Source organism: Macaca nemestrina, chromosome 9 (assembly GCF_043159975.1).
Source record: "Macaca nemestrina isolate mMacNem1 chromosome 9, mMacNem.hap1, whole genome shotgun sequence".
Taxonomy (NCBI): Eukaryota; Metazoa; Chordata; class Mammalia; order Primates; family Cercopithecidae; genus Macaca; species Macaca nemestrina.
The window spans coordinates 36049708-37199765 of record NC_092133.1 but is presented as its reverse complement, the minus strand read 5'-3'; the positions used below and the strand labels follow the sequence as shown (position 1 = coordinate 37199765).

Sequence of the window (1150058 nt, the reverse complement as noted above, 5' to 3'; positions counted from 1 at the left end):
CACATGCTAGCTGTGGCTTGCAATCCTGGCGGCACATTAGAAACACCAGTGGAGCTTTTAAAAATACCAGTTCCAAGGATCCATCCAGACCCATTGCATTCTAAGCTCTAGAGGATAGGACTCAAGCCGCAAAGCTTTTGAATAGTTTCCCTCCCCAACCAGTTGTACTCACTAACCCTTTCATTATCTGATACTTTGCCATCTTGGGGCCTTGCTGACCCTGGAGAGACTGCCCCTCCCAGGATAAGCTAATTCCTAGAAACAGGAAACAAGCTACCTGCCTTCCAGTGCTAAACACGCCTTTCATATGTAAACCAACCAGTCCAGATGCATGCCCCAACCACCTCCTCTATGGGGCTTTCACACTCCACTTTATGGGGCCACTATCCACTTGCCCTTATCACCCTAGGGCCAGTTACCAGACAATGAGGGTCAGCCCTTAATGCCTCAGAGCCAATGAAATTATTCAAACTAGCCAATTCTAAATCTTACCCAGCCTCACCCATGGAAACCACAATAAAAGCTCTTGTCCACATTTTCCCCTGCTCGTCTGCCTCCTTACTGGCCCTGATGCTTCCCCATGTAGCCCCCTATGGGGTGATATACCCCTCTTTTGGGATCTGTGAGTATATCAAACTATCTCTTCAATGGCAGTTGTCTCCTGAGCTGTTGACTTTGCCATACCTAAATAATAATGAAACCTAGATTTTAAAACACCACCAATTCTAATAGCCACGCAGGAGACACACTGTAGTAGGGAGATCTGTTGAGAGAGGAATTGGAATTTCCAAAGCCTGCTTCTCATGACTGCTTCCTCATGGGATAACTGTTATCCAAACTCTGCATCTGCCTTCCTAGAAACTTCCCTCCATGTTACTCTGTATGGTTTTTGAACAGTCTTAAATGACGTTCCAGGTAGACTAGGGTGAGTCTATTTACAGACAGGTTCAAGGATTACAGATGGCATTTCCACGTGTGTGCTGTAAAACCAATATTTAATTCCCTTGGAAGCAAGTCAATAAGAAAAAGAGCTTTGTTAGGTGCTATAATTGAAATGTGCTACCCTGGAGTTGCATACTTGAGGATTGATCGAATCAATGAGTAAATATGTACTAAATGTCTCTTGAATGCAAGGTTTGTGTAGGTCAAAGAAATGACAACAGAGTTGGGAAAAGAGGGGCTGCCTCAGGAGCAAAAGAGGGAGGCAGTAGCAGAAAATAAGAATCACAGACAACCTTGGGAAGTCCCGCCCTAGTCCCAGGATTAGATGGCTTTGTCTGGTTGTCACTGAGTGACTGAGCTTCATACCATGAAAACAAAAGGATGGTCTCCTTCTGTCTCTTCAGCCTGCCCTGTGAGCTTGGGGTTATAGGAGAAAGCCAAAGGACACGATACCACTTTTACCTGAGCAAATTTAGCCTGCCTGCCTCTCTACCATCTTTCTTTCACTCTTTCTTTCAACAAACATTAATTTACTTTATATCTACTTCTGGGTATGGGATATAACAGCAAGTAAAGTGGTCATGGATTAGGCCCTCAAGATGTTACAAGTGTGTGGATGAGACGGACAATAGGCAAAAATCAGGAAACTCTACAGAGTGTTTTGATGGAGGAGATTCAGAACCTATAGGAACATATAGCATAGACATTTATGCATACATCTCTGTGTGTGCAAGTTCAGCGCCTCTGAAATTGTTTTCTTATCTGCCAAACAGAGGTACTGATCCCTACGTTGGAGTACCATGTGAGGCTTGGAGATGACAGTAGGAAAGTAGGTAGCAGTTTGTGGCTTGGAGTAGGCACTCAGCAAGTAAAGCTAATAATATAATAATGATGATTAAAGATCTACTCTGAAATCTGTTCCCCAGTTATGCCTCATGAGCCTTACATTTTATCTTCCACCACAAAGACAGCCATGATTTTCTCCCAGCCCCTCTTCCTCTTTCTGCTGCCACACTCTGCAGTTGGAGTGAGCCTATGGGCATACCCTCTCTAGGTTTCATTCTGAGGAACAACTCCAGCTAAAGATTGGAAGCTACATCTCAAGGAAACTTATTCATAATTTTAGACCTGTAATTATAGTGTTTGTTTGTTTGTTTGTTTTAAGACATGGTCTCACTCTGTCGTCTAGGCTGGAGTGCAATGGCGCAATCACAGCTTACTAGAGCCTCAACCTCCCAGGCTCAAGCAGTCTGCCCACCTCAGCCTCTCAAGTACCTGAGACTACAGGCACACACCACCACACCCAGCTAATTTTTTTTTTTTTTTTTTGTAGAGATGGGGTTTTGCCGTGTTGCCCAGGCTGGTCTCAAACTCCTGAGCTCAAGGGATCCACTTGCCTTGGCCTCCCAAAGTGCTGGGATTACAGGCATGAGCCACTGTGCCTGGCCAGGAGTGTGAAGTTCCTTTCACTCATCTATAACCCACCTGTATATGGTGGTAGATGACTTGATGGCTACTTTTTTAGGAGCCCCAGAAGTCCAACCCAAATAATACCAATCTATCCTTCCATCCATTCACTTAACACAGTGAATATCTTTTAAGTTCCTAGTATGTGCCAGTTACTCTGCCAGGCACTAGGGATAGGAGAGAAAAAATTAAAAATCAAAAGTAGTGTCTCACAGGTTCACCATTCATTGAGGAGACACATCTACACAAGGGTTGCAACACGGAGTGTATTATTAGAGTATAGAATATAATAGGAATGCTTGGGAAACCAAAAGAAGATTCACTCTGCATGGGAACATTAGAGAGGGCTTCACAGAGAAGGTGATGTTTGAACTGAGTCTTAAAGGATGTATAGGAATTTTCTAAGCAGAGAGTAGAAGGGAGGAGGAAGACAGCATTCCAGGCAAAAGCAGCAGATTGGGCAAAGAAACAGTACAGAGTGGCAGAGCATTGGTGAATACAGGAGAGGGGTAGGACTTGAGCTAGGCAGAACCAAAGAATGCTGAAATACACAGAATTAAATGTGAAGGCTTGTATGCCAGGCAATGGCATCATCAGCTATTCCTGTTCTAGAAAGGGCACTCTGACTGCAATGTGGAGGAGGGAGTGACTGGAGGAAGGGAGGTAAGTGTGGGCCTTCAAGAATGAACTTAGGTGCTAGCAGATGGAAAAGAGGGTGGATCTAACAGCTGAAAGAGCAGCAGAATGGACAGAGCCTGAAGACACACTGGATATGAGAGCTGTGAGGGGGGCAGGGATCAAGGATGACTCCCAGGTTTGGGGCTTAGGGAAGGGAGAGAATGGTCCCACTATCTCAGGCTGGGAACTCATGAGAAGAAGGCAGTTTGGGGTAGAGAATGGTAGGTGCGTCGATGAGTTCAGTTTTGCACAGGCTATGTTGGAGATACTGGTGGGGTCCCTGAGTGAAGATCCCCTGTCAACTGTAGGAAAGAGAAGGCTGAGATGGAGATGGAGACTTGGGGTCTTTGTCTGCTGGTGGCAATTCAAGCTGTGGTACAGCATGTAGAGTGAGCAGAAGCATGGACCAGAACTGGGATGGAGTGGGATGGAGGCTGTACCACCAGTGCTGCTGTTTGGTTTGGGCCAGGGGTTAGCGGGGAGGTTAGAACACAGGCAGAGAAGAGGTGCTGATTCCTAGATCTGACAGTGGAGTCTAGGACACCAACGCCAGCCTTCAATCCTGTCTGTAAGCAGGTCAAGCATTGAAGCCATTCTGGAGAGAGACCCATTTTATTATCTGCTCAAATATCTCCTTATTTTATTGTGAAAATTGCGTACTCACACATCTTTTTTCACACCAAAAATGCACCCAAACCCTAAGTTCTATCAATTACAAACTGCTTTGTAAACATTATTTCTTTAGCAAAAAATGTTTTCCTCCTTTTCTCTCCCCATCTCTATCATAACATGCTTCCAGACTCCCCAGACAACTCAACCACCATCTCTTTTTACAAATTTACATGCTTCCTAGTTTCTATCCTTTAATTTTTGGAACCTGTTTCCCTGGTTGTTTTCTCTTTCTCTTCTGTTAACAAAATCCCACCGAAATTTTATAGCTAAAGTTTCAAACTTGACAACTCTTTTATCTTGGTACATTTAGACAACTGCCTTCAAAGTCCTCAACCTTCTGGAATAAAAGGCCTTGGATCTTGAACCGCCTCCTCTAATACTTAGACTTTCTTGGATAGGTATAAAACAATGCCTATGAGATGAAGTCTGGTAGGTTTGCCACACAGAGCAAGTCTCAACCCAATCTCAAGCCCCAGTTTCTACATCTGCAAAATGGGATAACACTAAATACCTACCTCTTAGGATTGTGGAGAGAATTAAACAGGATAATGCATTTAATATGTTTAACAGAATACCTGCCACATAGTAAGTTTCAATAAATAACAGCATTTATCACCATCACTGCTCTTGGTAAGCCCTCCAATCACCAACTATGTAATAATTTTCAAGCAACAGAGCACAATGCAAATTCAGGTGATGGGACTAGATTGCTGCTAAGCTTCCTTCCAGGACTAATATTCTAATCCATGCCCTCCAGTCTACACCAGGGAGGCGTGCCCGGTGGATGTGGCACAGCTTGGGCCTGGGCGATGTTTGAGTAGCAAGTGCCAACACACAAATGTTGCTGTGAGCACATGGAAAAGTGATAAATAGCAAAGGGAGAAATGGAAAGATCCTTAGCACAGAGCCAGCTTCTCGTTCCAGAAAACCAGAAGAAAGGCCTCCTTGTTGCACTTTCTCAACAAATTCCACTGATGAGCTTCATCTAAAAGTTTCAAAATGCAAAAACCAAACCAAAACCCTGGTTGAAGAAAAGCTTCCTCCTTCCTTATGCCCCATCAACACATGACCATTTTATTTTAAACATCAAAGAATTAACTCCTGAGACAGGCCTTGGCTTTTATTCCCAAGGGCTCCTTTATGCATCTGTGGACTCACAGCTAGCTGTGACCACTCTGTCCGTACTCCACAAGACCAGACCATAAAAAGGTTCCTACCAGAGGCCCAAGTATCATATAAACAAAGGCATACATCAGAGTCTAGTAAATTAGTCAAATTATTTGGTCTAATGCTCATCTTCAAATCTCTAGATATTAACTCCTCTCTTGTATAAAATAAAAAATCACTTATATTGCTGAGTTCTTACTATAGGCCAAGAACTCAATGCTTATGACTCTGCAGAAAGTTCTGTTATTATCCCCATTTCATAGACAAAGAAATTGAGGCTGGGCATGGCGGCTCATGTCTGTAATCCCAGCACTTTGGGAGGCTGAGGCGAGCAGATCACCTGAGGTCAGGAGTTCGAGGCCAGCCTGGTCAACATGGTGAAACCCTGTCTCTATTAAAAATACAAAAATTAGCCGGGCATGGTGGCAGGTACCTGTAATCCCAGCTATTTGGGAGGCTGAGGCAGGAGAATCACTTGAACCCAGTAGGCAGAGGTTGCAGTGAGCCGAGATCACACCACTGCACTCCAGCCTGGGTAATAGAGCAAGAATCTATCTCAAAAAAAAAAAAAAAAAGGAAATTGAAATACATGAAAGTTAAAGTTAAATAGTTCTTGCAAGTTTGCAAACAGCTGCTGGAGACTTGACCCCAGGTAGGGGGGCTCTAGAATCAGGCTTCCCACCACCATACGATGTGGCCTGTCACCTGCATTTTCATTTCCAATTCCTTCATATTTTCTGTTCCCCAAAAGGCACTGTCCCTACAGTCCAGCCAAGGGAATTAGTTATTGGAGAGTTGAATTCTAGCCAAATGGATAAAAAGTATTTTAAAAGTTGACATTTTTCAATGTATTTCATTTATGAAACATTGCATTTGCTATTTAAAGTATTTGCAACTAAATAATGCATCACTTAATTAATGAAGGGTCCATATTAAAATATGTCCAATGGAGCAGGCATTTCAGTTAGCTCTGTGCTTATTCTTTTTTTTTTTTTTTTTTTTTTTTTTTGAGACAGAGTCTCGCTCTGTTGCCCAGACTAGAGTGCAGTGTGGAGCATGATCTCAGCTCACTGTAACCTCTGCCTCCCGGGTTCAAGCGATTCTCCTGCCTAAGCCTCCCGAGTAGCTGGGACTATAGGTGCATGCCATCATGCCCAGCTAATTTTTTGTATTTTAGTAGAGATGGAGTTTCACCGTATTAGCCAGGATGGTCTCGATCTCCAGACCTTGTGATCCACCCGCCTTGACCTCCCAAAGTGCTGGGATTACAGGTATGAGGCACTGCGCCCAGCTCTGTGCTTATTCTTTAGTCATCTTAGGTGTTTCCAAGTCCTATTCTCCCCTAGGATTCAGAGATAAGGGAAAAATTTCATATCAGTTTTGATGTTACCTCTGTGAGGCAGCTCTCGGAGGCACCCTGGGGGGTCTCTCAAGGGACATGGTGGGTGCCCCATCCACTTGTGGGGGACCTGGACTGCGGCTTCTGGTAACCTCAGGGACTTCATTATCCTGCAGCAAACAAGATGAGAAAGAAAGGCGAAAACTACATTCAGCAACCAGCACAGCTGGACAACCATAACCCAAAAGCCGCTTGGTCCTCCTTAGGCTGGGGCTGAAGGTTGTTCGCAAACTGAAAATCAACCCAGCCCTACCTGGCAGCTTTCCATTTCCTCCTGAAGTCACTGAGGACGACAGTCTGGCCCCAATGATCATTAATTGCCTGAATTCTAATTCCTTGCTACTCAAAGTGTGCCCTGTGACTGGTCAGCATCAGCATCAGGTGGAAGCTTCTTAGAAATGCCCACCTAAGGACCCTTCTCAGAAGGCTTCAGAGTTGGCAGTGACCCATGTGGCCCCTCCTGCTTGTCCCAGCCACTGGTCCCCGGATCAAGCTAGACACATGTCCCAAATTGAGCCAACTTGGAATGGGGCCTCAACCGAAAGCAGCAACTTACTCCCTGCTCGGAGGCCTAGTGGACTCAGGGGACTGGAGAAGCAGAAGGCAGCAGTGTGAGGGGAAAGAAAGCGGACGTGTGCAGAGAAGCAGAGACCAAAGAACTTTTGGGCCTGGGACACACAGAACAGTGACCCCGGCTCCCTCTGACAGGTCCTGCAGCTCCTAATCCAGCCCCGAAGGGTGGCCCCTAACCCTGGATCCCCTGAGACTCATCGGCTCCTTCCCTTTTGGTTTCACTAGTAAGAGTGGATTTCCAGCTATTTCCTTCCTTCCTTTCTTTCCTTCTGTTCTATTTATTGAGGTGAAGTTAACATAAACGTAACCATTTTAAAGTGGACAATTCAGTGGCATTGAGTGTATTTATAATGTTGTGCACCCTCTATCTAGTCTAGTCTTAAAACATTTTCATCACCCAAAAAGAAACCCTGTGTGATGGTGAATACTGACTGTCAACTTGATTGGATTGAAGGATGCAAAGTATTGATCCTGGGTGTGTCTGTGAGGGTGTTGCCAAAGGAGATTAACATTTGAGTCAGTGGGCTGGGGGAGGCAGACCCACCCTTCGTCTGCGTGGGCACTATCTAGTCAGCTGCCAGTGATATAAAGCAGTCAGAACAATGTGAAAAGGAGAGACTGGCTTAGCCTCCCAGCCTACATCTTTCTCCCATGCTGCATGCTTCCTGCCCTCAAACACTGGACTCCAAGTTCTCCTGTTCTGAGGACTTGGACTGGCTTCCTTGCTCCTTGGCTTGCAGGCAGCCTATTTTGGGACTCTGTGATTGTGTGAGTTAATACTACTTAATAAACGCCACACACACACACACACACACACACACACACACACACACACACATACACACACACACACATCCCTCTAGAGAACCCTGACTAATACCCCTGTCCCCATTAAGCAGTTTCTTCCCATTCCTCCTCCCTCGAGCCCTGGCAACCACCAATCTGCAAACTGTCTCTGTGGATTTGCCCACTCTGGCATTTCATATAAATGGAATCCTATAATATATGACCTTCTGTGTCTAGCTCCTTTCACCTGGGTTTCTATCTCTTGCGATGAAACGACCCCTAGGACAAGATAGGTGGGGTGGAGTCCCAGTTCTCACCTCATTGTCCCCTTCCATCCCGCTGCTCACACTGAGGAGGCTCCGGGTGCTGGAGCGGTTACTCGTGCTACCTAAAGGGTAGAAAGAAAATCAGCTGGATTGAGGATTCTTTCAGGCTAAAATAAAATAGAGAACTCTAGCACTTACTTAGTTTTATTGATATAAATAATACATAAGCTGTAAGTATGGGGTTCTTCAAACTTTGGCCATCTTATACTTTTTGTTTTTTTAGAGACAAGGTCTTGCTGGAGTGCAGTGGCATGATCACAGCTCACGGTAGCCTCAAACTCCTGGACACAAACAATCCTCCTGCCTTAGCCCCCTAAGTAGCTGGGACTACAGGTGTGTGCCGCCACGCCTAGCCAATTTTCTTTCTTTTTTTTTTTGTAGCAACAGGATCTCACTCTGTTGAGCAGGCTGGTCTTCAACTCTTGGGCTCAAGAGATCCTCCTGCCTCAGCCTCCCAAAGTGCTAGAATTACAAGTGTGAGCCACTATGTCCAGCCTTATACCATTTTATTAGAGTTCAGTTTTTCTTTCAGCATGAAAAAAATTCACTTTTTGATGACTAACTTTGGCATTACTGCTACCATTGACTGAGGGCTTTGAAAATGTGATTGCCATTTAACCCCTATGAAAATCATGTTTGATATTAGTGCTCCAGATTGAAGGACAAGACAGCAAAGGTGTTCTGATTCTCAGCTCTTCAGTGGTATTTCTAAAATCTGCAAACTAACTTTGTTGCTGCAGTTTTTTACTTAGGAATTCTAGCAAATGGGTATGTATCACCCATGCAGACATGCCTTATAATAAGCAGCCAGACCCTTTGACACAAAACAAAATGCAAAGTACACACTCAAAAGTATAATTTTTTTTCCCCCAAAACTGAGTTTTGCTCTGTTACCCAGGCTGGAGTGCAGTGGCACAATCTCAGCTCACTGCAACCTCCGCCTCCCAGGTTCAAGCGATTCTCCTGCCTCAGCCTCCCAAGTAGCTGGGACTACAGGCACATGCCACCACGCCTGGCTAATTTTTGTATTTTTAGTAGAGACAGCATTTCACCATGTTAGCCAGGCTGGTCTCAAACTCCTGACCTCATGATCCACCCACCTTGGCCTCCCAAAGAGCTGGGATTACAGGTGTGAGCCACCATGCCCAGCCCTCAAAAGTATAATTTATGTTCATGGTCAGAATTGTCACTGTGTGAGTTTAGGCACTTGAGGCTTTTCAGTTGGGAATTTATCGCCTGCATCATTAGAATAGCACCATCCAATAGAACTTTCAGGGCATCTTTTATTATGTGTTATCCAATATGGTAGCAAGTGGAAAACATGGCTAGTACAACCAAGGAAATGAATTTTAAATTTTATTTAGTTGTAATTAACTTAAAAATTTAAATAACCACATGTGGTCAGTGGCTACCATACTGGACAGCACAGCATTTTAAGTCCCAGCACATGGTGATCTAGCAGAGAAGAAGAAAGAGTAAGAGTTAATCAACAAAAACAAGGAGATCTTAACTTTAATTTTCCAATATTCTCACTAACAACATAGTCAAGATCTTAGGTTTGCTGAATTTCCACTTCAAATAGCTCCTGGTCATGTAAGTTTATAGGTAGTCAAAAAATAGTTTTGACTGCATTCTGATATCAACTTTGAGCAAATTAATTTAGATGTTAGCTTGAATAGAGCAGGTTAAGATTATAAGTTTAAATTCTTTTTGGGGGGCAGATTTTTAAATTTAAAATAATATGTCAAAATGTTTCTATAATCCAGGGGATGCAGAATTTGTTTATTAAGGAACATGAGTCAGGTGCGGTAGCTCACGCCTGTAATCCCAACACTTTGGGAGGCCGAGGCGGGTAGATCACGAGGTCAGCAGTTCAAGACCAGCCTGGCCAAGATGGTGAAACCCTATATCTACTAAAAATACAAAAATTAGCTGGGCGTGGTGGCGGGTGCTTGTAATTCCAGCTACTTGGGAGACTGAGGCAGAGAACTGCTTGAACCTGGGAGGCAGAGATTGCAGTGAGCCAAGATCATGCTACTGCACTTCAGCCTGGGTGACAGAGCGAGACTCCGTCTCAAAAAAAAAAAAAAAAAAGGAACATGTGATCCTGTCGCTTTCTACTCGTTACCGATACGTAACACTGCTCAAGGACCAGGCATTTTCTCCCTACTCTTCCCAGCCCACAGCCCACTCCTGTCCACAAGTTTAAAACCTCCTCAGTCTCTAAGGCTCAGGACAAATGCTATCAAAACCTTCCCACATTCCCCCAACTAAAAGTAACCCCTCGGGCCCACGGGCCCCCAACCCTTTGTGGCTAAGCCTCCCCATGCCATTCCTCATTGTCCATCACATTCCCTTATGATGAGCCATAATCCTTTTGAAGTTTATCTACTAGCAAGAAGTAATAAAGCTGCCACAGGCACCGGCTCCATGACTCCGGAAACTCATAGCCATCAGTTCCCCCTGTCCCTTCTGCTGGCATTCTTAAATCTTCAACCCCAGTGTTTGGCTCTGAACCTTGGGCCTGGCCCTCCTCCTCTCCAGGCTGATGACTTGCTTGCCCAAATCCCCTCTAGGCTGCACAGTTGTTAGGAGACTCTCACCCCAGCTCCCATCATCTTCACACTTGCCAGGGGGAAGGGGGGCAGTGCCCACCCCTTGGTAGGCTTCTACCATCAGGGGAGAAGTACCGGACAAGCATCTAATGCCATGCTACTCTTGTACTTTCTCTCCTCCGTTACAAGCCTCCTAAGGACAGGCTCTGGTTCTTTTTCATCTTTGGTTCTCTAGCATACAGCCTAGCTCAGTATACACAGAGCCGTCCTCAGTATTTGGTGGATCAATGAGTGAGAGAAAAAAATGACCATATAAAAGTATACTATGATTCTTAAGAACCTTAGTTACACTTGAAATTAGAGTTTGTTTTAAAAAAGAAAGAAAAAAAAAAGAAACTTGGGCCAGACAACCTAGGAGGTCAACAACCTTTCTGTTATGAAATTTTTGTTCTCTTAAACATAACACTAGTATCTGGCGCTTGAATTTTTAGTTATAACCAGATTTAACCTGCAACTGTTTTTCCACGGTTCCCAAGAGACGACAGCTGCACCATAATACAAACAGTGCTTTTTTAAGGGTGTGACTCAGGGGGTTAAGGGGCAGTTGGTGGATAAGCTGGGCCATCCTCACTCTCCCTCCCTGCCATGGGAACTATTTCTATTTGGAAGGCAGTACAGCCCCACAGTTGAAAGCACAGGAAGATATGGATGTGAATCCCAGACCCCCTGCTTGCTTGCCAAGAGACTTGGGGCAAGTCGCCTACCCTCTCTGTTCCATTTTCTTATCTAGAAACTCACAGCATTGTTATATAAAATGAACCCGAAAATATGGTGACATGCTTGGCACAGGGCACGCAAAGAGTAAGCATTTGATTAACGGAAGCAGCTATCTGCACCATTATCCATTTCAAGATGGTAAGACTAACCCCTAGTGACCCCCAGTCAATGCCCCCGCCCAGGATCCACACCTTTGTATGCTCCTGCCCCCTGCCGCACTCTAGCTTAGCCACATGACCTGCTTTGGCCAATATGGCATTAGCAAGTGTGATGCAAGCCAAAGCTTGATAGGCACTAGCACACTGGGGCTTTTCCTTTTGGCCTATTCCATCTACAGATCTTGTTGCTATATAAAAGGCTATGAATTAAAGGCCACGTGTAGAGAGGCCCTGGAGGATGAGAGGTTTCCTTGGATGTTCCAGCCCAAGCAGAGCTTACAGCTGAATGCTGACTCATGAGTGACCCCAGCCGATGCCACAGAGGAGAGATGAACCACCATCCCCACTGAGTCCTGTTTAAGTTGTAGGATAAGGCATAAATAAAGGGTTGTTTTAAGCCACTATGTTTTGGCATGGTTTATTGCATGGCAATAGATAATGGAAACTGTATAACGAGCTGGGTGCAGACCACAGCCACAAAGTAGAGTAAAATCCATTGGTCTGTCATTTAGTAACATTTTCTAACCAGATAAGCCAGCCAACCCTGGGCACTAAACCACTGCACAAGGGGAAAAGTACAGTTTATTCTTCCCATCTTCTCCTCACCCCAGGCTATCCCCCAAAAAACGTATACACAAAATCTGTTCAATTACTCTGAACCTGAAACTAGTGCATTTGTCTTGTTAAATTTCCAGCTGTCACTCTCCTCACCAACCCTGGAATGCACTGTCCTCACCCTGAGAGGGTTCTACCACTTCTCCTCTCCTCTTCCACAGGTCTGAGAGACAGAGATAGCCAGCTGTCCCTTGCTCCTTCTGCCACTTGTGATCCCTGAGGACATCTCTCCCATTCCTGAACTTGTCAGAATTCTCAAATTGCTCCCAGTGGGCTTTGCATACAAATGATCACCCCCATTAAGTAAGGGGAAGTTTTCTCCTCTGTCCAGACTAGACTTCCCAGGCAGTCATGTGATAGGCTGTGGGTCCGTTTTGACAGGTAATGATGGCAGAAACATTCACCTGAAAGAGAAAGGAGCTAGGATCTACTCGCACCTTTGCCATTCACTGGCTATGTAACCTTGGGCAAAATTCTGTCTCTTTCTGGGTCACAAATACCCCATCTATACAGGATGAAGGAAAACTAGCTCAGAGGTTCTTGACCTAAGTCCATGGGTGGGCAAAGTTGTGTGTGTGTGCACACATACACATGCATATACCTGTGCGTGGGTCTGGGGGACAGAGCCAAAGTATATATCAGATTCTCAAGGAGCTTTGTGATGCAGAAAAGATTAAGAACTCCTGGGTTAGATAACCTTCCTGCTCCAACATGCGTTATGGGGTTCTCTGCCCGACATTTAAGGAGATATGAGTCCTGAAATTCAGTTGCTCTCTGGCTCCTTTATTGCTTTCCTAGCTGTTTTGTTAGCACTGAAATGTATGAAATAAGAGAAACTCGATCTATGTGGCTTGTGAACCAGTGTGTCTGGAGTCAGCTAACACTGCCCTAGATACGGGAACAAAGCCCTCAGCTCCTGCCTGGTGCATCAGGCTGTATTGTCTGTGCAATCAGATGACTATTGAAGCCTTCCAGCCAAAAGGAAGGCATTTCCTAATTAGATCCTCAACTTGCCTGTAAAGTTGGAATGTTCGAATTTGAGTCTATTATTTTCTTTTTTTCTTCTTTCTTTTTATTTTACTTGAGTCCATTATTTTCTGATATTTCTGACTCTGTGCCCTTTCCCTTGCTTTGTTGTAGTTGAGGAAGCAGCAAAGAATGGTGGCTAAGAGTCTTGGCTCTGTATCCAGAATGAGTTCAAATTCCGGCTACTCCACATTAGCTATTTAACCTAGGCCGGAGCACTAAGCCTCTTGCTTCCTCCTCAGTAAACAGAGATGACAGTGCCTATTTCATAGAGCTTCAGTGAGAATTAAATTAGATAATCTATAAAGAGGCTTAGAATATAGTAAATGCTCAATACATGTTAACTATTAGTATTAGGTTTTGATATTTAGAAAAGGGCTAGAGTAATAATTATCAAGTAACCGGGCTTCATGGGATACGAAGCAAACCTCATAGGCAAACGGTAACTCTGCCCCACCTTTTACACCTCTCAAACCCAAACCAGGCCCCACTGGAGATCTCCTGTGCTCTTAAGAGGATGTTTCCTAAGGCCCAAGGGCGCCAGCTGGAGCCCAGCCGAGAAGGCCCCACCCCCTGCACCCCCAGCTGCTCACTTGCTGTGCTGGAGGTGCTGTCTGTTTTCCAGTCTCCTCGTCTCAGCTCCGTCCTGGGGGGAATGACACTTTTCCTGGGGCCACTCTCATAGACTCCAAACTCCACTTTCACAGGCAGGTGCTGTGAGTGCCGAATTGGGACCGTGATCTCCAAGTCTGGAATTGGAGGAAAGAGGGATAAGCTGTCAAGATACCAGACTGTCACCTACCAAGCTGCCCAGCGGCTTCCCTCCGCCTGGAGCCCGCAGGGGAGGGGAGGGGAAAAGACCATGGGAGAGGGAGCGGCCCTGGGTTGGTGGCCCCCTCCCCTTCAGCACTGAAACTACTGAATCCTGTGTGGCTGTCACTGAGAGACTGAAGAGAGGGATAGAATAATGTGAGAAAGGGACAGAGAAGTGCTTCTGCATCAGGGAGCAGAAAGAACAAACCATAAGAGAAAGGTTTGGGCCCTCAGCCCTGCCACTTAGCAGCTGTGGAACTCCAGCAAGACAGCTCTCCTCTCTGAATCACTACCCTTATCTGAGGAGGGGTATGTCCATCCTTGACTGTAGAAACAGGCTGCGCTATGCACCAAGCACAGTTCTGAAAGCTTTGGTATTTTTCACTCATTTAACCCTCACAACACCCAAGAAATAAATATTATTATCATCAATGCCAGCAGAAACTAAGGTACAGAGAAGTGACGTAGCATGTCCTGTCAAACAGCTGGTAAGCGGCAGAGCTGGGATTTGAACCCAAGCTCCGGAGTCTAGGCTCTTAACCACTGCTCATACAGCCTCTCACTCTCTGCATAAGGGATGGATGGTGGGTGGGTGGGTGTGGGGTGGGTGGCCCACACGCACAGTCATGATCCAGAAAGCTAATGAAAGGAGGTCCTTCAGGCCTATGAAGAATTTTGTGACTTGCAAGGCTCATGGGGTAAAGAGAGCTGATGCCTTTGTCGAACAAAGCACTGACCTGACCTTCTTACTGGCTTAGCCCTGCCCAGAGGTTATCTCTATTCCTCCCTACATTTCCAATGCTGGATTCTAGGAGCAGAAAACAGTTCCTCTGATGAGTAGAAAAAAAGTCTGGGGGCAGCAGCACCAACTTCTTCCTGAAGGCAAGATGTGCTCCTGGCTCAAGACTCACCCGGCTGCCTAGGACCTTCTCAAGCCCAGGGGCAGGGTTTACACAGCGGTGGCTGTACAAACTTGGGTAGAAGAGGTGTTAGCTTTGGGGACGTGTGCTTTTATCTTCTGGTACCACTTCCTCCTCTACCTCTACCCTTCTAGGGGACAGGCGTGGCAGGAAGTTCAGAGAGTCCAGGGGCAGAGGTGGCTCCACCTACCAAAGCCAGAAATCTGGCGGGGTGAATGGATAAACTGGAACAGGATGAAGGAGCAGCCAGAGGAAAGGGCACACCAAATCCCCCAGTGAACATTCGGCACAGAGAATGATCAGAGTGGATTGTTGGCTTGCATAGGCATGAGCCTTCCTCATCTGGAGACTCCGGCTTCAGGTGTAGTGTATGGTCCAAGTGTCCAACCAGCTTCCTAGGTTTTTGTGTAATCCAGGTCTTTTTCACATGCTGGGGCTCTCTTGGCTACAACCATGCCACGGAAACACCCACCCCAGCTTGGAGCTACTTGGGCAAAAGATAGCCAAGGGCACTCTCACATGGGTGGCACCCACAGTATCTTAGAGACCAAATGAGTGTCAGTCTTTTTATTTTTCTTCCAGCTCTGGCCTAGATTTTTAAAGATCATTTTTTGTTTGTTCATTCGTTCATTTGTTTGTTTGTTTGAGACAGAATCTCACTCTGTCACCAGGCTGGAGTGCAGTGGCACCACCTTGGCTCACTGCAACCTCCACCTCCTGGATTCAAGCAATTCTCCTGCCTCAGCCTCTGAGTAGCTGGGACTATAGGCATGTGCCACCACACCCAGCTAATTTTTGCATTTTTAGTAGAGACGGGGTTTCACCATGTTGGCCAGGATGGTCTCGATTTCTTGACCTCATGATCCACCCATCTCGGCCTCCCAAAGTGCTGGGATTACAGGCATGAGCCACTGCATCCAGCCAAAAATCATTTTTTTTTAAAGGGAGATTCTGGTTTGCTTAATTAGCTTCAAGGAGGCAACTTTTTAATCTCAACTAATTCTATAAAGAAGGAAAGTAAAATACACAGGAAAAAAACAGGGGGTCAAAAGTTCAAAAAATCAGGTAGAACCAGTCCGAATGTTTATAAAATCCTGATATCTTTGAATAAAGGTACAATGCTAGGAATAATTATCACGATTATATTGCATAGTGCTTTCCCAAAGTGCATTTAGATGCATTATTATACCTCCTTTAAACTTCATGACTTCTCCATTAAGTAAGTAAGTCAGGTATAGCCCCCAGTGAGGAAACTGAGGCACAGAGTGGTTAAAGGAATTGGATCATAAAGTGATTCAGTGACAAAACGGGAATCAGAACCCAAGTTTCCTGGGACCCGGTTAGCTCCTCTATGTCCTGCTCCACAGGACACACCCAGAACACAAATATTGATTATCTTCTCTGTGAGGCCATGGCTCTCACCAGCCCTTCTCTAATTTCCTACGCCATCAGCGCTCTGTACCAGCCCAGTAAGAGCAAACAATCCCCTGGGGTTGAAGAAAAATGGTCAAGTTATTAAGAACAGTCTTAATTTTTAATTCTCTTTGGCGTTCTAACCCAAATTAAAGATTAATATTTTTTCCCTAAGGCAAACAAAGTTCTCAAATGAAAAATCAGTCATTGTGTTTAGAATGGGTTACATTCTTAGAAAAGATCCTTTAAGCACAAATCTTATTCATCAACCCTAATTTTCCTATAGATCAATGTTATCGTGTGTCAATAATATGTCATATTTACTCAACCATAAATGATGCCCTCGCTTTGGCAATTGCCACCCTTGGACCTCAGCATGCAGTACAGGGTCCAACTTCCAATTGCCTGAGACTGTTTCTCGTAGCAGAATGATGAGTGCCCCTCCCCAAGCAGGCCTCCACCAACGGCGGATGGGAGCTGCTGTGTAAACGTCCCAGCTGTCTCATCGCTCAGGTGGGTGTACTCCACTGACTCCTACCTGTCTCACTTCTCCATCCCCCACCGCATTCCCTGGGATCACCTCCCACACCAGCTATTTGCTCTCAAATCCTTATCAGGGGAGAAAAGTTCTAGAAATGGAAGTGGTAATGCTGGCACAACACTGTGAATGTACTTTATGCCACTAAATTGTATACTTTTTTTTTTTTTTTTTTTTGAGACAGAGTCTCGCACTGTCGCCCAGGCTGGAGTGCAGTGGTGCCACCTTGGCTCACTGCAATCTCCACCTACCGCGTTCAAACAGTTCTCCTGCCTCAGCCTCCTGAGTAGCTGGGACTAGAGGCACGTGCCACCACACCCAGCTAATATTTGTATTTTTGTTAGAGACAAGGTTTTGCCATGTTGGCCAGGCTGCTCTCAAACTCCTGGCCTCAAGTGATCCTCCCACTTCAGCCTCCAAAAGTGCCAGGATTACAGGTGTGAGCCACCACACACAGCCTGAATTATACACTTTAAAATGGTTCACATGGTGAATTTTATGTTATGTATATTTTATTACAATAAAAACCACTAACAAGGAGGCCCCTGGGGCCAACAGGCAGAACATTCTCCCATATAGATTGCTTGCCGTACCCGGTCATTCTTCTTTGGTATCTAATTATATACAGTTTAATCTCTCAATAGTTATGACTTGATTAAAGCACCTGATATAAAAAGTACAAATACTTAACATCCCTCTCCCCAAAATGTCCTTGTCAGAGGGTCTGCTTCTTGGAGAGTGGGGGATGGGGGATACAGATGGGCAAACTAAGCCATGTTCTTTTGGTAAATTGTAGACATTGACCATTCTGATTTAGACTATAGCTACTGGTGGGCATCAATCATTTGTTCACAGCCTGAACAGCCTTGGGCGAACCTTGCATAATGTTTCAGAACTTGTTATTCATTCTGGATGGCCCTGCCTGAGAGGACCCCAGCTGGTGTGTGGGCCTCTATGTAATCATGAGCGCGGACACGTTTAGGAGTACTCCCATGTGCCAGGCACTGTGCTGGGCACTGGTTATACCCTCACTCATTCAGTGCTCCCTCCTGGGGTGGGCACTTTCACTTTTACCATTTTGTGAAGGAGGACTGACGCTCAGGGAGGTGAAATATCTTGCCCACAGCTCCCAGCTAGTGAGGGGTGAGCCGTGAGAAGGAATTTGACCCCAACCTCGCTGGCCCCAGAGTCCATCCCTGTACCCCTCTACTCCTCTGCATGTGCGTCTGTCCTGCTTCAGTACCTCCAGTGGCACCAGGTGGAGCCCAGGTGAGTGGTCAGAATGTGATGAGACCCAGAAGGCTCAGGTCTTGAGCCCAGACTGCTGAGCACACGTGACTCCAACACTAGGACTCCTGGGCCTTCAAACACTGGGTGCACCGCCAAATCACAGGTTTCTTGAAGCTGTCTGTATTTAAAAACCTGAAATGTTTCATTTCATCAACACTTCTATCTTTGGACTATCTTATGGAATCTAGTTTTAAAAAGCATCTCAGCTCTTTTATCACTGAGACCCCTATTATCTGACCCTAGGATGACTGTGTAGATCTCGAAAAGCTTTTCTGCTTTCTCTCCTTTCTCTTCCTTTCAACCAGGAGGACAGACAAGTGTGAACTCAGGTACCAGCAGCATAAATTTAAAATCCAGATACCCAAGCAGAAGTCATAGGATGATCTCTCTGACCTTCTGCAATGGTTAAAACCTCTTAACCCCTCTTCTCCCAAAATCATTAACATTCATTAGGTCAGTACTATCTTCAAAACACTGTGTTAGGCATGGTGGAACAGACCCTAGTAGGGCAAGCCAGGCCTGTGTGAACACAAAGATAACTGACTCATTAGCTACCAGATGGTGAAGCGAGTGTCTCATAGGTCTCTGTATTTGGCAGGGTGCCTGGTGCTTGTTAAGTGTGGGATGAATGAGTGGTGTCACCAAACAGTTTCCTGAAACCAACTATTCCAACAAAGCCTTCTAGAGCTCCATCACTGTACTGTTCTGCGCGCTGGGGACTCCCCGGAGCACACAGCAGACAAGTTTTTGCCCAAGTGGAGCTTCTAGTAGGAGGGAGATGGGGTGTTGGGCCATACCTTGAGGACAGAAACCTAAGATGATTCCAGTCTGTGATATGTGAAAAGAGAGGACGCCAGGGAACAGGAAGTAAGTCGTGGAGGGCTACTCTGGAGAGAATGGCAGAGAAGGCCTCCGATGAGGAGATGCTACACTGAACTCTGAAGGATGAAAAGGGCCGGAAGGTGAAGATATGGGGAAAGGCAGGGGAATGGCAAGTACATAGGCCCTGAGGGAGAAATGCTCTTGGCTTATTAGAGCAATAAAAAGGAGTCCAGGGACTGTGGCACAGGGTTTGGGGGAGAATGGAGGATGAGCTCAGGGGGCAGATCACATAGGGCCTTGTAGGCTGTGAGCAGGAATATGATTTTACCCTGAGTGGGACAGGAGCCCCTGGAAGGCTTTCATCAAGGGCATAGCATTATCTGATTTTTAAATTTTTTAAACATCATTGGCTACGATGGGTTAACTATAGAGAGACAACAGTGAATATGGGGAGACGACTGAGTGGCTACTCCCTTAGTCTAGGCACGAGATGATATGGCTTGGCTGCAGCAGTGCCATGGGAGATGGTTAGAAATGACCAGATTTAGGATGCGCTTTGGAAGCAGCACATCTGTGGACTGCTGATGGCTTGGATAAAGGAATGAGGTGATAGCAACCAGAGACAGAAAAAGAGAAGTGCCAGATGAATGGAAGGAGTGGTAGGTCCCACATACGCTTGAACGAGTAAGGAATACCATGTCCTAGGGTGGTCCAGGAAGGCGTTACTGAGAAGGGGCTGCCAGGGCTGGATCTTGCAGCCCAGTAGTTTTCATACAGGTGAGAAGGAAGAGGCATGGCATGAGCAAGGGGCCCATGGCAGGAGAGAATGTCCTGTTTGGAGACCAGGGTGTTACCAGTCCCACTAGGTTCATGGGAAGTCAGGCAGTTGATGGCAGCTGGAGAGAGACTGTGGAAGCTGTGCACAAACAGGGCTAGATTTTAACTTGGTTCTTCGTGTAATAGGGCTCCATCCATTCAAGATCTGAGTGCCTCTGAAAGCCTTCTCCTGCATGCTCCTCTTGCTATAAGGTTGGCCTCGGTTAATCACAGAGGCCCACTATGCCAGAGACTCTCTGTGGGAAGATGCATTGTGGGTAAATGCCAACTTCTTGCTCAGGGGTGGTGGTGCCACATGGCTGGCACAGAGGGTAGGCTTAAGGGGAGCGGGCCCAGTCCATAGTGTGCACTACTGGAATTTGTGGCCCTGCGAGTGCAGCGTGGGAGCCCTGCTACACCTGGGGCATGGGCTTCTGAAGCACTAAATGGTGTGGATGCAGATGATGCCATTGCTCACCAGAATCAGAAACAGACACCATGTAAATGGGATTTTCCCTTTTTCTGCTTAAAAAACATACATCCTCCTAACTGCCAAAGGGAGAGTCAGGTGCCTGCAGAGGAAGTATCACCATCCTCTTCGAGTGAAAAGGTGGAAGGATGCAGAGTTGAATCCACTTATTCACTTCTGTGCATGTCTTATGTATCAGGTAACAGATTGTTTACAGAATAAATAAGATATAACCGTTGTGCAAACGGTCTTTACAGTCTAGTGGGGGACCCAGATCTGTAAACAGTGTGACGAATGCTGGGCAAGTGCTCTGCCCACTCAGGCCACAGCCAAAAGGAGAGTCAAGGACAACAGATGACAGCAATGTCCCATACAATGCAGCACCCTAGGAAGCCACATACCTGTCTGCTTTCCTGATTTTTGCTTCTCTCTCTGTCTTCGGGTGATGCTGTCTCTTAGCCGTTTAAGATTTTCCTGGAAAAAAATTGGTTTATATTTATTTATTTATTTATTTATTTATTTATTTATTTATTTTGAGATGGAGTCTTGCTCTGTCGCCCAGGCTGGAGTGCAGTGGTGCTAGCTCGGCTCACTGCAAGCTCTGCCTCCTGGGTTCACGCCATTCTCCTGCCTCAGCCTCCCAAGTAGCTGGGACTACAGGCGCCAACCACCACGCCGGGCTATTTTTTGTATTTGTAGTAGAGATGGGGTTTCACCGTGTGTTAGCCAGGATCGTCTCTATCTCCTGACCTCATGATCTGCCCACCTTGGCCTCCCAAAGTGCTGGGATTACAGGCGTGAGCCACCGTGCCGGCCGGTTTATTTTTTAAGTGTACAACAGAATGATAACCTCTGGGAATGAGAGTTTCTTTCCGATTGTATGCTGTTTGCAGGGTATATCATATTGCAGTCACATTTACAACATGCAAATGAGGCTCAGCACATTCACAGTCAGCCCCCAGAGAAATCCAAATACTCACAGAATCTGTGCCTGAAGAGATGCCATCTCTTCCAGAAGAAACTGTCTTTCCTCCCCTCTGGTTCCCAGCTCTGTTCTATACGGCCCCTCTCATGTATGCCTCTTAGCCCAGCTCACAGATACTCCACAGGTATTCCCGTCTCTGAGACTGTGTTCTCACATCACTCCCCTGACCTTCAGGGATGTTGGTTCCCCTCCATCAGTCTGGATCAAGGCCCACTTTCTCCCTGATGCCTCCCAAGATGCTCCAGTCCTTAGTGACTGCCCACGCCAACCATCCAGCACTTGGGCTACGCTGTCTCATCGTGTGTGCGCACTCTTGTGCCTTGCCTCTTCGAGATACTGTGAGCTCTCCAAGGTCAAGAGACCAGGTCTTGTACCTTTCCATAATCCTGCCATCTGGTCCATTGTAGTCATTCAATAAATGTTGAATAGATTTATTCAATGTGAGGGTCAAGATTGTTGCTATTTCAGTCAATTAACAATAATCCCAAAGTTAAGTGCCTGAGCATTCTAGGGAAAATGTGCAGACAATTTGGCTGGAGCAGAAGGTTCATGTGGGGGAGTCGCAGGAGGCCGAACTGGAAAGGGGGGTTGATCTGCAGCTGCAGGCGAAGAGACTGAGCTGTGTCCAGGAGGCAGCAGGGAAACATTGAACATTGTGAGCCTGTCACGGCTTTAAGGTTCCAGTCAACTAGAGAAGAAGGAATGGAGGCCAGTAGACCTTTCTGGAGACTATGGAGTATGCCAGATGCAGGCAACAGAAGCTGACATGGGGATGTGGCTGGGGGAATGGAGAGACAGGAGCAAATGCAAGAGGACAAATGCCACAGAGCAGACCAAGCAGGACACGCCGCTGGCTGGGTGTGCAAAAGCACGGGAGAAGGCCAAAGAGACACTGAGGTCTGACCTCTGTCTCCAGGAGAAGACAATGTGATGAGCACAGAGAGGGTGTTGGGAAAGGAAAGCGGCCTTGAGGGATGGTTTGTTGTTAGACATGCTGCGAGTCTGGGACACCTCATGGGGACAAAGCCAACTGGTGGCTGGAAATGTGGAACCAGAGACACAGACTGCACAGAGAAGGAGCTGAAGGAAAGCTTCAGAGTCCACTCGTGAGAGGGCGACATGAAGGAGACAGAGCAGTGGACAGAGAGGCAGAGGAAAAGGAAGATGAGGCCTCCACCCAGAAATGTCTCCACACCACCAGCCCCTGGAGGGGAGATACTCAGGAAGTGCCCGGAGGCTATCAGGACCAAACAATGTGAGCCCCCATGGGCTGGGCTTCTGCCACATTGAATATGAACCCCAGTTGTCTGCTACACCCAAGAGTTCTGGGCCAGTTCATGGGAAAGGAAGAGGTCTCTTGGATATAAACACAGAAAGACACGGCACATGTGTACCTATGTAACAAACCTGCACATTGTGCACATGTACCCTAGAACTTAAAGTATAACAACAACAACAACAACAAATACTTGGAAAGGATTTACCTTTCTGCAACAATGGACTGGTACATACAAGTTGATGATAATGATAAGGCACGTAAATTATGTTCCCACTGGAAACCTCCCTGTCCACCCCTTCTCATTTCCTTTAAACTTATCCTCAAACTACTTTAGCTGAGAAGCTTTTCAGCAGACTGAGTCAGTGGTGGCTTATACCTATTTATATTTGTATTAATTGCTTACAGATTATATCTCATATTAGCAATTACATTACACTACAAGAAAATGTAAAAAAAAAAAGAAAAAAAGAAAGACAGCTAACATTTATTATGTATTTACTATGTACCAGTCATGCTGCTTACAGTGGCTTATATCACCTAGACCTCCCGCTTCACATTTCAGAGGTGGAAAAACAGAGGCACAGCAAGGTCAAGGTCATCCAGCCACAAATAGCAGAACAAAGATGTAAATTCAGGCTGCCAGCTCCAGAGCCCTGGCTGTTCTTAACTACTGTGCCACGTGGTTGCACAACTTGGCAAGGAGCAAAAAGACATTGTTTAGCCAGGGCCAGCCTTTTCTCAGCAGGACTGCAGCCTCCTGGGGGCTCCTGAGTGAGGAGCACCTGTGATTCCTGCATTCAGCTCTCCAGAGTGCCCTCCCACCCTTCAGGCCCCCAAAGAGAGGGGGGCATCTGGCAGAGCAGGTGCCCCTGTCTTAAGGAGCACTAAGAAGGCAGAAGGTATAGTGAAGGGAGCACAGATTCTGGGGTGAGAAAGGGGAGGTTTGAATCTTGACTGCCTCTTCGCCTCTCTGAGCCTCAGTTTTCTGTGGAAAAGGAGGAATAATACCTATTTCATATGCGTGTATGAGGAGTGAAAGAGGTCAGGTCTATTTAATGTTGAACACAATGCCTAACATAGCACTGTCAGAGGTCAGCAAATGCTGCCTGATGACACGTTTCCCCACTCTTCACCACTAATCCTGTCCCAGAAGACAGGCTCCCATCTCAGCCCTGGAGGGGTGCTGGTATGTCAGATAGCATAAGAACAGAGATTAGAATACACACCACCAGGGTCTATGGCCGTACCACCCTGAACGTGCCCAACCCCATCTGATCTCTGAGGGTAGGCAGGGTCGGGCCTGGCTAGTACTTTGAAGGAAACAGCCTGGGGAGGTGGAGAGAGACAGCAATAGTTCCAGTCCTGACTCGGCCCCTCACTAGGAAAGTTGCCTTGGATGTGTCCCTTAACCTCCTGAGCCCCATTTCTTCCTTTTTAATACAAAGGCATTGGTGGACTAAGAAGGAACTTCCTAATGTTGAGTTTGAGATTTTTTATTGTTTTTAATTATATATTGTGTACACTTATGATACGGGTATGGAGTTATATATTCTCATAAAAGCTTCAAACCATTCAGGTAAAGCAAGAGTCTCCTCTGACATCCCAGTCCTCCAATCCCAGTCTTCTCCCGAGAGGTGGCCCCTGGAATGGGCCCGAGGCAGCCACCATTTGCAGATCTTTGTCCTTGCATTTATATACATGTCCATAGAAATACAGAGTTTGTGTGTGGAGGTGTCTGAGTTGTTTTAATTTGGGTAGTTTTGCATCTGCAACTTGTTTTGTTCATTTAATCATATTTCTTGGTAGTTTTCCAAGTTCTCTTTGAGTGCTAAAGTGTGATAGCTATGAGGGTATTTGGCAGTAGGAATAGAGAAAGGGACTCTGAAAAGAAAAAAGCTGGAAAGCAGAAGCAGGGAGCCAAATGCAGGGAGACACAGCAGCGGAGTTAGTGTTTATAGTTGAGTCTTTGTTCCTGATCTCAAGCCTCATGGCACCTGGAAAAGCTATCCAGCTCTCAGCCAGGGAGCCATGTGCTTACAGACCGAGGTGACACTCATACACACTCGCTGGTTCACAATGAAACTCAAACGTTTGCAGGCACAGGTGTCATGTACAGCAATACACAAGACAGCCATGGCCCAGCCCTGCTCCACTGTCAAGTGGGGAAATAGAAATGAAACAAATTCCATACGAAGCTAGTTACCTGCTGGAAACGAAAGGACTCCGATCGTTTCTTCTGGTTGAGCTGCCACTCTTTGAAGTGGAGCACAGCCTCATCCACGTTGACAATGCCCAGCTTCACCTGCTCCTGGAGGGTGATAAGCTGCCGCTGGCCTGGTGTTTTCATCCCCGCAAAAGGGTCATATATACTCGACTGAGGCCTGTCCCTCCATGGTCTGACAGGCGGCCCTGGAAAGGATGGCAAAACTCAGCTTGACAGTTCCCCCACTGGGGACCGCTCACCAGAGGCGTAGGGTTAATGAGGCTGGTCACAGGCTCAAGAGGACTCATCTCAAAAGAACAATTACTTGTAGCCAAGAAGGGGGAGATACAACATAAAATCAGGGCAGAAGAACGCAGCTAATAATTCCAAAGCCTATCACACTAAAGCAGACAAGGCTGCAACATTTAAGGGAGGTGTGAAATCTGCTGACTCTCCCAAGTCTTAATTATTATTGCTATTATTTTTAACAGACTTCATTCATTTCATTTTTCTTGTATAAAAACCCAATGTTGTAACCACAGCTGGAACCTGAGTCTTCTGCTTAGAGACTCTGGTGTGGGTCTTGAGAGATGGTCAGTGAATTCCTGGTAGGGAAATTGGGTGAATACAGTCTCTTTCCAGAGGTCAGGGATCAAGTTGCTATCAGTCTTAGAGATGGCATCAAAGGTGGCCCAGGGTGGCAGTGCAGTCCCTGGCCAAGGTGTAGCAGCCATGAGCAGCAGCTTCTTGGGCACAGAGGCCAAGATAATGCTAGTGCCCCTGGGGACAGGGATAAGGCACACCAGCACAGAGCCAGTGGCCTGTCACATTGCAAAAGCTGGCGTGGGGCTTGCTGATCTTGTTCCCCCTGTAGCCTGTCTGTGTAGGTCCAGTGGAGAGCTTGGCTGGGATGATGGCCCCCTTGGATGGTAGTGGCTAACCCCTTGGAGTACTTAATACCCAGACAACATGGCCACTGTAGTCCTCAAAGGCAACAAACACCTTGAATCTGGTGAAATGCCCAGCATGGGTCAACTTCTGTGTCAGCATAATCTTCAGAACGCCATTCTTGAGAGATGACCCAAGGAAAAGCTCAATGATCTTAGACACCTTGATGGGCAGAAAGAAGAGAGCTCTCCCAGGACTTGATCTTCATGTCTTTGGCCAGGTGGTCTAACTTAGTGATAAGTGTCCACTCCTTCTTCTCAGCCTTACTTCCATGAACTCCAGAGCCTTGGCCCCAGCCACAGCCACAACCTCGGCCTGAATGTCACTGCCAAAGCCTCCAGGGAGGCCATCACAGTCTCCATTCCAGGACGCCCAGGCTCTTCCACTGCATCAGCATCATCCACCATTTGGTGTTTTCTTGAAGCAGCAGCCAAGCCTTAATTATTGAGATGCCTTTAGACAAGCATTTCTCAACCTTGGCACTATTGACATTTTGGGCCAGGTAATTCCTTACTGTGTGGGTGCGTCCTGTGTATTGTACGATGTTCAGCAGCATCCCTGGCCTCTACCCATTAAATGCTAGCAGCACCCGCTTCTTTAGTTGTGACAACCAAAAATTTCCCTTATATTGCCAAATGTTCTTTAGGGAGTGGGTACAAAATCACTTCCAATTGAGAACCACTGCTTTAGACTTAAATCCACACCCAGAAGAGAATATACTGGAAGAGTTTAGCCAGGATGCTTCTCTTAGCTCCACTCTCGTCCCTCACTGTCTCTAAGCAGCATGGGGCACAGTGATTGTGGACCCATGGGCATGAAATGCCCCAGGAGACTGGAACATCAGTGGAATCATGACCAGGCCCAACAGCATCAGGTATAAAGTAGGTGCAGGCTTCCAGCTGGCTACCCTTGGGTTGTTCCTCTGCCAACCTCTCTTCCACATTACAAATTCACAGTTCTCTGCTTTGGAGCTTCTAGGGAAATATGAAGCCAACCCTCATCTCTCTCCAGGCTGTGACTCCAGTTCTGTGGGGAATGAGCTATTCGCAGTGACCGTGGGGCCACTGAGGCAACTTGACGTTTCACTCAATTCATATGAGGCTATTTGAATCTGAATTTCTCCAGCAGGACCCCATTTGGGTATTGTGATTCAGGGACACAACATGAAGAATAAAGAGAAATGGCTTCACCAGTGAGTACTGAAAAAGCCTCAAAGACGTTTATCTATCATTCTGCCCAACCACTCACTATCTGTCCACACACACCCACACATCCTTCTCCCAGGTCTGCCCTTCTCAAGGCTCTCTTTAATGGTGTTGGGAGACGCGGTGGAGGAAAAAACAAAATGCACAAGCCAACCAGTTCCAGTCTCCCACTACCAGAGCCCTTGTGGGATGCCTTCAAATGCTTACATGGTGTCATGGCTACTTTTCAAAAGAATCCTCAATGGGATAATACTGAGTGTTTCTGCTTAGCACAAGGAAATCAAGAAAAAAAAAGAGCACGTAGCTCCTCAAACTTCCTTTAAAACTGTTTAGAAAAATGAGACTTCCAAGTTGTTCCCCAATGGCAAGCAAAATACCTTTTAAATAAAAGTTGATTCGAAGTATAGTTTGGCTAGTATAGATAAGGTAAGTAAACAGCCCAGCAAGGCTGTATCATTAGGTAAAGACTGGGTGCTGGGCCACCTACTTTCATCCTGTTGGCATCAACCTCCATTTTTAGATTATACTTTTATGTGCTTTATGGATACTTCCACTAATTAAGGTCCTTTGTATGACCAATTTGTACAACATTGTAGAGGACCCTGATCTCTTTCCCTCCCCCTTTACCATCAGTACAAGACTCTCAGACAGTGCCACCCTAAAGTATCCTTGGATCTCTCTATTGTATTTATTTATTTATTTAATTTTAGAGACAGGGTCTCACTATGTTGCCCAGGTTGGTCTCAAACTCCTGGCCTCGAGGGATTCACCCCCTTCAGCCTCCCAAAGTGCTGGGACTACAGGTGTGAGCCATGATGCCTGGCCTAGATCCCTCTATTTTTCAATGCCAAGGAGCTATTGTTACACTTGGAAATCACTGACCTATGAACACTTCAACCACACAAAAGTTCAGTTCATATAACATGTGGCTTACCTTTCCTGAGGCTCTCTGAGGAAACGTAGAAATTCCCAGGCCGCTCTTGACTTTTTTCTGCAAAAACTATGAGATAAACAATATTCTGATTACTGAAAAATTATCAAAATCCAGTACAAAATAATAATAATAATGAATCCATACCTAGGACCACCATATGTGGTTCTGTAAATCAAAAGTGTAGAAAGAGGCAATTAATGAGAAGGACTAGGAATTGTCAAGTAATGGCAGACTAAGCAGACACAATCTCAAACTAGAAAGACAAAGCTAGCCAGAGGACATGATCAGCATTTACAAGCTCATTGAAGAAAACGGTAATGGGAACACGAACATGTGCCTGGACCCCTGAGCACCTGAAGCTAGCCATGGAAAATGTGAGCCTTAAAATTTGAGAATAAAAGGAAGTACCACTTAAAATGCCAACTAGTGCCATAAGACAGAACTCTAAGCAGTAGAATAGTAAAATGTGTGCACAGCTCCAAAGAGATTAAGGGATCATCACACACCGGGTCCTATTGTGGGGAGGGGAGTGGGGAGGGGTAGCATTAGGAGATATACCTAATGTAAATGACGAGTTAATGGGTGCAGCACACCAACATGGCACATGTATACATATGTAACAAACCTGCACGTTGTGCACACGTACCCTAGAACTTAAAGTATAAAAAAAAAAAAAAGATGAAGTCACTTATGAGGGACAGATTCATGAAGGTTAGGAGAGAAAGCTGGGGCATGACAAAGGCCCACTTAATGGTAAGATGACATGGTGATTATGGCTCCCTGGGCTCTGAAAGAGGCTCTCTGAAGCCAAATACTAACTCTATGGCTTGTGAACCATATGATCTTGGACAAGTGGCTTGACCTCTTCCTGTCCCTGTTTCTTATCTGTAGAATGAGGATGATAATAGTTCTTACACTGGATTGTGATGAGGATTAAACAAGTTAATACATGGAAAGTGCTTAGAACAGTGCCTGGCCCATGTAAACACACTGTTAGCTTTTATTATCATTATTCATATCTAAACTTTGAGACTGTTGCCAATAATCAGCAATACCTTGGCATGCTGGTTAACCCAAGTGATGTTTCTACAATGCCTTACAGTTTATAAAGTACTTCCTTCTGTATTATTTCATCTGACCCTCACAATAAGGCTATGGCAGAGTATTAGTATGTATTATTAGGACATGTATTAATCTATATGTGTATTATTACAATACCCATTTTATAGATGAGGAAACTAAAGCTAAAAAAAGGGTGAAATGGCCTGGACATGGTGGCTCACGCCCATAATCCCAGCATTTTGGGAGGCTGAGGCAGGAGGATTGTTTGAGCCCAGGAGTTCAAGACCAAACTGGGCAACACAGCAAGACCCTGTCTCAAAAAAAAAAAAAAAGAAAAAGAAAGGTGAAATGACTTACCCAACATCCTATGCTGAACAGCTGGAAAATGCAAGAGCTGAGAGAGATGAACCCAGGTATTCTGGCCTCCAAGCCATTGTCCCTTTTGTCATCTCCTGCCTCTCTCCTTTCCTTTGTTTCTCCACAGTTTCCTAGCAAGTCCATCAGGGCTCTTGAGGAATCACCTGTGCCCCTGTCCAAACACATCCCTACAAGGAGCCATGCCATCAATACTGTTCCCTACTCCCTCCGCTATTTAGGAATTACCAGCATATATTTGCACGCTTCTTAGATTGAGTTCTCTCAGAAGCAGGACCCGAGACAAGGATTCAAATGCAAGTAGTCTATTTGAGAGGTGATGGAGGTGAGACGGGGAAGTGGATGGTGCAATAAATGGTGGGTTAACAAGCAAGTTACACTGCAGGCAACCTAGGAATCACTAGAATGCAATGTAGAATGCACAACTAAGAATTCTCTCACCAGAGTGGCAAGTAAACTGGGGCACCGATCCATACCTCCTGTCAGGCACTGGTTGAGGGCAGCAACTCTGTGTGTTAATTCCCCAGTGCTTTCAACCTGTCCTGTAAGAGGGCAGAGAAGGCTCCAGGTGCCAGAGGAAGCCCTCAGGCTGAAAGACACTGGTGCTGACAGGCAGGGTCCAGCCAATGAGCACAGAAATGCAAAGGGTTAGGGGGACATGGGCAAGGAACCAACAGTGTCTGCTGCTCATGCCAAGGAGATGATACCCAAGGAGACTGTAGGCAGGAAGCACTGACAGCACCTGGCAGTACGTAATATCTCACAACTGTATTCCTACCCAGTTCAGGGTTGCTGGATTTCCCAAAACAAAAATGTGTGTACTATTTGGGACATACGCTAAAAACTCATTTGCCATTTATTTGAAATTGAAAGTTAACTAGGCATCCTGTATTTTATCTGGCAACCCCAACCCGACTACCTAGGGCTCTGGGTGAATGCTATCTTCCCCAATTTCTAATTCCCTTTTGCCACACCTCCAACCACATGATGAGACCATTGAAAAATAGAATGTAGTTCAGGAGCACAGATCTGGCAATTCTTTTTTTTTTTCTTTTTCAGACAGGGTCTTGCTGTGTTGCCCAGGCTGGAGTGCAGTGGCTCAATCTCGGCTCACTGTAACTTACACCTCCCAGGCTCAAGCCTTCCACCTCAGCCTCCTGAGCAGCTGGGACTACAGGTGCGTGCCACCACACCTGGCTAATGTTTTGTATTTTTTGAAGAGACAGAGTTTTGCCATGCTGCTCAGGCCAGTCTCGAACTCCTGGGATCAAGCAACCCACCTGCCTCGGCCTCCTAAACTGCTGGGATTACAGGCATGAGCCACCTCTCTTCCTATTTCTAATAGTCTTATAGTACTTGTAACCATATTATTGTAACCAAGTCCAAAAAATAGTGAAACTAACAATGCTATCAGTATCTAACTAATGTCCCAGGGATAATTATGAAAAAGTCAAAACCTTAATTTTTAATAACATGGGTAGATGGACAGCCTAGCATAGTGTCTAAAAGCCAGGGCTGTGAAATCAGACTCCCTGAGTTCAAATTTTGGCTTTGCTATGCAATGGTTGAGTGACCTCTGTAAAACCTCTATTTCCTCATCTGTCAAATGACATAATAATGGTCCTTACCTAATAGGTTATTGTAAAGATTAAATGGCATGTTCCAGATAAAGCATTCTTGATAGATTTCAATAAATGTTAGCAATTCAAAATTAATAATATCCAGAAGGGTTTCAGGAGATAAAAATGTATCCGGGTTCTTGTTTACCTGCCTTTGCAACTGTACATAAATACTTCCGGGAGGGCTGGTACTCACTCTGGTCATTACTCCCGTTCTAGCTTCAGAATCTGTCCCAAGATATGACCCCATCTCCTAGGGCTGGTTAAAGACCATTTAGAAGGGGATAGTCTCTGAGCAATGGTTCAGAAAACCAGGTCATCCAGGAAATCCCTGTTGAGAAGCTCCAAAGACCCAGCTGGACATCATTCCCTGTCACACTTGCCTTTACAAATGTATGGTTCGTTGTCAGGCAGCTGGTGAGCACCAGAGGCAGTGGTCTCCGGTCTGGGCACTGGGACAGGGGGCCTGCTGGCCAGGTCCATGGAAAAGGCATCATCATCATCTACCATGTGATAAACATCTTCTTCCTGACCAAGATGGCACTGATCTCTCTCCAGATTGGTCGTTCCCATGCTGTTGCCTAGAAACGCAGAGAAAGGTGACTGAAAGCAGTGGCCAAACTGGTTGATTGCCAGTCATAAAAGCAGAGTGAGGGACCCTACCTTGTTTCCTCAGTGCTGCCCCCTAGCAAAGAACTTTACCTATCACTTCCTGTATCATCTGCTCAGAACACCACACAAAGCAACTGAGAAAACACTCATGTTACCTTCATTGACACCCAGTGATGCAGTGAAAGGACAGGAGCACAAGGATTTATCATCTCTGTTTTACTGCTGGGATTCAGTTATTCATCCTATTAGAACTAGGAAAAGTCCTAGATAGGACTGTCAAAGCCCTAGTTAGGAAAGGTGGGGCATTCACTGCCAACTGTCCAATGAAAGTGGTACTTCTTAAAAGGGCTTAAAAACAGACTGCCCAGGACTCCCCTCTCAGGAAAACTTTTTGTTCCAGAGTTGGGGTCAGCACACATTTTTTTAAAGATCCAAATAGTAAATATTTCAAAGTTTGCAGGCCATAAAGTCTGTTGCAGGGACTCAACTGCTCTTGTGACATGAAAGCAGCCATATACAATACTAAATAAATGGTCGTGTTGTGTTCCAATAAAACTTTATTTACAAGACAGGCAGATGGCCAAGCTGTGGTTTGTCTACCACTGCTTTAGAGTTTTTCCTTCCTCTTCACTGTGAAAACTACTTTTGTCCCCTTCTGAGTCCCCTCCTCTTAGCACTCTGCTTTCTAAATCTACTTGATCAACAGACCGCACCATACACTGTAAACAACTGGACAGGGTTAAAGAATTACCCATGCAATTTAACATCCTCCACCTTTGAAACCTTCAGTAATAATAATAACAATAACAAATCTTCATTAACTGCTTGTTATGTGCATGGTGGTGCTCTGACACCTTAATGCATAATAACTCATTTAATTATCACAACATTTATCTCATTTTACAATGGAGGAAACTGAGTCCCAGAGGAGCTGAGTAACTTGCCTGAGGTTTTCCAGCTAACTGGATGGGAAAATTGAGAATAGATCAGAGTTCATGTTCCTAACCACTATACAACACAGCCTCAACTTAGTATCTTTGTTTATATTCGCCTCCTTCACCAGCGAGTAAAGGCTCCTTGAAGGCATTCATCATATCTTACTTTTCTTTGTATCTCCAGCCCCAACATCCAGAACAGTGCTTTGCACATAGTAAGCACTCAATACATTTTGGCCAAATAAAAACAACATATGCATTTTAAAAGAGGTCTTGCTAGAGGCAACTTGTTTACCCAAACAAGTGGCTCCACTGGTTGGAACTCCTGGCCCACCTCTAAAGGGCTGATGGGGGAGCTCATGGTAGAGGGGTCAGGGGAGGCAGAGTGCCTCTATTCACATCGCATGCCATGTATGCCACAGCCCATTCCTTGAGGGGAGCAACCCTTATAAAGAACCAGACAATGTCTTGCATTTGTTTCTCTTTCACTCTTTTGGCTTCCCTGCTCATGGCTATGACTTACCTTCTAAAAACTTGCGGATCATAGAGTCCTTAGTGGCCTGAGAGAAACCATCTCTAGGGATTGGGTTAGATGTACTGGCCTGAAGCATTTCAACATCTAGATGGAAAAGGAGACTAAGATTTATATATTGTTCTCCTCCACAGGCAAGGAGGTTTTTACAGATGGAACTATGAGGTTTGGCAACTCTCTTAAGAGATTCAAGCATTCATCAATCTATCCATCCCTCCATCCATCTACCTACTCAAGAAGGACACTCAGTAAGTGTGGGGCATGAAAGAGAGCAACGTGCACAACCCTCAGGCTCTTCCTTGCACCACAGGTCTCAAAGGGTAAAGATATGCTCATTTGCATTTGAAAGAATAGGTTCAATTTTGAAATACTATATCGTCGCATTGTTTATTACAGAAAAAATGGAAGCAGGAATAACAGGGAATAAATTGTGTTTATGATTTCATAAATATGCAGTAAACACATAAATGTGCTGGGAATGATAAATAATGAATTTTTGGAAGTGGTTACTCTATGGAGAGGGAGAGAGGATCACTGGACTCGGAGGGGGTTGACAGAGGACCATAACTGGAATCATATTATTTAATTAAAAAAAAATCTGAGACAAAAAAAGGAATAAAAAGGAAATACATATTCTTGAAGATTCTGATGAAACTGAAGATTCAGAATCTTCAAAAAATACAATATTTTAGATAATTGATATGCTACCCAAAGGGGGCAAAATAAGATTCTATTTTTGTATTTGCTTATATATGTAAAAAAGAAACTCTGGGCCAGGCGGGTGGCTCACACTTTTAACCCCAACACTTTGGAAGACCAAGGCTGAAGGATCACTTGAGCCTAGGCGTTCGAGTCCAACCTACGCAACACAGTGAGACCCCATCGCTACAGAAAAAGAAAAAGAAAAAAATTAGCAAGGTATAGTGGCACCCGCCTGTGCTCCCAGCCACTTGGGATGCAGAACCGGGAGGATTACTTAAGCCAAGGAGGTCAAGGCAGCAGTGAACTGTGATCATGCCACTGCACTCCAGCCTAGGCAACAGAGCAACACCCTGTCTCAGTAACAACAACAACAAAACAAAAAAAAAAAAAAAGAAAAAAAAGAAGAAGAAGAAAGAAAAAAAGAAAAGAAAAGAAACCCTGGAAGGAGATATAAGACATTGATATCAGTGGTTTTCTAGGAACTGAGAAGATGGGGATAAATAATACAGAAAGATATTCCACTGTTCATCTTCTTATATTATAGCTTTTCAGCCTATTCGAAAAAATAAAGAAATGCAGTATTCTGATATGTTTGTGTTACCTTATTAACCAAAAAACACACAAACAAAAAACAACCTCCTTATTTCTACTTCTTCAGTTTATGTCTCCTGGCATAGTAGACGCATGACATAAATATAATGTACCGTGATGTCTTCCAGTTCAGGGCACTACAATTCCAAATGAGGAACCAGTAAATGAATCCCACCCGCCTGCTCTTGTCACCACTGAATTCCACAACAGACTAGAAAGATTAGGGTAATTGTACTAATCCTGAAGCATACCTAGAGATGCATTCATTATTTTAAACACGTTCTGATAAGAACTCACACCTAATTCATTCCTTAAAAATTCAAGACCAGAAATATTCTACTTACATGAGACTTTCAGTTTAATTTGCTTAATTGTGTTTCATGGAACATTTTCCTCATGGAGTTAGAAAATGGAGGCTGGGCACAGGATGTCACACCTGTAAGCCCAGCACTTTGGAAGGCTGAGGTGGGAAGATGGCTGAGCCCAGGAGTTCAAGACTAGCCTGGGCAACAGAGTGAGACCCTGTCTCTCCAAAAAAAAAAAAAAAAAGAAAGCCAGGCTTGGTGGCTCACACCTGTAATCCCAGCACTTTGGGAGGCCGAGGCAGGCAGATCACAAGGTCAGGAGATCGAGACCATCCTGACTAACACGGTGAAACCCTGTCTCTACTAAAAATACAAAAAATTAGCCGGGTGTGGTGGCGGGCGCCTGTAGTCCCAGTTCCTCAGGAGGCTGAGGCAGGAGAATGGTGTGAACCCAGGAGGCGGAGCTTGCAGTGAGCCAAGATCGCGCTACTGCACTCCAACCTGGGCGACAGAGCGAGGCTCCGTCTCAAAAAAAAAAAAAAAAAAAAATTGGCTGGGCATGGTGGTGCAGACCTATAGTCCCATCTATTCAGGAGGCTCAGGTGGGAGAATTGCTTGAGCCCAAGAGATCTGGCTGCAGTGAACTAGGATCATGCCACTGCACTGCAGCTTGGGTGACACAGTGAAACCCTGTCTCAAAATAATAAAAAGAAAAGAAAAGAAAAATGGGAAGGAACACATATTCTACAGGTGTGTGCCCTGCTAAGAGCAGGACCCTCCTCTACCTGACCAAGACTCTGTATTGCCTTCCTTCTTCTCAATTCTTACCCCTATCTCCACTCCCACCTGCCTGACCCTGACCCCAGTTAATTTTTGAAACTCCAGTTTGAAACTCATCATTAACCCAACAATGAAGCACCAAGGAACTTACCCCCAAGGGAAGACATGCTTGGGTCAGACACCCGTAAAGATAAGGGGAGGGAGAAACTCCACAGACCTGTGATCCAGCTTTATACTGCCCAATGCTGAACCCTCTAGAAAACCATACCTGTCTCAGGCCCCAGCATCTCCAGGAACCTTCTCCAGTGTATAGCAACCTCAGGACCATTTTAATCACTAATCACCAAATCTCCCAGGCTGATAATATCAGAGCGCAAACCTCACACACACTATCTGTCAATCCTGTTGACAGAGTGGTAAAAGCCTCATGCAATGGTCCAGCTATTTTCACTACCAACATTCAATTTGAGAGAGTTGATTTGCATATCAGAGACGTAGGTGCGAAACTGAAGGAGCTATAAAGAGAATTTAGGGAAATAAAATGTGGAAGAAAATAGTAGAAGCAAGAGCAGTCCTGGCTGGTCCTGGCATGCTCATATATATGGATGCAGGCTTCCACTCTGGGTACTATAACCCCTTTCCTAATGTGCCCATTTTGGGAGAAGTTAAAGAAAGAACTTAAAAAGAGAAAAGAACAAGCCAAGTGCAGTGGCTCATGCCTATAATCCCAGCAATTTGGGACGCCAAGGCAGGTGGATTGCTTGAGGTCAGGAGTTCGAGACCAGCCTGGCCAACATGGCGAAACCTCGTCTCTACTAAAATACAAAAATTACCTGGGCGTGGTGGCGTGTGCCTGCACTCCCAGCTACTCAGGAGGCTGAGGCAGAAGAATAGCTTGAACCTGGGAGGCAGAGGTTGCAGTGAGCCGGGATTACACTACTACACTCCAGCCTAGATGACAGAGCAAGACTCCGTCTCAAAAAACAAACAAACAAACAAAAAAGAGAAAAGAAAAAAGAAAAGAACAGAAAAAAATGTGCACCCGTAATGAGACTTAAGAATATCATGACTCCTTCCACCAAGAAGGACATCATTTCTATAGCACTCTTGACAAAAATTCATAACCTCAGCCCAATTATAGAAAACATCAGACAAATTCAAACTGAAGGGCATTATACAAAATAACTGATCAGTGCTCTTCAAAAGTATCGAGACAAGGAAAGACTAAGGAACTGTTGCAAGCTGAAGGAGACTGAGAAGAAATAACTAATGCATTATAAGATCCTAGAAAGGATCCCGGAACAGAAAAAGAATATCAGTGACACAACTAGAGAAATGTGAACAAGGTCTATAATTTAGTTAGAAGTATTGTGCCAACGTAATTTCCTGGCTTTGGTAATTGTACTATGGTTATGTAAGATGTTAGTATTAAGGGAGCCTGAGTGAAAGGTATGCAAGAACTCTGATGTTTTTGCAACTTTTCTCTCTAAAAGTAGTTCAAAATAAATTTTTTTTTTTTTACAAAAAGGAGAGGAGGGACCACTATAGCAAAACTAAATAATCATAGCTCCTGGGGATGACCCCATGATCATCCTTCCTGTCTGCTTACACTATCAAGCTAAGTACCTTCCAATGACACTGTGGAGCACATGTGTGTGGATGCAATGATCGAGGTGGTGCGAAATGAATCACTTGTGAAAAACAAATATTTTTACTTTATAGTCACACCTTAACTGGTGGTTAAGATCATGATTTTGGAAGCAACAATGTAGGTGGTTAAATGTCAGCTCTGTGACTTGGTAGAGTTCTTCGGCCTCCTTGAGCCTCCCTGAGAGTGTCTCATAGGATGATGAGAAGCATGGGCATTAGGATCGAAATGCATAGGTTCCAACTGTGTTTTTCCCACTTCTGGCTGTATTGACTACACACCCACCAGTCCAACACCAACCAGTCTTTTTAGGTTCAATCAAACATTCAGACTCACAAGATGACCCTGGGACATGCTTGGCACCAGTTCACTCAGAAAGATGCAGGACACAAGCTAGGAGGGCAGTGACAAGAGCTGGTCTTCCTTTGAGCCAGTCCTTGCACCTGACCAGCAGCTCAGATGCAAAGAGACAAGATCCATAGCAGGCCGCGCTGGTGAAAAACCTCATGTCCTACAAGAGCAATTTCTCTCATAGCAACTCCAGAGGCATAGCTTCCAGGGTCTGCATGAGAGATATGCCAGAGTCAATGCCCTCAGGAAAGCCCAAAGAACGGTGTCCCTTTGAAGTATTTCTAGTTCCTGTAGAGATCCTCCCAGTTCCAGATGCAATTTACCAATCAGGAGCCATTTTTATTGTAGGCAATGTTGCCTGGAAACATAGTTGACATTGGCTCTTATCAGGTTACCGGGGTAACAAAGCTAGGAAGTCAACTGAAGGTCAAAATCTTATGCAGAAAGGGAAATGATAGCTATTATATTTTCTCTTTGCCCATAATTATCTTGGGCCAAGTTTTAAAAATCCTCTCAGCTTCTCTCTCTTCTTGTCTGTAAAATGGTGATAATAATAGTATGTATCTCACAGGTTTGTCGTGAGTATTAAATTAGGAGCTTGCCAACTGCTTAGCACAGTATCTAGCACACAGGAAGTGCTAAAGGAATGCTAGCTACTATTATTATTATTACTATTATTTTTATTATTAAATTCTATACCCAGGCTAATGTCCTAAACAGAGAAAATTCAAAAAAGAGGATTCAATTTACACTTCTTTCAACAAGACCTTTACTTGTTTGAACCCAAGTTTTCTGTCTTCAAAGTAATGAATGCTTATGAGTTCATTGTAATATTTGAATTTCCACACATATTCTCAAATACTTCATTATTATATTTAGCCTAGTAAAAACTATGCCTACTCAATATATTTATATTTGAATATACCTAAAGCACGGGAGGAATCTTCAGACAACAAACATCAATTCTTTACAATAGAGTTATTTATGGAAATCTGACTCACAGACAAGGCTGGCCAGGTGCATTTTCTTTATCATGGCTTCTGGACACTAAGTACTGGCTTGACAGAGCCAGCAGGCTTCTTCCCTCCTTGGTGAAGGGTCTGCCACTGCGGTCCAGACCAGACTTGGAGCTCCCATGCCCATTTGCCTTACACTTCCCTGACACTTCCCTGACACCTATCACACTCTTTATTAGCGGCCCAGCAGTGAACACCAAGGGGCAATTCCTGCAGCTCTTTCACCCCTGCTGGCACCACTCCATGCCACCAGGACCATAGGGAGAGGCCAACCTTCAGGACAGAGCCTAAAGCCAGAGGATCCAAGGCATGGCTGGAAGAACATGATGGGGGCAAAGGTGCAGGGAGGAGAGAGAGGGTGGTCTGCAGACACAGGGAAGACCCGAAGTCAGGAGTAAAGGCACTGACGAGGGCTAGAGTCAACTGAACAGACTGCATGCAGGGGACAAACTTAAGTCAGAGAAAGGCAGCAGCTGAAACCAGGGAATTAATAGAGACCCAGGTGCTAGCCACTGAGCAACCAGTGCAGGTCGGCATCATGATCAGAAGCACGGACTTTGATATCTTGGAGACCTGGGTTCAAGCCCTGGTTCTGACTCTTCCTAGCTCTGTGTCCTTGGGCAGTCACCTGACATTGCTAAGTTTCTATATCTCCATCTGTAAAGTGAGGATAAGTAACAGTACCTACCTCATATGATGATCATTCGGGCCAAAGGAGACAATGCTTATAAAATGCTTACTAATAGTGCCTGGCACTAAATTTTCATTGTTATCATTATTATTATATTGAGGCATCTTAATTGGCATATCAGTTTTCTATGGCTGCTATGACAAATTACCATTTAAAACAACATAAATTTGTTATCTTATAGTTCTGTGGCTCAGAAGTCTGAAATAGGTCCCACTGGGTCAAAGTCAAGGTTTTGTCAGGGCTGCATTCCTTTCTGGAAGCTATAGGGGAGGATCTGTCTCCTTGTCCTTTCCCAACTCTAGAGGCCACCTGCATTCCTTAGCACTAGGCCGTCTTCTGCCATCTTCAAGCCCAGCAATGTTGGGCAGAAAGCTTAGCTGAACTGAGTCCTCTCCTTGATGCCCTCTGTCTGGTCTGTTTTCTGACACCCTCTTCCACTTTTAAGGACGTTTTTGATTATATTGGGCTCACCAAGGTGATCCAGGATATTCTCCATATCTTGAAGTCAGCTGATTAGCAACCTTGATGCTGTCTGCAATCTTAATTCTCCTTTGCCATGTAACTTAGCATATTTACAGATTCAGGGGAATTATTCTGCCTCTCAAGATAGGCCCAAGTATCAGGCATAGTCATTCTGCCATGAATTTCCTTCCCATACTGCGTCAGTGAAGGGAAGAGAGGACAGGAATTAGGGCACACTCAAGTGAGTCCATCATGTTTACACACAAACTAGGCAGCCTTGCTCTGAAGTAGACATTATTCAGTCTCTAGATGTGCACTGCCTTAAATGAAGTTACCTAAAAATGGTTTTTCCATTTATATTATAAAGAAAATGATATACATATATTTTTTGAGACGGAGTCTTGCCCTGTCAGCCAGGCTGGAGGGCAGCGATGCGATCTTGGCTCACTGCAAGCTCCGCCTCTCGGGTTCACGCCATTCTCCTGCCTCAGCTTCCTGAGTAGCTGGGACAACGGGCACCCACCACCACACCTGGCTAATTTTTTGTATTTCTAGATTAGAGACAGGGGTTCACCGTGTTAGCCAGGATGGTCTTGATCTCCTGACGTCGTGATCCGCCCGCCTCGGCCTCCCAAAGTGCTGGGATTACAGGTGTGAGCCACCGTGTCTGGACAAGAAAATGATTTTTTAAAATCTTTAGTTGAACATAAATATCTTTGTAGACCAGGAACAGCAGTTACCATACACGGGCCTCCATGTCCCTATTCCATTTTCATGGCAAACATCACTAACCAATCATAGCATTCTTTCTGTCCTTCTCAACACAGCACCCAGGCACTCAATATTGGCCAACTGGGGCCAGTATTTATTAAAGGTGTGGTAGCTCGTGCCTGTAATCCCAGCATTTTGGGAGGCCTAGACGGGAGGATCACCTGAGGTCAGGAGTTCAAGACTAGCCTGGCCAACATGGCAAAACCCTGTCTCTACTAAAAATACAAAAATTAGGGGGTGTGGTGGCGGGTACTTGTGATCCCAGCTACTTGGGAGGCTGAGGCAGGAGAATTGCTTGAACCCAGAAGATGGAGGTTGCAGTGAGCTGAGACTGTACCACAACACTCCAGCCTGGGCAACAGAGCGAGACTCCATCTCAAAAAATAAAAGGAAAAAGAAAAAGAAAAAAAAAAAAACTAGGCTGGGCACAGTGGCTCATACCTGTAATCCCAGCACTTTGGGAGGCCGATGGGGGTGGATCATAAGGTCAGCAGTTTGAGACCAACCTGGCCAACATGGTAAAACCCCATCTCTACTAAAAATACACACACAAAAAAAAGTTAGCCAGGCATGGTGGTGTGCACCTGTAATCTCAGCTATCGAGAGGCTGAGGCAGGAAAACTGCTTGAACCCAGGAGGCGGAGGTTGCAGTGAGCCAAGATTGCACCACTGCACTCCAGTCTGGGTGACAGAGCAAGACTCCATAAAATTTAAAAAAAAAAATAAATTATAAAAGAAAAAAATACTGGCCAACTGGCATTGGCATGTGAAATTATTTTTAAAATGCTCTTTTCCACACCTAATTAGGCACTAAGTCCTGACAGTAGCAGATATTACCTTTGTAATACCACATTTTTTAAAAGGTACCTGGTTGTCTGGGGTTAATGAGTGATAAAACCCTCTCAGGCTCTAAATATGACAACTCCACATATACACACAACCTGGACATACAGTGAACTACACAGAATATTATGTAAGTGAAGGGAGTCTGTTTCTAGACAAAGAGCATTTTGGGAGGGAAATCAGAACAAATCCCTGCATTCCTGGATGTTCAGGGTTTGTACTTCAGATCCTAAGCACTTATACTTCATGACTTGCAAATTAAAAATAAACCAAAATGCACTGAAACCTACTGGTCTGAGGAAAAAGTGCAAAGTTCTTTTATTTCAGCAAAGAAAAACAACAACAATGGCAAGGAGACTCTGGGGCCACAGCCTCCTACTGGAAAAGCCAGCTATAGAGTCACACTGCACTGTATTTAAGGAGTCAGTCAGAAAGAACCCACTCCTGGAATGCAAGAAGCTTGAACAGATGAGAGAACACCCAAGCAGGCACTTAATTAAAGAATAAATCAAGGGCAATAGTGAATTCTCAAAGACACCCATATGATACTCTTCGTGGGACACAGACCACTTAGCTGCAGTGGAAACTCCATCCAGATTATATGCTGTTAATTTAACAGAAAGCCAAGTGAGTATATAATACAGTGAAATGTCAGCTACTGAAAGACTATTCTTCTAGAAGGCTTTCAAACCCTGAAAGGAGGCCAAAAGAATTTTTTTTCCCCAGCAAGAATCTTTTGTGGCTAAAAAGAGAGTCTTAGAGCAAGGAGCATTATAGTCAAACATTTGAAGATAACCTGGAACCTAATGGATCAGTTTGCCCCCAGGTAGAATGGTTTGACTGACCATGCCAATAAAAAAGTCCAGCTTTTCTGTACGCTAAAGAAGTAATGGGATGGAAGAAAGAGGGAGAGGGAGAGATGGGAGAGATATGCAATCACACACACACACTCTCTCTCTGTGATAGTTAATTTATTTTATTTTTTGAGACAAGGTCCCACTCTGTCACCCAGGCTAGAGTGCAGGGGCACAATCATGGCCCACTGCAGCCTCAATTTCCCAGGTGATCCTCCCACCTGAGCCTCCTAACTACAGGCACGCACCACCATGTCTGGCTAATTTAAAAAAAAATTTTTTTTTTAATGGGTTTTCGCCATATTGCCCAGGCTGATCTTGAACTCCTATACTCAAGCTATCTGCCCACTTTGGCCTCCCCAAGTGCTGAGATTACAGGCATGAGCCACCATGCCTGGCCTGTGATGGTCAATTTTAGGTGTCAACTTGACTGTATTAGGGAATACCTAGAGTGAGGGTGTTTCCAGAAGAGAAGCATGTGAGTAGAAAAGATCCACCCTCAATGTAGGCAGGCATCATCTCATCAGCTCAGGGCCCTAATGGAGCAAAAACAGACAAAAGGTGAACTGGTGTCTCCCCAGGGGCTGGCATACACTGCCATACACTCTTCTTCTCTGGGTTGGACATCAGAACTCCAGGCTCTCCACCCTTTGGACTATAGGACATACACTAGCTGCTCTCCCCTCGGTTTCTCAGGCTTTTGAGCTGAGACTGAGAGTTACACAATCAGCTTCCTGGTTCTGAGGCCTTTGGGCTACATACTTTGGACTTCTGAGTTGATGCTGGAACGAGTTAAGACTTTTGGGGCAATTGGAAACGAATGAATGTATTTTGTATGTGAGAAGGACATTAATTTTGGAGGCTAGGAGCAGAGTGCTGATTTGAATGTGTGCCCCAAAATTTCATGTGTTGCAAACTTAATCCCTCCATCCTCATGAATGGATTAATGTTGCTATCGTGAGAGTGGGTTTATTATCACAGGAGTAGCTTTTTTATGAAAGCAAGACCCCTCTGGCTCTCCTACTCTTGTCCTTTTGCCATGTGAATACTTTCCACAATGTTATGATGCACAAGATGCCAGAACCATGCTCTTGGACTTTCCAGCCTCCAGAATCGTGAGCTAAATAAACTTATTTTCTTTACAAATTACCCAGTTCATGGTGTTCTGTTATAGCAACAGAAAACAGACTAAGACACACACACACACACACACACACACACACACACACACGAGAATAGCAGTGTAAAGTTACAGGGCTAATGAGTGATGGTTGACATTGGCAATGAAGAAAGGACTGAGGATAAATAGTTTAGGAGAAGCTGCAAACAAGTTCTGTGGTTTTCTTATGCAGACAAATGCCTCAATACAGTACCCCCGGCAAGCACAAAGACCCTCTGTCATGCAGGAGTGAGTCTATGGGATGCATTTGTGGTGCTGTGCAGTGAGTCCCATGTGGTAGCCCACCTGAACACAGCCCCACCTACATTCTCAAAGCAGTGTTCTTTTCCTCCATAGCACTGTCACAGTTTGTGGTTATATATTCAGTTATGTGGTGTTTTTGTTTAACATCCAGCTCTCTCACTAGAATGTAAGCTTTGAAAGGCAAGTTTCATGCCAGCTTGTTTAATGACTCATCATCACCTAGCACAGCATGATTTAAACACGAGAGGTTTCATAAATATTTGTTGAATGGATGAATGAACAAACTAATAAAGGAAAAACAAACGAACACATGAATATGAAGGCATCTGGGCTTTGTGAAGGAATCTGGGCATTTCCCAAGCTGAGAAAAGAGAAAGGCATTTTAGGCAGAAGGAAGAATCAAGTGCATGGGAACATGAAAGAAAAGGCAGCTTGTAGTGACCAATGGAGTTACTGCCACCCTGAGATGTCCCACACTCGGGGACACCTAACAGATGTCTCAGTACCACCTATCAGGCGGGTGAGGTCTTTGCACTGGAATACCGACACACTATTCCACCCACAAAGTCGAGAATTACATCTTATTTTCTGGTAGCTCAAATTCAAGAAATCGTTGAACACCTATTGTGTACAGCACTGGGATGGGCATTGTGGATGATACAAAGCTGTAAGACATGCTTCCTATCGAGGCCAGGAGAGGGTGACCAGAGAAGCCTGTATATAACTAGAGCCCCAGGGGATGTGTGTGCAGTGTCCCAAGGAAAGCGTGACCTGCAAGCTGTGCAGGTTCAGAGGGGAGCAAGGTTGCTGCTGGCGATGGGGATTTTATCTTTTTAAAACATTCAATCCAGCATGCTTTCACTAAGTCCCTATGTCCCCAACATAGTTCGTGTATTTATGGAGGAGCAAAAAGCAACAAGAAGTCAGGAGGTACACTGAGCTCATCTCCCTGCTCCCCAGTGGATTCTGTCCTTGCAGGTGAGAATTCATGCTGTGCACCCAGGCCCACGGGTCTTGAGGCATCTCTTGGCTCTACTCGCCAGAATCCTCCCAAAAGGGATGCCAGGAGGATGACAGAGCCTCAGCAGTCACAGGGAGGGAGGCTCCTGAGAGAAAAGGATGCAGATAGGAAAGACAGTATGTCTCATAAGCAAACCAGTAATGTAGTCATTTTGCATACAAATCATCCTTCAGTTGGTTTCAGACCTACAGGGCTGGGCTGTGAGGTTCTTTACAGTCCCCAAGTGTGCCCCCAGCTCAGACAGAACCCAGCTTGCAGAGAGGGGCTGTAATCAGAGAGATCAGGTAAAGAAAACACTGCAGGAAATGATCTGTTACAAAGATGCCAGTTACCAAGGAGGTTGCTAAGGGAAGCTGGCAAGTTAGCTAGAGCTAAGTCAGCTCTCCACTACATAAACACTTGAGCTACAGAACAATGAGGTAGGGATCAGGGGTTCAGAAGAAAAGTTCAGTGCAGGGGTAACATGGAGCAGAACAGTCCTCTGGGATTGATTAGTGAGTCTGCAGTTTCTAACGGCAAGATGATAACACCTTTCTCCTTTCGTTCCTTTCGCTTTGTGGAAGAAAAATGAGGCTCTCAGGTATTGAAGCAAAGCTACAACCCACAAAGCAGATTACCTTGGAAACAGACTGGACAAGGGCCTCCCAGAACTGGCTCCCAAGGCCATTCTACCCAGAGCCTCAGAGAGGTGACCAGTCACTGGGCAAGCTTTCAACACAAAATTAATCACCTAGGTCCAGGGACCACCAGGACTTAACATATCATTCTCTAAGGTAAGGGCAGGGGACAAAGAACTAAGACAGAAAAAGATGAGGAGATAGTGAAAGCACCCACGGACATTCGCCTGGAGTTTTATTTAATGTTTGCATAAGCTTGTCCTCAATAAAGACATTTTATCTCTTACATAATAAGGTGTGGAAGTTGATGCTTTAAATATGTGGGGTCTTTTTTTTTTTTTTTTTTTTTGAGACAGGGTCCCATTTTGTTAGCAGGCTGGAATGCAGTGGCGCAGTCATGGCTCACTGCAGCCTTGAATGCCCAGGCTCAAGCAATTCTCCCACCAGAGCCTCCTGAGTAGCTGGGACCACAGGCATGTGCCACCATGCCCAGCTAATTTTTAAAAATTTTTTTGCAGAAACGAGGTCTTACTATGCTGCCCAGGCTGGTCTCAAATTCCTGGGTTCAAGCAATCCTCCCGCCTCAGCCTCCCAAAATGCTGGGATTACAGGTATGAGCCACCATGCCCGACTGATCTGTGGGGCCTTGATCAAAAAATTCTCAAGAGAATTGGGAGCAAAGTTGAAGGTTTGATAACAAAGACACATAGTTACCACCTGGTGGCAGCATATCTAAACTAAAGACTTGTGAGTGTGACGTGTGTGCGTGTGTGTGTGTGTGTGTGTGTGTGTACACCCACGCAAGCAAGTTCAGGGGAAGGAGAGATTGGAGCAGAATTGTACGATCTCATGGTCAGAACCCAACACCTCTCTCCAACCCCATTTCAGTTAACACTGGGAGCTTCCCCTATAACCTTCCAACTCAGGTGGTTGCCTTGGATTCTCTTTGGAGAAGCAACCTCATTACCACCCCTTTCCCAAACTCAAGTCAGAAATATTTGTCCCAACAACAGTTAGGTGATCTCCAAAGCAGTGGTCTGAAACCGGCCTAAAGCCTGCCACCCTATAATGTTTGTACTGTGAGCGAATCAATGAGTAAGCGACTGAGTGAATGAACACAGCCTAATTTCCTTAATATGGTTATTTTCAGCCTCTAGGGTTACCACAGTCAATGGTGGCGCACTGATAAATGTGGCAATCTAGACATTTAGAAATAGCCCCTGTATAAGTGTCTATCTCAGGGCTGACAAATGCAGACCCTAGAAAGGCAGGCCAGGAGAGCCCTATATTCCAGTGGGACAGCAGACAGATTTGCCTCCTGGGAATTCGAAGACACAGATTCCTGATCCAGTCCTCCCTTGATGGGACTTAGGTAAGTTACTAAATCTTGGAGCCTTAGTTTTCTTTCCTGTGAAACAGAGATCATCCTATGCACTAAACCCTAGGGTGGTCAGGTGAGATCACGGAGACACAGGCAGTCCGTGGACTTTGAAAGGGCTGCCAGGTGTTCCAAGTTATTACTCTGCTGGGGGGTGCTGCAAATACGCATTTTAGATTTAGCAGTTTGTCCTTTATCCTACTTCTTTATGAATTAAGCTACCTTGTCACCTACTGAGCCACCCTTAGGAAAATGAATTATTCCTCCCCAAGTCCAAGTTGCTGCTGCTTCTGAGCCAGGAGGTAAGCGATCATTCTCAAGGTAAAACTTGACAGCCACAGGGACAGAAACACAAACCAAACCATGTCTAGAGTCAGAAAATTCAGAGTTCATATAATCGGGGAAATGAAAAATGTGGGCCAGCCACGGTGGCTCACGCCTGTAATCCCAGCAGAGTAATAACTTGGAACACCTGGCAGCACTTGGAATAACTTGGAACACTTTGGTTTGGGAAGCCAAGGCAGACGGATTGCTTGAGCTGACAAGTTCAAGACCAGCCTGGGCAACATCACAAAATCCCATCTATATGAAAAATACAAAAAATTAACTGGGCATGGTGGTTCATGCCTGTAGTCCCAGTAACTCGGGAGGCTTAGGTGGGAGGACGGCTTGAGCCGGGAGGCAGTGGTTACAGGGAGCTGGGATTGCTGGGATTGTGCCACTGCACTCTAGCCTGAGCAATAGAGCCAGAACTTGTCTCAAAAAAAAAAAAAAAAAAAAAAAAGAAGGAAGGCAGGCAGCAAGGAAGGAAGGAAAAAGAAAAATGCGGTGAGTTTCCTTTTCCTATGCAAAAAGCAGCCAAATGTGACAGCCTGCCTCCCCCACTGGTGGCCTCCTTCCAGCTCCACGGCACCCAGAAGCCCCCTGGCCCGGGTGACTTTACAAGTTGCCAGTTGGCTACAAACCAGGCTAGCTCCACAGCACACTGCTGCCTTGGGAAGCCCTGGTAAACCTCACCGATCCTGCTGTGAGGGGCCCAGCAGACCAGGAATAATGGGAGAGACACCTTTGGCATTCCCTGAAGGTTTCCAGTGCTGTGGTGGGAGCATGGCATGTGTTAGAATATCCAGGGGGACAAGTGTAAGGCTCTGTCAACCCTAAACTGCCAATAAAGTAGGGCTTTCTTTAACTGTCCAGTAGTTTCATAGCAAAGACACAGGGCAGAAAGGATGATGCAGTCTCCAGATTCAAGTGGGTACTGGTGGTTCTCCAAGTGTTCTTTTGTGAGGGAGTCCCTATTCCACAATGGAAAGGATTGGTCCTACCCACTTCCCTGCCTGTATCTCCAACAACCAGAAGAGATCAGTAACTGAAATGTGCTAGATGCTCCAGAAATGCTTATTGGGTATATGGATAGGATGATGGGCAAGGCTAGGGGGCGCCAGAGGCTGCTTTGTTATCCAATATCTGGAGTTGCAGATAGGGGAAGAAAGGCTATAGAGGCTAGATGGTTTTTCCAAAAGGAACCACGACTAAAATGCGTGGTGTTGGATAACAATTTCTGCCACAGTATACAGAATATGGTCCTAATGACAGAGAAATCTGGATTCAAATCTGGGCTCTATCACTGATTGGCTGTGACACTTTGGGAATGTTCAGTCCCTCTGTGCCTCTGTTTCCCCATTTGTAAAGTGCAGGTAAGAAAAGCATCCTAGTGGGTAGCTTTCGGACTTCAGTGAGATCAAGGGTGTGGATGGTAGTGATGGTGCTTTCTCTCCCCACATCCATGTCAAGGCACAGCTCATTTGGGAAGAGCTTCCACCAGCACTTCCAAGCCTCCCAGTTAGGTGCTGGAGGGAGCTTTTATTGCTCTTTCCCCTAAAGGAGCACCCAATCTAACTGACAAACACCTAAACAACCACTGGACCACATCTTGCAGGTTCTGGGATCGGTGTCAAAGGCTTGCTGGCATCAGAGACTGCCTCTGGCCCTCTGATCAACCTATGCCTTCTCTCCAAGGCACCCTGTTGGCGCCTGCTCTTCCATGAGTTCACGGATGGGAAAGTCAGGCCCGCCTCCCTGTGGGCCCAGGGCCCTACTGTCTTCTTTTCAGGCTGAAGGCTTGTAATACTCAATCTAGCCCATTCCAGAAACTTCCCCATCCATAATGTTGATACCTTGGTGGATACTTCTCTTTCTTGAATCTATTAATGAAACCCATAGGGAAGGAGGGTTAAGTCTCCAGTGGTGCCTCCGCATGCTTAGCATTTGATAGCGAATGATGGTAACACATGAATAAGCCTCTTAGAGGGCCTGCTGTGTGGGTCTCCTGCTTCAACTCCAGTATGTGCGTGGAGATCACATCCACTGTTACCTAGATCAGTGGTTCTCAAGGGTGGTGGCACTGCCCCCCTGGGGCATTTGGAAAAATCTATGAGGGTGTTTTGGGTGGTCACCAAGGAGATGGCATTTAGTAAAAGGGGGAAGGACCCTAGACATCCTGCCATGTGTGGGACAGCCCTGCCCATTGAAGAGGTGTTTCATGTCCCTCGTGACTTTCAAATATTCCTCTAGACATACATTTAAGTTTTAAAAAGCACTTATGATACATATTTATACCTTTATGTATATTTCTGCACATCTGTGTATCTGTACATGTATGTGTATATTTTTAAATTTAATGTCAGCAGATACAAGCAAAAATATAAACAAATATACCTATCATTTTATTACTAATTATTACTAATGCCATATTGGCTGGGAGTCACAAGTCACATAACTTCTCTCAACTCAGTTATACGTTCCTATTTTGTTTTGAGTTTAGGTGCTGGAGGGGAACTTTTACTGCTCATTCACTTTTGTCAAAATGTATTACTTTGCATTGGAAAAAACAAGATAATAAAATATGGGCAAAGTTTGTAAACAGTTTACAAGAAAAATCATGATCCTGAAGAATATTTTGAAAATAAGTTTACTATATATTAATGCAATAAGATCAAATTACCCCTCGCCCTCAAAAAATCTGCTTATTATTTTCTGAGCCTAGAACCTAAACTGTTTCACATATAAACACATCTTATTTTTGCACTTAATTTGTTAGAAATTCAATTTCTATGAAAATGGAAAGGAAATCATAGAGTTGTTCATCATCTAGGAAAATCCGGATGCCAGTGCCAACATTGTTCCCATCATTTGAGCCACTAAGACTGCAGACGTGTGTCAGTCAACGTTTGAAGCCGTAATGTTCACAGTGATTCTGAGTGTGTCTGCATCTGACTATTTTGTCATGACTTCTGGTGCAGGCATGTTTGAGCATGTCCTCTTCTTTAATTTCTCTTTCCTATTTCAATTAGGGCAGTATATTTGATTTCTGAGAATTTTATATGTAGGTAGGTTATATAATATATAAATCTCATGTCAGAGTAGGAAAGGGGGTATTACAACATGTTTGTTATAAAAAGGACCCATGGAGACTGAGGGCTGAGAGCCACCAATTTGGCCTCTCAGATCATGAGGCAATGACTTCATCAATTCTGACTTCCAGATATTTGCTTAAACTCTCCCAGCAGTCACAACAGAGGAAGTTTGGAGAAGAATTCTGCTTGTCACAGCCATGACTCCAGCCCTAGCTTTGTGTAAAACAGGACCTTCATCTCTCTGGGGTGAAGTAGGGACTGCCCCACGCTGTCGTCAACTGGAATGAGAAAAGCTGTTTCTCAGCAGAAAGGTGGAAGCAGAACTGGGTCGTGCTACTTACAGAGGTCTTCAGTGGCAGCTGGGACGAAGGCAGCCATGGACTCATAGAGATCCTCGTCACAGCCGGGGTTGAGCGAGCATTTCATGAGCAGGTCTGTGGAAAGGTGGGCCATGGACTCGTACACAGCGTCAGCCTCCTCCCCTTGCATCAGTTCCTCTTTAATGTGACTCTTGAGCATGTCCACCGTTTCCTGAAAGAGAAGACGAGACCCACGGCGCACTGAGGCCGCCTGGCTTTCTGGGTGGAACTTGGCCCCCAAAGGCACTTGTGGCCAGCAAAGTAAAGGTTCCCATGAGTCAGGATTGCAATTGGTTGTGTGTATTTGTATTTTCCCGCCTGACTGAATGCTCCTTGAAGCCAGGCTTCCCACCTCTTTTTAGTTTCTTTTATGTTTTTGTTTTAATCTTCGTATCTTCCTACAACACTAAGCATAGAGTTAGGCACTCAGGAGATACTCACTAAATGTCCACTGACCAGAGGATACAAATTAAAAATTACTTTCCCATGGCCAGGTGTGGTGGCTCACACCTGTAATCCCAGGACTTTGGGAGGCCAAGGTGAGTGGATCACCTGAGGTCAGGAGTTCAAGACCAGCCTGGCCAAAATGGCAAAACCTCATCTCTACTAAAAATACAAAAATTAGCCGGGCATGGTAGAGCACGCTTGGAATCCCAGCTACTCAGGAGGCCAAGGCATGAGAATTGCTTGAATCCAGGAGGGGGAGGTTGCAGTGAGCCAAGATCGCACCACTGCACTCCAGCCTGGGCAACAGAGCAAGACTCTGTCTAAAAAATAATAATAATTTTTAAAAAAACTTTCCCATGAGCACCTTTTAAATGTCAGGTGCGATGCTAGGTATTTGTCTATACCCTATCTCCTGTAATCCATTCCACTACTGCTAGAGAAAGGTATAATATTCCCTAGTTTACAGACCAGAAAAACAAAGCTCACAAAAATCTAGTATCTTACTCAAGGGCTTGCAATCTGATCTTTGATCTTTCTTCTACACCCTAGTGGTTCCTCCAAAGGGAAAAAATGACACAAGAAGGTGTGACCTTTCCTGACTAGCCACGCAGAAATTCAAATGAGCTGAACAGGAATGCAGCTAAGGTGTTCTCGCACTGTGTGCAATCAGAGCTCACTCCGCAGCTTGGCACACTAGCCCCTGTTCCTTTCGCAGGCTCCTCCAAACTGTCAGGAACCCTGACCATTTCCAGGGGTTCGGGCCTCAATTTTATATCCTGTGTGCCCAAAAGCAGAGATGATCTTGGAGAAAGTGTCCTGACATCAGAAAGGTTCTCCCCCACCTCCCACTGCCATCCTGCTTCCATGTGATTGTGAAGCCAGAGAGGTGACTTCCCTGAAACCTCTGCACAACTTTTCCTGGTAAGAAACTTTGGTGTTTCACAATCTTTATTTCAGCATCAACCCACAAAAATCCTCATTTTCACCACCACTACTCTAAGATAACTAATATTTGATTGACACTTCGTGAGTTTCCTCACGAGACCCAATAAGCCAGATGACAGCTGTGAAATGTTGGAGATTCAAGATCTGGCCTTTGGTTTTGATGTGGTGACAAAAGGAAATGGGACAGTTCTAAGAGGCCATAAGCAACACAAAGGGACAGTCTTTTGATCAGAATGCTGAAGCTACATTGGTTGAAGGTGACCATAGGAAGAAAGCAAAGACACTATGACCTAGATTAACTTCAGCACCAACTGCAAGTGCATCTTTCTTTTTTTTTTTTTTTTTTTTGAGACAGAGTCTCGCTCTGTCGCCCAGGCTGGAGTGCAGTGGCTGGATCTCAGCTCACTGAAAGCTCCGCCTCCCGAGTTTACGCCATTCTCCTGCCTCAGCCTCCCGAGTAGCTGGGACTACAGGCGCCCGCCACCTCGCCCGGCTAGTTTTTTGTATTTTTTAGTAGAGACGGGGTTTCACCGGGTTAGCCAGGATGGTCTCGATCTCCTGACCTCGTGATCCGCCCGTCTCGGCCTCCCAAAGTGCAAGGATTACAGGCTTGAGCCACCGCGCCCGGCCGAAAGTGCATCTTTCAACATGCCAGTTAAATACAACAGGATAACAAGCCCTGGCTTTAGTATCAAACTAGGTGCAAATCCTATCTCTGCCCTGAATAGTTTGTGGCCCTAAGCACAATGACTTTGCCTTTCTAAGCCGTTTTCCTCTTTTGTAAAGTATTGGCTCTCAATACTGTCAACTTCAAAGGATTGTGGTGGGGATTAAATGAGATAATACATTTTCAAATCAAATACATTCAATAAATACTAGTTACTAATATGAACACAGTAGGTTATTAATAAAAACTATTGGCATGGAAATGAAATGCTACATTTGGTACATTTGTGACTTTAAGAAAAAACTGAGTAAATACACCCAGACTGAGAGCACCTTTTAGCCTTATTTGTGTCAGTGATGCCCAAAAAAAGGACTCACACCATTTTATTCAAAATACTTATACACCTGTAAACACTGGGAAGTCCCCTCTGTGTGCCTCCGTGAATCACTGTCTTGTAGATTTTCCAACACAGAGCAGAGAGTTAAGTTTCTGGGGAGATGTCAGGCTCCCTCCTGTCTGGAGGTCGACAGCAAGACTGGGCTGTGTTTATTGCTCCCTGTGAGGTCACAGCCCCATGCCAGAGGCTGAGCTATTCTCAGGTACCCTCTGGGAGTCTGTGAAGAAGGAGGAAAACCACAAAGGACTGGGATCAGGAAGAGCAGCTGCTTCCCAGGCATCAGAGGCCATACTGGGGCATGGAATAAGAGGTAGACATGCGGTGCGATCAGCCTCAAAGAATGCGATCAGCCTCAAAGAATGACCCAGAAGTCAGCCCTCAGAGCTGAGGGCCCCAAACCAGATGATCAGATAAACTGGGTGTGCCTGCCTGTCTTAAGATGGGATCCAGGCAGGGGGTTAGAAAGAGAAAGCGAGGCTGTCAGCAGGAGGTGGGCCTCAGAGTTGCTGCCCTGATGCCTTCCAGGTGCATAGCTTTATTGTGGTCTCTGCTAAAGAAGAAACCAAGCCCAACACAGTTCACCGGGCCCTGAAGGTGGGCGAGGCAGCTGGGAGCATCCCACCAAGGTGCCCTGGAGGCAGGTGGGGAGGTGGGGGGAGGTATCAGCCTCTACTTTCAGCCGATTCACTCTATAAAGGTTTCTGTAAATTCTTTGAGGGTGAACCTCAGTGCTTAATAGAAATGATTCCATTTTACCTTCAAAAGAACTCTATGACTCGAACTATGATTATCTTCCTTCTGCATATTAGGAAACTGAGAGAGGATACATGACTTACCCAACATCACAAGGCTAACAAGGGTTGGTACAGGAATTTGGACCCAGGTCCATGTGACTCTAGACCTCATTTCTTAAGCCCACACATACTACCCACAGCCAGAAGAGGCACATGAGGACATGCTAGAGATAAAATCTATTCGTATTTTGGGTGAAAGGGCAGCCATCCTATCACAGCGTGCATTTCCAATCCTGGGCCCCTCCTGCCTTGACCTTACCACATACTCGTCGATGAACTGCCGCAGGTCCCTGAAGCCATGTTTCTCGGCGATGGTGTTGGGGTAGTGGCCATGCTTGTTGGCCACGCTGTATGCCTGCAGGGCTCCTGGGCAGGTGAGCAACAAGGCAGTGAGGTTCTTCAGTCCATACTTCGCAGCAAAATGCAACAGGGTGGGCAGCTCTTCATCCCTCTGATCTGAAAATTATCAAGGAAAACTTAATTGACAGATAAAAATAAAAGCACAGGGTGCCCTTGTTCATGGAGATGAAGCTGCCAAGACTAGCATGGCAACAGTAGGCACTCAGCCATTACTTATTGATTTTCTGACCTAACACGTAACAGCTTCCTTCAGGACACCACTGAAGATCATGTCCTCAGATGCAGAGGAAATACTTTTTTTTTTTTTTGAGATGGAGTCTCGCTCTGTCACCCAGACTGGAGTGCAGTGGCATGATCTTGGCTCACTGCAACCTCTGCCTCCCAAGTTCAAGTGATTCTCTCACTTCAGCCTCTCAAGTAGCTGGGATTACAGATGTGCATCACACCCAGTTAATTTTTGTATTTTGAGTAGAGATGGAGTTTCACCACGTTGTCCAGGCTGGTCTCATACTCCTGACCTCAAGTGATCCACCTGCTTCAGCCTCCCAACGTGCTGGGATTACAGGCACGAGCCACCACACCCGGCCATAACATTTTAATTAGCAAATCTAATAATGAATACCCTACCATCTTCTCTAACAGGACTGGAAAATCCTGACAAAAAGTACCAATGCAAAATGTGCTGGGTTTTTTTAAAGGCTTAGCTAGCAGCCACAAAGTACAATAGGAATCATGTTTTGAACTTCTCTGCAAAGTTCAGAGCATGTATTTTTTAAAGCTGTTGTTTTGTGCTGATTAAAAGAAAGAGGTTCATCCTCTTAGCCCTTATTCCTAATTTCATGATAAGTACACCAAGTAATCCTGGGTATGTTCCTTAGACTTTCCGCAGCCTTTAGTTCTCAACCAGAAAATACTTCCAGACTATCTCAAAAGGACCTGGGAGGATTCGTTTAAGATAGTATTCAGCAGGGTTCTTATTTAGGAGAGATTTTGAACATTGGTCTTAATGCACACAAGCCCCGCCAGAACATCAGTTCACTCCCTAATTGGTGGAAAGCAAAGTACTCCAGAGAGGTGCTGGGTCCCCACGGACCCCTCCACCCACTGACATCTGAATATAGCAAGTTAAACTCAACTAAGAAAATGGACATGTTTGTGTTTGCAGAGCTGGGGACAAATCTCTTTTTTTCATAAACGTTTATTTTTAAGCCCAACAACTTTATAGATATATATTTATATACAAATGTATATTTTTTAACATGACAAACCTAGCCTTCTACTTCAAATATGATCCTTGGAATGAAGGGTCTGAAAGTATTCCCAGGATCCCAGATTGTCAGGTTATGAAATACTTCCTCCTAAGCCCCAAGCTTAATAGAGAATAGTCACATCTACAAAAGTGCTGCAAGAACATTCCATAGTAGGAAGATGGGGAGAGGCAATACGAAAGAGAATCCCCCAGGAGAAGGCCTTGAAGGTCATGTAACCTCATCCTTATGGTTCTCTTAGACTGTAGAAGGATGGACCATAGGCAGAAGGTAACCAGAGACTTGGGTCCCATTTGTGTAGTGCAACCATAGCATGAAGGAATGGTAGTGTCCACCGAAACACTACAATAGGCATCCGGTCACACCAAGCACCATCCCTGTGCAAGGGGTGTGACTCTCCCAGCTCCCAGCATGTCACACGTGCACAAGAGGCTGCTCCTCCCCCATTAAACAAGTACTTGTTTAGAGCCTACAAAGAGCCAGCTGCCCAGGAACAGTTCTAGCTCTCACTGAGCAGACAACCTAGCAAAGAAGACAGACACAGCTGAGGAGTGCTAGGTCAATGGCAAACAACGTGCTGGTGGTCGGGGGGTGCCAAAGCAGGTGAATGGAACCTATTGGAGGTCTGGAGAAGGCCTTCTAGGGGAAGTGCTACCTAAGCTGCTACAGGGAAGTAAGAGAAGTTAGCCAGGTAAACAGCAACCAAGGCAGGGAGGAAGGACTGTCTTTCCATGAGTCTAAGTGGCAAAAGACAGGTGAAAAAAGCTCATACCTCCTGCAGATCAAAGCATAGAAAAGACAAGAGGGAGTGTGGAGAGAGATGAGCGCTTGTTTACAGGTTAAGCAGTTTGGATTTTATCTAGAAGGCAAATGGGAACCTCCCCTGACAGTACTTAGCTTATCTGTTCCTCACACTATCCCCATGAGGAATAATCATTACAAGCTCCATTAGCTTACGCCAAACCGATTTAAAATGACTCAATTCCTACTCCTCCGTAAGCCACCACATGTGTTTTGAGAAGGGGGTAAAGTATTCAGATTTGCAATTTAGAAGAATGAGGCTACCCAGTCAAGAATGAGTCCTTACCACAGGATAGGTTATAGAGAAGGGACCCAGAAGAGTTATAGCAGAAGGTAAAGGCATATGTTGATGGGATGCTAAAACCAGCAGGCTGGAATCAGCCCACGTTGGTTTCCTGAGGTTTGACTGTCGACTTACTTGTCATCATATCTTCTTCTTCCAGCTGGTTGATTCCAAAGAGGTGCAGTCCGCTTGCAGGGATATTGTTCTTCAGGGATTCGGTTAGCAGTTTATCAAGGGTCTCTGTGTTGTAGGGCACAATTTTAAAGGCCTGAATACAAAAGTGAAGATGGTCAGATCTGAAATCCAGCTCTCTTCCATCCCACAGATTCAAGACTGATAAGCCATGAGCAGAAATTACATGCCCAGAAAGCTCAGGCTTGCAATATCCTTACCTGACACATGAATTCTACAGGATTTGCGGCATTGGACAATAAATTCCCAATTTCTTCCATGTCAGTATAATAGCTGATAACAGTTTCACACACCACTAAGTCCCCAGAATATATCTTCAGAGAAACGTTCCCAGATGAAAGGTCTGAACAGAAGAAAAGACGCTATCAAAATTCTCAGGAAAAACAAGCATCCGGGAAAAAGTGGCTGTGGATATACACACTCCATCTAAGCAGTGAGGACACTAATTGGGGGCTGGAAGAAAGATCTTGGAGGTGAGCCGGGGCGGGAGTGAGGGAAAGGGTGGAGGTAGCAGGTGAGTAAACCAGCACATGGCAGGGCTCTGGGCCACAGCAATTTATCCTCATTGGGTTTGCAACTTAATTTTCAAAAATTTTCATCTTTTTACTCACTACTGTAGGCCCAGTGCCTCAATGCATAGGAAGAAAATTCGGGTTTAAGGCACTTTACACAAAGGCCAGTGGTCACAGAAGGAGGGAAAAAATCATGGGAGGTGAAACTGTGTTTCTGCCACACTGGGGCCGCTGAATTAGCTCACTGCAAGTCATGAGCTGCTGTCATGACTACGCGCTCTCCCTTGGGCGGGATGCTACACCACAGGAAGGGGTTTTGAGGGGGAAAGAGAAAATTAAAAATAACACCAACCACAGAGATTTACCAAAGAGGAAATGCGACAATAGAGACCATGGAAAAATATTCACCCACACTAGTAATCAAAGAAATGCATAGGAAAACAATGGACCACTCTTTAAAAAATATCAAAGTAGCCAGGCGCAGTGGCTCACGCCTCTAATCCAGCACTTTGGGAGGCTGAAGCGGGCAGATCACTAGGATAGGAGATTGAGACCATCCTGGCTAACATGGTGAAACCCTGGCTCTATTAAAAATACAAAAAATTAGCCGGGTATGGTGGCGGGTGCCTGTGGTCCCAGCTACTCAGGAGGCTGAGGCAGGAGAATGGCGTGAACCCGGGAGGCGGAGCCTGCAGTGAGCCGAGATGGCGCCACTGCACTCCAGCCTGGGTGACAGAGCGAGACTCCATCTCAAAAAAAACAAAAAACAAAACACAAACAACAAAAACCAAAATATCTAAGTAGCAAACATATTTAAAATGATAATACCTGGCATTGGTGACAGCATAGCAAATAAGCAATGAAGCCCTATGGCATCACATTCACAGGGGACTACTTACTGGGAGCTTTCACGGAAACGGTGTACTCATTCTCCAGCTTGGCTTCCATCCTTACAGAGGGAGAATCCTCAGGAGAAAACTCTGCTTCCGTCACCACCCTGTCATCCAACTTACATCTCACAATAACGTAGACAGTGGTTTCTGCCTGAAATGGGAGGCCAGTCATTGTCCCCTCTCCTCTCAGATCCCCATAGGGTGTTGGGCCCGAGGGTCTCCCCAGCTCTCTTGCCCCAGCTCTACCTAGTGAGGGTCCTTGGGGAGAGGGTGGACTCAGTGGTCCAGTGCTGGGCAGTGAACTGTTTGCTACCAGTCCTAACGAGACAAGTCACAAAAACCAAGAGTACATATTTATAGCAATTGGATGGAGTCATTTTATGTCTGTTGAAGCTGATAATAATAATAACAATAACAATAATAATAATAGTAAAACTTGGCCGGGCATGGTGGCTCACGCCTGTAATCTCAACGCTTTAGGAGGCCGAGGTGGGCGGATCACGAGGTAAGGAGTTTGAGATCAGCCTGGCTAACATGGTGAAACCCCGCCTCTACTAAAAATACAAAAATTAGCCAGGAGTTCTGGTGGGTCCCTGTAGTCCTAGCTACTCAGGAGGCTCAGACAGGAGAATCACTTGAACCCGGGAGGCAGAGGTTGCAGTGAGTCAAGATCGTGCCACTGCACTCCAGCTTGGGCAACAGAGCAAGGCTCTGTCTCAAAAAAAGACATAAAAAACAAAACAAAACAAAAAACTTAAGGCTGACACTTTATAGGCTTTTTTTTTGAGACAGAGCTTCACTCTGTCACCCAGGCTGCAGTGCAGTGGTGCGACCTCGGCTCACTGCAACCTCCATCTTCCCAGGTTCAAGCGATTCTCATGCCTCGGCCTCCCTAGTAGCTGAGACTACAAGCACCTGCCACTACGCCCAGCTACTTTTTGTATGTTTAGTAGAGATAGGGTTTCGCCATGTTGACCAGGCTGGTCTCGAACTCCTGACCTCAGGTGATCTGTCTGCCTTGGCCTCCCAAAATGCCGGGATTACAGGTGTGAGCCACTGTGCCTGGCCATTTATATGTCTTTTTATTTCATTTTGGATAGCATTTCTGTTGCATTGTTTTTAATGAAATCATTGGTCCATTTCAGAATTGGACATCTTTTTAGAAATTCTTTGCCACAGATAGCTTGAGAAGCCCTGCTCTAGACCAGTCTTGCTACTCAAGGTGGAGCCAAGGGAGCAGCAGCGTTGGCATCCCTTGGAAGCTTGTTAGAAATGCAAAATCTCAGGCCCCTCCTGGCCCCACTGAGGCAGAGTCTGCATCACAACAAGACGCTATGCACCTTGCAGCCTGAGAGAAGCCCCCCTGGGTTCTGCTCTTCATGCAGTCCTGGATTTTACCATTGGGCAAAAAGAACTTCTCAGGGGATTAATTTTTCCAAACCATCGAGCACCTCGAATTGCTCTTTTAGCTTGCTTTAAGATCTCATACCAAGCCTGCCAAATGGAGTGACTCTGCTGTGCTGGTTACGTGGGGGAATGAGCCTTTCAGTCTGAACTGGTGAGGGCAGACTCTCCAAAAAACACAGGGAAAGGAGAGATTCCTGGCCATAGCAAATCCCCAAGTGTTCCTCCTAAGACTATGCTATAAAGTCTTCAGATTAGCCCTTCATGACAAGGGTCATGAGAGGGTGTGGCAAGCTTGGACTTTATGACAGGTGATGTGGGGGTGATCCTGGCTCCTGGGGCTGCTGAGGCTGCACACACATGTACTGTGGTGGTCATCCCTCCTGCTGCAGGCCCAGCCATGTCCCACCTACACCTTCTGCCAGGGAGCATGAGGAGCCAATGAGAATGTGTGTCTCTCCTACTGACAGTCAGGACCCAACCCCGGCCTGCCCCTTCCCCTCTCCCCAGGATCCAGAAGCCTGAAATTAGCAACAAGAATCCTGGGATAGCAGGCAGTCAAGACAGGAGAAGGAACGAAAGCCTGGAAAAATCATGGAGGAAAGTGAAGGAGATAATGCTTTGGTTCCAACCCACCTTTACCCATGGGCACCCAACAGCCTGACCAGAGGGGCATGGGGAAGGCAGGAAGTGGCATGGGAAGATTTCAAATGGAAATGTCCACAAAGGCATGGCCAGTAAGGTAAGGAATAAGACAGGCTGAGTATAAAGAACAGGGATTGTGGGGACCCGCCAACTGGGGCATGCACGGCCCATGTACAGGGTTGCTCAGCCCCCGCCAGTCGTCTCAGGCCTAATATGACCAGGTTCTGATTCAAAGGAAGCTGAAAACACAGATTTTTATGCCTAACTTTAAAAAATAATTTTTAAAAATAAAATATAAAAATAAAGATGGGAGTCTCACCATGTTGCCCAGGTTGGTCTCAAACTCCTGAGCTAAAGGGATCCACCCGCTTCAGCCTCCCAAAGTCTTGGGATTACAGGTGCGAGCCACTGCACCCAGCCAATGCCTAACTTTTAAAATACTATGTAATCTAGGCCAGGCATGTTGACACATGTCTGTAATCCCTGCATTTTGCGGGGCTGAGGTGAATGGATCACTTGAGGCCAGGAGTTTGAGGCCAACCAGGCCAACATGGTGAAACCTCTCTCTACTAAAAATACAAAAAAAAAAAAAAATTAGCTGGGCATGGTAGTGTGTGCCTGTAATCCCAGCTACCTGGGAGGCTGAGGCACAAAAATTACTTGAATCTGGGAAGCAGAGGTTGCAGTGAGCTGAGATCTCACCACTGCACTCCAGCCTGAATGACAGAGAGAGACTCTGTCTCAAAAAATAAATAAATAAACACTGTGCAGTCCAAACCAAACATGTCTGATATGGTTTGGCTGTGTCCCCACCCAAATCTCATCTTGAATTGTAACTCCCACAGTTCCCACGTGAGAGGAACCTGGTGGGAGGTGATTGAATTATGGGGGTGGGTCTTTCCTGTGCTGTTCTCATGATAGTGAATGAGATACACGAGCTCTGATGGTTTTATGAAGAGGTGTTCCCCTGCACAAGTTATCTCTCTCTTTGCCTGCTGCCATCCATGTAAGACATGCCTTTGCTCTTCCTCGCCTTCTGCTATGATTGTGAGGCCTCCCCAGCCATGAGGCACAGAAGTCCAGTTAAACCTCTTTCTTTTGTAAATTGCCCAGTCTCAGGTATGTCTTTATCAGCAGCATGAAAACAGACGAATACAATGTCTATCAGTTAAATCTGGCCCAAAGAAACAGTTGGCAACCCCATGTAGGAAGTGCTTGCCCAATGCCTCATGGCCTCAGCCTGCACAAAACCACCCACAAGGGTGAGGAAGCCAGTGCTGCCCACTGCCAAGGCTCCCACGCCCTCTCGCCTCAAGGAGCCCACAAAGCCAGCTTAGCAAAGAGCTTGTATCCATAAAGGAAGCATTCTGCTGCTCTGAACTATCATAAATGCCACACGTTTTTAATTAGGAAAGGAAAAATAATGAAAAACCATCAGTACTAGGGTAGGATTCAAATGGCAGTGGCTCATCAGTTGAACCCTCATACTCAAGTCATCTGTAATGTATGCCCCACCCCTGAAAATGCTAGTCATATGATGTATGGCATTGATCTGATCCTTTTAAAAAGCAATATTGGCCAATGGGTTTTAGCCATCAAGCTTCAAGGCACTTCCTTGGGCCATGGCAGTGGCCAGCGTTGGAGAAGCAAGCTGTCAGATGTCCAACAAGCATTTCCTTCCTCCCAGCACCAGGCTACCAGGAACAGACACAGGTCTCTAACACTAGGGTTAGCGTTAGTATCTGGAATGCTCCTGTCAGACCGTCTCCTAGGTGCTCTATGTTATTACTGATTCATAGAACAGAAGTCTTAGACTGATGACACACATCTCCCTGGGCTAGTCTCTCTCTTACTCAGGGGAACTGGGTGTCTCCAGGGCCCAGGTAACAGGGTACCCAAAAGAAATCCCAAAGGAAGGTTGCAATTATACCGAGGTGCAACAGGAAAGCCCACTCTCTTTACTGCAGTAAATGCATGCATTTGAAAAGCCCAAGTGCTGACATCCAGCTACCAGGCCCCCAGCAGTGCCTACCCCACAGCGAATGCGGTCCGGCTGCACCACCATCAGGTTCCCAGGCGAAGTCACCGTCGGCAGGCTCTGCTGCTTCGAGTAGGAAACAACCTTCTCGTCCTCAGGCTCCGTGTCAGTGACTGAGTCACAGCCAGAATCTACAGAATAGAGGACACCGCTGAATGGGAACGGCAGGAAGGAGAACTGGTGGACACGTTCCACCCCATGAGAGCCCCAAATATTGCAAAATAGGAAACGGCTCTGAATGTCAAACCAATACAAGCAGAAGGGACCGACTCAGGAAATCATGAAAGGGGACCTAATGAAGAAAAGCCAACCAGCATGCAGGCCACAGGGCAGGATGACAGTAAGAAGGATGACAATGGTGGAGGGGAAAGCCAGAAAGTATGACGCCGCAGGTTTAGTCTTAACCAATGGGTTTCTGGTAGCTTTACCTGCAGACTTCCTGCAGGGATGAAGAGGAGTGAGGAAAGAAGGAAGGCCATTTCCCCTTAGGTGGGTTCAAGTACAGACTGCCCACTTAAAGGTCATTCTTGGAACATCAAGTAAAACCTGCACTGTCCAGAAAGCCACTATGTCTCCAGGTTATGGCTAGCCAATGTATCCCCTCTGGAAGCAAAAGTGAAAAGCAATCATCTTCAACAAACTTTAGACAAATCTAACCAGGCTCCACAGGCAACACCTGTACTATGGAAAGATTAGAGCATGCACAGAGTCAGGGCTGGTGAGCAGGAGTGAGAAAATGTGTGGGGTATTGGCACAGAATAAGACGCTGCTGAGAACCTGCCAGAGCTCTAAGGTAGGGGCTCTTAACCAGAATCTGTTCTTTGATAGACCTACCTGTGAGGCTATGTGCAAGATTGTGTGTGTGTGCACATGCATGCACATGTGTATGTATTTGCCTGCACTTTTCTGGAGATAGATCAAAGCATTCATCAGGTCGCCAAAGAGGGACAGAATCCCAAAATGGTTAAGAATGGTTGAGAGGGCTGGGCGCAGTGGCTCATGCCTGTAATCCCAGCACTTTGGGAGGTCAAGGTAGGTGGATCACCTGAGGTCAGGAGTTCGAGACCAGCCTGGTCAACATGGTGAAACCCCGTCTCTACTAAAAATACAAAATTAGCCAGGTGTGGTGGCGCATGCCTGTAATCCCAGCTACTTGGGAGACTGAGGCAGGAGAATCGCTTGAACCTGGGAGGTGGAGGGTGCAGTGAGCCCAGATTGCACCACTGCACTCCAGCCTGGGTAACAAGAGCGAAACTCCGTTTAAAAAAAAAAAAAAAAAAAAGAATGGTTGAGAGAAGTTTCACCAGTTTATTTTTTGGGCTTGCTCTTATTCATTCCTTAACCACTGATACAACCAGCCAAATGTGTTAGGTACTTGAGGGAACCCGAGGATGAATCATACTCTAACCCTGCCTTCAGAGAGTCCATCATCTAAAAGGACAGAGGAGGTGAGAGGCAAGGGTTACTTTGGCTGATTCCTGCAGCCTGGTTTCCTGGAAGAAAATTGGCCTCTGCAGAGTTTTTGGCAACTGTCCTGGTAGAATGCTAGGGTTACGAATCAGCTGCTGATAGGCACCCTAGAAAGCTGTAACCACAGGCTTTCACCCTAGACCCCAGGTCATGCTAGGAAGAGGCTGTGCTTCCACAACCATAAGGCCGAGGTGGGGGCAGGGCTACAGGGCCACAGTACCACTGTATCCTATTGCTGTAACTATAAGGCACTGACGCCTGGCCTGCTCAGGCCAGTGGAGGGGCCGGGACTTCTTCCCTAGCCATGCAGCTTAAAATCTCAGTAGCCTAGAGTGGAGGTCCCGTCCCAGAGCCTGGCGCCCGAGTGCTGAATGTCTATGGGCAGCCCTAGGGAGCAACGGGCAAAGAGGCGTGTACTCTTGCCACTATTCCCCCTCCATGATTTTTCCCAAGACATGCTACTCGAGAAGGCCTCTTTGAATGCTGCCAGGTCTTTGTCTTTGTCTGTACGTCAGGGAGAATCCAGTGTTAAGACGTAGAGCAAAGGACCCAGAGTGTTCTAAGCAAGGCGATATGGTTTTTAGCTGGGCATCAGAACCATCAGTCTCCTCCAACTCTCCTTTCTAATCCTTCTGGCTCTCCCCTCACTCCCTGCAAAAGCTAACACAGTAGGCTGCCATTTTCTCTGCTGGATATGCCCTTCCTCACACCCATCTCTCCTTGACTGATCACTTCTAAAACAGCCAGGGCCCATCACCCTGGACAGAGTTATACGTGCCACCCAAGGAGCCCTCACCCAGCACAGGAGCTTGTAATGGAAAAAGCCAAAAAGATCAGGGACAATTCATAGTCGTCTTCTTAAGGATTTTATGAAGTGTCAGTTAATTATTATTAGATTCCTGGACATGCCATTTTAAAAAGTATTGCTGAGGCTCTTCTGGGATGAGAAAATAATCCCAAGGACTTGAAACATTCAGTCAGTTACTTAAAACAGAAAGAAGCTCCTTGGAACTATTTCTCGCTCTAGAATTGTTTAGATACTATCCTGAGTGGCCACAGTGGCTGGAATGGCTCAACCTCTTTCCAATTACCTATTCTAATATATCACACAGGTATAACCTCTTTGGGATGGACCCACAGTGCAGTCTACCATTGGTTCAATGAAGAAAAATCCTTTATTTCTCCCAAATTACTGGCCCACTAGTCTTCTGGCCAAAGAGTCAAAGCTCTAGTAAATATAACTTAGAAAAGAATGGAGAAAATATAAATTAGTCAAATGAGAAAGGAATGGTAACTACACATATTTTAAGAAATTTTAAGAAACACATTGAAGTGAAAAGTCTATGGTAAGAATTCATATTAAAGTGAGAACTCTGTGCTTAGAAAATCTCAATGCAGGCCGGGCGCGGTGGCTCAAGCCTGTAATCCCAGCACTTTGGGAGGCCGAGGCGGGTGGATCACGAGGTCAGGAGATCGAGACTATCCTGGCTAACATGGTGAAACCCCGTCTCTACTAAAAATACAAAAAACTAGCCGGGCGTGGTGGCGGGCGCCTGTAGTCTCAGCTACTCGGGAGGCTGAGGCGGGAGAATGGCATGAACCCGGGAGGCGGAGCTTGCAGTGAGCCGAGATCACACCACTGCACTCCAGCCTGGGAGACACAGCGAGACTCCGTCTCAAAAAAAAAAAAAAAAAAAAAAAAAAAAAAAAGAAAATCTCAATGCAGCCAGGTGTGGTAGCTCATGCCTGTAATCCCAGCACTTTGGGAGGCTGAGGTGGGAGGATCACTTAAGTCCAGGAGTTCGAGACCAGCCTGGGCAACATCGTAAAACCCTGTCTATACAAAAAAAAAAAAAAAGAAAAGAAAATCTTAATGCAATTTTAATAGAAAAATATAAAGTATCAAAATTGTCTTTAAAGAAGTAAAAAACCTGACTAAATCAATAACCATGAAAAAAAGTAATAACCATGAAAAAACTCTCCTCAGTTTTAAAATAATATTTAGAGTAAAAGCCACACAACCTTCTTTCAATTGAATTTAAAATCTTATTTGGGACAATGTTCTTCTTTATAATACTAATTTTTTCCTACCCTGGAAACCTCCATTTATATAGGTATTATGTCTTCTAGTAAAGTTTTAAAACATAATAAAGGATTGTCCTGTTTTATATCAAAGCTATTTAAAAACAGAATGGACAGAGCAATTAAATACAAGAGATAGTCCAGAATTAAGGCTTCATTCCCATAAACACTTAATATGGGATTTAAAAAAGCATTAAAAACCAGTACAGATCTGTTCTAAGACATTGTCAAGAGAATGCAGAGATTAGCCGTCATCTGGGAGAAAATATTTGCAAAAGACATATCTAATAAAAGACTTGTACCCAAAATATACAAAGAACTCTTAAAACTCAACAAGCAGAAAACAAAAAGCCTGATTTTTAAAAAGGGCAAAAGACCTGAACAGACACTTCACCAAATAAGACACATGGATGGCAAAGAAGCCATCTGTGTATCTTGAAAAGATGGTCCACATCAGACGTCATCAGGGAAATGCAAATTGAAACAGCAATGAAATAGCACTACACATCTATGAGAATGGCCAGAATCGAGAACACTGACACCACCAAATGCTGGGAAGGAAGTGGAGCAACAAGAACTTGCATCCTTTGCCGAGGTTCTTCTCCTTTGCTGGTAGGAATGCAAAATAGTACAGCCACTTTGGAAGACAGACTTACAAAACTAAACACAAGCTTACTAAACAATCCAGCAATCGTGCTCCTCAGTATTTACCAAAAAGAACTGAAAACTTACAGTCACACAAAAATCTGCACACAAATGTTTATAGCAGCTTTGTTCATAACAGCCAAAACTTGGAAGTGACCAAGATGTCCTTCAGTAGGTGAATGGACAAAGTGTGGTACACCCAGACAATATAGTACTATTCAGCACCAAAAAGAAATGAGCTGGCAAGCCCTGAAATGCCATGGAGAAAACCTGAATGCATATTACTAAGTGAAAGAAGTCAATCTGAGCCAGGCATGGTGGCTCATCCCTGTAAATCCCAGCACTTTGGGAGGCCAAGGTAGGCAGATCACCTGAGGACAGGAGTTCAAGACCAGCCTGGCCAACGTGGCGAAACCTTGTTTCTACTAAAAATACAAAAATTAGCTGGCCATGAAGCTAATACAAAAATTAGCCTCTCAGGAGGCTGAGGCAGGAGAATCACATGAACCTGAGAGGTGAAGATTGCAGTGAGCCAAATTGCACCACTGTACTTCAGCCTGGGAAACGAGCAAAATTCCGTCTTTAAAAAAAAAAAAAAAGAGGCCGGGCGCGGTGGCTCAAGCCTGTAATCCCAGTACTTTGGGAGGCCGAGGCGGGTGGATCACGAAGTCAGGAGATCGAGACCATCCTGGCTAACATGGTGAAACCCCGTCTCTACTAAAAATACAAAAAACTAGCCGGGCGTGGTGGCGGGCGCCTGTAGTCCCAGCTACTCGGAGGCTGAGGCAGGAGAATGGCGTAAACCCGGGAGGCGGAGCTTGCAGTGAGCCGAGATCGGGCCACTGCACTCCAGCCTGGGTGACACAGCGAGACTCTGTCTTAAAAAAAAAAAAAAAAAAAAAAAGAAGTCAATCTGAAAACACACTGTATGATTCCAACTATATGACATTTTGGAAAAGGGAAAACTATGGATCGGTGGTTGCCAGTGGTTAGGAGGAAAGAAATAATGAATAGGCAGAGCACAGAGGCTTTTGAGGGCAGTGAAACTACTCTGTACGATACTATACTGGTGGGTGCATGTTATTAGACGTTTGTCCAAACCAATAAAATATACAACACTAGGTGAATCCTAATATAAGCTACAGCCTTTGGGTGAGAGATAATGATGCATCAATCTGTAGGTTCATCAGTGGTAACAAATGTGCCACTCTGGTGCTGGATGTTAATGGGGGTGGGAGGAGGCTGTGTGTACGTAGGGGCAGCAGAGCGGACATGGAACTTTGCATGCTTTCCACTTAATTTTGCGGTGAACCTAAAACTGCTCTAAAATATAAAGTCTATTCAAAAATATTAGCCAGGCATGGTGGCATGTGCCTGCAGTCCCAGCTACTCGGGAGGCTGAGGTGGGATGATTGCTTGAGACCAGGAGGTGGAGGTTGCAGATCATGCCACTGCACTCCAGGCTGGGTGACAGAGTGAGACACTGTCAAGCAAGCGAGAGAGAGAGAGAGAGAGAGAAAGAAAGAGAGAGAGAGAGAGAGAGAGAAAGAGAGAAAAGAAAGAAAAGAAAGGGAAGAAAGGGAAGGGAAGGGAAGGAAGGAAAGGAAGGAAAAGAAGGAAGGAAGGAAGGAAGGAAGGAAGGAAGGAAGGAAGGAAGGAAGGAAGGAAGGAAGGAAGGAAGGAGGGAAGGAAGGAGAGAGAGAGAGAAAGAAAGAAAGAAAAAGAAAGAAAGAAAAGAAAGAAAGAAAGAAAGAAAGAAAGAAAGAAAGAAAGAAAGAAAGAAAGAAAGAAAGAAAGAGAGGGAGAAAGATCAATCAGTACAAACTAAATGAAATGGCTAATGAGACAGATAATTCAGCAGATGGTGCCGGAAAATATTATCTATGAGGGAGAGGGGTAAGTGAGGGGTATTATTTAGATTCTTCCTAATTCTTTTTTTTTTTTTTTCTTCTTGAGACGGAGTCTTACTCTGTCGCTCAGGCTGGAGTGCAGTGGCACAATCTCAGCTCACTTCAAGCTCCACCTCCCGGGTTCACGCCATTCTCCTGCTTCAGTCTCCAGAGTAGCTGGGACTACAGGCACCTGCCACCACGCCTGGCTAATTTTTTTTTTTTTTTTTTTTTGTATTTTTAGTAGAGACGGGATTTCACCGTGTTAGCCAGGACGGTCTCGATCTCCTGACCTCGTGATCCGCCCGCCTCGGCCTCCCAAAGTGCTGGGATTACAAGATTGAGCCACGGCGCCCAGCCCAATTCTTCCTAATTCTTATAACTCCAAAATGAAACTTAGATGGATTAGAAGTTAAAATGCAAAATAAAAATAAACAAATTTTAAAAATTAAAAAGAAAATACGTGTGAACATTTTACTAGTGATTTGGGAAAAGATTTGTTAATCAAACAAATAAAAAAACCACAATCTAAATGAGCAAGACTCGATAACATGAATTTAAAATTTTAGTAAACAAACAAAAAACTAAAATCAAAATGCTGCAGCAGCATCATTCCTAATAGCCAAAAGGTGGAAACAACCCAAATGTCCATCAGCTGATGAACAGATAAACAAAATGAGGTATGTCCATATAATGGAACATTACTCAGCAATAAAGAGAAATACATGTCAACACAACACATTGTTTTATATAAATAGAGGCACACTTTCTTATTATAATAGATAAATAAGGCCAGGACAGTGGCTCACACCTGTAATTACTGCATTTTGGGAGGCTGAGGCGGGTGGATCACCTGACGTCAGGAGTTCGAGACCAGCCTGGCCAACATGGTGAAACCCCGTCTCTACTAAAAATGCAAAAAATTAGCTGGGCATGGTGGTGGGCGCCTGTAATCTCAGCTACTCAAGAGGCTGAGGCAGGAGAATCACTTGAACCCAGGAGGCAGAGGTTGCAGTGAGCCAAGATGGCACCACTGCACTCCAGCCTGGGCAACAAGAGGGAGACGCTGTCTCAATAAATAAATAAAGTAGATAAATAAATAAAGATGAATGATGCACTGATACATGCTACAGCACGGATGAATCTTGAAAACATAATGCTAAGTGAAAGAAGATAGTCATAAAAGACCACAGATTATATGATTTCAAGTATATGATGTATGGGACAGGTAAATCTATAGAGACGGAAAGTAGATTAGTGGTTGCTTTGGGCTGGGGAGAGTGGCAGGATTGTGGGACAATAGCTAAGAGGTATGAAATTTCTTTCTGAGGTGATGAAAATATTCTAAAATTGATTGAAAATACTCTAAAATTGATTATGGTGAATTTTGCACAAATATGTGAATATACGAAAAAACACTGAATTGTACACTTTAAACGGATCAACTGATGGTATGTGAATTATACCTCAACAAAGAAACCAATGGCAGACTGAGTGCGGTGGCTCATACCTGTAATCCCAACACTTTGGGACGCTGAGGCAGATGGATCACCTGAGGTCAGGAGTTCAAGACCAGCCTGGCCAACATGGTTAAACCCCGTCTCTACTAAAAATACAAAAATTAGACGGGCATGGTGGCATGTGCCCGTAATCCCAGCTTCTCAGGAGGCTGAGGCAGGAGAATCACTTAAACCCAGGAGGCAGAGGTTGCAGTGAGCCAAGATCACACCACCGCACCCCAGCCTGAGCAACAGAGCGAGATTTCATCACACACAAAAAAAATAATAATGGCAAATCACAACAGTTTAAAATTTTGAAGTAAAAATGACAAGGGGTTAATCTTCTTAATATATGAAGATGTCACGAAATCTTTAAAAATACCCCAAGACCAATAAAAAGACAATTCATAAAAGAAGGAATACAAATTACCTCCCTATTCAAACAAATATCATTCATTCTCACTAGTCATCATGAGAACGCAAATGAAAATACAATGCTGTCTTGCTATTTTACCTTCTCAAATTAGAAACTGCTGTGAAGTACACTCAATACACTTTAAACTTTAAACAGTGCGCTGTGTAAAGGTGACTGGAGGACAGATACTCCCTAGCTGCTGAGGGAAGTACAAACTGCGATCTTTCTGGAAAGCCACGTGTTCACATCCAGAGAAAGAGAAGGCCTTTAAAATGTTCACAGTTTTTGCCACATAATTCTATTTCCAGAAGTCTCTCTTAAGGAGGAAAATAAAAGTCCAAAATAAAGATTCTGAACCAAGAGGTTTTGCATCAGTGAAAAAACTGAAAACAACCTAAAAGACTATTAAGGCCAGGCGCAGCAGCTCACGCCTGTAATCCCAGCACTTTGGGAGGCCAAGGTGGGCGGAGCACGAGGTCAGGAGATTGAGACCATCCTGGCTGACACAATGAAACCCCGTCTCTACTAAAAATACAAAAAATTAGCCAGGTGTGGTGGCGGGCGCCTGTAGTCCCAGCTACTCGGGAGGCTGAGGCAGGAGAATGGTGTGGACCCAGGAGGCGGAGCTTGCAGTGAGCCAAGATCACCGGCTGCACTCCAGCCTAGGAGACAGAGTGAGACTCCGTTTCAAAAAAAAAAGGACTATTAAAAACATTATTTTCAAAGAGTTCTAAGTGACGTGGGTAAAAGCTTACGGCATGCTAAGCAGAAAAGCAGGATATAAAATTACATCTCAGATGCTGCAGGATTTCAATTACATAAGAAATGCATTTTTAAAAGTCAGAAGAAAATGTGCGGCTGGATTCTGCATGCTTCTTTCCTCTCTCCCTCCTTCCTTCTACCATTTTATGTATGTTAGTATTTTCTATAGCGAGAAAGCATTTCTTTGATAATGGGGGTAGGGTAACAGAAAAAGTAGCAACTGAATCTATTAGCTAATCATTTTTTTTAAATAGGCACAAAACCAATGCAATCTATTAGCTAATAATTTTGCCCAAGAGCCCAGCTTGACACAAATGAGATTGATGCTAATAGTGCGGCACTTGGCAGATATTTCCCAGCATTCAGACAGGCCATACAGAATAAACAATTCCTTCCAGTAGGTCTATTCATTTAGTCACCTTGGATAGCCACCAGCAGCTCACTCATTTCAGGAAGTCGAGCAGGATATCATTCATTCTGCAGGGTTATTCTGGTGGCGCTGATTGACAAGCCACAGTGGCCTCTTCCACAATGCACTATGGAGAAGGCAGAGTCCCAGTAGGGCCAGGGTCCAAGCACTTCAGCAGATTAAAAGTTTCCTTCAAAGGAAATGCCCACTCAGACGTAAGTATTGCTCTTATCCACCTGACAGAGTGGGGTGGTCTCAGACCTTCCCACTTGAACATGTAGATCCCTCTTGGACCACTTCCCCCTTTGAAGATAATGCCACCTTTGCTGTCCTGAGACTCAAATAATAATGCTTGAGCGAAGGTACTCAGAAAACCCCAAGCATCCTCCCCAGTGTAAAGTATTATTCAGATGCCAATAGCATCCTCACTGCTTTAAAATTTCATAATATCCTCTCAGCTTGTACAAAGTCTAGAGAAACTCTGGAGAAATGATTGTAAAAGACATTCTGTGTGTATCTGGTTCTTCAAAGTGTCATCTATAAAGGATTCATGTAATAAATACTCCTTGAATTCTATGGCAGGAAAAGTCTGTCGCTTCAGAGAACTTGAGTGCTTTCTTTTATTTGACAAAAGGAACGAGCGAACATTGGTATATTTCACCTTTGGCCCTTGCTGCCAGGTAGCTCGGTGACAAATTTGGTTCTTAGCCTCTTTCACACTCCTGTCCAGGTCCTTGGTCTTGCCTATTTCTCTTTTTTATATTGTGTTTAATTTTGAAGACTGCTTCAAATACTTTGGAGATCCAGTCAGTATATGAGTCACTGTCTCTCAAACCAGTGTCTGGTCTGCAGAAAATCCTTAGATATGTTTTTTATGAGAATCGGTGTCTGGTCTTTTCATTTAGATGATAATGCCTTTTAAATGGGATGCAAGAACTTTTCAGATTATCTGAATGACCATGTTATAAAGGGGTCCTGCCACAGGATTCTGAGCCTGTGTTTGTGTCTGCAATCGCTTTACAGGTAGGTCATGCTATGCTAAATGTCAGAGGTTACTGAGGAAAGAAGGGGGCAGGATGATATGGAAATGAGGCATTTGTGCCAACTGAACACAAGGAGATTTTCCTGTACACTACTTTAAATAGAGAAATGTGGTGGGAGATCCAAGCCCCAAAATAACCCAGGCGAGATGCAGCAAGACTCCCTACAGATTGGCGAGTACCACAGCCTCCACGCGGTGCACAGGACGCTACCACAATAAACCAGCATCCTCTATGACAAAATGAACGTGGTCGATTTGCCTTTTATTTATTTTACACCTGTATTTGTGTCTTGCTCATTTGTTTTGTGTTCGGAGTTGGGAAAGAACAATAAACATAAAGAATTAAAGATGTATGACTATAGAACATATAAATAAAAAAAGAGTTAAATATGTCTGTGCATATTTAAACAACATCAAAATCATTGATTAGTCGACACTAAAGCTTCATAATATTTATTTCCTTTAAGGGGAATCTATACACTATTTGGGTCTGAAAAAAACTGTATGAATTTTAAATGTAATAAATATACATATGCATTTGGACCCACAAGTAAGCTACATGGGGTAGCTCATGCTAGGTAAGAGCTGGTGACAGTCATTATTATTACTCGTAATGATAATGATCAAAGTTCCCATTTGTTAAATATTATGGTGACTGCTCAATAGTCCTAATCTCATTTAATCCTCAAAACAACCCTGTAAGATAGGAATCAATGCTTATTCCCATTTTATAGATGAAAATACAGTGCCCAGAAGGAATGACATTACTCAGCCAAGGTCAAGCAGGAGCACAGAGCAAAGGTAGGAATCCACTCCCCATCCCCGAGATGCCACTGCCCTGCCTCCCTTCTAGATGTGGCCCAGGGAAGTGGAAGATGGTATCACGTCCTATTCCTGGTCTGGCGTTGTGACTCCGCAGCTTATGAGACACAACCTGGGGCTTTTGCTGTCACTGACGCCCAAAGGTGCTGCCTTGTTCTGATCAATGCTGCCCTGGTTAGGTATGCTGTGACCTGCCACCATGGCAGATGGGCACATTCCAAGGATGGGGTTTAAGTCAAAAAATATTTCATGCCAATTGAACCAGCCAGGGTTTTCATGCCCTAGTGGCCTCCAACCCAAGGCTGCACTCTCCCATTTTCCAGCTGAGCTTTCACACCACAATGCTCACTGCCCCTTTTCACTACACAATATCTGGTACTCAGTTGGTGCTCTGGAAGGGGTGTGGAAAAGAATGACGTTTGCTGGTCTGGGAGAATATTTTTCAGAGGACACAAGCTAACTACGCTTGTAAGGCAGTATTAAACCTTGAGAAATGCATAAATAAGCATGGTTCTTAAAAACAACCAGAACTGCCATTTTTTGAGCAGTTACAATGTGCTAGGAACTATGCAAAACACAACATAAATGATTCCATTTTATCACAGTAACTTTGGTATCATTCTGCACATTTTACAGCCAAAATCTAAGTACACTGTCCAAGTCACCCAGGGTGTGCTGTAAGGCAACCTAACAATTTAACCAAACCCACGCTGTCATCCGTCTGCTAGGGTTTCCCATACCATGCGCCATGCACCCTGGTGAGACAGGGATGATTCTAGAGTGTACAGCATCAAGTTGGATGACAAAGAATTTTTTAAGGAAAAAAAAATAAAGTGTACAGCAAACATTCAAAAAACACTGAATCACACATTAAGAAAGCAGTCCCCTTTCAAATATTTCAGTTCCACTTATATCAAAAAGAAAGACTTCAACCAGTAAAAGGATGCCTTCAACACCTCAGGGCCTGAAGCCCACAAGCTTCTGTAGGAATCTGTATACCACAGAGTTTAATACCAATGTGTACTTTTTATTATCTATATTTTTATATCTACCTTCTATCTATATCGAGAGATACTGGTTTTTTCACGTAGAGTGGCAAAGTTTCCTTTTAAAATAAACTTACTTAGAAAATATGAATCGACTTAAAGAAAACATTAAGTTAATAGTACAACGAAAAAATTTTGGAAAGAGTGGTGATGGCTGTGCAATATTGTGAATATAATTAATGCCACAGAATTGTATACTTTAAATTGGTTAAAATGACAAATACTCTGTTACCTACATTTTACCACAATTTAAAAAAATTAACCTCATACACCAATGATTGCTGAGTTGTACACTTAAAATGCGTGAATTGTGTGGTATACAAATTGAAGAAAATAGTAGCACTATGGTACAAACATAAGCCAAAAACAAGGTTGGTGGTTCTCAAATGACTGAAGTTTGGGAAAAGCTGCATTATGCTATTTTGATTCCATTTTGTTAAACCGATTATTTTTTAATTTAAATAAGGTAAAGTCAAGGTGGGAAGGCAGGATGAAGGCCTGTAGCACAAACATGCAGAATTCTTTCTCCAAGTTTTAGATACAAGTAAAAAGAAAGCGAACAGAGAAGGACACTAAGGTGATAAATTTCAACTGAGAATTAAGAACTTGCCATCAATCTAGTCAAAAATGGAATTAAACAGAAACGGTCACTGGGGCCAGTCAAGGGAACCTGTGTGTCTCTGTGCTGGAACGAAGTAGGGGGGTATCGTGGTTCATGTCCAAGACTTCCAGTGTGGCTGATGAAAAAAACAATGAAGAAGATTCAAAGATTTCTTAGAAGGATGCAGACAAGCAACCCAGGTATTGGGGTTCGCAGAAGAAAGGGCTGCGTTCCCTCTGCATTTGTATTTTAAGTTGAGGACTCAGATTTAACCACCACATGGGGCCAGGCACAGTGGCTCACACCTGTAATCCCAGCACTTTGGGAGGCCAAGGCAGGCAGATCACTTGAGGTCAGGAGCTCCAAACCAGCTTGGCCAACATGGTGAAACCCTGCCTCTACTAAAAATGTACAAAAATTAGCCAGGCGTGGTGGCACATGCCCGTAATCCCAGCTACTCAGGAGGCTGAGACAGGAGAATCGCTTGAACCCAGGAAGTGGACGCTGCAGTGAGCTGAGATCACACCACTGCACTCCAGCCTGGATGACAGAATGAGACTCCATCTCAAAAATAAAATAAAATAAAATTTAACCACCATACAAATGGGGTAGGAATATAGAGTTACCCAAGGTCTGGAGAAACTTCCAGAGGTTTTTCCACTCAGGATGAAATTTCTCAGCTGTTACAGTGTTCACTCATCCTACCTAAGCCACAATGATGAAATCATGAAACAGCTATTTTTCAAAGCCCTGAATAAAACGTTCCAAAACCTGAGCTTACTACGAAGTCCCCTAGTCACATAGCAAGTGTCTACTGAACAAACACGTCTGCCACGTTCTAGCACTGGCCTGGATCCCACAGGGGAATTCCAGAAGTGTGTCCTGTACAAATGTGTACCTTAAGGAGCTTCCAATCGAATTGGGAAGATGAGGTCCCACATGAAAAAATAGAGAGGCCGGGCGCGGTGGCTCATACCTGTAATCCAAGCACTTTGGGAGGCTGAGTCGGGAGGATTGCTTGAGTTCAGGAGTTTGAGACCAGCCTGGGCAGCACTGTGAGACTCTGTCTCTACCAAAAATACAAAAAACTAGCTGGGCGTGGGGGTGTGTGCCTGTGGTCCCAGCTAATCAGGAGGCGGAGGTTGCAGTGAGCTGAGATCACACCACTGCACTCCAGCCTGGGTGACAGAGCGAGACCCTGTCTCAAAAAAAAAAAAAAAAACAAGAATTATGTGATACCTTATCACCAGGCACCAACCTGTACAATGAGACTATAAATAGAACTAAATTAAATTAATGTTTCTAAGTGCTTAGAAAAGTGGGGCCAGATGCGGTGGCTCAGGCCTGTAATCCCAGCACTTTGGGAGGCCGAGGCGGGCGGATCGTGAGGTCAGGAGTTCAAGACCAGCCTGGCCAATATGGTAAAACCGTGTCTCTACTAAAAATACAAAAATTAGCCAGGCATGGTGGCACACGCCTGTAGTCGCAGCTACTCGGGAGGCTGAGGTGGGAGAATCACTTGAATCTGGGAGGTGGAGGTTGCAGTGAGCTGAGATTGTGCCACTGCACTCCAGCCTGGGTGACAGAGCAAGACACCATCTCAAAAAAAAAAAAAAGAAGAAGAAGAAGAAAGAAAGAAAAGAAAACGAATAGTGCTTGCACGTGAAAAATTCAGAAGTTGAGAAAAACTTCCTAAGAGATGAAGTAAGCAAGCTCCCCTCAGTCAAATAGCGTTGGGATGTTGAACTTACCCTTCTGTGAAAAAGGCATGATATTTTCTATTTAAAGTAGTAAAATAATTAATTGTTCATTTCCTTATCCCTTCAACAAATACTCATTATTTATCAACAGATAATAAATATGCAAAGCCTATCCCAGGCTCCTCAAGAAATGGAAGAGTGAGAAAATTTCTGTCCTCACTGGTACTGGAGAGACCACACAGAGGAGCTGGGAGGACTTTCCTGGCAGAGGAAAAGCATGATTAAAGGCACAAAGGCATAAGAACAAATGACGTGTCTGGGCCACAGGAAACACCTTCTATATGGGGGAAGGGCTATGGGAGAGGGGAAGGGAGTTTGGGTGTCTGAGAGGACCCTGAATCCTATGCAGGGTGTATATTGAAAACCTGTCAGCAAAAAGCATTCAGGAGAAAAGGAAATTCTGTAAAATACAGATTGAAAATGCAGTTTCTTTTTCTTAAGTTGAAAACTGTCTTTGCTTTTTTTGAAATAATTCCAGACATTCAGGCAGAAGATATCAGCTCTTTTGTAAAGGCTAGTCAAAATTGAGAACACGAGTAGCTGACCACCCATCCCACCCTGAGCAAGCGCTGCCTTCAGATCATAAAATAACACAAACGAGTGGCTAACAAAGTGTTACCAACATCCTGCTCTATCTGCTTTCAGGAACAAATAAGATGCTATAATTAACCAATGTCTGAAAATGTACCACAAGCATGGTTTACAGTATGCTTAGAAAATTATTCTGAAGTAGGCTATAAACATGTCTCCTGTTTACACTGCATTTATCTTGTTTGCACTGGCTATTAGCTCAGAAATTCAGCATCACGGCTAATGTCGTGTCCTTAGAAAGCACAAAAGGAAACCTCAGGCCCGGCCTTATGTCCAAATTCCCAGTGTGTGGATCCCAGTGAAGGAGCCTTTGCTCTACTGCAAATATATGTGGGTTCACAGGGTAGGAGGTGAGAGGCTTGCAATGGTGGTACTCAAATCTTAAGTTTCAATACCCCCCACCTTCCCCTACCTTCCTGGCAAACATCAAGACTGCTTTTTCATTTCAGTCATCACCACAGGTCTTTCTTCTCCTTTGCTCACCCACCTCGGTTATTGGGTATTGAATTTCCCGTCCAACTAACCCCTTTCGCTTACAAAGCCCCCAACAGAGAGTGACAGGTATACCCAATCCACAAGTCACCAGCTACCCCCAAAGTCACATACAGTCATCAGACTGATGGTAAGGAGATCCGTGGAATGCCAAGTTCTTACCCACCAGATGTCTTACTGACACTAACGTCAGGGGAGGGAGGAGGTGACAATTATTTAGAGGTGTTAGTGTGAGTTAATTGAAGCGACATCAATCATTTTTCTCATCACCGTCATCATCATCATCCTCATGATGCCAAAAAGATAAGGCAGAGTCCTACGGACACTTTCCTAACTGAGACTTTAAATACACTCATGGCCAGGCACGATGGCTCACGCCATCTCAACACTTTGGGAGGCCAAGGCAAGCAGATCGCTTGAGGCCAAGAGTTCAAGACTAGCCTGGGCAACATGGCGAAACTCTGTCTCTACAAAAAATACAAAATGTAGTTGGGCATGGTGCATAACTGTAGTCCCAGCTACTTGGGAGGCTGAAGTGGGAGGATCACCTGAGCCCAGGGAGGTCAAAGCTGCCGTGGCCCATGATTGTGCCACTGCACTCCAGCCTAGGAAACAAAGTGACACCCTGTCTCAAAAAACAAAGAAAAGAAATACAGTCATGGTGGTCACACTGTCTCCCTGGAAACAAAGAGAAAGTTGTAGAAATGAAGAAGGAGGAATGAATCCACTTCTTCCACACTCCCATGCTGGCTTCCAGAGGCAGCTGGAGCTGCTCACTTTTGGAATGCAGGTGGGCTCACCCATCATATGCAATCGGTTTGCCATCCCAATGTTCTGTGCCAGATGCAGGCTCCTAAGGCTGCCTGATTTCACTGCACATCAGTGAATTTGCAGCCCTGGGTGGAGGGTTCTGGGTCAAGGATCTACTGACATCAGCCCAAATCGTTTCCAGCTCGCACAGACAAGGAACAGTATTTTCTTCATTCATCAGGTAATTCACCTGGCCCTCCTCAAGGTGCTTAAGGTTCAAGATGAAGGGAGCAGGACAGGAGGAGAGATGACCTCAGGCCTCTAAGACTTTTATCCAGCACTCCCCAACCCCTTAAATAAATAACTATTAGCTCTAAATGAGCTATTCAAAGTGCTCATTTCTTGTTGTTGTTTTTTTAAAGCAAAGGACTATAGCTTTTCCCTTCCCCTCCCCAACCCACCCTACCTGCTCTTCAGCTTGAACAAAAATAGCAAAACAGCTGAGGCTGCCATGACAACCAATGAAAGCACCGTGGTGCCCACCCTTGTCCACCGATGATAACACCTGCCTGCGGCTCTCCCAGTCCTCTCCCAGCTGGGGCTGGGGCCCTCTAACTTTCTTCCAAGTTCAACCTTCAGGAAGCTTTCTCAAATAGAGCTGCTCTATCCTTAACCAAGAAGCCAAGGGTCAGTTGGAGTTGTCTCCGCACCAGTGCCTCTGAACTTTTTGATTTGTTCTCCTTTATTCCTTTCAGTGTCTCCAGGCACATGTGACAGAGATGACTATCTCCATTTTGCAGATGGAAAAATAGAGGCATGGGCCATGAACTGACCGGCCCTAGGTCATAAGCTTCTGGTTTAATGGTAGAACCACATGTAGAATTCAAAGCTCCCAACTCCAGATCTGGTTAGCAGATGAACAGAAGGAACAGCTGCTGTCAGAAAACATGACCCAAAAGGGGAAAAGATTCTGCTAAGTGAGCTGCTTCCCCGCCACAGACTGACATTCCCTCAACCAGTCTCTGGGATTTAAACCTGGGAAGGGTTGGAGGAAAATCTGCTTCCCCACCATGGTAAATGGGCTGCACAAAACCCACCTCTATCCTGGATTCAGCGTCTTGGGCTGCATCTACCATGTACGGGCAACCAGAAGAGCACAGGAAAGCTTCATTGGCAGGGTTTATCAGGATCCTTAGGGAGCACTATCCAACCTGCATCCCATCTCCACACCTGTGAGAAAGTGCTCCCCCCCCAGACACCCAGGTCTGGAGGCCTGCAGGCCCCCGTTTCCTCGTTCAGGAAACCCCAGTGTTGCTAACGAAGCAGGAGCTACCACAGCCCCCCTGAAAGGCTTCCTCTTTCTTCATCTCTTTCTGACACTTATAAATGTGCTTCCTCTCCCTATGTAAATTTTGTTCAAATGGCACAACGCAGGCTTGTCATGAGGCCATTAATAACTCGCCTTTTCACAGGCTTTTCTTGGTTTCCTGGTTCAGGAATCAATTCTTATCTAGACAGACACTGATGTCTGGATTTACTGGTGTGAGGACGGACAAATGGGCTTTGTTTGGGGCAGGCCACATAAACGTGATTTATTTTCACTAAGTCAAGAACTGAGAGGCTGAAGGCAACTCTTGACAGTAACTAAGCTGAAGAAATTGAGAGTAAAATTTCTTCCCTTTTGTCTCTCTGCCACTCAGCGGTCAAAGTCCCACAGAAGGCTGAAATGGTGTTTACTTTCCCCCACTTATGCTGACCCTTTGCATTCTGACCAGCTGAAATGATGGAACTGGCTGGTCAGTTTCACTTTCCACTTTCAGGAAGGATAACTTTCTGTTCTCATCCCTCACGGTGAAATGCTGCGTCTGGCTTTGTGGCTTGATCAAGGCTGGGTGGAGGTGGGGGCGTGATGCTTCTTGGTGAAGGGCTTAAAGAAATATGAAACAAGATGGCACTCCAAATTCTGCATAAATACAGGCCGAAATTAAAACTCCTTGAACCCAGGAGTTGCTGGCTTTAGTAGTCCAATATTAAAATCAGGGCTATTAAGACCAAGACTCTAAAGATATTCTACAGTATTTCCTAGCAACACAAATGCAGTTACTAACAGATTCTGGAAAAGCACATTCAGCGCCACGGAAGACCTGGATTCAGGTCCTACCTCTGCCACTTCCTGGGTAATCTTGACATTTCTAAGCTTCAATTTCCTCTCCTTTAAGATGGGTTTCTTTATGCCTGCCTGGTCTGTTGCACAAGCTTATTGGAATTAAGTGATCAACATGCAGAAGCCCTTTGAAAACTGAAAAGTGCAAGAGAAAGTTAAATCAATTAGTGTTGCTTATCTGTTGGCCAAATTGTTCTTCTACTAGACTGTGATTTCTTTGAGAACAGATTCCCTGACATTCATTCATCTTTGTATCCCCAGGGCTTAGAATATAGTGAGAAATCGATAAATGCTTTTTGCATGAATGGATGAATCGATGAATGAGATAAGACCAACCACCTAAGTTACTAGCAGGAAAGGCAACACGTCAGGGAGGACCACTGTAAGGCTTTGTGCCTGGAGGCTTTTAGTGTGGAATCTGGAGAGAAACAGGAAACTGTCTAACCCTCTAATTTATGATACCAGCCTAAACCAAGCTGCCCTGAAAATTCTGCATGGTACACTGTGTTAGTCCCAGTCTTCTGAGAAACAAAGGCTAAAATGAGATTAAACACATAAGGTTTTTTGTTTTGTTTTGTTTTTTGAGACAGTCTCACTCTGTCGCCCAGGCTGGAATGCAGTTGTGCGATCGCGGTTCACTGCAACCTCCACCGCCTATGTTCAAGCGATTCTCCTGCCACAGCCTCCCTAGTAGCTGGCATTACAGGCATGTGTCACCACGCCCGGCTAATTTTTGTATTTTCAGTAGAGATGGGCTTTCACCATGTTGACCAGGCTGGCCTCGAACCCCTGACCTCAGGTGATCTGCCTACCTCAGTCACCCAAAGTGCTAGGATTACAGGTGTGAGCCAGTGTGCCCAGCCATACAAGGATTTTGTCAGGGAAAGTGCCTGGGAAGGAAAATGGGGAGGGAGGGTGGGAAAATCTTGCAGCTGTCTGAGCCCAAATGAGTAAGAGGGGGAAGGAAGGTTGGGTAGAAGCGTCCTAGACCACTGAGCAGGCTAAGGAAAGTTGTGCAAATCTGTCAGGGAGTCCTCAAACAGAAGTTGGGCATTGGAGAGTCTTGCGTTTTCCAGAAATGGGTCTAGTATCCCTGCCATGCTCAGTTATTGGCTGGTAGCAGCCTGCAGGAAGCAGGGCCTTGGTTGAAAGCTATGATGGATTCAGAGGGTGGCACAGGAACCCTTGGTCAGTTCTACTCAAAGCAACTGGAGATCTGACAGGCATATTCTCATGGCCACCACATACATGGCAGTGCTTCCAAACATGGAGTTTAGGGTCTATGTAAACGGACTGAGTCCCTGCTATTACTGGCTGGCTATCTTGGGTAAGTTGCTTGATCTCCTAAAGCCTCATTTTTCTTATTTATAAAATAGAAATTATAATTCCTACCTCTCAGGACTGTTATTGTTGAACACTGTGTCTGCCACATAGTAAGTGCTCAATAAAAGGAAGCTGTCATTTCTCTGACTGTTAATATTAATAACAATCAGAATAATAATTTATTATTCACAAAGTACTTCTATTAGCAGTTAGGGCCTAAGAACAGCCCCTACTGTTGCATACTCGTATTAGAATTGTATGAGGCCATCACAGGGACATGGGACATGGCCTAAAACCACAGTTTGGCAGGATCACACTTCAAACGACCAAACCAGTTTGCCTACAAATGAAAGGTCAGAGGGACTTTCCCAGTTTGGCTTTTTCCGGGAGAGGCTGCCAGGGTGGGTTGCATTGTGCCAGAATCTACCTACAACCACAATTCCTCTCCTCTCTTCTGCTTGCCGTGGTTCACTGGCAGTGTCCTCAGCCTGTCTTGTGCCAGCTGTGAAACCACCATCTGCCTCTGAAAGCAAGCATTATTGGGGAACCTTCACCCCAAGAACAGGATCATCCTCAGGCTCTGAGAGACAAGACTCTGCTATGTTGTATCCATTGGAAGCACCTGTCTCAGGACTTGTTGCTAGTCTTTATCTGTGTGACCTTGCTTTTTTTTTTTTTTTTTTTTGACTTTGGCCAACTGATAGTGGTCACTGCTGGCTACTGTGGGTTGGTGGCCCTTACATCTTAGTGGAGTCACAGAGCGTCCCCTCGTTGGGCTGGCTATGACCCGAGGTCATTACAGATTTCATGGCCCCAGCTGAGCCAGCTCAGGCCTCTCCCAGCCTTGCTGATCCTCAGGTCTTCGTGACAGAAAGGACCAAGAATCAACAAGGAACTCCAGACACACGGAAGCCAGGCTCTTACCTCTTTCACCGCTGCCTCCGAGGCCGTTTTCCAACTCCCTTTTCCAAGAAGTTCAGCAAAAACACACACAGGGATTTTCTGGGGCTTTTATTTATTTATTTATTTTTGGTGTGGGGTTTTTTTTTGAAAGAATGACCTTCAGTTATTCCAACTGAAAGAGTCCAAGTTAAACTTAAAAACATTGATTTTGTTGAATAATTAACAGCTTACAAAGCTGGTTAAGCTGTATCTTCCAGAATAATAATTTCCATTCCACAGGGACTTTTCTAGGGAGTTTTAAGTTTCCGTATTGGAGCTGGAATCTAACCTTTGAGCTGCTGGTGTCAACCTGAGATTGGACAGCAGAGGGCACAGAGTCAAGGACGGACTGAACCCTCCCAACTAACCCAAACTGGGCCTTCCCATCTGAGGAAAGAGGGGGCCATGCTGAGGTGGAGGGAAAGCCTCAGGGTAGGAGAACAGGCTGCCCACTCATCACACAGCCTCCAGCAGGAGCACCGAGCCCATCTCTGAACACAGTTTGTTTTTCTCCACTGGTCCTCCGAGCCCGAGTGAGGAAGGACTGGGCCCACCTGATGCCAGACATGCCCAGTGTTTGAGAGGGGGAACTGCCATCACCAGGGAGAAACACCGATTCAGCCATCTTCTGCCCCCGTGACACATAAAAGTATTTGCAAACTCAGTAACTAGCCTTATCACACCACCACCCTCTTTTGCCTCTTGTTTGCATTTACCCTTCCCACCAATTGAAAAACCAATCATGTTGATTTCTTTGCAAATCCAAATTCTTTAAGAAATGATACCCTGAAGTAAAACCTGGGCATTCTCACACTCATACCCCGAGGTCAATTGTCCAAAAACCCACCATTCACCACTTGGCCTTGGGTGAGCCACTTCCCCTGGCAGAGTCCAGTTGTCTTCCTCTGTATTAAGACAGAGTGAAAAATAACCATGTGATTTCTGAGGGTCTGTCCTGCCCCGATGCTCTTTGAGTCCACTGGCCTTGCTAACTACCTCCTCACTAAGCACACGCACACACACACACAAAAGGCCTTTGACCTTCTGCAAACATTTATCTCCAACAAACCCAGTTTGGTCACGTGCAATACAAGACATGAAGTGAGACGACACACTTTCCGGTTTGGAATCATAAGCATGAGGACGAACCACGGTTTTCACTGTTCATTTATGTACCGTTATAGAAACCACTAGAAACCTAATCAACATTGGGATCAGGATCAAGAAGAATCTGTCCCAGGGGTTCTCACCTCCTCAGAGGGAGGTGAGAGTTTTTACAAAGGTCTTGCCAGAGTGATGAATTAGAATGGAGAAATTGTGTAGCTTTTAGAAGCACAGCCAATATTATATTACAATTTTATTTATTTATTTATTTTTAGACACAAAGTCTTGTTTGCTCTGTTGCCAAAACTGGAGTGTAGTGGTGTGATCATGGCTCACTGCAGCCTCGACCTCCTGGGCTCAAACGATCCTCCCACCTCAGCCTCCCGAGTAGCTAGGACTACAGGCAGGTGCCATCACACCCAGCTAATGTAAAAAAAAAAAAAAAATGGTAGGCTGGGTGCAGTGGTTCATGCCCGTAATCTCAGCACTTTGGGAGGCTGAGGTGGGCGGATCACCTGAGGTCAGGAGTTTGAGACCAGCCTGGCCAAGATGATGAAACCCTATCTCTACTGAAAATACGAAAAATTAGCTGGGCATGGTGGCGTGCACCTGTAGTCCCAGCTACTAGGGAGGCTAAGGCAGGAGAATCGCTTGAACCCAGGAGGCAGAGGTTGCAGTGAGTTGAGATCGTGCCATTGCACTCCAGCCTGGGTGACAGAGTGAGACTCCGTCTCAAAAAAAAAAAAAAAAAAAAAAAAAAAATTTGTAGAGGCAGGGTTTCTCCACGTTACCCAGGCACCCAGGTTGGTCTCGAACTCCTGGATTCCAGGGATCCTCCTGCCTCGATCTCCCAATGTGCTGGGATTATAGGCTTGAACCACTGCACCTGGCCTATACTATAATTAACATTTTGAACTGTTATTTTAATAATATGCACTATAGAAGGAGGGTGTGAGTCAAAATGGAGCATGGTTAAAACAGGTAGAAAATTCCTTCCCTGTGATCTTGCAACCTATGAGCCACCTCTCCGCCATTCCTCTCAGCCCCTGTGCCCACCACCTCAACACCTTCCTCTTTTTCACTTTTCCTTCTCATGATACTGTAGTCCTTTGTATGTCGTGTTTTGCCAACCCTGCAGTCACAATACAGTTTATTTCCTCTTTGTTCAGGTTCAGCAACCTTCCAAAAGTAGAGACACAGACCCCTGTAGGGGGAAGAGGAGAGTGGCCCACTAACACCAAGTAGGCAAGGAGCACCTGGAAGGTTCCCATACACAAAAACCTCCCCCACCTCCACATTCAACTAATAAAAGCTTCATTTGAGTTAACACACTGAGGATGATGCAAATTCTCTGGGGAAGGTTCAGCTTCACAGACAGTCACACTTTAGTAAGAATTATTTTTGAATCTTAGATGACCAAAGTTTAAAAGAACCTGAAGAATCATTTAGTGCAAATTATACTCAAGGATATTTTTTAAATCATTGCCAACCTCTACTTGAATATTACAGTGACTAGAGCCCCCTTCTTCAGTCTACTCCACTGAGGTGCATTTTGAATTATTAATATCTGGGCTGGATGCAGTGGTTCCTGTCTGTAATGCCAGAACTTTGGGAGGCCGAGGTGTGTGGATCATTTAAGATCAGGAGTTTGAGACGAGCCTGGCCAACATGGTGAAACCCCGCCTCTACTAAAAATACAAAAATTAGCCAGGTGTGGTGGTGGGTGCCTTTAATCCCAGCTACTCAGGAGGCTGAGGCAGGAGAATCTCTTGAACCTGGGAGGCGGAAGTTGCAGTGAGTCGAGATCTCGCCACTGCACTCCAGCCTGGTCGACAGAGCGAGACTCCGTCTCAAAAAAATAAAAAAAAAACTTTGGGAGGCCGAGACGGGCGGATCACGAGGCCAGGAGATCGAGAGACGATCCCGGCTAACACGGTGAAACCCCGTCTCTACTAAAAAATACAAAAAAACTAGCCGGGCGAGGTGGCGGGCGCCTGTAGTCCCAGCTACTCGGGAGGCTGAGGCAGGAGAACGGCGTAAACCCGGGAGGCGGAGCTTGCAGTGAGCTGAGATCCGGCCACTGCACTCCAGCCTGGGTGACAGAGCAAGACTCCGTCTCAAAAAAAAAAAAAAAAAAAAAAAAACCAACCACAAAAAAACAAATTACTAATATCTGTGAAAGCTCATCCTTATCTTTAGTCCAACCTTGCTGAATCTGTTAAGATAGTTCCCAACGCAAAATGCCTGAAACATTAAAGACATTTATCTCCCGGAATCCAAAGTTCAGCATTCAGGCAGGTTTGGGGTTGGTAAGTGTTCAGCCACAGCACCAAGGTCCCAGGTTCTTCCCATTTCTTTATTTTATCATCTTCAGCACAAACTTCATTCTCAAGCTAGTGGCAAGACGGTTGTGGCAGCCACAGGCTCACTTCACAACAAGGTCCAAAGGAAAAGAGAAAAATAGTCCCACTAGCATGAAACAGAAACTCTTCCCTTCATTCTAACTGCTCCAATTTAGTTCACGTGAACAGTCACCGTCCCCAGGGGAGTGCCATGCAATCCCCGACTTTGTAATCACCCAGGGTGGAAAGAGTGATGGGACTCCCACTATCATGTCCACCCTTCCTGCCCCCTAGCAACCTCCACCTCAAATAGAGATCTCCCTTACCCAGCAGCTCGGAACACAGCCTCAGTCCTTTCCAAAAAATGGTGCATAAATGATTCCAGGCTTCTTGGTTGTTCTCCTCTGGACATATTCCTCCTAAAAAGGTGGCACCCAGAATGGAACACCCTTCTTGGTAGAACATATTGAAATTATTCTAGGACAAAGGAGCTATTCTCTTATTAAGGTAGCTTAATACTATGGTAGCTTTTAGTGGCCACATCATACTACTGATTTTTTATTTTTTTTTTTTTTGAGACGGAGTCTCGCTCTGTCGCCCAGGCTGGAGTGCAGTGGCGAGATCTCGGCTCACTGCAAGCTCCGCCTCCCGGGTTTACGCCATTCTCCTGCGTCAGCCTCCCGAGTAGCTGGGACTACAGGCGCCCACCACCTCGCCCAGCTAGTTTTTTTTTCGTATTTTTTAGTAGAGACGGGGTTTCACCGTGTTAGCTAGGATGGTCTCGATGTCCTAACCTCGTGATCCGCCCGTCTCGGCCTCCCAAAGTGCTGGGATTATAGGCTTGAGCCACCGCGCCCGGCCACTCAAAATTATGCTGAGTGCCGGTATCACAGAGAGAATATGCCTGTATGCAATTACCCAGGAGGGCAGTGATGACCACATTTTGTTCAGGGACTTAAGGATCCAGGTTTCTATAGATGTGGTTAATGAAATGTCATTGGTATACTTTCTCACTCTTATGGTCTTTAAAAAATATGCACACACACACACACATATATATATATACACATACACACACAGAGAGAGAGAAACAAGGGGGGTGCACTATTAGAGCAACTACACACAAATACTAGAGAATGAAGTAGCTAGCACTACAGAGTAAGATTTCGATAAACAAACACCTGTTCATAGATCAGTTACTCCTGATCCTTAAGTGTCCCTTCTTAGATTAAATGGCTTAACTTAAGAGGCAAAGCCTGCTCTCTAGGTCGATTTACGATTCTAACGATTGAAGCTTTAGGGTAACTCGATGTTATAACTCCTCTGCTGATTTTTTTTTTTCTTTCCTTCTTGCTGGGAAGAGCAGGTACTCAAAGGATGGGAATCGTGACTGGAGGGTATCAAGATGGCTGAGTCCAGCTCCTGCATCTGATGCTTGCAGCTCCTTTCCCACGTGCCAAACGCCTGCTTCAAACCAATGACACTGGCACATGGGAGTTCACCTTTGCAAGAGCTGCCTTCTCTCCAAGGAAGCTGTCCCTTCTTCCGTTTCCTCAAGGAAGAAATCAAGGGAAAAGAGAAGCACCTTTCTTCCTTCCCTGCTCTAATTTGTACCGTCTCCCCATGAAGAGATAAGCCTGTGCCGACTGATACCTGGGTGTGGAGCCAGCTGCATGTGACCTCGTCATTCTTTTTTCTTTTCGCCCCATTAATAAATGCTTTTTAGCCACTTCACCAACTGACCCCAAGCTCCACCTCTGGTCTCTAATCAAAACCTTAACAGGGTTTTCCATAAACTGAAATTTACATTCAATCATCACCATAGCAACCATCACACAGAATTAGATACAACTTTTCCATCTCTGATGTAAGCTACTTTTTTTTAAAAGAGCTGCTTTCCTCTTCAATTGCAAATCCAAGCTATTCAGAAGATAACCATTAAAAATCTATTTTGAAAAAAACTACATTTAAACAGACCATAGCAAGGTTCTTAAAACAGGTATTTGAAGTGGTTTCTAGACACTTAGCAACACACACTTATTCCCCCTAATGGTGGCCATCATTGCACAAGTCTCCAGGATTTGGTCCAGTGTTTAGAATTGAACAACGCTTCTGTCAAAACCAGAACTTAAAAGTGCCCTGAGATAACAACTGCAAGCCAGGGCACACAATTCTGTTAATTTCTAAAGGATGTCTGCATCATGTCTAAAACGAAACAAAACAAGGCTGGAATGTTCACTGCGTAATTGGCGAATCCCCCAAAATTTCTGGAATTCACCTCATCATCCAAGAGGAATTATTCAGTTGCTGAAGTGGCTAAGACTATGTGAGAACAGGCAACTGTAAGGAGAGTACGCCACAGATAAAACAGATGAATCCTCATCCAAGAAGTCTAAATGTTTCTCATTCTATGAGTACAATGCTGTAAGAGAGGCTTTGAATATTCAGAGATGTTGGAAATGTATTTCAGATTTAGAAAAAGGTAAGAAAAAACACCTTTCAGAAAATGTACTGACAAAAAAAAATCTACTTATGACACTAATCCCACTAACAAATTAATGAACACCCACGCATCTCATCACTCCTATACATCTCATTCCCTTGCTACTTACAATCCCAGAAACTGGGCAATTCAGTTGTATTGAAAGTTGAGATAATAAAATCAAGTCATTTTCCACAAGCCAAATCATTTAATCCTATATATTTACAGCCAAACTGTGATGCAGTGATAGTCCATTCATTTAATTCATTCATCAACCATTTATTGAGCACTAGATGCTACCACGTGCTGAGAGCTGCATTTAATAAAGATAAGTGACACATCATCCAAGACCTCATTACTTTTCTAATTCATAGGATGGCAGATGTTTTATGCCCAAATGTCAGGGAAATTGTAACCCATTTCCTCTGAATAAACATTCAAGATTGTGTCTATATATAGGAAGTAATGCTGGTCACATGGTTGTGCTACTCATTTTAATAACTCCAGTCTGGACACTTGAATTAGACTGATGGCTAATAGTCTACCACTTTTATTATTAAAGACCTGGTAGGCCTCACCACAGGGCATTTATTTTGAGATTTCTGAAAATGCCCTAAGTTCCAGTGCCACTCTGCCACTTAGGAGACAGGGCTGAATTCCACCCCAAATGACAAAGAAAACTCCCCTAAATGCTCTTAACAGTTAGGCATTGTGTAGAGCAAAGAGAAGTCATTCCTAAAGCTTCTCAGCCATTCTTTTTTATTAAAGACTATTGGCATAGCTAGTTAGGCAATGTGAGCAAGGAGGGGGTTATTTCCAAATAGTTGCCAAAGTATCTTACATGCCCAGAAGTGAGAAGACTTGCATATTAAGTGGGATAATATATACAAGAAAAACGCTAGCCCAGGGATGGGATGCTGGTTTCCTCCCGGGTGCCAAATCTAGTGGAACGGCAGTGGATGGCCATCCCCTGAGCGAGGCTTGTGCTGAGACCAAGGCCCAGCTCAGTGAGACAAGATGCCTTGATTCACCAACAAAGTCTGATCTGGGAGCAGACAGGCTGTGCTGTACAACGTGTTCCACTGTACAAGGCAGCCTGGACCATGCTGCCAGGGAATAGGCAGACCTATGCCACTGAGTTACTGGAGAGAGTTTGCAGAAATAATCAGAAAGAACATCCCAGTGCATTCAAAGACCAATGAACCTGTGCTGGCAATCTTAAGAAAAACTTTGAGGTGCAATTGGCAGAACTTAAGACAGAATGGGCACCTTCCAAATCGTTGGAAAAGATAAGAGCCAACCAAACATATTCCATATTGAAATTTTAAAAAAACTTCACCAAGAACTCATCAACAATGGAAAAGCTAAATAAGATCACAGAAATTAAAGATCAGAGCAGTTGAGGCGGCACTCTCTGATAGATACGCCATGTTGCCAATTAACAAGACAAGCTGAAGATAAGGATAAAATCCTTTTGTAAGAGTTGAACCAATACATGCATTGCAACCAACACCAGATTCTTGGTTTTTCATTTGTGTTTGCTTTTTTTAAAGATCAGTAGGAAGATCATGGCCGGGCGCGGTGGCTCACGCCTGTGATAACAGCACTTTGGGAGGCAGAGGCGGGCGGATCACGAGGTCAGGAGATTGAGACCATCCTGGCTAACACAGTAAAACCCCGTCTCTACTAAAAATACAAAAAATTAGCCTGGTGTGGTGGCGGGCACCTGTAGTCCCAGCTACTCGGGAGGCGGAGGCAGGAGAATGGCGTGAGCCCAGGAGGCGGAGCTTGCAGTGAGCCGAGATTGGGCCACTGCACTCCAGCCTGGGTGACAGAGTGAGACTCTGCCTCAAAAAAAAAAGATCAGTAGGAAGATCACAATCTCCCCAACACAGCCTCCTAGCAATGATGCAGATGTGTGGCTTTTGTGGTGGAAGGAAGCAAAGAATGTTTTGGGTATCTTCTGTAAACTTACTGCTTTTGAAAAATATAAATAAATATGTCTACGAAAGCCACAAAATTCACTTGTGAGTTATTTATGTTGTGATTTTCTTTTTTAGAGTTCCTTAGATAACCAGTGTCAAATCTAAAATGATTCTTGCATGGTTTGGGAGTGGTCATTCCAGTGGTCACAAACCCACCGCTGGTGTGAAATAGGCAAAGAGAGAGTACCTCCAAATCTCCCCCATCCTGGGACTTCATTGTTCAGGTCCACAAAGCTGGGAGGAGCAGAGGTAGCCAGGCTGTGGTTGGGCAAGAAACGACGCAAACCATCTTCAACTGCCCACAGCCCCTGGAGCCATAGCTGGGCTGGTAACCAATGCTAATGAAATAGCAGACAGGAGCCCTGGGTGAGGAAGGTGGTGACAAGGAAAGAGGGGAGATGTGTCTCCATTCACCATCTCAGTTACATCTCCCGCAGCCCTGCGAGGTGGGCATTTTCACTGCATTTTACCCATAACTGAAAATGAAGCCTATGACTACAGCCAGTATTAGAGTTCTGGCCTGCCCTGGTCTGAATCTTAGACTTGCAGGTTTGACCAACTGAGTTCCTTCACATTCAGGGTCCATGTCCTCAAGTCCTGATCCGATGCAGCAGTAGGGAACTAAAGAGTTAATTCTGACAACACAGGGCAGAGCATGGAGGCGTCTGCAGGGATGACATGTGTGCCCATCCCTGCTGAGTAGTAAGTCCCAGATGCTGAAACTAGCCACCAACAGACTAATGCCCACGCACTAGCTGAGCTCCTGAGACCCAGGACAGCAGGGCCTGTCTTTGCTACAGAATCTGTAATCCCTCTGCCACGTCCCATATAGCACCAACTCCGCACTAAATTCATGGAGTGGGTGTTTAATAAATACATATTAATGGGAGGGCAGCAGAAGCACCTGAAGCAAATATGAAACTGCATTTGACGCTTTATTTAGATCATGAGTGTTCTGAAAGCATTTTTTTCCTTCACAATTCAGGATGTAGGCAGTCAATGCATATTTGTGTCAGATAATGACTGTCACCCTAACAAGAGAGTAATTTAATCACTCTGTTCCAAAGCTGCTTCAGCGGAGAACTAACTAAAATATCTGTGCTCCAAGACTTCAACCCAACAGCCAACCAACTAAACAGCATTTACTAAGATCTCTGAGAGCCCACACTGTGCTAAGCACAAGGAAAATCCCACAGAATAATAATATGTGGGAACTGCTCCTACCGGACTTACACACTCTAGCTCGGGAACCAAACTGGAATTCAAGAGATGATTCAATAAATAAGTGTTACCCGTGGGTGTCCCACAAATGAACTCCACAGGAGTCCAGAGCAAAGAGAAACCACAGGTAACAGAATTTGAGTTGGATGGGCTTGGGCAGTGGGATAAAGGAGAGAGACAAAAAAGATACAGATTTTCCCCCAGGCTCTTCAGGACATAACAGCATTTCACAGTATCCACAAGAGCACCCATAGCTTTCGTGATATTCACCCAGTCGGCCCTCAGCATTGTGCGGCTGCTTGACTAGGACTACTTTATGCCCCGACCATCCTCTATGAAATACCAGAGACAGAACTGTCAGGTTCCTGCAGACTGCATGTGCAGCTGTGCATCATACCTCTTCCACTCAACATTTAGAATGCAAACCCAAACCAACTTGGTTCAGTAACATTTGCAGCAAAAATATGTAAAATTTCAACATGGATCCCACATGGGCCTGCTCTGCCCTGTGAAGGGCAGGATGGACGGAGGTGGGTGTGCCCAGGCCCTGCCTTTGAAAGCCACTGCCTTGAACACTCCTCTTTCCCTCTGTGGTTTAAAAACTGATCTCTTGATCTCTATTAGATGACTCTGATGAAGATCTCCTCCTTTCAAGGATGAATTGGAGCCTTCTTTGATTTTGCATCCCTAGCACAGAGCCTGGTCCATGGTGGGTGTTTGATAAATAGTGAATTAAGGGACACATCCATTTGTCCAGGCCCACCCCGTGAGTGCCAATCTCACACTTCCAAATGTCCACTCTGCAGTGACTTTCGGTTATGTCACCATTACCAGATCAGCACTCCTGAGAGTGAATGCCCAACCCTCCTCCAAAATTAGCTGCCCCTGTAGACTATCATTTCTCTCAGGGGCATCATTCTTCCAGTCACCACGCTCAAAATCTTATCTTCTTGTCCCGCTTTCTCTATTTTTCCCATTGAATTTCCCGCCTAAATCTCGTACACATATCTCTTGCTTTCTAATTCGGAGGCCACCATTCGTTGAGGTCCTAACCACCCTCATGCGTGCATTAAAGACCTTGTGCACTAACTTCCTCCACAACTCAGGGAAGCATGTAAACACTAGACCCACCCTTCCTTCCCTTCCGGCTCTATGGAACTCACCACCGCTCATCCTTCCTCCTCATGACACGCACATGGAGCCTGCCCATCCCTCTCTGCCATCAGCCCTGTCCCTGCTGTATCCTAAGGCCTGAACCTGGAGTGGCATCTGGGTAGGCAACGGTTGGGAAGCCAGTTAGGGTGACTTATTCACAGAGCTGGTTTGGAACAAATCTGATGGGGAGGCAGGAAGGGGTGGGGGATAGGAAATTTCCCTTGAAGAAGCCTTGGCAGAGTAAGCGCACTCTTCTTCTTCAACATTATGTTTATGTGCCGGAGGGGTATTGCAGATTTAGGGACAAACAACTCACCCACCCGCCCTTGTGCACCTCATGGCATTTTCACTGTTGATTCGACAGGCACTTCAGGGCCTTTTGCTCCTCCCAGCCAACGTCATTCCCCACCCAGGATGAAGATGAGGCCTTGCAAAAACACACCACCTGAGCCCTCTATAGTTCATAAACAGTGACAGTAAAGGGGTTGGTGATAAGAATCAAAGGGCAAGGATAAGATGTCACAGGAACTCAGCACTTGATACTATCTCAATAAAATACGAGCCCATGGAAATGTACTATGATACATTCCTCAGAAAATCTGTTTATAACATGGCTTTCATTTCTCTCTAAAATTAATTTTCTAATTAAAACATAAAAATTACATACATTTATCAGGTACACCATGATGTTTAAAAATATGCACACATTAGGCTGGGCATGGTGGCTCACGCCTATAATCCCAGCAGTTTGGTAGCCCGAGGTGGGTGGATCACTTGAGGTCAGGAGTTGGAGACCAGCCTGGCCAACATGGTGAAACCCCATCTCTACTACACATAAAAACATCAGCTGGTGTTGTGGCACTTGCCTGTAGTCCCAGCTACTTAGGAGGCTGAGGCGGGAGAATCACTTGAATCCAGGAGGCAGAGAGTGCAGTGAGCTGAGATCGTGCCACTGCACTCCAGCCTGGGTGATAGAGCAAGACTCTGTCTCAAAAAAAAGAAAAAGAAAAAAGAAAGAAAGAAGAGAAAATATGCATGCATTGTAAAGTGGCTAGATCTGGCTAATTAACATACGCATTACCCCACCCCGCCCCCGCAACTAGATCCTTTCACACAGGTAGGATCTAGATGTGCTTATCTCTACATCCAACTGACTCAAGAAAGAGGGACAGCCCTTTAGCTGTGCCATTTCCATAGTTTCCCCAAATGCCATTTTGGTCATATTGCTGTCCCAGGCAACAGAAGGCTCTCTGAGATAAGATGGGTAAGGCTCTTACCACATCCTGATGTTGAAGGTTCTTCTTTCACTGACTCAACATGACCTTCATAATTATTTTTCCCCACTGTCCCACTCAGGCCACTTCTCAGCCCAAATGCAAACGCATCCTGTGCTTTCCTCTCCCTGTGCCTTGCCCATGGAGTTCCCTCGTCCTGGGATGTCTTTCCCTTTCATCCTTACCGATGCCCCTTAAAATCCAACCCTTTCTTTCAGTGCCATCCTCTCCATGAAGTTTCAACTGTCCACCCCATTGAAAGCCCTTTCTTATTTTGCAGATTCTATGTACATGCCAGTCCCACAGCAGGCAACTTCCACGCTTAGCAACTGAACTCATCCACTGAGTTCTCCGTCCTCCCTCTACCCCACAATCATGCACCATGTCCTGCTGGTCCTGTCTGCTTTTTACCCCTCCAAAGTGTTCCTCCTTCTCCTTTCTCACTGGCCCTGCTCAGCTCAGGCCTACAGCACCTCTCCCCTGAAAGAATGCAGCAGCCTCCTGCCCAGGCTCCAGCCTCCAGCCCTGCCCGACACGGCCCTTCCGGTGTCAATGTTCTCCCTTAAATTTAGTAGAATTCTGTTCTCTGTTACTACTGTCCAGGAATCCTAATCTGCCCTCCAGGGCATCTTCAGACAACACTGTTCTTACTTCCGCATAAGAGTCCTTCACATGTTTGAAGGTAATTATCACCTTCAAACATGTTTTCTTCTTTAGGAAGACAGCAAAGTATAGAGGATGAAACTCTTGAGTTCAGTGCTGGAGGCCTGGGACTTTTGATTTTAACCAGTTGAGTATCCTTGGGCAGGTCATTTGACAATGCTGAGCCTCTGTGCCTCAGTTCCACCCCACCCCAAGTCTCGCTCTGTCACCCAGGCTGGAGAGAAGTGCAGTGGTGCAATCACAGTTCACTGTAGCCTTGACCTCCTGGGCTCAAGTAATCCTCCCACCTCAGCATCCTGAGTAGCTGGGACTATAGGTGTGCACCACCATGCCCAGCTAATTTTTTATTTTTTTGTAGAGATGGGATCTGACTATGTTTCCCTGGCTAGTCTTAGACTCCTGGGCTCAAACGACTCACCTTGGCTCCCAAAGTGCTGGGATTATAGGTGCTGGGATTGTGCCCAGCCCAAAAGTGCATACACTCCCAGTTCTTTCCTCTACTCCTCAGGCCCAGGTACGTTTCCAGATCGTTCATCTTCGCATTGCTTGATAAGAACAGCAAACTCCTTTTGGGAAAATCTTGACCCCTCCACATTCACCAAGTGGTGTGAATGGCAGCTGCCAAGTTTTTAGAAAGCCCACACTCCAGGCTACCAGAGTGGACCAATCATAGTCCTCTAAACTCCTGGCCACAGTTAATCAGCCTAGAGTAAGGCACCTGACCAATTAGATCCTACCCTGAGATTTTTAAATTTGGGGCCAGAGAGAATAAATACTGGTTCCTCCTTAGGCGTGGAGTTGGAAGATGTGAGGTATGGAAGCTCCTAGGGGCTGTAATTCTTCTTGGAGATGACTCATCAGAGAGAATGATGCCAATATTCGGAGACACAGAAATGAGAAGTGGAGAGGTAACCCCATGGAGTTCAAGTCCTTGGCTCCAGGTATCTCTGAGGACTAACTGCACCCCTTCCCTGCCCATAGCTTGCTTAATTCCTCTTTTTCCCAGATCGGAGTCCCCTCCTTCCAAGTAAAGAAGCGCAAAGCAATACATTAACCTTTCAAAGCAGGCCTCACATGGAGATAGCTGTGGCTTGTCTGTACCTCCCGCAAACCCTCAAACTAACTCCCTACTCTCGCCACCTCCCGCATACAGCTACTGCAGATGCGTAAATGGAGTTTGTGTATAATACAAGAAAGGATGTTATATCTTACTGTATGGCCACTGTTCCCAAGGGAAACTCAAGATGCGTCTTACAGCAATTGTGCCCCTCGCTGATTCATACTGAGCATGTGGTCACCTCAGAACTTGAGCTCTTTTTCATGTGAACTGTGGAAGCCAAGCCTTTCCCTTTGCCATGCTATGACTGTAGAGTTGGGTTTTATTTTTATTTTTTTCTTGGAGCGGGGAGGTGGTGGGCAAGGCTTGGGACCTAATTGCAATAATTCAACACTTAACTTAGTCAAATGTTATACGTTGGACTGGGGCCAGTGTTCCAGCTCATCAAGATTGTTTTAACTCAGGATTCCATCACTGATGGCAGAATTTCCCAACTGGTCTACCAAATAGAATGAATTATAGATGTGCCAGGATATTCATTCCTTTCATTCTTTGCTTGGTGAAGTGAAGCTTAGGACACTTAACTCATGTTAGTGGCTCCTAACTCTTATCATTTTCTGAGTATTCCTATTTCAAGTTCCCATAGTTATGGTAACATTGGGAAGGTAAATGTTTTATAACATAAAATTATTTACTAACAAAAAAATGCTCATTAATGAAATCAGTTCCTACTTAAACATCTCTGCTTGCTTAATCTTGATGCATATTTTCATCCAACAAGTCATATTTTTGTTTCTTAGTCTCTCCCAGATTTATGATTTCTCCACAATAAACTATGAATGCAATGTGATTTGGTTTTACAGGGTAATTCTAGATTTTGCAAAAGAGAAATTTTTTGAAGTTGATGAAAGTGATGTTGGAAAAGTATCACAAGTAAAGCTGCTGACAGTTGGAGAGGTTACCTACTGGACAGAAGAAAACCAATAGAGATGCTTTCTAATAATCAAAATCGAATAAGATTACATGGTGGTTAAGAGGAGGCCTTAAGAAAATTGTAAAAGTCAAATGTGTTGTGAATCATATTTCAATACCGCTGTTTTAAAAAGCCAAATGTGAACTAAGAAATGTTATGTTGTGTCTGGGCACAGTGGCTCACGCCTGTAATCCCAGCGCCTTGGGAGGCCAAGGCAGGCGGATCACAAGGTCAGGAGACAGAGACCATCCTGGCCAACATGGTGAAACCCCATCTCTACTGAAAATACAAAAATTAGCTGGGTGTGGTGGTGCATGTCTGTAATCCCAGCTACTTGGGAGGCTGAGGAAGCAAAATCCCTTGAATCAGGGAGTTGGAGGTTGTAGTGAGCCGAGATCATGCCACTGCACTCCAGCTGACTCTGACAGAGCAAGATTCCGTCTCAAGAAAAAAAAAAAAAGAAATGTTATATTGTTTTAGCAAAAAATTATGTCATAAAAATGTACTCAACCCCACCTGTACAAAACCTAACAACAATTGATTTAGTCCTTGTGGGGTTTTAGAATTAGCCTGTAAAAAGGGTATAGTGCAGTGGTAAAGCATTTGACTGCAGAATAAGCCTACAGCTGAAATTATAATCAAAACTGTGTTAATATAATAAATAAATTTATTTTCTTAATGTTTAGTTTTGTTTTTCAAAATAAAAGTCCAAATCAAAAATTTATTTTTGTATTTACTATGAAATTTTGACCCAAGCTTGATTGTATCCACCTTGAGTGAGCTTTTCCCAGGATCAGTCGTCATTAGATTATGAGGGCTTCCTAAACCTGCCTTGTTGCCACTCCTGCCATTGTTGCAGCTTCATCCATTGCTCCTTGCCCTGTCCACTGTAGAAACACAGAAAAGGCCCTGCCCTCTGCTCTTCCATGTGACAGGCCTTCAAAACTCTAATGATAGTTCTTGTGGCTCCAATAAAACTTCTTTTCTTTACAACAAGTTCACTTCTTTCAAGTATTTCTCATCTGACAGAATTTGAAATTCTCACATTCATTCTATTCAGTCATTCAACAATGTATTGAGGGCCTGCCATGTCAAGTACTGCTCTAGGCCCCAGGAACACAGCAGTGAGCAATCCCCCCAACTTCCCACCCCACCCTGCTCTTCTGAGGGAGGCTTCCATTCTGTTAAGGGGACAATAAACAACATGAGTGAATAAATGAGTGGATGGATGGATGGATGGACAGACAGATGGACGGATGGATGGATGGATAATTGGATGGATAGATGGAAAGATGAATAGTTGGAAAGATAGATGAGTGGATGGATGGATGGATGGATGGATGGATGGATGGATGGACGGACGGATGATTTGTGTGTGCACTCCTCGGTCAGCCTGCCACTGAAATGTTGAATACTTCTCCAGATAAGCTGACAAATGCAGGGTAGAGGAAGAGCTTCTTCACTGATGCCAATACTTCTGTTCATAAACCTTCATGTAACACTTTCTTGGAAGCAACATTGCTCTGTTGACTCATGTCTTCAACTAAAGCCACCAGATCTTACATACGTTATTCTCAAAATACATATCCCTTTATCCTGTTCTTGTGCAACTGCTGGACTCTGTGCAGAATTTTATATTGATCTTTATTAATTTGCAATAGACTCACATTTAGAATGTAAAATCTGTAAACTGTGGGAACATATTAATATACGCACATCAGCATCACTGCTGTCTACAAACTTAAGAAGCCAAATGCTAATTTTAAAATTGAGTGCTTGAATAAAGCTACTCTAAAATTTTAGGTAGTCCTAATTACTACTCTGAAAAAATGACTGCCCTGCCTGAAAGCCATGGTTAACCTGGGCTCTAGGATACCATTAAATAGCCAAGCATATAGCATTTGCTATAATTACAAGCTGGGCCTTTTCTTCTCTTTTTCAAGATGTTTGCTCAGGGCACTCATTTTTTTCTTTAAAAGATGCTGTAAGGACCTATCAAAGAGGCCCCCATGATATCTCAGGTCTGCTTTCTGATTCAACGGGAGCATCCTTCATACCTCTGGATACTCCTGCCATTAAGTAATTAATAGGGTAACTGGCTGTTTAGTTTCCCTCTCCAGCTAGGACACATAAACTTCACAAGGGCAGGGGGTGCATCTGACTTTTTCATCAAGTCTCCCCTGGATCTTGCACAGTGCTGCACCCATGGCAGTCACTCCAAAAACTCAATAAATGTTTGATGAATATAAACATAAATTTACAGTCTCATCTATGCGACTGTGTAATATTGGGCAAGTCATCTAATCCCTCTGGGTTCTATTTTGTTCATTTTAAACTAAAGGGATTAGTCCAGATGACCCCAAAGTTCCCTTCCCTTCTCTTCCCTTCCCTTCCCTTTCCTTTCCTTCTGTCTCTCTCTCTCTCTCCTCCCTCCCTCCTTCCTTCCTTCCTTCCTTCCTTCCTTCCTTTTTTCCTTTTTTTTTAGATAGGATCTCCCTCTGTTGCCTAGGCTGGAGTGCAGCGGCACTGTCCTAGCTTGCTGAAGTCTTGGGTTCCTGGGCTCCAGTGATCCTCCCACCTCAGCCCCTCAAGTAGCTGGGTCCACAGGTGCATGCCACCACACCTAGATAATTATTTTATTTTATTTTTGTAGACATGGAGGTCTCGCTATATTGCCCAGGCTGGTCTCAAACTCCTGGGTTCAAGCAATCCTCCCGCCTCAGCCTCCCAAAGTACTGCACTTGACCCTTTTCTAATGTTCATATTCCATATTTCCATCTTGTTGACTCAAAGGCTTCTTGTCTCTGTTTCCCCATCAAAGACTCTAAAGCTAGATTGTTTTGCAGAGTATGGGCAAGTTTTAATCACATGCATACCCTGGACCATGGGAAGGACTAGGGCAAAACACTGTTTAAAGGATTTCTATAACCTACAGGGACTCCTAATTCAAAGTGACTACAAAATAAAAATAAATATTTAGGCTGCCAAATAACTATACAGTTAATTCAGCATTACATTTTTCCAGAAAAAAATCTATAACACAAAAATGCGATCACAGTCAGAGACCTTTTCTGGCAACAAACCAAGGCTTTGAGCAAGGATATTCAGAAAAGTTTAAAAAATGACTTTTACACTGTTGGTGGGATTGTAAACTAGTTCAACCATTATGGAAAACAGTATGGCGATTCCTCAAGGATCTAGAACTAGAAGTACCATATGACCCAGCCATCCCATTACTGGGTATATACCCAAAGGATTATAAATCATGCTGCTATAAAGACACATGCACACGTATGTTTATTGCAGCAATATTCACAATAGCAAAGACTTGGAATCAACCCAAACGTCCATCAGTGACAGACTGGATTAAGAAAATGTGGCACATATACACCATGGAATACTATGCAGCCATAAAAAGGGATGAGTTTGTGTCCTTTGTAGGGACATGGATGCAGCTGGAAACCATCATTCTCAGCAAACTATCGCAAGAACAGAAAACCAAACACCGCATGTTCTCACTCATAGGTGGGAACTGAACAATGAGATCACTTGGACTCGGGAAGGGGAACATCACACACCGGGGCCTATCACGGGGAGTGGGGGAGGGGAGGGATGGCATTGGGAGTTATACTTGCTGTAAATGACGAGTTGATGGGTGCTGACGAGTTGATGGGTGCAGCACACCAACATGGCACAAGTATACATATGTAACAAACCTGCACGTTACGCACATGTACCCTAGAACTTAAAGTATAACAAAAAAAAAAAGAATGTAAACTAAAAAAAAAAAAAAGAAAGAAAAGAAAAGAAAAACCCTAGTTCAGAACAAGTTAACAGGTTGGTTCTGTTTAGAATACTAAATGCCAGATCCTGCAACAGAAATGTTTTCCCACATTTCACATGCTCAAAAAGCCGAGTCAACAGCTAGTGCTAGTATTATTCTATCTGCTAGTTATGACGAAAGTCCTTCCTATCTTATTGCAAGCTTTAACTACAACTATAGCCTCTAACATTAGCGGTAAAAAGAAACTTATTTTAGTCTAATTTAAAAGTAGAGCATTTTCATTTCATCATCAGCCTCCCCCGCTATTTCCTGTGTTATCAGATGTTGGAGAGTAAACCAGCAGACTGTGAAACTGGCAAATTGGTAGACAAAATAGGCACATTCAACCAGCATTTTCTTAAATAAGAACCTAAGATGGTCTGACTTCTTAATGGTGATGGAGAAGATGCACATATTCAGAAGTTATAAACCCAGAAAAAAAAGTACCAAGGAATTCCCAAAATGACTAAGCCAATTCTAAAGGTTTCCTCCAAAACTCTATAGATTGCCTCACTTTTATGCTCTCCTTTAAAAAAAAGACACAGCCAATTTAATCTCTGCAGAGACAGACCTATGCATATCCCAAGGAACTAACAATTCCAATTGTTGACTAGCTCCTGGATTGGCATACTCAATTCTTTTGTGGGACAGGTTGCTGTATCTGGCACATTTTTAAGTATGGACACAGAAAAACACATGTGCTGTGTAGGCTCTTGTTTTGAACTTGAAGAGTAGTTTTCTGTTTAAAACACCCTATGTTACCGAAGACAAATTTGCTCCATGGAAATGGTTAACAATCCAAAGGGCATCAAGTCCCTACATAGGATGCTCATGGGAAGGACATCTTTTCTGCAACTGGGACATTCAAAATGGTCCCAAGAGTTAGGAAAACGGACAATAACTCATGAATATACTCACTCCTCCAGTCGTCATCCATCCAACCACCATTTACTAGGCATCTACCATACACAAAATATTGTCAGTAAGAGACCAGTATTGTTTTTCTAAATATAAACAGTGAAAATTTTAAAAGTCTCCCAATTTTTCCCCACAGAACAGGCAATTTTGATCAGTTACTGATTTTGTTCATTTTTATGTGTCTTAGAAAACCAACTGTCCTATTTAAGTCTAAATTTTACCAAACTGGCTGAAATTGAAATTTTTCTGCCCAGAATGAAGACCATATGACAAGCCTATTGTGGTTTCAATAACTTCTCCAATGGGCAGATCAAGAATCATTTAAGGCATTAAATCATCCTCTTTCCTGGGCCATCTCAGACCTCCCGTGGGTCATGTGAATGCCTGGTGGAAACCAACTGAAAAGCTGTGAAAACATCCTGTAATAACAGGGAAATGAACAAACCCATTCTGTAATGCATATTGACCCGCATTTCCTCTGCCCCCATTATCTAGCTATGAACCCACATGCATAAATCTTCATGCAGACCATAGTACATGTAAAATGTTAAATACATACATTCCTTCATACCCACACAGATAATGGTATAACGTGATACACTCCTAAGACTCAACTGGAGCTAATATCCATGAACAGAAAGTTATGATTAATGTATTTAAAGTTTCATTTAAAATTCTATTGAGAAGGATAATTTGTTAGCTAAAATGAATATACTACTATACCTTGATGGGATTTGGAAAAATTTTAGATAGAGACCCAGCAATGAAATACAAGGTATGTAAAATCACACATAGTTGGAATTATGAAATTTCATGGCTATAAATGTCTGAGATGTCAACATGTTTTCCCCATAAGCATTTTAAAGAGAGCAAAAATAGATCCAGAGTGGCCAAGTGAATTGCCTCAGGTGGCTCAACCAGTTTCTGTAATCTGGAAATACACACTCTTATTCTCTTACTAATTGTCATAAAGAGTGTAGTAACCTAAGAAGACATCAGCCTAAATTTGACAAGAGTCAAAATATGACTCAGTGATAAGTTGCTGTTCTCTCTTTATAGGCATTAGCCCACCCCGAGTGAGTGATGGTGCAGTCATTACAGCAATAACACAAACCAATACCATGTTGCTTCCCCTTATCAGGTCACCCAAATGAAGCTGAGGAAAACATCCACCAAGTTTGTACACGCGAACTCAACTTGAAGCGCACCCTACTTGGATTATCTGAGTGCAAGCCCAGCATCTTCCCCTAGATTCTATTTTTCTCTTCAAAATTCCTAACTAAAAGTAAAACAGGCTGGGTGTGGTGACTCATGCCTGTAATCCCAACATTTTGGGAGGACAAGGAGAGGATTGCTTCAGCCCAGGAGTTCGAGACTAGCCTGGGCAACATAGTGAGAACCTATCTCTACAAAATAATTTTTTTTTTTAATTGGCCAGGCATGGTGGTGCACACCTGTGGTCCCAGCTATTCAAGAGGCTGAGATGACAGGATCGCTTGAGCCTGGGAGGTTGAGGCTTCAGTGAGCTGTGATGGTGCCACTGCACTCTAGCCTGGGCAACAGAGCAAGACCCAGTCTCAAACAAACAACAAAAAGTAACACATGAACATAGAAAAATTAAAATACTGGAGAAATGTCTAAAACAAGAGGTTCAAAATGTCCTCCATCTACCCAAAGGTCACCACTATCAGCAGTTTTTTGTGTATCTTTCAGGAAAAAAAGTAATGCATATGCCAACATAGATATATTTCTTTTTAAATATACCTAAATCACATTATACCATACGCACTCTTCTTTATCTTAGTTTTTTTCTTTTTATAAATCCTGGCAGACTTTCCATAGCAACACAAAGAGAACTTCCTGGTTCTCTCTGAGGTCTGGGTGGTATTCATTGCATAGACGCAACAATAATCTATTTAATTGGGCCCAAGGCCAGACATTATTTTTTGAAGGGCAGACAAGCACCCGGGTTTGATTTTGTCTTCACAAAGGCTGCCAGGAGCTCTGTTTCATTAGTTCTGATGGTAAGCTGTCATTTCAAGGACAGAAACTCTATTGTTAATCAAAGCCAATTTTGTCTCAACTAACACTGTATTTCTGGAGCCTGGGAACACAGCTAAACAGGTGACAAAATATAGAAGGGAACAAAGAAGGGAGGAGTGGGAAGGAAAAACAAGAAAGAAGAAAGAAGAGGTCAGTAGTGAGGGAAAGAAAGAAAAAAATAGGCTGGACGCTGTGGCTCACGCCTGTAATTCCAGCACTTTGGGAGGCCGAGGCGGGTGGATCACCTGAGGTCAGGAGTTTGAGACCAGCCTGGCTAACATGGTAAAACCCGTATCTCTTCTAAAAATACAAAAAATAAAATAAAATAAGCTGGGCACAGTAGTGCACGCCTGTGATTCCAGCTAATAGGGAGGTTGAGGCAACAGAATTGCTAGAACCGAGGCGGAGGTTGTGGTGAGCAGAGATCATGCCACTGCACTCCAGCCTGGGTGATGGAGCAAGACTCCATCTCAAAATAAATAAATGAATAAATGAATAAATAAATAAAATAAGCACCTGGCAGATGCTCATTCAATACCTTTGGAATGACTGAATAAATGAATGAATGAATGAAGAAACAAGAAGAGGTGTACTTTTAACACTTAAAATATTAAAATACTAGGCTGGGCGTGGTGGCTTACACATATAATCCTAGCACTTTGGGAGGCCGAGGTGGGTGGATCACCTGAGGTTGGGAGTTCAAGACCAGCCTGGCCAACATGGAGAAATCCCATCTCTACTAAAAAAAAACACAAAATTAGCCAGGTGTGGTGGCGCATGCCTGTAATCCCAGCTACTTGGGAGGCCGAGGCAGGAGAATTGCTTGAACCCAGGAGGTGGAGGTCGCAGTGAGCCAAGATAGTACCACTGCACTCCAGCCTGGGAAACAAGGGCAAAACTCTGTCTCAAAAAGAATTTTTTTTTAATTAAAATACTAACTGATATATGGCTCCTATTCTCTGAAAAGTAGACATTCTTTTTAGCTTCACTGTCCAATATGGTAGTCACTGGCTACATATGGCTACTGAACATTCGAAATCTCTGTTGTCTATAAAACACACACTAAATTTCAAATATGAAAGAAAGATGTAAAATATCTCAATAATTGTTATATCGCTTATATATCGATAAGAGAATATTTTAGATATATTATTACATAATATCATTAAAATTAATTTTACTTTTTTAAAATTACTGCAGCTGCTAAAAAATTTTAAATTTCACATATGGCCCACATTATACGTTTATTGGATAGTGCTGGTTTTGAATGTAGATGCCATCATAGCAGTGACTGTGTCTTTCCTGCTCTAACTCAGCACCCAACACAGGGCCTTGAGAATAAAATAGATGCTCAATAAATAACCATCAGATGAACAGCTGGCTCTGATATCTACATAAGGCAATAACCAGGCCTTAGACTACAAGACAGGAGGCCCTCACCCAGATCCTAGCCCTAATGGAAAAGCATGTGAGTGACTTTGGGCAAGTCACTGAACCTGCCTGGGCCTTGTTTTTGTCATCTTTAAAATGGAAATAACATTAACATCTGCCTTATAGGGAAACTGCACAGGCCAAATGAAATAATGTTGATTAAAAAGTTTTGAAAGGGTAACACAGATGTCAGGTCCCTCCTGAATTCTACTATTCTCTTCTAGTAATAGTTCCAGGAGAAGTGAGATGCAAAAAATACTGAAACAACAGGGTAAGAAATTGACCGATAAAATTCCTACATCTGATGTTTCCATTCCAGCCTACATTAGAAAATTCAGACAGAGACAGGTGCAAACTTGAAATTCTCACACAAGCGGAAATTTCAGCATTCATGACTCCCTTTTCCCCACGGCTCACCAAACACAATTGACATAGGGACTCGCAGATACTTCTTTGAGGGACTACGAAAGTGTAACGCAACAGGAGAAGGCCATCTCTGGATGGCTGCCGAAGCAGCAAGAGAGGCTGAGTTTACCACCCCAGCAGGAGCTCTTGGCTTTGCAGGAAAACTGTAATCCTGGGTGACTCTGAAGGCTCAGGGGAAAATTTCCATGGGCACAAAATCTATTGTAGGCATTAGTCCTCATTAACTATTCCAGGAGCAGCCAGCAGGCAGTGACCCACAGTTAAGAGTGTGAACAGCCCCTGATTCTGCAAGGCAGTTAGGGTATCAGGCAGGGGAAACCCCAGGTGACTCTTGGATAGGCTGTAGCTTTTTAGTGACATTGGAAGGAATTCACCATCCCAGCTGGGTATCTTCTTCCCCAAATCAAAAAGATCATTTCAAAAAGGAAGAGAAAAAGAAAGCGTCCTTCAGCAGGGGATATGTAAGGAGGATCCTGGAGGAGGCGATTGCAGAGTAGCTTAACCCACAGCAGAGAAAGAGCAAATCCAACAGCCCACGGCCACAAGGCAGCAGGACAGCAGCACCACAATCGTTGCTTTCAAGAGATCCAAGCCTAGACTTTCCCCTCAGTCCTGCAAGGTGCCCCATAAGCCCCAGAAGTCGCCCTTGACTTACCATCTACGAGGCTACCCCACCGAGCAGAGCACAGCAACTTCCCCTTTGCTCAGAGGGTCTGACTCCCTTCTCTTCTCTCGGGACTGCTGCCTGTGACGTGCCAAGGCCAAGCTCTGAGCCCCTTGGGACTACTGTGTCATGACCTGCCCATAACCGTCCATAATAGCCTGTAACAGACCACAGGGCCGAGCTATCGCAGGCTCCTGTGACCCAAAACCCAAAGGACAAGACACCAGGCATGGAGCAAAGCTCAAAGCTGGGCTGCACGGCAGAACCCACCTGAAGGCTTTTTGAAATTCTTATTCCCAGGACAAACCTCTAGAGATTCCTCTTCAGTAGGCCTAGGGTGGGGCCCAGGTACCCACATTCTAAACATAGTGCGGGGAAATTGCCAATGCTCAGCCTGACTCGGGAATTTGTGGCCTGGAGCACTCGGGGAAGCTTCATTTTCTCTGATCCTTTCTCTTCCTTGAGCTTTCTTCATTCTTTGTCCCAGTGTGGAAGAGGAGGGTGGTGAGGGAAGACTTAGGGGAGAAGCAAGGCAAAGTGTAAGCTTTCTAGGCCCAAAGGCCCTGTGTTCCACAGTGAGTTCCAGTGCTTACCCCAGTCATTTAACCTCTCTGAACCTTAGTTTTCTCATCTGTAAAATGGTGCTGAAACCATCTGTGCACTCGGGGTTGTGGCAGGAATAAATACATGTAAAACACCTGATGCATTACACAGGGTAACTGTCATAAAAAGCATTCATCTTCTTATGAACTCTTTCCCTGAGGGGAGGAGGGTACAAGTTCTCCATATGACTAACTTTGCAAGAGAAACTGCAAATGTAAACAACAGACTGAACCAAGCATAAAGGGAAGAAAATAAAATAAACAGCAGTAAGGAAGGCGGTAGATTCAGGCTGCATGGGGGAGAGTGGGGAGATGCTGAGAGCAGGCTTGCAACCCTGTCTCTGGGGGCTCTATAGCAGTATGATCCAGAGGAAATTAACAGAGATTCACAAAGATTTAGGCATGAAGCTGTATGAAGATTTATTGCAATATTATTTATAAAAGGGGAAAATTTCAGGAAAAAAGTTTCTTTTTAAATTTAAGAAAAGTTACACAACGGAATATTTTCAGCTATAAGAAAGAAGAAAATCTTGCCATTTGTGACCATGTGGATGAACCTGGAGGACATTACGCAAAGTGAAATAACCCAGACACAGGAAGGCAAATACAGTATGATCTCACTTATATGTGGAATCCAAAAAAGTCGAACTCACAGAAGCAGAGAATACGACAGTGTTTACCAGGGACGGGGCAAAGAGGGGGACTGAGGAGATGCTGGTCAAAGAGTTAAACTTTCAGTTTTAAGATTAATAAACTCAGGCCAGGTGCGGTGGCTCATGCCTGTAATCCAAGCACTTTGGGAGGCCAAGGCAGGAGGATCATGAGGTCAAGAGATCAAGACCATTCTGACCAACATGGTGAAACCCCATCTCTACTAAAAATACAAAAATTAGCTGGGCATGTTGGCACGTGCCTGTAGTCCCAGCTACTCAGGAGGCTGAGGCAAAAGAATCGCTTGAACCCAGGAGGTGGAGGTTGCAGTGAGCCGAGATCACACCACTGCACTCCAGCCTGAGGACAGAGCAAGACTCCGTCTCAAAAAAAAAAAAAAAGGCCGGGCGCGGTAGCTCATGCCTGTAATCCCAGCACTTTGGGAGGCCGAGGTGGGCAGATTATGAGGTCAGGAGATCGAGACCATCCTGGCTAACAAGGTGAAACCCCATCTTCTACTTAAAAAAATACAAAAACTTAGCTGGGTGTGGTGGTGGGCGCCTGTAGTCCTGGCTACTCAGGAGGCTGAGGCAGGAGAATGGCGTGAACCTGGAAGGCAGAGCTTGCAGTGAGCGGAGATCGTGCCACTGCACTGCAGCCTGGGCAGCAGAGTGAGACTCCGTGTCAAAAAAAAAAAAAAAAAAGAATAAACTCTGAGAATCTAATGTCCAGCATGGTGATTATAGTTAATAATACCACATTTTTTACTTGAAATTTGCTAAGATTAGACTTTAAGTGTTCTCACCACACACACACACACACACACACAATGGTAACTATGTGTGCTGATGTATGTGTTAATTAATTTGATTGTGATAATCATTTCACGAAGTATATGTATAAAAAATCACTTTGTATACCTTGAATATATACAATTTTTTGAATATATACACAGTTTTTATTTGTCAATTATACCTCAATAAAACTAGAAAACAATTAATTAATTAATTAGTTAATTTAAGAAAACATTTTGGAATCCATTTGATTAGCTGAAAGCAGTTTTAAATATTCCTTTATTTTTCTTTTTCTTTGAGACAGGGTCTCGCTCTGTCTCCCAGGCTGGAGTGGAGTGCCACAATCACAGCTCACAGCAGCCTCGACCTCCTGGGCTCAAGCAATCCTCCCACCTCAGCCTCTCCGGTAGCTGGGATCACAGGCACAGGCCACCACATCCAGCTAATTTTTGTATTTTTTGTAGAGATAGGGTTTCCGCCACATTGCCCAGGCGGGTCTTGAACTCCTGGCCTCAAGCAATCTGTTCCCCTCAGTCTCCCAAAGTGTTAGAATTACAGTTGTGAGACACTGCACCCAGCCCTTATTTTTTCTTTTAAACTGTAGTTTAATATTCAGACTAGAACATTAATATCAACAAAGGAAGGACAGATGTAGACATATAGATATATTCCTCTAAATTTTTCCCATGGAAATCAAAGGCAAAATATATGACACTTGTGGGTATCATGAGAGCTTCTGAAACACAATGGGAATGGAGAGGGAGGGGTGAGGCAAAGAGAAAATAATGCATATAAAGAAGCAGACAAGATCTCCATTGTAATACTATTAATAAATAATATTGGGAGAATTCAGCTTAATGCTTCCCTGCACCCTCAACACACACACACACACACACACACACATCACACGAATGAGAACTTTTGCAAAAACACTGAATATCACCCACAGAGTCCTTTCCCACACAGTCTAACACAATCTATTTTTATATTCCATTGAGATTTGAAGCAAAGAATACAGCTCCAGTAAAAAGAGGAAATAATTTCTGTGCTGTACCTGGGGTTTTCTCACTTCCTTATTTTAAAATAATCCTCCAGCTAGTCCAAAAAATTCAGATCAACAGTCCAGTCTTCTATGCAGACATTTTGGAACTAAACTGAATCAGTTAAAAAGGTTCTCGGTAATTTGCCATCTTCTTAGAAAACTTACAATGTATATTACAGCGCTGGAGGCTGGAAGAAACCTTCCAAATCATCTGATCCAACCCCATCATTTTACAGATGAAGAACTTGGGAAATAAACTGGCTGATCCAACACACTGAAGACTCTAATTAAAACATGTGCTTAATTTTAAGGTGGCTGACAAATTTGGAGAGTGGGGTGGGAAATAAAACCTCCAAAACATATTTTAGTAGTAATTTTGATCAAGGGGTTTATTAAATGAAGAAAGAGTAAAGATTGTGATCCCAGGAGCACCCCATCCCAACAACTAGAAACCTGAGAGACTGAAAACTGCCAGAGTGAATGCACAGAATCTATGAGCAGGGGCTAAGGAAGAGAATGCAGGAGCTCCACCCTGAAGTCTGATGGCTTAAGCACCAAACACTGGCCTAATTTTATACCTAATGCATGGGTGTCCAGGAGTTGCCCTGATGTGATGGTGCCTCCATTTCCAGAGAAGTGGAGATTTGAGAAAATACTTCCCATGTGACAGAGGTACCTGACCATTGACCTGACAAAAGAAAGGTGGCTTAGACCCCTTGTTGGTACTCAGTGGTACCTGGACCAGCAGCATCAACATCACCTGCGAGCTTGTTAGAAATGCAGAATCTGGCTGGGCACAGTGGCTCACGCCTGTAATCCCAACACTTTGTGAGGCTGAGGCAGGCAGATCACTTGAGGTCAGGAGTTCAAGACCAGCCTGGCCGACATGGTGAAACCCCATCGCTACTAAAAATACAAAAATCAGCCAGGCATGGTGGCGCATGACTGTAATCCCATCTACTCAGGAGGCTGAGGCAGGAGAATTGCTTGAACCCAGGGAGGCAGAGGTGGCAGTGAGCTGAGATTGCGCCACTGCATTCCAGCCTGGGTGACAGAGCGAGACTCTATCTCAAAAAGAAAAAAAATAGAGAGAAATGCAGAATCTTGGCCCCACCCAAGGAGTCAGTGTATGCATATTTACAAGATCCCCAGGTCCTTCTGTGCACATTAAAATTTGAGAAGCATTGTTTAGCTAGCATAGCAGCAAAAGAAAGTATAATTGACTACCTGTAATCTAAGTTTCAAGAATAAAATAACCGCCTCTACTCTATTACCCACTCCACTCTCTTTAATCTTTAAGCTTTACTTTAAATGGTCTAAAATTTAGCCTAAATTTTAAATGGTCTTAGTGAATATCTCATTAAATAGTCCTTTTTATCAAAAGGTATCTCAAAGTTAAGAAAAATATACATATAGACATGTAAATAGGGACTTTTATCATTTTAAAGGGTTACATAAATTATAAATTGAGGTATTTTTCCTGCTATTTACTGCTGGGGTCTGAGTAGCAACATGACCAGTATTTCTTCAGTTGGGAGTCAAAAACCTCAGGTATACCAGGTGAAGGAGGAAAACTGAATTCAGAAGAGAAATGTGTTCCTGGTGAAAAGGGGAACTTCTTGTAAGGGAACGTTACGATCAAAAGGCTGTAAAGGTCACATGGCCCAACCCTGGTCCCAAAGCTAAATCCCTTTACAGCACATCTGCAGTATCTGCTCCCTTACTCCTGGAAATGTGGTGCTTACCACCTTCGAAGGCAACCCATTCCACCTTCACACAGCTCTAATAATTAGAAAGTTTTTCCTAAAATTTGTCTCCCCATAGGTTTCAATAGCCCTACAATCAATAACTCCACAATTATTGTCTCTACTATTAGTTCATCCCCATTATCAATTATCCATTGCACTTCTCTCTTTTTTTTTTTTTTTTTTTTTTTTTGAGAAAGGGTGTCACTCTGTTGATCCCCAGGCTGGAGTGCAGTGGCTCAATCACAGCTCACTGCAGCCTCAACCTCCCAGGCTCAGGTGATCCTCCCACCTCAGCCTCCCAAGTAGCTAGGACTACAGGTGCACACCACCATGCCCAGCTAATTTTTGTATTTTTTTGTAGAGATGGGGTTTTGCCATGTTGTTGTCCAGGCTGGTCTCAAACTTCTAAGCTCCACAAAAATCCTTCTGCTCCAGCCCCTCAAAGTGCTGGGATTACATGCTTGAGCCACTAAGAAAATGCCCAGGCAATTTCTTATTGGGATTTTTTTTTAAACACAGAAAGTCAAAGAAACAAGTTTCATGTATTTATTTCTCATGGGACTGGGCAACTGGTGGTAGTAACAAATATGAAAATATTAACTTTTGCTTTTATTTTGAGGTGCCTTAGGAAAACCTCATCACGCAAGAAGGGTATTTTTAAAAGATGGGTTATCACAAGTTATAGGAAACGTACCTAAGGACACAATTATCCCAGAAATGTAGTTTAGGGAGAGTACTGTTTTTAGACACCATTCTAACCCTAAGCTTCCTAGGAGACAAAGCAGGTATGAAAAGGGGCAAGAAGGTCATACTTCAAAGATATTTAAGATTTTCTGGCCTAGGTGAATCAGATTTTTAGCCCGGGAAGTGTCTTACATCAATTCTAAATCTGCCACGTACAGAAAGGGAAGCTGGAACTCAAAGAGGCAAAATGACTTGCTCAGTATTAGGCATCTGGTTAGCAGCAGAGCCGGGGTGATACAGTGTCCCTAACCCTGGTCAATGTTCTTTTTTCTACACTGCCAGACTCTGAGTATCAGGTTTGTTAAGAAAGCTTGTCCAGCAAAACAAATCAAGAATATGGCATCAGAGTCAAGGCCAACCAAGGGCCATGGCTCTGGAATACCCAAAAAGCAAACCCAAACCATCCTAGCACCAATAGAGATCCTGAATCCCCAAATTCACAAGCCTAATACCAGATAAGAAAGTTATATTGGGGCTATAAGCCTTCCTTCTTCCTCTTACCTATAATTCCATTTGTCCCTATATCCACTGATTCTGAACTGCAAAGATATCCCACTAAGCAGCTTATTTTAATCTCCCATTAAAATAATCTCTTTCTGATGAGAAGTTCCTGCTCTCAGAATAGGAACACTCCGTGAATTAGTTCATTCCTTCCGAGACACTTGAAGCTAAAGGCTCATAGCATACTGAACTAGAGTCTTTGGTAAAAAGTGAAATACTAGGCCGGGCGCGGTGGCTCAAGCCTGTAATCCCAGCACTTTGGGAGGCCGAGACGGGTGGATCACGAGGTCAGGAGATCGAGACCATCCTGGCTAACACGGTGAAACCCCGTCTCTACTAAAAAATACAAAAAACTAGCCGGGCGAGATGGCGGGCGCCTGTAGTCCCAGCTACTCGGGAGGCTGAGGCAGGAGAATGGCGAATGGCATAAACCCCGGAGGCGGAGCTTGCAGTGAGCTGAGATCCGGCCACTGCACTCCAGCCCAGGCGACACAGTGAGACTCCGTCTCAAAAAAAAAAAAAAGTGAAATACTAGAAGAGATCAATTTATCCAGGCATTGAATCACTGGACACATCCAAACAATATTAAAATAATCCTTTTTACTATCTACTTCAAAAAAATAACACTACTATAATTTTTTATTTTTTTTTTTTTTGAGACAGAGTCTTGCTCTGTCACCCAGGCTGGAGCGCATTGGCACAATCTCGGCTCACTGCAACCTCCACCTCCCAGGTTCAAGTGATTCTTCTGCCTCAGCCTCCTGAGTAGCTGGGACTACAGGAGTGCACCACCACAACCAGCTAATTTCTGTATTTTTTTAGTAGAGACAGAGTTTCACCATACTGGCCAGGCTGGTCTCGAACTCCCGACCTCATGATCCACCTGCCTCAGCCTCCCAAATTGCTGGGATTACAGGCATGCGCCACCACAACCAGCCACACTACTGTAATATTTTAAAGAGCAATCTGTTACAGCATACAGTGTGAGATGCCCAGTCAGCGGCAATACATCCATGGTGGGTTCCGGGGGCTGGCCTGTGAGATCCTAATGGACTGTTGCAGTGACAAACTCATCCACAGAAACAACCAGCTGTGTCTTAGTTTTCTGTATGTTAGGGCAGATCACAATTCCTTCAAAGTAATGAAAGACAAACATGCAAAAATGAATTATATGCTTTTTCCATCATTGCCTTTCTAAAGTAATGATAAGCAAACCCTAGAAAAAGTACTAATCCAGGTCCCAGGATTTCAAGTGAGACATGTCTTACATTCACACCAGTGATTTATGTTACAAAATTAGATGGAATCTTACTTTGTTAAAAGATGTGGTCATATTCATTGGTTTAGAGTAGGCAATTCCAGGGACAAAAGCACCTAGGAAGTTACATTAGCTTTTTAAGGTCACTGAAAATTAGTAAATTCTTGATTTAGTTTATCAGATGGCATAGGGGTGGGTGAGACAAATTAATGCCCAAGTCACACCAGGGATAACTGAGGCACAGTTAAATCAGGGCCATAATTTTCCAGGCTTCTTTGCTGGCGTCAGGTATATAAGATCCTGGGTGGCAATAGAATAGAATATAAACGTATAGCCCACTCATAGCCCATAGTGAGGCAAAAATAGAAAACAAAAAGAGGCCGGGTGTGGTGGCTGATGCCTGTAATCCCAGCACTTTGGGAGGCTGAGGCAGGTGGATCACCTGAGATCAGGAGTTTGAGACAAGCCTGACCAACATGGTAAAATCTCATCTCTACTAAAAATACAAAAATTAGCCAGTGTGGTGGTGGGCACCTGTAATCCCAGCTACTCAGGAGGCTGAGAGAGGAGAATCACTTGAAATCGGGAGGTGGAGGTTGCAGTGAGCCGAGATCGCGCCACTGCACTCCATCCTGGGCGTCAGAGCAAGGCTCTGTCTCAAAAAAAAAAAAAAAAAAAAAAAGCAAAAAGAGGAAGAAAAGCTGTGACATGTGTCCATCCCAGAGCACGTCTTCTGTTATTGTTAATCAGAGTGTGTGTCACACTTCCTGGGGCCACTGAAGTCACTAACCCTCACAGAAAGGATCGGAATTTTCCTACTCTAAAAGGAGAAACGGCAAAATATAGAAGCTAGGCTGATGGGAAATAGAGAAGAGGGTTATTTCTCTATAACCATGTTATCGAAAAAAACAATGCCTTGGCCAGGCACGGTGGCTCATACCTGTAAGCCCAGCACTTTCAGAGGCTGAGGTGGGTGGATCATTTGATATCAGGAGTTCAAGATCAGCCTGACCAACATGATAAAACCCTGTCTCTACTATAAATACAAAAAAATTAGCCAGGCATGGTGGCACACACCTGTAATCCCAGCTACTCAGGAGGCTAAGGCAGGAGAATCGTTTGAACCTGGGAGGCAGAGGTTGCAGTCCGCTGAGATCGCACCATTGCACTCCAGCCTGGGTGACAGAGAGAGACTCAGTCTCAAAAAAAAAAAAAAAAAACTTTTTTGACAAAAATGTGAAGGTCGCATGATGATAAAATGGAAGTAACATGCAAGCAGGAGAGTGAGCAGTCTCATTCCTCACACCAACAGCAAACTAAGTCTCTGCCTCCCACCCCCACTACTTTCTAGGCTGGAACTCTGTCCTGTGTCTTCCAAGGTATAGAAAATTCTAGAAAGAAGGCTTTTGCCCTTGTACAGAAGACAAGGGACAGTGTCCTCTTCCTCTCCTGATAGTGCAGGAGACCTGTCCTGCCCCTACCCCACCCCAGGAATAGGCTGCTCTAAACCCATAAATATGACCAGGTCTCTTAACATACTGAGATCCCTGCTCATTTTGGAATATAAACTTACACCTAGCACCTGGATTAATAAGTCTTCTAGGGCTTGCTTATCTTTAGAAGAAAAGCTTACCTTCGGAAATGGCTTTTTTCACAGCTGCCACGTAGGTCTCTGGCTCATCGTCACAGGTGAGCTCCTGCCAGTGGGCCCAATCTGGAAAGAAGTCTAGGAACTCCTCGCTGTCCCGCACGCCGCAGAGCAGCCTGACCACGCGGTGCGGAGGATGGAAGGCTCTCTGCAGCAGGGGCAGCAAGGCCGGCTGGTGGAAGTGCTGCACCAGCTCCGCGGACAGCAGCACCACGACACAGCGGGTGCTGAGGAAAAGGCTTAGGTCCTCTGCCGAGAAGGAGGCCTCGGGGCCCAGCCTGTGAGTCAGTATCTTCTGGCTGCAGACTTGCCGACTGGACAGGAACAGGGTCTGCAGATACTGGCACCATTCCTCGGCATCCGGGCTGTAGATGATGAGGATGTCGCACCCTCTGGGCACCCCTGAGCAAGAATGAGGCACAGAAGCATGTTAGCACACCTGCCCTTCTAGGTGGCTCCCCAGAACCTGCAAAGGTAGAGCATCCAGACGCCAGGTCTGGCACCCACAATCTGTCATGGTGTGCCTCCAGCACACCAGCACACCTCACTCACTCATTTCTTTCCCCATTTACAGTCTGTGTTCCAATCATACCAGACTCCTTGTCTTAGACCAAACATACCACACTGTTTTATTTATTTCTTATTTATTTATTTAGAGACTGAGTCTTGCTCTATCACGCAGGCTGGAATGCAGTGGCCCAATCTCAGCTCACTGCAACCTCTGCCTCCCGGGTTCAAGTGATTCTCCTGCCTCATCCTCCCAAGTAACTGGGATTACAGGTGCCCACCACCACTCCAGGCTAATTTTTGTATTTTTAGTAGAGATGGGGTTTCACTATGCTGGCCAGGCTTGTCTTGAACTTCTGACCTCAAGTGATCCACACATCCCCGCCTCCCAAAGTGCTGGGATTATACGCGTGAGCCACCAGGCCCGACCCCATACTGTTTTAGATCCTTGCACAAGTTATTGCTTCTGCCTGGCATGCACTTTCCCCCTACACCTAATGCAGTATGAGATTATAACAATAACAATAATAATAAATAATAATAACCCCAACAGCAAGCACTTATATAGAGGTTACTATGTTCCAGGCACTCTTCCAAGCACATTGCCTACTAAACTCATTACATCTTCACAGCAACTTTAGAAGGTAGGTTATTATTGGTCCATTCTTTAAAAAAAATGAGAAACCTGAGGTGTGGCAGGTTAAGCAACTTGCCCAAGATTCACAGTGGCCAAGCAAGGATTTGAGTTAAATTAGATATTTCACATAAACTGCTAAGCATAGTGCTTGTCATGTAGAAAACCCTCAGGAATTGGTAGCTGGTGTCATTATCCTCACATGAATATAAATAATGTATAATATTAAAGTGCACGATAGTTGTGGTTGAATTAATGCTGTGACCTCCACAATACAATCTGCAAGGTGTCCCTAACCACACCTGGCCCATAACATAGGCTTTCTTCCTCTAACAAAACATAAATGCCAAAAAGAGAGTCAAAAAGGGCTCTCAGGAATCACTTGGCCCAAACTCCTCGTTTACAGATGAAAGAAACACTTCATCTAGGAAGGTTAAGGGACTTGCTCAACTTCACACTCTAGATTATTGGCAGAGCCAGAACTGATGCTCAGGTTGTTCCCTGGTTCCCCGTCCAGCCTCCTTCCCAACTCACCTGCACCACCCATCAGGAACTATGCCAAGAATCTTACGAGTAATAAGTCATAGCTTCCAATTACCAAAGTTCAAAGAAGCTTGGCTCTTAACATAACTGTTACCACTGTTTTGGCTCATCATCTCTCCATGAATTCAACAAACTGTTCTGTGCGTGGTTTGGAAGAGGTGAGCATAAACTGTCCATACGACACAACAGGGAACTCAGAGAAGGAAGCTGGTCACATTTTATGAAGGTTGGGAACCAGCTAAGTTGTAGACTAAAACAATTAAACGCTAGGCCTGGGCCGCATTTCGTTGATGTTTCCTGTTGAAAAGGACAAAGGCAGGACTTAGGCAAGACCTTAAGGCTCTGAAAAGATCATAGGATGAATCCTCTTTCCTGCCCCCATCCAACCCACCACTATATTCAAACCAAAAAGCAACATGTACAATGCAAGCCCAACATAGTTCTGATTTCCCCCAGGATGATATTACCAAATTTTGAAAAATAGCAAATAAAACGAATGTTTGCAGTTTCATTCTTTTTTCAGCCCCCCTGGTTTTCTGGAGCCCTACTCCAGTGCTAATATAGAGCCCAGTAGCCTTCTCAGCAGGAGCAAGCTGATCAACCTGAGAGTATTTTTGAAGGGAAGGTGTACAAATCTTTTAAAAAGTCAATCTTAGACAAACAGTGTGGAACTGGAGAAAACCAGTCAGCAATTCTGATGATGACCTGGACATTCGTGGTTCTACAGAGAACTCAATTGAGATCACGGTCTGTTCCCTCAATTGTGAATATAATGGTCATTTTCAGGAATGCTTACCCTGATTCCAAAGCTTACACAGATTAAGGACAAAAATTTAATGCACCAGTGCTGCAGCCTTCCATAAAAATAAATAAATAAATAAATAAATAAATAAATAAATAAAAATATTTGCTGTTTGGATCTTTTTTTTCTGTGTAGAATATTTCTTTACATCTCAATGGAAAAATAATTTCAAGACTATAGAAGGTATAACATTGGCAAAGCTACATAACTACACAGTTGACACTGAGAAGCAGAGTTAAAGTATCAGAATATTTTTACCTTATTTCTGTCCTTCCTTCGTATGTGGCTGGTTTATCTTAAGAGGCAAACGTTCTTCTAAGTGTGAAGTGTTACTGCAGATGTGTGTGCATGGGCACGAGCCATCAGGTAGGAAACATGCAAGACTTTACACTTCATTATAATATTAAGGATGCAATGCTAGTGATGCTGTGCAAGGAGCCTGGAGCATTTTGTAAAAATGCAAAAGTGAAAAAGGGTGGCCACCAGCTTCCTCCACATACATACACGTATCAAGTCAACAATTTGTGCAATAGACAGAAGGAGAATAAAATCTCAGGAAGGGATGGTTGTGGTCCCATATACTAGTGATGAAGAAACCATAAGTAGTGTTTTCAATAGGGTTGGCAAGTGATGGCAAAATGAAGAAGAGAGAAGAAAAAAATTTCCTAAGCACAAGTAGAACCCTTAAGAAGGCAGCTTGGGGCCAGGCCCAGTGGCTCATGACTAATCCAATCACTTTGGGAGGCCAGGGCGGGTAGGTTGCTTGAGCTCAGGAGTTTGAGACCAGCCTGGGCAACATGGTGAAACCCTGTCTCTACAAGAAATGCAAAAATTAGCCAGGCATGGTGGTGTGCTCCTATAGTCCCAGCTACTCAGGAGACTGAGGTAGGAGGATTGCTTGAGCCTCAGAGGCAGCTTGGGTTTGGGGTACTGACTGACTTAGTAGAAAAGCAACAACTTTACACTGTTCTAAAGACCACATGACCATGAGTGATTACTCCAATTTTATGAGAAGAATTTAGTGACCCAAAAGTAAGTGAACATTTTTTTTTTTTTTTTTTTTGAGACGGGGTCTCGCTCTGTCACCCAGGCTGGAGTGCAGTGGCCGGATCTCAGCTCACTGCAAGCTCCGCCTCCCAGGTTCACGCCATTCTCCTGCCTCAGCCTCCCGAGTAGCTGGGACTACAGGCGCCCGCCACCTCGCCCGGCTAGTTTTTTGTATTTTTTAGTAGAGACGGGGTTTCACCGGGTTAGCCAGGATGGTCTCGATCTCCTGACCTTGTGATCCACCCGTCTCGGCCTCCCAAAGTGCTGGGATTACAGGCTTGAGCCACCGCGCCCGGCCTTAGTGAACATTTTTTAAATAACAAACTCTAGGGCCACTGAGGGAATGGGTAATCATTTCCCCCTGGATCCTGCCTCCCCAGTTAACAGTAGATCCTGCTCCTCTGTTAACAGCACATCATAATACTTGCTGTTTATTAAAGACTCCAAGTCAAGGGCTGGCCACGGTGGCTCACACCTGTAATCCCAGCACTTTGGGAGGCCGAGGCAGGCAGATCACCTGAGGTTGGGAGTTTGAGACCAGCCTGACCAATATGATGAAACCCCATCTCTACTGAAAATACAAAAATTAGCTAAGCATGGTGGCATGTGCCTGTAATTCCAGCTACTAGGGAAGCTGAGACAGAAGAATCGCTTGAACCCGGGAGGCGGAGGTTGCAGTGAGCCGAGATCGTGCCATTGCACTCCAGCCTGGGTAACAAGAGTGAAACTCCATCTCAAAAAAAAAAAAAAAAAAAAGACTCTAAGTCATCAAGAAAAGCTTAAATTGTGATTCAGCTCTGTTTCCTGAGCACTGACCATGTGTTAGTCACTCTGCTAAGCATCTCATGTACATTCTCTCATTTAATCCTCAGAACAATCCACAAAGTATATGTTATCAAAAAGCCCCATTTTACAGACACAGACATTAAAACTGGTTGAAGATTTGCTGCTACTGCTGCCCAAGCACACACAGTTAGTGCCAGAGCAGGGATCTGACTCCAAAGTCCATGCTCTTAATCTCTAACTTGCACCCAATTTAAAAAGTCAAGGAAATACAGAATATAGTTTAAGAAATACAGTTAATAAAACACATCTAGTGCCATGGGTTTCTCATACCATTCTCCAACAAAAGGATTCAGGATTCCTTAGAGAAATGATGGATTCTAAGAATGAGTCTAGGATTAAATATTTCCTGGGGCAGGAAATAGTCAATATGAGCCTGGAGTATCTTGTAGCGCCAGAAAGTAACAACTGCTCAAACAAAAATTCAATGACAGGCATACGTCAAAGGAACACATGAGTCAACTCAAAGCGCCCAGTGGCAAAAGCTGGAACCATTTGAGCAACAAAATAAATAAAATAATATTGAATTATAACCCAAAGCATAAAAGAAATATACAGGAGTCCATACTGATACGAAATAAATAATTGAATAAATACATTGGGGAAAACAGACAAATCTCCCATGCATAACAATTCTGAATAACTTATGTAGATAACTCCACCCTCAAGAAGGTAGAGTGTAACTCCTTACACCGAGAACTTATTGTGGGCTGTGTCGAGTGAGTTCTTTCCAAACAGCACAGTGTGGAAAAGGAGACAAAAAAAAAAAAAAAAAAAAAAAGTAAATTTACAATAGAGAAACCCAGTGATCAAGGTCAGCATCGACAGTCACAGATCATGTTGAGAGTGTGTGCCCTGCATACCATGGGCTGAGACTGGCACTTCACCTCTGTGTGCTTCCTCCCCGAAAGCCAGCACCCCGGTCTAATTATGGGAAAAAATATCAGACAAATCCCGACTGAGGGCCGTTCTACAAAATAACTGACCAGTACTCCTCAAGACTGTCAAAGTCATCAAAAACAAGGAAAATCAGAGAAAATCACAGCCTTGAAAGGCCTAAGGAGACACGCCTACTAAATATAACATAGTACCTGAGATGGGCTCCTGGAACAGAAGGACATTACATAAAAACTAAGGAAATCTGAGGAAAGTCTGAACTTTTAGTTATTAATAATTTATCAATATCAGTTAATTAATTGTCACAAATACCACACTAATGTAAGATGTCAATAATAGGTGAAACTGGATGAGAAGTCTCTGTACTATCTCTGTAGTTTTTCTGGAAATCTAAAACTGTAGTTTTTCTGGAAATCTAAAACTGTTCTATAATAAAATTTTATTTAAAAGTATAATTGAGGCCGGGCACAGTGGCTCACACTGTAATCCCAGCACTTTGGGAGGCTAAGGCAGGCGGATCACAAGGTCAGGAGATCGAGACCATCCTGGCTAACACGGTGAAACCCCGTCTCTACTAAAAATACAAAAAAATTAGCCAGGTGTGGTGGCAGGCACCTGTAGTCCCAGCTACTCAGGAGGCTGAGGCAGGAGAATGGCATGAACCTGGGAGGCAGAGCTTGCAGTGAGCTGAGATCTCGCCACTGCACTCCAGCCTGGGTGACAGAGCAAGACTCCATCTCAAAAATAAATAAGTACAATTAAAATAAAAAACACTTAAATCTCCTATATTTAAAAACAAACAAACAAGCAGAACAGTTATTCGAAATGTCTCATTCCTGGCCAGGAACAGTGGCTCACATCTGTAATCCCAGCACTTTGGGAGGTCAATGCAGGTGGATCACTTGACATCAGGAGTTCGAGGCCAGTCTGGCCAACATTGTGAAACCCCATCTCTACAAAAAAAAATACAAAAATAAGCCAGGCCTGGTGGCACGCACCTGTAGTCCCAGCTACCCAGGAGGCTGAGGCATGAGAATTATTTGAACCTGGGAAGTGGAGGTTGCAGTAAGCCCAGATCATACCACTGCGCTCCAGCCTGGATGACAGAGTGAGACCCTGTCTCATTAAATAAATAAATAAATAAATAAATGCACAATGTCTCCTTCCTAGGGTTCTAGTGTTAAATTCAATTCCCTTTGAGCGAAAGTATTTGAGGAGAAATTTATTACTGCCTCAGACTCGTTAACATTACAACATATTTGGTCACTAACTTGTGTGACTTAGACCAATTACTAAGTCTAGGCAAATTTGCCTTGATGTAAATGAGGACAATGAAATCTATCACCTTCCTGAATATTGCCGTGCTGGGAAACTGAAAGACGGGGAAGTTTTTAAAAAGTCCAAAGTGAAAGTTCCAGTCCCTTTCTGATGTGCTGGGTAACAATACAGGACTAAATGCTTTGTCAGCAACTCTGCCTTATATGGGGGAAACTCCTTTCTTCAGCAATAATCCTTTTCCTTTAACCGTAAGTCGTTTTTCCACTTGTCCCCAATCACATTTCTCTTTTTTTTTTTTCTGTTTGTTCATTTGTTAAGAGAAATGAAACACATGAGCCAACAAGGAGTCCACAAGTCTAGACAGAAATGAGGAAAGGTCTTTCTTTGTCCTTGTAAAACATAAAGAACAGGTTTGGCTATAGAAGGAGAAAGAAATGGATCACAGCAGAGGAAGGGGAGGCTGTAGCAGCAGGGAGTCCACAGGGTAAAAAGCTGGGGCAGAAAGAGGTGGCTTTGCAGGACTCAGTGCCCAATGGAGGGCCGAGCGTGGTGGCTCACAACTGTAATCCCAGCACTTTGGGAGGCCGACGCGGGCAGATCACTTGAGGTCAGGAGTTCAAGACCAGCCTGGCCAACATGGTGAAACCCTGTCTCTACTAAAAATGCAAAACTTAGCCAGGCATGGTGGCGGACACCTGTAATTCCAGCTACTCGGGAGGCTGAGGCACAAGAATCACTTGAACCTGGAAGGCAGAGTTTGCAGTGAGCCAAGGTCGTGTCACTGCACTCCAGCCTGGGTGACAGAGTGAGACTCCGTCTCAAAAAAAAAAAAGAACTCACTGGAGAGAAGTGCAGACAGGAAGTACCAGAGAGCTTCTCAAACCACTCAGCCCAGACCACTTCTTCAGCCTGCAGGTGACTCTGGCACCCCATTCATCCATCCTGAAGCCCTGTGTTTGAATCTGAACACCGTATTTGAAGAGGGATGAGAGATAGGGAAGGTGACCAGGATAAGGAGAGATGTGGTCAATCATATCAGGAGCTTCCCACCCCACAAGGTGTTCAAATTCAGCTACTGGCAAGAGTACTGAGAGGCCTCAAGGATCACGTGGAAGTTAAGATCACAAAAGGGTTAAAAGTCCCTTCAAGCTCCATGGTCCTGTAAGTCCAGGAATAGTAGAAGGACCTAGACAGAAGAGGAGCCTTGGAGAGAGGGGGCAAGAGATGGTATGAGAACTGACACACAGAGGAGAGGGTCCTAGTCTTTCTTCACCCAGTCACAGACTTGGCCACTTGGGAAAGTCACCCATGGATCCTCTCTCTTTCCTCTCCCTCACGTGTAAATACACAAGATGCCATCAGGGGCCTAGAGAATCTTGTGGAATAAGCTGAGTCTATTTCATTTTATCTTCCTACCCAAGGTACTTTCAAAGACAGGGAGCCTAGATTCTCCTGGATTTCAACAAGCAAATACATCTTTCAGAAAATAATATAGACTAATGCTTCCCCTTCAGTGGAAGGGAATTTAAAAAGACCAGAGAATTAGGCCGTGAAAAGGAACGAAGTACTGATATAAGCTACAGTGGGATGAACTTTGAAAATATTATGCTGCGCAAAGGAAGCCAGTCACCAAAGACCACATACTATGTGATTCCATTCATATAAAAAGCCCAGAGTAGGGAAATCTATAGAGGCAAAGTAGATCTCAGGGCTGGGACAGGAGAGGAGAATAAAAGGGTGATAGCTAAAGCATACAAGGTTTCTTTTTGAGGTGATGAAAATGTCCTAAAATTGACTGTGGTAATGGCTACATATATCTGTAAAGATACTAAAAACCACTGAATTGTATGCTTTAAATGGATGAATTGTATGGCATGTGAATTATGTCACAATAAAGCTGCTTTTTAAAAAAAGAACATACAGAAGAGTGGGGATGACTCCAAAGCCCACATCATCTTGGCGAGAGGCATTGCTCTCACCACTATGACCTTCCCCCATGGGTCCCTGTACTTCCAGACCTCAGGGAACCCGAGCGACTCCAGAGAGCCAACTATCAATTGCAGCACCTGGAGTGGTGTCTCGCCACAGAAGATGCAGACAGCAAGACAGTTTGACAGCTCTAACCATTACGGACACCTGAAGAAGCTGCTACAGAGCCCATAAATAGCCCCAGGTTTGCCCACCGGACTACGGTCCCCCTCTGAACTGGAGCTTGCCTTCCTAGCCCCGTCAGCTGTGCCCACTGGAGAGATGTACACAGGACGCTGGACAAGAGGAAAAGAGAGGCCATTTTCTCAGCCTCTTCCGCCCAAAGGCCCTCCCAGTTTGCGGTTTCCTGGACTCAGCAGCCCAGGGCCTGTCCCCGACCATGGAAGGAGGAGGTGGCTTCACTGGTTTATGCTCAGGCCTCATCTCCCTTTCCCCAACAGCCCACCTACTCCAGCCACGCTGGCCTGCTGCCTTTCCTTTACCACACCACATACACTCATTGCTTGGAGCACTCTTGCCCAAACAGCCTCCTCCCTCTCCTCTTTCAAAGCTTGGCTCAAATGTCCCTTTCTCCACCCTGGCCACCTCATTTGAAATTCTAACCCCAATCTCCCTCACCCTTCTTTATTGTTTTCCCATAGCACATGTCATACCAGAGACTTTCCTTATTAAGTGTATATTACCTGCTATTTCTAGGCCTCCTTATTCACAGTACAGCTTCTTTTAGCCTCCAGAGCCCAACTGGAGAACCAGGAGGCTGTGATGAACTACCTTCCCATCCCCTTTAGATAATGAGCCTGTAGTACCAAAACTAACAGAACCATCACACCCTGGCCTTTTCTACCCCTGCTTCCAAAGCACCGTTACCACATCCTCAGAGGATCTGGGGAGAGCTAGCTCTTCATTCGAGTGTTTGCTCACCTCCTGTAAGAACAGTGCCTTCTCCTGGCCACCTAGTCTCTTTTTCAAGGGGCACCTGCAACCTGTTTTCACATGTTATCCCTACTAAAACATCATAAAGTGGGCTGGGAAAAGAAAAGTAAACCCATTTGTAAACACCGTAACTCTACCTCTTCTCATCTAGTAATTCCTTGTTTACTTATTGCTTTCCTCTACAGGACCATAAACTCCTGGAGAGCAGAGACTAGGTGTGTCCTGCCCACCATGGAGAACATATTAGATGCACAGTATCCATTGGAGTGCAATAGTAAGGACTCATTAACTGTCTCTGTTATCATCATTATGTGGTTTTTCTGGATCTCCGTGAGTGAGCAACTTGCCAAGTGTGTACACCCATGAACCAGAAGGCAACCCAAGACCAGCCAGAAAAGACGCCTGGTACCCTTTGATGAGTGTGACCACCAACTCTCCCCATTCCCCAAAGTTCTGCAAAGGATGTAGGAAAAGTAAAGTTCAAGGAATAGTGTTACTAGATCCCTAGCAAAGTTCTAGAACCAAAACACAAAGCCTGGGAGGGGTGGAGGAACAGGGCTTGGGAAGCTGTCCCAAGGGCCCCCAGCTGATCTCTCCGCACCACCTAGGACTGCCTGAGCGCCCCCTGTGGGTCCACGGAGCCCAGGAGACGCGTTTGGCCGCGTAGACCGTCCACACTGCCCGCACTCTGCTTCTCTCAACTCGCCTCTCGCTTCAGAGTCGAGGGACAGGGGAAGAGACGCTCAGACACTCCGAGGGCCAGAGGTGGGGGAAGCGAAGGAGACTCTGAAGAAGTGGGAGGGAGTCGGGACAGGCAGGGGCTGAAGACAATCACGCAACAGGCTGGGGCGGGAAACATGGGAAAGTTAAAGTGGGAAGTTTGCGACAGGGAACAGAGAAAAGAGCAGAAAAAGGGCAAGATCCCCGCACTGAGGACGCAAACAGAAGCGAGCAGGGGAACGCGCCCCAAGGGGTGCGGGGGGCGAGAGAGGGCCCAAGGGCCTGGGGACCCGCGGCGCCTGCCTACCCACCTGAGATTGCCATGCCGCGAGGCGCCGCTCACATCCCTGGCTCGCTGCGTGCCCGGAGCCGGGGCCGGGACTGGCGGCGTCCTGGCTCGGGCTGGAGGGACGCCGGGCTCAGCGCAGGACCGGTCGCCGCTCTGGCGCTTCCTCCCGCCAGGCAGCCCGGCCTCGCCACGAGGGCGTGTCCACAGAGTCCGCCCCGCCTGCGGGACTCGGCCCGCGGCACCTGCACCCGTGGCCGTTGGGGAGGGGAAGTGAGAACCCCACGCCGGCCGCGGGTCAGCTCCCCCCACGGCCCCCTGCTCAGGGGCAGCGAGGAGGCGGGGGCTTCGCGCCACGTGCGCCCCACTCCTCGGGAAACCAGCCCTGATCTGCCACCAAAGGGCAGCCCGAGGTGGAGGGGCAGTGGGGAGGGAGCAGAGGGGGAGAGTGTGGGGCTGCCAGGCCTCTGGGAGACAGGGCGGGTGTGTGTGTGTGAGCACCAGCTGTCCAAGCCACCTCCGCATCCCCTGGGGCTTTGTCCCTAAGCCCCTGCTGCCCCAGCAGGAAAGAGGAGGGGCCAGGAAGGGGAACAGGAGGAGGGCTGGGCACCTGGCCCTGGGTGCTTAAACGTTGCCCTTGAGTGCCCTCCTGTGACCTTTCTGCAATTCCTTGGATCTGGTCTCCTGGTGGCACATGAACATTAATTATAATCTCACATGATAAATATCTAGTAGAGTTTCTTTGCCATTCATTTCCTGTGTTGCTCTCTGATGGGCGCTGCGTTTAGCACCTTACACATATTATCACATTGCATCCTCACAGCAAACTTCTGAGGTAGCACCTATCACTGTCTTTACATTAGAGACGAAGAAACAAGCCAAATACCTTGCTCAGGCTTCCACAGAGAATAAAAGCTCCCGGAGATTCAGTACCAAGCCAGTCTGCTTCCAGAGCTAGAGCTCTTGCTTAATCCTTACCTTCACCTGCCCTCTTCTTGGACTCCTCCCTTTGCCTGCTGCTGAAATTCACCTGAATAGCACATCCCCTTGGAGTTCTCAACAATTCAGGGGCCAGAGGACCGACCCAGAGAGCAGAGATGAGGGAAGGTTAGGGCTCAAGTCTAGGTGGAAATAAATGAAATGAATTTAAGAATGGGAATATCAGGATGAGGCCGTGCATTCATTTTCTACTGTTGCCTTAATAAATTACTACAAATTTAGTGGCTTAAAACAACACCAACTTATTATTTTACAGTTCTGTAGCTCAGAAGTGTGACAGGAGTCTCCATGGGCTAAAGTCAAGGTGGTGGCTGGGCTGGGTTCCTTTCTGCCAAATAGAAGGGAATCCATTTCCTTGGCTCTTTCAGCTTCTAGAAGCCATCCACATTCCTTGGCTCATGGCCCCCATGTTCTATCTTCAAAGCCAGATGGCCTCGCTTCTGTCATCATATCCCTTGCTCTGACTCTCTTCTGTCTCCCTCTTCCAGTTTTAAGGACCCTAGTGATTGCATTGGGCCCTCCTGGATAAGTCAGGAAAATCTCCTATCTGGAGAACCTTGCCTAAACAGTGGTCTTCCTGACTCCACCCTCTTCCTTCTCTCCCCAAAGCCTCTCTCGCTCTTCACAAGTCTCTGGGCCTGGCCAGTTTGTGTTCTTTGTCAGAGACATTTTTACTGAGGGTGCATCTGTCTATTCAAGGTCAACACCCCTAATGTCCCCACTGTTCAAACACATGTTCCTCCCTTCCAGCTCCGGATGTTAGGGAGAGAGGGCCCTTTCCTTCCTCCTAACCAAGTGCGTCTGGACAACTTTTAACCTAAAGGATGTTTCTAACTTGTTGAACTATTAGAAGCCACCTGCTTGTTGCAGGTAAGGTTTTGGGTGCTAGGTCAGCTATCCAAATTCTGCTCCCACTCCTGGCTAGCACTGACTACTGGAATTGGGGCGAGAAAAGGACTCAGAGGACAACAGTCCCTTGGTGAGAGGACATGACTAGTCCCTGACTCTGGCAATTTCATTCAACAAATTTCTTTGTGTAGCAGGTGGAGCCAGATTGGGGGAAGTAGTGTCTGTTTGGTTTTGCACCTCTGTGTGGCAGGTTTTGCAGAATGGGAGTGGCAGGAGGAGAGTAGCTGCCCCTCTGGAAGACCCTGCACCCTCACCGTGCACTGGCTCTCCTGAGCAGGCTCTGCACTCAGTCCCTGCAACGCTGGGTGGTAGGTGAATTGGCTTGAGGAAGAATGGAGAACCCGAACTTGGCTGCTGCCCTACAGTTCTGTTTGGCCTGGCAAAAGGGAAAGGCTGGAGAGGTAAACATGTGTCATCCTAAGCAGTGGGGGCCTGAGGGCAGGGCGGCAGAAATCCCTGCTTCTTACATCTTCAAGGTGTTATTTCATAGTCTCTCAGACCTGGGGATCAAAGCCTTTTCCCTGGTTGGCAAAACCTCCCTTACTAGGACAAAATGTGAAGGTGGAGGCATGTGTCACCATAGATGCTCATGATCCACCTTAATGGATCATGAGGAAGTGGAGTACCTTCATGGAGGTACTTTCATGGAATACCTTCCTATGTGGAAGGTACTAAGAGTATACACATTTTACAGAAAAGAAGCTAAATAGGCTGGGTGCAGTGGCTCACGCGTGTAATCCCAGCACTTTGGGAGGCTGAGACAGGTGGATCACAAGGTCAGGAGTTCGAGACCAGCCTGGCCAATATGGTGAAACCCCGTTTCTACTAAAAATACAAAATTTAGCTGGGTGTGGTGGCGCACACCTGTAGTCCCAGCTGCTCAGGAGGCTGAGGCAGGAGAATAGCTTGAACCCAGGAGGCGGAGGTTGCAGTGAGCCAAGATTGTGCCACTGCACTGCACTGCAGCCTGGGCAACAGAGCAAGACTTTGTCTGAAGGAGAAGGAGGAGGAGGAGGAGGAGGAGAAGGAGAAGGAGAAGGAGAAGGAGAAGGAGAAGGAGAAGAAGAAGAAGTAGTTAAATAACTTTTGCCCAAGGGCACACAGCTAGTAATTTGCAGTGCTGAGTTTTGAACCCACACAGTCTGGCTTCGGAGCCCATGCTTCTGCCAGCAGATTAGGTGGTAAATGCTTGAAGCAGACCCTGCTATGACCTAAGGGCCCCACAAGTCACCACTAGCCTTTGTTGGCATCACCTCACATTGCAGGCAGACAGCAGCTCTCTGTCACCTGTGAGTTCCCCTGCTCTGCCAGAATTGCCTTCCTCTCACAAAGGACAAACATCCGTAAAGAGCCCCACCTTGGAGCGCCCCCAGCATCCCCTACCTCCCTGACCACCTCCCTGTCAGTGTCCTGTGAGACCATCAGTGTCTTGATGGCAGGGCTATGTCTCTTTCATCACTGCATCTCTGATGCCCAGCACACAGTGGGTGTTTAACTGCTTTGTTTTTAAATTATCAAGTCCTACCTGCTCATTTTATAGATGAAGATACTGACATACAGGTTGAATGACCTGCCCAAGCTCCCACAGCTTTCATTCAAAGGGCTCGTTCTTCGTTTAGTTCAGCAGAGCAAGAGGACTCAGGCGTGTTCATATGGATAGGGTGGAGTGCGTGAAGACTGGACTCCATAGGGCTGGCAGGTGGCAGTGGGACATTACAGGTGGGGACAGGGATAAGGAGTTCGAGGGCATCAGTGCCTCTTTTTGCCTTGTGAACTCCCTGGCTTTATAAAGAATCCTGCCCTTCCTAACTGCCTGAGACAGTTTCAACCCAGTTCCAACCCAGTAGGGCATCATATCAAAACTCGATGCAGGTAATTTGGGAACATTTGTGACTTTCAGGAACAAGTATCCTTGCAGATGAAACCTAGAAGCCTACCCCTCCTTCCCTACTCACCGAAATGGCCACTCCCCATGAAGGCCACGCCACCGCCTGTGGGCCCCTCCTTGGGCCATTTTGAGTGGTGGCAGTGCCCATTTCCAGGCCCTGGACCTCAAATTCAGAGAAACAAAATGTTGGGTATCAGCTATGTGGCTCTGATAAGGTAATTCACCTGACTCATGGTCACTGGGTTAGTAAGTATCAAAGCTAGATTTTAAATTCAAATCCATTTATTATGCCAGAATTGCCTCTCTTGTCATGTGTTGTGATTAAGAAGCCATGACAGCTGTCTCATGGCCATTGTTCTTAAGGGCAGCTGAGGATGACATCTTGGAGCAGTTGTGCCACCTTGCTGATTCATATTGAGCACGTGGTCACCTCAGAATGCCAGCTCTTTTTCATGTAACTTGTAGAAGCCATGCCTTTCCTTTTGCCACATCACAGTTGTACAGTTGTGTTTGCTTTGTTGGTGGGGGTGCTTGAGACCTAGCAGCAATAATTTAATGCTTAATTAAACATATGGGCCGGGCGCAGTGGCTCATGCCTGTAATCCCAGTACTCTGGGAGGCCGAGGTGGGTGGATCACCTGAGGTCAGGAGTTCAGCCTGGACCAACATGGTGAAACCTTGTCTCTACTAAAAATACAAAAAGTAGCTGGACGCAGTGTCGGTCGCCTGTAATCCCAGCTACTCGGGAGTCTGAAGCACAAGAATCGCTTGAACCCAAGAGGCAGAGGTTGCAGTGAGCCAAGATCGCACCGCTGCACTCCAATCTGGGTGACAGAGCAAGATTCCATCTAAAAAAAACAAACAAAACAACAACAACAACAACAACAAAAAACAATAACAAACATTGTATGTTGGGTTGGGTCCAGTGTTCCAGCCTGTCAAGATTGTTTCAACTCAGGATTCCATCACTGATGGCAGAATTTAACAACTGGTCTACCAAAAATAACCTTAGCAACAAGAAAAAGGGGTGTCACAGAGATTGCTCATCGCCCACCTAATATTCATTCCCCCCTGGTTTCTTAGGAACAGAATTCCAGTTTTATTTGGGGACCACAATGTGCTCCACTAAAAGACTCCATCCCTCAGCCTCTCTTGCAACTTAGAGGAGGCTAATAAGGTATGAACGAAAGGGGTGGCCCTGAAAATTCTTTATAAGAGGAACCTGATAAGGTGTAAATGGCTGGGGTGTCCCCAGAAATTCTTAAGAGACTTAACTCTGCTGACAGACACCCTTTTTGCTTGCCTCTTTTTGTTTTACTTCCTGCCTGTAATTGAATGGGATGGCTGGAGATCCAACAGCCCTCTTAGATCATGAGGTGGCCATGTGGATGGAACCCATACACTAAAGATGGTAGAGCAGAAAGCTGGGCAGAGTCTGATTCCCTGATGACCACGGAGCTCCCAAACAAGCTCCAGGTTTCACATCTCTGACATCCTTTACAGGAGAGGAAAAATAAACACATCTCCGTCTTGATGGTGCCATGATTATTTGGGTGTTCTGCTATGTGTAGCCAAACCTCATTCTTTACTGATAAGGGAATGGAAGCTAGCATTTATTGAGCACCAACTATGACCCATGAACTCTCTTATGCTATCTCAGTTAATTCTCACAATGATTCTGCGTCACAGGTATTCACTTCACAGATGAAGAAACTGAGAGTGAGATTAGATAATGTTTCCTGGGTCATTCAGCAGGCAGCAGACCTGGAGTTCAAACCCAGATCAGAGCCGGGAGTAGTGGCTCACGCCTGTAATCCCAGCACTTTGGGAGGCTGAGGCGGGCAGATCACCTGAGGTCAGGAGTTCAAGACCAGCCTGGCCAACATGGAGAAACCCCGTCTCTCCTAAAAATACAAAAATTAGCTGGGCATGGTGGCGCATGCCTGTAATCCCAGTCACTCAGGAGGCTGAGGCAGGAGAATTGCTTGATCCTGTGAGGAGGTAGCAGTGAGCAGAGATCGCTGGCGCCACTGCACTCCAGCCTGGGTGACAGAGCGAGACTGTCTCAAAAACAACAACAACGACGACAACAACAAACCCAGATCAGTCTGAGCCCAGAGTCCATGATCTTCCCATAGTACAATGACAGTACAATGACATATTGAATGGCTTCCAGAGAGTTCATTTGAAAGTACTCCCTAAGGACATGTGGTGCTCTCAAGTCAGGGCCACCGTGAATCCCAGGCACTTCAAGTCCCGTGCAGATGGTGGCTTCATTCATGCATGAATGCATATCTTGCACATTTTCTACTTCTGCTTTTTGAGGTGCTGAAGCAGAAAGTCTAGGCAGCTGTGAAAAAAATTTTAGGACTTGGCTTCATAGACTCCAGAATGTTAGAGCTGGAAAATACTCTAATAGGTCATTATTGGACACATGTGGAAACTAAGGCCAAGAGAGGCACAGTGACCTTTCTAACACTGTACTTTGAGTTGGAGGTTGAACCAGGACTAGAACCCTGGTCGCTATTCCTAATCTGGTGCCTTTTTGCTATATCCAACCACCTACTTTCTCCCTACCAGTACATTCCAAAAGCAACTGTAGAAATTCTTTTCTTGATCTGATGCTTTAACTTTGTAGTTCTTCTCGGTAAATCTATCACTAGCACCTAGAGGGCTAATCAAATCTTGAACCTCTTACATACACCTCGCTTGGTCATAATATATCGTTTTTCTGATATATTGCCAACTTGCCAATATTTTGTTAAAAATTTTTGCAACTGTGTTCATGGGAGATATTGGTCTGTAATTTTCTTCTTTGTAATGCCTTTTGTCAGTTTTTGGTATCAGGGTTAATCTGGCCTCATAAAAGGAGTGTGGAAGTGTTCCTTCTCTATTTTCTGGTAGACAAAGACCAGTGTTTCCTTAATGCTTAATAGAATTAGCCAATAAAACTCTCTAGGTTTAAATTTTTCTTTGTGAGATTTTGCTAGAAATTTCAGTTTCCTCAATAGATATTCAGATTTTACATTTCATCATGTGCCAGTATTAGTAAGTTGTCTTTTTCAAGAAATGTGTCCATTTTATCTGTTTTTTTAGATGTATTGACATAAAGTTATTTATAATGTTTTCTTATTATCTTCTTAATGTCTGCAGGATTTGTAATGATAGCTCCTCTTTCATTGCTTTTTAAAATTTTTAATTCTTATGAGTACATAGTAAGCGTATATATTTATGGGGTACATGAAATATTTCCTCTTTCATTTCTGATATTGGTAATTAGTGTTTTCTCTTTCTCGTGTGTGTGTATGTGTGTCTGTATCTCTGTGTGTCTGTCTCTATCAATCTAGACAGATGTTTATTAATTTTCTCGAGCTTTCCAAAGAACTAGTTTTTGGTTTTGTTAATTTTTCTATTGTTTGTTTTCTACTTCATTGGTTTCTGTTCTCGTCTTTGTTATTTCCTTCCTTTTATTTACTTTAGTAAGTTTAAGGTTCGCTTTGCTCTTATATAACAATGGTTGAACCTTTGGCCACCAATTTTATTCCTTCCATCTTTGCTAATGTAAGCATTTAAAGTTATAAATTTCCCCAATTCAATAGTTTTGCTGTATCTCCCAAATTTTTATATATTGTATTTTCATTGTAGCTCAGTTCAACATATTTTCATGTCCCCTGTGATTTCTTCTTGGAGTCATAGGTTATTTAAAAGTGAGTTAAGCTGAGCACAGTGGCCTGTAATCCCAGGATTTGGGAAAGCCAAAGCGGGAGGATCACTTGAGCTTAGGAGTTCGAGACCAGCCTGGGCAAAAAAGTGAGATCTTGTCTCTACAAAAAATAAAAAAATTTAAAAAAAAATTAGCCGGGTGTGGTGGTGTGTGCCTGCAGTCCCAGGTACTTGAGAGGCTGAGGTGGGAGAGTTGCTTGAGCCTAGGAAGTCAAGGCTGCCGTGAGCCAAGATTGTGCCACCATACTCCAGCATGGGTGACAGAGTGAGACCCTGTCTCATAAAAATAAAACAAAATAAAAAGTGAGTTAATATTCACATATTTAGGCTTTTAAAAGTATATATTATTGTTATTGAGTTCTAATTTAATTATGGTCAGAAAGCAGACTGTATGAACCTTTTAAATTTATTGATTTTTTTGTTCAAATCTTTGTTAAAAAGATAAAAGTAAAAATAAGATTTAAAAACATGTGGCGGGGTGCTGTGGCTCACGCCTGTAATCCCAGCACTTTGGAAGGCCGAGGCGGGCTGATCACGAGGTCAGGAGATCGAGACCATCCTGGCGAATACGGTGAAACTCCGTCTCTACTAAAAATACAAAAAAATTAGCCGCCCATTGTGGTGGGTGCCTGTAGTCCCAGCTACTCTGGAGGCTGAGGCAGGAGAATCGCTTGGAACCCGGGAGGGGGAGCTTGCCATGAGCTGAGATCGCGCCACTGCACTCCAGCCTGGGGGACAGAGCGAGACTCCATCTCAAAAAAAAAAAAAACAAAACACCCAAGATTTAAAAACATGTATTGATACTTGTTTGATGGCCCAGCTTGTGATCGATCTTGGCGAATGAACATTTGAAAAGAACATGTGTTCTGCAGTTGCTGGGTACAATGTCAATTAAATCAGGATGGCCCGGTAATACTGGACGGTACTCGACATTGTACGCGACACTTGTAGAGAATCTGGATTCCATTATGCCTCTGAAAAGTTTTATTTTTAAGCAGGCAGTTATTTTGGCTCAATTGAAACTGCAAACTCTGTCTTTACTGTGGTGGGCAGCAGCAGAACTCGCTGCTCAGTTTCTTCAGCCTGTAATGGGCCGCTCAGAGCCTGCCCTACAGAAGTCGGCCAGAGGTTTGGGCAGAGTTCATGCACAGGGCCTGGAGCTCTCCTCTATTGCTCACTCCTTTCTGAGATAACACCCTCCTTTGCAGCTGCTGTGTCCTTTGGTTCTCCAATGCAGTTACACAGTATAGGATCTATCTGAATTTTAGTTGCAACCCAGGGCATGGAACGGGGCCTGCCCTCTGGCGAAAAGCTGTAAACTGAGAACTCCAGTGCTGTTCCTTTCTTGTAAGCATTGGCTCTTCTCCAGTGTTTGTCTACTTTTTTCTTGTTCTTCATTGCCTTTAGATTCTTGTTTGTGTTTGTTTTGTCCAGTGAATAGTGCTGCCTCTGGAATGACTGGTCCAAGAAACAACTCGTGTATTGTTGGGAGCATCTTGAGCCCAAAAAAGAGGTGGACTCGCTGAGCAATGCCTGAGGTGCCACTCTGTAAGGAATGCTAAAACATCTTAGGAATAAATCAGATATATGGTGCCAATTAACTGAAGTTTTTTTCCTTCTTTTTTTTTTTTTTTTTTTTTTTTGAGACAAGGTCTTGCTCTGTCACCCAGGCTGGAGTGCAATGGCACAATCTTGGCTCAATGCAACCTCTGCCTCCTGAGTTCAAGGGATTCTCATGCCTCAGCCACTCGAGTAGTTGGGATTACAGTCAAGCACCACCATGCCCGGCTAATTTTTGTATTTTTAGTAGAGATGGGGTTTCATCATATTGTTCAGGCTGGTCTCAAACTCCTGACCTCAAGTATCTGCCCATTTCAGCCTCCCAAAATGCTGGGATTATAGAGGTGAGTCACTACATCTGGCCTAACTTAAGTTTCTATGTGTGACTCCATATCTAATAGATGAGATGGAAATTGTTTCCTGATTAAGTAAACAGAGTACTCAAGTGGACGCTTAAGAACAAAGAAAGTCCCCCATTAACCCAGACACACTTCTAGGTCCATACACATATATCTAACTCATTATTTTTAAAAGTTGTGTAATACTCCATAGTATAGGTATATCATTATATGTCAATTCCCTACTCAGGGAAGTTCAGTTATTGTCCTTCAGGTTAAGTACATCTTTTTGCCCCTACAAAAGCCGTGCTACAGAAAATCTCCTTGAACATATTTCTTCATGTGCTGGTGCTATTCTTTTTGTAGGATAGATTACAAAAAGTATTGTCAGAGGAGTATGAACCAGAGCAACCCCATCTTGAATAGGGGCTGAGTAAAACACAGCTGAGACCTACCGGGCTGCATTCCCAGACGGCTAAGGCATTCTCACTTACAGGGGGAGAAAGGAGGTCAGCACAAGATACAGGTCATAAAGACCTTGCTGATAAAACAGGCTCCAGTAAAGAAGGTGGCCAAAACCCATCAAAACCAAGATGGCAACAAGAGTGCCCTCCGGTCGTCCTCACTGCTACACTCCCACCAGCACCATGACAACTTAAAAATGCATGGCAACCTCAGGAAATTACCCTAGCTGGTCTAAAAAGGGGAGACTTGAGTAATCCACCCCTTGTTTAGCAGATCATCAAGAAATAACCATAACAATGGGCAACCAGCAGCCCTCGGGGCTGCTCTGCCTACGGAGTAGCTATTTTTATTCCTATACTTTCCTAATAAACTTGCTTTCAGTTTACTCTATGGACTGGCCCTGAATTCTTTCTTCGCGAGATCCAAGAACCCTCTCTGGGGGTCTGGATCGGGACCCCTTTCCCGTAACAGTATTGCTGGATCAATGGATATGTGCACTTCAAAATATATATTATTACAGTACTTCCCAGAGAGCCTGAAGAAGTTACTCGGGAGGCTGAGGCAGGAGAATGACGTGAACCCGGGAGGCAGAGCTTGCAGTGAGCTGAGATCGCGCCACTGCACTCTAGCCTGGGCGACAGAGCAGGACTCCATCTCACACAAAAACAAAAAAAATTTTCATTCCACACCCATATCAATAGTCTCACCAATCTTTTCTATTTTTTGCCAATCTGATGGATTGAAAAGAAGTTATGCTTATTATTACGCTAATTAGCATTTCCTTGAATACCAGTGGGATTAAGAATCTTTTCTTTTCTTTCCTTTCTTTTTTTTTTTTTTGAGACAGAGTCTCGCTCTGTCACCCAGGCTGGAGTGCAGTGGTGCGATCTCGGCTCACTGCAAACTCCGCCTTCTGGGTTCACGCCATTCTTCTGCCTCAACCTCTCAAGTAGCTGGGACTACAGGCACCCACCACTACGCCTGGCTGATTTTTTGTATTTTTAGTAGAGACGGGGTTTCACTGTGTTAGACAGGATGGTCTTGATCTCCGGACCTCGTGATCTGCCTGCCTTAGCCTCCCAAAGTGCTGGGATTACAGGCGTGAACCACCTGGCCCTGCCAAGAATCTTTTCATATTGCCTATGATTTGCATTTTTTTTCTGGAAGTGCCTGGGGATATGCTTGCCAAATTCTAATTGGATTGTCTTTTTTTTCATTGGTTTGTAAGAGCTAAGGTATGTTAGCAACTTTTCTCCTTTGTCATATATATTCTAAGTCTTTATTCTAGCCTATCATTTGTCTCTTGATTTTGTTTATGATTTCTTTCACTATATAAAAGATGTTAATTTTTCGAAGGTGATTCATGACTATTACTGTTAAATGCGACTCTTAGGGTTTCTGAGTTTCATCTTCTACTTCAGAAGGTCTTTTTTACTTTACGATTTTATAAACAACTTCTTACATTTGTATCTAATATTTTTATTTTTTACATTTAGGCTTTTAATCCATCTGGAGTTTATTTCTGCATATGAAGTGGGGTAGAAGTGTAACTGTGTTTTCTTCCAGATGGATAGTCAGTTCTGCTAGCACCATATATTAAGTAAACCATCCTTCCCCCTCTGAATGAAATGCCATCTTTATTTATATCAAGCTCCCGTTTGAATTTGTTTCTGGATTCTTTATTAGGTTCTACTTGTATTGTTTATTTCTGTGCTATATATATGGTTTTTATTATAATAGCATTGTAGTAAGTTTTATGATGTAGTATATAAGGTTGAATTGTGTTTAACTGCTAGCAACAGATACAAATAACAGAGGTTTACACAAGAAGTAATTTTATTTATTTCATGTAAAAGAAGTCTGATATAGGGCCGGGTGTGGTGGCTCACACTTGTAATCCCAGCACTTTGGGAGGCCCAGGCCAGTGGATCCCCTGAGGTCAGGAGTTCCAGACCAGCCAGGTCAACATGGTGAAACTCTGTCTCTACTAAAAATACAAAAAAATTAGCCGGGTGTGGTGGTGCACACCTATAGTCAGTCCCAGCTACTCAGGAGGCTGAGGCAGGAGAATCACTTGAAACCAGGAGGTGGAGGTTTCAGGGAGCTGAGATCTCACCACTACACTCCAGCCTGGGCAACAGCGTGAGACTCAGTCTCAAAACAAACAAAAAACGTAAGTCTGATATAGGATGCCCAGGACTGACATGGAAGAACCACACTCATCAGGAGCCCAGACTTCTTCCATGATATTCTTAGCTGCGGTTTTCACTCTCATGATCTCCTCATGCTCCAAGATGGCTGCTGAATCTCCAGCCATAAATCCCTTATTCCAGATAGGAAGCAAACAGAGTAGGGAAGGGCCAAAAGGGCACAGGCCAGCTGTCTGGCCTCCTTTTTAAAAGCGTTTTTGAAACTCTCATCTAACAGATTTTTTTATACTCCCATCTGAAAGGGAAGCAAGGAAACAAAGTCCTTTAGATGTTAAAAAGGCATCTGGTTAGTCTCAGCCACATCTAGTCAGGTAAACCCTCCCCATCCCCATTCTTTTTTTGTTAATTGGTTATTCTCAGACATTTATGTTTTTTAATTAATAGATGTTTTGGAATTAGGGAAAAGTAGAACAGACAGTACAGAGTTTCCGCATATCCTGCCCGTTTGTCATATAACCCCTCCCACCACACAAACACAGTTTTCTCTGTTTTTAACATCTTGCATTAGAGTAGTACATTTATTACAATTAACGAACCAATATTGGTACATTACTATTAACTAAAGTCCACAGTTTACATTAAGATTTACCCTGTATAGTATACTTCCATCGTTTTGATATATGCATAATGTCATGTGCCCATCATTACAGTATCAAACAGAATCATTTCACCACACTAAAAATTCACTGTGCTTCATTTATTCACCCCTTCCTGAACACCCCTAACTCCTGGCAACTATTAATCTTTTTATTGTCTCTACCGTTTGTGATATGGTTTGGCTCTCTGTCCCCACCCGAATCTCATCTCAAATTGTAATTCCCATATGTAGAGGGAGGAACCTCGTGGGAGGTGATTGGATCATGGGAGCAGTTTCCCCCATACTGTTCTTGTGATAGTGAGGAAGTTCTCACAAGAGCTGATGGTTTGAGAAGTGGCAGTTTCTCCTGCGCACTCCCTCTCCTGCTGTCTTATGAAGCAGGCACCTGGTTATCATTCACCTTCCGCCATGACTGTAAGTTTCCTGAGGCCTCCTCAGACATGTGGAACTGTGAGTCAATTAACCCTATTTTCTTTATAAATTATCCAGTCTCAGGTAGCTCTTTATAGCAGTGTGAGAACAGACTCGTATAGTTTGCCTTTTCCCAAATGTCATACATCATGCAGCCTTTTCAGACTGGCTTCTTTCACTAAGCAATATGCATTTAAGTTTCCTCCATGTCTTTTCATGGCTTAAGAGCTCACTTCATTTAAGATTTAGTAATATTCCATTGTATGGATATACTACAGTTGGTTTATCCATTCACCTATTGAAGGACAGCTTGATTGTTTCCAGTCTTTGGCAATTGTGATTAACAGTATTATGAACATTTGTGTGGAGGGTTGTTGTTAGTTTTTGTTTTTCAGGGTTTTTTTTTTTTGAGGCAGGATCTCACTCTTTTGCCCAGGTTGAAGTGCAGTGGTATGATCATAGCTCACTGCAACCTCAAAACCTTGAACTCCTGGGCTCAAGCAATCCTCCTACCTCAGCCTCCTGAGTAACTAGGACCATTAATTTTATAATTTTTTGTAGAGATAGAGGCTTGCTATGTTGGGCTCAAACAATCCTCCTGCTTGGCCCTCCCAAAGTGCTGGGATCACAGGCATGAGCCACAGCACTTGGCCTGTGGGCAGACTTTTATGTGGACATAATTTCAACACAATTGGGTAAATACCTAGAAGCACAATTGCTGAATTATACAGCAATTTGCAGTCCCCTAATGACATATGCTGTTAAGTATCTTTTCATATACTTATTTGCCATCTGTGTATCTTCTTTTGTGAAGTGCCTATTTAGGTATTTTGTTTATTTTATAATCGGACTGTTTGGGGGTTTTTTACTGTTGAATCTTAAGAGTTTCTTGTATATTTTGGATGTAAGTTCTTTATTTCTCAGGTGCATGTCTTGCAGAAATTTTCTCCCAATCTATGGCCTGTCTCTTTACAGTCTGAAGAGTGTCAAACTTTCACAGAGCAGTAGTTTTTTGTTTTAATGAAGCCCGATTTGTCAATTTTCTTGTTTCATGCGTTGTGCTTTGGTATTATATCTAAAAAGTAATAGCCAAACCCAAGTAACCAAGCTTTTCTCTGATGTTAGCTTCTCAAATTTTGATTGGTGTGTGCTTTACATTTAGATCTATAATCCATTTTGAGTTACAGGCATACCTTGTGTTATTGCATTTCACTTTATTGTACTTCTCAGATTTTGTGTTTTTTTACAAATGGAAGGTTTGTGACAACCATGCATTGAGCAAATCTATTGGTACGTTTTTGCAACAGCATGTGATCACTAGTGTCTCTGTGTCATGCTTTCATAATTACTGCAATCTTTCAAACTTTGTTTTATTGTTTTTTTGTTTGTTTGTTTGTTTGTTTGTTTGTTTTTTGAGACGGAGTCTCACGCTGTTGCCCAGGCTGGAGTGCAGTGGCGCGATCTCGGCTCACTGCAAGCTCCGCCTCCCGGGTTCACGCCATTCTCCTGCCTCAGCCTCCCGAGTAGCTGGGACTACAGGCGCCCGCCACCGCGCCCGGCTAATTTTTTGTATTTTTAGTAGAGACGGGGTTTCACTGTGGTCTCGATCTCCTGACCTTGTGATCCGCCCGCCTCGGCCTCCCAAAGTGCTGGGATTACAGGCTTGAGCCACCGCGCCCGGCCTGTTTTATTGTTGTATCTGTTATGGTGATCTTAACAGATCAGTGATCTTAGATGTTACTATTGCAATTGTTTTAGGGCACCCAGAACTGTGCCCACATAAGATAGTAAAATAGTTTGTATCTTTCATGGAATTGGTTAATTTCATCTAAATTTTCAAATTTGCAGGCATAGAGTTTGTTCATAGTATTTCTTTTTTTTTTTTTTGAGACAAAGTCTCGCTTTGTTGCTCAGGCTGGAGTGCAGTGGAGTGATCTCAGCTCCCTGCAACCCCTGCCTCCTGGGTTCAAACAATTTTCATGCCTCAGCCTCCCAAGTAGCTGGGATTACAGGCACACACCGCTGCACCTAGCTAAATTTTGTATTTGTAGTAGAGGGGAGTTTCACTATGTTGACCAGATTGGTCTTGAACTACTGACCTCAAGTGATCCACCTGCTTCAACCTCCCAAAGTGCTGGGATTACAGGTGTGAGCCACCAGGCCCAGCTGCTTTATTATCCTTTTAATGTCCATGAAATCAGTAGTGATGACTCCTCTTCTATTTCCTTCCTTCCTTTCCTTCCTTCCTTCCTTCCTTCCTTCCTTCCTTCCTTCCTTCCTTCCTTCCTTCCTTCCTTCCTTCCTTCCTTCTTTTCTTTTCTTTTCTTTCTTTCTTCTTTTTTTCTTTCTTTTCTTTCTCCTCTCTCTCTCTTTCTTTTCAGGGTGTCACTTTCTCACCCAGGCTGGAGTACATAGTGCCACCTCAACTCAGCACAGTCTCAACCTCCCTGGTTCAAGCGATCTTCCTGCCTCAGCCTCCCAAGTCACAGGAACTACAGGCAGGCAATACCACACCTGGCGAATTTTTGTATTTTTGATAGAGACAGGGTTCGCGCTCTTGCCCAGGCTGGTCTTGAACTCCTGAGCTCAAGTGATCCACCTGCCTCAGCCTCCCAAAGTGCTAGGATTACAGGCATGAGCCCCTGTGCCCAGCCTTCTATTTCTGATATTAGTAATGTACGTTTTCTTTTTCTTTTTGTTTTCTTAGCGGGCAAGAGGTTTATCAAGTGTATTAATTTTGTCAAAGAACCAACTTTCGTTTTCACTGATTTTCTCTATTGTTCTCTTGTTTTCAATTTTATTATTTTCTGCTCAAATTTTTATTTATTTTATTTTATTTTTTTTTTTTTTAGAGATGGGATCTCACTCCGTTGCCTGGACTGGAGTGCAATGGTGTGATCATAGCTTACTGCAGCCTCGAAGTCATGGTCTCAGGTGATCTTCTCATTTCAGCCTCCTGAGTCACTGGGCTTACCAGGAATGAGTCACAGCACCTGGCTCTGTTCTCTGCTCTAACTTTTATTATTTCTTTTCTTCTACTTGTTTTAGGCTTATACTGTTCTTCTTTCTCTAGTTTCCTAACGTGGAAGTGTAGATTGATTTTAGATCTTTTTTCTTTGCTAATATATATGTACAATGCTAAAAGTTTCTCTCTAAGCATTGTTTGCATACACAATACGATTTTGTTTTTGTTTTTGTTCTTGTTTTTTGCACTGGCAAGAATGTACAGGAACTGCAGATTTTAATAAGTTGTATTTTCATTTTATCTAGTTCAAAAAATGTTTAAAGTTCTCCTGAGGCTGGGCATGGTGGCTCACACCTGTAATCCTAGCACTTTGGGAGGCCTAGGTGAGTGGATCACTTGAGGCCAGGAGTTCGAGACCAGCCTGGCCAACATGGTGAAATCCCATCTCTACTAAAAATACAAAAAATTAGCCAGATATGTATCTGTAATCCCAGCTACTTGGGAGGCTGAGGCAGGAGAATTGTTTGAACCTGGAAGGCAGAGGTCGCAGTGAGCTGAGATCGCACCACTGCACTCCAGCCTTAACAATAGAGTGAGGCTCTATCTCAAAAAAGTAAAAAATAAAAATAAAGCAAAAAAAAAAAAAAATTAGCCTTGTGCAATGGCCTGTGCCTGTAGTCGCAGCTACTCAGGAGGCTCAGGCAGGAGAATCGCTTGAAACAGGGAGGCAGAGGTCTTGGTGAGCCGAGATTGTGCCACTGCACACCAGCCTGGGCAACAGAGCAAGACTGTCTCAAAAAAAAAAAAAAAAGAAAAAAAGTTATCCTCAGACTTATTTGACTTTTGTGTTATTTAGAAGTATGCTGTTTAATCTCCAAGTATTTTGGACTTTTCCAACTGTCTTTCTGTTAATTATTTCTAGTTTAATTCCACTGTGGTCTGCGTCTGAGAGAATACTTCGGTTTTGTTTTTTGCTTTTTGTTTTTTGAGGTGGAGTCTCACTCTGTCACCCAGGCTGGAGTGCAGTGGCACGATCTCGGCTCACTGCAACTTCTGCCTCCCAAGTTCCAGCAATTCTCCTGCCTCAGCCTCCCAAGTAGCTGGGATTACAGGCACACACCACGATGCCCGGCTAATTTTTGTATTTTTAGTAGAAATAGGGTTTCACCACGTTGCCCAGGCTGGTCTCGAACTCCTGACCTCAGGTGATCTGGCCACCTTGGCCTCCCAAAGTGCTGGCATTACAGTCGTGAGCCACTGCACCCCCGCCTGAGAGAATAATTTGTATGACTTTTTAAAAATTCATTAAGATATATCAGGTATTCATTTTTTAAATGAACATGCCAAGCCCTTTGTTCAATTAATTTTTAATTTCCTTTTTAGATTATACCAGATTGGCAAAATGTTGATATTTATTAAATCTGGATGATGAAAACATGAGGCTTCACTACACTATTTTCTCTATTTTGTGTGTATGCGAATATTTTCATAATAAAAAGCTTTTAAAACGATCTAAGTGTTCTGTGAGTTACCAGGAGTGAAAGGGGGAAAAAAAACTACCTAAGGCCAGGTGCAGTGGTTCACACCTGTAAACCCAATACTTTGGGAGGCTGACGTGGGAGGATCACTTGAGCCTGGGAGGTCAAGTCTGCAGTGAGCCATAATTGTGCCATTGCACTCCAGCCTGGGTGACAGGATGTGACCCTATCTCAAAAAACAAACAAACAATGAACCTACCTAAAACCAGAACACGGTATCTGACATATAGTAAGGGATCATCGAGCCATCATTATCATCATTATCACCATCGTCATCATCATCAAACAAGACAGTTTTGGGGCTTTGTGTCTCCTCCATCCTCAACTTCTTCCTCTCCAGACATTTCATCCTATTATTGAAACATATTTAGGTCTCCCTCCGTCCTTCTTTTTCACTTCTCAACTCAGTCATTTTTTACTCTCTTGATGTGTTGCCTCTTGTGTCTCTCTCTTTGGCTTCTGGGGCAACATCTCTCCTGGCTTTCCTCCAACCTCTCTGGCCTAATTTTTTTTTTTTTTTTTGAGATGGAGTCTTGCTCTGTCACCCAGGCTGGAGTGCAATGGTTTGATCTCAGCTCACTGCAAACTCCACCTTCCAGGTTCAAGCGATTCTCTTGCCTTAGCCTCCCCAATAGCTGGGATTACAGATACCCACCACCACGCCCAGTTAATTTTTGTATTTTTAATGAAGGCAGGGTTTCATCATGTTGGCCAGGCTCGTCTTGAACTCTGACCTCGTGATCTGCCCACCTCAGCCTCCCTAAGTGCTGGGATTACAGGCATGAGCCACCGTGCCCAGCCCTCATTCTGTCTTTCTTGTGGACAGTTTTCACTGCCTGTTCCATATACTTTGCTGCTTCCCAGGGTTCTATCTCAGGTCTGTTTCTCTCTCAGTCTATGCACTGTCACTGGATGATCTCTTCCAGACAGTCCATGTTCTGTTACCATCCAAATGCTGCTGCCTCCAAAATTCATAATCCCAATCTGGCTTTCTCTCATAAATTTCAGCGACATATCTGTAGCCAGTAGCTAGACCCTTAAAACTCAACAACATTCACAAAACTAAAATCCATAAACCAGTTCTGATAGTCCCCATCTTGGTGTAGAGTACCATCACCTACCTACCTTCCACCCAATGTCCAAGCCGAAAGCCTGGGTCATCCTCTCTTCCTCCCTCTACTTCATCACCCAGATCCAGTCTCCATGTCCACTGTGGCTTGAATGTTTATGTGTCCTCCAAAATTCGTGTATTGAAACTTAATTGCCAACGTGCTAATATTAAGAGGTGTGGCTTTTACAAGGTGAATAAGTCATGAGGGCAGAGCCCTAGTGAATGGGATTAAGGCCTTTATAAAAGAGGCTTCACACAGTGTTCAGCCCTTTTTGCCCTTCTGCCTTCAGTCATGTAAAGACACAGTATTCAAGGTGCCATCTTCAAAGCAGAGAGCAACTTTTGCGACACTGAATCTGCTGGTGCCTTGATTTTGGACTCTCCAGCCTCCAGAACAGAGAAAATAAATTTCTGCCCCTTATAAATTGCCCAGTCTGTGGTATTTTGTTAAAGCAGCACCAACAGACTAAGACAAGGTCCAAAGGAAACAACTTTCTTGCTACTTTGCGTTCCCTTCTTTCCCTTCAATTGCCCCATGTCCTAATTCAGGCCGCCATCTTCTCTCGTCTGGATCCCTGCAATGGTCTCCTACCTAGACTTCCTGCTTCAAGGCTTTTCCCCTCCAATCTTTTCTCCACTGGAGTGATCTTTTCCAAATCCAAATCTGCATGTCCTTTGCTTGTTCAAACCCCCTCAATGGATCCCCATTGTGGTTTTCATCCCTAGCTACTTCATGCTATTTTCCTTCCCTTCTTCATCATCCTCTCTCTGCTCCCCTCCATCACCAACAACCATCCTCTGCTTGAAACATATTTTTTATGGTGCCCATGAATGTGTCTCTGCACACGTCGCTCCCTATGCTAGGATCGCTTTCTTCCTCTGCTCAGGGCTCAGGTCAGAAGTCCTCTCTGGGGCAGCATTCCCTGCTTATCTCCTGCCCTGTTTCCCTCCTCCTGCCCCCTTGATCGCTCCAGCTTGCTCATGGTGGATTCCACGGTGGATTCTGTTGCCCGTCTCTCCTGAGACAGAGAGCCCCTGAGGGTCCATGCTGTGTGCCCTTAGACACCACTGGATTCCCACTACCTGGCACAGGCCTGGCAAATAGGTGCTCAGAAAATGTTGGCCAGATAAAGGAATGGATGCCTGAAGGAACAGAGGAACAGAAAAGGCAGAATTTGAGAACACGTCAAGAATTTTGCTTGCTTTTAGTTGTGGAGTAGAGCCCCTGGGCAGCATGGTTTCATTTTCGAGCATTCTGAAATAATGACATATTAAATAAGTACCTAGTTTATATAAGTTATATCAAATCAACATACAGGTTTAAACTAAATTAGATATTTTCTTTTACTTGCTTTGTAAGATAAACAAGTGGTGGTAGGGATCAAAGAATCATAAAAAGTTATGAGAAAAAAACTGGACATTTGGTAAATATTTTTATGATATGAAAAATACAATATAATACTTAATGAGAAGTCTTAACACAAAATCATATATGGTATAGCGTGTATTTTGGCGAAAAACATGCTCCACAGTCAGATCTGTATTTGAGCTCCCCACTTACTACCTGTGTGACCTCAGACAAATTTACTTACCTCTCTGTTCCTTGCGTTTTCATTGTTAAACAGGAAAAAAATGTTTTTTGATATTGTAAAAAAGTATTTATTTATTTATTTTATATAGAGATGGGGTCTCACTATGTTGCTCAGGCTGGTCTCAAACTCCTGGGCTCAAGTGATCCTCCTGGCTCCGCCTCCCAAAGTGGTGAGATTACAGGTATAAGCCAAAACACCTAGCCCGGAAAACAATGTTTTCACCTCATAGGGTTATTTTGAAGATTGCACAGGTCAGTATCTGTAAAGTGTTTAGAATAGTGTCTTTGCCGGCTGGGCGCAGTGGCTCACGCCTGTAATCCCAGCACTTTGGGAGGCTGAGGCGGGCGGATCATGAGGTCAGGAAATCGAGACCATTCTGGCTAACACAGTGAAACCCCGTCTCTACTAAAAATTTCAAAAAATTAGCCGGGCGCGGTGGTGGGCGCCTGTAGTCCCAGTTACTCGGGAGGCTGAGGCAGGAGAATGCCGTGAACCCGGGAGGCGGAGCTTGCAGTGAGCCGAGGTTGTGCCACTGCACTCCAGCCCGGGGAGAGAGCGAGACTCCGTCTCAAAAAAAAAAAAAAAAAAAAAAAAGAATAGTGTCTTTGCCAATTATAACAGGGAAAACAAAAAGAATAATTTAGAATAGTGCCTGACCCCAGTAAGCATTCAAAAAATGTTAAATGAACAATAGTAATAGCTATTATTCATAAATATTTCTAACATATATTTATAAATATATTATTAATCAATATAGTCACAAAAAAGAGACTGGAAGGAAATATATCTAGCTATGTGTAGGTAAAATTATGGATAAAAAATATTACTTTTACTATCAGAAATAAATATTCTTTTCAGCCGGGGGTGGTGGCTCATGCCTGTAATCCCAGCACTTTGGGAGGATGCGGTGGGTGGATCACCTGAGGTCAGGAGTTCAAGACTAGCCTGGCCAACGTGATAAAACTCCATCTCTACTAAAAGTACAAAAATTAGCTGGGCGTGGTGGCACATGCCTGTAATCCCAGCTACTTGGGAAGCTGAGGCAGGAGAAATCAGTTGAATTTGGCAGAGAGAGGCTGCAGTGAGCTGAGATTGTAGCACTGCACTCCAGCCTGGGCGTCAGAGTAAAGAAAAGGAAGGGAGGAAGGGAGGAAGGGAGGAAGGGAGGAAGGGAGGAAGGAAGGAAGGAAGGAAGGAAGGAAGGAAGGAAGGAAGGAGGGAGGGAGGGAGGGAGGAGGGAGGGAGGGAGGGAGGGAGGGAGGGAGGGAGGAAGGGAAGGAAGGAAGGAAGGAAGGAAGGAAGGAAGGAAGGAAGGAAGGAAGGAAGGAAGGTAGGTTGATTTTTTTGAGATGCAGTCTCACTCTTGTTGCCTAAGCTAGAGTGCAATGGCGTGATCTTGGTTCACTACAGCCTCCACCTCCCAGGTTCAAGCAATTCTCCTGCCTCAGCCTCCCCAGTAGCTGGGATTACAGGCGTGTGCCACCACACCCAGCTGATTTTTGTATTTTTACTAGAAACGGGGTTTCACCATATTGGCCACGCTGGTCTCAAACTCCTGACCTCAGGTGATCTACCTGCCTCAGCCTCCCAAACTGCTGGGATTATAGGTGTGAGCCACCGCACCCAACCAAAATAATATTTTTAAAATGGAGATAATTCTATCTACAAATGCAGAAAATACTTCTGTTTTAGCTGTAGACTGCCTTGGTCCAGAGTACTGCACAGCCTAGTTTAAGAGTCACTGCCAGGTCACACGTCACAGGTCTGTCACACACACTCAGCAGCCCTTCCACCAAGGCGGCCCTGACCTTCTGTTGAGTCTTGCGCCTCGGGCCGTCCTAGGCCTCCAAGAGCTGGCCATATGGGTAGGCCCAGATTCCCTGGGGGTCCTCTTATGCATGGTAAGCAGGAAAGAAATCAGCTTTCTCTCCTGGGCAGTCCATGGACTTTGCTAGGGGATGAGGGCTCCTCTGTGAACTGTGAGGGAGCTGTTGCCTCCTGAACCCTTCCCTGGAGGGTCTCCTTCCTCTAGGACCCTCCCGCCTCTGTGTCCCTTCACTAGTAGTTGGTCTTGGGTCCTGACAACAGGGATCGGGGCTTGGGGCTGTAAGTTTTGTGTGTACATGATGACTTCCTCATCTGGCATTTTCTACCTTCCGATGTCCTTAAAGTCCACATATGACTTGCCTAATCCAAAGCTCCTTTTCTATTTAGAATTTCTGCGAGCCTTTCCCACCCCTTCTTCTGTGACCTCCATTGACTTAGGCACACTTCCCTTTCCCAGGCTGGCCAGCCTTCTGGCAGAAGCCCCTCAACCATCAGCCCATCCGAGTCTGACAAAGCTCATGATTTAAAATAAATATATAGACATAGATGATATAGACATAGGCATAGGTCCTTTTATTAGCACTTGTTTTTCATCAATCTAAGGAATCCTCAACCAAATAGTTGACTAGAAGCCCTCACACACGTGCATTGAAATTTCCTCCTGGATATGTCACTTCCCTCAACTTGTTCAAGCTCCCAAGAAGCTGCACAGGAAAGGGTCCCGGGTTTCAGGGTTGGAGAACTCAGCAGGGCGTCCCACGGATGTTTCGACACTTCCCCTTCCCCTTCGGGGCCCTGCGCCTACCCTGAGCTGCAAAGTCGCCCAGAACAGCCGCCTCTCCCTGCCTCACTGACTGCAGGTCTGCCCAGCAACATCTCCTTCCTGGCTCATGAGGCAGCTCACGCCCTAAAAACCTCCCCTAAACCCGCTCCGTGCCCCTGCAGGGTCCTTCTTCCCCCATTTCCCATGTCCACACACACTTTTCTCACTTGTCCCCACATTCTATTTATTTTTCAGTTTATTGTGGTTACTGCTTTACTTTTTATTTTTATTTATTTATTTATTTATTTATTTATTTATTTATTTGAGACAGAGTCTAGCTCTGTCACCCAGGCTGGAGTGCAGTGGTGCAATCTCAGCTCACTGCAACCTCTGCCTCCTGGGTTCAAGAAATTCTCCTGCCTCAGCCTCCCGAGTAGCTGAGACTACAGGAGCCCACCATCACACCCAGCTAATTTTTGTATTTTTAGTAGAGACAGGATTTCATCATGTTGGCCAGGCGGGTCTCAAACTCCTGACCTCAGGTGATCCATCCGCCTCGACCTCCCAAAGTGTTGGGATTACAGGCGTGAGCCACCATGCCTGACCCCCTTATTTTTTTTCTTTAGAGAAACCGGGTCGCCGGGCGCGGTGGCTCAAGCCTGTAATCCCAGCACTTTGGGAGGCCGAGACGGGCGGATCACGAGGTCACGAGATCGAGAGACGATCCCGGCTAACACGGTGAAACCCCGTCTCTACTAAAAAATACAAAAAAAATAGCCGGGCGAGGTGGCGGGCGCCTGTAGTCCCAGCTACTCGGGAGGCTGAGGCAGGAGAATGGCGTAAACCCGGGAGGCGGAGCTTGCAGTGAGCTGAGATCCGGCCACTGCACTCCAGCCTGGGTGACAGAGCAAGACTCCGTCTCAAAAAAAAAAAAAAAAAAAAAAAAAGAGAAACCGGGTCTTGCTCTGTCGCCCAGGATGGAATGCAGTGGTGCAATCACAGTTCACTGCCTTCTCAAAATCTTGGGCTCAAGCCATCTTCCTGCCTCAGACTCCTGAGTAGCTGGGACTACAGACATACGCCACCATGCCAAGCTAACTCAGTTCATTTTTGGTAGAGACAGGGTCTTGCTGTGTTGCCCAGGCTGGTCTCGAACTCCTGGCCTCAAGCAATCCTCCCACCTCAGCCTCCCAAAATGCTGGGATTACAGGCAGAATGCACCATGTCTGGCCTTGTTTTACTTTTTAATGTAAAACTAATATACATTTATCATGAAAGAGGAGGGGCTGGGCGTGGTGGCTCATGCCTGTAATCCCAGCACTTTGGGAGGCCAAGGCGGGTGTATCACAAGGTCAGGAGTTCAAGACCAGCCTGGCCAATATGGTGAAACCCCGTCTCTACTAAAAATATGAAACGTAGCTGGGCATGGTGGCACATGCCTGTAGTCCCAGCTACTCCAGAGGCTGAGGTAGGAGAATCACTTGAACCCGGAAGGCAGAGATTGCAGTGAGCCAAGATCATGCCACTGCACTCCAGCCTGGGCGACAGAGCAAGACTCCATCTCAAAAAGAAAAAAAGAAAGAGAGAGAGGAAAAGAGAAAAAGAAAAGAAGAAAAGAAGAGAAGAGAGGAGAGGAGAAGAGAAGAGAAGGGAAAAGAAAAAAGAAAAGAAAAGAAAAGAAAAGGAGGTAAAGCAAGCCCTAGTTGAGGAATTAGCTAGTTCTGGATATGGACTGTGTTGGTGGGACCAGCTTAAAGACAGACAAAAAAGAATAGAAAAACCCGCTCCATCTCCTTTAGTGTTGCCTGCCTCCCCAGAAAAATATACTTTCCTAAAGGCGCAAATGAAAATTGTGAACCCAATGCTGACTATGATCTTTTTGAGGTCCACTGAGCAATGCAATATTCTCCTTGGGTTAAATTTGTGTTACATTTATCTGAATCAATTGAAATTCAAGAAACTATAGGCAAAAATATAATTAATACTCGGTGCAGAAAAATTAAAAATTAAAACAGCAAGTCAAAAGGCAAAAATAAAAATAAGCCGCAGTCAGTCTCCTCAGTGAGCAGCAGCACCGTAACAACACAATGCGTTCAGGCTTTCCTGATGCTTCCATAGTAACAGGTCGACAGTCTCTCATCTGGAACTCCCCCAGGCAAAAATCCCTGGAACCACAAGGCTGTTTTGTTTTCGTGTTTGTTTTCCAAGTTTATAGTGAATTTATTTGGCTTCACCACCTGATCCAAACTGATGTGGTGCTATTTATATTCTTTAGTTATCTCACTTAATGTGAATACCCATATGTTTCACTGCAGAAATATTAATGAATTTGACTGTTGTGAGTTGCTACCTCAAGCACACTAAGGATATTCTGTAATTATGCACCTTTGTAAAATCTGAAAAAGTTTGAATCACAAAATACATTGACTCCCAAGGGTCAGAACAGTAGACCTGAACACTTAAAAGAAGTGATGACAGTGCTCACTTCGGCAGCCCATATACTAAAATTGGGACAATACAGAGAAGATTGGCATGGCCCCCATGCAAGGATGACACACAAATTCATGAAGCATTCCATATCAAGAAAAAAAAAAATTGTTTCAGGCCGGGCACTGTGGCTCATGCCTGTAATCCCAGCACTTTGGGAGGCTGAGATGGGCCAATCACTTGAGGTCAGGAGTTTGAGACCCACCTGATCAACATGGTGAAACCGTTTCTCTACTAAAAATACAAAAATCAGCTGGGCGTGATGGCAGGCACCTGTAATCCCAGCTACTTGAGAAGCTGAGGCAGGAGAATCGCTTGAACCTGGGAGGTGGAAGTTGAGGTGAGCCGAGATCACACCACTGCACTCCAGCCTGGGTGACAAGAGCGAAACTTCATCTCAAAAAAAAAAAAAAAAAAAAAATTAGCTGGGCATGGGGTCATGCACCTGTAGTCCCAGCTACTTGGGAGGCTGAGGCACGAGAATCACTTGATCCTGGGAGGTGGAGGTTGCAGTGAGCCGAGATTGCACCACTGCACTCCAGCCTCGGCGACAGATCTAAAAATAAATAAATAAAATAAAAATTTTAAGAATTAAAAAAAAATCAGTGACGATAAAACAATGATGCTATACAGCATCTACATGTTCCAGGCACTGCCAAGCACTTTGCATATATTAATCAAATGCTTGTAACAACTCTATAGGGTAAGTACTATTACCTTCATCTGCATTTTACATGTGAGGAACAGGATTACATTGTACCTACTGCTTCACGCTTGCTTTTTGCACTTAATATGTCTTGACCATATTTCAATTGAGTGAATATTCATCCACAGCATTGTGGCTGCATCATGTCCTGTTGTGTGGCTGTGCTATCATTTCACCTGTCCTCTGGCACTGGACACTTAGGTTGTTTCCATACCCTTTCTTTGTGGTGCATTTCAGTAGAGCCCCTTCAGTAGAGACCTGTGAGTCATCCCCCTCAAACCTTTGATCATGAGAGGACAGCACACCCCAGTGGCTATTGGCTCCTTGAGAGGAAGCTGTATCTTCCTACCTCTTAACCATTTCCCTTTTAATTTATTTTTTATTTTTTCCTATTCTAACAGAAACGTGCTCATTCTTTGTACATCTCTGTCCAATCTCTCAGCATTTGAGAGATCCATTTTGCCATTGTTGGGGCAGGATCTGAGATGGCCGGCATCCTGCACTTCATGCAACACGGCCTCTTTGGTTTCCTGCCCTGAAATCCTGTCGGTTCTACTGACCTACTTCCCTCTCTGTGTGCCTTGGTTTCAGGTTAGCATGTCGTCTGTGTGAGATCTGCATCCCTATTGTCTGATGCTACATATTTAGTTGAATGGGTCCTCTTTTGATGTCTTTTAATCTTGATTCTTTTCCCAGAGTTGCCACTAAAATTGTCCCATGCCACCTGTGTTAGTTCCCTGTGGCTGCTGTGACACATTACCACAAATTTAGTGGCTTAAACTACACAATTTTTGTTTTTTTAGACAAGGCTTCACACTCTGTCACCCAGGCTGGAGTGCAGTGGTGCAATCTTGGTTCACCATAACCTCTGCCTCCGGACTCAAAGTGATCCTCCCACCTCAGCCTCCCAAGTAGCTGGGACTACAGGCACATGTCACCAGGCCTGGTTTTTTGTAGAAATAGGGTTTCGCCATGTTGCCCAGGCTGGTCTCGAACTCCTGGGCTCAAGCAGTCCGCTCACCTCAGCCTCCCAAAGTGCTGGGATTATAGACATGAGCCACCAGGCCTGGCCCAGATATTCTTTCACAATTCAGGAGGCCGAAAGTCTGGAATCAAGGTGTGGTCAGGATGGCACACCCTCTGAAGGCATGGAGGACCATCCTTCATTGCTCCTTCCAGCTTCTCGTGGCTCCAGGAGTTCCTTGGCTTATGGCTGCATAACTCAGATCTCTGCCTCCCTCTTCATATCACCTCTTTTCTCGAGGTCTCTCTTCTATGTCTCTTATAAGAACACTTGTCATTGGATTTAGGGTCCATCCAGATAATCCAGGATGGGCTGGGCATGGTGGCTTATGCCTGTAATCCCAGCACTTTGGGAGGCCAAAGCAGGCGGATCACCCGAGGTCAGGAGTTTGAGACCAGCCTGGCCAACATGGTGAAACTCCGTCTCTACTAAAAAATATATATATATTCAAAAATTAGCCAGGTGTGGTGGCACATGCCTGTAATCCCAGTTACTCTGGAGGCTGAGGCAAGAGAATCACTTGAACCCGGAGGTGGAGGCTGCAGTGAGCCGAGGTTCTGCCACTGCACTCCAGCCTGGGTGACAGAGCAAGACTCCGTCTCAAAACAAAACAAAACAGAACAGAACAAAACCCAACAGATAATCCAGGATGATCTCACCTTGGGATTACATCTGCAAATGTTTTTCCAAATAACATCACATTCACGGGTTCTAGGGGTTAAGATGTGGGCCACCTTTTTGGGAGCCACCATTCAATCCACAATAATATCACTCTTCCCAAATCTAAGGGTTCGCTTTTTCCCCTTCACACTCTCCAGGTGGGACCTCTCGCTCTCTCACTTCCCATCCAGGACAGCCTATCGCCCTAGGATATCTCTCAGTCACGTGGAATGTGTGGAGTTAGACTATGGGCATGAGAAAAATGGTTTCTTTCTTCTGCTAAACCACAAAAGAATCCCAAACCAGCCCTTTCACATACATTCAACATATTTTCTTCATCAAATTGGGTGTTGTTGCTTATACTAAAACTACAGGCAGTTTTTCTTTACCCCAGAATCAAAGTTTACATTTCAAGGAGGAGAGAGTTCTTTGTTTTGAGTGCTTAGAATACAGTAAGTGCTGTTACACTATCTTATTTAACCCTCGTAACAACCCGAGTCTTACAATCCATTTTCTCTTCTTCAGAGAATGGAAAACTGAGGCTCAGAGAGGTTAAGTAACTTACTAAAAATCACACAGTAAGTAGCGGGATACAGCTATGTCAACCCTATAACTTTTTGGTTCTGTCTCTACACTAAACTGCCTTTGGGAATTTTCCAGATGAGGTAAGTGCAGCACAGAGACAAAAAATGGTACAGAGAAGCCAGGGGTGGTGGCTCAGGCCTATAATCCCAGCACTTCAGGAGGCCAAGGCAGGAGGATCTCTCAAGCTCAGGAGTCTGAGATTAACCTGGGCAACATAGTGGGACCCTGTCTCTAATAAATAAATATATAAATAAATGGCACAGAGGTCACTTAGCTAATGATGGCAACAGGAACAGAAGCTTGCTCAACTCCCAGCAATTTGCTCTTTCCCACATACCATATTCTTGACTTAGAACATAAGGTATCATTTGGGCTGACAGAAAGACACACATCCTGATCAAGCTCAGAAAGAACCTGAACTTCGGAGTCAGAGCCCAAGTCTATTCCAGTTCCTCTGCCTGGTAACCAGTGCTCCTGGACCAGTCACTTGGCATCTCTGATACTCAGTGTCCTTATCTGCAAAATGGTGTGATCATGCATCCACCTCTTCGCATCACTGTGAGGACTAGGGAATGCACGCTGAAATACATGGTATGTAGAACGTGTTCCACAAACAGCAGCTATGACAACTATTCGTATTTCGATTGCATGCCTCTTCAGAAGTAAAAGGCTTTTTGAATGATAAAAGAAAAAGTAATTCATGTTTATGGTAAAGAGTATAAAGTCACACCTTCCCCATCCCAAAAGATCCCAGACCTCATCCCTGAAGGTGGCTATTGTTAACAGCACCTTTTGTGTAGTTCCACAAATTTTCTGCGCATTTGGAAGTATATATATATTTGTCACACAAATAGGATCATAGAAGTTCACTGCTTACTTTTTTCCCTAAGTAATTGTCCCAGTTGTGCTCCCCAGGAAGCAAACTCTGAGAAGGAATTAAGTGTGCAGGGCTGGGCACGGTGGCTCACACCTGTAATCTCAGCACTGTGGGAGGCCGAGGCAGGCGGATCACTTAAGCCCAGAAATTTGAGACCAGCCTGGGCAACATGGCAAAACCCCGTCTCCACAAAAAATACTAAAATTGGCCTGGTGCAGTGGCTCACACCTGTAATCCTTGCACTTTGGGAGGCCGAGGCGGGTGGATCACCTGAGGTCAGAAGTTCGAGACTAGCCTGGCCAACATGATGAAACCCCATCTCTACTTAAAAAAAAAAAAATACAAAAATTAGCCGGAAGTGGTGGCGGGCACCTGTAATCCCAGCTACTCAGGAGGCTGAGGCAGGAGAATTGGTTGAACCTGGGAGGCAGAGGTTGCAGTGAGCCGAGATCATGGCACTGCACTCCAGCCAGGGCAACAAGAGCGAAATTCCATCTTTAAAAAAAAAACATACAAAAATTAGCCAGGTATGGTGGTGCATACCTGTAGTCCTAGGTATTTGGGAGGCTGAGGTGGAAGGATTGCTTGAGCCCAGCAGGTCGAGGCTGCAGTGAGCTGTGATCACACCACTGCACTCCAGCCCAGGCAACCAAGTGCAACCCTCTCTCAAAAAAACAAACAAAAAAAGGAATTATGTGTGTGCGATGCATGCTTACCAGGGAGTGCTCCTGGAAGCGCTGCCTGTGGAAGGAAGGACAGAGGGAAAAGTCCAGATGCTCGGACAGCCTGGGAGGTAAATGGACCCTCAGAAAGCCCTGGGCCTTTCCACCCCCACTGCTGTCAGTGGACCAGCCTGGGCTGAGCATGTCCTTGGGCGTCTTTGAAGGGGATGACAGTAAAGGGCTGTCTGCCCTCCCTGCAACGACCTGTATAACTGCTGAAGACCCAGGCTCTGTGGGTGAGTCTGGCTTCACTAGGCTGTCTTACTTTTAAACCAGTTTTATATGACTTTTTACTGTCTGGGGAGAGCCACCATTACCTTGTCTTCTTCCCCTTTTGACAGCAGAACTTCTGGTTCCTCTTTGACTGCAACCTGAGGTAAAAGGTCATGGGAAGGGAAAGGATGAAGCCCTCGACAAATTTCTCTGACAAATATGGAAAACAGAAAGCAGATAAGGATTCCCATCCAGTAAAAGACAAGCACAAAGAGTCATTCACACACGTGACAATGGGCCCATTCTAGCCACTTCCCCTTTCAATAACCTTTTAGTGTTTTCCTTAGTTCAGTACTTGATGAATCAGCCACCAAGGCGAGAATTTGGAGCTGTTGCCTGCCCCACGGTCTGAAAGGGTCAGATGCCACTGCCCTGCCCAGGAAATGCCCACAAAGGGGGCTGCCGTAAAACTCAGCATACTCTATGGACAACCGCACCCCTCACCTCCACTTCCTTCTTTCAAACTTAGGCACCCACTCATTCATAGAAAAGCAAAGATTCCAGCATGGACAACAGAGCAAGACCCTGTCTCTACAGAAAATACAAATAAATTAGCTGGAGCCGGGCCTAGTGGTTCCCACCTGTAATCCCTGCACTTCGGGAGGCCAATGCAGGCAGATCATTTGAGGTCAGAAGTTCAAGACCAGACTGACCAATATGATGAAAACCCATCTCTACTAAAAATACAAAAATTAGCTGGGTGTGGTGGCGCACACCCATAATCTCAGCTACTTAGAAGGCTGAGGCATGACAATCACTTGAACCCGGGAGGCAGAGGTTGCAGTGAGCTGAGATCACACCACTGCACTCCAGCCTAGGCAACGGAGAGAGACTCTGTCTCAAATGAATAAATAAATATAAGCTGGGCATGGTGGCATTCACCTGTGGTCCCAGCTACTTGGGAGGCAGAGGCAGAAAGATGACTTGCACCTGGGAGGTTCAGGCTGCAGTGAACTCTAATCATACCACTGCACTCCAGCCTGGGTGACAGAGCAAGATGCTATTTAAAAAAAAAAAAAAGAAGAAAGAAAGAAAGAAAGAAAAGAAAAAGAAAAAAGAAGAGAAAAGAAACGATTGGGAGGGGTGGACCAGGCTCTATTCTAGGGATGATGACCTTTGTGAAAGCAGAAGTTAGGCCTTAATCCACACTACCACACTACGGGTGGAGATGCAAAATGGTACAACCATTTTGAAAATTAGCTTGGTAAGTTTCTTATAAAGCTAAATAAACAACACATGAGCCAGCCTTTCCACTCCTAGATAAATGAAAACCCGTATTCACACAATGACTTACACATGAGTGTTCACAGCAGCCTTATTCATAATAGCTGAGGCTGGAAACAACCCAAATGTTCATCAGATTAAAAAAATGTGATATATTCTTACAACACGCTGGGTGTGGTGGCTCACGCCTATAATCCCAGCACTTTGGGAGGCTGGACAACAGAGCAAGACCCCATCTTAAAAAACAAACAAACAACAACAACAAAAAATAACGTGGATGAATCTCAAAAACATGTTGAACGAAAGAAGACAGACACAAGAGTACATAGTGTATGATTCCATTTATATGAAACTATAAGAAAATCAGTTCAATCAGTGACAGAAAGCAGAGCTATAGTTGCCTGGGGTTATAAAGTTGACTCACGCCTGTAATCCCAGCACTTTGGGAGGCTGAGGCAGGCAGATCACTTGGGGTCAGGAGTTCAAGACCAGCCTGGCCAACATGATGAAACCTGGTCTCTACTAAAAATACAAAAATTAGCCAGACGTGGTTGCAGGCACCTATAATCCCAGCTACTTGGGAGGTCGAGTCAGGAGAATCACTTGCACCAGGGAGACGGAGGTTGCAGTGAGCCAAGATTGCACCATTGTGCTATAGCCTGGGTGACAGAATGACACTCCACCTCAAAAAAAAAAAAAAAAAAAAAAAGAAGAAGAAGAAGAAAAAGAATGAGGTAGACCTAGCACGGTGGCTCACACCTGAATCCCAGCACTTTGAGAGGCTGAGGCAGGAGGATTGTTTGAGCTCAGGGTTCAAGACCAGCCCGGGCAACATGGTGAAACCCTCTCTCTATTAAAAAAACAAAAAAAGAGAGAGAGAAGAAAAAGAAAAAAAAGAAAAAAGAACATGAGGGAACTAGGGACTAATGGAAACATTCTATGTCTTGGCTATAGTGGTTACTACATGTAATACAAATTTGTGAAAATTAGTGTATACTTAAGTGAATGAATTTCATTTTATGCAAATTATTCCTCAAAATCGTTGATTAAAAACTAGAATACATAAGCAAGAATATTAAGAAACATGTGGAAAGTAAACAAAATCAGATAGTTTTGATTTTCTAGCTATTTTAACTTACTGTAATTTACATTAAAACTGTGCAATAGGCCAGGGGCGGTGGCTCATGCCTGTAATCCCAGCACTTTGGGAGGCTGAGGCAGGCAAATCACAAGGTCAGGAGATCAAGACCATCCTGGCCAACATGGTGAAATCCCATGTCTACTAAAAATACAAAAAATTACCAGGTGTGGTGGTGGACGCCTGTAGTCCCAGCTGTTCGGGAGGCTGAGGCAAGAGAATGGCATGAACCTGGGGGGCGGAGCTTGCAGTGAGCTGAGATCGTGCCACTGTACTCCAGCCTGGGCGACAGAGCAAGACTCCATCTAAAAAAAAAAAAAACTGTGCAATAAATATTAGAAACACTATTAATACAAATCATTCTGTTAATAAAGGAGTATGACCCTAAGATCACCTCAATAGGTGCTAAGAAGGTATTTAATAAAAGTTAAAACTCATGTTCTAGAAACAAAAACAATGAAGAGAAACTAATAATAGCTTCTGGCCAGGAATGGTGGCTCATGCCTGTAATCCCAGCACTTTGGGAGGCCGAGGCAGGCGGATAACCTGAGGTCAGGAGTTCGAGATCAGCCTGGCCAACGTGGCAAAACCCTATCTCTACTAAAAATACACAAAAATTAGCCGAGCATGGTGGCACACACCTGTAGTCCCAGCTATTTGGGAGGCTGAGGCATAAGAATTGCTTGAACCGAGGCAACAGAAGGTTGTAGTGAGCGAGATCGCGCCACTGCACTCCAGCCTGGGTGATTGAGTGAGACTCTGTCAAAAAAGAAAGAAAAGAAAAGAAAAGAAAGGAAAGGAAAGGAAGAGGGAGGAAGGGAGGAAGGAGGGAAGGAAGGAAGGAGAAAGAAGAAAGAAGAAAGAAAGAAAGAGAAAGAGAGAGAGAGAGGGAGGGAGGGAGGAAGAAAGGAAGAAGGAAGAAGAAGGAAAGAAAGAAAGAAAGAAAGAAAGAAAGAAAGAAAGAAAGAAAGAAAGAAAGAAAGAAAGAAAGAAAGAAAGAAAGAAAGAAAGAAAGAAAGAAAGAAAGAAAGGAGGGAGGGAGGGAGGGAGGGAGGGAGGAAGGAAGGAAGAAAGGAGAAAGAAAGAAAGAAAGAAAGAAAGAAAGAAAGAAAGAAAGAAAGAAAGAAAGAAAGAAAGAAAGAGAAAGAAAGAAAGAGAAAGAAAGAAAGAAAGAAAGAAAGAAAGAAAGAAAGAAAGAAGGGAGGGAGGGAGGGAGGAAGGAAGGAAGAAAGGAGAAAGAAAGAAAGAAAGAAAGAAAGAAAGAAAGAAAGAAAAAAAAAAGAAAAGAAATAAAGAAAGAAATTAGAAAACTTCTTTAACATGATAAAGATTATCCATCAGAAACCAAGAGTGTTGGTATCCAAGACAATGTTAAAATAAAAAAAAAATTTTAATTAAAAAAAAAAGAAACAAAGACCAAACATCATAAGGAATGGTGAAACAGGCATTTTAATGACAAGTGCCTGCTAACATCTGTGACTCAGCATTGTACTGCAGTATCATTCTAGAATCACCATTGGGCCTCTACAGGGGAGGTACATACACCCCAAGAGATCTGTACATATGTACCTTCTAGGAAATGTATTGGAAGAATGTGAGAGCATATTTGGTTATCATAATGATCAGGGGGTTGATATTTTACATACAAATTCAAGGATTAAGTCCTTTACAAGGATTTAATAATACACTGAAAAAATTCCAAGAATGAAACTAGTGCATAGTGTGAGGGAATATTGTACTTTGCTTTTTCCAAATTTTATCCAAGGTTGTTGAGCATTTGGAAGAATCTTGTTACCTGTAGCACCACGGTAGATATTTGAGTAGCCTAGTATCAGTCTAAATTTGTGTTGTCACATTCCCACTGGTAATGTACATAGATAGAAGTATCTCTGGCAGCTTCATTATGGCTGTTAGTATATTTCTGTCCCTAACATTTACATATTGAAATAATACTATCTTATTATAGAATTCTTTTCCTTAGGTTCTCCTTAAGTTCTTGTTACTTTATAGCATAATACTGATGGTTTAGAAATTATGAGATTAAATGGCTTATATTGCCTACAAATTTCATTTTAGATTATTAAAAGTATTGTTACATATTCTTTGTTATAAATGTGATGGAATTAAGAACCACTGTTCTGGGCCGGGTGTGGTAGCTCACGCCTGCAATCCCAGCACTTTGGGAGGCTGAGGCAGGCAAAGCACTTGAGGTCAGGAGTTTGAGACTAGCCTGGTCAACATGGTGAAACCCTGTCTCTACTAAAAATACAAAAAATTAGCTAGATGTGGTGGCACGTGTCTGTAATCCCAGCTCCTCAGGAGGCTGAGGCAGGAGAATTGCTGGAACCTGGGAAGTGGAGGTTGCAGTGAGCTGAGATCACCCCACTGCACTCCAGCCTGGGCAACAAGAGCAAGACTCTGTGAAAGGAGAGGGGAGGGGAGGGGAGGGGAGGAGAAGGGAGAGGAGGGGAGGGGAGGAGAGGGGAGGGGAGGGGAGGAGGAAAGAAACACCGTTCTAGTGCTATAAGCAAAGTAACTGAGTGTGATTGACAATGATATAAACAGGCACTTGTTTTATTTTTCTTTATAAATATCAACTTTCCTTTGCAAACTTAACTCCTAACTCTAACCCTATGCTAGCAAGGGTGGGTGGAGGGTCGTGAGGAAGACTAAGCATTGCCCAGGAATGTCTCTTCTGCTACATGTAATGATTTTGTTCAGCATGGTGGTGATTACCTATAGAGGTGCAGAGGGGATGGTGAAGGGGAGAGCAAGGACCACAGTCTCCCTGTTACACTCTCTTCTCTGTTCCATGGGTCAAAGCTCTCAGGAGGAGACTAGACCACAATAATGTATGGTCTGCAGGGTAGGCTGTGCCCCTGGGCTACGATCTTTCGTACATTGGGTTCCTTTCCATTTTCATTAAAGAAGAGAAAAAGAAAGAGAGAGAAGGGAAGGAGGAAAAGAGAAAGTAATTTTTTAAGAAAGTAAAGAAAGAATAGTGAAAACAAGCAGAAAAAGAGGGATACCTATGTGCATGCTGGGAACAAAGAAGGATATGCTCCCAATATTAAAGTACTTGACTGACTTAGGGAAGGAGATGTTGAGGGGCAGTAGAGATGACTCTTACTTTGTGCAATCCTGTTCAAAAATTTTTACAACATGGTCTAGCAATTCCACTCTTAGAGGTCTAGCCAAGGGAAATGGAAACCTATGTTCACACAAAAACTTGTACATTAATATTCACAGAAGCATTATTCTTAATAGCCAAAAAGTGAAAATAACCCAAATAGCCATCAACCGATGAATGAATAAATAAAATGTAGTGTATCCGTATGACAGAATATTATTTGTCAATAAAAAGAAATGAAGCCCAGACACTGTGGCTCACACCTGCAATCCCAGCACTTTGGGAGGCCAAGGTGGGAGGATTGCTTGAAGCCAGGAGTTCAAGCCCAGCCTGAGCAACATAGCAAGACTTCATTTCTATCTTTTCTTTAAAAAATGAAATACTAATACACGCTGAACTGAACATAGATGAACCTTGTAGACATTATGCTAGGTGAAAGGAGCTAGTCACAAAGGACAGCAATATTTATGAATCCATTTTTATGAAGTGTCCAAAATAGGCAAATCTATGGACAGAAAGTAGAAAGTAGATTAGTGGTTGCCCAAGACCAAGGAAATGAGGGCATTGGGGGATGATGGCTAAAGGGTGCAAAGGTTCTTTTTGGGGTAATGAGAATATTCTGGAATTTATTGTGGTGACGGTTACACATATCTGTGAATATACTAAAAGCTATTGAATTATACACGTCAAATGGGTCAGTTGTATGCTATGTGAATTATATCTCAATAATAAAATCATTAATAAAAACTTTGCAAAGAGCTTGTATAACGTTTATACTAATAAACAAGTAGTACTTTTATCTGTTAAATGTACATATTATCATATGGATTTCTTACATATTAACAGTTGGCCAAGAAAAAAAAAGAAAACACACACCAGAACTACCACAATAGGACTCTGCCCTGAGTGCCCTGGATAATTTCTCTTCTAAATATGCGGTTATCTAACAAAAGTGGGAGGGAATACAATGTAGCAAAGGCAAAAAAATATTTTTAAAGGAAAAGAAAAGTAACACACAGCAGAGGACAAAATGGAGAATCCAGAAATAGACATCACTAAATATAAATTCATTATATGATACTGTAAGCTTTTAAAAACCCTGAGGTGAGGGCATTTTCTTTGAATGGTGTTGGAATAATTGGATAGTAATTTGGGGATGAAATTAAATCAGATTTCTATCTTAACAACATACTGCAAAAAGAAACTCCAGATGGTTTGAAGTATTCAATATAAAAGTCACATTAAATAAAATCGAAAAGAAATGAGAATGGATTATTTATCAAATCTGTGAAGGACTGGTAAGTTTCTCAACTCAGAAAGTATCTCTAAAGGCAGACAATCAATTATGCAAATTTTTCATATCTGTACCTTAACACTTAAGCAAAATTAAGATAAGAAGACATCAGATTAAAAAATAGGGCCGGGCGCGGTGGCTCAAGCCTGTAATCCCAGCACTTTGGGAGGCCGAGACGGGCGGATCACGAGGCCAGGAGATCAAGACCATCCTGGCTAACACGGTGAAACCCCGTCTCTACTAAAAAAATACAAAAAACTAGCCGGGCGAGGTGGCGGGCGCCTGTAGTCCCAGCTACTCGGGAGGCGGAGGCAGGAGAATGACGTAAACCCGGGAGGCGGAGCTTGCAGTGAGCTGAGATCTGGCCACTGTACTCCAGCCCGGCGACAGAGTGAGACTCCGTCTCAAAAAAAAAAAAAAAAAAAAATAGGCCAGGCGCAGGGGCTAAGGTCTATAATCCCAGCACTTTGGGAGGCTGAAGAGGGCTGATCTTTTGAGCTCAGGAGTTCAAGACCAGCCTGGGCAACATGGCAAAATCCAGACTCTACAAAAAAATTTAAAAATTAGCCAGGCATGGTGTCACAGACCTGTGGTCCCAACTACTTGGGGGTTTGAGGTGGGAGAATCACTTGGACCCAGGGGGTCGAGGCTCCAGAGAGCCATGATTGCGCCACTAGACTCCAGCTTGGGTGACAAAGTGAGACCCTGTCTCAAAAAAAAATGTATATTCATCACAAATATGACAAAAGATTAGTAGAGAAAAAAAGAGTTCATAGAAAGGTCTTATTCTAGCTATTAAAAAAAAGAAGGAGAAAAGAACCCAGCAGATAAACACACAAAAGAACAGACAATCTGCAACAGGAGAATTAATAGTAAACAGAAATATATTAAAAGGCCCATATTGATAGTAATCAAGAAATGCAAACTACAGCAGCTGCATTCTGAATCCTGGCACTACTGTATTAACCTACGTGATGCTTTAGATTCGGGGCCCTTACTTGCTTCAGCAAATAGACCTGGTTTCCCCTCCTCTTTCACAGAGCTCAGTTAGTGCCCAAATATAATAACCTCATTATCTATAGGGGGTCAAAATTATCTCCCATTTACTCTTCCATTCCCTACACCTTTATGACCCATATTTTTTTCTGGGAAAAAATAAATAGTTATTGAATGGCTGGGCGCAGTGGCTCATGCCTGTAATCCTAGCACTCTGGGAGGCTGAGGCGGATGGATCACTTGAGCCCAGGAGTTCAAGTCCATGCTGGGCAACATGGTGAAACCCTGTCTTCACATACACACACAAAAAATACAAAAATCAGTCAGGCGTTGTGGTGCGTGCCTGTACTCCCAGCTACTTGGGAGACTGGGGGAGAATCACTTGGGCCCTGGAGGTAGAGGCTGCAGTGAGCTGTGATTGCGCCACTGTACTCCAGCCTGGGTGACAGAGCCAGACAAACTCAAAAAAAAAAAAAAAAATTGTTGAAAATATGTAAAAATACACTGCTTCCAATTTTTTTTCACAAGCAAGTACTAAGTCCATAATGCATATATATGTGAACTTTTTAACCCATGAGCTACCAGATGTCTCATGATACCTTGAGACACCTTTTAGCAGACCTATTAAGTGGCTCTGATGAGAGGATGAGAGTGACATCTTCCAGTACCATTTCATCTTTCCCTGACTCCCAGCCCATGCCTTGCACTCTTCCCAAATCCCTTACCATGACCCCTGCTCACAACACTCCATAAGCCCTTCCTCCTTCCTCTCTGCATCCCCATGACTTGCCTATTACAACACGGGCAGTGTCTCTCTAATACTGACCCTTCAAGCCTCTGTTTTGACTCTTGCCGCATATTCTCAACCCTGACTTTTTATTTTTATTTTTTTTTTTTGTCTTTTTTGAGATGGAGTTTTGCTCTTGTTGCCCAGGCTGGAGGCAATGGCGTGATCTCGGCTCACTGCAACCTCTGCCTCCCAGGTTCAAGCGATTCTCTTGCCTCAGTCACCCGAGTAGCTGGGATTACGGGCATGTGACACCACACCCGGCTAATTTTGTATCTTTAGTAGAGACAGGGTTTCTTCATGTTTGTCAGGCTGATCTCGAACGCCCAATCTCAGGTGGTCCGCCTGCCTCAGCCTCCCAAAGTGCTGGGATTACAGGCATGAGCCACCATGCGCCATTTTTTTTTTTTTTTAAATAAAGAAAGGTATGACTTGTTTTTGTTTGGAAAGTGATGTTGTTAAATTAGCCAAAAAGCAAGAATAATTTAATTATGATATTTGATGATACTGTGCTGATACAATCTCACGCTGCGGATGGAAGTAAAAATGACATAAAGGCCATAAAATTGTGCATTCTTTTTTAGCATTTAAAAATTGCAAAAATGGCTAAGCGTGGTGGCTCATGCCTGTAATCCCAGCGGGAGGCTGAGGCGGGAAGATCACTTGAGGTCAGGAGTTCAAGACCAGCCTGACCAACATGGTGAAACTCCATCTCTACTAAAAAAATACAAAAAAAAAAATTTAGATGAGCATGGTGGCATGTGCCTCTGTAATCCCAGCTACTCTGGAGGCCGAGGCATGAGAATTGCTTGAACCCAGGAGGCAGAGGTTGCAGTGAGCCAAGATCGCACCACTGTACTCCATCTAGCCTGGACGACCAAAAAAAAAAAAGTAAAAATAAAAATAAAATAATTGTATACATTATATATTTACGGGGTACAATGTGATGTTTTGATCTGCACTGTTTTTGATTCTGTGGACGTGTGTGTGTGTGTGTCGTGTGTACAATGGCAAAAAATAATGACATTCTCCAAATGTGTAGCCACAAGGAAAGAGTTAAGTAAATTGTGACCCTGTCTCCTTGCAAACATTGATTGGAATAGGGATGGACTCCTGACCCAATAAATCCATCAGCCAACAGGTGATCTATAATCTCTATAGCCTGGTGAAAATAAGGTAAATTGAGCCTATTAGAGACTCTGTATCTCTCTCTCTCTCTCTCTTAAATTGAGAAATACTTTTTGCCAATTAAGTATAGGTATTAGAGCTGGAATATCATCTACACCAGTTGTTCTCTAACTTTAATGTTCATGAGACTCACCAGAGGAGCTGGTTAAAATAGGGATTGCTGAGACCCATAGAGATTCTGATTCAGTAGATTCAGGGTAGGGTCCAAGAATTTGCTTTTCTAGCGTACTCTCAGGTGATTCTGATGCTGCTGGCCAGAGCGCCACACTTAGAAAACCACTGATCTAGACACTATCAAGAAACAACTATTTCTGGGCCATGGACAAGTAGCAGCTGTGCCACAAGCAGGAAGCCACCGTGAGAAGCAGAGATGAGCCACAGTTCCTGACTACTTTCCTGTTCCCCTGAACCCAGCTGCTCTTGGGTTCCTGATTTTAGAGTTTCTGTGACTTCTTTGAATCTGTACACTAAACTCCATTAATGAGTCCCTTCCTTGCAACATAAAACGCCATCCTAGAACACAGTTGAGAGAATATCATACCCTCCCATGGAGACAAAGTTCATTATCCCCAACTCCATTCCAACCCATCGGCCGGACAACCAAAGTTAACAAGTTGGCGTGTGTTTTTCCACACCTTTTCTAAGTTCCATACACACATATATCCAAGCGTTTTACTATTTCTTTTATATGCCAAAAGTAAATTGCTTTATGTTAGGATTCAAATTCGGCTCCTGAAATAGATCAACATATTTGTGGCTTAAACAAGATGGAATTTGACCTCTCTCACACATAACATCCTGAGAAAGGTGATCCAAAACTAGTGAGATGGTTCTAAGCTCTCTGAGGTCATCTTGGATCCAAGATTCTTCCATACTACAGCCTCATCATTCTTTGGGGGTTGCTTTAGCCACATTCTCCAGGGTGGTTTACACCATGTCTGTATTCTAGTCAACAGGAAGGGAAAAGGAAGGGGGAAAGGGAAATATTACTTTTCTCTGAAAACGGAATCTCGGCCAACAAGCATATGAAGAAAAGCTCATCAGCACTGATCACTAGAAAAATGCAAATAAAAACTACAATAAGATACCATCTCATGCCAGTTAGAATGGCAATTATTAAAAAGTAAGACAATGGCCGGGCGCGGTGGTTCACGCCTGTAATCCCAGCACTTTGGGAGGCTGAGGCAGGCGGATCACAAGGTCAGGAGTTCGAGACCATCCTGGCTAACACAGTGAAACCCCATCTCTACTAAAAATACAAAAAATTAGCAGGGTGTGGTGGTGGGCACCTGTAGTCCCAGCTACTCCGGAGGCTGAGGCAGGAGAATGGCGAGAACACAAGGGGCGGAGCTTGCAGTGAGCCGAGATCGCGCCATTGCACTCCAGCCTGGGTGACAGAGCTAGACTCCATCTCAAATAAATAAATAAATAAATAAATAAATAAATAAATAAATAATAAAATAAAATAAAAAGTCAGGAAACAATAGATGCTGGCGAGGCTGTGGAGAAACACAAGTGCAAAAAAAAAAAAAAATACAAGCGCTTTTACACTGTTGGTATAAGTGTTAATTAGTTCAACCATTGTGGAAAACAGTGCGGCTATTCCTCAAGGATCTAGAACCAGAAATATAATTTGGCCCAGCAATCCCATTATTGGGTATATACCCAAAGGAATATAAATCATTCTACTATAAAGACACATGCACACGTACGTTTATCTCAGCACTATTCACAATAGCAAAGACTTGGAACCAACTTAAATGCCCATCAATAATAGACTGAATAAAGAAAATATGGCCCATATACACCATGGAATACTATGCAGCCATAAAAAAAGAATTAGTTCACATCCTTTGCAGAGACACGGATAAAGCTGGAAGCCATTATTCTCAGCAAATTAACGCAGGAACAGAAAACCAAACACCACATGTTCTCACTCATAAGTGGGAGTTGAACAATGAGAACACATGGACACAGGGAGGGGAACATCACACACTAGGGCCTGTCAAAGGACTGGGGGGCAAGGGGAGGGAGAGCATTAGGACAAATACCTGATGCATGTGGGGCTTAAAACCTAGATGACAGGTTGATAGGTCCAGCAAACCACCATGGCACATGTATACCTATGTAACAAACCTGCACGTTCTGCAAATGTATCCCAGAACTTAAAAAAAAAAAAAACTCCACCACCACCACCACCACCACCACCACAACAAAATGAAATATCAATGGTACACAGATAATTTGTAATCATTTCCCCTTGGCCATAATTTAGAACCATGTACACAACTAATTGCCAGGGAGGCTTGGAAACAGAGTCTTTAGCTGATTAGTCATGTGCCTGGTTAAAATGTGGAGGTTCTATTACCAAAGGAAAATAGGGAGAATGACTCTTGGGGGGATATTTAGCAATCTCTGCCACAGGGACTATACACAGTATTCTTCACTTTGCTTATTTCATGTGTCCCTCTAAGTAAATAGAGAACAAATCTTGTTTAATAGCTGCCTAATATTTCACTGTATAGTTATATCATAATGTATTCAGGCCAGGTGTGGTGGCTCACACCTGTAATCCCAGCACTATGGCAGGCCAAGGTAGGTAGATCACTTGAGGCCAGGAGTTAAAGACCAGCCTGGCTGACATGCAAAACCCCGTCTCTACTAACAATACAAAAATTAGCTGGGCATGGTGGCGCATACCTGTAATTCCAGCTACTCGGGAGGTTGAGGCAGGAGAATTGTATGAACTTGGAAGGCAAAGGTTGCAGTGAGCCGAGATGGCACCACTGCAGTCCAGCCTGAGTGACAGAGCGAGACTCCATCTCAAGAAAAAAAAAAAAAGGAGTATGGTATTTTCCCAGGAATAAATTAAAAAATAAATGCACATTAAATTTTCAACTTTCAGTTATATTCCACTACTGTAATGTAATAGCTATTTTTAGTTTTTGAAATCTTATCTTCCAGTCTTTACCTGTATAACCCGAAGGTCAGCCTCCTGGTGATCCCCAATTCTCCAGCTCTCTGGGGATATATATTTTGTTTGATTTTGTTTTACCCCTCTCTCTCCCTACGCTCTCTCTTGCACTTCTGCCTCATGGTGTTCTTAGAACATTCTCTTGGGCCATCTCTTCTCCTGAAGTCTCCAGCCTCCAGTCCTTTTGTCTACCTTTCTTTCTCTGATCTCACCCTTCATCTCCACCAGCTTCTCCCCATTTCTGCCCACCTTTGCTTGCTCCAGGAAATTAAAAATGTGCTTTCTTTATTTTGAAGAGCAATGCTGTGTTACTTATCTCACTCTAACCCAGGCCAGATTGCTGCAACACTCTAGATTGCTAAAAACATGAGGGTCTTTGAAGTATTCAGCACAATTAAGAGAGCTCCCTGAGAATTTCTGCCTCTAGCTTTTCAAAGGAACAACACATCTTTCTCCCTGCTCCATATGCATAATTCTCACATAATTGTAATCACAGTTTATGTACATACATATTTGTGCTCTACTCTTTTCCATTCGGTGTTGTTTCATAAGTAGTTTTCTCATTGTGAGTCTTATCTGGTAAAACTGTATAATTCTGGCTAGGCACGGTGGCTCATGCCTGTAATCCCAGCACTTTGGGAGGTCGAGGCTGGTGGATCACTTAAGGCCAGGAGTTCAAGATCAGCCTTGCCAACATGGTGAAACCCCGTCTCTACTAAAAATACAAAAATTAGCGGGGAGTGGTGCCACACACCTGTAATCCCAGCTACTTGGGCGGCTGAGGCAGGAGAATCGTTTGAACCTGGGAGGTGGAGGTTGCAGTGAGCCAAGATCATGCCGCGGCACTTCAGCCTGGGCAACAGAGTGAGACTCTGTCTCAAAAAAAAAAAAGGTATCGTTCCATCCTGTAAAGTGACTTAATTCACTTAATCATTTCTCTAGTGTTGAACATTTAAAATATTTCTGCTTTTGTTGGGGAAAATTTTTTTTTTTTTTTTTTTTTTTTTTTTTTTTTGAGACGGAGTCTCGCTCTGTCGCCCAGGCTGAAGTGCAGTGGCGCGATCTCGGCTCACTGCAAGCTCCGCCTCCCGGGTTCACGCCATTCTCCTGCCTCAGCCTCCCGAGTAGCTGGGACTACAGGCGCCCACAACCGCGCCCGGCTAATTTTTTGTATTTTTAGTAGAGACGGGGTTTCACCGTGGTCTCGATCTCCTGACCTTGTGATCCGCCCGCCTCGGCCTCCCAAAGCGCTGGGATTACAGGCGTGAGCCACCGCGCCCGGCCTGTTGGGGAAAATTTGTTGTAAAATATTTTTTGAACAACTAAAGTCTCTTTCTATCACTTATATTCTGTTGGGCGCAGTGGCTTATGCCTATAATCCCAGCACTTTGGAAGGCCAAGGTGGGTGGATCACTTGAGGTCAGGAATTGGAGACCAGCCTGGCCAACATGGTAAAACCCCTTCTCCATAGCCTCACTTGTGTTGATTTTGTTTTCAAAAAAGTGTTTCAAATTTATAGATGTAAAATTACATCTTGTTAGTATTTCCATTTGCATGTATTTGATTACCAGCACTATTGAAAAGCTTACCACTTACTTAAATTTGTATTTTCTTTTCTGGATATTATCTGTGTCCTTGTCTGTGTGTAATTGGCTTCTTGATACTCTCTTTTGTTTTGTTTTGTTTTTTTGAGATGGAGTCTTGCTCTGTCATCCAGGCTGGAGTGCAGGGGCGCGATCTCGGCTCACTACAAGCTCCGCCTGCCAGGTTCACGCCATTCTCCTGCCTCAGCCTCCAGAGTAGCTGGGACTACAGGCGCCTGCCACCACGCCCGGCTAATTTTGTTTTTTGTGTTTTTAGTAGAGATGGGGTTTCACCATGTTAGCCAGGATAGTCTCGATCTCCTGACCTCGTGATCTGCCTGCCTCAGCCTCCCAAAGTGCTGGGATTACAGGTGTGAGCCACCACGCCCGGCCAGCTTCTTGATACTCTTAATCATAAATTTAATGAGAGCATTTGCTGATCCTTTATCGTATCTGCCACAGCTGTTTCCTCTAATCTCTTCCTTTCCATGTTTATAGATTTTGTATATACATACTCTTATTTTTTACCATGTCCTAGCAGCTCAACTTTTCCCATATTATTTATTGGTTTATGCTAGAAGATAGCAGAAAATAGTTAGAAATGTATGAATTCAAATTCTAACACTCTTATTCCTCTCTGCCACTCTGGGTGACTGAGCAAATTACGGAGCCTCTCTAAGCCTTCTTTCCGTCTGTAACGACCTGATATCACTAATAATGGCACTGAGCACACAATGTCGTATAAGGATTAAATGAGATAATGCATAATGTGCACCTGGCACATCACAACTGATGAAAGTAGTTACATCATTGTATTATTACTATCATTCTTTTATTCATTCAAAAATTAGAAAAATGATTGTTTACCACAGCTGTGATAAATGACTGACTTGCTTTTTTACTAGTAGTTTTGTTTTTAATCTCCGTCATCCCTATTCAGCTCTTTTTTTTTTTTTTTTTTTTTTTTTTTAAAGGAGTCTGGCTCTGTCTCCCAGGCTGGAGTGCAGTGGTGTGATCTCAGCTCACTGCAACCTCCGCCTCCCAGGTTCAAGTGACTCTCCTGCCTCAGCCTCCTGAGTAGCTGGAACTACCGGCATGTGCCACCACACCCAGCTAATCTTATTTTTGTAGAGCTGGAGTTTCCCCATGATGGCCAAGCTGGTCTCAAACTCCTGACCTCAGGTGATCTGCCTGCCTTAGCCTCCCAAAGTGGTGGGATTACAGGTGTGAGCCACTGGGATTACAGGAGGTGCCCAGTGTCCTATGCAGCTCATTTTGATATATAATGGGTATATCTGAAACAAGAGCGGGAGATGGAGTCCAAGCACCAGAGATCACTCATCAGGGATTCTCATGGGGGCAGTTATGAGGGGAATGGGGAACATTCTCATGGGAGGAGAAAGGCTTATAAATTAAGCCAGAGAAGTTCATTAATAAAAAGGCTGTCCACATTAACACCTGTCAATAAACAGGATTCGAAATGGCAGGTGAGGAGCTATAGAAGGTACCGCATCTAGAAACCTGGTGGGCAATAGCGCGGAGTCTGAGGGCGGAAATGAGGAAGTGCGGTATCAGTATGGAGCAAGCCAAGCCCACAGGGGCAGTGAAATGGGCCAATACTTAACCAGTATGCACCACAATAGCCATACAGTGAGACCCAGAAACATGTTTGTTCTGCTAGAATGCACATTTCTGTTATGGGAATCAGCTCACTGCAGCAGTAAAATTATAGCCATCATCAGGGAAGGAAGAAGCGCTCAGCTCAGCTGCTACACTAATTGCATGAGCCATTTCAGCTATATTTTAGGAAAACTGCAATGAGCACCCACACCCAGGGCCCTTTTCCCCAGCTCTCAGCCAGGTTGCACTGCTTCCTGGATCCACCTGACTAGCACTCAGAGCCCACCACCATCTGCATTCTTTCAACACTTGCCAGGCCAGCTCTAATTAAAGTGTTGCCAGCATGTTCCCACTCTATCATATTGAACATTTTAAATATCTACTGTGACAGTCTCCAGCCACACTGAGGCAGTCTGGGCAGTCCAAGTTATCTCCTTATGTGCAAACCACTATTTTTATTAGCATTCTGATTATAGATTTGCATAGATTTGGAGTGATCTGCCTCTAACCCTATTTTCCCCATAAGCCCTATTACTTTTACTGCTTGATTTTGCCAAACACAAGGTTCTTCAGGAATGCCTAAGTGTTGGGTGCTCCATGGACTGCCTCAAATCCTCTTGGCCACACCTCGATTCCTGCTATTATTTGAGGACACAATTCTATGCAGGCTTCAACTCACCTCCTGTGGCCCTGCCTCCCCACAAGCATGCGCTGCACATTCCCCTGACCCCGCAGGGTTCTCTGACGTGGTGGTGTGGTGTGGCTGCGGGAGCACCCCGGCACTCGCTGATGTGAAACCTGCAAGCGCAAGGGTGTTACAACCTTCAAGATGACCCTCTGTCAATGCCAGATGGGAGTTCATGGGGGAACACTTACAACTTCTGCCTTTCATCCATTGGGTGGTCAGTTTGAGGCTCAATCTGCATAACTCCTCAGAAGTTCCTGTTGGGATGGAAGCCCCCGTGCCCACAGCAGTCACCAGCATGACTGGTTTGGCTTTGCCTTCTTCCCTGGTAAGTTTCCTTAGTCTCCACCCCTGCTCCCTGGGATCACTGTCCACAGTAAACACACACACAGTTCCTTGTTCCAGGCTTGTCTTCCCAGGGGAATAAGACAGCATGTGCTGCATTAAACTTGAAACACCTTTACTTACATTTATGTACTGTTAATCAATAGTCACTGCCCAATTCTTCCAAGTGGCCTTTGTCATCCCTTCCCTGTAACTTCCTGGGTCTCCCCATGAGACTCCTCCAAAGGAGTAATGTCACACACAGCAGGGGGCTGCCAGCAGGGGGCTCCAACCCTACAGCAGCATCTGTTCTGAAGGTGCATCAACCAGACTAGTGTTAAATGCTTTAGATTTCACCCTGGCAGTGAGATACAGGTATTGATAAGTGCCTATGTTCAAGCCTATGTTCCTTTTACCGACGATTCATGTAAAGCACACTTCTAATGAATTAAGGACTTTTTTTTTTTTTTTTTTTTTGAAACAGGATCTCTCTGTAGCCCAGGCTGGAGTGCAGTGGTACAGTCATAGCTCACTGCAGCCCCAACCTTCCAGGCTCAAGTGATCCTCCTGCCTCAGCCTCTCAAAGTGCTAAGATTACAGGCAGTCATCACCACGCCCACCTAATTTTTTTTTATTTTTCGAAGAAACGGGGTCTTACTATGTTGCCGAGGCTGGTCTCAAACTCCTGTACTCAAGCAGTCCTCCTGCTTTGGCCTCCCAAAGTGCTGAGATTACAAGCCTGAGCCGCTGAGACCAGCCAGGGACTGTTTCAAAAAGCAAGGTCAGTGGACTAGGTATTTGAACTATACATTCATGGCCGGATGCAGTGGCTCACTCCTGTAATCCTAGCACTTTTGGAGTCCAAGGCGGGCAGATCCCCTGAGGTCAGGAGTTAGAGACCAGCCTGGTCAACATGGTGAAACCTGGTCTCTACTAAAAATACAAAAATTAGCCAGGTGTAGTGGCGCGTGCCTATACTCCCAGCTACCTGGGAGGCTAAGGCAGGAGAATCACTAGAACCCAGGAGGTTGAGGCTACAGTGAACCAAGATTGCGCCACTGCACTCCAGTCTGGGTGAAAGAGTAAGACTCCATCTCAAAAAATAAACTAAATAAAATAAAATGAACTATACATTCATTATGGATGACCCAAAAAGGTTGGGTAAATATTAAAAATAATAAGAGACCTAGCAAGGGAATAAAGAATTATGAGGCCAAAAACTGAAAGAAGATGAAAATTCAGAGAAGAAAGCCCAGAATTTGGGCCACTTTTCACCTGTGGAAAATTGTCGATTTTTAAAAATTAATTAATTAATTAATTTATTTATTTATTGAGATGGAGTCTTGCTCTGTTGCTCAGGCTAGAGTGCAGTGGTGCCATCTCGGCTCACTGCAACCTCTGCCTCCCGGGTTCAAGTGATTCTCCTACCTCAGCCTCCCAAGTAGCTGGGACTACACGTGTGCACCACCACACACAGCTAATTTTTGTATTTTTAGTAGAGTTGGGGTTTCACTATGTTGGCCAGGTTGGTCTCAAACTCCTGACCTCAGGTTATCCACCCGACTCAGCTTCCCAAAGTGCTAGGATTACAGGTGTGAACCACCACATCTGGCTGAAACTGTCAATTATAAAAGAGGCGTCGCCGGGCGCAGTGGCTCACGCCTGTAATCCCACCACTTTGGGAGGCTGAGGTGGGTGGATCACGAGGTCAGGAGTTCGTGACCAGCCTGACCAACATGGTGAAACCCCATCTCTACTAAAAATACAAAAATTAACTGGGCGTGGTGGCATGCGCCTGTAATCTCAGCTACTTGGGCGGCTGAGGCAGAAGAATCGCTTGAACCTGGGAGACAGAGGTTGCAGTGAGCCGAGATCGTGCCATTGCACTCCAGCCTGGGTGACAGGGTGAAACTCTGTCTCAAAAAAACAAAAAATAAAATAAAAATAAAAATAAAAGAAGTGTCTTGGCTGGGCACAGTGGCTCATGCCTGTAATTTCAGCAACTTTGGGAGGCTGAGGCAGGTGGATCGCTTGAGCCTAGGAGTTCCAGACCAGCCTGCGCAACATGGTGAAACACCATCTCTACAAAAAATACAAAAATTAGTTGGGCATGGTGGTGCATGGCTGTGCGCTGAGCTACTTAGGAGGCTGAGGTAGGAGGATCACCTGAGCCCCAGGAGGTCGAGGCTGCAGCGAGCCATGATCATGCCACTGCACTCCAGCCTGGGTGACAGAGTGAGATCTTGTCTTTAAAAGAGAGAGAGAGAGAGAGAGAGAGAGAGAGAGAGAGGCATCCTAAGAGGCTCAAAAATGTAGCTGTGCTTTTGGACAGTCTTTGGAGCTAAGGGATAAAAGTTGGAGTCTAAGGATACAACAGGTTGGGGTATCTTGCAGCTCCCCCACCTTGTTCTGGGGTTAGGGCCTCAAAATGCTACCTTCAGAGTAAGGGTAAATGAGACATCAATCCACCCTTGCAGGAACAGAAGCCCAAAATTGGATTTGGGCAATACTGGACTGCTCGTGCCCCTAGCACTGCCTCTCTGGAGGAAAATAACATAATCCTAAGCTTCAAAATATTTATATATTACTTCAGGCACAAGGTTCAATATTTTTTTAAAAAACAGATGTGGAGACAGACCCGCAGGAGATCCAGATGATGGAGTTATCACATTCAGTCAGTCACATACCTATGCTTAGTATGGTTAAAGAGATAAAAGACAAGACTGGCAATTTTGAGCTGGGCATGGTGGTGCATGCCTATGGTCCTACCTACTTGGGAGGCTGAGGCAGGAAGATTGGTTGTGCCCAGGAGTTCAATGCTGCAGTGAGCCATGTTCACGTCACTATACTCCAGCCTGAGCAACACAGTGAAACCCAGTCTCAAAAAGAAAAAGAAAAAAAAAAACTAACAATTTTGCCTGAATATTGAACTCTAAATAAAGAATGAATAGAAAATCTGTCTCTCAAAACTATGATAACCAAAACGAGATACTACTCACTCCCAGTAGGATGACTATTATCAAAAACACAGAAATCTGGGCATAGTGGTCATGCCTGTAATCCCAGCACTTTGGGAGGCCAAGGCAGGCGGAACACTTGAGCTCATGAGTTCAAGACCAGCCTGGGCAACATGATGAAATCCTATATCTACTAAAAATACATAAATTAGCCAGTGTGGTGGCATATGCCTGTGGTCCCAGCTACTGGGGAGGCTGAGATGGGAGGATGGCTTGAGCCCAGGAGGCAGAGGTTGCAGTGAGCCAAGATCATGCCACTGCACTTCAGCCTGGGCAATAGAGCCAGACTCTGCCTCAAAAAACAAAACAAAACAAAGCAAAACAAAAAACAAAATTACAAGTGTTGATGAGGAGTGGAGACACTGGAACCCTCCCTTGGATGTTGCTGGGGGAATGTGAAATGGTGCCACTGCTGTGAAAAACACTATAGTGGCCGGGCGCGGTGGCTCACACCTGCAATCCCAGCACTTTGGGAGGCCGAGGCAGGCAGATCACGAGGTCAGGAGATCGTCCTGGCAAACACGGTGAAACCCCATCTCTACTAAAAAATACCAAAAATTAGCTGGGCGTGGTGGCGGGCGCCTGTAGTCCCAGCTACTTGGGAGGCTGAGGCAGGAGAATGGTGTGAATCTGGGATGCGGAGCTTGCAGTGAGCCAAGATCACACCACTGCACTCCAGCCTGGGTGACAGAGCGAGGCTCCATCTCAAAACAACAACAACAATCACAACAACAACAAAGCACTATAGTGGTTCCTCAAAAATTTAAACAACATTACCATATGATCCAGCAATTCTACTTCTGGATATACATACTAAAGAATTAAGAGCAAAGATTTGAACAGGTATTTGTACACCCATGTTCATAGTAGCATTATTCACAATAGCAGACAGGTGAAAACAACTCAAATGTTCATCAACTGATGAATGGATGAACAAAACGTGTGATATATATACAGTGGAATATGAGTCAGTTTTTAAAAGGAAGGACATTCTGACACGTTACGACATGGATGGACCTTGAAGATATGCTAGGTGAAGTAAGCCACATACAAAAGGACAAACATTGCACGATTCCACTTACATGAGGTAACTAGAGTAGTAAAATTCACAGAGACAGGAAGTGTAACAATGGTTACCAGGGGCTGAGGTTGGGAGAGAAGAATCAGGAGTTATTGTTTAATGCAGCAGTTCCCAAACTTTTTGGCACCAGGGGCTGGTTTCGTGGAAGACAATTTTTTCGTGGAAGACAAATTTTCCATGGACAGGTGTGGAAAGGGAAGATGGTTGTGGCATGACTCAAGTGCCTTAAGTTTATTGTGCACTTTATTTCTATTATTATTACATTGCAATACATAATGAAATCATTGTACAACTCACCATAATGTAGAATCCATGGGAGCCCTGAGCTTGTTTTTTTTCCCTGTAACTAGGCAGTCCCATCTGGAGGTGATGGGAGACAGTGACAGATCATCAGGCATTAGATTCTCATAAACAGTGGGCAACCTAGATCCCTCGTATGTGCAGTTCACAGTAGAATTCATGCTGCTATGAGAATTTAATGCTGCCACTGATCAGACAGGAGGTAGAGCTCAGGTGGTAATGCAAATGACAGGGAGCGGCTATAAATACAGATGAAGCTTTGTTACCTCACTTGTCACTCACCTCCTGCTGTGTGGCCCGGTTCCTAACAGGCCACGGAGCGATACAGGTCTGTGTACCCTGGTTTAATGGGTACTGGGTTTCAGTTTGGGAAAATGAAGTGTTCTGCAGATAGGTGGATGTGATGGTTGCACAACAAAGTGAATATGCTTATGCTACAAAACTGTACACTTTAAGAAGTTTTAGGCCAGGCGCGGTGGCTCACGACTGTAATCCCAGCACTTTGGGAATGCGAGGTGGGTGGATCACAAGGTCAGGAGATCGAGACCATCCTGGCTAACACGGTGAAACCCCGTCTTTACTAAAAATACAAAAAAATCAGCCAGGCATGGTGGCGGGCGCCTGTAGTCCTAGCTACTCGGGAGGCTGAGGCAGGAGAATGGCGTGAACCTGGGAGGCGGAGCTTGCAGTGAGCCGAGATTGTGCCACTGCACTCCAGCCTGGGCGACAGAGCAAGACTCCATCTCAAAAAAATTAAAAAAAGTTTTAAAACAATAAGTTTTATATGTACCTGACATGTTTTCAGGGAAAAAAAAAAACATTTTATATTATGTGTAATTTACCACATTACATGAGTATAATAATAAAAACTTAAAAACTCAAAAGATGGTTGGGAGGTCCAGGCAGATGGATCACTTGAGGCCAGGAGTTAGAGACCAGCCTGGCCAACATGGTGAAACCCCATCTCTACTAAAACTACAAAAATTAGCCAGGTGTGGTAGTGCGCGCTTGTAATCTCAGCTACTTGGGAGGCTGAGGCACTAGAATTGCTTGAACCCAGGAGGTGGAGTTTGCAGTCTGCAGAGATCACGCCACTGCCCTCTAGCCTAAGCAGCAGAGCGAGACTCAGTCTCGGAAAAACAAACAAACAAACAAGCAAAAAAACAAACCTCAACAAATGGGTTTATACTTTATTAGCTACAGTCAAATCAGTCAGTGAATGGAACCGGGGTCAGAAGAAAATTCCCAGAATGCAGCATAGAGGAATAGAAGTTACCCCAAAGAATAATACAGAATTTATGCTCTAGTGTCTGGCATTGATTTCATGAGTCCTGTTTTGGGATTTCCCCTTTTATAGTAGAAGTTAGGCTTAATATGAGCTACTTTACATGCTCACCCAAAGGAAAAAGAATGGCAGCTTTGACATAAGCATGCATATGCATTGTTTCATTTAATTTAATTCATTTCATTTCATTTCATTTCATTTATTTAATGATTCTAAGAGAGAGGAACTGTGAATCCATTTTTGGGATAGATACTAAAGTCAAGTAGCTTGTCCAAGGCCACACACCCAAAAGCCAAGATTCAATACAGGCTGATACAACTCCCAGCCTGTGTTATTTCTAATACCTCAGACCGTGCCTCAAATGTTTATTTATTCATTCATTTAATAAATACTGTAAAAAATGGCCGGGCGCGGTGGCTCAAGCCTGTAATCCCAGCACTTTGGGAGGCCGAGACGGGCGGATCACGAGGTCAGGAGATTGAGACCATCCTGGTTAACACGGTGAAACCCCGTCTCTACTAAAAAATACAAAAAAATAGCCGGCCGAGGTGGCGGACGCCTGTAGTCCCAGCTACTCGGGAGGCGGAGGCAGGAGAATGGCGTGAACCCGGGAGGCGGAGCTTGCAGTGAGCTGAGATCCGGCCACTGCACTCCAGCCTGGGTGACAGCGCGAGACTCCGTCTCAAAATAAATAAATAAATAAATAAATAAATAAATAAATAAATACATACATACATACATACTGTAAAAAATGAATTAAAAAATAATTATTGTGTACCTATTATAAGTCAAGACTAGGGGCCAAGCAAGGTGGCTCACACCTGTAATTCCAGCACTTTGGGAGGCCGAGGCAGGCAGACTGCTTGAGCTCAGGAGTTCAAGACCACCCTGGCCAGCATGGTGAAATCCCATCTCTACTAAAAAAAAAAAAAAATTAAAAATTAGCTGGGCATGGTGGCATGCGCCTGTAATCCCAGCTACTAGGGAGACTGAGGAAGGAGAATCACTTGAACCTGGGAGGCAGAGGTCACACCAAGCCAAGGTCACACCTGCACTCCAACCCAGGTGACAGAGAGAGACTTCATCTCACAAAAATAAACAAACAAGAAAGAAAACAATTAAAAAAGAAAGCTTTTTCAATGGTTCTTCTTCTTTCCTGACTTATTGACACTGCTTTGGGGTTAATGTTTCAATTTCTTTCTTTTTTTTCTTTTTTCATGCTCTCCAGGCTGGAGTGCAGTGGCATGTTCATGGCTTACTGCCACCTCGACCTCCTGGGGCTCAGGTGATCCTCTCATCTTAGCCCCCTAAGTAGCTGAGACTACAGGTTCATGCCACCATGCCCAGCTAATTTTTGTATTTATTGTAGAGATGAGGTTTCACCGTGTTGGTCTCAAATTCCTGGGCTCATTGATCTATCTACCTCGGCCTCCCCAGCATGCTGGGATCACAGGTGTGAGCCACTGTACCCAGCCAATAAGTTTCTGTTTGGTTGTTGTTTGAGATGGAGTCTCACGCTGTTGCCCAGACTGGAGTGCAGTGGCCCAGTCTTAGCTCCCTGCAGCCTCTGCCTCCAGGGTTCAAGTGATCCTCCCACCGCAGCCTCCCAAGTAGCACTTTGGGAGGCCGAGGCAGGGGTATCACCCGAAGTCAGAAGTTAGAGATCAGTCTGGCCAACATGGGGAAACCACCTCTCTACTAAAAATACAAAAAAATTAGCTGGGCATGGTGGCGGGCGCCTGTAATCCCAGCTACTCAGGAGGCTGAGGCAAGAGAATCATTTGATCCCAGGAGGCAACCCAGTTGCAGTGAGCCAAGATTGTGCCACTGCACTCCAGCCCGGGCAACAGAGCAAGACTCCAACTCAAAAAAAAAAAAAAAAAAAAAAAAGAGTGTACTTATCATGGGGCAAGGCAAGCTGAAGAATGGGAGACAATTCTCAAATCCACCTCATCAAGAATTTGGAGGGTAGGGTTTTTCATGGATAGCTCAGTGGGCAGGGGGCTAGAGAATGAGGAGTACTGATTAATTGGGTCAGGGATGAAATCATAGGGGATCAAAGCTGTCTTCTTGTGTTGAGTCAGTTCCTGGGTGGGGGTCACAAGACCAACTGAGCTAGTTTCTTGGTATGGGTTACTGGACTGAGTGGTGCCAGCTGGTCCATCAGAATGTAAGGTCTGAAAAATACCTCAAACACCAATCTGATGTTTTGCAATAGTGCTGTTGTCTGTAGGAGCAACTGGGGAGGCTACAAACCTCCAGTTACATGACTCCTGAACCATAATTCTAACTTTGTTAGTTTTACAAAGGAGGTTTCAATCCCTGAGCAAGGAGTGGGCTAATTTTGGGAAGCACTTGTTATCATCTTTGTTATAAAGTTAAAGTATAAGCTAAATTCCTCCCATAGTTGGTTTGGCCTACACCTAAGAATGAACAAGGACAGTTTGTGACGTTAGAAGCAAGATGGAATCAGTCACGTTGCATTTCTCTCACTGTCTTAATTTTTGCAAAAGCAGTTTCAATCTCATTGTACGCAGAAAAAAAAACAACAACACTTTTTGTGTAATAAAGAAAGAGATGAAGAGAAGTGGTTCCCATGAAAACTGTTATTTTTGCCACACAAGTGGAAACTGAAAAGGTTTCTGCAGTTTGTAAAAGCTAGCACTGCTGGGCCGGGCGCGGTGGCTCAAGCCTGTAATCCCAGCACTTTGGGAGGCCGAGACGGGTGGATCACGAGGTCAGGAGATCGAGACTATCCTGGCTAACACGGTGAAACCCCGTCTCTACTAAAAAATACAAAAAACTAGCCGGGCGAGGTGGCGGGCGCCTGTAGTCCCAGCTACTCGGGAGGCTGAGGCAGGAGAATGGCGTGAACCCGGGAGGCGGAGCTTGCAGTGAGCTGAGATCCGGCCACTGCACTCCAGCCTGGGCGACAGAGCGAGACTCCGTCTCAAAAAAAAAAAAAAAAAAAGCTAGCACTGCTTAAAAAGACTGTTTCCTGGCCGGGCGCGGTGGCTCACGCCTATAATCCAGCACTTTGGGAGGCCGAGGCAGGTGGATCACTTGAGGTTAGGAGTTTGAGACCAGCCTGGCCAACGTGGTGAAACCCCATCTCTACTAAAAAGAAAACACACACACACACACACAAAATTAGCCAGGTGTGGTGGCACATGCCTATAGTCCCAGCTACCTGGGAGGCTGAGGCAGGAAGCGCTTGAACCCAGGAGGTAGAGGTTGCAACGAGCCGAGATCACACCACTGCACTCCAACCTGGGCAACAGAGTGAGACTCCATCTAAAAAAAAAAAAAAAAAAAAAAAAAAAATACTGTTTCCCAAGTTTTGCAGCAATAAAAAAGGAAATTAAGAAGAATGCTTAATATAAACATTGTATATACAAACAGATTTACATAAGTTTGTTTGGACTTGCTTCATAACAATAGGATATAAGAAATATCACATTTCTTTATTTTTCTAAATCAAATTAAACTTAATTCACTCCCTACAAGGATTGATAGAAATTCACCCTCCATCATTTTGGGAAGCTTCTATACTCCCCAAGAACTCAAGAACCCAATTTATAGGCACCACTACAGATATTTTCTAATGTACCCTAGCTCCTGAAACTGCCTTTGCAAAAATTATGACAGTAAGAAAAATCTGCCACAGTTGACTCCATCTCACTTCTAACCTCCAAGCTGCCCTTGGTCATTCCTGCACATAGGTCAAGCTAACTTTGGGAGGAATTTAGTTTACAGTTTTACCTTAAAACAAAGATAATAGTCCTTGCCAAAACTAACCCTCCTTTATAAAACTGATGAAAGACCACAATGTTGGGATTATGAGAGGGGCCTGAATTCTAATAAGATAGGCATAGTTTCTATAGTCCCTTACTGCTCAGGGGTCATGTGGCCAGAGGTCACAAGATTTGTAACTTCCCCAATTGCTCCTATAGATACCATCACTATTGTAGAACCTAAGATTGGATTTTTAAGATATCTTTCAGACAACCCCACCCAGACTTCTAACTAATGACTCAACGGGTCCTGTGACTCAATGGATGTGGAAAATGCCACATGCTTGTGATTTCACCCACACCCAATCAGCAGCACCCATTCTCTAGTCCCCTGCCCACCAAATTTGCCATAAAAACCCTAACCTCTGAGCCTTCAGGGATACTGGTTTGAGTGATACTCCAACTCTCCCATGTGGGCAGGCCTCACTCCAATCAAACTTATTCTCTACTGCAATGCTGTGGTCTTGGTGAATTGATTTGGTCTGTGCAACAGGCAGGAAGAATCCTCTGGGTGATTACATTCCTAGTCCAACTACCATGGTCTATTCAAGAATAGGTCACCCCCATTGCTGATGTCCATTCCCTCCCAGCTGAGCTCCAAAGCTGGAGTGCCCCAGGCAGCCACGTGGTCACAGTATCAGTTATCTATTGTTGCATAACAACCCACTCCAGCCGGAAGTTTGCTGCTACCATCTGGCTTACTCTGTTGGGTAAATGAACAAATGATGCCCCAGGTAATAGCAAACAGGTGAAAAGGGCACTATTGAACTTGAAAATTGGTGCTTAGCTTTAATTCACATGTAGATTGTCTTATTTGTCTTAACACAATGGCCACTTCTACTACAAGCTCATTGTGCAAATTTGCAAAACATAAACCACGGTCTCCCAATGAAAAATTCCTTCCTCAGTATAAGGAAGGTGACTCTGGAGGCTTTTATTTTTTTTTAATTCTTCAGGTTCCTAAGAATTGGATATTATTAGGTAAATTACCAGTTTGATTGTCTAAATGGCACTCCACTATACTAAAAGTCAAAGTAACGCCCCAAATGCCTTTATAATCTAATGGCAAAATTCAATGCCAAGTGTGTCTGAAAACTCATAACCCACTCAATAGATAGAACAAATGTGGCTGGGTGTGGTGGGCTCACGCCTGTAATTCCAGAATTTTGGGAGGCCAAGGTGGGTGAATCACTTGAGGTCAGGAGTTTGAGACCAGCCTGACCAACATGGTGAAACCCCATCTCTACTAAAAAAAAAAACAAAATTAGCCAGGCGTGGTGGTGCATGCTTGTAATCCCAGTTGCTTGCGAGGCTGAGGCAGAAGAATTGCTTGAACCCAGGAGGCAGATGTTGCAGTGAGCCGAGATTGCGCCATTGCACTACACCCCAGGCAACAAGAGCAAAACTCCATCTCAAAGGAAAAAAAAAAGATAGGCCAGGCGCAGTGGCTCACACCTGTAATCCCAGCACTTTGGGAGGCCAAGGCAGGCGGATCAAGAGGTCAGGAGATGGACACCATCCTGGCTAACACGGTGAAACCCTGTCTCTACTAAAAATACAAAAAATTAGCCAGGCATGGTGGCGGGCGCCTGTAGTCCCAGCTACAGGCTGAGGCAGGAGAATGGCGTGAACCCAGGAGGTGGAGCTTGCAGTGAGCAGAGATCACGCCACTGCACACCAGCTTGGGTGACAGAGCAAGACTCCGTCTCAAAAAAATAAATAAATAAAATAATAAAAAACATAGAGAATTCAAATGCAATTTGATCTTCTTACAAACTAGAAAATGTTTCTGGAAATGTTTCTAGACAGGGCCGTTCATTAAATGTTAAAAGCTATTTAATTTGCCACTAGCTAGTTCATTGGCAGTAAAAATATGAGTTAACAGTATACATTACAGCAGTGGTTCTCGAATTTTAACCTGCATCAGAGGCACCCTGGAGGGATCATTAAAACACAGACTGTTGCCTCCCCACTCCCCACCCACCAGGGGTTTTACCTTAGGTCTGGGTTGGGGTCTGAGAATTTGTGGTTTTTGTTTGTTTGCTCATTTTGCTTTAATTATTTAAAAATTTTACTTTTTAAAAAAATTTTTACAAGTCCACTACTAACATCATGAGAATTTGCATTGTTAACAAGTGCCAGGTGATGCTTAAACTGCTAGGGAACCACACACTGAGAAACACTGTATTACAGGGAAGGCAAAACTCGTAGGCTAACTATGAAATGGACATAAATTCTGTTTTATTCAGGGACAACAGGGGCTCAAAATTTAGTTTTGGCCTGGAACACAGGCTAGTGGGGCTAGTGGTTGTCAAGGGTGCTGGGGAAGTGTCTGGAGGAAGTGGAGGCTACATTCTAAAAGAAGTTAAGAGGATGCTGATGCCATATTTAAATATGAGAAGCTAGGTTGCTGGAACCACCAGTCTATGAATGTGGTACATGCCACAGGCATTGAAATCTAACTCCAATCTAGTGCCTACACCCTGGTTTCTCTACCACTACTATCCTTTAAAAATGAAAAAGAAATTATGTTCACTCTAGCCTAACCTCTCCAAGCCCCAGGTGTGAATTTACATGTGATTTGCCATTATCAGGGTGTAAAGCACTTTCACATTTATTATCTTCTTTGATCAAAACAATCCTACAAGGTAGACCCTGTTATTCTTATTATACAGATAAGAAAATTTAATCAACAAAGGATAAATGATTGTCTCAACATTAGAGCTAATAATTAGCAGTGCCAGTGCTCAAGTCCAGGCTTTTGAAGATCAAGTACTAAAAGGTTAAGCTGTCCAAATATTAGATTTCCATAAATATAGAAACCAAAAAGAAAGTTTGTTACCCTTGTTATTGCTGTTTCTCAAACATGTTAGGAGTAATAACATTTAAATACATGTAACACTTTTTTTCATGAGGAGATAGCATAAAAAATAGATACCATCACAACAAAGATGAGAAAAGAAATAGAAAGCAGCTGGGTGCAGTGGCTAATGCTTGTAATCCCAGCACTTTGGGAGGCCAAGGCGGGTGGATCACCTGAGTTCAGGAGTTCAAGACCAGCCTGGCCAACATGGCAAAACCCCTAAAAATACAAAAATTAACTGGGCGTGGTGGCACACGCCTGTAGTCCCAGCTACTCGGGAGGCTGAGGCAGGAAAATCACTTGAATCTGGGAGGCAAAGGTTGCAGTGAGCCGAGATTGCACCCCTGCACTCCAGCCTAGGTGACAGAGTGAGACTCCATCTCAGAAAAACATAATAATAAGAAGAAATAGAAAGCATGTTCTCCCATTTCCAAAATAGCGTTATTTAAAGGATACAACTTGTGGCTGGGTGCAGTGACTCATATCTGTAATCCCAGCACCTTGGGAGGCTGAGGCAGGTGGATTACTTGAGGCCAAGAGTTCGAGACCAGCCTGGCCAACATGGCAAAACCGTGTCTCTACCAAAAATACACAAATTAGCTAGTTGTGGTGGTGTGTGCCTGTAGTCCCAGCTACTTGGGAGGCTGAGGCAGGAGAATGCTTGGACCCAGGAGGCGGAGGTTGCAGTGAGCCAAGATTGTGCCACTGCACTCCAGCCTGGACTACAGAGTGAGACCCTGCCTCAAAAAATAAAAAATAAATAATAAAGGGGACAACCTGATAAATGTTATACAAACACGCCAGTGATCATCACCACAGTCAAGATGATGAACGTATTCATCAGCCCTCAAGGTTACTTTGTGTTCCTCTGGACCCCTACACAAACCTACCCCATCTCCAGACAAGCACTGAGCTGTTTTCTGTCACTATGCATCTATACATTAGTTTGCATTTCTTTTTTTTTTTTTTTTTTTTTTTTTGAGACGGAGTCTGGCTCCGTCGCCCAGGCTGGAGTGCAGTGGCTGGATCTCAGCTCACTGCAAGCTCCGCCTCCCGGGTTTGCGCCATTCTCCTGCCTCAGCCTCCCGAGTAGCTGGGACTACAGGCGCCCGCCACCTCGCCCGGCTATTTTTTTGTATTTTTTAGTAGAAACGGGGTTTCACTGTGTTAGCCAGGATGGTCTCGATCTCCTGACCTTGTGATCCGCCCGTCTCGGCCTCCCAAAGTGCTGGGATTACAGGCTTGAGCCACCGCGCCCGGCCGCATTTCATTTTTTTTAAGACAGGGTCTCACTTTGTTGCCCAGGCTGAAGTGCAGTGGCATGGTCACGGCTCACTGCAGTTTCAACCTCTTGGGTTCAAGCGATCCTCTCACCTCAGCCTCCTGAGAAACTGGAAATACAGACATGTGTCGCCATGCCTGGCTAGTTTTTTAACTTTTAGTGGAGATGGAGTCTCTCTATGTTGCCTAGGCTGATCTCAAACTCAGGGGCTCAAGAGGTCCTCCTGCCTCAGCCTCCCAAAGTGCTGGGATTATGGGCCTGAGCCACCATGTCCAGCTCCTACAGTTTTATATAAAAGAAATCACATAGTATGCACACTTGTTTGTCTGGCTTATTTCATTTAGCATAATTATTTTGAAATTCATCCATGTTATAGTATGGATTTTTAAATTTTTATTTTTATTTGTTTACTTATTTAAATGGAGTCTCACTCTGTCACCCAGGCTGGAGTGCAGTGGCACAATCTCAGCTCACTGCAACCTCTGCCTCCTGGGTTCAAGTGATTCTCCTATCTCAGCCACCCCAGTAGCTGGGACTTCAGGCGTCCGCCATCATGCCTGGCTAATTTTTATATTTTTAGTAGAGACGGGTTTTCGCCATATTGGTCAGGCTGGTCTCGAACTCCTGACCTCAGGTCATCCACCCACCTTGGCCTCTCAAAGTTCTGGGATTACAGGTGTGAGCCACCGTGCCTGGCCTATATTATGGATTCACAGTTCATTTCTTTTTGTTGCTGAGTAGTATTCTGTTGCATAGATATACCACAGTTTCTTCTTCTTTTTTTGTTTTTCTTCAACCCCAGATAGCCACAGTTTCTTTATCTGTTCACCTATTGATAGATATTTGACTTGTTTCTAAATCTTGGCTATTTTAAATAAACCTGTATAAATAATCATGTACAAGTCTTTACATAGACATATGCTGTATACTTTCATTCTCTTGGAGGAAATTCTTAGAAGTGAAATATATGGATCATATGATAGGTTTATTTTAACTTTTAAAGAAATTACAAATCTGATTTTCAAAGTACTTGTACAGTTTTACATTCCTACCAACAACAGAACAGAGTTCTAGCTGTTCCACATTCTGATCAACACTTGATCTCATTGAGCTTTTGAATTTTGGCCATTCTAATGGGGTTGTAGTGGTATGGCATTGGATTTAAATCTGTATTTTCTGATGGAATACTACTCAGCCATAAAAAGGAATGAATTAATGGTATTCACAGCAATCTGGATGGGACTGGAGACTATTATTCTAAGTGAAGTAACTCAGGAACAGAAAACCAAACATTGTATGTTCTCATTCATAAGAGGGAGCTAAGCTATGAGGATGCAAAGGCATAAGAATAACACAATGGACTTAGGGGACTCAAGAGAGAAGGGTGGGAAGGGGATAAGGGATAAAAGACTACAAATTGGGTGCAGTGTATACTGCTCAGGTGGTAGGTACACTAAAATCTCACAAATCACCACTAAAGAACAAACTCATGTAACCAAACACCACCTATTCCCCAAAAACCTATGGAAATAAAAAAATTTTTCAGCCGGGCATGATGGCTCACACCTGTAATCCCAGCATTCTGGGAGGCCAAAGCAGGCAGATCACCTGTGGTCAGGAGTTCAAGACCAACCTGGCCAATATGGCAAACCCCGTCTCTACTAAAAATACAAAAAAAAAAAAAAAAAATAGCCAGTGTGGTGGTGCATGCCTATAATCCCAGCTACTCAGGAGGCTGAGGCAGGAGAATCACTTGAACCCAGGAGGCAGAGGTTGGTGTGAGCTGAGATTGCACCATTGCACTCCAACCTAGGCAACAAGAGTGAAACTTCATGTCAAAAAAAAAAAAAAAAAAAAAAACAAACCCAAGCAAAAATAACCCCAAACAAGCAAACAAACAAACAAAAAAGAAAACAAATGACTCAAATTTTTTGAAAGATAAAAGACACTTTACAACAGAAGATATACAGATGGCAAAATAAACACACAAAAGGGTAGACAACATCTTTAGTCATTAGGGAAATAAAAATTTACTTATTTATTTATTTATATATTAATAAAGTAATATTAAAACAAGATACATAGCAATTATCGACATTTATACATCTAATAACAAACCTTCAAAACATCCTCTGTGCTCTACCCATGCCTCTCCTGCACCCTAATGGTGGCTCAAAACAAGAAAACTATCAATGTAATACATCAGATTAATATAATAAAAGGGAAACACCACATAATCAACTCAATTGATGTAGAAAAGGCATTTGACAAAATCCAATACTCTTTTATAATTAAAAGAAAAAAAACTCCCAGAAAACTAGGAATGTAGGGAAAATTCCTCAAGATGATAAAATACCCAAACATGATAAAAATGCATCCAATATTGTACTCAAGTGTGAAAGACTGAAAGCTTTCCCTCGAAAATCTGGAACAAGACAAAGGTGCCTACTTTCACCAGTTTTAAATTTTTTTTTTATTATTATTTTTTATTTATTTATTTTTTTTGAGATGGAGTCTCAGCTCTGTCGCCCAGGCTGGAGTGCAGTGGCATGATCTCAGCTCACTGCAGCCTCCACCTCCTGGGTTCAACTGATTCTCCTGCTTCAGCCTCCTGAGTAGCTGGGACTACAGGCGCCCGTCACCACGCCCAGTTAAGTTTTCTGCTTTTGGTAGAATCTGGGTTTCACCATATTGGCCAGGCTGGTCTCGAACTCCTGACCTCAGGTGATCCACCCACCTCAGTCTCCCAAAGTGCTGTGATTACAGGTGTGAGCTGCCACACCTGGCACCCTAGGGGTTTATTTTCAGAAAAATAATTTGAAGGAAAGGGAACTGTATTTATTTTAGAATATTTTATAACAGTTTTTCCCCATACCAAAAAAAAAAAAAAAAAAAAAAAGTTAAAGGAATGTCTCAAATGTTTAACAGTAGAGAAATGATTAAGCCAATTATGCCATCTCTATATGATGGAATTATACAGTTTTTAAAGATAAGACTCATGAAGAGAAAATTCATGCAACAACATCAACAAAAAAGAGTATAACAAATTTGTATGTATATATATTTGGTAAAATAACATCAAATCAAAGTAGAACACAAATTTGTGTGTACATAAACTGTGATTACAGGCCAGGTGCAGTGGCTCATGCCTGTAATCCCAGCACTTTGGGAGGCCAAGGCAGGCGGATCATGAAGTCAGGAGTTTGAGACCGGTTTGGCCAACACAGTGAAACCCTGTCTCTACTAAAAACACAAAAAATTAGCCAGGCGTGGTGGTGGGAGCCTGTAATTCAAGCTGCTCAGGAGGCTGAGGCAGGAGAATTGTTTGAACCTGGGAGGCAGAGGTTACAGTGAGCCAAGATCCGCCATTGCACTCCAGCCTGGGCGACAAGAGTGAAAAAGAAAACCAAACCTGTGATTACAACTATGTGAGAGTTACGCGCATGGAATAGGGAGAAAGAGGTGTTCCTTTGAAAAACTGGAGGCAGAAATCCTCAGAAAGTGCACTCTCTTTGCTGGGCCAAATACTTCATAGACTCTCACGGTTGTAGCAATCTAGAGCTTAGAGCGGGCCCGGGTTAGAGTGAGATAAGTAATACAGCATTTCTCTTCAAAATAAAGAAAAACGGGCCAGGCGCGGTGGCTCATGCCTGTAATCCCAGCACTTTGGGAGGCCGAGGCAGGTGGATCACCTGAGGTCAGGAGTTCAAGACCAGCCTGACCAACATGGAGAAACTCTGTCTCTACTAAAAATACAAAAATTAGCCAGGCATGGTGGAGCATGCCTGTAATCCCAGCTACTCGAGAGGCTGAGGCAGAAGAATCGCTTGAACCCGGGAAGCAGAGGCTGCAGTGAGCTGATATCGTGCCATTGCACTCCAGCCTGGGCAAAAAGAGCGAAACTCTGTCTTAAAAAAAAAAAAAAAGAAAAGAAAAAGAAAAATGGCCGAGCACGGTGGCTCATGCCTGTAATCCCAGCACTTTGGCACTTTGGGAGGCCCAGGCGGGCGGATCACAAGGTCAGGAGACTGACACCATCCTGGGCAACATGGTGAAACCCCATCACTACTGAAAATACAAAAATTAGCTGAGAGTGCTGGTGTGTGCCTGTAATCTCAGCTACTTGGGAGGCTGAGGCAGGAGAATCACTTGAACCAGGGAGGCAGAGGTTGCAGTGAGCCAAGATCGTGCCACTGTACTCCAGCCTGGCAACAGAGCGAGCTCCATCTCAAAAAAAAAAAAAAAGAAAGAAAGATGAATTTTAGTAACTGAGCAGGTGACTCACGCCTGTAATCCCAATACTTTAGAAGCCCGAGGCAGGAGGATTGCTTGAGCCCAGGAGTTCAAGACCAACCTGGGCAACACAGTGAGACCTGGTCTCTACAAAAAAGAAAGACAAATTTAATTTCTTGGAGCAAGCTAAAGTGGGCAGGAGTGGGAAGAAGCTGGTGGAGCTGAACAGTCAGATCAGAGAAAGAAAAGTGAGCAGGAGTGGACACTGGAGACTTCCTATTGTAAATATGGTAGTGCTCCTCAAATTGACCTGCAGATCCAATGCAATCCTTATCAATGTCCCAGTTGACTTCTTTGCAGTGTGAGCTGAATGGTGAAATTATATGAGATATCACAGAACCTCTTTTTTTTTTTTTTCAGTCTTGAAACAAAAATAACGAGCTGGGAGTACTCACACACGAGAGGCTGAGGTGGGGGAATCGCCTGAGCCCAGGAAGTCAAGGCTGCAGTGAGCCATGATCACACCAGTGCACTCCAGCCTGGGCAACAGAGTGAGACTCTGTCTCAAAAAAAAAGTCTCCCTCGTGACACACGGTTTACCTATATAACAAACTTGCACATGTACCCCTGAAACTAAAATAAAAGTTAAAAAAAATCTTTGAAGAAAATATGTGTACATTTTGATGACTTTGGATCAGACGATGATTTCTTAGATATGATACCAAAAGCACAAGCAATCAAAGAAAAAAATAGGTAAATTGGGCATCATCAAAATTAAAAACATTTGTGCTTCAAAGGAAACCATCATGAAAGCAAAAAAAAAAAAACCCACAAAAATATTTGTAAATTATATAGCTGATAGGACTCTAGTGTCCAGCATATATAAATAACTTTTACAACCCAATAACAAAAACACAAATAATCCAATTTTTAAATGGGCAAAGGATCTGAATATACATTTCTCCAAAGAAAATATACAAATAGCCAATAAATAAATGAAAATCTCAACACCTTTGGCCATTAGAAAAATGCAAATCAAACCCACATTGAGATATCAGTTCACACTTCCTAGCATGGCTATAATAAAAACAGATAATAAGTGTTGGTAAGACTGTGGAGAAACTGGAAACTTTATGCACAGGTGGTAGGTAAGTAAAATGGTGCAGCCACTTTATAAAATAGTCTGGCCAGGCGTGGTGGCTCACGTCTGTAACCCCAGCACTTTGCAAGCCAAGGCAGGTGGATCGCTTGAGGCCAGGAGTTCAAGACCAGCTTGGGCAACATGGTGAAACCCTATCTTTACCAAAAAAAAAAAAAAAAAAAAAAAAAAATTGGCCAGGTATGGTGGTGTGTACCTGTAGTTCCATACTTGGGAGGCTAAGGTGCGAGGATTGCTTGAGCCAGGGAGGTGGAGATTGCTGTGAATCGAAATCACACCACTGCACTCCTGCCTAGGTGACAGATCAAGACCCTGTCTCAAAAAAAAAGAAAATAAAAGAGTCTGGTCATTCCTCAAAAGGTTAAACATAGAGGTGCCATATGATTCAGGAGTTCCGTTCCTTATGCATATATCCAAGAGAATTGAGAACATATTATATGTTCACACAAAAACTTGAACATGAGTGTTAATAGCTTCATTATTTATAACGGCCATAAAGTGGAAACTACCCAAATGTCCATCCAATGCTATACTTTCTGCCTTATAATTGGGATATTTATACCACACAGGTGGGCAAACGCAGAGGGCCATAGAGTAAATATTTTAGCTTTGTGTGACAAGAGGCAAAATTGAAGCAATTTTATAGTCAGTTATAGAAAAAAATTTACCATTAAAACACGTAACAAACCACTTTTAGTTCACAAATACTGCAAAAACAGACAACAGATGGTGGGGTATGGTGGCTCATGACTGTAATCCCAGTACTTTGGGAGGCCAAAGCAGGAGAATCACTTGAACCCAGGAGTTTGAGGTCAGACTCTACAAAAAAAATGCAAAAAAAAATTGTACTTGGAAAGCTGAGGTGGGAGGATCACTTGAGGTTGGGAGGTCGAGGCTACAGTGAGCCATAATCATGCTACTGCATTCTACCCTGCGCAACAGAGTGAGACTCTGTCTCAAAAAACAAACAAACAAGCAAACAAATCAGGAAACAGCCATGATTTGGTTTCAAGCTATAGTTCACTGACACCTAGTTGAAACTATTTATGTTGAAGGTGATTAGTGATACGGCTAAGTTTAAATCTGTTATCTTGCTCTTTGCATTTCTTTTTTCCTCATCTGTCTCTTATTTTCACTTTTTTCCCCCTGCCTTTTTTTTTTTTTGCATTAAATAAATATTTGTTATGATTCCAAGTTATTTTATTTGCTTATTTGCTATTTTTTTTTATTTTAGAAGTTGCTTTAGGTTTTATAGTATATATCTTTTACCTATCACAGTTTTTCTTAAAATGAGATACTTCTTCATGTACAGTATAAGAGCCTTATCAAGTATACTTCTGGCCTGGCACAGTGGCTCACATCTGTAATATCAGCACTTTAGGAGGGCAAGGCAGGAGGATCCCTTGAGGTCAGGAGTTTGAGAACAGTCTGGCCCACATGGAGAAACCTCGTCTCCACCAAAAATTACAAAAATTAGCTGTGCATGGTGGCACACATTTGTAATCCCAGCTACTCGGGAGGCTGAGGCAGGAGAATCACCTGAGCCGGTGAGGCGGAGCTTGCAGTGAGCCAACATTGTGCCACTGCACTCCAGCCTGGGCAACAGAGTAAGACCCTATCTAAAAAAAAAAGTACATATATATTTTTTATTATTATTATTATTATTATTATTATTATTATTTTGAGATGGAGTTTCACTCTGTTGCCCAGGTTGGAGTGCAGAGTGCAATGGCACGATCTCGGCTCACTGCAACCTCCGCCTCCCAGATTCAAGCAATTCTCCTGCTTCAGCCTCCCAAGTAGCTGGGATTACAGGCATGTGCCACCTCACCCAGCTAATTTTGTATTTTTAGTAAAGACGGGGGTTTCTCCATGTTGGTCAGGCTGGTCTCGAACTCCCAACCTCAGGTGATCCACCAGCCTTGGCCTCCCAAAGTGCTGGGATTACAGGCATAAGCCACCTCACCCAGCCTATATATGTTATTTTTAAAAAACTATAAAGGTCTTGACACAGGGCCAGGCCCAAAGGGATCAATACATGAGATTTCCCTACCCTAAAAGAGGACTTGATAGTTAAAGTTGGGTGGTTCTATGTGTAAATTATTTTGGTAACAAAATTATCATGTATGATAAACATATTTACATATCTATTAATTTACTTGATTTTCAAATGTTTCCAAATTTTGCTTTTTATGGAGCATTAATGCTGCTGTCATTGAAAAGGTCTGGCACTCTTTTACCAGTGTGAAAGCAATTGGAAACGTTAAAAAAAGAAAGGTAAAAGAGCACCATCTAAGAAAGGCAGAGAAGACTGAGCACGGTTGCTCATGCCTGTAATCCTGGCACTTTGGGAGGCCGAGGCAGGCGTTTCAGGTGGTCAGGAGTTTGAGACCAGCCTGGCCAATATGGTCTGAGGCAAAAGGATCGCTTGAGCTCAGGAGTTGGGGGCTGAAGTGAGCTATGACTACACCATTGCACTTCAGCCTGGGCAACACAGTGACACCTGTCTCTAAGAAAAAATAATAATTATTATTATTTTATATATATATGTATATATATTCCCCTCTGATTAGAAAAGGCAAAGCACCCAGCTCAGCATATATGGTGAAACCCCATCTCTACTGAAAATACAAAAATTAGCCAGGTGTGGTGGTACGCACCTGTAGTCCCAGCTGGGATTACAGGCATGAGCCACCAGCCCAGCCAATACTTGTCGATCTTATTGATGGAAAAGTGGAATTCACTATGAATGAGACTAACCATCTTTTCAGGTATGTAAAAGTCAATATTTCTCAATATGATTTACCTGTTCATGGGCTTTGCCCATTTTGTTGTTAGGGTATTTATCTTTAAGTTATTTAATTTTTAATTTTAATTTTTTTTGAGACAGGGTCTCACTCTGTCACCCCAGCTGGAGTGCAGTGATGTGATTATGGCTTATTGCAGCCTTGATCTCTCGGGCTCATGTGATCCTCTCACCTCAGTCTCCCTGAGTAGCTGGGACTACAGGCATGCTCCACCATGCCCAGCTAATTTTTGTATTGTGTGTAGAGATGGGGTTTCACTATATTGCCCAGGCTGTTCTTGAACTCCTGGGCTCAAGTAATCAGCCACCTTGGCCTCCCAAAGTGCTAGGAGTATAGGCATAAGCCACCACACCCAGCCTAAATTATTGATTTTTAAGAACTCTTTCCAGGCCAGGCACAGTGGCTCACGCCTGTAATCCCAGCACTCTGGGAGGCCGAAGTGGGCGGATCACGAGGTCAGGAGGTGGAGATCATCCTGGCTAACATGGTGAAACCCCGTCTCTCCTAAAAATACAAAAAATCAGCCGGACGTGGTGGCGGGCACCTGTAGTCCTAGCTACTCAGGAGGCTGAAGAAGGAGAATGGCGTGAACCCGGAAGGCAGAGCTTGCAGTGAGCACAGATCAAGCCACTGCACTCCAGCCTGGACAACAGAAAGAGACTCCGTTTCAAAAAAAAAAAAAAAAGAACTCTTTCCATATTAAGGAAAGTATTAAGGAAAGTAGCTCTTACAAATATTCAGGCAGGATGCAGTGACTTGCACCTATAATCCCAGCACTTTGGGAGGTCGAGATGGGAGGAATGCTTGAGCCCAGGAGTTTGAGACCAGCCTGGGCAACATAATGAGACCCCATCTCTTTAAAATATATATTTTTTATTTTGCTGTGCCTCTTTTGACTTCAATAGTATTCTTTTCAGTAGAAACATTTTTTGTGAGTCTAATTTTCCAGTTATTTAAATTGTGGCCTCTGGATTTAATATATTCCTTCAAAATGGCTTCCAACTCCTGGATAATAAAAACAGTGCGGCCATTATTTTCAGACTCAATTTTTAATAGTTCAATCTTTTTAACAGGTAAAACTTTGATTCATAAAGAACATGTTGGTAAAGAATGAGGAATAAAACTAATTTTATATTCTCCATAATTCAATTTGTCTTATCATTATTTATTGAATTATCAATCTTTTCCTTGCTTCTTTGAAATGTCACATCTATCATATAATAATTCCCTTTATGTATTTGATGACTTTGTTTATTGTATATTGTATTATGTCCTTTCTGATTCTTCAGACCCTTCATTTACACTGCTATTTTTTTTTTTTTTTTGAGACGGAGTCTCGCTCTGTAGCCCAGGCTAGAGTGCAGTGGCATGATCTTGGCTCACTGCAACCTCTGCCTCCCAGGGAATACACCACCATGCCCAGTTAATTTTTTTTTTTTTTTCTTGAGATGGAGTCTTGCTCTGTCGCCCATGCTGGAGTTCAGTAGCGTGATCTCAGCTCACTGCAATCTTCACCTCCTGGGTTCAAGCTATTCTCCTGCCTCAGCCTCCTGACTAGCTGGGACTCCAGGCACCTGCCACCAGGCCCAGCTAATTTTTGTATTTTTAGTAGAGACGGGGTTTCACTGTGTTGGCCAGGCTGGTCTTGAACTTCTGATCTCAGGTGATCCACCCACCTCGGCCTCCCAAAGTTCTGGGATTATAAGCGTGAGCCACTCTGCCCAGCCATTACACTGCTATTTCTTAATGAAGGTTTTCCAGGTATTAAAATGATAGAAGTCTAGCATTGTGAGGTTGTTCAAAATCATCTAGAACAGTCTCCAGTCAAATTTAGACATTTATTTCACCGCACACATGACAGATGGTCACCTAGCTCCAGCTTGAATATTTCTAGCAATGGAAAACTCAAACTCCATGTGACAGATGCTTCAGTTTTTGATCACTTCTAGTGATTAGAAACTTACATCATATTGTGCTAAAATTAGCCCTTCTGAAATTCCTGTCCACTGCTTCTACTTCTACCCTGACAGCATACAAGACTATCAGATCTACCAACCTGTTCATGTCTGAGGCCATTATCCTCCCTTTGGCCTTCTTGATGGAAAAACATGGTTTTTGTTTGTTTGTCTGTTTGTTTTTTATACAGGATCTTGCTCTGTCACCAAGGCTGGAGTGCAGTGGCATGATCTCAGCTCACTGCAACCTCCGCCTCCTGGGTTCAAGTGATTCTTCTGCCTTAGCCTCCCGAGTAGCTGAGATTACAGGCGCCTGCCACCACTCCCGGCTAATTTTTTTTATTATTATTTTTCAGTAGAGACCGGATTTCACCATGTCAGCCAGGCTGGTCTCAAACTTCTGGCCTCAAGTGATCCTCCCCTCTAGGCCTCCCAAAGTGGAAAATCATGGGTATTGATCCTTTTACCTCCCCTCCCATAGGCCAAACAATTTGTCTACTTTTTGGATAATTAACCAGTTAGTAATGTGATTTCTTTCTTGACACTATATTTCAAAAAATACATGTCTGTAAGATAAAAATTCAAAATCTCCACTTCCTACATTTCAACCTCCTTATAATTCCCTCTCATTGAGGAAACTAATGATAATCTTATGAAGCATAACTTTTATTTTTTCTATCCATATACAGAAATATGAGGGTTTTTTTTTTTTTTTTTTTTTTGGAGATGGAATCTCGATCTGTCACCCAGGCTGGAGTGCAGTGGCACAATCTCGGCTCACAGCAACCTCCACCTCCCAGGTTCAAGCAATTCTCCCACCTCAGCCTCCGGTGTAGCTGGGATTATAGGCACTCACCACCTTCCTGGCTAATTTTTGTATTTTTAGTAGAGATGGGGTTTCGCCATGTTGGCCAGGCTGGTCTTGAATTACTGACCCCAGAGTGATCCACCCACCTCAGCCTCCCAAAGTGTTGGAGAGAAGCTAAGGCAGGGCTTACATGTCTGCTAGACTTGCTGTCTCCTTGCTTCTAGCACTCCTATTATCTCAAGCAGCCATATGTTTCTCGTTCACTTGATACATTGTTTCCTTTCAACCCCCACATTCTCACCACCTGTTTCTTTGTTTGAGCACCAATAAATAGCTTGGGCTTCCAGAGCTGGGGCCTTTGCAGCCTCCATACTCGCCATGGCCCCCTGGTCCCACTTTCTCTCTCAAACTGCCTTTTTCTCATTCCTTTGACTCTGCTGGACTTTGTCACCCCCATGACCTGGTGTTGGGTCTGATCACCCCAACACAAAGTGCTGGGATTACAGGCATGAGCCACTGGACCCAGCCAGTGCTAAACATTTTTCTAAGTCAATGTGTATAGAAACCTATAGCATTCTTTTAAATAACTTCATATTTCTTATTATGGATTTGCCATAATTCATTAAAACATTCCCTATATACATTAATGGTAATTCCAGATTTTTTGGCTATTATAAAAGAAATGATGTAATGCACATCCTTACATATAAATTGTTATATACCAGTGCTATTATTTCTATAAAGTACATTTCTAGAAGTAGGATTACTGATCAAAGGGTATGTGCATGTTAAATAAGTCATTTGGTCTCAAAGTGCTTGGATTATATGTGTGAGCCATGGCACCTGGCACAGTCTTTGTTAAAAGAGGTTAAGCAAAACAAATGTTCTCTTTTATTTTCTGCTATTTTAATAGTTCTACTTTTTTGTATTGGTATTTTCAATCTCTGTGGAGTTTACTATTTATAGTATGAGTTATATGAGGCAAAGTTCTAACTTTGTTTTCTTCTAGATAGAGAGTCACCTGAGTAGTAAGTGCCTCAGCCTCCCAAGTAACTGGTATTACAGGTGTGCACCACCACGCCCTGCTAATTTTTTTTTGTATTTATTTTTAGTAGAGATGGGTTTCACTGTGTTGGCCAGGCTGGTCTTGAACTACAGTCCTCAAGCTATTCACCTGCCTCAGCCTCCCAAAGTGTTGGGATTACAGGCATGAGCCACAGCACTCAGCAAAAATACACTTTTTTTTAAACAAAGCCAAAAGATAAATTATAGACTGGAAGATAATATTTGCAAGATGTAACAAAGTGTAAATATTATTAAAATATAAATAACTGAGCCAGGCACAGTGGCTCATGCCTGTAATTTCAGCACATTGGGAGGCCAAGGCAGGCAGATCATATATATATATGATCTATATCTATATATTATATAGATAGAATCTATATCTATAATCTATATATATAATCTGTATATATATGATTCAAATTAATTAGAAAGAAATATATAAACAAGCCCATAAAATGGGCAAAGGATAGGGATAAAAATACACAGAAAGAAATATAAGCAGGCCAGGTGTGGTGGCTCATGCCTGTAATCCCAGCACTTTGGGAGTCCAAGGCAGGTAGATCACTTGAGCCCAGGAGTTTGAGGTCAGCCTGGGCAACATGGCAAAACCCTGTTTCTAATAAGAATACAAAAATTGCTGGGTGCAGTGGTGGCTCACGCCTGTAATCCCAGCACTTTGAGAGGCCAAGGTAGGTGGATCGCCTGAGGTCAGGAGTTCAAGACCAGCCTGGCCAACATGGTGAAACCCCGTCTCTACTAAAAATACAAAAATTAGCCAGGCATAGTAACATGTGCCTGTAATCCCAGCTACTTGGGAGGCTGAGGCAGGAGAATCGCTTGAGCCTGGGAGGTGGAAGTTGCAGTGAGCGGAGTTCACACCATTGCACACCAGCCTGGGCAACACAGCGACAGAATAAGACTCCGTCTCGAAAGAAAAAAAAGCAAGTGGAAGCATATTCACGATGTCAGTGATAGAAGCGATGTTCCTCCTTCCATTTTGCAAATATTCTGTAATGTGGTTTTCACAGTTTAGAAAAGAAAAATGTAACATTCTCATACTGGTTTTGTTGTTGTTGTTGTCGTCGTTGTTGTTGTTTTGAGACAGAGTCTTACTCTGTCGCCCAGGCTGGAGTGCAGTGGAATGACCTCGGCTCACTGCAACCTCCATCTCCCTGGTTCAAGCGATTCTCCTGCCTCAGCTTCCCAAGTAGCTGGGATTACAGGCACCTGCCTCCAAGCCTGGCTAATTTTTGTATTTTCAGTAGAGACAGGGTTTCACCATGTTGGCCAGGCTGGTCTCAAACTCCTGACCTCAGGCCGTCTGCCCACCTCAGCCTCTGAAAGTGCTGCAATTACAGGTGAGAGTCACTGTGCTCAGCCTCTCATATTTTCTAAGCATGTTGCATATTCTAGAACCTCATTTTGCAGTCCAAATGCAATTTATACTTCTCCCAAATAAATCTTACACCTAAGTACTCTTCTACAATCTGAACTAGGAACAAAATTCTCATTTTATAATAAAGACTTTCATTTTATTATCTTCTTTACTGGCAACTAGAAAAAGAGGAAGTATGAGGGGAAGCTTTAGAGGGGGATTTTGATCCATATAAAGAAACAGTCCAGAAAGGGAACCTCAAGTTCACCTGGCTGCCCTTATTGTACAGAAGAGGAAACTGTAAGCTAAGAGAGGCAAGACCTCAGAAACCAGAGAGGATGTAAATGTGTAGCATCTGCTGCTAAACTTTATCATAGCTCACCCAAGGGAGTGTTCTACCCTATTGTGGTCCAGCCCCTTCTCTGCAGTCACACACTTTCCAGAAGGAAGGTCCCTCTGGTGCAGGCTTACCACTAGGTGGCACTGTGCACTGCTGGGCTAGATCTGGTAAAATACCCCTGACCCAGCTAAAGTCCGTCCCTCCCTCCCTCCCTCCCTCCCTCTCTCCCTCCCTCCCTCCCTCTCTCTCTCCCTTCTTCCTTTCCTCCTTCTTGCTCTCCCTCACTCCTTCCTTCCCCTTCTCCTCCTCTTCTTCCTTCCTCCCTTCCTTTCTCTCTCTCTCTCTCTCTCTCTCTCTCTCTCTCTCTCTCTCTTCCCGTCTTTCTTTCTTTTTTTTTGAGACAGAGTTTCCCTCTTGTTGCCCAGGCTGGAGTGCAATAGCACAATCTTGGCTCACTGTAACCTTCACCTCCCAGGTTCAAGCAATTGTCCTGCCTCAGCCTCCTGAGTAGCTGGAATTACAGGTGCCCACCACCACGCCCAGCTAATTTTTGTATTTTTAGTAGAGACGGGGTTTCACCATGTTGGCCAGGCTGGTCTCGAACTCCTGACCTCAGGTGATCTGCCCGCTTCTGCCTCCCAAAGCACTGGGATTACAGGCGTGAGCCACCACACCCAGCCCCTCTTCCTTCCTTCCTTCCTTCCTTCCTTCCTTCCTTCCTTCCTTCCTTCCTTCCTCTTTCTTCTCTTTTTTCTTCTTTTTCTTTCTTTCTTTCTTTCTCTTTCTTTCTTTCTCTTCTGTCTTTCTCTCTTTCTTTCTTTTCTCTTTTCCTCTTTATTTTCTTTTTAACTTTAATTTAATTTAATTTAATTTGCAGAGAAGGAGACTCCCTATGTTGCCCAGGCTGGTTTCAAGCTCCTGGGCTCAAGTGATCCTCCCACCTCAGCCTCCCAAAGTGCTAGGATAACAGCCATGAGCCACCGTGCCTGGCCAGAGCTTCAGTTTCTATGGACAGATCTTTTCGGGCTTGCTAAATCATAATTCTCCAAAATTCCTAAGATCAGCCAATTTTAAGAGCAGTAAATTTTTTTGTTGTTTTTTTTACAGTCTTGCTCTCTCGCCCAGGCTGGAGTACAGTGGTGTGATCTCAGCTCACTGCAACCTCTGCCTCCCGGGTTCAAGCAATTCTTGTGCCTCAGCCTCCCAAGTGGCTGGGATTACAGCCACGCACCACCACGCCCAGCTAATTTTTGTATTTATAGTAGAGATGGATCTCACCATATTGGCCAGGCTGGTCTCAAATTCAAGCTATCCGCCCATCTTGGCCTCCAAAAGTGCTGGGATTGTAGGCGTGAGCCACCATGCCCGGCCTGATAGTAAATATTTTTGACGAGAAAAAATGTTCTTAATGTTCTCGGCCTCCTAAAGTGCTGGGATTACAAGCGTGAGTCACCGAGCCCGGCCATAAAATGTTTATTTTTTTGAAAGTACATTAGAACAAAGTTTGGCTGGGTGCAGTGGCTCACACCTGTAATCCCAGCACTTTGGGAGGGCGAGGCAGGCGAATCACAAGGTCAGGAGATCGAGACCATCCTGGCTAACACGGTGAAACCCCGTCTCTGCTAAAAATGCAAAAAATTAGCCGGGCATGGTGGCGGCAGCCTGTAGTCCCAGCTACTCAGGGCGAGGCAGGAGAATGACGTGAACCCGGGAGGCGGAGCTTGCAGTGAGCCGAGATCGGGCGGCTGCACTCCAGCCTGGGCGAGAGAGCTAGACTTCGTCTCAAAGAAAAAAAAAAAGAAAATAAATCACAATCAATCTAGGTCTAACATGAAAATATAGGTGAGGAGTTTTTAAATGAATTGTAACATACAGTAGAGCTGATAATTGGTAAAGATAGATTTTGGTTTGCATGGAGTAGTGGGGTAAAGAGCTGGACATAACTAATTTGCCAGTGTTTTGTCAGTAGTTCTCAGAGGAAAGAATATACAGTACTGGTTTGAGATGGCCAGTCCCAAATTCAGTAGAAATATATTTTAGAGTAGGAGAGAACAATTCCTCTGGTTACCATACTATAGTTTAAGAGAATAACTTCTAAAAGAACATCCAACTCCTTTTGTGCTCATTCCACCTTGACCCCTGTGATTTTGTCTCCTGTAATCATATCCACTAGAATGATTAAGTCCTGAGCACATACACGTTCCTATCACAGATACTAACAATGGACCCCAGAACCGTTGGTCAAAAGAGTCCACCACCCTCATTAGAAGCTCATCCTGCACTTATGGTGTCTTACAAAGAGGTTCAGTCAACCACACATATACCAGCTCCTCTCCAGTCTTGGAAGAGAAACTACAACAGTGAGTTTCTGGGAGCCCAGGGCACCTGAGGTGTAGGTGGTTCTGTATGGGAGAATTGCTTTCTCACCTATTAGACTCAAGATTCACATCAGGTAGCCAGCCTTCCCAGGAAGGAGGCACTTACTCTCATACCCTGAGGATGTCTTGGGAAAGTTGGCCAGGAAAGGGAAACAAAGAAAAGATAAGGATTCAGGAAATCATAGGAAAATATTTATTTCTTAAGTCATGATGGTTATATTTAGCTTTGTCTAAACTCTAACCTATCATCAGACTCATGGCACTGTAAAATAATTTTTCGGCATATTTCGGATGTTATGCTATTGTTTGTATTACTTGCATAGTGAAGTTTTCCTTTTTTTTTTTTTTTCCCAAAACATCCTGACTTTACCTCAGCAAGATTAGAAGATAAAGAGTTTCTCTGACCCTTTATCTTTTTCTTTTCCCTCCCTTCTTTCCTTCCTTCCTTCCTTCCTTCCTTCCTTGACGGGGTTTCATTCTGTCACCCAGGCTGGAGTGCAGTGGCATGATCACAGCTCACTGTAGCCTCAGTCTTCCCAACCCAAGCGATCCTCCTACCTCAGCCTCCTGAGTAGCCAGGACCACAGGTATGTACTGCCATGCTAGCTAGGTTTTTTTATTTTTTATTTTTAAATTTTTTTATTTTTATTTATTTATTTTTTGAGATGAAGTCTTGCTCTGTTGCCCAGGCTGGAGTGCAGTGGCGCCTTCTCAGCTCACTGCAAGCTCCGCCTCCCTGGTTCATGCCAGTCTCCTGCCTCAGCCTCCTGAGTAGCTGGGACTACAGGCACCCGCCACCACAACCGGATAATTTTTTGTATTTTTTGTAGAGACAGGGTTTCACCATGTTAGCCAGGATGGTCTCGATCTCCTGACCTCGTGATCCGCCCGCCTCGGCCTCCCAAAGTGCTGAGATTACAGGTGTGAGCCACCGCGCCCGGCAGGTTTTTTTATTTTTAAAAATTTTGTACTTTGTAGAGACAAGGTCTCTCTGTTGCCCAGGCTGGTCTTAAATTCGTGGGCTCAAGCATTCCTCCCACCTCAGCTTCCCAAAGTGCTGGGATTACAGGTGTGAGCCGTCATGCCTTGCCTAGAATGTTAAAATAATACTTTTCAGCCCTTTACAATTTGGAAGGATCGTCTCTGGCACTCTCTTATTTCAGGCTGTTTTATGCTATTGTCTACCCCATCTGAGAGATAAGGAGTTCAGTCCAAGATTAATAACTGATGGTGTAGCCTCCAATGTCCAACCTTGCAAATGGTTGGTACGATCTTTTTTCAGATCTTTACACTTCAGAACAAGGATGAATTGATGGCACTGTGAGCAGCAATAACTTGAGAAGCAACCGATTTTCTATGGCTAAGGTTGTCCAAGATTTCCTTAATCTGCAGAATTTGGGGCTAAGCCTGTTGATTTTGCTAAACTTGTAAAATGCTTTTCAATACCTTATTTTACGAGTTGGATGTGAACTTTGGACTGTCTCAACTCTTGCAATTCCTTGCCACACAAAAATCTTTTTCTTGTAATGCAAAACCGTGGTCAATTTCACTTACGTTCTTGGGCTAGTTGCCTAACTTCACAAAGATTGAATTTTATATGTAAAAAGGAAGTCCTAACAATACATGCCTTTATAGGTTGTCAAGAGCATCAAATGGCCGGGCGCAGTGGCTCATGCCTATAATCCCAGCACTTTGGGAAGCCAAGGCAGGTGGATCACAAGGTCAGGAGTTCAAGACCAACCTGGCCGAGATGGGGAAACCCCATCTCTATTAAAAATACAAAAAAAAGTTAGCCGGGTGTGGTGGTGGGCGCCTGTAATCTCAGCTACTTGGGAGGCTGAGGCAGAGAATTGCTTGAACCTGGGAGGTGGAGGTTTCAGTGACTCCAGATAGTGCCACTGCGCTCCAGCCTGGGCAACAGAGCAAAACTTCATCCCCCCCACCCCCCCCAAAAAAAAAAGAGCATCAAATGAAAATCTATATGGGGCCAGGCAAGGTGGCTTACACCTGTAATCCCAACACTTTGGGAGGCAGAGACAGGCAGATCACTTGAATCCAGGAGCTCAAGACCAGCCTGAGTAACATGACAAGACCCCGTCTCTACAAAAAATACAAAAATTAGCTGGTCATGGTGACATCTGTAGTCCCAGCTACTTGGGAGGCTATGGTGGGAGGATGGCTTGAGCCTGGGAGGGGGAGGTTGCAGTGAGCTGAGATAGTGCCACTGCACACCAGCCTGAGAAACACAGCCAGACCCTGTCCCTGCCATGCCCCCGCCAGAAAAAGAGAATCTGTACATGAAAATCCTCTGTGAAATATAAAAAACCACATTAAGACTAGTTGGGTATCCATACACATGCTTTTGTGTATGCACTTGGTGAGAGTGGCGAGATTTTGGATGATCTTTGGCAGAATGGGTAGGAATTAAATTAGCAGAGAGGAGAAGAGATGAATCACTCTATGGGAAAAATGACATGACATAATAAAGAATAGTTCATCTAAACTAAATCAAATTCAAGGAGAAACGTGAGATGCATTCCCTTCAAAAGAATGATGCCCACTATTTCTTAATTATAATTATGTACTCCTTTGAAAATTATTTCTACTGCAATAAGATATGAAATAGAAGTAAAAGGAACAAACAGTAAAAATGAAAATACAAAGATATTTTAGATGGTATAGTTTCAGTACTAAAAACTAAAAAGAATTGGTTAAAAGTATTGAAATTAATGTAGGTTTAGTAAAATAGCTACAAACAAATCAATTTGCAAAGAAGCAATAGCATTTCTGCAACTTATTGGAAAAGATAGTGAGATTTTGCCTACCTGTGATTCTAAATGCAGTTACCTTTTACTTCTCAGTCAAGTACCTTGTCCAAACCAGTTCCACTCTTTCCCACCACCATCCCCTTGAGCCTACATTGACACTACCCTGAGGAGAATCTCATGTGTTATATGCATATATATATATTAGTCTGAGTCTTACTCTGTCTCGCCCATGCTGGAGTGCAGTGGCACAATCTTGGCTCACTGCAGCCTCTGCCTTCTGGGTTCAAGTGATTCTCCTGCCTCAGCCTCCCGAGTAGCTGGGACTGTAGGCGTGTGCCATCATACCTAGCTAATTTTGTATTTTTAGTAGAGATGGGGTTTCACCATGTTGATCAGGCTGATCTTGAACTCCTGACCTCAAGTGATCCACCTGCTTCAGCCCCCCAAAGTGCTGAGATTACAGGCATGAATCATCACGGCCAGCCTATATATTTATTTTTAGAGAATAAAATTTATCTTCAACCTTCTGTGTTAACACTTTGGGTGGACAAGGATTGTCTGAGAAGAGAGCTAAAGGCCCTCCATAAAATTGTTTGGTTTTGTTTCTGTTTTTCTCCCTTTCAGTGTCTCCTAGGTCTTGCTTTCCTTCCAACCCTTCGATAACTGTTATGAAACATAATAACTAGCAGACTTTTGTGATAAGCCTGCAATAAATGCCAGTGTCTGTCTGCACATGGAAGTAAGTGACTAATTCTCTTTCTCTACTCCACCCACTTGTTACTTAGGCACAGACTCTGGAGGGGTTAGCAGAGTTCTAGAACCACAGTCTCTCTCAGCCAGTATATCTGCCTTGCCCACCAAGACCTGGGGAGGATTTTATGACCATAGCCTGACTGTCCGCAGCTTCTGTTGTCAGAGAGGTTGGCACCCTCAGGTCCTCGGTCTAGAGAGTGTTCCTGTCTCTGGCCCCAAGGGGACTTTGGCCCTAAACTTAATTTGAAGTTGAGGAATGTTGGAGGGGCCGGGCTGGGACTGGGAGGGCTGGTGATGAGAACAGAATATAATTGAGGAGGATGCAAAATGCCCCCCCTTTTACTGTTACTAGGAGTCTCCCTACAGGGCCAAACTCGGAACCAGCAAAGGCACATGGAGGGCATGGAAGGGTCTCAGCAGGGGGTTGGTGAGTGGGTGAATTTGATTCCTCTACTCTCCTGTTCCGCTTCAGCTTAACCCTATTTTTTCCTGTTGAGCAGAGTGCCTGGCCCCGACTGAGCCTTGACCACCTGGTATGAATTGATGTCTTGCTCTGTATTAGGTGTGGCTGCGCTAGACGCTTTATTGTCAGGTCATCATTTAATCTGCCCATCAAGCTATCAAAATATAACTATTATAATTCACATTTTTCTGACGAAGAAACAAAAAACTTAGGAGGTTAAATCTCTTGCCCAAAGTCACCTGCCTAGTAAGTGGCAGAATCAGAGAATCAAACTTTGGTATAATGTGCTTTTTTTTTTTTTTTTTGAGACAGAGGCTCACTCTGTTGGCCAGGCTGGAGTATAGTGGCATGATCTCCGCTTACTGCAACTTCTGCCTCCTGGGTTCAAGCAATTCTGGTGCCTCTGCCTCCCGAGTAGCTAGGATTACAGGCATGTGTCATGACGCCCAGCCAATTTATATATTTTTAGTAGAGACGAGATTTCACCATGTTGGCCAGGCTAGCCTCGAACTCCTAACCTCAGGTGATCCACCTGTCTTGGCCTCCCAAAGTACTGGGATTACAGGCATGAGCCACTGCACCCAGCCAAACTTTGGTCTTATGTGCTTTCAAAAAAATAAACATTTTATGGCCAGACGCAGTGGTTCACACTTGTAATCCCAGCACTTTGGGAGGCCAAGGTGGGCGAATCACTGTTTCAGGAGATCAAGAACATCCTGGCTAACATGGTGAAACCCTGTCTCTGCTAAGAAATACAAAAACTTAGCCGGGCATGGTGGCGGGCGCCTGTAGTCCCAGCTACTCGGGAGGCTGAGGCAGGAGAATGGCGTGAACCTGGGAGGCGGAGCTTGCAGTGAGCTGAGAAGGCGCCACTGCACTCCAGCCTGGGCGACAGAGCAAGACTCTGTCTCAAAAAAATAAAAATAGGAACTTGCAAAGGCATTTTTCTTCCTCTTCCGGGGACGTTGTCTGCAGGCACTCAGAATGGTCCAACGTTTGACATACCGACGTAGGCTTTCCTACAATACAGCCTCTAACAAAACTAGGCTGTCCCGAACCCCTGGTAATAGAATTGTTTACCTTTATACCAAGAAGGTTGGGAAAGCACCAAAATCTGCATGTGGTGTGTGCCCAGGCAGACTTCGAGGGGTTCGTGCTGTAAGGTACCTAAAGTTCTTATGAGATTGTCCAAAACAAAGAAACATGTCAGCAGGGCCTATGGTGGTTCCATGTGTGCTAAATGTGTTCGTGACAGGATCAAGCGTGCTTTCCTTATCGAGGAGCAGAAAATCGTTGTGAAAGTGTTGAAGGCACAAGCACAGAGTCAAAAAGCTAAATAAAAAAATGAAACTTTTTTGAGTAATAAAAATGAAAAGACTTGCTGTAAAAAAAATAAAAATAAAAATAAAAATAAAAATAAATAAACATTTTAGCCAGCCATGATGGCTCATGCCTGTAATTCCAGCATTTTGGGAGGCCGAGGCGGCTGGATCACTTGAACTCAAGAGTTCGAAACCAGCCTGGCCAACACGGTGAAACCCTCGTCTCTACTAAAACTACAAAAATTAGCTGGGCGTAGTGGTATGTGCCTGTAGTCCCAGCTACTCAGGAGTCTGAGGCAGGAGAATCGCTTGAACCCATGAGGTGGAGGTTGCAGTGAGCCGATCACACCATTGCACTCCAACATGGGTAACAGAGTGAGACTGTGTCTCAAAAAATGAATAATTAAAAATAAACATTTTAACTGTACAGTAGCTTTAGATTTACAAAAGAAAAAAACTTGCAAATATGGCACAGGGAGTTCTGTATACCCCATAGCTAGTTTCTCCCACTTTTTTTTTTTTTTTTTTTTTTTTTTTGAGATAGCCTTGCTCTGTCACCCAGTGCAGTGGTGTGATCTCGGCTCACTGCAACCTTCGCCGCCTGGGTTCAAATGATTCTCCTGCTTCAGCATCCAGAGTAGCTGGGATTACAGGCACGTGCCACCACACCCAGCTAATTTTTGTATTTTTAGTAGAGATGGGGATTTCACCATGTTGGCCAGGCAGGTCTGAAACTTCTCCTGACCTCAAGCGATCCACCCACTTTGGCCTCCCAAAGTGCTAGGATTATAGGCGTGAGCCACCACGCCCAGCCCCCTATTGTTAATATCTTACATTATCACAGTACATTGTCAAAACTACAAGAGCAACCTTGGCACATTGGTATTAACTAAACTCCAGACTATATGCCACTAGTTTTAACTAGTATTAATTAAACTCCAAATTTTACTAGTTTTTTCCCCCTAATATCCCTTTTCTGTTTCAGCATCCAATCCAGGATATCACATTGCATTTAGGGGCGTATGTGCTTTTCGCCATGATCTAAACCTGCTTAGATGGCTGTTTCCAGCCCCATCCCTGAGCTCCCTTCTAAGAATGTCATCCAACATAGGGAAGGAGAAGGAACCGAGATCCTAAGAAGATCAGCTCTAAAAGTCACCTCTTCACTTCTCATAAGCATTTCTTGGAAGTACAATATCCAGAACTAGAATCTAACAAGATGTTCTGTTACTTTAAACCAAAAGAGTGGTTTTGTTGTTGTTGTTGTTTTGTTATTTTGCTCTGTCACCCAGGCTGGAGTGCAGTGGCCCCATCTCAGCTCACTGCAACCTCCACCTGCTGGATTCAAGTGATTTTCCTGCTTCAGCCTCCTGAGTAGCTGGGGCCGCAGATGCGTGCGACCATGCCCGGCTAAATATTTTTGTATTTTTGGTAGAGACGGGGTTTCACCATGTTGGCCAGGCTGGTCTCGAACTCCTGACCTCAGGTGATCTACCCACCTCGGCCTCCCAAAGTTCTGGGATTACAGGCATGAGCCACCACACCCAGCCAAAAGAGTGGTTCTATGGTCAAATAAATTCAAGAAATGCTAGGTGCCAAATCCCTCCTGGAAGAAACAAAGTGCCCATCAACAAGACAAAATTCCTCAGGAGTCCTGCAACAAATAAGCCACGTTATTTGGTTTAATAGACAGTTATCTCAAGTCTCAGTCATTTGTGTACTGCCTTCACGCCTTTTGCCATATTAGCAACCTGAGCTGTTACAGACTTAATCTTCTATCTTTAAATCTACTCATCTTTTAAAAGGTACATTCTAAAAGAGTATTTTGTATCACTACTATAAATGGAAAAATGAGGATCATTTGCCAAAATTAGTTAGAATGAGAAAAAATATTAATTTGATCCCAGAACCTGCTAAGGTCATCCCACCTAACACCAGTGAGTGTTCCATACGACAGTTTGGGAAACACTGGTTAACAGAACTCCCTTTTCCGTAACACCTGTTAACATCCTGGGGATACTTTGGGAATGCTGGTCCAGTTGGTTTTCCTCTGAGGCCCAGATGATCACGAATCACGCCCAGGGCCACACGGGTAAGGTCCAAACTAAAGCTGAAGGCTGCTTCCCACCTCTCTAGTGCTCTTCCCACAACCCTACTCAGGTTCTAGGTTTCAGACATCTCCTGGGCAAGGCCAAAAGGGGTTCCATGAGGGCTAAGATCTGTAATACAGAAGGTTCAAATTTCATGTGATCAGGTTTTGATCTTATGTTTGAGATATATATAGATATGTGTGTGTGTGTATGTGTGTGTGTGTGTGTGTCTCTCTCTCTCTCTCTCTCTCTATATATATATATATATTTTTTTTTTTTTTGAGATGGGGTCCCGCTCTATCACCCAGGCTGGAGTGCAGTGGCGCCATCTCGGCTCACTGCAAGTTCCACCTTCCGGGTTCACGCCATTCTCCTGCCTCAGCCTCCTGAGTAGCTGGGACTACAGGCGCCTGCCACCATGCCCGGCTAGTTTTTTGTATTTTTAGTAGAGACGAGGTTTCACTGTGTTAGCCAGGATGGTCTCAATCTCCTGACCTCGTGATCCGCCTGCCTCGGCCTCCCAAACTGCTGGGATTACAAGCGTGAGCCACGACGCCCGGCCTCATGTTTGAGATTTTAAAGAGATCACCACACCCAGATCAGAAGGTTCCCCATCCTTCTCTACTCCAGGGGAGAACTTGGGTCTGATTCTTGGTCAAAGTAAACAGGCAGAAAGGATTTCTGATCCTGGCTATCATTGCTGCCTACACCCTGGCAACTCCCATCCACAGACCACTGCACTTTGGACAGTTCTTCCTAAAGTCATGTTATTTTAAAATTTAATTGTGTTTGAGCACAAGGGTGTTGGCAATAGGGGCGCCCATAGTTAATTAGTAACAGAGAGCAGTAGATAAAGCAGATACTTCCAGCTTGGCCAGACACTAGTCAGCCTTCTGTTCTCCCCAAAGAGGGCCCTGAAACATGAGTACTCAATGCACTTGTGTCTTGGCTGACTTTTCATCCCAAGAAGCTAGACGCCAGTGTCACTCTTCCCTTCTCCATTCAGCCAATGGCTTGATGCCTTGAGTGGATCTGACTGTAATGCTCACTACTCCCACCCCAGCTGGTATCAAACATTCAGGCCAGATGTTAGCTCCACTGGGCTTGATAATAGCTGCTAGAGTCATTCATTCCTTTCTTCATTCAAAATGTTGACTGAACTGGGTGCAGTGGTTCACACCTGTAATCCCAGCATTTTGGAAGATCAAGGCAGGCAGATTGCTTGAGCCCAGGAGTTTGAGACTAGCCTGGGCAACATCAGGAAACCCCATCTCTATTTTAAAAAAGGCCAGGCTCAGTGGTTCATGCCTGTAATCCCAGCACTTTGGGAGGCTGAGGCAGGAGGATCACTTGAGCTCAGAAGTTCGAGACCAGACTGGGCAATGTGGCAAGACCCTGTCTCTTAAAAAGAATTGACTGGGCGTGGTGGCTCATGCCTGTAATCCCAGCACTTTGGTAGGCTGAGGCGGGTGGATCACAAGGTCAGGAGATCAAGACCATCCTGGCTAACATGGTGAAATCCCATCTCTACTAAAAATATAAAAAATTAGACAGGCGTGGTGGTGGGTGCCTGTAGTCCCAGCTACTCAGGAGGCTGAATCAGGAGAATGGCGTGAACCTGGGAGGTGGAGATTGCAGTGAGCCAAGATTGTGTTACTGCACTCCAGCCTGGACAACAGATTGAGACTCCATCTCAAAAAAAAAAAAAAGAAGAATTGTAAAAATAAAATATCAGGGCCAGGTGTGTTGGCTCAATCCTGTAATCCCAACACTGTGGGAGGCTGAGGCAGGCAGATCACCTGAGATTGGGAGTTCGAGACCAGCCTGACCAACATGGAGAAACCCCATCTCTACTATACATTCAAAATTAGCCAGGTGTGGTGGCACATGCCTGTAATCCCAGGTACTCAGGAGGCTAAGGCAGGAGAATCGCTTGAACCCAGGAGGCAGAGGTTGTGGTGCACTGAGATCGCGCCATTGCACTCTGGCCTGGGCAAAGAGTGAAACTTGGTCTCAAAAATAATTAAAACTGAAAAAATAAAATAAAATAAAGTATCAGGCCAGCACAGTGGCTCATGACTGTAATCCCAGCATGTTGGGAAGCCACGGTGGGTGGATCACCTGAGGTCAGGAGTTCAAGACCAGCCTGGCCAACAAGGTGAAACCCCATCTCTACTAAAAATACAAAAATTAGCTGGGTGTGGTGGTGTGTGCCCAGCTCCTAGATTACCTGGGAGCTGGTAATCTCAGCTCCTCAAGAGGCTGAGGCAGGAGAATTGCTTGAACCCAGGAGGCAGAGGTTGCAGTGAGCTGAGATCGTGCCACTGCACTCCAGCCTGGGAGACAAAGTGAAATTCTCTCTCAAAAAAAAAAAAAAAAAAAAAAAAAAAATCAAGTGCCTGTAATAAGCTAGCCTTCACTATGTAAACCAAAAATAAAATTTCACTGTCCCCCAACCATTTGAAAGGACCCCTTCTCTTGGCCAAGGAGATTCCAAAGTTAACCTGAAAAACTGGTTCAAGTCATGATGGGAAGGGAGGGTCAGACATGCTTCATTGTACCCTCCTCCCTTTTGGAATTCAGGAAAAGTCAACCAGCATTAACATCAACACAGACCTTAAGTCTGGTAAGAAACATTTACAATCTATTCTCTCTGAAGCCTGCTACCTGGAGGCTTCATCTACATGCTAAAACCTTGGTGTCCACAACCCTTTAATGTAACCCAGACATTCATGTCTATTGATAACAACTCTTTCAACCAATAGCCAATCAGAAAATTTCAAAATCTACCTATGACCTGGAAGCTCCCTGCCAAACTTCAAGTTGTCCCACCCTTCTAGATCAAACCAATGTAAATTTTACATGTATTGATTGATGTATTATGTCTCCCTAAAATGTATAAAAGCAAGCTGTACCCCAACCACTGTGGCCACATGTTCTCAGGATCTCCTGAGGGCTGTGTCACAGGCCATTGGTCACTCATATGTGGCTCAAAATAAATCTCTTCAAATATTTTACAGAGTTCGACTCTTTTTATTGACAATAATTTGGCACCCAACATGGGGCCTCACAGAAGACTCAGGACCACGAAGGAACTGCCTGAACTCAGAGCTAAGGTACCAGCAGGGACCTATTGAAAGTCTCCCCAACTTCAGCTTTTCCTCCAGTGGAACTGGTAAGTCCTCCTGAGCCGCACACCTCCCTTTGGTTGACAGTCCTTGATTTATTCTGAGCCAGGTTTTTTTTAATCCTAGGAAGTGGTTGTGGAGGATCCTAACTCTGCTTTGGAGGTACATTCTAAAGGGTCTTCTCCATTACCTTTTTCTAAAGACAAGGAGAAAGACTCCTTTTTGAGGGCACCATTTGGTTTCTAGTTTGAAGGTGCATTCTAAAGGGTCTTCTCCATTGCTTTTTCTCCCAAAATTAAGCTCAATTGGCCCCTCTGCACATTTGCATGGGGAACTGAACTGTCATTTTTGTAAATAAATGAGAGACTGAGTTTCCTCAGCTCTGAAGAAAAGGGACATTTTGCTCCTCCCAGCCAAAAGGCCCCCCTGGATGACTGGTGTATGGGTGGAAGTGACTTGGGGGTTGAGCCCCCACAACATTAGCAACCTACAGGGAACCCCCAACAAAATTAGTTTAAAAAGGCTTATCCAAGAAGCACATACAGGAGCTGGTCACTCCATGTTTTGAGCCCTCTCAGAGATGCTAGACCTCTGGAGAGAGAAACTGAGACACAAAAGAGAGCAGAAACGACTCAGTGACGACACACTCTGGAGTCCCACCCACAACCAGCACATTTCAACCCATTCTGCTAAACCCTAGGCCACAGCTCAGCTCCTCCTTGCTTTTTATTTAAGTGAGAAACAATCTCAGAATAAGGAAAAACAAGAAGAATGACCCCATTTGGGGGCACCCTGTTGGTTTTATGGCACCTCTGCTTGAAAGGGTTTGTGTAAAATGGACATATTATGGTCTTTTTGTGCACATTTTAAATTGATGAGCAAATTACATCAAGAAATTGTATCTGCTGTATGTGGGCCCTGCGGCAGAGTGCAAAGTCAACCTGCAGCAATAGATTTCCTACATTCTCTCTTTCTCTGTTTTCTTTTCTGCCTGCTTTTAATCTGCTGTTATTTTTGTACTGAGATAAAAACCACTGTTTGGATACAACCTTTTTTTGTTATTGTTGTTTTTGCAAACTGGTTAGTTTCTATTAATATCACATGGCTAGAATTCTGAAGTAAAAACTATAGGATCTTTGTGTGAGTATGTGTGTGTGTGTTTATGTGAACGTGCACATGTTTTGTTATGTGTTTTGGCCACAAGGTACCAAATTGGCTTAAAATTAAAGAGTACTTATAAATTAAATAATAAGCCCAAAAGCTATTCAAGTTCACATGACTTAAGTAAAGTCTTTATTAAGTAGCCCCCAAATTTGTAACTGTCCGAGGGGTTCTTCCTGTCTGCTGCATAAAGACTATGGCATTGTAGTAAAGAAAAAGTTTAATAGACATGAGGCAGGCCACACCAGGTGGGAGATGGGATTTAACTCAGATAATCTCTTCTGGAAGCTTACGGGTTAAGGGTTTTTCAAAGGCAATTTGGAGGAAGGAGTAGGGGTGGCCACATAATAACTGCTTGCTACTGATTTGTTGAGGCAGAGGTGAAATCTTGGAGGGTGGAAGCTGTCCTCCTGTGGGCTGAATCACTTCTGGGTGGGGCCACAAGAGCAGGGTTGGCAGATCTAGGTGGAGCCATGGGTGTCAGACATGCAAACAACCTGAAAAGATATTTCAAAAGGCCAATCTACAATAGTGGTACTTACTATTTGCAGGAGTAATTGGGGAAGTTGCATATCTTATAACCTCCAGAATATTGGCTGAGAATCATTTATGTCTGCACCTTAGCAGACATAACTCAGTCTCTTCTCTTCCCTCAAGCTTGTTGGCCTCCTAGTAGCTTTATAGAAGTGGTTGAGGCCAGGTGCAGTGGCTCAAGCCTGTAATCCCAGCACTTTGGGAGGCCGAGACGGGCAGATCACGAGGTCAGGAGATCGAGACCATCCTGGCTAACACGGTGAAACCCCATCTCTACTAAAGAATACAAAAAAACTAGCCTGGCGAGGTGGTGGGCACCTGTAGTCCCAACTACTCGGGAGGCTGAGGCAGGAGAATGGCATAAACCCAGGAGGCAGAGCTTGCAGTGAGCCGAGATCCAGCCACTGCACTCCAGCCTGGGCAACAGAGCAAGACTCTGCCTCAAAAAAAAAAAAAAAAAAAAAGTGGTTGAATTTTGGGCAAGGCCTATTATCATTTAAATGATAGCCTAAATGTCTTCCAAAGTTAGCTTGGCCTAATACCCCAGGAATAATTAAGGAAAAGGCAAGATGGAGTGGTGGGTTACCTCAGCTTACTGTTATAATTTTTCTCACTAACATAAGTTTTGCAAAGGTAGTTTCATAATTTTATTTTTTTATTATTATACTTTCAGTTATAGGCTACATGTGCACAACATGCAGGTTTGTTACATAGGTATACATGCACCATGTTGGTTTGCTGCAGCCATTAACTCGTCATTTACATTAGGTATTTCTCTTAATGCTATTCCTCCCCTTGCTCCCCACTCCACGACAGAACCCCATGTATGATGTTCCCCACCCTGTGTCCAAGTGTTCTCATTGTTCAATTCCCACCTATGAGTGAGAACATGCAGTGTTTGGTTTTCTGTCCTTGTGATAGTTTGCTCAGAATGATGGTTTCCAGCTTCATCCATGTTCCTGCAAAGGACATGAACTCATCCTTTTTTATGGCTGCATAGTATTCCATAGTGTATATGTGCCACATTTGCTTAATCCAGTCTATCATTGATGGACATTTGGGTTGGTTCCAAGTTTTTGCTATTGTGAATAGTGCCGCAATAAACATACGTGTGCATGTGTCTTTATAGTAGCATGATTGATAATCCTTTGAGTATATACCCAGTAATAGGATCGCTGGGTCAAATGGTATTTCTAATTCTAGATCCATGAGGAATTGCCACACTGTCTTCCACAATGGTTGAACTAGTTTACACTCTCAACAATAGTGTAGAAGCATTCCTATTTCTTCACATCCTCTCCAGCATCTGTTGTTTACTGACTTTTTAATGATCGCCATTCTAACTGGTGTGAGATGATATCTCATTGTGGTTTTGATTTGTATTTCTCTGATGACCAGTGATGATGAGCATTTTTTCATATGTCTGTTGGCTGCATAAATGTCTTCTTTTGAGAAATGGCTGTTCATATCCTTCACCCACTTTTTGATGGAGTTGTTTGTTTTTTTCTTGTAAATTTGTTTAAGTTCTTTGTAGATTCTGGATATTAGCCCTTTGTCAGATGGATAGATTGCAAAAATTTTCTCCCATTCTGTAGGTTGGCTGTTCACTCTGATGGTAGTTTCTTTAGCTGTGCAGAAGCTCTTTAGTTTAATTAGATCTCGTTTGTCTATTTTGGCTTTTGTTGCCACTGCTTTTGGTGTTTTAGTCATGAAGTCCTTGCCCATGCCTATGTCCTGAATGGTATTTCCCAGGTTTTCTTCTAGGGTTTTTATGGTTTTAGGTCTAACATTTAAGTCTTTAATCCATCTTGAATTAATTTTTGTAGAAGGTGTAAGGGAGGGATCCAGTTTCAGCTTTCTACATATGGCTAGCCAGTTTTCCCAGCACCGTTTATTAAATAGGGAATCCTTTCCCCATTTCGTGTTTTTGTCAGGTTTGTCAAAGATCAGATATTTGTAGATGTGTGGTGTTATTTCTGAGGCCTCTGTTCTGTTCCATTGGTCTATCTCTCTGTTTTAGTACCAGTACCATGCTGTTTTGGTTACCGTAGCCTTGTAGTATAGTTTGAAGTCAGGTAGTGTAATGCCTCCAGCTTTGTTCCTTTTGCTTGGATTGTCTTGGGAATGTGGGCTCTTTTTTGGTTCCGTATGAATTTTAAAGTAGTTTTTTCCAATTCTGTGAAGAAAGTCATTGGTAGTTTGATGGGGATGGCATTAAATTTGTAAATTACCTTGGCCAGTATGGCCATTTTCACAATATTGATTCTTCCTATCCATGAGCATGGAAGTTTCTTTCATTTGTTTGTGTCCTCTTTTATTTCGCTGAGCAGTGGTTTGTAGTTCTGCTTGAAGAGGTCCTTCACATCCCTTGTATGTTGGATTCCTAGGTATTTTATTCTCTTTGTAGCAATTGTGAATGGAATTCCACTCATGATTTGGCTCTCTGTTTTTCTGTTATTGGTGTATAGGAATGCTTGTGATTTTTGCACATTGATTTTGTATCCTGAGACTTTGCTGAAGTTGCTTATCAGCTTAAGGAGATTTTGGGCTGAGACAGTGGGATTTTCTACATATGCAATCATGTCATCTGCAAACAGGGACAATTTGACTTCCTCTTTTCCTAATTGAATATGCTTTATTTCTTTCTCTTGCCTGATTGTGCTGGCCAGAACTTCCAACACCATGTTGAATAGGAGTAGTGAGAGAGGGCATCCTTGTCTTGTGCCACTTTTCAAAGGGAATGCTTCCAATTTTTGCCCATTCAGTATGATATTAGCTGTGGGTTTGTCATAAATAGCTCTCATTATTTTGAGATATGTTCCATCAGTACCTAGTTTATTGAGAGTTTTCAGCATGAAGGGCTGTTGAATTTTGTCAAAGGCCTTTTCTGCATCTATTGAGATAATCATGTGGTTTTTGTCATTGGTTCTGTTTATGTGGTGGATTACATTTATTGATTTGCATATGTTGAACCAGCCTTGCATCCCAGGGATGAAGCCCACTTGATCATGGTGGATAAGCTTTTTGATGTGCTGCTGGATTTGGTTTGCCAGTATTTTACTGAGGATTTTCACATCGATGTTCCTCAGGGGTATTGGTCTGAAATTCTCTTTTTTTGTTGTGGCTCTGCCAGGCTTTGGTATCAGGATGATGCTGGCCTCATAAAATGAGTTAGGGAGGATTTCCTCTTTTTCTATTGATTGGAATAGTTTCAGAAGGGATAGTACCAGCTCTTCTTTGTACCTCTGGTAGAATTCATCTGTGAATCCGTCTGGTTCTGGACTTTTTTTGGCTGGTAAGCTATTAATTATTGTCTCGATTTCAGAGTCTGTTATTGGTCTATTCAGAGATTCATCTTCTTCCTGGTTTAGTCTTGGGAGGGTGTATGTGTCCAGAAATTTATCCATTTCTTCTAGATTGTCTAGTTTATTTGCATAGAAGTGTTTATAGTACTCTCTGATGGTGCTTTGTATTTCTGTGGGATCGGTGGTGAATATCCCCTTTATCATTTTTTATTGTGTGTATTTGATTCTTCTCTCTTTTCTTTTTATTCGTCTTGCTAGCAGTCGGTTAATTGTGTTGATCTTTTCAAAAAACCAGCTCCTGGTTCATTGATTTTTTGAAGGGTTTTTTGTGTCTCTACCTCTTTCAGTTCTGTTCTGATCTTAGTTATTTCTTGCCCTCTGCTAGTTTTTGAATTTGTTTGCTCTGGTTTCTCTAGTTCTTCTAATTGGGATGTTAGGGTATTGATTTTAGATCTTTCCTGCTTTCTCTTGTGGGCATTTAGTGCTATAAATTTCCCTCTACTCACTGCTTCAAATGTGTCCCAGAGACTCTGGTATGTTGTGTCTTTGTTCTCATTGGTTTCAAAGAACATCTTTATTTCTGGCTTCATTTCGTTATTTACCCAATAGTCATTCAGGAGCAGGTTGTTCAGTTTCCATGTAGTTGTGCAGTTTTGAGTGAGTTTCTTAATCCTGAGTTCTAATTTGATTTCACTGTGGTCTGAGAGACAGTTTGTTTTGGTTTCTGTTCTTTTAGATTTGCTGAGGAGTGCTTTACTTCCAATTATGTGGTCAATTTTGGAATAAGTGTGATGTGGTGCTGAGAAGAATGTATATTCTGTTGATTTGGGGTGGAGAGTTCTGTATATGTCTATTAGGTCTGCTTGGTGCAGAGCTGAGTTCAAGTCCTGGATATCCTTGTTAACTTTCTGTCTTGTTGATCTGTCTAATATTGGCAGTGGGGTGTTAAAGTCTCCCATTATTATTGTGTGGGAGTCTAAGTCTCTTTGTAGGTCTCTAAGGACTTGCTTCATGAATCTGGGTGATCCTGTATTGGGTGCATGTATATTGAGGAAAGTTAGCTCTTCTTGTTGAATTGATCCCTTTACCATTATGTAATGGCCTTCTTTGTCTCTTTTGATCTTTGTTGGTTTAAAGTGTGTTTTATCAGAGACTAGGATTGCACCCCATGCTTTTTTTTGTTTTCCACTTGTTTGGTAGATCTTCCTCCATCCCTTTATTTTCAGCCTATGTGTGTTTCTGCACATGAGATGGGTCTCCTGAATACAGCACACTGATGGATCTTGACTCTTTAGCCATTTTGCCAGTCTATGTCTTTTAATTGGGGTATTTAGCCCATTTACATCTAAGGTTAATATTGTTATGTGTGAATTTGATCCTGTCATTATGATGTTAGCTTGTTATTTTGCCCATTAGTTGATGCAGTTTCTTCCTAGCATTGATGGTCTTTACAATTTGGCATGTTTTTGCAGTGGCTGGTACAGGTTGTTCCTTTCCATGTTTAGTGCTTCCTTCAGGAGCTCTTATCAGGCGGGCCTAGTGGTAACAAAATCTCTGAGCATTTGCTTGTCTGTAAAGGATTTTATTTCTCCTTCACTTATGAAGCTTAGTTTGGCTGGATATGAAATTCTGGGTTGAGGCCAGGTGCAGTGGCTCATGCCTGTAATCTCAGAACTTTAGGAGGCCGAGGTGGGTGGATCATGAGGTCAGGAGATTGAGACCATCCTGGCTAACATGGTGAAACCTTGTCTGTACTAAAAATACAAAAAATTAGCCAGGAATTGTGGCGGGCACCTGTAGTCCCAGCTACTCAGGAGGCTGAGACAGGAGAATGACTTGAACCCAGGAGGCGGAGCTTGCAGTGTGAGCCAAGACCATGCCATTGCACTCCAGCCTGGGCTACAGAGTGAGACTCCATCTCAAAAAAAAAAAAAAAAAAGAAAGAAAGAAAGAAAGAAAGAAAGAAAGAAAGAAAGAAAGAAAGAAAGAAAGAAAGAAAGAAAGAGAGAGAAAGAAAGAAATTCTGTGTTGAAAATTCTTTTCTTTAAGAAAGTTGAATATTGGCCCCCACTCTCTTCTGGCTTGTAGAGTTTCTGCTGAGAGATCTGCTGTTAGTCTGATGGGCTTCCCTTTGTGGGTAACCTGACCTTTCTCTCTGGTTGCCCTTAACATTTTTTCCTTCATTTCAACCTTGGTGAATCTGACAATTACATGTCTTGGGGTTGCTCTTCTCGAGGAGTATCTTTGTGGCATTCTCTGTTTTTCCTGAATTTGAATGTTGGCCTGCTTTGCTAGGTTGGGGATGTTCTCCTGGATAATATTGTGAAGAGTGTTTTCCAACTAGGTTCCATTCTTCCCATCACTTTCAGGTACACCAATCACATGTAGATTTGGTCTTTTTCCATCGTCCCATATTTCCTGGAGTCTTTGTTCATTTCTTTTTACTCTTTTTTCTCTAAACTTCTCCTCTCACTTTATTTCATTAGTTTGATCTTCAATCACTGATACTCTTTCTTCCACTTGATTGAATTGTCTAATGAAGCTTGTGCATGAGTCATGTAGTTCTCGTACCATGGTTTTCAGCTCCATCAGGTCATTTAAGGTCTTCTCTACTTTGTTTATTCTAGTTAGCCATTCGTCTAATCTTTTTTCAAGGTTTTTAACTTCCTTGCAATGGGTTCGAACATCCTCCTTTAGTTCGAAGAAGTTTGTTATTACCAACCTTCTGAAGCCTACTTCTGTCAGTTCATCAAAGTCCTTCTCCGTCCAGCTTTGTTCTGTTGCTGGCGAGGAGCTGCGATCCTTTGAAGGAGAAGAGGCGCTCTGGTTTTTAGAATTTTCAGCTTTTCTGCTCTGGTTTCTCCTCATCTTTGTGGTTTTATCTACCTTTGGTCTTTGATTTTGGTGACCTACAGATCGGGTTTTGGTGTGGATGTCCTTTTTTTGTTGATGTTGATGCTATTCCTCTCTGTATGTTAGTTTTCCTTCTAAGAGTCAGATCCCTCAGCTGCAGGTCTGTTGGAGTTTGCTGGAGGTCCACTTCAGACCCTGTTTGCCTGGGTATCACCAGTGGAGGCTGCAGAACAGCAAATATTGCTGCCTGATCCTTCCTCTGGAAGCTTCATCCCAGCGGGGCACCAGCCTGTATGAGTTGTCAGTTGGCCCCTACTGGGAGGTGTCTCCCAGTTAGGCTACACAGGGTCAGGGACCCACTTGAGGAGGCAGTCTGTCCATTTTCAGAGCTCAAACACTGTGTTGGGAGAAGCACTGCTCTCTTCAGAGCTGTCAGCCATGGATGTTTAAGTCTGCAGAAGTTTCTGCTGCCTTTTGTTCAGCTAGGCCCTGTCCCTAGAGGTGGGGTCTACAGAGGCAGCAGGCCTTGCAGAGCTGCTGTAGGCTCCACCCATTTCTAGCTTCCCTGGTCGCTTTGTTTACCTACTCAAGCCTCAGCAATGGCGGCACCAGGCTGCTGCCTCGCAAGTTGATCTCAGACTGCTGCACTAGCAGTAAGCAAGGCTCTGTGGGCGTGGGACCCACCAAGCCAGGTGTGGCATATAATCTCCTGGTGTGCCATTTGCTAAGAACTCTGAAAAAGCGCAGTATTTGGGTGGGAGTGTCCTGATTTTCTAGGTACAGTCTGTTACGGCTTCCCTTGGCTAGGAAAGGGAAATCCCCTGACCCCTTGTGCTTCCCGGGTGAGGCAACGCCCCACCCTGCTTCGACTTGCCCTCCATGGGCTGCACCCACTGTCCAACCAGGCCCAGTGAGATGAACCAGGAACCTCAGTTGGAAATGCAGAAATCACCTTTCTTCTGTGTCGATCACACTGGGAGCTGCAGACTGGAGCTGTTCCTATTCGGCCATCTTGGAATGGAATACTAGTTTCATAATTTTAAATGCTACAGAACAAGACAGCATGTTTGGGTTAATGCAAGACCCACAGCTCACTATTAAATAATTGTCAATGAGCATGTGTGATCCAAATGCACAGGACATTATTCGTGAGAGAACAACCAGCCTAGTGGACTGGATAAACCACTGCAAGGCCTGTATACCCTGAGAAGGGGACTGCCCAACTCTTCCTATAAAATGCCAAGTGGAGCACCCCTGATGAAGCAGCTGATATGCTGTGGGACTGGCTTTATGACAACCGGGATATGCTCCCACTGAATATGCCTATTACCCAGGTCATTGCAAATGTTAGTGAAGTGGCTACATTGTCCGGAGTAAATACCTATGGTTTGTCATCTTGCACCAAGAAAATTGAGGACACGGACACACATGAGGAGTTTAGGAGCAGGGGTTTAATAGGCAGAAGGAAGAGGAAAAAAAAAAAGAACAGCTATGTCTCTAGTGAGAGAGAGGGGCTTCCGAGAGGAAAGACTGGCTGGTGGCAGATGCATCGGATTTCATAGTCCGGCTTGAGAAGGTTGGGTCTGATTTATATAGAGTTCACAGATTGGTTCAATCAGGTGTGACGTTTACATAGCATGCAGGGAAGGCTTGTCACCCAATCCTAGTCTTATTACACAAATGAGTTCTTTCCTTGGCTGGCACCATCTTGTCTGCTCCTTACTGTACATGTGGCTGACAAAGAGAAGAGAAGATGGAGCTGCCATCTTGAACATGATTGGCACAACTGCTGGCATCTAAGTCTGCGGCTCGATTTTACAGGCTGCTCTTAGTTAGAAAGGAAAATGATTTAGGGCTGCTTTTCATTAAAAGGAAAACCTTACCTTTTCCAGCCAGGAGTGGTGGCACCTGTCTGTAATTCCAGCTACTCAAGGAGGCTGAGGCAGGAGAATCGCTTGAACCCGGGAAGTGGAGATTATAGTGAGTCAAGATTGCACCATTGCACTCCAGCCTGGACTTTTGTACCCTTGCTATCTGCCTAAGTAATTTCTTCTTAACTCCTGTATCATTAAGGTTAAGGGAACCTCTTTTACATGGGTACCCCAGGTGAGACTGAAGCAGGAAATTTTCCCTGACCCCTTCATAGGCAGGAAGTGGAGTGTGGGCACTGAAGCTAGTCAGTTGCTTCAGCACCAGCAGGGGCAAACTACTCACTAGGACCCACTGTGCCCAACCCTCATGGGAGGGAGCACACAGGTAAGTGCATGAAGGAGCAGAGGTGAGTGCTTTTGGGTGCTGGTAGGAGTAAAGCTCTGTGTAGGCCCTGCAGCAGCATCTAGTGGGGAGTACCCACAACCCCCGAAGCCCCAGAAGGAGGGTTACAGTCCATGCTCTTTTAGCTTGCCATCCACAGATGGCTTAACTGTTAACAGATCAGTGGAGGGTCAGCGTGACAGCCTTTTGCATCCACACTCATGGTACCCAATCTCTTGTTCGGCATCCAGGACAAATCAGTTGCACAAATGAATCAACAGGTGGTGAATGAGGAGGATTTTATTGCCAATGAAAGTGGCTCTCGTGGCCAGGCGTGGTGGCTCATGCCTGTAATCCCAGCTCTTTGGAAGGCTGAGGCAGGTAGGTCACCTGAGGTCAGGAGTTCAAGACTAGCCTGACCAACATGGTGAAACACTGTCTCTACTAAAAATGCAAAAATCAGCCAGGAGTGGTGGCACCTGTCTGTAATTCCAGCTACTCAAGGAGGCTGAGGCAGGAGAATCACTTGAACCCGGGAAGTGGAGATTGTAGTGAGTCAAGATTGCGCCATTGCACTCCAGCCTGGGCAATAGAGTGAGACTCTGTCCAAAAAAAAAAAAAAAAGTGGCTCTCAGTGGGAAGGGGAGCTAGAAAGCGGATGGGGGGGATGATAATCTTCCCCCAGAGTCCAGCTGTCCCCAATCAGACTCCTCTCCAAAGCAACACCCTAAAGCCATCCCTCTGAAGTCAAGCTGCTTCTCTCCAATGTCCAACTGTAGTCTCAGATATCCAGTTGCTTCTCCTTTTCTCCTCTTCCTCTCCTGCTCTGCTGGTGGAGCCTGGGGTTTTTATAGGCACAGGATGGTGGGCGGGGCAGGCCATGGTTGGTTTTGGAAAAGGCAATATTGAGCCAGAAAGCAGGAATGTATGTTTTCATTTGGGGCTGTGGTCCCAGGCTTGAGGGTGGGACCCCTAAGCAGGGACCTGCCATCTTCTGCCTGGAATTTCCCTGCTTCCTGTCCCTATCAACATTACTCCTGCAGAATCCTGGGGAGTTTTGTTTGAGAAGACTTATTAAATTTGCTATCCCTTATGGGTCCTACAGATGCTTAATAAAATATTATGGTAATTAACAAAAAAGAAAAAGAAAAAAAGGGAAAGGCAAAGACAGTGAAAGGACTTGCCCTAGAAGGGTGATGAAAATCTTTAGATGGTTATTATGAAATGAAATAAATAAAATGAAAATTGCTGAGGTTAGAGGCAAAGGTCTTTACAACACTATCAAAGGTTGGGTGGACGAAAGGGAACCTCTGCTGGTCCCCCAACATTAAAGGGCCCCACACTAGTTTTCCACATTTGCCCCAGATTAAGGAAATTTAAGAAAAACCAAAAGGCAAAGGTTATAATGAGAAAGCTGACATTGCCTGGGGCGATGTTGAGGCAAGTTAAGATAAAAATTGACAAAAGAACCTGAGTTCCTTGGCTCGATTCCCTGCTGGGAACCCAAATCTCTTTTTACCAGAAAAGGTAACATGATCTGGGGGTAGAAAAGAAGTTCCTGGGACCAGAACATAAAAACTTACAGGTTAGGCTGGGCGCAGTGGCTCACGCCTGTAATCCCAGCACTTTGGGAGGCTGAGACTGGTGGATCACGAGGTCAGGAGTTTGAGACCAGCCTGGTCAACATGGTGAAACCCCGTCTCTACTAAAAATACAAAAATTAGCTGGGCGTGGTGGCGGGTGCCTGTAATCCCAGCTACTCAGGAGGCTGAGGCAGGAAAATAGCTTGAACCCAGGAGACAGAGGTTGCCGTGAGCCGAGATCACACCATTGTACTCCAGCCTGGGACAGAGGGAGATTCCATCTCAAAAACAAAACAAAACAATAAAGTACAGGTTGATAGGATGATGAAGCTTGCAATGTTTAAACAGTCTATGTAAGGTAGTTGCGACTGACTCCTATACCTAAATGTCTTGTGAAAGTAGGTATTGGACTGGGCGCAGTGGCTCACACCTGTAATCCCAACACATTGGGAGGCTGAGGTGGGTGGATCACCCTGAGGGCAAGAGTTTGAGACCAGCCTGGACAACATGATGAAATCCCATCTCTACTAAAAATACAAAAATTAACTGGGTGTAGTGGCAGGTACCTGTAATCCCAGCTACTTTGGAGGCTGAGGGAGGAGAATCACTTGAACCCAGGAGGTGGAGGTTGCAGTGAGCTGAGATTGCACCATTGCACTCCACCCTGGGTGACAGAGTGAGACTCCATCTCAAAAGAAAGAAAGAAACAGAGAAAGAGAGAAAGAGAGGGGAAGGAAGGAAGGAAGGAAGGAAGGAAGGAAGGAAGGAAGGAAGGAAGGAAGGAAGGGAGGGAGGGAGGGAGGGAGGGAGGGAGGGAGGGAGGGAGGGAGGGAGGGAGGGAAGGAAGGAAGGAAGGAAGGAAGGAAGGAAGGAAGGAAGAAAGAGAGAGAGAGAAAGAAAGAAAGGAAGGAAGGAAGGAAGGAAGGAAGGAAGGAAGGAAGGAAGGAAGGAAGGAAGGAAGGAAGGAAGGAAGGAAGGGTGGGTATTGGGCCAAATGTGGTGGCTCACACCTGTAATCCCAGCACTTTGGGAGGCCAACATGGGTGGATTGAGTCCAGGAGTTCAAAAACTGCCTGGGCGACATGGCAAAACCCCATCTCTACAAAAATAAAAAAGAAAAGGAAAAAAAGAAAGAAAATGAGTATTGTACCTGACCAGGGGATATTTTCCCTATCTAGTACTATAAACCTGAAGGCCAGTAAATCTGGGCTTTCAGAAATGTTAATTGGACATACTAAATGGGAACTAGTAAGATTGCCTGAGCCCACAGAATATATAAGGATAAAAACCTGGAGTGCTGATAGGTACAGATCCTCCACCAATAGCCCTTGGTGGAGCATTTACTGGGGCTTATGGCAAAAGACTGAGCACTTCTGACTGACAACTACTGGACTAGAGAATTTCCACTTGAGGGCCATTTACTACCTTGCTATGAGATGTCAGCTGAAGCTACCCCTATGCTAATGGAAATAATGGTGCCCAGAATAATTCCATGATAAAATAAAAACAATTTACATAGGATCTTGCTACCTGGGAATACAAGGAGGAGATATTCCTAAGCAGGGAGCATCTTTTTTCCCCCAGACTGACTATGTGAAGAGCTGCTAGATTCTGCAGTGCCTGATACATAGCTCTCATCTGTCAAGAGCTGCTGCGTGAATGACAGTTTCCAAGGTGAAGAAATAACTTCTTCGGGAGGCTGCTGCTCTGGATAAAGAAGAGTCAAAAAAAAAAAAACAAACAAAAAAAAAACTGTTTCTTTTGAGTTATTTATGGTTTGGAGAATTTGGATGAAGTATGTTTTGTGAGCAAATTTACCTTTTTCTCTATCTGGGTTCCTGCAAATTCAAAAACTTCATGATTTTATGACAATATAGTTATTTGCATAAGTTTAGTAAAGTGTCTTTTCTTTTAAAATGGGACAATTGGAGACACTGGTTATTTTACCAAGACTTTGACTAGAATAACACATTTTTAGTTAAAGTTCTAATAAAGCCAAGGTAAAAGGAGCCTATATGGCCAATCGATTCTTGCTGCACTTTGTTCGAATAATCAGGCCATGTAAGTAAAATAAGCCTAAAACTTACTTTGCACACAAATTGGTCTTACTATAATTTCTCTGTAATAGAAAAGGAAGGCAAGAGATGAGAGAGAGAGAGAGAGAAACTGTTTGAAAGGAAAAGTGTAACACTTGTTACAAGATTTCAGCCCTGCCTTTTTTTTTTTCTTTTTTTAGTGCAGATTGAATCATGAATTATTTCTTGGCTACAATAATCCTCTAAAGAGTATAACATTAGGCCAGGCGCGGTGGCTCACCCCTGTAATCCCAGCACTTTGGGAGGCTGAGGTGGGTGGATCACAAGGTCAGGAGTTTGAGACCAGCCTGGCCAACATGGTGAAACCCTGTCTCTACTAAAAATACAAAAATTAGCCAGGCGTGGTGGCACATGCCTGTAATCCCAGCTACTGGGGAGGCTGAGGCAGGAGAATGGTTTGAACCTGGGAGGCGGAGGTTGCAGTGAGCCGAGATCATGTCACTGCACTCTAGCCTGGGTGACAACCAAGACTCCATCTAAAAAAAAAAAAAAAAAGTACAAGATTATAATTTGTCTTCATATTTTTAGTTGGTACCTTAATGGAATAGGTTCCTTTTACCATTCTGACACACAAGTACTCTTTTGATAAGTCAAAATGTTAAAGTTATTTATCTTTCCTTGTTTTACTTCCAAGGAAGCCAGAATCATGGTGTTCTGAAGACTAGAGATGTGAATCTGCCTCATTTGGCATCCCACGGGGCCCAATCTGTTTTTCACTGCAAATGCCCTGCTGCTAAGACTATACAAGCACCTCCCTCTAGGCCCAGGCACTGTTGTGGAAGAGGTAGGCGTGTGAGATTGTACGGGCCAGTTTAGAGGCACAGAATTAGTTCAGACCCTCCAAATCAAGGATGGGTACAGGGATGCCTAAACAGCTGATAAAACAAGGGGCCTTGTCTTTTGAGCTACTATGTGGCACCTTTTCTTTTCTTTTTTTGAGATAGAGTCATGCTTTGTTGCCTAGGCTGGAGGGCAGTGGCATGATCACAGCTCTTTCCAGCCTGAACCTACCCAGGCTCAGGCGATCCTCCCACCTTAAGCCTCCCGAATAACTGAGTTTACAGATGTGCACCAGCATACCCAGCTAATTTTTTTTTTCTTTTTTTGGAGACAGAGTCTCATTTGTCCAGGCTGTAGTGCAGTGGTGGGATCTTGGCTCCCTGCAAACTCCATCTCCCAGGTTCAAGCAATTCTCATGCTTCAGCCTCTTGAGTAGCTGGGATTACAGGCACCCGCCACCACGTTTGATTAATTTTTATATATTTAGTAGACACAGGGTTTCACCATATTGGCCAGGCTGGTCTCAAATTCCTGACCTCAGGTGATTTGACCACCTCAGCCTCCCAAAGTGCTGAGATTACAGGCGTGAGCCACCATGCCCAGCCAATTGTTGTATTTTTAGTGAAGATGGAGTTTCACCATGTTGGCCAGGCTATTCTTGAACTTCTGGCCTCAAGTGATCTGCTTGCCTCATCCTCACAAAGCGTTGGGATACAGACTGAGGCACCATGCCTGGCTGTGGTTAATTTTTTGTAATTTTTGTAGAGATAGTTTTCACTCTGTTGTCCAGGCTGGTGTGTAGCACCTTTTCATCCACCCCAATCATAAATAATTTCCTGCTTCCTGTAGAAGTAAAAGAAAATTATTAGTGGTAGTATATAAAAATACCTCATGACAAAGCCCCCTGGGTATGATACTCCTAGTTATGAGATTTATGCAGATAAACGTATTTTTAAAAAATGTTATCACCCACCTTAGGACAAATTACTAAAAGATTGCAAAAAGTATTGCAGCACAAGTGTCTAAAATTCCTTAGTTTAAAAGGTTTTAACAATGCTTATGTTTTGTATAGCTGATTACAAGTCTGTAACTAAAACCAAGATTATAGCAGCTCAATGCATAGAAGTTAAAGATAAGTAAGTTTTGTAACCTCACCTTTGGCTTTTTGTTAGCTGGCTTTTTACTTAGAGGGTAATGAATGCCTGTCCATATCCATTTCTACCTGGCCTAGAACATTTAAATTGCCTGTAAGTCTTTTGACTCTAAGTCCTTTGGCCACGGTGGCAGGCGGGAGTTCTCTACTGAGGGACAGCCATGCCACCCCAGCAACGTTACGGGACAAAATCAAAATTAGGTGTCCATTGATATTACCTCTGTCAAATCTCGGCCAGAAGGAGTAGAATATAAACCAACACTAAAATTCTAAGCCCCGCCCCCCGAGCATCTGAATGGACCCCTCCTCTCCGCTGAGGGCATTCTAAAGTTAACCTGAAAAACTGGTTCAGGCCAAGATGGAAAGGCAGGTCAGACATACCTCATTATACTCCTCCCATTTGGAATTCAGGAAAAGCTAACCAGCATTAACATCAACACAGACCTTAAGTCCGATAAGAAACTTTATTTATTTATTTATTTATTTTATTTTTTATTTATTTTAATTTTTTTTTGAGATGGAGTTTCACTCTTGTTGCCCAGGCTGAAGTGCAACAGCTCCATCTCAGCTCACTGCAACCTCCACATCCCAGGTTCAAGCAATTCTGTCGTCTCAACCTCCTGAATAGCTGGGGTTACAGGCGACCACCATTATGCCTGGCTAACTTTTGGTATTTTTAGTAGAGACAGGGTTTCACCGTGTTGGCCAGGCTGGTCTCGAATCCCTGACCTCAGGTGATCCGCCTGCCTTGGCCTCCCAAAGTGCTGGGATTACAGGCATGAGCCACCATGCCCAGCCTTATTTATTTCTTTTTTAATTTTTTTCAGATGGAGTGTCACTCTTTCACCCAGGCTGGTGTGCAGTTGCACAATCTCAGCTCACTGCAACCTCCGCCTCCTGGGTTCAAGCAATTCTCCTGCCTCAGCCTCTGGAGTAGCTGGGACTACAGGTGCACGTCACCACACCTGACTAATTTTTGTATTTTTAGTAGAGACAGGGTTTCACCATATTGGTCAGGCTGGTCTCGAACTCCCGACCTCAGGTGATCCACCCACCTCAGCCTCCCAAAGTGCTGGGATTACAGGGGTGAGCCACCATGCCCAGCTGAGGAACTTATTTATTTATTTATTTATTTATTTATTTATTTATTTAGAGAAAGGGACTCATTCTGTTGCCCAGGCTGGAGTGCAGTGGCAAAATCTGGGCCCACTGCAGCCTCAACCTCCCAGGCTCAAGCAATCCTCCCATCTCAGCCTCCTGAGGAGCTGGGACTAAAGGCACATGCCACCACACCCAGCTAATTTTTGTACCTTTTGGAGAGACAGGGTTTTGCCATGTTGCCCAGGCTGGTCTCAGACAGCTGAACTCAAGACAGCTGAACTGAGATGCCTGCCTCAGCATCTCAAAGTGCTGGGATTACAGGTGTGAGCCACTGAGCCCAGCCTGATATGAAACTTTTATAATCTATTCCCTCTGAAGCCTGCTACTTGGAGGCTTCATCTGCATGATAAAACCTTGGTCTCCATAAATCCTTACCATAGCCAGACATTCCTTTCTATTGATAACTCTTTCAACACATTGCCAATCAGAAAATGTTTAAGTCTACCTATGACCTGGAAGTCCTTGCTTCAAGTTGTCCTGCTCTTCTAGATAGAATTAATGTAAATATTACATGTACCAATTGATGAATTACGTCTCCCTAAAATGTATAAAGGCAAGTTGCACCCTGATCACCTTGGCCACATGTTCTAGGATCTCCTAAGGACTATGCCATGGGCTGTTGGTCACACATATTTGGCTCAGAATAAATCTCTTCAAATATTTTACAGACTTTGTCTCTTTCTTGACAAATAGGTCATATGAGTAATAATAGATAATATTTACGGATCTCTTGCTCATGTGTTAAGCACTTCTTGTACATGATTTCACTTAATTCTAGGACAACTCTGTGAGATCGATTTTTTTTTTTTTCCTATTTTAGGTTAAGTAAACCAAGCCTCAAACAATTTAAATAACTTTCTAAATTTGACATAACAAATGGCATATCTGAGGTTTGAACCCAGCCGTATACTTAATGCCAGAGCCCATCCTCTTAATCCTTGCCCTATACTACCTCCTTGGGAGAAGGCATGGTTTGGGCACTCAAGGACCTCACATATGCATAATAGTTATTTTAAGGTCCTTCAAAAATCTCTGTCATTGGCCAGGTACAGTGGCTCATGCCTGTAATCCCAGCACTTTGGGAGGCCAAGGCAGTAGGATTGCTTGAGCCCAGGAGTTCATACCCAGCCTGGACAACATAGCAAGACCCTGTCTCCACAAAGAATACAAAATAAGAATACAAAATAAGCTGGGTGTGGTGGTACACATCTGTAGTATACACCAGCTACTCAGGAGGCTTAGGCAGGAGGATCACTTGAGCCCAGGAGATCGAGGCTGCAATGAGCTATGATCACGCCACTGTACTCTACCTGGGTGACAGACTAAGACCCTGTCATATATGTATACATATGTTGGCCACACACAGTAGCTCATGCCTATAATCCCAGCACTTTGGGAGGCCAAGGTGGGCAGATCACCTGAGGTCAGGAGTTTGAGACCAGCCTGGCCAACATGGTGAAACCCTGTCTACCAACAACACAAAGAGTCTAAGGCAGGAGAATTGCTTGAACCCCGGAGGTGGAGGTTGCAGTAAGCCAAGATCATGCCATTACACTCCAGCCTGGGCGACGAGAGCAAAACTCTGTCTCAAAAAAAAAAAAAAACCCAAACCCCCCCCCGCCAAAAAAATATTGTCGTATGTCATATATATACATACCATATCTGGATGTGTTTTTATTTTCTGTCCTCCCCCACATCCCTGGTACCTTGTCTGGTAATTTTTATTGATTGTTATACGTTGTGTGTGTTACATTGTAAAGCATCTGGATTTTATTGTCTTCCTGTAAAAAAAAAAGTGAAAGCTTATTCATTTTTTTCCTGGAAGTAAGTTAATTTAATTTGTATCAGCTTTATCTTATCATAGTTTTTTTCTGGGCTGCTATAGAGTTCTCTTATTCTACAGATAAAATAGCCCTATTCCTAAAGCATGAAAGTTTTGGGATCCAAACTCAATGCCCAGGGAATACATCAAGGTCTCTCTACTTTTTTTTTGAGATGGAGTCTCACTCTGTTGCCTAGGCTGGAGTGCAGGGAGGCAGTCTCAGCTCGCTGCAACCTCTGCTGTCCAGATTCAAGCAATTATCTGGTCTCAGCCTCCCAGGTAGCTGGGATTACAGGCATGTGCCATGACAACGGCTAATTTTTGTGTGTGTATATATATATAAACATACATATATATGTAAACATACGTGTGTATATATATATGTAAACATACGTGTGTGTGTGTGTGTATATATATATATATTTTTTTTAGTAGAGACAGGGTTTCATCATGTTGGCCAGGCTGGTCTCAAACTCCTGACCTCACGTGACTACCCTCCTAAAGTGCTGGGATTACAGAAGTGAGCCACCGCTCCTAGCCTTTTTTTTTTTAAAATCAAGCAGCCTCCGAAGCCAATGTAGGCTCAGAGAGACTCTCTTTTTCTATTCAAAACTATAATTTGGTATTCCTACACTCTCCCAGCGACTGCAAGTTATCTCTCTTCTTGCAACCCACTAGTAGCTGTTTTCTGCCAGAATTTGTGGATGTTTTCTTGTGCATGTACCACTTAGTATTCAACCAAAGACTAAGGGAATCCCTTTGTATTTCTTGAGCTCCTTTTCTGTGTACATCTCTACTTTCTTCTATTCTGCTAAAAAATTACAGCCACTACCACCATTTGGAACTCTGATCTCTGCTTCTTCAGCTCAGCAACATCTTTGTACTCTAATTAGGTGTCACCTCTCTGCACCCTGGTTTGGAAAGTGCGCCTGGGCAGAAAGCTGTGTTGAATACGGAGCGCATCTCATGTATTTCTATTTTCTCAAAGATCACAGGAAGACTGTCTGTTGTTCAATGCCTAGAAACAGTCGCTTCATATATTTGCCAATTTTGTTGTTTCTGATGGAAGAGTAAGCCTAATACTTGTTACTTCATCATGGCCACATCTAGAAAGCCTCGGCATTTTTCTTTTCTTCTTTGCTTTGTTTTTTAAAAATTAAAATTAATTACTCTTTCTTCTTTCTTTCTCCGAATCCTTCACAATGGGCATTTTCATTTTATAACAATCTGATAATCTCTGAATTTTAACTGCTAACTTGGGGAGGAATTTAGTTTAGAGTTTAACTTGAAAACAAAGATAATAATAGTCCCTCCCTAAAACTAACCCCTTCCTTGCTCAGGGACCAAAAACCACCTTTGTCAGACTAATGAAAGGTCACAAGAATAGGATTATGGTAAGGGTCTGAACTCTTTTAAGATGTAGACATAGTTTCTTCCTTCCTTCCTTTCTTCCTTCTTTCCTTCCTTCCTTTCTTTCTTTCTTTCTTTCTTTCTTTCTTTCTTTTTCTTTCTTTCTTTCTTTCTTTCTTTCTTTCTTTTCTTTCTTCCTTCCTTCCTTCCTTTCTTTTTTCTTCCTTCCTTTCTTTCTCCTTCCTTCCTTCCTTCCTTCCTTCCTTCCTTCCTTCCTTCCTTTCTTTCTCTCTTTCTCTTTCTCTCTTTCTCCCTTTCTCCCTTTCTCCCTTTCTCTCTCTCTCTCTCTCTCTTTCTCTCTCTCTTTCTTTCTTTCTTTCTTTCTTTCTTTCAGATGTAGACATCGTTTCTATAATCCCTTACTGCTCAGGCATCATGTGGCCAGAGGTCACAAGAGTTGTCACTTTCCCAATTGCTCCTATAGATAACATCACTCTAGATGTTATCTATAGTGTAGAACCCAAGATTGGTCTTTTTTGAGATGTTTTTCATATTGACCCCACCCAGACTCCTGAGCCGTGACTCAGCTGATCCTGTGGTCCCACCCAGAGGCAGACTCAGCTCATTGCATGAGGATTGTTTCCATACCCCTATGTTTTCATCCCCAACCAAGCTGCAGCACCCATTCCCTAGCCCCATGCCCAACAAATTATCCACAAAATCCCTAAGCTCTGAGCCTTCCGGGAGATTGATCAGGGTGATAACTCCAGTTCTCCTTCATGGGCTGGCCTTGGGTCAACTAAATTCTTTCTCTACTGCAATGCCATGGTCTCAGTGGCAGGCCTCAGTGATTTTGTCTGTGCAGCAGGCAGGAGGAACCTGTCGGGTGATTACATCACTTTCTTTCCTCACTGTCACTTTCTAGATCTCTGGTCTTCATTCTGAGACTGGTTTTCTTTTTCCTGAAGTCATTTTTTAGACATTCTTTTGGTGAAGGTCAACTGTGGCAGAGTCTCTTAGATGTTATTAGCCTCAAAATAGCTATATTCTTCCTTCATTCCTGAAAGATAATTCTTCTAGGTACATAATTCAAAGTGGATAATGATTTCTTTAATTCCAGGTTGACAGTTAATGATTTTTTTTAGCACCTTGAAGATATCGTTGATAAATATATCTTCTGCCTTTGTTGTTATAAATCCTGTAGTCTAGTTGTCATTCATTTATAGGAAAATGTTTTTAAAGATGCTTTTAAATATGTTTACCTTTGTGTTCTGGAGTTTTACCAAGTAGCTGGGAGTACAGATGTGTGCCACCACATATGGCTAATTTTTGTATTTTTTTTATAGATGGAGTTTTGCTGTATTGCCTAGGCTGGTCCCAAACTCCTGGATTCAAGTGCTATGACTGCCTTGGCCTCCCAAAGTGCTAGGATTATAGGCATGAGCCACCATGCCCAGACTAGAGTCCTTTTTATTTATCAAGTTTGCTATAAATCATGTTTTGGGCATTCATAAATTTATATCTTTCATCAGAATTGAAAAATAAACATTAATCCTTTAATTATTACTTTTTCTATATTCTCACTAATTAATCTCCCAGAAATTCATAAATTAGATTTATTCTATTTTGCACATCTGTTAATCCCACTTTTATAATTTCCATCTTCTTGTTTTCTCTATTACATTCTAGGTAATTTATTCAGATTCAGCTTCCATGATATAATTCTCCTTTCATCCATGTGTAATCTGCTGTTTCAGCCATGGCTTTATGAAGTTTTAAAATGTCAACAATTATATTTTTCATTTTCACATACATTGTTTATTTCTATTTTTAAAATTCCAATTATTTATGATCGTCTTTGTTGCTTGTTTTGTAATTCCATTTAAAACTTCGTAGTATTTCATATAAAGTTATTTTATAGTTTGAATATTATAATTCCCATATTTGAAGACCATGGAGGTCTAAATCTGTTGTTTGTTGTTCTAACTTAATCAGACTGACATTTTTTTCTTATGTTTGCTGATCTCTGATTCTGATTGTAAGAACATAGGTATTTATCTTATTCTTTGGGGATCTTGAAGGCTTAAATTGGGGATTTTTTGATGCTTTTACTAGAAGCCAACAGGAACTACCCTTCTGGAACTACTTTAATTTTTTCCAATATTTTTCCTTATCTAGGAATCTCAGGTTCAAGAAACCTCTCTGGAACTAGCCCAAAGTTTGTCTCTGAACAATTGTAAACACTCATATGTTTACATTTACCCTTAGGGCAATACCAAACTCCAAGTCTCTTATATTCATGCTCCCATGCTGGTTCGAGCCCTTTTTTTTTTTTTTTTTTTTGGACCATTTGAAGATTTTACTTATTTACTGAAATAAAATGTATTTAAAAACCTTTTCCAGAATCTCCTTGCTTTAGAGTAGCAGGGTTCTTTCTAGTATGTAGCCTGTCATACTGACAGAAGTCGAAGTCCTAGGAAGGCCTCTTTTTAACTTTTTTTGGAAAACGATTTATGCATACTTCAGAATGGTAAAGAAGGTAAGATATACATTTGAAAAGTGATTCAGATATATTTATTTCAAGAACAGTGAAATCACAGTAAACAAGATGAAGAACGGTAAACTAAATATATATCTTAGTAAAAAAATCAGATATAAATTTGAAACAGAAATGATATCAGAGTATTACCAATAGAAAGGGGACTAAAATGGAAACAGGTAAGAGTTAGCCTCAGAAGGAGTATTGATACAGAGGATCTAGATACTTTTTTATTCTGGGTATAACCAGAGGCTGAAAATCCAGGGTTGGTCCCAGAGCAGAAGCTCCCAGTACAGAAAACGGTGAAATCAGCTGAGATTTTGGTATACATGTGGAACAGCAGGGAGACAAATTGAATATTTCAGATGTCAAATGGAGGTGCCTAGTCGTCCCCAGAAGCCGTGTGCCAAATTTTGAAGATGCTTGGGGTGGGAGACTGAATACCCAATCTGAAAACCTCTTAAGAGCAGAACTTAACTTTCCAAAAACCTTCAAGAAAGGTAACAAACTCCTATTTCTCAACTTTAAAAGCCTTAGAGGGTCATTCCCTAGGAAAGAGAACAAATCAGAGATAGGCTGAGTCTAATCCACTTCTACCATACCCAGGCCCCCATCCTAATCCCACCCATGCTCAGTCCCAGATTGAAATGAGATGATCAGCCCCCTCCTCTATCAGCCCGACAGATTAAAGGGTGAATTCTCTATGATGGGCTAGAACACCACCTGGAGCATATATGGTACTTTATATACAATACTGGCATACAGTCAACATTGTCTGCACATGCGAAGACCAAGGCTTTAAGAAAATTCACAAATCCACAATTATAATCAGAGTTTTCAATACACCTCTCCCAAGAATTAAGTAGACAGAAAATAAGTAAGGACAGAGCTGACTTGAACAACACTCTCAACTTATTTGACTCCAGCCAACAAGAGCAGAATATACATTCTTTTTTTTTTTTTTTTTTAAGACAGAGTCTCGCCCTGTCACCCAGGCTGGAGTTGCAGTGGTGCGATCTTGGTTCACTGCAACCTCCACCTCCCAGGTTCAAGCGATTCTCCTGCCTCAGCTTCCAGAATAGCTGGGATTATAGGCACATGCCACCACGTCCAGCTAATTTTTGCATTTTTAGTAGAGACGGGGTTTTTCACCATGTTGGCCAGGCTGGTCTCATACTCCTGACCTCAAGTGATCCGCCCACCTTGGCCTCCCAAAGTGCTGGGATTACAGGCATAAGCCACTGCACCCAGCCAGAATACACATTCTTTTTAATCATTTTCTTTTTAGAAATTTTGATTCATGGCCGGGCGTGGTGGCTCACACCTGTAATCCCAGCACTTTGGGAGGCCGAGGCAGGCAGATCACAAGGTCAGGGGTTCGAGACCAGCCTGGCCAACATAGTGAAATCCTATCTCTACTAAAAATACAAAAATTAGCAGGGTATGGTGGTGCACACCTGTAGTCCCAGCTACTCGGGAGGCTGAGGCAGGAGAATCACTTGAACTTGGGAGGCAGAGGTTGTGGTGAGCCGAGATCGTGCCACCGCGCTCTAGCCTGGGCAAAAGAGCCAGACTCCGTCTCAAAAAAAAAAAGAAATTCTGGTTCATGTTATCTCATGAAAAGGATTTATTCTCAGTGAAAAAAACAGACGAAGATGAGTACATACTATATTATTTCATTTACATAAAACTCTTCGAAATGCAGTAGTGACGTAATAGATTATAGATATAATGCATCATAGATAATAGATAACAGAAAAATAGATATAGTGACAGATACAGATCAATAGTTTTATGGGGAGGATGTCAGGAAAAGACTAAAAAGGAGAACTTAAAAAGGAGAACTCTGCTTGGGTGTGGACTGGACTTAGTGACTGCATCCAAAGAAGATAGTATAGAAAGAAAAATAGTAAGTTTATATTGGAGAAACCTGGCAAGTATCATCTTAATGAAGTGATCAAGGTTTGCATCAACCCGTGATATCTCATATTGACATTTTGTGCCAGCTGACATGATCCATGGAGAAGGACACCTCACCTCTTGTGACATTCTTCCTCAAGTCCCATAACCTCACTGTAATCATTAGAACACAACAGTGAAACCCAAACTGAGGGGCATTCTACAAAATACCTGACCAGAACTCTTCAAAGTTCCAAGGTCATGAAGAGCAAGGAAAGCCTGCCACAGGCTGGAGAAGACAAGAAGACATAGTGACTAAATGCAATGTTGGTATTTATTTATTTCTTTTTTTGAGACAGGGTCTTGCTCTGTCACCCAGGTTGGAGTGCACTGCAACCTTGAATACCTGGGTTCAAGTGAACTTTCCACCTCAGCCTTCTGAGTAACTGAGACTACAGGTGTGCACCACCATGCCCAACTAATTTTTTTGATTTTTGGTAGAGACGAGTATGTTGCCCAGGCTGATTTCGAACTCTTGAGCTCAATCAATCCTCCTGCTTTAACCTCCCAAAGTGGTGGGATTACAGGCATATTAGAACCTGGAACAGAAAAAGGACAATAGTGGAAAAACTGCTAAAATCTAGTTAAAGTGTATAGTTTAGTAAATAGTATTGTTTCAATGTTAATTTCTTAGTTTTGACAAATGTACAACGGTTATGTTAACATTAAGGGAAGTTGGGTGGAGGGTATTATCTGCAATTTTTCTGTTGCATCTAAAAATCATTCCAAAACAAAGAAGTTTGTTTTAAACAATTTTATTTATGGATGGGCCAGCATTAAACAAGTATAAAACGAGTTTCAAAAAAACCCACTAAGAATATCTTCACAAATCAAATACTTAGGAATAAATCTAATGAAAGATGTGAGAAACCTGTACATTGGAAACTACAGACTATAATAGGGTCAAATTTTAAGACCTAAATATCAGAACAAGGGCTGGGCGCAGCGGTTCACGCCTGTAATCCCAGCACTTTAGGAGGCCAAGACAGGTGGATCACCTGAGGTCAGGAGTTTGAGACTAGCCTGCCCAACATGGCGAAACCCCATCTCAACTGAGAAAACAAAAATTAGGCTGGGCGCAGTGGCTCACGTCTGTAATCCCAGCACTTTGGGAGGCCGAGGCGGGCAGATCAACTGAGGCCAGGAGTTCGAGACCAGCCTGGCCAACATGGCAAAACCCCTTCTCTACCAAAAATACAAAATTAGCCAGGCGTGGTGGCACGTGCCTATAATCCCACGTACTTGGAAGGCTGAGGCAGGAGAATTGCTTGAACCCAGGAGGTAGAAGTTGCAGTGAGCAGAGATCGTGCCATTGCACTCCAGCCTGGGCTACAGAGAAACATTCTGTCTCAAAAAAATAAAAAAAGAACATCTCCTTCACCTTGGAGCAGGCAAAACATTTAAAAACAAGACAAAAGCACTAATTATAAAAGAAAAAAATTTGGAGTATCTTAAAATTAAGAATTTATGCTCCAAAAAGAGAATATATCACAAGAATGAAAAGCCAATGCACAGATGGGAGAAGATATTCAAAATAATACACATATTCTACAGAAGACTCATATCCAAAATATATAAACTATATGTAAAAAACAACTTTATAAATAAGGAATATACTGTAGTGCCACCTCGTTCACAGGGGACACATTCCAAGACTTCCAGGGGATGCCTCAAACAACAGATAGTACTGAATCTTACATATACTGCACTGTGTTTTTTCTGATACATACATTTGATAAAGTTTAACTTATAGATTAGGCACAGTAAGAGATTAATAAAAATGTCTATTAATAAAATAGAACAATTATAACAATATACTATAATAAAAGTTATGTGAATGTGGTCTGTCTCTCAGAATACAGGAGTCCCCCTTATCTGTGATTTCATTTTCCTCAGTTCCAGTTATCTTTAGTACAGTACATGAAGATATATTGAGAGAGAGAGAGAGACCACATTCACATAACTTTTATTACAGTATATTGTTATGATTGTCCTATATACTTACTCTTTACTATTTAATCTCCCGCTGTGCCTAATTTATAAATTAAACTTTCTTAGGTAAGTGTGTATATACATGTGTAGGAAATAGTATGTACAAGTTGAGCATCCCTAATTAAAATATCCAAAATCCAAAATGTTCCAAAATCTGAAACTTTTTGGGTGCTGACATGACACTCAAAGGAAACACTCATTGGAGCATTTTGGATTTCAGATTTTGAACTTTCAGATTAAGGACACTCAACCAGTGGGTATTCTGCAAATATTCCAAAATTTGAAAAAATCCCAAATCTGAAACACTTCTGGTCCCAAACGTTTCAGATGAGGGATACTTCACCTGCATGGGACTTGGTACTATCAGTGGTTTCAGACATCCACTCGGGGTCTTGGAATGTATTCCCCACAGATAAGGAGGGAACTACTGTCTAATGAAATATAAAGACAACCCAATAGGAAAATGGACAAAAGATGAACAGGTGGCTTTCCAAAAGAAAACCCAAATGGCCAAAAATATGTGAAAAGGTGTTTAACTTCACCAGTTACCTCCAGAATGGCTAAAGTGAAAAAACAAAAAAAGCCAAATGTTGGAACTTCCAGAACACTCCTACACTGATAGTGAGTGTATAAATTGGTACACCTATTTTTGGAAAACTGTTTCACACTATCTACCGAAGCTGAACATATGCATACTCTATGAGCCAGCAATTCCACTCCTAGGTATATACGCAACAGAAATGCACACATATGTTCACTAAAAGGTATATAACAGAATATTTATTGGAGCATTATTTGTATGTCAAATGCTAGAAACTATTACCTAAAAGCCCATTAACAGTCAAATACTAAAATGTAGTGCGTTTATACAATGAATAGCACTCATCAATGAGAATGAACAGACCACAAACCCATGTAGCAATTTCACAAGTCCAATATTGAACAAAGGAAGCTAGAAAAGAGTACATACTGGGCTAGGCATGGCGCTTATTCCTATAATCCCAGCACTTTGGGAGGCTGAGGCAGGAGGATCGCTTGAGCCCAGGAGTTTAAGAGCAGCCTAGGCAACATAGTGAGACTTCTTTACTACGAAAAAATTTAAAAATTAGCTGGGCGTGGTGGCACATCAGGTACTAGGAGGCTGAGGTGGGAGGATACTTGAGCCCAGGAGTTCGAGGTTGCAGTGAGCTATGATTGAACCACTGCACTCCAGCATGTTCAACCAAGCAAGACCTCAACTCAAAAAAGGAAGAGTACATATTGTATGACAACAATTTTTAAAGTGTAAGAACAAGTAAAACCAATATATTCAGTTAAAAGTCAGGATAGTAGTTTCCCTTGTGGGAAGGAGTGTATAGTGACTTGACCTAGAATGTTGGCTTCATTTGCAAAAATTCATTTATGCTGAGGTAACAGACGATCTATATTCACAACAACACTTGCTCACCTTATGTATTTGTTGAAGGTTAGCAGAATGGCTCAGGTCATCAGACTCACTCAGGGACCCAAACTGACAGAGTAGTGTTACCTTGAATGTTTCTGGCTGCCATCCACAGAGAAAAGAGTACCCAGGAGGGTGCTGTGTCAACACTCAAATGACCCAGCCTGGGAGTCATGTGTATCACTTCTTGTTTTTGTTTTTTGAGACAGAGTCTTGCTTTGCAGCCCAGGCTGGAGTGCAAATGTATGTGTATCACTTCTGCTCACAATTAATCCATTGACTACAATAAGCACGTGGTTCCACCCAAACAGTGGGACCAGGAAGTGAAATGCTACCATACCTAGAAGCGGAGAGAACCAGAAACATGGTAAACAACATACATTTTTTTTTTTTTGAGACACGGTTTCACTCTGTTACCCAGGCTGGAGTGCAGTGGCCAGATCTCAGCTCACTGAAACCTCCGCCTCCCAGGTTCAAGGCATTCTCGTTCCTCAGCCACCAGAGTAGCTGGGGTTACAGTCGCCCGCCACCACACCCGGCTAATTGTTTTTGTGTTTTTAGTACAGGCGGGGTTTTGCCATGTTGGCCAGGCTGGTTTTGAACTCCTGACCTCAAGTTATCTGCCCACCTCAGCCTCCCAAAGTACTGGGATTACGGGCATGAGCCGCTGTGCCCAGCCCTTGAACATACTTTCTACTGGCTACAAGGTAATCAGTCAAAGGGTGTTTCATCTACATAACCAATTCCCTTTGGTGAATATTAATTTGGTTCTATTTTTCCACTATTATTAATAATCAAATGTTAAAATTTTGCTCATTTGTTCACTGCTTTATATGAATCTTTACATAGGTTCGAATTTCTGCCATTATGAATACCATGGGAAGACCCTGCTTTAGATGCTTTTCTCTGTTTTGGTGATACAACATTTGCTAACTGGACCCATGAGATTTCTTTTATAATTCCTTTGTTTCAAAACTTGGCTGGGCGTGCTGGCTCATGCCTGTAATCTTAGCACTTTGGAAGGCTGAGGCAGGTAGATTGCTTGAGCCCAGGAGTTCCAGATCAGCCTGGGCAACATGGCAAAATCTTGTCTCTACAAAAAATAAAGAAATTAGTTGGGCATGGTGGCGTGTGCCTGTAGTACCAGCTACTCAGGAGGTGGAGGGACCACCTGAACCCACGGAGGTCAAGGCTGCAGTGAGCCATAATCATGCCACTGCACTCCAGCCTGGGTGACGCAGTGAGACCCCCATCTAAAAAAAAAAAAGAAAAGAAAAGAAAAAGAAACTTATTTTGCTAGGTCTTGTTGCTGTTTATTGCTGTTTTGGGGTTTCCTATTGATGCTCCTTTTGGAGCTATTGGTTTAGATGGCTTTAGCCGGTAGGCAGGCATATATTTCCTATATACGTTATCTTCTTCCCAAAAAACTCCTAATGCTTTACATTTTGAATGTATTATACCACCAAATGGAAAATAAATATCAATTTCATCACTTTGAAATGTGTAGGTTCATACAGAGTTGAGTCTATCTATATCAATTAAGATACCATGGCTTGTATGTTATACATTGTGGTATTTTACTAAGATCTACAAATATCGCTGGGCACGGTGGCTCACACCTGTAATCCCAGCACTTTGGGAAGCTGAGGTGGGTGGATTGCTTGAGGTCAGGAGTTCGAGACCAGCCTTGTCAACACGGCAAACCCGTTTCTACTAAAAATACAAAAATTAGGCATAGTAGCATGCACCTGTAATCCCAGCTACTCAGGAGGTTGAGGCAGGAGAATCACTTGAACCTGGGAGGTGGAGGTTGCAGTGAGCAGAGATGGCGCCACTGCACTCCAGCCTGGGTGACAGAGCAAGACTCTGTCTCAAAAATAAAATAAAATAAAATAAATAAATAAATAAATAAAACACAAATCTACAAATATAAAATTGTTTAAGACTTTTGGGCATGTGACATTGATAAATCCTAATAACTTAGATAACTCAGGCTCTAAGGAAACTTGGCAACACCTTGTCCAACCTTCTCTTTGTATAGAATTAGAAAATAGAACTTGAGAGTTAGTCCAGCCTTCTTTTATAGAAGAAGAAAATGAGTCCCAAAGAAATTCAGTGATTTGTCAAAGGTCGTAAAGCAAATTGATTACTAAAGGATATGTTCAACATATTTCAAAGGTATAATGATGACTATATTATGAACTGACCAACAGAGTTTGCCAGAATTAATAGCATCGGACAACATGAAAGAGCATTTGTGTAGCAGCATCATTATCTGTTTGGAACCCCTAGGTCTTATTGACATCATTAACACTGAATCTAGGAGAGCATCTGTTAAGAAGAAGCTGACTAAGAGAATAAAGGTTTTCAGAAAGCTGTACAGAGTAATTTTCAAGAAAAATTGCAAGGGGGAATTTTTAATGCTGAGGTGCCATCAACTGTAAAGCAACTTGTAGAGTTTGTTTTCTTTTTTAAAAACTGAGTATGTCAGCCATGCGCAGTGGCTCACGCCTGTAATCCCAGCACTTTGGGAGGCCGAGGCGGGTGGATCACGAGGTCAGGAGATCGAGACCATCCTGGCTAACACGGTGAAACCCCAACTCTACTACAAATACAAAAAATTAGCTGGGCATGGTGGTGAGCACCTGTAGTCCCAGCTACTCGGGAGGCTGAGGCAGGAGAATGGCGTGAACCTGGCAGGTGGAGCTTGCAGTGAGCCGAGATTGTGCCACTGCACTCCAGCCTGGGCGACAGAGTGAGACTCCTTCTCAAAACAAACAAACAAACAAACAAAAAAAACTGAATATGTGAAAAAGAGATGTCATTTATCAGTTTACTATACTTACTTTATTATTTCTAAAAATGAAATGTAACCCCATTCTGTGAATAAGAGCTGTTCTGTTTTATGTTGTATCAGTTTATCAATAGTTTTAAGTTTTCTGCAGTGTGTACTTTCAAATTTTTTACCTCTACATTTCAATTGATGTTGGAAGAACTGTTATTGGATCAAGATGACAATGCTTGAGAAGAAAATTATATATCTGTGTTATAGGCAAAAGAATAGTCATAAAGCATATGTAATCATATAAGACATTCAGCATAACAGTTTTAGTGACAAGTTAGTGTTTGAACTTTTGAAAAGGCATTTAAATGAGAAATCACAAATAAAATAACTATTTCAAAAAAATTTCCAAAATATTTCAAAAATAATTTTTGAAAAGCATGTGGATGAGTTAACCAAATTATTAAAGATATTCTAATGCTTTATCATCTTTTTTTTTTTTTTTTTTGAGACTGAGTCTGGCTCTGTCTCCCAGGCTGGAGTGCAGTGGCCGGATCTCAGCTCACTGCAAGCTCCGCCTCCCGGGTTTATGCCATTCTCCTGCCTCAGCCTCCGGAGTAGCTGGGACCACAGGCGCCCGCCACCTCGCCCGGCTAGTTTTTTGTATTTTTTAGTAGAGACGGTGTTTCACCGTGTTAGCCAGGATGGTCTCGATCTCCTGACCTTGTGATCCGCCCGTCTCAGCCTCCCAAAGTGCTGGGATTACAGGCTTGAGCCACCGCGCCCGGCTTTTATCATCTTTCAAGAGTAGCTGTGTTACTCAATCCATGAGCGTTTATACTCTGAAGAAACAAAAATTCCAGTTTAATGATGCAGAACTTCAAAGACTTAGCGGACAAGCATTTGGTTTTCTGTTTTGTTTTGTTTTGAGACAGTCTTGCTTTGTCATCCAGGCTGGAATGCAGTGGCATGATCAGGGCTCACTGCAACCTCTACCTCCTGGGCTCAAGTGATTCTCCCACCTCGGCCTCCAGAGTAGCTATGACCACAGGCATGCACAACCACGCCCAGCTAATTTTTAAAAATTATCTGTAGAGATGAGATTCTGCTCCAATGCCCAGGCAGGTCTTGAACTCCTGGCCCCAAGTGATCCTCCCGCCTTGGCCTCCCAAAGTGTTGGGATTACAGGCATGAGCCACCATGCCAAGCCCAAGGATTTGTTAAATGCCAGTAGTTTGTATAGACTAAGTAAAAGGGAAGTTTGACATCTATCTTTTAATTACTTACAGAGCCAAGTTAGCATTGACCTTGATTGGTGAGGCACTACAGTGAAATAAATTCAAACCAAATTATTGGAATCTCTTGAGTTTAAATTCTTCCACCTACCTGTGGAGTGACTTTGAATAAGGTATTTTATATCTGTTTGTTTTATTTTCCCTGTCAGCTTAAGTGGTTAGCTCAGGACTTTGCATAGAGTCCTTGCTCAATAAATAGTAGTTACTATCATTGTTCAAAAAATTCATGTAAGCTACTCTGATTTTTTTCCTAAACTGGTACTTAAGATGTCTGTATTGTCTTTTTGCAGTAATAACTGCTGAATTATCTGCAAACATGTATATATATATACACTTTTATGCTTTTTTTTTTTTGAGACAGAGTTTTGCTCTTTTGGCCCAGGCTGGAGTGCAATGGCGCGATCTTGGCTCACCGCAACCTCTGCCTCCTGGGCTCAAGCCATTCTCCTGCCTCTGCCTCGTGAGTAGCTGGGATTACAGGTGCCCATCACCATGCCTGGCTAAATATTTTTGTATTTTTAGTAGAGACGGGGTTTCTCCATGTCAGCCAGGCTGGTCTCGAACTACTGACCTCAGTTAATCTGCCCACCCAGGCGTGAGCCACTGTGCCCAGCCCGCATTATATATATATAAAATATATATTACTATATAATAATATATAATATGCATATTAATATATTATATATATAATACATATATATTTTGAGACAAGGTCTTTCTCTGTCACCCAGATTCAAGTGAGGTGGCACAATCTTGGCTCACTGCAGCCTCAACTTCAGGGGCTCAAGCAATCTTCCCACCTCAGCCTCTCAAATAGTTGGGACTTACAGGCATGTGCTACCATGCCCAGCTAATTTTTGAATTTTTTAATGAGACAGGGTCTCCCTATGTTGCCCAGGTTGGTCTCGAGCTCCTGGCCTCAAGTGGTTCTCCTGCCTGGGCCTCCCAAAGTGCTGGGATTACAGGCGTGCCCTGCCAAAGAACATGATTAAGAACCACCCACAAAGGTGAAACTGCTTTTTATGATAAGCTGAGTGCAGTAAAGGCTAGAGCTGTTGAAATAAGCAGATGTGGGCCAGGCGCGGTAGCTCATGCCTGTAATCCTAGCACTTTGGGAGGCCAATGCAGGTGGATCAATTGAGGTCAGGAGTTCAAGACCAGCCTGACCAATGTGGCGAACCCCCCCGCCTCTACTAAAAATACAAAAGAAAAAAAAAAAAAGAAAAAAAATTAGCCGAGTGTGCTGGCACATGCCTGTAATCCTAGCTACTCCGGAGGCTGAGTCAGGAGAATTGCTTGAACCCAGGAGGCAGAGGCTGCAGTGAACCAAGACAGCACCACTGCACTTCAGCCTAGGCAGAGTGAGACTCCGTCTTCCAAGGAAAAACAAAAACCCTAAACTTTGAGCACTTCATTTGGTTTCAGACACTTTCATTTTCTCTAACTCAGATGCATGTTATGCCTTTTCAGCTATAAGAATTGTAACAGAAATTTTCATATGTTGGAGGCTTGTAAACCGGAGCAACTCCATCTTGAATAGGAGCTGGATAAAATAAGGCTGAGACCTACTGGGCTGCATTCCCAGACGGTTAGCATTCTAACTTACGGGATGAGATAGGAGGTCAGCACAAGATGCAGCTCATAAAGACCTTGCTAACAAAACAGGTTGCAGTAAAGCTGGCCAAAACCCAGCAAAACCAAGATGATGATGAGAGCGACTTCCGGTCGTCCTCACTGCTATACTCCCACCAGCACCATGACAGTTTACAAATGCCATGGCAACGTCAGGAAGTTATCCTATATGGTCTAAAAAGGGGAGGCATCAATAATCTGCCCCTCGTTTGGCATATCATCAATATATAACCACAAAAATGGACAACCTTGCTGGGCATGGTGGCTCAGCCTATAATCCCAGCACTTTGGGAGGCCGAGGCAGGTGGATCACAAGGTCAGGAGTTTGACACCAGCCTGGTCAACGTGGTGAAACCCTGTCTCTGCTAAAAACACAGAAATTAGCCGAACGTGGTGGTGCGCGCCTGTAGTCCCAGCTGCTCCGGAGGCTGAGGCAGGAGAATTGCTTGAATGCAGGAGGTAGAGGTTGCAGTGAGCTGAGATTGCGCCACTGCACTCCAGTCTGGGTGACAGAGCAAGACTCTGTCTCAAAAAAATAAATAAATAAAAAATGGGCAACCAGCAGTCCTCAAGGCTGCTCTGTCTATGGAGTAGCCATTCTTTTCTTCCTTTACTTTCTTAATAAATTTGCTTTCACTTTACTCTGCAGACTCGCACTGAATTCTTCTTGCTGGAGATTCAAGAACCCTCTCTTTCCTGTAACACATAGAAACAGCTTTCCATTTTCACCTAGCTATAAACAACTCCTTACTGGTTATTCTATTAAAAATTACTTCTTATAGTCACCTAACATAGACAATAGTAATTAGTTTTTCTATTTGTTTCCTGAAAACTAGAAGAAAATATCACACGTTCAGGCAAAAATAGATCAGCATTAAAATATGATTTTCAGGGTTTATGAAAAAGAGAGTCACTCCTTTAAAAATCAAAAATGATGCTGAAGATATTTAATTCCTACATCCTCTCAAACTGGCCTTTTTTTTTTTTCTTTTTGAGACAGGGTCTCTGTTGCCCAGGCTGGAGTGCAGTGGTGTGATCATGGTTCATGGCAGCCTGGACCATCCGAGTCCACGTGATATACGTGCCTCAGCCTCTTGAATAGCTGGGACCACAGGCTTGCACCACCACAGCTGGTTATTTTATTTATTAATTTTTCTTTTTTGAGACAGAGTTTTACTCTTGTCGCCCAGGCTAGAGTGCAATGGTGCAATCTTGTTTCACTGCAACCTCCGCCTCCTAGGTTCAAGCGATTCTCCTGACTCAGCCTCTTGAGTAGCTGGGATTACAGGCGCTTGCCACCACGCCCGGCTAATTTTTGTGTTTTTAGTAGAGACGGGTTTTCACCTCGTTGGCCAGGCTAGTCTGGAATTCCTGACCTCAGGTGATCCGTCTGCCTTGGCCTCCGAAAATGCTGGGATTACAAGCGTGAGCCACCATGCCCAGCCAACTATTTTATTTTTTGTAGAGACAGGGTCTCCCCATGTTGCCCAGGCTGGTCTCAAACTCCTAGGCTCAAATGATCCTTCCACCTCAGCCTTCCAAAATGGTGGGATTACAGGCGTGGACCACCACACCCGGCCTTGCCTATTTATATGTTAACTAATCAATTAATTCTATTGTCATTTGGGAAAAGAGCTCATAAATTTAAAATCCTACTTACATCATTCTGAGTGCAGTTTTATTCTTAAAATGTCTATCCAGGAGGCCAGGTGCGGTGGCTCACACCTGTATTCCTTGCACTTTGGGAGGCCGAGGCCGGCAGGTCAGCTGAGCTCAGGAGTACAAGATCAGCCTGGCCAGCTTGGTGAAACCCCTTCTCTACTAAAAATACAAAATTAGCCAGGTGAGGTGGTGCACGCCTGTAATCCCAGCTACTCAGGAGGCAGAGGCAGGAGAAACCTGAGTGGTGGAAGTGGCTGTGAGCCAAGATGGCACCACTGCACTCAAGCCTGGGCAACAGACAGAGACTCCTTCTCAAAAAACAAAAACAAACAAAAAAAAAAACTGGGCGCGGTAGCTCACGCTTGTAATTCCAGCACTTTAGGAGGCCAAGGTGGGCGGATCATGAGGTCAGGAGTTTAAGACCAGCTTGGCCAACATAGTGAAACCCTGTCTCTACTAAAAAAATATAAAAATTAGCTGGGTGTGGTGGCACTCACCTGTAGTCCCAGCTACTCAGGAGGCTGAGGCAGGAGAATTGCTTGAATCCGCGAGGCGGAGGTTGCACTGAGCCGAGATGGTGCCATTGCACTCTAGCCTGGGTGACAGAGCAAGACTCTGTCTCAAAAAAAAAAAAAAAAAAAGTAAAAAAATTGTATTGTTCCTGGGTGTGTCCATGAGTCTGTGAGGGTGTTGCCAAAGGAGATTAACATTTCGGTCACTGGACTGGGAAAGGCAAACCTATCCTTAATCTGGGTGGGCACCATTTAATCAGCTGCCAGCACGGCCAGAATAAAAGCTCGGGTGGCTGAGGTAGGAGAATTGCTTGAACCCAGTAGGCTGACGTTGTAGTGAGCCAAGATCGCGCCGCTGCACTCCAGCCTGGGTGACAGAGTGAGACTCTGTTTCAAAAAAAATAAAATAAAATAAAATAAAATATTAAAAAATAGGGCATTTCTCCCTGCATCTTCACATGGTGGAAGGGTTGAAAGTACCCTTCAAGCCTCTGGGGTTTTTTTTGTTTTTTTTTTTTTGAGACAGTCTTATTCTGTCCCCCATGCTGGAGTGCAGTGGTGCAATCTCTGCTCACTACAACCTCTGATTCCCAGGTTCAAGTGATTCTCCTGCCTCAGCTTCCCGAGTAGCTGGGACTACAGGCGTGTACAACCACAACCACACCTGGATAATTTTTGTATTTTTAGTGGAGATGGAGTTTCACGATGTTGACCAGGCTGGTCTTGAACCTGGCCCTTCCAAGTGCTAGGATTACAGGCCTGAACCACCACACCCGGCCATCAAGCCTCTTACAGAAGAACACTACGCTTATTTATGAGAGCAGAGTCCTCATCACCTAATTGTCTCCTAAACACCTGTCTGTGATTGTTAATATTAGGATTGAGGGATGCCTAGATGGCTGGTAAAGTCTTGTTTCTGGATGTGTCTGTGAGAGTGTTGCCAGAGGAGATTGATATTTGAGTCAGTGGACTGGGAGAGAAGATCCACCCTCAATGCCAGTGGGCACCATCCAGTTGGCTGCCAGCATGGCAAAAACAAAGCAGGCAGAAGAAGGTGGGATGCCTTTGCTTGCTGGGTCTTCTGCTTCCTTCTTTTTCCTCCCGTGCTGGATGTTTCCTTCTGCTTCTTCTGCCCTTGGACTTCAGATTCCAGGTTCTTTGGCCTTTGGACTCTAGGACTTACACCAGTGTTTTGCCAGGGGTTGTCAGGCCGTTGGCCACAGACTGAAGGCTGCACTGTCAGCTTTCCTGGTTTTGAAGCTTTAGACTCAGACTGAGCCACTGCTGGCTTCTTTCTTTCCCAGCTTGCGGATGGCCTGGGACTCCACCTCGTGATTGTGTGAGCCAATTCTCCCTAATAAACTCCCTTTCATATATATATATCCTATTAGTTCTGTCTCTCTGGAGAACCCTAATACAAGGCCCTATCTCTTAATATCACCACAATGGGGATTAGGTTGCAACGTGAATTTTGAGGATACGCAAACATTCAGACACAGCTTGTATACACATATATTTAATATTTTTATTTTCTGAGTTATTTATTTGTAGACAGTGTTCTGCTGTGTCACCCCTGCTGGCCTCAAACTCCTGGGCTCAAGCAATCTTCTCACCTCAGCCTTCCAAAGTGTTGGGATTACAGGTGTGAGGCACTATGCCCAGCTACATATTAATATTTGTAACCCAATCATGTTAAAGTATACATGTAATTTTGTAGCTTTCTTTTGTCACTTAAAAATGTATTATATCAAGTCCAACAGAGCTTAAAGGTAAAAAGAAAGTGTATTGTAGATCTTACTGTATATCTGTGTATAGAGCATATTTTATTCTCTTTTAAAAAATAAAATAAGTAGAGATGAGGTCTTGCTATGTTGCCCAGGCTGGTCTAGAACTCCTGGTCCCAAGTGATCTTCCCACCTCGGCCTCCCAAAGTATTGGAATTACAGGCGTGAGCCACTGCGCCAGGCCCTATTTCATTTTCTCTTAACTAGCTACAGGGCATTCCACTGAATGAGCAGACATTGTGACTTGTTTTATTTTTTCCACAACGAAAACTTCCTTGTACATATATCTTTATACACTTGTTGAAAATATTTTTATAGATTAAATTCCTAGAAGTAAAAATGCTAAGGAAGAAGGTATGCATATTTTATAATTAGATAAAATATCAAGATTTTGGCTGGACGTGGTGGCTCATGCCTGTAATCCCAGAACTTTGGGAGGCGAAGGCAGGTGGATCACCTGAGGTCAGGAGTTCAAGACCAGACTGACCAACACAGTGAAACCTTGTCTCTACTAAAACACAAAAAAATTAGCTGGGCGTGGTGGTGCATGCCTGTAATCCAAGCTACTCAGGAGGCTGAGGCAGGAGAATTGCTTGAACCCGGGAGGAGGAGGTTGCAGTGAGCCAAGATCACGCCAGTGCACTCCAGCCTGGGTGACAGAACAAGACTCCATCTCGAAAAAAAAAAAAAATTCAATATTTTACCATAAGACCCAATCATGTCAAAAGGTGATATGAGCTGCAGAGACAGCATCTGTGGAGCGGACTTTAGGGAGAATTTTAGTATCTTTGTGGGGGAGGGAGGGTCTATCTGATATAAATAATTCATAAATTAGTTTGTAAATAAATCAATGAAATATTGTTATCAATATTCACTAGCCTTATGTGCCAGCCAGGTTTTACACGGATTATATCAGTTAATCCTCACAGTTAATTCTCACAACAACTCTTTGATTTGGGTAGTATTATTAGCCCCATTTTACTGATGAGCAAACAGGTTGAGAGAGGTTAGGATTCCAACCCAAGGAATGAAAGAAAAGCTAAAGCTGTTAATCTGTGGTCTAAGATAGGAGTATAATGGAAGAATGAGCAGATGGAAGAGAAAGAGAAGACATAACGTCTAGATAAAGAATAGGCCAGAGTCCTCAAACTTTTGTTATCCACAGAGAGGCCCTTTTCTAGTGATGGCTTTAGCTGCTGAGAAAAATCACGCCAGACTGAACACATTTGACTTTAAATAGCTTACATTCTATGTTGGAAGAACAAAGTATTAAAATTTGATGAGCAGGACAAAATTTGCCCAAAAGCTCAGGACCACCACAGATGATGTCTCACATGTCAGTACGTGATGTTATTTATTTATTTATTTATTTATTGTTTATTTATTTATTTATATATTTATTGAGACAGGGTCTCACTCTGTTGTCCAGGCTGGAGTGCAGTGTCGCTATCTCGGCTCACTGCAATCTCCACCTCCTGGGTTCAAGTGATTCTCCCACCTCAACCTCCCAAGTAGATGGCAGTACGGGCGCCCGCCACGACACCAGGCTAATTTTGTATTTTCAGTTGAGACAGGGTTTCACCATGTTGGCCAGGCTGGTCTCACACTCCTGGCCTCAAGTGATCCAACTGCCTCTGCCTCCCAAATTGCTGAGATTACAGGCGTGAGCCATTGTACCCAGCCTTATTTTATTTTTGAGACAGGGGTCACCCAGGCTGGAGTGCGGTGGCAGGATCATAGCTCACTGCAGCCTTCATCTCTCAGGCTCAAGCAATCTTTCCCCCTCAGCTTCCTGAGTAGCTAGGACAACAGGTGCATGCCACCACGCCCTGCTAATTGCTTTTTATTTTTTGTAGAGATGGGGTCTCACTTTGTTCCCCAGGCTGGTCTTGAACTCCTGGGTTCAAGAGATCCTCCCTCTTCAGCTTTCCAAAGTGTTGGGATTACAGGCATAAGCCACCACACCCAGCAGTAGTTTTCAAATGAATTGTGCATATAGTAAATTCTATCTGAGGTGTGAAGTAAAGGTTAGTTGTGTCCATCTCCAGATCAACTTGACCCCTTCAAGGCTACTTCTCATTCCTACAAAGGACAGCAGGATTCATGTAAAAGAGTGTCCCTATATTTGCTATGAATTCAGTGATCTAGATTTGGAGTGCTTTGCTTTGCCTAATTGTCTTCTCTTTCTTTGTATGTTTCTATAGGTTTCCTACCAAAATGTATGACTGAGTCTAGTCATGAGAAAACAGTGGACAGTGGACATACACACCTGATATTTAGGGGTGATGGTATAGCCAGTGTGTAGCTTTCCGTCAGATTACTCATATAAAGCCTCAGGAGGCTGGGCACGGTGGTTCACGGCAGTAATCCCAGCACTTTGGGAGGCCTAGGCGGGCAGATCACTTGAGGTCAGGAGTTTGAGACTAGCCTGGCCAACATGGTGAAACCCTGTCTCTACTAAAAATACAACAACAACAACAACAAAAAACATTAGCCAGGTCTGGTGGTGCATGCCTGTAGTCCCAGCTACTCGAGAGGCTGAGGCACGAGAATTGCTTGAACCTGGGAGGTGGAGGTTGCAGTGAGCCAAGATTGCACGACTGCACTTCAGCCTGGGCAGGAAAAAAAAAAAAAGACTCAGAATAACAACAATAAAACCATATAGTAGGTACATGCAGAGAGAGTGAAAGAAAATATGTTGAAATACTAAAACTTGGGGAATCTGAGTGAGGGGGACATGAGAATTCTTGTAACTTTTCGGTCACTTGAAATTATTTCAAAATTAATATGGAACACATTCATATTCATAATAAACATAAAACATATGTCTACACAAAAACTTGTACACAAAAGTTCATAGCTGCATATTCATAATAGCCAAAAAGTGAAAACAATGAAAATATACATCTACTGAAATACATAAACAAAATTTCATATCTAAATGATGAAATATTTAACAAAAAAAATAAAAAAATTGATATAGGCCAGGCGCAGTGGTTCATGCCTGTAATCCCAGCACTTTGGGAGGCCAAGGCTGGTGGATCACTTGAGGTCAGGTGTGTAAGACCAGTCTGACGAACATGATGAAACCCTGTCTCTACTAAAAATACAAAAATTAGATGGGTGTGGTGGTGCACACCTGTAATGAGCTATTTGGGAGGCTGAGACAGGAGAATCACTTGAACCGGGAGGCAGAGGTTGCGGTGAGCCAAGATAGTGCCACTGCACTCCAGCCTGGGTGACAGAGTGAGACTCCGTCTCAAATAATAATAATAATGAAAAAGTAAATACAGATACATACTACAACATAGATCAACCTTTGCTTAACAGGCTGCTATGAAAAAACTATATAGATGAACCTTAAAAACATGCTAAGTGAAAGCAGCCAGTTTGGCTGGGCACAGGGAGGCTGAGGCGGGCAGATCACTTGAGCCCAGGAGTTTGAGACCAGCCTGGCGAAACCCTGTCTTTGCCAAAAAAAAAAAAAAAAAAAAAAAATCCCTGCAAAATTAGCCTGGCTTGGTGGCACATGCCTGTAGTCCCAGCTACTCTGGAGGCTAAGGTGGGAGGATTACTTAAGCTCGGGAGGCAGAGGCTGTGGTGAGTCGAGATTGCACCACTGCACTCCAACCTGGGCACCAGAGCGAGACTGTGTCAGAAAAAAAAAAAAATCACATATTGTATGATTTTATTTATGTGAAATGTCCAGAATAAGGAAACTCATAGAGAAAAAAATAGATTTGTTGTTGCCAGCAGGTGAGGAGATGGGGAATGATGAATAACTGCTGATGTTTCAGGGTTTCTTTCTGGGGTGATGAAATGTTCTAAAAGTGATTGTGGTGATGGTTGCACAACTTTGTGAATATACTAAACCCCCCCGAAGTGTACATTTTATTCTTTCATTATTTTGTAATGGTACTAAGTTCTACTAAAGATAGTAGAAAAGCTCATATCATCAAGTTCCTTAAATGATAGTAAGAAAATCTTCTGGGCGGGGCATGGTGGTGGGTGCCTGTAATCCCAGCTACTTGGGAGGCTGAGGCAAAAGAATTGCTTGAACCTGGGAGGCGGAGGTTGCAGCAGGCTGAGATCGTGCCACTGCACTCCAGCCTGTGTGATAGAGACTGTCTCAAAAAAAGAAAGAAAAGAAAAGAAAATAAAGAAAGAAAGAAAGGAAGGAAGGAAGGAAGGAAGGAAGGAAGGAAGGAAGGAAGGAAGGAAAAGAAAAACTTCCGATGCCAGAAGCCGCCTTCACCAACAATCTGTCGAGCAACATTCTTCACTCAGAGGCTCCCATCTGATACTAGGTAGGGAAGGCCTTGGTGCCCTTTACCCATAATGAGCCCATGACAGAATGCTGCCTTGGACAGAGCCCTCACTCACTCCAAAGAGGCCAGGAATGCTAGGTGGGGAGGAATTTACATGCCTAGGTCAGCTCTGGACCAGTGCCAGTCCTATGGTACAGAGAAGGACAGTGACAGCTAAAGAGCTTGGAAGAGTCCAAAGCCAGTCTTGTTTAACACCAGTAACAATTTTACCCCTACACTGAGGGCTAAAATGCATCCAATTGCAGTTCCTCTTTCTCCACCTAAGTAACTCCAGAGGTGGCACTAAGCCTGGCCCACTCACACAATCTAGGACAGAGCAATAGTCAGACATCTCAATGGGCTCAGCTTCCCAGTAATAGGAGTTACTGAGAACAGCACTGGGGGAGCCTCTGTCCACACCAAAAAGGAGCACCTGAGGTGTTACTGCCATAACTCCATCCTTCTTGCTGTGCTTTGAGAAACGGAAGCCAAATCCTACCTCCCTTCAAAGAGCTCTAGTTGCTATGAGAACCAGTACCACTCCCCTACTCAGACTAAGTGTGAGTCCCGAGACTTAGGAGGGTATGGGACCAGGAGGAGGCTCCGGGGTGTCTCAAGAGCAGCCACACTTCTCTGTCAAGGATGTTCACATAGTGAACACTCATCTTATGTTTGTCATCCAGGACCGTTAGGGAGAAGAGAATGACCTTGGTGGGACTACAGGTCTGAAAGAGCCAGGCACTCCCTCTTATAGTGCAAACTTTGAGTGCAAAGTTGGATTGATGAAGCTCACTGCTGAGGGTGAGGCAGGTCCCCTGACAGTAAGGGAAGCTGGAAGTCTTGGGTGCAACAATACAGTCACCGCAGGCAGCTCTGTGAAGGTTCACCTTGCAATCCTGCGGATGACAGAGCTGCTCTGCTGGAAACATATCCTGGCCATAGTCTATCTCCTCATGATTCTGGCCCGGGATCCCCAGAGTCAGCTGCTTCACACCAGGGATAAAGCACCTCTGGATGTAAGGCAGGTGAAACAGAGGTGGCTGTGTTGGCGACAAGGTCATAAACAGCAACACTATGTCTCACTTGCCTTTGATACTAAAACACTGGTTCAGGCTGGTGTCAGAGGCATTAGTAGCTGTAATCTTTTCCTCTGCCAAGAGGGTGGGCACCACCTCCATCCAATATATTAGTAAACAGTAGATCTCCAATAATGATCCTCCTTTCTGACTGGTAGGATGAAGATAATGGGGAAAGAGCCCAAGAGGAATCTTTTGCAGTTGGTGGTGGTTGGGGGGCGGGGGTTGATGGTTCTAGAACTCTAGAACAAGCTTAGTGACATGGGGGTAGTGGGCACCCAAACCCACAGCTGTATCAAGGAAACCTCCAAGAAGGGAACTGCCTCAAAACAGACAAGTCAGTAGCTGTGTAGGAACTAGGAGCTTTTGGATGTGAGGGTAAAACCATGTTGCCAGGCAGAAAAGATCTCATTTATGTGGAAAGGCGGCATCCGGCTGGGACAGTCAAACGTTTCTACCATACTAAAACATGCACCAAAGACCCAGAGCCAAGAGCCCATGAATAAGCCAAGAGCTGCCACTCCTCTCACTGCCACCCTCCATTGTGCCTGCTTTCAGATGGACACTTTAAATGAGAGAATATTATGGTATGTGAAATATATCTCAATAAAACTACAGAAGAAAAATAAATGTCACACATACAACATAAAGTAAAATCATAAAGTTTCCTAGGCCAGTGGCATACAGTAGGCAGGCTAAAAAGAGAGAAGCTCTGAAAGTTATTTATGTATTTATTTATTTATTGAAGCAGGGTCTTGCTGTGTTGCCCAGGCTGGAGTGCAGTGGCATGATATCAGCTCACTGCAACCTCTGTCTCCCGGCTTCAAGTGATTCTCCTGCTTCAGCCTCCAAAGGAGCTGGGATTACAGGTGCGCCACCATACCCGCTATTTTGTATTTTTGGTAGAGACGGGGGTTTCAACATGTTGTCCAGGCTGGTCTCGAACTCCTGACCTCATGTGATCCTCCCGGTTTGGCCTCCCAAAGTGCTGAAATTACAGGCGTGAGCCACCGCGCCTGGCTTGAAAGTCTTTTATTAAGCAAAAAGAACCACTACATGAGTAGTTTCTCAAAAAGACCAAAAGCCTTGTGACCAAGTGACATGACTTCCCTTCTGTCTGGCTAGGTCTCGTCTCTGCTGCTAGGTCTCATTTCCCCGAAATAGCACAGGAGGCAAAAAATAGTGTGATGGTTATAGAGCTGGCTTTAAGTAACTCGCCCAAAGTCACACAGGTTATAGATCTGGATTGGAACCCAGGTAGCCAGACTGCCTGGGTTTGAATCCAGATCTGTAACCTGTGTGACTTTGGACAAGTTACTTAACCTCTCTGTGCTCTGTTATAAAATGGGGATACTTGACTGGGTTGTTTCGAAGAATAAATAACATAATCTTTGAAACATGCTTCAAAAAGCATCTGTTGCTTATTGGAATTTATTTGAAGTTGACTTTTTTTTTTAAAAAAAGCCTCCCATTAGGACGTACTTTTTTTAGAAGGCCCCAATCATTTCATCCTCCCATTTGTCAAAGATCATTTCTATGTTGCATGCCACCTTTAATAAGACACCGGGTAGTAGTTGATCTAATGCTGATAAGCCAAGTCCTACTCCCCTTCTCTGACACTCCTTTTCTGCTATTGTGAGAACTATAAAATATGACTTGGAGAAGGTTGTTTTCAAAGGCTGAGGTCATTGCTGTCATTTCTTCATACTCTCACAGATTGACTCCAAACTGCAGAAGCATCTTGGTTTCCCATCATTCTGCAGACTGGGCCAGGAGATAGGAGCTTAGGAAGGCCTAATCAGAGAACAGATGCTCATTTCATGCTAACAATGTGCTAGCGCTGTATGTGAATAGCTTCATTTCATTTTCACGTAAACCCCGTCTTGTAGACTATTATTCTCCTCTTTTTCACATGAGGAAATTAATGACCAGAAAAGTTAATTTGTCAAAGTCACACAGCCACTGAGAAATGGAGCCAGAATTCCAACCCAGCTGTCTTCAGATCCTATTAACTGCCATGTTATATTGCCTGCCCCTCCCTAGAATGTAAAAGAGTTTACAGCTAAGGCCCTCTTTCACAGTAGCCCAAAGTAACAGAGTTCAGAAATTGTGTCTTAGCTATCTGTGTGTCCTCGGTGCCTAGGACACCGCCTGCCATGTGAATAGGAACTCAAGAGTGTTTGTCCAACTGCTTAACTGTGCACGGAACATGTCATGTAGAATTAAATGAATCCCCCAGTTGCAGAGTCTATTTTCTACTTATAAGACTATTTATTTGTTTATTTACTTACTTATTTATTCATCAAGATGGAGTCTCAACTCTGTCGCCCAGGTTGGAGTGCAGTGGTGCGATCTTGGCTCACTGCAATCTCCGCTTCCCGGGTTCGAAGGATTCTCCTGCCTCAGCCTCTTGAGTAGCTGGGATTACAGGTGCCCTTCACCACGCCTGGCTAATTTTTGTATTTTTAGTAGAGATGGGGTTTCACTATGTTGGCAAGGCTGGTCTTGAACTCCTGACCTCAGGTGATCTGCCCACCTCAGCCTCCCAGAGTGCTGACATTACAGGCAGGAGCCACCACGCCAAGCCAATTTTCTACTTCTAACACAATTTAGAGGGGTTGTTGTTGAGTCACAGAGATCTTAGTTAGAATTTGGTAGCTATGTGATCTTGACAAACATATTTAACTCATCTGAGTCTTGTGTCCCTAACTTGGAAAATGTGGTAAATATCTACTCATAGCATTATTATTTGGATGGAATGAAACAATGCTGCAATGATAAACATATAGTAGGTGGTCAATGAATATTAGCTGTTACTATTGCCTCCCTATCCTTTCTTCCAAACAGGTCTTTGTGACAGGTCAATCATGAGTTAGTTCCCAACTCAAAATAAGTGAGGCAGAAACTGGAACTTTTCAAAGTAGAGTAGTGGAACTAGCATTAAATTGGAAATTGGGAATCTTGTCTCCTGGCTTTTGTTGCCCTTTCTCTACCCAGCAACCATGTAATCTTGGTCAAGTCACCTTACTTGTCTGGGCTTCCAATTTCATATCTTAAGGTACAGAATTGATCTCTGAAGCCTCTAGGATTGTCTGAATCCATACGTCTGAAACTAAGAGATTATGTCGAGGAATTATTACCCTTGGCTTGATTGTTTTTTAAACAAATTAACGTGGGGGTGGTTGGAAAATACATTTTTGCTCATCTTAGAGTTACACGTTGTTCATTTATTTGAAACTGAAACGTACCTCCTCCAAACACCTTAGAAACTTGGTTAAAGGCTGCAAAAGACTCAAACCCACCACCTAGCGGCGAAGACAGGAAGTTTCAGGTGATACAACATGTCCTGCCATCACACCTGAAGGACGGTTGTCCATAGCCATTTTTAAAAATCTCGTATTAGTTCTCTTCCCTCAACACTCAGAACAGTATTATGTACCCAGAAACTCAATACTTCTGGCGTCTTCATTTGACAGTACTCTTAAGCCAACGAAATACTGTGGACGTTTGAGAATTTTAGAAAGCTCAATGTTTTAAGATTGGCGGGGTGGGGTGGGAGTAGGGGGAGGGGAAGGTGCCTTCCTACCCTCGCATTTGCATCTCAAGCCACCCGTACCCGAGGCCCACCCAGTCCATCTGTTTATTGGTAGATACGCCATTCCGCCAGTGGCTGGTGCGGAGAACCACCTTTGAAAACACCTAAATCAATACACCAATGGGATCCCTGATGTCAAGTATTTAACGACTTTGCTTTACCTACTACAGTAATTAAAATTAAGTCTTCAAACTTAAATTTAAATTTCTAAAAGCAGTAATGCACTGTCTTTAATCTTAAACACCAAAGGTGGTAGAAAGAGGCCAAAATCCTAGGGTACTAGGCCTACTGGTATAGGGCGATCTCTTCTGCTTTTTTCTTTCCACCCCATTTCTTTGCCCTTTCTCCTTTCGTTCCCCATCTTCCCTGTCTCTTCAAAGTAACAGTCACAAAATTAAGACCAGCATTATGTTTAAATGAAACAGGTAGTGCTCTGTGTAGCCTGATTCAATTATTTCAAGAGGGTTGCTCATCGAAAATATTTGTCTTCAAGCCCTTTCCTGAAATCTCAAATTAAAGCAATTCCAATACTCTGCTTTAAGTATTCCTAGTTAAGTCTATTTTTGGAAATATTAAATATTCTCACTTTAGCACAATGTTCCGAAATTCCCTGAACAGTTCGCCTATGATCAGTCTTGCTAGTAGAAACTTTTTTTTTTTAATTTAAAACGCTTGATTTCCACTTTTTACTAGGTTTCCCAATGTTAGCTAAGTCTCCCAATGACTTAATAACGTGTTTCCATTTCACCTTTGAAAATCTTAAGAGTTCAGTGCATCCACGGGCATCCGGGCATTTATTCTTATTTCTGCTTCTTAAACAGGCTCTGGGGAGGAGCAGTTTCGACCGAGAAGTTCATAGCAGCAGTTATTACGGAACTTGCAACAGTTGGTGCCGGGCGATAGGCAGGTTGGAAGTGATAAATGGGGCTGGTGTAAAAAACAAAAAGCCCAGGGGAGGGCGGGGGCAGCCGTGGCCTTGGGGGACAGTGCGAGGGCGGCGCGGGGCCGGCGGGGCTGAGCTCCGGCTGTGGGAAGGCGCCGTTCCGGGCGGCCAGAGGCGGCGGCAGCCGCGGAGAAGGACGGCGGGATCGCAGCCCGGCGGGCGGCGGGCGGCGCGCGGGCGAGAGAGCCCAGGCCGCCCCCGGGCCACGCCGGGGCCACGGTGAGGTGAGGCCGGCCCTGCCCCCGCACCGCCCCCGGCGGGAGGCGCGACGCCCGGGCCGCGGGTGCGTGCGCGGCCCCGGGCGACGCGGCTGGGCGTGCGCGGGGCCGCGGCGGAGGCTGGGCCGGGCGGGCGGCAGAAGATGGCGAGGGTGTGTAGGCGGCAGCAATGCTCCGTTGAGAAACGCGGCTTTCGGCAAGAACTGGATTCGTGGCGCCACAAGCTCATTCACTGTGTAGGTGAGACCCTCCGCCGACCGCCGCCGCCCCTCCGGCCGCTCCGCCGCCGGCCGCCCCGGACCAGGGAGGGAGCTGGGGAAGTGGCAATTGCTGCTCCGGCCCGCCCGCCCTCTTTGGCTCGAGCGTCCCCCCCTCCCCCACCCCCCGGAGTGCGAGCGCGCGCGACCTCCAGGCGGGCTCCCCCGTTCGGCCGAGCGCGCGCCGGCCCCTCCTCTCCGCGCGCCTCCCCGGGGCGGGCTCTCGGCGGCAGCGCGTGTTCCTCCCCCTCCCGCTCTCCATCCCCGCCCGCTGGCTCCCCTCCGTCCCCGCTCCCGCCCCTGCTCCCGCTCTTGCTACCGCTCCGGGCCCGGCGTCCCGGCGCCGCCGCCGTCTTATTGTGGCGACTCGCCCCGCGGCCCTGCCGCTGTAGTGGGGGTGGCGGGAGGGGCGCGGCCGTGCTCGGCCCCCACCCGCGCTCCGGCCGCAGCCGTCCTCCTCCCGCGCCACCCCTCCCCCACGCGCGGGGCGCGCCCCCGGCCCTGCGTGCACGCGCGGCGGGCGGCAGGCGGGCGCCCGGCGCTCGGGCGTGTGCGAAGCGTGAGGTGGAGATGGGGGCGGAGGGAGCTGGAGCTGTCACAGTCCCCGGGTGCGCCTGACCGAGCCAAGTGGGGTGTCATGGCCGCGGGGGGCAGCGGCTGCACTTCCTCAGCGGGCGGCGGCGGCCGGGGAGTTAATCCTCGACGCACGGGTCGGTGTGTGCGTATTTGTGTTCGGTGTCGTGCCGCGGGGAGGAGGGGGTGGGACTGGGTCCGACCGAGGAGCCTCGGCGGGGGTAGCTCTCGTCCCCTCCGGGGGATTGGCCGGAGCCGCAGCCTCGCCCGAATGCCCCGTCCGTCCCCCGCCTCCTGGACCTTGGGCCGCCCTCGGGTGGCTTTTTCCCTGCGGGCCGGAGGGAGCGCGGACGGGGGCGTCCCGGGAGGGGCCGGGCGGCCGAGCTGCGCCTCTCACACTGTGTGTTTTGTCTGTTTTTCTCTCCCAAGGTCCCGTTTCCCTCTGTGCGGCGGCCGGCGGGACCATAAGGGCTTAACTCATATATTTAACCCCCCTCCAAAAAGTAAGTGGCCCGTGTGGTGTCTCCGCTCCGCCCGCCGCCCCCTAGCCCCAGTTCATCCTTGTGTCTGACTCTCCTGTCCTCCAGCATTGTTACTTCCCCGTCTTTGCTTCGGTGCTGCTGGTGTGTGGGGAGATGCCCTCTCGTCGTCCGCTGTCCCCCACGCCCAGTCCTCGGGGAGGCCCAGAATTCCAGCCCTGTCTCCCCCAGGGGAATATTCCTGGGAACCAGGTCTTCCCGGCAGAATGTAGGAGAATCTATCCGTTCGCTTGGGCCCCTCATCCCCTCCTTCCCGACAGGGTTTCGTTGGAAGGAATTATGCAAATCCTGCTTTCTGGTGTCCATTCAGCGGCAATTTCATGCGGTGAGAAGTTCTCTTTGTTGTGCGAGGGGGAGAACAGACACTGATTTAATAGACATATCTGTTGGGGGGAAGGGTGGAGGGGGTGTGGAGAGGCTCAGTTTGGAAGAATTACAGCACTTGGTTAGCTCAATGTCTTTGTGTTTGAGCCTTCTGGCTTGACAGGAGGGTCTGCCCTTTACAATGTCCCACAAGGGGTGTTTTCGATAATAGATTGAAAAGCAAAACCGAAACTTTAAACAAGTGAAAAATCAGGTAACCTTTACTTGAAGAATATACGCCTTTCCATTTCTACAGGGTTTCATTACGAACATGTATAGCGTGAGTTTCGTTAAGGATTTAGACTGTAACACCAAAATTAATATAGACAACAATGCTTTAAGGTATGTGATACCACTTTGGTTGTCCAAAGGTTAAAAGTGCATTTTCAAACATATGCTTGTGCAGATAATAAAGGCATGAGTCATTTTTTTGGTATAATTCATCTCATGAATATATTTTAAAAATCCCCTTCTGCCAATCCAAGACCAGTGCTGCCTTCCAGGAAACAGCCTTTTGGCTCTCAGTTATCCTGTACTCTGCTCTATCTCTACTTGTTTTATTCTTTCAAACCTATTATACTTTTACTAAAATGTCACGTCGGTTTAAGTACTTTTTGAATTACTTGTTATTTCGTACTATCATAGAAGAGAGTATATAGCAGGTTTTGAGAAGCATGAAATTGCGTTTTCAGAATTGTGGGTTAGTATCAAATGCTGGAATTGTTTTGAATAATTTTTGGTTCTTGTATGTTTCACATTTGTTAGTGATTGGTTTTTTTCAGCAGGGCTTTTTAGTCTTTGAAAGATTTTTAAATTTATAATGTAGTCCTGTCCTGTAGATTTTCTAAGTTCCATGTTGCTTTAGTTTAGATGATTTTAATTAGTGTGTCTTATTCTAATTCTCTTTGCTTTTAATCCTGGCCTCCTGCCTCGGGACCCCATTTTATCAGTCATTGCTAGTTAGTGATTAGTTACTGCTGCTTGACAAGGTGTGTGTGTGTTGTTGTTGTTGTTCTTTTTTGTTTGTTTGTTTTTTTGAGACGGAGTTTCGCTCTGTTGCCCCGGCTGGAGTGCAGTTGCGCCATCTCGGCACACTGCAACCTCCGCCTCCCAGGTTCAAGGGGTTCTTCTACCTAAGCCTCCCGAGTAGCTGGGACTACAGGCGTGCGCCACCACGCCCAGCTAATTTTTAGTGGAGACGGGGTTTCCCCATATTGGCCAGGCTGGTCTCAAACTCCTGACCTCCTGATCCGCTTGCCTCGGCTTCCCAAAGTGCTGAGATTACAGGTGTGAGCCACCGTGCCCGGCCGTGTTTTTGGTTCTTAAAATTATGACTGACAAATTATTTCTGTAAATATCTCAATGGAATATCAAAATTTTGATTCACTTTTTGAAGGCAGATTTTAATCTGGTGATCAGATTTCTTTAAGCATACTTTTAAGTCCAAATTTCCACTTTAAAGGTAGTAAAGTTCAGAAGATTACAGAGTCCAGAGTGCAGAGCAATATTTTAATCTGAGCAGTAACATATATTCGTAGTCTCGCAACTAAAATCAGTGGGGCCTTATATTTTCTCTTTTATTATATGTAATTTTGTTCTTTAAGAGGAGAGTTCTAAGTAAATTAATTGTAGTGTTAAGAACTTCCTATATTTAAAAGGACTGGCAGTGATGCTTACACAATTTAAAAGGTAACTTGTTTACTTCCCGATGTAGTAATTCCTCTTTTAGTGGAATTGGTTCTAAACAGTTAACCTATTTGATTCTCTTGACTGATGAATGCTTTAGGGTCATTTGGTTTCTGAAAGGTATTTAATTTACAGCCCTTTGGATTAAAAATTCTCAGTCATTTCTAAAATCAAATTCTCCCTTCTATTAATACTTTTTTGGAGGGTGTGGGGGCAGGCGATGGTGGTGAAGTTGATTAAATGATTAGGTTCAGTTGAATTGGAGTTAGTCCTGGGTTCAGACGGTGATTATGATCAAGATGGATATTTGGTTGCCAGGTGATTATTAAGGAGTCCTCTGAGACTAGGATGATCAGTTTAGATTCCAGGAAGATCTAGGCTCTCTCTGCGCCTGATGTGATGTAACCTTTTGCTTTGCTGCACCTTGCCCTTGCCGTATTTTCAAGAAGCTCTTCCTAATGTGGGGAAAGTTGTGGTGATTTCAGCTTAGCTGTAGCTTGGCTAAAAATAGGATGGCAGATGAGTCTCTTTGACTTTCAGAAAGTTATTTCAGATTGCCCTAATTTCCTCAAACGTTCTTGTAGCTGGAGCAATTCTAGGAAGTATTTGAATTATGCCATTTTTTAGCCTTATGGAACTACACAGGGGGGCCTGGAATTTCTTACATAGTGAGAATTGGTTATTTGATGCCACTTTTATTTATTTATTTATTTTTTTGAGACGGAGTCTAACGCTGTTGCTCAGGCTGGAGTGCAGTGGCGCGATCTCGGCTCACTGCAAGCTCCGCCTCCCGGGTTCCCGCCATTCTCCTGCCTCAGCCTCCCGAGTAGCTGGGACTACAGGCGCCCGTCACCGCGCCCGGCTAATTTTTTGTATTTTTAGTAGAGACGGGGTTTCACTGTGGTCTCGATCTCCTGACCTTGTGATCCGCCCGCCTCGGCCTCCCAAAGTGCTGGGATTACAGGCTTGAGCCACCGCGCCCGGCGCCACTTTTATTTTTATTTGAATTTTTTTTTAGAGATAGAGTTTGGCTATGTTGTCCAGGCTGGTCTCAAACTCCTCCTGTCTCAGCCTCCCAAAGTCGCTTGCCTGATAGAACTTGCCACTTCAGAGTACCTGCCTAATCACCTAGCTGTTTGTATGCATGCTGTTTTTAGGATGAAGGGCAGTTAGGTGTTTACTTCATTTAAATAAGTATCTGTCTTGTATCAGGCACTGTGGGCAAACAAAGTTACTGGGAAAGCTGCCTTAACCTTAAGGAACTTTTAAATCTTAGAGAAAATGTAATCAGTTATTGTACAAGGCATAGTGTGTCATATGATGGTGCAAGCAAATGCTAGTCGTGGTTAGAAGTGAAATAAATCTCTCCTGAGATGATGAAGGAAGATTTCTTGAAGGTGGTAGATTTTTGCTTCATTCTAATGAATATGGAAAAGGCATTCCATTCGTGATAAACGACATGAGCAAAAGCGGAGAAGGACAGCAATGACTTGTCAATTTAAACTGCAGTTCATGATTAGTGTAAGGGATATACACAATAGGTTTGCAAAGGTAGGTTGTAGGATTTTCTAATGCATGTTAGAAAGTGGAGACTTTTTGTTAGGCAACTTGCAGTTTGCAACACGTTTTTTTTACTTAGCCCAGGGGAGGAATGTTTCCTTTAGTTAAGGATTTCATTGTGGAACTCTAAAAAAAGGACACAGAATCCTTTTTTTGTTTGTTTGTTTTGAGACGGAGTCTTGCTCTGTCGCCCAGACTAGAGTGCAGTGGTGGCACGATCTCAGCTCACTGCAACCTTTGCCTCCCGGGTTCACGCCATTCTCCTGCCTCAGCCTCCCGAGTAGCTGGGACTACAGGTGCCTGCAACCACGTCCGGCTAATTTTTTGTCTTTTTAGCAGAGACTGGGTTTCACCAGTTAGCCAGGATAGTCTGGATCTCCTGACCTTGTGATCCACCCGCCTTGGCCTCCCAAAGTGCCGGGATTGCAGGCGTGAGCCACTGCACCCAGCCTTTTTTTTTTTTTTTTTTTTGAGACGGAGTTTCACTCTATGCCCAGGCTGGAGTGCAGTGGTGCAATCTCCGCTCACTGCACCCTCCACCTCCCAAGTTTAAGAAATTCTCTGCCTCAGCCTCCCAAATAGCTGGGATTACAGGCGCGTGCCACCACGCCCAGCTTTTTTTTTTTTTTTTTTTTTTTTTTTTTTGTATTTTTAGTAGAGACGAGGTTTCAGCATCTTGGCCAGGCTGGTCTTGAACTCCTGACCTCGGGATCCACCTGCCTCAGCCTCCCGAAGTGCTGGGATTACAGGCATGAGCTACCGCGCCTGGCCGACAGATTCTTTTTTAAACCACCTTTACAGGGACAATATTATCATCCACAAAAGTATTATCTTCTAAGCAAGCTCATTTGGAGGTTATGCCTTCCATTGCTATTACAAACCTATTTTTGGAATACCTTTAGGATTGACAGATTTTCATCCTTGGAAGTTGGAGTTGGTATTTGGAAAGAGTCAAAAAGTATTTGCTGTGAAATGTGGCAATTAAAGGTATATATTAAATAATGGTATTGGCTTTCTTCCCTGGCTTGCAGACTAGCTCAGAAAACTCAGTAGAGGCCGGGCGCGGTGGCTCAAGCCTGTAATCCCAGCACTTTGGGATCACGAGGTCAGGAGATCGAGACCATCCTGGCTAACACAATGAAACCCCGTCTCCACTAAAAATACAAAAAAATTAGCCGGGCGTGGTGGCGGCGCCTGTAGTCCCAGCTACTCGGGAGGCTGAGGCAGGAGAATGGCGTGAACCCGGGAGGCGGAGCTTGCAGTGAGCCGAGATCGCGCCACTGCACTCCAGCACTCCAGCCTGGGCGACAGAGCGAGACTCCGCCTCAAAAAAAAAAAAGAAAACTCAGTAGAGGGGCTTGATTTGTTTCTATGTGCCTCCGAACCTCTCTCTTGATTCATATTTCCTTTAAGTGTGTCCATCTGTTGTGTGGAATCTCAAGTTTGTGATGTTGGATAGATGCAAATAAGCAAAGCTGTTACTTTTCATAGTTTCAAGTGAAAAACTTAACATCACTACTGTATAAATTATCTTCTAGTCTATCTGTGTTTATTTTTAAATTCCTTTTACTATTCCATACACTTGCACATTGCTCTGGGGATAAAAATCCAATATAAACCATTAGCTCATTTTATTGACCATTCTTGTATTCAGCAAGTATCCCAAGTACAGTGGTCCATACCTTGAATTTTTTTTTCATTTTTTAAGTGAGATATAATTCACATACCATAACAACTTAGTGGGTTTTAGTTAATTCAAATACAAGGTTGTGCATGTATCATCACTGTCTAATTCCAGAACATTTATTTTTATTTTTTTCAGCAGTGGGGTCTTGCCATGTTGCCCAGGCTGGTCTTGAACTCCTGGGCTCAATTGATCCGCCTGCCTCAGTCTCCCAAAGTCCTGGGATTACAGGTGTGCGCCACCACACCCACCCTCAGAACATTCTTATTTCCTAAAAAAGAAACCCTACATCCGTAGGCAGTTCCACATTCCATTCCTCCCGTGATCCAGCTCTTGGCAGCTACTATAATCTGCTTTCTGTTTTGTGGATTTGTCTGTTCTGGACATTGCATGTAATTGGAGTCATACAATATATGGCTTTCTGTGTCTGGCTTCTTTCACCTAGCATAATGTTTTTAAGATTCATTCCTGTTATGGCATTATCAGCACTTTGTTTCTTTTATGGCTAAATAACACTGCATTGTATGGACATACCACATTTTATTTATCTGTTAATCAGTTGATGGACATTTGGGTTGTTTCCACTTGGGGCTATTATAAATGATGCTTCTATGAATATTTGTGTACAAGTTTTCGTGTGGACTTTTGTTTTTAGTTTTCTTATGTACCTAGGATGGAATTACTGGGTCATGTGGTAACTTTGTTTTAGTTTTGTGGAAACTGCCAAATTGTTTCCTAAAGTGACTGCAGAATTTTACATTCCCACCAGTACTGTATGAGAATTCCATTTATCCACATCCACTCTAACATTTGTTATTGTCTGTTTTGATTATATAATAGCTATTTTAGTAGGTATGAAGTCCTATTTCAAAAAACCAACAAATAAATACAAAAAAAAAAAGACAAGTTATATTTCATTGTGGTTTTGATTTGCATTTTCCTAGCAATGTTAAACATCTTTTCATGTGCTTCTTGGCAATTTGCATACCGTTGGAGGTAATATTTATTCAGATCCCTTGCCCATTCTTAAAATTGGGTTATTATTTATTGTTGAATTGTAAGAGTTATGTATATATTCTGGATATACTTATCAGTGTATGCTTTGCAAATATTTTTTCTCATTATACTCCCCATTTAAGAACAAGTACATATCAACACATGACCAAATACACTGTAACAAAAGCTAAACTGCAGGATACCTTACGAAGAGAATAATGAGCATGGTAAGAGAATGAAATAGAATTCTCAAGAAAAGCTTTCTTTTTTTGTTTTTTGTTTTTTTTTGAAATGAAGTCTCACTCTGTCACCCAGGCCAGAGTGCAGTGGTGTAATCTTGGCTTGACTCGCTGCAAACTCCGCTTCCCCGGTTCAAGCGGTTCTCCTGCTTCAGCTTCCCAAGTAGCTGGGATTACAGGCACACACCAACATGCCCGGCTAATTTTTGGATTTTTAGTAGAGACGGGGTTTCACCACGTTGGCCAGGCTGGTCTCAAATTCCTGACCTCAGGTGATCTGCCTGCCTTGGCCTCCCAAAGGGCTGGGATTACAGGCGTGAGCCTCCGCTCCCAGACAAGAAAAGCTTTCTTGCCGGGCGCGGTGGCTCACGCCTGTAATCCCAGCCCTTTGGGAGGCCGAGACGGGTGGATCACGAGGTCAGGAGATCGAGACCATCCTGGCTAACACGGTGAAACCCCGTCTCTACTAAAAATACAAAAAAAAAAAAACTTAGCCGGGCGAGGTGGCAGGCGCCTGTAGTCCCAGCTACTCGGGAGGCTGAGGCAGGAGAATAGCGTGAACCCGGGAGGCGGAGCTTGCAGTGAGCTGAGATCCGGCCACTGCACTCCAGCCTGGGTGACAGAGTGAGACTCCGTCTCAAAAAAAAAAAAAAAAGAAAAGCTTTCTTAAACATCCTTTCTATGAGTTATTAAAATTGTTAATTATTTGATGGAGTTATGTAATGGCACAGATGATCTAAATTTCTGCCTCTTTATGGTGAGGGTTCACATACCAAGTTCAGATAATGTGGTATACATATTATTTAAATCTATTTTATGCCTCAATTTTGAATAGTGAATGACAAGAGTTTGGATAGAGAAGGACAGCTTTGCTGAATATTGCCCAATCACAAATGTTTTGAATGAGTCTATTCCATTTCTGAGTTTACATAGTGAGAATTTGGGTAGTGAGGGGAATCTCGCTAGCAATATTTTTGAAATTTCAGATTACATTTTTTGTTTGCATTTTATAAAACTCAGACATCTGACAAGTTATACAATTTATGGCAAATGTTTTGTTTTTTTCTTTCTTTCTTTTTTTTTTTTTTTTGAGATGAAGTCTTGCTCTGTCGCCCAGGCTGGATTGCAGTGGCATGATCACGGCTTATTGCAACCTCTGTCTTCCAGGTTCAAGTGATTCTCCTGCCTCAGCCTCCCTGGTAGTTGGTATTACAGGCGGGCACCACCATACCCAGCTTTTTTGTAGTTTTAGTAAAGACAGGGTTTCACCCTTTTGGTCAGGCTGGTCTCAAACTCCTGACCTTCCGTCTGCCTTGGCCTCCCGAAGTGCTGGGATTACAGGTGTGAGCCACCACCCCCGGCATATGTTTTGTTTTCTCCTGCTAAGTTAAATATACTGTTTTTAAGGTGTTTGAATTTCGTTGACTCTTGGTTTCTCTGATTTTTGAATTGGTTAGCTTTGGTCTGTTAGAAAGTGTCAGATATAATGATGTCTTAAGGATGAAACTAAGTATTTTATGGGGTAGTTGGCAGAATTGGATTGAGAATCTTTTGCTTAATGGATTGTGAGGGGCAAGTTAGGAAAGCTGTGTAGTAATGATTGGCATCTTCTAATGATTTTTGGTCTTGTTTTTCCTCCTTTGTTTCATGTTTTAATTTACTTTTTGTTGAAGAGAGTTGTAGATTCTTTTAGCATATCACTGAATCATTTTTCTGGATTCATTATTGTGCAAGTCAGTGAATTTTACATTGTAAAACTAGTATTTGTTGTGTTTTTACTATAATGAAGTTCTTATAATTGAGGATAATAGAAGGATCCCGTCATGTGTAATGTGTATTTGTTAGTATAAGAGCAGGATAAGTCAGTTTGCTAAAAGAAAAAAATGATGGCTGTAACTAGTGGTTTAGACTAATGTTTCAAATTTGGTATTGGGAGACTAGAAATTAATATTCTTCAGAGGTGTCTTTTTTTTTTTTTTTTTTTTGAGACGGAGTCTCACTCTGTCGCCCAGGCTGGAGTGCAGTGGCCGGATCTCAGCTCACTGCAAGCTCCGCCTCCCGGGTTCACGCCATTCTCCTGCCTCAGCCTCCCGAGTAGCTGGGACTGCAGGCGCCCGCCACCGCGCCCGGCTAATTTTTTGTATTTTTTAGTAGAGACGGGGTTTCACCATGTTAGCCAGGATGGTCTCGATCTCCTGACCTCGTGATCCACCCGTCTCGGCCTCCCAAAGTGCTGGGATTACAGGCTTGAGCCACCGCGCCCGGCCCAGAGGTGTCTTTTAAAATTTCCTCAATATATTTTTAAATTTAGATTAAAGAAAAATAGAGATGGGGTCTGGGATTACAGGCATGAGCCACTGCGCCTGGTCTAGACCTGTCTAAAGGGACTTCTCTTTAGACTTTAAATGTTTTCTAGAGACTAAAGAGAAAAAATAGAATTCTACTCAGTTGTGCTTTACAATTGTATTAAAAACTATTGTAACGATACTATTCGAAGTAAAGCAGCGTTTGTTATAACTTCTGAATCATTGAAAATTAGTCCATCACAGGCCAGGTGGGGTGGCTCACGCTTGTAATTCCAGCACACTGTGAGGCTGAGGCAGGCGAATTGCTTGAGCCTAGGAGTTCGTGACAAGCCTGGGCAACATGGTGAAACCTTGTCTCCACACAAAATATAAAAATTAGCTTTAGCTGTGTGTGGTTTTGTGCACCTGTAGTCCCAGCTATTCAGAAGGCTGAGGTGGGAGGATCACTGGAGCCCAGGAGGTCGAGGATGCAGTGAGTCATGATTGCATCACTGCACTCTAACCTGAGGAACAGAGTAAGACCCTGTCTCAGGAAAAAAGAAGTTCATCACAGTTGTTTACAAAGCTTGAAAGGGATTACTTAGAAACGTTATCATTGTCTCACAAGAATTTTTAAAATGTGCAATTATCTAGATGAATAATTAACTCTTTAAAATGACACAAAGCAGAAAGTGTCAGAAAATCTATTAATGGTATCACCATCTTATATATCTGTATGACACATTTAATACTTTAAAGAAAACTTACACTTTTTATTTATTTATTTATTTATTTTGAGACAGTCTCACTCTGTCAGCCAGGCTGGAGTGCAGTGGCACAATCTCGGCTCACTGCAACCTCCGTCTCCCAGGCTGAAGCGATTCTCCTGCCTTAGCCTCCCGAGTAGCTGGGATTACAAGTGTGTGTCACCACGCCTGGCTAATTTTTGTATTTTTAGTAGAGACGGGATTTCACCATGTTGGCCAGGGTGGTCTTGAACTCCTCACCTCAGGTAATCTGCCCTCCTTGGCCTCCCGAAGTGCAGGGATTACAGGCGTGAGCCGCTATGTCTGGCAAACTTACACATTATTTTATTGTCTTTATTTCAAAATGTAGGATGGGAGAGGTGGATATTAAAAAACAGTGGCTCATGCCTGTAATCTCAGCAACTTGTGAGGCCAAGGTGGGCAGATCGCCTGAGGTCAGGAGTTCAAGACCAGCCTCGCCAACATGGTGAAACCCCGTCTCTACTAAAAATACAAAAATTAGCTGAGCTTGGTGGTGGGCACTTACAGTCCTAGCTACTCAGGAGGCTGAGGCAGGAGAATCGCTTGAACCTGGGAGGCTGAGGTTTCAGTGAGACGAGATCACGCCACTGCACTTCAGCCTGGGTGACAGAGAAAGACTCCATCTCAAAAAAAAAATTACTCAATTGGAAAACATTTAGTAATCTTGTTAACACAATTAGTGTTTCCCTCAGTGTATATACTTTCCTATTATCCATAGCAATAATTGTATGATATTTTAATGTTAGAAAAGTCTGGAATATTTATGTAACATCTCAGGTAGGAAGAAAACATAGAACTGAGCTCTTCCAGAAGCAAACTTTTTTTTTTTTTTTTTTGAGACAGCATCACTCTGTTGCCCTGACTGGAGTGCAGTGACATGATCTCAGCTCACTGCAACCTTGCTTCCCGGGCTCAAGGGATCTTCCCACCTCAGCCTCCTGAGCAGCTGGGACTACAAGCGCACATCACCATACCCAAGTTTTTTGTAGAGATGGGGTTTCACCGTGTTGCCCAGGCTGGTCTTTGAAGTCCTAAGCTCAAACATCAGCCCTCCTCGGCCTACCAAATTGCTGAGACTACAGGCGTGAGCCACTACGCCTAGCCCAGAAGTACACTTTTTTTTGAGACAATCTCACTCTGTTGCCCAGGCTGGAGTGCAGTGGTGAGATCTTGGCTCACTGCAAACTCCGTCTCCCGGATTCACACCATTCTCCTGCCTCAGCCTCCCGAGTAGCTGGGACTAAGGCGCCCGCCACCACACTTGGCTAATTTTTTTGTATTTTTAGTAGAGACAGGGTTTCGCCGTGTTAATCTGCCCACCTTGGCCTCCCAAAGTGTTGGGATTACAGGCATGAGCCACTGCGCCTGGCCAAGACTTTCTTTTTGAATTAGAAGATGTGAACACCAGTATTATTTCCCATGATAATTGCTGTTATTGGAAAACCTGTTTTTTTTTTATTATTATTAAATAAAAAATAAAAAAAATATAGAGATGGGGTCTTATTATGCTGCCCAGGCTAGTCTCAAACTCCTGGACTCAAGCAGTCCTCCCGCCACAATCTCCCAAAGTGCTGGGATTACAGGCCTGAGCCACTCCACCCGGCGAGAGCATTATTTTTTTTTACTCATAAAATATTAGATAGTCTGTGACTGTTGTTTGATCTCATGATTAGCTTATTTTTCATAAAATTCGAATCATTTTATCATTATCAGTAAATGATTATTGTGTATACTTCTCTAAGTAGGTGATTTTTTAGAGCTTTGCGGAAGGTAAAAGCATGCTTTACCTTTCCTAAACTCACAGTATAAAGGGAAAGAGAGGCCAGGCACAGTGGCTCATGCCTGTAATCCCAACACTTTGGGAGATCGAGACCGTCCTGGCCAACATGGTGAAACTCCATCTTTACTAAAACTACGAAAATTAGCTGGGCGTGGTGGCGGGCACCTGGAGTCCCAGCTGCTCGGGAGGCTGAGGCAGGAGAATCGCTTGAACCCGGGAGGTGGAGGTTGCAGTGAGCCAAGATCGCGCCACTGTACTCCAGCCTGGCAACAGATCAAGACTCTGTCTCTAAATAAATAAATAAATAAATAAATAAGAAAGCAAGAGAAACTAAAGGGATCTATAGAATGTGTCCTACTTGGTAAAATAAAATTCCACATGTGAAAATGTGAATTTACCACAAAGACATCTGTTTCACTTTACAACATAATTCATATCTGATTTAATACAGTAACAGGCTCCTCTGGTACATTTAGAATGATCAGTTTATACAAAAATTTTCTAAAAAGTTTTCTTTCTTTTTTTTTTAGATTGAGTCTGGCTCTGTACCCCAGGCTGGAGTGCAGTGGCGCAATCTCGGCTCACTGCAACCTGTGCCTCCCGGGTTCAAGTGATTCTCCTGCCTCAGCCTGCTGAGTAGCTGGGATTACAGGCACGCGCCACCACAGCCCACTAGTTTTTGTATTTTTGGTAGAGAGGGGTTTTACCATGTTGGCCAGGCTGGTCTTGAACTCCTGACTATGAATGATCTACCCACCTTGGCCCCCCAAATTGCTGGGATTACAGGTGTGAGCCATCATGCCCCACCCCTAGTTTATACAAATTTTTGAAATAAGTATATGTTGTATGTAGAGGAAGCAAATGTTGAATTTGTTAAATTGAGACATGCACAGATTCAGTTTGATGATCTCTTGTTCTTCACTTTTTTTATTGTTGCCATTGCATGGGTATTTGTGAACTTTTACCTGGCTACTCCTCTTCCTTCCAGTCAATGCAAGCATGTTTTCTTTTCTTTTCTTTTTTTTTTTTTTTTTTTTTTTTTTTGAAACAAGATCTGGTTCTGTCTCCCTGGCTGGAATGCAGCGGCACTATTATAGCTCACTGTAAACTCAAACTCCTGGGGGTCAAAGTGATCCTCCTGCCTCAGCCCCTGGAGTGTCTGGGACTACAGCATGTTTCATCATGCCTGGCTAGTTTTTGATTTGTTTTGTTTTGTTTTTGGTAGAGATGAGGTCTCGCTATGTAGCCCAGGCTGGTCTCGAAGCCCCGGCCTCAAGTGGTCCTCCTGCCTCTGCCTCCCAAAGTGCTGGCATTACAGGCATGAGCGTCTTTGGCCCAATGCAAGCATATTTTCTAGGTTGTTTGTAGGTGTTTACCGTTATATCTGCCCACTGGATATTATCCTGTTTTATTTTACCTTTTTTTCCATCTTTTAGATTCAGTATTTATCAAAGTTAGAAAGGATGCTGTAACTTGTTTTCTTGTTCAGCCATATCATTTAAACGGAAAGGAACTTAAAATCTTTTAGTTTGGAAAACTTCAAACATACAGAAAAGTAGAAAGAATAGTATGCTGAACAAACACCCAGCTGCATCATCTAATGGCTATTCTTGTTTAATCCCTAACTGAATTATTTTGGAGCAAATCCCAGACACCATATTTAGTATTGAATCTTGGTTGTATCCTTTTGTATTATGGCACCATCTTCCTTTTCCCACCTCCCATCCCCATCAAGTGGTTCATAAGTTTAAAGAAATAAGTAAGACATTTAAATATGGAGAAATTTTTGCTTCTATTTTGTTTACTTGTAATGTTTCTTAAAAGCTACCATATATTGAGTGTTTACTGTGTGACAGACAAGAGACCTTTGATGTTAACATCTGTTTTACAGGTGTGGAAACAGATTTAGGGAGATTACAGATTTCATTCATAATCACGCAAGGTTACAGATTTCATTCGTAATCACGCAGCTAAAATGTGGTAGACCTGGGATTGGAATGCACATTTTTACGCTCTTTAACCTACTTACCTTCCCTCCCTCCCTCCCTCCCTCCCTCCCTCCCTTCCTTCCTCCCTTTTCCCTCCCTCCCTTCCCTCCCTCCCCCCCCCCCTTACCCCAAGACAGGGTCTCACTGTGTCACCCAGGCTTGGAGTGCAGTGGCATGATCCTAACACTGCAGTTTCCAACTCCTGGCCTCAAGTGATCCTCCTGCCTTAGCCTACCAAGTAGCTGGGACTACAGGTACACTCCATGGCGCCTGGCTAATATTTTTATTTTTTGTAGAGATGGGGTCTTGCTTTGTTACCCAGCCTTCTTCAGTCTTCAGCATTATGCATATGCCCTTCTTTCAGAATTTCCATTAAGTTGCCCGTCTTTGTTTCTAATTACTGATTGCTTATGTGCTTTATGTTACATTAAGGTATGTTGGTTTCTCTACCCATAATCTTACCATAAACAGGAGTTTATTCATTTTCTGTTCTCTGGCCTTGACTAGAATACCTTGCCTCCTTCTCTTCAGCTGTTACAGTCCTATTTGTGTTTCCTTTTTTCTTTTTGATTTTTTAGTTTTGTTAGCTAAATGAGTTTCTGAGCTGAATGTTTCCACTGGCTTAATTTTCCTTCATATCTTGCTCAACTGGCCATTTAGCTGAGATTGGAGCATAGGTTTAGGAGAGGGAAAGGCAGCAGAGGATATCTGACACTGATCCTACGCCTGGTGAGTCTTCTGTGTGGACCAGCCTAATTCATAGGAGTTTGTAACAAAGGCCTTGTAACAGTGGAACTGCTTGGCCTTTTCTTCTATTGATATTCTTCTCAGAGACCTCAAGGAGGTGTGGGTTGGCGGTGGAGGGGCAAACAGGGTAAAGCAGATTGAGGTCTGGATTCAGGACTGCTGAATCTAGCCAAATACCTTTTCTTCACTTCCAACCTTCTGTGACTTAAGTTTGGTTCAGCTGGCAATATTTTAAATTGTGTGACAGGAAAGGAAGTTGCTGAGTAGTGTGTAATTACTGAGAAGGAGAAGAGGAAATTGGATAAATTTTAAAAATGAATATACTATTTTGATAACTCATACATTATTAGTCTTAGACAAAATAATGCTTACGAGCAGGCACAGGAAGATGTTGTGACAAAGGTAATAAGGAGAAATTCCCATCAAAATAAAACGGGAAGGTTCTTGTCTTCAATAAGAGTGAAAAAATGAGGGGAACATGAGTGTTGATGAGTATTTCACGTTTCAAATGTGGCTCTTTTGTTGCGCAATAAATGATATAAACACTAATTTCATTTGTGTTAGGTTATATGAATTTTTATTCAGCTCGTAAAGAAGCTGACAAAGTTTACCTCTTATAAATAGGCTTATCTGATTACAGTAAAATATTTTAATTATGGATGAGTATCAAGAAGTCCATAATCTTTGGTCATTGTTACTGAGAAAAACCTTTAAACTGGTCATTTTTCTATGAATGTTTAGTAGAGCTAATATGTCTTTTAAAAATGATTCGATTGGCCAGAGACTGTGGCTCACACCTGTAATACCTGCACTTTGGGAGACCAAGGCAGGCAGATTATTTGAGGTCAGGAGTTTGAGACCAGCCTGGCCAACATGGTAAAACCCCATCTCTACTGAAAATACAAAAATTAGCTGGGCATGGTGATGTATAGCTGTAATCTTGGCTACTCAGGAGGCTGAGGCAGGAGAATTACTTGAATGTGGGAGGCAGAGGTTGCAGTGAGCCGAGATTGTACCATTGTACTCCAGCCTGGACTACAGAGCAAGACTCCATCTCAAAAAAAACTAGAATTTTGTTGTACTGGCTTTAAATTTTTTTTTTTCTTTTTTAAAATTAAGACAGCGTCTTGCTCTGTCACTCAGGCTGGAGTACAGTTGTGCATTCTAGGCTCGCTGCAGTTTCAGCCTCCCAGGCTCAAGCAATCCTCCCACCTGAGCCTCCCGAGGCTGGGACCACAGGTGTGTACCACCATGCCTGGCTAATTTTTTTTTTTTTCCCTAGGGTAGGGTCTCCCTATGTTGCCCAGGCTAGTCTTAAACTCTTGGGCTCAAGTGATCCTCCCATCCCAGCCTTCCCAAAATGCTGTGATTCACAGGCATGAGCCACTGTGCCTGTCTGTACTGGCTTCTTAAATCAAAACAAAACAGGTATGAGTAAAGTGATCAAGGTATTTCTCTTGTGAGACTTGTATAACCAGTTTTTATTTGTGTATATATTTACTGTGTATAGTTTTTCACTGTATAGTTTTTATTAAAATAGGTTCTAGCATGTTAAAATAAATAGACATATGGTGAGAAATCCCCATACATCTACTGAAAACAGTTTCAAAAAGACCCATGACTTACGGCTGCAAATGTACAATCTTATCTAAAAGAGAACCTTCCCTTTGGTCCCCTTCTCCTTAGGAGAAGAACTTCTGCTTAACTTTATGTAACATATCCATATCAAAGATTAGTACATTTTATTGGTGAAAGGTAAAGGTATTTAACTGGATAAATGGAGTAAAGATAGAGAAGAGAAATCAGGCTGGGGGCAGTGGCTCCAGCACTTCGGGAGACCGAGGTGGCAGGATTGCTGGAGCCCGGGAGTTCAAGACCAGCCTGGGCAACATGGTGAAACCCCGTCTCTACAAAAAATAAAAGAATTAGTCATGTAAGGTGTTGTGTGCCTGTTGGTCCCAGCTACCTGGGAGGCTGACATGAGAGGATTGCTGAAGCCCTGGGAGGTCAAGGCTGCAGTGAGCCATAATCATGTGCAGCACTCCAGTCTGGGCGACTGAACCAGTCCCTGTCTCAAAAAATGAAAAGAGAAGCTAGAATTTTCCACATTAGCTGAGAAGACTTTTAGGAAGGAGTTACCAGAAGCTATAATAGGAATTCATGTGGGACTTAATTTTTCCAAAAAAAACAAAACAAAACAAAAGCACACTGGTGACAGTTCTGAATGAGTTGTTTGGTCAAGAGACCTTTGATGTTGTTAACATCTGTTTTACAGGTGGGGAAACAGATTTAGGGAGATTACAGATTTCATTCATAATCACGCAGCTAAAATGTGGTAGACCTGGGATTGGAATGCAACATTTTACTCTCTTTGACCTACCTACCTTCCCTCCCTCCCCTCCCCTCCCCCCTCCCGCAAGACAGGGTCTCACTGTCACCCAGGCTTGGAGTGCAGTGGCATGATCCCAACTCACTACAGTTTCCAACTCCTGGCCTCAAGTGATCCTCCTGCCTTAGCCTACCAAGTAGCTGGGACTACAGGTACACTCCGTGGTGCCTGGCTAATATTTTTATTTTTTGTAGAAATGGGGTCTCACTTTGTTACCCAACCTTCTTCAATGTTCATTCAGCGTTATGCATATGTCCTTCTTTTAGAATTTCCATTAAGTTGCCAGTCTTTGTTTCTAATTACTGATTGCTTATGTGCTTTATGTTACATTAAGGTATGTTGGTTTCTCTACCCATAATCTTACCATAAACAAGAGTTTATTCTATTCATTTTCCTTTTCTTATGCTGAGTAATATCTGAGAGGTAACATACAAACATTTTTAACCATTTAACAAAAACAAACCTGCCATTTTTTCCAAAATAAAATTTAAGTCCTCAGGAAAAGGAGGAAAAAAGGCAAAAATTGTCTGGGCCTTCAACCCTTTGCCATCTTGCCCATGCCACAATGTCAGTTTCTTTCTTTTTATGTTAACTACAGAACACTCTTCATTAATTTACATTATCTTGCTTTTAAAAGATCAAAATTTGTAGATAATTCAATCTTTTTAACAGTTTTAATACTTTTGACCAGACTGGGCGGGGTGGCTCATGCCTGTAATCCCAGCACTTTGGGAGGCCGAGGCAGGCGGATTACCTGAGGTCAGGAGTTAGAGACCAGCCTGACCAACATGGAAAAACCCTGTCTCTACTAAAAGTACAAAATTAGCCTGGTGTGGTGGCACGTGCTTGTAACCCCAGCTACTCAGGAGGCTGAGGCAGGAGAATTGCTTGAACCTGAGAGGCGGAGGTTGCGGTGAGCCAAGATTGTGCCATTGCACGCCAGCCTTTTTTGAGACAGAGTTTTGCTCTTGTTGCCCAGGCTGTGAAGAAACAGGAATATTCTCTTGTTAAATCATGCTCCTGCCAATCTGTAGTTTCTGTGACTCAGGAACAGAAGTATAAGCAATGACAGTAGTGATAACTGTTACTGTTACTTTTTGATCTTGGATTTTAAAATAACCACACTTTAAAAACTGGATACTGGGCATGGTGGCTCACACCTGTAATCCCAGCACTTTCGGAGGCCAAGGCAGGTGGATCACTTGAGGTCAGGAGTTGGAGACCAGCCTGACCAACATGATGAAATTCCAGTCTCTGCTAAAGATACAAAAATTAGCTGGTTGTGGTGGCGGGCATCTGTAATCCTAGCTACTCGGGAGGCTGAGGCAGGAGAATTGCTTGAACCTGGGAGGCGGAGGTTACAGTGAGCTGAGATCGTGCCGTTGCACTGCAGTCAGGGCAATAAGAGCAAAACTCTGACTCAAAAACAAAACAAAACAACAAAAAATAAAAAGTGGATGCTGAAAGGATGTTCTCAGATGGCAGAATCTGAGGATTTGCAGATTATTGGATCTGAAGGCTAGGATTCTACCAGGAATATTATTTCAGAAATGGTTAGCTTTTATGGATGATAACAGTTTTTCATTCACCTTTCTTCCTCATTTAAGAAATAAAAGAAATAAAAGATGTATTTCTATCTTTATATTTTTCTTTGTTTTTGTGCATATAAAATCTATGTTTTTGGAACTATATCAAATTAAGAAACTGAATTAATTTTTTAAAAATATATACAGGTTGAACATCTTTTTTTTTTTTTTTTGAGACAGATCCTCTCTGTCACCTGGCTAATTTTTTTTTTTTTTTTGAGATGGAGTCTCCCTCTGTAGCCCAGGCTGGAGTGCAGTGGTGCCATCTCAGCTCACTGCAACCTCTGTTTCCTGAGTTCAAGTGATTCTGCTGCCTCAGCCTCCTTAGTAGCTGGGACTTACAGATGTGCATCACCACGCCTGGCTAATTTTTGTATGTTTACTAGAGATGGGGTTTCACTGTGTTAGCCAGGATGGTCTCGATCTCCTGATCTTGTGATCTGCCCACGTTGGCTTCCCAAAATGCTGGGATTACAAGCATGAGCCACGGCACCCGGCCTAATTTTTGTATTTTTAGTAGAGACAGGGTTTTGCCATGTCGGCCAGGCTGGTCTCGAACTCCTGACCTCAGGTGATTGGCCTGCCTTGGCCTCCCAAAGTGCTGTGATTACAGCCGTGAGCCACCACGCCCAGCCAGGTTGAGCATCTTTAATTTGAAAATCCCAAATTTGAAATGCTCCAAAATCTGAAACTTTTTGAACACTTAAGTAACACCGTAAGTGGATAATTACACCCCCGGCCTCATATGATGGGTTGCAGTCAAAATGCAGGTGCACGACATACAGTTTATTCAGTGTCCCCAAAGGAAAAAAACATCCTCACGGTGCTTTTCAGCTGAGATACATCTTTTCTGTATATGCCCAGATTCCCCCATGCAAGCATGCCCTCAAAGTGTAATAAGATGGCATGTGTGCAGACCAGATGTGTCAGTGGCAGGTTCCCCATGATGGGACCAAGGCCTCTGTGTATCACTCACTTTTTTTTTTTTTCTGATTCTCTGCTCTCTGGCATAAATATATTGTTGGAATTGTCAGAAAGACCTGCAGATATCCCTGTGGGTAAAACAAATAAGAAAAAGGGAAAGCATTACTAGCAAAGAAAAGCTGTTGGAAAAACTGACAGCGATGTCTGAAATGTCTTACGGAAGAGTATGTTGTTGGAATGACCACTGTATATGACCTGAAAAACACAGTAGGATAAATTATTAAAGTTCTAGGTTGAAAGTATTGGGCAGAAGTTAATGAAAAATAGAAAAGCACTGCATAAAGCTGAAAATGATCTTGATTAGATCTTCAAAGAGTAGATCCATCAGCATCACAGTGAACACATGCCACTTAATGGTATGCTAGTCATGAAGCAGAAAGATCGAGGCTGGGTGCAGTGGCTCACGCCTGTAATCGTAGCACTTTGGGAGGCTGAGGTGGGAGGATCACGTGAACCCAGGAGTTCAGTACTAGCCTCGACAACGTAGTGAGACCCTATATCTAAAAAGAAAGATCAAGCTTGATGAACTGAAAATTGTAGGGAACTGTGAATATTCAACAGGCTGGTTGCAGAAATTTAAGAAGAGACATGGCATTAAATTTTTATTATTTTTATTTATTTTTTTTGAGACAGCATCTCACTCTGTCACCCAGGCTGGAGTGCGTTCTCTGATCATAGGTCACTGCAGCCTTGATCTCCTGAGCTCAAGTGATCCTCTCACCTCAGCCTCCTAAGTAAGGGACTGCAGGCACATGCCAGCATGCATGGCTGATTTTTTTTTTTTTTTTTTTAATTTTTTAGTAGAGACTAGGTCTTGCTGTGTTGCCCAGGCTGTTCTCAAACCCTTGAGCTCAAGCAGTCCTCTCACAGCAGTCTCCCAAAGTGCTGGGATTACAGGCATGAGCGACCGTGCTGGGCTTCTTAAATTTTAAAAGATTTGTGTTGAACCATCTGCTGATCATGAAGCAGCAGAGAAATTTATTGACAAATTTTCTGGGGTCATCACTGATGAAAATCTGATGCCAGAACAAGCCTGTAATGCTGATGAAACATCACTGTTTTGGCGTTATTGCTCCAGAAAGATACTGACTACAGCTGATGCAAGGGCTCCTGTAGGAAGTAAGGATGCTAAGGACAGAATAACTGTTCTGGAATGTGCCAATAATGCAGCAGGCATGCATAAGAGTAAACTTGATGTAATAGGCAAAAGCTTGTATCTTTGCTGTTTTCAAGGAGTGAATTTCTTACCAGTCCATTATTATGCTAACAAAAAGGTGTGGATCACCAGGGACATCTTTTTTGATTGGCTTCACAAGCATTTTGAACCTGGGATTTTGTTCATAAGCATTTTGTTCTACTGCTCATACTCAACTGCAGGATTCTTTATTCCTTGATAACTTTTGGCATCCTCTAGCTGAAATTCTCATCAGAAATGCTTATGCCATGTACTTTTCACCAAATGTGACCTAATTCAGCCATGTGACCAGGGTATCCTTAGATGAATGAAGAGTAAATATAACAACACCTTCTTCAGGCTGGGCGCAGTGGCTCACGCCTAACCCCAGCGCTATGGGAGGCCGAGGCGGGTGGATCACAAGGTCAGGAGATCAAGGCCATCCTGGCTAACATGACGAAACCCCATCTCTACTAAAAATACAAAAAAAAAATTAGCTGGGTGTGGTGGCGGGCGCCTGTAGTCCCAGCTACTGGGGAGGCTGAGGCAGGAGAATGGTGTGAAACCAGGAGGCAGAGCTTGCAGTGAACAGAGATCGTGCCACTGCACTCCAGCCTGGGCGACAGAGTGAGACTCTGTCTCAAGAAAAAAAACACACCACCTTCTTCAGCAGCACACTAGCAGCAGTGAACAGAGGTGTGTGTGTGGAAGGTTTTCAAAGGAGTTTAGCATGAAGGATGCCATGAATCAAGATGATTGTGATTATAGTAACAGTGAAGATGGTGATGTTAACACTCCAGAAAAAGTGCCCTATAGATGACGTGGTGAAATCGTGTCAGTGTTTAAAATTAGAGAGAGAACATAGTGAAATAATGTCAGTTTATTAAATTGAAGAAAAACTTCTAAGACAGAAAATGTTAATGAGGCAGATGACTCTAGAGCAAACGTTTTTAAAAAGCCATCCAGAAGAATGCCTCCACTTTCTTAGAGGATCCACTTCTGGGTCTCTCAACTGCTTCTGATGTTTCTTTTCACCCCCTGCAAAATAAATACAGCATACAGTAATTTTTTAGTGAGAACATAACGTTGTAGATGGAGACTGAAAGCCTGACGTTATTGTTTAACAGCTGATTCAGGTATTCTGGTGATGCTCCTGTGCTGCTTAGTTACCCCAAGCACATTATTTTTTCACTTATTAATGGTATGTCATATTTTTTAATGTTAGTCCTTATGTGTGAATAAGTGTAAGAAAATGGTTGCTTATTGGTAGCATATAAATTGAGAGTCAGGAATGATGCTGATGCCACACAATCATACGTTATTCACATAGGTGGCTGAGAAGGTGATGCCTTGGTTTCTGATGCTTCAGTGCACACAAACTTTGTTTCATTCACAAAATTTTAAAAATATTGTATAAAATTACCTGTAGACTAGGCCAGGCACATTGGCTCATGCCTGTAATCCCAGCACTTTGGGAGGCTCAGGTGGGAGGATCGCTTGAGCCCAGGAATTTGAGACCAGTGTGGGAAATACAGGGAGACTTTGTCTCTCCAAAAATTTTAAAAAGAAATTAGCCCAGCGTGGTGGCGCAAACCTGTAGTCCCAGCTACTTGGGAGACTGAGGTGGGAGGATTGCTTGAGCCCAGGAGGCGGAGATAGGAGTGAGCTGAGATGCACCACTGCTCTCCAGCCTGAGTGGCAGAGTGAGACCCTATCTCAAAAAACAACAAAAACCCACAGATTATCTTTAGGCTGTGTGTATAAGGCATATATGAAATGTAAATGAATCTTGTGTTTTGACTTGTATGCCATCCACAAGATTCTCATTGTGTGTATGCAAATATTACAAAATCTGAACAAAATCCTAAACCTGAAACACTTCTGGTCTGAAGTATTTTGAATAAGGGATACTCAACCTGTGTATCTGTTTTATTCTAGGGAAACAGGCTTCTTCAGAAGCCCACGGAGATAGAGCTCCATGAAGTAGAAGCAATGGTAGAAGTAGAAGCAGTGGTGGTGGTGATAGTTAAGGGAGTGAAATTAACTAGAGAGTTCCATGATGAAATATATTCACTAAGTCTATTTTTAGTGAATATTTTGGCTCTATTTTTGTATCATTGTTTATATTACTTCCATAAAACAATTTCATTTTGTTGTAATGTGAATAGCTTTGTCTCTTATTTTCTCAATTGTTTATGAACTTAAAACATTTTAAGACATGTAAACTTTGTTGAAGTTAACTCCATTTCTAACAGTTTTAAAGGTATGCTTGGATAGTAAATTTGTAATGATAACAGGAATACGTTTTATTTTGTTAATATTGTTGTCACCTTTTATGTTTTTTTGAGGTGGAGTCTTGCTCTGTTGCCCAGGCTGGAGTGCAGTGGTGTGATCTTGGCTCACCACATTGCAACCTCCGCCTTCCGGGTTCAAGTGATTCTCCTGCCTCAGTCTCCTGAGAAACTGGGATTATGGGCACGTGCCACCACACCTGGCTAATTTTGTATTTTTTAGTAGAGATGGGATTTTGCCATGTTGGCCAGGCTCTTGAACTCCCGACCTCAAGTGATCCACCCCCCTCGGCCTCCCAAGTGCTGGGGTTACAGGTATGAGCCACTGCACCCAGCCTGTTGTCACCTTTTAATATCATAAATGGAAGAATAAAAATTATTTTCTATATTCACCTACCAAAATAAGATAGTGTTTCAGTTACTTGATGTCACAGTAATGGTGCATATCAATCACAAAACCTTAGTGACGTATAACTAGAAGCATTTATTGAACTCAAAAGTTTGAGGTTCAGCTAATCGAGTCTAGGCTTGCTCATGTAGTCAACTGTGTTGTTGACTAGGCAACTCTTCTGATTTTGCCTGGGCTTATTCCGTGTCTGGGGTGATTTGGCTGATCTAGGTTGACCTAAGTTGGGATAACTGGGGCAACTAGTCTCTGTTCTATGTTTCTCACCTTCAGCAGGATAGCTTGGGCCTGTTACTGTGTATTTTAGTCTGTTCTCACACCGCTATGAATAAATACCCAAGACTGGGTAATTTATAAAGAAAAGAGGTTTAATTGACTCAGTTTCTCATGGCTGGAGTGACCTCAGGAAACTTAACATTCATGGTAGAAGGTACCTCTTCACAGGGCGGCAGGAGAGAGAATGAATGCAAGCAAGGAAATGCGGATGCCTATAAAACCATCAGATCTTATAAAACTCCCTTACTATTATGAGAACAGCATGGGGGAAATTGCTGCCATGATTCGATTACCTCTACCTTGTCCCACCCTTGACGTATGGGGATTATGGGGATTACAATTCAAGGTGAGATTCATGTGGGGACACAGAGCCAAGCCATATCACCTTGACATGACAGAAATATACAAAGAATTTAGAAGTAAGCACCTTTTCAAGCGTCTGCTTGTATAATATCTAATATCTCATTGGCTAAATGAATATCTCATTGGCTAAATCACGTAATTGAGTCTACAGTAATGGTAGGATGATATTATAAAGTTACCTGGCAAAGGGCCTAGTTACATGGAGCAACAAAGAATTGGGTGCATTTACAATCTATATCAGAAAAGCATCAGTTTTCATTTCTTTGTTTGAGATGGAGTCTCGCTCTGTTGCCCAGGCTGGAATGCAGTGGTGTGATCTCGGCTCAGCCGAAACCTCCACCTCCCAGGTTCAAGCGATCCTCCTGCCTCAGCCTCCTGAGTAGCTGGGATTATAGGTGCCTGCCACCACACCCAGCTAATTTTTGTATTTTTAGTAGAGATGGGGTTTCACTATGTTGGCCAGGCTAGTCTCGAACTCCTGACCTCAAGTGATCCGCTGACTTTGGCCTCCCAAAGTGCTGGGATTACAGGCGTGAGCCACCGTGCCTGGCCCATTTCTTCATATTCATGACAATAGATATTCTTCAGGCACTTAATAGGTGCTAAACAGATATTTTTCCCATTAATATGTACAGTCAGTTTGAAAAGAGTGTGATATTCTTTTGTATAGGAACAGAGACTAGGGTAATTAAATAATTCACAGATGTACTAGAATTGGTGATGTGCATCTAAGATTTTCTGACTTCAGAGTGTAATTGCATTCATCTGGTTGTAATCATGTAAATGGTGTCCTTAATTTTCTCCCTAAGTTATTCCATCGTTATTTTGGGGAAAAATTATATGTGTGTTTTATCGTACCTTCTCTACTGAATATCTTGTTTTAGCCCTGCCAGGATCTTTTCTCTTCTCTTATGGCAGTAGCATCTTGATTTTCTTTTAGGGAATCACCTTTTCTGCCATTCTTGAGTTCAATATGATTTGGATGAGGCTGACTTGCCCCTGGGATTGATGTCTGGCCATTGGTCACAGTGAGTGAGTGGTTCAGGGATCCCTCTGAGATGTGGTTGGTGAAGTTCTTGGGATAAGAGATTTCTTTTCTCTAGGGTAGCTAAGCTCATAGCCTAAAGTGGGAAGCAGCTACCATGTGGGGAGAGCTTGCCTGTGAGTGATGCTATATGCATTTGTGTGAGACATACAGAGTGATGGATAAGAATTATTTCTGTGTACTTGGATCCAGCTGTGCATGCTCTAAAAAACCTACTTGAGCTGATAATTACCCTTTTTTGCTCACGCCCATTTAAGTTGGGTTTTTATTACCTGGAACCAAAAGTTTATTTTTGTTTTGTTTGTTTGTTTGTTTGTTTGTTTCTGAGATGGAGTCTGGCTCTGTCGCCCTGGCTGGAGTGCAGTGGCCGGATCTCAGCTCACTGCAAGCTCCGCCTCCCGGGCTTACGCCATTCTCTTGCCTCAGCCTCCTGAGTAGCTGGGACTACAGGCGCCCGCAACGTCGCCTGGCTAGTTTTTTGTATTTTTTTTTTAGTAGAGACGGGGTTTCAACGTGTTAGTCAGGATGGTCTCGATCTCCTGACCTCGTGATCCGCCCATCTCGGCCTCCCAAAGTGCTGGGATTACAGGCTTGAGCCACCACGCCCGGCCAAAAGTTTTAACTAACGCTGTTTTTTTGTTTGTTTTTTTTGTTTTGTTTTTGAGATGGAGTTTCACTCTTATTGTTGCCCAGGCTGGAGTGCAGTGATGCGATCTTGGCTCACTGCAACCTCTGTCTCCCAGGTTCAAGCAATTCTGCTGCCTCAGCCTCCCTAGTAGCTGGAATTACAGGTGCCTGCCACCACACCTGGCTAATGTTTTGTATTTTTAGTAGAGACAGGGTTTCACCATGTTGGCCAGGCTGGTCTCTGACTTCTGACCTTAAGTAATCCACCTGCCTCGGCCTCCCAAAGTGCTGGGGTTACAGGCATGAGCTACCATGCCCGGCCTGTCTAATGCTTTTGTTTTGTTTTGAGACAGAGTCTTGCTCCATCACCCAGGCTGGAGTGCAATGGTGCAATCTTGCCTCACCGCAACCTCTGCCTCCCAGGTTCAAGTGATTCTCCTGCCTCAGCCTCCCGAGTAGCTGGGATTACAGGCATGCACCACCATGCCGAGCCAATTTTGTATTTTTTTTAGTAGGTACGGAGTTTCTCCTTGTTGGTCAGGCTGGTCTTGAACTCCAGACCTCAGGTAATCCTCCCGCCTCAACCTCCCAAAGTGCTAGGATCACAGGCGTGAGCTGGCCATCTAACGCTGGCCGTCTAATGCTGTTTTTATTTTATTTTTATTTTTATTTTTTTATTTTTATTTTTGGAGACGGAGTCTCGCTCTGTCACCCAGGCTGGAGTGCAGTGGCATGATCTTGGCTCACTGCAAGTTCTGCCTCCCGGGTTGAAACAGTTCTCCTGCCTCAGTCTCCTGAGTAGCTGGGATTACAGACACGTGCCACCACGCCCAGCTAATGTTTTTCTATTTTTAGTAGAGACAGGATTTCACCGTATTGGCCAGGCTGGTCTTGAACTCCTGATCCACCCACCTCAGCCTCCCAAAGTGATGGGATTATAGGCATGAGCTATGGCGCCCGGCCCTAATGTGCTTTTTTTTTTCCTATTTTTTTTTTTTTAAATTATACTTTAAGTTCTAGGGTATATGTGCACAGCGTGCAGGTTTGTTACATATATATACATGTGCCATGTTGGTGTGCTGCACCCATTAACTCATCATTTACATTAGGTATATCTCCTAATGCTATCCCTCCCCCCTACCCCCTTCCCACAGTAGGACCCGGTGTGTGATGCTCCCCTTCCTGTGTCCAAGTGATCTCATTGTTCAGTTCCCACCTATGAGTGAGAACATGCGGTATTTGGTCTTCTGTTCTTGCAAGAGTGTGCTGAGATTGATGGTTTCCAGCTGCATCCATGTCCCTACAAAGGACATTAACTCATCCTTTTTTATGGCTACATAGTATTCCATGGTATATATGTGTCACATTTTCTTAATCCAGTCTGTCACTGATGGACATTTGGGTTGATTCCAAGTCTTTGCTATTGTGAATAGTGCCACAGTAAACATACGTGTGCATGCGTCTTTTTAGCAGCATGACTTATAATCCTTTGGGTATATCCCCAGTAATGGGATGGCTGGGTCAAATGGTATTTCTAGTTCTAGATCCTTGAGGAATCGCCACACTGTTTTCCACAATGGTTGAACTAGTTTACAGTCCCACCAACAGTGTAAAAGTGTTCCTGTTTTTCCACATCCTCTCCAGCACCTGTTGTTTCGTGAGTTTTTAATGATTGCCATTCTAACTGGTGTGAGATGGTATCTCGTTGTGGTTTTGATTTGCATTTCTCTGGCGAGTGATGGTGAGCATTTTTTCATGTGTCTGTTGGCTGTATGAATGTCTTTTGAGAAGTGTCTATTCATATCCTTTGCCCACTTTTTGATGGGGTTGTTTGGTTTTTTCTTGTAAATTTGACTGAGTTCTTTATAGGTTCTGGATAGTAGCCCTTTGTCAGATAAGTAGATTGCAAAAATTTTCTCCCATTCTGTAGGTTGCCTGTTCACTCTGATGGTAGTTTATTTTGCTGTGCATGATCTCTTTAGATCCCATTTGTCAATTTTGGCTTTTGTTGCCGTTGCTTTTGGTGTTTTAGACATGAAGTCTTTGCCCATGCCTGTGTCCTGAATGGTATTCCCTAGGTTTTCTTATAGGGTTTTTATGGTTTTAGGTCTAACATTTAAGTCTTTAATCCATCTTGAATTAATTTTCGTATAAGGAGTAAGGAAAGGATCCAGTTTCAGCTTTCTACTTATGGCTAGCCAGTTTTCCCAACACCATTTATTAAATAGGGAATCCTTTCCCCATTTCTTGTTTTTCTCAGGTTTGTCAAAGATCAGGTAGCTGTAGATGTGTGGTCTTATTTCTGAGGGCTCTGTTCTGTTCCATTGGTCTATATCTCTGTTTTGGTACCAGTACCATGCTGTTTTGGTTACTGTAGCCTTGTGGTGTAATTTGACGTCAGGTAGCGTGATGCCTCCAACTTTGTTCTTTTGACTTAGGATTGTCTTGGCAATGTGGGGTCTTTTTTGGTTCCATATGAACTTTAAAGTAGTTTTTTCCAATTCTGTGAAGAAAGTCATTGGTAGCTTAATGGGGATGGCATTGACTCTATAAATTACCTTGGACAGTATGGCCATTTTCACAATATTGATTCTTTCTATCCATGAGCATGGTATGTTCTTCCATGTGTTTGTGTCCTCTTTTATTTCACTGAGCAGTGTTTTGTAGTTCTCTTTGAAGAGGTCCTTTACATCCCTTGTAAGTTGGATTCCTAGGTATTTCATTCTCTCTGAAGCTATTGTGAATGGGAGTTCATTCATGATTTGGCTCTCTGTCTGTTACTGGTGTATAAGAATGCTTGTGATTTTTCCACATTGATTTTGTATCCTGAGACTTTGCTGAAGTTGCTTTCAGCTTAAGGAGATTTTGGGCTGAGACAGTGGGGTTTTCTAAATATACAATCATGTCATCTGCAAACAGGGACAATTTGACTTCTTTTCCTAACTGAATGCCTTTTATTTTTTTCTCTTGCCTGATTTCCCTAGGCAGAACTTCCAACACTGTGTTGAATAGGAGCGGTGAGAGAGGGCATCCCTGTCTTGTGCCAGTTTTCAAAGGGAATGCTTCCAGTTTTTGCCCATTCAGTATGATATTGGCTGTGGGTTTGTCATAAATAGCTCTTATTATTTTGAGCTACGTTCCATCAATACTGAATTTATTGAGAGTTTTTAACATGAAGGGCTGTTGAATTTTGTCAAAGGCCTTTTCTGCATCTATTGAGATAATCATGTGGTTTTTGTCTTTGGTTCTGTTTATATGCTGGATTACGTTTATTGATTTGCGTATGTTGAACCAGCCTTGCATCCCAGGGATGAAGCCCACTTGATCATGGTGGATAAGCTTTTTGATGTGCTGCTGGATTTGGTTTGCCAGTATTTTGTTGAGGATTTTTGCATCGATATTCATCAGGGATATTGGTCTAAAATTCTCTTTTTTTGTTGTATCTCTGTCAGGCTTTGGTATGAGGATGATGTTGGCCTCGTAAAATGAGTTAGGGAGGATTCCCTCTTTTTCTATTGATTGGAATAGTTTCGGAAGGAATGGTACTAACTCCTCCTTGTACCTCTGGTAGAATTTGGCTGTGAATCCGTCGTCTGGTCCTGGACTTTTTTTGGATGGTAGGCTATTAATTATTGCCTCAATTTCAGAGCCTGCTATTGGTCTATTCAGGGATTCAACTTCTTCCTGGTTTAGTCTCGGGAGAGTGTAAGTGTCCAGGAAATTATCCATTTCTTCCAGGTTTTCTAGTTTATTTGCGTAGAGGTGTTTATAGTATTCTCTGATGGTAGTTTGTATTTCTGTGGGATCGGTGGTGATATCCCCTTTATCTTTTTTTTTTTTTGAGACTGAGTCTCGCCCAGTCGCCCAGGCTGGAGTGCAGTGGTGCGATCTCGGCTCACTGCAAGCTCCGCCTCCTGGGTTCACGCCATTCTCCTGCCTCAGCCTCCCGAGTAGCTGGGACTACAGGCGCCCACCGCCACGCCCAGCTAATTTTTTGCATTTTTGGTAGAGATGGGGTTTCACCGTGTTAGCCAGGATGGTCTCGATTTCCTGACCTCGTGATCCGCCCACCTCGGCCTCCCAAAGTGCTGGGATTACAGGCGTGAGCCACCGCGCCCAGCCCCCTTTATCATTTTTTATTGCGTCTATTTGATTCTTCTCTCTTTTCTTCTTTATTAGTCTTGCTAGCAGTCTATCAATTTTGTTGATCTTTTCAGAAAACCAGCTCCTGGATTCATTGATATTTTGGAGGGTTTTTTGCGTCTCTGTCTCCTTCAGTTCTGCTCTGATCTTAGTTATTTCTTGCCTTCTGCTCGCTTTTGAATGTGTTTGCTCTTGCTTCTCTAGTTCTTTTAATTGTGATGTTAGCGTGTCAATTTTAGATGTTTCCAGCTTTCTCTTGTGGGCATTTAGTGCTATAAATTTCCCTCTACACACTGCTTTAAATGTGTCCCAGAGATTCTGGTATGTTGTATCTTTGTTCTCATTGGTTTCAAAGAACATCTTTATTTCTGCCTTCATTTTGTTATGTACACCAGTAGTCATTCAGGAGTAGGTTGTTCAGTTTCCATGTAGTTTAGCAGTTTTGATTGAGTTTCTTAGTCCTGAGTTCTAGTTTAATTTCTCTGTGGTCTGAGAGACAGTTTGTTGTAATTTCTGTTCTTTTACATTTGCTGAGGAGTGCTTTACTTCCAACTATGTGGTCAATTTTGGAATAAGTGCGATGTGGTGCTGAGAAGAATGTATATTCTGTTGATTTAGGGTGGAGAGTTCTGTAGACATCTATTAGGTCCGCTTGGTGCAGAGCTGAGTTCAAGTCCTGGATATCCTTGTTAACTTTCTGTCTTGTTGATCTGTCTAATGTTGACAGTGGGGTTTTGAAGTCTCCCATTATTATTGTATGGGAGTCTAAGTCTCTTTGTAAGTCTCTAAGGACTTGCTTTATGAATCTGGGTGCTCCTGTATTGGGTGCATATATATTTAGGATAGTTAGCTCTTCCTGATGAATTGATCCCTTTACCATTATGTAATGGCCTTCTTTGTCTCTTTTGATCTTTGATGGTTTAAAGTCTGTTTTATCAGAGGCTAGGATTGCAACCCCTGCTTTTTTTTGTTTTCCATTTGCTTGGTTGATCTTCCTCCATCCCTTTATTTTGAGCCTATGTGTGTCTCTGCATGTGAGATGGGTCTCCTGAATACAGCACACTGATGGGTCTTGACTCTTTATCCAATTTGCCAGTCTGTGTCTTTTAATTGGACCATTTAGTCCATTTACATTTAAGGTTAATATTGTTAATGTGTGAACTTGATCTTGTCACTGTGATATTAGCTGGTTATTTTGCTCGCTAGTTGATGCAGTTTCTTCCAGCATCGATGGACTTCACACTTTGACATGTTTTTGCAATGGCTGGTACCTGTTGTTCCTTTCCATGTTTAGTGCTTCCTTCAGGATCTCTTGTAGGGCAGGCCTGGTGGTGACAAAATCTCTAAGCATTTGTTTGTCTATAAAGGATTTTATTTCTCCTTCACTTATGAAACTTGGTTTGGCTGGATATGAAATTCTGGGTTGAAAATTCTTTTCTTTAAGAATGTTGAATATTGGTCCCCACTCTCTTCTGGCTTGGAGAGTTTCTGCCGAGAGATCTACTGTTAGTCTGATGGGCTTCCCTTTGTGTGTAACCCAACCTTTCTCTCTGGCTGCCCTTAACATTTTTTCCTTCATTTCAACTTTGGTGAATCTGACAATTATGTGTCTTGGAGTTGCTCTTCTCGAGGAGTATCTTTGTGGTGTTCTCTGTATTTCCTGAATTTGAATGTTGGCCTGCCTTACTAGGTTGGGGAAATTCTCCTGGATGATATCCTGCAGAGTGTTTTCAAACTTGGTTCCATTTTCCCCGTCACTTTCAGGCCCACCAATGAGACGTAGATTTGGTCTTTTCACATAATCCCATACTTCTTGGAGGCTTTGTTCATTTCTTTTTACTCTTTTTTCTCCACACTTCTCTTCTCGCTTCATTTCATTCATTTGATCTTCAATCACTGATACTCTTTCTTCCAGTTGATCGAGTCGGTTATTGAAGCTTGTGCATTTGTCACGTATTTCTCGTGTTATGGTTTTCATCTCTATCAGATCTTTTAAGGTCTTCTCTGCATTGATTATTCTAGTTATCCATTCATCCATTCTTTTTTTCAAGGTTTTTAGTTTCTTTGCGCTGGTTACATAGTTCCTCCTTTAGCTCTGAGAAGTTTGATAGACTGAAGCCTTCTTCTCTCAACTCGTCAAAGTCATTCTCCGTCCAGCTTTGTTCCGTTGCTGGCGATGAGCTGTGTTCCTTTGGAGGGGGAGATGTGCTCTGATTTTTTCAATTTCCAGCTTTTCTGCTCTGCTTTTTCCCCTTCTTTGTGGTTTTATCTGCCTTTGGTCTTTGATGATGGTGACGTACTGATGGGGTTTTGGTGTGGGTGTCCTTTCTGTTTGTTAGTTTTCCTTCTAACAGTCAGGACCCTTAGCTGTAGGTCTGTTGGAGTTTGCTTGAGGTCCACTCCAGACCCTATTTGACTGGGTATCAGCAGCGGAAGCTGCAGAAGATAGAATATTGCTGCACAGCGAGTGTTGCTGTCTGATTCTCGCTCTGGAAGCTTCATCTCAGGGGTGTACCCCGCTGTGTGAGGTGTGAGGTGTCAGTCTGCACCTAGTGGAGGATGTCTCCCAGTTAGGCTACTCAGGGATCAGGGACCCACTTGAGCAGGCAGTCTGTCGGTTCTCAGATCTCACCCTCCATGCTGGGAGATCCACTGCTCTCTTCAAAGCTATCAGACAGGGGCATTTACCTCTGCCGAGGTTTCTGCTACTTTTTGTTTAGCGATGCCCTGTCCCCAGAGGAGGAGTCTACAGAGGCAGGCAGGCCTCCTTGAGCTGCAGTGGGCTCCACCCAATTCGAGCGTCCCGGTGGCTTTGTTTACCCACTTAAGCCTCAGCAATGGCAGGCGCTCCTCCCCCAGCCTCGCAGCTGCCTTGCAGTTAGATCTCAGACTGCTGTGCTAGCAATGAGGGAGGCTCCCTGGGCGCGGGACCCTCTGGGCCAGGTGTGGGATATAATCTCCTGGTGTGCCGTTTGCTAAGACCCTTGGTAAAGCACAGTATAGTGTGGGAGTTACCTGATTTTCCAGGTGTTGTCTGTCTCAGTTTCCCTTGGCTAGGAAAAGGGATTCACTTCCCCCTTGCGATTCCCAGGTGAGGCGATGCCTCACCCTGCTTCAGCTCTCGCTGGTTGGGCTGCGCCAGCTGACCAGCACTGATTGTCCGACACTCCCCAGTGAGATGAACCCGGTACCTCAGTTGAAAATGCAGAAATCACCCGTCTTCTGTGTCACTCATGCTGGGAGCTGGAGGCTGGAGCTGTTCCTATTCGGCCATCTTGGGCCTTCCCCCCAATGCGCTTTTTAATCCTCTTTCCCTCCCTTCTTTTCTTTCTTTTCCTTCCCTTCCCTCTCTTCCCTCCCTTCCTTTCTTTCCTTCTACCCTACCTCCCCTCCCACCTTCCTCCCTGCTTGCCTTCCTTCCTTTCTCTCTCTCTTTCAGCCCCCACTCTCTTACCCTATTGCTCTACCCCTCCACTCTGACAGGGTCTTGCTCTGTCACCCATGCTGGAGTGCAGTGGTGTGATCAATGAGTAGCTGACACCACAGGCATGTGCCATCATGCCCAGCTAATCTTTTATTATTTTTGTAGAGATAGGGTTTTCCTATGTTGCCCTGGCTGGTCTCGAACTCCTGAGCTCAGGTGATTCTCCCGCCTTGGCCTCCCAAAGTGCTGGAATTACAGGTGTGAGCCACTGTGCCCAGCTAATACTGTTTTCTTTCTCTAGAAATATACCTCTCTGTTTTCTTTCTCTAGAAAGATACCTCTGTGAGGGGAGCAGAAAAAAAATAGGTCACTACAGGTGGACAACGCACCAAAAAAAAAAAAAGTTATCTAGCCTTATGGACTTGGGGAAGGTTTGTTTACCCGGGATGATACTGTTACTAGAAAGTAGTAGTAGGGGCCGGGCGTGGTGGCTCACGCCTGTAATCCCAGCACTTTGGGAGGCCAAGGTGGGCGGATCACAAGGTCAGGAGATCGAGACCACGGTGAAACCCCGTCTCTACTAAAAATACAAAAAATTAGCCGGGCGCGGTTGTGGGCGCCTGTAGTCCCAGCTACTCGGGAGGCTGAGGCAGGAGAATGGCGTGAACCCGGGAGGCGGAGCTTGCAGTGAGCCGAGATCGTGCCACTGCACTCCAGCCTGGGCGACAGAGCGAGACTCCGTCTCAAAAAAAAAAAAAAAAAAAAGAAAGTAGTAGTAGGGAACAGTATGAGGGGAAGATCTACTTAATTTCAGGAAGTAGAAAAAATAGACTTAACCACTTTAAGGCATTCTCTTATTCCTTTTTAGTGAATTCTTCAGTCACCTGTGAATACTAAGATATTAGTATAGATATATATGTGTGTATATATGTGTGTATATATAGTACATGTTTGAATCTTGCAGAGTTAATTTTAATTGTAGTTATTTCTATCTCACAAGACATGTTAGACAAAAAAATAGTATTGTAATTGTTGGTTATGATACCACAACCCACAAACATGATTTAAGTAAATGGAAGAGTTTAATTAGTGTATTATTGAAATAAAAAGAACAGACATCCATTCCCAAAGCCATCCTCTGTACTTTTGTATTTCTTGGAAATGTTAAAGTCTTAAATTCCAGTATGCCATTATCCCATGTGTTTTGATAGATGTTAATTTTATATGTGGGTAAATGGTTGTGTGAATTGATGCTGCTATAAATTTATTATGTCCAGCTTCAGCTGGACTCTCAGTGCTGGGAATTCTTTTGTGTATTCCTGGTCAATCCCTGCAGTTTACCACAGTGGCTCTTTAGCCTCTATGTACTGCTACTTCTCTCTCAGCTGATGACCTTGTCACCTGCAGAACAGTGAAAATTGAGAGGCTATTGAAAGTGAATATTCCACAGCATCCTCCCTTTTACCCAGGACTACTTAGAAAATTTTAGAAAAATATTACCTAAAGCATTGTTTCAAAGTATTGATCGCTTGAACAAAACCGCTACCCTAGATGATCTTGGGCAGGGTAGGGGAATCTATGTTTTTAACACGTGTCTCAAATGATGCTTGGACACACTGAAGTTTGGAAGCCATAGTCAAGTGAATAAGGTTACTTTAACCAGCATTCAAGATTCTCCAAGATATCTGATCCCAGGCTATTTCTTCAGTCTCACCTCTGTCTGTATATCCTGCCCAGTCCCTATTCCCTAACCCCTGAAGTGTTCTTACCATAAAATAGCTCACTCTTTTTCTAGTGTACCAGACTAAAATTGAGTAAAAGGTAGTGTTCTGTTTATTGTGATTCAGGTTACTTAAGGAAAAATAAAAACTAAAATGAGAAAGAGGGAGTGTTGATTTTTGGACAGTGTGGTGTACCCCTAATGACTTTAACACAGTGATTTTTAAAAGAGGTTAGGTGGGAGGAATTGTGCATTTGAGAACCACTGTATTAGAAGTATTAGAGATAGTAAGGACTGTAGCTTTTCTGTTTGTGTGTATTGTGATGAGACATGTGAAATGTGACCTTTAACAGGTGAAACATCTTATCTAGTTTTACTTCAAAATGTAATGCTTTCCTTTTTGTTCAGAACATGTTACTCTAAGGTTTCTGAAGCACCAGCAAATGGATTAAGTAAAGGGCTGGGGATTTTCCACAGACAGATTAGTAAAAGTTGGAGGTGGGCAGCAGGCAGAAAAAGAAGACCTTTTAGATTGTATGTGAGTATAAAATGTTGATGCTCCTTCCAGAACTACAGGGATACTTACTGATATACTATGTGTGTGACACAGTTTGCTAGAGAAACAAACCATAAATAATGATAGGCATAATAAAGGGTGAGACTATCATGAATTTCCTCACAGTGGTGCTGCGGTCAGAAAGAAATATTCAATATGATTGTCACCATTCTGGCTAGCATTTAGTAATTTGGCTTGTCATTACTTTCGGGGATGATCATGATGTGGAGTGTCATTAGGGAGGGGAAAATTTTATGAATGTTTGGATACTTAGGGTTTTTTTTTTTAAGTAACTCTGGGAGTTTCTAATATTGTTTATATTTTGCTGTCAGGAACTCGCAGATCCGTACTTTTATTTTTTTTTTATTTATTTTTTTTTTTTGTGAGATGGAGTCTCGCTCTGTCGCCCAGGCTGGAGTGCAGTGGCGCGATCTCGGCTCACTGCAAGCTCCGCCTCCCGGGTTCACGCCATTCTCCTGCCTCAGCCTCCCGAGTAGCTGGGACTACAGGCGCCCACAACCGCGCCCGGCTAATTTTTTGTATTTTTAGTAGAGACGGGGTTTCACCGTGGTCTCGATCTCCTGACCTTGTGATCCGCCCGCCTCGGCCTCCCAAAGTGCTGGGATTACAGGCGTGAGCCACCGCGCCTGGCCAGATCCGTACGTTTAACCAGCATGAATGAATTTGTAACTTAGATTCTAGAACCCTGCCTGGCAGATGACCTGGTGGATAGGGCCATCTGTATCCTTTACACAGATACAAACTATTCTTTCTCTACTGGCTCTCCCTGTTCTTTGCTAAATTTGAGAAAATAACCTTAAAAAAGTGAGGTTCTCTTCTCAACCATATGGCACATTGCAGTGTTGTGCTTATATTTATCAGGACACTTTGTATTGCAAATAACAGAAACCCAACTCAGATTAGTTTAAGTCAGAAAGGTCATTTTGTGGGTTTATGAACTTGGAAGTTCAGAGCATAAAATTAGGTTCTGACAAGACAGGATCCAGGACTTTTAACTGATATCATCAGGAATGTTTCCATATTTCCATCTGTAAGCATTTTGTTGTACTTTTGGCTTTGTTCTTTGGCAGGTGTGATGGTAAAGATGGTCAGTGGCATCTGTTGCCCAGGCTGGAGTGCAGTCGCGCAATCTCGGCTCACTGCAGCCTCAGCATCCCGGGTTTAAGCGATTCTCCTGCCTCAGCCTCCCAAGTAGCTGGGATTACAGGTGCCTGCCACCACCCCTGGCTAATTTTTTTTGTATGTTTAATAGAGATGAAGTTTCACCATGTTGGCCAGGCTGGACTCGAATTCCTGACCTCAGGTGATCCACCTCAGCCTCCCAAAGTGCTAGGATTATAGGTGCGAGCCCCCGCACCCAGTCTAGACTTATATGCCAGAAGGAGGTATGTGTCTCTCTCCTTTTCTTTGAGACCGAGTCTTGCTCTTGTCACTCAGGCTGGAGTGCAGTGGTGATCTTGGCTCACTCCAAACTCTGGCTTCTAGGTTAAAGTGATTCTCGTGCCTCAGCCTCCCAAGTAGCAGACCCTGCAGGCATGTGCTACCAAACCTGGCTAATATCTTGTATTTTTAGTAGAGAAGGGGTTTCACCATGTTGCCCAGGCTGGTCTCAAACTCCTGAGCTCAAGCAGTCCACTCTTGGCATCCCAAAGTGGTGGGGTTACTGGCGTGAGCCGCCACACCTGGCCTGATGTGTCTCTTTCTCTATAGTACCAGCCAGACTGAGTGGATGGAAGGACATTGGCCAGGCTTGGGTCATGTGGCCCATCCCTGAGCCAGTCACTATGGCCAGGGGAGTGTGGTTCTCTGACTTGACCAGGGACAAGTGTCTGCTTTTGAAGAGGGGCTTGAGATATCCTTCCCTTAGGGCCTGAAGAAGAAGAGTGGTTCTTCATATGAAAATTGGATGCTGTTACCTAAGAGAAATGGATATAGGTTAGGCAAAAATCAGTAAATATTCTAACCATGAATCTGGATCTAATTTTAAAGAAATTGACTGACTTGGGCCACGTGTTGGGTTGAATTGTGTCCCCCAGAAAGATACATTGAAGTCTTAACCTCCAGTACCTGTGAATTTTAGCTTATTTATATATAGGGTCTTTGCAGTTAAAATTAAGATGAAGTCATACTAGATTAGGGTGACCCCTAATCCAACAAGTGATGTCTCCAGAAGAAGTGGGAAACGAGGATACAGACACGGAAGATGGAGGCAGAGATTGGAGTTATACTGCCACAAGCCAAGGAACGCCAAGGATTGTTGGCAACCGCCAGAAGCTAGGAAAAAACAACAAAGGATTCTTTTCTAGAGCCTTTGGAGGGAGCATGGCCCTGTCAGTACCTTGGTTTCTGACTTCTAGCCTCTAGAATTGCAATGTTGTTTTCAGCCAGTTACCCAGTTTGTGGTATATGTTGCAGCAGTCCTAGAAAGCTAATATAGACTATATTTGGCACATGGCTGAAATTTAATTTTGAGTAAGCCCATCATTCTGAAGTGCTGACCATAAGTTTTCCCGGTGGATATCTTCAGAAAATGTGATGTTACTTTGTGGTTGGTTATATTTATGGAACTTTACATTTTAGTCTATAGTTAGAGTTTAGCTGAACCTGTGTTCCTTGTTGATGGACAGCTAAACATTTCTCAGTGTGTTCTACTCAGCAGTCATGTGTGAAAACTAATAGAAGAAATAAAGTGAAACACCTACAGTAGATACATGCCAATATCCTGAGTATAAAAGAAAGAGTATGTTTGGGGCAATTAGCTGTTGAAGTAGGGATACTTAGTATTTTGGTGAGTCCAAGCAAAAACTTAATAACTTGAACGATATTTCCAGGTTCTAGTTCATTTTCAGCAAACGAAGAGTTGGATAACACCTTTACGGTTGGCTGGACTTTGAAAAAAAACATATATGTTATGAATATTTAATTTATAGAAAGTGGATATCTTCTATAGGTACTGTAATTCTTGTTCAGAACCTTTGTGATGTGACAAATTCATTTTTGAGGAACCTGAGACTTTACTGGAAAAACAGATTTTAGGAGACCTATGCAAGTAGTTTTAAATCCATATGCTCTCCCTCCCAGCCCCACTAAAATTCACTAAAATGAAATAACAGTAAGTAAAGAAAATGTCATAAGTTCGTAATGATGAGTGCAGTAAGCTTCTTTTAACACTTATAAATATTTTTGACAGTGGTGGTGTGAGTGTGGGAAAACAGTATCTGTTTTTCCTCTGCTCACACCATATTACAATAATCACAGTCTTCAACACAGAAGAGTTCTGTGACCAAATGTGGATTTTTTTCTCCCACCAACAAGCAGGCAATCAATTCTGCAGTGGACACTAGGTGGGTCTCTTCTCCCCCTCCCCCTCCCCCTCCCCCTCTGTCTCCGTCTCCCTTCTGTCTTTTTTTTTTTTTTTTTGAGACAGGGTGTCTTACTCTGTCACCTGGGCTGGAGTTCAGTGCGCGATCACAGCTCACTGCATCCTCCACTTCCTGGGTTCAAGTGATTCTCCTGCCTCAGCTGCCCGAGTAGCTGAGGTTACAGATGCGTGCCATCACACCCGGCTCATTTTTGTATTTTTGGTACAGACAGGGTTTCACCATGTTCCAGGCTGGTCTCCAGTGATCTGCCTGCTTCGGCCTCCCAAAGTGCTGGGATTGCAGGGGTGAGCCACTGCACCCAACCAAGGTGGTGTCTTCTGCTTCAATTCCAACACTGTCTACCTAGAGATACCATCAGATCCCACATATGAGAGCTCCGTCTCTAAGACTGACCCTCCTCCTTCGTACACCAGTCTTAAGTCTGGGCCTCTGGAACTTCTTACTGACTGTCTTCAAGTTGGGGTTCCCATAACTCCCTCTTTGCATTTGATTACTTTGCTAGAGTAGCCCACAAAACTCAGGGAAGCACTTATTTACAGTTACTGGTTTATTATAAATGATATACAAAGATACAGATGAGATGCATAGGGCAAGGCATGGAGGAAGGGGCACAGAGCTTTCATGCCCTCCCTGGGCACACTGCTCTCCAGGAACCTCCACATGTTCAGGTATCTGGAAGCTCTCCAAACCCAATCCTTTTAAGTTTTTATGGGAGGCTTCATTACATAGGCATGATTTTTTTTTTCTTTTCCTTTTTTTTTTTTTTTTTTTCCGAGATAGCATCTCACTCTGTTGCCCAGGCTGGAGTGCTGTGGCATAACCTTGGCTTGCTCTAGCCTCGATCTGAAGCAGTCCTCCCACCTCAGCCTCCTGTGTAGCTGGGACTACAGGTATGCACCACCATCCCTGGCTAATTTTTGTATTTTTTTGTAGAGATGGGGTTTCACCATATTACCCAGGCTGATATCGAACTCCTGACCTCAGGTGATCCACCCGCCTCCACCTCCCAAAGTGCTGGGATTACAGGCATGCACCACCAAGTCCAGCCATGTAGGCATGATTGATAAACTGTTGGCCATTGGTGATCAACTTAACCATCAGCCCCTTTCCCTTTTCCAGAGTTTGGAAGGTGGGTTGCAAGTCCCAACCCTCTAATCCTGCCTTGGTCTTCCTGGTGACCAGCTCCCATCCTGAAGCTACCTGGGGATTGCCAGCCACCGTCAAGTCATTACTGTACAAAAAGACAACACTTTGTAGTCTCTAAGGATTTTAGGAGTTAAAGAGGGTCCAAGACCAAATATATATTTCAGAATATCATGAGTACCTTTTTTAAAGTTTAGTAATTTTTTTTTTTTTTTTTGAAACAGAGTTTTGCTCTTGTGGCCCAGGCTGGAGTGCAATCGCATGATCTCAGCTCACTGCAACTTCTGCCTCCTGGGTTGAAGCAATTCTCCTGCCTCAGCCTCCCAGGTAGCTGGGATTACAGACACCCACCACCGCACACCTGGCTAAATTTTGTATTTTTAGTAGAGATGGGGTTTCACCATGTTGGCCAGGCTGGTATCGTACTCCTGACCTCAAATGATCCATCCGCCTCAGCCTCCCAGAGTCTGGGATTAGAGATGTGAGCCACCATGCCCAGCCAAAGTAATATGTTTTCTTTTTCTTTTTCTTTGTCTTTTTTTTTTCTTGAGATGGAGTCTCACTCTGTTGCTCAGGCTGGAGTGCAGTGGCAAGCTCTCGGCTCACTGCACCCTCTGCCTCTTTGATTCAAGTAATTCTCCTGCCTCAGCCTCCTGAGTAGCTGGGATTACAGGCACGTGCCACCACACTCAGCTAATTTTTGTATTTTTAGTAGAGGTGGGGTTTCACCATGTTGGCCAGGCTGGTCTTGAACTCCTGACCTCAAGTTATCTACCCACCTCGGCCTCCCAAAGTGCTGAAATTACAGGTGTGAGCCACCACGCCTTGTCCATCTTGTGAATTTTCTGATTTTTTCACATTCAGAATTGATTTTCTGGGAATTGATTCTAAAAGTTTGATAGCGTCATGAGTGCTTGGAAACGTGACGTGTGTGGATTGGGATAGCATGATCAGATTTTTCTGAGGTCGACCCTTTTCGAGAAAACATAGACTGGTGGTGTGCAGTCTTTAAACTGCTTTAAAGGAGTTTAGGAAAACTGCTCAAATTTTGCCCGAAGGCTTGGTCTTGTATTTACCTTAGGCATTTTCTAAAATAGTTTTTCTCTAGTAAGTTTAAGTTGATATTTTTGGTTTGATTTAGTGTGTTCTGTAGAATGCTAGATGCCTTCTTTCATGATGCTATCTTTTATCTGTAACCTGCCTATTTTATCTGTTGTTTTTGGCACTTTATTCTTTCTGTATCAGTTAGCATTATGTTTACTGAGTGTTGGAGGAACTGTTTTGAGCTTTTTGGTAGGAATGTCACTTTGTATGTTTACATTCTGATGTGAAACACCCATCCCTGAGCAGTTATATTTCTATAGCTAATGATGCCATTAAATATTAACTTGGCAGTAGTTTATGAACCTTATTGCCTAATTTCTTAAGGTCCAATATCTTAGAAACTCTGGAAGCACATCATAAAATACACAACAGAGATTAAAGGTTATAAGAATAAATGTGCCCAACTAAGAAGGAACCAATAGGTAGAAGAAAAAGGATGGGAAATAATGACACAGAGGACAGTCCAATATTCTGAGAGCCAAGTTGAAAAGGAAGTAGATACGCGAGTAATGACTCATAGATGCTAATCCAAAATGTTCTCTGTCAAATAAAGGTATATTGACTTTCAGTTGATTTTTCAAACAAGGAAAAATCCTTATTTGCTCTGGGGACAGTCTTTGTTTAGATGGTGTGGTTGGATTGTATTTTTTATTCACTGAGCCAAATGTTCTGTGAACATCTTTACTAGCTACCGAGCACTATGGGGGGATACAGTGATGTGCAAAGCAGACTCTGTTCCTGCTCGCATGGCACTTAGAATATAATGGGAAAAATAGGGACATCAGTAACACGAGGAACCAGATAAAAGCTCTGAAAAGAGACATTGTTCTCTGCGTGTATGTATGGTCATGCGCTTCTTAACAACGTTTCAGTCAACAACAGACCACATATATGAGAGTAATCTTGTAAGATTATAATACCGTATTTTTACTATATCTTTTCTTTGTTTAGGTATGTTTAGATATACACATACTTACCATTGTGTTACGATTGCCAACAGTACAGTGGCATGCTGTAAGTTTGTAGCCTACGAGCAGTAGCCTAGGTGTGTAGTAGGCTATACTGTCTAGGTTTGTGTAAGTACACCCTATGATGTTCACACAACAACACACCTGTTGACATATTTCTCAGACCATATACCTGTTGTTAAGCGCTCAAGACTATAATTGTGTGTGAGTTGTGGGGGTGGATTGGAGTAATAGAAACTCAGAAGAATTTTTGAGAAAAGAAAATTTAATTTGAGAGACAAGAGATTAGTAGAAGTTGATTAACTATGGGCAGGAGGTGGGGTAAGTGTGGTTGGTACAAGGGACCGTAGGATATCAACATATATTTTCAGAAGATGGAAGAAGGAAAGTTAGATCTTAATTTCCGTCTTAAGACTCACTCTGGTTTATAAAAAATTCATATTTTCGTCTCACCATTTGATGTGCTTAAACATGTCTTTATAAGGTTCAGTTTTAACTGTGGAATATTAGGCTGTTTTAAAAAAATTAGGGAAACTGTGAAAATTGGAAGGGGGCGCTGGATGAGTATATTGTTAAAATTTTATGGGAAGAAAAGATATACCTAGGCACTAGATATTTCTGTAAATGCATAGCTGCACAATTGCTCCCATTGGAGAAGCATGAAGGCATTCTTTTTTTTTTAATTATTTTTTATTTTTTTGAGATGGAATCTTGCTCTGTCGCCCAGGCTGGAGTGCAGTGGCGCGATCCCAGCTCACAGCAAGCTCCACCTCCCGGATTCATGCCATTCTCCTGCCTCAGCTTCCTGAGTAGCTGGGACTACAGACGCCCGCTACCACGCCAGGCTAATTTTTTGTATTTTTAGTAGAGATGGGGTTTCACCATGTTAGCCAGGATGGTCTCGATCTCCTGACCATCAGCCCGCCTTGGCCTCCCAAAGTGCTGGGATTACAGGCGTGAGCCGCCGCGCCTGGGTATGAAGGCATTCTTAAGCAGACGCTCTGTCAGTTTCTACCTCTCTCTTTTGAGATACAATTGAAATGTACAGTAGTTATACACCCCTATTGCCATCACCCAAAACAAGAAATAGAACACTTCTGAGTGGGGTGCAGTGGCTCACGCCTGTAATCCCAGCACTTTGGGAGGCCGAGGTGGCCTACAATTGCCACTCAACTGTAGCGTAAGAGATTGGCCGGAAAAGGATATTAGCAAACCTTCAAGGAGGCTGGCAGTGTTCTATTTCTTTTTCCTTTTTTTTTTTTTTTTTTTTTTTTTTTGAGATGGAGTCTCGCTCTTGTCACCCAGGCTGGAGTACAATGGCGCGATCTCAGCTCACTGCAACCTCTGCCTCCCAGGTTCAAATGATTCTTCTGCCTCAGCTTCCCCTTTTTGTATTTTTAATAAAGACGGGGTTTCCCCATGTTGGTCAGACTGGTCTCGAACTCCTGACCTCAGGTGATCACCCACCTTGGCCTCTGGGATTACAGGCGTGAGCCATCGTGCCAGGCTCAGAAGTGTTCTATTTCTTGTTTTGGGTGATGGCAATAGGGGTGTATACAACTGTCATAACTACTGTACATTTTAATTGTATCTCAACTAAACACGATAAAAAAAATCACTCCTATTTGATTTTGAGAGATCAAAAGAGAGTTTTGCTCTCGTTGCCCAGCCTGGAATACAATGCCGCAATTTCGGCTCACTGCAACCTCTGCCTCCCTGCAGCCTCCCCCTCCCGGGTTCAAGCAATTCTCCTGCCTCAGCCTCCCTAGTAGCTGGGATTACAGGCACGTGCCACCACACCCAGCTAATTATTTGTATTTTTAGTAGAGACGGGGTTTTACTATGTTGGCCAGGTTGGTTTCAAACTCCTGACCTTAGGCAATCCACCCGCCTCGGCCTCCCAAAGTGTTGAGATTACAGACATGAGCCACCATGCCCGGCCCCAAACAACTCTTGAAAGAGGTTATACCACCACTTTACATTCCCACCAACAATTTATGAGAGATTGGTTTTTCCATATTCTCCCAGATTTTTGGTATTTGTCAGTCTTTTCTATTATTATTATTTGAGACGGAGTTTTGCTCATTGCCCAGGCTGGGGTGCAATGGCGCAATCTTGGCTCACCGCAACCTCTGTCTCCCGAGTTCAAGTGATTCTCCTGCCTCAGCCTCCCGAGTAACTGGGATTACAGGTGTGCTCATCTCGGCCTCCCAAAGTGCTGGGATTGTATTTTGAGTAGAGATGGGGTTTCTCCATGTTGATCAGGCTGGTCTCGAGCTCCGAACCTCAGATGATCCGCCTGTTTCCGCCCCTCAAAGTGCTGCGATTATGGGCGTGAGCCACTGTGCCCGTCCAGTCTTTTCTGTTTTAAATATTGGCCATGTGCAGTGGGCTTCATCTGTAACCCCAGTACTTCGCGAGGCTGAGGCAGGAGGATCGTTTGAGTCCAGGAGTTTGAGACCAGCCTGGGCAACATATGGAGATCTTGTCTCCCCAAAACATTTAAAAATTAGTTGGGTGTGGTGGCACATACCTATAGTCCCAGCTACTCAGAAGGCTGAGGTGGGAGGATCACTTGAGCTGAGGAGATTGAGACTGCAGTGAGTTGTGATCATACCACTGCATTCCAGCCTGGTTGACAGAGTGAAATTCTGTCTCAAAAAATGTATTTATAAGCCGAATGTGGTGGCTCACTTCTGTAATCTCTTTGGGAGGCCAAGGTGGGAAGGCGGGAAGATGACTTGAGCCCAGGAGTTCAAGACTAGCCTGGATAATGTAACAAAACCTCATCTCTGTTTTATGTGTGTATATATATATTTAATCTACTTAATATGCAAAAATAATACAATATGTTTATGTGTAAATATATATAAGTTTTAGAATATTTTGTCCATTTTTTCAAGATAGCCTACTGGAATTTTAACAAAGATGATAATTGAATATATTAATTTTTTTTTTTTCTCTTTTGGAGATGGAGTCTTACTCTTGTTGCTCAGGCTGGAGTGCAGTGGCATGATCTTGGCTCACTGCAGCCTCAGCCTCCCTGGTTCAAGAGATTCTCCTGCCTCAGCCTTCCCGAGTAGCTGGGATTACAGGTGCACACCACCACGCTCAGCTAATTTTTGTATTTTTAGTAGAGACAGGGTTTCTCCGTGTTGGTCAGGCTGGTCTCAAACTCTTGACCTCAAGTGATCCACCCACCTTGGCCTCCCAAAGTGCTGGGATTACAGGCATAAGCCACCGCACCCACCGGGGTCTCAGTTCTTCTTAAGGAAATATTTAGGTACGCTAAACTGTAAGCTTCATGAGGACGTATAGACTTACCTGTGGTGCTCATCATTAAGCCTAAGCTAGGGAATGATGGGGCTCATAGGCAGGATCTGACTTCATAGCCTAAACTTCTAACCATAAGTTGTTTGTTTTTGTTTTTGTTTTTTTTTTTTGAGACGGAGTCTCTCTGTCGCCTAGGCTGGAGTGCAGTGGCGCGATCTCAGCTCACTGCAAGCTCCACCTCCTGAGTTTGGGCCATTCTCCTGCGTCAGCCTCCTGAGTAGCTGGGACTATAAGCACCCACCACCATGCGTGGCTAATTTTTTGTATTTTTAGTAGAGATGGAGTTTCATTGTGTTAGCCACGATGGTCTCGATCTCCTGACCTCGTGATCTGCCTGCCTCTGCCTCCCAAAGAGCTGGGATTACAGGCATGAGCCACTGTGCTCGGCCCTAAACCGTAAGTTTTTACTTCTACTGTAAGAAGAAAAACAAACAAAAAAACACTAGACTAATTATAACCATAATAAAATCTCCCAAAGTCAGTAGGCACTGACATATTATAGCCTTCCCAAATCAGAACAAATTTTTCATATGTTGTCAGTTTACCAGACATAAAGAATAGCTCAGATCTCATAGACTCTTCAGATCTCACAGACTAATTTCAAGTCTTTTTAAAGTTTTGGAAAATACATGCTATTTGGAATTATATCATCCTCGAATATTAAACCTGGGCTCAAAAATCTGTTGTTTGAAACTGGAAATAGTTAACTCCAGTTTTCTTCTGTTAAGATAAAATTCTTTCATCATGTCTGTGCCCTCTAAAATAACCCTTCTATTGCTTTGTCTTCCCCTTCTTCCCTCCTAGTCCTTCTGTAGTCATTCTGTTTAGAACCAAGACGCTCATGAGTTTAAGAATTAGAGCAAGAAGAAATTGGGCTAGAGATGTACAAAAGCTTTGGACAATAGTAGTTTTGCTTGTCCTCATTCATATTAGAAGTGCTGTTAATTTACTGATAAATTCTAGGTTGAAGGACAAATCTTTGTAACTGGTTCCATATCAGTCAGTAATAGTTTGTTTTCCTTCAACCATATTGAGCTCCCGAAGTATGGAACAATGAGCAGATGTGAACCAAGATGCTGGGATTTTTTAAGTTTCAGATATGTATGTTTATATATAAGAGACAGGATCTTGCTCTATTGTCCAGGCAGGAGTGCAGTGGCATGCATGATCATAGCTCACTGCAGCCTTGAACTCTCAGGCTCAAGAGATCCTCCTGCCTTTGCCTCTCAAGTAGCTAGGCCTATAGGCATGTGCCACACCTAGCTTTTTTTTTTTTTCTTCTTCTTCTTTTTTTTCTCTTGTAGAGACAAGGTTTCCCTATGTTGCCCAGGCTAGTCTCAAACTCCTGGCCACTAGTGATCCTCTTGCGTTGGCCTCCTGAAATGCTGGGACTACAGTGTGAGCCACCACTCCCTGGCTCAATTTTTTTTTTTTTTTTCTAAAGAATCAGAATAGGAAAAGGTCACTTTATTTAGACCTTTACTTTTTTCTTTTTTTGAATCAGGGTCTCATTCTGTCGCCCATGCTGGAGTGCAGTAGCATGATCTCGGCTCAGTGCCACCTCAGCTTCCTGGACTCAAGTGATTCTCTAGCCTTAGCCTTGAGAGTAGCTGGGACTACAGGCGTGAGCCACCATGCCTGGCTAATTTTTTTTTTCTTCTTTTTTTTTTTTGGTTGTTTTGTAGAAATGGAGGTTTCGCCATGTTGCTCAGGCTGGTCTTGAACTCTTGAGCTCAAAGCAAACTGGCCTGCCTTGGCCTCCCAAAGTGCTGGGATTACAGGTATGAGCCACATGCCTGGCCTATTTAGGCCTTTTCTAAGGAGATTAGAAAATTAGTTGGTAAATTAGTTTTAAAAAGTAACTGTAGTAGTTTATCAGTTATTATCGAACCATGATATAGGCAGAAAGGAGGAGGAGCATTTTAGGAGGTGTATCTTACAAAACAACAACAGTAAATAAACTGACTTAATAACCTTCTGAAGTCACAATATTTGCCACTTTCATAGAGTCAAGATAGAATCGTGGTCCTCAGTTCATCTTCTCCCCATGAAGATTTGTAACTTTTGGTGGAGTCCCAAATAGACTCACATAGTCCGTGCCACATAGAAGCAGTTCTTCTGATCAAAAACACCTGAGATGAGGACTGGTCCTAAAATACTGGCCCTGTAGCTTGCCCCACAGTCCGTAGCTAACTCACATGCTACTGTCTCTACATAGGTAGCCATGTCTGATAGTCCACATAGTTGGAGTTAGGTGTGAACTCTATTGTGAGGGCACATGTGGCTTATGCCATTCCCGCGGTGTCAGTAAAAAGTATTGCTGAAACTGTGGAAATTTCAGAGATACCATCAGTATCAGCAGCCACACAGTTTAGCCTTTGTTACAATGAGATTTTAAGAGTATCCAAAGAATCAGAGTGACCTGAACTGAGTGAAGATTTTAGCAAGATACAGAGGCAGTGCTGTTTACAAATGAAGGAGGCTGGATGTGGTGGCTCACACCTGTAGTCCTAGCACTTTGGGAGGCCAAGGTAAGCGGATCGCTTGAGCTCAGAAGTTCGACACCAGCCTGGGCAACATGGTGGAACCCTCTATCTACAAAAAATCAGCTGGGCGTGGTGGTACTCACCTGTAGTCCCAGCTACTTGGGGGACTGAGGCAGGAGGATCGCTTAAGCCCAGGAGGTCTAGGCTGCAGTGAGCTGAGATCACACCACTGCACTCCAACATGAGACACTGTCTTAAAAAAAAAGAGGAAAATTACCCTAAGGAGCAAGCTAAATTAACGTAAGACCATAACTGACAAATTATAATGAAGATAAAGACTACCAGTTAATTCTTCTTATAACAATAATAGCCTTAGTGTTTCAGAAGCACAATAGAGGAAGATGTTCTTATTGTATAAGCTGTTTGGGGTTGGGCAGATATTTATGTGATTTCAAATGAGGTTTGTATTTAAAAGGTTATTTTTATTAAAACAGTAAGTATATTTTAAAAAAAACCTATAGTATTAGATGACAGCAGGATTACCCCAAATCCCCTATGCAGAAATAACTGCCATTATTAACACTGTAGACAACTTTTATTGCATAGATACAGATAGAAGGGTGAGCAAAGGGCTAAGATGGATGAGTGGAGGGATGGATGGTTGGAAAGATAGACATAAGTTTAATAAAAATTGAGTTATATATGCTGCTTGTATTTTTAAATATTAACTTTAATTCTATTTGAATTTAGCAGAAAGGGAAATTGAAGCCATTGGTACCTTGAAGTAAATGTTAATTCACAGCACGAAGTACTGTAATTAGTTTCTAAAAGCTTCTTCTAAGTTTGTGGGGAAAAAGATTATGAGGGAAAAAAAACTAAGTCATTGGAATTTTTTTAACTTTCCATTTTAGACAGTGGTTGTGCTTTAAAAGGTGAGGAAATTAGCATTCTAACATTTCTTTTCATCACTTTTTCCCTGAATTGCTGAGTTTGTAAATTATTTTAGTTTTATGCTCTCCAGGTTTATGAAATTTACATTCTTTTCTTTAATCCTAATTCCTGTGGTTGTGTTAAATTGATTCTATGTTTGAATGGATTCAATATTAAGTAAGTTGTTTTGTTTTTTGATTTATATATATATATATATATATATATATATTTTTTTTTTTTTTTTTTTTTTTTTTTTTTTTGAGACAGGGGCTCCCTCTGTGGCCCAGGCTGGAGTGCAGTGGTGCAATCTCAGCTCACTGTAACTTCTGCCTCCCTGGTTCAAGCGATTCTCCTGCCTCAGCCTCCTGAGTAGCTGGGATTACAGGAGCCCACCACCACAGTCCGAATAATTTTTATAGTTTTAGTAGAGATGGGGTTTCACCATATTGGTCAGGCTGTAAATAAGTTGTTTTGATGTTAATTCTGTGGTGAACAATGATTAAAATATTCTTCTAGGATTAAACGGTGTGGAGGAAGGGATAGCATCATGGAATTTTTAGAAAACCAGCTGTTGGGTTGACTGAGGGACATTCATGAGCTTTCGCCAACCTCTCTTGCTTGTAGAAAAGAGGACAATGGGGCACTTCAAGACCCAGAAAGAATTTTCTTGAAAATGATTTGCTTTACTGAATGGAAATTCCGTTTTACTAAAATAGAAAACATTAGATATAGTCCAAAAATATTTATTCTTGAGCATATGTATCATGTACTATAAAACTATTATTTTGTAGCTTTAGTAGAGATCAGTATGGTTGTAAGATGTCTTGCACAGTGTTTGCAGATTTCTGCTATTTTTTAAGTTTTTATCACTTCCACATGTGCCATCATTAAAGATTCTTTCTGATTCTTGCGTATCTGGATTCCCATCCAGTCTTTGACCTATATTGCCAGTGTAGTTTTTCTAAAACATTATGCCATTACCTGTCAATAATCCTTCAATGACTCCTCATAATCTTCAGGATAAAATCTGAACTCTAACATGGCTCTCCACGCATATTTTAGTTTACTGCTTACTATTTTACCCAATTTATCTCCATGTCCCAGTAATCAGCATAATAATAGTTAACATTTATGTAGTATTTTTTATGCCAATAACTGACCGAGCAGTCATAATAAACTGCTTGTAATTCTGCAAATCATGTACTCTCAGTACTCTGCAAATAGACCATGTACTCTACGTCTACATGTAGAGTACCCTGTGACTAGAGTACTTTTTTTTTTTTTTTTTTTTTTGAGGCAGAGTTTCACTTTGTTGCCCAGGCTGGAGTGCAGTGGCGTGATCTCGGCTTCTGGGCTCAAACGATTCTCCTGCCTCAGCCTTCTGAGTAGCTGGGGTTACAGGCACGCACCACCATGCCCAGCTAATTTTTGTATTTTTAGTAGAGACCACGTTTCACCATGTTGGCCAGGGTGGTCTCGATCTCCTGACCTCGTGATCCACCTACCTCAGCCTCCCAAAGTGCTGGGATTACAAATGTCAGCCACTGCGCCCAGCCTGTCAATCTCTTTAATTATGTAACACTTGCTTATTCTTTGAGATTCCATCCAGACGTCATTTCTTGGAAGCAGAATTTCCATACTCATTTTCTGCACCGCCACCCCCACCCCTTAAAATTTTTGTGAGCTGCCAGGGCAATACATTATATAATAGCTAGTCTAAAACGGCTGGGTGCGGTGGCTCACGCCTGTAATCCCAGCACTTTGGGAGGCTGAGGCAGGCGGATCACAAAGTCAGGAGATGGAAACCATCCTGGCTAACACGGTGAAACCCCATCTCTGCTAAAAATACAAAAAATTAGCCGGGCGTGGTGGCAGGCGCCTGTAGTCCCAGCTACTCGAGAGACTGAGGCAGGAGAATGGCGTGAACCCAGAAGGCAGAGCTTGCAGTGAGCCAAGATCGTGCCACTGCACTCCAGCCTGGGCGACAGAGCGAGACTCCATCTCAAAATAATAATAATAATAATGTATAAAACAGAACACAGTTTTTTTCTCTCTTACTCTCATCCTGTGTTGCCCCTTTTTCTACAGTGGTTAAAGTTCAGTAGGACTCAGTTTAAGAGCAGAGGAAATAAGATTTTTGATTGTTCATCATCACCACTGCTTTCTTCAGACCATGTGTTTTAAAACACGTGAGCCAGGTTTGATGGCCCAGGCCTGTAATCCCAGCATTTTGGGAGGATGAGGCGGGCCAGTCATTTGAGCTCAGGAGTTAGAGACCAACCTGGGCAGCATGGTGAAACCCTGTCTCTACAAAAAATGTAAGAGTTAGCTGGGTGTGGTGGGGTGCCTGTGTAGTCCCAGCTACTTGGGAGGCTGAGGTGGGAGAATTGCTTGAGCACAGGAGGTTCTTCGAGGCTGCAGTGAGCTGTGTTTGCACCACTGCACTCCAGCCTGGGCAACAGAGCAAGACCCTGTCTCAGAAAAAAACAGCAGAAAACACACGTGGTCCACTGGTAGGAGGCATAAAATTAGTAAGATCTTGCTTTCGAAGATCCCAAATTCTACTGGTAAAAGACTGACTTTTAAATAGCTGATTATATCTAGCTGGGTCAGAGACTTAAACATTAAAAAAATAAAAAATTAAAAAAATTAAAAACATAAAAGAGGTAGAAGCAACATAGACAGTTTTTTCCCCTATCATATTGTCTTAGTTCATTTTCTGTTGCTGTGACAGAATACCTGAGACTGGGTAATATACAAAGAAAAGACATTGATTTCTTAACAGCTATGAAGTCTGGAAAGTCCAAGATTGAGGAGCCATATCTGATGAGGGCCTTCTTGCCTCTAATCGTGGAGGATACCTCATGGAAGAGAGCAAGAGTGCCAGCTCAGGTCTCCCCCTTCTTAAAGTCACTGTTCCCATCATGAGGACCCCACCCTGATGACCTTACCTAATCCTAATTACCTTCCAAAGGCCCTACTTGCAAATATCATCCAACATATGAATTTGGGGATTAATTTCTCAACACATGAAATTTGGGGATACATTCAAACAATAGCACATATCGAAATGGGAAAGGCCTTTAAATTATAAAAGAAATGGTGTTTATATAAAAATTAAATACTTTATGTGACAAAAGCCATATAATCAAAAAGCAAGAGAAAAAAGACTGCAGCTTTTATTAATACATAACTTTCTGCCATGTATTAGAATGAACTCTTAATATTCAGAAAGTAAAAAAAATTAATGACTCATTAGAAAATACGGACAAGCAATGAATAGGCAGTTCACAAAGAATTAAAAAGCCTAATCGGCTTTTTTTTTTTTTTGAGACAGAGTTTCGCTGTTGTTGCCCAGGCTAGAGTGCAGTGGTGCGATCTCAGTTCACTGCAATCTCCGCCTCCCAGGTTCAGTGATTCTCCTGCCTCAAGCCTCCCGAGTAGCTGGGATTACAGGCGACTGCCACCACACCCAGCTAATTTCTTGTATTTTTAGTAGAGATACGGGGTTCATCATGTTGGCCAGGTTGGTCTCAAGATCCTGACCTCAGGTGACCCACCTGCTTTGGCCTCCCAAAGTGCTGGGATTACAGGCGTGAGCCACTGCACCCAGCCAATAGACATACTTAAAAATTGTTCAGTCTTTATTATAATCAAGGAATTGCAAATGTAAACATCAAAGTAAAATCTTTTTGCCTATTGTGTATTGACTAAGATAAGGTGAAGCATCCAGAGGACCCAGGGGTCATCTCATGTGCTCTCACTGGCCTAAGATGGAAAATAAACTATTTTTAAAAAATGGCTACAATGGATTTAGCTATATCAAATCAACAAAAATCCAGGAATTCATAGTGATACTTTGAAAATGGGCCAGGTACGGTGGCTCATGCCTGTAATCCAAGCACTTTGGGAGGCAGAGGTGGACGAATTGCTTGAGCTCAGGAGTTCAAGACCAGACTGGGCAACATGGTGAAAACCCCGTCTCTACAAAACATTCAAAAATTAGCTGAATGTGGTGATACGTGTCTGTAGTCCCAGCTACTTGGGAAGCTGAGGTGGGAGGTTCACTTGAGCCCGGGAGGTTGTGGCTGCGGTGAGCTGTGGTCATGACATTGCACTCCAGCCTGGGTGACAGAGTGAGATCCTGTCTCAAAAAAATAAGTAAAATAAAAATAATTTATTGATCATCTTTGGAGATTGCAAGGGTGTCAACTCATTTTTCTGATGATTTTTTTTTTTTTTTTTTTTTTTTTTTGAGACAGAGTCTCGCTTTGTCACCCAGACTGGAGTGCAATAGCACAGTCTTGGCTCACTGCAAACTCTGCCTCCTGGATTCACGCCATTCTCCTGCTTCAGCGTCCTGGGTGGCTGGGACTACAGGCGCCCGCCACCATGCCCAGCTAATTTTTTGTATTTTTAGTAGAGATGGGATTACACCGTGTTAGTCAGGATGGTCTTGATCTCCTAACCTTGTGATCCACCCACCTCGGCCTCCCAAAGTGCTGGGATTACAGGCGTGAGCCACCGTGCCCGGCCTAAAAATTTATAATAGGAGAAGAATGAAGCATTTATCCTCCCTATCACCCACAAAGTATATTACAAGGTAATCACATAGTTGATAGTGGAAAGCTGTTCATTGAATTAGTTAATGAAGAAAAATGAAAGAGAGTACTATTTTGCATCCATATACAGTAATTGTTCCAGGCAGATTATCAGTATATGCTAGTATATTTAAAAGTGTAGAAAAATGACAATGCAGACCATGTAAGGTGTATAGGCCATTGTGACAACTTCCACTTTTACTTTGAGCAAAATCGGCAGCATTTTAGGCATTTGAGCAGGAGATTTGACAGGATGAGATATAACTTAGTTTTAGCAAACTAACTGGTTGATAATTGGCCATGAGTGCTGGGAGCAGAATTGACATATACACCAAGCTGGAAGCTATTGCATCAATCCAGGTGAGAGATGAAGGTTGCTCGTACCATATACTAGTAGAGGACAGAAGTGATTAGGACTGTAAATATATTAGATTGATAGATCTAACAGACTGCTGATAGATTAATGTGAAAAGTGAGAAGAGAGAAAAGGAGGATTAAAGAGAGGAGGTTAGGAGGACTCTAAAGTTTTTGGTTTAAGCAACTGAAAGTTTAGAGTTGCCATTAACCAAGAAGGAGGCGACTGGGTGGCACAGGTTTGGAGACAATAAAGAGTTCAGTTTCGACTACTTCCACGTAGTAGGTACTCTTTATGAGCATAGTATTGCTGAATATTAAATTCCGGGAGTATGAGAAAGCTGTCATGAGGTGGCCTTTCATTGTCAGCCTCATATTGTTCATTAACCATGATTTCTCATTTCATCAACTTGATGTTTTTGTATTTTGTTTTGTTTTTCCTTCTCTTCTCTCTTCTCCGTTTTCTCCTCTCTCCTCTCTCTTCTCTCCTCTTCTCTTCTCTCTTCTCTTCCGACATTGTCTGGCTCTGTTGCACAGGCTGGATTGCAGCAATGCAGTCATAGCTCACTGCAGCTGTGACCTCCCAGGTTCAAGCAATCCTCCCACTCGCTTCAGCCTCCCGAGTAGCTGGGACTACAGGCTCACACTTCCACATCCGGCTAATTTTTTATTTGTTGTAGAGACAGGGTTTTGCCATGTTGCCCAGACTGGTCTCGAACTCCTGAGCTCAAGCGATTCGCCTGCCTTGACCTCCCAAAGTGCTGGGATTACAGTCTTGAGCCACCATGCCTGGCCTTTATTTTGCTTTTCCATTTAAGATGTGTATGTATCACCCACTATATGCTGAATACTGTTTAATTTTTCAAATATCTATTTAGTCCTCATAAAAACAGTGAAATATATTGTCATACAGGTTTCACAGGTGAAGCACAAAGAAATTAAGGAACTTGCCCAAGACCACTCAGCTAGAAAAGGTAGAACTAGGACTTGAACCCCTTGAACCCCAGTGCTTCAAGAGTTCATATTCTAAACCACTATGCAGTGCTGCTTTCCTTTTTATTATTTCCCGTTATTTTATTGTAGTCATGAATGGAGAGTAGGATTGAAGCAAAAGCCAGAAGCTTATTCCAAGCCATCTCCACACAGAGTTTGTGGCTAATGAGTACTTCCGTAGCTTTAAAAATCATAGTTATTTTCGTAATATAAAAAACAGTTTAAGACTGCTAGTGCTGGTAGAAAAGTTGTAGAAATTATATCTCATGGTGCTCTTAGGCAATATTTAGGAGACCTTCTGAAATGTAATGGTTATCTAGGTTGAAGACTATGTATCAATACTGCATCTTTTTTTTTCTTTTGAGACAGTCTCTCATCTCACTCTGTCGCCCTGGCTGGAGTGCAGTGCATGATCTTGGCTCACTGCAACCTCCGCTCCTGGGTTCAAGCTTTTCTCATGCCTCAACCTCCTGAGTGTGCTAGGATTACAGGAGTGTGCCACCACACCCAGCTAATTTTTGTGTATTTAGTAGAGGCAGGGTTTCACCGTGTTGGCCAGGCTGGTCTTGAACTCCTAGCCTCAAGTGATCTGCACACCCCAGCCTCCGAAAGTGCTGGGATTACAGGTGTGAGCCACCACGCCTGGCCAATACTGTATCTTTGTGATTCTGTTTGCATGTCTGGCATGTTACAAGAAGTATTGGTTTGGGATTTGTGGATTAATGGTGTTTCATATGTTCCCATATTTAATGTTGCTTCAGTTGCTTGACTGTTAATACTGAAAATTCTTAAGGATCTGGCTGGCCATTTGCATTCAGGTATTGGTTTTGCTCTATTTGGTTTAAACTGACATTGCCTCAAAAGGCAGTGTAGCTTTTTAGTACATACTCCTCTTTAATAATGTCAGTGACCTTTAGAGCTGTCAGTTTGAAATAATACAACTTTGCAAAATGTTTTATATCATTGGTTTTCCCTGGAGGGCATAGTGAGACTACAAAGGTGATGATAATCGTGGCCTTCTAGCATTGAGAAGATATATTTTAAGGCCATCTTGTTTAGGTTATCTATATTCCTTGTTTTTTTGTGGGTTTTTTTTTTTTTTTTTGGAGTCTCACTCTGTCATCCAGGCTGGAGTGCAGTAGTGCAATCTTGGCTCACTGCAACCTCCACCTTCCAAGTTCAAGCAATTCTCATGCCTTACCCTCCGGAGTAGCTGGCATTACAGGCATACGCCACCATGTCTGGCTAATTGTTGTATTTGTAGTAGAGACGGGGTTTTGCCATGTTGGCCAGACTGGTCACAAACTCCTGACCTCAGGTAATCCTCCTACCTCGGTCTCTCAAATTGTTGACATTACAGGCATGAACCACCACCCCTGGTCGGTTATCTGTCTTCTTAATGGGGACCACATAAGTATAGAGCAACACTATATGATTTAATTCTGCTTCTCTTTGTTGGCTTTAGTGAGTCATCAGTACAATTTTAGAAAAAATACACAGAATCATATTTTTCCAGATAGCCAAGATGTAACAGTTGATATTTGTTTCTTGTATTGAACGTAGGTGAACCACTGAACACAGTTTGAGTGACTGTCAAGTCTTCCAAGAATCAAATATAACTAGTATCATTTAGGATGCATAAGAAAAATAAATTCGTTACATATAGTGGATGTCTTAGTGCATTTGAACTTGATTCTCTCAGATAGCCTGGTTTTTAGGCTCATCTTGACTGTGGTCTGTTTTTGTAAGTCTCAAGAGCTAAGGGTGGTTTTTCGTGAAGTAGGGACAGAGATTATATATGGTCTGCAACACTTGAAATATTTATTATCTGGCCTTTTACGAAAAGGTTTGTCTAACTCTCTCCTAGAGAAGAGAGTATGTAGATTTGAATCCCAGCCTCTCTCCTTTGGTAGCTGTTTGGCCTCATTATCTGACTCTAGATGGGAGATAGTAACAGTACCTATCTCAAAATTGTTGTGAAGATTACATAAAGTAATGAGTATCAAGTTTTAGAATACAGTTTAATGATGGTTAACTGGTATTTTAACATATTTAATATGTAGTATAAAATGGTAATATATGCTGTTGGTCTATGAATATGGCAGATACCAAGTCTTGGCTTTGTGATGCAAAGTGATGTTTTTGTTGTTGCTTTGGGTTTTTTTTTTTTTTTTTTGAGATGGAGTTTTGCTCTTGTAGCCCAGGCTGGAGTACAGTGGCGCAACCTCGGCTCACTGCAACCTCCACCTCCTGGGTTCAAGCAATTCTCCTTCCTCAACCTCCCAAGTAGCTGGGATTACAGGCACCCGCCACCACGCCTAGCTAATTTTTGTATTTTTAGTGGAGACAGGTTTTCACCATGTTGGCCAGGCTGGTCTCGAACTCCTGACCTCAGGTGATCCACCCATCTCAGCCTCCCAAAGTGGTGGGATTACAGGCGTGAGCCACCATGGCCAGCCAAAGCAATGTTATTTTAATTGAGAATATTAACCAATATTTGTGGTACCATGATATTTTATAGATTGTTGTGGTAGAAATATCCTCTTAAAAGCCATGTAATCTGTCTTCCACTTTTCAGTGTTTGGTAATTCACTATTTCTCATAGTAGTCTGTCTCTTCTTTGGATAACACTGACTTACTTATTTTTAGTTGATGTACTGGCTCTGTCTTCCTCTAGCTTCCTCTAATTGCTATTCATTTGAGTTTTGTTGTCCTAGATAAGCAGCTCTCAAACTTTTTGGTCTCAGGACCCCTTAAAAATTATTGAGCTCTTTGAAGAGTTACTGTATTAATTATTTTAACTAATAATCAACCTCTTAACATATTAAACAACATATTAATGAAAAATTGTTTTTTCCCAAAACAAAAAATAAGTAGGAAAAGGGGCATTGCTTTTACCTCTTTGCACATTTCTTTAATGTCTGGGTTAACAAAAGGTAACTGAATTCTTATATCTACTTTTTCATTAAACTGTAGCATGTGTTATCTTGGTTGAAGTATGTCACAAAAATCCAGCCTGATACAGAAAGTTTGTTGGAAAATATTAAAATAGTCTTTCAGATAATTGTAGATATTTTTCTTTGATACACTAAAACTTGATGAGTAATGGTAGGATTTTTTAGTTAATAAACTTTATTTCTAGAGTAATTATAGTTTCACAGCAATATTGAGCAGAAAGTAGTGTTCCTATATGCCCCTTCCCACACATGTACAGCTCTCCTCCACTGTTGACTTCTCCATATTACAGTGGTACATTTATTATAGTTGATGAACCTACGATGACACGTCATTATCATCCAAAGTCCATAATTTATATTAGGGTTCACTATTGTTGTTGTATATTCTATGGGTTTTGACACGTGTTGATCATTGTACTGTTGTACAGAATAGTTTCACTGCTCTAAAAATCCTCTGTGCTCTGCTTGTTTATCCCTCCTCTTGCCTAACTCTGGCAACCACTGGTCTTCCTACTGTCTCTATAGTTTTATCTTTTCCAGAATTTTATATAGTTGGAATCCTATAGTATGTAGCCTTTTCAGCTTGGCTTCTTTCACTTAGTAATACACTTTAATGCATATTACTCCATGTCTCTTTATGGCTTTATAGTTCATTTCTTTTTAGCAATGTCTAGATGTGCCATGTACCATAGTTTATCCATTCACCTACTACAAGACATCTTTGTTGCTTAAAGTTTTGACAGTTATAAATAAAGCTGCTATAAAATTTATGTGCAGGTTTTTCTTTCTTTTTTTTCTTTCTTTTTTTTTTGAGACAGAGTCTCATGCTGTTGCTCAGGCTGGAGTGCAGTGGCACAGTCTCGACTCACTGCAACCTCTGCCTCCCAGGTTCAAGCAATTCTCCTGCCTCAGCTTCCCGAGTAGCTGGGATTACAGGCACGTGCCACCACCCCTGGCTAATTTTTGTATTTTTAGTAGAGACAGGGTTTCAGCATGTTGGCCAGGCTGGTCTCGAGCTCCCAACCTCAGGTCCTCCACCTGCCTCGGCCTCCCAGAGTACTGGGATTACAGGCATGAACTACTGCTCCCAGCCTGTATGCAGGTTTTTATGTGGACATGTTTTCATTTTATTTGAGTAACTACCAAGAAGTGCAATTGCTGTATCTATCATATGATAGGAGTATGTTTAATTTTGTAAGAAACTAACAGTCTTCCAAAGTGGTTGTACAATTTTCCATTTTTGAGAGTTCTGTTGCCCCATGTCTTCACCAGCATTTGGTGTTGTCTGTGTTCTGGATTTTGGCCTTCTGATAGTTGTATGGTTGTATCTCATTGTTGTTTCAATTTTCAGTTCCCTGCAGGCATATGATGTTGAACTTTCATATGCTTACTTGCTTTCTGTATGTCTTTGATGAGGTGTTTGTAGAGGTCGTTTGCCCATTTTCAATCAGGTTGTTTGTCTTCCTGTTGTTGAATTTTAAGTATCTTGTGTATATTTTGAATAACAGGCCTTTATCAGATGTTTTTTGCAGATATTTTTTTCCCAGTCTGTGGTTTACCTTCTCATTCTCTTGAATGGTAGTTTCTTTTTAATTAATGAATTATTTTAATTGACAAAAATTGTATATATTTATGGTGTCCAACATGTTTTGATACATGTGTACATTGTGTAATGGCTAAATCAAGAGTGGAAGTTTCTTAAGAAATAATGGATTTTTTAAAAGTGATATAGCTCACAGATATATGATTATTACATATACCATATAACATTTCAGATGTTTATACTGTTAAATATATAATAATTCACCTCATTTGTAATAATTTTGCATAAATTATACAAGTTTGGGGACTTCTGAAGATTCAGGAGGTCAAAACTATTTTCATAATAATTATACTAAGCTGTTATTTGCCTTTCACTCTTCATTCTCTCACTAGTGAAGTTTTCCAGAGGTTATCATATGTAATTATACCATCACTGACAACTAATGGAATGTGAGTCCATTTTCTGTTTAATTTCAAATACAGCAAATATCAAAGATATAATTTACATAAACAAAAGGTCTTTAGCGGTTTCAGTAATTTTTAAGAGTATAAAGTGATCCTGGGAGCAACATATTTGAAAACTGCTAAAGTAGTATATTTGGATTCCTGTGCAGGGCATAAGCAAGGGGTTCACTTTGTCCAGCGGGACTCATCCTTTCTCTGTACCTCAGAAGAGAAGAACTTCCTTTGCCAGTGTTTGGATTCCGCCCCCCGCCGCCCCCCCCCCCCCCGCCCCGCGTCAAACCTTTCTGCAGTGTTTCTAGGACAGCACTTCTCAAACTTTAGTAAACATAAGAATCACCTGATCACCTGGAAAGCTTGTTAAAACCAACATTCTTGAATACCATTTCCAGATATTCTGATTGATTAGGTCTGGGTTGAGGTACAAGAATATACATTTCTGTGGAACAAGCTGCCCAATGCTGATATGGCAGGTCAGTGGACCACACTTTTGAGTAAGGTCTAGGGTCCTAGCGTTTATGCAAGTCTCAGTTTCATTTCTTAAGACCCTTCTGCCCCTGCATGTGTATTAAAACCCAAGTTGCTATGTTACCCATATTAATCAGTGCACTCTCAGCACTGTCCTCCAGATTCTCCATTTCTGGTACATGAGGCATTTCCTACCTACCTTTTCAGCTTAGCTTGATGTGTGTGTTTGTTGGGGAGGGGAGTGGGTATATGTGTGCACTTAACACATATTTTATCCATTATATGTAGTAATAGGACTTTTAAGATGTCTTCACATACTTCTCTGAATAGTTTGTTCCCACCAATAAACCTATCACTGTTCAACTGGAAGTTTCCTGTAAATCTATTTATAGACCTTTTGGGAAAATGCCCTTAAATAAATACCACATTATTTTGGCTTTAGTATATACTTAATTTAAGGAAACGCACTGCTTTACAGTTATTTAGAACATCACTTTTCATTTGAAAATGATAAAGCTTTCAGATTTGGACCCAGTGTGTTTTGAGCCTAGAATGTAACAATACATCTTTTTAAAAATTGCATTCTTAATCGTTTGTTGACTTGTCATTTGTTTCTCTTTTAGCGTTAGAATGTTAAATAGGTTTTGTTTTTGTTTTTGTTTTTGTTTTTATTTTTTTGAGCCAGGGTTTCACTCTGTTTCCCAGGCTGGAGTGCAGTGGCATGATCACAGCTCACTGTACCCTTGACCTCCCAGGCCCTAGTGACCCTCCTGCCTCAGCCTCCCAAGTAGCTGGGATCACAGGCCAGTGCCGCTGCTCCTGGCTAATTGAATCTTTTTTTTTTTTTTTTTTTAAAGTAGAGACAAGGTCTCCCTGTGTTGCCCAAGCTGATCTCAAACTCCTGGACTCAAGTGATCCCTGCCTCTGCCTCCCGAAGTGCTGAGATTACAGGTGTGAGCCACCGAACTTGGCTAAATGTTTTTTTAAAAAGGATTTCAGTTAAGAATTTGGGTTGTTCAGGATGAACCGAAAAGAAAAAAAAAGAATTTGGGTTGATCAGGTTTTACTTAAAGTTCTAATTATAGGATACTTTAGATTTTATTTTATATTTTTGTTAAAAAGGATGCCCTGTTTTAATATTTCTTGATATGTTTCCCTTAATGATTTTAAAGATTGTATTTGTTTTTTGAGATACAGTCTGGAGCGCAGTGGCTCTCTCTCAGCTCACTGCAACCTCCCCCTTCCAGGTTCAAGCGATTCTTGTGCCTCAGCCTCCCGAGTAGCTAGGACTAGGGGCATGCACCCCCATGCCCTGCTAATTTTTTTATTTCTAGTAGAGATGAGGTTTTACCATGTTGGCCAGGCTGGTCTCGAGCTCCTCACTTCAAGTAATCTGCCCCACTTGGCCTCTCAAAGTGCTGGGATTACAGGTATGAGCCACCGTGTCCGGCTAAAGACTTTGTCATATATCATTCTAGTTCTTTATATTTGCTTTGTTGAACTGCACTCAGAACTTCAGTAATCAGTTCATCACCACGTAAGAGGTATACAGGTTGAGTGTCTCTTATTCCAAATGCTTGGAACCAGAATTGTTTTGGATTTTGGAATATTTGAGTTATGCTTACCAGTTGAGCATTTCTTTTTTTTTTTTTTTTTGAGATGGAGTCTCGCTCTGTTGCCCAGGCTGGAGTGCAGTGGCCAGATCTCGGCTCACTGCAAGCTCCGCCTCCCGGGTTCACGCCATTCTCCTGCCTCAGCCTCCCGAGTAGCTGGGACTACAGGTGCCCACCACCTCGCCCGGCTAGTTTTTTGTATTTTTTAGTAGAGACAGAGTTTCACCGTGTTAGCCAGGATGGTCTCGATCTCCTGACCTCGTGATCCGCCCGTCTCGGCCTCCCAAAGTCCTGGGATTACAGGCTTGAGCCACCGCACCCGGCCCCAGTTGAGCATTTCTAATCCGAAATCCTCCAATGAGCATTTCCTTTGAGGATCATGACGATGCTAAAAAAGTTTCAGATTTTGGAGTATTTTGGATTTCAGATTTTCAGATTAGGGATTCTTAACTCATACTGTTTAGTTTATAATATTCTTCCCAAAAACGTTCAACAACTTATAGTATTCTCTTTTAGCTGTAATGACATTCTTTCTAATAATTGTAGATTCAGAGAAGAATATATGACACTTAGGACTTACTGATTGCTTAGGGTCCTTGTATAAATCTAATTTGGGTGGTTTTTTCCTTAAAAGCATTGCCTTGTACTTACCAACCTTAAGAGATTTTACTGGATTGTTTGTCTAATCTTTAATGCCATCTGTAAACTCTCTACATCTTTTCCTGAGCACTTGGAATAATTAGACTAGATCCTGAGGTATCCTACTGCTTACACATCTCCAGTCAAAAGTACCCATATATTCTTATCTTTAAACCAGTACTCTAATCATATAACTTTATATTCTTTTACTCAGCAAATTGGGAACTAAAGATACGCTACAGTATTCTGAAAGTGTGACTATTAGTTGTAACTTTAATAAATAGAGCAAGAAAACTGTGACAAAAATAGATTGATTTGATCCTTCAGGGCCTCCAAGTGTGGTCCCTGGGCCCCTGGTGGTTCCTGAGACTCCTTTAGGAATCAGAAAGGTCAAAATTCTTTTCATGATGATATTAACGTGTCATTTCCCCTTTGCACTGTGTTGACAGTTGTACTGATATGGAAGAAGTGATGATGGGTAAAATTGCTCTGGTGCACAAATTAAGACAGTGGCACCAAACTTTTATAGTAGTCATTGTAGTCTTTCACTGCCTTGCACTCAATAGTATGTGCCAGTTTTACCTAAGAATGCCCACAATGAAGCAATAAAAATATACTACTTTTATTAAATCATAAGCCTTGGGGTTCCTTAATATTCTTTGCAATGCAGTTGGAAATATGCATAAAAGCACTTATGTGATCGAGTTGCAAGCTAAACTAGCTACTTTTTTTTTTTTTTTTTTGAGACGGAGTCTTACTCTCACCCAGGCTGTAGTGCAGTGGCGCCATCTCAGCTCACTGCAACCTCTGCCTCCTGGGTTCAAGCAGTTCTCCTGCCTCAGCCTCCCGAGTAGCTGTGATTACAGGTGTTCACCACCACATCTAGCTAATTTTTGTATTTTTAGTAGAGACAGGGTTTCACCATGTTGGCCAGGCTGATCTCGAACTCCTGACCCCAGGTGATCCACCCACCTCAGCCTCCCAGAGTGCTGGGATTATAGGCATGAACCACCACACCTGGCCTACTTTTTTCATAGAATACCATTTTACTTGGAAGAATATCTGACGAACTGTGGTTATTCAGATTTCAGTATTTAGCAAACATTGTCTTAAAAATGAATCAAGTGGGCCAGGTGTGGTGGCTGATGCCTGTAATCCCAGCACTTTGGGGGGCCGAGGTGGGCGGATCATGAGGTTAGGAGTTTGAGACCAGCCTGGCCAACATAGTGAAACCATGTCTCTACTAAAAATACAAAAATTAGCCAGGCTTGGTGGTGGCCACCTGTAATCCCAGCTACTCAGGAGGCTGAGGCAGGAGAATCGCTTGAACCCGGGAGGCAGAGGTTGTAGTGAGCCAGATCATGCCACTGCCCTCTAGCCTGCGTGACAGAGCAAGACTCCACCTCTAAAAAAAAAAAAAAAAAGTTGTCAATTTCATCTTCCAAGAAAAAAAAATTAGAATATTGGAAAACTTAAATCCACCACTGCGGGCATGAGAACTTCCCTTAAAAGACCTTTCTGATAGGATCAGTAGTGATATTAACAAGTGTAATTTTTTTTTTTTGGTGTTATATTGTGTGATGAAATATGTCAACATTTGGAAAATGCACATACCTCAGTGAGTTAATGCTTTCCAAATGACTAATAATGATGTTACAGATAAACATTGGTCAAGTGCAAAATAGACTGATGGATTTTTTGTGTAAGAGAAATTGTGTTTTTTAAATTAAGTTGTAGTAAAACCATTTTTGTGTACAGTTGTATGAATTTTACCACATATGTAAATTTGCATACCCAATACCACAACTAAGAAACAGAATAGTTTTATGACCTGAAAAAGTTCCCTGTGCTGTCTTTTCTAATTGCCCCACCCAAAACTTCTGGCAGCCTCTGATCTATTCATTTGCTATAGTTAAGTTTTTTAGAGAATGTCATAAAAATGGAATCATACACTATGTAACCATTTGAGACTGGCTTCGTTCACTCAACATGTATTTGAGAGTAATCCAAGTTGTATCTTCCAATATTTCACTCCCTTTTAAATAATTAAAATTCACCATTTTTTTTTTTTTTTTTTTTGAGACAGAGTCTCGCTCTGTCGCCCAGGCTGGGGTGCACTGGCCAGATCTCAGCTCACTGCAACTCCGCCTCCTGGGTTTACGCCATTCTCCTGCCTCAGCCTCCCGAGTAGCTGGGACTACAGGCGCCCGCCACCTCGCCCGGCTAGTTTTTTGTATTTTTTTTTTAAGTAGAGACGGGGTTTCACCGTGTTAGCCAGGATGGTCTCGATCTCCTGACCTCGTGATCCGCCCGTCTCGGCCTCCCAAAGTCCTGGGATTACAGGCTTGAGCCACCGCGCCCGGCCGCACCATTTGAGCCATTTTAAGGTGTGTATAATTCAGTGACTTTTAGTATATTCACAGTGTTTTACAACCATTACACTAATTGTATAGCATTTTGATCACCCCCAAAAGATAGACCATACCTATTACATAGTCACTTCTATTTCCATATTTCCTCCATAATATCTTTTATGTCTGTGAATTTTCCTGTTCTGGACATTTCATATAAATGGAATCATACAATATACAGCCTTTTGTATCTGGCTTTCATTTAGCGTATTTTTGAAGTTCATCCATGTTGTTGTATGTATCAGTACTCATTCGTGTTGTCAGCTCAGGTTGCCGTAACCAAAATACCACAGGCTTAGTGGCTTAAATCACAGATACTTACTTACTTACAGTTCTGAAGGCCGGAAGTACAGATCAAGGTCCATCTGTATTTGTTTCTGCTGAGGCCTCTTCTGGCTTGTAGGTAGCTACCTTCTCACTTTAACCTCACACAGCCTTTTGTCTGTGCTTATACAGGGAGGCAGCACAAGTGATCTTGAGCGTGTGTGCACTTTCTCTGGTTTCTGTCCTAACAAGGACACTAATTCTGTCAGATCAGGGACCCACCCTTCTGACGTTATTTCATCTTTGTTGCTTCCTTAGAGACCTTGTCTCCACATATAGCCACACTGGGGTTAGGGCGTTAACATGAATTTTGGGAGTAACATAAATTTTGAGTCCTTAACAGTTCCTTTTTATGGTTGAATAATATTCCATTGGATGGTTATACTCCATTTTGTTTATCCATTCTTTAGTTGGTGGACATTTGAGTGTTTCCACTGTCAGATTATTATGAATAATGCTGCTGTGAACATTCATGTATGACTTTTTGAACACCTGTTTTCATTTCTCTTGAGTATATACTTAGGAGTTTCCGGAATGCTGGGTCATTTGGTAATTCTATTTTTAACTCTTTGAGAAACACCTAACTTGTTTTCCAGAGCATCTGCACCATTTTGCATTCCCACCAGCAATGTGTGAGGGTTCTCATTTCTTCACTTCCTTTACCAACACTTGTTATTTTCTTGGTATGTGTGTGGTTTTTTGTTTTGTTTTGTATGGGACAGAGTCTTGCTGTGTCGCCCAAGCCAGAGTGGCAGTGGCATGATCCTAGTTCAGTGTAACTTTGAACTCCTGGAGTGAAGTGATCCTCCCACCTCAGTCTAGGACTATGTACCACATCTGGCTGACCTTTAAAATATTTTGTAGAGAACGGGTCTGGCTGTGTTGTGCAGGCTGATTTCAAACCCCTGGCCTCAAGCAACCTTCTCACCTCCACTTCCCCAAAGGACTGTAAGTGTGAGTCACCCCTGCCCAATCTAAAACTGATTTTCTTATGCTGATCTTGTATTCTACAACCTTGCTGAACTTGTTTATTAGGTTAATGGTAGTGTTTTGAAGATTCTTGAGAATTATGTATATATAAAATCATGTCATCTATAAAAGTAGTTTTACTTCTTCCTTTCCAATTTTGATGCCTTTTATTTCTTTTTCTTTTTTCTAACCACCCTTGCTAGAACTTCTAGACAGTGTTGAGTAGAAATGGTAAGATCAGACATCCTTGCCTATTTTTGATATTAGGGGAAAGCTTTCAGTCTTTTGCTGTTGAGTATGTTAGCTGTTTCATAACCAGGGTTATGAAAAAGCTCCTCTCTATTCCTAGATTGTTGAGTGTTTTTATCATGAAAAGATGTTGGACTTTGTCCAGTGCTTTTCCTATGTCAATTGAGATTATCAGGTTTCTCTTTTCCCCACTTTATTCTGTTAATATGGTGACTTTTTTTTCAACTAATTGATTTTTGTATGTTGAACCAGCCTTGCATCTCTGGGATAGTTCCATGATAGATGGTCATATGCTGCTCAGTTTGGTTTGCTAGTATTTTGTTGAGGATTCTTGCGTCTGTATTTGTGAGGGAGATTGGTCTGTAGTTTTCTTACGATGATGTCTGTCTTTGCTATCAGAGTAATACTAGATTTACAGAATGAGTTTGAAAGTATTCACCCCTCTTCTCTTTTTTTGGAAGAATTGGAGGAAGGATTGATGTTCTTCTTTAAATGTTTGGTAGGATTCACCAATGAAGCCGTATGGTCCTGGGGTTTTTTTTTGTTGGAAGTTTTATTACAGTTTTCATCTTTTTACTTGTTACAGGTCTTTTCAGTTTTTTAGTTGAGTCAGTTTTGGTAGTTTCTAGAGGTTTATCCATTCATCTAGATTATCTAATTTGTTGGCATACAATAGTTCATAGTATTCTCTTGTAATCTTTTTTATTTCTGTAAGATTGTAAAGATGTCCCCAGTTTTATTCCTGATTTTAGTAAATTGAGTCTTCTTTCTTCTTTTTTCTTGGTCTGTCTAGTTAAGGGTTTGTCAATATTGATTTTTTTTCAAGAAACTTTGGGTTCATTGATACTGATTTTTGTCTTGACTCTTTTTTTTTTTTTGAGACAAGGTCTCACTCTGTCGCCCACCCTGGAGTGCAGGCAGTTCTTCCTCAGCCTCCTGAGTAGCAGGGATTACAGGTGCACGCCACCACGCCCAACTAATTTTTGTGTTTTTAGTAGAGACGGATTTTTACCATGTTGGCCAGGCTAGTTGCGAACACCTGACCTCAGGTGATCCACCCGCCTCAGCCTCCCACAGTGCTGGGATTACAGGCGTGAGCCACCGCACCTAGCCTGTAGTTACTTTTGAGTAACTATTTAAGAATGTATTGTTTAATTTCCACATATTTTTAAATTTTTCAGTTTTCCTGTTGTTGATTTCTAACTTAATTGCATTGTGGTTGGAAGAGATACTTTGTGTGATTTCAGTCTTTTGAAATTTACTGAAAATTTTTTTTGTGGTCTAACATATGTGCTACCCTGGAAAGGATGTTCCAGTGCACTTGAAAAGAATGTGTATTCTGCTGCTGTTGGTTGGAGTGTTCAGCATATGTCTTTTAGGTCTAGTTGCCTAACAATGTTGTTTAAGTCTTCTTTTTCCTTATGTATCTTTTGCTTAGTTGTACCACCCATTATTGAAAGTAGGGTGTTGAAGTCTCTAGCTATTATTGTTGAACCATTTCTTCCTTCAAGTCTGTCAGTTTTTGCTTCATAGAATTTGGGGCCGTGTTGTTAGGGGCATATATGTTTTTAATTCTTAAATGTTATTGATTGATTGACTCTTAACATTATATTATGTCCTTTGTCTTTTTAAGTAGTTTTGTCTTAATGCCTTTCTTAGTCCACTTGGGCTGCGTAAGTGGCTTATAGAAAAAACAATTTATTTCTCACAGTTCTGGAGGCTGGGAAGTTCAAGATGAAGACACAAACAGATTTGGTATGGTGAGGGGCCGCTTTCTGGTTCATGTATGACTGTCTTTTCCTATGTTCTCATATGACCAAAGGATGAGGGATCTCTTGGTGCCTCTTTTATAAGGGCACTAATCCCATTTATGAGGGCACTGACCTTATTTTCCTAATCAGCTTCCAAAGGCCCTACTTCTTAATACTATCACCTTGGAGGTGATAGGATTTCAACATATGAATTTTTGGGGGGACTCCAACATTTAGACCATCGCAGTGCCTATTTTGTCTGATACTAGTATAGCCACTCCATTTCTTTTTTGGTTACTGTTTGCATGGGCTTTTTCTTTTCTTTCACCTTCAACCTCTTTGTATTCTTAGATCTAAATCAAATGTCTTGTGTACAGAATATTGTTGGATAATGCTTTTTAAATTCATTCTGCCCATACATGCCTTTTAATTGGAGGCTTTACTCCATTTACATGTAATGTAATTGCTGATAAGAGGGGACATTTGCCATTTTGTATTTCTTTCTGCCTGTCTTATATCAGTTTTGTTCAAGCCCTCCATGACTGATTTTTGTGTTACATAGATATTTTCTAGTGTACCATTTTTATTCCCTTCTCATTTCTTTTACTACATAATAGTTATTTTCTTAGTGTTTGTCCTGGGGATTATAATTAACACCTTCATTTGTAGCAGTCTATTTTGAATTAGTAACAACTTAGTTTCAATAGTATATAAAATACTTTGCTGCTATATAGCTCTCCCCCCCTCAAATCTTTATGCATTTTTGTCCATCAACACAGAGTTATAATTATTGTTGTGTGTAGTCTTTTAAATCATAGGGAACAAAAGAGGTGTTAACAGACTGAAAACATAACCTCTCTGCCTTCTTTCCTTCCTAACACTTTATAATATAATGCCTCTAATATGCTTTCAGATATTATTCTAAATAATTTACAAATACTTGTCTAATCACATTATAAATTTATATCCAAGGAAAGTGAGGTGTGAAGAAGACAAATAAATAGTCCAAGATTTGGCCAGGCGCGGTGGCTCATGCCTGTGATCCCAGCACTTTGGGAGGCTGATGCGGGCAGATCACAAGGTCAGGAGTTCTAGAACAGCCTGGCCAATATGGTGAAACCCCATCTCTACTAAAAATACACAAATTAGCTGGGCATGGTGGTGGGCGTCTGTAGTCCCAGCTACTTGGGAGGCCGAGGCAGGAGAATCACTTGAACCCAGGAGGTGGAGGTTGCAGTAAGCCAAGATCGCGCCACTGTACTCCAGCCTGAGTAACAGAACAAGACTCCATCTCAGGAAAAAAAAAAAAAAAAATTATCCAAGGTCATAGAGCTTTTAAAAGGCAGAATCAGATATTTGAACCCAGGTGATCTGGCTTTGTAATTCACGTTCTTAACCACTACATCTCACTTCCTAGAGTTGTAGTACTCCTTTTATTACACTACAACAGTGAATGTAAAATTCAGTTGGATACATAAAACGTACATTCATGTTGAAAATGAAGGAAAAATAAAGTGAAAAATACTGGGAATCATTTGGGAGGAAAGATAACAGTTGGAAGGGACTTTCGAACTATGGCCTGGAAGACCACATAGGATCAAGACTGTTGATATTTGAGATAACTTTTTTTTTTTTTTTTTGGTAATGGAGTCTTGCTTTGTCACCCAGGCTGGAGTGAAGTGGTGCGATCTTGGCTCACTGCAGCCTCCACCTCCTGGGGGTTCAAGTGATTCTCCTGTCTCAGCCTCCTGAGCAGCTGGGACTACAGGCGCTCACCACCACGCCCAGCTAATTTTTGTATTTTTAGTAGAGATGAGGTTTGACCATGTTTGCCAGGATGATCTTGATCCGTTGACCTCGTGATCCGACCTCCTTGGACTCCCAAAGTGCTGGGATTACAGGCATGAGCCACCGCATCTGGCCTGAGAGTACATTTTAGAAGGAACAAGGTGAAGAGAAGGATGAAGACACAGAAAATCAAGGCCTGCTTGAGAAGCAGATTGTTCTTGAAGGACCTTGAAAAGGAGTGTTGAAAAGATTCACTTTTGGAAGAATTTGAAAGCCAGACGAGCAGTTTGAATTTTATTATGCAGGCAGTAGCTAATCGTTGAACTTTTTTGAGTAGGGGAGAACTATTAAGAATTTTGTATATAAATCTGAGAGCTGACTCAAACTTTGGTACTGTTTAAAATTTTCTAATGCATCCTTCAATTGGGGCCAGACTGAGGGTTTATCTTTTGTACTGCAATATATTATGGTGTATTAGAAGTGTGGTAAAAAGTAATGATTTTTAAAATATATAAATTAGATATATTTAGATGTGTTTGATTATATTAAAAGGAATCGGTTTCCTTTCAGAGTCCTCTTGTATGACATTTGGAGTGGGGTAAGATGTGTCTTTATTTTAATAACACTGCCATATATAACAGTTCAGAACAGCTAGTATTTTTTGAGTACTTACCATCAAGTTGTTTGCTAGATGGTAAAGATAGAACAGTAAAAAAGACCTGATCTTAATTTTCAGTCTCTTTTTCTTTCTAATCTTTAAACATTGGAATGCTGCAGTGTTTGGTCCTGTTCCTTCCTTTCCTTAACTTAATATGATCTTACCTCGTTCTAAAGCTTTAAATTCTATCTGTACTTTACTGATTGCCAATTTTATATTGCCCCATCTCAGTGTCTCCCTTTTAACTTCCCAGTCACCTGTTCGGTTGCCTTCTTCATAGATCTACTTTGATTTCTAAGTAGCATCTCAGACTTATCTCCAAAACTGAACTAAATCTCTGTCTGCCAAACATTTATGCTCCAGTCTTCTCCATCCTAGAAAGTTAGACTACCATTTACTCAGTTCACAGACCAAAAGCCTAAGTGTCATTTTCCCTCACAGTCCACATCAGCACATCATCAAGCAAGTTGGTTTTATCTTTGATGTGTACCCTCTATGTAGTCACTGCCCTCTACCTCCATTGCTACCACTACCTCTTGCCAAGGCTGTTGTCATAATAGTCTCCTAATACTTTATCCAATAATCTGTTCTCTGTACAGCTACCTGGTAATCTTAAACAATATGTATCTGATTATTTTATCTCTACCACTACCTAAATATAAAACTTCAGTGGATTTCTATTAAAATTCAAAATCCAGTCTCCTCACTGCTATATGATCATACCTCTAAATCTCTTACCTCATCTTGTACTGCCCATCTTAATCACCTTGCTGACCATCCCCGCTCTCTTACTAATTCTCAATATACTATACTTCATACCTTAACTACCTCAGTGCCGTTCACTCTGCCTAGAACACACATGTGTCTCCGTGTGGCTTGCTCCCTCACTTCATTGAGTGCTCAGAAATGTTACCTCCTTTGCCTGTAATCCCAGTGTTTTGGGAGGCTAAGGCAGAAGGATCGCTTGAGACCAGGAGTTTGAGACCAGCCTGGGCAACATAGCAAGACTCTGTCTCTAAAGAAAAAATTAAAAATAAGCTAGCTGTTGTGATTCATGCCTGTAGTCCAAGCTGCTCAGGAGGCTGAGGCAGGAGGATTGCTTGACCCCAGGAGTTGAGGTTACAGTGAGCTACGATTGTGCCATTACAACCCAGCCTGGGCAACAGAAAGACTCTGTCTCTAAAAACTAAAAAGAAAAAAAATCTTGCCTCCTAGATAATTTTTTTCTCAGCTCTCTAAATGCTCTCTTCACAGCTTTGTACAGTAGCACTTATATGGATGTTACTGACATTTCTGGTATTTAGAGGCGTGTGGGATAAGGAGGGATCTCACTATTACCGTATAGTCATACCTTATGTCATTGACTTTTTAAATTCAGAAATGTATTAAGACTGAAATACTTATCTCAAATAGAGTTCACCGCTTGTGAGGAATGGGGGGAAATATGAGTAACTTTAATTTCTTTTCAGTAAATTACTTGCAAAGTAATTTTATTAGCTTTATTATTATTATTACCATTTTTTTTTTTGAGACAGATTCTCTGTCTGTTGCCCAGACTAAAGTGCAGTGGCATGATCTCAGCTCAGTGCAACCTCCGCCATGCAGGCTCAAGCGATTCTCCCGCCTCAGCCTCCTGAGTAGCTGGGACTACAGGCACATGCCACGAAGCCTAGCTAATTTTTGTATTTTTAATAGAGGCAGGGTTTTACCATGTTGGCCAGGCTGGTCTCGAACTCCTGACCTCAGGTGATCCACCCACCTCGGCCTCCCAAAATGCTGGGATTACAGACATGAACCTTGACACTCGGCCCATAGTAATTTTAAAACAATACAGAGTTATTGAGATCTCCACACACCAAAGATAATAAATGCATCTCCTTAACGGTATAAAGCTCCCGCAAGCATGCTAGTTCTAGGTTGGGGCTAACTCTGGAAAGAAGAGAGTAAATGGACAAAAGAATAGGGAGAGGATGGGAAGGGATAGAAAAGGAATCCCCACCTTTCCAACCCTAAGAACTTTCAAAGTTTAGTTTTTATCTCTGTTCTTTCAACTGTAGAAATTTCCATTTTAGGTAAAGTGAAGGAAAACATTCAGCTTATAATTTTGTTTTTACTTAGTTAACTCCATTATTCCCAAGGAATAGGAGGTCTTCCTTTAAACTTCCACTGAAGTAGAGAAAGAGAAAGAGAGAGACAGAGAGAGAGAGAAGCAAAAAAACCCAAAAGAATGCTTACCTCTCACACTGTTATTTGTACTTTTGGTATCTTTGAGAAAAAAATGTGATGTAAAAAAGAGATTATGGATTCAGTAGTGCTTTTTAAATGAATACGTATTTAAACATATTTAAATATTTAACACATCCTGTTTGTAGCAGGATGTGTTAAAAAAGAGTAGTTAGTGGCTATATAAGCACATTTTAATTTAATTTACAAACAGTGCTCATATGGATTTACCGACCTTGTAATGACGGAGGTCTTCAACGGGATTGTGGCCTATGGATTGTGAACTGATGTAATTGACTCATTCCTAATCAACCTCAGATTTGCTTTTTTTTTTTTTTTTTTTTTTTTTTGAGACGGAGTCTTGCTCTGCCGCCCAGGCTGGAGTGCAGTGGCCGGATCTCAGCTCACTGCAAGCTCCGCCTCCCGGGTTTACGCCATTCTCCAGCCTCAGCCTCCCGAGTAGCTGGGACTACAGGCACCCGCCACCACGCCCGGCTAGGTTTTTTTGTATTTTTAGTAGAGACGGGGTTTCACTGTGTTAGCCAGGATGGTCTCGATCTCCTGACCTCGTGATCCGCCCGTCTCGGCCTCCCAAAGTGCTGGGATTACAGGTTTGAGCCACCGCGCCCGGCCCAGATTTGCATTTAAATGGTTTCTTTCTAAGCATAGTTAACCTAGACAGTTTGATATACTAGAAAAAATGAAACAAAACTGTCCTTGTATTTCCAAAGACTTAATCTGACCTAGCTACTCACTACCTCTGTGATTTTGGTAACTTATTTAATACCTTTAAATCTCATTTATGGCATTATGTATGTAAATACTGTATTCTGATAATGTTCTAACTACTCAGTATATCTTTCTTTTCCCTCCTTAATGTATTAATACCATTGTTTTTCAGTACTTTATCTGTTTTATTTTATTTCTATCTTCACTATGATTACAGCTTTCCACAAAAAAAGTTTGCTGCCCTCTGTTCGTGGGCCAGCAAAGAGAGCCCTTAATTATGTTCTGGTTTTGGTCCATAGATACAGGGAACCTAGTTGAGCTGGAGCAGAAAGCCATCTTTTTTTTTTTTTTGTCAGATATCTATTATCCTTCTATTATTTCTGTTTTTTCAAGTCTTCAGCGTGCCTGATACACAAAACAGAGTCCTTGTAAAATCTCCAACCTCTCAATTATAATGATGTAGGAATTTAAAAGAATGTATTTGCATTCATCCAACAAATATTTATTGAGCATTTACTTGAGAATGGTAGTTTAAAGAACAGGCTGATGTTAAAAGATGGATAAACTCCAATTCTTTGCTCAAAATCGAGTGGATTAAATACCAAAAAAGAGTGTAGTTTATAAATAGTACAACTTGAGTACTGATGAGGATGTTCCTAACTTTGCCTGGGGCTTATGGGGTGAGATGGGTGATACCTTAGAATTAGATTGAGGGTTGCAGGAAGAACACTGTAGGCTGAGGCGATATTGTGCTCAAATGGCATGGAAGCACTGACTGTGTATTGTGACTGATCAGTACGGCCAGAGCATAATGTATGTATACAGAATATGGTAGTAGGAGAGACTGAAAAGGTAATTTGGGGTCAGAACCTATAATGATCATGCATGGCATCCAGAAATTTGAAATCTTCACTGTTGTCAGTGGAAAGCTATCAAATGTTTTTAAAACCTAGAAAGAATGATGCTTCAGCAGCAGCATGAAGGGTGGATTCTGGTGGTAGAGATGGTGGTGTGGGGGAATACTAAGATAAATTAAAAATTAAGAGATGTTATTAATAGGTAGTGTGATGAAATGAAAAGAGCCTGGGCTTTAGAATCACAGGCATGGTTTTAAATCTAGGTATTGGCTTTTGCAGTTGAGAATGAATTGGCTGCTTTGATTTTCAGTTTTGTTTTGTTTTGTTTACATGTTCCAGGTAGTAATAGTACTTGTTTTACAGTGTTCTTCTGAAGATTTTGTTATGGGCATGAAGCACCTGCTGTAGTGCTTGCCTGATACCAAATAAGGGTGCAGTTAATGATAACTGTCATTATTATTAACATGAGTGACATTTATAATTGTTAAGGTAAAAAATAGTGAAAACCTGAATGAATTTAAGGATGGAAAAGAGAAAAGATTGGGAAGAATCTTTCTGAAGTAAAATGAATAGGACTCAATTACTGGAATACTTGGTGATTTATGGAAAGAATGGAATTGTGACTAACTAAAGTCTCTATCTAACCTGAATAACTTGGGGGGAAGGTGTTCGTGATGCCATTTTCCTGGTAAGGAATACAGAATACAGGAGGAATCTGTGATTGAGATGAAGGAAAGGAGTAAAATGATTTTGATTTGGTGGGCGTTTTTAGGTATTTAGGAGATTTTGGTGATAATATGAAGTAGGAAATTAGAAATTTGGTCTTAGGGCAAGAAATAAAGGATTGGAGAGTTATAATTATCTGCGTAGTGGTGGAAAAGCATGTTAATTTTGACTCTTTGACTAGAATTATAAATATCTTAATGGCAGGGCATATTTTTAAACATAACCCCTGTATCCCCACACTGCTGAGCTCTATGTAAACACTTGATTAGTTCTTATTAAATGTGAGATTTAAAAAATAATATCCTTGATGGCTTTGTGAATAGAAAAGATAATGCAGTTACTTTGATTTTTAACTTTTAAATGTTCACTTTATTTAAATTTATAAACTTAAAACGTAGTTCTCTCTAAATACGGATCTTATTCTGTAACTAATTTTAACAAACTTTTGAGAAATATCTTAATTTAACTTCTTAAAACATTTAAATCTGTAAGTGTAAATTAATTTTCTCTGTAACTATTTAATAAAACCTTAGCTACTTAAGTAAATCTTGTAAATCTAATATTTTAAAATTGTAAATGTAAACATTGTTAAGTTTTGTGAGTATTCTTATTCAGGATGCAAACTTAGTAAAATTTCAGCTTAAAATCATAAAGTCTAAATCAGCTATTCAAGTATACATTTTAAATTAGAATTACAAGACTGGCTCTACTGGGCCAGATTTTCTTAAAACATTACAAATATATTTACCAAATAGGCATAAAGTATCTATTTTGTAAACAGCTTTATTGAGACATAATTTACATACCTTGCAGTTCACCTATTTTAAGTGTACAGTTCACCAATTTTTATTATAGTCACAGAATTATGCAACCATCACCACCGTCTAATTTTAGAATATTTCCTTTAATGCGAAAAGAAATGTGTTGCCCATTTGCAATTATTTTTTCATTTTCACTCAGCCATAGGAAACCACTAATGTACTTTCTTCTATCCATAGATTTGGCTTTTTCAGTACATTTTATATCAATGGACTCATAGTATGTGGTCTTTTGTTTCTGTCCTTTTTTCACCTAACACAATGTGTTTTGAGACTTATTCATCCATATTATAATTTTATTCCATTGTATGGATATACCACATTTTGTTTATCACAGATTACCTCTTAATATACAGTACTTAAAATTTTAGTTCTTTTAAATCATCCTATACTTGGTTCTTTTTTTAAAAAAAGAAACCTGAAAATAAGTAAATGAATCTTTTGTAAGTTAGACAAAAATGCAATAGAATAAACCCAAAGAAATGGATAATTGAAAAAAATTAGAGCAAAATTTAATGAAATCAGTGATATAATAGAGAAGATCAAAGTAGATTTTTAAAAGAAAAAAAAAATAAAAAAGCTGATAGGATTGATCAAGGAATAAAAGAAACAAAAATAGTACGAAAATGAAGACTGACCACATATTAGAGAGTAAAAGACAAGGTATTTATAGCAGCCTGCCATTAGTTTTTATATAAACAGTCTTTTCCCTTTTCAGGAGATCTTTATTCCCAATCATATTTTTCTTAATGGAACTACTTTGGATAACCCTTACCCCCCCCCCCAGAGTGAATGGCTGTTCTACTTCCAAAATCAGAGAATATCTGTAAATGTCTTTTATCAATATTCATAAGCAACACATTGTCTACATTTTTCCTCTAGGATTTTGTAAATACTGCTTCATAGGCTTTTTTTTTTTTTTTTTTAAACTTTCTTTTTTCTGTTTTAAGAGTTGGGGTCCGCCAGGCACGGTGGCTCACGCCTGTAATCCCAGCACTTTGGGAGGCTGAGGCGGGCGGATCACGAGGTCAGGAGATTGAGACCATCCTGGTTAACACAGTGAAACCCCTTCTCCACTAAAAATACAGAAAATTAGCCGGGCGTGGTGGTGGGTGCCTTGTAGTCCCAGCTACTCGGGAGGCCGAGGCAGGAGAATGGTGTAAACCCAGGAGGCGGAGCTTGCAGTGAGCTGAGATCGTGCCACCTCACTCCAACCCGGGTAACAGAGCAAGACTCTGTCTCAAAAAAATATATAAAAAGTAAAAAAATAAATAAATAAAAGAGATGGGGTCTCCCAGTGTTGCCCAGATCAAACTCCTGGACTTCAACCAATCCTTCCACTTAAGCTTCCCAAGTAACTGGGACTACAGGTGTGTGTCACCACATACCATACCCAGCTCTCCATAGATGTTTAGCATTTACATTTACCAGTGAAATGACTGGTAGTCTAGATCTCTTTCCTCTTATTTTAAGTAAAATTAAGTGAAATATTTTCCATATTTGGAGCTTGTAAATTTTTATTGTTGAAATTCAGATATTTTACCAGGAGAGTCTACATGTGTAGCTTCCCCTCCAACCCCCAGTTGCTGCCCCAGTATTTCATGGAGCCCATCAGATAAGAAGACTCAAGTCAGTAATCAACATTAGGAAGTTTTTGTTTCCTTTTCCTTCTTTAAACTTTTTTTTTTAATTTAAATTTTTAAAATGTTCATTCTTTGCCTTTTCTTGTTCTAAAAATCCTGTTTTACAGATATCGCACGTCTGGCCACCTCATCTCTAATCTTTTTATCATGATGTATGTGTCTTTGACACTTTACTATACAATATTAGGGCATTTCGTCTTTCCTTCCTTCCATCCGTTCCTCTATCCGTCCGTCAGTGGTCTCGCTCTGTTGCCCTGGCTGGAGTGCAGTGGCGCAGTCTCGGCTCACTGCAGCTTCCATCTCCTGGGCTCAAGTGATCTTCCACCTCCTTGGCTCAAGTGATCTTCCCACGTCAGCCTCCCAGGTAGCTGGGACTACAGGTGTGTGCCACCACCCTGGGCTAATTTTTTGTACTTTTTGTAGAGACGGAGTTTTACCATGTTGTCCAGACTGATAGTAGGACATTTCTTAAGTTGAATTTCTAAATTGCTATTTTGTTGTGTATTTTTCTACTTAATTCTGTTTGGTAATTTTAGTAATTTTTCTCCTTCCCCCAAGCATTTGTTGTCTGCTCTTTTATTCAGAGCTCTTTACTCTTTAAAAAAAAGGAAAAAAAAAAACTATTCCTCCCTGGCCTCAATAAAATTAGTATGTATAATTTTTCTTCAAGTTCTACTGTTTTTGTCTTCATTAATTCTGTTTCAGTTTGGGCCCATTAGTTGTGATTAAAGTGCTACTTCTCTTTGGTATATCTGACCAGGTTTCGTCATCAGTTCTTGTGCTGGGTAATTCTGAGAGTGGTAAGTGAGCCAACAAATAGGGTTCATCATAGTGCATCATCTGGGAGAATGTGCTCAGGAGGAGAGGAAGGATTATTAATGAATGTAGTTCTCTAATAATGAAATGAATCACCAGGGGTAGTAAGGGGAAGAGAAGCCTGAATGGTCATTGTTCATTATCTATAGAAGTTCATCTGGTCTTTGATTTAATAACACACTGAGATAGTTGGAGTGTCAATTAAAAAGAATTGATTACCTTAATTACCTTGGATAGAATATAAAAGATTGTATAATCTAGTGCTCTAAAATTATTACCACAATTACTATTGTACCAACCCAGTACTTTCACTTTGTGACTGACTTGGTATGAAGCTCAGTGTGGTGGTGGCATCAAGTCACACATTCTGAGTTTTAAGCAAACAACTCCAGATAATATCATTTGCCTCTTTGTTTATTAGGACACTAATTGATTATTATTGCCAGCAAGCACTTTTGAACTGATACTTTGTAAAATATAATACAGTCATGTGTTGCTTAACAATGGGGATGCATTATGAGAAATACATCCTTAGGCAGTTTCATCATTTTTCAAACATTGTGAAGTATACTTTCACAAACCTAGGTAATATAGCCTACTACATACCTGTGCTGTTTGGTATAGCCTGTTGCTGCTAGCCTACAAACCTGTACAGAATATTACTGTACTGAATACTGTAGGAAATACCACCATTGTCACACAATATCATTGTCACACAGTGGTAAGTATTTGTGTATCTAAACATAGAAAAGGTACAGTAAAAATTGTCACACCTGGATAGGGCACTTACCATGAATGGAGAGTGCAGGACTGGAAGTTGCTCTGGGTGAGTCAGTGAGTAAGTGGTAAGTGAATACGAAGGCCTAGAACATTGCTGTACACTACTGTTGACTTATAAATACTGTATACTTAGGCTACACTAAATTTATTTAGGAATAAAGTAATTGCAGTCCAACATTACAGTGGCTATAATCACCAAGCAGTAGGAATTTTTCAGCTCCATTATAATCTTATGGGACTACCGTGGTATATGCAGTCCATCCTTGACTAAAACATCGTTATATGGCACATGACTGTACTTTATTGAAGATTGAGCAGCAAGCTCAGTATAAGCTTGAGTACAAGATCCAGGGGACCTTGATGTGGAAATTGCTCATTTTCTGGTATATTCCTACATTTCCTTCAGCACCTCTCTGAAACTACTAGTCTCTATACTGGTTATCTCAGGAGAGGTTCCCAAGACCCAGAAACTATTTTTTCATTCTATTAATTTTTTTCCAAAAGAACAGGCTGTATTGGTGACCTTAGTTAGCTTTGTATTTGATATATTCCTATTCTTTTACTTTTTATAACCTGTTTTCCCCCTTTTCATTGGAAATGGATTGTGATTTAGATTGAAGGGGGAAATTTGTGGGAGAGATTAGTCTTTTATCTTCTGTTTTCGAGAGCTGTGTGATTAAATCAGAAGCTACTCAGACATGTGAAGCCTTCCTATAAGAGAAACATTGTTCCTATAAGAGAAACATTGCTTCCTAGCCTTACTGGAGCATTAATTCTGCTTGAGGAGATAAGACATAAATGAATAAAAGAAAAATGAGAACATAGGGTTTAGATAGCCTGTGACAAATTTTATTTTACAAAATACTTGAAAAGACAGTGTCTTGTAAATGGCAGAAAGCAGAGAAAATATTAGGCAACTGACTTTTATTTAAAATCAAGCAACAATCTGAGAATTTTGAGGATGGGAGAACTGGAAACTAAAGATCAATGAGGGCAGGTAACATGTCAGCTCAACACTGCCTGTTGAACAGTCCCTGGCAGATGACAGACTCTCAGTTAGTATATGTCGAATAAATGAATATGTATTTGTTGAACAATTTGAAGATTTTCTTGAAGGAGAGAGATACTATATTTGAGCAGAGGTGAGATGCAAAGGCTTGAGAAAATATTAGGAGGTAGGAATGATCACTGAATACAACAGAAGACCATCCTGACCAGAGCTGTGGGAGGAATGAGCAGGAAAGCTCTGGTAAGTAAGCCAGCTGACAGTAGGTAGGGTCAAATTATAAGCAGTTTTGATTGCTGAATTAGGAAGTTGGGGTTTGTTCTTTAACCAGTGTGAACTTTGAAGAGGTGGTGGCATCATTGAAACAGTGTTTTAGGAATAGCCTGAAGACATGGGTTTTAGGAATAGCCTGAAGACATGGTGCAGGTTGCAGTGAAGAAGAAACGAGATTAGCCTTGAGACTAGTTGTGATGTTGGATAGGACTTCTTTCAAAAGTAGTCAACTTCCATAAAAAATTTTTTTTTTCTTTATATGTGATGTGTAAAGGTAGTTTTTAAGCCCTAGTGATTGAACATAACGGCATGGCTGTCTTTTTCAGTACTTAGTTTTCCATGGCATTTTGTTATTGAACTTTCTGGCTTTTCTGTGATATCATGGTATACATTTTGAATGTATTTGTTCTTCCCTTATTTGCCTTTTGTTAATGTCAAGCATAGCACACCAGACATTCCCTGTTGCTATGCAACTGCTAAATTCAATATTTAATATTAATAAAACTGAGTGGCATTAACATCCATTGAATAGAGGGTAGCAAAATATGACTTTACAGTATCTAATCAATAATATTTTTTAGGTTTGATGTATTGTTGCAGATATGAACAAAAGAGGAGTGACTTGTTTACAAAGTTGCTATTTTGAGCAAAATTAGTTGTGATTAAATCTTTGTGTTTATGACCAGATTTTTTGTTTGCTTTTGTTCTTTCTTTGTCATTGCTTTTTAATCTGTGACTCAAGTTTTTGTTAGTATTATTGATCTTCTGCCCAATTTTCTTACATCAGATTCTGTTCTTTTTTAACATTTTTATCTCCTAAAGCTTTTATTTGCATTTTTCTTTCCTGGCATTATTTCTTGCTATATTTACTTTTTTCCTTTTCAAGAATTTATGCTCAGCCCGCAAATTTGGAATTTGTTACAATTTTATATAAACCCAGGTGAAAGAATATTAGATTTGCTCTTCAGGATAAGACCTACTTAATAATTTCCTTTAGCTATTTGCAGTGTGTGTTTGATGCTTGCAAGGTGTTGAAATACTTTATTATTTGTGAAATCAGATTTTCTTTTGGGAGGGCAGGTAGGAGGGCTTAAGAATTGGAGATGGACTGTGGGATTTATTTATTTTTTTAAGTCAGATCGTTCTGAAAATAACTGATCTCTAGGGCCAAGATAGACAGTATCTAGCAGTTTCTTCTCTTCTCTTACCACTACCTACCCACTCCCACAACGCTACCCCAACCCTTTTTCCTCCCTAGTGTGGAAGAGAGGGGACCATAGCAATTTAGTGGAATATATTTTAATTTTAGTAGATAAATAATAAACAGACATAGATACCTCCCATTTGTTTGAGTGGGTAGTTTGATTTTGTTAATGTCCTTGGAATAATTTTGATGGGAATTAAAGAGAGTTGGAAAACAATTACTCCCTAACAATAAATGAAAAATCTGGAATCTAGGATGTATCATATAGTATAGAAAAACCAGCTCTCTAATTACAGTGTAAATAACACAAACTAGAGATTACTGAAAATTATGGCTTAATACTAAGGCAAAGAAATCCCTTACATTACCATCTTCTTATAGCCAGATACACAAAATACCATTTTCAGAGGCCATCATTTCTACCTCCTTACCTTCTAAATCCTTTTCTGTGGTTGTATTTGTGGTAAAGAATTGATACATGTGAGGGGGCCTTATGTATCCCGCAGGATGTAGTATTTTAATTTAAGTGGTACCTTTTAAGCATGGGAGTGCTTTTTAACAATTAAAATTGCAAGCCCCTAGGTGACAGATTATGTTGCAAAATACACAGTGCCCCTAGCTACTAGGAATTCAGTAACACTTTTTATATTTACTTTATTGCAGTAACAGTCCTATGCATTTGAAAAGTAGTATGTATACTGAATGCACAAGACATTAATTTCTTCCCAAAGGCCACACTGAGAGTGCATATGGATTCATAAGACTCCTTGTTTGTAATAACCATTTGAGTTCCCAGTGAGGTCCATGGCACACATTTTGGGAACCACTGCTTTAATATGTTATTTCTGGTATGTTGTATAAAGATACAGTCTGATTCCTGCTCTTGTTTTCCTCCTTACTTTCTTGACCCATAAAAAATTGCAAGATGAATCCCAGCACTTTGGGAGGCCGAGGCAGGCGGATCATGAGGTCAGGAGATCGAGACCATCATGGCTAACACGGTGAAACCCTGTCTCTACTAAAAATACAAAAAATTAGCTGGGCGCAGTGGCAGGCACCTGTAGTCCCAACTACTCAAAAGGCTGAGGCAGGAGAATGGCGTGAACACAGGAGGTGGAGCTTGCAGTGAGCTGAGATCACGCCACTGTACTCCAGCCTGGGCAACAGAGCGAGACTCCGTCTCAAAAAAAAAAAAAAAAATTGCAAGATGGTGAAGATATTTTCAAATTGTTTATCATTCAGTAGATCATCAGTATTTGAGATAACAAGCCAGAAAAAAAGTTTTTGATTTTTTTCATTTTCTACTTCTTTCACACTGGTAGAAGGACATAATAATTTAAACATTTGTGTACAAGTATATATATATATATTTTTTGTATGTATAATCAGTGGGGGTTTACATTTATAAAGGAACCAGCACATAGTTACTGTGGCAGTGTTAAATAGTTACAAAAGTCTTTTAAGTCTTGTACCTTCTTTATAAAAGTCTTGTACCTTACGTTTGTGTGATGTAGTTTTTCTCAGTAAAGATTTCATAAACTGTTAACTCAAAATCTGTTGTCTCAATTGGTATTTTGAAAAATGCTATTTAGATTATTTTAGAAAGTTGTGAAAAATTTGAAGCAGTTTTTGACTCATTCATTGAGAAAAGTACCTTTTAAAATGGAGCCTGAGAGTTTGTACAAAGAGGTGTTTGGGATTTTGTAAAATGATTAGAGAACCTGTGGATTTTCATTCCTTCATTGGTCTTGTTCTTGAATGTGCTCAGAATTTGTGTTGAATGTTAATCATTGACAGAAATGCAAATGCCCCTTTTAGATTTGTCATTGACACTCTTTTTCTAAGCATCCCTTTAATAGTAATCCAGGATCCTTGAGAACTGGAAGAAAACATCATCTTTTTTTTTATGCAAAGATTATTCAATACTAGAATGAATATTATTGTGGTAATGGATTTTGTTTTTATCCTTTCAGGGTTTGAAAGTATTCTTGAAGGGCTGTTTGGACCTGCATTATTAAAAGATCTCAGTTTATTTAAAGGTATTCAAAATATTTTTGGTATTTCAAATTCTTCCTGGTGCCATACATGATACCTTGGTGATTTAAGCCTCAGTCTCCTTTTTATTCACGGTTTCATATGGATTAAAGTTATATTCATGTAAGCATCTTTTTGTGTTCACTTGATATTGTTGATATATGTATGAATAATGTATTAACTAGTGAGCAGTTAAGACTTAAGAATTTTAAGAGTTAAAAATTTTAAGACAAATATGGCCTAACTACTTAGGTTTTTGTTAAACAGTATTTTTGAAATTAATTCTGATTTATTTTCTGAAAAATTCTCTTTTATGACTATTAATTTGTTACTATTTTTGCAGACTGTGAACCTGAAAGCATTTCTGATTGGACTTTTGATGAAAACTGTTTATTCTGTTGCTTGAGAAGAGATAAAGTAAAGGTAACTAAGAAGCTTGTGAAACTTTTATTTAGTGTAATATTTTAAAGTTTTCATTTTTTAAAACATTGTATTACTTCATTGGAGGATTTGTAGGAAAAGGAAGGTATGGTTTTATACTTACGAAAGAGTTTGATAGTAATCCTGGGTTTTGCAATTTAAATTATTTCCATCCTGTTGAGTAGCCTATTAAGAAACCTATATCCTACAATGCATTTGTTGTTGTTGTGGGATTTGTTTGTTTGTTTGTTTGTTTGAGACGGAGTCTCGCTGTGATGCCCAGGCTGGAGTGAAATGGCACGATCTCGGCTCACTGCAGCCGCCGCCTCCTGGGTTGAAGTGATTCTCCTGCCTCAGCCTCCCAAGCAGTTGGGATTACAGGTGCCTGCCACTACACTGGCTAATTTTTGTATTTTTAGTAGAGATGGGGTTACACCATATTGGCCAGTCTGGTCTTGAACTCCTCACCTCAAGTGATCTGCCTGCCTCAGCCTCCCAAAGTGCTGAGATTACAGGCCTGAGCCACTGCCCATGGCCCGTGCATTATTTTATTTATATACTTCACTAGGCAGAATAATTAATTAGGTCTCAAACTGTTGTGTTTATTTGAAAATGAAATGTGTGGCAGTTCATTAATGGGAGTTATTTTTAGCACAAAAAGAACAGTAATGTAGATCTGGATCAAGCAGTTGCTAATTCATGTAGATTTGTATACTGTGGTTCTACTTTAAGACACTTCATAACATCTGCGCATTAATGCTGTTATTTTCAGTTATATAAACCGACTGAACCTTTGTGTATTTGTTGTTTTATTGCTTTGTTTTATACATAAACAGAATTTTGTTAGAAAACATTTCACTTGTTGGAAATACTTACTAATAATGGTTTACTGTCTTTTCCTTTTTTTTTCATGGTACATCGATTCTCTGTTTTAAAGCCTTGGGAACACTTTCTTCTGCCCTATACACTCTTAACGTAAATCATTGACCAGATTTTATCAGTTTTTCCCTCATAATGAATTTCATTTTTTTTCATTTCCACAGTCATTACTATAGTTCTCTCTGTTTTCTTCAGTCTCTTAAATAGTCCTACAAGGTTAAACTCCTCCCAACCCTCACCCCTTAAATGGTATAGAAATGTTACCTTATGCTTAGTCTTTGATGACTTTCTCATTGTCTTCTGGATTCATTAACCTAACAGTGCCTCAATACCCTCCACATTTTAATCCACTTTTCTTTCTAATGATGTCCCACTAGTCTTCTATACAGTTTTCTTTCAACTAAGCTATTTCTCTATAACTAGAAATTCCCTTCCTTTTACTCTTAAGCACCATCCTTCCTCTGCTTCTATTGCTGTTTCAATCTTTCACACTGTTGTCAATATTATCTGTGCAAATTACTTGTCAGTTAATATTCTGCCTTATTTTGTTCATCCTTTTTCATGTTTGAATCTTTTGTTCCTAACTACATTGTCAACTGCTAAAAACTAGGCAGACCATACTGTATGCTTCCTTGTACCCCTGCATATAACCATTATATCACTATTTGTGTTGGCAAGTTGTTTTAAAATTTGAAAGCCATCGTGTAGTCAACTTAAGTGCTTCTTAATGTTCTTTTATGGCTTCTTTTTCTTGTTTTCTACATGAAAAAGTTGTTGCTCTGACTATTTGGAATGGTCTGTTTTTGTTGAATTGAGGAAGAAAGTGTTTTAAAATTTAATCTGTCTCCAAAAAGACTAGAAAAGAAAGCAACATTGTTTTGAGTTAAACTTCCAGTGAAATTGAAGTTCAGAATTTTAAACTCTGTGTGTGTGTGTGTCTGGTGGCTCTTTATTGAGCAGGCCATTTAATAGGAATTTTTGAAGAATAAAAAGAAGAAACAGTTACTAATTTTTTTTTTCAGGTTAGGATAAGGAAGAGAGCCATTCTATGCTTGGTAGTTGTATATAGTATATTCTTGTAATATGATTGAGAGTTTTCCCTTGCTGTATGAGGGTAAAATATTATATGAATTTTTTTTTTAAGAGACAGGGTCTCACTGTGTTGCCCAGGCTGGATTAAGTGATCCTGCTTCTTCAGCCTTCCAAGTAGCTGCGACTACAGGTACACGCCACCACACCCAGCTTGTGTGAATATTTTTAGAAGAAAATACAGATAGAGAAAGTCATGAAATGGTGAAGCACTTAAAACAACTGTTTTACTGTTTGTAGCTCTATAGTTTTTAGTTGGTTTTCTAAATAGAAATAATTTTTCCATTTGACAACTCAGCTGGTTCTGGGAAAGCTGTTTTTCTCCATTAGATATTATTTCCTGTCTTTGGCATTTATTTTCGGAGACAGTCATACATCTGTAATGGAAAATAGGATAAGAGAAACCCTATATCATGTGAATTGTCAGATTTACAGTATTTCTTCAGTTGTGTTAGACTTAAAGTGTTTGTGTTGGAACTCTTTGCAGTCACTTGGAGCATCTTGTCTGAGAAGAACTAGAGTCTGGAAATTAAATGTTTTTTTTTTTTTAGAGATTTATTGTATCTGTTGGATTGAGGCTTGCATTTTAAGGCTGGCTTAAGATTCTAAAATAGAAGGAACTATCTGGAGAATATGGTAATAGCCAACAGGTGGCAGCATAGAGCATGGTATTGGAAGCTCGAGTTTGAGATTGGCATGGTGAGATAATCTAGGTAGTATTTGGAAAAGCACTTAGAAATATTGACCTGATATTTGGGAAACAGCAGTTATACATACTTTTAGCTAGTTGGATTTTCAGTAAATGCTAAATCTGTAGAATGGATAAAGCAAATACATTATTTATATTTACCTTTAGAAATATGTAGGTGAAAAATCTGAAGTAGCCTCCTTGGGAAGTAGAACGGGGATTCACCTAGAGATTAGGAAAATTTGAACTACGCTTCAGGATCCTACGGAAGTTAGAGAATGTAATTTGTAAAGGAAAGGTAGCTAACATGTTCTGAGCATTTACTATGTGCCAGTTATTTTTACCTGCTCCATTTTTGGAGACAAGGTCTTGCTCTGTTGCCCAGAGTGGAGTGCAGTGGTGCAATCTTGGCTCACCGTAGCCTCCGCCTTCTGGGTTCAAGCGATTCTCATGCCTTAGCCTCCCAGGTAGCTGGGACTACAAGCGTGTGCCACCATGCCCAGCTAAGTTTTGTATTTTTGGTAGAGACAGGGTTTCACCATGTTGGCCAGGCTGGTCTTGAACCCCGATCTCAAGTGATCCGCTCGCCTCAGCCTCCCAGAGTGCTGGGATTACAGGCGTGAGCCACCACGCCCTGCCGCTCCTATTTAATCTTCAAAACAACCCTATAAAATTGATTAAAGACACCCTAGTTTTCTAAATAAAGAGGTGGAAAGGGTCAGAGATGTTCAGTTATGGGCAAAATCACATAGCTGGGATTTGATGCATGTTTTTAGAATATAGGCATTTTGTTAACAGTAGGAGCAGGAACATGGAAAGTGGAGAGCAAGAATTAAGTAGGCCTTGGAATTCAGTTGGAAAGAGGGAGGGAATCCTCAGTTGCAAATTTCTCAGTTGGAAAGAGGGAAAGTGTATTTGAAATGACCAATTATAGCTGTGTTAGGAATCTGTGAGTGAATTACTGCCTGCCTGCCTGCCTGCCTCGGTTACCTACTTACTTCTTTCCTTCCTCCCTTTTTCTGTTTTATGGGCATATAAAGTAGGCACTCTAAAATATTTATTAAATGAGTGACTAAGAAGTCAGGAGGCTTAATAAACTTGGAAAATTATAATAATAGCCGTTTTGAGTGTTTTTACATATATACACAATTCTCTGTGTACTGCTTATTCATGAGGCTTTTCTTTAACTTTTTTTTTTCTTTTTGAGATGGAGTCTCACTCTGTCATGCAGGCTGAAGTGCAGAGGCATGATCTCAGCTCGCTGCAGCCTCCACCTCCCTGGTTCAAGCAATTCCCCTACCTCAGCCTCCTGAGTAGCTGGGATTACAGGCACATGCCACCATGCCTGGCTAATTTTTTTGTATTTTTAGTAGAGACGGGGTTTCACCATGTTGGTCAGGATGGTCTCGAACTCCTGACCTCAGGCAGTCCACCTCAGCCTCCCAAAGTACAGTTACAGGCGTGAGCCACTGCACCCGACCTTCTTTAACCTTTCTTTAAGTTTCAAATTTTTAAATTAATTTTAGCCTTATAAAACAGTTGTAAAAATTGTAAAAGGAATTCCCGTATATTCTTTAACCAGATTCTCCAAATGTTAGCGTGTTATATAACCACAGTACAATTATAAATTCAGGAAATTAACAATGATACAATAGTGTAATCTGCAAACCTTTGCAAATTTGCCAGTTACCCCACCAGTATCCTTTATCTCGTCCAAGATCCAGTCCAAGATTACAGTCTGACTGATGTTATATCATTCTTCGTGCATCATGTCAGAAAGCACATGGTGATATTTACTTTGATCACTTGGTTAAGGTGCTCTCTGCCTCTTTTCTCTAAGGTTTCTTTTTTTTTTTTTTTTTCTTTTTTGTAGCTAATGGATACATTGTTGAGGGAGGTACTTTGAGATATTGTAAATATCCTCTTTTTAAATTATACTATTTTTTTATCATCTAATTTTAGCATCCATTGATGAACATTGGCTGAAAAAAATATTACTGTGGTGTTTACCAAATGATTTTCTATTTCCATTATTTCTTCTACATTTATGAGTTGGAATTCTATTGTAAGGAAGAGCTTCTCTCTCCCCGTTTATGTTGTTGTTTTAATATATCAGTACGAACTCATGGATTCTTATTTCATTCTGTGGATTATAATTCATTACAGTCCTTGTTTACTTAGCAGTTCAGATTATCCTAGGCCATTTAGAGCCCTTTGAAGTTGCCTCTTGTGTCCTTTTTGACATCTTTGTTTTCTTTAAAGCACTTTTTTTTTACTTTTTGGCATGAAAAGATGTTCCAGTCTTAACATGTACTTTCCCTGTCCCAGCCCTGGATTTCTCCAAAGAACTCTAGTTCCTTTTAATCAGAGAACTGTATAAGAATTCAAGGTGTGGGCACTAGGTGTACTCTTGGTACTAGAGTGTCATTGCTTTGAAACATGTATGTTTACTAAAATACATGTGTATCTATGTTATTTTATATATCAATGAAAAACCATCTAATGAGATTTTTTGATTACAGATATGTTGATAGTATGAAGAGCTAATCCAGTAGTAGAGGGTCGGGGAGACATGGGAAGGAAGAGAAATTACTTTTAGTAGTTAATTCCTAAAAACGGACTGCTTCAGTGATGAATCTGTTCTTGTGTATGGCTGGGATAGAGATAGCTGTTGTAAAGTACAGATAACATGGATGATTCACTAAGGATGATGGGAGTGTAGGATGTTATACCAAAATATAAAATTAGTTTATGTACTTAGGTTTAAGACTAAAGTAAGTTCAGTATTTGATTGGCATATTAGAAGAATGTTTTAAGAAGTTAGAACTTAAGGCTGGGTGGCTCACGCCTGTAATCTCAGCACTTTGGGAGGCCTCAGGCAGGCAGATCACTTGAGGCCAGGAGTTTGAGACCAGCCTGGCCAGCAAGGCAAAACCCCATCTCTACTGAAAATACAGAAAAATTAGCTGACTATGGTGGCCCATGCCTGTAATTCCAGCTACTTGGGAGGCATGAGAATCGTTTGAACCTAGGAGGTGGAGGTTGCAGTGAGCCGAGATCGTGCCTGGGCAACACAGAAAAACTGTCTGCAAAAAAAAGAAGGTCGAACTTGATCTGTGTTTTTGAAGAATATGTAAGTCTGGATGAGCAGAGATGAAAGGTCACATCCTGGTTGGAACAGGGCATTCATTTTTGGAAGTAACCAGTGATATGGTTGAAGCCAGATAACCTTTCAGTGCCCAGCTAGCTCAGGAGTCATGTAACTAGATCTTTTTCACTGTATCAGCATATTTTGCTGAATGTTTCTTAATTTCTTCCAATTCGTGAATATGCATTAAGTTTGATTATATCCCTTTAACATTTTAGTTTTTATTGCATTTTATTTTGTTTTGAGATGGAGTCTCGCTCTTGTTGCCCAGGCTAGAGTGCAGTGGCGCCATCTTGGCTCACTGCAACCTCCACTTCCCAGATTCAAGTGATTCTCCTGCCTCAGCCCCCGCAAGTAGCTGGGATTACAGGTGTCCGCCACCATGCCTGGCTAATTTTGTATTTTTAGTAGAGATGGGGGTTTCACCATGTTGGTCAGGCTGGTCTCAAACTCCTGACCTCAGGTGATCTGCTTGCCTCAGCCTCCCAAAGTGCTGGGATTACAGGCGTGAGCCACCATGCCTGGCCTTTATTGCTATCTGAATACATTGAATTTTTTTTTCCCCAAGCCAAACTGTATCCAGCTTTATTAAAGATACGTTCGATAAACAATTGTAGTATTTCAGGCAGGACATGGGCAGACAGTCATTAACAGTATAGAAGAACTTTCAAACTCCCTTCTTCAGTGGACTACCAAAAATCAGAAAGCCACTATAAAACCGAATGAAGTCTTCATCTGATGCTCTAAATGGGGAAAGTTTAGAGTGAGGGTTGACATTTCACATTTAGCATGTTGTTTAACAGCTTTTCAAGAGCTGACCCAGACTTTAAGGAAGTGAAATGAAAATGGCAGTATTTATCTGAAGATCCACAATCTAGAAATGGAACCACTGCTCTTTTGAGGGGTGCCATCACTGGAAAGTCCAGATTGCCTGACACACTGGTAACCAATTATTGGGGGTCAGGTCCCAACAGATGTCTGGATTTAAGGGAGTTAAGTCTATGCTGACAGGTGGAAAGGAAGAAGAAGACATAAAAATGCATTTGTTTTTCCATACCACAGGCTTTTGTGCCATGGTGCCCACATGTATCAAAGTCAGGGAATCCCGCCTCCTGGGAGCCAGGAGGAAGTCTCTCAAAACTAGAAGGGAAAGGTGTTTTCCCCGCAACAGTCCAGCTTCGGAGACATTCTATTAGTGGCCTGTGCCCCTTCCCCCAAAAGCAACAATGAAGTATTCCATGTGCTCACAGCATAGCTTAAAAAAATATGTAAGTGAGTAAGTCGGGCACGGAGGCTTACGCGTGTAATCCCAGCACTTTGGGAGGCTGAGGCAGACGGATCACAAGGTCAAGAGATCAAGACCATCCTGGCCAACATGGTGAAACCCTGTCTCTACTAAAAATACGAGAAAATTAGCTGGGCGTGGTGGCATGCGCCTGTAGTCCCAGCTACTTGGGAGGCTGAGGCAGGAAAATCACTTGAACCCGGGAGGTGGAGGTTGCAATGAGCCAAGATTGCGCCACTGCACTCCAGCTTAGGGAGAGAGCGAGACTCCGTCTTCAAAAATAATAATAATAATAATATAAAACGAAGCAAAACAAAATTCTGCATTTTTATGAAACTTGGTAAAAAATAGAATTTCAAACTATACAGTCACCAGAAGTACAGTTATCAAAAATGCACACACTTCACTTGGCATCTGCAGCACCTTCAGCTTTCTGTGCCTGGTCTGATTTGGCATTTCCCATTTTCTGCAGAGTTATTCCCCTCCTTGCCAGCATCAGCTTTTCCCTTTTTCCCTTTTTCCCTTTGTGTACCTTCTCTCCCTCCTTTGCAGGGCCCTTTGAGGCTTGGGCTCTGGCTTTGGAGGAGCAGGGTTAGCAGACAACCTCGCAGATCTCTGTGATTCGTCCTTCACCTTGGCATTATCTCCTCTAGCATCCCCTTCAGCCTTTCTCTAGGCATATTGGCGGTGACAGCAGCAGGATGTAGGTGCTGGCCACGGGATGCAGTGGTGCGTGGCCTTTGGTAGTCCAAGGGTTGTTCTCACATCTTCTTCACACTGTTCCCATTGAAAGTTTATATTAAGAGCAAGCAGATGATAAATCTAGTTGTTACTTTTATATTGTATTCTCCAAAGTGTATTTATGTTGAATATGTTACTTTGGGCATATTCATACCTGCTCGATGTGACTTACCTGTCATCTTACACCAGAATACCACAAATCAGTAAGTATTTACCTGTGATATAAAAGGAACTATGGAAGAAAAATTTCAATAAGTTTCTATGTATTAGGAGTGAGAAAGAAACATGAGATATTTAAAGAAGGTATATATGTATAAAATTTATTATTATTATTTTGAGACGAAGTCTTGCTCTGTCGCCCAGGCATACAGTGGCACGATATTAGCTCACTGCAACCCTCACCTCCTGGGTTCAAGCAATTCTCGTGCCTCAACCTCCTGAGTAGCTGGGACTACAGGCACATGCCACCGCACCCAGCTAATTTTTGTATTTTTAGTAGAGATGGGATTTCACCATGTTGGCCAGGCTGGTCTTGAACTCCTGACCTCAAGTGGTCCGCCTGCCTTGGCTTCCCAAAGTACTGGGATTACAGGCGTGAGCCACTGTGCCCAGCCTGTATATGAGATTTAAATAGAATGCAGAGTTAAATAGATATCACATATTAATACATGTTAATTAGGTGCTCAGTTAATTGTCCAAATCTAAATTGCTGGGTCTAACCTTGTTGTGTTTCCAGATGTTTGGTATAGATTATTTAGAAGAATTAAAGAAAACTGCTTGATATGAATCAGTGCTCAGTAAGAGATTCCATGAAATATCAAAGAGTTTATTTTTTCTCCTCCAATTTGTAGAGTTGTTTGCAAAACAGGCAAAGATAAATTATTGTTGACTGCTCTGTTCAGTTTTATGTGGTCAGAGTCAATGAATAGACTAATCATTTGGCAAGATTATTAAATGTCTGGTTCTGTGTTTGGCCAGAGAGGATAACAAGTAAAAGACCTGGTCCCCCCTTGTTTGTGGAATATTGGGGAAACTGGGTGGCAAAAGCAATTAGACTTGTAATCTATAAGGAGATTTAAATCATCTACCCTGTGCACCCAGAACCAGAGTTCTCATATAGGCAGGGAACATTAAAAGTAAAATCCGATGCTCATTCCCATATTTAGTATTTTAGAGACAGTGGCTAATGCAAGAAAATATAAGTACGGTAGCAGTTTGAGAGGTGCAGTAGATGACACTGGAGTTGCTTAATCTAGAAGATAGAACTCAAACTGAACCTTAAAAGGATCTGTGTGTGTTTTAGAATGGTTTGGTAATTGTTTTTAGAATGTAGTATAGAAGGATTTACAGCGAGAAAATTATGGGAGGGTCTTACAATAATTCAGAAAATGAAACTGTTCTAGAGTCATGGCTGTGAAGATGCATAAGGAAGAGATGTGCGTAGAGAATCTGGAATGAAGAATTGTCGAAGCTTAGTGATTACGTAAATACATAAATGAGGGAGAGGAAAGTGATACTGATATTAGGCTTCCACCCCAGATGGCTTGGCATGATGAATTAAAAGTCAATTAGAAGTCAAGAAGAGAGAAGGGGAAGTTTTGGTGCAGTGGCCAGTTTTACGAGGAGAGAATGGAGATAGCTCAAAGCATTTTGAGGTGAGAGTGAACATTTAATTGGAAGTGTCCAGTAGATAGGATTGTGAGAAATGAGTTGAAATAAAAGGTCTGGGGTGAAGATATATTGGAGAGGGTTTCTGAAAACATGTGATTGGATTATTTGAGCAAATGAAGTTTTTGAGGAGTAAAGCACAAAATACTGAGTTTTATAGAAGACCTTCATTTTAGGAAGTAAGGATCAGATTAAAAATAAGACAGAGTCATAAAATAAATGAGTTACCCATTTTGCATCAGTTATCTTCCTGGCCCCATACTCTATAATGACTGGGGGGATGGATTGTCATGTTCGTCAAACTAACGTGGACTCCTGTACCATTTCCCAGAATGGACCTCAGATGGGTTGAGCAAGTACCCTCAAAACATACTACAGTGGGCTTTGAGAGAATAGGTTCTCAAGAATTCTGGTTGTGAGGGACAGACTATAAGTCTGACAGCATTGATGAATATGTGGGTGTTGGTGGGAGTTAAGAAATGAATATACACTACTAGCTTGAAAAGTTGTCAGTGAAAGGAATGATGAAAACAGCACCATAGAAGAATAGGCAAAGGATTAAAGATTTTGGGAGCTAAAGGGGGAAGCTTAAGTACTATACTCATAGAAGAAGCTGAGAGGAAGAAATTAAAACTTAAAAGGAGGGAACAGTTGGAAAAGGCAAGATTGTAAGAGATATTAGTTACTGAACATTGGTAGGAGATTCCTACTGGAATTAGAATACAGTCAGTGTAACTTCAGGAGTTACAGTTGGTAGGAATTAAATGAGGCATGAATGCCTGAATATAAGAACCGTGGCCAGCTGACTTTGCACTCACAGTGACTAGTGAGAGACTCTCAGATATGAAATCAGTGTTTAACACAATAGTAAGGTGGAATAGGCCGTAGTAACTGTACTCCTCTCATCTGCAGCGCTGTTCAAAGTTTTCTATATACCAGCAACATAAAAAGTAAAGTTTCAAGAAAAATAATAAGATTTCCTTATCTAGCAGTGAGTTTTTAAGTATAAAAAACTACTGAAGTCTAGATATTAAACAAAATCTTATTTTTGTATTTTACATTTTGTCATTGTAAAGACCATGAGGCAATTGGAATGTATACACATTGAGGTACCTTTCAACTCTAAAATAATGTGATTCTCTGAAAATCCGTTTTCAATAGCTTGATTAAGGAGATTCTTAGATTGCTTAAGGAGATTCTTAGAATTAATCAGTGATTTGAGTAAGTTTAGAATATGCCTACTTATATAAAAATTTGGGTTAGAGTTACATAGAGCCTCAGTGTTTCATTTGAATGCCTTAACAGAGTCAGTATTTTCTTTCTTTCTGCCCATGAGTGTAGGTCTCACTTTTCTCTCTCCTTTCTTATGAACTGGTATTTGCACATTAGACTTTCTTTGTTCTTTCCCCTCGATTATGAGAGCTTGTATTTGTTCTGCTCTCTAATCCCCCGCTCCCCTTTTATTAGGTCTCCATCTTTTTTGAAGTTATTTGCATTTTCTTCATGGATTGTACCTTTTTATTTTTTTAAATTACAATAAAATATACATGACAACGTTTACTATCTTAACCATATTTAGGTGTACAAGATCAGTAGTTAAGTACTTGCATTGTTGTGCAACCAGTCTCTAGAACTCTCTTCATATTGTAAAATTGAAACTCTTTGTCCATTAAACAGTAACTCCCATTTCCTCCTCTCTCTAGCCCCTGGCAATGACTATTCTACTTTTTATCTCAATGAGTTTGCTTATTCAAGATATATGAGTAGAATCATATAGTATTTGTCATTTTGTGACTGGCTTGTTTTGCCTAATGTCCTTATGTTTTTCTATATTGTTTTATGTGTCAAAATTCCTTCCTTTTTAAAGCAGAGCAATATTCCACTTACGTATATGTCACATTTTGTTCATCCATCCATCAGTGGACCCTTGGGTTGCTTTCACCTCTTAGCTGTTATTAATATTATGAACTTAATCATAAAGAAACATCAGAAAAACCTAAATTGAGAGAAATTCTATAAAATAAGTGTTCTAGCCGGGCGCGGTGGCTCAAGCCTGTAATCCCAGCACTTTGGGAGGCCGAGACGGGCGGATCACGAGGTCAGGAGATCGAGACCATCCTGGCTGACACGGTGAAACCCCGTCTCTACTAAAAAATACAAAAAACTAGCCGGGTGAGGTGGCGGGCGCCTGTAGTCCCAGCTACTCGGGAGGCTGAGGCAGGAGAATGGCGTGAACCCGGGAGGCGGAGCTTGCAGTGAGCTGAGATACGGCCACTGCACTCCAGCCTGGGCGGCAGAGCGAGACTCCGTCTCAAAAATAAAAATAAAAAATAAAAAATAAGTGTTCTACCCTATTTAAAAAATGTCATTGTCGTTAAAAATAAATAAAAGGGCTGGGCCCAGTGGCTCATGCCTGTAATCCCGGCACTTTGGGAGGCCGAGGCAGGTGGATCACCTGAGGTCAGGAGTTCAGCACCTCAGGTCAGCCTGGCCAACATGGTGAAACCCCGTCTCTACTAAAAATACAAAATTTAGCCGAGCATGGTGGCACACACCTGTAGTCCCAACTACTCAGGAGGCTAAGGCAGGAGAACTGCTTGAACCTGGGATGCGGAGGTTGCAGTGAGCCGAGACTGCGGCACTGTACTCCAGCCTGGGCAACAACAGTGAAACTCCATCTCAAAAAATAATAATAATAAATAAAAATTAAATTAAATAAATAAATAAATAAATGGTTGAGGAACCATTCTAGACTAAAGGAGACTAAAGAGTAGTGGAAATCAAATTTAATGAGTGATGCTAAATTGGATTTTAAACTAAGGGAGAATATAAAGGTCACTGGGGTAATTGGTAAAATTTGAGTAAGATTCATATATTAATATTGTATCAGGGTTAACTTTCCTGATTTTGGAAACTATGTAGTGTGGTTCAGTAAGCAGATATCCTTGTTCTTAGGAAAAAGGGAAATACACACTGAAATATTTAAGAGTAAAGAGGTCTGAGGGGTATGATGGCAACAACTTATTTTCATATGGCTCAAGAAAATGCCGTTTTGTACGCAGTAATTATGAAAAACAAAAAAGACTAAATAATAAGGCAAATATGGCAAAATAACAATTTGTGAATCTAGGTGAAGGGTATATAGCTATTTTTGTAGTATTCCTGCAACTTTTCTGTAAGTGTGAAATTACTTCAAAATAAAATAAAATATTGTAGTCTGTTAAGTGTGCAATAGCATTTTATATAAAGAAACAATGTATGTAACTTAAGAAATGCTTTATTGTTGAAAAATACTAACAATTATGTGAGCCTTCAGTGAATTGGAATCTTTTTGCTGGTGAAAGGTCTTGTCTTGATGTTGACTGCTGCCAACTGATCAAGTTGTTGGTTGCTGAAAGTTGGGGTGGCTGTGCGATTTCTTAAAAGAAGACAACAATGAAGTTTGCTGCATGGATTAACTTCTTTTCAGGAAAGATTTCTCTGTAGCATGTGAGGCTGTTTGCATTTTACCTATACTTCATTCAAAATTGGAGCCAATTCTCTCAAACCCCACTGCTGCTGTATGAACTAAGTTTGCTTAATATTCTATATCCTTTGTTGTTATTTCAACAGTGTTGACAGCATCTTCACCAGGGGTAGATTCCATCTCAAGAAACTACTTTCTTCAAAACATGATGTAGACTCATTTAAAAATAAACCACTTTTTTTTCCTCATCTATAACAAACAACTCTTTATCCTTTCAAGTCTTGTCACGGGGTTGTAACAGTTAAGTTACATCTTAAGGCTCCACTTCAAGTTCTCTTGCCATTTCCACAGTATCTGCGGGTCCTTCCTCCACTGACATCTTGAACTTCTCCAAGTCGTCCATGAGGGTTTGAATCAGCTTCTCCAAAACTCCTGTTAATATTTATATTTTGTTCTCCTCTCTTGAATCACGAGTGTTCTTAATGGTGTCTAGAATGGCAAATCTTTTCTAGAAAGTTTTTAATTTACTTTGCCCAGATCCTTATAGCCTTGCAAAATGTGTTTCTTAAGTAACAAGACTTGAAAGTCAATATTACTCTGGGATACATGGGCTGCAGAATGGGTATTGTGTTAGTAGGCATGAAAACAACATTAATCTCCTTGTACGTCTCCATCAGAGCTCTTGAATGACCAGGTGGATTGTCAATAAGCAGTAATATTTTTAAAGGAATCTTTTTTCTTTTTTTTTTTTCTGAGCAGTAGGTGTTAACTGTGGACTTAAAATGTTCAGTAAACCGTAATATAAACACATGTGCTGTCATCCAGACTTTGTTGTTCTGTTTATAGAGTACAGGCAGTGTAGAGTTAGCATAATTCTTAAGGACCCTTGAATTTGGGGAATGGTAAATGAGCATTGGCTTCAACTTTGGTCACCACTGCATCAAACTTTAACAAGAGAGTCAACCTGTTCTTGAAGCTTTGAAGCCAGGCATTGACTTGTCCTCTCCAACTATGAAAGTCCTTGCTGGCATCTTCTTCCAGTATGAAGCCTTTTTGTCTACATTGAAAATCTGTTGTTTTGTGTAACCACCTTCATCAGTGATCTTAGAGTGATCTTCAGGATAACTTGGTGTAGTTTCTGTATCAGCACTTGCCACTTCACCTTGCACTTTTGTTATTATAGAGATGACTTCTTTCCTTAAACCTCATAAGCCAACCTCGACTAGCTTCCAGCGTTTCTTCTGCAGCTTCCTCATCTCTCAGCCTTCATAGAATTGAGTATCTGGGTTAGGGTTTGGCTTAAGAGAATGTTGTAGCTGTAGTGGTCTTCTATCCAGACCACTCAGGCTTTCTTCATATAAGCAATAAAGCTGTTGTACTTTCTTGTCATTTTTGTGTTCACTGGAGTAGTGCGTCTGATTTTCCTTAAGAACTTTTTCCTTTACATTCACAAGTTGGCTAACTGACATAAGAGACCTATGTTTTGACCCGTCAGCTTTCAGCATGCCTTCCTCACTAAGCTCAATCATTTCTAGCTTTTGATTTAAAATGAGAGACATGCAAGTCTTTCTTTCACTTAAACACTAGAGGTCATTGTAAAGTATATTAACTGGCCTAATTTCTATTGTTTTGTCTCAGGGAATAGGAGGTCAGAGGAGAGGGAGAAAGACAAGGGAACAGGTGTTCAGTGGATCAGAACATACCTAACATTTATTAGTTTAGTTCACCATCTTATACAGGTGCAGTTTGTGGGACCTCAAAATAATTACTACAGTAACATCAAAAATCACTGATTAGGAATCACCACTATGAAATAATAACCATTAAAAAGTTTGAAATATTGCAGATATTACAAAAATGTGACACAAAGTGACCACATGCTCCTGGGAAAATGGCACTGCTAGACTTGGTTGACAGAGGGTTGCCCCAAACCTTTAATTTGTGAAAGACACAGTATCTGCCAAGTGCAATAAAGTGAGGTGTGCCTGTATTTTGTGCCATTGATCTGTATGTCTATCCTTACACCACTACCCCAGTGTCTTTATTATTATATCTTTATATGTAGAAATCTAGTAGTATGAGTCTTCTAATTTTTTTGTTTTTCAAACTTGTTTTGCTAATCTAGGTCTTTGATCTTTCTTAGTTTATAAAGATTATAATCATCTTACCAATTCTTGAAAAAGCCTTTTAGGATTTTGATTAGGATTGTATTGAAACTTAAATTAATTTAGAAAGAATTGGCACGTCAGTAGTAGTATTTGAGTTTACATAGTTTATCTCATCTGTATTCATGTTTAATTTCTCTCAGCAGTTATTTTATACTGTCATTTCCCTTCAACCCAAATAACTTCCTAAAACATTTCTAGTGGCCCTGAGAGAGAGCTACTTTAAATTGTGGAGAAAAGCGTAGGGTCAACTTCTGTGCTTTCAGTGGGGCCGCTCCAAAATGCAGGTGTTGCCAATATGATAGTATTAAGAGGTAGGGCCTTTTAAGAGGTGATTAGGCCATAAGAACTCCTTCCTTCTTAATGGAATTTAAAAAGGGACTTGGTGCAGTGCTAGGCTAGCTTACTTTCCCTTCTCTGCCTTCTGCCGTGTGAGAGTGCAGCAAGAAGGCCCTCACCAGGCACTGAATGCTGTTTCCATGATCATGGAATTCCAGGTTCCAGACTGTGAGAAAATAAGCTTCTGTTATTTATAAATTACTTACTCTCAGGAATTTTGTTATAGCAGCACAAAATGGGCTAGACATACTCCATATTTGAAAATATATTTTAGATATTTTATAGCCTTTCCTAGAAAACATAATAAAGGCTCATATTAGATAATAAAAGTATATATTTGTAAAGCTTTTACTGTTATTACAAATTATGAGAAATATTTTTAATGTTATTGTTAAAGCTTTTCCTGTTGGAAAATATCTCAGCCCATTTAGTATTGTATCTCCTCCGCTGCTTTGGGTGATGGATGGTGACACCAAAAGCACTGGTAGTTTTTTTTTTTTTCTTTGAAATGGAGTCTCACTCTCTTTCCCAGGCTGGAGTGCAGTGGTGTCATCTTGGTTCACTGCAACCTCCGCCTCCCAGATTCAAGTGATTATTCTGCATCAGCTCCCGAGTAGCTGGGACTACAGGTGCACACCACCATGCCTGGGTAATTTTTTTGTATTTTTGGTAGAGATGGGGTTTCACCATGTTGGCGAGGCTGGTCTCAAACTCCTGACCTCAAGTGATCCACCGCCTTGGCCTCCCAAAGTGCTGGGATCACCGGCATGAGCCACCGTGCCTGGCAGCATTGATAGTTTCTATAGCTCTTTTTCTCTCTGCTTCTCCCTACCACCTTCCACAATTCCCTTAAAAGAAATGACTTGGGCCAGGCGCGGTGGTTCATGCCTGTAATCCCAGCACTTTGGGAGGCCGAGGTGGGCAGATCACAAGTTCAGGAGATCGAGACCATCCTGGCTAACACGGTGAAACCCTGTCTCTACTAAAATAAAAAAAAAAAAAAAAACCTAGCCAGGCGTGGTGGCGGGCGCCTGTAGTTCCAGCTACTCGGGAGGCTGAGACAGGAGAATGGCATGAACCCGGGAGGCGGAGCTTGCAGTGAGCTGAGATCGTGCCACTGCACTCCAGCCTGGGCGACAGAGCGAGACTCCGTCTCAAAAAAAAAAAAAAGAAATGAAGGATATTGGGACATGGGACACAAAGTAGTGCATCTACCAGAGAACATAACAACCTGAAGATAGATGACCTACACTTTCCCCTGAAAGCTGTATACAAAATTAAATTTTATATGCAAACATATATAAATACATTCTTCATTTGTTTCAGCAGCAGCAGTTAGGAAGTAAAAGAAAAATCCTTTCCATAATGACAGGAAAAAAGTAAGATAATAAGTATGTGGGAACTATATGAATAAACTTTGAAATCCATTAAAGTCCACTTGGGTAAATTTAAAGCAGTTCCTAAAAGAGAAGACTGAATATTTTAAGGATATTACTCTTCCTGAATTACTTTCTAGGTATAATGCTATTGTGATCAAAAACGCATTGTCTGTCTTTGGGGAGCTTTTGCGGGGGGGGATAGCAGAATTCACTAATCTAGGTCTTTGATCTTTCTTTATAAGTGATTTTAAATATATAATCTGAAGAATAAAGCTAGAATGGCCAGGATATTTTAAAGATATAAATAATGAGAGGGGATTTTCCTTCCTCTAAATACTAAGACTTATGTAATTTTAAAAATATGCTACTGATGATGGATTTGAAAAATAAATCAATAAAAATGGAATTAATGTTTGTAGAACTATTATGATGATTTTATAAAAAGTACCCTCAAACATTGCTTGGAAAATTAAGTGTTATTCAGCAGATGGTGCTAGAATTATTGGTTAATCATTATATTCCTTCCAGTAAACTCATAGGAAAGGAAAAAAGCTATGTAAGAACAATAAACCATTAAAACATATTGCTCCTTACCAGTAATCAGAGAAGTGCAAATTGAAACAAAGAACCTTATTTTTTTTATTTTTATTTTTTTTTATTTTTTGAGACGGAGTCTTGCTCTGTCACCCAGGCTGGAGTGCAGTGGTGTGATCTTGGCTCACTGCAACCTCCGCCTCCCAGGTTCAAGCTACTCTCCTGCCTCAGCCTCCCTAGTAGCTCAGACTACAGGCGCACGCCACCACACCTGGCTAATTTTTGTATTTTTAGTAGAGATGCGGTTTCACCATGTTGGCCAGAATGGTCTCGATCTCCTGACCTCATGATCCACCTGGCTCGGCCTCCCAAAGTATTGGGATTACAGGCGTGAGCCACCGTGCCTGAGCCAAAGAATCATTTTATACCAATGAAATGTGATGTCTACAAGTGTGGCAACATTAGTACCCCCAACACTGCAAGTGGGAATACAAATTGGTGTAACTTTTTCTTAGAAAAAAGTTTAGGCCGGGCGCGGTGGCTCAACCCTGTAATCCCAGCACTTTGGGAGGCCGAGACGGGCGGATCACGAGGTCAGGAGATCGAGACCATCCTGGCTAATACGGTGAAACCCCGTCTCTACTGAAAAATACAAAAAACTAGCCGGGCTTGGTGGCGGCGCCTGTAGTCCCAGCTACTCGGGAGGCTGAGGCAGGAGAATGGCGTGAACCCGGGAGGCGGAGCTTGCAGTGAGCCGAAATCGCGCCACTGCACTCCAGCCTGGGCGACAGAGCGAGACTCCGTCTCAAAAAAAAAAAAAAAAAGTTTGCGAATATGTTTCCGTAAAGAAAGAAATTGTTTCTTTTGATTCATGCTTTCTCTTGTAATCTATCCCAAGGAAATAATGAGAATCTAGAACAAATTCATTAAAATGCAGTTATAGTAACAAAATAAAAAACTGGTCTAAGTGCAAATTATGGTACATTTATTAAGGTGTTTTTGAAGAATATGTAAAGATATAAGAAAGAAAATCCTAATATTGAGAATAGGTAAAATGATCTTCAGTGTGAATCTCATTTAATTTTTTTAAGTTAATATATCTGCATATGTGTTTTTTAGGGGAATGTATCAAATGATTAGCAGTTCATAGCTAAGATTGTTGAGAATACTAGTTGTTTTTACTTTTTCTTTATAACTTTGTGTACAAGGTAGCTTTTTTCAGGATCTTCCAGAGAATGAGAAAAACAAGCATTATTTATAAAAGCATAAACCTTGTAGGATTTCTGTGCAATATATTTGTTTTAAGAAAAATGAAAATATAGATGATTGTGGCTTATAAATTTTTATTGATAAATGGTGAAACCTTTATTTGTATAGAGGAATAAAAGATAAAATAATACACATCCCCAATTAAGTTAATACAAAGTTTAGTAGCTTAAATGGAATTGGTTTCAATTTACAGGTGGAAAGACCGGTTTTGAGGTGGAGTCTTGCTCTGTTGCCCAGGCTGGAATGTAGTGGCACGATCTGGGCTAACTCAACCTCCATCTCCCAGGTCCAAGCAATTCTCCCGCCTCAGCCTCCTGAGTAGCTGGGATTACAGGTGCGCGCCACCACATCCAGCTAATTTTTGTATTTTTAGTACAGACGGGATTTCACCGTGTTGATCAGGTTGGTTTCCAACACCTGACCTCGTGATGCACCTGCCTCAGCCTCCCAAAGTGCTAGGATTACAGGCATGAGTCACCGTGCCCAGCCGAAAGACTCTTAATAGATTAAAACACAAATAAAAAGATACACTTGAATTTTTCAATATTGATTTCTCTTATGTAGTTCATTAAATAATTCACTTTGAAAAGACTTCTGACTCAACAATTTACAGCTCTCTAGTTTCTTGAAATTCCATAAGTTGAAGATTTTTATAGCATTTGTTTAATACATTTTTCTGCTAAGTGTTTTGTCAGGAAAAAAGTTGTGATGTTCACCTTAGCAAATTTCACAGCTTTGGCAAGACTTGTTTCTAAATACGACAACTCTCATTTAATGGAGGAAAATAATAAAATGATCTTTAAAATAATCCAGATTCAGAGGATTAAAATAAGATGGTAATAAGCTTTATAATCTTTAAATTGATTCTCTAGGTAAGATTACCTATATTATTTTTGTGTAACTGAATTTAAGCCAAAAATCCATTAAATAAACAGTATAGGACTATGAGAGATGGAGGAAACCCTTTGGGTTAATGGTGGTGTCACTGTAACAAATGGCTTAACTCTTCTACTGTCATCCCTCCCTCATGTTTTCAGTTGTTTATTAAGGAGAGAGCTTCTTAAAAACTTAAGGACTACTTTCTACCGTAGAGCTATAGAGTCATAAGCTCTGGGAACTTCTAGGCATATATGCTTCTAAGAAGCTCACAGTAGATTATATAACAGTCGCTTCTGCCTATGAGCCAACCAATCTAAGAGGTGGACCAGTTTCTGCATCCTGAAGGAAGCAGCTCCTCCTAGGAGGTAGAAATTCCAGTTGAAATCTGCAACTTTATTTGTATTTTTTTTTTAAGACGTGTCACTCTGTCACCCAGGCTAGAATTCAGTGGCGCAGTCTTGGCTTACTGCAACCTCAGCCTCCTGAGTAGCTGGGATTACAGGCTTGCACCACCATGCCTGGCTAATTTTTGTATTGTCAGTCGAGATAGGGTTTTGCCATGTTGGCCAGACTGGTGTCAAACTCCTGCCCTCAAATGATCTGCTCACCTCGGCCTCCAAAAGTGCTGGGTTTACAGGCGTGAGCCACCGCACCTGGCCTACGTCTCCAGCTTTACTCCTATTTAGTTTTATGCCAACAACTTGTTTTTTAATAATAAATAAATATTCCTAAATGTATTAAGAATAATAAATGCAAAGAAAATGGTTTTTGAGTTACAGAAGAAGATTTCGCATCATTTTGTTATTTGCCATACTATACATAATGTATTATTTTAGAATTCAGCTGAGGGGAGACGACATGAGTTGGTTTCTTTAACTTTTCCTTATCTTCTGGTGCTATTTTACTTTTTTTTTTTTTTTTTTTTTTTTTTTTGTGAGACAGAGTCTGTCACTATTGCCCGGTCTGGAGTGCAGTGGTGCGATCTTGGCGCACTGCTACCTCCACCTCCCAGGTTCAAGTGTTTTTCCTGCCTCAGCCTCTTGAGTAGCTAGAATTACAGGTGCATGCCACCACCCCCGGCTAATGTTTGTATTTTTAGCAGAGATGGGGTTTCACCACTTTAGCCAGGCTGGTCTCAAACTCCTGACCTCAGGTGATCTGCCTGCATCGGCCTCCCAAAGTACTGGAATTACAGGCTTAAGCCACTGCGCCTGGTCATCTCCTGGCTATTTTATTAGCTCTGTTTGTTGTATGTCATATAAACTTTTTTATTCTTATTGGTTCATTTTATTGGAAGGGTTGACATCACAAACAGAATTCCAGCAGGGTGCGGTGGCTCATGCCTGTAATCCAGCACTTTAGGAGGCCAAGGCAGGAGGATTGCTTGAGGTCAGTAGTTCTGCAACAACCTGGGCAATAGAGTGAGACTCCTTCTCTACAAAATATTTTAAAAATTAGCCTGGTGTGGTGGCACACACCTGTAATCCCAGCCACTTGGGAGGCTGAGGCGGGAGGATGGCTTTAGCCCAGGAAGTCAAGGCTTGCAGTGAGCCGTGATTGTGCCACTGCACTGAAGCCTGGGCAACAGAGCAAGATCCTGTCTTTAAAGAAAACAAACTTAACAACAACAAAAATAAACAGAGAACTCCAGAACTCTCTGGCTTAGAAAATCTCACACCTAAAAGTGTTGAAAATGATGAAGACCTGTGTGAATAGTAAAGAGACACCTGGAAGGTCCCTCATATTCGTAGCAACAGGTGAAATGACAGAACTGTTAGACGTTTATTTATTTATTTGATTCATGAATCAGGCAGTCTCCTGAGCCAGAGTAGGCTCTGAGGATTCACCTGTTAGATGTTTAACAGAGAATCAGAATAAGAGACAAACTAAGAGCCCTCCTGGGATTGGAGGAAACCTCAAACATTGGCAACAGCATGCCCCTGCAAAGGGGCCCGGCTTTTACTGGATCAGGCAAAGGAAATTAGAAACTAGTTTCAGATGAATTTTTAAAACTTACCAAAATGAATGAGATGTAGCTAACAGTACTTAGAAGTTTAAATTTAAAAAGCAGATCTCAAATCAATACCCTAATCATCCACATTAGGAAACTAGAAAAAGAAGAGCAAACTAAACCCAAAGCAGGCAGAAAGAGGGAAATAGTAAAGATGCGAGAGCAGAAAGAAATGAAGTAATGTAAAAAATGATAAAATCAACAAAACCAAAAACTGTTTTTTTAAAAAAGATCAACCAATTAGGTAAACTTTAGCTCTGATCAAGAAAAATAGAAGACTCAAGTTACTAATCACAAATGAAATAGAGGAAGTCAGAAGTAAAAAAAATTGGGGAATACAGTGAACAATGTGTATGCCAGCAGTTTAGAGAATTTGATGAAATAGGCAAATTCCTAGAAAGTTACAAACTTACCAATACTGATGTAAGGCGAAACAGAAAATCTGAATAAACCTATGATGCAGATTGAATTGTGTCCCCCTAAAACATGAATCCACCCCTGGTACCTGTGAATGTGACTTTATTTGGAAATAACAGTAGTCTTCCCGCTTGTAAGGGGATGCCTGAAACTACAGATCGTACCAAACCCTATATATACTATGTTTTTTCCTGTACACACATACCTATGATAAAGCTTAATTTGTAAATTAATCACAATAAGAGATTAACAACTAATAATAAAATTGAACAATTACAACAAAAGTTATGTGAATATTCTCTCTCTTTTCTCAAAATATATTATTGTACTGTACCATGGGTAACTGTGGAAAGCAAAACTGCAGTTAAGAGGAGACCACTGTAAGGTCTTTGCAGATGTAATCAATTTATGATGAAGTTATACTGGATTAGAGTGGACCCTAAATCCAATGACTGTTGCCTTATAAGGAGAAAGAGACTTTCTCTTTCTCAGACACACACACAGAGGGAAGAGGACCATGTAAAGATGGAGACAGAGATTGGAGTTACACTGCCACAAGGCAAGGAATGCCAAGGATTGTCAGCAACCACCAGAAGCTAGGAAGAGGCAAGGAAGGACTCTTCTCTAGAGCTTTCAGAGGGAAAATGACCATGCTGACACCCTAATTTTGGGTGCCTGGATTCCAGAGCTGTGAGAGAATAAATCTCTGCTGTTTTAAGCCACCCAGTTTGTGAAAAAATGTAGCACCCCTAGGGAACTAATACAACTTAGAGCAAGCATTGAGATTAAATTAGTAATTTATAAACTTCCATCAAAGAAAAGCCTATGGCCAGGTATCTTCACTGGTATATATATTTTTTCTTTCTTTTTTTAAATAGAGATGGGGTCTCATGATGTTGCCCAGGCTGGTCTCGAACTCCTGGGCTCAAGCGATCTGCCCGCCTCAGCCTCCCAAAGTGCTGGGATTACAGGTGTGAGCCACCACGCTCTGCCTTCACTGGCATATTCTATCAGACATTTAAAGATGAATTAATACCATTTCTTCACAAACTTTTTCAAAGTATAGAAGAAGAGGGAAGACGTCCTTATTCTGTGAGGCCAGTATTATTTATACGAAAACCAAAGATATCACAAGAAAACTACAGACAAATACCATTTATGAGTACCAGCACAAAAAAGTCCTCAACAAAACATTAGCAAACCAAATTTTGCAACATATAAAAAGTGTTATATACCACAACCAAATGGAATGTATCCCAGGAGTGCAAAGTTGGTTTAACACCCTGTCTATCTATCTATCTATCTATCTATCTATCTATCTATCTATCTATCTTTATTTATTTATTTTGTCTCACCCTGTCGTCCAGGCTGGAGCACAGTGGCACAATCATGGCTCACTGCAGCCTTGACCTCCCAGGCTCAGGAAATATCCCTGCCTCAGCCCCCAGGTAGCTGGGACTACAGGTGTGCACCACCATGCCCAACTGTTAATAATTTTTTAACTGATTTGTAGAGACGGGGGTCTCCCTCTGTTGTGCTCAGGCTGGTCTCAAACTCCTGGGCTCAGGCGATCCTCCTGCCTTAACCTTCCAAAGAGCTGGAATTATACAGGCATGAGCCCCTGTACCTGGCTGGTTTAACACTCTTACGTCAATTACTGTAATACAATGTATTAATACAGTAAGTGACACAGACCACATGATCATCTCTGTAGACACCCTCCAATATGGCATTTGGCCAAATCCAGCACTTTTTCTTGATGTAAAAACAAACACAACAAACTAGGAATAGAAGGGAACTTTCTCAACCTGAACTACAAAAACACCCAACTAAAAGATGGAACAGCTTCCCCCAAAATCAGGAACAAGGCAGGATGTCCACTCTCACCATGTACATCCACCGTTGTACATGAGGTTCTAGCCAGGGAAATTCGGCAATAAAAAGAAACCAAAGTCATTCACATTGCAAAAGAAGAGGTAAAACTGTCTCGGTTTACAGATGACATGATGATGTATATAGAAAATCCCAAGAAATCTACAAAACACTGTTAGAGTTTAACAAGTTCAGCAAGGTTCAGAATACCACATCATTTTTTAAAAAACATAATTGTATTGCTATACACTAGCAGTGAACAATATGAACATGAAAGTTTGAAAACTATTTACAGTAGCGTCAAAAAAATACAACACTTAGGAATAAATATAAAAGAAGTATAAGACTCATATGTTGTAAATTACAAAATATTGCTGAAAGAAATTACATGGAAAGACATGTTCATGGATCAGAAGACTTAAAATTGTTACCATGGTATTACTTCCCAAATTGATATGCAGATTCAGTGCATTTTCTACCAAAATCCCAACTGACTTATTTGCAGAGATTCACAAGCTGGTCCTAAAATTCATATGAAAATTTAAGAGACTTCAAATAGTCTAAACAATCTTGTAAAAGAAGAACAAATTGGGAGGATTTACACTTTACCAGTTTCAAAACTTACTATAAAACTACCTTGGGCAGCTTAATGTGATGCTGGCTTGAGGATAGATATATAAATAGTGGAATAGAATCGAGAGTCCAGAAGTAAAATGTATGGCCAGTGACTTTTGACAAGAGTTCTAAAACAGTTCTTTGGGGGAAAGAATTTTTTTTTCACCAAAAGGTGCTGGAACCAAGTGAGTATCCACATGCAAGAGAATGAGGTTGGACCTGTTCCTTATGCCATACACTAAATTAACTTGACATGTATTATAGGCCTAAAAGTAAGCCCTAAAACTATAAAATTCTTAGAAGCAAGCATAGGGTTAAATCTTCATGGCCAAGTTTTTTAGGTATAACATCAAAACACAAGTGATGAAAAATATATAGATTGGAATTCACTAAAATTAAAGCTTTCGTGCTACTAACAGTACCGTCAGTACTATCAAGTAATAAAACTCAAAGAATGGAAGAAAATATTTGCAAATCATATATCTAATAATGGACTTGTTTCAGAATATATCAAGAATTCTTACAGTGCAACAGTAAAATGGTAAATGACTCAATAAAAAATGCGCAAGGATCTCGGCCGGGTGCGGTGGCTCACGCCTGTAATCCCAGTACTTTGGGAGGCCGAGGCAGGTGGATCATGAGGTCAAGAGATGGAGACCGTCCTGGCCAACACGGTGAAACCCCGTCACTACTAAAAATACAAAAAGCCAGGCATGATGGTACGTGCCTACAGTCTCAGCTGCTCGGGAGGCTGAGGCAGGAGAATCATTTGAACCCGGGAGGCGGAGGTTGCAGTGAGCCAAGATCGCACCACTGTGCTCCAGCCTAGGCAACAGAGTGAGACTCCGTCTCAAAAAAAAAAAAAAAATCAATGATCTGAATGGACATTTTTCCAAAGAAGGTATAATGTGCCAATAAGCACATGAAAAGATGCTCAACATCATTAGTCAATTAGGAAAATACAAACCTTAAACCATGAGATGTACCACTTCTTATCTGCTAAAATGGGTGTAATAAAAAAGATAACAAGTGTTCATAAGTATGTGGAGAAGTCAGAACCCATATACATTGTTTTTGGAAATGTAAATGATGTAGCTGCTTTGGCAAATGGTTCAGCCTTCCTCAAAATAGTTAATGTGATAGAGAAATTTATAAAAGAGAATGTTGGCAAATACAGCTATAATAAAGGTTCTCATTATTTATAAGACCTAAAATATTTCATTTAAATTTTTTAATACATTATATAGCAAACTTACTGTGCCTTATATAGCAGTGTTTAAGGATCATTATTTTAGTTTGACTATGCCAGTGCTTCATATTAAGCTTTTTACAATATATAATCCATGCTAAATACATATTTTGGTTGTGCTTTTCACATAAATCTTAGGATGAGAAATTATAGAAAGCCGGTTGCAAATATCAGTGGGTATTTTTTAAATTTTTGAGGGAATCATTTGTACATTATAACATGTCTTCAATATGTTGTTTAATTCCTTTTCATTGTGCTAAGATATGTCCCATTTTCTTATTTAGAGCACTTAGATATGGAAATAAAGACATTAATTCATACATTAAAGTGATTTCAAATAAATTATATACGCTAGAACTTAAAGAACACTTAAATATGCACTTAGCTTTTTAAAAATACTTTTATTTTCTGTTATTATAAGATACAAGAGTGGAGGTAGGTGCAAAGTATTGTCAACTTGGTCCAGTGCTCCTGTAGTCTGGGATTAGAGGCTGGGAATCTCAGGTATGATTATAGTACACCGTATTGTAACTTTTTGGTCAGAGAAACTTTCTGATCTACTTTTCTTTTTTTGAGACAAAATCTTGCTCTGTCACCCAGGCTGGAGTGCAGTAGCATAATCTCAAGTGCAACCCCCACCTCCCAGGTTCAAGTGATTCTCAGGCCTCAGCCTCCTGAGTAGTTGGCATTACAGGCATGCGCCACCATGCCCAGCTAATTTTTGTATTTTTAGTAGAGACTGGGTTTCACCATGTTGGCCAGGCTGGTCTCGAACTCCTGACCTCAAGTGATCCGCCTGCCTCAGCCTCCCTAAGTGCTGGGATTACAGGCATGAGCCACGGCGCCCGTTTGGATTCACTGTTTATATTTCAAAGCTGTTCAAACATAGATATACTATAACAAAAGACAATGCATTGCTTACACTCAGAACATGCAGTGCATTCTAGTTTTCAGTTCATTTTGCTAGTGCTGCTTTTGACCAGTTAATCTATTTTACAACCCATTAAAGGTTTGAGAACCACAGTTTTTAAAAAGTAATCTAAAGACAGAATAGTGAATTGAGATGTATTCTGAGTTTTTCTTCCTAATGGCCTTTTAAAAGTGTTTGTGTTTTGTGTCTGGTGAAAAATAGATCTCATGCTAGGATCCTCAAATGAGATTTGGAATTTAAAATGTTTTTTTTCTTGTAAATTAAAAACATTCTGTCTGAATTGAGTTGCCTGTGAAAGATAACTATAGTATAATAGAGTGCTTTCAAGGAAATTATCCCTCTGGCACTTAAAGTTTAATTAGACTAAGTTTTGAACAAATCTCATAGTAAAAAAAAAAAGTGGATAAAATCCAACTAAAGAATATGTTTACATTTATTTTGCTTTTATACTTTTTCATAAAATTTATACTGAAGTTTTAAAATATTTTAATTGCATCAAATTAATTTGCCTTATTTGCTACTAACTTTGTCTTTGATTTCGTATCTGTGCTTTTGATATTGAATGGGAAAAGACTTTTGTGCAACTATTTCACCAAGTATTTTTGCAGGGACACTTAGTCGGTCTGGATGAACCAGATTCGGGAGCTGGGCAAGAAGCTCTGCTTAAACAAGAGCAAGCAAAAATCATTCGATTCGAGAGACAAGCAGAAGAATTCCTCAATGCAGTCTTTTATAGAAAAGGTTGGTTTCAGTGAAGATGATATTTAGCATCTGCTTGTCTTGTATTATTAATCTCCTCAATTTCGATGTCATTTTTAAAGTTCCTCTTAAAAAGATTTTTCTTTATTGATGATATAATTTATATTGTTCTATATCCCTTGGGTCAAGTTCAAATTGGAATTAGGGTTAAGGTAAACCCTGTTTGCCACATTTAGGCTCTGACGTGATGGTGAGTTAATAGTTTAGAAAATTATTACGAAATTCTAAAAATGTTAAGCTCTCAGTAGTACTATATTTTGTTAGACAACTTATAGAGACAGTTACTGTTTTAATTACTGATAACTAAAACCAACTGTGGTTTTTTTTTTTTCTTTTAGTGATTCCAACCTGAAATTTCATTTGGAGAGAAAATATAGTTATATCATAAAATTAGATTTGTAAGCATTTTTTTCCTTGATACAGTCTTGTTTCACTAAAATTTTCTATATTAAAATTAGGGAAATTATTATTATGTAGTAAAACTTTTCCCGCTGCATTTGAGGTGGCATTTAATAGCTCACCCTCTTGCATTTTTAAAATTTATCTTTCTCCTTGAAACTTTTGTAGGCATATTTTACATTTCTTTTGAAATACAGAAAAGTTCTTCAGTCATGGAGTCTTGAGGCTTATAAATCCTTCATAGAGGCATTCAGATTTATTCTCTATTCACAAAGCATAATTGCCATCAGCCAGAACCTTCAGGAAAGTTCCCTTCATATTGCCTTCTAGTGAACAGTCTTTACTTTTAAGAAATTCTAAATGGATTTATACTTCTTATACTTTTCCTCCATTTCCAAGATGGTGGTTACTATGATGGGTTCTAAAAGTTTCATACAAACTCTTGATAATCTTAAATATTCTTATTTAATCTTCAGCAGACTCAGTGATTCCATTTTCTTTAATAATTCTTTATATGTTCTAGTTTACACCTCTCATTCCTCTGGAAATTCCCTCCTTCCCTTTGACATTGGTTAAAAGTCTCGTAAGTGCTGGTTCTGTTGGGTTTCTTTACAGTTGGACACTAACTGGGCTTCTGCTTAATGTGATCAGTATTTCCAAAAGGTGGTGTGAAGTGCAGTGTCATATAAAATTAAGAAATGCACAGAGATTATTGTCTGTGGCACTTTTTTCCCCATTTTCTTCCATGAGCACTCTAGGCAGAATTAAATCGTTTAGTACATCCTTAATTCTCTCTAGGCAGAATTAAATCGTTTAGTACATCCTTAATTCTCTGTAAACACCCACTAGCATCTCCTGACCTAAATCTCCCAGCTCAGTCTCCTATGTCTTATTATTCCTGCACACTGCTCAGAATTCCAAAATTATGTTCAAAATAATTGTTTTTTTAGTTTTATGAACATTTGATTGTTAAAAGCAAATTTAAGTATCAACAACTGGTAGAGCAGTTCTATCAGTTTGCTTCCAAATAAAATGTCTTTGCAGCTCCTCTCCTGAAGGATGTACACAGAGTCATTGATCTGATGTGTTGTTATAGCAAGCTTCATTATCTGAAAAGAGGACTTCCTCTCCCTAATTTACGTGGAGGAACCACTTTTCATCCACTCTTTGCTTAGGGGACATTAATAAGGTCAATCATAAGACTCCTACAGAAAAGTTCTGTCGCACTTTTTTACTAGTCCCATCCCTTTGTTACAGAGGAATAACTTTAAAGTTTTTATAAAGTTTTAAGAAATTAAGCTTTTGGGTTATAACCTTTAGGGGAGGAATTCGTACCTCAGAATCAGTCTCAGGATAGATTTCAAAAGATGGGAATGCTCTGAAATTGTAAGTTGAGTTTATTTGTTTAAGTACAGGCATGTGATGCCCAGAGAAAGAACTCTTGCTCTGGAATTTGGATATTTTCTTCCCCTTTATGTATTAATATTGATATTTTTAGGTATAATTCTCTTGTAACCATCTCCAAGATAGCCATTAGTACTCTTTAAATTAATACCGAAAATGTTTAGTATCCAGGGATATAATGGACATTTTAATCTGAAGAGAATCTTTTGTTTTAATAAATAATTCAGATGCTTAGATTTGGTCCCTTGTTTCAAAGTATTGTAAATTCTGTGTTTTAAATAATTTGTGTAAAGATTATGTATAGTTAAGTAGAATCAGAGATGGAATAAAAGTAGGCTTTTATGATATGGAATCCATAATAAATTTCATTTTAAGAACAGTAAACCTTCTACAAATGTCATAATGACATTTCTTTTCAGCTTGCTTTGTCACTTGTATTAAAAAGGTTAGATTTGCCTTTTAAGATATACTGTGATGTAACATGTTTTTCTGCAATTTTATTTTTGATCTGATTTGTTGCTTTTATTTGACTCAGTTGTGCTGTGTTCCCCTGGGTGTGGATATGTTTGTAGATGTGTATTTTAAGTATGTCAAAGAATGAAATCTGTTCAATAAATTTTCACAAGATAGAGAAATTCAAATGGCAGAGATGTATTTCATAAACACTGTCTTGTCTCATGACTGTGTTTTCATTCAATAGAGAGACAAGATTCTGCAGACATTGAGTGCTCAAAGATAGTGGTCTATGGTCCTTGTCCTAATATCTTTGACTCTTCACAGAGCTCTTTATTAATACTACTTAAACACAGAGGCATCTCATAAATTCATAAATTTTATTTTACTTTTTGTATGGAAATTTCCTTTATGTATTACATGTTCTCCAACTATTCAGGGGTGAAAAGGTAAACTAATGTACTAAAACTTGAAATTTATACAATGGGTCATATGGAGATTTATGTAGGGAGAAAAATGGGTCTTAACTGGAAAGTTAAATGACTATTAAGAAAATTCAGTGGATGGAGATATTTAAAAAGCAGTGTATGTATAAAATGTTTATTAAAACACTGAGGAACCATTTTCAGTAACTGTAGCAACTTCTGAACCTTACCTGGTTCCATACCTTTATTTTTAAACCACCGGAAATACTTATAGTCTCTATTTATGGAGAGGACATTTCAAGTTATAAATACTGCTTAGTATGACAGAAACATTGTTACTAGTAGAGTGAGCCTCACTAAACCCCAGAAGATGAAATAAATAGCACAACTTTGTGAGCATCTTCTGGTATTGAGTATCATCCTTTAGGGGGAAAAAAAACCTGTTCTTAGGAGTCCTATGAGGTTTTGATGATGTATTTGTTTGTTTGTTGTTTATTGTGGAGATTTTAGATTTTAGTTAGTAATTAGAGTCAGTTTTTCTTTAACTTTATAAATTAAACTCTTAATTTGTAAGTTCCTTACAGCTCCAAAATACTGTGGGTAAAGTTATTTGCCTTCTATAGCTAATCTTTAAAAGACTAAAAAAACCTTGGTTTCCTGAAAACTGTCTTGGAAAGCCTCAAAGGTGTCTTGGGAAGCAAAGGTCACAGGTAAAACAGTAAGACCGGGGAAGAGTTTTAATCGAGGGTCTATCACTAATCACCTGTATAAATTTGTAGTGGCCACCTACTCTTTTGATCACATTTCCCTTTTTTTTTTTTTAAGGACTATTTCATGTTGATTGACTATTTAGTATTCAACTAAATGGAATACACACTTTAGACCAGGCAAGATTAGGTATATAGAGGTACACAGAGGTAAACAAACACATTTTCTTCATTTTATTTTTTTTAAAAGGGCTATTTCATGCTGATTGATTTGATTGACCTGTTTAGTATTCAGCTAAATTGAATACACACTTTAGATCAGGCAAGATTAGGTATTTAGAGGTACACAGAGGTAAACACACACAGTCTCAGCTCTTGAGAAGCTTAGTCTTCCTGATTGACTATTATAGTGTGGTAATTATAGAGGCATGATGATAATATATTTATACAAGTCATTTTCCCTTTCATCTTAACCTCTTTTGCCCTTCAGAGTCTCTCCCAGTGCTAAAAGGTTTTTGAGTTAATGAGTTCTTATGGTCTAAACTTAACACTGACTAGATATTGATAATTTAGATGTTTCATTATTTCCCTATTGTTTTACTAGTTGACAGAGTTTATTTAAAGTATCCTTGGAAAATATGTGGTTTTTCTTAGGTTTTTGAGATTTGACATTTAAACACCTAGCCCAGAGGTTCTGAAATTGTGGTCCCCATACCAGCAGAATCTAAGAACTTGTTAGAGTGCCAGTTGAGTGCCAACTTGAGCCCACCCTAGAACTACTGAATCAGAAACTCTGGGGAGAGAACCCAACAATCTGTTTTTGTAAGCCATCAGGGTGATTCTGATGAACATTAAAGTGTGAGAATGGTTGCCCTAGCCTAAAATGGATCTGAAAATTAAGTATCTCCTTTTATAATCTTGGTATGCCTTCTGTCTTTAATATAAAGTAAATTCAGCACTCATGAACTCAGTAATGCATTCTTCAAATATTTAGGAGAAGGTGACTGAGGAAAAAATCTAGGGAAACCTGATGTGACCTATAGGTATGTTAACATGAAAGTAATTATTTCCTAAGAGAAGGGTTTTGGGATTTCTGTGTCAGGTAAGTGATTCTTGCCCAGAAGATATTCTAGTTGTTATCCCTTTATTTAATTTCATAATGTTCAATTATTATATTGGGGGAAAATGTTTAGAATTATTTTAATGAAAATTTTATTTTTAAAAATCGACAACTCAAAAGCTTAGAAAATATAAGTCAAAGGGGAGATACTATTTTTAAGATAACTGCATTTTAAGAAAAATAAAATGAAATTGTATGTTTACTTGAAAGCTGTTTTTTCTAAGTACATTGTCCCACTTTAAAAGTAAATAAATCTTTATTTACAGACAGTCCCTGGGTCTCCGACCCCAATATTCCCCTAGTGGCCCGTGAGATCATGCAGCGAATGATCCAACAATTTGCTGCTGAATATACCTCAAAAAATAGCTCTACTCAGGACCCCAGCCAGCCCAATAGCACAAAGAACCAAAGCCTGCCGAAAGCATCTCCAGTCACCACCTCTCCCACGGCTGCAACTACTCAGAACCCTGTGCTCAGCAAACTTCTCATGGCTGACCAAGACTCACCTCTGGACCTTACTGTCAGAAAGTCTCAGTCAGAACCTAGCGAACAAGGTATGGTCTGATGTCAAGGTCTCCTCTATCTTATCAGAATACTTTAATTTAGGGAGAAAAAAAAAAGTGTTGGCAAGTAGAGCATCAGCAATAATAATAGCATAAAAACTAATGTGATTTTTAAATTATTTCTTACTATGCAATGATGGAGAAGTACAGCTAAAGTTGTTACAGCCTTATCTGTCAGCAGTTCATGGTCATGATTGATGTACCACTCAGGAAAGTCAGATGGTTAACAGTTGTCACTAATCTTTCATTTGCTTGATATTTATATAAGCATTTTATATTTTCCATAGTATTTTTATGTTTTTTAAAACTCCTATGGAAAAGTAAGTTTTCCCCTTAACTATAAATTTTCTAGGACTAGCACCTGTCTGAGAAATATGCCTCTACTTGTAAGTATAAGTTATATGCTCTGCAAATGAGATCATAAGGAAAAACATGTATTTGAATTTTGAAAAAGAAACTACTAGGGTTACAAATAGAGAAAGCAGCAAAACATACTTTAGGTTGTTAAGTATATTCAGTGTTTTATAAATACAGAAACACATACATAAACACACATATCCACTGACTAACTTGAAAGTATTTCAAAAAGGAAATTTGTTGATGAGGACACTAAGTGATGAAGTTAAGAGGTTATCAGTTTTGTTTAGCAAATGTTTCTTGAGTCTCTGAAGTTTATTTTCTTCAGTAGATATTCCTGTTGCTTTGTGATCTCATTTTACCTTTAATTTACAAAAATTGAAGCAAGCATTTCAACTCAGCCACTGTTTGAACCACTACAAATTGTAAATTGGTGATGTCTGTACTAATGAGATTTTATTGTCATAGAAATCTTGAGTATACAGAAAGGTTATGAGATTATGTAGATTTATTGGTGAGAAATACATGCTTATTTTGGAAAATACATTTAATTCTTAAATAACCTCTTTGAAATGAATTTTCTTTTGAGTAGTTTTCCTTTGCTTTTATCCTTTTCCTGTGTGGTGAACAGCAAACAAAATATCTGAGTTCTGAGAGATTTATTGACAGGAGACCTCCTCCTTGTTCACATTTCTCATGTACCTTTGGTTATCATATTTACAAAGTTGTATCTTTTTTATTGATGATTGTTTTCCACAAATTGGTAGTTTTCATTAAAGATCTCTTCACTCTAAATATTGCGTCAGAAGCTTCAGGTTTATATTAGGAGAATGACAACATAGAATTATATTTAAACTATTAATGGAGGTTAACATAAAATGATACCACTTAGTCTAATTTAACTGGTTATAACTACTGTTACACTTAAGAGATGATACATTATATTGACAGCATGCTCTTACAAAGAGGAATTTGAACTACATGATAGCATTATAGTATGTAGACTTCAAATGAAGTAAAAAAATTTTAAATTATATTTCCTTAATGAATGTGTTTTCAACTAAAAAGCACAATATTTTTAGTGGTAGACTTAAAATATATTGCCTGTTTGATTAGACAAATTGACTATTTGACTTGTCTTTAAATAATAGTGTCTTTGGTTGGAAATGTTGTAAGCAGTACATTTGCTGCTTAGATGTATAATTGGGTTAGATGTCTAATAGGATAATTGGTTCTATAAGCTTATAATTATATTTTTAGAAATATTAGTTGACTCTAAAGGACGAAACTCTTATGAGTGTAGTGATTTTTTGTTTACAAACTCAGTTGCCTGTTTATTTCTAACAGCCTGAAATAAAATGTCCTCCGATACAATTTGTAAGTAGCTTCTACTCTGGGGTAATTCTAAACGTAACTAGATTGTAAGACCCCTCTGCTGGCCAACTGAAAGTCAAAGACATTGTGTATTATCTTATTCTGTTAATTTCGGTCAGAGTGGTAGCTTTAAAATATTTCTTTTCCAGGTATTTCAATAAGGAGAAAAATGTCTTTGAGGGAAAAGAAAGTCTTCTAATTTTATGTAACATGAATTTGCGATTTGGTCTAGTTGCAGTAAAAAATGGTTGTACTTCCAGGCTCTCATCAATATCAAGACAGTTTCATTCTTCTTTCTTTCAGCTTTCTTCACCAATTTTTAATGTCTTCTTAATTGAAAAATTCTTACATTCATAAAATCCAGTAATTGAATTTTGAATCTCTGCAATTTTTTTTAAAAGACTGAATACAGGCCGGGCACGGTGGCTCACACCTGTAATCCCAGCACTTTGGGAGGCGGATCACCAGGTCAGGAGATCGAGACCATCCTGGCTAACACGGTGAAACCCCGTCTCTACTAAAAATACAAAAAATTAGCCGGGCGTGGTGGCGGGCGCCTGTAGTCCCAGCTACTCGGGAGGCTGAGGCGAGAGAAGGGCTGAGGCGAGAGAATGGCGTGAACCCGGGAAGCGGAGCTTGCAGTGAGCCGAGATCACGCCACTGCACTCCAGCCCGGGCGACAGAGCGAGACTCTGTCTCAAAAAAAAAAAAAAGAAAAGATTGAATACAAGTATACATTTTTTATAGTGGTCTAGAAAACTATTAGGACACACCCAAATCATAAATCATTAACTGATTCATCTTACAGACCATCTTGTTTAGTATATACATGTGCTTTAATGACAAAAACTTACATTTAAAAACAATTTTTATATCTTATTTAAAATTTTCTATATCCAACTTGTATGTACTTTTGGAGTTTCAGGTAGATTTAGCTCTTGAGGGATTTGGTTCTATAGTTTGTATGCCACTGTGGGACATTAAAAACTTGTATGCTTTGATCAAGGAAAATTTAGAAAATGGAGTCTTAAAAATTCTGGTAACAGCGGACCTCATGCTATGTAAACTGCTATTTCTAGTATTTCACTATATCTTAACATCTTCAGTAATATGTTTTACCTTTTCTTTTTGCCCCATTAATAATATATTTAGCCCTTGAGGATATTAAGTATAACATGCCTTGCTAAATTTATGTTGTTTCAGGATTGAATTGATTTTTATAACTCAAATATATGACTAGCGTATCTGCTTAGTTGAATAAGCCTACTTACTGCTTTTTCATTTTTAGTCTACTCAGTTTACATTTGCTCCTAGCTTTTAATATCCTCAGGTGTTTCTTTGTGTCTCTGCAGACGGTGTACTTGATCTGTCCACTAAGAAAAGTCCATGTGCTGGCAGCACTTCCCTGAGCCACTCTCCAGGCTGCTCCAGTACTCAAGGGAACGGGTAAGGGAGAATATTTGTAGCCTTACACAGTTTCATATAGATAATTCATCAAAGGTTGATGCCAGTCTCCTTTTACATTTTAAAAAATAACCCTTCTAAGTAAGTCATTTATAAATATGGACCATAGATCAAGTAAAAATGCAATCTGTGCAAAGTAAAATTGGCTAGTACAGATGAGTTTTTGTCAGTTTAGTACAAATAGTAAATAACCATGAGTATGGCAATTATTTCTTTAGACTTTTTGTTGTGGCATGTTTTGGAGTGTGAAACTCAAGTTAAATAATTCTAAAGTTTAGATATAAAGACATTGTTATGTGTGTTGAAGCAGTTTAATGAAAATTGAGCTCCAGTACTTGGTATCTCTAGTGGGATTTGTGTGTATGTGTGTTCATTTTTGTTTCTTTTGGGTTTGATTTTGGTGGTTGATTTAAACTGTACTTTAACTCTGGCAGTTCAGAAAATGTAGTTTTCTGAAAGACTGATTGTAGATGTTGATGCATAACCATCTTAGGCTACCAAGACATTATTACTTGCTCAGTTTTGATAACTCTTAGGAGACTAAAGTAAATTCTCTGACTCCCTGATTTTATAGTAATAAGAACTGTCTTCTCCCTGTGTGTATCTAATAACCAACTAGAAAAGTCAGATATTAATAAAGACATTCAGATACCATGTTGAAAAAGCATTTCTATAAAACTGTGTGACAAAAAATCAACTTTATCTAGATACGAAAAATAACTTGGTAAGTTTAAATTAGTTAATACTTAGTCTTATTTAACTTTCAGATTATCAATGTGGGGAAGTTACTTAGATATTAAAGGAACAAGTGGATGCTAAGTGGACTAACCTCTTCCAACTTACTGTTAACTACCTTCAAATAGAAGGATTCCTTTACAGACTTCTAAAATCTCCCTTTCTCTAAAATTCCAAAACTTTTCATTTCCAGAAAGTACTAATTTAATGCATTATGCATAGTTTACTAATCTTTTTCTTAACCCTTTCTTTTCACTATGGTTTATACTAGATATAAGTCAGCATGTTCCCAAATCTTTGGGTTCTATTTATATATCAAAAGATACTTGAGCCGAGTGTGGTGGCTCACGCCTGTTATCCCAACACTTTGGGAGGCCGAAGTGGACAGATCACCTGAGGTCAGGAGTTCGAGACCAGCCTGGGCAATATGGCAAAACCCCGTCTCTACTAAAAATGGAAAAATTGGCCAGGCGTGGTGGTGTGCACCTGTAGTCCCAGCTACTCAGGAGGCTGAGTTGGGAGGATTGCTTGAGCCCAGAAGGTCACAGCTGCAGTGAGCCATGATCACAGCACTGCACTCAAACCTGGCTGACAGAGCGAGACCCTGTCGCCAAAAAAAAAAAAAACCTCGAGTTGTGTAATTTAAGGACACATGTAAAAGTCCATGTGCAGTTTGCATAAACACATCCTTTGCTTAAGATTCACTGTAAACTTGGCTACCAGGTTCATGTATTATATGGCTGAAGTTGCTGTTTTTGTCCCTCTGAATGGAAAGTGTTTTCTACTGGTTTTATGGAAGAAAAATGCACCAATAGGATTGCCCATCTTTTAGTTGAATATTCAGTGTTATCCTAACTGTGTTACTGATGATAGTAGTCCCCATACAGTTTTGTAGAACATAACTGGTTTATCGTTTCTGAGAAGCCCTGTTTTACGCCTAGTTAATGTAATCACCCCCTTGGGCATGTTTTGCCACATGTCAGTCTTAATATTGATAATCTTTCCCTATTGTGAAAGTCAAAACCTTATGAATTAACTTTGTCTAAATAATTGACTTTTTAAACATTATTTGAAAGCCGTCCATTTGAAATTTCAAAATAGGTGTTGGTATTTCAAGAAGGGAGTTTTTTTTTTAAGCCAGAGAAAACTGCTAAAAACTTGTTTATATCCCTCTGACAGTAATTGCCTTGAGTAGAACTTAAGGGGTAAATAAAGAGTAATTTATTTTAAGCTTGGATTATTTCAAATGGAAAATCATGATACTCATGTATCTGCAACTAGTAGTGTTTTAAAATGAAGACATGTGGTAAGTTATAATGCAGTGGGTCTTTTGGTTTGGTTTGTTGGGGAGTTTTTTTTTTTTCTCCTTTGGGGCTGTTAGCCATATATACATATTTTCCCCCCCAAGCAAAATAAGCAATATTATTTGGAATTGTTTGATTTTTCATGATGAATATCAACTTGTTTGTGGGATAAATGAGCAATTATCTATGGGTTCCAGTAATGTATATGGTTTCAGTTTTAAAACTAGTTGTCATGAATGTTGAATATATTGAATTAAAATAACTAATTTGGCTTACTCTTTTATTACTGTACTTGTTTAGTGGTAACGTCACATTGGCAACACAATTCTGTGTAGATCTATGGAGAGTGATGATTACTTTGTAATTAATAATTAAGATGCTATTTTCAGACAGTTGCGCGAAACTTTTTCTCCGAAAATTTGTGAACCCAACCAGAGAGACCAGCTGACAGGTTTAATTTTTCTTTGCCCAAAAAGCTCCTGATTTTTTTTCTTTTTCCTTTTTCCTTTTTTGTGAACAAGTTTTAAAACTAACTGCCGAGACCATTTTTTTTTTAATTTTAGAGAAAAATAAATAAATAACACAAAGTGATGTTACCCAAGCAAGGCCTTCTAATAAAGGAGTGGTCCCCTCACCCATCCCTCCCTACCTGTGCAAGTCCTGCTCACATCAGTTTCCTTCCATCCAATTAGGCGACCTGGGAGACCCAGCCAGTACCGCCCAGACGGACTTCGGAGTGGTGATGGGGTACCTCCAAGAAGCTTACAGGATGGAACCAGGGAAGGTTTTGGACACTCCACATCACTCAAAGTTCCACTGGCTCGATCCCTGCAGATTAGTGAAGAACTACTGAGCAGAAACCAATTGTCCACAGCTGCCAGCCTTGGGCCATCTGGATTACAGAATCATGGACAACACTTAATATTATCCAGGGAAGCCTCTTGGGCAAAACCACATTACGAGTTCAACCTCAGCCGTATGAAGTTCAGGGGAAATGGTGCACTCAGCAACATCAGTGACCTTCCTTTTCTTGCAGAAAACTCTGCTTTTCCAAAAATGGCACTTCAAGCAAAACAAGATGGAAAAAAGGATGTGAGCCATTCATCTCCTGTAGATTTAAAGATACCACAAGTTCGAGGAATGGATCTTTCTTGGGAGTCTCGCACTGGTGATCAGTACAGCTATAGCTCTTTGGTAATGGGTTCACAAACGGAGAGCGCGCTTAGTAAAAAATTAAGGGCTATTCTTCCAAAACAAAATAGAAAAAGCATGTTAGATGCTGGACCCGATTCTTGGGGCTCAGATGCTGAGCAGTCTACCTCTGGACAGCCATATCCCACATCGGATCAAGAAGGAGACCCTGGCTCCAAGCAGCCTCGGAAGAAAAGAGGGCGTTACAGACAGTACAACAGTGAGATACTGGAGGAAGCAATCTCAGTGGTTATGAGTGGAAAAATGAGTGTTTCCAAAGCTCAGAGTATTTATGGGATTCCCCACAGTACACTGGAGTACAAAGTAAAGGAGAGGCTGGGCACTTTGAAAAACCCTCCAAAGAAAAAGATGAAATTAATGAGGTCGGAGGGGCCAGATGTTTCTGTAAAAATTGAATTAGATCCCCAGGGAGAGGCAGCACAAAGTGCAAATGAATCAAAAAACGAGTAGGAATACTGTAGAGTGCCAATTACTGTACAAACTGGGTGAGCACTACTGCATCATTGTTCAGCTATCATTGCTTGCACGTAATTTCATTTACTGTGACACTTGTTTCTTTGCAGATTTTGCATTGACTTGTGTGTACAGAGATGAAATGTGCATTCTGAATGTTGCATATTTTAAATTTTTCATGTGCAGTATGGCTCGGAATATGTTTGGCCTTTTGCATGTTTCTCTACAAAAGAGAATTGAGTTACCTCACAGAGAACAGATACATGGAAGTGGACTCCTTGCCTGTAGAGCCTGCATGCTTTTTTGTTTTGTTTTGGTTTTTTGTTTTTTCTTAAGTTATATTTGTTTTTACTTTTTAAAAAAGAAGAGGAAAAAAAGCCCCCTTTTAGAAACTACGTCTGTCATACTGGGAGCTTTATCACTGCAAATTGGAAAGCCATCTTATAATACAAAATTACTCACATTTTTCATCTACGATTCAACTAATTGAAGGATTAAACTAAAGAAAAAACTAAGAAGAACAATGAACCTTTGAGTTTGAGAAATTTGGTTATTCACTGACATAATTATTGGGTCATTTATAGTTACATTTTATAATTTTCTTCTCACTATTAAATTTACTTAACAAATTAGCAAGCTATTAGTGCTCACCCAGAGGGGAAGGCGGTGGAAAATGTGCACACACTACCTTCAGAAATGCTTCAGTTAATTACTTTGAACACTACCTTTGCTGTAATTTCATTTGAGATTTTCTAAGGGTAGAATTTGGTCTCACCAACAAGTGAGGATATAGCCTTATCTCATGGAGGACGAGCTCCGTATTTACTCAGGAGCAGTCAGGGTACATTACATAAAACAATGGAGGATGCCTCATTTTAGCAAACTAGGTTTCTTTGTAATCTTCAGTCCTTTTACAGAATTGATGTGCTAACTGACTGAGTATCGTTGAAGCAACTGAATTAAGATATTCAAGATCTGTTTATTGGGGATGGGAGAAATAGGGAAAGAAATGTGTGTAACTAATTATGATATTGCAAAAGTGATACTTAGATTTTACAGCCTCAGTAGTCTGCCCAGTATCCATGTTAATGAAGGATCCATGTTTGTAGTGAGAGAAAAAAAACAACCCCAAGGTAACCTGATAAGATTTAGGATGCATATCAGTTCTAACAATAATTCAATCAGAAGTCAAACTCATTGGAATTCCTTTTTTAACTGATCCAAATACTAGTAGAAGGGTGGGAGAGGTTTTTGTTTTGTTTTGTTTTGTTTTGTTTTGTTTTTTTAATTTTGTTGGTTAGAATTGTTTTCTCTTTTTTTGGCATCCTACATAATACCCCCTTCTTGACTTTTTCTGATAATTAGCTGATATTCGTGGTTGTTTAGCACACAGTTCAGGACCTTTGAGATCATGTTTGTATAAGCACTCCTTGAAGAATATCTAAGCTTTTTTTGAGATGGGCTTTTAAAATGAAAGTAAGGAAAGTTTATTTTCTGCGGTTTTTGCAAGAATAAGCAAAGCCCCTGGAATTTAATTTTTCATTGTGATCAGATTACTATTTGTGCAAAACAAAATCCACACCACATATACTGTATATTCTAATCTGCTGAGAAAGGTGGTCAGGCCCTTCTAAATGCTTAACCAAAAACAAACATTGGAGTTTCAGTATTTAAAATAAAATTAAACTTGGAGCGTTGGTTAGATGTTGATTTCAGATGGATACTAACAGTTTGAGGGGAGGTCCAGATATTTCCAAGGCATAAATTCTTGCCTGGAAACTTTGGAGCAACTAATTAAATTAGGTTAAGTTTTCCCTCAACACACCTTTGTGTGTTCAAAGGTTAGGCACACCATTGCTCTTATTAAAATACATGCACTGCTCATTCTTGACATAGCTTGGGTGTGGGTTCCTCTTGATTTGGTTATTTTGTGTAGCAGTTTAATCAGTGGATAACTGAGCCTGTTTCCCCTTAGATTTCTAGACTTCTTAACAGAAAAAACAGTTTGGGTTCAGTAGCATTTTATGATTCTACAATATTTTGTCACCTAGCTGGAAGTTGCAATAAAAATTCCTTTTGAAATGTGGTTTTCATCTGCAATTGAAGGAAATCTTAGAAAGTTTGCTGAAAGCAAAGGACTAAGCTTATGAAGGAATGCCTCCTTTGTTACACACTTAAGAATTTGTCAGCACACAATTAATTGCAGCCATAGTACCTTTTTGTGTAATGTTTGGGATATTCAGTAGCCCAGGATTGCTGCAAAAAGGTTCTTTGAGAAAATTAATTTGTGCTTGCTTTTATCCCCTCTCAGAAAGACATCACTAAAGGCCCATTAAAAATCTGGCCCTAAAAGTTCAACTTTTGTAGAGTTTACTGTTCAGAGAGGTTTAATCCTATGTGGTAGTCTATATAAGTGATGTATGAGTTGAGTTATGTAAATTTTGTCATTGTAGTGTACATGGAGTGATCATTTTACTAACATAAATATTTTCTATGTGTGTTTCAGTGGATGACAATCGAGCAGCAGAAGAATGGTGTGCCTACCCTTTAATGCTGCAGTTTAAATAAGAGAACTTGTATTGTGTCATTTCAGATTGTAGGCTGAGAGTTGTAAATAGTGAAAATTTGAGTACTTCTATTATTTGTTTTGGTTAGAAAGTGAATTTAAAAAACAAACCAAACTCTAAACTTTCTCAGATTAAAAGTCCTGAGACCTGAAGATTGTAATATTCATGTCTGTGAAGCTTTTAAACATTACACTTGAGATCAGTCATGACTTGATATTCAGGTAAATTTTCTTTTCCAAGAAGCTTTTGAATAAGCATATTTCCTCCAAAGGTCTCTCTCTTTCTCTCTCTTTTTTTGAGTGTAGATTATTTTAAAGCACTAATTGCATTACATTGGTAACTGCAATATAAAATAGCCATTATTGTTTTGTGAAGCATGGTTGAAATTAGCTAGTGGTCCCTTTTAAATTTCATGAGCCTCTCAAAAAAGAAAAACTTAAAAAAAAAAAAAAACAAAAAGCTGCTGGAATATTTCGAAAGATATATATTTTACCTTATTATAGGTTTTGTAAAGTTAGTTTGTGATATTCAGGTGCACTTTTAATGTTAAATTTTGTGTTCAGAGTTCCATTATACCATGTATTTCTCGGAGGTGGCTCATCACACGGCTGACTGGCAGTCTTGGTGCCGCAGTGATTCCTTAATATTTGATTTATATCTTGATTCGCCACTATTATGTATTGGCACTTTCAGTGTAGATATTCTGGTTTGGGGATGTCCTCACAAATGTGTAATAGAGATTGTTCTATTAGCACGCTTAATTTCTGCTAATCAGAGTTTTGCATGGCCCAAACAACAGTTGACCATTTTTATGGTATGGGAAAGTGTAGTTCACAACTGTCTTTGTCATGAAAGCTATTTTTCCTCACATTTTCCAGTAGGCAGATAACATTACTTAAATTATTAATATATAACACTCTTGGAACTATTGATAGGAAATAATGTATTTAAAATAATTTTTTGCATTTTCAGAGAACCTTGATATTATAGGGTAGATACACTATGGCACTATAAAATCAAAAACACTAATTCTGTGCAAGGATATCTAGTTGGTATTTTTATTTTTAGCTTTCTCATTTCTGAGACAGCGTGGTCATCCAGCTTGACAGTAATGTAGTATATTACTTTGGTCAGTGGGCTTATAAGTGACTCTGAATTATGTTTGTGATGAGCTATACACTTTTTTTCTGTTCCCCAAATACCATGAAGGACAAGGTCACTCTTTCAGGAAAAATAATTTATATTTGTGTATAATACTTTTTAATATTAAGTTTGTTGTTCTGAAGTTTAGATGTTGCTTGATAAACCTTTGCTGCAGCAGATCATGAATATGAGTAAGGCTTTGTGTGATAATAGGGGTCCTTATGTGAAGTTAATTACTGTTCAGTTCTGGTGAGCAAGCTCAACAAGTGTGAAGTGTGTATTAGCTTTATTTGGTACACTTTTACTTTACGATATTGAAGTGCTTTTAGAACTCTGGTTATCTTATATAAACCATTACCTCAACCAATTGGCATTTCTTTTCCCCAACATTTATCTTAGCTATAGTATGAGCTATGTGGGATCAGATGGTAAAAACTATAAAAGGCACAATGAGAAGTTTAGTTCCCAAGTTTCGGAGAGAACTCTAAATTAGACTAAAAACAACTACCTGTTAACACCAATATCATAACTACCTTCTGTCATTAGGCAGTACATAGCAACCTTTGAGCTGCTAGTGAGCTATCTGTTCTCCCTCTACCCCCAAGTAAGCACACAGTGCCAGGCCTGGTTCTAAGCCTTTGTGATTATCTTACATCTCATTGACCCATAATAGTGAAGCATGGATTCATTTCTTTTCATAAAACAAATTGAGTCAGCTCGGTGTCAGAAGCTGAAAATATTTTGAGTAGTTATAGCAGTTATATGACAGATTGGCATCATTTTCTTTAACAGCTTTTATCTTTGTAGATTTCCTTTTGAGACCATGTATTTTTGCTTTTATAATTCTTTCATTAAATTGAGGTTGTTTTCATATTAACCAGTCTTTTCTGTGTATTCAGGTTGCTGTCATTGGTGATAGAATATGGCAATAGACAGAATTGTGCTCCACTTTATGTTTTATAGGAGATATTGAAAGTTATACGCTAAATTTTGGCCTTGAAGATATCAAAGATTGTTTTCCTTGTTACCTTTAATTAGAATTTGGTCTTCATTAATGCTTTGGTCAGGCTAGTATTACTAAAAACTTGATGGCTTCAGCAGAACAGCCCATTTAGGAGACTATTAAGCTATCTAGGAATTTTTTAAAGAAAATTAATTGCTTTCAAAATCTGCAAAGGAAAAACGTATAATTGTGGTACAAAGAAGACAGAACTCCAGGCTCTTTCTTCTTAGTTTATTTTGGTTTAATTCTGTACTGGAGACTTGAATAGCATTTGTGAACATGGTGATGGAAAGAAAAATAGAGGACATTATTTGCGTATCCTCATTCCTGAATAATCTAGCAGTCACCTTTTAAAGAAGCAGACGTTAGCCCTGTAACACAACACTGTAGCTATAAGCCCTAAGTGTTCGGAAGGAGATTGGGGTGGGGAGGGTGGAGTAGGATGGAAAAAGCATGTAGACTTCTGAGAAGAGGCTAAAAATTCTGCCCTGTAATACTAAAAGTGAGTCACAAGATAATGTGGTGAAGTTAGGCCATCTTGATTTGATAGAAAAATCTTGTAGATTGTTTAAAAATGAGAATCGAGGCTAATTAATGTTGATTTGACAATAGAGCATGAGCTAATTCTGCAGCTGTTTGGGGGGTAATTTTACGGTTTCCAGTTCATTTAGAGCTGTATCAAGAAAAGCTAAAAAGCAAGCACTTTTAGTTAATCATAGATTTATTGGATGTAGCAAATATTATTATAATATTTAATCTCTATTATTTGAATGTGGAAATGAACTTTTTACCCCATCTTGAACTGTCATTGAACATGCTCAAGATGATCAACACTGGAAATGACCCTACACACATACCAAAAAAATCTAAAGCAGTAAGACATATTTGAAGATCCATACCTCTTAAACTTTTTAGATTTGTCTTGGGAAAGAATTTATGAACCTGTAACCAGTATTAGTGCAGTCTTGGGTTCCTTGTTCTGCATAATTGCACCCTTTCTCAGGTATGTCCTGACAACAGAAATTTTAAAATAATCTCTTTAGAGATTAGATTCTCAGTGGATAGTGTGTAAGGGGATTAGGGGTGGGGGGCTGGGGGTAGTTGGACACAGGACACTGACACAGTAGAGCAGGGATTTTTAACAGTCAGTAGCCAAATAGAGTTTCAATCTACAATATTTTTACCCCCTCAGAATGAGCGAAACAACTTCTATTATTTGGTATGCCCGGTGCTACACTCCTAAAAGTCTTTTTTTTCATCCAGGTGGCTTTTTTTATTTTTCCTGCTTGGTGGTGGAAGGTTATATAGTAAACTTCACTGTCACTAGGAAAGCACTTGTCCAAAATGTTTAAAGTACTAGAAAAGGGATAATTCAGCACTTTTTCTGTTACAACACTAAAGTCTTAATTTATCTTCAGAGTCTTAGGTACTGTAAGTTTTAGGATGATTATTTAGAAATATAAAACATACTACATAATATGGGGTCAGATCACATTTATATAAATCTTATTTTAAAAAAAGACAATAACATTTTGTACCTTTCTAGCAATTCCAAGTGATTGCCTCATTTTCTCTTATTAAGCATTTCAAGCTTAAGAATTTGGAATTTGAGAGAAGGTGAGGGGGAAGATTCCCCAAAATAAAAATTTGTTTCAGACCATTTTAGAAAAATAAATCACTAGGAAAATGGGTAGGGATTCTCTCCCCCTTTAAGTCTTCAGGGAATGAGCAGTATTTAGAATCTTTGGCTGAAATTCAAGCCTTTTTACTTTGTAAATTTTTAATATTAATTCACTGACATGCTTTTTACACCAGAGGACTGAAAATGGATCTTAATGTTTTTAAGTTGTGGAAGGGTATATTTCTAAAACGAGGGGGGGATGATTAACTAGGTTAGTATTACCAGCATTAGTAAGTTTAAGGAATTTTAGTATGTAATAGCAAAGTGTTTGATTAAAAGTCTAATCCTATATTGCTAGTCGAAATTAGTTACATTCTGATCTAGGAATGATAATAGTCATTGGATATTGATATGCCGTGCTGTCAGAAAACCAGACTAAGATAGAAACCTTTATCTGATTCCCACATGTTGCTTGTTCTGATGGGATGTATACTTTACAGCAGCTTATTGCTGCTTTGAAAAAAAATGTATAAACTATACATTTGGAGTGTTTGCATATAATTCTTTATAACCTCCACTTAAAGCTGTCAGACATTGCTATTTTATCAGTCCATACTGTTTAATAAAACTAATGTTCTTAGGAATCCAGCTTGTACACACTGTTTAAAAACCCTCAGGGACAGTTTACACACTCTTCTCACTCAATTCAGGTACTTTGATGCTATTCTTAAACCTAACAGTGACTTGTATTTTTCTGTTTTGCTTTTATTTCAACGTGCTGGTAGCACATCTGATGAATGTCAACTTTAAAAACTCAGTTCAGGTATCCAGGTATAACTCAGCCAAACAGATTTTAAAGCTGCATATAACTCTCCAGCACATGGTGCCTCACACTCTTATAGTGGCATTCTATATATTCAGTTATTACTACTGAGCAGATAATATGGGGGTTCCTGTTAACAGTGTATTTTTTTTTTAAGTACATAAATGTATAGCCAGCACACTACACACACACACACATACACACACACACACACACACACACACACAGTTAAACTATATATTTTTAAATGCCACTAATAGCCAGCACAACTAAAACAAAAGACATTCCTAACTGCTCTGTAAGCTGTTAACAGATGCAGTTCCTTCTTGATGTGGCTCTTGCTTCTTCACGATAACTACTACTAAATTCAAGCACTGGTCCTTGGGTGTCTGACCTCTACATTCTAGTTTATGCAATGTCTTTAGAGAATTTTGTGCACTGGCCACTGTGATGGAACCATTGGGCCAGGAGTGCTTTGAGTTTATCAGTAGTGATTCTGCCAAAGTTGGTGTTGTAACATGAGTATGTAAAATGTCAAAAAAAAATTAGCAGAGGTCTAGGTCTGCATATCAGCAGACAGTTTTGTCAGTGTATTTTGTAGCCTTGAAGTTCTAAGTGACAAGTTTTTTCTGATGCGAAGTTCTAATTCCAGTGTTTTAGTCCTTTGCATCTTTAACGTTAAGACTTGTCTCTTAAAATCACTTTTGTTTTCTGCAGTACTATCTGTGGTTAACAAAATAGATTCTTCCTCTGCTTTAATATTTGATATCTTACATCTAAAATAAATTCTCTCCACATATAAAACCCATAGTCTTTGGAGATATGGAAAATGGCATCTTTCAGATTTCTAGAAGTTCAAGTGTCATACAACTAAACAGGAACCCCCTTTACTCTTATGGACCTCATTTCAATATACTGTTTACAGTTTGATGGAATTGTATAATTTAATATTTCTCTTGTACTGTAGTTTATATTTATTTACAGATTTTTTTTGTACTGTGTGATTTGAACTTTTTGTTCCTCGCTATGATCAATGTTTATGTAGTAGAGCACTTATGATCACAAATTTTTTTGGTTTGATTGCACTACATTAAATTTTTTAATGCAGTTCTGATTTTTGACTGGACTAAAACTGTGTCTTAATGTATGTGATGAGTACTTAAAATTTTAATCCATGTGGTCCCCCCTCTTTTTTTTTTTTTTTTTTTTTTTTTTGCATTGTACGTCAAAAGCGCTAGTTCTTTCGTGCATGTGTAAGATTTAATGGTTCCATTGTATAATTTGACCATGACATTTTGGAGAAACATTCCCAGCTGTAATGTTGTGTATGGTAGTTCTCACTGGATGCTAGACTTTGCAAAACCACTATTCTTCTAATAAATTTTGTTGTGAAAAACTGTTTCTAAAGCTTGGTTTCTACTTCCTAAGATTTTAGTGCTTTTTGAAAAATTCACAAAATGGGTAAGAGTTGGATTGTACTCCAACTCTAAATACACATGGTAATCAAAGTTAGTGATTTTTTGTGATAAATTCTTTCTAGATGAAATTTCTTAGTTAAAGTTGCTGCTGTGAGATTCTGCTTTCATAATTCAGGTGCAATACTGCCTTGTAACAGTGTCTTTACTCATTTGATACCTCGGCACTCAGATTACCTCAGTTTTCTTTGAGGTAATGAATCCAAATGAATAATTGGATTATTCATTTTAAAAAATGTATTCAACTAAACAAGATACAGTGATGTTTTCATAATACCTTCTGTCTTGAGTGAGTTTTGTATAATTTTCTTAAGAGTATAAAACTTAATGCCAGGATTCCTTATCAGAAAATAATAGTGACTTTTTTGTTTGCTGTTTTCTTGAGGCATACATATGAAAGCAACATTGTCAGTCAATTAAGGTTATATGGTAGTTCTCATTCTTGGCAGGATGCTGATAATTCCTTTTACCAGAACACATAAAGAACAGGTATATGTTGGTCAACATTTAAATTTTTTTTTGAAACAGAGTCTCACTCTGTCACCCAGGCTGGAATGCAGTGGCCCAATCGCAGCTCACTGCAAGCCCCACTTCCCGGATTCACATGATTCTCCTGCCTCAGCCTCCCGAGTAGCTGGGACTACAGGCGCCCGCCACCATGCCCAGCTAATTTTCCAATATTTTTAGTAGAGATGGGGTTTCACCACTTAGCCAGGATGGTCTGGATCTCATGACCTCGTGATCCACCTGCCTCGGCCTCCCAAAGTGCTGGGATTACAGATGTGAGCCACCGCGCCCGGCCTTAAATTGTTTTTAGAAATTATAAAGAAGCTTTGCATTATAAAGTGGTGCCTTTTCTAAAGTTAGGAGAGCTGAATTCTAGTACATTATGATTAGAAATAAGAGAAATGTATTTCAGAAAACTACTTTTTCAGGCTCATAATATAATTACCTGTAGGCAGTTTGAAGTGATTTTTGATGATTTTTTTTTTTTTTTTTTTTTTTTTTTTTTTTTTGAGATGGAGTATCGCTCTGTGGCCTAGGCTGGAGTGCAGTGGCCGGATATCAACTCACTGCAAGCTCCGCCTCCCGGGTTTACGCCATTCTCCTGCCTCAGCCTCCCGAGTAGCTGGGACTACAAGTGCACGCCACCTCGCCCTGCTAGTTTTTTGTATTTTTTTTTAGTAGAGATGGGGTTTCACCGTGTTAACCAGAATGGTCTTGATCTCCTGACCTCGTGATCCGCCCTTCTCGGCCTCCCAAAGTGCTGGGATTACAGGCTTAAGCCACTGCGCCCGGCCATTGTTGATAATTTCTAATGGTGGTTTTGGTTTTGTTTTTTGAGATGGAGTCTCGCTCTGTCACCCGAGATGGAGTCTCGCTCTGTCACCCATGCTGGAGTGCAGTGGTGCGATCTGGGCTCACTGTAACTTCCATCTCCTGGGTTTAAGCAATTCTTCTGTCTCAGCCTCCCGAGTAGCTGGGACTACAGGCGCATGCCACCACGCCCGGCTAATTTTTTTTGTATTGTTAGTAGAGACGGGGTTTCACCATATTAGTCAGGCTGGTCTTGAACTTCTGACCTCAGATGACCCACCGGCCTCAGCCTCCCAAAGTGCTGGGATTACAGGTGTGAGGCACCGCGCCTGGTCTCTAATGGTGTTTTATATTTAAAGATGATGCTATTGTTGTTAATTGGTCTAGTTTATCTTTTAATAGTTTTTGTCACACACAGACTGGCTATCTAGCTGTTTTCTGCCTTTGGTCTGATGTTTATAAAATAGCAGTTTATATTAGTACTACAGACTTGTTCTGTTGGCTTTATTCCCCTTAATTATGCCACATACTTAATCAAATTTTTTTTAGAAAGCTAATTATTTCACTGTAAGTTCCAAAGCCATAGCTTGCTTATTTATTGTCATTTCCTGCCATTATTCATTATAAACTGGCGGCCAGATCAGTAGTAAGATTACAGTTTAGCATCTCGTAAATGAATTTGCTTTATTTTAGTGATCCTATCTTCAAATTGATATTCAGCTTTTCAGTTATAAAGGCCCTATTTAAAGAAAGGACTTTTTCTTTTAAACTGGAATTTTCTCTGATTCTGCTGCTATTTTGGAAATTAATTCAGGGGGCCCTATATCTTAACAGGTGTGGAAATTAGGGAGATTGCATAAGGGAAGTGAAAAGCAGAAAACGGAAACTTTTTTTTTTGCCATATCCTGGAGTTTTGAATTTTTTCCCCCTAAGGACTCTCACCAAACACTGTATTCAAATATAACAGCATATGCTCAGGTCATGTGGTATTAGGTTTTGTAGCTGAAATGAGTGAATAATCCTTTTTTAAATAGAAAGTGTTAAGTAATATAGTAGAGGCCGGGCGCGGTGGCTCAAGCCTGTAATCCCAGCACTTTGGGAGGCCGAGACGGGCGGATCACAAGGTCAGGAGATCGAGACCATCCTGGCTAACACGGCGAAACCCCGTCTCTACTAAAAACACAAAAAATTAGCCGGGCGAGGTGGCGGCGCCTGTGGTCCCAGCTACTCGGGAGGCTGAGGCAGGAGAATGGTGGGAACCCGGGAGGCGGAGCTTGCAGTAAGCTGAGATCTGGCCACTGCACTCCAGCCTGGGCGACAGAGCGAGACTCCGTCTCAAAAAAAAAAAAAAAAAAAAGTAATATAGTAGATAAGAGCTCTTGTTACATTGTGTTCACTTTATTTGCTTCTAAAAGGTAAGCATTTTAGCACAGAATTTTATTTATCAGATTCTTAAAAATCACTGAACTTCCTTTGTTTGACAGGATCTCATTCTTACTACCCAGGTTGGAGTGCAGTGGTGTGATCACGGCTCACTGCAGCCTCAACCTGCTGGGCTTACATGATCCTCCCACTTCAGCCTCCTGAGTAGCTGGGACTGCAGGCACGTGCTGCCATGCCTGGCTAATTTTTACAATTTTTTGGTGGAGACAGGGTTTCAGTATGTTGCCCTGGCTGGTCTCGAACTCCTGAGCACAAGTGATTCTCCCACTTTGGCTTCCCTAAGTGCTAGGATTATAGGCATGAGCCATCATGCCTGGTCGACTGTAGAGGTTTTATAGGCATGTAAGAATACTACTGTTTCTTGACTAGTCGTTTTTATTTATTTATTTATTTATTTTTATTTTTATTTTTATTTTTTTGAGATGGAGTCTCACTCTGGCGCTCTCTCGGCTCACTGCAACCTCCACCTCCCAAGTTCATGCCATTCTCCTGCCTCAGCCTCCCGAGTAGCTGGGACTACAGGTGCCTGCCACCATGCCCAGCTAATTTTTTTGTATTTTTAGTAGTGATGGGGTTTCACCGTGTTAACCAGAATGGTCTTGATCTCCTGACCTCGTGATCCTCCCTTCTCGGCCTCCCAAAGTGCTGGGATTACAGGTGTGAGCCACCGCGCCCAGCCGACTAGTCATTTTTTAATGTTTGTTGTTTATCAGCAGTATGGAGTGGTAATGGTTTGATACTTTTTGAAATAGAGTCTGCCTGTGTCTCCTAGGCTGGAATGCAGCAGTGCGATCTCAGCTCACCGTAACCTCCACCTCCCAGGTTCACAAGCGATTCTCATGCCTCAGCCACTCGAGTAGGTGGGGTTATAGGTGTGTGCCAACGTGCCCAGCTAATTTTGTATTTTCATTAGCATCGGAGTTTCACCATGGTTGGCCTGCCTGTTTTGGAACTCCTGGCTTCAAGCGATCTGCCCACCTTGGTCTCCCAAAGTGCTGGGATTACAAGCGTGAGCCAACACACTTTGCCTGGATTATTATTTTAAAGTTATCTTTCAACTTGGTACACTAGAAAGATCACTTGTTTTTCCTTCTGTAAAGTGAAGGTGTTACAGACTGAATGGTTTTTAGACCTTATTTCAACTCTGAGTTGAAATATTTAAAATGATAGAAAATGTTATTTTCTATTTAATGTGAGACAAATATGCAAATCGTATCTGTACGAACATTGGGAAATACAGTAGAAACTTCATTGAATAAGGTCTTGTAAACCCAGGTCTCACCTTTCCATTGAAATATTTTCTAAAGGAAAAAAAGATCTGGATGTCATGTTTCGATGCCTTTTATTTAAAACAAAGTCTATTTTAAGTTTTGTTGTGAACGGTATATGAATATGATGATACTTTTGCAAATATTAACTTGAAAGTCACTTTAAGTTACGTTATTCATAATTTTTATTTCTGTTGTGTGCAGGGTAGGTCTACCTTGAATATTAGAGCACTAAGGGTCTTGGGAATCATCAGATATAATCAGTCTTAAGCAGAATCAACCTTTTAAAAATATTATAGATGCCTGTGTCCTACACTAGACTAGATCCACTGAATCAGTTTATAGGAATGAGGCTTAGACATGTTCCGTATTTTCAAAATGCTCCACAGGAAGTTTTTCGGGTTTTTTATTATGGTTAAAAGAAAGCATTAAAATTGCCATCTTAATCATTTTCAAGTATACAGCTCAGCATTGTTAAGTACATTCATGTTGTGACCACAGGAAGTTTTTATTAACCCACTGATGAAGAAGTACTGTTGATCCCATTCTACTTTTTCATTTTTTTAGGTGAAAAACATGGAACTTGGAACCTTGAGGGACTTGTCCCACCTCACACAATGAGTTGCCCATAATACTCATGATTTCATACCATCTTACTTATCTCCGTACCACTTGGCATTCTTGACTCAAGCTACAATTAGAATTAGGGATTGTACCTGCTAATAATTTTCCATTAGATTCAGTTTTAACTTACTAAATTTTAACTATTGAGTTCGGCTCTTGAGCAAACTTAACACTGCTTTTTAGGAAGAGAATGAAATCTGTTTTGTGAAATTAGCCATAAAAATATTGAAAGCATATAAAACTTCAGTGTTAAAAATCAGCATTAATAGGTGACTTTCAGAAAGCCCTCATAAAGGAAGTGAGTCTTGAAGAATAGGCAGGGCATGGATAGGAGAGGAGAGAATACCCCAAGTTTGAGAGAGAGGATTTGATGGGCCCAGTGTTAAATGCCATGTCTCACGCCTGTAATCCCAGTGTTTTGGGAGGCCGAAATGAGAGGATCACTTGAGCCCAGGAGTTTGAGACCAGCCTGGACAACATGGTGAGACCCCGTCTCTACAAAAAATAGAAAAATTAACTGGCTTGGTGGCTCATGCCTATAGTCCCAGCTACTTGGGTGGTGAGGTGGGAGGATCACTTGGGCCCAAGAGATAGAGGCTATAGTCAGCCCTGATGGCACCACTGCACTCCAGACTGGGTGACAAAGTGAGAGACCCTGTCTCCGAAAAAAAAAAAAAAATTTTTTTCAGCCTTTTCACTTGCTTACTACGTGATCTTGAACAAGTTATTGAACCTTCCTGAGTTTCAGTTTTCTTATCTGTGAAAGAGGGTCATAGATTTGCTATAAGGTTTAAATGAGATTCTGTTGTGTAAAATAGCACTGTGGCAGGCTCTTTGCAAGTGTTCTATAAATGAAAGGCATTGACAGCACATGATGGGCATGAATTTAGTGTGAGGGATAGAAGAGTGAGAAAGTCAGATTGACATTATGCAAGAAACTGTATTGATTAGAACATTGAGAGTAAGGTCGTTGTGTTCATATTAGACTGAAGCAAAGGGCAGCCAATCTTGTTCAAGAACATAAAAATATTGGGACTGTGATTGAAACCTGGAATGCTGCTTTCCTGCATTTCATGGTACTGTTTTAGGGTAATGTAATCAAACCATTAGTTATTGTTTCTTTTCAGAGACTAAAATGGAATAAAAGTCGTTTGGAAGTAGAAGATGCTTAAGATTAGAAATTTAAAAGTCATAGAATTAACTGTGTGCATTTCCATTGTATACAAAATTTTTTGTATGCTTTAAGGTTGAAGTTGTACATGCTTTGTAGACTTTTTGCATGGGTAGTAGAGTTTGAACAATGATCTAAGAGCTGAGAGTGTGAATGTGTATGTTTAATTTTCAAAACTTTTCCAGTGGAAGAAGTTGGGGACAATTCTGCCTATTTAATGTGGTTTTATCAGTTAGGGGTTCTGTGGATTTCAAACCAACAGATCAGATCACAGCTGACATAGTTTAGAGGTACTCATTTCAACAATTTTTTTTTCTTTTTTTTTTTTTTTGAGACAGAGTCTCGCTCTGTCACTCAGGCTGCAGTGGTGCGATCTCAGCTCACTGCAAGCTCCACCTCTCAGGTTCATGCCATTCTCCTGCCTCAGCCTCCTGAGAAGCTGGGACTACAGGTGCCCGCCACCACACCCGGCTAATTTTTTTTTTTTTTGTATTTTTAGTAGAGACGGGGTTTCACCATGTTAGCCAGGATGGTCTCGATCTCCTGACCTCATGATCTGCCCGCCTCAGTCTCCCAAAGTGCTGGGATTACAGGCGTGAGCCACTATGCCCAGCCTTCAACAACTATTAAATTGACTCCAGGCTAGGGGTCACACCTGTAATCCCAGCACTTTGGGAGGCCGAGGCGGGCGGATCGCCTGAGCTCAGGAGTTCAAGATCACCCTGGGCAACACGGTGAAATCCTGTCTCTACTAAAATACAAAAAAAAAAAACAAAAACGGGTGTGGTGGCACTTGCCTGTATTCCCAGCTACTCTGGAGGCTGAGGCACGAGAATCGCTTGAGCCCAGGAGGCAGAGGTTGCAGTGAGCCGAGATCACACCACTTCACTTCAGCTTGGGCTGCAGAGTGAGACACCGTCTCAAAAAATAAAGAAGAGTAAAAAATAAATCGACTTGAGGTATTTTTGCCAAGAAGACCTGGCAGTGTAATTTTGACTAGACAGACATGGATTAAGAAAAAATATATATCTTCTTGGATTTCTTCTCTACCTACCAGGTATTTTTTCAAATTGGGTTGACCAGCTACAGCCTGTTAATGGATTGTAAGATCCTAACCAGCATTTTATTTTATTTTATTTTATTTTATTTTATTTTATTTTATTTTATTTTATTTTTTATTTTATTTTATTTTATTTTATTTTATTTTATTTTATTTTGGAGACAGAGTCTCACTCTGTCACCCAGGCTGGAGTGAAGTGTCATGATCTCAGCTCACCACAGCCTCCACCTCCCAGGTTCAAGTGATTCTTGTGCCTCAGCTTCCCGAATAGCTGGGATCACAGGTATGTGCCACCACACCCAGCTCATTTTTTGTGTTTTGAGTAGAGATGGGGTTTTGCCCTGTTGCCCAGGCTGGTCTCTAACTCCTGAGCTCAGGCAGTCCTCCTGCCTCAGCCTCCCAAAGTACTAGGATTACAGGCGTGAGCCACCATGGGCGGCTCTAGCCAGCATTTTAAAAAAGAAATAGAATCAGAGTACATAGGATTATAGTAAAGATAATGTTTCATCGAAACTTATATCATTATACATATCTACATACAAACTGGAATGTGTGTACTGGGTCACTTTGTAAAAAGCATTTCTTGTTCTGAATGGCTGTTGAAAACCTAGTGGCATTTTAGAGCCGTTACGTAAACCATTCCTTTTCATCCCAGTTTTTCTGGTACCTTAGAGAGCACACTTGGACTGCCTGTGTGCTTAGTCAAAACCTACATTCTTATTGTCTGCCCTTCAAAATTCCCTTCTTTCCCTGGCTCTTTGAACTCATTTTTATTGAAAGGTTATTCTTTTCCCTTCTGATTATATGTAAAAATGTTTCCTCTACCCTTTTCAATTCCCTTGAAAAATGCATTTGGGAGAATTATTTTCACTACATAGTAATTTATTTGAATAGTCCATTTGTGACTGACTTAATGCCTGCCATGAGCTGAGCCCCAGGCTTTAGGCATTGAGGCTACCAAGTTGAAAAGGACAAAGTCCTTGACCTACAGGAGGTTCACAGTCCATGGAGAAGACGGTTAGGTCAATAGTTACCATGCAGCATAAAGTATTGTTTAACAAAAGATGCAAGCAGACTGAGAGTAGAGGAAAAACTACCTAATGCAGCACCAGGGACAGGGTGCTGAGGAGGGTTGTGTAAGCAGTGGGGAGCTTATAGGGGTTTCATGCAAGAAAGTAACCAGATGAGATTTGGGCTTTAGGAAGATGGCGGTTCTGGATAATGTGATGCTTACTCTAAAATGAGGAGAAACTAGGGACAGAGATATACAATATAGCATTTTCCAAAGAAAGTCAACCCTTGTAGTTAAACTGGATGGTGTATTGGAGACAAGGGAAGTGAGGAAACTAATAATAAAAATTGAGGTAGAATAAATATCTAAATTGAGATAGAATATATAGCATAGAATATCTAAATAACAGGCCTTATAACTCTTATGTCTGCATGTGTGCCTACACATTCAGTTACATTTTGTCCTCCAAGATTCCTGAGTAAAAAATTGAATGTAGAGATGATTTTATTAATACTTAGTTCAGTCCTACCCCCAGAACATCTGCAGCTATAGCCTTGAGTGTTTCTAGAGAGGGGTGGGGTAGGGAATAGTTATAAAGGACTATTAATTCCTATAGTGCCCCAGAGAGGATGATAAATATAAAATACCTTGCTTATCCTCATACTTTAAAAAATAAAAATACTTAAAAAAAATAAAAATTTAGTGTTGTTGCTCACCCTATGAATATCAATGAGGTAAAGGGGTAAAATATTAAAAATATTTAAAAATTTTTTAAATGTATGTTATCCAGTCCAAAATCTCACATCTCTCACTGCCTCTGAACCCTCCCTTCTTTTTTTTTAAATTGACACTGTATATACCTTAGATTTTGCATAGTCTTACCAAGGATGATGAAGTTAAAAACAAAAGTCAATTTGGTAGGGGGAAAAACCATAGAAGTAGTTGGTCAGAGATGTCTGTTTTGTGAGGCTATTACATTTCCAGAGAGCAGATGGAGGCATTGACCTGTTGTGCTTAGTGATCCTTGCTCTGACTTCCGGCTCTCCAAGTAACTTTCTGACCATATTTTGGCATCCTGAGTACATTTGTCTGTAGGGTAAAAATATGTTAAAGAATGAACATGAGAATCTTCTTCATAGTTTATATTTTTTATTGTAATTTAATAAATTTGACAATCTACTGAAAATGAAGAAAAATAGGAGATACAATATATAAGTTTTAAAGTGCTTCTATGATATTTAGGAGATCTACGGGATATTAAGCCTTAAGATACAGAAAGCTAGCAAACTATGACTTCATGCTCAGTAAATTCCCTCTGAAACACCTATTTTTCCCCCAGTTTCGATTATTAATTCGTGATTTTTGAACCTTAATTCTGCTCTTTCAGTGAACATGGTTAAGAACATGGTAAACTTAGCTATTACAAAGGGATTGCATGCCTTTTGTTTTAGATCAGTACCTCCATACACTTGAACAAATACCATGTTGCCATTAGCAATGGTGAGTCACTGAGGCTGGGACTTTTATAGGGGTGAAGAGATACAGCCTGGTTTCAACCCCTCGCCATTCTCTATGATTCTGATCTCATAGAGATCAGAAAGGGGATAATTTAACCCCAATTTTGAGAATTGCTTTTTCTGTATCTAGGTTCTGTCTACATCCAAATTCAGATAACTTGGATTTCAACCACCTGGAAATCCCATATTTAACTTCATTTCTCACTTTCCTGTATTCACTTTTGCCTACCCTTTCACTGCTTCTCCTAATCCAGTTCTGTGGAAAGAAAAGTTTGTTCAGGGGTTTTAAAGTACACCTATGGCTTTCTAAAGAGTGGAAAAATAAAATTTCCACACCCCATCCCAACTTTCTCCATTATGTGTACACAACTTTGTCATACCCCTTGGAATATCCTTATAGTCAGGTGTGGAGGATACACAGATGTGAAATAGCCAAGAGCAGATAAATTTCTCATTGTAGAGCAGGGACTTGTCAGCAGATTTTTTCAGGCCCTCCTGACTAATACTTTCTGTGCTTAAAGGAGAAGAAGTGAGAAAATTAGGGGACAGAATTTCAGATTATTGTCTGGCAAAAAATATAACTGTTATGCCTTGAAGAGGGGTGAGGAAGCATTTTTATGTTTTATTTAAAGAGTCAAGCCATAGTAATTTACAACTCTTGACTATAGTCAGCTCTCTAAAGCTTGCTTTCCCCTTGTTTTCCTGGGACTCCCTGTTTCTGCTATTAAGATTAGCCCCTATCTAAACATCATTCACTGTGGCTGTTGATCTTTTTTCAGTCAAGAAGAATGTATTTTGGTCATCAGTGATATTGCCTTTGCCCATCAAGCAGTTATTGGTAGTTAGAGAGTAAACACCTCAATTCGTCACTCCCAAATTCTAGACTCTCAGACTTGTCACTTCACCTCCATGCCACATCTCTTCTCCACTTGATCTTTTACCCTAAGATAACATAAGCTTTGCCCACCCACCAGTATTAACCACAGGAATGCTTTCCATCAGGAATTAGATGTCGTATTATTGATTTGGTAGGCAAGTTCAGCTACATCTAACTTGTGGTGTAGATAAATATCATTGAGTAAATCATTAAAGATGGGGTTATGAAACAACAATCATTCTTAAACTGTAGCTTTTAAAGGGTTTATGAATATTATCTTATCCTTTTACCACACCCTTAACAATTAGGCATGGAACTGAAGATAGGAAGACAGTGGTCAAGGTCATGCACACCGTTTCTCACCAAGGAGATAAACTGAAAACTAGTTCAAGTATTGGAAATCCAGTTTTTTCTTTTCCTTTATGAGAAGTGGGAGTACTTCCTCCCATTACCAATCCCTAGGATCTCACTGTGCTTTAGTGGCGGTTTTCAGGTATTTCTGATTAACGAATAATTCACTTGACTGTTACAGAGAGTCCTCTTAGTGAGCAGAAGCAGCATGAACTAGCATGAGCTCAAGTCATTTCAACATCTGTTATGAATTACTGTTCTTATAAAGACCTTATTTAGATGTGAAGGACATCATATGATACAGACTATAATCTGCACCGAACTAAAACAGTGCTTCCTGGACCTTAGGCCAAGTTGAGGAAATGGTTTGCAGGACAGAAAATCGCCTCTTTCTGGTTTCCCTACTAGCTGCCCAACAATATTCTAAGTTAATGCAAATGCTATATTTAGGGTCTGTTACAAATCTAAGGTCTTGGAAAAATTGAATAACTAGAAGCAAAAGTAAAGACAAGCTGTTTAAAAGAGGAAAAACTGGCTAACACCTATTTTTTAATATAAAAAATAGTAATAGAATTAAATATCAGGAAGTCAAGATTTATTTTTAAAATATTCAAATGAGGCCGGGCGCGGTGGCTCAAGCCTGTAATCCCAGCACTTTGGGAGGCCAAGACGGGCGGATCACGAGGTCAGGAGATCGAGACCATCCTGGCTAACACGGTGAAACCCCGTCTCTACTAAAAAAAATACAAAAAACTAGCCGGGCGAGGTGGCGGGCGCCTGTAGTCCCAGCTACTCGGGAGGCTGAGGCAGGAGAATGGCGTGAACCCAGGAGGCGGAGCTTGCAGTGAGCTGAGATCCGGCCACTGCACTCCAGCCTGGGCGACAGAGCGAGACTCGGTCTCAAAAAAAAAAAAAAAAAAATATTCAAATGATAAAGTGAAATTCATCTAAACTTAGGTGCTATTGGCTGGGTGCGGTGGCTCACACGCGTAATCCTAGCACTTTGGGAAGCCGAGGCTGGTGGATCACCAGGTCAGAAGCTCAAGACCAGCCTGGCCAACATGGTGAAACCCCATCGCTACATCGCTAGTAAAAATGCAAAAATTAGCTGGGTGTGGTGGCACATGCCTAATCCCAGCTTCTTAGGGGGCTGAGGCCCGAGAATTACTTGAACCCGGGAGGCAGTAGTTGCCGTGAGCCGAGAATGCACCACTGTACTCCAGCCTGGGCGACAGAGGGAGACTCTATCTCAAAATAAAATAATAAAATAAATACTTACGTGCTATTGAGAAAAATTCTAGGGAAAAAAGTAGGAAGCTGGATAACTTTGAGGCACAGCCAAAACTGATTTTATTGCTATATTGTAAAGTTAGCTGTTACGACAGGGCTTTTTAATGACACCTGGACAAAGGTTACTATTAATGTGAAGGCCCCTCAGATCGAAGGGAAGCTATTAGTGGGTTCATCATGCCTATGTGTCTAGTTGCCTACCTACATCTCAGATTCAGAATCGTGTAAATCTCCTAATACATATAGTACAGAGCTCTTCAGAAACATACACACCCTAACAACCACCAGCCACTACCTTTGTTACCTTTATTCCTTTCTGAGTAAATGGTGCTGCCCAGGATGAAAACTCAGGAAGCAGCCTAGATCTAGATGTCCCTTTTTCCTCTCCTCTTTTTTGCTAGGAGAAAACAGGAAAACATGAAACACGAAACATGATCCCTACCTGCGCTCAAGTGGCTTACATCTGCTTGGGAAGCTAAGACAAAAACAAGACAAAGTCAATACAAGATAAAAATTATAGGATAAATATTCAAGACCCTGGCTAGGCACAGTGGCCCACACCTAGCACTTTGGAAGGCCGAGGTGGGTGGATCACCTGAGGTCAGGAGTTCAAGACCAGCCTGACCAACTTGGCGAAACCCTGTCTCTACTACAAATACAAAAATTAGCCAGATGTGGTCGTGGGCGCCTGTAATCCCAGCTACTTCAGAGACTGAGCCAGGAGAGTTGCTTGAACCCGGGAGGTGGAGGTTGCAGTGAGCCAAGATCATGCCATTGCACTCCAGCCTAGGCAACAAGAGCAAAACTCCTTGTGTGTGTATATGTATATACCCACACACACAAGGCCCCAGATAATTGAGTTTTACCGAGCACAGTGGCTTAGGATTTTCAGGAAATAATGCAATCAAACCAGGTGGGGTGGTTTTGAGCTGGCCAGTGACAGGCTGACAAGAATACCCTGATACCTGCTCTTATACATTGTCCCTGATCCTTTTTATGAGGAAAACATACAAATGGTCTTTTTTGTTGATGCCATTTTCTCTGGAGGTTGCCATTTGCAGTTCTGTGGAAAGAAAAGTTTATTCTTTTCATTGTCCTGAGCTTCCACAAACTACTGCTCTAAGTGTCTCTTAAGGTTGCTGTAGCCTGTGTCAGTCTCTATGATGCTGCTGTTTTTTAGTATCCATATGCTGTATTACATTGTTCCAGGTTAGAGTTCAGTGGATCCTGAACATGTTTCTTTAGCATGCCTTAGTGGTGGCATTGAAGGCGCCACTGCCTCTTGCCGTAAGATTGTGGAGTACATTCCTACCTACCTGTGGCTGTCTAATGGGGACTAGCTTGAGCCATATGGCCGCAGTTGTTGCTTCAGGGCTGGCTGCACGGCCCTTTGGAAGAGCTTCCATTCGTTAAAGGTAATGAAGATATTGGGGTGCTATTAAGTTATTGAAACATAGGACAGCAGCAGATTAGAGTCTCACAATCATAAAGGAAGTTAGATAATACCTGTGGACTAAATTATTACTCATTTATTCTGTGTGAGCATCACTTTAGAGGAAAGTGCTTCTTCAGCTTTCTTCATAGCACTCTGTCTTCTTACTGCATGCATACCTCAATGTCATTCATCCCCAGGCATCTCATTAATTCCAAGTACTAAAGCTTGCTTCCAGAACCCAGCTATAGGCATGAAGCAGTACCTAGAAAATTTTTGCAAAGAGTTAGGTAATGATTGTGCTTCTTGCATTAGGAAGAACTGTTTTTCTCTTCAGTATTTTACAATTAGATGCCATATTTCTTTACCCTCTTCACAGACCTTTGTCAACCTTTTTTTGTGTATTGCTAAAATGCACTTGGAGTATGTTCTTTGATGCATTGAAAAGGCATCCCACTTATTTATAGTCACCTACCTTGGAAACTTCAGGAACATATCCAAGAACCAGGAACTAAGGAATAAAGGCTTCTGAGCAGCAGAAGTTGTGGTTAGAAAATTCATGTACTTACCCCTAAAACTGTTCCTCCAGCTTTCATTCAGAGCCTATTTATTTTTACTTAAAGTACCATTCTGGCACTTGGGATATGGCTTCTCAGCTAGTGAGTAAAATTCTTTCCTTAAGTTAGAAGTAGGACTGCTAAGATCAGCCACTGTTTGGAAGCCAATAAGAAAGAAGATTTAATACAATACAGGCCACCACTGTGGCTTTTTAGGAAGTCAGACTTAATTGAGTCGCCCCCCAAACTATTAATCTAATTCAATTTAGTATAATAAAAATAATAGCCAAACTTCAGTAATAGTCCATATGGTAATGATAACAAGTATCAGGAAGAATAAATTATGTTCCAAGATGATATAATTTTTAAAGACTTCCGTCAGAAAAAATTTGAATCTTTAAATATTTGCTTTAAAATGTTTGGTACTTGAAGGTTAAACTTTATCCAGAAAATGTGCTCCTTTTAGGTTATAAGAAAGCATTAATGCATGTTCTTGATCTCCAAGTTTGTTTGTTTGTTTGTTTTTTGATGTGGGGTCTCACTCTGTCACTCAGGCTGTAGTGCAGTGGCATGATCATAGCTCCCTGCAGCCTCGACCCCCTTGGCTCAAACGATCCTCCTACCTTAAGTCTCCCAGGTAGCTGGGACTGCAGGCTCATGTTAGCAAGCCCAGCTAGCCCAGTGGTTTTTACTGAAGCACTTTTAATTTGATTCACTGACAGTAATAGTAGCTGATATTTGTATAAACTTTGTAGGTTTTTCCTTGGAGAATTTCCAAGTGGTAGATGGGGCAGGTACTCTACTAAGACCCGAAGTGGTTAAGTGTTTTGGACAAGGTCACATAACTAGTAAGCAGCAGGACTACCTACTGGTTCTCCACCTCCTCACTCGTACTGTAGCCTGTAACACATACTGTGCTGTTGCTTTCATCTGATAGGCATAGCGACAAAGGTCCTCCTAAAGGGGTCCAGGGGTCCTTCAGCAGGGGCCTCCTCCTGCCTGCTCCATGAACAGAAAAGTCTGCAGCTGTATGAGGAGTCTGTTGAGCTCCCTTGTACATCTCATTGAGTCAGAGAGTTGGAAATGTCCTAACAGTCAACTCATCCAAGGGTGTCACTGATGTCTTGCCTGTTCCAAAGGAAGAAGATAGTATTTGCCATTCTTGCAAAGCAGGAGGAGCTTATTCCATATGTGGCCTTTTTGAAACTTTTACTAAGTCTGCTTTACAAATAGAAAAGTACTCAGTAGGTTTTTTCTAGCTGCTTTTGTCTTTTCTTTCCTTTGGTACATTTTGTCCCCATTGCCAGCATGTACTTCAGAGTTCACCGTACTTGTGTACCTTTTGTAATACTTCTATAATAATCTTTTTTCCTAGTGTATTCATAATTCAGTTATCATTGGAAAGTTTGAGGTAGGCATTTTCTAAGACATTTCTAGTCTTTCAAATCCATGGTCTAATGTAGGCCCTTTCAGAAACCCATGGCACTACTGACTAAAACTGCTTTCTTGCTAGTTGTGCAAACAAAAACACAGTGTAACCTTTTCTCTGGTAAAGCAGTTTAGGTTAAGCAACAGATTTGACTAATTTCTTGGTTTTGTATTTAGACATGTTCAGCAACCTTTTCACCACTTGATCTTAAAGATCTCCCTAAGTCCTGAACAGAAACTGAAATTGTCTGAGCACCTGCCCTTTTGTGCTTTGTGCTTTGTGTTTTATGTATGTTATCTAATATCTCACGACAATCCTTTGAGATACTGACATTCAGTCCCAACTTACAGATGAGGAAACCAAGGTTCAGAGAGATGAAGTAACTTGCCTAAGATCCTGTAGATAGTAAATGTCAGAGCCATAGGTGGAATCTCGGATCTCCATATTCCACAGCCTGTGCTCTTTTCCTCTGTGACCCCATTGCTCAGAAGCCAGTGGAGGGTGGGAAGGTAGGAGGTGACGTGGGTTGTCTAGGGTCAGCCTTCCTGTAAAGGTGTCTCATGACTGAGACAGAAAAAGACTGAAGAAAAGAATTAGCCAGAAGATATTATCAAACATCTGTCTACACATTTAAGCTGCCTCTGTGCATTGCCATATTTCATGGCAAGTCACATAATAATCTCCTGAGGAATTATAATCCATACAGAGAGAGAGGAAATTTGAGAAATTATATAAAACTCCAGGAAATTGGAGCATACCTACTGCATGGGTTCAGTACAACCCAGACATCCAGAAGCACAAAGCAGCTAGTGAAAGGCCTGGCTGTCTAAGCAGGTATTGCCTGTGGCATGTCTTGAGTCTAGCATCACCCTTTCACACAGTCCCCACTGTCTGCACTAAGCTCTAAAGATTTGTCCTGGGTGACTTACTTAAATGGTGGAAAGGGGTTTTTAACATAGAATGATTTCTTGTGGATGATTGTAAAAGGTGTATTGAAGGTCTTAGAGAATGGAGCAAGTGGGCCTTGAGTAAAGATACAATACTACTTGCAGTGACAGGCCTGTACAGTTTAGTGTGGCTTCATAGCTATCTCCTCACTTAAGAGACTGTGAATTGGGACTTTACTCAAGTAAAGTACAGTTTACTGTACAGTTTAGTGTGGCTTCATAGCTATCTCCTCACTTAAGAGACTGTGAATTGGGACTTGCTTGTCATCTCACCTTTTAAAGTATGTGAAGTTATTGATTTCTATTCCTTTATGCTCCTAGGAAAGGGTAGAAGGATTCCCGCATTAGCATGACCAATTGGTCATGCCGAGAAACTATGTTAAAACTGTAAGTTCTCGGCTGAGTGCGGTGGCTCATGCCTGTAATCCTAGCACTTTGGGAGGTCGAGGCGGGCAGATTGCCTGAGCTCAGGAGTTCGAGACCAGTCTGGGCCACATGGTGAAACCCTGTCTCTACTAAAATACAAAAAATTAGCCGGGTGTGGCGGCGTGTGCCTGTAGTCCCAGCTACTTGGGAGGCTGAGGTAGGAGAATTGCTTGAACCTGGGAGGCAGAGGTTGCAGTGCGCTAAGATCGCACTACTGCCTTCCAGCCTGGGCCACAGAGCAAGACTCTGTCTCCATAAAAAATTAAAAAAATAAAAACTAAAAAAAACTGTAAGTTCTGTAAGTACTTCTAACCCAAGATTTGTACTGTAGTGCACCTCAATTCTTGTCAGTGTTGTGAACTTATAAACCAATGATTATTTAACAGGAATACCCAGACCTAAAATAAAGTAAAGTATATGTTGACCAACTAGAGTTAATAGTGTGGTCAAAATTTTAGTTTTTTGGAAAAAAAATGTATTTGCGGCATTTCTTCTCTTTAAAATAAAAATGGTTTTTGAGGGATTACTTTTTAAACTATGAAGATTACTTTTAAAGTACTTTTAAAGCATGAAAATTTGAGACTATAACAGGCTGACCTTATAATTAGGTAAATAATTCATATTTATTGAATCAAAAGTATATGAACAGACTTAGAAGCAGTTTTGGCCAAAGTACCCACTCTTTTTATAATACAGATAGCCAAGCAAGGTGGCTCACACCTGTAATCCCAGCACTTTGGGAGGCTGAGGCAGGAGGATCTCTTTAGGTCAAGAGTTCAAGATCAGCCTGGCCAACATAGCGAGATCTTGTATCTACAAAAAATTAAATAAATAAATAATGAAATGAATAACATTGGGTGAATTTTATAATGTAAAAATGGTTCTTTGGTAAATGACCATACTAATTCCTTCTTTCTCTTTCTCTGTCTAGGGAGAACTCAACAGAGGCAAAAGCAGTAGATTCTAACAATCAGTCGAAGTCCCCACTGGAGAAGTTTATGGTCAAACTGTGTACTCATCATCAAAAGCAATTCATTCGTGTTCTGAACGACCTGTACACTGAATCTCAACCAGGCACTGAGGACCTGCAGCCTTCTGATTCTGGAGCAATGGATGTATCCACTTGCAATGCTGGCTGTGCCCAGCTCAGCACCAAACATAAAGAAAAAGATGCTCTGTGTCTTGATATGAAGTCTTCTGCTTCTGTAGATTTGTTCGTAGACTCGTCAGACTCTCACAGCCCTTTACACTTGACGGAACAGACCCCGAAGGAGCCTCCTCCTGAGATAAACCCTGTAGATGGAAGAGAGAATGCCTTGACTGTTGTCCAGAAAGATTCCTCTGAACTTCCAACCACTAAACCGAATTCTATTAATAGCAGTTCAGTGGATAGTTTCACTCCGGGATACCTCACTGCATCTAATTCTTCCTCAGTGAACTTCCACCACATCCCTAAAAACTTGGAGGGGCAAACCACTGGACAGGAGCAAGACACAAATGTGAACATATGTGAGGATGGTAAAGACCATATGCAGAGTTCAGCTTTAGTAGAAAGTCTAATTACCGTAAAAATGGCAGCTGAGAATAGTGAGGAGGGCAATACCTGTATTATTCCTCAAAGAAATTCGTTCAGGGCTTTATCAGAAGAGGCTTGGGACTCAGGGTTTATGGGGAACTCATCTAGAACTGCTGACAAAGAGAATACTTTACAGTGTCCAAAAACACCTATGCGCCAGGACTTAGAGGCAAATGAACAAGATGCAAGGCCAAAGCAAGAGAACCATCTTCACTCGCTGGGAAGAAATAAGGTGGGTTACCATTTACATCCCAGTGATAAGGGCCAATTTGATCATTCCAAAGATGGTTGGTTAGGCCCTGGCCCTATGCCAACTGTACACAAAGCAGCAAATGGACACTCAAGAACCAAGATGATATCAACCTCTATTAAGACAGCTCGGAAAAGTAAAAGGGCATCAGGGCTGAGGATAAATGATTATGATAACCAGTGTGATGTTGTTTATATCAGTCAACCAATAACAGAATGCCACTTTGAGAATCAAAAATCAATATTATCTTCTCGGAAAACAGCCAGAAAGAGTACTCGGGGATACTTTTTCAATGGTGACTGTTGTGAACTGCCAACTGTTCGTACACTGGCCAGAAATTTACACTCCCAGGAAAAAGCAAGCTGCTCAGCATTGGCATCAGAGGCAGTTTTCACTCCTAAGCAGACCCTTACAATTTCAGCCCCTAGACATACAGTAGATGTGCAGCTTCCCAGAGGAGACAACCCTGAAGAACCTAGCAAGGAAATAACCTCTCACGAGGAAGGAGGTGGAGACGTTTCACCTGGAAAAGAACCTCAAGAGCCTGAGGTTTGCCCCACAAAGATGAAGCCGAGTCTGAGCAGCTCCCCCAGGTCAGAGGAAACGACAGCCTCCAGCCTGGGGTGGCCTCTCCCCGCTCACCTTCCTGAAGAGGACCTGCCAGAAGGTGGCCCCACAGTCTCAGCTCCCACAGCAAGTGGGATGTCTTCTGAACACGACCAACCACCACTTGCACTGTTGGATACGGAGGAGATGAGTGTACCCCAGGACTGTCACCCGCTTCCCTCCACTGAAAGCTTTTCTGGGGGAGGCAGTGAAGATGTCATTTCTAGGCCTCATTCTCCCCCTGAAACAGTCAGTAGAGAAGAAAGTCCTCAGTGCTCAGAAAATCAGAGTTCCCCAGTGGACTTGGAGCCCCCCATGAGTCTGGGAAAGGCTGAGGACGACCAAAGCATCAGTGCCGAGGTTGAGTCTGGAGACACCCAGGAGCTTGAGTCTGGAGACACCCAGGAGCTAGATGTCAACCCACTCTTGAAGGAAAGCAGGACTTTTACTGATGAAAACCCCAGTGGAACTGAGGAAAGTGAGGTAGCAGGTGGTACAGGAAAATTAGAGGGAGAGGCTGATGATGTAAAATGCCTGTCAGAAAAAGACACGTGTGATCCAAGCATTGACTCACTCGAAGAGAATTTAGACAAGAAGAAAAAAGGTAAAAAATTTCCTGAGGCCTCTGATAGGTGCCTAAGAAGTCAACTTTTGGATTCTTCCTCTGCTGACAGATGCCTAAGAAATCAAAGTTCAAATTCTTCCTCAGCTTGTCTTGAAATCAAAGTTCCTAAAAATCCTAGTGCAAAACGTTCAAAAAAAGAAGGGCACCCTGGTGGGACAACACCTGAGGGCCTTCCACCTGACAGTTTCCACACGGAAGCTCTGGAGGACACAGAAAAGCCAAGTGTCAGTGAACACTCCCCTGAGAAAGATGCCGAGCAGGAGGGCGAAGGAGGGGGGATCATCACCAGGCAGACTTTGAAAAACATGCTGGTCAAAGAAGTCAAGGAGTTAGGAGGAGAGATTTTCCCCAGCAGAGACCCCATAACCACAGCTGGACAGCCACTGCCTGGAGAGAGATTGGAAATCTATGTTCAGTCTAAAATGGATGAGAAGAATGCTCATATCCCCTCAGAAAGTATTCCTTGTAAGAGGGACCCAGAACAGGCAAAAGAAGAGCCAGGGCATATTCCCACACAGCATGTGGAGAAGGCTGTAAATGAGGTAGACAACGAAAACACCCAGCAGAAAGATGATGACAGTGATGCCCCATGTAGCTCTCTTGGGTTGTCAAGTAGTGGAAGTGGTGATGCTGCTAGGCCACCAAAATCGGTGCCAAGGCCTAAAAGATTGACCTCTTCAACCTACAACCTAAGACACACTCATTCTCTGGGCTCCTTGGATGCTTCAAAAGTGACTTCAGAGAAGGAAGCTGCACAAGTAAGCCCCACAATGCCAAAGGAAAATGGAGCTTCAGAGAGTGGAGACCCCCTAGATGAGGATGATGTTGACACCGTGGTAGATGAACAGCCAAAGTTTATGGAATGGTGTGCTGAGGAGGAGAACCAAGAGCTCATTGCCAACTTCAATGCCCAGTACATGAAAGTTCAGAAGGGCTGGATCCAGTTGGAGAAAGAAGGACAGCCAACACCAAGAGCAAGGAACAAATCAGATAAACTGAAAGAGATTTGGAAAAGCAAGAAAAGGTCACGGAAATGTAGGGGTTCATTGGAGGGTCAGAAGTTTTCTCCTGTTCAGATGCTTTTTATGACAAACTTTAAATTATCTAATGTTTGTAAATGGTTCTTAGAGACAACTGAAACCCGGTCTCTAGTCATTGTGAAGAAGCTCAATACTCGCCTTCCAGGAGACGTTCCCCCTGTCAAGCATCCTCTTCAGAAATACTCTCCTTCCAGTCTATATCCCAGTTCACTACAGGCTGAGCGCTTGAAAAAGCACTTGAAGAAATTTCCTGGAGCTACCCCTGCTAGGAATAATTGGAAAACGCAGAAGCTCTGGGCTAAATTTCGAGAGAATCCTGATCAAGTGGAGCCAGAGGATGGCAGTGATGTCAGCCCCAGCCCTAATTCTGAAGACAGCATAGAGGAAGTCAAGGAAGATAAAAACAGCCATCCTCCAGCAAACCTGCCCACTCCAGCCAGTACCCGGATTCTTAGAAAATATTCCAATATTCGAGGAAAGCTCAGAGCCCAGCAACGTTTGATCAAGAATGAGAAAATGGAATGCCCAGATGGTCTGGCTGTGGAAAGTAAGCCAAGTCGTAAGAGCGTATGCATCAACCCTCTGATGTCCCCCAAGCTTGCCCTGCAAGTGGATGTAGATGGGTTTCCTGTTAAGCCCAAGAGTACTGAAGGAATGAAGGGACGGAAAGGGAAGCAGGTGTCTGAAATCTTGCCTAAAGCAGAAGTTCAGAGTAAACGCAAGAGAACAGAAGGCAGCAGCCCTCCAGATGGTAAGAACAAGGGGCCTGCGGTGAAAGCCAGCAAAGAAAAGCATGCCGATGGAGTCACCAAAACCCCTGCTGCCAAGAGGCCAGCTGCAAGGGACAGAAGCAGCCAACCCCCCAAAAAGACATCTTTGAAAGAGAACAAAGTGAAGATCCCTAAAAAGTCCGCTGGGAAGAGCTGCCCTCCCTCCAGGAAAGAAAAAGAGAATACAAACAAAAGGCCTTCCCAGTCTATTGCCTCGGAAACACTGACGAAACCTGCAAAACAGAAGGGGGCCAGTGAATCCTCTTCAAGGCCTCAGAAAGCCACGAATAGGAAGCAGAGTAGTGGAAAGACTCGGGCCAGACCCTCAACGAAAACCCCAGAGAGCAGTGCAGCTCAGAGAAAGCGAAAGCTGAAGGCAAAGCTGGACTCTTCGCATGGCAAACGGAGGCGGCTGGATGCAAAGTGATTGGAAAGATGGTAGCCAAGAGTAAAACTGTTCTATAGAAGTAACCTTTTATTTTGCATTAACTAAATCTGCTTTTATAAGCTTATCAAGCCTTTCAAATTTACAGTTAATGGAGAACACCGTAATTTGAGATGTCCGAAAATGCATCTCACATGGAGAAGGGAACTTGCAGAGTCCTTCTCTGAGGTTAAGGGAAGTTATATATTATATTCTGGTTGTTCCTTGGGTTTTAAACTTGGAACCAAGCAGTTTTCGTTTTTAAAAGTACAGTGCCTTATTTATCCTTTTTGTTTTTAAATTTACAAAAGCTAAAAAGCTGATCTATGTGATTAAAGGCTTGTATTTTATACTTGATGCACAAGCACTTGTACTGTAGCCGAGAAGACCACCATCATGCACATAAAAGGAGCTTTTCAGCAGCCACCCTGCAGCATCTGCCCACGAACAGATGCCCCTCTTTGCAAACCCCAGCAGTGAACTTCCCTCTCTGTCTTGTTTGTTTGTTTAGATGATGTTTGAAAGCTAAACCAAATCATTTTTATGGTATGCAGAGGATTTATAATTATAAAAGATTACTATTTCTGTTACCCCCTTTTTAAAAAGATCATGTTCATTGTTGGTCCCTCCTCTCACCTTTGATGTTTTGTCATTTGAGAGCATGTATTCTAAATTTTGTGCCCATGGGACAAGAGATATGTCACAAGTGTTAATTTTGTTTATAACCTCTAAAACATCATTTGCATCCCCAAACTGTATTGCTAATTCTCACCATCTTCTTCATTTCTGGTCTTGCTAGCACTCCTGCAAGGCTTCCATCCTACTTTGGGAGGGAAAAGTCTAGGATTTTTTTTTTTCCATCTTGTAGCTGTAATTTGATGATTAGGATGAAAATGACTCTTCTTATTTTCTTTCTTACCGAGAGTACTTCCATATTCAAAGAAAGCCAAACTTCTTATTTCCAGTAATAGAAAGGTTTAAGAATGTGTATGTCCGTGTGTGTTTGGGTGCATTTGCATGTGGTTATCAGCCACACATGTCTCCCAATCCCAATTTTACAGTAAAATTCTTTCTTCCCCATGCAATGTGCTTGGGTGTCCCTGAGTTGAGTAATTAGCAAAGGACAGGTGGTTTAAAAGTAGCCCAGTGTCTCTGTGAGCAGCCCCAGTACCACTTTGGTACCAGACTCAGATCTAAAACAGCATAGAATTATGTAAAGGTTAGAGCAGCCTTGCAGTTAAAGGAAGCAACTCCAACATCTGTGGGGAGCCCACACACCCCCTACACCCAGAGCTGATGTTTAGCTGTATGCTCCAATGTGAATGTACTTGTTGGAGTAGATATTCATTCTGATTGATTAACACCATCCTAGTAGTTAAATGCTTGTAGTATCCCTCCTGCCATGTCATGTCAGGCTCTGTTCCGTGTCTCAGAAGTGAGAACCACCATGTTTTAATGACTTTGTTTGCCTTTCCCAGGTGAAGCCTGAGATTGGCGCATTGGCTTCAACCTAGTGCCTATGATTTTGCTCCATGATTACAACGCAGCATGTACTTGACTTTTCCATTGGGCCACTCTGCAAAAAAAGGCTTGGTTGTTGAAGCCTCATCCAGCTTCCTTAACCTGTTCTGTCACCAAAATCGGCTTGTGTGGACAGCTGCTGCCCTGTCCTTTTTATTTAAAAATTTTCCATTTAGATTGTTTCAGATCTCTTTAGATAAGCCCAGATGGACTTTTTCCTGAAAATCATGATAATACAGGCCTTCTACCCATTCTGGTAAAGGTTTGCTGTATATCATGGAAACTTCTGATGATTGGATAAAACTGGAGAAAAGTATTTGATTGGTGAGAAATTTAGAATTGTGTTGAATTTCATAGCTAGAGAAGCTTACTATCTTATGAAGCCCTGACTGTTTTTCATATCTTCTCTGTCTGATGAGTCTTTTTTTTTTTTTTTTTCTGGTATCTTTGACTTGGGCCATTCAAGAGCTGCCTATATTAATGAAACTGCTGAGTGTGTATGTTGGCAACTCTTTCTCAGCATTAAGTTGCACAGAGGCATTAATGTGTTTTGAATAGGTTCATTTAATCTCAAATGGTTTTAAGGTTTTAAAAATACCTTTTCATATAGTTGTCACTGGATATTGTTTTTGTGGTGACTTAAACAGCTGATGTTGCCAGTGCCAGGCATGCTGATTCCTGTACAGGGCAGGTGCCCCCTTGGCTGCATACAGACTACCTTGTAAGGTGCTTGGATTAGGTTAGGGAGAGGTGGAAGGCAGTGAGTGGGTGGAACTTTTCCAGTTCCAAGTTTGTAATTCATTCCATTCGTTTTCTAAGTTCTTTTTCATTTTTAAAAACTCACTTACAGATAATAGCCTTCTTTCCCATTCTAGGCTGTGTGTGAGAAAAGGTGTTAATGTGTATGTATGTATTTTATATACCTAACAATGCAATGGATCATCTTTAAAATCAACTTATACTTTATAATAAGGACATTTAAATAGACCGAGAGTCTACATAATTATGACACTTAAAAGTTTAGAATGTTTATATTTGTTGAATCTCACTTTCGCTGATTCAGTTAATTTTGTTAATAGAAGAAAGAAAACAGCAAAACCTGAGGGCCAATCCTGAAAGGCCCTTTGATAGCTACAGCAGGTACTGGCAAAGCAGCTTCCCAGACACCTCCAGTCTCAGGCGTGGGATTGACTCAAGTCTGTTATTGTTTTCTGTTATTGCAGAAACCTTCTTCCCAGAGCCATCTTCAAGAATGGCTTACCACCAAATGCAAAAGCAGTCCATCTCACATTCCGATTCCAAATCAGAAAGGAAATTCTGCTCCTGGGTGTACACTTGGTGAAATGACAGTCCCAGTCTTGGGGCTGAAGTTGATGACCAAAGGACACTGGTATTCTCTGAGTTTCTGGAGAAGCTGGAAGATGCCTAGGAAGCAATCCCTGAAGCTGCCGTAGCTCCCCTAGAGGAGGCCCCTCTTTAGAATACCCATCTTCTATCCCATGAGACTCCTGCTATAGATGGACACGCAGGAGACCACTCCCTCACTTGGGGTTCTGAGCCTCACCCCAGCACTTCCTCAGACAGGTAACAATGTTGCAGCACATCAGGAAGGTTGCGAACCTTTGTTCTGCTCCTGAGGCTTCCTTCATAGGAATGCTATTAATGTCTGTAAGTCACCAGTCGCTAGCCCCTTGGATTCCTTGTTAAAGACTTCTATGCAGCCTTATCTAAAACAATAATCTTAGGCTGTGAGTCTCCTGCTGTATTGTTCCTAAAATTGTATGGGTAGAAGAGGCGCCCTTAGTCATCCCTTTACATACGTGGTGCTTTCTAATGGGATCTTCTATGTATCACATACTATGCAGGTGAATTCCTCACTGTTAAGATAGGTCATCAGTAGAAGGCATCACTTTAAGATAGTTACTTTGAATTGAGGTTTGACCTCTTTTCCTGCTTTGTAATGGGTTCGGTGGTGAGGGTGGGAGCTGTCATTCACATTTATGGGCAGCATTCCTGTTGATTAGTGGACCTAAGAGTCAAATAGGAAAATATAGCTTGCTGTGTGATACAAGCTGGAGATGCTGTAGTGTTACTATCGGCAGGTTCTGTGCGAGCTGCCTTTCAGATTCCAGATGATCTGTCAAGGGTCTGCAAACTGGTCTGGTCACTTGTTTGTGTAAATAAAATGTGTTTGGAATATAGCCACACCTATTTTCTTATGTACTGCCTGCGGCTGCTTTCACACTGCAAGAGCAGAGTTGAGTAGCTGCAGCAGAGACCCGTGTGGCCCTTACAGCCTAAGATACTATCTGGACCTTCAGAAAACATCACTGACCCTGCTTGAGAAAGTCATCCTTTTCAGGAACAAATATTCTTGATTTTCCTTCTCTCTTCTGCCCTTTTCTCTCTGTTCCTCTTTACTTCCTGTTTTCCTTGTCTCAATTTTGTTTTCTTTTACTCCTCTATAGTTATCTTGCTACAAAGAAGACATGTTATATCGATATGCACTACTGTCCCCTTAAACTTGAGCAACCGTAGCATTCCATCTTTCTTTAAAAAAACCCGTCACAGTAGCCAAAATAAGACCACCTTACCCTATGGAGCCAGAACCCATTAGCAAATAGGGATTCAGAGTTCTAAAATTATGTGGCCGGGGCCTCTCATTTCACTCACACAGAACTGACTCTGGCTTTATTTCTTCTTTATTAAAGTAAACCAAGATTTTGTTTCTGGTAAAATTAGTTGAGACTACTTTAGTTGGACTTTTAGTCCTCTGAATGTCACATTTAGATGTGGAAAACGTTTTTTCACAGAGTAGAAACAAAGTCTGATCACAAACCCAAGCATTGTTTATTCTTATATATTTTGTTCAGCTTTTAGGAAAATAAAAATGTGTTGGCACTGATACCTTCTCAGTCACGTGCTTTCAAAATAATTTTATTAAAGGTAAGCCAACAAATAAAACGTAGAGGCTTTTGAAGTGCTTTAATAATGATTTAAAAAATTGGAGTTATAACCAGAGTATGACTGAAAAACTATTAAAGTCTTCCTCCTTCTCCAAAAACTCAAGGATAAGGGGATATATCTTTTTTTTTTTTTTTAAATAGAGACGAGGTTACGCTGTGTTGCCCAGGCTGATCTCAAACTCCTGGCCTCTAGCAGTGCTCCCACCTCAGCCTCCCAAAGGATTACAAGTGTGAGCCACCGCACCAACACAAGTATAAGTTTCTTTGCTGTTTTTTTTTTTAATGTGATTCAATGTCTTGTCAGTGAAAAATTTTTGTCAGTGGCCCCAAATCACTGATTGTTTTAGTTGTTTTGAAACAGACAATTATCATTTTGAATTCTTAGTATTACTTTGATGTCTTACTATGACTTGATATCCACTGAAATACTGGAATTTTTTTTAAGTATAAAATCAATCTGTGTAAGGCAGTCTTCATATCCTAGCAGTAAGTGCTCTTCCCCATGCTTGCTCTCAAATCCTTTTCAGGGGAAAAATAAAAAGATTATTGTATTTAAAATGAGCAGAATTGTGGAAGGGCCTTCCCCCCCCGCCCCCAGACAGGGTCTCAGTCTGTCGCCCCAGGTTGGAGTGCAATGGGCGTATGGTCTTATCTATTAGGGTATATAGTTTAAAAGTGTAGTTTTTTAAAAGTATGGTCATCTTCATTTTTATGACGCCCACTGCAGCCTTCATCTCCCAGGCTCAAAGAGATTTTCACACCTCAGCCTCCTGAGTAGCTGGGACTACAGGTGCATGCCACCACACCCAACTAATTTTTTTTTCCCAGTTTTAGCAGAGATGAGGTCTCGCTGTGTTGCCCAGACTGGGAAGTCTTTTGAGGCAGCCTTCAATATAATTCATCCTTTGAAACCTCAGAACAGAGTCCTGTATTCTACAATGGATGGATTGGAAGACTTGAAGACCCAGCCTCTTTCCTTTATAGATAATCAGACTCGGGCAGAAACTCAGAGCTCTCAGGGCTTTGCTGTGCTGTGCCGTGTCATGCCGTCCTGAAGCCCGGGGAACCACCCTGAGCACTTTGTGGAGTGTGTCCTTGCTCAGGCTTTTGCCTTGGGATTGAACCGAGGCTGGTCAGTTCCTTCCACTTACCTCCTCTCTGTCTGATCTTCCTTTTCCCAGAGCCTCAGTGCTTGATGCTCAGTGCTCAGGAGATGTCCTTTGCTCCGTTGTTCAGAGGGGCAGTTGTGTGGTTATGCTGCCGGGTGAGCACAGACACACATCCTTTCTCCCCTAGCTGGGGCCATCCCACACGGGGTGCTCAGTATGCATGCCTCACGAAAGCATAGACTGTCCATTTAAAAAAAATCAGGTACTCACGGTATTACAATATGCCAGGGGTTGGACAAATGGATTTTTTACCCTTTTTTAAAGGGTTATGTAAAAAAAAAAAAAAGCAACTATATGTGGCCCACATAGCCTAAAATATTTACTTCCTGACTCTTGTATAAAAGCTCTACTGATCCTTGCAATAGTCATTAAAGATCAAATTGTGTAGACAGGCAGAACTTTTTTTTTTTTTCATATAGTCCAACATTTTTTCATACAGTCCAGCAATTCTTTTAGATTTTAGAGTAGCTTGCCTGTGCATCTCAGTACACAGCTGCTGTTACAGATTATTCCTGAATAATGCTTTTGCATTAAGAAAAATTATCCCCCTTTGCCAGTTGTCTACTTGTTAATGAATTGTGGGCATGTGATCATATCTATTAGGGTATATAGTTTAAAAATGCAGTCTTTAAAAGTACAGTCTTCATTTTTATGAATCAGAGTGAACTTGACTGTAGTAGACATTCCATTAACAGCAGTTCAGCACAAACAAGTTACTCATGAACTTAAAGCCAAGAACAGTGCCTCTCCCTGAAAGTATGCGATGTGTTGGTTTTACCCCTAGAACGCTTCATTTCTCTTTTGTATCATATACTTGAAGGTTTCTCACTCTTCAAGCTCTGGTCGTGATATACGAACATAAATGCCTGGTGTTTGCCTGTTTGACTTTCGAGTGCAGACCACACATTCTCTTAAAACCACCAGCATGTCTGTGGCATCTTGTCAAGACACCGGCAGCTTTAGACAGAACAAGTTCAGGGCTCTCCAGTCCAACCTGAGCCACCTGCTGGTTCTGAGGAGCCATCCTTGGCACCTTGCCCTTCCTCCTCCTGCCTCTGCTTATGCCGCCAGCTCCCTTCCAGGAGGCATATTCTCTGGGACAGTCCCCCACTTGCCCAGTGCAGCCCTGAACACAAATTCGTCACATTAGAAGCATTTTTATCTCAAAACTCTGTTTTTCCTCTAGTATTTAGTTGTTGGGTTTAAATGCTATTCAATTTATCAACTTTTTTTTACCCCAGTTTTCTATGATCTGCACCTCATAGTTGTAGCTAAAGCTGCAGTATTTGGGAGCTAATTTTTGGGAAAGAGACTATACAAACAAGATTTGCATAATTTTGTATATTTATACCACAGGTAGGGATTATTTTTAGAGCCACTATAGCTTAAGGTTATTGATTTCACTAGTGTGGTTTCTGCATTCTAAATAGTTCTCGGAGACTGTGTTAGTAACTGGTTTCAAATACATATATATAATATTTATACACACCACTGTGGAATTTATTTCACTGTGTAAATAGTGATATTTTCCTGTTCAAATGCTTCTATAGAAAGTATTTATTTTAACAAGAAAATTAACTGTCAAAAGGGCTTTCCAAAAAGTGTTCTTTCTAGCCACCCATCCTCCCCTGCTACCATGCTCAACCATTGAGTCCCCAAACAACAGTGAAAGCAGAAAGGTGTGGCCTTGAAACCCTCACTGTATTTAGGCAGATGCAACAGAAGTGCATCTCCCCACTGTCACCCCATCCCACAACAAAGTGGGACTCCCATCGTGGGTATGGCTGTGCCAGCATGGCATCGGGCATGCCCCACGCAGTCTACTTCTTGCATGCACAGTTGGTACATTCAGCTGTACACTTAACAGCCTGTGCAGGAAAATGAGCCTTAGTTGTAGCCCCAAGGAAACCCAAACCCATGCCTGTGAGATATGGAGAAACCACTGGTTGCCTAGAGAAAGCATTAAGGTGTATTTCTAGTTCCTCTCTCATGTTGGTGAAAGACACTGTTCACACTCTCATTAATCATGGGAGATAAGCATGTTATCTTCTGCACCTTGACTATGCTTGTGAGCACCTGGCTCTTCTCTTCCTCCTCCTCCCCTGCCTGTCTCAGTGTGCATCTGTGCAGATGTGGGCCAGCCCCCCTGTAACCAGTGGTTACAGAATGATACCATCTGTTCTAAGATGTGGTCAGCTTTACTTCTCAGGAGTCCTGTCCTACAATTCAGAGCACCCCTGGATGGGATGGAACCAGTGCTTTATGATCATGTTCCTCTTCCCTGTGCCCTGTCCTTGGGCACCTCCATGTAAGTCATGATCCTCATTGTGCAGGGCTGGCTGGACTGAGAATTGCAACTCCAGGACAGCAGGGAGCTTTGGGACTAGGCACGCAGGGGTTTTGTCATCCATTTGAACCATAATTTGCATATTTCTTACGGCCTCCCTTTGTCTTTTCTAAACGAATGAGGCAGACACTTGAACAGTAATGCTGGAGAATGTTTTTTTTTAAGAGACTTTGTAAGCAAATCTGATTTTAAGATGAAATGTGAATGAGAAACTAGGTGCCAGGGAATTTAGCACTGAACTAGACAGTCAGAACTTTTTTAACTTTGCAGGAAGAAATAAATTTTGCTCTCGTCTAAATGTTCACAAGAAGTAATGTTGTAAATAGTTTTCTAAAAATATTTATTACCTGTGCTGTATACAAATTCATGTTTTGAGTGATGTTGGTTTGCATCGTAGTGTTATAGAATATATTTTGAACAGTGGACTTCCTTTCATAACACAGTTCACACATGGAGAAAGAACAAAAACCAGCAGGTTGAGAGCTGTTTGGGGCGTTTGATCTGTAATGTTACATCAAATCTAAGCTTTAACTGCCCCCTCTTCTCATCTGGTTATATTATATTTTATATATATATACACACACACAGGTGTATGATAAACTGGTCAGTGGTCAGTACCCAGATCTGCAGAGCAGATTTCCAGGTGTTCTTTCTGATGTGTTGCCCATAAGCAATAAGATCCTAGGTAATAACATTTATTCCGGGGCCCACATTGGCCCTTGTCTCAGAGGATAGGGTGGGGGTAGAACAGCTCTTGCTAAGACCTCTTGCCTTTGCCAGAGAGGTTGCTGTACTTGAATTTTTGCTTCTGTTTGTCTGCACGCTCCTTCATGTCATAAAACTCTAGCAATGGATGAGAAATCTGCCAGCACCAGACACATCAAAACTGGGTGTGTAGATTGAAAAATTTGCAATTTTTCATGAATTTGTAGGGTTTCCAGAATCTAGTTGAGGCAAAGCTCATTTGGCTATAGAGTAAATGTAAGACTTCTTACAATGGAAATTTAAGTGGCCAGTTCAATGTCCTTTGGCTATATTTGACCTACCGTTAAAAGCTAGCCCATTTCATATAAGCATCTTCTGTGCCTGGGCTTGAAATGTCTAAAGCTGCCTTCGTGTCTGGGATTACACCATGTAGGTCAGTATAAAGAGGGCAGTCACTCCTCCATTTTTCCCAGCGTGTCCAGTTCAGCAGATTTCTAAAGCTGTTAAGCAGCCTCTCTTTTTGACCGTCCTAAACTTTGTGAAAATAAATACCCCACACCCAGATAACCATTAATAGAAGTAATGTAGTTTTTTAGGCTTTTGGAATATGTCTTCTCTTTTGTATTTATGATGGTGTTTGGAATTTTTCACTAGTGTTTTTTTAGATTGAAGTGGGTGCATTAGGATAAAACTTTCCTTTGCTGATCCTGAAGGCAAGCAAGAGGAAAGAAATTGACCTGTATTGTATCATTGGGGAGGTGACTACTTCTTGTGGTGGTAGGGGGTGGGGGGAATGGGGCATTGTAGGTTATGTGGGGGTACAATAGAATTCTGGCCTGAGGCTCCCCAAGTCTTATTACCTTGTATGAAAAATCCCCTTATTAGCCTCATTTAATCTCAATAGAAGCCTGCTGTTTACCCTCAGGGAACAAGTAGTTTTCAAAATTGAGCTCCTCCAAGGTCATTGGCCAATACTGTGTGCAAGCATTGGTCATCTTTGTAAACTCATGGCATTATTTCCTCGTATGCATTATAATACTAAGAAATTCATCCCCAACCTGTATGAAAAGCACAGCCCAGGGCCCTAATTGAGGCTAGCGTGAATGCCTTTGAGGGGCCAGGGGGCCATAGGAGGCCCATGCAATTTAACTGAAGCTCAGGTGCCACGTTGGATTTTTATTCTTATTAGGCCGCAACCCTTCTGAATGAGTTTAGGACAGGGGCTGCTGATCCGGCTGTGGATTCAGGGAGCTCTAAAATGAATCTCTACCGTTCCTTTAAAGGTCTTTCTGGTTCCTCCCAGTGTTGTCATTGCCGAGGTTGATCTCGTAGTTGTTCAGTTGTGCTCTTTTTGCTGTCTTGTGAGTCTTAGCCAGTGATCCAGCTGCCCAAGGACAGGGCCTCCAGAGGGCCTAGCACCGTCCTGGTACCAAGCGTGTGCTCCCGGCCTGTGTGACAGTGTCTTTCCAGAGCAGTGAAATGAGAAATTCTGCAAGTGGCAACCCAGAAGATCAGTGTGTATCTCTTGGGCCTGGATTTCTACTATGTTAGTGAGTGTAGGAATATACTGTGTCTTTAATGGATGAAAATTCAATGTATGCTGTGAATTTGTTGGTTTGAAACATTGAAATTTTTCATTAGACAATGTTTACATACCTCACCTGAAGAACCTTTGAGAGTGTATATATAAAATTTAAAAATATATTAAGTTGCTTTAAAACAATATGTATAGCTATAAAAGTTGGAGTTATTTTAACTTTGAATATGTACCAAGTCTCTTAAATATTGAAATCTTGTAGACTTCTTGTGCTTCTGTGTTTTGCTTTCCTATCAGGCCATGTAGGAAACTGTGTTCTTGTTATTGGTAGAGGGGCCCTCACTGAAATCCAAGCTTGGAAGGATTTCCTGTGTTGTTTCAGATTCTCTTGTTTGGTTTTGAGGGATGGGGTGTGGAGCCAGAGGATGTGTGGGAGGGGTTTCTCTAACATTGACATCTATTCCATGAGCTTTTCCAAGGCGCTTATTTTATGGCAGCGTATTAAACTTCTTTGATATTCAAGTGTGTCTGTGTAGTCACTGAAGAGGGCATAGAATGCCTTGGAGCCGGTCATTCAACTTGCAGCCTAAGGCAAAATTGATAAGTTGCCAGAAGGAACCACAAAGCAATACTTCCACCAAGTGTCAGGGCTTAGAGAAGCCTTGTTTGCTAATGTCAGTAATACATCATTTTGTGAGTTCTGCCTAACTTCAGTAAAAAGAAAAGACAGTGGAGGAATCCTTGAGATTCCCATGGCAGGGCTGGAAAGGTGCCAGCATTTCATCCTGAGGGACAGGGAGCAATGAAGGGCAAGCTCCTGACCTCAGGCTAGCCACTGGGAAGTGTGCAGGCCACAGGCCAGGGCTGCCCAGCTCTCAACGCCTTTGTTGGAATGTGGCAGAAAAAGTCTTTCCATTTGCTAGCCTCATGAGGTTTTTCATTGTATTCTTTCAACTCTGCTTGAAGTGGGTCAACGTAAGGACCCACAAGAAGCTCATCTGACTGTGCCATCACTGTGCAGAACCACCTCCAGCAAAAATAACCCCACAGCTGACTGCCAGGCCACCCCTCTGAGTCTGAATTTGGAAGACTACCTCATTCCAGATTGGTTGTTTTAATTGTTAAGATAGACCTCTTTTCCTCCAGTAGTCATCCTGTAGTGGAATAACGAAAATACCCAAGAGGTGCAGACTGGCTGCCTTGGGGTGAGGGGACATCTCAAAAATTAACTCTGAGGGCTTTGGGTTTAGGAATGATAGAGGTGTCATCACCAATCTCAGAAAAACTTGGCAGCCCTAGTAATCAGGATGTTGCCTGTTGGAAGTCTGGGCACTGCTTTTTGGCCTCCATCCTCCCAACCAAGCCCGGCTGTGCCCATTCCCTTGGCTGGGGATTTCCTTTTAGCAGTGAAATTTGCCACTGATTTTTCTTTAACTCAGAAATAGCAAACTGGTGGCCTACAGATGTGTTTTCTTTAGCCTTGTGTTTAAAAAAATACTTTGAGCTTTTCTTTACATAAAGATTGAGAGTTCTGACTTCTCTTTTAAAAAAAAAATGAAAAAGATGAAGATTTGACTCTAACTCATGGTAAGAGTCAGCTGGCATGAGACTGGAAAAACGTGCCTTTCAGGGCTGTCAGTTCCCATTTGATCACTGTTTCTTCATGGCAGGGGAATGGGTCTGTGTGCGTGCTGCCTTATCAGATGTGGCGACACAAACGACAGGCCAGTTGACTGACAGGTAACCAACCGACGGCCTTGCGAGACAGGAGCGTCCGACCCCATTGGAACCCATTTTCTCTCCTGCACACTGTTCATTACATTTCCTCCAAAATCCCTAAATTTTTTGAAGGCACGGAAGTTATATCAACTGGCCACTTTCAAGATGACCCATGTGCTGTTAAGGTGTGGTTTGTATGACCATTGCCCTGGCCCAATTTTCCACGGAAATCTGTCCATGCTTGTGGCTCATGGTCCTGGCTCAGGCTTCCGTTTAGTGTCAGTGACCCTGCCCAGCCTGCCTGCCGGGGCCTGGCCTTACCCAGACATCCATCCTGAGTCCTATAAAATTGTGCTTGCAGTGTTCTCATCTGAATGGTGACGGAGCCACTGCAGACGTATGTGTGCCTGCTTTCTCCACCAATTTCTAAGAGCCACTGTGCTAGGGACAGAAAAGTGAAACTCACAGGACATCTGAGAAGTCACACTATTGATTGCTCTGATGGCTCCGAAACCCTCAGAGCCAGATTAAAGATGGGTGTGACTCTGTGCGCAAACTTACAGAATGTCCGTGTCACGGCAATTACTTGAAGGGAGATGAGGATGAGCAGCCTCCCCAGCTCAGCCATGCACTGACAGACCCCGGGGGTCTATCAGACCCCTCTCCCAGGGCCCCCTCCTTCTTCAGAAGGAATGGACTTCAGGAAGGGCAGGGAGTTCCAGGAACAGACGTCCTACGTGTATAGCCCCTTGGAGTCACCCCTGGATGATGGCCCATATGTGATCAGCCCAGAAGCCCTAGGAGAGAATGCTAGCAGCACCGGGCCCGCTTCTCGGTGGAGAAAAAGAGACCAACAAGGCAGAGTGAATCAATGTCATGTTCACATGGAAGACAACAGACAACATCGACATAGTCTAAAACAATACTTCCAGGGCAGGTGTGGCTCCCTCACGGGCCTGTTCTAAACCAGCCTCTAGGAGTCGATTCAAACAAGACTACAGAAACCCCCAACAAAACGTGCTACGACCACATAGCATCTGAAAGGCAAAACAAGACGCTGGATGTTGACTTTAACATATAAAAATACTATAACAAAATGAAATACAAATATATATTAGAATCTGTAAGTATTCTGTATAAAGAGATACTTTTGCGGTTAGGCTGCCAGCAGGCAAAGAGGAGACAAAGTCCAGCCTTTTCCACTTCCTGACACCTTCGCCGGGAGCCCCGGCCCTGTTGCCAGTGGTGTTGCAAGGCCACAGCTCCCTCGGGACGCACCCTGCTGTATCTCTTCATGTCTAAAATGCAGAGCGAACTAGGGGTCTTCACAAAGGGGGGCAAGATGTGGAGAGAGGACTTCTCAGAGGGGCGATTTCGCAGTAGCCGCCTTCCGGACTTTCAAGCGGAGTATGAACAGGCAACGTGAGTGCTGACTCAAGTCCTTAGCAACTCGCTGGTTGATGGCCAAGTTGGAGAAAAAGTTGGTCCTGGGGCACACAGCTCTCAGCTCATCTCATGGTGGATTCCAATCCTCAGACTGCACCGAGGTCAGCGCTGCTGTGCTAGGAGCCTGGACCATGTGGTGGGGCTGGTCAGGGGAGCCTTAAGCTCACATGGTGCTCCCTGGGAACAAACACACCAGCCGCTCACCTCCCAGCCCCGTGGCGCCAGGTGAGGGGTAAGCATCACCTGTCTACAGGTACCCTTTCCACCTCCTGCAGAATGAAGAGGCCTCCTGCCAGTCAGTGCCCTTCAAGCCTGGGAATTGACTTCTCCAGGGTGGTGGGGAATGGTGGTGGCCAGGGAAGCTATCTTTCTCAGGGTTGGCGAGTCCCAGAGCAGCTTTCTTCCAGGGAAGAGGCAAGATGGCTGCTCTTGAGCTTTTCTGCCCTATCCAGCCCGGTGCAGATGCTCTGCAGGGTCCCAACGTGGCCTGGAAACTCAGAGTAAGAGAGGGATGCCATGTGGTCCTGGGAGAAGCCCCATGAGGCCCAGGCTGCCGTCTACTTGCAGGTGGGGCCAGACATTGTGGCCTTGCTCAGAGCTCCAAGCAAGTAGATCCCAGCCCCCTGGTGAGGGGCAGATCCTGCCATGAGGACACCTCCCACGTTAGGCAGGGCAGGGCCCTCTTCCCATCACAGGGACCCCAGGACTCATAGTTGCTAGGTTGAGTCCCTGTGGCATGGGACATGCCAGGCACCCTCTACCCCAGCTCTAGCCTTCTAATCAGCAGTCCCCAGCCCTGGGTTAGGCACATATATACTTACTGATGTGATCAATGAAAATAGGTCTTCTAACTCCTCTGGCCTCCCTAGACCACAGTCGGGGAGTCTGCACTATTCCTTTAGTCATCCTGCCCCTACCTCCGGCCATTTTACAGCTGAGGAACCCGAGGCCCAGGCAGGGAAAAGTTTGCCCCGACTGATAGAGCCAGTGGGGACTTCCCAATGCCTGGAGCACTGTCCCTTCCACTGCTCCCTACTGGCCTGCAGTGTGAAGGACTCTGAACCAGCTGCTCCCTGGTCAAGCACCCTGGGCCAGACCCTCACACCCAGTCCCTCTGCCAATAGGTCACCGACAGCTTGTGGCTGACTGGTGGCTGGGGAAGCCCAGGACCAATACCCCTTCTGTGGCCAGTGTCTGGAGGCGGATGATGTTTGTTTACCTAGAGCAAAGAACCCCCTGCCCTCTTTGGTGGGGTCTGCCACCCTAAGCAGCCCCTGTGGCTGTTTCCTCCACATAAGTCCTCCTTGAAGCTACAGTAGTCATCCTAGAACTTTAGGATTCAGAGGCCTGGTCCTAAGAACCACCTCCACCCACAGCCTCGTTCCCAAGCAGTGGCTGCAGTCAATCCAGCGGGGAAGGGTCCGACCCTCCCTGGCCAGCAGGAGGCGGCATCCCCGCTCCCCAGCCTAGCCTACCACCAGCAGATTCTGTAGCAGCAGAATGAACCAGGCTGGCTGCCCGGGGAGACTGAGAATACTTCGTGGTTGCCTGCAGAGGGGTAAGAGGCTTCCGGGGCCACGGACCCAGCTCCAAGCCAGCCTGGGCCACAGGCCAGAGGGAAGGGTTGGTTTGGAAAGCTGTCATTTTTCTTCTCCAGACTCAGGTAGCAGATAAGGAGGGGTGTCATCGTTCTGCACTTCTTGGCCTGACCTCACGCACACATTCATTCAACAAATATTTATTAAGCGCCTATTTGTGCAAGGCACTTCCGGAGAGGGCAGCCCGCAGCTCAGGCCTCGCCCACCCCCGCTGCCCCCAGCTATGGCGCAATTTGCTTTTAAAAGGCTGCTCTGGCACCACCCCATCCAGGAGGGCCCAGCTGCCCAGGAGCCGTCCTGTGATGACCTGCACCCCAGCCCAGCTGCTGGCGACTGTCTCTGCTGCTGCAGCGGCTGGGCCCCCTTGCCCACCCTCACCCGCCTGTCCACGCCCAGCGCTATGCGCAGAGGGCACAGCCACACTTGGTGGGCTTTTCCACCTCCTCGGCAAAAGAGGTCCCATCGCTGCACTCAAAGGTGAACTTCCTCCGCTTCAGCCGAAGGCCCTGGCAGCAGCCCTGGCCTGGGCACGAGCCCCGGCACTCCACCCATGACAGGGGGCGCGTGGTCTGGCAGATGGCATAGCCCCTCTGGACCTGGTGAAAGTCCCGGACAGGGTCCCCCCGGCACTCGGACTCTGGATGGGACAGACACCAAAAGAAAGCCTCAGGGCACACCCATGGGTGAGCTGCTGCCTCCAGGGAGGCAGAAGGAAGAGGAGGAGTAGGGCAGCATCTGTGGGGTGGATCCTTTGGCTCTCAGACCCCATCTCTGTCCCCAGCATACTTCCGCCTCCCGCTGACATGCACAAGCTTCTTCCCAGGGCCTACAGTCTGGTCCTAGCGCCAGGGCCCTCCAGGACAGATTGAACTGCCGGAGGGAGGCGAGGTCCCCATTGCTAGAGGCGTGCAAGAGAGACTGGAGGCCCTGGAGGCAGTAACATTATGAAAAGGATTCGTGCTGGGGAGGGGATGGCCTAGGGGATCCTTAAGGTGCCTGAGTTCTGGGTTTCTCCAGCTTCTCCCTGCCCAGCCTTAACAGTCCGGATTCCAGCAGAAGCCATCTTGGTCAAGCAGGCCAGGGATGGCCTGGGAAGGAGTCCCCACCCCTTAGACTTCCTGCTGCCACTCCCAGGTCATGAGGTGATGGGGCCAAGGTACAGAGGTTGGGCCAGGAGCTGTTACCCTGGGTGGTCTCTTCTGCAAGGAGAGACCCCAGCCAGAAGAGGCGCATACCCTGAATAAGGGAGCTGCAGGGCAAACTGGGCCAGGAGAGACCGGGAGCAGTGCCCAGAGGGTGGAGGGACCCTGAAAGCCCCATAGCAGCCCATGGTACGGGGCTGGGGGAGGACAGAAGGGCTGCCGAGGTTGGGAGGAAGAAAGAGTCAAATTGCTAAAGCAATTTGTGGGGGACCCTGGGGAGTGCACATCAGGAGGGGGGCCCCTGACCTTGCTCACACAGCTCGCCCGAAAAGCCGGGGTCACACACACAGTGTGCCCCCTTGGTGGCTGAGGCCTGGCAGTGGCCATGCAGGCACTGCAGGCCTCTACAGGGCTCTGCCAGGGCCCCGGCCTGGTTGCACAGGGCCCCCGAGTACCCATCCTGGCACTGGCAGCTGTAGGAAAGAGCGTCGAGGGGCACACATTGCCCATGGACACACCTGCAGGGGACAGAGAAAAGCGCTGTGAGGACAAACCCAGCCAAGCCCCACCCGACGCAGCCCACCCAGCCCTGACTTCACAGGTCTTTATTCTGTTCCCAAGATTGAAACAAAGGGAGTTGCATGCGACTCCAGTGCCCCAGGCTCACTTGTGGCCATGGCAGGGGCCATCAGCAGGCTGGTCACAGTGCAGGCCCACCCAGCCGGCCTCGCAGTGGCACATGGGCCCCGGGGTGGCGTTGGGCTGGCAGATGCCATGCAGGCAGTAGAGCTTGAGGCAGGGTTCGCAGCCTGGCACCACGCCCGGCTTCATCTGAGTCTTGGTGAAGTCCTGCAGCTCGTTGTTGATGTATAGGTTTCGGATGCAGCCATGGAAGCCAGTGCCATTGAGGATCTGCCACAGGCGGAAGGCAGCTGAGTTGACGTCCACGGGCATCCCTGGGGTAGGGGAGAGAGTATAGCTGGGCTGAGTCAGGCTCGGGCTATGCCGGGCACCCACCTCTGAGGTCTAGGCAGCTCCATGGCCTTCCCTCTTGCCTGCGGCCTCTGTCCTTCATCTCTGCAACCCTGATCCAAGGTCCTCTGCCACCTTGGAGGGCCCAGGCTCCTTTCCCAGAAGAAAGGGAAAAGCTGCTTCCTCTGTGATTGGAGCTGGGGTGTCAGGCCTGGTGGTGGCCAGCTGCTACGTGTGGCTCTGAGGTGCCTGTTCCTAAAGTCTGGCTGCCCTCGCCAAGGCACCTTCTCTACCTGGGACACCAGCTTTTACCTCCCGGAGACTCCAGCCGTAGCAAAGGGGTGGGGCTGAGACATCATGTGTGGCACTGGGTCACTGCTTTTGTGGCTGTCCCTTCTCAGCAGCCCTCTGAAGTAGGGCTTGCTAAGCCCCATTTGACAGATGCTCATGACTGGCCTGAAGCTGCACAAGGAGTAAGCTGCGGAGCTGGGCTGAGACCCAGGGCCATCCCTCACCTCTGCCCCAGCCTCAGCACGCCCCCAACAGGGTGTGGAGACAGCCCCGCTGCATCCAACAGCCTGCTTGTCAAGACCGAGAAATGCTTGCAGGTGGTCGATGGGGTCATCTAGCCTGCAAAGCCTCTAAGGCCAGCCGAGGCAGTCCCTGGTTGATGCAGGGACTCCATACCTGAGTCTTCTTGCAGTGGCTCTGGGCCTCTGAGGGCCCCAAGACTGGGAATGGACCCTAAGCCACTGAAAAGCCCCTTCTAGCCCAAAACCAAGAGGAAAGGTGCCCAATTTGTCACAGACAGCCTGGACAGTCCCAGGACCTCCCCTAAGCCAGGCCTTGCACCCAACCCAAGCGTCTATCCTTCTTGGTCAGTCTGGGCCAGGCAGAGAGCAGCTGGGCCTCCAGGCAGCGAGGCCAGTCCACCTGCAGCTTGGCCACCACCAGGACCATCTTCCCACTTGGCATTTCCCACAGTGCAGTCCCTAGGCACCAGCTCTCCTGGCTGGCCTCAGGCCAGAGAGCAAAAGAGACCCCGCCAGGGCCAGGTCCTCACCTCCCACATAGAGTGGCGCCTCGCTGTTGAGCGTGTAATGTTTGCCAAAGTTGTCCATGGTCATGGGGCTCCCACCGTCAATGGAGAGATTCACCATCTGGTCAAAGGCGACCAGCTCAACAGTGTGGAACTGCCCGTCGTTGATCGTCTCAGCACTGGAAGAAGAGGGGGTTCCCCATCCCAGGGAGTGGGTGTCAGTCTGGACCATCCCTGCCTGGGCACTTCCCCAGAAACACCAGCAGGTTCTCCCCAGGAGACCAAATCTCTAAGGAAAAGGACTGTGGGGGCTCAATGGCCTATAACCCGATCCCTCTTATTCCCCTTCTTGGACTCCCTGGGGAAGGCTGAGAGGTTTGAGGCAGGGGTCTCAAACTTATGAGTCTCCCCCTCCCCATTAAGGAGCCTCCTCTAAGGCGGTAGTGGGTTGGGGAAGGACGGGGCCACTGCACAGGCCTCAGAGACCTCAGACCCAAACTGGGGCTAAACCAGATGGTTCAAGTGTCCTTCAAACTCAGCCCAGGTTTCTAGAGGTCTCGATAACCACCTGCTTTTGGCCCAGGAGACCTCGCCTTGGCAGTCCCGTACCCCTGAGGGCAGCTGGGGGGCATGAGGAAGCCCTACCTGTAGATGGCAGAGCTGGGGTAGCTGCCTGGGTCGTAGCTGACACGCACATGGCCCTGGTACAGCTCAACTGCAATGTGGTCGTTGTCCCCGTTGTACAGAAGGATCCCATTGTCCTCTGCCGTGGAGACCTGATGGGCAGTGGCACTTTCTCTCCCACCCCACCCCATGCAGCAGCAGCACAGGCTAGCAGGTGGGGCAGAGAGGGCACCCAAGATTGGAAGAGAGATGCTCTGTGCAGAGCTCTCTTCCCCCACCTGGCCAGCCTCCCCAAGGCCATTCCTCCAGGGGGCGCCAACAGGGGCTGCAGCCTCTGGTTCAAGCCCCATCCACTGCCAGCCTGGCCAGGTCTGGGCAGGGAAGGGTGACGGGCCACTGAGGCCTGGAAACTCTGTGCCAGGAAAAGCAGCCAGGAGACCTCAGGACAATCTTCCCAGAGAGGAAAATTAGACTGGGACCCCTGTCTGGAGGGTGTGGGTAGCCCTGTTCTGTGGGCCTTGGGGAGCTAGCTGCTGAGTGGGGGAACTACAGAGAGGACAAGTTCAGGAAGGCTCTCTGACAGCCAGAGTCATCCAAGCCTAGTGGAAGGAGCCACTCAGAAGGTAGTGTCTGTCGCTGGAACCGTGCAAGCAAAAGTGAGATCTTTGCCTCAGGAGGGAGATCCCTCTAAGATGCTGTAGGAGCCATGATCATTTTTCCCTCTCTTGTCCTCCTCCCTCCATTTCTTCTGGTAAAGACCCTGAGCCCCCTGGTCTGTGGAGCTGGGCACATGACCCAGGCTGTCTAGTCATACTGTCCCATCTCCTTGGACTCAGCGGCTGGTTCAGAGATGGGCATGTGACTAACGCCAGGCCAATCAGAGATCTTCCTTGAGCTGACCAAATTAGAGCTGGCAAGGAAGAGCCTTTGTAAATCACTGTCCGGTAAAAGATGAGGATAAACCAAGGACGTGCCCGAGGCAATGGCTGGTTAGGGTTTTGGTGAATTTTATTTTTGGCGGTTAGGCTAGCTGTTGTCTTGCCATGCAGACTATGTAAGTGGATAGGATGTTGGAGATGTGACGTAGGGGAAGAGAGCAGAATGCACATGTTTGAGAGGCTGAAGAGTTCTGAGAAAAAAGGAAAAGAGGACAAAAGAGAGGGAAGAAAGATGTGGCATTTGTGACAGGGAATGGAATTCGAGGGAAAGAGAAAGATGACTAAAGGAGAGTTTAACGTTCTTTATCATGTGCTGTGCAATATAAGCCACTCTCCTCTCCATCCCCCAAAAATATTTAGCAAAATATTGATATATTTCATCAATGCTGTTGAAGTGGGACTTGCTTTATTTTCCCCTCAATAGGAAGATGTTCTGAGATGGAACTGAAGGCATGAAAAGGACAATTTAAGGGACCCTAGGGACATACGGTTAAAGGTATAAGCCCAAAGTTAATTCTGGCCACGTTCCAGCCACACATAGAAAGCCCGTCTGCAGCACTGGAGGCAGACACTGAGGAGCAGCCTCCTCAAGAATGGGACAAGAAATGGTGGGAGGGGATGATGGCAAGTCTGGTTTTCTGGATTCAGTTACCCATGAGACCACATCCACCCCTGCCCTGGTTTTGTGACACTATAACCTTTCTAATTGTGCTTAAATCAGTTCAAGCCGAGATTTTGATACCCATATGCAAAAAGTTTTGATTACACAGAGTCCTTCCAGTTCCCCAGGCACCATGCAGGGATGCATCTTGATGCTCTGGCCTAAGCCAGGGTCCCCTGCTCCCTGACTCCCCTCTGTGACCAAGCCCCCTGGCACGCACCTGCAATGTGATGTTGGCCCGTGGCCAGTTTTGCAGGTCAGTGAACTGCAGGTAAGTGTCCCGATCCACAAAGTTGACACTGAGCAACTTCTCACACTCAGGGCCACCGAAGCCTGGGAGGCACTGGCACACGGGCCTGTTGCCCTGGTCCACACAGTTGGCCCCATTCTGGCACTCAGTCCCCTCACAGGGGCTCTTGGGGGTAGGCAGATGGGGAGGGATCTCACAGAGCTGTCCACTGAGAGGAAAGGACACAAGTCAGAGAGGGCCGAGGAGGAAGGGGGTATCTTCCTCTCCCATAGCCCTGGAGAGAAATACACTAAACATCTTGAGAAAATGGATTCTTAAAGTGACAGAAGATGCTCCTAATAAACACTTTTCATGAGAGAGCTAAGAGCCAGAAGGATATCAGGATACAAGTATGGTCCCTGGTCCAGCAGCATCAACATTACCTGGACACTTGATAGAAATGGGAAACCCACTGAATCTGCTTTTTAACAAGATCCAAGGTGATTACTGACAACGTCAATAACTCTGCAAGCCAGATTTTACTATATACATTTTACAGAAAAGAAAACTGAGATTTAAGACATAAGCATAAAGAGGGAAGAGTCAAGTTACTAAAATAAGAAATAAAAGAAGGGACATTACTACCAACCTAATAGAAATACAATGAATTATAAAGGAATACTATGAACAATGATATACCAACAAACTAGATAACATAGATGAAACGCACAAATTCCTAGAAATATGCAAACTACCAAAACTGAACCAAGAAAAAAATAGAAAATATGAATAGACCTATAACTAGTAAAGAAATTGAATTAGTAATCAGAAAATTCCCAGGCCCAGATAGTTTAACTGGTGAATTCTACCAACCATTTAAAAACAATAAATACCAATTCTTCACAAACTTGTCCAAAAAATAAAAAATGAAGGAACATTTTCTAACTCATTCTATGAGACCAGCATTACCCTGATACCAAAAACAAAGACATCACAACAAAAGATATCACAAAAAACTACAGACCAATATCTATTATAAATATTGTCACCAAAATCCTCAACAAATTACTAGCAAATCAAGTACAGCATAAAAAGGATTGTATACAATGACCAAGTGAGATTTATGCCAGAAATGCAAGGCTGGTTTGACTTCTGAAATTCAATTAATGGAATATATGACATTGATAGATGAAAAAGCAAAAAAAAAAAAAAAAGTTCATCTCAATAGATGCAGAAAATGCATTTGACAAACTTCAACATTCCTTCATGACAAAAACACTCCACAGACTAGGAATAGAAGTAAACTGCATCAACCTGATAAAGGGCATCTACAAAAAACACACAACTGACATCAAACTTAATAATGACTGAATTTTTTTCTCCTAAGATTAGGAACAACACAAGGATATTTGCTATCACAATTTCTATTCAATATTTTACTGGAGGTTCTAGCCGTGGCACTTAGGAAAAAGGGAAAGGAAAAGAAAGGAATGAAGGAAAAAGGGAGGGAGAGGGAGGGAGGGAGGAAGGGAGGGAGAGAGGGAAGGCAGGAAGGCAGGAAGGAAGGCAGGCAGGCAGGAAGGAAGGAAGGCAAGCAAGGGAAGGAGGGAAGGAAGGAGAAATAAAATGCATCCAGATGACATGATCTTGTATAAGAAAATCCTACAGAGTCCATTAAAATGCTATTAGAATTAATGAAATAATTCAGCAAGATTGTAGAATACCAGATTAATGCACAAAAATCAAACAAAAAATGAAATTAAGAAAACAATTCCTTTATAATACATCAAACAATAAAATACTTAAGAATAAATTTTTTAAGTGCAAAACATATACTTTGAAAACTATAAAATGTTGAAAGAAATTAAAGAAGATCTAAATAAATGGAAAGGCATTCATGTTCATGGATCAGTATGCTTAATATTGTTAAAATGGCAATACTGGGCCAGGCATGGTGGCTCACACCTGTAATCCCAGCACTTTGGGAGGCCGAGATGGGTGGATCACCTGAGGTCAGGAGTCCAAGGCCAGCCTGGCTAACATGGTGAAAACCAGTTTCTACTAAAAATACAAAAAATAAGCCAGGCGTGGTGGCACACGCCTATAATCCCAGTTCCTCAGGAGGCTGAGGCAGGAGAATTGCTTGAACCTGGGAGGCAGAGGTTGCAGTGAGCCAAGATTGTGCCATTGCACTCCAGCTTGGGAAACAAGAGCAAAACTCTGTCTCAAAAAAAAAAAAAAAAAAAAAAAAAAGGCAACACTAGCTAAATTGATCTACAGATTCAATAGAATCTTTACCAAAATCCCAGTTGACTTCTTTGCAGAAATCAACATGCTGATCCTAAAATTCATACAGAAATTCAAGGGACTCAGAATAGCCAAAACAATCTTTAAAAAGAAAAACAAACTGGGAGGACTCACACTTCCTAATTTCAAAATATATTACAAAAACTACAGTAATCAAGAAAGTGTGGTACTGGCATCAGGACAGTCATACAGATTAATGGAATAGAACTTGGAGTCCAGAAATATCCTCACACTTAAAGTTAGTTGATTTTGACAAGAGTGCCATGACCATTCAACTGGAAAGAATTATCTTTTCAACAAATAGTGCTAGTACAACTGTATATCTGCATGCAAAAGAATGAAGTGGGGCCCTCTACCTCACACCAAATAGAAAAATTAACTCAAAATGGATCAATGACCTAAATATAAGAGCTAAAACTATAAAACTCTTAGAAGACAACATAGGTATAAATCTTCATAACCTTGGATTAGGCAACAGTTTCTTAGGATACCCACAACACAAGCAACAAAATAAAAAATAAACTAGATGTACCCAAATTACACACTTTTGTGCATTATCAAGAAAAGACAACCAACAAAATGGGAGAAAATACTTGTCAACATATATCTGATAAGGAGCTTGTCTAGAATATATAAAAAGCCTTTACAACTCAATAACAAAAAGACAAATACCTCAATTTCAAAATGAGCAAAGAACTTGAATAGAATTTTTTTTCCAAAAAAGATATTTTTAAGTGGCTAATAAGCACACGAAAAGATGCTCAACATCATTGGCCACTGAGGAAATGCAAATCAAAACCACAATGAGCTACCACTTCACACCTTCATATACTGGTGGTGGGAATGGTGCAACCATTAGGATAAAACAGTTTGGTAGTTCCTCAAACAGTTAAACATACAGTTAACATATGACTCAGAAAATCCACTCCTAGGTATATATCCCAGATAATTAAAAATGTATGTCTACATAAAAACCTGTACACAAATGTTGATAAGATCAGTCTTCATTATAGCCAAAAAGTGGCAACAACCTAAAAGCCTATCAACTGATGAATGGGTAAACAAAATGTGGTTATGTCCATACAACAGAACACTGTTTAGCCATAAGAAGGAATGAAGTGCTGACACATGCTACCACACGGATGAACCTCAAAACATGATGCTCAGTGAAAGCAGCCAGTCACAAAGGACAACAGATTGTACGACGATTCGACTTACAGGAAATCCCCAGAACAGGCAGATATATAGACACAAATATTAGGAGATTAGTAGTTGCCTGGAGCTGGGATAGAAGAGGGGCTGGTGTGACAGATAAGGGGTATGAGGTTTTTTTGGGGAAAATGAAAATGTTCAAAATCGATGGTGGTGATGGATGTACAACTCTGGGAATAAACTAAAAGTCATGGAATTTTACATGGAACTGAGTAAACTGTATGCTACGTGAATTATATCTCAGTAAAGCTATTTTTTAACAAATGAGTGAGCGGAGCATGGGATATGGGTGGCTGGAGAGAGGGTGGGCCCTCCAACCTCCCAGGGGAGCCCAGTGGGCTGGTAGATAACCTTTGTGGCAGGACATGTCTTCAGAGGCTCAGCTAGGCAGATAAGTGACAGCACACTGCCCTGTCATCTGCACCCACCTCTCACCCCCTGCACCAAACAGGTTAGGAGTCCTCTGCCTAGGCCCTGGGCAGTTACATGACTTTCCCAAGGCTGCACAGCTGGTGACTGGCAGAGCCATGGTTAAAACCCCAGCATCCAACTCCCAGGCTCTGACCCATACCCCTTTCCTTCGCATGGCTGGAGGCTCCTGCCACCCCAGGGGCTGACAGCCACAAGGAGTCACTCCTAGTGTGTCCAGGGGCCACTCACCTGTAACCCTCAGCACAGAGGCAGGAGTAACTGTTGACTTCATCCATACACTGGGCCCCATTCTGGCAGCGGTGGTCCCTGCAGTCATCCTGGTTCTCGCTGCAGTTGTCACCTGCGTAACCTGGCACGCACTCACACCTGGTGTGGGGGGGGCATGGGTAGTTGGGGGGTCAGCTACACGGAGCCTGGGAGGCCAGGGATGCACCAGGGCTCCCCACACACAGTCTGTACATGTGAGGGAGAACCTCAAGTTCCACTGAGGCTGTGGGGATCTCCAGGAGGTCACACAGAGCTCTGGATCTAAAAGGGCCCCAGCCCATCCTGGGAGCCTTTCCTAGTAGGAGAAGAGAGCTCACGTGAACGTAAGGTAGAGGCCTGGGGCTGAAAGAGTAGACCCCAGTGGCAGGGGGAGATGGAGTCTTGTCACGGAGGACCCACCCTCACCAGCAACAGCACTTCCAAGGCCAAGTGTCAGCCCCTTCCCGACCTCTCCAGCGGCTCAGCTGCACCCTCCCTGTTCTCCCAGGACCCGCTACCACGTGGCTGAGCTCCACAGACTCCCCCACTCCTCCTTCCCCAGCCTCCCAGTCCTCAGCAGGGCTAGTGCCCCCTGCTCAGTGGGTGCCTTGACCTCAGGTCAGCCCCCAGCTTCCCAGCTCCCACCATGCCTCACTGCTGGCCCAAAACACTCCCTTTGGGCTACTGTCTACCTATCAAATAAATGAAGGACACTCCAGTAGTCCTTTCTAGCAATGGCCTTGCTCTCTGTCCTACAGGCCTCCTGATCCCCCGACACCAAACTCACCTCACCAAGCACTTCCCTGCCTTCACACCCGTGGATTCCAGAATACTGTCTCCTTTCTCCCAGCATGGTCCAGCCAGCTCACCTCCTCCAGGAAGCCTCCAGAGAGCACTCCAGCCCTCACTGAGCAGTCCCCTTGTCTGATCTCCTTCTAAACTCCTAACTCTGAAGCTCAATCACGCAACCTGGCAGATGGGTGCTCTTGCCTGGGTTTTTTACTCATTTCCTTGTCCAGTGTTTTTCGGGCTATAAGAAATACTTTCAAGCCCAGTATGTACACACACACACACACACACACACACACTCGAAACCAGATTCATACAACAATACCGATTATCCTTATTATATAAGATGGCATGTTGCTCTCTGATACTTTGTTTCATCTTTTAATGTTAGTCTTGACATTAATATTAAACAGGGGCTGGGGCTCCCTTTATATCCAATTGATCACAATCTACTAATGAGTCTGGAGTTACAGTCTGAAAAATGTTATAGTAGCTAAGCCACCACTTACTCTTTCATTCATTTAATGACTATATATTGGATACGTGTCTTGGGTTGCTGGTAATGCCAGGCACAGCTGAGCATGTCAGTTCTATTTTTCTACCAGGACAGGCAGTTAAGAGAACACGCACTCAACACTCCACTGTGTGCCACAGCCCCGGGTCCGGAGCTAAGCACAGTGCTTACCCTTGGTGATTGAGGGACTGTGCTAGCAGCTCCAGGCTGGACAATGTGCAGTCCTGCCTTATCCCACCCTCCAAGGAGGGCGCATGCTGCCCAATCTACCACTGCTGATTGGTCTGCCTGCCAAGCCCCACCCCTGGGAGCCCCCGCAGGAGTACAGTGTCCGTCCACCATTTGGATGGAGGCTCTTGTGGGCCCATCGACCGTGGAACCAGGCCTCAACAATCCTGGACTCTTGCTTCCTGTCATGGGCCTCAGGCTGCTCCAGTTAGACAGGGGGCTCCTGGGGGACTCCATCCGAGTCCCTGGGCTTGGGTCCCTCAGCCACAAGCCCCAGGAAACTCTGCCCTGACCACCCCTTGCTGGCCTGACTGGTGGAATGGGGAGGTCCCAGAAATGAGACTATGTTTGCAAAACTGCAGTGGGAAGCATTATTTTAAAAATGTGTGACCTTTATAAAGCAGTCTTCAAGTAACAAACACTTTCACATATGCCAATAACAACCATGATGAAAATACAGACCGACAACTTTTACCCAAACCTCCTGGGACAGACAGGTTTTGGAATTCAACACTTTTTAGATTTTGGTAAGGTCAGACAATGCATATTACACAACCTACTGGTAGGAGCTGAGGCAACCTCATAATCAGACTTATTCACATTTCTGCCACAAAATCTACACGTGTTCACATTACATGGGATGAATAACAACAAAAAGCAATCTCATACCAGTGCAGGGCAGCTTTTGTTACCAAATACGTCCAGATCAGATAAGATTTGGCCATGAGATGGGATGCTTTCCTGAACTTTGTGGATTTTGTAATTGGGGATAAGAAATGGTGGATCTGGAATAATAGCCTGGAGCACTTCACAGATGCCAGACCTGGAGCTAAGCGTTTTCCATGCATTTTCTCATCTTACCTTTGCAGCCACCCCAGGAGGAAGCTACTGTTGCGCCCAGTTTACAGATGAGAAAACAAGCTCAGGGCAGGCAACTGACACATTCAGGGTCAGGCTGCAAACCCAGGTCTCTGTGGCCACAAAGCTGGGCACATCACCCCTCTACCTCAACCCCGCATGGATTCTCAGGAACCCTGTAGAGCTGAGACCAGACTCACTGGACAAATGAGGAAATGAGGGTGGGGTGCGGAGCCCAGACTGGAATCCAGTCTGACTCAGGGGCCCGAGCTCCTCCCCGGCCCTGGAAAGGGGCAACACTGACCTGGGCCCGTCCGGGGTGCCCACACACTGGGCCTCGTGTTGACACGGGTTCAGATCCGGAGAGCACAAGTCCACCAGCTGTTCACAGGCCCTTCCTGGGGAAAGAACGAGCAAGGGGCAGGAAAGAAGCTGCTCTCCTGTGCTCTGCTGGGTGGCCAGACCCACAGGAATCCTCCTGCAGACACTGAGGCAGGGACCCCCTTCCACTCCTGGGCCTGGGGGCTCAGGGCTGTCTCTGTCCCCCACCTCCCCCAGACACTGCTGCCCTGGCGCGCTTACCCTCATACTGCGGGGGGCACTGGCAGGTGTAGTTGCCTACGCCGTCCACACAGACACCCCCATTGGCACAGGCGTGATCCACACAGTCATCCGTGTTCACCCCACAGGTTGGTCCTTCAAAGCCGGTGGGACAGGAGCACCTGTGCGGGGAATGGGAGGATGGAGAGACAGCCCTCCTGGAACACTGGTGGAAGCCTGTGGCTACTGGTCAATATCACCATTCCACAGAGTTAGGGTCCCTACTCCGGGTCAGGCCCTTGCCAGGTGCTGGGCAGGGTTAGAGGTGACCAAGACTGACCCTGCCCTCATGGGATTCACTCACAGTCTAGTGGGGAGGCTAGAGGAGATGGGTGGTGAGAGGAGAGGTAGTGAGGACCAGGATGGTGTAAGCACTGAAGCCAGGGAGGTGGCACAGAGGGGCAGGAGACACCTGGCTCCTCCTTGGCACAGAGTGATAAGGGCAGGCTTCCTGGAGGAGGTGATGAATTAGCCAAGGACCCTGACAAGGGAGAGCAGGAAGGGGAGGAAGGTGACTGGGGCAGAGGTGTGCGTAAAAGCCTGGAGTGGCCAAGCGCGGTGGCTCACGCCTGTAATCCCGGCACTTTGGGAGGCCAAGGCAGGTGGACCACCTGAGGTCAGAAGTTGGAGACCAGCCTGGCCAACATGGTGAAACTCTGTCTCTACTAAATTACAAAAATTAGCTGGACATGGTGGCATGTGCCTGTAATTCCAGCTACTCAGGAGGCTGAGGCAGGGGAATTGCTTGAACCTGTGAGGGGGAGGTTACAGTGAGCCAAGATCACGCCACTGCACTCCAGCCTGGGAGACAGAGCAAGACTCTGTCTCAAAAAAAAAAAAAAAAAAAAAAAAAGCCTGGAGTGGAAGGGAACCCCACAGCCAGTCTTCTCCAGGGGCCCTGCCCATCCACACAGTCCAATACTTCAGGAGCACAGACTTCAGGCATGGTGAGCAAAGGGCTGCCGTGAGCAGGAGCCTGGTCATGAGGGGCCCTGGGGATCAGTGACCTTCAAACCAGGATACACCTTCCCCTGGGGCAGCCAAGGTTTCCAAGGGGTGTGTGAATCAGAGAGAGGTCCAAGAAATTAATTTCCAGATCTTCAAATATCTGCACGAGCTCCTCCCTAAACTCTAAAATGGTGGCATCTGTCCCAGCCCCAGCCCTTACAGACTGGGGGGTGATGGGACAAGCCCTACAGGTAGAAAGGTGGGCATGCTTCCAGGCACCAAATAAAGGGGCAGCTAGGAATCCTGATGTTTAGAAAGTGAATGGATACATGCAATCTAAGTCAAGAGGTTTCCAGGTCTGTGCACTGGAAGTAATCGAAGGAAGGCCTCATGGAACTGTCAGCTGATAGAACATTAAAAATAATCTTGATGACAGGTCACTGTGGAGATTTGGCATATAAACTGGGAGGGCTTTCAAAGAATTAAGTGACATGGCTATAATAAAACTCCTAATCTCACCAGTTTATTTATATGAACAAACTTTCCCAGCATGTATATCTATAAAAACAAAACGAAACAGGGGAAGATCAACCACTGTGTCCTCTCTCATTCGGCAACATGCACCCATATGCCAGCTGAGAGAAGAAAAGAACGAAAAAGCACCCGATCCATCTCATTAAGAGAGAGACACTCTAATAAAATTTTCCTTCTATGTGTAATAATCTTCAACCCAATTCCATAATACAGTTATGTCATTTCAAATTATTGTAGGGATAACTCACTGCAAAAGAAACTTTAAATCAGAAGCTTATAGTGATGAGAAATAAGAAAAAAACTTTAAGTTTTACCTTACGTGTACCCATGTTGGGGACAGAGTACTCAAGAAAAGACTCTAGCATAAAAATATATTCGGTTAGAAAAAAAAGACAGGAGGGTAAAGAGTAAAATAAAATACTAGTTAGAGGAGAAAAAAGAACAAGGTAAAATGTTCAACTGTTAAAGAAGAACTTGTTTGTGTCATTTTAAAATGGTGTCCAATTGGCCAGGTGTGGTGGCGCATGCCTGTAATTCCAGCACTTTGGGAGGCCAAGGTGGTTGGATCTCTTGAGGTCGAGACCAGCCTGGCCAACATGGTGAAAACCCATCTCTACTAAAAATACAAAAATTAGCCGGGTGTGGTGGTGCATGCCTGTAGTCCCAGCTACTTGGGAGGCTGAGGCAGGAGAATTACTTGGACCCAGGAGGCGGAGGTTGCAGTGAGTCGAGATCTTGCCACTGCACTCCAGCCTGGGTGACAGAGCAAGACTGTCTCAAAAAAAAAAAAAAAAAAAGTGTCAAAATGATATGCTGTTTAGATTGCATTAGAGAATGATAAAAGAGTGATTTAATGTCATATTTTTAAAACTTAATTTTTTTTTTATTTTAGAGACAGTTTCACTGTGTTGCCCAGACTGGAGTGCAGTGGTGTGATCATACCTCACTGCAGCCTCGACCTCCTGAGCTCAAGCGATCCTCCCTCCTCAGCCTCTTGAGAAGCTGGGACTACAGGCACTCGCCATTACACCTGGCTAATTCTTAATTGTCTGTAGAGATGGGATTTGCCATGGGGATTTTGCCATGTTCCCCGGGCTGGTCTCCAACTACTGGTCTTAAGGCCCTTCCACCTCAGCCTCCCAAATAAAGCGATAGTTTTATTTTTAAATGTTAATAATATTTACAATATCTGGAAAATTACCTCCTTTGCAATGAAAAACTTACAATGAAAATTTTAGCTGTCAATCTAAGGATGTGTGAGGGAGTGTTTAGTTTTTAGAATGTGTTTGGGGAGTCTGTGAGTAAAAAGACACTATTGTAGGAAATGGTCTGCGGTTAAATTTTTTTCCCTGAAGGCTGGAGGGGACCAGCAGCAGGGTTTTAAGCTGGGGTGACAGGGTCAGCTTCGCATTTCAGAAAGTGGCCTGTGGTAGGAGCTGGGCAGGATAGTGGGAGTGGACACAGGTCAGGGGATAACAGGCGCCCCAGAGAGCCTCGGGGTTGAGGGGTAACTCGTGGAGGCACCCCCTTTCCACCTGGAGAGCCCACTCCCCCAGCCCCCAGTCTGTAAGGTGGTGAGATGAGAGATGCCCCATCTCCCCATCTCAGGGTGAAGGGGGTGTCCTTTCAGCCCCCAGCTGAGGCGTCTCAGGAATGAGGAGGGCGCACCCAGGGAGCTGCTCAGAGGAAGCTAGGCGCAGAGTGTAAGGACGCCGTTTCCAAGGCAACCGGGGGAAGAGAGGCCATTTAGTGATTCATTTTTACATCTGGTAATTTGGGTATGCAGAGGCAGGCTCAGCCATTTCTGCCCCCAGATTCAACATCATTTTCTGAAGAGCCAATGTATTGTGCCAGCAATTTACTTTCAGCAACTAAATACTATGTATTCCTCAGAAAAGCTCTGGGAGGGTGGGGCTCGTTGGGCGGTCCTGGGGGAAGCAGCCAGTGGGAGGGGCTTGTGTTGTGATGTCAGCTCTGGAAGGACTTAAGAGATGGGGTCATTAGGGCTGGCCCCTTCACTGAACAGCAGAAAATGGGCTGCTCAGGGCAGGGCCAGAGGGCTATCCCCTCCCACAGTGCCCAGTGTGACTCATGAGATGGGGGAACCCCAGAGAAAGCAAACAGCCCTTGGCTCCCACCTCTGGACAGGCCTCACCCACCCAGTGGCAGCCCCAGCTGTGTCTCAGGGGCTCAGGGTGGCAGCTTGAGGGGGCTGGCCAGGTCCCTGCCTGCAGGCAGCACGGTCAGGAGCAGGCTGTTCGAGGGAGATTGGAGGCTTTGGGATGAATTGAAATTTTCTTTTCTTTCTTTTTTTTTTTTTGGAGACAGAGTTTCAGCTCATTGCAACCTTCGCCTTCCAGTTTCAAGCGACTGTCCTGACTCAGCCTCCCGAGTAGCTGGGATTACAGGTGCCCACCACCATACCCAGCTAATTTTTGCATTTTTAGGACAAGTGGGGTTTCACTATGTTGGCCAGGCTGGTCTCAAACTCCCGACCTCGTGATCCACCCACCTCAGGCTTCCAAAGTGTTGGGATTACAGACGTGAGCCACCGCGCCCAGCCTGAATGGAAATTTATAGGAATTTCAAACACCCCTGCTGTGGCCCTTGGCACTGCACTGTGTATGCTTTGGCCATGGATTCCCAGTGCCTTCAAAAAGGCCCCCATGGCACCTGGCAGGAGCAGGAAGAAGGCCTGGAGCAGGAGGCAGCAGAGCCCACTCCAAGCCCTGGTCAACCCTGGAGCTGGGGAGCTGTATGGCTCAGGCATCCACTGGTCTCTCTGTGCTCCCACCGCATCTGGGCAAGGAAGGGGTTGGCCCAGTGAGCTTGGAGAGCCCTCTGGCTATGATTTGGAGTACATGCCTGCCCCCCACCGTGCGCCTCCACCTCCCCCCAGGGCACAGAAGGTCTGGGCCATCCCTGAGGGAAAGGAGGGCCCTGAAGCACAGGTGCTGGACCCATCAGCACTCACCAGGCTCCTGCCCCTCCAGGTAACTCACATGAACGGGGCATCCTTGCCCTCCTGTGCATGGCAGGTGCCCCCGTTTTCACAGGGGCCACTGGAACAGCTGTCCAGGGACACCTCACAGTCTCGGCCCTGGGGGGAAAGTCAGTGATGGGGACCCCAGGGAGACCCGGTAGTATGAGCCCACAGCCAGCCAGACCCTCAGCAGCTCAGCCTCTCCCTGTCCCAGGAGTTACTTGTTTTCATTCATTCATTCGTCCACTCCATTAATTAATTCTTTCATTCATTCATATGTTAAGTCACTGATTACTGGTTCACTCAAGCATCTGCTCTGAGTCAGGCGGTGCTCCGGGCCCTGGGGACAGCCCTGCAGTGCACAGGAGGAGCCCTCCTCCTCCCCGGCATCTGCCTCCACTCACCTTATAGCCGCTGGGGCAGGCACACCTGTACACCTCAAGGGGGTCGTTGTGGCAGATGCCCTGGTTCTGGCACGGACTAGACAAGCAGGGATCACACTTGGCCTGGACAGCCAGAGTTGGGGGACCTGTAGCAAGGGGAGGATGTTAGTGCAGGGGGAGGGGTGGGCAGCACAGGGTTGGGCACAGAGCGGGCGCTGTGCACCGTGGCCATTAGGGCCGCACGATCCATGTAAGAAGGGCACAGTCGCTACCACCGAAGTCAGCCAGCCCTTCCTCTTTCCCCTCATGCCCTTCTGAGGCAATGACCCTAGCCTGACACCTGCTGACTAGGAGGACAGAAGGTGGCCACCTTGGCAGAGAGGAGACGGTGACTCTGTGAGCACCGTGCCCAAGCTCGGCTCTGCAGGTTGGCCACACCAGGGAGCAGGAGTTGTTCCCCTCCACACCTGAGCCAGGGAGGATCATTTTCCCCCACCTCCCTGCTACAGCAGGCCCTCCAGCATCTCCAGGATGCACTGGTTGTAGAGGTAACCAGAGGAGCCGACAGCCAGGCCACCTGGGACGCCACTCGTGAGTGGCAGCAGGATCTCAGGAGACTAAATAGGAAGACCAGTGAACTCAGGCTTCCCTGGAAGATGCCTTCTAGAAGGGGTGGAATATTGCTCCTGCTGAAGAGGCATGAGCATGAGCAGAAATACAAACTTTTCAGCAGTGACTAGGACACATGACAGACTTCTGGGGTGAAGATGGGGTTCTGTTTCCTTTTTTTTCCTTTATTTTTATTTATTTATTTTTTTAGACAATGTCTTACTCTGTCACCCAGGCTGCAATGCACTGGCGCAAACATGGCTCACTGCAGCTTCAACGACCTGGGCTCAAGCAATCTTTCCATCTCCATCCAGTAGCTGGGACTAGAGGCACACACCACCATGCCCAGCTAATTAAAAAAAAATTTTTTGTAGTGACAGGGTCTCTCCACGTTGCCCAGGCTGGTCTCGAACTCTTGGGCTCCAGCGACCCTCCCACCTCAGCCTCCTAGAATGCTAGGATTACAGGTGTGAGCCGCCACGCCCAGCTGGAGTTCTGTTTCTTGATCCAGGTGCAGGTTACCTGGGTGAGTTCAGCTTGTGAAACTTCAGCAACCCATTCACTCATGATCTGTGTACTTTAATGTGTGTGTGTTCTCTTTCAATAAAAATAATAAAACAAAACAAAACCCCTTCTCACCAGCACCAATCCCACCCCATTAAATAAACACAGAGCAAATGTTTCAGCATAAATTGACTTGCTCCCAACAGCCAAGCCGCAGATCAGGCCCCTCTGAGCCGTTAGGCTGTGACAGCATCCTGCACGCAGGGTGGCCCAGGGCCTCCTCATTAACCTACAGCTGTCAGCTTCATTTCCGACGGTGGCCTCTGAGCTTGCAGAGGGCAGGGGCCGTGCTCCACGGCCTCCAGTGTCTTCCCCCCCGCTGCACCCCTGCACATAAAGCCCAGCCCCGGCGGCCACTCAGCCACCTGTCTGTGCTCAGCAGGGCTTCTGGGGCTTGGGCCGTCACTCAATCCCTGAATGAGTATTTACACATGCCCACAGTGGAGCGTCCCAGGGCAAAGCCAGAACCAGCCTCCAGTGACACTCTGGCTCTGCATTTCTGTAAACGTCGGGAGAGTGGCTGCTGGGTCCCCTGCTCCACCAGGGACTGAGAGAGGTCTAAGTTAACTGCTGAACACAATTCCTACAAAAGGGAGGTCTGAGCGCATGCTCTGCTGCGAGGCTTGGAGCTCCCAGAAACACCGCTGCTATTTTTATTTTCCTTATGTAACCACAGGGAGGGATTACAGCCCTGACGGCCTGGGATTTTTCTGCCTGGCTCTTTTTGTCCATGATATGTCAGGACTGGAAGGCAGTCATCAAGCCGCAGGTGGCTTGTTCCTGTCCCCTGACTCCCTGCCCAGCAGTCGCCACAGGGACACAGGCATGTTAGGAAGGCCCTGCAGTGTTGGGCCAGTTCCGCGGGCCCCCAGCAGCAGGGGCCGCGCTCCTAGGCTCACCTTGGCATTCAAACTTCTTGGCAGGCGTGGTGAGGAGCAGCTTGCCCTCCATGTCCAGGGGCCCAGCACAGCGGGCAATGCCCGGTTCCTTGTAGCCAGTCTTCACCCAGCTGGACAGCCAGCGGAGGTGGCAGTCACAATATAGGGGGTTGGCACCAATGGCCCTGAGCAGAAAGCAGAGAGAAGCAGGCATTACAGCTTCATGGGGTCCCTCGCCCATTGGAAACCTAGGCACTGCACCAGGGACTGGCAAAAATCTTAGCCTCCATTTTGTGAGCATTTACTGTGTAGCGAGTGCTGCTTCTCTCTTTTTTTTTTTTTTTTTTTTTTTTTTTGAGATGGAGTGTCGCTCTGTCGCCCAGGCTGGAGTGCAGTGGCGCAATCTCAGCTCACTGCAACTTCCACCTCCCAGGTTCAAGCAGTTCTCCTGTCTCAGCCTCCCAAGTAGCTGGGATTACAGGCACATGCTGCCAAGCCCAGCTAATTTTTATATTTTTAGTAGAGACGGGGTTTCGCCATATTGATCAGGCTGGTCTCGAACTCCTGAACTCAGGTTATCCACTCACCTCAGCCTCCCAAAGTGCTGGGATTACAGGTGTGAGCCACTGCACCCAGCTGCCAGTGCTGGTTCAAGCACTGCATATGCATTGTCTCACTTAGTCATCCCCACGCACTACTATCCCCATTTTACATGTGCAGAAACTGAGGCTCAAAAAGACTGAGGAATTTGCCTAAGATCACACAGAGAAGCAGGGAGCTGCTGGGGCCATGCTGTTGGGGCCAGAGCCTCTAATGTGCATGGGGAGAAAGCAACCCACATCGACCGCTGCAATGAGACAGCTGCTTTTCCTGTGTTTGTGCACCGAATCATCTCATCAGCTCCACTGCGCAAGTTTTCTCCTCTCCATCTCAAAGACGTGGGCACCGAGCCTCCTATGGAATAAGTAATTTCCCTGGGGTCACACAACTAGCGAAGGACAGCCCCTGGATCCAGATGCGCCACTGTCTGCCTCCGAAGCCCATGCTCTTTTATTTTTCTTTTCATTTTTAATTAAACAGAACACATGAGTGCATTCTCATTGTCAGCCACTCTCAAACATCGCAGACAAAGTGTCCGCCCTGCACAACACTGTGAATGATTAAATGCCACTGAGTTGCACACTTTTTAAAAAACGGCTAATTCGATATTATGTGAATTTCACCTCAATTTTTTTGAAGGCACATTCCTGTGTTACTGATGGGGGTGCAAAATGGTAGAGCGCCCGTGGAGGGGAATTGTGTGACACTTATCATATGACTCATGCACTTGCCTTCTGATCCAGCCATTGTTTCTGGGCGTTTACCTGCAGGCACACATAAAGACATCTGTGCAACAGTCTTATTTGTAATGGAAAGACTGGAAATCCCATGTTCATCAGTGGGGAGTGGTTATATAAATTGTGATACATTCACATTACAAAAAATAAAAGTCTACACCCCACTGTCACTGCCCTCCACAAAGGGGCACATGGTCACAGGGTCACCATACTCGGATGTACAGCCTTCCAGGCCTTTCCACACGTACACACATGGTTCCTCCTTACAAATCACATCACTACTGAGCAGCTTGCTCCTTGTCACTAAACAGCACGTCTCGGGAATCTTCCCGGTCAGCATATAAGCATCTATCTCATTGTGTCCAACTGTTCTGCAATATCCCAGAGCGGATACCCCACGGCACAGTGGACAGCGTCCCTGTTGCTAGACATTCTGGTTCTTTCCAATGGCAGTGAACACACATAATACGTGCCTCTTTGGTTTTTTTTTTTTTTTTGAGACAGGGTCTCACTCTGTGGCCCAGACTGCAGTGCAGTGGTATGATCTCAGCTCACCGCAACCTCTGCTTCCCAGGTTCGAGTGATTCTTGTACCTTATTCTACTGGGTAGCTGGGATTACAGGCGTGCACTACCACGCCCACCTAATTTTTTTTTTTTTTGTATTTTTAGTAGAGATGGGGGTGTCGCCATGTTGGCCAGGCTGTTCTCAAACTCCTGGCCTCAAGTGATCCGTCTACCTCAGCCTCCCAAAGTGCTGAGATTACAGGCGTAAGCCACTACGCCTGGCTCCTCTTTGGGTGGTGTATTTCTTTAGAATAGATGACTAGGAGTAGGATTTGGGGGACAGAGGAAGCACGTGTAATATGCTAATAGCCCACCCCCACCCACAAAGGTTGTATCCACTTACACTGGCCATCAGTACAAGGCTGGGCCTGCTCTCATGCCTGCACCGACATACTGCCAACCCCTTTGTTTCTTACCGATCTGATGGGCAAGCTCAGAATCTCTCCACTTAACCACATGAGAGACTTAGAGATGGACAAAACATGGATTTGAGGGTAAGAAAGAGCCAGAGTTCTGGCTGGGCGCAGTAGCTCATGACTGTAATTGCAGCACTTTGGGAAGCCGAGGCAGGTGGATCACCTCAGGTCAGGAGTTCCAGACCAGCCTGGCCAAAATGGTGAAACCCCATCTCTACTAAAAGTACAAAAATTAGCCAGGCATGGTGACGCATGCCTGTAGTCCCAGCTACTCGGGAGGCTGAGGCAGGAGAATCACTTGAACCCAAGAGGCGGAGGCTGCAGTGAGTTGAGATCGTGATATGGCACTCCAGCCTGGGCGACAAGACTGAAACTCAGTAGAAAAAGAAAAAGAAAAGAAAGAGAAAGAGAGGAAGGAAGGAAGGGAGGGAGGGAAAGAGGGAAGGAAAGGTGGGCCAGAGTTCTCTGACTCAGCAAATAGGAAAATCAACGCCTTATGCCTAAAGTTCATTGATATCTACATTATTTTGAAAATATAAGGCTAAATAACGTGAATGAGAATGGGCACATTGACTAAGGAACCAATGGATGCCCTGCCATTTTCCACCTGTTTCTGGGCAGGACAGAGGAAGCAGTTCCCCTTGAGACCTGTACAGCCTGATTAAAGCAGCAGTGGCTCTGAGCAGGAATTCCCCAGAATAGCTCAGCTGATGACTCACTATCTTATAAAGCAGGTTGAACAAGACCGGGACTCCGGCCCCCACGCAGCTGCCCCATGCCTGGGCGACCTTGAGTGGCTCCCTTAATATCTCTGGGGGTCACTTCATGTTTCAGTAAAGAGCCTGCAACCTAGAGGGAGAAGACAGACAAGCACGCATGACCTAAAAGAGGTGCCGAGGGAACAACACAGCTCAGAAAAGAGAGCAGGTTCGACTTTGGCATGTGTTTCATTTTTTCTTTCCTTATTGCTGACAGTATCCATCCTGGCTAATGGGATGGGTGATTTTTTCTGAAGTTCCAGTGTGTTTAGAAAAACAAAGACTTTTTAAGATAACAGGAATTCAAAAATGGTAAAATGTTTGTACTCACCAGATTAGTATTTTTATACTAATAAAAAGTGTGATGTCACAAAAGTATGTGATTCAAAAGATAAATACACAATTTATTTAAAAGTATATTTTGGCCAGGCGCGGTGGCTCACGTCTGTAATCCCAGCACTTTGGGAGGCCGAGGTGGGAGGATCATGAGGTCAGGAGATCGAGACCATCCTGGCTAACACAGTGAAATCCCGTCTCTACTAAAAATACAAAAAATTAGCCGGGCGTGGTAGCAGGCACCTGTAGTCCCAGCTACTCAGGAGGCTGAGGCAGGAGAATGGCGGGAACCCGGGAGGTGGGGCTTACAGTGAGCTGAGACTGTGCCACTGCACTCCAGCCTGGGCGACAGAGCAAGACTCCATCTCAAAAAACAAAAGGTTTTTTTTATAGCACACGATAAGGAGTGTGGCCTAGCAATGAGCCACAAGTTGAAAGATGATTGGGAATGCCTTATTTCCATCCTGTAGCTCATTTAGAGAAAAATGCCAAAAAGATGAAATCTGAGGCCATGTGAATGAGAGGGCCTGTGACGTGGCTTACAGTCCCTCCATAAACGGCAGCAAAGTGACACCTGAGATGTAAGTGCTCCTTCTCCTCTCTCCATCTTAAAAAAAATATGGGTGCAGGCCAGGAGTGATGGTTCACGCCTGTAATCCCAGCACTTTGGGAGGCTAAGGCAGGCGGATCACCTGAGGTTAGGCATTCAAGACCAGCCTGGCCAACATGGCGAAACCCCATCTCTGCTAAAAATACAAAAATTAGCTGGGTGCGCTGGCAGGCACCTGTAATACCAGCTACTCTACTTGGGAGGCTGAGGCAGGAGAATCGCTTGAACCCAGGAGGCGGAGTAGTGAGCCAAGATCAAGCCACTGCACTCCAGCCTGGGCAAAAAGAGTGAGACTCCATCTCAAAAAACAAACAAAAAACAAAAAACAACAACAACAAAAAAATATGGGTGCAAAGTCACATCTAAAGCTATTCAAAAATATGAATTCTGGATTGGCCCACACTTGCTTTTCTTTGTTTCTATACTGAATAGACTCTGAGCCACACCTGAATTCAACATTACAAGCTTTCATTTATCCAAAGGCTGGGTTTTCGTGGCTGAGGACTGCCTTGCCCTCTCTTCGGTAGTACTTGTAGTTTGTATTCACCTGGGGACTATTTCTCCCGACGAAAACTCCTGTGAACTCAGTGGAGAGTGGACAGCCAAGGCCCGACTGAGATGTATTTGGTGGGCAGGGATTGGGGAGGCAGACACCGCAGCCAGGCCACGTCAGTCCAAAAGGACTGTGGATTCAGGTTTATACCCCAGCCAAAGTATAAATCACCCTGTGTTGTTGATCTCTGGCATAATATGGAAATAGTTGAAACAGTAGCTATTTGATCTGTTCATGCCAAGGCCCTACCCGGCTCCTACTTGTGTAACCTGGACTGAAATAGCCTCCCCTGGCTGTCTCACAAGTCGCAGAACCATCCATCCCACTCCTAGGTGATCAATCTGTGTGCATTACTGTCATTTGAGGGCAGAAACCACTAAATCCCCAGCTGTGTCAGGCACTAGCAGGCACCAGTCAATGTTTGGTGAATGAATGAATGCCTGTCTAAAAGCATGAGAAAAGCACAACATCTCAGTGCAAAGGAAATTCAAAAAGAAAAGAACTATCTATCATCCCATAAATGCAACTGATTTGATTTTAGTGTATTCCCTTTCATTTCCTGTGTGTATGTTTGTACATCACAGTGTACAGTCTACTTTATTCTGGTTTTCATCAAATAATAAGTTATAGTGTTGGCCAGGCATGGTGGCTCATGCCTGTAATCCCAGCATTTTGGGAGGCTGAGTCGGGTGGATCACCTGAGGTCATGAGTTTGAGACCAGCCTGGCTAACATGGTGAAACCCCATCTCTACCAAAAATACAAAACTTAGCCAGGCGTAGTGGCAGGCGCCTGTAATCCCAGCTACTCAGGAGGCTGAGGCAGGAGAATTGGTTGAACCCGGGAGGCGGAGGTTGCAGTGAGTCAAGATCACGCCACTGCACTCCAGCCTGGTCAACAAGAGCGAGACTCCATCTCTAAATAAATAAATAAATAAATAAATGTGTTGTCATTATTAATTACTTGCTATTCTGTCATATGGGCATGCCATAATTTACTTACTCCTTCCATATTTCCTTTCATGCCAAATTCTTAATGAATTTGGACATCTAGCTTTCCAGCCTACAGCAAATTAGAGGCAACAAAATGCCAGATTATAGCAACAAAGACAGACACTGGGGAACCCTAGCCTGGGACATGGTGCATAGTAGATATTTGCTGATGGCTGACTGGATGGATAGATGGAAGATGAGTTAACTGCAAAGTAAATAGCAGACGATTGTGCTGGGCATTGAAGTGCAGCACAGTGAAGAGTGCTCACAATCGTTACAGCTTGTTTGAACCATGTGAGACCTTAGAAATCATCTTGGTGCAGGTGAGAAAAGAGGCCTCGAGAGAAGAATAAATTGTCTGAAAGCCCATTGCAAGTTGATGGCAGAACAAGAACCTAAAGCCCCCAGTCCTGATTAGTCTAGAGTTCAAGGATTTTAAATATGATGACTTCCCCTCTTCCACACGCCCCTCCTCCACACTGCGAGTGGACAGGAGAGGCCCTGGCCAGAGTCAGATCAGGAGCAGGGCTTCTCAGTAACATCAGCACCTTCGGGAACCAGGAACACTGGATGGTAACTCCTGGCTGTCCCTCAATTATCACTTGTCATAGAGCGGTGTGCGAGGGCCTCCCTTCAAATTGTATACAGCTTTCATGAAGCCCGGAGTGAATGCAGTGGGTCTGTGTCATCTTTTTACCATTCTTCAACTCCTTATAAGTGCTCAAGAACTCTTTCTGGAAGAGTTGCAGGTCTTGAGTGCAGAGGCGACAACCGATGTGTGTGTGCACATGACATATATCACATCAATACTACATGTGCATATGTGCACGCACATGAACATGAGTATACACACATCCTCCAGGCTGCTGCCTGTTTCCATCTTAAACCCTGGGTATAAAGGGCAGAGTTTATCCACAAGCTTTCTTGATAACAACGGAAGGTTTCTTTCACACAGATGCTATTTCGTAGAGAAATTAAGCTTAGGTGCAATTAATAAACACATTTAATCAGTAAAACTGATGCCATTTTCTACAAGTACTGCTAACCTGATCTTTACTTACTGGCTTATTTCTTAGAAACTAGATCTGGCTTCTGGCCTGATATTACTGTTCTCCTAAAGAAAGTCTTAATTTATAGATGGGTATAGGCTCAAAATTTGTTTTTGCAGCTTTGGTTTTTTTGGTTTGCTCAAAACATATGTTGTTTGCTCACTTCTCATTTGAAAAACAAAACCTGTATATTTTGAGCTGGAGACAAGATGTACTTGGGTGTTAATTTGGTTCTCATGAGGAAGGAGAAAAGGTAGCCAACCACGCATCTGCACAGTTAAACCCCGAGTAGAAGAGAAATATTAAGGGCGAATGCAAAGATGTAAAATGTAGACTAGATGCTGAAAAGGCTAAGGTGGGCAGTAAAAGTGGACACTCGGCTATGCCCAGGGGTATGCAACAAAAGCTATGTGGTCCCAGGGTAGCAGCAGCCCCTGGTGCCCAGCAGAGACAAGCACAAATGCTCTCTGGAGAGGAGCATCTCCAACTTAGCTCTTCAGAATTCCTAAAGATATGTCAGCAAAAATGAGCGTGCAACCAAAAATTACCCAATACAGATGGAAACAAGCCCTGGTGAATTCAAGTCAGTAGGAACAATAAACAACACTGTCCCAACCTGACCTATGTCCAGAGGCACCACCTCCAGCAGGGCTCACTCCTGCCTCCTCCCATCCCACTCACCGTCTGTATGTCACCATGGGCTTTCCAGGAGTTTGCTGAAACTCAATTCCCCACAATTCCCCTTCTGTATACAACGAAGGGCAAACTCCTTAGCAGGCACAAATGGTCCTTCACAACAGAATTCCAATGTCCCTTTCCAGATTCATCTCCTCCCACCCCACATTCCTTCCCCAACCAAACACCCTTTATCCTATGCTGGACAACACAGCATCCCTGAACATCCCATTTTTTCGTGTTCACACCTTTGCACATGCTGCTCCCTCTTCCTAGGATGCCCTTCCTCACTTTCTCCAACTGGCCAACTCTAGTTCCTTTCCAATGACAGCATAAATGGTACCTCCTCTGTGAAGCCCCTTGGACTTGCTCAGAGTTAGTCACTGCTTCCTTTGAATTCTCTTTATAAGATCCCAAATGGTCACAGTGGGCGGAAACCTTGTGTTAGGAAATTCTTCAGCACTGGAGTCACTCTGGTTGCCCAGGATGTATTTATTAGGGCAATAAAGAATAAATAAAGAGCTTTGGAATCAGAGACACCTAAATTCAAATCCTAGGGAAGCTGTGTAACTTTTTAGAACCTAGGACTGTAAAATGGAAATAATAAATCAAATCCTACCACCTGGGACAGAGCCCCTTACCCCTCCCACTTCCATGGCAGACATTACAAATCAATCACTGCACCCCTTCCACTGAGTCCAGGTCCAGCCCTGGAATCTTCAGTGTGGTCCTCAAGACAGTTCTTGCCAATCATGTGGCGCTGGCGCATAAAACAAAACTCACTTCCCATTTCAATCATGGGGTAATCAAGACCTTGTAGATGAAGTAGAGTGCAGTATTTGACTCAGGCAGACCCTCAAAGAGCAACACCTATTACTATTTTATCTCCCGATGCTATTTGATGCACCGCTGATTTAACATGCTTTCTGAAGGGTGGGGAACATTACCATACTAAATATACACTCTGGTTTTAGAGTTTAAAATGCAGAAAAAGTGAACCTTAGAGAAAATCTAGTGAGACTAATGAGTGAATGAATTTCAAGAAGAGTGGCTGGGGGCCCCAGAAGCTCTCCAACCTGGGTATGTCTGCCCACCAGGCCCTTTTAGGGCTTAAGGATGGGGCTGAGAGCGAAAGGAGACAGTTGCACCTGAGGTCCCAGGCATAGTCCACATGACCACAGTTCTCCTATCCTGCCTTGGCCAGTAGTGCCAAGAGATGCCAGGAGAGAATGTGTGCCTGCTCAGTGCCCTGCCCAACCTCCAGAATTAGGATGGCCCTGTCACAGCCCAGTGCTTCTTGATTTTGTCTATTTTTTATATGGCAAAATATATATATCACATGAAATTTGCCACTTTCACCATTTTAAGTGTACAATTCAGTAACATTGATGGTATTCACAGTGTTGTACAACATCACCACTACCTATTTCCAAAACGTTTTCATCACCCCAAAAGAACTCTGTGCTTACTGACCACCAACTCCCCATGGCCCCTGCCTCCAGCTCCTGGCATCCACCATTCTACTTTTTGTCTCTATGAATTTGACTCATATATACAGAATCATATATATGGTACCTCATATATATGGAATCATATAATATTAATCCTCTTGTGTCTGACTTATTTCACCTAATATAATGCCTTCAAGATTCATCTGTGTGGTAGCACGCATCAGAAATTCATCATTTTTATGGCCAATATCCCATTGTATGTATATAGTACATTTTGTTTACCATCTGTGGACATAGACTGTTCCCACTTCATTATGATGAATAATGCTGCAGCAGACATTGGTGTACATGCATCTGTTTCAGTCCCTGCTTTCCATTCTTTTGGATATACCTCTTAGAGTAGATTGCTGGGTTATATGGTAATCCTATATTGAGATTTTTGAGGAATCAAGCCCACCGCTTTTAAAGAATTCTCATAGCACTGCTAGCTAAATGGTTTTGGAAGTAGTTCTATATCGAATTACAGCACGGATTGGGGGCAGTAAATTTCCAGAGCTCGTCCCCCACTGTGGGAAGTCGGAGGCACAGTACCAGCGGAGCGCCTAAGAGCACTGGCCTAGGAGTCAGAAACCCCGCCACCCCGCAGCTGTGCAGCTTCCAGCGAGCGTCCCACTTTTTCTCCGTCCATTTCCTGGTGTGAAAAATAAGAACCACAGTACCTATGTTGTAGGACAATTGTGAGGCGCACATTAGCTGAGGCAGGCAAAGTGCACAGCAATCGATCAATGGTCATTACAACCTTCACTGCTGCTTGCGAGGAACTGTTCTTCTACTCTATTGCTGTAGCTGATGAACCACTGGACATATAAGAGTCCCAGAAGGTGCACATGGGAAGTTCACAAGCTTAATTTCAATGTAAAAGCAACAAATTCTGACAATCTCAGGAGGTGGGGTCTTCTCAGAAACCAAGTCCTGTTGAAATCCAGAGACCCAGAGAAAGGGGCTGGAGTACTCACAGGTGAGACAGGGAGGTCACGTCTGCGAAGATGCCCTCTTGGAGGGTGGAGATGTCATTGCCATGGAGAGACCTGAGAAGAAAAGAGGCTGCTGGTGCCTTATCCATGGACAGAGATGGGAGACCCGCTGGAGGGAGAGGCCCAGCCCTCTGCAGAGACAGGACAGGCCGGGCCTTCCCTCTAGGCCTCTCAGTCAGTGGCCCAAGGGAGATGGCCCCCAGCTCAGAGACCCTGCCCCACTGGCCACAGGGAAGAAACCCTTGAGGTGGACCGCCCTGTCCCCCAGCCCTTCAGAGGACTGAAACACCGCGTTTATATTACAAACAAGACCTGTGCACCCACAGCCCTCCCTCTTTTAGCAGAGGAGCCTAAGTGGGAGGCGCTTCTTCTTAGTAAGGAAGTTAAGAAGGCCAGCCACAGGTTAGGGCTGGGAGAACGTCACCTTGACCCTGGTGGGCTGACTGAGGCCATCATCATGGACGGATCGAGGGCTTTGATCCCAGGGCAAAACCTCCCAGTGAGAACTCATAGAAGAGGTTCACAAATCCCTTGCAAACATTTTTAAATCTGAACAGAAGTCTCACATGCAAATGAAGGGCCACCTTATTTTGGATGTCCCCCCGCCAACACCACAAACTCATCTTGGGGGTGACAGCAACCCCCATTTCTCAGATCATTTCCTATGCACGCCCTAGCTTCTTGGGAATGAGAGTATCCACAGGAGCTTAAGTGACAACGCTCTGGACTCCACCACGGCACAGTGTGGACTCTAGACATGAGAACATTTCTGTCCACCAGGTGGGTGGCGGGACCCTCGGTGGGGTGGATTTCCTGGCGGGATGGCGAGTGAGGAGACTTACAGCAGGCGCAGGGAGCGGAGTCCCTGGAAGGCCAGAGGTGGGATGCACTGCAGGGCATTGTAGCTGAGGATCCTGTGGAGGAAGGAGGTGGAGGAAGGGCACCGAGTTAGTGCCTGGCCCCCGTGGGCACAGCCACCGCCCAGGACGTGGAGGCCCCTCTCACCCAGCAGCCTCCTCGGGCTCTGTGAGGGGAGGCAGAGCAGCCGGCAAGCTTATGGGCTGGGCTGTGCCCTGAGAAGCTGGTGGTCGTGGGCATGCCCCCTAATCCCTTTCTGCCTCAATCAGTTCCCTTGACTGTAAAATAGGGACAAAAATAATGCCAACTCCATAGGGCTGTCCTGGGGGTGAAATCCAGGTGAAGCCCTTAACACCATGCCTGGCTCCAATCAATCCTCAACAAAGGAGAGTTGCTGTTGTTATGATTGAGAACATTCCCTAAGGGGCTGCCCCAGCAAGGTGCGTAGGCAAGTTCCCTATGAAGGTGACACCCAACCAGGACCTGCCTGCGGGGAGCTCACTGTCTCAGCCGATCACTTCCAGGGTGGACAGGCAAAGTCATCTACAATAATTTACTGTTGAAAAGCTGTGACAGAGAGGAAGGTGCTGTTACTACGCCCATCTTATAGATGAGGACACTGAGGCCTTGAGAGGTGAAAGAACTTCTCCGGGGTCACATTATTAAGCCATTAAGAAGGGGCCAGATCCGGTGGCTCACACCTGTAATCCCAGCACTTTGGGAGGCTGAGGTGGGCAGATCACCTGAGGTCAGGAGTTTGAGAACAGCCTGGCCAACATGGCAAAACCCCATCTCTACTAAAAATACAAATATTAGCCAGGCATGGTGGTACACGCCTATAATCCCAGCTACTCGGGAGGCTGAGGCAGGGGAATCACTTGAACCTGGGAGGCAGAGGTTGCAGTGAGCCAAAATCATGCCACTGCACTCCAGCCTAGGTGACAGAGAGAGACTCTATCTCAAAAGAAAAAAGTTATTAAGAAGGGATTTTCATTACAGCTTTCAGTTTCCAGAGCCCACAGGCTAAGCCACTGTCCCAAAATGCTTCCAAGTAATTGAATCCATCCAGGGCAGACAGGCAGATGAATAAGGGAATCACACTTGCAACAGCGCCATGCTGGAAACAACCTGCGTGTCCCCAGCAGACGGACGGATGAGCAAACTGTGGCACATCCACGCCTGTGCAGGGGAACACTCTGCTCAGCAATGAAAAAGAGCCACCGGCACACGCAACACCACACCACGCTGAACCCCAAAATAATCATGCTGGGTGCAGAAGCCAAGCAAAAACGACTTTTTCCATTTGTATGTAAAACCCTAGAAAATGCAAACTAACCTATAGTGACAGAAAGCAGAGCAGTGATTGCCCGGGTCTCAGAGCTGGGAGAGGCAGAAGCAGGGGATTAGCAAGAATAGCACTCTTTTCTTTCCTTCCTTCCTTCCTTCCTTCCTTCCTTCCTTCCTTCCTTCCTTCCTTCCTTCCTTCCTTCCTTCCTTCCTTCCTCCCTCCCTCCCTCCCTCCCTCCCTCCCTTCTTTCCTTCCTTCCTTCCTTTCCTTTTTTCTTTCTTTTTTTTTTTAAATTTTTTTACAAGGTCTAGCTCTGTCACCCAGGATGGAGTGCAGTGGCATGATCTTGGCTCGTTGCAACCTCTGCCTCCCAGGCTCAAACCATCCTCCCACCTCAGCCTCCCAAGTAGCTGGGACCACAGATGTGCGCCACCACACCTGGCTAATGTTTTGTATTTTGTATTTTGGCTTGGGCCCACATCCTGCTCCTGGAGAATGGCTGGGTCAGGGCCCCTTCCTTTTTTGGGCACTGGCTCTACTGTTCTATCTGTAAAATGAGGTGTGGGGAAGGTGAATGAGATACTTTTACACACCAGGCAAATATAAGGGACACTTGGTAATATGTTCTGATCAATTGCTTGGAATATAATTAAAGCCAGCATTTAAATATCTTAGAATATGGCCACAAAAAATGTTCAGAGGGTCACCGCTCACAACAATCCAAACTGGAAGCAACCCCAAAATCCACCAGGACTAGAATGGATGAGGAAAGTGTGGCCTGTTCCTCCAAAGGAACACTAGCTAGCAATGAGAGCGAACAGACCACAGCTGCCACGGTGGCATGAATGGATCCCACGGACAATGCTAAGCAAGAGAAGCCAGATACAAAAGACTATTGCCCATATGATTCCACTTGGACAAGGTTAAAAATGGACACAATTAGACTATATTATTTAGAAATGCATATGTCGATGGTAATGCTGTAAAGAAAATAAAAGAAGTGATCCTCATCAAGTCAGGACAGCAGCTGCCTCGGGGTAGGGGAGGAGAGAGCAATAAGGATCAGGAAGGGACAAGATGCTAGCCTGTTCTATTTTTTTTTTTTTTTTTTTTTTTCTGAGACACAGTCTCGCTCTGTCACCCAGACTGGAGTGCAATGGCATGATCTCGGCTCACTGCAATCTCCGCCTCCCAGGTTCATGCGATTCTCCTGCCTCAGCCTCCCGAGTAGCTGGGACTACAGGCATGTGCCACCACGTCCGACTACTTTTTGTATTTTTGGTAGAGACGGGGTTTCATCGTGTTTGCCAGGGTAGTCTCGAATTCCTGACCTCAAGTGATTCACCTGCCTCTGCCTCCCAAAGTGCTGGGATTATAGGCATGAGCCACCGTGCCCAGCAGAGTGTCCCTAATTTTTGACTTGGTATCTATGCGTGTGCCAGCTTTATGATTATTTGTGAAACTGTACATTTTTTTTTGCACTATTTATTTTTTGCATTAACATTTTCTGTATATACCATATGTTGTATTTCACAATGAAAGATGTTTTTTGAAAGTCTTTTAGGCTCTCGAGCTGGGCATCCTCTCCAGAGGGCAAGGCGTCTGCAGGTGAGGGATCGCGGTGCAACGCGCAGCACAGGCTGGGGCTTGGGAATGACTCACAACCCAGGCCCCGGGGCGCCCACCCCAGCCCTGCTGGGACTCACAGCGTGGTCAGCTGGCTCATGTTGGTGAAGGAGGAATTGCTTAATGAGCTGATCTTGTTGTTGCTCAGGTCCCTGGAAAAGGCAAAGGCATCATGGTTGAGAAAGAACTCACTCAGTCCTGGCTCACGCTCCTGGGCTTCTTCCCCTCCCTCACTCTGCCCAGGGCCATTCCCCAGCCACATTGGCCAGGGGTGGAGAGGAGCCCCGGTCACAGTGCTTGCTTAGCTACAGCCCTGCGCTGCTCCCTCAACTCCCTCGGGTACACACCAGGCAAATATAAGGGACACTTGGTATATGGAGGCTTGGCGCCTCCATTTCCTGACCCCTACCCCCACCCCTCTGCAAGCAGAGCCTGGCTCTGCCCCTTTTCACCATGGGAACACTCCCACCAGGGTGTCGGTGGCCTCCCGACCAGATCCAGCACTCTCTCCTTTCTCTCCTGCCAGCACCTTAGGCGGGCCGGTTCAGAAGCCCTCCCTGCAAGGCAGTCCTATGAGGGAGAGGGCAGCCCCGTTTGACAAAGACCCAGAGTCTCAGCGGGATCTGTGACTCTCGAAGGGTCACCAGCTGGTCAGAGGCAGAGCCAGATTCAAACCCGGTCCACTGGCCCCAAGCCCAGGATGCTGCCGTGGCCTCTCCACATCACCTGTGGCATCTGACACAACTGACCGCCCTTCTCCTCTTCTCAAAACTCCCACCACCCGCTTTCCTCCACTCCCGACTGTCTTCGGGGGCCTTTGGCTGTGCCTCCTCAGTCCCTGGTAGAAGCTTCCTTCGTACTCAGCCCAGAGGCATGGGGATCGCTAAACCCCATCTATGCCCCTTTTAGTTCAATCTGGGTGCCCTCGGGGATGCCCCTGTGCTGGCAGTGCCCCCCTCCCGTGGCCCCAGCCTGTCCTCTCATGAACTCCTCCTCTTGATGCCCACAGACACTCAAACTCCGTCCACGTCTTGTGCTCCCCACCATGCCCCGTCCCCCAGGCTCCAGCTCCATAACACCGCCTGCCCACATGTCCGCCCTCTCGTCCCACCCATCTGATCCGCCCCTGGCTGGTGGCCCTGGTCACCTCTCACGATGTGCCCTCCTCCTGAGCCAGCATCCTCTCTCTCGGGCTCCTGCCTGGATTCTGACCTCATCTCTCACCCACTGCTTTGCCCTTTTGATCCATCTGCCATGAGGGTGGCACCACAGAATCTCTCTATGACGCAAAGCCGACGAAGCCACTTCCCCACTGAAACCCACAGTGGTACCCATGTGCCTAGCATGTGGACTCCAGGCCCTCTAGCTGGCCACCTGGCGCTCCTGGGTCTGGTCCCTGCCCCCCGCCCCTCTGCTTCCCGCCCCAAAGGTTTCCCAGGCTTAGGATTCACTAAGTTTCTTGAAGTTCTCTGAGCAGACTACACTCTGTGCCCCCAGACAGCTTATTCCCTCTGCCCACCAGTGAACTCGAACTCGTGTTCCAAGATGCCCTCCCCACCAGCCCCCTCCCTGAGTTGATCACATCCTCCTTGAGCCACGGCCCTAATCGGCATTGACCTCTGTTGGAACCCTTATGTGCCCCCTCCCCTCCCCCGCATCCTCCCTAAACCATGACAGTCTGGAGAGGGGGCCATCACTTCGGGGCCTTCACATCTGCCCACTTCATGTACTCAGGAAACATTTAGAAAATGCAACGATGTGCCCTGCCTTCATCTTCTCCTCCTGAACGTTCCTCTAATCTAATTCCAAATCATTCCACTGTCTTTGGAGATATATGTAAGTGCTCTACTGAATGTTCAACACACTTTGTGGTCGTTCCCTGTGATGAGGAGGTGGTGGCACAGCCCCCAAGAGGCAGTTTCACTGGCTCAAAGCACTCTGACACCAGCCACTGAATCACACTACTCCATCCCCTCTCCACCCCTCCTATTGGAATGTTCAACACACATTGGCCAGATCATTAAGCAAAAACAGATAAATTGGAGTTTCAAAATCCTGTAAGCCAGAGCCGCCCAAAGTAGCCAGTCCTTGAACTAAATTTCACCAACCCACAATAAGAAACTTGGGCCTTGGCCGGGCGCGGTGGCTCACACCTGTAATCCCAGCACTTTGGGAGGCCGAGGCAGGTGGATCACGAGGTCAGGAGATCGAGACCATCCTGGCTAACATGGTAAAACCCCATCTCTACTAAAAATACAAAAAATTAGCCCGGTGTGGTGGCGGGCACCTATAGTCCCAGCTATTCAGGAGGCTGAGGCAGGAGAATGGCGTGAACCCGGGAGGCGGAGCTTGCAGTGAGCAGAGATCATGCCACTGCACTCCAGCCTGGATGATGGAGCGACAGAGCGAGACTCCGTCTCAAAAAAAAAAGAAAGAAAAAAGAAACTTGAGCCAAGATCCGGTCACCACACATAGCTTACTTTAGCGAACATTGTTTCAATAGCAAGACTTTCTCAAGGAAGGAAGCAATACATGGATTTAGATTCTGGTGTAAGCACCTTATCTAATTACAAACCCATTACAAACAGTTCTGGGACTGATGTGGGCCCGTAGACTGCACTTGGAGTGGCACTGCTCCAAACTACACTAAGATGGAATGTTCTCTGGACTTCTTTTTGGTAGAATCTGGCCAAGGAGCAGATAAAGACAACTGAAGTGAGGAGTTAAGTAGGTTAGAAAACTAAAAGGAGCTGAACTTATTATCCTGAGGCTTATTTTGTATATTTCCATGGAGTAGAAGGGGTCAAAGGTGGAAATAACAGAAAAGCAGAGGTGTAGCCTAAAGAAAAACTTAGTTACAGGTATGTATTTGTAGCTGCCATAGTTCACACTTGGTTTGAGAGCTGAGCTGGACCGAGAAGACTTCTATCACCCTCTGCTTCTCCTGGATCCTAACCTTGCAAGAATAACCCCTCCTTTTCTTTTGTGTGTGTGTGTGTGAGTGTGTGTGTGTGTGTGATGGAGTTTCGCTCTTGTTGCCCAGGCTGAGTGCAATGACGCGATCTCGGCTCACTGCAACCTCCACCTCCCGGGTTCAAGCTGTTCTCCTGCCTCAGCCTCCCAAGTAGCTGGGATTACAGGCATGTGCCACTGTGCCCGGCTAATTTTGTATTTTTAGTAAAGATGGGGTTTCTCCATGTTGGTCAGGCTGGTCTTGAACTCCAACATGAGTTCAAGAGGTTATCCGCCTGCCTTGGCCTCCCAAAGTGCTGGGATTACAGGCATGAGCCACAGCACCCAGCCAGGATAACCCCTCTTAACAGTCACAACCAGCCTCAAGAGAGCTTTGGGGAGATGGCCTGGGCAGGAGAAGGAGGCAGGTCCAACCCAACAGGGCCTGGAACTATGTAATTGCCAATGATGGCCACTAGGTGGCAAAACAGCTCTAGGCACAGCTGTTTCCAGAGTGGAGCGGGGAAAGGGAAAAAGCAGGATCTGCCCATAAGTGAGGTCTGTAGGAAATTCCAGGAAAGCCAGAGTCCTGACGGTTAGATGCCAAAGGCCCTCCTGTCCTCAAGCGGACTGGATACTTACACGAGCTGCAGGTACTTGAAGGTAGACAGCTGTCCCGGAACCAGCGTGAACTGGTTCCCGTCCAAATAGCTGCAGAGGGAACACAGCGGCGTTAGTGCCCATCTCCACCTCTGGTGGTGCCCCACGCTGGGGACAGCCTTCCCTGCAGCCAGGGACTTTTCTCTCATTTCCTCTCCTCCACATAGGCCACACGATGGGCCCAGAATTACTTATAGGAGGAGAAAACATGTACATTGTTGAAGCCATTTGGGAAGGTGCCACCCAAAGGACTTGGTAAAAAGCCAAGAGTCACATGGCCTCTCTTGGTTCCCTTCTCACTTCCCTTCTCACCCTCCCAGCCTCCTCCTTGTCCATGGACACTCCCTGAGCACCTACCTTCCCCTCCCTGCTCTACTCTTTTCCTGGCCAAATAGATCTGATTTGCATGTTACTGGGCCCTGCCAGCTCCCAGGGCGCCCTCTCCGCCTGCTGGCATGGGCTGTGAAGCAGATTCACAGCCAGACTGCCTAATCAGTTTCCCTCATTCCATCAGCACCCCTCTGCCTTCCTGCCTTCCAGGCTCTGTGCCCTGATGTCACTTCTCCACCTCGCTCTGCAGCCAGTGCCACCGCAGCTCTCTCACGGCTTCCTTTCATTGCACTGTCATGCCGCCCGCCGACTGTACACTACCACCCATGCCCAGGCTCCTGTTGCAGTCTCTTCTGTCTGTTCTCTGCACCTTGGACCTCGCTTCTGGCCTCCACTCTACTCACTGCTATCCAAGTCACTGTCCTTAAAACCAAGCCCACCGAAATCCTCCTAAGCCCTAAGATTCCCAAGGTTCCCATTTCTACAGGATAGAGCTTGGGATTCAAGATGCTCTGAACCTCCCGCTCTTCCCTTCATCGTTGACCATTCATGCCTCCAGCCTGAAGGTTGCTAAGCAGTGGCCCAATGCCAGGTGCTGAGCCAAGCTAGACTCTGGCACAGGAACCCCCTATACCCCCAATAACTACAGCCTGCAGGACAGCTCTCCCCCACTTCCCAAAAGCCCCAGAGAGGAGCAAAGCAGGGCTGTGCTCATCCTTACCCCTCGCTCTATATCATACAAACTGACTTCCCACCCATCTCATTTGATCCTTAAAGCAGCCCTTGTCCATATACCCAAGTAGTCCCATTTCACAGATGACAAAACTGAGGTTTAGAGAAGTTAAAAGATTTTCGCAAGCTCTGAACTTCAGCATCTTCAGTCAAAGAAGGTAGGCTACTCTACCCATCCCATTATTCTCAGGGCTGCTAGGAGGCCCCAAGGAGAAAACTAGGATTCATGAGGTCTGTAGGACACTAACTCTGCAGTAGAAAACAGGGTGAAGATGAGGCAGGCCGGGCCCAGGAAAAGGCCCATAGTGGTTGATGTGCTTGTGAGGAAAAGGCCAGCCTTGCTGGTAATGCAAGAAACAACAAATGAAAGCTTCCTCACTGGTCCCGGGAGTGGGGGAGAAAAGCTCAGCTTTGGAGGCCTGGAGGGATCGACCCCAGAGCACAGGAAGAGGTCAGAGGTCAGGAGCTGGCCAGAGCTTTTCATCGGGAGGTGTCTGCTGAAGAGTCCCAGGTCTCCATCCCTGTTTGTCAAATGCATCTATGTCCAATCCTCCACATGCGCTCAGATACCAAATACCAATCAGCCAGGATTTCAGCACCACCATACTCAGTGCTGACCCAGGGAAGCAAGAACGCCGCCTTCTCACATTGTCAATGGGAGTGCAAAGGAAACAGGTTTTCTTGGAAGACCATCAGGCAAAAGGCAGCAAGAGTCCTGAAAACGCACCGCTCTTTGACTGGCGATTTCAGTGAAGGCGTGTTAGCATTGGTTCTATTTATGACAGTAAAAAAAAAATTGGAAACAACTTAAATATGCAACAAAAGGGGGTTTGTTATCTGGATCATAGTAGATTCCTGTGAAGAACATTACACTGCTGGTACAAAAATCACATTTGTAAGTCTTCATGACACAGGAGCGTGACACAATGATAGGTGGGAAAGCAATATTTTCCTTGTTTTAAAGGCAGAGCTTAAAGGGAGGAAGCACTCGCTGCCATGTGGTATCAGGTGACCACAGAGGGGGAATCAAAGAGAAGCTCAAAGGCTTCCTGGAGGCAGCGTTTTCTACAAAGCCCAAACTCCAGCTCCTAGTCAGCTAATGCCTGCCCTGGGTCACCTCCTCCTCCCACTGCCAGGCCCCAGCCCCTCAGGAAATGTCCCCGCTGTCCCCGTCCGGTGGACCCCCGTGAAGGGGGAAAGGCCTTGAGCTACTCACAGTTCTGTGACATTCTTGGGAATGCCCTTGGGCAGGGCCCGCAGGTGCTTGTTGCTGCAGCGGACCACAGTGTCCAGGCAGGCACACTCCTGTGGGCACTGCGGGCGCGGCAGGCAGCCCCCCTCCTCCTGGCCTAGGGAAGAAGGCACAAAGTCCCTGTCAGGAAGGGGGACGAGCCGCTGTAGGGCCTCCTATAGTCGGGGCCATGCTCTGGGGTCTCTCAGAACAGAAGACCCCTCTGACACTACCTCTGCCATCAGCAAGTCTCTGCACCACACCTCCCCACAAGCCGCCACCACCACTAGGAATGAAGCCCCCAGAGCAGTTTTGAGGTTAAAATAGGTCTTGAGTTGATCTCTTTCTCCTCAAACTCAAAGTGGACCTGGTCGAAGTAGGGCAGGAGGATGGCCCGCACACCATCCCATCCCTGGAGTGCCGGCTACTCCGGGCACCGGATCGACATTGTCTCCTCAACAGTGCAGTCAGGGGTGCAGCCTTGCCCCTAGAACGCAGGCACGAGGAGGACGGAGACCTGGGCCTCTTTTCTCCTCTTTTTTCATTGATAGAGCCCAGTACCGAGTGCAGTGCCTGGCACGCAGCAGCCCTCAAAACACATGAGTTGAGCGAATGAATGAACAAGTGGATGAATTTCCATTTTACTGAGCTCTGGAGACATTAGGCAACTTGCTTGACTCATAAAGTTGGTCCAAGGCAATGCAGAGTCTGAGCCCAGGTCTGGCTGAAGCAAAATCTGAGCCCTCAATACCACACCATCCCTTCATTGATTCATTCATCCATTCAATAAATCTGTGCCTTCCTTTCTGCTGACTGGGTGTCTGAGAGATGATAATATCACCACGGTCAGAGTTCTTGAGGACACTGGGATGCTGGTAGCACATGCTCCCCGGTGACAGTGACCATCAGTTATGCAGGCCCCACATGATAAGGGTGAAGTCACTGAGTCCTCAGAACAGCTCTCTAGTGAATATGTTACTATCAGCCCATTGGAGCAATGAGGAAACTAAGGGCAGAGTGGTTCAGAAACTTGCCCCAGCCTGGAGCAAGCAGCCTGCCTCCAGAACCTGCTCCATTGGCCACCAGGTTCTCAGCAGCAACATCTTAGAAATACTCACATCCTTTCACCTCTAGGAAGCTGTTCTAGTGGGGAGTGGAATATATATGTAGGGAGCATCTAGAAGGGTGCTCCTGGCAGCACGATGCATTGGAGTGGGACGGGGGAGGTTGTCTGAATGCCCAGCAGCAGCGGCTGCTTACATCAATTGTGGTGCCTTCCAGATAGCGGTTTTCACAGGTGGCCCTGCAAGATCCTTTGTGTGCCACACTCGTGCACGTGAGCACACAGCAAAGATCTGGAAAGCCACATAGCAAATGTCGACAGGAGTTATCCAGAGTTGGGGCATGGGGGCTGGGGGGTTAGTGGGCACATCAGTAATTTTTTTTTTTTTTTTAAACAGATTCTCATTCTGTTGCCCAGGCTGGAGTGCAACGGTGCAGTCTCAGCTCACTGCAGCCTCCACCTCCCGAATTCTAAAGATTCTCCTGCCTCAGCCTCCCAAGTAGCTGGGACTACAGGCATGCGCCACCATGCCTGGCTAATTTTTGTATTTTTAGTAGAGAGAGGGTTTCATCATGTTGGCCAAGCTGGTCTTGAACTCCTGACCTCAGGGATCTGCCCGCCTCAGCCTCCCAAAGTGCTGGAATTACAGGCATGAGCCTCCGAACCTGGCCTGTCAGTAACTTTTGTTAATCCTCCTTCTGATTGTCCTTGGTGGTGGTTGTTTTTCAGGAATGAGGATGCATTTCTTTTGTAATAAGAATGATAAAAGGAAACTGTATCTTGGAAAAAATAATGCTTCCAAAGGATAGTTAATGGCATGAGAAAATGCCCCAAACACATAGTTAGGTTTTAAACAAATCAGAATTTTGTAAAAAGACTTGCAAGCTATTATTGTATGACTTAATAAAAGATATATGTAAATAGTAGTCTTTTTTTAATTTTAGAAGTTGGAAGCAAAAGTATTCTTAGAAAATTCATTACTTTTGTTTAGAAAAATACCCTGATGGTGTTTCTTGGGGTGAAAGTCAAAGCTCCCCACTGCCACATGCCTGGCCGGGCCAGCTGAGGGTGGAGCTGCCACTGGAGTAGGCTATTGGGGGCGGGGGGTAAAGGGCAAGAAAGGGAGAGACCCGGGAGAAGGGAGGCAACTTAGCACCCAGAAGCGGAGCAGGGGGCTGGAAGCTGAGGTCAGCCAGGGAGAAATTCCCTGCGGCAGGGTGCTGAGAGATGCTAAGGACAGGATGGCTGCACTGAGAAAAATCTGCTTCCTACAGCGACCTTCTGTGCTTGGTGCCATGGGGAAAAAATGAGGGATGGGGCTACCCTGAGAAGTCCCAGGAAACAGGGCATTGGAGCAGAGTGACTAGGGTTTCCTACATACAAGGGAGGGGGATTTGAAAGGGTTCCATTGCATATTAAGATAAGGTGATCCCATGAGTCTAGAGCACTTAGGGACAGTCAAAAGGCAGGTCTGAGTTCACCAAAATTACAGAAAGAAACTACACTAAAACAGGAACTGTTTTCTCTGAGCGATAGGTTAAGAGGTAAAGTTTATTTCCTTCTTTTATCCGTATTTTCCCATTTTTTAAGGATAGGAACTTTACTGCTCTTATAACCACACAAAGACACCACCAGGCAGGGCGTCTCCTCGCCTCTCCTGAAAACAGGGCCTCCCCTCCCCACCAAACCTCTCCCCTCAAGGGCATGCCAGGGGGTGCTGCCTGTCCACCCCATCTTCCTAACCTGACCCACCCCACTGGTTGGACCCAGGGCTCCCTCTCCCTCGCCACCGGGGGGCCACGAATTACCTTCCTCACACCTGAAGTCAGGGAAGGCCACGTCCTGCAGGGGAATCTGCCGCAAGAAGTCAGGGTTCTGGCATCGCGGGTTCCCCGTCACGATCTTGCGCTTCCGCAGCCAGCCTCCCAGCCAGGCCAGCTGGCAGTTGCAGTTGAAAGGGTTGGCCAGGAGGTTCCTGGAAGAGGCAGGCCAGGCGGCCATGGAGACACTCTGCCCCTCTCAGCGGTCCCAGCAAACCCCTCTTGTCCACCACGGCCACACGGCCACACGGCCCTGTCTCCCAGACCACCACCCGTCACCAAGAGGACCGGCTCTCAGGACCGGAGGGAGACCTCGAAATGTGGAACCCACGTTTCAGCAAACCACGAAGACCCAGCACCCCTGGGGTGAGCGCTTTCAAAGGGGCTGCCTGAGAGGACCACACCCTTGGGACAGTTGCTTCCAGAGCCCCCGCCCGCCTGTCCTGGAGGCCGGACTCACAGTGTGGAGAGGGACTGGAGGGTGTCGAAGGCCCCTGGGGACACAGTGGTGATCTGGTTGTCGTAGAGCGAGAGGAGCCGGACGTTGCGCAGGCCCGTGAAGCTGTCGTTGTGGATGCAGCTGATGCGGTTGTTCCGCAGCATCCTGGGGAGGAGCGGGGGAGGGGAAGGGGGCCCTTGCAGGCCTGCCAGCTGTCCACCTGGGCCACGCAGCTTCAGCCACCGTGGCTGGTTCACAGCTCTCCTCCACAGACCCCGAGCCGCAGAGCCAGGAACCCGCGCCAGTCAGGCCCCGGTCAGGTGAGGCGAGTTCTACACACCTGTGCCCACTCCAGACACCCACCCTGCCTCTGAGAAGCCTCGAGGCTCTGTCTCCCTCTCTCGCTGCCATTGTCCCGGCCCCCATGCTGGCCTCACCTCCACGCCCTGGGTGACCAGAGTTCCTGCCCGTCTTTAGGCCACGCTCCATATCAGTGCCCAGGAGACTTCCTAAAACCTAATCCATCATATCACTCTCCAGCTTCAAGTCCACTAACAGCCTCCAAACTGCCCACAGAGTCATGCTGAAACTCCTTACTCTGACCTGAGACCACGTCCACCCAGACCCGGACCATCTCAGCCCCTTACTCTGATCTGAGACCACGTCCACCCAGACCCGGACCATCTCAGCCCTGGCACGTGCCTGCCTCCCCAGAGATGGACCAGCCCTCAGCCTGCTACACCGCTGTGACAGTTTTCTAGAATACTCTTTTTCCTCATCTACATCTGGGAAAGCTGCTGCTTATCTTCAAAAACCAAGCCCAAGCCTGATGCAGTGGCTCATGCCTGTAAAACCAGCACTTTGGGAGGCCAAGGATTACTTGAAACCAGGAGTTTGAGACCAGCCTGGGCAATATAGTGAGACCTTCTCTCTACAAAAAAATGTAAAACTTAGCCAGGCATGGTGGTGTGCACTTGTAGTCCCAGCTGCTTGGGAGGTTGAGGCAGGAGGATCTCTTGAGCCCAGGAGTTCAAGGTTACAGTAAGTTATGATGGCACGACGGCACCCCAGCTGCCTGGGAAACAGAGTGAGACCCTGTCTCCCTAAACAACAACAACAATAACAACAAAAACCCAGCTCAATTTCACTCCCCAACCAAAAGTAAAAACAAAAACCAAGCCAACACAGAATAGCCAACTCACAAAAGAAATTAAAATGGTTTACTAACATTCACAAAAATGTTCAATGTTACTACTAATCAAAGACATTTAAGCAATATTGATTTTTTGCCTGCCAAATTGAAAAAGAATGAAAAATATAATAATAATAATAATGACGTTCAGGATCTGTGACAGTCTGCGTGACTGGGCACTTCCACGCACTGGCAGGAGATGCCTTTGTACCCCCCTGGAAGTGCATTTGGTGAGATGCATCAAAATCCCTAAAACACTTCATGTTTTCACCGGACTACTCCATCTTCAGGAATTCCTAACAAGAGTATCATCATGCATTATCCATGAATTTCACAATAAAGATATTGTCACAGAATGAATGTGTTTCCCCTCCAATCCCTATGTTGAAGTCCTAATCCCTAATGTGATGGGATTAGGATGGGGGGTCTTTGGGAGGTGATGAGGTCATAAGGGTGGAACCCTCATGAACGGAGTTAGTGCCCTTATCAAGGAGATCCCAGAGAGCTCTCTTGCCCTCTTTCTACCATGTGAGGACACAATGAGAAGTCAGAAGTCTGCAACGCAGAAAGGGGCCCTCACCAGAACCCGTCCATGCTGGCACCCTGGTCTCAGACTTCCAGCCTCTAGAACTTCTGTTGTCTATAAAACTCCCATCTGTGGCACTTTATTATAGCAGCCTGAACTCACTAAGGCAGGTTTCAATACAACACTGCTTATAAAAAACAAAATAGAAACAGCCTACTTTGCCAATAATTATATAATACCTAGTCATTCAAATTGATGCAGAATACTTTTTTTGTATTAGGAATTAAATGTGGAATGGAAAAAAATTTTAATATGTAATAGTGCTCATACTAAGTTTAAGGAAAAAGGAGGTTACTAAATAAAATGTACTATTCCATTAGAATATTTCTGTATGCATGCATGTATGCATGTATGTATGTGTGTACACATGTATGCATATGCAGGTTTAGAGATATGTAAAAGACTGGAAAGACAGTTGTTTATACCAATAATTAACAGTGGCCATTTCTGGATAGTGATGGAGTATGGGCCCTTCTCTTCTCCTCTGTCCTATCTTCCCTGGAAAGAATGCAGCTGACTAGACAGCCCCCATGCCCACATTTAAGGAATACTAGGTAAGCTTAGAGAAAAATGAGGCAGCCTGTAGGAACAGCCTGGAAAGATGGCAAAGCTATATTCACAGGTGAAAACAGCAAGCTGCAAAACATAGTGCATAATAAAATTTGCTTTTTGTAAAATAAAGGAACAAAAATCCACAGGGAGTCCCGTCACACATTCGTCTACTTCTAAAATTTCCATGATACGTGCTCAGAGACAAATCTACATCCTGCTGCAGATTTGGGATTTATACCCAGGCAAGTGGCTTCCTAGAGCTGTGGTGTCCAACATGGTAGCCACTAGCCACATGTAGCTATTTAGATTTAAATGCATTAAAATAAAATGAAATTCAAAATTCCGTGCCTCAGTAGCACTAGCCACATTTCAACTGCTCCACAGCCACATGAGGTGGCTGGTCTGGACAGCGTAGACATGAAACATTTCCATCTCTGTGGGAGATCCGATGGACTGCCCTGTCTATGGGACGCGCTGCACATCCACAGGATCATCTGAAGAGCCAGCTCTGCTGGGGCAGATGGAGGGGGTGTCCTGCATCATGGAGGAGTGGGTGACCCCAGGATCCCACTGAGCTCCAGATTTTGGTCAGCTCAGGCTGGGCTGGGGGTTATGGGATCCCAGCATCTCAAGGACAGTGCAACATCGCTGCTCCCCCATCTACACCCACTAAGTCACCCTGGCAAGGTCATCCAGCCCCTCCTGCCTGCAGTAGTGCCAGCCACTCCTGAACTCATGCTGTGCTCTTGCAGCCTGACCAGAGGGCAATGGGAAGGGACCTCTAGGAGGGCCCACATGTCTCCATCCCTTGATGTCAACCAGGCATCGGCCCCATGCCCCAGGGTACAAGAGAACAGGCCTCACCAGAGAGTCACCAACACTTGATTACCTGTCCCAACACAGTCAGGGTCCTCAGTTCTCCCCATCTGCCTGAGAGCTGGGCCCAGGGGAGGGGCCATTCCAGCCTCTCTCTTCCTTTCACCTACCTCCTGCAGCTGGCCCACCCTGCTTCCCAGCCCTGCACACTCACAGGGTCCTCAAGCCATCCAGACCCCGGAACATGCCGCTCCGGATGGACTCCAGCTGGTTGGCAGTCAGGTGCAGCTCACTCACAGAGGCTGCGCCCTCGAAGGCCCCATCTTCAATTTCTGACACCTTATTGTTGCTCAGGTTGCTGGGAGAAGAGGTGGGGGGAGGATTACACATGGCCAGCACCCAGGAGCTCAGGCCCCTCCCTTCCTGCAGGCAACACCCCCATGCACAGAGCCCTGGCCCCCACAATGGGAGCTGCCCCCACCCTGGCATTTCCCTTCTCCATCCCCGGCCAGCATCCCAACAGACGCCTTCTCACCAACGGGTAACTCACATTTTCTTCAGATGTGTAAGTTTTTTAAACATCCCAGTGGCCTCCAGGATGGAAATCTCATTGTTATTCAATCGCCTGTAAGAGGCAAGAATGAACTTGCACGTTCACAAATGATAGACATTTCAAATCCCTTCCAAACTGAGAATATTTGGGACTCAAACAGAGAAGACTCCCGGAAGAATGTATCTGGCAAAGTAAACTGATCCTATTGAAAGGAAGGCTGGGCCTAGTACTGGGAGAGGATATGAATGGGGATATTTTTAACATTAAAAATGCCACGAAAAATTTACAGACGTAAATGACAGATGCTTGCAGGCATCTATGCACATAGACATATGTGTACACAAATTCATATTTTTAGATAGAGGAATAAAAATAACAAAGGGTTTTGGAATCATGCCCCCAGAAGAAGACAAACGCATCGTTGAGAAAAGCCATCCCTGATTCAGGCTGGTGACCTGCCCTGAGTGCCAGAGACTGGCATCTGCTTTTGAGGGGTGAGGGGGGCTGTAAATGAAGCAGAGAGCAGCCGGGATGGGGTTTCTTCCTGCCCAAGCCAGCAGCTGGCATGTCCTGAGCCAAAGGCTCCAGTGGTTCAGCCCCAGACAGGGCTGGACCAAGAAAATCCTGGAGTAGGCCAAGGAGGGTTAGTGGTAGAAAGAGACAGGGGAGGGCTGGTGGGGGCGGGGACCCTCACAGTTCAGCCGTGGACTGGGGGATGCGCTCAGGGATTTTGGTGAGCTTCAGGCTGGAGCACTCCACCACGCTGGCCTCACAGCGGCACTTGTGGGGACAGATCACGTCACTGTTGCACTCGCTGTTCAGCTGGTAATCCTCTGTGCCTGCCATGAGAGGGTGGGGGCAGGGGCTGAGGGGCCCAGGGCAGGCTCCCAGCAGTCTGTGCCAACCAAGGCCCCCAGCCTGCCCACCCACTGCCACCATTCCCACCAGGCTGGCCTTGGTTCCCCCCACTCTCTTACCTGGAATGAAGTACTGCTCTTTGGCTGGGGAGAGAAGCAGAAATACCACAATGCAGGAATCAGCCAGGACCTGCAGTAACAGCCCAGGCCCCAGCCCCACTGCTCAGCTGAAGGCACCCCAGACAGGGCTGAGGAGCCCATCTGCCCAGTCCCTGTGTGCAGAAGAGTGAGCTACAGAGCACGCATGTTCCTTGCCCGGGCTGACGCTGGGGGTGTCGCATCCAATTAAACCTCTTGCAAGGAGTGCCAAAACTATCGAGCTCTCACTTGCACTGGCACACGGTGGGGACTGTGCTAACTTTACAGGTGGGGATGGCGTACAGGTGGCGTCAGGTCCTTGACCAGGATCTAGGCTCAGAAGCTGCCCCACACTGTCCCCAGCCAGATGCCATGTGGACTACAATTGCTAAGGCTGTTTCTGCATCCCAAAGCCTGGAAGAGGCTCCTATCTCACCAAGGAGGGTTCCCAGGCCTCCTGAGTGTCTTAAAAGACTTGATAACAAAGGCATAAGAGAGAACTGGCTGAAAGTGGAGGAACCTGAGTCCTCCCTCTGGGACCTTCAGCAAGCCTTGCTTCTTCCCTAGGCCTCAGTAAAATGAGGTGGGACTGAACTACCATTCAGATCAAGTCTAGAATTTTGGGCCCACACCCTACAGCCTGGATTCACAGTAATGAAAGACACCTTTGTGGGAGCCATCCAGGAAACATCAGGGGGTCCCTGAGCAGGCTGAAGACAGACAGACAAGCAGACAGGTAGGCAGGCAGGCTGGTAGGGAGGCAGGTAGGTGAACAGGTGGGCAGGCGGGCAGGTATGCAGGTGGACAGGAGGCAGGTGGGCAGGTGGGCAGGCAGGCAGGTACCTGAGCACCGGAACTTCTTGCTCTTGATCTGCCCGATGCGTTTGTTGGAGAGGCGCCGGGGACTGGCACAACGGGCCCCACTTGTCTCGATGGGATTGGTGCGCAGGAAGTCTGCCAGCCACTTGAGGTTACAGTCACAAATGAAAGGGTTCTGGGCCAGGTGCCTGTCCAAAGCAGGCAGATCAGCTATGAGAAACAAGGGCTGCAAACCCACGCTGACCTCCACCTGGACAGGGCCTTGTTGTGGCTGGGGCCAAGGAGGCTGCCTGTGGCCTGGAGCCTAGGGTTGGCCACAGCGGGAAAGGGAGAGTGGGGTGAACCCCCAGGGTGCAGCCCATCAGCTCTGGAGCGGTCCTGCCAGCGCACTACAGGGGAACAGTCTCTGCCACCCGGAGCTTCCTGCTGTCCCTGTCCTACTCCCCATCAAGCCTCATCCTGCCCCCTCTCTTTACACTCACCTTTCCCTCCCTCTGCTCTGCGACATTTCACAAGCATGAGCGGAGACAGGAAGGACCCAGAGACTGGCCAGAGCACCCCTGGCCTTTCACAGGCAAGGAAGCCAAGGCCCAGAGAAGGTAACAAAACCCAGGACTGCAGGTGCCCAGGCCACAGCCTCTGACCCTCCCCAGTGGCCATGAGCCCTGGTTTGTCCCCTTTCCTTCAGACTCAGGTAGCAGCCTGTCTCCTATAGGGAGTGCTGGGGCCATAGTGGCAAGGCCTGCTGGAGTCCCTGGGCTTTACAGGGAGTCACCATCCCCACCCCAGACCACAGGAGTGACCTCTCCTTGACCATTTTACAGCTGTCTCTCAACACAAAGAAAACTCAGAAACCATGACTGAGCAGCCCCTTCCTGGGGAATCACTCCGATTCTCTCGCAGGCTGCCTGTGTTGTCAGCAGGATAAACCTGGGGATGGTAGCAGGGAGCAGATGGCCGTGATGTGTGCAACCCCATGCTGGCAGATGCCCACGGGCGGGCTCCGACAAACAGTGGGTTCAGACCAGCCACTTCTGAGTGGGCATGCCCTGCTCATGGCTGTCCAAACAGAGGCAGCCTGGGAAGAGCATTCCTACACCTGTCCTGGCTCTGCACAATCGCTTGAACCTGGGAGGCAGAGGTTGCCGTGAGCTGAGATTGCGCCACTGTGCTCCAGCCTGGGCAACAAGAGCAAAACTCCGTCTCAAATTTAAAAAAAAAAAGAAAGAAAGAAAAAGAAAACGAAGTACGGGGAGACAGAGCAGCGGGCCAACTCAAAGGGACTTGCCCTGCCATGCCACTTTTCCTCCATCTAAGTGCCATCAATTCAGGCCATCTGACTTACTGGTCTCAGCCCAGGCCCCTGCAAGGGGCTGCAGAACTCTCCAAGCAGAAGAGTAAACCCTTGCCCAGGGTCTGTGCCCAGCTCAGCTCAGACCTTGGCGGTGCTCTCTGCCATCCATCACCTCCTGGGCTCTGCCCTCCGGCCCCCGGTTGGGAACTGGGTCCCCGCTACCTCTCCTTTGCAGTGTCCTTCCCTATTTCCCGCCTGAGTTTTTGCTCCCCTCAGCTCCACCAGGTGGACCAGGCCCCTCCTACCTCTTCTGCATCAAGCTCAACATTTATTTCCCCTATTAAACTTTCAGTTTCCACAGACAGGGTGTGTTTGCTGATATCCTGGAGGCAGAGTTTGTAGCTAATTTAAAACATACCAGGATTTAAGGACTGCTTATGACTCCTCCCCACCTGCCCATCCACATCTGCCTGTGACTTAGTGCCCCAGCCCCTGCCTGAACCACTTGCTTCCCTTTATTACCATCTTGGCAGAAAATTGTGCAAAGTCAATCTAATTGTGTTGTTTAGGCATGTATTAAAATACTCAAGGTGTGTGGCGTAGAATATTTCCTTCCTAGAAACAGGCTGTACCAAAAACAACCTATAAAACTTGAACCACCCACAGAGACAGGTGGCTTCTATGTAAACTTTAGTATTTTATACAAATTAGAATTTTTAACAGTTTCAAAGGGCAGGAAGCTGGAAAGGGAAAACACTCAGGAGGAAGAAAAAAAATCCATTTGGGAAAAAATAACTGTGTTAAAGGAACACCCAAAAATGTGCTGCATATGTGGCCATGCAGCTGCCTCTGTGAACAGTTCTGGCAGCGGAAGGAAAGGAAGAGAGGACTAATTCTCAGTGTCTTTCTAGATATATGCATTAAGGAGTCACAGCTAAAAATCTTTGGAGGCAGAGGCTCAAAATCATTAGTCATTAGGGAAATGCAAATTAAAACCACAATGAGATACTACTTCATACCCACTAGGATGGCTAGAATCAACATGCAAAAAAAAAAAAAAAAAAAAGACAATATCAAGTGTTGGTGAGGATGAGAATGAGAGAAATTTGGAGCCCTCATAATACACCACTGGTGGGAATGCAAAATGGTACAGCCACTTTGGAAAACACTGGGAATTTCTTTTAAAAAGTTATACAGGAATTTACCATATGAACCAGAAATTCCAAAAGAAATGAAAATGTTGGCCAGACGCGGTGGCTCATGCCTGTAATCCCAGCACTTTGGGAGGCTGAGGCAGGTGGATCATGAGGTCAGGAGTTCAAGATCAGCCTGGACAAGATGGTAAAACCCTGTCTCTACTAAAAACGCAAAAAAAAATTAGCCAGGTGTGGTGGTGAGCGCCTGTAATCCCAGCTACTCAGGAGGCTGAGGCAGAGAATTGCTTTAACCCAGGAGATGGAGGATGCAGTGAGCCGAGATTGCTCCACTGCACTCCAGCCTGGGCGACAGAGCGAAATTCCATCTCAAAAAAAAAACAAAAAAGAAATGAAAATGTTGGTTCACACAAAGATTTGTGAGTGAATATTCATAGCAGCATTGTTCATAATGTCCCTAAGGTGGAAACCGCCCCAAATGTCCATCACCTGGAATGGACAAGCAAATTGTGGTCTATTTACACAATGGAAAAATTATTTGGTAATCAAAAGGAACAAAGTACTGATACATGCTACAATATGAATGAGCCTCAAAAACATTATGCTAAAGAAAGAAGTCAGTCACAAAAGATGACATATTGTATGATTCCTTTTTTTTTTTTTTTGGAGTCAGGGTCTCAGGCTGTCACTCAGCCTAAGTGCAGTAGTACAATCAGCTCACTGCATCCTTGAACTTCTGGGCTCAAGGAATCCTCCCATCTCAGCCTCTTGAGTACTTGGGACCACAGGCATGAACCACCACACCTGGCTAATTTTTAAGAATTTTGTGTAGAGATGGGGATTTCACTATGTTGCCCTGGCCTCAGGTGATCTGCCCACCTCAGCCTCCCAAAGCACTGGGATTACAGGTGTGAGCCACTGCACCTGGACTGCACGATTCCATTTTTATGAAATGTCCAGAAAAGGCAATCTACAGAGAAAGAAAATAGATCAGTGATGGCCAGTGGCTGAGTCTGGAAATGGGGACAAGGGATTTTGAAGGCAAGGTGATGGAAATGTTCTAAAGTTGAATCATAGTGATAGTTGAACTCTGGAAATTTACTAAAAATCATTGAATTGTATACTTAGAACAGGTGAATTTTAGTATGTAAGTTATACCTCAATAGGGCTATTTCTTTTTTTTTTTAAATGTTAAATCTCTTGGGGCAAGTAAAACTGCAGCAAAATCAATAGTGTTACACAGGAACTCGGCCACAGATCTTGGAGCTACGGACAAATCAAACATGATTTGGTAAATTTAAATCTGCTCAGGTTTAATAAAATAAGACTCAGTCAAGAAGCTGAACCACTTGAGGTTCTAATAATATTACTTGATTAGTACCTTGGATTTATATTTCTTTTATTCTAGTTCCAAATTGTAGTCGTTAACATCTAATAGATGTGCATGAAAGTTCGGTGTTGCTTTACAGCCTTCAATAATGAGTTGTGTTCTTACAGAAAAAGCACAATTAAAGGGGAAGCTAAGTAATTTCTCGGTGATAGTGAAGAGATGCCTGAGATCAAATTCCTGTTTTACCGAATGTTCTGCAACATTGGGTGTGTCACATAACCTCCCTCAGTCTTTGTTTTAGGTAAAATCAGGATGATAGCACCTATCTTCATAGCATCTCTAAGTATTAAGATAATACATGCAAATAACAATGGCTCACATGAGTCTCTCACTCCATTCCCCATCCCTAAGGTTTTCCTGTGTGTGGGTCCCTGGCCAGTAAATCTCCTTAGCATGTTTCTTTCAGACATTCTGCCAGCTGCTTCAAATAGTCCACCTTGCCAGTGTCTCCCTGTACCCTCTAATTTCACATACTTGGCAAAGTTTCCCCATGGGGCTTCCTCTTCATCTCCCTGGCTATAAGTAAATTAATTAGCAGGAGTTGGGCTGCAGGCGAATTTGTGGGCTTTAATGAGTTTGTCTTTGTGACTGACATCTCTGGTGATGTGCAGAGTCCCCAGGGGTCCCGAGCCGTACCTTTTACTCAGCCTGTTTGGAACCTATCCCAATACCCCAAGTAGATGTTATCTGATGATTGAGCACTGCCTGGCACAGACAGGGGCAGGGATGACAGTGACAACAACGGACATAGTAATATTAATAATTAATGCTCATTAAATGCACACTACAGGACCCACAAGTCAGCACATCCCGTCTTACTGTAGGCTCAGAATTAAAGATGTAGAATGAGAGGACCATTTATGTGCCTAAGTGTAACCACACAGCAGATGAGAATTTTCCTTACGTGGAAACATTCCAGTTAAATATAAGGATTCTGTTTTAAAGCATAGTCACAACTGCATTAGAAATGAAAAAAGAATGTTAGAATTCTGATATGGTTTGGATGTTCATCCCCACCAAATCTCATGTAATCCCCAGTGTTGGAGGTGGGGCCTGATGGGAGGTATTCGGATCAGTGTTCAGTGTTCAGTTGAATTTGTATCAGTCTACTTTTGTGTTTCTATAAAGGAATACCTGAGACTAGGTAATTTATAAAGAAAAGAGGTTTACTGGGCTGACAGTTCTGTGGGCTGGACGAGTATGGCACCAACATCCACTCGGCTTCTGGTGAGGCCTCAGGAAGCTTACAATCATGGGAGAAGGCAAAGCGAGGTTAGGCATGACAGTGGATCCCTCGTGACTGGCTTGGTGCTGCCCTCGTGATAATGAGTAAGTTCTTACTCTGAGTTTATGCAAGATCTGGTTATTTAAAAGAGCATGGCACTCCCTCTCCTTCTCTTGCTCCTTCTCTTGTCATGCCTACCCTTGCTTCACCTTCCGCCATGATGGTAAGCTTCCTGAGGCCTTACCAGAAGCCAAGCAGATGTTGGTGCCATATGTGTACACATCCCCCCCCCCCACAGAACTGTCAGCTAAGTAAACCTCTTTTCTTTATAAATTACCTAGTCTCTGGTATTCCTTTATAGTAACAAAAAACAGACTGATACAAATTCAAAATCACCATTTCAGGATTGCTAATGAATTAATGGATTCAAGCACTGAGATCAATGGCTGTTTTTATTACAAAAGGGAGACAGCCAGACATCTGTCTGCCTCCTGATGGGAAGTCCACAATCCCATCTATAAAGTCATCTTGCCAAATAAATCAATCAAAACTGAACCTGACCAAGCTCCTAGATCCAATTTTAAATCTGCAGGACACAGAGGGGACAGAGGAACATGTGAAACTACACCACAGGGATGCAATCAAAAAAGTGTAGACCCTACAGAACCAATGATGCAGTGTCTTCAACAAATGAATTACAAGGAAAAGGAAAATGAAGAGGACACATAGATTAAAAGCAACTTAAGAGGTACATCAACCAACATAAACCAACATCAGCCAATTATATTGCACAGGCTTTATTTAAATCCTGATGTGGTGGCTAACATCTGTAATCCCAGCTCTTTGGGAGGCCAAGGCGGGTGGATCATGAGGTCAGGAGTTTGAGACCAGCCTGGCCAACAGGTGAAACTCCATCTCTATTAAAGATACAAAAAATTAGCTGGGCGTGGTGGCGGGCACCTGTAATCCCTGCTACTTTGGAGGCTGAGGCAGGAGAATCACTTGAATCCGGGAGGTGGAGGTTGCAGTGAGCTGAGATTGTGCCATTGCACTGCAGCCTAGGTGACAGAGCGAGACTCTGGCTCAAAAAGCAAACAACAAAAACAAACAAACAAAAGAATTGCATAACATGCAAGAGACACTTGGAAATTTGAACACTAATTAGATACTCAATGATATTAAGGAATTAATTGTACAGCATTGGAAGCTGGGTGATGAAAAATAGTACTCTTTTTTTTTTTTTTTTTTTTGAAACAAGGTCTCTCTGTTGCCCAGGTGGGAGTGCAGGGGGTGTGACCACAGCTCACTGCAGCCTGAACCTGCTAGGCTCAAGCAATCATCCTACTTTAGCCTCTCAGGTAGCTGGGACTACAGGTGTGTGCCATCACACCTGGCTACTTTTTTAAAAAAAGTTCTTGTGGAGATGGGGTGCCCAGCCATGTTACCCAAGCTGGTATTGAACTCCTGCACAATCCTCCTGCCTTGGCCTCCCAGAGTATTGGGATTACAGGCATGAGCCACCATGCCTGGTCCACTGTATTACTCTTAATCTGCTTATAATTTTCCACAATAAAATATTACAACCAATTACCAGATTTACTGCTCTCTAATTTTTTATTCACAGTCACCATTGTCATTACTGTATTTCATCTGATTTGACATTATGAATTGTAAGAGGCACTACTATTTTTTGTACTATCAATAAAAAACAAAATGCTGCCAACTAAGTGATGTACCACTGATTATAACATGCATCCCAGTTTCAGAGCTGTTAATGTGGAAACAACATGTGTCTTAGAATCAATGTGATATATTATCATCATCATCACCATCAATATTATTGTTAGCTAAAGCCAGCATTTATCAAGCACTTGTAATGAGCTAAGCTTCGTACAAACATCCTCTTTAATCTCATAACAACCCTATGGGAAGGCGTCCCCATCTTACGGATAAATAAAAATGAGGCCCAGAGAAACTGCCCAGAGTCACACAGCCAATAAGAGGCCTAGGTGGACTTTGAACCCAGGATGGTCTAACCCAGGTCTGTGTCCTTCCTCTGTAAGAGGCCACCCCCAGTGAGCCCAGCAGCCCAGAGCCAGACCACTGCCTGTCGGTGGAGGCTGCAACCTCCCCCAGGCCCGCCTGCTGGGAGGGGAGAAGAAGAAGGCATCAGGGCGCTCACAGAGTCTGGATGGCCCGCAGGGAGGTGAAAGTGCCCTTGGCGAGGCTCTGGATCTTGTTGTCATACAGGGAGAGCAGCGAGAGGTTCTGCAGGTCCTGGAAGGCATCGGGCCGGATGCAGTTGATCTTGTTGGCATTCAGGAGCCTGTGGGCAGAGCCAGGACCAAGTGGTGAGGAGAGAGGCTTGACATGAGACCCATCTCACGTCCTGGGCACCTTCTTTGGCCCCGGCCTGCGTTATTACAGGGAGGATCCCACAGGAGCAGGCCTTCTCCATGCACAAGGACATCTCGGTCAACCCACTCTTCTCTCTTTCCGAGAACTGCTCAGATGCCCTGTGGGATTCTGGGAAAGCAGAGAGCCACCTTGCAAAGGCATTTTGGTTGGAGGGGGGGCTCCTCCTCCTTCCCAGAGGTCCATTGGGTTCCCCAGACAGCTGAGTTGGAACGTTTGTGTTCTGTGCCTCTTGAGCCCTGGGAGAAAATCCTTGCCTGAAAGTTCACGGTTCAAGGAGGCCGAGCTGGCCTGGGTGTCCCCCTGGAGGAGAAAGCTGTCTCCAGCCACACCGAGCTCCTCAGGAGCATGGGCTGTCTCAGGAGCCTCTCTGCTTTGGCATCCTGTGAGCAGCTGTGAAGCTGCCTCTACCTCCCTCTCTAGCCTCTGCAGAGCCCTGGAGACTTTCTCAGCCCTAGTGGGTCTGCCTGTCTTCCAAGCTCACTGTCTCAATTGAGTTCCATACCCCAAAGAGGCTGAAAGGGACAGTCTAGCAGGCCAGAGGAATGCTGGCCCTTCCCTGGGTCCCACCCAAGACACCCAGGATTCATTCTTACAGGAGCTGTAGGGTGTATAAGCCTCCAAACACACCGCGGGGGAGGTCTGTGATCTTGTTTCCATAGAGGACCCTGGAGAAAAGGCAGCAGAGAGGAGAGTTACAGAGGACAGCCCACCAGAGCGATAACACAGCTCTGCAGATGGCCCCAGCTCAACAGTGCTGCCCCTAAGCCATTTACATGAAGCACATCCTAATGGTGTATATTTGTTATAGCAACTTGTCCACCACCCTCACACGTGGACCCCACAGAAGGCTGCAAAGGGGTGCTTCCTGGGAAATTCATCTGGTCTAGAATCCAAAAGGAGATTGTTGAGAGAAGAGAAAACCCCATGGGCAAGAATAACTAACATATTTTCAGAGAGTTACAGGAAAAAATAGAATGCCAGACGGCACATGCAGTGTGAGATCCGGATGGTGGGACTTCAAGCATTTTTTTAATATACTTTAGCATTTTCAAAGTTTTCTGCATTGAGCATGAATTCCATGTATAGATTTTTATAAAAAACAAAAGTTCAAAAAAAACACATGTAGACATGGGTGGGTTCGGGGGGACAGTGAAAGCATCCAGGAGGTTTGGGGAGGGGGGTTGTATGCCATTCCCAATATCATAATCGGACCCCACAAGCTACCCTCGTAAATGTTCAAGCTGAGTAAAAAATCCTGGGTACTTCTTCTTCAAACGTGGCTTCGAGATCATTCCTGGAGTGGGGCACAGCAACAGCAAAGGCCCTGCAGGGGAGCTGTGTGCGCCTGTCCTGTGTGGACAGGTGACAGGGCCAATGTGGCTGGAATGGAGGAAACAAATGGGGCGGTAGCTTGGGCTTTACCCAACCAGCATCAGGAAGCCATTGAGACAGCATCAGATTCCCATTTCAGAAACACCCCTCAAGCTGCTGGGTGGGAAATGGAGCAGAGGGGGCAGGAACTGAAGCAGGGAGGCAAGATCAGGGCTGGCCGAGATAGACAGTGTTGGTGGGGTGTACTGGAATCATCCACGTTGCTATATGCAGGGAGGAGGCTGTGACCAGGTACCCATGAACAACAGAAAACCACTTGATTGGGTTCTTCACTTTTTACCTTTTTAGACTGCCATGTTCCAACTTAGGAGAGCTTTATTCACTTCTCAGAGGAAGGGGCCTGCATTTTGGCAGGCCACTTTCAGAATCTGGTCTCCTCAGCCAATGACAGCGATCCCTCACCAGGCTGTCATGCACAGCTGTGTAGGGTGTATACTGCACAACTTCAGGGGTGCCATTCACAATTAGCCCCAGCCTCTACTTGGACTCTGCTCCAAGAAAAGATGGCATGCACAGAAGGCACTGAGCTGGCAGGCTCCCACACTCCCCGGGGGAGTTCCATTCTGTTGTACTTGCCAGGCCTCTAGTCTATGCCAAGCACGTGTCCTGGGCTGCCAAGGAGCAGGTGAAAACACTCATCCCCTAGAGTAACAAATGGCCCCTCCTACAGGGAACTCGCCCAACTCCAGGGCACCCTGAGTGTGCTCTCCGTACAGACAAAGTGCTGTAGGACCTCGGGGAGTGAGACACTTGGTGAGTGGGAGATGGGGGTGCTTCACTACCTTTTGTATGCTCTATTGACAGACTTCCCCAGTAGAGCCCGAAGGAAGGGAAATACTGGAAGGAGGAGCCGGCAAATACTGTCCAAGCAGCACCCACCACATCTTGGGATTCATCACATTTGGGATAAAAGATAGCAAGGTGTGGCAGATGTTATAACTGGAGCTGGTGCTCACTGGCCCGGCGGTGACTGCAGAGGCCTCAGGAGCAGAGTACACTGGGCTTTGGTGGGGGGACAGGGCCAAGATGGTTGTGCAAAGAATGCTGGGAAAATCCTCACCGTGGCAGGGAGTGCATCCCAGTTGCCAGGGGCAACAGCTCTGCCTAGCTTCTCCACACTTCTCCCGCGCCCAGCATCAGAGGGTCCACCAGTGAGGAAGAGGGAGCTGGAACAGCAAACCCTTTGCAGCCAAAGGATGACCCACTGAGGCTGGGGTGGGCAGGGACTGTGTGGAGGGGGGCATAGTCCTGCTCCTCCTGGGCCCTGCCAGCCTCCTCAGGGGATGGCCTGGGCCGCTGAGGAAGCCTTGGCACTGCTACTCACAGTGAGTTCAGGGAGCGGAGGCCCTGGAAGGCGTCGGGCGCAATCTCAGCAATCTGATTGTTGCTCAGGTCTCTGCAAAGTGAGCAGAGGAGAGGGGCATCTGAATCCCTCAATGGCCACTGAGCCCTGCCCAGTCTCCTCCACCTCCTAGATGCCACGGAAGCAGGGCGGAGTGCTTTGAAATGACAATAGTGAGAGGCCAGATCTTTCCTCCATTTGAAAAGCCCATGGCCGCTATTTCCCTGTGCAGTCTGAGGGCTGGGCAGGAGGGGGCACTCCAACTTGGGAAGTTATGGACAAAGCTTTCCCATGCATCCTAGTAATCTCCTGGCCCCTCCCATCCTTAATTGCTCCTATTGGTACCCAAGCTGAAATGGGAGGATGACAAGCAGCTCCCATCACAGGCCAGGCTCAGGCTCAGCACTCCCTTCAGGCCTCATGATAGCCCTGCAAGGAGGTCCCTGCACAGCCAAGCAGCCTGAAGGGCAGGAATGCCAGGTGACTGGCTCAGGGCCACTCAGCTGCGGGATGCTGAGTTAGGGCCTGCCCCAGGGCTGTGGGGCCACCCAGGATCTCCATCAGCCTTGTACCAGCTCCCCAGGAAGCAGCGGGAGGCACTCACATCCTCCGTAGCTTTCTGTAGGGTGAGAAGGCTCCAGGGGGGATGGACTTGATGCCATTGAGCTCCAGGCGTCTGCGGAGAGAAAACAGAGGGGAAGCGCAAGGGCCTAGGTCAGCCCAGCCGTGGGTGTTATCTGCTGGGCTCATCTACCCTGAACAAGCCTTTGGCCCCTCCTGCCCCTGTTCCCTTCCCCCTTCCAGAAGTTGAAGTCTGGGGTAAGGACACTGGAACAGACAGAGAGAATGCTGACTTGAGTTCCATTATCCCAGGCGTTTGTAACTGAAAGGGGCCCACAAATGATGCTGAGAACCCAATTCTAGCAGACTCACACCGCTGGGTGGGACCACAGACGGACACTCCCTCCCCAGCCCTGCAGAGTTTCCCAGTCCTGGACACAAAGCTCAGCCCAGCAGGGGCAACCTGTGTATTCTCCATGGTCACTGAGGGGTCTTGGGGCAAGCCCTGAGGCAGCGCCTACTCCAGCTCTTCACTGGCCCTTCGGAGCCAGGCCAGCCGAGCGGCTGCGCCCCAGCATCTGCCCTGCCCTGTACTCACATCTCCGTCATGGTCTCCGGCAGGTTGGCCGGGATGGCAGTGAGACCTTTGCCACGACAGTCCACGATGCCATTGCTGCAGGTGCACATGGCCGGGCAGGAGCCGGAGGACAGGGTGCAGGTGGGCACGCGCCCCGCTTCCCCCTGGCCTGCAGAAACAGGGGGGTGTGGCCTCAGGCTGTCGTGCATCAGCACCTCCCTTGAGCCCAGATACAGACTGATGGATGGGACACGGTGCACACTGCAGTTTCTCTGGATGAGGATGAACCAGGGGGATCACTAATGAAATAAGATTCTGGACTTTGGTATAACTCTGTGGGCACCTGGCACACAGTAGTTCTTATCAGATGTTTGCTGAACTTGAATCTGAACTGAACTGCACTGGTGTGTGATTCATACACGAAGAAATCCTTGCCCAGAATTCTGAAGCTCTGGATTCTAGTCCAAGTCACTTAACACTTCTGAGCCTGAGTCCCCTCATCTGTCATATGAAGGTGATAATGACTGTTTCCTAAACACTCAAGCACTTACTCTATGCCACATTCTATAATAAGTGTAGTACATGCAGTATCGCACTTAAACTTAAGAGGAGCCTATTACTGTTGCAGTATGGACATCAAAGGGGCCAGGGAGGACGTGGGCAACCAGCTATCACAGAACCCCAGAGGGAAGGTGAAAGGGCGTGGGCTTTGAGGCCCACCTCTTTTGGAGCCAAGTTTAGAGGGCCCAATTCAATGACTTGTCTAGGCAGCAGAGGTGAGGCGATCGGAGGAGGGAGAAGGGGGTGATAGCAGGGGCAAGGAGCCCAGAGGACATTAGAGGAGGCACTGAGTAGGCCAAAAAGAGGATGAGGTGGAACAAAGGAGGTGGTGAGTGGATGAGGCAGTGAGGGGACAGGAGGGAAAAGGAGAGGAGGCAAGAAGTGACACGCAGAGACAAAGGCCATGATGAGAATGGGAGGTGATAGATGGGGCAGGAGGGGCAGACAGTGGGGTCAGGAGGTGATGGGTGGGGCCAGGTGATGGGCCGGGTCAGGAGGTGATGGGCAGGCCAGGTATTAATGTCGAGATTAGGGGCGGGAACAAGAGGCAGGGCAGGAGGCACCGGACAGTTGAGAGCCCAGCAGGGGCCTGCACCCACCTGAGCAGCTGAACTCACTCTTCTGGACCTCTGCCACATTGAGACCACGCAGGCTGGCTGGGCCCGAGCACTGGGTGAACAGCCCGATGGTTGGCCGCTGCCTCAGCCACTGTGAGAGCCAGGCCAGGTGGCAGTCGCAAAACAGGTGGTTGGAGTGCAGGCGGCTGCAAGAGGACAGGGTGGCTCACAACCTATTTGGAGCCCCCAGCCCAGCCAGATTGTGGGAACCCCCAACCTCAGGCAGGTGGCTGCCCCTGGTGCTGTGTTCAAGCCAAACACAGTCTACATTTAGTCAAGTAGGCAGCTCAATTCCAACCCGGGGATTATCCACAGCCCCATGGAGATCCTGCTGCTGTCCCTCCCCTCCCACATGCTCTGGGCACAGCTGTGCCCAGCAAAGCCCAGGTCATCGCACTGACCTCGCACAGGCTCACTGCCCCAAACCGCCTGGCTCATTTTCAAGCACAAAAACAAATCATTTGTTTTCCAAAGAAAAATCAAATTAAGTGGCACTGGATGCCCTGCAATTATATAACTCCTTCCACCTCCGACTGCATGGAGCCCCCAGCCTGGGCTGGCCTCTGGGAGTCTGAGGGAGAATGAGCTCTATAACCTGTCTGCAGAAGCTTCGCCTCCTGCCCCACCCACCCCCAGCATCAGCTGGGCTTGGATGCCCTGCTCCCTGCTGCCCCAGCTGACTCACAAGGTCCGTAACTTGGGCATGTGGTTGAAGCTGGACACGGGGATGGTGGTGATATTGTTGTTGTTCAGGGTCCTAAATGGGAAAAACCAGAGTCATTTAGCACCTGCCCAACAGATGATGTGGGACAGGGCCGCCCTGCTAATGAACGGGGAAGCTCTCGACCTTAAAGTGGACCAGCACGGGGCTGGACGTGGAGGGGCTAAGCCAAAGAGCATGAGGCATATCCCACCCCACAGGAAAGCCCTGAGCTGGGACGGTGACTGTGAGCCGATGGCACCATAGACTCCAAGGCTGGTAGGATGGAGACATGGAGCAGGGTGGGTGATGGGACATGTCCCAGGCTTGGGTTGGCTTGGAAGAAAGGGTGGGGTTTGGATAGGCGGGGGGAAAGGGGGAAGCATTCCAGGCCAAGTGCCAGAAACCCTTGGGTTTCATCCTGAGCAGGTTACATTGGGACACACTGCTTGCTGCAGGCATGACCCCATGAGTGCTTGTCCTCCCCTCCTCTGAGCGCTTCTAGGAGGGCAGGTTTCCCCCTTCCTGTCTCCCTGACGCCCGCTGCCCAGGCTGTGGCACTTGGCACCCGCAGAGCAGGGCCCTCCACACCCCTCCTTCCTTGCCCATGCTTTACTTACAGCACCTCCAGCCCCCGCAGAGCACGGAAGGCCCCTTCCTCAATGCAGTTGATCTGGTTCTTGTCCAGCTGTCTGTGAAGGAAACGAAGGTTGTAGAGAGAAGGGCACATTGCCTAGAGTAAGGGTGTCCAAACATTGTGACCACGTGCTGCATTCATTCAAAAGAAGCACTCCTCTAGTTGTTTGTTACGTGTATATGTGTCAATCCAAATAGTAAACGTTAGTAAAAACTTAATGTTTTTTTCTAATTTTCAATTAAAATCATAAATATAAGTAAAAGTTATATTCTTCTACTCAACCTTACATTTCCCTTGGGGACCAGGCACCCCCCTACACACACACACATTTTGGAGACCACCTAGTGGGTGCTGGCAACTGAAAAATGGGAGAGTCACAAAGCAGTGGCAGCCAGAACTGGCAAACAGATTTTTCAGCCTGAGTGCCAAAGAGGTTGACTAGAGGTCTACCTGGAGTGCTGTTGTCAGAGTAAACTGAAGCTGTGAGGTGAGCTCTGTGGGAAAGAATGTGGTGATTGATTATCAATGTCTGCCACAGGCGTGGGAGGGGGTGTGTGTGACAAGCATGCCAGGCATTTGCCATCCCTGCTGTGGTCAGACCTCAGGGATGTGGTAAGCCTGGACCAGAATAAATTTGAATAGTAATAATAATAAGCCATTACAATTAAATATCATTTGACAAAGTATATTTATTTCCATGTCTCATTTAAACCTCAGAAAATGCCTATGAAGTAGATCTTATTATCCCCATTTTCCAGAACAACATATCGAGGCTCAGTGATGTTCACTGACTTGCAGCAGCGTATGTGACATGTAATCAGAAGAGAAGATTCAAACCCAGCTCTCCCAGCCCAAATATGAGGTGAGCACAGACACTGTGCCATCGAAATGGACTGAGAACATTGCCCACACTGATAACATGCTTCACCAAGTCCCCAAGGGCCCCCTCCATTGGCTATCACACGGAATCACAACCAAGGGAGAGGCAAGGGCTGCCTGTTTCCTCCAACCCCAGATTATTCCAGAAGACCGTGCTGGCACCAATCCTCTGAGAGCCCAGGTCAGCTCCCTGGCTGCCTGGACTACACGGCTCGCTCGGGTATACCCTGAGGACACTGCCAGGAGTGGCCCTGGAGCTCCTGCACCCTTCTCCCTCCCAGGCCTGTACTCACAAATTTTTGAGGTCTGTAGCTCCCCGAAAAGCCTTCCTGGGGATTGCCTGGATGGCGTTCTCACTCAAGTCCCTGGGAGGATAAAGCCAGAGGGAGAGAAAACAGCGGTCAGAAAAGAGGTTCCTGCAGAGTGCTGTGATGACTCAGGGAAGCAGGGCAGGTGGGCTGGAGGGCACTGAACCGGCCACTGCTGCACCCCAGCACCTAGGACAGCGCCTGGCCCACAGAGGCCACTCAGCAAGCATTTGTTGAATGAATGAATGATGAAACTGGAGAGACACACCATGTCCTGGAGGGAGCTCAGTCCCCAGCCTCCCCTTCTCGGGCTGGGGGCTTGCAGCTGGAAGGAGAAGCCTGGGGCAGCTATGACCAGCCCTGCCAGACCCCACCTGATGTAGTTTGGATATTTGCCCCCACCCAAATCTCATGTTGAATGGTAATCCCTAGTGCTGGAGGTGGGGCCTGGTGGGAGGTGATCCAGTCATGGGGATTGATCCCTCCTGGTTTGGTGCTGACTTCTCGATGGCGAGTGAGTTCCGGGAGCTCTGGTTGTTGAAGGGTATGGAGCCTCCTCCTCCATTCTCCCTCTCCATTCCCCTACGTGAAGTGCCTGCTTCCGCCTCTGGCTTCCACCAGAAGAAAAAGCTCCCTGAGGCCTCCCCAGAAGTAGATGCCTTTGCTTCCTGCACAGCCTGCGGAACGTGAGCCAAGTCGATCTCTTTTCTTATAAATTACCCAGTCTCAGCACTTCTTTTTTTTTTTTTTTTTTTTTGAGACGGAGTCTCGCTCTGTCGCCCAGGCTGGAGTGCAGTGGCCGGATCTCAGCTCACTGCAAGCTCCGCCTCCCGGGTTCATGCCATTCTCCTGCCTCAGCCTTCCGAGTAGCTGGGACTACAGGCGCCCGCCACCTCGCCCGGCTAGTTTTTTGTATTTTTTAGTAGAGACGGGGTTTCACCGTGTGAGCCAGGATAGTCTCGATCTCCTGATCTCGTGATCCACCCGTCTCGGCCTCCCAAAGTGCTGGGATTACAGGCTTGAGCCACCGCGCCCGGCCAAGCACTTCTTTATAGTAATACGAGAACAGCCTAATGCCCACAGAAGTCAGCCCACCGGACCCACAGAGGCCAGTTCAGCCCCCCATAGCATCGTGCAGGGCTGCAAAGGGGCACACAACAGAAGTGCTTCTGGAGGGGGATTGATAACCACTGTCTGGCACCAGGCTGGGAGGGACGGCACCCTGGGCCATCTGTGGTGGCTGTGCCTGGGGCTTACGCTCTGTATCTTATGCTGAGCAAGCTGACTCAGTAAGGACAAAATTGGCTCCACGACCCAGCCAGCCAGTGGCCCAGTCAGGTCTTTAACTCCAGGCAGGGCCTGACTCCAAACCCGGTGCTCTTGGGGACTGCAGGCAGCAGGGCACCTCCGAGAGCCTGGGTCACAGGGAGTCAGGAGAACGCAGTGGGGCTGGGATCACTGAGGACTTCACAACTCCCCATGAATGCCCTGATGTGAGGGAGGGGACGCTGTCGGGACTGCAAATCCTCAGCCTCAGTGACTGCCAGGCCGGCTTTGGGGCCCTTCCTCCACTCCCTGGCAGGACCGGGCCTCTGACACCTGTCCACCTGCCTCTCTTCCCTCTCAGCAGCCTCCCTGGCATCCACAGACGTGTGCAAACGCCCCTTTCCAGGTCAGCTTTTCCTACTCACAGCCACACTCCCCCCAGGCCGGCACTGCCCTGAGTACTTCCCAGGAGCATGGCGTGGATACGATCACCATCCCCATTATACAAAGGAGAAAAGCGAGGCTCAGAGAAGCTAAGCAACTTCTTCAAGGTAATCCAGCTGGTGGGTGGTGGCTCCAGAATTTCAACCCAGGCATTCAGGTCCCAGAGCCCCAGCTTGTACAGCAGCCCTGGGGGTAGGAACTGCCATTGCGCCCATTTCGCAGAGGAGGAAACTGAGCTCCAAGATGTGAAATAACTGACCTGGGTTGGACCCAGGCTCCCTGCCCCAGAGCCTTGCCCCGGACACACCCGGGTCCTGAAGGTGAACAACCAGAGGCGGACCGTCCTGATGTAGGCCCCAGTGCCGGGCCGTTCCACAGCCCCACCTCCTCCTCCTGGGCCAGGCCTGTGGGTTTTGACAGTGCCCTTCCTTTCAGCCCCCACCACACAGGGTCCGAGAACGCAGTCCACAGCCCCCTACCCCGCCGCACACTGCCCCTTGAACTGTCAAGGCCACCGCTGCCCTGTCTGGGTTTCCCTGTTGAGAAACCTAGCGGTGTGCACAGAGCCCTGAGTCAGAAAGGTAGCGGGCAGCTGAGCTAGAGGGCACTGGACCGGCTGCTGCTGCATCCCAGCACCTAGGACAGTGCCTGGCCCACATCAGCCACTCGGCAAGCATTCGTTGAATGAATGAATGAATGAATGGATGGATGGATGGATGGATGAATGATGGAACTGGAGAGGCACCCTGTCCTGGAGGGAGCTCGGTCCCCAGCTACCTCCCCTTCTCTGGGCTGGGGACTTGCAGCTGGAGGGAGGAGCCTGGGGTTTGAGTCCTGGCCCTCCCCTTCCTGGCTGTGCAAGGCACCCTTTCCCTCCCAAGCCCAGTTTCCTCATGTACAAAATGGGAAAAAATGAAAGCCTGGCAAAACAATTGCCTGCCAGTCCCCACAAAGTGGGCACCAACATCTGTGCACTCCCTCCCTCAAACCCAGCCCCTCCTGTCCTGTCCCCCTACAGCCTTCAGAAAAGCAGCCAAGTAGCTGTGTCTGAAGGGGCCTTGGCACCATCAGCGCCCCTCGTTCTTGCTCTCTCTCCTGGAAGGGAGATGATTCAAGCCTGCAGCATAGACACAGCTGTCCCTCCTCCCGAGCCATCCCACCTGCCATCCCTGAGGCATCTCCCCTTCCTGCAGGGGAAGCTTCCTCCTCCCGCACTTGCCTGGCCCCATCTTCCCTTCCTGCTCTCCACATGGCATCTTTGGTCTTCGATCTTGGTTACTTGTGCCATATCTCCAGCTCCCCTGTGTAGTCTGTCAGTATTCCTGGAGACATTCCCCAAATTCCACCCATTTAGAAGCTGCTCCCCAGAGGGTCCCCAGTGGCCTGCTCCCTGCTGCCTGTCTTTATGCAGCAACTCCCCCAGCCCCATGTGTCTTGAGAGACACATTTCAGTCTTTGCCTGCCTAATCCTTGTTATCATCTCTTCCTTGCCTAGAGAGCTCCTTGGCTGCCGCATCCTCTTCTTAGTGTCTCTGCTTCATACAAGAAATTGCTACCCTGGTGGTGCCTGCCCTAATGGCTTGATGGTTCTCCTGGTCTGTAGACTTGTGGGCTTGTTCTCTCCATCTTCCTAAGTGGGGTGCTGCCACTGAGCAGAGTGGGCTGGCAGGGAAATTACTGGATTTAGAGCAGAGCTGTGCAGGCCACACAGGAAACAACAGACTGCCCACACTGGAGTTCATGGTCACGCGAGTTCCTCAGTAACCAGGAGCCTGGGCTGACATAGGAGCCCAACATGAAACCAAACCCGCCTTGATGGAGTGCCTGCAGGCACCAGTGACAGGCTGGGCTTGCAGATGCAGAGCTAACCACACGTGCGTGGTCTACCCTAGAGCACTCACGCCCAGAAGAGGGCACAGATGGGAAACCAGTGAGTGGACCTTCAATCCTTCACTCCAGAAATGTGTACTGAGAGCTGATGGTCTGCTGGGGACCCCCAAAGACTTGCTTTCATGGGGTGTACATGCCAGCTTTCAACAACGGCTGGAGGAGCAGTACTGCCAAAGAGACGGGAGAGTGCAGAGAAGTGAGTGAGCAAGTCCGCCGGAGGGAGGAGAGGTGATCTCTGACCGGATCTTACAGAGTTGATGCATCCCAGACAGAAATGAAAAATGAGGAAAGGGCATTCCAAGCAGTGGTAACAGCATGTACAGAAGCCCAGAGACGGGAAGGAATGAGGCAGGCTGGGGGAATCTCATGCGGTTTGGTATGACTGTTGTGTGTAAGTGGGAGGTCGTGGTGGTTAAAAGGCATCCACAAATTCTTTGACATTCCTCCCTTCAAAAGACGGAGGCTCATTCTCCTCCTCTTGAATGTGGGCAGGACTCAGTAACTCACTTCTGAAGAACCGCATATGATGGAAGTGGTAATCGATAACCTCCGACACTAGATCATAAAAGACACTGTAGCTCCCTTCTTGTTCTCTGGGAAAACCCAGCCAGGTCACAGGACACTCCAGCAGCTCTCTGGGGAGGCCCACATGGAGAGGAACCGAGGCCTCCTGCCAACAGCAGGCACAGGTTTGCCAGCCCTGTGAGCCAGCCATCATGGAAAAGCATTCTCCAGCCCCAGCTAAGCCTTCAGATGACACAACCCCCCAACATTGTGATGCAATCTCATGACAAACCCCAAGCCAGAACCACCCAGCCACCTACAGAGACTGTGAGATGTTTATTGTTTGTTCTTAAAAGTCACGGTATTTTGAAGTCATTGGTTACACAACAGTCGATGACTCATCCAGTGGTGCTTTGGGGCATGACCCTAAGGAAGGGAGGGGTGTGCTTAGGATCAAAGTTAATGAGCTGAAATCGTGTTAGAGACTTGGCTACATCACTTCTGCTTTTTGGGGGCCTCAGTTTCCTCATTTGTCCAATTCATAGGCTGGACCAGAAGATTGCTAAGCTCTTCACCAGTGCAGACCCACCCACATGCCTGCCAGACACATTGCTATGGTCTGAATGATCGTTTCCTCCCAAAAAAGGCATAGGTTGAAACCTAATCCCCAATATGATGGTATTAGGAGGTGAGGACTTTGGGAGGTGATAGGTCATGCAAGCTCCATCCGTCTAACAGGATTAGTGCCCTTATGAAAGAGACCCCAGAGAGCTGCCTTGCCTCTTCCTCCATGTGAGGACACAGCTAGAAGGCACCATCTATGAAGCAGGAAGCAGCCTTCACCACACACCAAATCTGCCACTACGTTGATCTTGGACTTCCCACCTCTAGAACTGGAGAAATAAATTTCTGTTGTTTATAAGACACTCAGTCTATGGCAGTTTGTTTTTGTTTTTTTTTAGAGACAAGGTCTTGCTGTCACCCAGGCCAGACTGCAGTGGCACAATCAGAGCTCACTGTCACCTTGAACTCCTGGGCTCAAGCGATCCTCCCCACCTCAGCCTTCTGAGTAGCTGGGACTACAGATGCGCTGGGACTACAGCTGCTCTACAGGTGGAGACAGGCTCTCACTTTGTCGCTCAGGCTGGTCTCAACCTCCTGGCCTCAAGTGATTCACCCAACTCAGCCTCCCAATACGATATTTGGTTATAGCAGCTGGAACAGACTAAGACACACATCAAGTGAGGTGGTTGCTTCTTTAGGGGATTTGGGGTCCCAGAAAGGAGGTGAGGAGAGTTGCTGGCCATATGCCTACTGAAAGAGGGGGTCTGAGGAGAAGACAGACACAGCCTCCCGCCTTTGCTGACCCACAGAGACTCAGGGAGATGAGAGTACCAGCATTACGAGCCAGATGGGGGCAGGGAGGAGTGGTGGCCTGAGGATGTCCACAGAGTCAGGAAGGCGGGACCTCCAGTGGGACCCTTATCTCAGCCCAGCCGACCACTCACCCTTTGGCCAAGCCTGGGAAGGAATGCTGGGCCGGCACTCACATTCATTCATTATTCCATTTAATCCTCACCACAACCCTGCAAGGAAGGTTTTTTTATTCGTATTGATTTGCTTATCGATTTAGACCCAACCTTGTTCTAGAAAGGCTTTAAGATGGCTTATAGGGATTTTCAAAACAGCAAGAGAGCAAGAGTGAAAAATGAGGCACAGAGAAGAGGAGGAATCAATGGTGGGTACTAAGAATGCATGCACCATGTGACCACACGCCAGGCACGGCCGATCGGGGCTCTGAGCTTTATCACTGAGAGCCAACGTGAAAGGAGAGCCAGTCAGTTCACAGCACCCACGGGACACGTATAAGTCTAAAAGGATCAGCTTCTCAGGAGTACAGCTGGTTTGGCACTCAGATGAGGCAAGAATTTTCCCAGGGGTCTTTATTAAAAATGACAGTATAGCCTAATCAATAACACTAGATCCTTATAATAAATGGGGTTTGAGTGTCTGTTTCTTATAATAGCATCAAAGTAGGATTCAGCAAAAGCAGTTCTATAAGGACTCACACCAGGAACTAAGTAGGGAAGAGGCAGAAGGCAGAGGCACACTCCAGGCAGGCCCAGTCTATGCAAAGACGCTGGGGCATGAGAGAGCCTGGTATGACTGGGGAGGAGCAGAGGCTCTGAGAAGGAAGTGTCAGCTGGGAGAAGCCTCATACAGGCCAAGGAGAGTGACGGGATAGACTAGAGAGGGCTGTGATCCGACCATCTTTTTAATTATTTTATTTATTTATTTAGAGACAGCATCTCACTCTGTCACTCAGGCTGGAGTGCAGTCACTCAATCACAGCTCACTGCACTGTTGAAATCCTGGGCTCAGCGATCCTCCTCTGTCAGTTTCCTGAGTAGCTGGAACTACAGGCGCATGCTACTATGCCTGGCTAAATTTTTTAAAATCTTTTTGTAGAGACAGGGTCTCACTATGTTGTCCAGGCTGGTCTGAAACTCCTGGGCTCAAGTGATCCTTCCACCTCAGCCTCCCAAGTAACTGGGACTACAGGCACAGGCACCGCGCCAGGCTCTGACCATCTTTCAGGCTTTGCTGTGGGGCACCAAAGCTTAAAGAGGAAAGACACAACCCCCAGGCAGGCAGGCGGCAGGTGAAGCCAAGGGCCAGTCAAGAGATGAGGGATGGCCCAAAGCTGGGTGTGGAACTGCCCCACCCTGGCCAGCCAGCCTACAGCCGGAAGCAGCCCACACTCTTTAAATGAAGACAGGAAAGTGAATTTGGGGCCCCAGGAGAGGCCAGAGGAAAACAGGTGAACCTTGGAAGCCTCAGGAAAATGCAGTCTGATGGCAGCAAAGTGGGCGGTAGAAGGAGCCTGCACCTGCAGACAGAAAGACCAGGTTCAACTCCTGTTTCTGCTATTGACCAACCATGGACCTGGGGAAATTCTGCACCTGAGAGATCCAGGTGCCCTATTTGTAAAATACCTACCACGTGGAACTTTGGAGAAGATTGTGTGAGTTTATGTACTTAAGCTTCTGAATCACAACCTCCGTTTAGCAACACTCAAGAAATGCTGGCTGTTGTCCCTGCCCTAAGCACAGCCTAAGCAACTCTAAGGCTCTGTTGTTTCAAGCTTTCCCACGAGGGGGCGCCAGAAGCCTTCCCTGGACCTGGATGCCTCAACCACATCGCAAACTATAACAGATACTCGCTCTTTTTTTTTTTTTTTCTTTTTGCTCCAATTGACTTCCTACCTTGCCAATACTTGTCTCATCTTTCCCAAATCCCTTTGAAATAAAGTGTATCATGTCTTCTGCCCCTGGTCTGCGTGGAAACCCCCCAAAAGCACCACCTAAGCCTTTCCCCATCAGTTTTCCCAGAGCCCTAGGACACCTTCATCTCCCTCAGATCCAGTCATTCCTGCCTGTTCTCCTCCCATGTGTCCTTGAAGTGAGGAGATGCCCGGGATGTGTCTGGGCAGAATGAGACATCCTGAGAATGGCCGTCCTGGAAGCGGGCGGGATCCACAACTGGAAGGACAAACAGCCAAGCCCAGGGCAGCAGGGGCCTGTCCCAGCCCTGGGAAGCAGAGCCAGACAGGGGTTCAGAAGGAGGGCAGGGGTAGGACAGTGACAAGGACACCATGACAGATCCCCAGAGCCATACTCGGCACAGAGCTGGGGAGATACAGGGCTGGGGCAGAAGCTGAGGGGCAGGACGAGGTCCCAGACTTCTGACAAGCACCTGGAGGAGGTGGGGATGCTGGTTCAGGGAACATGCACTGAGAGGCCAGGGTGCAGAGGACAAAGCCCACAGCTGGGTGTCACAGGGGAGACTTGGCTCCACTCACTTAAACCAGTGGCCTTGGGCAAGTCATGTAACCTCTCTGGCCTCAGTTTCCCCATCTGCAACATGGGGATGGAAAGTGGCACTTACGTTGCAGGATCTGATGGGGGAGGCGCCCCTGCCTAGTCCCTCACCTCTGTTGATATTCCTCCAGTTTCCCAGACCTCTCCTGCCACCCACAGGACCTGTGTACTTGCTGTGGCCTCTGCCTGGAATACTCTTCCCACACCTTCACCCAGGAAACGCTGTTCCTCCTTCACACCTCAGTCTACAAACACCTCCCCTAAGCCTGAGTCAGCTGCTCCGTCCGCAACAGACTCCCAGCACCCCCACTTTTACTCTTCGGCACAACCCGGGCTTGTAGTAAAATACAGGCGCACTGAATGTGATGAAGTACTGACTCTGGTGAACGTCCCTCTCCCTCTCCAGACCATAACCTCCCGGCAGCCACTCTCTTTCACTTTCCCTTGTATCCTGGCACATTGCAGGGACTCGGTCATTTTTAGCTAAATGAACTAAAATGGATCCTTACATGAGTCCCCTGCTCTAATCCCTCTCCAATTTCCCGGTCAAAACAAGGAGTTAGGACTGGCCAAGGGAGAGGCAGGAGCTCAGGGTCAGACAGGCTGGCTCTGTACGGCAACAGACCACAGCTCCTCACCTTTGCTGCGTCTACTTGTACCTGCTCTGCCTAACCAGGCTGCAGACCCAGTGAGATGCAGGCTCAGAAGGGGAAGGCAGGCAAGAGCAAGCACTTGTCATCGTTGTATCAACCACGCCTCTTCCCTTCACACATCCTTTGGGATATTAACAACCAAACACCCTCAAGTAGTTCCAAGTTCACACCAGCTTGAGGCAAGGGCCCTGCAGGCAAAGCCTGAACCCCATCGCTAAGATCAAGTGCCCCAGGAGGCAAGCTCCACCAACAGCAGCTCCCACTCGGCCTGGAAGCATCTGGCAACGCCAGTCAGCCCCCCATCCCTGAAGAGAAGGGGGCTGCCAGGCCCACACCCTGACTTGGCACCATCCCCAGTCACCCCGCTCTCGCTGCCCCTCCTCCTGCACACTCTGCCAATCCCCCCATCCTCTACCAGGGCTGGGGGAGGCAGGGGCTGGGGAAGCCAAGGTCAAGACCCCATGTTCTGGCTGCTAATCTGCCTTCACGCTCTAACCTGATTGGTCCCTGCTGGCAGACCAGCCTCTAAGGGGATTAGCAGTGGGGGCGGGGGTGGGAGTACACAGAGAGCCACTGGACACCCGCCAAGGCTGGACTGGGCTCTGGGTTCTTGCTGCCCACTCGGGTTCCACTGCAGGGCACAGGCCTTACTTTGTCTGCCTTTCATGCCACATGGAAGCTCTGGGCAGCCTGGCCTGTCTCCTTGGCCCCCTGCAGCCTGAGTGGTTACCTTGAACCAGGGCAGCCCAAGGGTTCCAGGGCACCTCATCTCGGGGTTTAGATCCTTGTCAGAAGATGGTTGGATTAAGGACTCAGACTCTGGCCTCATGCACATCTTCTAACCCCCAAGCCTCAGTCTTCTCCTGGTAAATGGGAATAATTATCACATGGCTTAACCACAGCTGAGTGTAGGGCTCTCAGCCAGGACTGGCAGAGTTGGCTGCCATTGCCCACACTTTAATAATTGTCTTTTGGGCTCTGTAGGGAGGAGGAGGGAGGGTCAGGGCCTGGGAGTCAGGAGGCTGAGGCTCAAGGCCACCAACACACTCCATGACCTCCGGCAGGACCGCAGTTAGTTCCCAACATCTGCAACAATACTGACCTCCCAGGGATGCTGGGAGGATGGGATTACATGCTGTGTCTGTCACACACTCAGTGTGCCCACTGATAGCTGGTGCCAGCACGGGGCAGCCTCACACAGCTGTTATCAATACGTGGCTGCCCGGGACTCCACTGCGGATAACTCAGCAAGTGAGTCCCTGGCACCCGGTGGATTGGCAGCATCATCATCACCGGGAAGTTTGTTAGGAAAGCAGATATTCTGGGCCCCACCTCCTGAGCCTGAACCTGCATTTCAGCAGGATCCCTCAGTGTCTCAGGTACACACTGAAGTCTGAGAAGTGCTGCCTCCAGCAGAGGAAAGGTGTAAAATGTTTTAATGTCCCCAGCTGGAGCCAAAGCAAACCGGATTATAACCTCTGTACTGGTTAGCATTTCAAAGCAAGGGTTGGAGGTGCCAACTCCTATTCTTTGGGCGCTGAGGCAGGGAGACTTAGACACAGACCCCCCTAGTGAGTGGAGAGAGGGAAGAGCAGCTACCAACCCCTCAGCTGCAGCTCACCAAGGCTCGCCTTCCTGAGGAACAGAGGAGGCACTCACAGGGCTGGGGGACAGGGACCAGCCACTACATTTGTCCCACAGGCCCTTCCTGCATTTCTGCCAATTTGCATGGAAGACGCCTGAGGGCACAGGTGAGGAGCAGGTGTGAAGCTCCCAGGTGAATCAGCTCCAGCACTCAGCAGAGGGACACTTGGCATCTCCAGCATGGCCAGGAGGTCAGGAGTCCCAGCTCTGGCTCCCTGCTCAGGCCGGGGAATGGGAGACAGACTCCTAAGGGCTGTCCTGCTCTAGGTCCCCGCTGCAGGATGGCCTGGTAGGAGGGAGGCTATCAATACCCGTGGCTGGGACGCTGGGATGCACATCCTGCTCGGAGATGCTCCTGGGATCTCGCTGGACCATCCTGCCTTGTCTCTGCCCATCCTTCACACCTCCCTTTAGATCCTATGCTTCCCACCTAGAAAGGGAATTAATTCTGCAAGTACCCCTCCCTGCCTGCTCTCTCTAGCCCATGAAACAACACTCAAGTGCCCCAGATCTACCCTGTGTAGATCTGCATGTGTGCACACCTATCTCCAGGTCAGGGACTAGATCTAATTCACCTTCAAGGTGGGTTCTGGTGCGCATTCGATGATAAGAACCTGAATCGTGCTGCCTTGGGTCTCAACTCAGAGGCCAGGGCTTTGTCCACTCACAAACCTCAGGTGCTCCCAGAAGATGCAAGTAGAAAGCTTATCAGCCAGCTAATTCTCAGTGTGAATCTGTTTGTTTCATCTTCTCCAGAAGTTCAAGCTCAGGTAGGGGCCGGGGCCAGGGCCGGGGCCAGGGTGCAAAGGAGACCCAGCAGTGGTGTCAAAGAGACCACACTGGTGCAGTGAAGGGGCAGTGGGTCCTGCCCGCCACAAGCCCAGTTTCTTTTAGTCTTGTCCCTCACCTCTCCGTCTTGTGAAAATACATGACGGAACCGGGGGCAGCAGCTCACACCTATAATTTCAGCACTTTGGCAGGCTGAGGTGGGAGGATGGCTTGAGGCCAGTTTGAGATAGGCATGGGCAACATAGTGAGACCCATTCTCTCTAAACAGTTAAGAAAATCAGCCAGGCATGCTGATGTAGTCCTAGCTCCACGGAAGGCTAAGGCAGGAGGATTGTTTGAGCACAAGAGTTCAAGGTTACAGTGAGCTATGATCATGACACTGCACTCCAACTTGGGTGACAGAGTGAGACTCAATCTCTTAAAAAAATCAAACAGGACAGGATAGATCCTGGAGCTGCCTTAGCCACCTCCTCTGGGCCTGGCTGCAGTCCTTTGAGTGGTAAGTTCCCCTTCCTAATCCTGGGTGCTCTCCTGCCCCACTTCTCTGCAACCCTGACTTCCATGAGCCAGACCAGCTGGAGTGGATGGCAGGGTCATCAGATCAGCGAGCTTCCCCAAAGGAAGTCTCAGGGCACAGTAGCTAGTCTGGGAGCAGAGCCCTGCAGCCTGGATTCAAAATGAAGCTCAGCACCAACTGGTGCCTCTTTGGGCCTCAGTTTCCTTTTCTGTAACATAAGTTTGTAAGAGGAGCCTGGCACACAGTGGGTGACAATCAGTTGTATTGTCTGTGAGGCTTCCAACTGCCGCTACTAAATCCTGAGTGGTACAGCTCTGTGACCCTGAAGAAATGACTGCTCCCTCTCCTTTCCCACCTCTCCTACTCCTAAGAGAACGATAAGATTCGTGGAATTAAAGCCCGCGCATGCTCTCCGAAGTCTGGAGATTTTTTTTTTTTTTTTTTTAATTATTGAACTACAGTCTGGGCACAGTGGCTCATGCTTGTAATCCCAGCACTTTGGGAGGCTGAAGCAAAAGGGTCACTGGAGCCTAGGAATTTGAGGCAACCTGAGCAACATAGCAAGACCTCATCTGCACAAAAATGTTTTTAAATAATTAGCCAGGCGCGGTAGCGTGCCTGTGGTCTCAGCTACTCAGGAGACTGAGTTGGGAGGATTGTTAAGCCAACGAGGTGGAGGCTGCAGTGAGCTGTGATCATGCCACTTCACTCCAGTCTGGGAGACAGAGTGAGACCCTGTCTCAAAAACTTAAAAAATAAGTAAATAAAATAAAATGTGGAACAGCCAACATGGTCCCAGGGAACTCCTGATAGCCAAGTTCCTGCAGGTGGTTTGGGGGCCTGACACTGTGAATGGTGGGGTCCGAGTTTTGCCCTTATTCATCCCACCCACATTTACTGAGCACCCAGCATGTGCCAGGTCCCATTAGCTGGAGAGGTGCCCCCCTTCCCTGCCCACTGCGAAGCCGCAAACCCTCCTGTGGCAGCTGCCTCCTTCTCCCTCCAGCACCACCAGAGTTAATGGTGCAGAAACCTCATTAGGCAGAGACATTAAGCAGTCTTGAATGGCCGCACCATAAAAGCACCCAGGGTAACATTTCCTTGAACCGGGCTGTTTGCTATGCAGCTACTGAGCATGCGTTCCCACAATAGAGATATGAGGGGCACATCCCACAAGGCAGCCCCGCTTTGAAGTGAAAGTTCAGCCCTGCCAAGGAACAGCAGCTCAGAGGCTGAGTCCCACTAAGCAGCAAGAGGCTCAGGGGCACACAGGAGACACAACCAGCTTCGTTCTTCCACTCTGCCAACAGCAAGTGGCAGGCATGAGTCCTAGCCACCAAGGCAAGGGCACGGCACCAGGCAATGAGGGTGAATGAAGCATGCAGAGGAATGCAGGCCCCTCTGCACATGAACACCAGGGCAAGGCCTCCACACTTACTCAACACCAGGTGCTGAGCGCAGAGACCTTGGAGGCCCCTGGTGACCTGCTAGTCCTGGGCGGGAATGCACCGGGGAGTGTGAGAGGCAAGGCTCCTGTCCCAGGCACCTACAGGGAACAGTTAGGACCAGTGACTTCAGAGGGTCACAGGCCAGACACACAATGGTAGGGGCAGGGGAGGTGGTGCAGGAGGACAAAAAATTGATGTACAGAGAAAAGGACACGAGCTTTGGAGCCAGACAACCCTGGGCTTGATTCCAAGCCCTACCATTTCCTGCCTGTGTGACCTTGGGCAAGTTACTTAACCTCTCTGAGTCTGGTTACCCATGGGTAGAGGAGAGTTAATCATGTCTCCCTCTTGCTGAGTTGTGAAGATTAAATACCACATGTACCACTTACATAAAGTTGAAAATAGGCAAAACTAGTCTATGCTGTTGGAAGTCAGGATTTAGTTAGTCGGGATGGGAGGTGCAGGGATTTGTGGCTGGAAGGAGGTACAGGAGGCTTCTAGGAACTCAAGATGTTTTACTTTTTGATCTGGTGTTGGTTACATGAGTGTGTTCACTTTGTGAAAATGTGGTGAGCTGTATGCTCATTGGCAGACTTTTCAGAATATATGTTATACTTCAATTAAAAGTTTTAAAAAGTAACATGGGAAGCACTGATTCCAGCACCTGGTGCTTTGTAGGCATTCAACAAATGCCAGTACCCTCCCTCTCCAGTCCCTGCTGGAGGAGACAAATGGAGAAAAAAATCTGCCAAGTTACAAATACTCCAAGAAGCCAGGCTCACAATTTTAAGCAGTGGGGAAATTCCCAGGCTGGGAGGAAATTAGATGGAGGACAGTGTGGCAGAAACAATCCCCAGCCAACATTAAGGAGGGACTGGGGCCAGCTGCCAATGGACACGGAGGCAGAGATGGGAAAATGGGAACTGTGCAGATGTGAGTATCTGACTCTGTCAGGTGAAGATGCTGCATCTTCCAGAGTCTCCAATACAGCAATGCCAGTTCAGGTTCTGTGTCTCCCTGGAGAACAAGCCCAGTGCCCCGCTCTGGGACAAGACTTCCAGGTCACAGGGTAGAACTGCAGGAGCAAGGATCTGGGAGAGGCAGGGCTGGAGTGTGGGAAATAGGCCCATGGAATAGCCTTCAGAGTAGGTCCAAATGCCTTCTCTGCCTTGTTGCAGGAAGCGATGAGGGTATGTTATAAAATAGAGAAAACAGAAATCAGAGAAGTAAAAAAAAAAGGACAAAAATAGGTAGAAATATCAAACAAAAGAGAGGTGCAGCCTTCAAAGTCCTTTGCATCTGCTACCAATGGGCCCTGGGCTTCTCGCAGCCTAGGGGGCCTGCGGGGACAAGTCTATGGATAAAACAGCTTGAGAGCAGAGTGGCCTTTCCTGGGTCTAAAACCAAGCACAGAGGCCTCCTACAAGTCTCTATAAAGAGATGATCGTAGGAGCTCATTTCCTGCAAGGAGCTCCCTGCTACCCCCTGCCAAAAAATAGAGATGACTGTGGAAGAGAAAAGCAATACCCTCACTAGCATCCCCAGCGGAGCCCAAAAACACTCAGCCACACCTTCCAAGTCACTGGAAGCTAAGTCACAGGTCAGCTAATTCTGCAAAGGATCAATTTGCTAAATTTCTTTGTTTCCTTTAACAGTTTGGTTTTAGTTGGGCAGTTTCCCATTTCCCTTCACAATAGCCTTTTAAGGACAGTGAATTGCCCCACCCCAGCCTCTTCCTGTAGGAAGACTCCAAGCTCCACCATTCATCTGTAGGAAGAGGCTGGGGCGGGTTCACTAGAGTTCAAACACCTGAGCTGGGGCAGAGACAAATGGACCAGTTCTTAAACTGCTGTAATAAAGACAAAATGCAAACCAGTCGACTCACACCAAATAGTTAAAAGAAGTAAATCAATTTGACGAATTGGTCATTTGACAAATTGGCCATTCCATGAATTGACTTTTGGCAAATTGGCTTTTAGCAAAAATGACATTTAGCAAATTGGTCTGCTTCTGTCACGGCAATGCGTTTCACAGGACAATTATTCACACGCTCCCAGCCCGGACTCATGGCCTGGTACCCGATCTCAGAAGTCGTTCTGCAGGGTCAGCGCCACCACCTACTACATTGCTCTTTGCTGGACTGACTCAAGCCAGGTGGGTTTTAGGGTATTTTTAAGAATGCACAGGCTACGCAGCAGGCAGGCCACCCTTCACACGCATCATTTTTCTCAGGAAAACGCATCCAGACTCTGAGGGGCAGACTCTTTGGGTTCTGTCGGTTGAGGACCAGGGGTGGTCCTGGACCAGGAGTGGGGCTGGGAAAAGCAGGATTTAATGTGGTTTGAAAAGAGAGAATTGAGGAGAGGAGTGACAGGGCTGGGCAAGTATAACCCAGGCCGTGCTGGGGGAAGGGGCTCTGTTCAGGGAAGTGACCAGGGCAGAGGGGCTGCAAATCCGAGCTTCTTCAGGGAGAAGCTGGAGTCCCACCAACGTGGCAGGACAGCTAATGTCAAGACTGACGTCTGACTTGAAGTCATGTCAGGAGCAGCCCACCAAGGAGGCCAACAGAGCACCACTGAGTCCCTGGGGCATTTCTATTCCCTCTTCCTCAGGGGAAATGGGGTCTATTTCTCTACCAAAAAGACCACCATGCCCCATTCTTCCACATCTCAGTCTTCTACAGGGCTGTCACACCCTGTCAGTCTTGGCCTCAAGAGTTTCTCAGAAGAAAGAAGGGGACTGAGGGATCGGAATAGCAAGAGTTCAGCTTCCCTGGGACATCTGCAGCCCCTGAGGTCCCCTTCCACAAGCACAGACAGGGATGCTCAAAGGGAATAAGACCCTAACGACTTTCCAGGCAGGCAGAAACACAGAGCCCTGACTGTTACAGGAGCAAGGAAGGTTTCCAGTTCGCTAAGGGTGATCTGCAGGTGGCCACAACAAAAGCCCAGAGTTACGAGGAGCCACAAGGAGTCGCTGTCTGGGGAGCTGTCCGTGGTACTGAATCCATCTGGCAGCTCCTCCTCTGCTCAAGGCTAAAGACTCACCTTGGATCCCAGCCACCTTCAACCTGGCTCATCTAGCCCACACATCAAACCTTGTCTACTCATCTCTTCTTTCTCCAAAGCCTACAGAGAGTCTGGTCCATAACACACACCCAGAAAGACAGGATAGCTCCTCTATGAGTCTCAAGGGACCCACCCTTAGACTCCTAGGAGAGGCATGTGCTGAGGGCAGTGCACATCACTAAGCTATTTCTATATGGGGTGAAGCTGAATCCTTCCCCAATTCCCACTTCTCCAGAAGTCAGACCTCCCCGCTGCCTGCCTGGACACAGATGCAAGCACAGAGAGGTGCTGAGAGGGCATCTGGACACAATCCAAATCCTTGCACAAAAACTGTTCACTTTACTCCTAAGACATGAATGGTTGTGACTGGCTCCTGTGTAAGACACAATTGTTATTAGTGGTGGTGGTGATGACAGTGGTAGTGGCAACATTTATCGTGCATTTACCATGTGCCTGGTACTGTGCTAGGCATTTTATATGTTTTATATACATTATCTCATTTAATTCTTTTATTTTAATTAATTAATTTATTTATTTATTTTGAGATGGAGTCAAGCTCTGCCACCCAGCTTGGAGTGCAGTGGCGTGACCTCGGCTCACTGCAAGCTCCACCTCCTGCGTTCACACCATTCTCCTGCCTCAGCCTCCTGAGTAGCTGGGACTACAGGCGCCACAACGCCCAGCTAATTTTTTGTATTTTTTAGTAGAGATGAGGTTTCACCGTGTTAGCCAGGATGGTCTCGATCTCCTGACCTTGTGATCCACCTGCCTCAGCCTCCCAAAGTGCTGGGATTACAGGCCTGAGCCACCGCGCCCGGCCTCATTTAATTCTTAAAACAACCTCATGAGACACATGCTGTCACCACTCTGGTGTGGGATATTAATAGTCAGAGAGAATGTGTGTGGGAGGGGGCAGGGAGTAAATGAGAACTCTCTGGGCTTTCTGCTTAATTCAGCTGTGAATGTGAAACTGCTCTAAAAAAGAAAGTCTACTGTTTGTTTGTTTGTTTGTTTATAGAGACAGGGTCTTACTCTGTCACCCACACTGGAGTCCAGTGGCATAATCGTAGCTCACTGCAGCCTGGACTCAGGCAATCCTGGGCTCAAACAATTCTCCTGCCTCAGCCTGCAGAGTGGCTAGAACTCTGGGCACACCCCCACCATGCTCAGCTAATTATTGTTATTTATTTTAGCAAAGGGGTCTCACTATGTTGCCCAGGCTGGTCTTGAACTCCTGGCCTCAAGCGATGCTCCCACCTCAGCCTCCCAAAGTGCTGGGATTATAGGCATGAGATACTGCACCTGGCCAAAGTCTATTTTATTAAAAGTACTCTGATTATGCCTATTTTCCAGATAATGTAACTGAGGCATAGTAACTTTCCCAAGCTGCCTGACTGCAGAATCCACAAGCTAACCCACTATGCTACACTGGCACAGCACATTAGAATCTTCAAACTGATGGGCAGGTGTGTGGGGAGGCTTCTGGAAGCATATGTATGTCGGCAGTGACACTTGATGGATGAACTTGGAGGGAGGAGGTGAAAGCCTAGAAAGCAGAGTTCAATAGTGAACATTCATAATGTTGACATTGAGTCATCAAGGAAAGATGAAATTATGTTCAGGGCCCTCTGTTTTAGAACTTAGATGCTTGTATAATAAATTCTAGACATATTCTCATCAAAAATGGCATACGGTTCACATGTTTTCCCTGAGCAGCCGTGCTGCAGGGAGCGTGGAATGTCAGCTCCTGTCTGCCATGAGCATTGCCTGGGGACTTCTCCTTGCCTCCCAGGATTCCTGTAAGTGTCTCAGGAACTGTCACTCCTTCCAAACCCCTGTAGATTTGAAAGGCAAAGAGGTAGGCATTGGAATCTTGTGGTGAGAGGTTTCTATCAGAAGTCCCTTACAGACATGCAGCTGCATTTGAGACTGCATCCTCGAGGCCTCCGAGAGTGAAGACTGTGGTGGGAGCAGCTTGGAGGGAGGATCCGAGCCCATCAGCCCCTGACTTCTCACAGTCTTTGGCACACCTCTGGGCCACCACCCAGGAGCCCTCAGCAGGAGTGACACCAGGGCTCCTGGCCCCAGTCTTCACCTAGTTGTGGAAATGATGGCCAGCTCTGCAAAACTTGAACACACAGGGCAGGCACCTACACCTCCTGGTGTGGTGGCTGCAGCCAAATTCTGAGGAGACAGGCAGAGGGTGGGCGGCTCTGACCACCACTGTGAATACCAGAAACTGTTCAGGGCTCAGGAACCTTCACCTTAGCATCCAATTTGGCCCAACTCCTGATTCTCTAGAAGGGGTGGAAATTTTCTCCAACTTCTAGAGAACAGCTCCCATAGCCAAGCCCTCTCCCAGGGAAGGGTTAGTGCTGCCAGGCACCCTGCTGCCTGCCTCATTCTCTCCATTCCTAGACCAAGGGTCCCCACCTGGGCTGCAGAGCCTCAAAGGCCACACAGCTGTGGCAATATCTGGGTATCCTCATGCACCCCTAGCACTGTGTGTGGAGTGAATGAGGGTTAAACACCATGGGCTTTACCTCTGGGAGCCTTATTTTCCATATCTGTAAAACGGGAGAAAGTAAGAGTCATGGCTGGTGGTTTAAGGCCCAATAAACAGGAGCTCTTGCTATTCCTCTCCTCTCCTCTCCTCTCCTCTCCTCTCCTCTCCTCTCCTCTCCTCTCTTCTCCTCTCCTCTCCTCTTCTCCCCTCCCCTCCCCTCTCCTCCCCTCCCCTCTCCTCCCCTCCCCTCCCCTCCCCTCTCCTCTCCTCCCCTCCCCTCTCCTCTCCTTCCCTCCCCTCTCCTCTCCTCCCCTCCCCTCTCCTCTCCTCTCCTTTACGAGACAGAGTCTTGCTCTGTCACCCAGGCTGGAGTGCAATGGCTCAGTCTCAACTCACTGCAATCTCCACCTCCTGAGTTCAAGCAATTCTTATGCCTCAGCCTCCCGAGTAGCTGGGATTGCAGGTGAGTGCCACCATGCCTGGCTAATGTTTTGTGTTTTTAGTAGAGACAGGGTTTTGCTATGTTGGCCATACTGGTCTCAAACTCTTGGCCTCAAGTGATCTGCCTGCCTCGGCCTTCCAAAGTGCTGGGATTACAGGCGTGAGCCACTGCACCCAGCCACTGTTACTTTTCTTATACCTCCCATGTGGGTGCAGATACCCCTGTGGACAAGTAAGATAGAGATTCAAAAGCACTGCTGGACTCGTAAGGTCTTCTTCAAAAACATGATGTATTTCCTCATCACTTCCTAACTACCCTACCCATGCTTTTTCTTCTTAGCATGTACCTTTTTTTTTTTTTTTTTTTTTGAGATGGAGTCTTGCTCTGTCACCCAGGCTGGAGGGCAGTGGCACGATCTCGGCTCACTGCAACCTCCACCTCCCAGATTCAAGTGATTCTCCTGCCTTAGCCTCCTGAGTAGCTGGGATTACAGGTGCATGCCACCACGCCCAGCTAATTTTTGTATTTTTAATAGAGACAGGATTTCACCATGTTGGTCAGGCTTGTCTCGAACTCCTGACCTTGTCATCTGCCTGCCTCAGCCTCCCAAAGTGCTGGGATTACAGGCGTGAGCCACCATGCCCAGCCAGCACTTACCATAGTTTTAATCAATCATTTATGAAACTATGTAATTAATATCTATCTCCTTCATTTAATTCTGTGTTCCAGAAGGGCAAGGGCCATGGATGTTTACTTTATGCTTAGCAAAGAGGTGGGATGTAATCAACATTTGATGATTATCTTTGGGTACTCAAAAAGGTCAAAACTAGCCCTTGGGAGGGGTCTGTGATGTTTTGACTTAACAGACGGTCCTCCACCACTCTTAGAGTGGCCAAAAGCCAGAGCACTGACAACGCCAGTGGCAAGAATGTGGGGCAACAGGAACTTCTGTCCCTTGCTGGTGAGGATATGAAATGGTACAGCCACTTCAGAAGATGGTTTGGCAGTTCCCCACATCACTAAACATACTCTCGCCATACGATCCAGTGATCATGCTCCTTGGGGTTACCCAAAGGAGTTACAACTTATGTTCACACAAAAATCTGTAGGTAAGTGTTTATGGCAGCTTTATTCCTAACTGCTAAAACCTGGAAGCAGCCAAAATGGCCTTAAGTAGGTGAATGGATGAGTAAGCTGTGGACCATCCAGACAATGGAATATTATTCAGTGATAAAAAGAAATGAGCTGGCCAGGCGAGGTGGCTCATGCCTGTAATCCCAGCACTTTGGGAGGCTGAAGTGGGTGGATCACCTGAGGTCAGGACTTTGAGACCAGCCTGGCCAACATGGTGAAACCTGTCTCTACTGAAAAAAAAAAAAAAAATTAGCCAGGCATGGTGGTGCATGCCTGTAGTCCCAGCTACTTGGGAGGTTGAGGCAGGAGAATCGCTTGAACCCCGGAGGCAGAGGTTGCAGTGAGCTGAGATCGTGCCACTGCACTCCAGCCTGGATGACAGAGTAAGATTCCATCTCAAAAAAAAAGAAAAAAAAAGAAAGAAAAGAAATGAACTATCAAGTCAAACTGGAATGCATATGAATAAGTGAAAGAAGCCAGAATGAAAGGTTCTAACTGTATGACATTCTGGAAAAAGGCAAAATTATGGAGACAGTAAAAAAAAAAAAAAAAAAAAATCAGTGGATGCCAGCAGGTGGTGTGAGAGACGGATGAATACGCAGAGCATGGAGGACTTTTAGGGCGAGGGAACCACTCTGTGTGATACTACAACAGTGGATCCATGTCATTAGACATTTGTCCAAACCCATAGAGTCTGCAACACCAAGAGTGAATCCTACTGTAGACTACACACTCTAGGTGATAATGATGTGTCAACATAGATGTATTGATTATGACAAATGTACTGCTCTGGTGGGGAGTTTGATAACGGGGGAAGCTGTGCTTGTGAGGGAATGGGGAGGGGGTAAATTGGGAATCTCTGTGGCTTCTGCCCAATTTTGCTGTGAACCTAAAACTGCTCTTAAAAAATAAGGTACATCAAAACAAACAAACAAACCAAAAAAAAAAAAAACAGGTACCAGTCCCCTTGAAGACTGACTGGACTGGATAAGTGTATGACGCCCCCAGCCACCACCACCCCCCAACCCTGCCTCACACACAGCTGTTGTTCCTCTAGGGAGCTTGTTCTCCAGCAAATGACAAAGATCCCTGAACCAGGCCCAGCGCTGGGCAGAAGGGCCACAGCCCCAGAAGGAAATTCTGACTGTCCCCTCCAGTCCCCTCTCACCATCCTCCTGCTTGCCTCCCTGTTTCCCCCAAAAAACACTTTTCCCCATGGTCACCAGGGCCCTCCCCCATCTCCATCCCTGCATTTGTCACATTGCATACCTGCAAGTCTCAAGCCTCCTGATAATAATGATGGCAGCACAGCTGTGGAGAAGGATGCACCTGCCCTCTGCCAGCCTCCTGGAGGAAGGCACGCTAATGTGAGTGAAGAACAAGCCGGCACAGCCACGCCATGATCCAATAGTGTGCACACAAAGGCTCGCCTCAAAGCACGGCTCTCTGCCTCTCTGCCTGAGCCTCCTGATCATGCTCTTGGCTCCTGCCCGGAGCATCTAGGAGCAGATCTGATTCCAGCCTGGGGAGCCCAAGGTCTCCACTCTAAGCTTCATCTCCAACTCAGATTTACCAGAGCTGTGCGCTGGGGAGATGGAGTCTTGATCAGCCCAGACAATATTTCCCATTTTCATCTTTCTTCATTTGAGAACACAGCCAGGTTGGAGAACAAGCCGGGTAAACTAAAGCCTTGCCACCCAAAGTTTGGTAAGAAGATGGCTGTACCGGCAGTGACAGAAATGCAGAATCTCACCCAGCCCCCAAGACCTGCTGCATCCAAATCTGCCTTTAATAAGGTGATTTGTGGGTGCATTCAAGTGGCACAGCACTGGATAGAGAGTGGTTCTCAAACTCAGCTGCACACTGGAACTATCCGGGAAACTTAAAAAAAAATACTGATGCCTGGACCCACCCCAGAGATTCTGATTTTATTGATCAGGGAGGGAGCCTGGGCTTTGGGATTTTTTAAAGCTCCCAGGGGATTCCAAAGTGTAGCCAGGGTTGAGAGCCCTCATTCTACACATACGATCTCTAACACTATCTTCTCTGTCCCTCAAACCCCTCATTGTGTCCTTCCCCTCCCAGTGCCCCTCTTATGGTGCCACCTCTTTCTCCAACCCCTTCTCACAGTATTTCCAATGCCCCAGGATGACTGATGCTAATTAGGTGTTAAGGATGTTGGGCCTGGAAGAGTAGTTCATACTAGGTGGTGAATGATCAACAGCCCTAATTTCCACGTGGTATGTCAGGGGGAGTCCTGGCTTAGGCTAGTCCGTCATTGGTGACATCTGACCAGTCTGGGAATGTAAATGAAATGCTTTGGGCAGAGAGGGCTTTGCTGGTCCCCCTGGATTAGCTTTTTTTTATACAGCTAACCGTACTAAACAGGAAAGAGTTATGCATAGTATGGGTGAAAGTTTGCTACTAAATTTAGACAGTTCGGCAAATACACCTGTGTGTCTATCTGTGCGGGTGTGCCCAAATCTCTGCGTCCTGCTAACATTTTTGTAGGAAAGAGAGCAAAAGAAAGGGGAGTGAGTGAAGAGAGCACCTTCAGAAGCCAGGAACCAGGGCTGTGGGTGACAGGATCGCAGGGGCCCACCTTCACAAAGGAATGAAGCACTGTGTCTGCCACAGCTTTTGGTGACTTGGTGTCAATATCCCCACCCAAAACCCTCCCCTCATCCTCATGAGCTGTCATGGGGAGGATCCAGAGACCCAGGGAAGAAAGAGGCTGGATCACACTTGTTTATCAGATGAGCAGTGGCCAAACAGAAGCCAGAAGCCCTGGCCACCCTCCCAGCCTGCTGGTGCACCTCTGGGCTGCACTCTGCGGGGAGAAACTGCAGGAGAGCAATGGCTGAAGCCCTGCGGGAGCAGCAGCCAGCTCCCAGGTGCCGGTGCCACCACGGTGCAGCCATCTGGGGGAAAGGCAAGGGAACCTGAGACACAGAGAGAAAGGGAGGCAGTCCAGAGCCAGGAGACCAATACAGAGAAAAGGGCAAAAACAGAATGAAAAAGAAAGAGAAGTGAAAGGAGAATAAAAGACAAAGAGTCAGACAGGAAGACACAGGGAGAGGCCAAGCCCCTCACGGCTGGGGCTGGGGCTCTGAGCTGGGAAGCCTTGGGACTTGGCTTTTTGCAGCAGTGAGGGGTGGCAGCAAGCCCCTGTCGCACCTGACAGCCAACTAAGGTGCAAATGAAAAGATCGCAGCGTGGGGCTGCTGGGGCCCTCGGCTCAGCTCCAGGGCGCTGGGCTCTGCCACTCGCTGTCTCTCTGGGCTGACCCGGCAGAGAGATAATTTGCCCATGGCTAGAGGTGTCAGACTCTGAAGATGAGTGTGAAGCCTGTAGGTGACCTGCCCACAGGGATGTGTCCTGTGTGACTAATCCCAGGCAGAGGTGGGAATGGAATTCTGGCCGCTGCAGCCCCTTCTCCAAATCACATCCCTGTGAGGCAGTGGATGGAGTCCTGTCCTCACTCATGGCTGGGGGAGGGAGGCTTCAGCTGGGGGAGTAGGCTGAGGGATCAAGGCCAGCAGGGATGGCCTGTCATCGTGGAGGGGTGGGGTTCACTGGGGAGGATGGCTCATGTTCTGTCTCGTACATCACAAATCCAACAAGCATTTCCCATGTCAGTAAAGGGCAGAAACTCTGGACCCAGGTTGTCCAAGTTGAATCCTGGCTCGGCTTCTCACTAGCTGGGTGACTCTGAGCTGGTTCCCTAACCTCTCTGTGCCTTACTTTCTTCTTGTATAAAATGGGAATAACAAATAGTAACGGTATCTAGCTGTGGTGGGGATTCGATAAGCATGTGACAAGCATTCAGCTCAGTCCCGGCTGGCACATGTGCCTGTCACCAGCATCCTTGCCGCTGCTGTTCATCCAGGCCCTCTCTGTTCTCAGGGCCGGACCACGGGCTTAGGCAGAGCAGCAACCAAGGCAAGGGAGCTCCATGCTTCCATCCCACTGGGAGAGCCAAAAGCCACCCACATGATTTCAGAGATGGAGGAGTGCCGTGAAGGAAACAGAACAGGAGCCAGGATGGAGAGGGAGTGGGAAGGAGGGGCCCTGCAGCCCGCATGGTTGGGGGGCTTCCCTGTCTGTCAAGGGAGAAACGAAGTGACAAGAAGCAGGGAGCCAAGCAGAGTCCTGGGAAGAGTGTCCCAGGCAGAGGAACCAGCAGGCATAAAGGCCATGAGGTGGGCAAGAGCTGGATGTGTCAGGGAATAGAAGGAAGGTGGTGGCTGGAGCCATAGGCAGAGACTGGGTCGCGGAGGGCCTCGGAGGCATGACTGGGAAGTGGGTTGGACTCGAAGTGAGTTGAAGGGTATTAGCAGGACAGCAGCAGGGTCTGGTTGGCATTTTGTAAAGAGAACTGGCTTCTGGGAGGCAACTGGATTACAGGAGTGTTGGGGGGCAGTGAAAGCAAGAAGCAACCCTCCTGACAGCCTTAAGAGGTAAAATTTTTAGGATGAGGACACTGAGCGCTGCCACAGGGTGGAAAGGGGCGGAAGGGGGTGCAACCAACAGCTCCCTTCACTGAGTGCTTGCACCACACCAGGCTCTGCACCTTGGCGCTTTCACAGAAGAGGTGAAATTGCAAGCCCCAAGCCATCCAGCAGGTGCTGGGCCATGGCAGGCCCTGGCTGCTGCCTCCTAAGCCCACGCCCCATCCATGAAAGTGGCCCTCTGCTAGTGCTGAAGGGGGTGACAAGCAAGCCCCTGGGGGAGCCCCGGTTCTGAGTATGGCTGCAGAGCACATCTGCCCCCTGCCTCACTGCCACAGGAGTGGTTTATTCGATGTCACAGGCAGTGCTGGAGGAGAAACTATTTTGTGATATACTTGAGATCATTCATTGACATCAGCTGAGAAGATAGCTACCTATCCTAGCAAATGTTTAGTCTGGTATGATACTGTTCTATCACCTATCCCCATACTGAGAATTTGTGTCTTGCAAAAGGCAAGTGCTATGGATTCAAAGCACGGATTTGATTTTTTTCCATTTCACATGAACTTTGCAGCTGCATCTGAAAACCAATCAGTGTGGATGTGCTCAGACATGCTCCATGCACCACTCCTGCCATCTTCTCCCCTGGAAAGGGACTTCTCCTCATGTCTTTCCGTGAAGTGAGCCAGGTTCCTTAGGGGACTCAGCTTTGTCTACCTACTACTGATTAGGGTCTATCCTCTGTGCACTTACACATGAACTTGTAGATTTTTGGGTGGTAGAATTGCAAACCATTACAGTCTGGTAGAAAAAATAATCTCAAGGGTTAGTTTATTAACCCTGTCCAACATTAACCAATTTTGTATTGAACTTTGTAGTTTTATTTCTGTGTTCCCTGTTTTCACTGATGATAAGCTCTCAGCCCCCCAAATTCTCCTTGAAACAACTTTACCATCCTGCTGGTCCCTTCATTCATGAATTAAATATAAACTTTTGGCACATACCACTTTATGTTTGTACGACAGGCACATTTCTAGCTCATTTACAATCATACTTTGACCGTGTTTTTATCTTCATTTTGCAAATGAGAACACCGAGGCTGAGAGAAGCCAGGGAGCTGGCTGAAGCGCACAGAGCTCGTAGGAGCACGGGCAGGGCTTGGACCCCCCTCTGTCCAATGCCAAGCCCATGGGCTAAGTGTCCTTGCAGTTCCCAAGTTGAAAAGAGCCTTAGAAACGATCTAAACAAGTTCCAGTCTGTTACAGGCCAGAACTAACTCTGCGGCCAGGAGTGGCGAGAAGTCTTGCTCACAGTCACACACTAGTAAAGGTCAAAGGGCAACCTTGGCAGAAAGGAAGTTTTTCTGCTAACCATTGCCTCATCTTCTTACATTTATCTCAAGTCTTTGCTCAAACCAGGCCACCCACAAGGAGCAAGAAAGAGTGACTAGCACGCAGTGACATTTGTGAAGCCTGCCTTCACCTGCTTGCTGTCAAGGCAGCTCCGGCACAGGTCACTCCTGAGATTGTCAAGCAGGGTTCTGAGCTGGGGCCTCTGGAGGCTCTGAGGCCTCAAGGGTGGGCTGCCCAAGGTCTGTGCAGCCCCTAAAACTGTGTGCACATTGTGCTTATGTACATGGTACATCCGATTCTCAAAGGGATCTGCGACCCCAAAAATGTCACATACCCTGCTTTGAGAGACTGTCTCTAGAAGGCTCCTGTCAGAAGCAAATGAACTAACTGGGAAGAGACATGCGCTCATCTCCAAGCACTTGCATAGGTTAACCTGCTGAAGTGGGCCCAAGGATTTGTGAATATGAGAACAATGCGATTCAAAAGTCAGCCTTTGGGGCATCTCATTGGTCAAGCACCTGAAAGGCTCAGAAGCCATAAGAGCATGTGTGAGAGGCTAAGGCCCAGAGACCTATCTACCTACATGGATGCTATTTCTGGTGGCAAAAGAGCAGCCAAGGGCCAGAGGGTCTCACCCAGCACAATGGGACTCTCCCCATGAAATCTCAGCTCCTTGAAGCAGGGATTCTTACCTGCTGTGTTGCCAATTATTCCAAAAGCTTCTGGAAGAGAGACTGGTGTGTAGTAGATGCTCAATAAATATTTCTTGACTGAATGATAATTGCCCAAAAGGAAAGAAATATGCCACTAACTGGTGATAACTATAAAATCTATGCCAAGGGCAAGACCCAAAAATGATAATAAAAATAGTAGTAACCAACACCTACTGAGCCCTTTGCACTGTGCCAGTCTCTGTGCTAAGTGATCTGCATACCTTCCCTATTTATCCCTCATAACAATTCCACGAGGCCACTGGACTATTGTTGGCTCCATTTCACATATGAGGAAAGTGAGGTTCAGAGAGGTTTTGGGATTTGCCTAAGGTTACACAGCTGGGAGTCCAGTCTATAACCTGGACCAGGTCTGCCTTAATCCACATCTTAACCACCGTACAAAAAACTGCCCTCCCCGGATTTATCGGAGAAGTGACAGAGGGAAAACCAGAGCAAAGAGAAAAAAACTGTGAAGTAGGGTGAGAAGAGGGCAGTGCGGCAGCCAGAAGACAGAACCTGTGTTGCAAAGCTCTCTAGAACAGCTTTTTTGAGACCCTGGGAGGGTGGTGGGTAGGGGAAGCGGAAAAGCAGCAAGATGTGGCAGAGGTTGCCAGATGTTCCCAACCAAAATCCATTCTCCCCTTTTTCCTTCTTACAAGAACTGCAATTAGATTTGGCCACCCATGTGCCCAGAAAAACATTACATTTCCAACTTCCCTTGCATCTTGGAGTAGCCAAGGTTTAAGTAGAAGTTGCTGAACAAACAAACTTCCAGGCAAATCTCTTTGAAGGAGGCTGACTCAGTTGGGAAATGTGCCCTTCCTTCACCACTTTCCTTCTTCTTCCTGCCTAAAGCCTGTATGAGGTGGCTGGAGTTCCAGCAGCCATCTTCAACCATGAGGTGACCTTGAGGATGGAAGATAAAGCTTAAGAATGTTGGAGCAAAAGATAGAAGGGTCCTGGGACTCTGACTCCCAGCTGGCTCTGGAGCTTCCATATTTTAATGTGAGAGAAAAACTCCCATATCTTAGTTGAAGTCATCTTTTTAAAAAGTTTTTATATTATGTAGAGCCAAACCCAATTCCAGCAGGCATAGAAGTCACTTTGAAGAAAGACCAGCAGAGCTAGCAGTACCCAACATTCCATTTGCAGAAACACCGTCTTGCCAAGGCGTGTGGAGGATGCGCAGGCACCTGTAGGCCTGACCACAGCAGAGAAACAAAGCCCTGAGACGAAGGGAATAGGCCTCCCTCACACCCACACTCTCTCTTAGGCTGGTGACAAGGGAGAATTAGGAGGATACAAACAAGAAATGGCTGAAATGTGAGTGAGTGCCAAAGAAACCAGCAACGGCAAAGAGGGGTATTTTCAGAAGGTGACAAAAACCACCTAGGAAAGGGGTGCCCCAGTGCTAAGACTGACATTCACCTTCTGAAAAGGCAGCTAGGTCACCCGTCCCCAGAGGACCCCCTGCATCCTACGTAGAAGAAAGGCCAAGGCCACAAAAGCATGTTGACCTGTGGGAAGAATTCAAGGCAGCTAGAACCACAGCTGGGGCTGGAACCAGAACCTCCAGGGCCACCGCCAGGCCACAGGGGACCTTTGTGGGAATTAGAAAAAGGCCTCCCTTCTTCAAGATGCTTCTATTTATTTGGAAATTATCAAAATAAATGTGCAAATCTACATCTATAATCAGAATGGTGTCCTTTAGAGGTGTCACCCTTGGGCAGTTGCACAGCCTGAGCAACAGAACATGGTGACCCTGCATAGCTGTCTGGTCCCACCACGCCTCCACCGACTGTACGGCTCCAAAACTGGCCAAATTCTATGCTCCTAAGGATGTCTCAGCCTTATTAAGTGATGCTCCTAAGGATGTCTCAGCCTTATTAAGTGATGCTTATGTGAGGCCATGTGGCCCCTAATTAGGAAGACAGGAGGAATTTCCACTCTAAAAAATGATACAATGTCGACTTTGGGCACCTGGGTTAAATAGTATTTGTAAGAAAAATGCAGCTGTGTGGAGCAGGCGACAGTGGCACTAGGACCAGAAATTGCCTGGTCTGATAAGCATCGAGCACAGTGCCTAGGGAGAAGTCAGAGTCTAATAAGAAGTCATGGAATGCATCAATCTATGACTAAATGAATGAAGGCATGAATATCTCTGAATTTTATTACAATTAATTAAAGCTACTTTATGTCATCTTATCAGTTTTTTCTCCCCTTGGGTGGAAGGAAGAACTTTTACAATTTATGGAATTATTTTAAACAACTAAATGCAAATGAGCACATCTCAATAAATTATTTAATTCTCCACTTTAATTCTCTACCCTACCCCTGTCCCAACTCCCAGAAAGAGAGAGATAGACCGGGTGCAGTGGCTCATGCCTATAATCCCAGCACTCTGGGGGGCCGAGGCAGGTGGATCATCTGAGGTCAGGAGTTCGAGGCCAGCCTGGCCAACATAGTGAAACCCTGTCTCTACTAAACATACAAAAATTAGTCAGGCATGGTAGTGGGCACCTTTAGTCCCAGTTACTAGGGAGACTAAAGCAGGAGAATCAGTTGAACCCGGAAGGCGGAGGTTGCAGTGAGCAGAGATCGCTCCAGTGCACTCCAGCCTGGGCGACAGAGCAAAACTCCTTCTCAAAAACGAAAAAAAGAGAAAGAAAGAAACCCAATTAAACTGCATCCATGCTTTCCAGCCAGCATGCAGCTGCTGACCTCACTACATCCTAATGCTGTTCTTATGGACCAGCCACTACTTCCCATGGAAGGTCCCTCTTCTTGGGGCTTCCTGGGGCCTTCCATGTCCATTTTGCACCTTGCTTCCTTGCATAGCTTCAGATGCCAACTCTGGGACAAGCAGGGAGAAGCTAATGTGTCCCAAATGAAGACAGGGATAGGACTGAATCCTGTGCCGGGGAGATTCTCAGTAAGAACTGAAGTCCACCTGGCAAAGCCGATTGGTCCCTGAAGCTATTCCCCCGGGTTAGAAAAGCCACTACACCGCAGCAGGAAGAGAAGGAACTGCCGCACTTGTTGAACCTGCATCTGTGCCGGGCCCTATGACGGACATCACGTGGATGGAAAAATGCTCCAGACCCTCGTTTCCTGCACCAGGTGTGTGACCTTGGGCGCGTCCCTCTGCCACTCTGGAATTCCGTGTTCCCATCAGAGGACACAGATGCTATCATCTCTAAAGCAGTGTTTCTCTACCACTAACGTGTACACAAATCCCCTGGGGACTTATTCAGACGGGCAGGTCTGGGGTGGGCATGAGCATCTGTGTTACCGGACCAGCTCCCTGCAGAAGCTGATGCTGCCAGCCACAGGGCACCCTTTGAGTTGAGAGGTGCAAGGTCCCTCCCGGATCTCACCTGGGGCTGTGCCTCCTCCCCAGTGGCCAAGCCGAGAAAGAATCTCTCACCCTGAGTGAGTCTGGCAGCTGTCCCCCTACCTCCTGCCTCTGCCCTGGTGTGCCAGGCACTCTGATTTCAGGCACCGTTAGAATTTCACCCCAGCAAACAAAACAGCCAGCTGCGGCCCGAGCTTAGGGACCCAGACCGCTGCCTTCTGCTTTTTACTTTCCAAATGAAATTTGAGATGTCACTTGTTTTTTTAATCACAAAAAAGGCTGAGAAAAGAAAATAGATATTTCCTTCATGTCTGTCTCTGCTTCCTGCCCCCGCTCACCACTTGCCAGAAACTAGTCTTGACATCCTCTTGCCATCGCGCCCTCGAGCCCCCCCACTGGCGCCCTGTTCCCCCAACCCCTCCTGCCCTCCCCACCGCTCTCTGAGCGCACCTCTGGCAGAGCTGCCTTGCCAGGCTTATTTTTAACAGCTCTGATTGAAGCCGGGAGCCCGCTGACATTTACACTCCCTCATCATTATCAGCTCGAAGCTTCCAGCAGCCAAGCTAAAAAGGCTTCATGGAGCCCGAGCAGGAGGGGCCGGGAATGAAATGTCAGCGTCTCCTCACTCCCACCTCTTGCGGAGCTGCTTCGCCACCTGCCCACAGCACAGCCCACCCGCCCCAGCTCGACCCCGAGACAGGGGAGGCGGAGAGCCCCCTTCCCCAGCAAACCCAGAAAAACCCAGGGGCCAGTGGTTTTCTCGCTTCTAGTAACCACATTTTCTCTCTCAAGAATCAGGGCACGTGGTGTGATTTAGAAATGCATGGGTGTGAAAAGACTCATAGAGGCAGAAAAATTAAATCCCATTTAGTTTTGTATTTAATGAGAGCCACCAACAAGCCCCTCCTGGGTGGCTTTACCCTCATTTGGGCAAATTTAAACCGCCCAACCAGCTGTCTGCTGAACGTACAGCCTTCCTGCTCCTCTCGGGAGTTCTGAACCAGCCAAAGCGCTCATTTTTTCTCAGGGATACTAGGAGGGCAAGATGAGAGTGCACAGCGCCTGGCACCCCAAAAGAGGCTGACTCTGCCCCCAGGCTCCTCACCAGCACCTGCCTCGCCTAGGCTGGGCTCCCACCCAAGGGCCTCCACGTCCTGCACACACACTCCTGCGTCTAACACTGCAACCACATCTCATCCTCGCAGCTACTACACTGATGGGCCTGAGAAAGAGGATCCAGAGCATGGAGTGTCTTGATGCTTTGCTGTCTCGGGAGAGATTCACTGTCGTGTTTTATGTCTGCTAAGCAAGGTCAGAGTTCATGGGAATGCATCTGGCTCATTTGGAAACTTCAGTGGTAGAAGGTCTCAGAGACCACTAAATAATTTACTCCCAGGTCATGGAGGAAATAATTTTTACAGAGAAAGCATTTCCAACTCAACGCACTAAAAGGTCACTTCATTAAGATGGTGGAGGTGGGGTGGGAGTTTAGAGGTGAGAACGATGCTTCTGTGGGAGGAAAAACTAGCTGTTACAAGCATAGAAAGAACACCCACAGTTTAGATTTCTTTATTTATCAAAGATGTCTTGCCTTTCCTATATGGATGCTAATACAAAAGCAAACAATGTAAAACTTTTCATAGTGGGTGTTTTTTAAGTCTTAAGGAGCCCCCTCCAGGAAGTCTTCCCTGATTTACTCCACTCTGATCATTCATTCACTTTGCTATCCTGCAGCCCTCTGCTATGTCTGGGTCTGCAATCTGCAGCCCCCAGCAAAATATTAAATTTCTCATTATTTTCACTATTCCAGGAAGGCCTTCCCCAGCCATACATAGTCTGTGGGCAGCCATCGGGCCTTGTACTTCTCTGCCATGCTGTTCAGAGATATGGCAAGCTGTGTTTGCTTTGTTCAGAGTGCTTCCTTTCACTTCCACACGTACATTTGCAATCACCAGCCTAATGATTTTGTTAATGTTATCATTTTGATATTGCCATTTCAAATGAATCAGCAAACCCAGTTTATAGTTCAATCTGCAAAATTCTGATCGTGCTGCCAGCGACCAGGGTCGGGCAAAAAGAATAGCCTTGAACCATAACAGCTGGAACCACTGTTCCTCAAGTGCCTTCCACAGATAGGACAGTGGTGGGGTTGTGCAGGGAATGCGAACACGCATTCAGGCACAGCCCTGCCCTAAGGAGTCTCGAGAAAACAGTGAGCAGGATGACCCGGGCGGCTAAGAGTTCTGGGGCTCTCGCTATGGGCCAGACACGTTGCTGAGTCCCATTTTCTGTTCACAAAAGCCCCACTGCTGCTCCCAACTCAGAGCTGGGGTAGAGAGGCTGAGGAAGTGGTAACTGGGATGAAGCCAAGCTGCTAGGCAGGGAGGGGCAGGGGCCGGGTTTTCAGTCAGAGAAGACACCCCTCGGCTGGAGGGACCTGGGAGAGGTGAGGGCTCCTAGGGTGATGGTGAGGACTTGGCGAGGCAGAGCCAGTGAACAGAGGCAGGAAGCCCAGCGTGTGCTGGGACTAGAGCTGAAGAGCCTGGTGTCCAAGTGGTGTGCACAGAGAAACAAGTTAGGAGGTGCCTGAGCTGGGCAGGTGCCCAAGGCCTTTGAATGCCATGTAAGGGAGGGGAACTTGAACCCACAGCCACAGGACCGCTGAAGACTTGAAAACAAGAGCGAATCAGCGTGGTGTCTCAGGAAGACGACACCTAGCACCAAGTAGGTTGGCTGGGAGAGGGGAAGGGCAAAGGAGAGTCCCTCGCGAGGCCACAATAGTCCTTACAGCACCAGTGATGGGGCTCCCAACTCTCAAATGGAGGGATCTGGCTTCCCCCAGAAAGGGACAATGCCTGGGGACCTGGCGGGCAAGAGTATCACGTGGCCGTCAGTAGGAACTCCAGAGCTGGCCTCACCAAGTGACCCTGGACAGTTCACTCAGCCCCTCCCATCCCCAGTTTCCTGAGCAATAAAGCAGCAGGAAATGAGACCAGCTCCTCAGCAGGGGTGTCAGGGGACCGAGGGAGCGAGCGTGTGTGACGTGCCCAGCCCAGCGCCTGGTTCCCAGTGCCCCTACCATTGTTAGCTGTCATGATTAACGTGAATAGCAACAAGAGGTTGGAGTGGAGGTGTGGGGGGTGTCCAGTTTGGGGGGATGCTGTGACTGCCCCTCCCTCAGGCCATTAGGAACGTGAGACAGGACTAAGAGAAGGGCCAGGGCTTGACTTTGGGGTTCCTGGGGAAAAGGGAAGGCTGAAGCCACAGGAGGGCCTGAGATCTTAGAAGAGTTCCAAGGAAGAGATGCAGGCAGACGGGCACCGCCGCACCAGGCTGGCCTGCCCCAGCTCGGCCATCCAGAGCAGCAGGCTCAACACAGCTGAGCAGGGCTGCAGCCACCTTGGAGTTTCTAAAAGTCAAAACTGCACCAAGGGAAGAAGGGAAGAAGAGTCCAGGTGCTGCGGGAGGTGGGGCAGTGGGGAGGTGCGGTAGGCAGAGGCCAGGAGGAGAAGCTCCTGGATCTGTTGTACATCTGGGTAGGTGTCCGTCTGTCTGTCTCTGGCTGCTGCTGGCTCACCCAGTGTCCATCTCTGCCTATGGCCCGGCCCTCTTTCTCTGCAGGTGTACATATGTGTGTGTCAGGTACGCAGGGAGTGGCGTGCTTCCAGTCTTTCCTTTCACTTATCCTTTTCGAGTAAATCCAGCTTGATGGTCCCCTGCCCTGACCTCGGAGCAGGGAAAGGCAGTCCCAGAAGGAGAGGGCAGCTCTGGCACCTTCTTGCCTGGGGGAGGCCAGAGACCCCGGGCAGTGGCCCCACAGCGTCTGGTTACCATGAAATGGAATTTATACATGAAAATCAGGAGAGAAGCCAGCCCAGGGCACACCAGTCACGGCTGTGACAGAACTGACAGCTAATTAGAAAGCTCCATTTGAGCCTTACGTTGAAAAGTCATTTAATAATTAAATGTCTTATCTGTATTTAAAATCTTCTGACAATATATACTTACAGTATGGCCAGAGAACCAATTTTCTCACTTCCATCACCCTAGAAGACACAATATTTGAATCCAGGCATCTCCCCATTGACAATAAGTGACAAGATGTCACACGATTTGAATCAGGAAGTGTTCTAGTGTTGGAGACCCTTCCTGCTGGCTCTTGGATTGATACAGCACAGAGACTTCGACTAAGAAACATGTGTGGCATGAATACGCCCCTTCCCAAGTCATTGAGCTGGGACCGGGCACTCAGCGAGTGGGTGAGGGGACCGTCAGCCCCGCAAGGGAGGCACAGCAGGAGTGGTTCACCTGCATGCAGCCAGCAAAAGGTGCATTGATTGTACAGCAATAATAAAATTTTTGTCCGGGTGCAGTGGCTCATACCTGTAATCCCAACACTTTGAGAGACCAAGGCAGGAGGATCACTTGAGGCCAGGAGTTCAAGATCAGCCTGGCCAACATGGTGAAACCCCATCTCTGCAAAAAAAAAAAAAAAAAAAATTGAGCCAGGCTTGGTGACACACACCTGTAATCCCAGCTACTCGGGAGGCTGAAACAGGAGAATCACTTTAACCCGGGAGGCAGAGGCTGCAGTGAGCCGCAATCGTACCACTGCACTCCAGCCTGGGCAACAGAGTGAGACTCTGTCTCAAAAAACAAAAAATGTAAAACAATAATTGCTTATTCATCCATTAAAATAATGACCATAACAATAAAACCAATAATAAAAGTCAGTTCACTTTTCATTAGCATCACACACTGGCAATTTTAAGGCATGTCAGTGATACAGTACTCCTCCCCACCAGGGAGGGGCTCCCATTGCCACCCCTTGATATGCCACTGCCTCAGCCTTAGGTGACCACAAGGGCAAATGGCCTGGAAGCCACAGAGCTCCCTGGCTTGCTCAGGGAGGAGAGGAAAAGTGCTGCTGCATATTTCTGGGGACAGTGCCGACGCAGGCCGGTTTGGGCCCCACGGGTATTGTCTGCCCACCTACAAGAGCAGAAAACAGTAAGGGAATGGACCTCTCTGTGCATCAATGAAGCTGAACCCCTTTATGCTGGCACTGAGCCCTTAGCGTTGCCAGTGTCCCCAAGGGGACTGTGGAGGCCATGCAGCACTAGGGAGGGAGAGTAAATCCCAAAGCCACATTCAGAAGCCTTGCAAGGAGACCAGATACAGGTGGGAGAGAGTCACAGGCCTCCCGCTGGGGACACAGATGGAGTGTGTGCAGAGAAGAATGGAGAGGGAGGCACCAGAACCAGCTTCCTGGGTCCTCTTCCTATTGGATGGAGTGCTCCTCCCCAGACAACCCAGAACACTGCTGCCCTCACATCCAGGACAACCTCTCAGGGAGCAGAAGGCTGTACCTCCATCTCCCCTCCCGGAAACAAAACTTCTCTAGTTTCTCTTGCCAGCCAAAGAAGCTAGTGAACCCCTAGTGGGGGAGTGCACACACAAAGGAACTCAGACCCAGGGGGGAATTTAAACATGACCTAGTTCAACCCTCTCTTCTGGCAGATGAAAAGAAAGCCCAGAGAGGTCAAGTGCCTTCTCTGGACTCACGCAGTTTGTTAGCTGGTGCTCTTCCCATCGCCCCCACCCACCATGCTGCTCGGAGCAATGTCGTGTCACAGAGCCACTGCAGTCAGCCTGCCCTCCTCTGACAGCTGTGCCAGGGAGGATGCGCTGCACATGCCTCCTGGCCTCAGACGGCAGCCTGGACTGGCTGTGAATAACCGAAGCATGGCCCCAGTACCAGGCAGCAGCAGCCCTGCTCTGGGGGTGGATATGTGTTTGCATGTCTGGAGTGCTGAGTCACGCCTCTTGAGTCACAGCCAGTAAGACTAAATATCTCTCCCATGGTCTGATCACTGTTGGAACTGGCCTGAACTGTCATTAAATTCAGGAGTGTCATGGATCTTGGAAAATACTAATTGCTCCTGACCCAGCTGGGATCCTGCCCTCAGGGTGATCCCTATTCTCCTGGGATCAAATGTCACTTCTCAAAGGGTGGTCGTGGACCGGCAGGGTCAGCCTCACCTGGCAGCTTGTATGAGCAGAATCAGGCTCCTCCCGAACCTCCTGAATCAGGACCTGCATTGACACAAGATCCCAGGGTGATGTAGATGCACATTAAAACCTGTGAGGTGGCCGGGCGCGGTGGCTCATGCCTGTAATCCCAGCACTTTGGGAGGCCAAGGCAGGTGGATCACCTGAGGTCAGGAGTTCAAGACCAGCCTGACCAAAATGGTGAAACCCTGTCTCTACTAATAGTACAAAAATTCCCAAGGATGGCGGTGGGCACCTGTAGTCCCGGCTACTCAGGAGGCTGAAGCAGGAGAGTCGCTTGAACCCAGGAGGCGAAGGTTGCAGTGAGCCAAGATTGCACCATTGCGCTCCAGCCTGGGCGACAGAATGAGTAAAACTCCATCTCAAAAAAAAAAAAAAAAAAGAAAAGAAAAGAAAGAAAGAAAGAAAGAAAGAAAAAAAAAAAGCTTGTGAGGCACTGCAGGGAGGCACTGCAGGGACATGCAAAGATGACAACCTTAGAGACTGCCAAAGCTCACTCTGGACACCATCAGAGGCCATCGCAGACCGTCCTTCACAGGATGTGTGTGTGACATGCTGCCATGATCACTCTGTAACAGTGGCACAGGGGAGGATGGGGGAGGCCCGGCTCAGCAGCAGCTCAGGGTACTGAGTCGTAGATGACAGCAAGCTCAATGTGCACCGTTGCGTGATGTCACAGTGCAGCCGCCAGGCTGGCAGATCTGCTTATATACAGTGTCCAGGGAGCGCAGGCCCTGGGGCCCCACAAACCTGGGTCTGTGTGCCCACTCTTCATCAGCAGCTCCAGGACCAAGTGTGTTCAGGTCTCTGGAACTCACTTCCATATCTCCACTGTGATGTAAGGATGTGCACGGATCCTAAATATGAGAAGCTGGCAATCACCAGGTCCCTGGCAGGCGCTCAGAGTCTGAGCTACCATCAAAATCTAGGGTGCAGGGGGAGGCTAACTGCTGCTCTGAATACCCTAAGGAGGGCAGATCTAGGCCAGGTGACCAGGGCTTGCAAGTCCCAGGACAGCAGGTTGGGCTTGGTGCCTGGAAGAACTGATGAGCAGCTTCAGCCATGCAGGAGAGAGACTGTACGGGCAGCGACCTCTCCAACAGCCAGCGTCCAGCAAGGATAGGTGCGAGTCCATCAGGGAGTCCAGGAGAGGGCTGGCTGCGTGCCTGGCAGGGGCGATGAGATGGGGAGTCGGGGGCTTCTTCATTTCTGCTGCTCTGAGGTAACGCGGCCAGCCTTCTCCACGATCCAAACAAGGTCTCCTGCTTCCCCTCTCTTTGCAGCAGGACAGATCAGGACAAAGCCATGCTGGAGTGGGGGCCACACACCTGCCAAAAACCCCCAACACTCTTTTTCCCAGCAGCAGCTTCCAAGCAACTCCCGATGCCCTCCCACCTGCTAAACAGAAAGCAAACCACCATTGGTCTCCTTAGTAACGACTTCCAAGGCCCCTTTGGTGAGGATTTTAACAAGCTTCCAGCTCTCTCCTAAAACTGCCTAATTTTTACAACAATCAGACTCCTTTTTTCTCCTCTAAACGTTTATTTTAGCACATCTGAAAAGCACACAGTGTGATTTCCAGACCCAAGTTAGACAGCGATTTCTTTATAAAGTACAACGCCCTCCATTAATGAACCCTCTGGGAATGAAGTTCCTTCTAACAAAAACACTGTTCAAAATAAAGCTGGAAGAAAGCCTCACACAGCCCCTAAGACAGACGTGAGTGTTGTTGCCCAGTCACAACCATGACAAGGTGGTGTAGTTACACGGTAGGGTCAGAGGTGGGCAGTCTCCAGCCATTCCCAGCAGGTGACCTTGCCCGGTTACTTGATCTTCAACTTGGTTTCCTTGTCTGCCAGATGAGGATGATGACAGGCAACTCCCACGGCAGGAGTGCAGACTGCAGAACACTCACTCATGCAGTAACTACCTGCTGAGCAGCCCCTGTGCACCAGGCCTTGTTCCTGGGGCGGGGATACAGCAAGGAACACAGTCCTGCCCTGTGGAGCTCATATTCTGTGGCGTAACGGGTGGAATTGAGTACCAAAGAGAAGAATCAAGCAGGTGAGGGGTAAAAGCACTGGGGATGCTGAGTGGGAGTTACCTTTTTCTAGGGTGGCGGGGAAGGTCTTTGAGCAAAGACCTAAAGGAAGAAGGGAGTGAGCCCCATGGGTGTCTAGGAGACAGAGTATTCTAGGCAGAGAGAACAGTCAGTGCCAAGGTCTGGAAGTAGGAATATGCTTGGTGTTCACGGAAAACTAAGGAGTCCAGGGTGGCTGGAGTGAGAAAGGGGAAAAGTAATCAAGAGTAGGGACTTTGGATGTCACTGTGATGAAGCAGTAGCCATCAGAGGGTTCCAAACAGAAGAGTGACCTACATTTAGAACACGATGCACGTAAGGCACCAGGAACGTGCCTTGCACACAGTAAGTGTTCAATTAACATCAGCAACTGTTATACACCTCAGTTTCTATCCAGTCACTCCACACAAAAGCAAATGTATGTGCCCACTCAAAACTCTTCAATAACACCCCGCTGCCTACTGAGGCATCCCAGGCCCTTCAGTCTTGGATGCAAGCCCCTGTAACAAGGCCCAATCCACACCTCCAGCCCCCACCCCATCACACATGCCCAGCTACAGCCTCCCTCTCCCTGAGTCCACACATCTTCCCTCATCTTTGCTTTCACCTGTGCAAGTTCCTTCCTCCTGTCAGCACCTCTTGAAGTCCTACCCAACGTCACAACCCATCTCAAAGGCTGCCTCCTCCATGAACTCATCCCTCATGCTCCCAGAGGGGTGTCATGCCTCCCACAGATTGCCAAGCATGCTGGGTCACTCATGGATATCTCATCCTTGATGCTGGTCTCATCTTCCCAGCAAACCCCACCACCCACCCGTGTCACCACCCATGAGATGGTGACCTACCAAGCTTATCTGCGGGGCTTAGCCCCAGTGCTGAATAGGCCACTTTTAAATTCAGCTGAATAACACCAATACATGTATGACTCCTATTTGGCCCCCTCCACGTGACAGAGACGTGACAGAGCCCCCTCCATGTAACAATACTCAGCCAAGACGCTGAGCGGGCAGAGGTGGCTCCTTCCAGTGTCCTAGGGACCAGCATAATTATAAATGGAAACAAGGGAGGTATGCCCCTTCCTTAACATAAAAAAGTCAGCAGGAAAAATAAATCTGACGACTGCTCAGTTCCATTCACCACCATCTCCGAACATAGATGAAGGTAAGTTATTTGACAAGATAAAAACAGGTCATGATGAAGAAGATGAGGAGATTCAAAAACACACACAAAAAGGCTGAGCGGGGGTGCCTGGTCACACTCAAGCTCTTTCGTGTGCAGAAAGGGCACCTTGTACACATAAATGACGCCCCAGGAGCAGCAAGAACCAGATGAAAGGGAACCCAAGGCCCTCCTTGCCAAGTCAGTGGCAGGGAGTACTCTGGCTACATCACAGGGGCCTCCAGTGACCGTGGTGTAATGAGAGCAGGGAACATAAATCACCATCCCTGTCTTTACAGAAAACGTATCAAAGACTGCTGAACTCCCACATGATTTTCTGAAGCGGGCAGAAGAGATGGCAGATCAAACCAGGGTCAGAATCTTCCAGATGACTGCCTAACCAGATGTGGATAATCACAGGACCACAGGGCATCTCCGGAAGGTCTTAATTAAGGAGCTCGAAGTGAAAATGGGGCCAGGACACATGAACTATTGTTAGCCGTGGCCCCTCTGGAGGCCACAGGTAACAACATTTCAAGCCACTTCACCAGGTTAGCCTCAGCGCAGACTCTGCCCAGGGCCAAGAACAAAACAGAGAAATTGACCAGCCAGAGAGACAAGCACACCCAGAATCTGGTCCGGAGGCCTCCGCCAAGGGCACCATCAGGTGGATGCTGGGAAAGGCATGCGGGAGGTCAGGATATAGGACAGAACCTCCAGGCAAGAAGGTCCTGCAGATGGTACCCATAGTGGTCATCCACTGGTTTTTGTTTTGTTTTTGTCTGCAGCTTCTGCTCACCCTACTTCCCAGGGACTTCCCAGTGGTAACCCCAACTTTTGTCTGGAGATCTGCCCCTTCCCAACTCTGGTCTTGTGGTCAGGTGGAGATGAGCAGCTCCAGGGCCAGCCCATCATTTCCCTGGCCATGAAGGCTAGTTCTAGATGGAAACAGAATCCCATCAAAGCCATTATGATGGTGTGAGACTTCTGAGCCAGAGGCTAACATCATTTCTGGGGGACTTGGAGGTAAGGCAAGGCCAGAGCTGGAGCTGCTGTAAACATCTTGGGACATGAATGAAGAAGGGGAGAATCAGAAATCAGGCCTATGTGGAAGAGATTAGGGGAGGGAGAGAGACAGAGAGAATGAATGAATGAATGAATGAATGAATGAATGAATGAATGAATGAATCTTGGCCCTGGTAGCATCATTTGAGCCCCTGATCAGGCCTCATCTGACTCAGGTCTGCCAGACTGCAAAGGAAGGAAGCTAATGGGTACTGAGTGTTTATTGCCTGGTGCAGTGCAAGTGTTACTGCATTTAGACCTTGCAATGAGCCTGGGAGGTAGGCTTATTTGGGGGAAATCTTTATTTGTAAATAAGGAAACAAATTTAAGTGTTGTTTTTTTCTTTTAAACTTGCCCAATTAGGTCATTCACACATGGTGGAGACAGAATCTAGAGACCAGGGATCAGCCCCAAGGCTATGATCTTTGTGCTGTGCCGCTCTACCCCTGAGCAGACAGGCCAGAGGTCCAGAGAGGGCTGTGCTGGCAGAGTTCATATTTTGATAACTGAACCCTAGAGTAAGCCTGCCCTGGAAACGTCAGCTCAAGGGACTGACAGGCATAATGCTCTTTGGGAGAGAAATGCCACACCTGCAGCGACATGCATCCTAACACTCTCCAAGGACTGGGGAACCAGCGGAAGAGCAGCTGATACATGTCAAGGCACACAGTAATCCCGGGTAATCCATTCAGAGCTGGCAGTAATCGAAACTTTCTGTACAGCAGTGACTCTGAGCTATCAGTCACAATGCAAGAGGGAGCCTTGAGGGTCCTCCAGGATGTTTGCCAAGGGCACAGGCCCAAAGCCAGAAAAGGTACCCAACAGGGATACCATCAGGAAGATGTTGGAAACAAAAGACAAAGCACTCTACCTGGGGGAGGTACCCCTGCAGCTGGAGGGGCCTCCTGGAGACATGCTCACCTGAGCTGGCTCGCGTGCTGCTGAGGCTGGATGGAATGGCACATAGCAACATGCTTTGTCAATGATAACATGTTGTTATTTTAACTCTATGCTTAGTTTGTAAAGACTCACTCAGCCTCCTTTGTTAAATAAAACCCCGATCTCTCCCCAGGTAAGGCAGGGCAGCTGGCCAAGGGATGCCGCCTCTATTCCCCAGGCCTCCCCTTCTCCCCAGATACCTCACATCCTAACTGCATCACACGAGCCTCCAAAGCTCTGCTGATTCCCCTTGACACTGGAGCCCTTTTGGTCATGGGCCAATTCCTGTTCTCAAAGACCTTTCTCTTTATGCCATAGAGGAATATTTGAAGAATACTAAAGAAAAACAAAGGAAATTGCAAGGAAATGCACAAGCAGCTTCCCCCAAGGTCCGGTTGGGAAAGTTCAGGTCCTGCCTTGCTGAGGCCCTGCCAAGGCTCAAAGACCCTGCCCCACCCCCACGTGCTGCCCTTTGAGCTGTGGGTAGGGTAGAGGACAGGGAGCCGGCCCATTGGGCCAGCTCCCTGGGGAGCTCAAGCAGGAGCTAGGCTGGGGACAGGTAGGTGCCACCCCCACTACTCACCAACCACACTCGAGGCCCATGTCACCCACACAAAGGGGAAGAAGACAAACCGAGGGGTCACTAACCTGTGGGCAGGACCAGCAGCACTGCACGAAGAGAGATGAAAGGGGTGAGGCTCCGGTCTGGAGGTAAACACAATCCTAAGTGGCACACACACACGTGCCCAGCTCTTCCCTGCCCCGAGGTATCTGCCCCAGAGTTCACTGCCTGGGCTGCCCTCCTTTCTTCCCATCTTCCCTCCCTTAGGAAGTCCTGTGACCCCTACCATCCTCCTCCTCTCTAGGGCTGGTTGTGCCGTCCCCTGGGGCGGCATCAGCACCCGGCGGTCGCCTCTGTGAGGACCTTCTGGAAGGTGCAGCAGGGGAGGTGGGTAGGAGGGTAGGCTCTCCTTGCTGCCTGGGTTTACATCCCAGCTTTGCCACTTCCTTTGTCATTTTAACCACATCACTTCACCTCTCCGTGCCTCAGTTTCCTCCTCTGTGGAATAAGGGGAGTAACAGTGCTGAGGAGTGAATAAAATAGTTCCCAGGAAGCACTTGGCTCATGCAGTAAATGTGAGCTTTCATGCTTTTAACTTGTCCTTTTCCTCCACCAAATTGAGAGCTCTCGAGGGCCCAGGCTCCATGTCACCCCTCCCTGCAGTGCCCCCAGCACCCCCCAACATCTACCTCCCCCATGGCAATGGTAGCAGCCACCCAGTGGGGCCCTCACGAAAGGCCCAACATGGTATCTGCTGGTGGTTAAGAGCCAGGTGCAGTGGTTCATGCCTGTAATCCCAGCACTTTGGGAGGCCAAGGTGGGCAAATCACGAGGTCAATAGATCAAGACCATCCTGGCCAACATGATAAAACCCTGTCTTTACTAAAAATACAAAAATTAGCTGGGCATGGTGGCATGTGCCCGTAGTCTCAGCTAGCCGGGAGACTGAGGCAGAAGAATCACTTGAACCTGGGAGGCAGAGGTTGCAGTGAGCTAAGATCGTGCCACTGTACTCCAGCCTGGTAACAGAGTGAGACTCAGTCTCACAAAAAAAAAAAAAAAAAAGCCACACTCGGGACTCGGTGGTCCTGAGATCATGCACAGGCCCAGGGTCGGAGTGCAGTGATAAGGAACAAGTTCCTTTACTTCTGGAGCTTCAGTTTCCTCATCTGTAAACACGAAACAAAAATTACAATCTAAAAAAACAAATAAAAGGCCAGGCATGGTGACTAACACCTATAATCCCAGCACTTTGGGAAGCCAAGGTGGGAGGATCACTTGAGGCCATGAGTTCAATGCCAGCCTGGGCAACATAAAGAGACTTCATCTCTACCAAAGAAAAAAAATAAAACCAACCTCACAGAGTTACTGTGAGAAATAGGTGAAAAGACACTTCAAGAGCTTAGCACAGTACCTGACACTTAGTAAGTCACAATAAATACAATGGGTTCGTTTTTAGCGATAATGATGCCGGCACTCCTATCTGTAATGAGCAGTGAGTGCTCCGAGACCATCTGCAACCTCAGCTACTCTCTCCAGAGGTGCTTAAAGGAAGAAAGTAGGGCAGAAGGACTGCCTCCGAGATGCTCAGGGAGGAGAGGTGATCAGAAGAAGGTTCTGGAAACATCCCGACAGGAAACCTTCCCAGTGAGAAGCTGTGGGTTCCTGCTGCTCCCTGCATCTCTTGCTCTCTCTAACTCTGCCATCTTCCCTCTTCACCCCATTAGCCTTGTCAAACAGAGAGGAAGGGATGAAAGGATGAGTTTGGAAATTAACATTTCAAAGTAAATACTGGAAGAGTGCTGCCTGAGCCTTGGAGTGGCAGGTGCACAGAGGAGGGGTGAGGGACGGGTCTGGCGTGTGTGCTCTCCACAGCTTTTGTGCCTGATCAGTCATCTCATTTCCCTTCTGTAGCACATTAAAGAGAAACATCGCTGACAAACCTCTCAGTCCCCGCCAAGCTGTTGGGTGCAAGCTGAGCCAGCGGGCAGACACAGCCCGGTCCTCCTGGCTCTTCTCTTGCAAACCTCCATCAAATGGGCCAGAATTTGAGTGGGAAAGAACACTGTGTTCAGCTCAGTTTACTCATATACCACACCCAGGCAGTAGTTAGGACAGACCTCCAATGCCTTCCCAGAAGAGCCCAGAGCAAAGGGCCAATCCCGTATTCATTGACCCACTGTCCATCCAATAATCACTGAAACTAGATTTTACTTTTAAAATATGTGTCGGCTCCTTCTCTGCCTATCATGGAATGAGGACATTCTGTGCCTGGGAAGAAGGCACAGAAACAACTCCACAGCTTGAAACCATACAGAGGTGCCAGCCCTTCACTCAATGCCTAATCAAAACAGTTCCGATGACAGAGCCTCTCCTCATAGGCTTTACATTTGCAAAACGATCTGCTAAGACCCATTGGAGTTGATGCACATGCCCATGACCTAGCAATTCCACTCCCAGGTATTCACCAAAGAAGCTCTCCCAACTGTGCACCAGAAAGCACCTGCCAGGATGTTCCAAGCATTATATGCAACTGAAAAACCTGAAAACAATCCAAATATACACCCAAAGGAAAGTGAGTCAATTGTGGTAATGCCACATAATAGTGAAAAATGCATGAACCACAGTCCACATCATCATGGATGAATTTCAGAACTGTAATGTTGAGTCCAAAAAATAAAAATAAAACCAGGCTCTTAAAGGAATATACATAGTTTGGTTTCTTTATGAAAAAGTTGGAGAATAAGCAAAAGTTAAGCTAAGGCTTAGAAATATACATCTATGTAGCAATACCAAAAAGAAAATCAAGGAAGTTATAAACACAGAAGTCAGTACAGTTTCCCTCCAGAGCTGAGGCTGGGGTTGAGCTGGAGAGGGCATGGGACTTTCCTACCGCTTTGCTATGCTCTTTTGCTTAAGTTTGGTGGTGAATTCATGGATACTCATTTTATTATTATGCTTTGCCACTAACATTTACATTAAGACACATTCTAAATTTTCTTTTGTTATCAAAAAAAATCATTTCTAAAGCATTATTTTCAAACAGAGGGTTGGCCGGGCGTGGTGGCTCATATCTGTAATCCCAGCACTTTGGGGTAAATCTCCTGAGGTCAGGAGTTTGAGACCAGCTGGCCAACATGGTGAAAACCTATCTCTACTAAAAATATAAAAATTAGCCAGGCCTGGTGGCAGGCGCCTGTAATCCCAGCTACTCGGGAGGCTGAGGCAGGGGAATTGCTTGAACCTGGGAGGCGGAGGTTGCAGTGAGCCAGGATCGCACCACGGCACTCCAGACTGGATGTCAGAGAGAGACTCTGTCTCAAAAAAAAAAGAAGAAGAAAAGAAAAGAAAGAGGGTTGACCCTAATATAGGTAAGGACATCTGAAGGCAAAAAGGGACTCCAAATGCTTCAGTCGGCCAGCCGAGAGTCCGAGTCATTAAAAACCACAGAGACAAATGAACAACAATAATAGCTGTATTCACTGAGTGTCCATCATGTCATCGGCACACACTAGACTCTTTACAGAGATTATTCTAATTCTCACAGTCACTATGCAAGATGGGTGTCATTATCACCGTGGAAACTACAGCTCCGACAGGTGAAGTGACAAGGCCAGGGTCATCAAGCTGCTCCCGCCGCGGAGTGAGAAACCAAACACACCCTGTCTGTCCACGCCTACAAAGACTGCGTCTTTCCATGATGCCAAGCAGCCTCTCAAATATTTATAGACATAAATGGTGAATGAACCAAAGCGCAATTCAATCCAACACATATTTATAAATATTTATAACCAAATGTTTTGCTTTGATAATGCCTATTCTCTGAAGTGCCTGGTGTCAGACAAACAGGGCTTTTGCTGCGGGAGCCGGCTGCAGCTCACCTGGGAGCGTTCGCTCGTTTCCATGAACACACGCTTATGTCTGCGCTCGCATCCATACCCAGATGGCCCACAGCCCTGTTACTCATAGTCGTCAATTTAACACACCATGAAAATAAGACTCGGGTGCCCAGGGACCACAGGATGCTGTTTGTGAGGGAATTTGTGCCTCTCTGCTGCCTAAAATCTGCCAGAGGCTCCCCATCACTTTCAGGATTAAAGCCAAGCCCCTCAGCTGAATGGTGTGTCTTGGCTGAATGTGCCGAGCTTGCCCCTCCCCACTCGCACCTGCACCCTGACCTGACAGGTCGGCTCCATTTCTGGGTTCTCAAACATATCACGTTCCCTTCGCTGTCCAAGGCTACACAGGCTGTTCCCTCTGTCCTTACCTTCTTCACCTCTCTCTTGGCCTAGTTAAGGTCTCCTGGACCCTCAGAGCCCAGCAATGATGCCCCCTCCTCCAGGAAGTCTCTGCCAAGTTTCACTGCCGGGCTCCACCACTCCCTGACAGAGTGCCCCGTGGTACTCACCCCTCGGCACCAGCTCTCTCTGTTTTCTCCTCCATCCTCCCACGGTTCTGAGCTCCTCTTTCTGCATCCACAGCCTGCAGGCTGGGAGACATGAATTCAGAGCATACTATAAATAAAAGTGTGTGTCTCCTGGGCCTCAGGTCCCAGGACCACATAAAGCAATGGGCCAGGACAGATAATCCACACTCATGGGCAGGACCTGTGCTGAGCCTTCACAGCACTATCCGATTTAATCTTCACAACCACACTAAGAGGTACTACCAACCCCATTTCACAGATGAGGCAACTGAGATTTAGAAAAGTCCAATATCAGGAGCAAAACCACGCAATCTGTAACCCAAGACTGATTTCAAAGCCCATGATCTGTTATTAATTTGTTTTTTGTTTTGTTTTGTTTTTTTGAGATAGGGTCTCACTCTGTCACCCAGGCTGGAGCTCAGTGGCACGCTCAGTGGCACAATCTCTTCAACCTCTGCCCCTTGGCTCAAGCAATCTTCCCACCTCAGCCTCCCAAGCAGCTGGGACCACCGGAACATGTCACTGCGCCCAGCTAATGTTTGTATTTTTTGTAGAGACAGGGTTTCACCATGTTGCCCAAGCTGGTGTCAAACTCCCAGGCTCAAGCAATCCTCCCACCTTGGCCTTTCAAAGTGCTGGGATTACAGGTGTGAGCCACCACGCCCAGCCCAGTTATTAAATGTTTTAAATAAGCAATTGGATGCCACTAGATCTTGAAATCAGAGGACTTTAGGACTGAAAGGTATCTTGGAAAGCAATATCAAATTTTGTGGTCATTTTTGTGTCCCTGATCATTTTTTTCTAATCATCTACAAAGATGCATTAATTGATTATAATTATATATAATTTGATATACAGCCTCTTGCAACGTCAAAGGATTGTTCATCCGAATCAGCTCTTCCGAATATTTTTCTTTCTTTTTTGGGGTTTTTTGTTTCTGTTTTTGAGACGGAGTTTCACTCTTGTTGCCCAGGCTGGAGTGCAGTGGCACTGCAACCTCTGCCTCCCAGGTTCAAGCGACTCTCCTGCCTCAGCCTCCCAAGAAGCTGGGATTACAGGCGTGTACCACCATACCCGGCTAATTTTGCATTTTTACTAGAGAAGGGGTTTCACTACGTTGATCAGGCTGGTCTCGAACTCCTGACCTCAGGTGATCCACCCACCTCAGCCTCCCAAAGTGCTGGGATTACAGGCATGAGCCACCATGCTCAGCCCTGAACATTTTTCTTTTAGGATTTTTTGGTTTTTTTAGATGGAGTTTTGCTCTTGTTGCCCAGGCTGGAGTGCAATGGTGCCATCTCGGCTTACCGCAACCTCCGCCTCCCGGGTTCAAGAGTTTCTCCTGCCTCAGCCTCCTGAGTAGCTGGGATTCAGGTATGCACCACCTGGCTAATTTTGTATGTTTAGTAGAGACAGGGTTTCTCCATGTTGATCAGGCTGATCTTGAACTCCTGACCTCAGGTGATATGCTCGCCTCGGCCTCCCAAAGTGCTGGGATTACAGGTGTGAGCCCGGCCTCTTTTAGGATTTTTAAGGTGAGTTTTATGGGTGTTCCAAAAGGTGGCCTGACCTGGTATAAAGACACGCCTACAGTCACATGGAGAGTCTCCCTAGACTCCCAGGTGGGGCAGGGGTGGGAGTGAGGCATTGAGGGGAAGACATCCACCCCCCTACCAGGTGCCTAAAGCCACTCCAGCTCTCCCAGCCCCTCAAGATACTCAGGGACTGTCCTAGCAAGGCAGGGAGGACAAGGGACCCCGCAAAGGAGCACCCACCTGCCCAACTTCTGACCACATCACAGTGTAACTGTCTATGGTGGTAATGTTACAAGCCAGGGGAGCAAAGGACAATTCACCGCAACACTTAGGGTCAACATGGAGCAGCCACGGAGGCCCTGAGTCCCCTCAGAAGCACCCACTCCCACTATGGGGCCTGCCCATGGGAGGCCAGCTGATGGAAAGGGGACCCAAGTGATCATAGAAACAGCAGAGGGAATTATTATTGCACATTCTGAAGTCTTCCTAGTAAGATCAAAACTACAGGCTGGGTTAAGCAGATCACGTCTATAATCCCAGCACTTTGGGAGGCCAAGGTAGGAGGATCATTTGAGGCCAGGAGTTCAAGACCAGCCTGGGAAACAAGACCAGCCTGGGCAACAAAAATTTAAAAATTAATTGGGTGTGGTGATGCACACTTGTAGTCCCAGCTACTCTGGAGGCTGAAGTGGGAGGATCAGTTGAGCCCAAGAGGTTGAGGCTGCAGTGAGCCGTGACTGCACTCTGCACTCCAGCCTGGTAACAAAGTGAGACCCTGTCTCAGAGAGAAAAAAAAGGACAAAGTAGGTGATGGAGTCATCTACCCGGATACTTAGAGTCATCCCTTAGCTCAAGGAAGAGTCCTAAGGAAGCTCGTCTCCCCAGCATCTCTAACCAAAAAATAAAAATCTAAATCCAAGCCCTCACTAGCTGTGTGATGTTGGGCAAATTCTTGGCCACTCTGAATTTGTTTCCTCCTCTATGACATGGAGATAATAATAATTCCAGCTTCATGAAGCTGTTGAGAGGATTCTATAAGATAACGATGGAAAACCCTTAGCACATGATACATGGCACCTCGTGCTGTTGTGACGGTTCCTGCCGTGGCCCATGACAGTCTCTGCTGTCTGCCTTGTTCACCATCACTGCCTGGTGTCAGATTAGATGCTCAGCAAATAGCAGTGGCCTGGCAGAGCACAAAAGGGTCCTTCCCATTGTGACATCGGAGGCCATGTGAGCTTCAAGGAAACATTTCGATCATGGAGTCTGAAGGCTGGCCCAGCGCATGGGCCCCTTCCCGGCTTACCCATAAGGTTGGTTTAGGGGTTGCCCACCTGGGCTCTGCTTGACCTTGCCCAGGGCCAGAGAGCTCGCTACGGCTTGAGGCTCAACATCCACTCCCAGCCTGCTGTTCTCAGTTGCCCTGAGACCTGCCTGCCGGTACTCATCCTACTTCTTCTGAAGAACAGAAAGTAAGCCCACTCATTCCCATGGCCCACATCCACGCCTTCAAATCCTCTCAGCAGCTCTGGAGACCTGAAACCTCTCCAGTTTCTTCACTGACCCCTCACAGGTGCGGGGGCCAACTCTGGGTGCCTGTAAGTTTGGCAAACTTTCTCTGGAGATGAGGAGCATGGAGCCAGGTACCACAGTCCGAGAAGGGTGTGCCCAGCAGCCCTCAGCTCCCTGATGGCCCTCACTGACCAGGTCTTCCAGGCCTGGAAGAGCCCTGGGCATCCTGACCCCTGAGTTCCTCCTATCTTTCTGTCACTGGGTCATTGCTGAGGGGAGGCTCAACAGCAACCACAGCACTGGGCACCTGAGCATCCTGGGTCCTTCTCTAGAAATCCAGTCCCCACCGAGGAGCCACCCGGCCTTCTCACTGTACTGTGAAAACGGTGTTTCTCTGCCCTTCCTTCTGAGGAGCCAAGGCTCAGAAAGGAAGCCTGTGTCAGATTCCAAGTCTTTTGAAAACAAAGAAAACATAGACTCCTCCCATGAGGACTGGGGCACCAGGGATAAAGGGCACCTTCCCATAAGGTCAAAGGGCTCTATCCTTGATGGGCAGAGTGTGAGAAGCAGAGGGCCGAGTTGACAGAGCACAGGCTCTGGAGTCAGACCTGCATCCAAGCCTTGGCTGTGCCAATTCACCTGCTGTGTGACCTTGGGCAAGCTGCCTGACCTCTCTGAGCTTTAGTGTAAAAGTAGAATCAACAAAATACGTTTCATGGGCTGTTGAAATATGAGAATGAAATAATATATGGAGAGTCCTGCTGGCAGCCTGGGTCAGACAGGTGCTGAATAAGTCTTCAATTATGATGAGAAAGGAGAAAAAGGAGGAGGAGGCAGCAGTAGGAGAGGAGAAAGAGAAGGAGGAGAGAGAGAAATAATAATTCAAATAATTCATCACCACCCCACTTCACTTCCTCCCTCCAGCTAGAGAGGACCGTCTCCTGAGCTAGCGGAAGCCCACTGCAAGGATTCCAGGTTCTTCTTCCTTAGGGCCTGTCCTGAGCCCTGGGGTCAACACTGCTCTCCCAGCTTCCCCAGAGGAGGGAAGAGTGGAGGCTGCTGATGAGAAGCACCCACTACCCACAGGTCTAGCCCGGCATCCTGGGCCTCCTCCCTGAGCTGCTGACCAGGAGCCCATCCTGTCTCCTCTATGCCTGACGGGCAGTGGGGTTTCTGTCCCCGGTCCAGCTCATTTCAGGAGGCAGTGGGGCTGGGGGCTGGGCATCCTGCCCAATTAACACTCTCAAGAATGCCAGCGAAGCAGCTGCTGTGCAGTCAGGCTCCCCAAGGAGAGGGGCCCAGGTGTTCCTGAGTCCTCTCTGGTGCAGGCTGGGGGTGGGAGAGCCTGTCACTAGGCCTGGCCCTCACCCCAGAGCATCTGGGCTTCCTCTGTAGGGGTGGAGAGCATCTGGCAGCCCACATCCCCTCCATCCCCAGCCCACCATGGAAACGAGAGGATGGGTGGGCTCTGGAGCTCCAAAGACCAGGCATTCGCTCCTGCCCGCCCCTCCCCGCCGCCCATCAGCTTGTTACCTGTCTGTGAAATGACAACGCACTCTGCTGCCCACTGTTGCGAGGTAACAGGAAAGCATATGGTTTGGAACTTGGTCCGCAGTCAGTACCCAACACTGTTTTCTCTCCCTCCCTCCCCATCCCTAACTACAGTGGGTGGCAGAGACGTGCCAATACCTTGCTTCATAGAGAGAGGAGAAAATGAAATCAGAAGAAAAAAAAAAAGCAATTTTATCTCTGTGTTTCTACCAGACAGAGACTTAGAAAAACACTTGACATGAAGAGAAGTTCCAGGGACATGAGTTCCGACATCAAGGAGCCCTACCCTGAAAGATCTGAGAATAAAGCACGTGAAGTGGGCATGCAAAGAGCAAAGCAGGTACATTAAAAAAAAAAATACAGGGAAATGTAGGACAAAGAACAAGGTCTATTAAATAATTATAAGGAAAGATAGCTTCCTGTCTCTAATAACTTATTTGCTTAGAAAATTTGCTCTAAACATACTCTCCATGTCAATATTTGCTTGATGTTTGCTTGCATTTAGCTAGCTTAATAAAGGTGTTCGTCTTCATGTTAACAACGAAAAAAAAGAAATATGACTATTCAAGGTTATAAATCCACGAGGGCGTGGATTTCCAGGAACAATCCTTGAGGCTCTATAACATACTACTGCCACCTGGTGACAGTGTACCTAAATTGGAGGGGTAGGATTTGAGAGTATATAAATAATCTCTTTGGTTGCTGAGTCTAAAAAAGGCCATGAGGCTTGGGCCATGCAAGTGACCCACAGGCAAGTCACTCAGTTACCAGCAACTATTTTGAAAAATCAGTGAACTAAGATCCACTCCCGGCTCTCCCTGAGGGCAACTCATATCCGAGTTACAACCTGAGTTCCTTCTCTATAAATGAAGGAGGGACCTAAAAGATCTCTGAAGTCACTGCCAGCTCTTATATTTGAATGTTCTGTAAACATTTTAGAAACCCCAGGGGGATCTGTCAAAATGCAGAGTTCTGGCTCCAGTCTCAGATTCTCAATAAGCAGGTCAGGGGTAAAGCTCTGAAATCTACATTTTTTAATAAGCATTCTCTAGTGTTTGAGCACGGCTATTCCAAATCTTTGCATTTACTATTTAAGATTCTGCTTTATTAAATCAAGACGTTTTGAGGTGTCTGGCCCCATCACAGTACCCTCACATTTCCTGAGGGCCTGAATATCACATAATACTCAGTGCAACTTTACAAGGACTGTATGGTATAAGAAGGTTTTAGGCCCATTTTGCTGATGGGGAAATTGAGGCTCAAAAAGGTGACACAAGCAACTTGAGGTCACAGGCTGAGTAAGCTGGAGCTGGGTTTGAACCCTCGGCTTTGCATTCCCAAAGAACACAGGGCCTTCAGGACTTTGTCCTCCACTTCTTGGTGCAGCAGGACTTGGGGCACTGACCTAGCCATGGAGTCAGAGCCCACTCCCCACTTTTAAGGGCTTTCTGCAGGCTTTGGACATACTCCAGACTCCAGCCCATGCATCTCTTGGCCTCCCTTGGCATCTCCTGTGCCACCCATCAAAGTGCCCCTCTATCTCCAAAATGGCCATTGTAGTTTCTGACCTTCAACAGAAAAGGCGAAAGTATGACCAAACCTGTTCTCACCTCTTCTGCCCAGGAGAACACACATTCTTAAGGGGGAAGGAAACGTGGCTCGTCTTTCCTGCAACTGCTGCTTCCACTTAAAAGACATACTGAATGATTCAAACCCCAGCTCCGTCACACACTAGCCATGTAACCTTGGGTTATTGGTTACAAGAAAAAATGGGGATTAAAAAAAATCCTCTCTTACAGGATTGCTGCGGGGATTAAAAGAGACAGTACATGTAAAATGTTATTCATGACAATAAATGGTAGCTTAAAAACAAAAAGCATACACACACATGCACAACATATGGTTTGGAGAGAAAGGGAAATACATCCCTGCTCTGACATGTCTGTTTCACTCAGGCATGCACAACGTGACCCTGAAGCTGGAAGGTTCCACGCAGCCCAGCAGTGATGGGCCATTCAGGCAGGCACTGCCTGGGGTCTCTTAAGGGGCAGTGTTCTAGCCTGGGAAAAGGGTATCTGGCTAAAGTCAAAATTAGGAAGAGTTCTCTGTCCTCACCACCCCTCTCACCTTCCTGTAGACCCATGGGAAACTCCTCAGGGGAACCCCACCCTCACAGGGAGGTCAGGGGTCAGCTCATCGCCATCCTATTGGCACAGAAATGGTGGGCAGATCCCCCTTCCCCGATCCTCCCAGGTGGGGAGTGGGCTTATTTCTCTTTTAATGGAAAGGGGCGGGGAAAGCGAGTGGGTCTGGCCAGCCTGGCTGCTGCCTCCGTGTTCTTCAATTACAGAGACAAAATGATTTGATGCAGGAACCAAGCCGACATCTGGGTTCCAGTTAGCATCTGACATGGGGCCTTGCTAATTAATCTGGAAACATGAATTCACAATGGCTCAAATCCGAGCGCAGTCAGGGAGAAAGCCGGCTGATGGGCCGTGAACAGAAGGTGGGGTGCGGCGGGGCGGTGCGAGGAGGTCATCGGAAGGGTCTGGGAAGACTCAGGAGACGGTGCCTTCGGTTCACCCATCCTCCCTGGCTTTGCATCTGACCCCCAGGGACAGGCGGGAGGTGGCCCAGCAGCAGTGGGGAGGGCCCCGGTGGACGCCCACCCTATGTTGGCAGCCAGCAAGGAAGACAAAGAGACTCAAACATTTCACCCCATCAGCCAGATTAGTCCCTTCGTTCTCACCTGGAGCAAATATGCCCAATGCTGGCAGACTGGCCCATCTTCCTGGGGCTTCCAATTCTTCTCACTCAGTCTTGAAAGTTTAGGAGGAAATATATATATTTTTTAAAGGGATATATACATATACATATACATATACGTATATGTACATAGATTCAAAAGTACTTACCCATTTAACAAATATTTATCTGTCTGTTACCTTCTAGTTGAGTCTTTATTAGGCCATGGAACTAAGAGCTTTACAACACTACGACATTTAATCCTTATGAATACCCCTTGAAGTTTTATCTCCATTTTACGGTTGAGCAAAACAGGGCTCAGAGAGGTCAAACTAGTTGCCTAGGACTGCACAGCTAGTAAGCGCAGGGTCAGATTCAGCCCAGGGTTGGGCAAGAAGACAGTGTGCCAGGCCTGCTCCCCACCACCACTTCCCTGTGACTGTTGAGCTCATCCCCAGCTGCCCAAATGAGTCCCAAACAGCTTTGGGGATCCATGAGAAAGGCCCTGTGAGATTTATTTGAATACACAGCACTGCTGTCTGAAAAGTGTGTGTCCTCCTGATTCAAATCCACTGCTCACCTTTTACAGTTAAAGAAACAAAACTCCGGGCAGGCTCAAGGACTTGTGTCAGGGGTACTGGAGCCAAAACGCAGTTTCCTGACTCGCAATCCTGCTTCCCACGGTGTGCACGGGCAGCTCTGAGCGGCGGCGCAGTCCTTCCTGGCTCCACATTTTCACAGGCTTTACACCCTGCTGAGGGCGCAGGGCAAGTGGCCCACCCTCTCTGTGCCTCCTCCCAGGATGTTCATGATGCTAAGCGGCCGACACCTCCGGAAGAGTTCGGCACAGTGCTTGGCACACTGCAAGTGCTCAGTAAATATTAGATGTTCGCATCACTTTACCTCATTGCTCCATGGTACTAAGATAAAGGCCCCTATCAGCCACTGGACTCTGACTCTCTCTTCCTACCCTATGGGAGAAGCTGCCTGAAATGAGAGCCCATCCAAATAAAATGCTTACCACAGCTCCTGCCATGTAGAAGGGTTCAGTCAAGCTTGACCAATATTGTCACGACGATTACTAGATTACCTGGACCGCCTTCTCTCTCCGGGCACTGTCCCCCTGAAACTATTAGATGTCAAGACGGTCTCCCTGGCCTGGAAATGCCAGCATCTCACACCTCTCTCTGGGCTGACAGTTGGCACTATTTTGCATTCCCTCCTTCTGTAGACCTATTCATTGCTCCCCAGTTTCCTTTGGCTTCTGAAAATTAATTATCAGTGATTTGTTAAGTTCATTAGCTCTGCCTCTCAACAGCATGGAAGGCCCGCCATCTGGACCCACATTTTCACTTTCATGCGCGTTGTTCCGTAATTACACAATAAGTGGTGTCACCCTGCGAAGCCACGCTGAAGGCAGTCAGCTTACCCCCTCCCTTCGGCAGACTTGGGAAATCTCTCACCAGGACAAGCTGATCTGTCCACCCTGCTCTTGGAGCTGCCGTCCCTTCAAATATGTGCAGAGCCCCACCAGCTTTCCCTTCTTAAACGCAAATGCACCCCGACTATGCACTGGGGCCTGTGGAGGTGCCGTTCATATAGTCTCTTACTTAAGCCTTTAGTAACTCTGTGAGGTCACCATTATTAACCTAGTTACAGATTAGGAAACTGAGGCTCAGACAGATGAAGTAACTCACCCAAAATAATGTATCATTGTCCAGTAGTGGAGCCAAGATCTGAACCTAAGTCCTAATCACACACCAGAAAACCCTGAGGCTGAGTGCAGCACGATTCTGCAAGCCCACCCTTGCCTTCTTGCTACATCCAATTTCCCTCCTGCTTTCCTCTGCAGGACCTCTCGGACGTGTAGTTCTTACCTTAGCTCCATTCCATCTGCCCATTCCTGCCTCATCAGCTGCAGTCCCGCTCAACCCCATTGCTTTACCGATGCCAGATTCTTGACAGGATGGACACATATGGCTTAACGGGAAGAATATATTCTACTTATTGAGCACACACTACCTGATCATTGCTATAATATATTCCCGGATTACCTCATTTAATCCACACAGCAATCTTATCAGGCAAGTAACCACAGGAATTAACAAACACATTTTACAGATGGGAGACCAAGGTGTAGAAAGACTGAGCCACTGCCCACAGTCATCCAGTTAGTAGTTACGGAACCTTCGCTTGAAGCCAGGCATTCTGACTCTAGTGTCTACTTCTCCATCTCCCTAGCAAGGACAGAGCCAACTACATTTCTGAAAGGGAGGCTGCTACAGAGATAAGGATTCCAGCCACATGGAAGATGGGATCTCCCATGTCTTGAGATGAGTACCAACAGGTTCCCACAACTCCATTGTAGGCAACTGAAACCTTGTTTCAAGTAAACAATAATCAGAAGGGAAGAGGATTCTTGCCTCATTCATTCAACAAACATTTACTGAATATCTAATAGATAGCAAGGGCCATTCTGGGTATTACAGATACAGAGAACACAGATGTGCACCCCAGCCCTCTAAGAGAAACAGACTCCTGTTGCAAAAAGGTGAAGCCACAGTGTCCAGAGGGCACGTGGCAGAGGAACCCCATCCAGCCCACGAGGTGAGGAGGGAAGCCTTGCTGGGTAAGTGGTGTTTCAGCTTAGACCCAGAGGATGACAGACATGGCCTGGACGATGTGTATGTGAGTGTGTGCGAGTGTGTTACACACTTGCACGTGCATCTGTCCAGGGAGGTACATACTCTGGGCCAAGAGAACAGTGTATGCAAGCCCAGAGTGGAGCGTGAGGAAGGCACATCTGAGAGGAGCTCAGAGAGCATCAGGGAGCCCTTGTACTCATTCAGCAAATGTTTGCCAAACGCCAGTGATACTTCCTGGGAGCTCCTTGTCTGGAAGCTGCTTGCTAGTGCCAGCAAACTAGATCTGGCTTAGCAAGTCCGTCCTAGAGCTGCTTATTCTCTGAGTTCCTCAGACAGCCTCCAAGTCTGTGCCTCACCTGCTCAGCAGCTTTATATTTCACCTATTTCACCTGTCTCTACCTTGAGGCTCATCCCCTCTGGCATCTCCAGGCCCTTCGACTCCAGTCCTCATCAACAGATGTCATTTATCCAGGAAGGAAAGGGGGCTAATGTTTGTGGAGGCCAGCCCTGCACAGGGGACCTTCAAACACCCTTCAAAGAACTCAACGAATATCCCCAAAACAGAGATGCTATTACTATCCCCACTTTACAGATGAAGAAACTGAGGCTTAGGGAACTGCAGTGACAGTTGCCGCACGTCACAGATCTTGTCATGCTCTTCCCAAAGACATGATCTTCAGAAGACAACGCCCGGCCTTCCCTAAAGGGATTGCCAAAAAGTCACACATGTCAAATAGTTTTCCCCTAAAAATCTGACACCTTTTATCAGCACACCACAGTTTTGCAAAACAACAGACTCCTTCAAAATTCCTGTGGAATGTAAAATTGCGAGCCCTCTAGCCAGAGAAGAAGTAGAGCAACCTCCCTTCATTTGGCAAAGAATGCTAAGCATGGGGAGACTGGGCCATTCCTTTCCTCCAGAATGTCTGAACCACCCTCAAACAATTTCAGAACAAGCCCAATACTAGGCAAATTTGGAGGCAGGCCGGGCGCAGTGATTCATGCCTGTAATCCCAGCACTTTGGGAGGCCGAGGCAGGTGGATCATTTGCTGTCAAGATCACTTTGAGACCAGCCTGGCCAATATGGCGAAACCTCGTCTCTACTAAAAATACAAAAATTAGCTGGGCATGGTGGTAGGCGCCTGTAATCCCAGCCACTCAGGAGGGTGAAGCAGGAGAATCACTTGAACCTGGGAGGTGGAGGTTGCAGTGAGCTCAGATTGCATCACTGCACTCCAGCCTGGGTGACAGGGCAAGACTCTGTCTGGGAAAAAAAAAAAAAAAAAATTGGAGACAGAGTAGAAACATAGTGCAGTGACCCAGTCACAAGATTCAACAGCTGGCAACTGAAACACAAGAAGGGTCCACGGCAGAGCCACAAAGCCTCAGCTCTCAAGCAGAGGGACCAGCCGTCACGTGGAGTAGGATGTGTTCCAAGGAGTCCTCAAATCCCTCCATCAGACATTGTTGCCTGAATAAACAGTACTCTCTTCACATGTATGCAGGCTCAGGGGATGAGTGAAAAACAAACCCACTTAACAGCATTATGCAGCGGAAGCCTCGGGGGTGAGACCACACAGGAGTTCACTTTCTGCATGATACAGCTTTGGGATGTATGAATCTTATCCTGAGTATGCATAACCTTACACATTTTTAAATAATCTAAATATGAAACATGCTATGAAATTCAAGGTAGCTCTTGTCCCTGCACATTTTCTTAAAAGACACATGCTCAAAATCCAACCAAAACCTGACAGGGCAGGGGAGAGGAGGACTACGAAGCCCTTCGACATTCAAAAGTACCCTTTGGCCCGGGGAAGGTTGGGCCCCAGGGAGGGGGTCTGTCAGCCCCGTGCTCTACCTCAGCATGGTGGCTGCCCTCCCTCGAGCCTTGCTATTCCAAGGTTGAGGCCATTTCATGCCTTATCAATAATTCATGGGTACAAACAATAATGCCAGCTGGATCTCCTCTGTGGATGGAGAGGGGCCTCGGCAGAGGCTGCAGGATAAACCTCTAACCATCTAGGAGCAAATGTCCACTGGGGTGCGCAGCCGGCTTCCCAGGGGGAGATGAGACTTAGAAGCACTTTAAGAATCAATTCCAGCCTGAGAGGGCTAAGCTTTGCAGACAGTCTCGAAGGAACCCACATGTTCCACTCAGAGCCAATGGCACCCCTGGGAATACAGAGCATGGGGTCCCCTCCCCACCTAGGAGCACTAGGTATACCTAGTCCAGCCCTTGGACAGAGAAGCAGCATGGACATTAGAAGCATCACTCAACCAGGAGAGGGAAAATTAGGTTCTAGTCTCAGCTCTGCCACTTACCCGCTGTGTGACCCAACATAAGTTGCTTAACCTCTCTGAGCTTCAGTGTACTCTTAATAAAATGAAGACGGAATAGAGAAATAGGCAAAGGATTCAAACAGGTAGTTTAACAGAAAAAGAACACAAATGGCTTTAAAAGCATTAAAATGGGATGCTCAACCACACTCATAATTAAAGAAATATAGGTTAAAACAAGGTGTATTTCAGCCCATCAAACTGGCAAAGTGAAAAATGTCAAAAATGTTCAATACTAGAGAAGGTGTGGAGAAACAGAGCTTCTTGTATACTGTGAAGATGGAACAGCCTTTCTAGACAGCAACTGGGCAATAGGCATCATAATGAAAAATGCATCTTTTCTTTGACTTAGCACCTCCATTTCTAGGAGTTGGTCCTACTGATCTTGCCATATGAGAACACAGAGTCAAACAAGGATGTTTCTTTGTAACAATGTTTATGAGAGGAAAAAGACTGAAAACAATGCGATGTCCCTCCATGAAATACATATAATAAGACTGTGTAAGCCTGAGCAACATGGCAGAAATCTTGTCTCTAGAAAAAATACAAAAATTAGCCAGGCCTGGTGGTGCACACCTGTGGTGCCCTACTCAGACAGCTGAGATGGGAGAATCGCTTGAGCTCAGGAGGAGGTTACAGTGAGCCAAGATCGCATCACTGCACTCCAGCCTGGGTGACAAAGCAAGACCCTGTGTCAAAAAAAAAAAAAAAAAAAAAGTAGGCCGGGCACAGAGGCTCATGCCTGTAATCCCAGCACTTTGGGAGGCTGAGGTGGGCGGATCACCTGAGGTCAGGAGTTCGAGACCAGCCTGGTCAACATGGCGAAACCCTGTCTCTACTAAAAATACAAAAATTAGACGGGCGTGGTGGTGCATGCCTGTAATCCCAACTACTCAGGAGGCTGAGGAAGAAGAATCATTTGAACCCAGGAGGCAGAGGTTGTGGTGAGCCAAGATCGCACCACTGCACTCCAGCCTGGGCGACAAAGCAAGACTCTGTCTCAAAAAGGAAAAAAAAAAAAGAGAGAGAGAGAGAGAGAGCCTGAGTCTGTGGTGCTAAGAACGGGAAGACCAGCTGTAGATGTGCTGATATACAGCGGTCTCTTAGCTCTACAGGAGGGAAATAAATAGGTAAGCTCCCATTTTGAAGAAAGAGAGAGAGAATATCTGTGTTTTTATATGCAGAGAACATTTCAGGAAGTCTCCACATGAAGCTATTTTAGTAGCTGTCTCTGGGAAGGGGACCTCGAGATCTGAAATAGGACGGAGACTCCTGTTCATTTTATATGTCTCCGTCTTATTTAATTTTTCAAACTAGGTATTAGATTTTTAATAACTTTCAGATGTAAAGGTTCTGTTTCGCTTACACAGGAAGCACCTTGGCTGTGTGACAATTTAATGCAGCTGATATGAGAGAGGGCTATAAACTGTAACAGATGTGCGCGTGCACATGGGACACGTGGGACATGGGTGTCTCTTAGAGAAGAAGATCCCACAGGGCGAACAATGAATCGGATGCAGTGCCCACTGCTTTTTAGAGTTCACGCCACATTCATCCCCAGAGGAGTTTGAGGAGCCACCAAAAGTATCAGAGTCCAAACTGGCCTTTATCCGAGAGGTTCAGGGTGGTGGAGATGAGGCTTTAAAATCTTCCCAGGAACCAAACCTCTTCACTGATACATTTTACCTGATGAACCATCTTCCAGACCAGAGACTGGCTCTCAAAGAGCAGGTCTGAGGGATGCACAAGGGTTTTGTTTGTCGACTGACAGATTCCAACACCAGCCCATAAGCTCCACTTTTACAGCCGGGGCAGGAGGCATTCCCCAGCCTCACTGAAGCCTAGCTGGGCGCTCAGTGCACACTTGTGGAATACATGAATGAGTGGCTGGTCTCGAGCAGTTCCTGAGCACCCACAGGCTGTTAGATCTGGAAGAACTTTCCAGAAGAAGCCCCTCAGTCCCACGTATGGGTGTGACTTGCTCAAGACTCACAGCAACAAGAGACAGAACCAAGGCTCAAGCCCAAGACCTATGACCCTCGCCTGGCACTTCCTGCCCTTCTCACCTCCCTGAGCATGCACAGATGTCACCTTTTTCCAGATACAACATACGGCCAAACACTCCTCCCATCTACGCCATTCTCAGGCTTTAAAGGTTTTGAAGGCCGGGCATGGTGGCTCATGCCTGTAATCCCAGCACTTTGGGAGGCTGAGGCGGGTGGATCACAAGTTCAGGAAATCGAGACCATCCTGGCTAACACGGTGAAACCCTATCTCTACCAAAAAAAATTTTTTTTTAAATTAGCCGGGCGTGGTGGCAGGCACCTGTAGTCCCAGCTACTTGGGAGACTGAGGCAGGAGAATGGCATGAACCTGGGAGGCAGAGTTTGCAGTGAGCCGAGATTGCGCCACTGCACTCCAGCCTGGGTGGCACAGCGAGACTCCATCTCAAAAAAAAAAAAAAGGTTTTGAAGTTGGTTTCCAGTCTGACATTTCTGTAAAGTATCCAAACCAATCAGACTCATCAGCCAAGCCTTACAGTTTAAAAGAGAAAAGGGCTCTTCCCGCCCTATGCTGTCCGTAACTTAGGACAATGTCTCTGCGGTACCTGCCAGACGCAGGAAGACACAACTCGCTCCCTCCTTAGGAAGTGAACTCAGGATCTCTCCTGGACAGGGCCAGGTCACTCAAGATGTGCAGAAGCAGCCTGACCAGCAAGGACCTCATCAGGAATCACATCCTCTGGGTACAAAGATGAGCCAAACAGCCTCCAAGACCTCACCTCTATGTGTGCAAGTTCCACTCTAAAAATAAACACTCACTAGAGCTTCAGGGACCATGCGTCGGCCCATGGTGGCCTCAGCACCAATCAGTGTGCAGGGAGGACTCCAGCAAAGTAAGAAAGCACAGCGGGGAAATCAGCAGCCTTGGGGCCGCTCCCAGCTCTGCTCCTACCCGGCTATGACTCCAAGGAACTCCTGTCCCAGGCCTCACTGTCCTCATCTGCAAAGACAGGACATGAATTAGAACCTCTCTCAGGTTCTTTCCAGTTCATATATGACTAAAGCAATGATTCTTCGGGGACGAGACGTAGAAACCCCAGAGGCAAAGCTTTTTCATGAATTGACAAGCAGCCGCTCAGAACAGGCCCAGCTCCCACACTGGCCTCCAAGAAGCCCCTGGGAACCCACCATGCAGGGTCAGGGAGCGAATGCACCACCGAGCCCCTGCTCTCAGGCCTTGCATTGATGTCTTCTTCCCGCCCTTCCTGCGGTCAGCCCCCTCGGCCCCTCTGCCTCTTGTAAGTGAGGCTGGCCTCAGCCCTGGCCCTCTTCTCCCCTCCTCGGTCCATGCTGCTTCCTCTCACCAGACCTCTACAGTCCCAGGGCCCTGTCCCTCCCCTTCCCTGCAAGCCTGAGCCAGAGAGTCCCAGGGGGCTCTTCATCACATTTGAGAAACAAACCTTTTGAACAAATGTGGGTAATCATAAAGACGGGCCCAGCAGGACAAGCAAGAGTGTTCATCTCTCTCCTGGCACGATGCCCCCACCATGGCTAGAAGCACACATGTGTACGCACACACACTCCCCAAATCCCACTCCTCTTCAGCAAACAGTTGTGAGCAACCACCAGGAGACACCCCACCAGCTCACCCCCACAAAGTTAACTTCCCAGAATGGGTCTTCCCCACCTCCCTTGGGCTCTGGGAGCAGGAGTTTAATAGGCCCCTCCTGCCCTGATGCCCACAACCTGCATTGTGTGTGCAGGATCCACAGAAAGTACTGCAGCAAAGAAAGGCACGCCTGGAGCCCAGAACCCAAAGCCCGGGCTGGCGGTGGTTGCTAAGAGACAGAGGATGCCCAGCTGGAATCGTGACTGAGGTTTCTTATTTGTGCAAGAGCAAGATGAAGAGGAAAGGAGAGGACGTGTTTGCTGTGATGAATTGCGGCCTCCACCAGATCCTGCCGGAGGGAGAAAAGATCTCACTTAGGATCATACTCAATGATGCTCAGGCCCTCCAGCCTTCCAGCAGCAGAACAAGCTATAAGCCCCATTCCTTCACTGTTCCTTAAATATCTGCCCTGGAAAACTAAGACAAAAAAAAATCTTAGGAAAGAAAAGTTAGCTATTTTATTTTGTAAGGTGCAGTGCGGTGGAGGAGCAAATCCAAAGTGAGGCGCAGACTGACTCCATTTAGTCCCAGCTTCTCTGCTTCCTGCTGTGTGTCCTTGGGGAAATTGCTTAACCTCCCTGTGCCTCAGTTTTCACTTATGTTAAAGAAGCTAATATGGCTGGGTGCGGTGGCTCATGTCTGTAATCCCAGCACTTTGGGAGACCTAGGTGGGCAGATCACCTGAGGTCAGGAGTTCGAGACCAGTCTAAGCAACATAGCGAAACCCCCTCACTACTAAAAATACAAAAATGAGTCAGGTGTGGTAGTGCACGGCTGTAATCCCAGCTACTCGGGAGGCTGAGGCAAGAAAATCACTTGAACTTCTGGGGCAGAGGTTGCAGTGAGCTGAAGTCACACCACTGACAGAGCAAGACTCTGTCGAAGAAGGAGAAGGAGAAGGGGAAGCAGCAGCAGCAGCAGCAGCAGCTAATATAAGTTCCTCACAGTGTGTTGTGAGGATTAAGTTCAGTACCCATCACAGTGCCTGATCTCAGTTAGGACCCACGCATGTTCACTGTTACTAGACGTGGACTGTCGCAGCCGGAGCATCTAGCACAACTCCTTATTCTAAGATGAGTCGTCAAAGCTGCCGAATGGCCCTAACCAGGGGAGAGAGGGTCATTTCCATGCTGCTCCGACATACCCTCCCTCCTCTGCCCTGGGAGGACCTGTGGCCCATCTCACCAGCCTCCCAAGCAGGCATCCCAGGCCAGCACTCTGCAGCCCCAGCTCTGCTCTCTTCACTCCCTCATCCTGCACACAGGCCCTGAGCACCTCACCATTGGGTACCAGGCATGGAGTGAAAACAATGTGGACACGGCCCTGCTCCCCCGACCCCACCCAAGCTTACTGCTGATGGAGGCTTCACAGCCAACACACACTCAGCCCCTTCCTGCCCCCAGCCAGACCATTTCTCAAGAACAAGGCGGCCCCTCTCCACAAAACCCACAACTACTCACCCGGCTCTCGGGTCCTGGCATCGCTCCTAGATCCCAAAGCGGGTGAAGGCAAAAAGAAGAGGGAAAACAGAAGGAAATGACCTCTTCTGGCAGGGCAGTCTCTCTGCCGCCAGGAACAGGAGCCAAGTTCAGGGAAAGGGGAGGTTTGGGACAGCACCCTGAGTGGGCTGAAGAACAAAATTCCTAAATCTTAAATCAAGCACATGCTCAGATGCAGGGATTTACTGGCATTAAAAAGTCTGGCCGGTACGGCAATTCCTCAAAAATTAAACATAGAATCGCCACATAATCCAGCAATTCCACTCTGGGTACATACCCAAAGAGAATGTACAGGGACTCAAGAGATACTTGTACACCTGTGTTCATGGCAGTATTATTCACAACAGCCAAAAGGTAGAAGCAGCCTCAGTGTTCATCCACAGATAAATGGATAACAAGCATGGTATTTAATGTGGAATATTATTCAGCCTTAAAAAGGAGGCACATTCTGACATATGCCACAATGTGGATGAACCTTGATGACATTATGCCACGTGAAATAAGCCAGTCGCGAAAGGACAAACATTGTATCATCTCACTCATCCAAGGTCCCCAGCATGGTCAAATTCATGGAAACAGAAAGTAGAATGGTGGTTGCCAGGGGCTGGGCTCTGGAGCCTGACTGCCTAGGTTCAAGTCCTGGCTCTTCTTCTTTCTAGGTGTGTGATATTGAGCAAGTTACTTAACCTCTCTGTGCCTCAGTTTCTCCATCGGTAAAATAAGGATAGCTGCACTTATACTTCGTAGGGCTACTGGGAAGATTAAATGAGTTAATATGTGTCAAGCATTTAGAACATCACAAGGTGCATAAAAACACCACATCAGCACCGCTATTGTTTTTGATGGGGGAGGGGGTTGCCATTTGGTCCATGGTCTGGATGTCTGCGAACATTTCTGTCCTCCCTTTCTTCTTCCCTGGATTTGCTCAGGGAACATGCCCTGGGATCTGGATCCCCAAAGAGTCCATGGTTCCCTGAGCGGGCAGGACCTTGGCCACGTGGACATTCTCAATCTTGGTCACGAAACTGTGGTGGCTGGGACATAGAATGGAGCCCGTGGGGCCCAAGCACACCCCGCCAGGTGAGGCCGACACCATGGAGCAGGCCGAGCAAGGGCATTGTGGGCAGCATGATCCCGCCCTTCCCCATCGGTTGGCACCAAAGGAGGGTACTTCCTTCTGCCCTAAACAGCCACACAGGCCAGAAACAGCCTTCTCCTTCCTGCACAGCTGTCCATCCAGGGCCCATGGGACGCTTCTAATGCCCTTTAAAATTCCGCCAGCATCTCTCACCACACGCACTCTCATCAAAAACAGGCCCATTGAAGCAGCTAATTCAAACACATTCGCCTGGGTGCTGACAGCTTCTGGTGGATGTGAAGCCACAAACAAGGCCTTTCTTCAGGCCGCACCCACCCAGCCCTGGACCAGGGGGTGGGGAGTGACCAGTAGTACTACAGGCACACAGGCCCATGCCTCTGCCAGCCATGCTGGGCATGCCAACAACACACTCACCACATTCACAAGCATTCATTGATACCCCACTACCAGCCAGGCCCTAGAGACCCCTGTGAACAGCAGATGTGAGTTCCGCCCTCTGGAGGCTGTGACGTTTCCCAAATGGCTCCACCACCGTAAAGGCAGAGGACTGGAGCCCAGCTGTCCCAAGCACAGAGCTTCTTGAAGGTCTCTCGTTTTATCTTAAATGTTCTAGCCAATTCTGCATTTTACTCCTTAATGCCCCATTTGTTTTCCGATAGTCATGATAATAACAGCCACAAACATAAACTGAGACATGCCAAGTTTCAGGCGCCATGCAGAGCTCTTTGTGTGTATCACTGCCTTTGCTAAACCCAGCCTATGCGTGGGGACTAAGAATCCGCATGCTGCCAATGAGAACACTAAGGCAGAAAGAGGTTAGGCAACGTGCCCACGTGGCAGAGCTGAGCTTGGAACCCAGCCTGGCCCCCAAGTCCACTGCTTTAACAGCTGTATAAGTGAAATATGTAGAACTATTTTTAATCACTTAACTGCCCATCCCCCAAATGTTTAAAGTAGAAATGAAGCTCCAGGAAGATGCCCCATTGAAGCCCTGTGGCTGCATGCCCCAGGCTCACTGCCCAGGACCCCTGGGGTGTCCAAACTCCTGCAGATCAAGGTTCAGGTTCTAGGCACTGCAAACTGAGGTGCCCCTCTGCCAGCCACAGCCTCCTCCTTTGGCTTCCCAGACCCTGGCCCCTGCAGGCTTCAGTCTGGCCCCTCTGCAGGCTCAGGTAACCCAGGGTCCCAGACAAAGCCAACTCAAGGATCCCCTGCAATCTCAGTCTCTCCCCTCCCCACCAGGTGACAGATTTTAGGATTGTAGCACTCATTCTTTCCCACGGTGACCCTTCCCAGCTCCGATGTCTGAGAGTCCTCTTGGTTCTCTGAGCCTCAAACCACCTCCAGAACTGCCCCCATGCAACAGGTGCCTGTCCACAGTCAGATGGCCAAGATGTGGTACCCAAGTTGTCCAGCTGATTGCCACCTTGGCTGCCATCCCAGGTTATCAACTCAGTCATCCGCCCATTGCCACCACCCTCTTCTGAGCCCTGGGCCCTGTCCCTAAACTCCAACAGAATCTAAAATGCCAAGGGCCCCAGCATTTCCAGGGGTCACCCACCCCCATTTTTCACTGTGTATTCCCCTACCTTTGGAGGGTCCAGTTACCACTAGGCCCCCCACACATCTGCCAGGACGCTGGAGCTTCCTGTGCCTCTGAGATGCTACACCTTGTCAACTGCCTCAATCTCCAGGGCCAGTGGGGCCAGTACTCCTGGCTCCTAGCCTATCCCCTTCCCTGCCTGGATGGAGGCCTTCTTCACAAGAGGGAGCACAGCTACAGCTACACTGTCAGGCAGCCGAAGATGAGCATCTTTAGGGGGTATGAAATGGATCACTGGCAGCCCCACATCCAGGGCAGGCTCCCCTGAGGTTTAGATGAAAACAGTCACCGGTCATAAAGTAAATTCAGGTGAGCCTGGAAATTGGGGAGTTGCATGCTCATGGTAGCTTTATCACAAGAGCCAGAGTGGGAGCCACCCAAGTGTCCATGCACAGTGGAATGGATGAACAAAATGTATACAGACAATGGAATATTATTCAGCTTAAAAAAAAGGAGGGGGGGAAACCCTGACACACGCTACAACAGGGATGAGCCTTGAGGACATTATGCTAAGTGAAATAAGCCAGTCATAAAAAGACACACACTGGGCCAAACCGGTGGCTCATACCTGTAATCCCAGCCTTTGGGAGGCCAAGGTGGGAAACCTGTAATCCCAGCCTTTGGGAGGCCAAGGTGGGAAGATGGCTCAAGCCCAGGAGTGTGAAACCAGCCTGGGCAACATAGGGAGATCCCATCTCTAATATTTTTTTAAAAAACTTATTTTTAAGACAAACACTATGATTCCACTTCTATGAGGTCCCTGGAGCTGTCAACTTTATAGAGACAGAAAGTAGAATGGTGGCTGCCAGGGACTGGCAGGCGGGGCAATGGGAGTTATCATTTAATGGCAATAGAGTTTCAGTTTTATAAAGTCAAAATGTTCTGGAGATCGGTTCCACAATGAGGCAAACTTAACATTACTGAACGGTACACTTAAAAATCATTATGATGGTAAATTTTATGTTATGTGTATTTAACCACAATTTAAATTTTTTTAATAAAATAAAAGTGAAACAAGGACTATTTTGCAAGTAGATTACATATAATTACATATCCATCACCTTCTATTTACTTGGAATCACATTCATGAGAAGTTGTGCTGAAAGGTTTGGGGAGGGAAAGATCTGGATGTTTCGTGGGCCTCTTAAAAACTCACTGCAGCGCCACCCCCAGGTCCTGTATCCCCTGCTCAGCACCCGGTCCCCTGGGTCACTCTGATTTGCCATCATTTCTGGACAGCCTTGTACCCTTGCTGTATTGGATTTGGATTGTTTCTTTGCTGTCACTGTGCTGCTGAGTTATCTGGCCACGGAGCAGACACCCCATTAAGCTGCTGCGTGTTTCGTGGGGCGCTATCAGGCCTACCTCTCAGCGAGCAGCCCCTGAACCTTGGTCAGATTCCTTGCAGGTCTTCTGCCATCTCAAGAGGCTGGGGCGGCCTCACTTCCTCTCCCCAAAGAGGTGTGTTTGCTCTGCTCTGAGTGGGGGATCATTAGCTCACCCCATCCTGTGCCACCCACCTCCTCCCACAGCCCTTGTGTCCCCACAGTCACAGCCACAGTTGCGTGACAAATGACTAAGGAGGTCTTGGGGACGCCATCTCATTCTGCAGGCATTATTGTGCCTGACCTAAACCCAAATACCCAGGCCCCAGTCTCCCGGGTGACACCTGAAGGCCGTGGTTTCCTGGCAACCAGGAACAATGGCCCCTGGGAAAAGCACACACAGTTTGGGAAAGGGCGGCCTGTTCTCTCTGCGCCCCTGGGTAGGAGCAGACCACTTACGTGGGCCGAGTCTCCATTCAAGCCTGAGGGTGGGGGCCTCAGAGCCCACCTGCCCACCCTAAGCCCGAGCTGCAGATCTCTCCCACCTGGGTGCTATGAGCGCCTCTTCATGGGACAAAAGCCTCTCTGAGCCCACCCCTGGCTCTCCTCTCCCTCGGCAGCCATCCCTCCACGCCAGGCCCAAGTCTGGACTTCGTTCCCCCAGAGCTGATTCAAGGTGTTCAGACTCCTGTTTGGGGGACTTCTGTTGTCACCTTTTGCCTGCAGAAATGACAAGCTCTTTCCCCTTTGATTTTTTGGGGCCAGCTTCCCAGTTTGATCACGTGGTTCTGGATAAGGGGCGAGGACACAGGTTTTGTCATCAGGCAGTCCTTTGGATGAACCTCCCTCCCAGCCACTCACCCACTCGCTGTGTGACCTGGGCAAGCCACCAAACGAGGAGTCTCCTCTCGTGCAGCTCACATTGACTTCCATCCCCAACAGGACCCACCAGCTCTGAAAAGCAGAGACCACAGCCTTTTTTCTCACCACGATACCCCCAGAGACCAGAATGAGGCAGAAACAGAAATATTTGTTGAGTGTGTTACAAATGAAAAATTAAAGATCTGACCTAGGAAAAGCCAGAGGCCTACGGGCCCAGCCGGGCCCTCGAAGGCACGGGCTTCATGAACGGGACCCAGTAGGCACAGCCAGGCAGGCTGGGGAGCCAGCGGCACATGCTCCCTTCCCCATCACCTGACCGTGTGCCTGCGTCTTCATCTGTCCGTAACAGGTCAGCCAGTTAACATGGTTCTAAAATACTTAGGCCCGGTGTCCACTCACTGCACAACTCCATCAGTGTCTCCCTGAAAGAGGAGGGACTGGACATGCAATTCTACCCTCCTCCCTAGAAGGGAGGCCTCTTCAAGAGAACAGCAGACCTGAAGAGCCAGGGCGACAGAACAGCATTCCTTTGGGAGGTAGAGAGCAACAAGCAGAAATCCATGAAAACCTGCAATCAGCAAGGGGAAGTGGGGCAAGCTCAGCGTCCTGGGAACTGGAGGCCAAGCAACAGTGAGGAAGCCAGGGTGGAAGCAGCTTCCCTCTGGGCAGCCTGAGGCCTGGAGAGGTAACCCCGGGGGGCTGCAGTGAGTACCCACAGCTCAGGCACTCCCCAGCCCTCAGGGCAGCTCTCACTGGATGCTGTGCTCAGCTGTCTCCCCCAGAGGGGCTTCTCAGCCAAGTGGAGGAGGGGCTACAGAAGGGGATTTAAACAGCCACGGATGGTTTTCCGAAAAGGACAATGACAGACACCAGGTTGGGGAGTGGGTCCTCTGTTAAAACCACTTCTCTTGGGCATAAGAAGAGATCATTCTATTTTACCTGCTTCATAGAAAAACACCCCAGGAGCTGACACACTGTGCTCTGGGGAGGGATAAAGAAGGGACAGTGGTTGGAAAGGCACCCCGGACCCCTGGGTGGGCTCCTGGATTCCTGGGGTCCTTGGAGTGATGATGGAATTTAACATTAGGACGGGGCCCTCGGGCTGGCTAACCTGAGATGTCAGCATCTGCATTTGGCATTGGTGATAAATAAAGAGTGGCAACACACTCATAAAGCCATATTCTAAAGTCACTATAAATCCTTATAGAATGTACAGTACCAAGAGTGAACGCTTGTGTCGACTCTGGCCTTGGGTGATGCTGTGTCACCTTGTCCCTTCATCCATTGTAATAGGTGCACCCCTCTGCGGGGAGAGGCTGTACCCATGGGAGGGCAGGGGGTGTGTGGGGAATCTCTGTGTCTTTCATTTGGTGTTGCTGTGAACCTAAAACCATTCTTTAAAAATAAAGCTTTTTTTAAGTGGCTTTACCATGAAGCTAAGGAAACTTATATTTCAAGGCCACTCACTTGCATTGGCCTCTTCTACAGTGTGAGTAGGTCACCATCAATGTGTCCATATGCTATTATAATATTATAAATCGTGTCATATAATCTTTTTGTATCCTTACTTTTAGAAATCCCCCATCAAAACACAAAACAAAGTAAAACACAACAAAAAGCTTCAGGGTCCCGCCCACAAAACAAACAAAAGCAAACAACCCAGTTCCTTACATGAAAATAAAAAGCAAACCATCTCTGTCCAGCATTTTATAGAATACTGATGAGCATGACCGGGCCCTCCCTGAAAGCCAGGAAATGAGCAGAAATGAGTGATCCTTCCATGTTTAACAAAGCTCCTAACCGCAGAGCTTGCAAGATTTGAAGGCACACTGTCGGTGTGTAGGAGGCAACACTGTGTCCTTGTGGCATGATGAGACATGCCTGGGGGCAGTGGCCGGGTCACTGGGAACACCTCTCAACCTAGGTCCCTTCTGGATGTGAGCTGATATTAACAATGGAGACAGGAGATCAGAACAGATTGAACAGGGACAAGTCCTCCCCGTTAGAGTCAAAACGGATAACTGTCAAGGTCTCACCCTCAACAAAGACGGATGCTCTCGGAGTTAAATGAGCTGGAAAAACCAGCAAGCATCCCTCCAACCTGGACTTCACACCAAGCAGGGCTGCAGTGAGGTCAAACAAGAGAAAAAGGAAGCTCTTTGCAGATTTAACCACAATCCTTTTATCAGCATGAAAAACAACCAGTTTTATTTTATTTTATTTCTTTAAAAACAATGTGTTCCTCTTCCTGAATAATAAAGGAAATCCTTTATAGAGTCAGGAAACTTTAGCTATTAACTGAAGCACTCTGGAGAGAGACATCTTCGAGGCTCACTCCTCTCTTGCTAGGATGAATTCCACAAACTTGATATCCAGACCAAATTTCCAGAATCTCAGCCACATTTGGTGCCTGATTCTCTTTGTTTAGGGGGAAAAAAAAATCTACAAATAATCAGAAAACCACATCTGGAAAATTTTGCTCTAACATATTCTAAGTACAGGATGAGGATTAAGATGCTGGAAATGTAATTGTTTTTTTTGTTGTTGTTGTTGTTGTTCCCCACATTTTCTACTGTTAGACGGACTCTGACTTAACTATTAAGAAAAATACAAATTTAATGTTTCTTTTCCTTCCTTCCTTCCTTCCTTCCTTCCTTTCTGTCTCCCTTCCTTCTTTCCTTCCTCCCTTCCCTCCTTCCTTCCTTCCTTCTTTCCTTCCTTCCTTCCTCTCTCTCTCTCTCTCTCTGTCTCACTCTCTTTCTTTCTTTCCATCTTTCCTTCTTTCTTTCAGACAAGGTCTCGCTCTATGCCCAGGCTGGAGTGCAGGGGCAGAATCTGGGCTCACTGCAGCCTCAACTGCCCAGGCTCAAGTGATCCTCCCACCTCAGCCTCCCAAATAGCTGGGATTACAGGTGTGCCCCACCATGCCCAGCTAATTTTTGTATTTTCTGTAGAGACAGGGTTTCGTCATGTTGTCCAGGCTGGCTGCTTAATGTTTCTTGATGGTTTACCACATGTTGGGCCCCATTAACAGCATCATCTCATTTAATATGTGCTCAACAATTTGAGATTGGTTCTTACTATGCCCTTTTTCCACATAAGAAAACTGAGTCTAAACAAGATTAAGCAACCCGCCAGGTCCCCTAGCCAGTAAGTAGCAGAGCTATTGGATTCCAGAGTCTAAACTCACCTTCCCCGTTGTGCCTGATTCCCAATTAAGATTACAGCTGATCCTTGAACAACATGGGTTTGAACTGCCTGGGTCCACTTACATTGGATTTTTTTCAGCCAGAGGCAGATGGGAAATACAGTGTTTGCAGGTTATGAAACCTGTGTATACCAAGGGCTGGCATTTTATATACACGTGTTCCATAGTGCTGACTGCAGAACCAATCTACCAAGTACACCAGTGGCCAATTGTACTTGGGTAGCACTAGAGAATACTACATGCGAAGTCCAGATGGAAGCTACACAGTGGCCCCCTACTTAAAGGCCTCCGGGTCACCTGTGCCTTCAGCAATGTACAGCGGACACCTGCATTCACCTCCACCATCAACAGATGGCGCTTATCAGCAAGGGATGCACTCTTGCAGGGAGGCTGGGGACAGTCATCATGGTCTGGTCTGTGGTCAATGTTCAAATGACCAGTTGTCCACAGCCTTCACTTCGGGACGACTGAGGTCTCATGCCATGTCCAGCTGGCTGGGAAAGATGCTATTAAAAATCATCAATACATGAGTTCTGGGCCTTGCTTATACAAGTCTACGGTAAGGATCTGCCCAAAATGATTTCCTGTCCTTTGTTTCCTATAAATGGAGTTGTGACTTGTAGGAAACTGGTTTGTTTTTTTCTAGTTGCCTTTAGAGGAACAAGACATTCAGACACCCAGGTGTGGGGACCAAATTTGAATATATGTGAGACAGAGGAAGATGAGGAGGGTGATTATGCTGGAACAGCTGTATAACTGATATGTGTGCATCTGTGCCTGTGAAATACAATGTTTCACTATTTGTTTCCTTTTACATTCCAATTTTTTTCATTTCATGGATGGGAACCAGGAGGGAAAAAGCCAGGCTGCCAACCAGTCATCAAATTCTCACAGCTTACATTACCCACTTGAGAACCAGCAACCCGCAGCACCACCAGTCAACACTCTGCCTAAGCCCAAGACCATATCTAATCCACCCTGATATTCCCTGTGCCCGACAAATGACTGCACATGACAGGCTTGTAATGAGTTGGTCGGGTGGATGAATGCATCCATGCACCCGGAGAGGGAAGCAGAGCCCAGGGTCCCCACAGCCAAGTCAGGGAGAGTGAGGCTGGAAAGCAGGGCTGCCTCTCAGCCAGGCATCAGGCTGGGGGCCATCTCAAGAATTCAGTCGCCTTCAGGAGGGACACTCACCATGGGAAACTGGAGGTACTCAGGAGTCTAAGACCAGCTGCTACTTTGCAAACATCAGCCAGGAATCGCATTAAGGATTCACGATCCTGAGGCCAGGAGCCTTGGAGGAGAAAGAGGCTCCCATCAAATGGGGCATCCCCATTCTCTTCTTTCCTAAATGTTTTCTAAGCACTGTGGAGAGGAGAGCTGCTCACACACACAAAGAAAGGGAAATACATAAAAAGCGGCTTTGCTTTTTTGTTTTGGTTTCTAAGAAAAGAGTATTATCAACTTGATCAAGAACCAGTTGCTCTGTGACAGACGGGGAACCAAAACCCCCGTCAACAAGCACACTATTCTGAACTCTGGGACACCCCTGGTTGTTTGGGGAACCTCATGGAAGCCGTAAAAGTCCAAATCCAAACTGCCAAATGGCTTCCTCCAAAAGTCCCCAGGTAATAAATACTGTCCCCTTTGAGAGCTGACATGTCCAAAGGATTCTCCTAGAAATTGTGTGCAGAGTTCCGGGGGCCTGGATGAATAGGAAAACCCGGTCTTTGGGTCCCCTACGAGGGCACTGCACATCAGTGTGCACACAGGGCACTGGGCCCTTGGCACCAGCCGAACAGTTGGGGACTCCCGAAATCGGCAAAGCCTCTCACAAGGTGGGTGCCCTTGGGGGTCCAACCACAGGGTCTCAGCAAGGTGCCCGTCACCCCTCACTATGAATGGGTAGGCAGCAGCAACAGAAGCCTCTGCTTTGTGCTGATTTCTGGCACTTAGCCCGAGGCTCCCCTCTTCCTCTCTGTCTTTCCAGGGGCCTTGCAGGGCAATGAAACCCCAGCATGGCTTTTCCTCTTCCCGCCATCCCTCACCCTAACCACGGCCCTGGGAGCGGGAACAGCTCCGGCTCTGGCCATGGGGAGGGTGAAAGAGTGGCCCCTGTCTCCCTGCCAAGGCGGGTGTCTCGCCACCAGAATTTATGTGCCAGCGTTCCTCGTACCAGCTTTTCCCAGGTTACCTCCCTACCCATTACTACCCCATTAGTTGCCATGTGTTTTCCCCTAACTGTCACCAGCCCACACTGCCTCTTTGTTACCCTGCAGCTCTCAGGCGGGCCCCTCCCCAACAAGGGGCTAAGCTTCAACTTCGAATTGTGAAATATTTCCTCCCTCTCTCCTGTTCCCCTCCCACCGCCCTCCTTGGGCCCCAGAGCCTTTAGTAAAACAAACCCGCCAAAGGGAATTCTCCGCTGTGTTTGCACAGCACGAGTGGGCCCCTGAGTTGCCTGGAGCCCCTCATTCTCCATAAACACACTTCCCCTCCTTATTGGTATTCAGTCAATACCTTCCTTTCTAACCCTTCCCTGCTTGGCCTCCGAGATCGGCCGACAGAAGGGCCTTTGTTGAAGGAGCAGAGGGGTACAAACACCAGGGCCCCGAAGACAACTGCGTGGACTTCAAAGGGGGAAATGAGTCATTGCTCAGCGGGCGATGGCTGGGTGGGGGCAGCCCAGGGGAGAATGGGCTCCTCGGCACCTCTGGTTTTGCCCAGGGATAAACCTCCTGTGTGTCTTTACAAATCAGACATCATTTCCAAAGCGATTGGTTGATTTTTATTGTTCCAAATTTGACTCTGAAATGTGGGCCAGAATATGAGGTCTGGTAAATATTTTGTTACACAGCTCACTGGAACCGCTTTGCTGGAGGGGATGCCTTCCAACACTGAGGCTTGGGCTAGGGGACTTCCAGGCTTCCACCAGCTGCCAGTTGCTTATGCCTGTGAGCAGATTAACCATCCGAAACACCGCTTGAATCGGCTTCTCCCCTGCTCACAAGTCCTCCTTGGCTCCCTTGTTGGAGGCTCCGCATCTAAAAGCACCCCGAGGCTATCAAGCCCTGGCTCCCCACAACAGCTCCAGCATGCAGTTTTGGCAGATGCAGATTCAGCCCCTCCCTGAACTCTTCCAAGAACGAGGTGACAAACACAGCAGCCCACCCTTCAGCGGCCAGCTCGTGTCTAGGAAGCCTGCCTCGTGCAGAATAACATCCATTTCCACCCCTGGACCCAGCTTCTGGAACAAATCTGCTCCCTTGTCCTCATGACAGCCCTTCACATAGATTTGAAAATTACTCTCAGGGTTCCTCTACATTTTCTTTTCATCGCAACAAACAGCCCCAGGCCCCTTGACTCTATCCCATATGAAATGGTTTCCAGATGGCTCCCAGTGTTAGCCGCCCTCCTCCAAACATGTTCAGAGACCTCCCCAAAGCACACACAATAAAACAGATCCTGGTTCTGAACACTGTTCTCTGGATGTGCTTGAATCACCACAGACTAGAACAGGACTGTCCCCTTCCCTGGAGAGGATACCTTGCCTCTATTAATTCAAACTGAGACTATACTCTTTTAGCCACCTTAGTGCATTGTGTTGTGTTGTATTGTATTGTATTGTATTGTGTTGTGTTGTGTTGCGTTGCGTTGTGTTGTGTTGTGTTATGCTGTATTGTACTAGACAGGATCTCACTAAGTCATGCAGGTTGAAATGCAGTGGCATGCTGATGGTTCACTGCATCCTCAAACTCCTGGGCTCAAGCAATCCTCCTGCTTCAGCCCCCCAGCCTCCCAGTAATTGGGACTACAGGTGTGTACTGCCACACCCAGCTAATTTTTTTGTTTTTGTAGAGTAAGGGTCCCTCATCTCTGGTCCTTGGCTGGTCTCCAACTCCTGGACTCAAGTGATCCTACTACCTGGGCCTCCCAAAATCCTGGGATTACAGGCATGAGACTCCATGCCTGGCCTCTTAGCATACTCTTGACTTATCCTCAGCTTGAAGTCATCAGCCCTTTCACAACAAATACTGCCAAACCAGATCTCTCTTCTTATTTAAAAAAAAAAAAAAAAAAAAGTTGGAAGACTCACACTTCCTGCTTTCAAAACTTACTACAAAGCTACAGTAATCAAAAGAATATGGTACTGGCATAAAGACAGACAAATAGACTCACAGAATAGAATAGACAGCCCAAAAACAAACCTTTGCATGTATATGTGGACAAGGGTGTCGAAATCATTCAATGAAGAAAAGACAGTCTCTTCAACAAATGATGCTGGGAAAACTGAATATCCCCATGCAAAAGAATGAAGTTGGATCCTTATCTGATACCATATACAAAAATTAATTCAAAATGGATCAAAGACCTAAATGTAAGAACTAAAACTAAAACACCTAGAAGAAAACATAGAAGGAAAGCTTCATGACATTGGACTTGGCAGTGCTTTCTTGGATATGACACCAAAAGCATAGAAAACAAAAGCAAAATAGAAAAATGAGACTACATCAAACTTAAAACCATGTTTGTCAAAGGACACAGTCAACAGAATGGAAAGGCAACTTATGGAATGGAATAAAATATTTGCAAATCATATATCTGGTAAGGGGTTACTATCTAGAATATATAAAGAACTGCTGCAACTTAACAACAAAAAAATCAAACAACCCAATTAAAAAGCAGGCAGAAGACTTGAATAGAAATTTCTCCAAAGATGATATGCAAATAACCAACATAACTAATCATGTTGTGCTCAACACAACTAAGATGTGCAAACTAATCATCAGAGAAATGCAAATCAAAACCATGATGACATATCACCTTATTAGGAGGGCTACTATTTTAAAAAAGAGAGAAAATAACATGTTGGCAAGGATGTGGAGAAATTGGAATCCTTATGCACTGATGGTGGGAATGTGAAATGGTGCAGCTGCTATGGAAAGCAGTATGACACTTACTCAAAAAATTAAAAATAGAATTACCATATGATCCAGTCATTCCACTCTGGGTGTATATCCAAAAGAATCAAAAGCAGGGTCTCAAAGAGGTACTTGTATACCCATGTTCATAGCAGCACTATTCACAATATCCAAGAGGTACCAGTAACCCAGCTGTCCATCACAGATGAACGGATAACCAAATTGTGGGGTATACATATAATGGAATACTATCCAGCCTTAAAATGTAAAGAAGTTCTGATGCATGCTACAGCATAGATGAACCTTGAGGACATGATGTTAAGTGAAATAAGGCAGGCACAAAAAGACAAATGCCATGTGATTCCATTCATATAAGGTATCTAAAGTAGTCAAATTCATAGACACAGAAAATAGAATGGTACCTACCTGAGGCTGTGGGGAGAAGGGAATGGAGGAACTCTAGAAGGGGTATAGACTTTCAGTTTTGCAAAATGACAAAGTTCTGGGGATCTGTTTAACACAAATGTGAACATACTTAACACTACTGAACTGGACACTTAAAAAGAGTTAAGACAGTAAGCTTTATATGTTTTTATCACAATTTTAGAAAAGCCACTACTGACGAGAGGTAGGACAGTCTAGAACTGGAAAAAAAGGAGGGATGGGATTTGGGTTTCAGTGAAGCAGAACAGAGTTGCAGATACATCAGTGAATGCTGAAGAGTCTTTGTGAATATGAACATTAACACTTCATTTACGTGCAACAACCTCTGCTGCCTCCATGAACTTCTAATGCCAAGATAACCTGAAGTCCCAAAGTAACGAAACTATGTACATGTTCTAGGAAGGACTTTTGACGCTTAGAGGTTCAATGTTAAAGTTAAGATTAGATTAAGCAGGCTGGGCGCAGTGGCTCACACCTATAATCCCAGCACTTCGGGAGGCTGAGGCGGGCAGATCACCTGAGGTCAGGAGTTCGAGACCAGCCTGGCCAACATGGTGAAACCCTGTCTCTACTAAAAATACAAAAATTAGCTGGGCATGGTGGCGGGTGCCTGTAGTCCCAGGTACTCAGGAGGCTGAGGCATAAGAATCTCTTGAACCTGGGAGACGGAGGTTGCAGTGAGCCAAGATCACACCATTGCACTCCAGTCTGGGCGACAGAGTGAGACTCCATCTCAAAAAAAAAAAAAAAAGATTAGGTTAAGCAGAGATCTATTCCAGTTAAGAATTCATGAAAAAGGTAAGGCACTGTATCCAGATGTTTATTTCTTCAAATCTTGCTCTGTTATAGATCAAGAATTTAAGGGTAATAAGTTCTAATTCATGTTAATATTCATGCCAAGTTAATCTAATGAAGAACTCTACATTTAAAGCCAACTCTTGGGGAATGCATTCAGAGAAAGAGGCTGTAGCCATTCTTCTTCCAGTATATAAAGTCACTATCCCATTTTCAGTCTATAAACCAAAGAAAGGAGAGACTTCAGGAGTAAAGCTCTCAGGCAGCAGGCTAAGCTGCCTGCCAAATCCTGAGTGCACTGAGGCAAGATGCAAAGGGAGCGATAAGAAGCTCTGTACCCCGCAGAGAAGACAGGCAGTGGAACTGAGGGCAGGCCCCGCTGAGTCAGAGACAAACAGGGAGGCAACCTGCAGGCTCCCGGGCCCAGCCTGCAACCACCCGCCGAAGCCGGGATGAAGCGGGAGCGGCAACCCCCCAGCCAAAACCAATTCGTGAGAACTTCTAGGACAGCAAATTGTCCTCTGCATTCAAGCAATGCGGCAGGATGGGACATGTCCGCCCATCCCTCTATCGCTTGCAATGGTTTGGGTGATGATCATAATCGCAATACCTACACTACATGCTCCATACAATCACCCCCAATCGTCATAACACCCCCAACACTTTACAGATGAGGAAATAGACACAGAGAGGTTAGGTAACTTGTCCAGAGCCCCACAGATAATCAGTACCCAGGACCACTGGAGGAAAAGAGAGGACTCAATGCCAAGAAGCCTAACTGCCAACCGGAAGAGCCAGCAGAGCTGCCTCTGGGGTGCTCCTGGACTGGGGTGGTATGTGGGGGCATGTACAGTATTATTATTAAACGATGTACAGTATTATCAGTTTTTGAGACAGAGTCTCACTCTGTCACCCAGGCTGGAGTGCAATGGTGCGGTCTCAGCTCACTGCAACCTCCGCGTCCCAGGTTCAAACGATTTTCCCGCCTCAGCTTCCCAAGTAGCTGGGATTACAGGCACCTGCCACCACACCCAGGTAATTTTTGTATTATTGGTAGAGACAGGGTTTCACCACGTTGGCCAGGATGGTCTCGAACTCCTGACCTCATGACCCGCCCTCCTTAGCCTCCCAAAGTGCTGGGATTACAGGCGTGAGCCACTGCGCCTGACCTATTTTTATGCTGTCCATTTTTCCTAAATGGCAAGCACTTCCTTTCAGATGAGCATCCACCTCAGCAGGCTCTGGTCAGGCCCAATTCTGATGTGAGAAGCCTGACCCCTCTCTGCCAGGCTGTGGTCCACTCTCGTATGCAGGATCCATGTGAGGGTCCACTCGTGACAGGCCACTCATCAGTTCCAACAAATGGCCAGATAAAGGTCAGCATGTGGCTGGACCCAAGAGGACTGAGGGAAAAAGAGCCAGAGATTAAGACTTGGGTATGGGGTTATCAGCTCCTTACCTTCCCTTTATTCCCCTCTCCCTACTCCAAAGCTCCTGCAAGAGGAGGAGACACTCAGAGCTCCTCTGAGACAAGGATAAGGCTTTTCCAAGATGCTCCACGTAAACGCTGGGGCCAAAGCCAGACAGACTGCAGCAGTGAGGGCCACAGCATGGGATGGAGAAAGTGGGGCAGGAACAGGCCCAGATGCACAAGACAGCAGTTCCCAGCCATGTCACCAAAAAGATGACTTTTGATACTTTTCCCACCCCACCCCAAACCCAACATTTGAAAGATCTGAGCTATTATATTTATTAATAATGTATCTTCCCATATTTGTATTACTCAACAGCTGATTAATCAGCTGTGAGCCAGGGTTTCTCATTAGCATCAGAGAGCCAGCGTTACACCACCAAACTGATTCCAAACTATAGGATTCCAGCCCCAAATCAAAGACTACATTGGAGTGATCACATTTTGCCTTAGGGCACACACTGCAAAGAGCTTGAGGAAGCCCATCGTTACTTCTTTGAGCTCCTCAAGATCCACTGATGCCTGGCTGAAAATTACAAGTACAAACCTGGGTCATGGCTTAAGGGAAGGGCCTAACTAGGAGGTGGTGATTCCTGGCCCATCCTAACCAAAAACTGAGTCAGTCAAACCCTACCATGTACAAGTCACCACCGCATCCCTGAGTCCAGCCTGGCATCAACTCATGCCCGTCTCCACCCACTGAAAGGACCATGCTTCCTCTTGGATCCCCTCCTCCCATGACTCCCTCCTCAAGCTTTCCCTGCCTCCCAGGAAACAGGGGCCTTCTTTAGGGCTCTGTGACTACCCCCACAGAGAGGTATCCCAGCCCCCTCCATTGAACACCCCCCAGTAGATTTTATTTATCCTGCAAGCCAGCACTAAACCCTAAATAACTGTCTTCGTGTTTCTGGACCACAAGTCCAGGCCAATCACAGGCCGAGGAAAACAGAAGTCAGCTGAAAAGTTCTGAGTCTACAAAATCCATGAAGCTGCAGCCCAGCACAGACCCATAGAGCCCCAAGCCCCGAAATCAGACAGCAAGGAATGGGCAACTCTGGTCACACCCCTTTCTCAGCCTTTGAGACAGTGTTTGCCACCAGAAAGAAACCACACTTGCCAGCCTGCTAACCCCACTTGTGCTGGGGAAACAAGAACGACCCTGCCTGAGCCTTTGTCCAAACAGGTGGAGAAGACCCTGCCTGAGCCTTTGTCCAATCTGGCAAAGAGATATGAGGAGAATCGTCGGGGCTCTGACAGAGGCTCAAGCAACTGCTAAGAGGGCACTGAGAGGTGGAGGCAACCTACTGTCCATCAACAGCTGAATGAATCAACAAAATGTGGTCTATCCAAATAGTGGAATATTATCCAGCCATTAAAAAGAATGATATATTGATATGTGCCACAATGTGGATAGACCTCAAAAATGCTATGTTAAGTGAAATAAGCCAGTCACAGAGGGCAAATCCTGTATGATTCCATGTCTGTGATGCACTGAGAACAGGCAAAGTCACAGGGCCAGAAGAGAAGTAGCCAGGAGCTGCAGGGAGGTAGACGAGGAGCTATTGCTTAATGGGTACAGAGTTTATGTTGGGGATAATGGAAACATTTTGGGTATAGATAGTGATGATGGTTACACAACATTGTGAATGTACTTAATGCCACTAAACTGTGCACTTACACAGAGCTGAAATGATAAATTATGTCTATGTTACCATGATTTTTAAAAAGTGTTACAAAGGAAAAAAAAAGAGGGCACTGGGAAGGCAACAACCAATTCTTTCTGGGGAGGGAGGAAGCTGTAATGGGAAGGTGGCATTTCAAGCACCCGTGGGAGACCCAGGCGAGGCAGAGGTGGGCTCATCTGTCCCTCTTATTTATGGCTCAGGTTCAGAGAGGTGGGAGGAGGGGAAGGAGGCCTTTGTAGGGGGTGACTGAGGCTCACTCTCCACTAAGTCACTCCGCTCTTCAAGAACACTCCATGGTTCACTCTCCCTATCACCCATCCAAACTCTTCACTCCAGAACATTCTAGGTCTAGAGCCCATCTACACTTGCTTCCAGGCTGAGCTCACACAACACTCTAGAACCGTGTGGCCCCTGCTCACAGAGAATTGCATTCCCACCCCTGTGTCTGCACAGCTGCTCCTTCCACTGGAGTCCAGTTCTTCCTCTTCACCCTCCTGTGTCTCCCATACCCTTCAATACCTTGAAATCTACCTTCCCAGAAGACTCATGAGCAGTCTCCTTCTTCTTCCTGTTTCTCCATATTCTCCCATTTTCTACAATGAAAAGGGTGTACAGCATGGTGAAGAAGAGCACACCCTCTGGGGTGACACTCCCTGTACTCCAAGCCTGGATCTGCCAACAACTAGCTATGCAACCAGTTTACTTAACCTGTGCCTCAATTCTCCCGCCTGTAAAAATGGGAAAATAATAGCACCCATCGCATAGGACCATGACAATTAAAATGAGAAAATCCACATAAAGTTTTTGGCACATGAGTGCTTAACAAACAGTAACTATATATTGCTTTGGTATTAGACTTTTTTTTTTTTTTTTTTTTTTTTGAGGCAGGGTCTTGCTCTGTCACCCAGACTGGAGTGCAGTGGCACAATCGTAACTCATTATAACCTCAAACTCCTGGGCTCAAGCGATCCTCACACCTCGACTCCTGAGTAGCTGGGACTACAGGTGCATGTCACTACACCTAGCTATTTTTTCTTAATTTTTTGCAGAGACGGGGTCTTGCTATGCTGCCCAGGCTGGCCTTGAACTCCTGGCCACAAGCAATTATCCCATGTCAGCCTCCCACAGTGTTGGGATTATAAGCGTGAGCCACTATGCCTGGCCTAAACTTTATTTTTTTTTAATTTTGCATGTTAGCTCAATCTTTAAATGCCTTATTTAACTAGAAAACTAAATCCCTTATCTCCTATCTTTCTCTGCTTTTCTCTATTTTTCAAATGTTCACTCTCTAGCAAAATTATTTTCATAATTTTTTATTTTAAAATTGTATTCTTCCAAATAATTTTTTTTATTTTAATATGTTTTAATTGACAAATAATGTTTGTATAATTTTTGAAATGATTTTCTAAAATCCTCAACTCCCTAAAAGTTATTCATAAGACCCCGCTCCTGCATGCACGCCTCTCTATTCAGAATCTTCTCAATGGTTACAAATTCCATTTGTCTCACACTGATTTTTGTAATGCTGTAGGAGAGGACCAGTGGCTTTTCATGCCTTTGAGCCCCTGTAAATGCAGGGCACCCCGCGTTTGCCGGGCATTCTCTCGGGATGACCCACTGACCGCTCGCCACCCCCCGTGGCCCTCCTTCAGGCCCCGGGCTCCCTCGGATGTCCACATTTATAAAACCCTGTGTGGTTCTTAGCCAGCAGGGGCAGAGCCGGATTCAAAGACCACAGCCGGACACCAGGGCTGTGTCTAGGACATTCATCCATGCTGGGCGCATCAGCCCGCTCTGGCAAGTGGATGTCAATCTGAGGCCGGCCGCCCTCTTCCCGGAGACTCCCGTGCCGGCCCAGTGGGACGCTCGCCTCTTTCACTTGAGCCTTGACAGCAGGCACAGATTTAATGATTGGAAAGCACTTCGAGAATCCAGAGTGCTCCATAATTGCCAACTCATAATCCCCAAATTGTTCTCTGTGTGGCTGCAGGAGGTGAAGCGTCTGTGCTTGGGGCCTTCGCTTACTTAGCAAGGCTCTCACACTGAACCGGGTGGGGCAGAAGCAAAGAGGAGCTCTACCCAACAGGAAGCCCCTCCTAAGACTCACCATGCCTGATGGGGAGCAAGGCTTCTCAAGCATGAGCCGGATAAAGAGGGGTTTGATGATGACGCAGATTCCTGGGCCCTTCCACACTGACTGACTCAGAATGTCTGACGAGTGTGACCCTGGGAATCTGAATTTTAATGAACTCCCCACTGAGACTCTTAATCATACTCTAGTTCAAGGACTGACAGTTGGAAGGTAAGTATGTGTGTTTGGGGTCAGGTGGGCCTGGGTTTGAATCTCAGCTCTGATTCTTACTGTCTGAGACTTCCACAAGCTTCTTAATACTAGGCCTATGAGATGTTAAAAGGTATTCCCTGCAAAAATAAATTTTTTTAGATTCACGGTCAGATATGTTTGGGAGACGCAACACTCCACTTCTGCCCTGGGAGCTGTACGGTGCGCATAAGCGTGTTAAACGGGCTGAATAGGCCTTGACAAAGGATTCTGCTTGGCCCAGCTCTTCCCCAAATTGTCTAACCAAGGAAGCTCCTTTTTACCGTTAATGCCAGGAACATCTTAATATCTTGAAGGACAAAGCTAGTGAAATTCCTTTCCGGGAAAAGGGAAGTCTAAGGAGTGATGGACAGCCATCTTAAGGAACCCCCAGGGGACTCTGGCAGGAAGGAGGCACTGGCTGGGGAGGGGCGGCTGGGAGCTCCCTTCTCGTGTGCTGGTGTCTCGGGGCACTCCTGGTTCGGTTCTGCAGCTCTGCTGCCTGGCATGGATGCATCACAACAGCGAGGTCACCTTCCTGCTTTGGGTAATTTCCCTCGGAGGCAAGACAGATCCATTTTTAACAGCTCTTCATTTCAGCGGAGAATGCCCTCCTGCCTCTGATGGGGGTTGGGGACCGAGATGGGAAGGGAAGCTTTGTTCTTCTGACCGGTGCTGACAGTTTAATTAAACCCAGCTTGAGACAGGGTCGATAGGGTCAGGCATTCTTCAACAGGGCTCCTGTGAATCTCACATCCACGCCTCTCCAACCACCAGGGCCCTGTTAATGAGTTATGGTGGTCCTTACAGCAGGGATATAAATAAGGGGAAATAAATGCCCTGGGCTGCCCTTAATCACCCACCCCCACCCCTTCCAGGCTCAACAGAGACACAAAAGGTCAATCTTGTCGGGACATATATTGGTTTCAAGGCTAAAAGGAAGCCCAGAGGAACTGGGTTTCCAGAAGCGGCTTCTGGATGAGGAGGAGATCAGCAAGAGCAGGGCTACACAGCAGCAGAGATCCTCCCCAGATCGGAGGCCAAGGAGGAGGCCTGCGTGGTGGGAGGACACCCTGCTCCCCACCTGAACCTGGTGAAGACTGAGTTTCACTACTGTAAGAAGCAATCAGGTTTCCAGCATATCCCTCTAACCCTCAACTTGACACCTGTGTATGCCCATGAACACAACATCTCCACATCCTCTGAGGGTTCGCTGTCAGGAGATGGAGCTGACCCCCAAACCCAGGTAACCTGCCACCAGGGTATACCTGCCCCCCGCCGGCAGGAGATATAGGTCCAGCCAGTGCAGCAACTGCCCCATCCCACTCCAACCCACTGATAGGTCAGAGGGTGGCAGGCTGCTCTCAAAAAGCACTGATGATAGACCTGTCACCTCCCAAGAGGCAGGGCTACACTCATCCATCTTATGCAGACATCACTCCCAGGGTTCACAGTACCCAATACAGAGCCTGGCCCACAGGAGGCCCTCAGGAACTGTTGGATCAGTGGGTGGTGAGTAGCAGATGGAAGGTGAGGAGGAGTGAATACAGGGGTGGAGGAAGGTGAGGAGGAGTTGGGGGATAGATGGGTCTCTGGGTTTATAGGTGGGTTGGTAGATGCGTAAGTGGGGGGAGGGGGAGGGTTGATGAATGGGGGTGGGAGAGTGGATGGATAGGCAGGTGGTGAGTGGGTGGGGAGTGCTGGATGGGAGAATGGATGGGAGGGGATGGGGGATGGAGTGACAGGTCAGGAGTAGGGAGAGAGATGGGTGGGTTGACTGATGGATTGGTAGATGGTGGGAGGGTAGATGGGAGGTGAAGGGCAGTGGTTGATAACTAGGTGGATGGACAGATGGGTGGACGGGTGGAGGAGGTGGGTGGGTGAGGAGGTGAGGGGTGGTATGTAAGGATGAGCTTTACTGTCAGACAGACTGGGGTTCACATTTGGCTTAGCCCCTTGGGTATGTCACAAACCCGCCGAGCTTGCATTTCTTTATCTACAAAATTCGGGAAGTGCTGACCTTGTAGAGATGTTCTGATGATGAAATCAGGTATATTTGTAAGTTGCTCAGCATGAGCCTGGCACACAATAACCTTCCATTCTTTCTAACCATTACTGTGATGATTGCAGTCCCTGAGATCTTTCATGAGGCCCTGGGAGAGCGAGGCAGTGAAGGATGTCATGGGGCAGGTTCACTTCTGCAGTGGGGTGGGGGAAAAGGGTGTGCTCTCTTCTGAAGAGGTGTGAATGCTGCTGTGCAGAAACTCCAGCCCCACCCTCAATGGGGGCATCCCTGAGGAAGTACAGAATGCATCTGTAATTTCAGGGCACCAAGAAATGCCTCCAGGGCAGCATCACCTACTTGCTCCATGTTTGCTCTCCCCAGCCTGCTCAGGAAAGTGCCCAAGAGGACAGAAAGCAGATCTCCCACATACTCAGCCCAGGCACTGACTGTGCCAAGGCCATGGCCCTCCTGCCCACCACATGCCAGCCTCCCTCCACAGCCTCCTCAGGGTGTCTCTGCAGCAAAAACCTGCTGGGGGAAGGTCCCTGCAAATTGAGGGGATGGTTGTGAGTTAAGAGTGGTGAGGTTGAGTTGGCACAAGGGACAGAGGAAGCCGACATCAATACGGGACACAGGTCCAGGTGCAGGTCACCCCAGGGCTGCACCACCCTCCAAAGTAGCCCCGATGTGGACTCATTTGACATTTCCTGGGCACCTCCCGCATGCCACAGCGTTCACATCTGACACAAGAGAGTGTCACAGCTCTCTTTGTCACATCAGTCCCATGAGGCAGCCAGCCCTTACTATCTGTATCTCACAGAAGAGCAAAGAGGCTCGGTTAAAGGAAGCGCTGCAACATCATATCACAGGCATTCACTTCACCTCAGACAACACAGGCTTTTCACTTCTTATTTAAAAACTGGGAGGTTTCCTACCATAAACATAACACATGCTTCTTAGAGAACATCTGGGCCACAGAAGAGCAAAAAGCCACCCACAGACAATCCCTGTTGGCATCTTCCAGGTATGTTTTCACACGTTATTTAGAGTGATTTATCAAGTGGTCATATTGTCAATGCAGTTTGGAATCCTGGCTTTTGATATCAAACACATTTATCTACATTACTTGACATCTTTCAAAAAGGCCATTTTTGATGACTGTATAAATATTCCATCAAGTAGATACATCATCATTTACTTCATCATGCCCCCAGCGTTGGCCATATATGTTATTTCCCTATTCTTTTCATTATTCTATATTTCAATATTCTAAATAATACAGCAACGAACACGTCTGTGCTTATGTTTTATTATTTCTTTAGGGCAGATCCCCAAATACGAGATTCCTAGGTCAAGGTTTAAGACCATTTTCAGGCTCTTCAGGGCCCCTAGAAGGCCTGGTGTCTAATTCCAACCCTATCATCAAGTTGCTCTGTGGTCCAAGGCAAATCACCTCTCTGAGCCATAGATCCTGCAATGGACAGACTAACCCCACAGCAGGGGAAATATCAGTGCAGAATAACCCCTAACAGGATTTTAACTTCTGGAGGCCACACAGACAAAATCAACTGAAATGTGGGCTGTGCCACCACCTACAGACTTGGTGACCACGCCTTACCCAGCACATTTGGTCTCTCTCAAACCCATTTTCATGCTGATTTAGCATAACGGCCTGTGCATGAAAGTCCATAATTTGCTCCAGATGGGAAGGATTAGTAACAGATCCCTCCAAAGCAAAGGGGAGGTCAACAAGTGAGAGACCAGGAATGCCAGGCACTGCCTTCTAAGGGAATAGGTCCCACCTCCAGCTCCCGAGATAGGGTGGACACCATAGTGTCACTGCACCAGTGGATCCCACAATCCCCGCCAACAGCTCACTGGTCTGGTGTGACCTCTTGACCTAAGATGGGCCAATCAGATTCTTTCTCCAAGAAACCCAGAGTTGGGGCCTAAGACACTGTGTGGATCTGAGCTCTGAGGTCACAGGAAGTAGGAGGCGAATTGGCACCATGGCTGACCCGAGTTATGATGGAACCGAGATGCTGCTGATGAGCCCAGAACACTGGTTTGCAGGGAAGAGCAGGACAATAAAGTAGATATTCAGAAAGAACTAGAAACGGCCCTCACATCTCAGTGCTGGTCCCTGGGAGGGCCAGCTGGATCTCACTTCCTGCTCTGGGAGCCTGGAAGCCTGCCAGCTGTGCCCCTACAAAACCCCACCTCCACCTTTACTATCACCAGCCGGCAGGGTATTCTGTTTCTGGAACCAAGCGTGCCGAGTACTCCTTGGCCAGACCAACTCCAGGAGTTAACAGAGATACTTTAGAATGCCAGGTGCTCAGGTCAATAGAATGGGCCAGGGCGAATGCATACACAGTAATATTAGAAGAATATTAACAAGTAGATCTTTAAACACTTGCTCCTCTATCCTTCCCTATAACCATCTCCAAGGTGACCCGGTGAGTCCAGACACCAGGGACGAACAACCAGATGAATAAGGTTTGTTGAATCATTTCCCCCAGACAGTGCCTATTTTGAGATGGCCTGACCTGGAGGCCACCAAATGCCTTGGCCTCAGTGGAAACTAAGCAGGGCACACTGTGTGGGAGTCCTCCCAGAGCCCTGCAGGACTGCAGGGCTTGCCTCTTGGTTTGCATGCCTTGCTTACAGATGAGGTTAAGAAATGTCAAAGGGAGAGCTAACGAAAAGAGTCTACCTTCACCCAAATCCTGCTATGCTCCTGGATGAGAAATGTTTCCTGCTAAGAGTTAAGGACCTGATGCGTGGAAAGAAAAGACAGTAAGTGTTAGGGAGAAGTTCTGGCTCTAGAGCCTAGAAACACCCTCCAAAGGGCCACCAAAACTTCCACTGCCCTTCTGGAAGTCCCTCTGTTGGCTGCCAACCAGCCCCTTCCCCAAAGCAGCTGGCCTGGGACCACTGCAATGAGGATACCCAATGTGTCTAGAGGCCTCTGCTCCCAGCCCCATAGGGTGCCAAGAGCAGGTGTCACACAGACTGCTGTCCTCTGCAATGGCTTTTTGCTCCTTGAATTAATCTCCTTGTGCCAGCCTTTGGTTATAGAATCTGGCTATTTAATACTCGTTAAAATGTAGATGTCCTTTCCTCTAGGATTCCTGTAAAATATGAAACCATGAAGAGGGCCGGGCTAGGAGTCAGAGGGCTCCATCCTGACTCTCGGGAAGTCACTTCCTCTTTCCAACCAGTCCCACTGGCAGTAACACTGGGAGACATTGCTTGCCTCATGGCCACATGTGTCAGACAAGACATCAAGCACAGGAGCACCCACTTCACCGAGGGGCTATTTGCTCACCCTGAGTTATCAGGGGCATGATGGATGAACATCCGCTGAGGGCCAGCTGCAGGCTTGGTTATGTTACATGCACAGTCCCAGTTCACACTCCTGCTAGCCCTACCATGTACGGGTAACAGAAATGGGCTCTGAGCAATTAAACCACCCAAAGTTATGCCTTGAAAAGCCCAGGACCACCTGACCCTTGACTTTCTGCTTCCCAGGCCACCTTCCATTCCAGGGGGGATCCAAGTTTCCCAGACACAGGCCAAGGAGGCAGCCAAGTTGTCACTTTCCTCAGGAAGGAACACAGGGGTGTGCAAGGCACCAAAGTCCAAAGAGAAGGGTGGACTCGAGTAAAGAAGGGAGGGAGTCCCCTGCAGAGCTATCCTTTACCCCCAAGGGCAGGTGGAAGGTTATGACAAAAGAAGTTAGCTCCCCCCTAAAAATGAATATAGCTGGAGATGATCTCAAGTAAAGGGCTGGAAGTTGGTAGATTCAGATTCACATGATGGGTCCTGGAGATTTTAAAATCAACGAGGGAGAGTGAAAGCGGGCACACAGAGCTTGATGGCAACTATACAGTATACATATGCCTCGATCCCAGCAAGGTGAAGGGCAGCGGATCACTATGGGAAGGAGAAGGGACCCAAGGAGGCAAATCATGCCAGGAGAGCAAGGACAAAAGCTTGAAAGGTTAAGAGGACATAGGAGGGGAAAAGAATTGCACAATTGAGACCAAGAGAAAAGACATTCAAGACGAATTTTTGCAGAAAGGCAGAGCTGTGATAACACTTGCAAGTCAGCAGAGAAAGAACAGCAGAGAGAAAACAGGAGCTGCTGGGGCCAAGGCAGGGCAAGGCCAGCTGCCTGCATGTGGCCAGCAACAGCATGGTCCACATAGACCAGTGCATGGCCCACAGGTTCAACAGACATTACCATGGAGGCACCTGCTGGGAAGAATCTTCTGCCTTTCACAATGAAGTAGGGAAAAATTAATGCCTAGCACAGAATGGATTGGGCAACCTATCAGTTACAGGAAAACTGGAGAAGGCCCAACTCAAGCCCAAGGGTGGTGACAAAGACCAGCAAAAGAGATCATCACTAAAGGTCACTGTGGAGTGGTCTCCAGGCCAGGAGGAGGAAGCAACAGGAAGTGATCAGAAAGACCATTCCAACGGACTAAAAATTAGAGTTCCATTGTAAAGATAAAAGCTTGGCCAGGCGCGGTGGCTCACACCTGTAATCCCAGCACTTTGGAAGGCTGAGGCTGGTGGATTGCTTGAGCCTAGGAGCTTGAGACCAGCCTGGGCAACATGGCAAAACCCTGTCTCTACAAAAAAATTTAAAAATTAGCCAGGCAGGCCGGGCGCGGTGGCTCAAGCCTGTAATCCCAGCACTTTGGGAGGCCGAGGCGGGTGGATCATGAGGTCAGGAGATCGAGACTATCCTGGCTAACATGGTGAAACCCCGTCTCTACTAAAAATACAAAAAACTAGCCGGGCGTGGTGGCGGGCGCCTGTAGTCCCAGCTACTTGGGAGGCTGAGGCGGGAGAATGGCGTGAACCCGGGAGGCGGAGCTTGCAGTGAGCCGAGATCACGCCACTGCACTCCAGCCTGGGAGACACAGCGAGACTCCGTCTCAAAAAAAAAAAAAAAAAAAAAAAAAAAAAAAAAAATTAGCTAGGCGTGGTAGTGCACACCTGGAATCCCAGCTACTCTGGAGGCTGAGGTGGGAGGATCGCTTGAGGCCAGAAGGTTGAGGCTGCAGTGAGACAAGATTGTGCAACTGTATTCAGCCTGGGTGACAGAGCAACATCTCATCTCAAAAATAAATAAAAGTTTGAAGGTAAGATCAACAAATTCTGGAGATCACTGGGCTTGGAGAGAGGTCTAGAAATCATGGCAGAGGCAGAAAGAACTAGCTGTGTTTAATCAGAGGAGACAAAATCAAGCCCCCGACTCTAGGAGCCCATGGTCAGACCCCTTAGCACTCAGGTAACCCTAGGTTGCCACCTCCCACCCAACCCACACCCCTCAGTCTTCCCTACATTGCTTATTACCCCTTTCTCTACCTAGGTACTAACCCATAAGCTCCTTCAGGGACGAACCAGTAGTGCCGTGCCAGGCATGCAGAAGGCCCCGCCAGTGGTTCTTAAGGTTATTAATGACAATAATTAAGGGAAATAAAAAACCTCACAACTCAAAATTCAAAAACCTGACAGCTCTTCAAAAGCTAGGTAGTTATAGAAAGCAAACTAAGAAAAATATAAGTTACTGGAGAGCAGATTTAGGGCCCAGAGTTAAAAATTTTCTAATTTACTTTTTTGTCCAGCGATAGAGTTGATTGTTTGCAGAAGTGCTGAGCTCCCCCTCACTAGAGGTAGCCAAGCAAAGACTGCGGTACCATATGCTAAGGAGCTGCAGAAAAGATTCCTTAGATAATCTAAAAGGTCTTGTCCAACCCAATTCCCATAAAATGAAATATATGGTAGAAAAATTACAGACACATGTGGCAAATCATGGTGCAGCAGAATTAGCAACTATCCTTTAAACTTGAAAGAAGTACACTGACAGCAAATAAAAATACGACCATGGTTAATAACCTTACAGACCTCATGACCCTAAAAGGTAGAAAGAGCTGAAAACAGAAATAGGTTCAAGAAGGGCTTAGTTGAATGAATAAATATTCAGCTCCAGGCTGGTTACCAAAGGCGCAGTGAGAGATGTGTAAGAATGAGCCCCTGTAAAGGCTGGCATCACCGTCCACAAGCGTGCCTGCTGGCAGAACACCCTTGTACCCACACCGTCAGCGGCAGCTCACAAATCTGGATGAACTGTGGGTTCTTCCAAGTGCTTGCAATGGAGAAATACCCTGCACAGCACCTTCCTACAGAAAGGGCCTGGCCTTTGACGCCCTGGACCATTCCTGCCAGGGGAGGAGCATGGGGTCAAGGTCATGGGAACATCCAGGCCCCACTGACCAAACACTGTGCCTCCCACAGGGTGAGAGACAAAACCACAGGGAGAACTTTCTGGCCACAGAACGTCACTCACAGTCTTGACAAAGCCTGGTTATTCTGGAACAGCAGTTCCGGTAACATGTGCAGCTGGTTTCGGTTCAGTCGCCTAAAAAAGAGAAGAAGAATTGGAAATCACCTAGACGGCCAGGAAATCCAAAGGACTTCTCAGAAAGCACCCGACGGATTCAGAAGCAGAATGTCCAGCGTTCAAATCCTAACAGGGTCCATGTGGCATCCCAGGGAAATTACCTTCTCTGGGCCTCAGTTCTTCATCTGTAAAGTGGAGATTCCACCACCCAGCATGTGGCGAGGATAAGAACAGAGCGTCTGTGGAAGCCCCTCACCAGCACCTCTCCTTCCACTATTTCTTCCCATAGCCGTCATCATCATCACTTCACATTTGCAAGCCCTGTGTGGTTTCTAAGGCACTGATTCCAATGCTATCTCCCTCTGTGAGTTGGAAACCTGACTACACTTGAAATAGGAGATATACCCTAATGGCCACACAGCCCTGATTTCATCCACATTTGGTTTAACAGAGGTTTCTCTTTTTTTTATTGTTTGCTTTGGGTCTTTTTTCAAAATGAAAATAGCAGCCAGGCACGGTGGCTCACAACTGTAATCCCAGCACTTTGGGAGGCCAAGGCGGTCGGATCACCTGAGGTCAGGAGTTCGAGACCAGCCTGGCCAACATGGTGAAACCCCATCTCTACTAAAAATACAAAAATTAGCCGGGCGTGGTGGCAGGCATCTGTAATCCCAGCTACTCGGGATGCTGAGGCAGGAGAATCGCTTGAACTCAGGAGACAGAGTTTGCAGTGAGCCAAGATTGTGCTACTGCACTCCAGCCTAGACAACAGAGCAAAACTCTGTCTCAAAAAAAAAGAAAAGAAAACAGCTTTATTGATTTTTTTTATCATAAATAAAAATGCATGCTCAGCCAGGCATGATGGTGTGCACCTGTAATCCCAGCAATTCGGGAGGCTGAGGTGGGAGAATCACTTGAACCAGGGAGGTGGAGGGTGCAGTAAGCTGAGGTCTCGCCACTGCACTCCAGCCTGGGCAACAGAGTGAGACTCTATCTCAAAAAGAAAAAAAAGAAAAAGCATGTCAAATAGCTCCTGCCTGTAATCCCAACACTTGGTGGGGCTGAATGAGAGGACTGCTCGAGGCCAGGGGCTTCAGATTTGCATGGGTAACAAAGAGAAATAACAAAGAGAAACCTCATCTCTACAAAAAATACAAAAAAATTAACTGGGAAAGTAGCCCATGCCTGTAGCCCCAGGGGTGTCTGAGGGGTCTTAGGACCAATCCCCCATGGATACCAAGGGACAACTGTATGATAAGCCATCTCAGCCAAAAGCTTTCTTCCAGAGGGAAGGGGAAAACCTTAATTCCACGTAGCCAGCAGTAACTGGTCTGTGGTTACCTCCTAGAAGGTCGTCCTTCATCTAATATGTGAGAAAGGCCATTGCCACCACATTGGGCACTGCCATGTTCCCCATGGTACAGACAATTAAATCAACTTTTGGAGACCCACTGGAAGTTTACTTTTAAGGGCAGGCTCCTAGGGAAACACTTCATTGCCTTGGGGGGAAAGAAAACACCAATACAATCCTTAAAGCAACAGGAGTAGACATCAGATAGCTCCAAATTCTTTATCCTTGGTCCAGTAAATTAATCCTGTATTTACACTGACTGATAACCACTGGTTTGGTTTTGTTTTCCCCCCAAGACTTTCTCATTTTTCTGACTTCTGCTTCTGAAAATTATTTAGGAGGAAAATGATTCAACGCCTAGCTTAAAATGGAAAATTAAAGGACACTAAAGAAGGGACTCCACATGGCGAGGGACATGAAGGTTACTGAGAATGGTAACAGTAGTCGTGGCCACTGTCATAATCAGCCCTTACTATGTGCCAGACAAGCAGCAAACGCATTAGGGGCATGAGCTCATCGCAGGCGGAAAAGCAGAGCATAAAGGTGGGCCTCTTTCTCCTGAAAGTGACAACAGCACTTTGCATTCATGCACTCACCCTGTGACTCCCAACAAACACCCCCGACAAAGGTTTCCTGCCACCACTTTGCCACGTGGCTTGGCTCTTCATAGGTACCCAAGATAGGTTTGCTGACTTTGTTGAGTTGCTCATCTTTGAAAGATGAGAGAATAGGGACACCAAGAGGTAAGTGACTCGCCCAAGCCATTACTGAATGGTAGATGTGGGATCCTGAAGCTTGCCTTTCTCTGCTCCCCATCCTGGCTGCTCCCATGGTACGATCCTGGCCACTGTACGGTGCCAGGCCGGTTCCCAGAATGACCGGGCACACTCCACTCCTCTCCAGCTGCAGACTCGCTGAGGCCACAATGTCCTGATCCCTCGCGGCCAGCTCAACTGCACACTGCTGCGTCTACACTGGAGTTTGTAACTGCTCACAAGAACCAGTTATGTCCACTCCCAAACCTGTTTATGCCAGAGGCACTTGTCATTCTAACTCTGTAATTTAATTACCTATTATATAAATGAATAAAATGCTAGTGGAAAAAGAATCATCTCTATGAAAACTAAGTGGAATGCTTTAGAAAGATTCGATGAAAGAAAAGCCGATAATTAAACGGCTCTTGAATTAAGTAAAAGACGGTGGCGGAGGTGGGGTGGGTGTCACTTTAAAAATCAGGAATACTTCCCCAGATTGCTCCCAAGGCCCTTTGGAAAATCTCTCTCCACCTTCTAGAAACCAAAACCAAAAATCATAAACATGGTATATGTGTGTGGTTTAGGCGAGGCAAACAACACAGAAAGAACTCCAGTGTTTCACACCAAAGAGAAAGACCTCGGCCAAAAAAAAAGAAAAGGGGTTAGTAAATGCACATTTCTATGTTTTAACATCAAATGAAATGTCTAAGGTGTGTGTGGGGTTTTGTGGTTGTTGTTGCTGTTTTTGAGACAGAGTCTTGCTCTGTCGTCCAGGCTGGACTGCAGCAGCATGATCTCGGCTCACCGCAACCTCTGCCTCCTGGGTTCAAGTGATTCTCCTGCCAGAGCCTCTGGAGTAGCTGGGATTACAGGCATGTACCACTGTGCCTGGCTAATTTGCATATTTTTAGTACAGGCAGGGTTTCACCATGTTGGCCAGGCTGGTCTCAAACTCCTGACCTCAAGTGATCCACGCCCCACCTTGGCCTCCCAAAGTGCTGGGATTACAGGCATGAGCCACGGCGCCTGGCTGGTATGTGTGGTTTTTAATGACTCTGCACTTTAATCACCTTTTACGATTAACTGATGCAACACTGGTCTCCAACAACTCAGTGGGAGGCCACTGAACTGACCACTCCGGAAGGTGCCTGCAGGGCTGAAGTTGCCACTCACCCACTGGGGTCATGTCTCAACCCCCCAGATGCTTTCCCTCCTCCCCTCCTTCCCGGCACCGGAGGTGGAGCCAGGTTGGGTCAGGTCCAGATCAGCCCCTCATAGCCAGGTCATTAACATGTATTTTGTTCTAAGTCTTCTAAAGAAAACAAATGCAGCATTTGACATCTGGTCTAGCTGTGGACTTCTTATCATTTTGTTTGAGGCCTGGATGTGGAGCACAAAAGAAAGATCGCCTTGCTTTCTTCCAGGCTGTAGGAGGGCAAAGAGGCAATGGTATTCTTTTCCTTTTATATAATATCTTATTTTCTTTAATATAAAAATGAAAGGGCTGGGCACAACAGATCAGGCCTGTAATCCCAGCTCTTTGGGAGGCTGAGGCAGGCGGATCTCCTGAGGTCAGGAGTTCAAGACCAGCCTGCCCAACATGGTAAAACATACTAAAACAACAGTTTTAGTTGGTTTTTTCAGTTGGTTTTTTTTTAGTTTTAGGCTCTACTAAAAATATAAAAAATTAGCTGGGCGTGGTGGCAGGCACCTGTAATCCCAGCTACTCGGGAGGCTGAGGTAGGAGAATCGCTTGAACCCAGGAGGCGGAGATTGCAGTGAGTCGAGATCATGCCACTGCACTCCAGCCCGGGCAACAAGAGTGAAACTCTGTCTCAAAAAAAAAAAAAAAAAAAAAAAAACAAAAAAAAACAAAACAGAAAGGTGAGGTATCAGGTCATCTTCATTAAGAGCTCAGACTTTGAAGGCAAAATGATCTGGGTTCTAATCCCTTCTTCTGCACAACTGGGGACAAGTGACTTAATCTCTGTGTACCTCTCTTTCTCATCTGTGAAATACCACTTAGAGCAGTGTTGTTTTAAGGATTAAATGAGATAATATAAGGCAAAGAGCTGCCCCAGGTGCCTGGCATAGAGTGGTGGTAGCTCCCCTACATAATAATAAACTTGTCATAAGAAAATTGATTAAAAGAGAAAAACACAAAGAATAAAAATAAAGTTACCTATAATCCACCACTCACTATAATGAGAGTCAGTGGTTCCAGTTGTCTTCTTCCTCCTGTATTCTATCCACATGCAAATTGATTTTAGTAATACTATTGTCATTTTCTATCTTTTCCATTTAACATTATATTGCAAGCACATTCCCATGGCCTTAACTGTTCTTCAGAAATGTGATTTTATATCTTATGTATCCACTAGAATGAATTTCCAATTTTTTTCTATTGAAATAATGTGCAATGGCTGGATGCGGTGGCTCATGCCTGTAATCCTAGCACTTTGGGAGGCTGAGGCAGGTGGATCACCTGAGGTCAGGAGTTCAAGACCAGCCTCGCCAACATGGTGAAACCCCATCTCTACTAAAAATACAAAAACAATTAGCCAGGCGTGGTGGCGTGCACCTGTAGTCCCAGCTACTCGGGAGGCTGAGGCAGGAGAATCGTTTGCACCCGGGAGGTGGAGGTTGTGGTGAGCTGAGATCATGCCACTGCACTCCAGCCTGATAGACACAGCAAGACTTGGTCTCAAAAATAAATAAATAAATAAATAAACAAACAAATAAATAATAAAATGCAATTCATATCCTGATATATAATTTTTAGCCATGTCTCTGATTATTTACTTAAAATAAAACGGACTTTCTGGTTCAAAGAGCATGAACTTTAGGACTCTTAACACCTACAGCCAGTCCACTTTCAGAAGGAAGCGATCGGCAACCACTGTGACTATGAGTGCCCATCCCCCACCTCACCCCGCCATGTTTCTTTTTTTCATCGTTGCCAAACTGAAATGCAAAACTTGATCAAGACCCATTTTCAAACTTAAAAGCCCTATTCAGCAACAAACCATGTGAAACAGAACACGCCTCCACCTTCACATTTCTGGATTGTGGCCCTGTGCACCTAAGACACCAATCTCCCAGGGCTTCCCTGATGGGTCCCCTTGGCACACCACGGCTTCCTTTAAGGCCACACAAATCAATGAACAGCAGTTATGTCAGGATGAGATGACAGGAAGAAATTTCACTTCCTCTGTATTATTATGTAAATTTTTTGCCATCACATATCTTCAGGGAACAACAACAGGGACAGTTGCATGGAGAATGTGGGGTGGGGACCCACTCCAGGTTTCTCTGTGACCATGCCTTGTGATCACTTTCACAGCTGCAGCTGCTCCTGGCTCCATCCGCTGGTGGAGGCAGGCTGGGCGTGGGGTCCCCTCCCCTGAGTGCCCCTCATCCCCGGCAGCAGCTTGGCCTGCCAGTTCCCTCACGTGCCAGCCCCCCGCCCTCCTGGCCCGCACCCTGCCAGGACTCACAGCCGCTCCAGCTCCTTCATGTCATCAAAAGCCCCGCGTTCCACTGCTCCAATCTGGTTCTCCATCAGCTGCCTGGGGAAGCAAAGAGACAAGGACAGCTACAGGGTGTGGGACAAGAGCTGCTAGCAACAGCTGGCATGACGGAGGGGCAGAGGCAACCTCTGCCAGGGCAGCATTGGCAAGGGAGTAAGACAGGAGCCATGCCCAAGCCTCACACAGGCCTACGCCTGGCCTGAGCAGACCCAATTTCCTTACACCTTTGCAAATTCGCTGACATGGGCTCCTCAGGGCTCCCAGCATCTCACCTCACTGCAAAATACACTTGCAACCCCCAACCCTCTGAAGTTGCCTGCCAGGGCAGAGGGCCGCGGGGCACCCGAGCACCATGTCTCCGCTCCAATCAGGCTCCAGGGAGCGAGGCCCAGCAGCAGGCAGCACAGGCTGGCTTGAGCTGCTGGCGCACGTGCCCTGGCCTCTTTGGGCCCTGAGGGCACATGTCCAAGGGACAGAACAGGGGGGACCGGCCAGTATCAGGGGGAGGGGAGCCTGTGCCAACTGGGCAGAGCCCACACAGGCAGCAACACACTCTACAATTGGCAGACAACACCCTCTCTGCCTGTACCCCCACCCCGCCTGGCCCCATCTGCTGAAGACAAGAGTGGGGTGCCCACGCCAACTGAACCACCTGGCTCTGTGGGACTCTGCGTCCCCTTGCCGCCAACGTGCCCTGAAACCCAGAGCATCCGGCTGGTGGGGCAGCATTTTTCACCAACAGATTGACTGTTGCCTGATAACTTTTGAGATAGTCAAGTATGTTTTTCCCACTGCATCTGTCCCTCTCCACCCGCAAGCAGGTGGCTTGCGTGCCCCTGCATGGGCCTCAGATGACATTGGGGGCAGGGCTGGGGGGGAAACACCACCAGACACTTCTCTTTCTCTGCTTTGTTTCCAAAAGCCTGAAGTGTGAGAGGCTCCCTCTGGAGGCCTGGGGGCAGAGGGGAGGGGAATCCCTGGAGAGAGCGTGGGCTTCCCCAGACTCAGAAGGGACACACCCAGAGCCTGGGAAGGGGCAGAGGTCAGGGGGTTCTGGAGCAGATCCCTACCCAGCAGCTTGTCAGCTCTGACCTCAGAGACGGTTGGTCATGAGGTCCCTGCTCCTCCAAAGACCCTCAGAACTGCAGAGGCGGGAGTTCTGAAAGAACTGAGGTCCTAGGATCCCTGCACCACCCCGAGAGCACAGGACGTCGGATCTTACGATGAGTTAAGACTCAAGACTGAACATCACCCCACCCGACACCCCTCAGGATGTCTTGCCAAGATCGACTCCACAGTGGAGGGGCCCAGCCAGTCCACCACCCTACCACCCACAGCCAGGGCCCTGCCCAGGACCACCGTGGCATTGCCGGGGGTGGGGTGGGAGGGAGCACCCCATACTCACAGCACCCGCAGCTGCTTGAGCCCCACAAAGTCATTCTTGTGGATCCGAGTGATGTTGTTGCCATTGAGTTCCCTGGAGGAAGAAGGAGAGAAGGAAGCAGTGAAGTGAGCAGGGTGAGCCCCCAGGCCAGGGGCTCTGCTCCAGGTGCCCGCCCCCCCTGGATCAGCCAGTCATCTCATCAGTGGGGCTGGGGGCTTCTGTGAGTTGAGTCTGTGTCGAGGCCCAACAAGCTGGGCTCTCTTTGCAGCTGATGTCCAACCCACTGGAACTGCAGGGCACAGGGCGCATCACTGGGAGTGCTGTGGAAACCGAAAACGTGGTTTCTGCCACTAATGCAGCTCGGTCTAGTTGGAGAGATGAGACATTCACCCAGGGAAGAATGTGGAAACTAGTCAAGGAGAGAGGCTATTCAGGTAGAATCCTCGCTAAGCCTCAGTTTCCTTATCTATAAAATGGGGACGACAACTGTGTCTAACTTACAGGGTCAGCACAGGGTATAAGCAAGTAAAGGGCATGGCCTGCGCTTGCAAAGGGCCCCATGGGGACACCAGTGTTATCGTCTGGTGGCACTGGCTCCTGCGAGCTGTCCATATTCTGAGCAGGAGACTGCAAGGAGGGCCACGCAATTTTAAAGGACTGAGGAAATGGAACTCAAGCTGAGGCTCCAAGACAAGGAAGAACTGCACACGACCGGGAGGGAGCAGACGTGCCCTGAGGACCACACTGCATCAGGCCTGGAGTAGCTGAGGGGTGAAGCGGGCAGCAGACAGCCAGAGAGTTGGAAGCTGTGAGAAGCAGGGCTGGGGGAAGGCGGGCCAGATTACAGAAGGCTGGAGAGAGCAAGCAGAGAAGAAACTGAGGGCCAGCGGAGGCTCTGGGTCAGGGGGATGGGGGGCCTGCCAGGAGGCCAGTCCTGCAGCAGTGAGCAGGAGGGTGGCCAGGAAGGGAGGCCACCCCCACCATCTGGGTCCTGGGGCCAGGCCTACAGCTCCTCCTCTCACCCCATGCCGGGCTGCCGGGCCCCTCCTTCCTTCCAAGGCCACCTTGGACCCACCTGAAGAGCTGTCTGCCCCACCCAGCCTCACTCAGCCTCACCAAGGCAGGCCATTCCAGGAGTGAGGCTCTCCCTACCCCAGAAAGCTCCCCCACTGAGCCCCACACAGCAGAATCTCCCTCAGGCCTCACTCCAGCTGTCCCCTCTGCCATCTATCTCCCTGGGGCAGCTCCCGCTTGCCTCCACCTCTTCCTCAACACTGTCATGCTCACACATGCGCACGCGCAGGCGCACACACACGCCCCATGTTCACCTGCAGCCTAGTCTTCTCACTTAGCCAACTTTAGTCAAAAGTTCTGGGTACGGCCAAGAGCTCAACCCAAGTCCAAGCTACTTTGAGAAACAAAGTCCCTGTCCTCCAGGAGTTTAGAAATGTTTGGTCTGGCCGGATGCAGCGGCTCACACTTGTAATCCCAGGACTTTGGGAGGCTGAGGCAGGCGGATCACCTGAGGTCAGGAGTTCAAGACCAGCCTGGCCAACATGGTGAAACCCCATCTCTACTAAAAATACAAAAAAATTAGTCGGGCATGGTGGCGGGCACCTGTAATCCCAGCTACTCAGGAGACTGAGGCAGGATAATCGCTTGAACCCGGGAGGTGGAGGTTGAAGTGAGCTGGGACCGTGCCATTGTACTCCAGCCTGGGCAACAAGAACGAAACAGAAAGAAAGAAAAGAAAGAAAAGAAAGAAAAGAAAGAAAGAAAAGAAAGAAAAGAAAGAAAAGAAAGAAAAGAAAGAAAGAAAGAAAGAAAGAAAGAAAGAAAGAAAGAAAGAAAGAAGGAAGGAAGGAAGGAAGGAAGGAAGGAAGGAAGGAAGGAAGGAAGGAAGGAAGGAAGGAAGGAAGGAAAGAAAGAAAGAAAGAAAGAAAGAAAGAAAGAAAGAAAGAGAAAGAGAGAAAGAGAGAAAGAGAGAAAGAAAGAGAGAGAGAAAGAGAGAAAGAAAGAAAGAAAGAAAGAAAGAAAGAGAAAGAGAGAAAGAGAGACAGAGAGACAGAGAGACAGAAAGAAAGAAAGAGAGAAAGAAAGAGAGAGAGAAAGAAAAGGAAGGAAAGGAAGGAAAGGAAGGAAAGGAAGGAAAGAGAGAGAGAGAAAGAGAGAGAGAGGGGAAGGAAGGAAGGAAGGAAGGAAGGAAGGAAGGAAGGAAGGAAGGAAGGAAGGAAGGAAGGAAGGAAGGAAGGAGTTTGGTCTGGGTGATGTTCTAGGGTTGCTTCCACTAAGATCAACAACACATGGATTCCTTTTCTGCACCATCTCGGAACTGGAGTTACGCACACCTTCACACCATGCAGAAAAATAGTAACTGTGCTCATCTTACAGATGAGAGTGGCTCTAAGAGGCTAGGTGCCTTCCCAAGGTCACCTGCTGGTAATTGACAGAACAGAAATCTGAACCCACGGCCATCTGACCCACGGGCCAGGCTTTTTCTACCAGGTCAGGCTGTCTCAACATTCAACGCATCCTCTCGCTGCCCATCCCGTGGGCCTAGCTCCTGATCCTCAGAAGCAGCTGCAAAAACTCATTCCCTGCTCCTCATCACTTTCCTAACAGGATCTCTCAGAGGGGCCTGAGGCCTTTCCAAACTAACACAAGCCATTGGTGAGAGCCCCTGACTGAGCTGCCTCCCCACCCTAACTGCTGCAGGGACACCTTCTCCAAATGAGATGGCTCTGCTCAATGTAAAGGTCATTTTTCAATGAACTAAATATCATTTCCTGAAACAGCCACTCTGAGCCTCACTGTGTTGCACCCCAACCTGCTCCCTCTGTACCCCGGCCTTTCTTCAAATACTGAGAATGTCATCATGAAGCCCTTTAAAAGTGGTTCTCTTCCCAACCAGGGCTGGTTTTCTTTGGGTTGAAATGTTTATCCCCAAACCTAAAACCAAAAGGCATTTTTGGTTGTTGTTTTTCTATTATAAAAATATGTCAGCATTGATTATAAGAGGAGAAATCTTAAACAAGTTAAATGGACATTAGTAGAGCATTGCTTGGTTGAATTCAGCACATCTGCGAAACTGCCATCTGTCATGCAGCCATTTAAAATGGCACAGATCTGCTTGTCTTGACAAAGAAAGTTGTGCATGACACAGAACATGGGAAAAGGTCACAAGACAACCCTTTTCTAAGAACCTGCTTGATATGGTTTGGCTGTGTCCCCACCCAAATCTCATCTTGAATTGTAGCTCCCATAATCCCCATGTGTCATAGGAGGGACCCGGTGGGAGGTAATTGAATCGTCTGAGCAGGTCTTTCCTGTGCTGTTCTCGTGATAGTGAATAAGTCTCACGAGATCTGATGGTTTTATAAAGGACCGTTCTCCTGCACTTCTCCTTGCTCCCACCATGTGAAGAAGGATGTGTTTGCTTCCCCTTCTACCATGATTGTAAGTTTCCTGAGGCCTCCCTAGCCATGTGGAACTGTGAGTCAATTAAACCTCTATCCTTTATGAATTACCCAGTCTCAGCTATGTCTTTATTAGCAGTGTGAGAATGGACTAACACACTGCTTATGTAGAAACACACACACACACACACACACACGAATACAGAATGAGCTGGGGGCTGTGTGCCACATAGTAATGGCTGTCACCGCTAAGTGGTAGGACTCAAGGTGACCTCAGTTTCTTTTTTATACTTTTCTGCAGTGTTTTTATTTTTTTAAAGACATCTGTTTTTATAAACAAACATAATATCCAACATATAATATCCATAATAGCCAACATATAAAGTTATTGCATATAAAAATAAGAGTGCTATGCACATTACTGAATATTTTTCCATTTCCAAAACAAAGAAAAAAATGAAAGTCATACGTAATCCCATCACTAAGAAATAACTCCTTTTAATGTTCTGAAATATTTGCCCTCAAGCCTGTTTTTGTTGGAAACTACTTTTATATACTTAAGATAATTCAACAAATGTTTACAGAAGACTTACTATGTGCAAAGTGCTTTGCAAGGTTCTGAAGAGGATGAATGAGACATAAATGTTACCCCCTCCTTCTACAATATCATACGCTGTGTGTTTTCCACCTAAGATTCCGATCGGCCATGAAGTGTCCCTTCATTTGGATATATCAAGTTACTGGACCACTCCCTCCCTGATTCCCTGTGACTGGTATCCCTGGGCTGGTTAGATATTGTCCAAATATAAATTATTGCATAAAGGTTGATGAGCATTTGGGAGGAATGCATTCCTGTAAATGCAATTACTTGGTCAAAATCATGAAAAATCTGATGAATTTTACATATCATTCATCACTCATTCCTTTTCACGGCAACTAAAGCAATTGACTATGATAATTATTCCCATTTCACAGATGGCAAAATTGAGGCAAAGACAAACACTGACTTATCTTAACAAGGCAGGACCCAAAATGGAACTCAAGAATCCCTGAGGATGGAATTCCCACTAAGGCAGGACAGAGGTGGAGAGGACATTCTGATGACACCCCACATTAGCACACCTCTCTTCTTACCCTTTTATACCAGCCCCCACAGTGCAGGTGCAGGGGTGCATTCCTTAGTCCCACTCCTGTTTCTCACTTCCTACACCCCACTCCACACAAGACCTAAGACAAGCAGGGAGAAAAAGACAACGGCACAGACAGCAAGGCAAGCACAGCCTCTCCCTTGGGGACCCTGCTTCCGGGACAGAATGTCAAAAGAGGCCCAAGCCCATCCCAGCCTGCCCCCATCAGCCTTGCTGTCTAACGCAGAGCTTAATGCCTCCTCTCAGGGGAGAGCCCCTCACCCCAGCCTGCAGCCTGAGAGCTCTCACTAAGCTCCCAGGTCTGACGGCTGCTGCCTAAGGAGGTATTATTGCCACTTAGGCTGAGAAAGTGACCTCCACGGGGTAGCCCACCCTCTCTCCCACCAGGATCAAGTTCACAACCTAAGCCAGCCACTTCCCCTCATCAAAGGTTGCTAGAATAAGGCAAGGAGGACATTTTCCTGCCACATCTGATTCCTCCAATGGGAGGTCCTCAATGTTGCCACGGAATCCCCTCCCCCAGCAAGCTGCCAGGGGAGACTGGGAGATGCTGCTAGGACCTTAAGCCCAGGGCAGCCAGAACAGCTGGTGGAGTGGGCCCACTCGGGCAGGTCCCAGCCTCAAGTCTCAGGAAGATCCCAAGATCCAGAGCCCACCTGGGCTCCCTGAGGTTTTGCCACTAGAGCCCACACCTGCCACTTCTTCCTGGGCACCAACTGTGTTCAGGCTCCAGGCCTGACCCTAAGCATGCTTCATCTCATTTCACTCTCATTTCACAACCTATAACGGCAGTCATACGCTCTCCAACTTGCTGAGGAGGAAACTGAGGCACGGATGCATGAAGCAACTTGCATGGTGCTACACGGCTAATAAGTGGTGGGGCAGGATCAGACCCCAGCCAGTGTGATTCCACGTTCTGTCTCCTACGTCACAAGTCCTCATGTTGCTGGACTCTCCCTCTGTCCCCTCATCCCATGCCCTCACCTCGAGTGGCTATGCCTTGGACAGAGCTGAAGAACATAACTTGAGGGCTTTGTAGAGGACACGGCTGCACTGGGGCTCCGTAACGAAACCATGTGCTCTGCCTACACAACAATTTCGGGGGCTCCCCCGCCAGGCTGAGCTAAGTGTTCTTAGTCGCCAAGAGTGTGGGCTCTGGAGCCAGACCATCCGGCTTCAAATTCCTGCTCCACCATTACACTGGCTGTGTGACCTTGGGCACGTAAGTTAGCTTTTCTATGCCTCAGTTTCCCCATTTATAAAATGCGGATTATGGTAAAACCCACCACTTGGAGATGTGGTGAGGTTTAAATGTCTTGATATTTCTAAAACACAAGAATAATGCCCGGCACACAATTTGTGCTCTCTACAGCATTATTACCTGCTGCGATTATCTTGACTACTGCCACTGCTGTGATTTTCCTCCAGGACTATGGCTCCACCAGGAGGTGGCGTCCCCTGGCTCAGCTCCAGCCGGTGCTGGACTGGCAGGGCCAAGTTGAACTGGGAAGAGTCACTCACTTCCCTGCAGGACCCAGGAAGCTGAAGACCAGGGAAGACACCCTAAGACGGTTCTCCCTCTTCCAAAAGTCATGAGTTTACACCCATCCTTCTCCCCAAGGAGGAAAAATGCTCAGTGGCAAACGGCCCTGATTTCCCTCCGTTCCTGTGTGGTCCTAGCCTAAAAGGAAAACCTCGGTGGCAAAAGATTTTGGAGAAAATCCTCCGAAGCAAAGTTACCAAGGAAAAAACAAAAACACACAAGGATGTCTTGAATCCTCTCAGGAAACAAGAATTTGATCCCCAGTCTCTGGGTATTTGTGAGGAACCAAAAGAAACCCTGGGATTTCCTGGGGCTGCAGGAATAAACTCCCTGGGCCCCTCACGGGCTGTTCTGGGGGCTCCTGGCGCCAGCTTCGCAATTTCTCACCCTGGAGCTCCAGCCACTGCTGTTACCTCAGGGACTAGAACGTTCCTTCCTCATCACAGCCTGTGGTGGATGGCTCACCACCTTGTGGTGAAAGGTGAGAGGCTCACCCTTCCTGCAGGGAAGAAAGAAAGAAAAAGAAAGAAAGAAAGAAAGGAGAGAGAGAAAGAGAGAAAGAAAGAAACAAAGAAAGAAAGAACGAACGAACGCACGCTATCACCGAATAAGACAAGCCTGCTCGGGAACGGTACACCCAGCTCTTTGCTTTGAAATCTTACCCCGGCTGAGGCTGCGGCGCTGAGAGTCTACAGAGTCAGACAGAGAGAACGGAGGAAAGAAAGAAATTCCCTCCCCAGCCACTGCCCAGACAGCAGTAAAGGGGCCCACAGAGGCCTAACACCCCAACCTGCAGGCTGGCCCGGGTGCACTTCCCACATCCCACCCGCCAGCTTCCACACCCGCCCCACGCCTCTGTCCTCGAGCCCGAACCCTGCAGCGCCGCCTCACAGGCTCCCCACGTTCACCTTGGCCCCCCTCCAATCTGCTCTCCAAGCCACAGCCAGAGTGGTCTTTTCAAGATGCAAATCTGATCATGTCACTCCGCACTTAAAGCCTTCAATGGATCTCCATTGCTCTTGGAATCCAGACAAATCTTAGTGGCCGGGCGCGGTGGCTCATGCCTGTAATCCCAGGACTTTGGGAGGCTGAGGCAAGTGGATCACCTGAGGTCAGGAGTTCGAGACCAGCCTGGCCAACATGGCAAAACCTGTCTCTACTAAAAATACAAAAATTAGCAGGGCATGGTGGCAGGTGCCTGTAATCCCAGCTACTTGGGAGGCTGAGGCAGGAAAATCGCTTGAACCCAGGAGGCGGAGGTTGTAGTGAGTCAAGATTATGCCACTGCACTCCAGCCTGGGTGACAGGGCAAAACTCCACCTTACAAAAAAAAAAAAAAATCTCCTTACCGTGAACTACAAGCTCCTGAGTGGTCTGTTCTGTGCCCACCAACCCAGCCCGCCCCATGCTCCTTCTGACTTCCTACTCCCTCTGCCTAGAATGCTCCTTCCTTCCTCTTTGCCTATGAACTCCAATTGGCAAACCTTCCTATCACAGGCCCACAGAGCGCCCTGACCTTCTCCTTTGTAGCACAAATCAGAGCCAATTGTTTTTTGTTTTTGTTTTTGTTTTTGTTTTGAGATAGAATCTGTCACCCAGGCCAGAGTGCAGTGGTGTAATCTCAGCTCACTGCAACCTCTACCTCCCAGGCTGAAGCTATTCTCAGGTACCCACCACCATACCCAGCTAAATTTTTTTGCATTTTTAGTAGAGGCAGGGTTTCACCATGTTGGCCAGGCTGGTCTCCAACTCCTGACCTCAAATGATCCAACTGCCTCGGCCTCCCAAAGTGCTGGGATTACAAGCCTGAGCCACCTTCCCCAGTCAGAGTCAATTTATACTGATTTGGAGGATTCCCTGACTGATGTCCCAGCCTCCACATGAGATTAGAAGCAACCTGGGGACACAGACTATGTTTTATTGCTATTGTACACCCAGGGTGCAACACAGAACATGGCACATGATAGATGTTTCAATAAGTATTTCCTGAATACAGGAAAGAATTTGCATTAGAATTGACATTTTAAATAGCATTAGTTGAGCGGGTTTTCCATGTTTCTTTGTCTCCCTACTCCAAAAATAAACACACACACATTAAGAAATGCTCTCCCCAGCCAGGCATGACAGCTCACTCCTATAATCCTAGTGCTTTGGGACTCCAAGAGAGGAGAATTGCTTGAGATCATCCTGGGTGACACAGCAAGACCCCATCTCTACAAATAAAATTTTATTTTAATTAGCCAGGCATGGTCATCTCAGCTACTTGGGAGGCTGAGGTAGGAGGATCACTTGAGCCCAGGAGGTTGAGGCTGCAATGAGCTATGATTGTACCACTATACTACAGCCTGGGCAAGAGAGCAAGAACCCTGCTAAAAGAAAAAGAAAAAAAGAAAGAGAGAGAGAGAAAGGAGGGAGGGAGAGGGAGAGAGAGAGAGAGAGAAATTTAGAAAGAGAGAAATAGGAAAAGAAATGTTCTCCCCAAATGGACATCACCCCAAAAGAGCTCCACGCAGAGGATGCTCCCATGTTACCAACAACCTCCTCTCTTCCAGGTCCTTCCATTCTCATAAGTGAGCCCAATATGAGCAAGGAAATCGCGTCCTTAGGGTCCAAGCTGCTAAGTGAGACAGCTGGGTGATTCCAGACACCCTCAGGAGGAAAGAGGAAAGGACGGGTTGTCTTCCTCCTGCTCGGGGGTGGTCTCAGTCTTCAGGAGAGCCAGGGTAGCCGGTGGAATGGGGCAGGTCCCTTCCACGGGGCAGCACTGGCCTGGCTGCTTCATAAACATGAGGTCCACGTACTTCTCACAACATCCCTTGGAAGTAGGCGTCTTTCGCATCACCTTACAGATGAGGAAATGGAGCCTACAGGTTGAGTGTCAGAGCTGGGAAGCCAATCCAAGTGGTTCAGTCTTTGGGCCAAATAACTCAGGCCTTGAAGGCACAGGCCTGGGCTGGAATCCCAGCTCCACCCTTTTTTTTTTTTTTTTTTTTTTTTTTAACACAGGGTCTCACTCTGTAGCCCAGGCTAGAGAGCAGGGGCATGATCACAGCTCACTGCAGCCTTGACCGCCCAGGCTCAAGAAGGAGTAACAAGGATCTGAGCAAAGCCAGCATTGGCCTCAAGCAGCGGTGAGGCAGGAGGGCCTGAGGCCCCAGCGGGTGCAGCCTGGGGTTTCCAGGAATTGAGGTTGATGGGGAAGAAGCGGGTCACAGAGGGATCTGTGAGCACAGCTGCAAGCCTTGGTAGGTATTGGAGGACTCTGAAGTCCTGGAGACCTGAGCCCAGAAGGGCAGAGTGAGCACACAATCTGACCCCAAGGAAAGGGTAGCTGTGGCTCCCGAAGGGCGAAGGCCTCTGGCCAGCCTGCCTTGGCCTACGGGGTAGAAGAATAATTATTCCTCAGCCCTTTAATAGGAAAATACCAGCCCCCCAGCTGCAGGGCTTCCACTCTGCTCCCCCGTTCCCTTCAATATCAGTGCTTCCTTCTGGCCTGGAGCAGCCTAGAGCTCAGCAAGCTCTTCCCCTGCCCCAGCACATGCACCAGGCTCCCTGTCCGAACAGCCTTCAGGCCTCCAGTCAAACGCCCTCCTCTAAACCAGCTTCCCCAGGTGCCTACTTATCTCCTCTGGAGCTCGGACAGCCATCGGAGTTGCACGTCAATAGGAAGTCCTTTGTCTAAGGCCAGTTTCCCAGCTACCTGTAAGGGGAGAGGCCGCAGCTGGTTTGCTCACTGCTGTATCCCCGGCACCTGTGAGGATACCTGGCACATAGTGGGTGCTCACTGAATACAGGCTGCCAGAACAACCCTGCCCACTGAGCCCAGGGGCTGCTGGCATACCATGGTCGAGGCCTTGCACGCACTCCCGTCAGCCAGCTGGGCCTTCCCCACATCCTCAGGCCTCAGTAGGTGAGGAGTCAGGGCTCCCAGCATCCCAGTCCTCCAACCCACCAGTCTGAGCCACAGCCAGACACCAACTCCAGCCTGGGACCACCCTCTGACATGTGATCAGTGGGGAAGCCCCAAGGAGGAGGAGGCAGGGACCCCATGCCAGGGCCCATTTGCTACCGATCCACTCCACCCTTGCGCCTGGGCTCCTGGGGACCCATCTTGTTTCCTTGGCTGGAGAAACAGCAATTGCTACAGTAGTATCCCAACCAAGCCAGCTCATTTAAGCCTCACAGTAGTGCCTGGCTCAGAGGCTCCTTGTCAGTCTTGACTGACAGATGAGGGCACTGAGGCCTAAAGAGTTTGGATGACCTGTTTCAGGTCACCCAGCTGGTTGAGGAGCAGGACTTGAGCTCTGGCACATCTGACCCCAGGACCCAGCTCTTTAAAAAAAAAAAAAAAAAAAAAAAAAAAAAAAAAAAAATTTAGTTGTTAATTGTGGTAAAAATATACATAATATAAAACCTACCATCTTAATCATTTTTAAGTGCATAGTTAGTTCTGTAGTGTACTGTACTACTTTAAAATGTATATATTCAGATTGTTGTGCAAACCAATCTCCAGAACTTTTTCACCTGCAAAGTGCAACTCTATGCTACAGAGCTCCCCCATTCTCCACCAGTCCCTGGCAACTGCCCTTCTACCTTCTGTCTCTGAATGTGACTCCTCTGGGTACCTCAGATATGTGAGATCGTAGTGTTTGTCGTTTTATGACTGGCTTTTTCACCCAGCACAATGTCCTCAAGGTTCATCCATGTTGTAGCATGTGTCAGAATGTCCTTTTTTAAGGCTGAATCATACCCCATTCTATATATAGAAACCACATTTTGTTTATCCCTTCATCTGTTGGTGGACATGTGGCTTGCTTCCTTGTTTTAGCTATTGTAAATAATGCCGCTTTGAACATGGGTGTACACATATCTCTTTGAGACTCTGCATTCAGTTCTTTTGGGTATTTACTTGGAAGTGAAATTGCTGGGTTATGTGGTGATTCTATTGTTAATTTTTTGAGGAATCGCCATACTGTTTTCCACAGTAGCTGCACCATTTCACATTCCCACCAACAGTGTGCACACCCTTGTCAACACTTATTTTCTGTTTTTTTGACAGTTGCAATCCTAGTGGGTGTGAGGTAGTCAGGGCCCAGCTCTTAATCCCAACTCCATGGGATTCTGTCCTGAGGCCCAAAGTGCACCCCAATCCCTTCACTTCTGAGGCCCCACCTTGCTCTTGCCAATCCCCTTCCCAGGTCTGTGGCCTACCCCCAAACCACAGCCCTGCACCCAGGGCTCCACTGACAGCCCCTAGGCCTCCATGCTCTCTATCCATGCAGGCCCCTGGGAGGCCATCCACCACTGACCTCCTCCTGCACCACCACCTCCCTGAATCTGCCCAACTCTGCTCACCATTCTCCACCCCAGACCAGACACCTTGCTCCCTGTACCAGTCTGCAACTTGGGTCCACCCAGCAAACATGAGCAGGCGGGAATCAATCACGGCCAATTTGCCTTTACAGCCCCAATGCTCAGCTGGCAAGTGTTTCGTAGATACTGAATGAATGTCTGGCAAATAATGAAGGAATGAGTGAATGAAGTCAGGCCTCATTAAGTCTACAGAGCAGAAGTCAAATTTAAAAACTAAACACAGGCACGTCTCAGAGCCTCAAGACTCAGGGAATCTCAGCATACCACTTACCAGCTGGCTGTTCAACCCTGGGCAGATGGCTCCACCTCTCTGAACCTTCTTCTCATCTGCAAAGCAGAGGTGAGTAATACCTTCCTCCCAGGAGTGTTATGAGGAGTAAAAGAGGGAACTCTGGTAAAGCAGCTTATTTGAGGCTGGCGAGAGGGAGGGGCTCTAAGCCACGACCATGACCACAGCCACCATCAAAACTCCCTCTCACCTCTCTCTGCCTCTGTCCTTCTCTGGCCCATCGCCAGCTCTCCCCATTCCTGCATTCCCCAAGACCCCTGGCTCCCTCCTTCCCTCTCCAAGAGATTCCAGTCCACCTGCCTCTATGCTGCAAGCAACTCTCTCCTGAGCCTGCTCCCCTTCAGAGTTCCCGTGCCTGTCTTCTCCTCTGCAAACTTCCTTACCACCTACTCGCTGCCGGCCATCTGCCTCCTGCCTTCCGCTTCTCCCAGGAAACTGCTCTGCCCACTTTACCAGTGACCCCGATCTCATGTTCCAGAAGCTTTCCTTGGACCTCCTCCTCAGACAGACTGAATGCTCTCCACGCTGCTAACCCTCCTCCTCTTCGCCAAACTCCTTCTTTGGCCTTTGCAAAAACCACTCGGCCCAGGTTCAAATCCACAAATGTGTAGCCAGTGCACCCCAATGTCAAACACAGGACAGGAGTTCCTCCCGCCTCTCCACCATCTCTTCCTTCGACGCCTTCCCTTCCTCCTGCCCTCTAATGTGGGTGGGAGCTAATGTGTGTAAGTCCTCGAAGGATGTGCTTTCTTCTCCAGGAAACCCCAGTACCAAGCAGTGTTTCTTAAACTGTGTCCTGGGCACTCCAGAATCCAAATCACCGGAATCGCCTTGCTGAAGATCTACAGAGCCAGCACCTCTAGGATGGGCTGGGAATCTGCATTTTGTGCCAGCCTCCCAGGAGATCCTTATTCCTACCAAAGTTTCTGTTCCACTGCCTTCATAGGTTGAAGTGCTTCCCCTGAGGGTCCCCCCATCTCTCTCTCCAGCCTGAATACTCTCCTGAGTAACCTTCCCCATCACGACCTCTGGGGCCATCTTTTTCACATAGATTTTTAGTGGCAATTCAAAGAAAACAGGCAAAAGCCAAATTCACAACTTCTCCTCCAGGATCAGTCGCCCTTTTCCAGCTTTATTCCAGTCCCAAGATCACTCTCTCAGGCTCGAGCCTCAGAGTCCGCCAGGCCGTTCCCACTTACTCTCTCTGCTCTCTCTGCCTTGGTCCAGACCCACTTCCCCTCGTATCTTGGCCTCTGCAATAGCTTTGAACTCTATGACTGTAGTAGATTCCTATGACAAATTATCATACACTAGTGGCTGAAAGTAACACAAATGTATTATCTTTCAGTTCTGGAAGTCAGAAGTCCAAAATCAGTCTAACCATGTTAAAGTCAAGGTGGTGGCAGGACATTAACAGCAGATTGGATAAAGAAAATGTGGGCCGGGTGCCGTGGCTCACGCCTGTAATCCTAGCACTTTGGGAGGCCGAGGCGGGCAGATCACAAGGTCAGGAGATCGAGACCATCCTGGCTAACACGGTGAAACCCCGTCTCTACTAAAAATACACAAAATCAGCCGGGCATGGTGGCGGGGGCCTGTAGTCCCAGCTACTCGGGAGGCTGAGGCAGGAGAGCGGCGTGAACCCCGGAGGTGGAGCTTGCAGTGAGCCGAGATCACGCCACTGCACTCCAGCCTGGGTGACAGAGACTCCGTCCCAAAAAAAAAAAAAAAGAAAGAAAATGTGGTACATATACACTACACAGTACTACGAAACCACAAAAAAGAAGGAAAGCAAGCCTGGCGCAGTGGCTCAAGCCTGTAATCCCAGCGCTTTGGAAGGCCGAGGTGGGTGGATCACCTGAGGTCAGGAGTTTGAGACCAGCCTAACCAACATGGTGAAACCTCGTCTCTACTAAAAATACAAAAATTAGCCAGGCATGGTGGTGGGTGCCTGTAATCCCAGCTACTCAGGAGGCTGAGGCAGGAGAATCGCTTGAACCCGGGAGGTAGAAGTTGCAGTGAATCGAAATTGTGCCACTGCACTCCAGCCTGGGCAACAGAGCAAAAACCCCATCTCAAAAAAAAAAAAAACAGATGAGGGAGAAGGGAAAGTTCTTTCTTACGGTAGAAAGTTAACTAATAGAGAACAAATGATGGAGTTGAAAATCATCATGAATGCTAAAACTAGGGGGATGAAAGCTTGATGAGAAACAGAATGTGCACTTAGCTTCAAACAATCCCCCAACAAATTACCTGTTAATACCAAAGAAGAAAACAACAACCTCTCAGCAGAGAAGCCTGGCAGACATCAACTTATCAAGTGATTAAAGACAAAATCACCAATACTGGCACAAACCGACATCACCTGCCTTCTGACATGGTGCACCAGGAAGGACACGGAGTCATTATTTGGCGTTCCCAGCAAAAATGCGTAACCCAAATGTAACCGTGAGGAAAGATCAAATGAAGTCAAACTGAGGAGCATTCTGCAAAATAACCGGCCTGCATATATCAATAATGTCAAAGTCAAGAAAAACAAAGAAAGGCTGAGGAACTCTTCCAAATTAAGGGAGACTAAAGACCATGACCATTAAATGCCATGTGTGATTCTGGCAGGATTGTGGACCTGGGAAAAAACAGCCATGAAAGACATTATCCGGGCAATTGATAAAAACTGAGTGTGAATTCTGGAGTATAGTTTTGCACCGATGTTTAATTTTCTGATGTTGATAGCCTTATTGTTCTTAGAAAACACCCACCAAGTATTTAAAGGAAAAAAGTTACAATGTCTCCAAGCTATTATTAAATAGTTCAGAAAAAAAATTACCTATTAGTGTGTGTGATAGAGGAGACAGAAAGTGTGTGTGTGTGTGTGTGTGTGTGTGTGTGTGATTATGATAAAGCAAATTGGATTGTGATGTTTGCACAAGACCATAAGTTTATTAAAAATCATTTATTTGTTTTTTAAAATTTAATAAAAAGTTTTGCACACCCCCTCTGGGGACCCCCATTTCCCTGCCCCATGGCCTAGGTGCCCACCCATTTCTTTAATCTCCTCTCCCAGAACTCACCAACACAAATCTTCGCCCCTCAGGGGGGTCTGCTTCTCACTCTCCTTCCCAAATACATGCCACATACCTTCTGAATGCTCCCAAACTCCCTTACCCTCACTTCCCCTTGCTACTTAACCTAAGTCTTGCCCAGTCTTCAAGGCCTGGTTCAAACCCTACCTCCACAACACAGCAACAATCCAATCCCTCCTTCCCATCGAGCGACTCTCATCAGACTCATCTCCACACTGATGGGGCACTGACTATGTGCCAGGCATTGCTCTATTCTAATTATTAATCTTTATTCTTGCTGCCTTCAGCCAGCTTTCCCTAGCATTAACCTCTTTCATAACCATGGACAGTTATCAAAACTAAGAAATTAGCTGGGCAAGGTGATGCATGCCTGTAGTTCCAGCTACTCGGGAGGCTGAGTGGGAGGATCGCTTGAGCCCAGGAATTTGAGACCAACCTGGGGAATATAGTGAGACCCCGTCTCAAAAAAAATCATCTCATCTGAACTACACAGCCCTATGAGGTAAATGCTGCCACTGGTCCCATTTTACAGATGAGTAAGCTGAGCCACTAGTGAGTTGTCTAAGATCTCTTGATAGGTGATGAAGCCAGGATTCAAACTGGGCCATTCTCGTACTGAAGCCTGGGCTGGTAGCCACTGTGCTCCTCGTCTCTACGGACATCCTTACACATTTGTTCTTTCTCCCTCACCAGGCTGAAAGCTCCTCAGGCCTCTCTCAATGACTCTATGCACCCTGCAGGTGCCCAACAGCTGTCTGTCCGCCACAGGCTGGGTTTCAGAAAGGAGAGGAGGGGGTCATGAGCTCCGTCAAAAAGAGGAGCCAATTCTCCACACCCTCCCCGCCCCCCAGCACAGCCCAGCTCCCTGGCTACTGCCCAAGGCCCGGCCGTCATCTGCTCTGGGTAATAAGTATTTGTATGGCGATAATTACAGCATTTCGGAAGAAAATCCCATTAAGCAAGAGCCCCGCCGAGCTGCTAATGCCGGCACAGAACTGGAGGCGGCAACTCCGCCAAGCACCCGTCTGCTCCCAATAATGCAGGAGCGGCCCAGCCCCAAAAGAGCACGGCCGCCCCTGCTGGCAGCCTCGGGCAGCCTGGGCCACTGACAGCCCGCCCGCCCCGCACAAGAAGGGGCACCGAGGAACATCAGCACCCCCGCTTGTGCCCCAGGGTTCCCATCGGCTGCCTGATGAGGAAGAGGAGGGCCACCCTGGGATCCAGCATGACGCCCAAATTTCCTTCACATCCCTGCAATTCTCTGTCACCTTAATAACAATAATAATACTACCATTTATTGGGCACTCGCTGTCTGCCAGGCCCTGTGCGAAGCGCCTCTGTGAGCATTACCGCATTTAATCCTCATGACCACCCTTTGAAGCAGGCCCTATCATCATCCCCACTTTATGGGCAAGGAAATGGGGTTCTGAGAAGTCGCCCTTTCCTCCAGACCACTTATCCCAGCTTGCAGTTATGTGCTTATTCTTATATTATGTCATTCATCTCTATCTCCCCTGCTGGACTAAAACTGGGGTTTCTGTTTCTGTCCGGCACTATTCACCCGGCACAATGCAGACGTTCAATAGATAGCTATCTGTTGAATGAGGGAATTAAACCCCATCACTTGCCCAAGGCCTTCCCAGCTGCTGAGTGGCAGAGTGGGGTTAAAAACCTAGGCAGTCTGGCTTCACAGCCCTGCCATCAGGACCACCCGCCCTGCATACGGTCCCCACTCTGTCTCCAAATCCCCAGGGAAAGGGCCAGAGATGCCCAGGAAAGGTAAATGAGTGTTCTAAATAGACAGACTGCGCTCTAAGCAGACAGACTGCAAGAGAGCCAGCGCTCAAATCCTTACCTCCCGAGCTCTCTTCTGCCCCACCCAAACCCTTGAGCCTCTAGCTTGAGCTTTCCAAATAATAACAATAATATCCTAACGATTGAATCACAAAGCATTTTCACAACCATAGCATGAGTGAGTGCAAAGGCCCTTCGAGGTAGTAGGTGTCATCAGCCCCAGAGGCCGAGGCAAGGGCGAACACCAGCCATGTGCCAAGTGTGGCACGTTGCCTCACTCACTGCTCACTATCAACCTGCACAGCTGTCGTCATCCCCTTTTACAGATGGGGAAACTGGGTCTCAGAGCAGGGAGAGGCACAGAATGGGGGTCCTAACACCAGTCATTCAGAGCCCAGCAATAAGCCAGTGTGCTGGCAGCCACACCAAAGCCTAAGCAAGCAGGGGACTCTTGCCCTGCCAGGAGGAACCTCCCCTGCACAGCTCAGGTCTCTGCTGCAGGAGACCCTGGTGGCCTGCTCAGATCCAACCAGGCCCTGATGGCAGATGTGGCTGCAGTGGCCCCTGACCTCATTTACCAAGGTCACCATACAATTATTATTTGGAATTTCAAACAGGCTCCCCAGAGGATCAGCCTCAGGTGCCCTGGGCAGCCTCCCTTATGTGTGACCACTCAGCCCTGTTAAATGAGACCTCGAGCTCAGGGAGCTGAGTCTAGAGAGGGCCTCCCAGGCCTCTCTCCAGCAGGCATGGAGATAGGGCAGGGTGGGTGAACTGGCAAGGAGGGAAGGGCACATAAGGAGGACGGCAAGGCTGGGCACAGTGGCTCATGCCTGTAACCCCAGCACTTTGGGAGACTGAGGCAGGAGGATTGCTTGAGCCAGAAGTTTGAGACCAGCCTGGGCAACATAGCTAGATCCCCATCTCTACAAAAAAAGGGAAAAAAAAAACCTGACAAGCAGCAGAATGTGCTGGGCCTGGAGGCAAAGAGAGAACAGTAGGCCTTCCCAAAGGCCCTGCCTGCCTCCCTCCATTCTCAGGCAACTTCCCCTCTCTGCACCCACACGGGGAATCTTCCGCAAGCCTCAAATACCCAGTGTGCCGAGGGCTGGGGGCACCAGCGATGTCCACGCATACTGCACTCTCACACTCTCCTGGACACTCTAGTTAAAATATTTTTGTAATTAAAAATCAAGTCCAACTGAAAGTCAAGGTCGTTGTGGAAGAAAAAAATATAACTTAATGGTGACCATGGCTGGGTCCCTCTGCGCCTGGGCAATACAAAGAGAGAAAGCTTCCTGGGCCTCCTCCGCCGCCTCTCCCAGCCCTGGCTCTGTATTTTAATTGTTCATTACAGTGAATTATTTAGCATCCCTTTGCTGCCCAGCTGACCAGCCCCACAGCCCCTCTGGCTGAACCAATTTCCTCAGCAGCTCTGGGGCCTACCCAACCTCTTCCCCAAAGTCCCCACAGCAAACCAATAACAATTTCTTCCATTTCGGGGGACACGCCTGGACCCAGAGTTATAGAATATATGATCATAAAGTTGCCAGGCCTCACAGGCTGCTGCAGAAACTGCCCAAAGGACAAAAGGCAAATGCACAGCTGCAGTCCATAAAAATTTCACAGCCTCAGAAGAAGCCGCTGTTTCAGGCTCTGATACTGCACAACACTCATATTGATTAGAGAGAGCATTTGCCACAGTTATTTTGAGTCTGCCTGGGCTCTTACCAAGGCCTCTTTCAAGATGTTCTTTTCCTCTTCGAGCAGCTCTTTCACGGGCTGCCTGGAGAACAGGCGGGCTCCCTGCACTTTCCCAGTCCAGGAAGCTTTGCCCACATGGCAGAGATCAGACCTGCTCCACTTCCCCAGGATAACTCACCCCTGGATTCCAACTAGCAATTCCAGAGGAAAAGTTCACATATAGAAAGGTTTCCTGACCCTTCCCAACATCTCTTTCCAGCCTCAAGTCCCACTCCACTCACTGGCCACTGGCCACAGCATGTTTCAGCCCCAGGGACAAGCTGGTCCATCTTCCCATATCGGGCCAGGCACGCTCACACCTGCAGGCTTTTGGCTCATACTCAACAGCTGCAGGCTTTTGGCTCATACTCACACCTGCAGGCTTTTGGCTCATGCTCACACCTGCAGGCTTTTTGCTTATGCTCATACCTGTAATCCCAGCACTTTGGGAGGCGGAGGCAGGAGGATTGCTTGAGCCCAGAAGTTTGAGACCAGCCTGGGCAACATAGCTAGATCCTCATCTCTACAAAAAAAGGGGGGAAAAAAGAGGTCTGCAAGAAAGCAGACCCCATGACCTGAAAAGCAGCAGAATGTGCTGGGCCTGGAGCCCAGCTATTCCCTCTGCCTAGATTGCCTGCCCTCTGTGCTTGGCAAAATCCAAACCAACCTTGATAAAGTGGCCCATCCTCTGAGAAACCCCTTCACTCTGGAAAAGGGCTTCTCACCCCAGTGTTCCCACAGCCTGTTCCCTGAGGCTGCCGGGCCCTCTTCTGAGAGCTTACCATTAGAGGTCCTCTGCCCAGTTCTCCAGACCATGTGCCCCTTGAGGACAGGGATGGGCTCACTCCCTGCTGACGCCTCAGCACCCAGGGCAGTTCCTGGCTCAGAAACATTTGCTGAATTAAAATAATGAGATTCCCCTCCCTATCCTATCGTAATAATGGCTCTCACTTAGTGAGCATCAGAAGGTACCAGGCACTTCCCATACATGATCTTCCATCCTCACAAGAACCAGACACCTTATGTCGCCTCAGCCCCATTTTCCTGATGGAAAGCAACTAAGGTTCAGAGAAGTTAAGTAACTTGCCCAAGGTCACACAGCTCATAGGTGACAGAGCTGGAGGACCCAGGTAGTATAGCTCCCAGAACGCCACCTCTTTCCTCTGTACTAGGAAATTTCACTTTCATCTCACTCTGATCACAAAAGAGCTAAATAGTTCATGGAAGTCTTAAACACTAAAGGTGGTGAGTAAGGATGGAGGAGATGACTTTAAGACTCAAGATTCAAAAGCAAAGAAGAGGAGCTAATGTGTCTTAGATCTAGGCTGCAACCAGGATAGCAGCTTCAGGAGAAATTCCGGTGGACAAGGCAAGGGAAGCAGGGAGCAGGTACAGAGGGGACAGGCATGGAGGGTGACCAGGCCACCGCAGAGGTCCTCTGGACAGATTTCTGACCCTCAGTTCCTCTCTGGGTCCACACAGGATAATGCACACACTGCCCATGGGAAACTCAGTTTGGTACCACCTCTCCCCAGCCCTGTAACACACAAGCATTCACACACACACACACATACACATGCAACACACACACACACACACACACCATCTAGATTGCATCTAGATTGCAAATTCTCTGAAGCCTCCACAGAAATTTTTCAGATGCAGCCAAGAAGAGTCTGGGGCAAATATGTGCTCACTGATTGCTGGCCTTGGTACAGAGTCTGATTCAGGAGACAGCTCTCCTCAGGGTCAGATTTCTGTCTCTGACCAGCTGGGGGCCATGAAAATGTGCTCGAAAGTTATCAAAATATGCATGCCTTTCCTGAGAGCCACTGCAATCACCAAGGAGTGTGGGAAGGAGGAGTAGGTAGGTTTCAAAGGAGCCAGCAGCCTTCTCCAAAGCCCTGTCCAAAAATCTCCTGGTGCAGTCACCTCTGCGAGCAGTACAAAGGCCCTGCATGTGACCAAAATCTACACACACACAGCCCATTACGGGGACTCTTATGGCCTCACACTATTAAGGTGGCCCCTTAATACTAGGAATTGACACAGAAACACATTATGCAGGAGACTCACAGAAAACAAAGTATAAAGGTCTGTAAATACACACACGCAAACACACACACACACACACATACACATCCTACTAGCTTAGTGGGTCTAGAAAAGGGTCAAGTTTCCTCAAGAATTTACGAGTGAGAGGGAACAGGGGAAGAGAAATGCTGTTTTTTTATGACTTGTCATGGTCAATATCTTTAACCTTGGGCCCCCCTCTCCAAGCTCTTGACCTCTTGGCATTATCCACCCGGTTCTCCATCCAAGACACACCTACCCCTTTCCGGGTGCTGAATGTTACACACCCCAAGCCACATACCCAAAGCCCTCAGGTCCCATTGTCTGCCTGCGTTGGGGATGACTGGGTGTGGAGGGAGGCGGGTGAGTAGAGGACCAACGCGTGGCACCTGCAGGGGAAGAATTCGCAAGGCTCTGGGGCAAACAATGGAGAAGAAGGGGCAGACCAGAAACTTCGCCTCCCATCCTGCTGCCCTTCGTCAGGAGCAAGCTCTGGGAGCGGTAATCTGCGCAGCTGGCTCAGAACGCGGCTGTAGCCCCATGTGCCCAAAAGGAGACATTGTCCTGGCCAGTGCGGGAAGTGTCCCTCCTGGGTGCAAGGAAGGCTTTCTGGCACCAGTTCGCAGGCACCCTGGAGGAATAAAGCGCTGGCGCAGTGGGGAGGGCGGGTGCGGAGTGCAGGGTGCAGGTGTGAGGACGGGAGCTGACAACCCCGCCGAGGGCCCTTTGAATCCCAGGGAAGGGGAAACCACGGCGCTCCTGGCTCCTGGCTCGGGAAAGACCCCGGCAAGAACTGACCCGTCTGTGGGCTGCGGAGCCCACCCCGAAGTCCGGAATTGCGTCTGGGTTGGAGGGCAACCTCGGAGCCAGGGAGCCAGGGGCGGGGGCCATACTCACAGGCGCTCGGTGTTCCGCGGGATGTTCTTGGGAATGGCCTGCAGCCCCGTGCCGTGGCAGTCCACCGTGGTTCCGGTGCAGGTGCAGAGGGCGGGGCACGCCGAGGCTCCCAGGCTCCACGCGGCTGCCCACAACAGCAGCCAGAGCTCGGGTCGGACCGGCCCCGCGGAGGACCCCCACCCGGGCGTCAGCGCCATGGTGCCCTCACCGCGTCGCGCTCGCGAGCCAGACGGCGGCAGCCGCTGACCATCCCCGTCCGGGGCCGCCTCCAGGTGCAGTCCCGGGGCAGAGCCACCAAAGAACCCGCGGGCTTGCGCGCGGCGCCCCTGCGGGTTGGGAGGCACCTTGCTCCTCCAAGCGACGGCGCCTGTGCGCGGACGGAGGGAGGGCGCCTTGGGCGGAGGGCGCTCGGCTCCTCTGCCGTTTCGCCGCCTGCGTCTCCCTCTCCCTCCCTCCAGCTCCCAACTGACTGCTGCGAGGAGGAAAATGGGCAGGCCCCGCGCGCGCACGCACCCTAAGCACACCACACACACACACACACACACACACACACGATCACACACACACCCGCGCGCTCGCTCCCACCCGGCAGTCATCCATCAATCGAAAAGCACACATCCAGGGCCGGGCTCCTCCCCGCCCTCCGCCCGCAGCCCCCCTTTCCCGACGACCACTCCGCGGCTGCAAGCCGCCTAGTTTCAAAGGTGGAACCTCCGAGGCGCCGCCAGCGGGCAGGGGGCTGCGGGGGAGGGGAGGGGAGGGAAGGGAAGGGGGGTGTGGCTCGACCTGCCAAGTCCTGGCTCTACACACACGCGCGCGCACATGCACACACACACACACACACACACACACACACACACACACACGGCGAGGATGCACACATTTAGACGCACGCACCCCGGCACCCGCGGCCCCAGCTGCTATTGCAGGGTGGGAGGGAGGTCTTATTTTGCTGCTTGGACGCCTTCCAGCGGGGTCAGACCCGTTTCCCCCATCCCCCGACGGCAGCATCGGCCTCTAGGCCCCACCTGACTCGCTATGCCAATTCTTGATTAAGGGAAACCCTGTGCTTGTGCCCCAGGTGGCATCCTCAAGCCACCAACCTTACTTAGCCTGGACTTTGAGAGTGGAGCTTTGCCGGGGGCGGGGGGGGGGCGCTCCACGAAAGCGCTAGGCCAAGTACAGTCTCCTTCCTACCTCCATGCACCCACTTCTCAGAGGGTAACAAGCCAGCCCCATGCCCAGTATGAGAATGGCTCTGATCGGGACACTTGCTCAGCAGGGCACATTTGTACCATACAGTTACACGGGCTTCTTCCCCTGTTGTAGAAGAGAGGGACGAGACATTAAGGAGACTTGGAAATCTGGCAAACATCTTCCTCCACTCACACCGGGGTTCCTCCATTTCTGACAGGTGGAAACAGATGAAAATGAATATTCCATCTTGTCATCAAAGGAGACAGAGAGGGCTGGCATAGGGCTGGGCGGCCTGCTTGAGAAAGAACCCCACAGGCCACCCCTGTCAGACCCAGGCCTCACACCCAGCTGGGTAGGGACCTTCCTCACTGTAAGGCATGTGTGGACGTGGGCATGAACAGGACATCCAGTGGGGAGAGAATTCTCCTCAACCCCAGAAAAGATGAAAGATCTCCTCAAAGCTAAGGACAGCTGTGGCCCGCTGGGGCAGTGTCCAGCAGTCGGGGTCCCGATGTGAGGCTGCCTGGCAAGAGGACACTGCTGGGTAGCCTGAGAAACACCTCCCGTCTCAGGAATGGCGGGGGTCCAGACACAGCATGGATGCCTTTGGTGGGGAGAGTATCCGGCGGGGTGGGGATGGGGGATGTTGATAGACTCCACAAGGTTGAACCCTTACCCACAAGGTACCCAAGGCTCAGGCGTTTTCTTTGTTTTTCTTTTCCATGTTGATGAATAATTTGCAGTCTCTCTACTGTCATAGCACAGTATGTTACAATTTATGCAGCTGATTTCATGGGCTTTTGACAGTTCTTTTGAAAGTTTTCACCCATCCCTGTCCATGACCTCCATCTGGGCAGTGGGTTCTTGAACATCAGTTCAGTTTCTCAGGGGGCAGGGCTTTCTCAGGGGTGCCTATGTGGTAGGATATTAGGGAAGCTTCCCACAAACCAGGCTGGAGTCTGAGAGGGCTGCCCCTGCCCTGCAGCTCACCAGCTCCTGCTCCATGGGGCCCCAGCCCCTCTATCTGTGCCCTCCCGGTAGCCTCAGACAGAGTAACATTCTTCTGCGCCTGCTGCTTTGTTTATCCCCTCTTAGCACCTGCAGCTGCTTCTCCACACCCCACAACCCTGCCCACCTCCTGGCGTCCTCACTCGCTCACCCAGACACACACCCCAGCACCTGGCGCTTAGTAGGCCTGTCACAGACAGCACTTAGGCTGTTGAAGATGTCTGGTCTCCAGCCTTCTGCTGCAGCAGTAGCTCCCCAGTCCCAGGACCTTGGAGGGCCCCTTCGAAGCCAAGACTCATGTGGAGAAGGGAGAGAGTGTTGATTAGCTGGGTGACATGCCCCTTGGTCCTCAGAGTGACAGAGTGAAGGGGTGTGAAGAGGGTGTGAGGAGGGGTGGGAGTGAGCAGGGGTGCAAGATTAGCCCTGCCTGTGGCTCCTGAGAACCAGCCCCTGCCCTAGAAGCTTCCAGACCAGCCTGGACAGTGAATCCCAAGCAGGCCCTGGGCTGAGTTGCTGCTGCCTGGCAAAGCCTGGCTTTTCCTCTGAAGGGAGGGAAGGAAGGAGCCCCCGAGACCCAGGACAAAGACTCCCCCGACAGCCCATCACGGGAGGCCCTGCCCAAACAGTGGGCAGCTCCCCAGCTTGGCTCTCGTCCCTGGTTCCTCCACCCCAGAACCTGGCCAGCTCCCCGATTCAGGAGGCGGCTCACCATGAATGAGCGCAGCTCATTAGCGTGCCCGGCACATTTACTTGTTAAACAACCGCCTGGCTGGCCGCACACCCCCAAGCCCCCCTCTGTTTTTTCAATTTCCTCTCCCATGCCCCTCCCCATCTTGGGTCTCCCTACCCCCTCCCTACAGCCAGGCCACCTGCTCCCACTGCACGGGTGGGGAGGAGGCAGGCCTGGCACATTGCTTCTGCCAGGAATACTCCACCAAGCCCGGCCCTGCTCACCTGTCGCCAGCAGGGCAACCCCCTGGAAGGGAAATTTGGGGTTGAGTCTCCCCAGCCCAGTGACGTGAGTCCCCTCTGAGTCCTCTCAGCCATGTGTGCTGGGAGTTGAGGGCCACTTCCCACGTGTGATTCAAGGAGAGAGCGCTCTCTTTACAGCTTCTGCACGGAGTCCTCTTCCCCACCTCCACCAGCCCCTTCTGGAGCACCAAGAAGCGGGAGAGCCTGGGTGAGGCTGAGGAGCACCATGGGGTGGATTTCCAAGCTGCAAAAGGCAAAAGTGAGACAGAATGCCTGCTAAGTAGACATCAGATAAACACCACTCACGGAGTATCTGTGTACTACATATGCTGTACTGGAACTCAGCAATTCAACAGGGGACAAGAATGGCCCTGGCCCTCAGTGGGCTCACTGTCCAGTGGGGGCACAGAAACAGGAAGCAGGAAAGCATATTCATTTGGGTGTCAGCGAATGTGGAATTGCAGAGAACCCAGAGTGAGGGCACAGAGTGGGGCTGGAAGGCTCCCTGGAAGAGGAGGCACTGGAACTAGGTCTTGAAGGATAAATAGGCATTCTTTGGGCAAAAAACAGGAAGAAAGCCTCTCTCAGCAAAGAGAAGTACATGAAGCAAGTCACACAGACGGGGAGCAGCATTCTCAATGGCTGAGCTGGGGCACATCCAGCAAGGCTGGAGCGTGGCAGGGGATTCAGGTGGGAAGCACAGATGGAGGTTACGGAGGTAATGAGGACACACCCCAGAGGCCCTGGTGCAGCCTTTCTCTGGCTTCACTGGGCTTTTAGCATCACCTGGCCTGGCCCTGTCCTCAAACACATGTCTATGTATGCATGTGCTTGGAAATGCACTACCTCTGGAACCAGTGTCTCTGCAACTGGGTGCTTCCAGGGAGGTGACTTGGGAGGTAGCAAGGAGACAGTTGCAGCAGATGCTTGTTTTCTACTGTTTGGGGTTTTTTTGTTTGTTTGTTTTTTGAGATAGAGTCATGCTGTGTTGCTCAGGGTGGAGTCCGTTGGCACAATCACAGCTCACTGCAGCCTCCAACTCCTGGGCTCAAGCGATCCTCTCACCTCAGCCTCCCGAGTAGCCAGGACTACGGGCACGTGTCACCATACTTGGCTAATTGTTTTTTGCTTGTTTGTTGTTTGTTTTTTGTTTTGTTTTGTTTTTTGCAGAGATGGGTCTCCCAGGGTTGCCCAGATTGGTCTCAAACTCCTGGATTCTAGTTATCCTCCCATCTCAGCTTCCCAAAGTGCTGGGATTACAGACCTGAGCCACCACACCCAGCCTTTGTTCATATTTTTTACCCTATGTAGAATGAGCTAATTTCCCCCTACCAATACATTTTAACCGCCCCCCGGGGTGCTTATCATACACACTGATTCCTGTGACCCATCCCCAACCTTCCCAATCAGAATCTTCACTGTTAACAAGCTGGGGATGGGGGATTACAGGCAGTGCTAATTCTGATGCAGGTGATTCCAGAGACCGTGCTCTAAGAATCAAGGCCTGGTGTGCCGAGTTATGAGTTTGGAATTAGACTGAAAACTCTGGGGAGCCACCGAAGGAAGGAGCCTGGTAGGGACAATGGGTCTCAGGCCCACCTGCCTTCCTCCTCTCCAGGTTCCACACACCATTAGCAAGGATGAGGCACATCAAAGAGAAAGATGGTCAAGAGAGAGTGGCAGGAAAGTATTAAGATGTCAGAGCCGGAAGGGGATTAAAAAATGATCAAATCCAAGCACCAGTAAACAGTTAGAAGCCCAGAGAAGTGAAGCAACCAGCCTGACCTCACATGCAAAGGAGCTGCAGAGGTGGGCCATCAATGAGGCCACACGCCCGGGCAGAACACAGCATGCAGTCCACCCTTGGCACTCCTCCTGGCCCTGCCACCACAGGGGAACACGAAAACAGGAGTCCCCGGCAAGTCTGTGCCGGCAGGACTCATGATATTTTAGCTTTAACCTCTAAACCCCTGGCTATGCTCAAATTTGGAGGAGGCTGAATTGTTGGAGGCTCTCAATGGCAAAGCCTACAGCAAGGACAAGCTCCTAGTGGCTTTTATAGCCCAGATACCACCATAGGCATCCAAGATAACTCTGGTAAATAGAAGTACTAGAAGCAAGAGAGAAGCAAAGTGGGTGCTGGGGTGGGAGAAGAGGGGGAAAAGAAAGGGAGAAAGCAGGGAGACAGCCTGCACTGACAGCAACCATTCATCTATTCATCAGACATCGATGGCATGCCAGCTGAGAGCCACGCACTGGAAATAGAAGAGATCTGTGCTTTGGGTTCATTGGCTTTCTTGTATCTTGTTCACAGTTTTCATCAAATTTAAAGTTTTTGGCCGGGCGCGGTGGCTCAAGCCTGTAATCCCAGCACTTTGGGAGGCTGAGACGGGCGGATCACGAGGTCAGGAGATCGAGACCATGCTGGCTAACACGGTGAAACCCCGTCTCTACTAAAAAATACAAAAAACTAGCCGGGCGAGGTGGTGGGTGCCTGTAGTCCCAGCTACTCAGGAGGCTGAGGCAGGAGAATGGCATAAACCCGGGAGGCGGAGCTTGCAGTGAGCTGAGATCCGGCCACTGCATTCCAACCTGGGCGACAGAGCGAGACTCCGTCTCAAAAAAAAAAAAAGTTTTCAACCATTATTTCTTCGCTTTTTTTTTTAATGTTCCCTCCTCTCTTTCTTCTTTTTTGGGGGCTCCATTTATACACAATTAGACCATTTGGAGTTGTCTCATAGTCCATGGATGATGCCTTGTTCCTTTTCTTAGTCTTGTTTCTCTCTCTCTTTCATTTTGATGAGTTTCTCCTGATGTATTGTGGTGTTCATTATCTTTTCTTCTACAGTATCTAATCTGCTGTTAATCCCATCTGGTAAGGTTTTTTTGTTTTTTGTTTTTTGTTTTGAGACGGAGTCTCACTCTGTCACCACTGGAGTGCAATGGCACAATCTCAGCTCACAGCAACCTCCACCTCCTGGGTTCAAGCAATTCTCCTGCCTCAGCCTCCCTAGTAGCTGGGACTACAGGCATGTGCCATTGCATCTGGCTAATGTTTGTATTTTTAGTAGAGATGGGGTTTTACCATGTTAGCCAGGCTGGTCTCAAACCCCTGATCTCAAGAGATCTGCCCACCTCGGCCTCCCAAAGTTCTGGGATTACAGGCATGAGTCACCATACTGACCCCATCTGGTACAATTCTTATCTCAGACATTGTACTTTTCATCTCTAGAAAATCTACTTGGATTTTTTTTTTTTTAAATCTTCCATGTGTCTTCTTAACATGCTTATATTTTCCTCTACCTTCATGTACATATGGAATATAGTTGTAATAACTACATTACCAATTCTATTATATGTATCATTTCTGGGTTTGAAGTGATTGATTGCTTTTCTTCTTCATTATGGATCATACTTTCCTACTACGTAGTCCCCCCTTATCTACATAGGGAAATATTGTCCAAGACCCCAAATGGATGTCTACACCAAGGATAGTACCAAGCCCTATTATATTATGTTTTTCCTATACCTACATACCTTTGATAAAGTTTAATTTATAAATTAGATACAGTAAGAGATTAATAATATAACTAATAAGAAAAATAGAATAATTATAACAATATACGATAATAAAAGTTACGTGAATGTGGTCTCTCTACCTCCCTCTCTCTCAAAATATCTTATTGTACTATACCACAGATAACTGAAACCACAGGAAGTGCAAACATGGATAAAGGGGAGCTACGGTACTTTGTACCCTGGTAATTATAGATTTCATGCCAGACGTTGTGGATTTTACCTTGTTGGGTGCTGGATATTCTTGTAGTTTGAAAAAATATTCTTGAGCTTTGTCCTGGAACAGAGTCAAGTTGCTTGGAGCCAGTTGGATTCTTTTGAGGCTTGTTTTTAAGCTTTCTTAGGCAGGACCAGGACTAGCCTGTAGTCAAAGACTGATTTCCCTACCCTTCTGAAAGCTCTCCCCAATGCCCTGTGAATTAGGAGGTTTCTGCTCTGGCTGGTGGGAATGCCAGCTAATCCCAGCCCTGTGGGAACTCCAAGGATTGTTCTGCCTGCTCCTTTGGGTGGAACTTTCCCACCTTCAGATAGTTTACACACAGGCACTGATCAGTTCTCAGCTGCAGACTGCGGGGGGAGAGGGTGGCACAGCAGGGAAAAACCATCGGCAGATCTCTAGCTGCTCGTTCTCTCTGCGCAGCAATTTCCTCTCCTGTCTTCCGTGGGAACCCGAGCCACCTTGGCCTCGCTGGACTCTCGGCTCCAATTCCTCAATTCAGATTGATGCCGGGTTCCACCTGGGTCCCCCTCTTGCTCTGTGGCCTGGAAACTCTCTCCAGGCTGTAAGCCAGGCAATTACAAGGCTCAACCCACTTGTTTCTCCTCTCTCAGAAAACACTGCCCCACACTACCCATCGTTTAGTGTCTCATAACAGTTGTTTCTATTTTTCCCTGGCTTTTCAGTTATTTAAGCCAGGAGGGGTAAAATTGTCCCGTTATGTCTTCTTGGCCAGAAACAGAAATGTGGAAGAGATTTTTGACAATACCTCACGCCCTCAAAACATGCTGTGTGTGCTGGGGAAAGACAGTCAAACAAACAGAAAATTACATGACCCTGACAAGTGCCCCGAAACCGGCCAGAGAGGACGGGACCTCAGCCACACAGGCTTCTCGCAGTTTATTAAGCACATAATGCTCGGTGCAGGCAGGTCCCTACCCTAGAATGGTCTTCCCATCATAATGGCTGGCATGGCCCCCTGCATCCTTCAGGTCTCAGCTTAAGCAGCAACTCCTCAAGAAGCCTTTCCTCACGCAGGATTAGGTCAGCACCCCCATCCCACCAAAGGGGAATGGGAAGTCATCCAGGGATTTAAGGTGAGGCATGAGATATGATCTATGATCTCTCCTCTAACTGTCTTCTTCCTCAGCCCCTTCTGCCTCCCATGGCAGGTAGGAAGGAAGAGACCCTGTTTGGAAGCCCATCATAGAGCCAAACCCTTCTCTATCATATACCCTTCTCCACCACACCCCCTTCTCCACCACACTTCCTTCTCCATCGCATCCCCTTCTCCACCGCATCCCCTTCTCCACCGCACCCCCTTCTCCACTGCATCTCCTTCTCTATGGCGTCCCCTTCTCCACCACACCCCTTTCTCCATCGCATCCCCTTCTCCACTGCACCCCCTTCCCCATCGTACCCCCTTCCCCATCGCACCCCCTTCTCCATCGCACCCCCTTCTCCAAGGCATTGCCTTCTCCATCACACCCCCTTCTCCGTCACATCCCCTTCTCCATCACACCCCCTTCTCCATCACATCCCCTTCTCCATCACATCCCCTTCTCCATCGCATCCCCTTCCCCATCGCACCCCCTTCTCCATCACACCCCCTTCTCCATCGCATCCCCTTCCCCACTGCATCGCCTTCTCCATCGGAGTCAGCTTTCAGTCCTCCAAAGTCCAAGAAGATGACAAAAATGTGGCATCAGTGAGCTCATTAATCCACCTGCATTTTGGGGGCCTCGTCTGTAAAGAATAATCCTACCAACTAACAAACACTTCCATTGTACCTATAAATTTCAGGGGCTCATACTGTTCCAAGACCTTTACCTATTAAATCATTTAACACTCCCAAGAAACTTAGAAGGAGCTGGAAGCACGACGACGTTTGGGAGCTCGCCCAAGGTCACACAGCACATAGGTGGCAGAGCTGAGATGTAAAATATGCATTTATTTAAGATCTGCCTCCTGGGGCCAGTGTGGGGATTGAATGGGTAGTACAAATGATAGCACCTTATGAGCTAAGTGCAGTTGCTCACACCTGTAATCCCAGCACTTTGGGAGGCAAAGGCAGGCAGATCACTTGAGCTCAGGAGTTTAAGACCAGCCTGGGCAACATGGTGAAACACTATCTCTACAAAAAATATAAAAATTAGCTGGACAAGGTGGCTTTCGCCTGTAGTCCCAGCTACTCAGGAAGCTGAGCTGGGAGAATCGCTTGAACCCATGAAGTCAAAGCTCCAGTGAGCCGTGTTCACACAACTGCATTCCAGCCTGGGCAACAGAGCAAGACCCTGTCTCAAAAAAGTAAATATATAAATAATAATAAATTTGGTCAGGTGCAGGGCCTCATGCCTGTAATCCCAACACTTTGGGAGGCTGAGGCGGGTGGATCACTTAAGGTCAGGAGTTCCAGACCAGCCTGGTCAACACGGTAAAACCTTGTCTCTACTAAAAATACAAAATTAGCCCGGCGTGGTGGCGCATGCCTATAATCCCAGCTACTTGGGAGGCTGAGGCAGAAGAATCACTTAAACCAGGGAGGCAGAGGTTGCAGTGAGCCGAGATCATGCCATTGCACTCCAGCCTGGGCAACAAGAGCAAAACTCCATCTCAAAAATAATAATAATAATAATAATAATAAATTTAAAAACTGAAAAAAGAAAGTGCCTCATGCTGCAGTACAGGCATGTCATTAGGGTGTTCATTGTTTTAAAAAGCCAAAATTGGTAATAGGGATAACTTAGGGAACAGGTCCAGAGAAAGTTCCGTTTGACAACATTATGTACAAGTAATTTTAGAGGATTCCTTCTTCTTCTTTTTCCTTAGCTCCTTCTGCAAATGTGTGTGTTCTGGGTCTGCTTGTGTAACTGACACGAAACCCAGATATTCTTAGACCTTTCCCTTCCCTCACAGACTGTGGGTGGCCTTCTCATTACAAATGTAGTTGCCCTTCTCAAAATGGCAAAAACCCAGATTCAGCAGCTCCTAGCCTAAAAACATTCAATGAACCTAAAAGTAAATCTAATCTAATTAAAAGAAAATACACCCAAATGTTAACGTCATTGGAATTATCACTGACTTTTAGCCTCTTATTTTATACCCTTCTATATTTTCCATATTTTCTACAATAAGCTACAAAAAAATTTAGAAATAAAAATGTAATTACCAAATTATAGTTTGAATAAAATTACCACTAAATTTCGTATACCAAATGTATTGATTTTATGTGAACACACTAAATACTAAATAACACATTTTCTATTCCTGCACTGAGAGAGCTGCTGCAGGTCTGCAAAGGGCGCTTAAAAAATAAGCAAAGAGCCGGGCGTGGTGGCTCGCACCTGTAATCCCAGCACTTTGGGAGGCCAAGGCAGGGGGATCACCTGAGGTCAGGAGTTCAAGACCAGCCTGGCCAACATGGCAAAACCCCATCTCTACTAAAAATACAAAAATTAGCCGGGTGTGGTGGCGGGCACCTGTAATCCCAGCTACTCAGGAGGCTGAGGCAGGAGAATCGCTTGAACCCAGGGTGGCGGAGGTTGCAGTGAGCCAAGATCCTACCACTGCCCTCCAGCCTGAGCAACAGAGAGAGACTCCATCTCAGAAAAATAAAATAAAATAAAAAATAAGCGACAGTTTGTATGAAAATACGTAGATCAGACAAATTTATACAGACAGGGAGTAGATTAGAGGTTGCTAGGGACCGCAGGGAGATGGGAATGGGAAGTTACTGTTTAATGGGTACAAAGTTTCTGTTAGGTGTGAGGAAAAAAAATTGGAAATAAATGGTGATGATTGCACAACACTATGAATGCAATTAATGCCACTAATTGTACACTTAGAGCGGTTAAATAGTAAATTTTGTCATATGTATATAATTAGTACAATAAAAAATAATAAGTGATGGCTCAGCTAAGGGAGAAAATGTGGTCCAGAACGCGGGTCCTCCCCTGGTCTTTGTCTCCTGCTGTCAGTGATCGCTAGCATTAAGCAACTGCTGCCCAGGGAGTTAAGAAACTTGTTCATCATGCCCCACTGACAGGGACAGAGGATCTTACCCCAGGCAGTCTGATGCCAGATGTCACACCCTGAACCTTTTTACTGCACTCCACAATGACAAAACTGCCTGCTGTTGATGTCACATCTGGAATGATGTCGCACAGGAACGATCTGCAGGTAACGCTGTAAGGGAGTTGCTGTTAGCTCCGTTTACAGAGGAGAAACCGGAGCCTTGGAGGAGTCGTCGACTGCTGCTAGGTTATGCAGCCAGTGGGTGGCAAAGCCCCCTGTTCACGCCCAGACCTGGCACCTGCAAAGGCCAGTCAGCGGTGTCAACACTGCTGGCAGATTTAAAATCACCGTCGCGGTACTGAAGCTGGGTCAGGGAGCTGAGGTAGGCCAGGCTGGAAAGGCTTGGAGAGGTTTTCAGGGAGGGCAGGATGAGTTTTTTAAATCGACCGTTTGGTGGCTGCTTTGGGCTTCCGCCAAGCCCGTTTGGGTCCTTGGAGGATCGCTCATCCTCCTCCATAAACGTTTATTCACCAGCCCCTGCCCGTGTCGTCGGGGCAGCGGCGCGGAACCCGGAGTGCTGGCTGGGTTCGCGGACACTGGCTCCCCGGCGCGGCTGCGTGGCGGCGCGGCTCTGCACGGCGGGACTCCCGGGAGAGGGAGCGCGGGGCGGGGGCCGCGAGGACGCGGAAGGGCAGGGCGGGGCGGGGCCATCTGGACCGCCGCTGCGGGGTGGGCGCATCAAACGGAAACCGCGCGCCTCTACTGGATCAATCAAAACAGCGCCTCCGGACAAACGGGAATGGGGGCGGCGCAGAGGCCCTACGGGAGGTTTCAGGTACCATCTGTGAGGGGCGCACCCACGGAAGCTCTGGGTTTGTCCACTCTGAGGCCCGTCCAGTTGTCCAACCACCCTGTCCTCAGCGTCCCTCGGTGGGGACAGATGCATACCCCCGCTGCCCAGTACAGCCGGACGCGACTTCGGAAAGAAAACCTTGCAATCTCCCTATTTTACGGATAAGGAAATAGCGCCCCTAGAGGAGAAGTAGCTGCCCCGAGGTCACAGAACTTCCGGGGGCAGAGCCGAATGCCTTCCCTCCGCCACCCTGCTTACATATTGAGATGAAGTCTTTGTGCGTCTACCTGCCCACCTATCTATCAGCTTCTGTGCAACTCATGTGTGCAGTCTAGCCCTCAGCGCAGTCTCTGGAACCTAGTAGGTGCTCAATAAATGCTTGTGAAACGGAAACGAACTGAAATGAAACTAGAAAACCCAGGTCCTTAATCCTTCAGGAAAGACAGAATTTAGAAATCCAAGAGTACTGACCGTTGTGTAGAGCCAGAGTAGCTGGAGGCTGGATGAATACACCCAACCCAGGGAACCCCGACGGCTGCCCACGCAGCTGCACTCCTGTCTACACGGAAAAAAAGAGCCACTCCCTCCCTCCCTTGGTCATCTCCCCACTCCTTCCCCAAGGCTGAGGATGAAGATATCCTCTGAGGGCTTCGCCATAAAACCTTAGAGCTGGAAGGAACTTTCCATCGCCTCTAGTTACAGTCTATGTAATGTTTTCTTAAATGATTTTCATTAAGTTCATTCAGTATTTATCGTGCATCCACCGTGAACAAGGCCCTATATTGCTGAAACAAGACGTGTGATCCTTGTTAAAATCAAAAGCAAATGTACAAGTCAGGAGTCTTCTACAGCCAGAAGTATTTAGTGGCCGAACATAAGTATTCGATACAGACTATAAATACAGCAGCTGTTATTTCAAAAAGCAAAAGCCCATGTTAAAAGAGGTCATTCTTGGAGAAGTTTTTTTCTTCTTGATTGGAAAAAAAGTTTCCAGGCATAGGGAACTGATTACTGGACTGGGTATGTGTCCCCAACCCTTTTCCTAGCCGATACAGATAGATCTGCTCTAGGACAACCAAAGAAAGCTAAAGAAGATGTGATATCTGGCAAAACAAACCTAAACAAACCTCTGGAAAGTCAAGAAGGAATTGGGGGGAATTCAAGATTTATTAGAGCCTGTAGGAAACCAAAGTTCAATTAAGTAATTGAAAATATGGAGGCCAGGCATGGCGGCTCCTGTCAGTAATCCCAGCACCTTGGGAGGCTGAGACAGGTGGATCACTTGAGCCCAGGAGTTCTAGACCAACCTGGGCAACATGGTGAAACCCCATTTCCACAAAAAATGCAAAAATTAGCTGGGTGTGGTGGCACACAACTGTGGTCCCAGCTACTCGGGAAGCTGAGGTGGGAGAATCACCTGAGCCTTGGAGGTCAAGGCTGCAGTGAGCTGAGATCTCACCACTGCACTCCAGCCTGGGTAACAAAGACCCTGTATTAAAAAAAAGAAGAAGAAGAAGAAAAAAATATGAAGTACTATAAAATATGAAAATAGGGAAAGGTTAGAGAATGAGCTGCCTGGTTGTATTAGGTGTTTGCTTTTCTCTAAGACTTGCTCTAAGTTGATATCATATCTCAGAATCAGAGTCTCAGTTTAACAGATATGTGTATACCTGGAGCCCAGCACGCTGTTTGACGTGCAATGGAAACCGTTCACGTTTGATGCAATTCAGGGCTTGGTGAGTCAAACTCAGTTACTCCACGAGCTAAACGTTTACTGACCCTGTGACTCTGTACTTTCTCTCCTGGATATATATATATATGTTTGTATATGTATATATAAATATAGATGTATAGATATATAGATATATGTACACACAACAGAAATGAGTGGTTAGGTCCACCGGAAGACATGTAGAAGAATATTTATGGCAGCCTCATTCAGAATAGCTCAGACTGGAAGCAGCTCAAATGTTCATCAACAGGAGAATGGATAAACAAATTGTGGCATAGCTATACGATGGAATAATGAGCAAGAACAAACCGCTGAACAACATTAATGAATTGCACAGGCATTATGCTGAGTGAAAGAAGCCAGACACAAGAATATATGTTGTTTAATCCAATTTCTATGAAATAGAACACAAGTAAATCTAATCTGTAGTGACAGAAGTCAAAATAATGGTTGCCTTTGAGACAGCAGTAACTGAAAGCCGGCACAAGGGGACATTTTGGGCCTCTGGAAATGGTCTGTATTTTGATCTAGGTGGTGCCAATGTGTGTGCGTGTGTGTATAAATATTTATGCACATATATACACATTTAAGCATAAGTATGTAAATGTACATCAAGCTATACACTTAAAATCAGTGCACTTTATGAAGGTTGTGCCTCAATAGAAAACAGGAAGAAATCGTTTTGGTCAGGATGACAAGTGCACGGTGGGCAAACTGCCACTCTCCCCTCCCCGGCCCGCAGCAGACGTCGCTAATTAATCACCACGCTCCTTTCCTTTGAACTCGGCTTCAGGACCATCTCAATCCAGCGCTTCAGCCAGCTGTGCTTTGAGGCAAAACTCTCAGCTTTCCCTCATGTATACGCAAGTATGTTAAGATAATTAATTAATCATCTTACCATCTTAATTATTAATTATCATCTTCAGTTTGTTCAGCCACACTCTGAGGAAGCCTGACTCCCACTACGGACTGGTGGCAGCTTCTCCAAAGTCTGGATTCAGTTCCCAGGAGGAAGTGGCTTCTGAAGAGCACATTTGGATGCTGGAGAGTGACAGCGGGAGGGGCACACGACAGGAAGGAAGCCCCTTGACAGAGAGCTGGCGGATTAATGCAGCACACAGGTAAGCATGGGACCCAGAAAAGGCTCGAGTTTGAGTGAGCACATTTTCTACGAAGTGGAACTCATTGCTTCTTCTTGACTGAGGAGAGGGAAGAGGAGAGAAGTTAAGGCTGGACTGCAGGGACTAGCACCTCTTGATTTGCCCGAGGTTCTCTGGCACCTGAAGCACAGCCTGCCCCTCAATAGTCACCAAGGCTCTGTGTCTTATCGGGGATGATAACACTTCCTGTGGGGTTCATCCTGCACAGCGTACAAAATCTTCCACTTCACTATCACGCCATCGTGAGATCTGGACAGGGTGGGAATTAGCCTCCCCACCCCAACCCCCCACCTCATTTTAAAATAAGAAAACTGGCCGAGCACAGGGGCTCACACCTGTAATCCCAGCATTTTGGGAGGCCGAGGCGGGTTGTTCACTTGAGGTCAGGAGTTCGAGACTAGCCTAGCCAACATAGTGAAACCCCATCACTACTAAAAATACAAAAATTAGCTGGGCATGTTGGTGCATCTGTAATCCCAGCTACCCAAGAGGTGGAGACATGAGAATCACTTGAACCTGGGAGGCAGAGGCTGCAGTGAGCCAGGATCGCACCACTGCACTCCAGCCTGGGCAACAGGGCCAGACTCTGTTTCAAAAAAATAAAATAGGCTAGGCATGGCGGCTCATGCTGTAATCCCAGCAACTTGGGAGTCTGAGGCAGGCAAATCACTTGAGGTCAGAAGTTCGAGATCAGCCTGGGCAACATGGTGAAGCTCCGTCTCTACTAAAAATACAAAAATTAGCCAGCCATAGTGGCATGTGCCTGTAATCCCCAGCTACTCAGGAGGCTGAAGCAGGAGAATCGCCCGAACCCAGGAGATGGAGGTTGCAGTGAGCCAAGATCATGCCATTGCACTCCAGCCTGGGCAACAAGAACAAAACTCTGTCTCAAAAAAAAAAGTAAAATAAAATAAGAAAACCAAGGTTCAAAGAGGTCGTGTGACTGATAAACACCCTACTAACGAAGTAAGGGATTCCAGACTCAAACACAGGTATGTGTCACACAAAGCCCATGATCCTTCTTTGTCTTATCCTTTCATTTTAGCTTTTATTTTTCATCAAAGTTATACATGCACATAAATGGATAACTTGTTCTGCAAGATTTTTTATGAAAATGGCAGTTCCTTGTCCCCATTTCCCTCTCCTGAAAGTAACAACTTTCACCACTTTATTTTTTATTATGTATTTTACTTTTTTGAGACGGGGTCTTGCTGTGTCACCCAGGCTGGAGTGCAGTGGCACAATCACAGCTCACTGTAGCCTTGACCTCCTGGGCCCAAGTGATCCTCTCACCTCAGCTTCCTGAGTAGCTGTGACTACAGGCCCATGTCACCACACCTGGCTAATTTTTGTATTTTGAGGGAGAGTTGGGGTTTTGCCATGTTGCCCAGGCTTGTCTCAAACTCCTAGGCTCAAGCAATCTACCCACTTCGAGGCTGCAGTGAGCTATGACCATGCCACTGCACGCCAGCCTGGGCAACAGAGGAAGCCCTTGTCTCAAAAAATAAATAAAATAAGACACACAAAAGCAGTGTTGCACTGGCTATAGTTTGGTTTCTCTCTACTGGCTGACTGCTAAGAAAGATGTTGCAGCTAATTAATGAATAAGGAATGATCAAATTAGAGTAATACCATTTTGTATCCACCAATGAATGAATGAATCTAGGCATTGCGTATAAGCAGCTGTTAACGTCACTCCCTTTACACATACACACACACAGACACACAAATAACACATTAGGTGCACCTCTTGAGGAAAGAACACACCATCACCTGTAGTTGTCAAAAAATCAGAACCTGAATTTGATCGAGCCTCTGGATTTACCAGTTTACTGGAAATACAGACATATTCCAGAGATATTGTAGGTTCAGTTCCAGACAACCACAGTAAAGAGAATATTGCAGTGAAGTGAGTTATATGGATTTGTTGGTTTCCCGGTGCATATAAAAGTTATGTTTACCCTACACTGTAGTCTCTTAAGCGTGCAATTACAATTATGTTTTTAAAAGGCATATATACTTTACTTTTAAAAACTTGGCCAGGCACGGTGGCTCACGCCTGTAATCCCAGCACTTTGAGAGGCCAAAAGTGGATCACCACAGTCACAATTTAAATTTACTTTTAGAATTATTTGATTCATATCTGCCTCACTCACTAGGCTTTAAGCTCTAAGAGGGCAGAAGTCGTGCCGGTATTAGCTTGTCATTTTATCCCCTGGTTTAGCACATGCAGGTGCTCACTGAAGACACTGAATGAGCTAAATATTAGATTGACAGGAAAGTTTGGTCCCCCATCCCAGCTGCCACCCTTTGCAGGCTGTTGCCCAAGGAAACCTGCCATCTTCTGCAGCCCTTAGACCCCTCCTAGAGGAGCCACCTCACCTCCTTCCACCTGCTCGCTCCCCGTCACCCTCCTTGCCTGCTGCTCAGAAGCTCTAGGCAACTAGCTGGGTGCAGTGGCTCACACCTGTAATCCCAGCACTTTGGGAGGCCGAGGCAGGCAGATCACCTAAGGTCAGGAGTTCGAGACCAGCCTGGTCAACATGGTGAAACTCTGCCTCTATTAAAAATGCAAAAATTAGGCCGGGCGCAGTGGCTCAAGCCTGTAATCCCAGCACTTTGGGAGGCCGAGACGGGCGGATCACAAGGTCAGGAGATCGAGACCATCCTGGCTAACACGGTGAAACCCCGTCTCTACTAAAAAAAAAATACAAAAAACTAGCCGGGCGAGGTGGCGGGCACCTGTAGTCCCAGCTACTTGGGAGGCTGAGGCAGGAGAATGGCGTAAAACCCGGGAGGCGGAGCTTGCAGTGAGCTGAAATCTGGCCACTGCACTTCAGCCTGGGTGACAGAGCGAGACTCCGTCTCAAAAAAAAAAAAAGATGCAAAAATTAGCCGGGCGTGGTGGTGCCTAACCCAAGTACTCGGGAGGCTGAGGCACAAGACTTGCTTGAACCTGGGTGGCAGAGTTTGCAGTAAACTGAGGTAGCGCCACTGCACTCTAGCCTGGGTGACAGAGTGAGACTCCGTCTCAAAAAAAAAAAAGGCTCCAAGCAACTAGAATAGACCTAGAAGAACTGAGGCAATCATGCAAAATCTGGCCCCTCTGGCCCCATTGAGAGTCAAAACCTCCTCCACAGGTCCCTGACAAGCCCATGAGTCTGGGTCCTAGGTCCTGGGTACTCCCCCTAAGGCCTGGAAGAATCTTTTTTTGAGACAGAGTCTCACTCTCCTCCAGGCTGGAGTACAGTGGCACGATCATGGCTCACCGCAGCCTCGACCTCCTGGGCACAGGCGATCCTCCCACCTCAGCCAAGTGGTTGGACTACAGGTATGCGCCACCAGACCCAGCTAATTTTCTGTAGAGATGGGGTTTCGCCATGTTGCCCAGGCTGGTCTCAAACTCCTAGGTTCAAGCAATCTGCCTGCCTTGCCCTCCCAAAGTGCTGGGATTATAGGCATGAGCCGTCGTGCCCAGCCTGGCCTGGAAGATTCTTAAAGACACATCACCACAGTCATCTGAAGAATTCCCTCCACCTAAGAACCTGCTCCCCCGACTCTACCCTGCTGGATGGAAAGAAGGCCTGGGCACATGTTTGATTATCCAGTGAGGACTTGCTGAGCGCCTGCTATGGCCAGGCTCTGTGTGAGATGGTTGGAGAACATCAGTGAACAAACACAGCAGACACAGCCACTTTCCCCTTGCTCCATGCTCACCAAACAAAGTTCATTCCATCTCTCACCCTGGCCCCTTGGGGTCTTTGTTGTTTAAGCCAATCATGGTGTTATATTCCCTTATAAATGCTAGCATTTTTTTGTAGAGATGGGGTTTCGCCATGTTGCCCAGGCTGCAAGATGAAAAAGTACTTGGCACCGCTACACTATACATTTTAAATGGTTAAGATGGCAAATTTTATGTTGTGTTTCTTACTACAATTACAATTTATTTTTAAAGTTTGTGCATGGGTAAGACTAAATTGTAGAGTTTAAGAAGGCACTCTTGGGTGAAATTATAAAGAAATGCAAGGAAGTTGTTACTATAAAAGTAGCTGAGTTTCTCTCCGAGTATTTCTCTTTGAGTACCACCACTGTCTGTCCAGTCAGACAAGAGGGCTCACGCTGTCACACCCTGAGTGCCCAGTGAAGCTGGAGCTGAACCCCAGGCCATCCTGTTTCCACTACACCGATGCTAGCATTCACAAGGGAATACAGCACCATGACTGGCTTAGACGAACGACAATCCCAGCCAATAAAACTTGAGGAGGCGTTTGCTGGGAGCTGCTGGGAAGGTTTCCCTCACCCTTACAAAGGGACATGAAGAAGAAACACCTTCTCCTCAGGCCAGCATTGTGTGATGCCTGGAGCTGGGGCAGCAATTTCGCAACCTTGAGGGAAATGACTGCCACTGTGAGAATGGCAAGGCTGAAAGACAGAAAGAACCTGGGCTATTGGTGACAACACTGAGCTTCTGAATGCACCACCCTGGACACGCCCTCCCCCTGATCTTCTTGTGGCCTACGAGGATGAAAGCCCTCATTGTTTACGCTGGTCCTGGATGAGTTTTCTATTACTTGCAGCCAAAAGCCACCTACAAGGGGCAGCTCACACTTCCTGAGCAACTGCTGGCTAGCAGGCACCAAGTCACAGACCTTAGTGCTCTCTCATTATTCCCATTCCCCGCTTAGGAGCTGGAACTCATGACCCCATTTTACAGCTGAGGTAGCTGAGACCCCGAGATCAACAGGGACTTGCTGTGTCACACACTAAGTGCCCAGTGGAGCTGGAGCTGAAGCCCAGGGCATTCTCTTTCCACTACACCAATGGTGGTGATAGATTTCATCACTATGCCCATTGGAACTCTCCACTACAAGTGCAAGGAAGGGGAACCAGGCCAACCCAAGCCATAGGGTATCCAGGAACTCAGAATCTCTCTCTCTCTCTCTCTCTCTCTCTCTCTCACACCACCTCTCTGTCTCCATCTCTGTCTCTCTCCCATCATTGCATACTCCATACTCTCAGGCCAGCTGCCCCACTAGGCTAGAAGCATGGCCACCAGCAATCCTAGTCTCACATCCCAATAGCCAAGGGACAAAAAGGCCCTGCCTTGGGCCAATCACGTGAGTCTGAATTCTGGGTGCTACTTCCTGGTCTGTGGCTTGGACTATTGAAGCTCTCTAAGACTCAGTTTGCCCATCCTTAAACAAGGATAATAATAATTGTACCTACTTCATTGGGTTGTTGGGGGGATCATTCATTGATTTAATGAATACTTATTGCAGCCAACTCTGTGCCAGGCAGTGTTAGGTGTTGAAGCTACAGTAGAGGAAAGAAACCCAATCCCTGCCCTCGTGGAGTTAATAGTCTAGCGAGAAGGACCAATGTTACATAAATAAACACATGAACAATTCTCTCTATTACAACTGTGAGAAGTATATTAAAGGTACAGAATTCCACTGGAGAGAGGGAAAGGAAACCTAGCTCAGGTCAAATGAGTGACATTTAAAGAGCCCAACACTGGGCTTGGCACAAGTTAGCATTCAGTCTATGTAGCTATCACATAGTTTTTATTTGGCATCTCCCCAAACCTCTGGCCTCCCCACAGTCACTTCCCACAAGGAGAGGAGCTGAGTCACTTGGCTGCCCTGCAGCCAATTACAATCTTCCTAGGGGACCGAGAGCAAGTGTGGCACATGCATTGGGACAGCAGTGGTACAGCAGGTCCCAGGGAAGCGCAGTGCTGGTGGGCGGCACACACCCAGCTCACAACATCACCACTTACTGGGAGCAGCCTTTCCCGGGCTCCAGCTGAAGCCCCAACCAGGAGGCCTGCAGAGGCCCCAGTGGCTTCTCAGGTTCCAGGGTCTCCCAAGCTCCTTTGGCTGGCTCTGCATCAAGCCCTAAAATGCACTGCCGAACAAATGACTTGCCTTTCACCACTGCCAGGCTCTGCCATCATGAGCCTCAACTCCCTGGCCTCAGGGACAAGGGTCCTGCCCCTGCCCCTGCCCCAAGGCACCGTGCTGTATAATCACTTCCTGGTGACCGTTTGCAAAGCTCTTTGTGATCCAGGGATGTGCCTGTGGAACATACTGTGTCCCCAGCAGGGCCCTATACAGCTCCTTCCCATCTCCCTTGTGCAGAGGCACTGTTTCTTCAGGGAAGAAAGGCCAAAAAGCTGCCGCATTGGATCACTGCCACAAACACTGGCTCCGTTCCCGTCCCCATCACCACTGCCCTGGCCTGAGCTCAAGCCCCCATGGGACCCCAGTGCCAGCCCATTTAGCCACCTGGCCTCCAGGGTCTCCCAGTGTGAGGCAGCCAGAGGGGCTGCCTGGAGCACAAGTCACTCCTCCATTTGAGCACCTTTAGTGGCTCCCTGGATCTGCACCTAATGTTGCCACAAGGCCCTTGTGATCTGGCCCCTGCCTAACATTCCCAACTGTATGTTCTCAGCCAGCCATCTATATGCATAGAGCTTGCCTGGAACATGATACATGTTTGTCAAACATGTGTCCCCTTCTGCGTTAATTTACTATGTGCCAGGCTCTGTGTGTGGCCCTGGGATGCGGTGGTGAGCCACACAGACGTAGTCTCTGCCCTCAGAGAGGTCACGGTCCAGTACAGGAGGCAGACGCCAATGAAACAAAAGCAGTCACAAGGGTTTATCAGGGCAGGGTGTGGTGGCTCACTCCTATAATCCCAGCAACTTGGGAGGCTGAGGCAATCGGATTGCTTGAGCCCAGGATTCAAGACCAGCCTGGGCAACATAACGAAACACCGTCTCTACTAAAAATACAAAAATTAGCCGGGCGTGGTGTCGTATGCCTGTAGTCCCAGCTACTTGGGAGGCTGAGGTGGGAGGATCACTTGAGCCTGGGAGGTCGAGCTGCAGTAAGCTGTGTTCATGCCACTGCGCTCCAGCCTGGACAGAGTGAGACCCTGTCTCAAAAATATAATTAATTAAAAAAAGAGTTTATCCTTACAAATGATAGTGAAAGCTATGAGGGACTCATCTATGAAGGACGGAGAGTATGAGAAGTGTGACTTTGCCTGGGAGTCAGCAGCTCCCCTGAGATGACACTAACCTGACATCAGATGAATCAGTAGTCACCATCCAGGTGAGGGGTTTGGGAGTAGATGGAGAGTGTCCCTGATGCTGAGGCCAGAGGGCACCCACAGGCTCTGGGATCTGGAAGCCTGGGGGCAGGTGAGCCCTAGGGATCCCAGGGCTATGAGCGGGTACACAGATGGGGCATGATCCCTCTGAACCGAGGAGGAATGGGAATGAAAACAGAGAAGCCTGGTGAGTGATGCTGGGGGTTTGGACTGATGTCATCACAGTAGAAATGCCAAGTCAAAGGGGACTTTATCATTGAACTTTTTTATTATGGAATTTAAAAAAAATAAATAAATGTAGAGAGAATAGTACCATGAACTCCCGAACCCCTCATCCAGCAGCATCCACAACAGCCGACCCACAACCAAGCTTTTCTCAGCTATACCCCCGCCACGCCCCTTACCCCAAATGTATGATGCCGAAACAAATCCCAGATTTGTTTGCTGTGTAGCTCACCCATAGATATTTCAATATGTATCTCTACAACGAAAGGACTGTTTCTAACATAACCACATTATCACACCTAAAAAGTAAATGATAACACAAGGGGAAATGTCTGGGGCTTGATACTTATTGCCAAACTACCCAGAAAAGCCCCCGCCAGAACCTCACCCCAGGCAGGTATGAGGGTCCCCATCTCACTGCACACCTGCCAACACTGGGTGTTACAAGAGATGGATTTCTACAAGAGGCTCACCCCAAAACCTAGGAGCTAACCCTTAAATTCCAGGTGCATCTAATTTTAAAAGGCAGCCACAGAAACACTTTCTGTGGAAATCTCTCTCACACATCCAACGGCCACTTGTGAGCGGCCAGCGATTGGGGGGTGTAGAGACAGGAGGTGGTGAGCCCAGCAACCCCTGCCGGCTCCCCAGGGCGGGCCCAGTGCGGGTTCACGGAGCGCCCTGCCGGCTCCCCAGGGCGGGCCCAGTGCGGGTTCACGGAGCGCCCTGCCGGCTCCCCAGGGCGAGTCCAGTGCGGGTTCACGGAGCGCCCTGCCGGCTCCCCAGGGCGGGCCCGGTGCGGGTTCACGGAGCGCCCTGCCGGCTCCCCAGGGCGGGCCCGGTGCGGGTTCACGGAGCGCCCTGCCGGCTCCCCAGGGCGAGTCCGGTGCGGGTTCACGGAGCGCCCTGCCGGCTCCCCAGGGCGAGTCCGGTGCGGGTTCACGGAGCGCCCTGCCGGCTCCCCAGGGCGAGTCCAGTGCGGGTTCACGGAGCGCCCTGCCGGCTCCCCAGGGCGGGCCCGGTGCGGGTTCACGGAGCGCCCTGCCGGCTCCCCAGGGCGAGTCCAGTGCGGGTTCACGGAGCGCCCTGCCGGCTCCCCAGGGCGGGCCCAGTGCGGGTTCACAGAGCAGGGCCCCTGCCCATCCTTCATCTCCCACATCTGCCCTCAGCCAACGGGGCAGACTGAGAAAGGGTTTCCGTAGGACCCAAGGGTTTCCAGAAACAACCCACCAGAGCCAGAGAGGGAAGGACCAGCAGGTGCTCCCTCCTATGGCAAGCATGTCCCCCTTCAGGGCTCAAAGGGCTTCTGTTTGAGCTGAAACCTGGGGACTCACTGCCTTGCCTCTCCTCAGACCTGTGCCCTCCCCACAGTGACTCATGGGCCTCCCATTCAGTCAGGAAACTAGAATATTAAAAAATCTACAAGCCAGATAGATGAGTTTTCAGGTTCAGATTGCAGTTCCATCTTTCTAGTAAGATGGAGGCAGCCACAGTTCCAGAACTCTCTGCACAGTTCCCTAACCCTTCTGAGCCGCGGTCTTTACCTAATCAGGTTTGACTTCCTGCTACAGCCTCCTACTCTCAGCCCAGAATACAGGTGGCAACCAGGCATGGTGGCACGTGCCTGTGGTCCCAGCTACTCGGGAGGCTGAGGTGGGAGGGTCGCCTGAGCCCTTAGGAGTTCAAGGTTGTAGTGAGCTGTCATCTCACCACTGTACTCCAGCCCGGGTGAGACACCCTCTCTAAAAGAATTAAAAATAGAGACGGCTGTCCTTCCTGCAAGCCAGCCAGTCAGACGCCGAGTCCTCGCTGTATTCCAGGCACCCTGCTAAGCTGGGGAGATGCAAGAGTGAATAGGACTTGATCCCTTCCCTGCAGGAGCTCACCATCTCTGAGAAAGGCAGTCACATAAACACCGTGCAAGTGACCGGGGCTCCAGAAGAGATGCGTTCATGCTGCTGTGGGAAGTCAGCTAGTGGATCCAAGAGCTCTGCCTGGAGAGAGAAGGCTTCTAAGGGGTGGGATCTTAAAAGCTGGGGCTTGAATGATACTAGGGAAAGTCAAGGCAGGGGAAATCGTCTCCTGGATAGGACATGAACTAACACTCTTTGGATTCAAGCAGCAGAACATCTTCTCATACACTTACTGGACATTTGTTCTTATTTGAAGGAATGTCTATTCAGATCCTTGCCCATTTTTTAATTGGGTTTTTTTGTGTTTTTTTTATTGTTGAGTTGTAAGAATTCTTGGCCAAGCTCAGTGGCTCATGCCTGTAATCCCAACATTTTGGGAGGCTGAGGCAGGAGGATGACTTGAGCCCAGGAGCTTGAGACCAGCCTGGATAAGATAGCAAGATCCCGTCTCTACAAAAAATTAGCTAGCCATGGTGGTACACATCTATAGTGCCAGCTAATGGGAAGGCTGAGGTGGGAGGATTGCTTGAGCCCAGGAGGTTGAGGCTGCAGTGAGCTGTGATCACACCACTGCACAGCAGCCTGGGAAACAGAACAAGACCCTGTCTCAAAAAAAAAAAAAAAAAAAAAAAAAAAGGTTTCTTTATATATCCTAGACACCACTCCCTTGTCAGATATATAATTTGCAAATATTTTCTTCCATTCTGTGAATCTCAATATTTCATACCTTTTGAATCTGGTGCCATATACATATACTACCTATTAAACTATCATAGGTAATTCGACATTTTCTGGAGCCACAATAAGAAAGTAAAAAGAGGGCCAGGCGTGGTGGCTTATGCCTGTAATCCCAGCACTTTGGGAGGCCAGGGCAGGTGAATCACTTGAGGTCAGAAGTTCAAGACTAGCCTGGTCAACATGGTGAATCCCCGTCTCTACTAAAAATACAAAATTAACTGGGTGTGGTGGCAGGTGTCTGTAATCCCAGTTACTCGGGAGGCTGAGGCAGGAGAATCTCTTGAACTTGGGAGGTGGAGGTTGTTGCAGTGAGCCAAGGTCGTGCCATTGCACTCCAGCCTGGGCAACAGAGCAAGACAGAAGCTATATTATATAGAATTCCATGACAGTGAATGAGGTATTCCGTGAACACAGATGGTTGCACAGGCAGAAGTATTTTGGGAAGAGATGACAAATCCATATCGAGAATAAAAGTCTGTTGCAATGAGGACAAAATCGATGTCCCTTCCACGGTGGGTCCAATGTAGTTAGTCTACCACCAGATGGCTGGCTGAGATCCCCCCACCTCCGGGAATGATGAGCTTCTGAAATGCCTGGAGGGCATTTTCTTTCCTTCCTTTCAACATTCACTCAACAATTTACTGGGGGCCTCCTCTTGTCCCAGCCCTATGCTCAGACTATCAATGACATAGCAGGGGCTGGGCCCTTGGTCACTGTCTCAGGTTCAGGGTTTAGAGACATGAGAAACAGAAATGGCTGCCACGGCCACCACTGCTGAAACAGAATGACCCAGTGAAAGGAGCACTGGGCAGGCAGTCTGGGGTACCTGACTTCCAGTTCCAGGTCTGCCACTAGCACCCACGTGACAGGAGTGGGAACACTGTGTTTCTCTAGGCTCAGATTCCTCATCCTTGAAATAGAATGGAAACTCCAGGATGGCGAGGACCAATGGTGGACCAAGGCTGGGGGGTGATGAGCGGGTGCATTGTGGAATCAGTTTCTCTTGGGTGCAGAACACGAGTCATTTGTCAGCCAGGTGCAGCGGCTCACACATGTAATTCCAGCACTTTGGGAGGCCAAGGCAGGCGGATCAACTGAAGTCAGGAGTTCGAGACCAGCCTGGCCAACATGGCGAAACTCTGTCTCTACTAAAAATACAAAAATTAGCCGAGAGTGGTGGTGTGCACCTGTAGTCCCAGCTACTCGGTAGGTGAGGCAGGCAAATCACTTGAACCCAGGAGATGGAGGTTGCAGTGAGCCGAGATCACACCACTGCACTCCAGCCTGGGTGACAGAGAAAAGCTCCGTCTCAAAAAACAAAAACAGGCCGGGCGCGGTGGCTCAAGCCTGTAATCCCAGCACTTTGGGAGGCCGAGACGGGCGGATCACGAGGTCAGGAGATCGAGACCATCCTGGCTAACACAGTGAAACCCCGTCTCTACTAAAAAATACAAAAAACTAGCCGGGCGAGGTGGTGGGCGCCTTAGTCCCAGCTACTCGGGAGGCTGAGGCAGGAGAATGGCGTAAACCTGGGAGGCGGAGCTTGCAGTGAGCTGAGATCCGGCCACTGCACTCCATCCAGCCTGGGCGACAGAGCGAGACTCCGTCTCAAAAAAAAAAAAAAAAAAAAAAAGAGTCATTTGTCTATGAAGAATGTTTTAAATAATTAACTAATAGTTGGTCTCCTTTTTATTATCACAATACACCTGCAATTGTAAACAATGCCAGTGAGAAAATACTCATCAAAAAAAACCTTGTTTTGCCTGAGTTCTAAATAATTACTACAGTTACTACTAAGTTTTAATAATGTATGTGTAAGCTTTAAATTGCAATTTTTAAATTATTTATCTTTTAATAAACGTCGTATTCTACCTGGACGTTAACTTGGAGAACTCCATTCTACAGTTATATCCAGACACACGCGGACCCAACTACCTGTGATTTTTCTAGAGTAAGTATGTAGTGGCTTGGAATCTTTCAATCTCATTTCTGGCAGAAAGTGATTAAAATTTAAACAAATAAAGACAGGGAAATTTAAGTTCCCACCCACCCATCTCTTTAACACCTGATGCATTGAACCAGGGAAGCTCACCTGCGCCATCTAGTGGTAGAAATGGCGATTACAGGCACATGTGACACGACATTCTCATCCCCGCGGGCAGCTCTTGTCCCACAGGGGTAGCGGGCACAGGACTATGGAGCACTTGAAATGTGACTCATCCGAATGGAGATGGGTTGCAGATGTAACATGCATACTGAATCTCTAAGACTTAGTATGAAAAAAGAAGGTAAAGTAGCTCTTTAACAATGGATTATACTGATTACATATTGATTTTCTATTGATTACACATTCAAATGATAATATTGGGGGTGAGGGAAGCCTCGGGAAGGTTTAATCAGACAAGCCAGCCCCAAGGCTGATTGCATCCTAGGTCCACCTAGATAACAACGAGCAAGTTCCTTCACTTCTCAGGGCCTTAGTTCCCTCGTCCTTAAAAATGGATGGGTGATACCGACATCACGGTACTATGATGATTAAATGCGGTAAGCCATGTAAATGCCTAAGACACAGCGAGTGCTCGGGAGAAGCTGGTTTCCTTTCTCTCAGAGCTAATCAAAATGGCAGAAAAACTAGAGTAGGCAGCCTCCTGGGGGCATTCTCAGAGGGTCTGGATTTATTTCCCTTTTTCCCCTTTAGCACTACGCTGCAGGTGTGTGGCCCAGGCAATCGGCCTCTCTAATTGTGGAGGACCAGCTCCAGCTGCCGCCCTCCTGGGCCCCTGCCCACCTCGGTGCCCACTGTGTGCACAGCACCAGGCGCCAGCTCATGAGCTTGCTCTCGTCCTGTGGGGCAAGGCTGAATCCCACCTTTCTGCCTGGGTGTCTTCCCAGCCACACCGGCCCCTCCGCTTCCCGCAGTGGGCGGCCTCCCTGTATCCACACCCACCACTGGGCACAAACTGCGCACCCACTGGCCACCTCTGCATCAGCGGTTCTGTGTCATGCTGGACCAACAGTATCAGCATCAGCTGGGAACCAATGAGAAATGCAAGTTCCTGGGCCTCAGACCTGCATCGGAGACTCCAGGGGTAAGGCGTGGCCATGCTTCAGAAATACCTCTAGGTGACTTGGCTGCCTGGTCAGTTTGAGAACCAGTGCCCTATAAACCCTCACAGCTTCTTTTGTTCAGGATCCCCTCCGCTCCCCTCCCACCCTCTCCATCCAGTGGAGCCCCTATCTGTTGAGGAGGAACTCCTGTGCCTAAAACTACCCTGTCATCCCCTTCACCATTTTGCCCATGGTAATCTTCACCAAACTTTAGCAAACTTTCAGTATTTTTATCACATATGCAGGCCACTTTTCTATTTCTTCCTCAAGATTTTAAATTTGATACAAATTCAAATACATACTTTAGTTGGGCATAGTGGCTCACGCCTGTAATCCCAGCATTTTGGGAGAGTGAGGCAAGAGGCTTGCTTAAAGCCAGGAATATGAGACCAGTCTGGGCAACATACCAAGACCCCATTTCTACAAAAAAGAATTAAAAATTAGTTGCACACTGTGGCATGTGCCTGTAATCCTGGCTACTCGGATGGCTGAGGCAAGAGGATTGCTTGAGCCAGGACTGCAGTGAGGTATGATGGCACCACTGCACTCCAGCCTGGATAACACGACTGAGACTTTGTCTCTAAAAAACAAAACAACCCCAAATATACACTTTAGCCTGGTCCTAAAGAATCTAGAAATTCAGACTTAACATTCAAATTATATTTTTTCTATCACATATTAAACACTATTAAAAACTGTTTATCACCAGGCACAGTGGCTCACGCCTGTAATCCCAGCACTTTGGGAGGCAGAGGCGGGTGGATCACCTGAAGTCAGGAGTTCAAGACCAGCCTGGCCAACATGGCAAAACCCCATCTCTACCAAAAATATTAAAAATTAGCAGGGCATGGTGGCGTGCGCCTGTAATCCCAGCTACTTGGAAGGCTGAGGCATGAGAATCACTTGAACCCGGGAGACAGAGGTTGCAGTTAGCCGAGATTGTGCCACTGTACTCCAGCCTAGGGGAGAGAGCGCGAGATTCTGTCTCAAAAAAAAAAAAAAAAAAAAAAAAAACCTGTTTATCCAAAGTACCACCTACAAGTCATTTTGGGGAAACGATGCCTGCCATGTAGCCTGGCTCTCTCACAACACACTTTATCCTACCATGTCCTATCTACCCCTCAGGACTTCCATTTCCCTCCTCCTTTCATCTGCAGCCTGGGCTCTTGACAGCCCTACCTTCCTGGACCATCCAGCACCTCCCTTCCTTCAACCCCCGACCCGACTCTGACACCCCTGAGGACTCCCTGTGAAAATCACCAACTCATTAAACACACATGGAACGAATGAACTCGGCCCTCAAAACATCCGCCTCTGCCCCACGGCGCCCCAAGCCCCAGTCCTTAGGTAACTCGTCTCTAAGTAGCAGCTCCAGGAAGTGTCCCTGGACCTCCTGTACACATCTTTCCAGGCCTTCGCCCACCCACCCTTGCACCTTACTTTTCCACCCTCACCAAAGGCCTCGTGCGTGCCAGGCATTGTACTAGGTAGTGTGGAAACAATATAAAGAACAGCCCTGGCCTTCAAGGAACTCAGGTTCCCATAAGCCAGAACGGGTCTTCTCATTCCTGCTATAGCTCCCAGAAACATGTCACAAGCATCCTCCCTTGTCCATATCAGAACACCCAGAAACACAGGGTCAGTCAAGAGAGTAGGAGGCATGGTCAGCACACCAACCGTGAGTTAAGGGTGGGTTTAATAACAAAAGCTCTCTCCAGTGATGCAAATGAAATCACTGGTAGCCCGGGGCAGGGGCATGGGAACTGACTGCAAAGTGGCATGAGAGAACTTTCTGGAGTGATGGAAATGTACATCTTAATTGGGGTGGTGTTTACAGAGATGTATATATTTGTCAAAACTTAAACTGGCTGGGCGCAATGGCTCACACCTGTAATCCTAGCACTTTGGGAGGCCAAGGCAGGCAGATCACTAGAGGTCAGGAGTTCAAGACCAGCCTTGCCCCATCTCTACTAAAAATGCAAAAATTAGCTAGGCATGGTGGCGCTTGCCTGTAATCCCACCTACTCAGGAGGTTGAGGGACGAGAATCGCTTGAAACCGGAAGGCGAGGAGGCTGCAGTGAACCGAGACTGCACCACCGCACTCCAGCTTGGGCGGCAGAGTGAGACTCAGTCTCAAAAAAAAAAAAAAGTATCAAACTATATGCTTAATAGAGTTGATTTTAAAAGAGATAGACTCAAGTCCCCCACACTGCCCCTCACTAATGCATCAGCTTGGGCCTAAGTTGCCATCTTTCCAAAACTGTTTCTCTAACACATGGTTTATGGGCTAGTTCAATGATTTTCAAGCCACTTATTTAAACAAAATCTTACCCTAAACCAGTACAAGGGAGCTCCCTGGCTGAAGAGGATGTGGAGAATCAGGTGCTGTACTTCTGACGCCCTTCCCCTCCTCACAGTAACCCTGGCGGTGGTGCATGAACCCATCTGAAACCACTGGGATCCATTGTCTCTCAGGTCCCAAATAGCTAAGACCGTCTTTGATTCTATGTCTCTGCTAAAGATTTGCTTCAGACTAAATATATCCCCTTTTCCTCCACACCAGATGGTTCTATATTCCTCCCCATGTGGAAAGAGTAGGTTTTCACGCTCCCATGGAAGAGGGAAGCAGGGACCAGAAAGAAGGCCATGTCTCTCCGCTCCATTCTCCTCTTCCTGGGTCCTGTCACACAGCACATACGGCAGGTGTTTAAGAAGGGGCTACAATATAAGACCTCTCCTTAATGGCCAATTTTGGTTACATCAAAGTACTTATTAAAGCCTGGATCACTGGGTCATTAAATGTCCAGTAAATCCCCATGGCTCTTCATCGAAGAGGCAGAAGGCTCTGGCCCAAGGCCTCTAACCTGAGCAGAAAGACTTGGTGGGTCTGTATGACCAGGGTAGTATCTCATGGGGGTGGGGTGACATTTTTAGTGTTTGTCCTGTCCTCTGACCAGCTCTCCCTGCTTCTCCTCCCCAAAGTGGACTAAGGACTAACTAAAGGAAAAAAAGATGTGGCCATGGGTTCTGGTGGAGTAGGTTGTTGAGGAGAAAGGACAGCATAGGATTAGAGGCCCAGAGGTTCTGGGACAATCATGATATAACATGAGCCATATGTGTAATTTTATGTTTTCTAGTTAGTAGCCACATTAAAAAGGTTAAAAGAAACAGGTTGAATCCATTTTAATGATTTATTAACCCAACATATTCAAAATCTCATTTCGACATGTCATCAATGTAAAAAATTATGAAGATATTTTTACATTTCTTTTTTCTTCCTACATCTTCGAATTCCGGTATTTCACACGGCACATCTCAGTTCAGATGGGCCACATTTCCAGTGCTTAATATCCACCTATGGCCAGAGACGAAAACATTGGGCAGGGCGTGCAGAAGAGCAGAGAAATGAGGACAGACCGTCCCCAAGCAGTTCCTGCGGGGAGTGGGGAGTGCTGGCGGGGTGAGCGAACATCCTCCTGTGTCCGAATGCCATTTCTCCTCTTCCCGGAAGGCACGCTTCTTGCTGTCCTCTTGGAGCCGGCACTGAGAGGCTCTGGGAGTGTCCTGTGCAAACCAGGAAGCAGCCAGAAGCGAAGCAGCCCAGCGCCATGCAGAGGATGCCAGCTGGGCTCCTAGGCCAAACGCAGGCCGCAGAGGGGTCAGGTTTGGCTTCCACGGTGTTTTTAAATATCTTGAAGTGCTTGAGGTTCCATTACCTTACATGACCTTCCTGGCTCCTGTAGATATTGGGGTGTGTAACCCCTGCCTAAGACCACAGTTTTGAGAGTCCATTAGCGCTGGATGTTAGCTTGGCCACTTTGTCAGCTGTGTTTCTTTGTAGCTGACAACATACGTTATCAAACTATTCATATGTGTCTTCTATACAGTTGGAGATGACAGTGCCTGATATGGTTTGGCTTTGTGTCCCCACCCAAATCTCATGTCCAACTGTAACCCCACAGGTCAGGGGCAGGACATGGTGGGAGGTGACTGGATCTTGGGGGTCGTTTCCCCCATGCTGTTCTCCTGATAGTGAGGGAGATCTGATTATTTATTTTTTTATTTTTATTTTTTTGAGACAGAGCCTTGCTCTATTGCCCAGGCTGGAGTACAGCAGCGTGATCTCAGCTCACTGCAACCTCCACCTCCCAGGTTCAAGTGATTCTTGTGCCTCAGCCTCCCGGCTAGCTGGGATTACAGGTGTGCACCACCATGCCCGGCTAATTTTTGGATTTTCAATAGAGACAGGGTTTCACCATGTTGGCCCAGATGGTCTCAAACTCTGACCTCAGATGATTTGCCCATCTTGGCCTTCCAGAGTGCTGGGATTACCGGCATAAGCAACCACACCCAGCCAAGATCTGATGGTTTAAAAGTGTGCGGCAGTCCCCTTCTGCCACCCTGCTCTGCCGCCATGTAAGACATGCCTTGCTTCCCCTTCGCCTTCCGTCATAATTGTGTTTCCTGAGGCCTCCCCAGCCATGCAGAGTCAATTAAACCTCCTTTCCTTATAAATTACCCAGTCTCAGGTACTTCTTTATAGCAGTGTGAAAACAGACTAATACAATACCTCACAGAGATGTATGAGTTTAATGAGACAAGGAATTAATTGGCTAGCACTGAGTTCAGTAGATAGTAAATACTCAATAAATTAGTTTTCATTCACAAGAAATTTGAACTCCTTAGAGGCCCTGCTGGAAAAAGGGAAGTATGTGAGCAGAAGGGGCTCCCTTCAGCAATCCCCACTTCTGAACATGAGTGCTGAGCAATGGCTTCTGGGCTCACAATTTTCATTAATTTTTTAGTGTCAAGAAATGTCTTTTCATTCAGGCTGGACACACAGTAGACTCTAGGATGTTAACAACTTCAAATGGGGTAAAAAGCTATACTGGTTTTTGAGAACTTTCTTAGGCTATTTGCCACATGTACACATTCCACAGGGATTTACAATTTATAAAGCTCTTTTTAATACATGATCTCATCTGGATTTCAGAGTACATTATATGGAGAAGTAGAGTGGTTGTTATTATCTGTATTTTACAGTTAAGTAAATTGAAACTTAGCAAGATTGTATAATAGGTCGGTGCAAAAGTAATTGTGGCTTTTGCCATTAAAATGTCATATATTCTCATGTAGACAAAGTAACTGAATCCAGACTCCATGGCTGTGGTTTCTGGTGTGGTTTCCTTCCTCTGGCACCAACCATCAAACCCATTTTCACCATCCACTGTGAATGTCATGTGGGTCTGAATTACTATGTTCAGCCCTTCAAGTGAACCAATGGAACTTAGTTGAATGAAACCACAGCCTCGTTTCTAGAAGCTTCTAACATGAGACTAAGAAATGTGATTATGTAGAGAATGACTAGTAAAGAATTCTTAGTTTTTTTAATTGAGCTGAGGGCAAATAAAACACAAATGAGATTTTTTTAGTGGAACTGATGTTTGCTTTTTGGTTGAAATTTCCTAGCTCATCAAATACAACACAACCCCAATGGGAGAGATTGAGGTTGGATATATCTTCCAAAGAATGCCACTTTCTAAAAAGGATAGTGTTTCCAGTCCGCTGGATAGAATCTTCTCATATAAGGACCTTCCTTAACACAACTATAAAAATGAACAGAATATTGCTGGGCATGGTGGCATGTGCCTGTAGTCCCAGCCACTCAGGGGGCTGAGCGAGGAGGATCACTTGCACCCAGAAGTGGCTATTCATGGGTGTGATCAGAACCTGAACTAGCCACCGAATAACCACTGAACTCCTATCTCCAGCCTGGGTAACATACTGAGACCCCCATCTCTAAAAAAGAAAAAAAAAAATGGAAGAAAGGAGGGAAGAAAGGAAATGAATAATATTGAACCCCATCAGAGGAACCTCTGCTTCTCTCATGCTTTGTGTGCTGACTTGCTTTTCTTGGTTCTCAAATGATGCAATCGGATAGAGCTGCAGCTTCCTGGTTGAGGGTTATTTTTTCATGCCTATATTTAAGATGCTTAATTTTGTGATTCATTCTTTATAATTAGATATAATGTTTAGAATATATCTATGTATATCACATTCACATTTTTCCTTTGAGGGCTATTCTTTTCCCCTCTGAGCTGATCTTAACTGCAAGCTTTTTTTTTTTTTTTTTAAGACAAGGTCTCACTCTGTCACCCAGGCTGGAGTGCAGTGGCATGATCTTGGCTCCCTGCAGCCTCCGCCTCCTGGGCCCAAGTGATCCTTCCACCTCAGCCTCCCGGGTAGCTGGGACCACAGGCACACACCACCACGCCCAGCTATTTGTGTGTGTGTGTGTGTGTGTGTGTGTGTGTATGTGTATTTTTAGTACAGACAGGGTTTCACCATGTTGCCCAGGTTGGTCTCGAACTCCTGAGCTTAAGTGATCTGCCTGCCTCAGCCTCCCAAAGTGCTGGGATTACAGGTGTGAGCCATGGTGCCTGGCCTCAACTGCACCCTTAAATTTGCAATTGCCATGAGTCAAGAGAGCCCCAGCTGTGTCCATGTGGAAAACTGACATTTCCCCCAAGGTTGGTGTGTGTGTGTGTGTGTGTGTGTGTGTGTGTGTGTGTGTGTGTGTATGCCCTGGACCATGTACGGTTGAAGAACATGGGTTTGAACTCCACAGGTCCTCTTACAAGCAGATTTTCTTCCATCTCTGCCACTCCTGAGATAGTAAGACCAACCCCTCCTCTTCCTCCTCAACCTACTCAATGTGAAGATAATGAGGATGAAGGCCTTTACAACAATCCACTTCCACTTAATGAATAGTAAATATATTTTCCCTTCCTTAAGATTTTCTTTTTTTTTTTTTTTGAGACGGAGTCTCGCCCTGTCAACCAGGCTGGAGTGCTGTGGCCGGATCTCAGCTCACTGCAAGCTCCGCCTTCCGGGTTCCCGCCCTTCTCCTGCCTCAGCCTCCCGAGTAGCCGGGACTACAGGCGCCCGCCACCTCGCCCGACTAGGTTTTTTTTGTATTTTTTAGTAGAGACGGGGTTTCACCGTGTTAGCCAGGATGGTCTCGATCTCCTGACCTCGTGATCCGCCCGTCTCGGCCTCCCAAAGTGCTGGGATTACAGGCTTGAGCCACCGCGCCCGGCAAGATTTTCTTAACCCTTTGTTTTCTCTAACTTACTTTATTATAAGAATACTATATGAGGCCGGGCGCGGTGGCTCAAGCCTGTAATACCAGCACTTTGGGAGGCCGAGACGGGTGGATCACGAGGTCAGGAGATCGAGACCATCCTGGCTAACACGGTGAAACCCCGTCTCTACTAAAAAATACAAAAAACTAGCCGGGCGACGTGGCAGGCGCCTGTAGTCCCAGCTACTTGGGAGGCTGAGGCAGGAGAATGGCGTGAACCCGGGAGGCGGAGCTTGCAGTGAGTGAGCTGAGATCTGGCCACTGCACTCCAGCCTGGGCGACAGAGCGACAATCTGTCTCAAAAAAAAAAAAAAAAAAAAAGAATACTATATGAAATACATGTGGCCGGGCGCAGTGGCTCACGCCTGTAATCCCAGCACTTTGGGAGGCTGAGGCGGGCGGATCACAAGGTCAGGAGATCGAGACCACGGTGAAACCCCGTCTCTACTAAAAATACAAAAAAAATTAGCCGGGCGCGGTGGTGGGCACCTGTAGTCCCAGCTACTCAGGAGGCTGAGGCAGGAGAATGGCATGATCCCGGGAGGCGGAGCCTGCAGTGAGCTGAGATCGCGCCACTGCACTCCAGCCTCAGGGACAGAGCAAGACTCCGTCTCAAAAAAAAAAAAAAAAAAAAAAAAGAAATACATGTAACATACAAAGCTTGTGTTAATTGACTTTATGTTACCCATAGGGCTATTAGTAGTTAAGTTTTGGGGAAGTCAAAAGTTATATGTGGATTTTGACTGCATGGGGGCCGGCGCCTCTAACCCCAGCACTGTCCGAGGGTCAACTGTGTACCTTGTTAGCTTGAACTGCAGCTCTTTTCTAGTGCACTGGCCTCACTTTTTTGGTTTCTTTGCCCTTGGGGCTCATGATTTTTAGCCTGTTTCTTTTCTCTTTTGCCCACAGATACGGTTCAATTGAATTAAGCATTCCTCAATACTAAGGCATTGGAAATAAAAACAACCTATTTCTGAGAATAAAAGAGGAGAGCTAGCATGACACCAGTGGCCCCAGCTACTCACCCTAACCCGGATTCTAGGATAGAACACTCAGGATCTGGGCACTGGACACTGATGATAAAGGATTAGATATTAATGATCAACCTGAACCAAGACATAGTCATTGCTCAACTTCAATTTTTCTTCCTTTTTTTTTTAATAGTGAAAATCAAGAGGCTGGGCCTTGAAGCATCTCAGCAAGCATGACGTCCTCTACACCATACCCTCTGGCCTGGGGTTCAGCAGTCTTCACCATTCCCATTCCATGAACCCCTCAAAATCAGGAATACAGGGAGGAATACAGGCAGCCCACATAGCAGGCAAAGGTAATGGAACTAGCCCACCAGGAAGGGGGACTGAGAGGAAAACTCTACACATTTCTGGTTTTCTATCTTCCCTTTCCACTTTTTTTTTTTTTTTTTTTTTTTTTTTTTGAGACAGTCTTCACCCAGGCTGGAGTGCAGTGGCACAATCTTGGCTCACTGCAACCTCCGCCTCCTGGGTTCAAGCGACTCTCCTGCCTCAGCCTCCCAAGTAGCTGGGATTACAGGTGTGTGCCACCATGCCCGGCTAATTTTTGTATTTTTAGTAGAAATCGGGTTTCATCATGTTGGCCAAGCTGGTCTCGAACTCCTGACCTCAGATGATCCACCCGCCTCAGCCTCCCAAAGTGCTGGGATTACAGTTGTGAGCCACTGTGCCTGGCCCCTTTCCACTATTTAATGCATGTCTACCTCTTCAGTCCTTTCTACAATTCAGTGATTAATGATTATGTGCTCAGTACCATACTCAGCATTTTGGTCCTCTTCCTGTTTTTCAAAATGTCCCTCTTGCCCCTGCCACTCCCTTTTCTTGGCATCACCCAGTTTCCCACATGTAACTTTAAGAGTCTCTCCATGCTTCATTTTCAAGGACCTGGCTCCTTTCTTCACAGTGAGTAATAGGAGTTGGTCCTTGGGGGCTGAGGAGAGAGGGACAAGTAGCTCTGAATAGCGCCTCAGAAGCTAACATGGCAAAAGAGGAATGTGTGGGTAAGTAACAAAGTAAAGACAACTGTAGAGTATTTTATTTCTATTCAGGATTTAAATAACACCTTTGTCATCAAAGTAGCTATGTCAGCATCAATGACCTGCTGATTATAAAATTTATCCTTGGCAGAGAGAAAGAGAATTAACCTTTAATGAATAATTGCCATCTGCCAGCACTGTGTAAGGCTAGTGATTCTCAGTATTTTAATCATCAAGGATTCCTCTGAGATTCTTGTAGAAGTTATGAATCTCTCCCCTAGAAAAATGCAAATGTACACAAAATTTTACATAGAATTACAGGGGCAAACCATTGTCCTGAAGCATAATCACAGACCTTAGATTAAAATCCTCCGTGCGAGATCCTTGTTATTGAGATGGATACCATTCTCCCCACCTTACAGATGAGGGGACAGGAGATTCAGGGACATACCCAAAGTCACATACCTAATAAATCACAGCCACAGGCCGGGTACAGTGGCTCACGCCTGTAATCCCAGCACTTCGGGAGGCTGAGGCGGGGAAAATCACTTGAGTCCAGGAGTTCAAGACCAGCCTGGCCAACATGGCAAAACCCCTTCTCTACAAAAAATACAAAATTAGCTGGGTGTGGTGGCACGCACCGGTAGCCCCAGCCACTTGGGAGGCTGAGGTGGGAGGATCACCTGAGCCTCAAAGGTGGAGGATGCAGTGAGCCAAGATCACACCACTACACTTCAGCCTGGGTGACAGAGTAAGATGCTATCTCCAAAAAAAAAAAAAAGCAGCAGCTATAGACTGAATGTTTGTATTCCCACAAATTACTTTTGAAACCTAATCTCCAATGTGATGATATTCGGAGGTAGGGTCTTTGGGAGGAGGGGTCTTTGGGAGTGTCTTTGGCAGGGCCCTCATGAATAGGATTAGTGCTCCTCTAAAAGCTCCAGAAAGATCCCTCATCCCTTCCACCATGTGAGGTGACAGTGAAGACGGCTGTCTGTGAACCAGGGAGTGCACCCTCAGCAGACACCCAATCTGCTGGCGCCATGTTCTTGGACTCCCCAGACTGCAGAACTGTAAGACGCACATTTTTTATGTTGAGAAGCCACCTAGTCTATGGTGTTCTGTTAAAGCAGCCCAAGCCCACTAAGACAGCAGCAGGAACATTTCAACCTGAGCTGTCTAAACACACCTTCCTGCCTCAAATGAAAACCTCATCTAGGTTTTCCTGTTATTGTAACCATCACTCCTTATTTTTTAAATGAAGAAATAAAAATGTGAGAAACTGAAACCCATGTGAAGCATTCTAGACTCAGTCATGGGAAATTAGAAAGCTCAGGATCCTGGAGGCTCCAAATCACACTTCTTATCAGCCAAAAACCCCGCTCCTCCCGAACCCACCCACCCAGCTAAAAACAAGCCAAAGAGGAGCCTTTCTAGAGGCTTCACTTTCCTCAGAACAAGAGAAAAGCTCTCTTCAAAATCAGCAGTCAAAATGTGAACTAATAGACCAGTCAAACCTCTGGATATGAAACAAAACAATTTTAATTTCAGAATATTACAAGAATATAAAAGAAAGACAATGCATAGGATCGTTTCTTTACAATTACACACATATAGTCAAATAAGAATGAAAACTTTAAACAAAACAGTTAAGAAACCTTGTTTCTCTTGTTGAGCAAGCTCAGGGATAGGACAAAGACAACCCTTGCTCTGCAGAAAGAACCCTGGGGTGAGGGACTATTTCCCCCCACAGGTTCTATCTGTCCCCAGACATGGCCAGGGGAGGGCTCCATGGCTCTTTAGCATAGGCTATGGCCTCACACACTCCAGTCTCCATGGTAACCCAAGCACTCAGGCTATTATGTCCCACATCTCCTCGCTGGCCTGCTTCTGTCAACTCTATGCTGGTAGAAGATCTTAGCATTAGCTGTCTAGGGAAGCTAACTTCCTACAGTGAGTTTTAGTTGAGTTAATCACCACTGGTGTAAAAAGCCTGTGCATCTTAGGAACCCAAATCTTCCCCGAATTCTAGACAAGCCCACGAAATGCTAGTATCTAGGTTTAGATCTAGGTCCTATCTTCTGTTTGAAGGTTTCAGGGTAAAGGAGGGCAGAGATAAGGTTCTCTCCTGGGGAAAGGAGTTCTACAGAAAAATGACCTCAGAATGGGGGCCATTAGCCTCAAGCATCTGTATGAGGCCTTGTAGGAAAGAAGACAGAGTCTAGAGACATCTATTTCTAAAAATCACCCAGTTGCATGGCCAGTCACGGTGGGGCACGTTCCCAATGACCACAGGTTCTCCTAGAAGGCAGTATTTTCAACTGTATGCTAACACAGGCTCCTGTGAGGGAAGCTGAACAGAAACATTCCTACTCAGGAGGAGAGAATGGCTCTGTTCTGACACTCTAGGATCGACTGTTCTGTTCTATGTTAACAGAACAGACCTCTGGAGCACCCAGGTGTCACTGTAGTCAACAGCCCTCCACTAGCCCATTTCCCAAGGGCGTTCCCTTATCCTTCCTGAATGACTCTGGAAGGACATTCTGGGTAAAGAACTTTCTTTTGTGGAGGATCAGCTGTAGTTTTGGTTACAATTCATTACCTGCTCCTATTTTGGCACTCAGGAAGAGTCAGTATCTCCTGATGCTCTTTCACTGCTGACACCACATTCATTGGTCCCAATGCAAAAGTTTATCATTGTAAAAGGTGATAAACTCCAACACCTACGGTTCTCACCAGTTCAGTCAGTGGGGTTCACACAGTACAGTCTGGACCAGGAAGGTGGCCTACAGTTTAATATGTGTATCCTGGCACAAACACAACGCCCCATATTGACACCACATCAAAGCCCATCACAGGTGACCCCAGAAAGAAATGAAGTTGTAAAAACCACAAGAAGAGGCACTCTCAAAGAGATTGTTCCAACATGAAAAACAAACACAATGAAATGGATTCAAAAACAATCTTATAGATTAAAAAACTCTGTTAAATACTGGCTCAAAAACAATACCTGCCCACCAAATCAGAAGGGAGACAGCAGCTTCTGTGGCAAATGATAAAAGGGATTTTGTCTGTGTTTTCTGTAAGATTCCACAGGATTAGAATAGTTACATATTACAAGGTAGAAGGTTATGCTGCTTACTCCTCAAATTTGGATTCTAAGTCAATCACAGCTTCTATTAAGAAAAATGACCTATAAACCCCTAAAGCAAGGGAAAACATCCTCAATAAATAAACAAAACACACACACAAACTACCCAAGGAGACCAGCTATATAAACGCATGTGCATGTGATAAATATCTCTCTCGCGACCCTCACCCCAGAACACAACCCTTGCTTTCTGATTCCATTCACCCAAAGAGCATCTACATCCGTCTCAATCTCAGCTACTTCCCTTAAATAGAACCAAAAACTAACACAATGACAAGGAGCTATCAGGTCACCACTCTGCTCCCTCTACCTGATGCCAGCCCTGTTGAACAGACCACAGCACCACTTCAGGATGAAGCACATCTAAACAAATAAAGGAAAGAAGGAAGAGTTAAGGAAGAACACCATTTCAATTTGGTGATACCAAAAGGGTTTTCTGTTTGAATTAACTGCTATCTGGTGTAAGGGATTTCATTTTCTTAATAAGAAAAAAAAGTCAAATATTTAATAGAAACCTACGCAAATGAATTTGCTAATATGCGTTTTTAAAAATGACATAAAACTACTCTAGAGAAAGGGGCTTCTAAGCAGTTTTGTTTTCCTAACCATCTATTGTTCACACTCTATTAAGCTGGAAGACCAAATTTTACATTTTTCTCCACTATTGCTGTTACAGCAGCAAAAGCAGCAGAAAGGCTGGCAGAGAGGGCTGCCAGCTGGGCACAAGACCAAACGCTGCTCCCCCAGAGTCATCTTTCATTTCGGCAATGGTGCAGCATATTCAACAGTTTAGAAATAGGTCAGTAAACCACATTTTGTGGGGCAACTGCTTCCCCATAGTGGCCTGACTCGGCTCCAACCCACAGGGTGAGAAGGGTTATAGAGCTCCACAGAGCCAGGCACAAACCTGAGCATTCTCCCCTGCCACGTGCTGCTCTCTGGGCAGACACCAGTTCATACTAGGTCGAAGCCATGCCACTGCTCCATCCAACATATGTGAACACACCAAGTCCAAAAACCAGAAGCTCTGGCCCCATCTCCAAATTACCACCTGTGCCCCTTCTGACAAGGAGAGGGCGGCACAGTAATACTCCTTGAACACTGGTGATAAGCCACAGTTGCTTCCAAATAAGAACATTCTCTCCTTTAAATCGTGTCAACCCTGCAGAGGCTGCTGCTGGCTTCTTTTTTTGGATTCTAACTCATTCTCAGGAGACGGTCTAGCCTGCACCCTGAGAGGGTGCAATATAATCCCACCCATGAAGACTCATCCTGGGACATAAAGGCAGCCAGCCCCTCCTAGGCACACTCCAGAGCTTCCCCCACATACAAATATTTTAGCAAACTTCTACTATGCTGTCAGTGACTTTTCTTGAGTCACAGTGATTTGGTTCAGAAGTATTACGTTGGCACCAGAGATGTTTTAGTCAAGAGGAAATTGAATGGGTAACAAGTTCAGCAAAACACAATTATTATGACATCACTGAGGAAAGGGAAAGAGAAAGAGATGGACAAGGGAGGGAGAAATGGATGGAAAGAAGGAAGGAAAAGAGTTTAATAATTAAGATTTGTTAAAATATTGTATCATTCTGAATTCTCTTTTTCAATACTGCAGGTCAAATACTCTGGTGTCAGACCCAAGAAATAATGTCCAGAAAAGCTATAAATTCTTTGGACACAAATTAGGTATTGAGGAATACAGCCTCATAAGATAAAGAGTTTTCCCAGCGCTCAAAGTGAAAACAAGGGAAAGGCATCTAGCTTAGAGCCCATCCAAAAACATGGCTTTTAAAACAAAGAAATAAACAAAAACAACCAAATACCCAACACTATCAAAACAGAGAAAAACCCAAAATATCCATTAAAAATAACATCAAGCCACTAGGACTGACAGTGCTTTTTCAAAAATTACTGGCAGTTGAGCACACATCTCATATTTTTTTCAAAAGTGGAATCTGCCTACATTGAATGAGCACTGAAGCCCACCTTACTGTGCTATATAAGCTGGTTGGACAGTTAGTGGTTCCCCCATAATATTAAAAGAGAGAGAGAGAGCCTAAGCACTCTCTCAGAAGGCACAGCTTACAAACATCATCCAGTGAGTGGGATTAGAGGTATCAGTTGGGTCACGGTATTAGTTGGCCTTGACAATTCAAAATGCAGCAAGCAAGCTGCAAGTCCAAGATTTGCTGTGGGCAGGAGTAACACCTTGTCCACTAAAGAGAAAATTCTGCATGGACCATAGGAGACAACTCTGGATCCTTCAGAGAAATCCTAGGTTGAAGAAAAAACAAGAGCATTAGACATGTTCTTAAATATTTCTTTTTGCAAACATCCCATTCAGAAGCCACAGGGTCTACACTTAGTATCTTCTCCAAACTGAGGGCTAATGAGTTTAATTAAGAATTTGTGACTCTGCCAAATAAACATCTGCCTGACATAATCTCGTTCATTAAATCATCTTAATGGCTATAACAGCTAAGAATAAGTGCATATTTTGTGCTGCTCTAAGTTATTTATGTACATTATTTATCCTCACAATAACCAGTATATGATGTACTACTCCCACCATTTTACAGAGGAAGAATCCACAGCCTACACAGTTCACTTGCCCGAGGACTAATAGCTATCAAGCAGCAAAACTGGGAATGGAACCCAAGCCCAGCTGAATGCAGAACTCATGCTCCTACTACCACTACCCCTCTCAACAGTGAATGTTTACTAAAAGTCAACTCAGCACAAGGCACTGTCATTTTTCAGAGGAAGAGAAGAACAGGAGACAGAAGGCCACAAATACACTAAGTCTGACGTTTGTCTTCTAGAAGAGAAACTAGTTACAGAGATAAGACAACACATGTGAAGTAAATATAGTAAATCATACTGTCAATATTTTTGTAGCATTAATAAGTTCAAAGGAAAAAATATTATATCTAGCTGCATTAGCCAGAGAAAGTTTCAAAGAGGAGGTGAGATTTAGGCTAGACTTTGAAGAATGGGTAAGATTTTGACTACTGAAACTAATGGCCATTAATAAGTAGGTGCTAAATCAGTAGTTCTCATGTGAAGGTGACTTTGCCTTCTCACCCCCATGGGACATTTGGCAATGCCTAGAAGCACTTTTACTTATCACAACGGGGGGAAGAATGCTCCCAGCATCTACAGAGTAGAGGCCAGGAAGGCTGCTCATCATACAATGCATATGGCAGCTCCCGCCACAAAGCATTATCTGAACCAACATGTCAGTAGTGCGCCAAGGTTGAGAAATCCTGTATTAAATAAAAGTCTTTTTGGATTATGTTGTTGATCATAGTAATAAAATGTCATTATCTTCTTCAAAGAATATTTTCCTTTATTATAAACATCACTATCAAAAACTCTGGGGTTGTGTATTCATTGTTGTGTAAAAGAAATATATGGCAGGCACCTGGATCTGTGGGCTTGGAGACTGCCAACGTCTGAAGAGAGTTCAGACCTGGAGTTGCCAGGCTGGAAGTAGTTATCACAAAGAGAGCAGAGCTGAGCAGTGGAAGGAGACCAAGCTGCAAAGAGGCAGGAGAAGCAAGAGCAGAAAAGAGCAGAGAACTTAAGATAGAGTGTTGAAAAAAATAAAGATGTAGTGGAATAGGCAAACAACAGTAAGCCACTGCAGACAAGGAAAAGAATTAAAGAGGAAGAAGGAGAAAGAGAATAATATAGCATCATAATACCAGGAAGGCATTTCCAGAGAGAGGAAGTGACCAGGAGACAGTAAAGTGAAAGTGCCATTGCCTGATCCAATTGAGGGCCATTCGTTATCTTGACTTCTATGAACTACTAACATTTTTGAGAATCTAATTAGAACTATATATTCTCTCCCCCAGAAAAACACACATATATACCTACATAAAAGATTCCATCAACAATACCGAGAACTTTATTAGACCATTTAGGAAGTCCACAGATGACAAGGTCAAGAATCCCTGCTCTAAAGCTTACTGGTGAAATATTAAACTGGTTTTTAAAAAATGTCTTTATTTCCAAGGTAGAGTTGTCAATACAGAAAGATATTATTTCCAGATGTCTTTCAAAAATGAAAGCAACAAAAGGTGTAACTGATACAAAACAATGTAGCCTTCAAAAATAACTTATGCTTGGTTTTGATTCACGGACATACAGAAATATTTAGACACAAAAAACTCAAACACCCATCTTGTCTCAATTAGACAGCCCAGCATAGAAGACAGAAGCAAGCAGGAAAGAAAAGAGAGTTTAGATAATTCATTCAAGGATAAGTAAGAAGAATATACTGAAATCTAATTTTCCAGAAAAGAATTTATCCAAAAGGATTAGGCTTTTGTTCTCTTTCTATTGCTGATGTCTCAAATAGTAATTATGCTCATGTCCCAGCGATAAAACGATCATGTCAAACCAGACTCACTTCAGCTGCCACATGAGCCTTATATAACAAGACCAGGTTTCAGCCCGTTTTCTATAGTAACAACTATAACCACTTGTTAATGCTTTAACAATGACAATGTGCTGCCAAAACATTATTTCAATTGAGCCTCATAATAAATTAATAAATCTATGAAGTAGATGTAACTTTTATCCTCATTTTCAGAGGAGAAAACTTGAATTCAGAGAGAATGAGTGGTTTTCCTGGGTCAGAGGAATGATAACTCCCATCAGGACTAACCACAAATCTCACAGCCTTTCCACTGGCCCACTTGGCTCCTTCAGAGGAAGGCACAGCAGCCTTTTACCAGAAGAGCCTGGGACTATCAGCAGTCCCAGCATTAAACAGTCCTCTTTGTCCTAAATAGCCCCCAAAATATGCTGTACGATATGACGTCCAGGATTCTTAGGCACGAGCTGTTGATCTGGAAAGCTTCACTAATTAGGGCTAGCCTACACAGAAAAGGAACCTAACTATTCCATAAGCATGCTCCCAGCACTGTTGAACTTGGTTCCACAAATCCATTTACACTTGTTTTTAATTTGCTTCGCAAGTATTCTTAAGGTATTTTCCCCATGTGTCCTGTCTGTACAAGAACACAGGGACCATGTAGGTCTGTGTTCACAGCTCTACCCCTTAGCACCCAAGACAATGCTGAGTGGATGGTTCAATAACCACCTGGGGTATGAACTCAAGGGCAAGGATGTGGTCTTGCAATTTTTATGTCACTTCTGACTACAAATGTACTATCCTGGGAATTCAAACAAATGCTACTGACTACATGCAGAAAGGAATTACATTTAGTAAGAACAGAGAGTAAGTACAATTAGTACCTTTTTTCCCCTCTTTCTTCCCTTCAGACCACTTCAATCTTGTTGGTGTCATCGTGACAGCTGGAGAGCCAGAAAATAACTGTAATAAGAAAATTGTACAGTGGTTTCAATGTTCTAATGGCATTCCTATAGAGAGACTTTACTAAATGAATTATTTGTTTAATTTCAATGTGAAGAGTTTTTCTGAGACTGACATATTTATATCTCATTAATCTTAACTGATTTACTGCTGGCTTAATGAAGTAGGCATGCCTAGGATATCTTGAAGCACCACCCCACAGGTAATGTAGACCTCAAATGTCACCTGTCACCTGTGGCTCAAGTGTCACCTGTCACCTGTGGAATCTCCCAGTAAGAACTAACTGCTTCCTCCAGCACTTGTTTAAGGAGCTATTGTACTGTATTACTCATCTGCTTGTGACTAGTGATATCCTTCTTGAACTCAAAATGTGTGTTTGTTGAATGAATCAATGAAAACCAACAGAAAGAAGGTAGCATAAATGAAAGGACTGAGAAAAAGCCATTTGAATGGCCCAAAGAAATACAGAAAAACAGATGACAGTATATCAATTTTCCTCTTTTCTACAAATATATACACACAGACAGTCAGTCCAAAGAACAGTGTCTTACTGAGTTCCTATTTTCTTTGCTGGCTCCCTTCAATTCACCAATGGCCACAGATTCTGGAGTGGGGTTCCTCTTTTTCTTTTCTGACATCATCTGATTTCCCAGGACCTTCCGCTGATTTAAGAACAGAAAACATTTGATTTATAAACACCTACTGTATCAATAGTGGTGAAGGCTAGGATAGCTTTCAAAACTGTATACTAGCCTTCAAAACTGTAATGTCCTTGGGTTAAAAAAATCTCAGCATTCTGATAACTCTGTATGGACCCTCTCAGGCCATCTTACACAAGAGAGGCCAAAGTATGTTACCAAAAAAACCCCAAATCATTACTTTTGTTTAAGTGATCACTTTTCTTCCACATTTAAAAGGGCTGAAAGGTTAGAAGCAACTTTATAGTGGATTTAAACAAGCTAATATAGGTCAATTACAGTGTGCTTCTGAGACCAGTTAACTCACAATATAGAAACATCAGTTACTCATCATATAATTTTTTCTCCAAAGATGTGCTGTCTCTCACAACTATTTAAAAAGTCCCTCCCCCTACTCACCACTAAGGGATACTTAGGCTGGTTCTTCTCTAAGGCACTTCTTCCTCCCTGTCATTTACTCACACAGGACTGGAACATTTGGAGACATTCTATAAGAGTTCTTAATATAGCGACAAGAAGGTAGAGGCCTTCTTAAGGGGGTCACATGACTATACTGACATTCAGAGCAAGACTAAAAGCTCTTTCATCTCTGAACAGCTTAGAAATGATGTAGTTTACATAACCGCCAACAGTGACAATTCTACCATCTTTGGAGAAATCTTTCTTTTTTTCCCTTAGAGAATAAATTTGAATTCCAAAAAAAGAACATATCAAAACTAGAACATTAAACCCTACATTATAAATATCAGCAGCAATATTCAGCACATTCTGATTTAATAAATAATTTACATGAGAGGAGTTCTACAGGAAAAATCTCTAGCCAAAAAAGGGATCGAGATAGGCTAGATGGTCAATTATACCTTGATAAGGCTGAGGGAAAACACAAGTTAAAAATAATATTTTAGGCCAGGAGCGGTGGCTCACACCTATAATCTCAGCACTTTGGGAGGCTGAGGCGGGTGAATCACTTGAGACCAGGAGTTTAAGACCAGCCTGGCCAACATGGTGAAATACTGTCTCTACTAAAAATACAAAAATTAATTGGGCATAGTGGTGCATGCCTGTAATCCCAGCTACTCGGGAGGCTGAGGCATGAGAATCACTTGAACCCGGGAAGCGGAAGTTGCAGTGAGCTGAGATCATGCTACTGCACTCCAGCCTGTGCAACACAGTGAGACTGTGTCTCACAAAAAAAAAAAAGACTAACACATAGAGAAACATTTATCTGACTATAACCTTTCTGATTATCAATCATCTCTATTACAGGGAAGTCAGAGGGAATGATAGATTCTTCCAAATGAGAAGAAAAAAATGAGAATAAACTAAGGATGTTCATTTTACTAGCCCTGAATAAGCAGGTAAATGCACTTTTAGGATTCTAGCTAAGAGATTTTTTTTTAATGGGATAAAAGAAACATAACATAAAATGTACTATTTTAATCTTTTTTTTTTTGAGACTGAGTCGTGCTCTGTCACCCACGCTGGAGTGCAGTGGCGCGATCTTGGCTCACTGCAAGCTCTGCCTCCCAGGTTCACGACACTCTCCTGTCTCAGCCTCCCGAGTAGCTAGGACTACAGGCGCCTGCCACCACGCCCGGCTAATTTTTTGTATTTTTAGTAGAGATGGGGTTTCACCGTGTTAGCCAGATGGTCTTGATCTCCTGACGTTGTGATCCACCCACCTCGGCCTCCCAAAGTGCTGGGACTACAGGTGTGAGCCACCGCGCCCGGCCCCTATTTTAACCATGTTTAAGTATACAGTTCAGTGGTATTAAGTATCTTCATAGTGTTGTGCAATCATCACCATCATCCATCTTCAGAACTTTCTCATCCTCCCAAACAGAAATACTGTACCCATTAAATAATATTTCCTCATTCTCTTCATACTCTTAGCTCCCCTGACAACCAACCACCTTCTCTACTTTCTGTCTCTACGAACCTGACTCATAGGTACCCCAGTGGAATCATACAGTATTTTTCCTTTTATGACTGGATTATTTCTCTTAGCATAATGTCTTCAAGATTCATGCATATTGTAGAATATGTCAGAATTTCCTTCCTTTTTAAGGACAAATAATGTTCCATTATCTGTATATCCAAGTTTTGTTATTCATTCATTGGTCAATAGACAGCTGGGTTGCTTCTCCCTTTTGGCTATTGTGAATAATGCTGCTATGAAGACGGGTGTACGAATATTGCCTCAAGACCCTGCTTTCGATTCTTTTGGGTATATACCGGGAGTAGCATTGCTGGATGATAAGGTCATTCTCTTTAAATTTTTTAGGAACTGCAATACTGTTTTCCACAGTAGCTGCTCTATTTTACATTCCTATCAACAGTGCACAGGGATTCCAATTTCTCCACATCCTCATCAACATTTGTTATTTTGTTATTTTTTTTTTATAATAGCCATCCTAGTGGGTGTGAAGTGGTATCTACTTGTGGTTTTGATTTACATTTCCCTAATGATTAGTAATGTTGAACATCTTTTCATGTGCTTCTTGGCCATCTGTACATCTTCTCTGGAGAAATGTCTATTTTATTCCTTTTTTTTTTTTTTTTTTTGGAGATGAAGTCTCGCTCTATCAGCCAGGCAGAAGTACGGTGGCGCAATCTCGGCTTACTGCAACCTCCGCCTCCTGGGTTTAAACGATTCTCCTGCCTCAGCCTCCAGAGCAGCTGGGACTATAGGCACGTGCCAACATGCCCGGCTAATTTTTTGTATTTTTAGTAGAGATGGAGTTTCACCGTGTTAGCCAGAATGGTCTTAATCTCCTGACCTCATGATCCGCCCACCTCAGCCTCCCAAAGTGCTGGGATTACAGGTGTGATCCACCACGCCCGGCCTTTGCCCACTTTTTAATGAGGTTGTTTTTGCTGTGTTGAGTTACAGGAGTTCTTTAGATTATTACGGATATTAACCCCTAATCATATATATGATTTGCAAATATTTTCTCCCAATCCAGGGGTTGCCTTTTCACTCTGTAGATGGCAAAGGAAATTTTGGTGTCAACTAAGCCTAATGTCCTAGAAGCTACTGGCCCCAGGTCAGGATTGAGAGTGAATTCTAGATATCTATAAATTATAACCAGGACCAAAATTACAGTAAGATGAATTTGTAAATGCTAACAGCTGTACCTTAAAAAAAAAAAAAAAATTACAGACACAGTGGCTCACATCTGTAATCTCAGCACTTTAGGGGGCCAAAGCAGGAGGATCGCTTGAGCCCAGAAATTCAAGATCAGCAACACAGGCTGTGCACGGTGACTCACGCCTGTAATCTCAGCACTTTGGGAGGCCGAAGCGGGCAGATTACCTGAGGCCAGGAGTTCAAGACCAGGCTGGCCAACATGGTGAAACCCCGTCTCTACTAAAAATACAAAAAATTAGCCAGGCATGGTAGTGGGCACCTATAATCCCAGCTACTCGGGAGGCTGAGGTGGAAGAATCGCTTGAACCCCAGAGGTAGAGGTTGCAGTGAGCTGAGATCACACCACTGCACGCCAGCCTGAGACACAGAGAGAGACTCTGTCTCGAAACAAAAAAGACCAGCAACACAGCAAGATCCCATCTCTACAAACATTTAAAAATCAGCCAGGCGTGACGGCATGCACTTGTGGTCCCAGCTACTTGGGAGGCTAAAGAAGGAGGATAGCTGGGTGCCCAGGAGATCAAAGCTGCAATAAGCCATGATAGTGCCACTTGTACTTCAGCCTGGGCAACAGAGCAAGACACTGTCTCAAAAATAAAAAAATAAATATTACAAGTTATTTATTTTTAGGGCAAAAATTTTAAATTTTAAACAAAGAGCTCCTTATGTGGCTGGAATTATAGATCTTAATAACAATTTTTAAAAGAAAAGCAGGGCAAAACACCAAAAAATCAAAATAAAACGAAGTCATTATCCTCAGCAAACTAACACAGGAACAGAAAACCAAACACCACATGTTCTCACTTATGAGTAGGAGCTGGCCGGGTGCGGTGGCTCACGCCTATAATCCCAGCACTTTGGAAGGCCAAGGTGGGTGGATCACTTGAGGTCAGGAGTTTGAGACCAGCCTGGCCAACATGATGAAACCCCATCCCTACTAAAAATACAAAAATGAGCCAGTCATGGTGGTGCACGCCTGTAGTCCCAGCTACTTGGGAAACTGAGGCAGGAAAATGGCTTGAAACCAGGAGGCGGAGGCTGCAGTGAGCCGAGATCAAGCCACTGCACTCCAGCCTGGGTGACAGAGAGAGCCTCCATCTAAAAAAAAAAAAAAAAAAAAGTGGAGCTAAACAATGAGAATACATGGACACAGGGAGGGGAACAACACACACTGGGGCCTGTTGGGGGGTGTGGTTGGGGGAGAGAGAGTACTAAGAAAAATAGCTGGCCAGAGGCAATGGCTTATGCCTGTAATCCCAGCAATTTGGGAGGCTGAAGTGGGCGAATCACCTGAGGTCAGGAGTTCCAGACCAGCCTGGCCAACATGGTGAAACCCCTCTCTATTAAAAAGACAAAAATTAGCCGGGTATGGTGGCAGGCATCTGTAATCCCAGCTACTTGGGAAGCTGAGGCAGGAGAATCACTTGAACCCAAGAGGGGGAGGTTGCAGTGAGCCGAGACTGTGTCATTGCACTCCAGCCTGGGTGACAACAGTGAGACTCTGTTTCAAAAAAAATTTTTTTAATAAAAATAGCTGCTAATGCATGCTGGGCTTCATACCTAGGTGATGGGTTGACAGGTGCAGTAAACCACCATGGCACACATTTACCTATATAACAAACTTGCAATCCTGCACATGTATCCAGAACTAAAAATTAAAAAAATAAAATAAATTAAAAAAAGGATACTCAGTGCTTTGGGGGCAGCAATCTCTTCCAAAAAACAAAAAAATAAAAAGAAAAGTAGAAAAGAAAAGCAGTGTATGGTACTAATCTCTCTCCAAGTTAACCAAAACCTTGCCTTAGTTCATGCATGGAAATTTGAACCCCATGATCAAGTTATCTACTGCCACCTGAAGGCAATATTCCTTCACTACAAGTTCCGATAGTCTGAAGACTTGTAAATTTAATCTGCAAACACCACGACAGCAGCAATAACATGGAAGCATATTTTGTATTTGTTTTAAAAACAAGATTTTTACTGAATTTGATACATGGAAGAAAGTACAACTGTTAAAAATATTAAGCTCACAAAAATCTGGGGTATCAAAACTCACTAGTCTATTAGAAAATTCCGTTTTCTAACAGTTTCCCTAGTCTGTCACAACTTCCTCACTTCTCCACAGGTTTACCAAATTGCATTAAAAAGTGTGTAACTTGAAGCAGGTCAGAAAACAAAAGAGGCCGCTTACACTGCTCAGGAATGCAGACTCTGTCCTCAGCCCCAGAAGAAAAGGAAGGACCCTTACTTCTAGTACTCCTCACTTCACAGAGCCCCTTCTCTGATGTGAAACACGGCAAAGCGCTTTGCAATATAAAAGCTTTTCAACATTTTGTCTTCACCCCCTTATAAATTAGTCCTTTATAGGGTCCCCAAAAACAGAAGAAAACTTTTTATGCACAAGAAAAATCACACTGTTACATTTCCTAAAAATCAATGCTGAAAATGACAGCCCAGCACACCTACCTTAATAAGCCCACTGAAGGAGCGTGAACGAGCCCTCTTTTGTACCTGGGAAGCAGAAGGTTCTCGCCCTGGTGTCTGGGTCAATGACTGCTTATTAAACTAAAAGAAAACATAGAGAACATTTTATAAATATTTTCCCATCAAGACACAGCATTCTGTGACAACTAATAGCTAAGTGTAAATAAAAGTCCAGGAAAAACTGAGTCTGTGCATAGATGGATTAGGAGGTCAACAAGCAAATCACAAAGTCAGAAATGATGATGCCAAAAGAATTGGATTCAATTGCTCTGAGGGGCTCTGCACGCCACATTCCTTGAATGTAGAATTACTGTCCCTATTTTACAGACAAAAAAACTGAGACTTGGAGAGTTTATGAAATTTACCCACGATCCTCAGCTGCTAACCAAGACTTTTTTGCAACAAAGCATCTTGGAACCACAGAGTTATTGGCACAATCTAAAACAGTCCCTAATTTAACATAAATTGCATACAGAAATTTTTTAAGTTACTAAAACTCTTTAAATGGACATCTATCATGACTGCCGGCCAACAATATCGTCAGAGGAAATACATCAGAATGCAGACTTGTCAATGCTATCAACATCAGCTCTCTGGAGGTACCTAAAGTGGAAAATGAGAAGACCCAATGCATTGAATAATCTTATTCAGTGCTTTGATTAGCCATTCATTTCCCACTTAAAAAGTAATAATAATATAGCATTTAACTCTTCTACTCTTCTGCCTTTTCTGGTTGTTGTTGTTGGAGACAAGAGTCTCACACTATTGCCCAGGCTGGAGTGCAGTGGCACAATTGCAGCTCACTGCAACCTCCGCCTCCCAGGTTCAAGCAATTCTCATGCCTCAGCCTCACGAATAGCTGGGATTACAGGCATGCGCCACCACACTCAGCTAATTTTTTCTATTTTTAGTAGAGATGGGGTTTCATTGTGTTGGCCAGGCTGATCTCGAACTCCTGACCTCAAGTGATCCGCCCACCTCGGCCTCCCAAAGCGCTAGGATTACAGGCGTGGGCCACCACACCCAGCCTCTTCTGCCTTTTCTAACTATACTTTGAAAATTTCGGAATTGTAAAAATTTGGAAATTTTATCAGTTCGAGTTCTGGAGGTTAAAAATTATTTTTACATAAAACTACCAAGAGGTTCTCAAAGTTAATTATCTCGGCAAGCAGAAAAATTAGCCACGTCTAAAGAGCTAAGCTAGTAAGTATCCCTCCTGAATAAATTGGGACAAGTAAAAATGCATCGTTCCTGATGTTGGCAAGGGTACAGTAAGGTAAATTCTCTCATATCCAACTCGGGGGAGTGTTACCTGGCAAAATGTTCTGGGAGGGTATTTAGCAAGGTGTATCCAGAGCCTTTTTAAAATGCATATTAAAAAGTACACGCCACTAAAAATACAAAAATTAGCCAGGCATGGTGGCGTACATCTGCAGTCTCAGCTACTCAGGAGGCTGCAGTGGGAGGATCATGATCACCTGAGCCCAGGGAGGTTGAGGTTGCAGTGAGCCATGATTGTGCCACTGCACTCCAGCCTAGGCAACAGACTCAGGAAAAAAAAAAAAGTATACACCACACATAAAGAGTTCTTAGCCTGAAAAACTGAATTAGAATCAGATCAAACCTCTAGAAGTAGATCTAACTACCAGTTTATAGCATGAACAGTGGACTGTGAAACATGTTGAATAACATCACAGGAATGCAATCATTAAAATCCAGACTATAGGCCAAGCACAGTGGCTCATGCCTGTAATCTCAGCACTTTGGGAGGCCAAAGCCAGCAGATCACTTGAGCTCAAGAGTTCATGACCAGCCTAGGCAACATGGCGAAACTCTGTCTCTACAAAAAATACAAAAATTAGCCAGGCATGGCGGCACACGCCTGTAGTCCCGGCTACTCAGGAGGCTGAAGTGGGAGGATGGCTTGAACCCAGGAGGCAGAGGTTGCAGTGAGCGGAGATCACGTCATTCCAGTCTAGGCAACATAGCTAGACCTTGTCTCAAAAGAAAAAAAAAAAAAACTCAGTCTATGGAAGACAATATAGTTTCTTCCACAAATAAGTTTCAAATACAATAATGTACCGCATAATGACATTTTGGTCAATGACAGACCACACATATGACAGTAGTCCCATCAGATTATAATGGAGGTGAAAAATTCCTATCACCTAATGACGTCACTGCCGTCCTAACATCACAGCACAATGTGTTACTCAAATGACTGCAGTGATGCCGGAATAAACAAACCTACTGTACGGCTAGCTGTATAAAAGTCTAGTACATACCATTATATATAGTACGTAATTCTTGATAACGATAATAAATGGGCTAGACATGGCAGTTCACACCTGTAATCCCAACACTTTAGGAGGCCGAGACAGGTGGGTCACTTGAGACCAGAAGTTCAAGACCAGCCTGGCCAACAGGGTGAAACCTCATCTCTACTAAAAATACAAAAATTAGCCAGGCGTGGTGGCAGGCGCCTGTAATCCCAGCACTCAGGAGGCTGAGGCAGGAGAATCACTTGAACCCGGGAGGCAGAGGTTGCAGTGAGCCGAGTTCACACCATTGCACTCCAGCCTGGGTGACAGAGCGAGACTCCATCTCCAAAAAAAAAAAAAAACGATAATAAATGTTACTGGTTTATGTATTTACTATACTATACTTTTATCTTTTTTTTTTTTTTTTTTTTTTTGAGACGGAGTCTGGCTCTGTCGCTCAGGCTGGAGTGCAGTGGCCGGATCTCAGCTCACTGCAAGCTCCGCCTCCCGGGTTCACGCCATTCTCCTGGCACAGCCTCCCGAGTAGCTGGGACTACAGGCGCCCGCCACCTCGCCCGGCTAGTTTTTTTTTTTTGTATTTTAGTAGAGACGGGGTTTCACCGTGTTAGCCAAGATGGTCTCGATCTCCTGACCTCGTGATCCGCCCGTCTCGGCCTCCCAAAGTGCTGGGATTACAGGCTTGAGCCACCGCGCCCGGCCTACTTTTATCATTATTTATACTTTTTACCATTATTTTAGAGTGCACTCCTACTTATTTTTTTTTTAAAGTTAACTATAAAACAGCCTCAGGCAGGTCTTTCGGGAGGTATTCTAGAAAAAAGCATTGTTATCATAGGAGATGACAGCTCCATGAGTGTTATTGCCTCTGAAGACCTTCTAGTGGAATAAGATGTAGAGACAGAAGACGGTGATATTAATGATTGTGTGTAGGCCTAGGTTAATGTGTATATTTGTGTCTTCAGTTTTGGGGTTTTTTTATTTTTTAGAGATGGGGTCTTGCTCTGTTGCCCAGGCTGGAGTGCAGTGGGAGGGATCACAGCTCACTGCAGCCTCAAACTCCTAGGCTCAAGTGATTCTTCCTGCTGAGGCTGAGGCCTCCTGAGTAGCAGGACTACAGGCACACACTCACGAGCCCAGTTCACTTTTTTTTATATTTTGTGGATACAAGGTCAATGCTGCCCAGGGTGGTCTTGAACTCCTGGCCTAAAGCAATCCTCCCACTTTGGCCTCCCAAAGTGCTGAGATTACAGGAGTGAGTCACCACGCCCAGGCTGTGTCTTAATTTTTAATTAAAAAGTTTTAAAATTTACAAAAAAATTTAAAAGTTTTTAAAATAGAAAAAAGCTTATAAAGATATAAAGAAAATATTTTGTACAGATGCATAGTGTTTTTGTGTTTTAAGCTAAGTGTTATTACAAGAGTCAGAAAGCTAAAAAAGTTTTAAGTCTGTAAAGCAAAAAAGTTACAGTAAGCTAAAGGTAATTAATTATTGAAGAAAAAAATGTTATGTTTAGTCTAGCCTAAGTGTACAGTGACTATAAAGCCTACAGCCGTGTACAGCAATGTTCTAGGTCTTCACATTCACTCACTACTCACTCACTGACACACCTAGAATAACTTCCAGTCCTGCAAGCTCCATTCATGGTAACTGCCCGATACAGGTATACTATTTTTTACCTTTTATACTATATTTTTACCGTACCTTTCCTATGTTTAGATACACAAATACTTACCATTGTTACAAATGCCTACAGTACTCAATACAGTAACATCCCGTACATGTTTATAGCCCAGAAGCAACAGGCTACACCATACAGCCTAGGTGTGTAGTAAGCTATGCCGTCTAGGTTTATGTAAGTACACTCTGTGATGTTCACACAACAATGAAATCACCTAAAAACACATTTCTTAGAACATATCCCAATCATCAAGTGACACATGACTATAAAGAAAAAGGGAGTGGGCCAGGCACGGTGTCTCCCGACTGTAATCCCAACACTTTGGGAGGCCAAGGTGGGGGGATCACGAGGTCAGGAGATTGAGACCATCCTGGCCAACATGGTGAAATCCCATCTCTACTAAAATACAAAAAAAAATTAGCAGGCGTGGTGGCGCACACCTGTAGTCCCAGCTATCCTGGAGGCTGAGTCGGGGGAATCGCTTGAACCCAGGAGGTGGAGACTGCAGTGAGCCAAGATCGGAGATTGTGCCACTGCACTCCAGCCTGATAACAGAGCAAAACTCCATCTCAAAAAAAAATAGAAAAAAGAAACAAAAAGGGAGTGAGAGACAGAGAGAGAGAGAGAGAGAGAGAGTGTGTGTGTGTGTGTGTGTGTGTGTGTGTGTGTGTGTGTCTGTGTGTGTCTGTGTGTGTCTAAATGTAGTGTGGCACCCTGGATTGGATCCCGGAGCAAAAAAAAAGGATATTGGGGGGGGGAAAAAAGTAAAATCTGTAATGTTAATAAGTAATGTACTAATTTTTTTTTTTTTTTGACACAGAGTTTCACTCGTTGTCTGGGCTGGAGTGCAATGGCGTGATCTCGGCTCACAGCAACCTCTGCCTCCCTGGTTCGAGCGATTCTCCTCTGCCTCAGCCTCCCGAGTAGCTGGGATTACAGGCCTGTGCCATCACACCTGGCTAATTTTGTATTTTCAGTAGAGACAGGGTTTCTCCATGTTGGTCAGGCTGGTCTCGAACTCCCGACCTCAGGTGATCCGCCCACCTCAGCCTCCCAAAGTGCTGTAATTACAGGCATGAGCCACCCTGCCCGGCCCTGTACTAATGTTAATTTCTTAGTTTTTATAATGTTAATATTATGGGGAATTAGGTAAAGGGTACTTACCCAGTTTTTATTTTAAAGTGTATTCAAACAAACTGGCAATGTTTTAAGGGGAAAAACAAGAAGAAAGGGAGAAAAAGAGGGACTTATCTATTAAAAGGGACCTAGTACATATAGCAGCCAAAAAAATAATATATACTCGTTCATCATGCCACTTCTAGCAAATAATCTACAATGAAAATACTTATGAACAAAATTTATAAACTAAAAATATAATTCCCAAATATGTCCTTTAGTAGGCAAATTATGTATAAATTTGGTTATGCAGAATAGAATATTATACAAACATTTAAGGTTGGGCATGGTGACCCATGTCTATAATCCCAGCACTTTGGGAACCCAAGGCAAGCAGATCACCTGAGGCCAGGAGTTCAAGACCAGCCTGGCCAACATGGTATAATCCTGTCTCTACTAAAAATATAAAAATTAGCCAGGCATGGTGGTGCTCCACTGTAATCTCAGCTACTTGGGAGGCTGAGGCAGGAGAACTGTTTGAGCCCAGGAGGTGGAGGCTGCAGTGAGGTGAGATCACGCCACTGCACTTCAGCCTAGGTGACAGAGGGGAACTCTGTCTCAAAAAAAAAAAAAAAAAAAAGAATATTACATAAACATTGAAACTGTTCATAGCCTTTTAATAATACGAGAAATGTTTGTAATATAAAGTTAAATGAAAAGGGCAGAATATAAAACAATACATATTATGATTTTTTCTTTTGGCCCAGATGTAAGGGCTCAAATATGATCTTAAGTAAAAGAAAATTGTGAAACACATATTCATGGAGAGAAACACTAGGAGGAAATACTCTAAAATGTTATCAGTGTTTACCTCTGGATGTGTATAGGTGATTTTTATGTTTTCTTTACACACTTCTGAGCATTTCAATGTTTCTATAGTGAGCATGTATAATTTTTATAATCATAGAGAAAAAATTAGAACACAATAAAATTATAGTTTCTTCAAAAAGATACAGCAGGCTGGGTGCGGTGGCTCGCACCTGTAATCCCAGCACTTTGGGAGGTGAGGCGGGTAGATCATTTGAGTTCAGGAGTTGGAGAACAGCCTGACCAACGTGGTGAAACCCCATCACTACTAAAAATACAAAAACATTAGCTGGGCATGGTGGCACAAGCCTGTAATCCCAGCTACTCGGGAGGCTGAAGCAGGAGAATTGCTTGAATCCAGGAGGCGGAGGTTGCAGTGAGCCGAGATCGAGACACTGCACTCAAATATGATCTTTTACTTAAGATCATATTTACTTAAGATCATATTTGAGCCCTTACATCTACACTCCAGCCTGGGCAACACAGCGAGACTCCGTCTCAAAAAAAAAAAAGATACAGCAGTATTTAAAATGTATGGAAGGATGGCTAGGTGCAGTGGCTCACACCTGTAATCCCAGCACTTTGGGAGGCCGAGACAGGTGGATCACTTGAGGTCAGGAGTTCAAGACCAGCCTGGCCAACATGGTGAAACTCCATCTTTACTAAAAATGCGAAAATTAGTCAGGCATAGTGGCGCACGCGTGTAGTCCTAGCTACTCAGGAGGCTGACGCAGAAGAATTGCTTGAACCCGGGAGGCAGAGGTGGCAGTGAGCCGAGATCGTACACCGCACTCCAGCCTGGGCAACAGAGCAAGACTCTGTCTCAAAAAACTAAAAATAAAAATAAAAATAAAATAAAGTGTATGGAAGGAGTCTGTCTGCATGCATAACAAATGCTTAGACTGTCATGTTTGGCGAAAACAGGAAAAAAGTTTAAAGTAGATGGTATGATCATAACTATGTAAAAAGATATCCAGAGGAAAAAGACCAAAAGACAAAAGAAATGCCCACAACATAAACACTGGCAGGAAGAGTAATTTGCTTTCTTCTTATCCTTCTCTATAATTTTCTGTTTTTCTAAAAAGTGCAAAATTTTTTTCTTTCTTAAGTATCAGTGCTTTTTTTTTTTTTATTTGAGACAGGGTTTCGCTCTTGCTGCCCAGGCTGGAGTGCAATGCCATGATCTCGGCTCACTGCAACCTCCGCCTCCCGGGCTCAAGCAATTCTCCTGCCTCAGCCTCCAGAGTAGCTGGGATTACAGGCATGAGCTACCACGCCTGGCTAATTTTGTTTTTGTTTTGTTTTGTTTTGTTTTCTGAGACAGAGTTTCACTCTTGTTGCCTAGGCTGGAGTGCAATGGCATGATCTCAGCTCACCACAACCTCTACCTCCTGGGTTCAAGCAATTCTCCTGCCTCAGCCTTCCGAGTAGCTGGGATTACAGGCATGTGCCACCACACCTGGCTGATTTTTTTTGTATTTTTAGTAGAGACCAGGTTTCTCCATGTTAGTCAGGCTGATCTCGAGCTCCCGACCTCAGGTGATCTGCCCGCCTCGGCCTCCCAAAGTGCTGGGATTACAGGCGTGAGCCACCACGCCCGGTCCTAATTTTGTATTTTTAGTAGAGACGGGGTTTCTCCATGTTGGTCAGGCTGGTCTCGAACTCTCAACCTCAGGTGATCCACCCGCCTCGGCCTCCCAAAGTGCTGGGATTACAGGTGTGAGCCACTGCGCCTAGCCGGTATCAGCGTTCTTGTTGAAAGAAGTCATTATACCTGTCCTACATGAAACTACTTAGTTTCTATCAAGAATTAAATCACTAGACTGGTTTGAATCTGCAGCAATACTCAGCCAACATTCTGTAAAATTCTAACACAATTTGCTAGATCTCAAAGTAACTTCAAAGAGATGGCAGAAACTTTTCTCAAATGACTTTGTCAATTCTTAAGAACAGCTCAGTTCACCATTATCTGAGTACTTGTTTATACCTGGCCTTATGCTGAGAGTAGGTATAAAATAAGTAAAAAGAGACTCCTCCTCCAAGAAAGTCCCAGTTGAATAAAAGTCAAGAGGCTAACCGTGCCTGTTCAGGTAAAATTCAAGAGGGATTGAGACAAAATTAATCTCCTGAAAAAGAAACTACCAAAGTCACAGGACTTACTTAAACCACACTTTGAGTCCCAAAATAGTAAATTTGTTCCCATAGCTCCAGCATAAACAAACTTAGCCACCAGAATTTCTACTTTCTAGTATCACACTAGGGCCCTGATTTATTGTGTTCTCTAACTGCAAACGACTCTGTTAGTAAAAAGTTACCACTTAGACTTTGCTATGCCAGCCACTCTACATAGATTATCTCTAATTTTTAGAACTATGAAACATTGAGGTTACTATTACCATTTTACAAACAAGAAATCTGAAGCTCAGAAAAGTTATTTGCTAAGAAAATCTGGAGAGTTTAAACTTTGGAACAATATAGTGTAACTGCTGGTCCTCTCTCAGCAAACTTGGGACATGACCAAAATGAGAGACACTCTAACCACACTTGGATCCTCCTGTTTAACTGTAGAAATCAAGGGCCTCCACTCCTTTCTCTAGTGGAGCAGTGGCACAGAGATCGCCGTGGAGATTCCATAGACAAGCCTGCTTTCTTGGCTGAGCCAAAAATTAAATGAGATTCTTAACAATACGACCTACTGATTCTACAACCACAATTACACTCCTAAACCCCATCGGGACTTCCCTGCCTCTAGGCACCTGTCTAATAAGTTGTTTCTTCTTCGCTGACTCTGGCATATTGTGAACGTGTTGAAACAGCTCTCTCAGTGCCTCTTCCGTATGCTGCTGGGTCTCCTCCTGGTGAGGGCAGGAATCTACCCGGTTACGTTTCTGAGACTTTGCCAGCTGAAAGGACTTAGTATGACATGAAGCTATCAGGTCAAGGTCATCCTAAGGAAAATTTAAAAGAAGAGTAAATTAATATATCCTGCCAAGTTTGTTTTGGGGTTCTTACAAAAACCTAGAATAAAAAAAGGGAGAGTGGTGACATGGTATACTCCTATACTCAGGAACAAGAAAAATCTTAACACTATTATCAGATAACAAGGAACCTATTAATATAGGTTATATTAATAGCCCACTCCCATGACCTGCCCAGAGAACCTAAGTGCATTTAGAATACTGCCACCAAGAGTTATATTTGTATAAGAGTTCAGTTTTTAAAGCATCTTTTAATTTCATTAATTTATTCAACAATTCAACAAGGTAAGCATGGAAAGTATCATGATTCCCATCTGACAGTGGAAAAACATTGAGGTTAAACTGTAAGTTTAAAGTCATCTGGATACTAAAATGACAGATCCACCTGGGAGCCCAAGGACTCTGACTCTTAGCTAATACTCATTCCCACATGTGGCAACTTCATATGACAACTAGACAGCAGTGCTAGAGGAACAAAAACAGCTCTCTAACAAAAAACCACACTCCATTTAAACTAGTTGAAACCGAATACTGTTTTCCTGGTAACACTGAATATTTGCTGAATAAGAGGGAGAAACAAATAGGAGCAGAAAAAATAGCACAAGTGGACAACTTAAGTTTCTAACCATGACAGGATGAATAGAACTTGAAAAATTTAAGTACTCAAAAAGTGCTTGTAAAGTTTTTAACTTCTGACTTTTTTTTTTTTTTTTTTTCAAAGCAGGAGTGCAAGTTTATTTAAAAAGGCTTAGAACAGGAAAGAAAGGAAAGTATGCTTGGAAGAGACCCAAGCAGGCACATAAAGATCAAGTGCCTAACTTCTCACTTTTTTTATTTTTTTGAGATGGGGTCTCACTCTGTCACCCAGACTGGAGTACAGTGTCACCATCTTGGCTTACTGCAACCTCCACCTCCTGGGCTCAAGTGATCCGCCCACCTCAGCCTCCCAAGTAGCTGAGACTACAGGTGCGTGCCACCACACCTGGCTAATTTTTTGCATTTTGGGCAGAGACGGGGTTTGGCCATGTTACCCAAGGTGGTCTCAAACTCCTGATCTCAAGTGATCCGCCTGCCTCGGCCTCTGAAAGTGCTAGGATTACAGGCATGAGTCACCACACCCGGCCATAACTTCTTACTTTTAAAACTCAATAATCGTATCTAGGCTGGATGTGGTGGATCACGCCTGTAATCCCAGCACTTTGGGAGGCTGAGGCAGCCGGACCACTTAAGCCCAGGAGTTTGAGACCTGGGCAACATGGTGAAACCCTGTCTCTACCAAAAATACAAAAATTAGCGGGCCTGGTGGTGCATGCCTATAGTCCCAGCTACTCAGGAGGTTGACATGAGAGGACCAGGGAGCTGAGATCATGCCACTGCACTCCAGCTTACCCGACAGAGTGAAACCCTGTCACAAAAAAAAAAAAAAAAAAAAAAAAATCATTATCATATCTAATCTTGTGAATAAGCATTATACATTTCCCTATCTATCTAAGCTCATGTGGTCTCAAGTCTTTTAGCCATTTGATAGAGTTTAACCATACCAATGAACCTAAAATAGGAATGAATTATATAAAATTGATAAAATTGTCCTTTCATTCCTATAAAATATTTAACACATTTGCTATTCACAGATTATTTATATCAGAAGGACTTTATGAAAAACCTTGAAACACAGGGTCTGTGTCATCACTCTTGTGCAGAGGACACCATCTATCAGTAGAGAGCCTCTGAAAGCAAATAAAAATAGTGTATAGGGGGGACTTTTTTTTTCAAGAGACAGGGTCTCACTGTGTTACCCAGGTTGGAATGCAGTGGCACAATCAGCTCACCGTAGACCTGAATTCTCCCATCTCAGCCTCCAGAGTCACTGGGATTACAGGCCTGAGCTACCACACCTCACATGTGGAGCATTTATATTCTAATACATAACTTACTTCTTAGTCTTCTCCATTATGGCAAAATGACTATGTAATTTTGAGCTATAATACTAAAAACTTATTTTCCAAGCTTTTACTTTGACTTCATACTTTGTTTTAAAACTCCACCAATCTTAACGTTCTCCTTGTTTGGGTTAAGAGCAGATTCCTATTCTTACCTTTGATGCCTGAGTTCTGGATCCCAAATAGTGCAATCTGGCACATTCCCGAATGTAAGCAGGAGCCTGGGCAGGACATAAAAGAAAATCAAAACCCAGTGATTACTAGGATATAACATTCTCTCAGGCCACAAGGACAGTGGTTCTCAAAATCATGTGACCAGCAGATTACTTTAGAAAAGCCAAAGATCCTCAAAATTCATAGCCCCTCCATAGCTTCCTTTATCTTGCCACCAAATAGATACCTCAACAAATCTGATGGAAAAACCGTGAGAAGACACCAATGTAGTTGTTGCCACTTTAAAAATCAAACATGGCATGTATATATTCAAATAAGCCAAAGACAAAAATATAGACATTTGTAGGAATGTTTCTAACTGACAAAAACCACCCCCTCAAATCCTTATAAATTACAAGTGGTCTCCAGATCACATTTTAAAATCACAGTGTAGAAAATTCATTTAACGTCTGTAATCTTAGCACTTTGGGAGGCAGAAGCAGGAGGATCACTTCACCCCAGGAGTTTGAGACCAGCCTGGGCAACACAGGGAGACCCCCGTCTCTACAAAAAATTACTAAAAAATGGCCAAGCACGGTGGCTCATGCCTGTAATCCCAGCACTATGGGAGGCCAAGATGGGCGGATCACCTGAGGTCAGGAGTTTGAGACCAGCCTGACCAACATGGTGAAACCCTATCTCTACTAAAAATACAAAATTAGCTGAGCGTGGTGGCGTATGCCTGTAATCGCAGCTACTCAGGAGGCTGAGGCAGGAGAATTGCTTGAACCCAGGAGACAAGAGGTTGCAGTGAGCCAAGATCTCACCATTGCACTCCAGCCTGGGCAACAAGAGCAAAACTCTGTCTCAAAAAAAAAAAATTACAAAAAAATTACCCGGGCATGGTGGTGCATGCCTGTGGTCCCAGCTACTCAGGAGACTAACGGTGAGAATCACTTGAGCCCAGAAGTTCAAGGCTGCAGTGAGCCATGTTCATACCACTGCACTCCAGCCTGGGCAACAGAGCAAGACCCTGTCTCAAAAAAGAAAGAAAGAAAGAAAGAAATACCATTTAGAATTACTATGGAGTAGAATCCTGTGACAACTACCCTGATACTGTCTTAGTAGATCTACAAAATAACACAATTACCATAGAGGAAAACTGGGTATGTAACATCTAATAAAATTACATTTGCATTTACCTTTTCACCCAGAAACCTCACTTCTGGTAACATATCCTGAGTATGTAACTCCAGAAATGCAAAACACACTTGTATAAGATTAATCAAGAAATTGGATACAACCCGAATGTTCTTTAACAGAGAAATGATTGAATCAACTTTCATACATCCATACAACACAGCACTATGAAGAAAGGAAGGGAGAGGAGACAGGGAGGGAAAGAAAGGAAGGAACAGAGGGAAAGAAAGAAAGGAAAGGAAAGGAGAGAGAGAAAAAGAAAGGACAGAGGGAAGGAAGAAACACTTAATGAATTGATATGGAAGGATTTCTAGGATATACCGTTGAGTGAGAAAAGTAAGTAAATGTACATTTGTGTAAGAAAAAAATGGGAAATAGCAATATACACACAAATATACATTTACTTGTTTTTATAAAAAGAAACACTAAGAGGATAACCCAGAAAACAATGAAAAGAATTAGAAAGGACTGAGATTTCTCTAAGTCTATCTTTTAATGTGGTTTTGACTTTTTTTTTTTTTTTTTTGAGATGGAGTCTCATTCTCTCGCCCAGGCTGGAGTGCAATGGCACGATCTCGGCTCACTGCAACCTCCACCTCCCAGGTTCCAGTGATTCTTCTGCCTCAGCCTCCCAAGTAGCTGGGATCACAGGCACCCACCATCATGCCCAGCTAATTTTTGTACTTTTGTAGAGATGGGGTTTCACCACGTTGGCCAGGCTGGTCTCAAACTCCCGACCTCAGGTGATCCGCCTGCTTCGGCCTCCCAAAGCGCTGGGATTACAGGCCTAAGCCACAGCACCCGGACAGTTTTGACTTTTGAACCATGTTTACACTACAGGTTCATAACATAAAATTAAATCCAAAAGGAAAAAAAAAGACAAGCCCTAAAACCAAACACCCAACAGGAAAAAAAAAGAACATATCTGTATATCAAACTGACAATGTGAGCACAGAGAAAGAAATTATTTCATACAACTTTTGAAAACTGTATTCTCGGCTGGGCGTGGTGGCTCACACCTGTAATCCCAGCACTTTGGGAGGCCGAGGCAGGCGGATCACGAGGTCAGGAGATCGAGACCATCCTGGCTAACACGGTGAAACCCCGTCTGTACTAAAAATACAAAAAATTAGCCGGGCGTGGCAGCGGGCGGCTGTAGTCCCAGCTACTCAGAAAGCTGAGGCAGGAAAATGGCGTGAACCCGGGAGGCGGAGCTTGCAGTGAGCAGAGATCGCGTCACTGCACTCCAGCCTGGGTGACTGAGCAAGACTCCCTCTCAAAAAAAAAAAATAATAAAAAAAACCGTATTCTGACTATATATCCTTAGTGGGATATATTCAAGGAAAAAGGAATTGCAAGAAAATCTTGAACTTCAATCAGCAAGTTTATATAGGCTTACTGTCAGTAGTGACAGTGGTATTATTTTGAAATTAATTTAAGCTTATTGTAGGACAGAGTAAATAACATATACAAATGCCATTAAAATCTAAAATTTGGCCGGGCACAGAGGATCATGCCTGTAATCACAGCACTTTGGGAGGCCAAAGAGGGTAGATCACTTGAGCCCAGGAGTTTGAGACCAGCCTGGACAACATGGTGAAACCCCATCTCTACAAAAAATACAAAAATTAGCCGGGTGTGGTGGTGCTCACCTGTGGACCCAGCTACTTGAGAGGCTGAGGTGGGAGGATCGACTGGCCCCAGGAGGCAGAGGCTGCTGTAAGCCCAGATTGTGCTACTGCACTCCAGCCTGGGTGACAGAGCAAAACTCTCCAAAAAAAGAAAAAAAAAAATCTGAAATTTGCAATATAAGAAAAAAAGAAATACAAATACAAAACAAAAGAAGCCAAGAAAACGTTCTGTAGTATTAAATCTGAATTGGTGGTATTAATATGAACTTACAATTGCTTTTAAAAAAATGTTTAATCTATTTCTTTGCCCTCAAGCAGCCTAGAAGCAATGACACACCAGAAACAATGAGTATACCTAGTGTCACTCAGAAGCCAAAGTTCCCTGGTGAAATAATTACTCCAGATCTAGGCCAGCACAAGTACGAAGTGAGCTGGGAACATTTTATACCAGAAAGGAAACACTCAAAGACAATACAGTCCTGTCAAAAAGATGGAGAAGTCAGTTAACAAGGGCTATCACTGGCCAAATCTGGGATAATTTAAATATCAATTTTGTTTGTTTGTTTGTGACAGGGTCTCACTGTCACCCAGGCTGGAGTGCAGTGGCATAATCTCGACTCAGTGCAACCTCCACCTCCCGGGCTCAAGTCATCCTACCACCTTAGCCTCTGAGTAGCTGGGACCGCAGGAGCATGCCATCACACCCAGCTAATATTTGTATTTTTCGTAGAGATGGGGTTTCACCACATTGCCCAAGAGAATATCAACATTATAAATAAAATTGACTAACACTTCGGAAAAATAAAAATCCATGAGTTTATATGAATATTCATTTTTAAAGGGAGAGAGAATGAGACAAAGAAAAGCTATGTTCCAAAGAAGAAAGTCAGCTAATAAAGACTGAATGACAAAATTAGAAAATCATCATTTTTAATACCCAATGTAATCATAGATTCCAGCAGGATTATCAATGGATGCTAAAACCATTATTAGGTAATCACTCTACAGGTTATTTACTAATTGCAAAGGGGAAAAAATGTACCTTTAAAACTGAAAGATCCAGCAGTTAGCAAAACTAACATCGTGAAGAGCAAGAAAATCAAACAATCTGTGCCTCCTCATGTGAGGCAACTTGACACACACAAACATCACCTGTGAAGTATCTTTGCCAAAAATGCTTAATCTGAATCTGATTAAGACTCTAGACCTAGCTTCTAGTTTACAGGAACTGCATGGAAGGTGACAGAGGAACAAGTTAAATAACTTGAGAAAACAATAAGATGAATTTAGAATGTGCGACGTTCTACAACAGTTAACTTGATGCTTCAACAAATGACATGAAGAAAAAGCATGAGTGTGCAGCTTAAAAGTGTCATAATAATTAAAACCAATACAGAAACGTTGATTGGCATATATTGAAAACAAGTATGAAATACATTCTTAGGACAGCTGGGGAATTTGAATATGTACTGAAAACGAGATGGTAAGAAATTCTTGTTAGTTTCTTAGATGTGATAATAGTAGTGTGATAAGATAATATTTTTATTATTAGGAGATGCTTACTTAAGTACTTAGGAATGAAGCATGATGTCGTCTGCAATTACTTTTAGTGATTCAGCCAAAAAAAGGTAGGAACATATATAAAGAGAAATAAAGCTAATATGGCAAAATGATAACATCTGTTGACAGTGGGGGAGAGTTACATGAGTATTCACTGTTTTACTCTTTAACTTTTCTCTATATTTGAAATTTTTCAAAATAAAGGTTTTTTAAAGAGTCTCATGACAAAAACATTATGATATGTATAGTTTAATTTCTTTTTTTTTTTTTTTCTTTTTTTTTTTGAGATGGAGTCTTGCTCTGTCGCCAGGCTGGAGTGCAGTGGTGCAATCTCGGCTCACCGCAACCTCCGCCTCCTGGCTTCAACTGATTCTCCTGCCTCAGTCTCCCGACTGTCTGGGACTACAGGCGCCCGCTACCATGCCCAGCTAATTTCTGTATTTTTAGTAGAGATGGGGTTTCACCATGTTGTCTAGGCTGGTCTTGAACTCCAGACCTCAGGTGATCCACCTGCCTCGGCCTCCCAAAGTGCTGGGATTATAGGCGTGAGCCACCACGCCCGGCCAGTTTAATTTCTAAATTGAAAAACTATAAAACAGAGCTTAAGACCAACAGAAATTTTCTCCAAACAAGAATATATAAGGACCCATGACATCTATTCTGTAAACTTCATTTTAAAAAAAGAAAGCGCAGTGGTTCATGCCTGTAATCCCATCACTTTTGGAGGCCAAGGCAGGAGAAATGCTGAAGCCCAGGAGTTCAACACCAGCCTGGGCAACATGGTGTACCCTGTCACTACAAATAATAGAAAAATTAGCCAGGCATGGTGGCATGCACCCGTCCCAGCTACTTGGGAAGCTGAGGTGGGAGGATCGCTTGAGCCTGGGAGGTCGAAGCTGCAGTGAGCAGATAACACTACTGCACTCCAGCCTAGGGGGCAGAGTGAGACCCTGTCAAAAGAAAGAAAATAAAGAAGGAAGGAAGGAAAAGGGGAAGGGAATGGGGAAGGGGAAAAGCAAGGTGAAGGGGAAAGGAAGGGGAAGGTGAAGGGGAAGGGAAGGGGAAGGTGAAGGGGAAGGGAAGGGGAAAGGAAGAGGAAGGGGAAGGGGAAGGGAAGGGAAGGGAAGGGAAGGGAAGGGAAGGGAAGGGAAGGGAAGGGGAATGGAAAGGAATGGGAAGGGAAGGGAAGGGGAATGGAAAGGAATAGAAGGGAAAGGGGAAGGGGAAGGGAAGGGGCAGGGGAGGGGAAGGGAAAGGGAAGGGGCAGGGGAGGGGAGGGGAAGGAAAAAGGAAGGGGAGGGGAAGGGGAAGGGAAGGGAAATGGAAGCAAAGGGGAAGGGAAGGGGAAAGGAAGAGGAAGGGGAAGGGAAGGGGAGGGGAAAGGAAGGGGAAGGGAAAGGGAAGCAAAGGGGAAGGGAAGCGAAGGGGAAGGGAAACTAAGGGGAAGGGGAAGGGAAGGGGAAGGGAATCGAAGGGGAAGGGGAAGGGTAGAGGAAGGGGAAAGGGAAGGGAAGGGAAAAGGAAGGGGAAGGGAAGGGGAAGGGGAAGAGAAGGGGAGGGGAAGAGAAGGGTTAGGGGAAGGGAAGGGGAAGGGGTGGGGAAGGAGTGGGGAAGGGGAGGGGAAGAGAAGGGTTAGGGGAAGGGAAGGGGAAGGGGTGGGGAAGGGGTGGGGAAGGGGAGGGGAAGAGAAGGGTTAGGGGAAGGGAAGGGGAAGGGGTGGGGAAGGGGTGGGGAAGGGAAGGGGAAAGGGAAGGGAAGGTGAAGAGAAGGGGCAGGAGAAGGGAAGGGAAGGTAAAGAGAAGGGGCAGGAGAAGGGAAGGGGAGGGGAAGAGAAGGGGCAGGAGAAGGGAAGGGGGGGAAGAGAAGGGTTAGGGGAAGGGAAGGGGAAGGGAAGGGGTAGGTGAAGGGAAGGGGAAGGAGAAGAGAAGGGGTAGGGGAAGGGGAAAAGAAGGGAAGGGAAGGGAAAGGGAAAGGGGAAGGGGAAGGGAAGGGAAAGGGAAAAGGAAGGGAAAGGGAAGGGGAAGGGAAGAGGAAGAGAAGGGGAAACAAAGAGAAAGAAAGGAAAGGGAAAAGGGAAGGGAGGGAGGAAGGGAGGAAGGAAGGACGGATGGACAGATGGACGGATAGGACAAAAAAAGAGGAGAGGGGGAAGGGAGGGGAAGGGAGGGGAGGGGAAGGGAGGGGAGGGGAGGCGAGGGGAGGGGAGGGGAGGGGAGGCGAGGGAGGGGAGGCAAGGGGAGGGGAGGCAAGGGGAGGGGAGGGGAGGCGAGGGAAGAGAAGAGAAAAAAGGCAAGCAAAGCAGGAAGGTAGGGAGGGAGGGAGGGAAGGAGGGAAAGGAAAAAAGGGAAAGAAAAGGAAAGAAACAAAAAAAACCCCACCATCCCCAAAGATGCTATGAGCTGAAAAAACATCCAGAAAGGGAGCCAGCCTTAGACAAACAGGCTTACATGAAAATCTGAGATCTTAAGCATTTTACAATTCATAGAGAAACAACAAAAGGACTGCTCAAGTATTGGAAATTGGCCTTAACTGTATATACATTGTAAATCCCTAGGAAAAGATGTGGTGTTGGGAAGAGATAAAACCAGACTGAGTCAGATGGACTGATAACAGTAGAGGACAGAACTAAGTAATAGTTAAGAAGAATTTTAAGAAAAATGATAAAGCAGGAACATACCAAGACCTCATCTCTACAAAAAATTAAAAACTAGCCAGATGTGGTAGCACACGCCTGTGGTCCCAGCTACTCAGGATGCTGAAGTAGGAGGATCACTTGAGCCCAGTGAACTGTGATCATGCCACCACACTCCAGCCTGGGTGACAGAGTGAGACTCTGTCTCAAAAAAAAAAAAAAAAAAAGGCCGGGCACGCCGAGGCAGGCGGATCATGAGGTCAGGAGATTGAGACCAACCTGGCTAACACGGTGAAACCCTGTCTTTATTAAAAATACAAAAACAAATTAGCCAGGCGTGGTGGCGGGCGCCTGTAGTCCCAGCTACTCGGGAGGCTGAGGCAGGAAAATGGCGCAAACCCAGGAGGCAGAGCTTGCAGTGAGCCAAGATCGCGCCACTGCACTCCAGCCTGGTGAGAGAGTGAGACTCCATCTCAAAAATAAAAATAAATAAAAATAAAAAATAACAGATGCTGATGAGGATATAAGAAAAGGGAACTCTTATACACTGTTGGTGGGAATGTAAATTAGTACAGCCATTATGGAAAGCAGTATGAAGATTTCTCAAAAAACTAAAAATAGAACTACCACATAATACAGCAATCCCACTACTGGGTATTTATTCAAAGAGAAGAAAATCAGTTTTCAAAGGAATATCTGCATCCCCATGTTTACTGCAGCACTATTCACAATAGCAAAGACATGGAACCAATGTAAGTGTCCATCAATGGATGAATGATAAACAAAATGTGGTGTATATACACAATGGAATACTATTCCACCATAAAAAAAGAATGAAATCCTGTCACTTGCAGCAACAGGGATGGAACTGGAGGTTATTAGGTTAAGTGAAATAAACCAGGCACAGAAAGACAGATCATCACACGTTCTCACTCATATGTGGGAGCTAAAAAGTGGATCTCAGGTCGGCCGCAGTGGTTCACGCCTGTAATCCCAGCACTTTGGGAGGTCAATGCGGGCAGTCAGGAGTTAGAGACCACCCTGGCCAATATGGTGAAACCCTGTCTCTACCAAAAATACAAAAATTAGTCCAGTGTAGTGGTGCGCGCCTGTAATCCCAGCTACTCGAGAGGCTGAGGCAAGAGAATCGCTTGAACCCAGGAGACAGAGGCTGCAGTGAGCTGAGATTGCACCACTGCACTTCAGCCTGGGTAACAAGAGTGAAAACTCTGTCTAAAAAAAAAAAAAAAAAAAAAAAAAAGTGCATCTCATGGTGAGAGAGAAAAAGAAAAGAGAAGAAAAAAAATTGATCTCATAGAGGTAGGGAGTAGAATAATAGTTTCCAGATGCTGGGATAGGTGTTGGGGTGAGGGTAAAGAGCAGTTGGTCAATAGGTACAAATATGTAGTGAGACAGAAGAAATATGTTCTAACACTTAATAGCAAAAGCAGGATGACTACAGTTAACAACATCATATGGTATATTTCAAAATAACTAGAAGAGGGGACCTGAAATGTTCCCAACACATAGAAATGACAACTATTCACTGTGATGGATACTCTACATACCCTGACTTGATCATTGCACATTCAATCCAAGTAACGAAATATCATATGTACCCCATAAATATGTACAAATATTATGGGTCAATAAAAAGTTTACCAAAAAGTCATATGCTGAGGTTGCTAAGATCCACTATAAGAATAAATCTTCTGGCTGGGCGCAGTGGCTCACGCCTGTAATCCCAGCACTTTGGGAGGCTGAGGCGGGCAGATCACGAGGTCAGGAGATCGAGACCATCGTGGTTAACATGGTGAAACCCTGTCTCTACTAAAAATACAAAAAAATTAGCCGAGCGTGGTGGCGGGCACCTGTAGTCCCAGCTACTCGGGAGGCTGAGGCAGGAGAATGGCGTGAACCCAGGAGGCGGAGCTTACAGTGAGCCGAGATTGCGCCACTGCACTCCAGAATGGGCGACAGAGAGAGACTGTCTCAAAAAAAAAAAAAGGAATATATCTTCTATCTGTGAAATTATGAAGAAGAAAAAAGAAATTCGTGTATAGTATACATATACGGTTTGGTACTAGCCACAGTTTCAGGCATGTACTCGGGGCGTTGGAACGTATCTCCCATGGATAAGAGGGAACTACTGTATAATGAAAACCATAAAATACTGCTGAAAGGAATTAGAGAAAACTAAGTAAATGGAAAGCTATCCCATGTTCATATTATTGGATAAGGACTGCTAAGATGTCAATACTACTCAAGGCAATCTACAGATTCAATACAATCCCTATCAACGTCAGAAACATCAAAATACCAATGAGGTTTTTTGGAGCAAAGACAGAAAATCCATCCTAAAATTAACATGGAGTCTCAAGGCATCTTGAACAGCCAAAACAATGTTAAAAATGAAGAACCAACCTGGAGGATTCAAGCTTCTTGATTTAAAAATTTACTACAACACCTTTACAACATTTACTAATCACACCACCACAGTACTAGTATAAAGTCAGATAAGTAGACCAATGGAATAGACTAGAAAGCCAGAAATAAACTCTTACATATATATTCAAATGCTTTTCAATAAAAGGACCAAGACCAATGGAGAAAGGACAGTTTCTTCAACAAATGGTGCTGGGAAAACCATATAACCACATGCAAAAGAATGAAGTTGGACCCTTACCTAACACCAGAAACAAAAATTAACTCAAAATGGGTCAAAGACATAAATATAAGACCTAAAACTATAAAAACTTTTAGAGGAAAACATAAGGCAAAAGCTTCATGACAATGGATTTGGCAGTGATTTATTGGATATGACACCAAAGGGACAGGCAACAAGAGAAAAAATAGACCAATTAGACTTCATAAAACTTTTTTTTTTTTTTTTGAGACGGAGTCTCACGCTGTTGCCCAGGCTGGAGTGCAGTGGCACGATCTCGGCTCACTGCAAGCTCCGCCTCCCGGGTTCCCGCCATTCTCCTGCCTCAGCCTCCTGAGTAGCTGGGACTACAGGCGCCCGCCACCGCGCCCGGCTAATTTTTTGTATTTTTAGTAGAGACGGGGTTTCACTGTGGTCTCGATCTCCTGACCTTATGATCCGCCCGCCTCGGCCTCCCAAAGTGCTGGGATTACAGGCTTGAGCCACCGCGCCCGGCCCATAAAACTTTTTTAAATTTGCACATCAAAACACACTATCAACAAAGTAAAAAGGCAACCCACAGAATAGGAGAAAATATTTGTACACATAGCTGATAAAGGATGATATCTGGAATATAAAGGGATGTCCATCAACTGATGAACAGATGAGCAAAATGTGGTATATAAACACAGTGGAATACTATGTACCCTTAAAAAGGAAGGAAATCCTGTCACATGCTACTGTGTGGATGAACCTTGAGCACACTGTGCTAAGTGTAAATAAGGCAGTCACAGAAAGACAAATACTGTATGAGTCCACTTACATGAGGTACTTAGAGAAGTCAAATTCATAGAGATGGAAAGTAGAATGGTGGTTGCCAAGGATGGGAGGAGGGTTATGCAGAGTTACTGCTTAATGGGCACAGAGTTTCAATTTTGCAAGATGAAAAGAGTTCTGGAAACAGATAGTGATGATGGCTACACAACGTGAATGTACTTAATGCCACAGAACTGTGCACTTAAAAATGGTTAAGACGGCAAATTTTATAAGTATTTTACTGCAAGAAAAAAAAAAAGAAACCAGAACTGGATGATCTTGGAAACTTTCAGTCTCTCCAGATGGCAAAAGATGCTAAAATTGGCACACGCCTGTAATCCCAGCACTTTGGGAGGCTGAGGCAGGAGGACTGAACCCAGGAGTTCAAGACCAGCTTGGGCAACATGTTGAAACCCTGTCTCTACAAAAAATACAAAAATCAGCCAGGCATAGCAGTGCATGCCTGCGGATCCAGCTACTGGGGAGGCTGAGGTGGGAGGATCACTTGAGCCCAGAAGGTTGAGGCTGCAGTGAGCCAAGACTGTATCACTGCACTCCAGCCTAGGCGACAAAGTAAGACATTGTCTCAAAAAAAAAGATGCTAAAATTAAGAGATTCACTATCAAGGAAGTATACACTAAAGAAAAGGTCAAGGATGTGACTGTGCTACCTTTTGCTAAAACCTTAGAAACGGCAAAAGGTCAGAGTATTCAGTCATACAAAGGGCCCTTTCAAGAGAGTAAAAGCGTGCCTCACAGACCCTCTCACTTAAACCAGAAAGCCTTTAGGAAGCTTAAAGGTTCTGTCCCTTAGGTTTCTCAGCAGGTGAACAAGGCAGGGAAATATTTATCTTCAAAAGATTTGTATATGTGGCCTTTGTCTAATGGAATGAATCCCACTGAAATCCACAGAAGACCTACAAAGTTCTTAGGAAAATTATGTCAGCAGAAACACAGCCTGTTTGGATTGAAAGGGCCAAAAAGTACAAAATGACCCCCAAAATTCTACTGGCAGACCCCCAAAACTCTACTGGCAGTAAGCAGGCAGGATAAAACTACTCAGCTGCCACATGTGCTTCCTTTGTGAAAAAGGAAGAATGGCTCAGAGGGTGGAGTCAGTACCCAAAGGATCCAGCCCTACTCAGCCTCCTATTCCTATTCCTTTCCACCATAGTGGTTGTTATCCCTGGGTTTTGCCACTGTCCATTCTGGTTTGCAATCCCATTCAGGACCTTTTTCTCATTTAGTCATCTTTATAGCCCCACTTAGGATCCCACCTTGCTCCATTTTCTTTGTCCTGTTACCAACCAAATGCTACCCCTTACCTACCTTAAAAAGTTTCTGGGAGTGTTTAATCATAAAAGTCATCCCACTGTTTAACTTTGTGATATTCTCCTGAAGGTCATTTGCAGTGACCTATTCAGAGGAAAAGAAACCAAACAATGGGCATTAAGAGCTGGAAAGTAGTACTTACCAATAGGCTTGTTCTTTCTTTCTTTTTTTTTTTTTTTTTGAGACAGAGTCTTGCTCTGTCGCCAGGCTGGAGTGCAGTGGCGCGGTCTCAGCTCACTGCAACCTCGGCCTCCTGGGTTCAAGCGATTCTCCTGCCTCAGCCTCCCAAGTAGCTGGGATTATAGGCATGCGCCACTACGCCCAGTTAATTTTTCTATTTTTAGTAGAGATGGGGTTTCACCATGTTAGCCAGGCTGGTCTTGAACTCCTGACCTCGTGATCTGCCCGCCTTGGCCTCCCAAAGTGCTGGGATTACAGGCATAAGCCATCGTGCCTGGCCAGCTTGTTCTTTCAAATGTATGAAGTTTCTATCCCTAACCTAGGTGCCTCTAATACAATGTTTAATTCTGGAAAGACTTTTTGGTTCAGCAGGATATGACATAATCTAGAAAAACAATGTGTCCCTGAAGTGATGAGGAAATCCTTGAAAACCAATTTTCATTTCCTAATTCTGCTTGAAAATTAGACATGTAAGCAAAATTGGCAAAGAAAATCTAGTCTAGGATGACTGGGCACAGTGGCACACACCTGTAATCCCAGCACTTTGGGAGGCCGAGGCTGGCGGATCACGACATCAGGAGATCAAGACCATCCTGGCTAACACGGTGAAATCCCGTCTCTACTAAAAAATACAAAAAAATTATCCGGGCCTGGTGGCGGGCGCCTGTAATCCTAGCTACTCGGGAGGCTGAGGCAGGAGAATGGCGTGAACCCGGGAGGCGGAGCTTGCAGTGAGCCGAGATTGCACCACTGCACTCCAACCTGGGTAACAGAGTCAGAATCCGTCTCAAAAAAAAAAAGAAAAAGAAAAAAGAAAATCTAGTCTAGGATTCAAAATGGGCCAAAAAACCAGAATCTGTTCCAGCCATCAAGGACACCACTGCCTCTTTAGAAAACTAGAGTTTCTCCAAAGACAAAAGAGAATGGTCACTACTGATACCAAAGGTGACATCTGTTTCTTAAAAACACAGTAAAATTGTCATTGATTCCCTTCCTTTGTTTCTCCTGTCTTTTTTAAATACTTCAGTAACTCTACTATTCCAAAGCCCTCATTTTCAACATGTATCTTTGTTACTCTGTTTGCTTTTAAATACTTTTTTTTTTAGAGATAGGGTCTCGCTTTGGCACCCAGGTTGGAGTACAGTGGTGCAATCATAACTCACTGCAGCTGCAAACTCCTTGGCTCAAGCGATCCTTCCACTTCAGCCTCCCAAGCAGCTAGGAGCATAGGAATGTGCCACCTCGCCCAGCTTATGTGTCTTTTTCTTTTGTAGAGACAAGGTCTTGAAGTCTCACTATGCTGCCCAGGCTGGTCTCAACCTCCTGGCCTCAAGCAATCCTTCTACCTCAGCCTCCCAAAGTGCTGTGATTACAGGTGTAAGCCACCACTTCTTTTCATAACCACAGTTTACTCACTGCTTTTCTATAGTCTTGGTTAGCTAGTTCTAAAATTCCTTATGAGTCTTGATCTCCCTTTTTTTTTTTCTTTTTTTGAGACGAAGTCTCGCTCTGTGCCCCAGGCTGGAGTGCAGTGGCACAATCTCGGCTCACTGCAAGCTCCGCCTCCCGGGTTCACGCCATTCTCCTGCCTCAGCCTCCTGAGTAGCTGGACTACAGGCGCCCGCCACCGCGCCCAGCTAATTTTTTGTATTTTTAGTAGAGACGGGGTTTCACCATGTTAGCCAGGATGGTCTCGATCTCCTGACCTCGTGATCCACCCGTCTCGGCCTCCCAAAGTGCTGGGATTACAGGCGTGAGCCACTGCGCCCGGCCTTGATCTCCTTAATATGGACAAATGTTAATGTGTCGTCTTCTCCCCTACTCACCCCCAGAGGCTCTTCCTGGCCCAGAACTTTATTATTTTTTCACTAGTTATTTGTTAAGTAAAATGTTTCCCACAATCTCTCTCCTTTACCTTCCTTTTCTCATTTCTTATAATCTCAAAAATTTTTTATAAATTACTATAACCGGCCGGGCGCGGTGGCTCAAGCCTGTAATCCCAGCACTTTGGGAGGCCGAGACGGGCGGATCACGAGGTCAGGAGATCGAGACCATCCTGGCTAACACGGTGAAACCCCGTCTCTACTAAAAAATACAAAAAACTAGCCGGGCGAAGTGGCGGGCGCCTGTAGTCCCAGCTACTTGGGAGGCTGAGGCAGGAGAATGGCGTGAACCCGGGAGGCGGAGCTTGCAGTGAGCTGAGATCCGGCCACTGCACTCCAGCCTGGGCAACAGAGCATGACTCCGTCTCAAAAAAAAAAAAAAAAAAAAAAAAATTACTATAACCTATTTCTATTATCTTCCCAACAGCCTTGTGGGGTAAGTAGTAAAGCTATTACAGTATATCCTCACTTAAGGCGTCAATAGGTTCTTGGAAACTATGACGTTAAGTGCACCAACATACAGCAGGTCCTCGAATAACATCGTTTTCTTCAACATCTTTTCATTATAACATTGATGAGAAAACTAATTTGTTTTGTTATAGGTTATTTTGATTAAAGTTTCAGTTTCCAAGAACCTATCAACAATGTTAATAGGTTGAGGACTTACTGTATTATGCCCAGTTTACAGAGGAAAAGCCTACGCATAGGAAAGGTAAAAGACTAAACAAACAAAAAATGGCTTGTAGACAGCTTCTTTAAAAAAAAAAGTAAAAGGCCAGGCGCAGTGGCTCACGCCTGTAATCCCAGAACTTCAAGAGGCAGCGGTGGGTGGATCACCTGGGGTCAGTAGTTCAAGACCAGCCTGGCCAACATGGCAAAACCCCGTCTCTACCAAAAACAGAAAAATACAAATATTAACCAGGCATGGTGGTGCACGCCTGTAGTCCCAGCTACTCGGGAGGCTGAGGCAGGAGAATCGCTTGAACCTGGGAGGCAGAGATTGCAACAAGCTGAGGTTGCACCACTGCACTCCAGCCTGGGCAACAGAGCAAGACTCTGTCTCAAAAAAAAAAGGTTAAAGACATAGGTAACATTGCTGGTGTTTGGCTTCCAACCCACCTATCCTGGCTCACAACTCCATCACGTAGTAAAACCATATTATAAGTGGGCAGGAGTATAAGCTATGTACCTCCAGGTCAGCAAGTTGTTTAAAAGACTTTAGATGAGGCTGCAGTGAGCAATGATTGCGTTACTCCCCTCCAGTGTGGGCGACAGAATAAGACCCTATCTCAAAAAAATAGAAAAAAAGACTTCAGAGAATTTATTTCTGTGTTTTTATCCCTCAGGCATTAAAAAAAAAGAGAGAGAGAGAATGAGTTTATTTCTCATGTAAGTCACTGAGAAGACCATGGTCTCCATAATAAGAAGCAAGTTCAGCTTTATCCAAGAAGACTATATATACAGGAAATAGAAAAGTTAGGACAAGGCAGGATTGCTCTAAGTTTCATCTCATCTATAAATCCATAAGCTTGGTGACATTATCCCATAAGATCATACAGCTCTATTCTAATTTTATAACATTCGATCTTCAGAAACTAATTTAATTTCCCAAGAAGCCTTTCCTGTTAAGGACTCCACACTAAACAGCCAAAATTAGTATTCTAGTTTATTCAGTAGCTACAATTTCCCACTAAGAGTTTCCACTAATACAATGCCATGTAGGTTTATCAGAGATTGATTTATAAGTGAAGTTAGCAGGAATTGGCCCTCTCAGGTCTGATGACTCTTCAATGAACTAATAAAGTAAGTTCCCAACCTCATAAAGCTGAAGGCTAGACTTTGGACCCCTGATAATCTCACCGACGTATAGCTACAGAATGAGGCCCAGCCCAAGAAAACCAAGCAATCTTTACTCTTCCCGTCAACACTCACATTTTTTGGCCACAGGACATGGGGTGCAAACATAAGGGCAAGGTTATAGGCTGACATCTTGTTCTTGTCTTGTTTCTTTGCTGTCTGGTATAGGAGATCAAGCAATAACTTCAGCAAATTACGATTAGGAGGAGGGAGAATGAGGAAGAGCAACTGGAGAGCCTCAATTTGCCGGTCCTTGTCTGGTATATTGGTCTTGTTTCCTTTATCATCAAACTGCATCAAATCTTGAGGACAAAAGAGAATTTGCAAAGCGAGGAGAAAATATCAGCAAGAAAAATCAGTGCTTTCACCATCATCCTCCCCTCAACTCCATCAAAGAAAGGAGGAAAAAAGATTCAGGCAGAAACACCATTCAAAGATTACAGCAAAACATAACAACAAAATAATGTCAATGCAATTCAACAATAAAAAGACCAAAAAAAGTTTGTTTGTTTGTTTGTTTGTTTGTTTGTTTGAGACGGAGTCTTGGTCTGTCACTCAGGCTGGAGTGCAGTGACACACTCTCAGCTCACTGCAACCTCTGCCTCCCGGGTTCAAGCGATTCTCCTGCCTCAGCCTCCCGAGTAGCTGGGACTACAGGCGCCCGCCACTACGCCCAGCTAATTTTTTGTATTTTTAGTAGACATGGGGTTTCACTGTGTTAGCCAGGATGGTCTCGATCTCCTGACCTTGTGATCCACCCGCCTCAGCCTCCCAAAGTGCTGGGATTACAGGTGTGAGCCACCACACCTGGCTAAAATTTTTTTTAATGTGTACAGGATTTGAATAGACATTCCTTCAGAAGCTATATAAGTGGCCAATAAGGCTTTGTATGCTCAGTATCATTAGCCATCAAGAAACTATAAATCAAAACCACAGTGACATACTACTTATACCCACTACAATGGCTAACACTACAAACAGATTGACAAAAATGTTGGCAAAGATGTAGAGAGAATTAAACCCTCCTATATTGCTGGTGGGAATATAAAATGGTATAACCACCTGGAAAACATTTTGGCAGTTCCTCAAAAAGTGAGAGTTACCATTTGACCAAGAAATTCAATTCCTAGGTATATACTCAAGAGAAATAAACACATATCCAAGTCAGGTGCAGTGGCACATGCCTGTAACCCCAGCACTTTGGGAAGCCAATGTGGGCAGATCGCTTGAGCCCAGGAGTTCAAGACTAGCCTGGGCAACATGGCGAAACCCCACCTCTATATAAAAAAAAAAAAAAAAAAAAAAAGATCCACACATGCCTTTGATTAAAAAAAGATCCACACATGCCACTCACTCCACTTCTCCCCACTCAGATATTTTACAGCTAAAAGAAAAATGAGAGTGAAAAATGAGAATGAATATGTCCTTATTCACAAGCTGCTCCTTATAACAGGCAGCTCCCAATGGAGTTAGAATTATTGGTTCTTCCCTAACAGACTAAAAAGGTTATCAATGAAAACAGTCCCCTGGATAATGAGAATTTCAAAGGACACTAATAACCATTTGAGTACAACTCATATAGACGTACAAATGATTACAGTGTATTATTTAAGCTGTTTAACCTCAGTAATTCCAGGTTTAGGAAAGGCAGGTAACATTGCTAGAAAATGTTCCCTGTTTTTTTTTTTTTTTTTTTTTTTTTTTTTGAGACGGAGTCTCGCTCTGTCGCCCAGGATGGAGTGCAGTGGCGCGATCTCGGCTCACTGCAAGCTCCACCTCCCGGGTTCACGCCATTCTCCCGCCTCAGCCTCCGAGTAGCTGGGACTACAGGCGCCCGCCACCACGCCCGGCTAGTTTTTTGCATTTTTAGTAGAGACGGGGTTTCACCATGTTAGCCAGGATGGTCTCGATCTCCTGACCTCGTGATCCACCTGCCTCGGCCTCCCAAAGTGCTGGGATTACAGGCTTGAGCCACCGCGCCCGGCCTGAAAATGTTCCCTGTTAATATGAAACTGAAAACAAAAATTCTTTCCAGCTATCAGCAAGGCATATGAAAGGCTACAACTGTGCCACGCCTCAGTATGTTCTTAAAGAACATTCAATCACAGGGTGGTAAAAGGGAGAATTTCAAATATTGCACTAAATGAATGAACTGAACTGGAAAGCAAACAAAACAAGCATCTTTCATGTTAACACTTATAAAAGAATATTTTCCAAATCTTTTTCAAAGGTCTAACATCTTTATTTCTCCCCAAAATAACTGTAAAATTATATAACATTCTAGTAATATTTACTCATTGCATCATTGGGATTGCTACTAAAAGTGCTAAAAAAAAAAAAAAAAAAAAAAACCTAATCATATTAGATTTTTTTTAATTCAAAACTTGTTTCTTTTTTTTTTTTCTTGAGACAGAGTCTTGCTCTGTCCCCCAGGCTGGAGTGCAGTGGTGCGATCTCCGCTCACTGCAAGCTCTGCCTCCCAGGTTCTCCTGCCTCAGCCTCCAGAGTAGCTGGGACTATACAGGTGCCCGCCACCACGCCCAGCTAATTTTTTGTATTTTCAGTAGAGACGGGTTTTCACCGTGTTAGCCAGGATGGTCTCGATCTACTGACCTCATGATCTGCCCACCTCGGCCTCCCAAAGTGATGGGATTACAGGCATGAGTCACCGCGCCAGGCCAAAACTTGTTTCTTTAAGTAGTAAAAATTATTCAAAAAGGAAAAAAACCTTATATTTCTTTTCCATATAATTAGAAGAAACAGGAAAAGTACTCAGGGGCAGAAAACTAAGCAACTGCAATAATGGATATTGATGCTATAAACACTTAGAGCCCATAGCAGCATAACAGACATGCAATTTAAGAATGAATTCCCTGCCACACAGGTAGAAAGGAGTATGAAGAAACTATTTATGAGCTGAAAATGGAACATTCTTCAAGATACAGTAAGTGAATAAAGCAAACCACAGAACCATGTGTATAATCTGTTACATAAAAATAGGAGAAAAGGAATATACATACTTGTTTGGGAATACACAAAATATCTCTGGAAGGATACTTTAGAAATCAATAACACTGGTCCGGGGGCTGCAGCTCATGCCTGCAATCCTAGCACTTTGGGAGACTGAGGAGGGAGATCACTTGAAGCCAGGAGTTTTGAGACCAGTCTGGGGAACAGGTTTTCTTTTTTTAAAAGAAAAAAAAATTTTTTAAATCAGTAACACTGATTGTTTCTGAGAAGAACTGGGCCTTGGGGAACAAATGTAGGAGAGGTTTTTACTATATATTATTTCAATCATCTGAATTTTGAACTATGTGTTTCTATTCAGAAAACAATTTTTTTAAAAAATAAATTTCCTTGGCTGGGCGTGGTAGCTCACACCTGTAATGCCAGCACTTTGGGAGGCTGAGGCAGGCAGATCACAAGGTCAAGCGATCAAGACCATCCTGGCCAACATGGTAAAATTCCATCTCTAGTAAAAATACAAAAATTAGCTGGGTGTGGTGGCGGGCACCTGTAATCCCAGCTACTCGGGAGGCTGAAACAGGAGAATCACTTGAACCCAGGAGGCGGAGGTTGCAGTGAGCCGAGATCGCACCATTACACTCCAGCCTGGTGATAGAGCGAGACTCCATCTCAAAAAAAAAAAAAAATTTTTTTTCAAGTGTAGCGATGTCCTCAACTGAGGCATAGAAATACTGAGCAAAAACCCCAAACCAAGGCAAAAATACCAAACCTGTAAACCTCTGAAATATATGAATCAATCCAATGAAAAGCATACATTTATTAAGCAACTAAAACGGATTGGGCACAGTGGCTCACGTCTATAATCCCAGCACTTCAGGAGGCCAAGGTGGGCAGATCGCTTGAGCCCAGGAGTTTGAGCCTCGGCAACATAGCGAAACCCAGTGTCTACAAAAAATACAAAAAATTTGCCAGGCGTGATGCCGCACGCCTGTAGTCCCAGCTACTCAGGAGGCTGAGGTGGCAGGCTCACCTGAGCCTGGGAGATCAAGGCTGCAGTGAGCCAAGGTTGCACCACTCCAGCCTAGGTGACAGAGTGAGATCCTGTTTCCAACTATAATGTTCAACACATTACTCGAGGATCTATCAGAGATTCAAAAATAAATAAAACTCAGACCATATCTTACTACCAGCTCCTTATTTCAATACAAAGCTTATTTATCAAGAAAGCCATTCGATTAAAATTAAATTTAACTAGCCAATACCTTTGAGTACCCAGAGAAGTCCAGCAACAACACGAAGTCTTAACCAATATTAATAGAAGTATTTCTGTGGGTCACAAGCAACAGAAAATTCCTAGGAACTTTACTAAATTTAAAGAAATGTATTTACATCTCCTTCTTACTTCCTATACTCACCAGCGATTTTAAGGTGTGCGTTGAAATGTTTATGTGTCAGCAGAGGCTCCGGCAACTCTCCTAGAAACATCTTCAGCAAAGTGGCAACATCATTTGAGTGAAACTCCCCTGATTCCAAGTCAATGTCAGTTCCATTATTGAGAGCATCCCTTAAAATCTGCTGTCGGACACTATTACCTGGTACTCTAAACAAACCCTCTACTCGTAAGTCTGTTTAGCATAAAAGAAAGCAGAGGACAGGCAAAAAGGAAGCAGAAATATTATGATTAAAATACACGGTCTAAAGACTACACTTAAAAGACCCTTTACAAAGCCTTTCAAGTAAGTTTTTGCCTTTTTTCATCAGTGTAGTTTAGAACCTACAGACCTCCTGAGGAGACATATCTGAACGCCCTTGGGCACTTGGAGATCTTCCAAACTAAAAGGTAGTCCTCCCAGGAGTCATTCAATCTCCTGAAGTATGTACAGACAATCTGAATTTAACCCAATCAATGGTCAGGATTAGCTTGAAAAATATATTTTAAAAAAGCCAAATCTCCCTAAAGACCTCTTCTTGTTTATCCCAGACTTCATTTTGAGGGGCTACATACATCTGTGGATGTTTGTAGCTCTTGTAAGCTGTTTTCCCAGCCCAGAATGAATCCAGAGTCTCTGCACTGCTCCAGGAATTAGAACTCTAATGTGTCAAATTCCTAAGAGATTCCCAGAAGCTTTAGAGTCATCCCAACTATTCATCCCTAGGCCAGAGGCAATAGCTCATGCCTATAATCTCAACACTTTGGGAGGCCTAGGCAGGTGAATCACTTGAGCACAGTTCAAGACAAGCCTAGGCAATATGGCAAAATCCCATCTCTACAAAAAAACTACAAAAAGTAGCCAGGTGTGGTGGTGCAAGCTTGTGATCCCAGTTACTAGGGAGGCCGAGGTGGGAGAATCACCTGAGCCTGGGAGGTCAAGGCTGCAGTGAGCCAAGATCGCACCACTGTACCCCAGCCGGGGTGACAGAATGAGACTTTGTCTCAAAAAAAAAAAGTAAAGCGTGTGTTTTAAGCATAGAATTCTGGAGAAAAAAGGTATCATGCTCTCTTAAATAAATGCAATGATTCTTTAGTGACAACATATTTTTCCAGAAGAAATGTCTCTCTGAGGCAAGAGGTAAATGTGACTTCATAGACACGGTCTAATTTATATACACTTTTAGAGTGTAAAGCAAATGAATATGAGATGAAGTTTAAAAGGAAATATATTTAAAAACATGCCACCTGAAATTAACACTGGTTAGTTCCTTTGATGGTTAATTGGCACCTACTAACTCCAGGCAATTAGCTCTCAACAGAAAACAGAATTCTTCATTAAACAAAGAATGATAAAATTTCAAGTAGTCTTACTTTTGTGTAGATATTCAATCAGTTGGTATATCTGGGCAATGCCTTCCTCTGTCAGTGGGGACCCAAATATCACTCCTTTTTCTGAAAAACCATATGATATGACAGGGCTATATTTCACACAAATAGTACAAAATCATCACACTTAAAACCACTCAAGCATCCTATTTTACAATTCAGCAAGCGTTTTCACATGGTCAGTAAACAAAAACCTTAGAACTGGAAGTGCACCAGAAAATGCAAGCAGGATAACTCTCAATCAGTTCTCTCCAAGTTCAATATTAGACTGTAGGTTCCTTGAAGGCAAATACCATCTTCTTTTTTAAGTAAGAAGCGTATATCTAGTAAGTAAGAAGGAGGTATCTAGCATGTTAGTATTTAATTTAACAAACAAACAGAAGGCCAGGCATGGTGGCTCACACCTGTAATCCCAGCGCTTTGGGAGGCTGAGGTGGGAGGACTGCTTGAAGCCAGGAGTTTGAGACCAGCCTGGGCAACATAGTGAGACCCCGTTTCTACAAAAAATAGAAAACAGGCATGGCGTCATGCATCTGTAGTCCCAGCTACTGGGAGCTGAGACAGAAGGATAGATTGAGCCCAGGAATTCAAGGCTGCAGTGAGCTATGACACCACTGCGCTCCAGCATCGGCAACAGAGTGAGACCCCATCCCTGAAAAAAAAGAAAATTCAAGCTTTCTGCTCTATAGTCTCTAGCTATGTAACTATGGTTTTTTAAAGATCATTTTCACATGTTAATAGGGCACGAAAATCAAGATGCCCCTGATAACTACCTAAGTTAATCATGTCATCATCTCTCAGGGACTGAAAATATTTGCTTTAGTTTAATTATTTATTTATCTAGACAGTTTTTACAATTTGTATCACAATTACTTAAGGTGTTACTACTTATAAAAACTGAAAAAGACGGCCAAAAAAAAGCTCTAAGTTAATAGCAACTCTTCAGTGAATGTGTAGATGTTGAGAGAGAAGCCCAGGGAGCAGCTGAGGCCTGCCCACCCTTCACAGACATATGTCCTACCCTTTCGCTTGAGAGACATGAGAGACCGGAAGAATCCTGACGCTGGGCCGGCCCCGCCAGGCAACTTAAGGTCCACTTCCCCCATCAGCTGAGCCAACTCAGTTCCAGGTAAATCGATGAGCCTTGTAATATTGCTGACCACCAACTCAGTGAAAACCTCAGGTTTCTCATGTCGGAGTTTCTCCACAAAAAAGTCAGGATTAAAGATAATGGGCTGACCTCGAAGGGAAGAATCATTGCAGATCACAAAACTGCAGATGGCATCACTGAAAAACACAGAAGAAAATCTTTTGGGACATGATTTTTGTATGTTTCTTATGCACTACTCATTGGGTTACTTGGTCCTGACTCCACGCAAAGGCAGAGGTTTCCTTATAGTCTGCTTCCTTTAATTGAGCCAGATGCCCTTGAACACTGTTCCTTATAACCACAAAGCCTCACAGAGGGGAAGGCATTTACAGGTACATAAAACGGTAATTAATTCCACTTTTCCCATGTCCACAAATAGGTTTTACTTTAAAATCCTTCAATTCTGGATGCCTCTGACCCATCCATCATCATCTAAGTCCAACCTCTGCTCAGACAGGTTCTTCTCTCTAGGGCTCCTGATCTTAGCTGGGTCTCCACTCCTACATTACATTGGGCTATACTCCTGGCAAAGCTCCTTGAATCTCAGAAATATTTCCTTCCCTGTTCTTTGTTTCCCAATGCCTACTTTACCCCTGTATTAGTTCATTTTCATACTGCTATGAAGAAATGCCCAAGACTAGGTAATTTATAAAGAAAAAGAGCTTTAACGGACTCACAGTTCCACATGACTGGGGAGGCCTCACAATCATGGCAGAAGGCGAAGGAGGAACAAAGGCACATCTTACATGGTAGCATGTTGGGAACAGACACCAAAATACGGCCAAAAACTGGCCCCAAAACTGGCCATAAACAAAATCTCTGCAGCACGGTGACATGTTCATGATGGCCATGACGCCTATGCTGGAAGATTGTGGGTTTACCGGAATGAGAGCAAGGAACACCTGGCCCACCCACAGTGGAAAACCCCTTAAAGGCATTCTTAAAACCACAAACAATAGCATGAACAATCTGTGCCTTAAGGACATGCTCCTGCTGCAGTTAACTAGCCAAACCCATCCCTTTATTTTGGCCCATCCCTTTGTTTCCCATAAGGAATAATTTTAGTTAATCTATAATCTATAAAAACAATGCTTATCACTGGCTTACTGTTAATAAATACATGGGTAAATCTCTGTTCAGGGCTCTCAACTCTGAAGGCTGTGAGACCCCTGATTTCCTACTTCACACCTCTATATTTCTGTGTGTGAGTCTTTAATTCCTCTAGCACCGCTGGGTTAGGGTCTCCCTAACCACGCTGGTCTCTGCAAGTTGTGGGGCCCGAATCCAGGTCGAAAGGTCGCCGGAGAGACGGTTGGAGAACATGGAAAACTAAGCTGGAGAACACCCAAGTACTCTTAAAGCAATCCCCGTGGTGATTAAGAAGGGGAGCTCAGAAGCATCAGGGTAACAAAGGGACAAGTGTGGGCTCTGGTTCGTTCCACCATGGAACCTTTTCACACTAATGATGAGGAGGAAGGAGAGTATAATGAAGTAACAGAAGAGGTGACAGAGCAGGTTTGTTTGCCAGCTAAAGCTAAAGCAGCAAAGGAGGGAGAGGTTCATCCCTACCTTTCTGTATCCCCTCATTATTATTTTGAAGAAAAAGAGTGGCCTGACCCTCCAGATCTTTCTTTTCCAGAAGACACTGGGCGAAAAGTAGTTGCCCCAGTGACTGTTCGAGCAGTGCCTCAAGCGACCGCTCTTAGTTCTATTCAGGCAAGAATTCAGCAAGCTAGACGAGAAGGTGATATAGAGGCTTGGCAGTTCCCTGTTAGAATACACCCCCCAGATCAACAGGGAAATATTATAGCTACATTTGAGCCTTTTCCTTTTAATTACTCAAAGAATTTAAACAAGCTATAAATCAGTATATACCAGGTTCTCCTTTTGTAATGGGACTGTTAAAGAATGTTGCTGTTTCCAGTCGCATGATTCCTACTGACTGGGACGCTCTTACTCGAGCTTGTCTAACTCCTGCTCAGTTCTTACAATTTAAAACTTGGTGGGCAGATGAAGCTTCCATTCAGGCTGGTCGAAATGCCCAGGCCCAACATCAAATTAATATAACTGCAGACCAACTTTTGGGGGTTGGCAGCTGGGCTGGTTTAGATGCACAACTGGTCATGCAGGATGATGCCATACAACAGCTTAGGCGAGAGTACATTAGAGCTTGGGGAAAAAAATCACTTCAGGTGGAGAACAATACTCTTCCTTCACTGCTACAAAACAGGGACTAAGAGACCCACACATTGATTTCATAGCTGGGATACAGGAGTATCTTAAACAGATGATTGCAGATTTGGCTGCTCAGAATGTAGTGTTGCAGTTATTAGCTTTCGACAATGCTAATCCCGATTGCCAGGCTGCTCTGCGACCTATCAGAGGGAAAGCACATTTAGTTGATTATATCAAGGCCTGTGATGGTATCGGAGGTAATCTGCATAAAGCTACTTTGTTGGCACAGGCAATGGTAAGACTGAGAGTGGATAAAGGAAATACTCTGTTTCCTGGAGCTTGTTTTAACTGTGGGAAGCATGGTCATACTAAAAAAGAATGTAGAAAAAATCAGCAAGTCAGGTCACCCAATAGGGGAAAAAAGAACACTGCTGAGACTGAAATATGTCCAAAATGTAAAAAAGGAAAACACTGGGCTAATTGGTGTCACTCTAAGTTTGATAAAGAAGGGAACCCTAGGCCGGGCACAGTGGTTCACATCTGTAATCTCAGAACTTTGGGAGGCCGAGACGAGCAGATCATGAGGTCAGGAGATCGAGACCATCCTGGCTAACATGGTGAAACCCCGTCTCTACTAAAAATAGAAAAAATTAGCTGGGCGTGGTGGCGGGCGACTGTAGTCCCAGCTACTTGGGAGGCTGAGGCAGGAGAATGGCATGAACCCAGGAGGCGGAGCTTGCAGTGAGCCGAGATCGCACCACTGCACTCCAGCCTGGGCGAGGAGCAAGACTCCGTCTCAAAAAAAAAAAAAAAGGCCGGGCGCGGTGGCTCAAGCCTGTAATCCCAGCACTTTGGGAGGCCGAGACGGGCGGATCACGAGGTCAGGAGTTCGAGACCATCCTGGCTAACACGGTGAAACCCCGTCTCTACTAAAAAATACAAAAAACTAGCCGGGCGAGGTGGCGGGCACCTGTAGTCCCGGCTACTCGGGAGGCTGAGGCAGGAGAATGGCGTACAAACCCGGGAGGCGGAGCTTGCAGTGAGCTGAGATCCGGCCACTGCACTCCAGCCTGGGCGACACAGCGAGACTCCGTCTCAAAAAAAAAAAAAAAAAAAAAGGAAGGAACCCAATTTCAGGAAACGCCATGAAGGGCCCATCCCAGGCCCCATTCTAAACCGAGGCATTTCCAGCTCAGGCCATTCCCTCACCCCCCATACAATGTCTGTCCCCCGCCACAGCCAATAGTGCCGCAGTAGATTTATGCTGCACAAAAGCTGTGAGTCTTCTGCCTGGGGAACTGCCACGAAAGGTCCCAACAGGAGTCTATGGTCCCTTGCCAGCAGGGACAATAGGAATACTTTTTGGAAGGTCTAGTTTAAGTTTAAAAGGGGTACAAATACATATAGGAGTCACTGATTCAGATTACAATGGGAAATTCAAATTGTTATATCTACTTCTGTTCCCTGGAAAGCAGAGCCAGGATAGCACATAGCAGGGCCATGATAGCGCATAGCAGAGCCAGGATAGCACAAAGCACAGCTCCTGACTGTGCCGTATGTGGGAATGGGAAAAAGTGAAATTAAACAAAGAAGAAGATTTGGAAGCACAAATAAGCAAGGCAAAGCAGCTTACTGGGTAAATCAAGTTACTAATAAATGCCCTACCTGTGAAATAACTATTCAGGGAAAGAAATTTAAAGGTTTGGTAGATACAGGAGTCAACATTTCAGTCATTTCTCTACAGCACTGGTCGTCCACATGGCCAATTCAACCCACTCAATTTGACATAGCTGGAGTTGGTAAAGCCCCTGAAGTATATCAAAGTGTTATATTTTGCATTGTGAGGGTCCCGATGGACAACCTGGGACTATTCAACCAATTATAATTTCTGTACCTATAAATTTATGGGGAAGAGATTTATTACAACAACGGGGAACACAAGTTCTAATTCCAGAACAATTATATAGCCCTCAAAGTCAACATACAATGCATGAAATGGGGTATGTCCCTGGTATGGGACTAGAAAAAAATTTGCAAGGTTTGAAAGAACTGCTTCAAGTGGAAAGACAAAGTTCCTGCCAAATATTAGGATATCATTTTTGATGGCAGCCATTGTTAAGCCTCCAGAACTTACACCTTTAAAATGGTTAACAGATAAGCCAATTTGGATAGAACAATGGCCACTAAGTAAAGAGAAACTGGAAGCTTTAGAGAAATTAGTTACTGAACAATTAGAAAATGGACACATAGCTCCAACATTTTCCCCTTGGAATTCTCCAGTTTTCGTAATTAAGAAAAAAATCAGGTAAATGGAGAATATTAACTGACTTAAGAGCCATCAATTCAGTTATACAACCTACGGGAGCATTACAGCCAGTATTGCCTTCTCCTGCTATAATTCCAAAAACTTGGCCTTTAATAGTCATAGATTTAAAAGACTGTTTCTTTACTATCCCCTTAGCTGAGCAAGACTGTGAACAGTTTGCATTTACAATTCCTGTGGTAAACAACCTGCAGCCTACTAAGCGTTTTCATTGTTTCACAGATGGGTCTAGTAATGGTAAAGCTTCTTATTCTGGCTCAAAAAGTAAAGTTTTCCAGACGCCCTATACTTCAGCTCAAAAAGCGGAGCTTGTAGCTGTAATTGAGGTATTGACTGCTTTTAATATGCCTATTAATGTGATTTCTGACTCTTCATACGTGGTTCATTCCACACAGTTAATTAAAAATGCTCAGTTACTATTTCATACAGATACAAAACTGATGACAAAAACAAAAAAGGGGGAGAAAGAGAATATGGAACCCCACAGATGCAACTGAATCTAGCATTATTAACTTTAAATTTTTTGAGCCTGCCAAAAGGCCGGATGTTATCAGCAGCTGAACAGCATCTACAGAAACCAGTTGCAAAGACAGAAGCAGAACAATTGGTTTGGTGGGGAGATCTGATAACAAAAAGTTGGGAAAAGTAAAATAATAACTTGGAGTAGAGGTTATGCTTGTGTCTCTCCAGGACCACCGAATCAATAGCTGATTTGGATACCATCAAGATACCTGAAACCTTATCATGAGCCAGATGCCAAGGAAGAGATTCCAGGAGGATCCCAAGGACCCCCTGGCTGCAGCCATGTTGAGGCTGATACTGAGGAGGACCCCAACTGTCACGAGCAACACCCGTTGAACACAGCCACCCACCCGGGGACAGATCAAGAAGCTGTCGCAGATGGCAGAAGAAAACCTGAGGAAAGTAAAAGACCCAGTCACAATGAGTAATTTAATGGTAGCTATGATAGCAGTGATCACCACTGCCGTGAGTATTCCTTAAACAAGGGCTGACACAGAGAACAATTATACTTATTGGGCAGATTTATCAATCTTGGCTGGTAATAATGGCTGCATGTAATCACTCTATGACACAGTTACGCATGCTTGCTGATCTCAGTATTTACCATAATAAATCTGCTCCTATAATTGAGGCATATTGCCCTCAAAAACCTATTTGTAAACAAAATAGAACCTGGCCAGAAATAATGAACGTACTTGTTTAGGAAGATTGCATTGCAGAACAGGCAGCGGTGCTGCACAACGATTCCTATGGAATCGTTATTGATTGGTCCCCTAAGGGGATGTTTGGCTTGAATTGCACCTCTCAGTCTGCATGCCATGGTCACACTATGTTAAGATGATCTGAACAAAATGGTCAGATGGTAGAAATGATAAGAAGTACAGAAAAGTTCCTATTATCTGGAACCATGGCAATATAGTGGCACCTCAACCTCAAATGATATGGCCCGCTCTAGGAGCTTAACATAAGGATTTGTGGAAACTATTAAATGCTCTTAATAAGATCAAAATTTAGGAAAGAATAAAAAAGCATCTAGAATGACACTCTACAAACTTGTCTTTGGATATTGCAAAATTAAAATAACAAATATTCAAAACATCCCAGGTACACCTGACCTTAATGCCAGGAACTTGAGTGCTTGAAGGAGTTGCAGACAGATTAGCAGCTAATAACCCATTAAAAAGGATAAAAACACTTGGAAGCTCTGTGATTTCAATGATGATTGTGCTTTTAATCTATGTTGTTTGTCTTTGTATAGTCTGCAGATGTGGATTCTGACTCCTGTGAGAAGTAGCTCACCGTGACAAAGCTGCCTTTGCTTTTATCGCTTTGCAAATCAAAGAAGGGGAACAGGTTGAGAACAGGCCCCCCAAAATCTGGTCCCAAAACTGGCCATAAACAAAATCTCTGCAGCACCGTGACATATTCATGATGGCCATGACGCCCATGATGGAAGATTGTGGGTTTACCTGAATGAGGGCAAGGAATCCTTGGCCCACCCAGGGTGGAAAACCACTTAAAGGCGTTCTTAAAACCACAAACAATAGCATGAACAATCTGTGCCTTAAGGACATGCTCCTGCTGCAGTTAACTAGCCAAACCCATCCCTTTATTTCGGCCCATCCCTTTGTTTCCCATAAAGAATACTCTTACTTCATCTATAATCTATAAAAACAAGGCTCATCATTGGCTTGCTGTTAATAAATACATGGGTAAATCTCTGTTCAGGGCTCTCAGCTCTGAAGGCTGTGAGACCCCTGATTTCCCACTTCAAACCCCTATATTTCTGTGTGTGTGTCTTTAATTCCTCTAGCGCTGCTGGGTTAGGGTCTCCCCAGACGAACTGGTCTCAGCAGCAGCAGGTAAGAGTGTGTGTGCAGGGTAACTGCCCTTTATAAAACCATCGGATCTCATGAGACTTATTCCCGTGGGGAAAAACCACCCCATGATTCAATTACCTTCAACTGAGTTCCTCTCATGACATGTGGGGATTATGAGAGCTATAATTCAAAATGAGATTTGGGTGGGGACACAACCAAACCATATAATTCCACCCCAGCCCCTCCCAAATCTCATGTCCTCACATTTCAAAACCAATTATGCCTCCCCAACAGTCCCCCAAAGTCTTAACTCATTTCATCATTAACTCGAAAGTCCATAGTCCAAAGTCTCATCTGAGACAAGTCCCTTCTGCCTATGAGCCTGTAAAATCAAAAGCAAGTTAGTTACTTCCTAGGTACAATGAGGGTACAGGCATTGGGTAAATACACCCATTCCAAATGGGAGAAATTGGCCAAAACAAAGGGCTACAGGCCCTATGCAAGTCTGAAATCCAACAGGGCAGTAATTAAATCTTACAGCTCTGAAATAGTCTCCTTTGACTCCACGTCTCACATCCAGGTCACACTAATGCAAGAGGTGGGTTCTCATGGTCTTGGGCAGCTCTGCCCCTGTGGCTTTCCTGGGTACATCCCCACTCCCAGTTGCTTTCACAGGCTGGCATTGAGTGTTTGCAGCTTTTCCAGATGCACAATGCAAGCTATCAGTGGATCTACAGTTCTGGGGTCTGGAGGATGGTAGCCCTCTTCTCACAACTCCACTAGGCAGTGCCCCAGTGGTGACTTTGTATGGGGGCTCCCATTCCACATTTCCCTTCTTCTGAACTGCTCTAGCAGAGGTTCTCCATGAGGGCTCCATCCCTGCAGCACATCTTTGCCTCGACATTGAGGCATTTCCACACATCCTCTGAAATCCAGGCAGAGGTTCCCAAACCTCAATTCTTGACTTCTGTGCACCCGCAGGCCCAAAACCACATGTAAACTGCCAAGGCTTGGGGCCTGTGCCCTCTGAAGCAATGTCCTGAGCTGTACACTGGCCCCTTTTAGCCATAGCTGGGACCCAGGGCACCAAGTCCAGGGACTGCACAAAGCAGCAAGGCCCTGGGCCCACCCACAGCATCATTTTTCCTCGTAGGCTTCCAGGCCTGTGATGGGAGGGGCTGCTACAAAGGTCTCTGACATGCCCTGGAGACATTTTCCCCATTGTCTTGGAAATTAGGATTTGGCTCCTCCTAGCAAGAGTGACCTTTATATAAGTTCCCAACAAGTTCCTCATCTCCATCTGAGACCACCTCAGTCTGGACTTCACTGTCCATATCACTATCAGCATTTTGGTCAAAGCTATTCAACAAGTCTCTAGGAAGTTCCAAACTTCCCCACATTTCCCTGTCTTCTGAGTCCTCTAAACTGTTCCAACCTCTGCCTGTTACTCAGTTTAAAAGTCGCTTCCACATTTTCAGGTATCCTTACAGTAGTACCCAACTCTACTGGTACCAGTTTACTGTATTAGTCTGTTCTCATGCTGTTAATAAAGACATACCAGAGACTCAGTAATTTATAAAGGAAAGACAGGTTTAATGGACTCATAGTTCCACATGGCTGGGGAGGCCTCACAATCATGGTGGAAAGCGAAGGGGGAACAAAGGCATATCTTACGTGGCAGCAGTCAAGAGAGCGTGTGTAGGGGAACTGCCCTTTATAAAAACATCAGCTCTTGTGAGACTTATTCACTATCAAGAGAACAGCACAGGAAAAACCCGCCCCCATGATTCAATTACCTCCCACTGGGTTCTTCCTACAACACATGGGGATTATGGGAGCTAGAATTCAAGATGAGATTTGTGTGGGGACATAGCCAAAGCATATCATTCCCTTTTTACTTCTAATATGTTGTTATATTTAAGAATTGTATCCTTGAAACTCTTACAGAAGACATATAGTTTGTATCCATTAACAATAAAGTCTAATGGCTTGTTCTAATCCTTATTATATAAACAGTCATCTATTATATAACCAACAAATGGACATAACGCAAGCTAGAAAGGACAAGTTATCATATCTCAGTCAGGCAGAACTGAAATTCACCTGACTCATACAAACATACCCACAGTAAAAGCAATCACAACTTATAAGTGGTCCATTATACCCTAGGTACCAAAGCACTATTCCAGGAAAAATGACGGCACTTCTAAATACTAAATGTAACTAATCTACAAAGGACATTGTCAATACTACATGGATAATTAATAATAACAGTATAGTGAAAACAAGGCGTAGGTAGACTTCAAAGTTCATCTCTATTTCCTTGAAAAATTATTACATGATTTAATTAACAGTCCACATCTTCAGTTGGTGGCTAGGAGATTCCTTCTTTTCTCTGAAATGATAATGTATTATGAGAAATAACAAAAATTAAAAACTAGGAATGTGTGTCCTCAAGCCAAAAAGTAACTAAAAAAAATAGAATTTAAAATGCTTGTCTCCTCAACCTTTTTACACACTATTTTTCCTGTTCAAATGCCAATGATAAAAGCCAAATAAAATTAGAAGCAACTTCATCTTAAATCATTGACAAGAGCCTCTTTTTTAACATCAGCTTATTTCAGTCAAGAAGGAAGGGTCAATATAGGACTATTGTTTATAATCACTGCCAATGAGAAATCACTCCCCTACCAGGAAGACCATAAAAATCATAAAATGTGTAGCACCAAAAAGAGTCTTATAATTTATTGAGTCTAAACTAATCATTTTCTGGAATTCACATCACTTTTAATTCTGAATAACTGATTCAGATCAAATTAGCATTAACATAAAAATGTGTATTAATAGCAACCATTATATTCCTGAAACAGAAACACATACATACATACATAAAACTTTCAGACTTTTATTAATGTTCAGAGCAAAACTCAAGATTCTAACACTTTCAACACAGTTGACCCTTCCAGCACTAAACTGGATCAAATATTGTACACAAGTGAGAAAGAAACTAAAAGCAACATGTATAGTTTTTCAACAGAATTCTTCCTACTTGGCCATCACCCCCAAAACTACTCCCTCCTAAACAGCACAAACAGGGAGAAGAATAAACAGGTTCAAGACTGCTCCTAGCTATTTATAAGGAACATAAGAAAAAAAGATACCTTGGAACTCGTAACACATAAGTAACACGTAAACAATCTCAGTTTCTCTTCCCTTCTGTTTTTTCTCCCCTTTCTTCCCATGTTCATTCTCTCATTATGTCACACTTTAATTTCTTTAAGCTAGTTCTTTTCTTTTCCCCTACTTCCTCACTTTTTCTATGTGGACCATCTGGCAAAACAATATGTAAGAGATGGAAATAGTTAAAAGAGAAATCAAATGGAAGGTGAAAGATGGAAAAGAGTTATAGCGGGTTATTTTTCTTAAAGTTACCCCATATCACAAAGCCCACTAATCCCTTTCCAAAGAATACACAATACCACAATATAAAGCTAAAATTATCAAGAAACATGTTTAAGAACTTAAGAAATTTATAGGACTAAAGAAAAAACTACTGTATTTAAGCAAAAACAACCTTCCACTCTATGATATTGCAAAACCAACTAAATATACTAAAGTTCAAGAAAATAAATATATTTCTTACATAAGTGCTGAAAGCTTCTGATGAGGCATTGGTAAATCGAAGAGACAGGAAAAAAGCTTTCCCCTTGTTTGTTGTGACAAAGAAACTCTCCTTTCCCTGCCCCAGCACAGCCTACACACATTCCAGACATGTTAGAGGATACAAGGGCACATTATGAGGCCTGAAAGGCAGTACTTAGGACTCTGAGCACTCATCTGCAAATACAGAAATAGAGATAAAAAACTAGACCAGTTAATTAACTGTATTTGCCAATGCATAGATGAAGCTCAAAAGGAGACTCCCATCACCGCTTCAGTTATACTAGATGAAACAGTTACAAATGTAAAAGCATAGAACAGGTAGTTTTACAATATGGGGGAGGGGTGATCCCTACTTCACGTTACAGACAAAAAATAAATTCCAAACAAAATAAAGATCTAAATATGAAAAGCCAAATTTAAAAGCAGTAAAAAACACTATAGAATAAATTAATGCAACAGAGGAAGAGTTTCTTAAACAAGACATAAAAAGCACAATCCCCAAAGAAAGAATCATAAATTTAACTACATTAAATTTTTCTGTATAACAAATGACACTACACACTAAATTTCTTAAAAATGAAGTCACAATGCCTCTAAAGAGAAATGGATAAAAGGGGAAGAAGAGTGGGAGAGAAACTTTTCACTGTATGCTCTTTTGTATTTTCTGGATTTTATATTCATGTGAACATACTCTCCATTCATAATAAATAAATAAATAAATAAATCTAAAACTCTAAAAGTAATAATAAAATGCAAGATAAGCCACAGATTGAAAAAAAGATGTTTGCCATGCATATAACCAAGGATCAGTGTTCAGAATGAATCAGTAATCCTAAAAATTAATAAGGAAAAGACACTTGACTCAACAGAAAATTAGTCAAATGACATGATCAGTAATGCAGAGAAGAGGGGACCTAAGACTAATAAACATAAAAAGAATCTCAACTTCACATGTTATCAGAATAAAGAATAAAGTAAATTTAAAAATAGTACCTTTCCTTACTCATCACTTAGCAAAATCAGATTCAGGTGGTATATTTTTATTCTCAGTCTGCTATGTTATTTATTTTTTTTAAAGACAGAGTCTCACTCTTGTCATCCAGGCTGGAGTGCAGTGGCACAATCTCGGCTCACTGCAGCCTCTGCCTTCCGGAGGAGATATGTATATTTATTTATATATTTACTTATTTATTTAAAATTGTGTATTGGTGTTTAATTTTATCAAATACTTATCGAAAATTTTTTGTGCATCTATTGATGATCATATAATTTTTTCCTTTATGGTAAATAATACTGATTTTCTATTGTCAAACCAACCTTGCATTTCTCAACTAACTCAACTTTGTTATGCTGTATTATCATTTTTATATGTTGCTGAATTTGGTTTGCTAATAGTTTAAATTTCCCATTCATTCATAAGTGTGATTAGTCTTAAATTTCCCTTTCTTATAATGTCTTCATTAGGTTTTATATCAAGGTTGTTCTAGCCTTATACACTCAGGTGGGAAATATGTCTTTTTTTTTTTTTTTGTACTTTTCTTTTTCAGACAGAGTCTCACTCTGTCGCCTGAACTGGAGTGCAGTGGCACGATCTCAGCTCACTCACTGCAACCTCCGCCTCCCAGGTTCAAGCAATTCTCCTGCCTCAGTCTCCTGAGTAGCTGGGACTACAAAGCACATGCCGCCTCGCCCATCTAATTTTTTTGTATTTTGGTAAAGACAGGATTTCATGGTGTTGCCCAGGCTGGTCTCGAACTCCTGAGCTCAGGCAATCTGCCTGCCCGGCCTCCCACAGGCATGAGCCACCGCGCCCGGCCAATGTCTTATTTTTCTATTTTCTGAAAAAATTTATGTGAGATTAGTGTTATTTCTTCTTTAAATATGTGACAGAATTGGCTGATTAAGCCATCTGAACCTAGAATTTTCTCTGTGAAAAAGTTTTTCATTACACATTCCACTTATTTTGTGTTATGGGACTACTCACATTTTCCTTTACTTCTTGTGTTAATTTTGTTAAGTTGTACATTTCAAGGAATTTGTCTATTTCACATAAACCTTCAAACTTTATTGGTATAAATTGGTATATAATATCCTCTTATCTTTTTTAATATCTCTAGGTTCCATAGTAATGTCCTCCTCTTTGTTCCTGATACTGGTAATTTGTTTTTCAGCCGGGCGCAGTGGCTCAAGCCTGTAATCCCAGCACTTTGGGAGGCGAAGACGGGCGGATCACGAGGTCAGGAGATCGAGATCATCCTGGCTAACATGGTGAAACCCCGTCTCTACTAAAAAATACAAAAAACTAGCCGGGCGAGGTGGCAGGCGCCTGTAGTCCCAGCTACTTGGGAGGCTGAGGCAGGAGAATGGCGTAAACCCGGGAGGCGGAGCTTGCAGTGAGCTGCGATCCGGCCACTGCACTCCAGCCTGGGCAACAGAGCGAGACTCTGTCTCAAAAAAAAAAAAAAAAAAAAATTTGTTTTTCAATGTAATTAGTTTTGTCAAGGTTCCAACTTCTAGCTTTGTTGAACCTCTCTATTGTATATGTTTATTGTTTATTTCATTAGTTTCTTTTTTTTTTTTTCTTCCTTTGAGATGGAGTCTTGCTCTGTCTTCTAGGCCAGAGTGCAATGGCACAATCTTGGCTCACTGCAACCTCCACCTCCCAAGTTCAAGCAATTCTCCTGCATCAGCCTCCCCAGTAGCTGGAATTAAAGGCACACACTAGCATACCCAGCTAATTTTTGTATTTTTAGTAGAGACAGGGTTTCACCATGTTGGCCAGGCTGGTCTCGAACTCCTGACCTCAGGTGATCCACCCACCTTAGCCTCCCAAAGTGCTGGGATTATAGGCAGGAGCCACCATGCCCAGCTTATTTCATTAATTTCTGTTTTTATTTTTTCTTTTTTGTTTTTGAGACAGAGACTCATTCTGTCGCCCAGGCTGGAGTACAGTGGCACTATCTTGGCTCACTGCAACTTCTGCCTCCATGGTTCAAGCGCTTCTCATGCCTCAGACTCCTGAGTAGTTGGGATTACAGGTGAGTGCCATCATGCCCAGCTAATTTTTGTATTTTTAGTAGAGACAGGGTTTCCCATGTTGAGCAGGCTGGTCTCAAACTCCTGGCCTCAAGCAATCCACCCACCTCAGCTCTCAAAGTGCTGGGATTACAGGCATGAGCCACCACACCCAACCCACAACATTATTTTCTAAACAGCCAAAACTAAAAAAGCAAAATGTCCAGCAGAATTTTAATTTAATGGCTTTGTTTATTTGCAATGGAATATTACATAGTAATGAAAATGGACAGACTCTAGCTATATGTACAATCATAGCTAAATCTCACAAATGAAAAGCAAAAGAAGCCACACACACACACACACACAAACATACAACTATATACTATATGACGACATATCAAATTTTAAAAATAAACGAAACTAGTATTTAGAGAGATTTGCTTAAATGGTAAACTATAAAGAGAAGCAGAAATGTATTTACCATAATATTCAGGATAATGGTTACCTTTCATGGACAGTGATTAAGAGAAGTCATGAAGGTATGAAAGAGTTCCTGAGGCCGGGCACGGTGGCTCACGCCTGTAATCCCAGCACTTTGGAAGGCCAAAGCAGGTGGATCACGAGGTCAGGCGGATGAGACCTGCCTGGCCAACACGGTGAAACCCCCGTCTCTACTAAAAAATACAAAAATTAGCCGGGCATGGTGGCGGGCACCTGTAATCCCAGCTACACGGGAGGCTGAGGCTGAACTGCTTGAACCCCGGAGGTGGAGGTTGCAGTGAGCTGAGATCGCGCCACTGCACTCTAGCCTGGGTGGCAGAGCAAGACCCCATCTTTTAAAAAAAAAAAAAAAGGCCGGGCGCGGTGGCTCAAGCCTGTAATCCCAGCACTTTGGGAGGCCGATACGGGCGGATCACGAGGTCAGGAGATCGAGACCATCCTGGCTAACACGGTGAAACCCCATCTCTACTAAAAAATACAAAAAACTAGCCGGGCGAAGTGGCGGGTGCCTGTAGTCCCAGCTACTCGGGAGGCTGAGGCAGGAGAATGGCGTGAACCCGAGAGGAGGAGCTTGCAGTGAGCTGAGATCCGGCCACTGCACTCCAGCCTGGGTGACAGAGCAAGACTCCGTCTCAAAAAAAAAAAAAAAAAAAAAAAAAAAGAGTTCCTGAAGTGCTAATAACGTTCTTGTGGATAAATCATTGAGCTATGGGAAAAGGGGAGCATTTGAAGCAAATATGGCAAAATTTTAAGATTTGCTGAAGCCGGGTAATGGGAAGAGTATTGATTATATTATTCTATAAACTTGTATGTATAATCGACATTTCATGACAAATTTTTTTAAAGAAACAAAGTACTGGGCTGGGCACGGTGGCTCTGGGCTGGGCACGGTGGCTCACGCCTATAATCCCAACACTTTGGGAGGCCGAGGCGGGCGGATCACAAGGTCAGGAGATCGAGACCACTCTGGCTAACAGTGAAACCCCCCGTCTCTACTAAAAATAAAAAAAATTAGCCGGGCGTGCTGGCAGGCACCTGTGGTCCCAGCTACTCGGAAGGCTGAGGCAGGAGAATAGCGTGAACACAGGAGGCGGAGCTCGCAGTGAGCAGAGATCAGGACACAGCACTCCAGCCTGGGCGACAGAGCGAGACTCCGCCTCGAAAAAAAAAAAAAATAAAGAAACCAAGTAGTTTTGGCTTCAATCTCACTTCAATTTGATATAAATATTATAGAAAATCAAAGTATATACTAAAGATTAATTTCCTCATCACAAAAGTTTTTACATAGATGGCCAGAAGCAGGAAAATTAGTAGCTAGGTATGTAGGCATACAGAAATAACAAGGGCAGGCCGGGCGCGGTGGCTCAAGCCTGTAATCCCAGCACTTTGGGAGGCCGAGATGGGCGGATCGCAAGGTCAAGAGATGGAGACCATCCTGGCTAACACGGTGAAACCCCGTCTCTACTAAAAAAAAATACAAAACACTAGCCGGGCGAGGTGGCGGGCGCCTGTAGTCCCAGCTACTTGGGAGGCTGAGGCAGGAGAATGGCGTGAACCCGGGAGGCAGAGCTTGCAGTAAGCTGAGATCCGGCCACTGCACTCCAGCCTGGGCGACAGAGCAAGACTCCGTCTCAAAAAAAAAAAAAAAAAAGAAATAACAAGGGCTCTGGACAACTATCCCAAAGAATGATAGAGGTAAGACCCCTCAAAAAGAACAATTTGGGGTAGGTGGCCTGCAGGAGATTGACAGGATGTTGTGCATGGCAGCTTTCCTCTGTATACCAATGCTGAGGACACCATGTCAGGGCTCTCCTGCCCACTGCTATGGGTCGCAACTCCAAGATAACCCCAGTGCCAGTGACATCCTTCCCATCAGTCACCACTCCAGCACCAGAAACCTATGAAGGCTGCAACAGCTGTGTTTCCTGTTTTAAAGCACTGTTAATAATACCTGCTTTTAGATAGAATGTAAAGAAGATGAGAGCTACTGTTCACATAATTCAACAGTTAGAGACTGTGGTGTGGTGAACAGGACAGACTTCTGTTCTGTGCCAACTGCCACTCTGGTGCCAATCAATTCCACAGTGACACATAGATCCAGTGTTTCACACTCAGTGAATCTGAGCAGATTTGCTGAGGCTTTGTATGTTGAGTTCACAATGACTTTTTATGGATTTTGTGGAAATCTTGGGAAACACAGAAGCCTAAAGGAAATAATAACTCCCAGTATCCCAAGTTAAAACCACAACTCTGCCTTTCTCTTCTACAACTCCCACCACAGTTACTACATCAGGTACAACAAATACCACTTTCACTCCAACCTCACAATCTGCGCAGAAGTCTACTTTTGATGCAGTCAGTTTTGCTGGAAGAACTGTCCTTGTCTTTCGTAAACAGGCTATAGTTTTCTTTCTTTATAAATTCTACAAATCTAAGAATCAAACTTATACTCTGTAAACAGACCCATCACACTGATAAGGACTGGAGATTCATTCACGTAACTCACTGAAACCAAAATACTATCTTTCAAGATGTCCCACATGGAAGACGCTATTCCAGGATCTTTCGATTTCCAAAAGATGCATATAAGCTATTTGAGAGCATCATCCCTGAAGAAAAAATCAGTTAAATCATTTTGTTCAACAGGAAAATTTTAAATATTCTGCATGAATCCTTGTGGCAGTCTTCTTTTATTTTAAATGGTTGCTGCTTTGGGATTATGTTTCTTTTTTTCTTGACAAGCCAAACGTAACTTTCTGTAAGTGACAGAAAATGCTGTCTTGTGCAGACAATGTCAGGACTCTTAACAGTTTAAATTTAGTCACTTTAAAGCCTGAAAGCTGCATTATTTTCATCCTAACTCAAGATATAATTTAGTGAACAGAATTGAGAAGAGTGTGCCAAATGAGTATCAATCAGGTGGACTGTGCCCTATCATGTCAAAGCGGCATAAATCTATCAATCTAGTAATACTAAAAAAATAATAATTTGTATAACCTACTTATAGTCTACAATTACCACTTTTACCACTAGATGGAACCCTACATGTAAGGTGATATGCTCAGTGAAAGGACTGGAAACAATCCACAGCTGAAAAATCAATTACAGAAAAATGAAATGCAAGTGCTTCTAAGGCATGTTGAAGCCATGAATCTGCAAAATTCAAGGCAGTTTAAAAAAAAAAAAAACAACTGCATCCTGCAGATGTATCTTTTGGCTGACTATACCAAAACTGCATACCCACAAAACTAAATGTTTCCTCCCTGGTGAATTGCCTAACTTGATTTGTTTTCCAAGAACCACAACCTTGGCAAGATTTATCAAAATACGAGCTATATTTAAAGTTGTCTAAATCTGATTTACCATCCTGAGAGAAGTATTCACTCTCTCTTACTGCTTTTTCAACTCTAAAAGGCTCTGAAACATGGCTTTAACTGTGTCACTTTGTTGGAAAGCTGTTAGATAAGAAATACAACTATCAAAGAAAAGACTGTATTCTTCCCTCTTTCTACATATCAAATTTAAGGCAGTATCATGAAAGTTGTACATAAAGAGAGAAGAGAAAACTAAACAGGCCCTATATGCCCAAGCTGGTGGTGCTTTTTAATATCAGAGACAGTTCAACATTAATAAGTAGTACCACAATTCAGGGAACGATATCCAATTTCTTAGATAAAATTTTTGAAATATTTATACCCTAAGGTCTGCCCTTAAGAATAGCTGTGCAATGTTTTGTAGTATAAACTACAAAATTATCTCTAATTTAGACTCCAAAAGTCTGAAAATATATTTGGCCCCTATATTTGATCTCAACCTGAACAAATTTTTTTCTTGCTTGCGTGTGTGTGTGTGTGTGTGTGTGTGTGTGTGTGTGTGTGTGTTTTATTTTAGTTTTCTTTTTTTTGAGACTGGGTCTCCCCTTGTTGCCCAGGCTAGAGCACAATGGCACAATCATGACTCACTGTAGCCTCAACTGCCTGAGCTCAAGCAATTCCCCCACATCAGCCTCTCAAGTAGCTGGCACCACAGACTTGCACCACCAACACCTGGCTAATTTTTTTTACTATTTGTAGACACAAGTCTTTCTATGTTGCCCAGGTCTCAAATTCCTGGGCCTAAGTGATCCTCCCACCTCGGCCTCCCAAAGTGCTGGGACCACAGGCATGAGCCACCACGCCTAGCCCAGACTTCAAACTAATAATACAACTTAACCAAAATTAAATTGACAAACTATTCTGAGATGAAAAAACTCTTGATTGCCTACCTTCTTAACCTAAACATTTTTGGAATCCTAATCTAAGATTCTGCCCAATGGAATGACAATGTAATATTCTCAGTCAAGAATGATGAGTATCAATAATGCCAATGTATTGACTTATTTATTTGCTTGGTAATTTTTATCTTTTTGGGTGTCATATGAATAAGCATTAATTCTGTTGCTGACACCTTCCTTAATTTTCCTCCCTCACACTAGTGTACAATGGGAAGAAAGTTATTTGTATTAAGAAAGTAACATCTGGCAGGGCACGGGGGCTCACGCCTGTAATCTCAGCACTTTGGGAGGCCGAGGTGGGTGGATCACAAGGTCAGGAGTTCAAGACCATCCTGGATTACATGGTGAAACCCTGTCTCTACTAAAAATACAAAAAAAAATTAGCAGAGCGTGGTGGCAGGCGCCTGTAGTCCCAGCTACTTGGAAGGCTCAGGCAGGAGAATGGCGTGAACCTGGGAGGTGGAGCTTGCAGTGAGATGAGATCACGCCACTGCATTCCAGCCTGGGCAACAGAGTGAGACTCTCTCAAAAAAAAAGAAAAAAAGAAAGTAACATCTGGCACAGCGGTTCACATCTATAATCCCAGCACTTTGGGAGCCCGAGGTGGGCAGATTTTTAAGTGCCATGAGTCTCAGGCACTTATAACTAGAAGTACTTCTATGTATGATCAGATTAGGTCCTAAAAGACTAATTCTATATTCATTTGTTCCAAAGTCCAGAGTGACACATACTATCCAAGAGACAGCTAATGGTTTTTGTTCTGGCATATGACTTGTTCATATCTACAGAAGCTCACAAATTGAAAATTCTTAAGAGTTTCTAGCGGCCGGGTACAGTGGCTCACGCCTGTAATCCCAGCACTTTGGAAGGCCGAGGTGGGCGGATCATGAGGTCAGCAGATCGAGACCATCCTGGCTAACACGCTGAAACCCAGTCTCTACTAAAAAAAAAAAAAAAATTACAAAAAATTAGCCAGGCCTGGTGGCAGGCGCCTGTAGTGCCAGCTACTCAGGAGGCTGAGGCAGGAGAATGGCATGAACCGGGGAGGCAGAGTTTGCAGTGAGCCAAGATCACGCCACTGCACTCCAGCCTGGGTGACAGAGCGAGACTCTGTCTCAAAAAAATAAAAATAAAAAAGTTTCTGGCCAGGCACAGTGGCTCGTGCCTATAATTCCAACACCTTGTGAGGACAAGGTGGCAGGATCACTTGAGCCTAGGAGTTCAAGACCAGTCTAGGTGACATGACGAGACTCTGTCTCTACAAAAAAAAAAAAAAAGAAAGAAAGAAAATGTTTTTAAATTAGCCAGGCATGATTGCTTGAGTCTCTGGTCCCAACTACTCAGGAGGCTGAGGTGGGAGGATCACCTGAGTCCAGGAGGTCAAGGCTGCAGCGAGGTGTGTTCTTGCCTCTGCCACTCCAGCCTGAGTAATAATAGAGCGACACCCTGTCTCAGCCAAGAAAAGACTTTCTATACTTTTACTCAGCCAGAAGTATTCAATATTCCACAAACTTAACCATAAATCTTTTCACCAACTAGCATAGGAAGGTGAATTGCTTTTCTGAGACATATGATACCCAAACAAGAAATTAGTCACTCATGTGTCATTTAAAATCAATCCAATCATGATCTACTGATTCCTTTGTAACTTTAAGGTATTGTAAGGTATAGGGACAAAAATTAAGGTAAGTCTCTGGCCTCCAGGAATTGAAAATTCACTAAGTGCTACACGATTTCAAATAGTAGCTGAAGACCACAACACAAAAGAAGATACAAGATCATTAATAGCCAAACACATGATACAGACAATAAAGGCTCTAAGAATTCAGGAGAGACTCTTTCACCCATATACAAGAGATGTGAGCTAGATCTTAAAAGACGAGTAGGATTTAGACAGTGGGGGAAAAATGATAGCTAATACTTAAGGTGCTTTTTGGTTTCTCGGGCTTTTATTAAGAAACATAAAGTGTTTTCACCACACATTAGTGGCCGACCCTTTTCAAAACATAAATTTAAAGAGAGGTACACGGGGAGTTACAGAGACAGCACAGTGGACATCTGCTGCTTTTGCCTTCCCAATATCTATTTTCCCCTTCCTCTGGTAACAGCACCCCCATTTTCTTTTAAGCAATAAACTTCTCAGCCAGGCACAGTGGCTCACACCTGTAATCCCAGCACTTTGGGAGGCCGAGGGGGGCGGATTACAAGGTCAGGAGATGGAGACCATCCTGGCTAACGCGGTGAAACCCCGTCTCTACTAAAAATACAAAAAATTAGCCGGGCATGGTGGCACCCGCCTCTAGTCCCAGCAACTCGGGAGGCTAAGGCAGGAGAATGACGTGAACCTGGGAGGTAGAGTTACAGTGAGCCAAGATCGCGCCACTGCACTCCAGCGTGGGTGACAAAGCGAGACTCCGTCTCAAAAAAAAAAAAGAAAAAAAAATCTTCTCCCCATCTTTCTTTTTTTTTTTTTTTTTTTTTGAGACGGAGTCTCACGCTGTTGCCCAGGTTGGAGTGCAGTGGCGCGATCTCGGCTCACTGCAAGCTCCGCCTCCTGGGTTCACGCCATTCTCCTGCCTCAGCCTCCTGAGTAGCTAGGACTACAGGCGCCCGCCACCGCGCCCGGCTAATTTTTTGTATTTTTAGTAGAGACGGGGTTTCACTGTGGTCTCGATCTCCTGACCTTGTGATCCGCCCGCCTTGGCCTCCCAAAGTGCTGGGATTACAGGCTTGAGCCACCGCGCCCGGCCCCCATCTTTCAAATCTATGCAATCTGGTGGTCACTGGCTGTGAGCATGTCACCCAAGCTTAACCAACTGAAACATTTTATTCCCTTCACGAATCCAGGCAAAGGCCCGCAAGTCAAACCAGGACAAAAAGTCTCAACTCCAAGACTCTAGTGAAATCCTAAAATCGCTAAGTTGGTGGGATGTAAGACTGACACCGTTGGTGGTCCATTACTGCCACTTTTTATACAGAATCTGCCTTCTTAGGAAGCAAAAACAGAGGAAACCAGATCTAAGACAGTAAAGAGGTAGATATCTAGTGACACTGAGATTTGAGATTTTCCATTCAGATTAAACCATACTTGATTTATCCCCTGGGCTTTTCAGTTTCTTGAGCCAATTTTAGAGTCTCTTTTTGCTTAAGCTAGTTTTAGTTTCTATCGCATATAACTGAAAGAATCCTAACAAATATGAATGTGTAAGTCTGTTTGTCCCAGTATGAATCTGAGCCCTCCCTTCTGTATCTTCCCCTTCAGAGCAATGTCTCTGCCATTCAGTCAACCATGGCCATGCCATCTCCAGCAAGGTCTGGAACTCTGCCCTAGGGAACCTCTTCCTTGTACATTCTATCTCAGCCGATTCCTGTATCTATTTCTATATTTTTTAGAGATCTCTTTACTTCTTACTAGCCAATCCCTTGTTACTCGAATCCTCAGTTATAGTTAATAACCTATTAAACATTCTCTGTTTAAATTACTATGTAGTTTCCTTTCTCCTTTTTTTTTTTTTTTTTTTTTGAGACAGAGTCTCACTCTTGTCACCCAGGCTGGAGTGCAATGGTGCGATCTTGGCTCACTGCAATCTCTGCCTCCCGGGTTCAAGTGATTCTCCTGCCTCAGGCTCCCGAGTAGCTGAGATTACAGGTGCCTGCCACCATGCCTGGCTAATTTTTGTATTTTTAGTAGAGACGGGGTTTTACCATATTGGCCAGTCTGGTCTCGAACTCCTGATCTCAGGTAATCCGCCCACCTCAGCATCCCAAAGTACTGGGATTACAGGCGTGAGCCACCGCGCCCAGCTATTACTATGTAGTTTCTATGACCTAGTTGAACTTGGTTTATATCAGGTAATAGTAGCAAAACATCAGCACAAAATAAATAGACTCCAGCATCTGTGGAAACAACCCATCCTAAAAGATGGTTAGTAAAAGTGTAGGTGAAAGTGTTCACTGAAGGTGACCAGAGGGCATCTTCGGGAGGCAGTGTGGTTCACCGGATACCTCGCAGGCTTTGGGGCAGACAATCGGCTTTGATTCTGAGTCTGCCACTTCTTAACCGTTCTCAGTCTCGGTTTCCTCATCTCTAAACTAAGTATAATAATTCCTCATGGGGCTGCAGTGAGGACTAAAAAAGAAAATAATTGTATTCCAGCCAGGCGCGGTGGCTCACGCCTGTAATCTCAACACTTTGGGAGGCTGAGGTGGGCGGATTGCCTGAGGTCAGGAGTTCGAGACCAACCTGGCCAACATAGTGAAACCCCGTCTCTACTAAAAATACAAAAATTAGCCGGCATGGTGGCGAGTGCCTGTAGTCCCAGCTACTTGGGAGAATTGCTTGAACCTGGGAGGTTGCAGTGAGCTGAGATCATGCCACCGTACTTCCGCCTGGGCAACAGAGCAAGACTCACTCTCAAAAAAGAAAAAAAAGAAAGAAAGAAAATACTTGTATTTCAATCACTCTTTTGCTATACTGTTTCCAACCGGAAATGATGCACTTATTGGGAGGAAATTGTGAAACCAAGATATAGAAATCAGGTCTTGGATAGGTCACATTTTAGATAACAGACAAAGTTTAAGACTCAGAAGGAACCAGACGTGGTGGCTCACACCTGTAATCTCAGCACTTTGGGGTGCCAAGGTGGGAGGATGGCATGAGCCCAAGAGTTTAAGACCAGCCTGGGCCGGGCGCGGTGGCTCAAGCCTGTAATCCCAGCACTTTGGGAGGCCGAGACAGGCGGATCACAAGGTCAGGAGATCGAGACCAGCCTGGCTAAATACGGTGAAACCCCGTCTCTACTAAAAAAATACAAAAAACTAGCCGGGTGAGGTGGCGGGCGCCTGTAGTCCCAGCTACTTGGGAGGCTGAGGCAGGAGAATGGCGTAGACCCGGGAGGCGGAGCTTGCAGTGAGCTGAGATGCGGCCACTGCACTCCAGCCTGGGCGACACAGCAAGACTCCGTCTCAAAAAAAAAAAAAAAAAAAGACCAGCCTGGGCAACATAGTGAAACTTCATCTCTATTAAAAAAAAAAAAAAAAAAAAAAAAAAAAAAAAAAAAACTCTCTCAATGTTAATAATGGTTGTATCTATCTGGTAAATTGGAGTGGCTTATTTACTTTTTTTCTACATATTTTTCTTTTTCCTTTTTTTTTTTTTTCAGAGACAGGGTCTCACTCTGGCACCCAGGCTGGAGCACAGTGGTGTCATCATAGCTCACTGCAGCCTCAAGCTCCTGGGTTCAAGCAATCCTCCCACTTCAGCCTCCCCAGTACCTGGGACTACAGGTGCACATCACCACACCTGGCTTTTTTCTCTTATTTTTATTTGTATTTTTTGTTTTTTGTTTTTGAGACAGTCTCACTCTGTTGCCCAAGCTAGAGTACAGCGGTGCAATCTCGGCTCACTGCCAAGTCCGCCTCCCAGGTTCAAGCGATTCTCCTGCCTCAGCCTCTTGAGTAGCTGGGATTACAGACATGCGACACCACGCCCAGCTAAATTTTTGTCTTTTTAGTAGAGACAGGGTTTCACCGTGTTGGCCAGGCTGGTCTCGAACTACTGACCTCAAGTGATCCCCCGCACCTTGGCCTCCCAAAGTGCTGGGATTACAGGCGTGAGACACTGAGCCCAGCCTCCGGTTTCTTTCTACGTATTTTTCTAGCCTTCTGTAGTAAATATTATGTAAGTTTATTTCATAGCGGGGAAAGAGGGGAAAAAGTATATACTGGGGTTTTTTTGAGGCAGTCTTGCGCAGTTGCCCATGCTAGAGTGGTGGCATAATCACGGCTCACTGCATCCTCGACCTCCCAGGCTCAAGCAATCCTCCTGCCTCAGCCTCCCTAGTAGCTGAGACCACAGGCGTATACCACCATGCCTGGCTAATTTTTTTTATTTTTAGTAGAGACAATGTCTTGCTAGGTTGCCCAGGCTGGTCTCAAACTCCTGGGCTCAAATGATCCTACCACCTCAGCTTCCCAAAGTGACAGGATTACAGGTGTGAGCCACCACTCTCAGCCAAACTATACACTCTTAACAAAAAAGAAAGAAAAAAAAAAGTATTTTTTTTTATACTTTTTTTTTTTTTTCCTGTGAGACTGAGTCTCGCTCTGTTGCCCAGGCTGGAGTGCAATGGTGTGATCTCAGTTCACCACAACCTCCACCTCCCAGGTTCAAGCAATTCTCCTGCCTCAGCCTCCCAAGTAGCTGGGATTACAGGTGCATGCCACTGCGCCCAGGTAATTTTTTGTATTTTTAGTAGAGACAGGGTTTCACCATGCTGGCCAGGCTGGTCTTAAACTCCTGACCTCAGGTGATCTGCCCGCCTCGGCCTCCCAAAGTCCTGGGATTACAGGCATGAGCCACTGTGCAATGCTGAAAGTATATACTCTTAAAGCTTCAATGGATTTGTAGGTTATAGATGTTCCATATAAAAAATGGCTGGACACAGAACAATGCAAATGTAGTTAACATTAATTAACTATACACTTAATAGGTAAGATGATACATGGTTATGTTTTTTAATACAATTTTTTTAAACAAATTTATTTTTATTTTTACTTATTTTTTTTTAACAACAGGGTCTCAGTCACCCAGGCCAGAGTATAGTGGTGGCATTCTAGCTTCCTGCAGCCTCAAACTCTTGAGATCAAGTGATCCTCCTGCTTCAGCCTCCCAAGTAGCTGGGACTGTGGGTATGTGCCACTATATCCAGATTAATTTTCTTTCTTTTCTTTTTTTTTTTTTTAGAGACAGAGTCTCTCTCTCTCTGTCGCCCAGGCTGGAGTACAGTGGCACGATCTCAGCTCACTGCAACCTCCACCTCCCGGGTTCAAGCAATTCTCCTGCCTCAGCCTCCCCAGTAGCTGGGATTACAGGCACCCGCCACACACCCAGCTAATTTTTATATTTTTAGTAGAGACAGTGTTTCACCATGTTGGCCAGGCTGGTCTCGAACTCCTGACCTCAAGTGATCTGCCCGCCTCAGCCTCCCAAAGTGCTGCAATTACAGGCATGAGCCACCACACCTGGCCTAAGCCAAATTTAATGTTTACAACAAAAAGTGTACAGATTTCCAATATCACTCTTTATAATACTACCAACCCACTTGTTCTGACCAAAGAAAACTTGTGCAACAGTATCTGCTTTGCTTTATGCTGTGGTTTCATGCCACTTACCAGTTTATGCAGATTAATTTTAAAATTCTATTTTCTTCCTTCCCCTCCTTCCAAGACAGGCCTTGTTTACAAATATGATCAAACTCTCAACCTGATCATTGATAAAATGTAAAATAAAACCATATTCAAGAAAATCCCCTGAAGAAATCTACTCCTCATTACCCTTCAGATAGAATTTAACAGCACAGGCCAGGCATGGTGGCTCATGCCTGTAATCCCAGCACTTTGGGAGGCCGAGGCAGGCGAATCACAAGGTCAGGAGATTGAGATCATCCTGGCTAACAAGGTGAAACCCCGTCCCTACTAAAAATACAAAAAAAAAAAAAAATTATCCAGGCATGGTGGCGGGCGCCTGTAGTTCCAGCTACTCAGGAGGCTGAGGCAGGAGAATGGTGTGAAACTGGGAGATGAAGTTTGCAGTGAACCGAGATCGCACCACTGCACTCCAGCCTGGGCGACAGAGCAAGACTCTATCTCAAAAAAAAAAAAAAAAGAAAAAAGAATTTAACAGCACAAATACAAAACTAGATTCAGATATTTAAACCAGGTTTTCTCACTTACCTTGTGCATATAAGGACAAGTCTTCCTGGGATCAATAAAGGTTGAATCATTTTTCTCAAAGGAACACATTACTGTCTTATTATAGAAAAAGCAATTTAACAAAAAAGGCTCAGGCCAGGTGCAGTGGCTCACACCTGTAATCCCAACACTTTGGGAGGCCAAGGCGGGTGAATCACCTGAGGTCAGGAGTTTGAGACCAGCCTGGCCGACATGATGAAACCTGTCTCTACTAAAAATACAAAAATTAGCTGGATATGGTGGCACATGCTTGTAGTTCCCAGCTACTCAGGAGGCTGAGGCAGGAGAATTGCCTGAACCCAGAAGGCGGAGGTTACAGTGAGCCAACATTGCACCACTGCACTCCAGCCTGTGCCACAGAGTGAGACTCTGTCTCAAAAAAACAAGGCTCAGGAAGTCATGTTTACTAACCAGTATTCCATACCTAAGGGATACGTAAATTAACAGGATATAGAACCCTTTCCACATCTGCAGGCACCTCCCCTGTCCTCCAGAAACATTTCCAGGCATTCTACAGTCTGTTCCTAAGCTGGCTCTTCATGTAATAATAGTTAGCACTTTCTTTTAATGTCTCTTTTTAATTAAAAAATACTAAGCTGTGTGTATTTCCCTGCTGCCAATTATGAGGAGAAGTAGCTTTATTTCATTTCTGGCTTTCACCTTTTCTCTTTGACCCTTAAAGGTCTCTATTATGTTTATACTGTTATTGGTAAAGTGGATAGTTTCTTTTTTTGTTTTTGTTGTTGTTGTTGTTTGTACAGGGTCTCACTCTGTCACCCAGGCTAGAGTGCAATGGCAGGATGATGGCTCTTTGCAGCCTCCACCTCCGGAGCTCAAGTGATCCTCCCACCTTAGCCTCCCAAGTAGCTGGGACCACAGGCGTGCATCACCACACCTGACTATGTGTTTTTATGTTTTTATAGAGTCTCCCTATATTGCCCAGGCTAGTCTCGAACTCCTGGCCTCAGGTGATCCTCCTGTCTCTGCCTCCCCCTCCCAAAATACTGGGATTACAGGTGTGAGCCACCATGCTCGGCAGTGGATATTTTCTATTTGTGAATTCCCCTTTAGTATTGTCCTCTTAAGACTAACTTGAAAGTATAACAAATGAAATGTGTTAAATTGTAAAGGACTATTCTACTTAATAAAGACCAGAAATGGAAGGGAGGGGGTGTTCCTCATCAACAGGTCAAAAACATAACATGGGAATCTTTATAGGCAGAGCAATGTTTCCTTGTTTAAATCTTTGGCCAGGTGCAGTGGCTCACACCTATAATCCCAACACTTTGGGGGCCAAGAGGAATGCTTGAGCCCAGGAGTTTGAGGCCCGCCTGAGCAACATAGGGAGACTCAGTCCCTAGAATAAATTTTAAAAATTAGCTGAGTGTGGTGGCGCATGCCTGTGGTCCCAGCTACTTGAGAGGCTGAGGTGGGAGGATTGCTTGAGCCCAGCAGGTCGTGGCTATAGTGAGCCATGATCGTGCCACTACACTTCAGCCTGGGTCACAAAGTGAGATCCAGTCTCAAAAAAAATCATAATAAGTTTTTAAAAATAAATATTTTGGCTGGGTATGGTGGCTAACGCCTGTAATCCCAACACTTTGGGAGGCTGAGGCAGGCGGATGACCTGAGGTCGGGAGTTCGAGACCAGCCTGACCAACATGGAGAAACCTCATCTCTACTAAAAACACAAAATTAGCCAGGCGTGGTGGCATATGCCTGTAATCCCAGCTACTCGGGACACTGAGGCAGGAGAATCGCTTGAACCCAGGAGGTGGAGGTTGCAGTGAGCCAAGATCATGCCACTGCATTACAGCCTGGGCAACAAGAGCAAAACTCCATCTCAAAAATAAATAAATAAATAAATAAATAAATAAATAAATAAATAAATATTTTATTAAAAGCAGTTAAAGCATTTGTAATTATTAGAAGCAGTGTTAAAATACTGATGAAAAAACAAAAAGCTGGGCAGTTCTAAATGATCACATATTCTGCATTCAATATTTAAATATGTATTCATCTGTGCAAATCAGACCATTTTTTCCTCTTTATGGAATACAAGGACCACACTATCAACAGAACATTAGAAAGATTAATACCTGCAGCCGGGCGCGGTGGCTCAGGCCTGTAATCCCAGCACTTTGGGAGGCTGAGGCGGGCGGATCACGAGGTCAAGAGATCGAAACCATCCTGGCCAACATGGTGAAACACCGTCTCTACTAAAAATACAAAAATTAGCTGAGTGTGGTGGCACGCACCTGTAGTCCCAGCTACTTGGGAGGCTGAGGCAGGAGAATTGCTTGAACCTGGGAGGCAGAGGTTGCAGTGAGCTGAAATCGTGCCACTGCACTCCAGCCTGGCGACAGAGCAAGACTCTGCCTCAAAAAAATAAATAAATAAATAAATAAATAAATAATAAAGATTAATCCCTGCAGAGCAAGAAAGAATTTGTATTTATCACCACGAGAAAATATTTTTCTTAGAAATGACAGACTATTATTCACTAATTATTGACCACCTACACAAAGCTAAGCACTGGGAATATGTAATAAATACATGTGTGTCCTGCCCTCAAAATGCCTTACAGAAACCCCAAACTTCTCTTCTTTATTTTTTCTTTTTTTTTTTGAGATGGAGTCTCACTCTGTTGCCCAGGCCAGAGTACAGTGGCGTGATCTCAGCTCACTGCAACCTCCACCTCCCAGGTTCAAGCGATTCTCCTGCCTCAGCCTCCCGAGTAGCTGGGACTACAGGTGCGTGCCACCATGCCCCGCTAATTTTTTTTTGGATTTTTAGTAGAGACAGGGTTTCACTGTGCTAACCAGGATGGTCTCCATCTCCTGACCTCATGATCCACCCGCCTCAGCCTCCCAAAGTGCTGTGACCACAGGCGTGAGCCACCGCACCCGGGTTCTTTTTTTTTCTTTTTTTTGAAACATAGTCTCGCTCTGTCACCCAGGCTGGAGGGCAATGGCACGCTATCTCGGCTCACTGCAACCTCCACCTCTCGAGTGCAAGCGATTCTCCTGTCTCAGCCTCCCAAGTAGGTGGGATTACAGGCACACGCCACCACACTCGGCTAATTTTGTGTGTTTTTAGTAGAGATGGGGTTTCACTGTGTTCCCCAGGCTGATCTCGAACTCCTGAGCTCAGCTGATCCACCGGCCTGGGCCTCTCAAAGTGCTAGGATTACAGGCGTGAGCCATCGCGCACAGCCCACTTCTCTTTTACAATATGGAATTGATGAAATGGTTTCAGGTTCAGGTAAGATTGTATGAATACCTACTGATCATGTAATTAACTAATACTCTCACTCAAAATTTAAATTCAACTGGCAATAGACTACAAAGAAATTCAGGCCAGGCGCAGTGGCTCACACCTATAATCCCAGCACTTTGGGAGCCTAAGGCAGGAGGATCACTTATGCCAGAACTCAAGACCACCCAGGGCAACATGGCAAGATCCTGGTTTCTACAAACAACAACAACAACAACAACACTAGCTGGGCATAGTGGCATGTGCCTGTAGTCCCAACTACTCAAGAGACTGAGGAGGGAGGATCAACTGAGCCCAGGAGGTTAAGGCTGCAGGGACCTGTGATCGCACCACTGCACTCCAGCCTGGGCGACAGAAGGAGCCCCTGTGTTTTAAAAAAAAAAAAAAAGAAAGTGGCCGGGCGCGGTGGCTCAAGCCTGTAATCCCAGCACTTTGGGAGGCCGAGACGGGCGGATCACGAGGTCAGGAGATCGAGACCATCCTGGTTAACACAGTGAAACCCCGTCTCTACTAAAAAATACAAAAAACTAGCTGGGCGAGGTGGCGGGCGCCTGTACTCCCAGCTACTGGGGAGGCTGAGGCAGGAGAATGGCGTGAACCCGGGAGGCAGAGCTTGCAGTGAGCCGAGATCGCGGCCACTGCACTCCAGCCTGGGCGACAGAGCGAGACTCCGTCTCAAAAAAAAAAAAAAAAAAAAAAAGAACGAACGAACGAAAGAAAGAAAGAAAGAAAGAAAGAAAAGAAATTCAAACTACTCTTGCTATGGAATAGTATTTTATTTGTCCTCACATTTTCACCAAAATTTAGAATTTTTTAAAGAACTGGATGAAAGATGATCTAATCAAATGTATCAATCACCTCTACAGTTCCCGGGCAAAACAAAAATGATCAACCATTTATAGGCAGCTTCAAGAGTGGAAAACTCGGCCGGGCGCGGTGGCTCAAGCCTGTAATCCCAGCACTTTGGGAGGCCGAGACGGGTGGATCACGAGGTCAGGAGATCGAGACTATCCTGGCTAACACGGTGAAACCCCGTCTCTACTAAAAAATACAAAAAACTAGCCGGGCGAGGTGGCGGGCGCCTGTAGTCCCAGCTACTCGGGAGGCTGAGGCAGGAGAATGGCGTGAACCCGGGAGGCGGAGCTTGCAGTGAGCTGAGATCCGGCCACTGCACTCCAGCCTGGGCGACAGAGCGAGACTCCGTCTCAAAAAAAAAAAAAAAAAAAAGAGTGGAAAACTCTTGCGTATCATATTTTATTTTATTTTTATTTATTTATTTATTTTGAGACGAAGTCTTGCTCTGTCATCCAGGGTGGAATGCAATGGCACGATCTCGGCTCACTGCAACCTCCGCCTCAGCCTCGAGACTAGCCGGGACTATGGGCACCCACCACCACGCCCAGCTAATTATTGTATTTTTAGTAGAGACGGGGTTTCATCATGTTGGCCAGGCTGGTCTCGAACTCCTGACCTCAGGTGATCTGCTCGACTCGGCCTCCCAAAGTGCTGGGATTACACGCGTGAGCCACCAAACCCGGCCCCGTATCATATTTTAAACAACACACTCAACCACGCTCATCTGGGCTCAGGAAGAAGTCGGGTCACAAAGTCATTAGTTTCCCAAGATTCTTGGAATCTCCTATTCGGTACAAATGGAACCAAAAGACACCAAACCGAAGTATTTTACTGAGTTACGCTGGAGCAAGGTAGATAAACTCAATCTATTGAATTATACCAAAAACAAAATTGCAACCAATTAAGACAACTTAGGTCTCAAGGCTAAGGCAACACCACCTCGAAATTCTCTCCTGGAAACGCTAAATCTCGGAGTGGCTGTTTAGGAAAGAACACCCTGTGGAAATAAAGTCATGATGCCCTGGACTACAGATCCGTCTCACATCTGCTCCTTAGTTGTTCAACTAGGAAGAAGAAAATCTATCGCGTAGAGTTGTCATTATAGGCTAAGCTCAATGCTAGCTTTAAATAGATTGTCTTATTCAATCTTGACTCTTGGAAATAGGCATCCTCATGTCCCTTTGCAGATGAAGAAACTGAAGTCGAGACCAGGTTTAAAAACTGGCCCAAGGACTCAACACCATTTCCAATTGACACTCAAATCCTTGCTCGGACCTGAATGCACTAAGTGCCTTGGGGAAGTTGTGAAAAGCTGTGTGTTACGGTGAGGAATTCGCTAAACAGCCCTAGTCTTCCGTTTCCTCGCCATCAAGAGGAGTCTCGGCGCCAAGGCGATCAGCGCTGCCACCCCAGCTGGACGTCCGCAGCCAGCGCAGCGGGCGGAGCCCTCTCGGGCAGCGGCAGGACGGAGTGGGAGACTTGGCTGGAGCCCAGCGCCGAGGCCCGACCCCCGCGCCTCAGCCCCTGCAGGCGCGACGGCGAGAAACGCCATGGGAGAAAGAAACAAAGCCCGAACCGTGCGTCACCGTGACCCAAGGCAAAGGCGGCAGGACTAACAGCCCAAGGCCGCGTTTCCCAGGAAACTGGACCAAACTCAGCTCACCTCCGGCCGGATTCGCAAGCTGGTACCTCCCCTTCACTCTGTGCCTCAGTCGCCATCTTCGTCAGCAAACTTCTGTCACCGCCCCACCTAGGTCCCGCCCCCACATATTTGGATTGGCTAATATGTTTTCACCTCTTCCGTGCGATTGGATGACTCGACCGCCCCTCCTCAACCTGAACCGTTCAATGTGTTATTGGTCTATTCAAATGGCTAACCGTCATTGGTCGTTCCCAGCTCTGGCGGAAAAAAAAGGGAGGGGCGCGGAAGACTACCCAGCCCCGAGGCCTGCCGGGAGTTGTAGTTTCTCATTTTGATGAACCCTCCGATTCCACAGACTTTTAGGTTCAAGTCAGAAATCATCAGCCTATGCTCAAATTTTGCCCTGATATGTAAATCACGGAATTATAGAACTGTCAACTTTGAAAGTGACTCATCACGTTCTAAAATGCAAGACTCCGTACCCTGTATCTCAGCATCACACAGTATACACAATAACAAACCTACTCATGTACCCCCAAATTTAAAATAAAAGTTGAAAATAAATAATTTTTTACAATTTTTTTTTATTTTTTTTTTTCCGTTGAGACAGGGTTTCACCATGTTGCTCAGGCTGGTCTCGAACTCCTGAGCCCAAGCAATCCTCCCACCTCAGCCTCCCAAAGTGCTGGGATTACAGGCATGAGCCACCACACCTGGCCATAAATTAATTAATTAATTAATTTAATTTAATTTAATGCAAGACTCATTCTCTGTCTTGACCCGGAGAGAAATCCCTCAAGCACAGGCAGGGAGTGGCAACCTAGAAGTACTTGCTTTTAAACGTATAGTTCAAAGCCTTCTTTCTTCAGATACTCAGCATAGCCCCAGCCATAGGTCATTTCTTTCTTCCTTTCTTTCTTTCCTTTTTTTTTTTGAGACAGGGTCTCCCTCTGTCTCCCAGGCTGGATCGCAGTACAATATTGCAGCATACTACCACACAGGGCAAATTTTTGTACTTTTTGTAGAGATGGGGTTTCACTCTGTTGGCCAGGCTGGCGTCGATCATTTCTGCTTCAATACACCCACTCCCTTCCAGCTTCCCAGAGAACCCACAGAGTTTGCCTCTGTGATATGAACCATGGAACCAAAAGCTGCATGACTTTGTCCCAAACTAAACTTTAATCCTCGATGGTAGGAATAACCATAATTATCCTTGTCCTCCCTGCAGCACACACTTCTCCTAGGGATTAATTGAGGCAACATATGTGAGAACATTGTAAATTTTGAGCATTGTTGGTTTTTATTTTTTTCCCATATTGTTTTCCTATGCTGGACTTTTGTAGGAAATTTCTGTATTGATCCTTCTGATATCCTGCCACCTCGGGCTCTCCCTGCACTCTGCCTCCTTTTTACTAAACTGTACTGCACATGCTTCACTTTCTCAACTGTCTCAGGGCCTTTGTACGTGTTGCTTTTTCTGGCTAGACCATTTTTCCACTTTTTTGGCTTTCAGGTCAAAACTTAAATGTCACTGACTCAAAGACCTCCCATGACGCCCATTGTATAAATCAATTCCCTCAGTAAACTTTCACAAAGAACTCTGTACTGTTCTTTCACAGTTCACATCACAACTCACAATTACATAGTAGTTTGTGTGACTATTTTTTTCATGTGAGGGTTCCCAGCTAAGCTTCCTGCCACAAGTGGGCAAAAACTATATTTATTTTGTTCCCCACAGTGTCTGGCACATAATGGCTGTCCAATAAATATTTTTTGAAAAATATAAGCAAGTCCTCAAACTATTATATCCAAATAAAAAATCAAATCATGGGCTGGGCGCGGTGGCTCACGCCTGTAATCCCAGTACTTTGGGAGACTGAGGTGGGTGGATCACGAGGTCAAGAGATCGAGACCATCCTGGCCAACACGGTGAAACCCCGTCTCTACTAAAAATACAGAAATTAGCTGGGCGTGGTGGCTAATTTCTACTTGGGAGGCTGAGGCAGGAGAATTGCTTGAACCCAGGAGGCGCAGGTGCAGTGAGCAGAGAGTGCCATTGCACTCCATCCAGCCTGGTGACAGAGTGAGACTCTGTCTCAAACAAACAAACAAACAAATCACATATTCTAATATATTTTTTTCAATTGATGAATTAATACTAAAAGTTTGATAAGGGCTAGATGCAGTGGCCTACACCCATAATCCCATCACTTTTGGAGGCTGAGGCAGGAGGATCACCTGGGCCCAGGAGTTCAAGGTTAAAGCAAGCTATGATTGTGCCACTGCACTCCAGGCTGGGTGATAGAATGAGACCCTTTCTCTAAAAAAACAAAATAAAAGTTTGATAAATGTGTCCAAATAAAATTGCATTTAGTTTGATGTTTTTTATGTTTTTTGTTTGAAACAGAGTCTCATTCTGTTGCCCAGGATGGAGTGTAGTGGCATGATCTCCACTCACTGCAACCTCTGCCTCAAAGTTCAAGCAATTCTTCTGCCTCAGTCACCCAAGTAGCTGGGATTACAGGTGTGTGCCACCATGCCCGGCTAATTTTTGTATTTTAGTAGAGACGGGTTTTGCCATGTTGGCCAGGCTGGTCTTGAACTCCTGAACTCAAGTGACCTACCCAAAGTGCTGGGACTACAGGTATGAGCCACCACACCCGGTCTTATTTAGTTTGATGTTTAACAAATCATGTTTATTGAGCAAATACATGAAAAGAAACATAAAATTTAGCAAACGTATCAGTGAAATTTTTCATTGAACCCCAGATAGGCTTAGAAAATCCAGATGGGATCACTTGAGCCCAGGAGACTGAGGCTAGAGTGAGCATGTTCATTCTGCTGCACTCTACCCTGACAGAGCAAGACCCTGTCTCAAAAAAAAAAAAAAAAAAGAGGCCAAGTGTGGTGGCTCACGCCTGTAATCCCAGCACTTTGGGAGGTCGAGGCAGATGGATCACTTGAGATCAGGAGTTCAAGACCAGCCTGGCCAAAATGGTGAAACCCCATCTCTACTAAAAATACAAAAAAATAGCCAGGCATGGTGGCGCACACCTGTAATCCCAGCTACTTGGGAGCCTGAGGCAGGAGAATCGCTTGAATCCAGGAGGCAGAGGTTGCAGAGTGCCACTGCACTCCAGCCTGGGCAACAGAGTGAGACTGTGTCAAAAAAAAAAAAAAAGCCAGGCAAGGTGGCTCACACCTGTAATCTCAGCACTTTGGGAGGCTGAGGTGGGTGGATCACCTGACGTCAGGAGTTCCAGACTAGCCTGGCAACATGGTGAAACCCCGTCTCTACTAAAAATACAAAAATTAGCCAGGTATGGTGCTGCATGCCTATAATCCCAGCTACTTGGGAGGCTGAGGCAGGAGAATCTCTTGAACCCAGGAGGCGGAGGTTGCAGTGAGCCAAGATCATGCCACTATACTACAGCTTGGGCAATAGATTGGGGCTACGTCTCAAAAAAAAAAAAAAAAAGAAAGAAAGAAAGAAGAAAGGCCGGGCGCGGTGGCTCAAGCCTGTAATCCCAGCACTTTGGGAGGCCGAGATGGGCGGATCACGAGGTCAGGAGATCGAGACCATCCTGGCTAACACGGTGAAACCCCGTCTCTACTAAGAAATACAAAAAATAGCCGGGCGAGGTGGCAGCGCCTGTAGTCCCAGCTACTCGGGAGGCTGAGGCAGGAGAATGGCGTGAACCCGGGAGGCGGAGCTTGCAGTGAGCTGAGATCCGGCCACTGCACTCCAGCCTGGGCTACAGAGCGAGACTCCGTCTCAAAAAAAAAAAAAAAGAAAGAAAGAAGAAAATCCAGGTTGTGTCAATTGCTATATATACAAAGCAAGGAACCCAAGGCTCAAATTCTGCCCTTCCCTCAAAATAGGAACTAGTTTTGTTTCTAGTCCCATGATACCCAGCACATGGATGGATTGACTGATTGAATGAAATTGATGCTTTCACAAAAGAAAAACTATTTAAAACTTTAAAGTATTACCACTGCAACTAGGAGGAATGCCACAAAACTATATTTCTGGTTCATTTGTTTTGATGAAAACTCTCACTTTTTTTTTTTTTTGAGATGGAGTCTCGCTCTGTTGCCCAGGCAGGAGTGCAGTGGCATGATCTCAGATCACTGCAAACTCCATCTCCCAGGTTCAAGCAATTCTCCTGCCTCAGCCTCCTGAATAGCTGAGACTACAAGCACCCACCACCATGCCTGGCTAATTTTTGTATTTTTAGTAGAGACGGGGTTTGCCATATTGGCCAGTCTGGTCTCGAACTCCTCACCTCAGGTGATCCACCCACCTGGGCCTCCCAAAGTGCTGGGATTACAGGCATGAGCCACCACACCTGGACGAATCATATGTTTATATAATGTTTGGGAAAATACAACACAGTATTTAAAAGCATGGACTCTGGAGTTAATAAATCCAAGTTCAAATCCTGGCTCCAGAGTTTCTAGCTGTGTGACCCTGAACAAGTTACTTCACTTTCTGATTCCATTTCCTCTTCTGTAAAATAAGGATAGTAAGTCTCACAAGGGTATAGTGAAGAGTAAATAAGATAATTTCTGAAAAACTGCTTGGTAGCACTGTGTCTAGAACATACTAAGATTAGATCAATGTTGGAGATGACATGATGAATATTAAGAATGCTAAACTGAGACGGGCGTGGTGGCTCACACTGGTAATCCCAGGACTTTGGGAGGCCGAGGTGGGCGGATCACAAGGTCGGGAGTTCAAGACCAGCCTGGCCAACATGGTGAAACCCCCGTCTCTACTGAAGATACAAAAAAATTAGCCAGGCGTGGTAGCACGTTCCTGTAATCCCAGCTACTTAAGAGGCTGAGGCAGAAAGAATCGCTTGAACCCGGGAGGCGGAGGTTGCAGTGAGCCGAGAATTGCACTCCAACCTGGGCAACAGGGCAAGACTCTGTCTCAACAACAACAACAAAAAGAATGCTAAAAGAATGCTAAACTTGCTGGGCATGCACCTGTAGTCCCAGCTACTGCTGAGGCGGGAGGATTGCCTGAGCCCAGGAGCTCTGTATTGCAATGCACTATGCCTATGGGGTGTCTGCACTAAGTGTGGCATCAACTTGGTGACCTCCCAGGAGTGGGGGCCACCAGGTTGACTAAGGAGGGGTGATACAGCCTAGGTTGGAAGCAGAGTATATCAAAAACCCCATGCTTGCTGGGCACAGTAGCTCCCGAGACCAGCCTGACCAACATGGCGAAACCCTGTCTCTACTAAAAATACAAAAAATTAGCCAGGTGTGATGGCGGGCACCTGTAATCCCAGCTACTCGGGAGGCTGAGGCAGGAGAATTGCTTGAACCTGGGAGGCGGAGGTTGCAGTGAGCAGAGACTGCGCCATTGCACTCCAGCCTGGTCGATAGAGTGAGACTCCGTCTCAAAACAAAAACAAACCAACAAAAAAAAACCTTATGCTGACCAGTAGTGGAATTGTGCCTGTGCATAGCCACTGCACTCCAGCCTGGGCAACATAGTAAGACCCTGTCTCTAAAATAAATAAAGAAATAAAAGAATGCTAAACTCCCTTCTCTCCCTTCTCGGATAACACATCTATCTCCATGGCTGTGTGATAAGGACCACACATTACATCACGGTTACAGTGTAATCAATTACTCTAGAGAGAAATGTGTTTCTCCTCAAAACCAACTGTTCTGCTGTGACTTCCGATTAAAAGCAAGTATCATCGCTGAGTGCTGTAAAAACACAAACTCAGCTGACAAGCCTTTGTTTCTGCAAGGGTATCAGGACTTCCCTGAAGTCATCCTTGCTCTCTATTTAGGTACAGATTGTCAGCCTGGTGATAAGTGTGTACAGCATGAATTCAAGACAGTTCAGAAAGTTATCTTGTTTTCAACAGCCTAGTTCAACAAAAGGTCACAGAAAGGTGGCCCCAGCCCTCAAGCAGTTTACAGTAGATTCAGGCAGACAAAATGAACACATATAAGTCACATACCACAGAAGATAGTTTAGAATTACGGGGGCTGGGTGGGGGCTAAATATCAAAGTAGGGAGCAGACTCCTAGGAATTCAGAAGTGTGGAGAAGGGAAGAAGCCAAGACTGTCAGGAGGGTTTAGGATCAAGCCCACGGACTTGAGTCTGCCATGAATGTCACAACAACTCCATCTACCTACCCCACAAGACTGCGAGCTTTGGGGGCAAAAGTGGTGTTCTAACCATCTTTGTTTTTCCAGGCCCTAGCCTCCATGGCAAGGAAAAAGGGAGGGAAGAAAGCTGGGAAGTAAGTCAACAAAGGAACATATTGGAAAAGGAAGAAAATGAAGATCTGCCCCTGACCCCACCTCTAACTTCACCCTTCAACAGTGCAGATGACTCGCAGCCCTTGATGCATCTTTGTGTTTTATACTTTTGTTCTAGCTCTGCCCTCTGTTTAAATTAAAGCAAGACTTTTTTTTTTTTTTTTTTTTGAGATGAAGTCTTGCTCTGTCGCCCAGGCTGGACGGCAATGGTGCGATCTCAGGTCACTGCACTGCAACCTCTGCCTTTCAGGTTCAGGTGATTCTCCTGCCTCAGCCTCTCTAGTAGCTGGGACTATGAGTGCGCACCACCACGCCTGGCTAATTTTTATATTTGTAGTAGAGACAGAGTTTTACCATGTTGGCCAGGCTGGTCTTGAACTCCTGACCTCAAGTGATCCACCCGCCTTGGCCTCCCAAAATGCTGGGATTATGGGCATAAGCCACCGAGCTGGGCCCAAAGCAGGAAATTTTGATGCCCGCATCAAAATACAAAAGCATCATGTGCACAATAAACATTTCTGAGCCTTGTATCGCTTTCTAATCTTGTTAGGGATGGGGTGAGAGTGCCTACTAAATATCTTTTAAAAAATGAAAATCTAGGCCGGGCACGGTGGCTCAAGCCTGTAATCCCAGCACTTTGGGAGGCCGAGACGGGCGGATCACGAGGTCAGGAGATCGAGACCAGCCTGGCTAACACGGTGAAACCCCGTCTCTACTAAAAATACAAAAAACTAGCCGGGCGAGGTGGCGGGCGCCTGTAGTCCCAGCTATTTGGGAGGCTGAGGCAGGAGAATGGCGTAAACCTGGGAGGCAGAGCTTGTAGTGAGCTGAGATCTGGCCACTGCACTCCAGCCTGGGTGACAGAGCGAGACTCTGTCTCAAAAAAAAAAAAAAAAAAAAAAAATGAAAATCTAGGCTGGGCGCGGTGGCTCACGCCTGTAATCCCAGTACTTTGGGAGGCCGAGGCTGGCGGATCACGAAGTCCGGAGATCAAGACCATCCTGGCTAACATGGTGAAACCCCATCTCTACTAAAACACAAAAAATTAGCTGGGTGTAGTGGTGGGCACCTGTAGTCCCAGCTACTGGGGAGGCTGGGGCAGGAGAATGGCATGAACCTGGGAGGCAGAGCTTGCAGTGAGCCAAGATCATGCCACTGCACTCCAGCCTGGGTGACAGAGCGAGACTCCATCAAAAAAAAAAAAAGAGAAAATCTAGGCTGGACACGGTGGCTCACGCCAGCACTTTGGGAGGCCGAGGCAGGCGGGTCACAAAGTCAGGAGTTCAAGACCAGTCTGGCCAACATGGTGAAACCGTGTCTCTACTAAAAAAAAAAAATACAAAAATTAGCTGGGCATGATGGCGGGCGTCTATAATCCCAGCTACTCGGGAGGCTGAGGCAGGAGAATCAGTTGAACACCAGAGATGGAGGTTGCAGTGGGCTGAGATCACGCCATTGCACTCCAACCTGGGCAACAAGAGCTAAAATGTAATTTTTCTCTTGTCAAAATAGCCAGTACTCCCACCAAAATATCACGTGGTTACCTGGAATACCAATTGCCTTCTTTCTTTGCTCCCCAACTTGTATTCATTATAAAACCATCTTTGAAATTACCATTTTAATGGCTTTCTTTTCACTTGTTAATATTTCTTTTTTTTTCTACAGACAGAGTCTCACTATGTTGCCCAGGCTGGTCTCAAACTCCTGTCTTCAAGTGATCCTTCCACCTTGACCCTTCAGAGTGTTAGGATTACAGGCATGAGCCACCACATCCAGTCACCTGTTAATATTTAGTGCTTTTCTTTTTTTATTGTTTAATTATACAAGTAATATAGAAAGATATTTTCATTATTTAAAAAACTCAAGTAATATGAATAAAAATTTACCCTTGTCTACATTCTAGTCCCTCTAAGAAACCACTATTTTCAGTTTTATGTGTGTCCTTCCAGATCTTTTTCTATATAATATTTTAACTCAACAAATACTTATTGAGTGTCTACTATGTGCCAGACACTGTCCTAGGCCTGGGAATATAGGTATGAACAAATAAAGTCCTTCTCTTTTAGCATTTCACTATAATGGTAGCACACACGTGCATAGAGAAATACATAATTTTGACTGGGCATGGTGGCTCATGCCTGTAATCCCAGCACTTTGGGAGGCTGAGGCGGACAGATCACCTGAGGTCAGGAGTTTGAGACCAGCCTGGCCAACGTGGGGAAACCCCGTCTCTACTAAAAATACAAAAATTAACCAGGCGTGGTGGCACATGCCTGTAATCCCACCTACTTGGGAAGGTGAGGCAGGGAGAATCGCTTGAATCCAGGAGGCGGAGGTTGCAGTGAGCTGAAATCACACCATTTCACTCCAGCCCGGGCGACAGAGCGACACTCCGTCTCAAAAAAAAAAAAAAGGTGTACATAACTTTGTTTTAATTTTTAAATAAAGAGTGATATACTGTACTGTCCTTAGACATGTATTATGGAGATCTTTCCACATCTATGTGCATAGTTCTGCCATTACTTTTTTGAACTGCTGCATGGTATTCCACATTGTAGATGTTTCTGCATTTATTTAAATCATCCCCTCTAATTGAACATTTATGTATATGTCAGGCAAAGTTGCAAGCACTGAAAATGGACTTGCCTAACAGAAACAGAAACTGGATTTGTTGGAAGGAAACTAAACTGAAGAACTGCCTGGAAGAAAAGGGGTGAGAGAACAGGAAACCCAGCTGAGGTCACGCCATCCAGATCTGTCCACTGCAGCAGGTTTCCCTCCACCGAGTGCCCATTTATCCTGTGGGTTTGTCACTGCCTGGAAAGACAAGAGTCTTGAGTGAGAACGTCTGGCAGGCCGAATGTCTGGCAGGCCGAGCCTAAGGCTCATGCCTCCGCTGTCTGTTGGGAGGAGAGCCTTGCCTCCCACTAGAATTCTCCCTGTGGAGAAAACCCCCAAAGTGGGGAATAATTAAGGGACACACATTTCCTACAATTCATTCTCAATTTTTTGCCTCCCAGGTCTCTTTGTGTACACAACCACATGTTTATTCAGGGCTGGGGCAAAACTTAATGCCCCACGGGTGGATCACCCGAGGTCAGGAGTTCAAGACCAGCCTGGCCAACATGGTGAAACCCCATCTCTACTAAAAATACAAAAAATTAGCCGGAAGGGGTGGCGGGCACCTGTAATCCCAGCTACTCTGGAGGCTGAGGCAGGAGAATTGTTTGAACCCGGGAGTCAGAGTTTGCTGTGAGTCAAGTTGAGATCGTGCCACTGTGCTCCAGCCTGGGCAACAAGAGCAAAATTCTACCTTAAAAAAAAAAACCAAAAACTTAATGGCTCAGTCTTCTTCGGACACACCAAAGACTCTAGCATCTACATCATTCCATATGCAGAAGAAAAGAAAACCGTCTTCAGCTTTGCTGTGGAATGCTCTTCGAGACTGACCGCAGGACCAGAGAGTGGGAAAGGGGGCTCAGTGAGGTGAGGGAAGAAGAACCAACTCGGTACTGCTAAAAACGTTCAGTGCTGGAAATCCAGGATAAAACCTCTGGAGGTCACTTTCCCCAGCCAGGAGAACTACAAGCTGGGAAAGGTCACTGGCAGGAAGCTGGCAGAGAGGGTTGAAAGCACAGGCAGTCACAGAGCATTATGATGGGGACTCGGCCATCTCAGGCACTGAGCTCAGTGTCGGGGCTATGGAGAAGGAGTACTGGATCCTACACTCACAAGGCTCGCAGACTGGGGCCCGAGGGCAAGGGTGCTATGCCATCTGGGCCACAACAGAGCAAAGGACTGAACTTTCCAAAAGCAAGAAGACAGTCCCAGAAAATAGGCCTGGCATGGGGACCAGGTCTGAGGGAGGCATGGGTGACCCTGAGCCTGGCAGGGTGAGAGGGAAAGCCTGCAAACACACCAAACATTTGAAATCTCTCCAGCTGCTGTGGTTTGAATGTCCAATTTAAAACTCATGTTGTGGCCGGGCGCGGTGGCTCACGCCTGTAATCCCAGCACTTTGGGAGGCCGAGGCGGGCGGATCACAAGGTCAGGAGATCGAGACCACGGTGAAACCCCGTCTCTACTAAAAATACAAAAAATTAGCCGGGCGCGGTGGCGGGCGCCTGTAGTCCCAGCTACTCAGGAGGCTGAGGCAGGAGAATGGCGTAAACCCAGGAGGCGGAGCTTGCAGTGAGCCGAGATCGCGCCACTGCACTCCAGCCTGGGCGACAGAGCGAGACTCTGTCTCAAAAAAAAAAAAAAAAAAAAAAAAAAAACTCATGTTGTCCAGATGCAGTGGTTCACGCCTGTAATCCTTGCCCTCTGGGAAGCCGAGGCGGGCAGCTCACCTGAGGTCAGGAATTCAAGACCAGCCTGGCCAACTGAGTGAAACCCCGCCTCTACTAAAAATACAAAAAAAAAAAGAAAAAAAAACCACACACATTAGCTGGGCATGGTGGCTCGCGCCTGTAGTCCCAACTACTTGGGAGGCTGAGGCAGGAGAACTGCTTCAACCTGGGAGGTGGAGGTTGCACTGAGTCAAGATCACGCCACTGCACTCCAGCCTGGGTGACAGAGCAAGTCTCCACCTCAAAAGAAAAAAAACTAATGTTGAAAGTTAAACCCCAATGTGGCAATATGGAGAGGTGGGTCCTTCATGAATGTATTAATCCATTCACAGATTAATGAATGAATGAATGGGTTAATAATTAGTGGGTTGCCATGGAAGGGGAACTGGTGGCTTTATTTATTTATTTTTATTTAGTTATTTATTTATTTTGAGATGGGGTCCCATTCTGTCACCCAGGCTGGAGTGCAATGGTGCAACTATGACTCACTACACCCTCAGCCTGGGCTCAAGCAACTCTCCCACTTCAGCCTCCCAAGTAGCTGGGACTACAGGCAAGCATCATCATGCCCAGCTAATTTTTTTTTTTTTGTAGAGACACGTCTTGCTTTCTTGCCCAGGCTGGTCTTGAACTCCTGGCCTCAAATGATCCTCCCACTTTGGCCTCCCAAAGTGCTGGGATTACAGGCATGAAGCCACCACACCAGGCCAAACTGGTAGCTTTACAAGAACAGGAAGATAGGCTAGGCATGGTGGCTCACACCTGTAATCTCAGTACTTTGGGAGGTCGAGGCGGGTTGATCACCTGAGGTCAGGAGTTTGAGATCAGCCTGGCCAATATGGTGAAACCCTGTCTCTACTAAAAATACAAAAAGTAGCCAGCTGTAGTGGTAGGTGCCTGTAATCCCAGCTACCCGGGAGGCTGAGGCAGGAGAATCGCTTGAACCTAGGAGGCAGAGGTTGCAGTGAACCGAGATCATGCCATTCCACTCCAGCCTGGGCAACAAGAGCAAAACTCTGTCTGGAAAAAAAAAAAAAAAAAAAAAAAGGCCAGGCGCGGTGGCTCACACCTGTAATCCCAGCACTTTGGGAGACCAAGGTGGGCGGATCACGAGCTCAGGAGATCGAGACCATCCTGGCTAACATGGTGAAACCCCGCCTCTACTAAAAATACAAAAAATTAGCTGGGTGTGGTGGCGGGCGCCTGTAGTCCCAGCTACTCTGGAGGCTGAGGCAGGAGAATGGCGTAAACCCGGGAGGAAGAGTTTGCAGTGAGCTGAGATCATGCCACTGCACTCCAGCCTGGGCAACAGAGCAAGAGAAAAAAGAAAAAAGAGATGGGGTTTCACCATGTGGCCCAGGCTGGTTTTGAACTCCTGACTTCAGGCAATCTGCCCGCCTTGGCCTCCCAAAGTGCTGGGATTACAGTCATGAGCCATGGCACCGAGCCTAATTTATGGGTTTTTTTTTTTTTTTGAGAGGGAGTCTTGCTCTGTCGCCCAGGCTGGAGTGCAGTGGCGCAATCTCAGCTCACTGCAAGCTCCACCTCCCAGGTTCCTGCCATTCTCCTGCCTCAGCCTCCCCAGTAGCTGGGACTACAGGCGCCCGCCACTACGCCCGCTAATTTTTTGTATTTTTAGTAGAGACGGGGTTTCACCATGTTAGCCAAGATGGTCTCCATCTCCTGACCTCGTGATCCGCCTGTCTCGGCCTCCCAAAGTGCTGGGATTACAGGCGGGAGCCACCACGCCTGGCCTTTTTTTTTTTTTTTTTTGAGACTGAGTCTCACTCTGTTGCCCAGGCTGCAGTGCAGTGGCGCAATCTCAGCTCACTGCAACCTCTGCCTCCTGAGTTCAAGCAATTCTCCTGCCTCAGCCTCTCAAGTAGCTGGGACTACAGGTGCGTGCCACCACAACCGGCTAATTTTTTGTATTTTTAGTAGAGGCGGGATTTCTCCATGTTAGCCAGGATGGTCTCGATCTCCCGACCTCGTGATCTGCCAGCCTTGGCCTCCCAAAGTGTTGAGATTACAGGCGTGAGCCACCGTGCCTGGCCTAAGTTTTGCATTTTTAATGGAGATGGGGTTTCACCATGTTGGCCAGGCTGGTCTCAAACTCCTGAGCTCAGGTGATCTGCCCACCTCGGCCTCCCAAAGTTCTGGGATTACAGGCGAGAGCCACTATGTCCGGCCAAAAAAAAGCCACAAAAACTAGCTGGGTGCTATGGCTTGCACCTGTAGTCCCAGCTACTCTCAAGGCTGAGGCAGGAGAATTACTTGAGCTGTGGAGGCAGAGGTTTCAGTGAGCTGAGATCACACCATTGCACTCCAGCCTGGGTGACAGGCGTGAAACGCTGTCTAAAAAAAAAAAAAAAATCAGAAATAAAGGAAATTGTCCTTCAGCCCCTCAGGCTTAAACATCCCCATCCAGGGATCTACAGTCATTCCCATCCATATGACTTACCTTCTTTCAGAGTTATCAAAAGAGCTGCTTTTGTTCATTCATTTACACTTTAACGTGAATTAAATACAAAACTACCTCTTCTGAAATATGTGAATTTATTTGTGTATTTGTTTATTTATTTTGAGATGGAGTCTCACTCTGTCCCCCAGGCTGGAGCGCAGTAGCACAATCTTGGCTCACTGAAACCTCCACCTCCCGTGCTCAAGGGATCCTCTTGCCTCAGCCTCCAAAGTGGCTGAGATTGCAGGCACTTGCCAGCATGCCTAGCTAATTTTTATATTTTTAGTAGAGATGGGGTTTCACCATGTTGGTCAGACTGGTCTCGAACTCCTAGTCTCAGGTGATCCACTAGCCTCAGCCTCCCAAAGTACTGGAATTACAGGTGTGAGCTACCACCCCTGGCCTGGAATAAGGACTGCTTCCAACTGTGAAAGAAAATGCTTGTTGCCCAGTTAACATAATTCCACATAATCATTTTGATTAGAAAACCTGCACAACTTCTGCAGAACTCAAGAGCTCTGTCCCCGGCTGCCATTTTACATTTGCTGCATTTCTAGATGTGTTTATATCATTGCTTGAGTGGTGGTGTCTTCTCCCACTGGAGTGTAGCTTCATGACTTAAGAATCTTTCGGCCAGGGACAGTGGCTTCCGGCTGTAATCCCAGGACTTTGGGAGGCCGAGGTGGGCGGATCACCTGAGGTCAGGAGTTTGAAACCAGCCTGACCATTATGCCGTCTCTACTAAATAGACAAAAATTAGCCGGGCGTGGTGGCGTGCGCCTGGAATCTCAGCTACTTAGGAGACTGAGACAGGAGAATTGCTTGAACCCTGGAGGCAGAGGTTGCGGGGAGCGGAGATGCGCCATTGCACTCCAGCCTGGGCAACAAGAGAGAAACTTTGTCTCAAAAAAAAAAAGGATAGCCGGGCACGGTGGCTCAAGCCTGTAATCCCAGCACTTTGGGAGGCTGAGACGGGCGGATCACAAGGTCAGGAGATCGAGACCATCCTGGCGAACACGGTGAAACCCCGTCTCTACTAAAAAATACAAAAAACTAGCCGGGCGAGGTGGCGGGCGCCTGTGGTCCCAGCTACTCCGGAGGCTGAGGCAGGAGAATGGCGTAAACCCGGGAGGCGGAGCTTGCAGTGAGCTGAGATCTGGCCACTGCACTCCAGCCTGGGCGACAGAGCCAGACTCAGTCTCAAAAAAAAAAAAAAAAAGAAAAGGATATTTAAGGCTAGTCAAATGACACATTTGGCTTTACTTAGCCAACTATTTGTTGAATGAATAAAGGAACAACTGAATCAAACCAAAGATTCCAGGCCGGGCACGCTGGCTCTCGCCTGTAATCCCAGCACTTTGGGAGGCTGATGCAAAAATACAACAATTAGCCAGGCGTAGTGGCGGGCGCCTGTAGTCCCAGCTACTTGGGAGGCTGAGGCAGTAGAATTGCATGAACCCAGCAGGCAGAGGTTGCAGTGAGCCGAGATCGCACCACTGCACACTCCAGCCTGGGCTACAGAACCAGATTCTGTCAAAAAAAAAAATCCATAGAAACAATGAGATTATTTAGATCTTATGGAAAAAACACATCCTGCCTATATTGGACATAGGATTTTGTTTTGATGCATGCAGCACCTCTGTAGAGGTTCTCTGCTTCCCCATCCTGTCCATGTGTTTTAGGTGACACTGATCCCATTTCTGGCTACAGGAGTGGGCAAGTGACACAGACCTGGCAAATCAGAGGAACCTAACCTCTAGATTCATGGATCTGACAGTCTAGACCAGCCCAGGTCACTATAGAAAGGAGGTATGTGGCAAGGGCTCACTTGGAGGAACCAAAGAGAGTGGGAGGAAGGAGAGAGGGAGGAACAACTGACTCTTGGTGAGAGCAGAGATAGCTGCATGGAGGAGGTTTGTAGCTGGACTAAGATTTAGATGGGGGGAATTGAGGGAGGGCATTCTCTACACAAAGAGCAGGACCAAATATGGGGTGATAGGAACATGTAAGATGCTTTTGAAAGCTGGCAAGGGCCCAGTTGATAGGAGCAAAAGGTTTATGTGGGGGTGGAGGACAAGATAAAGTTGGAGGCGTGGACCAGGGCCAGCCCCCTGAGAGTTCTGGACACTGTGTTAAGGAGTGGAGGAGTTTACTCCGGAGGCCATGTGGACCTGTTCAGAGGGGAGGCCATGGGTAACCTGAGCAGGGTTGGGCATTAGGAAGTTGATCTGTCAGAAGAGTGGATTAAAGGGAAAGAGGCTGGGGCTCCAACCCAAGACGCATGAGCCTGGCCAAAAAAACATTAAGGGCATCGGGCAGTGGGACTGAAATAGAACCACCAGCTGAGGCACTGAAGAAAGAATCAGTGTGCCTTGAGGAACATAACAAGGCAGAACTAAAAGACCAGATTCCAGAGACTGGGTTATGGCATCTGGGTAGTGGTTTGAGAAGGGCAGGCTTTGGCATCAATCAAAACTGAGTTTGAATCCTGGCTCTGGCACTAGAAGTTTGTGTAATTCTGGGCACGTTTACTTATTTCTGGGCCTTGGTTTTCTTATCCATGAAAAGGAATAATAGCCAGGCGCGGTGGCTTAAGCCTGTAATCCCAGCACTTTGGGAGGCCGAGACGGGCAGATCACGAGGTCAGGAGATCGAGACCATCCTGGCTAACATGGTGAAACCCTGTCTCTACTAAAAAGTACAAAAAAAAAACTAGCTGGGCGAGGTGGCGGGCGCCTGTAGTCCCAGCTACTCACGAGGCTGAGGCAGGAGAATGGTGTGAACCCGGGAGGCGGAGCTTGCAGCGAGCTGAGATCCGGTCACTGCACTCCAGCCTGGGCAACAGAGCGAGACTCTGTCTCAAAAAAAAAAAAAGAAAAAAAAAAAAAAAGAAAAGGAATAATAATACCAAATTCAGAGGTTTTTGGATGACTAAATGATATAATATCCTTAAAGCAATTTTCAGGGTCCAGGAATAAAATAAATCTCCAATGTAGCTAGTGGGTACAAAGTTTCTTTTGGGAGTGATGCAAATGTTCTAAAATTAGATTATGGTTACACAACTGTGTAAATATCTAAGAACCATTGAGTTGTATACTTTTTTGTGTGTGTGAGGGGTGTCTGGCTCTGTCACCCACGCCAGAGTGCAGTGGAGCAATCTCGGCTCCACTCCACCTGCAACCTCCGCCTCCTAGGTTCAAGTGATTCTCCTGTCTCACCCTCCCAAGTAGCTGGGACTACAGGCACACGCCACCATGCCTGGATAATTTTTGTATTTTTTTTTTTTTTTTTTTTTTTTTTTTTTTGAGACGGAGTCTTGCTCTGTAGCCCGGGCTGGAGTGCAGTGGCCGGATCTCAGCTCACTGCAAGCTCCGCCTCCCGGGTTTACGCCATTCTCCTGCCTCAGCCTCCGGAGTAGCTGGGACTACAGGCGCCCGCCACCTCGCCCGGCTAGTTTTTTGTATTTTTAGTAGAGACGGGGTTTCACGGTGTTAGCCAGGATGGTCTCGATCTCCTGACCTCGTGATCCGCCCGTCTCGGCCTCCCAAAGTGCTGGGATTACAGGCTTGAGCCACCGCGCCCGGCCAATTTTTGTATTTTTAAAAATGTTTGTTGTTTTGGTTTTTTTTTTTTTTTTTTTTGAGACAGAATCTCGCTCTGTCGCCCAAACTGGAGTACAGTGGTGCGATCTCAGCTCACTGCAACCTCCGCCTCCTGGGTTCAAGCAATTCTCCTGCCTCAGCCTCCTGAGTAGCTGGGATTACAGGTGCACACCACCACACCCGGCTAATTTTTGTATTTTTAGTAGAGATGGGGTTTCACCATGTGGTTCAGGTTGGTCTTGAACTCCTGACCTCATGATCCACCTGCCTCAGCCTCCCAAAGTGCTGGGATTACAGGCATGAGTCACCACAGCCAACCAAAAAAAAAGTTTGTTTGGTATTTTTTGCTCACATGATCCTCTATTGAAATATTTCGTTTTGTGCTTCTTCACTAGCTGGGCATATTCCACAGCACCACTGTTGATGTCATCTATGATATCATGAGGGTGGCGGCCATCAACATTACGGCCCACAGACTAGGGAGTTCCCAGGATTTCTTTTTTTTTTTTTTTTTTTGAGATGGAGTCTTGCTCTGTCACCCAGGCTGGAGTGCAGTGGCGCGATCTGGGCTCACCGCAAGCTCTGCCTCCTTGGGTTCATGCCATTCTCCTGCCTCAGCCTCCCCTCCCCAACAGCTGGGACTACAGGCGCACGCCGCCACGCCTGGCTATTTTTTCTTTTTCTTTTTTGTATTTTTAGTAGAGATGGGAGTTTACCATGTTAGCTAGGATGGTCTCAATCTCCTGACTTCATGATCTGCCCGCCTTAGCCTCCCAAAGTGCTAGGATTACAGGCGTGAGCCACCGCGCCCAGCCCCCAGGATTTCTTTAAAGTTTCCAGAGTTCTCTGGCTAAAGATTGGTGACACCTCTGTCAAGCAATGTTGACGATCTCAACAAAAGTGATATTCCCACTGTGTTTAATGTGTTTCTGTTTCTTCTGTCTGTTGATGGTTCCTTGAGAGCTTTGATGATCAGGGCAGAGGCAGAAGGCACCACCTCAGTCTGGGCCCATCTTTTCTGAATGTTCAATTTCACTGTAATCCTCAGGACTTTCCAGTCACCCCTTGCCTTGGCAATGTCATCACCAACCTTTTTTAGAGACAGACCCAGGGGGCCGATCTTGGGGGCCAGTGAAGAAGTGGCACTGACTACACCCCCAGTGCACCTCAGGTATACAACTTTAATCTTGTTGGGGTCGAACTTCGGTGGCATGGTGGAGGCGGCTGGTGTTGGATGAACCCAGATTCAGGATGACCAAAGAAAGTTACACCTTGGCCTCTTCCGAGCTGAATGCAAAAAATATATTTTTAAAAACAAACAAACAGGGCCAAGCACGGTGGCTCATGCCTGTAATCCCAGCACTTTGGAAGGCCAAGGCAGGCAGATCACCTGAGGTCAGGAGTTCAAGACCAGCCTGGCCAATATGATGAAACTTCATCTTTACTAAAAATACAAAAAGTTCGCTGAGTGTGGTGGTGCACCTGTGGGAGAATGGCTGGAACCTGGGAGGCAGAGGTTGCAGTGAGCCGAGATCAGGCCACTGAACTCCAGCCTGGGCAACGAGAGTAAAAATTCCATCTCAAAAAAAAAAGATCCAGAGGTAGGCAATCCAGGACCATGTCTGGGGCTTTTGAAAGACCCAGGCAACAAAATAAAAGAAAAAGAGACAGGCTTGCCCCCTTCCTCACAGGGTGACTTTACAAAGGTGTCACATAATATGGCCCACTTGGCTGGGCGTGGTGGCTCATGCTTGCAATCCCAGCACTTTGGGAGGCTGAGGCGGGCAGATCACCTGAGGTCCGGAGTTAGAGACCAGCCTGACCAACAGGGAGAAATTCCGTCTCTATTAAAAATACAAAATTAGCCGGGCATGGTGGCAGCATGTCTGTAATCCCAGCTACTTGGGAGGCTGAGGCAGGAGAATCGCTTGAACCCGGGAGGCAAGGGTTGTAGTGAGCCAAGATCGAGCCATTGCACTCTAGCCTGGGCAACAAGAGCGAAACTCCGTCTCAAAAAAAAAAAAAAAAATATATATATATATATATATATATATATCCCACTTATATTTCATTGACCAGAACTTAATCACATGGCCCCATTTGGCTGCAAGAGAAGATGACAAATGAGTCTTATGGCTCTGGTACAGCTACAATTTGGGGTTTATTAAAGAGGAGAACAGTTTTTGGGAGGCAAACAGCAGCTTCTGCTATAGCTACTACTTGTGTAACAATGGAGGCAGACTATAAATAAATAAACTATCTTTGAAAAGACACACAACACCTGTAGTATAGTTTGCCTTTTGACTTTTGAACCATGTGGCTGTATTATCTACTCAAATAAGTAAAACTAGAATTTAAAAAAAATACCGAAGCCTAGCAAGATGGTGAGATTTTGTCTCTACAAAACATACAAAAATTATCCAGGCATGGTGGTGAGTGCCTGTAGTCCCAGCTACCGGAGTTCCACCCTAGTCTCCCTAGTAAGGGAGACTGAGGTGGGAGGATCACTGGAGCCTGGGAGGTTGAGGCTGCAGTGAGTCATGACTGAGCCACTGCATTCCAGCCTGGGTGACAGAGTGAGACTGGTCTTAAAAAAAAAAAAATACTGAATGATGGTACCCAACCATGTGTCTCCTGACTTACAGCTCTGTCGATACTGTCCCAGGCGTCCATGTGGACACCATGCTTCTGTGGATCTAAGACTGCCTCCTCCGCAGTGAGCCAAGATCACACCACTGCACTCCAGCCTGGGTGACAGAGCAAGACTCCATTTCAAAAAAAAAAAAAAGAAAAAAAGAAAAAAAAAAGAAAAAAAAAGAAAAAAAAAAGAAAAAAAACACTGCCTCCTCCAGACACCTACAAGCAATCATGTGGCAAGTCTGAGCATCTACTCTTCCATTCCCATTGCCACCCAGGTAGCAAGGATGGCACAGTCCCAGAAATGGGAGCACTAACTGCTTCAGCCTACATGGAGTCATCATCATGGTCCCTGAGACTTGGTCCTAACATGGCCATCTTTTACCTATGATCAACATACCATGAGGGGGCCAGGCACGGTGGCTCATGCCTATTATCCCAGCGCTGTGGGAGGCTGGGCTGAGCAGATCACTTGAGCCCAGGACTTCAAGACCAGACTGGACAACATCACAAAACCCTGTCTCTATAAAAAAAATCGCAAAAATTAGCCGGGTGTGGTGGTGCACACCTACGGTTACAGCTTTGGGAGGCTAAGGTGGGAGGATTATTTGAGCACAGGTGGTGGAGGCTACAGTGAGCCATGATTGTTCCATTGCACTCTAGCCTAAGCAACAGAGTAAGACCCTGTCTCAAAAAAATGTATGTATGTATGTGTGTGTATATATATATATATATATGCATACACACACACAGAGACACACACATACACCCCATGAGAGATTTATTGACCCTTTGTCTTCCCATCTCTTTGTTCTTTTGTAGGGGATAGAGACCAGGTCTTGTTATATTGACTGGTCTCCAACTCTAGGGCTCAAGTGATACCCCTACCTCAGCCTCCCAGTGTTGGGATTACAGGCATGAGCCCCGCGCTTGGCCTCTTCGCACTTGATTCCTGTTCTAATGGTAGATCTTGCTGCGCCTATCATGACCCAACATCCATCACAGAGGTTCTCAATCACCAAGCTGCCAGCCTGAGCTGTAACCATAAAAAATAATCCCATGCTTCTCTGCCCTTGGTGTTTCTTGGTTTGTGGCAACATGCTTGACATATTGCCACATGGTATTCTCCTCATGTGTCTGTGTCCAAATTTCCTTCTTTTTATAAGGATACCAGTCCCTTCATTAGGTCCCACCCTAATCCAGTATGACCTCCTTTTAGTTTGATTACATCCACAAAGATGCTATTTCCAAATAAGGTCACACTCACAGGTTCTGAGTAGATAGAAATTTAGGGGAAGCTACTCAACCCAGTATACTATTCCAGCCTCCAACCTGAGGGCTGCATCCCTCTGAACTATCTCCCTAACCTAGAGACCTTTCTCCTTTTTTAAATGACAAAATATCCTCAGGAAATGCTGTGTTAAATATACTAAAAAAAGGCCGGGCGCAGTGGCTCACCCCTGTAATCCCAGCACTTTGAAAGGCCAAGGCGGGCGGGTTACTTGAGATTAAGAGTTCAAGAACAGCCTGGCCAACATGGTGAAACCCCATCTCTACTAAAAATACAAAAATGAGCCAGGCATTGTGGCAGGTGCCTGTAATCCCAGCCACTCAGGAGGCTGAAGCAGGAGAATCCCTTGAAATCAGGAGGCGGAGGCTGCAGTGAGCCGAGATTGCACCAGATAGCAAAACATTCTACACTGCTCCATCAGTGTTAGCTCCGAAGCCATCTAGTCATTTTAACTACTGGCTTCTAGACCCAACTGTTCTAATTCCCACCCCCACTCCCCACTGTCTAACCGGTGGTTTATCTTTCCTGCCTAGTCAGCAGCTTCAAGACATTTTTAACTTTTGCCTTCCATGGCTTCCTCAGTTGCTAATCTACTGAAATATGTTTATTTTATTTTATTTTTTGAGATGGAATATCACTCTGTCACCCAGGCTAGAGTGCTGTGGCACAGTCTCGACTCACTGCAACCTTTGTCTCCTGGGTTCAAGTGATTCTCCTGCCTCAGTCTCCCAAGTAGCTGGGAATACAGTGGTCTGCCAGCACGCTCGGCTAATTTTTTTTTCTTTTTCTTTTTTTTTTTTTAGTAGAGACAGGATTTCACCATGTTGGCCAGGCTGGTCTCGAACTCCTGACCTCAGGTGATCCACCCACCTCAGCCTCCCAAACTGCTGTGATTACAGATACGAGCCGCTGCACCTAGCCTACTGAGAGGTGTTTAATATCTCATTCTCATCTCTTAACACCTCAGTTTGAGTCCCCTAATCTCTCTTTTTTTTTTTTTGAGATGGAGTTTCACTCTTGTTGCCCAGGCTGGCATGCAAGGGCGTGATCTCGGCTCACTGCAACCTCCCCCTCCCCGGTTCAAGTGATTCTCCTGCCTCAGCCTCCCAAGTAGCTGGGATTACAGGCGCCCACCACCACACCCAGCTAATTTTGTGTGTATATGTATATGTGTGTGTGTGTGTGTGTGTGTGTGTGTGTGTGTATGTGTTTTGAGGCGGAGTCTCACTCTGTCACCAGGCTGGAGTGCAGTGGCACGATCTCGGCTCACTGCAACCTCTGCCTCCCAGGTTCAAGCCATTTTCCTACCTCAGCCTCCTGAGTGGTTGGGACTACAAGAGAGTGCCGCCATACTCAGCTAATTTATTTTTTGTATTTTTAGTAGAGATGGGGTTTCACCATGTCAGCCAGGATGGTGTCAATCTCCTGACTTCGTGATCCACCCGCCTCGGCCTCCCAAACTGCTAGGATTACAGGCGTGAGCCACCGCGCCCGGCCGAGTCCCCTAATCTCTTGAATTTTCTCAGTACACATCCCTCTTCCCCAGTCAGCTGAGCCTCCATTTAGAAGGCTGGGAGGCAATGAAAGAACTGGTAAAGAAGCAACCCTGGGGCCAGGCGCGGAGGCCAGGTGTGAGCCACCGCACCCAGCCCAGCCCAATTTCCCCTTTTGTTTTTCTAGACAGAGTCTCACTCTGTTGCCAGGCTGGAGTGCAGTGGCACAATCTCAGCTCACTGCAACCTCCACCTTCCTCCCAAGTTCAAGCGATTCTCCTGCCTCAGCCTACCGAGTAGCTGGGACTACAGGCATGAGCCACCACACCCAGCTAATTTTTGTATTTTTAGTAGAGATGGGGTTTCACCATGTTGGCCAGCATGGTCTCAATCTGTTGACCCTTGGGATCTGCCCGCCTCGGCCTGCCAAACTGCTGGGATTACAGGCCTGAGTCACCCAATTTCCCCTTTTCTATGGCTTATTGTTTCTAACACTTTATTGTAAAATTTTTCAAACAGCCAACAAAATTGAAATACGCTGTTACCCAGCACCTAGATTCTAGTATTTTTTATATTGAGATATATTTCACATAACATAAAATTCAACATTTTAAAGTGTACACTTCAATAGTTTTTAGTTCTGTATATTCATTGTGTTGCACAAACATCACCACTAATTTCAAAACATTTTCATAACCCCAAAAAGAAAACTCTTAACCATTAGCTGTTAGTCCTAATTCCCCCCTTCTCCCATCCCCTGGCAACCACTAATCTACCTTCTGTCTCTATGGATTTGTCTATTCTGGATGTTTCATATAAATAGAATTACACAATATGTTGCCTTTCCTGTCTGGCTTCGTTCACTCAGCATAATGTTTTCAACATTCATTCCTTTTGTAGCATGTATCAGTACTTCATTCCTTTTTATGGTGAATAATACTCCATTGTATGAGTATACGACTTTTGATTCATCCATTTATCAGCTGATAAATATTTGGGTTGTTTCCACTTTTTGACTATCATGAATAATGCTGCTATCAACATTTGTGTACACATTTTTATGTGAACATATGTTTTCAATTTTCTCAGGTATATAGCTAAAAGTAGAATTGATGGGTCATATGGTAACATTAACATTTTACTATACATGTTTTATCACATATCTACCTATCTAACTATCTTTCTAATCTATCTATATTAATCCTCCTCACATTTTAGTGTACTTTGGAATAAATTGCAAACGTCAGCACACCTCACTCCAAACTCATCAGCATGTCTATTACTAGAATTCAATCTTTCTTTACAATTTATTTTCTTCATATAAAATTTACAATCTTTTTCTTTTTGTTATTTTGTTTTTGTTTTTGTTTTTTTGAGACAGGATCTCTCTCTGTTGCCCAGGCTGGAGTGCAGTGGCACAATCTTGGCTTACTGCAACCTCTGCCTCTTGGGCTCAAGCGATTCTCCTGCCTCAGCCTCCCGAGCAGCTGGGACTACAGGCGTGAGCCACCATGTCCAGCTAATTTTTGTATTTTTAGTAGAGATGGGGTTTCACCATGTTGGCCAGGCTGTTCTCAAACTCCTGACCTCAGCTGATCCACTCACCTCAGCCTCTCAAAGCGTTGGGATTACAGGCGTGAGCCACCGCACCCAGTCTACTCAATGAGTTTTAACACACGCCTAAACCTGTGAAACCCAAATCAAGATATCAAGATTTAGAACATGTCCACCCTCCTGCAAGTTCCCTCTGTCTATTCAGTGTCAGAGTGTCAGTCCTGCCCCTGCTCTACCTTTTTCAAAGGCAACCAGTCTTCTGATGTTTTCCCCACTGTAAGTTACTTTCCCTGTTCTAGAACTTCATATAAACAGAAACTGTTTGAGAAGAAATGAAATGAAAGCAGAAATGAGGTATATCTGCTTCTATCTGGCTTCTTTCACTTAGCATACTGTTTTTAAGCTTCATGTTACTGCATGCAGCAATATTCAGTCCTCTTTGTTGCTGAACTGTTTTCTGTCATCATCCTGTGTGAATGTACAATAGGTTGTTTGTCCATTCACCTGTTGATGAACACTTGGGCCATTTCACTTTTGGCTTTTATGAATAAAACTCCTTTGATGTGAGCCAACATCGTGCCACTGCACTCCAGCCTGGGTGAAAGAAGGAGATCTGTCTCAATTTAAAAAAAAAAAAAAAAAAGGCAGGGTGCAGTGGCTCACGCCTGTAATCCCAGCACTTTGGGAGGCCGAGGCAGGTGGATCACCTGAGGTCGGGAGTTTGGGACCAGCCTGACCAACATGGAGAAACCTCATTTCTACTAAAAATACAAAATTAGCCGGGCATGGTGATACATGCCGGTAATCCAGCTACTCAGGAGGCTGAGGCAGGAGACTTGCTTGAACCCAGGAGGCGGAGGTTGTGGCAACAAGAGGGAAACTCTGTCTCAAAAAAAAAAAAAAAAAAAAAAAAAAAAACGACTAGCAACTAGCAACCTAGGCCGGGCACAGTGGCTGACGTCTGTAATCCCAGCACTTTGGGAGGCTGAGGCAGGTGGATCACCTGAGGTCAGGAGTTCGAGACCAGCCTGGCCAACATGGTGAAACCCCGTCTCTACTAAAAATACAAAAATTAGCCGGGCGTGGTGGTGGGCGCCTGTAATTCCAGCTACTCGGGAGGCTGAGGCAGGAGATTTGCTTGAACCCAGGAGGCGGAGGTTGTAGTGAGTGGAGATGAAACCACTGCACTCCAGCCTGGGCGACAGAGCGAGACTCCCTCTCAAAAACAAACAAACAAAAAAGACTAGCAACCTCCTCCTCTCCAGCAATGCCAACCCCAGTCCAGGCCCCCATCCGCCCAGGATCTCGATCAAGAAACATTAATCCGTGGCCTTTCTTTGCCATTTCCAACTCTGCCACCTCCATCGCACGACAAGGTCCCCTTCTTCCTTCCCATTCCTGTCAGTTTCCCTAATCTCCGTACAAATCCCTAGCCTGACTCCCTTTCCTTTCCATCCTCACCAGACACCCGCATGCCGGACCTCAAAAGCGCAAACGCTAAAACCCGGTTGAGTTGACGCACGGAGAGAAGGGGTGTGTGGGTCGGTGTGTGTGTGTTACTGTGTGTGTGTGTGCGCTTGTGTGTGGAAGAAACCAACAAGGTCCACGCTGGTGTCCATTTCTGGAAATGCCAATCGCGCCCGACTGCGGGAGCCAGGATCAGGTCCCCAGGGCGCCCTTGCAGACAGCACCCTGAGCGAAGGAGCTCAGAAGGCAGTCCGGCTTCACCCAGACCCCCAGTCCCGCAGAAGCCCCGTCCCCCAGCGGCACAGCACCCCCTCCCCGGCGCGGTGGTAGGGCCCAGCGCGACGTCACCCATTGTTTACAAATCAACCCGAGCCGGCAGGATTCCGGCTCCCGCGGCTGCAGGCGCGCGGCTGGAGTGACTGGCGGGCTCCGGCTTCCGCGTCCGCCACGGCCCCTGCCCCGGCCCCGGCCACGGCCCCGGCATCGTCTTCAGCTCCGCGCCAGCTCCGCCGCGGCCCACCGCACCCGCCGGCAGTCGAGCCCCCAGCGACGCCCGCACAGCTCCGGGTGCCCGGACAGGGGGCCATGCCTTGCCGGAGGGAGGAGGAAGAGGAAGCTGGCGAGGAGGCGGAGGGGGAGGAAGAGGAGGAGGACAGCTTCCTCCTGCTGCAGCAGTCGGTGGCGCTGGGCAGCTCGGGCGAGGTGGACCGGCTGGTGGCCCAGATCGGCGAGACGCTGCAGCTGGACGCGGCGCAGGACAGCCCGGCCTCGCCGTGCGCGCCCCCGGGGGCGCCGCTGCGGGCCCCGGGACCCCTGGCTGCGGCGGTGCCGGCAGACAAGGCCAGGCCCCCGGCGGTGCCGCTGCTGCTGCCTCCCGCGTCGGCTGAGACTGTGGGCCCGGCGCCCCCTGGGGTCCTGCGCTGCGCCCTGGGGGACCGCGGCCGCGTGCGGGGCCGCGCTGCGCCCTACTGCGTGGCGGAGCTCGCCACAGGCCCCAGCGCGCTGTCCCCACTGCCCCCTCAGGCCGACTTCGATGGGCCTCCGGGTGCTGGCAAGCAGGGCGTCCCGCAGCCGCTGTCGGGTCCGTGCCGGCGAGGATGGCTCCGGGGCGCCGCCGCCTCCCGCCGCCTGCAGCAGCGACGCGGGTCCCAACCAGAAACCCGCACAGGCGACGACGACCCGCACCGGCTCCTGCAGCAGCTAGTGCTCTCTGGAAACCTCATCAAGGAGGCCGTGCGAAGGCTTCATTCGCGACGGCTGCAGTTACGTGCAAAGCTTCCCCAACGCCCGCTCCTGGGACCTCTGTCGGCCCCGGTGCATGAACCCCCTTCACCTCGCAGCCCTCGCGCGGCCTGCAGTGACCCTGGCGCCTCCGGGAGGGCGCAGCTCAGAATTGGCGACGGCGTTCTTGTCCCTGGCAGCTAACACGCCCGGGGTGCCCACAGCGCCAGCCTCAGACTAGAGGGCAAGGGGTTCCCCTGAGGGCTGCAATTCTTCTCAGGCTGGTGGAGAACTCTGGCTTTTGGAAGTGGGAGAAAAAAGCTAAAGACGAGGAACAGAAAAATCGCGAATGTTTCGCGGGTAACTGGGGTTGAGGGCCAAAATATTTGAAATGCAGAACTCGGCCCTATTTAAGGAGGATTTTACAGAGCGCACCCCAAGCTTACAAGTTAGTAGGATTCCTTATTTGGAGTGACCCGACCCAGCCGCGGAGCGTGCAGTTCCGCGCAGCCTCTCAGTGCCCTCCAGCCCCGCGACCATGTGGCCACAATCCACGCTTCTCCGGATCGCGGCGCGCCGGAACTACTGAGGATGATGCCAGTTACTTGCTTTACCTTTTCAGGGCTGGCTCCTGATCCACTTTGGGGGAGGGGAACATGAGTAGATAATTTCCGGGTGCACCCCAATCTGCCAGACTTGAATATTTTCAACACTTAAAAAAACCATCTTGTGTCTTTGGAGGTGCTGCTTAATATCAAACACGCGGTGCCATGAAGGGACCCTTTGAGGGTTGAATAGGAGTTAACCCCTGCGCTCTCTTTGCAACTGTCTGCCTTTCTCAGAGTGGTGTGGGAAAGGCTGTACGACACGGGTGGGGACAGGAGGTGGGGGCGGGGGGTATTGAATGGTGATGGAAGGGTAGAGAGGCGCGGAGTGAACCCCACGCGCTCTCTAAAGTGTATTTTCACAGCCGGCCTGCCTCTCCTCGGGTTCAAGGTCACTGTTTCCTGGGCACGCACTGGGTTGCGGGACAGAGTAGCCGGATTCTGCCCGTGCTCGGAGAAGAGCGCAGTGTTTTTTGCAAGTGCTGGAGTCTCCTGAGGACACGCGCGCCGCCGCCACCGCGGGTGTGGGAAAGCGCGGACGTGCTGGGTGTCTGCTTCCCTAGGCGACCACCGCCCCTGGCCGCGCTCCGGGCTTTCACGGAAACTCCCGAGACGGAGCCCCGGGTTCCTCCTCTCCCACTTGGCTCTGCTGTCCTACTCAAGCGGGTGGCTCTGGGATCCTGGGGGCCTGGGTTGGGGGCTAGGAAGACGCCATGTGATGGGCACTCCAGGGACACACAGCCTAGCACAGCAGCTTATAATGGGCTCTCTGGGGCCATTTGCAATAACAGCTGCAATTCCCTGGATAGCGGAGTTGATTTCCTCCCTCTGCCCCTCCCCCAGCCATGCCAGCTGGCCTTTGTAAGTGCAGGAAACCGAGTAGAAAATGTGACCCTCCAAATGGAGAAGCTGCAGGCTTTGCCATTGTGAACCATGGTGAAGTGCTTGGAACATACTGTTCACTCACTCTAAAGGCGCTGAGACTGTGCTGTTGTTCTCGTTTTTATAGTCAATGGCTTGTTCATCATCCAGATGTGGCTACTGACATATCTACACTTCGCACCGGAGTGTCTGGAATCGTGGCTATCCTGATTATAGGATTTTAACTTAACTGAAATGCCTGCTTTGAATAAATGTGTTGGGTTTTTTGTTTGGTTTTATTTTATACTTGCCATCGGTGAAAAAGATGTACAGAACACATTTCTCTGATCTCCATAAACATGAAAACACTTGAAATCCCTGTCAGCCTGGCTTGCGGATGGTAATTAGAGCGCCTTTGTGTCTGAGCAGCTCACTAGCTAGACAAGGTCTCCGCAGCTGGGTGTGTATTGGAGCTGGCATGAAATTAAATGAAAGTGAGGTCAGGTTTTGGACCAATCCCATTCGTTAAAACCTCAGAGCCTTTTGGATTACTAGTCAGTGATGGAGATGTGTTATAAAGCTGCCTCTATTAGCAAAGGACATCAGATCAGCCAGTCACTGCAGACTGGGAGGCTTATCTTTTTTTTCTTCTTTTCTTTATACTATGGCCATTAAGTGCACTTGTTCCACAAGGTGGGCCTTAAGGCTGGGGCAGCTCTTGATTAGGGGGCTGCTCACAACATGTGAGCCTGGTGGTAGGAAAGCTGGGTGGAAACTTACAAAAGATTCCTCTCTTTGCCCCTGGCACATTTACACCATTCTGTCCCTAAGCAGTGACATAAAAGCCCATGTCTATCCTTATAGTTCTGACTTACTTCAGTCTGTTCCCTCATGGAAGGAGCTAATTTCCTCCCTCTGAGGAAAGAGTACCCAGATTTTAAGTCCACTTCTAAAGTGGGAAGGGAACCTTGGACAAGTTGCTCTACCTCTGGGGCTTCAGTTTCCTCATCCATACAACCGGGATAATGAACTAAAAGGTAGGCCAGGCCCGATAGCTGACACCTGTAATCCTAGTAGCACTTTGGGAGGCTAAAGTTGAGGACTGCTGGAGCGCAGAAGTTCAAGACCAGCCAAGGCAACATAGTGAGACCTCATCTCTCCAAAAATAAATAAATAAATGGCCGGGCACAGTGGTTCACACCTGTAATCCCAGCACTTTGGGAGGCCAAGGAGGGTGGATCACGAGGTCAGGAGTTCAAGACCAGCCTGACCAACATGGTGAAACCCTGTCTCTACTAAAAATACAAAAATTAACTGGGCATGGTGGTGCACGCCTGTAATCCCAGCTACTCAGGAGGCTGAGGCAGGAGAATCGCTTGAACCTGGGAGGTGGAGGTTGCAGTGAGCCAAGATCACACCATTGCACTCCAGCCTGGGAGAAGCTGTCTCAAAAAAAATAAATAAAGGCCGGGCGCGGTGGCTCAAGCCTCTAATCCCAGCACTTTGGGAGGCCGAGACCGGGCGGATCACGAGGTCAGGAGATCAAGACCATCCTGGCTAACACGGTGAAACCCCATCTCTACTAAAAAATACAAAAAAAAAAACTAGCCAGGGGAGGTGGCGGGCGCCTGTAGTCCCAGCTAATCGGGAGGCTGAGGCAGGAGAATGGCGTAAACCCGGGAGGCGGAGCTGAGATCCAGTCACTGCACTCCAGCCTTGGCGACAGAGCGGGACTCTGTCTGGAAAAAATAAAATAAATAAATAAATAAATGAGGCAGGAGGATTGCTCGAGCTTAGGAGTTTGAGGCAGTAGTGAGCCATGATCGAGCCACTGCACTCCCACCTGGGTGACAGAGCAAGACCCTGCCTCAAAAAAAAAAAAAAAAATTAAAAGGCATATGGTGACTGGCACATGCTGGAGATGAACAGTATCTAATCCCTACCCCTTCCTTCCCTGGTGACTGTGTCCCAAGTGTCTTCATTTTCCTACAAAACAAGAGCATGCCATGATCCCAAATCTGCTTTCTGGAGTGTTCTATGACTTTGAGTCCTGATTTTCTAACTCCCTTTTTGGTTCAATGCCCCATTTTCTCAAATTCACACTCAGATGCTGATGGTCTCTGAGGATTACCTTCAGAACACACCAAGCCTGCCATTTCCCACAGCATGCCCAGAAAGGGCTGTGGGGGCCTCAGTCCAGTGTTCTCCAGCATGGGAAGGGTAACTATGGCGGCTGTAATACAACTGAGGAAAAGGAGCCCCCAGAGTGCAATGGGCACCACCTCTGGGCGCTGAGCACGAGGGGAAAGTGGCCAAGTGCTGATGTCCCCTGGCATGGGAGTAGCCCTGAAGTCCCCAGTTCCCATTCTTAGTTGACGTGGGATTTATCCAAGGTCAAGGGGTTATGAGCAATCCAGGGCTTTCCATCCTTAAATAGGCTATGATTTGATGTCACTGCACTGATTGTGCATAGTTTCTTGTAATAAGAATGACGGGTTAAGGTCAGACTCAACCTTAGGGCCCATGCAGTACAACCCCCTCCCAAAAAAGAAAAACTGGAAAAAACTAAAGCCTCTCAAGATAAGGCACTTTAGCACTCTAAACACACTATAATCCAGTAACCATCTGTGTTTTTATTTTTTATTTTATTTATTTATTTTTGAGACAGAGTCTCACTCTGCTGCCCAGGTGGGAGTGCAATGGTGTGATCTTGGCTCACTGCAAGCTCCGCCTCCCGGGTTCAAGTGATTCTCCTGCCTCAGTCTCCCGAGTAGCTGGGATTACAGGTACCCACCATCACGCCCAGCTAATTTTTGTATAATTTTAGAGACGGGGTTTCACCATGTTGCCCAGACTGGTTTTGAACTCCTAACCTCAGGTGATCCGCTTGCCTCGGCCTCCCAAAGTGCTGGGATTATAGGCGTGAGCCACCGCATCCGGCCTGTTTTTTTAGATCCTGCCAAGTTTTACTGTTCACCCCAAAATCTATTTTCTTTTCTTTTTTTTTTTTTTTTTTTTTGAGACGGAGTCTAGCTCTGTCGCCCAGGCTGGAGTGCAGTGGCCAGATCTCAGCTCACTGCAAGCTCCGCCTCCCGGGTTTACACCATTCTCCTGGCTCAGCCTCCCGAGTAGCTGGGACTACAGGCGCCTGCCACCTCGCCCGGCTAGTTTTTTTTTGTTTGTTTGTTTGTTTGTTTGTTTTTTGAGACGGTGTCTCGCTCTGTCGCCCAAGCTGGAGTGCAGTGGTCGGATCTCAGCTCACTGCAAGCTCCGCCGCCCAAGTTTACGCCATTCTCCTGCCTCAGCCTCCCGAGTAGCTGGGACTACAGGCGCCCGCCACCTCGCCCGGCTAGTTTTTTGTATTTTTTAGTAGAGACAGGGTTTCACCATGTTAGCCAGGATGGTCTTGATCTCCTGACCTCGTGATCCGCCCGTCTCGGCCTCCCAAAGTGCTGGGATTACAGGCTTGAGCCACCGCGCCCGGCCAGTTTTTTGTATTTTTTAGTAGAGACGGGGTTTCACCGTGTTAACCAGGATGGTCTTGATCTCCTGACCTTGTGATCCGCCCGTCTCGGTCTCCCAAAGTGCTGGGATTACAAGCTTGAGCCACCGCGCCCGGCCCCAAAATCTATTTTCTGCAGTAACTCAGGATTTATATAAAGTGTGGGGTTTATTTGTTTGTTTGTGATGGGGTCTCAGTCAGTCACCCAGGAGTGCAATGGTGAGATCTCAGCTTACTGCAACCTCCACCTCCTGGACTCAAGTGATCCTCCCACCTCTTGAGTAATTGGACTACTACAGGTGCGTGCCACCATGCTTGGCTAATTTTAAAACTTTTTATAGAAACAAAGTTTTGCCATGTGGCCCAGGCTGTTCTCAAACTCCTGGGCTCAAGCAATCCACCTGCCTCAACCTCCCAAAGTGCTGGGATTACAAGTGTGAGCCACCTCGCCCAGCCAGGATTTACATAAAGTATTTTAAAAGTTATACTGGGGCAGACGTGGTGGCTCATGCCTGTAATCCTAGCACTTTGGGAGGCCCAGGCAAGTGGATCACCTGAGGTCAAGAGTTCGAGACCAGCCTGGCGAAAATGGGGAAACCGCATCTCTACTAAAAATACAAAAATTAGCTGGACGTAGTGGCACCTGTAATCCCAGCTACTAGGAGGCTCAGCCAGGAGAATCGCTTGAACCTAGGAAGCAGAGCGTGCAGTGAGCCGAGATCTCACCATTGCACTCCAGCCTGGGCAACAGAGCAAAAGCTCTGTCTCAAAAAAAAAAAAAAAAAAAGTCATATTAGACCATTTTGTAGGTGGAAAAACAGTCCAAGGAAGTGAGCAGGGCAGAATGACCTATCAACGTTGTTTATGAAGCCAGAGGCCTAGCAGAGTCTAGAACCTAGGTCTCCCAGCTCCCAACTCAGGGCTCTCTCCAATGGCTCCATATCATCTAACATGGTCCAATATTGTTCACTGCACAACTCTGCACATAGGCTACCATGGGAATGACATCTCTGCAGTTGCCCAAATTGGTGACCCTGCCATTGGAACCCGGGAAAATTGTGCTCCAAGCTCCTAGGCTGAGTTAGGGAACGCCATTTCCTTACAAAACGTTCAGCATCCTATGAAGACAGCTGGCCACAGAAAATGGCCTGGGTGGGCCGGGCGCTGTGGCTCAAGCCTGGAATCCCAGCACTCTGGGAGGCCAAGACGGGTGGATCACGAGGTCAGGAGATTGAGACCATCCTGGCTAACATGGTGAAACCCCATCTCTACTAAAAAATACAAAAAAACCAGCCAGGCGAGGTGGCGGGCGCCTGTAGTCCCAGCTACCGGGGAGGCTGAGGCAGGAGAATGGCGTAAACCCGGGAGGCGGAGCTTGCAGTGAGCTGAGATCCGGCCAATGCACTCCAGCCTGGGCGACAGAGCGAGACTCTGTCTAAAAAAAAAAAAAAAAAGAAAAGAAAATGGCCTGGGTGAGATAAGAGAACAAAGGTATAAATGGAATGAAACAAAGTGAACACATACATTGGCAAATAAGGGATTTAGAGAAAAGAATGCCACACCTCACAGAGAACTCGAGTCTGCCACCCCAAGATTTCAATCTAAATTAGGCATACATCTGACAATATTTAGGTTCAATTTTTACCCTCTTCTGCTCTTTCTTTTTTCCAGCTTAGATGCAGAAACCTGAAGCAAAGATCAGACACCACTTTCCTATCTAGCAAAGTCTGTGTTGAAACCTGTGATCCCTTCCTTCCAATCAGGAAAGAGTTACCTTGGCAACGAAATTACTAACTCACTCAATTAGCCCCCACTTCTACCAATGCTCAGTAATCACAGACCGTCAGCCCCCGGAGAGCTCAGCCTTCAGCAGTCTGGTGCTACCGCCTCATTTAGAGATGGAAGCTCAGAGAGGTTTCCACTCCCAGGTGCACTCCACTTGAACATTGTGAAAACTGGTGCAGGCAAAGGGGCAAAACTCTTCCGAGTAGTTTCCTCCTGGTTTTCCATCATAACTGAAGGGAGAGCAATTGACCTGTCCCTACCAGTGTTACCCAAAAGATATAATAGGTAAGAGTAGGGGCTCTGCAGGCAGCCCTCCACTCTCGGCTGTGTGATATGGAACAGGGTCAGTAAGCTCAATGAACTCATTTGCAAAATGTGGGTAAGGGTAGACCACCTTGAAGAGTTGTGTGAAAATTAAATTAAAACCAAAGAGCAAATAGTATGGGAACCAAAGAGCAAATAATAAACCAAACAGAACATTGTTCCTGAGAGATGTTGCATTAAGGCCACTTAAGAGTCTTCTGCGGCCAGGCGCGGTGGCTCAAGCCTGTAATCCCAGCACTTTGGGAGGCCGAGACGGGTGGATCACAAGGTCAGGAGATCGAGACCATCCTGGCTAACACGGTGAAACCCCGTCTCTACTAAAAAATACAAAAAACTAGCTGGGTGAGGCGGCGGGCGCCTGTAGTCCCAGCTACTCGGGAGGCTGAGGCAGGAGAATGGCGTGAACCCGGGAGGCGGAGCTTGCAGTGAGCTGAGATCCGGCCACTGCACTCCAGCCTGGGCGACAGAGCGAGACTCCGTCTCAAAAAAAAAAAAAAAAAAAAAAAAAAAAAAAAAAAAAAAAAAAAAGAGTCTTCTGCAGAAAACCCTGCCTCTTACTGACTTTTTCAATATCTCTTAACAGGCACAAACCTGTTTCTTCTGAAGGTCAGACCAGTTTCCTGATCATGCACCCCAATTGCATAGGTCAGTATTAAGGGAAGTGTAGAAGAAGAGAATAAGGGTGGAGCCGGCCGGGTGCGGTGGCTCACGCCTGTAATCTCAACAATTTGGGAAGCCCAGGCAGGCAGATCACTTGAGGTCAGGAGTTTGAAACCAGCCTGGCCAACATGGTGAAACCTTGTCTCTACTAAAAATACAAAAATTAGCTGGGCGTGCTGGTGCATGCTTGTAGTCCCAGCTACTTGGGAGGCTGAGGCAGGAGAATCGCTTGAACTCAGGAGGTGAAGGTTACAGTAAGCCAAGATCACACCACCGCACTCCAGCATGGGCGTCTAAAAAGAGAGAGGGAAAAAACGGGTAGAGCCAAGCTAAGCCTGGAAAGCAGCTCAGGGTTGGAACTGGTGGAATAGAGGCAGCAGGAATATCACAAAGGATAGGGTCAGCAGTTGGCAGTGAAGACAGCCTGGGGCCACAGCTCTTAACTCCCCCATTTCCTATCAGAAAACCAATCCTTTTCTAAAATTCAAATGCTCAAGTTCTACTTGCCTGTCCTGTCCACGCCTATCTATAATCTGCAGGAGAAAACCATACAATAGGCCGGGTCTGGTAATCCCAACACTTTGGGAGGCCGAGACGGGTGGATCACCTGAGGTCAAGGGTTCGAGACTAGCCTGGCCAACATAGTGAAACCCCGTCTCTACTAAAAATACAAAAATTAGCCAGGCATGGTGGCATGTGCCTGTAGTCCCAGCTACTTGGAAGGCTGAGGCAGGAGAATCACTTGAACCCATGAGGCGGAGGTTGCAGCAATCTGAGATCATGCCATTGCACTCCAGCCTGGGTGACAGAGTGAGACTCCATCTCAAAAAAAAAAAGAAAAAAGAAAGAAAAAGAAAGAAAACTGTGCAATTTCTTCACAGGAAGTGGCCTTTAAGTTCATTTCATTCTCACTCTCACATTTTATTTACTGTCATTATAGAATTATCTCAGGGACTCATATGTGAATGTCTTCTCTTCCCCAATAGATTATATATTTTGTGATGGAAGAGGAGTGACAAGATGAAAAGGATGTTTTAGGCAGATTGTCAGGCCTCATGGCATGGGGAGTGGTCTGGAGCTGAAAGGAAACACTGATGGTCAGCCAGATCGGCTGAATGGCTGCTACAGCTCCCAGGCACCCAGGCGATAAGGGAGAGGAAAACACCAGACATTTCCAAAAGAAAACCGGTAGGCCTCAGTTACAGTACTGTGTAGCTGTAAAATCGTGGCTCTGGAGCCAGACTGCCTGGCTCCTTCCTTGAAAGTTCCTTCCTGTGACCTTGGGCAGGTAACTTCACCTCTCTAACCTTACCTTCAGTTGCAAAGTCCGATGATAACAAAAAAAAATCCCCCCCTCATAGGGTTGTTGTGAGGATTAATTGAGCTAATGCTAGTAGAAATGCTTCGCCACTGCCTGCAACAGAGCTGCATTTAGCAACAGCCGCCAGGGTACTGGTATTTAGTAAATATTTGCAGAACAAACAAATGGGCAATTTCAACAGACTGGCAGAGGCTAAAGGAGTGGGGTGCTTGGGACGTAGATGATGCGTTGTGGTGCCTACAAGTCTGAAGATGGGAAAAGAGGGACTACAGCTAAAAAGGGAAAATGGCCAAGGGAAGGATTCACTCACTCCTGTAATCCCAGTACTTTGGGAGACCGAGGCGGGTGGATCACTTGAGGTCAGGAGTTTGAGACCAACCTGGCCAATATGGTGAAATCCCATCTCTACTACAAATACAAAAATTAGGTGGGCGTGGTGGCACATGCCTGTAGTTCCAGCTACTCAGGAGGCTGAGGTATGAGAATCGCTTCAACCCGGGAGGCAGAGGTGGCACTGAGCTGAAATCACACCACTACACTCCAGCCTGGGTGACACAGCGAGACACCATCTCAAGAAAAAAAAAAAGGGGTGAAATCAAAGGTAAGGTACTATAAAGGTCTAAGTTCCTGGAGGAGTGGGACGGTACGGGGTCCTCCACCAGGGCAGGTTTGAAGGGCAGGGCTTAAAGGGACTGTGGTTGTGGATGCCACAGGACAGCTCCCTATGTTACTAACTGTCCTGCCACAGTGTGGCTGGAACCTGACAGATTGGCTGCTGAAAGCATCCTTCATGCCTGGGAAGGCTGGATATGTTTCTGTTGTTTTTGTGTGAATGAATTATTTGTAGCTGACGCTATAATGGAATGAAAACTAAAACTGATAGCAAAGAGTTTAAGTGTTCCCCCTTATCAACTGTCAACTGACTCATAGCAGGTAAAATCACAACCCCCACTTGACAGGCTGCCCAGGCAGTTTGTTTGACTTATTGATTTGGGTGGGTTAAAAAAAGCAAGAGCTGGTTATCATCCTGTTACCTTTGCCCTGCCTTTTGCCCATTTCTGTAACCGTCTAAATTAGATTCCACAGCCTAAGATTGGTGAAAAATGGTTTCCTATAGGTTTTCCTGAAAATCTTTCCTAGACACTGAAGTCACAAACCCCTTTCGCTGATGAACCATAAATAGGACTTTTCTTCAGCTGGGCTAAGGAGGGGAGGAATCCAGTGCAGATGTTCAAAACACGCTACTTAAGGGTGCTGACGAAGGGAACTTGAGAATTAACTTCAGGATTCAAAAAAGACAGCTAAAGTCATTGAATAAGATCTGATTCCATATGCCCCGGACCTCTGTGGCCTAACTACAGAGGATATACATAGCGATTACAGATACAGCTGTTTGTGTTATGTGCACATGTGGACCCACATACATTCCACACTTCTACTGTTCACCCTAGTCTCCCTTGGCTTCTCTTGGTTCTACTTTTATTTTCTGTCTGTTCCTTTTGTGTAGTCTTCTTCCTCCCACAGAGATTTGATGAGTTGGGTCTTTGTAAAGTGCTTAGAACACAGGCCGGGCACACACAGGATGGGTGTGGTGGCTCACGCCTATAATCCCAGCACTTTAGGAGGCTGAGGCGGGTGGATCACTTGAGGTCAAAAGTTCGAGACCAGCCTGGACAACATGGCAAAACCCCATCCATGCCAAAAAAAAAAAAAAAAAAAAAAAAAATTAGTCAGGTGTGGCGGTGCCTGCCTGTAGCTACAGCTCCTTGGAAGGCTGGAGGCAGGAGAATCACTTGAACCTGGGAGGCAGAGGTCGTAATGAGCTGAGATCACACTACTGCACTCTAGCCTGGGCAACAGAGTGAGACTGTCAATAAAAAAAAAAAAGAAAGAAAGAAAGAAAGAAAGAAAACAAAGTGCTTAGAACACAGCCTGGCACATGGCAGGCACTACTGCACATTAGCTAGGGTTACTACTGCCCATCTCCCAGGCCCCATTCTGTGCCCCACCCCATCCCACCCCCTTAGTCTTCAACTGCCAAATCTTTATCTTAAGCCCTAAACCCTCTCCAACTCCTACTCATTTATGAGGCACCAGGCTTCTGTCCTTGTAACTTCCCATGTGAAACTCCTAACTCTCCAAACACTCCCCCCTCCCCCACACACACCATTTCTCCTTATTATTTCCCTATTGCTCTGGTCCTTCTAGGCTAGAGACTTGCAGAATGTTATCAGGGAAACATGGGCATGGGCCCCTTCAGAAGACGAAGTTGTCTCAACTCTGTGCCCTTCCACTACAAGGGGTTAGGGATATCCTAGCCGAAATCATTCCTGAGCTAAGAGTACTAGGAATGGGCTATCCCAAGCTGCAGCATCTTGGAAATGGCCATTGCCTCCTAGACAAAGACACTTCCCCAGACCCAGGCTCTCCACAGGCTCTGCAAATGGCTGGATCCATAGCAAGAGGTGGGGTGTGTGAGAAGAGCATTGTGTGTAGGCTCAGACAGCGGGCAAGAGGACCAACTTAAGTGCCCTGAGTTCTGATTCTGCTCTACCACCAATAATTCCTACCTTTCACCATTGTAAAAAGCAAAGTAGGGCCAGGCACGGTGGCTCATGCCTGTCATCCCAGCACTTTGGGAGGCCAAGGCGGGTGGATCACTTGAGGTCAGCAGTTTGAGACCAGCCAGAGCAACACAGTGAAACCCCATCTCTGCTAAAAATACAAAAGTTAGCTAGGAGTGGTGGCGGGTGCCTGCAATCCCAATTACTTGGGTGGCTGAGGCAGGAGAACTGCTTGAACCCAGGAGGTAGAGGCTGCAGTGAGCCAAGATCATGCCACTGCACTCCAGCCTGGGGACAGAGCAAGACCATGTCTCAAAAAACAAACAAAAAAAAACCAAGTGCGGTGCCTCATGCCTGTAATCCCAGCACTTTGGGAGGTCAAGGTGGGCGGATCACGAGGTCAGGAGATTGAGACCATCCTGGCCAACGTGGTAAAACCCCGTCTCTACTAAAAATACAAAAATTAGCTGGGTGTAGTGGCACGCACCTGTAGTCCCAGTTACTCGGGAGGCTGAGGCAGGAGAATCGCTTGAACCCAGGAGATGGAGGTTGCAATGAGCCCAGATCACATCACTGCACTCCAGCCAGGCGACAGAGCAAGACTCTATCTCAAAAAAAAAAAAAAAAAAGCCTTGTAAAAGGTGCCAACTAGGAACCAGGGTGCCTGCCCATAAAAGGGATCAGCTCCCTCTCCACCTAGGCAAGCAGAGAAACACTCAGATCCTGTAGGCCTTTTCCCATTGTCTGTAGTCCTTATCTGTAAGATGGAAAAATAGTGCTTACCTCATGGCACATAAAGCCATGTGGTAGTACCAAGAATGAGCAGCTATCACTTTTTGAGCAATGAAGTCTCCCCTTCAAGTCCTCATTTAACCCTTCCAACTCCCCTATTAAGTACTATTGCTTTACAAATCACAAGGGAAAAATTCAAAAGTCTGACTTGCCCAGCATGACACAGCGGGTGAGCAGAAAGGGCTGAGTCAACTGAGCATCAGCCTTGCCTCTGCAGCCCCAGCCTTGGGAGTGTGCTGAGGAGGAGACGTTCCCTAGGGGCTGGTTAGTAGAGCTGGGCAAGGAAGGGGTAAGGCAGGGGCCAGGTGTGGTGGCTCACGCCTTTAATCCCAGCACTTTGGGAGGCCGAGGCAGGCAGATCACTTGAGGTCAAGAGTTCAAGACCAGCCTCGGCAAGACAGTGAGACCCCATCTCTACTAAAAATATAAAAAATTAGCCTGGCATGGTGGTATGAGCCTGTAGCCCCAGCTACTCAGGAGGCTGAGGTGGGAGGACTGTTTGAGCCCAGGAGGTTGAGGCTGCAGTGAGCCAAGATTGTGCCACTGCACTCCAACCTGGGTTACAGAGTAAGACACCATCTCAAAATAATAAAATTAAATTAAAAAGAGAAAAGGGCAAGGCAGGAACTAGGAAGGGATTCAGCAAGGGCTCTACGTCTGGGAAGATAGGGCAGAGAGAGAATGAGGAGAGGAGGAGGGCTACTTCAGTCAAATCTAACCCCTGACTGCTCAAACCAAGCCATTTTACAACTACCAAATACACTGCTGTAAAACCCTGTTTTTCTCTCCCAAGGCCATAGCTCAAGACTAGGTCAGTCTCAAAGGGGAAACCAGGTTGGCTTCGCCCGTGCCCTCCCCATTTTGCACAAAACGTCCAGATGAAAATCCACCTCCCTCCACCACAGCACCTCTTTGCTCTCCAGCCCCGAAAGCATTTCTAGAATACTTTGCCTTTCCACAAAGGGAGGAGAAGCCCATTTGCAGCTTCTAAAAACCTGGACTTAATTTTCTGATCTTGTGGAACAAAAACTCAGAAGCACTCAAGTACTGCGGCTCCACTAGCATTCTGTGCCCTGCGGCATTGGCCCAAACCATTTGTCCAGGTCCCCCTATTCAGTCCAAGTGCCCTCTTCATTATTAAGAACATCCCTATATGCTTTTCTGCCCCTCTCCCACCTTCCACCAAAATGTCAAACCGTGCTCCAAAACAAAAGCCAAATTTATTCAGCAGACATTTTAATTATGAAATCCTATAAATCAGGACCACCACAATTTCAGACACTCCGTTGCGAAGTGTACATCAACAGCTACATCTGGAGGATGAACAAGCCATTGAATCTTTTAAAAATTGGTTTAGCTACCTTAAAGTTTGGGGGTGGCACCTTACAAAAGCGCCGTCAAGTTTCACAAGGGTACAGCCAGCGGCTTCTCCTCTAGGAGAGTCACATTTTAAAACTGGTTTCAGACACAAAAGAAGGGCTGGCACGGGAGGAGGAAATAAATAGTGCGGGTGAGGAACCGCCAAGGCCGAGGCCCATGGCTCCATGGAGGGCCAGAAGAGAGCAGAAAAACGTCCAGGGTCTCTCATGCATTCCTACAGACACCAGAAAGGGTGGAATAAGAAAGCTCAGCTGGGAGGACAGGAGAGAGACTCAAGAGATTGTTTATGACTGTTTCTGAGACAGTTCCTGGCATGGCCGTGAGTGGCCTACCGGGAGTCCTGGAAGCCGGCGAGGAAAGCACAGAAAACAGGAAAGAACTCCCTACACGTCCCTCTCTGCCTGTTTGTGTCCTCGGGAGACTCCAAGTGGTGGTAAAGCACCGACAGGGCTCTTCCTGGAGCAAGAGAAAGAAGACTCCGAGTGAGTAAGGTCTCCCAGGAAGCCCACAGCAAACCGTGACCTTGACCACAGGTGGCAAGGTCAAGTCATTCACAAGTCCACATTCAAATCCAACTCTCCCACCTGCAAAATTCTTCACCTCCCTCCAGTCCCTTAACTGGAGTTCACATCTCCCACGTTCACCAGCCACGGAATCGGTGGGAGAAAGGGGCAATGCCAACCCACCCACCACCAAACTTTTACATTCTTCTCCCCTCTGGAATTTCTTTGCACAGCAATTGTAGCACCACTTTCACTAAGTTCCTCCACAGGAAAATAACAAGAAAATGTATGCGTGTCGTTAGTTTTCAAGTATTGTTATAAAGCCATCGCGATTCCTGCCCCTGAGCCCTCTTTAAACAATCCAAGCTCACGACGCCCCCAAGGGCTAAGTGAGGTACAAGTCGATGCAAGTAGCTGCCATGGTTCTCCCAGTTTATCCCAGGTCCTTGGGCTTGGATGGCCCGGGAAATTCTCATGCCCCACGGACGCACCCTGGCGCACGCATTTCTCCACGCTTAAGTTTTCTCCGACGGCCTCGCCGCAGCTGGTAACTTCTCGCGGCTTGAGATCTCTCCCCACGCGCCTCCCCGCAACCAAAGTGGTCGCTCCCAGGCTGGCGACGTCGGTTTCAGCTCATAGTAGGAACTGGACGCTGTTGGGTCTACGCAACGGCCTCCACTTTCTCCTCCAGGAGGCCTGGGTCAGAGCAAGGAGCCTGAGGGCTGCAGGGCAATGGGGTCGGGTCCGCTGCAGCCTCCCCCGGGCCCAGGGGCGCTTGCGGGGCCCGTGGCTGCAACCGCGGCGACGGCTCGTTGGAGCCTCCGCACGGCTTCCTTGATGAGGTTTCCCGAGAGCACCAGCTGCTGCAGGAGCCGATGCGGGTCGTCGTCGCCGGAGCGTGCCCCGGCTTGGGTCCATCGTCGCTGCTGCAGGCGGCGGGAGGTGACCGCGTCCCTGAGCCATCCTCGCCGGCACGGCCCCGGCAGCGCGCTGGGGCCTGCGGCGAGCTCGGCCACGCAGTAGGGAGCGGCGCGTCCCCGCACGCGGCCGCGGTCCCCCAGGGCGCAGCGCAGGGCCCCAGGGGGCGCCGGGCCCACCGTTTCAGCCGATGCAGGCGGCAGGAGCAGCGGTACCGCCGGGGGCCGGGCCTTGTCCGCCGGCACCGCCGCAGCCAGGGACCCCGGGGCCCGCAGCGGCGGCCCCGGGGGCGCGCACGGCGAGGCCGGGCTGTCCTGCGCCGCGTCCAGCTGCAGCGTCTCGCCGATCTGGGCCACCAGCCGGTCCACCTCGCCGGAGCTGCCCAGCGTCACCGACTGCTGCAGCAGGAGGAAGCTGTCCTCCTCCTCTTCCTCCCCCTCCGCCTCCTCGCCGGCTTCCTCTTCCTCCTCCCTCCGGCACGGCATGGCCCCCAGTCCTGACACCCGGAGCTGTGCGGGCGTCGCTGGGGGCTTGGTTGCCCGCGGGCGCGGGGCTGCGGGAGAAGCCGGGGCAGGGGCGGACGCGGAAGCCGGAGCCCGCCAGGAACTCGAGCCGCGCGACTGCCGCCGCGGGAGCCGGAATCCTGCCGGCTCGGGTTGATTTGTAAACAATGGGTGACGTCGCGCCGGGCCCTACCACCGCGCCGGGGCGGGGGTGACGCGCTAGCAGGCGCGGGGTCGCGGGGCGGCTCGGGCGGCGGCCAGAGCCGTCCCGCGTCTGTGTTCGTTGTCCCTCCAGGAGGGGGTCCGGGGCGTGGGGACTGATTTCCGATCGCCCGGGCCCGACAAGCGGTGCAGGAACGTGGCGCTTCGGAGGAGGCAGGGGTTGGTTTCTCCCACGCAGGGACACACCCACACCCACTCCGGGCCCGCCTCCTGGGCCGCGGCCTCCCTCCCCACGTGTCGGCCGCGCCTAGGCCCTCCCGGCTCCCGCCCCGCGCACCCGCAGTTCCCGGCCCCTGGCGTGGGGGAGGGGTGGGCCGCCGAGGATCCGGCTTCGAGAAGGCGGAGCGGGGAAAGACGGAGGGAATTGGGAGTGAAGAGGCTGCGCCTTACTTATTTATTATTTAGAAAGGGTCTCTGCCGCCTAGGCTGAAGTATAGCGGCGCGAACACGGCTTACTGCAGCCTCGAACTCTGGCTTAATCGATCCTCCCACTTTAAGCCTCCCGAGCAGCTGGGACCACAGGCGCGGCCACCACGCCTGGCTAATTAAAAAAAGTTTTTCTTTTTGTAGAGACGGGGGGGGGGGGTCTCACTATTGTTGCCCAGGCTGGTCTCGAACTCTTGGGCTCAAGGAGTCCTCGCTCCTCGGCCTGCGAAAGTGGGATTACTGGTGTGAGGCGTCGCGCCCGGCCTAAGAGGGGACGCTTTGAAGCAGAGCAGAGTCGCTCTGACGTGAGGTCCCAGAAGCTTTCCCTCCCTGTCTTCAAGCCCCGGGCATATCATGAGAATAGGACTCACCGCTGCTCCGCTAAAGAGTTGATTTTGTCTTTTATTTATTTCTTTTTTTAAGGTTCAAATAGAAATATGGAGGATTGGCCAGGAGCGGTGGGTGGCTCATGCCGCTAATCCCAACACTTTGGGAGGCCGAGGCGGGCGGATCACCTGAGGTCAGGAGTTCGAGACCAGTCTGGCCAACATGGTGAAACCCCGTCTCTGCTAAAAATACAAACATTAGCCGGGCGTGGTGGTAGGCGCCTGTAATCTCAGCTACTCGGGAGGCTGAGGCAGGAGAATGGTTTGAACCCGGGAGGCGGAGGTTTGAGCCAAGATCACACCACTGCACTCCAGCCTGGGTAACAGAGCGAGACTCCCTCTCAAAAAAAAGAAAAAGAAAAATATAGGGGATGGAAAAAATCTCTCATAGCACTCAAACATGGTTCACATTTAAATTTTTTTCCTTTTTAGCCTTTGTTCTATGAAAGTGTACTATACAAACACACGCATACATACACTTTTCCACTTTGCCTTACATCATAAGCGTTTTTCATGTTGTTGCATGCACTTTGAAAACATTTTAATGATTACATAAGTTTCCATCAAGTGCCTGTGCTTTTAACATTTGCCTAATTTCACCATCGTTAAGTGCGTGACTAACATTTTTGTGCATAACACTTTATTGATGATTCTTTCCTTAGAGCATATTCCCAGGAGTGGAATTTTAAGTCACAGGAGTTGGGTATTTTAAGGTTTACTGATAAATGTTCAGGAAATCTCTTTCCAAGAGTTAGGTAAATGTACTCTACCATCATTAATGTTTGAGCATACGTCCTTACACCTTCACTAGTATTTGAGTATTATCATTGAATTTTTTTTTTTTTTTTTTGCAGATTATATAGGGAAATTTTCTCCCTTCAGTTTGCATATCTTTGATTTCAGTTAGGTGAGAGTGGTTTTCTAAATGTTTGTTAACAAACTGTACTTCCTTTCTTATGAATTGTCTATTTCCTAATAAGATTTTCCTAGGGAGTTTTTCTTACGTATTTGCATGACTCCTTTACATACCAAATGTTAACCCTTTTCTTTCATATTTTGCTGCAAATACGTCTCCAGGCTTTTGTTGGCTCTGTACAGTCATTTTTTCCCCCAGTAAAACCAAATTTTCATGTAGGCAAATTTTAAAATCCCTTTGAAATTTCTAACACGATGCTAAATTTGGAGTCTCCTTGCTGCCAGAAAGTTATTAAATATTCCATTCTACTTAGATTTTTCAAATGCCTTGATTTTTTTTTTTTTTTTTCAAATCCATCTGGGATTAATTTTGGTCTTTGGTTCAAGGAGATGACATGAAATTAATTTTTTTCCTGGAGAGCCTGCCAGCCAAAGGTGCATTTCTTCACTAGGAAAGAGGTGTGAGGGTAGCATAAACACAAGCTGTCTGGTGAGTTTCCAGTTGCTGGTTGAGCTGGTAGTTGTGAGGAGTGGGTGGGGCTGGGAATGTTTTGATCAGTTTGTTGTGTGAAGTCAAAAGAACCCAGAACAGGTTGTACAAAGACCTAGATCCAAGTCTCATGCCTGCCACATCCTGGGTGTGGGACTCCAGGCAAATCAGTTTACAAGTGTTTTCACTTGTAAATGGGAAAAATAATCCCTGCCCGGCCTCCCTCTGAGGATTGTTTTCAGGATCAAATGAGATAATGGGAACGGGTTTTGTCAGGCATTACACAAATGTAGGATTAGGTCCAGCGGTTTACTAACAGAGGCCTGGCTCAATTCCAGCGAGTGCCCCCTGGGGAGCATCTAACATATTAATGTTGAAGATCCCTCCGATGCAGCCCACTGGGTGAAACATACCCTGAAGGTATTACTTCCCTGCACTTGCCAGGTTTCTTAAATTCTGCCTCAGGTCTACCCTGACCTGGGATTGTGTAGGGCTTTACTGAAGTCAGTCCAGAGGCTCCCAAGCCCCACGGTGAGTTTCCACAACTAGTTCTGCAGGTTTGAGTGATGGAGACTTTCCCAGTGGGCAGCCTCCCACCTCCATCTCTGGAGGACTGTTCACACACTTTACTGATGAGGACTGAGCCATTCCCCCCCGGAGAGACTGATTCTCATTTTCATTCCGATGGTACTTACTGGAGAATTTCAAGAGGAATGAAAATTAGGGGAGGGCTTATGGATTTCAGTAGAGTTAAAATGGTAATTTTTTCCTCCTTTCTGTAAGATGATGCCTGGCTGTAAGTAGAGAAAAGCAGTTTTATGGTCCATTGACTTTAAACATTAATGGGTCTGGTTTAGCTATTGTCTCTCACCCAGCATCCCTGGAAGTTGTTTTTGTCTTCCTGTCAGGGTAATTCCAATAGTGTTTTTCGTACTATAGGAAATGGAGCTTTGAGATGGCATTCTTAAAAAAAAAAAAAAAAAAAAAAAAAATCTTCCCTTTGTAATGTTGCTTTTGTGTGAAGATTGCTATGTAAATATGCTGGGACTTGGATATTATACTATTCATTACAGAGATGAATTCATTACACAAGACCAGCTCCATTTTCTGGGGGCACCTCTCTGGAGAGCTCTGAGAGAGGGAAGTGCTGTGCTGGACCAGTGGGAGGCAGAGAAATGTCCTGGATTAGGAAGCAAAATACAAGATGCTAGAAAGGCTCAGATGCAATTAAAAGTAATGAGAGGGTATCAAAAAGGGAAGCGATGAGAACTTGTGTGCCCAGCACATTGGCTCCCTGCCTGGAAAGAGACACTCTCGGACAGCATTCAGAATCACCCAGGGAAGAACAGAATTCAAGGGTTTTCTGCATTCACTTAGATTGCATTGAAATTCTCTGCAAGAAGTTTGCTTTCCACACAGACCTTGTTTCAAGTCACCTGCCCTCAGAGACAATAGCTATGGTACAGTGGGATGAACACTAGGCTTGGAAATAACCACCTGGATGGGGTCACTTTATCCTTCTGTGCCTCTGGTTCCTCATCTGTAAAATGGGGGACAGTCCCTTCTTTATGAAATGGTTATATTACATGAGAATAGTATGTATGGGAAGACTCATCATGTGGACCCTGAGCGTGGTGTTGGCACAGGTTCTAGGGAGTATAAATACTCTTAGGGATGTTGAAGTTTTGTTTGGTTTTTGAGATGAAGTTTTGTTCTTGTTGCCCAGGTTGGAGTGCAATGGTGTGATCTCAGCTCACTGCAAACTCTGCCTCCCAGGTTCAAGCGATTCTCCTGCCTTAGCCTCCCGAGTAGCTGGGATTACAGGCATGCGCCACCACGCCCGGCTAATTTTTTGTATTTTTAGTAGAGGCGAGTTTCTCCATGTTGGTCAAGCTGCTCTGAAACGCCTGACCTCAGGTGATCCGCCTGCCTCGGCCTCCCAAAGTGCTAGGATTACGGGCGTGAGCCACCGCTCCTGGCCGATGTTCAAGTTTTTAAAAGGGCAAATTCTAAGTTGTGGTCTATCAATGGATGAACGGATAAACAAATTGTAGTATAGCCATAGAGCAATTTTTTTTTTTTTTTTTTTTTTGATACGGAGTCTTGCTTCATCGCTCAGACTGGAGTGCAGTGATGCAATCTCAGCTCATTGCAACCTCTGCCTCCCAGGTTCAAGCAATTCTGTCTCAGCCTCCCAAGTAGCTGGGATTACAGGCACCCATGACTGCACCTGTCTAATTTTTGTATTTTTAGTAGAGACGGGGTTTCACCATGTTGGCTAGGCTTGTCTTGAACTCCTGACCTCAAGTGATCCACCCACCTCAGCCTCCCAAAGTGCTGGGATTACAGGCGTGAACCACCGTGCCCAGCCAATGCAACAAAATTTTATTCAGCCATGAAAAGGAATGAACTATTGATACATGCAAGAACATTTTGCTCAAAAACATGCTGAGTGAAGCCAGACACAACATAAGGCGGGCGCGGAGACTCATGCCTGTAATCCCAGCACTTTGGGAGGCTGAGGCGGGCTGATCACGAGGTCAGGAGTTCGAGACCAGCCTGGCCAAAATAGTGAAAACCCAGCTCTACTGAAAATACAAAAAATTAGCCGGGTGTGGTGGCAGGCACCTATAATCCCAGCTACTTGGGAGGCTGAGGCAGGAGAATGGCTTGAACCCGGGAGGTGGAGGTTGCAGTGAGCTGAGATTACGCCATTGCACTCCAGCCCAGGCAACAGTGCGAGACTCCGTCTCAAAACAAACAAACAAACAAAAACCCTCATATTGTATGGTACCAATTACATGAAATATCCAGAATAAGCAAATCTATAGAGTTAGAAGCAGACTGATAGTTGATTAGAGCTGGGGGGTGATTGAGGTAGGGGGTGACTGCTAACAGGCAAGGGATATTCCTTTGGGGTAATGGAAAAATTTTGAAACTTGTTAGAAGTGATGGTTGCACAACATTGCAGATGTACTAAATGCCACTAAAATGGCCACCCTTTGAGATCTCTAATTTTTTTTTTTTTCTGAGATGGATACTTGCTCTGTTGCCCAGGCTGGAGTGGAGTGGCATGATCTCGGCTCACTGCAACCTCCACGTCCTGGGTTCAAATGACTCCTGCCTCGGCCTCCGAAGTAGCTGGAACTATAGGCGCATGCTGCCATGCCCAGCCTTGAAATCGCTCATTTAAAGCAGGGCACTGGACTGCAAGCTTGTAGTCTCAGCTACTTGGGAGGCTGAGGAAGAAGCCTGGCTTGAGCCCAGGAGTTCAAGACCAGCCTGAGCAACAAAGAGAGACCACCCCACACCAACGGACTCTGAAAAAATAAATACATAAATAAAGGAATAAAATGGCAAATTTTATGTTATGTTAATTTTGCCTCAATAAAAATAATTATATACTTTATGCAGTATTTGATCAACTTCTTTCTTGCTTTGTAGTTGGAAATGCAATCTATTTGCTGATGTAAAAACAATCACATCTGGCCGAGCATGGCGGTTCACGCCTGTAATCCCAGAGCTTCGGGAGGCTAAGGTGGGAGGATCCCTTGAGCCCAGAAGTTCAAGACCAGCCTGGACAACATGGCAAAATCCTGTCTCTACAAAAAAAAAAAAAAAAAAAAAAAAAAAAAAAAAACCAGTCAGACAAGGTGAGGTGTGCTTGCGCTTGTGGTCCCAGCTACTCAGGAGGCTGAGGCAGGAGGATTGCTTGAGCCCTAGAGGTTGAGGATCTATTGAGCGATGATCATATCACTGTACTCAAGCCTGGGTGACAGAGTGAGAGACCCTGTCTCAAGAAAAAGGAAGAACAAACCTTCTTCATGTTAGTGTGGGAGATAGCAACTCCACAATGCCACTAGCACCGCACCACCTGCAATAGCTATATAGATTGTTCTGAGAATTTTATTATTATAATTTTTTTAAGACAGGGTCTCACTCTGTCCCCATCTGGGGTCCAGTGGCATGATCTTGGCTCACTACAACTCCGCCTCCCAAGCTCAAGTGATCCTCCCACCTCAGCGTCCTGAGGAGCTGGGACTGCAGGTACACACCACAACACCCAGCTAATTTGTAGATTTTCTATAGAGATGGGGTTTTGCCATGTTGTCCAGGCTGGTCTTGAACTTCCAGGCTCAAGAAATCCACCCGCCTCAGCTCCCCAAAGTGCTAGAATTACAGGCATGAACCACCACACCCAGCCTATTTATTTATTTTTACAGACGGGATCTCACTGTGCTGCCCAGGCTGAAGTGCAGTGGTACAATCACAACTCACAGCGGCCTCAACCTCCTGGGTTCAAGCAGTCCTTCCACCTCAGCCTCCCAAGTAGCTAGGACTACAAATGCATGCCACCACACCTGGCTAATTTTTTTTATTTTTATTTTATTTTATTTTTTATTTTTTATTTTTTTTTTGAGACGGAGTCTCACGCTGTTGCCCAGGCTGGAGTGCAGTGGCGCGATCTCGGCTCACTGCAAGCTCCGCCTCCTGGGTCCACGCCATTCTCCTGCCTCAGCCTCCTGAGTAGCTAGGACTATAGGCGCCCGCCACCGCGCCCGGCTAATTTTTTGTATTTTTAGTAGAGACGGGGTTTCACTGTGGTCTCGATCTCCTGACCTTGTGATCCGCCCGCCTCGGCCTCCCAAAGTGCTGGGATTACAGGCTTGAGCCACCGCGCCCGGCCATTTTTTTTATTTTTTGTAGAAATGAAGTCTCACTATGTTGACCAGGATGGTCTCCAACTCCTAGGGTCCAGCCATACTCCCTTCTCAGCCTCCCAAAGTGCAATTCTTCCTCCTCAGCCTCTGAAAGCCCTGGGATTAAAGGTGTGAGCCACTGCACCTGGCCATGTTTTGAGAATTTGAAAACAACTCTATTGTGTTAAATGCTGAACTTCTGAGGTTTGTTACAGCATCTAGCATAACCCTAATGCAGAGGGATAAAGGTTATCAGGGAAAAGAGAGGTGGGGAGAGAGCAGCACATCTAAGTACCATGAAAAAGTTCATGACATTATCTTTATGAAATTATGGCTGGCACGTAATGTCTGGGGGAGAGAAAAGAAGAGGGCATATTAAGGGTGCAGTGATGGGGGAGCTGCACTGGTCAACGCAGGGCCTGGTTGTGAGTGCAGGTGGGCAAAGAGACCTGATTTGCATTTGAAGAGGAATGCACTCTACCCCTAGAAGAGGCACACTCTACCCCTAGAGGTGCCAGGCTTAGGGGACTGACAGAGGAGGCAAATCCCAAAGATGCAAACGGAGAAGGCAAACGCCAGTTTAGGACTGATGGAAAAATTGCAGACTCTGATCAGACACAGCCCAATGCCTTCCCTCTTCTGCCACAGCCCAGTTGAGTTACTATTGGCCTCCATTCCAGACAGCTGCCACATTGTTTTCCAGGTCTCCCAGGCCCTCTATTTCACAGAATCCCAGTGAGTTTCTCCTACACAGGGTGGGTTGCTTCATTGAGGCAATTCTGAGTGTCCCTCCCTGGGTAATGTGGTTTATTGGGGAAAAGAAAGGGCAGATGACTCCAACCATCTGTAGACTCCAACATGCAAGTACACTTTTTTTTTTTTTTTTTTTTTTGAGATGGAGTCTCGCTCTGTCACCCAGGTTGCAGTAAAGTGGCATGATCTCGGCTCATTGCAACCCTGCGTCCCGGCCTCAAGCTATTCTCCTGCCTCAGCCTCCCAAGTAGATGCGATTACAGGCAGGCACCACCACTCCCTGCTAATTTTTGTATTTTTAGTAGAGACACGGTTTCACCATTTTGGTCAGGCTAGTCTTGAATTCCTGACCTCAAGTGATCCCCCTGCCTCACCCTCCCAAAGTGCTGGGATTACAGGCATGAGCCACTGCACGTAGCTGCTCAGAGGCTTCTTTTTTTCTTTTTTTTTTTTTGAGGCGGAGTCTCGCTCTATTGCCCAGGCTGGAGTGCAGTGGCACGATCTCGGCTCACTGTAACCTAGGCCTCCGGGTTCAAGCGACTCTCCTGCCTCAGCCTCCCGAGTAGCTGGGATCACAGGTGCCCACCAACACACCTGGCTAATTTTTGTATTTTTTAGTAGAGACGGGGTTTCACCATGTTGGCCAGGATAGTCTTGATCCCTTGACCTCATGATCCGCCTGCCTCGGGCTCCCAAAGTGCTGGGATTACAGGCATGTACCACCGCACCTGGCTTTTTTTAATTTTTAATTTTTTTGAGGCAGTGTCTCACTCTGTCGCTAAACAGCTAGAGTGCAGTGGCAGGATCACAGCTCACTGCAGCCTCAACCTCCCTGGGTTCAGGTGATCCTCCCACCTCAGCCACCCCACTAGCTGGGAATACAGGTGGGTGCCGTCATGCCCAGCTAATTTTTGTATGATTTGTAGAGAAGGGGTTTTGCCATATTGCCCAAGCTGGTCTCCAACTCCTGGGCTCAAGATATCGGCCTGCCTCGGCCTCCTAAAATGTTGGGATTACAGGCGTGAGCCACCCACCCAGCCAACAGCCACTTCTTATCTCCCTGTCCAGCACTGCCTCCACCCCAGCCTAATGTACCAGCCCCTCTTGTCTGGATCATAACAGCAGCTTCCCAGCAGGTCTCCTCATTTCCTCTTGCCCTGTTCTAATCCATCATCCATACAATAGCCAGTGATCTTAAAAAAATAATAGCTGGGCGCGGTGGCTCAAGCCTGTAATCCCAGCACTTTGGGAGGCCAAGACGGGCGGATCACGAGGTCGGGAGATCGAGACCATCCTGGCTAACATGGTGAAACCCCGTCTCTACTAAAAAATACAAAAAACTAGCCGGGCGAGGTGGCGGGCGCCTGTAGTCCCAGCTACTGGGGAGGCTGAGGCAGGAGAATGGCGTAAACCCGGGAGGCGGAGCTTGCAGTGAGCTGAGATCCGGCCACTGCACTCCAGCCTGGGCGGCAGAGCGAGACTCCGTCTCAAAAAAAATAAATAAATAAATAAAAATAAATAATAATAATATATTGAATTAGGTCAGTGTCCTGTGCACTCCCTCCCCTCTAATTTGAGTGAGGATAATTCCATTCCCAGTGAGAACCGCCTCCACCACCAGCCTCTCAGCCCTGTCTGCCAGCACTCTCCTCCTTGCACCCTTGGTTGGGTAACCTTGGCCTTCTGTCAGTTCTTTGAAGAAGCCAAACTCTTCTGCTCCAGGGCCTCTACTGCTGAACATTCTTTCCCCCCTTCTTGGCCCGTAGCATCACAGCCCCGAAGTGAGGCACTTTTTTTTTGTTTGTTTTTTGAGATGGAGTTTCGCTCTTGTTGCCCAGGCTGGAGTGTTATGGCACAATCTCGGCTCACTGCAACCTCTGCCTCCCAGGTTCAACCAATTCTCCTGCCTCAGCCTCCCAAGTAGCTGGGGTTACAGGTGCCCGCCACCACACCCGGCTAATTTTTGTATTTTTAGTAGAGATGGTTTTTCACCGTGTTGGCCAGGCTTGTCTCGAACTCCTGACCTCAGGTGATCCGCCTGCCTCGGCCTCCCAAAGTGCTGGGATTACAGGTGTGAGCCACCACGCCTGGCCAGAGTGAGGCACTTTAACAGCACTGCTCCCAACCCCAACCACACACACACATAAACACAGTCTAAGTAGAAACCATAAGCCTGGTATGCAAACAAGGCTTCCACACGGGTCCAGCCCTAGCCCACCTTCCAAGTTGCAAGTGACTGCTGCTCTTGGTCCCGGATTTCTGGAAATGTAGGAGCCTTGGTTGTTTGCTGCCCTAAAGCCTACTCATCCTCCAGGTCTTAGCTAAATGTCACTCCAAGAGGCCCTCCTGCTATGGCTCCCTCCCCTTGCCCAAACCAGGGCCCAGCATAATATCCATGCTGAACCTTCATAGCACTGTCCTAATCATGTGTTTTATTAGTTTTTTTTATTTATTTGTTCTGTCTCCTCATAAACTTTGTGAAGGCAAGGATCCTGCCTGCATTGCTTGCTACTCTATCTCCCACGCCTCACCAAATGTCTTTCTGGAAGTCCTTTGCTCAGAATAAATGCCCAATGAGAGAGAGAGAGAGAAATGTACAAGAAGATCATGGAAAGAGACTTGCAGGCCAATTGCATCCCCCTCCTTGAAGGAGACAGGAAGGAATGCGCAGCCCAGCCCAGCCTTTCCCTTCATGTCAAGTTCACGCTGGCACACTCACCCGCCTCTCACTGAGTATAAAGAGACCTGTTTTGTAATTGGTCTTTATCCCAGAGTAGCAGAGCTTTGGAAGCAAAGAGCCTGCAGGGTAATGAATGGGAGGGAGAACAGACGCTGGTGTCCAACTTCACACGGCATTTGGAAATTCACAGCCAAGCCTCTTTGCAACACTGTGCCCTCCCTGGGGCTAATTTCAGCATGCTGCAGCAGCACAGGCTTTAACTCCAGAGACCTGGGTGCTACCTTCTGCTACCTGCATAACTCTGCCCAAACCATGCATCCTTTCTGCCTTTCAGTTCTCAGCTGCGAAGTGGGAATCATGATAAAGATAACCATGATCACAATGCAAACAGGGCGACTGTTGCAAGGATCAAAAGAGATGGTGGGTGTGAATGTGTTTGGTAAACTGGAGAGCTCCATACAAGCTCCAGTTTTAACTGCCACTGTACCTGTGCAGGAGATTCAAATCTGGCAGGTGTGACTGTGACTGTGCATGGAACAGATACTAGGCCCCTTTGTGAAATCCCGAGGAAGGGGGCCTGCATGACCCATGTGATAGTCCTCATGTGAGCAGGGAGGAATTTTCTCAGAATACTAGATGTCAGCTTTGCTAGTTAATTACCAGTGTTTGCTTGGGAGCACCCCACCTTCTGCGAGGAGTTGAACTAGCTGCTGGAACGATGAAGGAAGGCGTTTTTAGATAAGTATTATCACACAGTGATCCAATCGATACACATAAAATCTGCTCAGGGCAATACTGTGCCTTGTCATTTTTATGAGCATATTTACAACTGAGGGTTGGTCTCAGGTTATCTACTGTGTATGTAATTCAGGCTCAGTGGCCTCAAGTCCAAGAGCTATGGCATAGCAACTGTTCTGGTTAAAAACAAGACTTCTGGCCGGGCGTGGTGGCTCACACCTGTAATCCCAGCACTTTGGGAGGCTGAGGCAGGCGGATCACTTAAAGGTCAGGAGTTCAAGACCAGCTTGGCCAACATGGTGAAACCTCATCTCTACTAAAAGTACAGAAATTAGTTGGGCGTGGCAGCATGCACCTGTTATCCCAGCTACTCAGGAGGCTGAGGTAGGAGAATTGCTTGAACCCAGAGGATGTAGTGAGCTGAGATCATGCCTCTGCACTCCAGCCTGGGTGACAGATTGAGACTGTCTCAAAAAAAAAAAAAAAAAAAAAAAAAAAAAAAAAAAAAACAACAGACGAAAAACCAAGACTTCCAAGAGCTTGTAGAACCTTCATTGGTGGAGGCCATGAGGGCTGTACAGGTTATTCCTGGCACCAGTTGCAAATCCATCTGCCTGTCATCAGTGCTTCACATCCTCTTTGAAATTCTGACTTAAAATCATCAGCTCTGTAGTGAGTACCTGTGGGTCTACAGGGTGACATCCCTGGAAGCTGGAAATCAGGCTGCCCTCTGGAAGTTAAACCCTTCAAGTCTACGCGTGATGGATAGGATTAGTTATCTGAACAAGGCCCCAGAGGGAACAGGATGTCTCTCTGGTGAAAGCCAGAACTGGGCTTGGAAATTCAATCCAGGCATGCCTGCCTGTGAAGGAAGCCTTATTAAATCTCAGAACAGGCTGGGCATGGTGGCTAATGCCTGTAATCCCAGCACTTTGGGAGGCCGATGGGGGTGGATCACCTGAGGTCAGGAGTTCAAGACCAGCCTGGCCAACATGGTAAAACCCCATCTCTACTAAAAATACAAAAAATTAGCCGGGAGTGGTGGTGGGCGCCTGTAGTCCCAGCTACTCGGGAGGCTGAGGCAGGAGAATGGCGTAAACCCAGGAGGCGGAGCTTGCAGTGAGCCGAGATCCGGCCACTACACTCTAGCCTGGGCGACAGAGTGAGACTCCATCTCAAAAAAAAAAAAAAAAAAAAAAAATCTCCAAACAGCTTCTGAACAGCAGGTAAATGGCTACAAAGGCCATACAAGACACCAGAGAGGAAGGATCTGTTCCATTCTGCAGCCAACCAAAATAGAGGGGCAGGGCCCCAACAGGCTGCTAGGAGAATGGGACCCCCTGTAGGCAGTTATATCCCTAGAGACAAAACTGTCCCACCCCAATGACAATATGATTCACCTATCACTTGCATGACTCCAGTTGCCCCGTTTTACGCCCCCAGTACAGAAAAACCACTAGTTCTGGCCTCCTATGCAAGGAAGCATGTGCTGAGCAGTCACCTTGAGCATCTTGGGCAGTGATAGTTCTCATTATAAATTAATATATTATAATTTTGACTAGGTCTCATGTGAATCTGTATTTTCTTCTCTGAACCTGATCAATCCTGATTTTATCCTTATTTATTTAGAGTTCCAGGCTGGAGTGCAGTGACTATTCACAGGCTGGACCAAAGTACACTGCAGCCTCAACCTCCTGGCCTCAAGTGATCCTCCCACCTCAGCCTTCCAAGTAGCTGGGTCTAGAGACACATGCCACCGCACCCAGCATCAATCCTGATTTTAGACTTGCAAAGCTGATCTACAGACCTCAGCCCTGGAATGAGTATGCAGTGGCAAGCCACTACACAAACACCATCTACCTACGTTCTTAGTCAGTATTTACTGATGATTGACCACGGCCTCAAAACCCAAATCCAGGCATTTCCATGACAAATCAACGAGATTGATACATCCCTGGCCTTGGATGACTCAGCTGGCTTCTAACAGCTTGGTAAGTGTTTCTAATGGCAGTAGCTACGTCAAGCATAATTTCATGAAATGGCAAACCAGCTTACATTGTCCCAAATCAGGGTTATTTTCTGGAGTACAGTCATCTATCTACTCACAATAATGTATATCAAAAATAGAACAAATAGTCGTCATCACGGCATTTTCTAAATATTGCTTTGCACACGGTCTGGCATCTAGTGATGACGTTAAATTCCTGCATACAGCAAAGAGCAACATACTTATGGACTCAAAGATCCTTTGTAAACTGAGCTATATTCGCTGGGCAGATTTTTTTTTCTTTTTTAAGATGGAGTTTCGCTCTGTCACCCAGGCTGGAGTGCAGTGGCACGATCTTCGCTCACTGCAAGCTCCGCCTCCCAGGTTCATGCCATTCTCCTGCCTCAGCCTCCCGAGTAGCTGGGACTACAGGTGCCCGCCACCACTCCCGGCTAATTTTTTGTATTTTTAGTAGAGATGGGGTTTCACCATGTTAGCTAGGATGGTGTCTCGATCTCTTGACCTCGTGATCCGTCCGCCTTGGCCTCCCAAAGTGCTGGAATTACAGGCGTGAGCCACCATGCACGGCCCTGCTGGGCAGATGTTTAAAGCTGAGCCATTGAAAATGTTTATGGCCGGGCGCGGTGGCTCATGCCTGTAATCCCAGCACTTTAGGAGGCCGAGGTGGGCGGATCACCTGAGGTCAGGAGTTCAAGACCAGCCTGACCAACATGGAGAAACCCCGTCTCTACTAAAAATACAAAAATTAGCCGGGCGTGGTGGCGCATGCCTGTAATCCCAGCTACTCAGGAGGCTGAGGCAGGAGAATCGCTTGAACCCGGGAGGCGGAGATTGCAGTGAGCCAAGATGGCGCCACTGCACTCCAGCCTGGGCAACAAGAGTGGAACTCCGTCTCAAAAAAGCAAAGAAAAGAAAATGATATTTATGAATCGTTTACATTAGTATACGGTAAGAACTTTAGTCAAGTGCAAATTTAGAACACAAATTGTCCAGGCATGGTGGCTCATGCCTGTAATCCTAACACTTTAGGAGGCTGAGGCAGAGGACTGTTTGTGCCCAGGGAGTTTGAGGCTGCAGTGAGCTATGACTGTGTCACTGCACTCCAGCCTGGATGACAGAGCAAGACCTTGTCTCAAAACATATATTTTTAAAAAAAAAAAAGTAAACTTGCATTTTAAAACTACATGTATTTATTTATTTATTTAGAGATGGAGTCCTGCTATGTCACCAAGGCTGGAGTGCAGTGGTGTGATCTCAGCTCACTGCAATCTCTGCCTCTCAAATTCAAGCGATTCTCTTGCCTCAGCCTCCCAAGTAGCTGGGATTACAGTCACGCACCACCATGCCCAGCTAATTTTTTTGTATTTTTAGTACAGAGGGGTTTCGCCATGTTGACTAGGCTGGTCTCAAACTCCTGACCTCAGATGATTCACCTGCCTTGGCTTCTGAAAGTGCTGGGATTACAGACATGAGCCACAGTGCCCAGCCCCATTTTTCCTTTTTTTGAAACAGGGTCTTACTCTCTTGCCCAGGCTGGAGTTTAGTGACATGATATCGGCTCACTGCAACCTCTGCTTCCCAGGCTCAAGCTCTTCTCGCACCTCAGCCTCCCAAGGAGCTGGGACTACAGGCGTACGCCATCATGCTTGGCTAATTTTTGTAGAGATAAGGTCTCACTATATTGCCCAGGCCAGTCTCAAACTCCTGGGCATAAACAATCCTCCTGCCTCAGCCTCCCAAAGTGTTGGGATTACAGGTGTGAGCTATTGTGCCTGGCCTTACATTTTTTCCTGAATTAAAAAAAAAAAAAAAAAATAGCCCTATGTATATTTAAAAAACAAAAAAACAAAAAAACCAGAATGAATTGCACTAGTGATAACTGAGAATTTGGTGGAAGGATTGTAGCCCCTGCTTTTACTTTTGTTTTTTCCAAATATTCTGTGAATCTTTATCACTTTTATAAAGGTGAAATATATATGATTTTAATTTTTAAAATTACCCTTTGAAGAAACATAAGCAACCAATTAAAAATTTAAAAAAAGGGCCAGGTGCGGTGGCTCAAGCCTGTAATCCCAGCACTTTGGGAGGCCGAGACGGGCGGATCACAAGGTCAGGAGATGGAGACCATCCTGCCTAACATGGTGAAACCCCGTCTCTACTAAAAAAACATAAAAAAAACTAGCTGGACGAGGTGGCGGGTGCCTGTAGTCCCAGCTCCTCGGGAGGCTGAGGCAGGAGAATGGCGTAAACCCGGGAGGCAGAGCTTGCAGTGAGCTGAGATCCGGCCACTGCATTCCAGCCTAGGCGACAGAGCGAGACTCCGTCTCAAAAAAAAAAAAAATTAAAAAAAAAATAAAGAAATAAATAAAATAAGGGGGGAAAGGACTCTGAGGACTGAAAACAGGCTACCTGAACTTCATAAGCAATTTTGTTACGTGTTGCAAACAGTACAGAAAAAACACCCTTCTTGGGACTGATCAGGCTGTAACACTAGCCCTAAAAACGGCCACTAGCAGGAATGAACTGCCAGGACAGTCCCCACCAAGCCTTCTGCCACAATCATGGGAAGGGAAATAGTGAAGGGGCAAGATCAGTTTAACCTGACTCACCCATGGCCGGAAGTGTCACGATGTGGACATGACTAGATGGCCTTTGCAAATCCCCAAAGCTTGACCACTCCCTTGGCCAACTGCGGGGTTGCGGTTTTCGTAGTCAGGCAGGGTAGGATCTGTTTTCCATTTCTGAGAATGAGTGGAGGATGGACCCCAGAAAAGCAAGCCTCAGACTGACATTCCCAAAAGCACAAATTGAAAATCTGGAGAGTGAGAGCTCTCAACTTTCCTATTCACCGTAAAATTGGATGCATCTTTTGTTGATAAACACTCCTAAGATTCTTTCACCTCCACTGTTGCAACAACACTGACTTTGTTTTTTTTGAGACAGTTTCGCTCTTGTCACCCCGGCTGGAGTGCAATGGTGCGATCTCAGCTCACTGCAACCTCCGCCTCCTGGGTTCAAGCAATTCTCCTGCCTCAGCGTCCCGAGTAGCTGGGACTAGAGGTGTGCGCCACCACACCTGGTTAATTTTGTATTTTTAGTAGAGATGGGGTTTCACCATGTTAGCCAGGCTGGTCTTGAACTCCTGACCTCAGGTGATCCACCTGCCTCGGCCTCCCAAAGTGCTGGGATTACAGGTGTGAGTGATCACACCCAGCCTAAAGAACACTGACTTTCAAAATACATGTTTTAAGCACCTGAAGTTTCTGGGATGAAGATTAATTCTTGCCTTTGCATCAAGATCACGTGCATTTGAAGTCTACTTCCAAAAGAATATGCCATTCAGCACATCACTAAAGCCAACCTTTCTAGGTCACCTGCCTTTCCCATCTTTAAAAGAAAACAAAGTTCCTTGGAAAATGTGCTATATATAACAAGAAGGTTGGCTTCACGCTTTCTTTTCTTTTTTTCGAGACGGAGTTTCACTCTTATTGCCCAGGTTGGAGTGCAATGGCGCGATCTCAGCTCACTGCAACCCCTGCCTCCTGGGTTCAAGCGATTCTCCTGCCTCAGCCTCCCGAGTAGCTGGGATTACAGGCACCCACCACCACACCCGGCTAATTTTGTATTTTTAGTGGAGAGAGTGTTTCTCCTTGTTGGTCAGGTGATCCACCCGCCTCAGCCTCCCAAAGTGCTGGGATTGCAGGTGTGAGCCACTGTGCCTGGCCTTTATTTAAAAAACAAAACAAAACAAAACAGTAAGCCGGGCACAGTGGCTCATGCCTGTAATCTCAGCACTTTGGGAGGCCAAGGAGGGCAGATCACAAGGTCAGGAGTTCGAGACCAGCCTGACCAACATGGTAAAACCCTGTCTCTACTAGAAATACAAAAATTAGTGGGGCGTGGTGGTGAGCACCTGTCTCAGCTACTCAGGCAGCTGAGGCAGAAGAATTGTTTGAACCTGGGAGGCAGAAGTTACAGTAAGCTGAGATCGGCCATTGCATTCCAGCCTGGGTGACAGGGAAAGACTCCATCAAAACAAACAAACAGACAAAAAAACACACCAATGCTGGGCAATTGGCTCATACCCCTATCTACTTTACATGAAGCTTCCCAGTGCACATGGTCACATTTCCTGAGAAAGGAAACAGGAAAGGACTGGGCTTGGCTTACTTCAACCCAACTTGTGTCCAGAAGTGTAACAATGGGGAGTATGGTCAGATCCCCTCTGCAAATCTCTGGTAGCCACTCCTGACCACCTTTCTTGCTTGCTCTTTAATTCTAGATTTCTGTGAACAAGGCATGTAAACAGTGCCACCTCTGGGCCAAGTGTGGTTCCTCTTAGCTTTTCCTAGCCCCAAATCATCAGGAGGAAATGCCCTAATTTGGGTAGCGCTGGACTCAGTCAAGACTTGGGTCTCCTTAGAGAATGAGTGGAAGAGTATGGTGGGACAGGCTGCCAGGAGGTACACAGGGCCTCCTGGGACCATTATCAGAGCCAAGTGCCTTAAACTAAAATGGAAACGAGGAATATGTGTATGTGCTCGCCTCATACTCGGGGGATCTGAGATGGGAAGAATATATCAGGTGCGAAGCACACTCCTCATATTGGGGTGTGGGAACAGTGCTGCGGTTCTTTGCTTCTGGCTGCCTGTGGGATCGTATCCACACGAGGGGACCTGGACTGACAGGACAGTGACCTCAGGACCTCTGTGCCATGCCCTTCTCTGCTCCAGACCAACAAAGCTGGACCAGTGAATCACATCGCACAAACAGATCCCCTTGTCTGGGAAAAAAAGAATATGGGAAAACAGGGAGGTGAATGAACCAGGCTATGCTGAGCCCACTTGGAGGGGCTCAGCAAACACTTTGTTGAATCAGTGAACAAAGATGCTGGAGAGACTTGTGACCAGGGCAGCAGGGGTAGTCCCTGGTGATGAACTGCAGCTCCCAACACCAGCCCTGGGGCATTCGCTGCCCCTCCTGACACAGGTGGGTGCTTCCTGGCAAGTTCCAAAGCCTGTCCTATGGGCAAAGCATTATGATATGCCCTGGACTGGATGTAAGGAGTTAGACAGGAAGAGGTCAGGCCACTGCTGCCAACAACTGGACACTGTTCTTACCCCTGGAGGGGGCAGATTATGAAACAGTTTCTAGAAAAAAAAATGCAGGATGAGACACATTTATTCTACATCTGGTCACAATAAATCTCATACACCCAGACCACAGCCAGGATGCCACATGGGTACAAGCAGCTGGCGGAAATAGAGATCATCTGCTCTGGTGCTCGTGGCCACTCCAGGCAGAAAGCAAAGGTGCCCCATGGCACCTACTCAGAGGCCCTGAGGCCACATTCCCATCTCCAGGCACCAGGGATGTCTCTGAAGGGTGATTCCATTTGGAGTTTCCAAAATCCAGGAATTCTGAGAGCCAAGCCCTAGTTCCAAGTCATCCTGAGTCCAGGCTCTGCCAGACTCGAGTACCTGGAGCTGGTGGCAAGGTAGCCTGGGGACTGAAAGGGCCTCAGGCTGGATCACGGGGCAGCCCTGGGCCTCAGGGCCAACGATCCTTTCTGCGGTTTTTGTGTCCCACCTGGGAACCTCGCCGGGCAGCCTTCACCAGGCCTTTGAACTGTCCCTGCAGCTTCATCTTCTTCCTGCAGGGCCAAGGAACAGAAGGGTCACAACTGGCTGAGAATAGGAGGCCCCCTCCTGATGCCAAATGATGGCTCACCCCCAGCGCCAGCAGGGATGAGAAGTGGGCCTCCAGGTGGTGGCTAGCACATGAACTGGGCAGACCACGCGTGGTTCCAGCTTCCACACAGCTCATGTCCTGACCGGGACATTCCACTTTGGCACAATTATCCCCCTGGAAACAGGCCTCACTGCCATTCTTCCTCTAATGCACGTCCAGAGAAGGTCAAAGCTCCCTCTGCCCACCCATCCCTCTATTGAAAGGTAACTCACAATCCGTAGAAGCTAGAACTTTAGAATACCATTTCCCTAGTAACATTAGTTTCCAAAGCAGTCCTACACATAACCCAATTTAAGGGCCAAAGTCGGAAACAACTCTAATTTCCCACCAATAAAGGGATTAGAAAAGCAAATTATACAAAGCTATTAAAAATGATGACTATGTAGAGTATGTATATACCAGAAAACATCTGTATGACATAATATCATGTTTAAAGAAGCAGTTCAGGGCCGGGCGCAGTGGCTCATGCCTGTAATCCCAGCACTTTGGGAGGCCGAGGCGTGAGGATCACAAGGTCAAGAGATCAAGACCATCCCAGTCAACATGGTGAAACCCTGTCTCTACTAAAAATACAAAAATTAGCTGGGCATGGTGGCGCGCGCCTGTGGTCCCAGCTACTCGGGAGGCTGAGGCAGGAGACTAGCTTGAACCTGGGAGGCAGAGGTTACAGTGAGCCAAGATTGCACCATTGCACTCCAGCCTGGCGAGAAAGCAAGACTCTGTCTCAAAAAAAAATAAATAAAATAAAGAAGCAGTTCAAGTCAGTAATATAGGTAGGTACCAGCTACACGATGTAGGTGCATGTTAAAAAAAAAAAGCTAGAAGAGACTCAAATTGAGTTGAGAGTTTAATAAGGCCTTCCCTTCTTTAGAGCACTCTGCTCCCTCGTCCCCTCCCATCCTCCAGCTGCCAGCCTGGCACAGCACCATACCTGCGGTTGAGCTTGCTTCTGTTGAGGGGGATGTAGGCATAGGGATCTGGTCGGCCTTTCTTCTTCACATCACCTTTTGCTTTCTGCTTACCCAGGAGAGAAACAGAGTCAGCTAGGAGTGTGGGGTTCCCCTTCTGTCCCTGCCCCAGACTTGACAGGCCCCATAACCTCCCTTCATCCTCTGCCTTAGGTGGTGCCAAAGAGCTCCTGTATCCTTGGAAGGCCATTCAACAAGGTCACCCATTTCAGATGCCACAAGGCCTTGGTATACCCCTTCTTCTTTCCTGGCCTCAGCTGAGTTCCAGGAAGGTGCCTCTCAAGACAGTGATGGGCACAACTCCTCCTTGCCCCTCCCTGGCACCTGTCCAGTGCCAGGAGACCCCATGCCCTACATGCAGCGCTTACCTTGGCCTTGTATTCGGCCCCAGGCATAGCCTTCTTGGTCACAGGGCGATGAACGCCAGAGCCTCCAGCTATAGGGAGAACACAGGACCATGAGTCAGGCAAAGCCAGGGTAGCCTCCTCCTAGAAGGCAATGGGCACCCTCTCTGAGCAAGCTGCCAGGGAGCAGTTGAGTGAAGACCAGGAACTTGGCTCTGTCCTCTATCAAACCAGGACAAAGACCTTCCTCGAGGAGGGACTGTCTGGTGATTTGACAGTTAGATCACTGGGCTCCTCAGACTGACCCAGAATCCTTACAGCTTACCAGAGACCTCTGGGAACACATATATTCTCCACTAACACACTAACAAAAAATAACCTATATTCTCCAAACTCAGACAGAATTCAGCCAGTCAGCCAGGTTGAACTCCCAGCTCTGCCACTTACAGCTCCAACCTCAGGCAAGCCTCTTAACCTCAGCTGTAAGAGAAGACATTTTAGGCTTTACCCTCTTATCTCATTTGGATTTCACACAAACACTGAGATAGAAGGACAGCTATTTAACCCATTGTACAGATGTGAACACTGTGGCTTACAGAGATCAGGATTCTTGCCCAAGGTCAGCTGTATTCTCCAGCCTGGACTTCAACACTCAACGAGTTGTGGATGGAATCCTACAGTGTCAGCTCAGGGGGACTCTGAGATGACCAACACGAACTCCCCCATCCCCCATGTTTTTGCAGATGAGAAACTAGAAGCTCAGAGACAGACAGTGTAACCAGGCCAAGGTCACACAGCTAAGCAGAGGTTGGACAAGCAGCCCTGACCCCATGTCTCTGCCTTATCGACTGGCAGGTACTCCTGCCTCAGCACCACTACATCCCAGGGCACAGTAGGTGAGCTGGCCCTGGCTCGTGGGCGCCACAGGCGGAAGAGCCATGAGGTTGTGCAGCTGCGTTATGATGCTGTAGGGCTCTGAGGACACACCAGCTACTGGAATCAGAGGCTTCCCACAGGAGCCCCTGGACCTCCAGATGCAAAGCAAGGGCTCTGCTGCAAGGGCTTGGGGGCAGGGGTCCTGCACAGCTGCCCTGGGAGGAAGGAAGCAGAGGTGAAGCCATCTTGGCACTTCTAGCAGCTGCTCTAAGAGGGCAACAGCTGGTGGGCCCAGAAACAGAAATAGAGGGGAATCCTCTGGCCAGACCCAATACCAACCTTCCCAGTTCCCAGCCCCAGCACCGGCCAAGTGGCTTCTCTAAATCCAGCCTGACTCAGGGCTGGTGCTCTTAGGGTGACCAAGAGAGGCAAGGAGCTCGCAGAAGGGGCAGGCTCAAGCCTCTTGGGAGGCCTGGGCAGGTGGAGAGGAGCTGCGGCTCAGAGCTCCTCAGAAGGCTGGTGGTTCCATGCACAGATCTCCTAACCCACAGGCTCTCCCACACCCCCAGGGCCCCTTAGACTCCAGGCCAGTCTTGAGTGTCATATCAGCCAACCTCTGTTGGTGCCAAGTGAGTACAACCAGGCTGTGCACCCTCATGGCCCTGCCACCCCTTCCTGTGACTCCCTTCCCTAATGCAGGTGACAGGGATCCATGTGTCCCAGGACAGAGGAGTGGAAGCCTCACCTTGGTACTGAGGGGGTATCTCCAGCTCATCCTCCTCAGCCTCTTTCTGGTGCTTGAGCTTCTGGTGCTTTTTCTATAGAGAGGGAATAGATTGGGAGTGAGTGAACCAGGGGATGTGCCCACCCTTGGGAATGCCAACAGTAACAGCAGAGTACCCTGCATTGAGCAGGAGAGGCCCTCTGCTAAGAACCCCACCTCTCACTTACAGATGGGGAAACTAGGGCCCAGAGAGGGCAAAGAACTGTCTAAAGCCAAGCAGTGCAGGAGAGAAGCTCTGGCCACGTCCGGACTGCCGGGCTGGTGGCGGCTGCTCCTGCTCTGCCTTTCTTTTTTTTTTTTTTTTGAGACGGAGTCTCGCTCTGTCGCCCAGGCTAGAGTGCAGTGGCCAGATCTCAGCTCACTGCAAGCTCCGCCTCCCGGGTTCACGCCATTCTCCTGCCTCAGCCTCCCCAGTAGCTGGGACTACAGGCGCCCGCCACCTCGCCCGGCTAGTTTTTTGTGTTTTTTAGTAGAGATGGGGTTTCACCGGGTTAGCCAGGATGGTCTCGATCTCCTGACCTTGTGATCCGCCCGTCTCGGCCTCCCAAAGTGCTGGGATTACAGGCTTGAGCCACCGCGCCCGGCCATGCTCTGCCTTTCCACTCTGGGCCCCACCAAGGCCTGCAATTGCCCAGAGGGCTTCTGACATCAGCTTACCTAACTTTCCTAATGGGGAAAATGAGGTCCCTGGCCTCTTCAGAGAGAACAGCTTTACCAGTTCTTTGCTTCACACAAACCCCACCCCACTCTCCCTATTAATCACTCACTTATTGATCCCCTACTAAGTGCCAGGCCCTAGGGACACAGGGCACAGGATCTAGGTCCTGTGCTCCAGGGGCTCTCAGGCAGGTGGGAGACCCTTGCTCAAGCCAGTCATCACTGATCCTCAACAATGCTACCATCCCAGCAGGTATGAGCATGGACAGTGAGACACGTCAACTTGTCAATTATATTCAACAGGAAGTGACAGAGCACCTACTGTGCGCCTGGCGCTATGTTAGGCAGTCCAAGGGAAGGAGGGAGAGCCCGACAGCAGCCCCAGCTCACCAGATGTGAGCCCAGTAATCAACAATCAGGCCAGGCAGAGGCATGCTGTGCAGGGAGGGAAGGTAAACAGAGGCAGCCCCAGCTGGCAGGGCTGGTCCCTGCACTGTGGTCTGTGCCACTGTGCCCCAGAAACGTCTTGAAACTGCAGATTCCCAGGGCTCCAGCTACCCAGAGGATCCAGAGGCAGGCTCAGAGGCCAACCAGGGGAAAGGTGTGCCAGGTAAAGGGATCAGCCTGGGCAGAGTGAACAGGCTGCAGCACACACACAGTGTGCCTGGAGGATGGGGAACACCAGATCCACTGGCCGAAGCCCAGCTGAATGGATTCCTAGTGGAGAAACAGGAACTAGGAGGAAGCTGACTCTGGCTGCACCATGGGGGATGATGGCTGAGCTGGCTCTTGGGTCAGCTGGTACCTGGTCAACAGCCCAGCCCGGGCCGGGCGCGGTGGCTCAAGCCTGTAATCCCAGCACTTTGGGAGGCCGAGACGGGTGGATCACAAGGTCAGGAGATCGAGACCATCCTGGCTAACATGGTGAAACCCCGTCTCTACTAAAAATACAAAAACCTAGCCGGGCGAGGTGGCGGGCGTCTGTAGTCCCAGCTACTCGGGAGGCTGAGGCAGGAGAATGGCGTAAACCCGGGAGGCGGAGCTTGCAGTAAGCTGAGATCCGGCCACTGCACTCTAGTCTGGGCGACAAAGCGAGACTCTGTCTCAACAGAAAAAAAAAAAAAAAAAAAACAGCCCAGCCCGCTGGCCTTAAATGGAGGCAGCTACTTGAACCCCAGCACTTCATGCTCCCACAGTGGTTGGCAGAAGAGTTAGAACTTGGCCAGGTGCGGTGGCTCAATCCTGTAATCCCAGCACTTTGGGAGGCTGAGGCGGGTGGATCACAAGATCAGGAGTTCGAGACCAGCCTGACCAACATGATAAAACCCCATCTCCACTAAAAATACAAAAATGAGCCAGGCGTGGTGGCATGCGCCTGTAATCTCAGCTACTCAGGAGGCTGAGGCGGGAGAATCACTTGAACCTGGGAGGGGGAGGTTGCAGTGAGCCAAGATTCCACCACTACACTCCAGCCTGGGCGAAAGAGCGAGACTTCATCTCAAGGAAAAAAAAAAAGAGTTAGAACTCAGCAACTGCCATGCAAAAAACCCTCTACGGGTCTCAGTGGCAGGAGCCAGCCACAGAGTGCAGCTGCCCTAGGGCCCTCTCGGTGCCTGGAGACAAGGCGTCTGCCCAGTCCCGCTCTGCCCAGGGCAGTGGGGGCCATCCTTAGAAGGCCGTGGTCGGTTCTCCCCGGCCAGGAAAAGCCACATGTGAAGATTCGCTCAAGAAACCCAGGAGGCTTTGACTGGAAAAAGATTTCCAGGAAAAGTGAATAATCAGTCATGACGGCTTACTTGGCATCACTAAGTGGCAAGCACTGTACACAGAAACCAAGACTTGAGCCAGGCAGTCTGGGCCCAGAGACACATGTTTGGCAGACGACTGCCATCACCTGGAAAGGGAGACTAGACTGGCCCGAGGGTGGCCTCTCGGAGGGGCCAAGTAGAGGAAGGACTCCCAGTAGGTGAAGCTGTCCCACAGGAGCAGTCACCTGGGGGCAAAGAGGGGCAGGAGGGTTTTCAGCAGAAGCCCCACTGCTTTTCCTCAAGGGCATCCCAGAGGGGCTTCACGCATCAGAGGCTGCTCTCTGACCCAGGACTCTGGATATGTACTCAGCTCTTCAAACAGAATTCTGCGCTGTCACAATGCTCTAATAACAAAGCTCCTCCTCGGGCCATGCTGGGCCGATGGACACTTGGCAAGGCATATGGGCAGACATTCACAAATATGATGCCAATGAAAAGGGGGATGTGGGGGAAGTCTGTAACATGTCAGGCACTATACTAACGCACCTTACACACCCAATCTTACCAAACTGTCCCAATGACTCCACCAGGTAGTCTATTTATAACCCCACTTCACAGATCAGGAATTGGGGCTTTAAAAGGTTAGGCTAAAGCCAAGATGGGACCCCAGAGCCTGCCGCTTCCCCACCGATACCACTACACCCTGATGCAGGCACCTGTCACCTGCGGGTGGTGCCCAGGAAGGCTGGATGGGCTGGGGCACAGTCTGGAAGGACAGAGAGGGAAGAAACTGCTCCAGGATGGAAATGTTCCACTGAACTTGAGACTGACAGGTATTGGGTGACGGTTGGGCCCACTTCACCCTTGCTGGTTCAGGTGGGGCAGCTGAGAGGCTGTTTCCATCCTGGGAGGCAGCACTGCCAGGTCAACAGGGGTAATGGTGGCAAAGAGGTTGAATTCCTGGGCTTAGGAGACTGGAAAACCAGGGTTCAAATTCCTGGTTTGCACAGACTGAGCCCTGTGACCCTGGGCAGGCTACTTACCTCTGTACACTCCTCTGGTCACAGGGACGATGGAGTCCCTATCTTCGTGAGGCTATGTGGGGTCCTCAGCACAGTGCTGGGCGCACGACCATGCTCCCCTATAGTGGAAGCCCCCACCCCATGCAGGAGCACGCAGGGAAGCTGCTGCCCTTGCCTCTGCATAGCACATGCCCTTGCTAGAGAGACAAGGGTCTCTGCCTTCTTTCTCCTTTAACTAGACAACCATCACCCTGTCCTGCATGGCACCCACAGCCTTCTGGACCGCCTGCTATGCACACCTGCGAGGATGCACTGAGCATTCCAGAAACAGGGCAGGTCCAATATCTATGTGTGGTGGGGGTGAGAAGCTGTGGGGCCCAGGCTTAGGTCTGAAGCCCTAGCCCGCCGTCCGCAGGAACTACTCACACTCCTGACGATCACATCTTCCATTAGGTCAGCCATCCCTTCATCTTCACCTGGAGCCAAAAAAGAGGTCCATGAGCGCTGCGGGAGCTCCTCAAACCTACCCTTTCCTTCTGCACCTCCTGGCTCACCAGGCTGACGGGGCACCAACTCCAGCCCCAGGAAATTGCCTTCCTCAGACCCATATCATCCTTCTGCTAGAAGAGGTGAGACCCCTGAGCACTGCCCCTTTCCCCTTTCCATCCTAGGCCCTAGGTATAATGGCCCCTCAAAGAAGTGGTGATCCTACTTTCGAGGTAAATATGGCTTTGTTTGAAACTTTTTTCCCCACTCACCCACCCTTCATTGTTTGAGATTTGAAGAAAGCCCCAGGTTTCCGGGGAAGTCAGGCACTCCCGCAGCCCCATACACGCCCCCACCGTGCCAGGAAGGCTTCATCCTCCTGTTTGAAACCTCTGTCCCATGCAGTATGTGCTGGGCTCCGTGTGGGGATACAAAGTATGAAACTGACCAGTTGGAGGGAAGAGAAACTCAGACAAAGTCAATCAACAACCAAAAGACAATAGAAAACACGTGACCGGCCATGTGCAGTGGCTCACACCTGTAATCCCCGTACTCTGGGAGGCCGAGGTGGGAGGATCACCTGAGGTCAGGAGTTCGAGACCGATTTGCAACATGACAAAACCCTAAAAATACAAAAATTAGCTGGGCATGGTGGCATATGCCTGCAGTCCCCGACACTTGAGAGACTAAGGCAGGAGAATCGCATGAACTCAGGACATGGAGACTGCAGTGAGTCGAGATCGAGCCACTGCACTCCAGCCTGCGTGATAGAGCGAGACTCTATCGCCAAAGAAAGCAAATGACCAAGGGCTGAAGAGTCCAGGAAAGGCTACAAAAGGGGCTTTGAGCTGAATGCTGAAGAGCAGGGGATTTGGAAAGGCAGAGAGAGAGGGGAGGGGTCCTGACAGCCTCAGGAATGCCTGGGCACCAAGGGGGACAGGAGATTGGAAAGTATACAGGGGCGAGAGAGGAGCAGAGAAGATGCTAGACACGGAAATATAACAGGTACATATAAACCAAGTACATACGCTGTACCTGTTACACCGATTCATATTCATTCCAACCTGCAAAAGTGGGTATTAGGATTGTATGATATCCACTCTGAAGCAAGGAAATGGAGCTAAGGAGAGGCTGACTGAGTGGCTGCAGTCACGTGGCTGGTGAGCTGGGTGTATGTGGAGCAGTAAGGCTCCAGATAGGAGGTGCAGTGCGACAAGGGCCCAAGCTCGCAGCAGTGGGAACCAAACAAAGGGAAGACAGGTGTGTTCCTGAAGACCTAGGTGTTTCTTAGCTAATGGGTGGACATGTGGAGAGGTGCCACGAAAGACTAAAGAGGGCTCCGAGATGCCACACCCGAGGGACTCCCTGGCAACATGAGCATTGGGATTGGGAAGTTGGGAGGGTTTCAGCCTCTGGCTCTTTCTGCCTCTAAATCATCTTCAGGGCCTTAGCCAAGTTTGCATTTAAAAAAAAAAAAAAGAGGAAGGAAGACAAGGAGAAAGGAGGACGGGAGAGGAGGAGGAGAAAAACAGAAGAAAGTAACAGCGCATCACACACAGTAAGGGGAAGTACCATTTCTGATAGTTTCCTTTGAGTTAAATACATATTGTATAAATGGCTCGGTTACAACATAAAAAGATTTCTTAATGTTTCTCAAAAAAAGTTTGAGAAACTCAAAAAGTTTGAGGAAGCTGCCGAGAGAAGAGTTTCTTAGGTCTGTTTTTACCCACGCTTCCTCAGCAAGAGGTCACCAAAGGAATAGATAAACACAGTGAATAAATGAATGGACAAGCGCGTTGGGCCCCACCTTTGGTGCCTTCCTCTTCCTCCGTCTTGTTGCCGTCTGCCTCCTCCCTTATGATCAGCCGGCCATCAGCGCTCACCTTGAAGCCATGGTCCTTCTTCCTGCCCCGGCCTGGCCCTGGCTGTGTGGCTGGGATGGAGAGTTTGGCATGAGGAGGTGGAAGGCCAGTCCCATGCTACTCACCCTCATCATGACCAACAAGCCCATCTCAGGGACCCCAAACAGGCACCTCCCAGCCCTGTCCATGGGTCTGCCATGGATGCCACGCCCTACCCACCACCTGAGAACCTGGCACCATGGCAAGTCTGTTTTCTGAGTGCACGGGCCAGCCCTGTGCTTACCCAGGACTCGCTGGGCCACCTTGGGATCCAGGAAGTTGAGGGGCTCGTCCCCACCACCCTCCTTCAGCCATGCCTGGCTCCTCTGTCGCGCCAGCTTCCGCTGCTCCTTGCCCCGGCTTCTTTCCTCCTCCTCATTGTCCTCCTCGTCCTCTGAGTCAGCCAAAATCTCCTCAATGCTAAAGACAGAGAAGTCCCCAGTCAGAGCGCCCCTGGGAGAGGCGGGGGTCGGCGGGCATTGCCTGGGCAGGCCCTTGGGTTGGGAGACACGAGGTCCCATGGCCCTAACATGGTCTCACCTGTCACCTTTGCCCTGGGCGGGCTCCTCCTCCTCCTCTTCTTCCTCCTCCTCTGTGGCAGCCTGGCTCAGGGCTCGGTGCCTCTTGGCCCGGGCCTCAGCTTTCCGGATGTTGACCAGGACTTTGTGGTACTCCTCGGGCAACAGCCTTTTCACCAGCTCAAATCTGGGGGTAGCAAGGAAGGGCTGATGAGAGGCACCGGCCAGACAGCACAACCCAGAAGTAGTGTCCCTGGTAGGACTGGAAATCCTCGGCTCCTTGCCTGCCCTATCCCCACCCCCGCTCAGTACACAGACCCAAACTTGCGGATGAACTTGGTGAAGAGGTTCCGAAGCTTCATGCGGAAGTGCCGCCGCATGTCATCTGAAAGCTTCCCAATGGCTTCCATCTGCCGGACAGAGCACCGGGCTTTCAGGGAGGCGAGCCTTCCACGCTGCCCCCCTTTCACTGCTGTCCAGCCCAGGGACGCACACAGGATGATCAAGCCCAGCTGAGGGGAGGGTTAGTGTGGCCCTGCTCCTGGCCCACACCCTGGCCCAGTCATGCTTCCCTTGGGTAGGCAGGCCCCATCCTTCCTCTGCACCCTCCTTCAGGACATAGGCCTGAGCACCCTCGCAGGATGAGAGCTTTAGTCTTCTCAACAGTGCTTGGTACTTGACATATATCCTCTCCTTGAATCCTTGGACTACCCCCGAGATATAGGCTATCACCCTCTATTTATAGAAGAGGATACGGCGGCACAGAGGGTAAAGTGTTTGCTAAATGGCCATAGAGATGGGAGTTCAGCCCAGACTCATCTAACACCGTGGCTCCTGCTTCGCCCCTAGCACCCCAAGATTTCTCTTGGTCCCCTATGTCCCTTCTATCTCACTGCATTCTGCTCTGGTTGGATTCCTCTTAAGCCTTAATCTGGCCCAGTTTGGGTTACATGTGCAGGTGGCAGATCTTCTTATCTCCAGTGACTCCCAAATGGGCTAGGGGATAGGGTCTCCGTGTCTACTCTTTTTTTTGAGACAGAGTCTTGCTCTGTTGCCTAGACTGGAGTGCAATGGCATGATCTCAGCTCACTGTAACCTCCACCTCCCGGGTTCAAGCAATTCTCCTGCCTCAGCTTCCTGAATAGCTGGGATTACATGTGCCTGCTACCACGCCTGGCTAATTTTTGTATTTTTAGTAATAGATAGGGTTTTACCATGCTGGCCAGGCTGGTCTCGAACTCCCAACCTCAGGCGATCCGCCCACCTCAGCCTCCCAAAGTACTGGGATTACAGGCGTGAGCCACTGTGCCCGGCTTTTTTTTTTTTTTTTTTTTGAGACACAGTCTTGCTCTGTCACCCTGGCTGGAGTGCAATGACATGGTCTTGGCTCACTGCAACCTCCACCTCCCAGGTTCAAGCAATTCTCACACCTCAGCCACATGAATAGCTGGGACTACAGGTGCGCACCATCATTCCTGGCTAATTTTTGTATTTTTTAGTAGAGATGGGGCTTTGCCATGTTGGCCAGGCTGGTCTCAAATTACTGACTTCAAGTGATCCACTCGTCTTGGCGTCCCAAAGTGCTAGGGTTACAGGTGTGAGCCACTGCTCCTGGCCTCCCCATCCACTCTTTGAAGGGCTTCTATAAATCCTTTTTTTTTGAGACAGAGTCTTGCTCCGTCACCCAGGCTGAAGTGCAATGGTGCAATCTCGGCTCACTGCAACCTCCACCTCCTGGGTTCAAGTGATTCTCCTGCCTCAGCCTCCCGAACAGCTGGGATTACAGGCACCTGCCAACACGCCCAGCTAATTTTTGTATTTTTAGTAGAGACGGGGTTTCACCATGTTGGCCAGGCTGGTCTCAAACTCCGGAACTCAAGTGATCTGCCCGCCTCAGCCTCCCAAAGTGGTGGGATGACAGGCGTGAGCCACCGCAGCCAGCCAGGACTTCTATAAATTTGAATAACTCCATGATGGATCACTGCTCTAGCTGTTCTCCTCACCTTGGTCCCTAGTTAGGCTGCAGGCTTTGAGGGCAGCAGGAGGGCATGCTGATTCTCATCTGTCCCTTCCTATCCTGAACCCAAGGCCAGACCCAAAGAAAATATGCAAGAGGGACCTAGAGGTCTGATGTGACTCAAGCCAGTGGCACATGGGAAACTGAGGCAGCGGGTACAGAGAACAGCTTGTCTGGAAGCCTGTCCCAGCCTGGGCGAGGATTCTCTTGGGCAGGAGAGGGCCAGGGACCCTATACCAAGGGGCTCTTCAGATCCTTCTGCAGCCCAGCAGGGGACCCAAAGGAACAGCCTCTAACCAGCAAGGTCAAAATGCAAGATGGGGAAAAAAAAAAAAAAAAAGGCAAGATGAGGGGGTCCTGTGAAGGGAGAGCCCAGCATCTGAGTCCCACAATCTGGAAAATCTCTGACCTCAGTTTCCCCATCTGTAAAATGAGGAGCGGCCCTGCCCGTGGGTCTCTGCCCTGAAGAGCCCCTGTTTCCTTCTATGTAGGGCTCTGGGGTGAAGAAAGCCACCTGGGCAGTGTGCCCCCTGCTCACCTCCACCTGATGGGCATTCCCCTATGGGTCCCTTTTAGGGCTCCTTAATGACCTTCTGGCTACAAAAAGAAAGTTTGAAACTTGCTGGCCTTGAGGCTTGCTGGGTCCATGCCAGCAGCTCAGAGGCCACCCTGCTACCTGCTAAGGGGAACAGGGACACTCACCACCAGCTGCACATGCTTGGCCAGGTGTGCCATATCCATGACAGTCACCGCCACCTTGATGAAGCCCAGTGCGGACTTGACCACATCACGGGTGCGGGAGGCCAGAAGCAGGCATACGTTCTCCAGCAGCTGCTCCACTGTGCTGGTCCCCATCAGACCTATGGCAGTGAGGGGGTCACTGTCTAAGACCTAGGACCCCACCCAGACCCAAACCCTCCCCATTGGAAAACAGCCACTCAAGTGTCAGTAGAAGCTGACATTGAGAGCCTTTCCATATGTCCAGGATGGTTCCAATCATGCTCCATGGAGAGGCCTTGGGTCCTTTTATCACCCTGAGGTGGGTGCTATTTCTTTTTTTTTTTTTTTTTTTTTTTTTTTGAGACGGAGTCTCGCTTTGTCGCCCAGGCTGGAGTGCAGTGGCCGGATCTCAGCTCACTGCAAGCTCCGCCTCCCGGGTTTATGCCATTCTCCTGCCTCAGCCTCCCGAGTAGCTGGGACTACAGGCGCCCACCACCTCGCCCGGCTAGTTTTTTGTATTTTTAGTAGAGACGGGGTTTCACCATATTAGCCAGGATGGTCTCGATCTCCTGACCTCGTGATCCGCCCGTCTCAGCCTCCCAAAGTGCTGGGATTACAGGCTTGAGCCACCGCGCCCGGCCTGTGGGTGCTATTTCTTGCTTCCAGTTTAGAGATAGGAAACTGGGGTACTACAAGGCTAATCAAGCTGTTCTAGGTCTCATGTGGTTGCCAAGAGGCAGGACTAGTATTGAAATTCAGGCATCGGCCCTAACCGCCTCCTAACCACTCTGACAGTGGGATGCAGGGCCGCTGGACTGCACAGTCACACACGGGGACAGGCCTGAGGAAGGTGCCTTGGCGTAGCAGCAAGGGCGGGAGAAAGAGACTCGCAGGAAGGGAGACAGGGAGGCAAGCTGGGCTGGGTGCGGCTTTTCTTCCTTCCTCCAGGCACCTTTTCCCAGTTCCAGGAGCCACCTTATCCTGACCTTTCGGGCATCTTCCTACCCCGAGAGCTTCTCAGACCTTCTAGAAATAAGCATTTACCTTTAAACTCGAAAAGGAGGTGGGTCAGGGCCAGGATGCTGCAGCTGACCATGGTCACCGCGCCCACCAGGCCAGGGTAGATCAGGACGAGGTAGCGCTGCAGGGCCTCTGGGGACAGAGACCAAGGTGGGTCAAGCAAGAAGGACCCATTAGGTAGGGGGACTGAGGGCCAGAGAGGAGCAGCCTGCCCAGGGCCAGGGCACAGAGCTCTCTCCACCTTTTTTGAGGGGTGCTTCCCCACACCCAGTCTATAAGCAGAGTGTCCACCCCCAGCCCGCATCACCTGGGCCTCACCTTCCTGGTTCGAGCCAAACCTTAGGAAAGCATGGCCCATCTCCACGAGCAGCGCAAAAGCATTCTTCCGTGCGCCCACCGACACCTCCTTGGTGCACAGAATCACCTGGCCAAGACAGCCCCATCAGCATCTGCTCCCTAAGCCATCCGGCTGGGCAGCGAATCGAGTCCCCCGACCCCCATCACTGCCCTCCCTGGATCCTGAGGCCCTTAAGAGCTACATTCCAGGGAACCTCTCTAAAACACACCTGCACACTCACCTCTGGGACGAGGGCAGTGATGAACTCCTCGTGCTCAGCTGAGAGCTTCCTCACGATGTGTAGGAGGCACTTCAAACGGGGCTGTGGGCAGGGGGCTACCAGTCAGGACCCCTCAATGCTACCTCCACCCCACAAGCCTCAACAGTGGCTCCTTTCCTGGTGTTGCCCTAGAGCCCTCACCCTCTTGGCGGGCGAGGAGGTGCTTCGCAGCGAGTCCAGCAGCGTCTTCTTCAGGTCCTCCAGGTGGCTCTGCACGAAGAGGGCCCCGGGGCCCTGAGGACTGGCACACACCTCCTCCAGCACTCGGTAGGCCTTCTTCTGCACCCCGTGGGCCTTACTCTGGCAGACAGGAACAGGTGAGGGAGGCCTGGGGCTCACCCCCGTCCAATGCCATCCATGGAGCATCCCCCAGTACTGGAGGGATTCTGAGCAGAAGCAGGCCCTGCCCCGCGGGGGCTCACGTGGCCTGACAGAGGACCAGTGGAATGTGGACAGCAAGTGGTTAACTCCTGGGCAAGGCACAGGGGTTGGGGGTGTGTGCTGTGCGGCCCACCAATCCACTCCACTCGCCCAGCTCCAGACAGTACTCCCTCCAGCGGCCTGAGCTCATGGTGCCTGGCACGTGCCAAGGCCTGCACACCTGCTGCTCTTTCCAGCCGGAGCACTCCTCTCTCACCTTCCAAGACTGACAACTCCTTGCTCCTCTAAGCCAGCTCTCTGTCACAATCCCCCAACCCCCAACCCCGGACACCTTTCCTGAGGTGAGGTGACCTGGCTCTGGATTTCCATGTCCACCTGCAGTGCTGCCCCAGAGCACTTCTCATACTATTAGGTAACTGCTACTAAACTGTGGCAGTGGGGGCAGCTTTCAGGGGGTCAGTGGTGGGCTGAGATCTGCAGAGTTGCTGGCCACAGCAGAGGGCATTTCAAGCCTAGGACCTAAACCCCGCAAAGGCACAGACGGGGCCTGTTATATCAGGGGGCCTTAAGGCAGCTGAAGGAGGCTGCAGCAGGGGTAGACGAGAGTGGAATGGGTGGGATGAAGCTCAGGCCGGTCTGGGATGGGCCTGGGGAGTAAGCCAGGCAAAGAAGCATGGCCTTGGTTCTACAAGAGTCACTCAGCAGGCAAGGCCTAAGCACTGCTGTGCATTTCAGTCCCTTTGGGACCTACAAGACAGATGGGCTACACAGGACACGAAGGGAAGCCACTGCAGGAGAAAGCAGACAGGGACCTGATTTTGGGAAGCAGCAAGGGATAAAGACATGAGAACAGGCCCCACCTTCCCACAACCCACCTGCCCCCAAGTGTGGCTGTGTGGGGCTCCTGGCCACAGAGGCTCACCTCTAGGTAGGGCCGGATGGTGGAGTACAGCTTGCTGATGGCGGCTTCGTCAGCACACGGAGCCAAGGCCACGACCAGGTCCAGGACAGACAATCTGCTCGGGGCAGGAGACCAAGGAGAGGGGTGGGGAGCTGGAGAAGGGCGCAGACTACCAGTGTTCTTATGTCTACTGGGTACGGGGAGGTGGGAGAAGTCAGGGTGAGGACAAGGGGCTTGAAGGAGCTCATGAACAGTAATAGCTAGCACCTAATTGAGCATTCATCACGTACCAGGCACTGTTCCTGGTGTTTTACACTTGCTAACTCCTTCAATCCTCATAGCAACCTTGTTGCAAGAATGATTATCATGCCCATTTTACAGATGAGGTCTTAGAGGCAGAATGGATAAGTAATTTGTCCAAGGTCACACAGCCCATAAGTGATGGGGCTGGGATCAGAACCTGGGCAATGTGTCTCCTGGGTCCTTGTTCCTCCCTAGCAGACTAAATAGTCTCTCCAGGAAGAAGGAACTAGTCAGCACAGCCTCTCAGCACAGCCTAGACAATTAATACCTCAAGACTTCCTTAAATAATGCAAGAGGGAACCCACAGTGTTCTGCCAGATGCACCCTCCAGCTCCCTGGGATGCTCCAGCTCAAGTGGGAGGCCCTGAGCGTGTTACCTGGTAAAGTCAGAGCTGGCAGGGTCGAGCACCTTCTCACTGGCTTTTTCCAGGAGACTGTTCACCAACTTGAGGCCCCGATGGAATGAGGAGGAGAGAGTCGTTGAGGAGGAGCGAAAGAAAGCAGCAATGGCAGCAGTCCCAGAGCGGCCTCCCCACCACCAGCAGCCCACAGCCCTGCCCAAGCCACGACTGCTGGTATGTGCTCCAGAACGCAGAGACCCACATGAGCCCTGGTGGGTAGGGTCTCTGCCTCTCTGACACTGCCCACCTGAGAGCTACCCTCCTCCCTCCTTCCCTCCCTCTCATGGCTCACCTGAGTGTCAGTGATGGTGAGGTAAGTTCTGATGGTTTCCAGCACAGCCCGGCGAGGGGCTGGAGTGTCCCCGGCTGCCACGGGCTGCCCATACAGGTTGAAGAGGATTGGCAGAAAGTTCTTAGCAAAACGACTCACTTCAACACGGTCGGCCTCTGGCAAAAGGACCAAAGTTTGCACTAAAGGCACAGGAGTTGACTGTGCCTCAGTGGCTGCTAGGGCTGTGGCCCAGAGGCCTTCTCTTAGGGGAGCTGGCAGGACTTGGAACCCACAGGTTGGGGGCTCTCTGTGGCAGGAGCTGAGCCAGGGCATGGAGAGCCTGCTGCCCCAGTGGCCCGTGGTCCTCAATGGCTCCAACTCCAGGGAGCCAGCAAAGTGGCAGCCACAGAGTAAAGCCTTCGACACTAACTGAACAAACCCGCAGCAGCTGTCAGCACACTGGAAGTAAAGGTAAGAGGGAAGGGTGATTTCCAGCCTCCTACCATCCCCTGGGGTCTGCAGCAGAAGCAGCAAACGATGAGCCCCAGAGGCAAGTCTCTGTGACTCTGCTTGGAAAGGAGCGTAGCAAGCCAGGGGATAGGGCCAGGGACCTGTGTCATCCTCCCCAGCCCCCACGCCCACAGCCCACACGTACCTGCCTGGCAGCCCTTGGTGATGAGGGTACGCAGGGCCTGGCACACGGTGACCCTCAGGTCTGGACGCTCGCTGATGGCCGTGCCCAGCGTCCGTGCCAGCCCTTTGAAGGAGGTGGCCACATCCGTGGGCCTCTTGCAGAATCCAGGCAGAAGTGTCCAGATCTGGAGAAGGAGGGGACAGTAAAGGAAAGTGACATGCAGCCACCCGTGCCCGTGTGCTTCTCCCCACCCCCTCCCCTAGTTGACCCTTACCTGCCACTGGAGTGTGTCGTAGATCTTAGACTCCACTGTGCTGCCTGCCTGAGCCAGGTCCATGGCTGCAGTGTGACACAGGGACAGAGTATGAGCCCAGCACCCTCCCAGCCAACGGCCTTATTACCAAACCAAACCAGAAGCCCAATGATGAGGACAGCAATATGGGTGACTTCCCCCCATCCCCATAAATTAAATCATACCTGTTCATTCTAAAATACTAAAATGAACCTATAATAAACAGAAAGCAAACGTCTCTTCATACTCCCACTCCCCCAGAGATAGCCTCTGTTTCTTTTTTTTTTTGAGACAGAGTCTTGCTCTGTTGCCCAGGCTGGAGTGCAGTGGCGCGATTTCGGCTCACTGCAAGCTCCACCTCCCAGGTTCACGCCATTCTCCTGCCTTAGCCTCCCGAGCAGCTGGGACTACAGGTGCCTGCCACCATGCCTGGCTAATTTTTTGTATTTTTAGTAGAGACGGGGTTTCACCATGTTACCCAGGATGGTCTTGATCTCCTGACTTCGTGATCCGCCTGCCTCAGCCTCCCAAAGTGCTGCGATTACAGGCGTTAGCCACTGTGCCCAGCTAGCCTCTGTTTCTTGTAATTGTTTTATACTTCTTTAAACACATGCCCACTTTTTTTGTGTGTTTTTTTTTTTTTTGAGACAGGGTCTCACTTTGTGGCCTAGGCTGGAGTGCAGTGGTGCAATCTGGGCTCACTGCAGCCTTGACCTCCCAGGCTCACGTGATCTTCCTACCTCAGCCTCCCAAGTAGCAGGGACTACAGGCGCGCATGCCACCACACCCAGCTAACTTTTTGTAGACACAAGGTTTCACCACGTTGCCCAGACTGGTCTCGAATTCCTAAATTCAAGCGATCCACATGCCTCGGCCTCCCAAAGTGCTGGGATTACAGGTGTATAACACTGCGCCCAGCCACATGCCCACTTTTAAAAACATAAACAGCCCGGGCGCGGTGGCTCACGCCTGCAATCTCAGCACTTTGGGAGGCTGAGGTGGGCGGATCATGAGGTCAGGAGATGGAGACCATCCCAGCTAACACGGTGAAATCCTGTCTCTACTAAAAATACAAAAAATTAGCCAGGCGTGGTGGGGGGCGCCTGTAGTCCCAGCTACTCAGGAGGCTGAGGCAGGAGAATGGTATGAACCCGGAAGGTAGAGCTTGCACCAAGGACGGAGTCTTGCTATGTTGCCCAGGCTGTTCTTGAATTCTTGGCCTCATACAATCCTTCTGCCTCAGCCTCTCAGAGTGTTGGGATTACAGGCGTAAGCCATTGCCTCAGCCTGCCGAGTAGCTGGGATTACAGGCACGTGCCACCATGCCCAGCTAATTTTTGTATTTTTAGTAGAGACGGGATTTCACCGTGTTAGCCGGGATGGTCTCGAACTCCTGACCTCATGATCCGCCCATTTCAGGGGTTTCTCCATGTTGTTTAGGCTGGTCTCGAACTCCTGACCTCATGATCCGCCCATTTCAGCCTCCCAAAGTGCTGGGATTACAGGCATGAGCCACTGTGCCCGGCCTTACTTTCTTCTCTAAGCACTTCCTGTATATTCTCACAAGATCATGTGTGAAACCAGGAAACCATGCCCTAGAGCAGGGTTTCGCAATCTTGACAATGTGGAAATTTTAGGCCTGGTACTTTTTGTTGTGTGAGGCCGTCCTGTGCATTGCAGGGTGCTTAGCAGCATCCTGACCTCTATCCACTAGATGCCAGAGCACCCTTCCCGCAACGGTAACAACCAAAAATGTCTCCAGGCATTGCCAAATGTCCTACGGGCAGCAAAATCACCCCCCTTGTTGAGAACCACTGCCCTAGACCAGGAGTCAGCCAATTTTTTGTGCAAAAGGGCCAGTACTTTAAGCTTGGCAGGCCATATGATTTATATTTTTCTTTTTTTGTTTTTTGAGACAGACTCTCACTCAGTTGCCCAGGCTGGAGTGCAGTGGCGCGATCTCAGCTCACTGCAACCTCCGCCCCGCTCGGGTTCAAGTGATTCTCCTGCCTCAGCCTCCCAAGTAGCTGGGATTATAGGCACCCACCACCATGCCTGGCTAATTTTTGTATTTTTAGTAGAGATAGGGTTTCATCATGTTGGCCAGGCTGGTCTCAAGCTCCTGACTTCAGGTGCTCTACTCGCCTCAGCCTCCCCAAGTGCTAGGATTACAGGTGTGAGCCACTGTGGCCAGCCTGCAATACATATGATTTCTATCACAATAACTCTGTCATTAAAAAGTAGTGTGACGGGCTGGGCATGGTGGTTCACGCCTGTACTCCCAGCACTTTGGGAGACCGAGGCAGGCAGATCATCTGAGGTCAGGAGTTTGAGACCAGCCTGGCCAACATGGTGAAACTCCATCTGTACTAAAAACACAAAAAATTTTTTAAAAGTGAGCCAGGTATGGTGGCATGTGCCTGTAGTCCTAGCTACTTGGGAGGCTGAGGCAGGAGAATCGCTTGAATCCAGGAGGCGGAAGTTGCAGTGAGCTGAGATCACGCCACTGCACTCCAGCCTGGGTGACAGAGCAAGAATAAATGTGGCTGTGTTCCAATAAAATTTTATTTACAGGCTGGGCACAGTGGCTCATTCCTGTAATCCCAACACTTTGGGAGGCCAAGGCAGGTGGACCGCCTGAGGTCAGGCGTTCGAGATCAGCCTGGCCAACATGGTGAAACCCCGTCTCTACTAAAAATACAAAATTAGCTGGGTGTGGTGGCAGATGCCTGTAATCCCAGCTCCTCGGGAGGCTGAGGCAGGAGAATCTCTTGAACCCAGGAGGCGGAGATTGCAGTGAGCTGAGATCGCGCCATTGCACTCCAGCCTGGGCGAAAAGAGCGAGAGTTCGTCTCAAAAAAACCAAAAAAACAAGAAAATTTATTTACAAGAACAGACAGTGGATGAAATAGTTTAGCAATGCTGCCCTAGATCCTCAAAATCCAATGAAAACGAAAATCTCCTGAAGCCATCACTAGGTCGAGCAATGTAACCCGATGCTCGGCCTATCCTCATGTAGGCCTGAGTCTGCCTAACACAGGTCAGGAGTAAACTAGAGGATAATGGAGAGAGGAGACCATGATCACGAAGGATAAGAAACTATGTCTGAAAGGAGAGGGGCAGGGGATTGGGGATGTGCAGCCTGAAGAAAGAACACCTCTGGGGTAATCATCATTTTCAAATACACATATATCACCTACAGTCGCGCATCGCTTGACAGGGTGCGTTCTGAGAAATGCGTTGGTAGGTGATTTTATTGTGTTAATAGCATAGAGTGTATTTACACAAACCTAGATGGCACAGCCCCTACACACCTGGGCTATGTGGGATAGTCTATTGCTCCTAGGCTAAAACCTGGACAGCATGTTGCTGTACTGAGTGCTGCAGGCAACTGTAATACAATGCTAAGTATGTGTATATCTAAACACAAGTAAATACTGAAAAAGTACAGTAAAATATGGTATTATCATCTTATGAGACCACCATCATTGAAACGTCATGTGGTGTGTGACTGTATATGTACGTACATATATACTCATATATATAAATACACCTGGCTAGGCGTGGTGGCTCACATCTGTAATCCCAGCACTTCGGGAGGCCGGGGCGGGCAGATCACCTGAGGTCAGGAGTTTGAGACCAGCCTGGCTGCCATGGCAAAACCCTGTCACTACTAAAAATACAAAAATTAGCCAGGTGCGGTGGTGGATGCCCGTAGTCCCAGCTACTCGAGAGGCTGAGGCAGGAGAATCACTTGAATTGGGAAGGTGGAGGTTGCAGTGAGCCGAGACTGCACCACTGCAGTCCAGCCTGGGAGACAGAGTGAAACTCCATCTCAAAAAAATAAATAGGCTGGGCGCGGTAGCTCACGCCTGTAATCCCAGCACTCTGGGAGGCCAAGGCGGGCGGATCACAAGGTCAGGAGATCCAGACCATCCTGGCTAACAGGGTAAAACCCTGTCTCTACTAAAAATACAAAAAAGCCCGGCGTGGTGGCGGGCGCCTGTACTCCCAAATACTCGGGAGGCTGAGACAGAAGAATGGCGTGAACCTGGAAGGCGGAGCTTGTAGTGAGCCGAGATCGTGCCACTGCACTCCAGCCTGGGCGACACAGCGAGACTCTGTCTCAAAAAAAAAAAAAAAAAAGTAAAATAAATAAATAAATAAATAAATAAATAATAAAAATATATACCTACAGGCTGGGCATGGAGGCTCACGCCTGTAACCCCAGGACTTTGGCAGGCCAAGGCAAGTGGATTACCTGAGGTCAGGAGTTCAAAACCAGCCTGGTCAATATGGTGAAACCCCATTTCTACTAAAAATACAAAAAATTAGCCGGGTGTGGTGGTGGGCACTTGTAATCCCAGCTACTTGAGAGGCTGAGGCAGGAGAATCGCTTGAACCTGGGAGGCAGAGGTTGCAGTGAGCTGAGATCAGCCACTGCACTCCAGCCTGGGCAACAAGAGCAAAACTCCGTCTCAAAAAAAAAAAATAATAAAGCAAACAAATAAATAAATACACCTAGAAGTATATAAAAGTATATATACGTATAAACAAATGTATCACAAACTTTTACAAAATCGATCTCAAGGGCTTGCGTGAGGAAGAAGGGGCACAGCTGTTCTCTGTGATCCAAAGGGAAAGAACAAGGCCCAGTTGGGGCAGCTCCATGTGGGGGCAGCTCCTGTCTCACAGGGCAAGCTCTGCCACAGGGCGGGCTACCTGGCCACGCCTCAGAGCAGCAGGGAGGGAGACAGGCACTCGAGCACTGGCTGGCCACCTGCTCAGCAGAGGGATGTTGTCAAATGTCTTGAAGGCTGGATGTGTGGGACTCAGCACCCTTCCCAATCCCATCTGTGAAGCCTTCAGGACTGTGGGGAGCCTCAGGTCACACACAGGCACTTCTACCTTTGCTCTTCAGGGTGTTAGCCAAGGGCAAGAAGTAGGTGGTGAAGAAACCAAGTCGCGTTTCCTGAACATGGTCTCGGATGACAGGTAGCAGCCAGCTCCGTGGGAAATCCAGAGTCTCCCTGGGAGGAGAATGGGAAGAACCCAGTGAGGACGAGGGGACAGCCCTGAGGGCAGTGCATAGCGTACTGAGCCCAGGACAGAGCGAGACCTCCTCTGGCCCCTCCTCCCGAGCCCTGCACTGACACAGACTTTAGTCCACAGCAGCAGACATCCTTTCCAGGGGAGAGAATAAGTCTGGGGCTTGTCAGGAAGCCAGCCAGGGCCACACTTACTCAGAGCCATCAATTTCCAAAGGCACAGCCTGCAGCACCACCTCAGGTCCCATACTGGTCACCGCAGCCCCCACTGACTGGTCGAGAGCCGCCGTGTGGGGGAAATGAGGGGAGAGGCGCAGGTCACACAGGGACTGGAGGCACTGGAGCAGAGATGAGTGACCACACATCAAGACATGCTCAAAAGCTGGGACCCATGACAAGACCCCGCCGAAGGATGAGGCCGGAATTCTGGGCCTGGGTTCAACGCTACACCAGAGGGTACAGAGTGAGAACCCAATTAACCACTGGTGACTATAAAATCCCAGGGCCTAGGATTTTACAAAATTCTGTTACATTTAACGACATAATAAAAATTAGGAAATTTCAACACAAATGTAGATTTCCAATTTATCTTCGAAAATGGGACAAATTTATCTTGTCTGCATGCAACAATTAGCAAATCAGCAGGCGCTGAGGAGACAAAGCTGCACCCTTGGGTTCACCTGGGCCACAGCCCTCCCCCAGTCACACTTTCATGGCCCTGCCTGGCCTCTTGTATAAAGCCAAACTGGTCAACCTAATCTATGAGGGCTCCGGCCAGGCCTCTTGAGGGAGACCCTGTCCTCCCACTAGGGTTCCTTTTTTCCAGCATGGGAGGGAGTCAGCAAGGAAGGCCCCACAAGGCCAGGAGCTGCTGCCTCTGCTGATGTGGGACCAGTCTGGGGGCTTCCTCAGGCCCCTACTCTCTCCTGGACTAGGGTCTGCTCAGGATCCCTGAGTGATCCCTGATCCTTAAATGGTTAACCCTGGACTGGAGGAACCTTCCTGGAACCTAGTAGGGCTGTTGAGAACATCAACGCTATACTCACTGGTTACAGGAAACTTAGATAACTGAAATGTAAAAGATAAGGGCTGGGGGTAAGGGAAAGCAAATAGATTCCCCAAGCTTCAAAACCAGCAACTCTAGCAAAGACTAGTGAGCAGGTGGGGGGACTCCCACCCTTTTTCCTGCCCCTCCCTTATTGGCCCAGTCACCTTCCAGGGGATACTGCATGGGGCACCTGCTATGGCCCTGTCAGGGTAGGGTGGGGAGCAGAGTGCAGATAACAGACACACATGCCCTCCAGGAGCCCACAGTCCAAGGGCCAGCACCACCTCCTGTCCTGGCCCCAGTCGCTCCCCACTCACCTTCCTCATCACAGGGTGGGCCTGTCTCCCACACACCTCGAAAAAGACACACAGCAGCTGCAACACGGAGCTCCAGGCCGCATGGAATTTGTATGTCAGGCCCTCCTCCACTGCCCTGCCAAGGGGGCGGCGCAGTCAGGGCCACGGTCACACGCCACCCTGTGCCCCCCACCAGAGAAAGTCAATGACCAGCACCCTGAGCTACAGATGCTAGCTGGCCAGCAAGAATGGGGCCCCAGGACAGACAACGGAAGAGAACTAACATTTGTGACATGCCCACACTCCATATGTGAAGAGTTTAATTTAGATAATGCTAGTGCTTAAAGAAAAATTGATGAGGTGGTTATCTGACCCAACTTCAGATGGGGAAACCACTAGGAAACCAAGAGGTAAGGTGTGGCTAAAATATGGCAGGCGCTCAAGTCCACGGTAGCTGCTCTGACAGATGTTCAGTAAGCAGCCTGCAATCCTGTAAAGCACTGCCACTGCAAGCCTGGCCCACAGCAGGTGGACAGTGGAGCATTCGTATTATATAGAACTTTCCTCAAGGTACCACCATCCCTTCCTAATGCGGACCCCATATCCTCACCTGAACATCTTGGCAACAGACTGGGCAGGGCCCGAGGCTGAGGAGGTCACGGAGCCAACATCAGCCATGTGGGAAGCCACGCATTCCTTCAGGATCTCCTGCAAAGAGAGGCCACAGGCTTTCTGGGCTCAAGGTAGCCCCTCAGGACCACTCTCCCCTCCCAGGCGATAGCTTCCTGGGAGTCTAAGAAAGCTTCAAAGAAACCTATCTCCCATTTTGAGAGCGGCCTCTCTGGGCCTGAGCTGGTAGCCTGGGGCCAGTGCTGGGAAAGACAGGGCAGCCCGCAGAAGTCCCCGTGTTCTCTGCTTCCTCAGCTAAAGTTGCAGTACCTTGAGGCTCTGCGTGGCAGCAGTCACCACTTGCGAGTGTGGGGAAAGGAGGCAGGTCACCGCGGTTCCAAAAAAGCGAGGGAGGTGGCCTAGCCCCAGGTCCCACTGCAACCTGTCAAAACAAAAGGTTTCTGTGGGGCCTGGCCCTGAGCCCTGGGGACCCAGGCAACCAGAGCTCAGGGCTGAGATGGCCCAGGTCTGAAAACAATCACAAACCCACTGATCTGCAGGGCTCCACAGGGCCCTTCGGGTGGGTGGTTTTTAAAAAGGCACTATCATTCAAGTAATAACTACATGTGGTAAAAAATTCAAACAGGTCTTCAAGGTGTAAAATGAAGGGCATGCCTTCCCCAACTCACCCTTCTGGCCTGACCCTTATATGCATTTCCCAGGGGAAAATCAAGGTTAAGTTTCTTAAATACCCTTCCAGAAGTTCTAAAACGCACAAACATAAAAATAGTAACTTCTGTTAACTTTTTTTTTTGCAGTGGTGCAATCATAGCTCACGGAGTCTCAAACTCCTGGGCTCAAGCGATCCTCCCACCTCAGCCTCCTGAGTAGCTGGGGCTATAGGCACAAGCCACCATGCTCAGTTATCTTTTTATTTTTTGTAGAGACAGGATCTCACTGTGTTTCCCAGGTTAGTCTCCACCTCCTGGCCTCAAGTGATCCTCCTGTCTTGGCCTCCCAAAGCTCTGTGATTCAGGTGTGAGCCACAGCACCTGGCCTGGTAGCATTTATATAACTCTTTATCATATACCAACCATTGATATAACATACATCCATTTAAACCTTGTAAAAACCAATGAGATAAATCCTGTTATTTTTCCATTTTATAGATGAGGAAAGACACAGAGAAATCAAGTAAGTTGCCCAAGGCCACCCAGCTTGGCAATGGGGTCAGGATTCACATCCTTAGCAATGTGGTTCCAGAGTATACATAGAGAAACAATCACACCATACCTGCTATTCTATGTCTTGCTTTTTCCCAGTATATCTTGGAATTCTTTCCACGTAAGTGCACATACAACCACTTCGACTGTTTTTTGTTTTTTGGGTTTTTATTTGAGATAGGGTCACCTTGTCACCCAGGCTGGAGCGCAGTGGTGTGATCTCAGCTCACTGCAACCTTCACCTCACAGGTTCAAGTGATTCTCGTGCCTCAACCACCCAAGTAGCTGGGATTACAGGTGTGCACCACCACACCCAGATAATTTTTGTATTTTTAGTAAAGATGAAGTTTTGCCATTTTGGCCAGGCTAGTCTCAAACTCCTGGCCTCAAGTGATCTGCCCATCTTGGTCTCCTAAAGTGCTGGGATTATAAGTGTAAGCCACTGTGCCAAGCCCACTTTGATTGTTTCTAATGGCTGCACAGTACTTCATTGTTTATATTTCACCCCTCCATGGGACATTTAGCTTGCTTCCAGTTTTTATGTGTTACCTAGAGTGCGATGATAAGCATCCTGGGATGCACACTAGAGCCTGACTGTGGGTGTGCTCCTGCAGGATGAAATCTGAGAAGTGGTGAATGGGGTGATTTTGCCATTTTTGGACACCTCCCAGTAAAGGCAGTTTGGTGCAGGAAAAAGAATGTGGGCTGGGCAGACCTGGGCCGGGCAGACCTAGGCCAGAGACCTGACCTTACTCATCAGGGGCTGTGTGACTAGCTCACTCACAGAGCCTCGGTTTCTGGCTTATAAATTGGGGCTAAACGCTTCCTCATGGGGTTGCCTTGATTAGTGAAAGGAAACACAGATGAAGAGTGTGTGGCACACGCCTGGGTGAGAGCAGGCCGCCTGGGTGAGAGCAGGCTGCGGGAACCCTTCAGCTGCGGAGAAGACAGGTCCAGCAAAACAGAGCCATGAGGCCTAAGAGACCCCTGCCTCCCTCCATGCAGGTCACCAACTGGTTACTGTATACTCAATTTCTTCTCAGCCTTATTCCAGAAAAGTGGAATTACTATTAAGTGGCCAAGCCCGAACCTGAAAGTATGCAGACACAAAAGCAGAAAGTCGGTTCACGGGACTACGGAACCTAGAGAAGGGAGCCACCAGTCCAGGCGAGAGTGGAGTGGAGCGACAGAAAGGATATGCAATGGCCAGGAAACTAAGTGCACAGGAAGACACAGCCAGGGAGCAGCAAGAGGCAGGGTGAAACTCAGGCCTCAACCTGGGAAGCAGGGCTCACAGCCCACCTTGCTGCTCCTCATGGCTGGCTGGCAAACGCTCTGGCAGGAATCAGACCCTGTTAGAACGAGCTGCACCGTCCTACCCTGTGCCTCACAAAAACAAGAGCTGCTCTGTAGCTCATTTGACACGGAGATGCCGTCAGGCCCCGAGAGGCTGAATAGCGTATCCAGCCTCTGAATGGAGGCCCTGAGCACCCCCAACCTCAAAAGCCAGGATGGAGGCCCTGAGCACCCCGAACCTCGGCAACCAGGACAGAGGCCCTGAGAACGCCGCAACCTCTGCAGCCTGGACAGAGGCCCTGAGGACCCCCGACCTTGGCAGCCTGGACGGAGGCCCTGAGGACCCCCAACCTCGGCAGCCTGGAAAGAGGCCCGAAGGACTCCCCCAACTTTGGCAGCCAGGATGGAGGCCCTGAGGACCCCCGACTTTGGCAGCCTGGACAGAGGCCCTAAGGAACCCTCCACCTCGGCGCCAGGACGGAGATCCTGAGGACCCCACAAACTCAGCAGCCAGGACGGAGACCCTGAGGACCCCCAACCTCGGCAGCCAGGACGGAGACCCTCAGGACCCCCAACCTCGGCAGCCAGGACGGAGGCCCTGAGGACCCCACAACCTCGGCAGCCAGGACGGAGGCCCTAAGGACCCTTCCCAGCCGGGCGCGGTGGCTCAAGCCTGTAATCCCAGCACTTTGGGAGGCCGAGACGGGTGGATCACGAGGTCAGGAGATTGAGACCATCCTGGCTAACACGGTGAAACCCCGTCTCTACTAAGAAATACAAAAAACTAGCCGGGCGAGGTGGCGGGCGCCTGTAGTCCCAGCTACTCGGGAGGCTGAGGCCGGAGAATGGCGTGGACCTGGGAGGCGGAGCTTGCAGTGAGCTGAGATCCGGCCACTGCACTCCAGCCTGGGCTACAGAGCGAGACTCCGTCTCAAAAAAAAAAAAAAAAAAAAAGGACCCTTCCCAACCTTGGCAGCCAGGACGAAGGCCCTGAGGACCCCCGACCTCAGCAGCCTGGACACAGGCCCTAAGCACCCCGACCTCGGCAGCCTGGATAGAGGCCCAGAGCACCCCCACGTCGGCAGCCTGGACAGAGGCCCTAAGCACCCCTCCTTCATCCGTACCTCACCAGGTTGATGTGGGCTTTCTCCATGACCTTAAGCCAGGCTAGCAGGGGCTGTAAATCATTCTCACTGGGAACATAGTCGTACAGGGCCTAAAGGTGGGAACAAGCAGGTGACTAAGCATGTGGGGTCTGCAACAGCCCAATGACGATGACCCCTTCCCATCCTGGCACCAGCAGTGTCCTGGGTACAGTGCTTGTGACCCTGGCACTCACAGCCCCCTTGGCTTTCCCAGATCCTGCCTCTCCCTTCTCCACGAAGCCCTCCCGGCTCTGATTCTTTGGGAGAACAGCCTCTAGGAGCAGCGGAATATCATGGGTCACACACTCCTTTGTGCCTCTGACAAAAGCCAGAGGCCTTCTTTGGGGAAAAAAAGCCGTACATTTTGCTAACAATTTGGGGGATCTGTTCCCCCTCCCAAAATCCATCCCAGACCTCTAAGGTCGAAAGCCCTGCTCAAGGTATCTGTGAGCACCACGAGACTATGCCAAAACAGTTCATTAACGTTAACTAGGTCAAGGGTCAAGGTCCCAGCTCCTGGGGACACTGATGTGAATTTGATGGCTGGACTCCAATCCTCCTTCCCCGTCTACTGGCCTCTTCCACTGGGACAACCCAGCCCAGCCAACCTCACTCTGTAGACAAGGCGCAGAGCCAGTGCCCCCAGCACAGCCTCCCAAAGGACCCCCCTCCACAATGCCCCCACACCCCACCAACAGGCCTCACCGTGATGATCTGGGCGTTGAGCTCTGCCGACAGGGTGCTCAGGCCAGGCCTGGCATGGAAGAGGCTGTGAAAGGCCTGCATGGCACAGGCTGTCACCAGCTGGAGGGGGACACACAGGCTTAGAAAGGAACTACAAAGCTGGCCCTGGACCCCTCAACATTCCACTCCACTCTGTGTGCTAGGGAGTTGAGGGCCCCCTGAACCTCACACATGCCCCCTGCACAGAGACACCCTGAGGACTGCCACCTTAGTAAGACATGGAAGCCCCTGAAAAACCTTTAAATGATTTAAAAAGACAGAAACATTAACAAAATGGTTTTAACATAACAGCCAAAAAAGCAGGCTATAAACGGTCTGCATGCTATAATTACAGCTTTTTTTTTTTTTTTTTTTTTTTTGAGATAGAATCTCGCTCTGTTGCCGGATACAGGGATGAGACCAATACAGATGCATGCCACTGTGCCTGGCCAATTTTTAAATTTTTATAAAGACAGAGTCTTGTCTTACTATGTTGCCCAAGCTGGTCTCAAATTGTTTGCCTCCTGCCTTGGCCTCCCACGTGCTAAGGTTACAGGTGTGAGCCACCGCTCCTGGCCTTTACATGTTTTATCATGTATATTTGTTTACCCAAAGAGAAAATGTCTGAAAGGATAACCAGAAAGTTATTCGCATTGTCTACCTTAGGAAACAGAATTTGGAAGGAAGGAGATTTTTACTTTATACACTTCTGACTTTTTTTTTCCTTTTAAACAATGATCATATTATTTATATTTTCAATTTTAAAAATATGTATGTAAATAAACACTACAAAAGAATACACAAGGCTGGCCGCAGAGGCGCACGCCTGTAATCCCAGCACTTTGGGAGGCCGAGGTGGGCGGATTACGAGGTCAGGAGATCGAGACCATCCTGGCTAACACGGTGACACCCCGTCTGTACTAAAAATACAAAACAGCAGCCGGGCATGGTGGCAGGTGCCTGTAGTCCCAGCTACTCAGGAGAATGGTGTGAACCCGGGAGGCGGAGTTTGCAGTGAGCCAAGACCACGCCACTGCACTCCAGCCTGGGCGACAGAGCAAGACTCTGTCTCAAAAAAAAAAAAAAAAAAAAAGAGAATACACAGTGAGTTGGTGGGGGTATCTGTGGGGGGGGGGGTTGGTTCCAGGACTCCCTATGGACATAAAAAACTACCAATGCCCAAGTCTCTATTTTAAATGGTGTAATATTTGCATATAACCTACATGCATTCTCCCATATACTTTAAATCACCTGGATTACTTATGATACGTAATACGACATAAATGCTATGTAAATAGTTGCTACACTCTGTTGTCTAGGGAATAATGACACGGAAAAAACACTGTACATATTCAGTACAGAAGCAAGCAACCGTTTTCTTTTTCCTGAATATTTTCTTTTCTTTTTCTTTCTTCCTTTTTTTCCTTTTTCTTTTTTTTTTTTTTTTCCTGACATAGGGTTCTTGCTCTGTTGCCCAAGCTGGAGTGCAGTGGCATGACCAGAGCTCACTGGGTTCACTGCAGCCTTGACCTCCTGGGCTCAAGCAATCCTCCCACTTCCACCTCTCAAGCAGCTGGGACTACAGGCACGTGCCGCCATGCCCAGTTTCCAAATATTTTCAATCCAAGGTTGGTTGAATTTATGGCTTTGGGACCCACACATACAAAGGGCTGACTGTATAAAGATTTACAGAAATGTGCCAGAAATGGTAGAAATACAGGAAATCATTTTTCATGTGTCTTTAAAGCTGCTAAAAAAAATTGGGTGGCTCACGCCTGTAATTCCAGCACTTTGGGAGGCTGAGGCAGGCGGATCACCTGAGGTCGGGAGTTCAAGACCAGTCTGACCAACATAGAGAAACCCCATCTCTACTAAAAGTACAAAAAATTAGCCAGGCGTGGTGGTACATGCCTGTAATCCCAGCCACTCGGGAGGCTGAGGCAGAAGAATTGCTTGAACCCAGGAATCAGAGGTTGCAGTGAGCCAAGATTGTGCCATTGCACTCCAGCCTGGGCAACAAGAGCGAAATCCATTTCAAAAAAAAAAAAATTGGTATAGGGTACATAGAGCTGGGGCAGGAGGGTTTACCAGCCCACTACAGATCCACCCTGACTCTGACCTGATCTTTGAGGTCAGCTTCCATCTGGAAGAGGACTCTGATATGGCCTGGCCTAGCCAAACACCACAGATTGATGTAGTACCGTTGGTTTTAGCCTAAGAACACAGGCAGGGAGACCCCAGGCCCTGCATTTTGACTGACCAGCGAGTTCCTCAAATGCCACCACTGCAGACCCCCCTTCCTCTAGCTCTTGGGCCTGAGCTCACCACATGGCTCAAGGTCATGACCCTGAGGAGAGTCTCACTGCAGCTCTTCACCAGGCCTTCTGGGAAGCAGGGCAGCAGGTCCTTCAGCAGCGTCAGCATGTGCAGCGTGGTGGTGGCCTCCTTGGAGCCTGATAGACAGAAGTGGAATTGAGACACCAGCCCCCGCCCTGCAGCAGGCCCTGTCCTGCTCTGCCAGCCACTGCCTCCCATCCACCTGCCCTCCGTTGGCTTCCCCACCTCCAGACTTCTCAATCTCCTGGATGCAGAACTTGGCAGCGGAAACGGCAGCAGGATGATGGGCAGGGGCCTTTTCGCCAAACATGAATTCACTGCCCTTGAGGACTGAGCATACTCCATGCTGGGCAGCCTTCCGGATCTGAGGGGCAAGGAGAGCAGGGGACAAGGCCAAATCAGCATTCCACCAGCATCATGGGTGCCTGGCATAAGCACCAACCAATTAGCTTTGGCTGAACATATAGATCCAATGATGATCTAACTACTACAGATCCAGTGCTATGCCAGGGCCTTCATGTGTACAGAATCCTGAGCTGTGAAGCAAGACAAACCTTGGTTCAAATCCCTGCACTACAACTAACTCACCAAATGGCCTTAAGCAAGCCCAACTACCTAATTTCTGAGTTTCAGTATCATCTTTAAAACAGGGGGTTCTTCATTCACTCAATCATCCAGCAAACACAGTGTGTCCACCAAGCCAGGCGCTGTTCTAGGTCCTGGCAAACTGGCAGTGAATAGCAGGCAACGCACCTTCCAGCTGGGAGGCGGAAAACAAATACATAGCAGAAGGTTAAAAAGTACTTTGCAGACAATCACGCAGGGGCTGCCACTTCTTATACAGTGGTCAGGAAAGTGTCACCACAGTGAAGTGCCACTGCAGCGAGAGCTGAAGAAGGTGAGGAAAAGATCATGTGAGCACCGAGGGAAGGAGGCATGAGAGCATCTGGGCTGATGGTGCTCAGCACTGGGAGTGATTACATGACTGTTACTGTTACCACCTTCTGCCCTAAATTTCCAGAAGAAACAGTGGGGAACCACCACTTCCCAAGCACCTGCCGTAAGCCAGGAGATGCACCAGGCCTGTGGGGAACACTGGAGTCTCCCCACAACTCTGTAGCAAAGCTGGTGTGATTATCTCTATTTCTTTTTTTTTTTTCTTTTGAGATGGAGTCTCATTCTGTTGCCCAGGCTGGAGTGCAGTGGTGCAATCTTGGCTTACTGCAACCTCTGCCTCCTGGGTTCAAGCGATCTCCTGCCTCAGCCTCCCGAGTAGCTGGGATTACAAGCGCCCACCACCATGCTCAGCTAATTTTTATATTTTTCATAGAGTCGAGGTTTCACTCTGTTGGTCAGGCTGGTCTCTAACTCCTGACCTCAAATGATCCTCCCACTTTGGCCTCCCAATTCACTGCTCACACCTCGAGCAGTGAATTCAGGATCCAACCCAGGTCTGTGTGACTCCCCCAGCTACGCCACCCTCCCTACCAAGGTAAACAGACATACGGGGAGAGTCCATGTCAACAGGGCAATGGCTGACAAGGCACCAGAGACTCAGACAGGGCTGACAGGGAACAGCCTCCTGGAGGAGGAAGAGCCGCCCCGCCTTCTGCATCTAAATGCATGGTGCCTCAGAGGCAGAAATCAGAAGCCAGTACTCAGGGCAAGCTCCCCAATGCCACTCAGCTAGCCAAGTCTGGGCTGCGCTGGGCCGAGTGGTGGCTGTCCCCTTGTCACATTTTCTCACCTTGGGCTTGGAATGCACCGTGAAGCTCAGCAGCCCATGGTACACCTGAAGGGTCACAGGGTAGCCCCAGGCCTCCAGGTCTTGCTTGCGCAGAAGGGTGGCCAGGCAGGAAAGGACCTGGAAGAAAGTCAGAGCCCTCAGTGCCACCAGCCTTGGCCAGGAGGGAAAAGAGCCCAGGTTCTCACTGACTCCAGAAAATCCCATCTGTCTGAGGTCCCCAGGGTGCCTAAACCCCTCTCAGGGAACATCCAAGCATCACCAAATCAGACAGGCTCTGGGAGATGCCAGATGAGAAGCTAAACCCCAGACACTAACCCATCGGAGGACAGAGGTGGAGCCACTGCTGGCCTGGGCTGACATGATATCCATGAAGGCTTTGGAGGTATCAGAGAACTTCTTAATGAGCACAGGGCTGGGAACACTGTGGGAAAGAACATAGATGGTCACCCCAGAGGATCCCTGAAGAGCAGCTGGTGCAGCCCCTTGTGGTACCAAGGACAGGGCAAGGGGCGCTGGTGGCACAGTCACTCAGCAAGTAAGCAACAAAGTCAGAACAGGTGCCCACCGTATCAGCCAGCTCAGTGTGCTTTCCACCCGGGATCCCTGCCTCCCTCACCTTCCCACTACCCACTCATAAACTCACACCAATCCTCTCTCCACCTCCCCTGGCAGTTCACAGCTCCAGAAAGCCTGGGGCCAACAACCCCTTCCCTCCCTTCTGCCACTCACTGCTCCAGGGATGCCCCTCCTAGGGGCCAACACTCACACTCCCTGGTATAATGATCCAAGTCACCCAGGGCCTTATGTTGTAGAATGCCACCTGATACACAAGTATTTTTTAAATTGTATTCTGTTTTTTGTTTTTGTTTTTTTTTTTGAGACGGAGTCTCGCTCTATCACCCAGGCTGGAGTGCAGTGGCGCAATCTCGGCTCACTGCAAACTCCGCCTCCTGGATTCACGTCATTCTCCTGTCTCAGCCTCCTGAGTATCTGGGACTACAGGTGCCCACCACCACGCCCGGCTAATTTTTTGTATTTTTAGTAGAGACGGGGTTTCACCGTGTTAGCCAGGATGGTCTTGATCTCCTGACCTCGTGATCCGCCCGCCTCGGCCTCCCAAAGTGCTGGGATTACAGGCGTGAGCCACTGCACCCGGCCTAAATTGTATTTTAAAATTTGTGGCCGGGCATGGTGGCTCACGCCTGCAATCCCAGCACTTTGGGAGGCCGAGGCTGGTGGATCACCTGAGGTCTGGAGTTTGAGACCAGCCTGACAAACATGGAGAAACACTGTATCTACTAAAAATACAAAATTACTGGGCGTGATGGCGCATGCTTGTAATCCCAGCTACTTGGGAGACTGAGGCAGGAGAATCACTTGAACCCGGGAGGTGGAGGGTGGGGTAAGCCGAGATTGCGCCATTGCCCTCCACCCTGGGTAACAAGAGTAAAACTCCATCTCAAAGATAAATAAATAAATAAATTTCTAATTGTGGTAAAATACACATAAGATAAAACATCATTTCGGCCAGGCGCAGTGGCTCACGCCTGTAATCCCAGCACTTCGGGAGGATGAGGCGGGTAGATCACAAGGTCAGGAGATCAAGACCATCCTGTCTAACACGGTGAAACCCCATTTCTACTAAAAATACAAAAAATTAGCCGGGCATGGTGGCAGGTGCCTGTAGTCCAAGCTACTTGGGAGGCTGAGGCAGGAGAATGGCATGAACCTGGGAGGCGGAGCTTGCAGTGAGCCAAGATGGCGCCACTGCACTCCAGCCTGGGAGACAGAGCAAGACTCCGTCTCAAAAAACAAACAAACAAGCAAGCAAACAAACAAATCAAACATCATTTCAATGATTTTTAGGTATATCATTCAGTACTGTTAAGTATATTCATGTTGTGGGTTTTTTTTTTTGGAGACAGGGTCTCACTCGTCACCCAAGCTGGAGTGTAGTGGCACAATTAGGCTCACTGCAACCTCCACCACCCAAGTAGCTGAGACTACAGGTGCATGCTACCACGCCTAGCTCATTTTTGTATTCTTTTGTAGAGATGAGGTTTTGCCACGTTGCCCAGGCTGGTTTCAAACTCCTGAGCTCAAGCAATCCATCTGCCTCAGCCTCCCAAAGTGCTGGGATTATAGGTGTGTGTCACTGCACCCAGCCAAGTACATTCACATTGTTGTGCAATAAATCTCAAGAACTTTTTCATCTTAAAGAATCAAGGTTTTTGCTTTTTTTTTTACTTTATTATTTATTTATTTATTTATTTTATTGAGATAGAATCTCACTCTGTTGCCCAGGCTGGACTGCAGTGGCTTGATCTTGGCTCACTGCAACCTCCATATCCTGGGTTCGAGTGATTCTCCTGCCTCAGCCTCCCGTGTAGCTGGGATTACAGCCGTGCACCACCACATCTGGCTAATTTTGTATTTTTAGTAGAGACAGGGTTTCACCATGTTGGCCAGGCTGGTCTCGAACTCCTGGCCGCAAGCAATCCTCCTGCCTCAGCCTCCAAAAGTGCTGGGATTACAGGTGTGACACACTGCGCCCAGCCATGACTTTTAATTTTTATTACTCAAAACAATTTTCATTTTCTTTCTTTCTTTTTTTTTTTTTGAGATAGAGTCTTACACTGTTGACAGGGTTGGAGTGCAATGGCACGATCTCAGCTCACTGCAATCTCTGCCTACCGGGTTGAAACTAACTCTCCCGCCTCAGCCTCCGGAGTAGCTGAATTACAGGCGCCTGCCACCATGCCCAGCTAATTTTTGACAGGGTTTCACCATGTTGGCCAGGTTGGTCTTGAACTCCTGACCTCAGGTGATCTGCCCACCTCAGCTTCCCAAAGTGCTGGGGTTACAGGCGTGAGCCACAGCATGTAGCCTACCCAGCTAATTTTTGTATTTTTAGTAGAGACGGGGTTTCACCATGTTGGCCAGGATGGTCTCGAACTCCTGATCTCTTGATTCCCCCGCCTCGGCCACCCAAAGTGCTGGGATTATAGGTGTGAACCACCGCACCCAGCCAAAAAAGTTTCATTTTCAATAGAGCTTTCTGACTCTGCTTTTGCCTTCAACACTTTCACAATGATTTTCTGCTCCTCGATAAGGAACGCACACTGGATTCTGTCATGAACACACTTAGCACACATGGAACCAGGGAAGCACTGCAGGACCTACGGACGTGCCTTTTGTTTTGGACAATCAAATGAGAACTTTAGATCTCACAGCATGAGCTCCTGAAAGACTGCCTGGGCACACACCACGTGAAGATTCTGGTGCTTTCCCAATCTTCTTGGCATAAAGGTAAATGATTCTATTACCAGGGGTTCAGGACAGCCTAGTTTTGTTAGAGGTTTCTCACTAGAGGCTTATGACGGTATGTCACACGCTGGCCCGTTCTGCATGCCTCTAGACAGTGGTCATGAAGAGCAAGTATCTTTTTAAGAAACAATTCCCTGATCCTGTTTCTCCTGTCCACATTCCCTTCTCTCTTCCACAAAAAGCCTTGGGGTTCAAACAGGAGGCAGAACTCACCGCTTCAGGACAAGGTTCAGCAGGTAAGCAACAGCGGCCAGGGACTCCGGGGACTCCACTGCTTCCATTGTTGTCATCTGAGGGCCAGATTGAGGGGGTGTGAATGGATAAAAATTTACACTGAGCAAACAGGAAAAAGAGTCGGAGAACATGTGCCCAGCAGAACAGCTGTGACCGAGAACCACAGTATCAGAGGTTCAAATCCTGACTCTGGCATTGTGTGGTTTCAGGCTAGTAATTTAACCTATCTGTGACTCAGTTTCTTAATTTGTAAAGTAGGGATAGTAATGCTACATACCTTGTAAGTTGTTGTGAGGTTTAATTGAATTAATATATATAAAATATTGCCTGACACATAATTAAAACTATATATATGTGGCTGGGCGCGGTGGCTCATGCCTGTAATCCCAGCACTTTGGGAGGCCGAAGTGGGAGAACTGATTCAGCCCAGGAGCTCAAGACAAGTCTGGGCAACGTGACGAAACTCCATCTCTACTAAAAATACAAAAATTAGCTGGGTGTGGTGGCAGGCACCTGTAATCTCAACTACTCAGGAGGCTAAGCACAATCATCATTTGAACACAGGAGTTGGAGGTTGCAGTGAGCCATGATCATACCACTGCACTCCAGCCTGGGCAACAGAGTGAGATCCTGTCTCCAAAACAAAACAAAAACAACAACAAAAAACACCAAAAATAAAAAGAATATATATATACATACACACACACACACATATATACACATATATATTTATTTATTTAATGTAATAAGAAGGCCAGGCATGGTGGCTCACACCTATAATCCCAGCACTTTGAGAGGCTGAGGTGGGGGGATCACCTGAGGTCAGGAGTTCGAGACTAGCCGGGCCAACAGGGTCAAAACCCATCTCTACTAAAAATACAAAAATCAGCCAGGTGTGGTGGCATACACCTGTAATCCCAGGTCCTCAGGAGGCTGAGGCATGAGAATCACTTGATACGATAAGACAGAGGTTGCAGTGAACTGGGATTGTGCCACTGTAGTCCAACTTGGGCAACAGAGTGAGACTGTTTTAAAAAAAAAAGTAGGCCAGGCCTGGCGGCTCACGCCTATAATCCCAGCACTTTGAGAGGCTGAGGGAGGCAGATCATGAGCTCAGGAGTTCCAGACAAGTCTGGCCAACATAGTAAAACCCCTTCTCTACTAAAAAAATACAAAAAATTAGCTGGGTGTGGTGGTGTGCACCTGTAATCCCACCTACTTGGGAGGCTGAGGCAGGAGAATCACATGAACCCAGGAGGCAGAGGTTGCAATAAGTCGAAATCATGCCATTGTACTCCAGCCTGGGGGACAGTGCGAGACTCCGTCTCAAAAAAAAAAGTACTAAGTAATCAGTTGCAGTGGCTCATGCCTGTAATCCCAACACTTTGGGAGGCCAGGGCAAGATGACAAGACGGTTTGAGCCCAGGAATTTGAAACCAGCCTGGACAACATAGTGAGACCCGGTCTCTTAAAAAAAAAAAAAGAAAGAAAGAAAGAAAGAAAAGAAAGAGAAAATAGAAATGTAGCAAATACCACCAGCCTTCCTAAGCCACCTGAGAATAAATGCAGCACTTTCATCTGGTCAAGGCTGTCCTCTACCCCCACATGCCAGGGGCACTCGTCTTCTCACTAAATCTTGCATAACCTGCTGCTCTGAACACTCACCCTCCAGCGGCACCCACTCACCAGAGCAGCGAAGTACTCAGTCTCTGTCTCCTTCCCTCCCTGGGAGCGAATCACCTCAGTGACAGCAGCCAAAACAGCACAAATCTGCACAGGAGGGAGAAAGCACTGTGACTATTTGAGACCTAACCCCACCCCAGGGGAGCCTTCTTTCCTTGCTCCTTCACAGATTAATCTCCGGTTAAAGCCCAGAGACAGACAAGACAGGCAACATTCAGGGCCTGGGTCCATACCAGGGGGCCCAGCAAATAAGAAGACTCAGAAAATGCTTGCTAAAATTCCACCATGAGGTACTAACCTTGTAGAAATACCTGCATGAGATGAGTGTGCAAATATTTACGTACAAGGATGTTCATGGCAGCAACAAATTGGAATGGTCAAGAAGCCATCAACAGGAGATTAATAACGTACTGTAGTTGTCTCTAATGTACTGCAGTTATCGAGGGGGGGATTGGTTCCAGGACCCCTAAAGATACCAAAATCCAAGGATGCTCAGGTCCCTTATATAAAATGGTGCAGGGCCGGGCGCAGTGGCTCAAGCCTGTAATCCCAGCACTTTGGGAGGCCGAGACAGGCGGATCACGAGGTCGGGAGATCGAGACCATCCTGGCTAACATGGTGAAACCCCGTCTCTACTAAAAAAATACAAAAAAAAACTAGCCGGGCGAGGTGGCGGGCGCCTGTAGTCCCAGCTACTCGGGAGGCTGAGGCAGGAGAATGGCGTGAACCCGGGAGGCGGAGCTTGCAGTGAGCTGAGATCCGGCCACTGCACTCCAGCCTGGGCGACAGAGCGAGACTCCGTCTCAAAAAAAAAAAATAAAAAAAATAAATAAATAAATAAAATGGTGCAGTATTTGTGTATAACCTATATACATCTTCTCATATACTTTATTTTTTTTGAGACAGAGTCTCACTCTGTTACCCAGACAAGAGTGCAGTGGCATGATCTCAGCTCACGGCAGCCTCTGCCTCTGGGTTCAAGCGATTCTCCTGCCTCAGCCTCCCAAGTAGCTGGGATTACAGGTGTGCACCATCACACCCGGCTAATTTCTGTATTTTTAGTACAGATGCAGTTTCACTATGTTGACCAAGCTGGTCTTGAACTCCTGGCCTCAAGTAATCGCTCTCCTTAGCCTCTCAAAGTGCTGAGATTACAGGCATGAGCCACCATGTCTGGCCTCCCATATACTTTAAATCATCTCGAGATTACTTATAACACCTAACACAATGTAAATGCTATCTAAATAGTTGTATTTTTGTTGTTGTTGTTGCTTTGAGACAGAGTCTCACTCTGTTGCCCAAGGTGGAATGCAGTGGCGCACTCTCCGCTAACTGCAACCTCCACCTCCCAGGTTCAAGCGATTCTCCTGCCTCAGACTCCTGAGTAGCTGGGATTACAGGCATGTGCCACTATGCCAAGCTAATTTTTTTGTATTTTAAGTAGAGATGGGGTTGCACCATGCTGGCCAGGCTGGTTTTGAACTTCTGACCTCAAGTGATCTGCCCGCCTCAGCCTCCCAAAGTGCTAGGGCTACAGGTGTGAGTCACCTCACCCGGTATATTATTATTATTTTAAAAAGATTTTTCAATCCATGCTTGGTTGAATCTGCAGGTGCAGAACCTGCAGATATGGAGACCCGACTGTATCATATAATAAATAATGAAAGATTTAAATAGTGCATTATTCAAAAGAATGAGAACAACTATATATTAACTTATAAATATCGTTCAGTAGGGAAAAAGTTGCAGAACAGTGGATAGAAAATAAACTAATCAAGCAGGGCAGTGGCTCATGCCTGTAATCCCAGCACTTTGAGAGGCTGAGGTGGGCAGATCCGTTGAGCCCCGGAGTTTGAGACCAATCTGAGCAATATGGCAAACCTCATCTCTACAAAAAATACAAAAATTAGCTGGGTATGGTAGCACTCCCCTGCAGTCCCAGCTACTTGGGAGGCTGGGAGGCTGATCAGCCACTGCACTCCAACCTGGGTGACCAAGTGAGACTCTGTCTCAAAAAAAAAGAAACGAAACTAATCACATTTTGGTAAACCTAAATAACAAAATTGGGTAAAAAATATTCTCTTTTCTTTTTTTTTTTTTTGAGACAGAGTCTCACTCTGTCACCCAGGCTGAAGTGCAGTGGTGCAATCTTGGTTTGCTGCAACCTCCGCCTCCAGGGTTCAAGCGATTCTCGTGCCTCAGCTTCCTGAGTAGCTGGGATTACAGGTGCATGCCACCATGCCAGGCTAATTTTTTAGTAGAGATGGGTTTTCACCATGTTGGCCAGGCTGGTCTCAAACTCTTGACCTCAAATGATCTGCCCACCTCGGCCTCCCAAAGTGCTAGGATTACGGGTGTGAGCCACTACGCCTGGCCTGAAAATTTAATTTTTAAATTTTAACTACTCATAATTTAAAATACTTGATCCATTTATTAGGAAACATATATTTGTAACAACCTGGCGAATAGGTTCGCAGTAATTCATAGTAGGCAAATCTACTTGTACAACTATAAATGTTATGAACTCTAAATACACACGAACCAAGTATTTCCAATGAAAATTTAGCATCTAAGTAGGGGAATATGGGTAAATTATACACTAGATTTTGAAGACTTAGTATCATAAAAATAATGCTGTAGTAAAATATATTGATTATACATTGAAGTGATAATATTTTAAAGATACTGAGTTAAATAAAGTACATTATTAACATTAATTTGGGCCAGACGCAGTGGCTCACACCTGTAATCCCAGCTACTTGGGAGGCTGAGGCAGGAGAATCACCTGAACCCAGGAGGCGGAGGTTGCAGTGAGCCGAGATCGCACCATTGTGCCCTAGACTGGGCAACAAGAGCGAAACTCTGTCTCCAGGGGGAAAAAAAAAAAAAAAAAGGTTAATTTATTTTACCTGTTTCTTTCAGTTTTTAATATGGCTACTAAAATTTTTTTAATTAATTACATATGTGGCTTGAATTTAGATTACTATTGGACAGAGCTGGTCCAGGAAGACAGACAATGACCCATTAACAGGAGCTCTGTGAATGACTCAAGTTGGGGGCTCTACCATCACATTTTATTCTTCTTCTATCATTTTGATATCATTTAGAATTTTGACATTTTTTATTTCAGTAACAAAAAATATATATAACTTTAAAGTATAGATAAAATAATAAAAGTAAGGCCAGGCACGGTGGCTCATGCCTGTAATCCCAGCACTTTAGGAGGCTCAGACCAGCCTGGCCAATATGGTGAAACCCCTTTTCTACTAAAAAAAAAAAAAAAAAAAAAAAAGAAAAAAAGAAAAAAAGAAAAAATTAGCCAGGCGTGGTGGCACATGCCTGTAATCGCAGCTACTCGGGAGGCTGAGGCAGGAGGATTGCTTGAATCCGGGAGACGGAGGTTGTAGTGAGTGAAGATCATGCCACTGCACTCCAGCCTGGCCAACAGAGCGAGACTCTGTCTCAAAATAAATGCGTGAATTAAATTAAATTAAATTTAGTTCTTGCTAGATAAAACGTTTCCTAATAACTGTTACTCAGCATTTATTTACTCAACATACGTTTACTGAAAATACTCTGCGTAAGAAGTGCTGTGTTAGATACACCTGAGGAGAGAAATGTTTGGAAAATATTTCTACCCTCAAGTATTTCTTCAGCAGGGGAGATGTTCTTATAAAAAGCAGAAAGTGGAACCTGCCCTAGGAGGGGACATAAAAGGGAGGAGCGATGACACATCATCCAGAAATACCAGCTGTTGTCATCGGAAACCCGTCAGCCAGAGCTGAAGAAAAGGCATGAGTTGGCCTCTCCTCACTATCCAATGGCCCTCCTGACCCTCGCTCCTACCTCCTTGTGGGAAGCCGAGTTGGACTCCCAGAAGCGCTGCACTTTGCTGAAGGTGACGTTTGTGCAGTCGGAAAGGCCACTCAGGAAGGTGCCCGAGGACTTCTCGGTGAGAGCCAGCTCTGCCTCTTCTTCCATGGGCGTCTCGGGGACTTCGCTTTTGCCCAAGCGCAAGGACCCTGACTGCAGCTCATTATGTAACTTCACAGCATCGACTGTCAGGTCACTCCTTCCTGAGAGCCAGAGGCACAAGATAAGGCCCAAGTCTCCTTTTGGTCAAGAGAACAGAACCCCTGGGAAACAAACCAGCTCAGGCCAAATCGCCAACCCGAGAGGCTGAATTCTGAACACAGCCAGTCTCATAAACCCACTGTATGCCTAAAAACTTGAAAAACCAAGAAGAAAGGGAATCCTCCATGTAAGAGTTTCTGCTTGCCTGTAGCAGTGGCATAAACGCCACTGGGAATCGGCTGGGACCTACATTCAGAGGGCCTGGAAAATAAATGAAGGTGAAAGCGCTCTGTAAAGAGTTATCCAAGGTCCAAGCCATCAGTCTCAACTCTGACACCCGCGGTACCTTACACAAGACACTTCCCTACAGCGGACCTCAGTTTCCGTATCTGCTAAATTGGAAGGGCTGCCCTTCAGAGAGGGCTCCAGATCCGACATCCTAAGAGATGAAAGGTCCAATGCCTGGCCCCGGACTCTCCCAGAGGCCCCAGACTCATCTGGACCCAGGTCTGCCCGGAAACCCGCCGCCGGCTGAGCTCGGGTCCCAACCCAGCTACCTGACGGCCGGCTGAAGAAGCGGCTGCGGGCGGCCTGGCGGTGGCGGCAGATGGCGGGATTGCTGTCGCTGCTGTGGCCTTTCTTCCAGCGCTTCAACTTAGCTGAGACACCAGAGGGCAACTTTCCCGAGCGACCCATGTTGACTAAGCCGTGGCCGGCACTGAGCTTAAACGACCGGCTTCCAGGAACGTGGAAACGCGCAGAGAACCCACGTGGATACCCTGTAGTCTTCACGTCCTCTTCTTCCGGCGTCACTTCCGGATTCGTGTGCATTACTATGGTAAAACAGTCAACATCCGGTTTTACGCCCCTTCCTGGCTTCGAATGGGGAGGAGCTCCAAGGAGATCTGTTGCTAGGGAGGAAGTTAGGTTGCTAAGTTCTATGGAGTTCTTACTCCAGTTCTATGGGGTTCTTACTCCAGCCAGGACCAGGTTTCAGGGCCACAGGAGTGAGCCTTATAAAACTGGAGTGGCCGGGCGCGGTGGCTCAAGCCTGTAATCCCAATACTTTGGGAGGCCGAGACGGGCGGATCACGAGGTCAGGAGATCGAGACCATCCTGGCTAACACGGTGAAACCCCGTCTCTACTAAAAAAAATACAAAAAACTAGCCGGGCGAGATGGCGGGCGCCTGTAGTCCCAGCTACTCGGGAGGCTGAGGCAGGAGAATGGCGTGAATCCGGGAGGCGGAGCTTGCAGTGAGCAGAGATCCGGCCACTGCACTCCAGCCTGGGCGACAGAGCAAGACTCTGTCTCAAAATAAATAAATAAATAAAAATAAATAAATAAATAAATAAATAAATAAAACTGGAGTGTGGCCGGGCGTGGCCGGGCGTGGTGGCTCATGCCTGTAATCCCAGCACTCTGGGAGGCTGAGGCGGGTGGATCATTTGAGGTCAGGAGTTCGAGACCACCCTGATCACCAGGGTGAAACCCCGTCTCCACTAAAATACAAAAATTAGCTGGGCTTGGTGGCACGCACCTGTAATCACAGCTACTCGGGAGGATGAGGCACAAGAATCACTTGAACTCGGGAGGCGGAGGTTGCAGTGAGCCAAGATTGCACCTTGGCACTCCAGCCTGGACAACAGAGTAAGACTGTCTCAAAAAAACAAAACAAAGCAAACAAAAAACTGGAATTCTTTTGCAGTTAACAACAAAAAGTTGTTTTTGAAAATCTATTTTCAAAATTAAGCCTAGAAACATTTATATGAAAGTCATATACTCTCATATAAAAGTATATATGTAATCCCAACACTCTGGGAGGCCGAGGCAGGCAGATCACCTGAGGTCAGGATGTTCGAGACCAGCTTGACCAATATGGAGAAACCCTGTCTCTACTAAATATACAAAATAAGTCGGGCATGGTCACACATTCCTGTAATCCCAGCTACTCAGGAGGCTGAGACAGGAGAATCGCTTGAACCTGGGAGGCAGAGGTTGTGGTGAGCCGAGATCACGCCATTGCACTCCAGCCTGGGCAACAAGAGCAAAACTCTGTCTCAAAAAAAGAAAAAAAGAAAGAAAAAAGAAAAAGTCAAAACTTATGGAGACTTGAAAGGGTGAAAATTAGCTTGACCTGAAAAGAGAAAAAAGCAGTCAGTGTCTTCTAGACAAGCTTTGCTATTTTCATTTGTTACTGGAGATACTCGGTTGCTGCCACCCTTGCCTTATGACAGCATTCCATCCCTAGTTAATCTCCGGTTCTCTCTCTCTCTTTTTTTTTTTTTTTTTGTGGAGACGGAGTCTTGCTCTGGCGCCCAGGCTGGAGTGCAGTGATGCGATCTCGGCTCAATGCAACCTCCACCTTTCAGGTTCAAGTGATTCTTCTGCCTCAGCCTCCCAAGTAGCTGGAATTATAAGCATGCACCACCACGCCCGGCTGATTTTGTTGTTGTTGTTGTTGTTGTTGTTGTATTTTCAGTAGAGACAGAGTTTCACAATGTTGGCCAGGCTGGTCTCGAACTCCTTACCTCAGGTGATCTGCCCACCTCCCAAAGTGCTGGGATTACAGGCATGAGCCACCACACCCGGCACCTAGCCAATTCCCAGTTCTAATTCCACCTCAGAACCAGCAACCAGTCCAGTTTATCCCCACTCCCTGAGGCCCTCCTTAAAATCCTTCAACCAGATCACAAACCTTACAAAAGACACATTTCTCTTCCCTCTTGCCCAGCAGCTTTATTCTAAACCTTTAGCAGCATTCTTTGGAAGAAGATATATATAACTAACAAAGTATATCTACAATATATAAAGAATTCCTGCCGGGCGCGGTGGCTCACGCCTGTAATCCCAGCACTTTGGGAGGCCGAGGCGGGTGGATCACAAGGTCAGGAGATCGAGACCACGGTGAAACCCCGTCTCTATTAAAAAATACAAAAAATTAGCCGGGCGTGGTGGCGGGCGCCTGTAGTCCCAGCTACTCAGGAGGCTGAGGCAGGAGAATGGCTTGAACCCGGGAGGCGGAGCTTGCCATGAGCCAAGATCGCGCCACTGCACTCCAGCCTGGCGACAGAGCGAGACTCCATCTCAAAAAAACAAAAACAAAACAAAAACAAACAAACAAAAAAGAATTCCTACCAATCAGTAAGAACAAGGCAGACAATCCAATAAAAAGAATGGGCAGGTGGGTGCAGTGGCTCATGCCTGGCCTGTAATTCCAACACTGTGGGAGGCCCGGGGGCAGGGAGTAGAGGGGAGGGAGGATTGCTCTAGCCCAGGAGTTCAAGACCAGCCTGAGCAACATCATGAGACCCCAGTCTCTACAAAACATACAAAAATTAGCTGAGCATGGTGGTGTGAGTCTGTATAGTCCAGCAACTCAGGAGGCTGAGGTGGGAGCCCAGAGAAGGTCGAGGCTGTAGTGAGCCGTGATTGCACCACTGTACCCCAGTCTGGGTGACAGAGTGAGACCCTGTCTCAGAAAGGAAACAAAATTAAAAAAAAAAAATGGATCACGAGGTCAGGAGTTCAAGACCTGGCCAACACAGTGAAACCCCATCTCTACTAAAAATACCAAAAAAAAAAATTAAGCTGGGCGTGGTGGTGGGTGCCTGTAGTCCCAGCTACCTGTGAGGCTGAGGCAGGAGAATTACTTGAACCCAGGAGGTGGAGGTTACAGTGAGCTGAGATCGTGCCACTGCACTCTAGCCTGGGCGCCACAGTGAGACTATGTCTCAAAAAAAAAGAAAAAAAAAGAAAAATGGGCAAAAGACATGAACAGCTGAACATCATGGTGTATTGTACAAAAAAGAAAAAAGACATGAACAGGCACTTCACAAAAATGAATATCCAAATGGCCAAGAAATATATGAAAAACAGGCCAGGCATGGTAGCTCACGCCTGTAATACCAGCACTTTAGGAGGCTGAGGCAGGAGGATCACTTGAGTCCAGGAGTTGGAGACCAGCCTGGCCAACGCAGCAAGACCTGTCTCCTCAAAAACTAAGCAAAATAGCGGGGTGCAGTGGCGTGCGCCCATGGTCCCAGCTACCTGGGAAGCTGAGACAGGAGAATCTCTTCAGCCCAGGAGTTTGAGATTTGTAGTAAGCTATAATAGCACCACTGCACTCCAGCCTGGGTGACACAATAAGACTTTGTCTCAAGAAAAAAAAAAAGGAAAAACACAGACTAGAACAGAAAAGATACTCAGTTTCATTATCAACATGGAAATACAAATTAAAATCACAGTGAAATGCCACTACGCACCCACCAGAATGGCTAAAATTAAAAAGACTAGCATTACTAATGTTGGTAAGGATGTGGAGAAACTGGCAAATATGCTGCCGTTGGAGTATAAAGTGATACAACCATTTTGGAAAACTGTGTGATAGTATCTACTAAAACTAAATACAGGCCTGCTCCATAACCCAGCAATACATTCCTGCGTATTTTCTCAACAGAGATGTTTACTTGTATGCAAAAAAGAGATATAGGAGGATGTTCACAATGGAAATAATAAAATGTCCATCAACAGTAGAATGAGGCTGGATGCAGTGGTTCACACCTATAATCCTAGTGCTTTGGGAGGCTGAGGCAGGAGGATTGCTTCAGGCCAACAGTTCAAGACCAATCTGGGCAAAATAGTGAGACCCCATCTCTAAAAAAATAAAATTAAAAATTATCAACATGTGGTGGCATGTACCCGTACTTGGGAAACTAAGGAGGATCACTTGAGCCCAGGAATTCAAGGTTAGAGTGAGCTATAATCATGCCACTACACTCCAGCCTGGGCAACAGAGTGAGACTCTGTGTCTAAAATATAGATAGATAGATAGATAGATAGATAGATAGATAGATAGATAGACAGACAGATAGATAAGACAGGCAGACAGAGCAGAATGGATAAATTATGACATATTGATATATAATGGAATACTATAGCATTTGACTCTGTATAGCAATGAGAAGGAACTACTGCTACATATAACATCATGCATGACCTAGGTTAAGTAAAAGACTCCAGACACAAAAGAGTACATAGTTATAATCCCATTTATTTATTATTTAATTAATTATGTATTTATTTTGAGACACAGTCTTCCTCTGTCACTCAGGCTGAAATGCAGTGGCACAATCATGGCTCACTGCAGCCTTGACCTCCAGGCCCAAGCAATCTTCCCACTTCTGCCTCCCGAGTAGCTGGGACACAGGCATGCATTAATATGCCTGGCTAATTTTTTTTTTTTTTTTTTTTTTTTTTGAGACAGAGTTTTGCTCTGTTGCCCAGGCTGGACTGCAGCGGCCGGATCTCAGCTCACTGCAAGCTCCGCCTCCCGGGTTTACGCCATTCTCCTGCCTCAGCCTCCCGAGCAGCTGGGACTACAGGCGCCCGCCACCTCGCCCGGCTAGATTTTTGTATTTTTTAGTAGAGACGGGGTTTCACCGTGTTAGCCAGGATGGTCTCGATCTCCTGACCTCGTGATCCGCCCGTCTTGGCCTCCCAAAGTGCTGGGATTACAGGCTTGAGCCACCGCGCCCGGCCTTTTTTTTTTTTTTTTTTAAAAGATAGGGCCTCACTCTGTCACCCAGGCTGGAGTCCAGTGGCATGATCATGGCTCACTATAACCTTAAACTCCTGAATTCAAGCCATCCTCCTGCTTCAGCCTCCCAAATAGCTGGGGCTACAGACACATATCCACCACACCAAGCTAATTTTTTTTAAGAGACAGAGCCTTGCTATGTTGCCCAGACAAATCTTGATCTCCTGGCTTCAAGTGATCTGCTCGCCTTGGCCTCCCAAAGTGTTGGGATTATAGGTGTGAGTCACCATGCCCTGCTTATATGTATATTACACTTTATGGACTTACTGAAAATACGCCGGGGGCGGTGGCTCACGCCTGTAACGCCAGGACTTTGGGAGGCTGAGGCGGGCAGATAACTTGAGCCCAGGAGTTCAAGACCAGCCTGGATAACATGGTGAAACCCCATCTCTACAAAAAATATGACAATTAACCAGGCATGATAGCAGGCACCTGTAGTCCCAGTTGCTCAGAGGTTGAGGTGGGAGGATCGCTTGAATTTGGGAGGTGGAGTTTGAAGTGACTCAAGATTGTGCCACTGCACTCTAGCCTGGGTGACAGAGTGAGACTGTCTCAAAAAACAACGACAAAAAGTGGTCCTCACACCTAGAGCAGAGAGAGCATAAAGTGTGTTGACGTGAGAAAGTGTCGCTGCAGAGAAGACTGAAGTCAGCTCAGACTCTGGGCCTCAGCTCCTCCAAGCCTCTGGAGACATTATCACCCTCCAGTGGGGCCCTGTGCCTGGGACACAGGCTGAGACCTCAGTGGGAAGGCTGAGAAAAGGGAACTGGTGGCTGGGGGAGGAAAAGGAAGCAGAGTGTGGAAACTGTTATAAGCAAGCTGTGCTCACGACCAGAGGTCTAGACTTGGGATAATTGCTGAAAGAAGGCAGGTAAAGTGCTGGGTTCAAGACGGGACATACTTCAACTATAAACCAAGCAAGGGATTTAACCTCTCTAAGTCTCTGATTCCTGTTCTTTTTTTTCCCTTTATTTATTTATTTATACATTTTTTTTTACACATTCTAATGTGTCATATTATTTAAAGTTATGATAATAATTCCTTTTTTTTTTTCTGAAATGGAGTCTCACTCTATTGCCCAGGCTGGAGTGCAGTGGCGCGATCTTGGCTCACTGCAACCTCCAACTCCTGGGTTCAAGCAATTCTCCTGCCTCAGGCTCCCAAGTAGCTGGGATTACAGGCACATGCCACCACACTCAGCTGACTATTTGTAATTTTAGTAGAGATGGGGTTTCACCATGTTGGCCAGGCTGGTCTCGAACTCCTGACCTCAAGTGATCCACCCACCTTGGCTTCCCAAAGTGCTGGGATTACAGGTGTGAACCACTGTGCCTGGCTGAAAGTTGTGATAATAATTCTGAACTCACTGGGCTGCTGTGAGGATTCAGTGTGAAATTATGTATTTGTGGCTGTGCACAGTGGCTTACACCTGTAATCCCGGCACTTTGGAAGGCCAAGGCAGGTGGATCACCTGAGGTCAGTAGTTCGAGACCAGCCTGGCCAACATAGTGAAATCCCGTCTCTACTAAAAATACAAAAATTAACCAGGTGTTGTGGTGCACACCTGTAATCCCAACTACTTGGGAGGCTGAGGCAGGAGAATCGCTTGAACCCGGGAGGCAGAGGTTGCAGTGAGCCGAAATCATGCCACTGCACTCCAGCCTGGGCAACAGAGTGGGACTCTGTCTCAAAAAAATAAATAAAAACGGCCGGGCGCGGTGGCTCAAGCCTGTAGTCCCAGCACTTTGGGAGGCCGAGACGGGCGGATCACGAGGTCAGGAGATCAAGACCATCCTGGCTAACACGGTGAAACCCCGTCTCTACTAAAAAAATACAAAAAACTAGCCGGGCGCGGTGGCAGGCGCCTGTAGTCCCAACTGCTCGGGAGGCTGAGGCAGGAGAATGGCGTAAACCCGGGAGGCGGAGCTTGCAGTGAGCTGAGATCCGGCCACTGCACTCCAGCCTGGGCGGTAGAGCGAGACTCCGTCTCAAAAAAAAAAAAAAAAAAAAAAAAAAAAAAATAAATAAATAAATAAATAATAAATAAAAATAAAAGAAACTGTGTATATGTGTCAAATTACTGTAAATGTGTAGTACTGTGCTTTACAGAGGGGTCAGTGGTGCATCTTTGCCACCAGAGGGAGTGCTACCAACAACCTGTTAGGGCTAAAACCCTATAGAGAGCCTGCAACACCAACTAGTAGGCTGGGATTTTGCAAATCAGATGGGGAGATGCAGAGGCCAAGGGTAGTGGCAGACTTCCCATCCTTTTCCTGGGCTACAGAAACCCGCTGGCCTCCAAAGTGAGTCTGTGTCGTAACTGAATACAGCCCCTGGCTACATCGCCAGCCTGGTATGGGCATCTGAGGGCCCTAGGCCACCTGCTGGCCATCCATCCTGAGGTGTCTGCTCTGAGCCTCCTTCAGGAGTCGTGCTCTATCAGAAGAGGGAACAATAGGCATCCAAATGGCCTGAGCACAATCTCTTCCACCCCCGCACCCCAAGGCTCACCTCTCCACCCCTGAATTCTAGCAACAACTCCCACCAAGAGGCTCCAGCTGTGTCCATGATCAGCCACTCCACATATGGCTAATAAGGACCACTCACATCTGTAGGATAGGTCCTGCAGTTAGACTCTCTGGGTTGGAATTCAGGTACCACCACTTGCTCTGTGACCTTGAACAACTCACCTTACTCTTCCCTGAGTCTCAGTTTTCCACATCTGTAAAATGGAGATAAGAATGCCTACCCATACGGTTTATGGGAACTAAATAAGATAATGAATTTAAAGTGCTGAGCACGCTGCCTGGTACACAGTGAGCATGCAGTAAATGCGAGCTATTATTATCATTCAAAAAAAACTCTTCCTCAGTTCCAAAATACCTTTTCTTTTTCCTTCTTTTTTTTTTTTTTTTTTTTTGAGATGGAGTCTTGCTCTGTCACCCAGGCTGGAGTGCAGTGGCCGGATCTCAGCTCACTGCAAGCTCCACCTCCCAGGTTTACGCCATTCTCCTGCCTCAGCCTGCCGAGTAGCTGGGACTACAGGCGCCCGCCACCTCGCCCAGCTAGTTTTTTGTATTTTTTTAGTAGAGACGGGGTTTCACCATGTTAGCCAGGATGGTCTCGATCTCCTGACCTCGTGATCCTCCCGTCTCAGCCTCCCAAAGTGCTGCGATTACAGGCTTGAGCCACCGCGCCCGGCCCCAAAATACCCTTTCATTAATTCTCTAAGTGAGGAGGACACAGCCGGTGTCCTCATTTCACAGATGGGGAAACATGGTTCCAAGGGCTTCAGTGACACCCCCAAGGTCACATAGTGAGCAGAAGCCAGGAGATCCAACGCTTAGCCCAGGATGAGCCCCCTCCTCCCATAGCACTGCTCTTGTTTTTTAGTTTTCTTGTTTTGAGATGGAGTTTCGCTCTTGTTGCCCAGGCTGGAGTACAATGGCACGATCTCAGCTCACCACAACCTCTGCTTCCCGGGTTCAAGCGATTCTCCTGCCTCAGACTTCCCCAAGTAGCTGGGATTATAGGCATGTGCCACCAAGCCCGGCCAATGTTGTATTTTTAGTAGAGACAGGGTTTCTCCATGTTAGTCAGGCTGGTCTCGATCTCCCAACCTCAGGTGATCCGCCTGCCTTGCCCTCCCAAAGTGCTGGGATTATAGGTGTGAGCCACCATACCTGGTCTGCACTGCTCTGCAAGGCTCCTGTAGAGGGAACAGAGCTGCCACACCCAAAGTTCTGAGGCCATGGGGAGCAGTAAGGCCAGTTTTAGGTCAGCAAGTTGTAATCTGTTATGACACTGGGCAGGAGGAAAGGGAAATTGAGGCTTAGCCTCTTGCCTCAAAGAGGAAGCAGATGGTCTGGGTGTTTAACCTGGGGCTCAAGCTCAGGGCATTTTGACCAACCCGTTGTGGTTGCAGCTGCTCCGGATGGTTTTCCTAACTGCTGGAGCTGTGTTAAAGCCCGGGCTTTGGACTTAGGAAGACTGGGTTTGGAGCCACATCCCAGCTGTATGACCCAGGGCAGGTGGCTGAGCTCTGTGAGCCGGTCTCCTCATCTGAAAATGGGGTTGCTGTTATGAGACTAAAATGAGATAATGCATGTGAAATCCTTAGCCCAGTGCCTGGCACAGCACTGCTGCAGGGGTCTAGCATCCCTCAGCTCCTGGGGCATTACAATTCCATTTGATGCTGGGTGTGGTGGCTCCCACCTGTAATCCCAACACTTCGGGAGGCCAAAGTGGGAGGATCACTTGAGCCCAGAAGTTCAAGACCAGCCTGTGCATCACGGAGAAACCCCAACTCTACAAAAAATACAAAAATTAGCCAGGCATGGTGATGTGCGCCTATAGTCCCAGCTACTCGGGAGGCTGAGGTGCAGGAGGTCAAGGCTGCAGTGAGCCATGATTGCACCCCTGCACTCCAGCCTGGGTGACAGAGTGAGAACCTGTCTCAAAAAAAAAAAAAAAAAAAAAAAAATCCAAAAGCAAAAAAGAGCTTGCTTTCTAGAGTTACTCTTGGGGAAAGAGCCTGGTGTGCTGGAGAGGAAGCGTGTCTCCTCCTAGGCTGAGGAAGACTGGAATCTGGGCACGGCAGGGGACTCTGCTTAATGGGGAGGACTGCTCTCTCTCCACTTACCCCAAATTAAACTGTTCCCCATTTACCACTTCAAATTCTTCATTCTTCTCAGGGCCTCTATATCAGCAAGGAATTGTGTTCAGCTGCTATAAGAGACGCTACAGTGGCTTAAACAGGCAATGGTTAATTCTCTCATATTCAAGAAATGGAAATCAGGAGGCAATGGGCAGTCCAGGCTGCTACGGCAGCTCCACAGAATCTTCAGGATCCCAGGATCCCTCTCTTTTTCTGCTTCAACCTCCATAGTGTATCACTTCCATTTTCACTGTCACCTTGTGCTCCCTAGATAGGCTGCAGGAGCTCCAACTGTCATATTCACGATCCAGGTGGAGGCCTAGTATAGGAAGGAAGGGAGGAAGAGCCAAAAGGTGCACCTTCCAGTCAAGTCAGTTCCACTTATACCTGATTGACTAGAATTTAGTAATTTGGCCAAATTTAGCTGCAGAAGGGACTGGGAAATTTAGTCTTTTAGTTGGGTAAGTTGCAGCTCACCCCCTGTGCCTATTGAGAGAGGGAAGAATTGGCCCGGCACGGTGGCTCACGCCTGTAATCCCAGCACTTTGGGAGCCTGAGGTGGGCGGATCACGTGAGGTCAGGAGTTCGAGACCAGCCTGACCAATATGATGAAACCCCGTCTCTACTAAAAATACAAAAATTAGCTGGGTGTGGTGGCATGTGCCTGTAATCCCAGCTACTCGGGAGGCTGAGACAGGAGAATTGCTTGAACCCGGGAGGTGGAAGTTGCAGTGAGCTGAGATGGCGCCATTGCACTCCAGCCTGGGCAACAACAGTGAAACTCCATCTCAAAAAAAAAATAAAAAAATAAAGAAGGATAGAATTGATACTGGGGAGGCAACTAGCAGCCTCTGGATCTCAGCTGGGTGTTAGGAGGACTGGTTATGATCAATTTAACTGAATTACATACTCAAAAGTTATTTCTTGAGCACCTATTATGTGCAAGGTACTATGCTAAGCACACATATGAAAGTATTTAGGCCGGGCGCGGTGGCTCAAGCCTGTAATCCCAGCACTTTGGGAGGCCGAGACGGGTGGATCACGAGGTCAGGAGATCAAGACCATCCTGGCTAACACGGTGAAACCCCGTCTCTACTAAAAAATACAAAAAACTAGCTGGGCGAGGTGGCGGGCGCCTGTAGTCCCAGCTACTCGGGAGGCTGAGGCAGGAGAATGGCGTAAACCCGGGAGGCGGAGCTTGCAGTGAGCTGAGATCCGGCCACTGCACTCCAGCCTGGGCGGCAGAACCAGACTCTGTCTCAAAAAAAAAAAAAAAAAAAAAAAAAAAAAAAAAAAAGAAAGTATTTAAAGAAGCTTAAGGCCAGGCACAGTGGCTCACACCTGTAATCACAGCACTTTGGGAGGCCGAAGTCGATGGATCACATAAGGTCAGGAGTTCAAGACCAGCCTGACCAACATGGTGAAACCCCATCTCTACTAAAAATACCAAATAAGCTACGCACAGTGGCACATGCCTGTAGTCCCAGCTACTTGGGAGGCTGAGGCAGGAGAATCACTTGAACCCAGGAGGCTGAGGTTGTAGTGAGCTGAGATCACACCATTGCACTCCAGCCTGGGCAACAAGAGTGAAACTCCATCTAAAAAGACTCTTGGCCATGTGCGGTGACTCACGCCTGTAATCCCAGCACTTTGGGAGGCTGAGGCGGGTAGATTACCTGAGGTCAGGAGTTCGAGACCAGCCTGGCCAACATGGTGAAACTCTGTCTCTACTAAAAATACAAAAATTAGCTGGGCATGGTGGCGCACACCTGTAATCCCAGCTACACGGGAGGCTGAGGCAGGAGAATCACTTGAACCCGGGAGGCAGAGATCATAATGAGCCGAGATTGTGCCACTGAACTCCAGCCTGGGTGACAGAGCAAAACTCTGTCTCAAAAAAATAAATAAATAAATAATAAAAGAAATAAAAAGCCTCTTGCTTTGCCTTAAGAAACCTACAGGGGATAATTAGCTGGGCATGGTGGCACATGCCTGTAATCCCAGCTACTTGGGAGGCTGAGGCATGAGAATTGCTTGAACCTGGGAGGTGGAGGTTGCAGTGAGTCAAGATTGCACTGCACCACTGCACTCCAGTCTGGGCAACAGCAAGATACTGTGTCTCTGGGGGAAAAAAAAAAAAAAAAGAAAGAGAGAAACCTACAGGAGAGTGGTGAAAAGACAAGCACAAAACTCTTCGGTTTTCTTATTTATAAATTGAAGATGTTGGGCCGGGCACGGTGGCTCAAGCCTGTAATCCCAGCACTTTGGGAGGCCGAGACGGGTGGATCACGAGGTCAGGAGATCGAGACCATCCTGGCTAACACGGTGAAACCCCGTCTCTACTAAGAAATACAAAAAACTAGCCGGGCGAGGTGGCGGGCACCTGTAGTCCCAGCTACTCGGGAGGCTGAGGCCGGAGAATGGCGTCAACCTGGGAGGTGGAGCTTGCAGTGAGCTGAGATCTGGCCACTGCACTCCAGCCTGGGCTACAGAGCGAGACTCCGTCTCAAAAAAAAAAAAAAATTGAAGATGTTGTACCCAGAGCTCTCTAAAGCCCCTGGTAACTTTATTGTTCACTGATGCTCAATTAATAGAATTGCATTTTGCTTCTCTGCCTCCCCCATCTGACCATCTGACTGTGAAACCCCTGATTACAGGAACCATGTCTGGTCTACTCTGGTGCCAGCAGAGCCTACCACGGTGTGTGGCTCAATACATCTGCTTGCCAAGTGAACACATGATTTATGCAGAGCTCAGCAAGGGGCACAAGAGAGGTTCAGATAAAGCTCTTAGGGCGTCTAAGAGGGGCCGTCCGAGGTGTATCTTTTATGTCTGTCAACCAGGCTGGAATGCCGTAGTCATGCAGGCTGGAATGCCATCACAGTTCACTGGAGCCTTGACCTCCTAAGCTCAAGCGATCCTCCCACTTTAGCCTCCCAAGTAGCTGGAACTACAGGCGTATACCACCATGCCCAGCTAATTTTTTTTTTTTTTTTTAAGACGGAGTCTCGCTCTCTCACCCAGGCTGGAGTGCAGGGGCGCGATCTCGGCTCACTGCAAGCTCTGCCTCCTGAGTTCACGCCATTCTCCTGCCTCAGCCTCCCAAGTACCTGGGACTACAGGCGCCCGCCACCACGCCTGGCTAATTTTTTTTGTATTTTTAGTAGAGATGGGGTTTCTCTGTGTTAGCCAGGATGGTCTCCAGCTCCTGACTTCGTGATCCACCCACCTTCACTACCCAAAGTGCTGAGATTACAGGCGTGAGCCACTGTGCCAGGCCAAGCCCAGCTAATTTTTAAATTTTTTGTAGAGACAAAGTCTCCTTATGTTGCCCAGACTGGTTTCAATATTCTGGACTCAAGCAATCCTCCTGCCTCAGCCTCCCAAAGTGTTGGGATTACAGGCGTGAGCCACCTTGCCTGGACAATAATTTCTGAAGGCTGCTATCAGGGAAAATAACAGAAATATTGGTCCATCATTTATCCAACCACTATACCATCCTGCTAAGTAAACTAGGCATGTGGTAGAGAAGAGGAGAGGAAAATAGAATTTAATGGATGTCTCCTTTGTGTCAGAGGCTCTCTGTGGTAATAAGAACTATCATTTGTTAGCCTCTATCCACCTGGGCACTTTACATGTGTGATCCTACTGCGTCCTCGCAGCCACTCTGTAGGGTAGGTGCCATTATTATGCACATTTTATTTTGTTATCATTACTTTTTATTTATTTTTGAGATGGATCTCGCTCTGTTGTCCAGGCTGGAGTGTAGTGGCATCATCTCGGCTCACTGAAACCTCCACCTCCCTGGTTCAAGCAATTCCCCTGCCTCAGCCTCCTGAGTAGCTGGGATTACAGGCACACACCACCATGTCTGGCTAATTTTTTTTGTATTTTTAGTTGAGATGGGGTTTCACCATGTTGGTCAGACTGGTCTCAAACTCCTGACCTCAGGCAGTCTGCCTGCCTCAGCCCCACAAAGTGCTGGGATTATAGGGGTGAGCCACTACGCCTGGCCTATTTTTTTTTTCTTTCTTTCTTTTTTTTTTTTTTTTAATGAGAGACAGGGTCGACCAGGCGCAATGGCTCATGCCTGTAATCCCAGCACTTTGGGAGGCCGAGGCAGGTGGATCACAAGGTCAGGAGTTCAAAACCAGCCTGGCCAAGATGGTGAAACCCTGTCTCTGCTGAAAATACAAAAATTAGCTGGGTGCAGTGGCAGGCACCTGTAATCCCAGCTACTTGGGAGGCTGAGGCAGGAGAATTGCTTGAAACCGGGTGGCAGAGGTTGCAGTGAGCCAAGATTGTGCCACTGCAGTCCAGCCTGGGCGACAGAGTGAGACTCCATCTCCAAAAAAAAAAAAAAAAGGCAGGGTCTCACTGTTATCCAGCCTGGTCTCTAACTCCTGGCCTCAAGTGATCCTCCTGCCTTCGCCTCCCAAAGTGCTGGGATTACAGTCATGAGCCACTGCACCCGGCCTATTATCCACATTTAAAAATGGGGAAACCAAAGCCAGGGAAAGATTCCCAATAGCATTAAGTGGGGAGTTATAACTGTAATTTACTCCTCTCCCAATTCCTGTTCTTTATAACCATTTGGTTATCAAGCAATGAAAGAAGCCTAGTTCTCACATCTAGAGTTCACAGGCTGGTTGGGGTGCCAGTAAACAATCCCCATGGCAATCAGTGCCATCATCCAGGTATGGCCAGGAGCTATGGGAGCCCAGAGCCTAGCAGACTATAGTCATGTCTAAGAGGTGAGTCAGGGCCAATTTTTGGGTGAGGTGATGTTGGAGCTGAGTGCTGCAGCATGAACTAGAATTGACCAGGAAGCTGAGGGTGGCTGTTCAGGCCAGGCAAGGCAATAGCAGCTACAAAGGCACAGGGGCAAGTAAGAACATGACGTGTTTGCTCTAGATGCCGGCAAGACAAGAGTCACTGATGCGTTAGAGACTGCTGCACCAGTACAGGCAAGAAACCATAAGGGCTGAAACTAAGAATGTGGCCGTGGGGGCAAAGAGGGAAGGACAGACTGGAGAAGGTATCGAGGAGGGAGAATGGCACATGAAGGCTAGCGGTTATGAGGGGTGAGCAGGGTTGTCGTGTACAGTTGTGAAGTGTATGGACTGCTTAGTTTCCCACATGAGGGGTCTGAAATTCAGTCTTCATTGCTGCCTTGTACAAAAGAAGAGTTGGCCTTTTTTTTTTTTTTTTTTTTTTTTTTTTTTTGAGGCAGACTCTAGCTCTGTAGCCCAGGCTGGAGTGCAGTAGCACAGTTTCAACTCACTGCAGCCTCTGTCTCCCAGGCTCAAGCAATTCTCCTGCCTCAGCCTCCGGAGTAGCTGGGATTACAGGGGCCTGCCCTCATACCCAGCTAATTTTTGTATTTTGGTAGAGATGGGGTTTCACCATGTTGGCCAGGCTGGTCTTGAACTCCTGGCCTCAGGTAATCTGCCCGCCTCAGCCTCTTAAAGTGCTGGGATAACTCGGCATGAGCCACCATGCCTGGAGTTTGTTTGCCTTTTTCTCATTCACCAGTGACACCATAGAGGCATATGATGCGTACAGGTATATGAGGCTCATGACACCACAGAGGAAGTGAGAATAAATCACTCCCAGGAAGGCAAGATTCCAGAATATGAATGTGCCTAAGAAAAGACCACCTCTTAATATCTGAACCCAAAAGCTGCATTTACTACAGTATTTACTTAAGGGAGGTGGAGCTGGGCCTGTTAGGTGTAATCCCTATGAGTGGAGCAGGGCACTAATCTTATACATAAGGTGCCAGGAGGTTGAAGATCAATGGTGGGCACATATCAAGGGAGGTAGCACTTAGGGATTGGTTGGTCAACCAGTGTGGCTGTTACCAATTGGCTGGCTGTCAGATGTCTGGTCACTGAGGAAAATTGTTCAGCTGAAGGGAGATGAATTGTCTTTAAGTGGCTTAAAACTGGTTATGGTGGTGACTTGTTGCCATGGCAACGGAACAGTCTTTCCTGTGGGTATGAACTTTTTTTTTTCCCCTCAAGTGACTGGTAGCACAAAGCATTCACTCTCAGAGGTTGTTTTCCTTTATGAAGGACCATGTTGGCTCTGGGGAGGGAAGTTCACAGGCTGGCTAGGGTCAGAATACTTGCCTGGCCCAGGTATTCAAAGGCCCAGTTTGTCACCTCTCCAAGATCCTGTGGCTGAGGTGTTTCCAACACAGGGATCAGGGAAGTTAGTTGCATTGTAGGGAACATAGCTAATCAGAAATGGGACCTAGGGCTGGGTGCAGTGGCTCACACCTGTGATCCCAGCACTTTGGGAGGTGAAAGCAGGAGGATCCCCTGAACCTAGGAGCTTGAGACCAGTCTGGCCAACACAGTGAGACCCCATTTCTTAAAAAAAAAAAAAAAAAAAAGCCCGGGCACGGTGGCTCACGCCTGTAATCCAAGCACTTTGGGAGGCCAAGGCGGGCGGATCACCTGAGGTCAGGAGTTCGAGAGCAGCCTGAGCAACATGGTGAAAGCCCGTCTCTACTAAAAAATTTAAAAAATTAGCCGAGCATTATGGTGGGTGCCTGTAATCCCAGCTACCTGGGAGGCTGAGGCAGGAGAATCCCTTGAACCCAGGAGGCAGAGGTTGCAGTGAGCCGAGATCGTGCCACTGCACTCTAGCCTGGGTGTTACAGAGCAAGACTCCGTCTAAAAAAAAAAAATTAGCTGGGCGTGATGGCACATGTTTGTAGTCTCAGCTACTTGGGAGGCTGAGACGGGAGGATTGAGCTCAAGAGTTTGAGCTCAGGCTGCAGTGAGTCATGATCACGCCACTGCACGCGCACCCACAAGACACAGTGAGACCTTATCTCAAAAAAAAAAAAAAAATCAGAAATGAGACCTAGGAGCCCGGACTCCCAGTCACTTCTTCCGTAAAGGAGACTATGAAGTACTGGTGGGCAGTGTGGTGCAGCTGGCCAGACCTCACAGCCAGCTTTGGCCCCTGCCTTCTCCACAGAGCCCTCTCCTCAGTCCCTCCTTTATGTCTCTCCTTGGGCTTTGTAGGAACCACATGTGTTTGCCCAACCATAATCCTGAGAACTATCCCTGGAGCTGCCATGGGAGGTTCTGAGCTCTGTCAGGACTAGGCTAAAAGCAGACGGGTGCTTTTCTGCAGCTCAGCGGCCACTTAGATTCATCAGAGCTACCCGCACACTTCACTCCCATTGAGCAACGGCTTCTGGTAGGTAGGCTCGGGTGGGTTTGTTTTTTAAAATAATTGTTTAAAACTTTTGGTCAGGCGCTCAAGCCTGTAATCCCAGCACTTTGAGAGGCTGAGGTGGGTGGATCACCTAAGGTCAGGAGTTCAAGACCAGCCTGGCCAACATGGTGAAACCCCGTCTCTACTAAAAATACAAAAATGAGCTAGGCATGGTGGCACAAACTTGTAATCCCAGCTACTCAGGGGCTGAGGCAGAAGAATCACTTGAACCCAGGAGGTGGAGGTTGCAGTGAGCTGAGATCGTGCCACTGCACTCCAGCCTGGGTGACAGAGTAAGACTCTGTCTCAAAAAAAAAAAGAAAAGAAAAGAAAAGAAAATTAAAGTGTACAATTCAGTGGTTTTTGGTATCTTCACAGATGTGTGCAACATCACCACAGTCAACTTAAAACATTTTTGGCACCTCAAAAATAAACCCCACCCTCTGTATTTATCACCCCCAACCCTCCCAGCCCCTGGCAATCACTACTCTACTTTCTGTCTCTATAGATTTACCTATTCTGGACATTTCATATAAGTAAAATCATACACTATGCAGTCTTTTGTAACTAGCTTCTTTGGCTCAGCATAATGTTTTCTTTTCTTTTCTTTCTTTCTTTTTTTTTTTTTTTGATAGAGTCTCACACTCTCGCCTAGGCTGGAGTGCAGTGGTGCAATCTCGGCTCACTGCAAGCTCCGCCTCCGAGGTTCATGCCATTTTTCTGGCTTAGCCTCCCCAGTAGCTGGGACTACAGGTGCCTGCCACCGTGCCCGGCTAATTTTTGTATTTTTAGTAGAGACTAGGTTTCACCGTGTTAGCCAGGATGGTCTCGATTTCCTGACCTTGTGATCTGCCCGCCTCAGCCTCCCAAAGTGCTGGGATTACAGGCATGAGCCACCGTGCCCAGCCATCTCAGCATAATGTTTTCAAGGTTCATCCATGTGTGGCATAGATCAGCACTTCATTCCTTTTTATAGCCAAATAACATTCCATTCTATGGATGTACCATATTTTGTTTTGTTTTGTTTTGTTTGAGACACAGTGTCAATCTGTCGCCCAGGCTGGAGTGCAGTAGAATGATCTCGGCTCACTACAACCTCCGTGTCCCAAGTTCAAGCGATTCTCCTGCCTCAGCCTCACGAGTAGCTGGGATTACAGGTGTGTGCCAACATACCTGGCTAATTTTTAGTAGAGGCAGTGCTTCACCACATTGGCCAGGCTGGTCTCGAACTCCTGGCCTCATGTGATCTGCCTGCCTCAGCCCCCCAGAGTGCTGGGATTACAGGTGTGAACCACCACACCCAGCCACCATGTTTTGCTTATTCATTCATCAGCTGATGGACTTTTGGGTTGTTTCCACCTTTCGGCTATTGTGAAAAATGCTGCTATGAACATTTGTGTAGGAATTTTTGTGTGGATATGTTTTCATTTCTCTTGAGTATATACCTAGCAGGGGAATTTCTGGGTCATATGGCAACTCTACGTTTAACCACTGAGACACTCAGGTGGGTTCTTTCTTCTTTTTTAATTTTTTTGAGATGGAGTCTCGCTCCATCACCCAGGCTGGAGGACAGTGGTGTGATCTGGGCTTACTGCAACCTCCGCCACCTGGGCTCAAGCGAGTCTCCAGTCTCAGCCTCTCAAGTAGCTGGGATTACAGGTGTGTGCCACCACACCTGGCTAATTTTTTTTTTTTTGTTCTTGTTTGTTTTTGTTTTTGTTTTGAGATGAAGTCTTACTCTGTCGCCCAGGCTGGAGTGCAGAGGTGCCATCTTAGCTCACGGCAACGTCTGTCCCCCGGGTTCAAGCGATTCTCCTGCCTCAGCCTCCCGGGTAGCTGGGATTACAGGCACCTACCATCACACCCGACTAATTATTTTGTGTATTTTTAGTAGAGATGGGGTTTCGCCATGGTGGGCAGGCTGGTCTCGAACTCTTGACCTCAGGTGATCTGCCTGCCTCGGCCTCCCAAAGCATTGGATTACAGGTGTGAGCCACCATGCCTGGCCTAATTTTTGTATTTTTAGTAGAGATGCGGTTTCACCATGTTGGCCAGGCTGACCTCAAACTCCTGACCTCAAGTCATCCACCCACCTTGGCCTCCCAAAGTGTTGGGATTACAGGCGTGAGCCACCACCGCTCACAGCCCCATCTGGGTTTCTGATGGTTGTTGTTTCTTCTCCATATTTCTTAGGCTGGTCAACATTGAGCCTGCTCCCGATGACAGCTCTGGGAGACTGGACATTTTCCTCCACTGCAGTCAGAAATGTAACAGTCAGCTCCTGCATGTAAACCCAGCACTTTGGGAGGTCGAGGCGGGAGGATCACCTGAGCCGGGAAGTTCGAGGCTGCAATGAGCTATAATCATGCCACTGCACTCCAGCCTGGGCGACAGAGAAAGACTCTGTCTCAAAAAAAGAAAAAAAGGAATATAACAACCACAAGTTCCCCTGTTCCACCTCTGACAAAATCCTTAATATTGGATACTTGGCCACCTTGCCATCAGCTGGCAGGTACCTTTAATAGCTTTCCTTAGTCAATTGGTAAGTAGCCACTGAATGCTGACCTGAAAGCACCTGATCGATTTATAGACTATACTATGGCAGCCATGAGAACACACCCTTCAAATCTCATAGAGCAGCAGCTGATTTTTTTTTTTTTTTTGAGATAGAGTCTTGCTCTGTCGCCCAGGCTGGAGTACAGTGGCATAATCTTGGCTCACTGCAGCCTCCAACTCCTGGGTTCAGGCAGTCCTCCCATCTCAGCCTTCCGAATAGCTGGAACTACAGGCATGCACTACTATATGGACTAATTTTATTTTATTTTTAAAATTTTTTAATTAATTAATTAATTAATTTATTTATTTATTTTGAAACAGTCTTGGTCTGTCGCCCAGGCTGGAGTGGAGTGGCGCAATTTGGGCTCACTGCAACCTCTGCCTCCCGGGTTCAAGCGATTCTCCTGCCTCAGCCTCCCGAGTAACTGGGATAATAGGCACCTGCACCACGCCGGCTACTTTTTGTATTTTTAGTAGACATGAGGTTTCACCATGTTGGCCAGTCTGGTCTTGAACTCCTGACCTCATGATCCACCCGCCTCAGCCTCCCAAAGTGCTGGGATTATAGGCGTGAGCCACCACACCCGGCCTATCTTTTTATTTTTATTTTTTTTAAGAAACGGGGTTTCACTGTGTTGCCCAGACTGGTCTTGAATTCCTGGACTCAGGTGATCCACCTGCCTCGGCCTCCCAAAGTGCTGGAATTACAGGCATAAGCTACCGTGCCCAGAGCAGAGAGCTGATTGGCTGAGGGCCCCTCCCAGCATTCAGAGGCTGTGCTGCCCATGGGCTGCATCCAATCATGATTTAGCATCCCTGTATCGAGAATGTGAAGGCAGGCTGGTCTTGGGAGCCCGAGGACCCCTCTAAAGAGTAACTTTGGGCCGGGCGTGGTGGCTCACGCCTGTAATCCCAGCACTTTGGGAGGCCAAGACGGGTGGATCACGAGGTCAGGAGATCGAGACCATCCTGGCTAACACGGTGAAACCCCATCTCTACTAAAAAATACAAAAAACTAGCCGGGCGCGGTGGCGGGCGCCTGTAGTCCCAGCTACTCCGGAGGCTGAGGCAGGAGAATGGCGTGAACCCGGGAGGCGGAGCTTGCAGTGAGCCAAGATCCGGCCACTGCACTCCAGCCTGGGCGACAGAGCGAGACTCCGTCTCAAAAAAAAAAAAAAAAAAAAAAGAGTAACTTTGGCTGGAATAGCCCCCCACAGGCTTGCCAAATTTTCCCCAGAAGTGCATTTGCAATCTAAGACGACACTGTCACCCATCAAACATTCCTTCCTCCTTCCCTTACTCAGCATCACACCTGCACTCCCAGCCCCATTTCCTGTCACAGACACATCTAATATATTTCCTGCAAATCCTGTCTTGGCAACTGCTTCTCAGAGATCCTGGACTAACACACTGCTAACCTCCCAACAATTCACTAAACTTGATGCAAATCAATCCCAAATAACTAAGTTTCTGCCAGTTTTGTTTTTTTTGTTTTTTTTGTTTTTTTACATTTTTTTAGAGACAAGGTCTCACTTTATTGCCAGGCTGGGGTAGAGTGGCTATTCACATGTGTAATCATAGCGTATAGAAGCCTCGAACTCCTGACCTCAAGCCATCCTCCTGCTTTAGCCTCCCGAGGAGCTGGGACTACAGGCACGTGCCTCCTGTGCCCAGAACGTCAGCTTGTTTTGAATATACAATTTTGAGGTCAGGCTCAGTGGCTCACACAGGTAATTCCAGTGCTTTGGAAGGCCAAGGCAGGAGGATCGTTTGAAGCCAGGAGTTTAAAATGGGCTTGTGCAACATAGGGCGACCTCATCTCAAAAACAAAAAAAGTGATCCAAGATTAATATAGACTGAGAAATCAGTTTCATGTGAATGAAAGCAGAAGGGTCAAAATTTGCTTATTGCCCTGCTTTGAGCATTTTACCATTACAGTTTTCACACAGGGTCTAGTGGCAGAGGGCTTGGTGCACACCAGGTGGTTTTGAGAGTGCCATAAATTTAAAAAAGAAAGAAGGCTTGGACTAAAGCCCGGCCTTATACTAAGTCTGACAATGCGGGGGGGGATCAGGGAAGCCCAGGTGCTATCAGGGGAGCCCTTGAGGAAGCCGCAGCCTGCTGGAAGCCCTCCTCTCTTTCCCGGCAGCACCAGCTCCAGCTCCAGCTCTGTTTACCTGCAGATGGCGACTGCATTTCGGGCGGGGGCAGTCCAAGTCCCTGAAGCACTGCTTTCTCTCCTAGAACCTGAGTCTTGAGGCATCATCTGGGCTCACGCCCTCTATGAGGCATAAATCTTCTCCTCCTCAGACACCAGCTGAGCCGGGAGATCTGAACAGGCGATGAGTTTGCAAGATGGTTCAACAACTACGGACATGTGGTGTCCTCACAGGAGTCCTGTGGGCTGAACGGCAGCCGCCCCTCCTTCCACCCAGCACAATACTTGGTTTGTCCCGCTCACTCTAAATCTAGGCCTTCAATGAATGTTCAGTCCTTGATGAGGGAGTTCTGTGGAAAAAAATAAATGGGAAAGGAAGGTTGGAGAGGCCTTTATTAGCTTAAGGGGCAGTGGAAGGTAAAAGGGCTGTGACTCCTGGTTAGCTTTTTTTAAAATTGTTTTTTGTTTTGTTTTGATTTTTTTTTCTGGTAGCTTCTTTATCTCAGTGTTTTTTCTTTTCCTTTTCTTTTCTTTTTTTTTTTTTGAGACAGGGTCTCACTCTGTCACCCAAACTGGAGTATAGCGGTGCAATCATAACTTACTGAAGCCTTGACTTCTGGGGCTCAAGCAATCCTCCCACCTCCCTAGTGGCTGGAACTACAGGTGTGCACCACCAAGCCCGGCTAATTTTTGTATTTTGTTGTGGAGGCAGGTTTTCGCCATGTTGCCCAGGCTGGTCTCAAACTCCTGGGCTCAACTGATCCCCTTGCCTGGGCTTCCCAAAGTGCTGGGATTACAGGCATGAGCCACCATACCTAACTCTTATCTGAGTTTTGGTAACAGTTTGACAAGCGAGCTTGTTGTTGGAAAATTGTAAGAGTCCTGGGAATTTCCCTGGGGCCTGAGGAATGAAACACTGCTCTACAATGGGAGGCTTTCTGTCCTCGAGTTCAGGGTTTAGGGGCTGGCTGGAGGCCTCGGGTAGAGATGAAGGCCCAGTTAGGATTTCCTTCACTGGAGTCCATCATTGATGTGTGCCTTGACTGGGGGTTGCCTGCTAAGAGGGCACGGAGCACAGAACCTCCACTGACACCCCTGCAGTTCTAGCAGGAAGCAGGACTTGGTGGCCCCACTTACTCCCTACAGGATAGGAAAAGAGGGCAGTGCCCTGGTGAGGAGCTGTACAGGGGGTCCCTCAGGATGCTTGCTGAGAGGGGTGGGGAGGGCACAGGACGTGCTGGGACCCCGCTGGGAGCTAAGCCCCTCCCAGCTGATTTATTTTTAGGACCGGTAATGCTTGCCTGCGTGTGCCTCGAGCTTCAGAAGGCCCAGGAATCAACCCCGACAAATGCCTTTTTGTGCTGTGTTCAGTAGAGATAAGATTAAAAAATAAATTATAGAGGGCAAAAAACAGTGGTTTACTCTCTTTACTGGCATTCAAGAAACTTCTTCGGTTTGATAGGCTTTAAGCTTCTTCCCAGATTTAAAATGCTGTGATTGGCACTAAATGGACCCTATCTCTGCCCAGGAATTCTGGCTTCTGGCTGCAAAGCCTTTGGGGTCCTTGCAATGGGGCAGGCATAACCTCCCATAGTCCCTCCCTCAATCTTCCTTTCCTGCCTCGCTCTTTTTTTTTTTATTTTTGAGACAAGGTCTCACTCTGTCACCCAGGCTGAAGAGCAGTGGTACAATCATGGCTCACTGCAGCCTCAACCTCCTAGGCTCAAGCGATCCTCCCACCTCAGCCTCCCAAGTAGCTGGGACTACAGGCACACACCACCACGTCCAGCTAATTTTTGTATTTTTTGTAGTGATGGGGATTTGCCACGTTGTCCAGGCTGGCCTTGAACTTCTGGGCTCAAGCCATGCTCTCACTTCAGCCTCTCAAAGTGCTAAGATTATAGGCTTGAGCCACCATGCCCTCCCTGCCTCTCTCTTCTGATAAAGGAAGCCCTGACTTTGGAGTCCTTCCCTGTGGATCACGTCTGATAAATCTAGTCTCTTGTTCATCTGCTCTTTTATTTATTTATTAAAAAAAATTTTTTTAAAGACTAGTAAAGTGCAGTAGTGAGAAGTGGGGAAAGGGTAGAACAAGGAGTTTGACCTGTAACTGACTGTGAACAATCAATTGAGGTAACTCCTGACCTTCGGACCAGCCTCATCAGCCCTTCTGAATGGCTCCTCTCAGTTTCTTCATCTGGAAAATGTGAATCGTGCATGACAGGAGGTGGGTGGGGATTTGTGGTAGAGAATTCTCAAGGTCTCTCCCGGCTCTGACACTTGGGGACCCAGGGAGTCTACCAAGGGCAAAGGCATCACCCTAAGTGCAAGTTTGTGTGTGGGGGTGTATGAAATAGTTAAGATGAAGTGCCCATCCTCAAGGAGTTTGCAGTTGAGTAGCTCAGAGGCATGCATAATAAATCTCAGGTAGGCCCAGTACGGTGGCTCATGTCTGAAATCCCAGCATTTTGGGAGTCCGAGGTGGGTGGGTCATGAGGTCAAGAGGTCGAGACCAGCCTGACCAACATGGTGAAACCCCATGGCTACTAAAAATACAAAAATGAGCTGGGCGTGGTAGCCGGTGCCTGTAATCCCAGCTACTCAGGAGGCTGAGGCAGGAGAATGGTTTGAACCCAGGAAGCAGAGGTTGCAGTGAGTCGAGATCACGCCACTGCACTCCAGCTTGGGCGACATGGCGAGACTCCATTTCAAAAAAAAAAAAAAGTAAATAAATAAAATAAAAATCAATCAATCAATAAATCTCAGGTAGATATCCAGGAAGTGAGGCATATCAGAGTTCATCAGAATTCCAAGGAGATACAAGATTCCTTCTGGAGGCAGAGGGGGTTGGTGAAGGGGATAAAGTAGGGTTCCTGAGTTCCTTTCCGAGGCCAGTGGCGCAGATGGTTTTGGCTTCCCAAACAAAGAATCCCAGTTATTGCCCAACTTTGATCCCGGCAGGCAAGTCTTCCCCTACCAGGCAGCCACACTCACACCTTCTGAATTGGTGGCTCATTAAATCTTTTTTGCCTTCTTAATCACACTGCTAATAATACTTATTTTTGTTTTTTTTTTTTAGACTGAGTCTCACTGTTGTCGGGTCAGGCTGGAGGGCAATGGTGCGATCTCAGCTCACTGCAACCTCCGCCTCCCGGGTTCCAGCGATTCTCCTGCCTCAGCCTCCCGAGTAGCTGGGATTACAGGCACCCGCCACCACACCTGGCTAATTTTTGTATTTTTAGTAGAGATGGGGTTTCACCATGTTGGCCAGGCTGGTCTCAAACTCCTGACCTCAGGTGATCCACCCATCTTGGCCTCCCAAAGTGCTGGGATTACAGGTGTGAGCCACCGTGCCCAGCTAATAATATTTATTAATATAATATTACCGGCCGATAATATCACTGGCCAGGTGTAGTGGCTCACGCCTGTAATGCCAGTACTTTGGAAGGCCAAGGCGGGAGGATCACCTGAGCTCAGGAGTTCGACACCAGCCTGGCCAACATGGTGAAACCCCATTTCTACCAAAAATAGAAAAATTAGCCAGGCGTGGTGATGGGCACCTATAATCCCAGCTCCTTGGGAGGCTGCGGTAGGAGAATTGCTTGAACCTGGGAGGTGGAGGTTTCAGTGAGCCGAGATCGCGCCATTGCCCTCCAGCCTGGGTGACAGAACAAGACTCCATCTAAAAAATATATATACATATATAGGGAGGCCGAGACGGGTGGATCACGAGGTCAGGAGATCGAGACCATCCTGGCTAACCCGGTGAAACCCCATCTCTACTAAAAAATACAAAAAACTGGCCGGGCGCGGTGGCTCAAGCCTGTAATCCCAGCACTTTGGGAGGCCGAGGCGGGCGGATCACAAGGTCAGGAGATCGAGACCACAGTGAAACCCCGTCTCTACTAAAAATACAAAAAAAAAAATTAGCCGGGCGCGGTGGCGGGCGCCTGTAGTCCCAGCTACTCAGGAGGCTGAGGCAGGAGAATGGCGGGAACCCGGGAGGCGGAGCTTGCAGTGAGCCGAGATCGCGCCACTGCACTCCAGCCTGGGCAACAGCGTGAGACTCCGTCTCAAAAAAAAAAAAAAAAAAAAAAAATACAAAAAACTAGCCAGGCGAGGTGGCGGGCGCCTGTAGTCCCAGCTACTCGGGAGGTTGAGGCAGGAGAATGGCGTAAACCCGGGAGGTGGAGCTTGCAGTGAGCTGAGATCCGGCCACTGCACCCCAGCCTGGGTGACAGAGCAAGACTCCATCTCAAAAAAAAAAAATATATATATATATATATATGTGTATATATATACACATTTATTATTAATATATTTAAAATTCGTGACTAGTTGTTTCCATTCATGATCTCATCTATTTCTCACAACAGGGCTTTGCTTAGGTGGGTATGAATATGATTACAGACAGGAAAACGGAATGAGAAGTTGAGTGACTCGTGGCAGGCCCCAGAGCTAACCAGAAACAGGAATATTTGAACTTGAGTTTCTGAGAACATCTTCTTCCTACTCACATTTCTTACTCATTGCAGAAATGAGAGAACCCAGTGAGGAGACGAGGTGACAAGGGCACAGAATCTTGAATGTCTTGAGAGCAGGTGGAGGAGAAGAAAACATGGTAGGAGTCAGGCTAGGAGCATGGATTTGGGCCAAGGCAGGACAAAAAGCCAAGGTTAAGGCTGGAACAGCTCTCCCTGGGAGTGCCTGAACAACAGATTAGGATGACTGAGCAGCAGGAAAGATCAGAGGGAGAACTGCCTATGAGACAGGCTCCTCAGCGAAACTCCCATAGGGGTGACACCCCTGGGGCTTGAACCATAAGCCCTTTGAGGGCATTCTAGCTTGGCAGCTCTGGGGTCCTGTGAGTTCTGGTGCAGCTTCTAGGGCTGCACCTCATCCCAGTCACCTGTCCAGTTACTGAATTCCATCTTCTTCCAGCTACAGAGGAGAGAAGCAGTGGAGTGCTGTGGTGAGAATGCAGACTAGGCCATTGGGTGACCTGGGTTTGAGTCCCGGTTTCTCCTCCACTTCCTAGCTGTGACTTTGCACGACGATTTCCCTGGTCCCTGGTTCCCTCATCTGTGGAACGGAGCTATAGTAGTTCTTACATAAGTCTAGGTATGGTGGCTCACACCTGTAATCCCAGCACTTTGGGAGGCCGAGGCAGGCGGATCACCTGAGGTTGGGAGTTTGAGACCAGCCTGACCGACATGGTGAAACCCCGTGTCTACTAAAAATACAAAATTACCCAGGCGTGGTGGCACATGCCTGTAATCCCAGCTCCTCGGGAGGCTGAGGCAGAAGGATTGCTTGAACCCAGGGGGCTGAGGTTGTGGTGAGCCAAGATTGAGTCACTGCTCTCCAGCCTGGGCAACCAGAGCAAAATGCGTCTCAAAAAAAAAAAAAAAAAAAAAAAAAAAGTTCTTGCTGGGGTTGAAATTATACATTAAAAGGCTAGTTGCACTAAACCGTCACAAACAGGAGCCATTATGATAATGTAGCTACAAACCACTTGTGTTTTGGTTCATGTTGTTCCCAAAGTGCCTTTTCTCTGCCTCTCAAATCCTTCCCACACTTCAAAGTCAACAAATGCCAAAAATACAACAAAAATGTGGAGGCCACAGATAATAGTGGAGTAAGAGCATGGTCTTGGGAGCCAGCAGCCTGGGCTTGAATCCTAATCTCTGTCAACTTGGGCAAATTTCCTCATCTGCAAGTGGGGAAAAGATAGAACCTGCCTTAGAGGGTCATTGTGGAGATATGAGGAGTGAACGAGTTAATATTTGCAAAGCACTTAGAACACTGACTGGCATGCCGTAGGTGTTTTACTGGTACATGATTGCCGCTCACTGCAACCTTGGCCTCTCAGGTTCAAGTGATTCTCCCGCCTCAGCCTCCTGATGACAGGCACACTCCACCATGCCCAGCTGATATTTTTGTATTTTTAGTAGAGTGGTGGGGGGGGTTTCACCATGTTGGTCAGGCTGGTCTTGAACTCCTGACCTCAAATGATCTGTCTGTCTCGGCCTCCCAAAGTGCTGGGATTACAGGCGTGAGCCACCCAATGTTACTGTTGGCTACTTGTACGTGGGCCTCATTTGCCCTCTGCTTGCTTGAACAACAGGAAACACATTCAGCCCATCCTTGAGTCTAGTCCACTGCCTGGTTCATGTTTGGTGCTCATTAAAGTGTCTAGATTGAAATCAACCAGGAGACTGGCCTGCCACAGTGGCTCACACCTGTCATTCCAGTGTTTCTGGGAGGTTGCTGCAGCAGGATGGCTTGAGGCCAGGAGTTTGAGACCAGCCCGGCCAATATAGCAGTCAACAAAGCGAGATCTATCTCTACAGAAAAAAAAAAAAAAAAAAAATTAGCCAGGCTTGGTGGCATGCCTGTAGTCCCAGCTATTCAAGAGGCTGAGGCAGGAGGATCACTTGAGTCCAGGAGTTCAAGGCTGCTGCAGTGAGCTATGATCGTGCTACTGCACTCTGCTTTGGGAACAGAGGGAAACCTTGTTTCAAAAAAGAAAAAGAAGGCTGGGCACGGTGGCTCACGCCGGTAATCCCAGCATTTTGGGAGGCCGAGGCCGGTGGATCACTTGAGGCCAGGAGTTCCATATTAGCCTAGACAACATGGTGAAACCCCGCCTCTACTAAAAGTACAAAAATTAGCTGGGCGTGGTGGCGGGCACCTGTGATCCCAGCTACTCGGGAGGCTGAGGCAGGAGAATCGCTTGAACCCGGAAGGTGGAGATTGCAGTGAGGCAAGATCGAGCCACTCACTCACTGCACTCCAGCCTGGAAGACAGCTCCGTCTAAAAAAAAAAAAAAAAAAAAAAAAAATTGTAGTAATAAATTGCTGATTGGGGCTGGGAGGACAGGCAGTGACGAGAATTCGCCCCTTTCTGAAATATTTGAAGGGTCCTAGCGTTTGCTTCCTTGTTGGAGGCCCAGAAAGCACTGACTTGACGTGTGTGAAAGATTGTAGACAGAGACGGGATAAAGAACCCCGTGCTGGAAAAAGAGCAGGCTCTGGAATCAGCAGGGTCACGGGCAGTTTCCTTTCGTGTAAACTAGGAGTAAAAAGATCAGTGTCCCGCCGAAATGAGAGAGTAATAGTAAAAACTACTATTTACTGAGCACTTCCAGGTACTCGGTAAGTATTTATGATCCCATTTTACAGATGAGGCTGGGAGGTTTCCCGACCTGCCCGAAGATACAAAGCAAGTAGTATGCACGAGTGAAGACTCGAACACAGGTCTGTGAATCAATCTCTGTGTGGGGATGGGAGCGGTTCCAGCGATAAGAGCCACTTAATCTGGCCGAGCCGTTCGAGAGCAGGGCAGCAGCCACTGGAGTGGCACCGCCCCTAGAGCCCGCCGCCCTCCGCCCTCCGCGTGCTTACGTGCGCTCCGTGACCGCCGCGGCCGACGAGGGGCTGGCGAGGCAGGACGCATGCGCTCTGAGTTCCGGAGCGCGCCCCTTCCCGTCTGGGGCCGCGGGGCCAGGATGCGGCGCATGCGCACACCTGGCGGGCGGAGAGCGGTCCAGAGCAAGCAGAAAGATTTGGGCGAGACTGTGCGCGGGAGCCAGGTCGTGCGGCGCGAGCGCGCAGGCGCGGCAGAGGGGGCGGGCTGCTACTCCGGAATCTGCGAACCGCAGTCGGTGCCGCATCCTCAGCCCGCCGCCATGGCCGCCTACAAGCTGGTGCTGATCCGGCACGGCGAGAGCGCATGGAACCTGGAGAACCGCTTCAGCGGCTGGTACGACGCCGACCTGAGCCCAGCGGGCCACGAGGAGGCGAAGCGCGGCGGGCAGGCGCTGCGAGGTGCGGAGGGGCCGGGTGGGAGCTGCGAAGGGCCGGGTGTCTGGCCTCGGAGGCCGCCTGGCTGGCGTCTGCGCCCTCCCGGAGAGGGCCGGCACCTTGGGCAGCATCTCTTTTTTTTTTTTTTTTGAGACAGAGTCTCGCTTAGTCGCCCAGGCTGGAGTGCAGTGGCGCGATCTCGGCTCACTGCAAGCTCCGCCTCCCGGGTTCACGCCATTCTCCTGCCTCAGCCTCCCGAGTAGCTGGGACTACAGGCGCCCGCCGCCTCGCCCGGCTAATTTTTTGCATTTTTAGTAGAGACAGGGTTTCACAGTGTTAGCCAGGATGGTCTCGATCTCCTGACCTTGTGATCCGCCCGCCTCGGCCTCCCAAAGTGCTGGGATTACAGGCGTGAGCCACCGCGCCCGGCCTGGGCAGCATCTCTTTAGCAGTTTCGTGTGTAGTTGAGAAGATGAATCCAGAAGGTAGAGTCGACTTGTTCAAGGTCACGCCGTGGAGCGTGAGGGACTGTGCCGGGGGAGGACCCAGGGCGGTCGCCCCGCAACCCTTTGCGCTCCCCACGACACCGCTTCGCAGTTTTCCCGTTCTAGTCTCGACGTTTAATAAGTCGGGGACAGGCCGGGCGCGGTGGCTCACGCCTGTAATCCCAGCATGTTGGGAGGCCGAGGCGGGTGGATCACTTGCGGTCAGGAGTTCGAGATCAGCCTGACCAACATGGTGAAACCTCGTCTCTACTGAAAATACAAAATTAGCCGGGCGTGGTGGCGCACGCTTGTAATTTCAGCTACTTGGGAGGCCGAGGCAGGAGAATCGCTTGAACCTGGGAGGCAGAGTGCCGTGAGCCGAGATCGCGCCATTGCACTCCAGCCTGGGGAACAAGACCGAAACTCTGTCTCAGAAAAATAAAAAAAAAACAATAAGTCGTGGACAGTTTGCCCTAATGGAGCCATTTGTGGCGGCCAGGTCTTTTTCAGATTCCCCCAGCGCCAGAAACGGTTGGTACAGTCTGGGGCTCCTGGACGAGGACGCCCTGTGCCTTACAGCAGCTGTAACCAAGGCTTCTCAAGAGGCGGCTACGGATCCTAGCGGATCGGCAGGCCACACAGCCTCGTCCCCAGCAGTAGGTGGAGTCCCCAGGGGTGCCTAACAAGCCTCAGGACACCAAGAAATCCGCGTGGTTGTGTAGGACTTTGCTGTTCAGTAGCATTCCACAAATAGTGTGTCCAAAACGCATCCGTAGATATAACTGAGTGAATGAATGAATGGTTTGAGTTGCTCCTTCTACCCAATAAAGTAGAAAAGATTTTATTCTCCTCAGCCTTCCTAGGCCCCTTTATAGTTGGGAAAAGTGAGGATGTGGAAAGATGACTTGTCCAAGGTCATGTTTTATTCCTAGTCCAGTGTCCTCACCCTAGTTCTGGGTGAAGTAACAGGTAGGTGTTAGGAACCGGTAGGCTTTTGGCCAAGGACGCTGGGCAAAGGTGGAAGTGGCTGTGAGATAATGCTTGCCTATCCAGGCTTGCCCCCACCCCAGTCTGCTCTTTGTGGTTTCGGAATGCTAATAAGGAAGCATTTCCTGCTGCCGGCAATGCCAAGAATCCCTGAAGAGGTGCTTCCACTGATGATAGGGGCAGATCCTCCTTTGCTCCCTTCTCACCTCTGGACAAAGAAGCAGCCATTCACAAGGGTCATTGATGAGGCACAGGTATTTGGCCTCAGATTGCTCTCCTAGCTTCTTGCCTTCACTGTACTATCCTCAAATGAAGCAAAACGCGGGACAGTCTGGGAAATGTAAACCTCTGCGGGGTGGGTGGGCAGGGGAGTGAATGTTTCAGATGGCCTGGTGTGACCTCATCTTTTAGGAGAGGCTGGGAAATGGAAAGTGCTGGTAAAGGAGGCCATTTTCTTTAGCTCTGTGGCAGGAAGAACCGTATCAGTCTGTGGTGGTTTCCCAACAACTAGTCCACGTTAAACCATGTTGTCTCTATTTGAGACTGATCAAATAGTTAAACTTGTAATCTCTAAAATAACAGATCCTATTTCAGTTTTAAAATAAATGTTAGCATTAAATTAAAAAGTTAACAGTATAAAAAATTAAAATATTTAACAGTTTAAAAGGTCGAAAACATATAAATAATTCCTCAATGCTTTAAGTGATAGGGTTTGTGCAGTCTTGAATCTGATTTCAGGAGAAAGCTAGTGAGAACTGAGTTTCCCCATGCATCCTTACTGCTAAGAGAGGGATGGCCTGGGGGAGGATGGAGTCCACACCACAGTGTCCACTCCTACCCCTGTGAGTGTCCCTAGGCTATGTTTTACTTTGATGGGCAAGTTAAAAGAAGAGACTTTATGCTCTGATCTTTCAGGTTCTCTGTTAAGAGTCCTAAGCAGAACTTCTTTTGTCTTCAAGGTCCTATTTATGTGTCCAAAGTGAGCTGCCTCATTGCAAGTGGAAATAATTGCAGTAAAACAGCCTGAAGCTCTCCAGCATGGGGGCTGAGGCGAGCACTGTGGGTATTCACTTCCGGGTGACTCAGCCTTTTGTTGGGGAGCCATTCCTCTCCTTACAGTTAGGAAGGTGACAGTAAGTGAGTCTACTAGGACTTGTCTGGCGGCTCACTGATGAGACCTGTTTTTTCTCTTGTGGGTGGTGTGAGTTTTCCTGGTGATTAATTCCCCCCAGCCCTCACTCAGTAAGATTGAGTTCTTCTTGGCCTCATTCTCATTTGAATGACTGGCAGGAAAATTCACTTCATGTTTTATTAGTTACTGTTGCTAACCTCAATATGAAGCAATATCCAGGCAAGTTTGTGCTGAATTTCTAAGAGGGCCTTCTAGCCTCATGGAGAAAAACAGGAATGTTTTCTTGGTCATCAAGGAAAGTGCCGTCTCCCCATTATGGTGGGAGGGAGAGTAATCTTTCATGAAACAAAATCAATAAGACTGGTTTTTTTTTTTTTTTTTTTGCGCGCGACAGTGTCTTGCTCTGTCGCCCACGCTGGAGTGCAGTGGCGCAATCTCGGCTCACTGCAAGTTCTGCCTCCCGGATTCACACCATTCTCCTGCTTCAGCCTTCTGAGTAGCTGGGACTACAGGCGCCCGCCACCACGCCTGGCTAATTTTTTTTTGTATTTTTAGTAGAGACGGGGTTTCACCGTGTTAGCCAGGATGGTCTCAATCTCCTGACCTCGTGATCCGCCTGCCTTGGCCTCCCAAAGTGCTGGGATTACAGATGTGAGCCACCATGCCCGGCCAAGACTGATTTCTTGTAACCTATTCGTTGGGCCAACATAACTCTTGCCACAATAACTACTGTGTACAGAACACATATTCATTGATGAATCAGATAGTGCACAACACTGGGTCTGTCTTTAGTGAGTGGCTTCTCCTGAACTTGGTTTAATACTTAAGTAGGTATACTCTTCTGAGGGTACTTGGGATTAGGCTGGAACTTTGACTACAGTAGAGAGAAACCATGGATTAGAGTTTGTGACGTGATTTCCATACTCCACAGTGAATACAATTTCATACAACAAACAAATACAATTGCAAACAAATACAAAAACAAAATACAATTTCATACAACAAACTGAAGTTTTATCAGTACAGGAAGACCTCTTCCTGTGTCCTGATTGGGACTTAAATCCTAATTTTCTTAGATCAGAGTTCTAGTAAAATATCTATTAGAAGTGACAGTTCCCAGCCTGGGCAACATGGTGAAACCCTGTCTCTACTAAAAATACAAAAATTAGCTGGATATGGTGACGTGTGCCTGTAATCTCAGCCTACTTGGGAGGCTGAGGCAGAAGAATTACTCGAACCTGGGAGACGGAGGTTGCAGTGAGCCGAGATCGTGCCACTGCACTCCACCCTGGGCAACAGAGTGAGACTGTCTCAAAAAAAAAAAAAGCCAGGTGTGGTGGCTCACGTCTGTAATCCCAGCACTTTGGGAGGCTGAGGTGGGCGGAGTTCGAGACAAGCCTGGCCAACATAGTGAAACCCCGTCTCTACTAAAAATACAAAAATTAGCTGGGTGTGGTGGCATGCACCTGTAGTCCCAGCTACTTGGGAAGCTGAGGCAGGAGAATCGCTTGAACCTGGGAGGCAGATATTGCAGTAAGCTGAGACCACCCCATTGCACTCCAGCCTGGGTGACAGAGTGAGACTCTGTCCCAAAAAAAAAAGTCACAATTCTAACTGAAATACAAACATCAGGATCCTTGAGGAAATGGGGATAGCTAGAGATGGTGGTGAAAAGTTGGATTCTGGAGTCCCACAGCATGGGTTTTAATCTCTTACGTAATTGCTGTGACCTTAGGTAGATTGCAAGGATAAACAAAACAGTTGGCCAAATACTTTGTTTTTTTGGCCAAATATTGTCATTTGGACTACTTGTACAGGAGATTGATAAGGAAGAACATTTTGGCTCAGAGTAGACCTCGTTAGCTTATCACTTTGAACTTCTGATTTCCAGATGCTGGCTATGAGTTTGACATCTGCTTCACCTCAGTACAGAAGAGAGCGATCCGGACCCTCTGGACAGTGCTAGATGCCATTGATCAGATGTGGCTGCCAGTGGTGAGGACTTGGCGCCTCAATGAGCGGCACTATGGGGGTCTAACCGGTCTCAATAAAGCAGAAACTGCTGCAAAGCATGGTGAGGCCCAGGTGAAGATCTGGAGGCGCTCCTATGATGTCCCACCACCTCCGATGGAGCCCGACCACCCTTTCTACAGCAACATCAGTAAGGTATGGACAAACAGAGGTTTGGTCACTCCGCCCAGGATCAGGGGCTTTTAGTAGTGTCTGCCTAATCTCACTGAGCTTGTAATTCATGATAAAATAGTTAATTGTAATCCTTCTCCAAGGAATGACCTTCACTTACTAGAAGATATGGTTGATAGTTTACTATCTCCTTTTTTGTATTTCCATTGTCAGATTTTATAAAAACCTGTGAATGTGCATGGGCCAAAATTAATACATCATGAAATCTTTTAACAGATGTAACTGTTAATAAGTGGTGAACTCGGATTCTTTATTGCTTAGGATCGCAGGTATGCAGACCTCACAGAAGATCAGCTACCCTCCTGTGAGAGTCTGAAGGACACTATTGCCAGAGCTCTGCCCTTCTGGAATGAAGAAATAGTTCCCCAGATCAAGGAGGGGAAACGTGTACTGATTGCAGCCCATGGCAACAGCCTCCGGGGCATTGTCAAGCATCTGGAGGGTATGTATGTGTTTTCAGAGGTGCCTTCAAGGCAGGATAAAGCAGAACTGCTGCCAATCAGGGACTTGGTAAAAAGGAGTCTAGGAAAGGGCTGGACTTGTTAACAGCTTTAGAGGTGGTGTAGATTGACGTCTGGTGAAAAAACACCCTCAACCCTTGTTTCTCAAAATGTGATCTGCAGAATAGTGACAGCTGGACCCCCTGGGAACTTGTTATATTTGCAGAACCTCAGGTATCACTCCTGACCTATTTCAGAATCGGCATCTATTCCGCAGGTGATTTGGATACATATTAAAGCTTGAGAAGCTCACCTCTAGATTGGAATTGTCAAATGAAACTGCTAGTAAAAATCTTCCTTAGCTGGCCAAGCACAGTGGCTCATGCCTGTAATTGCAACACTTTGGGAGGCCAAGGCAGGAGGACCACTTGAGGCCAGAAGTTTGAGACAGCCTGGGCAACATAGTAAGACTGCATCTCTAAAAATTTTTAAAGGCTAACCACAGTGGTTCATGCCTGTACTATCAGCACCTTGAGAGTTCAAAACCAGCCTGAGCAACAAAGCAAGACCTTGTCTGTACAAAAGAAAAATGAAAAATTGGCTGAGTGTGGTGGCTCAAGCTTGTAATCCCAGCACTTTGGGAGGCCAAGGCAGGCGGATCACAAGGTCAGGAGATTGAGACCATCCTGGCTAACACAGTGAAATCCCGTCTCTACTAAAAATATAAAAAATTAGCCAGGTGTGGTGGCGAGCGCCTGTAGTCCCAGCTACTCGGGAGGCTGAGGCAGGAGAATGGCGTGAACCTGGGAGGCAGAGAGGTTGCAGTGAGTCGACATCGCGTCACTGCACTCCAGCCTGGGCAACAGAACAAGACTGTGTCTCAAGAGAAGAAGAAAAAAGAAAGAAGGCCGGGCGCGGTGGCTCACGCCTATAATCCCAGCACTTTGGGAGGCTGAGACGGGTGGATCACGAGGTCAGGAGATGGAGAATGGCGGGAACCCGGGAGGCGGAGCTTGCAGTGAGCTGAGATCCGGCCACTGCACTCCAGCCTGGGCGGCAGAGCAAGACTCCGTCTCAAAAAAAAAAAAAAAAAAAAAAGGCCGGGCGCGGTGGCTCACGCCTGTAATCCCAGCACTTTGGGAGGCCGAGGCGGGCGGATCACAAGGTCAGGAGATCGAGACCACGGTGAAACCCCGTCTCTACTAAAAATACAAAAAATTAGCCGGGCGCGGTGGCGGGCGCCTGTAGTCCCAGCTACTCCGGAGGCTGAGGCAGGAGAATGGCGTGAACCCGGGAGGCGGAGGTTGCAGTGAGCCGAGATTGCGCCACTGCACTCCAGCCTGGGCGACAGAGCGAGACTCCGTCTCAAAAAAAAAAAAAAAAAAAAAAAGAAAGAAAAATGAAAAATTAGCTTGATGTGGTGATGCTCACCTGTAGTCCCAGCTACTCAGGAGGCTGAGGCGGGAGATTGCTTGAGCCCAGCAGTTCGCGGTTATAGTGAGGTACGATTGTGCCACTACATTCTAGCCTGGGAGTAAGACTTTGTCTCTTTAAAAAAAAAAAAAAAAAAAAAGGGAAAACATATATAAAATATTCTCCTTAGTCACAACCAGGCACAACTTTACACATGAATCTCAGTTTGCATCTTAAATTGTTTCCTCCCCGAGGACCTAGAGGCCTGTGTGTGCTAATTTTTGGTTGGATGGACTATATGGGATATTTGAGATGTGTACAGTCTTGCTTCACTGTGGGCTTCTAGACCTCACTTTGGTAGATACCTGGCCATACACCTTGCTGTAGTTTATTGGTGGTTTATCTTGTATACCTTTTCTGGCTTTTCAGTTTAATGGCTGAGAAATAAGTATGGCGGGGGCCATTCCCTGGGTTCAGAACTACTATAAAGATCAGAAAGAGTATCTTACTTTAATTTCTGTCAAAGTCCTTTGTCCCCTGGAGGACAAAGAGTAAACCTGGAGGGGTGATGTGGATTTATGTCTTGTGTGGCTGATGATGGTGGATGTTTTCAGGTCTCTCTGAAGAGGCTATCATGGAGCTGAACCTGCCGACTGGTATTCCCATTGTCTATGAATTGGACAAGAACTTGAAGCCTATCAAGCCCATGCAGTTCCTGGGGGATGAAGAGACGGTGCGCAAAGCCATGGAAGCTGTGGCCGCCCAGGGCAAGGCCAAGAAGTGAAGGCCAGCGGGGAGGATACTGTCCCCAGGAGCACCCTCCCTGCCCGTCTTGTCCCTCTGCCCCTCCCACCTGCACATGTCACACTGACCACATCTGTAGACATCTTGAGTTGTAGCTGCAGATGGGGACTGGTGGCTCCCATTTTCATTTTAGCCGTTTTGTCTTCTGCACCCACTCCCTTCGTACAATCTAGTCAGAATAGCACTTCTAGAGCACAGGTTCTCAGTCCAAGCTGTGGAAAAGCTCCCCTTATCCAACAGAGTTTAAAGGTAGTAACTTGGGTTTTTGCGAGTTGTTTACTGACTTGTGGGGAGGAATCATGCTAAGCCATGACCAATGAGGAGAAGCAACAGAGCCTCTCTGTCCCCAGGAGCCAGTCCTCTGCTCTTCTGCAGTCAGGCCACTACCTGGGGGCTCTAGTCATTCCAGTGGAAGATGATGTAACCTGCATGGTGATGTGACAACTGTTTCCTCCCTGACCCTAGAGGACCTGGCTCTAGAAGTTTGGGATCAATCCTGAATTTAGTTATGTGTTACATTTACTTTTATTAAAAAAGTATAGTATATATAAATAATACAAAACAGTAACCCTTCTGGGGTTTCTTGTGGCGGTTGAAATAGTCCCACATGTGGTCATCAGAAAATAAGCCATTCCTCATACCAGTATGGGATCAGTTCCTTGACCTCTGAGGGGCAGGAGTGCTTCCTGCTGTGTGTGTGAGAATCCCTTCCTGCCTTGTTTCATGGCAGTGAAACGCCCCTTGGTCCTGTCCAAGTGTGTCTTTCACTGATTTCCGAATCATGTTCTAGTTGCTTGGCTCTGCCACATGGGTCCAGTATTCACCTGAGCATAACTGTACTAAATCCTTTTTCCAGATCAGTATAATAAAGGAGTGATGTGCAATAGTTTCTTGTGTGATGTGGAAGAGCTTATCTGAGGAAACCTTAGCATTTAACTTGAAATGTCTCCCACTACCCTAGTCCTTGTGTGGCAGTTTGTTTTGGGACACCCAGTCACAACTTTACATGGTTGGTCCAAAAATGACACATCTCCCTGGGCTTTTCATGTCAGCCTGGTGAGCTGAGGTGGCGGTGGGAGGCCCTCCTGGCCAAGCCCTCCATTCATGTTGCCCCCTGCAGCTCTTGCTTGGTGCTCCCCTGACTGGAAAGTCACTGAAACTCCATTGTATCCTCTTTAGAGTAAATAAAGTCTGCTGTTTTTTTTTTCTCTTTTTGAGACAGTCTCGCTCTGCCGCCCAAACTTCAGTGCAGTGGCACAATCTCAGCTCACTGCAGCCTCTGCCTCCAGGGTTCAAGCAATCCTCCTGCCTCAGCCTCCCAAATAGCTGGGACCACAGGCTTGTGCCACTATGCCTGCTTAATTTCTGTATTTTTTAGTAGAGACGGGTTTTTGCCAAGTTGCCCAGGCTGGTCTCGAACCAGTTTTGGCCTCCCAAAGTGCTGTGATTACAGGTGTGAGCCACCGTGCAGGCCTCAGAATTTTTTAACCGTTTTACCAACTTGAAAACTTAAAAGATGACCTCAAAAAGTGACAGTGCAGTGGAAAGGAGTATAATTACATTATAAACACAATTGCCTTCTCTCTCCTTTGAAAAGATCACTGGAATACAAGAAATCCATAAAGCTGGAGAAAGAACATTCCCTTTTCCTTCTGGTGGGAGCAAGTAACACCATCTGTTGAGCTCCTAATGCTCCTCTGCCATCCACTGGATGAGGGATATTACATACGTTAGCTCTAATCTTAACCCACGAAAGGGCTGGTAACTCCTGTTTAAGGAAGAGGAAACAGGCCCAAAGAAACATGTAAAAAGCACCAAATGTCACACCACTTGGTACTGGGGCTGGGATGGATATTACTAGTTCAAGCAAATCAAGGTTCTAAGATTTAAATACTTTCAAGCATCTTGCTTTTCAATTTTAGATTTTCATTTGACCTACACAATAACCTTGAGTAATTTCAGTCTCCAAGAGGCTGGTGGAATGTTACTTTCCTAACCTGTGCAAAATCCTAGACCAGAAGTTGGTAATTTTGGCCAGCACGGCAGCACACACCTGTAATCCCAGCACTTTGGGAGGCTGAGGATCACTTGAGGCCAGGAGTTTGAGACTGGCCTGGGCAACATAGCAAGACCTGGTCTCTACAAAAAAAATTAGCCAGGCATGGTGGTATGTGCCTGTAGTCCCAGCTACTCAGGGGACTGATGTGGGGGAATTACGTGAGTCCAGGAGTTTGAGGCTGCAATAAGCTATGACTGCACCACTGCGCTTCATCCTGGGTGACATTCTGAGGCCCTGTCTCTTTAAAATTGCATGTACAACAAACAAAAACACCAAGGCCGGGCATGGTGGCTGATGCCTATAAGCCCAGCATTTTGGGAGGCCAAGGCAGGTGGATCACCTGAGGTCAGGAGTTCAAGACCAGTCTGGCCAACATGGTGAAACCTCATCTCTACCAAAAGTTAGCTGGGAATGGTGGTGCATGCCTGTACTCCCAGCTACCGGGAAGGCAGAAGCTATAGTGAGTTGAGATCGCGCCACTGCACTCCAGCCTAGGTAACAGCAAGACTCTGTCTCAAAAACAAACAAACAAAAAACAAAACCTGGATGTGGATCTACAATGATCTTAATCTCGGTAAAATTTTCAATTAAAGAAACCCTAACGTTCAAGGTTAGGAAGCAGAGGATAGAAACTAAGGTGGGCTGATTCTAAAGCTCACATTATGCACTGTCACTAATACTGAAGAGATGGGCTTCTTGAGTAACATCTCAAGAAGTGACATCTCAAGACTCGTATTTTGTCGGCAACCTCTCCATGCTTAACTTTCATCCCTTCCTCATCCCCAAACTTATGCCTTAATTTCTGCTTCTGTACTTAGCCTGGGCTTGTCTCTCTGCCTTGAATATATTCACTTACTTATGTTCTTTAATTTATTTTTATCTCATGTCACTAATCCTTTCCTGGCCACCTCATATGACAGTACTCTGTCCCACTTTTCAATTCAGATTAAACATTTCCTGGAGTACCCACTATATCAGTAATGTGTATCAAATACTTTTAGACATGTTACTTATTTTTTTTGAGACAAGAGTCTCGCTCTGTTGTCCGGGCTGGAGTACAGTGGCACAATCTCGGCTCACTACAACTTCCACGTCCAGGGTTCAAGTGATCTTCCTGCCTCAGCTTCCCGAGTAGTTGGGATTACAGGCATGTGCCACCACGCCCGGCTAATTTTTGTATTTTTAGTAAAGATGGGGTTTTACCATGTTGGCCGGGCTGGTCTCGAACTCCTGACTTCAATCTAACTCGGCCTCCCAAAGTGTTGGGATTTACAAGCATAAGCCACCACGTCCGCCTCACATGCTATCTGTATCACATGTGTCCTCAAATTTTCATTAGACCATAATGTACCTGAATGAAGGGGACGTATGTAAAGCACTTGACTCAGTGCCTAGCACAGTGAGTACTCAATAAGCAGAAGTACTGAAATGTCCTGACACCATTTAGACGTCTTTCTCTGCTTAAGACAACTATAACATCCTTTTAGTAAAAAAGTTTTATCATAACAAAAAATAGGTATTTATAAGGACTGTCAGGGGGGATAGGCTATTTCCAATATCACAGTTTTGTTAGGCTATTTCCAATATCACAGTTTTGTTTGTTGGTGCCTTGAAAAGATAAGTTTTATTACTCAAGAGAATGAAATCCACTGATAGGTTCACAGAAACGTGTTCCATCTATAGCCTAAGTTTCTGGCAGATTTTTCTGCAAGAGGCTGTTGGTCGACGCCAGGTGTTTGAATAGACAGCAGCATCTTGGTGTTATACTCAGGAACAGCTTACCCCCTTCCATGGGGTAAAAAGTGGCTTCTTAGGTCTGCAAGAATTCAGGTTGTACTCGGGCTACTTTCCGGAATTCTTTAGTGTGGGTCTTAGGGCACTGCATCTCACACCAGCTGATGGGAACCATCTGGATACCTGGAAGGGAAAAGCTGGTGGAGCCCAGATCCCAAAGATTTGCCTGGGACTCCTCTTTTATGCTGGGTATGAAACTGAAGTGCCACCAAGCTTCCTACTGAACCTCAACTCACAAAGAAAAAACTTTGTTCTACTGACTTATGGAGTCCCGTTTCCTTGGATTTATATAAGGAGAATCAGGCTGGGTGTGGTGGCTCACACCTACAATCTCAGCACTTTGGGAGGCCAAGGCGGGCAGATCATTTGAGGCCAGGAGTTTGAGACCAGTCTGGCCAACATGGCGAAACCCCGTCTCTACTAAAAATACAAAAATTAGCTAGGTGTGGTGGCGTGTATCTGTAATCCCAGTTACTTGGGTGATGAGAATTGCCTGAACCCGGGAGGTGAAGGCTGTGGTGAGTGGAGATCGCACCACTGCACTCCAGCCTCCTCGACACAGTGAGACCCAGTCTCAAACCACTACCACCACCGGCACCAAGCAAAGAAGGAAAAAAAAAATCATTCTAATCTCAGAAGGAAATATCTACAGCCATACTGCTTCCCAGATAAGGGAAACCAGGAAAAACAATGGATTAATCCCAAACCATAGCTCCAGGGAAAGTAAGGATGTGGAAGCAAGGCCATCTCACCTGACTCACTGTGGGCTACCACTACTCCCAGCTCGTTCTCGGCAGTGGTTAGCAGGTAGTTGGACTGTGCATCACCTAGGGAGATCTAGTCACATAACACTGAAGGAAAATGAGGAGTTAGAAGTCTTCCCCCAACCTTAGCCAGCTGAGTTGTTTTTCTACTTTCTCTGTTTTGTTTTTTTGAGACGGAGTCTTGCTCTGTTACCCAGGCTGGAGAGCAGTGGCGCGATCTCAGCTCACAGCAACCTGTGCCTCCAGCGTTCCAGCGGTTCTCCTGCCTCAGTTTCCCGAGTAGCTGAGATTACAGCCATGCGCCACCACGTCCAGCTAATTTTTGTATTTTCAGTAGAGACAGGGTTTCACCATGTTGGGCCAGGCTGGTCTCGAACTCCTGACCTCAGGTGATCCACCCGCCTTGGCCTCCCAAAGTGCTGGGATTACAGGCATGAGCCACCACGCCCAGCCTCCATCTCTTCTTTTGACAAAAACCCAGAAGTCTGCTGGGAATAAAGGATACCACTTTGGCCAAGACAATGTCACCTGGGCGGAAACTCTTATAAATTTCAACCTGTAAAGAAAGAACAGGAATGGTAAGTGAAAGTTCTAGACTGGGTCTATATGAAACTGTGAACCCTTCTGGTAAAGCCAGTCTACTTTCTAATCCTGGAGGGTAGAAATCATCATTACTCATGTCAAGTCAACAACTTTTAATTGCTTCTATAGTATTATCATACAAATGAAAAGTTGTTTTTTTTTTTTGTTTTTTTTTTGAGATGGAGTCTCGCTCCGTTGCCCAGGCTGGAGTGCAGTGGTACGATCTTGGCTCACTGCAACCTCCACCTCCCAGGTTCAAGCGATTCTCCTGCCTTAGCCTGAGTAGCTGGGATTACAGGCGCGCAGCATGACGCTGGCTAGTTTTTGTATTTTTAGTAGAGATGGGGTTTCACCATGTTGGTCAGACTGGTCTTGAACTCCTGAGCTCGTGATCTGCCTGCCTTGGCCTTCCAAAAAGCTGGGATTACAGGTGTGCGCCACCGCACCCAGCCCTTTTTTGTTAAGGGTGGAATCCCACTGTGTCACCCAGGCTGGAGTGCAGTGATGCAATGGTAGCTCACTGCAGCCTTGGACTGCTGGACCAAGGGATCCTCCTGCCTCAGCCTCCCAAGTAGCTAGGACTACAGGTTTGTGCCACCACATAACCTCAAACTCCTGGGCTCAAGCAATCCTCCAGCCACATCCTCTCAAGCAGCTATGACTACAAGCATGAGCCACCATGCCTGCTAATTTTTAATTTTTAAAATTTTTGTAGAGACAGGGTCTCACTGTGTCGCCAGGGCTGGTCTTGAAGTCCTGGCCTCAAGTGATCCTCCCGCCTCAGCCTCCCAAAGTACTGGGATTACAGGTGTGTGCAACCATGCCTGGTCTGAGATAATACTTTTAAGGGATTGAGATTTGTAAAGCCGTTAAAAAAAGAGAACCAACCAACAACCTTGTCTTTTTCAGTTGCTCGGACATCTTCCTTGCTATAAAAAAAGAATTAACAGAAAGATTAATTATCTGTGAGAAAGAATTTTTTTTTTTTTTTTTTTTTTTTTTAAGACAGAGTCTCCCTCTGTCACCCAGGCTGGAGTACAGTGGCACGATCTCGGCTCACTGCAACCTCCGCCTCCTGGCTTCAGGCATTTTTCGTGCCTCAGCCTCTCAAGCAGCTGGAATTACAGGCATGTGCTGCCACGCCCGGCTAGTTTTTGTATTTTTAGTGGAGATGGGGTTTCACCACATTGGCCAGGCTGGTCTTGAACTCCTGGCCTCAGGTGATCCACCCGCCTCAGCTTCCCAAAGTGCTGGGATTACAGGCATGAGTCACCTTGCCCAGCCTGTGAGAAAGAATTATTCTGTAGATTCCTAGTAAATAAAGAGCTACAAGAACAGACAGAACAAGTCTTAATTGGGACCCAGCTGCTACTCAGAGGAGCAGGGTGGAGAAGCATCCTCAGACCACGCGGAGCAGCAGTATCAATACCTGATTAGATAAAGGCAGATCAGATTTGGCAAGAAACGATAAGGAGTTTTGTTGCCTCAGGGCTTGAACAGAAGCACTATAGCAAGGGTCCCCAACTTCTGGTGGCCTGTTAGGAACCGGGCTGCACAGAAGGAAGTGAGTGGCAGGCAAGCTTCATCTGTATTTACAGCTGCTCCCCAATCACATACATTACTGCCTGAGCTCCGCCCCCTGTCAGATCAAAGTGGGCATTAGATTCTCATAGAAGTATGAACCCTATTGTGAACTGTGCACATGAGGGAGCTAGGTTGCCCACCCATTATGAGAATCTAATGCTTGACGATCTGTCACGGTCTCCCATCACCCCCAGATGGGACCATCGAATTGCAGGGAAAGAAACTCAGGGTTCCCGCTGATTCAACATTATGGTGAGCTGTATAATTATTTCATTATATATTACAGTGTAATAATAATAGAAATAAAGTACAGCATAAATGTAATGCACTTGAATCATTCTGCAACCACTCCCACCACAGTCTGTGGAAAAACTGTCTTCCAAGAAACTGGTCCCTGGTGCCAAGAAGCTTGGAGATTGCTGCACTACAGAACCACATCAAATCCTGAGGCTGGAAAGGGCCTCAAAAGTTAGATTATCTGCCTGGCAAGAAATGTTTGTCCTTTCTCAAGGAAGCCACAGGAAATCACCGTCTCACTCACAAATCTTTTCAATGTTTTATAACCTCTGAGTTCAATCTATATTAAAATTTTTAAAAAGTGCTTCCTGGAATGCCTTCCACTTTGGTTTGAGTCATCCTGACACTGATAAACTTCAGCTTCACTCAATTCTTTTTGCTTTACTTTTCATTTATTTATTTGTTTTTTGAGACAGGGTCTCACTTTGTCACCCAGGCTGGAGTGCAGTGGTACAATCTCAGCTCACTGCAACCTCCGCCTCCTAGGCTCAAGTGATCTTCCCACTTTAGCTCCACAAGTAGCTGGGACGACAGGTATGCACCACCATGCCCAGCTAATTTTTTTTTTTTTTTTTTTTTTTAAGAGATGGAGTCTCACTGTGTACCCTGTGCCGGAGTGCAGTGGCGCGATCTTGGCTCACTGCAACCTCTGCCTCCCGGGTTCAGCCTCCTGAGTAGCTGGGATTACAGGCGCACGCCACCATGTCCGGCTAGTTTTTGTATTTTTAGTAGAGACGTGGTTTCACCATATTGGCCAGGCTGGTCTCAAACTCCTGACTTTGTGATCTGCCCACCTTGGCCTCCCAAAGTGCTAGGATTACAGGTGTGAGCCACTGTGCCCGGCTAATTTTTGTATTTTTTACAGAGACGGGGTTTCACCATGTTGGCTAGGCTGGTCTCAAACTCCTGATCTCAAGAGATCCATCCGCTTCAGCTTCCCAAAGTGCTAGGATTACAGGCATGAACCACTGTGCCCAGCCTTTGCTTTACTTTTAAACCCTCTCTTGTTAATATTTTCCTTTTGTCCTAGCTCATCCACATATTTTTGGATACTACTAGGGGAGAATCAAAGCACAAAGAAGAAAGAAAAATGGGCAAGAGAAAAATAGGAATTGTAACTGTTGCTCAAAATTCTGGTGTCCTAGTCTATCCTAATCTTATTGCAGTTGCTAAGGCATACGTGACAAGGATACTTCTTACCGGATAGTTCCTCGAAAAGAGTTCTTAAGTGGCATGGACCCCACATATAGGATGTGTACTTTGGCAAAGCGTGAATTGATACTAGAGACCTGTGGAATAGAGAAAAGATCAGCATCAGAGTATAAGCAGTTGTCAGCTCAAGGAAGCAGCAACGAACTGGGGATTACTAGGACTTCAATGCAAGCAACCCTACTAAGTAGAGAATTTAAGACAAGTTAACTCCTACTTCTCTGCATAAGTGACACATGTAAAGGGGAATAAGAGCCACTCTGGCCACCTGATAGAGTTACCATGGGAAACAAAGATGGTATGGGTTTTTTTTTGAGACAGAGTTTCGCTCTTGGTGCCCAGGCTGGAGTGCAATGGCGCAATCTTGGCTCACCGCAACCTCTGCCTCCCGGGTTCAAAGAATTCTCCTGCCTCAGCCTCCTGAGGAGCTGGGATTAAAGGCATGCACCACCATGCCCGGCTAATTTTGTATTTTTAGTAGAGACAGGGTTTCTCCATGTTGGTCAGGCTGGTCTCAAACTCCTGACCTCAGGTGATCCGCCTGCCTCGGCCTCCCAAAGTGCCGGGATTATAGACGTCAGCCACCGCACCCTGCATTTTTTTTTTTTTTGAGACAGAGTCTTACTCTGTCACCCAGGCTGGAGTACAGTGGCACGATCTCGGCTCACTGCAAGCTCTGCCTCCCAAGTTCATGCCATTCTCCTGCCTCAGCCTCCCCAGCAGCTGGGACAACAGGCACATGCCGCCACGCCCGGCTAATTTTTTAGTGGAGACGAGGTTTCACCATGTTAGCCAGGATGGTCTCGATCTCCTGACCTTGTGATCCGCCCGCCTCGGCCTCTGAAAGTGGTGGGATTACAGGTGTGAACCACCACTCCCAGCTTTTTTTTTTTTTTTTTTTTTTTTTTTTTTTTTGAGACGGAGTCTCGCTCTGTCGCCCAGCCCAGGCTGGAGTGCAGTGGCGCGATCTCGGCTCACTGCAAGCTCCGCCTCCCGGGTTCACGCCATTCTCCTGCCTCAGCCTCCCACATAGCTGGGACTACAGGCGCCCACAACCGCGCCCGGCTAATTTTTTGTATTTTTAGTAGAGACGGGGTTTCACCGTGGTCTCGATCTCCTGATCTTGTGATCCGCCCGCCTTGGCCTCCCAAAGTGCTGGGATTACAGGCGTGAGCCACCGCGCCCGGCCCCAGCTTTTTTTTTTTTTAGTCTTTTCACAACTTGCCCTTCAGAGAAGTATAGATTTTTTAAAGTATAGATGGCTAACATTGGAAAAAAAAAAAAAAAAAAAGGCTGGACACGGTGGCTCATGCCTGTAATCCCAGCACTTTGGGAGGCTGAGGTGGGCACATCACTTGAGGTCAGGAGTTCAGGACCAGCCTGGCCAACCTGGTAAAACCCCATCTGTACTAAAAATACAAAAATTAGCTAGGCGTGGCAGCATACGCCTATAATCCCAGCTACTCGGGAGGCAGAGGCAGTAGAATCACTTGAACCCAAGAGGCAGAGGCTGCAGTGAGCCAAGATCGTGCCACTGCACTCTAGCCTGGGTGACAGAGCAAGGCCCTGTCTCAAAAAAAAAAAAAAAAAAAAAAAATCTAAAAAGGAAAAAAATCAAGGAATGCCAGAAAATAAAAGTCTTTTGCTTCTCTGCAGAAAAAGGTCTCAGCTTCAGATGTTCAAAAATAGGCTTCCCAATCATCCTCTGGCATCCCTGTTTCCCAGACACAGGTAGAAACTCTGTATTCAGAGAATCAGCTCAGTGAAGGAACTACGCATGCCTGACCTTGGCTGCCTTATTATTCTAGAAATCTGTAGACCAGAACAGTCCAGTAAAACTTTATGTAGTGACAGAAAAGTCATGTGCTGACCAGTATAGCAACCACTAGCCACAAGTGGCTACTGAGTACTTGAAATGTGGCTAATGTGACTAAGGAAACCAATTTTATTTTATTTTATTTTATTTTTTTGAGAAGGAGTCTCGCTCTGTCGCCCAGGCTGGAGTGCAGTAGCTGGATCTCAGCTCACTGCAAGCTCCGCCTCCCAGGTTCCCGCCATTCTCCTGCCTCAGCCTCCTGAGTAGCTGGGACTACAGGCGCCGCCACTTCGCCCGGCTAATTTTTTTGTATTTTTTTAGTAGAGAAGGGGTTTCACCGTGTTAGCCAGGATGGTCTCGATCTCCTGACCTCATGATCCGCCCATCTCGGCCTCCCAAAGTGCTGGGATTACAGGCGTGAGCCACCGCCCCCAGCCCTTATTTTATTTTTGAGAGACAAGTCTCGTCGTTACCCAGGCTGCAGTGATCATGGCTCACTGCAGCCTCAACCCCTGGGTTCAAGCGATCCTCCTGCCTCAGCCTACCAAGTAGTTGGGACCACAGGCATGTGCTACCATGCCTGGCTAATTTTTTATTTTTATTTATTTATTTATTTATTTATTTATTTTCAGAGTCTCACTCTGTTGTCCAGGCTGGAGTGCCGTGACGCGGACTCATTGAAACCTCGGCCTCCCGGGTTCAAGCAAATCTCCTGCCTCAGACTCCCGAGTAGCTGGGATTATAGGCATGTGCCACCACATTGAGCTAATTTTTGTATTTTTAGTAGAGATGGGGTTTCATCATGTCAGCCATGATTGGCCAGGCTGGTCTCGAACTCCTGACCTCAGGTGATCTACCCACCTTGGCCTCCCAAAGTGCTGGGATTACAGGCGTGAGCCACAGTGCCCAGCAATTTTTGATTCTTTTTGTAGGGATGAGGTTTCACTATGTTTCCCAGGCTGGTCTTGAACTCTGGGTTGAAGCAATCCTCCTGCCTCGGCCTCTTTTTTTTTTTTTTCCTTTTTTTTTTTTTTTTTTTGAGACGGAGTCTTGCTCTGTGCCCCAGGCTGGAGTGCAGTGGCGCGATCTCGGCTCACTGCAAGCTCCGCCCCCGCCCGGGTTCACGCCATTCTCCTGCCTCAGCCTCCCGAGTAGCTGGGACTACAGGCGCCTGCCACCTCGCCCGGCTAATTTTCTTGTATTTTTAGTAGAGATGGGGTTTCACCGTGTTAGCCAGGATGGTCTCGATCTCCTGACCTCGTGATCCGCCCGTCTCGGCCTCCCAAAGTGCTAGGATTACAGGCTTGAGCCACCGCGCCCGGCCCAGAAATACATTTATGTAGCTTGTGGCTATCATACTGGACACTGCAGTTCTGGCATGGTCATGATTTCAGCACTGAATGGGCGTTCTAAGCATGGAAGTTAGGACAAACTTACCTTACAGGTTACAATAGCTCCCACATCTGGCAGTAACTGGGACTCTGTTTCTCTTACTACAGACACCACAGGAAGCTACAGAGGGAAAAAGAAAAAACTGAAATGTCCTGGCTAACTCTTGGGTCAAAGCATTTGTGTCTTGAGAGTAATATAGGAATGTCTTGGTACACAGGTGAGAGCTGGAGTATGCATTCATTTATAGGCCAGAGCAGAAGGCCTTAGAAATTTTAGGAAATAGGAGGACCAGGGGGCTACAGAATGCTGCTAGAAGATGTAAACCTCTAAACTTCTTTTTTTGTTGTTGTCCTTGGAGATGGAGTCTTGCTCTGTTGCCCAGGCTGGAGTGCAGTGGCATATTCTCGGCTCACTGCAAGCTCCACCTCCCGGGTTCATGCCATTCTCCAGCCTCAGCCTCCCAAGTAGCTGAGACTACAGGCACCTGCCACCACGCCCGGCTAATTTTTTTTGTAGTAAATCCCTAAACTTCCAATAAGTTTTCTGGTGATTCTCTCAGAATTTCTTGGTATACAACTATATTGCCTATAATCATTGACAATTTTACTTTTTTTGGTTTTTTTTTGAGATGGAGTTTCACTCTTGTTGCCCAGAGTGGAGTGCAATGGCGCCATCTCGGTTCACTGCAACCTCCACCTCCTGGGTTCAAGTGATTCTCCTGCCTCAGCCTCCCGAGTAGTTGGGATTACAGACGCCTGCCACCATGCTCCGGTAATTTTTTGTATTTTTAGTAGAGATGGGGTTTCACCATGTTGGTCAGACTGGTCTCGAACACCTGACCTCAGGTGATCAACCCACCTTGGCTTCCCAAAGTGCTGGGATTACAGGCGTGAGCCACTACATCTGGCTGACAATTTTACTCTTTCCTCCAAAGTTATACTGCTTCTTTCTGTTTCTTATTTTACTGCACAGGCTGAAATTTCCACAGAAATGTTACAAATAGTAGCTACGCTTGTTTTAAGTGAATACTTGCAGAGTTTTCTCTTTGAGCATGGTATTGGCTGTTGGTATGAGACAGATATTTTGAGCCTCATCTTTTAACAATCTCTCCGTTGCTTACAATGCTTCAGCTCTCCTGGCCTTCTTTCAGTTTCCCCAACTTACTAAATTCTTCCCACTTTCAGATCTCTTCAACCTATTCTTTTTGCCAGAATTGCACTCTCTCCACCCGCCTGACTCTAATCTACTCTTCAGATGATTCAGCTTCAATGTCACTTCTGCTGACTAGGATGGATTTGCCTGTTACATGTTCTTAAGGTGCCCTGTAATATTCTTTCAAAGCAGCCACCACATGTGTAACCATATGCTTATTTGAGCATTTATTTGTTTACAATTTGTGTCTGTGTCCTTTGATAGCAGAAACCAAGTCAGCGCTGTGCCTGACACATGAAAATACTCAAGTGGTATCTATGAAATGAACAAACTCAGGACTGTTAAGGATATTCCCAACAATGACTGAATAGAAAGCCCGTTGAGTCAGACGGCTTAAGTTACTTACTCAAAGCAGAATCGAGGTCAAGTTAGCCAGAACCTAGGTTCTAATTCTGAATCCTCTTTCTACTGTGCTCCTTCAAATATTGCTTATATGATCCTGAGCTAATCCTGGATCAATCTCTAAAACTAGAAAGGTAGGTATTACGCATTCAACAAACATTTATTGAGGAGCTGCTTTGTGCTAGATACTGATGGTATGGTGGTAGCACCTGCACTTCGTGGAACTTAGATTTAAGCAAGGGAGAAGTCTAGTGGGAAACATACCTGAGTGTCTAATCATATGCTGACATAAGTGCTTGGAAGAAAAGGGACAGAGTTTTTTGTAAGTCTTTAACAAAACAAACAAAAACAAAACATCCCACAAAACTCCTTTCCTCAATTAGTGGGTCCAGAAGGGCTTCTCTGAGGTGATAATACAGAAACTAACGGAGGTAGGAATTAAACAGGCCTAGGAAGACAGAAGCGTTCCAGATAGATGGCATGTTACAAAGGCTCTGTAGCAGGAGAAAGCTTGGCACATTACCGACACTGAAAGAAGCTAGTGTGTTACAAATTTTTTTAAAAGGGCAAGCCAAAACTGTGATTATAACTTTTACAAATAGAAAAGACTGTATGATTAGATTGCGTCAGTGAGGTGGAGATAGTGGCACTAGATAAAGCCGGAGAGGTAAGCAACATTCATACAGTATACAACGCACTGCTGGGCTGAGCTGGGCTGGGTTACTGAGTTCGCATCTGCTTTTGTCCCAACCTCCCTCCCCGAGGGTCAGCAGCACAACCAAGCGAGATCAACACAACTAGTGTGTGGTGGCTAAGTGCACAACAGCGGCGATACGGCTAGAAGAAACTAAGAGACCAACATTGTACCACTAAGGCTCTAAAGACGCGTCCGCAGTGCCCATGCCTAAGGACTGGAACTCAAGGGCAGCCTAAGGGAAAAACAGAGAGAGAGGAGACGGCATGCCGCTTCCTTTACCGCGCCGTTCTCGCTGCTCTTCATCAGGCAGCCGGCAAGCGACGAAAAGATGTAGCCGTGGCGGGTGTAGGTGCCGCTGCCCGGGCTGCCCTCCTCCAAGTTACACAGACGTTCGCCTGCAGAAAAAATGCTGCATCGGTCACGGGCCCCCAGAAACTGCAGGCCGTCCAGGCTTCTTGCTTCGGCCCCTATCCAGGACTCTGTACGGGAAGCGCTCACTTACCGGGAATACAGTATCTCACAGGTGGTGCCATGATTGCCGCTGTCCCAAAACCCGGATGAAAACGAAATCGATTTCTCATTGGCCAAACCCAGGCACAGTTCCGCAGTAAGATACGCGTCAATTGGTGTTCTTTATCCTTGCGTGTAAACTCCATTTCCCAGGTTACCCCGGGACAAATCCGGGGGCGGAACTTCAGCGCTCCATGCTTGCGCCTGCGCGTGTGGTTGAGGATGGGCTGGCGGCAGGTCCGGGTCCGCTGGGTGGCACTGCAGGCGGCGGGCCATGGTGGTTTGGATTGAGCCGGGCCCGGCCGGGGCGCCGAGTCGGAGGGGGTGGCAGTGAGCGGCGGCAGAGGCTGCGGGGCTCGGTTTGGCTGACTGGGGAGTCGGCAGGCGGCAGGTAAGGGCGAAGCCTCGGCCCTTGCTCCCCATCCTAGTCCCTTTTTCTGGGTCGGGCAATGCCCTGGGGCCTTGTCTTGAGTCCGGGTTCCTGCTCTCTCCTCGCCCTGCCCTGCGGGGCTGCGCCCTCCTCAGCCGGAGCGCACCTTGCGAGCAACCGTTACGTTCAGAGCAGGAAGGAAGGAGGTCAAGCGACCCAACTCGTCTATTTCACAGATGTGGAACCTCAGATTCAGAGACCGGGTTTGACTTGTCCAAAATCTTCAAGATAGAGCCCAAACTGGAACCCGCGATTTTTGACTTCCAGTCCATCGCAGTTTCACCTCGCGGCTGTCATTGAGAAATAAAACCTTTTCCCGGTTTTTGTTTTGTTTTGTTTTTGAAAAGGAGTCTCGCTTTTTGGCCAGGCTGGAGTGCAGTGGCGCGATCTCTGCGCACGGCAACCTCCGCCTCCTGGCATCAAGCGATTCTCCTGCCTCAGCCTCCCGCGCAGCTGGGACTACAGGCGCGCGCCATCACGCCCAGCTAATTTTTGTATTTTCAGTAGAGACGGGGTTTCACTATGTTGGCCAGGATGGTCTCGATCTCTTGAGCCGCCCGCCTCAGCCTCCCAAAGTGCAGGAATTACAGGTGATTCCTCCCAAAGTGAGCCACCGCGCCCGGCCTTTTCCCGGTTTTTTAACTGTAGCTTCCAGTCCTGCGGTCCGATCCTCTTCGCGGCCTCCCATCCCCACTTAAGTAAGCTTTCTCAGGTTGAAAAAGCCGAACTCTGGTTGTGTGGGCCCGTCATCAAAAGATAAGCAGCCCCAAAATAAAGTTGCTACTTTTTCTTCTCAGCGTGTTACCCCAGAAGGGAGGTCTGCACGTGAATAAAATGCTACTCTTTATTGATGTCTGGTATCTCCTACTTGAGATTGCAAACATCCCGAGAGCAGCGTCCTTGTCCAGATGACATTGCCCACGACTTTGATCTCAGTTCACCTGACTTCTGATGGCTTTGCCGCCTGTCCCTCCCTGTCCCCTCAGTCGACTTTCCCCTTGGGAAACAGATGGTGACTTAGAGCCATGGGAAGAGGGAAGTGCTGTGGCCTGCAATCTCCTCCTGTCTGGTGGCAGACGACCACTATGGCCTGTGACTGTTACTGAGGGATGAGAGTACTCGGGCTTGTGCTTGGGGTGGTAGTAAAGCTGCGCTTTGCTCTGTTTCCTCCCCTGTTCACTGAGATTACCCCCTTCTTCCCTACACACATATTTTTGAATTTTGCTTTACCTCTATTTCCTGAGATGAAAAGTCTGGGCCAGGTGCGGTGGCCCGCCTGTAATCCCAGCACTTTGGGTGGCTGAGGCAGGCGCATCACCTGAGGTTGGGAGTTCGAGACCAGCCTGACCTACATGGAGAAACCCCGTCTGTACTAAAAAAATACAAAATTAGCCGGGCGTGGGGGCGCATGCCTGTAATCCCAGCTACTCAGGAGGCTGAGGCAGGAGAATTGCTTGAACCCAGGAGGCGGAGGTTGTGGTGAGCCCAGATTGTGCCATTGCACTCCAGCCTGGGCAACAAGAGCAAAACTCAGTCTCAAAAAAAAAAAAAAAAAAAGTTTGTATGTTCAGTTGCAGCCCACTTACTACATATATCAATTTCCTGGCATCCTGTACCCCATTAGCTAATGGAGAGAGGCCCTAGCTTCAGACTTTGTTCACCCAAATCTGTATCTGTGCATCTAGGAGCTTTCTATTTACACGGTTGGGCTGATTTCTGGTTGGGCTTGTTTTCAGAAATGACTTCTAGCTCCTAAGTGCCATGATTTTAATAACAGTTTGTATTTCTCTCTTTATTAATCAGACAGAATGATAGCAGGAGACACTTATTTAGAGTTATCACATTGGCAAGAGTGTCCTTGTTGGTATTTGTAGGACAGATAGACATCTGGCCAGGCTTTCCACTTCTGCATCCCTCCAGGTCATTCGTTCAACAAATATTTGAGTACTTCCATGAGCCAAGTATTGTGCTAAGTGCTTTATAAACATTTCATTTACACTTACCAAATACAGTTTGCCCTTCATACCTGTGAGCTTCACATCGCAGATTCAACCAACCATGGATTGGAAATATTTGGGGGCAGCCGGGCGTGGTGGCTTACGCCTATAATCCCAGCACTTTGGGAGGCCAAGGCAGGCAGATCACCTGAGGTCAGGAGTTTAAGACCAGCCTTGCCAACATTGTGAAACCCTGTCTCTATTAAAAATACAAACATTTGCTGGGGGAGGTGACGGGTGCCTGTAATCCCAGCTACTTGGGAGGCAGAGGCAGGGAGAATTGCTTGAACCCAGGAGACAGAGGTTGCAGTGAGCCGAGATCTTGCCACTGTACTTCAGCCTGGGCAACAGAGCAAGACTTCATCTCAAAAACAAACAAAAAAAGTGTTTATGTGTAGCATTTACTTTGTATTAGGTATTATGAGTAATCTAGAAATGATTTAAAATATATGGGAGGATATGTATAGGTTATATGCAAATACTATGCCATTTTATTTTATTTATTTATTTATTTATTTATTTATTTATTTTTTTTTTTTTTTTTTTTTGAGACGGAGTCTCACGCTGTCGCCCAGGCTGGAGTGCAGTGGCGCGATCTCGGCTCACTGCAAGCTCCGCCTCCCGGGTTCACGCCATTCTCCTGCCTCAGCCTCCCGGGTAGCTGGGACTACAGGCGCCTGCCACCTCGCCCGGGTAAGTTTTTGTATTTTTAGTAGAGACGGGGTTTCACTGTGTCAGCCAGGATGGTCTCGATCTCCTGACCTCGTGATCCGCCCGTCTCGGCCTCCCAAAGTGCTGGGATTACAGGCTTGAGCCACCGCGCCCGGCTATTTATTTATTTTTGAGACGGAGTCTCTCTCTGTCGCCCAGGCTGGAGTGCAGTGGCCAGATCTCAGCTCACTGCAAGCTCCGCCTCCCGGGTTTACGCCATTCTCCTGCCTCAGCCTCCCAAGTAGCTGGGACTACAGGCGCCCGCCACCTCGCCCGGCTAGTTTTTTTGTATTTTGTAGTAGAGACGGGGTTTCACTGTGTTAGCCAGGATGGTCTCGATCTCCTGAGCTCGTGATCCGCCCGTCTCGGCCTCCCAAAGTGCTGGGATTACAGGCTTGAGCCACCGCGCCCGGCCTATGCCATTTTATAACAGATTTGAGCATCCATAGATTTTGGTATCTGAAGGGAGGACTGGAACCAATCCCTCCGCAGATACGGGGGTTGACTGTATCCGTATAGTTACAGAATCAATAAGGGTGAGAGCTGGAAGGGACTTCAGCATTTAATCCCACTCCCTCACTGAATGTGAACACAAGGAGATTGAGTCCCAGCAGGGTTGAATGATTTGTCCGAGGCTACAGAACTGCTTAGGTTGAACCCTAAGGAATTGGGTAAATCTAGTCTTTGAGGCAGGCATTTCCTGTAGCGCTCAGGAATTTAGGACGTGGTTGAGAATGATCTGAAAAGTGGAGAACAGAAGTTTTTTTTTTTAAGACTAGAAGAGGTGTGAAGTAGCATATAATTCGAGTTTATTACAAATGAGGAATGCATTGGATTTGCATGCTATTACTACAAAAAGTATTTTGGCAAATAGGAAACTCTCCATTAGCTATAGAAAGGGAATGAACAGCGGTGTGGACAGTCCCACAGCCACCTAGATTTGTTGTGGGGTAATCTGTTTTGTCCCACTCTTACATTTGATTGTGGGTATCTACCACTTTAAAAATTCATGCTACAAGCCAAATCATGCCTCCAAACAATAGGGGTGGAAGTTTGAGCTTGAGCCTTTTTTTTTTAAATTTTTTTTGAGACGGAGTCTTACTCTTGTCTCCCAGGCTGGAGAGCACTGGTGTGATCTCGGCTCACTGCAACCTCCACCTCCCGGGTTTACACCATTCTCCTGCCTCAGGCTCCCAAGTAGCCAGGATTACAGGCATGTGCCACCGTGCCCAGCTATTTTTTTGTATTTTCAGTAGAGACAAAGTTTCACCATGTTGGCCAGGCTGGTCTCTAACTCCTGACCTCAAGTGATCCACCTGCCTCAGCCTCCCAAAGTGTTGGGAGTACAGGCGTGAGCCACCATGCCTGGCCTTTTTTTATCTTTTCTACACTCCCTTTAATTCTTTTAGCTTCCTAGGAGGTGACAGGAAGAGACGGTTTATTTATCCTGGTGCTGTGTAGGTCCCTACCGAATTGTGCTTTCTCCTCTGTAGACCTTGTCTGCTGAGTTCGTTTTCGCCTTAGAGCTTACAGGGCTTGTGCAAGGAGGTAATTAAGTGTTTTCTTTGAAAGGTCTTTTGTGGGGATGAGCCAGGGTGCAAGGAGAGTACAGTGCTCCAGTTACAGAATTGAAACCGTCCCTGCAGTGGAGCAGCCTCCTCCAGTTTCTGTTGGGTTTTGAGCTACCTGTTAAATAAGTCAATGGGGTTGTCAAGGACAAAGCAGCCCTCCCTGGCTGCCTCAGGGCAAAATCAGATAATTTTTCTTTCTGGTGAAAGTATTTAATCTGCAGAACTGATGAAACTGTCATCTGTTAGCGCATCTGTGTCTTCTGGTCATTGCCCAGGTAGCTGATCTCTTCCCATGGCTGCTGCATGAGGTAGAAACTGCAGAGAGGAGATGGAGGCACTGGTAGAGGTGCCACAGAAGCAGTGAACTGGGAAGTCTGGTTGGGCAGCTTGGGGCTAAGGCAGCAGCTGCAGAGAAGGTTCTTGAGTGTCTAATTAGACTGGGGCAGTGGAGTCCATCAGAGAGGTCAGGCCCCCAAGGCCTTCATGAATCAACATGGAGGTCCCCTCCCATTGCTCGTGACTCCTTCCTGTGGTTTTGGCTCAGAATACCTGGAGTTATCTTAGCTACCATTTCCTTAGGAGTGGGGCTGGGAATGGAACTGGAGACAAAGCATTTTCTGTCATGCAAGGGGTAGCTGGCTGTCCTGACAGGAGACAGGGAATGTCATGCTACCAGGTTGAGTCGGCTAGCCTGTGACGTCAGCCCAGAGGGAATAGGAAGGAAGAGTATCTTTTGCCAAGACTTAAATAGCACCAGGGAATATCTCGGTGCAGGATCCACATTCTGTGTACTCATTCCTCCACTGGCTGTTCTTTGGTGAGGAGTAATCGTCTGAAGGTAGGTTGATGCGCCAACGCAGTCAGGAAGCCTGGGCGATCTCTGCTACGGTGGCCATGCCCAGAGACACAGTGGGTAGCTTTGTCCATGTGGGCCACACTCCACCCAAAGGTCTGTCTACACAGACAATTCCTAAGACTGCTTTGGTTTGGAGCGGCCTTTCTCACCCTTCCCTGTGGCCTGTTGCTTTAGGTGTGCATCACCTTGGATTTGCTATGCAACCATGTGGTGTAATATAAGTACGATTTCTGCAGGCTCAGAACTGTCAGTCTTACCCCCTTAATCTGGTTGGAACATGGGCACTGTCCGTAGAAAAATGAAGTAACCTCCCTACTTCTCATAGTTGGTGACTGGCCTAGCTGGGTCTTAGTCTCAGGTCTTTGCCCTCCCAGTGAGTACTCTAGGCCTTCCCACTAGCGGGTTGGGAAGGGAGGGCTCAGACTAGATCCTCACAATGGTGTGCTCTCCTAGGAACCATGCGAGGCCAGCGGAGCCTGCTGCTGGGCCCAGCCCGCCTCTGCCTCCGCCTGCTTCTGCTGCTGGGCTACAGGCGCCGCTGTCCACCTCTGCTCCGGGGTCTAGTACAGCGCTGGCGCTACGGCAAGGTCTGCCTGCGCTCCCTGCTCTACAACTCCTTTGGGGGCAGTGACACTGCTGTTGATGCTGCCTTTGAGCCTGTCTACTGGCTGGTAGACAATGTGATCCGCTGGTTTGGAGTGGTGAGTGATGTCCAGGGAGCAGGAAAAGGGGTATTGTGGGGAGCAGAGGGACATCTCTCTGACAGACTCAACCCAGGTTTTGGAGGCCGGCCCCCACCCCTAGGGAAACTCTGAGTCTGCTTTGGGCATAGCTCTTGCGCTATGTCTCCCTGACCTTGCTGGTGTTGGCAGGTGTTCGTAGTCCTGGTGATCGTGCTGACAGGCTCCATTGTGGCTATCGCCTACCTATGTGTCCTGCCTCTCATCCTCCGAACCTACTCAGTGCCACGACTCTGCTGGCATTTCTTCTATAGCCACTGGAATCTGATCCTGATTGTCTTCCACTACTACCAGGCCATCACCACTCCGCCTGGGTACCCACCCCAGGTGGGTCCTCACAGGGGCACTGGGGGAAGTTGCTGGCTATGGGACCTGGTCCCAGGAGTGGGGAGAGTACCTTGGTATGTTTTGAGACAGAACTGGTGCTGCCACAGTTATGCTCTCCCTTCACACAGGGCAGGAATGATATCGCCACGGTCTCCATCTGTAAGAAGTGCATTTACCCCAAGCCAGCCCGAACACACCACTGCAGCATCTGCAACAGGTGGGTCTTGGCTTTGCTCTCTGGGAATCCCAGCTGTGGCCCTTCTGCTGTAGCCCTAGGGCAAAACCTCACCTTGAGTTTGCTAAGACATAGGTGAAGCACCCATCATGTCCCAGGCGATGTGCCCTCTTGTCCTGACACCTCATCCTTACGACGGTCCTGTGAGTTAGGCATTATTACCACTTGTGAAAACCGAGGTTTGGAGAGATGAGTTACCTTGTCCAGTATCTTATAGCTATTAAACTGCAGAGCTGGGTTTGAAGCAAGGCCTGGCTGTCTTCAAAGTCTGTGCCCTTTCCACCTCAGCAGGATGATGTCAGAATTGGCACTGACATCTCAAGAACTTTGGCCACCGTAACAGAGCCTGTGTCCCTTCCTCACAGGTGTGTGCTGAAGATGGATCACCACTGCCGTATCCTTTTGCTTCCTCTTCTGCCTGAGGCCTTCCTTAGCTCCAGAGTACTGTACAGGGTTAATGACCACCATTTTAGCATCACCCTGCAGAGAACACTGGAGTTGAGGAGTTGTGGGGGCTGACCATCTCCTGGGGGAGCAGGAAGCTCACACTCTAGGACAGATCTTCTTGGAGCAAGGAATCTTTTAACAGCTCTTTCTTTTCTAAACTCTCATGCTAACAGCTATTGGATGGAAAGAGATGTTTGAGCTTCTGTGGTTGATCACTGGGTACGCCAGATAGAACTATGGGTCCCCGTCTGCTGTTCCACACAGATGTCTGGCTGACTCCAGCTAGGCGGAAATATCGGCAGATTCATTTTAGTGAAGGATTTCAGTTTCTGTGACTTCCTGGTGGGACCTGAATGCTCTGAAAAGCTTTGAGCACTTCTACCTCAACCTTGGGTGTAAAGTCTTGTATTTTCTTGCCTTTGGAAAGTAGTTCTTAGTGACTGGAAGCCTGAGGCTTGGGTGATGTTGTCACGAACCAGGGATGAATCCGAGGGGCCTGGACACCGCCTGAAATTGTGTTTGATTCTAGTCCTTAATCATTTCCCAACCAGCCTGGCTAAACAATTGTGTGGGCCACTATAACCATCGATACTTCTTCTCATTCTGCTTTTTCATGACTCTGGGCTGTGTCTACTGCAGCTATGGAAGTTGGGACCTTTTCCGGGAGGCTTATGCTGCCATTGAGGTGAGCTCGTTGTCAGGAATAGGGCAGCTTGGTAGTGCAGAACTTTGAGATGTAGAATCTGTCCCTAAGGAATGGGGCAGTAGCACCCCATCCTAGAGGCGTGAGAGTATAACCAGCACTGTTTTCCATCCCCTTAGAAAACGAAACAGCTCGACAAGAACAAACTACAGGCGGTTGCCAACCAGGTGGGCTGTCCCCACCCCACTGCCTCCTGCTGCTCAGGCCTGGGGGCATAGAGTTGCTCAGGCAACTGGGGCCGACCTGCCCATTTAGTTGTAGAGGCTGCTGAGAGGCCACTGTAGACCAGATCAGGAGTGTTCAGGCAGACTGGCTGTGGTGGGTAAACTAAGTGACCTACAGGCAAGCTGGAAGTTCCTGGTATTTGACAGTTTTGGCTATCTATCCCATCATCACCTCTCTTCGGCCGAGCAAGCAATCTGCCTTGGTGACGGCCTGAGCAGCAAGGAGTCTGTGTTAGTCTGTGTAATGGGGTTCCAGGGGACAGAGATCAGGCTGAGCCAGTCTGATCATCCCTTGCACCTGGTCTATCTACATCTGGATCATCCCTGCCCCCCAGTACCTTTTAGGACTCCTTAATCTGCTGAGCCCATCTTGGGCCCATATTGATTGTATTTCTGCTGCCGTTTCACAGTCCCTAGTGGTTCTCCTCACTCCAGTCAGTCCATTCTGGGTATGGTCTGGTCTCCTCTCTTGGGGATGCAGCCGCGCAGTGAAGGAGTTCTGGCTGGGGATTGGAGTGGCTTCCCCTGGAGCCCCATCTGTGTTGTCACTCTAAAGGCCCAGGGTCAGCTCCTCCTGTGCTTCACCATCCTGTCCAGACCCTGCTCTGCTGCCCGGTGTTTGTCCATGTGGTGATGCCGCTGGGCTTGGTCCACCCATCTTCGCTGCTACCCTGACTCCTCTGTGGCTTTACCCCGTTTTCTCTGCCTGGGTTTGGATCACTTCCTGCCTATAGGTGCTGGGGCCGTTGCTGGAGACCCACGGAGCAAATGAGCCAGCTTTGCTGTTTTCTTTTTCTAGACTTATCACCAGACCCCACCACCCATCTTCTCCTTTCGAGAAAGGATGACTCACAAGAGTCTTGTCTACCTCTGGTTCCTGTGCAGGTATTTAATTTTGATAGTTTTAAGGGAGGGGAAGCTTCAGAAAAAAAGTTTTTTAGGTGCCCACATGCAGGCGGAAACCCATTCCTAAGTGAACTGCTACTGTTTTAGTCTAATTTAGGTTGGCAAAGAGCCAGCACTTTTCTAAAGCATTTCGGGGCAGGGAGCACTGAGGATAGTGGCATTGTTTATTACTAAGCACATGGATACAAGTATATGCTTGATATGTAACCAAAGTAAGTTAAACTCCTTATTTATAGATGAGGAAAACTGAAAATTGGGGGCCAAGGGGCGGTGAAGTGACTTGTTCTATGATACACAGCTAGTAGGAATAGTAGCACTGGAATTTGAATTTCTTGCCATCCCATTCCAACCCTGGGTGCTTTTACTACCTCCCACTATCTCCCAAGCATGGGTATTTTAGGAAATATAGAACATTTTCTCAGTAATACAGACTTCTCTACTCTCCTTTCTGCATACTCTCTTATTTTCCTTTAACAACAACAGAGATGGAGTCTTGCTATGTTGCCCATGCTAGACTCAAATGATCTTCCTATCTCAGCCTCCCGAGTTGCTGGGACTACTAGGCATGAGCTACTATGCCTGGCTTCACATCATTTATTCTTAGGCCACTTTGATGCTTTTTCATTGATGCTCTTTATAGACATAATGAAGTAAAAGTTTATCTAGGATATATGCTGGGAGGTGAGGAAGACTTAGGTAGAGAGGTTACAAGCCAGTTGTTACTGCTTAGCTCAATTTCAGACATACTTCCTCCAGCCCTCTCTAAACTACCCACCAGTCTTTGCCCCTCTTTTCTTAGTTCTGTGGCACTTGCCCTGGGTGCCCTAACTGTATGGCATGCTGTTCTCATCAGTCGAGGTGAGACTAGCATCGAAAGGCACATCAACAAGAAGGAGAGACGTCGGCTACAGGCCAAGGGCAGAGTGAGTAGGGTTAAAGGCTCCGGGTGGGTAGGTGGGTAACTGAACCTGCTCTCCTATGGGCAGGGCTGACTAGGGTAAGCATTGTAAAAGGCCAGAACTACTCTACCTGAGCTTTAGCTTAGCCAGTTTAGTCTCAAAAATTAGAAGTTCAAAGAAACGTGTTTTTCTTGGCTCCAGGTATTTAGGAATCCTTACAACTACGGCTGCTTGGACAACTGGAAGGTATTCCTGGGTGTGGACACAGGAAGGTAATGTAAGACACACAGACTAATGCGGTCCAACAGAATGCTGTGATGAGAAAGATGTTCTGTGCCTGTGAGCACTTAGAATATGGCTAGTAGCTACTGTGTTAGCACAGTTCTAGACTCTACGAATAGAGATCATTGTTCATTTGAACCTAAGAGGCTTGAGGCCAACACTGTGTGGTTTTAAGTAACAGATAAGGCTTCAACATGACTACGGTAGAATCCTAGGAAAGCTGTGCTCAGGAAGGGGCCTCTGGTTGTAGGATTCGGTGGCCACCAGTCACCTCTCACTTGGAGAGCAGTGTCTAGAGTTCAAGCCAATGATTTGTGAGATGAAAATAATCTACTTGTCACAGAGGCCCTAAGACAGTAATTGGAGCTACCTCTCAGCCCAAGACAAGGGGAAACAATTTTTCTTTCTTTTTTTTTTTTTTTGAGACGGAGTCTCGCTCTGTTGCCCAGGGTGGAGTGCAGTGGCGCGATCTCGGCTCACTGCAAGCTCCGCCTCCGGGGTTCACACCATTCTCCTGCCTCAGCCTCCCAAGTAGCTGGGACTACAGGTGCCCGCCACCACACCCGGCTAATTTTTGTTTTGTATTTTCCGTAGAGATGGGGTTTCACCATGTTAGCCAGGATGGTCTTGATCTGACCTCGGGATCCGCCCGCCTCGGCCTCGCAAAGTGCTGGGATTACAGGTGTGAGCCACCGCGTCTGGCTGGGGAAACAATTTTTCAAATGGCAATTACTGAGGCGATAACAATTAGATGAGCAGACGTGCCTTCCCTCCACCCTTTCCCATGTACATGACACTCCTATCACTGTGCTTAAAGTGGACCTTTAGAAGTTGAGCTCGAAACCTCAAAAGGCCTTCAAGGCACCAAAAGGTACATTTGTTGGATAAAATTGGGCAGAAAAAATTAGAACTTTTGTTACTTTCATGATTGACATCAAGGTAGCTTCAGGATACCTTGATGTATGCTTGTTAAGGAATGATGATCGGGAAGGACCAAGAATTCTTGGAACTCAGAGACATTTCTCTTTTCTCTTCTAGGCATTGGCTTACTCGGGTGCTCTTACCTTCTAGTCACCTGCCCCATGGGAATGGAATGAGCTGGGAGCCCCCTCCCTGGGTGACTGCTCACTCAGCCTCTGTGATGGCAGTGTGAGCTAGACTGTGTCAGCCACGACTTGAGCACTCATTCTGCTTCCTATGTTATTTCAAGGGCCTCCAAGGGCAACTTTTCTTGGAATCCTTGATCAAAAAGAGCCAGTGGGCCTGCTTTAGGGTACCATGCAGGACAATTCAAGGACCAGCCTTTTTGCCACTGCAGAAGAAAGACACAATATGGAGAAATCTTAGGACTGACATCCCTTTACTCAGGCAAACAGAAGTTCCAACCCCAGACTAGGGGTCAGGCAGCTAGCTACCTACCTTGCCCAGTGCTGACCAGGACCTCCTCCAGGATACAGCACTGGAGTTGGCCACCACCTCTCCTACTTGCTGTCTGAAAAAACACCTGACTAGTACAGCTGAGATCTTGGCTTCTCAACAGGGCAAAGATGCCAGACCTGCTGCTGAGGTCACTGCCACTTCTCACATGCTGCTGAAGGGAACAAAAATAAAGGTATTCGATTTTTAAAGATATGTAGCTTTTCACTCTCTGCCTCACAATAGGGCAGGGAAGGGGAAAGTCAGGGTCAAAACCTAGTGAGTAGGTGTTCTGGTCATGCCTCCTTTTTTTTTTTTGGAGACGGAGTCTCACTCTGTCTCCTAGACTGGAGTGCAGGGGTGCGATCTCGACTCAGTGCAACCTCCGCCTCCCAGTTTCAAGTGATTCTTGTGTCTCAGCCTCCCAAGTAGCTGTGATTAAAGGCGTGTGCCACCATGTGTAATTTTTGTATTTTTAGTAGAGATGGGGTTTCACCCTGTTGGCCAGTCTGGTCTTGAATTCCTGACCTCCAGTGATCCATGCGCCTCAGCCTCCCCAAATGCTGGGATTATAGGCATCGGCCACCATGCCCAATCTAATTTTTTAAAAATTATTTGTAGAAATGGGTTCTTGCTGTATTGCCAGGGCTAGTCTGAAACTCCTAGCCTCAAGTGATCAGCCTGCCTCAGCCTCCTAAGGTGTTGGGCTTACAGGCCAGTCCCTGTCATTGTTCCTCCAGCTTGGTGCAGTGGCCCCTCGGGTTATATGAAGCATATGTGGGGTGGGGGAAATATCTGACAGCCCCTTACCAAAAGAAATCTTTATTCTTCAGCAGGTACACACATCCGCCAGCCTCGGTCCTCAGGGCCACACTCATATGCACTCACCCCTCAGCAGCATATCGCCCCTTTTCTGACATACCAATACAAGAGACCCAGGACCCTAGATCTTTCTTCAAACACAAGTGTCTCACACACACTTATTTCACAAATCCACTAGAAATCTGGACTCTTATGTTCCTTGTACAGCCATGCAACAGAGGCCTAGCATTTGTGCTGTGTCTGTGGGAAAGGCAGTCAGAGGCCAGTGGTTTCCCTGCTTTGGGGACGATGGCTCGATAGTAATTCCAGGTTAGATTGTCAGAACAGTCTAGGCCAGGACTGAGGGCTCAGCTGCCAGGACTCCCCAGCAGAAACCTGTAGGCAGAAAGAAAGTTGGCGGCATTAGTGGTGAGGCTCATTTTGGTCCCATCTCTCCCCATGACCCAGAAACTCACCATTCCCCCCTGGCTGACACTGCTTCCTTGCGCACCAGTCTCTTCTTGTCATCCAGGGGTTTGGCTAAGGCCCGGATCACCTGTGGTTTGTACGGCAGCAGCTGTGGTGTCAGAGGATATAGAGGATATAATCAACCTTGCTCATCCAAGGCAGCTGAAAGTACCGCTTTTTTGATTCTGTACAAATAATATTCTGAGGAAAGCAAAACATCTTTAGCGATTCCAAGGGATGTTAAGTGGCAGGATGACCATTCTGTTACCTTCTGGGCCCAAGGAAAATAATCCTTGGGCCCAGAATTACAAGATCTGCACCTTGTAATTCAGATCTCAATTACACAGCAGGGTGGCCAACCCCACTTGACTAAGGCAAAAAGGTACTTACATGTCTCTTCTGAGACGTTCCCAGGCCAAGGAGGGACGCTTGAGGTACTTACCACAGGGGTGGGCAGGCGAGTGAGAGCATGCATGCACTGCAGTGCGGCGATCCGGACAGCCTGGAACACAACCACAAGGAGGTGAGAGCGTGCCCAGGGAGAGATGCTGGTGCCTAAAAGAGTTGCTGGGGCTCAACGCACCATGGAAGGGCTAGAGCTGAGGTTCAGAAACTTGGTGACGAGGGTGTCCACGTGAAGACTCATGACTTGGGGTGCTTCCAGTAGAAGAGGCTGAAGGCAGCTGAGGGTGGAGAGCTGTACCACACAGTCAGGGCAGGACAGGGCCTCCAGCAGCAAGGAAAGAAGCTAAGAGGCAATGGGCAAGGTGGGGGATGGCCACATAGTGAAGATCCTGGTTCTTGTCCCCTCCTCTTTCTAGCCCCATCTGAGGAAGAATAGCTTTGTCCTTTGCTTAGAAGCTCTGCCTGCAGGACTTACCGTGGGCAGCTCTGGCAAGAGCACAGGCTTGGGCAGCCTGTTAAGTACATGAGAAAGACCTTTCAAGTAGTTTGGCTTCACATCTGTAAAAAATGGAAAGGCTTAGAAGAGAAATTGGACTTCGATATACAGCTTGAGAATTCAATCCTGATCTGTGATGAGGCTGAGACATCAGCCTACAAAGGGGTGAAAAAGTCCTTCACGCTCAGAATAAGCAAGATACACCCATCAAAGGAAGAAGTGGGACAAGAATCTAGAAGTTTAGTCTTCTAGGCACAGACCACAATATAGCTCTAAAGAAGCAAGTGGCTCCTAAATTATCTTGGGGAATGTGGCCAAGCAAAGGAGAGGTGTGTATATGTGGGGCCTTTCTTTCAGACTCCTCACCTTGGGGAGCAGCATGGAAGCCCTGGACCAAAGCAGGCACATTATCAGTGAAGAACCGCTGGCGGAACATGATCCGCACTTCAGCATGGCCAGCACGAGTCAACACATCAGTGCAGTCAGACATGAGCAGAGAGAAGCCGTCCGCTGCTGCTGGACCTAATTCTGGGTCATTCAGGAGGTCCATGAGCTGGAGAAAAAAGAGCCTTTGAGGTACATCAGGGAAGAAGAATCTTAAGTGCCAAAGATGAGAATGGGGCTGGGTATGGTGGCTCATGCCTATAATCCTGGCACTTTGGGAGGCCAAGGCAGGTGGACTGCTTGAGCCTAGGAGTCTGGGCAACATGGCCAGACCCAGTTCTTACAAAAAATACAAAAATTAGCTGGGTGTGGTGGGGTGCCCCTGTAGTCCCAACTACTTGGGAGGCTGAAGTGGGAGGATCACTGAGCCTACGGAGGTTGAGGCTGGAGTGAGCTGTGATCGCACCACTGCACTCCAGCCTGGGCAACAGAGTGAGACCCTGTCTCAAAAAAAAAAAAAAAACCCACACAGAGGAGGATGGAAGTCCTTGGGAGGAATAGGAGCAACAAGAAAGTTTGTTTAGGTCCTGGGTTCTCCTGTCTCCAGAAAGGACGTACCCGGGCTGTAAGGCAGGAGCTGAGAGGATGGTATCTGAGCACTAGGGCCTTTGTTACCTGTAATTGGAGACACAGAGAGCAATTGGGGAATGACACTCAAACCCCAGAACCCAGAGACATAGATGTTTATAGTTTAGGGTCAAACAGGGACATTTTATTTAACCAGACATAACTGCCTCTCTGTCTAAACAGACTCTACTCCAACTCCTTACCCAGAGAAGAAGAGTGAAGGCCTGACTACGACAGGGCCCAGAGCCCAGGCCAGCCTCCACTTTGTCCACAGCCAGCTGTAGGAATTCATCCAGCTGTTGCCCTAAAAAGGAGAGGAAATGGTGACATAAAGGCTACACATTTTCCCTTTAACAATGAAGGATGCAAATCACTTAAGTGCAGAGCTCCCTGAGAAGCTGTTAGAAAGGGAAAATACCATTTTTGCCTGTGGACAAAATGATTGGACACCTGCAGAAGAGCCTGGTATTCTCATAATACAGAGGTGCTGCCATTTGAAAAGAGAGGGTTGTCACTAGCCCCACTGTAGGGAGTAGGATGGCAGAACTAGATTCTTTGTGCTCCCTTCTCTTCTTAGGTACTATAAAGCTCTGCCCAACTGTGGTCTTGATGCTTTTCCCACAGGCAGTCCCAGGACAGTGCTTGAGCAGTTGAAGCCCTATTAATGTTATTAGCAAGCTCCTTTTAAAAAGAGAATGAGAACTGAGCTATAAGGTTTCACGGGTAGTTGATTGTGGGAGGCTCCTTACACAGTCTGATCTCAGTACCTGCAGGGTGCTTGTTGAGGAGTCCTGCAAAGCACTTGGCAGCAGCGGTAGAAGAAAAGGGGCAGCTGTGGCAGCAGCTCAGTTCCAAAAGCTCCCGCATGAGTTGGTTCAGCTGAGGGATTTCCACCTACAGAAAACCTGGCCATGTAATGGACCCAGAGAACACCTGAACTCCAAGAGAACCAGTACACAGTGGCAGCAGGGACCGGGATGGATAAGAACTAACTCCTCTGGTGGGGGAAGTAAAAGATCAGCTTAGCCTGTGGCAAATTTCAACCCAAAGTCACCTGGGATCCATTTCCCCTTGTCAAGGTTAAATAATGGTACTTCCCAAATGTGCTCACTTACATTTCGAGGCAGGGAGCAGACAAAGGCCATAAGCAGTGCAATCAGCCGCCTCTGCCCCGAGGCGTCATCCTATAAAAGAAGCAGAGCCCGATCAAACCTGCCAGCAATAGGCTTGTCTGCCCCTCTACCCATTCCAGATTAGCCCTAAAAAAACCAGCTTGAAGGATGTAAGTTGTAAGACTGTCACCTGGAATGGTTGGAATCGGCTCGGGAAGCTGTTTTCAGGCAGAAAGGAGACGTTGCCATCCAAGAAGAGGGGCACAATGTGTGTGACACTCTGGGCAGCTAACCTGGGGCAAAGTACTAGGTATGACCAAGGAGCTAGGATTCTAAAGCAGCCCTCTCCTCCACAGACATGCTTTTCAACCTGGGGTTCAAATTAGGATCACCAAGTCAATGGGACATGCCCTGATCATTCATGCATTGAACAAATACTAATTTGGCACATATTATGTGCCAGTAATCATTTATATTCAGGTTCCCATCTGGGAAGTCAAGGTATGTTTTAAAATGCCCTACAGGTAATTCTTAAGCCCATCTGCAGCTAAGAACCACTGGTCCATGGCTTCCCACCCTCACAGTCCATGATGCTAAGAGCCCCTTCCTTTTGTTTTGTCAGCAAAACTTACAAGACAATTAACTGCACCCACATTTACATATAGGTAAAAGGACAGCTGACAAGGCAGCTACCTGTTGCTTCTTCCCAAGAATGCTATCCTCCCTGGGTTCAGGCCACATCCATGATTATACTTACTCAGGGCTCAGGTGGGTGGTAGCAGTGCCAATGACAGATACCATGGCAGCCAACACCTCATCCTCCAACAGTACTTTTTTCAGAACTGAGGGCTCCTTCTCTGCAAAACATACACATGCACACAATCACAAGACCATGACGGGTTCAAGAAATGGATGATTGGGTTCTGTCACCATCACTGACTCTGGGGCTTGACTCTAGCCATGACAGCAGTTCTTAATCTGGCCTCTGGTAGTGCTGTAGTCCTGAGAACCAGCAGGGCACTATAAACAGGACTGGTCTGACCTGGGGCCACAGAGCGCTCTTGAGAACTCAGCACAGTCCTTAGACTAAGCCAACAGTGGGAAAGAAGGATAGCTAAGATGAACAGTCTTAACATAAGAAATAGAAATGTTGTCCCTGGTGTCCATGGAGATGCAAAGAAAAAAAAACACAGTAATGTTGGTTTCTGAAAAAGTTAAAAACATGCATTTTTCTTCATGAGTCCTTATTATTTATAGCAACTATCATATACTGAGTACTTCCTGTGTGGCAGGTACTACACACTATCTTATTTAGTCCTTACCAACTACCCTGTGAAACAGTTTTTCTTTTCTTTTTTTTTTTTTGAGACAGGAACAGGATCTCGCTCTGTCACCCAGGCTTGAGTGCAGAGGCACAATCATGGCTCACTGCAGCCTTGAACTCCTGGGCTCAGGTTATCCTCCCACCTCAGCCTCTTGAGCAGCTGGGACTATAGGTATGCACCACTATGCCTGACTATTTGTAGGAACAGGGTCCCCTGTGTTGCCCAGGCTGGTCTCAAAACTCCTGGACTCAAGTGATCCTCCTATCTTGGCCTCCTGAAGTGCTGGGATTACAGGTGTGAACCATGGCGCCAGCCTAGACGGTACTCTATCTCCTCCTTACAAGTGAGGAAATTGAGGCTTGGAAAGGCTGAATATCTTCACCTAAATTAGCACGTGGTAGAGCTGAGGCTGAAACCCAACCAGGTGGGCTTGACTCCAGAGTCCAATTCTAAGTAAACTAATCACATAGCACTTCAAGGGGAAAAGGTGTGCATTCTTTTGAATGTTGCTAACACTAGTAGATTTTGGTTCCTGCCATTGGTCAGGGTGGCACCCTTTGCTATGAAATGAAATCTCACTCTGAGGACAAAGGATTCAAAATAAACCTCTGATGATACAAAACACAGTACCAATACCCAGAGGGTGGCAGTGGTGTTCAACACCAGCAGAGGGCAGAGTTCCCAAAGGCCAGGAAGGAGAGGTGGAAAGTTACCTGGCATAGAGGCCTGCACAGCCAAGGCAAGCAGGCAAGGTATAGCTGTCTGGTGGAAATACCAGCAGCTCTCAGGGTCCTGCTGACATTTTTCTGCCACCTGTTTGAGGCTCTGACAGACAGCAATAACGTCACTGGATTGTGCAACCATATTCCCTGTTGGTGAGAAAGTGTTCTCTGTAAGGTTTTCTTAAAAGCACTTTCAGGTATTTCCAATACACAGCAGATGAGAAGAACAAAGATGAGTGAAGAGACCAAGAGTGCCTTATTAAAAAGCTGAGTCACTTTATTCTCCTGGCTGTTCTTTCTGATCTATTCAGACTTCATAGTTGAGACTTGCTCTGTCCCAGGCTCTGCAGCAGAAACACTTGTATATATTCTCCCCTTATTTTTCATAACAACCCTAGAAATATAATTTCCCTCACTCTATAGAGAAGGACATGCAGGCACAATGAAATAAAAGATCAGTGGCTTTTCCAGGGTCACAGGAAGTGCAAAGTCAGGAATCAAGCCCAAGTTATAATCCAAGTCTAGTATTCATTCTACTATGTAACAGCTGCTGGATCAACCATGGTAGGCCTGAATCTACCCACAGGACAGGCTGCTGTCACTTTTGCCTTGGAGCACTGCTTCTCAAACTCAACGGTCTCTGAGTTACCAGGGGACACTGTTAAAATGCAGATTCTGATCAGTGAGGGCCTGAGATTCTGCACTTCTAACAAGCTCCCAGATGACGCCCATGCTGCTGGTTAACAGACCATCTTTTGAGCACCATGGCCTTAGGGTGATGCCTCTCAATTCTGCCCCACATGAAAATTACCTACTTTTTTTTTTTTTTTTTTTTTTGGAGACAGGGCTTTACTCCTGTTGCCCAGGTCAGGCTGGAGTGCAATGAATCGATCTCGGCTTGCTCCAACCTGCACCTCCCGGGCTCAAAGTGATTCTCCTGCCTTAGCCTACCAAGTAGCTGAGACTACAGGTGCATGCTACTGCTCCTGGCTAATTTTTGTATTTTTTGTAGAGACAGGGTTTCGCCATGTTGCACAGGCTGGTCAGGTCTCAAACTCCTGAGCTCAAGTGATCCATCAGCTTTGGCCTCCCAAAGTGCTGGGATTACAGGCGTAAGCCACCACACCTGGCCTGGCACTTTTTTTTTTTTTTTCCTGAGACGGAGTCTCACCCTGTCTGCCCAGGCTGGAGTGCAACATCACGATCTTGGCTCACTGCAAACTCCGCCTCCAGGGTTCAAATGATTATCCTGCCTCAGCCTCCCGAGTAGCTGGGATTATAGGCGCCTGCCACCACACCCAGATAATTGTTAGTAGAGACGGGGTTGCACCATGTTGGCCAGGCTGGTCTCCAACTCCTGACCTTGTGATCTGCCCGCCTCAGCTTCCCAAAGTGCTGGGATTACAGGCGTGAGGCACTATGCCTGGCCCTTTTTTTCTTTTGAGACAGAGTTTCACTCTATCGCTCAGGCTGGCCAGGCTGGAGTGCAGTGGTGCAATCTCAGGTCACTGCAACCTCCGCCTCCCAGGTTCAAGAGATTCTCCTGCCTCAGCCTCCCTAGTAGCTGGGATTACAGGCGCATGCCACCATGCCCAGCTAATTTTTTTGTATTTTTAGTAGAGACGGGGTTTCTTCATGTTGGCTAACTTGGTCTCAAATTCCTGACCTCAAGTGATTCACTGGCCTTGGCCTCCCAAAGTGCTGAGATTACAGGCATGGGCGGTGGCTCTGGCTGGGTACTCTTAATAGTACTATTGCCCAAGTCCCATCCCTCCTCAGAGACTGATTTAGTTGGACGCAGGCATCAGTATTTTTTTTTTTTTTTTTAAAGAGTTGATTGTGTTACTCTTATGTATAGCTACAGCTAGAACCACTGCCTTAGAGGCATCAACTCCAAACTTGACTACAGCTCCCCATTCAGCCCAGTCCCTTGGTTATTATTCCTAGTAGTTACCTCTGTTCACCTGCCAGAGATGCTGCAGCAGCAGAGGCAGTGTCTCCTTGACGATGCTGGGATGTGTTGATATAGCTGACAAGGCTTGCAGACAGCACAGATGCCGGGAGCATTGGATGTGCTCATCTCCTTTAGTCAAATTTGACTCCCCTGAAAGCAACCCATAAGATGAAGGTTCACTGTGTGATAGCAAGCACGAAGGCCCCAAAGCCTTGCTGGGAAGGGATGCGCCACAGAGGATTAGAGACACATACCTACACGCAGCTCCTCAGCGAGCTTGGGTATGAGGTGGCTGCTGAAGGCCACAGGGTAGAGAGCAGCCAGGACTCCTGATGCTTCCAGTGCTGCCACCCTGCTGGAGGCGCAGAGCAGATGAGCAATGGCTGAGCCTTGGCTCACAGCTCTCTTGCCTAGGTCTGATATTAGGCAGATTCAGGAGTGTGAGCTCCCAACACCTCCTTGCCAAAGAGTAGAAGTCAAGTACCTACACCACTGAGTTTGACAGGGTTTCTTAAAGCCTAAGAAGAGAGCAGTCCTACATCTCTCCAACCGGTTAGCAGCCAGAGCCTAACACAGAGCTCACCTCCCCTAAGGAGAGCCAAGGGTCAGAAGCACAGAGCCCTGGTCCTAGCTTGATCTGTTGCTGCCAATACAGAGGCAGGGAACAGCGTGCTCTATATCTCACTGCTTTAAATTCTCACCAACTCTGGGAATCCTCCTCCAGGAAGCTCAGTCTGTACAGGTGACCCACTGCCAGCTCCAAGTCCTCAGAAGATAGGAGATCTGTAGTTAGAAGGGAACATGAATCCCATCTTTCGTTCCCTGCAGCCATCACAACCCTTCCAAGCTCTTATTAGAAATCCCAAATCATCCAGAGTTGCAGTGAGAACAGGATAGTAAGGCTGCTTTTCACTAAGGCAGCCTTACAAGAAAAGGACCAATATCCTTCTCTTCTCTTTCCCTTAAGATGTACCTGGCTGGGCACCCAAGACTGTGAGTGTACGGATGCCAACAAGCTGAAGCTGGGTGCTGGGGTCTGTTAGGGCCATGAATACCAGTGAGCACAGCTGGTCCTTGAAGCCATTCAGAGGCCTTTGATCTAGGGAGAGACAGAGGCCAGGTTAGAAGGAAGCCATTACATTCCATATCCCTGACTAAGCTGTGATATACAGACAACCTGGGGTAGATTTTTTTTTTTGAGACAAGGTCTCTGTTGCCCAGGCTGGAGTGCAGTGGCACAATCTGGGCTCACTGCAGCCTCTGCCTCCCAGGTTCAAGCTATTCTCCTGCCTCAGCCTCCTGAGTAGCTGGGACTACAGGCATGTGCCAACATACCTGGCTAATTTTTGTATTTTTAGTAGAGACAGGGTTTTTCACCATATTGGCCAGGCTGGTCTTGAACTTCTGACCTCAAGTTTTCCACCTGCCTTAGCCTACCTAAGTGCTGGGATTATAGGTGTGAGCCACCATGCCCCGCCTCCTGGGGCAGATTTAAAGAGCTTAATCCACTGGGTATCCAGGAAGCACACTGAGAAAAATAAACAGATCTCATCCATCTCATCTGTTAGTGTTCTCTTGTGCTACAACCTCAGAATAGGACCATTGTTCTAGACTACTTTTCCACAGCACTCTTTGCCCTGCTGTCCTTTATAGTCTGCAGTGTTCAACAGTCCCCAGAGCACTGCAATGGAAGGCAACCTCACCTTTGTCTTCATAGCTCCATTTCTGCTGCAGCTTCAAGAAACCCAGGAGCATTTCAAGGATTGTCCGCCGCTGGCTGCTCTGTAATGTTTCAAGGGGTACTGGAGTCAAATAATATTTTAAGGGATTTCAATCCTGCTACTCTGGATGTAGGGAGAAACCTTTCTTTCTTCCAAGAGATGGGGGTTTTGCTATGCCACAGTCAGGCTGGAATACAGTAGCATGATTATAGCTCACTGCAGCCCCGACCTCCTAGGTTCAAGTGATTCTCTCGCCTCAGCCTCCTGAGTAGCTGCGACTACAGATGCGTGCCACCTTATCCAGCTAATTTAAAATTTTTTTTTTTTTTTTTGTAGAGATGTGGTCTTGCTATGTTGCCCAAGCTGGTCTTTAAATCCTAGCCTCAAGTGATTCTCCCGCCTTGGCCTCCCAAAGTGCTGGGATTACAGGCATGAACCAGCATGTCCTGCTTGGCTAATTAAAAATAAATTTTGTTTTTTAGAGATGGGATCTCGCTTTGTTGCCCAGGCTGATCTTGAACTCCTGGCTTCAAGCAATCCTCCCTTCTTGGGAGAATGATCCTTTTATGTAAGAGACAGGGAAAAAGTAAGTAAGGGAAGCAGCAGCAGCAGCTAATGGGAGCAAAACCCAAGATCTACTATGTCGGCCCCAGCTAAAACTTAGCACTCTGAGAAAGGGAACCTAGCACACAGGTCCCATCATTCCCCCAAAGATTCTGCTCCCTTACCTGACTGTGCTTGTGGAACTGTTCCAGCAGTAAAGGCAGGACATTGCTGGTGATATAGTCACAGGCCCGGGCAGATGCACCTGCAGCTGCCTGCAACAGCTTGGCACTAGGCCACACCAGTTTCATGTCCGGTTCACACAGGTGGTGCCTGCAGTCTAGAGAAGCAGCACATCACAGACCTGGGGAGGAGGCCAAATGGTGCCTGACTCCCCTACAGTCCACAGAGGTTGGAGACTGAGACCCATGACAGTTTGCAAGCAGTTAACACTCAAATTGTTTTCAATTCAGAGTAGGGCTATTGCCCCCAGATCACCAAATATATTGGGGCTAAACAAGAAAGGTCACTGGCCCTTAAGGAATGTCATTTATTTATTTATTTATTTTTAAATTTGAGACAGAGTTTTGCTCTTGTTGCCCAGGCTGGAGTGCAGTGATACGATCTCAGCTCACTGCAACCTCTGCCTTCCAGTTTCAAGCGATTCTCCTGCCTCAGCCTCCTGAGTAGCTGGGATTACAGTGCCCACCACCACGCCCGGCTAATTTTTGTATTTTTAGTAGAGACGAGGTTTCACCATGTTGGCTAGGCTGGTCTTGAACTCCTGACCACCCACCTCGGCCTCCTAAAGTACAGGGATTACAGGTGTGAGCCACCACACCCGGGCAAGGAATGTCATTTCTATTGTGCTCACTCCCCTTCCTGGCTGCCACAGCCCCATTACCCTGTAGAATGTTGCTAAGGAAGGAGTCAAGGAGGTCCTCAGCATCAGCCCTCAGCACAGAACGAGACAAACACGCAGTCAGGGAGTGGAGGGCCGCCAGGCCCTCTGCCTCCACCCGCTCACTTGCCGTCTGGAACACCTGTCAGGGAGGGATCCCATGGCTACTGAGGTGAGCCTGCACCAGATGAGACCCCACCAATCCACTGCCTATTTCCTTGTTGGAGAGGAGAGTGAGAACCTCTAGGACACAGAAATGGAAATTAACACGTCAACTGAGTGTCTTCTCAACTGGTGTGTTCTTACCAAGTCCTTAGTCACACTCAGGACAGAGACACACACTTTCTGAGAAACAGAAAGCCAACTCTGAGCAGTGGCTCTGCTCACCTTTCTATTCACCACGGTGCCAGAGGCACCATAACCTGCACTCCTTGCCACAGAAGGACAAGAAGTGGGGAATGTGCAAAGGTGATCAACTGCTCTTACCAAGCAGCTGACTGTCACATAGGGACTCTCTCTCGTCATTCAACTAGAATTATGTCCCCCTGCTTGCCTCCTGAATAACCAGGCATAATACCTTGGCCCTGGGGATGACAGAGGGAAAAGGACAGGATGTATTATTTCCCCTCATGCCTGACAATTGAGATTTAATAGTAGTGAATTTATCTGAGTAACACTCACCTCTCTGCGGATAGAAGCCCAAAGGCTGGGGAGGAAGTCCTTCAGCTCCTTCTGTCCATACACAGCACAGCAAGCATTCTGCCAAGGAAACCGCTGCTATCAGTTATGTGCACACTCAGACACCTAGGATGTGCAGGTACCTCAGCATAAGGACACCTGGAGGAGCCTTGGTCTCAGCAGAAAAACCAGTGAAGATTTTTAACAGTCCTACTCAGGGAACAGAAAAATAGGAGATTACCCTGGTTGATAAAATAGAAGCCTAAGAGGGAGTGCTGGTCAGCCTTTCCTCAGTTACTATGGGATGGGACACGACAATATGCAGCTGGGGGCTTCAGGTCGACACAGAGGCCCAAATCCTGGGTGTCCTCTTCTGAGGCCCATGAACTGTTCCTTGGCTATCCAAGAATCTATATCCTTTAGTACCCCTAACTTGTCAAAAGGTAGCTGGGTCCTGCAAGGAGAAAAATCACTCACCAGAGTCTGTAGAGAATCCAACTTGGCACTCAGAACCTCAGAATCCACTTTCTCAATCAACAGGGGCAGCAGAAACTGTGGGACAGAAGCAAGATCTTAAGCCTGAGATGGGTAGTATGTCAGTCACATCAAGTCCTCAGAAGCAGGTACTACTTATCAAGGAGCTATACTGAAGTCAGGAGCTATGAATGTGAGCTAACTTCCTGCCAAGCAGTGGCCAGAGCCCCACTACCTCAAAAACAGGCAAGCTGACAAAGTTACAGGATTTTAAAAGACAGCACCATATAGGGATTGGGTTTATTTATTTATTTATTTATTTTGTGTAAGAGGGGACGGGGTCTCCCTATGTTGCCCAGGCTGGACTTGAACTCCTGGGTTTAAGTGATCCTTTCCACTCAGACTCTCCTGAGTAGCTGGGACTATAGGTGTGCGCCACTGAATCCAGCTCTGGATTATGAAGAGATGCTAAAGTTTTCTATATCGAAGGTTTGAAGATACCTGCCACATAAGACACTTGTAGGGTGTCATGCCCTAAAATGTATACCAGATCTTTTTTTCTCCATGCTTTTACTGCTCTTTCTTCAGAACCTTCTATGGGCAGAGGCTATACACCTTAATTTGGCTAGACCCACCTCAGCAAATCGTGGTGTAGAAGCCAGCACAGCGCGAAGACTCAGGATGAGGTCTTCTCTCTGGATACCATGGGGGTCATTAGGTGGCTGGAAAAGGGAGAAGGGCTGTGGGTTTGTGTAACATTTCAGACCACCCTTGAACCCAGGCTTGAACCTGGTAACCCTGCAGAACAGGGTGATACTCATACCCAATCAGGGAAGACAGTAAGATAATGACGCCTCAGCAAGAAGACATGCTTGACCTTTTATGTATTCCTTGGGAACTTTTTTTTTTTTTTTTTTTTTTTTTGAGATGGAGTCTCGCTCTGTCGCCCAGGCTGGAGTGCAGTGGCTGGATCTCGGCTCACTGCAAGCTCCGCCTCCCGGGTTCACGCCATTCTCCTGCCTCAGCCTCCCAAGTAGCTGGGACTACAGGCGCCCGCCACCTCGCCCGGCTAATTTTTTTTTTGTATTTTTTAGTAGAGATGGGGTTTCACCGTGTTAGCCAGGATGGTCTCGATCTCCTGACCTCGTGATCCGCCCGTCTCGGCCTCCCAAAGTGCTGGGATTACAGGCTTGAGCCACCACGCCCGGCCTGGGAACTTTTATCTTTAGGCATTTTTAAAGATCTGATTACACATTTTCTATCATTTCACCACTAAGAGATAAGCATGCTTAACTTTCTCATGTATTGCTTTCTTCTCTGATATATATTGTTACTATGTGCTAGTATATACTGTTTCTGTATACTTAAAGATAATTTTGTACATGCAGTTTTTAATTTTTTTCACTTAACATATTAAGAACATTTTTATGGTATTATTCTTTCATAGCATTAGTTTTAGTGGCTATGATTTCATTTTGTGGTTGTACCAGTTTATCTAAATAATTCCTTGTTGATGGACATTTCCATTTTTTTCACCCTTATAAAAAGCTGTAATTCTGAAAACAGAAAGCCTTGATGGTTTCTGTACCAAGACGACAGATTGAAAACATAAATCAGGTTTTCCTTTTCCTCTTCGCAAACTCCACCAAAAACACAGTAAAAGAAGGGATTTACTTTTTTTTTTTTTGAGATGGAGTCTTACTCCGTCACCCATGCTGGACTGCAGTGGCTCAATCTTGGCTCACTGCAACCTCCACCTCCTAGGTTCAAGTGATTCTCATGTCTCAGCCTCCCAAGTAGCTGGGGTTACAGGTGCGCCAACACACCCGGCTAATTTTTGTATTTTTTGTAGATACAGGGTTTCACCATGTTGGCCAGGCTGGTGTGGAACTCCTGACCTCAAATGATCCACCCGCCTCAGCCTCCCAAAGTGATGGGATTACAGGCGTAAGCCACCGAGCCTGGCCTGGTTTTTGTTTTCATGACTGTACTTTGATAGAAAAGATAAAACTGTGGAATTATCTTACAAAGTAACAAAAAGACAGAAGTACAAAATAGAAAACAAAAGGTCAGAAAATCAGAGGTCCAACAAAAGATTAATGAGAGTTCCAAAATGAAGGAACAGAGAAAAGAGAGGGGAAGAAATCATCAATTAAAGAATTCAAGAGAAATTTACAGGACTAATGGACATGAGTTACTACTGACAGGGCCTACTAAGTGCCCAACACAGTGCATGAAATAGACCAATACCAAGGCACATCACTGTGAAGTTTCAATATATTGGGGAGAACCAAACTTATCAGTTTCTAGAGAGGAAGAAAAAAATGGTAAATACGAAGTTTATGAAACAGAAGAAATTCAGACTTCTCCACAGCAAATGGAAAGTAGATAACTAGACTTATTTATTTATTTGAGATGCAGTTTTGCTCGTTACCCAAGCTGGAGTGCAATGGCACGATCTTGGCTCACTGCAACCTCTGCCTCCAGGATTCAAGCGATTCTCCTGCCTTAGCCTCCTGAGTAGCTGGGATTAACAGGCACATGCCACCACGCCCGGCTAATTTTTTTGTATTTTTATTAGAAATGCGGTTTCACCATGTTAGCCAGCAGCTGGTCTTGAACTCCTGACCTCAGGTGATCCGCCTGCCTTGGCCTTCCAAAGTGTTGAGATTATAAGCGTGAGCCACCACACCCAGCCAATAACTAGATTTAAATGTAACAATGCCTTCAAAATCTTAGGAGAAAATAATTTCTTTTTTTTTGGTTACTGAGTCTGGCTCTGTCTTCCAGGCTGGAGTACAGAGGCATGATCTTGGCTCAATGTAACCTCTGCCTCCCCAGCCCAAGCCATCCTCCCAGTTCCGCCTCCCAAGTAGCAGGGGCTACAGGCTCAACCACCACGCCGTTCATTTTTGTATTTCTTATAGACAGGGTTTTGCCATGGTGCCCAGGCTTGTCGTGAACTCCTGAACTCAAGCAATCCACCTGCCTCAGCCTCCTAAAGTACTGGGATTACAAGCGTCAGTTACTGTACCTGGCCTCTTAGGTGCAATCATAGTGCACTATAGCTTCAAACTCCTGGCCTCAAGTGATTGTTCTGCCTCAGCCTCACAAGTAGCTGGGACTACAGACATGTGCAACTGCATCCAGCTAGAATTCTTTTTTTTTTTTTTTTTGAGATGGAGTTTTACTCTTGTTGCCCAGGCTGGAGTGCAATGGTGCAATCTCAGCTCACTGTAACCTCCACCTCCCAGGTTCAAGCAATTCTCCTGCCTCAGCCTCCCAAGTATCTGGGATTACAGGTGCCTGCCACCGCGCCTGGCTAATTTTTGTATTTCTAGTAGAGACGGGATTTCACCATGTTGGTCAGGCTGGTCTCGAACTCCTGACCTCAAGTGATCCTCCCACCTCAGCCTCCTAAAGTGCTTGGATTACAGGTGTGAGCCACTGCACCTGGCCTAGAATTTCTATTCCTGAATTACATACCCATAATGTCAAAAATGAGAGAAAAGATTGAAGACATTTTAGGCTTACAAATCTAAAAAATCCTCACTTCTTCCTACATTCTCACAGGAAAATACTAAAGGAAGTACACCACCAAACTGAGGGGGTAAATCACAAAATGAGGAATATGTGAACTCAGGAAATAGGAGATCTGATCCAAGAAAAATGATAAGGGAATCTAGGATGACGGTGAAGGAAGATCCAATATCTACTCTGCATTAGGAGTAAAAATCAACCTGTTGACATTGTTTGGCTAAGAATGGTTTTAACATTTTTAATGTTTGAAACAAACCAAAAGAATATCTTGTGACAAGTGAAAATTATATGAAATTCAAAGTTTAGTGTTGATAATAAAAGTTTTATTGGGATATAGCTACTGTAGCTGTTCTTGTCTCTAAGGCTGTTTTTGTGCAGTAACAGCAGAGTTGAGGAGACCATATGACCCACAAAGCTACTGTCTGGCCTTTTATAGAAAACGTTGGCCAGGCATGGTGGCTTATGCCTGTAATCCCAACACTTTGGGAAGTCAAGGCAGGTGGAAGCCCAGGAATTCAAGACCAGCCTGGGCAACAAGGCAAAATCCTGTCTCTATAGAAAAATACGACAATTAGTCAGGAGTAGTGTCGTGTGCCTATAGTTCCAGCTACTCAGGAGGCAGGGGTGGGTGGATCACCAGAGTACCAGAGTCCAGGGAGGTGGAGGCTGCAGTGAGCCGTGATGGTGCCACTACACTCCAGCCTGCCTCAAAAAAAAAAAAAAAAAAGAAAAAGAAAAAAGAAAGAAAAAGTTTGCCAGCCTCTTCTTAGAGTGAGCATATAAGCATAGTGAAGAAACTGAACCCTAAACTGATCAGATCCACTATGATGGCACACGATCGATACTGAGTTGTGGCTCGGCGTGGTGGCTCACGCATATAATTCCGGCACTCTGGGAGGCTGAGGCAGGTAGATCAGTTGAGGTGAGGAGTTCGAGACCAACCTGGACAACATGGCAAAACCCCATCTCTACTAAAAATATATAAAAAAAAAAATTAGTCAGGCATGGTGGCACGTACTGTAATCCCAGCTATTCAGGTGGTTGAGGCACAAGAATGACCTAAACCCAGGAGGCAGGGGTTGCAGTGAGCAAGGATTGTGCTACCGCACTCCGGCTTGGGCAACAGAGTGAGACCCTGTCTCAAAAACGAAACAAAACAGAACCAACAACAATAAAAACCCTGATTTGTAAGACAAAGAATATCTGTAACTCAAATAGTTACACTAAAGCCAGGTGCCTCTGTTTTAATTAATATCTTGATAAGAGCTTTCTGCTTCTGACAGACTGCAGTGCAGAACAACATACAAAAACTGCTTGAATGAGAGAAACTTTCCTAATATTATCTGTAAGTTTATTTTGCCTAGATTATCTCTGTGAAAATAAACAGCTGTGAACAGTGATTGTTTCCAATGGGAAAATGGACAGTGGCAGTAAAGGGGTATGAAAGGAGTTTAATTATCTACCCTTTAAATGTTGAATCATGCTCATTGTAAAACCTTTCAAAAAATTGGATGAAATACTGTTCCTCTCCCCCAAATTATAAATGCATATATTCTTTGACCTAGCAATTTCTTTTAGGAATTTATTCTATCATTATACCCATATGTATGAAAGTTGTAGCATTGCTCATAACAGCAAAAGATTAGCAACAATCCACAGAGGACTAGTGAAATAAATTTGTTATTTCTGGTCAAAGGAGTATTATGGAGCCATAAAGAATGAAATAACTAACTTATATACTGACATGGAACACTCTCCAAGACATACTGTTCAGTGAAAAAAGCAAAGTATAGAAGTGTGTGTGTGTGTACATGCCCGCATGTGCACACACTATGATTTTAGGGGGGTGGTGTTAAGGCATTTGCTTATATATAGATGAAAAAACTCTGTAAAGATACAAACATAACTGATAACTTGGTTGATTATGAAGAAAAAAAGATGGTAGGGAGATTTCTCACCCTTTTGGACTTTGGATCATGTGAATGAATTATATTTTCAAAACCAACACAAAACACAAAATAAAACAAAGTAAAGGCTGGGCATGGTGGCCCACACCTGTAATCCCAGCACTTTGGGAGGCTGACGCAGGTGGATCACGAAGTCAGGGGTTCAAGACCAGCCTGGTCAAGATGGTGAAACCCCATTTCTACTAAAAATACAAAAAAAAATTAGCCGGCTGTGGTGGCGGGCACCTATAACCCCAGCTACTTGGGAGGCCGAGGCAGAAAACTGCTTGAACCCGGGAGGCAGAGGTTGCAGTGAGTTGAGATCGCATCACTGCACTCCAGCCTGGGCAACAGAGCAAGACTCTGTCTCAAAAAAGCAAAAACCAAACCAAACAAAAACAAAAAACCACACAAACCGAAGTGAAAATAGAAGAATGTGGTGGCTGAACCAGGATCTTTCAAGATTTCAAGAGTATAGAGTTAGAATAAGAATTCTGATTATGAAAGAGATGAAAAGATTCATTTCAGGAGAGAGGTGGTCCCCAGTAACATAATGTCAACTGAAATAAGCTGGTAAGAAATTCCCTACAGCAAAGATGGTGGTGTCACTATAAAGGCAGTGAGAGTCAATATGCTGTTTGGCATGCTGCAACAGAATGCCTTTTATTTCTTTCAAACCACTAATGCTTGCAGCACACACACCCACATGGTGATGAAACTCTGAGTATTTGGCAGTAGAAGTGAACTCAACTGCAGAGTAGGAGGAAGGCCCAAGAGGGTCAGAGCAAATACCTTGTGTACACTGTGCACAACTGTGCCTTCTTTGTTTTGTCACTTTGTTTCTATAGCCTGAGATGCCCTATCCAACTCCAGAATCATATCTTATGCATCTCCCACAAACCAGTTGAAGTCCTATCTTAATTGTGAAGTCAGTTCCTGCCTGCTCTAGCTCACACTGAACTCTTGTCTTCTCTGAACAGCTATAGCACTACTCATTTTCCTACCTAATCTACTGTTACTTAAATGTTTCAGCCTTCAAGGGCAGGGACAGTGTTTTGCAATCCTGTAGCCTTCAGCACTAAATACAGTGTTAAGGAGCTTAAGAATTCGCCCAAATACACGCTGCTTTGAATCATTCCTCATATGTCAAACGCTTTTCCACTTCCTAGTTTATTAAAATATAAAATAATGAGGGCAGGGATGTCTATTTTGGTAACCTGTACCCTCAGTGCCCAGAACAGGGCTTGGCACATAGCAGATACTCAACAAATACATGATCAATCAACGAAGGTGCTACTTACAGGGGTAAAATCGATAGGGAAATAACAGGATGTCACTTCAAACAACTCCTCCACAAAGGGTCCTGTGGCAACAGAGAAAGAATGAGGTTGGCTTATCAGCTTCATTCATCTGATAAAGCTCCAACCAGCTAATCATGGCTACCACGATGTACCCAGGCTATAGTCCCTGGAGATGAGGTCATGGACGATGCGGAAGGCCACCAGAAGATTACGGGGATCCTTTTCCCCATCCATCACCTGGATGAAGCCAAAGGTGAAGTCAGCTCCTAGGCTCTTTAGCTCTGGGAAGGAGAGAATAAGGTTACTATATTGTCCCACAGCACAGAAAGTGTGGGCTTTCTCCTGGCCTGTGTTCTCCCTCTGCTATCACTGCTTCCCTTTTCCTTTCAGGGCTGACCCTTTTTCCATTCCAAGAAAGTACTCAGTGAAGAGATGTGCAACAATATACACATTGCTGTGGAGGTAAGAATTTAAAACACCGGCTCAAACAACCTCTACCCTTCCTTTACTTCACTGGGGAGGGAGCGGATCCCCCCTTTCCCTTTATCATTCTCTCTCAGGATACCAGCTCTTCTATATAACCCCAGGTAAAATAAGTCCTACTAATAGGGGAAAAAGTAGGATGTGCTTGCTTTTGACATTTCCCAGAAGGCTCTGCCTCTTACCTTCTTCCCGGGTTCGCATAAAATTGGTGATGATATTGTAGACTGTGTGTCGGTCCACCTGTGGCAGGGACTTGGGGGTGGGGGAGAAAGAAGTGAAGAAAGTGCTCAAAGAATACCTCAGCTGACACAGCTAGTTCCTGCTTCATAATCTCTAAGTGAACAGTGCTCTTTATACCAGCATAAGATCAATCTAAGAGAAACTACAGAGAAAGGGTACGCTATTGACTCAGCAGCACAGCAGTGGTGCCAATAATCCAAACCTGCCTGATGGATGGATGCCTTACTTTCTGTAGGTATAAGAGGATACGGGTCAGATCTAATGGCATGCACCCCTCTCCTTGTCCAGTAGCAAAGAAGAGCATATAAACATGCTGAAGAAGAGCATGTAAACATTCATAAGATCCCAAAGAATTCAGAATTTAGAAGGCAATAATTTTTTTTATTGAATCCCAGTTGTTAAGGGGTGGAGACAGAGGAAAATACCAACATGACTGTTATCCCTCACCTGTACATGTACTTCCTGGAAGATGGCTTTAAGCACAGAAACAGCCAGCCCTGGGGGCAGGGCCACACACAGGCTCTGGCGGAAAGGAGAAGGTATGTGAACACTGAGGGAACTGCAGCATGGACTCCAAAACACAACCCTAAAACAGGCCTAATTAGCTACTGTAAGAATCACAGCATCCTGGTTGAGGAAGAAGTACTAATAGTGAGAATCTTTCTCAAGCTGATGAGTTCTATGCAGCTCTTTCCAGTGGGCTCTGGTTTCCAGTCCCCCAAAGTACACTTTTACTCGCTAGAGGGAAAAGGGAAGTAGAGCTGGTAACACTAATTTAGTCCCACATTTGGGCACCTGCTCCTCAGCATGTGAACCATCATACCCAAAGCGCAAGGAGAGAACTAGACAAGGGCTCCCTTGAACAAAGTTACGTAATGAAATGAAGGAGAACTCACAAGCGCCTTCAAACCCTGCAGGACAGATGGGATCACAAGATGATGGTCCTTCAGCCGGTTCTCATAGAACAGTATCAGGTGTACCACTGTACAAACCAGATTCAGTCATTAATGGACATAGGCATGAGAACGGCGCAATAGCTTTGCTCCTTTCCCAAGTCTGTAACAGCTGTTTCTGTTTGGGTTCCACTACAAATTTTCTCTTTTACCAAGAGACATGTCCTATGCTATACACCTAAACAGGCTGTAGGTTGCGCATGTGGTGCTTGCCTCTAGGGAGGCTGAGGTGGGAGGATCATTTAAGCCCAGGTGTTTAAGGCCAGCCTGAGCAACACAGTGAGACTCTGTCTCTAAAAAACAAACAAAAGGAATTCCCTCTCTTGGCTTTGGAGCCCTCCCTCCCTCTGCCTCTATATAGGGGAGCTTCTTCCTTCTCCCTTCCTTCTTGCCTATTAAACTCTCTGCTACTTAAAACCACTTCACGTGTATCGGTGTCGTTTTATCTAAACCAGCATGAGGACCAAGAACCCTGATGTTCCTCCACTCACTAGAGCCGTATCATTTTGGTATGTTGGCTGGAAAAGGAAATTGATTCATCAGACTGAAGCAATCAAACTCCAAATGGTACTGTAAACTGAACCACACATCCACACGCCATTCTTCTGAGGACTCTCAGATCGACTCCAGGAGGAGCCCTTGCTGCTGTTCCCCATTTGACACCCCTTTCCAGTAGGAAGTAGCCAGAAGGAGTCATCGCCCCAACCCCCTAACGGCAGTTAGTGTGGCATCTCTACAGGGGGGAATGTTGTAGGAGTTATTAAGAAATTATTTTAGGCAGACAGAGAGGAAAAACGGGTCCTTGGGAAGTTTTTGTTTTTAAAAGCATCTCCAGAAAAGTTTCTTGTAAAGCCCTGGCTCTTAGTGTCAAGCTGCGACCTTTGATATGCAAATGAAAGCCATTAGAAACTGGGTCCACCCACATATGGCAATTCCCGTGGCCTTCCTGCTTCCTATAGTTTGCCTACCCCTGCTATACAAGATAAGTAAGATGTTGGCCTTCCTCCCTCTCAGGACCTCAAAGCATGCTGATATTTCATTACTTTTCCTCTTTACCTATGAAATACTGCTCTGTTCATTTTACAGAGTGGGAAAATACACTGAAAAAACAGTCTAAGGCTACATTTGAAATCCATGTGTCTTTCTTTTTTTTGAGACAGAGTCCCGCTCTGCCATCCAGGCTGGAGTTCAGTGGTGTGATCTCCGCTCACTGCAACTTCCACGTCCTGTGTTCAAGAGATTTCTGCCTCAGCCTCCCAAGTAGCTGCAGGCGCCCGCCACCATGCCTGGCTAACGTTTTGTATTGAAATCCATGTGTCTTTTGTCTCAATTCTAATCATCTCTGCAACATATACCAGTGAGAAATGAAGGCCTTGCATTAGTAGTTCATAGAAACTTTAAGCCCTCCCTCCCTGCCAGTAAAGTTGGCTTGAATAGACACGGGAGACCTGGGCTCAGCAATCCAGGAAGACATTCCTACTAGTGACACCAGTACCTTCCTTCTCCAGGAGCAAGGTGTGACAGTGGAGTAGCACCTGTGACAAAAGTTGGATTCCTCGAGCCCGAGTTCGGGGTTCTGGATTCTCTAGAGAGGACCTGGGGGAAAACAGGATAGAGAGGGCCTGCAATTACCCAGTTCAAATGTTTGAAGAAATATTTTACATTCGCCACACTCACCCCCTGGGCATGGAAGCAGAGCCAAGCCCTGTTAAGAGTAAAAACAGCCCAGAAAGGTGTTCCTGAGGTAACGGCATTACAGATACCAGTAAGGACAGAAGGCTTAAGAGCGATCCTCAGACTGATGTGGCATCATTTAGAGGCACACATGACACCAAGAGCCAACAGAGGTTTCTGCCTCCAGGCACCCCCAGCTTGGCACCTAACGAGCACTGTGCTTATTCTTTATCCCCAGTGGTATGATTGTGACATTCCTCTGAACTACAGCTTAGCAGCTACCCACAGGATTTGAGAGATAATTGGCAGCTGCAGCTTCCACCAAAACAAGGAGAATATGTGTATTTTTGTAAATTAATGCTAAGGAAAAAAACAATGCTCAGAATCACCACCAAGTTCCTAGGATAAAAGAAAACATGAAAAACCAAAACTTTATAACTGGAAGGCTACAAAGTAAGATGGCCAGAATATAGCTCTAACTAGGTAGGATTACTGATACAGGAGAAGCTGGACTGAAGCAACAACGAAGTAACTTATGCTCAATATTGCTCTATGGAGATTATACTGAAACATACTAGAAATAATCTAAGCAGGAACAAGCAGAAAGTGGAAGAGTTCTGGCCATGACTGTTGTATTGAACCTCAAGGGTAAGAGTATATATTAACTAAGAGTAAGGGGACAAAAATAAGGTCACTCTTAACAGGATCCCCAGGATAAAAACCTGTAGAAAGGTTTCTACTCAGGAAGTAGAAAACTGTGCATTCAGGTTGGGTGTGGTGGCTCACACCTGTAATCCCAGAATTTTGGGAGACAGATGAGAGGATCACTTGAGCCCGGCAGTCGCAACCAGCATGGGCAACACAGTGGGACCCTCTCTCTACAAAAAATACAAAAACTTAGCTGGGCATGGTGGCACAAGCCTGTAGTCCCAGCTACTTGGGAGGCTGAGGTGGGTGGATGGCTTGGGCCCAGGAGGTTTAGGCTGCAGTGGGCCATGATCGCTCCACTGCACTCTAGCCTGATTAACAGAGTGAGACCATCTCAAAGAAAACTATGCATTTGGAGCATTTAAAAATGGAACAAGGCACACAAATGCTCATAGCAGCATTATTACGAATAGCAAAAAAGTGGAAACAATCCACATGTCCATCCACTGATAAATGATTAAATAAGATGCATAGCCATACACCAGGAATATTATTCAGCAAGAAAAGAAATGTAGAACTGATATGTGCTGCAACATGGATGAACCTTGAAAACATGCTAAGTGAAAGAGGCCAGCAACAAAGGTCACATGTGTGATTCCATTTATATGAAATTTCCAGAGTAGGCAAATCCATAGAAGACAGAAAGTAGATTAGTGATTGCTGGGGGTTGGTTAGAAGAGTGAAGGGGAAATGACTGCTAATGGGCATGGGTTTCTTTCTGGAGTAATGAAAATGTCCTCAAACCGACTGTGCTGAGAATTGCACAAATCTGTAAATACACTTTTAAAAGCCACAGAAGTGCACATTTTAAAATGGTGAACTTTATGATATGTGAATTATACATCAATAAGGCTGTATGTATATATGTATGTATATATATATATTTTTTTTTCTTTTTTTTTTGAGACAGAGTCTCGCTCTGTCACCCAGGCTGGAGTGCAGTGGCGCGATCTCGGCTCACTGCAAGCTCCACCTCCCGGATTCACACCATTCTCCTGCCTCAGCCTCCCGAGTAGCTGGGACTACAGGCACCCGCCACCATGCCCAGCTAATTTTTTGTATTTTTAGTAGAGAAGGGGTTTCACTGTGTTAGCCAGGATGGTCTTGATCTCTTGACCTCGTGATCTGCCCACCTCGTCCTCCGAAAGTGCTGGGATTACACGCATGAGCCGCCGCGCCCGGCCTATATATATTTTTTGATGGGGGTCTCACTCTGTCACCTGGGTTGGAATGCAGTGGCGTGACCTGTTTACCACAACCTCCACCTCCCAGACTCCAGTGACCCTCCCACCTCAGCCTTCCGGGTAGCTGGGACCATAGGTGCATGCCACCACGCCTAGCTAATTTTTTTGTATTTTTGGTAGACACAGGGTTTCACCATGTTGCCCAGGTTGGTCTTGAACTCTAGAGCTCAGGCAATCCACCTTCTTTGGCCTCTCAAAGTGCTGGGATTACAGGTATGAGCCACCACACCCAGCCAATGCTGTATTTTTTTTTTTTTTTAATGGACCAAAGCCACCACAATGTGAGTAGAAAGGCCAAATAGTCTGTTACATGGGAGAAATGTGTAACAGTGACTTCGTTTTTTAATGTCCCCCAATTTTCCAGTTTTCTGTTTTAGAAGACATGCTGTCACAACAACTCTTACTAGTAAGACTTGTCAATTTAAATGTTCTATACTACACTACATACTACAAGCACATACTTCCTCTAAGTGCTTAGAATCCCAAGCTATAACACTGCTTTATCAGCTGTTTCCCAAAGCCTTTTCTCCTAGTGGGGATCTGCAGCAGGGTCAGCCTCCTGGGAACTCCCCAGGCAGGGCCCACAGCTTGTTCTGAGTCAGGTCTAGGCAGGCTAGCATCCCATGGGGGTAGGTGGGTCTAAAGATGCACAAAGGAATCAACAACAGCTGATGGCCTTCAACCACGTACCTCACCCCAAAGCTGTGGGCTGTGCCAGGAGTTGATGTGGCCTACAGGCTATGTGCTCCCAAATACTAAAGAAGCCTCAGCCAGATGGCATGAAACTTTTCAGGAGAAACAATTCAAACACATAGTCTTAGACTGAGGTACTAATATGGAAGGGGGCTGCTGGGCTACAGGACAAATTCAGGCTCCAGGAAAGCAATGATGAGCAAAAGTAACTTTTCAGAATACACAGTCAGGACTGGAGAAGAACATTCTATAGCAGAGGCTCTTACCCAAGGGCTTCCACAACTTGTAACACTGTATAGTTGCCAGATTTCACATCTGCAGGAAATAAAAATATGAAAAATTAAAAAAAAAAAAACCCTACCAAAGTGTTGAGTAACACTAATTATAATGTTTCCTGCCTGCCCTAGGCTTTGTACCTGGGGGTCCACTATTCTTGCCAAGAACCCTCCAAGATAAGAAGCAGCATTACTGTAACACTTCAAATATGCAGCTTTGTATAAAAAATGAAAAGAAAATAAACGTATCATTTGTGAATGACATGAGCGTGTATCTTGAAAATCCAAGATAAATTTAAAAAATTACAAACAAAATAATTTGTTAAATTAGTTGGATACAAAATATTACGAAATTTAAAATCTTCATATATATACATATACACAATAGCCTGTAAAATGATACAAGGAAAAAGACCTGGTTTATAATAGCGAAAAAAGAAAAAGGAAAAAAATACCTGGATATAAACTTTTATCCTCATTTTTAAAAATCATAGTAAAATACACTGCATAAAAACTTTTTTTTTTGGCCAGGCGCGGTGGCTCATGTCTGTAATCCCAGCACTTTGGGAGGTGAGGCGGGCGGATCATGAGGTCAGGAGATCGAAACCATCCTGGCTAACATGATGAAACCCTGTCTCTGTTAAAAATACAAGAAATTAGCCTGGCCTGGTGACATGTGCCTGTGGTCCCAGCTACTCAGAAGGCTGAGGCAGGAGAATCGCTTGAACCCTGGAGTGTGGTGGTGTAATCACAGTCTCTGAGGCTCAGGTGATCCTCCCACCGCAGCCTCCCCAGTAGCTGGGACCAAAGGCATGTGCCACTACCCCTGGCTAAGTATTTTGTATTTCTTTGTAGAGATGGGTTTCGCCATGTTGCTGGTCTTGAACTTGTGGGCTCAAATGATCCTCCCATCTCAGTCTCCCAAAGTGCTGGGATTACAGATGTGAGCCACTGCGCCCGACTTAGATATAAACTTAACAAAAAAATGTGAAAATCTGAATGATGAAAACTTTTATTTATTTTTGAGATGGAGTTTGCTTTTGTCACCCAGGCTAGAGTACAATGGTGCGATCTCAGTTCATTGCAACCTCCAACTTCTGGGTTCAAGCAATTCTCATGCCTCAGCCTCCCAAGTGGCTAGGATTTGCAGGCATGCGCCACCAAATTTTGAGATGGAGTCTCACTCTGTCCCCCAGGCTGGAGTGCAGTGGCGCGATCTCGGCTCACTGCAACCTCTGTGGCCCAGGTTCAAGTGATTCTCCTGCCTCAGCCTCTCGAGTACCTGGGATTACAGGAGCCTGCCACTGCACCGGGCTAATTTTTTGTATTTTTAGTAGAGACGGGGTTTCACCGTGTTAACCAGGATGGTCTCAATCTCCTGACCTTGTGATCCACCCGCCTCAGCCTCCCAAAGTGCTGGGATTACAGGCATAAGCCACCATGCCTGGCCACAGTTTTTGTATTTTTTAGTAGAGATGGGGTTGTGTCATGTTGGCCAGGCTGGTCTCGAACTCCTGACCTCATGATCCGCCTGTCTCAGCCTCCCGAAGTGCTGGGATTACAGGCATGAGCCACTGTGCCTGGCCCTAATTTTTGTATTTTTAGTAGAGATAGGGCTTTACCATGTTGGCCAGGCTGGTCTTGAACTCCTGACCTCAGGTGATCCACCTGCCTCTGCCTCCCAAAGTGCTGGGATTACAGGCATGAGCCACTGCACCCGGATGATGAAAACTTTAAAGCACTAGTGAGATATCACTTCACATCTGCTAGGATGGCTATTATCAAAAAGACAAGAGGTAACAAGTGCTGGTAAAGACTGAGAGAAAAGGGAACCTTTGTACACTATTGGTGGAAATGTAAATTAGTACAGCCATTATGAGAAACAGCATGGAAGTTCCTTAAAAAAATTAAAAACAGAACTACTGTATGATCCAACAATCCCACTACTAGGTACATATCCAAAGGAAATGAAATCAGTATCTGTAGAGATGTCTGTACTCCCATATTAACTGCAGCATTATTCACATTAGCCAAGATCTGGTAACAACCTAAGTGTCAACAGATAAATCAATAAAGAAAACATGACATGTGTGTACACATATACAACAGAACACTATTCAGCTATAAGAAAGAAAGAAATCTTGCCACTTTTTTTTTTTTTTTGAGACAGTCTCTGTCACCCAGACTAGAGTGCAGTGGTGTGATCTCAGCTCACTGCAACCTCCACTTCCCGGTTTCAAGCAATTCTCCTGTCTCAGCCTCCCAAGTAGCCAGGATTACAGGCACATGCCACCATGCTCGGCTAATTTTTGTATTTTTTAGTAGAGATGGGGTTTCGCCATGTTGGCCAGGCTGGTCTCGAACTTGTGACCTCAGGTGATCCGCCCACCTGAACCTCCGAAAGTGCTGGGATTACAGGCATGAGCCACTGTGTCAGGCCAAAATTCTGCCACTTGGGACAATACAAATGAACATGGATGAACATCTTGCTAAGTGAAATAAGCCAGACAGAGAAAAACAAATACAGTATCCTATGATCTCACTTATATGCAGAATCTAAAAAAAGTTTAATTCACAAAAGCAGAGAGTAGAATGGTGGCTGCAAAGTACAGAAGAAAATGGGGAGAAACTGGTTAAAGGGTTTTTTTAAACAAGCACTAACGAGGATCTGAAAAGGAAACTTTATAGAAAGGCATCTCATATCTTTGAAAGACTCAAGATAACAAATCTCCCAAATCAATCTATAATTTTAAGATAATCACCATAAAAACACTAATAGAATACTTTTGGAAACTAGATAAGCTTATCCTGAAATTAAAGTGCTCTCTCTCTCTCTATATATATATACACACACACACACACACATATACATGTGTGTGTATATATATATATACATATATAATTAGACAAGCAAGTTGTGAAAAAGAGTATTGGAAAAGCAGGGAGAAGGTAGCCCTTCCAGATATTAAGAGATTATTATAGGGTCACATTTTAAAAGTGTATACATTTAACTACAAAAAAGAAAAATAAGGCCGGGCGCGGTGGCTCAAGCCTGTAATCCCAGCACTTTGGGAGGCCGAGGCGGGCGGATCACAAGGTCAGGAGATCGAGACCACAGTGAAACCCCGTCTCTACTAAAAATACAAAAAATTAGCCAGGCGCGGTGGCGGGCGCCTGTAGTCCCAGCTACTCAGGAGGCTGAGGCAGGAGAATGGCGTGAACCCAGGAGGCGGAGCTTGCAGTGAGCCGAGATCGCGCCACTGCACTCCAGCCTGGGCAACAGCGTGAGACTCCGTCTCAAAAAAAAAAAAAAAAAAAAAAAAAAAAAGAAAAAGAAAAAGTATACACTTTTGAATATACTTGTACTTTTCCACAATAAAAGTAAAAAACAAAAACAACCAGTGTAGTTTCAATTCATATTCAAAGAAATCAATGGTACAAAAATAGAATGGAAAGTCCAGAGACACAAATACATATGAGAATATGATTTTTTTTTTTTTTTTTTTTTTTTTTGAGACGGAGTCTCGCTCTGTCGCCCAGACTGGAGTGCAGTGGCCGGATCTCAGCTCACTGCAAGCTCCGCCTCCCGGGTTTACGCTATTCTCCTGCCTCAGCCTCCCGAGTAGCTGGGACTACAGGCGCCAGCCACCTCGCCCGGCTAGTTTTTTGTATTTTTTAGTAGAGACGGGGTTTCACTGTGTTAGCCAGGATGGTCTCGATCTCCTGACCTCGTGATCCGGCCGTCTCGGCCTCCCAAAGTGCTGGGATTACAGGCTTGAGCCACCGCGCCCGGCCAACGAGAATATGATTTTTAAAATCCTATTTCAGTTAATGGGAAAAATAAAGACTATTCGATAAACAGTGTTAGAATGACTGGGTAAACATTTGGAAAACAAACAAAAACAAACATTGGTTTTAAATCTTTCACCAAAATACCTTTTTTAAATATGAGAAAATTTCTAAGAACAAGATAAAATTCAGAAGCCACAAAAGATTGGTTTTAAAAAGTCAGATTTTCTACAAGGCAAAAATAATTATCATAGGACAAACTGGGAAAAAAAAATTGCAAGTCTTATAACAAAAGGCCAGTTTACCAATATATAAAGAGTTCCTACAAATCAATGCAGAAAAGGCCAACAATTTAAAATGGGCAAAAACAGGCAGGGCACAATGGCTCATGCCTGTAATTCCAACACTTTGGGAGGCCAAGGCGGGTGGACTGCTTGAGGCCAGGAGTTTGTGACCAGCCTAACCAACATGGCAAAACCCCATCTCTACTAAATACACAAAAATTAGTGGGGTGTGGTGGCGCATGCCTGTAAATTCCAGCTACTTGGGAGGCTGAGAGGCAAGGATCACTTGATCCCGGGAGGCAGAGGTTACAGTGAGCCGAGATCGTGCCACTGCACTCTAGCCTGGGTGACCGAGTGAAAATCTGTCTTAAAAATAAATAAATAGATAAAATTAAAAAAATAAAATGGGCAAAAACAAAAAAATGAATAGCCATTCCACATAAAAGGAACTATAAGTATGTATGAAAAGGTGCTCAACAATATTCACAATAAAAGGTGTAAATTAAACTACACAGTAACCTTTTAAGAAAATCTAACAGACGGCAAAGACAAAAAAACTTAGCAATATATTATGTTTGGTCATGGTATTCAGAAATAGACATTCTTAAACATTGTAGGTAGGATTATAAATTGGTGCAACCCTATATTGAGGGCAGTATAATATAACACCTTTAGAATTCCAGGTGCATATAGGCTTTAACCCAGGAAAGCTAGAAATTTATCCTCTAGCTATCTAGTCATCTTTTGGTATATACATGGGAAATTGGTTCCAGGACCTCCTGAGAATACTAAAATCTGTGGATGCTCAAGACCCTTACATAAAATGGTAGAGTATTTGCATACAAACTATGCACACTCTCCTGTGTACTTTAAATCATCTCTAGATTACTCAATACAATCTAAGTGCTATGCAAATAGTTGTTACGCTGTATTGTTTAGGGAATAATGACAAGAAAAAAGTCTATACATGTTCAGTACAGTTGCAATTTTTTCTCCCAAATACTTTTGATCTGCAGTTGGTCAAATCAAGGATGCAGAACACCCACATACAGAGGGCTAACTGTACTGTAAAAGTGCAAAATAATGCACATACAACGTTATTCAATACAGCATTATTCGTAATAGTAAATGACTGCAAACAACACATGCCCATCAATAAGAAACCAGTTAAATGAATTATAGTACATCCATACAATGGAATTCTCTTGTAGCTACTTTTATTTATTTTTTAATCTCTTTTATTTTTGCCGGCGCGGTGGCTCAAGCCTGTAATCCCAGCACTTTGGGAGGCCGAGGCAGGCGGATCACAAGGTCAGGAGATCGAGACCACAGTGAAACCCCGTCTCTACTAAAAATACAAAAAAAATTAGCCGGGCGCGGTGGCGGGCGCCTGTAGTCCCAGCTACTCAGGAGGCTGAGGCAGGAGAATGGCGGGAACCCGGGAGGCGGAGCTTGCAGTGAGCCGAGATCGCGCCACTGCACTCCAGCCTGGGCAACAGCGTGAGACTCCGTCTCAAAAAAAAAAAAAAAAAAAAAAAAAAAAAAAAATCTCTTTTATTTTTATTTTTTGAGACAGCATCTTGCTCTGTCACCCAGGCTGGATTGTATTTTTAGTCGAGATGGGGTTTCGCCATGTTGCCTATGGCTGGTCTCGAACTCCTGAGCTCAAGTGATCCGCCTGCCTTGGCCTCCCAAAGTGCTGAGATTACAGGCGTGAGCCAACGCACCTGGCCTGTTGCTACTTTTAAAAAGACAAATGAAGAAAGACTGAAGCTATATATATACTGATAATGAGCCAAGATCTAAAAGCAGAACAGTGTGTATAGTGTATATAATATGTGCGTAGCATTGTTTTTAAACGGGGGATATTTTTATTTGCATTTATTTACATCTCTGCATATAAAAGGAACTAATAACATTTGTTGCCTTCAGGGAGGGAAAATGCATAGTTAAGGGTTGAGAGGTAGACTATTGTTTTAAAAGAAATGTTTCATTTTTGAATAATTTTACATTTATAGCAAAGTTTCAATGACAGTACGGAATTCCTGTATAGCCGTCACTCGGTTTCTCTTAATGTTAACATCTTACATGGCACACATTTGTGAAACTATGTACAAATGTCAAAACTAAGAGATTAGGTTAGCACTGATACACACTATTAACCAAACTCTAGGCTTTATTCAGATTTCACTAGTTACTCCACTAATGCCGAATTTCTGTTCTAGGATCCAATTAAGAATACCAAATTGCATTAGTCATCTTGAATTCTTAGTCTCTCCTGGTTTGCGAAAGTTTCTTAGTCTTTCCTTGTTTTTCATGACCTTGATGGTTTTAAAGAAGTACTTTATAGAAGATTCCCCAATTTGCGTTTGTTTGGTGTTTCCCTCATGTTTAGACTGGGGTTATGGGTTTTTAAGAAGAATATCACAGAGGTGAAGTACCCTTCTCATATCATATCATATCATATCAGGGATATAAGACAGTAACATGGCTTCGCCATCACTGGCAATGTTAATGTTGATCACTTGGTTAAGGTACGTCTGCCAAGTCTCTGCACTATACAGTTACTATTTTTCTCTTTCTGGTACTCTTTTATTTGTAAGGTATTCATTAAGTCCAGCTCATATTCAATGGGGAGGGGAAGATTAAACTCTACCTGCTGGAGGGAGGAGTATCTTATCATTTAGATTTTTTTTTTTTTTTTTGAGGCAGGGTCTAGCTCTGTACAGTAGTACAATCATGGCTCACTGCAGCCTTGACCTCCTGGGCTCAAGTGATCCTCCCGCCTCAGCCTCCCGAGTAGCTGGGACTACAGGCATGCACCACACCACCGTGCCCGCCTAATTTTTGTATCTTTTTTGTAGAGACAGGGTTTTGCCATGTCGCCCAGGCTGGTCTCAAATTCCTGGGCTCAAGCAATCCACCCGCCTTGACCTCTCAAAGTGCTGGGATTACAGATGTGAGCCACTGCACCTGGCCTTTAAATGCAATTTTAGCAGCACAATAGTAACTCACATAGATTGAATAGAAGCATCTTAGAATGTATTTTCAAGGGAGAAACAGGGTAAAAGGCTAACAATCTTCATAAGGCTTTGGTTCACATTGAACACTTATAGCTAAATAAAGTGTGACAACCAGAGAATTACTTCCAGAGCCTGTTCTGGGTTCCTAATCCACCTACCTCTAAATGCAGAACCTTAACTAGTCAGTTTGTGCCAACGCTGGAAAAAGTGAAAGAGAACTTTTTTTTTTTTTTTTTTGAGACGGAGTCTCGCTCTGTCGCCCAAGCTGGAGTGCAGTGGCGCTATCCTGGCTCACTGCAAGCTCCGCCTCCCGGGTTCACGCCATTCTCCTGCCTCAGCCTCCCGAGTAGCTGGAACTACAGGCGCCCACCACCGCGCCCGGCTCATTTTTTGTATTTTTTTTTGTAGAGACGGGGTTTCACCATGGTCTCGATCTCCTGACCTTGTGATCCGCCCGCCTCGGCCTCCCAAAGTGCTGGGATTACAGGTGTGAGCCACCGCGCCCGGCCTAAGAGAACTTTTAAGAAATCCTAAACTTCCAGTTCTCCTAAAGTCTGTGGTCTCACAGCAACAGTTATGAGCTGAGTTGGACAGAGACTTACTCTAGCACTACAGTAAGAAGTCGTCCAGTAAGATTGAGGAAAATGAGAGCTCTAGTTAGGACTTATAGCTCGTGACTGGCACCAATTTAGACATCAGGCACTCTTAGCCCACTCGTGCCAGGATGTGGAAGGCCCAGCTGCTGCCCCAGCTACTGAGAAAGAGCCAAGGGAAAAAATGAGCAGACTGTAAGGGTGGGGGAAGGGGTAGCAGCCAGACTAAAAGGCCAAACAAACCAAGTTGGGTTCTACACCCAATCCTTAATGGCAACACTTACATAAACTGAAACACCTATTTCTGGGTTAGGAATCATAAAAGGGCATTGCAACATTTGGGAAGGTAGAAAAGGGTACTTTCTTGGAACCCCCCGGCTGTATACAGTACAGAAAACTCTGCTGAAACAACCCATCTAAAAACTAATTTCAAAAATGGGCACAGAAGGAGTTAGCAATTGTACAGACGAAGCCATAGGGGACTAACAACTGTTAATAGCAAAGGATATCAATGAACTGAATCATTTTTCTTCAGCGTACCATCAAAACCCTCCATGGATGCCAGACCAGGGTCTATCTTTGGATCCAAAGCTCTAAGACAAGAAGTGCCAAATAAGGCCCATTCAGTACCTTCTATTTTTTCATTTTTTTAAAAAATTGAGGTAAAGGCCGGGTGCGGTGGCTCACGCCTATAATCCCAGCACTCTGGGAGGCCGAGGTGGGCAGATCATGAGGTCAGGAGATCGAGACCATCCTGGCTAACACGGTGAAACCCCATGTCTACTAAAAATACGAAAACATTAGTTGGGCGTGGTGGCGGGCGCCTGTGGTCCCAGCTACTCGCGAGGCTGAGGCAGGAGAATGGTGTGAACCCGGGAGGCGGAGCTTGCGGTGAGCTGAGATCGCACCACTGCACTCCAGCCTGGGTGACACAGGGAGACTCTGTCTCAAGGAAAAAAAAAAAAAAAATGAGGTAAAATTTACACACACTGAATTGCACAGATATTAAGTGTACAGTTTTATATGTTTTTTGTGTTTTGAGACAATGTCTTGCACTGTCGCCTAGGCTGAAGTGCAGTGGCGCCATCTCAGCTCACTGCAAGTTCTGCCTCCCGGGTTCACGCCATTCTCCTGCCTTAGCCTCCTGAGTAGCCGGGACTACAGGCGCCCGCCACCACGCCCGGCTAATTTTTTGTATTTTTTAGTAGAGACGGGGTTTCACCGTATTAGCCAGAATGGTCTCGATCTCCTGACCTTGTGATCCGCCCGCCTCGACCTCCCAGAGTGCTGGGATTACAGACGTGAGCCACCGCTTCCAGCCGTTTCCAAGTTTTAATAAAAGTATACACCCAAATAACCAAGATCCCAATCAAGATACAGAACATTTCCATCATCAGAGAAAGTTCCATTATGCCCTATATAAGTTAGTTTCTACTTTCATAGGTTGCCTCAAGTTTTATAATTGAAAAATGCTGGCCAGGCACAGTGACTCACGCCTGTAATCCCAGCACTTTGGGAGGCTGAGGCGGGCATATCACCAGGTCAGGAGTTCGAGACCAGTCTGGCCAATATGGTGAAACCCCATCTCTATTAAAAATACAAAAATTAGCTGGGCGTAGTGGCTTCAGCCTGCAGTCCTAGCTACTCAGGAGACTGAGGCAGAAGAATTGCTTGAACCTGAGAGGCAGGGGTTGCAGTGAGCCAAAATCACACCACTGCACTCCAGCCTGGGCAACAGAGTGAGACTCCGTCTCAAAAAAAAAAAAAAAGAAAAAGGAGAAAAATGCTTCTTCGGAATTCTGCATACATTAATATGAAAATGGCTGCTTTATAATTACAAATAGCCATTTGCATGTGATTCCTTGAATCCCAGTATGTGGGTGAACTCTCCTGGCAAAGCCCTTTAGTCTTCATATCCTTCACAAAATTCTTGAATCAATGCAGCACAAACATAAAAGTGAGTATAAGGCCGGGTATGATGGCTCACGCCTGTAATCCTAGCACTTTGGGAGGCCGAGGTGGGCGGATCACCTCAGGTCAGGTTCAAGACCAGCCTGGCCAACGTGGCGAAACCCTGTCTCTACTAATACAAAAACTAGCCAGGCATGGTGGTGCATGCCTGTAATCCCAGCTACTCTGAAGGTTGAGGCAGGAGAATCACTTGAACTTGGGAGGCATAGGTTGCAATGAGCTGAGATCACGCCATTGCACTCCAGCCTGGGTTACAGAGCGAAACTCTGCCTCAAAAAAAAAAAAAAAAAAAGTGAGTATAAAAGTAGAAAAAAATTAGAGAAAAATGAGATAATAAAGCTATTACAAGATAGTAAAGAAGAGTAAGGAAAATGGTGGCCAGGTGCAGTGGCTCACACTTGTAATCCCTGCACTTTGAGAGGCCAAGGCAGGTGGATTACTTGAGGTTAAGAGTTTGGAGACCAGCCTGGCCAACATGATGAAACCCTGTCTCTACTAAAAAAAAAAAAAAAAAAAGAAAAATTAGCTGGCCATGGTGGCATGGGCCTGTAATCCTAGCTGCTTGGGAGGCTGAGGCAGGATGAGGCAGGAGAGTCATTTGAATCCGGGAGGTGAAGGTTGCAGTGAGCCGAGATCACGCCACTGCACTCCAGCCTGGGCAACAGAGCAAGACTCCGTCTTCAGAAAAAAAAAAAGCCATGTTTGTTTTCAGTCAACATTTACTGAATATTGTAAATAGGGTACCATGTTAGGGCTTAAGATAGAAATATGGGCAGCGAGTTTTGGGGAAGTTCACAGTCTGTTGGAGCAGAACGACAAACCATTCATTCATTCATTCATTCATTCATTCATTCATTCATTTTTGAGACAGTCTCGCTCTGTCGCCCAGGCTGGAGTACAGTGGTGCCATCTTTGGCTCAATGCAACTTCTGCCTCCAGGGTTCAAGTGATCCTCCCACCTCAGCCTCCCAAGTGGCTGTGACTGCAGGCACACCACCATGCTGATTTTTAAAGATTTTTGTAGAGACAAGGTCTCACTATACTGTACAGACTAGTCTCAAATTCTTGGGCCCAAGCAATCCTCCCACCTCTGCCTCCCAAAATGCTGGGATTACAGGCATGAACCAGCATGCCTAGCCCAGAAAGACATTTAAAACAATCACAGTGGGCCGAGGCTGGAGGATCGCTTGAGGTCAGGAGTTGGAGACCACCTTGGGCAACAAAACAAGGCCGTGTTCTCTACAAAAAAAATCAGCCAGGTGTGGTGGCATGGGCCTGTAGTCTCCGCTACTGTGGAAGCTGAGGCCAGAGGATCACTTGAGCCCAGAAGTTCTTCAAGGTCGCACTGCACTCCAGCTGGGGCAAGAGTGGACCCTGCTTCTAAAATAAATAAACAAACAATCACAGTGTAACAAGTTCTGTGTTACCATAGTGATATAAACAGAGATTGGGTTAGCATGAGAAAGAAGTAAAATTTCTGGGTTTATGGACCATGGGCCACTAACTTTAAGTGATTAATTCTTTTAATGTTGCAAATTCTCCAAAATTAAAAATAACCAGGCTTGGCATGGTGGCTCACACCTATAATCCTAGCACTTTGGGAGGCCAAGGCAGGCAGATCACCTGAGGTCAGGAGTTTTGAGACCTGCCTGACCAACATGGAGAAACCCCATCTCTACTAAAAATACAAAATTAGCCAGGCGTGGTGGTGTATGCCTGTGATCCCAGCTACTTGGGAGACTGAGGCAGGAGAATCACTTGAACCTGGGAGGCGGAGGTTATGGTTAGCGGAGATCGCACCATTGCACTCCAGCCTGGGCAACAAGAGCGAAACTCCGTCTCAAACAAACGAACGAACAAACAAACACACCCAGAATACCTGGAAATACTATTAATTATGCACTTGGACTCCTGGGATGAAGAAAGCTAACAGAGAGTTAATTTTCCTAAGGGTATTTTCGCTGGCATTAAGGAAAAAATCAGTGTACGTTCATTTCCCTTCATAGGAGGGTCTAAGATTTTCCAACATGTTCAAGATTTGTTCTCTATAAATGGACCTACTAGCACCTCCTAACTACCCACACTTTCCTTAGCAAGGCACCAGTTTGTGGGGGGGGGGGGCACTGGGAAGTCAAAGGAGTATTTATGTGATCATTGACACAGAATGCACAAACAGATCTCTGTCTGATGGATTTGAAGCCTCTTGAGAATCTGGACTAGCAGCCAAAGGGAAGTGAGGGGAAGCGGGTAGTGTGGGAGGATGAGAAGGAGCAGGAGAGAGAAAAATCCCAATTGGGACTAGGTTCCAATCAAGCTCTCAAAATGCCCTTTCTGCTGATAATGGCCTCAGATATTTCACTAAACTGTATTTTACTGTTCTTTAACACTTTGACATAAGAAATAGTGGTCTTCTTAGGGAATCACAGGCATGGAAAAACACAACACAATAAAGACCGAAATGAAGGAAAATCCAAATAACTAAAAGGAAAAAAATTATATCCATCACTTGCAAATTCAACATGTTCAAAAATCACATTCTCCAAAAATCAGCTCTTGTCCCAACCTCCAATTTTGGACAAAGTATTTATTTTTCTCATCCTCTGGTTCAAAACCTTGGGGTCTTTTTAGAGTCCTCTCTCTCCTTTAAGCCCTATAATAACTAGTTAGAACTCAAATTCCACAGATTCTTCCTTCAACATCTCTCACTGCATTCAATCAAGTAGTTTTTATTGTGTACCTACTGATGAGGAGATTCTGATGGTACAACTGGGAGGGCAGTATGTGGAGATGTATACAGCAGCAGCTACTAAACTAGTCCACCAAATACATGAGTGGTTGAGAAATAAGTGCATACTACAAAGATTCTGAAGTATGAGATGCTGTCTGGCTGGGTTAATCAGGAAACACTTGGGCAGGGGTAGGGAACTCAAGCTGGGCTTTGACTCTCAGGTCTAACTTCGATTACACAGAGCTAGTGGAGGGAATTGGGAAGGAAAGCATTCAGGAACTATGAATAAAAGTGGCTGCCTGGAATTAAATGTCCAGGGAGCAGTGAGGAAAAAAAGGCTGGGGTCAGGTAGTGGCAGGCTTTGAAGGCTTGCCCAAGAGGCCTTTAACCCTTAGGCTGCCAGGTCATTTCCCTCCCATCACCTGCACCTTCTTTACAGCTGACACTTTCACCAGGAACCCAGGTACAAAACAAAGGTAGCAGCAGCTGCTTTTGTGATCAAAGGGTGTTCCTTCTGCAGTTAAATTTGTAGGCTGCTACTCTGAGTGACTGAACAGGAAGCTAGTTGGTCCCTTTAGCACTAACAAAGCTTGATTTAGGCTGAAGGATTAGAAAGCACATCTTATTTCTATAAATGCTCCAACATTCTGTTATCCTTCAACAACCCTAACTAGGGCTGTGATCTAAGACTGACAATATTAACTTAATCCTTGTCAAATTCGTTTTCATTTTATGGCTCCCTTGCTTAAGGATCTACAACAACTCTTAGCACATGTAATAGGTCATTCAAATCCCTCTGCCTGGAATCCAAAGTTATGCAGAATCCAACCCCACCAAACCTTTTCAACTTTTATCTGTTACTGTTCCTCTGTATCAACTTTCTTTTCTTTTCTTTTTTTGAGACGGAAGTCTTGCTCTGTCGCCCAGGCTGGAGTACAGGGGTGTGATTTCTGCTCACTGCAGCCTCCACCTCCCAGGCTCAAGCGATTCTCCAGCCGCAGCCTCCTGAGTAGCTGGGATTACAGGCATGCACCACCACGCCTGGCTAATTTTTGCATTTTCGGTAGAGACGGGGTTTCACCATGTTGGCCAGGCTGGTCTCAAACTCCTGGGCTCAAGCGATCTGCCTACTTTGGCCTCTCGAAGTGTTGGCATTACAGGCATGAGCCACCGTGCCCAGCACCAACTTTCTTAAGAGGGCTAAATTACAACAGGGTTAGTGTTACAGTCTTAGATCAGCTGAGTTGAATTCAAACTAAACAGTTTAGACCATTTTTTTCGGAAAGAAACAAAAATATAAATTTTGCAAAAACATTTGTAAGAATTAAGCAGTCCCAGTGGCTCATGCCTGTGATTCCAGCACCTCGGGAGGCTGAGATGGGAGGATGGCTTCAGTCCTGGAGTTAGAGACCAAGCTATGCAACATGGTGAAACCTTGTCACTACAATATAAAAATTAGCCGAGCGCAGTGGCACAAGCCCTGTTGTCCCAGCTACTCCGGGAGGCTGAGGCAGGAGGATTGCTTGAGCATAGGTCGAGGCTACAGTGAGCCATGATTTCACCACTGCACTCCAGCCTGGCAGACAGAGCGGGACCTTGTCTCAAAAAAAAAAAAAAAAAAGAGAAGAATTTAGAAGTCCTTATTCAAGATAAGACATTCAAGATATTTTTTCAAAATATGTTCTGAATCCAAAAAATCAGTAATTATTGTTTTCATATTGCATAAATGTGAAAGACTCATCACAAATGACACTGATATAGTAATGTTCTGTATCTTGGTAGGGGGTTGGATTGTATAGGTATATGCATTAGTCAAAATCAGTGAATGTACACTTAAAGATTTATATATTTCATTGAATATACATTTTACACCAAAATAAACCGTCAACAAACTCTAGTCAATGATATCCATGCCAAAATATTTAAAGGAAAGTGTACAGGTATCTGCAATTTAAATAGATGGATAGCTGTATGATAAAGCAAGTAATATTAAAATGTTAATGGTAGGATAGATCCTAAGTGATGTATTCCTTATAAAATTCTTTATACTTGGCTGGATATTTGAAAATTTTCATAATAAAACATGAGGGAAAACGACATTATTAAGACACTGTACTTGTAAATTGTAAACACTGATAACACACTACATTTCATAAAATTGTAAGATGTTGTTTGGTGGCAGCACCAGGTATTTGCTCCTTGATGCTTCCAAATTACCCTGCACATCCCTCTTATAGAATAGTTGCCTCTCCCAGCATACTATAAGTTTCCGGTGGGCACAGATCTAACCTAATTTGTATTTATATTCCTTAGGCTTTGCATCATGTTTGGGAAATAATATGTGTTCAACAATAGTGGCATGACTGAATCAAAGTGGAATACTGCTAACGAACAAAGTATTTTATTTCCAGCAGATTCACTATTCTTTTCTTACACATTCTAAAGGTTAATACGCTCAGTTTGCAAGAGAAATGTGTCCTTACTTCTCTCCAAGCATGCGAAATTTCCAAAATTTTTTAAACTACCCATTAGACAATTTTATATTGTTACTTAAACCCAAGATCTGAAGCCTTCCTAACATTCAATAACTTTTTAGTAGATTTTTTTTTCCTAGAAGAGCAAAGTCTCAGAACTCCACGGAAGCCTGGAAATTGTTTTATTCTAATTTTAGATAAGCTGTCTGAACTAAGAGATCTCTGAACTTGTCAAAAGCAGGCAAGTGGGGGTCTGGGAAGAAGATAAAAACAAACGCCACATAAAACGTCATGGAGCAAACTAATCAAGAACTTTGGCAAGAAACGGAGAGAAAGTCTTAAGGAGGACACCCAGAACATCTCCAGCTCCTCCTGGCCCGACTCCTCGCCTCCTCTTAATTCCAGCCAGTCAGAGCGCGGGGCCATCCGCCACTCCCAGGATGCCACGCGACGGGAGCGGACGCTGCGAGGATGCACCTCCACACGTCAACCTCCCACAAACAGCGTGGCTTCGTGGCTTGAGCACCCGGTTCGGACGTGAACGCCTGGGTCCGAGTCCCAGCTCCCCCTCCTGCCTTGTCTGCAGCCCTGCGCAAGTCCTCTTGCCCTCGCTGAGCCTCAGTTTCCTCATCTGTAAAATGTAATAATTCCCTATAATTGGCTATAGGGAGATGAAAAGTGTAAATGGTTTTAAGGAAGGCACAGGCAACTCTCCAACTTGTTACGGCTCTGAAGCTCGCGGTGCTCACTAACCAGCCTTGAGACCAGTCTCTCAAAGTCACTCGCTCCTCCTTTCCCGCCCGGCGCCTGTACCGAGGCCGCTCCCTCCTGTTGGCCCCCATGCGGAAGGCGCGCGGCGCCGTCTGCCGTACCTGCAGCCACCTGGTCAGCGGGGCCCTCTTGTTGACCCATGACGAAGTCGTGCACGAGGCCCCATAGGGCGCCCGTAGGCGCCGCCGCCTCCAGAGCCGCGGCGGCGGCCATGACGCGAACAAGAGACCGTGGGAGGGGATATGGGCGGTGGCAAGAGACGGGCCTCTCCGCGCATGCGCCTCCCGAGGCAATCGCGGGGAGAAGGCCAAGGGGGCGGGGCGCACCGGGTCACGTGCCTACCGGCTTCTAGCCAGGCAGTTCCAGGGAGGGGCGGGGCCTGGAATGGGGCGGCGGCACCGAGAGGGAAGGCGGCTGCTGGGCACGCAGCCGGAGGCCATTGAGGGCGAATAATTCCCGGCCCGGCTCCCCGGGAGACGGGCGGCGGGGCGGGCACCTGGCTGGGTGGGGAGAGGGGCGGTACGCACCACGGGGGAAGCCAATGAGAAAATCAGGCCCAGCCCGAGGGGGCGGTGCTGTCGGTCACATGCGCACCTGGGGCGGGTGGTGGCGGCGGCGCGGGCACCGCGAGCCGGCGGTGGGGAGCGGGGCCGGCCTGGGGCGGGGTTAGGCAGGTGAGTGACAGGCTCCAGGGGGCCGGCCCCTGCCTGGAGCCCCGAGCGACCGGGAGTAGCTGCGGCGGTGCCCGCCCCCTCTCTCCGCCCCTCCAGCGGAGCTGGTCTCCGGCCGGGCACCGTCGCGGGCCCCCCTGGCCCGGCCACCTGGGACTGTGCTAGGGAGTCTGCCACCTCCCTCTCTCCCCTGGCCCGCAAAGTTTTGGCGGAGCCAGCGCCGGGGCTGAGCGCGCCCCCGGGGGGAGATCGGGGAGCGCCAGATGCCGGGCGGCCGGAGCCGTTGACCCGGGACGCCGCCGTCCGGGGCAGGAGCGCGGAGCAGCCGACCACCTCGCCGCCTCCGGTGCATGGGGACTGGCTGAGGAGCCAGCATGGGCAACTGCGTGGGGAGACAGCGGCGGGAGAGGCCGGCAGCCCCGGGACACCCCCGCAAGCGAGCAGGTAACGACGGGGAAGGGAGCAGGGCCTCGGGCACCCCGCCAGTTGTCCCCCTCCTCGCCCGAGCTCTAGGCTTACCGATAGACTCCCCACTGGTGCTGGCGCTTGGGTTTCCCCGATAGCCTGCTCCGCAACCAGACGGGGCCGCTCCCCAGCGCCGGGCGAGCTGAGTTGGGGCAACTGCGAGCACTGAGCCGGCTGCGCGACCAACTCTCTCCAACTGGGAAGCTCCTGGTGGGGGTGGGGGCAGGAAATGTTTGCAGACCGCAGCGGGGCCGACGGATTGGGGGGAGGGCCCGGGGCGAGGGCGCCGCTGGCCTGGCAGCTCCGGCCGGGGTCGGACACCGGCCCGTCGGGGCACGGCGCGGGCAGCCAGGCGTCCCCAGAACTTGGAGCGAGCGGGGCGAGAACAGTCGCTCCTTCCAAAGACTGTGTCATTATCGGGCTGCAGATCGTGTCTGCCGGAATCCGACTTGCAAAGCAGCGCAGGACTCTGGGAAAGAAATCTTTATTTTTCCCGCAGGGGTTTTTAGAGCCTCTCGGTCGTCTGGGAGTCTATAAAAGATGGGGTGCGGGGTGAGAGTCACCCTCGGAATTGTTGGGATCCTTCCTAGCTGTGGGAGTGAGATCGCTCGCTGGTGATTCTCGAGGCCGGGACAACGCTTTCTCACTTTCATGGTACACCCCGCCTGCCCTGGCATTTCGCCCCGGAAAGAGGTCTGTCGGTCATTTTTCTGGGTCTTACACTCACTTCCTTCTTTGAGAGTGTTGCAAGGACCTGCTGGGAATAAAATCGTAGACTTGAGAGCTCAAAGGGACCTTCAAAACTTATCTGGATTCCAGATGGACCTTTGTCCTCCTCTCCATGTGAAAGCCCAGATCCCAAGAGGTTGAGCACCTTGTCCAAAGTCACACAGCTAGTTAGGAGCACAGCTGGGGCTAGAACTCAGCCTCCTCTCCCACCCCATTGCCACATATCCCCTTATGTAAGAGGAGCCACAGGCAGAGTTGTTAATGAAGTGGAAACTCTAGTTGGAGTTTCCTGTCTCCCTTGACACCGAAGGTGTGTTGCTTGGGTTGCGGAAACTGGGAAGGAAGATGAGGGAACCAGGGGAAGCAGGGAAGGATGTCTGCGTGGTGGACAGGATGACTTGTGGAGGAAGAAATGTGTTTTTATGGGAAGGATGGAGTAAAACTTATTGAAATTCTTTTGTCTGAAGGTAACTCTGCCCATTCTTCTGACTGAGGAGAGATGACTCAAAACCAAGGACTGGCTTGCTTTCATTCATTCATTTGTTCAACAAATATGTGTTCAGTCCCCATAATTGATTTAGCAGCATTTTTTGCTGTTGACAACTCTCTCCCATGAGACATTCTCCCCCTTCCTTTCTTGGCATCAGACTGTCTTGGTTTTCCATTCTAAACACCCCTTTCCACCATCACCTTCTAGGTGGGGGGCGCACTGGTGCTTCAGTTTGACATTCTGTTTTTTCTCTCATTACACTCCCTCCCAGAGAAATCTTGTTTAGTCTCACAACTCTTTGTCCATTGGGAAGACCCCTATGCTTAATCTTCAGCTCTTCTCTCTTGAACCCCAGAACCCCATCTCTAGATGGCCACTGGACACTGCGATATAGATATTCCCAGATTTGACACTTCCAAAATCAGGCTCTGTATTGTTCCCTGTCCAGCAGCTTTCCTTCTTTACTCATGTTCTTCCAGCTGCCTAACTTTAGGCTGTGAAGAGCTCTCTCTCTCATGACTTTCTCTGCTTCCTTGTCACCTGCCTCGAAGCCAGCCAGTCCCTGGGGTCTGCTGGCTCTTCCTTCCGCAGGTCTTGCGAACCTGTCCCTTGCCACCCCACTTCATACCCTTCTCACCTCAAGTCAACCCTTGTCTCAGGCTGAAGTGAGGTACCCCCCAAAGGCAACTTCATCTTCAGTCATTATCCAGTCCTACACACAGTTGTCCCCTCAGAAGACATTTGCTAAAATAACTTCTTCCAGATTTTATAGTTCTGTGTTCAAAATATTTCTGTACTTGGCCAGGCATGGTGGCTCACACCTGTAATCCAGCACTTTGGGAGGCCAAGGCAGGCAGATCACCTGAGGTCAGGAGTTGGAGACCAGCCCGGCCAACATGGCAAAACCCTGTCTCTACTAAAAATATAAAAATTAGCCAGGCGCGGTGGCAGGCGCCGGTAATCCCAGCTGCTCAGGAGGCTGAGGCAGGGAGAATTGCTTGAACTGGAAGGCAGAGGTTGTAGTGAGCCCAGATTGCGCCACTGCACTCCAGCCTGGGTGACAGAGCGAGACTCCATCTCAAAAAAACCCAAAACAACAACAACAACAACAACAAACACCTTTCTGCACTTTCCCACTCCTACAAGTACTTTAACTGTCAAGGCCGTTCCTTTTAAGTCCTAATTTCTTTCCCTTCTCTGACATTAAGACCACCAGTGTTTGCTCGTGCCATTTCCTTCTTATTGAGAGTGTTTCATCCCTTGGGTTCACTTCAAGTGCCGTGTCTTGTTTGAAGCACCTTGCCTGACAAGTCTGCCATTTCCCCCTCCCTCCGCACCCCACCACACACACCCAGTGGAAGTGATTGCTCCTTCTGAGAACTCCTGCAGACACATTATCTATGCCACTTACTTAACAATTATGTACTCCGTATTATTAGTCGTGTCTTTGATGTTTACAGTCTTTTATCAGCAACTACATTGCAAGCCTCGAAGACCTGGGTTCTGTCTTATCCTTGTGTATATGTCTCACTCATATAGCCTCACGCACACACATTCAGCACTTAACACAATGAGTTGTACAGAGGTAGCACTCAGTATTTGTTGATTTTAGAAAGCTAACTCAACTTTATCCTACCATCTGCATTTTTCATATATCTGCATTTTTTTTTTACCTGCTAGTTTATCATTGCTTTAGTTCTGTGTGTCCTACTATGAATAGCTTTATTCATAAAGTCCAAAGCCGAGGGGAACTCTGTAGATGACAAATTTGGTACAAGGCAAGGAATCCTTCTTAACTCCACAGTGCACTTGGCATTCCTGTAACATCTGTGGCTTTTCCTTTGACAAGGACATAGTTTTATGTTATAAGACTAATGCCTAAAACTCCCCCAGTGCCACTGTAACTCTTACCTTCCTTTGGCACTAATGTAATGGGAAGAAAGCCTCAACAGGGAGCTAGGACCTGAGTTCTAATCCTGGGCCTGTAACTCAGTGACCCTGGCCAAGTCATCAAGCCTTTCTGGGTCACTCTTTCAATATTCAGAAAGAGGGAGGGTTATACAAGATCATTAGAGCTGTTTTATCATCTTCACAAAGGCAGATGTTTAAAGCTAGAAAGTTATTGAGGTGAAATCTTTATGCCTTCTAATGTCACCCTTTGTCCTTAGTTTGTCTTCTTAGTCACTTGGTAGGTAAAGCAGAGACACAATACTCTCTGGTCAGGGATTCTTGCCTTAGGAAGAAGGGAGATGTCCTCTCGTCTCATCAAATTTTGTGATTATCACTCACATATATATATATATATGTATATATATATATATATTTTTTTTTTTTTTGAGTGATAGGGTCTTGTTCTCTCTCCCAGACTGGAGTATGGTGGTGCAGTTATAGCTCCCTGCAGCCGTTAACTCCTGAGCTCGAGTGATCCTCTCCCCTCAGTCTCCCCAGTAGCTAGGTCTACAGGTGTGCACCACCACGCCCAGCTACCTTTTTATTTTTTTGTAGAGATGGGGTCTTGCTATGTGGCCCCAGCTGGTCTCAAACTCCTGGCTTCAAGTAATCTTCTTACCTTGGCTTCCCAAAGTGCTGGGATTACTGGTGTGAGCCACTGCACCCAGCCTTGAAAATTTTGTTTGGATTGTTACTCTTCATGCATCGCCAGTAGGTCTGTGTTCCTCTCCTTCAGGTGCTGGGTGGTTCTTGTGTGCTTCAGAGAATACTTGGGGATTTACTCCTTTGGTGGGGGAACTTGCCACCCCATACATAGACAGTAGGTAGATAAATATCTCTGTCCATGAATTGGGTGAAGCAGCCAGTCCCCCAGCCACTCCAGGGAGAGGTAGAGGTGGTAGAACAGGCACATCTCTTGCCCAGCTCCACCCTTTGAGAATGTGGCAGGGCTGAAACCCAAATATCTGACTCTGTGATGTGCCAGGCGTATCCACTTACATTCTGGAATCTCAAGGTTGGGGTGGACAGACCCAGGGCCCTGTTTGGGGCTGGTTGGGCTTGGCACTGTGGTTGCGAGAGAGTCTGCTTCTTGTGTGGGCTGTGTGGCTATTCTTGAGAGAGTAATTGGGCAACTTCTCCATTTGCTCAGTAAATATTTACTGAGTGCCAAGCACCCTGCTGGCTGTGAACAGACATGGTCCTTGGCCACATGGAGCTTACAGGCTTGCAGGGGGCAGACAGTAAACACATAGTCATGCAAATTACACATGATCATACATAGAATTATGTAGTATTATATGTGCTGGTGACTCCTCCCACATTTATAATTTCAGCCCATTCTCTCCAACTTCAACCTTGGATATTCTGCTGCCTGCTCACCATACTTGCTGTCTAAATCCTTCTCAGTTTAACATGTCCACAACAGAATGAACCCCCATCCCATCCCTGTACCTCCCAAAGTCTTTCCCATCCCAGTTCGTGATGATTTCATACTTCCAGTTGCTGAGGCCCCTAAAATTCTAGTCGTCCCTGACTTCTCCCTTTCGCTCATACCTCACATCCATTTAATCAATAAATCCTGTTGGCTTTGCCTTAAATATGTCCTGAACCTGACTCTGACCATCTCCACCACTTTCATCCTGGTCTAAGCTACCACTGGCCTATGAACTGACCTTCCTGCTTCCTCCCTTGTCTCCCGACAGAGTATTTCCATCCCAGCAGCCAGCGTGATGCTCTAAACTGTAAGTCAGATTTCATTACTTCTTTGCTCTAAGCCTTCTTATGACACCCCATCTCATTCAAGAGTCCTTACGTTGGTCTGCAAGATATGATATGATTTTCACCTGCTTACCTTTCTTAAGCCATCTCATGCTCTCCATTGCCTTGTTCAACCCCCTGATATCTGAATGGGTCCCTCTCTCTCCTTGTCCCAGTCTCCTATTTAAGGAGTCAAACCCTCCCAGGCCATTTCATTTAAAATGATCCCCTTCCCTCTACCACCTGCTCTCAGCATTATCTACCTCCTTTTCCTGTTTTGTTTTGCTCCATTGCCTGTGTCATCCTCTGACTTTGGCTCTCTTCCCTTGCTCCATGTGGTCAGATATTTTTATTTGTTCACTCTGTGATACCAAGAGCAGTCCCTGGTAAATATTTGTTGGATAAAACTAGAGTTGGGGAAGTCTATAGAAAAGCATAAATGAACACATCTGATTGATCTTCTACCTTAGATGGGTGTTAAGGCAGGTATCTTAATGAAGGGACTTAAACTGCAACCTCAGAGTGGTGTTCTTTCTCTGGGACTGGCTTCTCTCTTGCCCCAGGCTTGGGTATATATCAGATACCTGGGATACATATGATTCCTGTGGTATGCGAGCCTCTTGCTGGGAGATACCAGGGCTGAAGCAGGAGGGCAAAGTGAAGCTCACTATTGGGGTCCTAACCAGGCAGTAGCACCTTCTTGGCATTTTATGTGTGCACCTATGTCAGAGTGGACCCCCTCTCCCAGGCACACATGATGTTTGTAGTCCTTAGCTGGCAGGGCAGGGATAGGGTGGCCTAATAGACTACAAGTCAGGAAATCAGGTGATGTGGATTCCAGGCCTCTCTTACCCATCAACTTGCTGGAGAATTTTTAGAATCATAGAATTTTGGAGCTGAAAAGGAACCTAAAGATTTCTATAATCTCTTTTTTCTTGCCCAGCCATTAGAAAGAGAACAAAGGTATGTCTATCCCCTGCCTAGTTCACAGAAACATGGTGCAACCTACATAAAAACTGCATGGGCTCCTGTAAGTTGTGAGTGTGCAGAGGTCAAGATATTGTAGGGAAGTGGTCGAGGTCAAGTGTATTCAAAAGAGAGGAGGTCTAGTCTCTGTCACTTTCTTGAGTGGTAATCTTGGGCAGGTCATTTGTTTCTTGCTCAGTTGATCCTCCATTTTAAAAAGATAATATTTCCAGTTTACTTCAGAGAGATACTGTGGAGATAAAATAAGCTAATGGTGGTTTTAAAATTACTTTCATGGCTATACAGTGTGCTCAGATATGAGGTCGCAACCCAGAGTTTCATCTGGCATTGGTGGAAAATGAAGCCTGGGGTCTCTGTTCCTTCCTAGTTGTTTGTGTGACTTTGGACAAGCCTCTTGATCTCTTTGAGCCTCAGTTTCCCCATTTGTGCAATGGAATGACTGCCACCCTGCTCACCTCTCAGAGAGGTTGTAAGATTAAAGCGAGACCCTGGATAAAAAGAGACTTTGTGAACTTGGAAAGTTTCTATTATTCCAAGCTACCAGGATTTTTACACACAAAAGCCATAGCCAGTGATTTTTCCAACTTACTCATTGAAGCTTACTCTTTTTAAGGAGCAAAACTATAAAAGAAATGTTTAAAAACTATTTTTGGATGGAAATCTTTCTGAAATGAATGATATGCTTCTGAACAAAATATTAACATACAGCTCGGAAAGAACCTCCGGTTTGGGACTAGGGGTTGTTGAGTTCATACCGGTATGTACAGAGCGCCTGCTTGGTGAGGGTGGGACCACAAAAGGTTCCTTCTCTCAAAAGTGTTACCTCCCAAAGAGGAGAGCTGGGGTGGGGGAGGGAACTAGTGGTAGGCAGAGGGAAATTGCTGGGGGAGAGCCCATTCTGGGATTGCCCTGCCTCAAGGTTCCATGTAGCAACACTGGCGCTGCAGGAAGGCTCTTAAATCCTGTTCAAGGCTCTGAGTGGGAAGAGCCACTCCTACCCGATCAGTTACTGTGCTTATAATAGTGTGAGGCCACCGGGCTTGTGAGACTCTAGAGCAGTGGGCCCCAAACTACGTGGTTCCCAGCTGTTGTGCTTTGGGGGTTCATGTTTCTACCTACAATCATTGCTCTGTCTTCTGCCTGGTAGACAGTAGTCACTTCTCTTTTTTTCTTTACTTTTTTTTTTTTTTAAGTGTGGTTACCTAGATATGATGTAAAATTTACTTGTAACAGCAAATTTTTCAGTCTATAGTTTTGTAGCATAAGTACATTCTTCGTACTTACTGTTGTACAACCATCACCAGTACCCATCTCCAGAACTTTTTCATTTTACCCAACTGAAACTCTTTACCCATTAAGCACTACCCATTTCTTCCTCCCCCCAGCCTCTGGCAACTGATATTTTGCTCTCTGTCTTAGAGTTTGACTACTCTGGATACCTCGTATGAGTGGAATCATGTAGTATTTCTCCTTTTGTGGTTGGCTTGTTTCACTTAGCATAATGTCAAGTTTCCATGGTGTAGCATGTGTCAGAATGTCCTTCCTTTTTAAGGCTGAGTGATATTCCATTGTATGTATCCACCACATTTTGCTTATTCATTCCTCTGTTGATGGGACCCCTGGGTTGCTTCCACCTTTTGACTATTGTAAATAATGCTGCTGTGAACATGGGTATGCAAACCAGGAGCAAAAGGTGAATGCTCTCTGAGTCTCTGCTTTCAGTTATTTTGTGTATATACCCAGAGGTAGAATTTCTGGATCAAATGGTAATTCTATTTTTAATTTTTTGAATAACCCCCCATACCACTTTCCTCAGCAGCTGCACCACTTTATATTTTCACTAACAGGGTGCGAGGGTTCCTGTTTCTCTACATCTTCTCCAACACTTGTTGTTTTCTGCTTTTTGTTGATTTGGTTTGGTTTGGTTTTATAATGGCCATCCTAATGGGTGTGAAGTGGTTTATCATGTAGTGATCATTTATGCTGGGCTCAAAGAGCAGTCCCTCCAAATCTCTGGGAAAATAGACATCTGAGTGTGTTAGAATTGTGCATAGAGGCTGGGCATGGTGGCCCACACCTATAATCCCAGCACTTTGGGAGACCAAAGCAGGAGGATTGCTTGAGGCCAGAAGTTCAAGACCAACCTGGGCAGCATAGTGAGACCTCGTCTCTATTAAAAAAAAAAAAAAAAAATTGGCTAGGCACAGTGGCTCATGCCTGTAATCCCAGCATTTTGGGAGGCCGAGCTGGGCAGATCACGAGGTCAGGAGTTCGAGACCAGCCTGATCAACATGGTGAAACCCTGTCTCTACTAAAAATACAAAAAATTAGCCGGGCATGGTGGCACGTGCCTGTAATCCCAGCTACTCAGGAGGCTGAGGCAGGAGAATCGCTTGAACGTGAGAGACGGAGGTTGCAGTGAGCCGAGATCACACCACTGCACTCCAGCCTGACGACAGAGCGAGACTGCGTCTCAAAAAAAAAGAGAAAAAAAATGAGGAACCTGGCAGGAAAGGGGCTGGAACACCTTCAGCAAGGTATGGGGAGGGAGACTGAGGGGACAGGGATGACTCGTCATTTGTACCTTTTTCCTCTGGAAGGCTTGGGACCAGGAGCAAAGGGTGAATGGTGCCTAGGCAGCCAGTCACTAACCAAGTAGCCTGAATCTTAGTTGCCAGCCTGCGCACTTGGAGTTTTGCTGTTTTTAAAGGCTCAGAGAGATGTAATTAGCAGCAGCTCACCTTTGCAGGGTTTTTGCCGTGTACTAGGAGCATCATGTGCAGTATTTGGGTTAATCCTCACAACCACCCTATGGGTGGATTCTATTATCACCTTTTCACAGATGAAGAAGCTGAGCCGTAGAAGGGTAATGTCTGCTGCCTAAGGCTGCACAGCTTGTAAACTGCAGAGCCAGGACTGGAACCCAGGTGTCTGATCTCAGAGCCCACGCTTTGGGCCAGTGTGTAGTTTATCCTCATGAGAATGGGAAGAAGGGAACACTTTTTTAGTTTAGTTTAGTTTAGTTTTTTAATGAGTTTATTGTTGAGCACCTTTAGGCACCCCCTTGCTGGATCCCTTCACAAACATCATCTTATTTGATTCTCCCTATTTTACCTATGGGAACATGCCTACCTATTTTACATATGGGAAACCTGATGGCCAGGAAAGTGAATGGATTGCCAGTGGTTATGATGCTAAGAGGCAGAGCTGGAACTCAGCCTGAGGACGTTGATTCATTCCAGTGCTCACAGCTCATTCCATTGTGCTGTGAGCCCTGACCAGCTTCCACCCCACCCCCATGGAAAGAAGCTGGTAGGTCAGCTGTAAAGTCTGCAAAACTCCAAGGACTATAGCCACTGCCTTCCTTTCCCATTGCTGTCCCTTCCTCCTCTAACTTCCCCACCCCAAGACTACCACCTCCACACCTAGAAGTCATGTGAGTCCCTCATCTTGGATCAAAGTGCTTGGAACATAGTAGGTGCTCAATAAATATGCGTTGAATGTTGTTTGAGGGCTGGGTGTGCTGGAGGCAATAGAATCTCAGCCAAGATTGTGTTCCTAAAGAGAAACACAAGTAGAATGCAAATATTATTGTTTCCTCCTCCTTCTCCCAGAGCAAACCTCCGCTTTCCAACACCCAGATGCCAGGGACTTGAAGAAAAGAGTGTCCTCGCTCTGCAAACTTTGAATTATTCCCAAATTCCCGAAGGAAAAGAGGCACAGTCATGTTAGCAAAGTGCTTGCAGAATCAGGTGTCACTCTTTGTAATTAATAAGATTAATGATCTCTTGCTTTGCTCAGCATTTTGTGGTTTTCAAAATGCTGTCTCAAGTATTATATATCATTTGATCTCCTCAGCCATCCTGTTAGATAGGCAAGACGGGACTCATTTTTCCCGTTTTATAGATGAGGACACTGAGACTTGGTGAGGATGTTAAGATACTCAAGGTTATTGACTGAATAAGTGGCAGAAGCCATGGAAAGGGAAGGGGTTCCACTACTGTCTTTGCAGAGCCTCAGTTTCTGCATCTGTAAAATGGGGTAAACGTACATCGTTTAGAGTAGTCAAGCATGAAATGTGATCGTATATGTGATGTGATCAGCACAGTGCCCACACACGGCACAGGGGATGCTTAGATGGGGAACAACGCAAAGCTCATTGTTCCGCTGATGACTTATATTGTACTGACCATTGTTCCACCCCAACTTTTAGGAGGAGCAAGTATAGCCTCCCTAGTCCTGCCTGGTCACCTTCTGTTCTGGTCACCTTCTGGCTCATCCCCTGGAGTCAGAGTGCAATCACAAGGGCTGGCCATGAATTTCCTTTTTTTTCGCCCACCCTGAAACGGAGTCTTGCTCTGTTGCCCAGGCTGGAGTGCAATGGCACGATCTCGGCTCACTGCAACTTCCGCCTCCTGGGTTCAGGCGATTCTCCTGCCTTAGCCTCCTGAGTAGCTGGGATTATAGGTGCGTACTACCACACTCAGCTAATTTTTTTGTATTTTTAGGAAAGACGGGGTTTCACTATGTTGGCCATGCTGGTCTTGAACTCCTGACCTCGTGATCTGCCCGCGTTGGCCTCCCAAAGTGCTGGGATGACAGGCGTGAGCCACCATGCTGTGCCTGGCCTTTTTTTTTTTTTTTTTTTTTTCCTTTGAGACAGAGCTCACTCTGTTGCCCAGGCTGGAGTGCAGTGGTGTGATCTTACTGCAACCTCTGCCTCCTGGGTTCAAGTGACTCTTGTGCCTCAGCCTCCCGAGTAGCTGGGATTACTGCCACCATACCCAGCTCATTTTTTTGTATTTTTAGTAGAGATGGGGTTTCAACATGTTCAACATGTTGTCCAGGCTGGTCTCGAACTCCTGGCCTCAAGTGGTCCACCCACCTCAGCCTCCCAAAGTGTTGGGATTACAGGCATGAGCCACCTTGCCCAGCCATGAATTTCCTTTGATTTGCAAAATCTGAGGTCTGTCAAAGAGAATATCTATAAGATAGTTTTCCTTTGGTGACAGGTGGTTATGACAAATGTTTTATTCATTTAGTACCAATTTGCATTTTATTATCCTAGCTCCTCCAACTCATTAGCTATATAACCTTGGGCAAGTTATTTGGAATTTTGAGGCCTCAGTTTTCTTATCTGTGAAATGGAGATAACAGTATCTACTCCATAGGGTTGTCATAAGAATTAGATGAGTTACTGCACATCAGGTCTTGAGAATGGTGCCTGGGACATATTACCTACTCAGTAAGCATTAGTTATTATTTTTACTATTCTCACCATGCTTGATGCTCTGTTAAAGACAGCTGCCACCAGCCTTATACTTCCCCCACATTGAGATACATAGCCAGTGAAGTTCATATGCAAAACTTGACTTCTTCATTGTGTCCTGGGTTATCTACTGTTTGACCCATTCAGTCAGGAAGGCAAATCCGAAGCAAGTTGCAAGATAGTGTGATTATCATAGAGATAGCCTTGAATCCGCTTGAATCAACTCTCATTAGTAACAAATCATTTGCAACACACCCTACATACAACTCTTGCTGATCTCAGCAACAACCAGAGGCTACTTTTCTAGGCTATCTCCACAGAGATGGAAACATTTTTTGCCAGTAGGTCAAGGCTGTGAGTGCCCTCTGTTTGTGGTGGCCCATCTTCAGCTTGGCAGAACACCTCTGAGTCCCCGGGGCTTCCTTCCTGGAGCTTTGTGCATTTCTCTGATACATATTGTGAGCCGCAGATACCTCCTCTGTGAACTTCCAAGACGCTGCTGATAAACGTCCACATCAGAGCCTCTTTCACACTTGATGAGCATCCCTGCATGCCTAGATTCAAAATTGCTGTTTGATTTCTTGTATACTGCTACTGATTGCACACTGACTGTGCAGCAGGCACTGTAGTAGGTACTCACACACATCTCATCTAATCCTCCTGATAGTCCACTGAGGTAGAGATTCTCCTTTAGGGGAGAGGTTCAGTGATGTTAACTGTGTGTGCAGGGGTTGGGGGACACACAGTGAGAATGAAATATTTGGGTTATCAGTCTCAGGTTCCTTCCATGCAATACCCACCTCACTGTCAACTTCAACAGAGGACTCCCTGGGCCCTAAACAGGTATTGCTGGTTTACTGATATCACTGCCATTCATGATTAGCAAATAGACTACTTCTGCCAGTTCTTGCACTATATATCCGAATGTGCCCGAAAGTGCACTTTGTGACAACCTTCATGGATTTGTCCATCCTTCCTCCTCTTCCCACCACCCACACAGTGTCTGGGACACAGACCACACTGTCCTCTGTTATATGGGATACTACACATGGCATTGATTTTTTTTTTTGTATTTTTAGTAGAGACGGGGTTTCACCGTGGTCTCGATCTCCTGACCTTGTGATCCGCCCGCCTCGGCCTCCCAAAGTGCTGGGATTACAGGCGTGAGCCACCGCGCCCGGCCTGATTTTTTTTTTTTTTTAAACTTAGTGAATGCGCTCTGTTCCCCCAAAATAGACTGTCACATGGATGAGCATTTCATTTCCCGAGCCTTCACAGCAGCTCCAGGAATTGCCATCACTGAAATCAGTATCATTTATTAATCTCCTACCATGTGTATGGTGGGCACTCTACTGGATTCTTGACATCACTGTTTACAGTTTTCACATCTACTCCGTAAGGGCAGGCCTAATTTATGTCCATTTTACAAATGAGGAAACTGAGGCTGTGGGGGAGTGTCGAGACACTTGCTCGTGACAGTGGAGGGGCTGCTGTTTGAATCCTGGGAGTTGTATCCTGGGGGCTTACACCTTAGCCACTATGAGAAACTGCCTCTCAATATTTACTACATTGGCCTTATCCCAGGCACTGTGTTAGGGGAGGGGAATGCAGCATGGAGAGTCAGTTCATCTCCTCAAGGAGTTCAGAGTGATGGACTGAATAATACTGGAGTGGTTTTTATTTTTTCCAAACCTATTTCCACATGCCCCCACCCCCCCTGGCTGAGGCAGCAGATCCATAACACACAGAGCTAAGGGGTCCAGGGGAGCTGAGGAGGCAGTTCCCGGGGGGACAGCAGTGCTTTGCACTGTGTATTTACAGCCCAGGCTGACTCCTCTGTTTCCTCTTTGCCCTTTTCCCCTCTACTCTCATATCAGATCCACAGAGCCAAGAGCTCATTTAGGTCTGGCTTGGTGTGATAGTCTTATTGTTGCCTGGTCCATGTCTGGCTACTGAGGAGACAGGAGGCCTTATTTGGCCATAACTTATTGCTATTATGACTTTTTGTAAGGCCTGAATGGCATTTCTTAGAAACCCACATGGTGTATGCACTGTTATTTATGCTCTCTTCCTAGGGGCAGGATGGGCCAGTCTTTGGGGTCAGTAGGCAAAAGCAAAGCTACACTGGGCCTTTAGTCTGCAGCTGATGCCTCCTGTTTTGCAGCTGAGCCTAGCTGTGTCCTGCTGTGACACATGTCCCATGGAATATTCAAGGCCTAGATGTCTGATCCGTCACTGAGCACCAAGCACTTTTTCTACAGCCCTGGACAGAAGTGTTCAGCCCGCTGCTTTTGACAGTACCATTCCTTGGGCATTTGTCTGTGATGGGCCGTAGCCCAGAGCAAGTGTGCAAGGAGAGACTTCCACCCAAAGGCCCTGTCCTTCACGTGTCTGGCCCACCCTCTGGTGCTAGTTTTTGGGTAGGGATGGATGGGGACCCCTTTTGTAGGCTGTACCTGGGGCCTCAATTCTAGAGATTATCTCTTTTTCAAAACTCGTGAGGTTGGCAGGCTTGCACAGAATCCTTCCTTGCCTTTTAGGGGAAGGGAATTGGTATTGCTGGGGAATTCAGCTGGAAGAACTTGGGACTGGTTCAGAGGGGTCAAGCCACTGTCTGTGGTCTGCTCTGCACAGAGGTGGTGCTGGTATCCGATCCAGGAAATCTGACTCCCTTTCCTGTGCCCTTTCTACAATTCCACCCTGCCTCATTCCTGCAAATGTGTGTGCACATATGATACAAGTATATCTCATCATCCAGATGGCTTATGGTCTACTTGGGAGAGGAAGCAAAGACAAATAAAGGTGCAATACCACTTCAAACAAGATAGCATGTAGACAAGTGCTAAGTCATACAGTGTAGACAAGTTGAGACAAAGGCAATGTGTAGACCCTTTTAAAAAGAGTTGGGATGAGAGAGGTCCCTGTGAACTCGAGTTACAGATGGGAAGATTTCTGAGGGTGGTGGTGGTACTCAGGTTGCTCCTTGGGGGATTGGGATAAGAAAGATTTTGGGAATGAGTGGGCATACTTTGTAGAAGGATTAGTGATTTGAGGAAGTGGTGCAAGTTGGAGAGAAGCAAGCAGTACAGCCTTCTTTATTGTAAAAGTAAAGTGTGCTCATGTAAAAAACATGAACGATATGAGAAAGCTCAAAGAAGAAAATCTTTGTACTCCTACTGCCCAGACAGAGTCTCCATTCTCATTTGGTGTTTACCTGCCTGTTTCTTTTTATTTAGAGATAGGGTCTTATTCTGTTGCCCAGGCTGGAGTGCAGTGGAGCTATTATGGCTCACTCCAGCCTTGAACTCCTGCACTCAAGTGATCCTCCCACCCCAGCTCCTGAGTACCTAAGACTACAGGTGCAGACTAATTTCTGTATTTTTTATAGAGATGGGGTCTCGCCGTGTTGCCCAGGCTGGTCTCAAACTCCTGGCCTCAAGCACTCCTCCCACCTCAGCTTCCCAAAGTGCTGGGATTACGGGTGTGAGCCATTGCACCCGGCCTCTTTTTCTTTTCTTTTCCTTTTTTTTTTTTAAGGCATTAAGATCAAATATATTGTGTCCACCGAGATTATGGAAGGTATCGAATAGTATATGGGGACACTTGGTCAAAGGGAACCACTGTTGGTTCTTGCTCAAGGGGTGCAGATGGATGTCGTTGTTTGAAAAGAGGTACCCGACATCTGTGAGCAGGCAGGGTGGGAGCCTAGGACGAAGCAGTGGCTTTACCACACCAGACTTGGGACTCTTTCATTACCCACTGCGTGCGAGTCTCAGGTTTACCGTTCTCCACTGCTGCCCCGGGGGCTCAGAGAAAGAATTTCTCTTGAGTTGTCTCAAAAGCTGGTTCCCCACCTGCCACCCTCATACCTCCCCATCCCCAAAATTCCTCTCTTTTCCATTTACCGCCCAGTTTCTGAAGCAGTTCTCCTCCCCTAGAGTTGTTGGGGACACAGCAGGTTTTGCCACACCACAAACCTTTGCTGCTGCATGAGGTCATTTCAGGGAGAAACTATATATAGCGGAGGACTAGCATCAGGACAGCTCCACGTTGTTCAGGCCGGTTAGCATCGCCCTTCCGCTGATGCAGGCAGGGTCACCTCAGATTCAGCACTCATCCAGTGGGGGTGTGGTCAGGAGCCTCGAGGAACCAGGGCAAGGTCGTCTTATCTTCATTGCCCTGTCTGTATAAGCCCATGAATCTCTGGTTCCTCATCTGAGTGATGAAGGAGTTGGTCTGGGAGGGGAATTTTGTACCATTTTCCTTTTTTCTGGGTTTTTTTTTTTTTTTTTTTTTTTTGAGACAGAGTCTCGCCCTATTGCCCAGGCTAGAGTGCAGTGGTATGGTCTTGACTCACTGCAACCTCTGCCTCTGCCTCCCGGGTTCACACCATTCTCCTGCCTCAGCCTCCCGAGTAGCTGGGACTACAGGTGCCCGCCACCTCGCCCGGCTAATTTTTTTTTTTAATTTTTGGTAGAGATGGGGTTTCACTGTGTTAGCCAGGATGGTCTCGATCTCATGACCTCGTGATCCGCCTGCCTCGGCCTCCCAAAGTGCTGGGATTACAGGCGTGAGCCACCGCGCCCGTCCTTGTACCGTTTTTCAAAGCTACTTGAACCCTTTCTGGGGTAAGCTTACAAGGTAGCTTGATATATACAACCAACTGGGTACTGCGCTGGTTGAAGCTGGAGAGAATGACCCCCCAGAGGGTTCCACGTATGTCCTGGGGTCCTACAGAGCACACAGTTTGAAAACCACTGAGCAAGCTCATCCTCTGAGATTTCTTTCAGAGAGTCTGGCCTCATGCGTAGGATCTGGCATAAATAACACATAAGCAGGGTTGCAAGCTCTGTGACCTTTGGAGGCATTGATGGGCATCTTGGGTAGCCTGGGGGTGTGGCATAGGGACAGATCTCAGGGCAGAGTCTTCTGGCGTTGAGGCAGCCAGGCAGTGGCACAGTTTGCAGATGCAGTTGGACTTGCTGGCCTGCATGTTGAAGGGCTGTTTCTTTTTCTGTCTACTCCTGCCTGCCTTTCTTTTTAGCACTGGTTTGCCCCAAAGAAGAGATGAAAATGAGGATTTAATACATTTCAGGCAAGGAAAGAGCATTTAATTTAAGTTGCCTGAGGCTGAATTACACATTTTATAGAAAGAGTATTTGTCGAGCACAGTGGTGCCTTTGGCAGATATAGGAAAGCCAGAATGTGGGGCCAGTTTTTCTTCATTCAGCAAGTATTTGTAGAGCGCCAGCTTTGTATTCCTGGAGAAGCAGAGAAGCACAAGGGAGATCCCAGCTGTGTTAGAACTCCTTGATTGCAAGTAACAAACCAACTGAATCCAGCTTCAGCAAAAAGGGCGATTTATGATAGGGCTTCGGGGGCACTCAGGACCCCACAGGCAGGGTTGCTGCCTGGCCTTAAGTAGGGATTAGAAAAACCTTGTTAGATTCTCCCTTCTCTCTCAGCTCTGCTTCTCTTTGAGCTTCCTTCACTTCTCTGCAGCCTGGCTTCCCCCTCCTGAGCCCACACAGTCCCAGCCACACTCAGAAGTACTGAGATCTCCCAATCCAAAGTCCATATTCCCATGGGAGAGAGAGAGTCTGGTTGGCACAACCTGTGTCACATCTCTACCCTCAGTCTGCTCAGCTCCAGCCAGGGGATGGGGTCACACGTGATGAAACAGGTCTGGCAGGAGCCACTCCTGATACCATGCAGATCAGAGGCAGCTCCGAACAGGGGAACTTTGGCAGCACAAAGCCGGGTGCTCCTTGAGGCTTTGATGAGGAGCTCTGGTCCCAGCGAGGAAACTGGGTTTATGTGGAACATTTAATAGCCACATAAGGAGACAGTGAAAGAAGTGACCCTCAGCAGAGCCTGCCTATTGCCAAATGCATGGCTTTTCCAGCTGGGGCTGTCAGACCGTCAGGGGACAGGGGCTCCCCAAGCCTGGTGTCAGCAGGAGCCCCTCCAGGTTCGCTCAGGAGAAAGGGGCTTTGTTGGAAGGATTTTAGCAGGGCAGCCTGGCCTCCTGGGAGCTGGGGCTGGAAGGCAGGCAGGAGTGGAGGCGGCCCTGTCTTTGGGGAGCTGTGTGGCCTCTCTGCTTTTGTCTGAGCATCTGCTCCTGTCCCCTCTCTTACAGAGGACCCAGGCTTCTCCTCTTACATGTCAGCATGTGCCATGGTTGAACACACCAGTGCCTCCGTGAATGGCTTCTCTGGGTCACAGGCAGCTAGTGCGGGACTGGACCTCGTTGACTGGGAGGCTGCCCCTTTCAGGGCTTTGGGTAGGGCAGGCATTAGAAACCCATCTCCTCGGCTGGGCGCAGTGGCTCACGCCTGTAATCTCAGCACTTTGGGAGGCTGAGGCGGGCAGATCATGAGGTCAGGAGATCGAGACCATCCTGGCTAACATGGTGAAACCCCGTCTCTACTAAAAGTATAAAAAATTAGCCGGGCATGGTGGCGGGTGCCTGTAGTCCCAGCTACTCGGGAGGCTGAGGCAGGAGAATGGCATGAACCCGGGAGGCGGAGGTTGCAGCTGAGATCGTGCCACTGCACTCCAGCCTGGGTGACAGAGTGACTCCGTCTCAAAAAAAAAAACAAAAAAACCCATCTCCCATCTCCTCGCATCTCCTACAGTCAGGGGATGCTGTTCTGTGGACACTGGAGAGCCACGCCTTGACAACTGGGGGGAGAGGGGACCAACCTGCACCAAAGCCAGGGTGCAGGGAGGGGAGGGCAGTAGGACGTGTGGCCTGAATGGCCTCTCGGATGCTGACTGCAGGGCAGGGCTGTGGAGGTGTGAGGAGCCACAGGGAACCTGTGACCAGGGAGAGTCAGGGCACCTGGGAGGGCATTGCTGGACTCCAAGGATGGCAGGGGAAGCTGGGAAAGGGGTAGGGCGGGATAGAAGACAGGGAGACCACCTGGGAGGCTGGTGGCACTCCAGGCAGCAGGGGAGGGTCAGGAATGGAAGTGCAAGGGGTATGGACGATCCTTTCAAGGAGGTCCCGAACTTTGGCGACAGTCTGGCTGAAGCAGATCAAGGGTCCAGTGATAGGGGCACTGGGGAGGGGCCTGGCACAACCTGGCTTGAGGAAGGAGAGAGATGGGCAGCCAGAGGAGTGGAGCGCCGCTGGAGAGCCTGCTGGTGGTGGCTGAGGGGGGAGAGATCTGGAGACATTTACAGCAGGAAGGGAAGTCCCCGGGTAGAGGAGGAGCTGCTGGAGAATGGGTCCTGGGCCCACCAGCTCTGCCTCTCAGCAGCCGTGACAGTGGCCAAGTCGCCTCAGCTCCCTCATCTTCAACGTGGGGACAGTCTCTGCCCAGTCCCCTTGCTGAGGTGTGGGGAAAGGCTGAGGTTGTGCATGTCACAGGGCTCTGTGCACAGGAAAGTCTCGTGCGGATGCAGGCAGCCTTGTGACCGCGGTCGCTCATGGCATGGCGCTGCCCGGTGCCCCTCCGCGGGATCAGGGAGACTGCTTTTCTGGCCCTGGGATGTGAGTGGACACTGGCTCCACCACAACCCATCTCCTGGGTATCTCGGGCTGGTGACCCTGCTGCCAACCGTGTTCCCTGTCCCTGGGGGTGAGTAGAGAACAGCAGTGCCCAGGCCTCGTGTCTGAGGGTCTAGGAATGACCGCGTAGGCCTAGGATCCCTTCACCCACACTGGCTTCTGAGATCCCCTGGTGGTGCTGTGTGTGTGGAGACCAGCAGCAGGGCTGAGGCAGGAGGCAGGTGGCTGTATTCTCCTTCCTGGGCAAGCAAAGAGGCCATAGGGGATGTGGTTGAGTGGGGACAGACACATTGCATTTACTTCCTAGTGTGGAACTGGAGGGGCTGCTCTGAGAATGGTGTTAGCTTTGTTGGCCTGTTTCCCAGAGAGAAAATCCTGGAGCACTTGTTTCAAAGATACCAGGAAAGTGGGGAGTGCTGAAACCTGCATCCTGTTTTGCTGCTGGCCTAGGGAAGAGGACCCGGATGGGGACAGTAGATGATGGCAGAGACTGGAGTACTGGCTGCCTCCTGGGGCCCACAGAGCTGGGGGAACCAGTGGAGGGTTGAGGTGAGGACCTGAGGTCAACAGGGGAGAATGTGTGGCTTCCTTCCTGTTTGGTGCCGACCTTGCTCCATCCAGGACTGCCTGGCAGCCTGGTTCCTTCTTCCTAGCTGCCCTCCCCAAGAACACAGCCCGCTGTCCTCCGCAGTTCACATCCCACTTTTCCTGTATGAGCCATGCCTACCCATCCGAGGCTGCCTCCAGCTCACCTGCAGCTTCCTTTCTCCAGGAAGGCCTGGCTTCTATGTGTGTCTTCCTTGCCCTCCAGCCCGTTTGGCTATTTCTGTTCATTTTCCCTCCATGGAGCCTCTGGCAGAGCTGCCTGCTCTCTTCCACCCCAAGCCAGCTTTTGTCTTCTCCTGCCCGCTTGTTTCCAATCACAGGGGTTGGAAGGGGTCTTAGACCCCTTGGAGCATTATTTTTTCTAAAGTGCCGCAGCTGTGCATCTCCCTGGCCTGTCCAGCTGTTCTTGTCCTTGACTGGAGAGTTATGTCACTTGTGGCAATAAATAGGAAATGAGAATGAGAGGGTTGCCAGACTGCCCTTCCAGCTGCCTGAATTTCTGTTGGGAAACAAGGAGAGAAATAAGCACAATAAGGCTAACACTTAGAAGTACCTCCCATGTTCTCTTTATGTTTTCCAGACGTAGTACCAAACCTTTTCCATGTATTATCTCGTTTAATCTTTGTAGTAACTCGATGAAGTAAGTTGTATGATCATCCTCTCACAGCAAGGGACACAGAGGCCCAGAGAGGTTGCGTAATTTGCCCAACATCATCCATGAGTAAGTGGCAGAACCAGACCAGAACCTGTATCAGTCTGTCTCCCAGGGCACTCTCCTAACCACTAGAGAAGGAGAGGGCCACGGACCAGGCATCTCCGGAGCCCACTTGAACTTCAAGTTCTCCTTTTCTCCAGTTGCCAGTTGCAAATAATAATGTGCTCAAAGGAGCCTCATGGTGTCATTCTCAGAGCCATCCTTTATTCTCCTTTCTCTGTACCCCAAACAACAAAAAGAACTTTTGGATGGTAGAGGTTGTAGTATTTATCTTTGCTTGGAGTCCCCCTACCAGCATCCCCTTTTATAGTCTTCCGTAAAGCTTTAAGAACTTCATCAGCTGGGCGCGGTGGCTCACGCCTGTAATCCCAGCACTTTGGGAGGCCGAGGCAGGCAGATCACCTGAGGTTGGGAGTTCAAGACCAGCCTGACCAACATGGAGAAACCCCATCTCTACTAAAAATACAAAATTAGCCAGGTGTGGTGGCACATGCCTGTAATCCCGGCTGCTCAGGAGGCTGAGGCAGGAGAATTGCTTGAACCCAGGAGGCGGAGGTTGCAGTGAGCCGAGATCATGCCACTGCACTGCAGCCTGGGCAACAAGAGCGAAACTCCGTCTCAAAGAAAAAAAAAAAAAAAAAAACTTCATCGACATTATCCTTGCAAATAAGGGGCTACAGAAGAATAAATAATAGCCTAATCTTGACTTTTCTCTGATGATCTTTCCACTTAGATCATATTCCATTCTCTCCTGAGCGTGCTTGAAATGCCCGAGATGCCTGTTCTACACATTCTGTATTGACAGGGAACATTTCTGCTCTTTGTGGTAAACCTTTTGTGTGCTATTATTGTCCATAAGTAGTGATTGTCAATTGGGAAGAGAGAGGGAGAATGAATCACAGTCTCTGGGGATTGGGGCAAGTGTGAAATTTGAAAAGCATATTCAGGATCATAATCTCATTTTAGATTTGGAAAAATATATATATATTTTAAATGTAAGCAATTGAAGAAAGTGGACTTGGACAAAATCTTGCCTGATATTACAGTAATTCTCAAGTAAGGCATAGCAGTTTTAGCTGGGGGTGTATATGGGAAGCCTATATATTGATTAAAAGGGGGTATGTGCTTTAAAAGGTTAAGGAACTGTTTCCCAACAAGAGACTGTATGTGTCCTGTCATTCTGTCTCCCACAGCCCTGCAGGTATTTACTGGAGGTCTCTGAGGATGGTGCATACTATATAGGGCATCAAAAGACCCAGGGGCTTGGGGCTTGGGGCAGGTGCACTAAACACCACTGGTTTGCTAACTGGGACCTTGTAGCTTAGTGGTTAAGATCACAGGTTTGGCTCAGACCATGGCAAAGTTTAAATCCCAGCTCTACTGCTTTGTGGTAGTATTCCTTAACCTCTAAATGTCTCAGTTCCTTCATCTGTTACATAGATGGTGGTAGTACCTACCCTATCATGTAGCTGTGGTGATTATGTGGGATAATGCCTGGCACCTGGCTGGTAGTCAGTGATGGTGGATACTGTTTCTCACCTGTCCTACCTGCTTTGTCTCAGTTGGATCAAACTCTCATGGGGCTCTGGGTGGCTGACCCAATGGCTTTGTCGAAATGAAAGTGTTTTGTGGTCCTGGAGGTCCTCCTGGTTCAAGGCTAATCTGAAGCGTCTGTCTGCATAAAGCCCAGACGTGCATTGAGTTTCTCCATGCCCCGCCCCGTGCTTGATCCTGGGTGTGCAGCTGAGCAAAACAGATACGGTCCTTCCCTCAGTCCTTCGCTCCGAGGTCCCACAGAGTAATGGGGAAACAGATGATACTCAGGTAATCAAAATGTAACACATACTACAAAGGTAAGAACAGGGTACTGGGAGAGAATTATGGGTTAGGAGAAATGAATTATTTTGGAGTGGAGGGTCAGGAAGCCTTCCCTGAAAAAGAGACACCTACGCTGACACCTGGAGGCTGGGGCTGAGGGAGCCATGCTTGTCTCACGTGTCCCCACCCCTGGCCAGGGCTGCCTGCTGGTCCGTGTGACACCTTTGGGTGAATTAGAGAAAGATGCCTCCTCTGGGCAAGGGCACAACTGGAGAGAGAAAGGGAAAGAAGCAAGTGGCCACCCCAGTTTCTGCCCTTGTGGGGTGAGGAGGTGTTTTCCCTTTCTAGGAGAAAGAGAGACCGTGTCCAGGACACTGTCTGGAGCTGCTAAGCTGGCCAGCAAGTGCTCAGAGTCTGGCTTCCACGGGCTGTAGCTGGTGACTGTCTGCTGTGACCTTTTTCCCATAGCAGATATCTCTTCCACAATGTGCTATAAAGAGAGAGGACCACTAGGAGGGCAGGAGGGAGAGAGGAGGGAGATCTGCTGGGGAAGCCGGGCCAGAGACTGAGGCCCAGGACCTGGCAGCTTCTGTCTCGCCTCCCCAGCACGAGTGCCTGTGAGTGCCTACGTCATGCTGAGTTCTATGCTAACCTTGTTATTTAATCTGGAGTGTTCTGTTTTGTTTGTCTTCTCACCTGGGACCCACCTTGCATTCCATCAGGTAGGGGTGATGAACTCAATGCAAATGATGGTTGGTAAGGCAAGACTCTGCTGGGTGGGCAGCTCCCTGGCTGGTGGAGGGCACGCTTGAGGAAGTGGCATTTGAGTTCACTTCTGGGTGCTTGGATGCCTGGCAGTCATGAGTGGAAGTTCCAGGAAGTTACTTTTCTGTTCCCCCTAAGGGAGATCTCCTTTCCCAAAGGAGAGCAGTCTGACATGGGAACGGGTTGCCTCTGAGAGCCCAGCCTCCAGGGTTGGTGAGGTTTGTTCCCAGGGATTCTTGCGTCAGCTGGGGCACACGCTGCAGGGCCTTCCACGACCTCTCTGGCTCCAGTGGGATCCAGCTCTGCAAAAGTTAAGCCCTTCTGCCATAGCCTGGTAGAAGCTTTTTCTAAATCAAGCTGGGAGGGCCGCTCTCAGGCAGACGGGAGCAGCAGTCTCCAGACTCACCAGATCCTGGAGCTCTGTGTTCCAGGTCCCTGATCTCCCTGAAGCCCCAGCTATGGAGCTTGGTCCAGATTTCCCCCAACAGCAGCTGGGCAGCAGTATGTGCCTGGCCCCCTTTGGAGTGGGTCACACACCCACCTGGCCAGGCTCTGGCATGGAGGCTGGCACTAGGATGGGCTTCAGGGATAGCGCACACCTGTTTCGTGCTGCTGTTGCCAACTAGCTGGCCCTGGGCTTCTTGGAACTACAGATGTTTGCATTGTTGGACTGATTGTCTTTTGACTTTTTCTTTGCCTTACTGACTTTCTGTGGCCATATGGTTAGCTTCGGATACAGAGAGGTGTGGGGTGGTCCCAGAGTGCCTGCCACAACATCAAGTTTATCTAGATGGGAGCCCGTCTGTAAAACTCAGAAGGTGGCAGGAGCATGTCTGACAGTGATTGGAATTGAGCTGTGCAAGACACAGACGAGATTACCTCTTCAACTCCAGAGTGTTGTGGCAAGGCACCAGAGCTGGAAAAGCCTGAAAGGTCATGTCCAGCTGCCCACCCAATGTGGAGATGCTCCACTTAGCACCCTTGCCAGGCATTCAGCCAGACTTTCTTTGGGCGAGGCTAGCTTTTGAACACACTGAGTGAGTAGAAAGTCCATCCTTGCCTTGGCCTGTCTCTCTGTGGAGCGGGTGCCTGTGCCCTGTCTCATTGCCCACACCGTGGCCCTATGAGAGCAGCTGCCTCTGTTCTTTGTGAACTTAGCTGAGCCCGAGTGTGCTTCCTTTGTGTCTGTCATTCACTGGCTCTGCCTGAGAAGTTTGTTTCCTTTTGGTAAAGTTTTCCTGTTATATAGCTCTTGGGATTTGAATCAGGTGACTTGTGGTACAGAGTGGTGAAGATCAGAGACAGGGTGTGTGGCTTGCCCAGGTCATCTCAAATTTGTTACCAGGCCGGAAACACAACCCCAGAGATGCTTGATCTTGTCATTTTGCTGCTTGAACACATTCCACCTCCTTTCTGACCTCCAGCATGTTTTGTGAGCAAGATTCTGAGAGCCCTCTCTAAACAGCAAGTCAGAGCTTTTAGCTTCCTTCCTCTTTAGATTGTACCTGGCTGGTGAGTGAAGGTAAGGGTGGGGATGGACATGTAGGAGCCATTTGGTGCCAGGAATAAGACAAAGCAGCTTGGAAGAGGGGTCTGGAGGGAGCCAGGGTGTGATGGCTGAGTGCCACAGAGGAGGGCCACAGCTGCAGGGCCAGGGCCACCCTGGCCACTCCTGCCTGCATTACCATTAGAGGCTTTCATCTCCCTGACTCCTTTCTTTTTCTACTTTCTCCTTTTCCTCTTCTGTTGAGGCATCCCTGAGCGTTCTTTCCCCTGCCTACCTGGAGATCTCTAGACCTTAAGATTTGGTGTCCTTGACACGATGTATTTCTTTATAATGCCTTCCCCTTCGGACCTGTGCAGCCATACCACTTGAGAGCCACCCCTGCCTGCACCTGGGAGCTTTCACATCAGAGACTTAACCAGATGCTCTGGATGCTGCCCGCCAGCCGCCCAGAACACTGAATTGTCTTTTGCAGGAAGTGACATCTTACCTCACTGGGACATTTTATAGACAGTGCCTTCACCCTGAAGGTGGGAATTTCATGAATTGTGGCAAGTCAACAAGGTGGCCATCTGGGAGCAATAGAGGGAAATGGGCATTTGCGGAGTGCCTTCCATGCTCCAGGCACAGACTGTTGTGTTCTCCCAGCACCTGGTGACGTGGCATCATTCATCTGCGTTGTACAGATTGGAGAACTAAAGCTTATAGATAGGGCCACCAGGCCAGTTGGGGGTGGGGTCAGAATGAGAATCCTCTTCTGCTTGGCTCCAGAGCCCAACTCCTCCTGGTCTGTGCGGCCTCTCTGCAAGGCCTGTCTTCTCCAGTGTTGCCTTGCTAGCACTGAGCCCAGCACCTGGCATCAACATGAAGCGATGGTTGTAGAAGGTGTGCTAGAGCTGACAGGCCGGGACTTGAGCTTGGTAGAGCCAGGATAGTTGGGCAGATGATTTGGGCACCAGGGGCTGGGGATGGGGGCAGTATCTGTCCTCTGTCTCTTTACCTTCTTTGGGTATAACTTGGTGGACACCAGAGTTCAGAGTTGAGGTGGTGCAGGGTGTAGCAGACCCAGAATTAAGGCAGGACTGTTGGTCTCTGTAGCCTCCTGAGAGTGCTGAAGACCCGACTTCCCTGGCTCCTGCTTCTTCTGTGGCAGCTGGAGCCAGTGAGATGATGCCCCTTCCCCATTTATCGTTTTCTGCAATTCTGCCTCCATGACAGCCAGCAGGATGAGTGTGGGGAGACCCGTAAGAGGGACTAGAATGAACATTTGTGTGCATTTGGTTTTGTGTTCCTTCGCCCTTCTTTTGCAGCAGGACTTGGCTTTTAAACCTGCCATGGACTCCGAGGCTGCCCTCCCACCCTGATCACAGTGCCCCTGCTCCTTATGGGCTCCTCGCTCTCTCACCCAGGCTGGAGTGCAGTGGCGCGATTACGGTTCACCGCAGCCTCTACCTCCCAGGCTCAGGCAATCCTTCCACTTTAGGCTCCAGAGTAGCTGGGACCACAGGCATGCGCCACCCTCCATGGCTAATTTTTGTATGTTTTTATAGAGATGGGGGTCTCACTGTGTTGCCCAGGCTAGTCTTGAACTCTTGGACTCAAGCAATCCACCCCACCTCAACCTCCTAAAGCACTGAGATTACAGACATGAGCCACCACGCCCGGTCCCCCGTAGAGTTTTTACCCTGACTTGCACACCTCCTTCATCTAGCCCCGTCTTCCTGATACTCCCAAATCCTAGGGGTTGGCTGGGAACAGGATTCACCATTCCTCCTGGAGGCACCAGACAGGTTTTTGAGAACGATGATGACTTATGTCTCATTGATGCTCTGCTCACCCTATGAAGGCAGGTACATTTCTTTGTGGAAAGCTGTCCTGCTGCATTGAAGGGCCCTAATGATACAGTGGCTTAAAGAATGAGGAGTTTGTTTTTCTGTCTCATGTAATGGTCCTGATGTCCTCCACATGAACAGACCAGGTGAGGGGGGCAGCTCGGCTCCTTCTGGTCACCTGGGATCCTGTTTTTTTGAAGTTGCTGCCACATCATAGGACATTGTTGTTTGCATGGTTGAAGTTGGGTTGCAGCTATGTCTGGGCTCCAGTCAATGGAGGGGGAAGAAGGCGTGGAGGAGGCCCGCCCGCCTTCCCTAGGCCCTGGTCCTCCATAGCATGTGTGCAGCATAGTCACATGGCCTCCCTGACTGCAAGCAAGGCTGGGAAATGTCGTCTGTCTGGGCTGCTGTGTGGCCATGAAGAAGGGGAGACTGGCTTTGGGTAGGTAACTAACAGCCTCACTGCAGAAGATGGAGAGTATTTTCACTTGCATGTGCTGAGAAAGAATATGCCTCCCCGCTAGTCATGTGCCCACACTCTTTGGCAACTTGCACACATGCCCCCTTCCTTGGGAAACATCTGTGTGCCAGACTATGCTGCACCAACTTAGGGGACCAGAGGCCAAATAAGGCAATTTCTGCCTTTTAGCAACTCACAGTGTAGTCTGGAGAGGGCATATGTGGAACCTAGACAATTTGTAAATGCCAAAACAGAGAATCTCTTTTGTTGTATGCTGGGCACTGCATATAGAGAGCTAAAAGACTACCTGGGGCCTCCATATGCTCGCAGTTGGGCAGACTGGAAAATGGAATGAAGTGCTGAGAGCAGTGTGGCTGAGGAATTAGGAGGGCTTCACAGAAGAGGTGACGTTCTAGCTGGGCGCCGACATTTTCAGTTTCAAAAGATGGGGTATCTTCAGGAGAGAAAACCAATAGCAAAGGCATGGAGACTTGCAAGCCCATGGAGGGCTGGTGGCTCAGGTGTGGGCTGAGCATAGTGGAAGCGAGTGAGAAAACAGGCCCCAGCTGTCTGTGCGGCTCACTTCTCCTCCATCTGGCCTCTGCACCTATCTCCTTGTTAGAGGCCTTCCCTGGTCCACCATTCTCAATTCTCATCACTGTATTTCTCTGCTTAACTTGGTCCACCATTCTCAATTCTCATCACTGTATTTCTCTGCTTAATTATGACATAAATACCTGACACACTCTAGATGGCCTTGTGCATTGTCTGTCTCTCCTGCTAGAATGTAAACTGCAGGAGAGCAAGGACTTTGTTTTGTGTAGGTAAATAGTGGGTCCTCAAATATTTGTTGAATGAATACATGAGTTCATGGGAATATGGGACTGCGGACTGAAGATCATATTTTTGGAAAGACTTGATTTCCATGCTAAGGTGTTTGGCTTTTATTTTTAGGTAGTGGGGAGCCATAGAACGTTTTTGAGCAGGGGAGTGACATAATCACTATTAACAAGGTTCCTGGCAGCAGCAAGGAAGATGGTCAGAGTGGGGAGAGAGTGCCCCTTCCCTGGCCCTAGGCGAGCTCCAACGCAACTTACCTTGCAGCCTGATGTGCCATTTGTGTAGTCTGGAAACCTATTCCCAGTCATTGTGTTTGGGGCCAAACGGGATTCGATCTCTGGCAGGGCTTCATCCCTAAGGGTCTAACAAGTACTCTTATGCACTGCTGGTGGAAGTGAAAATTGATAGTCTTTCTGGAAAGCAATTTGGCAAAAGGTAACAAGAACCTTAAAAATATCCCTGCTCTTTGACCTAGAAATTCCACAGCAAGGACTTTATCATAGAGAACCAAGCCGAAGTGTGTGCAAAACTTTATGCATAAGACTTTGATTCCAGTGTGAAAAATGGAAAGTCTAAATGTGTGACTCAGGGACCTCTCAAATCCATCCTGTCATCTCCATCCCCACTAAAACTCTGCCCGCTGCATGATAGACACAGTAAAATCTGAGTCCAGGCCCCTGTTTTTTCATACCTCTTCTAATGCAGCAGCCCCCTAACTGATCTTCCTGCCTCAGTCAAGACTCCTTAAACCCACTCTCCACATGGATTCCAGAGTGAACAATCAAAAATGCCTGCCTTACATATCATTTGAGGTGAGGAGTTCAAGACCAGCCTGGCCAACATGGTGAAACCCCATCTCTACTAAAAATACAAAAATTAGCCGGGAGTAGTGGCATGCACCGGTAGTCCCAGGTACTTGGGAGGCTGAAGCAGGAGAATTGCTTGAACCTGGGAGGCAGAGGTTGCAGTGAGCCAAGATCACGCCACTGCACTCCAGCCTGGGTGACAGAGCGAGACTCCGTCTCAAAAAAAAAAAAAAAAAAAGCCTCCCTTAGGCTGAGCGCCGTGGCTCACACCTGTAATACCAGCACTTTAGGAGGCTGAGACAGGTGGATTACCTGAGCTCAGGAGTTCAAGACCAGCCTGGGCAACATGGGAAAACCCTGTCTCTACTGAAATACAAAAATTAACCAGGCGTGGTGACAGGCGCCTGTAATACAAGCTACTCAGGAAGCTGAGGCATGAGAATTGCTTGAACCAGGAGGTGGAGGTTGGAGTGAGCCAAGATTGTGCCACTATACTCCAGCCTAGGCAACAAAGCAAAATTCTGTCTCCAAAAAAAAAAAATTCCCTGCCTTGGCAGACTGCGGTGGCTCATGTCTGTAATCCCAGCACTTTGGGAGGCCAACGTGGGAGGATCACTTGAGTCCAGGAGTTCGAGACTAGCCTGGGCAACCCTATCTCTACAAAAAATTTCAAAAAGAAAAAGAATGCCTATCCTTCCTTGGCTTTATCCCTTCAGAGGCTCTCCCATCCCTTAGGGCATAATGTCCAAGTTGTGTCACTGGCCTAGAGGCCCTCGCTGATCTGCCTTCTTTGGCTTCATTCTGACCACCTCCTGCCTCGTCCGATCTACCTGGCAGCACTGATTGCAGCTCCACAAACCTGAGCCCAGAGTAGGCTGACACTGCCTCCTCTGTCTGGCGAGCCCAGCCCCCTTGCCCTTTTGCCTGGCTAACTCCAGCTTGTCCTTTGGTACTCGGAGCAAACTTTAAGACCTTCTGCAGAGGGGGTGAGACCACATTCATGTGCCCCCCTGATTCCTGTGCTTATCGCTCCCCTTGCATGTGTGCATTAGTGTCTGATGATCTCCTGACATGTCTGTCTCCCTCACTAGCTCTGACCTTGAGAGCCTGTCTTATCGACTTTGTGTCCATGTTCCCCAGCACAGGGCCTGGTGCATACTAGAAGCTCAATACATGTTTCGTGAATGAATGAATGAATGAATAAATGGATGAATCGATGAATGAATGAAGAATGATGCAAGGTCTTTATTATAAGAAATGCATCATGAGCTGAGCTTGGTGGCTTACACCTTTAATCCCAGTGACTCGGGAGGCTAAGGCAGGAGGAATGCTCGAGCCCAGGAGTTTGAGGCTGCAGTGAGTTACAGTCGCGCCACTGCACTCCAGCCTGGGCTACAGAGTGAGACCCCATGTCAAAAAAAATTTTTTTAAAGCATCCTTTATAGTGCTCAGCACATATTTGCTCAATAAATATTTATCAGATGATTCCATGTGAAGTAAAAACAGGATTTTTTTGAAGTGTTACATTTATTCTAGATTTTCTTTATGTCCTGAGTTGATTTCTGGGGGTAGAACCTAGGGAAGAGGGGCACAGGTAAATCCAGTAAGCAGCAGGGGTTGAGAACCACTCATCCAGCAGCTGGCTTCAGATTAAAATAAAAACAGGATCATGGACATCATAATGGTAGAAGCTTGTACATGCCATATGATCTCAGCAATATGAATGCAAATTGAGAGGAACAAAAGAAAATGTCTCAACATATTATTGCTGGTTATTTGGGGGTTATAGGATATAGGTTACTTATGTTTTTCCTTTTTATGTTTTTATTATGTAATTTTTTTTTTTTTTCATTTAACATTTGTCATCTTTTTTTCTTTTTTTTTTTTTAAAATGGAGTCTCACCATCACCCAGGTTGGAGTGCAGTGGCACAATTTCAGCTTGCTGCAGCCTCCGCCTCTCGGGTTCAAGTGATCCTCCTGCCTCAGTCTCCCCAGCAGCTGGGATTACAGGCATGCACCACCACGCCCGGCTAATTTTTGTATTTTTGTAGAGATGAGGTTTCCGCCCAGCTAATTTTTGTATTTTTGTAGAGGCGAGGTTTCACCATGTTGGCCAGGCAGGTCTCAAACTCCTGACCTCAAGTGATCTGCCCGCCTCAGCTTCCCAAAGTGCTGGAATTCCAAGCGTGAGCCACCATGTCTGGCCTACATATGTCATCTTTTAAATGTAAAACATAAGAAAAGTGGTTGGACAAGGGACTCCTGGCTGTACTTGGGATCACTGGGTCATGGAGCCAGTCCCTGAGCTTCAGCCTTTGGTTAGCCCCCCAAGGGCTATTCCAGGTATTGGGGTCCATTCCTGACCCTCTGGCCCTTTCTGAGCACCAGCATCCTGGTGCTCCAAGAAACTGTCTTGTGCCCTTGGAAACTGATAAACAGTTCCTAGGCCCGCAACAGGCTCCCCTGTGGTTTCCGAGTCCCCAGGTGAGGGCGGAGCATGAGGAATGTGACAGACCATGGTGTAATGGGATTTTGCTAAGAATTTACCACCAGGAGGTAGTCTCCAAATGGGTCCCAGAATGGAAAAACTGGCCTGGGGTGTGATGAGGAGTGGGACCACAGACCTGGGGGCCAAGACCTGCAGAAAGACTCAGCAACAAGGCATTGTGATCCTGGGGGCTGGGTAGTTGGCCATCCTGGCAGGCAGTTGGAGGTAAGCAGGGACAGCCAGATGGGACACTGAGGGTTAGAAAGGTGAGACAGTCAAAAAGCAGATAGTAGGGGGCTGACTGAGCCGGGAGAGCAGCCAGTGGAGGGAGCACCCTGGGCCAAGGCGCTCCCAGTCTGCCATCTCTTGGCCCTGCAGCAAACCTAGCAGCTGGAGTTGTCTGCAGGGAGATTTGTAAGTTCACTTATTTGCTGTTTCATGCCATCTTCTTCCCAAAGCCTTTCCTGAGTCTCTTCCTGTTATGTGTTCCACAGTTAAGGTGAGCTCTTCTCCTTGAAAGCCCTGTTGGGCCGGGCGCAGTGGCTCACGCCTGTAATCCCAGCGCTTTGGGAGGCCGAGGCAGGCAGATCTCCTAAGGTCGGGTGTTCAAGACCAGCCTGACCAACATGGAGAAACCCTGTCTTTACTAAAAATACAAAAAAATTAGCCAGGCCAGGTGGTGTATGCCTGTAATCCCAGCTACTCAGGAGGCTGGGGCAGGAGAATCACTTGAACCCGGGAGGCAGAGGTTGTAGTGAGCCGAGATTGTGCCACTGCACTCCAGCCTGGGCAACAAGAGCACAACTCCATCTCAAAAAAAAAAAAAAAAAAAAAAGTCTTTGGTCTTACCTCTTATCACCCTCATCACTTTCTAATGTTGTGGTCTTATTTCCGGTGTGTCTTGGGCCCCTCCCGAGGGCAGCGTGGAGTCTGTCGCATCTTCGCCGTCCTTGCGGGTGGTATAGTGCCGGGCCCATGGTCAGGGTCCAGGGGAGGAGGAGTGCTTTGCATCCACTTTCCCAGCTGGAAAGCTGTGTTCCTGGCCTTGTGGCTAACTCCTGCATGGCATTTCCTGGAGTCACCACGGCGACAAGATGTTCACTTGCAAGCAAATAGCATCCCCTGCCTAGGGCTGCCAGCCTCAGCAGTTCTTGACCCCCAGCTGAGCTGAAACTGAGAGGATGCCTTTTCTACCAGCTGGGAGCTGAGCCCATAGGGCTCCCTCCCTGACCCTTTGGTGACTGTGCTGAAAGCAGACACCTCCTGCTGCCCCGGGTTTGCTGCCTCCTCCTCCCCACCCACTGCTAGAGCCTGTCTGGCATCTACGAAGGAAGGACGTTTGGGCCAAAACAGATGGTGGTCTCCTAGCACACAGCTACCAGCTGCATCCTGTCTGCAAGGGAGACTTCTTCCCGGGGCTTTGCTTTTCCTGGGTTTCAGCACCATGGGAGGCCGCCTATATTCTATGCCATGGCGGGTGGGAGGAGAATACGAGGAGGCTGCCCTTGCCTGGCCTCAGGCTAGTGGAGTATATCTGAGAGAATGAGGCCTGATCTGTGTGTCCTGCCTCTTTGCAGCATCCCCGTTTGCCCCCCACCTCTACCAAGTCTGACTCAGCCCTTTCTTGAAACAGATCTTAAGCTCTGGGCCAGGTGTGGTAGTTCATGCCTGTAATCCCAGCACTTTGGGAGGCCAAAGCGGGCAGATCACATGAGGTCAGGAGTTTGAGACCAGCCTGGCCAACATGGTGAAATCTCGTCTCTACTAAAAATAGAAAAATTAGCTGGGTGTGGTGGTGCGGACCTGTAGTCCCAGTTTCTCAGGAGGTTGAGGCAGGAGAATAACTTGAGCCCGGGAGGTCGAGGTTACAGTGAGCCGAGATCACGCCACTGTACTCAAGCCTGGGTGACAAAGCAAGACTCCATCTCAAAAAAAAAAAAATATATATCTTAAGCCCTTGTCAGACTCGCTTCGGGAGGGACAGGTGATGTGGGCCACAGTCCATCTTCCCTAGGCCTGCCAGGCCCTGAAGCCTTCTACTGCCTGGAAACCTTGCAGGCAGGACCAGCTGCGACCTTTTCTGGCCAGTTTCTGCCTCCTTCCCCTAAGTCAAAGGCCTGAGGACAGCTTGCCAAGGGTTCCACTGGTTTCTGCCTTTCTGCAGGGCTCCTCTATTGGGCCCTTTCCCACTTCACCCCCTTCCCAGGAAACCAGAGCTGTCACCACCTCCCATGTGGTCCACTCCCTAGTTCATTCTGTCAGCTTTTATTGAGCACCTATTGTGTGCTAGGCATTGGCCTGAGCCCTGGGACTGAGATGGGAAGGGCCCAGCCCTGCCCTTACAGCTTGTTTGTGTTACAATTCTCACAAAGTGGCTCAAATGGGAGCTTTGTTTGATCCAAGGCAGTTGAAACAGTCTTTCCTTCGAGGTACCTTGTAGAAGACACTCCAAGTCCTGGCTAAGCTTTCTCCACTTTGTCATGACAAGGGTCTTTATTGCCTTTCCCCCTAAGTCTCAAGATTTTCTACCACACCACATACAAGCAAAAGCTTAAGGCACTAAGGAACACACATGCGCGCACACACACACACACACACACCACCCTTACTCCTAAAAAAGCCAATACATGCACAGATATATATCCTAGAATGTGAAAGGTCCACCACTCCACTTCTGGGGTAGAAAAGGTGGTGTGTGTTCCTCCAGATGTTTTCCATTGCAGATGCTAATGCTGTCTTTACAAACTTGGGCCCATTTGGGAGCTGCCAGTTTGCTTGGGAGGCACACAGCCTCCAAGGGCCACCATCTGACCCCTGGCAGAGACTCCAGCCCACACCTCTGCCCAGAGTAGAAATGATGTCAAGCTCGCCTTGCTCGCCTTTGCCCGCCTCCCCACCAAGTGGCACTCAGCCAGCCTTTCTTTTTTTTTTTTTTTTTTTTTTTTTGTGACGGAGTCTCGCTCTGCCGCCCAGGCTGGAGTGCAGTGGCCGGATCTCAGCTCACTGCAAGCTCCGCCTCCCGGGTTCACGCCATTCTCCTGCCTCAGCCTCCCGAGTAGCTGGGACTACAGGCGCCCGCCACCTTGCCCAGCTAGTTTTTTGTATTTTTAAAGTAGAGACGGGGTTTCACTGTGTCAGCCAGGATGGTCTCGATCTCCTGACCTCCTGATCCGCCCGTCTCGGCCTCCCAAAGTGCTAGGATTACAGGCTTGAGCCACCGCACCCGGCCCAGCCAGCCTTTCTAAAGCCCTCTATTGAAAGCCCTCATTGGCCAGGAGGGGGCAGCCTTTCTCCCTGCCACCCCCTTGGGCCCCACACTCCTCTTTCCCTGGAAGAGGGCTTGTGTGGGCAGAGGAGAAATCTCACCTGGACTCTGGAGGCTGGGGGCTTCTGGGCTTTTCTGCCCATTCTTCCTCACTCTGGCCATATCTCTCACTTCCTCTGTCTCATGGCCCCAAGAAACCAAGTCACAGAGGCATCACCATCCAGGTTGGCCAAAGCCTCTTTTCTGGACTGGCCTGCTACCAGCTCCGTGTGAACAGCTAGTTCCCATATGCTGATAAGAAGGCTTAACAATAGCTAGGTCTTAGCATTTCCATTAAAAAAAAAATTACTTGGCCTGGTGTGGTGGCTCACACCTGTAATCCCAGCACTTTGGGAGGCCGAGGCGGGCGGATCATGAGATAAGGAGATCGAGATCATCCTGGCTAACACAGTGAAATTCCCTGTCTCTACTAAAAGTACAAAAAATTAGCTGGGCATGGTGGCATGCGCCTGTAGTCCCAGCTACTCTGGAGGCTGAGGCAGGAGAATCGCTTGAACCCAGGAGGCGGAGGTTGCAGTGAGCCGACGTCAAGCCACTGCACTCCAGCCTGGGCGACACAGTAAGACTCCATCTCAAAAAAAAAAAAAAAGAAAAGAAAAGAAAAAAAATTACTTGCAGCTGCAGTGACTCATACCTATAATTCTGGCACCATGGGAGGATCGCTTGAAGCCAGGAGTTTGAGTTCAGCCTGGGCAACAAAGCGAGACCCCATCGCTACAAATTTTTTTTTTTTTAATTAGCCAGGTGCAGTGGTGCACTCCTGTAGTCCCAGCTACTCAGGAGGCTGAAGTGGAAGGATCGCTTGATCCCAAGTGTTCAAGGCTTCAGTGAGCCATGACCGCACTACTGCACTCTAATCTGGGTGACACAGCAAGATCTTGTCTCAAAAAAAAAAATAAAAAATTAATTTATCACCTACATGTAGTTGGAGAGAAATTATTATTATTGTTATTTTGAGACAGAGTTTTGCTCTAGTCACCCAGGCTGGAATGCAGTGGCACGATCTCGGGTCACTGCAACCTCCACCTCCCGGGTTCAAGTGATTCTCCTGCCTCAGCCTTCTGAGTAGCTGGGATTACAGGTGCCCACCACCACGCGCAGCTAATTTTGTATTTTTAGTAGAGACGGGGTTTCACCATGTTAGTCAGGCTTGTCTCGAACTCCTGACCTAATATGATCCACCCGCCTCCGCCTCCCAAAGTGCTGGGATTACAGGTGTGAGCCACCGCACCCGGCCAGAGAGAAATTCTTTAGAGACCCGAGTGAGGTGGTCATACAAGGTCTTCATCATGACATAGTTGGGAGTTGTCCTTTAGTCTCCCAGTGGTGGCATGGCTGGTCAGGACAGGAGCCTGGCAGCCAGGGTGAAGGAGACTAAAAAAGAAGGTGGGGCAATCTGTGGGTACTCCAGCTAGTATTTGATTTTAAAATGATCTCTGCACACCATACTGCAGGCTTGTGTTCAGACATTTATGTAGACCTGACTTTGTCAATGCAGAATGAAGACCAGTGTCTCGTAGGAGGCCAGTGGGCCCAGGGGCAGGGCACCCATCAGAACTTGCTGATGGATCTGGGCCAACTCATGGGTCTGGGCCAACTCATGGGGCCTCAGCCTGTCCTGCCAGCCTGCTCACTCTACCCAGCCTGACTCCAGGCCATAGCTGCTTCTGTACCTTCCACTGGGAACGCTTCCTCCCTCACCCTCTTTCAAGGCCAGGATCACAATGTCATTCCTCCTTTAGGAAGTCTCCCCAAATTTGTTCCTTCCAAGCCTTCTGAATCTCCTTTATGCCACTTCCTCCTTGTCCAGTGGTGGAGTCATTCGGTCATACATTCATTCATTCATTCAACTCACACAGGAGGAGGCACAGGGTGCAGCTGTGAATGTGAGACCAGGGCCCTCCCTTGTGGGGGCTGACCTTAGGAGAGGTACAGAAAAGTGAGGAAATGACGGCAGAATTGGAGTAAATGTGCATTTGGAGAACAAGGGGTGTGTTGGGGACTGGGGGAGCCCACTTTAGTTAGGCCAGCAGGGCAGGCCTGTCTGAGGAGGTGCTCTTTAAACCTGAGACACACTTTTTTTTTTTTTGAGACGGAGTCTTGCTCTGTCGCCCAGGCTGGAGCGCAGTGGCCGGATCTCAGCTCACTGCAAGCTCCGCCTCCCGGGTGTACGCCATTCTCCTGCCTCAGCCTCCCGAGTAGCTGGGACTAAGGCGCGCGCCACCTTGCCTGGCTAGTTTTTTGTATTTTTTAGTAGAGACAGGGTTTCACCATATTAGCCAGGATGGTCTCGATCTCCTGACCTTGTGATCCGCCCGTCTCGGCCTCCCAAAGTGCTGGGATTACAGGCTTGAGCCACCGCGCCCGGCCCTGAGACACACTTTAAGGTAATTAGAATGTCTCCCTCATTTTCTCAGCCCCTTGAGTGCCTGGCAGGATCTTAAACACAGTGGGTACGCAGGAATTGTGTGTTGAAATGAATCTGGGCCATGACACTTTTGTCTGGGCCTGAGCACCCTGGTAATCATCACCCTTTCCTGCCTTAGGGCTCCCTAGCCCCACCTCCAGCTGTCATTTGACCATGAAGAATTGGGTTACCTTGGGGGTGGGGTGGCAGGGGCTGCTCCCAGGCCAAGCCCATTAGCACCAGGGGTAGGATAGCTAGAGAGCAGGGGCCAGCGACCTGCACACAGCTTGGATGCTGCGTGTGACCTGTACTCTTGCACCTGGATTCTTGATCAGAAATGCCTCACCTCCCCTGTCACCATCATTATTGCAGAAGGAAACTGAGGCCCAAAGCTTGTATGCCACCTCTCCCTCCAGCAGCAGCAGAGGCCAAAGCAGGGCAGGTCATTGTATGTGGAGAGGGTGAGTGAGGTGGGAGGTCTGAAAGGAGGGAGAGGGTGAGGTTTGCTGCCACCTGGGTCCTCCCAGCCAGCTGGAGCCTATGTCCAGAGTCCTTGTCACGGAGGGTCAGAGCTGGACATAACCTTAGAGATGAGCTAAGCCAGCTCCCTCCCTCCCCTGCAGTAGAAGCAGAAAGGAGACCTGGTCCTTCAGGGTGTGTGCTCACAACAGGCTTTCTCTTTTTTTTTTTTTTTTTGAGACAGGATCTCTCTCTGTCATGCAGGCTGGAATGAAGTGGCATGATCTCAGCTCAGTGCAACCTGTACCTCCCAGGTTCAAGCAATTCTCGTGCCTCAGCCTCCCAAGTAGCTGGGACTACAGGTGCGCACCACCACACCTGGCTAATTTTTGTATTTTAAGTAGAAATGGGCTTTTGCCATGTTGGCCAGGCTGGTCTTGAACTCCTGGCCTCAAGTAATCCTCCTGCCTTGGCCTCCCAATATGCTTAGATTACAGGCACCAGCCACCATACTCAGCCCCAACAGACTTTCCACATACCTCTACTCTAGCACGTACCAGTTTGCCTGGTTGTTTCACTTTGTTTTTAAAATTTACATGTATTGACCAGGCACAGTGGCTAGCGCCTATTAGTAATCCCTATACTTTGGGTGGCTGAGGTGAGAGGATCCCTTGAGGCCAGGAGTTTGAGACCAACCTGGGCAACATAGTGAGACCTCATCCCTATTTTATTTTTAAAAACTTAAAAATGAAATAAAATTTAAAAATTTACATTTATTATTGTACATTTGTTTTTAAAAATGTGCCACAGAGTAACAGAGTACAAGGATTTCCTAAATTATACATTTAAATATATTCAAAATAGTGAGTATGAACATAATGTATGAGAATACTGAGAGGGATCCTTGCGTGTCATTTGTGTGATTCAGCTGCAGCCCAGACAGTGAGATGAGCTTGTCTGGTCAGGGACTTGTCATGCTCTTCTGGACGTCCACTGTGCCTGGCACTGGTAGATGACAGTGAACATTTTATGAATGACTGTGGGAATGATCTGAGCAGTTTCTACTTTAACAGGGTTTCTGTGGGCTTATGAGAGTCTCTTTCCTCTGGGTCTCAAAGCTTTTTTTTTTTTAGCAGAGAATCTGGTAACCCTTCTGTGTGTGTATGTGTGTGTGCATGTGTTATTGCACATAGGGTTTGCTTTGCAGTTTGGGGCAGGGGCTGGGGATTTTCGGAGGGCTAGGATCTTGCCTTAGCTGTCTTTGTGGCCCTCAGGAACACTGCACAGGTCTTTCCGCGAAGTGGATGTGAGTTGAGTCTTAGAGCTGGAATGGGCCCTGGAAACCATGTTACAGATGAGCAGCGCCAGGGAGAAGACCTGCCCAGGTCACATGGTGCATTAGAGCATGCCTGGCCGTGCTCCTGTTGTCCTGGGCCTGAGGTGTCCCAGTTCAGGCAGCTAAGTTGGGTGCTGCCCAGGAGGTGAAGGCTGTCTGACAGCACAAGTGGGTTTCTCCGAGAGGCCTGGGATGGGCAGTGTCAGGTAGGAGCTGAAGCTCACGTGACCTCTGGATCCTGGGGTTTCTGGAGGTGTCAGGAGGGATGGGCAGGTGAACAACAACCCCAACCCCGAACAGCTCCACCTTACCTGCCTCAGATAGGCTTCTTTTAAAGCCTTTCCCTACCTTTGAAAAAAGTTTTGGGCTGGGAGCAGTGGCTCACACCTGGAATCCCAGCCCTTTAGGAGGCTAAGGTGGGAGGATCACTTGACCCCAGGAGTTCAAGACCACTGTGGGCAACAAAGGGAGAGACCCTGTCTCTACAAAAATTTAAAAATTAGCTGGGTGTGGTGATGCACACTCGTGGTCCCAGCTACTCGAGAGGCTAAGGTAGGAGGATCTCTTGAGCCCAGGAGGTGGAGGCTGCAGTGAGCTGTGATTGTGCCCCTGCACTCCAGCCTGGGTGACAGAGAGAGGCCCCATCTCAAAAAAAAGTTTTGCTGTTTTTTAAAAAAGTTCAAGACTGGTTGTTAACACCCAAAACAGGCCTTACCTGCCTACTCCCTCAAGCCTTTCTTGGGGGAGGGGATGGCTTGCATGGGGGGAAGTGGGGCTGTATGGGGAGAACCTATCTGTGTTTAATTGGGGGTCCTGCTCTTGTGGCCTGGCGGGAAGCTGGGGATGTGATGTGTGGGAAGACAGGAGGCCCTGCCTCTCCCTGCTGCCTGTGCAGATGCCAGGGCCAACTCATAGAGGCAGCTCGTCACCCTGTTAGCTCCCTTCCTTCCAGATCCACCTCCTTAAGCATTGCCAAGTCAAATAGCTGGGATGCCTGTGCAGCCCCTGAGGCCCTTCCACACAACCACCCCCAGAGGGCTGGGTGCAAAGCCTCTGACCATTTCCGCCCCCTCTCCTGAGGGGCTGCCACCTCCCATCTGGAACCTTCTCGGAGGAAGGGGGAAGGGCATAGCACCACCAGGGTTGGGATCATCGCCTCTCCTCCAGAAATCTGGATCCTGTTACCCTCCTGTAGAGGGAGCAAGGAGGCTCTGTTCACTGAGGTCTTGTTTTTTCACACTTTTTTGTGGGTTTTTGCTTTGTATTTCACAGGAACTTCAAATAACTCAGATAGACTATACACAGAATAGGACTCGGTAATAAGTGCTAGAAATGGAATTAGATGGAAAGAGATTCATTCATTGATTCATCTTAGAACTGCTTCCTGAGCATCGGCTAGACTCCCTCCGATGTTCTGAGCGCTTACGACCTACCAGGCCCTTGACACTCAGTAGACGCAGTATCTTGTGGGGGTCAGGATGGGAGTTCCAGAGCCAGCCCACTGTGTAACCTTTGGATTAGATGATGTAATACATATGAAGTGTTTAGAAGAGTGCCTGGCATATGATACACACTTAATAAATATTAGCAGTTCTTGTTCGTGTCATTCTTATTACCGTAGTGCTCATGGTACTCCTATAAGATGTGGTTATTAGCCCCATTTTCTAGATACGGAAACTGAGGTTCTCGGAGGATGAATAACATGCCTAAGTCATGCACATAAGTGGCAGAGCCGGGGTTCTCTCTGAGGTCTGGAATCTGAGGCTTTTGGCAACCCACTGGTACTGCTTATCTGGTTCCAGGCTAGGAGCTGGGCATCTAGACGTCAGCACGAAGGAGACCACTTGCTGCCTTGAGGAGTTCACAGCCTGGCATGGAGGCAGACATGGGCATTGCCGAGTCAATTTCTGGAGACACCATGTGGGTTAGACCCCAGCCAGGCTGTGTGGGCAGCAGGGTAGGACTGGCCAATGGTGCCAGCAGGGCCTTGTGTCCTGGGCTGGAGGCAGTGCTGCTTCTCTGCCTGTCAGCTGCGTGTGCGTCCACAGGGGTTGGTCTCACTGCCCTGGGGAGTTGGTAGGCATGACGGGGTCTGGAACAGGCAGTGGGCTGGGAGTGAGAGGACCTGAAACCAGTCCCTGGATTCCTGTCATTGCCTCAGCATCCTCATCCGTAGAAGGAGAGTAGTCATATTTGCCAGACAGGGTCGTTACAAGGATTAAATGAAATCAAGCATGTAAAAAAATCTCTTACCAGGCACAGTGGCTCATGCCTGTAATCCCAGCACTTTGGGAGGCTGAGGCAGGAAAATTGCTTGAGCCCAAGAATTTGAGACCAGCCTGGGCAACACAGGCAGATCCCATCTCTACAAAAAATTTAAAAATTGGCCAGCCCTGGTGGTACATGCCTGTAGTCCCAACTACTTTGGGAGGCTGAGACAGGAGGATTGCTTGAGCACAGGAGGTCAAGGCTGCAGTGGGCTATGATCACACCACTGCACTCCAGCCTGGATGACAGAGCAAGACCCTGTCTCCAAAAAAAAAAAAAAAAAGAATCTCTTTATAATCCTAAAACTGGTATTTCTACAACTAGTAAGTGCTACCATTTTCAAGCTCCTACTGTGTGCTCCACACAGCGCTGGTTTCTTACTTACTGCAGCCCCTCTAGGTGGATATTATTGCTCCCATTTTATGCATGTGGAAACTGATCCAGAGGTTCAGCTGCTGCAGGTCATACCTGTGAGGGCGTGGAGCTGGGAGTTAGACCTAGGTCCTCTCGGTCCTCTCTGATTCTTTTTTTTTTTTTTTTTTTTTTGAGATGGAGTTTAACTCTTGTCATCCAGGCTATAGTACAATGGTACGATCTCGGCTCCCTGAAACCTCCACCTCCCTAGTTTAAGCGATTCTCCTGCCTCAGCCTCCTGAGTAGCTGGGATTACAGGCGCCCGCCTACCACACCCAGTTAATTTTTTGTATTTTTAGTAGAGACGGGGTTTCATCATGTTTACCAGGCTGGTCTCGAACTCCTGACCTCAGGTGATCCACCCGCCTTGGCCTCCCAAAATGCTGGGATTACAGGCATGAGCCACCACGCCCGGCCTCCTCTCTGATTCTTAAAGCCACTTCTCTATGTTCCAAAGCCTCTGAATTGTCTTCTCTCCCAGCCCCGCCCCTCACTAATAAGTTCCTGAAGCAGCTGTGGCTATTCCAGGGTGGGGGCCAGGCTGAGGGTGGTGGCACAGCCAGGCCCACTACCCAGGCCCTGCATCTGGCAGTGGGAAGGATGCGTCAGGAAGGATGCGTCCTCTAGCATCCAGAGGGATGGAGGGATGGACTTTACCTGCCCACAGCCCCAGGTTATAGTGGCAGCAGCAGATTCCCCTCCCAAGCAGTCTGGCAAGTCAGTTTTGTTGGCCTGTGAATCACACCAGCACTGATGAGTCAGGTTTTTCCCTTCTTCGTGCCCAGAGCAGCTGGGGAGGGAGTGGGGGGTTTCTTAGGAAACAGGACCTCCCTCCCTCTGCTCTCCCACTCATCCCCTTGCCTTGGAGCTGCTCATTTTCTATCTGGAGGGCTGTAGCTCAGCCCTGGAGAAAGAGGCCTTCATGTTCCCACTAAAGAGGGTGTCTGGGCACAGGCCACACTGGGCAGGAAAGACCAGGCCCCAGCCTGAGTTTAATCAGGAGGCGGAGGGTGAAGAGGCCTTCCCTGTTGGGAAGGAGAGGAGGGCAGCAGTCCCGGGCTGTCTGACTCCAAAGCCCGTGCTCTTGGCTGGTTGGCTTGCCCTCTCCTTTCTATAAAGTGGGATTATCCTCTGGGCAGGGCAGCTGGGTTTTCCCAAACAGAGGGTCCCCTGAGCCACCCCCTTCTTGCCTTTTGACCAACCTTGCTATAAGGGCTGTCCATATGGTCAGCCTCAGGCAGGCATAGGACAGGCATAGAACCCTCACAGAGGCCTCATTAAACCCAGCCAAAGCAGCCAGCCGCTGGGCAGCCTGGTTCTAGATCGTCACTTCTCGGCCCTGGCCATGTGCTGGAATCACCTAGAGAGCTTTTAAACATCTCTGCTGCTCCCAGACTCCAGAGCAAGGAAGTCAGAATCCCAGGGAGCAGGCTCCAGGCAACCATGTTTTTGGGGGACTGCACTGGATGCCTCTCAAGAGCCTGCCTTCCCAGAGGTGACACTGAAGTTGCAAACACAGCACAACACCCAGGGAACAGTCATGCTAGAGTGCAGTGCGGACCCCGAGGGTCAGAAGAGACACGTGGGGAGAGGCGGGGCGCCTGGTGGGAAGAGGGCTTCAGTCCTGCATCCTGAGGCATGGCTTGGGAAGGAAACCAGGGAGGATGCCGGCCTGACAGCGCTGGTGAGTCACGGGCCAAGGAGGAGGAAGGGGAAGGGATGAGTCAGGCGCAGCTGCCTGCATGGCCCTAGCCTGGCTTGGGAGGAGAATGAACGTGCTTCTCTGTTGATCCACAAACCCAGTGTTGTGGTCCTGAGCCTTGCCACATGAAGGAGCGGGTGAGCCTTGAAAAGATGGGGTTCCCAGGGCTGGGCATGTTGGACATCTGTGCGTGCACTTCACACTTCACACAAACTCCCTGGAGCATTTTGGCATTTCTGTAAGCCAGACTGCTGAGTGGCATTCGCATTTGGCAGATGTGTTCGGACAGATGAAGCCCTGTGCCCTGGGTCACACAGCAGGTCCTGATGGAAATGGACCCAGGTCTTCTGACCCCAAGTTCACCCCACTGAAGACACAGACCCGAAAGACGGAAAGAAAGGAACCTAGAGCCTGTTGCTGGGGTGTGGACTAAATGAACTATAGGGCTTGCAAGAATTAGGAGCCACAATCAGGGTGAAAATTATGAAATTATGAAAATTACGGGATCTTTGTAGCTCCAGCCCCAACAGTTATGGGCAGATTTGCTCTAGTGTTTGCTCGGGAGCAGGGGGCTGGTGCTCAGATGGAGTATGCAGGAGCCCGGTGGGGCCTGGTGCTGGATGGGCCACAGCTGGACTGTTAAGTTAGTTGAAACAAGGATGAGTGAGACAGGAAAGAATCTGGAGAAAGGCCGGCTCAGGGGCTCATGGCTGTAATCCCAGCACTTTGAGAAGCTGAGGCAGGCAGATCACCTGAGGTCAGGAGTTCAAGACCAGCCTGGCCAACATGGTGAAACCCCGTCTCTACTAAAAAAAAAATTTAAAATACAAAAGTAGCTGGGTGTGGTGGCAGGCACCTGTAATCCCAGCTACTCAGGAGGCTGAGGCAGGAGAATCGCTTGAACCTGGGAGGCGGAGGTTGCAGTGAGCCGAGATCATACCATTGCACTTCAGCCTGGGTGACAAGAGAGAAAGTCTGTCTCAAAACAAACAAAAAAGGAATCTGGAGAAACTGTAGGAGGGAATGGGGGTCTCCAGCCTGGAGAGCAGAAAAGTGTCAGATAACTCTGCTGAAGAGGCTGTAACTTGTTCAGTGTTACTCCAGAGAGTGGAGCCGATGGATTTCAGATCAAAATAATAATGTTAATAATAATGACAAGGCCGGGCGCGGTGGCTCAAGCCTGTAATCCCAGCACTTTGGGAGGCCGAGACGGGCGGATCACGAGGTCAGGAGATCGAGACCATCCTGGCTAACACGGTGAAACCCCGTCTCTATTAAGAAATACAAAAAACTAGCCGGGCGAGGTGGCGGGCGCCTGTAGTCCCAGCTACTCGGGAGGCTGAGGCAGGAGAATGGCCTAAACCCGGGAGGCGGAGCTTGCAGTGAGCTGAGATCCGGCCACTGCACTCCAGCCTGGGTGACAGAGCGAGACTCCGTCTCAAAAAAAAAAAAAAAAAAAATAATAATAATAATAATAATGACAAAAGCGGCCGGGCGCGGTGGCTCACGCCTGTAATCCCAGCACTTTGGGAGGCCGAGACGGGCGGATCATGAGGTCAGAAGATCGAGACCATCCTGGCTAACACGGTGAAACCCCGTCTATACTAAAAAAAATACAAAAAACTAGCCGGGCGAGGTGGCGGGCGCCTGTAGTCCCAGCTACTCGGGAGGCTGAGGCAGGAGAATGGCGTAAACCCGGGAGGCGGAGCTTGCAGTGATCTGAGATCCAGTCACTGCACTCCAGCCTGGGCGACAGAGCGAGACTCCGTCTCAAAAAAAAAAAAAAAAAAGATGGAGTTGATGTTCAAGCCCAAGTCTGCCTGAGGACAGAACCTATACCTTCAGCGCCCGTGTGTCTCTGTTCTAGGCCTGCCAGGTAGCTCAGTAAAGGTTAGCTATAATTACTATTAACCTCCTTTTTTTTTTGAGACAGAGTCTCACCGTTGCCTAGTCTGGCATGCAGTGGCACAATCTCAGCTCACTGCAACCTTAGCCCCCAAAGTAGCTGGGACTACAGGCATGTGCCACCATGCCCGGCTAATTTTTATATTTTTAGTAGAGATGGGGTTTCACCATGTTGGCCAGGCTGGTCTCGAACTCCTGACCTCAAGAGATCCGCCCACCTCGGCCTCCCAAAGTGTTGGGATTACAGGCGTGAGCCACCACACCCAGCCACCATTAACTTTCTAATCATTAGATTCATCCAACAGTGGAATAGGCTTCTTTGTGGCATAGGGAGCACCTCAGCTCAGGAAGTGCACGGAGGCTGAATTGTCCCCCAGCTGGGGTGACTGTGGGGCAGTAGGTGGGTCTCCATCACTGAGTTCCAAACCAGCCATACTGAATTAGAGTCTTGAGCTGGTGTCCAGGTGTGTGTTTCTGTGAAGCCAAAGGAGGGCCAGGCGTGGTGGCTCTCACCTGTAGTCCCAGCACTTTGGGAGGCTGAAGTGGGTGGATCACTTGAGTTCAGAAGTTCGAGACCAGCCTGGCCAACATGGTGAAACCTGATCTGTACTGAAAATCAAAAGAAGTAGCCGAATGTGGTGGTGCATACCTGTAGTCCCAGCTACTGGGGAAGCTGAGGTGGGAGGATTGTTTGAGTCTAGGAGATCGAGGCTGCAATGAGCCTCATTACCCACTGCACTCCAGCCTGGGTGACAGAATGAGACCCTGTCTCAGAAAAAAAAAAAAAAACAAAACCTCACAGGAGGCCGGGGCACACAGTGAGGTGTGGATAGCACTGGCCCAGCTGTCCTGGGAGGGCTCCGCTCTTAGATTCCGTTCCTCTGTAATGGGCACTGGGAGGTTGGTAGCTCCTCCCGTGTTGCTCCCGCTGCGTGTTTTCCTTGCTGCTTTTCCCATTGGCATATTCGTCAGAGCTGTGCGTTCAGCTCCTACATTTTCATATTCTAGTTGTAATTCAGCTTCCACTAGTGGTGGAGTGGTTTGGTAGAAAGAATTTACCATACCCCACTGCCACCACCTACCCACTCACACCCACACACACACACACACACGCACGCTCTCTCTTTCTCTCTCTCTCTCTCTCTCTCTCTGACCGTCTCTGTCTCTCTCTCTTGGGAAACAGCTGTCGGGTCTGGGACAAGTCACGTCACCTTTCAGCCTTGGTTTCTTTGTCTGTAAAATAAAGTGGCTAGGGCAGAGGACTTCAAGGTCACTCCCAGCTTCAGGACTCTGCCATACTCGGGGAACGTGCCCCCTTGGGCATGTCTGAGTGCATGTCTGAGTGCTCGTGGCAGTTGACACCCAGTGGGATGGAGTCCCAGTGTCAGAAGTCAGTCTATGCCGTTCGCTTCCAGGCACCTGGCTGCCATGCCGGTGCTCGTTGGGTCCTCCTCCTTGCCAGCAGTGAGGGAGGTTGGACTGCTGTGTCCAGCAGTGAAAAGCACAGTGACTGAGAAGACCTGCCTCCCCTTCCTGGAGTCCTGAGGTAGCAATGGGAGCCAGCCAGATACAGGAGACCTTTCTAGAAACCTCTGGGGAGTTCCTGTTTTATTTATTAGCCGCCATCCTCCTCCTTCTGCCCCAGGAGAAGTGCTGACCCTACGCTGTGCAACCAGCACAAGGAGGCGGACATCCATCAAGCCCACTCTCTGTCACTGTTGAGCTTGACCTCACTTAACCCCTGCATTCTCCTGCGCTGCGAAATAAAGACCGAGACATCCCTGCAGCAGGAGCTTGCTTTTCTTTTTTTGAGACAGTCTTGCTCTGTTGCCCAGGCTGGAGAGCAGTCGCGCAACCTCGGCTTACTGCAACCTCTGCTTCCTGGGTTCAAACGATTCTCCTGCCTCAGTCTCCTGAGTAAATGGAACTACAGGCATACGCCGCCACGCCTGGCTACCTTTTGTATTTTTAGTAGAGACAGGGTTTCACCATGTTGGCCAGATTGGTTTTGAATTCCTAACCTCAGGTTATCCACCCGCCTTGGCCTCCCAGGTGCTGGGATTACAGGCGTGAGCCACCACGCCCGGCCTTGCAGCTTTCATTTTTCAAAATCACAGCAACTTTATGGAAAAAAGAAAAAGTAACCTTTAATTGTGTAATGGTAAAAGCATTACTGACTCGGCTTGGTCACCAATGACAATAGCTACTGTCTTTTCAGCACTGGGCAGAGTGGTCTCATTTAATCCTTACAGCAGTCCCATTAGGTGGGAGTTACCTACTCTTTTTCCAGATGGAAACACCAAATCTTAGGATGGTGAGGTCATCCACCCACGGTCACAAAGGTGGTCAGCAGCCAAAGAGAACCCCCACTGTCCATCTCTGAAGCCCACATGTGAGTAGCCAGGTTGCAGAGAGAGGCTACAGTGTCTCTTTACACATACATAATTATCCATGATCCAGGTTGTCAGAAAGCACATGTAATCAGGGTTCCCTCCAGAGCTGCTAACACTGGAACTGCTCGTGTTCAAGCTAGGATTCTGGCTGCACTTGAGAGCAAACACGTCAGTACATGGCAAAGATGAGAGTGTGTTGACTACAGGAAAGGGACATAGGTACTTAAAACAAGGGAAGTGCGGTAATTTCCCAAACACCTATGTCTGACTCCACTTGCGAAATACAGTATTCTCTCCAAAGCAGCCTTAGAAAACATGTTAGTTGCATGGCAGGATAGAACCCCAGAGTTAGGCCTGGCGCAGTGGCTCACGCCTGTAATCCCAGTACTTTGGGAGGCCGAAGCAGAAGGATCACTTGAGGCCAAGAGTTTAAGACCAGCCTGGCCAACATGGCGAAACCCCATCTCTACTAAAAATACAAAAATTAGCCATGGGGGCACGTGCCTGTAATCCCAGCTACTTGGGAGGCTGGGGCAGGAAAATCACTTGAACCTGGGAGGTGGAGGTTGCAGTGAGCCGAGATTGTCACTGCACTCCAGCCTGGGCAACAGAGCGAGACTCCGTCTCAAAAAAAGACTAAACAAAAACCCTAGAGTTAGATCCTGAGGATTTGGGGGCTGTGTTTGTAATGGAGATCAGATAGGCCAGTTTTCCTCCGGAAAAGCGTTGGGGGATGGCTGGTCAGTGCCCAGCTCTGGGAGGCCACCCTTCTCCCAGCCTGGCCAGATGTGGCCAGGGCCCCCAGGCTGGACTCACGGGCCAGAGAGCAGAAAAAGGCCTGCTCTGCCTGAGCCCAGCCGGGTGGCCAACCCTCTGAATGTGTACGTTGTGTGCAGCACCATGAAAGCACACCCTGTCTCCTCACGCTTGTGTGCCCCCTTGTCCATATCTGTGGCTGCCCGCACACTGAGGCCTTGGGTAGGTCTGTTTCTCTTGGCTGCACTTTTGTCTCTCCCGTGGCCACAGAGGATCCACAGAGGATCCGGGCCCACCTCCTCCAGCAGGTTTCTTCACTGTACACCTACTTCAGTGACTGGTTTTGTCCCTCCTGGACTCCCACCTCCACCTACCCCCTCTCTTCCTGCCTCTTCCTATTCAGTGAAGCTTGTTCACAAAACATAGTCCTCTGTTCCCCCTTTGCAGGGGTTTCTTGCAGACAGCTCTGTCTACTCTCCCATCTGATCTGCGCCTCCCCTCTCCAGCTCCTCCTCCTTTTCCTAAACTGCCTTCCCATTTCACTCGCCTGTGCAGTATGCCAGGCGTTGACCCTGTCTCTAGGATCAAAAAGATGAACTGGAGGAGGTCTCAGCCTCAGGCAGACAAACAAGATCATCGCAGAGAATTTCCGTTGCTGTGGGCTGGGCATCATCCTAGAGCCGAGAATCGGGCCCTCAGGGGTGCCACCCTGCCTTGATCCTTCAGCTCTGCTTAGGGCCACCTGGGACCCACTGTGCCTTCAGAGATGCCCGTTAGAAAGCCTGGCCCGTCACTTAGCAACTGGCTCCACCCCTTTCCCTCCCTGAGCTGGGGCCCGAGAGGAGGAAAGACCCATAGGCCTGTAAAGAGGCCACCAAATCCCAGAGCGTGGGAGGCTCCAGCTGACCAGAGCTGGGCCAGCACTTTCCCTTCAAAAGTTACCCAGGCTCTGAGGGTCATCTCAGCTAAGTCTGACTATAAATATCACACTTCCTGAAGGGATTACCTGGGCTCCACACCCCCTGGCTCGCCCCTCCCCGCCTGGGCTGATCCTTCTGGCCCCTGTATTCTTCCTGACCCCTTTTTCCCGCTGCCAGGTGGGACACTTCATACTACCTGTGTTTCACCTGTGACTGCTGGGGTGGGAGGGGAGAAAGGAGAGATTCGAGTCTGTATCCTGGCCAGAGGGCCCTTGCCTGCCAGGCTGTTGGGACAAGGAGGCTCTTGTTCCTCTCACACCTCTTGTTCGGTGTGAGAGCCCTGTCTCTCACACCAGCCAGAGCAAGCCCAGACTTGTCACATAATCGGTACATCTGGGAAGGACACTGTTGGCCCCATCCCTGGAGTAAGGGCTTGGGGACAGAACTTGGTAACTGAGTGTGGAACAGCTTGGGGATTGCCGCAGGTATAAATAGGGCTGTCTCCTGGCTTGGGTGGCCTGACTGGGGAAATCTCTGCTCCCCTTGGCTGATCTCAGATTTGGTGTCACATCCCAGTGGCTCACTTATTCCAGTCCCTGAAGTCACAAGAATAATCTGGGGTGTGAGATCAATAAGTGAAGGAGGGGCCACTCCCCTGCAGACCTCTTCCCTGCTTTCGCCTGCCTCCCTGCTGCTGCAGTGAGCCGTAACTCCTCCACCCCTCCCCACCTGCTCACGGCGCCTTGGTCAGCTCCTTTCTCAATTCAGCAGATACTTGCTGAGAACCGCGCTGGGCCAGGCACTGTGTGAGGCAGTGGGATCTATTCAGCCAGGGTCTGCCATCCTTCCTTGTGGTTTTGGAATCTCCTCTTCTGTGTAGCCATCCTGAGTTCAGCGGTGTGAATTGAGTGGTGGGAGTACACCCACACATGCATACACACTCAGATGCGCACCAGCTCTGGGCAACTTGGAGAGGACCTTTAATGTTCTGTCTCCCACTCTCCTTTCGGTGCCCTCCCTTGGGGGTGGCATCACCAGACACCATTCATTATCGAGGCCAAACCACCGCGTCCACCATCATTATCCTCCTCCAGCCCAGACGTGGTGCCCTCTTGCTCTCTTCCCTCTTCCCTCTCCAAATCAGCTCTCGGCAGCAGCTCTGGAGACCATGTGTTGAACTGTTGATGTTAAGGTATGGGGCTGGGCCTGCCATTTCCACTCCTGTGTTGCTGTGTTTACAGATAGGTTCTTTTTTTTTTTTGGAGACGGAGTCTCGCTCTGTCACCCAGGCTGGAGTGCAGTGGCGCGATCTCGGCTCACTGCAAGCTCCGCCTCCCAGGTTCACGCCATTCTCCTGCCTCAGCCTCCCGAGTAGCTGGGACTACAGGCACCCACCACCTCGCCCGGCTAATTTTTTTGTATTTTTTAGTAGAGACGGGGTTTCACCGTTTTAGCCAGGATGGTCTCGATCTCCTGACCTTGTGATCCGCCCGTCTCGGCCTCCCAAAGTGCTGGGATTACAGGCTTGAGCCACCGCGCCCGGCCTACAGATAGGTTCTTAAGTCAGATCAAATACATACCCCAGCCCAGCCCCTGTAACTGGTTCCATGGGTGTGAGGTGGGCCCTGAGAATCTGGATTTTGAACCAGCACCCGAGGAGATCCTAATACGGGAGATTTCAGCCACCCTTTGGGACCCCAGCCTTTGCCTCTGTACGCAGACATGTACATTTTCTTTTCAATCACAAATGTTGGCGGGGCATGGTGGCTCACACCTGTAATCCTAGCACTTCAGGAGGTTGAGACAGGAGGATCCCTTGAGCCCAGGAGTTCAAGAGCAGCCTGGGCAACATAGGGAGACCCCCCTCTCTATTAAAAAAAAAAAAAAAAAGAAGTTTAAACAAACAAAAAATGTCTGTTGCTGTCCTCCGCCCAGCACAATCGTGGAAACGCATGCTTTTTGTATGTGTGTTGCCCTGTGGCCTCCCTGTGCAGGTTGTATGCCTTTGTCAGCTTCATTAAGGACAGGAACCATTTCTGTTACTCTGTCTTTGACCTGAAGCTTATCTAGGACAGGTGGAGATGTAAGTAGAAGCTACTAAATGCTCCTGCTGCTGAAACCAGCAGAGCCTTCCTGGCCCTGGACAAAGCCTCGGGGGGCTGTCAGTAACTGATATCCTACAGGGCATGGGCTTAGCAAGTCACCACCACCGTCGGCTCCCCAAACTCTTCCCACTTTTCCATGGCTGTGCCCCAGAACTCCAAGTATCCTCTTTCCTAATTAACAACTTTTATGGTATTATTCTTATTATTAAAGTAATAAGTTCTTATTGTAGAAAACTTGGAAAATATAAACCAAGAAGAAATAATCGGTAACTGCCAGTGAAATATAACCGCTGTTTACATTTTGATATAAATCGTTCCAGCCTTTTTTCTCTTTTAAAGACCAGGTCTTACTGTGTCGCCCAGTCTGGAGTATAATGGTGTAATTATAGCTCATCACTGCAGCCTTGACCTTCTGGGCTCAAACCATCCTCCCACCTCGGTCTCCCAAAGTGCTGGGGTTACAGGTGCAAGCCACTGTGCTTGGCCCTCCTGTCTTTTTAATATATATAATTATACAGCTGAGCACTTTGGGAGGCTGAGGAAGGAGGATCACTTGAAGACAGGAGTTTGAGACTAGCCTGGGCAACATGGCGAGACCCCATCTCTACAAAAAAAATTTTTTTAAATTATCCAGTCATGTTGGTGCATGCCTGTAATCACAGCTTCTCAGGTGGCGGAGGTGGAAGCATCACTTGAGCCCAGGAGGTTGAGGCTACAGTGTGCTATGATGACATGGCCTGAGTGATAGAGCCAGACCCCATCTAAAAACAAACAAAAAATAATAATTATACACTTTTTTTTTTTTTTTTTTTTTTGAGACACAGTCTCGCTCTGTGACCCAGGCTGGAGTGCAGTGATGCAATCTTAGCTCACTGCAACCTCTGCCTCCTCGGTTCAAGCGATTCTCCTGCCTCAAGCTCTCGAGTAGTTGGGACTACAGGCGCCCACCACCACCAAGCCTGGCTAATTTTTGTAGAGATGGGTTTTTACCATGTTGTCCCAGCTGGTCTTGAACTCCTGACCTCAAGTGATCTGCCTGCCTCGGCCTCCCAAAATTCTGGGATTACAGGGATGAACCACCACACCTGGCCAATACATACTTTTTTTGAATTAAAAGCCGGAGCACTGTGCACTTGCTGTATGGGACCTTTTTTCACTGTGTTGTGGACATTTTCCCGTGTTACTCAGCATCCTACATCACCATTACAGAGTGGCTGCTGCCGATGCTTCGAAAGGATGCCCATATTTTATGTAGCCTTTCTCCTGGCCGTGTGAATTAGGTTGTTCCTAGCTTTTCCCTATTAAAAACGTGCCGAGTTAAATAGCTTTCTAGATAAGTCTTCACCACACACTTGTGATTATTTTCTTAGAATAAATTATTGGAAATCAAATAGCTGAGCCAAAGGGATGAACATTTTAAAGTTTCTCAGTACCATACAAATGCCCTCCCAGAGACATGCACCAATTTGTGCAGCGTATGAATGTTCACACTTTCCACTGCCCAACTTTTTTGACTCCATACAGTATCTTTTTGTTTTTGTTTTTGACTTTTCGAGATGGAGTTTCACTCTTGTTTCCCAGGCTGGAGTGCAATGGCACGATCTCAGCTCACTGCAACCTCTGCCTCCCAGGTTCAGGCAGTTCTCCTGCCTCAGCCTCCTGAGTAGCTGGGATTACAGGCATGTGCCACCATGCCTGGCTAATTTTTGTATTTTTAGTAGAGATGAGGTTTCGCCACGTTGGTCAGGCTGGTCTCAAACTCCTGACTTCAGGTGATCCACCTGCCCCGGCCTCCAAAAGTGCTGAGATTACAGGCGTGAGCTACCATGGCCAGCCAATATCTTTTTAAGTAAATGAAATTAATATGTTCATCATCAACTTGTTCATATGCTTAGATGAAAAACTTCCTTTTCTGTGTTTGTCTGTATCCGTGGCTAAGATTGTAAGCACCCGTGTGTAGGGCTGCAAACGTCTGGGCATGTCTCCTATACATGCTTAACTTTGGGCCTGGAGAACTTGGTGAGTTATTTTTGTGCAGCGTTTGACCCACTGATGAAGAGAGCCAATACCAGTCCAGAGGTGGTGCGGCTGCCCTCTGCTGGCTCTGAGGTGCAGTGATGACTGAGAAGGCAATGGCTGGACTCCTGGGGCTCAGCTTACATTAACCCTGCCTGCCCCCTGCCCCTCACCCACCATTCTAAGATTTTCAGCCACAGAGGTCCTACCTGGAGGGTGAAGAGTTTGTCACCGCTGTATCCTGGTTCACTGCATTAATTAGGCACTGTTAATACTTGGAGAGGCTCACTCACAGTGTGACTGTCAGCGGGGGAGAAGCATAGAAATGACGGCTAGCAAAGCTGTCTGCTGTTGTGTAGCAGGGAGACGACCCTGAAGGCTACTCTGGGGGAGCTCAGGAGGTTTGTGAGCCAAGCAGCATCCTTCAGGCACGTGTGTGGCCTCCTGAGGTGATGACTTTGAAAGGGGCCACCATGGAGCTTTGTTTATTTTAAAGGTCAGTTCTTTAGTCTTCTCAAGAGAAAATGAGATGCATGGGCACAGTTACAGCTCAGGTGTCCTTGTGTCACAGTCTAGTACCTCACTTGTCAGGCACAGAGCCCAAAGGTGAACATTTGATTTTGTTTGTTTTTGTTTTGGGGTTTTGTTGTTGTTGTTGTTGTTGTTGTTGTTTTTGAGACAGAATCTTACTCTGTCACCCAGGCTGGAGTACAGTGACATGATCTCAGCTCACTGCAACCTCCGTCTCTGGGGTTCAAGCGATTCTTCTGCCTCACCTCCTGAATATCTGGGATTACAGGCGCCTGCCACCATGCCTATATTTTTAGTAGAGACAAGGTTTCTCCATGTTGACCAGGCTGGTCTCGAACTCCTGGACTCAAGCGATCCACCTGCCTTGGCCTCCCAAAGTGCCTGGATTACCTGCATGAGCCACTGTGCCCGGCCATTTATTTATTTATTTATTTATGAGACAGGGTCTCACTCTGTCACCCAGGCTGGCGTGCAGTAGTGCAGTCATAACTCACTGCAGCCTTGACCTCCTGAGCTCAAGCGACCCTCCCACCTCAGCCTCCCGAGTAGCTGGGACTACAGGTCATTGCCACCGCGCCCGGCTAATTTTTTTTATTTTTTGTAGAGACGAGGGGTCTTGCTTTGTTGCCCAGGCTGATTGTGACTTCCTGGCCTTAAGTGATCCTCCCACCTCAGCTTCCCAAAGTGCTGGGATTATAGGTGTCAGCCACCATGCTGGCTGAACAGTGAACATTTTTAAATGTCACAAAGCCTGGTCTCTTTCTTCTGTGGGAAGCCTCTCTTGTAGACAGTGCTGACAAGCTTGGCTGTGCCCTTTCTCAGCCCTCAGCAGATTAGGAGTGGCCCATGAGCTGGGCCTGCCCTCTCCCCATGTTAGGAGCAGCAGATAGACAGAGACCAGTAAGAAGTGACATCTGGAAAAGAGGAAGGAAGGCAGGGAAACTATAGATTCAGCTCAAGAAGTTAAAATGCCATTGAAGCTAAACAGCTGTTTAGGGAAGAGGCAGAAGTCCCACACCCAGGGGTCCCTGAGGGAGTCACTGTATAATTACTGTGACTCCTGGTGGATCAAAGCTCTTATTAGGGGATCATCCCTGCTAAATAATGAAAGAGAAAAGGAGTCCAGAAATCATGACATGGAGCAACTTCCTTGGTCAAGGCATAAACACCTCCAGGCTAAACTTCATAAAAAATATCTGGATGAAATTGTGACCTTCAGTTTCTTCAGTGTGTCCTTTCTGTCCCTCATACTTGAGCCTTTGATAACCTGGTTTTGATTTTCGTGGCTGGCATGAGGTGGGGATTGCAGTTCATGTCTCCATCATAGTCCCAGCATCATTTGTTACACATAGTCATCTTCCCCTCCAACCTGCAACAGGAATATTCCTTCTCACTGCAAGCAAGTTCCTGTACACACCTGGGTCTGTTTCTGGGCTCTCTGTTCTCATTTGTCTTGTATACCAAAAATAAAATTCTAAGTCCTCCAACCAGCTGAATGGACCCATCTTCTCAGCCAAGGGGATTCCAAAGAAATCTGAAAAACAAGTCCAGGCCATGATGGGAAGGGGAGTCAGGCCTCATTATACTCTCCTCCCTTTGGAGTTCAGGCACAACTGACCAGCATTAACATTAAAACAGTCCAGGCGTGGTGGCTCATGTCTGTAATCCCAGCACTTTGGGAGGCTGAGGCGGGTGGATCACCTGAGGTCATGAGTTCGAGACTAACCTGGCAACGTGGTGAAACCCTGTTTCTACTACAAATACAAAAATTAGTGAGGTGTGGTGGTACACATCTGTAATCCCAGCTACTCAGCGTCATGCGCATCCGTGTGAAGAGACCACCAAACAGGCTTTGTTTGAGCAATAAAGCTTTTTAATCACCTGGGTGTAGGCGAGCTGAGTCCGAAAAGAGCGTCACCAAAGGCTGGTGGCATTATCATTAGTTCTTACAGGTTTGGGATAGGCAGTGGAGTTAGGAGCAATTTTTTGTGGGCAGGGGGTGGATCTTGCAAAGTACATTCACAAGAGTGGGGAGAATATTACAAAGTACCTTCTTAAGGGCGGGGAGGATATTACAAAGTACCTTCTCAAGGGCAGGGAGGGTGTATTGTCACAAAGTCAATTGATCAGTTAGGGTGGGGCAGGAACAAATCACAGTGGTGGAATGTCATCAGTTAAGGCAGGAACTGGCTATTTTCACTTCTTTTGTGGATCTTCAGTTGCTTCAGGCCATCTGGATGTATACACGCAGGTCACAGGGGATATGCTGGCTTAGCTTGGGCTCAGAGGCCTGACATTCCTGTCTTCTTATATTAATAAGAAAAACAAAACAAAATGATAATGAAGTGTTGGGGCGGCGAAAATTTTGGGGGATGGTGTGGAGAGAGAATGGGCACTGTTTCTTAGGGCTGCTTCGAGGGGATTGGGGCAGTGTAGGAACCTATAGTGGGAGACATTAAACTGAAGAAAGATTTTGGGGTAAGAGGTAATACTGTGGGGTTGTTAGAAGGAGCATTTGTCGTATAGAATGATTAGTGATGGCCTGGATGTGGTTTTGTATGAATTGAGAAACTAAATGAGAGACACAAGGTCCAAATAAAAGGAGAAAAACAGGTATTAAAGGACTAAGAATTGGGAGAACCCAGGACATCCAATTAGAGTGTCCAAGGGGATTCGGCATAATTATTTGCTTGGTTGGTGAGTTTTTGGGCTCTATCCTTGAGTTTTTTATGTTGTCATATACCAGGCCAGATTGATTTGGGTAAAAACAACACTCTTCATTTAAACATATACAGAGTCCTCCTTTTTCAGCAGTGAGTAAATCGAGGCCTCAGCGGTTTTGGAGGAAAGAGAAATGCAAAGCCAGTAATTGTTTGTTAAAGGATTAGAAACGGCTAGGAGAGAGTGAGTGAGATTGATAGTGTGGTGGAGATAGGTAGGGAGAGGTAAAGAGTGACTGGAGAATGGGGGCAAGGATAAGAGTGAGTAGAAAAGTGGAAAAAAGGGCTTCATCAGGGTGAAAATATTGGAGGGTGCCCTGTCAGCAAAGATCATCTATCCACTCCAAGAGGGAGTCAAGAGTGGCAGATTAGGGATAGTACTAGGAGACAGCCGCTACGATGGTTTGGAGGAATAGTGTAAACTGGCAGTGTAAACAGGGACAGGGCATTTACGAGTAGTTAAGAATGGCGAATAGGGGTATGACTAGACAGAAGATAGTAGGGATGACAAGTTTTCAGGGTGCAATCCAAGTTGTGGGGGTGGTGATTGCATAAAGCCTATTGTAAAGAGTAGGGTAAGGAAGAAGAGACCTAATAAAAATGAAAGGATGTGTTAGGCTTATAAAGGTTACTGTTATCCTTTAGGAATGCAGGTGAGTTTAAGGGAAGCAGGGGTGAGTACTTGCGACTTCCAGGAGGAAGAGGAGAGATCAGGCTGGCTGTCCAACGGACACAGTTTTATTCTGGAACAGTGAACCCAATGGGGAGGGTCCTGCAGGTGGATGGCATTTGACGTACTATAGATGACTAAGTAGGGTCTGGTCCATCGAGGTTGTAGAGTTTGAGGGGTCAGATTCTTAACAAGAACTGATCGTCCAGCTAGGGTGTCTTCATGTGGCTGGGAATCTGGAGTAGGCAAGAGAAGATTAGCAGCCTGGCGAATTTCCTGTCTAGCCTGCTGGAGGACTGGAAGACAGTTGCCTAGAGGGCTGGTATCTGGGACAAGGTTGGGGCCAAGTAAGAAAGTGCATCCATATAAAAGTTCAAATGGACTGTACCTTCAAATGGACTGTAACATATTTTGAAATGGCCCTGCAAAACTGTCTCTTATGGGGTATGTTTACATTTTCTGTAAAGAATCCCGTTCCCTTTCCAGGTCTTTTTCTGATCCTGAAGAGATTAGCTAAAAATCCAGTACCTGTTAAAAGTCTGAATAGGAAACATTTGCCATCTATTGCCTCTTAAGGGCGGCCACCTATGAAACTTCATCTACATAATAAGAACCTTGGTCTCCACAACTCTTTATCGTTTTTTTTGTTTGTTTGTTTGTTTGTTTTTTTGAGATAGAGTTTCACTTTTTGTTGTCCAGGCTGGAGTGCAGTGGCACAATCTTGGCTCACTGCAACCTCCGCCTCCCAAGTTCAAGCAATTCTCCTGCCTCAGCCTCCTGAGTAGCTGGGATTACAGGTGCCTGCCACCACGCCCAGCTAATTTTTGTATTTTTAGTAGAGATGGGATTTCACAATGTTGGCCTGGCTGGTCTTGAACTCCTGACCTCAGGTGATCCACCCACCTTGGCCTCCCAAAGCATGGGATTACAGGCGTGAGCCACCGCGCCTGGCCCACAACTCCTTACCTTAACCCAGACATTCCTTTCTGTTGATTTGAGGACTTGAGATAATAACTCTTTCAACCAATTGCCAACCAGAACATCTTTAAATCCACCTATGACCTTTAAGTCCCCACCCCTTCAAGTTGTCCCTCCTTTCCACACCAAACCAATGTATATCTCACATGTAATGACTGATGTCTTCAGTCTCCCTAAAACATATAAAACCAAGCTGTAATCCAACTCCCTTTGGGCACATGTTCCCAGAACCTCCTGAGACTGCATCACAAGTCATGGCCCTCACATTTGGCTCAGAATAAATCTCTTCAAATATTTTACCAGGTTTGGCTTTTTTTTTGTCCAACAGTCTGTCCCTGTTCCAGTACTGTGCCAACTGTAGCTTTATAATTAATGCTGATCATGGCAGCGCAACTTCTCCCACCTGATTCTTTTCTAGGAGCATCTTTGTTCTTCTATATAAAATTTAGAATCAGCTTGCCAGGTTCCTTGGGAAAAAACTGACGGGAATTATATTGGAATTGTATTACATTTATAGATCAATTTAGGGGGAGTGGACATCTCCATGATTTCTTTGAATGTTGCTTCATTCCCATTTTCCCTATTGTATCCTTCTGGAAATTCAGTTCAAAATTTTAGACCTAGCAGGACATAGTGTCCCCTATATAGTCCCAACTACTTGGGAGGCTACTGGGGAAGAATACCTTGAGCCCAGAAGTTTGAGGCTGCAGTGAGCTATGATGACACCACCACACTCCAGACTGGGCAACAGAGTGACCTTGTCTCTCAGAAAGAAAAAAGACGTCGGAATCTCAATTATATTGTCTTTTTCTATTTTTATTTTCTTTTTATTTTTTTGAGACAGGGTTTCTGTCACCCAGGCTGGAGTTGGAGTGCAGTGGCGTGATCATGACTCACTGCAGCGTCAGCCTTTCTGGGCTCAGGTGATCCTCCCACCTCAGCCTCCCAAGTAACTGGGTCTACAGGTGCACGCCACCATGCCCGACTAATTTTTTTGTATTTTTTGTAGAGACAGGTTTTTGCCATATTGCCCAGGCTGGTCTCGAATTCCTGGGCTCAAGTAGTCCGTCTGCCTTGGCTTCCCAAAGTGCTGGGATTACAAGTGTGAGCCGCTGGGCCCGGCCTATATTTTTCATTTTTAGAAATTCTATATGGTTCTTTTAAGATCTTATTGGTTATACATATTATGTACCCACAAAAATTAAACATTTTTTAAATCTCCTTGATCATTCTTTATAATCTCTTATTCATATTTTTAAGGCCCTCATCCCTTAACTCAGTATTTCATAATCTATCCAAAGTCTTTGCAAATCTGATTCTTTCATCTGCTGTTTTTGCCAGTAAAGCTTGTACTGCCTTGTTTCCTTGCATATTGAGATTTTTTTAAAAAAAACTATTACCTTATTTATTTTTCTTGGAACTTTATCTTGGGAATTCTTAGAGGCCTGGTTTGAAGTTATTTTCCTCCAAAGAGGGTTTGCCTTTCCTTCTGCCACCTCACCACCCCAGGAACACTTTAAATTAAATGTTCAGCTTTAGAGTTTTCTGCCCCTACACTGTGAATTCCGATGGTGAACTACAGGATTTAGTCAGACCTGAGGTGGAACCCTCACTCACTGTGTGACCTGGGGCAAGTCCTTTAATCTCTCTAAATCTGTCCTATCACCTGTGAAATAGCAATAGTAATACCTACTGCCTAAGCAAGGATGAAATGGGATCGTGTATATAAATAAAGCCTTGCCTGGGATTCTTTCTCAGCGGAGGTCAGTGCCTGCTATTCTCTTCCTTTTGCCCCAGCCAGTGGGAGCAATCTGGTGGTGGCCCCTAGCCTTAGTTCTGCCTCTCGGCGTAGGACCTGAGTTATAGTGGAAGCAGAGTGCTTCACATCTCACTCCTGTGACTCACTCTGCCTTTAGTTTTGAGATGACTGAGCCTCCAAAAGCCTTTGAGAGACGCCTCTGCCCTCAGTCTTGACTGTGGTTTGGAGTTGTCTTGGAGGTCACTTGGAGCTGGGTAACAAGAAAAATGACATTTGACAGAATTGTTTTATTTGTCAGATGCTGCAGGAATTTTTTGGGGAGTTTGTTGATTACGATTTCTTAAAAAAAATCTTTGTGACTATACAGTGGGACATTAGTAACAAGATGTTAAAATTGTTAATAATTTTTTTTTTTTTTTTTTTTGAGACATGATCTCGCTCTATTGCCCAGGAAGGAGTGCAGTGGCACCATCACAGCTCACTGCAGCCTCAACCTCCCAGGCTCAAGTGATTTCTCCCATGTTAGCCTCCCAAGTAGTAACTGGAACTACAGGAGCGTGCCATCGTGCCTGGCTAATTTTTTTAAATTTTTTTGTAGAAACAGGGTTTTACCATGTTGCCCTGACTGGTCTAGAACTGCCGGGCTCAAGCGATCCTACTGCCTCCCAAAGCACTGGGATTACAGGCATGAGCCACCGTGCCCTGCCCCACATGATCATTCATTCAATCACGCCTGTAATCCCAGCACTCAGGAGGCCGAGGCGGGCGGATCACAAGGTCAGGAGTTTCAGACCAGCCTGACCAACATGGTGAAACCCCATCTCTACTAAAAATACAAAAATTAGCCAGGTGTGGTGGTGGGCATCTGTAATCCCAGGTACTCAGGAGGCTGAGGCAGGAGAATCGCTTGAATCTGGGAGTCAGAGGTTGCAGTGAGCTGAGATCATGCCACTGCACTCCAGCCTGGGCAACAAGAGTGAAACTCCATCTCAAAAAAAAAAAAAGCAACAAAAACAATGGTAGCATATGCTTTGCTGACACAATTATTTTATGTCCCTAGGTTGGTTATGTGAAGTTTCCTGACTCTTCCCTGCTATTTAGGAAGGGCTTCAGAGACCTGAATACTTAGTAGCCAGTGCAGCAGGGTTTCAGGGTCTGGCCTGGGAGGGTAGGGGAGGGGGAGGGCAGGTTGCAGCTCAGGTAGCTTTAGAGATGCTGAGCCTCTCCTTCTGTCCTGCCCAGGACGCAATGAGCCCCTGAAGAAAGAGCGGCTCAAGTGGAAGAGCGACTACCCCATGACTGACGGGCAGCTGCGGAGCAAACGGGATGAGTTCTGGGACACAGCGCCTGCCTTTGAGGGCCGCAAGGAGATCTGGGATGCCCTCAAGGCCGCCGCCTATGCTGCTGAAGCCAACGACCACGAGCTGGCCCAGGCCATCCTGGATGGAGCCAGCATCACCCTGCCTCATGGTAAGTGGACAGGGCCAGGGCTTTATCCCCGCTGGAGCTCGGGGGTCACCAGCACAGTTTGAGGGTGTTGAGGGGTGTGGAGCGGTGGGGCAGGTGGTTACTCACGTGTTCATTCCTTCAAGCAACCCTTACTGAGCATGGACCAGGAGTGGGTACACAAGGAAAATGAGAAAATGAGACACAGTCTGTGCTTGCCTAATGACACGACAGAAAGACATCAACAAACTTGTAAAGCAGTGTCACAAATGCATTTTGGGACCCTAGAACATCCAAGGCACTGACCTTTATTTTATTTTTTATTATTTTTTTTTGAGATGGAGTCTTACTCTGTCGCTTAGGCTGGAGTGCAGTGGTGGGATCTCAGCCCACTGCAACCTTTACCTCCTGAGTTCAAGCAATTCTCCTGCCTCAGCCTCCTGAGTAGCTGGGATTACAGGCATGTGCCACCACGCCTGGCTAATTTTTGTATTTTTAATAGAGACTGGGTTTCACCATGTTGGCCAGGCTGGTCTTAAACTCCTGAGCTCAAGTGATCCACTGGCCTCGACCTCCCAAAGGCACTGACCTTTTATTGGGTCATTATGTGCTGGACACTGATCTAGAAACTTCCACTGCATTAGCTCACATAAGTTCATAGTAGCCTTATGGGGCCATGTAAAGCAGAGGGTAACAGTGGAGCTCTAGAATCACAGAATTGAGTTTCTTTTTTTTTGAGATGGAGTTTCACTCTTGTTGCTCAGGCTGGAATGCAATGGTGCGATCTTGGCTCACTGCAACCTCCGCCTCCCAGGTTCAAGTGATTCTCCTGTCTCAGCCTCCTGAATAGCTGGGTTTACAGGCATGCGCCACCAGGCCGAGCTAATTTTGTATTTTTAGTAGAGACAGGGATTCTCCTTGTTGGTCAGGCTTGTCTTGAACTTCCACCCTCAGGTGATCCGCCCGCCTTGGCCTCCCAAAGTGCTGGGATTACAAGCGGGAACCACTGTGCCTGGTCACAAACCTGGGTTTCAATCTGAATGTTTCCCTTTCCTAACTATGTTGCCTTTAGCAAGGAGCTTCTCAAATTTAGAGCCTGAGTGTCTTACAACTGTAAAGGGGAGATAATTATTAGGATTCAGCAAGATACATATAACATGATTTAGTCCAGTCCCAGCACTTAGTAGGTGCTCAAGAGACAATAAACATATTTCTGCATGCATTACATTTTACCAGTAAGGACACTAAGGCCCATGGAAAGCAGAGCTGTGCTGTTTCATTCATTCCTGTAACCCCAGCATCTGGCACATGTGAAGAAATGAAAAATAATATGCCAGGATGAAAAAGCCAGCACCTGGTGGAGCTGGGATGCCAGCTCAGGTATTCCTGACTCCAGTCCTGTACACCTAGTCATCAGGCTGTCCTAGGGAGATCTGACTGTGGGGTGGCCATGGCAGGTGTATTAGTCTGCTCAGGCTACTGTAACAAAATACCACATGCTGGGTGACTTAATCAAGAGACATTTATTTCCCACAGTTCTGGAGGCCGGGAAATCTGGCATCATGGTGCTGGCCAGTTCAGGTTTTGGTGAAGATTCTCTTGCTGGCTTGCAGGTGGCTGCCTTCTTGCTGTGTCCTCACATGGGGAGTGAGTGGAGAGTGAGATAGTGCTCTAGTGTCTCTACAAGAACTATAAGCCAGGGCAGTGGAGCACACCTGTAGTCTCAGCTGCTCGGGAGGCTGAGGTGGGAGGATTGCATGAGCCCAGGAGTTCGAGATCAACCTAGGCAACATAGGGAGATCTTGTCTCAAAAGAAAAAAAAAAGAACCATCCTTCCGATCAGCAGACCAGAGGGTCAGGGCCCCACCCTATGACCTCATTTAACTTTAAGTATTTCTCTATAGGCCCTGTGTCGAAATACAGTCACACTGGGGGTTAGAGTTTCACTATATGAATTTGGGGGAACCCAAACATTTAATCCATGATAGTGGATCCCCAAGCTGATTCTGACAGCCCTGCCTCTCCTGTAGGCACCCTCTGTGAATGCTACGATGAGCTGGGCAATCGCTACCAGCTGCCCATCTACTGCCTGTCACCGCCCGTGAACCTGCTCCTGGAGCACACGGAGGAGGAGAGCCTGGAGCCCCCCGAGCCCCCACCCAGCGTGCGCCGTGAGTTCCCGCTGAAGGTGCGCCTGTCCACAGGCAAGGACGTGAGGCTCAGCGCCAGCCTGCCCGACACGGTGGGGCAGCTCAAGAGGCAGCTGCATGCCCAGGAGGGCATCGAGCCATCGTGGCAGCGGTGGTTCTTCTCCGGGAAGCTGCTCACAGACCGCACACGGCTCCAGGAGACCAAGATCCAGAAAGATTTTGTCATCCAGGTCATCATCAACCAGCCCCCACCACCCCAGGACTGATGGGCCCACGGACCCCTGGGAAGAGGCCCCGCCTGGAGCACTAGGCCTCTGCCCTGCTGCTGCCTTCCAGTACTGTCATTTTCTGCAGGGGCCCTCCCCTCAGTTTGGCTGATGGGCGAGCTGTGAAGGGACCCTGCCTTTCAGGGCACTACGTGCCACCAGTTCCCGGTACCCAGGGAGCAGGTGGCCACACACAGGCCTTGCAACCTTGTCAGAGAAAAGGCGAATGGGGCCCTCACCCTGCCTCTCTCCCGCAGCAGGTTCGAGCCACAAGGGCCAGCCAGGAGGCCCCTGGAGCCCAGATCTGTCATCTGGTGCTGCCAGCTGTGCTCACTCCGGTTTTCTGCTCAGGGTCTGAAGCAGCTGCTGTCTCCCTCCTCTGCCCCCATCCCCTGGCTCTCCCCTGGGCACAGTGCCACTCTCTTGGAAGGGAGGGAACCACCCGTGAGCCCCAGGGCTCGGGAAGCCTGAGGCGGGCCTCTGCCTCTCTCTGCCCCCAGCACAATTGGCAGAGATGAGGCGGGTGGTGGACGGCTGGGCTGTCGTGGCAGGGTCTGCACAGGGCCATGTTCTGGCTATAACCCAGGCAGTGGGAGGTCTGCAGCCTCGTCATGGCCCCCACAGCAGGTCCCTGTGGACAGACATATCTGCATATTTATCAATAAAGCCTTTTGCTCCTTCTCGCTTGCCTGGCATTTGACTGAGTTCTCCTGCAGCCCTGTGGGGCTCCTGGAGCTGTTCTGGTATGGGAACAGGTGGATGCCTGGCCTCCCCAGCTGCTCTGGGCATGCCATCTCCAGCAGAGTGAGCCTGGAACTGCCAGTCTTCTGGGCCCTGATCCCAGCTCCCCTGGCGTCCTCATGAGTCCTCAGGAAAAGCCACTTAACCTCTGAACCCTCTTTGCTTTTCTTTAAAGCAGAGCCATGCTACCTGCCCTGCCTCCTCCATCAGTTGCTGGGAGGATTACGCAGGAAGACAGATGTGAAAGTGCTTGCAAGGCGAAGACAGCACCTCAGGAAGGTGGTCTGCTCCTGTGGCAGGAGGGGCTCGCTTCCGGCCCTTGGAGACACTGTACCCATCGTGATGTTAAAGCAAAATCTCTGACAGATTTAGATCATGTGTCAGAGGTTTGTGTCAGATTCCCAGCAAGGGAACCGGAGAGGAAAAGGAACCAGTTCCTCATGCTTCCTAGGGGAATGTGTGCGTATCTGAAGAGAGGGGAATCTTATATAAGGCTATTTAGCTAAGAGCAGCCACCAACCAGGTGAGCCTTACAGAAGCACAGGGCCAGGTGTCTGCAGTTCCCTAGCAGGTTAACCTGAGTCACAGTGAGCTCAGTGGAACTGAGCAAGTACAGATCTGATTTTGCTCCAGTTGTGAGTATTTTTCCTTCTCAGTGAGCATGGGCAGCCTCCTGGCCAGGGAAGTCTAGCACTGTCTGGGCCTGGCAAGGAAACCCTGGGAGGGCAGGAGGATCCAGAGTAGCTGCTGCTCCTTGCCAGCTGGTCTTAGTGCTTTCCGGAGACCCCTCTGTTGAAGCAAGACTCTGTAAGCCCTGCAGAGGTTCCCTGAGCACTTACCAAGGGAGGAGACAGATTTGATAAGGTTTGTTCGTGACTAAAAGTCACCCAGCCAAATGCAGTGGTGCTTAACTGGGGAGCATGTGGGACCCCGGAGAGCCTAAGGGCAGCGTGAGCTGTGATCAAAGAGGGAGACAACTGCCCTTTCTGCTACCACGGCCCTGGGCTGGACAAGTAGAGTGTGACCCTCCTCACAGCCAGCAGGGTCTGTCTGCAGGACAGCCTGGGAGTACAGAACTGTCCTGGGTCCCCACGTTTGGTTTTCAGGCCCTCTTCCTAGAGCTGGCTGAGCAGAGTTTCCAGGCATCCAGCAGGGGGCACTGTCATCTGGGCTGGAGCATGCAGCCGGCAGGTCCCTTGTGCAGCCCAGCTGCCTTGGCTAAGGCCCAGCCAGGCCCAAGCGCTCAGGACAGAGGCTGGAGAGGCTCCTTCCTGCAGCCCTGCTCTTGGGACACGGTGCCCTCCAGCTCTAGTAGGCCAGGAGTTGGCGGGGCAACTGGCCTTGTTCCCTGGCCCTGGCTCCCCCTGCTCCCTGGGGCTGCCCGAGGTGAAGGTGACAGGTGGGGGAGGCAGGTGGAGAATTGGGCCAGTGAGCTCATGGCAAAGGCGCCCAGCTGGGCAGGGGTGGGTGCTCTGGCCTATAAAGCCCCCGAGGCGCTGTGGCCTGCAGAGGCGGTTATGGACGGCACCATGGAGGACTCCGAAGCGGTGCAGAAGGCGACGGCGCTCATCGAGCAGCGGCTGGCACAGGAGGAGGAGAATGAGGTGCGGGCAGGGGTGGAGGTGCCCAAGGGAGTCTGAGGAGATCCAGCGCTGCTGTCAAGGGGAGGGAGAGCCTGTCTGCTACACCTGTGGTGGGGAGGGGGGTAGATGTCCCCAGGGGCCCAGTTGGGCCTCATTCCTGTCTCAGGGTATTACTGGCAGAGGGTATTACTGGCAGAGGGTATTACTGGCAGAGGGTATTGCTGGCAGCAGAAGACTGAGGCTTCAGCCTCCAAAACCGAGTCAGTGGGGTGGGAACCTGGGCTGGGCCTCCTAAGAGTGCTCACCCTCCTGGGCCTTGAGAGACAGTGGGCTGTACAAAGCAGACAGCTGGGTACTCCCTGGGACTGTCAGGAATGTGTGGCCCTGTGATGCTCCAGTGATAGACTGGAAGGCTGGGGCAGGGGAAAACTCCAGTGTTTGGCCACTGAAGAAGAGAGTGAGGAACAGTGAGGAAGGGATGCTGGGAAAGGAAGCATGGATTTTGCCAGCCTGCTGGCCACCCTTGGGGGGACCTTTGGAATGTGGTGTTCTGGGCAATTGCATTTTCTCTGGGATAAGGAAGTGGAGCAGTGGCAGGGGGTGCTGGCTTGTACTACTCTTCATTCTTTTTTTGAGACGGGGTCTCCCTCTGTCGCCCAGGCTGGAGTGCAATGGCACAATCTTGACTCACTGCAACTTTTTCCTCCTGGGTTCAAGCGATTCTCCTGCCTCAGCCTCCTGAGTAGCTGGGATTACAGGCATGCACCACCATTTTTTGTATTTTTAGTAGAGATGGAGTTTCACTATGTTGGTCAGGCTGGTCTCGAACTCCTGGCCTCGGGTGATCTACCCGCCTCGGCCTCCCAAAGTGCTGGGATTATAGGTGTTAGCCACCGTGCCTGGCCCCTACTCTTCATTTTATTTAAACTAATACTTCATCTAGTGTCGGCTGTGCCAAGAGTCCAGAGCTGTAGAAATGGGTGGACCAATAAGGCCCAGACCATGCCTTCTTTTTACCAACCCAGCATTCATTTTAGCCCACTTGTCGGTTTCATAGTCAACTAAAAAACAAGGCAAAGGGAAGAAATGACTAAATAGAGGTGTAAATCAGAAGTGGAGGAACACAAGGGGCTCATGAATTGTTCTGAGGGCCTTCAAGGACTCCTTTGTGGACAGGGCCAGGTGCAGTGGCTCAAGTCTGTAATCCCAGCATTTTGAGATCTGAGATTCGAGGTGGGTGGATCACTTGAAGTCAGGAGTTCGAGACCAGCCCAGCCAACATAGTGAAACCCCGTCTCTACTAAAAATACAAAAATTAGCCAGGAATGGTGTCAGGCACCTGTAATCCCAGCTACTCGGGAGGCTGAGGCAGGAGAATTGCTTGAACCCGGGAGGCGGAGGTTGCAGTGAGCCGAGATTGCACCACTGCACTTCAGCCTGGGTGACAGAGGGAGACTCTGTCTCTAAATAAATAAATAAATAAATAAATAAATAAATAAAGGGACTCCTCTGTGGTCAGGAGGACCTTCAAGGGGACTCAGTGGAGTCCAGGATGGTGGAGGGTATTCCAGCCTCAGGAAATGCAGGAGCTGAAGCTTCCATGAGTGAAAACGTGGCTGTTTTGAGAAAGTCTGGTAGTAGGGCTAAGGCTGGAGAGAGACAAGCCAGAGAGGGCCATGTTACATCTGTGGGTAGTGAGGCGCCACTAAATGTTACTGAGTGCGGGAGATTGGTGTCATCTGCCCTATTTTAGGAAGGCAGCTCTGATGGCCCTGAGGACTTGTTGGAAAAGGCTGGCCCTAACAGGAGTGGAGGGGAGGAGATGAATCAGTTTGGAGGTAGATGCCATTCAAAAAAAGAGTGTGACTGAATGAGGGGTGAGGAGGAAGGAAGGGTCAGGACCCCAAGGGAAGAAGAGATGAGGTCAGGAAAGAGCTTGGACTGAGCCCTGGCTGGGGCAAGCATCCGTGGATCTCTAGGAATCCTACTTCTCACTCCCCCAAGGGCGTGTGCCTATGGTTGGCTGGTGCCAGGCAGGTGAGTCATGCTGCTATGCCAGTTCTGGACTGCTGCCAGTAGACACAGGGACCTTCAGCGAAGGGATGCAGAGCAGTCCTCTTCCGTTCATTCATCCAATAAATATAGCTACAGAGCTGGCGGCACACCAGTGCCAGGCCCTGTGCTAAGCATTTTATAGGCATTCTCTCTTTTAATCTGCATGACTATCTATGAAGTAAGGTGGGAGCTTTGTATGTTTCGTGAACTCACATTCAATGCAGCAAACAGTTACTGAGCACCTACTGTATGTCAGCCCACAAAGACAAACCTGAAATGAAGGGCTCTAGGGTCTGGGGAAGATGTAGGTGAGCATTAGAGTCCCCAGTTGTCTCTACCAGGACCCAGCCTGGCAGCGTCCTTGGAGGAGAGCCTCTGTTTAGCCTGTGCCCCATCGCCAGGGTGGGAAGGGAAGGAGGGTCCCAGAGGCCACCGCAGGGCCTGGAGTTCTACTGTGGTGAGCTTACTGGGTTAGGTCATCACTGAGAACTTAAGGGTTAGCAGAGATGCTGAGCCTGCTTGCCATCATCCATTCACTCATTCATTCATTCATTCATTCACCAGTCACTAAGCACCTACTATGTGCTAGGGCCTGTCACAGATGCTGGGGACACCAAGGTGATTAAGACACAAGCTGGGGAGCTGCAGTGGCTCAGGCCTGTTGTCCTGGCGTATAAGGAGGCACAGCTAGGCATTCGAGGCCAACCTGGATAACATAGAAACCTCTCATCTATATAACAACAACAACAAAAATTATAGCCGGGTGTGGTAGCTCATACCTGTAATCCCATCACTTTGGGAGGACAAGGCGGGCGGATTGCCTGAGCTCAGGGGTTCGCGACCAGCCTGAGCAACATGGTGGAACCCCATCTCTACTAAAATACAAAAAATAATTAGCCGGGCATAGTGGCATGCGCCTGTAGTCCCAGCTACTCGGGAGGCTGAGGCGGGAGAATCGCTTGAACCCAGGAGGTGGAGGTTGCAGTGAGCCGAGATCGCACCACTGCACTCCAGCCTGGGTGACAGCGGGACTCCGTCTCAAAAAAAAAAAAAAAAAAAAAAGACACAAGCTGGCCCTCTGGGTGCTCCCTGAGGAGCCCAGCCGAAGTCCCACATGCAGCAGTAGCTGCAGCCCCAGGTTATCTTTCATTCTTGGAAGAAGATGCAGTGTTTCAGGTTAGGCCAGCACTAAGACCTCAAACCATGAAGCCCAACATGAAAGGGAGAAAGCAGTGGCTAACAGAACCTTCAGAATGAAGACCTGGGAAATCGGCTCTCAAAACCACCTTGAAGGAGCAAATGTGGGAGCTCAGGGAGGAATGGGAAAGGGACCTCAGTGGTCTGTAAGCGTGGCCTCCTTCCCGGCTGCCACATTGACTCAGGACCCTCCAACCTGGGCAATTGTTCCTGGACTCATAGCCACACAAGCTGCCTGGTGGGGACTGCAGAGATGGGGGTGCCAGCATATCACAAAGAGAGAAGAAACAGTCCAGGAAAATCAGAGGGCAAATGCAGAGACCTGGCAGGCAGTTGGACCTGGATTACAGTGAAAAGAAGGTTTCAGGCTGAAGGCTGAGGAGCTGCTGCTCCCATCACCAAGTTCCCCTGAAAGCACTAGTTTCCAAGCTCTTGACTTCACAGATCAGTGAAATCTGAGAGAGAAAAAAAAAAGTATCTAACAAAGGAGTTGCCAAATTTTATATTGCAAAGTAAGACCATTTAAGATATAATCATCTCTCATCACAATTATTTCATCAGTGAATTATTTGCTTATTTTTAAAACTTATTTTATTTATTTTATTCATTTTTTTGAGACCAAATCTCACTCTGTTGCCCAGGCTAGAGTACAGTGGCACTATCTTGCCTCACCGCAACCTCCACCTCCTGGGATCAAGTGATTCTCATGCCTCAGCCTCCCAAGTAGCTGGGACTACAGGTGTGTGCCAACACACCTGGCTAATTTTTGTATTTTTAGTAGGGATGGGGTTTCGCCATGTTGCCTATGGCTGGTCTCGAACTCCTGGGCTCAAGCAATCCACCTGCCTCGGCCTCCCAAAGTGCTTGGATTATAGGCGTGAGCCACTGTGCCTGGCCTATTTATTTTTTTGAGGCAGGGTCATTCTCTCTCTGTCTCACTGTCACTCAGGCTGGAGTGCAATGGCATGATCTTGGCTCACTGCAACCTCCCCTTCCTAGGCTCAAGTAATCCTCCCACCTTAGTCTCCCAAGTAGCTGGGACTACAACAAAATCCACCACGCTTGGCTAATTATTTAAATTTTTTTTAAAGATGGGGTCTCACTATATTGCCTAGGCTGATCTCAAACTTCCGGCTCAAGCGATCCTCCCACCTCAGCCTCCCAAAGTGCTGGGATTACAGATGTGAGCCACTGTGCCTGGCCTATTTATTTTTAGAGACACAATCTTGCTATGTCTCTGGAGCTGGTCTCGAAACCCTGGGATTGAGAAATGCTTCTGTCCCAGCTACTCCCTCCCCAGTAGCTGGGACTAAAGGTTGGCACCACCACACCCAGCCAAAGTGAATTTTTAACGCCAAAAAAGTAAAGAAAAAAAATAATCTTGGTGCTTGAAAGAGTGAATATATCTAATCTCATGACAAACTCACTCTGGTGGCCTTTAATGTTGTTTTGCAGGGATCCAGGCCAGTCAGCAGGCAGGTGTCTGAGCTCAGGGTTGGTACTGGGGCTGAAGCTGAGGTGGGGAACTCGCCCCTTTTGGGGGCCTCTCCTGGGGCCCTGCTCTTGCTGGGGGCTCTCCAGGATGAGCCAGAAGGACTCTGAGACCACCCAGGAGTTGGTCCCTGTGGGGTGTCCTTGGCATGGTTGGGGGAGAGGCTGCCTGTCTCCTCGGGTCCTGGAGAAGGTGCCCTCCTTGGATCACCAGAAACTCCGGGGAGACGCACGCCAGAAGCTGCCCATGGACTTGCTGGTACTGGAGGATGAGAAGCACCACGGGGCTCAGAGTGCAGCCCTGCAGAAGGTGAAGGTAAGCCGGGGAGGACCCAATGTCTACACCCAGGGGACCGGCCAGGCAGCCATGGCCTGTCTGCACCTCTCCCCACGTAGCCCATGGACCAGCAGTTCAGCACCCCCGGGAGAGCTTGCTAGCCCTGAAGAATCTCCGCCCCGCCCCTGAACTACTGAGTCAGAATTCCCCCAATCTGAGAGCCATCTAGGCCTGGAAGGAGGGATAGACCTTGGTTCCTTCTTTCTTGAGAAGGTCTTCCTGCCCACCCCACCCTCCCCACCAGCTTAGCTCAGAGGTCTCCCAAGCGGCCCAGACTCTCTGCCCAGCCTGGGGGTTAATGGGCCATCCCGCGCAGGGCCAAGAGCGCGTGCGCAAGACGTCCCTGGACCTGCGGCGGGAGATCATCGACGTGGGCGGGATCCAGAACCTCATTGAGCTGCGGAAGAAACGCAAGCAGAAGAAGCGGGACGCTCTGGCCGCCTCGCAGGAGCCGCCCCCGGAGCCCGAGGAGATCGTAAGGGTCCTGGGGAAGACACCGTGAGGGGGCGGAGGGGGAGCCCGGGAGGGTTCTGATCGCCGGGACGGCCCGTGACTGCTGCGTCCACACCTGCAGACTGGCCCTGTGGATGAGGAGACCTTCCTGAAAGCCGCGGTGGAGGGGAAAATGAAGGTCATTGAGAAGTTCCTGGCTGACGGGGGATCAGCTGACACGTGCGACCAGGTGATGCTCCTAGCCGCCCCTGACCCGCCTCCGTGTCAGTTGCCACCCACTCTGCTCAGCTCCTGGGCAGCCCACTGTGAGCCTATTTGAGAGGAGGCACGGTTGTTCTTTGGGTGGGTGGGCGGCTGGGGCGCTCAGAATGGGGTGTCCCCTCCCCACACAGGAATTGATCTAAATCCTGAAACCCTTTTCCAACTTGAATCACCTGCAAAGCAACAAATGTCACATGTTTGTTTAGGAAAGAAAGAAAAAATGCAATCAAATAAAAATAGACCAGGACCAGAAGATGTGGGCTCAAATCCCATCTCTTTCACTCACGACTTGTGGGACCTGTGGCTGGGTCGGTGCCCGCTCCATGCCCAGTTTCCTCCTCTGTAAAATGGCTTACTTCCCTCACAACATGTTATGGTGATCAAATGGAATATTAGGCTGGGCACCGTGGCTCCCGTCTGTAATCCCAGCACTTTAGGAGGTCAAGGTGGGAGGAGCGCTTGAGCTTAGGAGTTCAAGACCAGCCTAAGCAACAGAATGAGACCCTGTCCTCTCTATGTAGATATAGATATAGATATGTTTTTTGGTAAAAATTTTTTTTGGTAAAAGGAAAAAAGGAATATTAGCACCTTAGTAAGTATTCACTGAATGAATGAAGAAACTATCAAGCATGTGTTAAGAGATGAGATGATATTTTTGTTTCTTATGGTATAGTTTTTTTTTTTTTTTTTTGAGACAGAGTCTCACTCTGTCGCCCAGGCTGGAGTGCAGTGGTGCAATCTCAGCTCACTGCAACTTTTGCCTCCCAGGTTCAAGCGATCCTCCCACCTCAGCCTCCCAAAGTGCTGGGATTACAAGCTTGAGACACCCACCACTCCTGGCCCATTTTAATGTTTTTATCATGGTAAAACATAACATGAAATGTTCCACTTTAACCATTTTAAATGTACAATTCAGTGGTATTCATTACATTTACAATGTTGTGCAATCATATTTACTTTTCTTTTTTCTTTTTTTTTTTTTTTTTTTGAGATGGAGTCTCACTCTGTCACACAGGCTGGAGTGCAGTGGCGTGATCTCGGCTTACTGCAACCTCCGCCTCCCAAGTTCAAGTGATTTTCCTGCCTCAGCCTCCCGAGTAGCTGGGATTACAGGTGCCCGCCACCATACCCGGCTAATTTTTGTATTTTTAGTAGAGACAGGGTTTCAACATGTTGGCCAGGCTGGTCTTGAACTCCTGTTCTCAGTTGATTCGCCTGCCTCAGCCTCCTGAAGTGCTGGGATTACAGGCATGAGCCATCGTGTCCAGCCCCTTGCAGCCATATTTTCTAAATTTTTCATCACCCATCATACTTATTTTTGTTTTCCCTGAAACTGCCTCTTTCACACTTCTGGGGTGCTTTCTTGCTGTCATATCCTGGAATTTGGCACATTAGTGGTTTTCCACCTTTGGTCTGCATTATTGTAGACTTGGACCACATGTCCTTTCTGTTTTTTAGACTCCAAAGTCTTAATCCTTTCAGTCTGTCCAAGTACCTCCTATTTCTGAGCGCCATGCTAGGTGCCAGAATACAAAAATAAAAATATAAATAAAAATAAATAAATAAATAAAACAAGGGCCGGGCGCGGTGGCTCAAGCCTGTAATCCCAGCACTTTGGGAGGCCGAGACGGGCGGATCACAAGGTCAGCAGATCGAGACCATCCTGGTTAACACGGTGAAACCCCGTCTCTACTAAAAAATACAAAAAACTAGCCGGGCGAGGTGGCAGGCGCCTGTAGTCCCAGCTACTCGGGAGGCTGAGCCAGGAGAATGGCGTAAACCCGGGAGGCGGAGCTTGCAGTGAGCTGAGATCTGGCCACTGCACTCCAGCCTGGGCGACAGAGCTAGACTCCGACTCAAAAAATAAAAAAAATAAAATAAAAATAAATAAATAAATAAATAAATAAAACAGACCGGGGTTGGTTCCTTGGGGAGACTGACATGTAACCAAATCATTAGAATATGGAAAGATACTCACGGTGGCCTGTAAGCGGATCATGAGAATATGGAAAGATATTGTGGCTTGAGCATTTCAAAAATCCAAGGCAGAAAGGAGAAGGGGAGAAGTTTATTTTTTCTTGGAATCAGTGATCAGTGTCACCTGTTCATTCTGGCTCATTGTGCTAGGCACTTGGGGAGTCCAGCAAGACTTGACTTGCCCTCAAACACACTCTCACAGTTAGGGGTTATCTGGGCCCTAGGGAAGCCCTGGCCTAGAGGTTTCAAGGAAATGATGGCATTTGAGCTGCATCTTAAAGGAATAGCAGATTTCATCAAGCACTCCCAGGAAGTGAGGGCAGAACAGTCATGCTTGGCAGAGGAAACCGCCTGTGTAGAGGCATGGCTTGATGTGCTTGGCAGGCAGTGAGAAAGCCGGGTTCCCGGGGGCACAGGGCTCCCAGGCTGGTCTGGATAGAGCATAAGGGAGCTGGCAGAACACAGAGAACATGGGGGCCAAGCACAGGGGTGAGAAGCAAGCTGTGGGGGAGGCCTGGGCCTCAGCTTGGGTGGGAGATGGGCTCAGGCCTGGAGCCAGAGGCCAGGCCCTGACAGCCTCTCTGGGGACAGTTCCGTCGGACAGCACTGCACCGATCCTCCCTGGAAGGCCACGTGGAAATCCTGGAGAAGCTTCTAACTAGTGGAGCCACTGTGGACTTCCAGGATCGGGTGAGTGAGAGGGCAGGTATTCAGTGGGAGACAGGAGGTGTGTCCAGCACTGACACACAGAAACCCTCTCCCTGACACCTGTGCCAACCTGAAGCATAAACAGGTTGCTCAGGGGCCAGACTCCACCTCGGTGGCTTATGTGACTTTGAGTTAGCCCCTTCTCCTCCCTAAGCATCCTCTGTGAGTCTGGCTTGGACCAGATGGGCCCTGAGTATTCTTCTGTTCTACTTGGCCCATTGCCCATGCCCAGGCCTGCTCCCTGTACCTTTCTCTTAGATACCCCTCTGCCCTTCTGGCTGGAGTCCATTCCCCCCAGATGCTTTCTTCCCTGCAGCTCTGTAGTTAGACCCCATCATTTCCTTCTAGCTGGACTGCACAGCCATGCATTGGGCCTGCCGCGGGGGCCACTTAGAGGTGGTGAAACTTCTGCAAAGCCGAGGAGCAGACACCAATGTGAGGGACAAGGTGAGGCAACAATGCTCAGACGCAACAGATACTGGGGTGGCTGTGGGGAGGAAGGGAGGGGTCCGAGGGCAGGAAAGCCCAGGGGGCAGGAAGGTAGTGAGCTAGTCTGGTTTCTGGCTGCAGAGCAGGAAAGCTAAAACAGTGTCCTACTGGGCCTCCCAGCCCACGAATTGGTCCCTGCCATCCACACAGGCCCTTGAGGAACCACCATCTGAGGACAGGAGCAGGAAGAGCAGACAAGAAGGGAGAACAAGAGACTCACTGTCTTGGGGGCTTTAGGACCACTCAAAAGATGCATGATTTGTTCATGTTCTCTGCCATTATCCTTCTATCTACCTATCTATTCATCCATCCGTCTATTCATCCATCCATTCCTCCATTTATTTATCCCCTCATTCATTCATTTATTTATGCACCATCCTTCTATTCATTCATTCTTTCATGTAGAACCTTGAACAAGTGACAGCCTCTGAGCTTCTGTTCCTCATCTGTAAAATGTCTTGCAGAGTTCTTGTGTAGATTAGGTGGGAAAACATATGTAAATGAATTATTTGTTCAACATAAGGCAAATGTCTTGTAAGCTTTTGCTAGGTCCATTACATAGTCATCTCTCAATAAATGACATCTATTATGATTATTAAAAGAAGGGTAGGGCCAGGCACGGTGGCTCACGCCTGTAATCCCAGCACTTTGGGAGGCCAAGGCAGGCAGATCACGAGGTCAGGAGATCGAGACCATCCTGGCTAACACAGTAGAATCCCATCTCTACTAAAAATACAAAAAAAAAAAAAAAAATTGCCGGGCGTGGTGGCAGGCGCCTGTAGTCCCAGCTACTTGGGAGGCCAAGGCAGGAGAATGGTGTGAACCCAGGAGGTGGAGCTTGCAGTGAGCCAAGATGGCGCCACTGCACTCTAGCCTGGGCAACAGAGCAAGACTCCATCTAAAAAAAAAAAAAAAAAGGAGGGTAGAAGAGTGAGCAGCTGGGTGAGAGGAGAATCATAGAAGGATTCCTAGAGGAAGTGGCGTTTAAGTCTTTAGAGTTAGGCCATTGGATAGGATGGTAGGAAATTGTACCATTCTCTGCCCCTCCAGGGCTCAGGCCTTGGCACTAGGACTTGGAAGAGGGATTAAGCTGGAGTTAGGACAGCCCCCCCTCTCCAGGGGTACCATAGTTCAGACCCTGTCAACCAGCAGTTCCTGATTCTTCCCACCCAGCTGCTGAGTACCCCGCTGCACGTGGCAGTCCGGACAGGGCACGTGGAGATCGTGGAGCACTTTCTATCCCTGGGCCTGGACATCAATGCCAGAGACAGAGTGAGTGCTAGCCTGTCTGCTGCTCACCCCGCCATGAGTGCGTGGGCAGCCTGCGGGCCCCTACAGGTGGTGTCCTTCCTCCTGGGGCCTTCGGGACTTGGCCCTGAGCAGGGTCTCTAGCTCACCTCCCATCACCCTCGCCCCTCCTACTGCCCACAAGGGCCATGCTGAGTGCCACTCTGACTCTAGGAAGGGGATACTGCCCTGCATGATGCTGTGAGGCTCAACCGCTACAAAATCATCAAACTGCTGCTCCTGCATGGGGCTGACATGATGACCAAGAACCTGGTAAGCTCATTCCCCGCTGATTCAGCCATTGGCGTGAGCACTCACACAGTGCAGGGGCCGTCCAGGCTGCTGGGGCAGCCCCCGCCTCGGGACATGTATCACTGGCTCTAGCCAGCACCATAGTACATAAAGCTGTCTTCTTCCAGAGCACCGTTCCAACTGCCCGCCCCATTCTCTGTGTGTGTCTATGGCCAGAGTGCAAGTGCAGAGAGACAGCAGGAGGGGCAGCAAGAGGACTTCCCAAAGACCCCCAGTTAGGCCAGAGGGGGTCCTCACATACAGGCCCAAGGAGGCCAGAATCATGAACGGCCAGAGCTGGAAGGGACCGAGCACTGGCTGGCATGACAGTTCCTAGCACTCCATGTCAGTTCCTGTGGTCTTTGAGTTTTCTTAGGATCTAGGCAGGAAGTACTTGGAAGAGGAAGGTGCCCAGGGAACACCTTGGACTAGGGAACACTTAGTCCAAGTTCTTCTTTGGGGCCCAGAGTATTCACAAAAGGAGGGCACGGGAGAGTCCCTCGGGCTCAAGAAAGGCTAAGGGGATAATGAGAAAAGCAGGAAAATCTGGAGCAGGTATAAATGAGGGTTTTTCACCCTCAGCATGATTGACATGTCAGGCTGGGTGATTGTTGTAGGGGACTGTCCTATGTGTTGTAGGATGTTTAAGCAGCATTCTTGGCCTCTGTCCACTAGATGCCAGTAGTACCCTGTCCCCTAGTGTGACAACCAAAAGTATCTTCACACGTAGCCAGTTGCCCCCATTTGAGAAGCACTGGTGGTGTCGATGAGGGTACCTTCTGTGAAAGCCTTCAGGAGAGTGAACAGATTTTCTCTTGCCCCCGCCCCGCCCCGCCCCGCCACCCCAGGCAGGAAAGACCCCCACGGACCTGGTGCAGCTGTGGCAGACCGATACCCGGCACGCCCTGGAGCATCCTGAGCCGGGAGCTGAGCATAACGGACTGGAGGGGCCTGATGAGAGTGGGCGGGAGACCCCTCAGCCCGTGCCAGCCCAGTGAATTTGTGCCCCAGCACAGCCAGCTACCCAGCCCCTCTCTGTGTGCAGCCAGAGGGTCCTAAGAATGACTCTCAGAGCTAACTGAGGGCCCAGCCTTTTTTCTGCGTGATACAGGAGCACCCACAAACTACCACAATAAAAAAGCTGTTTTTGCTAATTGCGATGTTCATTTCCATTTGTGTCTGAAATCTCTGGGAATGAAGGAAGGCTGGGGGCAAATGTTGGCTTGGGGAGGAGGAAAACTGGGAGCTGGTTGGCCCTCTGAGCCAGCCCCGCAGCTGCTTTACCGTGGTCTCTTTTCCTTTCTTCCCTGCCACACAACTTTTCCTGCCCCTTCCCATGTCTCTAGGGCCAGGCTTGGCCCTTGCATGGATTGACTTGGTAATACACTCATCCTGGGCCCCCTTCCTGGTGACTGCTGTCCTGTGGGGCTGTCTGTGGCTAGCACAGGCTTGTCACGTGGCTGCCTTGGCAGGAGGAGCCTGGCAAGGGAGCAGGGCAGGGGAGGGACAGCCTGCCACAGGCAGCTTCTTGCCCAGCCTTGCCACGCCTCCCACAGGGCAGGGCCTGCTCAGCCAATCAGCTCCACCAACCTCACAACTGCCCGTGGTAACCTGGCTAGGCTTCTGGCTTTGGGGCTGGGAATTGTGGGAGGAGGGCCCAGATCCTGCTGGAGATACCCTTTAGTATTGGGATCCCAGAAACCAGTCCTACATCTGGCCAGAGGGACACTGGGTTGTGGCATTTCTCCAGCTGCTACCCAGAAGGAAGAGGGCCCCCTGGGGCCTATAGGCCTTGCTCCTGACCCTGGGGACACCCAGCTCAGGCCTGCCCCAGTGGCCACAAGTCAGGGAGGCCGCAAATTTTTAACTAGACACATTGATCATTAATAGGGGGTTAGAAAGAGTTCAAACTAAGTCTCACTCTGGGACATAGACCAATTGTGCCTCAGGCCTCCTGCAGAGATGCTGGGTCCCCAAGTCTGGTCCTCTGTGAGGCAGGGGCTAAGCAGGAGCTTGTCCAGGAATGTGAGGGGCTGGGCCTCAGGGGAGGGGAAGAAGGTGGACATTGCGGGCATCTACCCCCCTGTGACCACCCCCTTCACTGCCACTGCAGAGGTGGACTATGGGAAACTGGAGGAGAATCTGCACAAACTGGGCACCTTCCCCTTCCGAGGTAAGCGGGGCTGTCCTCTGTGGGAGTTGGGGAGATGTGAGTGGCCCTATTCTCTTTAACCAGAGACCAAGGGAGGGTACACAGGCTCTGTCAAGCTGTCCAGGGATAGTCTGGTACTCCGTGGGTCATTTTATTATTGGAGAGGAACAGGGGAGACTGGTCTGGAGTCAGGAGACAGGCAGGAAGCTCCTTGCTGGCCTGTAAACTTAAGCTAAACCTCACCTGCTTCAGTTTACCCAGCTGTAAACTGTTAAAGTGCCTTTGTAGCTCCCAGAGTGATTCTGGGGTTGGACTGGCAAATGGGTGTGAAAGTCCTTGTCAACCTTGTCACTCAGTGCAGATGTGAGGGCATGTGGCTGGGGTCACGTGGCAGCCCAGCCACAGTCCCAGTTCCCTCTAAAGTTTGTTTGTACGTTCTCTTCTGGACAAAGCCTCCTTGCCAGAATTAGTTCTCCCTGTTGTGGCTCTGCGATCTCGTCTCTCTTTACGCATGGGTCTCCCCCACTCTGAGGTTAGGGACCAGATGATATTTGCGACACTCAACATGTAACAGAGTCCCAGGCGCAATAAATGAAGGTAGAAGAAAATGGCAAATCCTGCTTGCCCTGCTCCGCCCATCTCCATTCCTTACCGCACAATCCTCTGAGGTAGTGCTCTCTATAGGACCATCCCACAGATGGGAGTCCGGGCCTCAGAGTAACATGGTCACTGCCCAGGGTCATTCGGCGAACACATAGCTGAGCTGAGATTTGCACCTCGTCTGACTGCGTGGCCCATGCTCCGTTTTACTCCCTCACTGACTTTCATTATAAACCCTTTGGAGCTGCTAGGCCACACTATTTCAACAGAGTGTCTGGTCAGCTTTGGGAATGGTGTGGCTCCTATTGAGGCAGTATCATGTAGACCATGGACTCTGGTTTCAAATCACAGCTCTGGGTGAGCGCCTGTAATCCCAACACTATGGGAGGCAGAGGTGGGCGGATCACGAGGTCAGGAGTTTGAGACCAGCCTGGCCAACATAGTGAAACCCCGTCTCTACTAAAAATACAAAAATTAGCTGGGCATGGTGGTGGGCGCCTGTAATCCCAGCTACTTGGGAGGCTGAGGCAGGAGAATCACTTGAACCCGGGAGGCGGAGGTTGCAGTGAGCCAAGATCACACCACTGCACTCCAGCCTGGGTGACAGAGCGAGACTCCATCTAAAAAAAAAAAAATCACAGCTCTGGCACTGACTTAGTGTGGGATGATTGCTGTCCCTATGGGACACATGGGAGTGATAATGCTCATATTGTGGGATGGTTGAACAAAAAAATCTGAGAGAATGCAACTGAAAGCATGCTATAAATTATAGAGTAATATGCATCGGAAGGTACTGATTCCAACGGTAATAACGATTAAAATGACAGTGTGATTGGCATTGTGGCAAAGCTGCTTTGTGACTGTGACCCTTAGCATGATGGACACGTTGATCATTCATAGCTCAGTACTGAGGGAATGTGCCCCTTCCTTGGGAACAATGAATGCCCTGTGGAGGCCCACGTTGAGCAGGGACACAACTCTAAGTTTCTGCTGGTGCTTGGCTTGTGGGGCCTGGAGGTTTGGTGAAGTCCTGGTTCTCTTGAAGTGAGAAGCATTTTGAGCCTCTAAGTGGAAGACCTTACTTCAGCTTCAAGGTTCAAGGATGCTCTAGTTCAGGGTGGGGAGGGTGGACTTTGCATCTGGTGCTTGCCTGCCACCCAGAGAATCCACAGAGACCCCCAGACTCTTCTCTGGACCCTCCCTTCGGTGCTACCCACCCACTCCTGCAGAGGGCGTGGGGTGCCCAGGAGCACAGGCTTCTGTGGATTTGGCAGGCCGTGGGCTGCACATACCCACTTGTCTGTCTCCCTTGCAACCTATGCTGGCTCCAGCCCCCATCTGATCACTCACCCACACACCAGAGAGCCAGTGGGGTGTGGTAGGAAGGGCCCAGCATCTGGAGTCAGAGGACCTGGGCAAGAATCCTGCCACTTCTGCCAGTTAACAGAGACCTTGGGGAAACCACTTAACCTTTCAAATCCAGTTTCCTCATTTTAGAATAGGAACTGAGCCTTCAGGCTCTTAACCACAGGGTCAATATAATCCTCCCAAGGCACTGTCACAGAGAACACTGTCAGAGATAGAGGGTCCCTTCCCTGCTTCTGGGGCACAGCCAAAATGCCCAGGAAGGAAGACGCAAACAACTTTCACTCTGACATCTGTATTTCTCTTGCCCTGTCCTGGCCCCTGAGGTAGACTTTGCAGCCCAACACTCAGGCCGAGGAGGGAATATGTCACATTGTAAGGGCCTCCTGCAGCCGTTAAAGGTCCTCTAAAGAGGAGACGGGGTCCAGGCTCAGTGGCTCACTCCTGTAAGCCCAGCACTTTGGGAGGCCAAGGCAGGAGGATCTCCTGAGACCAGGAGTTGGAGACCAGCCTGGCCAACATAGTGAGACCGTGTCTCTATTAAAATAAATAAATAGGAGGTGGGAAGCTGCCCTGGATGAATCAGTGAAGAGTTAGAGATTCTTCTGGAAAGCACTCCCTGAAACTCTGTAGCTCTCGTTTTTTTTTTGAGACAGAGTCTCGCTCTGTTGTTCAGGCTAGAGTGCAGTGGCACAATTCGGCTCACTGCAACTTCCACCTCCCGGGTTCAAGCGATTCTCCTGACTCAGCCTCCTGAGTAGCTGGGATTACAGGTGCCTGCCACCACGCCTGGTTAATTTTTGTATTTTTAGTAGAGATGGGGTTTCACCAGGTTGGCCAGCCTGGTCTCGAACTCCTGACCTCATGATCTGCCAGCCTCAGCCTCCCAAAGTGCTGGGATTACAGGCGTGAGCCACCGTGCTGGGCCTCTTATTTACTTATTTATTTATTTTTAGGATGGGGTCTCAGTCTGTCACCCAGGCTGGAATGCAGTGGCACAATCTCAGCTCACTGCAACCTCTGCCTCCTGGCACTAAAGCAATCTGCCCACCTCAACCTCCCAAGTAGCTGGGACCAAAGGTGCACACCACCATGCCCGGCTAATTTTTTGTATTTTTAGTAGAGAGGGGATTTTGCCGTGTTGCCCAGGCTGGTCTCAAATTCCTGAGCTCAAGTGATCTGCCTGCCTCTGCCTCCCCAAGTGCTGGGATTACAGGCGTGAGCCACCATGCCCGGCCCTGTGTAGCTCTTTTTAAAAAATCTTTTTAGCATCGCTAATTCGTACTGATATTTGAATAAAGAGTATTCTTTTTTTTCTTCTTCTTTTTTTGTGACGGAGTCTTGCTCTGTCTCCCAGGCTGGAGTGCAGTGGCATGATCTCGGCTCACTGCAAGCTCTGCCTTCCAGGTTCATGCCATTTTCCTGCCTCAGCCTCCTGAGTAGCTGGGACTACAGGCTCCTGCCACCACACCCGGCTAATTTTTTATTTTATTTTATTTTTTATTTTTACTAGAGACGGGGTTTCACTATGTTAGCCAGGATGGTCTCGATCTCCTGACCTTGTGATCGTCTGCTTCGGCCTCCCAAAGTGCTGGGATTACAGGCGTGACCCACCGCACTGGCCAAGAGTATTCTTTTTTTTTTTTTTTTTTGTTGTTGTTGTTGTTGAGACAGAGTCTCGCTTTGTCGCCCAGACTGGAGTGCAGTGGCCGGATCCCAGCTCACTGCAAGCTCCGCCTCCCGGGTTCACGCCATTCTCCTGCCTCAGCCTCCCGAGTAGCTGGGACTACAGACGCCCGCCACCTCGCCCGGCTAGGTTTTTTGCATTTTTTAGGAGAGACGGGGTTTCACCGTGTTAGCCAGGATGGTCTCGATCTCCTGACCTTGTGATCCGCCCGTCTCGGCCTCCCAAAGTGCTAGGATTACAGGCTTGAGCCACGGTGCCCGGCCCAAGAGTATTCTTTTTAAATAAAAGTTATGACCGTAGTCTAGAGGAGGGGGTCATTACAGAAGGGCTCTATGGCCCTGAACTCACACCCATAAACACCCTCAAAGATGGACTTTGAATTGTTATTTCTAAATGAGGTTAGTGGCCAACCACAGGACTAGTGCAGCAGGACTGGGAAGATGAGGTTCTCCATAAAATGCTTGTGTCCTATTCCTTCCATATGTAGAGTGGACCATGCTTTCTTGCAATGATATAATATTTTGTATATATTAAAACCACTACTCTGTTAAAGAAAATATTTTGCTTAAAGCATCACAATTTTTACAACCCCATTTTGGCATTTCTTATTTTTTTTAAAGAGCTAGATGCTTTCGAGGGAAAAAAAAATACAGTGGCCCAGGCCTGTCTATACCCTGAGAGGCCTTGGAGATTAATTAGGCTTTTCGTTGTCTGCATCTATGGAAAGCCTTGCCAGCAAGCCCACCTGCTCACGACCCGAACCATGCCTATTTATGGGGGGACAAATTCCGGGTTTGTAGGTGCATCACTAAGGCAAGAGGTAGCAGCCACCATCCGGAATCTAGACCCAATGAAGTCTCCTGTCCTGTCCACTCTGCCTTCTCAGCCCACTGCTTGCCTCCCCGTCCTCAGCCCATTGTGACCTCATGTTAGTTATTCCAGAATGAGCTTCTTCCTGGGTTCTTTTCCCTCTGAACTCTGCCCTATAGTGGGGTGAGGGGCTCAAATGAGGATGGAATATGCCAGGCTGGCAGCAGACATGGGCCCTGGATGGAGGGTTCTCTGGTCTCAGATGGCTAGGAATGGATATCAGCCCAGTCAAGGGGGTCCTTCTGCCATGGCCAGCCTGACCCAGCATCCTTTGCCCCCAGGGGCCACCAGATCAGGAGAGAGAGAAACCAAAGACTGGAAGATACAAAGGCCTAAGTTGTAGAATAGGTTCCAAGCAGAAGGCAGAAGGACTCAGAATCAGAGAAGCGGCCCTTTCACTGAGCCTGGGGACAGCTGTCAGGGTAGGAGACAGGACCCAGGCCTCAGGCAATGCATGCCAGGCTAGACATGAGGGATGCTGCAGCCTCTCCCCACCCCACTCTCCCCACCCCACCCCCAACTGCCTTCCTCACAATGGGGTTCATTGTTGAGGTGGTAGGGGGCACCTAGGGAGGGTGCAGCAGGGGGCCTGCCTGTCAGACATCCTTGGGGAGCCTGCCCTTTCAAGCATGAACCATACCACCAGAGATCACCCAGCGTGCTCTTAGCTCTGCCTGCCTGGTGTAGGGTCCTGGAGACCTTCTTGGAGCTCATCCAGCAGCCATCATGCAAGGTGGTGCTGGGGACTGCCCTCTTGCTAGGAGGTGGAGGTCTCATGCTGTGGGTTCAGAAAAAGAGGAGAAGAAAGGCAACCTCTGAGTGTCCACCAGACAAGGACAAGTCACCAGAATCCCATAAAGCAAAGAATGAAAGCTGGATCAAATCTCACTTTAGCCGCCTTTCCGAAGAGAAGCTGGCCCGCAACAACAATGCCAGCACCAATGGCAATGCTACCCAGACTGAGAGTGGGAGTGGAGAGGCCAGCACCACAATTCACATGGAGACCTTCACCACGAGGCACGGAGAAGTGGGCTCCGCTCTGCACCGGGAATCCTTCACCAGCAGGCAGAAGGCATCCGGGCCGCCAGTGATCCAAGAGATCCACCAGGAGTCTGGAAAAGCCCCATCCACCGATGAGGCCACGTGGGCCGCTGTGGCTGCCTGCACCAAGGAGATTGACACCCAGGGGCGGCACCTGGCTCACTCCATGCTGCAGCGGGCCACAGCTTACCAGCACTCAGGTCACCTGGAGTCCAAGGACATCAACCAGGAGGAGCTGAGGGCCCTCGAGGAAGTGGAGATGAAGCTGCAAAAGAATTTCCTCACCCAGCGGGAAAACACCATAGCTGGTGCCAACCACACACACACTTTCTATGGCCACAGTCACCACAGTCACCACGGCCACCCGAGCCACCAGAGCCACAGTCTGCCCAACCGCAGACACTAGATCTATGACTGCTTGGAAGCCATCTAACCATGGATGGAGACACCCCTGCCCCCAGCAAGGCTGGCTCACACACACATCTGTTTTCTCTATGGGGCCATCTATGCAGCCCAGGGTGAGATGCTGCGTCCAAATCCCTACCTTCTTAGGCTCCCCACAGGGATCATGGGCCCTTTCAACTCCATGAGTGGAGTCTGCCACAGAAGATGGCCCCTGTTGGAGGGAGAGCTGGGAGGACACAGCGCAGGTGAGACAGACCCTGAGGCCCCTGAAGACCCACCAAGCGAAGACAGATGGGAGCAGGCAAGAGCCCCACACTGATGTCATTGCCTGGAACGGAGCCAATAAAGCTTTGCATGCCTTCACTCTGACTCCAGGGGCTCTGTGGGCAGCCTAAGGTCTGGCAGGGACAGAGGGAGGTGGCTCCTTCTCCAGCAGTCCTCTGAGTGTGGGCCCCGGCCTGGGGCCTTTTCACTGGGCCTGATTTAAAGCTCCATGAAACAGCTACCCTGGTCTCAGGTTCTGGAAAAGGGGCACCTCCAGACGCCCCAACACCACCAACCTGATGTTGCCAGGGAACAGGGGAGCAGCCAGGTATTGGGCTTGGAGGAGAAACAGGCTTTCAGAGGAGGCTAACTAAGCCAGATGGGAATGAGGGCCGCTGTCCTCTTGGTGCCATCTTTGTTCTCAAGTCATGTGGCATCCTACAAGGCAGTTCTCTCCCCGGCCCCACCCGCCTGCTAGGGCCCCTTGGGATCCATGTTAGCACCTCCCCACCACCTAGGTCTACAGCTACTGAGTGGGCACAACACTGTCTTCTTGTTTGTTTGTTTTTAATTTAATTTAATTTAAAGTTCCAGGATACATGGGCAGGACGTTCAGGTTTGTTACATAGGTAAACATGTGCCATCGTGGTTTGCTGCACCTATCAACATGTCACCTAAGGTATTAAGCCCTGCGTGCATTAGCTATTTATCCTGATCATCTTGGTTTTCTTTTCTTTTTTCTTTTCCCTTTTTTTCTTGTTATATATATATATATATTTATTTTGAGACAGAGTTTCACTCCTGCCGCCTAGGCTAGAGTGCAGTGGCGTGATCACGGCTCACTGCAACCTTTGCCTCCTGGGTTCAAACGATCCTCCCACCTCAGCTTCCCAAGTAGCTGGGACCGCAGGTGTGTGGAACCACAGCTGGCTAATTTTTTTTTCTTTTTTCTTTTCTTTTCTTTCCTTTTTTTTTGGTGCGTGTGTGTGTGTGAGAGAGAGAGAGACAGAGTCTCGCTTCATTGCCCAGGCTGGAGTACAGTGGCACAATCTCGGCTCACTGCAACCTCTGCCTCCCGGGTTCATGCAGTTCTCATGCCTCAGATGCCCGAGTAGCTGGGGCCAAAAGCACACACCACTATGCCTGGCTGATTTTTTTTTTTTTTTGTATTTTTAGTAGAGATGGGGTTTCACCATGTTGCCCAGGCTGAAGTACAGTGGTGATATCGGTTCACTGCAGCCTGAGACTCAAACTGGCAAAATTCAAATAAAGTCCTTAGTTAATGACATTGTACCAATGTTAATTCTTTGGTTCTGGTCATCATATTATAGGTAGGTAAGACATCATTGGTGGAGGCTAGGTGAAGGATGTATAGAAAATCCCTGTACTTTTTTTTTTTTTTTTTTTTTGAGACAGAGTCTCGCTCTGTCACCCAGGCTGGAGTGCAGTGGCGTGATCTCAGCTCACTGAGGAATTGTAATTTCTTTCAGAGGGAGGTTATGAATTACGTCGTGCAAAAAAGTTTGGCCACACACCAGGGCAGAAAAAAAAAAAAAAAAAAAAACTTGTTTTTCTTTCACACAACAAATTGTCAACACACACACCTCAACACCTATGCTAGGCACCACATAGGAGGCCAGAATGCACCCAGGCAAAGTAAGGCGAGCACTGGGCAAGGAAAACAGAATGCTGGGGAGCAGACTTGAGCTCGTTGGCCCTCACGGAATTTGGGAGGTGTTCCAGGCAGAAGGGAACAGCACAAGCAAGTGTGCAGAGGGAGGGAAGTGCAGTGTGTCTGGGGAACCATGGCAGTCAGCTTGTGGTTTTTTTTTTTTTTTTTTTTGAGATGGAGTCTTGCTCTGTCGCCCAGGCTGGAGTGCAGTGGCGCGATCTCGGCTCACTGCAAGCTCCATCTCCCGGGTTCATGATTCTCCTGCCTCAGCCTCCTGAGTAGCTGGGACTACAGGCGCCCACCACCACACCCGGCTAATGTTTTTGTATTTTCAGTAGAGACGGGGTTTCACCGTGTTAGCCAGGATAGTCTCGATCTCCTGACCTCGTGCTCCGCCCACCTAGGCCTCCCAAAGTGCTGGGGTTACAGGCGTGAGCCACCGCACCCGGCCTGTTTTGTTTTTGTTTTTGTTTTTGTTTTCTGAGACCGAGTTTCACTCTTGTCACCCAGGCTTGAGTGCAGTGGCACAATCTCGGTTCACTGCAACCTCTACCTCCCGGGTTCAAGTGATTCTCCTACCTCAGTGTACCACCATGCCCAGCTAATTTTTGTATTTTTAGTAGAGATAGGGTTTCACCACATTGGCCAGGCTGGTCTTGAACTCCTGACCTCAAGTGATCAGCCTGCCTCGGCCTCCCAAAGTGCTGGAATTACAGGCATAAGCCACCACGCCTGGAATTTTTTTTTTTTTTTTTTTTTTTTTTGAGACAGAGTCTTACTCTGTCACCCAGGCTACCGTGCAGTGGCGTGATCTGGGCTCACTGCAACCTCCACCTCCCAGGCTTAAGCGATTCTCCTGCTTCTGACTCCCAAGTAGCTGGGATTACAGGTGCGTGCCTCCACGCTCAGCTAATTTTTTATTTATTTTTATTTTTTAAATTATTTTTTGAGACAGAGTCTCGCACTGTCGCCCAGGCTAGAGTGCAGTAGTGCAATCTCGGCTCACTGCAACCTTTGCCTCCTGGGTTGAAGCGATTCTCCTGCCTCAGCCTTCCAAGTAGCTGGGATTACAGACGCCCGACACCACGCCCAGCTAATTTTCGTATTTTTAGTAGAGACGGGGTTTCACCATGTTGGCCAGGCTGATCTCGAACTCCTGACCTTGTGATTCGCCTGCCTTGGCCTCCCAAAGTGCTGGGATCGCAAGCGTGAGCCACCATGCCTGGCCTAATTTTTAAGTTTTTTAGTAGAGATGGGGTTTCACCATGTTGGCCAGGCTGGTCTCGAACTCCTGGCCTCAAACAGTCTGCCCGTCTTGGCATCTTAAAGTGCTGGGATTACAGGTGTGAGCCACTGTGCCCGGCCCAATTTCTCATTTTATAGGAGAGGTGAGATTGAGAAATTGTGTCTAATCCCATAGGTGGGGGCGGGGGTGGGGGATTGAAGAGTTCTGGGGACCTTTGTAGATGGGTGCTGTCCATGGGGAAATATTATACAAGGAACAGGTAACGGAAATGCAGAGCAGGGAGGCCCAGTGGAGAGATCCCAGGAAGACTTCTCAGAGGAGGTAGCAATGATGATGGACCAAGAAGGCGTAATAATGTCTGGGGACACTCCTCATGTGATTCTTTTTAGCCATAGTAAGTCACCATGTTGCTTATGTGTCCCCAGCCCCAAATGCCCACTCCCCTCCCTGCCATCCAGCTCCCAGAGCAGCAAGTGTAAACGTGGGGGCAGGGGAGAGTATCTTCCTTCGTCTTACAGCTGGAGGGGGCCTTATACACCCACTCCTGATATCACAGTGGGTGTACAGTGAGAGGTCATTGACAGCAGCCTCCCTTCCGCACCTGCCACCCTTCCTGATTTAAGGTTTGAGCACTTTCTCCTGATTCTATAAGAATGACAGCTAACACTTATTGAGCACCAGGTTCTATTTGAAGTACTTTACAAATAGTATCTCATGGCCGGGCGCGGTGGCTCAAGCCTGTAATCCCAGCACTTTGAGAGGCTGAGACGGGTGGATCATGAGGTCAGGAGATCGACACCATCCTGGTTAATACGGTGAAACCCCGTCTCTACTAAAAAATACAAAAAAACTAGCTGGGCGAGTGGCGGGCGCCTGTAGTTCCAGCTACTGGGGAGGCTGAGGCAGGAGAATGGCGTAAACCCGGGAGGCGGAGCTTGCAGTGAGCTGAGATCCAGCCACTGCACTCCAACCTGGGTGACAGAGCAAGACTCCGTCTCAAAAAAGAAACAAAACAAAACAAATAGTATCTCATTTAAACTTCAAAGCAACTCTAAGAGGCTGGGCGTGATGGCTCATGTCTGTAATCCCCAGCACTTTAGGAGGCCAAGGCAGGCGGATCACCGGAGGCCCAGAGTTCAAGACCAGCCTGTCCAACATGGTGAAACCCTGTCTCTACTAAAAATACAAAAATTAGCCAGCATTGTGGCGGGTGCCTGTAATCCCAGCTACTCGGGAGGCTGAGGCAGGAGAATTGTTTGAGCCTGGGAGACAGAGGCTGCAGTGAGCCGAGGTCGCACCACTACACTCCAGCCTGGGCAACAGAGTGAGACTCTGTCTCAAAACAAAACGAGACTCTGTCTCAAAACAAAACGAAACTCTGAGAAAGGCACTAATATCATCACCATTTTTCAACTGAGTAAGCCTGGGCTTCTCTGACTTCAGGGCCTGTGCATCTGACCCCTCTCTTGTGAGCCCTCTGCTTTTCTGCTTTTTCCGCAGTCCCTGGTTCATCGGAGATCCTGGCCTTTTCCTCTCCTCTGGCCCCCTCTCTACACTACAGGGACACATCAGGCTCACACCTGGACATCTAACCAGGGTGAAGGAGGGGCTCTTTGGGGTACCCACTCACAGATTTCTGGGACATTTTCTTATCTAAGCCTTTAAAACAGTCCTATAAGGTAGGATTGAAATCATTTCCCTGTCATCCCATAGAAAAGGAAACAGAGACTCAAAGATGTGATTGACTTGTTCAATAGCCAGAGGTGACTCTTGAGTCCAGTGCTGCCCGGTCTGCACCACACTCCCTCTTCTCCAGCCAGGCACTTCTTCCTTCTCAGGAGTCAGGCATGAGCCAGTTGCCCCCTTCAATGAGATAGAAGACGGGGCTGTGTCATAGAAGCTTTGAGCACAAGGTCTGCTTCTGACTCCCAGAGTGCAAGCCCCAGCTGTCCTGCTGTTTAGACCAGCTCCACCAGTGGGGCCCAGAGTGTCCCTGGAACTGACCAGCAGGATGAGAGGTGAAGGAAGGGGATGATGGTGGCTGAATCAGTGGCCGCAGCAAGAACATGCCCCATCCCAGGACGGCAGGCAGGGGTGGGGAGGAAGACGACTTTGGTATTGGAACAGAGAGAGTGGCAAGAGCTTGAGCTCTGACTCTTTGGTCAGAGGGTGCTGGTCTAATTGTAGCTAGATTGGAGTCCTCATCCACAGCTGGCACCTTTTACGGAGAGCACTGCAGCTCCATGTAGCAAGACACAAGGAGGCCCTACCTTGGGCTACTAGCCTGACACAGATAAATCAATCCCCCAGAAGCAATCCCACAGAAGCGAGAAGCTGTGTGCCTCTAGATGTTTCCTGCAATGTTACCAACGTGAAATAACTACCAAAAAAAAAAAAAAAAAAAAAAGGCAAGGCAGCTAAATATCCAGTGAGAGAGATCCTGATATCCTGGCAACTCACTCTGGAATCCGATGGTGTAGTGAACAGCATGGAAAAAGGTTGGTGGAACGAAGTGGAGTCTACATCACACAGTGTCCCCTGAAGGATGACTCACAGGAACAATTTCTCTTGGTCCCAGTGCCAGGAAACTCTGTGTTTCTCCGGGCAGTTGCTTTGCTTTTATCTTTTGGGTTCTACATATCTGTTAGCTGATTGTGTTTCCCTTGTAGCTCTGGCTGTCGGGAAACTCCACATCAAATTTCTGGCTCATTTCTCAGAACTATATGGCAAGAACTTTGTATACCAATACTGCCTGTGGCCTTATTTTCATTTCCTTCTCCCAAATAGCCTCCAATTTTTTTTTTTTTTTTTTTTTTTTGGAGACAGGGTCTTGCTCTGTCACCCAGGCTGGAGTGCAGTGGCACAATCATAGTTCACTGCAGCTTCAAATGCACCTGGTTTATTTATTTATTTATTTTTTGTAAAGTCAGGGTCTCACTTTGTTACCCAGGCTGGTCTCGAACTCCTGACCTCAAGTGATCCTCCCACCTTGGCCTCCTGAAGTGCTGGGATTACAGGCCCAAATATCCTATTAATTAAGAATCCTGTTGTATTATACTCTGTATTTGTAAACTACTTCCATTTTTTTTTCTTTAATGGAATGGGATGGAGAGGAGAAAGAAGAAGAAAGAGAAAGTTAAGCGGGCTGGGCACCGTGGCTCACCTGTAACTGGTACCGGTTACTGGTTAGACACATCCCAAGTAAATGATTGATAAAAACAGGAAAACACAAAATAAAGCAAGGAGATTCACTTTTCACCCAGAAAGTTGGCAAAAATTAGTTCTGACAACACCAAGATTTGGCATGTACGACATTCTATGCTGCTGTTACACTGATTGATTAGCAATGTGGCACACAGTCAGGCGTGGGGGCTTATATCTGTAATCCCAGCACTTTGGGAGGCCAAGGTGGGTGGATCACCTGGGCCCAGGAATTCGAGCCAGCCTGGGCAAAATGGTGAAGCCCCATCTCTACAAAAAAAACTACACAAATGAGTTGGGCGTGGTAGCTCATGTCTGTAATCCTAGCTACTTGAGAGGCTAATACAGGAGGATCACTTGAACCTGGGGGGTCAAGGCTGCAGTGAGCCTTGATTGTGCCACTGTACTCCAGCCTGGGTGACAGAGTGAGACGCTGCCTCAAATAAAAAGTAAATACATAAAAAATGTGTCACAGATGAAGGTGCACATAGATATGACTCAGCAATTACACACCAAAGTATCTGAACTCTAGAGGAACTCTTTTTTTTTTTTTTTTTTTTTTTTGAGATGGAGTCTTGCTCTGTTGCCCAGGCTGGAGTGCAGTGGCACAATCTCAGCTCACTGCAAGCTCCGCCTCCCAGGTTCATGCCATTCTCCTGCCTCAGCCGCCCAAGTAGCTGGGACTACAGGCACCTGCCACCACACCCGGCTAATTTTTTGTATTTTTTTAGTAGAGACGGAATTTCACTATGTTAGCCAGCATGGTCTCGATCTCCTGACCTTGTGATCCACCCGCCTCGCCTCCCAAAGTGCTGGGATTACAGACGTGAGCCACCACACCCGGCCTAGAGGAGCTCTTAGACATATGCACAGAAGACTTTACAGCAAATGTTTGTTTCAGCATTGTTTGCAATAGCAAAAAGAATAAAACATTCTTTTTTTCTTTTTTCTTTTTTGGTAGAGACAGGTATGCCCTTTTTTGGTAGAGACAGGGAGCCATGCTCCCTTGGCTGGTTTTGAACTCCTGGGCTCAAGTGATCCACCCACCTTCGCCTCCTAAAGTGCTGAAATTACAGGTGTGAGCCACCAGGCCCAGCCAAAAAGAAGGAAACATTCTAAGCGCTCTCAACAAGAGAAAGAAAAATAAATTGTGTTCTAACCATACAACAGAATACCATACAGCAGGTAAAATGAATGAATCAGGGCTATGTGTGCTGCTATGGACAAAGCTCAGAACATAGTATTAAATAAACAGAAAACTGCAGAGGGCTATTTAAGCTTAATTCCATTTCTACAAGGCTTAAAATTGTAATAACCATATTATATAAGGATTACTTGAGCCCAGAAGTTCGAAGCTGCAGCAAGCTATAATTGAGCCACTGCATCCCAGCCTGGACAACAGAGCGAGACCCTGTGTCTAAAACAGAAAAACGATGTGAATCGTCATTGCAGCTGTGTGGGAACCTTCTGCCTGCAAAGATGGGAAGGAAATGTGTGAAAGATTGTGGTGCTGGAAGGTAGGAACACCAATGTCCTGGTTGTTCTGTAGAGGATGGGAAGGAGTTAGTCAGCTGTGTCTCTTGCAGGCTTCGTGGTCCAGGGCTCCAATGGCGAGTTTCCCTTCCTGACCAGCAGCGAGCGCCTTGAGGTGGTGAGCCGTGTGCGCCAGGCCATGCCCAAGAACAAGCTCCTGCTAGCTGGCTCCGGATGCGAGTGTGAGCCATAATGCCCTGTGCCCTGGGGGTGGGTGGGTGTGTAGGATCCAGGCTCCTAGGCCCTAGCTTGGGTCCTGTCTCCTTGTTCTGCCTCTTCTGGGACATGCTGAGGCACCCTCGCTTGGCCCAGTGCCCTGGTCCAGGCCTCCTTCTGCCTGCTCTCACCTCTCTCCTTCCTCCGGCAGCCACTCAAGCCACAGTGGAGATGACCGTCAGCATGGCCCAGGTCGGGGCTGACGCGGCCATGGTGGTGACCCCTTGCTACTATCGTGGCCGCATGAGCAGCGCGGCCCTCATTCACCACTACACCAAGGTGTGTGTGGGGCCTGAGACCAAGAGGAGGCTCTGCCCAGGGAGAGGAGAGGAGGGAAGCTAGGAGTGGGGTGCTACTTCGCATGAACGGCAGCTATAGGAAACGGATGGACTGCCACCATGGATCAGCTGCACAACATTGGGAGGCTTACCTAACCACTCTGTGTTACTGCTTCCTCCCCTCTAAAATTGGAGGAATGATGTCATCTATCTCATAGGGTTGCAGTGAGCATTAAATGAGATCAGGAACATAAAGGGCTTAGAACAGTGCCTGGCATATGGAAAGCACTCCATAAATATGACCCACCGTGATTGCTTACACTCGGGGCACGCAGCAAAGGAGGGAGGCCTGTCCAGGTGGCCCTGGAGTGAAGCAGGCCGGGACCTGTGGGTGGGCAAGTCTCTGGCTCCTGGGACCTGGGGCGGCTGCCCTCTCCTGCTTTTCTCTGCGCCCCAACAGGTTGCTGATCTCTCTCCAATCCCTGTGGTGCTGTACAGTGTCCCGGCCAACACGGGGCTGGACCTGCCTGTGGATGCGGTGGTCACGCTTTCCCAGCACCCGAATATTGTGGGCATGAAGGACAGCGGTGGTGATGTGAGTGGCAGCAGCTCCAGGGCTGTAGTCCTCTCCTTTTCTGGTTCCTGGTTCCTAGCACTTTTGCTCCTGAGGGCAACTCTGAGATCTGTTTCTATCCTTGGCTTCCGTGTGGATTCTCTCTGTCGTGCGGGCTCTCTGGGGCTTTCTTGAGGGCATCTCTTTGGGCACTGGGCTTTCATTCCACCACGCTTACCAGTCCCTCACCCAGGATGAGGCTCTGGGCACAGCTCTCATACCACATTTGCTGTTGCAGGTGACCAGGATTGGGCTGATTGTTCACAAAACCAGGAAGCAGGATTTCCAGGTGTTGGCTGGATCGGCTGGCTTCCTGATGGCCAGCTATGCCTTGGGTAGGCCGCCCACTGCTCTCAAATTGTCATGGGTGACCAAGACATACCCAGGCACCTGGGTCTGCTGGGAGAGACTGTGAGGGCTGGGGCTGGGTCTGAAGACGGTGGTTTGCCAGCCTGCCCACTCTGAAAACTCAGAAACCTGGCCACGCCGCTTGCCTGTCTGAATGTGGGGTGCTGTGAGTAACCTTGTTGGCTGGAGGAGGATGGCCGTGTACAATCCCTGGCCTGTAGTAGGGATGTCTGCAGTTTGTTCTAAGTCCGGAGCTCCATGATTAGATGACAAACTTAGCTGGTCTAATCCTACCTTCTACATCATTCTCTGAGGGCAGAGGCCTTGGGGCCCTCCTCTGTAGTTCAGGAGTCCATTTTCCTCTCCCCTGTCCCAGGCCAGAATGAATTGTCAGATCTACAGAGTTGAGCTGGGGATCTTCAGTTACCTGATCAGATTCTGTTCCAATCCAGGGTCCCTATGAATGGCTCTTAGATCAACTGCTCTTGTCTGTTTAGGGTCAGCATCCTTGGGTTTGGGTTAGATTTGAGCCCTGGAGGGGAGGGAGGAGAAGGGAAGCTGTTTCTTTCAGCTGAAGCCCCAGTGAGGAGAGATTTGAGTGACTTTTCTAGCACTGCAGGGGAGATTGCTGGTTCCTATTCCATCTGGTGTCTCCAGACTTTGGCTGGTTGTCTAGGGCCTTGTACATCTCCCCCTGCCATGTCACAGCCTCTACGGTGAAGGGGAAGAAGAAGGGATCCATCATTTCTCTCTCATTCCTTAAAGTGGAGTAGATTAAAAAAAAAAAAAAAGCACACGCTCTGGAGGTTGGAGGGAATCTCAGCTCTGCAGTTTATTCACCGAGTAATGCTGGGCAAGGCATTCACCTCTCTGGGCCTGAGTTTCTACTCTGTGCATGGAGGGATCGTGAGGATTAGAGAGCATCAGGGCCATGCTGCTGAAGCGCGCCTGGAACACATAATAGGTATTCCACAAGCAACAGCTCTATTAGCTCATTCTAAATTGCCTACTCTCTCTCTGGTCTTGAGGCCACTGTGCTTAGGGTTCCACTCCTATCTAGCCTTAGAAGCATACTCACAGGCTTGCAGAAGTGGTGGGGCTTTCTGAGATCACAGCCAAACCCATTTTCATTGCCCTGATGAGCACAAAGAGGACTAGAGAGGGTCTCATTCAGGTTTATGCAGTCAATGGGAAGACATGCCTGGTGACCTGACTGTCCAGGGCGCTTTCCACGCCCACTGCTATCTCTGGTTGCATCCACTGCGGGGAATAAGATTTCAAAACAGCAAAGGCTTCCCATCCATCCTACCCTCTTACAGGACTGATGAGTCAGGGGGCTATTGGAGGAAGCTGGAGGCGTCAACTGGCAGAGGGGATTTTATTCCGGGTGGGGTTCAGGGAAGGAACTGTCCTTGAGTTCACTTTCAGGCTCTGCTCCCTGCCCCTCACAGATCAGCCCTGAGCAGCACTTGACCTGCAGGATTCTATTTTGAATATGCAGGCAGCTCTTCTCTCTGGAAATGTGTACTCTGGACTCACAGAGCATGCCTTTGATGTAGCCAGCCACGTGACATAGAAATCTGTATGTAATGTCCCCAGGCTGAAGAGGTGCTAGGACCAGGGCTTGAGATGCTCAGAGGGGAGAGGCTCTGCTGACGTTCTGCGTCTTACTTCGTGCAGGAGCTGTGGGGGGCGTGTGCGCCCTGGCCAATGTCCTGGGGGCTCAGGTGTGCCAGCTGGAGCGACTGTGCCTCACAGGGCAGTGGGAAGATGCCCAGAAACTGCAGCACCGCCTCATCGAGCCAAACGCTGCGGTGAGCCAGTGGCAGCAGGGGCGCGGTATGGGGGGAGTGGGCAGTCTGTGTCCTCACTGGAGCAGGACCCAGGGCTGGCACCAGGCCCCACTCAGTCTCTTCCTTTCAGAAAATCCTTTGAGAGAACATTCCAGTGTGGGAACTCCTTGTGCCTCGGACAAAGTCGGACACTATTGATGGTGAAACTTAAGTGTACATTAAAATTCCCTTGGGGCAAATTAAAGTTCCAACTTTTGGGCCCAAGAAGATGCACTGAAACAAACATCCTGTGTGATTGTGATAGAATAACCCTAGGACCACACTTAGAGGTGCCTGGAGAGAAAGAGCGTAAGCCAGGGGCCTCTAAATCCACGCTATTGGGGGCCAGGTCCTGAAAAAATAGGAATGCTTGGGGCTAGCAAAGGAGTTAGAAGGCAGGAGAGTACCATCTCCATATAATCTGTTCTGTGGTCAGACTGTGTACCCCAACTCTTTGTTGGGCAAACATGTGTGTACCACCATGCCCAGCTAATTTTTGTTTTTTGTTTTCATGTTTCAGTAGAGATGGGGTTTCACCATGTTGGCCAGGCTGGTCTCAAATTCCTGGCCTCAAGTGATCCGCCCACCTCAGCCTCCCAAAGTGCTGGGATTACAGGCGTGAGCCACAGTGCCTGGCCTATTTTTTTCTTTTCTTTTCTTTTTTTTTCTTTTCTTTCCTGAGACAGAGTCTCGCTTTGTTGCCCAGGCTGAAGTGCAGTGACTCAATCTCGGCTCACTGCAACCTCCACCTCCTGGGTGCAAGCAATTCTCCTGTCTCAGCCTCCCTAGTAGCTGGGATTACAGGCATGTCCCACCATACCCAGCTAATATTTTTGTATTTTTAGTAGAGACGGGGTTTCACCATGTTGGCCAGGCTGGCCTCAAACTTCTAACCTCAAGTGACCCTCCTGCCTCGGCCTCCCAATCTTTTTTCTTTTATTTTTTTGTTTTTGAAACAGAGTCATTCACTGTCACCCAGGCTAGAGAGCAGTGGTGTGATGACAGCTCACTGCAGCCTCAACGTCCTGGGCTTAAGCAATCTTTTTTATTTTTTATTTTTATTTTTGTAGAGATGGCGGTCTCACTATGTTGCCCAGGCTGGTCTTTATCTCCTGGGCTCAAGCGGTCCTCCCACCTCAGCCTCCCAAAATGCTGGGATTACAGGCATAAGCCACCATGGCTGGCCTACTGTATATTTTATATTAAACTTTTTATTTTATTTATTTACTTTGAGATGGAGTCTCACTCTGTCACCTAGGCTGGAGTGCAGTGGCACAATCTTGGCTCATTGCAACCTCTGCCTCCTGGGTTCAAGCAATTCTCCTGCTCAGCCTCCCAAGTAGCTGGGATTACAGGTACTTGCCACCACACCCGGCTAATTTTTGTGTTTTTAGTGAAGACGGGTTTCACCATGTTGGCCAGGCTGGTCTCGAACTCCTGACCTTGTGATCCACCTGCCTTGGCCTCCCAAAGTGCTAGGATTATAGGCATGAGCCACCATGCCCAGCCAAACTTTTTATTTTTAGATAATTATAGATTCCCATGCAACTTTAAGAAATAATACAAAGGGATCCCATGTACCCATGGTCCAGTTTTCCCCAATGGCAACATCTTACAAAACTGTAGAATAATTTCACAGTCTGGATATTGACCTTGATACAGTCGAGACACAGAATATTTCTGTCCCTACAAGGATCCCTCATGTCATCCTCTTATAGCCACGCCTACTCACATTTGTCTTCACCAGCTCCTTAACCTCTAGTAACCACACATATATTCACCATTTTATAATTTTGTCAGTTCAATAGTATACTATATGGAATCACATGGTATATAACTTTTGGGGACTGGCTTTTTCCACTCAGCATAATTCTCTGGATATTCATCCAGGTTGTTTGTTGCATGTATCAATAGTTAATTCCTTTTTATTTCTGAGTAGCATACCATAGTATGGCTGTACCACAGCATGTTTATTTATTATTTATTTATTGAGACAGGGTCTTGCTCTGTTGCCCAGGATGAATGCAGTGGCAGGATTATTGCTCACTACAGCCTCGACCTCCTGGCTCAAGCAATCTTCCCAGTTCATCCTCCCAAGTAGCTCAGTCAACAGGTGCACACTACCACACCTGGCTAATTCTTTTTTATTTTTAGTAGAGACAAGGTCTCACTATGTTGCCCAGGCTGGTCTTGAACTCCTGGTCTCAAGCCATCTTGCCTCAGCCTCCCGAAGTGCTGGGATTACAGGCATGAGCCACCACGGCCGGCCCCCTACAGCATGTTTAACCATTCACCTGTTGAAGAACAGCTGGGTTATTTTCAGTTTTTGGCTATTAAAAGCTGCCATGGGCTGGGTGCAGGGGCTCACGCCTGTAATCCCAGCACTTTGGGAGGCCAAGGTGGGCAGATCACCTGAGGTCAGGAGTTTGAGACCAGCCTGGCCAACATGGTGAAACTCCGTCTCTACTAAAAATACAAAAATTAGCTGGGCGTGGTGGTGCACGTCTGTAATCCCAGCTACTCGAGTGGCTGAGCAGGAGAATCGCTTGAACCCAGGAGGCGGGGGTTGCAGTGAGCCGAGTTTGTGCCACTGCACTCCAGCTTGGGTGACAGAGTGAGACTCCATCTCAATAAATAAATAAATAAATAAATAAATAAATAAATAAAAGCTGCCATGAACATTCACGAACAGGTTTTCGTGTGTCCGTAAGTTTTCATTTTTCTGGGATCAATACACAGCAGTACAAATGGTGGGTCATAGGGTAGCCACAGGTTTCATTTTCTGAGAAACTGCTGGCTGGGTGTGGTGGCTCACACTTACAATCCCATCATTTTGGGAGGCTGAGGGGGGTGGATTGCTTGAGCCCAGGAGTTCAAGACCAGCCTGCACAACATGGGGAGACTCTGTCTCTACAAAAAATACAGAAAATTAGCTAGGTGTGGTGGCATGCACCTGTGGTCCCACGACTCAGGAGGCTGAGGCAGAAGGGAAGATCCCTTGAATCTGGGAGGCTGAGGCTGCAGTGAGCTGTGATTTTGCCACTGCACTCCAGCCTAGGCTACAGAGTGAGATCCTGTCTCAAAAAACAAAACAAAACAAAACAAACGAACCCCAAAACCCCAAAACAAGCAAACAAAAACCCAGAAACAAACCTGCCAAACTTTTCCAGAGAGGCTGTACTATTTTAAATTTACACTGATGTAAACATATGAGTGATCTAGTTTTTCTGCAGCTTTGCTAGCATTTGGTGTTGTGACTATTTTTTATTTTAGCCATTCTGATAGATGTGTAGTACCATCTCATTGTGGTTTTAATTTGCATTTCTCTGATGGCTAATGCTATTGAACATTTTTTTTCATGTATTTATTTGCCATCTTTTCAGTCAACTATCTATATTTCTTACCCATTTTAAAACTGGATTGTTCTTTTGACTGTTGAATTTTAAAGTTCTTTATAGCTTCTAAATACTAGTCCTTTGTTAGATATGTGGCTTGTAAATATTTTCTCCCAGTCTGCAGCTTGTCTTTTCATTGCCTTAACAGGTCTTTTGCAGAGCAAGTTTTACATTTTGATGAAGTACAATTTATCAACATTTTCTATTATGGATCATGTTTGTGGTGTCAAGTCTAATAATTCTTAAAGAGTTCTGGGCACGGTGGCTCACGCCTATAATCCCAGCTTTTTGGGAGGCTGAGGTGGGTGGATCATGAGGTCAGGAGTTCAAGACCAGCCTGGCCGAGATGGTGAAACTCCCGTCTCTACTAAAACTACAAAAAAAAAAAAAAAATTAGCCGGGCACACTGGCAGACGCCTGTAATCCCAAGCTACTCAGGAGGCTGAGGCAGGAGAATCACTTGAACTCGGAGGGCAGAAGTTGCAGTGACCCTAGATCGTGCCATTGCGTTCCAGCCTGGGTGACAGAGTGAGACTTCATCTCAGAAAAAGAAAACAAAATAAACAAAAAAAAAAACTCTTAAAGAATTCTCAGGGCTGGGTGCGGTGGCTCACACCTGTAATCCCAGCACTTTGGGAGGCCGAGGCGGGCAGATCACAAGGTCAGGAGACTGAGACCATCCTGGCTAACACTGTGAAACCCAGTCTCTACTAAAAATACAAAAAATTTGCCAGGCGTGGTGGCAGGAGCCTGTAGTCCCAGCTACTACTGGAGGCTGAGGGAGGAGAATGGTGTGAACCTGGGAAGCGGAGCTTGCAGTGAGCTGAGATTGCACCACTGCACTCCAGCCTGGGCGACAGAGCGAGATTCTGTCTCAAAAAAAAAAAAAAAAAAAGTGTTCTTAGAAGATTATAAAGATTTTCTCTTTTTTTTTTCCTTTAAGTTTTATAGTTTTATGTTTTATAAGTCTGTGACTCATTTTGAGTTAATTTTTGTATAAAGTGTGAGACTTAGGTCGAGGTTTTGTGGTTTTCTTCCCTAAGGGATATCCATTTGCTCCAGCATCATTTGTTGAAAAGGCCATCTTTCCTCCATTGAACTGCTTGCGTGCCTTGTCAGTGGGGCATATTTGTGTGGGTCTGTTTCTGGGTTCTCTCTTCTTTCCATTGATTTCTGTGTCTATCTCTCTGCAGTACCACGCAGACTTGATTGCTGTAGCTAAGCCTTAAAATCAGGTAGACTGATTCCTCCCACTTTGCTCTTTTGTTTTTCCTTCAAATTGTTTTAGTCAAATTTCTTTACCTTTTCTTCTTTTTTTTTTTTTTTTTTTTTTTTTGAGACGGAGTCTCTCCTGTCGCCCAGGCTGGAGTGCAGTGGCCAGATCTCGGCTCACTGCAAGCTCCGCCTCCCAGGTTTACGCCATTCTCCTGCCTCAGCCTCCCGAGTAGCTGGGACTACAGGCACCCGCCACCTCGCCCGGCTAGTTTTTTGTATTTTTTAGTAGAGACGGGGTTTCACTGTGTTAGCCAGGATGGTCTTGATCTCCTGACCTCGTGATCCGCCCGTCTCGGCCTCCTAAAGTGCTGGGATTACAGGCTTGAGCCACCGCGCCCGGCCTTCTTTGCCTTTTCATATAAATTTTACAAGAATCTTGTCTATATCTACAATAAAATCTTGCTGGGCCTTTGATCGAAATTGTGTTAAGCCTGCATACCAATCTGGGGACAATTGACTTCTTTACCATGTTGTCCTCCAGTCCTTGAACATGGTACATTTCTCTATTTAGATCTTCTTTGGTTTATTTCTTCAGCATTTTGTAGTTTCCAGCCAATAAGTCCTGTACATATTTTTAAAAATTGACACCTAAGGATCTGGTGCAGACTGGCTCACGCCTGTAATCCTAGCACTTTTGGAGATAGAGACGGCAGTATTGCTTGAGGCCAGGAGTTTGAGACCAGCCTGGGCAACATGGCGAGACCCCATCTCTGGAAAAAAAAAAAAAAGACACCTCTGCACTAGGCTCTGTACTAGGCATCTATGCACATTCTGCTGCCTGGAGGGTAGAAGAGCCCCGTGGTTGCTCCCTACACACTGCCTCCACTGCATTGCCTGTGTGTCTGGCAGCAGGTGGGGTGGGCTCTGGCGGCGTTTTGAAGATGAGCAGTGGTGCAAGTCCTGACTTCCCTCCACTAGGCCTGCTCTGACACCACCCAGCTGGGAGCAGGGGTGGCAGTTCAGACGCCTTCACTCAGTCTTTGCTAGCCTGGCTGGTGTTTGACTAGAGTAGAGCAGTTATTGTCTGAAAGCTTTCCATCTTGCTAGGCCACCCCTTTTCCGGTCCTTTGGCTAGAGAGAACTGGTTTCTGTTAGTGCTTGTATTGTCTGTACCGTATTGGCATTGCGTGCTTGCTGACTTCTTCAGCTCCAAGTCTGCGCCAGGGTATGCAGCGCTGTGTTGCTTCTTAGGTCGATTGTTGGTCTTCCTTCTTCTCTCTGCCTTCCAGAGTCTTCTTATGTCTGTTTTTTTTTTTTTTTTTTTTTTTTTTTTTTTTTTTTTTTTGAGACGGAGTCTCCCTGTGTCTCCCAGGCTGGAGTGCAGTGGCGCGATCTCGGCTCACTGCAAGCTCCGCCTCCCGGGTTCACGCCATTCTCCCGCCTCAGCCTCTGAGTAGCTGGGACTACAGGCGCCCGCCACCACGCCCGGCTAATTTTTTGTATTTTTAGTAGAGACGGGGTTTCACCGTGTTAGCCAGGATGGTCTTGATCTCCTGACCTCGTGATCCGCCCGTCTCGGCCTCCCAAAGTGCTGGGATTACAGGCTTGAGCCACCGCGCCCGGCCATGTCTGTTTTTTATATAATGTCCAGATATATATAATTTTTTTATAAAATGTCCAGATAATATTTTTATATAATGTCCAGAGTTTTTAGTTGTACTTATTGGGAAGAATTGGGACAAGTACATCTACTCCACCTTCCTGAAAGTAAAAAGCTCTAAGTATTTTTCTAAATGGTGATTTTTCCTCCCTAAGAACATTAAAGTGGGTGAAAAAATATTGAAAATTGAAAAGTAGGTATGTTGGCCGGGCACGGTGGCTCAAGCCTGTAATCCCAGCGATTTGGGAGGTTGAGGCAGGAAGATCATTTGAGCTCAGGAGTTTGAGACCAGCCTGGGCAACAGAGTGAGACTTTGTCTTCAGTAAAAATAAACAAAAATTAGCCAGGCGTGGTGGCGTTCAACTGTAGTCCCAGCTATTCAGAGGCTGAGGCAGGAAGATTGCTTGAGCCCATGAGGTCGAGGCTGCAGTGAGCTATGATCATGCCACTTCAGTCCAGCCTGGACAAAAGAGCAAGACCCTGTCTCAAAAAAAGAAATTTTAAAAATACAATACATAAAAATAAAAATGAAAAATACACCAAAAAACTCCATGTATTTGGGGCACACATGATTACTTATGCATGAGTCTTCAATATGGTGGGGCACAGCTGGATCCTGTCTTTATTTAAAGCTTTGTTCATTGTGGATTTTTTTTGCATTAATTTTGATTTTTTAAAAAATATTGCATTGAAATATTACTTATTTTGGCTGGGTGCAGTGGCTCATGCCTATAATACCAGCACTTTGGGAGGCCGAGGCGGGCAGATCGCCTGAGGTCAGGAGTTCGAGATCAGCCTGGCCAACATGGTGAAACCCTCTCTCTATTAAAAATACAAAAATTAGCCAGGTGTGGTGGTGGGCACCTGTAATCCCAGCTGCTCGGGAGACTGAGGCAGGAGAATCACTTGAACCCAGGAGGTGGAAGTTTCAGTGAGCCGAGATCGCACCACTGCACTCCAGCCTGGGCGACAGAGTGAGACTGTTTAAAAACAAAACAAAAAAAGCATTGAAATATTACTTATTTTGATGATTGAGGTTTTTGGCCTCCCCTTAAGTTTTGCGTGCAAGGTAAGAGCCTCATGGGCCTGGTTGCAGTCCCAGGCTGAGCTAGGCACTCCACAATGTTTTGTTTGGGTAAAGTGGTGGGTGGGCTCTAGAGCTCCCTCATAGCTGTATCCTTACCTCAAAGGGGCAGATTAACTTAGATTTAGAGAAAGAACAGCTGAGGAGGTAGATCTGAGTCCCGTGGAGGTGAAGGTGCTTCCGAGATGGGGCCTTTCTATAAATAGGTTGTAGGAACTTGCAGAAGCGATTGGGCCCCCATTGGGCACAGGCCGTCTTGCACATACTGAACATTCCACTGGGGTGGGGCCTCGGCTCTCCCACTCCCAATGCACCTGTGAAAGCGAAGGTCCCAGAACCCGCATGCCACCGGGACAGGAAAAGGAGTGGATTCCAGGGCTCATGGGAACTGGTCTAGTATTAGCGGTGTTTTCTCATCTGGCCCTTGGGACGTCTCTATGGGGTAGGTGGCGTTATCCCTCATTTTGCAGACGAAGCAGCTTGGGCTGCCCCTGGGGAAGAGAGGATGCCTAGCTGTCATCCCAGATCTCTGCGTGTCATCCCGCCCTACCCCATCCTGCCTCACCCTTCATTCTGTGTCCTCTCCTGTGCCAGCTCTGGGCACATACCCAGGAATGCCTGGAACACCTTTCTGCTGCCTGGGCTGTGGGCTCAGACACCGCGAGAGCAGCTTGATGTCACTCTATTGCCCCTCCCTGGTTGAACACAATGTCCTTCCTCCACCTTCCCACCAGCCTGCCTCTTGCCCCTGGCTATATTTAGGACTTTCTACAGTCTTTGCCACCAACCCTTTCTTAGGGTTTGAAGAGAGGCCACATCAGATATCTTTGGAAACCCATGGCAGGAGCGAGCTTTTCTCTAGGCACCTCTTATTTCCATCCTCTATCCTGGGTCTCTCCCACCTCCTCAGGCTTTGGGTAAAAAGGCCAGACTATTAGAACATCATGGGGGGTGGTGAGGCCTGGAGGAGGGTGGCTTACCACCCATTCCAAGAAAAAAAAATCCATGCTTGATGAAGCCTCCGGGACTCTAGTGATAAACAGTTATTAGTCAATCTTTCATCAGTGGTTCCTGGCCTCTTTATCCCAAACAACCTCTTATTTTTATCCTCCTAAGGTTTTAGCTTCCCTCCAAATAAAACTTCCTTAAGGACTACTTTCGTAGTTTTTAGGTAGTGAAAGATTCATCTAATATTTCTGATCAGCATGAAATAACCAGTTGCTATACCAAAAGCAAGGAAATTTGATGCTTCATTTACTCTGTAAAATTCCACACATGATTTTAAATTATAATAGGCCAAACGCCATGGCTCATGCCTGTAATCCCAAGACTTTGGGAGGCCGAGGTGGGTGGATCACTTGAGCTCAGGAGTTTGTGACTAGCCTGAGCAACACAGCAAGACCTCATCTCTACAAAAAATGCAAAAATTAGCCAGGCATGGTGGCATGCACCTGTAGTCCAAGGTGATCTGCAGACTGAGGCGGGAAAATAGATCGAGCCCAGGAGGTCTGGGCTACAGTTAGCCATGATCATACCACTGCACTCTGGTCTGAGTGGCAGAGTGAGACCCTGTCTCAAAAAAATAAAAATAAAATAAAAATAAATAAATTATTCGGGGTGCGGTGGCTCGTACCTGTAATCCTAGCACTTTGGGAGGCTGAGGCGGGCAGATCACTTGAGGTCAGGAGTTTGAGACCAGCCTGGCCAACATGGCGAAGCCCTGTCTCTACTAAAAATACAAAAATAAAATAAAATGAAAGAAAATAAAATAAAATAAAATAAGCCTGGTGTGGTGGCAGGTGCCTGTAATCTCAGCTACTCAGGAGGCTGAGGCAGGAGAATTACTTGAACTCAGGAGGCAGAGGTTGCAATGAGCCGAGATCACGCCATTGCACTTCAGCCTGGGTGACAGAGCAAGACTCTGTCTCAAAAAAATAAATAAACAAAAATAAATAAATAAATAAATTATAACAATAGCTTTAGGTTCCCCATTATCATGGAAAAGCCTTTAGAGATCATGCTGTCCAGCTCCTTCATTTTTTAGACAGGAGAACTTACTCAGAGATAATAAGTAAATGACATAAGGTTTATACAACAAAACTTCCTTGGGCAACCATGCTTTGCTTTTCCTGGGAGAACATTTAGTGTTAGGGTCAGGAAGAGCTATGGGGAGGTGAGGGCAGCCAGATGCAAGGGGAGTAGAGGTCTGGGCTGTGGCTGAGGCTCTCACAGATCCTTCCCCCTCCTGACTTTCCAGGCCTGGTGTGCCCTGCGTCAGCTTTTGGGGAACTGGGCTGCAGACAGCTGATGCTCTAGTACCTAGACCCGCAGCCTTGCTGTCTTCTCACACCCCAGCTCAAGGACCCAATGACACCCTCTCCTCTGTTGGAGTGGATTTTTCTCCTAAAACCAAGGGAGGCACTCTTCTTCCCCAGTCTGAAGTTTTAGTATTTTTCTATTACAGACCTGCTCTCTGGTCTCTGAATCTGGATTCCCAATCTACCCTGGGTGCCATAGAGTTGGCAGTTACTTTCCTGGGGGAAGAGGGTAGGACTTCAACGTTCTGAAAGTGACAGATTTCCGAGTTCCAGATATGGGCGTTTAGCAAATTTCTCAGTCTCTTTTAACAGGCCCTGCTTTGCAGGTAACGCGGCGCTTCGGGATCCCAGGGCTGAAGAAAATGATGGACTGGTTTGGCTACTACGGAGGCCCCTGCCGCGCCCCCTTGCAGGAGCTGAACCCCGCTGAGGAGGAGGCACTGCGCATGGATTTCACCAGCAACGGCTGGCTCTGAGGGCCGGCAGCGTCCATGGCTGGCCTGAGCCCATCTCAGCCTCCTGTCTTGCACTTGCAGCCTGAAGCAGAGAGCGCAGGGGGATGAGGGCGGCGGGCGCGGGGAGCCGGTAGAGGCTCCTTTGCCTACTTTAGTCCTCCAGGCAGCCTTTCACAGGCATGCCCACGCACATCTCCTATTCTCATGGCCCCTGACCTCTCCCTTTTGTATCCTAAACTGTCTCTCTGGCCTGAAGACTGGTAAAGAGCAATTTCTCAATTCGTCTCTCTACTGTGGATGCTTTCCTATGCCCTGAGGCACATGAAATCGGAATGGAAGGGCAGAGGTGCAAGTAGGCACAGTCAGGAAGTTTTTCTTTCTTTCTTTCTTTTCTTTCTTTCTTTTTTTTTTTTTTTTTTTTTTTTTGAGACAGAGTTTCGCTCTGTTGCCCAGGCTGGAGTGCAATGGTACCATCTTGGCTCACTGCAACCTCTGCCTCCTGGGTTCAAGCAATTCTCCTGCCTCAGCCTCCCAAGTAGTTGGGATTACAGGCGCCTGCCACCACGTCCAGCTAATTTTTGTATTTTTAGTAGAGATGGGGTTTCACCATGTTGGCCAGGCTGGTCTCGAACTCCTGACCTAGGTGATTCAACTGCCTCGGCCTCCTAAAGTGCTGGGATTACAGCCAAGAGCCACTGCACCCAGCCGGGAATTTGTTTTATTGAAGTGGGGACTACTTAGACTTGGGGCTTGAAACCTGAGTCTAGCACAATGCAGCTGGAAGCCAGGGCTACTCCTACAAACCCAAGTTCTGACTCCTTCCAGGGAAGTATCAGCTTAGGAAACTTGATCAGGAAAGTGTCACTGGTCTTTCAAAGAGCCCTCTTTACCCTCCCACCCCCGCCCTCCACACTGCAAGCTGCATTCCAGCCACAGGCCCTTTTCTAAATCTATTTTCATTCATCTCCTATTCTGGTCTCTAGCCTTGATTCCAACCACGGAAAGCACGGAGACAGCTCAGTGGCTTGTCAGATTGGTAAATAGTGACACCTGGTGGATAAATGTTACATTCTAGAAGACTATTCTGGCCAGCCTAGGTCTGAAACACTAAGGGGACTTCGCCTGAGTTAGGGCCATCCTCTTGCCTACAGGCACTCTGCTTTTATTATTAAAAATAATCACTTTGTTACTATAATAAAATTTAACAGGTAAAATTTGTGTGGCTATGTACAGACGGACACTCTATTGCTATGCAGATCTTAGGTTTCCTGGCCAGATGTCAAGAACCTTCCTAAAGGCAAGTGAACTCTGATGGTCTGACTTCTCCCAGCTCTAAGAGCGGCCCCAACAATACTGAGCCAGCAGGCATTCACTTACTGGAGGCCTAGGGAAGGGGTAAGAGGCAAAAGAGAGCAACTGAGCTATTTAGAAACACTTAGCACTTTTATTTTATTTTTTTTGAGACGGAGTCTTTCTCTGTCATTCAGGCTGTGTGCAGTGGCATGATCTCGGCTCACTACAACCTCCGCCTCCCAGGTTCAAGCAACTCTTCTGCCTCACCCTCCCAAGTCGCTGGGATTACAGGCGTGCACCACCACGCCCGGCTAATTTTTGTATTTTTAGTAGAGACGGGGTTTCGCCATGTTGATCAGGCTGGTCTCGAACTCCTGACCTCAGGTGATTCTCCTGCCTCAGCCTCCCAAAGTGCTGGGATTACAGGCGTGAGCCACCGTACCCAGCCAGCATCCTTTTTGATTAAAGTGCTAAGTGTTTAGGGCCAGGCAGTACTTTGAGAGGCCGGGCAGCACTTTGGGAGGTGAAGAGTTTGAGACCAGCCTGACCAACATGGCAAAACCCTGTCTCTACTAAAAATACAAACATTAGCCGGGCGTGATGGCACACTCCTGTAATCCCAGCTACTCGGGAGGCTGAGGCACAAGAATTGCTTGAACCCGGGAGGTGGAGGATGCAGTGAGCTGAGATCATGCCACAGCACTCCAGCCTGGGCCACAAGAGCGAAACTCCATCTCCAAAAGAAAAAAAAAAAGATGCTTTCTCCAAAAGATTTAACCTTTTTCAGTGGTAATGTTTGACTAGTGGCAGAAAAATGGAGATACATTTTTTAAAAAATTACTCATTAAAAAGAAAGTGTAAGGTTAAAAAAAGAGGTAAATAGACACTTGTTTAGGGCAGAGGCTAAAGGAGGGAAAATAAAAGATCTCAATCTTCAACCTAAAACCAGGCTCTGAATGGCACTAAAGCTTGGGGCTTAGTGCCTGGGGTCCTCTCACAGGCAACTTCCAGAGGAGCTGGGCTCAGAAGAGAATCAAGTTTAGGACTTGGGGGAATAGTTAAGGCTAGGCAGGCAGGGTAGTGTACTGAGTAAGAGCTCAGTCTCTGGGCTTAAACAGGTCTGGGTTTAAGTTCTGGGATCTGCCCCTTAGTGTCTACGGGACCTTGGAGAAACTGCTTAACTTCCCTGAGCCTCATCTGTAATACAGGGATAATAATAGTACCTTCCTCCAACAAGGATGCATGTAAAAGCGTCAGTGTGGGGGTCATTGTTCCACCACTCTCCCATTGCAGAGAAAGGGAAACTCCGGCAGCAGTGGACCTACCAGAGGTAACGCAGCAGGTGTGGCCATAACTAGTCTCAGGACTTACGCACTCTGATGCTCAGGGTAAGAGGGGTCCAGTAAAGGGAGACGGAGTCAGAAAGACTTGGTTACAAATCCCACCCAGCTGTGCCACCTACTAGTTGTGGCAGCCTGAGATTGTCTGATTCAAGTAAGAAAAAAAAATTCCTATGTCCTCCTCTGTAGAGGCTGAGAAAATTAAATGACTTGATATAGTAAAGTGTGCAGGGTCAGTTCCAAGGGCTAATCTGATTAACTTTTACAAACAGCAAATGGGTTGATATTCATGAAGATGCAGGGCCAGAAAGTCAAGAAAACTAGGTATAGGCAGTTCTGGTGATTTCTTTATTCTTTATAAACACCTTTTTCTACAGTACAATTCAGAGAATAAATAGAGGCACACGGCTATAACTTCCACCACCATCTGCTGTTGAGGAGACATTTAGTGTGAGGCTAGGGGGCTAGAGGTGGGGGACGTATTTGGGTACCAGGGTAACGGGAGGCCTCCGTGATAAACTGCAGAGATCCCATCAGTAAGGTCTGACTGCGGCCTGACAGTCAAGGCTCATGATAGAAGAGCTACAGTGAGCCAAATGCTCCTTTAGTTCCCTACAGTCCTAGAGTAGGTCCAGTTCTACCAAAACCCCAGGGGTTTGGGTGAGTCTGATTTATCGGTCCACTGGGAAGAAACTGTGTCAGCCCAAGCCATCCCTATGAATTCAGTTCACTCCATGGTAGGGCCTGAACTGGCCTAAATATTCTACCCTTTTCCCTGGAGTTAGTCACATATACAATTAATAAGATTACTGTTTACGTGAGTTTTTTTCTTGACTGCCCCAAAAAGGGATCCTGTTCCCCATCTAAGGAAGGAGAGAGGCACACACATGGGGATTATCTGCTGTAACTTGGTGAAGGAAGACAGTCTGTCTTCTAAAGGGAGGAGGAAATAGCACTCCTTCTCAAGGGCATAGGCAGGAATGAATACCAGTCTGATCAGACCAAGTGAAAGCCTGGAGCTATGATTCTAACTAGCATGAGGAGTAACATACGGAAAAGCTCTGCCAGCCAGGCACAGTGTCTCACACCTGCAATCCTAGCACTCTGGCAGGCCCAGGCAGGAGCATCGCTTGAGCCCAGGAGTTTGAGACAAGCCTGAGCAACATAGCAAGACCTGGCTCATTTTTTTATAATAATAAAAGGCTGGGCGTGGTGGCTCACGCCTGTAATCCCAGCACTTTGGGAGACCGAGGTGGGTGGATCACAAGGTCAGGAGTTTGAGACCAGCCTGGCCAACATGGTGAAACCCCATCTCTACTTAAGAAAATACAAAAATTAGCCGGGTGTGGTAGCGCACTCCTGTAGTCCCAGCTACTCAGGAGGCTGAGGCAGGGGAATCGCTTGAACCTGGGAGGTGGAGGTTGCAGTGAGACGAGATTGCGCCACTGCACTCTAGCCTGGACGACAGAGTGAGACTCCATCTCAAAATAATAATAATAATAATAATAATAAAATTAAAAAAGAAAAGCTCTGGCCTTGACTTTCACAGGGCTGCTCCACTGAGCCACCCCTATCTTTTTCCTGTTTCTCCAGGGTGGCACAGAGCACTGGCCCTAAGGTGGGGTAGAATCACCTGCCCCAAAAGCAGCAGAATGAAGGTTCTGTATCACTTGGCAGAAAATGAAGCAGAAGGGTCATAGCAGGCTGCACTGGGTAACCCGAGGTCTTAGGAACAGAGTATCAACAGTGAGAAGAGGCGGTTCCTCTGTCCTCCAGCACACAAGGGTCAGGGAAAGACAGAACCGCCAATGACTGAGCAGCGTCCGCTGGCCAGCATCCTCAGCACTTCTGCGGTCCGGTTCTGGAATGGCAGGTGACAGGGCACATACAAGACCTCTGCTCCACTGTCATTGTCAACTCATCTCAGCTCTGGTTCATTTGTTCACCTCGAGTCAACAAGGGGCGCACTGGCTTTACCCAATACTTGTCAGCTGGTGCCCACCGCGCTGTCAGGCAGTGAGATTTCTGGCTGACTTGGAGGCGCTCTGGGCCCGCTGAACGACGGCAGAACACTTCTCACGCCGCAGCAGCTTGTTGTTCTCAAAGAGACCTTCATTGCGGGGGATTCCATGAGAACCATCGGGGAAAGTCAGCAGGCCTTGAGGAGGGCAGAGAAAACATGGGAGCAACAATGGCGTTACTGTCTCAAAGGTGAGCTCGATATGTTGAGGCTGAAGAAGAGAAAAACTCGCAGCTCTCCTCAGGAGCACTCTATTGGTGAGTTCAATGGATAGGCGTCAGGGATGGCCCCTATGGATTGCTGGACCCCCGCAGGATTAAAACGAAACAGGTATATTTCCACCCAAATTATGCCCACCTAAGTCACCCACCCTGCTGGGCTGCAACTTACCAAAACCATCTACTCTGCCATTTTTAAATTCCCCCTCAAACGTCATGTTGTCGTATCGAATGAAGACTCCGACGCCATTAAACTTGCCCTGGGCAAACTCCCCCTCATACCTGCAGAAACACCAGAAGTTAGCCTTCAGTGGGAAGTTAGCTGTCCAGATTAATGGAGTTGAGCAGCTGCGGATCTCTGTTATTTAATAATGCCAAGGAGCAAGCCGATTCCACCTGTCACATAGCTCCATCTACCCCATCTAGTCCCAGCCAGCAGAGAAGGATCAGAGTATATATATGCCATGAAGCCCTGATCTCAACGAAAGAAGACAGGACGGGAATGGGAGTGGGGTGGAAAGTCACTCACTTGGTTGACATTTCAAATTTTAGGTCCACTTAAAAAATAACCAATAAAAAGGACTACTTAGTCCTCATCTGTGTTCTGCAGGGAGTGAGACAAGCTCAGGATTGACCAGATATTTACCAGTGTCCCATTTTTATGTCAGCCCCTCCCTTATTTAAGGCTAAGAAAGGAATGACCTCATACCCACCTTGAACCATCTGAGAAGGTCAATACCCCAAAGCCATTAAAGAGCCCATTCTCAAAATGACCCAGGTAGGTGCCACCATCTGCAAACATCAGTTGACCAAAACCATGCCTGCGGCCTGAACAAAGAGAAGGACAGGTGTCAGGTTGGAAGGAGGCAGTTTCAGGGTCCCTTCTTACTCTTCTAGCATCCCTTACCTGCCATCACCCTACCCACAAAGAAAACAAGAGAAGCAGTGACATTAGCAGGGCAGAGGATTATTAGCCAGAGTCAGGCACTGGGAAAACCTGGCTCCTGGGGCCTTCCCATCTTATCACTACAGATTACAGCAGGTCTACCCAAGTATGAATAAGAGAGCACTTAAAAATAACAACAGCTGGCCAGGCGCAGTAGCTCATGCCTGTAGTGCCAGCATTTTGGGAGGCCAAGGTGGGTGGATCATGAGGTCAAGAGATCAAGACAGTCTGGCCACCATGGTGAAACCTCGTCTCTACTAAAAATATAAAAATTAGCTGGGTGCAGTGGCGCGTGCCTGTAGTCCCAGCTAGTCGGCAGGCTGAGGCAGGAGAATCACTTGAACCCGGGAGGCGGAGGTTGCAGTGAGTCGAGATCGGGCTACCGCACTCCAGCCTGGGCAACAAGAGCGAGACTCTGTCTCAAAAAAACAAACAATAGCTGGCTGGGTGCAGTGGCTCACGCCTGTAATTCTAGCACTTTGGGAGGCCGAGGAGGCAGGTGGATCACCTGTGGTCAGGAGTTCAAGACCAGCCTGGCTAACATGGTGAAACCCTGTTTCTATTAAAACAACAAAAAATTAGCTGGGCATGGTGGTGGTGTTGTGCTCCTGTAACCCAGCTACTCAGGAGGCTGAGGCAGGAGAATCCCTTGAACACAGGAGGCGGAGGTTACAGTGGGCCGAGATCATGCCATTGAACTCCAGCTTGGGCAACATGTCTCAAAAAAATAAATAAGTAAATAACAATAGCTAACATCTATATTTATAGTGCCTTTACTATGTGCCAGCTTCTCTTCTTCTTTTTTTTTTTTTTCTGAGACAGAGTCTCGCTCTGTCACCCAGGCTGGAGTGCAGTGGTGCGATTTTGGCTCACTGCAACCTCCGCCTCCTGGGTTTAAGTGTTTCTCCTGCCTCAGCCTCCCCAGTAGCTGGGATTACAAAGTGTTGGGATTACAGGTGTGAGCCACTGTGCCTGCCCTAAATTACTGAGTCTTGAGAAATTGTACAGGTGTGATGTGACCTTGCCTCCTTCAATCCCACGCCTTTCTTCCTGGTTTTCAAATACCTGGTGTCCCCTCTAATGTGGCCTGTTAGAGGAGAGACTTTCTGAGGCTCTACTGGGTGGGCTGTATCCACCACAAGAACTCCCCTGAATTCTGTTTGAAAGGCATGATTACTCCTGCAACATCTTGCTCTGTTTTCTGGTCAGTTCAGAGAGTAAGCACAGCCCCACTGACGTAACGAAGCTCAAACCAGTGCTGCCAATCAGGCTGTTAGATTTGCCCAGCAGCTTTAAGGTGCTAATGGGGTACTGGTTTTTTTTTCCTCAGAGAGGCAGTGTAGTTAGATGTTGAGGACACTGAGTCAGGCTGCCTGCTGTGTTTGCCTTCTTGTTCTACCACTTAGAGTTCTGTGATCTTGAGTAAGTTACTTAGCTTCTCCTTGCCTCAATTTCCCCATCTGTTAAATGGGAATAATAATAGTATGTGCCTACCTGATAAGGTTGTCATGAGGATTAAATAAGATGATAAATACAAAACGCTTAAAAGAGAGGGTATGGTGGCTGATGCCTGTAATCCCAGCACTTAGGGAGGCCAAGGTGGGCAGATCACCTGAGGTCAGGAGTTGGAGACCAGCCTGGCCAACATGGTGAAACCCATCTTTACTAAAAATACAAAAATTAGCCGGATATGGTGGCAGGTGCCTGTAATCCCAGCTACTCGGGAGGCTGAGGCACGAGAATCGCTTGAACCCGGGAGGCAGAGGTTGCGGTGAGCCGAGATCGCACCATTGCACTCCAGTCTGGGCAACACAGTGAGCAAGACCTCATCTCAAAACAAACAAACAAACAAACAAAAAACCAGAAAGATATAACTCATTCCTGGAGGTTGAATTAAAAATACCATTTTCGGCCGGGCGCGGTGGCTCAAGCCTGTAATCCCAGCACTTTGGGAGGCCGAGGCGGGCGGATCACAAGGTCAGGAGATCGAGACCACAGTGAAACCCCGTCTCTACTAAAAATACAAAAAATTAGCCGGGCGCGGTGGCGGGCGCCTGTAGTCCCAGCTACTCAGGAGGCTGAGGCAGGAGAATGGCGGGAACCCGGGAGGCGGAGCTTGCAGTGAGCCGAGATCACGCCACTGCACTCCAGCCTGGGCAACAGCGTGAGACTCCGTCTCAAAAAAAAAAAAATAAATAAAAATAAAAAATAAAAAAATAAAAATAAAAATAAAAATAGCATTTTCGAATTCCTTTATTTAATCCTAAAATGGAATAAAGGAAAGGCAGGTACTATGTGGAATTAAATCCTGGGGTTGAAAATGAAAGCCCATAAAGCTGGCTACATATGCTGATGTATTTGTCCTCCAGCAAATGAAGTGTTCATCATTGGACACTCCCCAGGGGTCCTTCTCACCCTCCTTCCATTCGCCACGATATTCCTCCCCACTGGAGTAGGTGAAGGAACCTTTTGTCAGGGTCATGGTGACAGATTACAGGATAAAAGGACGAAAACTGTAGGAAATAAGCAGAGGAGAACCAGTGTCATGGAATGGCAGGAGGAAAGGACTGCAAAGCAATTTTGTAGATACATTCTAAAGGCCACCAGCCTGGTAAGTGTACGCTGCCTTAGGTGCATTTAACCAAAATACTCATGTCTCCAACAACCACCAGCACTATCAACTCCACCTCTGCCCAGGTGCTCTCATCCTCCTGCTTATCTTAAAAGTTTTCAGCCAGTTCCTATTTTCTATGACCTGGGATGGAAATGGAGGATTAATCTACAAATATTTACTTGATACCTACTACGTGCTCAGTTGATGTATAAAATACAGTATCTTCCCTTGATGAGTTTATAATCTAGTTAATAAGACTAACAATTGAAACACTGATTTATGCCAGAGATAATGTGATTAAGTGCCAACTTGGATGGCAGAGATTAACAAAGACATGAGATGGCCAGAATTTAAGACAAGCAGACAAGCAGTGGAGAAGGCAAAGAACAATTCCAGAATCAGAAAACACAGGGAACAGGCCAGGGGCAGTGGCTCATGCCTATAATCCCAACACTTTGGGACGCCGAGGTGGGCGGGATCACCTGAGGTCAGTAGTTTGAGACCAGCCTGGCCAACGTGGTGAGATCCCGTCTCTACTAAAAATGCAAAAATTAGCTGGGCATGGTGGCGGGAGCCTGTAATCCTAGCTACTCAGAAGGTTGAGGCAGGAGAATCACTTAAACCTGAGAGGTGGAGGTTGCAGTGAACCAAGATCACACCACTGTTACTCCAGCCTGGGTGATGGAGCAAGACTCTGTCTCAAAAAAAAAAAAAAAAGGAAAACATGGGGAACCAACACTCAAAGGGCAAGGAACACTCTAAGGGCAATGTGAACACGAGATGTTCCATTGCAAAATAAGAAGCCTGGTCTCATTACAGTTGAGGGTTTATTTGGGGAGTAATAGGAAATAAGCCTGCGTAGGTACATGTAGCCACAATCTTAAAGTTGAAGACAGGCCTGGTGTAGTGACTCACACCTGTAATCCCAGCACTTTGGGAGGCTGAGGTGGGAGGATCACTTGAGCCTGGGCAACATAGCAAGACCTCATGTCAAAAATGTAAAGTTACTGTAATCCCAGCACTTTGGGAGGCCGAGGCGGGAGGATCACAAGGTCAGGAGATCGAGTCCATCCTGGCGAACACTGTGAAACCCCGTTTCTACTAAAAATACAAAAAATTAGCTGGGCATGGTGGCGGGCGCCTGTAGTCCCAGTTACTCGGGAGGCTGAGGCAGGAGAATGGTGTGAACCTGGGAGGCAGAGGTTGTAGTGAGCCGAGATCGCGCCACTGCACTCCAGCCCGGGCGACACATCCAGACTTTGTCTCAAAAAATATATATATATATATAAAATTAAAAAATAAAAAATAGGCTGGGCATCCACGGTAGCTCACGCCTGTAATCCCAGTACTTTGGGAGGCTGAGGTGGGCAGATCACGAGGTCAGGAGTTCAAGACCAGCCTGGCTAACATGGTAAAACCTCATCTCTACTAAAAATACAAAAATTAGCCAGGTATGGTGGCAGGCGCCTGAAATCCCAGCTACTCAGGAGGCTGAGGCAGGAGAATTGCTTGAACCCGGGAGGCAGAGGTTGCAGTGAGCTGAGATCACACCACTGCACTCTAGCCTGGGTGACAGAGCAAGACTCTGTCTCAAAAAAAAAAAAAATAAATAAATAAATAAATAAATCTGAAAAGAACCTCACGGATTTAGTCCAACCTCTCATTTTATAGGAGAAATAGAAGCCCAGAGAGGTAATCAAGTTTGTTGGCAGCCTCCCCTGACTATGCTAGTCCTTTTTCCCTGTACAGCATAGCCTCTGCTTTTAGCTCAGGCTAACTTAAAGAGACCTTTGAAAGCTGGGCGTAAGAGTTTACAGCACATGAGGGAGGAAAAGAGGCGGCCTCTGCAGGTTTGTGAACCAGGATGTAATATGATGAAGGCAGTGTGTAAGGCAAATGAATGTGGTAGCGTGAAGTGGGATGAATTGAAGCAGCAAGTCCGTAGTCAGAAAAGCTTGCAAGGAAGGGAAATATAATGCAGCAGATTGTAAAAATGGGCAGAGTTATTCTCCCTCCGTTCATGACCCTACAATGTGACAAGGCAGATCCTCCCATTAAGAGACAGAGTTGGCCAGGTGCGGTGGCTCATGCCTGTAATCCCAGCACTCTAGGAGGCCGAGGCAGGTGGATCACCTGAACCAGACTGGCCAGCATGGCGAAACCCTATATCTACTAAAGATACAAAAGATTAGCAGGGCGTGGTGGTGGGTGCCTGTAATCCCAGCTACTCAGGAGGCTGATACAGAAGAATTGCTTGAACTCGGGTGTCAGAGGTTGCAGTGAGCCGAGATCGTACCACTGCATTCCAGTCTGGGCGACGCAGTGAGACTCTGTCTGAAAAAAAAAAGAGAGGCAGAGTTTATTCCTCCACCCTCTGGATCTGGGTTGGCTATGTGACTTGCTCTGAATGATGGAATGTTCGCAAAGGTGATCTAGCAGAGGTCTGCAAAGCACCTGTGCACTAGGCTTGCCCTCTTGCTATACTTGGACCTGTTCTGCCCCCATGTAAATAAGCCCAATCTAGTCTACTGGATGGTGAGACCCTATCCCAGCTGGCCACAGATGAACAAATAGCTCAGGCAAGACAAGAAGAACTGCCCTTCTGAGCCCAGCCCCAAACTAGCGACCACAGACTCACAGAATAAACAAATGGTTATTATTTCAAGCCACTGTGTTTTCTGGTGGTGTGTTATTACCCAGAAAAAAAAATGTATATTACTGATACATTCAGGCATGAGTCTGGGAGATCACTGTATAATGGGAGCAGAAGGAACAACTAGGATGGATACATCATAGGAAAACCATCAGTAATATTTGGGGACTGGCTAGATATGGCTTCACACTAGTGGTGAAAAGATGTATTGAAGGATATCCTATAAGAAGGGAACTGCACAGTGGCTCAAGCTTATAATCCCAGCACTTTGGGAGGCTGAGGCTGGCAGACCACTTGAGCTCAGGAGTTTGAGACCAGCCTGGGCAACATGGTGAAACCCCATCTCTACCAAAATTACAAAAAATTTAAAAAATTAGCCAGGTGTGGTGGCACGTTCCTGTAGTCCCAGCTACTTGGGAGGCTGAGGTGGAAGGATCGCTTGAACCCAGGAGGCAGAGGTGCAGTGAGCCAAGATCACACCACTACACTCCAGCCTGGGTGACAGAGGGAGACCCTGTCTCAAAAAAAAAAAAAAAAGAAGAAGAAGAAGGGAATTAAGATAACCCCAAAATCATTAAATATAAACAGAGGCAAATAGCATGTCATTTGATATACTAAAAAATACAGGCCCTATTTCTTTTTTAATTCCCTAGGTCTTTTCATTCATCCCTTCATCTTTCATTTACTTATCTATTTATTTTTTAGAGACAGGGTCTTGCTCTGTCACCCAGGCTAGAGTGCAGTGGCAAAATCATAGCTCACTGTAACCTCAGACTCTTGGATTCAAGGGATCCCGTCACCTCAGTCTCCAGAGTAGCTGGGACTACAGGCACACACAGCTACCTCCTCATCTTTTCCAGATCTAAGCAATACAATGTTTTCTCCAGTGATTTTGACAATGCAGATTCCTAGGCCCAAACTCAGACTTACTGAATCAGATTCTGTATAGTTAGATCCCGGGAACCTGCAGTTTTAATAAGCACATCATTAGATCCTTACTTCAAAGCTTGGGGCCTACTACTACAATAAAACGGAAATACTGTGTGTGAAAAGTTCTCTGAACTATAAATCACTATTGAAAAGTCTTCTATCAACCAAGCATGGTGTCTCATGCCTGTAATTCCAGCACTTTGGGAGGCTGAGCAGGGACAATTGCTTGAGCCCAGGAGTCTGAGGCTGCAGTAAGTCATGATAGCGCCACTGCAGCCTGGGTGACAGAATGAGACCCTGTCTCAGAAAAAGGAAAGAAAGGGGAAAAAAAGTCCCCTCTGATTAGTAAAGTAACCTAGAGTCTGACCCTGAGGGGCATTTGACTAAGTTCCAATAGGACAAGGACACATTTTCCTCAGAGTACTGGGGCCAGACTTGGCAGACAAACAGGAAAGAATTCTTTTTTCTTTTAGAGACAGGGTCTCATTATGTTACCCAGACGGGACTTGAACTCCTAGGTTCAAGAGATCCTCCAATCCCCTCTTAGCCTTCTGAGTAGCTGGAACTACAGGTGCATGCCACTGCTCCCAGCTCAAAATAAGATGTTTTGTTTGTTTGTTTTTTTGAGACTGAGTCTTGCTCTGTCGCCCAGGCAGGAGTGCAGTGGCGCGATCTTGGCTCACTGCAAACTCTGCCTCCTGGGTTCACACCATTCTCCTGCCTCAGCCTCCCCAGTAGCTGGGACTACAGGCTCCTGCCACCACACCCCACTAACTTTTTGTATTTTTTAGTAAAGACGGGGTTTCACCATATTAGCCAGGATAGTCTCGATCTCCTGACCTCATGATCCGCCCGCCTTGGCCTCCTGAAGTGCTAAGATTACAGGCATGAGCCACCGCTCCTGGCCACAAGATTCTTAAATCTTGGGGGCCTGGTGCCAACAGCTAGCTTCCTTTTTCTTCAAGACCCAGGGAAGCCAAAACCTCATCCAGTCAAGATGGAGTTCCAAAGAATGGGTTCCATAGTTTCATAGCGCAAAAGGGGTCTGGTATATTTTATACAAAAGTGATGCTTTAAATATTCAACTAAAACAACACATATGTTAAATTTACTTTCTCCACATTGTCATGGTGGACAGTGCTAGATTATTTATATTCCAATTCAGGTGGCACAACCCTCTCTAATAATCAATTGCACTAACCCCAAAGAAGCTGTCTGAAATACCTTTATAACAGAAGCTAACATTTACTGACCTCTTATTGTGTTCCATCAGTGCTGTTTGTTTGTTTTAAGAGATGGGGTCTCACTGTTACCCAGCCTGGAATGCAGTGGTATGATTATAGCTCACTGCAGTCTCAAACTTCTGGGCTCAAGTGAGCCTCCCACCTCATCCTCTCCAGTAGCTGGGACTAGAGGTGTGTGCCAACACACCCAGCTACTTTTCAAATTTTTTGTTGAGATGGATATTGCTATGGTGCCTAAACTGGTCCTGAACTCCTGGCCTCAAGTGATTCTTCCTCATCAGCTTCCACTGGTGTGACCATCAGTGTTTTTTGTTTTGTTTTGTTTTTGAGACGGAGTTTCACTCTTATTTCCCAGGCTGGAGTGCAATGGCACAATATCGGCTCACTGCAACCTCCACCTCAGCCTCCCAAGTAGCTGGGATTACAGGCATGCGCCACCACGCCTGGCTAATTTTGTGTTTTTAGTAGAGATGGGGTTTCACCATGTTGGTCAGGCTGGTCTCAAACTCCTGACCTCAGGTAATCCACACGCCTCGGCCTCCAAAAGTGCTGAGATTACAGGCGTGAGCCACCGCGCCCAGCATGAGCATCAGTGTTTTTAAAATGTTATCTAATTTCATCTCACAACAACTTTTTGGGGTGGGTATTATTATTAGTTCCACTTTAGGGATGAGGAAACTAAGGTGCAGAGAGGATAAGTAAATTAACTAAGGTCATACTTTAACATGTGGAAACTAACACGTGAAAGTTAGAATCAGAGCTCTGACAGCTGGCCTTGCTGGCGCAAGTTCTTGCACTAACTTGCTAACTCATACCATCCTATCCTATCTGGCCTCCCAGGATAATCCGGTGGTGTTGTAGACTCTGAGCACAGAAGGACTTGAGTTCAAATCCGAGTTCACTGTATAATTATGGGCAAGGTATTTAAGCATCTCTAAATCTCAGTCTCCTCAGCTGTAAAGTGGAGATAATATATGTATTTCACAGAGCTGGCAGGTGGACTCAGTTAAATATCTGAGAGTCAGTGGGTGACAGGGAAGAAAAATAAAAGAAAGAAAATGACACACACTGAGTACCTAGAACACTGCCAGGGTCCGTCCACTAAATGTTAGTTTCTTTTCCTCTTTCAAAGTTTTACACTTAAACTCACACATATACTTACTGTAATGAAAACTTCTCTAGGTCTTTCCTCAGTAAAAATTGCTACCAATGTAATTCAAACAACACTCTGAAAAAGAAAATCTCAGCAATTTTGACTAAAGAGCTGAATACTAAGTAGAGGAAAAACAAACTATAATTACTACCCATCCGCTCTTTGTCAATGTCCTACAGGATATTTGCATTTTGGCCTTCTGTCATAAAGATTTTTTTTTTTTTTTTTTTTTGAGATGGAGTCTCACTCTGTCACCCAGGCTGGAGTGCAGTGGCACCATCTCGGCTCACTGCAAGCTCTGCCTCCCGGGTTCACACCATTATCCTGCCTCAGCCTCCCGAGTAGCTGGGACTACAGGTGCCTGCCACCACGCCAGGCTAATTTTTTGTATTTTTAATAGAGACAGGGTTTCACTATGTTAGCCAGGATGGTCTCAATCTCCTGACCTCGTGATCCGCCCGCCTCAGCCTCCCAAAGTGCTGGGATTACAGGCGTGAGCCACCGTACCCGGCCCGATTTTTTGTTTTTAAGGAGACAGTGTGTCGCTCTGTTGCCCATGCTGGTGTGCAATGGCATGATCATAACTCACTGCGACCCCGAACTTGTGGGCTCAAACAACCCTCCTGCCCCAGCCTCTGTAGTAGCTAGGACTATAGGCACACACCACCATGCCTGACTAATTAACTTCTTTGTAGAGATGGTGTCCCACTATGTTGCCCAGGCTAATCTCATACTCCTAGCCTCAAGCAATCTCTGGCCTTGGCCTCCCAAAGTGCTAGGACTATAAGCATGAGCCACCACACCCAGCCTCATGACTTTTTGTTTTTTTTTTATGAGAACAAGCGGACGGGCACAGTGGCTCACGCCTGTAATCCCAGCACTTTGGGAGGCTAAGATGGGTGGATCACCTGAGGTCGGGAGTTCAAAACCAGCCTGGCCAACATGGTGAAGCCCTGTCTCTACTAAAAACACAAAAATTAGCCAAGTGTGGTGATGGTCACCTGTAATCCCAGCTACTTGAGAGGCTAAGACAGGAGAATCACTTGAACCTGGGAGGCAGAGTTTGCAGTAAGCCAGGATCATGCCACTGGTTTCCAGCCTGGGTGACAGAGCAAGACTCTGACTCAATAATAATAATAATAATAATAATAATAATAATAATAATAATATGTTCTGATGCTTGTTCTCTTTTTTTTTTTTTTTTTGAAACGGAGTCTTGCTCTGTGACCCAGGCTGGAGTGCAATGGTGCAATCTCGGCTCACTGCAACCTCCATCTCCCGAGTTCAAGTGATTCTCCTGCCTCAGTCTCTCGAATAGCTGGGATTACAGGGGACCGTCACCATGGCTGGCTAATTTTTGTATTTTTAGTAGAGACAGGGCTTCACCATGTTGGCCAGGCTGGTCTTGAACTCCTGACCTCAGGTGACCCACCCATCTCAGCCTTCCAAAGTGCTGCGGTTACAGGTGTGGGCCACCGTGCCTGGCTTTTTTTTTTTTTTTTTTAGACAGAATTTCGTTCCTGTTGCCCAGGCTGGAGTGCAATGGTGTGGTCTCAGCTCACTGTAACCTCTGCCTCCTGGGTTCAAATGATTCTCTTGCCCCAGCGCCTCCCAAGTAGCTGGGATTACAGGCCCCTGCCACCACACCCAGCTAATTTTTGTATTTTCAGTAGAGACAGGGTTTCACCATGTTGGCCAGGTTGGTCTTGAACTCCTGACCTCAGGTGATCCTCCTGCCTTGGCCTCCCAAAGTGCTGGGATTACAGGCGTGAGCCACTGTACCCGGCCTTATTTTTGTTTGTTTGTTTGTTTAATGGAGACTGGTGCTGGTGACTGCTGAGTAGCTTCAGCAGAGGGACCTGATAACCTTTTTTTTTTTTTTTTTTTTTTGAGATACTCTCACTATGTCACCCAGGTTGAAGTGCAGTGGCTCCATCTCAGCTCACTGCAACCTTCGTCTCCTGGGTTTAAGCAATTCTCTTGCTTCAGCCTCCTGAGTAGCTGGGATTATAGGTGCCCACCACCACACCTGGCTACTTTTTGTATTTTTAGTAGGACAGGGTTTCACCATTTTGGCCAGGCTGGTCTCGAACTCCTGGCCTCATGTGATCTGCCTGACTTGGCCTCCCAAAGTGCTGGATTACAGGCATGAGCTACCATGCCTAGCCAGAACATAATGATTTTTGATACAGACACCAAAAACCCAGACATGGTCTGATGTGAAAACAGCTAGGCCTGACCACAGCAGGGCTCAACGACATCTTCTACACCCTGGCTCTGTCCCAGCCATGAGGACAGATGAGTTCTAAGAATCCCTGTGCTCTCACCCAAATAAGAGAAAAGATTCATTTCTCGCCTAAATGAAGGGCAACCTTGTGGAGACTCTTCTTGAGATGTTTGGGGGCCACTCCCATAGAACTTTCTCCCTTCTTCAGTTATCAGTCAAACATTCCATTTCCAGTATCTCTCACACAGAAGATATCCGAGGCAAGGACCATTATTTTCTTGTAGTCAACTACCTCCAAACCTGTGGGAGCTATTTTCTGAGAGGGGATGCTGGTACTTGTCATCTCTGTCCTATCAATGTCCCACAAGGTCAGCATCCAATTTCAGGCTCACAAGTCTCTTATCACCAGCCCAGCATCGGAGTGTGCTGGGGTAGAGGCCAACATGACTCCATTGCAAATATAACATTAATGAGAGCATGAGAAGCAGTTTTCCATCAGAATAGCAGAAGAAAACTCTTTCCAGTACAGACAGGCATTTTGATCAGGCAATCTTCAGCTCTTCCCAGAACTAAGTCACAGCACTAAAAGTCAGCTTATGGTTGAAGTTTCATTCCTTCAAAGCACGTCAGTTAGAATCTGAAGGACTGTATCTTCCACTATATCTTATAATTAAACAACCATTCCAAAACGTAAACACAAAATCACTATTTATATAAAAAGATTATAAGTATTTCCTTTAGATGTCTGGCAGCAGTTAACCAACTTGTTTTCACTCAAAATTTGGAAAGAGTTATTGCAGTGGGATTTGAGGAGTCATATTGACTACACAGGGACTCAGGGAAAGTACTGCCTTGTATTTATTTACTTTTTCTCAAGGCTACATGAAGCTTCCAAAGAGTGGCATTCTACCTTGTTCCGGGAGGACCAGTAGAAGATTGATGAAAGAAGGGAACGTTTCTCCAGTTTGAGGGTTATTTATGGACAAAGTACTAGTTCTCAAGTTGTACACCTAACCACGTTTTTTTTTTTTTTTTTGAGACAGAGTCTCACAGTGTCACCCAGGCTGGAGTGTAATGTTGTGATCTTGGCTCACTGCAACCTCTGCCTCCCAGGCTCAAGAGATTCTCGTGCCTCAGCCTCCTGAGTAGCTGGGATTACAGGTGTGCCAGCATGCCCAGCTAATTTTCATATTTTTAGTAGAGATGGGGTTTCACTATGTTGGCCAGGCTGATCTCAAACTTCTGGCCTCATGTGATCTGCCTGTCTTGGCCTCCCAAAGTGCTGGGATTATAGGCATGAGCCACCACACCCAGCCCCTAACCACTTCTTCAGTATGCTGTTAGCTCTTGGGGATTATACCCTAAATATTTTAAGGAAGCCAATGAAACCAAAAAGGTTACCTTGTTATTACCAAATGTGGCAGACTGTATTTCCAAGATGTTTGCAATAGTATCTTCTGTCTTACATGTTTGTCTACAATTTGACCTGGCTGCTGACCCATCACAAAGTGAAATCTGGCCGGGCATGGTGGCTCACGCTTGTAATCCCAGCACTTTAGGAGGCCGAGGCGGGCGGATTACGAGGTCAGGAGATCGAGACCATCCTGGCTAACACAGTGACACCCCGTCTGTACTAAAGAATACAAAAAATTAGCTGGGCATAGTGGTGAGCGCCTATAGTCCCAGCTACTCAGGAGGCTGAGGCAGGAGAATGGAGTGAACCCAGGAGGCGGAGGTTGCAGTGAGCCGAGATTGCGCCACTGCACTCCAGCCTGGGTAACAGAGCAAGACTCCGTCTCAAAAAAAAAGTGAAATCTACCTCCCCTTCCTTGAATCTGAGTAGGCTCGTGACTGCTTGGACCAATAGAACACAATGAAAATGATGGTGTGGGCCGGGCATGGTGGCTCACTCCTATAATCCTAGCATTTCGGGAGGCCGAGGCGAGCGGATCACCTGAGGTCGGGAGTTCAAGACTAGCCTGACCAACATGGAGAAACCCCATCTCTACTAAAAATACAAAATTAGCTGGGTGTGGTGGCGCATGCCTGTAATCCCAGCTACTTGAGAGGCTGAGGCAGGAGAACTGCTTAACCCAGGAGGCAGAGGTTGCGGTGAGCCAAGATCATGCCATTGCACTCCAGCCTGGGCAACAAGAGCGAAACTCTGTCTCGAAAGAAAATGGTGGTGTGTTCTGAGGTTAGATCATAAAGGGTGACGCAACTTCCATCTTGTCACTGATACATTCACACTTGGAGATGTGAGCCACCACATAAAAAGCCTGACTACCCAGAGGCTAACACTGAAAGCCAAGCCACACAGCAAAGTCATATATTGGTGCTCCAGTTGGCTGTCCTTACCTTTGAATCATCCTATCTCAGGTACCAGGCATCAGTGAAGCAGCCTTCAGATGATTCCAGCCCTCAGTCACTGAGTCTGCATTCCATCCCATATCAGGGAGCAGAAAGAGGCCTCCTCATGGTGCCAGGTCCAAATTCCCTTACCCACAGAATCCATGAGCATCATATGGGTATTATTTATTTATTTATTTATTTGAGATGGAGTCTTGCTCTGTCGCCCAGGCTGGAGTACAGAGGCGCAATCTCTGCTCACTGCAAGCTCCACCTCCTGGGTTTAAGCAATTCTCCTGCCTCAGCCTCCCAATTAGCTGGGACTACAGGTGCTCACCATCACGCCTGACTAATTTTTTGTATTTTTAGTAGAGACAGGGTTTCACTGTATTAGCCAGGATGGTCTCGATATCCTGACCTTATGATCCACCCGCCTCGGCCTCCCAAAGTGCTGGGATTATAGATGTGAGTCACCGTGTCCGGCCACCATATGGGTGTTTTAAGCTGCTAAATTCTGGGGTAATTTGTTATACGGCAATAATAACTGGAATACCATGTTTCAACCTAACCCTGCCACCATCCTGTCCCATTGGTTTCCAACAGTACATACTACAAACTTCCATTCCATTTTGATTTAGGGACATGTAGCAAATTCCCTTGAGCAGATGCTTGCCAAAATGATGTCCATTGCCAAGACCACAATCAGAAGCGCTATTGAAAGGGAACATGTGTAGAATCCATGGATCTCAGGCCATGGTTGAATATGTTTGGCTAGAAACTGTCATATGTGCCCAAATAGTTGATATTGTCACTATTTGGGACATTGTCTGGATTTTATGACTTTTATAACTAACCATGCTAATATATAATATATAACTAGCCACAGCTACTATATATATATACTACTATATATATAATATATATAATAATATATATATAATATATAATATAACTAACCACAGCTACTGACCTAAAAAGGAATTTCACCAGTAACCATGGTCATTGAGACAAATCTAGTTTAACAAAATACAGCCAGTGCTGATGAAGACTGAAAGCCCAATACTTCTTCTTTTTTTTTTTTTTGTGGCAGAGTCTGGCTCTGTCATCCAAGCTGGAGTGCAGTGGCGTCATCTCAGCCGCTGCAACCTCTGCCTCTTGGACTCAAGCCACCCTCCCACCTTAGCCTCCTGAGTAGCTGGGATTACAGGAATATGCCACCACACCCAGCTAAGTTTTGCATTTTTTGGTAGAGACAGGGTTTCACCATGTTGCCCAGGCTGGTCTTGAACCCCTGGGTTCAAATGATATGCCTGCCTCAGCCTTCCAAAGTGCTAGGATTACAGGTGTGAGCCACCGTGTCCGGCCCAATACTTTAATAAGAGATGCAAATCAGTATTTGTATCAGTTATCCAAATCATCTTTTTAAAAAGAATATATGGCTTAGGGGTTTAGGCTACAAATATACCCATGGGCCGGGCGCGGTGGCTCAAGCCTGTAATCCCAGCACTTTGGGAGGCCGAGACGGGCGGATCACGAGGTCAGGAGATCAAGACCATCCTGGCTAACATGGTGAAACCCCGTCTCTACTAAAAAATACAAAAAACTAGCCGGGCGAGGTGGCGGGTGCCTGTAGTCCCAGCTACTCGGGAGGCTGAGGCAGGAGAATGGCGTAAACCCAGGAGGCGGAGCTTGCAGTGAGCTGAGATCCGGCCACTGCACTCCAGCCTGGGCTACAGAGCGAGACTCCGTCTCAAAAAAAAAAAAAAAAAAAAAAAAAAAATATATATATATATATATATATATATATATATACCCATGGAATCCAGTCACAAGCCAAGATGATTCACACTTCTAAACAGACACTCACCCTTTCTGCACTCCTGATAGATTGGTTGCAAAGGATCAGTCCAAACATTTACATAAAAGAAAATTACTATTCTGTCCCTGTAAACCAATACACTATTAGTCTGCACTATAGACTACATTCCTGCTATCTTCATTTTCTTTTGCCCCAGACATTTCTTTATTATTATTTTCTTATTTCCAAACAGAACTCTGAGACAGTAATGAGAATTTTTGTTTCCGTTCTATTTATCTTTTTCTAATTTTAAGAAATCAACTTATTAAAGAACATTTTTGTATTCACAGTAACCTGTGTCCAATTTAAGAGGATTAAAAAAAAAAAAAAAAAACTGACACAAAGAAGAAAAGGGCCAGGCATGATGGCTCAGTCCTGTAATCCTAGCACGTTGGGAGGCTGAGGCAAGAGGATCACTTGAGCCCAGGAGTTCAATACCAAGCTGGGAAACATAGTGAGACCTCATCTCTACAAAACAATTCAAAAATTAGCTGGATGTGGTGGTGCATGCCTGTAGTCCCAGCTACTCAGGAGGCTGAGGCAGGAGGATTGCTTGAGCCCGGAATTTGAGGCTGCCAGGGTGAGCAGTGACTGCACCACACCTGCACTCCAGCCTGGGCAACAGAGCCAGACCTTATCTCAAGAAAAAGAAAAGAAAAGAAAAACAAACAAACAAACAAACAAACAAAAAGGATGGGGCGGTGGGAGACATCCAGTTAGAGAATACTGGTTGGAGGCAGCCACCCTAACTACCCACATGTCTCCCCAAAACCCCCTTCCCAGGGTACAACAGTCTTGTCAAATTATTTCAGTAATAAAGCAGTTCATAGGCTTTTAGAATCCTAAAGAGAAGAAAATGAAGGCTTTGATGAACAAAGATTAACCTTGTTAAGAACCTAGAACAAAAAGTCAAATACTCTTTTTTTTTTTTTTTAACGAGACGGAGTTTTGCTCTGTTCCCCATGCTGGAGTGCTGGGGCAGGATCTCGGCTCACTGCAACCGCCGCCTCCCAGGTTCAAGCAATTCTCCTGCCTCAGCCTCCTGGATAGCTGGGATTACAGGCGCCCGCCACCACGCTCGGCTAATTTTTGTATTTTTAGTAGAGACGGGGTTTCACCATCTTGGCCAAGCTAGTCTTGAAATCCTGCCCTCGTGATCCACCCGCCTCGGCCTACCAAAGTGTTGGGATTACAGGCGTGGGCCACCACGCCCGGCCTAAATATTCTTTTTTAGGTGTTTTAAAAGGAGATCGAAATAACTGTTTTTCGTTGTTAAGTCTAACCTCCTCTTTCCTCATGTGAAAAGTAAAGAAATGTATCGTTGCTATATGAAGGGTTCGTTTAGGAAGACTGTGGGATGGTTGGAATGAAGAAAGTGGGAAGAAAATTGGCGCCAAAAAGAATATTAAAAAAACAACAACAGCAACAACAACAACAACAACAACAAAACGCGATGATGACCTGACCTGGGGGTGATTGGGACTAGGGAGTAATTCTGCCAAATACGATCCCATTTGACGGGAAAGGGAATGCCTGGGCTGGACTCCGATATAGCAGCTATTCCTGCTGGTACCTAAGCAGTTCAGAGATGCTAGACTGCAGGGATACCCCCCATCAACGAATTGAAGCATCCCATTCCCCAGGCTTCCATATGTGGGAGTTCTCTCCACCAGCGAGATAAAGGCGGGTCCAGGGAAAACAAAGCCCTAGACCACAACAAGGTAACACCTTCTCGCACCCCATTTTCACGTTCCCGCCCGGTTGCTTCCTGCTATCCTGGTCCGCTCTCCCGCCCGGCAGGGTCTAACGCTCCCACGGGTCTGCCAATTCCCCTGATGCAACCCTCCACCCCCTGCTCGCTAACCCCAGTCCAGTCGGCTCTCCTGGGCCTCGACCCCCGCGGTGGAGACTAAAGGGTTCAGGTTTGGGTCCCCCACAGGCAGCCGACCTCGGGTCAGCGTATCCGAGGTGGAGCCGCATTCCCCAGCCCGGACATCTCGTGCTGGGTTCCTCAGTGCCCACCTGGCCGATCATCCTCTTTCCCAGCCCCCTCCCTCCTGCGCCTCCAGCCAACCTGGGACTAGCCTTTCGGGATGACCGTCACGCCTGGACGCAGGGCTCCAGCTCCTCGGACTTTTCCTCTGATGGGCTCCCGGCTGCCACCTTGCTCTCCGCCACCTCCACCAGCGCTTGCCCCACTTGACGCCGCCATCCCGGGCGACCGCACTGGGCACAATTCCCGCTGCCCATTGGCTGTTACCTAGGCAACCGGGAGCAACGCCACTCCGCATTGGCCCAGCCCGCCTCCGCGCCATCTTTGTGCGGGGCGGAGTGTTTGCGAACCTGAGCTATGTGAAAGAGGGGTGGTCCCACCTCTGCAACGCAGATGAGACAGAGGATCCAAATCTGGCCTACCCCGAGGCCGTCTAGTTGAAATGGCAACCCCAAAGAAAACCAAACCTGCGCCGGAAGCAACAGTGACCATCAACGCGAGCGGCTGTGGTCTTGCTCCAGTCCCCACTGCTGAGTTTAAGACAGATCCTAAATCTAGCTTCAGAGAAGCAGCTTTGTAAATTGTAACGCGCTGGGCAGGACAGCCTCCAATAACTCTGTGCTAGACATTGTGATATCAAGACACTTTTGCATTCGTTATAGGAATTTGTGCTGTCCTTGTCATTACCTAGATTCTTTTTGTTTAAAATATAGTACCTGGCCAGGCGCAGTGGCTCACATCTGTAATCCCAACACTTTGGGAAACCGAGGCAGAGGAGGATCGCTTGAGCCCAGGAGTTCTAGATCAGCCTGGGCAATGCAGGAAGACTCCGTATCTATAGGAAAAAAAAAAAAAAAAATTACCCAGCCTGGTGGTGTGTGCCTGTAGTCCCAGCTACTCAGGAGGCTGAGGTGGGAGGATCCGTTGAGCCCAGGAGGTTGAGGCCATAGTAAGCCATGATTCTGCCACTGTACCCAAGCCTGGGCGACCTAGCAAGACCCTGTCTCAAATAAATAAACAAACAAATAAACAAACTGCAAACCAAAAAGTATCTGAGACAGGTTTCAATTTAGAAGTTTATTTTGCCAATGTTAAGGACATGACCGTGATACAGCCTTAGAAGGTCCTAAGAATGTGTGTCCAAAATAGTTGGGCCACCGCTTGGTTTTATACATTTTAGGGAGACATAAGACATCAATCAATACATGTCAAATGTACATTGGCTTGGTCCCGAAAGGAGGTGGGGGTGGCAGGTTCCAGCATGTAAGTTGATTCAAAGATGTCCTGATTGACAATTGGTTGAAAGAGTTTAAAGACCTGGAACCCATAGAAGGGAATGTCTGGGTTAAGTTAAGGAATTGTTACTAAGATATGCACACACACACACACAGAGAATTGTGGAAATCAAGGTTTTTATTATGCAGAGAAGGCTACAGGTAGCAGGCTCCAGAGAGCATAGATTGTAAATGTTTCTTTGCTTTTTGTTTCGTTTTGAGGCAGGGTCTCCCTCTGTCACCCAGTCGGGAGTGCAGTAGCTGGATCATGGCTTACTGCAGTCTTGACCTCCCAGGCTCAAGTGATCCTCCCACCTCAACCTCCTAAGTAGCTGAGACTACTGGTTCATTCCACTATGCCTGGCTTATTTTTGTATATTTTGTAGAGATGGTGTTTCCTCATGTTGCCCAGGCTGGTATTGAACTCCTGGGCTCAAGCGATCCTCCCATCTCTGCCCCCCAAAGTGCTGGGATTACAGGCGTGAGCCACCATGCCTGGCCAGTGTTTCTTATCAGATTTAAAAAGGTATCAGACTCTTAGTTAGTTCTCTCCTGGATCAGGAAAAAGACCTGGAAAGGGAAGGGGATTTTCTACAGAATGTAGATTTTTACCACAAAAGACACCTTTGCCTGCTATCATGACAGATGGGGTCTGCTGTCTGTCAATGCTGGTATCATTGCTACAAAGAGTCTGCTGTGTCAACCTTAAGTTCTCTGCTTTAATGTTTTTTGTTTTTTTTGAGACAGAGTTTTGCTCTTTTTGCCTAGGCTGGAGTGCAATGGCACGATCTTGGCTCACCTCAACCTCCGCCTCCCAGGTTCAAGCGATTCTCCTGCCTCAGCCTCCCAGGTAGCTGGGATTACAGGCATGTGCCACCGCTCTGGCTAATTTTGTATTTTTAGTAGAAACCAGGTTTCTCCATGTTGGTCAGCCAGGTCTTGAACTCCCGACCTCAGGTGATCCACTTGCCTCGGCCTCCCAAAGTGCTGGGATTACAGGCGTGTGCCACTGTGCCCGGCTATCTGCTTTAGTGTTAAATGCTGGTCCTGAATTCCAAAAGGAGGAGAATATAATGAGGCATGTCTGACTCCCACTTCTCATCATGGCCTCAACTAGTTTTTCAGGTTAATTTAGGAATGCCCTTGGCCCAGAAGAGGAGCCCATTCATTTGGTTGGGGGGCTTAGAATTTTATTTCTGGTTCACTAGATAAATAAATAAAATATAGTGCCAAGACTGGAGCAAATCTTCCTAAATACCATGCACATCAATCCGTGTATCCACATGTTTATTTCTTAAACAATGTGAGTACAGCATGATGCTAGGTTCTGTCAGGCTTGAAAAGCCATGATTGCTACTCTTTTTTTTTTTTTTGAGACGGAGTCTCGCTCTGTCGCCAAGGCTGGAGTGCAGTGGCCGGATCTCAGCTCACTGCAAGCTCCGCCTCCCGGGTTCACGCCATTCTCCTGCCTCAGCCTCCCGAGTAGCTGGGACTACAGGCGCCCGCCACCTCGCCCGGCTAGTTTTTTGTATTTTTTAGTAGAGATGGGGTTTCACCGTGTTAGCCAGGATGGTCTCGATCTCTTGACCTCGTGATCCGCCCGTCTCGGCCTCCCAAAGTGCTGGGATTACAGGCTTGAGCCACCGCGCCCGGCCTCATGATTGCTACTCTTATGGCATTTATAATTAGTTGAGTGTGGTGACAAGTGTCTGTGGTCCCAGCACTCGGGAGGTTAAGGCAAGATAATTGCTTGAGCCTGGTTAATACAGAGACCCTGTCTCAAAACATAAATAAATAAGTAAATAAATAAATAAATAAAATGTAGTTTCTGGGCCAGGGGAATGACATACTACAAGCAGTATTTTATGAAAATTAGTCTGGCAGTGACACTCAGAGATGACCAGTGAGAGATTAGAAGCAAAGTAACAAACTCAGAAGTTATCGTAATAATGCAGCTAACACATCCTGAAAGTTTCATGTGGCATCAGTGGAGATGAAAGAAAGGGGATGAATATGAGACATATTTCATAGGGATATTTAATAAGAATCAACATAGTGTAAACAGCATGGAAACAGTCTGCCTGGATTTGGACCCAGCTCTGCCATTTACCAGCTGAATGACAATGGGCATATTACCTTTACCTCCCTGGGTCTCAGTTTCCAAATCACAGGATATTGTAAAGCTGGTTCCAAGAGTTAATCCATGCAATGCATTTAAAACAATGTCTAGGCTGGGCGCGGTGGCTCATGCCTATAATCCCAGCACTTTAGGAGGCCGAGGTGGGTGGATCATGAGGTCAACAGATCGAGACCATCCTGTAATCCTAGGGGATTAGCCGGACGTGGTGGCCCTTGCCTGTAGTCCTAGCTACTCAGGAGGCTGAGGCAGGAGAATCACTTGAACCTGGGAGGCAGAGGTTGCGGTGAGCAGAGATTGTGCCACTGCACTCCAGCCTGGGCGATACAGCTGGCTAATTTTTGTATTTTTAAGAGACGGGGTTTCACCATGTTGGCCAGGCTGGTCTCATGGGATGATTATTTCCATTTTATAGGTTAAGGAACTGAGGCTTAGAGAGGTTATGTAACTTGTCTGAAACAACTGCTCACCGTGGAGACTGAATTCAAACTCAAATGTCTCTGATTTCCAAGCCCATGCTTCCAACCATTACATTTTACACTTTTTTTTTTTTTTTCTTTGAGATGGAGTCTGGCCCTGTTGCCTAGGCTGGAGTGCAATGGCATGATCTTGGCTCACTGCAACCTCTACCTTCCAGGTTCAAGCGATTCTTTTGCCCCAGCCTCCCGAGTAGCTGGGATTACAGACGCCTGCCCCCATGCCCGGCTAATTTTTTGTAGTAGAGATGGGGTTTCACCATGTTAGCCAGGCTGGTTTCGAACTCCTGACCTTGTGATCCACCTGCCTCGGTCTCCCCTAGGATTACAGGCATGAGCCACCATGCCTGGCCGTACATTCTACACTTTTGAAGGTAGTGTTTGTATACCCTTTTTTTTTTTTTTGAGACGGATTCTTGTTCTGTCGCCCAGGCTGGAGTGCAGGACTGCGATCTCAGCTCACTATAACCTCCGCCTCCCGGGTTCAAGCGATTCTCCTGCCTCAGCCTCCCGAGTAGCTGGGATCATAGGTGTGTGCCACCATGCCCAGCTAATTATTATTATTATTATTATTATTATTGTATTTTTAGTAGAGACAGGGTTTCGCCATGTTGCCCAGGCTGGTCTTGAACTACTGACCTCAGGTGATCCACCCGCCTCAGCCTCCCAGAGTGCTAGGATTACAGGCATGAGCCACCGCGCCTGGCTTGTTTGTATAAATTTTAACTGAAACAGTATTCCATGGATTTATTATTATTATTATTTGAGACTGAGTTTTGCTCTTGTTGCCCAGGCTGGAGTGCAATGGCACAATCTCTGCTCACTGCAACCTCTGCCTCCCGGGTTCAAGAGATTCTCCTGCCTCAGCCTTCCGAGTAGCTGGGATTACAGGCATAAGCCACCAAGCCTGGGTAATTTTTGTATTTTTAGTGGAGACAGGGTTTCACCATGTTGCCCAGGCTAGTCTCATTCTGTTCTAGTTTCCAGGCCCTTGGTAACCCAGTTTAACTCTGCTTCCCCTAGAAACAAGAAGGTTGCTCTATGTTGCCTACCTGACTTAGCTTTCCTCTTTTTCTCAGGTGACTCCTGCTTGGTGGACCATTTGTTTCCTCTCTCCTTTTTTTCCAGCAATCTAATTACTCTTTCTTTAAGACTCAGCTCATAGCACATGACCCACTTAAAGCCTTTGCTTGATCCTTGAGCATTCTGGTTGGAAAAAATAAATAAATAAATAAATAAAATAAAGGCTTTGTTAAGGCTGCAGCCTGCCTCAGTTAATTGGTGAACTGTTCCGCAGTTTTGAGCTCATTTTGTTGGCTTTTTTTTTTTTCTCCTACTGCCTCAGAAAGTCACATGCCTTCAGCCTGAGGGCAGGGACTCTATCTTCCTTCCCTTTCTCACGAATAGTAATGTACTGAGCACCTACTGTGTCTAGACACTGAGATTTTACAGTGTGAATAAAAGTGGTGGACTCTTACCTCGTGGTAAGAACTTCTTAGGTTCACCGACCATATTTTTCTTCAATTAACAAATAAGCATTGAGCAGCTGGGCCAGGCACAGTGTAAGATATTAATTGGCTGTGCATTATTCTTTGTACCACAAGTTTGTATCTTCACAGGAACTTGAAGATAATGCGTGAGGCAGTGAGTCAGGAACAAAATGTCTTAACAATTGCCCCCAGGTTTTCCTAGGAACTCCTTAAAAAATTAATTTTTAAAAAATAGATGGAGTCTTGCTATGTTGCCCAGGCTGACCTTGAACTCCTATAAGGTTGAGAAGGAAAGATAGCTTAGAGCAGTCTGAGCTTTGTGTGATGTATACACAGTTCACTGGCTCAAAGATATGAGTATGGGACTTCAGTCATGCCTTCCACACCCACACTCTGGGGCAATGGTTTCTTTCCTTTCTTTTCTTTCTTCCTCCCCCTCTCCCTTCCCCTCTCCCTTTCTTTCTTTCTCTCTCTCTCTCTCTCTCTCTTTCTTTCTTTCTTTCTTTCTTGACAGAGTTTCTCACTGCAACCTCCACCTCCTGGGTTCAAGTGATTCTCCTGCCTCAGCCTCTCGAGTAGCTGAGATTACAGTCATGCGCCACCATGCTGGGCTAATTTTGTATTTTTAGTAGAGACAGGGTTTCTCCATGTTGGTCTTGAACTCCCGACCTCAAGTGATCCGCCTGCCTCAGCCTCCCAAAGTGCTGGGATTACAGGTGTGAGCCACCGTGCTGGCGGGGTTTTTTCTTTTAAAAATTTTTTATTTTTTGGCCGCACTGTGGGTGGTTCACACCTGTAATCCCCCAGCACTCTGGGAGACTGAGGCAGGAGGATCACCTGAGGCCAGGAGTTCAAGACTAGCCTGGGCAACATAGAGATAACCTATCTCTAAAAAAATAATAATAATTTAAAAAGAAATCTTCAGGGGTTCCTAGGAAAACCTGGAGGCAATTGTTAAGACATTTTTATCCTGACTAGATACTTCACCCATTACCTTCAAGTTCCTGTGAACTTGAAGTGTAACATGGCACTGTTACATCTACATTGGAAATATGTTAGGTCAACTGAGATAAGAATTTGGGATACAAAGTACAATGTATAGCCAGTCTATAACTTGTTATTTTAATGTAAATTCTTGGTAAACAAGTTAGGAACTGCCTCTTTTCCTTTAAAAACCTACTTGCAGGCCAAGCGCAGTGGCTCGCACCTGTAATCCCAGCACTTTGGGAGGTCGAAGTGGGCAGATCACCTGATCCCTGTCTTTTTTTTTCTGGAGACAGATCACTCTGTCTCAAAAAAAAAAAAAAAAAAAAAAAAAAAAACCCAAAACAAAACCCAGGAAACAAATAAACAAACAAAAAAACCCTAAAAAAACCCTTTCATCGAGGTAGAGCAGCAGCTTTGTTTCTTTGCTTCACTGCTGTCTCCCTAGCACTTAGAACATATAGTACGTGCTCAATTAATGAATGAGTGCCTGACTGAATGAATGAAGATACATAGATGAGATTCCTCCAATCTCACAACCGGTTCAGAGTAGACACTCAATGAGTGACTGACAGGAAGGTTGCTGTTTTGAAAGCGCCCAAATCCAGTAAGCCAATTGGAAGCTAAGCGCGGCGCTGGGATAGTAGGGGCAGAGGAAGTGTCTGACCCAAGGTTGGGTCCTGGAGCATGCGCAGTCTTCACAGAAGGTGACGGGGAGAAAAATGTGGAGGCAGCGATTGCGTAGGAGCAGGTTCTGATTGGCTACTGTTCGCGCGCGAGGGGCCGCGCCTATTCGTAGCCAAGTAAACAGGGCAGGTTAGGGGCGGGGCCAAGGAAGCGTCGCGATCTGGTTGGCCGGCCGGGGCCTAGGGGATGTCGCGGATTGGTCGCGGCCGCGAGCGCAGTGGTGTGCAGCGCGCCGGGTCCCGGAGCCGGCTGACTGAGGGATGGACGAGACGAGCCCACTAGTGTCCCCCGAGCGGGCCCAACCCCCGGACTACACCTTCCCGTCGGGCTCGGGCGCTCACTTTCCGCAGGTGCCCGGAGGCGCGGTCCGAGTGGCGGCGGCGGCGGCGGGCTCGGGCCCCTCTCCTCCGGGCTCGCCGGGCCACGACCGGGAGCGGCAGCCTCTGCTGGATCGGGCCCGGGGCGCGGCGGCCCAGGGCCAGACCCAAACCGTGGCGGCGCAGGCCCAGGCTCTGGCCGCTCAGGCCGCGGCGGCAGCGCACGCCGCTCAGGCCCACCGCGAGCGGAACGAGTTCCCGGAGGATCCCCGGTTCGAGGCGGTGGTGCGGCAGGCCGAGCTGGCCATCGAGCGCTGCATCTTTCCCGAGCGCATCTACCAGGGCTCCAGCGGAAGCTACTTCGTCAAGGACCCTCAGGGGGTGAGTGCCGGGGTGGGGACCGCTGCCGCGGGCTGGGGACCGGCGGCGCTCCTGGGGAGTTTGAGCCTTCGCACAGCCGGAGGGAGAAGGGAGAAACTTCACAGTACCAGCCCCTGGCAGGATTTAGGGATGCCACTGAGGCCTGGAGCTGGGGACGCTCTGTGGAATGGAGAAATAAATCAGAACCTACTTGGTGGGGGAGGAGTGAGCGGAAAATGAAAAGAGGAAATTGACCAGATACGGGCCGGGGGCCCAGCAGTGTGGTGGGGCAATCCGCCGCTGGACAGAGACTGCTTTCTAGTAGGGTACTTAGCTTCACACTACTGGGACTGCTATTCGGCCGCTGACTTACAGATTTGGGGCTTTAGGCCTGTTCTCTATTTTTGGACCGACCGAACCAGTGTGTCGCTGTTCACGGAGGAGGATGGGTGACCCATCAGGGGATCTGAGAATTCTGTTCCAGCCTTCTGTGTTGTGGGGGATGTCCCTGCCACCGTCCCAGCTCTTATTAACAGACGTTGAAGAAAGAGTGGGCGGACTCACCAGTTTCATCTGCCCTGGTTGTTGCTCACTTCTGGGAAAGGGTTCAGATCCTTTTTGACGGCTCCAAAGTTTAGATAGAACTTGGAGTTTTAGAAACATGGGGCCGTCAGCTACTTTTTCTTTCATTTCTCTCCCAAGGCTATCAATAGCCTGCTTTTCAGCTAAGGCAGAGTGTTTGCTGACCTTTATTTTGTCCCCTGCCTATATATAAAGGGAGATGGTGATAGGATGGGGCATGGAGTGACCAGGGCATCTGAGAAGTGACCTTTATCCTTTTGAGAACTGCAGAATTTAAGAAATATCAAGTCTTCCCTGTTTTCAGGGAAGTTTCAGGGAATTTTTCAGGTGTGCTAGAATGGGTCATTGGAAAGATGTATTGTTATTTAAATTAAGGGTGTCAAAGTTGCCTCAGGTTTTCCCTGACATCTCTGTTATGTGAACTCTTTAGATGGCCAGGGTGCTGTTTCGATAGGAGTCCTTGGTGGCCAGGATGGGCTGTTACTTGTAGCTCTTGGTTCGGTTCATTGAATGATCTAGTTATTCACTCAGAGTTTGAGTTGTCCCTGAATTAATCAAGAATTAGAGAACAAACAGTTTACATAAACTGAGTTGAGGAAAGCTTTGAGAGTAATAAGTCTTTCAAATTTTCTTTTCGTTTTTCTTTTTTTTTTTTCTTTTTGAGACGGAGTCTTGCTCTGTCTCCAGGCTGGAGTGCAGTGGCACGATCTTGGCTCACTGCAACCTCTGCCTCCAGGGTTCAAGCAGTTGTCCTGCTTCAGCCTCCTAAGTGGCTGGGACTACAGGCGTGTGCCACCACGCGCAGCCAATTTTTGTATTTTTAGTAAAGACGAGGTTTCACCATGTTGGCCAGGATGGTCTCAATCTCTTGACCTTGTGATCTGCCCACGTCGGCTTCCCAAAGTGCTGGGATTACAGGTGTGCCACCGCACCTGGCCTCCAAGTTTCTTAAATAAAAGAACTTTCAAGCTCAAGTGGGAACCATCATTTCTAGAAGCAAAGAAATGTGAGTGCCAGATGCTTTCTTTCTTTCTTTCTTTCTTTTTCAAGAAAAGGTCTCACTCTGACACCCAGGCTGGAGTGCAGTGGTGCAGTCTCATTGCTCACTGCAGCCTTGGCATCCGGGCTCAAGGTCCTCCCACTCAGCTTCTGAGTAGCTGGGACTACAGGCATGCACCACCACACCCGGCTAAAAATTATTTTTGGTAGAGACAAGAGTCTCACCATGTTGCCCTTCTTGTTCTTAGACTCCTGGCTTCAGGCAACCATCCTCTTGCCTCAGCCTCCCAAAGTGCTGGGATTACAGGTGTGACCCGCCATGCCTGTCCTTTTTTTGTGGGCAGAGGGTATTTTTAGTTTGTTGGCAAATGTAAGAAGGGGCTAAGATTATCTTTGATAGGTACAGGATAAGGAGGAATATTTTTGTTTTTCTTTCATGACACTGTTATAGCTGCATTGGAAGTGGGTGAGGTCAGCTGAGAAGTGAGCTGGTGCTTTAACAGGTGGAAGTAATATGATCTCTTATATCTACCTGGCAGGTAAAGTACTACCATCTCAGTACATAGGCCACAGAGGACATACCATAGGTATGTTACTTGGTGATTTAGGGATTCTGGTCTCTAAAACTTCCTGGCCACTATCCTTTCTTATAGGGGATGTCAAAACACAGATGCCCTGACAAAACTTTTTGATGTACCCATACTGCTTCCAGTGAAGCAAATGTGATTTAGAACAAAGGGCACTTTCTAAATGCTTGCGGTGGGTTAGACTGGCCCACAGACTTACTGTAGTTGGAATTGTCATCTTTGGCTCTCCTCCAAATGTATTTACTTTATTAAACAAATACTTACATAGCATTTACTATATTCCTTTCAGTACTTTACAAATAATAACTCATTTAATCTTTATAACCACCCTTGAAGGTAGGTACTGTTATTATCCCCACAGGTGATGACACAGACCCATGGTATAACTAATTTTTCCAAGGTCTCACACATAGTAAGTGGTAGAGGCAGGATTGGGCCCAGGCAGGTTGGCTGTGGAGTTCATGTTCTCACCACTATTCTTTGGTCCCTCAGACTCAGTCATCAGAATTTTCAGATTCTGGCCAGGCGCGGTGGCTCACGCCTGTAATCCCAACACTTTGGGAGGCCGAGGCAGGCGCATCACTGGAGGTCAGGAGTCCGAGACCAGCCTGGTCAACATAGTGAAACCCCCATCTCTACTAAAAATACAAAAATTAGCTGAGCACTGTGGCAGGCACTTGTAATCCCATCTACTCGGGAGGCTGAAGCAGGAGAACTACTTGAGCCTGGGAGGTGGAGGTTGCAGTGAGCCGAGATCGCACCACTGCACTCTAGCCCGGGGGACAGAGACTCTGTCTCAAAAACAAAACAAAACAAAACAAAATTTCTTTTTTTTTTTTTTTGAGACGGAGTCTCACTCTGTCGCCAAGGCTGGAGTGCAGTGGCCGGATCTCAGCTCACTGCAAGCTCCGCCTCCCGGGTTCCCGCCATTCTCCTGCCTCAGCCTCCCAAGTAGCTGGGACTACAGGCGCCCGCCACCTCGCCCGGCTAGTTTTTTGTATTTTTTAGTAGAGACGGGGTTTCACTGTGTTAGCCAGGATGGTCTTGATCTCCTGACCTCGTGATCCGCCCGTCTCGGCCTCCCAAAGTGCTGGGATTACAGGCTTGAGCCACCGCGCCCGGCCAACAAAATTTCTAAATTCTCTTCTCACCTACTGTATTGGTTAGTATTGAATTTGGCTATATGTGACAGAGATTTTAAAATAATGATGATTTGAAGAAAGGTTCATTTACGCCTCATGTAAAAGAAGTCTATAGGCTAGCTGCTCAGGCATGCTCAGGGCTGGCATGACATTTTACTTTACTGGGGACATAGGGTTCTTCCTTCCAGCTGATCAGCCATCCTTAGAATGTGGCTTCTACTCCGTGGTCCAAGATGGCCGCTCAAGCTGCAAACATCTTGTCTGCTTTTCAGCCAGTTGGAAGAAGGAAAGGGAAAGGGTTAATATGCCCCCATCCTTTAAGGCACTTCGTAGAAGTTGTAGGAGACTCTTCTACTTATATCCCATTGTCTAAAACTTAGCTGTAGTAGTGGCTGGAAACTATAGCCGTTTTTTGTTTGTTTGTTTGTTTTTTTGCTCAGGTACAAGTCATGGGTCTGTGTCCAGGGAACAAGGGGGAACAGAGATTGGGAGAACCAGCACTTTCTGCGACAGCCACTTTTGGATCTTAGACAGTCGAAAGATTCTTGAAGATAACAGCCCTGGTCCCATTTCTCAATTTTGGATGATTTCTGTCTCAGTGGGGTCCAGGAACAGATGGAAAATGCTAGAAGTTATGGGGGAGAGTACACACATTACTCCTCCTCACTTACCTCCTTGTGCTTCAGGTCTCATGCTCACTCAACTGCAAAAGGATTTTTTGAGCTTTTTCTCTTTTGCGTGGAGTAATACTAGATGTTCACATTGCCAAGAATCATAGGACAGCATGTGACTCACTAGGTTAAGAGGATTAAATGACATATCACACACGAAAGCCCCTGATGTAATTCCTGGCACTTAGTGGGGGCAGCTCAATCAGAGTGTTTTGGGTTTTGTTTTTAAAAACATTCCTACTAACTGCTGAATTAGGGTTTCTTGGGTACATGGCATCGAATAAGGCTATAAGAGTTGGTAGATGATGCTTAAAATCTCAAGACCTACATGTATGACATACAAACTTGACTGCCTCAACGTTTTAGTAAAATAATTTTATTGTATTTTATTTTATATATATATTTGAGACAGTGTCTCACCCTGTCGCCCAGGCTGGAGTGCAGTGACACAACCTTGGCTCATTGCAGCCTCGGCCTCCCAGTGTTGGGGTTACAGGTGTGAGCCACTGTGCCTGGATGGTTTTATATATTTGGACAAGCCCTTCCCTTCCTTTTGTAAGAATGAACTTGTAAATAAGGCTTCTCTACCTAAATAACTAAATCAAGGACTGCTATTTTCCTCCAATCTATATCATAGAATACAGCCGTTCTTAGAGTGTGGCCCAGGGACCTTGACCTCTGGGAGTTCCTTTTTGGGGGTCCACAGGTCAAAATTATTTTCATCATAATTCTAAGACTTTATTTGCCTTTTTCATTCTCACTTACTTATGAATGGAGAGTGGAGATTTCCAGAGACTACATGATGTGTGATGTTGAAACAGATTGAATACTAAGATATAGAATACAGTTGTCTTCAATTAAGACATTAGAGAGATTTGCAAAAATGTAAAATAGTGCCAGTCTTCTCACTAAAATATCTTTTGAAAATATAATTTTTTAAAATAAAAATATGTCATTTATGTTAACATGCAATGGGTTTATTTGTATTATTATTAATGAATTAGTATTAATAGAATAAATATAATTTTATAATAATACAAATAAAATAAATTTATAGATTAGTATTTATTAAGTATTAAGTATAGTTAAAATGAATACTTAATTATTAAGTATAGTTTGTTCAAAATTGAAGCACTTGTTTTAATTTTGAAGGCAAATATAGCCTTTACTCACATTAACAAATGCTTTTTGGAGTCCTTAATAATTTTTTTTTTTTTTGAGATGGAGTCTCACTCTGTCACTCAGGCTAGAGTGCAGTGGCATGATCTCGACTCACTGCAACCTCTGCCTCCTGGGTTCAAGCAGTTCTCCTGCTTCAGCCTCCTGAGTAGTTGGGATTACAGGCGTGCCCACCAGCATGCCCAGCTAATTTTTGTATTTTTAGCAGAGACAAGATTTCACCATGTTGGCCAGGCTGATCTCAAACTCCTGATCTCAGGTGATCCACCCACCTTGGCCTCCCAAAGTACTGGGATTACAGGCATAAGCCACCGTACCCAGCCTAATTTTTAAGAGTTTAAAGGGGTCTTGAGACCAAAAAGTTTGAGAACTGTCCACTTTATGTTTACCAAACTTTAAAAGAAGACTTTTATGAAAGGTCATTTCTGTATATTTCACTGTGTGATATGAATGATATGCTTGAACTGTCTTACATTTTAGGTTCTGGGAGAAAGGGCCTCTTTTAGCATAGCATGATGCCCTCCTTCTTGTCACTGCTGGTTAGATATAGGACCCCCCTTGGTTCCAGGTTCCAGTAATTTTTTGTTGTTGTTAGCTTGTTTTGAGAGGGGGTCCAGCTCTGTTGCCCAGGCTGGAGTGCAGTGGCGTGATCTCGGCTCACTGCAACTTCCACCTCCCGGATTCAAGCAATTCTCCTGCCTCAGCCTCCTGAGTAGCTGATACTACAGGCACATGCCACCATGCCTGGCTAATTTTTTCCATTTTTTTTTTGTAGAGACGGGGTTTCACCATGTTGGCCAGGCTGGTCTTGAACTCCTGATCTCAAATGATCCACCTGTCTTGGCCTCCCAAGTGCTGGGATAATAAGTGTGAGCCACTGCACTGGGCTGAGGTTCCAGTAGTTGGTTGTGGGTTCTGACACCAGCTGGTGCATGGCCTCTTGCTTTCTTGTGTGATTTGGTTTTTATTCCCAACTTCATGAACTGCTACTGTTTAAGCTATCTGTACCTCACCCCTCCTTTGTTAAAGAGGGGAGATTAGTAAATGGGTGTTAAGAAAAGTTGTTTTTATAATATTGGCATCAAACTGACGCTCTCTCCTAGATATAATAAAGGAATTGAAAATCTATTAAAGAAGAGAGTGGATAGTGAGGAAAAATCAGGCAGTAGTTGTTTTCTTTTCCAGCTAAATGCTGGTGGGTGTCTTTCCAATTTGAGTGTTTTAGAGTTTGTTCGCTGTGAGGAGGACAAATGAGGAGAGTATTCTTGATTATTCGGGAGCATAGTTGATTTTATGAAGTGAACATTGGAAATTAGGCCAGAGGCTATTTTACCTCTCTGTCTAGGAAAGCCACCAAATGCCTGCGGAATGCTTGCACATCGTTCTGCACAGGCTAGGTCCTGAGCAAATGCTAAGAGAATTGAATTGAACTGAGGCCTACACTTAGTCTTGAAAGGCACTTGTCTCCCCTTCTGTCTGAATGCCCTTTTGTTCCTCCGTCCTTCATACTCTAACATTCCCTCATTGATCTAGTCCAGGCAGTGTTCTTTAATGAAACCCCTGTACTACTGACGTAACCATAATTACTCATGCTTTCGGAGTCATTGAAATGCTTCTTATTCTCCTTATGGTGGAAGGAAATCGAGATGTTTGAGAGGTCAGTCTTTAAATGAGACTTGACTGCAATCTTGGCCTTCAAATTCTGCTTTCTTTTTTTTTTGTTGTTTTTTAATTTTTCTTTTTTAGAGATGGGGTCTTGCTCTGTCACCCAGGCTAGAGTGCAGTGGCATGCTCCTAGTTCACTGCAGCCTTGATCTCCTAGGCTTAAGGGATTCTCCCTGCCGAGTAGCTGGGACTACAGGTGCATACCACTACACTTGGCTAATTTTTTTTTTTTTTTGAGACGGTATTTCACTCGTTGCCCAGGCTGGAGTGCAATGGCGTGATCTCGGCTCACTGCGACCTCCACCTCCCAGGTTCAAGCGATTCTCCTGACTCAGCCTCCCAAGTAGCTGGGATTACAGGCATGGGCCACCAAGCCCAGCTAATTTTGTATTTTTAGTAGAGATGGAGTTTCTTCACGTTGGTCAGGCTGGTCTTGAACTTCTGACCTCAGGTGATCCGCCCGCCTTGGCCTCCCAACCAACTCCAGGCATGATTCCTGGCTAATTTTTAAAAATCAGTGACAGAGTCTTGTGTTGCCCAAGCTGGTCTCAAACTCCAGGCCTCAGGCAATCCTGCCTCATCCTCTGAAAGTGCTGGGCTTATAGGCATGAGCCACCATGCTCAACCTTTTCTTTCTTTAAGTAGAAGTATTTACCAGTTGGCCTCAGCCCTGGTATTTTTCAGCCTCCAGTAATAGTAGGAGTGTCTTGGTCTCCCTTTCATTGGGGACCAGCTTCCTGAACTCCGTAATGTGCCTCAGTTGAACTGACTGTTGGGTTCTGGGACATGCTTCAAGTTGCCTTTTGGTTTCCCTGTCTAGGTTCTGGAGGGTTACAGTGAACTCATCAGTCATTTTCTGAGTTGTGAGCCTGTTGCTACTGCTGCTTTGTTATTCAGAGGCTGGGGTTCCAGGGGAACAGAGACAGAGAAGACTGCTGAGGCCTTTAGCTGACTGCTTTGGATAAGAAAGTAATTCTGAAGATTTGTGATGTGAATATATGCATTTTGCATTTGCCAGTAAACAAGTTAGTTTGTCTTTAAGAATAAATCGATTCTGTTTGGAGGGAGAAGGAGGAGTTCTGTATTTTTCTTGTCCTCTCAAATCCTTGGAAGGCATTTTTAAAGGAGCTGGCTTCAAGATTGACCGGTTATTGTTAGCAACATGGACCTAGCCAATTCCTAATATGAGTACTGAGTTGGTGAAAGCGGATGGGTGCATATTGTCTGCTGTGACCTGCCATTCAGGAAGTGACACCCACAGGAAAATGTCTTATGACCCAGACTAGCTTGAGTAGGCTGTGGGGTGGAGGGGACAAGGAGAGTCTTATGATATGAGGATGAATCACTTGGATAGCATGTTTGCTTTTTTTTTTTTTTTTTTTTTGAGACAGAGTCTCGCTCTTATTGCCCAGGCTGGAGTGCAATGGCGTGATCTCGGCTCACTGCAACCTCCGCCTCCTGGGTTCAAGGGATTCTCCTGCCTCAGCCTCCCGACTAGCTAGGACTACAGGCATGTGCCACCATGACCAGCTAATTTTGTATTTTTAGTAGAGACGGGATTTCTCCATGTTGGTTAGGCTGGTCTCGAACTCCCGACCTCAGGTGATCTGCCTGCCTCAGCCTCCCAAAGTGCTAGGATTACAGGTGTGAGCCACCACACCCGGCCGCATATTTGCTTTCTTCCCTTGAATTACCAGTTTGGGGACTGGAGGGAATGAGATGAATGTAAAACAACCTCAGAGGGCTGACTGGCCTTTTGAAGAAAACATTCAGGAGGGAGGGCCATAGTTTCTAGGCATCCTATATTTCCAAGGACCTTAGAAGATTAAGTTACTGTCTGCTACAGAAAATGGATTTAATCAGTGTGGCATCTCATGTCCTGGTTTCTTGCCTATCAGAATTACTTAAGAGAGCTTCATTCTAACCAAGTAGCAGAGTCTTTTTTCCTGCTGTGATTTTTCTCTTTGGATAATAAGGCTGTGAGAGGAAATCTCTTCATCATTGATGAAGGAATTTCCTTAACCTCATTCCATAATAGCTTTTTTTATTTTTTGAGACAGAGTCTCGATCTTATCGCCCAGGCTGGAGTGCAGTGGCATGATCTTGGCTCACTACAACCTCCGCCTCCTGGGTTCAAGTGATTCTCCTGCCTCAGCTTCCCGGGTAGCTGGGATTACAGGTGCATGGCACCACACTCAGCAAATTTTTGTATTTTTAGTAGAGACAGGGTTTCACCATGTTGGCCAGGCTGGTCTTGAACTCCTGACCTCAGGTTATCCACCCACCTCGGCCTCCCAAAGTGCTGGGATTACAAGTGTGAGCCACCATGCCCGGCCCATAATACCTTCTTTGCTTCCTTCCAGTTGGTAAAGTTTTTAAAAAAGTTTTTCTGTAATTGATGCAGAACAACAGTGTGCATATATGTAACTTCGAAAATTAGAGTTTATGGTGTTAAATTTCTGGCATACCACATATACAAACATCCTGTAGGATAAATAGGGCAGGGGCGCATGCAAAAAAAGATAACATATGATCTGTGATCAGTTAATTCCTCATTTTTTTGGAGATTACTTTAGAGCCCTTGTGCATTAGGATATGATATCTTTCCGGAGGGCAGGAAGCAGTATCATATTGGCATTAGATGCTGCCAGTGACTCAAGATCTACCACTGAATTGGCTTCTGTACTTTTTTTTGTTTTGTTTTTTTGTGAGACAGGGTCTCACTTGGTCACCCAGGGTGAGGAGTGCAGGGGGGGCAATCTCGGCTCACTTCAACCTCCCCCCAATGGGTTCAAGTGATTCTCATGCCTCAGCCTCCCAAGTAGCTGGAATTACAGATGTGCACCACTGCGCCCAGCTACTTTTTGTATTTTTAGTAGAGACAGGGTTTCACCATGTTGGCTGGGCTGGTCTCAAACTCCTGGCCTCAAGTGATCTGCCCGCCTTGGCCTCCCAAAGTGCTGGAATTACAGGCATGAGCCCCTGTAGCTGCCTGCTTCTGTATGTTGCTCCTAGAAATGTAGCAATCCATTTACCTTGTTTGTTTGAAGCACCAAGTTAGAGGTAGGTACTTATATGAGGGAAAAGAGATGGGGAAGAGGGATAAAGGAGCAGGGAAGAAAGAGAAGACTTAATATGTTCTTTGGCTGCAACCCTTTCTAGCAGTGGGTCTCTGAGCTGCACACACGAGCTGTTGTCTTCCCTTTACCAACTGGGAGAAACCTGAGTCTGACTGTAAGTAGGAATTGTCCGCCTATGCCCTCTCATTTCTTTCTAGATTCCTGCTGACTTGGTCTGTGGGCTATTTCAGTCAACTCGGATTTAACATCCTCTTTTTCTTTCGTCTTTGTAGAGGATCATTGCTGTCTTCAAACCCAAGAATGAAGAGCCCTATGGGCATCTTAATCCTAAGTGGACCAAGTGGCTGCAGAAGCTGTGCTGTCCCTGCTGCTTTGGCCGTGACTGCCTTGTCCTCAACCAGGGCTATCTCTCAGAGGCAGGGGCCAGCCTGGTGGACCAAAAACTGGAACTCAACATTGTTCCCCGTACAAAGGTCAGTGACCAATCTCCAGGAAACCTTACTGCCTGGCCACAGTTTCCTGGGGCCTAAGCCCCACTACATGTTAGTGGGACCTTGGGTCCAGTGGGGCCATTTGTATACCCTAAGTCTGGGTTCTCGATCTTTTTTCGGGAGGTTGGCAGGATTAGGCTCATGATTTGATCATCTGATGAAGGCTATCTTCTGAAGGATGCATACACAATTTTTGCATACAATTTTAGGAAATTCACAAGCTTCTACTGCATGTTTATGGCTCCCTTGGTCTTTGAATCCCAGCTAACTCCAAGCTAGTTAGAAACCTAGTGACTTTGTGGCTTACTCTCAGACTTCTGAGCTATCCCAGCATTTTGATACAGTCTAGGACTGGCTAATGATCTAGGACTGGCTAATGACAGCTAAGCACTTCTGGAGGGTCTGACAAAGAAGACTTTAGGACAGGCTGAGGGTTAGAGAAATGGTCTGGCCTGAACCCTACGGGGAACTGACATGGAATTTTTCTCATTTATCTTTATGCTGTGGAATTTGGGGACTTGTCTGAACATATCAAAATAAGGATGCCAGATCCAGGCAGACTTACAGTCAGAATGGATTCGTACACATTTTGTATGCGTTATAGACATAGTTGAGGTTCCCCCCCAGCCCCCACCAATATGCTTGAATACAGAATTAATTCCATACAATTTCAGGGAGTTTACTGATACCAGGCTAAGCACTACAAGGTGTTCCATGAAACTCACCAAGGGTTATGAGGGAAAGGAATCTACTGGTCAGCATATGAACATGTCTGTACACATCATTCACTGAGCACATAGCTACCTGGGGTTTAGTAACAACTTAGGTGGAACTCTCATCTGATGCCCTGAGGCTGCTGAGTCATCCAAACCATCCTGGCTCTGTGCTTAGTCTTAACTAGTCTATGCTAGTTTATTTAGTTATTTACTAAATAACTAAAACCAAATTTATTTAGTTATTTATTAAATAACTCTCTGAGAATCTGATGAAACCTATAGACCCCCTTTCCAGAAAAAGTACATATATTTGCAATTATAGTTTTGGGTATAATTTTAGGGCAATGGTTCATAAATGTTGCAGTCTATCCGTTGACTACTCCCCCAGGGAGCATGCCTCTAGATTAAAATCCCCTTGCTTAAAGTTTTCTTTTCTTTCTTGTTTTTATTTTATTTTTTATTTTTATTTATTTATTTATTTATTTTTGAGACGGAGTCTCGCTCTGTCGCCCAGACTGGAGTGCAGTGGCGCAATCTCGGCTCACTGCAAGCTCCGCCTCCCGGGTTCACGCCATTCTCCTGCCTCAGCCTCCAGAGTAGCTGGGACTACAGGCGCCCGCCACCATGCCCGGCTAATTTCTTTTTGTATTTTTAGTAGAGACGGGGTTTCACCGTGTTAGCCAGGATGGTCTTGATCTCCTGACCTCGTGATCTGCCCGCCTCGGCCTCCCAAAGTGCTGGGATTACAGGCTTGAGCCACCGCGCCCGGCCTCTTTCTTGTTTTTAGAGATAGGGTCTTGCTCTGTTGCCCAGGCTGGGGTACAGTGGCACGATCACAGCTCACTGCAGCCTTGACCTCCCAGGCTCAAGCAGTCCTCCCACCTCAGCCTCTCAGGTTAGGATTACGGGCATGTACCACCAAGCTTGGCCAATTTTTTTTTTTTTTTTTTTAATTTTTTCTAGAAACAAGGTCTCCCTGTTTTGCTCAGGCTGGTCTTGAACGCCTGGGCTCAAGCGATCATCCTGCCTTGGCCTCCCAAAGTGCTGGGATTACAAGTGTGAGCCACCACGCCCAGCCTTGAAGATTTCTTCACAGGTTTAGATAGCAGCCTCTGAGCAAAGAGATTGATCAGTAGATAGAAACTTCCCTTCCATCTGAGAGGAAAATATGACTATCGTGGATATTTAACCATGTCTGCTTTTTTGCTACTAAACTCCAAACAATTAGTCAACTAGTTTGTAAGTTATAGAAGTCAGAGACCACTTCTCAAGTTTTCCTCTCTCATTCTTAGCACCTAGCAAAATACTATATTTCTAGTAAGCATTCATGAAGTACCAGCTGAGTCAGTAAATGAATATCAAATCATGAGAACCAATACCAAAGTTCTCCCAACTTCAGGTCTAGAGAGAAAATGTTTGACCAGGCTTGTAGTTCCCATTTCACATCTAATTCACTGCCTGGCTTTGTGCAGCTCATTCTTTCTCTTTATGCCTTACTTTTCCCTCTCTGTGCAAATAGTTTTACAAGATGCTTTGAACATCTTGTATGATAATTAATGCTCTTAAGTCTCCTAACCTGAAATGCTTCTACTAGGCTCCTCTTAGACTCTAGAAACTTTTAAATTCTTCTTGCTCATCACTCTGTAGTTTTCTTCCTTTACTAGGCAAATAGCAGACCATGCCTGGCCCTATGCCTGCCTGCTCTGTTGGTGCTTCTGGAGCACTTGAGTTTGAATTCTTGCTCTGCAGTTTTTGATTTGTGTAACACTTGGGCAAGTCAGGCACAACGTAAACCCTCCATATGTTAGCCTGTGATATTTTTATGAGCTATTCTAATCCTTAGTGTCACCCCCACAATCCCTTTCTTCCCTATCTCTGGTCTTCCTCTTTCCCTGTTAGAGAACCTTCATGAGGCCTGAGGATCTTTTGCATCAGAAAGTCAGCAACAACAAAAATACTTGTCTTGGCTGAGCTCAGTGGCTCACGCTGTAATCCCAGCACTTTGGGAGGCTGAAGTGGGTAGATCACCTGAGGTCAGGAGTTCAAGACCAGCCTGGCCAACATGGTGAAAACCTGTCTCTACTAAAAATACAAAAATTAGCTGGGCATGGTGTGTGCCTGTAATCCCAGCTACTTGGGAGGCTGAGGTGGGAGAATCGCTTGACCCTGGGAGGCAGAGGTTGCAGTGAGCTGAGATTGTGCCACCACACTCTATCCTGGGCAACAGAGCAAGACTCCATCTCAAAAAAAAAAAAAAAAAAAAAATACTTGTCTTCTGTGAGACTGAGATGAGACAGAACTTTGGAATCTTAACATATAGCTGCTAGAGAATAGTAAGAGGACTCCCCTTCCTGTCTCCCCAACTCTTGTGATAGGACTCTATCCAGTTGATCAGAGCATCTGTCATTATAGAAACAGAGCTCACATTGCATTGGAACTTCAAATGGTAAGGCTGTAATTCTCACTCACTGGCTGTCTCTGCTGTCTGCTTCTATGAGGTTTCAGGTTATAACAGTTTCATAGTCATGGGGAAAAAGTGGTTTATTAGGAAGAAAGATAGAAAATAAATATGATGGGGGCAAAAGGGGATTTATGGCTTGAGAGAGCCAGAAGTTTCACTGTGGACACTGGCAAGGTAGCCTTAGAAAAGCTCCTTTTTCTTTATTCCTATGCCTGAGTTTTCTGATTTGTAAGGCAGGAAGTGCCTACTACAGTACAATGCACATCCATTTTAGGTACTCTATTACTACTAGATGGTAGGATGGAGTGATAGATGAGAGGCAGTTATTTTGCCTCTCAGGTTCATGGGAAAAAAATAGTTATTTGTAATAACTTTTACAAGGCTTAGGAAAATAGCTTTCTTATAAGTTTTATTTTAGGTATTTATATGCTAAAACTCACTTGTTGCTGTCTCTGGAAGAAGCTGGTAACTCATTCATTCATTCACTTAATAAATATTTAATGAGCATGTGCCAACTACTGTGTTAGGTACTGTGGATGCTAATATAAATAAGATGTTCCCTGCTTCCTCAAATCTCATTAGTTTTAAGGGAGAAGTTAGATATACAAATGAATAATTACAAGACAAGGTGATAAGTGTGACAATAGATGCATATGTGGATTACAGTGATGTCTCTGCAGTTTTACTTAAATCAAGTATAATATTGATGACCCGTTAAAAAATTTTTTTAGAGTAGGCAATGCATGCATCTAGTACAAAAATCAGAAGGCACATAGGGTAAACAGAGAAAGTAATTCAGACTCCCTGCTACCCCTATCTCCTGGCCATTCAGTTTCCTTCCTCAGAGGCAGCCAGGATTACAGTATTTCTTGTGTAATATTCCAGATATAGCCTATACATAAAAATAGCAGTTAATTAAAATGAAAACCAATTTTAATGTTTATCTTTTGAATATGAATAATTTCACAAAGTAAAAAATTCAAAAGGTCCAGGGCACAGTGGCTCATGCCTGTAATCCCAGCACTTTGGGAGGCTGAGGTGGGAGGAGCACCTGAGGTCAGGAGTTCAAGACCAGCCTGGCCAACATGGTGAAACTCTCTCTCTACTGAAAATACAAACATTAGTCAGGAGTGGTGGCACACACCTGTAATCCCAGCTATTTGGGAGGCTGAGGCTTGAGAATCCCTTGAACCTGGGATGTGGAGGTTGCAGTGAGCCAAGACTGTGCCACCGCACTCCAGCCTGGGCAACAGAGTGAGACTCTGTCTCAAAAAAAAAAAAAAAAAAACATTCAAAAGGAAATAAGGGGGTATAGAGTAAATTGCAACTTGTTTGTATCTGGAAATAAAATGGGCATTTGGCCTAATCTAACCCAGGAGATAACAGTGTTAATCCTTGTACTTCATACTAGCTGCTGTAACAACCCCTAAATCTCAGTAGTTTAATACAGTTGGATTGTATTTCTTTTTTTTCTTTTTGTTTTTTTTTTGGGGGGGGGACAGAGTCTCCCTCTGCAACCCACGATAGAATGTGCAGTGGCGTGATCTTGGCTCACTGCAACCTCTGCTTCTGATGTTCAAGCCATCCTCCCACCTCAGCCTCCCAGGTAGCTAGGATTACAGACATGCACCAGCATGCCTGGCTAATTTTTTTCTTTGTGTTTTTAGTAGAGACTGAGGTTTCATCATGTTCGCCAGGCTGGTCTCGAACATCTGACCTCAAGTGATTCACCTTCCTCGACCTCCCAGAGTGTTGGGATTACAGGCATGAGCCACCACGCCTGGCCAGGAGTGTATTTCTTGATTACATCTCAGACTCACGCCAGATAGGCAGCTCTCCTAGATACCACATCACTCATATAGTAACAAGGTATCCGAGGTTCTTCCATGGTATGGCTCTGCGATTTCCCAGCCCTTCTTTCCTAGCTGTACAGACTGGGGAATGTGAATTAAGGATTGTGGGAGATTTTAGTTGCCAGCAGTGGAAGTGTTGTACATACATAATTTTGTCATTATTTCATTGGCTCAAAGTAGTTATCTTCCCTCTCCTAGTTGCTGGGAAGGCTGAGAAATGTATTCTTTCTGTGCCCTGGAAGAGGAATAGTATTTGTGAACATCAAGCTATTTATTCTCTGCCATAGTGTTCTGGTTCCTTAAACTTGACTCTAACCTTAGCATCTCTCCTGTTTTCACTGTAGGTAGTATACCTGGCCAGTGAGACCTTCAACTATAGTGCCATTGACCGAGTGAAGTCCAGGGGCAAGCGGCTTGCGCTAGAGAAAGTGCCAAAAGTGGGACAGCGGTTTAACCGCATCGGGCTACCACCGAAGGTATAGACGCACTTCTGTGGCTTATCAAGGGTCATGATTTATAGTGACATAGTCATTCAAGTGGTGAAGCAAGGTGCCTACAACTCAAATATGGGCACGTGAATAACCTGCCCTGAGGATCCTGTCTTCCTCATTTCTGTCAAGTGGCTAAAGTTTAAAAAGTTGAGACCTAACTTTTCAGTTTACTCCTCTGATTCATTTGGATAGGTTCTTTAATTTGGATGGATGATCACTGTTACATCTCTTTTCTCCTATACTTGCAAGAAATGAGGATGTAAAGATCTTGAAAAGTTTCCCTTCTCTGATACAAACTCCATAGGGCCTTAATGGGTATCTGGCATACGCCAAAGGTCTTTGGACTTGGGCAGTAGGGAAAAACCTTTGTTCCTTCCTCTTGGTTCCAGGTTGGTTCATTCCAGCTCTTTGTTGAAGGCTACAAAGATGCAGACTATTGGCTGCGGCGTTTTGAAGCAGAACCTCTTCCTGAGAACACTAACCGGCAACTACTGCTGCAGTTTGAGCGGTTGGTGGTGCTGGATTACATCATCCGCAACACTGGTGAGTAGCTGCAGGTGGTCCCATGCCCTGTGCCAGACTGTGTTGAGGCACAGGGAGGCCTGGAGGCTTGCAGGGCTTGGGAGTCAGAGTGCCTCGTCCAGACACATCATGTGTGGTTTTCAGAGGTGGTGATGCCTGGAGTTAGTAGTTACGTTTTATCTTACATTCTTTGCTGGTTCCAGACAGAAGACACTTAGCTCTTCCAAAGCACTGTGAAGAGTACTCTTATCCTTGATCCCTCATCATTCTTGTAGCCTCAAGACCTGTAACAGGACAGTTTTGTCTTCCTCTAACTTCTTGAAGTAGATACTTAGATCACTGATAATTAAAAAAAATTTTTTTTTCAGTGCAATTTAAATTCAACTAACCTGGCAAAATGTACATGTATTGAAGACAAAATTTTTAAATTCAGACTGGACGCGGTGGCTCATGCCTGTACTCCTAGCACTTTGGGAGGCCAAGGCAGATGGATCACTTGAGGCCAGGAGTTCAAGACCAGCCTGGACAACATGGTGAAACCCCTGTCTCTAGTAAAAATACAAAAATTAGCCGGGTGTGGTAGTACGCACCTGTAGTCCCAGCTATTCAGGAGGCTGAGGTGGGAGAATCTCTTGAACCCGGGAGGCGGAGGTTGCAGTAAGTCAAAATTGTACCACTGCACTCTAGCCTGGGTGACAGAGCAAGACTGTGTTTCCAAAAAAAAAAAATCTTTAAATTCACCTTACTGGACCTGTATTTTGTCTGATTTTTAAAATCATAGTAAAATACATATAACATCAAATTTATTATCTTAACCATTTTAAAGTAGTATGAAATACATTCATATTGTGCAGCTGTCACTACCATCCATCTCCAGAGCTCTTTTATTTTGTTGTTGTTGAGATGGAGTCTCGCTCCGTCACCTAGGTTGGAGTGCAATGGCGCGATCTCAGCTCACTGCAACCCCCACCTCCTGGGTTCATGTGATTTTCCTACCTCAGCCTCCCGAGTAGCTGAGATTACAGACACCCACCATCATGCCCAGCTTATTTTTGTATTTTTATAGAGATGGGGTTTTACCATGTTGGTCAGGCTGGTCTTCAACTGACCTCAGGTGATCCACCCATCTCAGTGTCTCAAAGTGCTGGGATTACAGGCGTGAGCCACCATGCCCGGCCTCCAGAACTCTTTTTATCTTGTAAAACTGAAGCTCTATACTCATTAAACAGTAACTCTTCATTCCCCCTCCCCACGTCCCTGGCAACCATCATTCTGTTTTCTGTTTCTGTGATTTTGATTGCTCTAAGTACCTCATGTAAGTGGAATAGTACAGTATTTGCCTTTTGGTGATTCGCTTATTCACTTAGCATAACGTCCTCAAGGTACATTTATGATGCAGTATATATCAGAATTTCCTTCCTTTTTAAGGGTAAATACTGATCCATTTTATGTATATACCACATTTTGTCTATCCATTCATCTTTCAGTGAACACTTGGGTTGCTTCTGCATTTTAGCTATTATGAACAATGCTACTGAGTGTATAAATATCTCTTCAAGACCCTGCTTTCAGTTTTTTTGAGTATATATCCGGAAGTGGAATTACTGGATCATATATGGTAATTCTATTTTTAATTTTTTGAGGAACCACCATACTGTTTTCCACTGCAGCTACGCCATTTTTACATTCCCACCAGCAGCACACGAGGGTTCCTTCCAATTTCTCCACATTCTCGCCAGCACTTTTCCTTTTCGTATTTCATCTGCATTCTGCTGAATGTTTTCTATTTTGTTTTGATAGTAACCATCCTAATGGGTGTGAGATGTTATCGTATCGTTTTGATTTGCATTTCCTTAATGATTAGTGATGTTAGGCATCTTTTTTTTTTTTCTTTTTTTTTTTTCCTCTTTGACACGGAGTCTCGCTCAGTCGCTCACACTGGAGTGCACTGGTGCGATCTCAGCTCACTGCAAGCCCTGCCTCCTGGGTTCACGCCATTCTCCTGCTTCAGCCTCCCAAGTAGCTGGGACTACAGATGCCCGCTGCTACGCCCGGCTAATTTGTTGCATTTTTAGTAGAGACGGGGTTTCACCGTGTTAGCCAGGATGGTATTGATCTCCTGACCTCGTGATCCACCCACCTTGGCCTCCCAAAGTGCTGGGATTACAGGCGTGAGCCACCGCACCCGGCTGATGTTAAACAACTTTTTATGTGCTGATTGGCCAATCATATATCTTCTTTGGAGTTGGCTATTTTAGTCCTTTGCCTATTTTTGAATTTTTTTTTTTTTTTTTTTGGTCGTTATTGTTGAGTTCTCTCTACATTTGTTGAAAGTTCTCTGTATATCTGGCTATTAATCCCATATCACATATATAATTTGCAAATATTGGCCGGGCGCGGTGGCTCAAGCCTGTAATCCCAGCACTTTGGGAGGCCGAGGCGGGCGGATCACAAGATCAGGAGATCGAGACCACAGTGAAACCCCGTCTCTACTAAAAATACAAAAAATTAGCCGGGCGCGGTGGCGGGCGCCTGTAGTCCCAGCTACTCAGGAGGCTGAGGCAGGAGAATGGCGGGAACCCGGGAGGCGGAGCTTGCAGTGAGCCGAGATCGCGCCACTGCACTCCAGCCTGGGCAACAGCGTGAGACTCCGTCTCAAAAAAAAAAAAAAAAAAAAAAAAAAAAAAAAAAAAAATTTGCAAATATTTTCTCTCAATCTGTTGCCTTTAGTTTTACTTTTTTTTTTTTTTTTTTTTTTTTGAGACGGAGTCTCGCTCTGTCACCCAGGCTGCAGTGCAGTGGCCGGATCTCAGCTCACTGCAAGCTCCGCCTCCCGGGTTCACGCCATTCTCCTGCCTCAGCCTCCCGAGTAGCTGGGACTACAGGCGCCCGCCACCTCGCCCGGCTAGTTTTTTGTATTTTTTAGTAGAGACGGGGTTTCACCGTGTTAGCCAGGATGGTCTCGATCTCCTGACGTCGTGATCCACCCGTCTCGGCCTCCCAAAGTGCTGGGATTACAGGCTTGAGCCACCGCGCCCGGCCTAGTTTTACTTTTTAAAGAGACAGAGTTATGCTGTATTATCCAGGCTGAAGTGCAGTGGCACAATCATAGCTCACTACAGCTGTGGACTCCTGGGTTCAAGTGATCCTCCTACCTCTGCCGCACGAGTAGGAGTAGCTGGACTACAGGTGTGAGGACCACGCCTGGCTAGTTTTTAAATTTTTTGTGGAGACGAGGTCTCACTGCATTGCCCAGGTTGGTCTCAAATTCCTGGGCTCAAGCAATCCTCCTACCTCAGCCTCCTAAAGTGCTGGGATTACAGGTGTCAACGACTGCACCCGGCTTGCAACTGATTTTTTTGTGGATTGACTTTGTATGCTGCTACTTTGCTGAATTATTAGTTCTAGCAGTTTGTTTTTTTGGAAATTTTAGGGTTATGTACATAATCATATCTATGAACGGACATAATTTTCCCTCTTTTTTTTTTTTCCCCCCAGTTTGGGGGCTTTTTATTTCTTTTTTCTTGCTTCAGTGCTCTAAGACTTCCAGTACTATGTTGAATAGAAGTAAAAGCAGGCATCTTTTCATTGTTCTTGATTGCAGTCTTTCACCATTATGATTTTAGGGTCCTTTTTGCCCACCTTGGCACCCTCAAGCTGTTTGCGAGCTGCTCCTAGAACTTGTGCATATCTGGCTGCCATGTGGCTGAAGAGTGGGGGTTGGGTAGCTGCTTGTGGGGCTAAGAGCCAAAATTGAATGAAATTAACCACAATTTACTGTGTGGCTTTCCCCTGCAAGTTGGAAGCCCTCCATAGACTCCAGAGCTCCAAAATAATTACATCAGACAGATTTTTGCCAGTACAATTGTTGTCCACATGGGGAGACAGATTTCTGTTGTTTCCTACTCCACCATCTTCCTAGAATCCTCTCTTAGAGTATTGATTTTTAGCTTTTTCCCTTCCCTCCCCTCCCCTCCCCTCCCCTCCCCCCTCCCCTCCCCTCCCCTCCCCTCTGTTCCCCCACTCCCGTCCCCTCCCCTTCCCTCCCCTCCCCTACCCCTCCCCTCCCCATACCCCTACCCCTCCCCCCTTCTCTCCCCCCTTCTTTTTTTTTGAGATGGAGTCTTGCTCTGTCACCCAGGCTGGATTGCAGTGGCATGATCTTGGCTCACTGCAACCTCCACTTCCCAGGTTCAAGCGATTCTCCTGCCTCAGCCTCCCGAGTAGCTGGAACTACAGGTGCATGCCACCACGCTTGGCTAATTTTTGTATTTTTAGTAGAGACGAGGTTTCACCATATTGGTCAGGCTGGTCTTGAACTCCTGACTTCGTGATCCACCCACCTTGGCCTCCCAAAGTGCTGGGATTACAGGTGAGAGCCATCACGCCCAGCCTCTTCTTTTCTAACATACGCACTTCAGACTTTAATTTCATCTTAAGCATAGTTTAGGTGTATCATACAAGTGTGTATTTTTCCACTGTAATCAATCATTATAAAATATATTTAAACATTTTTTATCCTCTCATTTTATAGATGGAGACTATATTTTCTAATTTCCATTGTTCATTTCTTCTGTGTCCCATAGTTTACTTACAATAATTTTTTAGCTGGTTAGTAGGAAAATTTCAAAATACACAAAAGTAAAGAGACTGGTATAATAAACCCCATATACTTGTTACCACCTTCAACGGTACTGTGTAAAGTCTCACTTCCTGCTACCCCCATCCCTGCTGGATTTTTTTTTTTTTTTCAACTAAGGCTTTTACTGGAACTGCTGGATTATTTTATTTTATTTTATTTTTTATTTTTTTTTTTTTTTGAGACGGAGTCTCGCTCTGTCGCCCAGGCTGGAGTGCAGTGGCCAGATCTCAGCTCACTGCAAGCTCCGCCTCCCGGGTTCCCGCCATTCTCCTGCCTCAGCCTCCCGAGTAGCTGGGACCACAGGCGCCGCCACCTCGCCCGGCTAATTTTTTGTGTTTTTAGTAGAGACGGGGTTTCGCCGTGTTAGCCAGGATGGTCTCGATCTCCTGACCTTGTGATCCGCCCGTCTCGGCCTCCCAAAGTGCTGGGATTACAGGCTTGAGCCACCGCGCCCGGCAAGAACTGCTGGATTATTTTAAAGCAAATCGGAGACATAGTTTTATAGTATCCATAGATACCTCCGTATGTTCTTGAAGAGATACATTTTTTTTCAGTATAATCAGTATTTAATGTCCCATTAGTGTTCAGATTACCCCAGTTGTCTCATACAAAAGTGGTTTTTATAATTGGCTTGTTGAAATCATGATATAAAGGTCCACATATTACATTTGGTTAATATCTTTTCTGTTTTTTTGGAGATGGGATCTCACTATGTTGCCCAGGCTGGTCTTAAACTCCTGGGCTCAAGCAGTCCTCCCACCTCAGCCTCCCAAAGTGCTGAGATTACAGGCATAAGCCACTGTGTCTGGCCAGGTTAATATGTTTCTTAAATGTCTTCAATTTAGGGAAAGTTTCACATTTTTTTCCCGTTGCCTTTTGTTTGTTGAAGAAACTGGATATTTGCCCTGTAGAATTTCCACATTGTGGATTTGACACCCTCTATTCTCTGTGTTTCCTGTAAATTTACTGCTTGAGTTTAAAGGCTTGATCAAATTCAGGTTTTTTTTTTTTTTTTTTTTTTTGGAGGCAGGGTATCACTCTGTTGCCCAGGCTAGAGTGCAGTGGTATGATCATAGCTCATTGCAGCAGCCTCTAACTCTTGGCTCAAGCTATCTTGCCTCAGCCTCCCAAGTAGCTGGAACTATAGGCACATACCACCACACCTGGCTAATCTTATTTACAATTTATTTAGACATGGGGTCTCGCTATTTTGCCCAGGCTGGTCTTGAACTCCTGACCTCAAGTGATTCTCTGCCTCCTCAGCCTCCCAAAATGCTGGGATTTCAGGTACAGCCTCTGCTGATATTCTTAATATTGACTTTTATCTTTTTAAACGTATTAAGGATTTTATTGTGAACATTTTAATGTCTGTATATTTTTATTGTTTGGAGTCCCTACAGATCTGTTTTAATTTTCAGTTGTTTCTCTTTGTTTTTATTCCTGTCATCTTGTTTCTTTGTGTACCTGATTGTTTTTCATTGTCAAATACTGCCTATCAGAAATCGTAGAGCTGTATGAAGGCCTAAGATATTATTGTAAATCCTGTCTGGAGGAAGAAGATTTCTTTTGGCAAGCACCTAGGGCACTAACAATCCAGTATCACTTTAATTTCAGGTGTTGAGGTGAAGCTTGGTGTATTTCCAAGGTGTGGTAGTCAGTGCTTCAGGTCTTAACCCAAAGCATAGATGATATACAAGGGTCCCTTACGCCCTGATCAGTCACTGGATTATAGTTTTTGTCTCTCTAGCTCCACAAGGCTCTTATAACAAGGCTCTTGTTCTACCTCTCAAGCTCATAGCCACCTCTTTCCAAATCGGCAAGTGCTCTAGGGGAAAAGAAGCCACAGTGCTGGGCTCCACTTCCTCCCATGGATTTCCTTTCTCTCCCGGAACTTCACTCTTAAATTCTTTGTGGTCTTGTTAAAATCTCCAGTACCTTAAAGAGATCTAAAAATATTTTATCCAGTGTTTGTAGTCATTCTCAGTAGAAGGGTTAGTCCAAGTGTCCAGAATACCTAGTCCACCATTACAAAAATTGAAAGTCATCCCCCTTTTTTCTGCTAACTTTATATTTCTGTTCACAGATCGAGGCAATGACAACTGGCTGATTAAATATGACTGTCCAATGGATAGTTCTAGCTCTCGGGTAAGAGGCTGAGATAAATCTTAAAGAGAATGAAGAGTATTTGCATAATACAGAAACACACAAAATGATCAGAGATGTAGGTCATATAAGTTCAGAAGAATCGGAGGGTGCATACGTTTAAAATTAATAGGTTAATATTTGGTATAGTTTTACTCAATATGTGTTTCAAGGACATCCTACTGACACACGTTAATAGGAATAGCATGAAGAAAGGGTCAAGTAGATTTGGAACATATTACGTACTCTGTTCCTTCTTTGAGCTTCATATTGCACAGTAGCATAGTAAAGGTCTCAGAAGTACTACATTAAACAAACCTATTTAAATTTGATTTCTACCCTTTTTAAACCATGAGCCACTTTTCTCACAATAGACCGCAAGTCCACAGAACATAAGTTTAGAAAACGCTGCTCCTGCAACTTTCTTTCCTTTCTCATTCCTTTCATCCTCCACCACACTTCTCTACCACTGTTCAGTCTGCATGTTTTACAAAATTAGCAGAAGGCTACCTGGGAAAGAGTGAGATTGGTTTTATTTCTTTTTTTGTTTTCTTTCTTTTTTTTTTTTTAAGAAACAGGGTTGGCTGGGCATGGTGACTCAATCCCAGCACTTTGGGAGGCCGAGGTGGGAGGATCACCTGAGGTCAGGAGTTCAGCCTGGCCAACGTGGTGAAACCCCATCTCTACTAAAAATAGAAAAATTAGCCAGGCATGATGGCGGGAGTTTGTATTCCTAGTTACTCAGGAGGCTGAGGCACCAGAATGACTTGAACCCAGGAGGTGGAGGTTGCAGTGAGCCAAGATTATGCCATTGCATTCCAGCCTGGACGACAGAGCAAGACTCTGTCTCCAAAAAAAAAAAAAAGAGAGAGAGGGTCTTGCTCTGTTGCCCAGGCTGGAGTGCAGTGGTGCTATCCTAGCTCACGGCAGCCTTGGACTCCTGGGCTCAAAGCAGACCTCTCACCTCAGCCTCCTGAGTAGCTGGGACTACAGGCACAAAGTTTAATATTTTGTAGAAATGAGGTCTTGCTATGTTGCCCAGGGTGGTGTTTTTATTCCTTATAACTTTTTTACTTTCTTTAATAGTGGCTCTCAAATTTTGTGCCTGAATCTTCTGAAGAGTTATTTAAAATAGTACATAGATTCTTCAGGCATTTCCCTTAGAAATTGATTCATCAGGTCTGGTGTAAAACTCAGGATTCTGCACATTTAATAAGGCGTCTCAGGGGATTCAGATTCAGGCATCCTGGAACCACAGTTCTCGTTCCTGTGATGGCACCCATGAGCCTGAAGCATGGAGCCGCATAGTCAGTGATTGTCTCTGACATGGGCTGTCACAGATGACATGCCCACTCTTTTTACATTCAGCTCTTGTCCTTTTCCTTTTCATGCACCACTGAAGCAGGAAAACAGACTCCCTTGTGCAGGAGCAGCCAGCTGTTATCTTCCGGGGCTCTGTTTTCTCGCTGGAAAATGTAGTTGTCACCAGTGAAGTAACATCTGAGTCAAGGTCCACACAAAAGGACCTTGGCCAACTGATACGGATTTTATTTCTTCTGTTCTGCTTTTGGGATTCTCATTTTCTTTCCCTAGGAGGAATGACTTATAGTTATCTTTATTATTGTCATTATCCTTCTTACCAAAGACTGTAGCAACTCCTGGGGAGGTGTACCTTTTCTAAGATAAGAACAGGACTCTTGAGCCTTGAACAAGAGCCAGGTCAGAGGCCCCAAAATGTGCTAAGTTCAGATAACAACATGGAAGTCAGTTCAGAGAGTAGCTCAAGATAAGTTCAATAAGGATTGTTCTCTTGAGGGAGTTGGGATGAGTTGCTTTGCTACTCAGGAAGGGCCTGAGGGAGATGGGATTCCTCAGTCATTAGTCTTTCCTTGCTCTTCAGGACACAGACTGGGTGGTGGTGAAGGAGCCTGTTATCAAGGTGGCTGCCATAGACAATGGGCTGGCCTTCCCACTGAAGCATCCTGACTCGTGGAGGGCATGTAAGTCTCGAGACAATGGTGATCTGGCTCTTCCCTTGCTCAGTCTATTTTCTCACTGTGCAGTGGAGATGATAATGTCTCTATCATAGGATTATTCTAAAAATTAATGAAATAATGCAGTTTAGGCACTTTAACACAATGGCTGGCATGTGGCAACTATTTCATAATATAAGCTGTTTTTCTAATTTTTGTCTTCTATGATTCCCATTACAAGCATAAAGGTGATTAGAAATCAGAAGCATAAAGATGAATTTTCTCATTGTCTCTTTGCATTCTTCTCGTTCTTTCTGAGGACTATCTTTTTTTTTTTTTGGAAATGGAGTTTCTCTATTGTTGCCCAGGCTGGAGTGCAATGGTACGATCTGGGCTCACTGCAACCTCCACCTCACGGGTTCAAGCGATTCTCCTGCCTCAATCTCCCGAGTAGCTGGGATTACAGGCATGCACCACCACGCCCGGCTAATTTTGTATTTTTAGTAGAGACGGGGGTTTCACCATGTTGGCCAGGCTGGTCTCAAACTCCTGACTTCAGGTGTTCCACCTGCCTCAGCCTCCCAAAATGCTTGGATTACAGGTGTGAGCCACTGCGCCTGGCCGAGGGCTATTTATTTTTTTATTTTATTTTTATTTATTTATTTTTTTTGAGACGGAGTCTCGCTCTGTCTCCCAGGCTGGAGTGCAGTGGCGCGATCTCAGCTCACTGCAACCTCCGCCTCCTGGGTTCACGCCATTCTCCTGCCTCAGCCTCCCAAGTAGCTGGGACTATAGGCTCCCACCACCACGCCCAGCTAATTTTTGTATTTTTAGTAGAGACAGGGTTTCAGTGTGTTGGCCAAGATGGTCTCAGTCTCCTGATCTTGTGATCTGCCCGCCTCGGCCTCCCAAAGTGCTGGGGTTACAGGCGTGAGCCACCGCGCCCAGCCCTTTTTAAATTTTTTAATTTGTTATTTTATTGTTTTAGTGTATATTTCCTGAAATATCTTTTTTTTTTCTTCTGTTTTCTGAGGACTATCTTTCCATAATTTATTCTATTTATGTCTCTAAATATAAGCTGCCTATCAGTGTTCTGTCTTCCTTGTTACATCTCCTACCCTGTTGAAACTGAGAAGCTTTCGGAAAGGAGGAGAAATAAACCTAGGGAGTCAGTAGCCCCTTTTGCAGCATTGGTCTTCCTTTTCAGAAAGACCATCTCAGCGTCTCAGTGGCAAGTAGTTGCTTCTAGACCTTGCATCTTGGAAAGTCATGTAATGTTTGAGAAAGAGCTCTGAGATTAGGCAGTCCTGGGTTTGAACCGTGGTTCCTCTACTGACTAGCTAGGTAACCTTTACAATTAAGAGCACTTGTAAGTTTTTGTTTCTGTTGTATATCAAGGAAGAGGGGTTCTCCTTTAGAAAGTGCCTTGACCGGTGGAGGACGCAGATGAGCAGGGACTTTTCCAACAGCAGCTTTGCCTTTGGCTTTTCCTCTTTTCAGATCCTTTTTACTGGGCCTGGTTGCCCCAGGCGAAAGTCCCATTTTCTCAGGAGATAAAAGATCTGATCCTTCCAAAGATATCGGACCCTAACTTCGTCAAGGACTTGGAAGAGGACCTTTATGAACTCTTCAAGGTTAGCCCTGGGAACCTCAGCCCTGTTATCATATGGAAGAAGGAATTTTTAATGGTTTTTTAAATTGGTCCTGACACAAGCCAAGAGGAAATGGCTAACACCTTTCTGCCAACTAATAGCAAGATTTCCACATGTGGACAGCAGGACCTGGTTTGGATGGGTTTGAGAGAAATGGGCAGGGGTGATAAATCACAATGATGTGTCTCTCCTGTGCATCATGTGGCTGCAATGTATCTGCAGGGCTTTCATTTTAATATGGAGCACTGCAGCCTAGAGTTTGAGATGCAGAGGAAGATACTGACTTGTTTTCTGTTTCCTCATCTGTAAAGCAGGGAGTTCTTGTGGGAGTGGTTGACTTCACCAAGCTGCAGAAGCCTTATGCAGGTTTTCCTTATTAGAAAGTTTCTAACTGGGGGAAAAAATGGGTTCCTGTGAGGCATTCACACAGGTTCCATCTCCTTCTGGTCTTCTTTTGCAGAAAGATCCTGGTTTCGACAGGGGCCAGTTCCATAAGCAGATTGCTGTCATGCGGGGCCAGGTAAGCCTGGGACATCCTCCCAGTATCTTTTTGGTGTCTCTCTGGGAGGGTTGTGTGCTCAGGTTGAGCAAATGTTTGAAGCTTGTGTTTTACACCCTTTTTTTCTTTTGAGACCAAGTCTTACTCTGTCACCCAGGCTGAAGTGCAGTAGCATGATCTCTACTCACTGCAACCTCCGCCTCCCAGGTTCAAGCAATTCTTGTGCCTCAGCCTCCCAAGTAGCTAAGAGTACAGGCGCATGTCACAATGCCTGGCTAATTTTTGCATTTTTAGTAGAGATGGGGTTTTGCCATTGTTGGCCAAGCTGGTCTCGAACTCCTGACCTCAAGTGATGCACCTGCCTCGGCCTCCCAAAGCACTGGGATTACAGGCATGAGGCACTGTGCCCGGCCGTGTTTTATATCTTTTTTCAGTCTGTTCCATATATTATTTATGGCTCTACCCTAACACCTAGGAGAGGGAAGGTGGCCCTCCCAATTCTCCCACCTCTTCCCTTGTATCCAGTGCTTGATGAAGCACTTAATGTGTGCTTATCTCTGCTAGTTGCTAGGTAATTCATTGGTAGTTACACTAATGCTCCCTGTCCTCAAGTTGCTCAAGGCAGGCTGTATGTTTTGGTGGTTAAGATCTGGGCCCTGGAGCCAAACTGTTTCACTACTTGGAAGCTCTGTGGCCTGGGGCAAAAGCCTCTGTTTTCTTGTTCATAAAACAGAATAGTAATAATATATTGCACAGTTGGCTGGAGGATTTCACGAGATAATGCTTATCAAGCGTTTAGTAAAAAGAGTACTGGGCACATGAAGCACTCAGATATTGATTATGGTTATAATTTTGTTGTTATAGGTACAAGTTACATTATTCCTTCTCTTTCCACTTCACCTTAAAGGGAGCTAAGGAAACCAAGGGGATTGTTGATCTTCCAAAGCATAGTAATGAAATGCTTGAAAAATGGTTTGAAAACTCTGTGGGGTACTGGTATTATGCTTATCACTTTGAAGTCTTCTTAAAGAGAGCTGGGATGGCCTAGTCGTTAAGGGTACAAACTGGTCAGAGTGCCTGGGTTTTTGAAGCCTGGCTCTGCAATTTACTACCTGTGAGATTTTGGGCAAGTTACTTAAATGTCTCCTTCCCTTAGTTTCCTCGTGTCTAATGTGGGATCAATAATAGTAGCTGAGACCAGGCATGGTGGCTCACACCTGTAATCCCAGCACTTTGAGAGGCTGAGGTGGGCAGATCACTTGAGCTAAGGAGTTGGAGACCAGCCTGGACAACATGGTGAAACCCTATCTCTACAAAAAATACAAAAATTAGCCGTGTGTGGTGGCACACGCCTGTAATCCTAGCTACTTAGGAGGCTAAGGTGGGAGGATCGCTTGAACCTGGGAGTGAACTGAGATGGCACCACTGCAGTCCAGTCTGGGGGACAGAGTGAGAATCTGTCTCAAGATAATAATAATAATAATAATGGTACCTGCCTTACAGAATTATTATGAGATAAATGATTTGAAACAGAGTAGTACCTGGCATATTGAAATACTCAATTTGTAGTATTAATAGCTGTTAGGATTATGATTTTTGTATACAGAAAATTCAGCTTCTCCCGTCTTTAAAGGGCAAGAGGATCTTCCAGCCTTAATTCTGCATTTACTTCTTCCTGCCATTTATCTAAAGACCTCTGATGACAGCACCTCCTGGGCTTGCTGAGCCCGTTTTTCCCTGGAAGTAGGTTGGACAGAGGGTTTTTTTTTTTGGAGACAGAGTCTCGCTCTGTCACCTAGGCTGAAGTGCAGTGGTGCAATCTTGGCTCACTGCAACCTTCACCTCCCAGGTTCAAGTGATTCTCCTGCCTCAGCCTCCCAAGTATCTGGGATTACAGGTGCATGGCATCATACTTGGCTAATTTTTGTATTTTTAGTAGAGATGGGGTTTCACCATGTTGGCCAGGCTGTTCTCAAACTCCTGACCTCAGGTGATCTGCCCGCCTGGCCACTGAGCCCGACCTGGACAGAGGTTTTAAGAACTACAATTATTGTAGCTGTCTGAATACCAGTAACATGGTATTCCTACATTTCCCAAGTAATGTAAGGGACCAATTAGGCTGGCAGAATTTTTGGAAACATTAAAAGCCACATGATAGACTCTGATATTATGGAACTCAGCATAAAGAAATAAACTGGCTTCTCCAGTTGATGTAGGCTGTGCCTCTTTCCATATTGCAATGTCTTGTCTAATTTCTTCCCAGCTCAGTCCCTTGCCAACCCTTCTCCCATTACTCAGATAGGGCCATTATTCAGCGTGATAGGGGAGGGTGGGGTAGTGCAGTTTTATTTCTCTCCATCTTGTGCTCCTAATGTCTTCAGAGGAGCTTTTGGCATCTTGTAACCTACAGCGCCTACTACACACATGGTCAGCTTTTTGAAACTAAATGTTTTATGCATATCCATTAGTGTTTCTTAAAAATGGAATTTCCAAGTCAGAGGGTCTGGTTTTTTTTTTTTTTTGAGACGGGGTCTCGCTCTGTTGCTCAGGCTGGAGTACAGTGGCATGATCTCAGCTCACTGCAACCTCTGCCTCCCAGGTTCAAGAGATTCTTATGCCCAGCCTCCCAAGCATCTGGGATTACAGGTGTGCACCACCACCACACCTGGCTAATTTTTTTGTATTTTTAGTAGATACAGAGTTTCTCATGTTGGCCAGGTTAGGGTCTGTTCATTTTTCAGTGTTTTTTTGTGTTTTGTTTTTGTTTTTGTTTTTTGAGATGGAGTCTCACTCTGTTGCCCAGGCTGGAGTACAGTGGCATGATCTCAGCTCACTGCAACCTCCGCCTCCTGGGTTCGAGCGATTCTCCTGCCTCAGCTTCCCCAGTAGTTGGGACTACAGGTGTGTGCCCACATGGCCTGCTAATTTTTTTTTGGTATTTTTAGTAGAGACGGGGTTTCGCCATGTTGGCCAGGCTGGTCTGAAACTCCTGACCTCTAGTGATCCACCTGCCTCAGTCTCCCAAAGTGCTGGGATTACAGGCGTGAGCCAGTGTGCCTGGCAAGTGTTTATTTTTTTGAACTCTCCCCAACTCTGAGTCATTCTTTTGTATCTTAACTAACTGGAGGGCAAAAAAATTAAAATATTTGTTTTCGTTTGTATTTTTTAAATGATTTGAGAGGTTTCTATTTTCTGTTTTGCTCATTTCTACTTTTGTAAATAGCCTATTTGCATGATTTTCCATTGGTGTTTTTAAAAATTGGTTTGTAGGAGTCCTCTCTACTGATCTCCTTTCAGAGGCAGATCTGGAATGCTGAGGCCTCTCCCTCACCCATCTCCTTTTTCCCACTGCAGATCTTAAATCTGACCCAGGCCTTGAAAGACAACAAGAGTCCCCTGCACCTCGTCCAGATGCCGCCTGTGATTGTTGAGACGGCCCGTTCCCACCAGCGGTCTTCTAGCGAGTCCTACACACAGAGCTTTCAGAGCCGGAAGCCCTTCTTTTCATGGTGGTAACTCCAGAGGCAGGCAGAGGAAATATTGTCAGAGACTGGTGGGAGGAAGCCTGGGAAGTGGGGTGCAGGAAAAGCCAGAGAAGCCGGTGGAGAGCAGCACCTTTAAGAGCCCTCCCTCTCTGCTTGCCACCCTGCTCAGGGCTTTCCCATCCACAGGGAGAAGCACAATCAGGAACAGTGAGTGCTCCTCACCCTTCTGAGTGTGGGGGAGGCTGGAGCTCCATGCACATAGTCCAGATGCCTGGGAAGGAGCATCTCCCTTCCAGCATCTGCTGGTGGCAGGCTGGGACAGTCCCTTCCTTCCCTGACACCCTGCTCTATTGCAATTCCCTATTATATTCTGCATCAGAAAAACAAACAAAACAAAAACAACTTTAAATGCTTGTAGCAGAACCCTGGGTCATCTCATGTCAGAAATCTTTAATCCAGGCCTAAATTTGCATAGACCTGACATTCAGCTGCCTTGCAGTTGCTTCCTCCCATGAACCAAGGCGGTGTCAGAGGGCAGCTGGATGACTCGCAGTACCACAGCACTGGGACAGACAGAAGCCACACCTTTCTTTCGGGTTTTTGCCAAGCCTCCTCCATCTCCCACCAGTGCTGTGGGCTGGCTGCAAGCCTCCAAACAGTTCTCCTGGAAGGGAGGTTTTTGCTTTACCCCCGCCAGCACTTCCGCACACAATCATAGAGAACTTCTCTGCTCTCTGCTGGCCTACAGCTTGTCTCTTTCTCAAGCAGAGGCAGGAAGAGCTAGTCTTAGCATTTATATTTTAGTAGGAAGTTGACTCCCAACATGTAAAAGTGATCCACGTGGCTGGAGTGTATGCTGGGAGCTAAGTGGTCTATGGGTGAACATATCCCACCTTGCTTCCTGAGTCCTTGGTCCCAATCTTCTCATTTGTTCCTGTCGTTTTAAGTTTCCCCCCCCAACTCTTTTGATGTAAAAGTTCAGTTTGTCTTCTGGAGTGGGTCTCTGCAGGGTTCTGGGATGAGTCTTGGCTTCTTTTTTTTTTTTTTTTTTGAGGCGGAGTCTCGCCCAGGCTGGAGTGCAGTGGCGCGATCTCGGCTCACTGCAAGCTCCGCCTCCCGGGTTCCTGCCATTCTCCTGCCTCAGCCTCCCGAGTAGCTGGGACTACAGGCGCCGCCACCACGCCCGGCTAATTTTTTTGTATTTTTTTTTAGTGGAGACGGGGTTTCATTGTGTTAGCCAGGATGGTCTCGATCTCCTGACCTCGTGATCCGCCCGCCTCGGCCTCCCAAAGTGCTGGGATTACAGGCTTGAGCCACCGCGCCCGGCCGAGTCTTGGCTTCTAAGAGGACAGGCTGTTAGGTTCTTGGACTTTTTTTGTGCCACCACTGCTGCTTGGTGGAAGTCACAGAACGTGGATTCTGCCTCATAAATAGCAGTTTCCCTTTTCTCCCTGACTTGTTCTAGGTCAATTTCTCTATGGCTTCCTGAGAAAGGCGGGACCCAAAGGAGAGAGGCCTTCAGACTGTCCCTGGTCCTGCCCAGCTCAGTGCGCATCTTCTTGCTTCCATGTGTCTTTTCCCCTGCTGCCTCACTCCCCACCCCCACTTGCCAGGTGTTTGAGCCCTTTCTACACCAAAGCAAAGTACGGCCTCAGGAGGGAGTAAAAAGGGTGCCCTCTATGTCTGAGGGGCAGCTGTGTTCATGCCCTGTGCTACTGGACATTTCACAATTCTGGCACCTTGCAATTGGTCAGTCAACCTCAGAAAGAAACTATCTTGAAGGTTTGAAAAACAACCAAAGAAAGGGAGTGAGGACTACGGCTGCATGTCTACTGCTTGCCCGGCTGCAGAGCAGAGATGTGCAGCCCTCTGGTCAGCTGGTTCAGGCTGGTCTCCACCGGTCCCCTTCCAGTCCAGCCACCAGGAGCCCGGTTGTCCCAGGCTTCCACCTGGCTGACAGGAAGAATTTCTGAGAGCCGGATGTGCATGCCCTGTGGACAAAGGTACAGCTCACCTGCCTGCCCCAGCCCCGACAATCACATGCAGCTGACTCGGACACTGGCCTTGGGAACAATGTTTGAGGGAACACCTGCCCCCTGACTGTAGGAGCCAGAAGGGGACTCAGGTGTGCATAGCTCTCTGTAGACATTTTTACCCAAACCTGTTGGTAAAGTGCCCATCTGGTGTGCAAGAGAGCCTGGGGGTCTAACAGGGAGCCCGGCTGCCTCACCTGGCCACAGCCTCCATGCCAGATCTGCACATTGTCTTGATCCAGACCAGCTCTGTGATCAGAAGGAAATTGGGTCCAATGTAGGAGCAAGCTGGTCCTGGGCCTGGCAGGCAAGAGTGTGGGCATCCTTTCCTGGCCTTTCTCCACTCTCCCTCAAGCCTGTGCTCAGGTTGCCTTGAATGTGGACTCTGGAAGAGCCAGGGGCCCAGAGTGCCGGGGCAGGCTTCTGGGTGGCACTCGTGGAACACCGTCCCTCTGCCAGCCATAGGCCCTGCCTCCAGTGTCAGGGAATGGAGGCTGGGCTGCGAGAGTGCTGCTGCCCCCTGTGTCGTTCTTCTAATCCACTGTAGAAATTGTACGTAATGTATTTAAATCAACGCAAATGTATGAATAACAAATCCAGTTCTGACCTTTTTTGTCCAGTTTCTTTTGGGGGAAGGAAGACAAAGAAGGTAGGAACGGAATTTTGACGGCAAAGAAACCTGTGTTTCCACGGAGTTGCTGAGACGTGGCTCCTGGGGCTATTTCCCCCGAATAAAGATCCAGGTCCTCATTTCCAAAGTCCCAATGCTCTGAAAACCAAAAGTATTTTCATAACCCATTTGAAACCAAACCTGACCTGAACCTGCACTGATGGGAAGCTATTGGTAATTATGATGTGTCCCTCTTAGTGTGATTCTTTGTTGCAGAAATGTCAATATATTTTATGACATGGTTCCCTACTAGGGATACAGTATTTGCCCTGACTACTTAAGAGCCAAAAAAGTTAAAAATCTGAATTCCAAAATAATCTAGGACCAAGGGCTTGGGATAAGAAATGTGGACCTACAGGCTGGGTGCAGTGGCTCACGCCTGTAACCCAGCACTTTTGGAGGCTGAGGTAGGCAGATTGCTTGAGGTCAGGAGTTTGAGACCAGCCTGGCCAACATGGCAAAACCTCATCTCTACTAAAAATACAAAAATTAGCTGGGCGTGGTGGCACACACCTGTAATCCCAGCTACTTGGAAGGCTGAGGCAGGAGAATCGCTTGAACCCGGGAGGTGAAGGTTGCACTGAGCCGAGATCGCACCACTGCATTCCAGCCTGGAGTAAGACTCTGTCTCAAAAATAAATAAATAAATTAAATAAGCAAACAATAAAATAAAAAAGAGGAACTACCTATACTCAGGTAGTAGTGGCTCCTCCTCTCGGCCACCAGAGGGCAGCCCTGCCTTGTGTACATCACTGCCCCACTTCACACCCTGAATAATCTGCTTGATCTGCTATATGCTTTACAGGGCGGGTGGAGAGGGAGAAGAAAGTTAATAAGCACAGAGTGTGCTTCTCTTGAGGTGGAGCTAGAACTGCAGGAAAAACCCCTGCTTTCAAGGGTTTCCAGGTCATGGGAAGCCTAGGATATAATGCAGGCAGCTTCAGAACGATTGGTCCACCTTTGGATGGTCAGCCCATAGGATGAAGAAGCCAAATGAGGAGCTGGCACCACTAGTTTGACTGCAGATTAAGCCAATCCAAGGCCCCAGCCTACTGTGCGGGGCTGACCATGACAGTCTTTCCCTTCTGATCCTGTGGATCAGGACTGCTGCAGAGACTCTCCCCTCTACTCCCAGTCCAACAGGCTCTGGAAAAGGAAGATGTGGTCCAGGGACTTGGCATGGGGCTGAAAGAGGAGAGGGAGGTGAAAAGGAGAGGAAGCCAGCCCTGATGTTTCCTTACTGGGGACACTCTTGCCCCTCCCACTCTGTTTCAGTTCCTCCCCTTCTGTGACAGACTCACACACTCTTGATGCAGATGTTTTTATTTGCCACTGAAACTACGGTTTCCCTGTGGACCCTTATGGTGCAGGAGTGTGGAACAGGCTGCTGGAACCATGGTTTACAGTAGTAGCAGGTAGATTAGTAGCATGAGTGGTGAAATGCTGTGTCTGAGTGCCTGTCACTTGGCTCCCAGGGGAATATCATGCAGCCCAGGAATAGTGTTAGATTGGGAAAGACTGGCAGGAACAGTCACTGTCTCTCCTCATTTTGGTGAGGAATGGGTCGCACGTAATGGAGAGCCCAGCAGAAGCATCCAGTCCTGTTCTGAATGGAGCAGACCAGTGGCAGCGGCCTCTTGCTTTCATTTACCCCTTTGGGCTGCTTGCCTAAAGTCTCTCTTCCTTCTTCACCTCCCCAGGCCCTTTGGCAAGAGGGAAGACACTGCCATTCCTGGCTCTTTCCCTAGATCAGTGTCTGATCTGGTGGAGGTAGCTTGTGGGGTCTGGCTTCCTCCAGTTCCGGCGGATCCTGGCACTTGTCCTCCTAGAGTGCAGATACTGCTCACTGGAGGCTGTCTCCGTGGCACTCTGTGGGTCGGCCAGTGGAGAGTGGGGCTCCAGGATTCTGCAGGGAACAAGTGTATGATTAGCCAACATCAATAGGGAGAATGGAATGGGGATTTCAAGAGATTTTGTCATGGCAGACCATAAAACGTATGATTTGGAGCAAAATGAGACCGGGGCTCTGGACTGGTCATTCCTGCTCTGAGAACTGTCTGACTAGACAAAGTTTTCAGATTTCTCTGCAGTAGAAAGGGTTGGACCAGATCAGGTTGTACAAAACTCAACATTTCTTCATCCTCATCCTGTATTCATGGCAGATGTCATTAATTAGTCATGCTATTAAACTGGTTTGATAAGCAGTGACTACTAATCAACTGGAGTTAAATACAAGCTATGACACTGACTTGCCATCTCAGGACCTGATGACCTCCAAAGGCCTGTTCAGGTCTGATGTTCTGATTGTGGGCCCCAGAGAAGGCAGCAGAGAGATGAAGTGCAGAGCATCACCCATAGTGATTGGTTGAGGCCAAGTGGTTCAGCTCCATCCCTTTGGGTTCACTCTTCCTGGGCTGGCAGTGGCCTAGGCAAAGAAGTGGCCGACTAGGGAGACTGGGGAGAGATCTCAAGGTAAAAGTTTTTCAACAATTTTTAACCCATAATGCCTCGACAATACATTCCTAGGCTGTATTCTCTGTAATCCCCAGCCAAGATTTTAATTAGGCTTTTTTTTTTTTTTTTTTTAAAGAGATAGGGTCTCACTCTGTCACTCAGGCTGGAGTGCAGTGACAGGATTATAGCTTACTGCAGCCTCAAACTCCTGGCCTCAAGCGATCCTCCTACCTCAGCCCCTGGAGTAGCTAGGACTGCAGGTGCATGCCACCATGCCTGGCTAATTTTTCTTTGTTTTGTGTGTGTGTGTGTGTGTGTGTGTGTGTTTTTTTTTTTTTTTTTTCTTCAGAGACAGGATCTCACCGTGTTGCCCAGGCTGGTAAGCTGAGAATCACAGCAAAATGAGGTGGTGCTACTAGGACTCAGGGATCTCTTTCCATGGGAGTTCACAGGGTTGTATATGACTCCAAAAGTAACATCTGTCTTTTTTTTTTTTTTTTTGAGACAGAGTCTCGCTCTGTCACCCAGGTTGGAGTGCGATGGCACCATCTCGGCTCATTGAAACCTCAGCCTCCCAGGTTCAAGCAATTCTCCTGCCTCACCCTCATGAGTAGCTGGGATTACAGGTGCGCACCACCACACCCAGCTAATTTTTGTAATTTTAGTAGAGACAGGGTTTCACCATGTTGGTCAGGCTGGTCTCAAACTCCTGACCTAGTGATCTGCCTGCCTCGGCCTCCCAAAGTGCTGGGATTACAGGCGTGAACCACCGCACCCACCAACAGCAATCTTGTAAGTGCCAGCCAAGTGATGACACTGTGTAGACCTTATAACCACCCTAGTGGTAGGCAGGCACTTTACAGTGAGGCCACTAGCTCCAGGCCACACAGTCAACACAATGGTGGAACAGGCGTTGGTGCTCTTCCCTCAGCCGTCCAGTTCTAGGAACTTACCTGAGCCGGCTGCAGTGGTGTAGTGAGTGGCCCAGGGGTTTCTGCCTTGGGGGCCTCTTCCTGCGCAGCCTCTTGAGGGCCTCAGCCACACGGTGGTCCCCTGCACATTCCCAGATGATCTGTGCCCGTTCCTCGGCCAGCTGGTCCCCGCTGCGTTGAAACAGGCCTTGGATCTGCAGCAGCTCGGCATCCTGGAAGATGTTGGCTGAGGCCTGCTTGCGGCCCCGGGCCTCAATCGGGGCCTGCCAAGGGGGTGGCTCACTGACCACCGAGGCTGGGGTACCCATTGTGGATGCTCTGAGGATGCAAAGCATGGAGACATCAGCAACTCAGCTGGTCCTTCCCAGACCTGGGGTTCCTGGCTAATCCTAGGGCTTCTGATGTTTCCATTCTCCAGGAGCTAAACTGGAGGAAGTCTCTTGCCTTAAAATCACTTAAGCGCTTATGTGTCAGACACCTATATTATCTCATTTAGGATTCACAGCAACCCGTGAGGTAAGAACTATTGTTTATCCTCATTTTACAGATGAAGAAGTGCAACTCAGAGGGGTTAAATGACTTGCCAGTGTCACAAAGCCACGTGCACATGCAGAGCCAGCAGTTGAACCCAGGTCTGTCTAGCTGTAAATTCCATGCAGACATCAGGATGCCCAGTAGCAGCTCAACTGTGTTGAGTACTTATACCAGGCACCTGTAAGAGCTTGCCTTTCATAGTATCAATGAGATGTAACAAGCATAACAGCCCTGTAAGGTAGGTATTTTTATCCTCCTCATTTCACAGATGAGGAATCAGAGGAAAGGTTAAGTCATCCATGGTTATGCAACTAGGATGAGAACCCAGGCCTCTGATGCTAAGGCCCAGGTGCTGTAGCACACAGGTAAGAGAGGAGTTGTGGAACTGGGCTACCCAGGTTGGAATCCCACTTTATCCCCCTCTGCCACTTATTTCGCGGGGCATCCCCCATGCCTCAGCTGCCTCCCATGTCAAATTATCACCTGGTACTAGTACCTACTTTGTAGGATTAATTTGAAGAGTGAAGGAAGACATAAAGTATATAGAATAGTGGTCAGTGTTTTCAATCTATAAAATTGAGACATCCTGTCTCCTATTTTCAAGACCTTGGGGATGAACCAAATCCATATAATTTAGCAAACATAGTATGAAATAAGCCAATCAGATCTAACCACAGTCCAGTGGACCTAATGAGCCAGAGGTGGAGGCAGAAGAGGAAGCTACAGGGGTTAGAATATACTGTCAAGGGCAGAGGCTGAAATTTATAAGAAAGTTCAATAGAAGTTAGGCTCTGTGTCAATGTCTCCCATCATATCCAGGAAGTGAAAATTAAATGATCTCCTTTGATTCTAGATAGTTCACTTTGAATAATAAAGGCCTAAGAAGCTTACCCACCACATCCTTGTCTCCAGCACAGCCTGGAAACAAGACTGGCATTACACAGAACAGGTTTCGAGTCCCAACTCTGACACCTTAAGCAAGTTACCCAACCTCCTCTCTGAGCCTGTTTCCTTAAATGTCAAATGGGGATAAGATTACCCACTTCTTAGGGTTATAGTAAGGATTAAATGAGCCTAGTATATCAGTTACCCAATAAGAGCTATAGTTGGCCCTCAGCATCTGTGGGTTCTACCTCCAGGGATTCAACCAACCTTGGATAAATAAAAAATTTAAAAATACAATGATATGGCTGGGCATGGTGGCTTACACCTGTAATCCCAGCACTTTGGGAGGTAAGGCGGGCAGATCACCTGAGGTCGGGAGTTCAAGACCAGCCTGACCAACATGGAGAAACTCCGTCTCTAAAAATACAAAATTAGCTGGGAGTGGTGGCGGGTGCCTTTAATCCCAGCTACTCGGGAGGCTGAGGCAGGAGAATCACTTGAACCCAGGAAGTGGAGGTTGCGGTGAGCCAAGATCGCACCATTTCACTCCAGCCTGGGCAACAAGAGCAAAACTCCATCTCAAAAAAAAAGAATACAATGATACAACAATTAAAAAAAAAAAAAATAGATTCATTGTAACTATAGAGCATTCACATTGTATTAGGTATAAGTACCCTAGAGATGATTTAAAGCACGCAGGAGGATGTGCACAGTCTATACGCAAACATGGTATTTTATGTAAGTGACTCAAGCATCCCACAGAGGAGCCTGGAACCACTCTCCATGGATACTGAGGAATTTGTAAATGCAAATCCTCCTCTGTTGGCCTCTGTGACCTTTGTACCTGAGTCAGGGGTATAGGTGAACCCTGCTTTCCTCCAAGCTGTGTGGCCACAGCCAGCTGATGACAGCCCTGCGCTCTCACCCCTCTCTCCCAGCCCCAGGCCTTTTGGGGAGAGGAGGAGCAGGTCCTGCTGCTTTCCCAGGGCCTGGCTGCCTGAGTCAGACCTCATTCCACAGCCAGCTACAGAGACAGCAATCAACAGCAACTAGCTTCCAAAGGGGGAAAAGGAACATTAAAATATGTTTAAATTAAAATATTTATATGCTCATCATAAGAGGCAAACAGTACAAAAGCTTATATATAAAAGCTTTTCTAATTTCCTATCAACCCACCTGGCAGAAGTAACCCTTCCCCTAACCTGCCTTTTGTTCTCTGCAAGGGTTTGAATTATCTCTGCCCCACTCATACTCCCAAAATATGACTCCCTCCCTTGCCCTGGCTTTCTCCGCTTCTCACCTCAATAGTCACCCTCATTATTCCAATCATTTCTATTCTCACTTTGTCCCAGTTTCCAGGCCTTCTATCATAAAAACTCCACCCTGTTTTCAAAAGATTTAATAACGAAAATAAAGCTGCAGAAGATTTCCAGATGAGTTAACATCATGAAAACTGTACTTTTTATCTGGAAAATGGGAATTTAAAAATCTGCCCCTTCTTAGGTGCTATTATGAAAATCCAGTTAAAACCTAATCTATGTGGTAATTAAGCCCCCAGAGCTGGATGACATAAACACACTGTGACAAGAGGACAACAGCTGGGCCGGGTGCGGTGGCTCACGCCTGTAATCCCAGCACTTTGGGAGGCCGAGGTGGGCGGATCACGAGGTCAGGAGATCAAGACCACCCTGGCTAACACGGTGAAACCCCGTCTCTACTAAAAATACAAAAAATTAGCCGGGCGTGGTGGCGGGCACCTGTAGTCCCAGCTACTCAGGAGGCCGAGGCAGGAGAATGGCGTGAACCCGGGAGGCGGAGCTTGCAGTGAGCTGAGATCCGGCCACTGCGCTCCAGCCTGGGCGGCAGAGTGAGACTCCATCTCAAAAAAACAAAAAAGACAACAGTCACCAGGTAACACTTTTAGGCTGATAAAGAGAAATAAAAGCTAACTATGGGATATTTACTCTGGATCAGGCAATATGGATGATATCCTTTAATCCTCAAAACAATTCTAGGAGTTAGGGACTGTTATCCCATTTCACAGGGAAGTAAAGGGAAGCTGAGATGCAAGTATGACTACCAGTGGCTCAGCCGAAGCCAGAGGTGGTTGAAATGACTGCAGCCATGCTTTTATTTTTATTATTACATATATTTTTGAGAGCGAGTTTTGCTATTGTTGCCCAAGCTGGAGTGCAGTGGTGCAGTCTCAGCTCACTGCAACCTCCACCTCCCGAGTTCAAGTGATTCTCCTGCCTCAGCCTCCCACGTAGCTGGAATTACAGGCATCCCCCACCACTCCTGGCTAATTTTTTGTGTTTTTAGTAAAGACGGGGTTTCACCATGTTGGTCAGGCTGGTCTTGAACTCCTGACCTCAGGTGATCCTCCTGCCTTGGCCTCCCAAAGTGTTGTGATTACAGGCTTGAGCCACTGAGCCTGGTCAGCCCACGCTTCTAAACCCCCGAGCTGGCTTCACAGCCAGGCAGCTTAAAGAACACTTCATGTTTCTATGAAGAGTGCTTTCCTATTACCACCTAATTCATGAAGGGGAAATCCTGCCAATGGAAAGGGAACGACAATGAATTATCCCACCTGGTGGAGGCAGGGGTTGAGCTGTGGAATTTTGTTAGTCTGTTCACTAGGGTCTGGGCTCTTTCCTGGGTGGCAGTTAGCTCAGCCTTGAGCTATAGCACTCTAAAGAGGAAGAGCCCAGCTTCCACAGAAGAAATTGAGAACTGCAACCCAGCCCAGTACACAGAGCCCTGGCTTACGAGTCAGAGGAGTGGGTTCAAGCCCTACTTCTGCCAGTCACTGGCTGAAAGGCCTCAGGCAATTCACATCCCCTCTGTGGGTCAGTTTCCCTGTTACTGCTGTCAGAACAGCTTGATGTTGATGGTTTCTGAGGGCCTGCACAGTGCTGGGAGTCAACAATTCCATGCGCAGGTAGGTCTGTACAGGAGGAGGAATGGAGCTATTTGTCTGCCAAAGCTAGGGGCAACATGTGTGGACAGGTCTGGCTAACTGGGTGCCAGGAAACTCCCCAGCCAGTAGCTCCCTTTCTCCTCCCTACTCTATGCTGTTTTGCTGCAGTGGGCCCTGGGGTTAGGATCTGGTAGAAAACAGAACTCACAGCTCTAAAGCTCCCTAGTGACCTCAGCTGGCTATGACCAAGCCTGGGGCAGAGGCCTCGGCTGGTCTGGGGTGGTAGGAGAAAGGGTAATATCTGGCCTCACCTCCCCAGGGAAAGAAGGGCAATAAGGATCATGTAGCAGCAGCTTCCTCGGGGAGGAAATGGCTTGGAGCCTGACTTCCCAGCTACCTCTCCCAGGACACCAAGGCTTTGACTCCACAGCTTCAGCGAGCTGCGTTACAAACATACCAAGAAACTCTTGCGGAGAATCTGAGCCTCCAGCCTCAACCATACCCTCCATGAACCTTGGGGAGGGCTTAGCACCTTCAGATTTTGAGGCCCGTCACTCTTTTTTGTTTGTTTGTTTATTTTTTATTTATTTATTTTTTTTTGAGGCAGAGTCTCACTTTGTCACCCAGGCTGGGGTGCAGTGGTGCAAATCTCAGCTCACTACAACCTCCGCCTCCAAGGTTCAAGCAATTTTCTTGCCTCAACCTCCCAAGTAGCTGGGATTACAGGTGCCCGCCACCACGCCTGACTAATTTTTGTATTTTTAGTAGAGACAAGGTTTCACCATGTTGGCCAGGCTGGTCTTGAACTCCTGACCTCAAGTGATCCACCCACCTCATCCTCCCAGAGTGTTGGGAATACAGGCATGAGCCACCACCGGCCAAGACCCCTCACTCTTGGCTCTGCCTCTCATTCTGGGATTCAGACAGCAGAGTGAGGCTGGGAATAAAACTAGGCAGATTCCAGGTAGGATTAGATGGTAAGTTTTGGGAACACCGATGAAATGGCGAATCAGAACACTTTTATTATCAAAAGAAACTTTTCCTGCCTCATTCAATGTGTTCAATAGTTATTTTCCCTCCAGTTTCCTGGAGAAGACCTTAGTCCAGGAAAAGTCAGTGTATACTTGAACAATAGTACTTTTGAAAACTAGAAAATGAAACCATGGGGCTATTAGATTACAAATGGACCTTTCAGGCCGGGCGCGGTGGCTCAAGCCTGTAATCCCAGCACTTTGGGAGGCCGAGATGGGCGGATCACGAGGTCAGGAGATCGAGAGACGATCCCGGCTAACACGGTGAAACCCCGTCTCTACTAAAAAATACAAAAAAATAGCCGGGCGAGGTGGTGGGCGCCTGTAGTCCCAGCTACTCGGGAGGCTGAGGCAGGAGAATGGCGTAAACCCGGGAGGCAGAGCTTGCAGTGAGCTGAGATCCGGCCACTGCACTCCAGCCTGGGTGACAGAGCAAGACTCTGTCTCAAAAAAAAAAACAAAAAACAAAAAACAAAACAAAACAAAACAAATGGACCTTTCATTTCAGAGCTGACATAAAAGAAGATAAGTATGGGTCTGTGTACAAACAGACCAATTGCAAAATACTTCAATTTGACACAAACTAGGTTGAAAATGAACCCCAAAGGAAATACCAAACATTGAAAATGACAAAGTTCAACTTGTTTTGAAACAGGCAGTAAGTGAAGAACTGTGGAACCCTAACAAAGAAATATATTTAAAAAGTGACTCACCATGCAATGAATTTGCAATATATAAATATAGTGTGCAATTGAGCACCCTTTGTAATATACAAAGTTCAGTTCAGACAGCTATTCTAGGAGAGTATCTCACTGTAGTCCAGGGAGGCCCAGGTAATCACGAGAGGCAGAACACATTTGAGTGAGCTGGCATCTCCTAGGTCCTCACGCAGGAGGAGGCACCCTTCCAATAACCCAGGTGATAGCAATAATCTCTGTAATCAGGGGCCTAGGGGCCCTTAGAAAAATTACTGGAGGCTCTGGCCCAAGACCCTAATCAACACTTGGGGCCCTGGCCTGCTATCCTACACAGACATGCCACTGGACAGCAGCCAAAATCTGTGACTCCTCAAATGGGAAGCCCAGTTCAAATGGCTGTGTGGGCTTCCCCACCAGCAGGGCCTAGCCTCAGGGAGGTATGCCTAGAGAACTGGATATACATTGGCCTCCAAATCTGTGCCCCTGGAGGTGGAGAAAGGAACTGGGCCCTTTCCCCAGACCAGTTCTCATATATGACCTGAAAATAAACTGCTACTAGATCTAGGGATAACCCTTTCAAGAGTTCTAGAACCCTGAATTCTGGCTGTGCTGCTAACTGGGTGACCTTGGATGAGTCTCAGTTTCCCCTGCCACAAGTTGCTCATCATCAAAATAGTGGGTATAAGGCCGGGCCCGGTGGCTCATGCCTATAATCCCAGCACTTTGGGAGGCTGAGGTGGGAGGATCGCTTGAGCCCAGGAGTTTGAGACCAGCCTGGTCAACATAGCAAGACTGCCTCTACAAAATTTTAAATAAGCTTTTTAAAATAAATGGTGAGAATAAATAACCCTTAGCAGGAAAAGGGAGATTAAGTTTGCAAGGGCATTCCTTCTAGCACCTGGTATACCACAGACATTCCATGTATGCTGGTTGAATGAATAAATTATGAAGGGAAAGGCTACCTGACTACCAGAGGCTATAGAATCATTGTCATTTTCATCATCACAGCAATCAGCAAATCTGTGTACTTTTAAGTCATAGCTTTATGATTAAAATCATAGAGGCAGCTTGTTCAGTGTCAAGCACAGAACAGAGCACGTTCAGATGGGTGCTTTCTTTCCTCCTCACATGAGGTGGCACTATTGTTACACCCATTTTACAGATGAGAACACTACACCCAAAGTCACACAGCTGGCAGGTGATGGAAGCTGGGACACGAACCCAGGCAGTCTGACCCCAGCACCCGGGCTCTCAAGCCACTGTTATTTTTGTTCCTGCCAGATGGCTGAGGAGGTCTTCTGGGGAAAGTCAGGCCCACAAGCCTTTTGGAAGCTATCTGCTTCTGTAGATTGTGGAAGGCACAGGGATCCAAAGTCAGGACTCCCAAGCCAGCCTGTGCACTTCTGCACTCCACTGCCCGGTGGAGAATTGGAGAAGGTACTCACCACGCTGAAGGGCAGCTCCGACAGACCTCAAATGGGGATGGGGCAAGCTAAGATGCGCCCACTCCAACCTCTTCCACAGCCTTCAGAAAGGGCGGGCGCAGCTCTGGGCTTCCTGCTGCGAAAGTGCTTCCAGGGCCAGTCGGTGATCACAGGCAGCACAAGAGCGTGGCAGAGGGTATTCTGGCCGAGGTCCTAAAGCGACATCTCCAGCACGAGGAGGCCCCGGGGCTCAGACGTGGCCGCTTCGCAGAACGACGGGGCCCTAAGTGGATCTGGCGGTCGCGTCCCCCGATGGCACCCCGGCTGACTGTCGCCCTCCGGCTCCCACGGAAGCGCCGAGCTGGGCCGCCGACCTAAGTACCTGGTTGCTTGAGGCGGGCCGCACGAAGCTTCAAACTGGTCCAGACCACCTGGGTCACAGCCGCGGTTCCCGGGAGAAAGCGCTCCCCAGCCCCGGAACAGCCAATCCTCGGCCCGAGCCGGGTGCGAGCTCCCAGGCGAGCCTTCCAAACCCAAGGCGGAGTTCCGTGCGCCAATCATAGGCGGGAGACAGGGAGGGGGCGTGTCCATCTCCGCCCCCCGCCTCCGCTGGCCTCGAAAGCAGAGTGCGAAGCTTCCTCGAACCTAATCAGCGGCGGAGCGGCGGCGAGGGGGCGTGTCCACCCGGGCCCTGCCCACCGCCCTCGCCGCCCTAGCGCGGCGCCGGAGGCGCCCCCTTCCTTGACGTCAGTCCCTAGGGCCAGCGCGGTTTTGCCGGCGCGGCGCCGGGCGGGGCAGCATTCCTGCCCCGGGGTGCGGCGGCAGCTGTCCATGTAGGGTACACGTGACAGTGCCCCTTCTCCTGGGCCCAAGGCCAGCGCGCACGGCACCGACTGCCTTACGGCGCGTGGCCCTCTGCAGATCCTCAGATTCTGCCTTTCAACTTCCCTCCCAGCCCACCGTTTGGCTCCGGCTTTGGAGAGGAAGGGGCAGTCTGCTGCAGTCCGACCTTGGGCTTCAAAGCCAGAATGTCGTGGGTTCAAATATTGGGACATTGTGCGACTTTGGGCCGGTTACCTAAACAAGACAGTATTTTAAAGTTTGTATTCATTCGGAAATGTTCATTAGTGACCTGTGCTGTCCGAGTTCCTTTATAGGCAGTAATCAAGAGAGACGGAAAGACCTATAGCCCTTGTCCTGGGGAGTCTACAGCCTAGTAAGGAGGCAGGCGTTAAACAACCTAAAACATGGAGTATGTGATTACAGTTGTGATCAATGTTATGGCTATAAGAGGATAATTATGGAGGAACCTAAGCTTCCTCTCGGAGGTTCAGGAGGGCTGAAGAAGCAACATTTAAGCTGAGATATAAAGAAGAGTTGAAATTGGTCAAATGAAGAGGAGTGGGTCTGGGGAAACTGCTTTAAGGGAAGAGGGAAAGGCATTTGGTTGGGCCAGGAGGTAGCTTGGCTCCGGAGGAATTAAATGCGACCCGGAGTAAGGCTAACAAGAGAGAGCACAGGCAGAGAAGGTTGTATGTGATCCTCGGAGGAGTTTAAACAGGGAATGGCATTATATGTACTGTGTTTATGTAATGGGCATTTTATAGTACTTACCACGTACCAGTAGTGTCAGTCAGCACTTTGCAAATTTCATCCTCATGACAAGTTTGTGTTTTTAGAAGGTCACTCTGGCTGCAGCTTGGAACTTGGATTGGAGGGGGCAGCAGTGGATGCAGGGTATCCAGTGGGCCTCTGATAAATGCTTGTTTTGTCCTTGGAAGATAAGGTGTTCGTGCACTTGTTCAGCAATGCTCAGGAAAGGCTTTTGGGTCTCCCTGACTTCCTTTTTACATCATAACTGACCTCCTATCCATTTAAGCTTGATTTTTCTTCTGTAAAAGTTCTGGGTGGGAAGAGGAAGAGCCAGTACACGGGGATTTATGAATTCCTTGTTGCAGGATGAAGGGGATGTTAGGGAGCTATTTGTCCTCACCCCGTGCTCTCCAGTTCCTCTCTCTGTCCTTCTGCACAAAAATAGCATCAGTAAGTGTTGTTGTGCTGTGGCTAAAAGGGTTTTTTGTTCTGTTTTGTTTTTTTGAGACAGAGTCTCACTCTGTTGCCCAAACTGGAGTGCAGTGGCACCACCTCAGCTCACTGCATCTTCTGCCCCCTGGGTTCAAGCAATTCTTCTGCCTCAGCCTCCTGAGTAGCTGGGACTACAGGCATGTGCCACCACGCCTGGCTAATTTTTGTATTTTTAGTAGAGATGGGGTTTCACCATGTTGGCCAGACTGGTCTTGAACTCTTTTTTTTTTTTTTTTTTTTTTTGAGATTGAGTCTCGCTCTGTCGCCCAGGCTGGAGTGCAGTGGCCGGATCTCAGCTCACTGCAAGCTCCGCCTCCCGGGTTCACGCCATTCTCCTGCCTCAGCCTCCCGAGTAGCTGAGACTACAGGCGCCCGCCACCTCGCCCGGCTAGCTTTTTGTATTTTTTAGTAGAGACGGGGTTTCACCCTGTTAGCCAGGATGGTCTCGATCTCCTGACCTCATGATCCGCCTGTCTTGGCCTCCCAAAGTGCTGGGATTACAGGCTTGAGCCACCGCGACCGGCCTGGTCTTGAACTCTTAACCTCAGGTAATCCACCTGCCTCAGCCTCCCAAAGTGCTGGGATTACAGGTGTGAGCCACCATGCTCGGCCGCTAAAAGGTTTTTTGTTTTTGAAACGGAATCTCACTCTGTTGTCAGACTGGAGTGCAGTGGCACGATCTCGGCTCACTGCAATCTCTGCCTCCTGGGTTCAAGCGATTCTCCTGCTTCAGCCTCCTGAGTAGCTGGGATTACAAGCACATGCCACCACGCCCGGCTAATTTTTGTATTTTTAGTAGAGGCGGGGTTTCACCACGTTGGCCAGGATGGTCTCAATCTATTGATCTCATGATCCTCCCACCTTGGCCTCCCAAAGTGTTGGGATTACAAGCATGAGCCACAGCGCCTGGCCCGTTAAAAAGGTTTTTACAGTGGCTTCTCTTCACTTTTCCTCAAGCCCTGGGGAACTGTTGAAAAAAACAAAGAAATCAGCAATGTTCATCTCCAGTGGAAAGTATTGGTGCAGAGACTTTCAGCCAACTACTTGGCTAAGGAGGGGGACTGTGCAGGCTCCCGAACCAAAGGCTGAGCTTCTGAGCCAGTGACTCCCACTGGCCCATTCTAATAAATAGGGAAGCCAGACTCTTGGCATATCGGTGCTGGGTGAACCTAGGAATTCTGATGCCATGAGCTTAGATGAGCATCCCGAGGTAGGAATTGGGAACTTGTGGTTTCTGGGTCAGATGTGACTAAGGCTGGGTGGAGCGTATCTGGTATCTCCAAACATTTTTGCAGGCATGTGACCATGTGCTTACAATGGAACCATTTCTATTGTTACAGCTTTGTGATTCAATACTTCTGGCGAGAAGATGGGGCACTCCACAGTTGTGTGGGCCATGTAAGCCTCACCAGAAGTGGAGTCATCTGAGACTCACAGAATGGTGCTGGAGACAGTAATCACCCCAGACAGGGCCCTGTTTAGAGAAAGTCAACTCTGGGGAATGGAAACCTCATGAAATTCAGGCCCAAACTTGATTTTACCCAGGGCCTAGATTAAAGTGAGTTTAGTGAGGAACTCCTTTCAGGCATAAAATTTAAGAGGGCACCAAAAAACTCAGGAAACCCAAGATAAATAATATCTTAACACAACATTTTTTAAAATCAAAATTAATGCAAAAAATCCATGATGAATAGAATATCAACATTTAAAATATAGGCAGGCTGTTGTTTATGACCTTGCATTATTTTGCAATGGGAACAGTCACTACCAATGAGGCTTTATGAGAGTTGACAATAACGTGTGAACACATTGAATAACATGGAATTTTATATGCAGTAATTTTTTTATTGGAATGCTTTTATCCACTTTTTCTATTTGGTTCAAAATATGGAAGGTAAGTGCATATAGGACATATATTTTTTCTTTTGTCTTGGGCTCAAATATGGTTCAACTCAGTACTGGTTTTTACCCTCAAAGGAAGTAAAGTCTAAGAAGGGAGTTCTAACTGTTTTACCTTAAGCAAATTACTTAATTCCTCTGCCTATTTTCTTGTCTTTTTTTTTTTTTTTTTTTTTAAGACAGGTCTTGCTCTGTCACCAGGCTGGAGTGCAGTGGCCCAATCTCAGCTCACTTCAACCTCCACCTCCCGGATTCAAGCGATTCTCCTGCCTCAGCCTCCTGAGTAGCTAGGACTACAGGTGTGTGCCACCACGCCCACCTAATTTTTGTATTTTTAGTAGAGACGGGTTTCACTATGTTGGCCAGGATGGTCTCTATCTCTTGACCTTGTGATCTGCCCGCCTTGGCCTCCCAAAGTGCTGGGATTACAGACATGAGCCACCCAGCCTGGCCTATTTTTCTTGTCTTTAAAATGAGAATAATCACACCACTTTTCAGTGTTGCTGTGAAGATAACTTGAGGTACTATAGGCTGAGTTCTTAATATACACCTTGCTATAGACACTAAACCAGCACTGGACTCCTTCCCTCTTTCTATCCTGCAAGAATGGTTCCTTGATGGGGCTGACACTTATTCCCATGGGTTTCTTATTGCTATTTGTCCTGTTCTGGGCAAAGTAGAGAGAAGTTTTACACTTAACTGACATGCAACAGTGCAACTTTTGAATTAACTCTGATTTTCTTGATTAATAATCATGGACATTCTAAACTTTTTAATAAAGCCCCTTCTGCTTACAACATTACATAAGGCAACTAGACTATAGCCCTCTTCTATCAACTGACAATCTGGACAGGCCAAAAATAGCAAAGTCCTTATAGAAAAATGGTACATGCTGGGCGCGGTGGCTCACGCCTGCCTGTAATCCCAGCATTTTGGGAGGCTGAGGTGGGTGGATCACGAGGTCAACAGTTCGAGACCAGCCTGACCAACATGGTGAAACCCTGCCTCTACTAAAAATACAAAAAAATTAGCTGGGCGTGGTGGCGGGCGCCTGTAATCCCAGCTACTTGGGAGGCTGAGGCAGGAGAATCACTTGAAACTGGAAGGCTGAGGTTGCAGTGAGCCAAGATTGCACCACTGCACTCTAGACTGGGCAACGACAGCAAAACTCCATCTCCAAAAAAAAAAAAAAAAGAAAGAAAAAGTAAAGAAAAGAAAAAAGAAAAATAGTACATTATAGAAGCACTAAAAAAGTACACTATTCATGTAGGTTAGAATTAAAGGTCAATATTGTGTCAGCCTACTGTAACAAAATACCACAGACTGGGTGGCTTAAACAACATTTATTTTCTCACAGCTCTGAAGGCTGGGAAGTCCAGGCTTAAGATGCCAGCCAATTTAACTTCTGGTGAGGGCTCTCTTCTTGGCTTGTAGATGGCCACCTTCTCACTGTGTCCTCACATGCTGAAAGAGAGACAGAGAGAGCATATGCGAGTGGGCTCTGGGGTCTCTTCTCTTCTTACAAGGACATTCATCCTTATCTTTTCTTTTCTTTCTTCTTTTTTTTTTGAGACAGAGTCCTGCTCTGTTGCCTAGCCTAGAGTGTAGTGGTGAGATCTCGGTCACTGCGACCTCTGCCTCCCTGGTTCAAGTGATTCTCCTGCCTCAACCTCCCAAGTAGCTGTGATTACAGAGGCATGCCACCATGCCCTGCTAATTTTGTCTTTTTAGTAGAGACGGGGTTTCACCATGTTGGCCAGGCTGGTTTCGAATTCCTTTCCTCAAGTGATCCACCCACCCCCACCTCCCAAATTGCTGAGATTACGGGTGTGAGCCACTGCTCCTGAAAAAGGACACTAATCCTATTGAATCAGGGCTTCACCCTTACGACCCTGTTTAATCTTAATTACTTCCTTGTTCCCAATGGAGTTACACTGGAGGTTAGGGCTTCAACATATGAATTTTGAGGGGACACAATTCAATCCATAGCTAGTATGAACTCATGGTTTTTAAGATATAGATAAATAGGTACAAAAATAAATATAACTGGGTGCAGTGGCTCGTGTCTGTAATCCCAGCCACTCAGGAGGCTGAGGTGGGAGAATTGCTTGAACTCAGAAGTTTGAGGCTGCAGTGAGCTATGGTTGTGCCACTGCACTCTACCCTGGGTGACAGAACAAGACCCTGTCTCTAAAAGTAAATAAAGCCATAAATGTGTGTGTGTGTGTATATATATTCACATACATGTACATATATGCATATATATGTATATGAACAATCACATTCACACACATATATACTCCCCAGCTCTGTTGGTGAAGAAGGCCTTAGAAACAGTGATAGTGTAGTGGGAATAACCACACTTAGCACCCAGATATTGACTTCTCAGTAACCATTCTCTACAAAAAGGGACTATGGATCCTTGGAGAAATGGTTGACTCTAGAATGAAGTTGAGAAAATTCAAGATGAATGAACCGGGAACATCTTGTGCCAGAAGGTAAGGAGGTTCTCAAATAATAATGGAGACATATCAAAGGACCAGGAGTCAGGTTAAAAGGGCTCCCACTGGCCAAAATGGGGCAATTAGGCATCAAAATAAAATATAACAGTAATAAATTGTAATGTAATAAGAATGTTTAAGTCCACAATAATATCAATCAGTAAATAAAAAGGGGAAAGAAGAAAGCCCTTCCTTACAGTAGAATGCTCACTCATAAATGTAGAAGGAATGACATAGTTAGAAAATCATCAGTGGTTACTAGAATTAATGGGTGAAAGTTTATTGATTAACAGGATACTTATATAGTCTAAAAAGTATCTCTTCACAAATTACTTATTAATTCTAAAGAAAAAAGTAGTGACTACAGTGGAGAGACCTAGCAGACACCAAGTTAATCAAAGATCAATGTTAACATCACCAATGCTGGGGCAAATGATCATAATGTGCCTCCTGATACAATGCACTGGGAAAGACACAGCACCACTTCTGTGATATACCTGCTAAAAAATACATAATCAGTCAGGCTGGGTGCGCTGGCTCACGCCTGTAATCCCAGCACTTTGGGAGGCTGAGGCAGGTGGATCACAAGGTCTGGAGTTTGAGACTATCCTGGCCAACATGGAGAAACCCCATCTCTACTGAAATACAAAAAATGATCCCGGCGTGGTGGTGGGTGCTAGTAGTCCCAGCTACTCGGGAGGCTGAGGTAGGTGAATCGCTTGAACCTGGGAGGCAGAGGTTGCAGTGAGCCCAGATCGCACCACTGCACTCCAGCCTGGGCAACAGAGCAAGACTCCGTCTAAACAAACAAACCATAATCAGTTTGGATCAAATCAGAAGGAAACATCAGACAAATCCAAAATGAATGATAGTCTATTAAAGAACTGGCCAGGTGGCCAGTCTTGGTGGCTCATGCCTGTAATCTCAGCACTTTGGGAAGCCAAGGAGGGCAGATCACCTAAGGTCAGGAGTTCGAGACCAGCCTGGCTAACATGGTGAAACCCCGTTTCTACTAAACATACAAAAAATTTCCCGGGCATGGTGGCACACGCCTGTAATCCCAGCTACTAAGGAGGCTGAGGCAGGACAATAGCTTGAACCCGGGAGGCCGTTGCAGTGAGCTGGGATTGCACCACTGCACTCCAGCTTGGACAACAAGAGCAAAGCTCCATCTCAAAAAAAAAAAAAAAAAAAAAAAAAAACTGGCCGGGCACAATGACTCATGCCTGCAATTCTAACACATTGGAAGTCTGAGGCAAGAGGATTGCTTGAAGTCAGGGGTTCGAGACCAGCCTGGGCAATATAGCCAGACCCTGTCTCTAAAAAATAAATAAATAAATAAACTGGCCTGTATTCCTCAAAAGTGTTGAGGTCAAGAAAAACAAAGGAAGACTGAGGAATAGTTCCAGATTGAAGGAAACTAAAAAGACATGAAAAGTAAATGTAATGTATGATCCTAGATTGGGCTGGGCAAAAAGAAATAGCAATAAAAGACATTGTTCGACAATTGTTGAAATTCGTACATGGACTGTGAAAGAGTATTATATCAATTGAAATCTTCTGATTTTGATAATCATGCTGAAGTTCTGCAAGGGAATGCCCTTGTTCTTAGGAAATACACATTGAAGTATTTGGAGTTAAAGGACAGGATGTTTCCAATTCAATCTCAAGTGGTTCAGAATGAAAGATAGCCTGCTCTGAAAGACAGAGAAAGGGAAAGAGAGAGAGTATCAGAACAACAGTCACATGGAAATTTCTTGCATCATTCTTACAACACTTTTGTAAATTTAAAATTATATTGGCCAGGCGTGGTGGCTTACACCTGTAATCCTAGCACTTTGGGAGGCCAGGGCAGGTGGATCACCTAAGGTCAGGAGTTCAAGACCAGCCTGGCCAACATGGTGAAACCCCGTCTCTACTAATAATACAAAAATTAGCCAGGCATGGTGGGCCACACCTGTAATCCCAGCTACTGGGGAGGCTGAGGCAGGAGAATCACTTGAACCCAAGAGGTGGAGGTTGCAGTGAGCCAAGATTGCGCCATTGCACTCTAGCAGGGGCAACAAGAGTGAAACTCTGTCCAAAAAAAAAGGAAGAAAGGAAAAGAAAGGAAGAAAGAAATTAGATCAAAATTAAAAGCAACCAAAAATACACCAGTCAGTCAAATAAGTGTTTACTAGGAACTAGCAAATTAGGGTTAAGCAGTATGGCAAGCAGAGTAAACAATTATTAAGCAGCATCTACTTATATATAAATATAATATAAATGCACACTTTAACAATAGTAATTCCTCCAATCCATGAGCTTGGGATATCTTTCTACTTATTTATGTCTCTTCAATTTATTTGTTTATTTATTTTTGAAAAGAAGGGAATCGTGCCATTTGTACCAGTACGTGTAAACTTGGAGGACATTATGCTAAATAAGGTAAGCCAGCCACAGAAAGGCAAATATTACATGATATCACTTATATGTGGAATCCAAAATAGTTGAACTTAAAGAAACATAGAGTAGAGGAATGGTGTTGCCAACACCTAGGGAGTGGTGGAATGTGAAGGTGTTAGTCAAAAGTACAAGCTTTCAGTTATGAGATGAATAAGTTCTAGAGATCTAATGTACAGTATGGCAACTATACTTAATAATAATAGTATATACTTGAAATTTGCTAGGGGAAGAGATCCTAAATGTTCACATCACCTATACACACAAAAAGGTAACTATGTCCGGTGACAAGTATGTTAATTAGCTTAATTGTGAGAATCATTATACAAGGTATATTTATAAGGTATTGAAACACCATGTTGTAACCTTAAGTATATACAATATTCTCTTTTTTCTTTTTCTTTTTTTTTTTTTTTTGAGACAGAGTCTTGCTCTGTTGCCCAGGCTGGAGTGCAGTGGCATGATCTCGGCTCACTGCAAGCTCCGCCTCCCAGGTTCATGCCATTCTCCTGCCTCAGCCTCCCAAGTAGCTGGGACTACAGGCGCCCACCACCATGCCTGGCTAATTTTTAAAATAGTTTTAGTAGAGACGGGGTTTCACTGTGTTAGCCAGGATGGTCTCAATCTCCTGACCTCATGATCTGCCTGCCTTGGCTTCCCAAAGAGCTGGGATTACAGGCGTGAGCCACCGCACCCGGCCACTTTTTTTCTTTTTTTGAGACAGAGTTTTGCTGTTGTTGCCCAGGCTGGAGTACAGTGGCATGATCTCAGCTCACTGCAACCTCCACCACCCGGGTTCAAGCATTCTCCTGCCTCAGCCCCCTGAGTAGCTAAGATTACAGTTGCCCACCACCACACCCAGCTAATTGTTTTGTATTTTTAGAGGATATGGGGTTTCATCATGTTGGTTATGTTTGTCAATCACACCTCAGTAAAGCTGGGGGAAATAAATACATAAATCATATGTAAATTGCTTGAGGTCAGTAGTTCTCTGTTGGAAGACGGAGAACACGTACATCATCAGGATGCTTTTGACTTCAAGTAACAGAAAACCCAACATCATCACTCAAGGTTCTGGCAGGAAACATTCTAACTTACTTCTCTCCCTCCTGTCTCTTTTGGGTGTGTTTTATTGGCCAAACCCAGTTGAAAGCCAGAGGAGAAGGGAAGTCCCTGATGTAACTGAAGTGAGTCAGCCCCCAGGGCAAGAGCAGAGTGGAAAAATGGCAGAAAGTAGATCAAGAGGGGGTAAAAAGAAGATACTGCACCAATTAAACTGAATTACACAGGAGAAGCTTATTCTCATACATATCATGAAGTCCAGAGGCAGGGAGATTACTGGAACGGGTCATTCAGCAGAGCAAAGGTGTCATTCATTTTTCTGCTCTGCTTACTCAGCACACGGGCAGTATCTCTCCTCATGGACCCAAGAGGGCTGCAGCAGTTCTGTGAGTAAAATTCAACCAGGACTATATTCATTCTCACGCATTCCTTTCTTTTTTTTTTTTTTTTTTTTTTTGAGACGGAGTCTCGCTTTGTCGCCCAGGCTGGAGTGCAGTGGCCGGATCTCAGCTCACTGCAAGCTCCGCCTCCCGGGTTCACGCCATTCTCCTGCCTCAGCCTCCCGAGTAGCTGGGACTACAGGCGCCCACCACCTCGCCCAGCTAGTTTTTTGTATTTTTAATAGAGACGGGGTTTCACCGTGTTAGCCAGGATGGTTTCGATCTCCTGACCTCGTGACCCGCCCGTCTCGGCCTCCCAAAGTGCTGGGATTACAGGCTTGAGCCACCGCGCCCGGCGCTTTTTTTTTTTTTTTATGGGGGTGGGTGGGGTATAGAGACGAGATCTTGTTCCATTGCCCAGGCTGGTCTCAACCTCCTGGCCTCAAGCGATCCTTCCACCTTGGCCTTCCAAAGTACTGGGATTACAGGCCTGAGCCACTATGCCCAGCCAGCAAGCAGCTTCTAGCCTCTAAACAACAGAAATTTATTTCTTACTATTCTAGAGGTTGAAGTCCAAAATCAAGGCACCGTCAGATTCATTGCCTGGTAAGGGCCTTTTTCCTAATTCGTAGATTGCACCTTCTTGCTGTGTCCTCGCATAGTGGAAGGGCAAGACATCTGTCTGGGGCCTGTTTTATAAAGACAGTTATTCCATCAATGAGGGTTCTGCCCTCATGACATAATCACCTCGCAAAAGTCTCTACCTCTTAATACCATCACCTTGTGGGGTTATGATGTCAACATAATAATTTGGGGGGACACAAGCATTCCAATCACAGCACTAACTTTTTTGTTTCTCTTTCTCTCCATTTTTATTTCCTATATAAATTGCTGCATGCAAGCTAATGTTACAATTTAGTCTTTAGGTAAAAAATAATAGAGACCATGACCGCATTTGATAAGTATTTAGTAGAGCCAGTGATGCAATGATTGTTGGGACTGTGTGTCTTCTCATTTTGGAGAGAGGATGAGAACTTCTTCATTTATAAGAAAGACAGTTGGTCTTCTTTAGGTGGAAATATGGAGTTGTTTCATTATTGCATGGAAATTCAAATGTATATAGGAGTGGATATGGAAGCTGAGTGTTGATCCACTGTGCCAATTATCAACTTGTTGCCTCCAGCAACAAATGCACCTTCTGTTGTTCAACTCCATGATCCTGGAGAGGAGCCTGGTAAATACTTTTTCTTTTCCAGCTAACACAATGCTCAGCTTTGTTAGTAGAGGGTGCTAGCAGACACTGTAGGAGGCAAGGGTTTAGGGGTTTCTCTCCTTGGTTCCTGTGTGTGCCTCTCATTAGGCTCCTGTGGGTTTTTTTGGTTGCTTTGTTTGTTTTTGAGACAGGGTTTCACTCTGTCGCCCAGGCTGGGGTGCAGTGGTGTGATCATGGCTCACTGCAACCTCAAACTCCTGGGCTCAAGGGATCCTCCCACTTCAGCTTCCCAAGTAGCTGGGACTACAGGCGTGCGCCAACATGCTCAGCTAATTGTGTGCTGGGATTACAGGCGTGTACCACCATGTCTGGCCTCTTGAAACGTTTGAGGTTCCTCTATGGCCTGGCCCCTGGAGCACATTTGGTTCTCCAGCCCAGGCTGCTGCAGCATGGGCTCCTATGGTGTGAGCAGCTTCTTCAGTGCCTAGGTCCTACAGCGCATGGCGGTCAGCAACACACTATGGTTAGAAGCTTCCCTTGGCACCTCTTTGGGTGGCTTTGCAGCAGGTTTTGAGATTCAGTACCTCCCTGTGAGCAACTTCCCCAGCACGCCTAAATGGCAGATTTCTAGCAAGTTCCACCAGTGCAGCACCACAATGGCTTCTTTGCCCTTCAGTGACCCACAGCCCCATCCTCTCCAATGAGGTCTGGATTTCAGCCCTGGAGGAGGGTGGGGAAGGAGCTCTTTTTTGGGTGTCTATCTCAGCCCTAGGTCCTAGGAGCTGCCCCTTATATCTTCTATTCCTTATTCTTCAGCATTCTCCTTGTCTTATGAGCCAATCCCTCACTACTCCAACTCCTTGTTATAGTGAATTAGTCTTTATATCAAACTTTCCCTGTCTAAATGACTGTGTGGAGACTGGATTCTGATATAGTGGGTGATGACAAAACTAGTAGGAAGATGTGTGAAGAACCTCAAGACAGCAAGTTTTGTCTTACAATCCAGGGATACCCTGGGAACCAATGACCTGGCTGGGTGTCAAAGCTCTTTTAGAAAACAATATTGATGGCTGGGTGCGGTGGCTCAGGCCTGTAATCCCAGCACTTTGGGAGGCCAAGGTGGGCAGATCACCTGAGGTCAGGAGTTTGAGACCAGCCTGACCAACAGGGTGAAACCCCGTCTCTACTAAAAATACAAAATTAGGCCGGGCGCGGTGGCTCACGCCTGTAATCCCAGCACTTTGGGAGGCCGAGGCGGGCGGATCACAAGGTCAGGAGATCGAGACCACGGTGAAACCCCGTCTCTACTAAAAATACAAAAAATTAGCCGGGCGCGGTGGCGGGCGCCTGTAGTCCCAGCTACTCAGGAGGCTGAGGCAGGAGAATGGCGTAAACCCAGGAGGCGGAGCTTGCAGTGAGCCGAGATCGCGCCACTGCACTCCAGCCTGGGCGACAGAGTGAGACTCCGTCTCAAAAAACAAAAAACAAAAAACAAACAAACAAACAAAAATACAAAATTAGCTGGGCATTGTGGTACATGCCTGTAATCCAAGCTACTTGGGAAGCTGAGGAAGGAGAATCGCTTGAACCTGGGAGGCGGAGGTTGCAGTGAACTGAGATCGCAACACTGCCCTCCAGCCTGGGCGACAGAGCAAGACTCCGTCTCAAAAAAAAAAGTAAAATGACATACAAATATCGGTAGTGAGGTACAGAAACAGCTGGATTGGTTACAGATTCGCATTTGCCTTATTTGAAGACAGTTTGAACACTCAGCAGTGTAGGAGTGGTTGAAGTATGGCTGCCGGATTGGCCAAGACTCAGTGATTGTTACCGGTGTATACTCATAAATTACATTTTCAATCTTGTGTACCTAATAAGTTAGGTTGCAGTTCATCCACAAATACGGGCCAGGTGCGGTGACTCACACCAACTATCCCAGCACTTTGGGAGGCCAAGGCGGGCGGATTGCCTGAGGTCAGGAGTTTGAAACCAGCTTGGCCAACATGGTGAAACCCCATCTCTACTAAAAATACAAAAATTAGGCTGGGCACGGTGGCTCATGCCTGTAATCCCAGCATTTTGGGAGGCTGAGGGGATAGGATTGCTTGAGAGCGGGAGTTCAAGACCAGCTTGGGCAATATGGTGGGACCTCATCTCTACAAAAAAACAAAAATAAAAACTTAGCCAGGCATGGTGGTGCACACTTGTAGTCCCAGCTACTTGGGAGAGTGAGGCAGGAAGATCTCTTGAGCCCAGGAGTTAGAGGATGCAGTGAGCCGTGTTTGCACCACAGCACACAAGCATGGGTGACAGAACAAGACCCTGTCTCTCTAAAAAAAAAAAAGAAAAGAAAAGAAAAAGAAAAAGATGAAGAAAAAAAGAAATTAGCTGGCTCTGGAGGAGGCAGTCCCTCCACTGGTATGCCAGGGCCCAAGGTATCAAAAATACATCTTAAATTACAGAAAGCAAAATAAATGCATTATACAATACAGAAAAACACCAAACAACAACAACAACAACAACAACCCAAACCATGATCACTACACAGGAATTCAGCCAGAGCACAGCAGGAGGGGCTTGCTTTTGCTCCACAATGTCAGGACTTCAGCTGGGAAGCCTTGAATGCTGAGGTTGACTTGATAGCTGGAGGGGCTGGAACAACCATTTCTTACCCCTTTGGTGCCTAGCCTGAGGAACCCTGAAGACTAGAACTGTTGACTGGAGTGCTTCGGTGGCTTCTCAATGTGACCAGAAGCATGGTGGCCTCAGAACAGCCAGACTTCTTCCATAGTGGCTCAAGGCTTCAAGTGAATTTTTATTTTGGCAAAGAGGGCAGAAGCTGCATTCATTGCCCTTTTTTTTTTTTTTTTGAGACAGTGTCTCACTCTGTCACCCAGGCTGGAGTGCAGTGGTGTGATCTTGGCTCACTGCAACCTCTGCCTCACAAGCTCAAGCGATCCTCCTACCTCAGCCTCCCAAGTAGCTGGGACTACAGGCTCATGCCACCACACCCAGGTAAATTTTTTGTTTTTTGTTTTTTTTTGTATTTTCGGTAGAGATAGGGTTTTGCCATGTTGCCCAGGCTGGTCTCGAACTCCAGCCTGGTCAGGGCGATCTGCCTACCTTGGCCTCCCAAAGTGCTGGGATTATAGACGTGAGCCACCATGCCGAGGTTGCATTGCCTTTTTTGACATGACCTAGAAGAGATATAGTGTTGTTACTGCCATTAGATACAACTGAGTCATACGCCTGCCCAGATTCAAGAGAAGTGGACATAGACCCAACATCTTGACGGGAAGAGAGTCACAGAATTTCCAGCTATTTCTTTAAAACCCGCTCGCATGGAACCAGGATTCAGATTCTGGCATTTTGGCTGCAGACCCTCCTTGCTTAACTACAGAGTCAATGTAAGGCACAGAAATCTGTTTAAGTTTGCCTAAGAAGTGGGGAGAAAGGTACTGTAAGCCTAAAGTATGTTCACAGATGTGAAGTCCAGCTGAATGACCTGGAGCAAGTCACAGGCAGCTGTTTTCTGTCTCTCCCTAAGTCTCGTCTCTGCACATCTGCTTGTGGTAGTTAATTTTATGTGTCAACTTGACTGGGCCATAGGATGCCCAGCTATTTGCTCAAACATGATTCTGGGTGTTTCAGTGAGGGTGTTTGTGGACGAGATTAACATATACTTTGGTAGACTGAAAGCCAATAGCCCTCCCCATGTGGGTGGGGCTCATCTAATCAGTTGAAGGCCTGAATAGAATACAAACCAGCCAGTTTATAGGCTGTCATGTGGGGTAAGGAGGTGATGCAGATAAACACTCAGCACACAGCATCATCCAACTCCAGCCCAGCCCTCGGGGGCCATCCTCCTACATTAAAGCTCCTGCTGCCGGGCTCAGTGGCTCACACCTGTAAACCCAGCACTTTGGGAGGTCGAGGTGGGTGGATCACATGAGGTCAGGAGTTCGAGACCAGCCTGGCCCACATGGTGAAACTCCATCTCTACTAAAAATACAAAAATGTGGCCGGGCACGGTGGCTCAAGCCTGTAATCCCAGCACTTTGGGAGGCCGAGACGGGCGGATCACGAGGTCAGGAGATCGAGACCATCCTGGTTAACACGGTGAAACCCTGTCTCTACTAAAAAATACAAAAAACTAGCCGGCCGAGGTGGCGGACACCTGTAGTCCCAGCTACTCGGGAGGCGGAGGCAGGAGAATGGCGTGAACCCGGGAGGCGGAGCTTGCAGTGAGCTGAGATCCGGCCACTGCACTCCAGCCTGGGTGACAGCGCGAGACTCCGTCTCAAAAAAAAAAAAAAAAAAAAATACAAAAATGAGCCGGGCATGGTGGCAGGCGCCTATAATCCCAGCTACTCAGGAGGCTGAGGCAGGAGAATCACTTGAACCTGGGAGGTGGAGGTTGCAGTGAACCAGGATCACACCATTACACTCCAGTCTGGGTGACAGAGCGAGATCCTGTCTCAAACAAAACAAAAACCAAACCAAACCAAAACAAAACAAAACAAAAAAAGCTTCTGCTGTGGATAGGATAGGGAGTTAGGGGGCAAATCCCCCATTCCAGGGGCTCCCCAGCATAGCAGGGGCAGACATGGAAATAGCAAACAGAGTCAGGCTCCCAAGTGCAGATCTCAGGGACTGCAGCAACCACACCCACTCTCATGGTCTCTTGCCTGGCCCCACTCACTCTTGGGGCCTCTTGCCCAGCGCTCTACCTCCTAACCCTCCCCACAAAATCAGGACCATTCTCTTTCCTGCCGTTCAGGGGCAGTCCTCTGATGTTTTGTCTCCTCCTAGACCAAGGCTGAAGCCTCAGATAAATGCAGTGGTTAAAAGCTCCAATTTGGAATTTCTGTCTCTACTAGCTGTGTGACACTGGATGAGCCACATAACCTCCCTATGTCTTGGGCTCAGGTTCCTCATTTTAAGTTGAGGATTTTTTTGTTTGTTTTGTTTTTGTTTGTTTGTTTTGAGATGGAGTCATGCTCTGTCGCCCAGGCTGGAGTGCAGTGGCGTGATCTCAGCTCCCTGCAACCTCCGCCTCCCGGGTTCAAGCAGTTCTCCTGTTTCAGCCTCCCAAGTAGCTGGTACTACAGGCGCATGCCATGACACCTGGCTACTTTTTGTATTTCTAGTAGAGATGGGGTTTCACCATGTTGGCCAGGCTGGTCTCAAACTTCTGACCTCAGGCGATCCACCCGCCTCGACCTCCCAAAGTGCTGGGATTACAGGTGTGAGCCACCGCCCCTGGCCTAAAATGAGGATAGTTTTAACAGCTCCTACTTCACAGGGCTATTGTGGGAAGTAAATGAGACGAATGCAGAGAGCACCTGGTGTAGTGCCTGGAACACAGTAGGTACTCTGCAAATGTTAGTTATTACTGTTGAGCCAGCCCCACTTCTACCCAAAGTGGGACTGTCAGAGCAGTGCTGATTACCCAGTCCGTCCTGGCTCAGGGCGTCCAACCACTCAGATGCGGCCCCACTTTCCCCCAGAGTGTGGTCTTCGGGGGTGTGCACATCCCCGTCATGGGTCCCAGCAAGGGCACCTGCAACACCTCATGGGCAGCCTCTTGATGGCATGGCCTCAGGAGCACCTACCAGAGTTGCCCACAATTACTTAGCCTAAGGGTTCCAGCCTTGCCAGCCAGTGTCCTGGGTGGCTTCACACAAAAATCAGTCTGGGTGGTTTGGGGTCTGGTCCTGGCCGGTGTTCCCTGAGGGGTGAGAGCTGAGTTCTGCCAGAGTCAAATGCCTTCACCAGGTCTGGATCATGAAGGTCAGATCGGGTCCGGACCGTGGCCCCTGACCCCTGCTGCTGCAAACAACTGTCCAGAGTCCAGGCTGCCTCACGGCTCAGGCAAACGCCCAGGTACTCTCTGGGGGCTGGATCAACAAGCTCAAGAGCCACCCAGAGTCCCAGCCAGCACCTCCCAGAAGTGACCCCCAGAGGGGACCTCACTGACTACCCCAGTAGCCTCTGTTCCAACAGCCTGGTGAGAGCCATCCTGGGAACAGGCCAGGAGGAGTGAGCCTCTTGGCCCAGAGATGTGAGTACGTGTCCTGCGCCTGGCTCCATGGTGTTCCTGAACAGAGCCCCCTGCCCTTCAGCTCCAGGGAGTTTCCTGTTTGGGTGCCATCCTGATGGTGTCACAGAGTATTGTAGTAACACACCATATTGTGTGTCAGGAGACCTAAACCTGACACTCCCATCATTAACCAGCAGTGTGACCTGGGGCAAGTCGCTTCCCCTCTCTGGGCCTCAGTTCCTTCCTCTGTAAAATGAGAAGCCTGAAGCAAATGATCCTTAAGGCCTCTTCCAGCTCAGGCATCTAATGATAGCATACTGCCAGGTACAAAGTAGCTGCTCAGGGAATGTTTATCTAGTAATTTAATCATAAGACTCAAGGCAGGATTCTGCATGTCCTGCCACCCATCTGCTTTCTTGCTTTGCATTTTGCCTCTGCCATTAGCTGATTTGTGTCCGGTGTCAGCCCAGGGCCTGGTACATAATAGATGTTTAAAAAATGTGAGCTGAGTCTATATATGCAGTACTTTTACAGTAGCCTGGAGACAGAACAGGATCTGACTGTGAACCGTAAGTGCTGATCACAGGGTCACAGCATGGGCCACACATTTCTTCTTGTTACAAGTTTCTGGCCTTCCTTTCTGGCCAATTGAAAGTCATTGCACTGAAGCTTAGATAATCAACCAAGCAGCACTACCCTGTTCCCTTAACAGTGTAGGCACTGCTTTTCTCACACTGTTCCTTCTGCCTAGAACGCCTGTCAGGGGCTGGGATTTTACTCCACCAATAAGCTAGCCTGGTGTTGTTTCTTAGATGCTGGTAGAAGACACAGGATTCCTCAGACACAGATAAAGCAGCCTGAGCATCCTAGTTATGTCTGTTCCCCTTGTCCTCAACTCTCACAGGAACAACAACAGAGGGGTGCAGGTGGACATTACACCGGCAGTGTTTGTGACACAGCTGAGAAGCACTGAACTTGGGGAACTCACCACTGTTGCCACTGTTGCCACCACCACCTTTTTTTTTTTTTTTTTTTTGAGGCAGAGTCTCGCTCTGTTGCCCTGGTTGGAGTGCGGTGGCGCGATCTTGACTCACTGCAACCTCTGTCTCCTGGGTTCAAGCAATTCTCAAGCCTCAGCCTCCTGAGTGGCTGGGACTACAGGCGTGTGCTACCACGCCAGGCTAATTTTTGAAATTTTAGTAGAGACGGGGTTTCACCATGTTGGCCAGGCTGGTCTCAAACCCCTGACTTCAGATGATCTGCCTGCCCCAGGCTCCCAAAGTGCTGGGATTACAGGAATGAGCCACCACGCCTGGCCACCATCACCATTTTTATTGTAAGCAAGCCTGCTCTTTGGGAGATGTTCCCTTATCTCTTAAGGTTGCTGGCTGCAGACACGACCCTGAAGAATGGCAGGGGAAAGAGCAACCATGGCCTTGCATCTGTGGCATGCCCAGCGATAACATCCAGCCATGCTCTGGACCCATGGCGGGGTGCCACTCCCAGCAACTCTGGTCTCCTACCTCTGCTGGTTCCATCCGGCCTCCAATGACACCTTGTGCTGAAAGATTCCCCAGCCCTCCCCTCACATACTCTCTCCTTCCCTTTTGTATTTCCTTAAAACCCTCATCTACACCTCTCTTTTGTGTCCACAATGGTCCCTCCCCTACCAGCAGAGTGCAAACGCTTTGAGGGCAGAAGTTGGTCCTTTTCATTCCTGCTTTCCACATCCAGATTGTCTGCAGCTAGCAGGTGCCTAGACCATATTCGTTGAGTTGGGCAGAATCAGAATTTTCCTGCATGTTATGCTTTTTCCAGAGAGTCCGCTGGACCGCCCCGTGGAATGTGAAAACATTCCAGGATTCCAGAGGCTAAAAATATCGCCCCAAAGCCGCTGCAGGCACTTCCTTGTAAGGGGTGATGTGACTCCAGAGGCTAGAAGTTTATGCTCACCAGGTGGCGCCCTGACCCTCAAATCTCCCAATGCCTTTTTTAGAAATGAAAGATTATGTTCTCTCTCTCTTAAAGTTTGTTCATTTAGGTCCCCCACCCACGTTAATCCCCTGTCACCAGCCCAGCACCCAGATTCAGCTCCCAGCTGCCCATCGGAGTCTCCGCCCTACTCAAGACTGGCATATGGAGGGCACTGAAGATGTCCCCCCAGGGCACAGAGGAATGCTAAGGGATGCTGAGGGGAAAGCCCTGAAACTGGGATCTGAAGACCTAGGTTTGAGTCACGACAATGACACTTACAAGTTGGGTTTCTTTGGGCAAGTCACTTAGCCTTTCCGGGTCCCTGTGAGTGTAGTCAAGAATAAAATGTGGAAATTATATAAATGCACTTTAAATGTGGTATGGAGTCAGCTCCCCTGGGCTGGTGTTTGAGCTGTCACCACCTTCCTGTGAACATAGTCAGCTTCTTCTTCTTCTTCTTTTTTTTTTTTGAGATGGAGTCTTGCTCTGTCGCTAGGCTGGAGTGCAATGGCGCTATCTTGACTCACTGCAACCTCTGACTCCCTAGTTCAAGCGATTCTCCTGCCTTAGCCTCCCGAGTAGCTGGGACTATAGGCGCATGCCACCAGGCTGGGCTAATTTTTGAATCTTTAGCAGAGATGGGGTTTCACCATGTTGGCCAGGCTGGTCTCAAACTCCTGACCTCATGATCCACCCACCTTGGCCTCCCAAAGTGCTGGGATTACAGGGGTTAGCCACCACGCCCAGCCATGGTCAGCTTCTTGAACCCTGTAAGCCCCAGTTTCCCCATCAGCAAATCAGAGCGAATAACAATCATTTTATAGCGTTGGTGTAAGGATCGAGTTAAACAACGAATATAAAGTGCTCATCATAGTGCCTAGAATACAGTAAGCATTCAATTAATAAAAATCACATGTATATTGGCCGGGCACGGCGGCTCACGCCTGTAATCCCAGCACTTTGGGAGGCTGAGGTGGGCGGATCATGAGGTCAGGAGATCAAGATCATCCTGGCTAACACGGTGAAACCCCGTCTCTACTGAAAATACAAAAAATTAGCCGGGTGTGGTGGCGGGCGCCTCGGGATGCTGAGGCAGGAAAATGGCCTGAACCCAGGAGGAAGAGCTTACATTGAGCCGAGATCGCGCCACTGCACTCCAGCCTTGGTGACAGAGTGAGGCTCTGTTTCAAAAAAAAAAAAAAAAAAATCACATTTATATTATGTATCACTGGCCCCTAAAACAGTGCCCAGCATTTAATAGGTGCTCAATATCTATTTGCTGGTAACAGGATTTTAGAGATGAGGAAACTGAGGCACAAAGAGCTCAAGCCTACCCTCCCCGTGGGTTCCAGCACTAAGGAGTAGTGAAGCAGTGATGTATAGCCTGGCAGTCTGACTCCAGGGCCTGCACCCAGAGTCTCTACACCCTGCTGTCACACACAGACAGAGGTGTTATACATCACCATTTGTTCATTTAAAATATGCATTCAAGCCTGTAATCCCAGCACTTTGGGAGGCCGAGGCAGGCAGATCACTTGAGGTCAGGAGTTTGAGACCAGCCTGGCCAACATAGCAAAACCCCATCTGTACTAAAAACACAAAAATTAGCCAGGTATGATGGCACATGCCTGTAGTCCCAGCCTGGCAGGAAGCTGAGGCAGAAGAATCACTTTAACCTGGGAGGCTGAGGCAGGAGAATCACTTGAACCTGGGAGGCGGAGGCTGCAGTGAGCTGAGATCCTGCCACTGCACTCCAGCCTGGGTGACAGACTGAGACTCCATCTCAAATGCGTGTGTGTGTGTGTGTGTATGTGTATATATATATATATGCATTTAGGCCAGGTGCAGTAGCTCATGCCTATAATCCCAACACTTTAGCAGGCTGAGGAGGGAGGATCATTTGAGCCCAGGAGTTTGAAATCAGCCTGGGCAACATGGCAAGATCTCTCTCTCTCTTTTTTTAATGCATTCAGAGCCTTCTTTAAGTGGGCTGAGTTGACAGTGAGAGGCATTACCCGCTGAGAAGCCACATAGCTTTTCTCTCCCAAGGGGAGCCAGTCTGCTGGAAGAGGACCTGCTCAGCCAGGCCAAAGGCCAGAGGACTCATCTTATGACCGAGAGATGAAGACTAGCTCTGCGGCGTGGGGTCAACTGTAGGTCTGAGGCACGCACAGTCCCCAGGGTAAGAGGGGTCCCCTCAGTTCCACTGCTGCCCCTGCAGCCACTCAGTCATCTGTTCCACATATTTTACTGAGGGTCTCCTACGTGCCAGGCACAGGCAAAGATGGATAAGACATGATATCCAATAGTTATGATGTAGCCAACTCAACACTGCTGCAGAGGGATAGTCCAACTGGGGGCCTAGAAGAGCAGCCTCAGAGGCTGGACCAAAAGGAAGTAGCATTTAAATTGGGCCTTGAAGGATTAATAGGAGTTTTGCTGTCAAGTGGGGTCTGGGAATGCAGGGTATTCTGAGCTTACTTGGGAAACTGGAAAGGATTGGTGGGGTTGGTATGCCAGGTAACAGCATGGGAAAGGGAAGGAAGGGGCCAGCCAGGAAGCTGGAAATGGGTTGGGGACAAATTGTGAAACAGGCCACACAGAAGAGACAGCTTCTGTGCTGCCTCAGAGGGGAAGCAATGTAATGAATAACCAGGTCTGTCTTTTAGAAAGATGTCATGACCTGGCTTGGTGGTTCATGCCTGCAATCCCAGCACTTTGGGAGCCAAGGGGGACAGATCACTTGAGGTCAGGAGCTCGAGACCAGCCTGACCAACATGGCAAAGCCCTGTCTCTACCAAAAAACATACAAAAATTAGCCGGGTGTGGTGGTACTTGCGACTGTAGTCCCAGCTACTTGGGAGACCGAGGCAGGAGAATCACTTGAGCCTGGGAGGCGGAGGTTGCAGTGAGCAGAGATCGCTCCACTGCCCTGCAACCTGGGTGACAGAATAGGACTCTATCCCAATCGCCCCGACCAAAAAAAGAAAAAGAAAAAGAAACATGCCATGGGCACAAAGGTGCAAGAAGGAGAGAACTACTCGCGGTAGTTATCAGCTTCCTGGTCTTCATTCCTCCTCAGTAAAATGAGCGGAGTTGCGTGTATCTGTGGTTGTTTCGAGGGTTAAATGAGAACGCAGGTAAAGCGGTCGCACGGAATAACAATAATGTAAAGCATCGTTAGCCTCCATCACAAGCAGTTAGGCCTACTAGTTAAGCCCGTGGGCTTTGCTTCCTCTTGGCCCTGGGTTTGTGTCCCGGCCATGTTAGGTAGCGTATTTTGAATCTGGGCAAGACGGGAGGATGGTAAGGAAGGGTTGGATAAAAGAGGGTGTGGACGATAAACTTGTGTCGAGTGGGACGGGTGGCGGTGCCTCTGGTGGGTGATGGATTCTTACTCCCACACGGGGAACTTGGACAGCTTTGGACAGGACAAGGCGGGCCCTGGCAGGAGACTGCCGACGTCCAGGTGACAGTGGATGTCAGTTCAAAACTAGCACTGCTCTCCTCCCGCGCCCAGAAAGAGCCCAGAGGCCCGGGGTGGGCGCTACGGCTGGAGAAAGGGGAAAGGAGGAGGCAGCGCGGGTAGGGGCGGCCCCAGATGTGCAAACTTGGCGCAGCAGCGCACGGGCGGGGAGGGTGGAAGGCCCTCGTCGGGCTGGGAGGTGCGCCCTGCCCTGGCCCGAGGACGAAGGAATCCGAGCTGGGGGCCTGGCGCGGAGGGGAAAGGGGGGCGCCAGGGTGGTGAGCGAGACTGCAAGAGAGATGGCAGGAAGCCGGGAGGAGCGCGCGGGGGAGGAGACCGCGGAGGGAAAGGGGAAGGGGAAGGGGAAGGGAAAGGGGCGGGTGGGAAGGGAAAGGGGCGGGTGGGAAGGGTGGAGAGCAGGAGAGAGAAGGCAAGGAGAGTCGAGGGGAGGAGAGAGGAGAGGAAGGGTGGGGAAAGGAGGAGAGGAAGAGAGGACTAAGAGGGGAGCAAGGCGAGGAGGCCGCGGCGGGCGCAGCGGGCACCTGGGCCGGGCTGCCCCAGCGAGCAAGGCGCCGCCATTCCGCTGCTCGGGGCGCCGCCGCCGCCGCCACCGCGTCCGGGGGCCATGCTCCCGCCGCCACCGCGCCAGCCGCCGCCCCAGGCGCGTGCGGCCCGCGGCGCGGTGCGCCTGCAGCGGCCCTTCCTGCGCAGCCCGCTGGGCGTGTTGCGGCTGCTGCAGCTGCTGGCCGGCGCCGCCTTCTGGATCACTATCGCCACCAGCAAGTACCAGGGCCCCGTGCACTTCGCGCTCTTCGTGTCGGTGCTCTTCTGGCTGCTTACTCTGGGCCTCTACTTCCTCACGCTGCTGGGCAAGCACGAGCTGGTCCCCGTGCTGGGCTCGCGCTGGCTCGTGGTCAACGTGGCGCACGATGTGCTGGCGGCCGCGCTCTACGGCGCCGCGACCGGCATTATGAGTGACCAGATGCAGCGCCACAGCTACTGCAACCTCAAGGATTACCCGCTGCCCTGCGCCTACCACGCCTTCCTGGCGGCCGCCGTCTGCGGCGGCGTCTGCCACGGCCTCTACCTGCTGTCGGCGCTCTACGGCTGCGGGCGTCGCTGCCAGGGCAAGCAGGAGGTGGCGTGAGGCCGCCCGCGCCCGCCGCGGCCCTGATCGGGGCGGGGGACCCCCGGAGACCAGCGCCCCCAGTCCCTCCCCTCGCCGCCGCCCCGCGCGGGTGCGCCCTGGCACCCTCTCCCTGTTTCCACTGTCGCCCGCGCCCAGGGACCCTGACGCGCAGCTCCCGCCCGACGGCAGCGCCGCCGCCGCCCAGAATCCCAGCCACTGCCCCGAATCCCGACAGCCGCGCCGGACGCGCAGTCTCCCGGGACCAGCGCAGGCTGCGATCCGACGGGCGGATGCACACTCGCAGACCAGCCGCTCCGAGGCGAAACCTCGCGGTTCCTCTTCCCTTCCCTGCTGAGACTAAGACGTGGACGGGCGCCGCGTAGATCCGGAGGAGGCTCCCAAATTGGAACCAGGCTTCCGCTTGCCCCCTTCCCTCCCTCCCCGCGGTCGGAAGAGCACCCCCTTCCCCGGCCGCTCTCCTAGCCTCCGGTGCTGTGAAACGCAGGCGCTGGGCCGCGGGCGGAGCTGAGGACAGGCCTTGGCTGGTCGCAGGATGAGCGAAGAGTTTGGTTTTAGCTGGGGGTTGTGCGGGCATCCTGCGAGGCCCTTCTCAGTCTGTCTCTCGGTGCTTGGTTGTCCTGGGGTGGGGCCCATCCGCCCAGGTGGGGACGGATAGGAGGAGCCGGTGGGCTGTACACATACACTTGTGGAGTCTCCTCGTGCCTCTGCCTACTCCGCCTTTGTCCTTCAGGTTTTTGCAGGCCAGTCCCGAACACACGCTAACTGTCCTGGCCTCTCTGTGACACAAGTTTCTTCCCAGCCTTCCTCACAGGCTTCTGCCGCCCCCCTCATCCTCATCCCCACTATCTGTTTGCATTAGGAGTCCCACGACCATGGCGGAATGTTAAGGTGAACCCCACCCCTTCTTACAGATGGGGACCCAGAGCCTGCTCTTGGGAACAGCCAGAGTAAGATTAGAACCCAGACTTGCAGTCCAGCGCTGTTTTCATTAAAAGGGTGGGTGAGTCAGGACCCCTGGCTCAGGAGCCGCCTCTCCGAAAAGAGGGTTTCAAGGCCAAATAGGTTTGTCAGCGGTGCTGTCTCCCTTTCCTGGAGATGCTCATTAGCTTATCAAAGACTCTGAGAAGTCCCGCTGTTACAGAAATAATTTAGTTTACTGTATTAACTGCTCCTGGGCCTGGAGCAGTATTCCTACCTTGAGGTTCCATGCATCCCTGTGCTGTACGGGCTCTCATTCATGCCTAAGGGCCCAACCCATTGGCTGTGTTCTGTTTGAAGATTTGGGGAGCGCCTTCTCTTTCTTCCCCAGGGAATTTCTCTAGCAGAGGGAGGGGACCCACCCCATGGAGGAAGGAGATTGCTGCCCCTAGCCAGAGACCCGAACTGGGAAATATGAACATTCCTTTACATTGTTGGAGAAATGAAGCCAAAGTTGTTCAGATGGTTTTCCCAGTCTAAAGGAAAGTCACCTGCAAGAGATCCCGGCACTGACCTGAAGCAGCTGGCAGGGTGGATCTCCCTTACCAAAGAGAAGAACCACTCTCTGACGCTGGGGTGACCTGCTGGCTGGGCCTGTAAAGTAAGACGCTTCTTGGTTTTCTGGAAGGGGTCATGGGCATTTGAATAAAAAGCACAGAGCCTACTCCTTTTCCAAAAGTTAAAGGGTTTTTATTCAGAGCAAGTTGGAGAGGTGACAGTAATAACCACAGTATCTATGGAGTTGTGAAGATTCAATCTTTTCGCTAAAATCCTTCAATGGTCTGCTCTTTTATTTTTTCTTTCTTTTTTGTTTTGTTTTTGAGGCAATCTTATTGTGTCACCCACACTGGAGTGCAGTGGTGTGATTGTGGCTCACTGCAGACCTCCCAGACTCAAGCGATCCTCTCATCTCAGCCTCCCAGGTAGCTGGGACTACAGGCACGTGACACCAAGCCTGGCTAATTTGTAAATTTTTGTAGAGACAGGGCCCCATTATATTTTGTATACTGGTCTTGAACTCCTGGGCTCAAGAGATCCTCCTGTCTCAGCCTCCCAGAGTGTTGGGATTACAGGTGTGAGCCACTGTGCCTGGCCCTGCTGTTTGAAAAGGCTCAACCTTCTCTGGATTAGAAACTAGAAGAGGGGAGGCCATGTGTTTTCGTGAGCTTGTTTTTAAAGTTTAGGTGCACAGGTGTTAGATTTCTCTGTGGAGGTTGCAAAGGTGTAGTTTTAGGGTGTGTGAAGCATGAATGTAATTCTAGATATGTTGCCGTCAGAGCACCTGTGTAGCTCTACTATGTGGCTGGCACATCTCGAAGCATTTTACAGGTGTCCATTGATTCTCTCAATAACCCTATTGAGGTGGGTTCTAATGTCATTCCCATATTCCGAATGAGGAAAATGAGTCCCAGAGAGGTTAAATACCTTGCCCAAGGTCTCCCAGCTAATGAGTGGTAGAGGTAGGATTTGAACCCTGGCAGCCTGGCCTCTTCATGACCAGGCTATACTCTATATAGTAGGGTATCAATACATGTTAGATACATGTTAATGTATCTGGTTTTTAATTAACATGTAATGTACATGTTAATATAGCTGTTTTTTAAATTGTGGCAAAATATACTTAAAATTTACCATCTTAACAATTTTTAAGTGTATAGTTCAGTGGCATTAAGAACATTCACAGCTAGGCACAGTGGCTCATGTCTGTAATCCCAACACTTTGGGGACGCTGAGGCTTGAGACTAGCCTTGGCAACATAGCAAGATCATGTTTCTACAAACAAGTTTTTAAAAATTAGCTGAGTGTGGGGTGTGTGCCTGTGATTCCAGCTGCTTAGGAGGCTGAGGGTGGGGATCGTTTGAGCCCAAGAGGTCGAGGCTGCGGTGAGCCGTGTTGGTGCCACTGTACTCCATCCTGGGTGACAGCGAGACCCTGTCTCAAAAAGAACATTCATATTGTTATGCAGCCATCACCACCACCACCACCATCTATCTTCAGAACTTTTCTCATCTTGTAAAACTGAAACTCTGTACCCAGTAAAATCGTGGGGTTTTTTTGTTTGTTTTTTGTTTTTTTTTGTGTGTGTGTGTGTGTGAGACGGAGTCTCGCTGTCACCCAGGCTGGAGTCCAATGGCGTGATCTCAGTTCACTGCAACCTTCGCCTCCCGGGTTCAAGCCATTCTCCTGCCTCAGCCTCCCAAGTAGCTGGGACTACAGGCACGGGCCAACACACCCAGCTAATTTTTGTATTTTTAGTAGAAACAGAGTTTCACCATGTTGGCTAGGCTGGTCTTGAACTCCTGACCTCAAGTGATCCACCCACCTCAGCCTTCCAGAGTGCTCAGATTACAGGCGTGAGCCACTGCACCCGGCCAAATTGTGGTTGTTTTTGTTGTTTTTTTCTCTTCTCTGGGAAATTCTAGAACACTGATCCCAAAGTCCCCCAACTCCTTCAATGTCTCAGTTAGGCCAGGTCCCACTGCCAAGCTCCAGGAAGGGTAATGTTCCCTCAGCCCCAAGTGCTGATGCGGTGAGAACCTGGGGTGAGACACTTGGGGTGCCTTGGAAGCCCATTGACTTTGGCTCTCCTGTTGCAGGTTTCCATGTTGCTGAGGCCATGGAGATTCCCGGAGCTGGTCACACCAACCACTTTCAGGGCCCGCTGCCCTGGGCTGGCAACACCATTCTGGCCTGGGCCTGCAGAAACTTTCAGAGTCTTCACTGGCAGTAGGGGGAGATGGGGAGAGGAATGACCTCTGCCCAGCAGCTTCCTTTCCACACCATTCAATGGAAGAGCCCAGATGGGTGAAGATTGATTTTGCCTTAACTCAAGAGAATTCCTGTTCTCCTTGTGCTATGATTTGGACACAAGATTCTGGACACCTGGAACTTAGCTGTGTACTCTTGTACCCTAAACAATGGGTTTGAGTTCCAGCCTTTATTCTTTTTTTCATTTTTCAGATCACCATCTAAGTTACATCTTTAGCTCAGGTCCATCCTTCTCAAGATCTCCTTCTTAGCCCCCAGCCCCTGGTGCTGTCTGTGGTCAGATGACCTTACTCAGGAGCAGATATCTCCTTGGCTGCCATGGAGCCTCATCCATCCACACGTGCCTGTAGCATTCCAGAGCTCACTGCTCTTCTAGATGTGCCTTCCCGCTTGGCTTCCAGCGGCTTGTGCTCCCTCTGTCTGCCAGGTATGAGAAGGACGCGTAAGACCGCCCACATTCACCCTCCCTCAAGGCCCTGTGCCATAGGGGTGGCCCCTGACCTGCCCCCAGAACTTTTGGATACTGGAGGCAGTTGCATAGGCCTCTCTCTCTGGGTACCAGGACTCAGTCCAGCCCAAGACCACTCTGGGCAGCTCCCATCCCAGTCTAGGGCCATTTGCAGACCCAGGAAAGGATTTCTACAGTGTTCTATAAAAGCCAAAAGGGAGAGTGGATTTGGGAAGAGTGAGGGTGGTTGGGGAGGGGGGACCGATGTGCCTCATTGTTGAGTGGTGATTACAAATATGCTTTTGTGGATAAAGTTTGGTTGTTTGCTCTTGGCGTGTGTGTCTTCCGTCCTGGTCTTCTGCAGTATCCCTCCGTGTGAGGTCCTCCCATTCTGTCTCATTGTGCCTCACGCCCTGCCGCTGGCCTCTTTTCTGCCTCTCTGGCTTCCTCTTTCCTTCTAGGAAGGAAAGAGAGTGAGTTCACAGATGTCCGGTGCAATTAGGAGCCTGGACCAGGGGTTGCCTGAGGACAGAAACCAGAGGGAAGAAAACTGCCTGTGTTCCTGATGGAGGCTGGAGGAAATTCCAGAGGCTTTTGTCCCTGCTCTCAATGGGCGCTCTGTTACAGAGCTCCACTGCCTCTCATTCTGGGCGCAGAAAGACCGTGGTTGTGGAGCTAGAGTGTCCTGTTCTAGTCCAACCCCATCGCTTTACAGAAGGGGAAACGAAGTCCAGGGCATGGTGGCAACCTGCCTGATGCTACATAGCTGACGAGGGGCAGAAATGGGGTCTCCTGTAGCCCAGGCCCTGTTTTTTTCCCTGCATACTACTGTGGCCTGCTCTGGTGTTGCCGCCTGGGCCACACCCCACCTGCCTTTGCCCCGATTCCCCTCAGATTCTTTGCCCAGCC

General features: G+C 46.2%; 20 protein-coding genes, 2 long non-coding RNA genes and 1 other non-coding gene across 71 annotated transcripts in view; 13 read left to right on the top strand and 10 right to left on the bottom strand.

Moving 5' to 3' along the window:
- LOC105478460 (phosphoinositide-3-kinase adaptor protein 1) overlaps window positions 1-125697 on the bottom strand; it is a 129983-nt gene extending 4286 nt beyond the window's left edge. Inside the window, exons 1-16 of one of the 3 annotated variants that reach the window (XM_011735797.3) lie at window positions 125543-125697; window positions 115024-115440; window positions 61780-61916; window positions 57705-57849; window positions 56494-56636; window positions 56237-56369; window positions 53649-53845; window positions 50122-50311; window positions 32903-32998; window positions 31216-31413; window positions 27777-27842; window positions 24690-24895; window positions 20624-20696; window positions 13735-13890; window positions 8002-8072; window positions 6317-6435 (exon numbers count right to left, since the gene is read on the bottom strand). In XM_011735797.3, coding sequence (XP_011734099.1) covers window positions 6317-6435; window positions 8002-8072; window positions 13735-13890; window positions 20624-20696; window positions 24690-24895; window positions 27777-27842; window positions 31216-31413; window positions 32903-32998; window positions 50122-50311; window positions 53649-53845; window positions 56237-56369; window positions 56494-56636; window positions 57705-57849; window positions 61780-61916; window positions 115024-115440; window positions 125543-125555 — 2360 coding nt within the window. In that variant the 5' untranslated portion in view covers window positions 125556-125697. Of the gene's footprint in view, window positions 1-6316; window positions 6436-8001; window positions 8073-13734; window positions 13891-20623; window positions 20697-24689; window positions 24896-27776; window positions 27843-31215; window positions 31414-32902; window positions 32999-50121; window positions 50312-53648; window positions 53846-56236; window positions 56370-56493; window positions 56637-57704; window positions 57850-61779; window positions 61917-82471; window positions 82491-115023; window positions 115441-125542 lie in introns of those variants that run through there. The other 2 variants (XM_011735798.3, XM_071069374.1) reach the window with 2 other exon arrangements.
- Window positions 125698-150891: 25194 nt separating this feature from the next.
- Window positions 150892-150998, top strand: LOC112426065 (U6 spliceosomal RNA). The gene has a single exon (XR_003017330.1). It is a non-coding gene; the product is annotated as a U6 spliceosomal RNA (small nuclear RNA).
- Window positions 150999-207356: 56358 nt separating this feature from the next.
- Window positions 207357-207771, top strand: LOC139356057 (large ribosomal subunit protein eL34-like). Its single transcript, XM_071068850.1, is given in 2 exon segments — window positions 207357-207581; window positions 207584-207771. Coding segments are annotated over 2 exon segments (354 nt in total). The 5' UTR covers window positions 207357-207401; the 3' UTR covers window positions 207758-207771.
- A 52935-nt stretch (window positions 207772-260706) lies between these two features.
- LOC105478456 (ligand dependent nuclear receptor corepressor) lies at window positions 260707-426654 on the top strand. 14 transcript variants are annotated; one of them, XM_011735776.2, is made up of 9 exons: window positions 260707-260985; window positions 262005-262078; window positions 262375-262439; window positions 345410-345475; window positions 345814-345893; window positions 373123-373255; window positions 378048-378335; window positions 381428-381521; window positions 411528-426654. In XM_011735776.2, the coding sequence occupies exons 3-9, from the start codon at window positions 262394-262396 to the stop codon at window positions 415888-415890; spliced, it is 5070 nt and encodes a 1689-aa protein (XP_011734078.2). In that variant the 5' UTR covers window positions 260707-260985; window positions 262005-262078; window positions 262375-262393; the 3' UTR covers window positions 415891-426654. The 14 variants fall into 14 exon arrangements, with proteins under 14 accessions (XP_011734078.2, XP_011734083.2, XP_070925456.1 ...); XM_011735778.3 differs by lacking the exon at window positions 260707-260985 and adding an exon at window positions 261570-261712; XM_011735781.3 differs by lacking the exon at window positions 262375-262439 and having other exon boundaries at window positions 260707-260981.
- Window positions 426655-428710: 2056 nt separating this feature from the next.
- Window positions 428711-617763, bottom strand: LOC105478454 (slit guidance ligand 1). Of its 3 annotated transcripts, none has more exons than XM_011735772.3 (37): window positions 617508-617763; window positions 593011-593082; window positions 591573-591644; window positions 585916-585987; window positions 493913-493984; window positions 492724-492795; window positions 492089-492160; window positions 491386-491549; window positions 490247-490394; window positions 489692-489763; window positions 489070-489141; window positions 486947-487018; window positions 486118-486261; window positions 478897-479060; window positions 478036-478059; window positions 477753-477897; window positions 477056-477130; window positions 476720-476863; window positions 473381-473524; window positions 472909-473075; window positions 470023-470155; window positions 467727-467795; window positions 464213-464284; window positions 461203-461274; window positions 460343-460414; window positions 450607-450770; window positions 448556-448680; window positions 448171-448268; window positions 443669-443808; window positions 443391-443484; window positions 440680-440817; window positions 436492-436729; window positions 434694-434824; window positions 434073-434227; window positions 432705-432993; window positions 432344-432555; window positions 428711-431532 (listed from the first exon to the last, which is right to left on the bottom strand). In XM_011735772.3, exons 3-37 carry the CDS (start codon window positions 591635-591637, stop codon window positions 431294-431296), a joined length of 4329 nt encoding a protein of 1442 aa, XP_011734074.2. In that variant the 5' UTR covers window positions 591638-591644; window positions 593011-593082; window positions 617508-617763; the 3' UTR covers window positions 428711-431293. The 3 variants fall into 3 exon arrangements, with proteins under 3 accessions (XP_011734074.2, XP_011734070.2, XP_011734075.2); XM_011735768.3 differs by lacking the exon at window positions 617508-617763 and adding an exon at window positions 614349-614871; XM_011735773.3 differs by lacking the exons at window positions 585916-585987; window positions 591573-591644; window positions 593011-593082; window positions 617508-617763 and adding an exon at window positions 498035-498058.
- Window positions 580437-588360, top strand: LOC139356211 (uncharacterized). Of its 2 annotated transcripts, XR_011607708.1 has the most exons (4): window positions 580439-580572; window positions 582000-582047; window positions 587659-587863; window positions 588224-588360. It is a non-coding gene; the product is annotated as an uncharacterized lncRNA (long non-coding RNA). The 2 variants fall into 2 exon arrangements; XR_011607707.1 differs by lacking the exon at window positions 582000-582047 and having other exon boundaries at window positions 580437-580572.
- A 35091-nt stretch (window positions 617764-652854) lies between the features above and the next one.
- Window positions 652855-732181, bottom strand: LOC105478453 (Rho GTPase activating protein 19). 10 transcript variants are annotated; one of them, XM_071069364.1, is made up of 13 exons: window positions 731687-732175; window positions 699717-699982; window positions 699100-699192; window positions 698681-698761; window positions 697293-697502; window positions 692986-693212; window positions 688988-689074; window positions 677179-677244; window positions 674862-675053; window positions 666144-666242; window positions 660380-660490; window positions 659750-659809; window positions 652855-656755 (listed from the first exon to the last, which is right to left on the bottom strand). In XM_071069364.1, the coding sequence occupies exons 1-12, from the start codon at window positions 731740-731742 to the stop codon at window positions 659798-659800; spliced, it is 1500 nt and encodes a 499-aa protein (XP_070925465.1). In that variant the 5' UTR covers window positions 731743-732175; the 3' UTR covers window positions 652855-656755; window positions 659750-659797. The 10 variants fall into 10 exon arrangements, with proteins under 10 accessions (XP_070925465.1, XP_070925463.1, XP_070925464.1 ...); XM_071069362.1 differs by having other exon boundaries at window positions 659750-659828; window positions 731687-732173; XM_071069363.1 differs by lacking the exon at window positions 731687-732175 and adding an exon at window positions 710329-710592 and having other exon boundaries at window positions 659750-659828.
- Window positions 732182-740485: 8304 nt separating this feature from the next.
- On the bottom strand, window positions 740486-757089 carry LOC139356056 (uncharacterized). The gene is made up of 3 exons (XR_011607429.1): window positions 756806-757089; window positions 755396-755476; window positions 740486-740774 (listed from the first exon to the last, which is right to left on the bottom strand). It is a non-coding gene; the product is annotated as an uncharacterized lncRNA (long non-coding RNA).
- A 112-nt stretch (window positions 757090-757201) lies between these two features.
- On the top strand, window positions 757202-759802 carry LOC105478500 (FRAT regulator of WNT signaling pathway 1). The gene has a single exon (XM_071069354.1). It carries the CDS (start codon window positions 757397-757399, stop codon window positions 758234-758236), a length of 840 nt encoding a protein of 279 aa, XP_070925455.1. The 5' UTR covers window positions 757202-757396; the 3' UTR covers window positions 758237-759802.
- Window positions 759803-771647: 11845 nt separating this feature from the next.
- On the bottom strand, window positions 771648-773914 carry LOC105478452 (FRAT regulator of WNT signaling pathway 2). Its single transcript, XM_011735757.3, has one exon. It carries the CDS (start codon window positions 773730-773732, stop codon window positions 773031-773033), a length of 702 nt encoding a protein of 233 aa, XP_011734059.1. The 5' UTR covers window positions 773733-773914; the 3' UTR covers window positions 771648-773030.
- An 18317-nt stretch (window positions 773915-792231) lies between these two features.
- On the bottom strand, window positions 792232-857025 carry LOC105478499 (ribosomal RNA processing 12 homolog). Its single transcript, XM_071069344.1, has 35 exons — window positions 856695-857025; window positions 835028-835381; window positions 834243-834472; window positions 830400-830483; window positions 828693-828769; window positions 825468-825573; window positions 825153-825269; window positions 823631-823769; window positions 823394-823521; window positions 821051-821149; window positions 820325-820416; window positions 817012-817123; window positions 816683-816780; window positions 816094-816208; window positions 814924-815066; window positions 814589-814710; window positions 809663-809727; window positions 809410-809572; window positions 808776-808930; window positions 808460-808527; window positions 807801-807894; window positions 806639-806797; window positions 806459-806539; window positions 806199-806304; window positions 805905-806012; window positions 804843-805000; window positions 802442-802533; window positions 802146-802310; window positions 801850-802025; window positions 801512-801637; window positions 799645-799694; window positions 795753-795825; window positions 794156-794223; window positions 793751-793833; window positions 792232-792721 (listed from the first exon to the last, which is right to left on the bottom strand). Exons 1-35 carry the CDS (start codon window positions 856711-856713, stop codon window positions 792619-792621), a joined length of 4128 nt encoding a protein of 1375 aa, XP_070925445.1. The 5' UTR covers window positions 856714-857025; the 3' UTR covers window positions 792232-792618.
- Window positions 857026-864248: 7223 nt separating this feature from the next.
- LOC105478498 (phosphoglycerate mutase 1) lies at window positions 864249-872830 on the top strand. The gene is made up of 4 exons (XM_071069351.1): window positions 864249-864505; window positions 868977-869251; window positions 869549-869729; window positions 871755-872830. The coding sequence occupies exons 1-4, from the start codon at window positions 864367-864369 to the stop codon at window positions 871922-871924; spliced, it is 765 nt and encodes a 254-aa protein (XP_070925452.1). The 5' UTR covers window positions 864249-864366; the 3' UTR covers window positions 871925-872830.
- LOC105478450 (exosome component 1) lies at window positions 871277-886300 on the bottom strand. 2 transcript variants are annotated; one of them, XM_011735756.3, is made up of 8 exons: window positions 886195-886300; window positions 885972-886087; window positions 883487-883561; window positions 880225-880313; window positions 878039-878072; window positions 877067-877117; window positions 876550-876634; window positions 871277-875920 (listed from the first exon to the last, which is right to left on the bottom strand). In XM_011735756.3, exons 1-8 carry the CDS (start codon window positions 886271-886273, stop codon window positions 875814-875816), a joined length of 636 nt encoding a protein of 211 aa, XP_011734058.2. In that variant the 5' UTR covers window positions 886274-886300; the 3' UTR covers window positions 871277-875813. The 2 variants fall into 2 exon arrangements, with proteins under 2 accessions (XP_011734058.2, XP_024647476.1); XM_024791708.2 differs by lacking the exon at window positions 886195-886300 and having other exon boundaries at window positions 878032-878072; window positions 885972-886034.
- Window positions 886301-886413: 113 nt separating this feature from the next.
- LOC105478447 (zinc finger DHHC-type palmitoyltransferase 16) lies at window positions 886414-898410 on the top strand. Of its 7 annotated transcripts, XM_011735746.2 has the most exons (11): window positions 886414-886593; window positions 892221-892468; window positions 892640-892834; window positions 892963-893051; window positions 893435-893463; window positions 894068-894201; window positions 894339-894386; window positions 895243-895328; window positions 896149-896272; window positions 896450-896520; window positions 897569-898410. In XM_011735746.2, exons 2-11 carry the CDS (start codon window positions 892226-892228, stop codon window positions 897681-897683), a joined length of 1134 nt encoding a protein of 377 aa, XP_011734048.1. In that variant the 5' UTR covers window positions 886414-886593; window positions 892221-892225; the 3' UTR covers window positions 897684-898410. The 7 variants fall into 7 exon arrangements, with proteins under 7 accessions (XP_011734048.1, XP_011734050.1, XP_011734052.1 ...); XM_011735748.2 differs by lacking the exon at window positions 894339-894386; XM_011735747.2 differs by lacking the exon at window positions 886414-886593 and having other exon boundaries at window positions 889679-892468.
- Window positions 897996-940507, bottom strand: LOC105478448 (MMS19 homolog, cytosolic iron-sulfur assembly component). Of its 8 annotated transcripts, XR_985312.3 has the most exons (32): window positions 939349-939502; window positions 923606-923654; window positions 920516-920616; window positions 918964-919049; window positions 918515-918589; window positions 918010-918079; window positions 917497-917625; window positions 917345-917406; window positions 911193-911279; window positions 910561-910635; window positions 910087-910164; window positions 909409-909547; window positions 908690-908844; window positions 907944-908022; window positions 907214-907339; window positions 906942-907023; window positions 906495-906595; window positions 906241-906390; window positions 904278-904433; window positions 902997-903096; window positions 902430-902532; window positions 902243-902311; window positions 901895-902021; window positions 901331-901431; window positions 901119-901175; window positions 900483-900669; window positions 900096-900178; window positions 899799-899963; window positions 899658-899717; window positions 899224-899324; window positions 898757-899143; window positions 897996-898121 (listed from the first exon to the last, which is right to left on the bottom strand). XR_985312.3 is itself a non-coding variant. In XM_024791698.2 (31 exons), the coding sequence occupies exons 6-31, from the start codon at window positions 918026-918028 to the stop codon at window positions 899116-899118; spliced, it is 2619 nt and encodes an 872-aa protein (XP_024647466.2). In that variant the 5' UTR covers window positions 918029-918079; window positions 918515-918589; window positions 918964-919049; window positions 920516-920616; window positions 923606-923654; window positions 940438-940507; the 3' UTR covers window positions 898753-899115. The 8 variants fall into 8 exon arrangements, 7 of the variants coding, with proteins under 7 accessions (XP_024647466.2, XP_024647467.2, XP_024647465.2 ...); XM_024791698.2 differs by lacking the exons at window positions 897996-898121; window positions 939349-939502 and adding an exon at window positions 940438-940507 and having other exon boundaries at window positions 898753-899143; XM_024791699.2 differs by lacking the exons at window positions 897996-898121; window positions 939349-939502 and adding an exon at window positions 940438-940507 and having other exon boundaries at window positions 898753-899143; window positions 920556-920616.
- LOC105478449 (ubiquitin domain containing 1) lies at window positions 939649-1004123 on the top strand. Of its 2 annotated transcripts, XM_011735755.3 has the most exons (4): window positions 939649-940362; window positions 945256-945294; window positions 1000824-1001051; window positions 1003058-1004123. In XM_011735755.3, the coding sequence occupies exons 3-4, from the start codon at window positions 1000877-1000879 to the stop codon at window positions 1003441-1003443; spliced, it is 561 nt and encodes a 186-aa protein (XP_011734057.1). In that variant the 5' UTR covers window positions 939649-940362; window positions 945256-945294; window positions 1000824-1000876; the 3' UTR covers window positions 1003444-1004123. The 2 variants fall into 2 exon arrangements, with proteins under 2 accessions (XP_011734057.1, XP_011734056.1); XM_011735754.3 differs by lacking the exon at window positions 945256-945294 and having other exon boundaries at window positions 939650-940362.
- A 1224-nt stretch (window positions 1004124-1005347) lies between these two features.
- LOC105478446 (ankyrin repeat domain 2) lies at window positions 1005348-1017467 on the top strand. Its single transcript, XM_071069346.1, has 9 exons — window positions 1005348-1005788; window positions 1010725-1010826; window positions 1011164-1011322; window positions 1011422-1011529; window positions 1014130-1014228; window positions 1014595-1014693; window positions 1015909-1016007; window positions 1016197-1016295; window positions 1017162-1017467. Exons 1-9 carry the CDS (start codon window positions 1005363-1005365, stop codon window positions 1017309-1017311), a joined length of 1341 nt encoding a protein of 446 aa, XP_070925447.1. The 5' UTR covers window positions 1005348-1005362; the 3' UTR covers window positions 1017312-1017467.
- A 468-nt stretch (window positions 1017468-1017935) lies between these two features.
- On the top strand, window positions 1017936-1050555 carry LOC105478444 (4-hydroxy-2-oxoglutarate aldolase 1). Of its 3 annotated transcripts, none has more exons than XM_011735738.3 (7): window positions 1017936-1018486; window positions 1032403-1032531; window positions 1032717-1032844; window positions 1033304-1033438; window positions 1033695-1033791; window positions 1035485-1035618; window positions 1049990-1050555. In XM_011735738.3, exons 1-7 carry the CDS (start codon window positions 1018276-1018278, stop codon window positions 1050011-1050013), a joined length of 858 nt encoding a protein of 285 aa, XP_011734040.1. In that variant the 5' UTR covers window positions 1017936-1018275; the 3' UTR covers window positions 1050014-1050555. The 3 variants fall into 3 exon arrangements, with proteins under 3 accessions (XP_011734040.1, XP_011734041.1, XP_011734039.1); XM_011735739.2 differs by lacking the exon at window positions 1049990-1050555 and adding an exon at window positions 1035728-1035882; XM_011735737.2 differs by lacking the exon at window positions 1049990-1050555 and adding an exon at window positions 1045635-1046042 and having other exon boundaries at window positions 1017937-1018486.
- Window positions 1023546-1024796, top strand: C9H10orf62 (chromosome 9 C10orf62 homolog). The gene has a single exon (XM_011735736.2). The coding sequence runs from the start codon at window positions 1023763-1023765 to the stop codon at window positions 1024432-1024434; it is 672 nt and encodes a 223-aa protein (XP_011734038.1). The 5' UTR covers window positions 1023546-1023762; the 3' UTR covers window positions 1024435-1024796.
- LOC105478445 (MORN repeat containing 4) lies at window positions 1048726-1068938 on the bottom strand. Of its 5 annotated transcripts, none has more exons than XM_011735742.3 (6): window positions 1068683-1068803; window positions 1056491-1056528; window positions 1053996-1054093; window positions 1051348-1051462; window positions 1050807-1050916; window positions 1048726-1050554 (listed from the first exon to the last, which is right to left on the bottom strand). In XM_011735742.3, the coding sequence occupies exons 3-6, from the start codon at window positions 1054060-1054062 to the stop codon at window positions 1050406-1050408; spliced, it is 441 nt and encodes a 146-aa protein (XP_011734044.1). In that variant the 5' UTR covers window positions 1054063-1054093; window positions 1056491-1056528; window positions 1068683-1068803; the 3' UTR covers window positions 1048726-1050405. The 5 variants fall into 5 exon arrangements, with proteins under 5 accessions (XP_011734044.1, XP_070925453.1, XP_011734043.1 ...); XM_071069352.1 differs by having other exon boundaries at window positions 1056491-1056524; window positions 1068683-1068753; XM_011735741.3 differs by lacking the exon at window positions 1056491-1056528 and having other exon boundaries at window positions 1068683-1068822.
- Window positions 1068939-1075878: 6940 nt separating this feature from the next.
- On the top strand, window positions 1075879-1109797 carry LOC105478442 (phosphatidylinositol 4-kinase type 2 alpha). Its single transcript, XM_011735734.2, has 9 exons — window positions 1075879-1076347; window positions 1086504-1086704; window positions 1092097-1092228; window positions 1092633-1092786; window positions 1099491-1099552; window positions 1101450-1101549; window positions 1103023-1103156; window positions 1103635-1103694; window positions 1107028-1109797. Exons 1-9 carry the CDS (start codon window positions 1075910-1075912, stop codon window positions 1107187-1107189), a joined length of 1443 nt encoding a protein of 480 aa, XP_011734036.1. The 5' UTR covers window positions 1075879-1075909; the 3' UTR covers window positions 1107190-1109797.
- Window positions 1109798-1111168: 1371 nt separating this feature from the next.
- On the bottom strand, window positions 1111169-1121386 carry LOC105478441 (arginine vasopressin induced 1). Its single transcript, XM_011735733.3, has 3 exons — window positions 1120761-1121386; window positions 1113269-1113565; window positions 1111169-1111767 (listed from the first exon to the last, which is right to left on the bottom strand). Exons 2-3 carry the CDS (start codon window positions 1113553-1113555, stop codon window positions 1111611-1111613), a joined length of 444 nt encoding a protein of 147 aa, XP_011734035.1. The 5' UTR covers window positions 1113556-1113565; window positions 1120761-1121386; the 3' UTR covers window positions 1111169-1111610.
- A 22848-nt stretch (window positions 1121387-1144234) lies between these two features.
- Window positions 1144235-1149482, top strand: LOC105478438 (MARVEL domain containing 1). Its single transcript, XM_011735731.3, has 2 exons — window positions 1144235-1146533; window positions 1148530-1149482. The coding sequence occupies exon 1, from the start codon at window positions 1144430-1144432 to the stop codon at window positions 1144949-1144951; it is 522 nt and encodes a 173-aa protein (XP_011734033.1). The 5' UTR covers window positions 1144235-1144429; the 3' UTR covers window positions 1144952-1146533; window positions 1148530-1149482.
- The last annotated feature ends 576 nt before the right edge of the window (window positions 1149483-1150058 follow it).

Coding starts and splice junctions, on each gene's coding strand:
- LOC105478456 (XM_071069355.1), top strand. CDS start 262,211: ATGCCCTCTCGTCGTCCGCTGTCCCCCACGCCCAGTCCTCGGGGAGGC. Junction 345,476..345,813: donor AGATCTCAGTTTATTTAAAG/GTATTCAAAATA, acceptor CTATTTTTGCAG/ACTGTGAACCTGAAAGCATT. Junction 381,522..411,527: donor TCCAGTACTCAAGGGAACGG/GTAAGGGAGAAT, acceptor TTCTCTGTCTAG/GGAGAACTCAACAGAGGCAA.
- LOC105478454 (XM_011735768.3), bottom strand. CDS start 614,545: ATGGCGCTGACGCCCGGGTGGGGGTCCTCCGCGGGGCCGGTCCGACCC. Junction 489,142..489,691: donor TACAGAAAGCTACGGAGGAT/GTGAGTGCCTCC, acceptor CTCACTTTGCAG/AGACCTGAGCAACAATCAGA. Junction 432,556..432,704: donor GGCCCCTGCCATGGCCACAA/GTGAGCCTGGGG, acceptor TGTCCCCTGCAG/GTGTGTCCATGGGCAATGTG.
- LOC105478453 (XM_071069362.1), bottom strand. CDS start 731,742: ATGGCGACTGAGGCACAGAGTGAAGGGGAGGTACCAGCTTGCGAATCC. Junction 699,983..731,686: donor GCTTGCGAATCCGGCCGGAG/GTGAGCTGAGTT, acceptor TGTGTTTTTCAG/TGATGCCATCTGCAGTTTTG. Junction 689,075..692,985: donor ATGTCCTGTGGCCAAAAAAT/GTGAGTGTTGAC, acceptor TCCTCTGAATAG/GTCACTGCAAATGACCTTCA.
- LOC105478500 (XM_071069354.1), top strand. CDS start 757,397: ATGCCTTGCCGGAGGGAGGAGGAAGAGGAAGCTGGCGAGGAGGCGGAG.
- LOC105478452 (XM_011735757.3), bottom strand. CDS start 773,732: ATGCCGTGCCGGAGGGAGGAGGAAGAGGAAGCCGGCGAGGAGGCGGAG.
- LOC105478499 (XM_071069344.1), bottom strand. Junction 814,711..814,923: donor TTGGAAATTGATGGCTCTGA/GTAAGTGTGGCC, acceptor TTCTCCTCCCAG/GGAGACTCTGGATTTCCCAC. Junction 808,528..808,775: donor TCACCATCACTGACACTCAG/GTGAGCCATGAG, acceptor CGGGGCCTCAAG/TTGGTGAACAGTCTCCTGGA.
- LOC105478498 (XM_071069351.1), top strand. CDS start 864,367: ATGGCCGCCTACAAGCTGGTGCTGATCCGGCACGGCGAGAGCGCATGG. Junction 864,506..868,976: donor CGGCGGGCAGGCGCTGCGAG/GTGCGGAGGGGC, acceptor TCTGATTTCCAG/ATGCTGGCTATGAGTTTGAC. Junction 869,252..869,548: donor TCTACAGCAACATCAGTAAG/GTATGGACAAAC, acceptor TTTATTGCTTAG/GATCGCAGGTATGCAGACCT.
- LOC105478450 (XM_011735756.3), bottom strand. CDS start 886,273: ATGAGAAATCGATTTCGTTTTCATCCGGGTTTTGGGACAGCGGCAATC. Junction 886,088..886,194: donor TGTGAGATACTGTATTCCCG/GTAAGTGAGCGC, acceptor TTTTTTCTGCAG/GCGAACGTCTGTGTAACTTG. Junction 883,562..885,971: donor AGAGCAGCGAGAACGGCGCG/GTAAAGGAAGCG, acceptor TTCCCTCTGTAG/CTTCCTGTGGTGTCTGTAGT.
- LOC105478447 (XM_011735746.2), top strand. CDS start 892,226: ATGCGAGGCCAGCGGAGCCTGCTGCTGGGCCCAGCCCGCCTCTGCCTC. Junction 893,464..894,067: donor GAAGATGGATCACCACTGCC/GTATCCTTTTGC, acceptor TTTCCCAACCAG/CCTGGCTAAACAATTGTGTG. Junction 894,387..895,242: donor TACAGGCGGTTGCCAACCAG/GTGGGCTGTCCC, acceptor TTCTTTTTCTAG/ACTTATCACCAGACCCCACC.
- LOC105478448 (XM_011735752.2), bottom strand. CDS start 939,460: ATGGCCGCCGCCGCGGCTCTGGAGGCGGCGGCGCCTACGGGCGCCCTA. Junction 917,626..918,009: donor TATGCGAACCCGGGAAGAAG/GTAAGAGGCAGA, acceptor TCTCCTTCCCAG/AGCTAAAGAGCCTAGGAGCT. Junction 900,179..900,482: donor CTTCCATGCTGCTCCCCAAG/GTGAGGAGTCTG, acceptor CATTTTTTACAG/ATGTGAAGCCAAACTACTTG.
- LOC105478449 (XM_011735754.3), top strand. CDS start 940,293: ATGGGCAACTGCGTGGGGAGACAGCGGCGGGAGAGGCCGGCAGCCCCG. Junction 940,363..1,000,823: donor ACACCCCCGCAAGCGAGCAG/GTAACGACGGGG, acceptor TGTCCTGCCCAG/GACGCAATGAGCCCCTGAAG. Junction 1,001,052..1,003,057: donor CAGCATCACCCTGCCTCATG/GTAAGTGGACAG, acceptor CCTCTCCTGTAG/GCACCCTCTGTGAATGCTAC.
- LOC105478446 (XM_071069346.1), top strand. CDS start 1,005,363: ATGCAGCCGGCAGGTCCCTTGTGCAGCCCAGCTGCCTTGGCTAAGGCC. Junction 1,011,323..1,011,421: donor CCCCGGAGCCCGAGGAGATC/GTAAGGGTCCTG, acceptor CCACACCTGCAG/ACTGGCCCTGTGGATGAGGA. Junction 1,014,694..1,015,908: donor ACACCAATGTGAGGGACAAG/GTGAGGCAACAA, acceptor CTTCCCACCCAG/CTGCTGAGTACCCCGCTGCA.
- LOC105478444 (XM_011735737.2), top strand. CDS start 1,018,276: ATGCTGGGTCCCCAAGTCTGGTCCTCTGTGAGGCAGGGGCTAAGCAGG. Junction 1,032,845..1,033,303: donor TCATTCACCACTACACCAAG/GTGTGTGTGGGG, acceptor GCGCCCCAACAG/GTTGCTGATCTCTCTCCAAT. Junction 1,033,792..1,035,484: donor GATGGCCAGCTATGCCTTGG/GTAGGCCGCCCA, acceptor TACTTCGTGCAG/GAGCTGTGGGGGGCGTGTGC.
- C9H10orf62 (XM_011735736.2), top strand. CDS start 1,023,763: ATGCTGTGGGTTCAGAAAAAGAGGAGAAGAAAGGCAACCTCTGAGTGT.
- LOC105478445 (XM_011735740.3), bottom strand. CDS start 1,068,923: ATGGCGCGGAGGCGGGCTGGGCCAATGCGGAGTGGCGTTGCTCCCGGT. Junction 1,051,463..1,068,682: donor TCCCGAAAGGCTAGTCCCAG/GTTGGCTGGAGG, acceptor CTCTTTGTTCAG/GCCGCAGGCATGGTTTTGGT. Junction 1,050,555..1,050,806: donor TGGCAGAGTAGATGGTTTTG/GTAAGTTGCAGC, acceptor GCCCTCCTCAAG/GCCTGCTGACTTTCCCCGAT.
- LOC105478442 (XM_011735734.2), top strand. CDS start 1,075,910: ATGGACGAGACGAGCCCACTAGTGTCCCCCGAGCGGGCCCAACCCCCG. Junction 1,092,229..1,092,632: donor GCATCGGGCTACCACCGAAG/GTATAGACGCAC, acceptor TCTTGGTTCCAG/GTTGGTTCATTCCAGCTCTT. Junction 1,099,553..1,101,449: donor TGGATAGTTCTAGCTCTCGG/GTAAGAGGCTGA, acceptor CTTGCTCTTCAG/GACACAGACTGGGTGGTGGT.
- LOC105478441 (XM_011735733.3), bottom strand. CDS start 1,113,555: ATGGGTACCCCAGCCTCGGTGGTCAGTGAGCCACCCCCTTGGCAGGCC. Junction 1,111,768..1,113,268: donor CACCACTGCAGCCGGCTCAG/GTAAGTTCCTAG, acceptor TGTTCCCTGCAG/AATCCTGGAGCCCCACTCTC.
- LOC105478438 (XM_011735731.3), top strand. CDS start 1,144,430: ATGCTCCCGCCGCCACCGCGCCAGCCGCCGCCCCAGGCGCGTGCGGCC.